General features: G+C 45.3%; 9 protein-coding genes and 3 long non-coding RNA genes across 31 annotated transcripts; 7 read left to right on the top strand and 5 right to left on the bottom strand.

The window, feature by feature from the left end:
* The first annotated feature begins 29,590 nt into the window (after nucleotides 1–29,590).
* LOC142776842 (uncharacterized) lies at nucleotides 29,591–32,290 on the top strand. The gene is made up of 3 exons (XR_012887834.1): nucleotides 29,591–29,725; nucleotides 31,045–31,130; nucleotides 31,495–32,290. It is a non-coding gene; the product is annotated as an uncharacterized LOC142776842 (long non-coding RNA).
* Nucleotides 32,291–47,564: 15,274 nt separating this feature from the next.
* LOC142776841 (kinesin-like protein KIF21B) lies at nucleotides 47,565–48,404 on the top strand. The gene has a single exon (XM_075881193.1). The coding sequence runs from the start codon at nucleotides 47,699–47,701 to the stop codon at nucleotides 48,326–48,328; it is 630 nt and encodes a 209-aa protein (XP_075737308.1). The 5' UTR covers nucleotides 47,565–47,698; the 3' UTR covers nucleotides 48,329–48,404.
* Nucleotides 48,405–103,005: 54,601 nt separating this feature from the next.
* Nucleotides 103,006–155,312, top strand: CycY (cyclin Y). The gene is made up of 7 exons (XM_037427157.2): nucleotides 103,006–103,181; nucleotides 103,810–103,981; nucleotides 104,978–105,052; nucleotides 105,163–105,194; nucleotides 125,541–125,936; nucleotides 142,005–142,238; nucleotides 155,059–155,312. The coding sequence occupies exons 2-7, from the start codon at nucleotides 103,852–103,854 to the stop codon at nucleotides 155,179–155,181; spliced, it is 990 nt and encodes a 329-aa protein (XP_037283054.1). The 5' UTR covers nucleotides 103,006–103,181; nucleotides 103,810–103,851; the 3' UTR covers nucleotides 155,182–155,312.
* A 33,076-nt stretch (nucleotides 155,313–188,388) lies between these two features.
* On the bottom strand, nucleotides 188,389–204,519 carry LOC142775265 (uncharacterized). The gene is made up of 2 exons (XR_012886726.1): nucleotides 204,297–204,519; nucleotides 188,389–189,693 (listed from the first exon to the last, which is right to left on the bottom strand). It is a non-coding gene; the product is annotated as an uncharacterized LOC142775265 (long non-coding RNA).
* Nucleotides 204,520–342,392: 137,873 nt separating this feature from the next.
* LOC119176042 (uncharacterized) lies at nucleotides 342,393–818,013 on the bottom strand. 14 transcript variants are annotated; one of them, XM_075881071.1, is made up of 30 exons: nucleotides 812,048–818,013; nucleotides 792,386–793,152; nucleotides 778,543–778,670; nucleotides 775,244–775,552; nucleotides 763,553–763,719; nucleotides 755,892–756,658; nucleotides 737,228–737,355; nucleotides 733,927–734,235; nucleotides 717,942–718,099; nucleotides 702,354–703,120; nucleotides 678,257–678,384; nucleotides 674,956–675,264; nucleotides 653,860–654,026; nucleotides 625,582–626,348; nucleotides 608,968–609,095; nucleotides 605,629–605,937; nucleotides 580,062–580,228; nucleotides 564,833–565,599; nucleotides 549,587–549,714; nucleotides 523,668–523,834; nucleotides 508,046–508,812; nucleotides 487,350–487,477; nucleotides 483,772–484,080; nucleotides 463,797–463,963; nucleotides 448,492–449,258; nucleotides 415,703–415,830; nucleotides 412,132–412,440; nucleotides 391,397–391,563; nucleotides 374,606–375,372; nucleotides 342,393–342,570 (listed from the first exon to the last, which is right to left on the bottom strand). In XM_075881071.1, exons 2-30 carry the CDS (start codon nucleotides 793,095–793,097, stop codon nucleotides 342,524–342,526), a joined length of 10,038 nt encoding a protein of 3,345 aa, XP_075737186.1. In that variant the 5' UTR covers nucleotides 793,098–793,152; nucleotides 812,048–818,013; the 3' UTR covers nucleotides 342,393–342,523. The 14 variants fall into 14 exon arrangements, with proteins under 14 accessions (XP_075737186.1, XP_075737187.1, XP_075737191.1 ...); XM_075881072.1 differs by lacking the exon at nucleotides 812,048–818,013 and adding an exon at nucleotides 795,418–810,821; XM_075881074.1 differs by lacking the exons at nucleotides 342,393–342,570; nucleotides 812,048–818,013 and adding an exon at nucleotides 388,996–389,078 and having other exon boundaries at nucleotides 375,122–375,372; nucleotides 792,386–810,823.
* LOC142776769 (uncharacterized) lies at nucleotides 430,786–434,157 on the top strand. Its single transcript, XM_075881093.1, has one exon. The coding sequence runs from the start codon at nucleotides 430,786–430,788 to the stop codon at nucleotides 432,040–432,042; it is 1,257 nt and encodes a 418-aa protein (XP_075737208.1). The 3' UTR covers nucleotides 432,043–434,157.
* LOC142776768 (E3 SUMO-protein ligase ZBED1-like) lies at nucleotides 589,096–593,466 on the bottom strand. Its single transcript, XM_075881090.1, has one exon. The coding sequence runs from the start codon at nucleotides 592,289–592,291 to the stop codon at nucleotides 590,858–590,860; it is 1,434 nt and encodes a 477-aa protein (XP_075737205.1). The 5' UTR covers nucleotides 592,292–593,466; the 3' UTR covers nucleotides 589,096–590,857.
* A 21,773-nt stretch (nucleotides 818,014–839,786) lies between the features above and the next one.
* Nucleotides 839,787–842,781, top strand: LOC142776770 (uncharacterized). Its single transcript, XM_075881094.1, has 2 exons — nucleotides 839,787–841,196; nucleotides 841,230–842,781. The coding sequence occupies exon 2, from the start codon at nucleotides 841,782–841,784 to the stop codon at nucleotides 842,322–842,324; it is 543 nt and encodes a 180-aa protein (XP_075737209.1). The 5' UTR covers nucleotides 839,787–841,196; nucleotides 841,230–841,781; the 3' UTR covers nucleotides 842,325–842,781.
* Nucleotides 842,782–847,067: 4,286 nt separating this feature from the next.
* Nucleotides 847,068–1,017,710, bottom strand: LOC119176041 (uncharacterized). 5 transcript variants are annotated; one of them, XM_075881086.1, is made up of 12 exons: nucleotides 1,017,525–1,017,710; nucleotides 1,008,314–1,009,237; nucleotides 985,308–986,234; nucleotides 967,901–968,830; nucleotides 949,717–950,019; nucleotides 929,142–929,308; nucleotides 926,571–927,334; nucleotides 913,548–913,675; nucleotides 899,890–900,034; nucleotides 884,791–884,993; nucleotides 857,144–857,293; nucleotides 847,068–847,932 (listed from the first exon to the last, which is right to left on the bottom strand). In XM_075881086.1, exons 1-12 carry the CDS (start codon nucleotides 1,017,648–1,017,650, stop codon nucleotides 847,801–847,803), a joined length of 4,899 nt encoding a protein of 1,632 aa, XP_075737201.1. In that variant the 5' UTR covers nucleotides 1,017,651–1,017,710; the 3' UTR covers nucleotides 847,068–847,800. The 5 variants fall into 5 exon arrangements, with proteins under 5 accessions (XP_075737201.1, XP_075737203.1, XP_037283050.2 ...); XM_075881088.1 differs by lacking the exon at nucleotides 967,901–968,830 and having other exon boundaries at nucleotides 1,017,525–1,017,709; XM_037427153.2 differs by lacking the exon at nucleotides 985,308–986,234 and having other exon boundaries at nucleotides 1,017,525–1,017,709.
* Nucleotides 990,238–993,063, top strand: LOC142776771 (uncharacterized). The gene is made up of 2 exons (XR_012887794.1): nucleotides 990,238–992,233; nucleotides 992,434–993,063. It is a non-coding gene; the product is annotated as an uncharacterized LOC142776771 (long non-coding RNA).
* Nucleotides 1,017,711–1,017,896: 186 nt separating the features above from the next.
* Nucleotides 1,017,897–1,099,814, top strand: Prim1 (DNA primase small subunit). 3 transcript variants are annotated; one of them, XM_075881091.1, is made up of 10 exons: nucleotides 1,017,897–1,018,251; nucleotides 1,018,320–1,018,474; nucleotides 1,018,553–1,018,724; nucleotides 1,029,000–1,029,136; nucleotides 1,048,801–1,048,859; nucleotides 1,048,931–1,049,043; nucleotides 1,071,318–1,071,415; nucleotides 1,071,522–1,071,718; nucleotides 1,078,095–1,078,267; nucleotides 1,092,975–1,093,974. In XM_075881091.1, the coding sequence occupies exons 1-10, from the start codon at nucleotides 1,018,140–1,018,142 to the stop codon at nucleotides 1,093,058–1,093,060; spliced, it is 1,302 nt and encodes a 433-aa protein (XP_075737206.1). In that variant the 5' UTR covers nucleotides 1,017,897–1,018,139; the 3' UTR covers nucleotides 1,093,061–1,093,974. The 3 variants fall into 3 exon arrangements, with proteins under 3 accessions (XP_075737206.1, XP_075737207.1, XP_037283049.1); XM_075881092.1 differs by lacking the exon at nucleotides 1,092,975–1,093,974 and adding an exon at nucleotides 1,080,172–1,081,883; XM_037427152.2 differs by lacking the exon at nucleotides 1,092,975–1,093,974 and adding an exon at nucleotides 1,099,716–1,099,814 and having other exon boundaries at nucleotides 1,017,898–1,018,251.
* A 10,309-nt stretch (nucleotides 1,099,815–1,110,123) lies between these two features.
* On the bottom strand, nucleotides 1,110,124–1,131,992 carry LOC119176038 (uncharacterized). Its single transcript, XM_037427150.2, has 4 exons — nucleotides 1,129,743–1,131,992; nucleotides 1,126,631–1,126,821; nucleotides 1,113,149–1,113,479; nucleotides 1,110,124–1,111,443 (listed from the first exon to the last, which is right to left on the bottom strand). Exons 1-4 carry the CDS (start codon nucleotides 1,131,393–1,131,395, stop codon nucleotides 1,110,385–1,110,387), a joined length of 3,234 nt encoding a protein of 1,077 aa, XP_037283047.1. The 5' UTR covers nucleotides 1,131,396–1,131,992; the 3' UTR covers nucleotides 1,110,124–1,110,384.
* Between the last annotated feature and the right edge of the window lie 4,472 nt (nucleotides 1,131,993–1,136,464).

Genomic DNA, 1,136,464 nt, shown 5'->3' with positions numbered 1-1,136,464 from the left:
CACAAGACCTGGTTTATTGGCGAATTATGGGAGAGGCCTTTGCCCTGCAGTGGGCGTAGTCAGGATGATGATGATGATGATGATGATGATGATGATGATGATGATGATCATGGTGGTGGTGGTGGTGGTGGTGGTGAATTATTTCAGTGTAAGGTGATTTAGTTGGCTCGCAGAGGCCTCCGCTATTCGTCTACTCTCATTCATGTAATATAAAAAGGAGCACGCTGGGAAGAAGAACATGAATAATAATAATAATAATAATAATAATAATAATAATAATAATAATAATAATAATAATAATAATAATAATAATATTGCTTGCTGTCGTTTTTGCTGTCTTTACCAATTACTTGTTATAACATATATCTCAACCTTAGTCTGTATTTAATTTGAATTTTTTGACCTTTTTTTTCGTTTTTGACGTTTATTGTTTGTAATTTTGCTCATGTAACCCCCCCTATGTAATACCCTCTCACGAGGGCCTTTAGGGGTATTATGAATAAATAAATAAATAAATAAATAAATAAATAAATAAATAATAATAATAATAATAATAATAATAATAATAATAATAATAATAATAATAATAATAATAATAATAATAATAATAATAATAATAATAATTGTACACATCCATAAGAAATACAAAGAAATGGGCGTGTCTCAGTCTCCGATGACTTGTGCGACTAGGCCCAGCAAAGCCGGTGAAAGCGATGTGGTTACAAGGCCAGAAAAACTATATTTGTTTCATTTTGGCAAATAGCAAACTAACGTAGACACCATTGCTTCTTTTTTTTTACAGGCAGCGAATAGGACAGGAGAACAAAGGAGTCACCAAGATAATATATGACATACAATTAAGTGGACCAAGGATACATACAAGGGTCAATACTGGGGCCAGGCTTGATTATATAAATGATATCATCAATATACCTCATTCGCCAGAACTTATTATGTATGCTGACAATACGAATATTTTCTTTACATCAGACAATTTATTATCACTTGAAGTAAGCGTAAATAACTATGTAAGCCACCTTTCAAATTGGTTAAAACAAAATGCACTGCGCTTGAATGCGAAAAAAAAACCTAAATATTATTGTGGCCTGTACACAAAAATATCAGTAACATAATTATCAAATTTGAAGGAAATTGCATCGCACATGTTAGGGAACAAAAACTCCTTGGCATGTGGTTTCAGGAGGAATTAAATTGGAACATGCATGTGAACCATTTAGTTGCCACACTGGCACAAATAGTTGGATGTTTCTTTAGAACAATTCCACTAAGGTTAAAAATTTTCATTAAGGTTAAAAAAGTAAGTACTACGCGCTTTTCCATTCTAATGGGATGCTAGTCGGGGGAACAACATCGCAAAGAAATTACCGAAAGTTAATAACTATACAAAATATATACTGCATTGTTTTGAAAAATACAAAGGAAACATGCAGGACTTGCGAACTATTTCATCATTTATCAAACATTCCATGCTCTGGGTGGATCAATTAAATTACTTCAAATTGCTGCAATTAATTTAAAAAGGACAAGTTATACGAAGAAAGTTGTACCGAAACATTAGACTACCATTTGCGAGAACAAAGAAAGCGAGCATCCAGAACAAGAATCAATTATGGAAAACAAAGTGCTGCGTACCAAACACATCCCGTGATAAGCGCCCTATCGGATGAATTGAGCTTTGATGCTAGAAAAACAGCCTTTAAAAACAAACATCGAACTTGTTACTAACCACTGGTGCACATTATCTAAACTTATAAATGGAGTTTCATGCCTCGACAAATCGCGAAAACATTCATCAATTTGTATCTTGACTGTAGTATTGTACAGTTTAATCTCATTGTATTCGTATGTAGAAATATCAGCCGTCATGCAAACACTGCGGAATCAGGGCGTAGATGAAGTATATATAAACATTCTGGAAGAAATCTACAGGGGATCAACTGCTACCATAGTGCTTCATAGAGAAAGCAACAGAATACCAATCAAGAAGGGTGTAAGGCAAGGGGACACAATTTCCCCAATGCTGTTTACCGCGTGCTTACAGGAGGTTTTCAGAAGCCTAGAATGGGAACAGTTAGGGATAAGAGTCAATGGAGAATACCTTAGTAACCTGCGCTTCGCCGATGACATTGCATTGCTGAGTAACTCGGGGGACGAATTGCAACTCATGATTACGGAGTTAGACAAGGAGAGCAGAAAAGTGGGTCTTAAAATTAATCTGCAGAAAACGAAAGTAATGTACAACAACCTCGGCAAAGAGCAGCGCTTCGAGATAGGTAATAGTGCACTTGAAGTTGTAAAAGACTATGTCTACTTAGGGCAGGTAATAACCGCAGAGCCGAACCACGAGATTGAAGTAACTAGAAGAATAAGAATGGGGTGGAGCACATTCGGCAAGCACTCTCAAATTATGACAGGTAGATTGCCACTATCCCTCAAGAGGATGGTATATAACAGCTGTATCTTGCCGGTACTTAGCTACGGAGCAGAAACCTGGAGACTTACAAAGAGGGTTCAGCTTAAATTGAGGACGACGCAGCGAGCAATGGAAAGAAAAATGGTAGGTGTAACCTTAAGAGACAAGAAGAGAGCAGAGTGGATTAGGGAACAAACGGGGGTTAAGGATATCATAGCTGAAATCAAGAAGAAGAAATGGACATGGGCAGGGCATGTAGCGCGTAGACAGGATAACCGCTGGTCATTAAGGGTAACTGACTGGATTCCCAGAGAAGGGAAGCGGGTTAGGGGGAGACAGAAGGTTAGGTGGGCAGATGAGCTTAAGAAGTTTGCGGGTATAAATTGGAAGCAGCAAGCACAGGACCGGGTTAACTGGCGGAACATGGGAGAGGCCTTTGTCCTGCAGTGGACGTAGTCAGGCTGATGATGATGATGATGATGATGTATTCGTATGTACTTTGTGTTCCTCAGTGTTTCAATTTTTTTTGTCAATTTCACTTGATTATGTATCTCCACGTGAGTGACGTCTAATTTTGCAAATGTGCTATGTGAACGTTTCATTTTTGTTTTTGTGTGAATTTTGTGTGTACACTTGCAGTGAGCTCTGCAGTGAGCTCTGTAAAGTGCTTACTGTAAATAAACTACTGTTACTCTTACCATTGCCATGTGATTTAACAGCTCAGACAGTTTTATTATATTGATTTTTTTAAAGTAGCTGAAAAAACAACTCTTCAGGTAGTTCTTTGAAAAGTTTGGGAATATAAACACTTCTACACGCTTCTCCATATCTGGTGGAAAACCGTGGTACAGAAAAACCCTTTCTGTATGCCGGTTCTCTGACACAGTTTTTGTCTCGCCATTATGTTTCAACAAATGGTGACCACATGAGTCGCCTCACGAAAACGGCGGTTTAGATCCGTAATGCCTATGTATCTCACGATCATATACTTATTAGGAAGAAAAAAAATGGTGAGGCAAAGGCCGTCACGTGCGTGGGCCGCGGGCAGCAAGTGGTCATGTTTTTCAGGTCCCTGCCTGAGAGGGAAAAAAAATGTTCTTAAGGTCAAATATGTAGCTTCCGGCTCACCCAACGATTTAGCTCCAGCAAATGCGTTCATCTACTATAGGCTTTGATTGACGCACAATGTAATGAAAGCAAGCAGATAATCACGGCGATAATTAATGGAACGACGACTAAAGTGGGCTTCCATGACCCGTTACTATTTTTTTTCCTTTGGTATAACAATGAACGCTGCAGTATGAGCGTAGTTTAACGGAAAACAAAAGCTGGACAATGCGGATGCATGTACAGCTGCAGGGTTTTGTGTTAGACACGTGCGAGATGATCGCTCACGTGTGATTACTGAGAATTCGCCAGAAGAACAGCGGCCCGTTACTATATAACGAAGCCGGTTTTATTGCTTACCGTCGCGGCTCTTTGTCTTTCTTTATTGCTTTTTTTAAACCTTGATCTGGCTGTGCATTAAACCGGTTTCCGCACCGCCCACAGCGCCGTTTCCGTTAGTCGGCGAGAAGGGTCTCGGCGCGACGAGGAATCGCTATCTTTGAGCAGGCAAAGCCCCGTTGGAAACGGGGTTGTTGAAAAATCCCGTCTGATTCCATTCCTTCCGTCGTAGGCGGCAAACGCAGCTCGCGACGTGCAGCGTATGCAGGCCCCGATAGTACGAGTACTCGAAGGTCGTGAAGCCGTACACCATATACAGCGACGCGGATGTGTGTTGCTGTTATAATAACATTTAAGTGCGTCAAAGAATACTTTGGTCATGGAAGCACTGATTAGTATTTATGTGTAAACTTAATGGGGCCAGATTGTCTTATTCTAAAATAATGCTAGGATGTATTTTTTTTTTGTGGAGATCACGTTTGGCTTAATTCTCAGGCTAATTTCTTATTGGATTTTTATAGCTGAATGAAATTAGCGCATGCTATCTATCTATCTATCTATCTATCTATCTATCTATCTATCTATCTATCTATCTATCTATCTATCTATCTATCTATCTATCTATCTATCTATCTATCTATCTATCTATCTATCTATCTATCTATCTATCTATCTATCTGCCTATCTATATATCTATCTATCTATCTATCTATCTATCTATCTATCTATCTATCTATCTATCTATCTATCTATCTATCTATCTACGTCTGGGTGCTCTCGTGACCGCCTCCGTAACTTGGGGTCTAGACCATAAACGTAAGGCAGGGTAAAAGGCATGTAAACTCTATGATAAAACGCTTTGACGAACATATATGATCGTTCATGACATGCATAGCTTCCAACTCCCGTCACGTACGTCACCAAACCCTTTTCTTCAGCTCCGCCGCGGTGGTCTAGTGGCTAAGGTACTCAGCTGCTGACCCCCAGGTCGCTGGTTCAAATCTCGGCTGCGGCGGCTGCATTTTCGATGAAGGCGGAAATGTTGTAGGCCCATGCGCTCAGATTTGGGTGCACGTTAAAGAACCCCAGGTGGTCGAAATTTCCGGAGCCCTCCACTACGGCATCTCTCATACTCATATGGTGGTTTTGGGACGTTAAACCCCACATACCAATCAATTAACCCTTTTCTTCATACACGCGCGCGCGTGTGTATGAAGCAAATTATCTTTATTTTTCTCTTCCTGTCTCTTTATGTCTTTCTCTGTCTCATTTTTCATCTGTTCTTTTCTTTCTATATATCTCGCCATTTTTGCCTTTCACTGTCCTTCTATTTTGTATGTCCTCAATTTCTTTACTTCTCTCTATTTTTCTTCGACCACAACTTTTGTTATCTCTCTCTTTATTTTTCGTTCTCTCTTTTTCACTCTTTCGCTTGTTCTTTTTCGTTCGACGCTTACTGTACCAGGCCGTGGCACTTTTCCAAATCCTGTGGCGCATACCCACCTGAGGTTCTTCATTCGCGTTGGACATATTACGGCTGAGTTAAACAGCTCCGATGTTAAAACGCAGCAGATCTCACGTAGCTAGCGTGATTTGACATGTTTGTGGTGGAAGCAGTATGCTTGGATCCGTGCTTTTTTTGTGCATCAAAGGTCGTCGTACTCTGTACGTCCAGCTGGCTTCGGTTTCCGAAGCCAGCTGGCTTCGTCCAGCTGGCTTCGGAAGTGGGCTTCGGTTTCGTGAGTAACATAAAGCAGAAAATAAGATAAATATCATGCTATTACTGATGGTATAGCAGGACGATATAGCACTCAGTGGATGTATGCTAACCCTTACTTCGATTGGCGCGCGGCAGTAAAGCTACTGCTTTCATGATCAGGAACGTAAACAATCCACGCGCTGGTTATAGCAACTGGTATGCATGAACGCGTGCATATATGAACATAGCGACACTAAACTCGATGACGCGAGAAGTTTGCATCAGAGCTTTACAGCAGTTCGAGGCATTTTGCTTCTCGTCGGCTTCATGGAATACGATATGTATCGCTGTCGGCCACCAGATAATGACGCCTAGATTATCTCCTCCACATTCGTTGCGACATGAGCCGCGGCTAAATGAGAAGTCCGCTGTATGCCGACCGTGACATTCACACACGCCAAGAATCATTAAGGTCGAGTGGAGCGTCAGGGAATTGAAGTGTTGCTGAAATACTTGAGCATTTCATCGGGGTTCCCAAAGACCCGAAGGATTCAAATGTTAGCACGAGTAGACGGAGGACGGCCACACTCGCCCATGCGTAGCTCGGCTGATGGATCTCCCAGTGCAGTGTGCCGCATTTTGACGCGTTAAAGAGCTCGTTTCGCAGAACTTCTGGCGTCGGTGTCGGCCTCAGTGCTGGCGTCGTTGGTTGCGAGAAAAAAAAATCTTTTTGTCCGCGACAGAAAACCCGAAAAAGATGCAAATGAAGTAAATAACCAAAACTGAACCAGCCATTTCACGTGGCAGGCAGGTGTTCCATCACACGGCGACGCTTCTGATTGGAAATACAGTGAAAATAAGAACGTCCTCTGCGTGGAAATGCAGTGAAAATAACGTTCATGTTTTACAAACACACGCGTCCTCCTGTATACAGGCTTCACAATACAGCCTCTAACATCGCAGTAGTGTTTCGGGGTACAAGCGTAGATTTCCATCGGGCGTCAGAACATGTGATTGCCATTTATTACTCTTTATTGTTCATTGTAACGACTTCATTAGAATCCCGGCTGCGGTGACTGCATTTTCGATGGAGGTGAAAATGCTGTAGGCCCGTGTGCTCAGATTTGGGGGCACGTTAAAGAACCCCAGGTGGTCGAAATTTTCGGAGCCCTCCACTATGGCGTCTCTCATAATCATGGTGGTTTTGGGACGTTAAACTCCACATATCTATCAACCAATTACAACGACGTCATGGTTTAAAGCAGTCCACCGATTACAAAAGGTACACACGTTACCGCGCGTATTCCTTTAGTGATGTAGAGGCTTGAGCGAGCTAGAAAACATTCCACGCGCATAACTGCGGGTGGTTTAAAGCATGCTCCCCACCACATAAAATTCAGCCACTTGTGAAAGTTTCATTGAAACAAGCCACTTTCTACTTTATCGATTACATTGCAGTAATCCACAATTTAAGTTCCCAGAGTAACATCAGGTAATAAAAATTGGCCCCGTATTTGCGTGTTACACTGCAAATGTCATCGAAAGACGATAGTCTTGCGTCTGTAAAGAATGAACACAACTTTTATTTGATGTTCTGCGCAAGAAAATAGATGAATGGTATCCTGGAGGCGCTGGGTTGGAGTGCCTCGAGCGTGCAGCGGAGGCGAACGTGCGCATCAAGTCACGTCACACGTGAGACATGAGCGCTATCTAGCAGTTATCCTGGAAAACGGGGCGCGCTCCATGGGCGCCCGTCTCTGAGGAGATAAGGTGTAGAACGCAAGGCGACGGGTTGGTGCCACCAACGTGTCGTCTTAGCAAAGAATTGGAAACAGTTGCCGTTTCGTGCAAGCGTTGCATGGTAAGCGCAGCAGGATAAGCGCTACGGTCCTTAAAATTATTTATGTATGCGTTTTCTAGTAAAAAATACACATAAATATTATTGACGTGTTCTTATGGTGCCTCAGATATGCGAAATAACTGCTTTTTAATTGACAATTGCACAAGTATGAACGCTGAAACTTGAGCAATATTGGGGGGGGGGGGGGGGGGGGCTGCGGATGGGGTTGGCTGTTTGGAGAATCGTTCGGTCACATTGGTGCCGTTGTGGTACCATTAAGGGCGGACAAACAGACAAATGTACAGACAGACAGATAGAGAAAAATGTTTGCGTCGAAGGTCCCCAAGAAAGTCTATCGTATTTTAAAGTATGCACTAAGTGGTTAAGCACAGAAAAATATACTATATAAAAAGTGGCCACTGGGGCCTTTTCGTGGCCTAGGAAGAGAGTGTCTGACCAACCGCTAGATAGCGTACCCGTGCTCACTCTTACTCCTTTGTTAAGACATGTAATAGCCTCCTCAGGAGGACAATAAATACTCAAGTTTGGCATCAATTTTTTGCAAAGAGTTAATTTTATTAATTTGTGCAATTTTCTATATCCACTCTACATCGAGTCTCGCCGAGGACATTTAATGCCTTACAACAGAAAACAGTAAAGTATGACTACAAAGTGTAGTCTTTTTGCCTTTGTTTTGCACCGAGGCACATTCATGTGGTTTAGGTGTATTGTACATGTATCCCCTGTGTGTAAGTATCCGTGTGTAGCCTAGTGGTATAGACACTCGCTTTCGGAGTATGAGGGTACGGATTCTAATCCCAGCGTTGGAAGGAAATAAATTTGTTATTTTATTTATTCTGAAGACATTATCAAGTTTGACCGACCCCTCGTGGCGCTGAAAGCAGTGCAGTAGCTGGGCCACAGGGCCCTATGGGAGTGTCCGCTCTTTATGTAAGTATTGAAGAAGAATGGCTATTTCGTCTGTTTCTTCTAGCACCTTCGTGCTCGCGCTGCAGCCCTTATTATGTAAGTATGTTTCTCTATTGTTGAAGTATGAGGGACAGGATATCACTATCGCGTTCAACTTTTAGAGGCGAAGCTTAAGGATGTCTGTCTTTTTTTTTGTTGTTGTTTCGCGTCTTAGAAAGAAAGAAAAAAGCAGGTGGAATATATACTTATCTGTCTCGCCGTTAGAACTCCACATTTCAGGTAGTAGCCATATTTCCGAAGGAGTTTTGTTTCGCAAGAACGACCATTTTTATTTATTTCTTCATTTTTATTTATTTTTGGTTTGTTTAAAATGCAGAGTTGTTCAAGTGTGGGTTAATTCCGGCATGGGGCGCAAAAGTTCGAGCGGGCATTCGCCGCTGAAAGTGGGTATATGGGCCAGCCGCTCCTAGCGTAGCGTAGCCTTTCATGCTTAGTGTAGTAAAGCAAAAGGGTGGGAAAGGGAAATGACAGCAGGAGGATGGAAAGGCGGAGGTAAGAGTATATGCCATAGCACAGGAGAGAAAGGAGGGAAGAGGGAACAGAAAGAGGTAAAGAAAGACGAAAAAGTCAAGAAAGAAGGAGACAAAAGAACACAATCTGCATCCGCCAGGTGACGGCGCTTGTTTGCCAGCTCCAGTGTTTACTGACATTGCACAGACGTAATATTGTCCTCTCCCCCCCTCCCCCCTAAAAAAATTAGACGCAATGGTATCTTTTAAGTTTGCTTACGCAAGGAGAAACAAAACAGCATGCCGGAAAATAAACCCAGTCGTTCCCATCACGTGTTCCAAGTGAGAACGCATTGCACCGACAGTTTAACCGATAACATCCGGTATATACCACTGCAAGTATTCTTGATATAAAGATCCATTTCACAAATTCTCCCCGTAGTAACTCTCGTAATAGATAGGCTTAGGTTGATTTGAGTGTTGGACAGTTTTTGCTTTCTTATGTTCAGTCAAACCACCTCCGCTGTTCTCATCGTCAGCGATTTCTCTCTTTCATTCCCCGCTATACTGCAGCTATAAGCCGGCGCGTAGCTGGGTGCAGCCACTATCCGCATTTGCGAAGCTAGGAAGGAGGTGGAATTTAATGAAGCCCCTTTTTCCCAATATTTTTATTCATTTTGCGTGTGTGTAAGTATATACACACATACAAACGCAACCAGGAACATACATAAAGCATAAATTAACCCCCCCTCCCCCCCGGAAAGATATTTTTCACTACACCCCTGCTGAAAATGAGAATCTTGCGAACTTGAGCTTGCTTGTACATATTCATAGTAGCGCTATTCATGTTTAGCCTAACTCGTCCTTATTTCGCGTGTTTTTTTCTTTACTATGAATCCTGCTGAAGAGCATGAAATGCAAAAACTAAGTTCATGCCGACCTTTCAGCTATTTGGTTACAGTAAAAGCTCCCTGTCTCGCGTTCTCAGTTCACTACAAAAGAAACACATATATGTCTAGTCAGTTCAGGTCATTTGAGCGTGCCTTATATAGGCGCAAAAGGAGCCCTCACGCTCCACACTTACAAAGGTGGGGAAGACGGGGAGCGCGGTCCAACAGCCTACGGAGACCGCCTTCTTTAGTCGCGTCTACAACGTTATCGATTCATGCGCCATGGCCAGGCTGAGTCGCCCAGTCTCCGCCCTGAACGAAGACCCCCCGCCGGGGAACTCGTTCGCTTCGCGTGTGAGCGAGCGGATCGGCGCGTGACGACAACACGTTCTCCCGAGTGTCCGATGCCCTGCGCAGCGCATCCTCCCGTTTAAGACGCATGACAGCTTAAATAGCCTCGAATTGTGCGCCGTCGCGGGAGGAAGTTGGCTCGGCGCTGTCAAGAGCAGTGTCGCAACGCAAGGAAGCGACCGTCTTGAAAACGGATCTCTCCCTCCACTGCGCTATCCGGCACACTCTCGAGTGTAGTGGCTCGCCTTGCTGTAATAGCACTGTGACGATCGGGCCGTTTTCCTTCCGTCCTATACGAGTTCTGGGCGCATCATGTCGACTGCCAGAAGGGCAACACAAGCAAGAGACCTGTTGCGTCGTGGGACAGGATGAGGAAGAGAAATAAAAGAGAATGGTAGGAGGCCAGAATAACAACTCTACCCTTTAATTAAAGGGACACTAAAGCAAAACAACGACTTTGTTTAGATTGAAAAACTGTACTCCGAGAGCTCTCATTCTCTGTTTCACTATCGCAAGTATATTATCAGAGGAGAAAATGAAGGTTCAAGTTTAATTTCTAAATTTCACACCGAAATCTCCACGCGTGACATCGAAAATTTCAAAATGTACTTTCGCTTTTTTTTTCTCGACATTGGTGCGACAATTTTCTGTAACTTCGTATGCCAGGTCTATGGCACTCACAGATGAATGTGTACTTCATTTCTATCAATTAGATGCTACGCAAGACCCGAGAGCCGCCTTCAAAATTTATGACGTCACGGTGTTTGATGTGGCAATCTCAAGTTGGCGTCTCCAGCCGCATTTTCTTTTCTCGCGTTTTGTCGCTTACCAAGCGTCATGGTAAGAACGGTGTCTTCGGTATTGTGAAATTGTGCGTTATACTAATACACGAAAAATCGTATGGCTCATTAGTGTCCCCTCAAAGCCCTGCGTTCTGTGATTAGTTTGTGTTTCCCTAAGGCACCACACCAACTCGGTGGTCTTGTAACATCTAGGTGCAATTAGCAAGTGTTCAGGGCGTCAATGCAAAGTCATTTCAGAAATCAGTATTTATTGAACTGAGCGGATTCGGCGATGGCAGGCACAAGCGATTCGCACCCGCTAGAATAGATGTGCCACCATGTGGACTGAGAGGCTCGAAGAAGCACCTGTAGAGTGTTATATGCAATGGAGCTGTAGAGAAGGGGAGCGTACGTGGCGTAAAATGAGAGATAAATAAATAAATAAATAAATAAATAAATAAATAAATAAATGAGAGGAAATATAGGGATTTCAAACATACGAGTGGCTGAGGGTAACGGCAATAGGCAGGGGCATGGCCATTTTCTTTTTCGGGGGGAAGGGTGGGTCTACCATTCTTTACGCACGTTCGTGCGTGTTTATGTTGTGAGTATGCAGATTTAAAAAAATTAATATGACTACGCCAATGGTAACTGGCTGTAGAGTAAGGAAAACGGCGAGCAAGTACTGCACGCGCGTTGCAGAAAAAACAGCAGATCAATCACTGTGGCGGCAGTGCCCAGGTGCGTAGCCAAAAATTTTTTTAGTGGGTGGGGGAGAAGGGGGGCACTCTTATAAAATAGTAATTTTCCGCTTTCTATGTTTTAACAATACAGGCTACGACGCAGTCGGCTGAGTGTGTTCTGCAAAGATATGCGCTGCACGCGTTGAGAAGGGCAAGTGGGCGTTCGATATTTCATTCACTCCCACAGAGGCGTCCCACATTGGCGTGTCGACCGTTGTGTGACGAGAAGAATGAGCGTTTGTAAACACCTCACCAAGAGACGAGTGCATTTTCGCAGCAGCTGCTATTGTGGCGGAAAGCGTGAAACAGGAGGACGAATAACACAGATCAAGCACTCGTATTGCGTAATTCTGCAGCTCACTTCTTTCGCGCTGTTGTCCACCAAAATGAGAGATGTACCGACACGCCCATTGCCACATCTTTTTACAGCTGAGGAAGCATCTGGCACTTGGCGGTACCAAAGAACAAAAAAAAAGGGGGGGGGGAATGTATGCATGTTGAAGGGGGGTGGTTATTCGTAAGAATAGCATCGCAGAGCTTTTAAAAGACTTGTATTGTTCCACGAGCAAGCAAGCGAAGTCCTCTCACAGCGTCCGTCTTCGCCCGCTGGTGGAATTCAAATAAATAGTTGCATGGTTGCCTTGGCGGAGCCCGACCAGGCAGCCTCGTCAGTGACGTCTTCGCCACAACACCCTCGTAAGTCATTGAAAGATCCAATGATTGCCTTCTTCCGGAGCATGTGCGATGGTTATCAACTCATATTTCTTTTATATTATCCGCTGATAAAGCACGATTTCGCGCTTTAAACAGCTGCTATTGATTCACAAAACATGACCCACTTCTCCGCTGTATAGGCCACTGACGTAGTTCGCAGCGAAACGTACGACGACGAGTTCTGCCGGCGTAGATTTCCTATATATGCGTGGCATCTTGAAATTCATTGTGCAGGAACGCCAACGCGGTTATACTTGCATCCTTTTTAATTGTCTGTAGAGGTAAGTATGTAGTCTATTACATAAGATATTTACAAATGGTTGGAAAGGATCATAGTAATTTTCAAGTTGAAATCTCCGTGCACTCCTAAGTTCTGCTTGATTTTTTTCGTAACTGCCTTTTAATTAATTTAATTTTAGGTTCGAATTATTGCAATTTGGTGACCACTTGAAATTTCTGTGCACTCCTAAATTTTGCTTGATTTTTTTTGTAACCAATTTTATTCAATCAATTTTTGGTTCAAACTATTCCAATATTAGGACCAGCGTGGACTACTACGTCTGACATCCAGCTCCTCCTTCTATGGAATCTACAGCTTGCTCTGTGGAATGTGAAGGGATGCAGGGCAGTGAAACACTGTTGGTTCTTCTCGATCGCTTTGCCCTTGCTGGGAAACGCCACGCCGGGAAATAAAAAAATGATTTACCATCAAATCTAAATAGAGAACTACGTACAAGCGGTTCTTGAGAAATAAAATAGAACGTAAGAGCTCCGCCGTTGCTGTCTATCTCGTGTAGAACAAAACAGTACAGGCGTGGTAGCGGGGGCGGGACCAGTACCGATAGTACACGTGGAATAACGGCAGATGGTGGGGGAGCTATAGCGTAAATGTCTAAGAGGCGGGATGCCGAGCTTTTTCGACCAACACGAAAGGCATGCACCTCGAATCGGAAGCATTGCGAACGCCATCGGTCACTCGGGCGCGCCGTGATCGGCCGACGTAGCAAGCGACGCCAGCTCATCAGACTCATCGCTCTGAAGCACGTCCTCTGGCGTACGTTGCGTCGCTCGCGGCGGCGCCGCGCGTGCTTCGCCGACGAGCGGGAGGAAGGAACCAGTTTTGATTTCCAATGTGCACAATGGTCAGGAAAGGCAAGGCGTACTACGCCGGGAGGGGAAGGAGGGGGAGCAAGGTAACGGTGCTACAGGTGGCGGCGCCCGGGTCAGGCCTCGTTCCCGGCGCTTCTTCCTGGCCAACCCGAGCGCGCCAAACGAGTTCCGCGGATTCCACGCGCGACGAGGACGGCCACGACGAGAACGCGCGAGACAAGCACACTGCCGAGCGTACAACTTTCAGTTAATAGAAATATGAATAATGCAAGGATGCGCCGGTCACTGCTGGCCGCGAAGCTTATGCAACGTGCCCAAGGAGTGCGCCGTCAGGCACGTTATTTGTAAACGGGTCACAGCGTCACCCCACTCGGCGCGTCCGATACCACTGGCGCCAAACGGGTTCTTTCGAAAGTTCCCGAGATGCCGGCGCACGAGACCACCCCTCGCTGGTCTCGCGATTAAAATGTCGCGCTGTCTTCCTACCGTGTGGGACGTGCGGAACGGTCGCAAGTTCAGCGAACTGGCACGCTCGTCAGCGAGAGGAAACTCGTGCGCTATAGCATCGGAACACAGAAGCGAAGGAACTTGCTTCTAACACCATAGCTTGCTGACGATATGTCGTTACTCATATATATATATATATATATATATATATATATATATATATATATATATATATATATATATATATATATATATATATATATATATATATATATATATATATATATATATATATATAATCAGCAGCCTGATTACGTCCACTGCAGGACAAAGGCCTCTCCCATGTTCCGCCAGTTAACCAGGTCCTGTGCTTGCTGCTGCCAATTTCTATCCGCAAACTTCTTAATCTCATCTGCCCACCTAACCTTCTGTCTCCCCCTAACCCGCTTGCCTTCTCTGGGAATCTATTTAGTTACCCTTAATGACCAGCGGTGATCCTGTCTACGCCCCACATGCATGTCCATTTCCTCTTCTTGATTTCAACTATGATATCCTTAACGCCCGTTTGTTTCCTAATCCACTCTGCTCTCTTCTTGTTTCTTAAGGTTACCCCTACCATTTATCTTTCCATTGCTCGCTGCGTCCTCCTCAATTTAAGCGGAACCCTCTTTGTAAGTCTCCGGGTTTCTGCACCGTAGCTAACTACCGGCAAGATACAGCTGTTATATACCTTCCTCTTGAGGGATAGTGGCAATCTACATGTCATAATCTGAGAATGCTTGCCAAATGTGCTCCACCCCATTCTTATACTTCTAGTTACTTCAATCTCGTGGTTCGGCTCCGCGGTTATTACCTGCCCTAAGTAGACATAGTCTTTTACAAATTGAAGTGCACTATTACCTATCTCGAAGCGCTGCTCTTTTACGAGGTTGTTGTACATTACTTTCGTTTTCTGCAGATTAATTTGAAGACCCACCTTTCTGCTCTCCTTGTCTAACTCCGTAATCATGAGTTGCAATTGAGTTACTCAGCAATGCAATGTCATCGGCGAAGCGCAGGTTGCTAGGGTATACTCTCCATTAACTCTTATCCCTAACTGTTCCCATTCTAGGCTTCTGAAAACCTCCTGTAAGCACGCGGTAAATAGCAATGGTGAGATTGCGTCCCCCTGCCTTACACCTTTCTTTATTGGTATTCTGTTGCTTTCTTTATGAAACACTATTGTAGCAGTTGATCCCCTGTAGATTTCTTCCAGGATGTTTATATATACTTCATCAACGCCCTGATTCCGCAGTGTCTGCATGACGGCTGATATTTCTACTGAATCAAACGCCTTCTCGTAATCTATGAAGGCTATGTATAATGGTTGGTTATATTCTAAACATTTCTTTATTACCTGATTGATAGTATGAATGTGGTCGATTGTTGAGTAGCCTGTTCGAAATCCTGCTTGTTCCTTTGGTTAATTGAATTCTAATGTTTTCTTAACTATGTTAGCAATTACCTTGGTAAATTGCTTGTATACTACAGAGAGCAAGCTGATCGGCCTGTAATTCTTCAAGTCCTTGTCATCTCCTTTCTTATGTAATCAGATGATGTTAGCGTTCTTCCAAGACTCTGGTACTCTTCCCGTCAGGAGACACCTCGTAAACAGCGTGGCTAGTTTTTCTAACACAATCTGTCCTCCATCTTTCAGCAGATCTGATGTTACCTGATCCTCACCAGCAGCTTTGCCTCTTTGCATGCTCTCTAAAGCTTTTCTGACTTCTTCTATCAATACTGGTGGGATGTCATCTGGGTTACTGCTTGTTCTTATAGTATAAATGTCGTGGTTGTCCCGGCTACTGTACAGATCTGTGTAAAACTCCTCCACTATTTTAACTATCCTATCCATATTGGTAGTTATCTTGTCTTCTTTGTCACTTAGTGCATACATTTAATTTATACCAATCCCAAGTTTCCTCTTCACTGCTTCGACGCTTCCTCCGTTTTTCAGAGCGTGTTCAATTCTCTCCATTTTATTATACCTTCTTACATCGCATACCTTACGCCTATTAATCAACTTTGAAAGCTCCGCCAGTTCTATTTTGTCTGTTGTACTTGAGACTTTCATTATTTGACGCTTCTTAATGAGACTCTTTGTTTCCTGGGAAAGCTTGCCAGTATCCTGTCTAACTATGCTGCCTCCAAATTCCACTGCACACTACGTGATGATACTCGTCAGATTATCATTCATTGTATCTACGCTAAGGTTGGCTTCCTCACTAAGAGCCGAGTACCTGTTCTGAAGTGAGACTCTGAATTCCTGTGCTTTCCCTCTCAGTGCTAGCTCATTGATTGGCTTCTTGCGCATCAGTATCTGTCATTCCTTCTTCAAGACTAGGCGAGTTCGAGACCGTAATATTCTATGGTCACTGCATCGTACCTTGCCAACCACTTCCACATCCTGCTGGATGCCTGGGGGTGCACTCATTATAAAGTCTATTTCGTTCTTATTTTCGCCATTAGGGCTCCTCCATGTCCACTTGCGGTTTCCTTGTTTTCGGTAGAAGGTATTCAAAATACGTAAATTATTTTGTTCTGCGAATTCTACTAGTAGCTCTCCTTTGGCGTTTCTAGTACATATGCCATAATCTCCTACTGCCTGGTCTCCAGCCTGCTTCTCCCCTACCTTTGCAATGAAGTCTCGCATCAGTATAGTGTACTGTGTTTTTACCTTACTCATTGCCGATACCACGTCTTCATAGAAGCTTTCAACTGAAGCGTCATCATGGCTGGATGTAGGCGCGTGAGCCTGTACCACCTTCATATTGTATCTCTTATTCAGTTTAATAACAATACTACCACCCTTTCATTAATGCTATAGTATTCCTCTATGTTGCCAGCTATGTTTCTGTGAATTAGGAGCCCCACTCCCAGTTCTCTTCTGTCAGCCAAGCCATGATAGCAAAGGACGTGCCCATTCTGTAGCACCGTATAGGCCTCATCTGTCCTCCTAACCTCACTGAGCCCTATTATATCCCAGTTAACACCCTCTAGCTCCTCAAATATTACAGCTAGACTTCCCTCACTAGATAAGGTTCTAGCGTGTACACACACACACACACACACACACACACACACACACACATATATATATATATATATATATATATATATATATATATATATATATATATATATATATATATATATATATATATATATATATATATATATATATATATATATATATATATATATATATATATATATATATATATATATATATATATATATATATATATATATATATATATATATATATATATATATATATATATATATATATATATCTTGTCAAGAAGACAGCGCTGACAGCGCTGCTATAACCAGGGCGCGCGCTGAAGGAAGAGAACAAGAAAGGTCCGAGTAAGAACAGCCGGCCCGTGTTTTATTAAAAGTTCGGGCAATTATTTTTTGGGTTTGCTGATCTTAGTACTCTAAAGTTTATTTTGAGATCTTGCGAGCTTATATTACTAACCTGTATTGACTACCCAATTCATTTTGAACCTGTCTCATCAATAACTGAATTAGTTTTCTAAGCAAGGCATCGTCCGATTCATGGCTCCCAGAGTGGGTTGTGCCAACATATTGAGGAACCAATCAACCAACCGTATCCATGGTGCATGCTGTCTCTTGTGTCTTGTACTTCTCACCTCTACAATGCCACAGTCTAGTACGGCCAACGAACCGCAAGGTTCATCGTCTGCAAGGCTCATCGGCGCTGCGGACCTTCAATATAAGAACAGCGCATAATCATGCAGCCCGTGTCCCTATATATACTGCCGAAAGCATCTGTGCCATGGCACCGCCACGGCAGCGCACGGCATCTTGTGATCCGGGAACGCTCTTTTAACATCTCAATCATGACTTCATCCTCAGCTGTGTTGCCGAGGGTGGAAGATCATGCACAATCTGACAAGAATCCCACTGCAGTAAACACAGTGACCTCCTCGCACTCCTCGGACGTCACCGCTGGCTCAACGTGCGGATCACCTCATAGCGCCACGGAGATTTCCCGTACGATCGCGCGATTCCGCGTCATGGTGAACCCCTTGAAAAAGTCGAGTTCTACGCTCTTTCCTGTGATTGCGTCTAAATTGTGCGAAATCAATACCATCTTGGATGTAGCCGCCTCTCACGACTTGGAGGCTACAGCTCACCTGAGAACCACAGCGAGCTCCAGCGTTTCCTTATGGAACTGTCAGACCAACTGCGCTTTTTGGCGTCGGCACACTCTAGATTTTTGCCTGGCATTTTACCATCGCCGCCTAGCCTTCGAGCTACCGGAGTTCCGTGGCTTCTAGGACGACGCCGACAAATAGGTGGTGGCCGTCAACGCTCTTGAAGATAACGAAGCGTGGACGGACCAAAAGAAGCGGTGCATGGCCAAATACCGCCTTCAGAAGGCTGCCGCGGCGTGGCATATATATAGATACGAAGACGTGCGGCAGCAGTCCTGGGCGAAGTGGAGTTTCTAGCTCATTGCGACTTTTGGCAGGACGCTTTCCCGCTTCTCTGCCAGTACCGAGACCAACCTGACTAATACCGAGGATGGTGCTCAAGAAGAGTTCCACCTCGACGCTGCAGCTGTGCACTACAATTAACCACTTGAGCTTCCAGACTTTTCGCAGGTACCCGATTCAAGTTCATCATGGCCAGAGACCACTACCGAAGACAGATTTCATGGGCGTCGCTCCAACAAAGCATCCACAGAAAATCATATTTACTGTTCAGCTGTGGCATTCAATACATCTGATGACCTTTTGGTAAAACGACCCGCGGGGTACCCTGGAAATGACGGCGAGGTACCGCCATTTCCAGTACCACCATTTCATTTCATATTCCGCGTCGGGAACCATTTCACGAACTTTCTTGACAGCAATCAACAATACCGCCAAGTCGGAGCTCCCGGTGTCGCAGACCCGCAGCTTGTCTTCACATCGAGACATGAAGCCCCAACCCTCTGTACTAGTACCACACCAGACATCGGACTTCCGAGAGAATTTCGACAACCATAAAGCTTCAGCCACCGCAACCAGATCTGACCACGGGTAAAAGGGAGACCCTTTGCCAACATTGGGCATTTTGACATAGCGTGCGAACCCTTTGACAATGACAAGCGTGCCATTCTCCGTGCAGCGACGCGTGGATTACGACGAATTTGTTGTCACCACAGAAATCACCACGAATCATTCGGGCAGTGACCAGCTCGGCCAAAGCAATGACGTACCGTCGAAAAACTTACGACGTCGGCGTGGGTTCAAGCAATGATTGTGTTCACGCATACAGACCTATAGTACTGACTATGGAGTCACTAAGCATCATCTTTCACCGCAGCGACTACAGAACTATACATGGAGACCCAGGACAGCAAGCAAGATGCAGCCGCGTCACTTTATGATCACGAAGTGGTTCTTAAATGGGAAAAAAGGAAGAAATAAGCGCGTGCCGTCACTGCCTCTCTCTACGAGGTCACTTCCCCAGAATCACGCAGGAAAAGGGGGCATGGAAATTAAATGACAGAAGAAAAAAGGTAAGAGAAAGGTAGGAGGAAAAAAACGCATTCAATCTACCACCCACACGCGCACAAGAACACCCGCACGCCACACGCAGTCGACCGAGAAGACCACAGAGTAGGCCATGGGTGCAGTGATGTGCACGTTTTAACACGGGCCAGAGACGAATTCACGAAGTGTATCCAGTTCGCCCGAGGAGAGCTCGATTGAGAGGCCAAACCGATGAGCCATGGACTCGAAGGCAAGCAGGGGCAACACACAAACATTGCGCTAGTGGGAGCCGACCGGGAGGTCCCTGAGCGCCATACAAAGTCCTGAAGCAAGACCGGTCAAGATGTTATTCCTATTTTTGATGTCAGGTTCCCGCGAGGTCGAGGAAGCGGGCTCAGTCGTCGTGCTCCTGGGGACGGCGGCAGGAACCAGTAGTTGTGAAATAGCGCATGGTGTCTGCGTCGCCGTCGAGCGCTTATTGACAACGGGAGGGGCCGGCTGAGGTGTGCACGGGGGCGAGGCTGTCATCGTTGTAGTGGGGACGACAGGCGCACTCGATGTAGAATGAGCGGCGACCTCCAAGGTCGTATCACCGGTACCGATGAGCGCATCTCGGAAAGAGCGTCCCTTGACGATGGTAGCGCTACTGCCAGGCGTCTCAGCGTGTTCCATCGCTTGGCGGCGAGTCACGGTCAGTTCAGGCCATGATGACTGCGACCTTGCGCTGGAATTGCGAGGACGGGCAGCGCAGCTCGGTTGCGAGTATTTCCCGTGACAGTTTATGCAGGGAGGGTGTGCTACCCACAATCCTGGGGCGTGCTTGATGCCGCAGCGCAAGCACCGTTCGTCTCGTGAGCAGGTGGTGGTTGCATGCCCGAAGCAGCCGCAACGGGAGCACGGAAGGGTCCGGGGCTGGCGAGGTTGAACAGGGCATCTTTGCTCATAAAGCAATACATCCGGCGGGACGATGGTACTCGCGAAGGTTAGGGTGAGGCAGTTGGCTCTGTGGACACCAGACACAAGTGGCACAGGTGACGCAATGTTTTCGGCGAGGTCCTTAAAGTGGATCGTTGGGTACACTCTGAAAACAACGCCAACGCAGATGATCAGGTCGAGTTGTGGGGCCCAAACCTTGGTCTCGCAGTTCGTCCCGATTTAGAATAGGGTGTTCACATCGGTGGTACGGTGGATGTAGACCAAAACGAGGTTGCGCCGGAAATTCACCCGCACTCGCTGGGTGGCTGGGAACCCCGAGAGGAGGGCGGCGATCACATCCCTCGACGCAGCCAGGAAGTAGCCTTCTCGACCGGCCGAAAGACGATGGTGGCTGCACATTCACTCGGAGGAAGGTCGCTAACGACATGGGGACCACCGGAGTGCGCGAAGACGTGCTTGGTGGCGCTCCGATAATCCCCATATATATATATATATATATATATATATATATATATATATATATATATATATATATATATATATATATATATATATATATATATATATATATATATATATATATATATATATATATATATATATATATATATATATATATATATATATATATATATATATATATATATATATATATATATAAGGGAAAGAAGTGTATACCTAAGGGCTCGTTTTTCCGTGTTTTAACACAATATAATGAGATCTAACAGACAGTATAATAATGCCAAGGATTGTACAGGGGAAGTTATTAGAACCAATGGAATGTAAATAAGAAGAAAGAAGAAAGAAAAGTGGATGAAAAAATAATAACCAGCCGTGAGCAGGAATATATATATATATATATATATATATATATATATATATATATATATATATATATATATATATATATATATATATATATATATGTGTGTGTGTGTGTGTGTGTGTGTGTGTGTGTGTGTGTGTGTGTGTGTGTGTGTGTGTGTGTGTGTGTGTGTGTGTGTGTGGGCAGTTCATGCTTAGAAGTTTGACGTAGCAAAGACCCCATATCATCTCCCTCATCATTTCCGAAGCAACGTCGATTGTTTTACGCGGTGTAACTGCAGAGCGGGCCAAAGTGAACCGTTGACATTTTGCCCGCTTAGCATTCTTCGTATATATTTGACAGAAACCGGCAACAAAGTGTAAGTATACTGAATTGGTGCTTATATTCGCGTAGAGTAACTGCACTGTTGCCAGAATTCTTTATGGCTTGGCCCCATATATATTGACATTTGGCCCCAGATGCTCCTACGCGTGAGTAATCATGAAGCAGCCACAATTGGCGCTCTAAAATGCGAAATCCAGCTTATTTGGCAAAATATTTGCGTGTTGCCGCAGTGGCTGCTGCGTTGGGTATTGTTATGACCGGCATCAGTAGGCGCCACGCTGTCGCTGAGAAGCGTGGCCGGGCAGCGTTCCCACGCCTGGAACCCAGGTTTTCTTGGAACCAGCGTCGAGAGCTGACGGGGGAGCGGCGCTCTTTTAATCCTCAAAGAAGTAGCCGACTCGCCGCTTGCCTATGCCCGCCAGGTATTGTCCCGGCTAGCCAGCGGATGAGACGTCATGTCGCCACGAAGCTGTAAGCCGTTCCAGAGGGGACAGCAAAGACAGTGTATTCCTTTGAAGAAACGGCGACCGCCGCCACAAAGTGCCCTGCTAATTGAGCGGACCGATTGGCGGACCGTTTGATGTCTGCTGTCCGAAGCTTGGGACCCCTCGACCAGCGACATACACGACGAGCAAGAGCCTCTCTGGCGCACCTTTAAGTGCAGTGATCTTGACTCGAAATTGGATGTTCACGTGCGTCGTGCATGCTCGTACCCCTCACCTGTTGTGTGCGTGTGTGATTGGTGTTCCACTGAAGAAGGAGGAGCCCGACAGGGCTTATAACGGCGCCGCAGAGTGCAGGACGTCGCTCTGGACCAAGTAAAGGTTCAACCACCATGTTCGTAGTTTGTGAAGGCTCTGAACCAAGTAAAGGTTCAACCACCACGTTCGTAGTTTGTGAAGGCTCTGAACCAAGTAAAGGTTCAACCACCACGTTCGTGGTTTGTGAACTCTTAACCTCATGCTTTAAATATTTGTAAATAGTGCCATAAACCTTGTTTGTTTTTCGTATCCCCATCTTGTAAGCGTTCGTTTCCTCAACCCGAAGCTACACCACGCTACCACAGCACCCCGGGATCACAACAACTGGTGATCAGCGGTGGGATCGCGACAGTATACACCCCTCACCGTTTCGCCGAGTCTCACTCAGAAGGATCACTCATTTACGCTGTAAATAAATCCGAAACCCTTTAGGTCCATTGGGAAAAGAATTCAGGAACACTATACCACTGGACAACAGGCAATAGCAGCGTCGCAGAAGTGTACGAGTATGATCCTCGATGAAAAGCAAGTACCTCGAAGCAGCGAACGGCTGGCCTCGAACCGGAAGTGAGCACACGCCACCTTGCTATTCACCTATTTCGACCAATGTTGTAAGTCAAGCACGCCCTGCGCGCGTAAACCATTCGGCCTGGACACGGAGTGAGACTGGACCGCAGAATAAGTGGATGCGTTGCCCACGCGACTTATCTTGGAGGTAATCTACATACGGCGGTTGCAAAAGCTGAGCCGTGGGTTTGGCGAGCCGGAACGACCGCGGTGCCTTCGCATGCGCTGAAGGTTGCGTTATCTGGGCATGTTTCGGAGACACGTTGAAACCAGCGAGTGATAGAGGTGAGATAGCTGCCTCTGACTTGCGTTTTTGCAGATGGTGTTCGTCACGACATTCAGCGTTGTGACAGCGAGCGTTCGCGATCACTGACTGAGATATGCGTGCGGTAGCCTACATTGGCACGAGACATGCTCAATGAATGATTTAACTTTTCCGTTACCACGCCTATTCAAATCGATCACCGGTAATCGGCGATTTGGATCGTCAATTTTGGAATGTTAAAGTTTGTTTCTCGTGCACTCAGCACTTTCTAGTAGTTAGTATAGCCACTCAACTTTCTTAATAAATTAGAATTGGCCCGTTTGGGCAACATAATGGTTTTTTGACAGACCTTTGCGCGAACCAGTGTGCGTGTATTGTTGGGAAAGTGCACTAGGCTGGCTACCTTGACAAAGGTGCGTGCCTATCGGGATTAGGCTGCAGTAACATCATGGTTCTGTAATTAAATGAACTATTGCAAGCCAAAGATTATATTGAAATGTCAGCTCCTCAGTTTGACCGTGTTGAGCAGTAGTATTAGCCAAAAATGGCAGCCGTGGTACGATAGTGCGTGTCTGTTCTGCACCCGGCACGGATACGCACACTTTGGCTGCGTCGGTTATACGTGAAAAAAAAAATGGCAATGAGAAAACAAAATACGTGTATACTCTCATTTGGTTGCATGTGCGTGGCATCCCTCATCTGTTGTGTCGTGAACAAGCATCCTCTTCTACCCGTGAGACAACGAAGCGCATGCACGAAGCAAGGAACCACGCGAGAACAGCGCGATTCGATAGGGCGTCTTTTTCTCAAAGCGAGAGCGCGCCCCTCACCGCGACCTGCCCCATCTCGATCGAGACACGAGCGGGTGGCCTTGTGGCTCAGGTCTTGACGCCGCGCAACTCAACGATAGTGAACAATCGTTCCGGTCCACAAAAACAACGTAAAGGATGACAATTGAGATCATTCTCAATCGTATGTTGTGGGGGTTCAACGTCCTAAAAGCACGATATGATCATTCGAGGCGCCGTAGACACCTGGGATTCTTGAAAGTGCACCTAAATATGTAGGGGCCTCAAGTGATTTTGCCTCCATCCAATACATATGCGGTCCAAAAATACGACATCCCCCCAATTTCTTAACAATGCCCAATGTCGCACATGTATAATGCCATGAATTCCCAATTAGGCTGTAAGTACGCTTGCTTATTACTTATTATCGGAACAATATCAGTGTATGTTTCGATATGAATCCTGACGCTTGGGCAAACTATAGTAAATTCTTGCGGCTGGCCAATGAAAAACGTCGCTTACGAAAAAAAAAGCTTTATGAAAGAGAATGGAGAGGAAGTTTAGATAAAGGAGTGCACTGGGAGGTAATCAGGGTGTGAGCTCTCTCTCAGATACCCGTGCACCATGCGGTAAAAGCGCGAATGATCGAGACACAGGGCACGAAGTCGAGACACTGCGGAGGCAAACCGAGGTGCGCGCTGCGGGACTGAATGCGAAGTCGCTGAACGATTGGTTCATATTGCTTTCCATATTCGACAAGTGTGACAGGCTTCAAAAGCTATCTCGTTAAACTGCATGAAATTTTCTTCTTAAAGGGATCACAAATGAATTTCTTTGCGTCATTACGAACAGGCTTATAAGAAATACTCATAAAGTTGGCTCCTATATAAGTGGGCCGCTTTCCTTTTTTTTTTCCTTTGTTAAATTCAAAGTGACCCATCGCCACAGAAAGTTATTTATTGGCTAAATGTGCTTCTTCGAGAAACCATTGTTTTAAGCTTTTAAACTCACAAATGCCAAGTTGATGCAATGAACGCGAAAAAGAAGAAATTTCGAGGGCTCTTTCTTTTCTTTGTTAGACACAATAACGATAAAGAGCAACACAAAATAATTATGTTATTTTTACTAATTTTGATATAAACGTGAAGCAAGCGAAGTCGATGAAAAGATTACTCACCGCCGGTATAGGGAGCTGAGTCGGCAGCTCAGCTGACATCGGACGTGTCGAAGGTCGCAGGTTCGGCTCCTTCTAGCGGCAAGATATCCTTTCGTTGACCGTACTTTCGTCGCATTTATTATATCACAATAAACTACGAATGGCACCCCACATACTTTCCTAGGTGATTCCTTGGGTGGGTTTGGGGCGTTAAAACTCAACAATTTATTATTATTATTATTATTATTATTATTATTATTATTATTATTATTATTATTATTATTGTTGTACTATCCTTGGCAGTACTGCCTGTAAGTTCCAGTTAACACAATAGTGAATCGTAAGCACCTTCGAGTGGAGTAATTCGGGCGGTAACTTTCATAAACGCGGTGACAGTATACGGTCTGGTCGCTTATTTTGTTTGAGCATGCAAAGAGTGAAAAAGCTATTTCACATATTGTTCTGCTTCAGAATATACTTTGCTTAAAGCAGAAAAAAAAGAGATAGAAAGAACCAAGAAAACGTAAAAATAAAGAATAGCATGGCACTGATGACGTTCTCCCGAATGACATCGAAAGCATAACTCTATCACACTGGTACTGTATACATTTATAAGAGACAGGAGAAGCGCTTCTCGGCGCTGAATGGCTTTGCGTGTAAAGCGGACAAAGGCGATGGTAGGCAAGGCGAACAGAATGCCACGTTTATTGTATTCGCGTCAGTGCGCATCCTGCGACCTCTTCAGCGTGCGTGCGCGACCGATTCTGCGAACGCACTTGCCTGCGCGTGAGGAGCGGACGCATTCCTACAAGGTGAAGACGTGCAGCCGAATCTCTTGTTTTCTATGTGCGCATACACGGATGGAATACGCGAATGCAAAGGACAACTTCAGCGGGAAAACCGTGCGGGCATAATGCGCGCCGGTATCGAGCTCTTACCTCGTACACGCGTCTGCGATGTCCGGAAAAGAGAGCACGAAACATACATGAGCCGCCTGACGCAAAACTGGCTGTGCGGCGGTTGTGTGTCGCACTACATACGTATGCGGGGTATGCACGCGTACACAGCTTCTGAAGGCAGGTAAAGCCGTTCGCAAAAAAGCTGCGGGGGATCTCCAAGTTGGCTTTTGTTCCTCTTCTTGCCGAACTGTATAGCCTCGACTGCGGTCGCCTCTGGTTTGTCCTTGTTTGTTTAGCAGATAAAAAATACTACTATAAAAGAAAACGTGCTGCCTAAGCAGCATACTAAATGTCACGTGCAAAGGTCAATCGATGCCTGTCAAAGCCCGTCTCATGCATCAGACACGCGCTGATTTCTACATGGAAATGAAAAGAAATGAAACAGCTGAACGCTATTATATGGCTGCTCATGCATGCACGATCATTTTGCTCATCCTACGTCATAAGGCAAAGTACACAGGGTCAGGTGACACCACGACACTTTCAAGTTGAGGGTAGCCGTCCGTTTATTATTGTATTTTGAATTTTCTAGGCTCAATAACTTCTGACGACATGCCCGTTATCACTGCTGTGTTTGCTGCACTAATCTCATCAGTCTTCACTCTACGCAACCCACGAGTAAAACATCTTAAACAATGAGGTATTGAAAAGTGTTGGAGGGCTCCTCTAATGGTAACTGACTGGATTCCAAGCTTGGCATGACTTGAGGTTTTGAACGTTGCGCACCAACAACGAAACCAGAGCCCGTTGAAGGCATCTATCTATCTATCTATCTATCTATCTATCTATCTATCTATCTATCTATCTATCTATCTATCTATCTATCTATCTATCTATCTATCTATCTATCTATCTATCTATCTATCTATCTATCTATCTATCTATCTATCTGCCGCCTACATCTGGGTGCTCTCGTGACCGCCACCTTAACTTGGGGTCTAGACCATAAACGTATGGCAGGGTAAAATGCATGTGTGAGGAGGTTTATTAGCCGTTAAAGACAGCGACGAGACAGCCTGAAGAAGCGTCCAGCGATCGGCACAGCAACGGACCGAAGCACGAGCTGAGAGAGTCGGGCGTTGGCGATGCTGCTTGCTGCAGGCACATCTTCACAATCGCCCCCGCTGAAAAAGGAGCCATCCTGTCGACTTAAGAAGTTTCAGGCAAAGGCTCATGGTACGGTTTCAGTCGGGAAACATGGACGATGTCACGTGCACGCCGGCGCATGTCGTCCGATCGGGAAACTGGTTCAATTAGGAAATTAACCGGAGAGGTTTTCTTCAAAACGGTGTAAGGCCCCTCGTACCGCGTGACAAGTTTCGAGGAGAGTCCCGGTGTTTGGTATGGGATGGCAAGCCACACAAGAGACCCTGGGGCATAGCTGGGATCCGGAAGAGAGGTGCTACGGGTTTCTTTCTGGCGTTGTTGCTCTTCCGAGGTGAACGCGCGGGCGAGCTGGCGGCACTCTTCGGCTTGTCGAGCAGCATCGGAGATAGGTGGACACTCGGAAGCATCAGGACGGTAAGGAAGTAGGGTATCAATTGTATGGGAAGGCTCACGTCCGTAAAGAAGAAAGAAAGGTGAGAATCCCGTGGTGGTTTGTATTGCGGTGTTACACAGTAAAAGTTTTTACACCCAAAAGGGTGTAAAAAGGGTGCTTTTACGAGAAAGCACCCTTTGCAACACCCTTTAACACCCATAAATGGTCGATTGAAAAAAAAAGCACCCCTTTTTTTGGGTGCTTGCCTCAATAGCACCCTAAAATAGGCTCTAAGGGTGCTTTTGTGCCTGAGAAGGGTGTAGGTGCCGATTCATCAGATGGAATATGCAGCATAAGAAGAACACATATTTATAATATTTGGGATTTTACGTCTCAAAAACCTCGATATGATTATGAGGGTCGTCGTAGTGAAAAGCTGCAGAGATTTTCACCATTTGGTGTTCTTTAATGAGCGCTCATATCGCACAGTGCAAAGGCTTCTACCTTTTCGCCTCCGCCTTAATTCGACTGCCACGGCCGGTATCGAACCCGCGACCTTCGGATTGGCGGCCGAGCAGCGCAGCTACTGCACGAATATGTGGACCTTGCGTTAAATGACGGCCTAATTGACTTAGAATGTGTGAAGGTGCTCTCCGAATACAGCAGAATGTCAGCAGAAGCAAATCGCGTTTCATCTATAATGGCAATTAACTGCAATCCATGTTACGAAAGCTTTCCTTAGCGTTGGTTATAAGCTGCATGTTTGCTATGGATTATATACACACAAATAATGTTCGCCCGAGTATGGGTGTGTGTGCGTGTAAGCGCGATTGTGTGTACACCCGTGCATGTGTGCGTGCGCGTGTATGTGCGAGTCCGTGCTTGTGTTAAGCGTGCCTGTGCACATGTGTACGCCCATGCATGCGTGCGTTTACGGTCTCGTGTGTGTGTGGCCGTATGTGTGTATACGTGTATATGTGTGCGCCTGTGAATAAGTATGCGTGTGTATCAGCCCGTGCGCCCTCGAATTTCGTGTGTGTGTGTGTGCGCGGGGGGGGGGGGAGGCACTGCTTCTTATTGTTTAAGGTCCCACACCCGTTCAGACTGGGAGTCTATAGGGGAGGTGGCTTAAGGAATGGCGGTTGTCAACGCACTGTACATGGACTATTCAGTACATGGAAAACAGCTGCACATTTTCGTACCTGATCGTTGCTTACGAACTTGCTGTGGTAGCTGATTAGGTCCGCTGAGGTGCTTCTACGCTCGAAAACGTGGGTTATGACCAATTCCCACGGAAAGCTGTCACTGCACTTATGCACAACCATCGTTTATATTAACAAAGTTTAACAAGAACGTGCCCTGCCTTTGCTACAGGTGCTTAGCTAGCTCATTGGGTAACCATATGGAATTATGTGCTGATCATGTGGCCAGCAAAAGGTTTGTTAAAACAACCTCGGCACGTTACGTGGTGCGTGACAAGCCTTCTAAACATCCGCGACTGTGGATTAATTTGTTCCAGCTTCGACTACGCATTCAGTGTTTGCGGCACCATACGCGGAAGTGCCAGACACAAACAATGCAAAAAGAAATTCCTCTGGAAAAAGGTGTAGTGATGCTCTCCCGCTAATGCCACCGAGGACGAAATAATTATTGTTTCTGGCCATTCCACGGTGCACTTTGTTTTCCGCAAGTTTTGCTTCACTATTTTCCGCCCACTGCAATCGCATTCCGTCAAAATACTCCAAGAACCCGAGGCTGGTAAATAACCTGCGTCGCTGTGCGACTGGCTGGAAGGAGAGTTGCCATTTACAAGGAGTCATTCCGCGACGAACGGCCGTCCGCCGTATGCGCCATAGCGTTTGCCTTTCGGCGCCGTCCTGGCGGGTTTCCCGCTCCTCCCCCCCCCCGCTCACCCTGGCCAGCGTTGCTCCCACAACGGCGGCGTAGATAAGCGAATAGTTGCGTCACCGAACACCTGCGTCGACAGCTGCCGCGCCGCCGCCAGTGCCTCCTCCTTCTCTCTCTCTCAACGTCGCTCTCTCTGTCTCATCGTCTTTCAAATGCGTTGCGTTGGTCTGGGGTCTTGGTCGCTGTGTGTGTTCTAGCGAACAGGTGCATATTCAATGGTGGTCACGCATGACACCGTGTTCGAAGTGACGCTCGGATTAAGGAATATTCATGGAGTGGCGGACACGGACAACGTGGGCCTGTTAACGGTGAGTGTACTGTTTTCGTAAATAGTAATCATACAGCGTTAGCTGGGCGCCTGCAGTAGCTCTGCCGAAGTAGGCTGCCAGCCATTTACAACAGCAGGCGTTCGCGGGCCCGTTGCAGATGCCTGATTAAACGTGTGACTTAACGAATTCACACTGCTATGCGCGATGTTGTGTAAGTGCCTGCATCACTCATACAGTGAGTGATGTGATCACTTAACAAGGGCGGGATTAGTTGCTGATCGCACATTGTCTCTACACTGCACAAAGTGATTGATATTGTTTTAAGATGTGCTTTGGGCTACATCGTAATAACATTTCTATTAATACTCAAATGTGCAACGTGCTTTTGTAGGTGTAAGCGCAAAAAAAGAAAGAAAAAGCAAAAATTATGTACAGAGGCGCACTGTACGAAATGGCTTTTTTTTTTGCTTAAAGACGGTATAGTTGAAGGTGCTGATATGCCGCGATGCTCCCAGCACGTGCGCCTCGGTCTTTTAAGCTATTTAGCACAAGTGTCACCAGCAACAGGGAAAGATCTAGCAGACTTCCAAAGGCGCATTGTTGTGGCCATCGCCGTGCGTTGTTTTCCCTCGTTTCTGTTTGCTGTTTTCGTGCTTCGCTTTCATCTGCGATAATGTTCGGCGTTATAACAGAATCGAGAGAGTATACGTGACTGTAGGAGCTATGTGCGGTAGCTCTAGCATAAGCCATGGCTGCTGCAACGTAGTGGGCGTCCGCGCGCGTTGGTGTCGTTCGAGCGCTCTTACTTGCGTGATTGTGTTTAACTGAGTATTTAGGCACGGGTTACGTTTGTAAATCCCGTAGTCAATAATCGCTAATAGCGTGCCCCTGATTGCCATCAGAGGATGGGCTTGGTTGTCGAAATATGCCAGACGCTTTTTCTGAAAGCAAGCTTTGAATTTTTTTTAAAAAAAAGAAGTACTTTCATATGTGCAAGACAGTGCCTATTGCAGGCCCGCAACTCTTTAAAAACTGGACGAGCTATCACATCTTTTATCAAATTACAATGAATTAAGATGATTGAATTATAGATGACGAATTTCTGTGCTAGATTAGGTGCACAAAACACATGATCGCAGCCCTACGTCTAGAAAGCAGGCAAATAGGAAGCACAGCGTCAAATTTGGATTAGATTCCATTGACGGAGCGTCTTGTGAGAGTAGAAAGAACGAGAAAATTGTTCATTTTTGATGCCCTTATAGAGGCAGTCAGAATTGCACTGATTGGTGACTTGTAACAATTCCTCAGATTGTTAGAGGCGTGATTGAAGTCAGTAAATCTTTTACTTTTTTTTGCAGACCTCTTCGCTAGTGCCACGCCCAAGATCATTTGTTCTCATCTAAAAGAGAAAGCAGAGATGTCTTCACTGTTTGTACATGAAGAGGTAAGTTTCTTGTGCATTTTGATTAATGTTACATGTTCGGAACGTTGTACTTTAGGAATTGTTTTTCACACTGGCTCATTACCCTAGAAGGAATTTGATTCTTAGGTGAGTTCAGGCTTTCGTAAGTGCCATTTTTGAGCTGTAGTCTTACACTTCACCTCATTTCGGGAATTTGCTGTATGCTGGAAAACGCCTATTTTTATCATACGAAATTATTGGAATGTATGGGTTGTATGCTTCGAGTTCAGTGTAATGTCAATTACACGCCATTTCGAAGGATACACACTACACATTCTTTATATATGGTGCTGCCAGAACAGCACGAACATCCTTTTATGAGAAGCCATATTTGCTCTTATTACAGGATGAGAGGGTGCCGCTGACGTCCTGCGTAGTCTACCCCCCGGCCCCAGCCTAGAGCAAGCCTACTTCCTGAACCTCCACATGGATAACCGAAAAATCTTCCGTGTCAGTAATGACGAAGAAGGAGTGACAGCACTGATGAGTTTATTTTTTTTTATTTTCAACATTGTCCACGGCCGCAAGGCCTTTAACATCCACCGTGATTGAGCGGCTTTTTCTCGGCGTGAGTTTGGAGTTTATCAAAGAAGTTGTTCAGGCAGTACGACGCTGAAAATTTTAGTGTCACAATGCCTGAACAACTTTTTCTAGTGTGGTCATGGTAGATGAACAAATATTGTTATTTGTGTAAGTTATTTTGCTTAAATATAGCTGGACCATTTCATGCCAAACGTCCCAGCCACTTTGGCGACCATCTGAATTGTATTTGAAAAAAAAAAGTGCTGACTTACTGCGTTGAAAACAGTGAACTGCTAGAATATTTCAGCGAGAAAAAAGTTTTGTTCATGTGGCTGGCTTATAACTTCCTGGCATAATGCCGTCTGTGTGCTGTTTGTGGAAAATTTCGTTTTAAAACTACCGCTTATTTTTTCTAAAGCCAATTCGGTCTACCTGTTAAGTAAATGTGCTTCTGTAAGGTATTTGAAGCTCAATAATAATAGTGCAATTTTTTTGCCACATTCGCTTCCAAGAATAAAGCCAAAATGTGTTATGTTTGCATTTTTTATTGCAATATTGCACTTTGTATGAATATCTGAGCAGTGAATACTTACTCCACAGAAGGTATATTTTGAGGAAAAATATCTTTAGACCTCTCAAGCTGCTGAAATATACAAGAAAATATCACAAATTTCACAAAATTGTGATTTTTGACCGTATTGAGATGCAATTTGCTCCATGTTGTGATACAATGAAAACTCATCATTAAACCTAAATTGTAAGAAAATGAAATTTTTTCTGTAATAAAAATCTTATCGCAAAAAGGACAGGAAAAAGCGCTGTCAACTGAATTTTATTGAAGGTGCTACGAGCGTTTTTATACTGAGCACAAGAACAGGGCTCATCTGCAACAACACATGTGTGACCATGACAAAATAATTTTAACCGAGAAAAGACTACTCTTTTTCGGAAAAGATAAGTGAAGGTGTACTGATGCATTGATCTTTGGCCTTCCTGATAAAGAGTTCTAAAATCTCTCATTTTTATGCTTGCTTTTTTTTCAAAAACCGTGTTTTATGAAACTTAGGACTACACTTACATTCTTTACGGTGCCCGGCCATGAGACTACTATAGCCCTTCTTAACATTTAAAGCATGCTGTCTTGCTTGATCATTGAAGCATTGCCCAGTTTGTCCTATGTTTACTTTTCCACATGTTAGCGGCATCTTATACACATTAGATTGGCATTCAGTAAACCTATTCTAGTGACGAATGGTGCAAGATTGACTATTCCTGTTGCTGTAAGTACATGCACTTTTGAAAGCTTGCAAGGGGTGGAAAACAACAATGTCATATCTGCTGGCTCTTTTCCTAAAATTGTGAGACACCTTATGTAGTATTGTGTGACATGCAAAGGTGATTGGTCATTCTATTTTTCTTTTGGTCCTGTTTCCTTTAACTTTACTTTCTGCAGGAGGGTTTCGCAAACAAGTGTGATGATGCTGTTGGGGTATTGGCTGGTGCTATCAGCCCAGGAGTGCTAAGAATGTTCTGCCTTTTCATAGTGGGCATTCAAAATTAGTAGAAAGTGGAATTGATACCACATGTACTCAGGCCATCCTTCAGAAGTCATGTTAGCACGAGGGTGAGGTCAGGTTTAAAAACCAGATTAAAAGACTAAAAGATGCTGGGTATCCCAACAGAATCATCACACCCGTTTGCAAAACCCTCCTGCAGAAAGTAAAGTTAAAGAAGACAGGACCAACAAAAAACAATGACCAAAACCTTTGCATGTTATACCACATCATGTGTCTCACAATTAAAACAATAGCCAGCAGATATGATATTAGCGTGTTGTTTTCCACCCCTTGCAAGCTTTCAAAAGTGTGTGTACTAAACAGCAACAGGAATAGTCAATCTTGCCCCATTCGCCACGAGAATAGGTTTACTTAATGCCAATTTAACGTTTGTAGAAGTAGTTTTTATCAGGTAAACCAATGATCAGTGCATCACTACACGTTCACTTATCCTTTCCGAGAGGGAGTATTCTTTTCACAGTTAAGCTTATTTTGTAGTGCTCACACGTGTCGTCGCGCATGAACACGGTTCTTGTACTCCATATAAAAGCGCTCGTAGCACATTCATTAAATTCAGTTGACAGTCGGTGCCCTTTCCTGTCCTTTCTGTCTCTTCCTAAAGTTGTCACGCTGTGACTAGCACACAACCACGATGAACCAACTCTCCCAAATTAAGCTCTTGTTACGTAACACGTAGACCGAGTTTCGTATGGAAAGAAGGAGCGGTGCTTTTAAAATAAAATTTTTCACATACAACACCTAGACGGCATTCCAGGAAGTTCAGAGGGCAGCCACGTGACCAAATATTTTTCCTCTCCTAAATATGCCAGAAGTTCACTATTTTCAATGCAGCACGAGTTTTTCGAATACATTTGAGATGGTTGCCAAAATGGCTGGGACATTTGGCATAAAGTGACCCAGCTGTGTCATTAGCCATAATTATGCATTACCTCTTTTGTTTTTTGTGTGTTTTGACTCAGTTTTGTGTTCGTTTTTAGCTTATTGTGTTTCTGATCATTGTATTGGTTTCTTAAGTATTCGCTAAAGTTATATGTGCGAAAACCCGTATATGTTTGCATGTACATCATTTCTCATAACCAATTGTTATACATCCAGGAATACAAAGCTTAATCCACTGTAATTGTATACATTTGAAAACACTATACATATATATTTTTGTGTGCATCACTTCTTGGGAACGATTGTGTACATGAAGGCGTATATAGTGAAATCATGGTGATTGTATATATTTGAAAGAATCATAAGTATATATTTGCCTGTATTTCATTCCTATTAACCGATTGTGTACATGAAGGAGTATTAAACTGGAAACCACTGGAATTGTAGATACTTGAAAGAATTATAGGGATATATTAGCATATATTTCATTTGTAGTCTCTATGTACTTGAAGCAGTATACTAAACAGAAACCAGTGTAATTGTATGTTGCAAAGAATTGTCAATGAAGTAAAACTGAATAAATATAATAAACATTTGAGGTGTTGCATGTGTAGTGTACGTATACGTGAACGTATATCTGGTGAAAAAGTTGTGTGGCAGGAGAAAAGTTTATGTTTTATTTGCCTATTAAATAAACGCAATATGCAAGGGCAGCAAGGCTTCATTTTCTGTAACGCGCATTATGCATATACTGTGAAGTATATATAGATCCAGCACAAGTTCATACACGATAGTACGTATTTATATTTTTGCCCAGACGCAATGAATGGAGCTCGACAGGTGGCGCACCATTGATAATCAGGACCACTTTCTTCAAGTAGTGTGTAATCAGTGCATACTGATATCTATTAGTGCAGTCTAAAAGAATACTGGCACCCCTGCCAGAGGCACTCAACACCTTTGTGCACCCTTCTCGCACCCTCCTCAGAGGGTGCTAAAAAAGTGATGGACATCGAAGGCACCCTGGCACCCTTCCTTAAGGGTGTTTTTGTAACACTCTACAGTTTTTTTACATGTACACCCTATTCTAAGGGTGCATGAAAAAGCACCCTTTTTGGAAGGTGCTGAATTAACACCCTTAGGGTGTCGTCCACGGGACAAGCTCATTTACACCCTTCTGGGTGTAAAAATTTTTACTGTGTATATGCGAACGTGACGTATGGGAGAACACGGTCCCAGTTGCTATGATCAGATGCCACGTACATTGAGAGCATATCACCTAGCGTGCGGTTGAACCGTTCCGTTAGTCCGTTAGGCTTCGGGTGGTATGCTGTCGTTTTCCGATGAATGACGTGGCATTCCGAAAGCAGAATTTCGACGACCTCGGAAAGGAAAGCGCGGCCTCTGTCACTAAGGAGCTCTCGAGGTGCACCATGTCGAAGGATAAAGCGTTGCAAAATGAAAAAGGCGACATCCTGAGCTGTAGCGCTCGGCAAAGCGGCTGTTTCGGCGTAGCGTGTCAGGTGGTCAACCGCCACTATAATCCACCGATTGCCATCTGGTGTCAATGGAAGGGGACCGTAGAGGTCAACGCCGACGCGATCAAATGGCTTGGCAGGGCATGGAAGTGGCTGCAATGCGCCAGTCGCACGTGGCAGTGTTGATTTACGTCACTGGCAGTCAGGACAGCACTGCACGAATTTACGTACAAAATTGTACATGCCGCGCCAGTAATAGCGATGGCGAAGGCGACACTCAGGCGTGGCCACATTGCGGATCGTCGTGAAGTGAGGCGCATACTTGCGATCGTAAAGTGCGTGGAGTGACCAGCAACCACCGGCGGCCATCGGGAGCGTAGTTGCGTCGATGAAGAAGTTGATCGCGGATGGCGAAATGGAAAGCTTGACGTCGGAGGGATCGAGATACTGGAAGGTGGGGCGTTCCAGATAAATATTCGATAAGAGAGGCGATCCACGGGTCACGACGTTGTTCGGTGGCGATCGAGTCGAGATTTAGCGATGACAAGGTCTGGAGGCAAGTGTTTCCGCACGTCTGACCTGGTGGTAAAGGTGAACGGCACAGGGCATCAGCGTCAGAGTGTTTGCGTCCGCAGCGGTATACGACGCGAATGTCGTACTCCTGGATGCGAAGTGCCCATCGCGCAAGGCGGCCAGAAGGGTCTTTCAACGTGGAGAGCCAGCAAAGCGCGTGGTGATCAGTTACTAGATCAAACGGGCGGCCGTATAAGTACGGCCGGAACTTTCCAAGCGCCCACACCAGAGCCAAACACTCTTTTTCTGTCACGCTGTAATTAGTTTCGGCTTTCGTCAGAGTGCGGCTAGCGTAGGCTACAACGTATTCTGAATAGCCGGGCTTTCGTTGAGCGAGGACCGCGCCTAGCCCGACGCCGCTGGCGTCGGTGTGCACTTCGGTAGGAGCCGTCGGGTCGAAGTGGCGAAGAATAGGTGGGGAAGTGAGCAGACGGCGCAGAGTAGTGAAGGCAACGTCACACGCAGGGGACCAGGAGGTGAGGTTCACGTCACCGCGAAGAAGCTGGGTTAACAGTGACATGATAGATGCAAAATTGCGAACAAAGCGCCGGAAATAGGAGCATAGGCCTACAAAACTGCGAAGTTCTTTCATGGTCGTCGGCTTGGGAAATTCTGCGACTGCTCGAAGTTTTGCTGGGTCTGGTAATACGCCGTGCTTGGACACGATGTGGCCTAAAATGACGAGCTCGCGTGCAGCGAAGCGGCATTTTTTCAAGTTAAGCTGCAGACCAGCGTTGGTCAGACAACTCAAAACATGCCTGAGACGAAGGAGGTGCGTAGGAAAGTCATGGGAAAAAACCACGACATCGTCGAGGTAACAGAGGCACAGAGGTAACAGAGGCAAAAGCGCCCAGCGATCGGCACAGCAACGGACCGAAGCACGAGCCGAGAGAGTCGGGCGTTGGCGATGCTGCTTGCTGCAGGCACATCTTCTTCTTCACACATGTAAAATCTATGATAAGAGGCTTTGGCGAATATATATGACCGTTCATGGCATAAATAGCGTGAAAATCCCGTCGCGTACGTCACCTACCCTTTCCTTCATACATGCGTGGCGCATACACCACATAGCACGGTCCGTGGTGAGCAGGTGTGCACCACAGCCGAGTAACTGTTTATATCTACCCAAGAACGGCTGGTACAGGCACTGGTACAGTTTAAATGTGAGAGCGTTAAGAATTGGCAGCATTTGGCCGACGAATGCAAAGAATAAATATTAGGGTCCTAGCAGTAATTAAGGCCAAGAATTCTGTGTTGATTGATTGATTTGTAGGGTTTAACGTCCCAAAACCACCATATGATTATGAGAGACGCCGTAGTGGAAGGCTCTGGAAACTTTGACCACCTGGGGTTCTTTAACGTTCACCCAAATCTGAGCACACGGGCCTACGACATGTCCGCCTCCATCGAACATGCAGCCGCCGCAGCCGGGATATGAACCCGCGACCTGCAGGTCAGCAGCAGAGTACCTTAGCCACTAGACCACCGCGGCGGGGTGAGAATTCTGTGTGGCAATTAAGTATTCTATATATACCCCAGAGCCACGCCAGATTTCTAAACTGCTTTGGAAAAAGACGCTATGCAGGCGAGCTGTTGGTAAAACGTGAACGGTGATTGTGGTACTGGCTATCTAATTGTATGAAGATTACATAAGTAATCTTATGATACAGGCGTCACGTCGGGTTAATGTCAGTTGTATGCTTAATTAAACGAAATCTCCTGAAAATGGTCTACCTATAGCACTAGCAAGGGCTGCCATCCTCGCAAGCACAAGAAGTACATACCAACTAACCACTTTTGGTGTTGGTAATAGCCGTGCTGCTGTTAACATCATTACGCAGCAGTAAATAAACTGGTTATATAATACATTATGTGACTGTTAATTGAACGGTTGTGTGTACATTTAACCATATATTCAGCGTCATTTTGTAACGTATATATCACTCAATAAAAAAAAAAAACATTACGCCGCATTCACCTTTTCTCCGCATGCTTTGCATAACATTCGTTCTCATAGCACGTGAGATTTGCCGTATTTTTTGCGTGTCTTCCGAAGCTTATTATCGTTCAGGCTCATCTAATAAGAGAACGGGGGGCGGTGCTGGAAAGAATTTTCGATTCTCCTTATTGAGAATCCTGCGCACGCCTGTGCTCATTAGCCGCTCATGTAGTCTCGTATGATCAATGAAGACTATTAGATATGAAGATTGTTTGAAATGAAATTTTTGTGTTTATTTGTTAAATCAAATAACCCGCTACTGCGCCCGTCATAGACGAAGTGTATAAGGGTGATCGGCTTCTGCGTAGACTGTGCTGTTGGCTTTCGATTTCCAGCCGCAACGGCCCAATTTCTATATGGGAGGAAAAAAGAAAAGTCGTGTACAATGATTGGTCAGAATGAATCGGAATCCCTCTACCAGGGTAGGGCTTCCAGCATAGGCTGCAGTGAGAAAAGAAACAGAAAAAAAAGCACGGTGTTAATTCTCTCCTTTTGCTCGAAAGCCAAACAGATGAAGGCAATAAACAAACAAATAAATAAATAAATAAATAAATAAATAAAAACTTGAGGCTGAAGTTTTTTGTGGCAGCCCTTCACGACCACCCCAAGCCTCCACCACTTTTTTTTAATCCTTTTTATCTCGCGGAATCGTTTTCCTTATCACTTGATTGGAGGCCTCCATTAAAAGCTATGCTGTCCAGCCCCACTTTTCAGCTTCTTGCTTACAGAGTCCCGAGCGGGCGTTCTCTCCTTCGTACGCACTCTTTTCGTGGCGACTTTTTTGGATGAAGTCACAGATACTCTTAATCTTTCGTTTTAATTTCCACGACGATATCCCTTTCTGCTTTTCGGATAGAGGCCTTCAAAACACCGCCTTGCCGAGTTGACTCTGACATTAACAACTTCCGCGTTGCCTTCCTCGGGTGCTTAGACTGTGGGGCGCAATGACGCGAATGTTAACCCTCTGAAAGTTTTCGATGTACGTTCCGTGCAGCATCAGCTTTTTTAACAGCTCATTAACTTTCACAGCTTCGTCCCTTCTTTTATTAAGATTTGCATTATTCTATATCGTGCAAAAAATTTTGTTTTGACTGCAGTATACCTGTGCCCAAGTTAATATAATTTTTCTGCCCATCAACACCCTTATTCCTTATATGCGGCACTATCCGTGCCACTTGCCGAGTATTCGGTCATGCACCACAATGAAAAAGGGGGTGCGCTACAGCAGAGTTGGTGCTTCTGAAACTTCACTACTACTACCTCTACTACTACTACTACTACTACTACTACTACTACTACTACTACTACTACTACTACTACTACTACTACTAGCCCCGCCGTGGTGGTCTAGTGGCTAAGGTACCCGGCTGCTGACCCGCAGGTCGCGGGATAGAATCCCGGCTGCGGCGGCTGTATTTTCGATGAAGGCGAGAAATGCTGTAGGCCCGTGTGTTCATATTTGGGCGCGCGTTAAAGAACTTGAGGTGGTCAAAATTTCCGGAGCCCTCCCCTACAGCGTCTCTCATAATCATATTTTGAGACATTAAACCCCAATCATTACTGCTACTACTGCTGCTGCTGATGTTGCTGCTACTACTACTGCTACGACCACCACCACTGCTACTACTACTACTGATACTACTACCACTACTACTATTTATACTACTACTACGACTACTACTTTACCATGCAACACCACCACGACTCTCTTTTACGCACAGTAAGCGAGCGGCAGCCCCCCCCCCCCCCACACACACTTGCCGCAATCGCAAGGGCAACGCCACAGTGTGTTGGGTGTGGCCCTTCTCGAAAGGTGAGCAGCTCTCAGTTGTGCGTCAAGGGGCGGCCACCTTGAGGCCGTTCTCCTTGCCGTGGCGAGTGACCCGCTCCAAGGTTTGTTGCACGGACACGCCGCTGCGCGACTGCTCAGCTTGCATGATATCAGTTTAGACACGCCTCGCCGCTGCCACGCTCGATTTGTCCCCTCGTCTCGCTTCTGCAGTTTAGTTGCCCTAAACAACCGGCCGCTGTTGGAACGAAAGGCTACGGAGAGACGGGACCAAAGGCCAATGCTGTTCCGATGGAGAGGGCAATCCACTGGTGACGCGCAGTTACAATAACATCGGAAAGTGGCGCATTTTGTTTGCACCGGGTTTTCGTTATGTTCACTTATTATTTTCGGGAACGAATAAACGACGATTTTTAACTCGTATTAGCCGCCAGCAGATGACCTGCCACTTTCCATGCTAACACACGAACAGAGGCTACTGGTCTGTGGATAACAGTAATGGAATTGTTATTATTATCGTTCTTGAGCAGCGGAAGAGTGATGATTGTTATGATGGTAAATGGGTATGTAGTGAGCTGTGTCCTTTCACCGCCACTTTGTATACTCTTCTACTTTTTTTTTTTTTGCAATTCCATGATCATTTATTCGTCTTACTTCCCCGTATGCAAACCACGATTTTCTTTGAACAAAACGTATAAGCATGCCCATTCGAAATCCTTCCTGCTTAGTTTGGGGGGGGGGGGTGCTGACACCCCCTGTAAAGTTGTTCGCGCCGCGTGCCGCACGTGTCTCGCACAGATGCCGTTTTTCGGGGGTGACAACCGCTGGACGATAGATGACGTTGTGTTCGTGTTGAGTACCACTGTTGGTAGAGTGGTACCGCCGACGGTGACCCCTGGCGGAAGGCAGGCCTTGGTGGTGGGCGAGGGTTGAGCGAGCCTCTTCTGCGCGTGGTGGTTGCCGCGAACGGTTGGCTCTAGCGTGGGTACTCGGTGCGTGGCACCGCGGGCTGCGACGCCGGGGGCCCGCGTGGTAAGTCAAGCGTTGGCGACGCCACCTTGGGTATGTTATTGTGTGTTTGGGGTGTTACTGTGTTATGTTGTTTGTATGGTAGCGTGTTAATTACGATTGATGTATCGATTCGGTGGATGATGTCGTCCTTCTAAAGTTAGTTATGTAAATGTATGTATGTTTGGTATGTACCGACCGCGTCTATGCGTTCGTTCACTCCAAGAGCGTGGCGTGGCGCTCGCTTGCCCACTTCGAGACCGCCGCACTGGCTGCCCAACGTGGAGCTCTTGGAGTATCGGACGACAGTTTTTGTGGTTCGGTACAATCTTTTGTTTGAGCCGGGGAAGAGTAGGCCTTGGGGGGACTTCTCATTGCTAGCGTCGGTGGCTTTCTTGAGAGCGAGGAGATCGGTATTTGTGACGTGTTCGAATTTGTCGGCAGGTTTACTTTTTATTTCTTTTTTTTGCTCGCAAACGTTGTTCGTTTTTGTTAGTGTTAGTTTTCAAAAGCGTTGTTGAATTAGGACGAGAGCCATGCGGTCCGCATCCTGGGGTGAGCAAGGCATAGATCACGTGGTTTGTAGGCCAGGCTCGAAGTGAGTGAGTACGGAAGCCTCGTGGGTGGTCCGATTTTCCTTAAATAGCTCCTTCTATCTCTCACTTTGGGCTCAGGGAGCCGGGTGCCGTTGCTGTGTTGTATTGTGGGTCGACGCCGGGGCGGTGGACGCTGATCGCTCGGTAAGCTGCTGTGTGCGGTGAGCGATAGGGCCACCCCACAGAGTGGATGTCTCCTCACGGCTGCCTCTTCTACGCCTCGGCTGGGTGCTGGGTGGATGCCGGTTGTTGCCGAGCGACTCATTAGGCCTAAGGCTCTGTGCAGCCGCCTGTCGAACGTGGCACAACTAAGTGGATCGTGGCGTTGAAATGTTGCGCTCTGCTTCCCTCACTTTTTTTATCTTGCGATGCACGAGTTAGCAAAAAGTCATTTTTGTTTTATTTTGATGGGCGTCTCGGCCCCCGCCGATGCATTAGCTAGCAGTACTGACCATCGTACCACGTGGCTGAAAAGCCCTAAGCTCCCTTCCCTAGACCCTGCTCCATTGTTTCTTTCGAGTTTTTTTTTTGTGTATTCAGCGGGAGGGATGTCATCCACGGCCGGCTGTCTTCTGCACATCGTCAGCGTCACTGGCCAGGAATGCGGTCGTGAGGTCGGGCGATGAAGATGCCTGGAATCTGCGCAACTGCCTGCAGTCCGGCGCCCTCGTGAGTGCTGGTTGCAACTGGAAGACGTGTCGGCGCTAGCGACGGTTCGTCGCGCCGACGGCAACGTTACTGTTGCGGGGCCGGTACCGAGGTGAAGTCGAGCCGGACAGTGCAGCAGTGTCGACCGGCGGCGGTGTCGTGGTGCAAGGACATTATGGACATGCGATGTCTTTTTTTTTGTTAAATCTTGTGTAGCTGATCTCTTTGTTTTCGGGATATGGTTTGATTTAAGGTTGGGGAAATGTGGTGCTGACACCCCCTGTAAAGTTGTCTGAGCCGCGTGGCGCACGCGTCCCACACAAAAGCCGTTTTTCGGGGGTGACAACCGCCGGACGATAGATGGCGTTGTGTTCGTGTTGAGTACCATTGTCGGTAGCAACGCTTCTAGAGCTAGGTAAGTTGCAAAACTGAGCGGTTTTGCGTGGCACCACTGCTGCCAGCGACAAATGTGGCACTATTGTCGCATCCGGATTCGCTCACTGCATGCTCGCTCGTGTCATTCCCGTAACCTCCATCGCCTGTGCATGTTGCAGTGCGTCGATATCTGTGGAGGCTTCTTCCTGCGTGAACAGTTTTGTGCTTAAGCGTGCCCTGTTCTGCTTTGTATGTGTTGCGTGTTTTCATCATGCCCCGATGTAGCGTTCCCGGCTGTAGAGTAGCTACAGGAAATGAGAGACACTACAACATTTCTTTTGTACCCACGTGTACCTGAGCAGTGAGAGGTATGGGACCATGCTATTCCTCGGGCTGATAAGAAACTGCCTAGCACCTCACGTGTGTGTGATATGCACTTTCACTAGAAGGACATCTTGAAGACTTTCACTCACGTCATATGGTAAGAAGGTACAAATTGCCAGAGCAAAGTGGGAGCTCGTCGAAGGATGCGTTCCACGAATATTCCCGAATTTGTCCGCTTACCTTTGTCGCGGGGCCCGCGACAAAGGAGCAAAAGCTGCCTGATAGGAGTGGGATATTTTCCAGAATATTATCGGCGAAAAAGAATAGACTATCTCCGAGCACTGAGTTCGAAGACAGTGAAATAAGTCCCGACATGCCGTCAACTAGTGGCGTCGTTTTGCTTCAAGACATAGAAAACGTTTGTTTGCCTGCTGCATGCTGGTGGAAAGTTGTTGAGAATGACGAGACAAGCCGTCTTGTGGTGTTTCTAGTGCTAAAAAAAGCGCCATTTGTGGAGAAATGTGTTGTCGTCGCAGAAGACATGACAGTCACCATTAGCAGCCGTCACCATCGCTTGGCCAAGTCGCCGGGCAATGCAGATACCATCACCCAATTGGCCGAACTTCTGGGGGACATAGAAAAGCATAAAGTGTGTTCATGTTGTCCCAGTGCGTCAGCAGGCAGACTCGTGAGTAATGACTACGAAGGCCTCAGCGATACCCCAAAGTGCGGTCTCTGCTCGAAGTTGTGTTAACAGGTTTCATTAGAGGAACTCAAGAAGAAGCAGAGGGAAGACATGCTCAAGATAATGGCCGCACGCGTAGCTTTTCGACTGTCTAAGTTGCTAAAGGATGTGACTGACATGAAAAAAAAAGCTGTTTACATAACCAGACAAAAGCCACGGGGTGTGCCATATAGTTGTAATTTATTTTCAAGCACGAAAAAACACAGCCACAAGAGACGGTGCAAGACATTGTAATTGGGTTGTTCGCGTGTAAAAATCTATTGCGAACGTACACCAACTAGGAACTAACCGATAGACTCGAGTATGTTATGCTATATATATCAAGCATGGTTTATTGTGGACTGTTCAGAAAGCCATAATTATACTATTTTTGCCTTACACCGCTAAATATTACGCAGTATTAAGTTTCTGCGGCAGCCCAACAAATCTCGATAATATACTGTTGGCAAAGCTCTTTCAGAACGGCCGCCACGGCGTCTTGCCACGACTACTACGCGTTTTCGTCTGCTAGCGGAAGCTTGTTGCACCGCAAGTGCCACCAAACCGGAAGCTGTCCCGGCGCCGTGTACCGAGTAGTCTGACGCGGGGAGTTTTGCAACTTACCTAGTCTAGAAACGTTGGTTGGTAGAGTGGTACCGCCGACGGTGACCCCTGGCGGAAGGCAGGCCTTGGTGGCGGGCGAGGGTTGAGCGAGCCTCTTCTGCGCGTGGTGGTTGCCGCGAACGGTTGGCTCTAGCGTGGGTACTCGGTGCGTGGCACCGCGGGCTGCGACGCCGGGGGCCCGCGTGGTAAGTCAAGCGTTGGCGACGCCACCTTGGGTATGTTATTGTGTGTTTGGGGTGTTACTGTGTTATGTTGTTTGTATGGTAGCGTGTTAATTACGATTGATGTATCAATTCGGCGGATGATGTCGTCCTTCTAAAGTTAGTTATGTAAATGTATGTATGTTTGGTATGTACCGACCGCGTCTATGCGTTCGTTCACTCCAAGAGCGTGGCGTGGTGCTCGCTTGCCCAATTCGAGACTGCCACAAGTTCTAAGAAACATTTGAGTGCGTTCACCTGTTTATTCACCATAAATTAGCTAGATAAGGGGCACGTGCAGGCGTACATGCCTTATTTTTTACGACTGAGCTGTTCGCAACAGAGGCTTCCAGGCATTTGTGATTTCGAATATTATACGAGAAAATAAATATTACCGTGAGCTAGCACTTCAATACGGAAAGCTTGGCTGACTCGGCCATTCTCTAACAACCTTCTAAGTTTCAAATATTTTGTTGATATGTGGAGTTCAACATCCCCAAACCACCATATGATCATGAGAGACGCCATAGAAGAGGACTCAGGAAATTTCGACCACGTTTGTTAAATAATGAAACAGTTCGCAAGTCCTGCATGTCTCTGTATTTTTTCAAAAAAGTATATTCTTGTGTATAATTATTAACTTTTGGTAATTTCTTTGGACGGAATGAATCACCTCGATGCCAGCGATGACGGGCAATATGGCCTGCATCTCCGCAGTGAAAGCACAGTGGACGTCTGTCCACTGTGCGCCATGCATCTGTTTTTCGTGTCGGTGGACGTCCGAGCATCTCTCCTGGCGTCGATGCCCATGGGGGGGGGGGCTGTGGACGTCTGGTTGTATGGCTGAAGCGCGGGTGGTTGATGAAGTGTCTCCTCTTGCGGCGGAGACCAAGGGGCCATTGGCACCTGGTGGTACAGCGTCGGCATAGCGGGTGGTGGACGTCGAAGAGCGGCAGCGTAGCTCATAGGACGCTGCTGAGCATCAGGACCGGCCGTGGACAACGCTTGGTGGATTTCGTCGCGTACGACCAGCGACCAACGCGATGGGATTTTCAGCAGCCGGAGTCCGTAACCTCTGCAGTTCTTCGTGAACTATCTCCCTAATAAAGTCTCGCAAGGAGTTCTGACTCTCAGACGTCATGGCAATAGCATCGATTGGGACATTGCTGGACATGCGGTCATATTGCCTGCAGCGTTGATGAAGGACCCGCTCGATAACCGTAGCCTCTTTAATGAAGTCAACCACGGTACTTGGAGGGTTGCGCAGTAGCCCGGCGAAAAGCTGTTCCTTGACATCGCGCATGAGGTAACTCAACTTTTTATCTTCCGTAATGTGTGGGTTAGCTCGATGAAAGAGACGAGTCATGTTCTCGGCAAACATTTCAACGCTTTCGTTGGGTTTTTGAACCCGTAGCTCCAATAACAGCTGCGCATGGTCTCTTCGATTGACATTGGCGAATGTATCGACGAACTTTTGTCGAAAGCCAGGTCAAGCTGACAGATTGCCTTCTCTATTCTCATACGAAGTACGAGCACCGTCGTCAAGGTAGAAATAGGCATGAGAAAGCTTTTCCTGTTCCGGCCTCGGATTGACCTTGGCAACACGCTCGTAGTGGTCAAGCCAGCCGTCAACGTCTTCACGGGCACCGCCACTAAAGCGATCGGGAACGAGGAGTTGAAAGATGTTCACATAAGATGGGTGCGTCAGAAAGCTGCCTTGGGGAACCTGTTGCGGGCTTGAGTTGGCCATTGGTTGAGGTGTGCGGTGACTAGCAGGTTCCGGCGAGTGAGTGAGCTCTGGCACGAGGCCTCGCAGGCGTCGACTGGAGCGATGCACCAGAGTTTCTACATGTGACAATACGTGTGAACTCGATGAACGTCTCCCAGCGGGCGTTTGGAGCATCAGGCAGGGTTGCGGCCCAGCATTTCCACCCGTGTCGCGGTACAACACGAAAAAAAACACAGGTACACCTTGAGACAACGAAAGCAGCGTGTTCTGAAACTCTGAGCCTCAAGATCGTCTTCTTCCGTCTCGAGTGAAGCTAGAAGCTCACTACCTCGTGTCCACTAATTCCCCCATCATCGTTTTCTTCCACATGTAGACACGCGTCAGTATTACTATGGATAGTATATAACCAACTGCGCCAACTCCCCGACTCCCCGCAGCATAAACTTGATTTTCCAAGTGTGTGGTATATACATATACTATATGTTGTAGCAGAAGAAGCAGACTGAAGGGCAAAAATGTTGACATGCTTGCGTTCCTTCAGCAGAATGACTGACTGACAAAAAATAATTAGGGTCGACCGTTCCGCTTTAGCAGATAATAAAAATAATTGCTTGGATTTAATGCCCCAAACCACAACATGATTATTACAGATGCCGTATTAGAGGTCTCCGGAAAATTTGACCACCTGTTTTTTATATATATATAACGTGTACCTAAATATAAGCACAAGGGTCTCAAGCATTTCCGCCTCCATCGATGATACGGGCACCACCACCTGGATTTGTTTCCGCGACATGCGGATTAGCAGCCCAGTGCCTTAGCCACTAGACCACCGTGAAGGGTTCAGCCTAAGCAAAAAGGAAGCCGTTACATGTGGTGCAACCGCACAGCTTCAAAGTTATTTTGTGTTTTGTGATTCCAAAATATGAATACTGTTACGTGGTGTATGCGTCTGACTTAGAAGAAGAGGAAGAAGCGTAGAGAAGGAAAAAAGAAGTTTTCTTGGCAAAAAAAAATGAAAAACAATTTAGAACATACTCCCTCTCGGTGCTTCTAACGTGGCCTCCAGCCACACATAACAATTTTTATGCCGTTCGTACTAACCTTCATGAAACTAAACGAATTAAGTATACTTGTTTGAGTATTATTATTGCAGAATTTAAAAAGTTTTTTAATCGTAATAGTTCCTGTGCAAGATTACACCTATACTGGCTCATCTGAACGAGTGAAAACCAATAATTACACTCCTAACGTTTTACGTATGCTTTCTTTTGAGTATATTTGTTGAGTACTGAAAAAGTCTCACTAAGTTATGTAATCAATTCTCGGCAAATCTCCCATAGTGGGTATTAGCTATGCTTGAATATTCATCGTCATCATCAGCAGCTTGGTTCTTTACTGCTCGCAAGTGATCGGCGGCCGTGCTTGATGAAAAGGCCCGCGGCTCCTTGAGGGGCTACCAAGTAGTGCTGCGCCCGGGTTTCTGAGCGTCTTCGTTGTTGGACATGACAGGCAAGGAGGAGGCGTTTACATTTGACCATGTGTTCAGCTGCCCCTCTGAGCAGGAGAATATTTGCAACAACTGTGTCCACCATCTTAACAATGGGTGTTTCGAAGGCTACAATGCCGCCATGCTTACTTATTTATGGCCAAACTGGATCTGGGAAAACATGATGGGCACAGGCTGTGCTCTGCACGTCAATCCTCACGAGCAAGAAGTTATACCGCAAGGTGTGCTACACATATTCAATGGCATCGCTGCCCGCCAGCAAAAGACCCGAGACCAAGACAAACTACCACCGGGCTTCAAGATCAATGTACAGTTTATGGAGCTTTGTAATGAAGAGATCCCCGACCTATTTAGCCCTGGCAAAGACTCGCCTGAACCAGGATGGAGATCTGCGAAAATTCACGAAGACTCCCAGGGAGACATCTACACTGTTGGTTTTACTGCCAAGGCTGTACATAATGCAGAACAGGTCATGAAGTGCCTTGACTCGGGAGCTCTCTCGCGGAAGACTGCCAGCACTCAGATGAATGCACTGTCGTCCCAGTCTTACATCATCTTTACACTGCACGTAAAACAGCAACGGGTGGTCCAACTAAATTTGGAAGATAGCCATTCAGAGGACTAGGAAGAAAACTACTCCTTTTCCAAGGTCAACAAGAAAAATTCATCGATGAGTAAATTCAAAACGCTGAACGCGAAATTCCCTTTCGTCGATCTGGCTGTCTCAGAACAGCTTAAACGCACCGGTGCTCATGGGGAGTGGCCTAAGGAAGAAATATTAATAAAATGTGGCCTTCTTGTTCTTGGAAATTTCATATCTATCTGTCAAAAATGTGTCAAAAAAGGGGCTGTGGATGTGTCAAAAAAGGGGCTGCACGTCCCACACAGAGACTCCAAGATTACCAGGCTACTACAGGATTGCTTAGGAGGAAACAGCCGTACCCCGATGATCGCCTGCGTCTGTCCTTGTGATCTAGACTTCGTGGAAAGACTGAATAGCTTGATATATGTGAATCGGGCTAAGAACATCAAGAATCGAATCATGGTGAGTGAAGGCAAATGGAACGATATGATCGCAGCTCTCCGAATGGAGATCTATGAGCTGAAATGGAAGCTGAAAGAGTGCAAGCATGGCAGACGCTTTATAGGGGAAGACTGCACAGAGCCAGTGAACGACATGTTCTACCAGAACCCCATGCTCTAGTCGAAAAACAACAACTTGCGTACCCGTATAAAGGTCCTCCAAAAAACCGTAGAGTGCCTCACTGTCAAAAACACTGAGCTCCTGGCTGAACAAGCAACTGGGGAGTGGGTTGGCGGAGGTGACTCTGACACCGGCGAATGCGTCAAACACCTCATCCAGGGATACCTATAGGAGGTTGATGAGCTCAAGACCAAGTTCATAAAGTATGAGGAGGTGTGTGCCCAACTTCGAAAGCAGCTCCAGAGGTACCAGGCACGCATCTGCATGGGTCCTGATTCGACAGTTACAGAGAGTGGAATCTACGACATCAGCTGCAGCGTCGAGGAGACTAGCGTAGAAAATGTACTTGCTGAGGCAAAGCACGACGTTGAAAACAAGCGCAAGACGAAATGCTTGACATCCAAAGGGAACAAAGAGGACGATGGTGGTGACGAAATATCACACGTAGACGGCGACACCGCTCAGAACAGTGGCACGGCCACTGGATGAAAGAGGGCACACCCGTGCGTTCTTTCATTCAGCGGCCGTGGCAGTGAGAACGAAAGCTCAGACTCTGGAGCTGAGAAACTGGAAGAAGACAAAACTATTGACAAGGACCTAACCACACTCACTACCGAGATCTCCTTCAAGCAGAAGATGATAGGTGAACGGGAGCAGTGTCAGCGAAGACTGGCGGTCCTACGAGGAGTGGCAAAAGAGCGAGATGGGTTGGGGGCCTCTAGAAGCGCGAACACAAGGCACCACATTTATTATGACGCTGGTTTCGTTTCGCAACATGTTTGAAACAGCTTTCGTTTCTGGGTGCACCTGTTCAGCGGTTTCTTTGTGTTGGACAACCTCACCGACACTGCGCAAGTGCTGGTAATCCCCGCCGCTAATGATTGAGGCATTTACCCGCTGAGCCGAATGACGGGGCCCCTGTTCCGCTGTGAAGCTACTGAGACATTCTGTGCGAGCTGACCGCGTATATTGCTGCTGTGCTGTTTTTCCCGGCTACCAAGTGAACTGACGCATCGTCATCGGCAAGCCGTAAAGGCTGCTGGAAAAGCTTGCACAGTTTTAGTGGGAATGGACGCACTGCAGCCGTCAAGATGATTGAAACACCTTTCCGTTTCTGGGTGCGGGTGAATGCAGCACCGCAACTTCACTGTAAAAATGCGAACAATGTTTGGCTGCTAGTGCTTCCAGGCCCCCCAATATTGTTTCAATTAACATGTGAGTCTGTGTTTATCGGCAAGTTGTTATTCATGTCCGGTGACGTAGAGCTGAACCCTGGGCCTCCCAGAGACGATCCTAACAAGGAATTACTACAGCTTGTTAAATCACGTCATGATAAGTTTCTTACGAAACATGAAGAAGTCATGTCTGCCCTGGGTGAAGTAAAAGAAGCTCAATTTTTGATGAGGCAGCAAATCGTCCATATAGATAATAAGCTCTCGGCCGTTGAACACAGTTTTCGATCGTCTGAGGGGCAACAAGGGGAAAGCGTAACGCCTGAAATGGCTATACTGAACCAAAGGCTAAATGAATTTGAAGACCGTTCGCGTCTAGAAAATTTAATATTTCACGGCAAAGCTAACACCACTGCTGAAACTAGGGCACAATCGGAAGACAAATTTTACTTCATATTAAATTCAGCATTAAGCCTGAACCTAAACAACAGCGATGACCGAATTTCCCAAGCCCAGAGACTTGGCCGTTTTGTCACTGAAAAGCCCAGACCTATTATTGTTTGGCTTTCATCTTGTAAACTAAAAGAAACGATTCTGTCTTAGTTTTTGTGAGGCAACCAGAACTTTGAGGACAAAGCTGTATGATTTCGGCAAGAAAAGCGGCGAAGTTTTCTCTTTGAGGTACAACAAGCTATACATCAACAAAAGGTGTTACGTTAACTCCCCCACACCAACAGTGTCTGTGAATTGCATTTTGGCAATGCTCCAAATAACTGAACTGTTACCTGTTGCTGCAAACTGCCGTTCTAGCGGTTCTTTTTCCTGACAAGTTAGACATTAGCCTGGCAGCCAGTATTCTGAATGCTTATCCGTGTTGTTGTCAAATGTTCGCAGTTTATTCAATAAACGCGACGCTCTAGCTCATATTCTTGATTCATGTGCCGCTGACATTAGTGCATTCACGAAGACCTGGTTTACCGATAAAATTTTGAGCGAGGAGTTGTTTCAGTGCGAGAAGAATTATGTTGTGCACCGTGGCGACCGTGATATAAAACCTGGTGGTGGCGTACTGATTGCCGTCGCCGATAAAGTAGTGTCTGTTATGTTTGCATTTACGACGTCCTTATAGAAGTAGTATGCGTATGTGCTGTCTTAACAAAACATATTCCTCTGTGCTTGTTGTCGTCCACCAAATGCACCAACTGCTTTCTGCGATGAACTTCATGACGTTTTTAATTTTCTTGTGTCAGAATTTCCCCACTCTCCTTTGCTTATTCTGGTTGATTTGGGTGATGCTTTTCTGGGTGATCCTGAAGACTGGACCTGTGGATTCATATTGTGGAGCACTCGAAGTGAAACAGTGAGTACCGCTCTCACGTTGTTTCGTTCAGCGCTTTGTTAACTGCGTGAGCACGAGAATAACACCTTCAAACAATTTCGTTTTCAACTAGTTGATAACAAATCAGCATTTGTTTACTTAGCGAGAATATTTCTCCGAACTGTTTCACGGGGATGATGGCGAAGTGTGATTGTGGGAAAGTTTTTTTGTTTGTTTGTTTAGATTGTTTGGAGTACAAATTAGAGTGAGCGTGTGCCGCTGAGGTTCAGCGAATAAGTTCAACAGATTTTTGCGGTGCCCTTCGTTGGCAGTCATTTTTAACGGGGCCCGCTCGTGCTGCACATCAATTTTAGTTTACTAATTAATACATGGGTGGGGATGGCGCCTCTTAGCTCTAAGCATCAACCGTATCTAAGACGCATATGCTTGGGCATGTTGGTAGTTCATTTACTCTCTTTTTTTCTTATTGCACAAAAAGTCTGAAAACGGAAAACAAAGGCGTGGTGTCCATGTTGTTCTTTTCGGTTCTTTTTCGTTTTGTGCGGTAACACTACCGTCATAACTCGGGTTGATGCATCGGGTGACAACACACGCCTTCCGAATACGACTGCAACATCATCTTGCGAAGACCGTGCAAGAACACAGCCACCACCTCTAGATTCATTGGATCAGGTGACCCAATGTACGGCGCGAACTTGAAGCCATTGCCTTTGCTCCGGCTCACACCGCTGTAAGTGACACCACCCCACTCATTGCTAACATGGTTCAAGCCATCGTCCGCCAAGAACTCACCAGCATAGGTATTCCCTCGGTGAGTGCTTTGCCCAGCCCGCAGCGAGCTTCATGGCGTCCACCCTCGTCCTATCACGAGCAGCAGTTTACGGCCCGATCTCGCGACCCTGCTGCGTGGAGAACCGTCGACAATCGACCAATTTGTTTTCATTGCCATCGTATCGGTCATGTCGTCCATTACTGCAATTACCGCTGGTCCTCGCCACCTCGGACTTCATCTCAACCTCACTACCGACAGGACAGCACCCGCTTCGCGTCTGCCGCGCAGCCTTCTCCGCCAAACAACTACAGAAGGTTCAACAGCCGATCTCCGTCACCGCATGGTCGTCAGTCGCGTTCGCCTCCAGGACGTCGCCAGTCGCCTCGCTCACCGCAGACTCGCAGGCCGTCGTCCCCATTCAACCCCGCTCCTGCCTACCCGGAAAACTAAACGGTGCAGCGCCCGGAGGTGACGCTGCATTTTCGACTCCCTCCACAAATCCTCTCTTGACGCTTCCGACGAGACAAAATTTGTTAGACGTTGACGTTGACGGTGTGGCTATTTCTGCCCTTATAGATACTGGAGCGCACATTTCTGTAATGAGCGCGAACCTTCGCTGACGCCTACATAAAGTGCTCATGCCTGCCACTTCCCACAAACTTCGTGTCGCTGATGGGAGGACCCCTGATGTTCAAGGGATGTGCACGGCCCGTGTGTCCATTGCCGATCATCCTACATTAGTTCAGTTTGCCGTCATTGAAATGTGTCCTCGTGACCTGATACTTTGTTTGGACTTCCTGTCACGTCATTCTGCACTCATTGATTGTGCCACTGGTGCTCTTCAGCTTTAACTGCCGCAGTTTGCCGATTTTCCAGCTGACTGTTCTCCCCGTTTATGCTCTCGTCACCACGTTCGCTTGCCTCCGCAAGCTGCTTCATATGTCACTTTGTCGTGCTCACGTCATGTGCCCGATGGTGACTACCTCGTCACTCCTATAGTCGACGTACTGATGGCCCGAGACGTCGCCCTTGCTCACACTGTTGTCGCAGTCACTAATAATACACTGGTTATACCACTACTCAACGTGAGTCTCTTGACACAAGTTATTCCGCAAGACATGTCTTTGGCCACCCTATCTCTACTTGACAGCTGCAACGTTACTGGTTTGGACACCAATACTACATCCCCCTGTCTCGGCCACAATTACACTCTGCCTGCAAATGACATTAACAAGATGATTGCTCCCGACCTCACTGCAGTGCAAGCTGCCAGCCTCCGTAGTCAGCTAACATCTTATAGAGACGTTTTCGACTTTGACCACCACCCTCTCAGCCAAACAACTGCAGTGACTCACCGGATCAACACTGGTGATGCCAGTCCTATACGGCGTCGTCCATATCGCGTATCTCACAAGGAACGCCAAGTAATTCAGAATAAAGTGGACAAAATGATTACTAAAGACGTAATAAAACCCTCATCCAGCCCCTGGGCCTCCCCAGTCGTGCTCGTTGAGAAGAAGAATGGCAGCTGGCGCTTTTGCGTGGACTATCGCCATTTAAACAAAATGACCCACAAAGATGTCTACCCTTTGCCTCGGATTGATGACGCCCTCGATCACCTCCATAGTGCCCAATACTTTTCGTCTATCGACCTTCGGTCCGGCTATTGGCAAGTTTCCGTCGACCCCATGGATCGTGAAAAAACCGCTTTCGTTACGCCCGATGACCTCTACCAGTTCAAAGTTATGCCGTTTGGACTGTGTAATGCGCCGGCAACTTTCGAGCACATGATGGACTCCCTTCTCCGAGGATACAAGTGGTCCCTCTGCTTATGTTACTTGGACGATGTCATCGTCTTTTCACCTACCTTTGACAGCCATATAACACGTCTGTCAGCCGTTCTGGAAGTTTTTCGAAGAGCTGCTCTCCAGCTCAATTCTGCAAAATGCCATTTCGGACGTCGCCAAATCACCATACTCGGCCACCTTGTCAGTGCCGATGGTGTTCAACCAGATCCCGAAAAGGTGCGAGCAGTACAACAATTTACTGAACCACGCTCAACCAAGGACGTCCGAAGTTTTGTAGGGCTATGTTCCTATTTTCGTCGATTTGTCCGCAACTTCGCCGACATCACTCGACCACTTACTGATCTCTTAAAGAAGGACGTTCCCTTCGCATGGGGTATAGAGCAAGCGGACGCCTTTTCGACTCTTATCCATCTGCTGACTACGCCACCAATACTAGCCCATTTCGACCCTGCATCACCTACAGAGCTTTGGACCGATGCCGGTGGCCATGAAATTGGAGCGGACCTTGGCCAACGACAGCACGGGAAGGACCGCGTGATTCCTTACGCCAGTCGTCTTCTTTCACCTGCCGAACGGAAGTTCTCCATCACTGAGCGTGAATGCCTAGCTTTAGTGTGGGCCGTGGCGAAATTCAGGCCTTACCTGTATGGCCGAACTTTTTCCGTTGTTACAGACCATCACGCTCTTTGCTGGCTGTCATCGCTAAAGGACCCATCTGAACGTCTTGGTCGCTGGCCGCTCCGTCTGCAAGAATACTCATTCGTGGTCCACTACAAATCGGGACGCCTGCACACAGACGCAGACTGTCACGTTATCCGGCAAAAACGCCCGACTTGACAGACCTTGATTCAGACCCCTGCGTTCTCTCCATGCACGCTTTGGGTGATATCTCCACCGAACAACGACGTGACCCGTCGTTACTCTCCATCATCGAGCGTCTGACCTCTGCTCCAACAGACCCTTCCGTTCGCCTTTTCGGACTGCACGACAACATTCTGTACAGTCGCAGCTTCAACGCTGATGGCCCGGAATTACTATCGTGCTTCCCCATCACCTGCGTACCAGCGTTCTCGAACAACTACATGACGTACCTACAGCCGGTCACTTAGGCGTCTCTCGTACCTGCGATCGTGTGCGACGTCGCTTTTTCTGCCCTGGACTGTATCGTTCTGTGATTCACTACGTCACTGCTTGCGACCGCTGCCAACGCCGCAAGCGCCCCTCTGTGCTACCGCCTGGCCTCCTACAGCCCATTGACATACCGATGGAACCATTCTTCCGTGTTGGCCTTGACCTGTTGGGCCCGTTTCCTACGTCCACCTCCCAAAATAAATGGGTTGCAGTCGCCTCAGACTACGCCACACGCTTTGCCATCACTAAAGCACTGCCGACAAGCTGTTCCACTGACGTCGCTGACTTTCTCTTGTATGAAGTCATTCTTCATCACGGCGCTCTGCGGCAGCTGCTTACTAATCGAGGAAGGTACTTTCTTTCACGTGTTGTGGATGACATTCTCCGCGCCTGCTCCACTGAGCACAAGCTTACCACCGCTTATCATCCACAGCAAATGGATTGACCGAGCGTCTGACCCGAACATTGACGCAGATGCTGTCAATATACGTTTCGCCAGATCACCGTGACTGGGACAAAGCGCTCCTCTTTGTCACGTTCGCGTACAATTCTTCACGGCACGACACAGCTAGTTATTCGCCGTTTCATTTGCTATTTGGCCGACATCCAGCATTACCATTTGACACGCTCCTTCCTTCGGCTGCCCCCTTGTCTACTGAGTACGCGAGCGATGTCATTTCTCGAGCCCATGCAGCCCGTCAGCTTGCCCGTGATCGGCTGCACTTGTCGCAAGCGCACCAAAAAGACCACTATGACAGTCGCCACCAAAGCGTGCACTTCTCGCCGGGGTCTCTGGTACTTCTTTTGACACCAAATCGCCAAGTCGGCTTATCAGAGAAGCTACTATCACACTACCGTGGCCCCTACAAAGTGTTACAACTTAGTGACTTGAGCTACGAGATCGCACCCCTAAACAATGCCTCTTCGACCACCTCACTCCAGACAGACGTTGTACACGTTTCCAGACTCAAACCGTATCACCCTCCTCGTTCGTCGCCGCCGTACTAAGCGCCGTGATGGTGCTTCCGCCGCAGTGGAGTGATGTTACGGTGCATCATCGACAGAAGCAAGCGTGGCACTTAGCGAAGATGAAGAAGACGCCTGTGCATTAGGCGCTTGCGCGAGAGGCAACTCAGACATCTTGTTCGGCTGCCGATTCTCGGTGGACGCTATCCTGTAAGCCTAGACCTCGCCCGTCACACTATGTATACAATTAAAACTGCTCCTGACATCACAATGTGCTCTTTCTGCTGTCGTAAACTTTGAACAGGAGAACAGTCACTGGAAGTCCCTTTATACTTGCTGGTCTTCTGTGCTCTGTTCTTGATACACTGTACATGACCGTGGAGCACCAGATCCCTTGTTACTGCTGGAACTTAGAAAAATACAGATCATTGTTACAACCATGCTACATGCAAAAGTGTACAGTTGTTAATTATGTGCTCATATTTACAGATGTCGTATTTTCAGAAGCCACTGACAAGCCTCAACACACACACAAACAGTGAAGACGGAAAAAAATATTTGATTATGATACAAGAGCAAAACTACAATGTTATAGATGAAGGCATGAAACTTCTGCCAGGCATAGAAAGCCAATAAATATTCTTCTATTTTGACTTTACACTAGGTGCGAGAAGCAGACTACAAATAAGTTCACTAAGAAACACAAGTTAGACTGCATTACAACACAACAGCCAATGTTCATAAATTTAAGGCTGTTTAACATAGCCAGCTCACCATACCGCGTATAGGAGCAAATGGGCAGTCTAGAAGACACAAAGCACTGGTGGATTATGAGTGTGCTTGTTGCTGACATCTATTATTCCAAAAAAAACGTACAAAAATGCACGTCATCAGGAGAAATAATCATACGCAACAAATACAACGGGCTCCTACAGGTGCCACCGACCCGCGCCATTATTTTTGATAATAGTGTCTTGCCGAATGGATATGCTTTGTCCTGCACAGAACAAGAAAGGAGCGCTCGATGACTTGGCTTGCATGTGTGCTGACTGCATCACACTGCTGTTGAATTAGGCTAGCCACAGATAGAGATATGAGGAGCCATGGCTTCTCATATCTCTATCTGACGTCACTTTTACCTCACCTTTATCTAACGTCACCTTTAGAGATCAATAATGTGTATAGGTAAGGTACAATTTGTAGAAAAAATATATTACTATGCCATGATTGTGAACACGTTTGGCTGAAACACAACATGCCACAGCATTGAGAGAGAAAAAGCTGCATCAAGTAAAAGATGCAGTTATTGGCCCTATGTTGTCTGAGGCTTGTTCAATAGGTCTTTCTGCTTGCAAGTTGTGAAGAGCCAGGTGATTTTCACCCATTTGCTATTTCCTTCCAGAGCACTTGATCCACAGAGGGAGTCACAAGCTCGGGAGCTCAGTAAGGAATCAAAGTATTTGTGCTCGTTTAAAAGCACAAGCTTTTGAGTCTCAGATGATTGGAGTTTCATTCATAAGCTTCAGGCTTTCAACTTTCTCAATTATCTTGCAATTTAGTTCTATAAATTATGAATAAGAATTATGTGCGAGAATAATACAGGTATTCACTGCAAGCAACCATGCTTGGGTTTTCAATTTGGGCACAGTAAGTGGTGTTCACTTAATCGTATGTATTAATGCAAAACTAACCTTGCAGCCAACCCTTAGGCAGTTTTGTGCTCTTGAAGCTCCCAAGCAGATCACGGTCCTTCCAGATGAGGCTGCCATGCACGCTTCCAAGCCACATCCACTGAATGATAACAGTCCCAGCAGTCACATAGACTTGCACAGTTAGGGAGCACGTGTCCTTCCTATTTTTGTACAGGTGCTCCAAGTCATGATGAGGATCGATGTGCCAGTGTGTGCAACCGATGCATCGCAGGACCTTAACAAACCAATCTCTGCGATCTGTGAAGAGCCAAAAACGAGATATTTAAAAACAATCATTAAAAGCACTCACTTTTAATACTTATTTGATGAAGCTATCACTTCGTCAAAGTGACCAAAATCTGCTATAATCACTTTGAAATAAGCTGAAGCCTCGTGTAAAATTTACGTACTGCAATATATATGTCTTAGTGAAGTATAGTGCTACCACTGTGGTAATTGTCTATAGAACTAATTTTCCAAAATAACATAAATTTCTTAAGTGCAACCTGGCTCCTGGAAAATAAATTCACATTAACTTTCCAGCTTTCAAACGTGGTAAATCGACAGGCCCAACCTCACAATCAAACAAGAGCTCACTTGTATCAAATCACAAAAAACTTCTGATGTATTTGCTCCATAATATATGTATGTATATAACAGTAGTAGTAAATTTTTCATGCAACTTACCATAGGGAAACATTACATCTGATGGGCTTAAAAACTTGCACACGTTATAGTACTGCGTGAATTACAGTACCGGTGAAATTTAGTTCCGCAAGGTCAACTCACTGATGGCAGCATTTAGTAGCCGTTGGTGTCATGAAGAACCAAGTGTGCTCTACGGTCAACAGGCAAAGGGCATCTGCAGACTGGAAGCTGCCGATGACAGCAATGAAGGGCTGGCCAGGCGTGCACATCCATTGATATGGAGTAAAAACTGGCCATGACCGGCTGTTGTCAAAGCTCTAGTGCCATGCAAAACGAGATGGCCAGATGAACTCGGAAACCTGTAGTTAGCCGGTGCTGGCCTGCAACTTCATCCAAAGCAAGGCACCGGTGAAATCTTGGCTATTTCTGGGGGCCGGAGGGAAGCTTGACGTTCACGGGCTCTCGCTGCCACATATAACTCTCAAGTTCTTACTGAAGAACAGTCTATACGTGCTGCCAAAGTAACACGATCCACCACATAACGTAGCATCTCGCAGCTTTGGTTTGGTTCTTCACATCACAGCGCTAGGACCATGGTTATCACAAAAAGGAGAAGTGACGAGTTAACAAACAAAAGTGCCAAGCTCCACCACCACAACTTCGCAGGGCAAAACAGTTATCAACGCTGTCTTTCAATTTTCGGTCACACGAGCACAGCTTCTTCACAAGTCTTGGAACGTCAACACAGCACTGCTGTTCACAACGAAAATCGTTTCACTCCCGAACACAGGATTGCTCACAAGAAAATAGAAGCGTAAGGGCCAACCAGTGGCGAAGCAAGAACCGAACACAGCGCGTATAGTTCATACGTTTCCGTACGTACTTGGGGTCACTCAAATAACGTGCCAAAACGCTGTCAATCCGAAATGTCGCACAGCACCCAACAGAGAGACTGGAAAGTCAAGCGAACGAACTGTTACCGGCAAACAAACACACATTGCGGGCTTCTCGAGTGCCAGTTGCCGTCGATACACCAGCGCCGATCCCCGCTTGATAACCACACCGACGCACAGGTTTCGCTGTGCTTCACCATACACCATTGCACTGCCGCAGCTTTCCGCACTGCTTACACGCACTGAAAGACCTGCCATAATCAAAACACATCTGGTCGAACGCTGAAGTAACTCATGCGAAAATCGTTTGCTGTAAGTCGCACCGACCGATTATATGGCCCAATTCTAGCCACCATAGACTGATGTGCTGTTTACGACGCCATGTTGTTTCCGACAACTGCGCAGCACGTAAGAGAGCTCTTAGCAAGTACTTGCGCAATTTTCACGGCGTGACGAAATTCGCTCTTATGTGCGAAGGGGGTGATATGACGAACACGACAGGCGTGCTAGATAAAAAAGTGTTTTGGCAACGTCATGAAGTGAGCTGATGTAGAGGGTATTGCTTCACAACCACGGTGTAAGAATTTCACAACTAATCACAAGCTGTGCTTGTCGGCCATGCCGTCGTCTGCTCGCGTTTGTCGTCTGCTTCGATCAGAGCATGCGACAGGGGATTCGCCTTCGCAACGCTAATATTCTCAGGTCAAGTGGTCGTGGCGTCGCACAAAATACATGTCAGTGGCTCACTGTACCTTTGAAGGATGTTCGTGCGCCAAGTTAAACGGCTGATAATTGTCGCAGTGATGAATTCAGCCAAGGTTTGCTTCAGAATCATGAGGGTTTGCATATTTCCGGTGTCATACGAAGTTACTAGGGTCATTTTATTCTGACTTCTTGCCGTATTATCCCGGTTCATATCTGTTTCTGAACAGTGAAGGTGAAGAAAATGTTTGATTTGTTTGTAGTTCCATGCGTAATCACGCACACCCCTAATACGCTTCGGTTTACAAAGTTGCAGATCATCCCAAAGTGTATCGGCAACTATATTTCAGAGATCGCACTCATTGGACAGTTAGAGCGAATGGAAGTACACTAGAGCACAAGCTCGATGAAGCACTCACTAAAAAGTTCCTCTAATTTTATTTCCAATAGCGTGCAAGGAATGTGCTCCCACTAACCTCTTTGGTGGTCACTTCCACCAATGAGGCAAGGATCTCGAGTCGTACTTTTAATTGGATGAGATGGTGTGCAACACAACAACATAACAAATAAGGTTGATCCTATGCCTTGCCACGTTAGAATGCACCGACCATTCACGTAGCACATTGGTTTTCATACAACCACAAATCTTTACATGCGTAATTTTACGCCATTGACGCCCAATAGAATTCTTCAATTACTGCGAATTCGAACTTATTGGACGACGGTGGTTGTCAACACAATCCACTGCATACGAGGGAAACAACAGACTAAACTCAAAGTGCCGAAAGAAATAAAAACGCACCAGCAGTCATCAGGCAGCATTTCATGGGCGGGAATTCACTGAAAACCAGCCAGGGTACCAAAATATACCGCCGCGGCGACAGGTTTTGAGTAGCCACATTGTTCCTAAGAGTGGTCCGGACCACTCTTAGGTTTTTTTCTCAGCTACGCTGTTTTTACGCAATATTTTGTTTCGTGAATCCACTTACGAGCACTTTTCGGTGACGCAAGCAAGTATAGCAACTGCATAACCATCGCTGACATGTTCCCGGGCAGTCACAGCGCGTTTTATTGCAGTGGCCGATGTGACAACGATGGCATCTTACGACGTTTTTTTCGTTTCGTGAATCGACTTATGTAACAAAAATTCTCTTGCGCAAAAATGTTTTCGTAAGTGAGTTTTGCGAATCCGGCCCCAGGCTTCTTAGTTTTCTTCATCCAGCTTCAGAGACCAAGAGTACTACTATGAACAGCGGCACAAGTTCGGCGGCTGCTGCATGAAATTACATACTGAACAAATTAACAAAAAATTAATGTAACAGTTACAGTAAAGCATAGACACTGCCATAGTAGGCTTTAGAGCTATTTTTGCTGGTTTTCTATGTCGTAATTAGCATTGATTATGGTCATACGACGTTGAATGTACTGGCCCAGCGTTTTGATCCGTGCGAGTTCACCATAGCACTATCGGAATATTCATACGGATGCAAAACGGCATCATTATCAGTCCAAGATGGCAGCCTATATTCGTGCCCGAAACAGGGCGTATATACAGAAGAAATGAAGTGGTAGCAGTGCAGCACAAATGCAGCGCGTTTGATGAAGAACTACACAAAGCCCCGAAGGATGAAATCGAAAGGGAGAAGTTTAATGAAGATAAAAGCGTCGAGGCATAATACATGCTCGAACCTACTCAGGGTATATCATCACCTGTCCGCGGTGTTAAAATTGATAATTTTCGATAATGACCACTTATATGCAGCTTCTGAACATGCTGCAAAATATATTCAAAAAAGAAAATGCATGTGCATTCAGGAGTAGGATGACAAACTCAACAGAGGTTTTATTACATTTTCTGTACAGACAGGGTGATTTCGCGAAAGATCTCTTGCGAATGAGCTGGGTGGCTCATTATAAGGTGTGCGTTTTGACTAAATCAGGGAATGGGTTCAGAATGCGCTGTTGAATCACGGGACACACACACCATCTCTGACAGTGCCGCTCACACTCGCTCAAGTCAACGTCTTTGATTGGGGCGTTGCCACCCCACTGCACCTGTGACATCAAGAAACCATTGTGGTCGTCTCGTCGAGCGTCTTATTGCGTTGGAATGCCACCTTCCCGGCTAAGATGGACAAAACACGGCGGACAGCAGGCTGGCAGCCCTTCGGTGACTTGTTTGATGAACAAAGAACGCCGCTCTCCCCCGTCGGCACAGGCGCCCCGCGTAAAAATGGCTATCCAGTGGTGAGAAGAGGCGTAAGAAGCTTGTCCAAGGGCACCAGTTTTAAAAAGAACAAAACAAAATGAAAAAAACTTGCCAACAGAAAGTTCATAAAAGACGGCTGGATTCGTCAGTAATGCGGAGACAGACACTTGAGCGACATGTCATATATGACATAGTCCAGCAAACAGGTTTTCATCACGTAACTTGAACGGACCTACTGGCACTTAAAAAGATGAGGAATAATTGTCGCGGACAGTGGTGATGTACTTCTGTTGCGAAGGTCAACCAAATAAATCTTAACATTATATTCAGGTTTCGATAAAAAAGTAAGTCAAGTTAGAAAGCTCCTCAGGTGGCCAAGTAATAAATTACTTCACCATACTTTATGGTGAAGTGATTTGCAAATAAATAATGCCACCGCTGTTTAGTTGATATTCAACGACGTGACCGCAATCAACGGTGTGTCGTCCCTATAAAAACTGGAATGTTATCTGCGGACACGAGTGGACGAATGCAGCGGAGAACGAATATGTCACGTAATAAAAGCGATGTGATGTCGCACATTTTCGCCTGTACAACTCCGTGCCCTTTTGCTTGCTCGTGATGTATGCGAAGGAGCTAGCCGAGTCTCAGGTAGAAGTCGAGCAGAGTAGCCGGGGCTGATAAGAGCAACGTTTATATACACTATTTACACACTAAAGGTAGCATCGTGGACGCTTCATGGGAGCTTCTGAGAGCTGGTTCAGAGCGTCTCAATGCTCGCGTTTTAAGCCCTGGTCTTTTTAAAATTCCCTGCAGGAGAAAACAATGGACAGTTTTCAATAATCTGTAAGGCAGTTTTTCTGTAAGGTTAGTTTTCCAACCAAAAACTCTCTTTCACAGACTACTTTTCTCGCTCATTTTGTTTTTGCTATTCCTCTTCTCAAAGTTTGAGATCTTGTTGTGCTCGCGTGCCTTCGCTGGAATTTGGAGAGGTGACATTTTGTTGTACTCGCGTGCTCGCGTGCATTCGCTGGAATGGAAGAGGTAAAGGCACAATGAGGGAGAAAAGCAGTCTGTGAACGAGAGATTTTGGTTGAAAAAAAAAAACCTTACAGGAAAGCCGCCTTGCAGATCACTGTAAACTGACAGACTGCATGTTCATTCAGTCCAGGGCAGTCCAAAGAAATTGTCGCCTTCATCTCCGTCCCCCAAGTGGTGGGGGTAGTGGTTAGAAGAAGGCGCCTAATTTCTGCGGTTCAGCAGGGAGCACGGCGCAGCGAATAAGGATAAAAAAAACGAGAGAGGAAGCAAGAGAAAGAAAGTCAAACACTGCCTTCTTTTCTACCCAGGAAAGAGAGAGGATGCACGTTCAGTTTGCCACACGGCGAGAAAGAAACACAACGTATGTCATAATGCAATAATACGCACAACACAGCACAAAGCAATAACGTTGCATCGCACGTGAAGTATAGGGTCTGTAGCTCTAGGCAGGCTAGAGCCTGTGGGAATGGAAGACTTGCAAGCACCACAGAGTGTGGGAAACATACCTGACGAGGGATCCCAAGCTCTCGGCTAATTGTTCAGCTTGTCTCGTGGCACGTCGAACAAATCAAGCAGCTTCGATTTCCAACAGCTCTTTCTAGGCCATCAGTCAGTGAGGCGTGTCCAAAGAGTTTTTGACGAGGGGAGCCAACAGCCCTAAAGAACTCGAAGTATGACTTTCGTGTTGTCGCCGCTTTTGGCGCACCTCGAGAGAGTTGACCCGGAACAAATCAGGGTAGGCTTAGCTGCAATCGTCCCCCGCGTCCAAGTAGCGCCGAGCCAGGGAGGCTGATCTTGACATCTTCTACAGGCACACGCACACAAGCATGCACAGTTTCACTCCGAGAGGGAATCGGTAGTGGTCGCAATGACGTACGTAACGTGCATTTACTATAAAAAGGCATGCAGTGTATGCGGTAGCTTCTTTTCTTTGAAAGTCTTGTAATTCTAGTATATTTTCATTATATAGCAGAGGTATGAGGTGGTTGTTAGTCGCATATATTTGGGTTGGATTGGATAAACTTTTATTTTTTTTATTGGATAAACTTTTATTCTATATTTGGGTTAAAGTGCTACAAATATTTATTCGCCGCGTATGACTTCTGGAAATGATACTCCTGAATGATGCGCCAAGAAACAGGAAATCACTTAAACATTTTTTTATACTAAGTTCGCACGTGGGAGTACTTGTTCCCTGTCTGTGCTTTCGCATGGTTCATGAATATTAAGACCCGCTGCCGCTTCTATAGAATGAAGTACAATAAGCCGTATCAACGCAGTGACAGGACTTCCTACAAATCGAGTACCAAGCATTCGATCACCAGACATTTTCCCTCCGGCATATTTTGATTAAAAAAAGCGACATATTTTTGCTGAAAACCCAGTTTATGCACTTGGCCAGGTGCACAGATGTTGCACACTACAACTCTTGACATTCGCGAACGCGAAGACGGCAAGTAAAAGCCTTTATGCTATTGTTTATACGGCCGGTGTAACGAGACCCTCTAGTGTTGAGGGCGTTTGGTTAAACCATGCAGCCCCGCCGCGGTGGTCTAGTGGCTAAGGTACTCGGCTGCTGACCCGCAGGTCGCGGGTTCAAATCCCGGCTGCGGCGGCTGCATTTCCGATGGAGGCGGAAATGTTGTAGGCCCGTGTACTCAGATTTGGGTGCACGTTAAAGAACCCCAGGTGGTCGAAATTTCCGGAGCCCTCCACTACGGCGTCTCTCATAATCATCAGTGGTTTTGGGGCGTTAAACCCCACATATCAATCAATCAATTGGTTAAACCATGCACTTTGCCCATTGCTATATTTCATCATGGCGTTTGTCTATTCACTGAGTGATGCTATATGTGGAGCACGCGGCAGTAGTGCCGATTTTTGGTGCTGGTACAAAAAGAAAACTATCTTGTATCTCTTCTTCGATGATTCCTTCAGTTAAACCTATTCTAGGGGGCTGCATAGAAGACTATACGCCTGACGCAGTTGGAAAAGCAAAGCACGTTGTAAGAGACCACTTCTGCTAGTTGAAGGACTTGTGGATCATCACCATTTAGACTGTGGTGTTCTGCAGAAAGATGTTGAGCCAATGACGCGCCACATTAGGTTTTAAATTGAACGTTGATGTGTCCAGACCACAATACATTAACAGCGCATTTGCTGTGTACTGACTGTAAGTTTTTTTTCAAAAAAGAACTTTTTTTAGTGAGTTAAATAATTTTGAATTGGCGTTCTACTGATATCAGTCCTCGCATGTGTTTATATAAAGGTGGTTGGTTGTGGTGGTTCCTAGCATTAGGTGCAATCCTAGCATTAACTACAAGCTGAGTGGACGCGAGAAATATCTAGACAGCATATCCAGATCTCTAAGTACTTATTCAAATTATTTCCACGCAAGTATTAGCTTTAGTCATCGAGAAATTCGAATACTTTTAGAGTGCACCACGTGGATCTCTTGTGACACTGTGAAGGGATACCGACGTGTAAAGCACCTCGTTAATTACACCCGAAGATTTATAAATTGGTAGAGCACAACGAGCGAAAAATCCGCGAAAATAAAAAAGGCGGATGAGTTGCAATTATAAACCAACACATGATTACAGGTTAATTAAACATGGTCCCTCTAATACTATTCAGTTAGTTCATAACTGTGACTTCTTTGCCATGCAACTTTTTTTTTATTTTCATGGATTATTTGCTTTTGTCGCACAGGTTGGTATCACTTATCGGTAAGCGGAGCGCTGCACGTGGTTTAAATGCACCTGGGTAGAGTTCGCATTTTTTGTTGACTAAAGCTATAATAATGTGGCACTCGAAACGCCGAAAATCGAAATGACTAACTATTGGAATGCCGAAATTTAGAACACTGAAAAATAAAAAAGCCGATTATACAAGATACCGAAAGTGTAAAATGTCGAAAAATCAAAACACCCAACTATCGAAACGCCGAAATATCAAAATGTCTGCGTCACCTAGCTATACTGGAAGATGAAGTACCTAGCTAAATTAGAGGTTACGCCAGCACACTCTTTCACCCTCATTTCCAGTTGTCTCTTTACCTTTATCTCAAGCCTTCCTACAAGTAGCAAACTACATACTTTTCCACCTCCAATCGCACATCAGAGTGATTTCTTGCTTATCGCAAACAGCTTTTGTGCAATTCGTTGTCGAAAACTTGAAACGTCGTCATTTTACGGGTTGCCCAGTGCATCATCAAGCGATTTTGCGTAACCCTCGTTTCTTGCTCTGTAAGCGGATGTCTTCATGCTCTGTAACGATGTCTTCGAGTCTGGCTTGCTTCCTTTTCATGGTAGCAATACGCCGAAAGTGCATGGCTGTCGTAGGTCACTTTGTTCGAGATTGCCATGCGAGTACCTTCTACAGGAAGGTCGGTAGTCACTCTAGCGTTGCAGTCTCCTCACTTCTCGCGCCTCCAATAGTGCCTAGAATACACCTTCTTGTCAAACACATAAACATAACCATAACTGCAACAAAGTATTGGTTTTTCTTTTCGGGAACACAACCCACCTCATTTTTGTCCATTTCCCTCCGAATCGGTGGTATTCGCTTGCATGGTTCAAGGGATTTTCTTCAATACGTCTTTTTAGCATTTTGATTTTCCAGCATTCATTGTGTTGGGTGTTTCAATTTCATGGCATTTAAAATTTTCAGCTTTCTGACTTTTGACTTTTTAATAATACGGTGTCTTGATTTTCGGTATTTTGATAGGAACCCAAGCTTATACTCTCTAATAAATCACTTCAATTAGCCTGAACAAACCTGAATATGTTCTCTAAATGCTCCTCGCTTCCACGCAGCTTGTACTTCATGCTAGAATCCATTGTTACAAGGTATGAACACGTGCAAGCACACAGATAACTTACATAAGCCGAAGATAACTAGTGAATAATTTTCTCACCTAAAACAAAAAGTAAACAAAAACTTTCAGTCAGTACGCAATGAAAACCACTACTAAATGGACTGTTCAGTATATTTTTACCTGGACCACGTCAATGTTAAACTTACAACCTCTTATGAGCAAAAAAAAAAAAGCTTTTTTTTAGCAAATTTTGTCGCCAGTTGTTACAATCTATTTCATTTCACTATTATCTGTCTATTGAAAAAATCTCCAATATGGGCCTTATTTCTCTTCCTTAAGGCAGCAATAAACACTTATGAAAGGGTTCGTAAAAATTATTTCAAGTTAAAAGGGCACCCCTGTTCAATTGAACAAACTTTTCTCTATTTTATTATAGGAGTAGGTTAGTAAAATTTTTATTGAGAATGTAGAACGGATTTTTTAGCAATACATTTTACGAGTCAAGCTTTTCGAAAACAATTCACATGCGTCTTATGATACTGAAAATTGTATATCAAGAAACATTTCAGGGGAAAATCCCTTGCTCTTTAGACAGATGATCCTCAACTTTTTAAAGCTAATCTCTAATGGTCGAGTGCTAAGGTTTGGAGAGATGGCGTGGAATAGCCCAGTGATAATACTTGCCACATAAAGCTGCTTGTTTGCTCTAGATTGAGGTATAAAGTTAATTTTCACTTGGAGCCCCACGTTGTATAAATTGCGTTTCAATGTGGACCCAAATTACGATTTTCTTAAGCCCGCGTTTTTTCTCACAAAATTGAAAAAAAAAACTTTAGTCCGCTAAAAATATAGGTATAATATACTTCCCCAGAGCAAGCATACTCTTACTCAGGTATTTATGCATAGCGAACAACACAAAGAAATAAATCAGGGGCAGCGTCAGGATTATATTACTGGTGGGGCACCCATGATAAGTGAGTTCCTTAAGAGTGGGCAGGGAGGCAGGGAACTTAGCCATTGTGTTGTGACTATGTTCTTTCTTGGGGGGGGGGGGGGCGAGTGAAAATTGAGGGGGGGGGGAAGCTCAAGCTCCCCCTTGCCCACCCCTTGCGCCGCTACCTGGAAGAAATGCAAACAGAACATTTCGGCAAGATTTCTGGATGCTTGTATGACAGAAAAATAGGAGCAATTTTGTTCAGCTTTTAACTCCTGGAACAAATAATTTTGTTTAACATGAAAACTGAGTTCGCCATTCAAACGAGCAAGGTTATAGTAAATTTCTCAAACAACACTTAGGCTACACTCTGCGGAATACGGAAAGAGTGCACGCATGGCATAGGATGGCAAAATAAATGGAACTCACTCAGACTAACTCAATAACCATATATAAAAATATTTTGCTTTGGACTCACTCGGACTGAGACTAACGAAATTTCTCTTTAATTAAACTCACTCAGACTCACCGATGTTTTTTGTGAGCCGGATCTAATACTTTCCTCAAATATACCCACTGATACTCCGACTCATCAAAACGTTCCTCCAGCGGACTCACTCGAACTCGCCAAAATAAAACGAAAATATAACTCTGGCGGACTCAGACTCATGAAAACTTCCCTGAAAAGACTTGCCATAGACTTCCCTCATAGACTTGCCAATTATTTCTAGAACAGACGCACTCAGACTAAAATGAGCGATATTCGACTTGGTCCGGCTCATACATAAACGTCGAAGGAGCACCACTAAAAACACATGTGAAAGAATTGCAATTGCCAAGCAACCTAGAATAATTGATTGATTTGTGGGGTTTCACGTCTCAAAACCACTATATGATTATGAGAGATGCCGTAATGGAGGGCTCCGGAAATATCGCCTACTTGGGGTTCTTTAACGTGCACCCAAATCTGAGCACACGGACCTACGACATTTCCGCCTCCATCGGAAATGCAGCCGCCGCAGCCGGGATGCGATCCCGCGACTTGCGGGTCAGCAGCTGAGTACCTTAGCCACTAGACCACCGTGGCAGGGCAAGCAACCTAGAATATATATATATATATATATATATATATATATATATATATATATATATATATTGTGGTGAAGCCTTCGAACAGTGGGTCGCCCTTTTCGTAAAAAGAGCAGCTCGTGCAGAGAGTCGGTCCCCGCCTTGACTTTCGCCATTGTGTATGCTCGCTGTGCGCCGGCTAATAAACGCCCTACCAATTTGGTGGAGAGTGCTGAGAGTGCTGTGCCCTTCAAACACCTTCGGTTCGCATTCGATGCCATTAGAGCTTCGATCCCGTACCGTGCCTTCTACCATGCACAAAGACTCCGCTCAGCAAACGCTTCCTCCTGCGCCGACGCCATGTCCCGGTGTCCCCCGCATCCACGGCCCTTGTGTCTTCATGGACGTGGATGGCACCGACGTCGAGGACTGGCTCGCCATGTACGAACGCGTCAGCGTCCCCAATCATTGGGACGAGGCAGGTAAACTCGGCAACCTGGTTTTCTACGTCACTGGTGTGGCCGGCATGTGGTACAACAACCACGCATCCGATTTCCCGATGTGGTCCGCTTTTAAAACCACCGTCGTTGACGTGTTCGGCCGTCCTGCCGTTCGTAAGCTGCAAGGCGAACAGCGGTTACGTGAACGAGCACAGCAGACGGCGAGTCCTTCACAATTTACATCGAGAACATCCTTGACCTGTGCAAGAAAGTGGACGAGAACATGTCAGAGGCTGATTGAACCACGCATGTTCTAAAAGGCATCGCCAACGATGCCTTGACCATGCTCCTGGCCAAGAACCCTCACACTGTGGCAGAGATCATTACACTGTGCCAAAGTTTTGAGGAGCTGCGGCGGCAGCGCTTGATGACCCGTCGACCACCCTCATGTGACGCTGATCTCTCGGCCTTGTCAACAGTTCCTGACCACACAACCTTGCTCGCCGAAATCAAGTCATTCGTGCATGAGGAAGTTGCCTGTCAGGTCTCTTTACTGGCTTTTGCTTCCCCGCAACATGCCCAATAGCCGTCAAGCACACTTCTGCCTCCCCTCCGCCGAGCCATTCAGCAGGAAATCGTGGATGTCGTTCCTGAATACCACCGACCGCCTCTCGTATCTGCGCCACTCAGCTACGCCCAAGTTGTTGCCAGGCCGCCCCCACCGATTCCTGCGACTGGCCCCCTTGGTTTCAGTGAAACCATCGCCAGGCCCCAGGCCTTCGGAGAAACTGGGCCGCTTACACATGCCGACGTCATCCACGTGCCCCGAGGGCCACCCACTATGCAGTCATATCAGCAGCAGGCTCGCCCATCACGTTCTGCGACATGGATGGGCCCACGAACCAATGGCGCGCTTCTGACAATCGCCCCATCTGCTTTGCTTGTTGTTTCGCCGGTCACGTAGCACGCTATTGCAATCGTGTGCAGCAACCGCAGGTCACCTCCAACTTTCCCAGCCAATCGAGCCGCTTTTATGACCAACCGCCGCCTATGTCACCGTCGTCCCGCCCCGCTCCGTCTACCCGCCGGTCACCATCTCCGCGACGTCGCTCACTGTCACCGATGCGACCACGTCCCCTCGAGGCTGACCAGGAAAACTAGTCGTCGCAGTCCACGAGGCAAGGGCTGCGACGCTGTCGAACTGCGGAAGCCCTCAGGAAAGCCCATCGAACGCGATAGACGTGCTTGTGGATGGTGTTCGTGCTTCTTCCCTTGTAGATACTGGAGCCGCCGTATCCGTCATGGACGCAAAACTTAGCCGATTACTGCGCAAAGGAACCACACCACTTTCTGGGCTCTCCCTCCGTACAGCCAGCGCCCAAAGCATTCACCCTACAGCGATGTGCACAGCCCGCCTCATGATTCAGGACGTGATGTATGCGGTGGAATTCATCATAATTCCTTAATGCTCTCACGACGTCATCCTAGGATGGGATTTTCTCTCCCGCCACGACACTGTCATTCATTGCGCACCAGCAGAAATAGAGCTCACACAATTCTCTTCTTTGACGTCGGCCGACAGTCCATCCGCTGCAAGCAAGTTACTCGTCAGCGACGACACGCAAGTGCTGTTGTGACCGGCGCCAGAGCGGAAGAGGGAGCGGCGCTCCTTTAATCTTCAAACAAGTAACCGAACGACCGGCTGCCTACTGTTAGGACCGGCGCCAGGTCTGACAATGGATCGGCGTTCCTTTTGATGTTCCTTTTTAGTCGCCAAACGGGCTGGCGGCCTGTGTCCGCCATGTATTGTTCCCCCCTGGCCGGAGGGTGCGGCGTCTTGCCGCCGCGACACCGTGAGCAGTTCGGGAGACCACAAGTGCCGCTTCTTCTTTGGAAGATGACGGCGGCGGCGGCGGCCGGAAATCGTCCCGCTAATTGAACGAGTCGTTCGGCGACCATTTGAAGCTTGTTTACGGCGGCCCTTTCGATGGATGCAGTCATCAACTTCAGACCCCTCGCCCAGCGACACCCCTTGACGAGGAGGAGCCACGTTCGTGCCACATGGCCGTGCAGTGACCACGCTTCAATTTTGAACGTTCACGTGGACCGTGCGTGCTCGTCACCCTCGCGGGTAATGTGTGATCCGTGGTTGGACGGTGCCCTCTGTACGCGGTCCCCGATCTAGGGATCTGGGGAGGACAGACCCTTTATAATGAGCCCCCGCGGCTCATTCGTGTGTGCTTTTTTTCGAGAGCAGAACCGAGCAGAACCATGTAGAACCAAGCACCATGTAGCGCTATGTTAGGAGACATGTAGAGGCCTGCCACGTTTGAGAGCTCACCGTGTAGGGAGTTCGCAATGTACATATTGTAAATAAACCCTCTTCAAGTCTCTCTTCCTCCTGCCTCGACAACTTCATCCCGGACCTCCGGTGTCTGGAAACCCCGGTCGCAACAACTGGTTGGCAGCGGTGGGATACGAGTCTGCGACGGAGAGCGACATGTACCGGAGGCCAGCCGAAAGCCCTGGAACTCGGCGGGATCGAAGCAGCGTACCACCACCGCACGTAATGGGGTGAGTGCCTGGCTTTGTGCTTGAGATATATCGAGTCTTTTAGCCTAAATTCGTTAAAAGATAGATATAACCAACAACTGCCTGGCCACTGTGGTTGTTATCTCAGCACAAGGCAGCACTGGATGATTATCTGAGCAAGTACGCTAAAGCAGGAAAGCTTAGATGATTCAATAGGAACAAGGGGTAATGTTTCAAAATTTCTAAGGGTACGTTGCGGGTTAAATTTTAGGATGTTGTAAAAAGCAGGAGTGAAAAATTAACAAGAAAAAGTAGAGAGGGATGTTGGCCACGTAGTGCTACTTGGGTGCTTAAGCTTGTGGTCTCCGCTGTGAGATTTGCCAGGCTTCAATTTCTCTAGACCCAGAATTGAAGCGCTGGTGGGTTTGTGTTTTGTCACAGCTGAGCCAAAGCAAAGTAGTCGCCATGGATCTTACGAGATTGACGAGAGAGAACCTGCTGAACCTGTGTTGGGATCTGGAGCTAGATTTTAATGATGATATGCCTGCTTCTAAACTCCGCGAAGTGATTCTCGAAAGCAATAGTGACAATGAGGAAATCGAGCACTTCGGGAATATGTACTTATTGGACCAGGAAGAGGAAGTACAAAGGGCGCAAAGAAAGGAAAGATGGCGCCAGGAGGAATTGGAAGCTGAGCGCAGGCATGAAGAACATATAAAAAGGATGCAGGAATTAGATGAAGAGATAGAAAGGCTTAATTGTGAATTGGTGGCATTGCAGCAGAGTGGTCAATCCATAGATGTAGCGCACGAACGGTGCGATGTAGCGGCGGTGCCGTTTAAGACCGAAGCGAAGGCTACGGGTCAGATATCTGTAGATATAGCGGCGGTGCCGTTTGAGGCCAAAGAGAAGGCTAGTGCCTGTAAGGGAATGGAACAGGTTTTAACCCATTCTGAGGGAAAAGAGCTCGCGGTCACAGCAGGGTGTGAGGGTTCCGTGGTGGGGGAAACGAAGTTAAGATTAACAGAGTGTTCCATCGAACCTTGCAGCCCTGTAGACCATGTTGATGAGCGTCAGAGGCGGACGAAAGGCTCCAGGTTTGGCACCAAGGAATGTGCCAAACGGAGAAAGCGTCCGAAAAACAGAAGCGCGGCAAGGCTCGCGATCAGCGCGGCGCGTTTGACGAGGACCTTCAAACGGCGTGGCGGATTTGCGAGAAAAGGCCCGTTGTCTTCTCTGACTGGCTTAAATCGCAGGCGTCTGAGCGGCCGGAGAGTAAGGAACAGAAGTGCGCAATCTACGCGGCCGCGGTCTTACGATGAACTGATAGGCAATCATCAGGACTGGGCGCGCGAGATGGCGGAGGAGCATATCGGTGATGAAGAACGTCAGAGTAGGACGAAAGGCTCCCAGGTCCGCACAAAGAAGCGTGCACAGGGGAGAAAGCGTCCGAAGGGCAACAATAAGGCAAAGCTCGAGATGAGCACAACGCGTTTGAGTAAGGGTTTCAAACGGCGTGGTAAAATCGCGAGAAAAGTGCCGTTGTCATCTCTGACGGGTCTGTATCGTGTGCGTCCGAACCGCCGGAAAAGAAAAGCGCATCGTACGCGGCAGTGTTTGAAGGAGAGATTGCTAGGCAATTATCCAGACAGTCCGCGCGAAAAATCAGATGAGCATGTGGGTGCTGGTGAGCATCAGAGATGGGCGAAAGGCTCCGTAGACGGCACCAAGAGACGTGCAAAACGGAGAAAGCGCCGTAAAAACAGGCAGGCAGAAATCGCGACGCGTTTGAGGAATGTATTCAAATGGCGGAGCGAAATTTCAAGAAAGTTGCCGTATCGCAAGCGTCCAAGCGGCCAGAGAACAAAGAAAAGAGAAGCGCATGGTGTGCGTAAGTGGTCGAAGGGCAAGAGACCCTTCCGTTGTTCTCGCGGTGCATTGGACGGGGTGCGGGGCAAAAGAGTCGGTGGTTTTCGAGGGGCAGGAAGCGACAGCAAGTCGGCTTCGAGGAACGTCGCGGGGTTCGGTAGCAGGGCGATTGACGCGTGTTGTAGACCCCGTTTCTCGAGAAAATCGTTCCGGGCGCGACCACCGCGAGTTCGACTCAGAGTTGTTGCGAACAGCTGTTAGCCTCTCGGAAAACGTCGACTCGGGACTGTTGAAAGGAACATTTTGTTTGTTTTTGTGATTTTGTAAATAACTCGTTTGTACCTTGTTTTCGTTAGCGCTCTATCATTTTGGTAGCCTATATACGTTGTATAGATCTATTGGAAGGATAGTGACACGCATTAGAGCGTACAGAATTAGGCGTTTGTCATCGGCACCGGAGTTGGTTTGTATGCGTCCGAGCCGCCGGACAAAACGAAAAAAAAAAAAGCACGTTGGGTAGAAAGGCAGACCCTTTCGTCGCTCTATCGACGGCATGTTTGATGGACTGCGGGAGTGCGAGGTACTCAGCGAGAGTAAGAACGCAGGTTGTCAGCGCAGAGCTTTGCGGGGGTCGGAGGCGAAGCGAATGGGTTTTGCCATTGTTCCATTTCCCGTTCGCCTAGAAAGACCCACAGGACGCGACACCGCGCGTTAGTCCCAAAAAGGAGTAGACATCCGTGAGCTTTTGACGATGGTCATTAGTGGATTTATTTTGTTTTGAAATTTGCTTTTGACTGTTTAAGTTGTTTTGGATTTTAATGTGTTTTTTAAGAATCTCGTCTACCAAATAGTGTTTAGGTAACACAATTTTGGTTTTGTTCATTTCTTGGGCGTTGTACGTTTAGCTAAGGTAAGCGTTGTGCGATTGCATAAACGACACGCATAGGAGCCTGCGTCATGGTAGATACGTGTAAATGAGCAGGAGCAACGTTATGAACTAATTATGACTGAGCGTAGAGACGCAAAGTTATTGCTTGCGAGATTTTTCAGGATTCATGCGAAACTTTTTTTTGTTGTTCATTTAATGTTTTGTTCGCATGTGTCCGGTGTGTAAGAAAAGCTAGCTCGTGAGTTTATATGTATGCTTTGTGAAAGTGGCAACAGCAAGGGAACGGTTAGGTGGTATCTCATCCAGGCAGGAGCACTGTGATGTGCGTTTGCGGATATATAATAAAGATGTTCCTAATGCAGGTGCAGCACGGCAGTTATGCTTTCGTCTTCTCAAAAGGAATTGACGACTGGCTTTGGCGGCACTAAATTTCGGGAACTAAAAGATAGCGTGAAGTAAAATGCTTTATTTTATGAGTATGATACCTGGTGGGTTACGGCGGATTGCTCACGCAAGCACTCGGGTATGCCACGGTGAGCGCATCACTTGACAGTTAGTTTTCTTGAAAGCAGTTTGATGGGAAGATTATTATCGGATCGGGATTAGGAGTTTTGGTGAAACCTCAGAGAAACGTCCCGATTGCTGCTTTGTGTTTGGTAATACCGCTTAAGTAAGGTTGCTTTTGGATAATTTGTCGGACTCGACGTGTCTCAGTGCGGGCAGGGTGCTCTCCCGTGCCTGTGGTGGTGTGTATGAATGCTTTTCCCAGAGGGGAGCCACAAGGAGCGAGAGGGAAAGAGTCCTTGGCTGAGCGTCATCAGCAGTGGCCTGGAAGACAGCACTACACAGCGACACTTCGGGCAACCTGTGCAGCTGGTCACCCTCAGGTCGCTTCTCCCGCCGGCGGACGAGCTGTTGTGACCGGCGCCAGAGCGGAAGAGGGAGCGGCGCTCCTTTAATCTTCAAACAAGTAACCGAACGACCGGCTGCCTACTGTTAGGACCGGCGCCAGGTCTGACAATGGATCGGCGTTCCTTTTGATGTTCCTTTTTAGTCGCCAAACGGGCTGGCGGCCTGTGTCCGCCATGTATTGTTCCCCCCTGGCCGGAGGGTGCGGCGTCTTGCCGCCGCGACACCGTGAGCAGTTCGGGAGACCACAAGTGCCGCTTCTTCTTTGGAAGATGACGGCGGCGGCGGCGGCCGGAAATCGTCCCGCTAATTGAACGAGTCGTTCGGCGACCATTTGAAGCTTGTTTACGGCGGCCCTTTCGATGGATGCAGTCATCAACTTCAGACCCCTCGCCCAGCGACACCCCTTGACGAGGAGGAGCCACGTTCGTGCCACATGGCCGTGCAGTGACCACGCTTCAATTTTGAACGTTCACGTGGACCGTGCGTGCTCGTCACCCTCGCGGGTAATGTGTGATCCGTGGTTGGACGGTGCCCTCTGTACGCGGTCCCCGATCTAGGGATCTGGGGAGGACAGACCCTTTATAATGAGCCCCCGCGGCTCATTCGTGTGTGCTTTTTTTCGAGAGCAGAACCGAGCAGAACCATGTAGAACCAAGCACCATGTAGCGCTATGTTAGGAGACATGTAGAGGCCTGCCACGTTTGAGAGCTCACCGTGTAGGGAGTTCGCAATGTACATATTGTAAATAAACCCTCTTCAAGTCTCTCTTCCTCCTGCCTCGACAACTTCATCCCGGACCTCCGGTGTCTGGAAACCCCGGTCGCAACAGTGCCTGCAAACTCGTCCGCGGCGGTGTCGGTCTACTGCGCAAGTCTTTCCGACACCACTGCACTCCTCTCGCCATCTCATCGTGTTTTCACCAGAAAAGGCTTGCTGGTTCCTTTCGCGACCATGCAAGTCACTCACGGCAGCACCACTATTTTTGTTCCGAACTCATCCCCGTACAGTTTTACGTTGGTGCGAGAGGAATGTCTCGGCAGCGTGGAACCCATCGTAGATGCACAAGTCATGGATCAACCCGATAACACGCACTGCCGAATTTCCGGTACGCTTAGTGCTGTTTCGACATCTGCTTCATCATCTGCTGATGTATTCGGTTCCTCTATTCCCGACAACCTTACGCCGGTCCAGCGTTCCCAGCTTCTGGCCCTATTGGAAGAATTCCGAGCTTCTTTCGATGTCGCTCAACATTCTCTCGGCCGCACATCCACCGTTACGCATGGCATGGACACAGGCGCGCAACCACCACTACGGCAACATCCATATCGCGTATCTCCCACAGAACACCGTGTAATCAACGAGCAAGTCGACGACATGCTTCGCCGCGATGTTATTCGACCCTCTAACAGCCCCTGGGCGTCTTCTGTCGTTCTCGTCGCGAAGAAGGATGGTTGTGTGCGGTTCTGTGTGGACTACCGACGCCTCAACAAGATCAATCGTAAGGACATGTACCCACTACCACGGGTAGATGACGCGATTGAAGGCCTGCAAGGAGCCGAATTCTTTTCATCCCTCGATTTGCGCTCAGGGTACTGGCAAGTACCTATGGCTGAGGACGCTCGAGCGAAAACCGCTTTTGTCACCCCCGATGGCTTCTACGAATTTAACGTCATGCCGTTTGGGCTGTGCAATGCGCCCGCCACCTTTGAGCGCTTGATGGATACCATTCTGCGTGACCTGAATCGGCACACGTGCCTGTGCTACCTCGATGACATCGTCGTTTTCGCTCCGGACTTCTCCACGCATCTTCAACGCCTGCGGCATGTTTTAACGCGTCTGAGTGACACCAGTCTGCAACTGAACCTAAAGAAGTGCCAATTTGCAGCTCGGCAGCTGATAATACTCGGCTACGTCGTGCCCATAGACGGAATTCTCCTCGACCAAGCCAAGCTTCGAGCCATGACCGAGTTCTCCAAGCCGACATCCGTCAATGAACTGCGCAGTTTCGTAGGACTGTCTTCCTTTTTTCGGCGCTTCATTCGAAACTTCGCGACTATCATATCACCGCTGACAAAGCTCCTCGGAAGTAACGGGCCTCTCCATTCGTGGTCATCACAGTGCGACGACGAATTCACAATGCTCCGTCGTTTGTTGACGTCACCTCCCATACTTCGCCACTACGACCTTACGGCCCCTACAGAGGTACACACGGACGCCAGTGGTATCGGCCTCGGCACTGTCCTTGCGCAGCGCAAATCAGGGTTCCCGGAATATGTCGAGGCATATGCAAGCCGTACGCTTACAAAAGCCGAGACTAATTACACCGTCACTGAGAAAGAATGTCTGGCAATTGTCTGGGCCCTTACCAAGTTTCGACCTTATTTGTATGGTCGCCCATTTGATGTCTTCACCGACCATCACACACTATGCTGGTTGTCGTCATTGAAAGATCCCTCAGGCCGTCTCGCCCGGTGGGCACTTCGCCTGCAAGACTACGACATCCGCGTGCTGTACCGCAACGGAAGGCAACATGCTGACGCCGACGCCCTGTCGCGCTCTCCCTTGCCTGACGACAATGCCCACAACTCAGCGTCTCACCTTGCCATTTCTTCCAATAGCATTCATGTCGTTGCTACTGAACAGTGCAAGTATCAATGGATTGCCTCACTGATAGACTTGCTGACTGATCCACCCACTCCATCCACTCGCACGTTGCGTCGTCAAGCCCACCATTTCGCCGTTCGCGACGACCTCCTCCACCGACGCAATTAAAATGGTGACGACCGGCAGTGGCTACTAGTCATACCCCGCAGTCTGTGATCTGACATATGCGAACTTTTTCACTCTAATCCGCAATGTGCGCACTCCGGGGTATCGAAGACTTACCACCGCATTCACCAACGGTACTTTTGGCGCGGCATGTAACGCTACGTGCAGAAATTCGTTCGCTCCTGCACAGATTGTCAGCGCCGCAAAACTTCAACGCACCTGTCGCCGGAAGGTCTGCAACCTCTACCTTGCCCTGCCAGGCCAGTTCGGCACGTTGGCATTGATTTGTATGGGCCACTTCTACTAACATCACCTGGTAACCGCTGGGCCATTGTCGCTGTGGACCACCTCACGCGATACGCCGAAACTGCCGCTCTTCCCGCGGCTACAGCGAGCGATGTGGCCTCCTTCCTGCTCCAACGATTCATGCCGCGACACGGTCCACCTCAGGAACTGCTCAGTGATCGAGGCCGCGTCTTCCTGTTTGAAGTCGTCGAAGTCATTCTCAAAGAGTGCAATGCTGTTCACCGCAAAACTGCTGCTTACCACCCGCAGACGAATGGACTCACCGAACGGTTCAACCATACGCTCGGCGACATGCTCTCCAAGTACGTCGCCGCCGATCACACAAATTGGGATGCCATTCGACCCTTCGTCACCTACGCATATAATACCGCTCTTCAGAGCACTACTGGCTTTTCACCTTTCTTTTATCACATGGAAAGCACCCGTCGCACACCATCGACACGATACTTCCGTACTGAAGCCGGATCCGTCCGAGTGGGCGCCTATTTATGCTACAGCCAAGCTTGCTGAAGAGTGTCGAGAGCTTGCAAAGACCTTTACTGCGCATGATCAAGAGCGGCAAAAAGGCATTCGCGCTGACGCCAGCACTACTGCGCCCACGTTCCTCCCTGGAGCGCTCGTCTGGCTCTCGATCCCTACCACTGCAACTGGCCTATCTTCAAAACTATTGCCCAAATACGAAGGTCCATACCGTGTCGTTGAACGCACTTCCCCTGTAAACTTTTTGATCGAACCCATCGAACCATCTTCAGACATTCGCCGTCGAGGGCGCGACATTGTCAACGTCGAACGCCTCAAGGCCTACCCCAACCCGCTCATAGTAACCAGCTGTTAGGTCGCCAGGCGGCTCCCTCTTCGTACTCGGGGTAGCTGTGGCGAAGCCTTCGAACAGTGGGTCGTCCTCTCTAGCGCCTTCTAATGGGTCGGTCTTTTCGTAAAAAGAGCAGCAGCTCCTGCAGAGAGTTGGTCCCCGCATTGACGGTCGCCATGGTGTATGCTCGCTGTGTGTCGGCTAATCGTCTAATAAACGCCGTAACAATATATATATATATATATATATATATATATAGGCATAGGTATATATATATATATATATATATATATATATATATATATATATATATATATATATATATATATATATATATATATACATATATATATATATATATATATATATATATATATATATATATATATATATATATATATATATATATATATATATATATATATATATATATATATATATAGGCATAGGCATGGTGGTTGAGTGGCCGTAGCGTTGCATATAGTCCAGTAGATTCTCCGTGAGCGGTCACAACGTGGTTTATTTCGACGTTTTGGCCTAGAGTCTGGCCTTCATCAGAATTAAAGGTACAGTTTGTTGGTGCTCAGCTTTATACAATCTCAAATCAGAGGGAAAAGAAAGAGGAAAAGACAGAAAAAAAGAAAAAAGAAGACAAGAAAAAGAAGAGAAAAAGAAAAAAAGAGAAAAAGAATATAAGGTGGACTCCCCTCGGGCGCCCGCCTTCCGCTCTCCCTTCCACCTCCCCCTTCATCTCTCTCCCCTTTCTCCCCTTCACCTTTCTGATGTCAATGGTCTGTGTATGCTTCCTTTCACTAACGCATTCTTCCTGACCAGACGGCGCCTCCTGGCACTGGTGGTTCGGTGTGGGCAAAGAAGAGCTTTCTTGGGAAGTTCCAAGCCTTTAACTACTCAGAGCACCGTCAACATTTCGTCGTAAGAAGAGGGGTGCCGTGTTTTGCGGCAGAGGCTGGTAAGCGGGCATTTTAGGAAGTTTTAAGCTTTTAACTACTCGGCGCCCCGTCAAAATTTCGTCGTAGAAAGAGGGGTGCCGCGTATTGCGCCCCCTTACCAGCCTCTACCGCAATACGCGGCACCCCTCTTTCTACGACGAAATGTTGACGGGGCTCCGAGTAGTTAAAGGCTTAGAATTTCCCAAGAAAGCTCTTTTTTGCCCCACACCGAACCACCAGTGCCAGGAGGCGCCGTCTGGTCAGGAAGAATGCGTTAGTGAAAGTAAGCATACACAGACCATTGACATCAGAAAGGTGAAGGGGAGAAGACTCGCTTGCTGGATTTCGGGCCGACCGGTCGTGCGCCCGCGCGCTCCGCGTGCTTGCGATCTCCCGCGTCATCGTGGCTCTGGCCGACTGGGCTCGCCCTACGTCATCTCCTGCCGCCGACGACCTTCCACCTCCGACGACAGTGCAGCTCTGACTTACTGGACTTGTTCTACGCCATCCACCGACGCCGAAAGGAGCTCTCGCAGGTGCGCCCCGTCCTCGGACTCCAGTGACCGTGCTCCATCTTTCCTATCTCTTCTATCCCCTCGGTTTGTCCTCGTTCGCTGTGGCTTACCACCACACGTCTCTTCTTCTCTTCTCCTTCTTCGGCTTTCCCACATCTTTACTCCTATCTTTTTTATCCCTCCTCACCCCCATCCCTCGTGAGCTACTGTGGCGGTGTCGCTCATTGAAGCAGACAATAACGGGGCTCGCTTTTCTCTTCTTTTCTCTTTTAATAGCCACTCCATGAAGGGGAGAAAGGGGAGAGAGATGAAGGGGGAGGTGGAAGGGAGAGCGGAAGGCGGGCGCCCGAGGGGAGTCCACCTTATATTCTTTTTATCATTTTTTTCTTTTTCCTTTTTATCTTCTTTTCCTTTTCTTTTTTTTCTTTTTTTCTGTCTTTTTCCTCTTTCGTTTTCTCTGATTTGAGATTGTATAAAGCTGAGCCCTAACAAACTGCCTTTAATCCTGATGAAGGCCAGACTCTAGGCCAAAAAGTCGAAATAAACCACGTTGTGACCGCTCACGGAGGATATAAATGATATATATATTATATCTTGTCTTTATCGTATGCTCTGGTGTTGGTGCACATGTACTTGTTATCCTACATAAGCTGTCTTTCGACAATACCTCATCACATGCAATACAGCGCCTGTGTTTGTGTCTTTTTAGGTGGGCATATATATATATATATATATATATATATATATATATATATATATATATATATATATATATATATATATATATATATATATATATATATATATATATATATATATATATATATATATATATATAATATATATATATATATATATATATAAAGTCACCAGAAGAAGCGAACGAGAAACGATGCTTTATTGCCAACGTTACGGCCGGGGACCGGCATTCGTCAGGGCATACGCGTATGCCCTGACGAAGGCTGGTCCCCGGCCGTAACGTTGGCAATAAAGCATCGTTTTTCGTTTGCTCGTTCACTTCTTCTGGTGACTTATAATTCGACCGGAATCCAGGAAGACTTTCAAGAAATATATATATATATATATATATATATATATATATATATATATATATATATATATATATATATATATATATATATATATATATATATATATATATAAGCTTTCAACATACAAAGACAAGTTATTTCCCGTGCCTCTACATAATATTATTAAAGAGAAATTTAACGTAACATGCAATTTCCGCGAGAGGCACATGCGTGCTGATAGCACTAAATACAATGAGTACCACATGAATCGGCTGCTGTAAATACCTGTGCTATTTTGAAATTTGGTGGTACTATGCTGGTCAATACATTCGCGCACGTTTGGAATTTGGTCATTGTACGGAATGCTGTAATATAAAATTTTTGCAACAGAAAATCTGAGAACCATGACTTGACAAGGTCGCGTTCTTTAAAAAGTCTGTTTGTTACCTGTCCCGAGTTTCGAATCAGGTAAGGTGCATTCATGGTTCATCATTCATCAAGTTCCTGCAAAGCACTGAAAAAAAAAACTTGTCTTTATTGTATGCTCTGGTGTTAGTGCACATGTATTTGTTATCCTACATAAGCTGTCTTTCGACAATACCTCATCACATGCAATACAGCGCCTGTGTTTGTGTCTTTTTGGTGGGCATGATTGTGTTGTATTGTATGCTGCTTCCTCAAAAATAAAATAATGACTAGGTCGTTAGCTTCCTGCTGCAAAAATACAAAAACAAAACAAGACGCAACATTTTTTTCCGTCAGTACTCTTCTCTATACCCCCCGCACACACACGCACACGAGAGCTATAAGCGCCCAAGAAGGAAGAGGGACTGTTTACGGTTGCGCACCTGTCATTCCTTGTCTAAATGTCTCGTTGTGAGGGGGTTTGTCAGAGCAGCGAGGATATAATTTGCGACTGGAATCAAAGGTGAACATTGGACACAAGTTTGGCTGTTTTGGATAGAAACTGAAGGAATAAGAACTCGAACCAAAATATATTTAAGGAAAAAAAAAACGATGTTTCGAAGCTGCTCCGGCTTCTTCCTCAGGTATGTGAGATTGCCTTTAAAACGTCGCTTTTTTTTAAATATATTTTGGTTGGATTTTCCTCATTACTTCAATGTACGACAAGAAGCGGGGATGGTGGTAAAGGAAAAGGTTGCCCCAGTGGCTTTCGCAATACTCCATTAGGCAAAATATCTTCTCTTTTCATCTTAGTGTGTAATCTCCTTGCCTTCTCATTACTCTCGGCTAAGCTTTGTTTTGTGCTCGGCAGCTCAGTGTGAGGTGAGTTTCCGCGAACCTTACCTGCTTTCCAAACCAGTTACTGCATGCAAGCTCCCCCTGAATGGATGAATCTGGGGTTGAAGAAAAGGAAAAAGACACTATCTTTCCTTGCGAGACCACAGCTCAGTCACTTGAAGGGAGGGTGGGGGAGTGGAGAAAAGAGTTAGAAGTGGGTAGGACGAGAAGGTTTGGAAGAACGTGACGGCCATGGCTGCTAGAGCAGAAAGAAAATAGGGGCCGTTGGCAGGGCAGTCCGAGTCGTACGACTTGGAAATGAGGAGCTGCAACCACGTACGCAGATACCTATGGTCATTCCCACGAGAAAAAAATGTTCTAGATCACCTTTCTTGGGCAAGAGTACAGAAAGCTAGCTAAACAAGAAAACTATCATAAATAAAGAAATAACCGATAATCTAACCACCAATCGTCACCACAGCTGCGGAAGGAAGGAAGGAAAAACGTAATCCGTGACCTCGGCACCAGCGGCTGCACAAAGGCATTTATGCGCAGAACACTGTGTATAAGAAAAAACATAGGAAACACGACACCAGTGGCGCAGCAACGACGCCGCATGTGGACCCATTTTGAGTACAGTGAACAGAGCACAATGGCAGAACACTGCGAAACCACTCGCAACATGTTTGCCCCATAGCAGTCCCGACGGCACGGTGTAGAGCTTGTTGCGTTGTTTTGTAGTCTTTCTGCATTCCTTGAGGTGAACAAAGAGCGCGAAAGCTTCGGTACGAGAAACCTGAGCGTGGAAAACGACTTTGCCATCGAGCCTTTTGCAATGTGGACTGGACGAACGCAACAACGGGTGATGGACGACAGGAAGTTTTTACGCGCTTCAAAGATGGTTTTGCCCTCGCGATCTCCGACGTCAGCATAGCTCTGGCTGACTGGACTTGCCCTACGCCATCTCCTGACGCCGACAAAAGCTCTCGCAAGTGGTGCCCCGTCCTCGGACTCATGTGACCGTGTTTCCATCTTTCCTATCTCTCCTATCCCCTCGATATGTCGTCGCTCTCTGCTCACCAACTCACGCCTCTTTCTCTCTCTCTACACCTTTATTCTTATCATTTTAATTCCTCCTCACTCCCATCCCTTGTGAGCTACTGTTGAGGTGTCGCACCTTGATGCAGACAGTTACGGGGCTCACTTTTCTCTTCTTTTCCTTCTTATAAACATAAACACTTCTATGAATGGAAAATTGTTTGAATGGGAATGAAAAAAAAGAATCTACAAAAACACGAGCGTTGCTATGTTGTGTCGGTACAACAGAATTGCAGGCCTGCTGAAAAAAGATGGCAGCAATATTTCATAAAGAGACTCGAGAATTTAAAGCCTCTCTGCCGAGAAGTAACAAAATTCTTTGACCACATTACAGCTTGAATAAATTTATTTCCACGAGTGATGAAAGATCACGTATGGCATGAACGGTGTGTTTCTGCCTCCTTCCTTCTTGAAAGAAGGCCGCGACAATTTTCACGGTACCCTAAATTACGCAGCCGCTGTTTAATTCGTAGCTAATGACATGACAAAAGCCCATTGTCTGTGTCATCACTACATTTTAACAAAACTTGAAATCCAGCCAGACGGCGCATTGCTATTGCGAAATTTTGAGCGCGAACTAATGCTTCCACACGACGTTCACAAGAACCCGTCCTGTCTCTCTCGTTTTTGTTAACGTCTTGCTTGGCGCTTACAACTTTCCTAATCGCCACAATTATTGAAGAAAAAAACTGAAGTGGCATCTGAAGGCACAAGCAGTTCAACGCAATAGAGAGAGAGAACGGGTGCTCGATTGCTCGCGAATCGTGCTGCTTTCTCGTCTTTTAAGCCACATTAATAATGAATCCAGAGCTTAGCACTTATTCTCCGTTGATTAGGTACATAATCATAGATCAAGCTCAGTGTGGATTCTGATGTCACGTAATAAAGGTGACCTGGAGTGGGATATGTGTCACAACTTGCTGCAGAACCCAATTGCATGCCTTCGTACCGACATGCTCGTTTCATACGAACGTTTGTAGATTGGACTACAGAAACAACATTAGAAGACACAGAAATATTTAATTCTTCCTTTCGTTTGTAACGCACTTCGTTATGCATTCTTCTGTTCTCTGGGAGCAGGTCATATGAGTTTTGTAGCATGAATTAACATAAATTGCTGTTTCTATTTCACCACAGTCACCGAACGGTGTACTCTATAAACACATCACCTACATTAAACTTCGTGCCAGCACAATGCATAAAATCCTCAATTACATCACCAAAAAAATACGGGTTTCACGGAAATATTTTCCTAATGCTTCGTTAGATATTCAAACGTTGTATTTAAAAAATAGCCTACCATGAACGGTATTAACTCCTCACCAAATTTCACTTAAAAAAGCGCTCGAATAACTGAGCCGCTCAGGTATGCATTATACATTGGATGAGGTTTTAGATGTGTGGTGACATCATTAGTTCAGGTTAAATTGTTTGTGTGTAGAATTACCTTTTTAGTCACGTTTACTATGCTTTTTAGTGTTAATATTTCCCTTCATCAGTCATTTAGTGACGGTCATTTCATTTTCACATCCTTAAATGAGAGTTATGAATAGTTCATATCCAAGCATTTTTTAAAGATATATGACTGGTTTTTATCGAAGGAACAACTCTAGAACGAGTTCCGGGGAGGAGGGAGATATGAACAGTTTTATCATTTGAAAAATAAAATTTTCGGCTTTACAAGCCGGAACGTCAATACGACAAGGCATGCCATCGTAGGAGGTTGTAAATGTTCGGAACCATAGGTCGGCAAAATAAATGGAGCCCACATAGACTCGCTCAGTATATGTGCTTTTATCCTAGGACTCGATTTAGGGTCTAGCCTATAAACGGAATTTCGGTAACATATACGTGACCCAAAATATTTTTTGCTGCAAAACATTTTCGCAGTAGACTGCTTTCAATGGAGTAAATCAGCCCGACATTTTTCGCATACACCTGAGATAGTCGCCAAAACGCCTTGAACGTTTGGCGTGGAATGACCGTTCAAACTTTACATCGATACCTATCACTTTTCGTCACCACTGTCTCTTTCCAAGTTGGTGTTCTTTCTTTCTTGACATTAAACTTCACAGTAATTTAACAAATCCGCATCATATTGGTTTTATAGAAGAAAATATCTTGTGGTATACGCATCTCAAATAAAACTTGGGCGTGCACTTAAGCCCCATCTCACTGCTTTGTATCAATCAATTCAGCGTTCTCATTTCATTTGTGGTATTGCCACGTGGTTGCGATTTCAAAGAAGATGGTACGTGGGTTGCTCAAAACGACACTTTTTATTGAGTGAACATGTGCCTAGGAAAGTGCAAAGTACTAGAAATTCATGCTTTACGCAGATAGCGGTAATCAACGAACTGGTCGTTGGTAATATGATTTGCGCAAAGGTACGTCGCCATTTATACACGTGGCATCGAACATCATCCATATTGTAGGTGTCTCAAGATTATCAGAAGATTATAAAATAATCTATAGAGTTTTCGCAGACAGCCAAGCGGGCTTTGCGCAAGGCAATTGATTAATATGTGGTCTTTAACGTTTCAAACTCACCACGCCATAGTGGAGGACTCCAACAATTTTGACAACCTGGGGTTCTTTAACATGCATCCGAATCTCAGCACATGGGCCTACAGCATTTTCGCCTGTATCGAAAATAAAGCCGCCGCAGGCGGGATTTGATCCCGCGACCTGTGTGTCGGCAGCCGAGTACCTTAGCTACTGAAACACTACGGTGGTGCCTTTGCGTAAGACAGTGACATTAAAATACAAGCGAGCGTGGCAGTATAATAATGTTGCGATAAAATTTCAGCAAATGCAACATGTTTCAATGTGGATGTCATTTTCATACAGAACCATCAGCGGGTAGCCACGCGTTGCAAGGTGGATCGACGTCTTTGGGTATTTTGAGTAGGCTAAATTTCTACCTAAAAGATACGGCGTGACGACAGCACTCACGTTGACGGTAAATTTTAGCGAAACGAAGTGCCCGCTTCGGTGGGATGATATGCATATCATTAAGCAGCTGTTGTGTATTCCTCAAAGGTAGAGATCCTCAATGGTCGAGTGACCCTTCCCTATCACGTGCTGTGGGAAAGGAATATATCCATGTAATGATTACAGCCAGCCTATAGACCACAGCAACTCACGGTGTGGGCCAACATCACTACTGTAAGTCTATTTAGTGTTGTATCCGTTACAGTAAAAAGTAACTAAATACTTCACTCGTCACTCTAATAAAAAAGGGAACGTTTCACGGCTCCACGTTATATATATACATGAAAAAGGTAACGCATTACCGTTACCATAACCTAAAAAAAAACATAACGAATGCTACCTCTGCCCTAACTCTAGAACATCAGTTTTAATCAATGTGTCTGTTGCAGAAACCCACAATGAGAACTTTTAAATCTCAAATTTATGTTTCACACATACTAACCCAAGCAAGGATTATACTCAAAATGTTCAATTAACGAGAATTATTTGTACAAATGTACTGAACCTTAGCAATGTTGTATAGAAGCTTAATTATGCCTGCACGTGTGATGGCTTCTGACTCTGCAGTGACACAGGATGAAACCGTTTTTTTTTCATGGGAACATTATGCACAAAGCGAGGTTCAATAATCCACGGTATTCACAAAGAAACTATCACTGAACTCTCAAGAAATTTACAACAATCGGCCTTTTCTTGATCCTTCAGCACCTTCAATAAAGCATCTCGAAATCGGCACTGTTGGTCCTAGCCACCGAAATGGCCCGCCACGTGCTAGTAGGCAATCACGGAGGCCTACGGAAGCCTACACTGGTGCCTTTTATTAGGGGGCGGGGGGTGATCGGGAGATGTCGTGGAGAAAAGGGAGGACACTTGCAAGTTTGTGACACCAGATGGGCCTTTCAGAGGCGTAAGTCTAGAAAAATCACGTCTTGCAACACACATTTTGCAATAGCAGCCTTTTAAAAATATATTGCAGGTTTTACTTTTGTTTATATAAGAATTTAACTCGTGCCTAGAAATCAAATATATAAACGAACATAGGTTCCCAGCCCTAGTAATTGCATTCTTCTATTTAGTCTTTTCCAGAACCAGTCGAGGGAGGCAGTTGCTATTTCAATTGTCTCACACACCTGATGGGTATTGAGCACGTGTACACGCTACAAAAAAGCATTGAAAAGCTGAATGTTTTATACATACTTATCAAGCATTCTTTTTTGTGACGGTTTTTAAGAGACATTTTAATGGGGCCCACTCTCAAGGGGTGTCCCCGTCCCTTGACCAAACACACAGGTCCGGGAGTCAAGGTTCTCTGCAGGCGTGGTTAACGGTCGTCCAGCTCGTGACCAATATGGGCTGGGTATCTGAGCAAATATTGGATTTGCTCTCATCTGCACATATGATCATCGACAGGTTTTTTGTCTTGGGGGGATGTAAACCGTTTTTTCAACTTGCGTCACGGCTGAGGGAGCGGGTCGTGTTTGTGTCACTAGAGTGGGTAGCAAGTGCTGGGGCAGCTTGAAGGGGTCAAGTGTCCTTTTTTCACCACCCGCCTCGCCCACGCTCATGTCTACATTTCATTCATTCAACACTGCGCTGGGGACTAGTTGAATGAATGTGCAGATTTGTTTTCTTCCGCATCCTATACCGCTGTATAAAAGATTCTCACATTGTGAAAAGTAGGTATTTTGATTTGTTTAAGCAAAGTTACGTTCAAGGCATGACAGATACTGAAAAAAGCGGTTTCATGCAATCGCAATAAGAAAACTCGAAGCAGAGGTGCTTCTTTTTTTTTTCGGGCAGCGTACAATGTTAAAGTAAAATCCGATTTATTTCCGATGGAGGCGGAAATGTTGTAGGCCCGTGTGCTCAGATTTGGGTGCACGTTAAAGAAACCCAGTTGGTCGAAATTTCCGGAGCCCTCCACTACGGCGTCTCTCATAATCATATGGTGGTTTTGGGACGTTAAACCCCACATATCAATCAATCAAAATCCGATTTGGAAGAAGCGAACTCAGTGACGTGCGTCACTGCTTGCTCATTGTTCAATGAAAGAAGGTTTCATAAAGTATGACGTAGCCAACAACAGCAACAAACTGCTGCATCTTAAATTAAAAAAAAAAACAAGCAAAGTGCTGTACATTCATGGTAGAACATGGGTATAGATTGAAATAAGCGTTATTTTTTATGAAAGCGAAATATAAACTAATTTACAAGACGCCTTGCATTCATCGTGATGTCGACACATCTGTGAAGTGTCATTTATGCTATTTGGATGAAAATTCCAGAATTTCAACCAATTCAGTAAGCTGTGGCAGAAGAGCCTTTTGAATTTTCAGTTTCGGTTTCTGCGCCGCCGACGCCGACGAAAATTGGCTGCGCGCCGCCGCTAGAATGTACTGGAAGTGTCGAGTGGCGTGACCACGCCTCGCCACCTGATGGCTTCCGCTTTGCCCGCTGCAGCAGCACTGTAGTAGAATAGTACTGAAAGAGCCATGCACCGCGCGCAAGAACTGCTATGCGCTCGGGCTTCTCCGGTGCGCGTTTTGATACAGATTTCTTCGTACCTGCCCATCCTTCATGTCTAGCACATGATGTCCACCCTTGAAGTAAGACACGCCAATCTACTGAATTAGAGCTCCATAAAAGTCCTTGTGAGAGATCGAAAATTATTTAGAAAGGGCGTGTCTTAGTCTGATTTCTTCTCTCATCTCTTTCTTCGTTGAGCAGGCGTCTACAATATTAAGAATAACTGAATCAATTTATTGGAAGTTAGCTGCGCTCAGAAAGCTGTGGGATAAAAAAATACCGTGTCAAACACACGCAGAACCAGGAGGCCGTAAGTAGAGGGGCGAGGAAGGGAATCTGAACCCCCTACACCAAGAAATGTTTTCGTAATTTAACTTTTCAAGGTATACTAAAATATTTACACGTATTCACAGCGACCACCAATTGACAAAGTTAGTCGTTCTGCTGCACTCCCCTCCCCTCCAAAAAAAAAAAAAAAATCCTGGGTAGCCCTGCGCCGAACGTTTACAGTTGGCGAAGCTGAATATAGCGTGCCTCTGTACTAATGCACACTATAAATTTCACCTTTGCTACAATATGAGGCGTTAAAACTAGTTCAAGCCTAACGTAGTTGGACAAAAAATGCACGGCGTAAAAATAGCGGCTATTCTAAGGAGCATTGCATGGATATTGTTCAGGGCGTGGTGACATTCGACTTAAATGCATGTACTTGTGAATATATATATATATATATGTGTGTGTGTGTGTGTGTGTGTGTGTGTGTGTGTGTGTGTGTGTGTGTGTGTGTGTGTGTGTGTGTGTGTGTGTGTGTGTGTGTGTGTGTGTGTGTGTGTGTGTGTGTGTGTGTGTGTGTGTGTGTGTGTGTGAGGCAGAGTTAGAGGGAAACGAGGAGGAAGAAGAGGTTAGAAATAAAGATGGCTGACACCCCAGCCTAGTACTGTGTATTATTACAAACAAGCGCAGCCGCGTATACTTTCTGTGCGGACATGCAAGATGTGGGTGGACTTCACCATTGGAGCAAATCAACGCGGTGGCATCCGGATCTTGACTGCAACGCCTCAAGATGAAGAGGAACTAGCACTTCCGGAAGCAGTGAGAACTGACGCATTTGTTTCCTATATAAGCACTAAAATGAAGCTCACTCCAGACCATTTACTTGCTAAAAGAACGGTGAGGATCAATATGAAACTTCAGGACTATGAGAATTTCGTGCTGACTCCAGTAAGAAACGACGCGAAGCCTGCTACCGCTGCTTCGCCTGACAGTTCCGTCGAGCTGATCAACAAGTTTCTTGAACTGCATGAAGAACAGAATGGGCAGCAAAATGATTTAATGCGCTTGCTTGTAAACGCGACAGAAAGATTAAGCAGACCGAGTCACGAACACATGAAGCCAGACATGTTTGACGGAGAGTCTAGTAGTCCCGAGTCCTGGCTCACGTTTTACGAGTATGCATGCGATGAAAACTACTGGCAAAGCGACGAAGATAAAGTGAAAAACATGCGACTATTCCTATCGGGCATAGCAAAGAGTTGGTACGAATGGCGTCTCAACACTCACAGCAACAAACCATGGATAGAGTGGGAAGCAAGCTTTCTGAGCTCCTTCAGCGAGAACAAGGTGTTGCTATAAGACAAAGCAATCACGTTCAAATACAGGTCTGTATCTGCACTCAGATTTTTTTATGAGAAAAGGCGCTTGCTACAGCTGGCGGACTAATTATTTACAATACTGCTAGCCCTTGCGGGCTGTAGCAGAGGTGGGAGGTGAACAGGTGAACAATACACAAACAATGTTAGGCAAAAAACAAGTCCAGCCGTCGTTGAAAATCCTGTGAGGATCTACATCCTGTAAGTACCTCAGGAGGAAGCGCATTCCAGTCAACAATAGATCGCACCAGAAATGAAAACTTAAATACATCCACCCACGGTACATAAGCTTGGACAGAAAATGAGTGATTGGTACGAGCCGACACTCGTCCTGGGGGGCGCAGGTATACACTGGGATCCAGCTTGTAGTCCTTGCCTGAGACGTCTGTGGTTCCGTCTGAGGTCCGGACTTAAAACATTCATGGTTTAAGTCCGGACCTCCAGAAGAAAATACAAATGCGAGGACCCAAGATGGTCGAAGAACTTCTGCAGGGAATGCGAGACCTCTACCTCCAGGACCTAGGAACCCAGCGTCAACCCATGACACCTGCTGCAAGGAATACCGGGGCCACACGAGCTGAGGAACGACGCCCGCTTGCAAGCTGGAGACCTACTGCAACACCCGTATCTATTTTAACCGCACAGGGAGGCTCAGACTGAGGCGAAGAGCTAGATGACGTAACAAAAAACTAAATATAGAGGGTCTCGGCTTCCATCCGACGACATCAAGAGAAGCTGTTTATTTGTCTCATACAAGTCTATTGTATATATCTGTTCGTGTCGATGGAAAGGAACGGAGTGCGTTAGTAGACAGCAGAGCAAGCGTCATGGTTATTAACGCAAATATTGTTGAGAGGGCGAAAGTAAAAGAGGGAAGACCAGTAGAAGTACACTAATATGATGGAAGACGAGATGTCTACGATAAATGGACTTGTATAACCATATCGTGTCTCGGCAACACTGTCACTGCGCAAGCCCTGGTACTCGACGGAGTTCCGTATGAACTAGTGCTTTCACGTCCAGCCATCAGTGCACTTCGCCTTAATATCTACTGGACAGGCGAAATTACCACAGAAGAAAAGCGCCGCGCTATCAACGCTGCGGTTCCGCCTTCACGGACTCCGCGGAAACCATCGTCAGGTCAAGATGTTAGGGCGCTTTACCCGGAATTGCTGTGCCTGAAAGGATATCCTACAGCAACTACGAAGTTTGAGGTTCCATTCCAGCTCAGTGATACGACGGTGGTGAAAAAAAAAGCCCTATAATATGTCACGAGAGAAGAAAGTGTGGCTTCAGAACGAGATTCAAAAGATGTTGGATGCGCAGATTATCCGTCCATCCGCGTCTACGTTCGCTTCACCCATCACCATTGCACCAAAAAAAGATGGAAGTCTTTGACTCTACACGGACTACAGACAAATTAATAAGCAGACTGAGCTTTTTCCGTTTCCTATGCCACGTATAGACTCTATCATAGATGACACGGGTGGCTGCAGAGTTTTCTCGTGCATTGACCTATGTAAAGGATTTTGGAAAGTTCCGATTTGTGAAAAGTGCAAGAAATATTCTGCCTTCATCACGCCCTTTGACATCTATGAGTATAACCGACTTCCATTTGGATGGAAGAACTCACCCGCTTGGTTCCTGAAAATGATGAACGACGTCTTGCGACCGTTTATCGGGAAGTTTTGTAACGTCTACATAGACGATATATTATTATACTCCCGCAACGGGGAAGAGCACTCAAACCATCTGGCTAGTGTATATCAAGCACTTTGTGACGCCGAGCTCAAAATTAATGACAAGAAGAGTGAGTTTTTCCAAAGTAAAGTGGTGTTTCTTGGAAGAGTATTTGAAGGCCAAACCAAGACAACAAAACAGGAATCAGTCGAACGAATCACAAAATTGCAGAAGCCATAAGACTTGCACTTTTTGCGGGTATTTCTGGGTCTTGCAGGGCATTTCCGACCATTCATTAGAGGTTATGCGACCAAAACCAAATGCCTCACAGAAACGACTAAGAAGAATGTGCCATTTCAGTGGACAGCAGAGTGTGAATCTTTTTATCACAGCTTTGTGACCATTATTTCATCGGATCCGGTCCTGACTCTTCCAGACTTCAAGTTGCCCTTTGAACTGAACACCGATGCTTCTTATTATGGCACAGGCGCAGTGCTTTACCAGAGAGATACCGACTTTCCAGGGAGCCGTCAACAGAGAGGCGTCGGGTACTAGTCGCACACCTTTTCGAAAACTCAACTGAACTACACTACTACAGAGAAGGAAGCCTTGGCAGTCTTAATGGCCATACGCTATTTTAGACCTTACCTGGATGGCAGGAGCTTCAAGCTCTTTACGGATCACCAAGCCTTAACGTATATCCTTAACCTCGCCGAGCCTCGAGGAAAAATTGCTAGGTGGGTGAGTGAACTCCAGCAGTTTACTTTCATGGTTCACCACAGGCCTGGAGAACACCTCAAGGACGCAGATGTGCCTTCAAGACTTGCGGTAATTCCTGACCATAAAAATGTCAACGCAGCATTGTTGTGGGAGGGAACTGAAGAACTTAAGTTCCATAATGGAAAGTTTATAGTGCCAGAAACAATGGTGCCTCGAATTTCGGAGCTCTATCACGACTCCCCGCACTCAGGTTGGCATGACGGCTTTTGGAGGACATATCACAAGATTCATCAGCGTTTCCAGTGGAAACACATGAAAGAAGACGTTCAATGGTATGCTCAGTCTTGTGATCAATGTCAAGTTCACAAAGCCAAGTACCTTCAGAGAACAGACGAGATGGTTTTGCCTCAACATTCCGACGTACCATTTGAAGTCATTCATCTGGATTTCGCAGAGCTCAAGAAGAAGGCTGCAGGAGTGAGAAGAACGCAGTCTTTCCTAGTGGCAATAGACCAGTGCACATGAATAGTGGCTGTACGGCCGGGAAGGGAATACGCAAATAGTGTGATCGCTCTTTTGAGTCGAGAGATGTTCAAGAATACAAAAATAGTAATATCAGACAATGGGCCATCGTTTCTCAGTCAGCGTTTGCAAGATTGGGCGAAGGAACGAGGAGTTGTATTGCGACGCTGCGCTCCGTGTCATCCTGCAGGAATCGGCATGGCTGAAAGAATCATTCGGGATTTGAAGCAGTTCATTTCAATGTATCCAGGTTTTCAGGGTGGATGGAAGTGCTGCTCGGAGGCAGCTGTCGTTCATCACAATCGGCCGCACACTGTGAGCATCGGCTGTAGCCCATATTTTGCAGCTTTCGGAAAGGTACCAGTGCTTCCTGCTGATCAAGAACTTTGCATTGCAGACCACCTGCAATTGTGCGAAAAAAAGAAAAACTTCGGAAGCCTATCAGCGATACCGGGAAAGTATGAAGAGGAACTTTGACCGTCGCCACAACACGCGGATACCTCAGATACAACTGAACGATCTGGCGCTTGTCTTTTATATATATATAATATATATATATATATATATATATATATATATATATATATATATAGGTATAGGGGAAGTTAATAGGCCAGTTGTAATGTAAATGAAGAAAGAAAAGTGGGTGAAAAGATAACTTGCCGTGGGCAAGATTGTGTGCAACACGAAAAACGAGCCCTTAAGTATACACTTGTTTCCCTTATATATATATATATATATATATATATATATATATATATATATATATATATATATATATATATATATATATATATATATATATATATATATATATATATATATATATATATATATATATATATATATATATATATATTGTCGCGACGTGAAAATAACAGGACACGGGTGCGACCAGGAAAAACAAGGTCTGTAATAACAGGACAAAGGAGCAGCCGCTTCGGCGTCGTCTTTTTCGGAGCAACCGTGGGTGCTGCCAGCGTAGCTCTAGCTGACTTCGTCGTCCTCTTGCCCGGCCTTTAGCCGTGACCTTAGCCTCCCATTCGAGAAAGCATCGTCCCGATGCTTTATAGTCAAAGTGGTTCGTACTCGCTGGAAACGCATGAGTTCATCTGGAGAAATAAGGTTTCATCCGGACAACGTGCACAACATCTGGAGCACACATTTGACGCCTTAATGAGTGTGCAGTATCAGAAAAAATCTCCTAGTTAATGTCACTGAGACGTCGTATAACTTTATAGGGCCCGAAGTACCGTCTTAGGAGTTTTTCTGAGAGGCCACGGCGCCGAATAGGAGTCCATATCCAAACTTTCTCTCCTGGCTCGTATGGGACTAGTCGGTGACGAAGGTTGTACCGTCTTGAGTCGTAGTCCTGCTGGCGACTAATACATAGGCGTGAAAGTTGTCGGGCTTCTTCGGCAAGCTTGGTGATATAATCAACATCCGTCTCGACGTTTTCGAACTCGTGTGGCAGCATAGCATCCAGCATAGTGGTGACTTCACGACCATGAAGAAGTCAGAACGGCGTTGTTCTTGTTGTTTCTTGATGAGCCGTGTTATAGGCGAACGTGACATACCGCAAGATCTCGTCCGAGTTTTTGTGCTCCACATCGACGTACATGCAAAGCATATCCGCAAGTGTCTTGTTGAGACGCTTCGTAAGACCATTCGCTTGAGGACTATACGCCGTTGTTCACCGGTAGGATGTGCCACTAAGTCTTAAAACCGTCTGTAATAGTTCGGCTCCGAATGCAGTTCCCCTGTCAGTTATTACCACTGATGGAGCGCCATGCCTCAGCACCACATTCTCCATGAAAAATCGGTCTGCTTCATTTGCCGTGCCCCTCTCCAGAGCCTTGGTTTCGGCGTAACGAGTGAGGTAGTCGGTGGCTACTATAATCCATCTGTGACCTGCCGACGAGGTGGGAAATGGGCCCAAGAGATCCCTTCCGACTTGAGCGAATCCATGGAGTAACAGGTATACGTCAATTAATAGGATGGAGGAGGCCTGCTAGTTTGACGGGTGGGGCTTTTCTGCGCTGGCAATCAAGGCACGTCCGAACATAGTGTTGAACGGTCGGCGCCAGTCTTGTCCAGTAGTATTTCTGCCTCACTCTGCACAGCGTACGCGTGTAACCCAAATGGCCGGATGTTGGTTCATCGTGGCATGCCTGTAATACTTCACTTCTTAGAGATGTTGGCACGACAAGTAGTCGTTTCCCTGTGACGTGAAGTTCATCTTATACAGGACGTCGTTGCGCAAGCAAAATGACGAAAGCCCTCTCGCAAACAGTCTCTAGGTACAGCTGAAGTGTGACCCTCCAAAAAACGAAATATGGGTTCTGGTTCCGGGTCATCTCATTGCAGCTGTGCGACAGTAGCCGTGTTTGCAACTTCGACAAAGGCTGTATCGTCATCTTCTGCCTTTACAGGTTCGTATGGTGCACGAGAAAGGCAATCAGCGTCTGAATGTCGCTTCCCCGATCGGTAGACCACCGTCATGTCAAATTCTTGAAGCTTCAGGCACCAGCGCGCCAACCATCCTAAAGGGTCTTTTAAATTTGTCAGCCAGCAGAGGGAGTGATGGTCGCTGACAACATTAAAAGGACGACCATACAGATATGGGTGAAATTTCATAGCGGTCCACATATTTTTCTGGCACTCTTTTTCCGTGGTGGAATAATTTTCTTCCGCACGTGAAAGAGTTCTGCTCGCGTAAGCAATTACTCGTTCAGCGCCATCCTGCCACTGCACGAGTACAGCTCCTAAGCCGACAATGCTAACGTTGGTGTGCACTGTTGTCGGGGCGTCATCATCAAAGTGTGCGAAGACAGGTGGCTTCTAAAGGCGTTGCCGCAGCTCGTCGAATGATTTTTGCTGTTCTCCATTCTATATTAATGCGACGTCTTCTCTGGTAAGGCGGGTCAAAGGCGAGGCGATGCGCGAGAAGTTCTCAATGAAGCGTTGGTAGTAAGCACACAGTCCTAAAAACCATCTGACCACCTTTTTGTCAGTTGGCGCTGGAAAATTCGTAACGGCAGCTATTTTTTCAGGGTCAGGCCGCACACCTTCACTGCTGACAAGATGCCCCAGGAACAGAAGCTCTTCGAAGCTGAAGTGGCATTTTTCTGGCTTAAGTGTTAGTCTGGCGGAACGGATAGCTTGAAGTACTGAGTGCAGTCGCCTGACGTGTTCGTGGAATGTGGCAGAAAATACAATGACATCATTTAAATACACTAAGCACGTCTGCCACTTGAGGCCTGATAGTACGGTATCCATTAACCGCTGAAACGTTGCTGGTGCTGAGCACAAGCCAAATGGAAGTACCTTAAATTAAAAAAGGCCATCAGATGTTACGAAAGCTGTTTTCTCCCGGTCTCTTTGATCGACTTCTATCTGCCAATATCCACTCCTTAGATTCATTGACGAGAAATAATGCGCATGCCGTAGTCGATCGAGTGAATCGTCGATACGCGGAAGTGGGTAGTCGTCTTTTTTTTTTTGTCACCTGATTCAGCTTGCGGTTATCCACGCAGAAACGTAAGGTGCCATCTTTTTTCTTCACTAATACAACCGGCGAAGCCCAAGGGCTTTTCGACGGCTGAATAACGTCATCTTCAAGCATCTGTCGCACCTGGTTTTCGATAACTTCACGTTCCCGTGGAGCTACCCGGTACGGGTTTTGCCTGATGGGTCTGGTCATGTCGTCCGTTATAATTCGATGTTTCGTCAGTGGCGTTTGATGGACCCTGGACGTTGAAGAGAAACAATCTTCCAACTGGTTAATAAGCTGCAGGATACTTGGCTTCTGCGCCAGCAGCAAACTTGGGCCAATATCAACAGATAGAGGTACGGGGGCAGACCAGTTGAATTGTCTTTCTGAAGAGTTAGCCCGTCTGTCATCTCGGCGAGCTCTTCCATGTACGCGACTGCCATGCCCCTCGTTAGATGTCGGCATTCAGAACTGAAGTTCGTAACTAGGACGTGCGTGTGTCCGCATTTTATGCTCACGACGCCTCTTGCGATAGATAAACCATGGCTAAATAGCAGTGTTGCGAATTTGCTCAGCGATGTTTTCAGAATTGCTCGACGTGTCACATGTTACAGCCACGAGTGCACTCGACCGCGGCGGGATGGTCACGTCGTCGTCGAAGACGCGCAAAGGTTTACGTCGCTGGCCTGTACAGGGCCCATCCGAAACTTGACCTGGGGCCACCCATCGAAACGTAACCGATCTCTCAGGAATGTTGATAACGGCGCCTCATTCACGCAGGAAGTCCATGCCCGAAATCAGGTCTTTGCAGCACTCCGATAAAATTACGAAAGTAGTGACGAAATCAGAACTGTCGATACTAATTCGAGCGGTACATTTGCCCGTCGGCGTTACTAATTGATACCCTTCGGTTCTTACATTCAGGCCCGTCCATATTGTTCTGACTTTCTTTAGGCAGTCGGGGAGTTTACGGCTGATAATAGAGAAGTCCGCGCCAGTATCTACTAGCGCTGTTACTGAGCGTCCGTCTATACAAATGTCTAGATTGGCGCTTACGATTTCCGTTGATGTCGGTGGCGTCGTATCGTCCTTGGTGTCGTCCGTCGTACGATCCGTGGTATCACCCGTCGTATCGCGTCATAGTGAAGATGGTGGGGGTGTGATAGCATATCGATGGGCGGCAACCTTCTCCCCAAAGGTCGCTGCTGTTAGTTTCCCTGACGAGGGCTAGGGGATCTGCCCCGGACCACCTCGGAGTAACTGCGCTGCAGCGGCGAGTTCAGTGCAGGTGAAGGAGAGCGGGGTCGGCGATATGGCACATCAGATTGCTGTGCTTGCGGGCCTGCACTGCTGTTAAGGTGGTTATCGAAATAAGCACGAAGGGAGATTTGTAGAAAGTTCTGATGTCTATGGTCGCGGTATGGGCAAATGCGGAAAACGTGGCCGGCTTCTCCGCAATGGAAGCTAAGTGGTCGACGGTGCGCCACAAGTCCGTCTTACGAATCAATGGTCGACTGGTGGGGATTCTTTACGACCAAGATGCAGATGTCGGTGGAGTATACATCGGCGAAGTTTGCATAGGTACGTTAGGCTGTGGATACGGCAGTGGCAGATTGGAAGCTGGCGCCCACGGCTCATTGTAAGGCCCTTGGCTGACGTCGCGATAAGCCAGTGGTGTTTGTACGTCACTGGAGGGGGTTGATGGACGGCTGGTGTGTAGCTCACAGACCGCTGGTCTGAAAGCGATTCGGGCAGCGAAAATGCCTGGCGGAGTTCTTGCCGCACAACTTCTGCAACGCAAGCCACAGTATTTTCTTGCGGAGTCACAAGGAGGTTTCGGATCTCCTCACGAACGACCTCACGAATGAGCTCCGCAGAGAACACTCACTGCTGGCAGTCAAAGCTGAGAGGCTGGGAGATGTATTGTTTGGTTGGTTGTGGTATCGGCGCCGTTGCTGCAGTGCTCGCTCGATTGTCGTAGCCTCTTTGATAAATTTCGCTACGCTTGTTAGCGGGTTGCGTAGTAGACCGGCAAACAGCTCTTCTTTGACGCCCCTCATCAGATGTCGTAGTTTTTTACCTTCAGGCATCTCGCGGTCAGCCCGCCCAAATAGGCGGGTCATGTCCTCCTCAAACATTGCGAAGCTCTCGTTCGGTTTTTGTATGCGTGTCTCGATGAGCTGCAGAGCAGAATCCCGGCGGTCAGTGTTTGCGATTGTCCCGAGAATTCGGTGCCAAAATTCATCCCACGAAGACAGCGTTGACTCGTGGTTCTCGTACCACGTACGAGCGCTGTCTGCCAAAGCATAGACGCGCGATAGTTTTTGTTCAGTGGGCCAGCGGTTGGCCTTGGCGACTCGCTCATACTGGGCTAACCAGTCCTCAACGTCTTGATAGACCTCACCGTGAAAGGTCTCGGGAATTTCAGGCTGCTCGACAGTAAGCTGTGAAGGCCCTCCAGCAGCCATTTCTCCAGGCACGGTGTGTTGCTGGAGAAGTTCGAGGGGGATTGCCTCGGAACTAAGACCTCGCTGTCGGCGACCGTAGCGGTGGACAGGAGTATCCACTGCAGGAACGGGTTGCGGTGGCGGACTCGAAGTGCCAGGGCGCGGAGGTGTCCTAAGCATCAGTTGGAGAAGTACAGCACCTCCACCAATGTCGCGACGTGAAAATAACAGGACGCAGGACACGGGTGTGACCAGGAAAAACAAGGTCTGTATTAACAGGACAAAGGAGCAGCCGCTTCGACGTCGTCTTTTTCGGAGCAACCGTGGGTGCTGTCCATGCTCATCACTTCGTCGTCCTCTTGCGTGGCCGTTAGCCGTGACAATGTGTATATATATATATATATATATATATATATATATATATGGTGGGGTGAAACTCAATGGATCCGGTGGAAAATGCGGTAGAAAAAGAGGTCGACAAACATGCGAAAAAACACTAGTTTTACTAACGTTTCGGCAGGCCCACCTGCCGAAACGTTAGTAAAACTAGTGTTTTTTCGCACGTTTGTCGACTTCTTTTTCTACCGTATACACACACACACACACACACACACACACACACACACACACACACACACACACACACATATATATATATATATATATATATATATATATATATATATATATATATATATATATATATATATATATATATATAAGTTTTATTTTTCAAAACAAAATGCACCAATGCCTGCCAACACTTTTGACACTTAATAAAAGAATTACACCTATAATACTAAACATCGTCATAAATTTTCACGCTTGCAACGACGTTACGCCAATATATAATTAGGAAATCAGTACAATTTAAGTTGTCGATACAAAATGAAAACTGGTTACAATGAATTTACGCAGAGTAACAGACGTGCTATGTATACTATACAACTGTCATTCTTTAATATGTTCAAGATAACTTCTTTCGCATAGAGTTCTTTACGAGGAGGTAGAGGCGTTCTTTCAGCTCGGCTCCCTGGCTCGGCCTCCTGGAGCTTGCATAAAACAAGCAAAGTTGGCGCGAAAGCACCTGGTTAAAACAAGAAAGCCTTTCAGAAAGCATTAATTATTATCTTTCGAAAAACTAGGATGATAAAACTAGGTCGTCACCGATATAAATGTGGTGACAAGATTCCTTATAATCGGGTTTCTCATGAAACAATCGAGGGCGTGTGGACTTATATGAGAAAGAGTGCTCTGCATATAGAAACTGCCGACAAAAACGAGCGTATAATTTATTCGCGGTTTTGATACTTCCCTCTTTGTAGCTCGCCAGTAGCCACTTATGATGTAGCACCGCTAAAAGCGCTGCTTCAGTGAAAAGCTAGACGGATACGTGCTGATTCTGATTGTACTACATGTTTTCTTTTTCTTTTCTTTTTTTGTCGGCAGGCTTTTGAAACAGTGAATGTCCCGACAATATTTCTGCGTGTCTGCATATTTACTCGTGCACTATTGCGCTTAGCAGGTGTGTATACACTGATAAAGGCTCGGAAACGCATTAAACGCGCTAAAAACAAGCAAATACACGCTTTCACGGGCTACTCGCGCGCTCCCAATGCAGACGCTTCTGAGATCTTCAGTAGCATGCGACTCCAGCGCCGCCGCTACTGTCACCCGCCGGAGAATCAGCCGAGATACGGCGCGGCTGCCTCTTTGACTTCATTGCTCCCGAGTCCCTTCTAGTACTCTGTGACTGTACCGCCGCCGATGAAATAACCGGCGTGCGCCGACAACGCCGCCGCCGCCGACTCTAAACGACCCCACTGAACACCTACCAGTTGACCCCCCACGCCGCCGCCGGTCGAAATCCCCTCGGCGCACACCTTTATCCGCGGGTGCTTTTCAGCACACCTCCCCATGCTAGACACCCTAGCATAGCCTCCTAGCCTCCTAGATTGCTTTTGGCTGCCGAATTATCGGTGGTCACTTGGAAAGCGGCCTTTATCAGAACTATGGTGATGACGCCACCTAAGTAGGAATGTTTTTAAACAAATTATTAGGTTTTTAAAACCTATATGCAACAAAAATAACGTAAAAAATTTAAAAAAAGCACAAAAGTAATATTAATAACTCTACGTATGTGACGCCGTTATTTAACGGGCAGCTTTTTTATTACAAGACATATCCTCTGAAGTTAGTAGCAAACGCTAAATTTGCCAATCTCAAAGGCCAAGTACAAAGACCCTTACTCCTACGTAGGCAGCGCTGCCATAGATAACCGGCATTTCGCGCTGATCCGGCAGGCAATAAAAATCTAGGAAGCTAAGACCTTAATCATGCAAAATGTCAAGTTGTTGAATCGTTTGCCACAAGTGGCGCTAAAAATTAACACTAATTAAAAATGAAAGAGAGAAAGCAGTTGCAGCTGTTTTCATTCTCACGCAGCAGGCATGTGAACAGAAAAAGCGTTGCCAAGTTAGAGGAACATGCTCAACCACAAGTGTTCAACGCCCTCTATCGCTACAGACCTGGCGAGTTTAAGCCTAAGCTCTTTCCGGCCTTCATTATGGAAACATAGAAGTGTGCATGAAATAGGAATATTAATATGCTGTTCTTGACGTTACTAATTTGAGGGCGACGATGATTATGTCGCTTTACATATCAAGCTGTCCTCCGTTCTCAAGGGTGAGTATTGTCGCGTACAGTGCTAGAAAATTACCAAGGCCCGGCATGCATCAATAGAATAAGATCCATCGGATTTCGTACTTTCCTGTTGGCTGCTAAGGTCTGCTTCCTTAAGTACAATAAGTCACGCATAATGTGTCGCATCGTGTTGTATTCTTGCCTGCTAAAGTGGTAACTTTCTGATAAATGCAGCACTAAAACAGGTGTCATTTCATTGTCACTATTTGTTTATACCGGCTAGCTACAATCAATGAATGACCTGCAAGCTCTGTGCACCACGCGGAACTCGCTTTGCACCTTTAATGCTGTGTATTTTCGTCAGGCGTATCTGATGATAAGTGTGTATGCCTATCGGCCGTGCGCAGTGAGTTAATGAATCTTAGCAGGGCCGAATGTTTTATCTTAGAAAACAGCGGTCCCACTATTGTGTATGTGCACTTATGAAACTACGGTGGATGGATGCTGTTTATTTGCAGGGGAAGCAGTGATACTTCGTACTACGCGAGTATTGTCGGTGCTTTATAAAATCAGAGGCGTTGTTGACAAATTGTTGCCTTACATTTGTATAAACGTTGATTAACCATGATGCATTTATGCACGAGTGTTTAGAGCGGTTGGTGCCGTGCAGGGATGCCATGTTGCCAGTGTTTACTGAAGAGCGTGATGAAAAATGGGCGGGAGCCTCTCGTGCTGTTCTGCGCCGAGCCCCAGGCCCCACCGTAAGAAGGACAGTGCCGACCCACCTCACTCCGAGGAGAGTGCCTCAAATCTGCAGCACATTAGTGAAAGGGAACCAGAAGGTAAGCAGACCTGCTACATATTGAATATGTAGCAGGTGTGGAATATGTATCGTTGATATCATGGGAAGACTGAAAGAACTGCAGCGAAAATTATAGGTGGGTATGACTGCTTCATTATGGACAAAGGTCTGAGTAATTGAAAAGTTGACAGTAACAGCTGAGGATAACTTGCTTCAGGTTGCTTAGAAGATTGTAGGTGCTAGTTTGAATGTTTTTTTATTGTGCTTGTGTGTGTGTGTGTGTGTGTGTGTGTGTGTGTGTGTGTGTGTGTGTGTGTGTGTGTGTGTGTGTGTGTGTGTGTGTGTGTCCACCAGTATCAGTTGCAAATTGTAGATGCACCGGTCTTTTTGGCGTTGAAGTGTTGTGTCAGAGGTGTTTGTGGGTCAGAGTGGTGCATGTATTTTTAGTTCATTGAGGCACTGTGTGGCAGCTGTGCATTAGAGTTATGATCACGATGTCACAGTGTTGGTGGTTTTAAGCTGGCATTCGTATGAGATCTTGGAATCGGGTTTGGCAGATGTAATAGTGCGAGGGGGTGGTTGGACCCCACCTGGGTAGGTGGTGTCCACGAGTGACATAGCAGGAAAATCGCATATTGAGGGGTCGAAATCTCTCTTGTAGGCATGCTGGAACTAGCCTGTTTGTTGCATACAAGGCATCATAGCTTTGGCATAGGTTCAAAGCTTGTTTTACTGCCTTTAAGGCATTTTGAGCGTTGAAGTTTGTGGTAAACTTGTCTGATAAAGTTTGAATGTTTAAGGTACTGTACCATGTTAGTTGCTCGTACTTTTAAGGAGAATATTTGAATCGATATTTAAATATATTACTGTAGCACTGCTTCACATGGCCCTTCAAATGTTATTTTATTGTAGCTTAGGGTGCTTGATGTCCACCTAAATTGTGTATAGCAGTTAGTTGTTAGCTGTGATTTTTTCCTTGCAAGTTTGTTTGGCATGCACACTGTGTACAAGTTCTCTCTCTCTCTTTTTTTTTCAGATTTCGATCAGGACCCCTCAACGCACCCGACAGCTGGCCCACTTTTTATGCAACGATCAAAAAGTGATGTCAGAAGTATGAATACCATCACTTTTTTTTTTTCTAAGAAATTGCTTTGGGTGTGCTTGTATTGTGAGTTGTCTAACCTTTTGTATAATTTTCTGTGCCTGTCTTTCTTTTTTTAGATCGCAAGGAGAAGAGGCGAAGTCAAATTGACGTATGTATACTAGGAAGAACATTATTGTTTATCTACTTCTAATTTGCTTGCTCAACATGTTTTTAACACCAATAAACTAATTACTACAGTGTCATTTCTTAGTGTCAGGTTGCTCTCTGCTGGGATTTCAGCAAAGAGGATGCTGGTTCACTATCTTTCTAAACTTTTTTTTTTTTTTTTTTTGATGTAGTGCAGTTCTGCTAAGATATGCTTGTTGTAACGGTACATGTTGAAGTAAATGTAGTTTGTACAGTCTGTTGCACACTTAGGGTAATTCTCGTAACACGTGCCATCTCGATGCGGCCATGGTGTGGCCAGCACAACAGCTGCACGCCGGCAGTAGTTCGTACGCGTGCAGATGCTTGAGAGGTGCTATGTTCAATGGTTGAACCGACTCGTCGGATGCGGCGGCGCGCGCTTCTCGCGTTGTCGGGCAGCGGGGGAATTTCATCGTTACTGCCAGGAACTGGGCCGATACCGCTCATCGCGTCACTGAATGCCTCACTTCCATCCAAAATGAGCAGCGTTATTGCTGCCGCTGCGGATATTACGAGGTATTAGCTGAAGTTTGAAACTTCACGCATTCATTTCCGCGCCAGCGAATGAGTGCTGGCTCATGTAATGAAATGCCAACGAGAAGAAGCTGTGCTGCCTCATGTAATGAAATGCCAATGAGAAGAAGCACGTTCAAGTCTTTATCTTAGCCTATAGCATTCCCGATTTCTTTCTCGTTTGTTTCATTGTGTTGAACCCACATAGCTGCACGGCAGTCACTGTAGATTGCTTTGTTTTTCTTTAGAGTGAAATAAATACCACGCACAATATGTGCTCATTAAGGTATTCTTTGTCGCAGCGTACTGCAGGCCACACACATAGAAATATGCGTTAATGCACTCAAAACCACGACATTTTGAAAGAGCAAACAACTTATGCTGTCAAATACTGTTTCTCATAGGTTGGCATTGCTGATAAGTTGGCGTTGCACAACGTTAAGTACAGAATATCACTCTGGTTCCCACAGCAACGATGAAACAGCAGGCTGTCTGAAAATGTGGCCAGTGCGCACCGCTGTCATGGACGAGGCGGTTCATCACCACGCTCCTCAAGCGTTAGCACATGTGTGAGCTACTGCTGGCGCACGACTGCAGTGCTGGCCGCATTGTGACGCCATGCGCTCCGAGATTTTTCTTAAGTGTGAAACAGACTGTACACTGAGTTTCAAGTTAAAATGGGACTCCTCAAGCGTTAGCACATGCGTGAGCTACTGCTGGCGCACGACTGCAGTGCTGGACGCATCGTGACGCCTTGCGCTCCGAGATTTCCCTTAAGTGTGAAACAGACTGTACACTGAGTTTCAAGTTAAAATGGGACCAAAAGTTGCTGTTTTTAATAATAGCTTTTTGTTCATTGAACATTGCAAATTTCTAGGTAGCTCTTAATCTTAAATCATGAACTGTTTATGAAAATTTTTGTTGAAAGTTTTGAACTGTTAATAATGGTAAAATAGTGAAAGATTACCATTAATGCCTGCAGTTTACAGCTGACATTGAAGCTCCAAAGTAAGTTGCAGAGTATTGCTCGACAGTATGCGTTGCTCGTAGAAGTTTTATGGTCTTGGGGTATCTGACCCTAACTACCTCAGGAGAGCTTGCATAGAATTTAACTCTTACGATGATTGTCAAGTAGCTCTTGCATGTTTTATTGTACAATTATTAGGTAATGGCTCGTTAGGTGTCTATAGCACGTGTAAAGTGAGTTTTCTGGGACCATAGTCTAGCTTTAGGAGTTATGTTTTTGGGTTGTATACCTTTTTATATTGGTGATGTCGAAATCCAGCATTATTTTCGAAGAGGAAACTCTTAGTGAAAGTGGGAGCTGTGACGCTTGTCAACCCAAAGCTGAGGACTTTCCAGAAAACTCGAACGAGAGTTCGAACAGCAAACGCTCTCTTTTTTTGTACACATATATTTAAATGAGCAGAATCCCTCGTGAGAAAATACAGTGCCTTAGTTCTAGGTTTATATTTCATAAGTACTGCCGTTTTCATTCATGTACTGATTAATATAAACTTGCAGAGCTTTCACCACTTCAAGAATGAACCGAATTTGAAAGGCTAAAATTCCTTTTTCTAATAATTCATAATCACGTTAAAATAAGCTACGCTAAGTACTTCGAGATTAAAACACAGGAAACATCAAGACTCTGACACAGTATGTACATACCGCCTCTCATAGCTTATAACGATTGTTTCAGGTACAGTTTCTTTCCTAGAACAATTCAACAGTGGAATTTGTTGCCAGATCCTTTTGTGAAAACTAAATCCCATACTGAGTTTTTAGAAGGCATAAGCTCCATAGTGCTTTCTGATTTCATGCATTAAAAATTGAGATAACTTGTGTAAATTATGTCCCTTGTAATTAAACTATGGTTTTTATTATGTGTTTTGATAACTTGTATAATATATGTTTCAGCAGTGGTACTTGCTTTCCTTGTTTTACTGAGGAGCTTGCAATTATAATACCTTTATTATCTGAATATCGATTCTTGCCATGAAGGATATGTGTTATGTAACAAATGTTTTGTCGTATTTCTCTTATGCACATTTCTGTTTAAATATGATTTCTTTCCACTGCTATAATAGCCCCTACAAAAGGGCTGACAGTATCAATAAATGAAAAATGAAAAAAAAAAAAATGAATGAATAACACTTTGACTTGGGTGAGTTGGCACATACTCTGACGAATGCAGTGCAACTTAAAATGAAGATGAGGAAACATGAATAATTGGCCATTCTTGGCCTACTGGGTACCTTGTCAGGTACCTTGTTCTACCTGGCACTGGGATGAGGTACCTGGGACAAGGTGTGTAACTTGTCGTGCACATTATGAACACATTTGTGTTCTTTTCCAGACTTTTGAGGCTTTCCATTTTCGTCTGTTACCCTGTTTTATCACTTCCTGTCATATGTTTTTGCAGTTGGATGAAAAACAAACTAAACTAATCAGTTCTAATGACACCTTGACTTGGACGAGTTGGTACATACTCTGATGAATTCAGTGCAACCTAAATGAAGACGAGAAGACGTGAATAATTGGCTAAGGGTTTGGTTCCTTAATTGTGTAGGTGCCCTTTTGACATCACAGCTGCTATTTAGAATGCTAAGCAGTGTCAGCACTGTGTTGATTTGCTTCCTAGTTCATTAGTGCAGCTTTGACACCTATTCATCTTGTGGGAAACGTGATGGGTCGTTTATGTACTTAGGGAGCTACTAAAGATGCAATGGCTCTTTTTTAACAAAGTAGTGACATGATTTTGTCACATCCCAAAAGGCACTTTTTGTTTTCTTGGTATTCAGTGCTAACACCCTCCACACACCAGTGTATGCCAACGTGTATCAAATATATTTTCTTTGATCTTTAAGTTTTTGTCGCTGAGCATCAGCAAGCCAGCCCCACCGTGTTATCCTGATAAATCAATTCAGTTCTTTGAATTTGCAAACTCTGAGTCTTGCAAGCAGCCTGCATTTCGGAAATCCCTGCTGGGATTGATGCACTAATGGTTCACTTGTACCACGAGGGGATGGCAGATCTGCTGCTAATACTTTGCGAATTGCTCTCTCCCTGTGATATCACACTGCCATGGCACGTCATGGAGAACCCACCCTCTCGATATGGAAACGGAAAGTGACTTTCTAAAGTAGCAGTATTAAAATTATATGTGCTGCATTCCCAGGCATCACAGTACTCGTTTAGGGTTCTCAGAACCAATGTTCTTATTTATAACAACAATCTTAAATGATTTAAGATTTGTGTTAGTACTCCTATAACTGAAAGATAGCACAGCACTAAATATATCCTAAGGGCAATTTTTGCATTTATTACACAGCAAAAAAGCATACATTTATATTTATATTGCTTACACGATATATCTTGACCATTCGCTCATGCTGGGTTTGTAGCATTGATTAAATTTTGCAAAACCTGCATTTATTTTTCACGAAGAGACAAGCTAGTATGAAATATGGTTTGATCCTATTTCAGTAAAAGTTTTTAGAGTGCAGATATTTGGAGTTGTTGAGTTTTTTCCAAGAAACAGTCTATTTATTCCTTACAGCTTTTATCTCACTTTTTCGTGTATGGGAAGACATGTCCTTTTGCCCATTGTTTTTTTTTGCTTTGTCCATAAGGCACAAGCATTCTGAGTTTTCTGGCTTTGATATTTGCAGAAGCATTAAATTTAGTCTGTCTGATGTCATGTCTGTCTTAAATGTGGTCTGACTGCCGGCATTGTTGCAGGGCAACATTGGAAGCTCCTCTGTCAAGGCAGTGCGATCCATCATATGGTGGTTTTGGGACGTTAAACCCCACAAATCATTCAATCAAGGCAGTGCGATCCGTGGTGAATGCCTATTCACGAGATACCTTGTGGAAAACAATTGGCCGCTAAACGTTAGTGATAACACAGCACCGTTGTTTCGAAAAGTGTTCCTCAAGCTTGAGGGCAGGAAGTGGTACAGGTGTGGACGTACTAAGACACCATGATAAGACAGATGCTTGGGCTAGTTGGTGATTAAGAATCAATCACCAACTAACATCAGTTGAAGTCAGCGCTCTTTCAGTCCTTGTCTCTTCTTCTGAAGTTGCGTCGTAACTACTCGTAGTCTTGCGCTGTGCAAATATGTTGATTCTAAAACACCAGCTGTCATCGGAGAAATAGCTGCAGATGCCGAACATGCAATGGTGGACGCTCTGAAGCGCCGTGCTTTTGCAGTTATAGTAGACAGAAGTAACATCAGCGGGTCGCAAATGTCTCAGTCTAGGTAATTTTCTATATAGGGAACCGAAGCTAAAGTTTGTGAAGTGACGACAACGCCCCGCCTGGCTCTGGCGGTGAGCTCCGGAAAACTTGAGGATAGGCGCGGAAGAGGGTACAGGCGAGTCGGTGTGTTCCACCGAAACGGGATTACGTGCGACATGCGCGGAACGCGTTCTGCAGTCGGTGCAGAACTTCGGCGCCAAGCCGTCAGCGTGGCGCACTAAATTGAGACGCTCGCTGTGCGAAGCTGCCTCTCCGCAATGGAAGAAGCGGCCCCACAGAAGCAGCGGCCAGGTCCGAAGTATTGTTTTGTTGTGGGCTGCCAGAACAATGCAGACAACACCAAGGCATGCTCACCACGTGTAAAGCTGTATCAGTACCCCAGCAAGTCACAGCATCGTTTGTGAAAGATAGAGCAATCATGACACGAGAGCCAGAAAAAACGAGGCAAGCACTTCAACTTGACACGCTGTAGTGCTCAGCTTGCTGTTTCGCGGCGAAGTCAGCGGGTCATGCTGCTGCGGCACGAAGGACATGACTCGAAAAATTCTCTGACATTTTTAATGCCCTGGCCGTATAACTTTAGTCATTATTTTTTAGTACGCCACAAATGTTTGCATATGACAGTACACGTATGCTGCTATTAGATAGCACATCAAAACGACAATTATATGGTTTTCATAAATGTCAACGCAGCGCATCGATAGATTATGCGAATTCATGTCAACAGAATGAGACCTCGAGGCATACATTATACACGGTATTGTCATAGATCTGAGAAGAGCACTTTGCAGTGACTTGAGCATCCTCGTCTTTTGTCGTCTGCTCCACATCATAAATGTGACTAACACGCTTTACTCATTCTGGTAGATTCGTTTCTCAGCTCAGAGATATTTATGAAGCCATACTACAGGCAGTACATTGTGAGGTCACTCAAACGCACTGCGCGCTTTTTGCACGAGCATGTACGCGAGCGGCACCACGTTGGCGGGAAGGGAAAACGCGCGATGTACATATCCGATTTATACTTTTCTACCAAAGATGGCGCTGTCTGTCCAGAGTCGCAGTGACACCATACCTTGCATGGGCTTCCTAGGCTATACACGCCCACCCCTTCTGTGGTCTCTCTCCCGAATTTTCACGCTGCTAGGTCGTCAGGTATGTAAGTATAGACATAGTCATGATCGCATTTTAAGGCTCGTACTGAAATGGAGTGCTGCCGGCACACAGAAAACGTAACGACTCTGTGAGGTCAGACTAGAATTATCTGTGACAAAGAAGTGGCAAAATTTGAATCAAGGCACAATGAAACAGTATCTCTGTAGGAAAAGTGGCAGCGTTCTGAAATACTCAAGTTAACTATTTACTGTTTGTGTGCTATTTGTGGTGCTTATCTAAACAAGTGCCAAAAGGTATTTTGCCTTTCTGGAAGAAGCACCGCAGGGAATGCCTCCAAGTTTTGTGCGTCACAGGAGAATTAAACGCTGATATTGTTATTTTCTTGTTATTGACTTGAAAGAAACAGATAAGCACCAAACACCACATTCAAAGGAAGCACTCCGCTGGTGAGCTGAAATGACCTGCTGCTTTTCACAAGACGATAAGGCCAAGATGCGCCTTATCGTCACTTAGTGATTACGTGGGATTTCGGTCTGAGGTTGCAGAGTGGTCGCATTATTTAGTACTCCAGACGCGGTAAGTTTTGATACCAACCTTAAAACTCGGTGACTATGAGACACTTTTGTGACTTCTAAAAAGCAGATATGCTATAAATTGGCACACACTACAACTTTTCTCTATAAACACCTGCTTTCAAGTCAATAGTTAAAAAAGTCGTCTAGCCCCGTCGCAGTGGTCTAGTGGCTAAGGTACTCGGCTGCTGACCCGCAGGTCACGGGATCAAATCCCAGCTGCAGCGACTGCATTTTCGATTGAGCCGGAAATGTTGTAGGCCCGTGTGGTCAGATTTTGGTGCACGTTAAATAGCCTCAGGTGGTCAAAAATTTCTGGAGCCCTACACTACGGCGTCTCTTATAATATGGTGCTTTTGGGATTTTGAACCCCACATGTTTATCTATGTAAAATAGTCAACTGGCTTTCGTTATTTATTTGCATCAGTGTCATTTTAAATGTGGCAAGCTATTTTCGCCTGGACACTGAGTTTTTGTGTGAAAATGACAGGAGCTTTATTGTCATGGAATTTGCATTTCAAAAATCTGTATTCTAAATAATTGCATAGGCATCATATGGAAAACATTTGCTCTCAGGGTCATGATTGCTTACACAATTCAGCCAAAGTTGCATTTGGTTTTAGGCAGAAATGCTCATTTGTGTAGCATTGGGTGCGATCACCCGAGTAGTTCTCAAGGGATTAAAATTAATCTGTAACCTGCCATACCTTCTGCGTTTCCTTAGGACGTGAGACTTTGCCACCTAGTCATTTTTTGTGGTATTAAAATTGGTAGCTGTAGTGTACATAATTAGAAATGTTTTGTTTTGTGTTGCCACTATTTTAAGATGTAGCTGTGCACAAAAAATGATTTTTTGTTCCCATTATGTACTTGAGTAAGGGCCGCATGCTTGACTAGGTGGCCAGAAAACTGGACAAAGAAAAATTTTCAACTCAGGACAGATTTCAGAAAACTAATTGCAATTGCTGAATTAAACGTGCTGGCTAAGGAAGCGTAAGCAGCAGTGGCAGCAGTAGTGAAGAGAAGTAGCCAGTTATACGAGCTCATTATGAAAATGATAACATTTGCTTTTGCCATGTAGGAAATCATGTAGGCTTGTCCCAGAATTTACACTGGTGATTGGAAAATTTACGTCTAATGGCCTGGTCCAGTGCAACAGCCACACTTTGCCAAAGTTGTGGAAAAAAAAGTGTGCAGTTCTTGCAAGTTATTGTGTCGTATATTGTTTCTAAGAATATATTAATTTTTCAGCTGATGCATTAAATTTTCAGCTCTAAAAGAAAAAATTAACTTACTTTATTTTTATTTATTTTTCAGAAAATTTTCACTGCCGTTGTTAATTCTGAACTGGCAGTAAACACAAGTTAGCATGTCGTTGACCCATTTCAACGGAAAGAAAAGTAATTTTTGAAAAGACAAGCATGGTTTGTGTCTGCAGCTTGACAGGTCTGTAAATAGACTGCTGGAGCAGAGCATTTCTTGAGCAATCCTTTTGGCCAGTGAGCGAGGAGCACCATGATGCATGCAATAAGCACTTGGGCGCAAGTGCACAAGTGGCGAGTTGATCTACTTTCTTAAAGGACTGACTGAGCAGAGCACACAGGTGTGGCAAGCAGCATGTGCAAAACGGTTGCCAGGAGTGTGAAGCATGGAGCAAGTTGCAGGTCTGCGAATTTGCTCAAGAGATGCTTTTTTCTTTAACACAGTGCCTAAATACTAATAAGGTTAGGGCAAGAACTTGGTACTAACAGCACAATTTTTCACATGGCAAATTGTCAAGTACACATTGACAAGAACTTGTAGTCAACTATAATGCATTTAATTCAAAACCAGCCTGTTTATTACGTGCCCCACAGCTTTGTGTGGCCATTCATTAGTGGTTTCAAAAATAAAAATGGAATGTCATCTTTGATGTCAGCTGTTGCACAAGTTTCAGTGATAAAACAAAATTGATGCTTGGATGCCGATACACTTAAACACTCTTTGACGTAGTCTCATCTTCTGACGAATCGGCAAGCTTGCTACATACCTGACTGTAAGCTAAAACCAATTATTTTGCTATTTAATTTTTTTGCACAGAAATGGTATAAGCGTGTGGAGCAGGGAAGAAAAAAACAATTTTCTAAAGCTGTCGAATGTTCAGCTGCTAAATTGGAGCCTTCAGTCTCACATGAGAGATTTCTTTTTCTCTCTTGTAGCCTTCTAGGGCCCTCCTAATGCAGCCCACCTTTAGAACTGTGCCATTAGCAATGTGGACTTGGGCTCCATTATCATGCATTACTGCAGCCCTTCATCATCATCATCATCATCAGCCTGACTACGTCCACTGCAGCACAAAGGCCTCTCCGATATTCCGCCAGTTAACCTGGTCCTGTGCTTGCTGCTGCCAATTTACGTCTACAAACTTCTTAATCTCATCTGCCCACCTAACCTTCTGTCTCCCCCTAACTAGTTACCCTTAATGACCAGCGGTTATCCTGTGTACGCGCTACATGCCCGGCCCATGTCTATTTTCTCTTCTTGATTTCAACTATGATATCTGCAACCCCCGTTTGTTCCCTAATCCACTATGCTCTCTTCTTGTCTCTTAAGGTTATACCTGCAATTTTTCTTTCCATTGCTCGCTGCGTCGTCCTCAATTTAAGCTTAACCCTCTTTGTAAGTCTCCAGGTTTCTGCTCCGTAGCTAAGTACCGGCAAGATACAGCTGTTATACACCTTCCTCCTAAGGATAGTGGCAATCTACCTGTCATAATTTCAGAGTGCTTGCCAAATGTGCTCCACCCCATTCTTATTCGGTCCTTCAGTCATTGCAGCCCTTCAGTCATTGTGAAAAATTTGAAAGAACATCTGTCATATTACTGTTCCTTTGTTGCTCTCCGGCACCCTAGTTGAATGAAATGAAACGATGAATTGGTTTCGATTGAAAAGTTCTACTCTGAGAACTCTAATGTCGTTAATTCCACCGTAACAGGTCTATTAATTCATGAGAAAATCAAATTCAAACCTTCATTTTAAAACTTTGTGCCGAAAGCTCGTGCTTGATGTCATGGATTCCAAAGTGTATTTTTTGTATTAAAGTATCATTGGCTCAGTGAAATTTCCTCAATATTTGTATGTCAAATCTAAAGGCCCCTCAGAGTAAAATGCACTTCATTTTTACTGATTAGAAACTACGTAGGATCTAGTAGGCGCCGTCAAAATCATGGATGTCATGGTGTTTGATGCGTAGACTTCAAGGCGGTGCCGCTAGCCGCTTTTTGTTCTTGTAGATTTCCTCTTTTACCAAACACCTTCTCGCAACAAGGACGGTGATGGTGGAATTGTGAAACAGTAATTTTGTACTGGGAGTGTCGCGTGATTTATTCAAGTATAAACGTACTGAAAGGATGAGGAACGTTAAAATGCCGAAATGCAAGGAGGCGCAAGCTCGTGTCATGTGTCTGCCACCAGACACGTGGCTCTTGTTTTCGTGGCTCCTTCGTTGTCATCTCGCATTGTTCACTACAGGAGGAACATAGTTTTTCTCGTTAGTGTTCTTTTAAAGAGCTCATTTGCAGAAATTTTGGCATCGGCATCCTTGGTGGTGAGTAAAAATTTGAAATACATGCAAATAAATAATAAAAAATCCCGCAATTTTCATGAAGGGAATGATGGAGGAGCTTACTCAGAAATGATCAGCAGAACCCGTGACTACTCGTACAAGTCCTCTGCCATTAAATAAACAGACGCAGCACGTTATTAGGGTGATTGTGTACACACAAGTTGTGATGATTTACATATCTATGCAATTATATACAATGATTACATTACTGATTATAAAGCTCTGGGACGCATTTTTGTTTGAAAATTACAATGTTTTGGTCGGTGAAGTATGTGGCGAGGTTGCAGTTGCAATTAGAAGCGGCAGTTGAAAGCTGGAAAAGGCAATGTGTGCTGGAAAAGGCCGCTTGTGTGCCACCTCTGCTTTGCGGACTCTCGCTTTGGGGTCCGCCTGTAGACAAGCCTTCTTCGCAGCACAAAGTGCACATAATGCCTTGCAGATGTGTATATCTCTCTTATCAGTAGGACAGATGGCTTGGTGTGTGCTTCTTTACTTTGTTATGGTGGGCATGTATTGGGTACACACCAACAGACATGCCCCGAGCACTAGATGCTTGGCGAGCAAGCTCCTAAAGACTGTCCGAGGGAGAAACAAACCCCGGCACTCTACACCATGTAGCCATGCCAGTTGTAAAACTGCTTTGTTAAAAATGCTATATGAATGTCGTAACAGTCATCATCATCATCAGCTTGACTACATCCACTGCAGGACAAAGGCCTCTCCCATGTTTCGCCAGTTACCTCGGTCCTGTGCTTGCTGCTGCCAATTTATACCCGCAAACTTCTTAATCTCACCTGCCCACTTAATCCGCTTGCCTTCTCTGGGAATCCAGTTAGTTACCCTTAATGACCAGCGATTATCCTGTCTACGTACTTCATGCCCGGCCCATGTCCATTTCCTCTTCTTGATTTCAACAACGATATTCTTAACCCCCGTTTGTTCCCTACTCCACTCTGCTCTCTTCTTGTCTTTTAATGTTACACCTACCATTTTTCTTTCCATTGCTCGCTGCGTCGTCCTCAATTTAAGCTGAACCATCTTTGTAAGTCTCCAGGTTTCAGCTCCGTAGCTTAGTACCGGCAAGATACAGCTGTTATATACCTTTCTCTTGAGGGATAGTGGCAATCTACATGTCATAATTTGAGAGTGCTTGCCAAATGTGCTCCACCCGATTATTCTTCTAGTTACTTCAATCTCCTGGTTGGGCTCTGCGGTTATGACCTGCCCTAAGTAGACATAGTCTTTTATAACTTGAAGTGCACTATTACCCATCTTGAAGCGCTGCTCTTTTCCGAGGTTGTTGTACATTACTTTCATTTTACGCAGATTAGGTTTAAGACCCACCTTTCTGCTCTCCTTGTCTAACTCTGTAATCATCAGTTGTAATTCGTCCCCTGAGTTACTTAGCAATCCAATGTCATTGGCGAAGCGCAGGTCACTAAGGTATTCTCCATTAACTCTTATCCCTAACTGTTCCCATTGTAGGCCTCTGAAAACATTCTGTAAGCACGCGGTAAATAGCATTGGGGAGATGGTATCCCGCTGCCTTACACCCTTCGTGATTGGTATTCTGTTGCTTTCTTTATGAAGCACTATGGTTGCAGTTGATCCCCTGTAGATTTCTTCCATGATGTTTATATATGCTTCAACAACGCCCTGATTCCGCAGTGTCCGCATGACAGCTGATATTTCTACTGAATCGGACGCCTTCTCATAATCTATGAAGGCTATGTATAGTGGTTGGATATATTCTGAGCATTTCTTCATTACCTGATTGATAGTATGAATGTGGTCGATTGTTGAGTAGCCTGTCCAAAATCCTGCTTGTTCCTTTGGTTGATTGAATTCTAATGTTTTAACTCTGTTAGCAGTTGCCTTTGAAAATAGCTTGTATACTATTGAGAGCAAGCTGATCTGCCTGTAATTCAAGTCCTTATCTTCTTTCTTATGTATTAAGATGTTGGCATTCTTCCAAGACTCTGGTACTCTTTCCATCAGGAGACACCTCGTAAACAGGGTGGCTAGTTTTTCTAACACAACTCCATCTTTCAGCAGATCTGATGTTACCCGATCCTCACCAGCAGCCTTACTTTTTTGTATGCTCTCTAAGGCTTTTCTAGGTTGTATTATTACTGGTGGGGTGTCATCCGGGTTACTGCTTGTTCTTATAGTATTAAAGTCGTGGTTGTCTCGGCTACTGTACGGATTTGTGTAAAACTCTTTCGCTATTTTAACCATCCTATCCATATTGGTAGTTATTTTGCCTTCTTTGTCCCTTAGTGCATACATCCGATTTTTGCCTATCCCAAGTTTCCTCTTCACTGCTTTGACGCTTCCTCCGTTCTTCAGAGCATGTTCAATTCTCTCCATGTTATACCTTCTTACATCGGATACCTTGCACTTATTAATCAACCTCGAAAGCTCTGCCAGTTCTATTTTGTCTGTTGTACTTGAGACTTTCATGCTTTGACACTTCTTAATGAGATTCTTCGATTCCTATTAAAGCTTGCCAGCGTCCTGTCTAACTACCGTGCCTCCAACTTCCACTGCACACTCCGTAATGATACTCTTCAGATTATCATTCATTGTATCTACGCTAAGGTTGTTTTCCTCAATAAGAGCCGAGTACCTGTTTTGAAGCGAGACTCTGATTTCCTGTACTTTCCCTCTCATTGTTAGCTCATTGATTGGCTTCTTGCGTATCAGTTTCTCTCATTCCTTCGGCATGTCTAGGCGAATTCGAGATCGTACTATTCTATGGTCACTGCATTGTACCTTGTCAACCACTTCAAAATCTTGCACGATGCCTGGATGTGCACTCATTTTAAAGTCTATTTCGTTCTTACTTGCGCCATTAGGGCTCCTCCATGTCCACTTACGGTTTCCTCGTTTTCGGTAGAACCTATTCAAAGTCCGTAAATTATTGCGTTCTGCGATTTCTACTGGTAGCCCTCCTCTGGCATTTCTAGTACTGATGCCATAATCTCCTACTGCCTGGTCTCCAGCCTGCTTCTTTCCTACCTTTGCATTAGTCTCCCATCAGTGTACTATACTGCGTTTTTACCTTACTCATTGCCAATTCCATCGGTTCATAAAATTATTGCGTTCTGCGAATTCTACTAGTAGCCCTCCTCTGGCATTTCTAGTACCGATGCCATAATCTCCTACTGCCTGGTCTCCAGCCTGCTTCTTCCCTACCTTTGCATTAGTCTCCCATCAGTGTAGCATACTGCATTTTTACCCTACTCATTGCCGATTCCACGTCTTCATAGAAGATTTCAACTGAAGTGTCATCATGGCTGGATGTAGGTGCATAAGCCTGTACCACCTTCATCTTGTATCTCTTATTGAGTTTAATAACGATACCTACCACCCTTTCATTAATGCTATAGTATTCCTCTATGTTGCCAGCTGTTATTCTCTTGATTAGGAACCCTACTGATTAGGAACCCTACTTCCAGTTCTCTTCTGTCAGCCAAACCCCAATAGCAAAGGACGTTCGCTCACCTTTAATCTTATTTGACTCAGATTTGGGCCTTAACTCTGAGGGGAAGCATTAATACGTGCCCATTCTGTAGCATCGTATAGGCCTCATCTGTCCTCCTAACCTCACTGAGCCCTATTATATCCCATTTAACACCCTCTAGCTCTTCGAATATTACAGCTAGACTTGCCTCACTTTACTTATGTAACAGTACGAGTCTTTTAATGCATTTAGTATCGTGGGGCAGATTTGTAGGTGTGAAAATGTGTATTGCTTAATGATTAGGTGACTTGACATGCCCACCCATTAGTGCCTTATGGACGTATAGTAGGTGCTTTGCTCACATGCAAAAGGAATTATGGCGTATACAATGGGCCCTTCATAATTGTACTTGCGCCAAGGATATTTTGAAAAGATCAGTGTTGCACGCACAAACGTTACTTTTCTTATGGCATGGTTGAGCCATACACATGTGGCCTGCTTACGCTATTGCATTATACTAAGCTTAAGTGTCCTTCAAGTTTATTTTTATAGTTCCTATTTTTCATTTGTGCCTTCATTATGTGTCTTACTTTGCTTACAAGAAAAAACTTTTTTAAATTTTAATTAGAAACATGTGAAAGTATTTCCCTGTGACACTTGTTTTGTTTTCATTTTAGGTACCTAAACCGTATGTTTTTAATGCCTGAAAAACTCCTCTGAATATTGTGTGATTATTTTTAAAAAGAAACCTTTATGGTAGTAGCACTGACAGTTGGGTGAGTTGGTGTGGGTTCATAGTTAAGAACGGCGTAAAAAACACGGCACACAAAACGATAAGAACACGAGAATGGGTGCCGGCGCCCATCCTTTTGTTCTCATTGCTATGTGTTTCATGTTTTTTACGTTGTTCTTATGGTAGTAGATGCACTGAATAGTGCTGCAATTCAGTGTGTTTTAAGTTTTTACAAAATGTGAACATGGCAGCTTGTGGTTAGTAAACCCATAATTTGGCAGCTTGTGGTTAGTAAACCCTTAATTTATTTTCACCTTTTCCTAGCTTGAAAAGATTGCTAAATAAACTGAGTGCACTCATATTGTCACGATGAGTCACAAGTACTGGGGGATTTATTGAACCACCAGGTAGGTAGCACTAGGGCGATGCGTCAGTCGTGGCTGGCTCTCGAACAGAGAGAAAACACGCGATCTTTTTTTTTTCTCCAGATTGAGAGCCGCTCTTGCTGTCAACCCACTACGTGCTGGTGGCATTATCCCCCCCTTCCGAAAAGAAAAAAAAAAACAAGTACCAAAAAGAGGAAAGAAAAGTACATAGCAGCACCGCGATGCTACTACATAGGCACGTGAAAAAAAAAAAATTGGAAATTCGTATAAAGTGAAAGTAGAAATTGAAGAGCGTGCCAATATAGGAAACGTCAATTAACGAGAAAGCAAGTTCGCAAAAATAAACAAAAAAACAAAGAATGCTGTACGGTAAAGGAAAAGTTACGAACAACGCGCAATAAATGGTTTCATGCGCAACACATAATTGACGTCCGGCCTCAGTCGGGTCCTGCTCCGTGCCTGCGGTGTGTAGTCCGGAACCACTTCGTAGTTCACGTCACTGACGCGGCGTAACACTTTATATGGGCCAAAGTACCGGCTCAGTAACTTTTCACTAAGGCTACGGCGGCGGACGGGCGTCCACACCCAAACTTGGTCTCCGGGGTTGTAAAACACTTCTCCATGGCGGGTGTTATAGCGTCGTGCGTCTGCCTGCTGTTGCTGGCTGATGTGCAGTCGCGCGAGCTGCCGGGCTTCCTCAGCACGCTCTGCGAATTCTTCGGCGTCTGTCGCCAACTCGTCTTCGTCCTGACACGGTAGCAATGAGTCTAGCATGGTCTGCACTTCGCGGCCGTAGAGAAGCCGAAATGGCGTGAATCGCGTGGTCTCTTGCACGGCGGTATTATACGCGAAGGTCACGTAAGGTAAGATCCGGTCCCATGTTTTGTGCTGTACGTCGATGTACATTGAGATCATGTCTGCGAGGGTCTTATTCAGTCGTTCAGTAAGTCCGTTGGTTTGCGGGTGGTACGCAGTTGTCCTTCGGTGTCTGGTGTTGCTCAGTTTGAAAACTTCGTCCGTAAGCTGCGCCGTGAATGCCGTCCCTCTGTCCGTTATTACACTGGAAGGAGCACCGTGTCGTAACACGATGTGGCGCATGAAAAATTATGCTACCTCAGAAGCCGTGGCCCGTGGGATCGCCTGCGTCTCAGCGTAGCGTGTCAAGTAGTCGGTCGCGACGGTCACCCATTTGTTGCTGTGTGCAGACAGAGGAAATGGCCCGAGAATGTCCATGCCGACTTGGTCGAACGGCGTGCAGGGTGCTTGAATGGGCTGAAACAAACCAGCTGGCTTAACAGATGGTTGCTTTCGGCGCTGACATTCCCGACAGCTCTTGACGTACTTCTTGACGCTTGCTGAAAGTCCTGGCCAATAGTACATCTCGCTCACTCTGGCAAGTGTCCTTGAGTAGCCCAGATGACCGGATGTGGGTTCGTCATGGCAAGCGAAGAGGACGTCGTCTCGCATGTCTCGAGGAACCACCAGGAGGTAAGCACGGTTGTTCGAACGAGCGTTCTTCTTGTACAGCACACCGTCTCGCAGGCAGAACCACGTCAACGAGCGGGATAAATGACGTGGTATGATTGCGCCCTGGCCCTCTAAATGATCAATGATTGGACGAATCTCTGCATCATCTCGCTGTCGTTTGCTCAAGTCTCATGCACTAACAGCGCCCAGAAAGCCTTCGTCTTCCTCTGATTCCTGACTGACGACATGAAGGGGTGCGCGTGACAGTGTGTCAGCGTCTTCATGCTTACGGCCGGACTTATGGACGATGGTGACATCAAATTCCTGCAGCCGCAAGCTTCACCGTGCTAGCCGACCGGAAGGGTCGCGCAGGCTTGCCAACCAATAGAGCGCGTGATGGTCCGTCACTATCTTGAAGGGACGGCCATAAAGGTACGGGCGGAACTTGGTGATTGCCCACACGACTGCGAGGCACTCTTTCTCCGTAGTGGAATAATTCGCCTCGGCACGGGATAGAGAGCGGCTGGCGTAGGCTATCACTCTTTCGATGTCCTCTTGACGCTGAACGAGCACTGCACCGAGCCCAATGTTACTAGCGTCGGTATGGACCTCCGTGTCAGCATCGTCGAAATGAGCGAGGACGGGCGCTGATTGCATGCGCTGTCGCAGCTCATCAAAAGCTGCTTGTTGCTCGTTTTCCCAGACAAACGGCATATCGTCCCTTGTGAGACGAGTCAGAGGTTCTGCTATCTGTGAAAAGCCATGAATGAATCTGCGATAGTAGGCACACAAACCAAGGAAGTGCCGGACGGCTTTCTTATCGACAGGAGATGGTAATTCGGCAACAGCGGCAAGCTTGTCCGGATCGGGCCGGATTTCTTCAGCGCTAACTACATGTCCAAGAAATTTTAGTTCTTTATAGCCGAAGTGGCACTTCTGTGGCTTTAGTGTGAGGTCCGCCGATCGGATAGCCTCCAGCACGCTGCGCAGGCGGTGAAGGTGCTGCTCGAACGTGGTAGAGAAGACCACCACATCATCAAGGTAGACAAGACAAGTCTGCCACTTGAGCCCTGTGAGGACAGTGTCCATCATTCGCTGGAAAGTTGCCGGTGCTGAACACAAGCCAAAAGGGAGCACTCGAAATTGGTATAGGCCGTCTGGAGTCACGAAGGCTGTTTTCTCACGGTCTCGCTGATCTACCTCGATTTGCCAATACCCGCTTTTGAGATCGAGAAAAGTGAAATAATGGGCTTTTTGACAAGTGCGACTGGAGATGACCACGGGCTGTTAGATGGTTCAATAACGCCATAGTCAAGCATCTCGGTGACTTGCGTACGTATCGCTTCACATTCTTTGGCTGATACGCAATAGCGGTTCTGGTGTATCGGACGTGCGTCCTCGTACGTGATGATCCTGTGTTGAGTGATGGACGTCTGGCGGATCTTTGAGCACCTTGCGAAGCAAGACCTGAACTCGAACAAGAGCGCTCGTAGCGCAGTCTGGTTAACGGTGGACAGATCAGGATTGATGTCAATATTACTCATTGACGTGTCGGCGGTATCCACTAGTTCGACGTGAGACAGTTGGTGATGTTTGCTACTTCGTGGGCAAACGCTATCAAAGTGCCACGGAAAAGATGTCGATACTCGTTGCTAAAGTTGGTTACGAGCAATTCAGATCGGCCATCACGAAGGTGTATTACACTTCTAGGTACACAAATGCCTTGCTGCAGGAGGTGTTCTGAATTTGTCTCAGCCACCGCATCGCCATCGCGCAAACCACAGCATGTTATGTTGACTGAAACACTTGATCGTGGAGGAAGCGTCACGCTCTGTTCAGAAATACGGAGTACGTCGACACGCCTTCCACCATCCTGCACGTTGATTGCTCGCTGGGCTGAGAACGTGACGCGGCGCTCTTGCAGATCAATGATAGCTCCATTTTCCTGTAGAAAGTCAACTCCCAGAATGACGTCACGGAAACATTCGCGTAGAACAAGGCAGCTTGCTACGAATGTATACCCTTGAATCTGTACTCTAGTTGCTCAGGCACCCAGTGGAGTAACGACGTGGCCACTAGCTGTTCGAATCTGCGAGTTATGCCACGGTGTGATGACTTTCTTCAGCTGCGTTGTCAGTTTCCCGCTCAGTATGGAATAGTCTGCGCCGGTGTCCACTAATGCATTAACTGCACAACCATCGATTGCCACTGCTATGTCGAGTGAAAGTCGGCCATCCTTTGCAGCAGTATGTGATGTCGGACCGGTTTCTGTACAGTTCTGCGTCAATAGGAGGTCTTCAACGCTTCGACGTTCAGCGACCCCGCCCCCAGAGGTCGCTTGGGCTAGTTTTCCCGGCGGGGGCTGGGAGACCGTGTGGTAGAATACCGCTGGTGCGTTGATGAAAATCGCCTCGGTGATGGCAAGCGCGACTGGCGCCCGGCAGATGGTGGTGCATGCTGCTGGGAGAGGTAGTTTTCGATGTCGCGCGGTCTCTGGCCGTAACGGGGTGGCGGTGAGTACGCAGAGAAGCCGCGAAGCCCAAGACGACGATATGGGCACTGGCGGTACAAGTGATCAGCTTCTCCGCAGTGAAAGCACAGAGGCCGGCGATCAGGTGGGCGCCAAACATCAGACTTTCGAGGAGACGTGCGCCGATCGTCGATGTACTGAACTGGTTGCACTGAACGATGGGCGACAGAAGCACCGGGGACAAAGGCCAACGGTGGTGGCGTGTACGTGCCTTCGTAGTACGGTACGTGCTGCGCTGACTGAAGTGAAACAGCAGGAATAGGATGGACGAATAATGGCGGCGATGCAGCAGGGCGTTTCAAGGCTTCCGCATAGGTTGTCTCACGATGGTATTCAGCAGGAGCTGGCACAGCTGTATCAGGAGGCAAGGTGTCCCGGAGGGCCTGGTGCAGCTCATCCTTTATCACAGTTGCAATAAAGTTAACTGTAGGATGAGGTGTTACACCAGCCTTTTGTAACTCTTCACGTACTGTATCACGGATGAGTTCACGTAGACAGTCGTTGTTGGTTCTAGTGGCGGTGAAAATGTCGGCAGTAGACATGCCACTGACTTGCCTGTCGTATTGGTTGGATCGCTGCTGCAGCATTTTTTCCATTGTCACGGCCTCGGACAAGAACTCCGCGACCGTCTTCGGAGGGCTTCGCACGAGGCCGGCAAAAAGCTGGTCCTTGACACCGTGCATCAAGTGACGCAACTTCTTGTCCTTCGTCATTCTTGAATCGGCCCGTCGGAAGAGGCGCGTCATGTCTTCGACGAACGTGGTCACAGTTTCGTTTGGCAACTGGACGCGGGCCAGAATAGCTCGTTCAGCTCGTTCTTGGCGATCAGCACTGGCATAGGTCAGCAGAAGTCTACGAGAGAATTCGGGCCACGTCGTCAGCTGTTCCTTTCGGTTTTGATACCACGTACGTGCCCCGTCTTCGAGATATAAGTAGACACGACCCAGTTTCGCCGCGTCGTCCCACTGATTCAAGGTGGCTACGCGCTCGAAATCCGCCAACCAGTCTTCAACGTCCTCGTGCTCCGAGCCATGGAACGTCGCCGGTGCGCGTGGGCTTTCCAACGTGTAGCGGTTCGACGTCGTGCTTCCCGTGCCGGTTGCCGAGGTTTGCACCGAAGCGCTGGTCATATTTGTCGACGTGGTGGGAGCAGTATCGTCGGCTTCTGGAGGCAATCCCCTGATTCGGCGGCTGATCCGATACACGGGAGTATTGACTGGCACTGGACTCGTATCGCGGCTTCCTGGGGGGTCTGCAGCATCCGTGAGACTACCCAGCACTTCCACCAGTTTTTGTCACGATGAGTCACAAGTACTGGGGGATTTATTAAACCACCAGGTAGCTAGCACTAGGACGATGCGTCAGTCGTGGCTGGCTCTCGAACAGAGAGAAAACACGCAATCTTTTTTCCTCCGGATTGAGAGCCGCTCTTGCTGTCAACCCACTACGTGCTGGTGGCAACATGTACATTTGCCAACTCAGCACCATGAAGACACCCCTTAATTTTATTTAAGGAAACGAACTCTGGAAATAAGATTGGTGGTTAACTCAGAAGTTACTTTTATTTTACCTTTGTCACGCGCAAAGTCAAATTGTGTTGTAGGCACCTGTGCCTTTAACTGAGTGTGTATAATTTGTATAAATTCATGTTTTAGCTCCAGGAGAAGGCCCCTCTGAAGAAGTCGAACTCGTGCTCAACCATCTACTTGGATGACAGTACTGTAAGCCAGCCCAATTTGCGCTGCACCATCAAGTGTGTCACGCTAGCCATCTACTACCACATTCGGGATCGAGGTGGCCAGCAGCGCACCATTGACATCTTTGATGAACGGTTACACCCTTTGAGCAAGGAGCCTCCAGAGATGCGTGACCCTGACCACAGGACCATTTACCGCTTTGTGCGCACCCTCTTCAACGCAGCCCAGCTGAGTGCAGAGTGTGCCATCATCACACTCGTGTACCTCGAGCGACTGCTCACTTATGCCGAGATGGACATTTCTCCCTGCAGCTGGCGACGGGTTGTCCTCGGTGCTGTTCTGCTTGCCTCCAAGGTGATGTAACTCTTTTGCTTTTGCTCTTTGTTTCTTGTTGCCTATGCTTGAGGACAGTCCATGATTTGGTGGAAGCTGCTTTATCCACCTGAACTCTGTGCCTCCATAATCTCGTAGGTTTTCCAGGGACACCGGTATTCCAAGTTGTCTTCAATCTACTTTCATGTCACAGAAAAAAGTGAATGTGATGAAGGATGGCACATATAACGAGTTTTTACTCGTTTGTCTTTCATCTCTCTATTCTTTTGTTTTCTCCACCTGTTTCAGTGAATATTGTGTGCTACTTAAAAGCTGATCCTCTCTTAATCGCTTTTCTGCATTAGAGAATCCATACCTTTGTCTGTTGAAAGGAAAATATGATACATCATGGCTGCCCCATCAAGACTGAGCAACAAAGTGCACAAACATTTGCTCATTCTGTGAGAAAAATTTAGCTTCATTCTTTGTGCATTATATTTCCTCTCCATGACATCAGATACACAATGCAACTTTTTTTGTTTGTCACATCTAAAGAGGCAAAGGTGTGCAATACAAAAGAGTGGAGACTGTTCTTGTGAGTGGCAATGAAGCAGTTGTATTATGCAGTCCAGTGTCTTTTATTGCATTCTCAAGTTGTCACCTGTTGTGTGCTTGTTTTTAAAAAAGAAGTAACTGGTTGCAATTAATTTTTTCTAAAGTGTAAATGGTTGCAGTAACCAATCAGTGCTCAAAGAAAATAATTTAAATATAGTTGAGTGCTTCTATGTTACTTCAACATTATGCAGATATAATAAATGCACCAAGCTGACCTGGTTGCTTTACTGTGTCCTCTGCAGCCCTTGACCAGCTACTTATCTTCAACAAGAGCTTTCTGAAGAGAACTGTAAAATGCCGAGCAAGTGCCCCCCCCTCCCATTTTCAGGAGGTCTGAAATAAGCTCCAGTGACTAGTCTGGAACCGATCAAGCGCCCACCTCCCAAATCTGGTCGAATTATCCTTCTTCGTGGGCGGTGGCTTGCTTGGAATTTAACAGTAGTCTCTTGAGCATGTTGCAATGGCATTATGACTGAACACAGCACGGAAGAATTGGGGAATGAGAAAGGAAAGGTAGCAGAAGCACTATCTGCCAACATGTATTGCATTTATTTTTTCAAGCTTAAAGATATATTCTTGTACTTTTTTTATAGCTTAGTTGTGTTACTATTTGAGAGTATTTGCACTCTCAAATTATGACAGGTAGATTGCCACTATCCCTCAAGAGAAAGGTATATAACAGCTGTATCTTGCTGGTACCTAGCTACAGAGCAGAAACCTGGAGACTTACAAAGAGGGTTCAGCTTAAATTGAGGACGACGCAGCGGGCAATGGAAAGAAAAATGGTAGGTGTAACCTTAAGAGACAAAAAGAGAGCAGAGTGGATTAGGGAACAAACGTGGGTTAAGGATATCATAGCTGAAATCAAAAAAAGGAAATGGACATGGGCCGGGCATGTAGCGCGTAGACAGGATAACCGCTGGTCGTTAAGGGTAACTAACTGGATTCCCAGCGAAGGAAAGCGGGTTAGGGGGAGACAGAAGGTTAGGTGGGCAGATGAGATTAAGAAGTTTGCGGGTATAAATTGGCAGCAGCTAGCACAGGACCGGGTTAACTGGCGGAACATGGGAGAAGCCTTTGTCCTGCAGTGGACGTAGTCAGGCTGATGATGATGATGCTGATGTGTTACTATTGTATGCTGAGTTGTCTGTCCAACTGTATGTAAGCCTTGAGCATTCTCCCGCCCCCTCCAGCAATAATGCCTTTAGACGCTGCAGGTATTTCAAATAAATGAATAAGCAGATGAATGGTACCTTTTCCAAGACATAGAATTTCACACCAGTTTATGTGGCTAATTTTTTTTGTCAATGAATTCAAGTGATAGCGGATTGATGCACAAAGGCCTTGAAGAATGCATTACAAATGTGTCATAGATTTCCAGAGCACAGGAGTTGCTGTGTTTGATAGGTGTCTGGTAAAAGTGAGGGCTCCAACTGCTTCATTGTTTTGAAAGTGAATTATTGGACTTTTCGATAGAGTTTCGTTGTTTATCTCTGCTTGGCCTTGAAGCAAAGGATGTATACTACATGACTAGCTGCATTACCTATCCCCGCTACTCAGACTGCTGTGGGCGAGCGCTTCAGTTGAGCCATCGTGCTCTGGTCATGCGATTGAAGGACGGAGTGGGGTTGCTGGTTCATTTGTGCAGAAGATGTCTGCACAGTCGCAGCGGTGAAAGCGACAAGTTGCATTGCACTATCCTGAAGATTTCACTCTGCTTGCCAATGAGTTACTGGAGTACCAGCAGTTTTGAATCATGGAGTACAAGTTGCAGAACGCTTAAGGGGGGGACATGGGTCTTAAAGATAACGTTGGTTCTTTTTTCACCAAATTACGTGAAACTGCACAGCCTTGTTCAATTTGTTGAGCTTATTTAAACTATCCAAGTATATTTTATGCAAGTTATTTGTTTTCTGATATAATTAGTAATTACATTGTATTTCTTGTGCAAACAATGCAAATTTGTTTACATAACATTACACAATCATTAATACATATATGGATACTAGAAAGCGTAAGAAGTGCAATGGTACAAGCTGATCAAAAATTGAACAAGTACTTATGGAATTACACCACAATAAAGTTCGCTGTCTGCATGTAATCAAAAACAAAAAAATAATGAAGATTATCGAAAATTGAAGCTGTATATTAAAATCGGATCTCATTATTGCTATCTGTGCACAGTTAACTACATTGAGCAAAAAGAAATATAGCTCTAGCTGTCTTAGGTCTGTTTTTACAGAAGAAGCAAACAAGGAAAGTTGTCAAAATGTGTGTTCAGAAAAAATGAGAAAAAAACGGCGAAAACTTTCATTTCGCCGTTTCGAGGGAAAGATATGATAGCACACATACTCTTAGTCAGTTAATATGCACCAGGCATGTAATCAGACTGATTAACATGAGTGTGTAGTTTCCATCAAGTTTTGCTGCAAGTTGTCGCCGTGGCTTGTCTGCAGACTAGGCTGCTTATCAGTTGGGTGATGGTACTGACGCTGATGTGCGACGAATGTGCGCGTGTCATCCGCGATTCTTCGTATGATAAAGTGATGTTTTCCGGCTTGTCCAGATTGAGTTGTAGATGTCGCAGACTGAACTCGCGCACTTGCTCATCAATTTTAAGGCTGCAAGAGCAGCGAGGTGTTAGTTTCTTTTTCACGTAAGGTTGCCACATTTTCGAGTGGAGACCGCGGGACAATATGTTCATCGTTGCGAATGTGTCGTTCAAAGCAGTCCAACTGTTGCCAGTAGCCTCCATTGCGTGGGCGGCGAGCACATTCACCGCGAACGGATTGATTTTCTTTTGTTCGTCGACGCGCGGCGAACTCCACTCTAACGACCCGTCACGCAGCAGTTCACCCACAAATGAGCTCGTTCGTCAGATGGGGGCAACCGCGGCATCGGCACATTTAGTGATAAGACTGCACTTCCATTTTGTCCCTGCAAAGATTGGTATCTCTCGTAGCTTCACTTCTGCTCTTTTACTTGCCGTTCCTTAACTGTTCAGGCTCCAAAACACAGCCGCTTTCAGCGACGTTGTCGACAACCGACAAGCTCGTACGTGAGTTAGGCCTACATCGGTGACTCGGCGACCGCCGTTTACCGCCGCGAGTTGGTTACCCTGGCTGTCCTGAGCCATAGCGAGCCTCTTTCTGAATTTAACAGAAAACGAACAATCGCCACACCCGCTTTACGAATTACTGTGGCGCGGAACTTTTTTACTGCAGCAGGCAGTCGACAGCACCATGACAAACCGGCGCATGTCCGTGCGTGTCATCATGAAAAAGCAGGCGCCGCGGAAACGTCACTTGGTCAATTGGATGCCTAGATTTTGTCGCGTGCCTCAATCAGCCAATAGAATCGCGCGCTGGTGCTTCTCGATGACCCGTATTTGCTGAAAAACTAATGAGCATGGCGAGCCAGCGGGGGAGGCAAATTGAAGATGAAGAACGACTCTTCCAAATGAGACCAAAATGTGCGTAAGAGCAACGGTTCGGCATGGAAAAAGCGAGATTTTAGCATCTATTTGTGCGCAGATTCATCTCACAGAGGTGTTATAAATTGGTTTTGCGCCAGAAATAATGATGCGAGAAGCTAGAAACTTCTCAGATAAGTGCTAAAATAGTTGCAGATTCTGAAAATCTCAACGTCAAAAAGTCGATTTTTTCGCGGTTTTTGGCCTTCTAAGACCCATGTCTCCCCTTAAATAACTGCACTGTTAAAAACTTAAATATGAATATGGCCCTGCATTAATATTTATATGCTGAATATATCTGTTTTTGCCCATCAGATTGGTCCACCAACGTCTGGTTGACTGTCAAGATTAGGAATAGAATGCTTGGTCTGTTCCAAATGTGCAATCATGTTTCTGCCAAATTCATGTGCTCAAAGAGGTTGATGGGAATTTCAAGCGCAAAAAGACACACATTCACAAGATGAGAATAGAACAAGCATTAACTGGTATTAAGAACTGTTATTTGTTGTTGATTACAGAAAAAACTTGATAGGTTATAAAATAGCTAGAAGTGTAATTAATTACCTTTAGTTTATGTTCAAGTCTGGTTTACCCACCATTGTAGGCATGGAACTTCCCAAGGTTTGAAGAATTTGCTTTCTCATATTGCTTTTTTGCTCTACTAATCATGGCAGTGCAGAAGTGGACATGAACATGATGTGGAATTTTACAGCAAAAGCTGTTATAAGATCACAACTCGAGTCACGCGCAGTTGTCCACCGCTGCCGTTGTCCGTAAGCACATTGCAGGAAATTATAAAAAAAAAAAAAACCTAGCACCAATGACACAGTGGGGCTCGAACCCAGGTCTGCTGGGAACCAGCCCAGTGAATACCACTGAGCTACGCCGGTGCATGTGACTTGTTCACAAACTTGCCTTAGGCAGGCTTGATGTCGCGAAAGCAATCACGCTAATACGACTTCTAAAGCGTTTCATAACAGCGAAAATACAAGTAGTTGTCGCACAATGCGAATAGCGTAACGAGTGGGGCGTCCAGTGCTCAAACCTATTACAAAAGCTTGTTCTTGTTCCCCTATTACCTGTGGCGCATACCCACTACAGCCATAATTCCTCATTGTCGTCAGCCACTGCATGAACAATTGGCACAAAATTCCTTGCAAGTGTTTAGCGGATACCATGCTTCTCAGAAGAATTACGAATAATAGCATAGTGAATGCTGGCTGACTACCCCAAAAAAATTTATTATTGATGCCCTAGAGGGTATCAAGCAAGTATGTTTGCAGTAGTTACCGAATGAGTGTTTTGAATAGGCTCTGAAAGGCCGCTCTTCTAGCTTTCGTTGTGACTATGCTGCGCCTTCTGCGCAGGCCTGGCGCTTTTTATGACAGTTTCATGAGTCACATGTGCGTTTGCACTTTTTTGCACTTGAAAGTTGGATGCCGTGTCTGCTCTGCCTCGCAGGAAAGCTGGCATCAGCTGGTAGAGACAAAATTTCGCTTACCTTGTTTTTGGATATGTGTCAGCATTTTGTGGTAGTACTACGAATAATTAAGAACCGTGCCATACCTTTCTTTTGATTTGTATAATATTTAAATGCATCACTGAGTAGTCATTAGCCATTACAAACTTTGATATAAAAGTGAATGGATTTTGGAGGCACCCTGAATCTGTATCCATGTAGGAAATATATATATCTCAAACAAAATCAGTACCTGGCCGCTTTTCAGAGCAGCAAAAAAAGAAAACAAGCGAAAGTTGAAGGGGAACCTTCGGTAACATATGGCCACTGCTTGATTGAGGTGTGAAACGTTGTGATATGAAGTGACGTCAGTGATGATTATTATTGCCATGAGCCAAGCGAAATTTTTCCTCCACAGTACAACAACCATGGAGGTATGAGTGGCGTCATGTTCATTAAAATTGAAAACACTTCGCACATGCTTTGGTCTGGTATGTGGAAGTGCTGTGCATCACGGTGATTGAGCAGCTGCTGTGCTCAGCTGCTTGTCCGAAAGTCGAGGGTGTAACCTCAGCATAAGCAGTCGCACTTCAGTGGAGGCAATAGTCTATGTACTGTGCCATGTCAGCGCTGTTAAAGAGTGCGAGATGATGAAAATTTCCAGAGTCCTCTGCTACACCGTGTCTCATAATATATTGGGGTTATGGCTTGTAAAACCCCACATAACATTATTAGGGGTCCAAGTGCTGTGCAATTTGTGCCACACTGCGCCAATTCGCTTCTCATGCGCCATCCTGCTTCAAAACGCATTTTTATGCAAAATCGCACCAAAGCAGTCTTGTGATGCCTTTATGTGCTGCTGCCAGCCATGACGTGTTACACCTAAGCAAGCTCCTGTCATCGTCACCACCTGGTGCACCCTCTGTGAAATTAGTGATGGCGTAAAAAAAAATCACCTTTTTCTCAAAGATAAAGCAATGAATGACAAAGCATGCAATTGTAATGTTAAGTGATGCAAGACTAACAGCCAACTTTTTTCTTGTTGTCTGTCTCAACTTGAAGTAAACAGGCCGTTTGCTGATACATGCTGACATAGGGTGCACCGCAGGGCTAGTAACAAGATAGACAGGTGGGCCAGTTATTAGTTCGTAATCGTTCAGCGGACGGAGAGCGCAGGGGAACACACACAAGAAGCAAAGAGGCACTCAGCATGAGCGATCACTAACAACTGATTAATTTTTCGCATTCGAACGACACATATATACACAAGGGTGCACATGTCAACAAGAATATAAAGACAGTACGAGCACTACTGTATTTATATTTTTGTACAAGCAGAACCAAGTGTTCAATCGAAGCACTTGGCTATGACTTATCTATATAGTTAAATTTACAGTCATGTAGTGATAAGAGGGATGGGTGATACACTAATCCTTATTTCTGGAAATCTGATAGGTTTTAGAAATTTCACGCATAGTTTGAAGCGAATGCTGGAAAAGAACACGTTTTTTTTTTTCCAAACAGCAATTTGCATTTGCCGGTGAAAATGCGAAGCTGAAATGGAATATGTGGTACATGTCAAAGAACTATATTGCCTGAGGCGTAAATTCAAACATCGGCTGCTTTGGCCAATGTATATGCGATCGTAAGACAGCTTATACACCACTCCTGAAATACACTTTACAAGCTGTTTTGCATGTTTCTAAAGACATCCTCTGCCTTTACATGCATCCTGCACCCTCCAATGCACCCTGGTACATAAACGGCCCTATTATTTGGTGCAAAGAAAACTATGCTTACACCAAACCGGTTTCCCACATTTTTTAGTCTATGCACCATTTTATGAATGTAAGGAATCACGACCAAGCGTTTGTTTTCATCATTGAATCCTGTAGAAATACATGTAAGCTTCTCATTGTTTTTTACCATCCGCAGAAGCCTTTCACATACCGATGCAATTAAATACGGAGGGTACCCAGCACCTAATAACTGTCCTAGCTGCGCTATAAAAACATGTGCAGCATATGCATGCAGCTTTTCTCAAGCACTTAATGAAGGCATGAGATTAAAATTTCTCGTTTTACGAGTTCGGAATGACCGGACTAGTAATCTAGAACAGGTTTCGCAAATCGAGGACAGTATTGCCAGCAACGATAATTGTTTCCAAAAAAAGGAAGTATAGAAATTGCAATTTCCGATTATTTGTAACCTCGGAGGTAAACCGGAGGCTCATGCCCAGCAGTCTTGGAGCACACCAAGATGGCGTCATAGTTCACTGCTGAACATTTCTTGACAAAAATCAACTAATCATCAACGTACCTGAAGATTTTTGTGGCTGACTCAAGCTTAGTACTTAAGGCTGTGTCCATTCCAGCCGAGAACATTCTGTTTCACACGTGCAATGGTGGTTTGGTTCTAGTGGATTGATTCATTTTCAGAAAACAAAAACAATTCATTGCGGGACAGTTTTTCTGCGTTTCGCAATGCACGTCACTGAAGAAAAAAGATCAGATATACTGGTATGTTTTCACAACTTGTTGTTTTTTGAATAAACAGTGAAGAGAGGCGAGAATAGCGGATCTCCGCATCGGTCAAGTTACTAAATGATTTGTTGTCAGCACTTGAGGAAGAGGTGATGTCACTGGGCTGAAACTTTGTTGGAGTATTCGAATGACATCAATTTCTTGTAGAGAGCAGAACTGGAATTCATCAATCTTTGTTTAGGCTATGGTGTTTAATGTCCCAAAGCAACACTCTTTTTGTGGGGTTTTCTTTGCATTGAAAGGGTAGAAGTTTGGGGAATTACGTAAACACTTTGAGAATGTTCTCGAAAATGCTGCTGATTGGTAGGTGAGGCTCCTATATCACACAAGCCGAACAATATAGTGCAGTACATGGCCTGGAATGGACAATTAATTCCTAAAGCCCTCCAGAAATCAGTGTCTTCTCTCTACAAATGATTCCACATAGCCACGGTCATTGGCTGATTGCAGCAGTTTGAGCTGCGTAGTTACTGTGGTCGTCATAAGATGCCGCCACGTGCTTGCGCATGATTCATGTCGGAACTTGCACATTGCACTGAAAGTTGCACACGACTTGTGTCAAGGTCGTCTTTGCATCCAAAAGGATGCGGTCATTCGATGAGTGATTAATTTCGTCAGCTAGCTGTGCAAGGAATGTCAGCTCATCGCACGGTTCTCTTGTATTACGACTCTTGTCGTGCACGTTGAGCCGTGTATTCTTCTATGCACGCGCTCCTGCCTCTTCCACGTGCTTCTCCTCCTGCTTATCGTTTTCGTTGTCTGCACCATCACTGATACTCGTAAAGCACGGAGATGGATTGGGAGTGTTTGTTGGCAGTAGCGCTGGTCACATAGGATAAAACTTTGGTGTCTTTTGAAAATGCATATTTATCCATTAGATTTAATTCCTCCACTAAGCTTCTTTTCACCAAAACATTTGTCCCTGTCTCTCTCAAAATTTTCACCCTCTATCCATGCGCCTCTCAGTCTATTTCCGGTAAACAATCTCCTTGTGAGTAAAGCTTAATTTTGTTCTTTTCCAACTCTTATTTTTGCACCCATTGTTCCTTTACGCAGTCACTGTCCGAGTCAACTATGCTTCATTTGTACTCTCAGCTTCTTTCATTTTACCGCCCTGAGAGTCCACTATGCAGGCTACTTTTTCTGTAGCCCCTGTCCTACACTCATTTGTGTGGTGTCCCCTTTTGTTGCACAACTGGCGCACTACTAGTGCATGTGAACGACCATCTCCAGCTCAGCAGTTCAGTACCCCTTCAGGTCTACCCTTTGCCTCGTGTGGTTTGACTCTGTCAGCATCCCAATTAGTCTTCCCTAGGTTTCTGTAAATCTTTGGGTCTCCAAATACTGATCGGTATGCTCTGCTACATTATGAAGTGAGGCTACGTTTCTTTTAAGAAAACAGTCAATTCGTTTCTACAGCAATTCAAGAATTGCTCCAGAATCATGCAATCATAAACACCCTCGTGTGTTTTTTTCTACATTCGCCATTTTCATCCTTCTTTCAAAATAGTTTGACAAGCAGCATACAACTTGCTTCGCCGTCTCTGCATTCTCTGGCTTGCACCCACGAAACAGCTCTTGGTAACCTTCGGCTATTGGCCTGAATCTTTGCAACAATGCTTTCTTAACTTTATCATAATCCATGGAGTCATCAGTGGGCATTCTACTGAAAGCACTTGAAGCTTCCCCAACCCGACACAAACTGAGTGCTGTTGGACACTCTCTTCTTTCCCATCCTTGACCCATCACAATCTATTCAAATCTGCGTAATTAGGCGTTCAAGTAATGGAGTTATCAACTTTCTCGGACACATATGGGTGGTTTTGGGTGAGTGCAAGCCACAAGACGGTGATGTGACACTCTGGTCATTTTGCGGAACGTCATTTAGTTGCACTAGTTTCAACATTAACTCAAGCAGTTTCTTTTTACGTTCAAACTCTTGCTCCTTTTTCTTAACGTGCTCTTTTAGTGCGTTAACATCAAAGTTTCCTCCTTCGTCATTTCAACCTCCCTTGCTACTGCGGACAAACACTCCCAACCCATCTCTGCACTCTGCGGGTATCAGTAACTGGGCAGGAAAAAAAATTAGTTTAGAATGTTCTGATCCTGGCAGGCTTGCGAATTGTTTTGTGGATCGCGGGAGTGAGTGATATTGGAGATAGATCGAGAAGACTCTAGGCAGCGTAGCAAAGATGGTTTAATGATGGCGAAGTAAAAAATCTAAGAAAAATCTGAACACTCGATAAAACACAATAGCCAGAACACTACATTAAATGCACTGCACAACTATTTGAGAATAAACTAACATAATCATCAGTCATCTCTAAGTCCAACTGGAATGCCTAAGTAACGTCTGGCCACTAAGGCCTCTCTATTGAATCAAGGTCTAAATGGAACGCTCTTACTTTGTCTAGTCTATCGCCGTAAGTCCAACATCCGTTGTGCTGGGTCCGCGGTGAATGTTGCCGACGATCTTGTTGCTATCGTCAATCTGGTGCATCGTGATGAGTTGCGCTGTCGTAAGCTGTTTGCCAGTTGCTGTCGGTGATCTGCATTGCGTTTTCGGCAGTTAGGCCTAGTGTGAGACTGACCCTTTTTAGAAGTGACGACGTTGTTTTCCGGGAATCGTGGCAGGTGCGTCGAGAACAGCTGAAAGATGTTGCAGGACTGCCGAGGATCCTCGCCCGTGCGTCGTCGAGGTCAACAGCCACGCCACAGAGTGCCAGCGTCACGGCATTAGGAACCAAATGCCTGCTGCACCCATCGGCAGAGCGTAGCTGGCGATGCGACGCTCGTCTCCCATAGCCACGCAAGCAATGCCAACTTATTATACAGTCGTCTTCCATTACAGCTCACGTCAAAGTATCATTCCGTGTACACCTCGCACGCGCTCGTGCCTATTCCGTGTGCTTTTCTTCCTGCTTCGTCCTTTTAGTTGTCTACATCATCTATTTAATCATGACACATACCCATATTACTGTGCTATATACTCAAGCCGGCGGTCATTGGGTCATTTCAGCATCGTGAGCTGCATAGGAACTGTGGCCACCACAAGATGCCCCTACATGCTTGCGCGCACCTTACACTGGATATCGCGCATTGCACTGAAAGTTTCACACAAGTTGCCTCAGGGTCGTCTTTGCATCCAAACGATAGAAAGTTGCGATCATTCGCGGAGTCATGAATGTCGCAAGTGAGCTGCTCCTAAAAACGATCATTTCATGGTGGTCAGAGCTGTTGGAAATTCTTAAGAAGACCTAAATCTCACTGGTTTTGTCGTGGAACAAGATGCGTACACTAATTTCATCATCAACATTATCCTTCTTGACAACCTAGTGAGGTACTCACTCATCAGTAAAGACTCCCTCACCTTTGATACACCATGGTTTAATGTGGTAGTCTGGAAAGTATTTCGCAGTGGCAATCTGCATATGTACCTCCTTGCAGTTGGTATCTTCGCCAGCATGTCCTAACTTAGCAGCACCTCGTGGCTTTTGTTTTCATTTGGAATTTTATTTATGGCTAAAGGGAATAAAGAAAGATCTTGACTACTTTTCAGGCTGACTTGACACAGTTTTTCTTATCATTTTTTCTGAAATAATGCAAAATTTTAAATATTGCCAAACTTCAGACTATCAACATAATGAAGTAACTCACTGAGTGTTAAGTAAAGTCCATGGTTGTAAATCCTACACAAGGCAGTCCCAGGTGCATAAAATTTTGCTGAAGGTCGAACCTTGCGTGTGGCGCAACAGTGCACAGAGACTGGTGCACTGTTGCGTGGCTGTCAGAGCAGACAGTCGTTGAGAGCCCAAGCAGAGCCAAACACTCCCTAAACGCCCGCTAGAACGTAGTTTATTGGAATCATGAACTTCTGCGTAGCCGATTGTACTAACAGGTACACGCCATGTCCTGTGGGAATGGCGTTTTACAGTTTCTCGACCCGTCCCTGCTTTGTTACACAGAGGAATATGTGGATCACAGCTGTGCGACGTAATGGCTGTTTGGTTCCTACTCCTTTTGTTGGTTTAATGATTTTACACGATGCTCTCGCTGCCATAGAGGTGGTTAAAAAAGGTTTATGCAAGGCATTTCAATTCTGGTTAAGGCTAATGGAACGTTTTAATGGACCTTAATAACTAGCTAGCCATCTCCTTTCACAGTTTTGGGGAATGCAAAGCGAGGTCAATTATTGCTTTGCTGAGTTGATAGGATGATCAGAAAAGGGGCAAACTGAGTTACGTAGCATATTACCGTAAACATAACTAGCCACGCAGCCACGCTATGCGCAACTGGTAAGATCACGCTAAGCCTTTGGTTGGTTGACCCTTACTTAACTGGCACGACCTACCTTGCGGGATCGGCCATGAAATTGGCTGTGCCTTGTTATATAAATGAATTTGTTTATATTCTCGATATATTTAGCAATAGGTCGTTTTCAAAATAACTAGTTTGCTTAATTCAAGAAAAAAAAAAACATGTTATTGAAGAACAAGCTTCAGTTAGAAAAGCTTAGCATTGGATTTGTTTCGTCTCGCGTAGTAAATTGCACACAGCATCGTAAATGCTCCTGTGGCTAAAACCCAGTGCTGTAGCCCCACATTTGGCCCCAAAGAAAAGAACCACTGAATTAAATCACATCATTCAAAGTGTCATCCAGGGGTCTTCTTTGATTAGTGCAGGGTGTAGGAAGAAATGATGCAGGGTGTAGAGTAGCAGAAGTACATGATAAAAAAAACAAAGCTTTCCGGATGCTGTTTATACCACGGGATGTGCATGTCAGCATTTGATTTGGAAAGCAACATAAACTGCGCAAAACGTTGTAGTCAATGGGAGAGACGTGATGGTGGCCAAAGTGATCACCCGTGTTGTCGTCGTTGCCATGTTACAATCCTCTCTGGCCAAAATCATAACGCGTTCTCTTTCTTGCTCGTGCCTCAAGCTGTCAGCATGAGCTGTGCAAGCGGCGAGGTGAAGACTATGATTATGATGAGTGATGATGATGCCACAAGAATTTCAAACAAAGCACTTCCCGAGACTAGGTGGCCAAAAATAGCCGTGGTATGAAACCGCCTCAAACGAGCACACTGCCTGGCCACTCATCATGATTTTCCGGCGAGTGGCCGTGGAGCCATCGGTAATTATAAATGCTCTGAGCATTTTGCAAATATGTGGGTAGTAGGCACGCACCAATAATTTTCTAAGTGTGAAATAATTGCAGCTTACTGCAACAGTTATGAAGCAAGCATCTTGCATCGCGCATACCTGACACATTCAGCATCCATTTAGCTGGCAGTACTGACGACGAGTATAGCAAACCACTCCCTAATAGGGAAAGCGTGGCCACTTTCTTGCAGGTTTTCCAATTTATTCATGGCCGCATCACGGAAGAATATACCTTCAAGGTATATTAAATCCGGCTAGAAGCACTAACGTGCTGGCTACGGGCGCTTGTGTACCATAGCTATCAAAGCAATGAGGTGCAGCTGTCTGCTAGAACTCTCAACGTTGCATTCCCACGGCACGACAAGGGGCTTGGCTCTCAAGGTGCCTCCTATAGGTCCCAATCGGAGTGTATAAGAGCAAGGAAGCATTTGATACTTTGAAAGTGCACCTTGCGGAAAATTATGGTGAGAGTGTATTCCTGGTTTAGGGTTGGTACTGGTCTTCATGGTTGAGGTCGCTTCTCTTTCATTGCCTGGTAGGTGAGGGAGATCATAAAGTACTCAATTCCAGATTCGTAAGATTTGAAATTTTAATGGTGCATTTATACAAGGAACCATAATGGGTAACTTGATTCACTAAATATCATTTTATAACTATGCTTCACTGCTCAGAGGCCAGCAGTCATAGCTTGGAAACAATTATATTTACAAATAGAAATGAAATATACGCTTACAACCACTACACTTACAAGCGCCCCGTCTTATCTGAATTTTTTTTTATTGCAATAGCAATTATATAAGGACACTCTCGTCTGGATTTTGCCACTGGCGTTGATGACCGCCATCATTCACCGTATGTATGTATGTATATATATATATATATATATATATATATATATATATATATATATATATATATATAGGTATGGGATATGGGATATGGCACAACGGGAGCGTTGTCAACAAGGATAAATATATTTATTTCCCAACAGTTTCGGGAGGGGTCTTCCCTTCATCAGGGGATGAGTTATACTGACATGAACTCGTTGCTGCTGCGTCCCTCTCGCCTTGAAAGATGTTTGCAAGAGTGAGAGGGAACTAAAAAAGAGAAAAAAAAAACAAAAAAGGGGAGGAAAAAGACGAAAAATAAAAAAAAAAGAAAGTAAAACAGAGGAAGAACCACTGTCAACACTGAGAACGAAACCAACTGTCCGTGTACGTCCACATACGGTTCATATCACGTGCTGTTCAGTTCTCGACGTGTGTCGGGCCACCCAAGATTGTCGCCGCGGTGCCGGGAGGGTTCGTGACGGCGTGCGTAAAGAAAGGGTTTCCCCGTAATGGGTCGGTCGGCGTGCGGCGTGCGTAAAGGAAGGGTTTCCTGCTGTTAATGGGTCGGTCGGCTATTAACGGGAAACCCTTCCTTTACGCACGCCGACCGACCCATTACGGGGAAACCCTTTCTTTACGCACGCCGTCACGGACCCTCCCGGCACCGCGGCGACAATCTTGGGTGGCCCGACACACGTCGAGAACTGAACAGCACGTGATATGAACCGTATGTGGACGTACACGGACAGTTGGTTTCGTTCTCAGTGTTGACAGTGGTTCTTCCTCTGTTTTACTTTCTTTCTTTTTTTTTCTTTTTCTTTGTCGTCTTTTTTCTCCCCCTTTTTGTTTTTTTTTCCTTTTTTTAGTTCCCTCTCACTCTCGCAAACATCTTTCAAGGCGAGAGGGACGCGGCAGCAACGAGATTATGTCAGTATAACTCATCCCCTGATGAAGGGAGGACCCCTCCCGAAACTGTTGGGAAATAAATATGTTTATTCTTGTTGACAACGCTCCCGTTGTGCCATATCCCATACCTTCACGAAGACTAACTGGCCCATTGAATTATTACTCCCACTATATATATATATATATATATATATGAAAACGCAACAAAAAAATAATCCAGAAAAAGACTCCGGCGCGTGGACTCTAACATCCGACCTCCTGCTTGTGGGTGCGTAGCGTTAGCCACTGAGCTACTAAGGAGCACTTCCTTCAACGTTGAAACGGCAAGCTATCTATATTTACCACTTACCACTGGCGATTGTGGTCTTGGGGGAACTATCGTGTTTTCAGCATTACCAGCGAGATGGCGTAATAAGTGCGTGTCGCCGCGGCGTGACGATATGGCAACGCGGCGACGCGCGCTCATGCGCTCATCTTTGATGCGTACTTTGCCTCGCATAAGTTGAGGGGTAGTAGACACTCAAGTGTGCGCACGCTTATTTTGCGGTGGGGAGAATCGTACACCTTGGGCTATCACAGGAACGATTCTGTTGTAGTTACTGGGCTCACAAAGGTCACTGCACTCGCTGCACATTCTCCGTTTGCGAAAAGGGCACGATTTTTAGACACAGAGAAGTAACTACAGAGACACTTATTCACGCTCTTCTGTACCTGCGAGTACGTTTTATGCGTCATTTTTCTGTAAGCAACGCGGGGCACATCTCGATCGTCTTGCCATTCTTCGCGTGGCGTTCTAATCTGTTGCTCTCGCATTCATTGCTTCGCCTTTGCAGCATAGCTATGGCTTTATTTCCAACAGAGTCTGTGCACAAAGAAAGTATATTCCTTTTAGAAGGTCTATGCAGCCACGTTATTGCAGTTAAATTTACTAAAAACATTAAACCATGTTAATATTTTTGTGCTGTGTTGCCACGAAATGATATAATGAAATGGTTGTGTCAATTCTGCATTTTTGCACAATTTTGTTGATATCTCATGATTGCAAAATGATGTTATACTTGCATGCAGTTTTTCTGTAGTAATGTTGTGAAAAACAAAAGACACTATTGCTGTGTGCAGGTGTGGGATGACCAGGCTGTTTGGAATGTTGATTACTGCCAGATCCTCAAAGAAATCACAGTGGAGGATATGAACGAGCTTGAGCGACAGTTTCTGGAGCTGCTTCAGTTCAACATCAATGTGCCGGCTAGTGTGTATGCCAAGTACTACTTTGACCTCAGAACCCTGGCTGATCACAATGAACTGGCTTTTCCGTCAGAGCCACTCAGTAAAGAACGGGCGCAAAAACTTGAGGTAAGCTTGCAGATTCTGAGTACATTCTGTTTAAAAAGTATGGCAACTGCCACCCTTACAACCAGAGCTTGCCAGTTTGTTATACAGTCGAAGCCCGCTACAACGAACGCCGCTTCAACGAAATTTCCGCTACAACGATAAGCTGTCCATAGGAGTCAATGCAAAAATATTGTTGCCACAACGAACACTTTTTCTTCTGTCGTCTCACTTCAACGAAATTTCATCATGCAATTCCAGGCTCAGATATTTATTTCTATACAAGAAACCTAATCTTTATCTCTTTGATGCATTTTGAGAACCTGAAAATACATCGACGAAGTCTAAAATACGGGTTGGCACCACCAGAAACCGCCGCTGTTCAGCAAGCATGGGCGGCGTCATTGCTAGATAGCGATTGCAATGAGACGGCTCTGCTCATGGAGGATGGCCCTGCTTTTGCCACTGGCTTGTTTTCGAGCCGCAGACTATCCGAAGCTGAAGCTCAATCGCTCAGTCCATGGTTTCCTTCACGCAGCTGCTGCGTGCAACCGCGGAGCGATACCTTTTCCGATTCCAATGCTTATCATTTTATTCGCGCTTGACCAGTGTGGTACCTAATCAGAGCGGCTGTTCATCCGCATTATCATGGTTCTCCATCCATCAGTCCAGTCCCTTCTTCGCCGATGTGACGCGCTGCATCTTTCCATGCCTGCAATCACACAGAGTGAGACTGCGGGCGCGCCACAAGCGCCCCTGGCTGGAGCAGCCAGTACTGCTCCGCCACCTAACAAACAGGGCCAGCAGACTACTTACTCGGCCAGACCTCGAACCACTGCAAGTGCAGTTAGGTCCGAAAGTTCTGTGAATGTGCCTGCCGAGCAGGCACCATCCACCACCTCACAAGAAGCGATGGATACAAGTATGACCCCTCCGGCGCCCAAGACGCCGAAGGAAAGGCGCAGCTCTTTAAAGCGTGCAAAAAAAAGAAAAAAAAAACCGAATTACAGGGCTTCAAAAGGCCCTGTAACTTAAGGCAACACTTTTGTACACACAACATCACACAAGACTAAAATGACACAAATACTACAGTGGAACGTCAGAGGACTGCTGAGAATCCTCGACGATATCCAGTAGCTCTTAGACGAACATACACCAAAAGTGCTGTGTGTGCAAGAGACACTCTTGAAACCAAAACACACTAACTTTCTACACAGTTACGTTATCTTTCGACAGGACCGAAATGATGCCATTGTGCCATCCGGTAATGTTGCCATTATAGCAAATCAAGGGATAGCATGCACACACCTACCACTACAAACATACCTTGAGGCGGTGGCTGTTCGAGCAGTTCTTTTAAATAAGCTCGTCACCATCTGCTCTCTATACATACCTCCACAACACAGTCTTGAAAAGCATGAATTCCAGTCCCTCATAGATGAACTTCCAGAACCTTATATTCTCCTTAGAGATTTCAATGCACATAGCAATCTATGGGGTGGCTCTCGCTGCGATGCTCGAGGTCGCCTGATTGAACGGTTCTTTTTTACTTCTGGCGCGTGTCTTCTAAATCGGATAGAGCCCACATAATACTGCCTCGCCAACAATACCTACTCGTCAATAGACCTCAGTATTATCTCTCCATCCCTCCATCCCTCCTTCCCTTACTGACATGGAACGTCATCAATAATCCTTACGGAAGTGACCACTTCCAGTAATGCTAGGCACACCCATATCAAATGGATATCGCCCACAGGTCCCCAGACGGATCACTGACAAAGCTGATTGGGAACAGTTCTCGCAGATTACTCACTTAAGTTGGACTGACCTATCTAGTTTAAACATAGATGCAGCTGTACAATACTTTTCAGCTTTTCTGACCGACACTGTGATGAAATGCATCCCGCAAACTTCTGGACTGCCTGGCTAGTGACGTGTCCCATGGTGGAACTCTGAATGTCGCAATGCACGCAAACGACAAAACAAAGCGTGGAGGTTGCTACGGGACTCCCCGACAGCAGAGAATCTTGAAAGCTTTAAGAAAATTAAGTCCCAAGGCAGGAGAACGCGCCGGCAGGCTAGGAGAGAAAGTTGGCATAAGTTTTTATCAAGCAGCACTATACACAAGAAACTAAAGTCTGAAACATGGTTCACAAGGTAGCAGGACGACACGCATCTTCACTACCTCTCGTAGACGCACAAGGGGACACCTTGGAAGACCAGGCCAACTTCCTTGGTGCCCACTTTGAAGAGGTGTCCAGCTCCTCGCATTATACTGCAGCTTTTCAACGTCACAAAAGAAAAATTAAAAATTGAAAAAGAGAAACGACAGCAAAAATCCTCTAAACATGAGTCGTACAACAACCCTTTCTGTTCGGCCGAGTTACGAGCATCGCTATATGGCTGCAATAAATCAGCACCTGGTTCGGACTGTATAGTATACGAAATGTTAAAACAACTGCCTCCTGAAACGCAAAGAACCCTGCTTTCCCTGTATAACGCATCTATTTGGTTTTCTGGTGAAATCCCCTCTGCCTGGAAAGAAGCCATTATTATTCCGATTTTAAAGCAAAGCAAGGATCCATCTTCTGTTAGTAGTTACAGGCCAATCACACTTACAAGTTGCATGTCTAAACTTTTTGAAAAAATGACAAATCGCTGACTTGTACACTACCTTGAAACAAACAATCGGCTCAACCCATTCCAGGGCGGCTTTTGAGAGGGTAGATCCACCGCCGACCACCTGGTACGTTTTCAGGCACAGATCCGAGACGCCTTCGTCCACAAACAATACTTTCTTTCTGTGTTCCTCGATATCGAAAAAGCCTATGATAGCGACATGGAGATTCGGAATATTAAGAGATGTGTCTAATCTTGGTGTTCGTGGCAGGATGTTTACTATTATCAAAAGCTATTTGTCCAATCTTACATTCCGTGTCAAAGTGGGCAGTGTTCTTTCCCCAACATTTGTCCAAGAAACAGGAGTACCGCAAGGTGGTGTACTTAGTTGTACTCTCTTTATTGTCAGAATGAATTCTTTGCGTCTTTCTATCCCACAAAATATGTTTTACTGTACATATGTTGATGGCGTCCAGCTTGGATTTAAGTTTGTAACCTGGCAATTTGTCAGTGGCAGGGTCAGCTTGGCTTGAACAAGGTCTCCAAATGGGCTGAGGAAAACGGATTCTAATTAAACCCCCAAAAAAGCATGTGTGTCTTGTTCTCTAGAAAGAGAGGCACTCACCCCGACCCTGACATTCAATTGCATGGTCAACGCCTGTCTGTTAATGCCGAATACAAATTCTCAGGCCTGATTCTGGACACCAAGCTAACCTTCGTACCACACATTAGGTATCTAAAAAACAAGTGCATCAGAACCGTGAATGTTCTAAAAATGCTGTCACGCACTACGCGGGGGAGTTACAAGAAGTGTCTCATGAACTTGTACAGGCGCCTCGTACGCACTCGATTGGATTATAGAGCAATAATCTATCAGTCTGCGACACCCACCGCCCTAAAGATGCTTGACCCTATTCACCACCTAGGCATTCGCCTCTCTACGGGTGCCTTTCGCACTAGCCCCGTTGAAAGCCTGTACGTGGAATCGAACGAATGGTCACTCCACCTACAGAGATGTTACATGTCTTTTCTATACTATCTCAAAGTGAAGGCAGACAAGGACCACCCTTCGCATTTCACAATTGATGACACGTCTACTTCTGTTCTGTTTGAAAACCATCCATCTTTCTATTTGAAAACCGTCCATCTTTGAGACAACCCTATTCGCTACGTGTGAGGGGCTTTTTTGAGGAAACCGGTGTGTCGCTTGAATATCGTCTGATAGCTCCCGCAGCATGCCCGCCACCATGGTGGTGGCAATTGATAGATTGTGAAGTGTCTTTTTTAGAGATTGCAAAGCATGCACCCATTGCACATATCCGCACATACTTCCTAGAACTACGTACAACAAAAGTACACATGCCCTGAGTTTTTTACAGATGCCTCAAAGTTCAACACTTCTGTTTCATACGCAGCCATTGGCCCATCCTTCTCAGATACTGGCATCCTGCATCCTGATGCAAGCATTTTCACAGGAGAAGCGTACGCAATACTTGCAGCTGTTAAACACATTGCTTATATAAAACTACAAAAAACGGCAATTTACATGGCTTCTCTGAGTGTGGTGAAAGCCTTGAAAACATTTAAAAAACTCAAAAACCCAGTTCTTGAGCCTCTTTATTCACTCTTATGCACAGTCTACTCATCCAAACAGCATGTTGTAGTCTGCTGTGTGCCGGGGCACCGTGAGATACAGGGAAACGTTTTGGCAGATCAGCTGGCTGCATCCGCCCGCAACGATGCCACTAATGCATCAATACCAATCCGACATGAAACCTTTACTGAAACGAAAGCTCAGAGGTTATTTGCAAAACATGTGGGATAGACATACGAGTAATAAACTACATGTTATTAAGCCACAACTTGGTCATTGGCCGCCACTGTCAAAATTGCGACACACAGAAATAACACTTACAAGGCTAAGCCTTGCGGTTCTTACTTACAAGGCTAAGCCTTGCGGCGAACCGCTTGCGGTTCTTCACATCTTCGTCCAGTGTAATGAGTTGGACGTTCCAAGAAAAAAGCACTTTTTACTGCCCTACCGACAGCAGCTCCCACTACACCCTGGGATGCTTATCGGTAGAGATCCGATTTTTATAATTCACTCATTGTTTACGTTTTCAAATGATGTACATAGTTTTCACTGCTTATTTCAAGGTGATTTGTAGCAGGACCTGTGGTGACTACATCTCCACCATAGTCTTATTATCATGAACTTTCGACATTCACTCTCACTGCACATATTTCACTCCACTGTCATGATTTTAATACTTAAGTTTTTATCCGCAATAGCACGAGGAATTTTAAGGCCCCTTTACAGCCACGCATCATATTATTGTTCATATCTCTAGTCTCTCAAAATGGCACTCTTTGGCCATCAATTGGCCCTTGCACCATTAAAAAACCACTAATCATCATCATCATCCGCATTATCAACCAAATCAGCCAGCTGCGGAGTATAAATAAGATTGCCATAGAATAAGGCAAAGGTCACCGCTCCACGATACCATGCCTCCGTCTCGGCGTTGTCGCATACACTTCGACGGCAGATGGCTGCTTGTGTTAACGTGTTAATGCAACTGTTTGGTACAGTTACGAATGCGGTTGTAGGCATTATTTCAGTGCTTTTCATCATGGCCTCGCTATGCATGACTGTGAATCGCGTCGCGACGCTGCTGGGAAAAAATAGAAAGCAGCAGAAACTTCTGAACTTTTAAGAACAAACATTTCATTATTTAGCTAGCTCAGATCAGGTATATTTTTTTCGATTTCACTACAACACAATTCTCGCTTCAACGAAATATTTTCCATGCCCCGTGAGTTTCGTTGTAGCGGAGTTCAACTGTACGTGATGGATTGTACAAGCCTCAAGTGAATTCTGAAGTTTTTTTGTCATTGTTTGTATTCCCAGCAGGGCGCCACCTGTTGTGATAACTGAATTGCTGTGATGTACAATGTTCACAAAAATAAAACAGAAAATTTAGGGCCTAGTAGTGCACAGACTTACTTTCTAGTGTCTGCAGTTTGAGTCTTAGCGTAATTTTGACTTTGGAACACTTGTACATCAGACCCAATATGACCTTTAGCAGCCAGATTTGCAGTGATGTCACGCAGTTATTGTAAGCTAATGCTCGTAGCTGTCTTTGAGATCTGTGAGATATGTTGAAATAACATATACACTTGTCTAAGGGCCACTCTTGCCATCTTGACAGTCCAAATTTGGAAGGGGGAGTGGGGTGAGCGAGGGGAGACTCGCCCGTACAACGGCAGCGATGTCGCATATCGTGTATGGTGCACTTCGCAGAAGCCACAGATAGAAATAGCTGTCCTGTTGCTTCGTTTTAAATATCCCATCATTAGGTATATGTGGCATAAACAATTGTTTTTTTTTTTTCATTTGTGGGTCGAAAATTGCTTAATAACTTCACACTTCTGTGGAATGGCCGACACCATCTAAATCGCGGAAAAAAGTGCGACCCTTACACCAGTGTATCTACACTGCAGTGCCTCATAGCATAACGAAATCATAAGTCAGTGAACTGAAATATGTGCCCTTGGCCCATTACTGTGAGTTGGCCTTAGTTGTAATAAATTCATCTTGAACAATATTTGCACCAGAACACAGGGACTTGGTGTTTTTGCACTATGTCACTCGTCTCTGAAAATTGTGTTGGAACAGAACGAAAGGCAAAAGTTTGAAACTACAAAAAAAGAAATTTTAGCATAAATGAAAACTTAACCGAAATGTTATTGGTTCCTTTATTTTAGAAGGCAATTCAAATATTTTGTTACCGAGTTTTTAGTTCAAAGGAAAAATTGACAATTCGAACCGCCGTGGTCATGCACTATGAGCGTACCAATGGAATTAAGATGCATCTCAGGCAGACATTGAAAAATAAAAATTAGTTGAAACTGTTTGAAAAACAAAACATGGGCAGGGTCAGAGCTGTTTATATAAATGCAAGTTGTGCTAGCCGTGCCAATAACACAGGCCAGCATAGAGGGGCATTCTCGGTGTTGAATTAAGTTTTTTCAGAGACCACATTCGATAATGCACATCTTGTGAGATCATGCTCACTCCCTTGACGCAAAGCATTCAGTCTGTTCAAAGTGTAATTCGCATAAGAAAAATAGTGGTTTTGTTGTTTTTAATCAAAAGTTCTTGCATAGATATAAAAACCGCAACAGACCAGTACAGAATACTTCTTTCTATTTTTTTCATTGTGGAAGTGAAACGAAACCAAACTTCTTTCAGTGGGATGAAACTAAAACATTTCGTTGTGACAGCTTGCGCCTGAGCTGCAAAGCCTGCAAGTAGTTGAGATGGTGACATCATGGTATTTGGCAATGAACTCATTAGCAAAAGTTCTTGTGGTATTGGGTGATATGGGTGATTAAGCAGCATCACTGTATACACACTTACCCCAGCCTGAGCACTTTTACTCAGCAACATTGAGCAAGCTTGTCAGTGTGCTCCAAACTTACTTTTTAGTTCTATCCACAGCCAAGTGTGATAAATTTTGAATATACATAGTACATCTATGCGTTTGTATAATTATCTAGAAGTTCAATAGAGAAGCTGCCGTTTCTTTACTGAGTCAATAATTTGGAACAAAGCCCCACTAACTTCTGCATTTATATTATTCAATTTCAAGCAAAAACAGAATCATATTCACCTAATGAAAATTCACTGTGTAGTGACACATATCTCGAAGGAGTACAGTCACTAGCGTGGGTCCGGTCTTAGCTAGCCGCAGGGCACGCGTTAACAGTCGCTGTGGCAAGAACACTATACTGCTGAAGCGCGCAACACTTTATTGTCTGTGGCAACACCAAAGCGCAGTACAGCCCGTTGCAAAGGCGCGGTGGGAAAGCAAATGGGCTTATACACGCCACGGGCGAAAAGTACTACAGAGGGTGCTACGAGCACATCTCTGTGGTAAAAGTGATTCACGGAGACACCGGGACCAAGGCCCGGTTGCTCGAGCGAGGGCAAAGGCGCTCGCGTTTGCTTCGGAGGGAGACGGGTCGGCATAGCGTGGCCACACACTAGGATACCGTACCGCCCTTCGGCCGAGCGTACGCAAAGGAGCAACAAAAGGTGAGCGTTCGCCTCGGGCACGAGGCGCCTTCAGCGAAGTCCGACGAGCCCCGAACAACGGGAGTTGACGGACGGAGAAGGGAATGCGTGCTCACCGTAAGCTGTCCCGGAGAATCTCTGACTCAGTCCCAACGCACGCGCGCAAAACCTCTCGAGAGGCTCCGTGCGCAGCCCCACAGTCGACATCGGCTACTGGATGAGAGGGATTAAACGTCATTCCTTGCTCTCCCAGCGCGGCAGACAGGGGAGCAGGGGAGACATGTTCGGACATGAGAACGGCAGAAAAGGTGGCAAAGCCCACGCAAAAGTGTCGGGCTTGTCTCAATTCTCACAACTGCTCCACTGGGACGTTAGGGGGGAAAAGAAAGCAGGTATTTCAGAAAACATCTTGGGCAGAATTGTATCAACTAGATTTCAGTGTAATCTTTGTTGCATTGCAAACAAATGCATAAGGTGAAACTTTTCAATTTTTAGAATTTTTTTCACTTTTCTTCCTAGTTTTTTTAATATAAAATGCAACTGGTAAACTTATATCAGTAATCCAGTGCTTCTACTATTGCCATTGATTGCACAGCCTGGCTAGGACTGTGACAAGCAGTCTTAATCATCATTTTGCAGCCTCAAATTTTCAATCTTTTTGTAGCTGTGTGATGCTTGATAGCTGAATTACAACAAAATTATTATTGGTTACTGTTGGGAAGTTGTCTTTTCATGTGAGAGAAATTCGCAGTATGTTTTAAATTTTGGGAGCGGCTGATGCCATAGTATACTCTACACTTAGCAGAACCAGCCAACCTTATCTTCATTGTTATCAACAGCTCTATTTGCACCGAGATTAGGCTATAGATGGCAGCACTGTTGCAGCGGTAGTGTGGATAAACAGTTATTTACGCATATACAAATGGGCACAGAAGTGCTTGATTGTGAGCAACATTTTATAGATACTGTCAGTTGGGTAAGAGCGTGTGGTTTCAGCGGCGAGAAGCGGCCCCCTCCGGTATCTTGCAACGGTGGCGCTGCTGTCGCTTTGGAATTGGCGAAATAGCGTTGTCTGCTACCTCTGCATGCGAAACACCGGGAAATTCGTTTCCAAATACGCGGATTGTAGTTAAAGCAACTTGATGAGGGCCGAAGGAATACTACTTAGTGATAAATAAAGGCAGCGCCCATACGATGATTATGTATGATTATTTCTTTGCCTGCAATCACTCAGTGGTCTGGCCAGCGGGTGACACACTGGGCCAGTGCCGTTCTCTACCTCCTCCCCCCACCCCCCAAAAAATCTTTTCGCTCTTGCTTATAGAGCAAAAAGTGACACTCAACTTCACTTATCTGTCTGGCACCCTCTTCAGATCAAGGTGGTTCCCTTACCCCCCGAAAAACAATTGTGCCTGTGCCTCTGCAATAAATAGGGTTCATTTGCGCCTTCAGGTTATGGACGATTCTAAGCGAACGAGCCTATCGTAATTACACATAATATAAATGCGTATATGAACATGTTTAGAAACGGCTGTGCCTTTTTTTTTTTTTGAGCAGCTAAGGAAAAATAGACAGGCCACATGGGCAGTCTTGCGCTAATTAGCCCCACAATCCTCCTGTGCTTTATATCAGTGAGCTTGCAAGCCTCATGCTGGCACAGCTGACATAAATGGTCTAAATTTTATGTGAAGATGCATTTCATACACAAACTTCTTGGATTGTAGCTGGAATTATCCGAGGGGTTGAGAAGAGCTTCCAAAGTTATGGAAGACTAATTTAAGAAAAAATAGAACACAATGCAATAGATGTCATACAGCCAGTATTTAAATACCTTTTATTTGGAAAAGCTCTTTCACATTTTTGTCTCACACGTGAAAAGACGATCAAGCATGCTTGAGTTAATTAGCAGTTTAACATAGTAAACATGCCGACCTGTAGTGCGCTGGGCTGTCGAAGTAGCTATGCCTCCGAGGAAGACACTTGCGAACGGCGGCTCTTTTCCGAACTCCAAATAATTCTTCAGTTCTCAAGGCTTGGGCAGCTGCTATTCCACGAGACGCCTTCCAGGTGACAGTCAAGACCTACATTTTGAACCGGAGGGCCTAAAGTTTTGCTGCAAGCATATAGTAGGCGGAAAAATTCTCAAAATTCATTATGGTCCGTTGGCACTAGAGCCCGGTGCTGTTCCTAGAAATTTCATGAATATTCCTGCACACTTGTCTAAATCAGCGGCATTAAAGCGTAAAAAAGAACCTCGAAACTAGAAGAAACCGCGAATTTCTAGGGCCATATGTGGGCCTATGGCGGCAATGTGCCTGACGTTAGCATGGAGTACTGTTATGTTGATGAAGCTACTGGTGTCCCATCCGATCCAGCGATATGTCCAGAGGTAGCTCTTGGTTGCCTGCAGTACAAGACCGACGAAAGTTTCATACCAGGAATGCCAACATTATCCAGGTAATTTTTTTTTAAGTTGTTCAAAACAAAGGTATTGTCGAAATGGACAAGCAGTGGTGGTAACAAAAGACTTCACCTTTGTCCTCAGTTGTAAGGCGAAGTTTGTCACTCATGTGCATACAGCGAACATGGTTTGAGATGCCAGCTAAAACTAACCAGCTTGTAGATGGTATCAACTTTTCTCAGTTATGTTGATCACCTGAAGATACTGGCTGTCATAGCAGCCGATTCCCTTCGATTTCGACCGCCACATCAGCCCCAAAGATCCGGGACATGTGGAGGATCACTTTTGGGCTGTCCCGGATAGACATATGCCCACCATGCAAGAACACAAGGAATAACAGGAGATCTCGGTAGAAAAAAAGAAGAGAAATCTACAAAACCAACGAAACTTCACCAAAAAGTATGCTCGACTACTAAAAACTAAAGGAGACGGTTAATAGGGCCACAGTTTTAGAGAAAAAGTGTAGAACGACATTCGGCAAATGAAAACACTGCTTTCCAAAGGTTCTATCAGTCAAGTGGACTAACTGATGACCGGTCTTCTTCCTGCACAACATATATTCTTGACTGAAACCTCTTTGAACCCTAATTCACAAAGCATTCCCTTGATAATTTATTTAAGGCGGGACGATGTCGGCAGAGGCAGTATGTTCACCTTCGGCATCAGCCTATAGGCAGCAGCAGGGCTTGATATTTTAAGGGGCAGGCAAGTGATCAGCCACTCTGTTGTATAGCGCAACCCTCTGGCTGACTTTGCTTTAAAGCTTTCAGCGCAGCACAAAGAGCGAAATAAAAAAAAAACTTCTTCCTTGATGAAATCGGCCTTCCAGAATTATGACATAATTCGGTTTAGTAATACGTACAGGGAACCAAGTTGCTACCTCCAGACACAACTCAGGATCAGAGGGGATGCCAGTAGCTTTGTCAACATCGCTGTTTTCCATGTTAACTTCGACACATAGCCACCACTTGTGGACACAAGGCCCTCGCAATTAGCGGTTTCTCCAAGTTTCAGTGGTTTCCCTTTGTGCTTTAATGCTGCTGGTTTAGACAAGTGTGCAGGAATATTCAGGAAAAGTCGAGGAAATGCACCGGGCTTAGGTGTCCACATACCACATGAAAGTTTCTTGTTTCCTTTTACGATGTGCTCGCAGCAAGTGGTTAGGTCCTTGGATTTGAAATGAAGGTCGGAAATGTATGTCTTGATTGTCACTAGGAAGGCTTTTTGTGGAATAACAGCTGTTCAGGTCCTAAGAACTGCTGGGTAATTTTGGGGGTTTGAAGAAGTGCCGCCAATCGCAAGTGTTTTCCTCAAAGGCATAGCCACTTCCACAGCCCGGTGCGCTGCAGGTCAGCATGTTTACTATATTATACTGCTAATTCAATGAAGCATGCTTGATTGTTGTTAAACTTGTTAATTAATATTGCGATGACTGAAATCAAACCTTCCCTTCAAGCTCCCGCCGCTGTGGTCTTAGGCAGCGGCTAAATCTCAACGCTACGCCTGTGCCGTTCCTCAGAGCGGATGCGAGTTGGGGCCACCTCTGGAGCGACCTTTTCCAACTGACAGTATCTAAAAATTTTGATTGTGAGCTGTTTGCGAATGAAATGCGTTGACTGCAGCTTGCGATGTTCCTACATAGTCGTGTATGCTATTTTTTTAAATTAAATTCTCTATGAAATGCAAGGCAGTTGATAAATTTATGCAGGAAGGCTATGTGGCTGACAGTACTTCAGTGCTACAGTGACAAACTATAACATATACGTACCTGTTCTTGCCTACATAGACATAAATGTAATGCTAGCTGCCTGGGTCAATTCTGAACAGCCGGGTGCGTACCTAAATCTGATCACATGGGTGGATGTGCATGAATTACGTCATCAAGTTAACATTGCACACAGCAACTGTTTTATCAAAGCAATCGTAGGGTCGCACTTTACTTGGTATAAACATTTATTTGTTCTGAGGCCACGGCACAGCAATAAAAGGACATCTAAAGCACAACTAAAGGTCATCTCAAAACCGATAAACTTCAGTGCCGCAGTAATTACTATACGCCTAGCAACAGCATGAAAGTGCTTAGCCTAAAGGTCATTTGTGTTTGCCACCGAATCGCTAAAACATTGCAATCACACACCATTTATTGCTCGTTATGTTGGTGAGGATGCAAATTGCACTTCACAATGTGCTTGATCCAGAAGGCGGCATCCACACTGAACTGATTCTGTCGAACAGAGGGTATGACAACAGTACATAGCACTCACTTATCGTATTACTATACATATGGTGTGAAGCTAAGTCAAGTGCTTCTGTACATCATGTTAGGCACACATACTAACAGTTAAGCTTGTGCAAGCTTAATGAAAGAAACCACCCTTTGAGAACGTGTGTCACGTTGGCGCACATGCAGACCTGGCATGGCTAGCACATGACAAGGCTAGGGAGCAATCCACTCCAGGCGTGCGTCGGCCAGTAGCTACCAGGTGGAGAATCCACTTGATCTCGCCACCTATAGTAGGAACTATTTGGAAAAAAAAAAAAAGCCTTGTAAATTATATGATGCCTGAAGTTGAGATAATTGCTGGCAGCTGTCATAAACATCTGCTTGTGTCAACGACACATCTATCACATTGTAGTGCACAATTCCCATTGTGAATAGATTGCTTTGCATTTCTTATTTACAGGCTATGTCAAGGGTGTGTGAAGACAAGCTGGGTGAACTCCATAGGAATGGCTTTAAAAAGTGGTCCAGCTTGGATAATGTGAACAATGTCTCTGTTCGCCGAAGCACAGCCATTCTGTCCTGATGTTACTGTCCGTATTTGCTTCCCTTTGTCAAGTCCTTGCCAAACACAACCCAATGTTAAGTATTTTTTTATACACGTTTTCTTTCCTGCGACGGTGCTGAAATTGAACTAATGCTTAGTTCACACTGAAACATCCGCTTTCTACAGCGACCGAAATTCCCCTGCCGCCGAAACACAGCGTCGTTCGCACTGGATGCACCCCGCACCGCCGAATATGCCATCTACTACGGGGCGAACGCGGGATGAATGCGCTGTCACCCGGTTGTTGTCGCGGCTCGCAAATGCTACTACGCTATCCAGTGGTGTATACTTCGACGATTCTCGTACGCAAGAAGCAAGAAAAGACAGTACTGCTTACTTTGCTGGCAAGTGGCTGTCTTGTAATGCACGAAGAGCAGAAAAACCACCATTGCCAGCGTGGGTTCGTTTTGCTCTGCAAGACCGCAACAAGCTCGGTCATGCCAACAGCAAGCTCAGTCACCTCTTTCACGAAATACGGAGGCGAAGTAGGCACAGAGTAGGTTAAACTCCCGTTTGTTTCAACATTCAGTTACGTGCACTGCGGCATAACAAGTGAGTAGGGCTTGGCCGCCATTTTTCAAAATTCCTTGACTAGCGCTCCTATTGGTCCGCGATGACCGATTCGGCGGCAGACGCCACAAAAATCGGTCCGAGAACTATCGGCGCGGAGAGGGCCCTTCCGGCGGATCTCGCTGCCGCCGAACCGGATTCGGAGCACTTTCGGCGGCCGCAATGCTCAGTGTGAACGTGGCTTACTTGTGCCCACAAAGCGCAGAAACTGTTATACATAGTTATGGATATGTTTGAAGAAGCCTGTTTGTTTGAAACTTCGGGGATTTGAGTCATATTGGCTGTTAGTTTTAAACATTTTGGAAACGTGTTCTTGTTTTGTTTGGTTTGCTGTTATATTCGTTGCTTATACACTCGTTGGTATACTTTTGTGTGTGTTTCATTCCGCACATTTACCGAGACAGAAAGCACAATTTATAACTTTGGACTTTTCTTTTTAATCAGAACTTGGAATGAATGTACACAAGGGACTTAGTTTATTATGTTATGTCAATGAAATTTCATTTACAAAGCACTTTATGCAAGTTCTTTTACTGGATGATATACTTGTACAAATTTATGGTAATAAACATGTATATGCTTGCTTGAACAATATGTCCAGTGGGTCATTTTTCTATTCTGTAAGGCAGTGCTAGCTGAAGCCAATTACCATAGAGTTTCATAGAATAATCCCTATAGGGGAATCTCGCGCTAATGTCTACATGGGCTTCTTCGGCGGCGCTTGTACTTCCATGGGAATTATGAGAATTACAGGCTTCGGATCAGCTTCAGATGGATTATAATCTTGAGATTCATGACACTTCTTTTCCGAGTGTAAAACAGTGATATCAACTTAAACTTTATTGAAACTTGCTTCAATAGTTTGTACACAAGCTTTATTGCAAAAACGTTTCGTGACCAGGTGGCAAAAGTGAAACCTGTGCAAATTCAACCGTCAGAGTATGCACTGCTCTATCATTACGTTTCAGATTTGGCATCAAATAATGAATTATTTTTTACAACACTTGAAAACAAACATGCTTGTTTTTCTCTCAAAAGTATGTATTATCTATTTATGGAAATAACCGTACCATGTTAGATGAGAAACACTTATTGTTTCGTCTTCTGCGACGCTATTTGCGTCTGTCCCAGTGGTCTGAGTTTGTCCCTCACGGCTTCTTCGAGCCGACTCCTCAGAGACATTTCGCTCACAGGCAGGGCCATGAAACGCTTGCCAAACTTCCGCTCCGTCTGGCAGAGCCTTGTGCCAACTACACGCTAGGAAGAAGTTCGACAGGACTGCGATATCCAAACTAAGTCCAGTGTCATGCCATTTTGCAGCCATGTTTGTGCCACATACTGTCGTACATATTTGCAATGCCGTCCCTGCTAAGTTCTCTAACTGCGAGCTCTTTCGATCTCGCCAGATTGGCGCTGACATCATGTGTTGCCGCATCACGAACTTTCCGGCCAACGGGTGTGAATAACTTCTGACACATTGGCTTTTGCAAGCCAACAAATTAACTGCCGCAAATCGGACCAGCTGCTCGTAGCCTATTCCTACAAAGCACGCAGCACAACGGCTTTCACTTGCGAGTAATGCCTTTTTTCATTCATAATGCAGATATTTACGCTAGAAAAGCATTGTTCAGCTGCGCTGCTCGACAAGACATGGACCCCGCAAAGAAGTTTCGCAGCACATACAAGCGCGCAGTTGCCAATGGCGGTGCCTGATTCGTACGATATGATAAGCCAGTCGCGGTGCTTGAGAAACGCGCAGAAGTGTGCTTCTTTTTATTATTTCTTGCGCTTCCTTAGTGATAGAAACTGTTGTTATTTGAAGAGTGAGGCTCGACTTTTCGACTCATGCGATCAACAATGGCGAGCGGCGGCGCATTATTGGCGGCAAGGTGCTCGAAGACTCCACACTTTCGACCTTTTAACAGGCACCTTGTGCTCTTTAGATGCAATTTAAAGCATTTCTAGTTAAGTTTCGACCTGTATTATTTTTTTTCATAACAGTAGAGGTGCTAATCTTATCAAAACAGACGAAAATAAAAAAATCAGTAATTTTGAAAAAAAAAACTCGTTTTTCGAGCCGCATCTCCCCTTGAAGCTCCAACACCACAGCAAATCAGGAGATCTAGTACTGGTCATCAGCCTCTTCAAACAACAAAGGCACTGCTTCAGCCTTTTCCACTATCTGCGCTGCGTGAAGAAAAAAACTGAAACTGTAGAAAAAAGTCCGTAGACTGTTCGCAAGCGCAACAGTTGTCGGACAACCTTTAGGACAAAATGGCAAGAAGAATGGCCCGCTCAATCTCATAACAAGCTTCAAATTATTAAGCCTATTCTACAAGAATGTAAGTCTTGCAATCACCACTGGCGCTTCATCGAAGTAACACTATGCCGCCTGCGTATAGGTCATACTCACCTCACCCAAAACTTTTTATTACGCAGAGAAGATCAGCCAGAATGCGAACGTTGCAGGGAACCTCCGACTATCAATCATATTTTAATACATGCCCAGTCTTTGAAAAAAGTAGACACGTTTATTTTAAACAATCTTACAGAACACAAACACCTCTACACCCATTGTTAATACTATCAGAAAATGCACCCATCCCCATACAGGGTGTTTTTAGGTTTCTAGACGCCACAGGTCTTCTAAACAAACTGCAAACAGAAATCTGTTTTTCACCTCACATTTTAACCCTATTATCATAATCACCCAGTGTCTGGCGCATGAGAGCCATTGTTGCTTTTGCGCCATAAAACCCAACGTAACTAACTGTTCACTAGCTAACCCTATCTAATTCGAAGCCTGTACTTCCCATAACTCTCATTGAGGTACAGGATCGCTGCGCCAAATTCCTCTCTAGGTATCACTGTATGAAACTCTATGCCGATTGCAGTCTGGCATTTCAGTCGTAGGTCCCTGATCAAAGACAGATTTTATAAGTCAGGTAAGAATTTTGGTTCATTTGTACAGCCGAACTCCGCTACAACAAACGCCCCTTCAACGAAATTTCTGCTAAACGAAAAATTCAAGATTCCCCGTCAGCAGACTATAGGAATCAATGCATAAATATTGTCGCCACAATGAACTCGCCACAATGAACACTTTTTCTTCGGTCGTCCCGCTTCAACGAATTTTTACGACACAATTCCAGGCTCAGATACTTATTGCTATGCAGTAAACCTAATCGTTAACATTTCGGTGCATTTTCAGAGCCTGAAAAATGCGTCAACGAAGTCTAAAACGCGCGTTGGCACCACCAGAAACCGCTGCTGTTCAGCAAGCATGGGTGCCGCCATTGCTTGATAGCGATGGCAATGAGACTGCCCTGCTGGCTTGCTTTTGAGCCGCAGACGATGCGAAGCTGAAGCTGAGTTGCTGAGTTCATGGTTTCCTTCTCGCAGCTTCTGGGTGCAACCGCGGAACGATGCCTTTTTCGATTCTGAAGCTTGATTACTAATCGGTGTGGTAACTAATCAGAGTGGCTGTTCATCTGCATTATCAACAAAATTAGCAAGCCGCGAGTGATGGATAATGCAAAAGCCGCCACTCCTCGATAGCCTGCCTCCATCTCGGCATTGTCGGATACCGGCAGACAGCTGCTGGTGTTAACGTGTTGATGCAACTGTTTGGTTCGTTCACGAAAGTGGTTTTAAGCGTTGTTTCAGTGTGCTTTTCACTATGAACTAGCTATGATGAGAATCACATCGTGATGCTGCTGGGAAAGAATAGGAAGCAGCGAACATTTTTTTTTTTTAATTTTGAGAATAAACGTTCCTTTGTTTTACTGTCTCAGATCAGCTGTATATTTTTTTGTTTCACTGCAGCAAAATTTTCGCTTCAACGCAATTTTTTCTGCGCCTCATCAGTTTTATTGAGGATATGACTTGAGAATATGACTTGAATTACTTGAGAATATGACTAGAGACAGCTCACGAAAATTCAGTTTTAAATGTGAAGTAATTCTTGAAGAACCAAACGTATATTGAGCATTTTTGTCTACTTAGCTTCCCACTGAGCTCGAGTCCACTGCTCTATTCGTCGCCACTTTGCAAGCATGCCACCATAGCTTCAAGTTGTTATAAGCAAGGCTGATGTGATTTATCGGAGATTAAAATGGAAACCTTTCTTGGCACTTCTAGCATGGCAAAACTAAAATATTTAGAAATATTAGTCACAATCATGTGCTCACATCAGCTTTGACAGAGCATCGGTGATGGTAATGCTTTTCGATGAAAAAAAAAAAAAGATTTTCGTGAAGCAGCACAGGCTTTGACCGGTCCATAAAATGTTTTTTTTTTTCGTTCCCATCTATAACTGCATCGTTCAGTCCCAGCATAATAAATACATGAACAAGTGATGTAATATTGCAGGACCCCTGTTCAGTGCTAGCCTGCTCTGCAGTTCTGCAGCACAGGGTTGAAAGCGTCGCAAAGAGCTAAGAAAATCATCACAGCTGAAATGTTGAAAAATCGTTACTATATTGCAACTTTTTACTTGTAATATTTTCTTTTCCTCGTAACAAAATAATTCAGTGATTACGGTGGTGAAGGAAAATTTCGCCTTAGTTGTTTTTCCCAGCGTGCAGCCGACAGTGACCACTGTCGAAAGTGAGGGGGGGGGGGGGGATTGGTGGCGAGCTCCGGAACACTTGAGGAGAGACGCAGGAGAGGTCGCAGGCAAGTGAGTGTGCTTCGCCGAAACGAGAGCGCGTGCGACACGCACGCAACACGTTCTGCAGTCGCTGAGGGGAACTTAGGTGCCGTGCCGTCAGTTTGGTTGGCGCCCTAAAACAAAACGCTCACTGCGCGAAGTTGCCTTTCCGCGATGGAAGAAGTGGCCCCATGGAAGCATCGGCGAGATCCGAAGTATTGTGTTGAGGGCTGCCACGACAATGCAGAAAACACCAAGGGGCGCTCTTCACGTGTAAAGCTGTACCAGTTTTCCCTCTAGTCGCAGCCGGCGAACACAGCCACGTTCGCGAAAGATAGAGCAAGCATGACATGAGAGGCGGAAAAAAAAAGGTGCGCATTTTAACTTCACTCGCTGTGGTTAAACTTAGCTTTCTGCTTCACGGCGACGTCAGCGGGTCATGCGCAGCACGCAGGACATGACTCTAAAACACTTTAATGCCATGACCATATAACTTTAGCTTTTACTTGTTTTTTCAGCATGCCCCAAATGTTTGCACATGACAGTACACGACTGCTCCTTCTGGATACCACATCAAAACAACAACTATATGGTTTACATAAACGTCAACACAGCACATCGATAGAGTACCCGGCTTCATGTCAGCAGAATGAGACTTACCTCGAGGCATACATTGTACCCGGTATTATCAGGGAGGACCCGAGAAATGCATTTCGCAGTCACTCAGGCATCTTCCTCTTCCATCGTTTGCTCCACATCATAAACTTGACTATTGAGCTTTACTCATTTTGTTCGGTTCGCTTCTCGGAAGTGCTTGTCCAGCCCAGAGATCTTTATGAAGCCGCACTGCAGGCGGTACATTGCAGCGAAGAGAAAATGCGCCATCTACATCCCCGATTTCTACTTTTATATCAAAGATGGCACTGTCTGTCTGGAGTCGCAGCGCCACCACCATGAGTTGCTTTGGCTTCCTACGGACCCTTTCAATGTTTACAAATGCAGCCTCTTGATGACATCCAGTTTTGTCCACTGATGTGCTGTCATAGCACCGGTGGACAACAAGAGCTTTAGATGATAGCCTGCTGATTTTCTACAGTTCCCTTATTGGGCAAAATATATTCAAATAAGTGTTCTTTTGAGCTACATAAAATGAATGAAACATTTTCTTGTACTTTCGCACATTCCTTTTATGTGAAAAATGAAAGAGAGACTTTTTTTACCTTGAAAAGAATTTGAGATTGTGCTTTCAGTTTCGATGTTAGGAGCTGGTAAATGAGGTGACCGGCAGTTTTTTCGGGTACAACGCTTGCAACCTTGAAACCGTCTATACACGGCATTTCTATAGCACATAGATGTATTGTCCTCTTCTGTGTGAGGAGGTCCCCAATGCACCCAAAAAACACTCATACATTTAAAGCCTAGCATGCTGAGTGTTTGTCTAGAACTACATTCTTGCTATGGCAAAGGGGCTAAAAAGCATGTGTTCCTGAAAAACAATCATAAAGTGGCTTGTAACGAGCCTGTAATCAGTTTGTCTTATTTCATATGATTACCATGTTGCACAAATCACTGGCTCTTGCCTTATTGCTGAACGAGTTTGTAACAACAAGAACTTTTGTAATTTGTACACAGTGTGTATGAAAAAAGTTGATTTCCGCAGTCTCTTACCGGTCGGCAAGAAACTAGGATGTGACAGTCTTGTGAGCCTTAAAATAAACTGATGTTCATAACTCTGTTTCTTGTGTAATTTTGTTGATGCCACACATGCATGTGCAGTCCATGTAGAGTTCAAGCCATGTTTTATGCAACGCAGCAAAGAAAAACAATATTTCTTCTGTATGGTAAATGTACAATGAAGTCCTGTACAGATTACAACTGAGGTGACAAATTGCTAGTGCAGCTTTTTCCACGTTATACAGAATTATGTGGTTGCATCAACAAATAAACAGATGAAAACAATTTTAAGGTAACACACAATACTGCATTAATACCCTGCTGATATAATTATATGACTAATTTCTCCAGTAATTTTTTATTATGTGTCTATATGCTGAGCATAATCTGATACACAATGGGGCAAAGACATCCTGCATCATCGGCTCTAATCAAGCTCTTTTTTTCTTCTTCGCAGCCCAGCCTGCTCTATAAAAATTATGTACAGTAGCCTGCTTTAACATGGGACTGTACTGCATTTGCAAAGACTGAATTATGACATGCAGTTTCTTTATGAGAAAGAAATCAAACAGCACCATAAATAAAAAATGAGGTGTAAATAACAGACCCATCTTCTGTATGTTGCCTTTTCTCTAATTTATCTATAGTGCTGCACGGTTCTCCCCTAAAATAGATGGATTCAGTAGTACACCCTCAGTCACTGCTACGAAGCATATTGAGAAAAAGTGCTCCACACAATAAATGAGGGAGTTATTCATTTCGGAGTCTAGTATACGAGCATAAGCTCCTCTTTGGTATGCATAGGTTCTGTAACAAAAAAAAACAGAAAATGAGCATACCACTCTTGCAGGAAGTTAAAGCAAGCCAGCAATTCTAAAGCTCAAGAAGAAATGACAAAGCATTCTGAAGACCTAGCACTCAAATGTAATAAGGTACGACAATCTTGGGCGCTTAAAATAAAGCGATATTCATATCCTGGTTTTCTCTATGGCATTGTTGATGCCAAGGGTGTATGAATTGTCCCTGTACTGCTGTAGCCATGTGTGAAATACAGCGAAAAAACATTTTCTTATTTACGGTATAGGTGGTTCCAGGAATGAGTGTAGACTTTATGATTAATTGCTAATTGGGTTATTTCGAACAAAGAACAGAGTATATGTGGTTGTTTCAACAGGGAAAGCGATAAAACCAGAGACCAAGGTGACAAGCAATATTGCATCTATACTTTCCTCAATGTGGTCATTTCCTTTTGTTATTATTTAAATACAAGTCATTCTTTAGCATGTGTCTATACCAAGCAATCTTATGACTCATAATAGAGCCAAAATGATTTCGGCATCAAGTTAGGGCAATGTTTGCAGGGTCACATTTAGCAAGTGTTTCAATTATTAGGCTGCATTTGCACAGACTTGATTTAGCCATGAATTTATGAGGACGACATTTATCAGCACTATATAAAAAGGTTTGGTGTAAATTACAGACACAGCATGTGTGTCCATTGCCTTCTCTCTATTTCATCGACAGTGTTGTTATTCTCTCCTAAAAAAAGTCATATTCTATACTAATCTTGCATTCAATGTTATTGTAATACTACAACTGCCCTTTGAAAGCATGGTAAAAGAATTTCCCTTGAGATTACAGAGTTAGGTAAGATATCAGTGACTGAGTTGTGCTCCTTGCAACCAATGATGTGGGAGAAAATTTTTTCTGTATATGGAAAAGTGGGACGCATATGTCCTACTGTCACACGAAGTGTTAACAAAAACGTATAAAGTCATAAAAATAAAACTGAGAAACTGTGCAGCATGCTAGAAGCACTGGTTACTTTTTTATCTCTAGTCTTTGAGCAATGTTATGTGTTATTGAGACGTGTGCACGGAAGTAAAGTACTTAAGAGAGAAAAAATATATTCATAGTAATCTCAACAGCTGGGCTAGTCATTACAGTTTCATATTTAAAGCCGTGCAAGCTACAAACTACAGGACAAGAAGTAGACACTTACAAAGCTTGTAAGTGTAAAAGCATGGTGTCTACTTGTCCTAACGTTTGCGCTGCTTTAAGTAATATAGAATATTGGACACGATTTGCACCATTGGAGGCGTGAGCGCTGCAACTGCTGTGACGTGCAGGGTGTGATCACATAATCTCGCCAAGCTCTCGCGAAGAAAAGCTGGCAGTTGGATGTGTTGTTTTTATACGCGACTTCACAATGTTTTCACTTTTGAACAGAGTTGTTTTGCTCTCACTCCACTTGTGCAGACTTCTGCACATTGCATAATCCAGAATGTTGTAGTAAAAGTTATCAGCTGCGTGCCATAGTGCGCTACAAACAAGATGCCACTGTCATAGCCGCTGGCAGTGCCACATTCACCTCTTTCTTTGTTGTCGTGGTTATTTTAAGCCCATGGGGTTAAAATGAGCACCGACTACGAATTTTCTCAAAAAAGGAGAACGTTTCAGTTTCCATGTGGGAGCCTCATTCACAATGGAAAATAAATGTGCAAACAGTCGGATTATGTATATCTTAAATTACAACATACATGCATACATGTGGGAGAAGTTGCCTTCATTATATTCAGGAAGGTGTGCCATAGTCTGAATTGTCAGACATACAAGATAAAGCACGGAAGTCCAGTTCGTTTCCCTTAATTTTCATCAGCTTTACCCTATTTCGGTCTACTTAGTGGCCAATTGCTTCTTTGTGTTCGGCCAGCGCGTTCGACGAAACCTTTCTTACATCATACATGTGCTGCTCCACTCTTTGCTAAAGCTTACTTCTCTCATCAAGGTAACTTTTACCACAGTCCACGCCACCCCCAACTCTCCTCCCCGGGTGTCTGTCTTTATGTGTGTACCCGACCACACGGGTTTCTGCCTGCCTGTGGTGTAACACCAAGCCGGTGCCCCCCTGCCCCCCCCCCCCTCGAAATTTTCACTGGTGGCATATAGCCCACAAGATAATGGTCGACCACATCTGCCATCCTAGCCCCCGATTCTAATTTCTGCCTACACCCCTGACGTCCACGACTTCAGCTCACAAGGTTCCTTGCTTATAGATTACGTCTGAAGAATAGGCCCATACACTGTCAGTATCTTGCCAATGTTGTTTTGATCTACAGGCGAAAACGCTGTCAGCTTCAAAAACTGATTCATCTTCCAACAGCCACCGTGAAATATCACAAAGCTTATGAACGAAGCTGTAAAAAAGCCAGGCCTCCACAAAAGACACAGCACAGTCACAGCGAAGGCTAGAAGTTGGATAGGCTTTTCACAGCCTTTTCTAAACCCTCATTGGCTAACTACTGCAAGCACACTTGCTGGGTACCCACTACGGCATTAATAATAATAATTTCTGTGTAGTAGGCCGAGATTCTCTATGCCAGAGGTTCTCAAACGAGGGTCCGCGAAGCCATTTCTATGTTCCACAAAACCCTCACACACATTTGTGTTTAAGCGCGACTGTGCCACGTATTGATGAGCTGTCTAAAATGAAGTTATGTGGCATGTGTGTTTGATGCTTTTTGTAGCAATAAACGGCACCTGTTTCACGCTGCAATTGTGTATTAATTTACCTACGTACCCCCCTCTCTCCCCTCTTCTGCAAGGTATCCCCCATCACTTCCACCAGTCCACAAGTGGTCCCTGACACATCCATGGCTAAGAACTACTGTGCTATGCTATCCTTCGTCATTCTTCTGAGAAGTGTGGTATTCGCTAAACAATTGAAAGAAATTTTGTGCCAATTGCTCCTGCAGTGGCTGGCGACAATGAGGAATTATGCCTCAACTGGGTATGCGCCACAGTTGATAGGTGATCAAGAACAAGCTTTTGTAATAAGTTGGAGCATTGAACGACACATTCATTATGCTATTCGCATTTTATGACGCCTGGTTGTTCTTTTGGTGTTCTAAAACACTCAAATAATCATATTAACGGGATTACTTTCCCGAAATTAAGCCAGCCTAAGGCAAGTTTGCAAGCAAAGTCCCGTGCACAGGTGTGGCTCAGTGCTCGAATACTGGGCTGGCATGCAGCCCCACTGTGTCCTTGGTACTAGTTTTTTTTTTATTTTTGCGAAGTGGTTACGGACACTGACGGCAATGGTGATGGCAGACAACTACGGTGCAGCGCGTGACTCGAGTTGTGATCTCATAACAGCTTTCGCTGTAAAAAATTTGGACAGTGGCATTTTTACTGAAACATGAAATTTCCTTTTAGATCACAGTACGCAAAAACTCGCAGCATGCTCATTCAAGGGCGTAAAATAATACGGCTGGCTGACATGCAGCACAATTGCTATTGTAATCGAGCCCGGTCAAAATCACACATCTTGATCACAATCTACCGTTTTGTAGAAGCAGTGGAGCTGAGCCAATCATATATTTACCATGTGTGGCTTGATGGCGATCGAATGTGCACAGTGTGACAAGCGTGGAAAAATTTCACAATAAATCTTACGATCTACCGCAAAGAAACTTTCTCCGAGTGAAATTCCACCTGCTTACAATTCTGAATGAGGCACGCACGTGCGTCTGATTCCCGCGTTTGCTCACAATCATAACAAAAAGGTTGCGGCTGTACAAATGCTGTATTGCTTCCCACTTAGTGGGGAATCCACTTCCACTGTGCTTTGTAGGGCTGTTTGCTAAAAAAAAATGCGAATTTCCGCATGCTTGTCGTATCAATCACAGCCTGTCTTTAGATGCAAACATGCAAGAAGCGTGGTAGCATGCATTTCTTGTAACAAAAATAGCTTTCTTAGCCGAAAGGACGCGTTACTACTCATTGAATGCTTCAATTTAACACGAAATGAGTCGTTACCTTTTACAAAAGCAGCGCACTTGGCCCCCTTGGTTTTCATATAGGTGGCCATCGCAGACGCTGCCGGTAGTCGAGCATTAAATGAGACACGCAAAACTTTTACAGAGCAGTTATTGAGCACTTGGTAGAGTTAGGGGAGAAGCTGCAGCAGTATTTTACTGATCCTATTGAGTGAAGTACCGCAAGAATAATAATACAAATAGGATACTAATAGCGGCTGTGTGTGAGGGGGCTGGCAGAGCATTGCAACCACGTACGCCACAGGGATGCGTCCTCATGATGGCGCCACAATATGTCGTCCCATTCAATACTCATCATATCTCTTTGTGCAAGACTTGTGGATGTTTTGTGCCAAGAAAGACAATCCAGAGAAAGATGGGCGAAGGCTAGTGCTTACAAAAGGAGGCAGCTGAAAGCATGCGAAAGCTTCTCTTCTCGCCTGTGTAAACTTGTCAGCAGCCATGAATAGTCTTGTAGGTCATTTCGAATGTGCTGTGCAAGTTTTGCACTTCAGCAGATAGATATGGCTCCACCACGGTAACAGCGCCACAAGCTCATTCTTCTTAAAACTTTTCACTTACACATCCGATGAAGACTAGCCTCTGCTCTGTTGCTGTTACTGTTTGTTACTGTTTATTTAAATTTCCTTGTACTGTCACCTCCATGGCAGGTGCGATGGCGACGACAAGGATGGATGCTCCACCCCCTCTTCCGCTAAGACCGGGGCATGACCTGCAAGCGTAAATAAGACTGGTGCGCTTGAGCGTCTGAACATGGCATTGCCAAGGTCATCGAGCTGCTCTGGCAAGGATGACATGGAATCTGACAGTGGATATGCTGAGGCCACGAACCGCCAATTGAAGAGGAACATTGGCAGGACATCAAGCGTGAGTCAACTCAACCACAATGCATCATCCTCACCGCTGACGTACACAATTGCTTACGTCCCTATCACTGCTACAGGCAACCTGAATTCTCTGAATAGACAAGCCCTCACAGCGTATCTTGGAAGGATAGCTCTTGGACAAATAAAAGAGGTCCGTATTATTCCAAGAAGGAGTATACTCGCTGTGGACATTTCTACACGAGCGAACCTCAATACATTGAAGACTGTGACTGAGATGGGCGACATACCTGTGCACTCCTTCATTATAGATGGAGCCTGCACAATTGCTGGTGTGATTTCTTATGTAGATAAAGATATCAATGACAGTGATCTGTTAACGCTGATGTCCTCGTCTGTCAATATCACAGACGTACACCATTTTGAATGGTCAAATTGTGTGAAGATAATTTTTGAGGTTTACACATTGCCATCGCAAGTGAAAGTGGGCTATGTGAGGCATCCAGTCTGCCCATACGTACCTAGGCCATTACAGTGTTGCAAATGTCAAAAACTTGGGCGCATCAGCACTGTGTGCGTGAGCAGGTTGACTTGTCCCCGCTGCAGCGGAGATCATGAAGAGTCATCATGCGGGGTATCTAACCTTAAGTGCGCTAACTGTGATGGCTCGCATGAGCCGAGGTGAAAAGATTGCCCTAAAATTAAGAATGAAATGACCGTGCTTAGAAAGATGGTACTAGATCACTCTACGCACAGAGAAGCTGCTTCTAAGGTGCACTGTCGCCAGAGGCACTTTCATACCCGCAGGAAGAGATCAGCATCGACAAGTGTACGAAAGCCTGCATTGTCTGATGAGTCAGCAAGGGATCCTTTTATATCTGAAATGGTATCTCAACCTCCAGTCACACCTTCTTTGAAGAATGTGAAGCGACAATACCTTATGGCCTTCTCTTCCCCCTCGGAGAGCTGAAGTGCAAGGGCCAGAAAACCGGCATGAACATGAGACTTCGTCATCAGATGCGCAAATCAAAGCAATGCTTACGCAGTTGATTCGTGCCTTGTGAAAGCTGCTTGTTGGTGTCAAGACGCGTGTTGCCAAGGCTACGCGCAAAGTTTAGACGGACTAGAATCGGTGCTTGGTGCACTCTAACAAAAATCATGGCCTCAACAGCCTCATCTTCATCACTGAGTGAAAGGATTAGTCGTTCTCTTATATTTCAATGAAATGCTCGAGGGCTACGAGGTCACCTTGGAGATTTTAAACAGAGAATGTTGAAATATTTTCGCCCAGTCGTTCCTTGAATATTTCCCAGCTGGTGAGCTCGGCCTCATGAGCGTCTAACTATACACGCGGGGTGCCATCCAAGTAAAAGATTATGTTGGCGAGCATCATGGTAGCGTCCCATCGGCGAGACAGGCTAACGCGCTCAAACATGCGGAGCCAGTAGTCGATGTCAAGGCCAGGCTGGGTGGAGAACATACCGGGATCACGAGGGTGGGACATAGCAAGGCATGTAGTAGCTGGCGCTCCAGCTAAAGGCGGTGATGGGTTGTTATTATTAGAAGCCATGGCCGGAGGCTGAACGGTGCGGCCACTGCGAAGCTTAGTGGCGAGGACGGGGAACGTTCCACCTCCACCAAATATATTACAGAAGAGAAGAGACGCGGTATCAACGAGGCCGTGGGTGAAATATATTTCAAACCAGCAGCAGAGACGTGACCGGTTTACCAGACACCGAGCGAAGACCACTCTTCGTCCTCTTCGTCGGGAACACATCCCTCAAAATGTCAACCTTCATGTAGCATGATTCCCGGTGGCAAAAGCGCCGTCTCGGTCCAGCTAGATGTCAACGTCTGCGGGAAAGTGGTAAGGCTTCAAGCGTGCCACATGTACGATATCGGTGGTCTGTGAGGCAGTTGAAGGCGATGAGGCAGGAGAGGCGATTTCATATGTCACAGGAGTAACCACATGAACGACTCGATAAGGACCTGTGTAGCGGGGAAGTAGTTTTTCTGACAAGCCGACTTGACAGGTCAGGGACAACATCAGCACCAACGAACCGGGTAAGAAGTGCATGTCGCAATACCGTTGTCCGTACAAACGCGGCTGGTTTTTTTAAAAGGCCAGAAGCGAGTGCTGGCGATTTCCCGTGCATGGGCAACCCGAGTGATAGCGTCAAGGGCATATTTCATGTTCGGTGTCGCGGTAGACGGAATGACTGTATCTAGGGGTAACGTAGGTTCTCGGTCAAACAACACAAAAATGGGGAGTAAGCGGCAGTGTCATGGCGAGAAGAACTATATGCAGATGTCACATATGGCAAAGCAAGGTCCCAGTCAGAGTGGTTGGAAGAAACATATTTCGCAAGCATGTCTGTAAGTGTTCGATTCAGACGCTCCATGAGCCTATTTGTCTGCCGGTGGTACGACGTAGTGAGCTTGTGTCTCGTTCCACAAGACTGAAGGATATCGGCTATGACCTTTGATAGAAAGGTGCAGCCACGGTCTGTAAGCAGCTGGCGTGGAGCTCCCTGCACATCCTTGAGGAGGAAGTCAATGATATCTGTGGCACAACTTGTTGGAAGTGCTCGTGTGATGGCATAGTGCGTGGCGTAGTCTGTGACCACAAGTATCCACCTGTTGCCAGAAAAAGACAAGGGCAAAGGCCCAGGAGGTCTAAGCCAAAGCAGAAGAAAGATTGTGACGAAATGTCAAGTGGTTAAAGGTGCCCGGCAGGAAGCGTCGATGGTGTTTTGCCGCGCTGACATTTATCAAAAGCCGCAACGTATCTTCTGACTGACTGTGAAAGCCCTGGCCAAAAGAAGCGATGGTAAATCCGGTCATAAGGGCGTGACATACCAAGGTGGCCGGCAGTTGGAAGGTCAAGGAGTTCGTGGAGAACTGCCGAGCGGAGGTGTTTTGGAATGACGAGCAGCTGGGCTGGTCCATCTGGGTAGAAGTTCTGGCGGTATAGGACACCATCGTGGAGGACGAATGAGCGATGGGACCTGTCGAAAAATGGTGATTCAATATGTTCGATTATAGCATGCAAGGATGCATCATGGCGTTGCTCGTCACCGATGCGGGTCAGTTAAGAAACGAAGAAGACGCAAGTATCAGTGTCGGTGTCAGGGATGTTGCTCAGTTCATCGGCCGGGTAGCGGGAGAAGCAGTCTGTGTCCTGATGTAGGCTTCCCAACTTGTTCGTGGCTATAGGTACATTCTTGTAGTCGGACAGCCCAGCGTCCAAGCGAGCCAGTAGGATCCTTCAGTGACGAAAGCCAACATAGTGTGGTGGTCCGTTATTACGGAGAAATTTGTGCCATATAAATATGGGCGGATTTTCGTGACTGCCTAAACATGAGCAAGACATTCACGCTCTGTTATTGAATAGTCGCGCTTAGCAGCTGTGAGAAGGCGGCTAGCGTAGGCGATAACTCGGTCGTGTCCCCGCTGGCGTTGGGCTAGGACGGCTCGAATCCCGTAACCACTCACATCGGTTCAGACTTCTGTCGGAGTGGACAGGTCAAAGTGGGCCAATATGGGTGAAGTCCTGAGGAGGGTGACGAGGTGAGAAAAAGCGGCAGCTTGAGTGGAACCCCATGTAAAGGTCACATCGTTCTTCAGAAGGTCGGTGAGTGGTCGAGCGATTGTTGCAAAATGTTACACGAATTTTCTAAGATAGAAACAAAGTCCCACAAAGCTTCGGACGTCCTTGACAGACTGGGGTACCGAAAAGCTCATGACGGCATAAATTTTTTTCTGGGTCAGGCTGCACACCTGATGCGTCAACAAAATGGCCCAACACCGTAATCTGCTCGCGGCCAAAGTGAAATTTCGATTGAGTTGAGTTGAAGGCCAGCAATGCGGAAGATGTCAAGAACCGCTGACAAACGCTGGAGGTGTGTCTCAAATGTAGGCGAATATACAAGGACATCATCCAGGTAGCACAGGCATGTTGACCACTTGAACCCTTGTAATAGCGAGCCCATGATACGCTCAAACATGGCTGGGATGTTGCATAGCCCAAACGGTCTCACCTTGTATTGGTATAGGCCGTCGGGAGTTACAAACACAGTCTTTTCTTGGTCTTTCTTATCCACCGCAAGTTGCCAATAGCCACAATGTAGGTTAATTGAAGAAAAGTATCGCGTGCCGTGAAGACAATCAAGGGTGTCATTATTTAGGGGAAAACGATAAACGTCCTTTTTCGTGATTAGATTAAGATGGCGGTAATCAATGCAGAAGTGCCATCTGTCATCTTTTTTTTAAGGAGCACAAAAGGAGATGCCCAAGAGCTCGAGGAGGGTTCAATAATTCCTTTGGTTAGCATCTTGTTGACTTCTTCTAGAATTACATTACGCTCTGTGGCAGACACCCTGGTATAGTCGGCAATGAATGAGAGGAGAATCAGCTCTATTAATGCGGTGCTTCACAAGGCAAGTCTGACCAAGTGGACTGCTGTCGATGTCAATTATGTCGCGGTAGGAAGCCAGAAGGCGGAATAGGGCGTCGGATTGCTCACGCTTCAGTTTCGGGTCGATCACGGGCCGCAAGGCCGCATTGGGGAATGTCGCATCCTGCGGGCGACGTGGAAGATCGAAGCATGCAGCTGCCGCAGAGGCAGTGACATGGGCGTCTATTAAGGGTCCAAGCATGCCGATCGAAATTCTGTGTAGTAGTGCTTGCTTAGTGAAACCGAAATTCATAATGGGCAGACATGTTCGGTTAGAGGCCATGGTTCCAAAGGAGTGTGTGGCACAGTGATGTCGCGCGCCAGAAGAACATCAGGAGTAGGCATCAGAACATAATCACCGTCACCAATGGGTGAACTTCTTGCCAATTCAATGAATTTGAGGGCTTTTGGCAGTATCCGACTGAAAGTCTGTGGTACAGACGCTTTTCGACAGCTCGGGGCGAAAAGCTGGAAGAAGAGGAAGTTCTAAACAGAGAGTGCCGGTGGAACAGTCGATCAGGGCAGAATGCGTCAATAAGAAGTCCATCCCGAAGATGAGGTCATGAGGGCAATTGTCGAGCATGGTAAATAAAACAGGAACATGGCGGCCGGCAAGGCTAATACTAGCGGTACACATTCTAATGACGGACACAGTTCTACCATAGGCGACACAGACGGCTTGTGTTGCGGTAGGTGTGAGTACTTTTTTAGGCGGCGACATAAACGAGCACTAATTATAGACACCTCAGCTCCAGTTTCAACTAAAGCTGTCTAAAAAAGACCATCCACATGCACTTACAGCAAGTTCTTATAAGTAGGGAGCGTCAACGGAAGATTTGGGTCACTCGCACTTGATGCAGCACTACCTGCAGAAGCTCCATAATCTAGTTTTCCATGCGGGAAGATACATAGTTAGTCGGCGATGGATAGCGGCGGGGTCGGAGCGACGAAGAACGGCGGCATTGTGGTGACGGTGAACGAGGGGTAGAGCGGCTATTAGGTGCGTCGGAAGCAGGATACTCTTGGCTGGGCGAATACCGACGGAGGTCCACGTATGGCCGAGGAGAAGAAGAAAACTGGCTCCAACGGTGGGGCGTCCAAGTGCTGCGGCAGAAGCGGGAGACATGGTACACTCGGTGACCGCGGAAGCAGATTGGCTTGTCATCTGCTGTTCTCCATTCCGTCGGATTGCGGGATCTGGTCAGAAAGTACGAATAATGGCGTGGTGCATTCTTTGGCATCGGCCTGCAGTTTGGTTGGGAGACGAGCAGGCGACAGGAAAACCAAGGTTAGCAGTTTCTTGCCCCACGACTGCCTGAATAACTGACACGAGACCACCGAAGGTGTTTGCACGGTGCCCTGATCGAGTGGAAGTGGATAAAACGGGGCCGGACGAGCCACCTCAAGCTCGCGCCGTACGATGCGTGTAACATTCTCTTGCAAGGGCGGTGCGGCACCGAGATCGGTACAGGTTGGCCTGACAGTCGTGTTTGGGAGCCGCGAAAGTTGAGGCAGAACTCAACGGTTTTTGGCCATTTCGAAGCGGCAACGTTCCTTAATTATGAGATTGACGGTCGTGACATTGTACACGAGCAAGTTGAAAGCGTCGTCCGCAATGCCCTTGAGTATGTGGCCCACCTAGTCGCTCTCGGTCATTTGCTCATCCACTTTGCGGCACAACGTGACCGCGTCCTGTATGTACAAGACATACGACTCGGTTGATAACTGTACACGAATGGCGAGGTCTTGTCGTGCAGTTATTTATCGACCGGACGGGTCCCCAAAGATGTCGCGTAGTTGTTCCTTGAAGATGTCCCAGCTGGTGAGCTCAACCTCATGAGCGTCGAATAATACACACGGGGTGCCATCCAAGTAAAAGATTATATTGATGAGCATCATGGTAGGGTCCTATCGGTGAGATAGGCTAACGCGCTCGTACATGCGGAGCCAGTAGTCGACGTCAAGGCCAGGCTGGGTGGAGAACATACCGAGATCACGGGGGTGAGACATCACAAGGTACGTAGTAGCTGGCTCTCCAGCTGAAGGCGGTGACGAGTTGTTATTATTAGAAGCCATGGCCGGAGGCTAGACGATGCAGCCACTGCGAAACTTTGTGGTGAGGACGGGGAACGTTCCACCTCCACCAAATATGTTGCGGAAAAGAAGAGACGGCATGTCGATGAGGCTGTGAATGAAACATCTTTCAGACCACCAACAGCAGCGCGACCAGTTTACCAGACACCAAGCGGAGACCACTCTTCGTCAGGCACACACGCGCATCGTCCCCGAAAATGTCAACATGCATGTAGCAATATCAATTCCCTGTTGCTGCGATATGTGAGCCGAATATGACTTCACCATTCAGACTGTCTGGATATGAACGATTCCCAGACAAGTGGAAACCCTACCAAAGTGTTACTTGCTAGGTTTACCTCATTACCTCAAAGTGTTACCTGCTAGGGTTTACCTCATTTGGTTATGGGAGTACCTCACGTATTCCCATAACCAAATATCTATGCATAGGAGCAATGAGTACGTTTCTATTACATTGAAGCTAAAAAGATTTATGATATCGATCATTGGTGGTTACATTGCACCGAGCGGGAGATTTGATGCTGTACATCAGAAACTTGTCATCGACTCAAGTCAAGGACCTCACGTCATTGTAGGTGACTTCAATGCACATCACGATTTTTGGGGCACTAGCGTCAAATGTTCTCGAGGATGACAACTTCTAGATTCACAAGCAACAATGGCTTTCGCATTCTTAATGACGGATCAACGACATACCTCCGTAGCTCAATGTACAACAGCTGTCTCGACTTGGCTATTGCTTCTCGGTGCCTTTTATCATACGCCGCGTGGTGTGCAGACGTTGAAACATATGGTGGTGATCACCTTCCTACTTACGTACAACTACGATGGTATACCGACGTTGTAAGCATTCGAAGGCGATGCACAGATTGGAAGACTTCTCAAGATGAGCTAGAGAAGTCTTGTAGCTCTATAGTTTCTCCTACAGAAATTGAATAAAGAATTGCCACTGCAGTACAGACCACTACACGTGTTGTCACAACATTTAATTCCAGGAAGCTGACTGATGTGGTTTACGAAGAACTGCTGACAGTTCGTTGTCGAGCTGAACACAAACAATGAAATCATTATTATTATTACGTTAAGTTTTATTGGCGCAAGGGCATCTAAGGCCAAAGAGCACCAGTGCAAGTATTGTTTCACTTCGGTTATTACTTTAAAAATTAAAACAAATGATTAAAACATGATTAAAAATTAAAACAAATATCTACGAACCATTTAAAATGCAGTACATTTAAAAAGAATGTCACTTTTTTTAAAAAAAAAAGGAATGTCACTTTGCTAAAACCTTCATTTTGTTGGCTGAAGTCTGTGCTGATAAATTAGTCTGCAAGGCCCAAGACCCTCGCAGCTGAAGTCCTTGCCTGAGCAAGAACTGCGAAGGCTCAGACATACTTTTTATGCACCGGGGGGTACCTCACACTTGAGGCGCAGCCTGGTGCCTAGGATGAAATGATATCATTATTAGAAATTTCACTTTCCCAAGATAATGAAGTCTCTTAAGGTCAACCACTGCATCAAGTGATAAAAATATCGCTGGATGACGTGGGATATGATATCGATAGAGCTCCCTGAAATGGGTCAGTCGTGCTTGGTGAAGCACAGGACATTGTATGAGGACATGCACAACGGTTAGACTCTCTCCACAGTGTATACATGTAGGTGCATCAGTGCCTGTCAAAAGGTGTTTGTGTGTGGCATAAGTGTGGCCTATTCTGAGCCGTGTTAGAGTGACTTCGGCGAACCTGTTGAGTTTTTGGGGGATAACTTTTCTCAGCTGGTGTTTTACAAGGTGGAGTTTGTTGTCGACTTCTCTGTCCCATTCAGCTTGCCAGTGGTTGCGTAGACCTCTACGTACAACAGGTTTTAGATCTACACCCGGAACAGAGGTTATATCTATGGTTTGCCGACCAGCGGCTTCTCGTGCATTCTTGTCCACTATTTCATTGCCCGCAATTCCAGAATGACCTGAAACCCAGCAAATAATAGAAATTTTTAAGTTGTACGCTGCATAGATTTCGTTAAGGAGCTTGTTGAAAGTAGGGTTCTTGCTGTACTTGCCACAAGATAGGGCCCTGACAACACTTAAAGAATCTGTGTACACTATAGACTTTTGTATCTTGTGTTGTTTAATGTGTTGTATAATAAGCAGAATACCATAGGCTTCCGCTGTGAAAATGCTGGTATGTGTATGCATGGTTCTGGTGTCCGAGAACTTTTGTCCATAGGCTGCACAAGATACAGATGTTTGAGATTTTGAGCCATCAGAGAAGAACACGGTTGAACGATATTTGTGTTCAAGGGCCAAGAAATGTTGCTCAATAAGTGCACTTGGGCAATTTTTCTTTATGATGTCTTTGAAAGACCAGTCCCAAGTGACTGGACATGGCTACCAGGGAGGGATGTGTTCGACATGGTCACTTTCCGCCAAGTCATTGAAGAAAATTGCAAGTTTTTCTACTGCAGGTCTTATTGCCAATGAAAACGGTGGGGCGATAGAAGGACGGTTTAGATATAACTGGGTAGTAGACACATCGTTCATAAGTGTTTTTCATGGGTGCTGCTTCAGAGACATGATCTCAACTGCATAGTTGACTCCTAGATACGTGAGCTGATAGTCTAGTGGCCACTGATCTGACTCTGCATAAAGGCTTTTAATAGGGCTGGTACGGAAGGCACCAAGTGCCAGACGGATACCTAGGTGGTATACAGGGTCCAACATTTTCAGTGCTGTCCTTGAAGCTGACTGATATACTATGCATCCACAGTCTATGCGTGACAGAACCAGGCTTCGAAACAGAGATATGAGACAGTGCCTGTCTGTCCCCCACGACTGATGCGATAAAATCTTTAAAAGGTTCATGGTCTTGAGACATTTTAACTTCAGCTGTTTTATGTGCTGGATGAAGGTGAGTTTGGAATCAAAAATTACACCGAGGAATTTTTGTTCTTTCGTGATGACTATGTTTTGTCCATTCATTAGTATGCAAGGGTCAGGATGCACACCTCGTCGTCTCGAGAACAGCACACTAGTAGTCTTGTCAGTGTTAAACTTCGTCATCCCATTTTGCAAGTCGGTTAACACCTAACTGTATCTGGCGTTCGCATACAGTCAAGTTACACGATTTGAAACTAATTTGAATGTCGTCCACGTATAGAGAGTACGATATCGCAGGTGGAATAACAGAGCGAAGAGAGTTCATTTTAACTATAAATAGTGTGCAGCTTAATACTCCTCCCTGCGGCACTCCATTTTCTTGAAGAAATGTGCGCGATAACACAGTACCTATTCTTACACGGAACTTCCTTTCAGAAGGTAATCTTTTAAGATGGCAATCAACCTGCCACATATTCCGAAAGACAGTAGATCTTGCTAGATTCCATATCGCCAGGCAGTATCATATGCCTTCTCAAGATAGAAGAAAACAGACAGTATTGATTGTGTACAAACGCGTCACGTATATACGACTCGAGGAGGACAAGTTTGTCGGTTGTGGATCTAGCTGTACAGAAACCAGACTGGCACGGGTCCAATATGCCATTGTACTCCAAGTAATAGACCAAGCGGCGGTTAATCATTTTTTCAAACACTTTGAGTAGGCAGCTTGTGAGGGCGATAGGCCTGTAACTATTTACCGAAGAGGGATCTTTGCCCTGTTTAAGGATTGGTAGTACTATTGCCTCTTTCCAAGCAGAGGGTATTTTGCCGGTACTGAAAATCTTGTTGTAAAGAGCTAAAAGGCACTTCAGGGTTTCATCAGGGAGATTTCTGATCATTTCATAAGTAATTGTATCAGAACCAGGAGCAGAACTTCCACAGGAACCAAGGGCGAGCTTCAGTTCATATACTGTTAGTGGTTTATTGTATCCGTCTGATCGAGGCTTGTTCCGGCACAGAGGTACACTTTCAGCTATGCTTTTGTGGCGTAAGAACTTAGTGGTATAGTTTTCTGAGCTTGACATTTTCTCGAAGTGTACGCCGAAAGCGTTTGCCTGTTCTTCTATTGTATCACCGCAGTCATTCACCAAAGGGAAGAGATTTGGGCCTTGTCCTTTAAGTTTATGCACCCTATTATAAACCTTGCTGACGTCTGTGTAGGAGTTTATTGATGATAGATAGCGTGTCCAGCTTTCCCGTTTGGCTATACGGCGAACACGCCTGCCATTCGCTTTGCAACTTTTAAAGGTTATCAAGTTTTCTGCTGTTGGGTAGCGAGAAAAAACCCTCCGTGCTTTGTTTTGCCGTTTTTTAGCAATTTCACACTCCCGATTCCACCATGGCTTTGCGTTAACCTTATCATTCCTGGACTGCGGTATGCACTTTTTTGCACAAGTAAGAACATATTCCGAAATATAGTTGGCCATCTCTTCTACTTCCAAATGGTCTACCTCTTCGAGGTGTAGTGTACATAGCTCTCTGAATTTCACCCAGTTTGCAACATGAAAGTTCCACTTTTTGGGATAAGACGGCCGGTCATCCCGTTGTTTTGTTGCTAAAAGAGGTGGAAAATGGTCACTTTCATATGGATTATTAATAACTTTCCAATCTAAGTAAGGTAAGAGTGACGGTGACCCAATGGCTAAATCTATGCATGAATATGTATTGTGTGTGGTACTGAAGTATGTTGGCTCTGCCTTATTGAGCAGGCAGGCTCCAGATGCGAGAAGAAAGTTTTCTATTGCACGACCTCTCGCATCACATTTGGTATCACCCCATAGCAAACTGTGAAATCGATCACTGACTTGAAGACCTCTCGTGCATGCAAAAAAAAAAAAAATTCAGAGGTACTTAGAAAAGCTTGGCTGCCAAAATTGGAAGTCATTTTGCACCACCCTGGACCCACGAAAAGCACTAAGATATGACAGGTCGTATAAGCTCTACCATCTTCTCCTCAGCACCTACGTCCTTTCCATGCACTGGCCATCATAAGGACATGCAGCGAGAAACAAATCACGGAAGAATTCTGTGTGCACCTCTCTGGCTTTGCAACAACAAATGGCTCACTGCTTCGGTGCTCACCCCCTACGGCAGACGTCTCGTCTCGACCATCCTTTCACGCTGCAAGAGCTTTGTGCGGCTATGTCCACTTCGCAACGTTCCAGTGCACCTGGGTTTGATGGGATCCCCTGTGCTACCTTGCACCACCTTGGTCCTCGGGCAACCGAAAAACTGCTGTCTTTGTACAACCTTTCTTAGGCATCTGGAACTCTGTCAGCATACCGGAAAACTAGCAAAATCATGGCATTGCTAAAACCAGGCAAGTCTCCCCGTGATAAGTTATCCCACAGACCTGTGGCGTTAACAATTAAGTTCTGTAAGAACTTGTTAACGCCACAGGTCTGTAGTATAACGCCACAGGTCTGTAGGTTCTTAACAGGTCTGTAGGATAAGTATTTCTTGATATCAAAGGTGCATTCGATAATGTTCTGCATGAGGCCATTGTAAATGCTATTGAAGACTATGGCACTGGCGGCCACATGCATCAATAGATAGCCAGCTATCTTCAAGAACGAACTACCGTATATTCATGTCACAGAATCGAAAGTTGGACTAGTTGGATATGCATGGTACAACCTTGCTTTTCGTTTATTTGTGCACTTTAACTGACAGTTATAGTCATGTCTACTGCCGACTGTGACACAAATAAGAATCTTGTCTATCGTGGCGTGCCTCAAGGTAGTGTCCTGAGCCCAATATTATTTATTATCGTACTTGTTGACCTCGTTAAGAAGCTCGTTAGGAAGCTCGTTAGAGCAAAATATCAGTGTCTGTGTACTCAGATGACATTTGCATTTGGACCACGAGTCTAACACACTTGCAATACACAAAAAACTACATTGTGCGGTATTGACAACGTCTGCATACCTCAGTACCTGCGGACTGCAAGTGTCGCTGAAGAAAAGTGTAACCCTGCCATTCCCGAGAAAGTCCATGGCTACCCCATAGTGATCGATGGGAACATAATACCTTTGGCAACTCATCACAAGTTCCTCGGAGTTATCATTGATCGTGATTTGTCCTGATCGAAGCACATCTCATCGCTAAAAAAAACTAGCCAGCTTTGTCCAGGTCATTTGCCATATGTCTGGATAATCATGGAAACCATCGCAATCATCTCAAGTGCAGCTATACCAGGCATTTTTTGTGATATACCTTCGCTACAGTGCTCCCGTTCTTGTACATCGGCTGTACGTACACACGAGGGAGCTCAGGTGCGTGCCCTAAGAATTTGCCTAGGAGTACATCAATGTATTTCTACATGGGGCACTATTGCAGAAGCACTTACTATTCCAGCTCGTGTTTATCTTCCACACGAACCAATATGAGTACATCTGAGGCTACTGACAACGCATCGAAACCATCTACTTGCAGACACTTTTAACACACGACCCAATGATGCATACTTAGAAGCTGTTTTGTCGCACCGATATCTGGTGCCTTCAAATTACGCACCACATGTGATCTCCGACATACCACTCTGGACGATGCTTAAGCCGACCGTGCGACTTCTGATCCCAGGGATAACAAAGAAGTAAAAAATACCAACTGCTGGTCTTAAGCGTTTCGTTCCTCAGCAGCAGCTTTCACTGTGCCTCGAATGGGAATCACTCAACGCTTCAAAATAGCACACCAGACATCATCTACCCGTACTGCCGCTGAGATGACCGGTGTCGGACAAGCTGCGTGCTACATTTTACAGCTGAGTCCAGTGAAATGGACATTATTTTGTGACTCCAAGCCGGCACTTCAGCTAATTAGAAGTTACATGAAACAAGACACTGCATACAGTCCTTTGGTGTGTGACACAATGAATATTTTGAAAGGTGCATTTCAATCCAGATGTACCATTGCGTTGCAATGGATTCCCACTCATTGTGGCATATCTGGGAATGAACAAGCTGAAACAGAAGCGAAAATGGCGCACTCAAGCAGCAAAATGATATCGATTCACTTATCCTTATATGACATCAACGCCTTGCTATTTAAAGGTATGAAGACATCTATGCAACGACTATGAAATGATCGGGATTACCGCCATGAGCGCATCTATAGGCTTTACTTTTGTCGTGCTTTTCACCTTCCGTTCCAACTGAGGAGAGACCAGGAAACCCTACTACAGTCCCCGATCGATAAATCGGACATTGATAATTCGGACATGCTCGGTAGTTCGGACAGTCGCGCGGCACCGCCGATGGTCCAATAGAAGTAATGTGTAAAGACGACCGATATTTCGGACAGCTGCCAGATCTACATTCGATAATTCAGACCCTGCCCGACTGTCGCGCACGCCGAATCGGCAGCCATTATCTCTTCCGGCACTCAAACCATACAAAGTATGGCCTCAGAGATCAAAACGAAAGCTACATAATTGGTAATTTATGAGGCTTTATTTCGGTTGCAACTTTATGCCTCAGAGATTTGTACTTAAAAATGCCGATCTTGGAGGCACGGCTCAACTGTGGGGGATCATATCGACATCGTGATCATCTCACATTCCGGTTCCTGTATACCCTCACCACCCTCACTGTGCGGCACGGCTGTGCGGCTATCGCCGCCATTCTGTCACGTGTGTGTGCGCGGTATAGCGTTTTGCTGAATTCTGTGCGCGTTCATATTTATTTTGAGACTTGCTTTATTTTACGTCCAGCTGTCTCACAAGATCTGAAGTTAAATGGCAGCAACGGTGCCCTCACAGCCAGCGCCGAAGGCCGCGCCTACGAAACCCGGCAGATATACAACGCTAACCATGGCAAAGAAAGCAGCCATCATTCAGCAAGTGCTCAGTGGTCGTCCGCAAGTCGAAGTTGCTCGAGAGTTCAACATTTCGAAGCAAACCATATCAGACTACATGAAGAATAAGGACAGATTTTAGGCGCGACGGAGACATCATCCGGAAGTGAACAAAAGAGGGTGTGCCAGATGTTCATCCGCAGCTGGAAGAAGCGTTGAGCATTTGGCTTAACGCTACCGTCGCTCAACGGGTTCCCGTTTTTGGCCACCTCTTGAAGCAAAAGGCTGAGACATTGGCACTTCGCCTTGGCATTGATAGATTTAAGTTCAGCGATGGCTGGCTCCGGAACTTTAAAAAGCGGTACGACCTGGCTTTCAAAAAAATGTGCGGTGAGGGCAGTGCCGTGGACAGCACACTGGTAGCGAACTATTGGGTGGAAAGTTGGTAAAGCTGCTTCAGTGATACTCGGCTGACGACACCTTCAACCTCGATGAAACCGGGCTTTTCTATAAGCTACTACCGGAGAAGACTCACCCGTTCTGGAGAACCTTGCCACGGAGGTAAACTCAGCAAGAGACGACTCACTGTCGTTGTCGGCTGCAACGCTTCTGGCACGGAAAAGCTCCCGCTGCTGGTAATCGGAAAATCGAAAAACCCTCGATGTTTTAAGGGGAAACAAAATCTGCCTGTCTGGTACAAAGCCAATATGAAGGCGTGGGTCACGCAGAAGCTGTTCGCAGAGTATGTTGGAAAATTGGACCGAAAGTTTTAATTGCGAAAGCGCAAGGTCCTTTTGTTCGTAGATAACTGTACTGCCCATGCGCCGATCAGCTGTCTGAAAGCCATCAAGCTAGAATACCTGCCGCCGATTACGACCAATATTCTGCAACCTATGGACCAAGGTATTATGAAGAATTTGAAGGTGCTGTATCATTCACGCTTGCTGCAGCGCATGTTGCTCTGCTTAGAGAGCCAGATAAAATACAACGATGATTTGATGTCAGCCGTGAGCATGCTTCCTGATGCCTGGAAGGCAGTGTCGGCAGGCACAATCAGCAACTGTTTCCGGCACACAGGATTTACGTTGCGTAGTAAGCCCGACACCGCCGACACTGCAGCCGAAGATCCTGACAATGCAACTGAAGAGCCGGACCTGCCGCACAGCGCATCGAGCTCAGGTGCGGACGTTATCGACGACCTGCGAGGCTGCGGTGTGCCGATTCCCGACACTGTTACGTTTGAAGACTTTGGAAACGTCGACAGTGCAATGTCGTCGTGTGCCGAATTGAATGACGACAACATAATTGAGCAGGTTCTGCAACCGTCAAACAGCGGTTCTGACTCTGACGATGATGACGCGCCGTGTGCTCCGGAGCCGTCGCATGCGGACCTGTCCCGAGCCCTCGCTGTTCTTTCGTCGTCATACAGCGATCGTATCACACTGGTGGAGATACAGGCGGACGTGCGTGCACGTAAGCGGAAGTGCATGCAGCAACGCATTAACGACTTTTTTCGGCCACCGGTAGACTGAAGTGTCAATAAAAGTATTTTTTCTTTCTGACGCATTCGTTTTTTCGGACTTTAGATAATTCGGACTTATTTGCATTCCCCTTGGAGTCCGAATTATCGGTCGTCGACTGTACATAGACTGCGGCTGGGTGTCGCATACACGCGACGATACTTATGCGAGATTGGACAAGAGCAAGATCTTAACTGCAACTTGTGTAACACGCCAAAGACTATTAATCACATCCTGTGTGTGTGCCCTTTATACGCAGTTGAAAGACAATCTAAGCGCCTCACAGATGACCTAGAATGTCGACGGGTCGATCATGCCCAATGTAGCTTAAGGGGACTGCTCACAAAGACAGGTTTAGATTCCAGTCGTTAAAGCATCGGCTAATAAAGAGACTCTTGTGCGTGTCCTACACCAAATGAGACATTGTGTGCTATATCACAATCATTGTGCTATATCACAATCACCCCTCATCATACCCTCCTCTTTCCCTTTTCCCCTTACCCCCACAAGGAGTAGCAGGCTAGAAACCCGCTTTCCAGGCAACCTCTCCTATTTCTTCTCATTAAACACCTTCTTCTTCACTTACACAATGATTAGCATGGAAAGAACACACACCGTAACACGGGAACATTGCAATGCAAGGCACAATCCTTGTGCCTTGTGGTACAGTGGAAATCATATACAGTCAGACCCCACTACAATAAAACTGATGAGACGCAGAAAAAATTTCGTTGAAGCGAAAATTTTGCTGCAGTGAAACAAAAAAATATATCTGATCTGAGCCAGCAAAACAAAGAAACATTTATTCTCAAAATTAAAAAAATGTCCGCTGCTTCCTAACTTTTCCCAGCAGCATCACGATGTGATTCTCACCACAGCTAGTTTATAGTGAAAAGCACACTGAAACAACGCTTAAAACCAGTTTCGTGAACAAACCAAACAGTTGGATCAACACGTTAACACCAGCAGCTGTCTGCCGGTATCCGACAATGCCGAGATGGAGGCAAGGTATCGAGGAGTGGCGACTTTTGCATTATCCATCACTCGTGGCTTGCTAATTTTGTTGATGATGCAGATGAACAGCCACTCTGATTAGTTACCACACCGATTAGTTATCAAGCTTCAGAATCGAAAAAGGCATCGTTCCGCGGTTGCACCCAGAAGCTGCGAGAAGGAAACCATGAACTCAGCAACTGAGCTTCAGCTTCGGATCGTCTGCGGCTCAAAAGCAAGCCAGCAGGGCAGTCTCATGGCCATCGCTATCGAGCAATGGCGGCGCCCGTGCTTGCTGAACAGCAGCGGTTTCTGGTGGTGTGAACGCGCGTTTTAGACTTCGTTGACGCATTTTTCAGGCTCTGAAAATGCACCGAAATGTTAACGATTAGGTTTACTGCATAGCAATAAGTATCTGAGCCTGGAACTGTGTCGTAAAAATTCGTTGAAGCGGGACGGCCGAAGAAAAAGTGTTCATTGTGGCGACAATATTTATGCATTGATTCCTATAGTCTGCTGACGGGGAATCTTGAATTTTTCGTTTAGCAGAAATTTCGTTGAAGGGGCGTTTGTTGTAGCGGAGTTCGGCTGTACAAATGAACCAAAATTCTTACCTGACTTATAAAATCTGTCTTTGATCAGGGACCTACGACTGAAATGCCAGACTGCAATCGGCATAGAGTTTCATACAGTGATACCTAGAGAGGAATTTGGCGCAGCGATCCTGTACCTCAATGAGAGTTATGCGAAGTACAGGCTTCGAATTAGATAGGGTTAGCTAGTGAACAGTTAGTTACGTTGGGTTTTATGGCGCAAAAGCAACAATGGCTCTCATGCGCCAGACACTGGGTGATTATGATAATAGGGTTAAAATGTGAGGTGAAAAACAGATTTCTGTTTGCAGTTTGTTTAGAAGACCTGTGGCGTCTAGAAACCTAAAAACACCCTGTATGGGGATGGGTGCATTTTCTGATAGTATTAACAATGGGTGTAGAGGTGTTTGTGTTCTGTAAGATTGTTTAAAATAAACGTGTCTACTTTTTTCAAAGACTGGGCATGTATTAAAATATGACTGATAGTCGGAGGTTCCCTGCAACGTTCGCATTCTGGCTGATCTTCTCTGCGTAATAAAAAGTTTTGGGTGAGGTGAGTATGACCTATACGCAGGCGGCATAGTGTTACTTCGATGAAGCGCCAGTGGTGATTGCAAGACTTACATTCTTGTAGAATAGGCTTAATAATTTGAAGCTTGTTATGAGATTGAGCGGGCCATTCTTCTTGCCATTTTGTCCTAAAGGTTGTCCGACAACTGTTGCGCTTGCGAACAGTCTACGGACTTTTTTCTACAGTTTCAGTTTTTTTCTTCACGCAGCGCAGATAGTGGAAAAGGCTGAAGCAGTGCCTTTGTTGTTTGAAGAGGCTGATGACCAGTACTAGATCTCCTGATTTGCTGTGGTGTTGGAGCTTCAAGGGGAGATGCGGCTCGAAAAACGAGTTTTTTTTTTCAAAATTACTGATTTTTTTATTTTCGTCTGTTTTGATAAGATTAGCACCTCTACTGTTATGAAAAAAATAATACAGGTCGAAACTTAACTAGAAATGCTTTAAATTGCATCTAAAGAGCACAAGGTGCCTGTTAAAAGGTCGAAAGTGTGGAGTCTTCGAGCACCTTGCCGTCAATAATGCGCCGCCGCTCGCCATTGTTGATCGCATGAGTCGAAAAGTCGAGCCTCACTCTTCAAATAACAACAGTTTCTATCACTAAGGAAGCGCAAGAAATAATAAAAAGAAGCACACTTCTGCGCGTTTCTCAAGCACCGCGACTGGCTTATCATATCGTACGAATCAGGCACCGCCATTGGCAACTGCGCGCTTGTATGTGCTGCGAAACTTCTTTGCGGGGTCCATGTCTTGTCGAGCAGCGCAGCTGAACAATGCTTTTCTAGCGTAAATATCTGCATTATGAATGAAAAAAGGCATTACTCGCAAGTGAAAGCCGTTGTGCTGCGTGCTTTGTAGGAATAGGCTACGAGCAGCTGGTCCGATTTGCGGCAGTTAATTTGTTGGCTTGCAAAAGCCAATGTGTCAGAAGTTATTCACACCCGTTGGCCGGAAAGTTCGTGATGCGGCAACACATGATGTCAGCGCCAATCTGGCGAGATCGAAAGAGCTCGCAGTTAGAGAACTTAGCAGGGACGGCATTGCAAATATGTACGACAGTATGTGGCACAAACATGGCTGCAAAATGGCATGACACTGGACTTAGTTTGGATATCGCAGTCCTGTCGAACTTCTTCCTAGCGTGTAGTTGGCACAAGGCTCTGCCAGACGGAGCGGAAGTTTGGCAAGCGTTTCATGGCCCTGCCTGTGAGCGAAATGTCTCTGAGGAGTCGGCTCGAAGAAGCCGTGAGGGACAAACTCATGGTGCTGGCGTATTTTAGTCGCAGTGGCCACTGCAAGAAGGATTGTTCTTTCTGGTGTGCAAATTTCATTTGATTTAATGATAACTTTCATAAATAAAAACTCAATTTTAACTTTAAGACTTATTTTTCTCAATACACTAATTTTGCCATTATTTTCTATGTGCCCCTCCTTTTTTGGGCACTATTAGTGCCCGGATCTGCATGAAATTTCCCAAATTTTTTCCAAAGTAAGACAAATGCAAATATAAAGTTTAAATTTCAATATTTTATTGTACAATAAAAAATTGTATGTATACCTTTACTAGGGTAGGTGAAATGTGGACTTTCTACCTCTATTATTTTTCACGTGTATTACATATTTTGTATGTGCTTCCTAATTAGTTATTTGCACTCTACACTTTATTTGATGTGTTATGAACTATAAATGGTAAAAAATTACAGAAGTTTAGGGATGAAAAGAGGGGGGCAAAAGTGTTAAGGCTTTCACTTTGTCATGTTGCAGAGCTAAGTGTGTGTAACTTGCAAGAAAACTAATTATATATTTGAAATCAGCATAAAAAGTTCCATAAACAGCTCAAGTTTCATTGCTCTAAAGGTATATTAAACAAAAAAGTGTCTTCGAGTAGCATCTCCCCTTAAGAGTCGTATTCGACAGTTTAAATGAAGCGTCGTGCGTTCACCACTGTGCATAGATGTAGCATTTCATGCCAGTGCAGCATATTGCATGGAGATCATGGTTTTCATGAGCACGTTTTGCCTAAACGAGTTTTAAATTGACTGCAAAGTGATGACGAAGCTAAACAGACACACCGTCATGCTTCGCTGACTCGACTTCACAACAAAACCAGAGGTGTGTTGGGGGCAGACCACTGGGACAGACGCAAATAGCGTCGCAGAAGACGAAACAATAAGTGTTTCTCATCTAACATGGTACGGTTATTTCCATAAATAGATAATACATACTTTTGAGAGAAAAACAAGCATGTTTGTTTTCAAGTGTTGTAAAAAATAATTCATTATTTGATGCCAAATCTGAAACGTAATGATAGAGCAGTGCATACTCTGACGGTTGAATTTGCACAGGTTTCACTTTTGCCACCTGGTCACGAAACGTTTTTGCAATAAAGCTTGTGTACAAACTATTGAAGCAAGTTTCAATAAAGTTTAAGTTGATATCACTGTTTTACACTCGGAAAAGAAGTGTCATGAATCTCAAGATTATAATCCATCTGAAGCTGATCCGAAGCCTGTAATTCTCATAATTCCCATGGAAGTACAAGCGCCGCCGAAGAAGCCCATGTAGACATTAGCGCGAGATTCCCCTATAGGTATTATTCTATGAAACTCTATGGTAATTGGCATCAGCTAGCACTGCCTTACAGAATAGGAAAATGACCCACTGGACATATTGTTCAAGCAAGCATATACATGTTTATTACCATAAATTTGTACAAGTATATCATCCAGTAAAAGAACTTGCATAAAGTGCTTTGTAAATGAAATTTCATTGACATAACATAATAAACTAAGTCCCTTGTGTACATTCATTCCAAGTTCTGATTAAAAAGAAAAGTCCAAAGTTATAAATTGTGCTTTCTGTCTCGGTAAATGTGCGGAATGAAACACACACAAAAGTATACCAACGAGTGTATAAGCAACGAATATAACAGCAAACCAAACAAAACAAGAACACGTTTCCAAATTGTTTAAAACTAACAGCCAATGTGACTGAAATCCCCGAAGTTTCAAACAAACAGGCTTCTTCATACATATCCATAACTATGTATAACAGTTTCTGCGCTTTGTGGGCACAAGTAAGCCACGTTCACACTGAGCATTGCGGCCGCCGAAAGTGCTCCGAATCCGGTTCGGCGGCAGCGAGATCCGCCGGAAGGGCCCTCTCCGCGCCGATCGCTCTCGGACCGATTTTTGTGGCGTCTGCCGCCGAATCGGTCATCGCGGACCAATAGGAGCGCTAGTCAAGGAATTTTGAAAAATGGCGGCCAAGCCCTACTCACTTGTTATGCCGCAGTGCACGTAACTGAATGTTGAAACAAACGGGAGTTTAACCTACTCTGTGCCTACTTCGCCTCCGTATTTCGTGAAAGAGGTGACTGAGCTTGCTGTTGGCGTGACCGAGCTTGTTGCGGTCTTGCAGAGCAACACGAACCCACGCTGGCGTTGGGGGTTTTTCTGCTCTTCGTGCATTACAAGACAGCCACTTGCCAGCAAAGTAAGCAGTACTGTCTTTTCTTGCTTCTTGCGTACGAGAATCGTCGAAGTATACACCACTGGATAGCGTAGTAGCATTTGCGAGCCGCGACAACAACCGGGGGACAGCGCATTCATCCCGCGTTCGCCCCGTAGTAGAAGACATATTCGGCGGTGCGGGGTGCATCCAGTGCGAACGACGCTGTGTTTTGGCGGCAGGGGAAATTCGGTCGCTGTAGAAAGCGGATGTTTCAGTGTGAACTAGGCATTAGTTCAATTTCAGCACCGTCGCAGGAAAGAAAAAGTGTATAAAAAATACTTAACATTAGGTTGTGTTTGGCAAGGACTTGACAAAGGGAAGCAAATACGGACAGTAACATCAGGACAGAATGGCTGTGCTTCGGCGAACAGAGACATTGTTCACATTATCTAAGCTGGACCACTTTTTAAAGCCATTCCTATGGAGTTAACCCAGCTTGTCTTCACACACCCTTGACATAGCCTGTAAATAAGAAATGCAAAGCAATCTATTCACAATGGGAATTGTGCAATACAATGTGATAGATGTGTCGTTGACACAAGCAGATGTTTCTGACAGCTGCCAGCAATTATCTCAACTTCAGGCATCATATAATTTACAGGACTTTTTTTTTCTCCAAATAGTTCCGACTATAGGTGGCGAGATCAAGTGGATTCTCCACCTGGTAGCTACTGGCCGACGCACGCCTGGAGTGGATTGCTCCCTAGCTTTGTCATGTGCTAGCCATGCCAGGTCTGCATGTGCGCCAACGTGACACACGTCCTCAAAGGGTGGTTTGTTTCATTAAGCTTGCACAAGTTTAACTGTTAGTTTGTGTGCCTAACATGATGTACAGAAGCACTTGACCTAGCTCCACTGCATTTGTACAGTAATAGGATCAGTGAGTGCTGTGTACTGTTGTCATACCCTCCGTTCGACAGAATCAGTTCAGTGTGGATGCCGCCTTCTGGATTAAGCACATTGTGAAGTGCAATTTGCATCCTCACCAACATAACGAGCAATAAATGGTGTGTGATTGCAATGTTTTAGCGATTCGGTGGCAAACACAAATGACCTTTAGGCTAAGCACTTTCATGCTGTTGCTAGGCGTATAGTAATTACTGCGGCACTGAAGTTTATCGGTTTTGAGATGACCTTTAGTTGTGCTTTAGATGTCCTTTTATTGCTGTGCCGTGGCCTCAGAACAAATAAATGCTTATACCAAGGAAATTGTGACCCTACGATTGCTTTGATAAAACAATTGCTGTGTGCAATGTTAACTTGATGACGGAATTCATGCACATCCACCCATGTGATCAAATTTAGGTACGCACCCGGCTGTTCAGAATTGACCCAGGCAGCTAGCATTACATTTATGTCTATGTAGGCAAGAACAGGTACGTATATGTTATAGTTTGTCGCTGTAGCACTGAAGTACTGTCAGCCACATAGCCTTCCTGCATAAATTTATCAACTGCCTTGCATTTCATAGAGAATTTAATTGAAAAAAACCATACACGACTATGTAGGAACATCGAAAGCTGCAGTCAACGCATTTCATTTGCAAACAGCTCACAATCAACATTTTTAGATACTGTCAGTTGAAAAGCTTGCTCCAGAGGTGGCCCCAACTCGTATCCGCTCTGAGGAACGGCACGGGCGTAGCGTTGAGATTTAGCCACTGCCTAAGACCACAGCGGCGGGAGCTTGAAGGGAAGGTTTGATTTCAGTCATCGCAGTATTAATTAACAAGTTTCACAACAATCAAGCATGCTTCATTGAATTAGCAGTATATTATAGTAAACATGCTGACCTGCAGCGCACCGGGCTGTGGAAGTGGCTATGCCTCTGAGGAAAACACTTGCTATCGGCGGCACTCCTTCAAACCCCCAAAATTACCCTGCAGTTCTTGGGACTTGAACAGCTGCTATTCTACGAAAAGCCTTCCTGGTGACAATCTAAACGTACAGTCCCGACCTTCATGTCGAATCTTAGGACGTAACCACTTGCTGCGAGCACATCGCAAGGGGAAACGTGAAACTTTCTTGTGGTATGTGGACACCTAAGCCCAGTGCATTTTCTCGAATTGTCCCGAATATTCCTGCACACTTGCCTAAACCAGTATTATTAAAGCACAAAGGGAAACCACCGAAACTGCTCAGATTTGGGTGCACGTTAAAGAACCCCAGGTGGTCTAAATTTCCGGAGCCCTCCACTATGGCGTCTCTCATAATCATATAGTGGTTTTGGGACGTTAAACCCCACATATCAATCAAATCAAACCACCGAAACTGGGAGAAACCGTGAATTGCGAGGGCCTTGTGTCCGCAAGTGGTGGCTATGTGTCGAAGTTAACATGAAAAACAGCGATGTTTACAAAACTACTGGCGTCCCCTCTGATCCTGAGTTGTGTCTGGAGGTAGCAACTTGGTTCCCTGTAAGTATTACAAAAACGAATTATGTCCTATTTCTGGAAGGCCGAGCTCATCAAGGAAGAAGTTTTCTTTTTTTTAAATTCGCTCTTTTTGTTGCGCTGAAAGCTTTAAAGCAAAGTCAGCCAGAGGGTTGCGCTATACAACAGAGTGGCTGATCACTTGCCTGCCCCTTAAAATATCAAGCCCTGCTGCCTCCTATAGGCTGATGCCGAAGGTGAACATACTGCCTCTGCCGACATCGTCACGCCTTAAACAAATAAATTATCAAGGGAATGCTTTGTGAATTAGGGTTCAAAGAGGTTTCAGTCAGGAATATATGTTGTGCAGGAAGAAGACCGGTCATCAGTTAGTCCACTTGACTGATAGAACCTTTGGAAAGCAGTGTTTTCATTTGCCGAATGTCGTTCTACACTTTTTCTCCAAAACTGTGGCCCTATTAACCGTCTCCTTTAGTTTTTAGTAGTCGAGCATACTTTTTGGTGAAGTTTCGTTGGTTTTGTAGATTTCTCTTCTTTTTTTCTACCGAGCTCTCCTGTTATTCCTTGTGTTCTTGCATGGTGGGCATATGTCTATTCGGGACAGCCCAAAAGTGATCCTCCACATGTCCCGGATCTTTGGGGCTGATGTGGCGGTCGAAATCGAAGGGAATCGGCTGCTATGACAGCCAGTATCTTCAGGTGATCAACATAACTGAGAAAAGTTGATACCATCTACAAGCTGGTTAGTTTTAGCTGGCATCTCAAACCATGTTCGCTGTATGCACATGAGTGACAAACTTCGCCTTACAACTGAGGACAAAGGTGAAGTCTTTTGTTACCACCACTGCTTGTCCATTTCGACAATACCTTTGTTTTGAAAACTTAAAAAAAAAACTACCTGGATAAGCTTGGCATTCCTGGTATGAAACTTTCGTCGGTCTTGTACTGCAGGCAACCAAGAGCTACCTCTGGACATATCGCTGGATCGGATGGGACACCAGTAGCTTCATCAACATAACAGTACTCCATGCTAACGTCAGGCACATTGCCGCCATAGGCCCACATATGGCCCTAGAAATTCGCGGTTTCTTCTAGTTTCGAGGTTCTTTTTTACGCTTTAATGCCGCTGATTTAGACAAGTGTGCAGGAATATTCATGAAATTTCTAGGAACAGCACCGGGCTCTAGTGCCAACGGACCATAATAAATTTTGAGAATTTTTCCGCCTACTATATGCTTGCAGCAAAACTTTAGGCCCTCCGGTTCAAAATGTAGGTCTTGACTGTCACCTGGAAGGCGTCTCGTGGAATAGCAGCTGCCCAAGCCTTGAGAACTGAAGAATTATTTGGAGTTCGGAAAAGAGCCGCCGTTCGCAAGTGTCTTCCTCGGAGGCATAGCTACTTCGACAGCCCAGCGCACTACAGGTCGGCATGTTTACTATGTTAAACTGCTAATTAACTCAAGCATGCTTGATCATCGTTTCACGTGTGAGACAAAAATGTGAAAGAGCTTTTCCAAATAAAAGGTATTTAAATACTGGCTGTATGTCATCTATTGCACTGTGTTCTATTTGTTCTTAAATTAGTCTTCCGTAACTTTGGATTCCTTCTCCTAACTACTCTGATAATTTCAGCTACAATCCAAGTAGTTTGTGTATGAAATGCATCTTCACATAAAATGTAGACCATTTATGTCAGCTGTGCCAGCATGAGGCTTGCAAGCTCACTGATATAAAGCACAGCAGGATTGTGGCACTAATTAGCGCAAGACTGCCCATGTGGCCTGTCTATTTTTCCTTAGCTGCTCAAGAAAAAAAGCACAGCCGTTTCTGAACACGTTCATACATGCATTTATATTATGTGTAATTACGACAGGCTCGTCCGCTTAGAATCATCCACAACCTGAAGGCGCAAATGAACCCTATTTATTGCAGAGGCACAGGCACAATTGTTTTTCGGGGGGTAAGAAAACCACCTTGAACTGAAGAGGGTGCCAGACAGATAAGTGAAGTTGAGTGTCACTTTTTGCTCTATAAGCAAGAACGAAAAAATTTTTTGGGGGGTGGGGGGAGGAGGTAGAGAACGGCACTGGCCCAGTGTGTCACCCGCTGGCCAGACCACTGAGTCATTGCAGGCAAATAAATAATTCTCCATAATCATCTTCCAGGCGCTGCCCTTATTTATCACTAAGTAGTTTTCATTCGACCCTCATCAAGTTGGGTTAACTACAATCCGCGTATTTGGAAACAAATTTCCCGGTGTTTCGCATGCAGGGGTAGCAGACGACGCTCTTTCGCCAATACAAAAGCGACAGCAGCGTCACCGCTGCGGGATACCGGAGGGTGCAGCTGCTCGCCGCTGAAACCACGCGCTCTTACCCAACTGACAGTATCTAAAAACGTTGCTCACAATGAAGCACTTCTGTGGCCATTTGTATAAGCATAAAAAACCATTTATGCACACTACCACGGCAACAGTGCTGCCGCCTATACCCTAATCTCGGGGCAAATAGAGCTGTCGATAACAATGGAAAATAACAATGAAAATAAGGTTGGCTGGTTCTGCTAAGTGCAGAGTATACTGTGGCATCAGCCGCTCCCAAAACTTAAAACATACTGCGAATTTGTCACACACGAAAAGACAACTTCCCAACAATAACCAATAATAATTTTGTTCTAATTCAGTTATAAAGCATCACACAGTTACAAAAGGATTGAAAGTTTGAGGCTGCAAAAAGATGATCAAAACTACCTTCCCAGTCTTAGCTAGGCTGTGCAATAAACGGCAGTAGTGAAACCAATGGATTACTGATATAACTTTACCAGTTGCATTTTATAGACAGTTTTGGTGTTTGTATACAAACTGGCTCGCGTCGAACGACCTACGCCAGCACACTCCCGGTGCGCCACTTCTGGTAAAGCTTTTTCAATGGTCCGGACTTTGTTTTCGTGGTTTCTGGCGCATTCTTTAAAATGTATTTGGTGCAGCGTCTAACGTCTACATGAAGGGGCCTCGACGTAGTGTATACGGCAGGTACAGGCACGGCCACTGCTGCCTGTCACACGGCTCGCGTGGCCAATGGGCGCCGCGCAAAATATACATCGTGGCTTCCCGATGAGGGCAGCCCCCTGCTCTGTGTTACTTCTGGCAGTGGCCGTGCCTGCAGGAGAAGCTTGTCAGCGAACTTAATTGGGCCAGTTGGATCTGCATGTCGATGTAGATGCGCTTTGAAGATGTGGACAAGGAATGGCCAGCGCACACTTGTATTTTCCCTGTCCGCGTCTTCAAAGCGCACCCACATCGCCGACATGCAGGAGGGAAGTTGCCCGATCCACAGTGAAGTTGTTCAATTCAGCTTTTCGAGTAGAACTGAAAAGCTTGCTCCCATCAAACCTCGAGCATATTTGTGTTTTTGTCTAAGCACACAGCCTCAAGATGAAACGCTTACGTTTGCGCCTGTGTCACACCGGGCACGCTTTATTGAGATCAGCGGCTTTCCGAATAGCTCGCGATTCGAAGTGTTCGGGTCACCGAGAAATCACAAAATGCAATGGTTGTGTGATGACGTCAACTGTGACGGGGTCACGCGAGCTATTATGGTTTACTAACGAGTAAGATATTCATGAATTAAACTTTCAAGTTGAACCCGCCTAAACCATGTTCACACTAGAAGATAAATTAGCCAGACTGCGGAGATATTCATTAGCGGCAGAAAAACATGCGATGAGTCATTTGCTCGCACAGATGAGTGTCCACTTGCCAGCGTCATTTTAAAACAAATCAAATGCAACAACAACTCAACGTGGACACCACGAAGTATACACAGTGGAGCGATTCATATAGAGCATGACTACTTTGTGTCGCATGTTGTTTCAAATAGTGCGCGTCATTATTATCACTCAAACTATACGAGAATACCTTTGCCATGCATTTTCAGTGTTAGCTTTCACGTTTTGTTGTCCATTTCAGGCATCAGAACACTTATCTGCCACAGGTGGGAGATGACAGTTACTGATGTGTTCCCGGTAACCGGGAACTACGACTAGTCAAAAGTCACACAGCACACATTAATGCCTTCTTCTCGCCCCCTTTAATGAAGTGGGCACAACATGGCTACGCGCTCTTAACGGGAATCCAGTTTTCTGGCGTGATCAAAGCAGAACCTTTTGACTAGCTTATGTCACAGGTCCCGTTTATTAGGGAGGCGATTGCCGGGCTGATTGCAAGGGCCGAAGTATCGGCCCCTCGAACTGCACCACGAAAGCACGGACAATTTTGAAGTGCACCTATTTGGCGCGCCAGTGGACGCCGGCTTTAGTCCAAAGAACGAGTCAAGGCTGAGAGTTGATAAACAAAACAAAATTATATTCTCAAATTTGGCAGATCAAATGATACACAAATATGCGCACTCGACAACAGTTGAATACGATATGTCACCAATCAATCAACGTATAACACAGTAAAATCAGCTACGCTCGAAACAACGGACACAGACAACAATATGCGCTACAGTGCAATCAGATGCATCGAACAACCAAGTGACTTAAAGACAAGAGGAAAACTTATTCAGTCCAAAGTCTTTGGAACAAAGTCTGAATGATACTCTTCCCAGAATCACTCACTCAGAGTTCAGCGCTGTTGTCGTTCCGCTGCCCCCGAAGTTTCTCTTCCAGGAAACCTCGCGTCTTCAATTGGCTGCTCTCCAAGCACTAACTTTTTTGCCGGTAACACGTCGGCTTCCCACGCGCAGCTGTTGCAACGCGTCTTCGCTCGCTGGCGGTAGACACGCTCTTCTGCTTGTAGCACGAGTCTTCACCCCTCAGGTGGAAATCCTCTGAATTACCTGCTTTGTCACTGAGGACAGAAGCTTTCGCCAACAAGGCGGAACACCATACGCACCCTGGCGCAAACTATCTTCTTCTCCTCCTTTGTCACTGAGGACAAAAGGCTTCGCTCACACCGCGGATAGACCCTACACACACTGGCGCAAAACTCCTTCTTCTCCTGATTGCCCTTCTTCGCTGCTCGCTTAAATGCCTTTCGCGCTAGATTCCGGAAAATTCTCACCGTTTTGTCGGTGCGATGCACAGCCAAGGCTGGGGAAAGAGCGAGACGTTTCGAGGGCCGTCCGCGTCACGTGACGCAAGTCTGCTTGACCACGCCTCTTTCCTTCGAGAACCTTTCAGGGCTTGCTTGGCCGTCGATGTGAGGAGGTTGGTCAGTGAAACTACGCTTTCGAGGAGGGAGAGACGAAGCACCCGGGGAGTCTTTGGATGCTTGTTTTTTTCTTTATCGTTGACCTTGAGGCTTCTCTCTGACGCTTGGTGGCCAGAATTCAGTGGCGCGCTCTTTTTTTCTTGTTTTTTGATCGCTCGTTTGTGACACTGCCCCCCCCTCTTTAAGAATATTATCGCATAATATTCAAAACCACACAAATGAGCGCGAACAGTCTCCACACAACAACACTGCGTAACGCAGTCCATCGCTCACGACGCGTCACATTCACAATAGAACACTCAATACAATATCACATTGCAATTCAATCTCACAACACATGAAATATAACCACAGGTACATAGGTGCAACACTTCAAAACAATACAAACATACAAATGTTTGTCTTTAACACAGTTGCAGAATCATATCGATAACATCACGTCACCGCAACAAACACTTTGACACTTGGGACACAGGATAGACACAATAATAACACAACATGTTGCACTCAACACGGCCACACGCATGAAAATCCAACCCAATTTCCCACCCTGTGCACTTAGTGCTGCGCTTGCGCCCTTTCTGGCGGTGCTTGCTCGATCTCTTATTATTTTTCCTCGTTCTGTTCCAGCGAGCCCTTCCAATCGACGGTATCTGAGGCGGCGTCTCAGCCATCGTTGAAACTTTCAACACCGTTAACGGGTCATAGCGTTCAACCGATCTTGTCTGGTTATTCTCCAGCTTGTTCACGTCACGACATTTGGCTTGGCTGGCCGACTCCGTCACCTTTTCACTGTTGGTCGGTTGAGGTCGCGCCGCCGTAAGTCTAGCTGCATGGCACGTTCTGTAGTTCAACACGATCATATCTCGATTCACTGTCTTTTGCACCCAGGCTTCCCCTTGAGCTCAAGTGAAATCCGTCGCGGGATGCTCCTCCACTGTATCTTGCGGTCGCTGGGTTGGCGAAGGCTCCATCTTCGGGTCTTCCCCAAACGTTCGGGATCGTTCGGCCCCCGCGCCCCGTCGATGTTTCCGATGATGAGGTCGTACAGGGGTTCGTCATGCACAGGGCAGTAACCCTTCCGCTGAAGTACGGGGTTTCAACTTCGATCTCCGCTTCAGGAAGCGTCCTAATCGTGCTGTCAATTAGACGAACTGATTCCGTTTTGCCTGTAAACACACTTGCCCGTACCAAATTTCTCTGCACGATAACAGTGGAGCTTCCGGTGTCTGTCAACACCGTACTTTCTTTGCCCGTCACTTTTCCCGGCAGCGTTGGCATTCCCTTCGTAACACTGGTTGGCTATTTTGTAATTATAATACCCACAATAGAAAGTTTCTTCCCATTTTCAACTCCATGAATCCGTCGGTGACGTCATCATCATCGGCTTTTAGTGCCGCTTGCACACAGGATACCTGGTGTGTTTTACTCGCTCTGTTACGACATGCGTCGGCTTTGTGCCCAGTCTGACCACATTAGAAATATTTTACAACAGTAGGGCTCGTAAAGTTAGTTCGACAGCTGTTAGCGCGATGACCCACTCGGTTACACAGCAAACATCGCGGAACCCTCTCCGGTGCACGCTTCTTTTGTTCGGGTGTGGATTTCTTCGAATCTTCAGGACATTCCTTCTCAACCTTGGCCAGACTTGTGCCACCTTGCGCTTCCAAGAATTGATCACCAATTCAAGCATGTCTTCAAGTGACTTAGCTCTCCTTTCTTTCAAGTACAGCGACAGGCATGGGTGGCAACTGGTGAGAAATTGCTCTCTAATAAGGAGCTCTCTAAGCTCATCGTACTCCTGTGCTGTCCCTGAAAGTTCGATCCATTTGTCGAAATAATGGCTAAGCCGGGCGGCGTACTGCGTAGCCGCCTCACCATAAGCTGGCTTTCTTGTCCGAAATGTGTCCCGGAAACCTTCCACAGTAAATCTCAATAGCTTCAATAAAGCAGCTTTCACCTTTGCATAGTTGGCTGCATCGGTTGGCGTCACCCTACCGTACACGCTGAGCGCTTCGCCACTCAAGCAAGTACTCAAAGCAGTTGCCCATTGATCTTCCGGTCAATTATGGCTAATTGCAGTCGTCTCAAATCGGCGAAGGCACGCGTCAAGGTCGTCCTTCCTTTCGTCAAACGCTACGAGCAGCTTGCTTGCGTTCAAGCGGAAGCTATGATCTTCCCGCTCGCTGGTTTCCACTCTAGCTTGGACGGGAGTTTCGCTTCGCTGTTGCAAACGGAGCCACTCGAGTTCCATCTCGTACCGCTGCCGTTCCCTTTAAGCCATATCCGCCTCTCTTTCTTCTTTCGCCCTCTCAGCTGCCAACTTTCTCTCTCCAACTCAGCTGCTTTTTCTTCCTTGGCCCTCTCAGCTGCCAACCTCTCTCTCTCTCTCCTCAACGTCTTTCTCCTTCTGGCTCACCCACTTCCGTAGTTCGGCGCCAGAAAGACCCATCTTCTCACCAAGAGCTACTGACTTCTACAGATCCATGGTGCCTCTCAAATAAAATTCTAGCCACGTGCACAAGATATCTGCCAACTCAGCCTATCGAAACACCCTCTGCACACTCGTTAACGAGAACAATGACCGACACACAAAAATTGTTTTGATAGCACTATGAACGACTCGAGGCTCTTTCTCACTACTTTGGACATACTGTGCACCAAAAAGGACCTGTCGCAGGCGCCAGACTAATTGCCACAGGTCCGTTTATTAGGGAGGTGATCGCCGGGCTAATTGCAAGGGCCGAAGTATCGGCCCCTTGAACTGCACCACGAAAGCACGGACAATTTTGAAGTGTTCCTATTTGGCGGGCCAGTGGACGCCGGCTGTAGTCCAAAGAACGAGTCAAGGCTGAGAGTTGATAAACAAAACAAAATTATATTCTCAAATTTGGCAGATCAAACGATACACAAATATGCACACTCGACAACAGTTGAATACGATATGTCACCAATCAATCAACGTATTACACAGTAAAACCAGCTACACTCGAAACAACAGATACACACAACAATACGTGCTACAATGCAATCACATGCATCGAACAACCAAGACACTTAAAGACAAAAGAGTTTGAAAACTTATTCAGTTCAAAGTCCTTGGAACAAAGTCTGAATGATAGTCTTCCCAGAATCACTCACTCAAAGTCCAGCGCTATTGTCGTTCCGCTGTCCCCGAGGTTTCTCTTCCAGGAAACCTCGCGTCTTGAATTGGCTGCTCTCCAAGCACCAACTTCTTCGCCGGTAACACGTCGGCTTCCCACGCGCAGCTGTTGCAACACGTCTTCGCTTGCAGCCGGTAGACACACTCTTCTGCTTGTAGCACGAGTCTTCACCCTCAGGTGGAAATCCTCTTCTTTACCTGCTTTGTAACTGAGGACAGAAGCCTTCGCCGACAAGGCGGAACACCCTACGCACCCTGGCGCAAACTATCTTCTCCTCCTCCTTTGTCACTGAGGACAAAAGGCTTCGCCCACATGGCGGAAAGACTTTACGCACACTGGCACAAAATTCCTTCTCCTGATTTCCCTTCTTCGCTGCTCGTTTTTTATTTATTTATTTATTTATGACTTACATAAATGCTCAATATGCAGACGAACAAATTTTCAAAACAGGAAGATAAAAACACATAGAAACAGAAGTACGCACAACGCAACTCAAAGTATACAAAAATTCGAACGTTATAGGGACAGAGCTTAATTGGCATGCTATTTTAAACACTGTTATTGAGGATAGAAGAAAACAATGTTAAGCATGGCTGTAAAACTTCGGTGTTGGTTAGTTTGTTCCAGTCGTTCATAGTTTTTGGAAAGAATGAATATTTGAAGCAGTTGTTACGGGTTGCATAGGGTGTTATTGTGCGCTCATGCCTTTGTCGAGTTGCATATTCGGATGAAAATGAAAGAACTTCAGAAATGTCTATCTTTTAATGTCCCTTTACTAGTAGATATAGAAATTTTAGTCTGGATAAGCAGTTTCTTTCTGTTAGTGCTGGTAGATTAGCTCGAGTTAAAAGTTCCGTAAATGAAGTGCGCCCGAAGCTGCTATAAATAAAACGAATGTCCTTTTTGTACTCTTTCTAGCTTGTTGATATTACATTTGGTAAAAGAGTCCTATATAAAGGAAGCATAATCCAGAGTCGGTATAACTATTGTTTTATAAGCCGGAAAGGCGGACGGAGGAGGTTGAGAGTTTCAATGCTCTTCCGAGGAAGAACAGTTTACGCTTTGCAGTGTTAGTTACTGTATTAATGTGTTTCGTCCAATTCAGGTCATCTGTGATCCATAAGCCAAGATACTTGTAATGTGGGACTTGGGAAAGTTTAGTATGGGACGTAGAGTACTCGTATTCTAAAGGATTTTTTATTATTTATTTGCATAAACACTGTTTTTTAGAAGTTATAGCCATTTGCCATTCATCACACCAGGAGGACACTTTTAGTAGAGCAACATTTAACACGTGTTGGTCGGCGGGACAGCATATTTTGTTATAAAGTACACAGTCATCAGCGTAGAGTTTCATTTTAACAGGAATGTCATCAACAATATCATTAATAAGCAGGAGAAAAAGAAGTGGTCCTAGCACTGAGCCCTGCAGAACGCCAGAGTCAACAAGCTTTCTATGTGAGCAGGAATCAGCAAATACAACAAATTGTTCACGTTTTGTGAGATATGCAGAAATACAGTTAACTACTTGGGTGTTATTGATTATTCTACCTTACTTATATATCAGTTCAGTGTGGGATGCTTTATAAAAGGCCTTTCACGCTAGATTCCGGAAAATTCTCATCGTTTCGTCGGCGCGATGCACAGCCAAAACTGGAGAAAGAGCGAGACGTTTCGAGGGCCGTCCGCGTCACGTGACGCAACTCTGCATCACCACGCCCCTTTTCTTCGAGAACCTTCCAGGGCTTACTCGGCCGCCGATGTGAGGAGGTTGGTCAGCGAAACTACGCTTCCGAGCGGGGAGAGACGGCGCACCCGGGGAGTCTTTGGATGCTTGTTTTCTTCTTTATCGTTGACCTTGAGGCTTCTCTCTGGCGCTTGATCACCAGAATTCGGTGGCGCGCTCTTTTTTTCTTTTTTTTGAGCGCTCGTTTGTGACAGCATATAAAATTAGTTCAGGCTTGCAGACAGCATCCTGGCTTGACAAAGTTGTGCCCGAGTTGCAAGCGCTTCATCGGAATAATTGTATCCGCATGTAACATCGGAACACAAGCAGCCGTGGCCACCAAAACAGGCAAAAACCACGCAAGAACAGGCTTGACTGGAAGTTTTCTGGGGTGGTTTTCCGGCGAACGCACCGTGTTGCCAGAAACTGATAGGCTCTGGCAAGACCGTCTATATAAAAAATAACTATAAAGAGTAAAAAAATAAATTCTAAAAATTGAAATTTTGCACCCTATGGTTTTCTTTGCAATGCAACATAAAAAGTACACTGAAACCTAAATTATAGAATCCTGCACAAGATGTTTTTGAAGTACTTTTTTATTCCCCCCCTCACGTCCCACAGGAGCGGTGTATTTTCATTAGATGAATGGGATCCTGTTTTTGCTTGAAATTGAATAATTTAAATGGAGAAGTTATTGGGGCTTTGTCCCGTATATTGACTGAGGGAAGAAACGGCAGCTTCTTTTTTTAACTTCTAGATTACTATACAGATGCATGGATGTACTACGTATGTTCAAAATTTATCACACTTGGTTGTGGATTAAAAAGAAAGTTCGGGTCACACTGACCAGCTGGCTCAGTCTTGCTGAATAAAAGTGCTCTGGCTTTGGTAAGTGTGCATATAGTGATGCTGCTCAATCACCCATATCACCCAATACCACTAGAACCTTTACTAATGAGTTTATTGCCAAGTACCATGATGTCACCACCTCCACCACTTGTAGGTTTTGCAAATCAGACGCAAGCTGTCAGAACGAAATGTTTTAGTTTCATCCCACTGAAAGAAGTCTGGTTTCGTATCAGTTCCATAATGAATAAATTACAAGAAAGAAGTATTCTATGCGAGAAGTTTTAATTAAAAACAATAAAACCACCATTTTTCTTATGTGTGAAGTACACTTTGAACAGACTGAATGCTTTGCGTCAAGGAAGTCAGCATGATCTCACAAGATGTGCATCATCGAATGTGGTCTCTGAAGAAACAAAATTCAACACCGAGAATTCCCCTCTATTCTGGCCGGTGTTACTGGCTCGGCTAGCACAACTTGCATTTATATAAACACCTCTGACTCTGCCCATGTTTTCGTTTTTCAAAAAGTTTCAACTCATTTTTATTTTCGAATGCTTGCCTGAGATAAATCCTAATCCCATCCTAATCCCATGGAGATAAATCCTAATCCCACGCTCATAATGCATGACCATGGTGGTTCAAATTGTCAATCTTTTCTTTGAACTAAAACTCGTTAACAAAATATTTGAATTTCCTTCTAGAATAAAGGAACCAATAAAATTTTGGTCAAGTTTTCATTTATGTAAAAAATATCTTTTTTGTAGTGTAAAATTTTTGTTTACGTTCTGTTTCAACACAATTTTCAGAGATGAGTGACATAGTGCAAAAACACCTGGTCCCTGTGTTCTGGTGCAAATATTGTCCAAGATGAATTCATTACAACTAGGCCAACTCACAGTAATGGGCCAGGGGCACATATTTCAGTTCACTGACTTATGATTGGGTTATGCTATGAGGCACTGCAGTGTGGAACGGTAGGCTACCGTATACACTGGTGTAAGGGCGGCACTTTTTTCCACGATTTAGATCGTGTCGGCCATTCCACGGAAGTGTGAAGTTTTTAAGCAATTTTCGACTCACAATTGAAAAAAAAACACATTTGTTTATGCCATATAAACCTAATGATGCGATATTTAAAACGAAGCAACAGGACAGCTATTTACATCTGTGGCTTCTGCGAAGTGCACCACACACGACATGCGACATCGCTGCCGTTGTACGGGCGAGTCTCCCCTCGCTCATCCGCCCCCCCCCCCTTCTAAATTTGGACTGCAACCAAGATGGCAAGAGTGGCCCTTAGACAAGTGTATATGTTATTTCAACATATCTCACGGATCTCAAAGACAGCTACGAGCAATAGGTGACAATAACTGCGTGACATTACTGCAAATCTGGCTGCTAAAGGTCATATTGGGTCTGATGTACTAGTGTTCCAGAGTCAAAATCACGCTACGACTCAAACTGCGGACGCTAGAAAGAAATTCTGTGCATTACTAGGCTTTAAATTTTGTGTTTTTTTTGTGAACATTGTACACCACAGAAATTCAGTCATCACAGCAGGTGGTGCCCTGTTGGGGAAATTAACAATGACAAAGAAACTTCAACATTCACTTGAGGCTTGTATAATCCATCACACATAACAAACTGGCAAGCTCTGGTTATAAGGGTGGTAGTTGCCATACTTTTTTAACAGAATGTACTCAGAATCTGCAAGCTTACCTCAAGTTTTTGCGCCCATTCTTTACTGAGTGGCTCTGACGAAAAAGCCAGTTCATTGTGATCAGCCAGGGTTCTGAAGTCAAAGTATTACTTGGCATACACACTAGCCGGTACATTGATGTTGAACTGAAGCAGCTCTAGAAACTGTCGCTCAAGCTCGTTCATATCCTCCACTGTGATTTCTTGCAGGATCTGGCAGTAATCAACATTCAAAATGGCCTGGTCATCCTACACCTGCACACAGCAATAGTGTCTTTTGTTTTTCACAACATTACTACTGAAAAACTGCATGCAAGTATAAGTTCATTTTGCAATCATAAGATACCAACAAAATGGTGCAAAAACGCAGAATTGACGCAACCATTTTATTATATCACTTCATGGAGATGAAGCACAAAATATTGCTCCGCCGCGGTGGTCTAATGGCTAAGGTACTCGGCTGCTGACCCGCAGGTCGCGGGTTTGAATACCGGCTGCGGCGGCTGCATTTCCGATGGAGGCGGAAATGTAGGCCCGTGGGCTCAGATTTGGGTGCACGTTAAAGAACCCCTGGTGGTCAAAATTTCCGGAGCCCTCCACTACGGCGTCTCTCATAATCATATGGTGGTTTTGGGACGTTAAACCCCACAAATCAATCAGCACAAAAATATTAACATAGTTCAATGTTTTTAGTAAATTTAACGGCAATAAGGTGGCTACATAGGCATTATAAAAGGACTATACTTTATTTGTGCACACTCTTTCTGAAATAAAGTCACAGCTATATTGCAAAGGCGAGGCTGATGATGATGATGTTTGATGTTTTTTGGCGCAAGGGCCATTTCACGGTCAAAACGCGCCAGTTCATCTTACTAAAAATATGCACAATGATTGTGATAAGCGGCTGTATAAGGGCCATAAAATTTCTCGCGGTAAGACGGGTAAGAACATACAAGTAATAAAATCATGACCATGCCGTGAAAGGTGTGTGTGGTGTGAATAGATGACAAACGTTGGTGATAATAAAAGACGATGGTGGATATGTATGGCATTAGCACAACTGCCTCACTCGTTCATACCCTTGCGTCCAAGGGCCGTGAGGCAAGTGCTTTCTTGTGTAGCCACCGCAGCAAAAACCTCTCTGGAGAGTTCGTGCTACGGAATGCCCGGGTATATGATATGAAAACTATGAATTTCTTTTAAAAACGCTAACAATGATTTATGAATAAAAAGCGGTTCCCTACCGACGAACATTGCAGGGTGTAAAGGTAAATGTGGTCGGTAGGGTAATAGAAAATGTTGTTTTCTTAGAGTTTCTAAGTGTTTGCACTGGATTAGTATGTGAAGGACTGTTAATGCTTCACCACATCTGTCACACAATGGTGGATCGTCACCAGACAAAAGATAAGCGTGTGTCGCGTATGTGTGTCCTATCCTGAGTCTCGTTAGTAATATATCTGTATGACGCGATTTCGATACGGGCAGCCAATGACCGAGGTGTGGCTTAATAACGTGTAGTTTGTTTTGTGTGTGTGTATCCCACTTTCTCTGCCAGTATACCCTGAGGTTTCGTTCGAGAGACGGCTTAAGATCAAGGGCTGGGATTGATATGGGTGTAGGGGCAGTGCTTTTGTGGATGGATGCAGCGAGCTGATCCGCCCTCACCTTGCCTTGAATCTCACGGTGCCCTGGCACCCAGCACACTACAACATGTTGTTTGAGCGTGTAGAGTGTGCACAAAATGGAGTAAAGTGAGACAAGGACTGGGTTTTTGTGTTTTTAAGGGTGTGCAGAGCCGTTACCACACTGAGGGAGTCTGTATAAATTACTGTTTTTTGTATTTGTAATTGGTTGATGTGTTCAGCCGCCACAAGTATCGCATAAGCTTCCGCTGTGCAGATACTTGTGTCTGGATGTAGAGGGCCAGCATCCGAAAAGGATGGGCCGACCGCAGCGTAGGACACAGAGGAGTTAGACTTGGAGGCATCTGTAAAGAACTCAGGACGTGTGTGTTTGTGTTGAAGTTCCAGGAAGTATGTTCGAATATGGGCAATAGGCGCATGTTTTGTAACTTCTAGAAAAGACACATCGCAGTCTATAGTCTGCCATTGCCACGGTGGCGGGTATGCTACAGGAGCCATTAAACTATGTTCAAGTGAGACTCCAGTTTCCTCAGCTAGACTTTTCAGGTGAACTGAGAAGGGCTGCCTCATCGAAGACCTGTTTTGAAACAGAATTGAGCTGGACAAATGAATAATAGTAGAATATGAGGGGTGCTTCTTGTCTGCTTTCACCTTAAGGAAATAAACAAAGGACATGTAAGTTCTCTGCAGATGAAGCGACCACACATTTGACTCAACATAAAGGCTTTCTACGGGGCTGGTGCGAAAAGCACCCGTAGAAAGGCGGATGCCCAAATGGTGCACGGGGTCCAGCATCTTCAAAGCACTTTGAGTCGCAGACTGATAAACAACGGCCCCATAATCTAAGCGGGTGCGAATGAGGCTTCTATATAGGTTCATGAGACATTGCCTGTCACTACCCCCCCTAGTCACCTACGTGACAACACTTTTAACACATGGCTTTTAAACATTTTGTTTTTAGATACTTGATGTGCGGTACGAAGATCAACTTGTTGTCCAAGATTAATCCTAAGAATTTATGCTCCGTATTACCAGACAAACGTTGACCGTTCAGTTCAATGTCGGGTTCTGAGTGCATGCCTCTCTTTCGGGAGAACAAGACACACGTGCTTTTTTGTGAGTTCAGTTGGAATCCGTTTTCCTCTGCCCATTTGGAGACCTTGTTTAAACCTAACTGAACCTGCCGCTCACACATTGCCAGATTGCAAGATCTAAAGCCAAGCTGGACGTCATCGACATATGTACAATAAAACATATTGCGAGGAATAGACAAGCGCAAGGAATTCATTTTGATGAGAAAAAGTGTGCAGCTAAGTACACCACCTTGTGGCAAGCCTGTTTCCTGGACAGATAATTGGGAAAGAACCGTGCCCACTCGGACACAGAATGTCCGGTTTGACAGGTAACTTTCGATTATATGAAACATTCTTCCGCGCACACCAAGGTGGGACAGGTCTCTCAGAATTCCAAAACGCCTTGTTGTATCATAAGCCTTTTCGATATCGAGAAATACAGAGAGAAAATATTGTTTATGGATGAAGGCGTCCCTGATCTGTGCCTCGATACGAACAAGGTGGTCTGTGGTGGATCTACTTTCTCGAAACCCGCACTGAAATGGTCGAGCAAATTGTTTGTTTCAAGGATATGTACAAGTCGGCAGTTTATCATTTTTCGAAGACTTTGCACAAGCAGCTTGTAAGTGCAATAGGCCTATAACTCGAAGGTAAAGAAGGGTCCTTGCCCTCTTTCAAAATGGGAATAATAATAGGCTCTTTCCAAGAGGTAGGGATAGTGCCAGAAAACCAGATAGCATTGTACAAACAAAGTAAAGTTTTTCGTGTTTCGATTGGTAGGTTTTTTTAACATTTCATACACCACACGGTCAGAACCTGGGGCAGAAGTACTGCAGGAGTTTAGAGACGTTCGCAGCTCAGCTAGATTGAAAGCTTGGTTATATGCCTCGTATCTAGTGCACTTGTGTTCGAGTTTCTGCTTTTCTATTCTTGTTCTGTATTTTTGGAAAGTGTCAGTATAGTGGGATGAGCTGGACACCTGTTCGAAGTGTGCACCGAGGAAGTTTGCCTGATCTTCCAAGGTATCACCCTGAGTGTTTACGAGTGGAAGTGTGTGTACTTGTTTTCCTGCTAACATACCGACCATGTTCCAGACTTTAGCCTCATGTGTGTATGAATTGATCCCTGACAAAAACTTCTGCCAGCTTTCTCTTCTGGCCTGCCGACGCGTTCTCCTGCCTTGAGACTTTATTTTCTTGAAGGTGTCAAGATTTTCGGCTGTCGGTGAGTTCCGAAGCAGCCTCCAAGCTCTGTTTTGCTGTTTGCGCGCGTTTCGGCATTCAGAGTTCCACCATGGCACACGCCGTTTTCCAGGGTGTACATTTGTTTGTGGGATGCATTTTGTTGCAGCATCAATCGAAAACGCTGTGAAGTAGTTGACAGCAACATCAATGTTGAAAGTACATATGTCATTCCAACCTAGACGAGCGATGGTATAAATCTGTTCCCAGTCGGCTCTATTTATGAGCCTCTTGAGAACACGTGGTGGGCACTCAGTTACTGTAGTTGTGCTCAAAACTACGGGGAAGTGGTCACTTCCATACAGATTACTGACGGTTTTCCACTGGAGTAGAGGCACAAGGGATGAAGATACTATGCTTAGGTCTATGGAGGAGTAGGTGTTATTAGCGAGATTATAATAGGTTGGTTCTTTTCGATTTAGGAGACACGCGCTCGACGAGAGAAGGAACTGTTCGATCAGTCGACCTCGCGCGTCATACCGAGAGTCACCCCATAGCCTGCTATGCGCATTAAAGTCTCCAAGGAGAACATAAGGCTCCAGAAGTTCATCAATTAGAGAGTGTAAATCACGTTTTTGCAGCTGATAGCTAGGAGGAATGTAAATAGTGCAGATTGTGATCAGTTTATCAAAAAGAACTGCTCGAACAGCCACTGCCTCAAGGCATGTTTGGAGTTGTAAGTGTGTGCATGCAATTCCTTGATTCACTATGATGGCAACACCTCCGGATGATGTCATGGCATCAACACGGTCCTTTCGGAAAATAAAGTATTTACGAAGAAAATTTGTGTGTTTTGAATTAAGGTGTGTTTCTTGTACACACAGCACTTTTGGTGAGTGTTTGTGTAAGAGTTCTTGGATGTCGTCAAGGTTTCTGAGAAGGCCCCTGACGTTTCATTGTATAATTTGAATGTTCGTGGTGAATGTAAAATAGTGCTGTCTGTACGAAAAGCGAGTGGCTGTTTAGATAGGGAGTTTGAGTTCACTTAACAGGGCCGTCACCAGGTCCTGTTATCTGCTCTTTTGTTTTCTTGGCGTGCTCCAAGGAGCCACGCCGCTCTTTCGGCACCAAGGGTACCGACGTATCCATTGCCTCCTCGGAGGCACTGGATGCTCGCACGTGCAGGCTGTTAGTTCGAATTTCGGGCCTCGCCTGGTGAGGTGAGACCTTGAGACCCGAGGACTCTGGAGTCTCCGGTCTCTGTTTGGGAGTAGGCGGTGTAGCCTGGGCTACAGCCGCCTTGGGGGCAGGTGCCACAACCACCGGCTCGGTATGCGCGAGCCGAAGGAGTGGCGAGGGCTGGTGCGGCAGTGCCCCAAACGCGCTGCATCAGCGTATGTAGGTCCATAGAATGGAGCGACTCTTCGCCGTGCTTCCTTAAAAGTAATGTTCTCCTTCACCTTCAACGTAATTATTTCTTTTTCTTTTTTCCAGTATGTGCAGGAGCGTGAATATGCGGCATGGTTTCCTTCGCAGTTTACACAGTGTTGTGGTTGTTTGCAGTTCTCAGACACGTGGCCGAGGACTCCACATTGTGCACAATTCTGGCGGCCACGACAGGTTTTAGAGCCATGGCCATACCTCTGGCGTTGGAAGCAACGATGAGGGTTTGGTATGTACGGCCTGATAGATGTCTTCATGTACCCTGTTTGAATAGATTGCGGTAGTTTACTGGATGCAAACGTGAGTATTAAGTGTTTTGTCGGTGTTTCCTTATTATCTCTTCTCATGATGATTCTCTGTACATTAGTGACATTTTGGCTCTTCCACCCCTCTAAAAGTTCAAACTCAGTCAATCCAAGTAAGTCCATGTCAGATACCACTCCGTGAGTTGTGTTCATTGATCTATGTGGTGTTATGGTTATTGGTATGTCACCGAAATCTGAAAGACGGTCTAGCTTTTCAAATTGTTCTTTGTCACGGATTTCGAGGAGAAGGTCTCCACTAGCCAATTTGGTCACTTTGTATCCTGTGCCAAGAGTTTCGGTAAGACATCTAGAAACTAGAAAAGGAGAGACGGTCCTGGCTTGCTTTTCAGTTTTTGCACAGTGGATAACATGAAAGTGAGGATATGTTTCTTTTGGCTGGTTGAAAAAATTTATATCATCGGTGCGTACCCGCTTTTAGCCGGTACGATCAGACAGTAGGGGGAATGCTCTATGCATGCCTTTCTTATTTTTGTTCAGCAGCGTTGGCGGCCACCCACCACGGAGCCCAACGACAGGATGCTACAAGTTTACAGATGCTGAAACCTGCAGACGCCAGCCGTACAACGCCACTATAACCCAATGAGCCTAGACAGAGGTAGGCTATTTTCACAAGGTTAACCCTAGCCGCCAGGAAGTTTGGAAGTAAACGGAAGAGAGTATAAGACAGGACAGATAAATAGTAAAAGATAAAGACGAAGATGAAGGGAGAGAGAGATAGGAAAAGGCGACTGCCAATTTTCCCTGGGTGGGTCAGCCCAGGGGTGCCGTCTACGTGAAGCCGGGGCCAAAGGGGTGTGTTGCCTCTGCCGGGGGGCCTTAACGGTCCAATCACCCAGCGTCGGCTCAACCTCCAGGATCCCCTTTTCCCCAGACACGGCAAAGCCACGCACGGCTAGGCGTGGGAGGGAGTAGAAATTCCCCCGTTAGCTCGGCTCCGTGGTGTCGCTACACACCAAACGTTTGCTTTCAAAGGCGCCCCTGCGGGGGCAAAGGCGAAGCAATGAATGCGAGAGCAACTAATAGGAATGTCACGGGAAGAATGGCAAGCCGACCGAGACGCGCCCCACGTTGCTCACACAAAAATCACGCCCAAAACGTACTCGCAGGTACAGAAGAGCGCGAATAAATATCTGTGTTGTTACTTCCTTCTGTCTCAAAAGCGTGCGCTTTTCGCAAACGGAGAATGTGCAGCGAGTGCAGTGACCTTTGTGAGCCCAGTAATTACAACATAATCATTCCTTTGATAGCCAAAAGCGTACGATTCTCCCCACTGCAAAATAAGCGCGTGCACTCTTGAGCATCTACCCCTCTCCCCCCTCCCTCAACTTCCGTGGGCAATGTACGCATCGAAAACGAGTGCAACAGCGCCCGTTGCCGCGTAGCCATATCGTCACGACGCGGCGACGCTAGAGAGCCTTCATGTGCGTGCACCTTCGTGTTTTAGGGTGGTGTCAGCCTTTGACCCACCACTTGCCGCTGCCCGCTAAAACGCAATGTTGCCAGTCGCAGTTTCCATGGAAACAAGCGCCATGTTGGTTCTCGCGGCCAGGCGTTCCTGCTCCGCCGCACTGCACCAGATGCATGCGGGCGCGGCTGTGCAAGCTGCGGTATCAGCTGCGTTTGACTACATCGTAGACCTTCCGCTACGACACCATCCTCGCGGTAAGCGCACAAATTTGGAGTGTATATACCAGGGTGCTGCGTGCCACAGTGCAAAACCATCTGGATATTGTCTGGCTTTACGACTTGCTCCAACCAACAGAAACGCTGGATTACACAAGTGAAGCGAGTTTGCTTGGAGCCGACTACTTCTTCCCGTGTTTGTGAGGTGAGTACCCATCGTATTGCTAGTGGATTTAGTATATCGCCGCATATTTCGTAGAAGAACTGGCTTAGTGATGCGATGGAAAGCAGTTTGAGCAAAGTAACCACCACAACTTGCACGGTAAAAAAATGGATCCGGCTTCGTTCGGCTACGCCGGGATATACGAGGGAAAGCTGGTTAACTTGAGTATGCTTGTTTATCCTCGTAGTCAACGCGCAGTTTACCAATCGACTGATAGGACTTGTCGAACGTGTGGCCCTGCATGCATTCATCGGTTTTCAAAGCCGTCGCCGCATTCATCGCGGGAAATGCCGGGCCCGAAACCACCAACAGACGCTCGCGTTCGCGTTTTCTTTGCAGGCAGATATTCGCGTTCCTGCACTTTCACCTCAGTAGCTGAGGAAGGGTATTTGGAGAGCTACACAGACGAGCCGACAAACGTGTTTCCTGTAGAGTCTTGTAGTCTTGCGCAGTTGCAACACAACTAAATTTTGTGCGGCTTGCCATGGGGTATTCCTTCTTTCCTTCAATGACACGCGGAACCATACCGAAACTCTCTCAACAATGGCAAAAAGCATTCCGCTTTAATTATATAGAATGTGACGGATTTACTGTTCGTGTCCGTCCGTCCTCTCTGTCTATCGGTCATGAACGGTGCAGTATATGTGCACTAAGCAAGTCGGTTGTTGGCCCATAACTCAAATAGGCCCTATGTGAGATTGGCGCTGCGTCGTCAACTTTGTCGTCCTTTTGTTTCATAACCAGCCACAAAGATGATTTGATAACGTGAACTAAGTTTTTATTTAGTGCTTGTGGAGAAAGTGTGTATGGACTACGTATATGTGGTCGGTGCCTTGTATGACTTTTCACCCTATTACTTTATTATAGGCCTACTGCGAGGACACAAGCTTCCAGCAAAAGAGGCAGGATGGTTTGAAGAAATTTAGGCCAGATGCTGTTTGCAATAAAATCTGAACTAAAAAAAACGTGGTTTGTCCCTTGTTGCTCCCTTTGCTTCTCTTCTAGCCTAATATACAAGCTTGGGGGGGGGGGGGGAAAGGTTGGTGTGATATGATTGTGTTCGCTACTATTTTCCGGCAATACTTACAGCTCGTAAGGTTTTTAAGATGTCCATTGCACAGATTCGTCCGCAGGAACTAAAGTTGCTGCCGGAAATTATATTACGGACAAAATCAATATTTAGGGTATGAAAAACAGGCTAGCGGAGTTATGCGGTTAACAGATAACATCGTTTGCGGTTTACATACGGTTCACAGAGAGCTTGGTTGTTTGATCTGCCTTCCTTGTCGTTATGGGTACCGTCATATAATACAGCACGGTCTCGAGCCTTGCACTAGAAGGCTTTTGAGGTGTCTGCAGTGGTATGGTGAATTCGCTTCCGGAATTACGCGCAGACATTGCAGTCCGTTCACAGTGACATTGAGATTCTCCCCATCGCAAATATAGGCTCCTCGAATATCCTCACTCCGCCAATGCGGTGGGTCTACCAGGTGGGTGAAACGAACTGTTTTAACAGTATTTTATACAAACTACAGTCACGAAACACGTTTTTTCTGCTCTACAAAACAGCGGCTAACTTCAAAACACAACCCTTCAGCTTTCACAAATTGCTATATATATGTATATATATAAAAAACACCCCCTTCTCGTTGAAACTCACGCTGCCTTCAATGTAAATAAGTGACCACTAAGAACCAACATAGCGACCCGTCAGGTATGGCAGCCGTTTTTGCCTGTTGTAAGCAACCATGATCAAAGTTGTCACCACCCTAAAACGGTGACGCGCGCTCATTAAGGCTCCCTAGGCGACGCGCACTTATTACGCCATCTCGCTGGTAATGCTGAAAACACGATAGTTCTCCCGAGATCGCAATCGCCAGTGGTAAGTGATAGGTATAGATAGCTTGCCGTTTCAACGTTGAAGGAGGTGCTCCTTCGTGGCTCAATGACTACCGCTGTGCGCGCCCACAAGCAAGAGGTCAAACGTTTGATTCCACGCACCAGAGTCTTTTTTTCTGGATTATTTTTCTTTGTTGCGTTTTCATTTACATAGATACGCATGCATATATGGTGAATTATGGCGGTCACCACGCCAGTGGCAAAATCCAGATGAAAGTGTCTTTATATTTGCTATCGCAATAAAAAAATTCCGATAAGACGAAGCGCTTGTAAGTGTGGCAGTTGTAAGCGTGTGCTGTGTCCTATCTTATTATTTTTTTCTGAAACATTTTGCACAGAAAAAAGTATATTGCGTTTAGTTTAGTAAATTTAATTGTTTTCAAGTTATGACCGTTGGCCTTTGAGCAGAGAAGCACAGTTATAAAATGATATTTAATCAATCAAACAGTTACCCAATGTGGTTCTTTGTATGAATACGTCATTAGACTTTCAAATCTTACGAATCTGGAATTGAGTGCTTTATGAACTCCCTCACCTACGAGGTAATGAAAGATAAGCAACCTGTAACCATGAAGACTGCAGTACCAACCCTAAATCAGGAATACACGCGCACCATAACTTTCCGCAAGGTGCACTTTCAAAGCATCAAATGCTTCCTTGCTCTTAAACACTGAGATTGGGACCTATAGGGGGCACCTTGAAAGCCAAGCCCCTTGTGATGCGGTGGGCACGCAACGTTGAGAGATCTAGCAGATAGCTGCACCTCATTGCTTTGATAGCTATGGTACACAAGCGCCAGTGGCCGGCACGTTAGTGCTTCTAGCCGGATTTGAGATAACGTGAAGGTACATTCTTTCGCTATGCGGCCAATAATAAATGGGATAACCTGCATGAAAGTGGCCACGCTTTCCATGTTAGGGAGTGGTTTGCTATACTGGTTGTCAGTACTGCCGGCTAAATGCCCGCTGACTGTGTCAGGTGTGCGCGATGCAAGATGCTTACTTCATAACTGTCGTATAAGCTGCCATTATATCACGCTTAGAATGTTATTAGTGCGTGCCCACTACCCGCATAATTGCAAAATGCTCAGAGCGTTTAGAATTACCGATGCCTCCACCCACTCGCCGGGAAATCATGATGAGTAGCCAGGCAGTGTGCTCATTTGTGGCGGCTTCGTACCATGGCTATTTTCGGCCACCTAGTCTCGGGAAGTGCTTTGTTTGAAATTCTTGTGGCATCATCACCACTCATCATAATCATAGTTTTTACCTCGCCACTTGCACAGCTCATGCTTGCAGCTCGAGGCGTGGCCAGGGTGGATGGCGCAGCCCCACTTCGTCTGTCACATTACCTTGTAACGTGGCGGCGGCGACGACGGCACGGTTATATCAGCCACCGCCATGCCTCTTCCATTGGCTGTAACGTTTTTCGCCGTTTATGTTGCTTTCCGAAACAAACGCTGGCATGCACATCCGTTGGTATATACAGAATTCGCAGAGCTTCGTTTTTTACCATGTAGTTCTGCTACTCTACGCCCTGCATCATTATTTTCTATGCCCTGCACCAACCAAAGAAAAATACTTCTGGATGATGCTCTATACGATGTTATTCAATTTATCACTTCCAATGGTTCTTACCTTTGGCGCCACACGTGGGGCTACAGCACTGTGTTTTAGCCACAAGAGCATTTGCGAAACCGTATGCAATTTACTACATGAGACACGACGAATCGAATGCTAAGGTTATCTAAATGGCGCTTGTATTCAATAACATCCATCTTTTTTTCGTGAATTAAGCGAAATATTTATTTTGAAAATGACCTATTGCTTAAAATATTGAGCGTCTCTTATAATCATATAGTGGTTTTGGGACGTTAAACCCCACATATCGATCAAAATATTTAGAATATGAAGAAATTCATTTATATAACAAGGCACTGCCCATTTCATGGCCGATCCCCCAAGGTCGTGCTATAGTTTAGCAAGAGTCAACCAACCAACATCTTGGCGTAATCCTACCGAAAGCGCATGGCGTGGCTGCGTGGCTAGTTATATTTACGGTAATATGCTATGTACCTCAGTTAGCCCTTTTACTGATCATCCTATCAACTTAGCAAAGCAATAATTGACCTCACTTTGCATTCCCCAAAACTGTGAAGGGAGATGACTAGGTAGTTATTAAGGTCAATTAAAACGTTCTACTAGCCTTAACCAGAATTTATGTGTCTTGCATAAATCTTTTCTAACCACCTCTATGGCAGCGGGAGCATCATGTAAGATCATTAAACCAACAGAAGGAGTGGGAACCAAACACCCATTAAGTCGCACAGCTGTGATCCACATATTTCTCTGTCCAATAAAGCAGGGACGGGTCGAGAAACTGTAAAACGCCGTTCCCACAGGACATGTCGTGTACCTATTAGTACAATCAGCTACGCAGCAGTTCATGATGAGTTAGGTTCTGCTTGGGCTCTCCACAACTGTCCGCTCTGACGGCCGCGCAGTCTCGGTGCGTGGAGTGTATACTGCAGTGAAGTGCCACGCGCAAGGTTCAACCTTCAGCACAATTTTATGCACCTGGCACTGCCTCATGTAGGAATTACATCCATAGACCTTTATTAAAACCCAGTGAAGATTGCTTCATTATTTTATTTGGATAAGCTGAATTTTTGCAATATTTAAAAGTTTGCGATATTTCACAGAACATAATAGGAAAAACTGTTTCAAGTCAGCCTAAAAACCAGTCAAGATTTTCTTTATTCCTTTTATCCATAACTGAAATTCCAAATAAAAACAAAAGCCATGAGGCACTCCTAAGTTGGGACATGCTGGCGAAGAAACCAACCACAAGAAGGTCCATGTGCAGATTGCCACTGTGCGAAATACTTTCCAGACAGCGACATAAAACCATAGTGTATCAAAGGTGAGGGAGTCTTTAGTGATGAGTACCTCACTAGGTTGTCAAGAAGACAATGTTGACGATGAAATTAGTGTACGCATCTTCTTATACGACAAAACTAGTAAGATTTAGGTCTCTTTTAATAATTTCGAACAGCTCTGACCACCATGAAATGATCGTTCTTAGGAGCAGCTTACTTGCGACATTCATGACTCAGTGAATGATCGCAACTACCACTCGTTCGAATGTAAAGACGACATTGATGCAAATTGTTTGCAACTTTCAGTGTAATTTATTGATAGTTATGTGGGGTTTAACGTCCCAAAACCACCAAAATTTCAGTGCAATGCACGAGTTCCAGTGTGAGGCGCGCGCAAGCATGTGGGGGCATCTTGCGGTGGCCACGATAGCTATGTAGCTCACAATGCTGAAATCAGCCAAGGACCATCACCTTGAGTATATGGCACAGTAATAATGGTAGGTGTCATGAGTAAGGAGATGATGTAAAGAACTAAAAAGACGAAGCAGGAGGAAAAGCACACGGAATAGGTACGAGCGCGTGCATGGAGGAGAACACGGCTCGATACGCGTGACACGAGCTGTAATGAAAGACGACCGTGCAATGAGTTGACATTGCTTGCTGGCATCACCAGCTACGCTCTGCCGATGGGCGCAGCAGGCACTTGGTTCCGAAGGCCATGAAGCTGGCACTCTGTGGCGTGGCTGTTGACCTCGACGACGCACGGGCGAGAAATCCTCGGCAGTCCTTCAGCATATTTCGTCTGTTCCGGACGCACCCGCCGCCATCTCCAGAAAGACATGTCATCACTTCCAAAAAGGGCCAGTCTCACACTAGGCCTGACTGACGAAGATGCCGTAAAGATCACTGACGGCAACTGGGAAAAATCTTACGGCAGCGACATTGACCATGATGCACCAGATTGACGATTGCAACAGGATCATCGGCAACATTGACCGCGGACCCAGCACAACGGACGTTGGACTTGCAAGACAAAATAAGAGCCACAGAGTTTCATACAGAAACTCTATGGTAAGAGCGTTCAATTCCGACTTTGATGCAACGAAGAGGGCTTAGTGGCCACACTTTAGTTAAGCATTCTAGTTAGACTTAGAGATGACTGATGATCGTGTTAGTTTATTCTCAGACAGTTGTGCAGCGCGTTTCATGTAGTGTTTTGGCAATTTTTTCTTGGATTTTTTACTTGGTCCTCAGTAAATCACGTTTGCTATGCCGCTTAGCGTCTTCTCGACCTATCTCCAATAGCACTCGCTCCCGCGATTAATGACGAAACCATTCGCGAGCCTGTCAGGATCAAAAGGTTGTGGAGTAATTTCCTTTTCTGCCCATTTACTGATACCCACAGAGTGCGGAGATGGATCGGGAGTGATTGTCCGCAGTAGCAAGGGAGGTTGAAATGACGAAGGAGGAAACTTTGGTGTTAACGCACTAAAAGAGCACGTTAAGGAAAAGGAGTGAGAGTTTAAACGAAAAAAGAAACTGCTCGAGTTAATGCTGAGACCAGCGCAACTAAATGACGTTCCGCAAAATGACCAGAGTGTCACATCACTATCTTACGGCTTGCGCTTACCCAAAACCACCCGTATATGTCCGAGAAAGTTGATAACTTCGTTAATGGAAGTCGTGATGACTTGAACGCCTACTCACATAGATTTCAAGGGATTGCAATGGATCAAGTATGAGAAAGAAGAGAGTGGGCGTGAGCACTCAGTTTGTGTCGGGTTAGCGAAGCTTTAAGTGTTTTCAGTAGAGTGCCCGCCGATGACTTCATGGATTATGATAAAGTTCAGAAAACACTCTTGCAAAGATTCAGGCCAACAGCGGAAGGTTTCCGAGAGATGTTTTGTGAGTGCAAGCCAGAGAATGCAGAGACGGTGAAGTAAGTTGTATGCCGCTTGTCAAATTATTTTGAAAGAAGGATGCAAATGGAGAATGTAGAAACAAAAATACGAAGGTGCTTGTGATTGCATGGTTCTGTAGCAATTCTTGAATTGCTGTAGTAACATGTTTTCCTAAACTAAACGTATAGCCTCACTTGATAATGTAGCAGAGCATGCTGATCGATATTTAGAGGCCCAGTGACTTATAGACACCAAGGGAAGACAAATGAGGATGCTGACACAGTCAAACCGCATGAGGCGAAGGGTAGACCTGAAGGGGTACCAAACATGTCAAAGCAACTAATCAGGTGTTTATGTAACTGCACGGGGCACTGAGCTGCCGAGCTGCAGATGGTCGTTCACATGCACTAGTAGTGCGTCAGTTGTGCAACAGAAGGGGACACCATACAAATAAGTGTAGTACAGGGACTGCAGAAAAAGTTGCCGGCATAGTGGACTCTCAGGGCGGTAACATGAAAGAAATTTAGAGTGCAGATGAAGTATTGTGGACTCGGACAGTGACTGTGTGAAAGAAAGGCGGGTGCAAAAATAAGAGGCGGAAAAGAACAAAATTAAGCTTTACTCACAAGGAGATTGTTTACCGGTGGCAGGGGTGAAACTAAATTGGGAGCAGTTTTTGGAGCTGGAAAATTTCAATTTTGGAGCAAAAGAATCTTGCTTGAGAGCAGTTAGCGGCATTTATTATGAAAATCCTGGGAGCTTGAAAATACAAATATTTAGCTACGTGGGGGCACCAGTGAATATTTTAATTGGTTTATAATTCACCGACACTAAAACAGGTTTTCAAAGGAGTTTTTAAACAGATTATCGCCAGGAAGGAACTGCACTACCTTTTTACATACCCCGTGACCTATCTGGTCCTTGTAACAAACATGTGAAATAATATTTAATAGAAAAAGATTGTGCTGAAATATAGCTTCTCCGAAAACATTTAAAAAGAAAAATTCATCACAGTGAGTGAGTAAAAACTTTATTGAGAATGTCGAGTGGTATTTAGCGGGGTGTGGCTACAAGCACCCCAGCCTAGGTGACGGCCTCGAGTCCTTGGACAAAGGCGGCTTTCTGAACTTGCCGGACCGCCCACAGTTGATCGGCGAGGTAGGGGCTGAGCAGAGCTGCCTCCCATCGCGCCTCGTGGTTCGAGACTGCCATGTCTACCCGGTTCATAGGGGATTGGTACATGCAACCGGTGGACTCCCACAACATGTGCTGCAGCGTCGCTCTTGCTCCGGGTGCTTTACAGTCATCGGATGTATAAATGTGTGGATAACAGAAGTGTAGGATCACTGGGTTCGGGTACGTGTGAGTCTGTACTTATCTCCAGGCAACCTCCTGTTTCTTGTTTAGTTTTATTGCGACAGCAATTATATCGACACTCTCGGCTCGATTTTGCCGCCGGCGTCGGCGTCAACGTCATGCACCGTATATGTATACGTATCTATATATATGAAAACGCAAGAAAAAATAGAGAAAAAAGGCACTACGGCACGTGGAATCGAACGAGGCACCCCTGCAACGTAAAAGTGAGGCGTTAACCACTGAGCCGACCTCGGATAACGCTCTTTACTGTTCAAACGGCAAGCTATTTATACCTACCACTCACCGCTGCTGTGTTTTCTTCACTACCAGAAAGATGGTACAATGAGCGCACGTCGCCACATCGCGCAGTGGCGCCCGCTCTAATCACCTACGCGTACTTTGCCCGGCTTAGAGAATGTGAGCGGTGTTCCCTCGCGCGCCCTTATCTCGTAGTGGCGAGGAGGGGACGATCGTACGCCTTGTCTGGCCTCGGGCTTTACGTAGAACAATTCTGCTGTAGTTACCGGGTGCACAAATGTCACTGCAATCATTGTAGTCTCCGTTCGCGAAAAGCGCGCGCTTTGCAGACTCAGCAAAGTAACAAATGAGACGCTTATTCCCGTGCATCCGTACCTGTGAGTACGTTTCGTGCGTAATTTGTGCGCGAGAAACGCGGGGCATGTTGCGATCTGCTTTGAATTCTGCGCGTGACCTTTCAAATTGTTGCTATCACGTTCATTGCTTCGCCTTTGTGGCAAATCTGTGACTTTTTTTCGTGTGGTGGTGGATATTTGCATTTGTTCAGTCTGTAGTGTTGGACAATATCTTTGAAAGTAGTCATGCAATCCCCCCTCCCCGCCCACTCCCGCATTGTCCTCAATGTCTGCGAGACATCGGGGCTGCCGGCAGGTGCCACTGCTCGGCGTGGAAGACTTCGAGCCATGGCGTGGGCAGTCGCGTTGCCCGCGAATGGAGGATCTGCGTGGGCGGGGGTCTATACGAGGAAACTCGTTGTTGTGGCAAATACTGCCTTCGCGAATTTTTAGAATGTGTGCTGCTTCGCGGGAGATCTGGCTGCTGGCGTAGTTGCGTATGGCCGTCTGAGAGTCTCCTATGATCACTTCGGTGTCCGTGGTAGCTATAGCCAGTGCTATCGTTGCTTCTTCGGTCACTTCCGTTTTTTTCAGTGCGTATTGTAGCGCTCGCGATGCAAGTTCCTGCGTGATCGCTACGGCAAAACCACGTTGCCGCTCGTAACGAGCCGCGTCTGTTGCCGAATTTCTTTTCCATATCTCGCTATTTATCCTGACGTGTTCTCCAATGACGCTTGCCCCACATGTGGGGATGCATCCACGCTGGCGCACATGCTATGAGAGTGCAAGGCAATGTACACTAACCCCGACACTACATCGGTCAGGTGAGAGGCGGCCCTACGCAGCTCCCTCCTGGCCGACTAACTTTGGGCCGTCCAGCAGGCCCGTGGAGCAGCCGATAGGCTTGGCCTAACGATCCCGACACGGGAGTCGCCCGCTGCGCGCTGACGCGTGCCTTGCAGGACCACAATAATGTTTCGCAACCAACCTACCGATCTCGCGCACGTTTGTTGCGCCGACCGATGTGATAAGTGGGATGCATATTCCTGGACAACGGCAGAACGACGAAGCGCTCTCGAATATGTCTGGGTATTCCGACTTTTTCACCACGCTGCTTGTGGTAGTTTATACCCAGCCTCTCAAGGATGTGTCGACCTGTTTTTGCTTTCGTCAAACGTTCTGGGCGATGTTGTGTGCTTCGATTAGTTCATCTAGGGTATTGTGCAGCCTCAGCTCGAGAAATGTTTCCATGCCAGTATTTATTTGTAAGCCTCTTGTGCGTTTGTACGCCTTGCAAATGAGACAGTCTAGCTTAATTCGCTCAGTCGCCTGCCTTTTGAGGTAAGTTATGTGGCTCACAACAAAAGCATGCACTAGACGGATGGTATTGCTTTCTTTCACTTCGCTGTGGAGATTTGTTGTGTTTCAGCAACCGGAGCGTTCCATTGACAGCACCGTCTACTCTGCGTATTGTTTCGCTGTTGCGGCCATTGGCTGACTGGTGCAAGCCCAGTACTCTAATGTTAACTTTTGGGATGACGGCACCGTCCGATGTTAGTACTTTAATATCTCCGTCTGCACGCTCGCGGGAAGAATCGTCGTTCTTGGTTTACAGCCCCTGCACGTGGGTCTATAGAGAAGGAGCTCCGATTTAGACGCGGAACATTCGAGGCCCGTGTCACGAAAGTAGTTCTGTGCCACGTCGACCGCCTCCTGCAACGTTTGTTCGATTTCTCCGTCATTCCCTTCGGCAACCCAGAGGGCGTTATCATCGGCGTACAAGCTGTGATGTAGGCCTTCTATCAAAGCTAATTTTCGTTGTAGCCCGACAAGCACGAGCATGGGCGAAATTACGGAGCCCTAGCTGTGGCGTTCCCATGCGACCCATGTCTATATCTTGCGAATATAGTCCACCTATCGCTAAGCGGGCCTGGCGACCTGTAAGGAAATCCCGTACGTAGTGGTATGTTCCTTCGCCCAGTCCCAACGCTCGTATGCTTTGAAGTATTGCGGCGTGTTTAACGTTGTCGAACGCCATCTTGAGGTCAAGCCCGAGTATCGCTTTTTTAGATTGCGTGGCATTGTCTACGATATCGCGTTTGAGTTGAACCATAAAGTCCTGCGTGGAAAGGTTACGACGGAACCCCAACATCGTGTGCGGAAGCATGTCTCGCGGTCTATGAGGTAGTTGGTAAGAGAGCGAGAACCACGTGTTCTATGACCTTACCAACGCAGAAAGTGAGAGATATTGGTCGAAGATTGTCAATCTCTACCCATTTGCCTGGTTTTGGGCAAACGCGTTATGCGCACCGTTTTCCACAAACTCGGTATAGCGCCTGCGCTCAAGAACTCGTTCATATAAGCTGTCATTTGTTCTATCGACTCATCGTCCAAGTTACGCAACGTTTTGTTTGTTATTCCGTCCGGGCCTGCTGCCGATTTCGTGTTGAGCTTGTGCAGTACCACCCTCACCTCTGCCACACTGAAGTACTCGTGTAGCTCCGCGTTACTCTCGCTATCCCATCCGTACGCCGGGTGCGGGATGGGGCTTGAGGACTTGAAGTGACGGATGCGCACGTCATCAACAAAGTCCGTGGAAGTGCCTTTATACTCGTGCAGTAACTTTTTAGCTTATGCACGTGCGCTGTTTTGGACTCCTCCGAATCCAAGAGATGTCGGAGGAGATACCGCGTCTTGGCCAAGCCTAGCTGGTTTTCCATCCCGTTACATGTCTCCTCCCATTACGCTCTGCGTACTTGTAAGGCATGCTCTTCTATATCCCTGCTTAGCCGTGCAGTGCGTCTGCGTAGCGTTCTATTGTGGCGTTGACACTTCCACCTGTCTTGCAGGGTGCGTTTGGCTTCCGACATGTGTAGGAGTTTAGTGTCTGTTACATTTAGCTTTGCTTCCGGTGGAACCTCCCACGTTGCCGTTTCTATATCGCCTCCTAAGCGTCGCGGTCCAACTCTCGATATTCTCGATAGCCGTGCTGCCACGTTTCTGCTCTTTCTGCCCACGTTTCTGCCCACGTTTTTGCACTTCGCGAAACGCGTCCCAATCCACTAGCCGATGATGCTTGCCCTTGGCGGCACACCGATGAAGGTGGTGGTGACTCGCGTTGCGCCCCGCCGTGATGGTCTAGTGACTAAGGTACTCGGCTGCTGACCCGCAGGTCGTGGTATCGAATCCCGGCTGCGGCGGCTGCATTTCCGATGGAGGCGTAAATGTTGTGGGCCCGTGTGCTCAGATTTGGGTGCACGTAAAAGAACCCCAGGTGATCGAAATTTCCGGAGCTCTTCACTACGGCGTCTCTCATAATCATATGGTGGTTTTGGGATGTTAAACTCCACATAATAATCAATTAATTAACTGTCGCATTGCGGCCTAGCGAAAGGTCATGCACATTCCAGCCGGCCGCACAAGCAGAGGTATGGGATTAAGCCGCTTCCGATGTGGGCAAGGTAACATCAACCAACCTTTATTTCATGCAACCAGCATACGTATATAGCAGACGATAATGTGACCCTTGACGTCACGTACAAGCAACACTTTACAATTGTGAGCGATAGCGCCTGATATCGGGGACACTTGACGCGCATAAGCACTATCACCACATCTCCCCTTCTTTAATAATACGCTGACAGTTGCAACCAACTTAGCGGCACTGCCAGCGAGAGAAGACTTTGATATGTGGGGTTTAACGTCCCAAAACCACTGTATGATTATGAGAGACGCCGTAGTGGAGGGCTCCGGAAATTTAGACCACCTGGGGTTCTTTAACGTGCACCCAAATCTGAGCACACGGGCCTACAACATTTCCGCCTCCATCGGAAATGCAGCCGCCGCAGCCGGGATTCGAACCCGCGCCCTGCGGGTCAGCAGCCGAGTACCTTAGCCACTAGACCACCGCGGCGGGGCCGAGAGAAGACTTTATAGAAACAACAATGCTCAAGAAACAATACAGTCGATTGCTGAACCCATAGTGGTACGGCTGTCAAACAAGACAACCAGATCGCGTTCGGTATTCAGGAAGGTCTGTTCCTGGCAAGGAAGCGCTAGATCGAGAGGTGCCATGCTGTCTGTAACGAGATTAGATTTCTATTCAGTTTCTACCCGACTATCATTTGCCCGAGTAAAATCACAGCTATATACCTCCGTCATCCTCACCTTCTTTTGGCTGTAAAACAAAGCGAACCAAAGATTTCCTGTTTCTTTCTAGAACTACACCAGTGGAAGTTCTAACCACATACAACCTCGATTGATTTGATTGATTTGTGTGGTTTAACATCCCAAAACCAACATATGATTATGAGAGACGCCGTAGTGGAGGGCTCCGGAAATTTCGACCACCTGGGGTTCTTTAACGTGCACCCAAATCTGAGCACACTGGCCTACAACAATTCCGCCTCCATCGGAAATGACACATACGACCTCGGCTGCCCAGCAAGTCGCAAGACTTGCGCTTTTGCTTTGCAGTCCGTCACACAGACTTCCGCGCCCAGTTTGAGTGCTCGCAACCAAGTAGCCCTATGACGACGGTTGAAGTTCGTATACGCTTTTGCTGTCGGGAGGTCATATCATGGCTTCTGAACTTCCTCAGGTTCACCGCCCGAGGCAGAAGGCTGGTGGGATGGAAGGGCACCGTTGTGCGTAGCCGCCTGCCCATTAGAAGTTCTGCAGGGTTTCTGCCAATTAGCCCCGGATTTTCTCTGTATGCTAGGAGAGAAAGATATGACTCCTTCACTTTTGTAATGAGACATTTGATTGTCTGGACCATCCTCTCTACTTCACCATTTGCCTGGGGTTATCTGGGGCTAGACGTCGCAGTGTGAAAACCATAGTTGCGAGCAAGCAACTTTTATTCCTGTGACACAAATGGCGCTCCGTTATCACACATAACTTCTGGTATGCCATGTATTGCAAAAAAACTTAAGCTGTACAATGACAGTGGTACACGTTGTAGATAGCAAAGCAATCTCTGGGTACCTAGAAAAATTATCCACGACTACCAAATACCAAGTTACTTGAATGTGGCTTAGATCAGCGCCTAGTTTTCGCCAAGGACGCCGTGAAATGGTTGTCGAGATCATTGGTTCTGACTTTTGGTGTCTGTGCTCGGCGCATACGCGGCAATTGGTAACCAATGCTTTCAGCTGACAACTCAACCCTGGCCACCATACCGACTCTTTGGCTCAAGCTCTGCATTTTTTGATCCCGAGGTGACTCTCGTGCAAGCGTATCAAGACCTCTGAGCGCAATTTTCGAGGAACGACCAATCTCGCACCTTTAAGTAGTATGCCTTCAGCAACTGTAAGCGTGGCTATTTCCTGCCAATATGGACACGAGACCATCGAAAGAGATTGTAATTTTGGCCACCCTTTCGGACTGAATTTTACGAGTGCTTTTCAAACTTCTTCAGCGGCTTTTTCCGCTTTCACTTTCTCGAAAAGGCTGGACCCAACCGCTTTTGTCAAGCATCCTGAAACGTGCTTGCTGACGTCAATAACAGACAATGCATTATCATTTTCCTTTCCCCGAATAAGGGCCCTCGACAATGCATCTGCAGTAACTAGGCTCTGGCCGGGACATGCACAACTTCATAGGTGAACCGCATGAGCCTCATGGGGAACTGCTGAATGCAAGGTGGTAAAACATCTAAAGGAGATTTTCCCAGCAAGGTTACAAAATGTTTGTGGTCGGTTTCACACACAATTTCAAAGCCTTTGATGTACCTTTTGAATCGTTTTGTCGCCCACGTCATCGCTAGTGCTTCTTTTTGAATCTGGGAATATCTAGTTTCGGCAGGCGTCAACGAGTGCGATGCAAAGGCAACGGGTCTCTTTTCGTTGTTTGGTTGGACATGCATCAGTACCGCCACCAAACCGAATGATGACGCATCGGCGGAAAGAATCGTAGGGTACGTTGCATCATAATTAGCCATGACGCGCGCCGCACCGATAACGTCTTTAACGCACGACAGCACTTGCTCTTGGGCTGGTCCCCACGTCCATTCAGAATTCCTAAAAAGCAAGTGACGTACGGAACGACGCCGTTTTTGAAGCCAAATCTGGTATGAATCTTGCCAGATGAATAGTCATACCGAGCAGCGGTCGAACGTCAGACAACATATTTTGCGTCGACAGTTCTTTGATGGCCTGGGCCTTTTCAGGGTCCAGCCTGATTCCGTGTCGTCTTGTAACAAAACGAAGAAACATTATCTCGGTTACTCCAAAACAACACTTTTCTTTGTTTAGCATAATGCCAGAACTCATGAGACGATCTAACGTAAAACGCAGATGCTCATCATGTTGAGCTTGGTCGAAGCCATAAATGAGCACATCCTCCATCATGTTTACCACGCCTGGGATTCCTTCCAGAACCTTCGTCATTTTTTTGAAAACTCAGGTGCTGCCGTTATTCCAAATGGTAGCCTCTGAAAACAGTATTGCCCAAATGGTGTAATGAAGGTAGTTAACAATTGGCTTTTTAGCGACAACATCTGATAAAATCTAGAATTAGCGTCCAGCTTCAAAAAAACTGATGCCTCACTTAACAGACCGCATAACATAGTGCTCGCGAAGTACACTATTATTTAGTTGCGTTAAGTAAACGCGAATACGAACGTCTCCGGAAGGTTTGAGTACTGGTACAATACCCGCACACCATTCTGATGGTTCGTCTACTTTTCAGATTCCATCGTCTTGTTCCATAAGCTTGAGCTCCTGCTTAACTCGGTTCCGCAGGGGTAAGGCAATGCGACGAGCAACCTGAATAGCAAAGGGTACAGAGTTCGGCTTTAGTCTGATATTGTATTCTCCTTTCATAGCTCCCAGACTACCGAAAAGCTGAGGGTAGGAAGCTTCGATGGCTGTCGCGCTACTTGCCTAGTCAGCGAACTTTATCAGCTCAAGGACGTCGAGCGCTGGGAGACCCAAAATTATCGAGCACAAAGGCGACACCACGTACACCGTTTGTCGGACAATGCGTTGCTTCCACTGGATAGTGGCAAAAAGCTTTTCGAGAACATGCAGGGGCTCATTCACAGGACCTGTTAAGGTTATGTCGCACTTCTCTAATTTGGTAGGCAATCCCGGAAACGTTGAGGGTACAACGCGCACTTCTGCACCCGAATCAAGTTTAGTGAACACCGGAGTGTTGTTAATAAGTACTTGAGCATACGGAGAATTAGGGTGCTCCCCATTTACCGTGCCTACGAAATACACCCCCTTGTTCATATGGAGAGAAGGTAGCTGTACCTTCGTTCGCTTGCCTGCAGCCTTTTTCCGACACACCACTGCGGAATGTCCGGAACAACCGCAGTAGTTGCATTTCGCAGCTCGTGCCGGGCAGGAGGTCCTCGGGTGCTCTTTTCGACCGCAGTTGGGGCATGAACTGGCGCTGAGAGGTCGGTAGGACTGTGATCTGGTGCGTTGACCTTGTGCGACAGGTGCACTGGTCCTTGACGAGGTGCCCGAACGCTGTCCTGAAGGATTCTTCCGGGGCTGCTGTTTGTTGACCACGTCCAGGTTGCTGGCTGGCGCTGCCGAAGGTCCGTCGCTGGTTTCTCGCAGCTGTTGCTGCTGTCGTTGGACGGTCTCCTTCAAGCGAATATTTGCCAAAGCGCTGGCGAGAGTCAAACGGGCATCTATTTGCAGAGACTACGAGAGCTTGGCATCCATAAGGTCGACTACAAACCGGTCGCGGGTCATGCGTTCCGTTTCTTTGTAATCGCACCGGTCCGCACAGTGTGTGAAATGCGGGGATGAATTGGTCCACTGACTCTCCAGGTTGTTGTATGCGTCGGTGAAAGCATGCGATCTCGTAAACGAGGTTCCGTGCGGCAACGAAGTGATCATAGAACTTTTTTCTGACAACTTCATACTGCTTCTGCTGTTCTCCAGATAGTGCGAAGGTCGAAAAGATCTCTCTCGCTTGGCTGCCCATTGTGTAGAGTCCGGACTTGTGCTTCTTCACTTCGCTCATTTAGACCAGGGGCAAAACGGTAGTCGTCGAATAGTTGGATCCAGGAAGGCCATTCGGACGTCCGGACGAAGTCAAATGTTGGCGAAGCTGGAACAGCAAACATTCCGTGAACTGGCTTGACTTCTTTGTCTTCTGACATGGCGGCGCTTGACGAAGACTAGTGCAACGCCCCTAGAATATCAGAACACTGCCACTTCCGACACCATATCGCGTTGCGGCCTAGTGAAAGGTCACGGGCATGTCGGCTGACCGGAGAAGCAGAGGAAAGGGACTCAGCCACTTCCGATGTGGGCGAGATAACATGAACTAAACTTTATTCCATGCAACCAGCGTAAATAATAATCAGACACTCATGTGACCCTTGACGTCACGTACAAGCAACACTTTACAATTGTGGGTGATAGCGCTTGATATCACGGACACTTGATGCGCATGAGCATCATTACCACAGTGACGTCTAGGGTCGACCTGGATTTGAATCACTGAGTGATCGCTACCCAGGTCCTCCTGCGTATTTTGCCATTGCGTGCTAGAGACGTTCTTAATAAATGCTAGGTCGGGTAAGTAATCTGCACATACACGGTTGTCCCTGCGCGTAGGCGCGGAAGGGTCTATTATAAGCTCGAGCCCCTTATTCTGCAGGAGAGACGCTCTAGGTGCCGACCAGTGCGGACGCACGAAGATCGGCTCCTGTTTTTAAGAATGCTTTCCTGTGGTATCCACGAATTTGTCGCCGAGTTTTCAGTCCCATCGTGTGCCTAAGTTCTCAAGAAATCAGCAGATACAACCTTTGTGCTGGTGAGTGGACTTTTAAACCACTTTTAGGACATTTTTACATGGCAACGCCACCGGGGGATTTAAGCCTAACCAAGGAGGTGATTGTCGCCGATGCGCCGACCCGGCTACAACATGACTCAACGCTCTGCGCGTTCCAGGACCTGCAACTGAGAATGGAATACCAAGTAGATGGAGAGGACATCTCTCCAGAGGATTGCAAGGAAGACATGGATTGGAAAGAAGCCGAAACAAGACGCTCAAGGAATAAGCTAGCCGTGGTTAGCGTTCCTGCTGCCAAAGGTTCGACCAAGGCTGGCGTTGCGGGAGACGCTCGAGTAGGCATGACACCAAGCATACAATCGTGCGAACTGCACGCACGCCACCACTATCCAAGGGCTTCAGCAAAATTGTGCTAAGACCACGTGGAGGATTAAATATCTCAAAAATCGGCACTGGAGCCATGGCAGATGTGATAGTACTTGCGGCCGGCGTCAAAGAGGAGGAGGCCATGCAGGACATCATCTGTTCGAACTAGCAGCAGAACATTACGGTGGCAAGCACTCCGGACCAAGACAGAGCTTCAAGATACCTCAAGGTCAAGCAAATTGACATTGGAGGCAAAGTTTTCGAGGTTAGCGCGTACGCCATGGCACCCCACGATACTTGTAAAGGAGTGATTCGTGGGATCCCCGTAAGCGATACTCAGAACATTTTGACACGAAAGATTGTGAACGCGAACAACCCACTCGCGCTGCAGGCCAAGAGAATCAAGGACACTGGGACAATCATCATAGCGCTCGAAGGACACAAGGTGCCCAGATTCGTGAAATATGGATCTTCACTTTTGCAGTGCTCCCTTTAACGCAAGAACATCGATATTTGTTGCGCTTGTGGAAAGCTGCGACATTGGTCTGACGTTTGTCCGAACCCAACTAAAACCATCTGCAGAGGCTGCGAGATCAAGAACCCAGATAGCCTGCGCCTGCAGCGCAATCCAAGATGCAGGCTATGCGGCGGTCACCATCCCACGGCAGACAAGGAGTGCAAGAACAGGTTCTTAGTGCCCTACGTCGTCAGACGCAGACGTTGGGAAAGATCGCGAGCAGCCGCAGGAGCCCGGGACGCATCAATCACATCGAGTCCAGGCATTAACGACAATCAGCTTATTCCAGCCTACTGGACCCAGAGCATCCAGACTACACAAGAACAGGAAAGGCGGCCCCACTCTAGGGGAGGTCGCGTTCCAGAAAAGGTTCTAGACCAAAGGCCCGCTCCCAATCACGGGGGCGCTCGAGTTCTCAAGGTCACCATCAGGGTTGGGATCAGCGTGGGCGGCACTCGAATGGCCAGCTGCCTGGCGTTCAGTTCGAGATCACGGCTTCCAACGCGGGGGGGACGCCTGCAGTTACAACGAAAGGCAGCTGAGCTGAGCGAGTGCGCAACGGCGTGGCAGAGGTGATGACAGGTAAGCTGCCAGAGCATGATAGAATTGCACAGCTAGAGCAAGAAAACGCGAGACTTACAAAATCGAATGAGAGGCTATCAGCTGAGTTAAAGGAAATAAAAATTCTTCTCACTAAGCTAACCAGCATGCAGTCTTCACAGCCAATGCCTCAGCCAGTTGATGTCCCTGTGACTGAAAACGTGGGGGGCTCGAGAACCACAAAAAAAGGGCAGTCATGACAGAACGCGTGGAAGCCAACCAAACGATCATATCAGATATGAAAGAGGTCTTTGACGTGCTCAGCAAAGTAGTAGCCAATCTTAGCGAGCAGATGGGTAGGCTACAATCAAGCGTGGCGGCGCTGGAAGAGCATATGACTTTGCGCATTGCAAAGGTCGAAGCATATCTGCACAACACTGCAAGGCCTCCTCATGCACCAAACTGACCTCTTCGGCCACCAATACTAGTGGTACCAAACCTGCTGACAGTTGCAGCATCAGACTCTGGCGGCCCATGTAATAACCATGATGGCAGCGCTACGTGAAGCATTTCGTATCTGGCAATGGAACTGCAGAGGTTACCTTAAAAAAAGGCAAGCCTACAGCAGTATATCAGGAGCAGTCAAGAGAAGCCTCATATTACATTATTGCAAGAGACCCTTTCACCGCAAGCAACGTTGCCTGGATTCCGGCCTGTAATAGGGGATACTGAAGGGAGGGGAGTCTGCACCTTTGTATGCAACAAACTAACGCACGTAACCCACGACCTCAAGATAGAAGCAGGCAGGTTGGAACACGTCTGGTAGAGATCGTGCCAGGTACCAGCAACCGTCAGAGCATTTTCATTCCTAATATATCATCATCATCATCATAATCATCATCATCATCATCATCATCATCACCATCATCATCATCATCAGCCTGACCACTTCCACTGCAGGACAAAGGCCTCTCCCATGTTCCGCCAGTTAACCAGGTCCTGTGCTAGCTGCTGCCAATTTATACCCGCAAACTTCTTAATCTCATCTGCCCACCTAACCTTCTGTTTCCCCCTAACCCGCTTGCCTTCTCTGGGACTCCAGTTTGTTACCCTTAATGACCAGTGGTTATCCTGTCTACGCACTACATGCCTGGCCCATGTCCATTTCATATGATATCCTTAACCCCCATTTGTCCCCTAATCCACTCTGCTCTCTTCTTGTCTCTTAAGGTTACACCTACCATTTTTTTTCCATTGCTCGCTGCGTCGTCCTCAATTTAAACTGAACTCTCTTTGTAAGTCTCCAGGTTTCTCCTCCGTAGCTAAGTACCGGCAAGATACAACTGTTATATACCTTCCTCTTGAGGGATAGTGGCAATCTACCTGTCATCATTTGAGAGTGCTTACCAAATGTGCTCTACCCCATTCTTATTCTTCTAGTTACTTCAATCTCGTGGTTCGGCTCCGCGGTTATTACCTGCCCTAAGTAGACATGGTCTTTTACAACTTGATGTGCACTATTACCTATCCCGAAGCGCTGCTCTTTTCCGAGGTTGTTGTACATTACTTTCGTTTTCTGCAGATTCATTTTAAGACCCACCTTTGTGCTCTCCTTGTCCAACTCTACAATCATGAGTTGCAATTCGTCCCCTGAGTTACTCAGCAATGCAATGTCATCAGCGAAGCGCAGGTTACTAAGGTACTCTCCATTAATTCTTATCCCTAACTGTTCCCATTCTAGGCTTCTGAAAACCTCCTGTAAGCACGCGGTAAATAGCATTGGGGAGATTGTGTCCCCCTGCCTTACACCCTTCTTTATTGGTATTCTGTTGCTTTCTTTATGAAGCACTACGGTAGCAGTTGATCCCCTGTGGATTTCTTTCAGGATGTTTATATATACTTCATCGACGCCCTGATTCCGCAGTGTCTGCATGATGGCTGATATTTCTACCGATTCAAACGCCTTCTCGTAATCTGTGAAGGCTGTGTATAGTGGTGGGTTATATTCTGAGCATTTTTCTATTACCTGATTGATAGTATGAATGCGGTCGATTGTTGAGTAGCCTGTTCGAAATCCTGCTTGTTCCTTTGGTTGATTGAATTTTAATTTTTTTCTTTACTCTGTTAGCAATTACCTTTGTATCTTTGTAAATAGCTTGTATACTACAGAGAGCAAGCTAATCGGCCTGTAATTCTTCAAGTCCTTGTCATCTCCTTTATTATGTATTAGGATGATGTTAGCGTTCTTCCAAGACTCTGGTATTTTTCCCATCAGGAGACACCTCGTAAACAGGGTGGCTAGTTTTTCTAACACAATCTGTCCTCCATCTTTCAGAAGATCTGATGTTACCTGATCCTCACCAGGAGCCCTTCCTTTTTGCATGCTCTCCAAAGCTTTTCTGACTTCTATCATTACTGGTGAGGTGTCATCTGGGTTACTGCTAGTTCTTATAGTATTAAAGTCGTGGTTTTCCCGGCTACTGTACAGATATCTGTAAAACCCCTCCGCTATTTTAAATATCCTATTCATATTGGTAGTTATTTTGCCTTCTTTGTCCCTTAGTGCATATATCCGATTTTTGCCTATCCCTAGTTTCCTTTTCACAGCTTTGACGCTTCCTCCGTTTTTCAGAGCGTGTTCAATTCTATCCATGTTATACCTTCTTACATCGGATACCGTGCGCCTATTAATCAACTTCGAAGGCTCCGCCAGTTCTATTTTGTCTGTTGTACTTGACACTTTCATGCTTTGACGCTCCTTAATTAGGTTCTTCATTTCCTGGGAAAGCTTGCCCGTGTCCGGTCTATATAACTACCCTGCCTCCAACTTCCACTGCACACTCCGTAATGATACTCGTCAGATTATCATTCATTGTATCTACGCTAAGGTTGGTTTCCTCACTAAGAGCCGAGTACCTGTTCTGCAGCGACACTCTGAAATCCTGTACTTTCCCTCTCAGTGCTGGCTCATTGATTGGCTTCTTGCGTATCAGTTTCTGTCGTTCCTTCTTCAAGTCTAGGCGAATTCGAGACCGTACCATTCTATGGTCACTGCATCGTACCTTGCCAACCACTTCCACATCCTGCACGATTCCTGGGTGTGCAGTCAATATAAAGTCTATTTCGTTCTTATTTTCGCCATTAGGGTTCCTCCATGTCCACTTGCGGATTTCTCGTTTGCGGTAGAAGGCATTCAAAATCCGCAAATTATTGCGTTCTGCGAATTTGACTAGTAGCGCTCCTCTGGCGTTTCTAGTGCCAATGCCGTAATCTCCTACTGCCTGGTCTCCAGCCTGCTTCTTCCCTAACTTTGCATTAAAGTCTCCCATCAGTATTGTACACTGTGTTTTTACCTTACTCATTGCCGATTCCACGTCTTCATAGAAGCTTTCAACTGAAGCGTCATCATGGCGGGATGTAGGTGCGTAAGCCTGTACCACCTTCATCTTGTATCTCTTATTCAGTTTAATTAAGATACTTACCACCCTTTCATTAATGCTACAGTATTCCTTTTTGTTGCCAGCTATGTTTCTGTGAATTAGGAACCCCAATCCCAGTTCTCTTCTGTCAGCCAAGCCCCGATAGCAAAGGACGTGCCCATTCTGTAGCACCGTATAGGCCTCATCTGTCCTTCTAACCTCAATGAGCCCTATTATATACCATTTAACACCCTCTAGCTCCTCGAATAGTACAGCTAGACTTCCCTCACTAGATAAGGTTCTAGCGTTAAATGTTGCCAAGTTCAGGTTACAATGGCGGCCTGTCCAGATCCAGAGATTCTTAGCACCCTCTGCTGCGTTGCAGATCTGACCGCCGCCCTGGTCAGTTGCTTCGCAGCTGCTGGGGACTGAGGGCCGTGAGTTATTTGACGTATGCATGTGGGAGGTAGTGGCCAGATACTGTACCAGGGTGGCCAATTCTTCTCTGGTGAGGGAGTCTAAAGGAACAGCAGTCCAAAGGAACAAAAGCAAGGGTTCAAGATGGTTCTAAAGAAAGCTGTTATTATCGCCGGGCAATGTCCACTCGTCATAGCAGGTGATTTCAACGCCCCTCATAATACATGGGGTTAGAAGTACAACGGTGGGAAAGGAAATCAACTTTGGTAAAGTGCCAGTGAACTTCATCTCACTCTAATCACAGACCCCAGCCTACCAACAAGGCTTGGTACATCTTGCTGCAGGGATTCCACCCCGGACCTTACATTTGTAAGGAACATCAAGAAGGCCCAGTGGATGAACCTTGCTGTAGACCTAGGGAGTGACCACTGCATTCTTACCACTACCTTCTCCGTGGAGCGTAAAAAGCAGAGAGAATTCCACTTCACAGACTGGGATAAGTTCAGGAAGATAAGAATGGAAAGAGAACAAGATGGCCACAGACAAGGCTTGGAGCAGTGGGTAAAACAGATTAAAGAGGACATCAATCCGTCTCCTCCACCATTACCACAGGTTTTCCGGTTGAAAGATTGGATAGCCGGCTCGCTCATCTTCTTGAGGCAAAGCAAGCACTACTGAATTGTTGGAAGGGTCAGCGCCTGAACCGAAGACTGAGGAAGAAGATAGCTGAGGTGAGCAGACCAGTCGAGGAACATTATGCGCACTATCCAGGCAGCAATGGGACAAAATCTGCAACTCCGTCGATGGTCAGATGCGCAATGGCAAGACATGGAATATATTAAAACATCTCCTCAACGAAAACACTACCAAAACAAATCAAAAGCGTGTTATCGCTTGAATTTCGCATAATGAGATAGGGCGCACTACAGAACAGCAACTTGTGCAGCGGCTCGTGCATAAGTACCTCCCAATCAAAAGAGGATTGGCACCACCAAGTAGACAGTACCAGGGCATGCCCAATATAGGTCTTGAGGGCGACTTTAACATCGAGGAGATCAGGAGAGTCTTGCATGATCTTAACGGCAGGTCAGCCCCTGGCCCGGACAGTATATTAAACAAGGCCATTCGTAACCTTGATGACGATTCGATTGACACCCTGAAGGATATGATCAATGCAGCATAGAGAGAAGGCAGGGTGCCAAAGCAGTGGAAGCTGGACAGCACGATCCTTATTGCTAAGCCAGGAAAGCCCCCTAGCTTGGACAACATGAGGCCAATATCCTTAACATCATGTATCGGCAAGGTTGCAGAACATGCCATACTGCACAAGATAAACAAGTACTTGGAAGATAACGACATATATACACACAATTTGGTTGGATTGAGGGCAGGTCTATCCACACTAGATGCATTGAAGCTTATCAAACACCAGGTCATCGACAACGAAACCAGAGACGTGAAAGCCATTCTGTGCCTAGATCTAGAAAAAGCGTTTGACAACATCCACCACTCATTCATACACGAAGCAATTCTAAGCTTGGTCTGGGGAAAGCCTTCTATGACTACGTATGGTCCTTTCTTACAGACCGGAAAGCCGTTATAAAGATTGCAGATATCGAGACCGCAGCAATCGAACTAGAAGCAAGGGGCACGCAGCAAGGGGCAGTGATTTCACCAATGCTGTTCAACATTGCCATGATTGGACTGTCAAAGAAATTATCGAGCATTGAAGGATTGAAGCACAGCATCTACGCAGATGACATTACCATCTGGTGCACAGGCGGAAGCGAGGGGCAGATTGAGAGCGCCCTGCAAGAGGCGATTCACACCGTAGAAGAGTACCTTCGTCCTTCTGGGCTCAAGTGCTCCTCGAGTAAGTCAGAACTTTTACTGTATCGGACTGCATGCCGGGGACCGAAGTCCAGGGGATGGAAGCCGTTAAACCAGATAGACATCCAACTCCATGCAAATCAAGGGGATGCCATCCAGAGGGTCGACTACATCAAAGTCCTGGGCATACTGATAGAGTCTACCGGCGCCAACAGCAAATCTATAGCCAAGTTAACGTAGAAAACAGACAGTGCGGTGCACCTCATACGCAGAGTGGCCAACAAAAGAAATGGGATCAAGGAAGACAACCTCATCATGTTGATACATGTGTTTGATCTAAGCCACTTCACGTACGAGGCAGCAATGCACAACTGGTCAAGAACAGAGTGCGAGACACTGAATGTGCTCCTCAGGAAAGTTATCAAGAAGGTCCTGGGCCTACCCATACATAACAGCACCGAGCATCTACTTGAGCTTGGCATTCACAACACGCTCGAAGAAATAGCAGAAGCCCAAGAGATAGCACAGTTTGCAAGGTTATCTACAACAAGGTCGGGAAGAATGATCCTGCAGAAGCTGGGCCAACACTTAATGGCAATCAGACGCAATTACAATGATATCCCCGACAGCATCAGGGAGAATATCGCGGTATCTTCTATACCAAGAAACATGCATCCAGAACACAACATCGGAAGAAGAGTAGCGAGGGCCAGGACTATACTTCGTCAAGTCTCAAACGAGGAACGAGGGGTCGTATTTGTTGACGCGGCTTCCTACGCAAATAGGAAAGCGTTTGCGGCAGTGGTGGTCGATGGGGCTGGCCGTGTCGTCAACTCAGTGACGGCCAGGACGAAATACCCAATCATTGCGGAACAGGTGGCCATCGCCTTAGCACTCAAGATGAATAACATTGAAGTCGTCTAAAGTGATTCCATGGCAGCACTACGGGCGTTCGCTAAGGGGACGATCTCTGAACAAACGCTGAGAATACTGCAAGGCAAGAACATAACGCATCATCTTCTGAGTTGGTTCCCAGCTCACCTTGGACAAATCAACGATTCCCCTCCCAATCTCAATGAAGCAGCACACGAGGCGGCGCGAGACCTCTTTAACCGCGCTTCCCCGGGGATGCATTCTACCGGTGAAGGGGATAACCGGGAAATTCTTACAACATATAACGAGCTCACTAAACATTTCTACCTGTCTAGAAGGATTTCCCCTCCACCTCACAAAAATCTAACTCGGCCCCGAGCACTTACATTAAGACTTTTGCAAACGTGGATGTACCCTACTTTGAAAATGTTACACATCATGTACTTTGACCTATACCCAAGTAATCTTTGTCCACATTGTGGGGAAATTGCTTCATTAGAACATATGCTCTGGCAGTGCACCGAATTCGCTCATTTATTGAACATCACCTCTGCCAGATGGGAGGCGGCAATCCGCAGCTCGTCCTTGGCAGATCAGCTCTGGGCTGTCCACCAAGCCCGCGAGGCGGCTGAGGAGCTTGACATCTCAGTCCCCACGTGGGAGCTGCCCGCAACACAGTGATCTGTGTTTCGGAGAAGCAAATAAAAGTTTATCCAATCCATGGCAATAAGGGCTGCAGCGCGAGCACGAAGGTGCTAGAAGAAACGTGAAACGGAAGGCGAGGCAAGGAAAGCAAAAAGGACAACACGAGCGCTGACTACCAACTGAATTTTATTATTCGCAGCACACATGAATATATATACAACAGGCAACCTTTTAACAGCAAACGTGAGCAACGTGACATATTCTGAGGAAGGGTCTGATAAAAAGAAGGTACAATGATAAAATGGCTAACCCTTATCTAAAAGCGCGAACTCTCTGTCATGCAAGGCCACCGAAGGTTGGTTCACGCATCCGTCACCCTGTTTTCTAATAAAATACGCTTCAGCTATTTCACGAGTTACTTTGTCCATGTGGTGTACCAGCACACTCACGCCCGGAAATCGAGGCTGGCACCCGCAGCTTTTGCAGTGCAAAACGAGGTTTGAAGTAATTCCTTTGCCTATATCATTCATATGTTCTCCTAACCTTTTATTAATGCACCGCCCAGTTTGGCCTATATAACAACGACCGCACGTTAAAGGAAGCATGTAAACAACACCAACTGCGCAATCTACAAATTTATTTATGTGTTTTACGGCAATGTTCAACTTTTTTTGGTGATTCAACTAAGGCGCTCATCTGTCATTCTGCAAATCTGACTTACTTTGCATGGGGCTAATAAAACTACATCCACACCATATCTTGAGCCTACCTTTTTCAAACCATGAAATATATTGTGGAAATATGGGATGACTGCAACTCTTTTTCGCTCTTTATTTCCTCCTGCCTTTTCTTGTTTTTGTTTGAATATGTCACGTTGCTCACGTTTGCTGTTAAAAGGTTGCCTGTTGTATATATTATCATGTATGCTGCGAATAATAAAATTCAGTTGGTAGTCAGCGCTCGTGTTGTCTGTCCTCTTTGCTTTCCTTGGCTCGCCTTTCGTTTCACATTTCTTCGAGCACATTCGTGCTCGCGCTGCAGCCCTTATTACCATGAATTCAAACCAACTAGCCCAAATAGCCGTTCTTCTTTTATCCAATCCAATCCTCATTTTACACATCGTCCCAAAGGCGCTTACCCTTTGGCGTTTCGTCTGTACCCCCACGCCGCGTGGGGTGCGTTGAAGTCCCCCTCGATGAGCAAGGGCCCGTCCCACCTGCTTCACGCGCCTGTCGCAGTAACGTGCTAAAAATATGTTTGGCTTTGGGCCTGCATGCTATACACGTCCAGTATAAACATGCCAGGGCCACGCCTTGTCGGTGGAATGAGGTCTATGAGTACATGTGGTACGCTGACATTTGTAAGTTCACGTTGCGCCTCGGTGAGGTTGCGTCGCACTAGCATCACAGCTACGGGTGATGCTCCCGCGTTCATAGACTCGTCTATAGCTTTGTACCTCGCCAGCTTGACCGCGTCGGTGGTTTCCTGCAAAAGTATTATGTCCGGTTGTTCCCAGATTCGCAGGAACTGTTGGAAATGTGCTCGTTTCCCCCTGAACCCCCTGCATTGCCACTGCCAGATATCGTGTTCCACGTGTTACACTGTCATGAGCGTTGTGTTTGTGTGGTTTCGTAAGGATTCATGGTGACTGTTCGTGTTATTATTTGCCGTCCAATTGATCTTGCGACTCGTCGTCAGGTAACGGCCTAAAGTAAGGTTTTCCGGTATTCAGCACGGGGCGACCCACTCCCCATGGAAGAGGCATTTCGATATCGTCCATGCGCGCTTGCACCATCGTGACCATCTGTGTGAGCCGAGATATCGCAACGCTAAGCAGTTTGGTTTGCGAGGTTTGTTGAGCTACTGCGTTGTTAAGTTGCGTGCTTTGCTGCACTTCTTGAGCCATGTACTATCGCGTCTACCTTGTCATCGTCGAAATTGTCGACTCACTAGCGGAGTTGCTCCTCACGTTTCTGCAATTTTACCTCAGCCTGCTCCGGGTCTAGCACTCTAAGTTTAGAGGGTGTGGGGTGTGCGTCCTGCGCGTCCCTGGCTTCTTGCGCGCTCTGGCCGGTATTAGCAGCTGCGTTGGTGGTGACGGGTTTAGGAAGAGAAGGTAAACTATCAGCGCCTCCCTCTTTAACACTGCAATTTCGTTTCTTAACTCAGCATTCTCCTGCCGTAGTGTTTTTATTAAACATTCAAACTCATCTATAGTTGTTTCTGTATTGAGCTTTTTGGTTTGCTGTTGTTATTGGCAGCAGAATTTTCGCGTCTGCCTACATCGGCGTTTCAATAAATGGCAGTCTCGACTCGCTTTTGTGGTGCGCGAGACGTGTGACCGGAGGCGACGTCCAACCACCTGACGTTATGAGGGTTGAATACTGTTCCGCTTTTAACTGCAGCGGCGTAGGTGGCTTGGGTCGTCGACTTGCTGCCAGTCATCGCTGAACGGGGCCGGTAGACGCTGCAGGAGTGCGCCCGAGAACGAGTACCGGAGCGAGGGCGGCTTCGCGCGCGGCTCTCCCTCGAGGCCGATCACCTGTGGCCGCGGCGCCATCTTGATGCGTGGCGTCGGAGGGAGCCCTCCCCTCCGTCGTTGACGGTGCTGCTGCTGCTGTAGGTCGCCTCGCTTCTGCCTTCCCACTGTTGTCGCTTCACGAGGTAGGGTGTCGTGTACTTGGCTTTGCACGTGCAGTCTCCGGTGAGGTGATGCTTTCCGCACAGCAGGCACACGGGCTCGCACCGATGATCGCCGGGCGGGTTGCTGCATCCGCACCCACGCCACTTCTTGTCGTTGGGGTTGGGGCACATGTCGGCCCTATGTCCCAGACAACCACACTGCAAGCACAGGTTAAAATGTTTTTTTTTTGTAGAAAGTGTACCTGAAAACCATTCCTCCGTAGTTCACGTAATAGGGCACGTATCAACCGTCAAACAGGATGATAACGTTGGTCATGTTGCCCATGCGCTTGGCATGCAGGACGTTCGGGTTACGGTGGTTCACGAGACTTCTCAACACGTCCGCTGGCTTTTCGTCTAGGGATATGCTCCTGACGAGGCCCTTGGATGTGTTCTCCGGCGCTGCTCTGTAGGCATTCGCTTCCCACTCGCGGTCACCGATGCGCAGCTTGCAAATGCCGCCGTACCACCTTGCACGATCATCTGACGGCGTGCTTACCACAGTGAAGTTTTGGCACTCATTCAGACACACGCTGCCGTCCTCGGCTGCTTCGCGTCCTACCCCTGCCACATTGCGTATGCAGCAGTGGACGCGGTCCTTCTGGTAGTGAGATACGTTGAAGCCATTTCGGAGTCGTACGAAGATCTTGTAAGCATCCGTCAGCAGGCTGGGCATTGGGATCGCCTTGGCAATTTTCCGCACCTGCTGCGTTGCTTTCCGTATAAACGCTTCCTTCTTGAAACACGCTGGCGTTGCTTGCTGGTTCGTCGCTGGGTCGGCATCTCCAGCCACTTTCTTGGTATTGCGCTTTATCTCGCACCTTCCTTGTTCTTTACCGAACTCCGTCGGTGACATCTGCACTCCGTCGACTTGCAGGACGTCCATTGGAGACGCCAGCACAGCGGATGGGTAGCACCTGTTTGCGACGCGGATGCATCAGGCCTACCGTGCCCGTCAACTGGCTTGTCAGGCCAGTGTGGCTGCACGGAAAATTTTCTCAGAGTAGCCGAAATTTGGCGTCACCTGCTTAAATCTGGTTTAGGGAGAGTCCCCAAGACTTTCACAGTCACTTAGGAAGATTGTAAATAGAATTGCAGGCAAGCAAATGCCGAAAACCATAAAAATCCGCGGAGGCGATGCGATGCGCGTCCGCACTCCGTGGCTCCACAATGACCAACCAAATGCGTCACACTCAAAAAGAAATTCAAAAATTGTGATTGCACAAGAATCTTACCCAGTGTTCACAAACGCTTCTTGACTCGACCCTTCACTCAAAACGCTCCTCAAGTGGCGTTTTCCCATTCACAAACCGCCCTTCACTTGAAACGCTTCCTTCACTTGAGAAAATCTCGCGCGTTTCCTCGAGATTGTCAAGGAAGCGATAGAGCTACCTTGAATCGTCCCTCGAGTGAAGTTTCTGTGCTAACATCGCGTCCATGGTGGAGCCCGTCTTGCTTTGACGGCGTTTCTCGATGGCTGCCACCGCCGCGTTCTTTCGACAATGACGGTACGCGTTTACTACATAGCTGTCTTCGAACGGTTTGGCAACGGCTACCGTGGCGCCGGGACAGGCGGGCGTGGTGTCAAGAGGAGCGCTCACCAGTGCCGTGATGTGTTGTGTTCCGTGCATGAGAAAGTGGATTTCCTGCCTTCGGGTGCGCGTATACTCGTCGTGCAAATGCTCCATGACTTACTGCGGACGCAGTGCTCTCGAGTGTTTTGATGAAGCTCGCACACCACATCAGTTCAAGCGTGGTGCGAAAGCTTGACAAACAAGTGGAGAGGAAACGTAATGGCAGTTGTTTGATGCGCTGCATTCACCGTACTCCTGAGTGGCTTCCTCTCTGGTAAATTTGCTACCCTAGCCGAAAGATATAGCGAAGCATACTTTTGTTAGACGATCGCCTGTTTCTACAAAAAGGTAAGTTCTCCTGTTCTCTTTTTTTGTTCATTCTCCACCTGCTTAGATCAGATGACTAATAGAGACAGTTTAGGAAGAACAAAAAACAATGCGATTGAGCCAAATGAGTGTGCTGTTGTTACTACTACGCGTTAAAGATAGCTTAGATATACAGTGTCTATGCAGCTCACAATACAAATGAACAACCACACCCAGCTTTAGGGAATCAAGCAGAGGTTTGTGCTCTGTGAAATGTACATGTACGCAAAAATGCGTGAAGTGTCGTATAAAAACGCAAACATATGAAATAGAAATATAGCAGATACATTATAAGGTTTCTTTTATGGTTGAACCCCCCCCCCCTCCCAAGAGATATTGCTGGCTACACCATTGAGTCGTGCAATTACATAATCGAAAACATAACCATATGCCTCGTAAGCTGCCCAAGTGCCTTAGCCAAATATGTGTCAAAATAGGCAAAGCTCTATAACTCAACTATGTCTGTTCTTTAACGCAACAAATAATAATGAAGATGGCACTACGAAAAGTAAAGAAAAATGTGGCTTTGGTGTCCTAGTTATTACGTTTTTCTAATATCATTTCTTGCCTTTTTTGTGCAGGGGCCAGGCTGCCGACAGATGAACACAAAGGAACGATCTTATTAAACGTGTCGTATTCGCAATGCATTGCAGTGTTTGCACGACTGTATACAAAAGGATAAAATCTGCCATGAATGCGTTCAGCTGCACTGCATAAGACACGCTATGGTGTCTACCACTTCGGTGTTATTTATGACTTCCTATGATCTCGAACTTTCTTTCCACAGTGTGTCAGCTGCATGTGCTTGATTGATGCACACTTTGCAGCTGCAATCTTGTGTTTGCCACATGGCTCCTCATAAGCCAACTGTATTAAAGGTTCATTTTGCCATTCGCAATTTCTACATTGTTCATTTTTATTACATAAATATTGTCATGTTCGTCTTTTCAGGATGAGACAGAATCAGAAAAACTGCTTCTTCGATTCTACAGGAAAGCAGTTCTACAAAAATCAAGCTTGTTTATATACACCAGCACCACTTTCTTCCACGAAACTTAGATGGCATGATTCCAACGTGGAGACGAGCTAATGTTGCAACAATAGCGGATATTTTATTTACAGGGGTTCGACCAGATGTATCCGTGATGTGTGCAATACTCTTGAGCAGTTTTTACAACTTTGTTTCACTGGTCTTCGTTAAATCAGGAGAGTAAAATACTGTGCTTCTTGACGACACTTTTTCCAAGGCTCAGAGCACCCACATGGTCATATTTAAGACAGAACAGCGCAAAAAGTCAGAGGCGGCCAAAATTTTACGATTTCCAAAAGAATGAAACATTTCCTATAAATATATAGTACCAAGGGCATTTAGAATGAAGCACATAAACCACGATTATTTTCAAGAGGTATTCCCGGAAATCATATTCAACAGATAAAAGCCAAAACATTACTGCAAAGGTCATTCGTTCATTAACGAATGTACTTCTGAGCTTGCAGATAGAGACGGGACAAAAATTTTAAGACGTGGCCACTGTGTGAACTTGGAGACGGAAGCTACAGAGGTTTAAAGGTTACATCTATTCGAATCTCTCATATTAGAGCATCCACAAATGCAGGGCGAAAGGAAAGAAAAAATAACTGCTTACTTAGGAAGGAATCCTTGAAAGATTCAAATTTTAAAATTTAAACACACACACACACACACACACACACACACACACACACACACACACACACACACACACACACACACACACACACACACACACACACACACACACACACACACACACACACACACACACACACACACACACACACACACACACAGACAAACATGCACTCTTAACCGACTATATATGCTGCTAATATAAGAAAACAACAACTTTAAAATGCTGTTTTCGCCATTAGTTTATGATAAGAAAGTCACACGATCGCTTTTCTTAACTTGCGTAGTCGTCTAACTCAAACCCTCCACCACGAGAATACCATGCCTACTTTTTAACGCTACCCTGGTATAACCTTGAATAGCACTTGGAAGCACTATCTTCCAAATTTTCTATTACATGCAGAGAAACAACTACAAAAGTGCCACGTTGAAATTTGCAGTAAATAAGAAAAACAAACATAGCACAGTCCCCTGAAATCAGGAGCTGTGGACGTACTCCCGTAGCGAGAACGAAATTACGTACAAGTAATCTTTGTACACAATGCAATGGCCCCGCCACGGTGGTCTAGTGGCTAAGGTACTCGGCTGCTGACCCGCAGGTCGCGGGATCAAATCCCGGCTGTGGCGGCTGCATTTCCGACGGAGGCGGAAATGTTGTAGGCCCGTGTACTCAGATTTGGGTGCACGTTAAAGAATCCCAGGTGGTCGAAATTTCCGGAGCCCTCCACTACGGCGTCTCTCATAATCATATCGAGGTTTTGGGACGTAAACCCTACAAATCAATCAATAAATCACAATGCAATGGTGAATTCTAAAAGCATACCATGGGTCAATTTATAAGAAAAAAAATACTCACTCCACCGCGTTACCCGTTCGGTAGCTACACTAGTGATCAGAAGGCTCTCAGCAATGCGAAAGTAAACAAAGCCACAAACCATCTGTTGTGCTTCCTGTCATCACTCGCGTAGTTCGTTAGTCACCCCGGCGAAAGTAAGGTTTTAAACAACACACGCGGACACTACGCAAGTATAAATTGCAGTTAATAGACGCATACGATAAGAAATAAACAAAGCTCATAGAAACGTTCAGCAGCAGACGAACGCCATCAGCTGTTCGTTCAGCTGCCTGGGTGCGACTGTTGCCAGACTTGAAGCAGCTGTATCACTTACTCTACTGGCTCAGGACTTAGGGAAACAATTTTACCACTCTAAACTCATGTATTTTGCTGTAATGTCAATTTATAAAAAAGACTAACTAAAAAAAGCGTTCATTTATTATACAGAAATAGGAATTTCTTAACCACAATTGTGAATACTCTCGTTATTAGGCACTTTTCTCGACCCAAGTAGGTCACTCAAGTAGAGGAAGCATTTTTAAGGCCTCCCTTCGTTTAGGAAGTGTGGAGGAGCGTTCATGAAACGCTGCGGCTCCTTGATTGGAGGAGCACGCTCTGCCTTGACTTCGTCAAGTTGAGGGGAGCCCTTGAGTGAAGGAGCTTTTGTGAATACGGGCCTTAGTTACGTAACAGTGGTCCTTCATGATAGCGTCAAGTGTACTGAAAGCTTTTAACAGACAACGAAAGCGCGCTGCACCACCGTTCGCGGCCACCTCGTACATGAACACCTTCAAGATTGCAGTGCAGGAGCCAAGAAACCTCGCCGCATTTACTATCCTGTAAAGTGTGTGCGTATGGCACTTAGTGATAAGCGTATGATACTGATAACGCCTCTCCACACGAGCGACCACGCGTTATTATTACGATTGATTTATGATTGATATGTGGGGTTTAACGTCCCAAAACCACCATATGATTATGAGAGACGCCGTCGTGGAGGGCTCCGGAAATTTCGACCTCCTGGGGTTCTTTAACGAGCACCCAAATCTGGGCACACGGGCCTACAACATTTCCGCCTCCATCGGAAATGCAGCCACCACAGCCGGGATTCAAACCCGCGACCTGCGGGTCAGCAGCCGAGTACCTTAGCCACTAGACCACCGTGGCGGGGCACGCGTTATTAATACGGTACACGATTACCACTTCTATTTTATTTTTTACCATAGGCCATCACCGTCGATGTAGAACTCCCGAGATAATACATCGACAAGCTATCGCCGGTCCGCGACTCGCGTAAAGCGCTTGCGCAGATAAGAAATTTGTGTCCAGGCAAACGAATCGCCGAACCTACAGAGACCAGTTTTATTGCATAAGAAAAGAAAGAAAACACAGTCACGCTGCCACCAACCGAAACACCAGTCGAGCTAAGCCTTAAAACATAGTCCAGAGCCGGCACGCATGCAGCCATAAGAGTTTGGATTACAAAACAGAGCAGTGGCAAATCACCATTCATGAAAACTGTGCCACGTGATCGCCGATGCGTCATGAGATATATATATATATATATATATATATATATATATATATATATATATATATATATATATATATATATATATATATATATATATATATATATATATATATATATATATATATATATATATATATATATATATATATATATATATATATATATATATATATATATATATATATATATATACATATATATAAAGATGCAACGAAAGGCAGGAAGGCTAACCAGACGCAAATCCAGTTTGATACCCTGCACTGGGGAAGGGATGAAGGAGAGAAAACAGGTTGCAGAGAGATAAAAAGGTACACGCAATCACGAGCACACTCGGGAGAGCACACACAGTCTACAGGCAGTCGCTCAGGTTTGTTGTATTTAAGTAAAGTTGCAGTGCTTTAGTCGCTTTCTGCGCAACTGAGGCATATGTACAATGTCCCAGAATCTTTTGCACACAGAATGGTCTAGAGTCAAGTTGATTCAAAACCATCCGGAGCTGGCATCGCTGTGTGTCGTAGCAAGCGCAGCTACACAGGACGTGTTCAATGGTCTCTTCAGCTCCGCAGTAGTCGCATGTAAAGGTGTCTGCCATACCAATGCGAAAGCAGTACACTTTTGTGAAAGCAACACCCAACCAAAGGCGGCATAACAGTGTCGCATCACAGCGGGAAAGTTGTGATGGTAGCTGTTTCTTGAGCGAAGGATCCAGTTCATATAAGTGACACCTTTGGAAGCTGGTACACGACGAGAACGTGCATGTAAGATCTCGAGCCAGCAGGTAAAGTTGTCTTGCTGCATCAGTCCTTGATAGAGGAATCGGGACCACGCGGGTTCCTTCATAGCCTGAGCGGGCTGCATCATCGGCTAATTGATTTCCAGTAATACCGATATGTCCAGGCAGCTATTGATATATATTATCATGCCCTCGTGCTAGAGCTTCATGATGGCAATGTCTTATTTTATGTACCAATTGGTCATGATTCCTCCTACGCATGTCAAACTGCAAACTCTGAAGTGCTGCAAACTCTGAAGTGCTGAAGTCGAATCACAGCATATGACCCATTTTCCTGGACGCTCTTGAACGAGATATTGTAAAGCAGCCCTTATAGCAGCAAGCTTTGATGCCGTGAATGTAGTCATATGCGACAACTTAAATTTGATTGTCATTGCTGCAGCCGAAATTACAGCGGCACCTGATGAGCTGCTGGACGAGACGGATCCATCAGTGTATAACTACGTTCGGTCCAAGTACAACTCATGTTATAATAGCAGTGTTGCTTGCTTCAACGCTACTCCGGAGTGATTGTTTTTCTTTTTTTCTTTTTGATACCCGGAATTTGTAGACGTACTTGCGGCTGGTCGAGGCACCACAAAGGACAAGCAATTATCGTAGCTGGCTTATATCTTGATGGAATGCTGTTTAGGTGCTTGGCTATGACGTCTGAAAATGTAGCACGTGGTCTTTCGGAGGGTAGAAGGGCCAAGTGGTGGTCGGGAACACGACTAACATGTCGAATGTGCGCTCTGAGGAAGGAAGGGAAGGGAGGAAACAACAAAAAGGGAGAAGGCAGGGAGGTTAACCAGAAAGACATCCGGTTGGCTACCCTACACTGGGGGATTAGGGAAGGGGACAAGAAAGACGAGAAAGAGGGAAGAGAGGGAAAAGAAAAAAAGGGTGGGGGAGAGACTGACAGTAATTTCACTGCAGCGTGTAGAACACTACCGCATGTCAGAGGCGTTCACACAAGCCTGTCTTTCTCAGGAAACACAGCACAGCTTTCACTGCCTTGTGGGCTGTCGAGGCATGTGGACGTTGCTGTAATAGCACCTGCACAGAAAGAGGCCGATCATCCAGTCGCCGCATTGCGTTGGCAAGTACTTGTCTATCTGAGGCAAATCGAGGACAATGGCACAGCAGGTGTTCGATATTTTCGTCAGTGCCGCAAACATCGCACGCCGCACTGTCAGTAATTCCGATTAACATGGTATAAGCTTTCGTGAAAGCAACTCCCAGCCAAAGGCGATAGAGAAGCGAAGCTGCACGTCGATGTAGGCCGGGTGGAGGCCGGAGTTGTAGTGAAGGGTCGAGCTCGTGCAGTCTTGTACGTCGTATGCTTGGTGTGTTTTACTCAGTCAGTGTGAGACTGCGGGCCAGTTGACGAATCTGCCTCGCCACATCCGCTCTTGAAAGCGGAATCGGAACGCTGTTCGCTTCTTTATGTGACGTGCGAGCAGCATGATCTGCAGAATCATTGCCGCCTATACCACAATGCCCAGGCAACCGCTGAAAGACGATGTCATGGCCTTTTTGTATTAAAAAGTGGTGTTGTTTCACGGTTTGGTAGGTCAACTGGTCGTGGTATCCGCGTTGGAGAACTGATATCAGGCACTGTAACGCTGGTTTTAAGTCAGAAAACACAGCCCATTTACCTGGTCTTTCTTCTAAATCGATGAGTTCTAGTGCATTGCGCAGAGCCTCGAGTTCTGCCGTCGTTGACGTTGTCACATGTGAAGTCCTAAAACACCGAGTTACCCCTTGTGATGGTATAACCACTGCTCCACCTGAACTAGATGGCGTAGTAGAGCTATCCATGTAAATGTGCACGTGGTTACTGTAGTTTTGTTCTAGTAGGAATAGACTCGGTTGTTTCAGGGCATGTGTCGGTAAGTCCAATTTTCTCCTCATTCTTGAATTATTAAGTGAACTGGCGGTCGGCTCAAGCTCCAAGGAGGAAGCAGTGGCTTTAATGCAGGTGCGTATGTCTCAGTAAACGATGAAAGATGCTTGTAGACAATAGTGCCGTATGTCGGGCGGGGCCTTTCAGCAGCTAGGCTTGCCAGATGGTGAGAAGAGGTCCTGGCATAATGCCTGAGGTGCATGCGCAATGTCTCGGTAATAATATGCGTCTTTATCGAGTGATCTTGTCTCGGTAATAATATGCGTCTTTATCGAGCCCCCCTAATGTCTAGAAATAGGACGGCGTACAGTCTCTTACAGGCTTTCTGGTGTTGAACATATGTCACCAGATCAACAACGTTGTCGATTGACGAATGGCCGCGCCTGAATCCGGTCATGGATACTGGATAGATCTCGTAGTGCTCTGAATACCACTCCATTTGTGTTAGAATCATTCGTTCCATCGTTTTTCCCCCACAACTGGCAAGTGCGATAGGACGGCATTAGGCAATGTCCAAAGGAGATTTACCAGCCTTTAGAAGTGGAATGAGGCGACTTGACTTCCATGCCTGGGGAACCGCACCAGTCTGCCAGGAGTCGTTGTATAGGCGTAAGAGTGCCTTCCGAGCTTAGTCTCCAAGATTACAAAGGGCACGAAGGGTAATGCCGTTAGGTCAGGGTGCTGAAGAACGTCTGCACAGTGCCAGTGCCGCCTCTAGCTCATCCATAGAAAACTGGCATTCCATACGGGGATCACGTGAGGGCGGTGGGTTGTCAAATGTTCCCGTTCTTGATACTGTGAAATTGGAATCACCGGCAATTCTTCTACGGAAAGATTCTGCGACGTCAATCTCTCTGCATCGAAGGTGAAGTGCCAGAGATTTAAACGGGTGTCACTGACCCAAGGTTGTGCTAAGACCCCGGAAAGTTCGCCATATCTGTGATAGGGGCTTTCGTGGATCCAGCGACTTGCAAAAGGATGTCCAACGTCGCCTAGCCAGTTTATCCATGTGCCGCTGCATTTTATGTTTAATGCGTCTACCCAGTCTCAAATCATTTATGCACTTTGTCCGTCGGTACCTTCGTTCTGCACGACGGCGTATTGCGCGAAGTTTCTCAAGCTCGATGTCGAAATCGGTGCGCTTGTAACTAGTCAAATGTGTATGCGTGGTATTCTGCAGGACATTCTTTATAGAGTCCTCTAGGTTATATGATGAGCCGTCGGTACAGCAGTCTTCCATTAACATTTTGAATTTCGGCTTCTGAGGCAATCCACAACTCTATATGTCCTGACCGGATGGTCTTTGGCAAGCACGATTGTGGCATAAGTAGAAGCGCATCGGGGCAGTCCGAGGCAGATACGCAGCGCCTGACTCTGCAAACTCTCCAATGAATGAGTATTGGATTTGCAAGTGTCAGTCAGTACCGGCAAGCTGTAGCGCAATTGACCCAGAAATAGGGCCCTGTATAGCTGTAGCATGGAGGTCACAGAAGTGCTCCATGCTTTCCCAATCATGAATTTCATTATATGTGCAATAGATAGCAGTCTGTTCTTCAAGTACGCACAATGCGGGCTCCACGAAAGACTTCTGTCGATTGTTATGCCCAGGAAACGATGCGTCCGTGCATAGTTGACACTCTGCCCATTGATGTAAACAGGGTATGGCGTCATTGGTTTGCGTGTAAACGCTATCAACGCGCACTTCACAGTTGATATAGTGAGGCCTTGTTTCCGAAGGTAGGCTGTTGTGAGGGTTTCTGCCCACTGTATGCGTGCACGCACCTGAGGGCGAGTAACTGCAGCACTCCAGAGGCAAATATCATCGGCGTATATGGATAGGCACACCGACATTGGCAGAACCTCCGCCAGAACAATGAGTGCAACATTGACACCTCCCTGAGGTACTCCGCAGTAGGTGTAATGTTCAGTAGTTTTACCCTCATCTGTTCGCACAAAAAAAAAACCCTGCCAGTTATATAATCTTTCATCCATTGAAACATTCGTCCACCAATGCCCATTGCTGCGAGAGAAGTGAGGATGGCATCCTGAGCTACATTATCCTATGCACCCTTCACGCCAAGAAAGAGTGCCACTGATTTACGCTTGCGACTTTTTTTCTTGCTGAACAAATGTCGATAAGTCAAGGACACAGTCGATAGAGGAGCGGCCCCGACGGAAGCCTGTCATGCAGGAAGAGTAGTTGGTGTATCGTTCCAAGTACCACTCGAGATGAAATAGAACAATTCTTTACATCACTTTTCCGAGGCAGCTTGCGAAGACAATAGGGCGATACGCTGTCAAGTCCAATGGTGATTTTCCTGATTTCAGAAGTGGTATTAATCGACTTATTTTCCATTCTTGGGGAACACTGCCGCTGAGCTAGGAGTTGTTGAAGCATGTTAAAAGTTCTCTTCTGGCTTTTTGTCCAGGATGTCCCAACACACTATAAGTAATACCATCAGGACCTGGCTATGACGTGCGCTTAGAAGCGACTAACGCACCTTCCAGTTCTTCCATGGTGAATGGAATGTCCATTTCTGGTAATCGCGTCTCAGGAACGATCACGGCATCGATGCTCTCGTTCATAATATTCCCGGCAACTCTCGTGCAAAATTCTTCAGCCACCTCGAGTTCTGTTTTTCCATGGTGGAATGATAAATCCTTAAAAAGGTGCCGTTGTTGCGGAGAGGAACGAAGACCACGAACTGTTCTCCAGATATATGACATCGGTTTATGAGGGTCTAGAGATTCGCAGAATGCTTTCCAGCGTTCGCTCTCCAGCTTGTAAATGCGTCGTTGAATCTTTTTCTGGAGCCGTCTTTCTTCCCTCATGTCGTAAATTGATCTTGTGCGTCTGTATCGTCGTTCAACACGCCTTCGTATAGCTCGTAATCATTCCAGTTCGATGTCGAACTATGTTATTTTAGACGAGAATGATAATTTACATTTGGACGCTTGCATAGCTTCCGCGATGGTATTTTCCAGGCTGCAGGCAAGGCCTTCTTGGCAAGCGTCTTCAACACGCGATGTAAACATCGACCAGTCAGTGAATTATAACACCAGAAGAGAAATTTTTTTCTGATACCATCGATCTTCACTTAAGTGGGTATGTGATCACACCCATGAGTCTCAATATCGCAAAACAATTTAACTTTGTGAGAGAAGCACTGTGACACCAATGACAGGTTAAGGCAACTGCCATACGTGAGACCCCGCAGATATGTTGCGGTACCATCGTTTATGATGAAAAGGTCATAGTCGGAAGCGAATGTAACAATATTCCTGCCCCTGGCATTCATCCTAGTGCTCCCCCAAAGCGTGTGATGGGCGTTGAAGTCACCGGTGATGATCCAAGGCCCATCGGTCCTCATTAGGATGTCTTTTAATCTGTCGTAGTCGAATGGCGATGACGGAGATATATATATATATATATATATATATATATATATATATATATATATATATATATATATATATATATATATATATATATCCACCAATAAGTGTGAACGAAACAGCCTTTTTCTTTACACGAAGACACACGTACTGATTGTCGTCATTTGAACTTATAAAGTGCGAAAGATAAATCAAGTCCATGCGGATGTAAACAATTACTTTGCTTTGTTTTTCGCAAGCGGCTGAACAAAAGCTTCATAACCGGACAATCTATAAGGCGTTGATACGTTTGGTTCACAAATAACAAGTATAGGGCATTGATTGGCCCGAACAAATTGATGGAAGTCCGAGATACGGGGCTTCATGCCTCTGGCATTCCACTAAAAAATCCACGCACTTTTAACTTCAGTGCGGAAGATGACATTTTGTTGAACCATTGTGCTTATAAGATGTTAGCAATTAGCAAGCACTGGATTCAGTGCATCCAGTATTTGCAGTGCACTCTTAGAAGACGGTGATTGTATGCTGCTCATTAGCGTGAGAATCGTAGCAATTAATGATTGCACGATTGCAGTCACTTGCCTGCCTTGGTTGGAAAGATCTCAAACCGGGATCGCGGGCTGGCCGTCATGAAACTCCTTCGGTTCGCTTGATGCCGCTTCCCTTTGAAGTGCAGGCCACTCTGTCGCAGTTAGGGTATGCTCACTGGCTTTGTCCTTTACAGCTTTTCCCACAGCATGTGGTCTGGGAGGTAAAGGAGGTGGTAATGATGAGGAAGCTGGCAAACGTATCGAGGAGGTAGCGGGCGTCCTTGAAGACCGACGTCGACGTGTAGGACGCCTTCTGACTTTAGCTGCGGCTTCTCGATGAGATGAGTGATCGCGCACTTTCTCCTTCAAGATGGCAATTTCCTTCTGAATACGCGGGCAGTCCTTCGTTGTGGCTTCATGGGATCCATTGCAATTAGAGCATTTCTTGGCAGTAGCGACGTACTAATCCGCTGCATGGGGCTCGGCGTAGCGGTGGCATACCATCGAATTCTCGCAGACGGTGCTCACATGTCCAAGTTTCATGCATTTATGGCACTGGAGAGGCTTTGGAATGAAAGGCCTTACAGCATGTCAGAAGTACCCCACCTTCCCATGAGAGGGGAGGGATGTGCTCTTAAACGCAATCTTCACACGAGACTTGCCTAGCCGGGTGACCTCAACAATTGGAGTATCAGTTGCTGACTTGACAAAAAATTGTAAGTCATTATTTAAAATAGCCACATGTATGTCGTGGATCACGCCGGTTACTACATCACATCCCAAGGGAACATGAGAGCGCACCTGATTGCCGTCCAAGTCAGTTACATTGCGCAGAACGCCCAAAGCACTTGCGTGCAAAACGTCAACATCCAGTATATTCTTTCTGGCGTTCACTCTTATGTCTGTGATCTCATTTGGCACGAGCGCTTCCAGAGACCTCGACACAGACTGTCTGTTAAGGCGTTTCTTGCAGACAGTAGGAAGTGCAGGCAGAAACAGGATGGTATAAGTGTTCGACTTTGGCGCTTCACTTACAGTTTGAATACTTGAGGATGAGGATGTCCTCACATTCCTCCTCTTCTCTTTGCGGCTCCGCGCAGGTTGGAAAACTTCATTTGAAAAGTCGTCACTGCTGAGATAGTAGGCATGAGTATCTTCGCTGTCGCTGTCGCTCACTTGTCCAATCCACTTTCTGGAGGCGGCTGCCACTGACGCCGCTGGTGCCGGCAGGTGCCCAGGGTGGTCTACATCCATCCCCTCCAAAGGAGCAGCGAAAACATATCAACAGACTTCAATTGCCACTGAAATACGCCGAAGTTAGGAGAAGTAGCTCCTATTCAAAAGACACTTTTTCGTCTTCTCCCGTATGCGTCATGAGTCACGAATAAAGCACCGAGGTGGCCGTTCATATCGTTTAAAATGGTTGGAACGCTCGATCTGTCACCATCCATGGCTTCGCAAATAACCAAGTGTTTCTCTCTGCCTGCCGACACCGGTGTGTGGATTTTGCGGGCAATGGCTTTTTTTAATGCAATGAGAGTTCACTTGTCTAAATAAGTTAAAGGTAATGGGCGTAAACCGGGAATGAACTGCACGCGTTCTGTCGCTCACGGAATCTATTTTGAGAACCCATGTGCACGCCCAAGAGCAACCAGGAGACGCGTCGCATGCAAGGAAATGACTCCACGTTTACAGTTACTCACTCACGGCAAACGTGCACGCGTAGGTGACCTCACGCAGCAGCATCGACATGAAAACTGCAGCGACCGGAGGAACGTGCTACGCACATCAAAGAGCCTGGAGCCTACCCTGCTACACTCGTTACTCAACTCTGTAGTTTCCGCAAGGCGACAGTGGCACCAGAACACACTGCCTAGCTAGTAGAAGCAGCACGGTCGATACACGGCAGTACATTTTTGCGGGGTCACTTATATTTACAGCAGTTTAAAGTAAAACCCCTTGATCTTGGGAATGTACCGCCATCCACTGTACTCGCCGCCACGCGTGCAACCTTCTCTCTCCCTTCTTGCCCCTTCTAAGTACCTCCCGTTCACCATCGCTGTTTCTGTGCGATGATTGGCCTCCTTCGCGGTTGACTGAGGAGACGCGCGACTCACGCGCTGTGTCGATAAGTTTCTTTTTCGCTAGCGCCATTTTTCGCCAGGGCTGCGCGTAGCTCGCGTAGCGAACATCGCGCGCGCTTTGTTTTCTGCGCTGTTTGCTAGCGCTATGCCATGTGTTTGCCCCTGTAACTGTTGCAACCAGAATAAAAATGTCTATGCCTTTTTTTTTTCAGGGTATTGAAGCGCGATAGCTTTCCAAGAAGCAATCGCTGCACTAAATCGGCTAAAAGAACTTAATTACGTCAAAGAACATGTTCCACGCGTGTTACGGCACTTTCCTAGTTGTTCGTACGAAAGCATCACCAAACTCTGCATGTTTTTTAGTATTCTTGCAGCATGATAAGCATACTTTTTTACGGCTAACTGTGTGTTTCACGAAAATATGAATCTCCTCAAAGTGCTGAATATTCTGCCGAGACTCCATCAAATCGCACGTCGGCAACTGTTATTCAGTCTGAAACGGACTACAAAAACTGCTTCCAGCCGTGAAGAAGGGACTGAGCTCTTGCCATGGTGCAACTTCTGGAACCTGCCATGGCACAGCTTCTGGATTGCGCCTATCGTAACGTCACTATGACACCACTAACTTTGCGACATGCAATGAATTTTCGTCATATGCACGTCATCTCGCGATGAATATTGCTTGCATCACCTGTTCCCGACGACGCTAGACGCCGGCAGTTATATTTCGCATGTGAAGAGGCATCTATGGCTTTCGTCTAAACGATAAGCACGCCCGAGATATTTCTGACGAGCAGCGTCTCTTGGCGAAAATTGCATTTTCTTCCGTTCATTAATTTACTTTTGAATTTGGTTGTCAGCGCGTACATGACTGGGTGCCGATTATTATTCGATTTTCTCGCGCATACGGGTGACGTGCAAGGGATATTCACGCGATCGTGCTCGCTTGCTGGTGATATCAGCTTCGAGGGCAATGTCTAAAATTTTCTCTAGCGCAATGAGTGCATTAAAATCACCTTTCAGTAGTTTCTAGGTTGCCTTTTTTATTGAGGTAACACGAGCCCAAATTATAGCATCGATGAGTTTGGCGACAAATATTTAGCAGCCAGTTACGACTATGATTGTTACGTAATATTTCTGAGAAGTTCTGTACCAGTAACGTTAAGCACTGCAGCGTGTTAATCACTTGTCATATCTTAAACGAATTTATATATCGTGTGTGAGTGATCAGCTGCTTTTTATACGTCGTTGCTATATTCCGAAGACCGATCTAAGCCGCCTATTTTGCAACAATTTTGGGAAAAAAACTTGAAACCTGATGCAGTTCGAACCTTATTTTTCCACCACCTTGCCGTGAAGCATAGGAAGCCCCCTCGACATAGACATGAACCTTGAGCTGATAGAAGCAAGTGGTTACTGCATGCTATCTGCTCCTTTTTGCGTCTGTAGCAGTTGCTACAAGCCAAACTATATATGATGTGAACGTAAAGCATATTATCATCTGAAAAAAAAAAAACCCTGCACCATAGAACTCTCCATGAACACGCTTTTAAAATAGCACACCATATTTACACAGCTTTCGGAAGAAACTAGCCTTCTAAAACGTTCATTTGTGTTTTCTCTATCTTATGGTTACCATTATTTATTTTTTATTTGCCACTGAGGTTCGCAAGGGGCACGAAATCACGCGCCTCCATTCAATTCGGGGGTGTGTCCGTGGGAGCCCTGGTGAAAAGTTGCGCCGAGTGCAGCGCGCGCAGAAGGTGGGAGAGGAGAATCAAGGAGGAAACGCGCGCACGGAGGAGAGTGTTATTACTTTTCTTGATCAAGGGGCTTTAGCTTAGAAGAGATTATAACGACATCATGGAAGCGTTTGTCATCAGAAAAGTGAAAAAGTAGAAAAAACAAACATAATTGCGCACACCCTATTAGTCAACTCGGCCTTTTTTTTCCACTGAAGCTGAGGTTGGCAGCAAAATTCTAGCTTTCGAGGCTGTTTTAGGGCAGTTCGGGGCAAGAAAACGGAAATGTATCAAAAATTCGCAATATGCTCAGCTGTCTCACCCTTGCGTTGGTAGACTCAGAGGTGCATGGACAGAGGGTGAAGGTTTTGAGAGATACGGGCACAAATATTGGTTTAGTGAAAAGAAGCTTAGTTGAGGATATAAATATAATAAGGAAATATGCATTTTCAAAAGACCCCAATGTTTTATTCTTCGTGATTTCAACTTCCATTGATACTGCCAACAAACACTCCCAATCCATTTCCGCACTCTACAAGTATCAATGATGGTGCAGACAACGAAAATGACGAAGCAGGAGCAGAAGCACGCAGAAGAGGCACGAGCGCATGCATGGAGGAGTACACGGCTCAATGTGCATGACACGCGCCGTAATACAAAAGCTGGCATTGCTTGTACAGCTAGCTGACGAAATTCATCACTAATCGAATGACCGCATCCTTTTGAATGCAAAAACGACCTGACACAATGTCGTGTACAACTTTCAGTGCAAGGCGCAAGTTCCAACGTGAGTCACGCACGAGCATGTGGCGGCATCTTATGGCAGCTACGGTAACTATGCAGTTCCCAGTGCGGAAATCAGCCAATGGCCGTGGCAATGTGGCATCGTTTGTAGAGAAAAGACGGAGTGATTTCTGGTGGGCTTTATGAATATAATTGTCCGTTCCAGGCTATGTGCTGCACTATAATGTTTGGCTCACGTGATCTAGGAGCCTCAGCTACCGATCAGCAGCGAGAACATTCCCAAAGTGTTTAATGTAATGCCCCCACCTTTTACCTTATCAATGCGAAGAGGACCCCAAAAAAGGTGTGTTGATTTTGGACATTAAACACCATAGCTCAAACCAGTAGTATTGATGAATTCCAATTCTGTTATTTGTAAGAAATCGACGCCATTTGAATAGTCCAAAAACTTTTCAGCGCAGTGACATCGCTTGTTCCTGAAGTGCTGACAATAAACAACTTATTTAAGTAACTTCACCAATGCGCAGATTGGCTATTCACGGCCCTCTTCACTGTTTATTAAAAAAAAAAACAAGTTGTGAAAACATACTATATCTCATCTTTCTGCCTGAGTGACGTCCATTGCGAAACGCAGCAAAACTGTCCCGCAATGCATTGTTTTTTTTTCTGATAACGAATTCGTCCGCCAAAACCAAACGACCATTGCACGTGTGAAAGGAAATGTTCTCAGCTGGATGAACCCCTATAGCTTGTTTCTTGCTCTCTCCACTAGGAAGCACCTCGATTGAAATCACCTGCAAGTAGTCAGTGCAGAGGTAAAAATAAATCCAGAGGCACAAGATGAAATAAGAAAAGAAGGCTCTACATTTGGATAGTCCTACCTGATTGCTCAATAACTAGGGGGTAGAAATGGGATTCTGCCATTTCGAGCAACTTTATAGTAGTAAAATGTGTATTTTGGTACAATGCAAATTACACTAGAAGAGATACTTCAGCTAGTTAATGTAATTAATTTGTAAAAACAACGCTAAATGAGGCAGGTACCACGATTGACCAGCACCAGTGTCATGCTTTCGTGGTTGGTGCTTGGGTTGTTTAGCACTGTTGTTCTTCCACAATGCAGGCTAGCTTTAAAACAGATTTTTCGCGTCAAATATTATTTAATCAACCAAATTTCTGCAAATAACACCCACACACCCGCAAGCATACAGTTTAACCCCTTTATAAGAAACATCGATATAACAGACCCTCGGATTTAGCAGACACCTGATATAAAAGACAAGCATTGCTACCCAACGCATGTCTCTTGTAAACTGGTTCAACTCTCTATCTCTCTCAGTGAGCATGCGCGCGCGTGCGCGCGCGCGTGTGTGTGTACGTGTGTTGTGTGTGTGTGCGCGTGTGTGTGTGTGTGCGTGCGTGTGTGTGTGTGTGTGTGTGTGTGCGTGTGTGTGTGTGTGTGTGTGTGTGCACATACGTTTCTATCATTAAAACATCACAGCTGACATACAATAACTCAGAGAAAAAAAGAGATTGGTGATGCTTTGAATAGATATGCTTGAATACAATAAAAAAAAACTTATGCTCTGATCATTACAGTGCCACAGTCAACATAAGACCCTAGAGAAAAATAGAAATAGGCAACACACAGCATAGCTAAACGTGGCTGCACTTAAGGGAAATTTGTTAAACGTTCTCATTGACGAAACTCAATTGCTGGCAGTACAAATCAGAGAAGAAGAGAACTGTTCACTTTTAGAGCAAAAAGCAATTACACATGGACACTCCCTGGTTGTTGCCGTCACTGTACTTTTTCGGGGGAAGTTCATACCGGCCCATCGCGCATCGCTTGTGTAACATGGGAGTAAAAGTGCACAAACGCTGGTACAAACGCAACTGAAGCAGAGATAAAAGTAGACGTGTCTCTGTTGCGCCAAGCATGTGTGCGACATTCGGCTCACCCGTATAACAAGCCGGAAGCGATGCCAGGAAAACGGCGAGCAGCATAGCAAGCATTCAATCGAAGCACTTGCCTATGAATTATCTATACAGTTGAACCCGCAGTCATGTAGTGATAAAGAAGGATATTGTTCAGGAATCGCACAGGAGTTTCGACTTAGTCTTTTTTCGACCTTATTCATATGGCTTGGAAACCTGTACATGCCGAAATCAGGTGTGTGTATAAGTTCCAGTAGGCTCCTGTGTTAAGCAACATTTTCCTAAGAAAGGTGGACACAGCCTTAAGTACTAAGCATCAGTAAGCCACAAAGATCTCCAGATACTTTGATGATTACTTAATTTTTGGGAAGAAATGTTCAGCAGTGAACCATGACGCCATTTGGCATGCTCCGAGAATGAGGGCATGGGCCTCCGGTTTACCTCCGAGGTTACAAATAATCGGAAATTGCAATTTCTATACTTCCTTTTTTTGGAAACAATTATCGTTGCTGGCAATACTGTCCTCGATTTGCGAAACCTGTTCTAGATTACTAGTCCGGTCATTCCGAACTCGTAAAACGAGAAATTTTAATCTCATGCCTTCATTAAGTGCTTGAGAAAAGCTGCATGCATATGCTGCACATGTTTTTATAGCGCAGCTAGGACAGTTATTAAGGCTGGGTACCCTGCGTACTTAAATGCATCGGTATGTGAAAGGCTTTTGCGGATGGTAAAAAACAGTGAGAAGCGTACATGTATCTCTGCAAGATACAATGATGAAAACAAACGCTTAGCCGTGATTCCTTACATTCACAAAATGGCACTCAGACTAAAAAAAATGTGGGAGACAGGTTTGATGTGGGCGTTGTTTTTTCTGCACCAAAAAAAAAAAAAGGTCATTTATGTGCCACGTTGCATTGGAGGGTGCAGGGCGCATCTATATATAAAGGCAGAGGATGTCTTTAGAAACATGCAAAACAGTTTGTAAAGGGAATTTCTGGAGTAGTGTATAACCTGTCTTACGGTCGCATGTACCTCGACCAAAGTGGCCGGTGTTTGAATTTACGCCTCAGAGAATATAGTTCTTTGACGGGTACCACATATTCCATTTCAGCCTCGCATTTTCACCTGCAAATGCAAATTGTTGTTTGAAAAAACGAGTGTTCTTTTCCGGCATCCGCTTTAAACTACGCATGAAATTTCTAAAACCTATCACATTTCCAGAAATAAGGATTAGTGTATCAGCCATACTTCTTTATCACTACATGACTGCGAATTTAACTATATATATAACTCATAGTAAAGTGCTTCGATTGCACACTTGGTTCTGCTCGCACAAAAATATAGACAGTACTACTCGTATTGTCTTTATATTCTTGTGGACATGTGCACCCTTGTGCATATATGGGTCTTTCGAACGTGAAAAATAAATCAGTTGTTATTGAGCGCTGAGTGCCTCTTTGCTTCTTGTGTGTGTTCCCCACGCTCTCAGTGCACTGAACGATTACTAACTAACAACTTTCCCACCTGTCTATCCTGTTACTAGCACTGCGGTGCACCCTATGTCAGCATATTTCAGCAAATGGCCTGTTTACTTCGCGTTGAGACTGACAACAAGAAAAAAGTTGTCTGTTTGTCTTGCATCACTTAACATTACAATTGCGTACTTTGGCATTCGTTGCTTTCTATTTGAGAAAAAAGTTATTTTTTTTCACGCCGTCACTAATTTCACAGAGGGTGCACCAGGTGGTGACGATGACAGGAGCTTGCTTAGGTGTAACACGTCGTGGATGGCAGCAGCACATAAAGGCATCACAGAGTGCTTTGGTGCGATTTCGCATAATAATGCGTTTTGGAACAGGATGGCGCATGAGAAGTGAATTGGCGCAGTGTGGCACAAACTTCACAGCACTTTGACCCCTAATAATGTTGTGTGGGGTTTTACGAGCCATAACCCCAATATATTATGAGGCACGCTGTAGCAGAGGACTCTGGAAATTTTCATCATCTCGCACTCTTTAACAGCGCTGACATGGCACAGTACATAGACTATTGCCTCCACTGAAGTGCGACTGCTTATGCTGAGGTTACACCCTCGACTTTCGGGCAAGCAGCTGAGCACAGCAGCTGCTCAATCACCGTGATGCACAGCACTTCCACATACCAGACCAAAGCATGTGCGAAGTGTTTTCAATTTCAATAAACATGACCCCACTCATACCTCCATGGTTGTTGTACTGTGCAGGGGAAATTTCGCTTGGCTCATGGCAATAATAATCATCACTGACGTGCACTTCATATCACAACGTTTCACACCTCAATCAAGCAGTGGCCATATGTTACGGTAGGTTCCCTTTCAACTTTCGCTTGTTTTCTTTTTTTGCTGCTCTGAAAAGTGGCCAGGTACTGATTTTGTTTGAGATATATATTTCCTACATGGATACAGATCCAGAGTGCCTCCAAAATCCATTCACTTTTATTTGAAGTTTCGTAATGACCACTCAATGAGGTATTTGAGTACTATACAAATCCAAAGAAAAGTGTGGCACAGTTATTAATTATTCGTAGTACTACCACAAAATGGTGACACATAAAAAAACAAAGTAAGCCAAATTTTGTCTCTCTACTAGCTGATACCAGCTTTCCTACGAGGCAGAGCAGACACGGCATCAAATTTTAATGCATAAATGCACACGTGACTCAAGAAACTGTCATAAAAATTTCGCATAATGTTTGTGTTCACTTCTGCACTGCCATGATTAGTAGAGCAAAAGAGCAATATGAGAAACCGAATTCCCCATACCTGGACAAATTTAATGCCTACAACAGTGGGTCTAACCGACTCGAATATAACAAAGTAAAAGTAAATAATTACATTTCTAGTTTTTTTGCAAGTTATGTTTCTTCTGTAATCAACAACAAATAATGGTTTTTAATACCAGTTAGTGCTCGTTCTGTCCTCTCATCTTGTGAATGTGTGTCTTTTTTGCGCTTGAAATTTCCATCAACCTTTTTGAGCACATGAATTTGGCAGAAACATGGTTGCACATTTGCAACAGACAAACCCAAGCATTCTATTCGTAATCTTGACACCCAACCAGATGTTGGTGGACCAATCTAATGGGCAAAAATAGATATATTCAGCATACAGATATGAATGCAGGGCCGTATTCATATGTAAGTTTTTAACAGTGCGGCTATTTAAGCTATCTGCAACTTGTGCTCCACGATTCAACACTCCACGTGGGTATATGTGACACAGGAATAGGGCACACCCAGTTACAGCAGGTGCGAGCGTTGAATGAAATGGGCCATGTGAAACATGTGAAGGAGAAAATAGAGGGAAAGGGAGAAAAGAGAAATAGAAAAAGCAAAAAGAAACATGTAACAGACAAAAAGCAACAAATAAACATACAAACAGAGATACCATTAACAAAGAGAAAGAGAAAAAATGAAAGAAGAAAAAAAGAGAAGAAAATTGAACCAGCTGCACCTTCAAGCTTGGTCCTGCTGGGGCGAAGCTGCCATAATTTTCTTTTTTTTTTATTACAGTGGGAAGCAACATTTTGATTTTTGGAGCACATTCCGGGGAAGAATAAATTGGTGCTCTGGAGCAGATATAAGTGTTTTTGCACCAGAAACAAATGATAGTTTGGGGCAGCTACTCATGTTTTCAGAGCACATGGCAAAATATTTTAAATGAATCCTGGCGTTTAGAGTATCATTTAGGAGTCTTATAAATATAAATACTTATCAAACATATTGCACGTAAGATAATCACTTCAAATAGCACAAAACAAATAATTAAGTAGATGAATGGTCAATCAACTCTCAGTAGGATGAGCTACCTTAATTTTAAATGTCAATATTTGTTGTAGAAATCTTATAAAAGCATTAAAGCTGAGCACCAAATTACAAAAGCCACCACAGCCACCTTTAGCCACTGCCGAAGCAGCAGTTTATGATCGGTACGAGGACTCAATGTTATTTTCATATTTTTCACCAAAAGATCCAGCCTTGAGAATTACGAAAGTAAAATAAGCTAAATGAGCTGTACAACTGCGATGTCAGTTCTTGTGGCATAAATTAACTCAAAGCTGATAAAGTGGTGAATGCTATGTCGTACATCAACATCATCACAGAAGTTAGTAATCATCATGATGCTTAAATAATCTCACACTTTTCACAAAAAGAGCCTGCTTGCTAGATATCTATATTGCTGCGACAGGTTCGCCACGTTCAAGTAGCCCGCCACAATCATCGTGGCACCAGCACCAGCAAGACCCGGCTCAGCTGGCATGCGCCACGCGTTCGTGCGCTCCAACAACGAGGAAGAGGAAGATAGTTGGATCTGTGCCACTCGGCTACTCGGACTTGACCATAGTCTTTAGAATCGTGGGCACAAGTTTGCCCTAATAAAGACGCTTGTTTTTTTTAACCTGTCGGCCTCAGCATCGCTACATTTCTGGTGGAGGTGCTGGGTATGAATCGAAGCCCCGCGAGCTCAAGACAGCGTAGCCCCGACGACCAGCGTATCAACCCCGTGGAAGTGACTCCTGTACACCAGAGGGCAAGTCGCCGTCTTCGAGGTGACTCACCTCAGTTCGGTCCTCTTCACTTCACACCAAGGGGAATTCAAACGATGGATGCCACCACTATGACTAGCCAGGTAACACCGGCACAAGTGTTCATTAGCCAACCGCACCAGCCGCCAGTATTCCACGGCGACTTGTACGAGGATGTTGAAGATTGGTTGGACCTGTTCGAGAGAGTAGCGAGCTTGAATGGATGGGACGAAAGAGAGAAGCTCCGTCGCGTATACCTCGCCCTGGAAGACTTCGCAAAGACATGGTTTGAGAACCATGAAACCTCGTTGTCTACCTGGGAGGTATTTTGACGACAAGCGGTGGCTACGTTCGCGAACATAGACCGGAAAGAAAAGGCGGAGGCAGCTCTTCAATCGAAGAACCAGCTCACGAACGAGAGTGCTGCTATGTACATTGAGGACATGGTCCGTCTGTTCAAGCGTGCGGATAACAACATGGCTGAGGATAAGAAGGTGTGCCATCTAATGCGCGGAGTGAAGCCAGAGCTGTTCGCCGTTCTCGTCCGCAACCCTCCGAGCACGGTTGCTGAGTTTTACTCGGAAGCGACGGCCATCGAAAAAACACTGGAACAGCGGGCTCGGCAGTACAACCGGAATCTTAACTGCGCATCTGCACAGGTATTTTCCGGAGGCGTGCGAAACGACGTTGAAGCCCTGCGAGAGCTAATTAGATCAGTTATCAGAGAATAACTGAGCAGACTGCAAATGCCCCAGACTCCAACTGCACTATCTGTTACGGACGTTGTTCGTGACGAACTGAGGCAGGTGATACGAGAGCCAGAGCGTGAGCTGCAGCCGGTTCGACCTATCCGAACATACTCTGAGGTTGTCAGACAACCCACGGTACACAGCAATGCAGCAGTTGCGATGGCGACGACTCCTCTCCCACCTGCGGCACGCAGCGCACCTCGTCCACGGGAACCAACAGCTACCTATCTACCCCCAGGAGCACGCAGCACACATCACTATGTGGAGCGTAGGCCCAGGAAAAGTGACGTCTGGCGTGATCACGAGCGCAGGCCTCTGTGTTTTCATTGTGGGGAAGCGGGTCATCTGTACAGATTCTGTCCTTACCGACAGGCTGGTATAAGAGGCTTCCCGTCGTATGCACCGTGCCCCTGAAACGGCGAACGACCAGCGGAGATTGAGGAGTACTTGTCCACGCGCCAGAACTCGCCACCTCTGCGCCAACACCGGTCACGGTCACCATCGCCTATGCGCTACCGGTCATCCAGCCCACGTGCACCTTCAAGGCAGCCTGGTCATCGCTCTCCAAGTCCACACCCGGAAAACTGAAGCAAGCGACCTGTGGAGGTGAGGCCGCTGATAACGTCAGTTACGAAGATCCTCCAATTTGGTTTGAGAGTGATGACGGTGTATTTCCGGTAGATGGGTGCAGCAACGAAAACGTTACTTTAGATTTGCGGTTGAGAATGGAAGGATGGGAGCTGAATGCCTTAGTCGACACCGGTGCTGATTATTCAGTGATAAGTGACAAGATGGTGAAAAAGCTAAACAAAGTTGTGACACTGTGGAGTGGATCGCAGATACGCACGGCAGGTGGTCACATTATTACGCCCCTTGGCAGATGCACTGCAAGACTTGAAATACGGGGCTTTATTTACGTGGCCGTTTTCATTGTGCTGCCAGAATGTTCAAGGGAACTCATTATAGGAATGAATTTTTCGCGAGATAATGGCGCTGTAATTAACCTGCGTAGGTCCAGCGTGTCGTTTTCGACTGAATGAGCTATACCTGTGGAGGAATCCGAGGAACGATGCCTAAATGCTCTACGCGTTGTTCATAATGACGTAACTGTGCCGCCACGCTGCAGTATAATGGTGCTTGTAGAAAATGATGCATTGTACAACCGCGAAGGCATAGTACCGCGAAGGCATAGTACCGCGAAGGCATTGTACAACCGCGAAGGCAACCGCGATGCAACATCGACACATCCGTGACCGTCAATCAGAGCCTTCCGGACAGTCAAAAGAAACAGATTAACGCCTTGGCAAAAGAATTCTCTGATTGCTTTTCAAGTGCCTCGAAGGTCCAGCGCACGTCAATCACGAAACACAGAATTATAATGCAAGACCGCACGAGGCCTATATGCCAGCATCCATATCGGGTGTCACAGAAAGAACGAAAAATTATCAAGAAGCAAGTGGAGGAGATGCTTTAGGATGATGTCATCCAGCCTTCGAATAGTCCATGGGCGTCCCCCGTAGTGCTCGTTAAGAAGAAAGACAACACACTTAGATTCTGTGTCGACTACAGAAAACTGAACAGTGTAACTAAAGGAGATGCCTACCCCTTGCCACGTATCGACGATACACTAGATCGGTTGCGATCCGCAAAGTTTTTCTCCTCCTTAGATCTGAAAAGCGGATATTGGCAAATAGTGGTCGACGAGCGGGACCGTGAAAAAACGGCATTCGTAACACCAGATGGCCTCTACGAATTCAAAGCGCTTCCATTCGGCCTCTGTTCCGCACCAGCGACGTTCCAGCGAATGATGGACAGTGTCCTCGCCGGATTGAAATGGCAGTCATGCCTAGTGTGTTTGGGTGACGTGGTGGTATTCTCTGCAACGTTTGACAAACATCTAGAGTGACTACGCACAGTATTGGAAGCCATCCGGTCAGCAAAATTGACAATCAAACCCGAAAAATGCCACTTCGGCTTCGAAGAGCTGCGATTCCTTAGACATGTCATTAGTTCCGATGGTGTTCGTCCTGATCCCGAAAAGACAGCCGCTGTTCAGAGGTTCCCTACACCCAGAGACAAAAAGTCAGTGCGTCGATTTTTGGGTTTATGTGCCTACTATAGGCGATTTGTGGAAAACTTCTCAAAGACTGCGGAACCTCTTACAAAACTGACAAAAGACGACGTGCCCTTCACATGGGAAAGCGAACAACAGAAAGCTTTTGACGAATGAAAAAAACGACTACAGGGCTCACCAATACTTACCCATTTTGATGAGACAGCCGACACTGAAGTCCATACCGATGCCAGCAATGTCGGCCTCGGCGCCATCCTTGTCCAGTGGCAAAATGGTCAAGAGAAACTGTTAGCCTATGCCAGCCGCAAACAATCAAAACCTGAGGCCAACTACTCTGCAACTGAAAAAGAGTGACTCGCAGTCATCTGGGCCATAAACAAGTTTCAACCCTACCTTTATGGTAGACCGTTCAGAGCTGTCAGTGACCACCATGCTCTATGCTGGCTGGCAAATCTCAAGGACCCGTCAGGTCGACTAGCAAGATGGAGCCTTAGGCTGCAGGAGTATAATATTACGGTCGTGTACAAATCTGGAAAGAAACACAGCGATGCCGACTGCCTGTCACGCTCTCCCGTCGATCCAAGTGTACCTGAAGAGGAAGACTTCCCATTTCTAGGCGTTGTCGACGCATCCGAAATCGCTCCACTACAACGAGATTACCCGGATTTGCTGGCGCTTATACAACACCTGCAGGGTCTCGACGTTCCGTCCCTCGCATTTTCTCCAGAGGGCTCTCCTTGTTCTGCCTTCGAGGAATTAAGTGTCCGTTACAGGAGGAACTTCGAACCTAATGGTGAAACGTTTTTACTAGTCGTGCCCACAGCCATGAGAGAAAATTCTGCACGCATGCCACGACGAGCCAACATCTGGACACATGGGTGTGAGCCGAACATTCGCCAGGATTCGCCTGAAATACTATTGGCCTAAGTTGCTCGCATCAGTGCAGCGCTACGTGAAAACTTGTCGTCAATGTCAACGGCGCAAACCTCCACCCGTAAAACCAGCCGGCCTTCTCCAGCCAATAGACCCTCCAGATGCCCCTCTTCAACAAGTCGGCATGGACTTCCTAGGACCTTTCCCGACATCGTGTGCAGGCAAGAAATGGATAGTCGTAGCCACAGACTATCTCACCCGTTATGCTGAAACTGACTCTCTATACAGTGCGACAGCTGCCGAAGTCGCCAAGTTCTTTGTGAACATCATAGTGCTCAGACATGGTGCGCCCATCGTCGTTATTACGGATCGGGGCACCGCATTTACTGCAGACCTAATGCAATGCCTGATGCGCATGACAAATAACGATCACAGAAGAACAACGGCGTATCACCCTCAGTCTTCCGGAGCCCTCCACTACGGCGTCTCTCATAATCATATAGTGGTTTTGGGACGTTAAACCCCACATATCATCAATCACCCTCAGTCAAATGGCTTAACCGAACGCCTCAACAGAACTTTGACCGACATGCTATCAATGTATGTCGATGTTGAGCATAAACAGTGGGATGAAATATTACCTTACGTAACATTTGCATATAATACAGCCGTTCAAGAAACAACCCACGTTTCCCCTTTCGAACTAGTATTCGGCCGAAGAGTGACCACCCCGCTGGATGCCATGTTACCACTGCAGGGCGAAACTAGCTATCCACCTGACTTAGATGACTTCTTGCAAAGAGCCGAAGAAGCACGGCAAATGGCAAGATACTGAATACGCCACCAACAGCACGTCCATTCTAGTCGGTACAACAAGCGGCGAAGTGACGCACTTTATCAACCCGGTGACAAAGTGATAGACACCAGTGCGCCACCGCGAACTCTCTGAAAAGCTTCTTTGCCGATACTTCGGCCCTTATGAAGTACTCAACCGTATCAGCAACGTCACTTATGAAGTCAGATCCACTGGACACGTGAGTTCAAGACGCCGCAATCCCACGAAAGTGGTACACGTAGTCCGCATGAAGCCCTATCATGACAGATCGTCCAAAAACGAGTGAGAGTGCGCATGTATCTTTTTACTGTCTTAAGCATCGGGACGATGCGTCTGAGGAGGGGGTAATGCTGCGACAGGTTCGCCACGTTCAAGTAGCCCGCCACAATCATCGTGGCACCAGCACCAGCAAGACCCGGCTCGGCTGGCGTGCGCCACGGGTTCGTGCGCTCCAACAACGAGGAAGATGAAGATAGTTGGATCTATGCCACTCGGCTACTCGGACTTGACGACCATAGTCTTTAGAATCGTGGGCACAAGTTCGCCCTAATAAAGACGCTTGTTTTTTAACCTGTTGGCCTCAGCATCGCTACAATATATACACAATGTTAGTACATGTATAAATGTCAATATGCTAATAAACAGCTAGTTCTTGTTTCTGTTGAGGCTCGATGGATGGTCATGCGATAAAAGTTAACTGTTTTCAGTTCCACAGATATATTTTGGAGCAGGTTCAGAGAAATAAGCAACAAATGCTACACTTTGAAGCAGCATTTCTCTTTCGAGGCAGCACTGAGCAAGTGGAGCAACACTGCCATCCCTGCTAGTAGAACGACAAAAGATGGTGCTTCTAAAAAATGATAATTTTTAGCAGCACCATCCAAGGGATGCTATCTCAACCATGTCGGCGGTTTCAGATATTGATTGGCCCTACTAGAAGCAAACTGTCAAATGTAGCACTTCATAGAGACTCACACAAGGCACCACAGCAATGCAGCCACAATCTCATGTACAATTTGTTCTCATGCGTTGCACTGCCACCCTTCGCCTGTGGCACAAACATCAGAGTAGCTTTTAGTGTCACTGTCCTACATGAAGAAATGAGGGAAGATTACCAACAGAACATTTTCAAGGCCTCACGCCAAAAAACAGTGAGAAAAAATTTACTGCAGCTTAGCTCAGCTAGGCGCAGTTATACAAGCAAAAGCCTGTTACACTATTAATGCTTGTTTACCCACACAGCCAAAAGTGCCGTACTGCAAATTTTCACTACTGTCATTGTGTCAGTTGATGAAGCCATCACCGCAATCGAACGCGAGGCATCTGCTGCTGGCCACCCCGCCACGGTGGTCTAGTGGCTAAGGTACTCGGCTGCTGACCCGCAAGTCACGGGATCGAATCCCGGCTACGGTGGCTGCATTTCCGATAGAGGCGGAAATGTTGTAGGTCCATGTGCTCAGATTTGGGTGCATGTTAAAGAACCCCAGGTGGTCGAAATTTCCGCAGCCCTCCACTACGGCGAATCTCATAATCATATGGTGGTTTTGAGACGTTAAACCCCGCATATTAATCAAATCTGTTGCTGCCCCTAAAGCTTGTTGCTGTCATTTTTCTGCATCCTTCTTTCTATGTTTAGCTCACCAATGTTCCCTTTCACCACTTGTTTACCTGTGCCTCTTCGCATGCTGGTACTCCAGTAACTCATTGGCAAGCAGAGCGAAATCTTCAGGATAATGCAATGCAACTTGTCGCTTTCACCACTGGGACTGTGGTTCATCTTCGGCACAGATGAACCAGCAACCCCACTCCATCCTTCAATCGCATGACCAGAGCACGATAGCTCAACTTTAGCGCTCGCCCACAGCGGTCTGAGTAGCGGGGATAGGTAATACAGCTAGTCATGTGGTATACATCCTTCGCTTCAAGGTCAAGCAGAGATAAAAAATGAAACTCGATCGAAAAGTTCAATAATTCACTTCAAAAACAATGAAGCAGTTGAAGCCCTCGCTTTTATCAGACACCTATCAAACACAGCAATGCCTGTGCTTTGGAAATCTATGACACATTTGTAATGCATTCTTCAAGGCCTTTGTGCATCAATCTGCTATCCCTTGAATTCATTGACAAAGAAAAATTGAGCACCTAAACTGGTGAGAAATTCCATGTCTTGAAAAAAGTACCATTTATCTGCTTATTTATTTATTGGAAATACCTGCAGCATCTAAAGGCATTATTGCAGGAGGGGGTGGAAGAATGCTCAAGGCTTACATACAGTGGGACAGACAACTGAGCATACAATAGTAAGACATATAGTAGAGTTGCTTGTTGCGCAAGTTGGTACATATACCTAGTGAACTACAAAAGCCACAAAACATCCAAATCGCAAAAGCAGAGCAGTAGAAACAGGGACAGAGAGCTGAGACGATGCACTAGCAAATGACATTTATTTCGGAAAAAACTTCCAAGTCCTTCCAAGTCCGTACAACGCATGCGCAGATAACAAACCAGAAACACCCGGCAAGCTAATCTTGGTAAATCACCTTTGTGCAAAAAACAAACATTCTTTCTTGGTGATATAAACCACCAGACAGACGAACCACCGTGCTTCACCGGTCAAGGCAAGGTCCTCGGGTCCACCTTCTTTCATCAACATAGTCACCGAGCCGGCGTGCTGACTGAATCGCATTGGCGGAGCGTTGTTCGGTTAGTTTCGAAGCGTGTGAAAGGAAAACAAAAAAGGGAAGGCGTGGTCTACATCGACGGTGCGTCGGTACCCTCTGACGTTCGCGACCTGTTAGAGAAAGGCTCAAAAGTTTGCCTTGGCGCTATGCGTGCCTCCTTCTCAGCTTCTGGCCACAGTGTGGGAGTTATCACACAAATCACCTTCCGATGAAAAAGAAAGGTGCCTGTCGGAAGGTATTGACCAACTTTGGAGGTCTGCAGTGCCAAGTGGTTCATTGGATAAGCTCTTGCGACCAATGGTGCGGCATTTTGCGGAAAATGGCCTTGGGGGCTTAATCCAAGCTGACAAAGAAGGTGGATTTGTAGTTTTTCTTTATCACTCCTTCCAGCAAAAAGCAAGAGAAGCACTGGACAAGAACTTCACGCGGATTGTCTTAAAACCGTCTGAAGTCAAGGAAAATGCTCTTAAATTCATGGAACAGCTTCACCTTGAGGCCCCAGTGAAGTCGGCGAAAAGGAACAAAGATAACGCAGGGTACATGTTCGGGACACCTGACAACAGCCCTGCATCTAGTCCAAAAATACTTCCACGCATCGACACCCCCGTTCACCGCAGCAGCAGCCACTTGTTAGGCCTCAGCCTAGAGTTCGGTTCATTGCCGGAAAGCGTGACCGTGCCAGAAAGCATGACGGCGCTTGGAAGCACTGGCCCCAACTTGTCCAGCCCAAGCGTGACACAGGTGACTGTTTTGAACCCTCGACTTCCGGTTGACTTCCACGGAAACACATATGAGGGCGCACATGACTGGCTCGAGGAATTCGAGCACACAGTGGATGTTAACGTGTGGAACGCGACAAAGAAATTGGGCTACGTGTATTTTACACTTCAAGACGGAGCCCAAACGTTGTTTACGAATTGCGTGTGGTCGTCTTGAGATGAGTTCTGGCAGAAGTTCCTCGACACGTTCACGAGCACCGAAAGACGAGAAATGGCACAGCGTCTCCTCGAGTCATGGATTCAGAATCCTTTACAATCTTTGTTGAGGACATGGCACGGCTGTTTCGTCGAGCAGGTAGCAATATGCCCGAAGCCAAAAAAGTTAGCCACCTCATGGTAGCGTTAAGCAGCAGCTGTTTACTGGTCTCGCGCGAAACCCGCCTACAAGTGTTGATGAATTATCCAAGGAGGCGACATCCATCGAACAAGCACTGCATCTACGCTACCGGCAGTATAACCGCCCAACCAACAGTGCACCAATCAGCGCGGCAGCCATGACCACGGCAACGACACTCGACGAAGGTTCTTTGCTCCAACTGCTACGAGAAATCGTACAAGAAGAGGTCAAGAAGCTCGTCACCAAACCGAATGACTGCGCAATTGCCTCAGTAACAGAAGTTGTGCGCCAGGAGATCAGGCAAGCGCTCTCGCTTCCTGAACCGAACACGAACACCCCCAGGGCTAGCTATGCAGACATAGTCCACCGACAGCCAGCTAACGTACCGACACCGCATCAGTACCACCAGCAACATCCGCCGACAGCGTCTTGGTACTACAGAAAAACTTCGACGCCGAGGCGGCCACCACTTCGCAAAACTGACATCTGGCGTACCCCTGACCATAGGCCCCTGTGCTTTCATTTGGGGAAGCAGGCCACATTGTTCGGTATCGCCCGTATCGCGTCGCAGTGTACTAAGGATTTCTTTCTACTATTCCTTGGCGTCATTTCAACGAAACGCCTGACGTCAACATGACTGTCATGAACCTGCGAGATGTTTCTCCTGGGTTTCGGTCGCGCTCACCCTCTCCTGGGCGTTATTCTGCATCCTCTAGATGGAGCACCACTGACATGCAGAGAGGGAGATATCCATGTCCACGCCGCGAAAACTAAAATCAGAGACCTCAAGGGGGGGGAGGTTGCGAATCGTCAAAGTGCTCCAAATTCCCCAATACTGCCGAGCGAAGAGACACAAAGTTTCAATGATTCGACGAAAGATGCAGTTGTTACTGCCTAAGTTGCAATTACGATTGACGGACATGACGTCACGGCATTGGTCGACACTGGCGCGGACTTCTAAACAATGAGTGAGAGTCTGGCAGACAAGCTCAGGAAGGTTAGAATGGAATGAACGGGACCGCAGATAAGAGAAGCTGGAGGGCAGCCACTCACGCCTACCGGAAAGTTCACCGCAAGAATGACGATAGGGGGTGCATCCTTCGTCGCAACTTTCGTTATTCTTACCGAGAGTTGCAAACAGGCAATCTTAGGGATGGATTTCTTGCGTGAATATGGTGCCATCATCAATATACCCGACGGTGTACTGACCTTTTCAGCGGATCAAAGCGCAGCGCTACACCAAACATCCCCGCGCGTCATTGACGACGTGACCATACCTCCATATATCGTGCCGCCTTGTGTCGGTCACGTGCAGCGCGAAGCATATACTGGAGAAGGAATTGCTGAACATGTATTGACGCTTCTATTCTTTCGCGGGTTTGCAATTTCCAGAAGTACCTTCAATGCTGTGTGCGGTGAAGCGGAGGTTCTGTTGACGAATTTTACCAATGAGCGACGACACATTACACAAGGCACTATAGTTGCCTACTTCGACAAAATCACCAAAACCCACGAGTCTTGTGTAGTACAACAGGACGAGCCGCAAGCCACGTCAGCCCCACCACCTATTGACGTAAGCACGGATTTATCACCAGCGCAGAGACAGCGTCTAGTAGATCTTGTTCACCAGTTCAAATACTGTTTTTCATCGACCTCAAGGGTCAGTCAAACGCCGCTGACAAAGCACCAGATAATAACGGAGGAGACAGCAAGGCTAATACAACAGAACCCATACCGCGTTGCACCGAAAGAACCTGAAGCAATCCAGGAACAAGTGAAGAAAATGCTCGATGATGACGTCATCCCGCCGTCAAAAAGCCCTTGGGCATCGCCGGTAGTGCTGGTTAAAAAGAAAGACGGAAGCTTGTGATTTTGTGTCGACTACCGCAAGATGAGCCGTGTGACAAAGAAAGACGTATACCCATTACCCCGCATCGATAATTCACTCGACAGGCTGAGGTATGCACGCTACTTCTCGTCAATGGACCTCAAAAGTGGGTGTTGGCAAATTGAGGTCGACGAGCGAGATAGAGAAAAAACTGGTTTTATAACGCCTGACGGGCTTTATGAATTTAATGTCTTGCCCTTCGGATTGTGCTCAGCCCCTGCAACATTTCAAAGACTAATGGATACCGTTCTGACAGGCCTTAAGTGGCAGACATGTCTGGTATATCTGGACGACGTCAATGTTTTTTCAAAAACAATTGAGGAACACCTGAGCAGGCTGCTATCGGTATTCAGAGCAATAAGGTCTGCTGGTCTGACACTGAAACCCGAGAAGTGTCATTTCGGTTTCAAGGGGCTCCAATTTTTAGGCCATGCGGTGAGCCATGAAGGTGTTCGACCTGATCCCGATAAGATTGCGGCCGTCAGAAAATTTTTGGTGCCAACAGATAAGAAAGCAGTCAGGTGTTTTCTTGGCCTATGCGCATACTACCGAAGGTTTATAGCCAATTTCTCACACATAGACTCGCAAGAGAAGACGTTTCGTTCACATGGGGCGACGATTAACAAGCAGCATTTGACGATCTCCGACAACGCCTGTAGACACTGCCTGTGCTTGCTCACTTTGATGAGAATGCTCCTACCATGGTCCACACAGATGCTAGAAACGTGGGTTTAGGCGCTGTACTCGTCCAGTGGCAAGACTCAGCCGAGCGTGTGATCGCATATGCCAGTAGGACGCTTTCCCGAGCCGAGTCCAACTACTCCACAACAAAAAAAGTGTCTTGCCGTCGTATGGGCAGTTATGAAGTTTCATCCGTACCTCTATGGTCGTTCCTTCCACGTAATCAGCGACCATCATTCCCTCTGCTGGCTGACCAACTTGAAAGACTTGTCTGGTCGGCTCGCACGGTGGAGCTTACGCCTTCAAGAATTTGATATTATGGTCGTGTATAAGTGCAGATGGCAGCATGCCGACGCTGATTGCTTATCAAGGTCACCGATAAAGCGCAACGACGACACAGAAGAATGCAACATGGCGTTTGTAGGAGTCATCGACACTACTACGATTTCTCGCAAGCAGAAGGAAGACAGCGCGAGTTGCTTCCCCTTATTGAATTTTTGAAGTGCCGCACAACAACAGTCCCTAGAAGATTTGCAAGGAGCCTGCCGTCATTCTGCTTACGTAGTGGTGTTCTCTATAAGAATTTTTCTCCCAGAGGAAGCACCCACCTGCCTGTCGTCTTGACGTCAATCCGTGAGCAGAAACTTAGTGCTTGCCACGATGAGCCAACGTCCAGTCATCTCGGAAGCACACGCACATTGGCCAGAATTCAGCAGAAATACTACTGACCAAGACATCCAGATATTGCGAAAATTTCGTGCACACGTGCCTAGATTGTCAACGACGAAAATCGCCACCGTTAAAACCAGCTGGACTATTACAACCAATTCAAGTGTCCATGGTACCTTTTGCCGAAATTGGAATGGATCTCCTTGGACCATATCTGACTTCCCATGCTGGCAACAAGTGGGTAATAGTCGCCACTGATCATCTTACGCGCTACGCGGAAACAAAGGTTTTGTCAAGGGGCACCGCTATTGAAACTGCATGATCTTTTATAGAAAATATTGTCCTGAGGTACGGTGCTCCGATAATCATAATAACGGATCGAGGTACCGCTTTCACGGCCGCGCTTCTGAAGACAGTGCGTGAGCTCCGTAAAACAGCCCATCAGAAAACCACTTTTTATCACCCACAAAGAACAGCTTAACAGAACGCCTCAACAAGACTATTGCCAACATGTTGAGTGTGTACATTGACGTATATCAAAAGAACTGGGACGACATTCTACCGTACATCACGTTCTCCCATAATACAGCGCAGCAAAAAACTACTCGAATAACGCCGTTCAGTCTCCTTTATGGCCATGAAGTGACGACGATGCTTAACGCCATGTTACTGCACGACTGCAATGACATCGATTTGGACGCTCCATCTTTTACCCAATGAGCAGAAGAAGCGAGACAGCTTGCACGCGTCCGAATCACCCAGCAGCAAAATTACGACGCCTAACGTTATCATCTGCGACACCGACATGTCGTCTATCGGCCCGGCGAGAAAGTGTGGGTATGGAGTCCCATCCGCCGCCGGGGACGGTCTGAAAAATTTTTGACGAGGTATTTTGGCCCCTGCACAGTTGTACAACGCCTTAGTGACGTTAATTACGTGGTCGTTCCTGACAGCCCCTCGACAATTCACCAGCAAAAACCAAAAATGTAAATGATCGCCACTTGTGTATACACAATCACCATAATAACAACGTGCCACGCCTATTTAATGGCAGAGAACTTGTACAGAGTAGTCACGGGTTCTCACGATCAATTCTGAGTAAGCTCCTCCATCATTCACTTCGTGAAGATTGTGGAATTTTTCGATTATTTATTTATTTGCTTGTATTTTAAATTTTTACGCCCCACGAAGGATGCTGATTCCAAAACTCAAATTTCTGCAAATGAGCTCTTTAAAAAAACACTAACAAGAAAAACGATGTTCTTCCTGTAGTGAACAATGCAAAAAGACAACGAAGGAGCCAGGAAAGCAAGGGCCACAGCGCTGGTGGTAGACACGCGAAACGAGCTTGCGCTTGCTGGCATTTCGGCATCCTAACATTCCTCATCCTTTCAGTACGTTTATACGTGAATAAATTACGTGAGACTCCCAGTACAAAATTACTGTTTCACAATTCCACCATCATCATTGTTGTTGCGAGAAGGTGTTTGATAAAAGACGAAATCCAGAAGAACAAAAAGTGGGCAGCGGCACCGCCTTGAAGTCTACGCATCAAACACCATGACGTCCATGATTTTGACGGCGCCTACTAGTTCCTACGTAGTTTATAATCAGTAAAAATGAAGTGCATTATACTCTGAGGGGCCTTTAGACTTGACATACAAAGATTCAGGAAATTTCACAGAGCCAATGACACTTTAATTTAAAAGTACACTTTGGAATCCATGACGTCAAGCGCGGGGCTTTTGGCACAAAGTTTTAAAATGAAGATTTTAATTAGATTTTCTTATGAAATAATGGACCTTTTATGGTGGAAATAATGACATTAGAGTTCTCGGAGTAGAACTTTTCAATCGAAACCAAATCATCGTTTCATTTCATTCAGCTAGGGTGCCAGAGAGCAACAAAAGAACAGCAATATGACAAATTAGTTGTTCTTTCAAAATTTGCACAATGGCTGATGGGCTGCAGTAATGCATGATAATGGAGCCTAAGTCCACATTGCTAATGGCACAGTTCTAAAGGTGAGCTGCATTAGCAGGGCCCTAGAAGGCTACAGGAGAGAAAAAGCAATCTTTTATGTGAGACTGCGGAGGCTCCAATTTAGCAGCTGAACACTAGACAGCTTTAGAAAAAAGTTTTTCTCTTCCCTGCTCCACACGCTTATACCCTTTGTGTGAAAAAAATTAAATAGCAAAATAATTGGTTTTAGCCTACTGTAAGGTGCGTAGCAAGCTTGCTGATTCGTCAGAAGATGAGACTACGTCAAAGAGTATTTAAGTGTATCGGAATCCAAGCAGCAGTTTTGTTTTATCACTGCAACTTGTGCAGCAACTGACATCAAAGATGACATTCCATTTTTATTTTTGAAATCACCAATGAATGGCCACACAAAGCTGTAGGGCACGTAAAGAACAGGCTGGTTTTAAATAAATTCATTTCACTTGACTACAAGTGCTTGTCATTGTATACTTGACAATTTGCCATGTGAAAAATTGTGCTGTTGGTACCAAGTTCTTGCCCTAATCTTATTGGTATTTAGGCACTGCGTCAAAGAGAAAAGCATCTCGTGAGCTAGTTAGCCGACCTGCAACTTGCTCCATGCTTCACCCTCCTGGCAGCTGTTTTGCACATGCTGCTTGCCCCACATGTGTGCTCTGCTCAGTCAATCCTTGAGGACAGTAGATCAACTCACCACTCTTGCGCTTGCACACAAGTGCTTATTGCATGCATCATGGTGCTCCTCGCTCACTGGCCAAAAGTATTGCTCAAGAAATGCTCTGCTACAGCTGTCTGTGTCTGCAGCTTGGTAGGTTCGCAAATAAACAGTGCTTGTCTTTTCAAAAGTTATTTTTCTTTCAGTTAAACGGGTCAACGATATGCTAACTTGTGTTTACTACCAGTTCACAATTAGAAATGACCGTGAAATAGTTTTCTGAAAAGAATATATATAAAAATTCAGTGACTTGATCTTTTCTTTTTGAGGACACATGCACCAGCTGAAAAATTAATATATTCCTAGAAACAATATACGACACAATAACTTGCAAGAACTGCACACTTTTTTCCACAACTTTGGCAAAGTGTGGCTGTTGCACTGGACCAGGCCATTAGACCTAATTTTTTCAATCACCAGTGTAAAATCTGGGACAAGCCTACATGATTTCCTACATGGCAAAAGCAAATGTTATTGTTTTCATAATGAGCTTGTATAACTGTCTACTTCTCTTCTCTACTGCTGCCCCTGCTGCTTACGCTTCCTTAGCCAGCACGTGTAATTCAGCACTTGAAATTAGTTTCTGAAATCTGTCCTCAATTGAAAGTTTTTCTCAATCCAGTTTTGTGGGGTCCACTAGGGGGCCTGAGAGAGTGCGGACGCGCTGCACATCGGCTCTACAGTTTTTCGATGTCTGTGGCAGCAATTCAGATCCACGTTCAACGACACATATCTGAGAAGATTCCCCACGGTCAAGACGGCCCCGCCGCGGTGGTCTAGTGGCTAAGGTACTCGGCTGCTGACCCGCAGGGCGCGGGTTCGAATCCCGGCTGCGGCGGCTGCATTTCCGATGGAGGCGGAAATGTTGTAGGCCCGTGTGCTCAGATTTGGGTGCACGTTAAAGAACCCCAGGTGGTCTAAATTTCCGGAGCCCTCCACTACGGCGTCTCTCATAATCATGTAGTGGTTTTGGGACGTTAAACCCCACATATCAATCAATCAATCACGGTCAAGACGTCCTGCTGGTTACAAATTTTGGGAGGCGAGCCAATTTTCTGGCCACCGCAGCAACGCTATTTTGGCACCACACCGGCAAACGAACTAGGCCTGTCGCCAGTACGATGGCGTCGACTAGGTCGACGCCATCGCCTCCACCGCATACGCGGCCAGCGTCCAAGCCTAACGCGAGCCGTGCGAGGCCCCCTCGCGATTCGTTTAAGGCGTAACTTACGACCATAATGGACGTCGTAATCGTACAAGGTGAGGACATATCGCCGAAGGAGATCCGAAATGACAAGGGGTGGCTTGAAGTACGCGCCAAGCATACAAAAAACGCGACGCCTGTCGAGGAGACCAATCCAGCTGTGCAGGATACAGCCGCGTTGAACACGAAAGAAACCTATAGAGCAGCCAGAAATTTAAGAAGACTAGGCATGACGAGCAAGAAACCCAACCTGCCGGTAGACGATATCAAGGTCATCGTGCGCCCAAAAGGCGGCTTCAGCACCGTGATCGTGCGGCTCGAATCTGTGACGCCATACGCAACGCAGCTGGGCTGAGACAAGATGAAACAAGAGGCGATATCTTTCGTGTGAACGAAAGACAGAACATTATAGTGGTCAGCACTTCATTGGAAGAGCGGGCCAGAAGGTACTGTGGAATCACCAAGCTACGCATGGGAGATAAATGGTACGAAGCGAGCGCATACGCAGCAGCGCCCGAAAACACAAATGTATCATCCACGGGATACCCGACGAGGACCCCCCGGTAAACATAGAGAGACATCTCGTTCATGAGCACAACCCAACGTTGTCGCCATCATCGTATTTGAAGGAAGTGTAGTGCCACACTATGTCTACTACAATGGAACTGAGCATCGTTGCGAGCTATACAAGAAACAGTACGAGACGTGCTACTCATGTGGCAGACTTGGACACAGATCCGATGTTTGTCGAACCCAGAGAGCAAAAGATGCAGATGCTGTGGCTTTGAGGATCCGCTGGAAGACCACCAATGCGAACCAAGATGTCGACTTTGCGGCAAAGCCCACCAGATCGGAGAGAGAAAATGTCACGCAAAGTACAGGACTCCTTACCTTGTCAAGAAACGCCAGCGGGAACGGAGGAGACAAGAGGAGGAAGAAACATTCAAGACTCAAAGTCACTACAGGCAAAGACAAGACTTTTCATTGCCAGAGGGAGAGGTGCGAGGGCGACCCAGGTCCCGCTCCCGTTATCGCGCCCGCTCTCGTTCGAGGCACGCTGAGCACAGCCCATGCCTGGAGCCAGAGCAAACACCAGACCTAGGTCCCGGAGCAGGTCTATTGCGAGGACGGGATCCGTGACAATGCGAGCTCCCGGAAACGAAGACACGAATGAGCGACCCAAAGCTTCCTAGGCGAACTGGGCGGAAACTGCCTCTGCGGTGCGCGCGCGGGTCGGGACTGCCAATATTAACAGGGAAGGGGGGCATAAAATTTTCATGCAAATGCAAAAAAAGCTCGAGCAATTGGAAAACGATAACGCCAGACACATGCATGTTATCAAGGAACTCGGGGAACAAAACGCTAAACTAAAAGAAGAGGTAGCTAGGAAGGTCGTCATCGTTCAGTGCACAGAGAATGCAGAGGAAGCCCAAGTTAGGAAGGAAACGGTATCCATACCGAAACGCAGGGCAATGGAAGTGGATCCAGCTCAAGCCGAAAGTAAAACGCAGAAGAGTGAGGACAAGATCTGGAAAAGACAGGATAGATTAGAAGCTCAAGTAGAAGAAGGCATAAAGACGTTGCGAAAGTAACTATAGGAGGAAAAGAACACGCGTAAGAACGAAATGGAGGGTATGCTGAGCCAACTCACCAACGCGATGCAACAGATAACCTCTACAATGCAGCAAATTCAGCAGAAGCTCTCAGCCCTCCAGATGCGAGTCGAAACTGTAGAAAGGAGCTTGCCAGCTAGCAACTGCGAACCTTTCAAACCCACAGGAAAACCGTACAACAAGCCAGGAGGGACGGAGGCGAAGGATAACACTGGAAAACACTAATATTGGTAGGCACGATGGCTAGACACGACTATAACACTTATAAAATCTGACAATGAAATTGCAGAGGATATTCCAGGAAGCGTGGGAATCTGCCACAGTACCTTATTAACAACGAACAACCAGACGTGATACTGCTGCAAGAAACAAACGCGAAGGCTAAATTATCGGGTTATAGGTCCTTTAACGAGACTACTCCTCGGGACAACCCAGCCGTTGCGACGTTAGTCAAACGCAACCTTACTGTAACGCCAAATGAGATTAAGCACGACACCATACCGCACTTGCTATTGGAGATAGTGCCAACAAAAAAACGGGATGATAGTCTTTTCATACTTAATGTGTACAGTAGCCCTCGACGTAATCACCGATTCCTAGCGCTACTCAAGAAAGTGGTTCGCATTGCGAGTAATCGGGCTGTGCTCGTGGCGGGCGACTTCAACGCCCATCAAGCAGCGTGGGGATAAACATATGAAACTCGAAAAGGCAGGAATTTGAGGGAGGACTCCAAACAGGAAGGTTTAATTCTCGTTCCCGATTCTTCTGCACCTACGTGAAGAGGGAACAGCGTATGTTCCGATATATCACCCAACCTCGCATTTGTTAAAAACATCGGAAACGTTCGGTGCACTAACACACACGAGTACTTAGGCAGTGATCATACCATTTTAGACTGGCGGAATGGGACAGGTTCAGACGGATCAGGAACGAGGGGAGTAACTCAGTGGAAAACATTAACGACATCGAAAGACGGACAGAAACGCTGAGGCGGGACGTCGCGGCAGCTACGCACGAAGTCCCGCCCAACGCAAACCTTCAGGACTTGGACAGTAAGCTATTACACATATGTGTGAGGCTAAGCGTAGTCTACAAGCAAGATGGAGGACTCAACGACACAATAGGACCCTGCGCAGGCGGATAGCCAAACTAAGCCGAGATATTGAGGAATACGCCTTACAGCCTTGCCAGTCACAGAGGGTGGAAACTTGTAACAGCATGGAAAGTCAGCGCGGAGTTTTCGCTAAGACGTGGAATCTCCTCAGGTTCCTACTGGACCCAGAGGCAACCAAAACGGTACATAGGCAAAAATTTAATAAGATAATACATGAATTCAATGGCACCAATGAAGAACTGTTGAACGAGCTCAGGGCGAGGTACACAAACTGAAACAGACGTCTAACTCACTCCGACTACGAAGGTACGGCAAACGACGATTTAGATAGATCGTTCAGCGTTGCCGAAATTCGCGCAGCGTTGCAAAGGCTGAACACTAAGTCTGCACACGGACGGGACGGGGTTACTAGCAAAACGCTTAGAAATCTAGATGACGCATTTATAGGGCAACTCACAAATTTCATTAAGGAATGCTGGGAAAAGGGACGGATTCCTCGGCAGTAAAAAACTGCCCGCATAGTAATGATACCCAAGCCCGGAAAGCACCTAGAGCTGGAAAATTTGAGACCGATTTCGCTGACGTCCTGCGTGGGTGAGGTCATGGAGCACGCGGTCCTCGCGAAGCTTACTAACTATCTCGAGAACCGCGACCTGATCCCTCACATCGTGCTAGGCTTCAGAAGAAACCTTTCCACGCAGGACGCCATGTTACAACTTAAGTACCAAATAATAGATAGCATGACCAGATCCGTCAAAGCGGTCTTATACCCGTGACACACGGGCAAAAGTAAAGTACTTTGAAGTAAACCCCTTTTGTCGCCTAAGGGGACCATTTGCAGAAAGGAGTGGCGCTGATGACACACGGCACCGGACTACTGCTTTAGGCGGTGCCTCAGAAGAACGCCGCAGAAAAAATGGCGCTCTTTGTGGAAGCAGCAAGATTGGAAATATTAAAAAGAATCTGCGCATGTACATCACATTCAGCGACGCCGAAGCATAAAACCGTTTTTTTTATTGTCTGGTGGCTTATAATGCGCATACCTGTAATTTTCTTTCGCTTTTTTTGCGTTTTTAGCAGCAACCTAAGTTCGTCTGGCAACTATGAACAGTCAGTGTTTTGCTGTTTTTGTTTTTGTTCCTCGATATGCGAGGTGCCCATGCATGTCAGGTTTTACAGGCCCTATCTTAACACACACTAAACAAGCAAGCGGGACGCGCGCGACAACGCGTAGCGTGAGTGACCGTCTTATCTGAATGTCTGTGTCAAGTTGTCAATTTTGCTGTGAACTTGCGCCCATGTACGCGGAACACCGGCGTCGGTGAGGCTCTCAGCAATCGCCTGGTACACTCCACCGTTGTGCTTTTGCCCTCGCAAGGCATCCAAATGGTCCTTCCATAGATTTATCAGCGCCCAGGTCTCCTTTTCAGTCCACTGGACGCGCGGTTTATTCTTCACTGACTGAGCCAACTCCATTGTTACAAGATACTACGTCGCCGACACAGCAGCTGTTGTTGCCAACCCTAACATGATCGCGCTAGTGACGTAATGCAGGCGTTTGAGAGTATGGACATACTATAGGCCTTCACTTTTCAATAAATCGCACTGCTGCTGAAAATGAAAACATTTTCTCAGCGCAAAAAAATACTGACAGGGCACCGCAGTGTTGCGACACGTTTTCTTCTATTGATAAATTATGCACACTGTATGCGAGAGTACTCCCTTCCTGCCAGAAAAGTAGATGCGGGATCTGCTTTTGCGAAAAGGATCTTTGCCGAAAAGGAGTTATTCCTTCGTCGTGTGTCACTGTACCCGAACGCCTTTCCGAAAGATGTCCCCTTGTCTAAAGGACTTCAGGGTGCCCGTGTGTCAGGGGCATTAGGCCTGGACCTCAAGAAGCCGTTTGACAATGTCAAACACTCTACAATACTGACGCAAATAAAAAAATTGAGACTCGGTTAGCGGACGTACGACATCGAGCGTGATTTTCTCACGGGCAGGACAGAAGGATCACGATGGGAGAGCTCGAGTCTAGGGAGATTGAGATGGGCAGCAACGGCACCCCTCAGGGCTCGGTGATTTCGCCTATGCTCTTTAACCTCGTACTCATAGGGTTGCCGGCTAAATTAGAGGAGATTGGCGAGCTCGGCCACAGCCTGTACGCCGATGACATCACCATGTGGGTAACGCAGGGATGTGTAAGCCAAATAGAACAGACACTGCAGAGAGCCCTCGACGCCATTCAAGGTTACTTAGAAGGCACAGGCCTTATCTGCTCCGCTGAGAAATCGGAGCTACTGGTCTACAAACCTACGCGGAGGGGTCGCAAACCGAGAGACAACGAGCAGAGTGGAGAGAAGGTGGAGGGAGAGATACGGCTGACAACCGCAGAGGACCACGTCATTCCCACCGTAGAGAGCATACGAGTATTAGGCTTGCACCTCCCTGCGAACGGGAACAATAGCGAAACCATTCGTAAGTTAGAAAACGGGGTAGGCCAGACCATCAGACTGCTGAAACGCATTACGAACAGGCACAATGGCATGAAAGAAGGCAATACGATTCGTCTCGTGCACGCCTTCGTCCTTAGTAAAATTACTTACGTTGCTCCTTACTTGAGGTGGCAGGTTGCCGAAAAAGAAAAATTAGAACGCTTAATCAGGAAAGTTTTTAAGCAAAGCCTTAGGATTACCAAAAAACACGAGCACGGCGAAATTGTTGGATCTAGGATTGCATAATACGCTGGAAGAATCGGTAGAAGCGCACAACATAGCCCAATTCAAACGACTCTCAAAAACAAAAACGGGCAGATACATCCTCGAACAACTGGGCATAGGTTATCATACGCAACACGGAGAAAAGGCAGACGTGCCTGCGAGGAAGAGGGACAAAATAGTGGTCCCTCTGTTACCGAGAAATATGCAACTGGAGTATCACGCTGGTAGGAGAAACAGACGGGCGCAGGATTTGCAGAGGAAATTCGGCAAGTGCAAAGAAGCAGTCTTCGTTGACGAGGCTCGTTATGCGCGCAAGCGTGGCTTCGTGGCTGTGGTGGTCGACCACGAAGGCAAATGCAAGACGAGCGTTACGGTTAAAACCCAGCACGCAGAGACGGCCGAGGAGGTGGCCATCGCCCTTGCGGAGGCCACTGAGGCCTAAATAGTGATCAGCTACTCGCAGGTGGCGATACGAAACAATGCTAACGGCCGGGTGTCCCGAGAGGCGCTGCGAATATTGACGATCAACGCGGAAAGAAAACGAAACAAAAATGATACATTTGTGATATGGACACCTGCCCACACGCACTACCCTCTGGCCGGCAACGAGGCTGCAGACGCGGCGGCTCGAGAGCTCATGAACCGAGCAGCTGTGCATGCCAATGCCGCCTCTACCGAGGCCACACGCGGAAAAATGTGGGAGTGGGAAGAACGTATGACTAGCTACAGTGAGATTACGCAGCACTACAAGCTCGGTAGGCGTAAATACCCACCACCACATAGCAAATTAACTAATAAGCAGTCAGTTGCATGGAGACAACTCCAAACAGACACTTTTCATAATCCAGTGATCTTTCGCCTCTGTTACCCTGACCTGTTTTCGACAGATAAATGCAAAGCATGCGATTCCCGGGCAACCCTGGGCCATATGTTATGGAAGTGCTCGACTCTCAATGACGCGGTTAGCCGTACAAACGAGGAGGCAGTCTCGAACCACAGGGCACGCTGGGAGGCGGCTCTGCTCAGCTACGCATTAGAACAACTGTGGGCCGTCCAGCGAGCCGAGGAAGCCGCCCGAGCCCAAGGGCTCGTAGCCGATGCCTAGGCTGGTGTTCAAGCCCGCCACTATTTATCATCGCCGGACGCTTAATAAATGTTGTTTCTCTCTCTCTCTCTCTCTCTCTCTCTCTCTCTCTCTCTCCAGTTTTCTGGCCACCCAGTGAAACATGCGGCCATTACTTGAGTATATAATGGAAAAAATCTTTTTAGTCCACAGCTGCAACTTAATACTGGAAGTATGATATAAACTATTTCTGGTTCAATTACATACACAGCAGCTACCCAATTTTTGTAATAAGTCAACAAATGACTAGGCGGCATAGTTTCACATCCTAAGGCAACACAGAAGGTATGGAAGATTACAGGTTAGTTTTAATCATCGAGGACCACTCGGGGAATCACGCCCAATACTCTGAAAATTAGCATTTCTGCCTAAAGCAAAAAGCAACTTTGGCTGAGTTGTTGAAGCAATCATTACCCTGAGAGCGAACGTTTTCCATCATATTATTAATAACGCCTATACAATTCTTTTTTAGAATCATCATCATCATCAGCCTGGCTACGTCCACTGCAGGACAAAGACCTCTCCCATGTTCCATCAGTTAACCAGGTCCTGTGCTAGCTGCTGCCCATTTATACCCGCAAGCTTCTTAATCTCATCTGCCCATCTAACCTTCTGTCTCCCCCTAACCCGCTCGCCTTCTCTGGGAATCCAGATAGTTACCCTTAATGACCAGCGGTTATCCTGTCTACGCGCTACATGCCCGGCACATGTCCATTTCCTCTTCTTGATTTCAACAATGATATCCTTAACCCCCGTTTGTTCCCTACTCCACCCTGCTCTCTTGTGTTTTAAGGTTACACCTACCATTTTTCTTTCTATTGCTCGCTGCGTCGTCCTCAATTTAAGCTGAACCATCTTTATAAGTCTCCAGGTTTCTGCTCCGTAGCTGAGTACCGGCAAGATACAGCTGTTATATACCTTTCTCTTGAAGAATAGTGGCAATCTACCTGTCATAATTTGAGAGTGCTTGCCAAATGTGCTCCACCCGATTCTTATTCTTCTAGTTACTTCAATCTCCTGGTTCGGCTCCGCGGTTATCACCTGCCCTAAGTAGACATAGTCTTTCATAACTTGAAGTGCACTATTACCTATCTTGAAGCGCTGCTCTCTTCCGAGGTTGTTGTACATTACTTTCATTTTCCGCAGATTAGGTTTAAGAACCACCTTTCTGCTCTCCTTGTCTAACTCCATAATCATGAGTTGTAATTCGTCCCCTGAGTTACTGAGCAATGCAATGTCATCGGCGAAGCGCTGGTTACTAAGGTATTCTCCATTAACTCTTATCCTTAACTGTTCCCATTGTAGGCCTCTGAAAACATTCTGTAAGCACGCGGTAAATAGCATTGAGGAGATTGTATCCCCCTGTCTTACACCCTTCTTGATTGGTATTCTGTTGCTTTTTTATGAAGCACTATGGTAGCAGTTGATCCCCTGTAGATTTCTTCCAGGATGTTTATATATACTTCATCGACGCCCTGATTCCGCAGTGTCTGCATGACGGCTGATATTTCTACTGAATCAAACGTCTTCTCGTAATCTATGAAGGCTATGTATAGTGGTTGGTTATATTCTGAGCGCTTCTCTATTACCTGATTGATAGTATGAATGTAGTCGATTGTTGAGTAGCCTGTTCGAAATCCTGCTTGTTCCTTTGGTTGATTGAATTCTAATGTTTTCTTAACCCTGTTAGCAATTACCTTTGTAAATAGATTGTATACTACGGAGAGCAAGCTGATCGGCCTGTAATTTTTCAAGTCCTTGTCATCTCCTTTCTTATGCATTAAGATGATGTTAGCGTTCTTCGAAGACCCTGGTATTCTTACCGTCAGGAGGCACCTCGTAAACAGGGTAGTTAGTTTTTCTAACACAATCTGTCCTCCATCTTTCAGCAGATCTGATGTTACCTGGTCCTCACCAGGTAACATCATCTTTAGAATACATCTTAACATCTTTTTAGAATACTGATTTTTAAAATGAAAATCAAATAACAGTAAGGCTCATGTCGTTTTCACTCACAAACTCCGTGTCCAGGCGAAAATAGCTTGCCACATTTAAAATCACACTGATGTGAATAAATAACTAAAGCTGTTCAACACTTTTAGATAGGTAAATAAGAGGGGTTTAACGTCCCAAAACCACCATATGATTATAAGAGACGCCGTAGTGGAGGGCTGCAAAAATTTTGACCACCTGGGGATTTTTAAAGTGCAACCAAATCTCCCCACGCGGGCTGACAACACTTTCGGCTCCTTCTAAAATGCAGCCACCTCAGCTGGGATTTGATCCCGCAACCTGCGGGTCAGCAACCGAGTACCTTAGCCACTAGACCGCCGCGGCGGGGCTAGATTACTTTTGTAACTATTGAGTTGAAAGCAGGTGTTTATATAGAAAAGTTGTAGTGTGTGCCAATTTATAGCATATTTCTTGTTTAAAAATCACGAAAGTGTCCCATAGTAACCAAGTTTTAAGGTTGGTATCAAAACTTCCCGCGCCTGGAGTACAATACAATAAATGCGACCACTCTGCTACCTCAGACCAGAATCACACGTAACCAAGAAGGGACGATAAGGCGCATCTCGACCTTATCGTCTTGTGAAAAGCAGCAGGTCATTTTAATTCACCAGCGGAGTGCTTTCTTTGAATGTGATGTTTGGCGCTTATCTGTTTCTTTCGAGTCAATAACAAGACAATTTCAATATAAGCGTTTAATTCTACTGTGACTCACAAAACTTGGAGGCCTTCCCTGCGGTGCTTCTTTCAGAGAGGCAAAATAGCTCTTCGCAACACACATCTCCACAAACAATAAAAAGTTAACTAGAGTATTTCAGAATGCTGCCAATTTTTCTACAGATATTCTTCTTCATTGTGCCTTGATTTAAATTTTGCCCCTTTCTTGTCACAGATAATTCTAGTCCGACCTCACAAAGTCGTTACGTTTTCTGTGTTCCGGCAGCGCTCCGTTTCAGTACGGGCCTTAAAATGCGATCACGACTAAGTCTACACTCTGCCGAAGGAAAGATGTGCCCACTTTGAGACGCTCCAATCCAGGATGCTACTGCTTCACACTTACTTACCTGCCGACCTAGCTGCGTGAAAATTCGGGAGAGAGACCGCAGCAGGGGTGGAGGTGTATAGCCTAGGAAGCCCATGCAAGGTAAGGTGTCGCTGCGACTCTGGACAGACAGCGCCACCTTTGGTTATGCTGAAGGGAAAACTTTCGAAATAAAAAAAAAGTGTACATGAAGGGCTCTTTTTTTTTTTGAAATATTATTAGTGAGAAATAACAGAATGTCTATAGTCTGATAAAACTTCACAAGTCTGTGACATTTCCGCCTCAAAGATGATGCAATATAAGCGTGAAATAAAATCCGAACAGCGGCAAGCCTTCGTGATGGCATAATGTGCACCGTCCAGTTATCACCATTGACAGGCGCGCGCATGCTCTTCGGCAGCTCTGCACATATGTACGTGCCTGCCCGTGGTGATAAAAGGACGGCGTGCACTATACCTCCGCAAAACCTTGCCGCTTTTCGGGTTTCATTTGACGCTGATAGTACACAAGCATGCACCAATGGGAGTGCACGTGGAGTGCATTATGGAGTGCATGTGTGGTACCATTTCTGTACGTGTACTTGTGTAGGTGTATCCAGCTATAAGTACATGCAACTTTCATGACTTCTAAAGAAATGGTGTGCCATAAATTGGCCCATACTAGAGCTTCCCAGCATAACAAGAGCCCCAAAGTAAATATTTAAAATGATAATTAACAAGTTTTTGTGAATTAGTGACATGAATCTCAGTTTAGCTTCATAGAGTTCATGTGCAAAAATGAAAGGAGCTTGACTGTCACAATATTTCTATTTGTGGCGAGATTGGGCTATAGGTGGCAGCACCGTCCTGCGAAAGTGTGGATAGGCGGTCGGCGGTGCTTATACAAATACACGCAGCGGCTCTTCGTTGCGTGCGGTCTGAGCTGATTGTCGGCGGATAAAATGCGTTGAATACCGTTTACTGTTAATATCTACGCTCTTCTCTACTGAATTGGTGCACGACGCCTATGCAATCTTAACAATACCCGCGAGTAAAGCACGTTCTGCCTTTCACAGGGATGCTCGCCCTGGGTGACTCTCTTCACGCCTTCGCACTAATTATTACGCCTTGTGTTCCGCCTGCTACGCACTACCGTAGCGTGATTTCACATGTTTGTCATCTGCATGCTACAAAAAAGAGAGAAAGAACACAGAATGCCCGCATATCTGTGCGATCAGCTCGGTACCACCGTTCGCACCTTATACGCCAATGACTATTTTTTCTTTCATTTTGTTCACCATGAAATCTGGCACAGCCGATATGTCTAGTCAGGAAAGCTTAGTGGCTGACGGCGCTTTGCGCTACAGTGCGTTTACCACGTGTACGCACATGTTCTTGCACCAGTAAAAATCTATAAATCTTATGTAAAAGTTCAGCAGAAAGATTTCATCGATGGATTGCGGTCGTGAGAGTGCTACAACATAGGCCGGGTTATTGAGACAAGCATGTTTTTTTTTTTGGACAAAAAATTAACACTGCCTTCCGTCCGTGTCTAAAATGCCACAGAAACGGTGGCAACGTAACAAAGATAAAATTTTTAGTGAAATTATACGACATTATAGATAAGGGATGCCGTATGAATTACTTTTCAACGTCTGGGCTTTTTTAAAACGTTTTTAAATCTAAGCACATTGTTGCGCACGGTAACTTTGTTATAAGTACAGTTTAAGTACCGATGTGTCACGGTTGACGTGATAGTAATATTTCTATGTAGTAGTACCACGACCAAATAAACACAAACAAGGCTCCTCGCATGATCGATAAAACTACAGAGCCGTAGTTGTACACCTTTCAACAGCACACAAGTGCATGACCTGGATCCATATTTTTTTACAGCCGAGTTGCTATAAAACGCTGCCTTCACACGACATTTAATAGTGGTCATGTTTGAGAGGATACCAAGAGCCTTTTGCGATGTCTTTGAAACAGAAAGCAGGACCCACTCTGAAATGATTCTGGTGAATGGAGGGTACAGCGGCAATAAACAGCACTCTGGAAAGTTGCACTCGCCGATTTGATTACAATGCATCAGTAGCGGAGCAAGACCACAAGCTTTCGTACGTCATTTCAGGCATACGCAGAAACAGTTACACTCGCGCTTACATGATCATACAAACCACACTTTGAGAACGTGCACGGTGTACGCGCATATAGAAACACGACGTGGCTAGCAGACGACGCACGGAGCAATCCACACTTCGCCACTTCAGCCAGTTGCCGCCAGGCGGCGACTTTGCTCGATATCATGGCGTTCTCGATATCGTGCTCGATATCATGGAGTTCGATCTGTCAACGTGGATGGACGTGTTTTTTGAGCGCTCCGGATCGACTGCGCAGATAAGTGTTTTTGCATGTTTTGAGCTTGTCTTTATAATTATAAGGCAGCGGTGTAACTCTTCGTAGCACTTATTTTATGGTACGGCTTTTTCGGGGGCCAGTCACCAGGTATTTATTAGTTAGTACGGGTGTATGTGTGTAAATTTTTTGTTGTTGTTTGTTTCTTTTTTTTCTTTTGCCACCCCGTGGGGGAGGTGCGCGTACATTGAACGCGCAAATTTTTGTAGTAGAGCTTAGCCTTTCTTTTTTTTCGTAGTGCAGGGCTCGAGTTTAGAATTATCGAGTATAGGGACAATTGCCCAGAGTGAACTGTTGATGAGAATCGCCGAGCTCGAGACTGCGTTGGCGACAGAGCAAGAGAAAACGAGGGCAATGGGAGAAAGACTGAAGTCCGCCGAGGAAGCGCTAGCGAAGCTGAACAAATAAGCGACCTACCGAGAGAACAGTAGGGAACCGGCAACCAGAACGGTGGAGAAGGAAAAGCAAGCAAGTTTGGAAAAAACAGGTTTAGCCGGTTCAACTGTCGCAAGGCCCAGCTTCAGCGAGGTAGTGGTGGGGCAGGGAGGGAACAAAGCAGCCGGCGTCACAGGTGCAAGTAGTCCCCAGGTGCAGAACACTCCAGCTGAAAAGTCACAGCATGTGATAATCGCCGGGGACTCGAATTTAAATCGATGCACAGAAGCCATCAAAGAGAGGGTAAGAGGTGACAAGAGGGTTGCAGTAGGGGCGTTCCCAGGACGCAAGCTGGAAGCAGTCATGAGGCAAGCGAGCGCAAAGCTCAAAACGACAGCTGATAGACAAAACCTCGTGATAATTTCAGGCGGTTTAAACGATGTCCTAAATGAAGATGCAGCAGGACTAGCAGCCACACTGACGAAAGGCGTCGATGACATGCGCGCCACTTCTCCTAAGGTACAGGTAGTGATATGCACGATACCGGAGGTACCGGTGCGTGATAGCAACCTGCAAAGAGCGGTGGTCAACGCAAACCAAGAGATATGGCGGATGAGTCGAGAGAAAGGCTTTGAGGTGGTGGAAATAAACAGAGAGGTGAATAGGTGGGGGGGTTTTCAACGAGACAGAATTCACTTCGATGGGCGGCTAGGCCATGAGGTGGGTTGGCGACTTGCAGGACGCGCATAAGCTTTTTTGGGAGGCAAGCGAGCCCTTCGGGGTGCAGGATAGCTAGTAACGAGGAAAACAACCAGGGAGACTCTTCGACAGGTGGTATGGACCGATACAATTCCAAAGTGGCATCAATATTGCCACGTTCCATTTCCCAAATTTTTGTTATCGTCCCAAAACACCACACGATTCTCTGCGCAAACCACGCCTGCAGTTTTCGAGAGGGTTCCGGACTGTAGTAGATCATTTCGATAAGATCACGCCCACTGTGCGAATGGTACAGATTGTTCTAGAACGTACGCCGCTGCCAGCGATAGCGCTAGAACATTCGACGGCGGGAGTATAAATGCCGACGCGCTTCGCCGCTTGTCAGTAGTTGATCGAAGGCCGACGCTCCGTTCGCCGCTATCAGTCTGAGACTGCTATCTGTGCGAGACTGCTGCTGTAATTGGACTCTCTGTTTACCGGGCACAGGTTCGCCCAAATAAACAGTTAAATCCCAACAAGAAGTCTCCTGTCTTCGGCCAGGTCAAGACCCCGTGACATTTGGTGGAGGTGCTGCTTCGTTCATGTACCGGACGCCCCCGTCAAGCCGTGAACCCAGCCCACGTCGCGGAGAAGACACCGACGCCAACCAGGAGCAGCGAACAAGCCGCCGACAGCAAGGGCTACCACCGGAGTACGGGCTTCTACACGACAAGCCGCGGAAGACCAAGGTGGCCTGACGACGCAACATGGAAGCAGCGGAACAAGCCGACGCAGCCGTGACCCGACGCTACGCCCTAACTATAATGCGAGACGGCGAACTAGCGACCTCGACGTTCTTATCGACGGCCACAGAGTGACCGCTCTCGTCGATACTGGAGCCGACTATTCTGTCATCAGTGGGTCGTTCGCCGCGAAGTTAAATAAAGTTAGGACAGCTTGGGAATAGGCGCACAGGCCGATTTCTGGGCCTGTGCGCCTATTATAGGCGGTTCGTGAAAAACTTCGCCCGCATCGCCGATCCTCTCACTAACCTTACCAAGGCCGACGTGGAGTTCAAGTGGGAAACGCCACAGGAACACGCTTTCCAGGAGCTTAAACATCACCTCCAGACGCCTCCGTTACTTGCCCATTTCGACGAATTCGCCGAGACAGAAATACATACTGACGCAAGCAGCGTAGGTCTTGGCGCCGTTCTTGTGCAGAGGGCTGACGGACTTGAAAGGGTTATTAGTTACGCCAGCCGATCGCTATCCAAAGCAGAAGCAAATTACTCCACAACAGAAAAGGAGTGCCTCGCCATCATCTGGGCTACGTCGAAATTTCGCCCATACCTCTACGGCAGGCCCTTCAAAGTTGTGAGCGACCACCACGCCTTGTGTTGGCTAGCCACTTTGAAGGACCCTTCAGGTCGCCTCGCACGATGGAGCGTGAGACTTCAAGAATATGACATTACTGTCATTTACAAGTCCGGCAAAAAACACTCCGACGCCGAATGTCTCTCTCGTGCGCCTGTCGACCAACCGCTACCCGACGACCCGGATGACGACTACTTCTTGGGAACGATAACTACCGACGACTTCGCTGAACGACAGCGGGCCGACCCGGAACTTAAGGCCCTAATAGAATACCTCGAAGGCAGGACCGCCGAAGTCCCGAAGGTATTCAAGCGCGCACTTGCGTCGTTTTTTCTACGAATCGGTTTTCTACAAAAGAAAAACTTTTCACCGCTTCGGGCTAAGTATCTCCTTGTGGTGCCTTCAGCCCTGCGACCAGAACTCCTGCAGGCCCTGCACGACGATCCGACGGCAGGGCACCTCGGTGTTTCTCGCACGCTCGCGAGGATACAAGAAAGGTACTACTGGCCGCGTCTTACCACCGATGTCACTCGTTATGTGAGGACATGCCGGGACTGTCAGCGACGCAAGACACCGCCGACAAGGCCAGCGGGACTTCTGCAGCCAATTGATCCACCTTCCCGACCTTTCCAGCAGATTGGTATGGACTTACTGGGGCCGTTCTCGACGTCGGCTTTCGGAAACAAGTGGATCGTGGTAGCTACCGACTACCTCACCCGCTACACCGAGACAAAAGCCCTGCCAAAAGGCAGTGCATCCGAGGTAGCTAAGTTCTTCGTCAAAAATATCGTCCTACGTCACGGCGCCCCGGAGGTCCTTATCACCGACAGAGGAACGGCATTCACTGCCGACTTAACTCAAGCGATCTTGGCATACAGCCAAACAAACCACCGCCGGACGACAGCGTACCACCCACAGACCAACGGCCTCACCGAGCGGCTTAACAAGACGATCGCCGACATGCAGTCAATGTACGTCGATGTCGAACACAAGACGTGGGATGCCATTCTTCCGTATGTGACCTTCGCATACAACACGGCGGTGCAGGAGACGACGCAGATATCTCCATACAAATTGTTCTACGGAAGGAGCCCGGCAACGACGCTCGATGCCATGTTACCCAATGTCACCGACGAAGAAAACCTCGATGTGAGCGAGTACCTTCATCGCGCCGAAGAAGCCCGACAACTTGCGCGGCTCCGTATCAAGAATCAACAGACGACCGACAGCCACCGTTACAACCTTCGACGACGCTTCGTGGAATACCAGCCCGGTGAACGTGTTTGGGTGTGGACGCCGATACGCCGACGTGGACTAAGTGAAAAGCTTCTGCGACGGTATTTCGGACCGTACAGAGTGGTTCGACGTCTCGGCCCACTTGATTACGAGGTTGTCCCCGACGGCATCACGAACTCTCAACGACGCCGATCGCGACCTGAAGTCGTCCATGTCGCACGCCTCAAGCCGTTTCATGCGCGTTAACAAACTGAAACAGTGTTTTTTTGTATTATTGTTGTATCGTAATTCATTCATTGTACTTTCTTGCATTATTATTGTACCTTCATCTTTAGTTAAAGCATCGAGACGATGCCTTTTTCAGAGGGGGGCAATGCCACGTTCCATTTCCCAAATTTTTGTTATCGTCCCAAAACACCACACGATTCTCTGCGCAAACCGCGCCTGCAGTTTTCGAGAGGGTTCCGGACTGTAGTAGATCATTTCGATAAGATCACGCCCACTGTGCGAATGGTACAGATTGTTCTAGAACGTACGCCGCTGCCAGCGATAGCGCTAGAACATTCGACGGCGGGAGTATAAATGCCGACGCGCTTCGCCGCTTGTCAGTAGTTGATCGAAGGCCGACGCTCCGTTCGCCGCTATCAGTCTGAGACTGCTATCTGTGCGAGACTGCTGCTGTAATTGGACTCTCTGTTTACCGGGCACAGGTTCGCCCTACTAAACAGTTAAATCCCAACAAGAAGTCTCCTGTCTTCGGCCACGTCACGACCCCGTGACAATATCTAAGATAGGTAGAGTCCGGGGCATAAATAGACGTAGCCACGAGCGCCGAGCCAATTCAGACATAGGGTATATTAACATGCAGGGTGGTAAGAAAAGGCTGAAGTGGGAAGAGATAGAAGAACAGCTAAGAAAAGAGAGGCCGATGGTATACGGTTTTGTAGAAACACATCTCAGGGACATGGAACAACCTCCGAACAATCCGGACTACGCGTGGAAATATTGTAATAGAACAGAAGGCAGCAGAAAGGGGGATGGTATTGGGGCATTCATTCATAAAAGTAAAGACTGGCAAAGGGTCAAGCAGGAGTGCAAATAACATTTATGGCTAAAAGGGAAAGTGGCAGGTCAAATGACACTCCTTGGTTTCGTGTACTTGTGGACGGGAGCAAAGGCCAGAGAGGAAAACCAGGCAATGGTAGAGTGTATATCAAAGGACATTCAGGAGTTAGGAAGAGAGTGCGAGATAATTATACTAGGAGACATGAATGCGCACATAGAAGATATGGATGGGTATACCGACCCGACAGGCAAAATGATCATGGATATGTGTGAAAGGCTTGATTTGATCATTTGCAACAGTACCGAGAAGTGTGAAGGGCAAATAACATAGGAGGTAGGAAGGCTTCAGTCGACGATAGATTATGCACTGATGTCACATAGGATGTATGATAAGCTCAGGGGAATGCACATAGATGAAGGTGGCTCCAGAAGTCTGGGTAGCGATCACAAACGTATCAAGTTTTGGAAGAGCAGTGAAAGTGGGAAGGAGACAAGATGAGCAACTACAGGAAAATTTTTATGCAGAAAGGCAAATTGAAATAGCCACTAAACAAATTGAGAAAGTAATCACGGAGGATAATAAGACAGTGTGGACGTACACGAATCTAATTAGACTCTTTGAGCTAGAGCTTGCTAAGACACGTGACAAGTCACCCCGGAAAAGAAGACACAAACCCAAAAGGTGGTGGGATGAGGAAGTTAAGAGAGCCATAGCAAAACGTCAGGAAGCCTCTAGGGAACACAGACATGCTAAGCAGCGGGGTGAGCTGACAGATGATGTTGAAAGAAAATGGGCAACCTTTCTAAGCTGTAGAAGGGATGCATCCCTTCTGATCAATGAAAAGATTAGAAGGAAGGGAGCTCAGTGGCTGGCAGAAGTACATAAAAAAGACAGAAAGGCAGCTGCGAAATTTTGGAACCATCTAAACTCCCTAAGAAATGAGACGAGCCTAGAGCAGAGTTCTATATCTACAGCCCAAGGTGCTAGGCTAGAAGGGGACGAAGCTATTGAATATATAAGAACAAGGGTGACAGAAAAATTTCAACAAAAAAGTACTTTATGCACCACAATAGACAAGGATGAATCAAGTGGCGTAATGGCTCCATTTTCACAACGAGAGTGGAAAAGGGCTGTGAAGAGGGTTCCTATAGTAGTACATCAACAGGCCCAGATGGCATTCCAATTATGCTGATAAAGACATTGGGTCCGAAGTCTAAGCAGACCTTGAGAGAGGCAGTGAGCACAATAATAATCGATGGTGAAGTTCCAGATGGATGGAAACTTAGCAGGATGAGCATGATCTATAAAGGAAAGGGGGACAAAGCTGACATAAACAACTACCGTCCTATAACAGTGCCATCAGTGGTCTACAGGCTGGCGATGCAGATTATAAAGGAAAGACTGCAGGCGTAAATAGAGGATGAGGGGGTGCTGGGGGAACTGCAAAATGGGTTTCAGAAACACAGGAGGTTGGAAGACAATCTGTTCTCACTGACGCAGTGCATCGAAATAGCAGAAAAGGAACACAGGCCCCTGTGGCTAGCATTTTTGGATATCAAGGGAGCGTACGATAGCGTGGTTCAAGAGGAATTGTGGGGAATACTGGACACACTAGGCGTGGAACATGTAGTCACTAACCTTTTAAAGGGTATCTATAAAGGTAACAAGATAGTTATAAAGTGGGAAAAACAAGTATCCAAGCCTGCAGAGGTAAAACGGGGGCTTAGGCAGGGGTGCCCCCTGTCACCCTTATTATTCATGATGTACCTGCAAGGATTAGGGGCAAAATTAGAGGGAAGTGGACTGGGCTTCAACCTCTCTTTAGTCAAACAAGGAAAACTTATTGACCAGGCACTACCAGCATTAATGTACGCAGATGATATAGTGCTAATGGCCAACAACAAGGAAGATTTGCAGAGATTGATGGACATCTGCGGTAATGAGGGAGATAGGTTAGATTTTAGATTCAGTAAGAAAAAATCAGCAGTCATGATTTTCAATGACAACGAATGTAGTGAGCTTAGAATACAGGAGGTCACGCTGGAGATAACAGATAAATACAAATATCTGGGCGTATGGATAAGCAATGGGACCGAGTATCTGAGGGAACACGAAACATACGTGGCGACTAAAGGTAACAGGAATGCAGCAGTCATGAAAAATAGGGCACTGTGGAATTACAATAGGTATGATGTTGTGAGAGGAATATGGAAAGGGGTCATGGTTCCTGGGCTGACGTTCGGCAATGCGGTCTTGTGCATGAGATCAGAAGTTCAAGCAAGATTAGAAATTAAGCAATGTGGAATAGGTAGGCTTGCTTTAGGAGCTCACGGGAATACACCAAATCAGGGAGTACAAGGTGATATGGGATGGACATCATTTGAGGGCAGGGAAGCTAGCAGCAAGATAAAATTTGAGAAGCGATTGAGAGAAATGGGGGAAGAGCGTTGGGCTAGGAAGGTTTTCAGCTACTTGTACATGAAGAATGTCGATACAAAATGGAGGAAGCAAACCAGGAAGTTGACTGGTAAATACTTAGAAAACAGCAGGTGGCCAAACCAAAAAGAACTATCGGTTAAGAAGAAAGTGAAGGAAACGGAGACTGACATGTGGAGAATGGGCATGATTAAGAAGTCCGCACTAGAGATCTATCGAACATTTAAGCAGGAAATTGCCAAGAAAAGGGTCTATGATAATACTTGGGGTAGTTCTCTACTGTTTGAGGCTAGGACGGGAGTACTGCGAACCAAGGCATATCGGGCCAAATACGAAGGGGTAGACACAGTATGCAGTGCGTGTGGAGAGGAAGAAGAAACTGCCGAACACTTGATAATGTTCTGTAAAGGGCTTCACCCTATAGTTCAGGATGATGGCGCAGAGTTTTTCAAAGCACTTGGGTTTAGGGACCGGGAGGGCAAAATAGACTTTAAGCAAGTAGACTTAACTAGAAGAAGGTTATCTGATTGGTGGCTAAAGTCATGGCACGAGTGAAAATTAAACTCTTCACTGCAAAGTACGAATCCTCAAACTCACTTTTTAAGGAAAAAAATAAATATATTTTTAAGTTCATTAATATTACGGTTTGGTAGCGCTAGCCACCGCCCGATCTGAAGGGTACAGCCATATCCATCCATCCATCCATGGCCAATAAACGTCTGAATTAAAAAAAAACACCTGCTACAATGACATCAGATCACACTAAAGACCGACTAAATTTAATGCTTCTGGAAATCACAAAGTTAAAAAACTCCTCAAAATTCTTGTGCCCTATGGGCATATAAAAACAATGTGTGAAAGAACATGTCTTCACATACACAAAAAAGTGATATAAAAGGTGTAAGTAATAAATAAACATTGTTTTTTGAAAAAAAAAACCTCAATGATTCCAGATATTCGCATTCTAAAAATTTTTAGTGAAATAGGGTGAAATCAAGTGTCATAGTAGTTTGCCTTTTTGTGACAAATAAGAAATGCTGGTGTCGCAAAATTTAATCAATGCTACCAACCTGGCCTGAGCGAATGGTCAAGATATATCATGTAAGCGATATACACATAAATATATGTTTTATTGCTGTGTAATAAATGTGAAAATTTCCCGTATGATATATTTAGCGCTGTGCCATCCTTGAGTTATAAGAGTACTGACATGAATTTTGAATCAGTTGGGGTTGTTGTTATAATAAGAATAGTGATACAAGCTCAATGGTACTGTAGCACTCGTGGTACAAGTGAACCATCAGTATATTGACCCCAGCAGTGATTCCTGAGATAAAGGCTGCATGCAAGACTCAGAGAGTTCAGATAACTGAATTGATTTGTCGGGATAATGTGGCGGGGCTGGCTTGCTGATGCTCAGCGACAAAAACTTAAAAATCAAAGAAAATATATTTTAAACACATTAGCACACTCTGGTGTGTAGAGGGTGTTATTACCGCACACCAAGAAAACGAGAAAAGTATAATTTAGGGTGTCACAAAATCATGTCAGTCCTCTGTTAAGGAAAGGCCATAGCTTCTTTAATAGCTCCATCAGCACATAAATGACCCATAACATCAAGTTTCCCGCAAGTTAAGTAGATGTCTAAGCTGTACTAATGCGCTAGGTATCAAATGAGCCCGGTGCTGACACTGCTTTGTATTCTAAATAACAGCTGTGATGTAAAAAGGGCACCTACACAATTAAGGAACCAAACCTTTGGCCAATTATTCACGTCTTCTCGTCTTCATTTAAGTTGCGCTGAATTCATCATAGTATGTACAAACTCGTTTAACTCAAGGTGTTATTAGGACTGATTAGTTTAGTTCGTTGTTCATCCAACTGCAAAAGCATATGACAATAAAAGATAAAACAGGGAAACGGACAAAGATGGAATTCCTCAAAAGTCTGGAAATGAACACAAATGTATTCATAATGTGCACGACAATTTACACACCTTGTCTCAGGTACCTCGTCCCAGTGCTAGGTAAAACAAGGTACCTGATAAGGTACCCTGTAGGACAAGGTACCTGGTAACTACATTGCTGCAAGTTAGTGCATTATTGTGTTCCTTTTTAAAGCCTCAATCTTGCTTTTGAGCGGAAAATTCCTACCTAGTATGTACAAGTATGTGACATAACCAGCAAGAAGTCGTAATGATTTTGTGTTACCGTGAGTGATTTTGCTCATTTAAGTATATGTGTCCAAAAAAGAGGGCATTTGCTGTTTGAAGTTTTGTGCGAGTTTTCAGGAAAGTCCTCAGCTTTGGGTTGACAAGCGTCACAGCCCACGTTTTCACTAAGAGTTTCATCTTCCAAAGTAATGCCAGATTTCGACATCCTTAATCTAAGAAGGTATACAACCTAAAAGAAAACTCCTAAAGCTAGACCATGGTCCCAGAAAACTCACTTTATACGTGCTATGGATACACCCAACGAGCCATTACCTAATAAGTGTACAATAAAACATGCAAGAGCTCCTTGACAGTCATTGTACAAGTTAAATTCTACGAAGCTTTCCTGGGGTAGTTAAGCTCAGATACACTAAGATCATGTAACTTCTACGAGCAACGCATACTGTTGAGCAATAATTTGCAACTTACATCGAAATTTCAATGCCATGCAGCTGTAAGCTGCAGAAACAATGGTAATCGTTTACTATTGTACCAATATTAACAGTTCAAAACTTTATTCGACAGAAATTTTCATTAACAGTCCATGATTCAAGATTAGCGGCTACCTAGAAATTTGCAAAGTTCAATAAACAAAAAGCTATTATTAGAAGCAGCAACTTTTGGTCCCATTTCAACCCGTAACTCAGTGTACAGCCTGTTTCACACTTGGGGGAAATCTCGGAGTGCATGGTGTCGTGATGCAACCAGCACTGTAGTCGTGCGCTAGCAGTAGCTCGCGCATGTGCCAACGTTTGAGGAGCGTGGTGTTGAATCACCTCGTCTGCGACAGCGGGGCCCGCTGGCCACATTTTCGGGCAGCCTGCTATTTCATCATTACTGTGGAAACCAGGCTGATATTCTGTACTAAACATTGCGTTATGCCAACTCATCAGCGATGCCAACCTATCAGAAACCTGTGCCTTGCATCACTTGCCTTTTTGTTTTTCTTGGAAAGGTCGTACAGACACTGTGTCTCTTCTCTGTAATGGGGGTAAGTCCTTGGTGCGTTTGTTTTTGTACCGCATGGTGCGATTGACTTTTGCTGCTCTCTGTTGTTCACAGTCAACAACCTTCGGCTTAGAGTTTTAATTATCGGGAGAGTTGTTTTAGGTCTTCTAGCCATGAGTAGCTGAGCTGGCCTGGCTCCCATCTGTTGCCGTACTGGGTTGCAGTGGTCAGGAATGGCTAAATATGAATCACCATTACTCTTTAGTGCTTTCTTCAAGAGCAACTTGGCCGTCTTTACAACCGACTCCACCATTTCGTTTGCCCGGGAATGACCTGGGCTCGTGGTGCCGCTCTAGAATAGCCATTCTGTTGCAAAGTCTGCAAAGTCCACGCACGCAAGTTGTAGCTGTATTTGTAGCAGCATACCCTGCAGTCGTAACGGTACCTTATCGAGAGGTTTCTTGACGACGGACTGCAATGGCTTGTGATCTGTCATCACTTCTTTGTGTCAGCCCAGTGCATATTGGAGCAACTTCTGTAGAGCGAACACAATTGCCAACATCTCCTTCTTGATCTGTACATATCGTATTTCAGTCGGTGTAAGCACTGGGCTAGCGTGGGAGACTGGGAAGTCTTCTCTTAGAAGTACAGCTCCTAGCCCATTTTCACTAATCACATTGGATTGTGAGGGCTTTCATTTCATCGTAGAAATCCAATATCGATGGTGTGGTCACTAGATGCTTCCCTTTTTCAAAGGCCTCTTTCTCTTCTGTTCGCCATGTCCACTTGACATCTTTGGCTGTCAGTCTTTTAATTGACTACACAATTGTTGATATGCTGGGTAGAAATCTGGCAATGTAGTTTACCTGCCGCATAGTCTTGTTACTTTACTAACATCGGTGGGTGGGCACATTTCACCAATTGCTTTGACCTAGCGGGGTCAATGACGAGACCTTTATCTGCGAGTTTGTGGTCGAGAAAGATCACTTCTTCCCTGTTCAGCTCTAGTTTTTTTGTTGATGCAAATACCTTGCTCTGTGCATCTCTCAAGCAGTCTTGTCAACTTCTGGACATGGTCATGTTGTGGCACATCTCTCTTTTGGCTTGTGCCATATACAAGCAAGTCATCAGCTACACACACTACACCTTGTAGGTCATTTAGAGCAGTTTGTAGGCATTTTTAAAAGATTTCACTATTTGTAGTCCTGCCGAATGGTAGGCGTAACCACCTTTATACTCTAAGACAAAATTACCCGAAAAAAGAGTAACGGAGCCCAATAGGCGCGCGCGATGAACGGATAGATCGTTGAGGAGCAACCAGAGAGAGAAGTGTGCCGCGCGAAACAAATTAGTCTTCAAACACGCTCTAAAGGGATGGACCACCCGGGGATTGCAGGCAGCGCGAAAAGCGTTGCCAAGGTGACCAGCTCTCCTTCTCCTCTGCTGGCTCAGTCTTTTCCCGTATTTTGTCGGCGACGGTTCACGTTGCGTCGTGCTCGGAGTGCTCGACCACGACCGCCTGGATTCGACGATCTAAGAATTACGACGTGGTGCTTGTGTGTAGGCTTGGATGAACGTGGGCTGCTGCTTTTGCGTTTCGCTGCCCCCGTAAAGTCTGGAGCAAGTCTCTACACGTCACCACGCCACGCTGTATATCTCTGGCTTCAAGATAGTCACGACCAACACACGACAGCAACAGTTGAGAAGGTCAATATGGTGGCCGATAAGACAACAGGCCTATCAGATATATACTTCAGTCCGACTCAGGGCAGAAAGCAGCACTGGATTCTAAGGCAAGTAGGTTATCATTCTTTATTCTACCCTACTTGTAGCGTGTGCGATACGGATCGCGCTTGCCGGCAACGGGCTCAGTCGTGTTGTATATCGCACGCACGCAATGCATCACGAAGGTCAGCTTCGGCGTCTGCAGTTCGCCTGTGCTTTGCGACCGCCTGGATATTGGCTGTCATTGCCGTCGGCTTCCCGTACGCTCGCTCATCGAGTGCTCGCCCGTTTTCGCCGCCACAATGAGCTCCGGGCTGACGACATTGGGCTGAGACCTCGTCGTTGTGTTGGTAGTCGTAGAAAACACATTGCGGGTTCTCGTAAAGATCTTGGTTGTAGTATGTCGCGCGCTGTAAGTGCACCAGCTCGGGCTGGCAGGGCCTTCGCTAGCGTCGGAACTCACTGAAAATTGGTCGCCATTACAGTTGGCTTTCCCGGCAGTCAGTCGCAAGCAGCTCGGCGCCATCAGTTGGCCGTGGCGGAGGACTCGCGTTTGCGCGCTGCGCTCACTCGAGTTTGTGGTAAAGGGCCTCATTACCATGGATTTTTTCGGCGCTAGCTTCAAACAAACTCGGCGCTGTTCGTGGCGACGGCCAAGCGTACGCTCGCTCTTCTGTTCGAAGTTCGCTGGCGGCAGACACTCCGCGTGCAGCGCCGTGTTTGGTCTCGCGTTCGCTTGCTCTAGCTGAACGATGTCACTCGCTTAGGACTCGCCGACTTGTTAGTGGCACGGTGCTTCGTGGAGTTGTGGCTGCGGCCATTGTTCCCAAGCTGTTGCGCTACGGGGATCAAAATGAGTGTTTGACGATGTGTCACATCACGGTGAAATTATTAGCATGTCATATCTTGCGTATGTTTTCATTTCACCTTGCACGTATTTCTTATGTGCATTTGAATTCATCCTCTGTCACGTGTGACTCACTATTTTACATACTTATTGTGCAGCCGTGAGCACACACCATGCTGAAGACTGTGTGCGCTGGCGTCTGCGATGCCTGTCATCCATCTCTTTCGTCAGAGCAGCTTTAGAAGGACTGTGCGAGATGTGAAGGTACAGTTATTTGTTTGTCATATTTTACATGCATGTTTTTATATTAACGTACACGTACTTGTCATATGCGTGCATCTTCATCTTCTGTCATGTGTGTCTAACTATTTTTACTATATTATTGTACGTGCAGCCATGGGAACACAACTGGCAGAAGGCTATGTGCGCTGGCATCTGCAATGCCTGTCATCCATCGCTTCCGTCAGAGGAGCTCCCCAAGGAGTGAACAAGATTTGACAACGAGACTGGACTTGTACACTTCACCATGAATTCACTTAAAATAATGGAGAAACCTCATGTGTATGTAGAAAAATAAAAGATTTCAATGTCTCGCTTTTGTCTTTCGTTGTTGTCATGAATGCGAAAGCAGTTACACATAGGTGGCTAACTACTTTTTCGCGTCTTTTTTTCTGCGCAATTGGTTGCTCAATGCGCAGAAAAATCGGCAAAAAAAGAACTAGCCCTGGCGGAAAATAATCAGAAAACAATGTTTGAATTGGGGACAAAAAGTTCATCCGATTGGAGTATTTGAGTGGATCAACCGTTCGTCCGGCAAGGTGCAACTGTGAGGATTATTGGTTGCTCATTAAGGTGTAAATGGGGAGATTAACAGTTTCTCTATAAGGTGCAAATGTGAGGACTAAATGTTAGTCCTTCGAGGTGAATTGTGGGACTAACGGTTACTCACTAAGGTGTAAATGTGAGGACTAAATGTTAGTCCCTTGAGCTAAATGTTAGTCCCCAAGAGGACGAACCACACACCCTTTTAACAACCTTTTGCCTTAGAGTGTATTGTGCAAAAATTGTTGGAAATGTCAGCATGCTCGACCAGTGATTTAAGACGCAAGGCAAATAATCATTTTTTAGGTCAGGTTTTGAGAACACTTTGGCTTGGGCAAGATCTGGCAATATGTCTTCTGTTGGCAGTGGGTGCCGTTCTCGCTTGAGAGCTTAGTTTAGCGTCTGTGGGTTGATGCGAACTTACAGCTCACCAGATTTTTTCTGTGCCACAACTATCCGGTAGACCCCTAGCAATAGCTCATCAACTGTGGTGATGATCTGTCGCTGTTCAAGCTCTTGTAGTGTTTGCTGTAAATGTGGCTTGATGCTCACTGGTGCCCAACATGTTGCTGATACTTCAGGTGCTACTGTTTCATCGGTGCTCAGATGCACAGCCCCTGGAAAGCTACCTGGTGCATCTCTGAATTCCTCAGGATACTTGTCAGTGATGGCGTCCTTCAGCGTTGTCCGGCCTTGCCTAATTGTGGGCACCAGATCATAATTCACCGTTACTATAAGGCCCATTCTTTCAAACGTGTCTTTTCATAACAAAGGTGTTAGGTGTTACTCTACCACAACAAACTCAAGTGAATACTTCTTTTGAGTCTTAAGGGTTCTCAGAAGAAGCATTAAACCAGGTGCTTGCTCTGTTGCTCATTAAGATGCTGCGCCTAGAGCTAGTGTTTCAACAATACCAGTTTTTCTTTGTGAGAAGGAACCTTAGTTTTAAATTCACCATCGACTGCCATGATATAATATTTGTAAGCTTTGGTAGCAGGCTGTCTCTGATGCCGCAGCCACGAACCGCGAAAAACTACGCACTGTCGCTATACATTATGCTGTAGGGATTTTTGTTGACATCTCAGTAGCACTATCGTCGTAACATTTCTCAGTGCATTCTAACGCTACTTTTAAATAATAACGCACTCTTTATAACTCATACTGCATAAGAAAAGCAATATTCTTTTTTAAAGGTAACATTATGCAAGACAGTAGCACAGAACACCTACCAGTTTTGAAAACGGAAACTGTACCTTTGGGCTGTTGTATCAAAAACCACCACAGCATGCCTACTGAACAAGCTTACTGTCAAATGTTACAACTACGGATATAAAGCTTCGCATAAGTTAGTGGAAAGCTCCGTGGTATCCTGCAGTCGTAACCACGCTACCTAACTGAACCACCTAAAAGCCAAGCGTTTCTGCCGCTGCCTACTTATACACTTCAAGCCAAGTCAAGTTGGTTTTAGGTAAACGAGTGCCGTGTGCGCCGAGGCGATTTCGACCGGCGGTGGGGGGGGGGGGGGGGGGTCGTACCGAAACTAAAAATTCAAAAGGCTCTTTTGCCTCAGGTTACTGAATTAGTTGAAATTCAGGGATTTTCGTCCAAATAGCATAAATGACACTACACAGATGCGTCGACATCGCGACGAATGCAAACGTTTTGTAAGATAGTTTTTATTTCGCTTTCATAAAAAAAACGCGCATTCCAATCTATGTCCATGTTCTACCGTAAATGTGAAGCACTTTGCTTGTTTTTTTTTAATTTAAGATGCAGCAGTTTATTCCTGTTGTTGGCTACGTCATACTTCATGAAACCTTCTTTCATTGAAAAATGAGCAAGCAGTGACGCACGTCACTCAGTTCGCTTTTTTCAAATCGTATTTTACTTTTACATTGAAGCTGCACCGAAAAAAAAAGATGCACCTCTGCTTCAAGTTTCCTTATTGCGATTGCATGAAACCGCTTTTTTTTGAGTATCTGTCATGCCTTGAACGTAACTTTGCTTCAAACAAATCAAAATACCTACTTTTCACAATGTGAGCATCATTTATACAGCGGTATAGGATGCGGAAGAAAACAAATCTGCGCATTTAGCCAACTAGTCCTCACCGCGGTGTTCAATGAATAAAGTGTAAACATGGGCATTGGTGAGGTGGGTGGCGCAAGAGGACACTTGACCCCTTCAAACCGCACCACCACTTGCTACCCACTCTAGCGACACCTACACGACCCCCTCCCTCAGCCGTGATGCAAGTTGAAAGGGGTTTGCATCCCCCCAAGACAAAAACCTGTCGATGGTCATATGTGCAGATCAGAGCAAATGCAATATTTGCTCAGATACACAGTCCATACTGGTCACGAGCTCTACGCCCGTCGACCACGCCTGAAGAGAACGTTGACTCCCCGACACCTTTGTGCTTGGTCAGGGGAGGGGGACACTCCTGCAAGTGGGCCCCATTAAAATTTCTCTTAAAAAACGTCACAAATAAGAATGCTTGATAAGTATGTATAAAACATTCAACTTTTTAATGCTTTTTTGTAGCATGTACACGTGTTTTATACCCATCAGCTGTGTGAGACAATTGATATCGCAACTGCCACTCTCGACTGGTTCCGGAAAAGACTCAATAGAAGAATGCAATTACGAGTGCAGGGACCCTATGTTCGTTTGTCAGTTTGATTTCTAGGCATGATTTTATTTCTTACATAAACAAAAATAAAGCCTGCAACATATCAAAACAAAAGGGCTGATATTGCAAGATGTGCGTCCCCCTTCGTGATTTGTTTAGACTAACCTCTCTGCAAGGCACATCTTGCGTCACAAACTTGCAAGTGTCCCCTTCCTCTCCACGACATCCTCCGATTCCCCCTCTCCCCAATAAAAAGGCACCAATGTAGGCCAGGGTGATTGCTTACTGGCGCACGGCGGGCCATTTCGCTGGCTAGGACCAACAGTGCCGATTTTGACATTCTTTATTGAAGGTGCTGAAGGATCAAGAAAAGGCCGATTGTTGTAAATTTCTTGAGAGTACAGTGATAGTTTCTTTGTGAATACCGTGGATTATTGAACCTCACTTTGTGTATAATGCTCCAATAAAAAATGGTTTCACCCTGTGTCACTGCAGTGTCAGAAGCCTTCACGTGTGCAGGCATCATTAAGCTTCTATATAACATTGCTAGGGTTAAGTACACTTGTACAAATAATTCTCGTCAATTGAACATTTTGAGTATAATCCTTGCTTGGGTCAGTACGTGTGAAACATAAATTTGAGATTTAAAAATTCTCATTGTGGGTTTCTGCAGCAAAGACACGTTGATTAAAACTGACGATTGAGGAGTTACGGCAGAGGTAACATTCATTGTTTTGGTTACGGTCGGTAATGTGTTACCTGTTATATATATATATATATATATATATATATATATATATATATATATATATATATATATATATATATATATATATATATATATATATATATATATAATATATATATATATATATATATATATATATATGAGGGAAAGAAGTGTATACCTAAGGGCTCGTTTTTCCGTGTTTTAACACAATATTAATGAGATAACAGACAGTAATGCCAAAGAATGTACAGGGGAAGGGTTTAGAACCAATGAAATGCAAATAAGAAGAAAGAAGAAAGAAAAGTGGATGAAAAATTAACCAGCCGTGAGCAGGAATCGGACCTACGACCTTCGAATAACGCGTTCGATGCTCTAACCACTGAGCTATCACAGCGGCCTTCCCTCCATCCACTTTTTTGGGTTTTATATGTGAATTTAGAAGTAGGAGTGACAGTCAGCGCCATCTATAAGCCAAAGAACGAGTGTGAAAACACTTTTATTCGCATGTTTGGCGTCACGTAGCACGTGAACTTATTATGAGCGGGCAGCTGATTAATTGTCCCTCTTATACAACCTAAACACACCAAGTCTGTCAGTACGAGACCCTCGTTCAATGAAATAAGGGAAAGAAGTGTATACCTAAGGGCTCGTTTTTCCGTGTTTTAACACAATATTAATGAGATAACAGACAGTAATTCCAAGGAATGTACAGGGGAAGGGTTTAGAACCAATGGAACCCTGGAACCAATGGAACCCTTCTCCTGTACATTCCTTGGCATTACTGTCTGTTATCTCATATATATATATATAAATGAATATATATATATATATATATATATATATATATATATATATATATATATATATATATATATATATATATATATATATGTGTGTGTGTGTGTGTGTGTGTGTGTGTGTGTGTGTGTGTGTGTGTGTGTGTGTGTGTGTGACGTAAGAAGGCAGGGATGGTTAGGAGAAGTAAGTAGAGGAGAAAGAAGTCAGAACAGAATAAACATGGCGTATGCGCCAGGCCACGTCACCCATTCATCATAGCGTCACACAAGAGTCGACAGGATGGAGACCTGCCTGCCCCTTCCTCAGTCACTCATCCTCGACGCAGTTCCCCAGAAGACGCCCTGACCGTACATTGACTACGGAATCATCTCCTAGCCGCACACAGCAACCAGCACCATGACAGATTCATCGACCGACCTTCCCATCCCCAAGTACAGCGGAGCAGCGGACGATGAACCTGTACAGGACTGGTTCGACCTGTTCGAGTTCCATGCTACCGCTGCATCTTGGTCGGAACGGGAGATGGTTACGAACTTCAGTGACTACGTCACCGGTGAGGCATTTAAATTTTACCTAATTCACATATTTCAAAATGACGAGTCATGGAAAAAGATTAAAGAAGAAATGACCATCCGATTTCAAGAATACAATGACGACTATGACGAGGACTCGCTTATAACCAACCATCCACAGGCAACCGCACTCAGTTGTCAATTTTACAAGCAGTCTTCAAGCTTGCGAACGCCCAGCATGAATCGACCTCTGCCACAACACAAAGTGGAACATGAGTACACCGACAGGCGACCAAGCGTATTTCGGGAAAACTACAACCATCGCGCGGGCCGCCGTTTTACACGCAAGACGGCACTTCCAAAATCATCGCTTCAGCATATGACACGAGACGTTGTTCAACCACTTGATGCTCCCTATTCTTCGTCTCGCATGCATGGCCCGCCACCCGGTTTTACATCACGTATCTCCTCAGGTGCTCGTAACGCTAACCGTCTGCCTCGTAAGGACACCGTGTTCACAATAGGTGAACCATCGACGCATCGGGAAAATACCCAACCACGCCATGACGACTCGAAAAGGTGTTTTTCATCGCAAGACTCTATTTCTATAGCTCAGCAAGCTGTGCAGTCCGAACCTAAAAATGCCACGTTACTTATGGTATCCCCATCCAGTTCTCACAGCTCCAAGAACCGAAACAATGCAGAAGTAATACTTACACCAAACCTCACACGCAGTTGTCTGCCAGAGGCGTTCATACTGGACCAGTTTACCGAAGCTTTTGAAGAGCGTGCTAGCAATGATGGCTCATTACCAACTATGCCCGATAAGCAAGACACCATTTCACCATGCATCAGCTGTCTACAGGACGCGTCAAACCTCGAAGAAAATGAATGCCCAATTGCAGAAGGGGTGCCACAGTGCCACTACAGCCATCTCCTGAGCAGCACCAGCAAAGCAAGCAAAGCCAAGTACACAAACTCAGGAGACAACGAAAGAGACTGCATCGAGGGCATCCAAGAACGCAAAGTTCAACGGAAGTGCACTCACCAATTGAAGAACATCGGAAAATAAGATCTCGAAACCAAAGACATATTCAAGACGTCAGACACTTTCGCACAAAGAAAAGTCACCAGAGACACTCCCTGCCTCAGCTATTACACCGACTGCACCACCACAGAAAACGCCAAGAAAGACGCGGAAGCACTGCTTGCCCATTTCAAGCACTCAGGCACTTCGTCACGGTCTGTCAAAAAGCACGAAAGCAAGAAGCACTGGGATGGCACCATTCACGACGAAAAATGCAACCCCGACGACATCAGAACTTCAAATGTTACTGGCACTCCCAACCTTGTCCGTTGCTCACAAAAACTCCACTGATGTCATCACCAGTTCAGATTTCCAGGGTGTGGTTATGCCATCCAGGACGCAACAGTCAAGCTCGTCCACCAGAGTCGTCGTAGAAATCACCGGACTGCTCCCTCAGCCTTGAAGATTCAGTGAGATTGTGAAACTCTGTCGGGACGTGAAACAGTGAACTGGGCCATTGTTTTGTTTATTCTCTTCTTCAATTTGTTGTAGGTTGTAACCGGTGCCATCTTTCGGGGGGAGGGGGAATACTGTGACGTAAGAAGGCAGGGATGGTTAGGAGAAGTAGAGGAGAAAGAAGTCAGAACAGAATAAACATGGCGTATGCGCCAGGCCACGTCACCCATTCATCATAGCGTCATATATATATATATATATATATATATATATATATATATATATATATATATATATATATATATATATATATATATATATATATATATATATATATATATATATATATATATATATATATATATATATATATATATATATATATATATGGCACAACGGGAGCAATGTCAACAAGGATAAATATATTTATTTCCCAACAGTTTCGGGGCCCCGCCGCGGTGGTCTAGTGGCTAAGGTACTCGGCTGCTGACCCGCAGGGCGCGGGCTCGAATCCCGGCTGCGGCGGCTGCATTTCCGATGGAGGCGGAAATGTTATAGGCCCGTGTGCTCAGATTTGGGTGCACGTTAAAGAACCCCAGGTGGTCAAAATTTCCGGAGCCCTCCACTACGGCGTCTCTCATAATCATATCGTGGTTTTGGGACGTTAAACCCCACAAATCAATCAATCAATCAACAGTTTCGGGAGGGGTCCTCCCTTCATCAGGGGATGAGTTATACTGACATGAATTTCCAAACTTTGTTGCTGCCGCGTCCCTCTCACCTTTAAACATGTTTGGGAGAGTAAGAGGGAACTAGGAAAAAAAAGGGGCGGAGAAAAAGAAGAAAAATGAAAGAAAAGAAAGAAAGTAAAAAAGAGGAAGAACCACGGTCCACTCTGAGAACGAAACCAACTGTCCGTGTACGTCCACATACGTTTCTTATCACGTGCTGTTCAGTTCTCGACGTGTGTCGGGCCACCCAAGATTGTCGCCGCGGTGCCGGGAGGGTCCGTGACGGCGTGCGTAACGAAAGGGTTTCCCCGTAATGGGTCGGTCGGCATGCGGCGTGCGTAAAGGAAGGGTCTCCCGTTAATGGGTCGGTCGGCTCTTTTTACCTTTAATCTTCGTCCGTTTCCCCTCAATGGTCATCAAGTGGTAGGCGAAAGAAAACACTTTGTATGTGCATGTGGAAAAAGGAAGAAAAGAAAAAATGAATGAAGACAAAAAAAGAATGGACAGTGTACACGTACGAGTCAGTCAGAAAAAAGCATGGTCTCCAGCTATCAATCTTTGTCACCAATTTCCTCCTGGCTTACTTCTCGGAGGCAGTTGAGTTTACCGGGGTCCTCGTTGATGCCGGCTACTAGTGTTCGAAATTTGAAAATAAAATATGCCTCACGCTGTTCGCGCTCGCGTCTGTTTGAGAAACCGGACTGCAAAAGAGTTACGCTGATGTTTTCAAAACTGTGGTTTGGCAGGCGCAGATGTCTAGATAAAGGTAGCTTCGGCAGTGAAGTGGCGTGGTACCGGTGATTATTGAACCGCAGCCGAAATGGCGTGTCTGTTTGGCCGATATATTCTTGTCCGCAGATGTTGCAATGTAGCATGTATATTACATTACTGGAGTCACAATTAAGGCTTTCAGTTATGCAGACTTTGAAATCCGAGAAGTTCGCTTTGGATTCACGTGTTGTGACCATCTGTGGGCATATTTTGCATCGAGCTTTTCCGCAGGGATGGCACCCTGATTGAAATTTGGGGGTGGTTGTTTTTGCTCTGACAAGAATGTCCTTCAGATTTTCATCCCGGCGGTACACCACGTGAGGTGGCTTCGCGAAGATATAAGTTAGTCGTTTGCTTTGCCTGATTATTTTGAAATGGCGGGACAGTATGTTGTTGATTCGTGGCGCTGATGAGGAGTAAGTTAGTACAAGGTTCGTTTGGGAAGTCGTTTTAGATACTCTGTTTGGTCCCTTAATAATATCATTTCTGTTCACGTTGCGAGCACGTAGTATGGCATCGTCAATAATGTCTTCCGGATAATTTTGTTTTAATAAAGAATGCTTTAGGTTCTCCGCGTGTCTGTCAAATTCCCGCATATCGGTGCATATTCTTCGGTACCGGTAGGCCTGAGAATATGGAATACCCGTTTTGCAATGCTTTGGGGGGCTGCTGTTGAAATGTAGGTACATTTGACGGTCTGTAGGCTTTTTGTAAAGGTTTGTTGACAAGCGGTCATTTTCGACCGTGACAGTGACGTCCAAAAAGTTAATGCTAGTTTTGGAAATTTTGTGCGTGAATTTTATTGACGGGTGGCACTTGTTAAAATCCTCTATGAAGCGGAAAAGACTTCCCTTATCATGGTTCCATATCATAAAAATATTGTCTAAGTATCTTCTGTAGTAGAAAGGTTTCAAGGTGCGTCCCTCAATGAATGGGATTTCGAGTGAAGCCATAAAGGTGCTCGCGAAGTTTGGGGCCATTTTCGTGCCCATTGCAGTGCCACTGACCTGAAGGAAATGCTTGCCATTGAACTCAAAATGGTTATAATTTAGTACAAGTTCAAGAAGTGTAAACAGTACCTCGCCACTTACACTAGTTGATTAGTCAGATTTTACATATTCAGAAACCATGGCCGCTATTCCGTCATTGTGGGTTATGTTGGTGTACAGTGAACAGACGTCCATGGTCACCAGAAAACTGCCGCCTGGGATGTCGAGACTTGAAGTTTCGCAGATGAAGTGGTTTGTGTCCTTTAGGTAATAGGGAAAATTTGGGGGATGTTTTTTATTAAGGAATTGATGAATTCTGATATATTTTCTGTTGATGTGCTGTTACTGGATACTATCGGACGTCCCGGATTACCTACCTTGTGTATTTTGAGGAGCAAATAGAATCGACCGGGAACAGAATGGGCCGGTAACATTGCTTTTAACATTTTGCCGGTAATTTTCTCGTCCCGGCGGAGATTGTTTAGGGTTACTTTTATCTCCCTTTCAAATTCGGGAGTTGGGTAAGTTGGAAGTTCTTTGTAGAATTTTGTGTCTGATAGCTGTCGTTCCTACGTAGTCAGACGTGTTTAGAATTACTATGCAGCCCCCTTTATCAGCCGGTTTGATAGTAATTTCAGTGTTTTTTCGTAGTTCGTCGACTGCCCTTCGTTATGACTTTGATATGTTGTTTCGAAATGGCCAATTTTTTTCATACGCTCTGATGATATCTTTTTGAACTGCTGATATATACATGTCGAGGTGTTTGTCCCTCTGATCACCCGGACACCATGATTTGTCACCACCAATCACTCTATTCTCGTCCGTACAGTCCTTGCGATCATGAAAGTATTCACGGAGGTGGAGATTACGCGCAAAGTTATCGAGGTCTTGGTACAGTTCAAATTCATTGAATCTACCGAATGATGGACAAAAGGTTAAGCCTCTCGACAAAAGTTGAAGCTGAGCGGGTGTGAGTGTTGTGTTTGACAGATTGAGGACATTTCTCTCATACGTTTTCGGCTGCTCTTGGCTATCACGTGGCACGGGAGTGTCAGCGTCATATTCGAGAGTAAGGATGTTTTGATTAGAATTGCACTGTAGTTTCGAATTCCCATTTTTCTCCTCAAAGTTAGGTTGTGGTACGGGTGGTCCCTGGCGTGCTTGTACGGCCTCATTCCTATTTTCCTGTTGCAGAGCAGTGGAGCTACTGCAGTCCCGCTTGAATTTTCTATCTTTTACTACTGTAATTTCGCCTCTCTTTTTTAGTTCATATTTTTCCAGTTCTCTTGCCTTATGCTCTCCGAGATTAGATACCAATTTCTGCGTGGCCTCCGTGACACTGTATTCGGCGGCCTTACGCTCGCTATGGTCCGCAATGGCCCGAGTCAGTTGCAAGGACGCTTCTAGTAATATTTTTTCCCACTTCCTCCTTTCTGCTTCACTTAGTGTGGACATTGAGGGGTTGCAGGCTAGGCGGAGGCCCTTAGGTGCAATTTCGTGAGATAGATATTTGGTTAGTTGTTCCGCGTGTTTTTCGTATTGCACCCACTTTTCAATGATTTTCCTAATCGATAGAAATGAGTGAGACCATGCGTGTTTAAGACTGCCCGTACCTTTTGTTTCCCCGTGTCATTTGGAAGCCGCCGCCTTGGTCTTCGCCGCATTCGTCCGCCTGGTGTTGTAAGGCCTCGCTGGTGGGAGTGGCGACGTCATCACTGCTGGGACCCTGGATGGCTCTGTATGTCGCTCGGCTCCTTGTTGTTGAGGGGGCTTGGCACTGGAGTTGTCCGTGCAAGCGATTGCCGCCGATCTCCATGCCGCCGACGTCCATCGCAGCTGCACCCTCGTGTGCTGTGCCAGCAGCGCGACTCCCTCGAAGCTTGCATGTAAGCCGTCAGCAGCCAGGAAGCGGCGCAGCGGGAGTGTTGAGAAACCATATTCGACGTAATAGACACCTGCTCCCAACAACCCGTAGTGGCAGAGACGGCGGGCCTCTCTGCTGAATCGTTGTACCTCCATATTAAACCGATTCATTGATCGCCAGTTCGAGTCCCGCCGTCGGCGATTGGGTGCGCGAGGTAGTGGCAGACTAAGATGCAGTGCCTTGATGTTCGGGCGCATCTGCCTCATTCGCTTCAAGGCCTCCCTCAACGAATCCAGTGATCTTGAAGAGCTCGTCTTCAGGATGTCCGTGGTGCCCACATGCAGAAACAGCGTGTCCACCCGGTAAGGCAGGTGCTCAAGTAGCGCCGGAATGTCCGAAAACATAGCGCCACCATAGGAGATGAAGCACGGCGTCAATGAGTCGTTCGGGCTGAAGTGCGTGTGGACGTACCGCATGATTGAGTCCCCGATGACGGCACACTTCTTAGGGTAATTTGGATATATATATATATATATATATATATATATATATATATATATATATATATATATATATATATATATATATATATATATATAACGTGGAGCCATGAAACGTTCCCTTTTTTATTACAGTAACAAGTAACGTATTTAGTTACGTTTTACTGTAACGGATACAACACTAAATAGACTTACAGGAGTGATGTCGGCCCCCACCGTTAGTTGTGGTTGCGGCCTATATGCTGGCTGTAAACATTACATGGATATATTCCTTTCACCCAGCACGTGATAGTGAAGGGTTGCTCGACATTTGAGGAATACACAACAGCTTCTCAATGATATGTATATCGCCCCGCCGTGGTGGTCTAGTGGCTAAGGTGCTCGGCTGCTGACCCGCAGGTCACGGGATCAAATCCCCACTGCAGCGGCTGCATTTCCGATGGAGGCGGAAATGTTGTGGTCCCATGTGCTCAGATTTGGGTGCACGTTGAAGACCCCCGGGGGTCGAAATTTCTGGATCCCTCCACTATGGCGTCTCTCATAATCCTATGGTGGTTTTGGGATGTGAAACCCCGCATATCAATCAATCAATCAATAATATGCATATCATACCACCAAAGCGTGCACTTCATTTCGCTAAAATTTACAGTCAACGTGAGTGCTGTCATCACGCCGTATCTTTTAGGTAGAAATTTAGCCTACTCAAAATACCCAGAGACGTCGATCCACTTTACAACGCGTGGCTACCCGCTGACTGTTCTGTATGAAAATGACATCCACAGTGGAACCTGTTGCATCTGCTGAAATTTTATCGCAACATTATTATACTGCTACGCTCACTCATATTTTTATGTCACTGTCTTGCGCAAGGGCACCACCGTAGTGGTTCAGTAGCTAAGGTGCTCGGCTGCTAACCCGCAGGTCGCGGGATCGAATCCCACCCGCGACGGCTGCATTTTCGATACAGGTGAAAGTGCTGTAGGCCCATGTGCTCAGATTTGGGTACAAGTTAAAGAACCCCAGGTTGTCAAAATTTCTGGAGCCTTCCACAACGGCATCTCTCATATTCATATGGTGGTTTTAAAACGTTAAACACCACATATTAATCAATTTTCTTGCGCAAAGCACGCTTGGCCATCTGCGAAAATTCTAGATTATTTTAGAATCTTCTGATAAGCTTGAGACACCTACGATATCGATGATGTTCGATGCCATGTGTATTATTGGCGACGTACCTTCACGCAGATCATATTACCGATGACCAATGCTCTTATTACCGGTATCTGCGTAAAGCGTGAATTTCTAGTACTTTGTACTTTCCTAGGCACATGTTCACTCAATAAAAAGTGTCGCCTTGAGCAACCCACTTACCATCTTCATTGACGTCGCAACCACGTGGCAAATGCCATAATTGAAATGAGAACGCTGAATTGATTGATACAAAACAGTGAGATGGGGCGTAAGAGCATGGCCAAGTTTTATTTAAGATGCGTATACCACAAGATATTTTCTTCCATGGAGCCAATATGATGCGGATTTGTTAAATTACTGTGAAGTTGAATGTCAAGAAAGGAAAAACCCGAACATGGAAAGAGACAGTGAAGGTGAAAAGTGATAGGTATCGACGTAAAGTTTGATCGGTCATTCCACGCCAAACCTCCAAGGCATTTTGGCGACTACCTCAGGTGTATTCGAAAAATGTCGGGCTGATTTACTCCATTGAAAGCAGTGTATTGCGAAGAATTTTTGCTGAGAAAAATATTTTGGTCACCTATATGTGACCGATATTCCGGCTATAGGCTGGGCCCTATGTCGAGTCCCAAGATAAAAGCACATTTACTGAGCGAGTCTATGTGGGCTCCATTTATTTTGCCGACCTATGGTTCCGAACATTTACAACCTCCTACGATGGCATGCCTTGTCGTATTGACGTTCCGGCTTGTAAAGCCGAAAATTTTATTTTTCAAATGATAAAACTGTTCATATCTCCCTCCTCCCCGGAACTCGTTCTAGAGTTGTTCCTTCGATAAAAACCAGTCATATATCTTTAAACAATTCTTGAATATTAACTATTCATAACTCTTATTTAAGGATGTGAAAATGAAATGACCGTCACTAAATGACTGATGAAGTGAAATATTAACATTAAAAAGCATAGTAAACGTGACTAAAAAGCTAATTCTACAGTAAAACAATTTAACCTGAACTAATGATGTCACCACACATCTATAACCTCATCCAATGTATATTGCATACCTGCAAGGTGCTGTTATTCGAGCGCTTTTTGAAGTGAAATTTGGTCACGGAGTTAATACCGTTCATGGTAGGCTATTTTTGAAATACAACGTTTGAATATCTAATGAAGCATTAGGAATATATTTCCGTGAAACCCGTATTTTTTTGGTGATGTAATTGAGGATTCTATGCATTGTGCTGGCACGAAGTTTAATGTAGGTGATGTGTTTATAGAGTACACCGTTCGGTGACTGTGGTGAAATAGAAACAGCAATTTATGTTAATTCATGCTACAAAACTCACGTGATCTGCTCCCAAAGAGCAGAAGAATGCATAACGAAGTGTGTTACTAACGAAATGAAATATTAAATATTTCTCGGTCTTTTAATGTTGTTTCTGTAGTCCAATATACAAACGTACGTATTAAACGAGCATGACGGTACGAAGGCATGCAATTGGGTTCTGCAGCAAGTTGTGACACATGTCCCACTCCAGGTCACCTTTATTACGTAACATCAGAATCCACTCCACACTGAGCTTGATCTATGATTATGTACCTAATCAACGGAGAATAAGTGCTAAGCTCTGGATTCATTATTAATGTGGCTTAAAAGACGAGAAAGCAGCACGATTCGCGAGCAATCGAGCACCCATTCTCTCTCTCTATTGCGTTGAACTGCTTGTGCCTTCAGATGCCACTTCAGTTTTTTTCTTCAATAATTGTGGCGATTAGGAAAGTTGTAAGCGCCAAGCAAGACGTTGACAAAAATGAGAGAGACAGGACGGGTTCTTGTGAATGTCGTGTGGAAGAATTAGTTTGCGCTCAAAATTTCCCGATAGCAATGCGCCATCTTGCTGGATTTCAAGTTTTGTGAAAATGTAGCGATGACACAGACCATGGACTTTTGTGATGTCATTTGCAACCAATTAAACAGCGGCTGCGTAATTTAGGGTACCGTGAAAATTGTCTCGGCCATATTTCAAGAAGGAAGGAGGCAGAAACGCACCGTTCATGCCATACGTGATCCTTTTATTTATTCAAGCTGTAACGTGGTCGAAGAATTCTGTTATTTTTCGGCGATCATAGAGGGTTTTAATTCTCGAGTCTCTTTATGAGATATTGCTGCCATTTTTTTCCAGCAGGCGTGCAGTTCTGTTGTACCAACACAACATGGCAACTCCCGTGTTTTGTAGCTTTTTTTTTCATTCCCATTCAAACACTTTTTTTCATTCATAGACATCTTTGAAGCGCGTAAGAACTTCCTGTCGTCCCTCACCCGTTGTTGCGTTCGTCCAGTCCACACTGCAAAAGGCTTGATGGCAAAGTCATTTTCCACGCTCAGGTTTCTCGTACCGAAGCTTTCGTGCTCTTTGTGCACTTCAAGAAATGCAGAAAGATCCCAAACAACGCAACGAGCTCTACACTGTGCCGTCGGGACTGCTATGGGGCAAACATGTTGCGAGTGGTATTGCAGTGTTCTGCTGTCCCCTGCGCTAAAGTTGGGACGAGACGCGACGTCGTTACGGTGCCATTAGTGTCGTGTTTTCCGTGTATTTTTATACACAGTCTTCTGCTAATAAATGCCTCTGTGTAGCTGCTGGTGCCGAGGTCACGGATTACGTTTTTTTTCTTTCCTTCCACAGCTGCGGTGACAATTGGTTGTTGGATTATTGGTTATTTCTTTATTTATTTTAGTTTTCTCGTTTAGCTAGTTTTCTGTATTCTTGCCCAAGAAAGGTGATCTAGAACATTTTTTTTTCTCGTGGGAATGACCATAGGTATGTGCGTACGTGGTTGCAGCTCCACATTTCCAAGTCGCCCGACTCGGACTGCCCTGCCAACGGCCACTATTCTCTTTATTCTCTAGCAGCCATGGCCGTCACGTTCTTCTAAACGTTCTCCTCATACGTACTTCTAAACTCTTTTCTCCACTCCCCCCTCCCCCCCACCTCCCTTCAAGCCACTGAGCCGTGGTCTTGCAAGGAAAGATAGTGTCTTTTTCTTTTTCTTTAACCACAGATTCATCTATCAGGGGAAGCTTGCATGCAGTAATGGTTTGGAAAGCAGGTAAGGTTTGCGGAAACTCACCTCACCCTGAGCTGCTGAGCACAAAACAAAGCTTAGCCGAGAGTCATGAGAAGGAAAGGAGATTACGCAGCAAGATGAAAAGAGAAGATATTTTGCCTAATGGAGTATTGCGAAAGCCACTGGGGCAACCCTTTTCTTTACCACCATCCCCACTTCTAGTCGTACATTGAAGTAATGAGAAAACTCCAACCAAAACATATTTACACAATGGCTAAGTTCACTGCCTCCCTGCCCACCATTGTGGAACTCACTTATCATGAATGCCCCACCAGTAAATTAGTCCTGATGCTGCCCCTGACTTATTTCTTTGTGTTGTTGCGCTATGCATAAATACCTGACTAAGAAAATGCTTGCTCTGGGGAGGGTATATTATGCCTATTATTTTAGAGGACTAAAGTTTTTTTTGTGAGAAAAAAATTGAGCTTAAGAAAATCGTAATTTGCGTCTACATTGAGACACAATTCACACCACTTGGGGCTCCAAGTGGAAATTAACTTTATACCTTAATCCAGAGCAATTTCTAATTTTTATGGACACTGATGTTGCATCGTATAAGAATGACGCTCTTACAGTTTTAGACCTGATGCGAAATGGTTTTAAACATTTTGAGCTTACTCATGAACTTTCTGAAAATTGTGAAATCAGGTTCCTTGACTTTAAGCTTTTTCTGAATAATGAACACACTTGCTGTATGTATCAACCGCGTGGAAATAAGCCTGCTTTGCCATTTCGTTCCGCGCATTCTAAGTTAGTCAAGCGAGGTATTGCAAAATCTTGCTTCATGAATGCCTTGCGAAAATCCTGTGTGCACAAGAGAACAGAAAGCTTTGTTGAGCAATCTTCAAGGCTGACGTCGGCTAGTTACACCAACCACGTGCAAGTTTTCGTTGCCGAAGGCCTGCTGCGTGAACTTAAGGTCAAAGGGGCAGATAATGCAGTCCCACCTGTCATAGCTAGACAGACTTTCGCCGTGGTTCCATATATGCACAAGATAGCGCACAATCTTAAGAAAGTGGCACAGCGAGTTAATGTGAAGGTGGTCTTTACGGCCCCTCAAAAATTGAGTCGCCTGTGCAAGCTGTTCGTTCCTCCGTCCAAACCCGCCCTCGGTTGCACTACAAAACATGCAAATAAACTCAGAGATTGCATCTGTAATGTGGTGTAACAGCTGCTGTTATCGTGTGGAAGGTATTACGTCGGTCAAACAGGTCACTGTATAAATGAGAGGCTGAGGGAACATATGTACAAGTGGATCACTATAAACAAGGATGGCTGTCCGTTCACTGCAGCACGTGTGGTTGCCGGTCAATATTTTCAGAGTGTTCTATTGTTGCTAGATGCAGGGATCGTACCACACGCGAGATCATAGAGGCAGAAAAGATTTGCTCATTGAAAGATGCTTGTGTTAGCACCCCTTCTGTCGCGCTCACCGATAAGGAAAAGTTGTTCCTTTGCTTGTCAATGTGATGTACTTATGCATTTCCATTGTGTTTCGCACATGACTAGTGCGACTGGTAACTGTATAAAAGCGAATACCTTCACAAGAAATAAATTGTTGGCAGGTCAGCGCTCTGTCTCGTCTCTTCTCTTGTCCCCTCCTGCCCTGTCGTTTGCGCTGGTAAGCACCCTTTATGATGTTATACCAACACGCCCTTTCCCACTGTCTCTCAAACGCACAGCTTTATGTGGCAAGTGTTATCACTGGGCTATTCCACGCCATCTCTCCAAACCTTGGCGCTCGACCATTAGAGATTAGCTTTAAAAAGGAGGATCATCTAATTATAGAGCAAGGGGTTTTCCCCTGCAATGTTTCTTGACATACATTTTTCAGTACCGTAAGACGCATGCGAATTGTTTTCGGAAAGCTTGACTCGTAAAATGTATCACCAAAAATCCGCTCTGCATTCTCAATGAAATTTTTACCAACTCACTCGTATATTAAAATAGAGAAAAGTTTGTCCAATTGAACAGGGGTGTCCTTTTAGCTTGAAATAATTTTTACGAACCCTTTCATGAGTGTTTATTGCTACCTTAAGGAAGAGAAATATGGCCCATGTCGGAGAATTTTTTCATAGACAGGTAATAGTGAAATGAAATAGATTGTATTCACGAATTGTCAACTAGTTTTTCTGTGGGTGAAAAGTAGTTTTAAACGTACGTAATGCGAAATAGTGTGGACAACTGGAGACAAAATTCGCTAAAAAAAACTTTTTTTTGCTCATAAGTGGTCGTAAGTTTAACATTGACGTGGTCCAGGTAAAAATATACTGAACAGTCCATTTAGTAGTGATTTTCATTGCATACTGACTAAACATTTTGTTTACTTTTTGTTTTAGGAGAGAAAATTATTCACTAGTTCTGTTTGGCTTATCTAAGTTATCTGTGTGCTTGTACGTGTTCAGACCTCATAACAATAAATCCTAGCATTAAATACAAGCTGCGTGGAAGCGAGGAGCATTTAGAGAGAATATTGAGATTTGTTCTGGCTAATTGATGTGATATATTAGAGAGTATTAGCTTGGATCCCTATCAAAATTCCGAAATCCAAGATGCCGACTTATTAAAAAATCAAATGTCAGACAGCTGAAAATTTTAAATGCCATAAAATCGAAACACCTAAAACAACAAACGCTGGAAAATCAAAATACTGAAAAGACGTATTGCCGAAAATCGCTTGAAGCATGCACGCGAATACCCCCGATTTGGAGAGAAATGGACGAACATGTGGCGATTTGTGTTCCCAAAAAGAAAAACCAATACTTTGTTGCAGTTGTGGTTATGTTTATGTGTTTGACAAGAAGGTGTATTCTAGGCACTATTGGAGGCGCGAGAAGTGAGGAGACTGCAACGCTGGAGTGACTACCGACCTTCCTGTAGAAGGTACCCGCATGGCAATCTTGAACAAAGTGACCTACGACAGCCATGCACTTTCGGCGTATTGATACCATGAAAAGGAAGCAAGCCAGACTCGAAGACATCGTCACAGAGCATGAAGACATCCGCTTACAGAGCAAGAAACGAGGGTTACGCAAAATCGCTTGATGATGCACTGGGCAACCCGTAAAATGACGACGTTTCAAGTTTTCGACAACGAATTGCACACAAGCTGTTTGCGATAAGCAAGAAATCACTCTGATGTGCGATTGGAAGTGGAAAAGTATAAAGTTTGCTATTTTTATGAAGGCTTGAGATTTATTTAAAGGGACAACTGGAAAAGAGGGTGAAAGAATGTGCCGGCGTAACCTCTAATTTAGCTAAGTACTTCATCTTCCAGTATAGCTAGGTGACGCAGACATTTTGATATTTCGGTGTTTGGACAGTTAGGTGTTTTGATTTTTTGACATTTTACACTTTCGGTATCTTGTATAATCAGCTTTTGGATTTTTCGGTGTTCTAACTTTCGGCATTCCGATAGTTCGTAAGTTCAATTTTCGGCGTTTCGACTGTCACATTATTATAGCTTTAGCCAGCAAAAAATGCGAACCCTACCATGGTGCATTTAAACTACGTGCAGCTCTCCGCTTACCGGGAAGTGATACCAATCTGTGCGACAAAAGCAAAGAATCCACAAAAATAAAAAAAATGCTGCATGGCAGAGAAGTCACAGTTATGAACTAACAGAATAGTATTTGAGGGACTATGTTTAATTAACCAGTAATCATGTGTTGGCTTATAATTGCAACTTATCCGCCGCGAAGCATACCTTTTTTATTTTCGCGGATTCTTTGCTTGATCGTTGTGCTCTATCAATTTATTAATCTTCGGGTGTAATTAACGATGTGCTTAACACGTCGGTATCCTTTCACAGTGTCACAAGAGATCCACGTGGTGCACTCTAAAAGTATTCTAATTCCTCGTTGACTATAAAGCTAATACTTGCGCAAAAAATAATTTGAATAAGTACTTAGAGAGCTGGATATGCTGTCTGGATGTTTCTCGGCGCCCACTTGGCTTGCACTTAATGCTAGGATGCATTGCTTAGGGCATAAACCAACCACCTCAAAATAAACACATGTGAGCACTGAGATCAGTGGAACGTCTATTCAAAATTATTTGACTCACTAAAAACAAAAAAAAAGCTTTTTTGAAAAAACTTACATTCGGTACACAGGGCAGGCTGCTCGCAAATGCGCGGTTAGTATATTTCTGTCTGAACACATCAATGTTAAATTTAGAACCTAATGCGGCACGTCATTGGCTGAACATCCTTCTGCTGAAGACCACAGTCTAGATGGTGATGGTCTACAAGTCCTTCAATTAGCAGAAGTGTTCTCTTACAATGTCCTTTACTTTTCCAGCTGTGTCAGGCGTATAGTCTTATGCAGCCCCCTAGAATAGGTTTAATTGAAGGACTCATTGAAGAAGAGATACAAGCTAGTTTTCTTTTTGTACCAGCACCAAAAAGCACATCGGCACTACTATCGCGTGCTCCACATAGCACCACTCAGTGAATAGACAAACGCCATGATGAAAAATAGCAATAGGCAAAGTGCATGGTTTAACCCAATACCTTCAAGAATAGAGGGTTTCGTTAAACCGGTCGCACAGACAATAGCACAAAGGCTTTTACTTGCCGTCTTCGTGCTCGTGATGGTCAAGAGTTGTAATATGCAAATCTGTGCACTGGGCCCCTGTGCATAAACCGGGTATGTGGCTTCTTTTAATCAAAATATGCCGGAGGTAAAATGTCTGGTGATCGAATGCTTGGTAGTGTGTAGGAAATCCTGTCACTGCGTTAATACGGCTTATTGTACACCATTCTATAGAAGCGGCAGCGGGGCTTAACATTCATGAACTATGGAAATGCGCAGACAGAGAACAAGTACTCCCACGTGCGAACTTAGTTTTAAAAATGTTGGAGCAATTTCCTTTTTCTTGGCGCATCATTCAGGAGTATCATTTCCAGAAGTCATACGCGGCGAATAAATACTTGTAGTACTTTAACCCAAATATATGTGACTAACAACCACCACATTCCTCGGCTATATAATGAAAATATACTAGAATTACAAGACTTTCAAAGAAAAAGAAGCTACCGCATACACTGCATGTCTTTTTATAGTAGATGCACGTTAGGTACGTCATTGCGACCGCTACCAATTCCCTCTCGGAGTGAAACTGTGCATGCTTGTGTGCGTGTGCCTGTAGAAGATGTCAAGATCAGCCTCCCTGGCTCGGCGCCGCTTGGACGCGGGGGACGATTGCAGCTAAGCCTACCCTGATTTGTTCCGGGTCAACTCTCTCGAGGTGCGCCAAAAGCGGCGACAACACGAAAGTCATACTTCGAGTTCTTTAGGGCTGTTGGCTCCCCTCGTCAAAAACTCTTTGGACATGCCTGACTGACTTACGGCCTAAGAAGAGTTGTTGGAAATTGAGGCTGCTTGATTTGTTCGACGTGCCATGAGACGCGCCGAACAATTAGCCGAGAGCTTGGGACTCGTCGTCAGGTATGTTTCCCACACTGTGGTGCTTTCAAGTCTTCTATTCCCACAGGCCCTAGCCTGCCTAGTGCTCCAGACCCTATTCTGCACGTGCGATGCAACGTTATTGCACTGTGCTGTGTTGTGCGTATTATTGCATTGCGACCTACGTTGTGTTTCTCTCTCGCCGTGTGACGAACTGAACGCGCATCCTCTCTCTTTCCTGGGTTGAAAAGAAATCCTGTCTGACTTTGTTTGAGTTTTCTCTCTTTCTCCCTGTCTCGTTTTTTTATACTTATTCACTGCGCTGTGCTACATGCTGGGCTGCAGAAATTATGCGCCTTCGTCTAACCACAAACCCACCATTAGCGGGACGGAGACGAAGACGACAATTTCTTTTGACTGAATGGATATGTATATAGTCTGCCAGTTTACGGTAATCTGCAAGGTGGCTTTTCTGTAAGGTTTGTTTTCCAACCAAAAACTCTCGTTCACAGACTGCTTTTCCCCTTCATTGTGCCTTTATTTCTTCGAATTCCAGTGAATGCACGCGAGTACAACAAAATGTCACCTCTCCAAATTCCAGCGAAGGCACGCGAACACAACAAGACCTCAAAAAGGGGAATGGCAAAAACAAAAGGAGCGAGAAAAGCCGTCCATGAACGAGAGTTTTTGGTTGTAAAACTAACCTTACAGAAAAGCTGCCTTGCAGATTATTGCAAACTGTCCATTGTTTTCTCCTGCAGAGAATTTTAAAAAGACCAGTGCTTAAAACGCAAGCACCGAGACGCTTTGAACCAGCTCTTAGAAGCTCCCATCAAGCTTCCATGATGCTACCTTTAGTGTGTAAATAGTGTATATAAACGTTGCCTTATCAGCCCCGGCTATACTCTGCTCGACTTCTACCTGAGACTCGTCTAGCTCCTTCGCATACATCACGAGCAAGCAAAAGGGCACGGAGTTGTACAGGCGAAAATGTGCCACATCACATCGCTTTTATTGCGTGACATATTCGTTCTCCGCTGCATTCGTCCACTCGTGTCCGCAGATAACATTCAGTTTTTATAGGGACGACACACCGTTGATTGCGGTCACGTCGTTGAATATCAACTAAACAGCGGTGGCATTATTTATTTGCAAATCACTTCACCATAAAGTATGGTGAAGTAATTTATTACTTGGCCACCTGAGGAGCTTTCTAACTTGACTTACTTTTTTATCGAAACCTGAATATAATGTTAAGATTTATTTGGTTGACCTTCGCAACAGAAGTACATCACCACTGTCCGCGACAATTATTTTTCATCTTCTTCGGTGCCAGTAGGTCCGTTCAAGTTACGTGATGAAAACCTGTTTGCTGGACTATGTTATATATGACATGTCGCTCAAGTGTCTGTCTCCGCATTATTGACGAATCCAGCCGTCTTTTGTAAACTTTCTACTGGCAAGTTTTTTTTTAATTTAATTTTTTCTTTTTAAAACTGGTGGCCTCAGACAAGCTTATTACACTTCTGCTCACCACTTATATAGCGTTGTTACGCGCGGCGCCTGTGCCGACGGGGGAGAGCGGCGTTCTTTCTTCATCAAACAAGTCACCGAAGGGCTGCCAGCCTGCTGTCCGCCGTGTTTTGTCCATCTTAGCCGGGAAGGTGGCATTCCAACGCAATAAGACGCTCGACGAGACGACCACAATGGTTTCTTGATGTCACAGGTGCAGTGTGGTGGCCACGCCCCAATCAAAGACGTTGAGTTGAGTGAGTGTGAGCGGCATCGTCAGAAATGGTGTGTGTGTCCCGTGATTCAACAGCGCATTCTGGACCCATTCCCTGATTTAGTCAAAACGCACACTTTATAATGAGCCACCCAGCTCATTCGCAAGAGATATTTCACCCTCTCTGTACAGAATGTAATAAAACCTCCGTTAAGTTTGTAATCCTACTCCTGGGTGCACATGCATTTTCTTTTCTGTCTCTCTACACCCCCTTTCTTGTCCCTATTTCTCCCCCCCCCCCCCCGCAGTGCTGGGCAGCAAACTGGATGCCAAGATCTGGTTGATCCCCCTGCCTTCCTTTCTCTCTCTTACCATCTTACTGCCTTGGCATCTGCCTCCCGGATACCTGATGCCTGAAAAGGCCGGTACCAACGGAGGTTAAAGAATAAAACAGATGGTGAATATATCTTGCAGCATGTTGAGACGCTGCATATGAGTGGTTATCCTCAAAAATTATCAACTTTAACACCGCGGACAGGTGATGATATACCCTGAGTAGGTTCGAGCATGCATTATGCCTCGACGCTTTTAATCTCCATTAAACTTCTCCCTTTCGATTTCATCCTTCGGGGCTTTGTGTAGTTCTTCACCTAACGCACTGCATTCGTACTGCACTGCTACCACTTCATTTCTTCTGTATATACGCCCTGTTTCGGGCTCGATCATAGGCTGCCATCTTGGACTGATAATGATGCCGTTTTGCATGCGTATGAATATTCGAATAGTGCTACGGTGAACTCCCACGGATCGAAACGCTGGGTCAGTACATTCAACGTCGTATGACCATAATCATTGCTAATTACGACATAGAAAACCAGCAAAAATAGCCCTAAAGCCTAACATGGCAGTGTCTATCCTTTACTGTAACTGTTACATTAATTTTTTGTCAATTTGTCCAATATGTCATTTCATGCAGCGGCCGCGGAATTTTTGCCACTGTTCATAGTGGTACTCTCGGTCTCTGAAGCTGAATGAAGATAACTAAGAAGCCTGTTTTTTACTGGCTACATAAACGTGAAACGAAGCTATAAAGCAAGATGAAAAAGCAAAAGACAAATCTGTGAAAAGTCAGTACTGGCGCATAAATGGTGCCCCGATTGCGCCGATGAGAAACCGCGCTGATCAGTTCGCGGCGGCGGCGGCGGCTAGCGAAAACTCTCGGCGGCGGCGCGCCGACCAGTCGGCGCACACCTCTAGTTTTAAGCGGCTAAATGGGGGAACGTAGCGCTTTGCTATCATAGCTTTGCGCCTCAAAACGCTCGTGCCACCTGTAGGTAAACCAGGTACAGTGTACTAGAAGGGGGCAGTGGAATGAACGAGGCGGCCGCGCCGCATCTCGACTGATTCTCCGGCGGGGGACAGTAGCGGCGCCGCTGTTGTCCTATAGCACTGAAGATCTCAGGAGCGCCTGCATTGGGAGCACGTGCGCCATAGCATGCGAAAGCGTGTAATTGTTCGTTTTTAGCGCATTTAATGCGCTTCTAAGCCTTTATAAGTGGACTCACCTGCTACGCGCCATGGTGCACGAGTGAATATGCAGGCATGCCGAAATTGCGTCGATACATTCCCTGCTTCAAGAGCCTGCAAACCAAAAAAAAAAAGTCAATCGGAATTTGAACGGACCCGCCTAGCTTCTCATCCAAGCATCGCTTTGAGCTGCGTTACATCATACGTGGCCACTGGCGAACTACAAAGAGAGGAGAAGTATCAAAACCGCGATTAAATCATACGCTCGTTTTGTCGGCAGTCTCTACGATATTCAGAGCACAGTGTTTCTCATATGAGCCTACATGCGCTCGATCGTTTCATGAGAAACCCGAGTATAAGCAACGTTGTTACGACATTTATATCGGTGACGACTCAGTTTTATCATGCCAGTTTCGCAGAAGATAATTATTGGTTTGTGAAAGGCTTACATAGTGATCATATTGCCACTTGGCCGCTATAGATACGGCGAGCGCAAGCCATGGCTGCCCGCTAGAAGGGAAGACGATGTTCTGAAGCAGCACGCGCTCTGGTTAGATGTTGATCATCGAAGCAGCCATCTTGCCAGTTTTCGGTGCGTCTCCCCGCCGGCTCAGTTCTTCCGAGTTGCAGACCTTTTGTAGCACGTGACAATTGGTGGAGGAGCTGGGTGACTCTCAGCCGATGTTCCAAACGCCTCCAGGTAGCCCTGTACCTGCAGTGGCAACACCTCTTCACCGCTCAAGCCTTCTGTGCACCAAGAACTTCTATGAACTGTTCTCGTTGCGAGCAGAACTTCCATTCTTTTAAGGTGGGTTTCATGAGGTGAAGCTTATTTTCAGAGTGCCATATCTAGCTTGCCATGCATTTCCGAGTTTGTGGTGTATTGATTTTATGACGTCTTTGTTAGAATGCTGACGTTCATTTCTCGTCGTGCTTTTTCTGCACTTTCATATCTGCCTTCTCGTTTCCACAGATTCCGACGTGGCTTGGTACCCAGCGAAACTTTACGTTGGGTCCCTGTTCTGTAACTCTTATTATGTTGTGTAGAATGTGGCTTATCATTGGTACACACGCGTTTCTCGGACGAAGGGCTTTTGGTATGGTACAGTTAACGAGTCTGTATATATTTTACTGTTTTCGATGTTTTCATTTTGATTTTTTTACCGCTACTGAGACTGCGTATCATTCTGTGGTAAATACAGACGCACATTGCGGTAGCCGAACTGTATGTTCTCAATGATTGCGTATTACTGCACTTCCAACATATCGTGTCAATTTAGAAACATCGGTGAAAAATGCTGTGTGTCTCGCAAATTTTGCCTGAAGTGCTAGGAATTCCTGTAGTATATGCTCGCGTGGTGTTTGCTTTTTTTCTTTTTTGAAGTTGAGTCAGCGTGAAGTCTCACACAGAGGGGAGGCAGTACCAAGGCAGAAGTGCATTGGACCTCTGAGCAATTTTTGGCAACATGTCCTTTATACTTAAAATCTTGGCACTTCTCTTCAAATCGGTGAAGGAGCGGCCTAATTGCTTGGGCATTGAGTTCCTATAGTGTGACAAAGGTGGTTGGGCATTTATCTAATCTTCAGAACGTACTATCATGTGAGCATGATTATTCTGTCTGCAAGTGGTGGCTCATTTGCTTCTACATACAGACTTTTTATAGGTGACGTCCTATGTGCACCGGTTGCGAGGCGCAGACCTTGATTGTGTATTGGATCCAGTTGTTTCAGATCCGATTTTCTCGCTGATCCATATAATATACTATCATAATCTAGGCAGGATCATACAACAGAGCAGTAAATTTGTATTAGGCCTGTCCTATTTGAATCCCAGCGTTTGCGCGACAAGACCTTCCGTATGTTGAGAGATTGGGATGTTTTTTTTTCTTTAACGCTTTTATGTGTGGAAATAATATAAGCTTCCTATCAAATACTATACCCAAGAACTTCTTCTTTCTTTACTGATAATTCGGTTTGATTTAGGTATAAGGTAGGATCTGTCTGTACGCCTCGTTTGAGAGAGAAGAGAATGGCCACGGTTTTTACGCAGAGAAACGAAAACTATTTCTGTCCGCCCATGGAGTTAGTTTGTTAATCGCTAACTGAACTTGTCTTTCGCATATTGCTGTGTTGCAGGATGTGCTAGCTATTTGGAGGTCATCGACATAGAGTCAGTACATGGTTGACTTTGATACTACTTTGCTTGTCGTGTTCATTTTTATAACAAATAGTCTAGTGCTTAGAATGCATCCTTGTGGCACTCCATTTTCCCGAGTGTAACTTTTCGGCAGTTGAACCTAGGCGCACCTGCAATGAACGGTTAGATGGGAAGTCTTCGGGGCAGTTCAACATCCTTCCGCAAATACATGGCTCAGCCAGGTCCTGGAGGACTCCGAACCTTCAGGTGGTGTCGTATGCCCTTTCAAAGTTAAAAAAGACGTCCCAACTATTTTGTTGTGCACGAACACTTCACAGACGGTATGTTCGCATCATTCTACGTTGTCGGTTGTGCAGCATGATTATTTAAAACCGCACTGATGAATATCGAGGAGTTTGGGTGATTCCAAGACGAATGACAGCCTAATATTACAATAACACTTTCGAAGAACTTTGCAAGACAGCTGGTGAGAGCTATCGGTCTTTAACTACTAGCCACAGTTGGTGGCTTTCCCGGTTTCAAAAATGCGATGATGATGGCCTTCTTCGGGCCTTCGGGTAGTTTTCCGGATATCCACACTTGGTTAAAGAATGTCGGAAGTATTTCTACGGAAGCTTCGGAGAGATGGGCTAACATTTGGTAGTGTATCTCGTCAGGTCCCAGTACAGTCCGCTTACCTGCAGTCAATACTGTGCGTATTTCTTGATAAGTAATTAGGCAGTTGTAGAGTTCGTTTGTGTTGCCACTTGTTGGAAGCCTTTGTTTTTTGGCTGTGAGCTTGTGTTTCAGAACTGATTGTGTATAATGTGACGAGCTGAAAACAGCACATAATTCACCTAGAATTTTCGCCAGTTTTTCAATACTTGTCTGTACTCCAGCAGGTGTCAGCAACGGTACAGTGAAAATAGGAACCTTACTGTCCATCTTCCGAAGCCATTCTCACGTTTCTTTTGACATAGCGGTGCTGTTTATAAAAAAAGATGTCCTTTTGCCAGGATAATTTTTCAGCGTTACGACGAATGTATCTGACCTTCACTCTAGCCTTTTTAAAACTTACGAAGTTTTCCGGTGTTGGGTGCTTTATTTTGATTCTTTTTTTGCTTCTCTGCATTCGTATGTGTACCATGTGTGATTTTCTTTTACAATCCAGATGTCAGAGAGCTGGATAGTGGGGTAGCTGTTACGGTGGAGTTTGTAATAAATGCATTCATTAAGTTCATCTATGTTGAGGCTCTCTGTTTCAATTTTTCTAGGCAAGCTTTTTTTTTTGAAGAGAGCTCAGTCCACTAAATCTAGCTTTCAATGTCGTGGTTTTTGTTGGATGACTTGAGCTGATGTTGTTAGGCTCATTATTATGGGCAAATGATAGCTTCTGTATGGGTCATTCAGGACGTCCCACTTAAAATTTATAAAAACAGAAGGTGAACAAAAGATAAGTCTATGCAGCTCATTTGTCTTGAGCTAGGGGAGCAGTAGGTTATTTTTTCTGTATTAAATAGACGTATGTTATTGCTCAATAAAAAATCTTCAATGATTTGGCCTATAGTCTCAGTTTTTTCACTGCCCTGAAAATCGCAGTGCGCATTAAAAACTCCGACCACCAAGAATGGCTCTAGCAGCTGCTCTATAGGTGTTCTAAATCAGAGATGTATATTCTTAGACGTGGCTCCACGTATACGCTGCACACTGTAATCGTTTTAAATAAGTGTATGATGGCCACCACTGCTTATATTCTGCTTTAAGTTTATGTCCTTGCGCTAGTACTTCACTCTTGACTATAATAGCAACACCACCCGAGAGCCTACTTGCCTGCTCTCAGTTGTGCCGGAATACACTATAGTTTTTCAAGATGTTTCTATGTTTAGGACCTAAAGTCGTTTCTTGTAAACACAAGGCTACTGGTGAAAAAGTGGCTATTATGTCCTTTGTGCTGTTTAAGTTATGTATAGGGGTCCTCTGCAGTTCCAGTGTATACAAACCGCGTTGTATTTTATAGGTAGTGTAAAAACCTAAGTTTTGTTTTTAGGCCCAGTGATTCTAGGCTTGTTTTTTTTCAATCCAAGGAGCCCCGCCGTCGTTTTGGCGTCGGCGGTCTGGGACTACCCTGACTTGTGTCCATCGTATTGCCTGACACGATGGACATCCGTCCCGATTGTTTGGATTTGTTCGCATCTAGCCTCAACGCGTAAAGAGAGGCCTTGAGGCTCACTGACTCCGGGGTTCGCACAGCCTGAAGTTGAGGTAATGGCGCAGCGGAAGCTGCGTCCACTTTGGGCGCTGGATGCCCTGCCTTGGCGTCACTATAGGTGTGCCCAGGGCCGGCACTGAAGACCGCTGTGTTGCCACGCCCTGTTGCAGCACAACGGAATAGCTTTTGCTTTCCATCAACGAAAGACGCTTCTGCGCTTCTCTGAAGCTGATGTTTTCATTAACTTGTAGAGTAACAATGCTTTTTTCTAGTTTCCAAGTAGGACAAGCACGCTAGTATGCAGGATGACTGCCCTCGCAGTTCATGCATCGGTGTGGTTTGACTTTGCAGTTTTCGGAAGTGTGTCCCCGAGAGGCACACTCTCTGCGAGCCGTGGCCGTATCATTGGCATTTAAAGCAGCATCGCAGGTTTGGTATGTAAGGGCATAGTTTGAGTTTAGTGTAGCCAACCTTCACAGTTTCTGGTAGTATGCTCGATGCGAATGTGAAAACAAAGTGCTTTGTTTGTATTTTCTTGTTTTCTCTTTTTTTTATTATAACCTATCTGTGATGTTTTGTTCCTGCAATCAGTTTAGGAGTTTGTCACTCACCTATTCGAGGTCATCGTTGAAAATGAAGCCTCAGATGGTGCTTAAAGATTAGTGAGATGTAATAGACACTGGAATGTCTTTGTCGGCAGCGATTTTTTAAAGGTTCTCATAATGGTGCTAGTAGAGTACTTCCAAAAGATGGACGCCATTAGCTATTTTCTTGATTTTACATCCTTGCTCCAAGTGTCAGTTAGGGTTTTGGATACTTTGAAAGGGGGAAAACATGTCTCACTGTCCTTTCTGCAAGCTTGCTATGAATCACGTGGAATCTTAGAAATGTGAATTCGTTGTTAGTAAAGAACTTTACCGTTACATCGGTGCACGTCCTCTTTTGAGGGTGGCGATCAGGTGAAAAGACTGGAGAGTCCATCTAATTTGTATGTACTTCAGCCGCCCACCATGGAGCCCAATGAGGGGACGGGACAGGAACTCATGTGTAAGACCTGCCCATGCCAGCTGTATAGCACCAATATTACAACCGAATATGGCTTAACTCACGGTGGTTAGCCACACAAGGTTAACCCTTGCCGCCAGAAAACAAGAAAGTAAATAGAAAAGAGGAGTAGACAGGACAGATAAAAAGTGAGGGAGAAAGATGAAGACGTAGGAAGAGAGAGATAGGAAAAAGCGACTGCCGATTTCCCCTGGGTACGTGGGTCCGCCCAGGGGTGCCGTCTGCGTGAATCTGGGGCCAAAGGGGTGTCTTGCCTCTGCCGGGGGACCTTAAAAGTCCAATCACCCAGTGTCGACTCAACCCCCAGGATTTCCTTTTCCCCAGACACTGTTCGGCCACGCACAGCGACGTGATGAAGAGAGTCGAAACCCCCTCCCCCACCCCGTTGGCTTGGGTCAGTGGTGTTGCCACACACCAAACGTTTGATTGTGCAGACACCCCTGCACGGAGGAAAATTGTGAATCCGAAAATATGAACGGTTCGCTCAAAATGTGATGGTACCCATTTGCGTACTCCTGATATTTTGAAGTCTCTAAGATTGAGTGCAACAAAATTATCAGAGCGAAATGACTTTCAATATGATCTACAGGACATGCACATTTGAAAGAATGTACTGTAGACGTTGTTGTTCATGTTACAACTAAGAAATAAAAGCTTCCACATATGACCGGAACGCTGCCGAGCGCTCATGCAGTCCTAGGTCATTTTCGTTTTCTCTTTTTGCGAATACGCGTCAAGACACACGGCACCACTTCTCAGGGCTTCGTGAAAGCAACTCATCCTTATATTGTCAAGACAAATTTGGACACCGAGATATAGACGAGAGCATGCCTATCTCGCGCCAAGGCTGCTTTGGCGGTATACCCTCGCTACCAGAGATGCCATAGTTAGTTTGGAACAGCCAAGGCACGCCTCGCTAGCATGGCATGCAGTGGCTCTGGTAGTTTAAAATGCAAAAAAGCGCCTGTTCACGCTGCGCATCCTTATAAAATGTTATATGGGTACCACTGCGCTGCCATCTGATGCGACAACAATGAGCCCAAGAAGAAGAGATTGCTGAGCACTGCTTGGGAAGTTCACAGCACATCGCAGGAATCGTGCCGGTGCGGTGTTTTGTGACTGCACAGATTTCCGTCTACAACGAAAAACACTGAGCTCCGCCACCTTGGGATATAGTCGCAATCAGCAGAAAAAGTAGTAGCCCAGTGAAGTGTACGAGTAGGTGTACTTATTGCATTTATTCAAGTGTGACTCCTGCTGTTCTACTTTACAGCAGCGATTTGCGTGCAGTATGCCTGTAGTATGCGGCACAAAACTATTGCCGTACTTTTTCGCAGGCCATAGGATATACGTATTACGACTCACGAATGGATGCACGCACCGCGCATGTTTAATGCAACTGTAATTAGCTTACTATCGCAATGCAAAGAGATGTGAACGGCGCCGAAAGCATGGCTTTAGACTCGGTCGAATTGCGACACGCCTAAACTGTTATTAGGCGAATATTCAGGTGCTTTCAGTCGGCGTTACCGCAGTATTTTAAAATTTTGTTCTGGCTGGCACTTTTGCACCGCATGTGTGTTCCGAGTGCCCGGCAGGACTGGCAATTGATACACATGCCAAGTTTTAGTGTTACGTTGACGATAGCTTACTGCCCAAATTCTGCCTTGTTACAGCCAAGGCACGCCGCAGTTAAATCTTTCCGCTGTTTGCGTTTCTTTCAGTCGGATGATACATATTACCTGATGAAGTTGCTTCCGCAGTCTGCAATGCACAGGCTGCAGACATTTCGGACTGTCGAAGAAGGTCTTCTCGACGGTTTACACGAAATCAGCATGGAATTTCAGCACAGAAAAGCGCGAAACATGCTTACAGCCAGACTCGTGTTTTGAAGTTTCGCTTTTGATTTTCAGAGCGTCTGCTCGCGTGACAGTTGAGGGTGTTGCTTAACCACGCTTGCAACAGATGGCGCCACGGGCTTCTCAATAGGCAGTGCCTCCTTTATAATTTTCAGTGCCTGGTGGATGGGGAGGAGAACAAAAGGTGCGACCGTCGGCGCGAGTACAACCGTTCACCGCCAGGTGCCGCCACCCAAACAGGGTTTTGCGGTCTTTCGCCGCTTTCGCTCGCTGCCGGCACATCAGTTGCGCAGGTGCGGCTGCTAGTTTCGTGTCGTGATTTTTTCGACTTCAGGGTTTCTTGAGATGCTGACAATGATCGGTACAAGCAAGGCCTACTCGATCGCTAAGTTCTTGAGCTCGCTCGCAACAAACACAAGACTTGGCAAAACCCGCAGTTGCTGACTTGGCGCTCGGCCGCGGAGCAAGTTTATATAAAACCCGATTCAAAATCAGTCTACGTTCCACCATTAACCAAATCCAACTGAATCAATTTGTTGTCCCAATTCAAAATATCTCGTGAAATATTAATCCAACATTAGGAAAAAGGCGTGCCGTTTCTCTGTTCTGATATATGTGCTGCAGAGTATCAGAACACTGATATATGTGCTGCACAGTATTGCTTGTGTCGTGCAGTACAAACCAGCGGTAAAAATTCTTCATGAAGGTAATGGTTGGGCCTGCATGGGAAAATGATTTGGAGCATGTATGCCCAGCTTGACCTTTCAAGTACTCTAAAGCAGCCGTCACACTTGGGGAGAGGAACTGAACAGCTCTTCCAACGTTCATTTTTTCTATATTATTAGGGAAAACATGCTTCCGGCTCAAATATCGGACAAGTTTTACAGTTAAACCTTTCTGCATCTCGTGCAGGTCCTTGATGAAGGAAGCAGAAATTTCACATTTTGGCCCAATATCATGCGACAACAGTTGTGACCCGACGTTCTTTAACACGTGACACGGGTCGAAACTCATGAAAAGGAGTCTGTCTGGGTCACAGGGATGTTCAGTCTTGTAGATTACCAATCCATTCCCGAGAAGTTTGATGGCATTCACAATAACTTTGTGATTTTCGGTCACTATAGCCACACAATCTTAAATCCACATGCTTCCACTTCCTTCATTACAAAAACAATCAATTTATGAAGTTTTCAATTGGTCGCCGGTAAGTCCTTTCGTAAAATAGTAAGCCACTGGTATTCGAAATGCTGTGCTCATGACACTAATCACTAAACAAAGAAGTGAATTGGCTAAAACAGGGCTGCTGCTGTTTTGTTCTAGATCAACATCTACGTGCACCACAAAGCAATTCCTTTCCTTGTGGTACTGTAACTTTTCTTTTATCCTCATTTCGTCAACGATGAGAGAGCAGACCCTTGACTGAGGCTTGTCCAAGTTTTTAGCTTCTGTAGCTAACCTGCATGGTTTCAACCAGTTTGCTGAAGCCCGTCTCACCACTGGTAGTGCCAATGTAATTCGTCAGGGTTGTTCGACTTGGAAGTTTTAGAAGCGTTTCACGTCGCATGTGCTCGTATGCTTTTGTTGACAAATGTCGAAGGACCACGCACCGACGAGTTGCCTCTTCAGACCAGGTTGGCCTTTCTTTCTTAAAATTTGTGATTTGGTCTAGCAAAAACGATGCTGCAGGCTGTTGCTCTGTGGTCCTTTGTCTGACATACGCGATATCTGACGTCAAAGAATTTTCTTGCAGCTTTCTTAGCTCCAATTTGTACTTTTACACAGTCCGTTGCAACCTAAGTGCCTGGTTCCTCAGGTCATTTTCTTTTCCATTTGGCTTTTTCTGTGGTCAGCAAACTTGACACTTGCCTGCTGTCGACCTGAATATCTCGGTCACATGCACGAGGCTTGAGTGCACCTTCCTTATCATGCGTAACATCATTGCGCTGATCGGTTTGGCTGACACTATCGGCGGTGTCCACGGGCTCTGGTTCCTCCCATTCAGGTTCTGGTGGTGTGGGTGCTGCAGGTGGCAACAGCCCAGTAGCGCCGCTTGTCGCATGGCCACTCCCCACTCTCAACAGAGCACAAGCTCGCTTTTCAATGCTTGCTGTGCTTCGTTCAGCGCTTTCTTTTGGCTGCAAGTGTTTGGCGTAATCTTCAAAAACTGAAGGCACTGTACCTTTCTTCAACAGTCGTCTCTTTCCTTCAAGAAAGTCTTCGACGCGAAAATGACGGCTACATACCTTCGTGTAACATGATTGATTGATGATTGATTGATATATGGGGTTTAACGTACCAAAACCACCATATGATTATGAGAGACGCCGTAGTAGAGGGCTCCGGAAATTTCGACCACCTGGGGTTCTTTAACGTGCACCCAAATCTGAGCACACGGGCTTACACCATTTCCGCCTCCGTGGGAAATGCAGCCGCCGCAGCCGGGATTCGAACCCGCGACCTGCGGGTCAGCAGCCGAGTACCTTAGCCACTAGACCACCACGGCGGGGCTACCTTCGTTTAACAGGACGTTGCATTTGGCGACCAGCCGTCCCGCCGAATAGCGGCCAACCAACCACTTCTCTCGTACGTCGGCGGCAGCAGGAACTTCATGGAAAGATAGTCCAGGCACTTTAATTTTTTTCGTCCGACTTGCACAGTGGCACGCAGCAGTACGACATAACAAGTCATGCAAGGTACGTGGTCACAACAAAGGAAAAAAGAAAACTTCCATCGCATTCAACTCGCCAAACACAACCGCACGTGTCAAGGCACAACAAAACGAACAAGCGCTCCAGGCCGCGCCCGCACCAACCAAGGAGGTTATACTAAACTAAGTTCTAAGTATAACCTCCTTGGCACCAACACTACCGACAGAGCACCCGATGGATGGATGGATATGGCTGTACCCTTTAGATCGGGCGGTGGCTAGCGCCACCAAGCCGTAATACTTAATGAACCCAAAACTATATTTATTTTTTTCCTTAAAAAGTGAGTTTGAGGATTCGTACTTTGCAGTGAAGAGTTTAATTTTCACTCGTGCCTTGACTTTAGCCACCAATCAGATAACCTCCTTCTAGTTAAGTCTACTTGCTTAAAGTATATTTTGCCCTCCCGGTCCCTAAACCCCAGTGCTTTGAAAAACTCTGCGCCATAATCCTGAACTATAGGGTGAAGCCCTTTACAGAACATTATCAAGTGTTCGGCAGTTTCTTCTTCCTCTCCACACGCACTGCATACTGTGTCTACCCCTTCGCATTAGACCCGATATGTCTTGGTTCACAGTATTCCCGTCCTTGCCTCAAACAGTAGAGAACTACCCGAGTATTATCATAGATCCTTTCCTTGGCGATTTCCTGCTTAAAAGTTCGATAGATCTCTAGTTCGAACTTCTTAATCATGCCCATTTTCCACATGTCAGTCTCCGTTTCCTTCACTTTCTTCTTAACCGATAGTTCTTTTTGGTTTGGCCACCTGCTGTTTTCTAAGTATTTACCAGTCAACTTCCTGGTTCGCTTCCTCCATTTTGTATCGACATTCTTCATGTACAAGTAGCTGAAAACCTTCCTAGCCCAACGCTCCTCCTTCATTTTTCTCAATCGCTTCTCAAATTTTATCTTGCTGCTAGCTTCCCTGCCCACAAATGATGTCCATCCCATATCACCTTGTACTCCCTGATTTGGTGTATTCCCGTGAGCTCCTAAAGCAAGCCTACCTATTCCACGTTGCTTAATTTCTAATCTTGCTTGAACTTCTGATCTCATGCACAAGACCGCATTGCCGAACGTCAGCCCAGGAACCATGACCCTTTCCATATTCCTCTCACAACATCATACCTATTGTAATTCCACAGTGCCCTATTTTCGATCACTGCTGCATTCCTGTTACCTTTAGTCGTCACGTATATTTCGTGTTCCCTCAGGTTTGCACCCGAACCGACCCTGTTTGCACAGCGCCACCACGCAGTGGCGGCGAGCGGGAGAAACGAAAGCGCCGACGGCCGCGAGAGGGCGTTCTACCAGGCACTGAAAGTTATAGAGAAGGCACTGCAATAGGGCAGCAAGCACTGAGCTCACTGTGTTCTGGTGTATAGAAGTGTGTTAGTCTGGCCTTCAAAAAAAAAAAAAAATGGTACCCGATTGGATACGCAGGAACCGAGGGGAATAATGTGGAGTCAGCATGCATCAGTGCACCCTAAATAGCATGAACAGACAAAAAAATTAGCTACCTGCACCGTTAAGGCAATGCGATGTATAGGGAAGGCGACATGAAGTTTTTCTATCTTCCCTCCCCTCATTCTCTCATGTGAAGAGATGCATTTATTTATGCTCGCAAATAATAGACATAGATGGTAGTTCAGTGCTAGGTCTCATCTGTTCTTTTCTGTCATCATTTTTTATGCTATTTGGCCCCGATGAAGCTTCACCGACAAGCTTAAACCCATACACTTTTTCTACAGATTCACTGTGGCGTGCGTCGCCAGTATATCAATATTGGTGCTCCCCATATGTTGTCGCAATGTTACGAGCATGCATCTGCTTGCCGATGCGATAAGATAACCTCATCACACATGAACACAAGTATACAATTCTCGTTGTAACAGGTTATAACTATTCAGAAAAATTTTCTTTCGTGTCAAATCCTATTACCTACGGGTGACCTACCAATGGGTCATGACTCACCTAGAAGATATACCGAGTAGCCCACCAGTGTGCTACTCTGCACGTAAACCAAGACCTCAAAAAAGCCCGCCGAAGCAAAAGTGTTGTACTTAATATCCCAAACTTCATTTACCATTTCACAGATACCTCTATAGTATCCTGCAAATAAACCTGAGCTCCACCATTTGAAAGATACATGTGTATGTGAACTTTATTTATCTACTACAAAAAAAATTACAACAAATATATCAGTTCGAATGATAAAGCAAACTTTGAGCGCACGTATTTACCTGCACATATAAATTGGGGGCTTTGCATATGACAAAGGAAAATATTTCATTGAGAAAACTCCTGCTTTGACCTCCTCCTCCTTGCAAACAAGCTCGAATTTGCATGCTTCTCAAGTTTCATATAAATATACATGTGTTCTGTTCATGCCTTTCATCTTACTGAAGTGAAGCCAGCAGTGCGATAACAAGACCTCTGAGCTTCCATGGTTTTCCTTGATCAGTTTCCCATTCCGTCTTTTTGATACTCTTCACAGGCAAGTGGAAAAATCCTTTGCATCTACTTCTGGCACCAATACACAATGTCTGTCAAAAGTTATATTTTTAGCACATTTTTCTCATCTTCGCTATTAAAACATGCATGCAGCAACGTAACAAATCAGACACAAAAGATTCATCAGTTATTTTGTTCTAAGATTGATAACAAGACTAATGTTCTTTTCTGAATATGAACAAGTACACTTAGAAAATGAATACCCACTATAACAAACGTGCTTTTGTGTTAGATGCCACTTTTTTAACAGGTTAGATGCTATTGCAGTATTAAGGATCCACCGACATCTACTCATATAACTGCTCCCAAAAGCATTTGGCATATAATTGTAGAGCACGCTTCCCTCAATAGTTACATGCAAGTTACCATTATTCTTGTTAGTGATTTCATTTTTCTTTCTTTTGCATTTTAAAGTGTACAATTGGACATTCAGTGTGGGACAGAGATAGTTACTTGTGACCTTCGAAACAAGCTAAAGAAAAAGAGTCGTAATAACGGCATGAAGGCACGAAGGAGTGACTGTGATGGCACTTCCATCTTGCAAAAAATTATGAGGAACAACAGTTTTATTTATCTAATTTTTTTTTTTCAAAAGGTGAGCTGACACTAAGGTCCAGAGCGAGCCGTTTCATGAGATCGAAGCGGCCAACGGCGAGCATCTCCGCCGTTTTCGTACCAAGCCTATTGTGGGTCACTCTGTTGGGGGATCCCTTTTTTGCAGCAGGAACCTGCAAACAGAAAAGCGGCCCACTTAGGGAATCTCGACGAATGAATTTCTCATTATACCGTATATGGTTCTATACAACTCTGAATGGCTGCAGAAAAAAGAAGAGAGCAGATTGTCAACAATTCCCAATCACTGCAGCAAGAAATTTTGTGCCCACAAAACTACCACAAGAATCAATAGTAGCACAGCTGCATTATGCAACCCTTTGAAGAGATGGGCTGGAGGAGCGACTTCAGAGACTAGAAAAGATCACCTGGGACATTATAGTTCTTGGCCAAGTTAGAAGAGCTGGGGAGGCATACACCCTAATATTTATCGGAAGATTAGTGTGCTATAGAGGATTTCTAGACAGAAGAGTGTGTGGTGTGATATTGTGAATTAGAAAATATTTCGCAGGCAACTTTATAGAGTTGTCTAGCATCAATGAAAGGGTAGCGAGCCTCGTTATCAAACAAAACAAATGATACAAACTCAGACTAGTGCAGCTGCACGCCCCAAGAACTATTAACGATGACAGAGAAGTAGAACAGCTAAACAAGGATATTGAACCAGTAATGAGGAGAGGGTGCACCCAGTGCAAAATAATCATGGGAGACTTATTTGCAAAACGAGGAGCAAAACAAAATGGGGAAGAGGCAGTCCGTAATTTGGTACTCCCTCGAGGAATAGCAGAGGGGAGATCTTGATGGAATTCGCATAGCAGAATAACCTTCGCATAATGAACAATTATTTCCGAAAGGGTGAAAATAGAAACTTGACATGGCAAAGCTTTAAAGGACAAACAAAAAATTGAATTGATCTTATTTTATGCAGAAGCCTAGGCATTGATGTCATAAACCAGGTGCAGTGCAAAGACCATAGGTTAGTAGGGCCAGAAACAGAGCTTAATTTGAGATCTCAAGCAAGATTAGCGACAAAAAGCAACCCAATCTACATGCAGTAAAAATTAATTTGGAAGATTTTATGATTACTATCTAAATCAAAATATTATAACAGGCATGAAAAATCTTTATTAATACAGTCACAATCTGAAAATTTTTCCACATCATGTTATTATTTGTGAATGTATTGATAAAAGCAGGTCAAAGTTAAAAAAAAGGACTTTCTCATAATTAATAAAGTACAGTCTTAACAGCAACACATTGTCTTTATCATCATCCAATTTTATGCCCAGTCCTAGAAAACAGTCCTTCCCCATACTGCGTGTCAGCAGCAGCTGCTGTTGCTAAAATTCACGTCCTAATTTCGTGCCCCAGCAGAGGATATGTTGAAGTATGGTCAAATGTCACATTGAAAGATTAGGATGTCCTTTCAAATGTACACCATAATGAGCCAGCTTGATGTTCCCAGCACTCACCGGTGGCACAAAAGAGTGCTGACAGCCGGCTATTGCACTTCAATCGCCAAGCACTGTATGCTGTAGCATTAGCAGCTAAAACTAATTAAAATGTGCAGTTCTCCACAACAAAACTTTTCATTTGATTACCAAGCATGCGGTAGCAGATGAGATTGTGTCATTTCTGACAACCTGGGATTAAATAGCGTGAGAGGAAGGGCATTGCGTGCCGGTACTGAGATAACCGTGCCTGCAGAATGTATGAAACCATCGCCATCTATGTAGCAGGTCATTCATGCATCAGCTCCGCATCCGTCACACTAACAGGCGATGTGGTTAACTATCTCCGAAGTTGAGTGTTGCACGACACTGCGACAAATCACGGTATGTTTGCACGTGCTAGGTAGATCTTCTCCTTTTACCTCTATACTTCCACTTCCCGATATGCGCACAGTAAAACCTCATAAATTCGAAGTCACTGAGACTGTGAAAATCTGTAAATTAAGCCAATTTTCGAATTAACAGAACATACAAAAATGGGATGCAGGGAAGTTGAAATTATTTAAAGTATAATCAGGTCTGGTCGTTTGCTGTGCTGGCTAGTTTGCCGCTCCAAGGGTTACGTTCGCAGGGAATACAAGGGCGCAGTTTGCGTAAACAATGGGGAATGCCGAGCCTCACTGCTGCAATCGCAAACAAACAAACAAAAAAATGTCCTGATCAACTGGAACGCACACCTGCTAAAAATAAAACATCTTCAGTGCACCACAGTAGTGATGTACAGGCTGTGTATCCCGTGCTCCTCGCTGCATCAGCACGTCGATCTATATGTGACTGTTTGCCCATTCTTTCTAGTAGAATAAAGAATTTATTCATAGGCAGTGTCACGAAATTCGCAATGTTTTGGCTGGAAAACATTCTCATTGAAGCCTTCGAACAGAGTTTCTGAAGAAGGTGTAACAGGCAGGAACTCTGCCAGCAGTGCAAGTGCGCTAATTTTTGGAGAAACCGGCCCTCGGGAATTTGCATACATCGCGAATACTGTCAGACTGTTCTCTATCGAAGAAACCTGTATATTCTCAAAAATAATGGGTAAATCATGAGGCGCTCAGGTTGCGAGAAGGATGTGACATGCTGCTCGCTCGTCAACGCTGTGCTGCCAAGAAACATGTCTTGTTTTCCGCAAGCGCACATTTCAGCTGATCATGAGACAGTTTTTTTATATAATTTTATTTTCCATGCTGAATTATACAGGCTGGAATACTTTAGCTGCCACTCAGTAGTATCGCTACAATACATTGCCTAGTCGCTCTTAAAGACTGTAGTTTCCGCGGTGTTGTGGTGTAATCGGGATCAGAAATTTGTACACTGCACCAAAAGTTTTCGAGCTAACCGGACTGATGCTGACCGCCACTTCAAATTATCCGCTCAAACATGCATTGCAAAATACGGGACAGCTGAAATACTTCAAGTTAGACATATTCCAAAATAACAGAGTTCAAATTCTTGAGGTTTTTACATAGTATTTGTACAGAAAATAAACGCAGTTGGCAATCGGCGCTACTGCTGTTTGGTCCTCCTCATCCTTGTTTTATGCTGTTTTTTACTAAGATTGGTATACTAAAAATGTAGAATGAGGTGAGAGGCTTAAACAAGCTCTAATTTGCATGCGTTTCAAGTTCTACGTATATGTATGTGTGTGTGTGTATGTATGTATGTATGTATGTATGTATGTATGTATGTATGTATGTATGTATGTATGTATGTATGTATGTATGTATGTATGTATGTATGTATGTATGTATATATATATATATATATATATATATATATATATATATATATATATATATATATATATATATATATATATATATATATATATATATATGAGATATGGCACAACGGGAGCGTTGTGCCATATCTTCATCAGGGGATGAGTTAACTCATCCCCTGATGAAGGGAGGACCCCTCCCGAAACTGTTGGGAAATAAATATATTTATCCTTGTTGACAACGCTCCCGTTGTGCCATATCTCATACCTTCACGAAGACTAACTGGCCCATTGCATTATTACTCCCACTATCTATCTATCTATATATATATATATATATATATATATATATATATATATATATATATATATATATATAGACAGGCTAATATATATATATATATATATATATATATATTAGAGAAGAGACACAACTTAGCGGTTGCCTTAATTTTATTTCCAACGGTTTCGACTGATGGACCAGGTTTCGTCAGGGTTTGCGAACAACCCTTAAGAAGACCGGTCCACCGTTCGAAACCGTTGGAAATAAAATTAAGGCAACCACTAAGTTGTGTCTCTTCTAAATTATGTTTGACCCATTGATCAAACTTCTTCAGGTGTGTGTGTGTATATATAGATATATATATATATATATATATATATATATATATATATATATATATATATATATATGCACACATGTGTTCATGAATCTCACCTTACTAAAGTGCTGCCAGCAGTGCCATAACAAGACCTCTGAACTACCATGCTGGGTATTGATCAGTTTTTATTTCTTTCTTTTTGATACTATACACATGAAACTGAAAAAAAAACACAATTTTTTCTATCTCTTTGTTGGCCTTGATCAGTTTCCTCTTCCATCTTTTTGATACTCTGCACACGCAAGTAGAAAAAAACAATCCTTTGCATCTACTTCTGGCACCAACACGCTGTCCTGAAACTCTTTATGGAAGAGAAAAGTATACAACCACTGCATACTGGCAGTTCTGTATGGGGCTGAAATATGGAGATTAACAAAAACAAGAGCAAAATCTGACAACCACACAGTGTGCAATAGAACATAGAATGATAGGAATAACATTGAGAGATAACACACTAGAGTAGCAGATAGCCTAGTTGATATCACGTGAAAAAAAATGGACCTCTGCTGGTCATGTAATGCATACAACAGACAACCGGTGAACAGTGAGCAACCGAATGGTTACCAATGAATGGAAAACAAAGTCAGGGAAGGCAAAGAGTTATTTGAAGCATCCAAATTAGGAAGTTCGCAGAGATAAAATGGAATCAGGTCACACAGATTAGGGTAAAGGTCTCCACTTTGCAGTGGTCCAAGACAGGCTTAGGATGATTATGAACTTAAGAGGATGCTCCGCTGGCCAAACAGGCACCATGTACTATAGTTTTTCTTGTACTTTAAAGGGGCCCTGAAACACTTTTTCAAGTAACCACGGGATGAATTCACTGGAAGAGCTTATTGCCTCACGAATTCAATGCGTCAAAAATTTTAAGAATCCGACCAGTGCGAAAGGAGTTACAAAGATTTGTCGCATGCTGTAATTGCATTCTCTCTTCTCTCGTCCCGACCGAATATCACACCCGACAAATGTCACACCCGACAAATGTCACACCTGCCTCGCGACCTTGAGCACTTTTTTTTTCTTCGAAAGCGCTACTTTTTCAGTGTGATTGCGCACGCACGTGTAGAGAGTAGTGGCCTCTTGCAGTGATCTCTGTAATAAGCGAGCGGGCCGTGTTCAAATCAGCCAATGGCTGATAGATGGGCTAGCCACGTGTGATTTTTTGGCATACTCCGTGATTTGTCGAGAGAAGAGAATGATGATTACTGGAGTTTATTGGCGCAAGGGGCAGATGTGGCCAAAGAGCGCCAAAGTGATGATAATAAACTCTGTGATGTGCAGTGTAATGATGATGTTTGATGTTTTGTGGCGCAAGGGCCATTTCACGGCCAAAGAGCGCCAGTTCATCTTACTAAAAATATAGACAATGATTGTGATAAGCGGCTGTATAAGGGCCATAAAATTCCTCGCCGTAAGGCGGGTAAGAACATACAAGTATTAAAATCATGACCATGCCGTGAAAGGCGTGTGTGGTGTGAGTAGATAACAAAAGTTGGTGATAATAAGAACGATGGTAAATATGTATGGCATTAGCACAAGTGCCTCACTCGTTCATACCCTTGCGTCCAAGGGCCGTGAGGCAAGTGCTTTCTTGTGTAGCCACCGCAGCAAAAACCTCTCAGGAGAGGTCGTGCTACGGTATGCCCGGGTATATGACATGAAAGCTATGAATTTCTTTTAAAAACGCTAACAATGATTTATGACTAAAAAGCGGTTCCCTACCGACAAACATTTCAGGGTGTAAAGGTATATGTTGTCGGTAGAGTAATGGAAAATGTTGTTTTCTTAGAGTTTCTAAGTGTTTACACTGAATTAACATGTGAAGGACGGTTAAGGGTTCACCACATCTGTCACATAATGGTGGATCGCCACCAGACAACAGATATGTGTGTGTCGTGTATGTGTGTCCTATCCTGAGTCTCGTTAGTGTTACCTCTGTATGACGCGATTTCGATACGGGCAGCCAATGACCAAGGTGTGGCTTAATAATGTGTAGTTTGTTTTGTGTGTGTGTATTCCACTTGCTCTGCCAGTAGTCCCTGAGGTTTCGTTTGAGAGACGGCTTAAGATCGAGGGCCGGGATTGATATGGGTGTAGGGGCAGTGCTTTTGTGGGCGGATGCAGCGAGCTGATCCGCCCTCACGTTGCCTTGAATCTCACGGTGCCCCGGCACCCAGCACACTACAACATGTTGTTTGAGTGTGTAGAGTGTGCACAAAATGGAGTAAAGTGAGATGAGGACCGGGTTTTTTTGTTTTTTAAGACTGTGCAGAGCCGTTACCACACTGAAGGAGTCTGTATAAATTACTGCTTTTTGTATGTGTAATTGTTTGATGTGTTTAGCTGCCACAAGTATCGCGTAAGCTTCCGCTGTGAAGATACTTGTGCCTGGATGTAGAGGGCCAGCATCCGAGAAGGATGGGCCGACAACAGCGTAGGACACAGAGGAGTTGGACTTGGAGGCATCTGTAAAGAACTCAGGACGTGTGTATTTGTGTTGAAGTTCCAGGAAGTATGTTTGGATATGGGCAATAGGCGCATGTTTTGTAACTTAAAGAAAGGACACATCACAGTCTATAGTCTGCCATTGCCACGGTGGCAGATATGCTACAGGAGCCACTAAACTATGTTCAAGTGAGACTCCAGTTTCCTCAGCTAGACTTTTCAGGCGAACTGAGAAGGGCTGCCTCATCGAAGGCCTGTTTTGAAACAGAATGGAGCTCGACAAATCATTAATAGTAGAGTATGAGGGGTGCTTCTTATCTGCTTTCACTTTAAGGAAATAAACAAAGGACATGTAAGTTCTCTGCAGATGAAGCGACCACTCATTTGACTCAACATAAAGGCTTTCTACGGGGCTGGTGCGAAAAGCACCCGTAGAAAGGCGGATGCCCAAATGGTGCACGGGGTCCAGCATCTTCAAAGCACTTTGTGTTGCAGACTGATAAACAATGGCCCCATAATCTAAGCGGGTGCGAATGAGGCTTCGATACAGATTCATGAGACATTGCCTGTCACTACCCCACGTAGTACGTGACAAGACTTTTAAAACATTCATGGCTTTTAAACATTTTGTTTTTAGATACTTGATGTGCGGTACGAAGGTCAACTTGTTGTCCAAGATTAATCCTAAGAATTTATGCTCCGCATTGACAGACAGACGTTGACCGTTCAATTCAATGTCAGGTTCTGAGTGCATGCCTCTCTTTCGGGAGAACAAGACACACGTGCTCTTTTGTGGGTTCAGTCGGAATCCGTTTTCCTCTGCCCATTTGGAGACCTTGTTTAAACCTAACTGAACCTGTCGCTCACACATTACCAGGTTGCAAGATCTAAAGCCAAGCTGGACGTCGTCGGCATATGTACAATAAAACATATTGCGAGGAATGGACAAGTGCAAGGAATTTATCTTGATGAGAAAAAGTGTGCAGCTAAGTACACCACCTTGTGGCACGCCTGTTTCTTGGACGAATGTTTGGGAAAGAGCCGTGCCCACTCGGACACGGAATGTCCGGTTTGACAGGTAACTTTCGATTATGTGAAACATTCTTCCGCGCACGCCAAGGTGGGACAGGTCTCTTAGAATTCCGAAACGCCATTTAGTATCATAAGCCTTTTCGATATCGAGGAATACAGAGAGAAAATATTTTTTATGGACGAAGGCGTCCCTGATCTGTGCCTCGATACGAACAAGGTGGTCTGTGGTGGATCTATTTTCTCGAAACCCGCACTGAAATGGGTCGAGCAAATTGTTTGTTTCAAGGCAATGTACAAGTCTGCAGTTTATCATTTTTTCGAAGATTTTGCACAAGCAGCTTGTGAGTGCAATAGGCCTATAACTCGAAGGTAAAGAAGGGTCCTTGCCCTCTTTCAAAATGGGAATTATAATAGCCTCTTTCCAGGAGTTAGGGATAGTGCCAGAAAACCAGATAGCATTGTACAAACAAAGTAAGGTTTTTCGTGTTTCGATCGGTAGGTTTTTTACCATTTCATAAACGACATGGTCAGAACCTGGGGCAGAAGTACTGCAGGAGTTTAGAGACATTCGCAGCTCAGTTAGACTGAACGCTTGATTATATGCCTCGTATCTAGTGCATTTGTGTTCGAGTTTCTGCTTTTCTATTCTTGTTCTGTATTTTGGAAAGTGTCAGTATAGTGGGATGAGCTGGACACCTGTTCGAAGTGTGCACCGAGGAAGTTTGCCTGATCTTCCAAGGTGTCACCCTGAGTGTTTACGAGTGGAAGTGTGTGTACTTGTTTTCCTGCTATCCTACCGACCATGTTCCAGACTTTAGCTTCCTGTGTGTATGAATTGATCCCTGACAAAAACTTCTGCCAGCTTTCTCTTCTGGCCTGCCGGCGCGCTCTCCAGCATTGAGACTTTATTTTCTTGAAGGTGTCAAGATTTTCGGCTGTCGATGAGTTCCGAAGCAGCCTCCAAGCTCTGTTTTGCTGTTTGCGCGCGTTTCGGCATTCAGAGTTCCACCATGGCACACGCCGTTTTCCAGGGTGTCCATTTGTTTGTGGGATGCATTTTGTTGCAGCATCAATAAAAAATGCTGTGAAGTAGTTGACAGCAACATCAATGTTCAAAGTACTTATGTCATTCCAACCTAGACGAGCGATGGTATAAAAGTGTTCCCAGTCGGCTCTGTTTATGAGCCACTTGGGAACACGTGATGGACACTCAGTTACTGTATTTGTGCTCAAAACTATGGGGAAGTGGTCACTTCCGTACAGATTACTGACGACTTTCCACTGGAGTAGAGGCACAAGAGATGGAGATACTATGCTTAGGTCTATGGAGGAGTAGGTGTTATTGGCGAGGTTATAATAGGTTGGTTCTTTTCGATTTAGGAGACACGCGCTCGAGGAGAGAAGGAACTGTTCAATCAGTCGACATCGCGCGTCATACCGAGAGTCACCCCATAGCCTGCTATGCGCATTAAAGTCTCCAAGGAGAACATAGGGCTCCGGAAGTTCATCAATTAAAGAGTGTAAATCACGTTTTTGCAGCTGATAGCTAGGAGGAATGTAGATAGTGCAGATTGTGATCAGTTTATCAAAAAGAACTGCTCGAACAGCCACTGCCTCAAGGGATGTTTGGAGTTGTAAGTGTGTGCATGCAATTCCTTGATTCACTACGATGGCAACACCTCCGGATGATGTCATAGCATCAACACGGTCCTTTCGGAAAATGACGTATTTACGAAGAAAGTTTGTGTGTTTTGAATTAAGGTGTGTTTCTTGTACACACAACACTTTTGGTGAGTGTTCGTGTAAGAGCTCTTGGATGTCGTCAAGGTTTCTGAGAAGGCCCCTGACGTTCCATTATATAATTTGAGTGTTCATGGTGAATGTAAAATAGTGCTGTGTGTACGAAAAGCGAGTGGCTGTTTAGACAGGGAGTTTGAGTTCACTTAACAAGGCCGTCACCAGGCCCTGTTATGGGCTTTTTTGTTTTCTTGGCGCGCTCCAAGGAGCCACGCCGCTCTTTCGGCACCAAGGGTACCGACGTATCCATTGCCTCCTCGGAGGCACTGGATGCCCGCACGTGCGGGCTGCTAGTTCGAATTTCGGGCCTCGCCTGGTGAGGTGAGGCCTTGAGACCCGAGGACTCTGGAGTCTCCGGTCTCTGTTTGGGAGTAGGCGGTGTAGCCTGGGCTACAACCGCCTTGGGGGCAGGTGCCACAACCTCCGGCTCGGTATGCGCGGGCCGAAGGAGTGGCGAGGGCTGGTGCGGCGGTGCCCCCTGACGCGCCGCATCAGCGTATGTAGCTCCATAGAATGGAGCGACTCTTCGCCGTGCTTCCTTAAATGTAATGTTCTCCTTCACCTTCAACGTAATTATTTCTTTTTCTTTTTTCCAGTATGTGCAGGAGCGTGAGTATGCGGCATGGTTTCCTTCGCAGTTTACACAGTGTGGCGGTTGTTTGCAGTTCTCAGACACGTGGCCTAGGACTCCACATTGTGCACAAGTCTGGCGACCACGACAGGTTTTAGAGCCATGGCCATACCTCTGGCATTGGAAGCAACGACGAGGGTTTGGTATGTACGGCCTGATAGATGTCTTTGTGTACCCTGTTTGAATAGATTCCGGTAGTTTACTGGATGCAAATGTGAGTATTAAGTGTTTTGTCGGTGTTTCCTTATTATCTCTTCTGATGATGATTCTCTGTACATTAGTGACATTTTGGCTCTTCCACCCCTCCAAAAGTTCAGTCTCAGTCAAGTCAAGTAAGTCCATGTCAGATACCACTCCGCGAGTTGTGTTCATAGATCTATGTGGTGTTATGGTTACTGGTAAGCCACCGAAATCTGAAAGACGGTCTAGCTTTTTAAATTGTTCTTTGTCACGGATTTCGAGGAGAAGGTCTCCACTAGCCATTTTGGTTACCTTGTATCCTGTGCCAAGTGTTTCGGTAAGACATCTAGAAACCAGGAAAGAAGAGACGGTTCTGGCTTGCTTTCCAGTTTTCTCACAGTGAATGACGTGGAAATGGGGAAAAGTTTCTGTTGGCTGGTTAAAAAAGTTAATATCATCGGTGCGTACCCGCTTTAAGCCGGTACGATCAGACAGAAGAGGGAACGCTCCATGCATGCCGGTCTTATTTTTGTTCAGCAGCGTTGGCGGCCACCCACCACGGAGCCCAACAAGGGGACGCTGCAAGTTTGCAGGTGCTGAAAGCTTGCAGACGTCAGCCGTACAACACTGCCATAACCCAATGCGCCTAGATCAAGGTAGGCTATTTGCACAGGGTTAACCCTTGCCGCCTGGAAGAATGGAAGTAAACAGAAGAGAGTAGACGACAGGACAGATAGATAGGGAGAGATAAAGACGAAGATGAAGGGAGAGAGAGATAGGAAAAGGCGACTGCCAATTTTCCCTGGGTGGGTCAGCCCAGGGGTGCCGTCTACGTGAAGCCGGGGCCAAAGGGGTGTGTTGCCTCTGCCGGGGGGCCTTAAAGGTTTAATCACCCAGCTTTGGCTCAACCCCCAGGATCCCCTTTTTCCCGGACACGGCAAAGCCACGCACGGCTAGGCGTGGGAGGGAGTAGAAACTCCCCCGTTAGCTCGGGTCTGTGGTGTCGCTACACACCAAACGCCTACTTGAGCAGGCGCCCCTGCGGGGTGATGTGCAGTGTAGATAAAACAGATGTGACGTGGCTGTAAATGGGCCTAAAAACAGTCGCTGTAGGTGCATAAAAATATATATATAGTAAAATTATGGCAATGACAAATGATGCGTGCTATGGAAACATAAAATGGTTTAAAAGTGATATGTATGTGAAATAAAAACTTGGCATGGAGCACCAGTGCCTCGACAGAGCGCTTAAAACAAGAGCATGGAGGCCTGGGCTTATTGAAAGCTGCTATCACAGCGGCATCCTCTGAACAGAGGATGCGCTATGAACCTGTTGGGCTAAAAACATTCAGTGTTGGGCTAAAAACATTCAATACTACATCCTTTAAAAAGCTTAAAACTGATTTTGCATCAAAAAGCGGCTCTTCACCGAGAAACGTAATCGGATGTAGAGGAAGATTATAGCGGTATGCTAAAGCAAAATATTGTCACGGGGTCGTGACGTGGCCAAAGACAGAAAACTTCGTGTTGGGATTTAACTGTTTATTTGGGCGAACCTGTGCCCGGTAAAGGGAAAGTCTAATTACAGCAGCAGTCTTGCACAGATAGCAGTCTCGGACTGATAGCGGCGAACGCAGCGTCGGCCTTCGATCAACAACTGACAAGCGGCGAAGCGCGTCGGCATTTATACTCTTGCCGTCGAATGTTCTAGCGTTATCGCTGGTGGTGGCGTAGGTTCCAGAACAATCTGTACCGTTCGCACAGTGGGCGTGATCTTATCGAAATGATCTACTACAGTCCGGAACCTTCTAGAAAACTGCAGGCGCGGTTTGCGCTGAGAATCGTGCGGTGTTTTCAGACGATAACAAAAACTTGGGAAATGGAACGTGGCATTGCCCCCCTCTGAAAAAAAAGGCATCGTCCCGATGCTTTAACTAAAGATGAAAGTACAATAATAATGCAAGAAAGTACAATGAATAAATTACGATACAACAATAATACAAAAAAAACACTAGTTCAGTTTGTTAACGCGCATGAAACGGCTTGAGGCGCGCGACATGGACGACTTCAGGTCGCGATCGGCGTCGTTGAGAGTTCGTGATGCCGTCGGGGACAACCTCGTAATCAAGCTGGCCGAGCCGTCGAACCACCCTGTACGGTCCGAAGTACCGTCGCAGAAGCTTTTCACTTAGTCCACGTCGGCGTATCGGCGTCCACACCCAAACACGTTCACCGGGCTGGTATTCCACGAAGCGTCGTCGAAGGTTGTAACGGTGGCTGTCGGTCGTCTGTTGATTCTTGATACGGAGACGCGCAAGTTGTCGGGCTTCTTCGGCGCGTTGAAGGTACTCGCTCACATCGAGGTTTTCTTTGTCGGTGACGTTGGGTAACATGGCATCGAGCGTCGTTGCCGGGCTCCTTCCGTAGACCAATTTGTATGGAGATATCTGCGTCGTCTCCTGCACCGCCGTGTTGTATGCGAAGGTCACATACGGAAGAATGGTGTCCCACGTCTTGTGTTCGACATCGACGTACATTGACAGCATGTCGGCGATCGTCTTGTTAAGCCGCTCGGTGAGGCCGTTGGTCTGTGGGTGGTACGCTGTCGTCCGGCGGTGGTTTGTTTGGCTGTATGCCAAGATCGCTTGAGTTAAGTCGGCAGTGAATGCCGTTCCTCTGTCGGTGATAAGAACCTCCGGGGCGCCGTGACGTAGGACGATATTTTCGACGAAAAACTTAGCTACCTCGGACGCATTGCCTTTTGGCAGGGCTTTTGTCTCGGCGTAGCGGGTGAGGTAGTCGGTAGCTACCACGATCCACTTGTTTCCGAAAGCCGACGTCGGGAACGGCCCCAGTAGGTCCATACCAATCTGCTGGAAAGGTCGGCAAGGTGGATCAATTGGCTGCAGAAGTCCCGCTGGCCTTGTCGGCGGTGTCTTGCGTCGCTGACAGTCCCGGCATGTCCTCACATAACGAGTGACGCCGGTGGTAAGACGTGGCCAGTAGTACCTTTCTTGTATCCTCGCGAGCGTGCGGGAAACACCGAGGTGCCCTGCCGTCGGATCGTCGTGCAGGGCCTGCAGGAGTTCTGGTCGCAGAGCTGAAGGAACCACAAGGAGGTACTTAGCTCGAAGCGGTGAAAAGTTTTTCTTTTGTAGAAGACCGTTTCGTAGAAAGAACGACGCAAGTGCGCGCTTGAAAACCTTCGGGACTTCGGCGGTCCTGCCTTCGAGGTATTCTATTAGGGCTTTAAGTTCCGGGTCGGCCCGCTGTCGTTCAGCGAAGTCGTCGGTAGTTATCGTTCCCAAGAAGTAGTCGTCATCCGAGTCGTCGGGTAGCGGTTGGTCGACAGGCGCACGAGAGAGACAGTCAGCGTCGGAGTGTTTTTTGCCGGACTTGTAAATGACAGTAATGTCATATTCTTGAAGTCTCAGGCTCCATCGTGCGAGGCGACCTGAAGGGTCCTTCAAGGTGGCTAGCCAACACAAGGCGTGGTGGTCGCTCACAACTTTGAAGGGCCTCCCGTAGAGGTAGGGGCGAAATTTCGACGTAGCCCAGATGATGGCGAGGCACTCCTTTTCTGTTGTGGAATAATTTGCTTCTGCTTTGGATAGCGATCGGCTGGCGTAACTAATAACCCTTTCAAGTCCGTCAGCCTTCTGCACAAGAACGGCGCCAAGACCTACGCTGCTTGCGTCTGTATGTATTTCTGTCTCGGCAAATTCGTCGAAATGGGCAAGTAACGGAGGCGTCTGGAGGCGATGTTTAAGCTCCTGGAAAGCGTGTTCCTGTGGCGTTTCCCACTTGAACTCCGAGTCGGCCTTGGTAAGGTTAGTGAGAGGATCGGCGATGCGGGCGAAGTTTTTCACGAACCGCCTATAATAGGCGCACAGGCCCAGAAATCGGCGCACGGCCTTCTTGTCAGTGGGCGGCGGGAAATCGGCGATGGCGGCTGTTTTCCGTGGATCGGGACGAACTCCAGACTTGCTGATAACATGCCCCAGAAACAAGAGCTCCTCATACGCAAATCTGCACTTTTCTGGCTTCAGTGTGAGTCCGGACGTCTTGATGGCTTGAAGTACAGCTTCAAGGCGCCGAAGATGCTCGTCGAAACTCGAGGAAAACACGACGACGTCGTCCAAGTACACAAGGCAAGTCTGCCACTTCAATCCTGCCAGTACTGTATCCATAACGCGTTGAAAAGTTGCAGGCGCTGAGCAAAGGCCGAAGGGCATCACCTTAAACTCGAAGAGGCCGTCCGGTGTTATGAACGCCGTCTTCTCTCGGTCTCGTTCGTCGACTTCGATTTGCCAATAGCCAGTCTTGAGGTCCATTGACGAGAAGTACTTGGCGTTGTGGAGCCGATCAAGGGCGTCGTCTATTCGTGGGAGAGGATACACGTCCTTTCTTGTGATTTTGTTCAGGCGGCGATAATCGACGCAGAAACGTAGGGTCCCATCCTTTTTCTTCACTAACACCACGGGGGATGCCCACGGACTCTTGGACGGCTGGATAATGTCATCTCGCAGCATTTCATCAACTTGTCTCTTCATTGCCTCACGTTCTCGCGTCGAAACCCTGTACGGACTCTGACGAAGTGGTCTGGCATTTTCTTCGGTTATGATTCGATGTTTCGTGATTGGGGTCTGCCGAATTTTTGATGACGACGAAAAGCAATCTTCGTATTGCAGGAGCAGGGCCTTGAGCTGTTCTTGCTTATCGTTCGGAAGTCTGGGATTGACGTCGAAAGCTATGGGAGGGGCTTGGTTCCTCTGAGCAGGTTCCGCAGAATCGGCGAGGGCGAAAGCACTGGTGGCTTCGACAATTTCTTCGATGTATGCGACCGTTGTTCCTTTGTTCACATGTTTGTACTCATTGCTGAAATTCGTGAGCAGAACCGTTGTTTTGCCTCCTCGCAGCTCTGCAATTCCTCTTGCGACGCAAATATTTCGGGTGACCAACAGATGCTGACTGCCTTCAACGACGCCTTCCAAGTCAGGTGATTTAGGAGCGCCGACTGAAATAATAACGCTTGAGCGAGGCGGAATGGTGACTTGTTCTTCCAGCACATTCAAGGCATGGTGTCCTGACGGCGTGCGCGGCGGTAGTGCTTCTTCTGTGGATAACGTTATCGACCTTGTTTTTAGGTTGATGACAGCACCATGGAGGCATAAGAAGTCCATGCCAAGGATGACATCTCTCGAGCAACGCTGTAGGACTACGAAGTCTGTAGGATAAATACGGCCGTTAATGGTGACTCTCGCTGTGCAGATTCCTGCAGGCGTTACGAGATGACCTCCGGCTGTGCGGATTTCAGGGCCTTTCCAAGCTGTCCTAACTTTCTTTAACTTCACGGCGAACGACCCACTGATGACAGAATAGTCGGCTCCAGTATCGACGAGAGCAGTCACACTGTGGCCGTCGATAAGAACGTCGAGGTCGCTAGTTCGCCGTCTCGCATTACAGTTAGGGCGTGGCGTCGGGTCACGGCTGCGTCGGCTTGTTCCGCTGCTTTCATGTTGCGTCGTCCGGCCACCTTCGGTAAGTGAGCTTTTGCCTTCAGGGCTTTTACTGGTTGGGGTTGTGTTCAAAAAGCTCCGTCGCGTCGGCGTCGTCGTCGGAGGATCTTCGGTAGTTCGTCGCACAGCAACCGCACCTCCATCGGTTGCTGCCCTTAGTTTCCCGGATACGGGCTAGGAGACCGGCCCCGCGTTGGGCCAGAGTACTGCCGGGGGTGTGGTGACATGCGGCGGCTGGGCGACGGCGAACGGGAAGGACTTCGTGGTGTCCATTGAGTTCCTGCCAGGTAGTCGGCGATGTCACGTGGCCGATCTCCTGGCTGCGGACGCGGTGCATTGACGGCGAAGCCACGGAGTCCCATCTGTCGGTACTGGCAACGACGGTATGTGTGCCCGGCCTCGCCGCAGTGGTAGCAGAGCGGGCGGTTGTCAGGTGCACGCCAAACGTCCGTTTTTCTCGGTGCACTGCGCTGGCCCGCTGGGGAACGGTAGGACGTCGGTTGGGGTGGTGGCGGCGGTGGCGTCTGGCGACGGAAGTGTGACGGGGCGGCGTTTTGGCGTGGACGGGGAGGAGCGCTGTGGCGCACTGCAGCGGCGTAGCTCATAGTTTCTGGCTCGGGCGGCGGTGTTTCGGGAATTCGAAGCGATTGCCGGACTTCTTCTCGCACAATGTCGGCGATTGAATCCACTTGAGGCTGCGCCGAAGGCAACAGTTTGCGCAGCTCTTCCCGCACGATCGCTCGGATCGTTTCACGCAGGTCGTCGGAGTCACTGGCTTGAGCGGCAGCGCATTCTGGAGTCAGGCGACGATTATACTGTCTGGTGCGCATGTCCAGCGTTTTTTCGATGGTGGTCGCCTCGGATACAAATTCTTGGACGGTGTTCGGTGGGTTCCTCATTAGTCCCGCGAAGAGCTCCTGTTTGACCCCTCGCATGAGGAAACGAACTTTCTTTTCCTCAGGCATGTCTGGGTCAGCGTGACGGAATAGGCGGGTCATCTCCTCTGTGAAAATTCCAACCTTTTCGTTTGGTAGCTGAACCCGGGTCTCGAGTAGAGCAGCGGCCCTCTCTTTGCGAGCGACGCTTGCGAACGTTTGAAGAAATGCGCCGCAGAAGACATCCCACGTTCGGAGCGTGGACTCCCGATTCTCTATCCAGGTCCTTGCGGTGTCTTCCAGGTAGAAGTACACACGACGGAGCTTTTCTTCGTTGTCCCAGTGGTTGAGGGCGGCCACACGGTCGTATGTTTCTAGCCAGGTTTCCGGGTCTTCAAACGATGAGCCATGGAACGTTGGTGGTTCCCTGGGTTGATGAATGACGATCGCGGGCTGGGACGCTCCGGTTGTCATTGTCGCTGCAGTCGAGGTCATGGTCTTGGTCTTCCGCGCCTTGTCTTGTAGCAGGCCGTACTCCGGTGGGAGACCTTGCTGTCGGCGGCTCGTTCGCTGCTCTTGGTTGGCGCCGGTGTCTTCTCCGCGAAGGGGGCTGGGTTCACGGCTTGACGTGGGCGTCCGGTACATGAACGAAGCAGCACCTCCACCAGATGTCACGGGGTCGTGACGTGGCCAAAGACAGAAAACTTCGTGTTGGGATTTAACTGTTTATTTGGGCGAACCTGTGCCCGGTAAAGGGAAAGTCTAATTACAGCAGCAGTCTTGCACAGATAGCAGTCTCGGACTGATAGCGGCGAACGCAGCGTCGGCCTTCGATCAACAACTGACAAGCGGCGAAGCGCGTCGGCATTTATACTCTTGCCGTCGAATGTTCTAGCGTTATCGCTGGTGGTGGCGTAGGTTCCAGAACAATCTGTACCGTTCGCACAGTGGGCGTGATCTTATCGAAATGATCTACTACAGTCCGGAACCTTCTAGAAAACTGCAGGCGCGGTTTGCGCTGAGAATCGTGCGGTGTTTTCGGACGATAACAAAAACTTGGGAAATGGAACGTGGCAATATTTCTTTCTCTCACTTTCAGCTTCAGGACATTCCAGGAGGACGTGGAGGACGGTTAGCCTCTCACCACATCTACCACAAGTAGGAGGTTCATCGCCAGTCAGCAGAAAGCTATGGGTACCATAAGTGTGTCCGATTCTGAGGCGACAGAATAGGACATCAGTTCGCCATGTTCTTGTAGCGGAGGGCCAGTAACCCAACCGCGGCTTAATCAAGTGAAGCTTATTATTTATTTCTGTGTCCCACAAGCGTTGCCAGTGGTTTCGCAGTTTCTTACGTAGGAAGGGTTTTAGATCTGTTGCAGGGACAGTAGCGGTGGAGTTAATAGCGCGCAATATAATTGAGGTGGCCATTTGGTCAGCTAACACATTGCCCTCGATACTCCTATGGCCAGGAACCCAGCAAATAGTAACATGCTGGTTGGGCATATACGCTGTACACAGAACGGAATACAGCTCAATTATTACCGGATTTCTGAATCTGAAAAGGGATCTTAATGCATTTACGACGCTTAACGAGTCTGTGAATATAATAGATTTTTTGTATGTTTGATATCCGTATATGCTTCACAGCCGACAATAGTGCATATCCCTCTGCCGTAAATATACTTGTTTCCGGGTGCAGCACACCGGATTCCGAGAAGGATGGTCCGACGGCTGCATAGGCCACCCCTGCATGCGACTTAGAAGCGTCAGTATAAATCTCTACGCATGAGTAGTTGGACTGAAGTTGTCGGAAATGCATTTTAATATGTGCTTCTGGTGCATGTTTAGTGATCTCGGCAAAGGAAGTGTCACAATGTATGAGCTGCCACTGCCATGGCGGTAAATGTTTTGTTGTGGGCATAGGACAAAGTTCTAGCAGCGGAACACCCATTTCCTCACTTAAGCTTCTCACATGCAAAGAGAACGGCTTTCTCACTGCGGGTCGATTATGGTAGAGGGTAGCAGCGGTCATATCGTTTATTGCTGAATAAGAAGGATGCTTTATGTTTGCGCGTACCTTTATAAAATAAGTGAAACTGCTATAGGATCGCTGTAGGTGAAGTGACCACTGATTCGACTCTACATAGAGATTCTGGATCGGACTTGTCCTGAAAGCACCGGTTGCCAGTCGGATACCCAGATGGTGAACAGGGTCTAGGATTTTCAAAGCACTTGGCGTTGCGGAATGATAAATTATAGAAGCATAATCAAGGCGCGACCAAACAAGGCTTTTGTACAAGTTCAAGAGACACTTCCGATCACTACCCCATGTTGTACGTGATAGGAGCTTTAGGAGGTTCATCGCTTTCAGACATTTCATTTTTACATATTTAATATGGGGAATAAACGTGAGCTTAGAATCTAAAGTGGTTCCTAGGAATTTATGCTCATTGCTCACAGAGAGTTGGTCTCCCTTGATCGTAATATTTGGAAGTGGCATTACCCCTCGTTTGTTGGAGAAGAGTACGCAAGTACTTTTCTGGGTGTTTATTTTAAAACCATTCTCATCCGCCCATTTAGAGAATGTTTTCATTCCAAGCTTCCCTTGTCGTTCGCAGATAGACATATTGCATGATTTGAAACGCATCTGCACATCATCAACATACACAGAATAAAACATCGCGCTTGGAATGACTGACTGCAGGGAGTTCATTTTTACAAGGAAGAGTGTGCAACTAAGCACGCCCCCTTGCAGAACACCAGTCTTTTGGGTAAATGATCCAGAGAGAGCATTTCCCACTTTTACCCAAAAGGTTCGGTTAGACAAATAACTTTTAATTGTGTTTAGCATGTTCCCATGGATGCCCATGACGGCAAGATTACGTAGAATCCCGAATCGCCATGTGGTATCGTACGCTTTCTCCAGGTCTAAGAATACCGAAAGTACAAACTGCCTATGAATAAATGCATCTCTGATGTATGTCTCTATGCGAACAAGGTGGTCTATTGTCGACCTCCCCTCTCTGAAACCACACTGAAGGGGGTCTAGTATACCGTTACTTTCTAGGAAGTGGGTTAAGCGCCGGTTTAACATTTTCTCATATAGTTTGCACAAACAGCTTGTTAACGCTATTGGCCTGTAGCTGGCGGCCAAGGACGGGTCTTTGCCTTGTTTAAGTACCGGGATGACTATCGCTTCTTTCCATGACAATGGAATATATCCAGCTTCCCACATGGTATTGAAGAGGGTTAGGAGCGTTTTTAGTGCTTCTGGGTGAAGATACTTGATCATTTCGTACGTTATACGATCGCCACCTGGCGCCGAGTTGTTGCAGTACGCAAGAGATGCCTTAAGTTCAGCTAATGAAAATGGGCAGTTGTAGTAAGCCTCCCTGGAGGGACGTTTAGATTTAAGGGGTTGCCGCTCTTCGCGTTCTTTGAATCTTAAGAACGTTTCTGTGTAGTGCGATGCACTCGAGACGTATTCAAAGTGTTCGCCTAGGCAGTCCGCCTGCTCCTCCAAGCTCTCCCCTCGGCTACTTACCAAAGGTAAAGGGTGCGACTCCCGACCCATTAACTTCTTTACCTTATTCCAAACCTTCGTTTCGTCGGTGTAAGAATTTATACCGGAGATGTACCTATTCCAGCTTTCTTTCTTTGCAAGGCGACGCATTCTTCTGGCTTGGGACTTAACATGTTTGAAATTGTTGAGGTTTTCAGCCGTTGGGTAATTTCGGAGTAGTCTCCAAGCTTTATTTTGTCTATTGCGCGCTTTCCGACAATCGTCGTTCCACCATGGGATGCGACGTTTATTGGTCATTCCGTTGGTTTGCTTGATACATTTCCCTGCAGCGTCAATAATAAAACCTGTTAGGTATGCTACAGCATCGTCTATATTAAAATCAGCAATCTCATCTCCGTCTAAAAATGTAATTTCTCGAAACAGTTCCCAGTTGGCTGATTTGGTGTTCCAGCGAGGAAAGTCAGGCGAGCATGTATCTTCTTTTGTTAACTTTAACATAATCGGGAAGTGGTCACTCCCAAAAGGGTTCTTGAGAACGAACCACTCCAGATATAGAATTATAGAACTCGAGACAATACTCAGGTCTATAGAAGAGTATGTGTTATGTGTAGTGCTATAATACGTTGGTTCTTTTTTGTTTAGTAGACATGCACCTGACGAAAACAGAAAGTGTTCTATTAGGCGTCCTCGCGCATCTAAACGGGAGTCGCCCCATAGGGGATTATGTGCATTTAGATCACCAACGACTATATATGGTAGAGGAAGTTCATCAATGAAGCTTTGAAATTGTGTCTTTGAAAGTTGATAGCACGGGGGAATGTAAATAGAGGTAATTGTTAGTAGCTTCTCGAACAGCACTGCTCGAACAGCAACTGCCTCAAAAGAAGTTCGGAGGTTTAATTGCTTACAGGCAACACCTTTATCAACTACTATAGCGACACCGCCCGACGAAGCGGCAGCGTCGTCACGGCCTTTGCGGAAGATGGCATAATGCTTTAGAAAGTTTGTTTGTATGGACTTGAGATGTGTCTCCTGAACACACAGCACCTTTGGAGTATGTTTATTAAAAGTTCTCTAATATCATCGAGCTTATGGAGAAGTCCTCTCACATTCCACTGTAAGATCTGTGTATCCATTTTAGATGTGTTTTGTGCTGTGTGCTCAAGGATGGAAAGTTAGCTCACGGACCCTTTCCAGGGGCCATGACACGAGGTTTTTCTTTTTTGGATCGGTCGACGGAGTCGCGCCGATCCTTAGGCGCTGGCTGCGCCTTCACGCTCGGTGTTGTGTCCATTGCCTCTTGCGAGGCGCTGGACAGGCGCTCTTGCGAGCGCTGCATTTGTTTTAAAGGCCTCGCCTCAAAAGACGAGACCTTCGCGGCCCCCAGCCCGGAGGTCTGAGGGTCTTTCTTGGATGGCGGAGCAGCACTGGCTGCTACCGCCGAGGGGGCGAATGGCGTCACCGCTGGCTCACTACGCGTGTGCCAGACAGGCGCCAGGGGCCGTCGTGGCGTTGCCCCCTGACGCGCCACTTCGGCAAAGCTAGTTTCTGGTAGGCAGGACACCTGCCTTCGTGCCTCCTTAAATGAAATGTTTTGTTTTACCTTAATTGTGACAATTTCCTTTTCCTTTTTCCAGCACGGGCATGACCGCGAGTATGTGGCATGTTCCCCATTACAGTTCGCACAGTGAAGAAAGTTTTCACAGGCATCTGATGTGTGCTCTTCAGCACTGCATTTGGCGCAAGTTAGGCGGCCTCGGCAGTTCTGTGAACTGTGGCCGAACCGCTGGCATTTGAAACATCGGAGGGGGTTTGGTATATATGGCCTCACACGAAGCTTGATATACCCAGCCTCAACGGAGTCGGGCAGTACACTTGAATTGAAGGTAAGTATCAGGTGTTTAGTCTGGACTTCTTTGCCATCATGCCTCATGCTAATTCGTTTTACGTTTATGACATTCTGTTCGCTGAAACCCTCCAGGAGTTCAGCCTCCGTCAGCCCTAACAGGTCATCATCTGAGACAACCCCACGGGTGGTGTTCATGGTTCGGTGTGGGGTTACTATTAATTTGGTATCTCCAAATTTCACTAGGTTAGGCAATTTTTCATATTGTTTCTGCTCGCAGAGCTCCAACAGGAGGTCACCACTTGCCATTCTCGAAGCTTTATATCCTGGGCCAAAGATTTCCGTCAAAGACTTTGATACTAGAAAAGGTGAAAGTGTTCGCACTGATTTGCCGGGTGTGTCAGCGTGGATAACATGGAATCGGGGAAAAAATACTTTCTGGTTACCAAAAAACTGGAAAACTTCATCGGTGCGCCCTCTTTTCTGAGGGCGATCAGGGAGTGGGGGGAAGGAACAAGCCATATGTAAATGCTTACTTTCGGCAGCGGCGCCAGCCACCCACCATGGAGTCCTACAAGGGGACGCTGCAGGGTCTGTAAGTACAGGCCCCACAGACGCCAGCTGTACGCCACCACTATAACCGAATATGATGTATCCAAGGTAGGATAGCCACACAGGGTTAACCCTTGCCGCCAGGAAACACAGAAGTCAATGGAAGTGAGTAGAGGACAGGAAAGATTTAAAGTGAGAGAAAAGACGAAGATGTGAGGTGGAGACAGGAAAAGGCAACTGCCGATTCCCCCCGGGCGGGTCAATCCGAGGGGGCCGTCTACGTGAAGAAGCCAGGGCCAAAGGGGTGTGTTGCCTCTGCCGGGGGGCCTTCAAGGTCCAATCACCCGGCGTCGGCTCAACCCCCAGGATCCCCTTTTCCCCGGACACGGCAAAGCCTCGCACGGCGAGGCGTGGGAGGGAGTAGAAACTCCCCCGTTAGCTCGGGTCCGTGGTATCGCTACACACCAAATGCCTACTTGCGCAGGCGCCCCTGCGGGGGAGAGAAGAGAAAGCCATTTTTAGCTGACTTTGATAATTCTTTGTGAATTCCACGCCATGTGCTGCACTATATTATTTGGCTTGCGTATTGTCAGGAGCCTCTACAACTGATTGGCAGCACTTTCTGACCATGCTCAAAAACTGTTGCAGAGCCCCTTTAATACCACTGAGATTATTGTTGTTATATTGAATGCATGAGATCATGCATTGAGGGATGTTGGCAAATCTTGTCAACAATGTCTGTTTAACCAGTACGTGACAATTTCAATATCTTAGGATTTCCTATATTCTGGTACACATCAAAAAAAAAATATTAAGACTGATGTTACTATTTTGTTCCACTGACTACTCATCTATCATTAAAAAAAAGCCCCTAAAAATGTTTTTGGAAAACTAATCAACTACTTTTCACATAAAAACTTTGAAATTTAGGGGAGATGCAGGCCAAAAAATGAGTTTCTTTCAAAATTACCGTTTTTTTTTTACTTTCGCCTGTTTTGATAAGATTAGTACTTCTACTGTTCTGAAAAAAAAAAACATATCTTGACTTAATCGGAAATGCCTTAAAATTACATCTAAAGAGCACAAGGTGCCTGTTAAAAGGTCGAAAGTGTGCAGTCTTCGAACACCTTGCCGCCGATAATGCGCCGCCGCTAGCCATTGTTGATCGCATGAGTCAAAGAGTCGAGCCTCACTATTCAAATAACAACAGTTTCTCTCACTGATGCAGTGCAAGAAATAATAAAAAGAAGCACTCTTCTGCGCGTTTTTCGAGCACCGCGACTGGCTTATCACATGGTACGAATCGAGGACCACCATTGGTCGCTGCGTGACTGTATGTGCTGTGAAACCTATTTGCGGGGTCCATGTCTTGTCGAGCAGCGTAGCTGAATAATTCTTTTCTCGTGTAATTAACTCCATTATGAATGAAAAAAGGCATTGCTCGCAAGTAAAAGCCGTTGTGCGGATGCTCTGTAGGAATAGGCTACGAGCAGCTGGTCTGATTTGCGGCAGTTGTAGGCTTGCAAAATCCAATGCATCAAAAGTCATTCACACCCGTCAGCCGGAAAGTTCGTGATGCGGCAATGGATAACGTCAGCACCAATCCTGTGAAATCGAAGGAGCTGGCAGTGAGGGAACTTAGCGGGAACGACATTGCCATTATGTGCGACGGTATGTGGCACAAACATGGCCGCAAAATGGCATGACATTGGACTTAGTTTGGATTTCGCAGTCCTGCCGAACTTCTTCCTAGCTTGCAGTTGGCACATGGCTCTGCCAGATGGAGCGGAAGTTTGGCAAGTGTTTCATGGCCCTGTCTGTGAGCAAAATGTCTGTGAGAATTCGGCTCGAAAAAGACTAGAGGGACAAACTTATGGTGCTGGCATATTTCAGTGGCAGTGGCCACTAGAAGAAGAATTCTTCTTTTTGATTGCCAACTTTCATCAGATTTAATGATATCTTTCATAAATAGAAAGTCGATTTTAATTTTAAAACTCGTTTTTCTCAAAACACAAATTTTGTGATTTTCTTCAATGTTATGACTGTATTTTGCCTTTTTCGGGCACTTTTAATGCTCGAATCTGCATAAAATTTTGCCCAAACTTTTTACAAAGTATGACAAGTGCAATTGTCTAGTTTAAATATCAATATTTTATTGTATAGTAAAAGAACTTGTACGTAAACCTTTACTAGGGTAGGTGAAATATAGACTTTTTATGTCTATTATTTTTCACGCCTATTACATATTTTGTATGTGCTTCCTAATTAGTTATTTGCATTCTACACTTCATTTCAAATATTATGAACTATGAATGGTAAAAATTACGGAAGTTCAGGGATGAATAGAGGGGGGCAAAAGGGTTAAGGCTTTTACTTTGTCATGTTAGAGCTAAAGGTATGCAGCTGGCAAGAAAACTAATTATATATTTGAAATCAGCATGAAAAGTTCCATATACAGCTCAAGTTTCATTGCTCTAGGGTGAATAGTAAAAAAAAAAGTGTCTTCGAGTAGCATCTCCCCTTAAGGCGAATTACGTATCCAGTCATAGCTGGTTAATCTGACTCGGTGACTCCAATTTCAGAAGTGGGAGACCCCAAATTATTTTACGAGTCAGCTTATTGAGAGTTTTGCAAAGTCATGGTTTTCTTGTATTCATGCCTGAATAGGAAGAAGCTACAAATTAAGGAAAGTTTGAAAAAAAGGTCCCCTTGTCAAAATGTTTGCTTCAGCAACATCCTTTGTTTAAAGATTTCCCAGTCACTAAGTGTATGAAGTACCAACAAATATGCAGTCTAATAACTGATCTGATTGATTGATTTGTGCGCAGGGGTGCAACAGCAGAAAAAAAATTTGAAGCAATTTTCGGAGCAGCAACATGTTACTTTTGGAGCTGTAAAACCCAAATTTAGAGCAGGTTACAGGAAAAAAATATTCTATTTTTATCACAAAAAAAAACTAAATTTGGAACAGTATAAAAAAAGGTTACATTTAAAACAAATATGCACAAACCACTCATAATTCCCCAAATCGTGCACAGCGAATATGTGCACAACTATTTCAATAAGAGTAGAACTTTGAACCACCTCATTCTGCTAGCAATGATACAGTCAACATTAGCAATTGCCTCACCTGTCAAGTTCTTTGACATACTGAGGATTCAAATGTGGATCTGCCAAGCTGGCGACCTTGAGATTCAGGAAATTTATAAAAATGAGGGGTAGGGGTGGCAATAAAAAAACTGGCAGACAGTTTTCCTTGATTTTTTTTTAGGGCTGCAGAACTGCTATACAATGCTTCAAATTATTGCCAGTAATTTTTTTAGATGTCAGCGATCGTATTAGTACTCACAATCATGCGGCAAGTTATGCTTTGTCCCATGACTAATGTTAACAGCCCCTTAATCTTAAAATATCCAACCAGCAATGAATCTTAACACGCTTTCCCAAAGCCCACTGGTGTACTGCGGCGAAGGTCGTTTACAGGGCGTTCTGGACAAGTTAGTTCAAGGCCAAGAAATTTTCGAACCGCTACACAATAACCGTCTGACCGTAAAAATATACATTGTTTCAAAGGCAGAGAATCGCACTTATAATGAATGTCTCTGAGCGCCGCCGATCGGTTACAGTGAACGGAGTTGGCGCTCTGCAGACTTTCCGGGAAACCACTTTTGACAACGCATGAGGCATCGGCAAGGTGCCCATAGATTCTTATTGTTGAACGCAAACCCTGCCTCTGCGCCCCTCTAGTTGTCGCTCTCCATGACCGCTTTTTCTTACAAACCCTTCAGTCCTTTGTCCCCCCCCCCCCCCTCTGAGCACCCCAAACCACCAGACGCAGCCCCTGTTTTCACACTGCTACCCATTTTTCGAAAACCGGTCGGTCATCTCCCCTGATTTTGGTCGCTGGTACTGTCATTGACGTCTCCGGCCTGAACTGGAGTGACCAGACCAATTGCCAACATCGTCTCTATCCGACTGTCTGCGTCTTGTGTTATCGTATCGTTCTAGTGCACGCGCTACGTACACTACCCCACCCACTCTGATAATTGGCGATTCTTTTCGTGTTTAGGACCTGTTCTCGATCACTTCCCACTTGGCTAAGCATGCCCTCCGCACGTGTGCAAAAGCGTAAAAATGGCTGTTAACTTGTGTGGAACCAATCGCAAAATATCAAAGACGGTGAGGCCACGCAAACCCGCTGGCGCAACAAAACGATTCTATGACCACGGCCGCCAGTTCTTTGAACACCGCCGCGTGCACCGATCTACGTGGACTATGGCACAGGGTACTAGAAGGGTGCCACAGTGGGTGCATGGAAAAATAGGCCAGAGATGACGTTCTGACACAATGCAGCATGCCACAGCTTGTGCACTAGTATGTGCTGGCTGTGGTCCTATCAACAATATGGACGCGACCATGTAGTGGGTTTCTGGCTGTTGCATGGCTAGCGTCATCATTATACTTGTACGTGTTGAAGGATTTGGTCTGCAGAAAAGACGACGAATTCGTGCTGTTCGATCGAAGCTGTTCTGCTGTTTGCTCCACTGTTACTTGCGCTGATTTTATTACTGTGACAAACTGGTGGACGTGCTGGGTACAATCGAAATTCGCTAGGTTCAACTCAAGCCGCTTCAAGCTTCTGCCACCATTTCAACAATTACAAAAAAAAAACCTGGCACTTTGCCTCAGCCGTCGCTTGCTGGGATTACCTCCTGAATTTGGTCCCTTGAGCTCGGCAAGAATGGCCAACAAGACATGTCACGGCAAGTGAGATGCAAGAGAGCAACGTAGACCAACTCGCATTCACCCCAAGCGTCATCTACACAGCACGCACCCCAAAGCCATTTCATGGTGATGTAATCGAGGAGTAGATGACTGGCTATACCACTTTGATCAGGTCGCAGCCGCCAACGAATGGAACAACACCAAGAAGCTTCGCTACATCTATTTCGCACTTGAAGACTACGCTCGCATCTAGTATGAAAACCAAGAGCCGTCTATCACCAACTAAAATTTCAGCGACAGCTATGCCAGTCATTCAGAAATCCTGAAAGGAAAGAAAAGGCTGAGCAGGCTCTGCAGACCCGGGTCCAGAAGCCAAATGAAAACGTGGCTATGTTTGACGAAGACATGTCAGACTTGTTTAAGCGCGCTGACCCAGGGATGGATGAAACAAAAAAGTTCAACTCCTCCTGCGGGATGTGAAGGAGCAACTTTTTGCTGCACTCATTAGCAAGCCCCCAACCACTGTTGATGAGTTCATCGTAGAAGCTACTACCATGGAACGGGCACTTCAGCAACCCTCTCTACAGTACGACCGCCAAGCTTCTGTTGCCGCGGTGTCACCTTTCACCTGTGGACAGGACTTATCAGCACTCCGCGAGCTTGTGCGGAGCGTGGTCCTGGAGGAGCTTGAAAACGTCTATCCCACATCTGCTCACCTAAGCGCGACGATTCTTTGAGACATTGTTCGCGATGAACTCAGGAATGTGACCCAACCATTGCTCCAAATGCGTGCGGAAGCTCCTGCTCTGTCTTACGCCGAAGCACTGAGGAGTCCTCAACCTTCTACCAGACGCCGGCCACCCTCTACTTTCTCATCATCGCCCTGTCAATTAGCACCTGCAAATAACTACGAGAGCACTTTCCAGTATGACGTTCCGCGTGAAGTCACCCATAAATCTGACATATGGTGCACCTCTGAACACAGGCCTGTTTGCTACCACGGTGGCGAAGCGGGCCATGTGTACTGCCAGTGTTCATATCGCAGGACGGGCCTTCAGGGGTTTCACCCTAACGTGCATCGACCCAGCAACGGGGAGCGTCCTCGCGAGATTCAGCAATACCTAGCAGCGCAGCAGCCGTTTCCTCCTGCACAAAGCCACCGGCCAGGCTCACCTTCTCCTCGGTGCCTCGGCTCGCCTTATCGTTACGCCACATTCTCTGGTGTATGAAACAGGTCCCCAAGTCCTGGCCTACGCCAGGAAAACTGAGGCCAGCGACCTCTGGGGATAGGGCCGCAGTTGACTGAACCGGCAAACATCATCCGTCACGACACGTTGAAGACACCGATATTTCTGTCACGAAATTTTCTGAACCTGACGCAGCAATTTCCGCCGATATTTCTATACCCATCGACAATCACTCGACCACTGCACTCGTGGATACTGGCGCCGATTACTCCGTTATGAGTGGTGACTTTGCGGCTGCTCTCTGAAAAGTGGTGACGCCATGGAACGGCTCGCAGCTCCGTACTGCCGGTAGTCATATAGTGATGCCGGTTGGGAGGTGCACTGCCCGAGTACATATTGGCGCTTCGGCCTTCATCGGGACTTTTGTCGTACTGCGGGAATGCGCAGGGTAGGGCATCTTGGGATTAGACTTCCTTCGAGAATATGGGGCTATTATGAATCTTTGAGAATTGCTAGTGACATTTTTATATAACAAACATTCTCAGGATTGTGAATCGCGTATGATGGTGTTGCGTGTATCCGACGATTCAGTGACAGTATCGCCCCGTTCCAGTGTTCTGGTTAACATGCTGAGTGACATCAACCGAACGGCTCTCGGAGTTGTGGAAGGCAATGTGTCCATGCTCTTGTCTCATCAAGTATGCGTCGCCTGTGGTCTCATAGAATTGCCCCAAGAGCCTGCGAAAATTCTAATAACAAATTTCGGTCATGAATACCAGCACTTCATGAAGCAGTGTGTCATTGCTTACTTTGAAGAAATCGGAGACTCCAAAGCCAGCTTCTCACTTGCGCAACTCTCTCCCAGTCCTCGCGACGACAAACAGTCTCCGGTTAAGCTTGATGTGAACTGCACACTGTCGACTTCACAGCAAGAGAGTCTTCGCTTCCTCCTGTTTTCCTTCAGTGATTGCTTTGCCACGACGTCCAAAATGAAACCGACACCCGTCGCAGAGCACAGAATCATAACAGAGCCCAGCGAAAGGCCTGTTCGACAAACTGCTTATCGAGTTTCCCGCAGCGAACAAGACGCCATCCACAACCAAGTACAACAAGCGCTTGCTGACGACATCATTCAGCCATCTGCAAGCCCATGGGCATCACCGGTTGTGTTGGTGAAAAAGAGAGACGGCACATTGCGTTTCTGTGTTGATTATCGCGAACTGAACACCGTGACAAAAAAAGACGTTTATCCCCTTCCTCGCATCGACGACTCACGCAACCGCCTTACAACCGATATTTTTCACCCATGCATCACGCAGTGGTTACTGGCAAATTGAGGTCAATGAGCATGACCGGGAAAAGACCGCCATCATTACTCTTAATGGGCTCTCTGAAATCGAGGTGCTTCCTTTTGGACTGTCCTCTGCTTCCGCGACTTTTCAATGAATGATGGACACAGTTTCGTGCGGTCTCAAGTGGCAATCGTGTCTTGTCTATTTAGATGATGTCGTCATCTTTTCTGCTGACCAAATCCTTCGACACGCACAAGTAATGATGACACTAGCCACGCAACAGCCAGAAACCCACTATAAGCTCGTGTCAATATAAATTATTTATTTAAAAAGCAGCTTTTTTTTCTAATAATAAACTGATAGGCCAAGACACCTGCAATTGTTTTGATTAGTTCAGCCAGGAAAAACAAATGTACCAGGTCTGTAAACGCACGCAACAAAGGCAAGTAATGAAAATGTGTGCACAGCAAGCTAGCTCAGCAAGCTAGCCGAGTGAAGATAGTGCACCCACAATAGTCCTTGTGCCTTCACAAAAGCACACTGGTTTGGGTTACACAAGAACTACAAATAAAACCATACTTTTGGTAATTTTTTTCGTTCAGTGGCCATATAACATACTTCTATTCCGTTTTCCTTGTTACATCCTGCTTGAGGCGCGGTCCACGCCAGAAGCTCCTACGTTTTTGAAATTTGGTCAATGAAAAGTGCTCGTTGCAGCCTATAGAGTGTAAACAAGACAAATGCAGCAGTTGGCCTAGTTTACGTAGAAATCTAAAGAAATCATTAGTATTTTCTGGGTATTTCGAGCAGAAAAATTTAAGAACTTAAGCGACCTTCTGGCTAAAAGTTGCAAAGAGGTTGTATATTCAATTTATTTCTTACGCGAGTGGAAAAATCCCTAGAATTTTTTGGGTATATTGAAGAGGAAATTTTAAGCACCTTAGCGACTTTCTGGCTGAGAGCCGTAAAGGGGTCGTTTATTCCATTTATTTTATTTGCGAGAATGTAATAAAAAAAACCATCTCACGAAAAAATAAAAAAAATTTGATTTATAGGCTTCTAGCGCTGACATGAATTAATTAAATTGATGAAAGTAAATGATAAACTTTTGTGTTTTGAGAGTTGAAGCCACATGTTAGTCATTTTTGCATCCAATCCAAGTCACATAATGGCTGTGTGTGTAGAGTGAAAAAAAAAAAACTGATCGTCTATGTGAGCCCTGTTTTGCGTTCTGTGGCATATAAATCTGCAAGAACAATCTAATTGCGATTACCGGGGAGTATTTTCGTAGCTGAAAGATATGGCAAGCTGCAAAGTGGAATCACAACACCATTGCTTTACTCAGGTGAAAGTGACACCCAATCTGTTTGTCTGGCATGTCAAACGCAACCGCCACATCTCTCTGGCGCTTGTCGTAGGTCACGTCCCATAGCCAAACGTAACAACAAAGGTCGCTGGCTCAGCCGGAACTGCCATTTTTCATATTCCATTTGCGACAGATTCACTCACTGGCTGTTCCACTGTAGCGTTGAACCGATTCCGTTTATTTTTCCATAATAAGCGCCTAGTCCTCATTTTGACATTACCACGATTTGAGCTTCTGAACCGTCACTTGATTGACAGGTTCAACGACCAATCAGCATCTATTTTTTCATAATGAGTGCACACTTGCAATTTGAGACATCACCAAAATTTGGGCTTCCCACTCGTCACTTGACAGACAGGTTGAACTACCAATCGGGGAGCGCCAATGGGAGCCAAAAAAGGAATAAGGAACACGAAATAGCAGTTCGTTATATGGCCACAGGAGCTATCCAGTGCACAATTACAGCTGCCACCAAGATCAGCAGCACAAGTGTTTTAAAAAGTCTGAGGCCAAATTATACGCAGGCTAAAGTTATGTAGGAAGAGAAAAGAGCTTGTCAATAAACTGAGACTAAAACTAATTTAGGTAGGTGTCTTTATCTGTAGGAAAATTTTTTCAATGGCACAGGATATATAGCACAGGAAAACCCGAAGGGTGCAAATGTAGCAGGGGCTCCACCCTTGAATAAGTAAATGAATAAATAAATAAATAAATAAATAAATAAATAAATAAATAAATAAATAAATAAATAAATAAACAACATTCAATGATATTAATAAATTAAAATGGGGCAATTATTTTGTGACTTATCTAAAAGAGCCAAATCCGAATTTTACGACTGAATTCTAGCGATAGTAGATTATGTACACTTTAATTGCAAAATGGCTTTGAGGTATATTGATACCATGAGTGCAACAATGAAAAAAATTATGGGAGTAGGGAGTAAACTCGACCATACTGACACTAGCAAACGACTGCGTTTTCCTCAGTTTATGCTTAGTAGAAGTTTTGCTTTTATAGAAGAGCGACATTTGTACAACTGGCTCTCAATTAAATTATGATATGAAACTATGAGCACGTTTGCAACAAAATAGTAAAACAAGTGTGATCATTAATATTGTGTCCACCTTTGTGGATACCGAGGCAATTTTAGTCCCTTCTTTCTGCATCTGCCTTGTTATGACACTAAAACACTGAAATGCAAATTTTGGCCGGTATGCCGAGCCCCATAAAAAACTCATGAAAACGAATTTCACATGCACTACGTAAGTGAATAAAGATTTTGGTCTTACCACCCTGAAGCTCTCCTTTAGCAGCAAGCTCCTTGAGTGCCTCATGCTCCCTTTTGCTTTGGTCATCCTTGCTCAGCAGATGCTGAATAGCTCGACTTCTGCCAGCAGTACGTGAAACTTGAGGCACTTCAACAGCCATCACTGGCAACTGTGGTGCAGGGCTGCTGACACGATGCCCTAGGGGTACATCCTCCTTGACGTCGCAGTCTTGCTGCTTTGGTGGTGCATCTGGTACTGCCCTGGAAGGTAGAGAAGGACGCTTGCCCCAACCCCAGTGGGTCATTCCAGAACCCTTTACTGTATGGTCCCATTTCTCCTGTTGAGAACTGTTGCTCCCTGTCCAGTCTGAGCCTTCGAACCCTGCAGGCCTGTCTGACGACTTTACTTCTCCTCTGTTTTGTTGCATTGTGGCGGCATTTTCGGAGGGCTTCGAGTGAAGGTCGGCGAAGTCCTCATCGTAGAATCCAGGGTTCCCAAGGTGGCTCCCAGCCCTGGTGCTGCGACCACCACATGCTCCTTCACCGCGTCCTGACCCTGACTGGGGAGTGTAAGCCTCTTCACCTTCCCAGCTGTGCTCGTATTTGTTAGGCCTACTACCATAGTGTTGACGTCTTTGAGCTCCAGGAGGCATCAGTTCTGAACGAATATCGTAGCCATATATGCTCACAAGCTCCTCACTTGATTTAGGTCCCTGCTCCTCCTCACGATACATGTCATGGTCCCAAACACCTTCTTCATGCCAGAGCTTCTTTGGTCGGCGAGAGCCCCTGCCATAAAAAAGGAACACAACTTGCAAGATATGCAGGATGGAAGCGGGCTTCAGTCTTTTTGGAGCAGCTTTGGGAGCAGTAATAATGCGATTTTGGAACAGTTTTAGAGCAATAAAAAAGGAGTTTTGGAGCTGCTCTGGGGCTGCAAAAGGTGTGTTCTGGAGCATCGAAATTCAGTTTTGGAGCACATTTCTCGGGCCACACATCACTGTTAATTAAATTTTTGCATTCTGGTCAACACAAAAAATTTCAGTGGTTTTCACTAGGCATGCGATGCTGATCAAGTGACCAAATTTACCCGAAATTCATATATATAAAAAAACTCCCAAGCATATCCCCGAGGGTGAACATGGTTAAGTGCGAATGCATGGGGTGATGGTAGCGTTGCCTCCGGGACATCCATCGCACGACCCGCTCTCGATAGGAGACTGAGAGAAAAGGTTGGCGCGCGAAAGAGAGGGGTGCGCATGCAGCTGCAGCGAGCGAGAAGAGCGGAGGAGCGAGCGAAGGGGGAGGGGGACGCGCGCAGCGGCGTTAAAGGTATAAGGCGCGTTACTGACACCGATATCAGCGTTGCGTCCGTGGCTTATTCGGTAGAGCATCGTGCTGCGGCCTGCCAAGTCCTCTTTCTTTTGAAGATAGAGAGAAGACTGCGGACGCCGCCGACGGCGGTGGATGGTTTGGGGTCGCTTATGAAGTGTATTCACACATAAAACCTTAGAAAATCAAATGTGAAAGCCCTGCAACTAAATAAAAAACATAAGTGGCATTCTAGATGGCTACTAGACCTCAGACGAATGAAAAAAAATTGGTGTTAAAATGTTGCAATGTTCAAAATGTAATTATAACAATGCATCTAACATGAACAGCACCTGATGACATTTGGTGTTTTTTGGCGCAAGGGCCAATTGATAGGCAAAAAGCGCCAGTTCATTGGACTAGAGATGTGGACAATGATTGTGATTAGCGGCTGTATAAGGGCCTTAAAATTCCTGGTGCTAAGGTGGGTAAAAACATAGTGGTAATAAAATCATGACTATGTCATGAAATGAGTGTAGTATCAATGGACGACGAAAGTTTGTGACATTGAAAACCGTGATGGACATGTGTAGCACTAGCATAAGTGCCTCGATTGTTCACATGTGTCGGTGAGGTGGCCGAGTGGTTGAGGCAATGATTGTTCACATCCTTGTGTCCAAGAGTCGTGAGGGAAGTGCTTTGTTCAGTGTAGCCACCACAGCGGAGACCTCTCTAGAAATGTCGTGCTACGGAATACTCGAATATATCACATGAAAGGTACATAGTTCTCTCAGAAAAGCAAACAACAATTTATGTGTGAAAAGGGGTTCCCTACTAACGAACATTACTGGGTGAAGTGGCACCTGTTGTCGGCAGGATAATGGAAAGTGTTGTCTTCTCAGCGTGTCTAATTATTTAAACTGGGCTAAAATGTGAAGTATGGTGAGTGTTTCTCCACATCTATCACACAAAGGTGGATCGCCGTCATACAAACTAAATGAATGTGTTGTGTGTGCATGTCCTGTTCTTAACCTGGTAAGTATTACTTCTGTGTGGTGTGATTTTGATACCAGCGGCCAATAAACAAGTTGCGGCTTGATGACATGCAATTTATTAACTGTGTGTGTGTCCCATGTGCTCTGCCAATAACCCCTGAGCTTTCATTTTAGAAAAGGTTTGAAGTCGAGTGCTGGAACTGGTATTAATGTATTCGTAGCGGTTTTGTTGGTGGATTCAGCTAGCTGGTCCACCAGAACGTTGCCTTGTATTTCACGGTGTCCTGGCACCCAGCAGACTACAGCATGCTGCTTGGAGGAGTAGACTGTGCATAAGAGTGAATAAAGCGACACAACGACAGAGTTTTTGTGCTTTTTATAAAGTTTTTCAGAGCTTTTACTATGCTTAGGGAATCTGTATATATTATTGCCTTTTGTAGTTTTATTTGTTTAATGTGTTTAACGGCCGCAAGTATTGCATAAGCTTCGCTGGTGAAAATGGGTGAATCAAAGTGCAGAACGTCGGCTTCCGAAAAGGATGGGCCAACAGCTGCGTACGAGACAGAAGTGTTTGTCTTTGAGGCATCCGTAAAGTACTCTGGACATGTGTATTTCTATTGCAGTTCTAGGAAATATGTCTGAATATGTGCAATTGGTGCATGCTTCATAACCTCCAAGAAAGACATGTCGCAATCTATCGCCTGCCACTGCCACGATGGCAGACGTACTGCGGGAGCCATCAAATGGTGTTCAGGTGGCTCGCCAGTTTTCTTCGCTAGGCTCCTCACACACAGTGAGTACGGCTGTCTCATAGAAGGTTGTTTCGCAAACACAGCAAGGCTTGACATGTCATTAATTGTAGAATGTGATCGATGTTCCTTGTCTGTGTTCAAAGGGAGTTGCTGTACTCGAAGACACTTTTTTTATATTATTAATTCTAGAGCAACGAAACTTGAGCTGTTTATGGATCTTTTTATGCTTATTTCAAATATATAATTAGTTTTCTTGCAAGTTGCTCACTTTAAGTGAGAACCTTAACCCTTTTACGTCCTTTCTTTTCATCCCTAAACTTCCGTGATTTTTTTGCCATTCATAGTTAATAATGTTTCAATTAAATAAATAACCAATTAGAAAGCACATACAAAATACGTAATATGAATGAAAAATAATAGACATGAAAAGTCCATATTTCACCTACCATAGCAAAAGTTTACCTAAACTTTTTATTATAAGTTAAAATATTGAAATATAAACAAGATAGTTGTATTTGTCATACTGTAGAAAAAATTTGGGCAAAATTTAATGCAGATCCGATCACTAGAAATACCCGAAGAAGGAAGCACTTATTGCAAAAAATGACAAAAGTTTGGTTTTGGTAAAAACGAGTTTTAAAGTTGAAATTGAGTGTTCATTTATGAAAGATGTCTATAAGTTCGATAAAATTTGCACATAAAAAAGAACAGTCCTTCTTGTAGTGGCTACTGTCTCTAAAACACGCCAGCACCATGAGTTTGTCTTTCTCAGCTTTTTCGAGCCGACTCCTCACAGACATTGCGCTCACAGACAGGGTCATGAAACGCTTGTCAAACGTCTTCCACTCCATCTGGCAGAGCTTTGTGCCGATTGCAAGCTAGAAAGAAGTTCGACAGGATTGCGAAATCTTAACTTAGTCCAGTGTTGAAAGACACAACAGTGCCGATGTCATTTTGCGGCCACGTTTATGTCGCATGCCATCGTGCATATTGGCAATGTCATACCACCTAAGCTTCCTCACTGTGAGCTCCTTCGACTTCGAGAGATTGGGACTGACATCATTCATTGCCGCATCACAAACTTTTGGGGTGATGGCTGGTCATGACTTTTGATGCATTCACTTTTACAAGGCAACAACTGCTGCAAATCGGACCAGCTGCTCGTAGCCTATTCCTACAGAGCGCGACCCCAATGCAGCTTTCACACGCGAACAATGCTTTTTTCATTCATAACGGAGATAAATATACTAGAAAAGCATTGTTTAGCTACGCTGCTCGACAAGACATGAACTCCGCAAGTAGGCTTTACAGCACATACAGGCGCGCAGCAGCCAATAAATGTTCCCGATCCATACCACGTGATAAGCCAGTCATGGCACTCGAAAAACGCGCAAAAGCATGCTTCTTTTTATTATTTATTCCACCGCATCAGGGAGAGAAATTGTCATTATTTGAAGAGTGAGGCTCGACTCTGCCTCATGCGATCGATCGACAATTTCGAGCGGCAACACATTATCGGCAGCAAGGTGCTCGAAGACTGCACACTTTGGGCCTTTTAACAGGCACCTTGTGCTCTTTAAACGCAAATTTAAAGCATTTCTGATTAAGTCTTGATATGTTTTTTTTTTTTCAAAACCGTAGAGTTACTAATCTTATCACAACAGGCGAAAATAAAAAATCGGTAATTTTAAAGAAAACTCGTGTTTTTTGACCCGCATCTCCCCTTAAGATAATATTTACTCAGCGCGAAGAGATTATAAATTATCTAGTCCGCTTTTGCTCTTCATTCGATCGTGACCAGTCAGGCTTAGGCCGAATCTCTGCGGTCGTTCACCGTATTGACACGAAGTAGGGATGACGGGCTGTCCGAGGGATCGCACACATAAATGGCAGCGTGACCGTTGCGAAAAACGACGGCGAAGAACGGAATAAAACTACAAATGTGATGACCTACATCGCACCTTGAATGATGACTCGTGCAGTGCACAAAGCTGAAGGCTGAATATGATGGGACGTAGCTGTCTGCATAGATAGGCGGTAAGTTGCGTGGTCACTTTCTTCAAGTTTCGGCACAGTTTCTCGCTAATTACAGATATGGCAGCTCCAGTGTCAACAAGTCCATGCACCTTAATGCCATCAATATAGAGTTCGATTTCGTTCGGGGGAAAGCAGATAGGTCTTGAAATTTTCGCTGCCAACGCAGTTCTTGCCTCCGGAACTGCGCCCGTCAGTTTTCCTCTCGCGGTGGGTTGTTGCGTCGTAACATTGGAGAAATTGATCGACGACGAGGAGAAGGTGAACGGCTTGAGCCGATGGTCGGCGACCGGGACGTATGTCTAGAGGTGGATCGGCAGGAACGGGATATCGCGGCTGAGTGGGCATGGTGCGCATGTAATGTGAGGCCTCTGCAATGTTATGAGAAGGGAAGCTGCGATGACGGCAGTGATGAGCTATGTGGCCTGGGATGCCACATAAAAAACATATCGGCCGATTATCCGGAGTGCGCCATTGGCTGACGGTAGGGGCACTGTTCGCTGAATAAGGTACCGTAAATGGTTGTGCAGGCGGCGGCATCATATAAACGTTCTGACCTGTTTGGTATACAGCCGGAGACGGGACGGTCAGCGAGCGGGAAGGTGGCGTCGACGAATAAACGTGGCGAGTAGCTTCGTAGATGTCCGGAGACGCTGGCGCACGTGGCCGAGCAACTGCGGCTGCATACATTAGCGGTGCGGTAACAGTTGGTGGAACCTGAGCTGGCGGCAATGCTTCGGCAACTTGCGATTGAATGACCTGGCGAAGGGAAGGTGACAAGAATGCCATCGACTCGGTAGTTCTTCCCGGACAACACTCGATGTCCTGAGGTCATCCTCATATGGTACAATCGTCCTCGCACAGTTTTCATCGACCTTAGTACTTACTGAGGACGACACAAGCTGGTTTGCCCCGGAAACGTCTTTTCGAGTGCTTTCTAAGGACAACAATTGGTCCGGAAAAGGTCCTGTTAAGGATCTTTCGGGGATGACAAAAGCATTGCACTGAGCCCTTTGATATATTTCCTAAATACCTTTGCATACCAAGTAGATGCATTTCATACGTGAACACTTTCTCCACAAGCTTGTTTCTTACAGTCATAAAGTTATTGTATATTTTCGCGTTTTTTTTTCAGCAAATTTTCAAGTTATGCGTTGTGCCTAATGAGACACATATAATCGATTGGCTTAGGTATCGAACCTGGTATTGTGAAATGTCCATTTGAAACAAGTGTTCTTAAAGTCACAGCCTTAAATCGGTCATTATATTCTCACGTTGACGTATTCATAAAAAGTGCTTCCTGCCTCCCCCTTTTCTTGGCGAACTGACTGGACAGTGGTATATGTTCATAACTAGTGTTAATAAAGTGTAATATTAGCGTAGTTACAGAAACAAGCAAAGTAACAGCTGCCGCACCCATAGAATAAATGCTGCTAGCGATCACCAAAACGGTAGTAATAACAACACGTTGGGGATTGACAGCACAGCTCAGCTAAAATTTATTACTGAAATACTGCACAGCCCGAGTCGTCACTGGCTCTTTATTTTCTAGAGAAGCATGACAAAATCTGAAAGTACTCAAGTAAAACAGTACTTTCACATCCATTCTTGCACGAAGTTAACGCTCAAACTTTGATAAGATTCGCACAACATGTCTTGTGGGCGGTGAAGTCACTGCATTATGCTCAAAATTTTTTTTCAGTAAAGACAGAGTCAGCAAGCAAAACGAAGAGCAAAAGGTTCTTTCAAACAAAGAAGGGTGAGGGTGAAAGCAAGCATGTGGGGGTGATGTACATTTACTGGATAAGCCAAACTCTCTTCTGGTAACTTGAAAAAATGTCACCATCGGCGCTACTGTACAAACTTGCAGGCACACTCAGCCACATTCTCGCGTGATGTAGCTCATATCGAGCGCGATAGTACACCACCTTGCGGAACTCCTGTTTTTTGGACAAATGATTGGGAGAGAACACTGTCCACTCGGACAGAGAATGTCCGATTTGACAAGTAACTTTGGATTATGGTAAACATTCTGCCATGCACGCCAAGGTGGTACAGGTCTCTTAGTATTCCAAAGTGCCATGTTGTATCGTAAGCCTTTTCGATATCGAGGAACACAGAGAAAAAATATTTCTGTGGACGAAAGCGTCTCTGATCTGTGCCTCCATATGAACAAGGTGGTCGGTGGTGGATCTACCCTCTCAAAATTCGCACTGAAATGGGTCGAGCGAATTGTTTGTTTCAAGGACATGTACAAGTTGGCAGTTTATCATTTTTTTGAAAAGTTTGCACAAGCAGCTTGGAAGTGCAATAGGCCTATAACTCGAAACTGAGGAAAGGTCCTTTCCCTCTTTCGAAATGGGAATAATTATAGCCTCTTTCCAGGAAGTACGGATAGCGCCAGAAAACCAGATAGCGTTGTACAAGCAAAGTAGGGTTTTTTGCATTTCAATTGGTAGGTTTTCTAACATTTCCTACACTACACCATGAGAACCTGTGGCGGAATGACTGCAGAAGTTTAGTGACGTTTGGAGCTCGGCTAAGCTGAAAGCTAGGTTGTATGCTTGGTGGTTTGAGTTCTGGTTTGTACTTTTCAATTCTTGTTTTTTATCTTTGGAAGGCTTCACTGTAGTGCGAAGAGCTGGAAAATTGTTCGAAGTGTGCGCCAAAGAAGTGTGCTTGATCTTCTAAGCTGTCACCTTGTGTGTTAATGAGAGGAAGTGAATGTACTTGTCTTCCTGCTATTCTAACAATGTTCCATACTCTAGCCTCCTGTGTATATGAATTGATGCCCGATATGAAGTTGTGCCAACTTTCCCTTCTGGCCTGGAAGCGCAACCTCCTGCCTTGGGACTTTATGTCTCAAAATTTGTAAGGTTTTCTGCTGTCAGAGAGTCTCGAAGCAGCTTTCCTGGTTTATTTTGCTTTCTACGTGCATTCTGACACTCACTGTTTCATCAAGGGACGTATTGCCTGGTAGACTGTCCAGTTTGTGGGATATACTTTGTTGCAGCATCAATAAAAAGTGCTGTCAAAAAGTCTACAGCTGCATCTATACTTAATTGACATATGTCCGACCAATTTAAGCAAGTAGCTTTTCTGAACTTTTTGTCTGTCTGCCATCTGGGAGCATGTGGAAGACCTTTGTCTATTGGTGTACTTAGAATGATCGGAAAGTGGTCATTTCCAAAAGGATTGTTGATCACTTTCTATTGAAGCAGGAGTAGAAGCGATGGGGACACAATGCTAAGTCTATGCATGAGTAGGTTTTGTTGGCGAGGCTAAAGTATGTTGGCTCTTTGATGATGATATGTAGGTTTTAATGGCGCAAGGGCCATGTCTTGGCCAAAGAGCGCCATGGAAAAAGATGGAAGAGTGGCATTGATTTGCAATGTAACAATGACATGTGAAGTATATCAACTAAGATGATGCTACAGGGCTGTATAAAGGCCTGAAATTGCTCACGTTAAGGCGGATAAAACATAATATATTAAAACCAAGTGAGTTATGTGAAATAAATAACTAAAGACTAATGGCAATACTCATAGTAAAAGAATAAGGAAAACTTTGGGACGGAGATATTATTTAGAACATTTGTCTCATCAGTGCCCTTGAACACAAGAGCCGCGAGGCAGGGTGCTGTCTATGCGGCTACTGCAAGAGCAATCTTCGAATGGAGGCCGTGCTACAGGTCACCACGAAATGTAGTGTTAAAACTATGTACTTCTTTTAAAAATGCCAACAATGATCTCTGTTCAAACAGAGCATCCCTACCGATAAATATATAAGGGTGCAGTGGAAGCTGCTATCGATACGGCAGTAAAAAATGTTTTTTTCTGATAGCATCCAACTCGCTGTACTGGACAAGGATGTGGAAAACTAAGTGCTTCACCACATTTGACACATCTAGGTTGTTCACCACCCCACAGAAGGTATAATTGTGTGCTGTGTGTGTGTCCTATTTGTAGCCTGGTAAGTGTTACTTGTCTGTAGCGTGACTTAGATACTGGCCGCCAATTTTTAAGTTTGGGTTTAATAATATGTAGTTTATTTTCAGTCTGGCTATCCCATAGGCCTAGCCAATATGCTCTGAGGCTTTGTTTTTCGGAAGTGCTTCATGCCAAGTGCAGGGACAGTCAAAGATAGGTTGGTGGCAGCGTTATCGTGCGCAGATACAGCTAGCCGATCCGCGGCCACGTTTCCAGCAATCTCGCGGTGCCCTGGCACCCAGCACACCACAACATGCCATTTCAGTGCGTAGATCGTACATAAAAGCGAGTAAAGCGATACAAGCACAGGATTTTTATGTTTTTTCATTGTTTTCATAGCTGTTACAACACTCAAAGAGTCCGTGTATATAACCGTGCGTTCTAGTTTTAATTCCTTAATATGTCTCGCAGCCACAGATAGCGCACGAGCTTCTGCCGTGAAAATGCTTGTTTGTGGGCTCAGAATACCGAAAGCTGAAAAGGATGGCCCAAAAGCTGCATAGGACACAGAAGTGAGAGACTCTGAGGCATCTGTAAAAAATTCAGGGCAAGCGTATTTGTGTTTAAGTTTCATGAAGTATGTGTGTATATGTGCAATAGGTGCATGCTTTGTCACGTCCACAAAGAATACATCACATTCTATCACCTGCCACTGGCACGGCGGTAGGTGTGCAGCAGGAGCCATGATTTACTGTTCAAAAAGCAGCACACCTATTATCTCGGCTAGGCCCCTCACGCGAAGTGAGTAAGGCTGCCTCATAAAGGGGCGTTTTTCAAAAAGTGCAGAACTAGACAGATCACTAAGTATGGAATGAGTAGGGTGTACCTTATCGCCATTCATTTTCAGGTAATAGATAAAAGACATGTATGACCTCTGCAGGTAGAGTGACAACTCATTCGACTCAGCGTAAAGGCTCTCTTCAGGGCTCGTTCGATAGTCACCTGTAGAGAGTCGGATGCCCAGATGATGTACAGGATCTAGAATCTTCAATGTGATTGGCCAGGCTGAATTATGTACTATTGCCCCATAGTCATGACGTGAAGGTACCACGCTTTTGTACATATTTATGAGACACTCTCTGTCGCTACCCCGGGATGTGAGCGAACGTAACTTCAGGATATTCATTGTTTTCGTGCATTTATTTTTAAGGCCTTTGATGTGTTATATGAATGTTAGTTTTGCATCCAAGATTATACCTAGGAACTTATGTTCTGTGCTTACGGGTAGGCGTTCGCCTTTCATGACAATCTGAGGATCAGGACGTAAGCCTCTTTTCCGTGTGAACAGGACACATGTGCTTTTTTGTGGGTTGACTTTGAACCCATTTTCATCAACCCATTTGGACACTTTGTTTAAAGCAAGCTAGACCTGTCGCTCACAAAGGCCGAGGGAACACGATTGAAAAGCTATCTGGATGTCATCAACATATGTGAAGTAGAATATGTTATGGGGGATGTACTGATGGAGAGAGTTCATTTTAATAATAAAGAGTGTGCAGCTCAGTACCGCACCCTGTGGTACTCCGGTTTTCTGTACAAATGTTCGGGACAAGACATTGCCCACTCGAACTCGAAATATGTGATCGTACACGTAACTTTCGATGATATTGAACATATTACCACGTATACCTATATGTGAGAGGTCTCTCAATATCCCAAACCTCCACGCTGTATCATAGGCCTTTTCCATGTCAAGAAATACAGATAGAAAAAGCTGGCTATGGACAAAGGCTTCACGTATGCATGTCTCACTTCGTACGAGATGATCGGTGGTGCATCGGCCTTCTCTAAACCCGCACTGGATGGGTCTAGCAGTTTGTTTGATTCTAGAAAGTTGAGTAGGCGGCAATAATCATTTTTTCAAAAACTTTACAGATGCAACTGGTTAATGCTATAGGCCTGTAATTTGATGCAGATGACAGATCCTTACCCTGCTCCAAAATCGGAATTATCACAGCTTCCTTCCAAGAAGAGGGGATCACACCAGAAAACCAGATAAGATTGTAAAGGGAAAAGAGAGTTTTTTGTGCTTCGGAGAGTAGTTGCTTCAGCATCTTATACATTATGGTGTCAGGACCTGGGCAAGATGTGTTGCAACAGTTCAGTGCTCTTTGCAATTCTGCTAAGTTCAGTGCTCTTTGCAATTCTGCTAAGCAGAATGGCTCATTATAAGCCTCGATTTTTTAAAATTTCCTATCTAGGTTTTGTTGTTCCACCTGTGCTTTGTATTTTTAGAATGCGTCAGAGTAGTGTGAAGAGCTCGATATATTTTCGAATTGTTAACCAAGAAAGTTGGCTTGGTGCTCCAAGCTTTCTCCGAGGGTATTTACTAATGGGAAAAAATATGTTTGTTGGCCTTTAATTTTCTGGACTTCGTTCCACACTTTTTTTTCATCTGTGTACGAATTGATGCTCGTAATAAACTTTGTCCAGCTCTCTCGTCTGGTTTGTCTGCATGTTCTCCTTGCCTTCGACTTGACCTGCTTAAAATTTTCCAGGTTTTCTACTGTTGGAACATCACAGAGCGATGCGCACGCTTTGTTCTGATTCATTCGAGCTTTCCTACAGGCATCATTCCACCATGAGACTCGCCGTTTAGAACTCATTTCGCTCGTTTGAATAATGCACGTAGATGCGGCATCAAGAATAAAAGCTGTAAAACACGCGACAGCGTCATCTATGGTCAGAGAAGACAACTCAGTCCATGTCATGTGGGTAAGAGCTTGGTACTGTTCCCAATCAACTGAGTCAAGCTTCCACCTTGGAACCTGCGAAGATAGTTGGCCTTTCTTTGGCACGCTCAAAATGATCAGGAAGCGGTCACTCCCACAAAGGCTTTTGAGAAGATTCCATTCGAAATTGGCTAAAAGTGATGGTGATGAAATGCTAAGATCTATCAAGGAGTATGAATTGTTTGCGAGGCTAAAATACGTAGGCTCTTTTGTATTTAAGGAACATAACCTAGAAGAATAAAGAAGCTCTTCAATGAGACGTCCTCGAGCGTCACAGCACATTGCAGCGGACGCGAGCGTCACCCCACAGGGAATTGTGTGCGTTAAAGTCACCTAAAATCAAAAAGTGTTCTGGGAGTTCATCTAATAATGATTCCAATCACGCTTTTAAGCTGATGGTGAGGTGCTATATACAGAGAGCAAAAGGTGATGAGTTTGTTAAAAAGTACAGCTCGAATGGCCACTTCCTCAAGGGCTGTCAGGAGCTTCATCTGCTGGCATGCCACACTTTACCAGCTATCATGATGATACGGCAGCATCTTCGCGGCCCTTCCAGAAAGTAGCTATTAGCAGAGAAAGTTCCTGTATTTAGGAGTTAGGTGTGTTTCTTGCACACACAGAACTTTTGGGTTGAACTTACTGAAAAGTTCTTGTACATCACCTAGCTTTCTGAGTAGTGCACTAACATTTAACTAAATGATTTTATCCATTATGAATTAAAAAAAAGTGCTGTGTGTAGAAATGATTGAGATTGGTTAATTTTACAGGGCCTTTGTGAGGCCCTGTAATTAGAGTTTTGTCTTTTTTGAAGCGGTCGACAAGAGGTCGCCGCTCCTTTGGCCCAACTGGCGCCATTTGGATAGAAGTGGTGTTCATAGCCTCCTGTGAGGCACTGTCCAAAGAGCGATCTAAGTGTCGCTTAGACTACGCCGCAGTTGACAAAGTCTATGCCACTACCGGGGAGGAGGTTGTTGGGGCCTCCTTGGTGTCCTCATTGCTGTGACTGCTGCCAGGGCTTGAAGGGGCCACCAGTTAGACTGGTTGGCTGTGGGCGCGGCAGCGCTGGCTGCTCCCACCAGAGGGGCAGGTGGCTTTGACCTGGGCACGCTAGACGTACAGGTAGCCGCCAAGGACCATTGTGGTGCCACCCCTCGATGCACCACTTCAGCGAAGGAAGTTCTCAGTGCGAAAGAAGATGAGACTCGCTGTCGTGCTTCGTTAACTTTTATGGTGATAATTTCTTTTTCTCTTTTCCAGGCTTGGCACGCTCTGGAGTATGCGGCATGGCTGCCTTTGCAGTTTGCACAGTGAACCTCATCATATTTGCACTCATCAGTACCGTGACCAGTTATGCCGCATTTACCACAAGTAAGCTGACCTCGGCAGGTCTGAGATGCATGTCCGAGTCACTGGGATATAAAGCAACGTCTCGGATTAGGAACGTACGGACGCACACAAAGTTTTACGTAGCCGGTTTTGAGTGTCTGGGGTAGAATGCTTGAATTGAAAGTAAGTATTAGGTGCTTTGTTGCGGTTTCAGTGTTGTTGCGTCTGATTTTTATGCGCTGTGCATGTGTTATGCCTTGGTCTTTCCATCCGTCAAAAAGTTCATCTTTGCTTATTGCCATAAGGTCTTGATCGGACGCTATGCCCTTCACGGTGTTCAGAGTACCATGTGTAGTAATTGATACAGGGATATTTCCAAATGCTACGAGGTGTGAAAGTTTGTTTACTGTTCTTTGTCTTTTATTTCGAGGAAACTGTCCTCACTTGCCATCTTTGTGCCTTAATAGCCGGTCCCAAAGGTGTCTTTTAAGCACTTGGCCACGAAAAAAGGTGATATTGCTCTGGCTTTAGTTGATATTTCTTCACACTGAAGAACATGGTATCTTGGGAAACTTTTAGGGTTTTGGGAGAAAAACAAAGAGGACGCATCGATGCGAAGCCTTTTCAGGGCACGATCGGTTACAGGAGGGTTCTGAGATTCAATGAAAAATGGCTTCTTCTGCAGAAAAATGGCTTCTGTGACAGATACAGGTGTGGTTCCGAAAGAGGTGAGTTTTGAGAGATTTTCGTACTGCGCCTTGCTTTGTACTGCGAGAAGGTTGCCACTAGCCTGATAACGTGTACCGAGGGTATTGTTGAGGCATTTTGATTTTTGAAATGAAGCGATTTTTCTTGAGTTGTTTTGTGTTTCACAGTCAATCACATGGAAGTGCGGAAAGATTTCTCTGTGTTTTAGGAAGACATTCAGCATTCCTTTGGTGCACACTCTGTTAAAGGGAGGGCAATCAGACAGTTTGGGCAATAGAACAGAGGCCATAAAATATATATAAAATAGGCAGCCATGCCAGCTGCCCACAACTGAGCCCTACATAGGGACGCAGCAGTACAATGATAAAAAGGCATGCCAGCACCAGCTGTACAAAGCCCAAAGCCACTATAACCCAATATTATGTGACCAAGACAAGGCACATACACAAGGTTAACCCTTGCCACCTGGAAGATGGAAGTAAACAGAAATGAGGAGACGACAGGAAAGATTGAAAGAGAAAAAAGACGGAGATGTAGGAAGAGAGAGATGGGAAAAGGCGACTACCGGTTTCCCGTGGGTGGGTCAGCTCAGGGATGCTGTCTACGTGAAGCTTGGGCCAAAAGGGTGTGTTGCCTCTGCCGGGGGGCCTGAAAGATTAAATCACACGGATCCCCCTATACACGGACGCGGCAAAGCCATGCCCCAGGCTAGGCGTGGGAGAGTTCGAAACCCCCCGCTAGCTCGGGTCCGTGGTGTTCCTACACACCAAATGCCTGCTTCCGCAGATGCCCCTGTGGGGAATGAACAGCAAATCAAGACTAGAGATGAGCTACTATATAACAAAGTTATCTTAATAGTAAACCAATAGGGCTCTATACAAATGTAAAAAACTTATGTTCCAGTCATTAAAGTGCGACAGCCGACACATGAATCACGAGGAATTTGAGATGCGTTCGCCCTGCTATTGCTAGACAATTAAGTGAATTTTTTTTATTACGTTAGGAATTGTATAGACACTCGACGGGTTTTTGCCGTTGCCGCCATGTTTTGCGTAAACTACAAGTTGGTACCACTCCTCATGCACCGTGAGTTGGACCCGCAGGTAAAATTGTGCAAGTTGAGGTCATAAGTGCTACTCAAGCAGAGATTAAACGAGATGGCCTATCTACGCCTCTTAAAGGGTGCACGCGTCAGCATACCACCGCGTGTTAAAACTGTCATCAAATGCTCGAACAGAGACGAAACACGCTGCCCATCTTCAACAAGCATGAAAAGACATGGGGGAAACAGAGGGTTGCTCGATGAGCAGCAGCCGTGAACAATGATTCTATCTAAAGACGTAGTTGCGATAGCTAGAATGCCTCGATGCGCTCGTTTACCTCTGCTCGTGAATTGAGGCACTCTGGCAATAGCTGGCGTGCGCGATATTGACAAGCATCAGCGTCCAGCTTGCAAACTCTTCTATGTTGGTGTGCTCTCAACGGGAAGAGATTGTGCGAGAAGATCATTTCTCCTTGGAGTGTACGTACTTATTTTCTCTTACACCAGCATCTTGTAGTTATCAGTGTCGAAATGTCGGATCCAAAAGAGTTAGCTGTCAGCTTTCCCATTGTCACGAGGTTGTAATGTCAAGGAAGGCGCTGTTTTCATGAATTAACTTTTTATTTAGGCCAACCTGTGCCAGGAAAACGGAATGTCACTCTACAAGCAATACACGCTGCAGACTGGTAGCAGTGAACTTCGAGCATCGGCCGTTGTATCAGCATTTACACATGTGCCATCGAAGATTCCAGCGTTATTCCTAGAGGCCGTGTAATCTCATTGAAAGGTTCTAAGATTATCTAGATGGTCCCCAGTCATTCGGGTGCGATTGGCTCAAGGCAGAGTTACACGCGTAATGGTGCAGTAACTAGAATAGAAAGGAGCGTGCGCTATGACCACTACAACATTAAAAATTCACCGGTGGCACAGATTTTTTTTCAGCTTATATTGCAAAAAAAAAAACTCGCCGCACCGTTGCTGAGCAACTGCCGAGCACAGCACGCGCTCGCAGTTGTTCAGCAATGGTGCAGCGAGTATTTTGCAGCCCCACTGCCGTCTTTAAAAATTACCTGACAGCTTCGCTGTTAAAATATATGCAGAGTAGCATAATGAGGTATGCACGCAAGCTCCAACTTAACAAGAACCATGCATTATGTTCAGGTGGCGCAAAATTTATGCTGATCTGAAATACGACGTTTGATATGGACACCATTGGGTTCTTTGTGTAGCTGACGCGCGTAGCTCGGTCAATGCGAAAACTCTCAACTAAATTTGCCATTGCACGTGCAAATAGCCGTTTAGGTGTGGCTTGGCACGGTAGGTCAGATTGGCGCATTATGGTGCAATTAGCGTAGCACTTTCACCCTTGAATATTGATTGATTGATAGGTTGGGTTTAACATTCCAAAACCACCATATGATTATGAAAGACGCCGTAGTGGAGGGCCCCGGAAATTTTGACCACCTGAGGTTCTTTAACGTGCACCCAAATCTGAGCACACGGGCCTACAACATTTGTGCCTGCATTGGAAATGCAGCAGAATACTTTAGCCACTAGACCATTGTAGCGGAGTCCACCCTTAGATATGACCTGATTCATATAGGTATAGCTATTTATACAATAACAGTAAATTATTAAAACTTAATGTTCAAATAGCATATGTGATTGCAAATAAAACATTAGTTGCAAGCTAGCAATGTGTGTGTGTCTCTCTTTTGGTGTCCTTGTTGTGATGCTTTATATCCCTATGAATGATGAACCCCAACCGACTAGCCCAGCAATGTGTGTTAAGAAAGATAAGGCAGCAATTCCACCCACAACTGATTACACAGAGAAAGCTTTCAAGGACTTGCTTTTAAGGGCTTGCAGAATAAGCAATAAAAGGATCATGCAAAAAATAACCCGTCAAACATGTGGCACTCACGTGTCATCTTCAGTTTTTTCTTCTGGTACCTCAGATGAATCTTCATCTCCTACCACTCGGTCATCATGCTGGTAAAATGCACCTTTCTTGGGGATGTACTGAGGGTAGCGCTTGTCTTCATCAAAGTCCAAAACTTTATCTTGGAGATCAGAGGGATCAACATTCTCCTGAAAGAAACATCAGGTTCATCTGATTTTACAGGTGGAGCTCACAGAGACCGAAGGAATAATCTTGTACTTTTGCTTTCCAGCTCATACAACTGCCCAGAAGTAGGCTCTACCGTTTTTACTTGCATAGTAGGTGCACTGCCACTTTGGTAGAAAGATATCAATTTTTTTTATTTACACGCATAATAAGTGCACCTTGAACTTGGGCATGATCAGTAGTTCTGTCCTGTATCAATACGATTGTATTTTGACCCCCTCGTACATTAATTGAAGCGAGAAGAAAATAAGAAAAAAGACAGTGGCAGCACTGCACCAGCTTCACGGGTCACGTAGTGGGAAAGGGCAGTTGCCTTTGTTTCAGAGTACATTTGCACATCGCGCTGGCGTGGCTCCTATCGTTAGACGGCTGCATGCCCTACGCATGAAACGTGCCATCACGTCCTTGTCAAATGCCAATTGAGTTTCTTGTTAGGAAAAGCATCGTCGTTATCACGTTTGCTACCTCATTAAAGCGTTCAGTTTTCCAACGCATGCTTTCGCCATTGCTGCCAATATCAGAATTGCACAAGCTCAGAAGACTTTTGTCGCCATCTATTTCCTGGCCGCAAACATAAACATTGTGTCATGCACGCTGCTCTTGGATCAGTGCTTGAGTGCCATCTTTTTGACGCCTAATCTTCATGTTGTCTTGTACAAGCTTCCCGACACATGACGGACCGTAGGCTAGGCTTTAATCACTGTTCATGCTTTTTGGTGGCGGTCGCAGGCAATCAAAGGTGTGGTTTTGACCGGAATCAATGTAAGTTGAACACGGTTATATCGAACCCACATATCCCGAATGTTCGAGTATATCGAACTCGCAAGTTATCCCCTTGAAGTTCGTTTGTAAAAGTATGGAAATTCACACTTTGATATCGAGCGGTATTTTTTCCTGTCTTCAGATATATCAAACCCCGCGTGAGCTGGAAGGCACACTTCAGCACTTGCCCCCTCTCTCCCTCGCGATCCTCACGGCTCCACGCGAGAGGTGGATGAAACGCTCGAAAAAGGTAAGGGTGAGAGGGCTCGAACTGCACAATCTCCAATTTGCGAAACGGCTTCTTTTTTTTCTCTTTCTCATGCATTCTCCGCATACTCAGGTGTCGGCTCAGAGAGCGGGAACGAAGGAGCCAACCTCCTCCTCCTTTCCCCTATTACTTTTTGTTCCTCCTTCGCAAGGCTTCATCAGCCAATCACAGCTCACGCTTTTTGCTATTGCCCTCGCAGGTATCCATCGCCTCGCAAGCACTTTGCTCCTCTCGAGCTATCGCGTCGCCTACGTACCACCGCATCTGCAGCATTTCTCTTTTGCATGCGTGGTGTGCAAAGCCGCTGCGGACTTGAAACGTTGACTTCTCGTATAGCTATGGCCAGTGTTGACAAGCGCAAAACCCTTGAAAATTACAACGAAGTTGAAGGCTATTCAGCGTGTTGAGGCGGGCGGAAAATGTTCGCCCATTGCGGATGACTTCGGGACACCACAAAGCACTGCATAACCTTGTGGAAACTAAGGCAGATATCACAGCAAAGGCGGTGCACTTCTGCCCACGGGAATGTAGAAAAGGCACTCTATGTTTAGTTTTTAGAAGCGCACACGAAGAATATATGATCGAGACTAGCGTTTTGAACATTTCCAAAACGAAGAAGCAGGCAAAGGTTAGCGATGATTTTTCACGCAAATAAAACATTCTGTTGCGGAGTGTGTGTAGAATTAGTTGTCATTCTTGAATGCACCTATTGTGGTGATAATCCTCTACAGATAAGCTCGTGGGGCCTCAATTTTTTTATATCGAATTTTTTATATATCGAACTACATTGAGATCTCCTTCGAGTACAATATATCCATGTTCGACTGTACCTCTGTTCAGTGGCTCTACTTGAAGTAAATGGGGCTTGGGTGGTGCTTGTAAAACTCAAATAGTGGTTTGGGATTCGATTGACACGTCTTAGATATGAGAAGCGAGCCCATGAAATCAAACGATCAGTACCGTTTAGCGCACAAAATTTCAGTTGTGATAATGCACATATTCGAGGTAGCCTGAAACGTAGTTGGTGAATTTAGACGAAGGCGTTTTTTCTTTTTGTGTGTGTTTTTTTCTCGCATTCAGTTCATTGGCAATGCAGGTCTATAGATGTTAATTTTTGGACATTTCAATGCACACCACATCGCACACCAAGATTCTCAGACATAAGTGACTGCATGCTTAACATGCTTTGCACTAGTGTAGCCTATGAAGAAAGTTGTTTCGGCTCTAATACGGGTATTCGTGAAGTCGGCGACATGTACATTATGAACAGTCTATGCAGTAGTAGGATAATATAAAATTTTCAGAGTAAACGTATTATGACAACAGCTGGCTTCTAGCCAAGCACATGAGCTAATATCGAACAATAGGAAACATAGACCGAAGATGCAGAAGAATTGAAGACACATACTTGTGACTGGCTCTTCTTGCCCTAGGTTTTCTGCAACAATAACGTCCATTTGTATAATCAAGTATTCATAACTACTTTACAAACATGCATACCACACCTGAGTATGCTGTAAAGGTGAAAAATTTGAGATGACTTGTTTCTCCCAGCACCATGGCAGTTGCTGAGCATGTGTGATCGGTAAGGAGCACGAGGCATGTGCCACACGTGTGGGGGTTCTAACAACCCTTGTGAAGTTGTTTATACCTTATGGCACACGTGTCTCACACATAAGCTGCAATTAGGGGTAACAATTACCGAGGTGGCGAGGTGCTCGCGGGCGTTTGTTATCACCACCATCATCATCATGGTTAGAACATAGTGCCGGCGGTGACGCCTAGCAGCAAGCCTAGGTGGTGGCGCACGAGGAAGAAACGGGCCTTTATGGCTGGTGGCGTTTGGCATGAATGGTTGTCTCTTGCAGCGAGACCCCGGTGCACGACACCGCAGGCCGTCTGGCGGAGGCCCTTGTGGTGAGTCAGGCGTTAAAAACATTGCCTTGTTTGTCATGTTGTTGAACGTTGTGTAATATTGTGTAAGATTGTTTAGCATGTGGATCACAATTGATGTTATAATAATTCAGCTGATGATATTGTCATTTATAAAACAGTTAAATAAATGTGTGTTGTTTTGGTTTGTTCCAACTGTGTCGACTGCGTCCGTGTTCCAAGAGCATGGCGATCTCCGATTTGAGACCTCACGAACGATAAAAAGTTCTGAAGGCACGAGTCCCTGCCACGCTCGTGCACACAATTGGTGATAAAAAGGCCCATGGTGCCAACCCGAGCTGTGATGTGAAACCTCCTTAGGAAAAGCGAGCATTGTCCTGTGCGGAGCTGAACGAAAAAAGGTCAAAGAAGTCAGCTTCACTCTCTCTTGGCGAAAGCGTCATTAACCCGGATCTGGAGGTAGCAGAACGAGGGTGCCAGAAAGTAGCTGTCGACCTAGGTAGTTACTGAGAGACGCTCTCCGAACCTGCAGCACCTCGTAACAGCAGTTCTATAGACACCTGTCACCCTTCACTTTCTCAACAGGACGACTGCACCCTACACCTGTCGCTCTTCACTTTCTTAACAAGACGACTGCCACCCACTTGACAGTCACCGGAGTGCCATATTGACGGTTTGGCCAGGCGAAGAAATGCTGAAGACACAGTTAGGCCTAACCTGTCACAAAACTTCAGACTCAGTTTTGAAAACACTCGCGCTACCTGTCGGAGCCGGTTTACGTAGTGCAAAGTCCAACCCTTTTAAACAGTTTGCTGTGCTACCAGGTGCCCCTAGCCTGTGCGAAATAACTAAATATTAAGTGTGTTTATGCATTGAACACTTAGAAAAAGAGCTACGAATTTCTCTCCGCAATTCGGACATGTAGCAGAACCACCATGAAGTGCTTGTTGGACCACTGATCAGAACGACGGTAAAAACTAAAGCAGGCGCAACAGGTCTGCACACTAAGAAGAAAGGCCTGAGTTGACACTACTATTACATTGTGAATTGCCATGGACGTAAAGGGCTTCAGTTTTATAGATTTCCGTAGCTGTTGTACGAAACAGAATGACGTGAGCACTGCAAATGGGCCATTACAAATAAGTGCTTGCCTAAAACTCGATGTCATGCTATGCTCGCTTGCACATGCGAGTTGTAGCTCGTTGAAATAAGCATTTTTTGCACTGTACCTGCAGTTTGCGTAATTTTTTGAAGCGAGGGTAGATTGATGGTAAAAGCTTTCCAGGTCCATAATTTTCAGGAAACAGCATGCCTCAACACCAATGAAAAAAAAGGGGGGAAGGGGGGAGGTTTATAGTGGCCTAAGCACAAACGCTTCCAGGTGGCTCCCTCTGCATTACCCAGTTATGGACAGGGCAGCGATTAGAGCACTCGTGACAGTTTTTTCGCAGCGCCGCCTGGGCAGACCCTGATGTCTTAAATCAGATTACAAGCAATGGAGACAAGCGGATCATGAGGCGGATGCTGATACGCAGCAACCAGACAACGAGGCTACGTCACCAGAAAGCCAACGTCTGAATAGTAAGACGAACGTTCAACGAGTGCGTGACTGTAGGAGAGAAGCAAGACAGAGGCCATCTTGGCTAGTCTAATTAGGGGCTAAAGTACTGAACTTGACTTGAACTGTAGTTAGTTGTTGTTTTGAAATCTAGGGATTTGTAGTGAGCAGGTCGGTCCACTGTTGAAGGGAACACGTGAGCGCATAACTCCCGTTTTGCGCAGTGACATGCACAGGAAGCAGCGAAAAGCAAGCATATGTATAAAATGAGGTGGCACATTTCACACATTGTTTGATACTGAAACGATCCTTGGCCTGAGCGTGAACGCGCTTTTGCGGTCCTGCCAAACAATAGCAGCTGAAAAGTTGTGCGAAGATTGTGAGAGTTCCTACTTATGAATTCCTGCACTCAAGGATGAGGTTTGCTCAGGGTCAGGCCTGTGCTGGTTCTTTTAACTGATGAAACAGGTGAAAAACTAGCATAAAACCTTTGATATAACACAAGAAGAAAAAAGGATTACAACAGCGCTGCTTCTTCTCTTGTATAGAGTTGTAGTGCTCACAGAGACCGAAAAACCTACAACCGACATGTATGGCATTGTCTAAGAGTATTTATTTTAAACTTCCCCTCCTGGACTTACGCCCTCATAAGTCTTTCGTCGGGAGGGCCAGGCCTGCATGCCGTCGCCAGCTCTATGCCGTCGGCTCAGGTTTCTGGTGCATCTAGCAGCCAACACACACAGCATATCTCCACCCCCCCCAAAGCCCCCTACATAGTCGACAGTCATGACTATGTGTCTTGCAGCCCTATGAAGGGAAAACGAGTAATCTTCAAGTTCGCCTGTTTCTGGTTGCATTTTGTCCTTTTGACCAGGCACATCTCCCGCTTTATGACTGTTCATGTATGATGAGGCGTGTGGGTTTGTACTGGGCGTTGACTCGCACAGTGGGTGTTCCTCCATTTCAGCTCGTGGGGCTAAGTGAAATATGTTCCTTTTTGGTTGGTATGTCTCTACAACATAAGACATCAGAGACCCCACCGACGAAGTAGCGTTCAAGTCTTGTTCTGGTTCTTTATTCAAACTGTCTCCTCTGGCTCTAAATCTCGAATGATTTGAGCTCCGTGCCTATTGGTAATATTATTCTTTTACTGTCTCCCCTGGCTCGAAACCTCTAAGGATTCAAGCTCTGTGCCTTTTGTGATTATTATTATTTTGCTCTATTGGACCCTGCTGTTCCTAAGCCTGAAGCACTTGCTTGTCTACCATGGTGGATTTCAGCGAACAACATACAACAGCGGGAGAAGCATTCTCAGACATCGTTGCATTAACAATGTCGCAGGACTGAAACCATTCGCAAGTGGTGTGGTTCTGTAAGCCTGAACAGCACCATAGCTGTCTCACACTTTCTACAGTCTCTATTTACGATCAAGCCTGAACAGCACCATAGCTGTCTCACACTTTCTACAGTCTCTATTTACGATCCACACAGCCACCTCAATGAAACTATTGCTTTGAGAAAAACTGGGGCTTTATGTTACGTGCTTAAAGCCCCATTCTTTGGAGGAAGGCACAGCCATCAAGTTCCTTCTCAATTCCCGGAAGATTGGCAACTGCAATTTTAACGTTGTATGCAAGAACTTCTCGTAGCAAGACCTTTCTTAATTTGCTCATACTTCTTTTTGTTTCTGACAGACTATAAGAGGCGTATGCAACAGGTCTGTGGACCCGAACTTTTGTCTACTGTTGCAGAACAGCACTTAACACAAAATATGAGACATCCGCCGAAACCGCATTTAGAATAGCGCTGATGGGATGGGCCATTTCTGACATGTTCGAGTCAAATTCCATCAAGTAGTTTACGATTCCCATAAACCTTTTCTGCTTCAGAGTGTTTGAAGGAGGTCTCATATCAATGATAGCCTGCACTTTTGAAGGACCAGCATGAATTCCTTGGTTATCAATGATGTGTCCTAAGAACTTTACCTTTTGCACATTGAATTCGCACTTCTAGTGGTTTAGCATGACACCATGCTTGTAACATTTGCAGAAGCTTTCTGAGACTAGAATTGTGCTCTACCTGCATCCCGTAATAAGTCAAGATGCCATCAATGTTACACATCACCTTCCAGATTAGTCAGAAACTTATTCAGAAACTGCACCTTTGGAAGACCTCAAGTGCAGAATCGATTTCAAAAGATAGTCTTTTGAACCGGTACCTGCCAATTGGTGTTATAAATGTGGTAATGTTTCGGGACTCCCCTGCCAACTCGAACTGCCAAAATCCTGAATTTGCATCAACTTTTGAAAAATACTGAGCTCTAAGTTCTACAAGCACATGCCCACTCACAGGCAGAGGCTGCACCTTTTGCTCTACAAGTTTGTTCAGCTCAGTGAAGTCCACACATATTTGCACATCTCCATTAGGCTTCTGAACAATGGCCATTCCAGAACAATACTGTGTTGGCTTCTAAACTGGCTCAATGACTCCAAGCTCATCCATCTCTTGCGGTGTTGCCTTGGCTTGCGACATTACCGGTAAGGGAACTTTTCAAGAAGTGGTCAATGCAAGTGGTACAGCATCTTCTTTAGGCTTGATCTTGTATACAAGCTTGATTCCGCCAATACTAATAAAGAATTCAGCAACTCACACCCTGAATTGACAGCTTCACTTTTTTGACTAATGACTTGGTTAAGGCATTTCACAATGCCTAGTTTTTCACTAGCCACCCCTGACAGGAGAAGCATCTGACCATTCACGATGTAGATACTTCCTTTCGATGACAAGTCATAGTATGATATCACTGCCATAATCGTCCTACAGGTTGGGTCCCCTCAAGACCTTGTCTGGCTTCTGGTGATGCAGATTCTTGAAATTTCTCTCGTACATTTCAAGAGGAATCATGGTTACATCTACTCATGTATTCACTTTGAAGGTGACAGGTGATCAATTGATGTGTACAGCAGCCATTCACTTGTCGCTGCAGCTGGGTGAGATGGCTTGGACGACTACAAGGAACGCGCCATCGTTACTGATGATACTGCGGACTCATGCTCTTCCTTTGAAGACACGAGCAAAATATTCATTTTGATGGCACTTGTTGCATGTAAAATTTTGTGCAGGGCACTTCTCTGTAGTGTGCTGCGAGTAGCCACAGAACATACACTGCTTTACATCAGCTTCAGGAGGCTCTTTGGTTTGCACTGCAGGCGTCTTTCGCTTTCCTGAAGGCAAAGTTAGAGTATGAACCTGACTGACTTTTATCCACCTTCCCTTCGTTGTAGCCGTGCAGCATAGTAGCTCGTTCCTTAATGAGTTCAGACTGCCAAATAGTGGATTATTGAAGATCAGTGCCACGCCCAACTGCATTCTGAGAGCTTGCGGTCCCTGATACCCACTACTAACCTGTTCCGGACCATCTCATCACGCAATTCTCTGAAATTGCACAACTTAGCCAGTAGGTGTAGCTCTGTGACGAACTGTTTAACACCTTTTTCTTAGCACCGTGCTCTTCTGGAGAATGTCCCTCTTTTGTACATGACTTTTCTTCTTACTACGAAGTGGTTTTAGAAAACCCGCAGAACATTATTACAGCTTTTCTCGTTCTCCGTAAGCTTGAATGAAGCAAGGATATCTTCGGCTTTATCACCCATAAAGCGGACTATTATGTATACTTGTTCCACAGAGCAATTCAAGGTGAGGCCACCGACGATGCCAAAACATTCGAAATGACGCTTCCACTGAGGCCACTCACTTGGCTTTGCAAAGTTAAATTCTTTGAAAGGTTTGCATTGAAAGCCTGTCATTGACTTTTTCTTGCTTGGCTTGCGACTCCTCCACTGTCAACTGGACCGTGTGTTGCAGGTTGAAAGGTACGCTGCCACCATGTAGTGTCTGCAGAGGCCAAGAAACATACAACTGACACGTATGGTGATGAGTCTGGGAGTGTTTTTATACTCGGGGAGAGTTCCTCTCCCCGAGTTGCGCCCCCGTAAGTCTGTCGTCAGGCGGGCCGGGCCAACGTGCCACCGTTGTCTCAGGTTCCTCATGTGTCTAGCAATAAACACACACAGCACATTTGTCGCGCTTTCTTCATCTTGTGTTCTATCAACATTTTTGCACCACTTCTTTCTCTCAGAAATCGGGGCTAAGTAGCAACTTTACGGAGATATGAACTGCTACAAGGCCGTCAATGCGAATGTAATTCATCAGTTCTTTATTATTATTATTTTTTTTGGCCAATAAAGCCTAAACAAAAAAAAACTGCAACCTCCATTTTGCATTTATGTGAGATATAGAAATGCATCACTCAAAGTTTTTGCACAGATCACCGCTCCTTCTAATTGCTCATAAGTGACAGCACTGCGTCACTACTTCACGACTTTTTTGGGTGATAGCACAGCACAATCATGACAGCGCGGCCGCGTGCAAGCTAAGGAGGGGGCATTGCACTAGAAGACGACGCTGGGCATGTATCGTCTCTGCATCAATTTGCACACGCGTTTGGTTTTCGCCGCTTGTGCTGCATGGTGCTGCGCAGAGTGTGAGCCATGCGCTCATTATTCCAGTTAACAGTGGACTGACCTACATATTTGTTTTTGGTTTCATTTTTAAGTTTGTTGATATTTTGCCGTTTTGTAACGTAAAGATGTCGGGGGTGAAAGAGGGTACGTAGGTTTGGAAGCAGTGCTGGGAGCAGGCAAAAATGCCTCTAGTGGCAGGCTTGGAACATCCATATTGACATTTTTGAGCAGGCTTGGAGTAGCTAGAAAGTCTTCTTTGTAGAAATGTGGAGCATTCGAAAGGTTCGGAGCAGTTGTAGCCTCATTTCACAGCAATTCTGAAGCGAGTCCAATGCTGCATTTTAAATTACTAAGTTAAATTATCTATTACTGAAAGGTAGACTGTAGAATAAATATTTATTGCCCCATCCCGGTGTTCTAGTGGCTAAGGTACTCGGCTGCTGACCCGCAGGTCGCGGCATCGAATCCCAGCTGCGGCGGCTGCATTTACGATAGACGCAGTAATGTTGTAGGCCCGTGTGCTCAGATTTGGGTGCCTGTTAAAGAGCTTCGGTGGTCGAAATTTCTGGAACCGTCCACTACGGCGTCTCTCGAAATCATATGGTGGTTTTGGGACGTTAAACCCCACATATCAATCAATAGACATTTATTTCATGAGCAATACAGATCATGAGGAGTGAGAGAAAAAGCTGCTTTTAGGCAGCTTAACAAAGCTCTCACCCCGTGTATCTTGTAATAGGAATAGCTCCCAACCAGTGAGATATATTCCTATTATAACATCATATATTTCACAGACAAAAGTCAGTGTACACTTCAAGAAGAAAATAATAAAAAAAATGGCTGGTTGTCAAAAAATGTGCTATGAAATGAGCTATATAATTACAATACTAGTATCTGTAGCAGAAATGAAATCAAATTGGTAAAGCTGAGCCCCACATTTCAAGAATAACCACAGCCGCATATAACATAACTGCTGCTAAATAAGCAGTACACTAGAATCAGTAAGAGATAGAAAAAAAACACTATCAAATGAGCTATAATACTTATTATGCCAGTTCTCACACAAATGAGATCAGAGCCGATCCAACAATGATGCACACTAGCAGCCTACTGGGGTGATAGCATAGATTATTTTCAGTTTGTTTAGGACTTATGAGCTAGTTTAACCGTAAAAGTGTCATTTTCATTCCCTTAGTGCCATTTCAGAGCAGGTTTAGAGCAATTACTATCCGAAATTGCTGTTAGGAGCCGCATGGAGCAGTTTGCAGCAATTGGAGCAGCACTTTCATTACTGTAAGTCTGGCACACATTAGCACAAATGGCACAGCTGTTACACACCTGAGGTGAATTTGCGGTGCCCCCTCCAACTCCTGTCGCTCTCTCAGTGCTATGCTTAGAAAACACTCCCAAGAAATTGTGACAGACAAAGAGAATATGGTTGACTTGTGCAAAGCTAGGAGGTTCAAAGTTGTAGGGTTTGAAACAATATAGGCTATTTCAGGCCCCAATAAAGAGACTAGCATTCTTCACAGCAAAATGAGGTGTGCATAAGCACAATTAAAGTCTCACACTATAGTAGTGTTGTGTCATTTTACTGAATTTTCAAGTACAGAAAAACTTGTTGATTTGGATACCACAAAACCACAAAAAGTGTTCAAATTAAATGAATGCTATATTATCATCCCCCTTTCCTAAAACAACAAATATGTGTCCCTTAAATCAATGAAGTTTCATTTTCTTGATGTATAAATCTGCTAATTACTTCTCACCAGTGGATTGAAAAAATCCACAATTTTCAACATTTGTGACTTCGTTCAAAATATGACCATGGCTGAAGGGGAGCCATGTCATCTCTAAGCGACACATGTCTCCAAGGGACACCTTGCAAAAGAAAGCCAGCGGCTTGTGCAAGCAGCTGAGACTAGACAGGCTTACAAAGGGCCTTAAAAAATGTGACAGTCTTACGTTGAGGCCTTTTCTTCTCAGTTAAGAACCACAAAACCAGCAACCCATACATAATGATCATCATCATCATCATCAGCCTGACTACGTTTACTGCAGGACAAAGGCCTGTCCCATGTTCCGCCAGTTAACCCGGTCCTGTGCTTGCTGCTGCCAATTTATACCCGCAAACTTCTTAATCTCATCTGCCCACCTAACCATCCGTCTCCCCCTAACCCGCTTCCCTTCTCTGGGAATCCAGTTTGTTATCCTTAATGACCAGTGGTTATCATGTCTACGCACTACATGCCCGGCCCATGACCATTTCCTTTTCTTTATTTCAGCCCCGCTGAGGTGCTCTATTGGCTAAGGTACTCAGCTGCTGAACCGCAGGTCGCGGGTTCGAATCCCGGCTGCGGCGGCTGCATTTCCGATGGAGGCGGAAATGTCGTAGGCCCGTGTGCTCAGATTTGGGTGTGCGTTAAAGAACCCCAGGTGGTCAAAATTTCCGGAGTCCTCCACTACGGTGTCTCTCATATTCATATGATGGTTTTGTTTAAACCCCCCATATCAATCAATCAATTTTCTTTATTTCAAATATGATATCCTTAACCCTCATTTCTCCCCTAATCCACTCTGCTCTCTTGTCTTTTAAGGTTACACCTACCATTTTTCTTTCCATTGCTCGCTGCGTCGTCCTCAATTTAAGCTGAACAATCTTTGTAAGTCTCCAGGTTTCTGCTCCGTAGCTAAGTACCGACAAGATACAGCTGTTATATACCTTTCTCTTGAGGGATAGTGGCAATCTAACTGTCATAAATTGAGAGTGCTTGCCAAATGTGCTCCACCCCATTCTTATTCTTCTAGTTACTTCAATCTTGTGGTTCGGCTCTGCGGTTATTATCTACCCTAAGTAGACATAGTCTTTTACAACTTGAAGTGCACTATTACCTATTTTGAAGCGCTGCTCTCTTCCGAGGTTGTTGTACATTACTTTGGTTTTCTGCTTATTAATTTTAAGACCCACCTTTCTGCTCTCCTTGTATAACTCTATAATCATGAGTTGCAATTCGTCCCCTGAGTTACTCAGCAATGCAATGTCATCGGAGAAGCGCAAGTTACTAAGGTACTCTCCATTAACTCTTATCCCTAACTGTTCCCATTATAGGCTTCTGAAAACCTCCTGTAAGCACCCGGTAAATAGCATTGGGGAGATTGTGTTCACGTGCCTTACACCCTTCTTGATTGGTATTTTGTTGCTTTGTTTATGAAGCACTATGGTAGCAGTTGATCCCCTGTAGATTTCTTCCAGAAAGTTTATATACACTTCATCTACGCCCTGATTCTGCAGTGTCTGCATGACGGCTGATTTTTCTACTGAATCAATGCCTTCTCGTAATCTATAAAGGCTATATATAGTGGTTGGTTATATTATGAGTATTTCTGTATTACCTGATTGATAGTATGAATGTGGTCAATTGTTGAGTGTCCTGTTTGAAATGCTGCTTATTCCTTTGGTTGATTGAATTCTAATGTTTTCTTCACTATGTTAGCAATTACCTTTGTAAATAGCTTGTATACTACAGACAGCAAGCTGTTTGGCCTGTAATTTTTCAAGTCCTTGTCATCAGCTTTCTTATGTATTCAGATGACAAATAGCGTTCTTCCAAGCTTCTGGTACTCTTCCTGTCAGGAGACACCTTGTAAACAGGGTGGCTAGTTTTTCTAACACAATCTGTCCTTCATTTTTAAGGAGATCTGATGTTACCTGATCCTCACCAGCAGCTTTGCCTCTTTGCATGCTCTCCAAAGCTTTTCTGACTTCTATCATTAATGGTGGGGTGGCATCTCGGTTACTGCTAGTTGTTATAGTATAAGGGTTGTGGTTATCTCGGCTACAGTACAGATCTCTGTAAAGCTTCTCTATTTTAACTATCCTATCCATATTGGTAGTAACTTTGCCTTGTTTATCCCTTAGTGCATACATCCGGTTTTTGCCTATCCCAAGTTTCCTCTTCACTGCTTTGACGCTTCCTCCAATTTTCAGAGCATGTTCAATTCTCACCATGTCATACCTTCTTAAATAGCATACCTTTCGCCTATTAATCAACTTCGAAAGTTCTGCCAGTTCTATTTTGTTTGCTGTACTTTAGACTTTTATGATTTGACGCTTCTTAATTAGATTCTTCATTTCCAGCGAAAGCTTGCCAGTGTCCTGTCTAACTACCCTGCCTCCAACTTCCACTGCACACTCCACAATGATACTCGTCAGATTATCATTCATTGTATCTATGCTAAGGTTGGTTTCCTAAGAGCCGAGTACCTGTTCTGTAGCGACACTCTGAATTCCTGTACTTTCCCTCTCAGTGCTAGCTCATTGATTGGCTTCTTGCGTATCAGTTTCTGTCGTTCCCTCTTCAAGCCTGGGCGAATTCGAGACCGTATCATTCTATTGTCAGTGCATCGTACCTTGCCAACCACTTCCACATCCTGCACGATTCATGGATGTGCACTCATTATACAGTCTATTTCGTTCTTATTTTCGCCATTAGAGCTCCTCCATGTCCACTTGCGGTTTCCTTGTTTTCGATAGACAGTATTGAAAATCCGTAAATTATTGCGTTCTGTGAATTCTACTAGTAGTTCTTCTCTGGTGCTGCTAGTACCGATGCCATAATCTCCTACTGCCTGGTCTCCAGCCTGCTTCTTCCCTACCTTTGCATTAAAGTATATACCACCCCTAGTCCCACGTAACGATTGCTTTAAGTTCAGTTACTTTCCACGTGCTATTGAAGATTGGAATATGCTGCCAGAGTCTATAATTGGTTGTTCCTCGCTTACATCATTTGAACAGAATCTAAAACGTTTATTTTCCGAATAACAGTGACATATGTTTTTTTTGCGTGTGTGTGTACTTTTTGTTGGTTGCATGATCCTGCAGTAGTTGTCTTTCAAATCTTCAGCGCGGTGCAAAAGTGCCGCCTCAAATGCGTCATGTGCTGTTCTGCGCGTATGTATTGCATCGCATGTGTGTTCCATTTATGTATGTTATGTATAACTTCGAGTTGCTGGTCACAATAGTACCGAGAAATTATCTCGAGACCTGTACGGTACTTCTTTTTTGCAAATAATTGTTTGTACTTCCACCCTGTAACGGCCCACTTCTGGGCTAACAGTATAAATAAATGAAAAATGAAATAAAGTCGCCCATCACTATAGTATACTGTGTTTTTACCTTACTCATTGCCGATTCCACGTCTTCATAGAGGCTTTCAACTGAAGCGTCATCATGGCTGGATGTAGGCCCGTGAGCCGTACGCGTGAGCCTGTATGCGTGAGCCTGCCTTCTCTGGGAATCCAGTCAGTTACCCTTAATGACCACCATTTATCCTGTCTACGCGCTACATGCCCGGCCCATGTCCACTTCTTTTTCTTGATTTCCACTATAATATCGTTAACCCCGGTTTCTTCCCTGACCGACTCTGCTCTCTTCTTGTCTCTTAAGGTTACACCTATTATTTTTTTTTCCAATGCTCGCTGCATCGTCCTCAATTTAGGCTGAACCCTCTTTGTAAGTCTCCAGGTTTCTGCTCCGAATCCAAGTTCCGGCAAGATACAGCTGTTATATACCTTCCTCTTGAGATATAGTGGCAATCTACCAGTCATGATTTGAGAGTGCTTGCCCAATGTGCTCCACCACATTCTTATTCTTCCAGTTACTTCAATCTCATGGTTTGGCTCCGGGGTTATTACCTGCCCTAAGTAGACATACTGGTTTACAACTTGAAGTGCACTATTACCTATGGCTACACATTAAAACAGGTGTCAATGTCATCCAAAGTTCAACCACGCCATGCACCATGATTGTATCACGGTGCAATAACTAAAAAAAAAAGGAGTAGGAATCATCGAAGCCTTCACCATGCACTACCCAGACGTTCATACTTATGCTAGCGCTCTTTCACGACCAGTAAAAGAAGCTGAGAGTCATTCCTTTAGTACAGGGAAGCAAATAGTCTTCGGGACACAAGGGCGCTTAGTTGAGTATAGTATTTTAGGGTTGCATTTTATCCTTTTTTTGCCATGACTCTGTGAAAATAAACAGTTGTCAGTTTGCATTTGTGTTGCCCCATGCCGTTCTTTTTACGGCGTTTGGTTTCACTGTAGTGTGTGTGCTATAAGGCTTACCAATTGTCGGAAAATTTATTTTAACAGTATCGTTTTGCATTTTAATACCAAAATTGCTTAAAATATGAAGCCAAGGTGCTTCTGTAAGGTGTTTGAAGGTAAAAAAATATTACTGTTATATTTCTGCAAAATTCTGCCCCGATGTTCTATGTTTGCATTTTTTCTCTTATAATATTGCACTATGCAATACACTTCAATCTCGATATAACGAACCCAGATATAATGAAATAATGATTATAACAAAGTCAATCTTGCAATAGATAGTGTTAGGAATTAACTAATATAACAAATTTTGGGACATAACAAACCTATTTTCATGTAAGATGCAAGTTTGTTATAATGAGGTTTTAGTGCAATACCTCAGTAATAAATACTTACTTCAAGTAAGGTATATTACCAACATCCGAAGTTTGTATATTTAAAGCAGCACAGTCATCAAATTTCAAGATCGAGATGTGCCCATCATTCCATCATTTTGTATGCATCGGTCTTCTATGCCAAATTTGAATGGCGTCTGATGCGTCGAAGTTATTTTATTTCAAAGCCAAACAGCGTAAAAAGTTAAGGAGAAAAAAACGGAAAATAGACTGCCCTGCGACATTGACACTAGTGCTACGTGTTCGGTGTGATAAATTTCACAAATACCATCCTGAGTGACGATACCCTAGCAACGATGATGTCGACGTTCTCCGAGTGTGTTTGGAGCCAACTCCCGGCCATGCTATCACTAGTGGCTCTCCTAGCTGTGTTAAAGCGTGCGTGCAATAGATTATGACGCATCAACTGATTTGCGTTCTGCTCCACTGCATGTGAGTACGATCACTCAGAGCGACAATACGTGCCAGAAAGTCGGAGAACTGCTGCATAGTGAAAACCTGCACGTCCAGGTGCAGAAAAAGCGGAAAGTGCGTGCCCTTTCATGCCTTTGCAAGCCACGAACATCAATGCAGCCAGTGGGTTGACTTCGTACGTGCCGTTCGACAGAGGGACTGGACGTCTCTGAAGAACAGCCGCGTTTGCTCCCTTCACTTGGTGGCGAGCTGCTACAGGATAAATTCTGTGTTGGCGAACCAGTTGGGTTTCACTGGCAGTACGAGGCCCCTTCTCGAGGCCAGGTCTATTCCTACCGTGTGCCCTGCTGCAGGTGAAAGCAGCAATTTACACGCCAAATGTCTAGGACGTGAGGTGCGTAGTTGGTGTTCTTGAGTTCCGACATCACGGCCGGGACTGATAAATATATTGCATTTCACACGGAGCTTGTCAAGCAAAAATCATCACGAATCGCAGTGATACCCAATTTCAGCTCACTGTCATCATCACTTGCCGATGTTGACCGCGAGGACGGCGAGGACTACGATGTTGGCAACAGAGGAATGTCTACGCTTTCAGAGACAGCTGGACTGACTGTAAGTACGCTTCTAGAAGATGAAACGGCAGCTTGATGTAACCATTTTTTGTGGAAGGGGCATCAGCTGTGCAGCTGCCTCGACGTGGCCACAAGGCAGCACTGCCAGCACTACAATTTGGCGGGCTTTCCATTCATTTTGAACAGTGTTCGATAGCGAGTATATTAATAAATATTACAGATAATCATAAGTCACTCAGATGCATTATAGGTCACAATCGCTACTAGGGAGTCCAAAGCTACTTGTTGGCGCAAAAATCTTGACATAAGTAAATTTGATGTCAGTGCTCCTTTAACGAAAAAAAAAATCATGTCATTGGGAATATCATTTTGCTCCATATTCAGGCACAATTAACACCACATTGTGCTCCAACTAAAAATCAGTTTTGCAGCTTAATTTAAAGCAAACAAATGGTTATTCATATATGGCAAGTTTTACCATTTCATATTTTGTTTTAAGGAATAAAAATCAGTTTTGACATTATACAATGACTGCAATGGAGAACCTAAAAAATTGCTTCTCATTCTTGAAGCAAAAAAAAAAACATTTAGCAATGAAGCTCAACATTTAAGAAAACCTATTTGTTGGTTCTCAATTGAGGTCTAAACAGATTTTCAATTGGCACAAATATGGTGTAAATTGCATCTTGTTGTGGAGCAAAATGAGAAGTTTCTCAAATAAGCAAAATGCTTGCAAAACATACAAACTTAACACATCAGCAAGTATTTCTTTTTACGCAACTTCAGATGTGAGCAAGTATGTTCAAAGCAAATTATAACTTCCATAGGCTAAGAATTTATTACTCAGGTATTGATACGTAACGCAATACAGTAAATCCTCGTTAACTCCAAGTCGCATATCTTGAATTCTCGGTTAAGCTGAAACTTCTTTTGCCACGCATTAACCCACCATAGGTGCCGTGTATTTGCCCCCTCTTATCTCTAAATGTTGTTCGGAGGGGACAGCGTATATCTCGAAATCTCGACCAGGAGCGAGCAAGCAAAGTCCACTCCCAACAGAAAACGAGGGCATTGTGTATCGCTTAGCTCTTACTATGCGTGAGGAACGCGATCGTGAAAGATGAATTTAAAATCCCCACAGTCACAGCCATTTGTTATCCGCCTCGTTAGGACACTATGGGAGTGATAATGTGTGTGCACCTGCGCGCGACTTTTGCGCTGTAGGCAGCAGGACGTCAGCACGTACATAAGCTAGCCCTTGCAGGTGCGAGGTGGCTGTGTGTGTTCCCAGCGATCTGCATGCGACAAATCTTCAGTGCGTGTCTGTGTAACAAACGCTTCTGAATATAGACCAAGATGTCCTGCCTAAAGGAATGCAAATCGTTAACGCTGAAGAGAAAAGTCGCTTTATCCAAGGACGTCAAAAAAGCATGTCGAAGCAAGTCGTGCATCAGCAAATCATTCGGCGTCTCTTTGTCAATCCTCTCGACAGTGTTTAAGAACAAGCAAACGGCTTTGGAAAGCTTCGAGCAAGCGAAAGCACATTCGAGCTTTCAAAATTTCGGATGTTGAAGTAGCACTTCTGTTGTGGCTCCACAAAGTTCGAACAGCCAATCTTCCAATGATAACACAAGTGATGATGAAAAAAAGCAGATGCTTTGGCACCCAAAATGGGTCACACGGACTTCAGCTGCAGGAATGGCTGATTCGAAAGGTTTTTCAAGAAAAGAAACATGTCATCAAAGCCTATCAACGGCGAAAGTGGCATTGTTGACGAGCAGGCTGCAGACGAATAGCGCAACCTACGCCTTGCCGCGCTACAAAATGGGTACATAGACAAAACGTTTTTAATCACAATAAAGCCGCTCTTTTTTATAACACGTTGCCTAACCGTACTTACACACCAAAATGTGAAGAGTGCTTAGGTGCTAAGCAACGCAAGGACAGAATTATAATTCCTTTTGGTGCCATCGCTACCGGCGATGAAAAGCTGCCCTTCCTCATAATTGGCAAGTCGCTGAATTCCAGGTGTTTTCAATATGCACGGCTCCCGATGGATGTGACCAACGGCACAAATAAAACGGCCTGAATGACGGCGGCACTTTTCAAAGAGCATGTCTGTGCACTTGACCGGAAGATGGCTAAGGACTGTCGGAAATTGTTGTTTGCTGTGGGTAACCCCGGTCACGAAAAAATCGACAACTTGCCGGCTGTTGTGCTGGAATTCTTGCTGCCAAATATGACGTCCGTTCTCCAGCCTATGCTTCACGGAGTCATTGAGATGGCCTGGAAATATTATAGAAAAAGCCTGCTGCACCGTGTTCTGCTGCCATACGACAATGAAAAGAAGTATGAGATCAATCTGCTGTGTGGCCGAAGCCTGGCGTTAAATATGCCCGCTGGAGATTGCCAGCTGCATCGCTCATGCCGGGTTTTCTCGAGCCCCGGCATCGATCGAAGAAGACATTGGCGTGGAATTTAGCGGCTGCGATGAGCTGTGCAGTGAAGTGCACAAGGCAACTGGCTGCGTGAGCGATATTGAAGACGGCGAGATTGCCTTTGAGGAGTACGCGCACTACGAGGCGGACATCCCCGTTAACGGTATGCTGTTGGACGTGGATATCGATGAGATGGTCGTGAACAATGCAGATGACCACACAGAAGAGCCCTGAGAAGTGCCTAGGACGACAAAAACACGTAACTTGCCATGCTTGCTCCACAATAAGATCGAAGGCAGCGGCAGCGACCAACGTCTCATGCGATGTGTTGAGCAACTAAAAAATGCATTTCTCGCACCAAACGCGAAACAGGTGAGCATCATGCACTTTTTGTCCTCGGTAATAAATTATTTTTCTCTGAAAATTCTTGTGCCTTTACTACAGTAGCTTTCTCGTGCACTGGGGCGTTTCCCGACATTGCTGGCTTAAATTTTGCAGTGACCTGGGCAAACATTTTCAGCATTTTGCTTAACTTGAAACACCGTTTATCTCGCAATTTTCCCCGGATTTGACGGCTTCTAGTTAAAAAAGACTCACTGTACTACAAGATGGCACAAAAATTGCAGTAATATTGTTGAGCTATAAATACTTGACAAAAGCACTTTTGTTTAATATGTCAACCAACTATGGTATTGAAATGATTGTCTCAGAATAAATTTTTTGACAAACAACATTCGTATGACAAACTATCAAATTGAGATAGCGCCCATGCCACCAAAATTATTTTTGCTCCAATGTATTGTGGTAATTCACTTTTTCAATGCAAGAAATCAGGACAATTCAAATTCATTTGAGATGGGTGTTGAAATGGTTGTCACACTTGGTGTGGAATGACCCAACATCTGGTGGGTGCTTCATAGTAACGATACTCCAAACTCTAACTGCAAAATTAGCATACCAAGTGCGAGAATATTGATGATGAATTCAGTCACTGACTATTTTTTTTTCACTGGCACAAGGCTGTAAGCACGTTCGAAAAATTGGACATTAAAAAACTAAATTCACCTTCAGAGCATACTTGGCTAGTTTTTACAATGCCAGCCATATAGAAAATTTACTCAGCGAACTGCATTCTTTCGGTGAAAATTACTGGAAGAAAAAATTTTCCCAACAAATACAAGAGCACATGATTTAATGGAGCTTGGCACGGTCCAGTTTGCTATTAATGCAGCCGTTCAACCACCACTGGTCACTTTTAATGATACAGATAAGTGGCGTTTCAAGCCATTCAACTTTTGTTGGCCTGAACAACTTCTTTAGAGCATGGTAGATGCAGCTTTCTCAAATGCAGTTTAAACGCAACAGGATTCACCTGTGAAGATAATTGGTGCACAAATAACATCACTGAACTTGAACAAAGCACTGGCCTTTTGTTCACCCAGTTCCTGCACTGTTTCATATGCAGTAAAGTGCACCAAGATATCTGGATCAGCAGTAAAGGACACACACCTGTCAGTCTACTGGGCACACATCCCACTAACACTGTACATGTCATTACAGTGTTAGCCCCAACGATAAGCAAAGGAAAACATACCTTGCCCTCGTCCTGCTGCCTCTCTCCTTTGAGACAATCCTCATCATCATCTTCCTCGTCAAGACATTCCTCTAGCTCATCTTCTAAGCCACGTGTGCCAGTGTTAATGCCACTATCATCATTTAGGTCACCCCTGTGTAATCCTGGATCCAATACAATTTCTCCATCAAAGTCCTCTTGATCAGAGTAAGGTTCAATGCGGCCTGGACTGTCTAATGAGTCAGCGGTGACCCCATGACCATCTTCCAAATCGGTGCCAGTGCCCCCCTCACCAGCAGTAGACACGGTACTTGAGAGGTTTCCATCCTCCTGGACAGCAGCAGATAAACATGTCATGAAGCTCTACACAGGAAAAAAAAATGAGCTTGTGGGCAGCATTAAAAAGCCCCAGAACCAACTTTGAAAACTTTCTAAAATTTTAAGTAGACGCACACATTAGGTTAAGACATTGAGTTTAGAATGCCGTAATGATCAACAATGCGGCATGCTTCAGTGCTACAAGCTCTGGGTGCTCTGTATATTCTAACAAGCAGACTTTTCTTCTATCTAGGCTTTTTGGCAATCCTCAGCCCCGCAAGAATCAGCAGAGATGATGACACATTGCCTAATCATCATTAGATACCTACAACCGACACAAAAGTGTTTCACGCTTGCCGTAATGACAACAGGCATCGCTGACTGATCTTCCCACATTTAAATGAAAATATATACCCTATAAAGTGGCCGAAGGAATGATTGCCACCGTAGCTAGATGGTGGAGCATTTGATGTGTTATTCAAAGGACTCAGGTTCAATGCCTGCTGGTACCACCTTATCTTTTCGTCCACTTTTTTTTGTTCACATATACATTACCTCTAACCTTATTCCCTATACTTTCCAACACATCACTGTCCATCCTCATGAATTTTTTACCAATATTCATCATCGATGATGACTGTGAGGTTTAACGTCCCGAAACCACCATACGATTATGAGAGACACCGTAGTAGAGGGCTACGGTGTTTCTCATAATCATATGGTGGCCTTACCTCTGGGGGTAAGGCCGATGTTGACCGAACTGACAAACATCCTCTACCATGACACGTTGACGACGCCAATATTTCTGTCACGAAATTTTCTGAACGTGAAGCAGCGATTTCCGTCGATATTTCTATAACCGTCGACAATCATTCGACTACTGCACTCGTGGATACTGGCGCCATTTACTCCGTTATGAGTGATTGATTTGATTGACTGCGGGGTTTAACATCCCAAAACCACCATATGATTATGAGAGACGCAGTAGTGGAGGGCTCCGGAAATTTTGACCACCTGGGGTTTTTTAACGTGCACCCAAATCAGAGCACACCGGCGTACAGCATTATTGCCTCCATCGAAAATGCAGCTGCCGCAGCCAAGACTCGATCCCCCGACCTGCGGGTCAGCAGCCTAGTACTTTAGCCACTAGACCACTGTGGCGGGCCCAAATGTTCATCATCATCAGCCTCACTACGAATGAGGAATTATATAGACCCTAACAGACTATGTTTAAAACCATGCCAAGATGGTGAAGACACTTCAAGACAATGTCGCCTGTATTTTTTGCTTGTACCTTTCTACTTTATCAAGAGCTTTCTCACTGAAAGAGCTACATTTCTATTATAATAAGTAGTATTTTACTAGAGAATATCATTTTCTTAATTAGGATCTCTTTACCTCGCAGGGCACCACAAATGTGATCAAGAAAAATGTTACAAGAAGCACTTTAGAAATACTTCCTACATCACATGTTTATCGATGCGGCCATTGAAACACACACGAAAACCCCTCCCACACTATTCTCACTTACATTTACATCCCAATTCTCATTGAGTGCGGGTAACAGATGAGTATAAAAGCTCTCAGCTACCCAATGTATCACCTAATGAACCTACACTGTGAGGTTCTATATCCAATGAGCCCTCAAAAAAAAAAGAAACAATGATGGCGCAAGTCTCATCCACCCGCTCCAAACCACTGGTATGTTAGTGATAGTTTTAAAGGAGCCCTGACAGCAAAAGATTTGTTTGTGATATTTTTAGCAATTATTTATGTATTTATTCAAAATACCCTCAAGGTACAAATAAATTTTAGAGGGAGTGGGGTCTACTTAACAAAAAAAGAAAGAAAAAGAAGCATAACAGTAAAGTTGGAGAATTAAAAAAATTTCATAAAGGACATTAGAGAACATCAAATGAAGTAGATACAAGCAATGGAGAAGAAACAAACGAGCAATGTTGCAGTAGGCTGGATAAGACATTTTTAAATACAGTTGTATTAGTGATATCCGTTATTAAGGCAGGTAAACCGTTCCAATCTCCTGCTGTCCTAGGAACAAATGAAATAGAGGCTGCAGTAGTAGACAAATATGATATGGAAACCTTATGATGATGATAACTTTGTGCGAACGAAATGGAGCTGGGTGTACAAACAAGGAATGAAGTGCGGGTTATGGTAGTTGTTAGGCATTACATCCACTACGGACAGCTGGCATCACCTATCGTGATGTTGTGCGAATATTAGCGGTTGAAGAGAGTGGCCGCAAGGGGAACAGAGAGGATGGTTGGGGTGATGACGAAGCGGTTCACGAGGCATCAGTTATGTAATCTCTTCAAATCGTTAATAAGTCAGTTGTTTGTCGTTCAATCAGACTTGTCATCGTACGCATCAACCACTGACATGACGACGAGGACTTAACAACAAACCTATAGCCGACGTAGAGCAGAAGACGAAGGGAGAAGATAACACTGTACGTACCGAGGCCTAGCAACAGCAAGTGCAGCCAGTGACAACGACTAGTATGGAGACCGACCACACCGAAGTGAAAAACTCCCCGCTCATCGCGGATGAAGCGGCTTTTGGAACGAACGAGCTGAAGTTTACGACGCTTCAAGTTATTTTCGAAGACAGCATCTCTCCAAATTGCTTGACACGCACGAACGCCATCGAAAATTGAACTACGCCGAACGAAAACGCAAACAGAACAACGGACCTCGCGATGCTCAACACTACGTTGCAAATGATGGCGCGACTTCTCGAAAGGTAGTTGGGAACACCACCAGGCACATTGAACAACAACGCCACCAGTGCTCAGCTGCAAATAACTACGACAGCAGATCTGACAGGAACCCTGCCGACCTATTCGGGAACTGAGTCAGACCGCTTCGCTCGGTGGGAGACTGCCGTAGAATCAATGCGCGAGTGGTGCGCACGGACTGAGGCAGCAACAATCAACGCAGGAATCTCGCGACTTAGGGGCCGCACAGCCCCTTGGCACCAAACTACTGGGCACCTGCACGCTGACTGGACATCATGAATAATGGCATTAAAAACTGAATTTGACAAGCCTCTCCTGTTCTGTCAATGGGTCGCCTATGTCGACGCAAGAGCTCAATGAGAGAACGAAACTATGACAGACTATATATACGGAGCTGCACGGCTTCATTGACCTGTGACTCCATATTATATAAAATATTGAAGTATTATAAAAAATACCTGTTCAAACAAGCAATAATCATAAAATCATAACCCTCTATCAATTGCTCATCAATACCTCTGCAAGGGAACGTTGTCGCAATGAAGAGTAACGGCTTGGCTTGGCTTCAGATTCAGAACTTTCTACAGGGCCTCCCCTAGGTGTCACTGTAGTTGCTGTGCTCCTCTTCAAATCTGTGTTATCACCTTAAATGAAATGAATTCAATCATTATTATTTATGAAGCATTTCTGCACTAATATTGCTGGTGATGAAAAGTAAACGATACAAAGCTATTTTTATATTTGGAAAACTAAATTTTTCAAAAGCAAAACGCACATTGTGCACATGAAGCAAAGGTCATTTCTGAAGAGAAACATACGATTTGAAAAAACATATTCCACAAGTTACAATATATAGCCAACATAAGTTTCATAGTAAATGCACAACTTGAAATGACTTTGATTTACATCAATAAACAGTAACAATCTAAGCAGCACTGTGGGATGAATAAATGCTGACATCTGAGATCTCATATTGCCACATCCTTATTTGTACCTGCTATGTGCAGACAAAAGCAATGAAGATAATTGATCTGGTAGTGCGAGTGTCTCTTCTAGTACAACACACAGGCTATGACTTCTATTTGTGTTGTCACCAGTGAAGCTAGGCACAAATATGGATGCACCATCATTATGGACAGAGACGCTTTATTAATTGAAATACTCAAGTATTTAAAGGCCAACTCCAGCGATTTCGCAACTATGTGAGGGTGATCGTGATTCTGTGTCCCTGAGAAACTCTTGCCACGAGCCTAATAGCTGAAATAATAATAATAATAATAATAATAATAATAATAATAATAATAATAATAATAATAATAATAATAATTTCTCCTAAATACGTGGTACAATACTAATGCACAGAAACTTCGAAAATACTTTTAATAAGCAAGAAGGCAATATCAAAACCACACAAAGCTCACTGCCTACGTATGACATACCATTCGGTAAGAGCCGGAAGTGGTATACAGGTCCTGCTGGTGCGGAGTATGAAAACTGTGAAAGCCAGGTTGTGCGAACACTCGAGGGAGAGGCAAGCGCGCTGAGCAGAGCCAGCCGAATACCACAGGGTAAGAAAGCTTACCGTGCCAAACACTGCGACCGTTGCATTGTGACCAGGAGAGTAAACACAATTGGGGGAAAAGTTAGTGATGCCATCAGCTGCGTCATTTCCGTTGACATGCCAAACATGACGTCACACAGACACTGCTGCAAATAATTCTGGCAAGCCCGGTGAGCGCTTTAAGTAATCTTTCAAATTTATTTGCAAATAATTAGCACATCTCTCAAGCATGTTTTTTGGTATAAATTACAGAAATATGCAACGGAACATACACAGCAAACTTCATTCAGATCCATTGACCTGAAAATATTGCCGGAGTTGGCCTTCAAATTTTATTTGCAAGATATGAAACTCACAATACATTCTAGCATGTACAAGCCAGATGATGCAGCCCCAACTTAGTTTTAAACTCTGTCACTAGTGCCCAAACTGTCATAAAAAATAATTTATGAAAGTGTACACAATGCAAACTCTCTTGAAATGGGCCATAAATCACCCCTCACGCTTGGCGTGATAAACACCGTGAAATGAGACGGTTGTAATGTGACTTTAGTTTCAGTTACATTCTGTTCTTTGAACCCGAGAGGGCGCGTTGTGTATTTGTCTCTGTCCTGTATATATGTAGGTGTCCTGAGTAATAAAGGCTTCTTCGAGTCCATGTTTTGGACTGTTTATGGTCGCTCTACAGACACTACAATAGCTACGAGGTAAACTGCAAGTAATGCTGCTTCGCAACCGTTTCCAGGCTCCGCTCCGCAGATCTATTTTTTTCGCCAGTGTAACCAGGGTCCAGCTACCATGAGCTGTTCTGGGTTGACCCCGCCACCGTCATTCCTGCTCAGCCCCGGCCGTCCAGCCCTGCCATGGGAACAGTGGCATCGCATCTTCGAGACTTGCGTGCTAGCTTCTTGAGCTACCGAATTTTCGCCGGAGCGACACAGAGCCATCCTCATTCACTGCCTTGAAACAAAGGGATAGCGCATTTTCAACACGCTACCAGCCGACGCAGCTACAACACCAACTACGTCTGCCGACGAGCCCGACGCAACTGGGACGCCAACTGCACCGAATGTCTATGACGTAGCAATCGCGGCGCTCGGGACACACTTCGCGTCAACCAGCAACGTCGTCGTAGAACCCCACCAATTCCATCGTCGATCGTCGGTACCAAAGTACAGGCGAGTCTGTTGCTGACTTTGTCGCGACGTTGCGGGAGCTCGCATATTTTTGTTCTTTTGTTTCTGAGGACGATGCTCTTTGAGACCAGTTTGTGGCCAGCGTTTCATCAAATTGTGTACGCGAGCATCTCCTACTTGAAGGTTGTGCGCTTTCATTCACTAGGGCAGTTTGAGCATGCGAGCGAAGAATTAAATGAGTTTTATGCTTCTGTACAGCCTGTTTTGAAACATTCACATACGCATGCTAAGCACTCATTGAAGAAAGGAAGTGCATGCCCGAAAGCAGAGGATAGTCCGTCAACACTTGATGGCGTCTCACTTGCGTCACAGAGTGGTCCTTCTCATTCACCGCATTGTTTTCATTGTGGCTGCCGGAACCACAACGCTTTGTGGTCTTGATGTCCAGCTCTAGGCCAGCGTTGCTTATTCTGCCATCGGAAAGGTCACCTTCAGTGCGTTTGTAAACAGAAACGGCTTGCGCAAGCAGAGGTTCATGAGCTTAAGTGTGACGACGCTCCTTCGACACCCGATAATGCCGAGCAAGTTCTGGCCGTCCATCACTCGCCGCAGGATACGGTCAACACAAAATTGCAAATTTCTGATGTCACGTTGACACTTTTAGTGTATTCGGGCTCATCCGTTTCTGTTCTCTCCGACGAAGTGTTCACTGACAGGTTCCCTAACCTGTCACTCTTACCTGCTCCCCGCGTTTCCTTGCTTGATTATTCAAAACCTGCAATCTCTGTGTATGGCTGCTTCTGGGCCGAGGTTATTTTCTAGGGCTGGAGTGAGCAGCTCCTGTTCTATGTTGTCCATCGAGGTAATTCTTTGATTGGCCTTGATGGCATAAAGGCACTTAAGATACATATTGAAGGTGCAACATTGGAGTGCCTTCAAATGTCCACTTCTCCTACGAGAAGTGTAGTTGAGAATATGGCACACTTCGATGTTACTACAAAGGACACGCGGTGCAATTATAGAAGGCTTCCACCAGTTTTAGAACGTGACTTTTCTGTGCTTTTCAATTCTGAGCTTGGCCTTGCTAAGGGATTCGTACAAAGTTAAGACACGTCCAGAAGTGGAGCCGATATCGTCGAAGCTTCGCCGTCTTCCCTTATCTATTTGGGCAAAAATGTGTGCCGAGCTTCACAGGCTCCTGGACCTCGACATCACAAAAGAGTGACGCTTCAGAATGGGTTTCTCCTATTGTCGTTGTTGCCAAGAAGGTTGACAGTATCAGATTATGTGTCGACCTTCATGAGCCAAATAAGGCCATTGTCCCTGACAGTTTTCTATTACCCCACACAGAGGAACTTCTTCACGCCCTTGTAGATGCTACCCATTTTTCTACACTAGACTTGGCTTCTGCGTACCATCAGGTTGTCTTGCACCCTGATAGCAAGGATCTCACTGCTTTAATTACCCATGAAGGTCTGTTCCGGTTCAAAAGAATGTGTTTTAGATTGGCTTCTACCCCTGCAACCTTTCAAAAGTTGATGGCAACGATTCTTGATGGCTGTTCAGGTGTCCTATCCTACATCGATGATGTAATTGTATTTGGAAAGACAGCCCATGAGCACCTTCTGAACCTGAAAGCTGTCCTTCAGAAGATTAAGACAGCAGGCTTGAAGATATATAACAAATGTATTTTCGACGCTCGGAAGCTGACTTTCCCTGGGCATAAGGTGACTACCAATGGTATCGCGCCACTTCCAGAGAAGGTAGATTCTTTCGTAAAAACGCCAGTGCCAACAAATATAGCCACCTTACGTTCGTTTCTTGGTTTGGTACAGTACTACACCATGTCTGTCCCTCGGTTGGCTCAGGTGGTGGAACCTATGAGACACTCACTATATTGAAATGAACCTTTTATTTGGTCAGCAGAAGCAGACAGATGTTTCAAGAGAGTCAAAGAGCTCCTTTTATCTAGAACAATACTGCATATGCTTGGCCCAGCAATGCCGGTGATTGCGTCAACTGATGCATCTGACTGTGGGCTTATAGCAGTATTGCAGCAGAAAGATGGGCGTGAACTGCGCACGATAGATTTCGCATCCTGCACACTATCACCTACAGAATGAAAGTATTCGGTCGGTGAACGCGAAGCGCTTGCATGCATCTGGGAATGTGTAAAATGGCATACCTACCTTTGTATGCACCAGTTCACACTTCAAACTGACCATCAAGCATTGGTTTCTTTGCTGGCATCACAAGGATCAGGACGACGTCCACTTCACATTGCGCGCTGGGATGCTAGGTTCCTCCGCTACAATATTCTTGTCGAGTATGAAAAACAGTCGACGAACACTGTAGCAGGCGCTCTTTCTCGTCTACCAAGCCCTGCTCCAGAAGCTTAACTTGGGACAGATCATGACATTGTCTCACTTGTTGAGCCTGCTTGAATCTCTAAAGAAGAATTCAAGCAAGCTGTTTTTGGTGACGTATGCTTACAACAGGTCAAATCTTTTGTGATGAATTCTTGGCCACCAGACATGCATTCGTGAGCAGATCAAGCCATTTTTCAACATACGTGAAGAACTTTCAGTAATTGATGACTTATTGTTGCGTGCACAGCAGCTGGTCGTTCCTTATTCTTCTTGCCCACATCATCGCCACCATGCATAAGACGCATCAGGGCATCACGCGCACGAAAGCAAGACCCCGCAAACAGTTCTGGAGGCCTGGTATGGACAAAGAAGTCGAAACAAACGTAAAAAACTGTAGTGCGTGCTTGGAGGCAGATAAGTCTGTAAAAATGTCACCAGCCCACATGCAGCCCGTAGAATGACCTCAGCGACCATAGCAAAAACTTTGCATTGATATTGTGGGCCCCCTTGAACATGTGCCTCAGAACAACAGGTTCATAATCACGCTCGTGGATTATCTTTCAAAATGGCCCGAAGCCTATTTCTGTAGCAGCGTGTCCACAAGTACAGTCAAGGAGTTTCTAACCGGCGTATTTTCACGAGAGGGTTATACTGAAGAAATAGTCACTGACAACGGGCCACAATTTATTTCTCGTCAATTCACAAAATTTCTTCACGATCGAACCATTCGCTTGTCTCATTCATCAGTTTACCATTCTCAGGCTAGTGGACAAATCGAACGCTTTAATCGAACTATTAAGAACTATGTACAGGTGTGTCTTCTGGAGCAACAACTGTTCCACCGAGCAGTAACTGAGTATCTGGGTGTATACAGATGCACCACATGCGACAACCAGCGTTGCACCAGCAGTGTTGTTGCATGTCAGGATGCCCCGAAGAAGGCTGCATGTAGTAGCTGCACCAGCTTTTGAAGAAGATCCAGCTAAAGAGCCCTCACGATTACGCCATAGGATCAAGGAACAGCAGCAAACCAGCAAACAATATGTGGACCGCAGAAGAGCTTCCAAAGAGACTACAATAGCAGTAGGTGATTTTATTCGTGTCAGGAAGCAGTCTATTCATTTCAAAGAAGATAGCGTCCTTTCGCTTGTCTCATTCATCAGGTTACTATCTTCACGCTCATGGACAAATTGAACGCTTCAATCGAACTATTAGGAACTATGTACAGGTGTGTCTTCTGGAGCGACAACTGTTCCACCAAGCAGTAACTGAGTATCTGGGTGTATACAGATGCACCACATGCCACAACCAGCGTTGCACCAGATGTGTTGTTGCATGGCAGGATGCCCCGAAGAAGGCTGCATGTAGTAGGCTTTTCTGCACCAGCTTTTGAAGAAGATCCAGCTAAAGAGCTCACACAATTACGGCATAAAATCAAGAAGCAGCAGCAAACCAGCAAACAATATGTGGACCGCAGAAGAGCTGCCAAAGAGACTACAATCGCAGTAGGTGATTTTGTTCGTGTCAGGAAGCAATCTATTCGTTTCAAAGGAGATAGCGTCTTTTCACCGCCAACAAAAGTTGTTAAGAAATGAGGACCTTAATTCTTCTGGCTACAAGATGATAGGACCTGAAACGCCTCAAAACTTGCCAAAGTTCCTCAGACGAGCCAGTTTCATCCTCCTGAGTGTTTCAGTGAACTGCTCTGCCACTTCCTTGCGAGTGTGCTGTGCCGTGCTGTCGTTGTGTGCCTACTTCTCCTACAACGGTGCAATCACATCAGTCTCCCGTTCTGCCAGCTTCTCCTGCAGGGTTGCCCCACTTCAGCCTTCTGCTGCCCCAGCTGTTGTGGTGCCAGTGCCACAGCCTACTAGTGTGCAACCAACCTCATCTGGTCCTGCGCAGTCTCAGCCTGTGCCGGTGCAGACTGCTGCCACGCAAGCAACAGAGCAGCCGCAGCGAGAACGACGACCTACTGCATGGGTGAAGGACTATGTGTCGAAGTAGTGCGGGTGTACTTGTGTATATAAGTGTCCTCTATTTGTTCTAACCCCTACTAACACCACTAACCTCTTTAAATAAGGAAGGGAATATATTGTATTGTGATTTTATTTTCAGTTTCGTTCTGTTCTTTGTACCCGAGAGGGGGCGTTGTGTATGTGTCTCTGTCCTGTATATATGTAGGTGTCCTGAGAAATAAAGGCTTCTTCGAGTCTATGCCCTATTGGAAAAATTGCCATGGTGGATACTGGAAAACATGGTGGGCGTAGTGGAAATAATAGTGGGCATGGTGGAAATAATAGTGGGCATGGTGGAAATTATGATGGCTATGGTGGGACGTAGTGGAAAATATGGTGGTTATGCCGGGACATACTGGGTGGCATGGTGTACAGATGATGGGTAAAGTGGAAATGATGGTGGAAAGCAGAGGCTAGATAGTGGGCAATAATGGGACACTCTGCCCCCCATTGCGATAATGCTGGGAAGCCCTAAGCATATGGTGGGTGGTGCTTATTATGGTGGGCTACATGGTGTACCAAGCTGAGAAACTCTTCCCACCATTGCGATAATGCTGGGAAGCACTAAGCAGATGATGGGTGCTGCTTGTTATGGTGGGCCACATGGTGTACCAAGCTGAGAAGCTTTGCCCACCATCGCGATAATGCTGGGAAGCAGTAAGCAGATGATGGGTGGGCTTATAATGGCGGGCAAATTATATAGTGTACCAAGCTGGGATCTGTACACTACATGTTCTACCATCATGATTTCCACCAAAGGTTAGGCCTACTGACCGAGCCCGTACAATTGTGTTATCCGTGCTTCCGGGTTTCAGAATACACGATTACGACGATTAAGTATGACAATACAGCGCAGCCATATGGCATCAATTAACCTAAATGAAGCATTTTTCATTGTGTATGCTGTTCGCTCAAGAAGCAACAAACATCGATGCGACGCGATTAAAGCACTCCCAGAGAACGTAATTTAGTGAATTGCTTATATGTCGTGTGGTTTTCTTTCTGGGTAGCTGTAGCTGTGCGGTCTGGTGTGGTGTATTTACTAGTTTTACTCAGAGTAACTGGGTGGAGTTTCGAGCGCGCACAAGTGAAACTGCCGGAAGCCAAAGTTTTTGTCCCAGAAGAGAGCGCATAACCACTTATTCATTGTTGCTAAGCTAGCGTCTTTTTTTTTCTTTGTATACCATAAACTGCTCAAGCCGACTAAGAAGGTTTTCAAAAAAGACGTTTCATTAAAAAAGTTACTTCAAAATTAAATCAAGTTTTGCTCGTTTTACTAGAAAATAAGCAGTGAGGTATGATTGGGAACTGCCTGCATTTTTGTGGGCTCCTCTACAAAAACAACCCGAAAGGCAGGCTAAGAGTATTCCTTTGCTGTCACCATATGTTGGCAATATAGCTGGCTATATGCAGATTTTCTATGCCTAACTATGAAGAATTGGATCCCTTGTGTGACATGACATAAGTGTAGCGTTAACAGCATCAGCATTGCATAAATCAGCAGATACATTTGCGCTTATACTCGTGCACCGGTATCTTGATGCATGTGTTCGTTACATGCTACCCTATTAAATAACCCTGTGGTGTTGCCGCTGCAGTGCCTTCCATAATTATTGGACTAATGTGGCATAGGGCATAGAGTTTCCTAAAATTAACTAGAGTGCTGTGATCACTCAGTGAACATGGGAATGATGGGTAGTACACCGATTTGCCTAGCCTTCGTACTTGCGGGCGGCCAATCGCACGTGTGGCTTCATTTGTCGCTGGTTTTCCTTTTCTTTCGAAGAAAAGGACAAACAGTTTTGAACTTCGCAAGCCAATTTGAAATGATAAGCCTAAAAGATTAAAGTGGTAAAGTGACTGATAAACTATTGCTGATTGTTCTTTCGTGACAAAGCAGCTTCAAGCCATGCAAATCCAAAAGGAATGTAAAGTACGAAGACTAGGCAAATTCGTGTACTACCAATATTTCCCGTGCTCGCTAAAGCGCCATGCGTTGCAGCTCCCCCAGACACTAGTGCCAGAGTTCCTTCTAGTGTATATTTAGAAAACTATGGCACAGGGTACTAGAAGGGTGCCACAGTGGGTGCGTGGAAAAATAGGCCAGAGCTTAGGTTCTGACACAATGCAGCATGCCACTGCTTGTGCACTAGTATGTGCAGTCTGTGGTCCTATCAACAATATTGATACGAGCATGTAGTGGGTTTCTTGCTGTTGTGTGACTAGTGTCATCATATTTTGTGCGTGTCGAAGGATTTTGTCGGTGAAAAAATGACGACGAACTCTTGCTGTTCGATCGAAGCTGTTCTGCTGTTTTCTACACTGTTACTTGCACTGAATTTATTACCTTGACAAACTGGTAGACGTGCTGGGTACAATCCAAATTCGCTAGTTTTAACTCAAGCTGCTTCAAGCTTCTGCCACCATTTCGACAATTCTAGAGGAAAACCTGGCACTTCGCCTCAGCCGTCGCTTGCTAGGACTAACTCCTGACCTTGGTACCTTGAGCTCGGCAAGAATGACCACCACAATGGCAAGTCAGATACAAGAGAGCATCGTAGACCAACTCCCATTCACCCCAGGCGTCGTCTGCACAGCAAGCACCTCGAAGCCGTTTCATGGTGATGTATTCGAGGACGTAGATGACTGGCTAGACCAATGCAATCGGGCCGCAGCTGCCAACGATTGGAACGACACTGTGACGTCCCCGCAAACACGGACAGAACCCCGCTCCTTTCGAGATGTGTGCGCTCGTTTCTCAAACCCACGCATAAAGGGCATTCCGGAGTTAAGTACCAGAAGGATTATCTCTACTATCCTCGCGGGCTCCCCCGCGCAAACATGAGGACCGGGTGGCGCCTTGTCGTCTACCGACAGTCTGACAATGTACGATGGAGATAATCGGCACACACCCTTGAGATCTGTGGTATGGGGGAGCAGCAGAACACGTTTTGTTGGCTCGCAGAATGTCACCTTTGCGGCAAGCGCCTTTGCCGGGCCCAGTATGCCTTTCCGTCAACCTCCGTGGCTCCAGGGCTTATTACTGCATTCTGCGCGGATGGCCGCCCGCGGCGGTGAACGACGAAGAAGCGGCGGCTACGGAGAATTCGACGGGAGACACCGAGCTGCATGTTGAGACTTGGTCTAGACATTGGCTCGCCAAGTGCCGAAAGCATCGGGACCATTGTTCGCCCGTAATTAAAGTGTCTTCGAACGACTCGCCCATCCCTCTCCCTGAGGCTCGAGTTTGTACATCGTTACTTGCTCGGCTTTGTTTGGGAGAGGGTTTTCGACTGGTGTAGGCCGCGGGGGCAGCCGCCGAAGAGGATACACTCGGACGGAGAAGAAAAGATATATGCCGCGTGGAGTGGCTGACTGTGATGTGTGGTGCGCGTTCAAAGTGCGCGCCTTCGAAAAGTGCGCGTCACGGAAAAAAAAAAAACAAAAGGAGAAATACCAGAGTGCACGTGCGGTGCTGCTTAAACAAGAATGACGACGTTAAAGAGCGTCAAGCACGAGGATGCGTGGCAGGACGTGAAGTAAACAAAAGGTAAAACATCCAATGGGCAGCGAACACGGAGATTTCAAGGCCCAATGGCTTGACACCACGAAACAGTAGTATCTCCAATGAGAACGAGACAAGTGGGCCAGAGCTGAAGCAGGAGCCTGGGGAGACCAGAGCAAGGGGAATTCGAGGCAGGCAGTGCAAGCGGAAGGTCGTCACCGGACCGGGCGCTGAAGATGGGCCGTTGGGTTCCGGACCCGAGCCTACAGGACCTCCACCGGCCGGGGCCTCCTGCTGTCGGGTTCCCGCTCCAAAGGACCGTGGCCATCCGGTCCTGAACTCCTTTCCAGAGCCTGCGGACTTCGGTTCCGGCAGGCGAGCTACAGCCGTCGGGCTCCGCGGGGCCCGAGCTGTGCGCCCAGCTGCTTGACTAGGTCGACCCTAGTTCCCGGACGCGTCGCCACCAGCCTGCGTTCTCCCGTCTCCGACGTGTCCACGCTCCTCAAGCCGAAACCATCACGATTTGGTAGGGCTTTTCGACGTGTCGCCAGCAGCCAGCGTTCCCTCGTCCTCGTCCAGCCCACGCACTGACGCAGGAGTCACGGCGTTCCGGTTTCTCATCACCGCCGAAAACCAACTTGTGGGTGAGACTGCACCGATACTCTTGCGCTACTCCCATCACTCAGCCCCTTTCGAACGTTAGGTTTAGTTACTGACTTTGAACGTTTTTGTTGGGTGTTTACAGATGTGTTTCGTCATGTCCAGTCAACTGTTTATTAAGTGTTTTGTTTTGTGAGGAATCTTTGCCTTTTTTCTTTTCAATTAAACTTTTTGTGTGTTTCTTGGAAACCGAACGGCTTTGTCCTTATTAACAAAACTCTCTGAGGCTCAGCCCGGGAGAAAAACAAATCAGCAACAAGAACCCGCATCACAAATTGGCGTCCGCGACAGGACAAAGTCGTTTGTTTTTCCAGTAGATTTTTTGACGCGGTTAACACGATGACGAACACGTGGGAGTTAATTGAGTTGGCGGATAAAATGGGACTGACGGGAGCGGAGTTTAGAGTATGGTACGAGGAGCGGATGGAGAGGGAGCGTGAGCAACGGGCTGCAGAACGAAAGGCGGCGAAGGAAAAGCTTGAATTGGTGCTTAGAGCTAAGAAGGAGGAGCTAGAGCGCGTAACGCGTGAAAATAAAGTGTTGCTAGAGCGTCAGACACGCATACTGAAGCAGCAGCTCCAATTAGAGAGGGTGGACTTCGAGCGGCGACTCGAGCTTGCGATGGCGAAAAGGGGGCAGCTGGCGATGCAGAAGGTCGAGCAAGCGGTGAATGTTTGCTCCGATAGCAGCGTTTGCTGGAGGGAAGTCGATTCCTGCAAGGTTGGCCTCGAGCCTCGCGACAGCCTTACTTCGGAGCGAGAAGCTCAGATAGAGGAAGGCAGAGAGGTGGACAGCCAAGAAGGCAGGAGTCATGAGGAGTTTGTTGAAGCGACGGAAAGCTTCTCTGGCTGGGAACATATTACTTCCGTTAGCTGCTTGGGGACCTCTGAGAGGCCAAGCACCTATGAAGAAGAGCGCCTGGATATGGGCGACCTAGAAGCTGTGGAAAATGTTGTGGAGCAAAGCTTCGATAGCAGGGAACAAAGAAGCTCCATTCAGAATGAGGTGTGTATCAGAACGTCTCAGAGGCCGAGCACATTTCGGGAAGGGGTAGGGCTACCTCTCAATAGCTCCATGGAAGGAGCGCTAGAACGTCATTGGGAAGATGGCAGCGAATGCCATGAAGGCTCTGATATAGTGGCCACTGATTGTTTTGTACCGACAGAGGTAGCAGCAGGCACCACGTCAATGGTCCTAGACCATACGTATATCTCACTCAGAGAGAGAGGGGATTCTAGTTCACAGGATAGCGTAACTGCTATTTGTCCGAGAAAACACGATGGGAGTGCTGAAGCACTCTTCAAAATAAACAGTATCGAATCGGAGGTGGGCTCGATAGTAGGTATGGAGAATGCCAGACAGGGTCTTGAACCTGAGAACGTGATTGGTTTTGAACCTATAATTAAGTCCACTCAAGATGAGCTGTATAATGACCGAGCACAACGGCATCCCTTCTCAAGAATCCAGGAACCTCACACGCTTGTCGGAGCGTTTGGGCTTGCTGAGGGCACCCCGAGCTTGTGTTCATTAGATGGTGAACTAAAAGAAAGCATTTGTGTGAGAGATTGTGGCATTTGGACATTCGTGTCTCAGTGCGTTTCGTGTCGACGCCGACGGCTCGAGACCGCGCCCTGTTCCTCTGTGACCGGTAAGCGTTCATGTGGCCGGCGGGGGCGCAGACACGCGTTTCAGCGAAAGTGCATAAAAGCATGTTGGCCACAGTTACTTTCGAAACGTGCGAGAAGGGCAGTGCGTCTGGTTTGGGACGCGATAACCTGAGTGTAGGGTTAGAAAACCGGTAGCTCTTTCTGGACTTCGACTTTTAGATGCGGACACAAGTAGCTTTGTCCATAGTCGATTTTGTGGTAAAAAGGTTTATTCCGGGTTTCAGAACTTTTAAATGCAATTGGGTGAATCTAAAGTTTAAGTGTGGACATTTGGACGATGTAGCGAACTGTAGCCCGGTGATGTGTTGAACTGCGTGGTGCAAATATGTGGTTTAATTGTGACGTAGTGCAGAACGCGCACTCATCGGCAGTTTTTTTTTTCTAAAAAAAAAAAAAACTTGAATAAAAGGGGGGCGTATGTGATGTGTGGTGCGCGTTCAAAGTGCGCGCCTTCGAAAAGTGCGCGTCACGGAAAAAAAAAAAACAAAAGGAGAAATACCAGAGTGCACGTGCGGTGCTGCTTAAACAAGAATGACGACGTTAAAGAGCGTCAAGCACGAGGATGCGTGGCAGGACGTGAAGTAAACAAAAGGTAAAACATCCAATGGGCAGCGAACACGGAGATTTCAAGGCCCAATGGCTTGACACCACGAAACAGTAGTATCTCCAATGAGAACGAGACAAGTGGGCCAGAGCTGAAGCAGGAGCCTGGGGAGACCAGAGCAAGGGGAATTCGAGGCAGGCAGTGCAAGCGGAAGGTCGTCACCGGACCGGGCGCTGAAGATGGGCCGTTGGGTTCCGGACCCGAGCCTACAGGACCTCCACCGGCCGGGGCCTCCTGCTGTCGGGTTCCCGCTCCAAAGGACCGTGGCCATCCGGTCCTGAACTCCTTTCCAGAGCCTGCGGACTTCGGTTCCGGCAGGCGAGCTACAGCCGTCGGGCTCCGGGCCCGAGCTGTGCGCCCAGCTGCTTGACTAGGTCGACCCTAGTTCCCGGACGCGTCGCCACCAGCCTGCGTTCTCCCGTCTCCGACGTGTCCACGCTCCTCAAGCCGAAACCATCACGATTTGGTAGGGCTTTTCGACGTGTCGCCAGCAGCCAGCGTTCCCTCGTCCTCGTCCAGCCCACGCACTGACGCAGGAGTCACGGCGTTCCGGTTTCTCATCACCGCCGAAAACCAACTTGTGGGTGAGACTGCACCGATACTCTTGCGCTACTCCCATCACTCAGCCCCTTTCGAACGTTAGGTTTAGTTACTGACTTTGAACGTTTTTGTTGGGTGTTTACAGATGTGTTTCGTCATGTCCAGTCAACTGTTTATTAAGTGTTTTGTTTTGTGAGGAATCTTTGCCTTTTTTCTTTTCAATTAAACTTTTTGTGTGTTTCTTGGAAACCGAACGGCTTTGTCCTTATTAACAAAACTCTCTGAGGCTCAGCCCGGGAGAAAAACAAATCAGCAACAAGAACCCGCATCACACTGACTGGTTTGGTGCCCCGGTAGGGCGGAGTCGGGTCCTACAAAAAGGGGACTATGAGACGAGCTTGGGAGCCGAGATACGATGTGAAGAGTCAGAGAGAGACGGAGCGTTGAGATGGAGATGGTAGAAAGACGGAACGGAAAAGGAAGATAAGAGAGTCGAAGAGACAGTGATGAGGAGCGATGAGATGATGACTAGGGCAAAGACTGTACGATGAAGAATGAAAGTTGGGATAGGAGGCGAGTGAATGGAGCATTCTGAGAGGCACGACGAAGGCGACGATGACGAAGACGATGAAGGCGCCGACGAATCGGACAATGACACCAGGAAGAAGCCCTGAGTCCCAACTCGAACAGCCAGCTCCGAGGCCCCCGTCAACATGGACAGTCTGTGAGACGAACTTCATCTCCCTTACTTAAATGAGCTTTGCGGGTAGGGATGCGGCAAATTGGGACATTGCGCGGTTTTGTTAATTAATGACTTTATCCTCTGTGTCGTCGCGTGTTTGCATTATATATGCATAACTTTGTGTTGTTACAGTTACTTCCTTTATGTGCCTGCCCTGTGTGAAATGTCGCGAGTGTTTAAATCATGTGTTATAATTTTGTGTAGTGGTTGATGTGCGCAGTTCTACGATGTTTGCAGTTAGTATTAAATTAAATTAACCAGTAAACAGAAACAGGTCGTAGCGTTTCTTACTTCTTGGCCCCAGCACGAATCCCTGTATGTGGAATGTGATTGAGACACGTAGCCAAGAGGGAACCGGATAAAAAGGGTTGAGTGTTCTTCCCTCTCTTTGGCGATCGGCGGCGTAGCGGGGGATGTCTTAAGTGGTGGCAGCGGTGGGATTACTGCTGGGGCAATGGTGCGAGATTTGACTCTCGTACTAGGGAAGGAGAGGCGGAAAATTGAACGAGCAGGCTAATAAGATGACCGACAGAGACGACCTATTTGAGATGAGCGCGTTAATGTTAGCGGACATGGTTCCATCGTTAACGGGAGGTGATACGGGTCCGGATATTGGGGTTTTCTTGAAAATTTTGGAACAGGTCGGTCACTTGGGTCGATGGCGGGATAATGAGCTGATCTGCATAGCACGATGCAGGATGGTAGGCGCGGCGCGCAATTTTGCCTGATGGGATGAAGGCGTTGCTGTGGCTTCAAAATTTTCTGAGTTCAAATATTTGGCCCTCAAGAGGTTCGATATGGAACCACTTATCTTTAAAACGGAACGGTTTTTAAACGCGAGGCAGAAGGCAGATGAGGAGGTTAGGTCATTTGCAAGTCGCTTGCGCATCCTCGGGACCGCCACCCTGGCGAGCTCCGATAGTCAGGATCCGGTGAAAGCTTCACTTCGCCGCGAAATTCTAGCCGAACAATTGCTCCAGCAATTTTTATTAGGCCTGAGGGATCCGGTCCGCAGATTTGTTCTCTCTCGAGACCCAAAAACGTTTGACGAGGCCATTGCCATAGCAGTCAAGGAGGAGCAGAATGAGAAAGTGTCGAGCAGCCATTCGTTACCCATTCGATATGTAGAAGAGGACACGGATGTTCATGAAATGCATAGCCGCCTTGACCGCCTCGAAAAACTTGTGGAAAGCTTGGCAGTACGCAATAAGGTAGAACAAAATTGGCAGGAATACCCGAAGCAACTCCCTAATGCCGACAGGTGCTATAACTGCGGCAGGTTTGGTCACATTCGGCGAGAATGCCACCGGTACCGGCGACGAAATTGGAATCCGATGGGCAACAGCCGCATTCACAAAGACAAGGAGATGGTGACAAAATTCGAATCTGGAAACCTAGACGCGACCCCTCCTCATGACGTTGACGCGCAGAGGTCAATCGCAGTCGTAAATGTCCGCGAGGAAACAAGCTCCTTAAAAATGAGTCACGGTTCAGCGTGTGCGGAAGAGGTTAATGTAATTTCTGTGATCGAGGAGGATGTTCCGCCATTGAGCGAGTGTGTGTTTGAGAGGAACGCTGGCACGCCGGTGCCACTGGGTGAAACAAATGCTGTCAATGTCGAGGTTGCTGGAGCGGATACGGACGGTTTAGCTGTGGTTTCTATCTCGAAGGTCCCACGAGACGATGAGGCATTACCAGTAGGAGTGACAGATATGGAGTTGGATGAGGATGGTTTTTCTGAGGATACAGTTATCGGAGTCTTGGTCGACACGGTGGTAGACCGAACGTTGGAGAAAGTGGATGAGATTGAAGAATGCCTAGATCGCAACGGGGTAGTTTTTGTGGGGCCAGAGATGAACTGCAGCACACTCGATGTACACCGCAGCAAACCCGGGCATGCGCAGCGGTGGTCTTGTCAGATAGCTTCGCACATGCCTCATTCCGCGACTGAGTCGACAAGGTTGAAGTTCGGAACATCTAATGAGGGTCCGCGACTCGGAGTCGGGAAAGAAGTCTGCATACGGGTAGACGCTGAGCACTCGGGGATTGGCTAGGGTCATAAAAGTCCGCAATGTTGTGTGCCATTTTATGTTTTATAATTTCTACCTGGTCATTGTGCATGTTACTTTAGTAAAGACCTTCTGTTGAAGTTTAAGTTTTTATATTATTTTGCTTTGGCTTGTACACTTGTTTTATTTTGTTGATTGTGTTTTGAAATGAGGCGAGGCAGAAGATGGTACGCGAGGGTAATTCAGTGTTGCTGCCTGTATGACCAATGTACTCCCGCCATCCCGCTTTTCGTTTGGTTGAAGTGTTCGATAAGATGTTAAAGTTTTGTGCATGGGTGGAATGAAAGCGTAATGAAATGTGTGTATACTCTGTTTGGTTGTGCCGAGAGTGAACAGTGCAAACAAAGTGTGTGTTGTGCTCGCATGGTAGTGAACCTTCCGTACTCATGACTGAACGCTGCGTGCCAAACCATCCGACAAGCAGCTGTGACCAGTGTGCGTTTTGTCCACGCGTCATCCACGAGTTTCTGCAGTGATTCTGAAGAGTTCAAGTGTGTTGTGCGCGGTAGAAATAAGGAATCAAACTGCTTCGTGGTGGGTGATGATTCAGCGACAATCAAAGATTGGTTCCTCTCAGCGACGCGCCACCGCCACGGCTGAATCACAAGTGTACTGTGTTCGCGTATCGTATTCCTAAAACTGCCGCAATGTCTCAATTTCGCTGCGCAACCCAAAGGTGTTAGCGGCCACATTTCCCGTGTTTGAATTTTCCCGCTGGGAAAATTCTTGTGCAAGATGAAGGGATTGTGACGTCCCCGCAAACACGGACAGAACCCCGCTCCTTTCGAGATGTGTGCGCTCATTTCTCAAACCCACGCATAAAGGGCATTCCGGAGTTAAGTACCAGAAGGATTATCTCTACTATCCTCGCGGGCTCCCCCGCGCAAACATGAGGACCGGGTGGCGCCTTGTCGTCTACCAACAGTCTGACAATGTACGATGGAGATAATCGGCACACACCCTTGAGATCTGTGGTATGGGGGAGCAGCAGAACATGTTTTGTTGGCTCGCAGAATGCCACCTTTGCGGCAAGCGCCTTTGCCGGGCCCAGTATGCCTTTCCGTCAACCTCTGTGGCTCCAGGGCTTATTACTGCATTCTGCGCGGATGGTCGCCCGCGGCGGTGAACGACGAAGAAGCGGCGGCTACAGAGAATTCGACGGGAGACACCGAGCTGCATGTTGAGACTTGGTCTAGACATTGGCTCGCCAAGTGCCGAAAGCATCGGGACCATTGTTCGCCCGTAATTAAAGTGTCTTCGAACGGCTCGCCCATCCCTCTCCCTGAGGCTCGAGTTTGTACATCGTTACTTGCTCGGCTTTGTTTGGGAGAGGGTTTTCTACTGGTGTAGGCCGCGGGGGTGGCCGCCGAAGAGGATACACTCGGACGGAGAAGAAAAGATATATGCCGCGTGGAGTGGCGGACGGGTTTGGTGCCCCGGTAGGGCGGAGTCGGGTCCTACAAAAAGGGGACTACGAGACGAGCTTGGGAGCCGAGATACGATGTGAAGAGTCGGAGAGAGACGGAGCGTTGAGATGGAGATGGTAGAAAGACGGAACGGAAAAGGAAGATAACAGAGTCGAAGAGATAGTGATGAGGAGCGATGAGATGATGACTAGGGCAAAGACGGTAGGATGAAGAATGAAAGTTGGGGATAGGAGGCGAGTGAATGGAGCATTCTGAGAGGCACGACGAAGGCGACGATGACGAAGACGATGAAGGCGCCGACGAATCGGACAATGACACCAGGAAGAAGCCCTGAGTCCCAACTCGAACAGCCAGCTCCGAGGCCCCCGTCAACATGAACAGTCTGTGAGACGAACTTCATCTCCCTTACTTAAATGAGCTTTGCGGGTAGGGATGCGGCAAATTGGGACATTGCGCGGTTTTGTTAATTAATCACTTTATCATCTGTGTCGTCGCGTGTTTGCTTTATATATGCATAACTTTGTGTTGTTACAGTTACTTCCTTTATGTGCCTGCCCTGTGTCAAATGTCGCGAGTGTTTAAATCATGTGTTATAATTTTGTGTAGTGGTTGATGTGCGCGGTTCTACGATGTTTGCAGTTAGTATTAAATTAAATTAACCAGTAAACAGAAACAGGTCGTAGCGTCTTTTACTTCCTGGCCCCAGCACGAATCCCTGTATGTGGAAAGTGATTGAGACACGTAGCCAAGAGGGAACCGGATAAAAAGGGTTGAGTGTTCTTCCCTCTCTTTGGCGATCGGCGGCGTAGCGGGGGACGTCTCAACACCAAGAAGCTTCGCTACATCTATTTTTCACTTGAAGACTACGCTCGCATTTGGTACTAGAACCACGAGTCGAATATCACCTACTGGCAAGAATTCCAGCGACAGCTATGCCAGGCATTCCGAAATCCCGAAAGGAAAGAAAAGGCCAAGCAGGCTCCGCAGAGCCGGGTTCAGAAGCCAAATGAAAACATGGCTATGCTTGCCGAAGACATGTCATGCTTGTTTAAGCATGCTGACGCAGAATGAATGAAACAAAAAAGTTCAACTCCTCCTGCGGGATGTCAAGGAGCAACTTTGTGCTGGACTCATACGCAAGCCCCTAACCACTGTCAATGATTTCATTGCGGAAGCTACTACCATGGAACGGGCACTTCAGCAACGCTCTCTACAGTACGACCACCAAGTTTCTGTTGCCGCGGTGTAAGCTTTCACCTGAGGACAGGACTTATCAGCACTTCGCGAACTTGTGCGGAGCGTGATCCAGGAGGAGCTCGAAAAGGTGCATCCCACTTCTGCTCACCCAAGTGCGACGATTCTGGGAGACATTATTCGCGATGAACTCAGAAGTGTGACCCAACTATTGCTCCCAATGCGTGTAGAAGCTCCCGCTCTGTCTTATGTCGAAGCATTGAGGAGTCCTCAACCTTCTACCGGACGTCGGCCACCCTCTACTTTCTTACCATCGCCCCGTCAATTCCAACCTGCAAATACCTACGAGAGCACTTTCCAGTATGACGTTCCGCGTGAAGTCACCCGTAAATCTGACATATGGCGCACCTCTGAACATAGGTCTTTTTGCTACCACAGCGGCGAAGCGGGCCATGTGTACCGCCAGTGTGCGTATTGCAGGATGGGCCTTGAGGGGTTTCACCTTAACGCGTGTTGACCCAGCAACGGGGAGTGTCCTCGCGAGATTCAGCAATAGCTATCAGCGCAGCAGCCGTTTTCTCCTGCACAAAGCCACCGGCAACGCTCACCTTCTCCTAGGTGCCTCAGCTCGCCTAGTCATTACGCCACATTCTCTGGTGTACGAAACAGGTCCCAAGTCTTGGCCCACGCCAAAAAAACTGAGGCCAGCGACCTCTGGGGGTAAGGCCGCTGTTGACCAAAGTGACAAACATCCTCTACCACGACACGTTGACGACACCAATATTTCTGTCACGAAATTTTCTGAACGTGAAGCAGCGATTTCCGCCGATATTTCTATAACCGTCGACAATCACTCGACTACTGCACTCGTGGATACTGGCGCCATTTACTCCGTTATGAGTGACTGATTTGATTGATTTGTGAGGTGTGGTAAAAAAACGCTGCCCTGGAGAGTGTGCGTCATGCTTTGACGTAGAAAATCGGTGTGCGGGGCCCGCTTAGTATTTCAAGGTGCGCAGGAATCATCATGATGGTGATAGCGGTAAAACTATGAGTGGGCCTATGCGCGTGCTCCTGCGCGTACCACGTGAAAAGCTCCCGAGCCACGGGGACAGCTCGGCTAACCCCAGAGAGCAGAGCGCAAGGACAAGTTCGGGCCACGCCCCGGCTGCTCGTTCTGACCCTCCGTGTCCGGGCCTCGTCTCGGCGTTGAAGTCCTCGGGTGCGTCCTGGACTAGGCACCGCCCACCTCGCCCCCCCGTTGTTCTGAAGCGGCATTCGTCACGGCCAGCTGCTGTTCTGGTCTCGGAGCGAGACGCTGTTCCAGGTCTGTTCGCGGCAGACGGGCGGTATGCTGTACTCGATGGTGTACAGGCAAGCCCAGGCGTTGACCACCGTACTGGGATGCCCCTGGCGGTTATCTTCTAGACCGGGCCCCGCCTCGGTACGAACTCCGCAAGCACAAGGCACACCGCCTCCTGACTACCAGAGAGCTCAAGGTCAAGCGCAACATTCACGCCCCAAGAGTAGAATGTGAGTGGACGAACAAGAACATTAACTCCCTTTCGCGTAGGACCGTGAACGCGTGTATATATATGTGTGAGTTTATGTTGTGTGTATCCCTTTGTCCGTCTTCGTGTATATAAAAGTCTCTCGTTGTCCTCGAACGTCCTCTGTCCTGATCTGGCTAACCTGTGCCACAGTTGCCCACAAATTTTGGCGAGCCTGCCAGGATAGATCGGCCTTACCTTCTTGCCGAGAGCCAGACGGGCAGGACGAACCGATGGATTTAGAGAAATTGCACGCGATCGGAACGGACATGGGCCTTGCCAGGATCGGCACTCAACATCTTTCAGGCAAGAATTGGTCGCACACCGGATGCCTGTAAACGTGCAAAGACTGCTTTGTATTGGAGAGGAGGTCGGGTGGTTTTGCACCGACATAGAGCGAATGTTGCAAGAAGACCTTGATGAGGAACAAAAGAGAATTGATTTGGAACTGCGGTACATGTGCAAAAATGACAATGAGCGTGTGCGTTTGCGACAGGAAGAAGCTGTTGTCTGAGATCAGCACAGCTATTTTGGAAATCCGAGAGATTGCAAATAGGGTAGCGCTTTAGGAGGTTAATGAAGAGAACCAAGTCAATAATCTCAAGGATGAGATAGTTATTCATAATGTTGACACAAGTCTGTCAGACACACTCGAAAAAGTGTATGTCGGAGAACATGATGATGTAGCTCTGTGTACACGATCTGCAAGTGAATGTGTTAAGCATATACGTGATGACATTGAAGGTGACGGAAGTATAGAGCAGCATGGCTTCTGCAGTGGTCAGCTGAAACCTCTCGGCCATACAAAGAGCACGTCATGCGCATCTGAGACTCTTGCTTTGGAGCCCAACGAAAAGCGAGTGGCATTGAAAAACCCTAAAACAGAGCCAGAAGATGACCATAATTCGAGCAAGAGGGGCCAGAACTCCAAGAGTAGTAGTGGAGGTAGGAACGCTGTCAGCCCAAAACATGGTACTCCGTACCATGCGGAGGCAAATGAACTTCGAGACAACTGAAAGATGTGGCGTGCTTTGGACATTGTAGCCTGGCACTCAGACCCCGATGTTTGGATCGAACATTGTTCTATCTACGTAAACATCGGGAAGCCACCGCGGTACACAGAAGCACATAGGAAGAAAGAGATCTGGTTCTGCGCTAGTACATGGAAGAAAAGGAGAAAGAATACAAACCTGGTTGACCGATTCTGAACTGATCTGCGACACGACAATGGACTTCGAACTGCATGCGGAACCAATTCCCCGCGCTGACATAATGTTTGCCCGACTTACTGGGCGTTGATGCTTCCAAGCTTGACTCGACGAATTCATCGTGCTGCCCGGTGCCTGTGTTTCCCGCAACGGCATGAGTGAGTGGTCGTTGGCCAAGGCATCGGGTCACGAGCGTGCGGTGCTGTGCATTCCGTGTGTGGACGCCCTTGGTACATCGTCAAAGACAAAACATTATCATCGTTGAATGTGTTCAGTTTATGCGTATTGTGTCAGTTGTCTATGTCTTTCAGTTGTGCTCCGTCTTACTTGATAATGTATTTTCTGTGTTCACGGTGACGGCTCTGCGTGTCCGAGTTCCTGGGTCCACGAACAACCACAGTCACCGAGAATAATTGTCAGCTAAGTCAAACCAGCTGTACGCTTTTAATATGGCAACCTAAGAGCTGAAATGTTATTTCAAGGCACATGAAGTCGAGGTACACTTGAAAAGTCTACAGATTCTTTTAGGTGTGGCACAATCTTGTCAAATATTTTTGCCTTTTTTATTATTATTTTTTTTCACTGTCATCCGTCGATGTGGATGGGCGATGATAAAGAATACCGCTGCCAAAGTGCGCTTTTATGCCGGTAAATCTTTGAGTGTATATTACAGTGCCGTATGGTGCTGGCGAGACACTTGGACATTCCAGTCTATTCTATGAACACGCCTACCCTTTTTACCCCACCGTTTCGCTGTTCTTGAACTGGGGGGAAGATGTGGTAAAAAAACGCTGCCCTGGAGAGTGTGCGTCATGCTTTGACGTAGAAAATCGGTGTGCGGGGCCCATTTAGTATTTCAAGGTGCGCGGGAATCATCATGATGGTGATAGCGGTAAAACTATGAGCGCGCCTATGCGCGTGCTCATGCGCGTACCACGTGAAAAGCTCCCGAGCCACGGGGACAGCTCGGCTAACTCCAAAGAGCAGAGTGCAAGGACAAGTTCGGGCCACGCCCCGGCTGCTCGTTCTGACCCTCCGTGTCCGGGCCTCGTCTCGGCGTTGAAGTCCTCGGGTGCGTCCTGGACTGGGCATCGCCCCACCTCGCCCCCACATTGTTCAGAAGCGGCATTCGTCACGGCCAGCTGCTGTTCTGGTCTCGGAGCGAGACGCTGTCCCAGGTATGTTCGCGGCAGACGGGCGGTACGCTGTTCTCGATGGTGTACAGGAGAGCCCAGGCATTGACCGTACTGGGATGCCCCTGGCGGTTATCTTCTAGACCGGGCCCCGCCTCGGTATGAACTCCGCAAGCACAAGGGTGTGCCTCCTGACTACCAGAGAGCTCAAGTTCAAGCGCAACGTTCACGCCCCAAGAGTAGAATGTGAGTGGACGAACAAGAACATTAACTCCCTTTCGCGTAGGACTGTGAACGCGTGTATATATGTGTGAGTTTATGTTGTGTGTATCCCTTTGTCCGTCTTCGTGTATATAAAAGTCTCTCGTTGTCCTCGAATGTCCTCTGTCCTGATCTGGCTAACCTGTGCCACAGTTGCCCACAGGGGTTTAACGTCCCAAAACCACCATACGATTATGAGAGACGCAGTAGTGGAGGGCTCCGGAAATTTTGACCACCTGGGGTTCTTTAACGTGCACCCAAATCTGAGTACACGGGCCTACAACATCTGCACCTCCATCGGAAATGCAGCCGCCACAGCCGTAATTTGACCCCGCGACCTGCAGGTCAGCAGCTGAGTACCATAGCCACTAGACCACCGTGGAGGGGCTCCGTTATGAGCGGTGACTTCGCGGCTGCTCTCCGAAAAGTGGAGACGCTATTAAGACGATGGTGTTCAAGACACTGCTATTAGACTCAACTTCGTCTTTAAAGTATAACGCAAAAAATACTTGTTTATTTACCTGCGCTCGAAAGGCACTCTGCTGTAGCTTGTGCGTCCCCGCGTTTCTCGCTTGGCTCTTCTTTTTTCTCGTTTCCTTGTCCCAGCCCAGAATGTGACAAATAATTAACATTCTCGGCCGCGCAAAGTTAAACACATAGTTAAAGTGGGTACCGTCTTTGTATCCGCCTTACCACAAGCTGACCGCCTTGCAACTTGATCTTGCAGGAACGAATGAGACCGTCGGCACTGCGGTACACTTCCGTGACCCTTGCAAGCTTCCATAGCTGGCGAGGCGTGTTGTCTGCATGCACGAGAATGATGTCACCTTGCTTCAATGCTGTATTTCATTTCGTGTCAGCAAAGTGTGCAGATCGTAATTGGAACAGGTATTCTTTTTTCCAATGCTTCCAAAAACTTTCAACCAGCAGCTTCCTGTAGTTGTGTCTGCGTATGGCGTCAGCTAGTCCGGAATTACTGTTGACTTCGTCAGCGGTCGCATACGGCATGGAAGTCAACCTTCGCCCAAGGAGAAGTTCGGCTGGTGTCAAAGTGCAAGGTTCTCCTGCATCTGTCTCGATGAAAGTCAGAGGCCTAGAGTTTACGACTGCTTCGACCTCCACCAGCACTGTTGATGTTTCTTTGTAATTCAGACGAGCTTTGTCGATAATTTTTTGCAGCGGAAGCTTCACTGATCGCACGAGGCGCTCTCACCATCCACCCCACCAAGGAGCATTTGGTGCAATAATCTTCCACGAAATGCCATTGGCGCTAAGGTGACCAGCGACGTCCTTTTCAGAGAACATTCGGTGTAGTCGCTTTATGTCTGCCGATGTCTTGTGAAAGCTTCGTGCCTTGTCAGAATAGATCACCCTAGGTAATACTCTCCGAGCTGCAAATCATCGTAGGCACAGCAGGAAAGCCTCAGATGTCATTTACGCCCCGCCACGGTGGTCTAGTGGCTAAGGTACTCGGCGGCTGACCCGCAGGTCACGGGATCAAATCCCGGCTGTGCGGCTGCATTTCCGATGGAGGCGGAAATGTTGTAGGCCCGTGTACTCAGATTTGGGTGCACGTTAAAGAACCCCAGGTGGTCGAAATTTCCGGAGCCCTCCACTACAGCGTCTCTCATAATCAAATAGTGGTTTTGGGATGTTAAACCCCACAAATCAAATCAATCAAATCAGATGTCATTTCCAAGACAAGCACGAGATGCACGGCTCAAGATACGGCGCACGTAAAAAGTGCAATGTAGCACTTCCTGTCCCCTTTCTCCGTGCGCGCATAAAGAGGGCCCGCGAAGTCTACTCCTACAACTTCGACCGGGTTCGTTGGTTACACTCGATGACTTGTTAACGAAGCAGTCTCAGCAGTTCCTGGGCCCGCACTGAAACGCTTGCATATATTGCAGCCATGCAGCACTCTTTTTACCAAAGAGCGAGCTCGACAAATCCAATAGCGTCCCCGAAGCTGCTAAGTGTATCTCTAACACCTCCATGTAGGACTTGAAGATGGGCTCTATTTGCCAAAAGTGCCGAAAAGTGGTGGCTTGACGGCATTATGATTGGGTGCTTGACATCTTGTGTGGAATGCATGCGGTATAACCGGCCTCCAACCCAAAAAATTCCATCTTTGTCTATGTAAGGACGTAGTTCAGCGATCCGAGATGTAGACTCTACTGGTTGGCCGTTGGTCAAAGCGGTGAGTTCTTCAAAAAAGCCTTGCTCTTGTGTATATCTTATTCAATACTGTTCAGCGTTCAGGATTTCTGTTGCCACAAGATGTCCCGTATGATCCGTCCTTTTTCTGCATCGCTCAATAAATCTGCAAACCCATGCAGTGACTCTGAGTAGGTGCTGAAGCCTGCTGTACTGTTGAATGTCGATTATCAGAATAGAGAAGCGTGTCATTAGTGTGACAAGGACTGTTGTAACTTCACTTTGGGTGGCTTCCACTATGTCTAGTTCACTGCGCTATGTCTAGTTCACTGAACTGTAGAGACCATTCAGACATCGGTTTAGATAGCCACCCGGAACCATGCCACCATTCTGAGCTGCACAGCAGTCTTTCAAGCGTCCCGCCACGCTTGAGTAGGTCAGCCGGGTTGTTCGTTACAGAACAGTATCTCCACTTTGATGGATCTGTAGTGCACCTAATTTCATTGACTCTGTTGGCTACGAACTGTTTCCACTTTTTGACATCACTTTTTATCCATGACAACACAATGGCGGAATCTGCCCACATCATGTAGTCAACATTAACATTCCTCAAAGCACTTTTCACGTATGCCAACATTCTTGAGCCGATTAAAGCAGCCAGCAGCTCCAATCGCGGCAGCGTTGTCTTCTTAATGGGTGCTACACAGGACTTCGCAATCAACAGTTTCGGCTCCTCAGGACTTGACACGACCTATATCGCTGTTCTGTATGCCGCTGAACTGGCATCGAAGAAAACATGTACTTGAAGCACATTCGGCTTCCTTGCTCCGCCTCCCAGATAGCGATGAACTATGACGTCTTGCAGTTGCAGCAGCTGGATGACCCAATCAATACATTCTTTTTGCAGGTCATTGGGTAGTACTCTATCCCAGCCAATCCCTCGTATCCACAGCTTTTGAAACAATATTCGTATGGCAATAGTATATGGTCCTAGAAATTCCAATGGGTCAAATATTTTTGATGCTGACTGCAAGACAAATCGTTTTGTGTCCCTCTGTGATGTCAAAAACCGGAATAGAATTTCAACCCAAAAGTTGAATTCATCCTTTGCAGGATCCAAACCGAACCCAGGACCTTGACCGCAACAATTCATGAAGAACGACCATCTCATTAATAGTAGATTCTATTTGATTTTCAAGCATTTGCCACAAATTTCCTGAATTTGTTGTCCATTTCCGCAATGTCATGCCGGCAGATTTCATTATTATACGCGCTTCTCGGCAAAGTTTAGCGGCTTCCTCTTCTGTGTCGGCACCAGTGACAGTCATCCACGTAAAACGACTCGGCAAGAGTTTGCACTGTTTGTGCCATGGCAGCCGGTGCTCTTTTTACGTGGTAGAGAATAGTAGCTTCGAGCAAAAATGGGCTACATGTAGCTCCAAAAAGTACTCGTGTCATCCTCCACTCTTGTAGCTTGACCTTGAATAAATCTTGAGCAAACCAGAGAAAGCAGAAAGTGCCTCTGTCATCCTCTCTAATCGCAATCTGAAAGAATGCCTTTACTATGTCCGCGATAACTGCCACCGGGTGGGTTCTGGAGCGTAGCAGAATTTGCACAAGGTCTTGGTATAATTGTCATCTTTTTCAAGGCAGTCATTAAGGGACTTGCATTCTTTGGCATGTGATGAAGCGTCAAACACCACTCTCATTATTGTAGTCAGTGCTTGTTCACACATGACTTTCTTGTGCGGCATGTAATATAATTTCGTCACCTCTGCAGGTACATCACTGACTACTTTGACGTGTCCTGCCCTCAACAACTCTCTTATAGTACGGTCATACGTTTCAAGCAGTCCTTTCCTGGAGTCGAGACGGTTGACAAGCTTGTCCAGTTGAGTAACAGAGACTTGCTTGTTGCTTGCAAGCTCGAAATTATCCTTCCAAGAGAGGGCCACTTTAAATCTTCCATTTAAAAAACTAATCGTTTGCTCAAAATGCCTCATAGTGTTGCTCATTTCAGGTGGCTTGTTTATCGTGTCCGTAATTCCTATTGTTTTCAAGTTCCCAAAAGTGCAAAATCTCGTCGGAATCGGTAGCTTGGGCTTTTAGCAAGCACACCATCATTTTTGAAGTAGTTGGTTGGGACACCAAGTGCGATGTGCTTCTTTGGAAGCTCCATCCAAGCTTGGAGTTCAGTGCGATCAAGGATTCGTTGCCTTCGCACCGTGAAACTTCACCGGTCAACACTTTCCACATCTGATCGGACCCGATAAGTACGCTGATGCCACTCTTAGTGATGATAGATGGATGTTTGAGCTCATCGGCGACACCGTTTCCCAGCTTCTTGAAAGAGGCAACGAAGGCTACGTCCATTGAAGTCTCTGCGACGTCTTGGCAGATGCTTGGGATCTCTATCGCAGTTAAGACTATTTCCGTGTCAGAAAATTGGCTTCGCAGTCGTAGTTCTATGATGCGACGCCTCTTAGCCTCTTGTTCCGATGTACTTGCGAAAGTATTGAAGGCTATTCGAGTTGTTCTCACCCTTTTCAGCTGGAGGTGCTTGGAGAGATCTTCAGTTATGAAACTGAAAATTACTCTGACTGCCACCATCAAAAATGCCTCGTATGTAGCGGCAGGTGTCATCATTCATGGCCCATGCTCTGAAACTCTGAAGGAAAACGCAAATGATAGAGCCTTCCTTGACAAGACTTCTTCCAACTGATGTGCAGACTGTCATAGTTTTTTGGTTGTTCTTGTTAGCATTGTCCGACTTCTGCGAACATCTATCAGGATCGCACATGCTTGTAGCGTGTCGAACTTGGCATCTGGAGCGGGAAATCTTCTTTTTGCATTCCCATGCACGATGTCCTTTGGTGCTGTACCGGAAAGACCTTTTGATGTTGGAAAGCAGTTCCTTCTTAGGTGTCAGTGACAAGTCGGCTGTGCAGGCTTCCGATCTGTGATGACTGGATGAGCAAAATACGCAGTTGTCCTTTTTTTTCGTACGGACAGGGCTTAACATCTGTAGCTTGGCAAAATATTCTTGCTCCAGGTGCGTCTTGTCCCCAAATCGCTTCTGTAGCATGTTCATGGCGTCGCAATAGCAACTTTCTGTCGTCAGAATGCATGCAATTTCTGATGCAACGTCTCCTTTCAGATACAGTCGCAGGTAATGAAACTTCTCTGTGGCAGTGATGCGATTGTTACTATGAACAATTTAGTCAAATTGTTCCCAAAATTCGGTCCACTTGCATAGGTCTTTTAGAAAAAGGAGCAATTGTCAGTCTAGGCAATTTAACTTCATTTCCGTCTGATGGTGCTGCAACTGTCTCGGCAACTGTTTCTTGAGTTCCGGTCGATGTCCTTAGCATGCAATCTTTCTTGCTGAGAATCTATGCGAGAATGGGCGTAGCACTGTCCTCGTATTGTAAGACGGCGTTATACTCGACTTTGAACTCCTCGTGAGATATATGCTGCTTAATCTCGTTCAAGTTTTTAAGCTCTTCGTTATTAGCCTTCAGCCTCTCATATATGGAATCGAGATAGTCATAGGAGGCAGAGTCGTTAGCGAGGAGAGCACTTGCCTGGTTTATAATCCTCGTGTTCTGTGCTCGCCGCGACATCCGCTTCGACTTCAGTCAGTTCATGCCGCTGCAGTTGACTGGTAGCCGTCCGTAGAGTCCTGGTTTTCAATTCCGGTTCTTCGGCACCAAATATTAAGACAATGGCGTTCCAGACACTGCGATCAGACTGGTATAAGGCAAAACATACTTGTTTATTTACCTGCGCTTGGAAGCACTCTGCTGTAACTTGTGCGTCCCCACGTCTCTCACTCGCGCTCTTCTTCTTTCTCGTTTACTTGTCCCAGCCCAGAATGTGAGAAATAACAACGCCACAGAACGGCCCGCAGCTCCGTACTGCCGGTAGTCATCTAGTGACGCCGGTTGGGAGGTGCACTGCCCGAGTACATATTGGCACTTCGACATTCACCGGGACTTTCGTCGTACTGCGGAAATGCAGCAGGCAGGTCATCTTGGGATTAGACTTCCTTTGAGAATATGCGGCTATTATAAATCTCCGAGAATAGCTGGTGTCGTTTTCACGCAACGAACATTCTCAGGATTGTGAATCGTGTATGATAACGTTGCGTGTATCCAACGATTCAGTGACAGTACCACCCCGTTCCAGTGTTCTGGTTAACGTGCTGAGTGACATCAATCAAACGGCTCTCGGAGTTGTGGAAGGCAATGTGTCCATGTTCTTGTCTCGTGAAGTATGCTTCGCCTGTGGTCTCATAGAATGGACCCAAGATCCTGCGAAAATTCTACTAACAAATTTTAGTCACGAATACCAGCACTTCATAAAGCAGTGTGTCATCGCTTACTTCGAAGAAATCGGAGACACCAAAGCCAGCTTCTCACTCGCGCAACTCTCTTCCGGTCCTCGCGACGACAAACAGTCTCCGGTTAAGCTTGATGTGAACTGCGCACTGTCGACTTCACAGCAAGAGAGTCTTCGCTCCCTCCTGTTTTCCTTAAGTGATTGCTTTGCCACGACGTCCAAATCAAACCCACGCCCGTCGCAAAGCACAGAATCATAACAGAGCCCAGCGAAAGGCCTATTCGACAACATGCTTATCGAGTTTCCCACAGAGAACAAGACGCCATCCAAAACCAAGTACAACAAACGCTAGCTGATGACATCATTCAGCCATCTACAAGCCCATGGGCATCACCGGTTGTGTTGGTGAAAAAGAGAGACAGCACATTGCGTTTCTGTATTGATTATCACAAACTGACCACCGTGACAAAAAAAAAAGACGTTTATCGGCTTCCTTGCATCAACAACTCACTCGACTGCCTTAGAAACAACCTATATTTTTCATCCATGGATCTACACAGTGGTTACTGGCAAATTGAGGTCGATGAGCGTGACCGGGAAAAGACCGCCTTCATTACTCCTGACTGTCTCTTCGAATTCAATTTGCTTCCTTTTACACTGTACTCTGCTCCCGCGACTTTTCAATGAATGATGGACACAGTTTTGTCTGGTCTCAAGTGGCAATCGTGTCTTGTCTATTGAGATGACGTCGTCGTCTTTTCTGCTGACCAAATCCCTCGACACGCAAAAGTAATAATGACACTAGCTACGCAACAGCCAGACACCCACTATATGCTCGTGTCAATATAAAATGTGTATTTAAAAAGCAGCTTTTTTTTTCAAAAAATAAACTGATAGGCCAAGACAACTGCGATTGTTTTCATTAGTTCAGCCAGGAAAAACAAAAGTACCAGGTCTGTAAACGCACGCAACAAAGGAAAGTAATGAAAATGTGTGCATAGCAAGCTAGCTCAGCAAGCTAGCCGAGTGCAAGATAATGCAACCACAACAGTCCTTGTGCCTTCACAAAAGCACATTGGTTTGGGTTACACAAGAATTACAAACAAAACCATACTTTTGGCAATTTTCTTTGTTCAGTGGCCATATAACGTACTTCTATTCCGTATACCGTTTTTCTTGTAACATCTCGCTTGAGTAGCCGCCCACGCCAAAGCTCCTACGTTTTTAAAATTTGGCCAATGAAAAGTGGTCGTTGCCGCCTATAGAGTCAGAACAAGACAAATGCGGCAGTTGGCCCAGTTTACATACAAATATAAAGAAATCATTAGTATTTTCTGGGTATTTTGAGAAGAAAAACTGAAGAACTTTAGCGCTTTCTGGCTAAAAGTTGCAAAGGGGTTGCATATTCAATTTATTTCTTGCGCAAGTGGAAAAATTCCTAGTATTTTCTGGTTATTTTGAAGAGGAAACTTTAAGCACCTTAGCGACTTTCTGGCTGAGAGCCGTAAAGGGGTCGCATATTCTATTTATTTTATTTGCGAGAATGTACCAAAAAAACCATTCCACGTAAATTAAAATAAATTTGATTTATAAGCTTCTATCGCTAACATGAAATAATTAAATTGATGAAAGTAAAGGATAAACTTTTGTGTTTTGAGAGTTGAAGCCACATGTTAGTCATTTTTGCATCCAATCCAAGTCACATAATGACTGTTGTGTGTAGAGTGAAAAAAAAAAACAAAAAAACTGATCATCTGTGTGAGCCATGTTTTGCGTTCTGTGGCATATAAATCTGCAAGAACAATGTAATTATGACTACCGGGGAGTATTTTCTTCGCTGAAAAGTATGGCAAGCTGCAAAATGCAATTACAACGCCATTGCTTTACTCAGGCGAAAGTGACGCCCAAACTGTTTGTCGGGCATGTCAAATGCAACCTCAACATCCCTCTGGCGCTTGTTGTAGGTCACGTCTCAAAGCCAAACGTAACAACAAAGGCCGCTGGCTCAGCCGGCACTGCCATTTTTCATATTCCATTTGTGACAGATAACTCGCTGGCTGTTCCGCCGTAGCGTGGAAGCGATTTGGTTTATTTTTCCATAATAAGCGCTTACTCCTCATTTTGACGTCAACACGATTCGGGCTTCTGAACCGTCACTTGATTGACAGGTTCAACGACCAATCAGCATTTATTTTTTCATAACGAGCGCACGCTTGCAATTTGGGTCATCACCACAATGTGGGCTTTGCACTCGTCACTTGACTGACAGGTTGAACGGCCATTCGGGGAGCGCCTTTGGGGGCCAAAAAAGGAATAAGAAACAAGAAATAGCAGTTCGTTATACGGCCACAGGAGCTATCCAGTGCACAATTACAGCTGCCACCAAGATCAGCAGCACAAGTGTTTTAAAAAGTCTGACGCCAAATCATACGCAAACTAAAGTTATGTAGGAAGAGAAAAGAGCTTGTCAATGAACTGAGACTAAAACTAATTTAGGTAGGTGTCTTTATCTGTAGGCAAATTTTTTCAAATGCACATGATATAAGCACAGGAAAACCCAAAGGGTGCAAATGTAGCAGGGGCTCCACCCTTCAATAAGTAAATAAATAAACGAATAATAAATAACTGAAATCATTCAATGAAATTAATAAATTAAAATGGGGCAATTATTTTGTGACTTATCTAAAAGAGCCAAATCCAAATTTTACGACTGAATTCTAGCAATAGTAGATTACGTACACTTTAATTGCAAAATGGCTTTGAGGTATATTGATACCATGAGTACAACAATAAAAAAATCATGGGAATAGATGTAAACTCGATCATACTGACACTAGCTAACAACTGCATTTTCCTCAGTTATGCTTAATAGAAGTTTTGCTCTTATAAAAGAGCCACGATTGTAGAAGTGGCTCTCAATTAAAATATGATATGAAACTATGAGTACTTTTGGAAGAACATAGTAAAACAAGTGTGATCATTAAAATTGTGTCCACCTTTGTGGATACAGAGTCTATTTTAGTCCCTTCTTTCTGCATCTGCTTTGTTATGACAGTAACACACTGAAATGCAAAACTTGGCGGGAATGCCGAGCCCCATAAAAAAACTCACGAAAACGGAATTTCACATGCACTACGTAAGTGAATAAAGATTTTGGTCTTACCATCCTGAAGCTCTCCTTTAGCAGCAAACTTCTTGAGTGCCTCATACTCCTTTTTGCTTTGATCATGCTTGCTCAGCAGATGCTGAATAGGTTGACTTTTGCCAGCACTAGGTGAAACTTGAGGCGCTTCAACAGTCATCATTGGTGACTGTGGTGCAGGGCTGCTGACACGATGCCCTAGGGGTACATCCTCCTTAACGTTGCTGTCCTGCTGCTTTGGTGGTGCATCTTGTACTGCCCTGGGAGGTAGAGAAGGACGCTTGCCCCAACCCCAGTGGGTCATTCCAGAACCTTTCACTGTATTGTCCCATTTCTTCTCTTGAGAACTGTTGCTTCCTGTCAAGTCTGAGCCTTTGAACCCTGCAGGCTTGGCTGACGACTTTACTTCTGCCCTGTTCAGCTGCATTGTGGCGGTATTTTCAGAGGGCTTCGAGTGAAGGTCGGGGAAGTCCTCATCGTGGAATTGGGGGTTTTCAACCAGGCTTCCACCCCTGGTTTCTCGACCACCACGTGCTCCTCCACCGCGTCCTGACCTTGACCGGAGGGTGTAAGTTTCTTCATTTTCCCAGCTGCGCTCATATATCTTAGGGCCACGGCCATAGCGCCTCCATCTTCGAGCTCTAGGAGGCGTCGGTTCTGAACGAATATCGTAGCCATATATTCTCACAAGCTCCTCACTTGATTTAGGTCCCTGCTCCTCCTCGCTATACATGTCATGGTCCCAAACACCTTCTTCATGCCAGAGCTTCTTTGGTCGGAGAGAGCCCCTGCCATAAAAAAGGAACATAACTTGCAAGATATGCATGGTGGAAGCGGGCTTCAGTCTTTTTGGAGCAGCTTTGGGAGCAGTAATAATGTGGTTTTGGAACAGCTTTGGAGCAATAAAAAAGGAGTTTTGGAGCTGCTCTGTGGCTGCCAAAGGTGTGTTCTGGAGCATCGAAATTCAGTTTTGGAGCAGATTTATTAAATTATTGAATTAAATTTTTGCATTCTGGTCAACACAAAAAATTTCAGTGGTTTTCACTAAGCATGCAATGCTGATCAAGTGACCAAATTTACCCGAAATTCATATATATTAAACCTTAGAAAGTCAAATGTGAAAGCCCTGCAACTAAATAAAAAACATAGGTGGCATTCTAGACCTCAGATGAATGAAAAAATTTGGCGTTAAAATGTTGCAAGGTTCAAAATGTAATAAAACAATGCATCTATTATGAACAGCACCTGATGATATTTGGTGTTTTTTGGCGCAAGGGCCATTTGATGGGCAAAGAGCGCCAGTTATTGGACTAGAGATGTGAACAATGATTGTGACTAGTGGCTGTATAAGGGCCTTAAAATTCCTGGCGCTAAGGTGGGTAAAAACATAGAAGTAACAAAATCATGACGACGTCGTGAAATGAGTGCAGTATCAATAAATGACAAAAGTTTGTGTCATCGAAAACCGTGATGAACATGTATGGCACTAGCATAAGTGCCTCGATTGTTCGCATCCTTGCGTCCAAGGGCCATGAGGGAAGTGCTTTGTTCAGTGTAGCCGCCACAGCGGAGACCTCTCTAGAGAGGTCGTGCTGCAGAATACTCAGGTGTATCACAAGAAAGATACATAGTTCTCTCAGAAAAGCAAACAATGATTTATGTGTGAAAAGTGGTTCCCTACTAACGAACATTGCTGGATGAAGTCCCATATTTTCTGCCAATAACCCCTGAGCTCTAATTTTAGAAAAGATTTCAAGTCGAGTGCAGGAACTGGTATCGATGTATTGGTAGTGGTTTTGTTGGCGGATCCAGCTAGCTGGTCCACCAGAACGTTGCCTTGTATTTCACGGTGTCCTGGTACCCAGAAGACTACAGCATGCTGCTTGGATGAGTAAATTGTGTATAAGAATGAATAAAGCGAGACAAGGACAGGTTTTTGTGCTTTTTATAAAGTTTTCAGGGCTTTTACTATGCTTAGGGAATCTGTATATATAATTGCCTTTTGTAGTTTTATTTGTTTATCGTGTTTAACGGCCGCAAGTATTGCATAAGCGTCGCTGGTGAAAATGGGTGAATCAAAGTGCAGAACGTCGGCTTCCGAAAAGGATGGGCCAACAGCTGCGTACGAGACAGAAGTGTTGGTCTTTGAGGCATACGTAAAGAACTCAGGACATGTGTATTTTTGTTGCAGTTCTAGGAAATATGTCTGAATATGTGCAATTGGTGCATGCTTCATAACCTCCAAGAAAGACATGTCCCAATCTATCGCCTGCCACTTCCACGGTGGCAGGCATACTGCAGGAGCCATCAAACGGTGTTCAAGTGGCATGCGAGTTTTCTTCGCTAGGCCCCTCACACACAGTGAGTACGGCTGTCTCATAGAAGGTTGTTTCTCAAACACAGCAAGGCTTGACATGTCGTTAATTGTAGAATGTGAAGGATGTTCCTTGTCCGCATTCATATTAAAGGGATATGCTGTACTCAAAGACACTTTTTTTTAATATTCACCCTAGAGCAATGAAGCTTGAGCTGTTTATAGAACTTTTTATGCTGACTTAAAATATATAATTAGTTTTCTTGCAAGTTCCTTACGTTTAGCTCTGCAATATGACAAAGTGAGAACCTTAAACCTTTTACTTCCATAAACTTCCGTGACTTTTTTGCCATTCATAGTTAATAATGTTTCAAATAAAGTGTAGAATAAAAATAACTAATTAAGAAGCACATACAAAATACGTTATATTCATGAAAAGATAATAGACATAATAAAAAGGCCATATTTCACCTACCATAGCAAAAGTTTACATAAACTTTTTAGTATAAAATAAAATATTGAAATATAAACAAGATAGTTGTATTTGTCATACTTTGGAAAAAATTTGGACAAAATTTAATACAGATCCGCTCACTAGAAGTGCCCGAAAAAGGAAGCACACATTGGAAAAAATGACAAAAGTTTGGATTTGGTTTTAAAGTTAAAATTGACTTTTTATTTATGAAAGATGTCTATAAATTCGATGAAATTTGCACACCAAAAATAACAGTCCTTCTTGTAGTGGCCACTGCCTCTAAAACACGCCAGCACCATGAGTTTGTCTTTCTGAGCTTTTTCGAGCCGACTCCTCACAAACATTTTGCTCACAGACAGGGCCATGAAACACTTGTCAAACTTCTTCCACTCCATCTGGCAGAGCTTTGTGCCAACGGCAAGCTAGAAAGAAGTTCGACAGGACTGCGAAATCTAAACTTAGTCCAGTGTCGAGGGACACAACAGTGCCGATGTCATTTTGCGGCCACGTTTGTGTCACATACCGTGGTGCATAATGGCAATGTCATACCCCCTAAGCTTGCTCACTGTGAGCTCCTTCGACTTCGAGAGATTGGCACTGACTCATCCATTGCCGCATCACAAAATTTTTGGCTGATGGCTGTGGATGACTTTTGATGCATTCACTTTTGCAAGCCAAAAACTGCTGCAAATCCGACCAGCTGCTCATAGCCTATTACTACAGAGTGTGGCACCACAGCTGCTTCCACACGCGAACAATGGCTTTTTTCATTCATAACAGAGATAAATACACTAGAAAATACACTAGTTTAAAGGCACCTTGTGCTCTTTAAACGCAATTTTAAAGCATTTTCGATTAGGTCTTGATATATATATTTTTTTTCCAGAACAGTAGAGGTACCAATTTTATAACAGGCGAAAATGAAAAATCAATAAGTTTGAAAAAAACTCGTGTTTTTCGGCCCCCATCTCCCTTTAAGATAATATTTATAAGACATGTAACGTCTCTGTAGTTGGAGCGACCATTTGTTTGATTCCACGTACAGGCTTTCCACAAGGCTAGTGGGAAAAGCACCCGTAGAGAGACGGATGCCTAGATGATGAACAGGGTCAAGCATTTTAGAGGCAGTAGGTGTCACAGACTGATATGCTATTGCCCTATAATCTAGGCGAGCACGTATGAGGCTTGTATACAATTTGATCAGACACTTCTTGTCACTTCCCCACATAGTGCGTGACAACACTTTTAGAACATTCATGGCTTTTATGCACTTGTTTTTTAGATACTTGATGTGTGGTATGAAGGTTAGCTTGGTGTCCAAGATTAGGCTTAAGATTTTGTGTTCAGTATAAACACAAAGACGTTGCCCATGTAGTTGAATAACGGGTTCGAAATGGACGCCTCTCTTCCTGGTGAACAAAACACACTTGCTTTTCTGTGCATTCAGTCGGAACCCGTTTTCTTCTGCCCAATTGGAGACTTTGTTCAAACCAAGCTGAACCTGCCGCTCATACATGGGCAGACCACAATACTTAAAACCAAGCTGCATGTCCTCGCCATATGCGCAGTAAAACATATTTTGAGGAATAGACAAGCACAAAGAATTTATATTGATAATAAAAAGTGTGCAGCTAAGTACTATCGTGCTCAGTATGAGCTACACCACCCGAGCGCGTGGCTGAGCGCGCTGCAAGGTTGTACAGTAGCGCCAATCATGACATGTTTTCGAGCTATCGAGAGAAGGTTTGGCTGTTAGTGCAAATACACATCGCCCCTATTTGTTTTCACGCTCACCCTCGTTTGACCCTGCGGTGATATCAGTTTCAAAAATGATAACTGCCACCGTGTCTTGACGACCAAATTTTGAGCTGCTCGACAAGCCGAGCTTCACAAAATATGTGATATCTAGCCTTGCTCTTTTTGTTTGCTTCATTTTATTCAATTGGGAATTTCAGGCTAATGTGCTACTTACCGTATTATGTGAAAGTAGCAGTGTCTAGCGCGCACTGTGAAACACTGGAATGCATTATCACATTTGAAAATGTCCCGAGTGCCTAACAGTGTGCGCCTGTGGATAGTTTAATTGTCCTAGAAGCAGTACTCTCAACACTAAATAGCAGGGATGACAGAGAGGTCTAATAAGACTGTAAATCGCACTATCCAAACTTACAAGAAAGAAGACCGCATCAGCAATGCACCACATAAACACCCTCGTGCAATGACTGCTGCTCAGGATGCCGACATCCGCAATGCCGCGAAAGCAAGCCCCTTCAGTACTGCCAGAAATGGCTGTGGCCGCTGGAGTTTCCGCAAGCTCATCGACCATAAAACGGCGGCTAGCAAAAGGTAAACTAAAGAGCTACGTTGTGGCCCAGAAGCCGCGCCTCTCCTTGTCTAAAAGAACGGTGCGCCTTAACTTCGCAAAAGAACATGCTTCTTGGACGATGGACGACTGGAAAACAGTACTTTTTTCTGACGAGCTCACGTTCACCACACACTGGGACCAAAAGCAACGTGTCTGGTGCCCTATGAATGGCCGCTACGACCCCCTCTTTATGCAAGAAGTAGCATCATTGAGGCCGTATGGGGCAGAATGAAGGCTAGGCTGTGTAGAAGAGTGTCACACAGTTCATCCGCCGATGAGCTATGAAGCGCTGTCGAAGAAGAATTTATTCGCCTTCAAAACGAACGCAGTTTCATTGACAATTTGTATGTGTCACTACCATCCAGAATTCAGGATGTGATTACCGTGCAAGGGGCCATGACCCCCTACTGAGGCGTGGCGACCGCTTTATCTACTTTCAGTTCCTGTCAGTCGCATTTTTGCATCTTAATACTATCAGTGCAGACACGTCATCGGTTCATCAGCAGCCGTTCAGCATTGGGTCCGCAACCAAGCACTATACAGGAAGTTACTTTCCGGAATAGAAATTCCCATAAAGTGGCTTCTTATGTATTTTAGTGTAACTTTATCTTATTTAATTTTGTGCAGAATTCTGCCTTTTCACAGTACTCGTGGTATTATTATGCTCCTAATTTCTTTGACTGCGAGAAATTGACTTTCCTTCGCCATTTCAGGCAACACTTATGAATATTAAAAGTTATTTTTGAAAGCCAGGAAAGTTTATTATTCGAGAACACTGAACACGATCTCATGTTGACGTATTCATGAAAAGTACTTGCTGCCTCCCCATTTTCTTAGCAAACTGACTGGAGAGTGGTATATATTAATAACTAGTGTTATTAAAATGTATTATTAGTGTAAATACAAAAACAAGCAATGGAACAGCTGCCGCGCCCACAGAATAAATGCTGCTAGCAATTACCGAAACGGTAGTAATAACAACACGTTAGGGATTGACAGCACAGCTCAGCTAAAAATTATTACTGAAAATACTGCCCAGCCCGAGTCGTCACCGGCTCTTTGATTTCTAGAGAAGCATGACAAATTTTGAAAGTACGCAATTCAAGTAAAATAGTACTTTCACATCCAATCTTGCACGAAGTTTACGCTTAAACTTTGATAAGATTCGCACGACATGTTTTGTGGGCGGTGAAGTCACTGCATTGTGCTCAAAATTTTTTTCAGTAAAAACAGTATCAGCGAACAAAACGAAGAGCAAAAGGTTCTTTCAAACAAAGAAGGGCGAGGGTGAAAGCAAGCATGTGGCGGTGATGTACATTTGCTGGATAAGCCAAACTCTCTCCTGGTAACTTGAAAAAATGTCACCATCGGCGCTACTGTCCAAACTTGCAGGCACACTCAGCCACAATCTCGCGTGATGTAGCTCATACCGAGCGCGATAGTACACCACCTTGCGGAACTCCTGTGTTTTGGACAAATGATTGGGAGAGAACACTGTCCACTCGGACAGAGAATGTCCGATTTGACAAGTAACTTTGGATTATGCTAAACATTCTGCCACGCACGCCAAGGTGGTACAGGTCTCTTACTATTCCAAAGTGCCATGTTGTATCGTAAGCCTTTTCGATATCGAGGAACACAAAGAAAAAATATTTCTGTGGACGAAAGCGCCTCTGATCTGTGCCTCCATACGAACAAGATGGTCAGTGGTGGATCTACCCTCTCAAAATTCGCACTGAAATGGGTCCAGCGAATTGTTTGTTTCAAGGACATGTACAAGTTGGCAGTTTATCATTTTTTGAAAAGTTTACACAAGCAGCTTGGAAGTGCAATAGGCCTATAACTCGAAACTGAGGAAAGGTCCTTTCCCTCTTTCGAAATGGGAATAATTATAGCCTCTTTCCAGGAAGTACGGATAGCGCCAGAAAATCAGATAGCGTTGTACAAGCAAAGTAGGGTTTTTTGCATTTCAATTGGTAGGTTTTCCAACATTTCGTACACTACAGGATCGGAACCAGTGGCGGAATGACTGCAGGAGTTTAGTGATGTTTGGAGCTCGGCTAAGCTGAAAGCTAGGTTGCATGCGTCATGTTTTGTTTTCTAGTTTTTACTTTTCAATTCTCCTTTTGGATCTTTGGAAGGCTTCACTATAGTGCGAAGAGCTGAACAATTGTACGAAGTGTGTGCCGAGGAAGTGTGCTTGATCTTCTAAGCTGTCACCTTGTGTGTTAATGAGAGGAATTGAATGTACTTGTCTTCCTGCTATTCTTCTAACCATGTTCCATACTTTAGCCTCCTGAGTATATGAATTGATGCCCGATATAACGTTGTGCCAACTTTCCCTTCTTGGCTGGTGGCGCATCCTCCTTCCTTTATGTTTTTTAATTTTATGTTTTTAAAATTTGTATGGTTTTCTGCTGTCAGAGAGTCTTGAAGCAGCTTTCCTGCTTTATTTTGCTTTCTACGTGCATTCTGACTTTCACTGTTTCATCAAGGGACGTATCGCCTGGTGGTTCTTCCAGTTTAAGGGATATTCTTGTTCTGGCATCAATAAAAAGTGCTGTCAAAAAGTCTACAGCTGCATCTATACTTAATTGACATATGTCCGACCAATTTAAGCAAGTAGCTTTTTTGAACTTTTCCCAGTCCGCTTTGTCTGTCTGCCATCTGGGAGCATGTGGAAGACCTTTGTCTATATGTGTACTTAGAATGATCGTAAAGTGGTCATTTCCAAAAAGATTGTTGATCACTTTCTATTGTAGCAGGATTAGAAGCGATGGGGAGCAAATGCTGAGATCTATGCATGAGTAGCTTTTGTTGGCGAGGCTAAAGTATGTTGGTTCTTTGATGATGATATGTAGGTTTTAATGGTGCAAGGGCCATGTCTTGGCCAAAGAGCGCCATGGAAAAAGGTGAAAGAGTGGCAAACATTTGCAATGTAACAATGACATGTGCAGTATATCAACTAAGATGATGCTACAGGGCTGTATAGGGGCCTGAAATTGCTCGTCTTAAGACGGATAAAACATAATATCTTAAAACCATGTTAGTGAGGTGAAATAAATAACTAAAGACTAATGGCAATACTTATAGTAAAAAAATAAGCAAAACTTTGGGACTGAGATCTTAATTAGCACATTTGCCTCATCAGTGCCCTTAAACACAAGAGCTGCGAGGCAGGGTGCTGTCTATGCGGCTACTGCAAGAGCAACCTTCGGATGGAGGCCGTGCTACAGGTCACCTCGAAATATAGTGTTAAAACTATGTACTTCTTTTAAAGATGCCAACAATGATTTTTGTTTAAACAGAGCATCCCTACCTATAAATATAGAAGGGTGCAGTGAAAGCTGCTATCGATACGGAAGTAAAAAATGTTTTTTTTTTTCTGATAGCATCAAACTCGCTGTACTGGACAACTGGACAAGGATGTGGAGAAATAAGTGCTTCACCAAATTTGTCACAGCTAGGTTGTTCACCACACAGGCTGACTTATATACTATTGCCCCATAGTCAAGACGTGAAGGTACCAGGCTTTTGTACAGATTCATGAGGCACTCTCTGTCACTGCCCCAGGATTTGTGCGACAGTAACTTCAGGATATTCATTATTTTCATGCATTAATTTTTAAGGTGTTTGATGTCTGATACGAATGTTAGTTTTGCATCCAAGATTATACCTAGGAACTTATGTTCTGTGTTTACGGGCAGACGTTCACCTTTCGTGACAATCTGAGGATCAGGGCGTAAGCCTCTTTTCCGTGTGAACAGGACACATGTGCTTTTTTGTGGGTTGACTTTGAACCCATTTTCATCAACCCATTTGGACCCTTTGTTTATAGCAAGCTAGACCTGTCGCTCACAATTGTGGAGGGAACACGATTTAAAAGCTATCTAGATGTCATCAACTTATGTGGAGTAAAATATGTTATGGGGTATGTACTGACGGAGAGAGTTCATTTTCATAATAAAGAGTGTGCAGCTCAGTACCGCACCCTGTGGTACTCCGGTTTCCTGTACAAATGTTCGGGACAAGACATTGCCGAGTCGAATTTGGAATATGCGATCATACAGGTAAATTTATTGTTACTGAACATATTACCACGTATACCCATATGCGAAAGGTCTCTCAATATCCCAAACCTCCACGCTATTTCATAGGCCTTTTCCATGTCAAGGAATACAGATAGAAAAAGCTGGCTATGGACAAAGGCTTCACGTATGCGTGTCTCAATCCGTACGAGATGATCGGTGGTGGATCGGTCTTCTCTAAACCCGCACTGGTATGGGTCTAGCAGTTTGTTTGATTCTAGGAAGTGGAGTAGGTGGCAATTAATCATTTTTTCGAAAACTTTACAGATGCAACTCGTTAATGCTATAGGCTTGTAATTTGATGCAGACGACAGATCCTTACATTGCTTAAATTGGAATTATCACAGCTTCCTTCTAAGAAGAGGGGATCACACCAGAAAACCAGATAAGGTTATAAAGAGAAAAAAGAGTTTTTTGTGTTTCGCAGGGTAGTTGCTCCAACATCTCATACAGTATGGTGTCAGGACCTGGGCAAGGTGTGTTGCAACAGTTCAGTGCTCTCTGGAATTCTGCTAAGCAGAATGGCTCACTATAAGCTTTGATTTTTTTAGATTTCCTTTCTAGGTTTTGTTCCAACTGTGCTTTGTATTTTTGGAATGCGTCAGAGTAGTGTGAGGAGCTCGATATATTTTCGAATTGTGAACCAAAAAAGTTGGCTTGCTCCTCCAAGCTTTCTCCGAGGGTATTTACTAATGGGAGAGAATATGTTTGTTGGCCTTTAAATTTCTGGACTTTGTTCCACACTTTTTTCTCATTTGTGTACGAATTGATGCTCGTAAAAAACTTTGTCCAGCTCTCTTGTCTGGTTTGTCTGCATGTTCTCCTTGCCTTCGACTTGACCTGCTTAAAATTTTCCAGGTTTTCTACTGTTGGAACATCACAGAGCGATGCGCACACTTTGTTCTGATTCATCCGAGCTTTCCTACAGGCATTATTCCACCGTGAGACTCGCCGTTTAGAACTCATTCTGCTCGTTTGATTAATGCACGTAGATGTGGCATCAAGAATAAAAGCTGTAAAATACCCGACAGCGTCATCTATGGTCAGAGAAGACAACTCAGTTCATGTCATGTGGGTAAGAGTTTGGTACTGTTCCAAATCAGCTGATTCAAGCTTCCAACTCGGAACCTGCGAAGATAGTCGGCTTTTCTTTGGCACGCTCAAGATGATCGGGAAGTGGTCACTCCCACAAAGGTTTTTAAGACGATTCCATTTAAAATCGGCTAAAAGTGATGGTGATGAAATGCTTAGATCTATCGAGGAGTATGAATTGTTTGCGAGGCTAAAATACGTAGGCACCTTTGTGTTTAAGAGACATAACCTAGACGAATAAAGAAGCTGTTCATTGAGACGTCCTCGAGCATCACAGCACATTGCAGCGCACGCGAGCGTCACCCCACAGGGAATTGAGTGCGTTAAAGTCACCTAAAATCAAAAAGGGTTCTGGGAGATCATCTAATAATGATTCCAATCACGCCTTTGAGCTGATGGTGAGGTGGTATATACAGAAATCATAAGGTGATGAGTTTGTTAAAAAGGTACACCTCGAGTGGTCACTGCCTCAAGGGCTGTCAGGAGCTTCATCTACTGGCATGCCACACTTTATCAGTTATCGTGATAATACAGCAGCATCTTCACGGCCCTTCCAGAAAATAGCTACTAGCGGAGAAAGTTCCTGTATTTAGGAGTTAGATGTGTTTCTTGCACACACAGAACTTTTGGGTTGAACTTACTGAGAAGTTCTTGTACATCACCTAGATTTCTGAGTAGCCCACTAACATTCCACTAAATGATTTTATCCATTATGAATTAGAAAAAAGTGCTGTGTGTAGAACTGATTGATATTGGTTAATTTTACAGGGCCTTTGTGAGGCCCTGTAATTGGAGTTTTGTCTTTTTTGAAGCGGTCGACAAGAGGTCGCCGCTCCTTGGCGCTACTGGCGCCATTTGGATAGAAGTGGTGTTCATAGCCTCCTGTGAGGCACTGAACACCCGCTCCAAAGAGCGATTTAAGTGTCGCTTACACATCGCCTCAGTCGATGAAGTCTATGCCATTACCCAGGAGGAGGTTGTTGGGGCCTCTTTGGTCTCCTCATTGTTCTGGCTGGTGCCAGGGCTTGTAGAGGCCACCGGTGCGGACTGGTAGGCTTTGGGCGGGGCAGGGCTGGCTGCTCTCACCAGAGGGGCAGGTGGCTTTGACCTGGGCACCCTAGACGTGGTACAGGTAGCCGCCAAGGGCCATTGTGGTGCCACCCCTCGTTGTACCACTTCAGTGAAGGAAGTTCTCAGTGCGAAAGAAGATGAGACTCACTGTCGTGCTTCACGGAATGCTATAATTTCGTTAACTTTTATGGTGATAAATTTTTTTCTCTTTTCCAGGCTTGGCACACTCTGGAGTATGCGGCATGGCTGCCTTTGCAGTTTGCACAGTGAACCTCATCATATTCCCACTCATCAGTACGGTGACAAGTTACGCGGCATTTAGCCCAAGTAAACTGATCTCGGCAGGTGTCCGAGTCGCTGGCAGATAAAGCAATGTCTCGGGTTAGGAACGCACGGACGCACACGAAGTTTTACGTAGCCGGTTTTGAATGTCTGGGGTAGAATGGTTGAATTGAAAGTAAGTACTAAGTGCTTTGTTACGGTTTTTGTGTTGTTGCATCTGATTTTTATGCGCTGTACATGTGTTATGCCTTGGTCTTTACATCCGTCAAGGAGTTCCTCTTCGCTTAGTGCCATAAGGTCTTGATCGGACGCTATGCGCTTCACGGTGTTCAGAGTACCATGTGTAGTAATTGATACGGGGATATTTCCAAATGCTACGAGGTGTGAAAGTTTGTTTACTGCTCTTTGTCTTTTATTTCGAGGAAACTGTCCTCACTTGCCATCTTTGTGCCTTAATAGCCGGTCCCGAAGGTGTCTTTTAAGCACTTGGCCACGAAAAAAGGTGATATTGCTCTGGCTTTAGTTGATATTTCTTCACACTGAAGAACATGGTATCTTGGGAAACTTTTAGGGTTTTGGGAGAAAAACAAAGAGGACGCATCGATGCGAAGCCTTTTCAGGGCACGATCGGTTACAGGAGGGTTCTGAGATTCCATGAAAAATGGCTTCTTCTGCAGAAAAATGGCTTCTGTGACAGATACAGGTGTGGTTCCGAAAGAGGTGAGTTTTGAGAGATTTTCGTACTGCGCCTTGCTTTGTACTGCGAGAAGGTTGCCACTAGCCTGATAACGTGTACCGAGGGTATTGTTGAGGCATTTTGATTTTTGAAATGAAGCGATTTTTCTTGAGTTGTTTTGTGTTTCACAGTCAATCACATGGAAGTGCGGAAAGATTTCTCTGTGTTTTAGGAAGACATTCAGCATTCCTTTGGTGCACACTCTGTTAAAGGGAGGGCAATCAGACAGTTTGGGCAATAGAACAGAGGCCATAAAATATATATAAAATAGGCAGCCATGCCAGCTGCCCACCACTGAGCCCAACATGGGGACGCAGCAGTACAATGATAAAAAGGCATGCCAGCACCAGCTGTACAAAGCCACTATAACCCAATATTATGTGACCAAGACAAGGCACATACACAAGGTTAACCCTTGCCACCTGGAAGATGGAAGTAAACAGAAATGAGGAGACGACAGGAAAGATTGAAAGAAAAAAAAGACGGAGGTGTAGGAAGAGAGAGATGGGAAAAGGCGACTACCGGTTTCCCGTGGGTGGGTCAGCTCAGGGATGCTGTCTACGTGAAGCCTGGGCCAAAAGGGTGTGTTGCCTCTGCCGGGGGGCCTGAAAGATTAAATCACACGGATCCCCCTATACACGGACGCGGCAAAGCCATGCCCCAGGCTAGGCGTGGGAGAGTTCGAAACCCCCCGCTAGCTCGGGTCCGTGGTGTTCCTACACACCAAATGCCTGCTTCCGCAGATGCCCCTGTGGGGAATGAACAGCAAATCAAGACTAGAGATGAGCTACTATATAACAAAGTTATTTTAATAGTAAACCAATAGGGCTCTATACAAATGTAAAAAACTTATGTTCCAGTCATTAAAGTGCGACAGCCGACACATGAATCACGAGGAATTTGAGATGCGTTCGCCCTGCTATTGCTAGACAATTAAGTGAATTTTTTTTATTACGCTAGGAATTGTATAGACACTCGACGGGTTTTTGCCATTGCCGCCATGTTTTGCGTAAACTACAAGTTGTTACCACTCCTCATGCACCGTGAGTTGGACCCGCAGGTAAAATTGTGCAAGTTGAGGTCATAAGTGCTACTCAAGCAGAGATTAAACGAGATGACCTATCTACGCCTCTTAAAGGGTGCACGCGTCAGCATACCACCGCGTGTTAAAACTGTCATCAAATGCTCGAACAGAGACGAAACACGCTGCCCATCTTCAACAAGCATGAAAAGACATGGGGGAAACAGAGGGTTGCTCGATGAGCAGCAGCCGTGAACAATGATTCTATCTAAAGACGTAGTTGCGATAGCTAGAATGCCTCGATGCGCTCGTTTACCTCTGCTCGTGAATTGAGGCACTCTGGCAATAGCTGGCATGCGCGATATTGACAAGCATCAGCGTCCAGCTTGCAAACTCTTCTATGTTGGTGTGCTCTCAACGGGAAGAGATTGTGCGATAAGATCATTTCTCCTTGGAGTGTACGTACTTAATTTTTTTTACACCAGCGTCTTGTAGTTATCAGTGTCAAGATGTCAGATCCAAAAGAGTTACCTGTCAGCCTTCCCATTGTCACGAGTTCATAATGTCAACGAAGGCAGCGGGCGCTGTTTTCATGATTTAACTTTTTATTTAGGCCAACCTGTGCCAGGAAAACGGAATGTCACTCTACAAGCAATACACGCTGCAGACTGATAGCAGTGAACATAGAGTATCGACCGTTGCATCAGCACTTACACATGTGCCATCGAAGATTCCAGCTTTATTGCTAGAGGCCGTGTAATCTCATCGAAAGGTTCTAAGATTATCTAGATGGTCACCAGTCATTCGGGTGCAATTTTCTCAAGGCAGAGTTACACGCGTAATGGTGCAGTAGCAAAAATAGAAAGGAGCGCATGCGCTATGACCACTAACACATTATGAATTATCCGGTGGCACAGACATTTTTTTTCAGCTTATATAGCAAAAAAACTCGCCGCACCATTGCTGAGCAACTGCGGAGCATAGCACGCGCTCGCAGTTGTTCAGCATTGGTGCGGCAAGTATTTTACAGCACCACTGCCATCTTTAAAGTTTGCCTGACAGCTTGGCTGTTAAAATATATGCAGAGTCGCATGATAAGGTATGCACCCAAGCGCGACTTTAACAAGAACCACGCAATACGTTCAGCTGGTGCAAAATTCATGCTGATCCGAAATACGACGTTTGATATGGACACCGTTGTGTCCTTTGTGTAGCCGACGCGCGTAGCTCGGTCAATGAGGAAACTCTCAACTAAAATTGCCATTGCACGTGCTAATAGGCGTTTAGGCGTGGCTTGTTGCGGTAGGTCAGATTGGCATATTTTGGCGCAATCAGCATAGCACTTTCACCCTTAGATATTGATTGATTGATATGTGGGGTTTAACATTCCAAAACCACCATATGATTATGAGAGACACCTACGTGGAGGGCCCCGGAAATTTTGACCACCTGAGGTTCTTTAACGTGCACCCAAATCTGAGCACACGGGCCTACAACATTTGTGCCTGCATTGGAAATGCAGCAGAATACTTTAGCCACTAGACCATTGTAGCGGAGACCATTGTAGCTATTTATACAATAACAGTAGATTATTAAAACTTATTGTTCAAATAGCATATGTGATTGCAAATAAAACATTAGTTGCAAGCTAGCAATGTGTGTGTGTCTCTCTTTTGGTGTCCTTGTTGTGATACTTTATATCCCTATGAATGATGAACCCCAACCGACTAGCCCAGCAATGTGTGTTAAGAAAGATAAGGCAGCAAATCCACCCACAACTGATTACACAGAGAAAGCTTTCAAGGACTTGCTTTTAAGGGCTTGCAGAATAAGCAATAAAAGGATCATGCAAAAAATAACCCGTCAAACATGTGGCACTCACGTGTCATCTTCAGTTTTTTCTTCTGGTACCTCAGATGAATCTTCATCTCCTACCACTCGGTCATCATGCTGGTAAAATGCACCTTTCTTGGGGATGTACTGAGGGTAGCGCTTGTCTTCATCAAAGTCAAAAACTTTATCTTGGAGATCAGAGGGATCAACATTCTCCTGAAAGAAACATCAGGTTCATCTGATTTTACAGGTGGAGCTCACAGAGACCGAAGGAATAATCTTGTACTTTTGCTTTCCAGCTCACACAACTGCCCAGAAGTAGGCTCTACCGTTTTTACTTGCATAGTAGGTGCACTGCCACTTTGGTAGAAAGATATCAATTTTTTTTATTTACACGCATAATAAGTGCACCTTGAACTTGGGCATGATCAGTAGTTCTGTCCTGTATCAATACGATTGTATTTTGACCCCCTTTTACATTAATTGAAGCGAGAAGAAAATAAGAAAAAAGACAGTGGCAGCACTGCACCAGCTTCACGGGTCACGTAGTGGGAAAGGGCAGATGCCTTTGTTTCAGAGTACATTTGCACATCGCGCTGGCGTGGCTCCTATCGTTAGACGGCTGCATGCCCTACGCATGAAACGTGCCATCACGTCCTTGTCAAATGCCAATTGAGTTTCTTGTTAGGAAAAGCATCGTCGTTATCACGTTTGCTACCTCATTAAAGCGTTCAGTTTTCCAACGCATGCTTTCGCCATTGCTGCCAATATCAGAATTGCACAAGCTCAGAGGACTTTTGTCGCCATCTATTTCCTGGCCGCAAACATAAACATTGTGTCATGCACGCTGCTCTTGGATCAGTGCTTGAGTGCCATCTTTTTGACGCCTAATCTTCATGTTGTCTTGTACAAGCTTCCCGACACATGACGGATCGTAGGCTAGGCTTTAACCACTGTTCATGCTTTTTGGTGGCGGTCGCAGGCAATCAAAGGTGTGGTTTTGACCGGAATCAATGTAAGTTGAACACGGTTATATCGAACCCACATATCCCGAATGTTCGAGTATATCGAACTCGCAAGTTATCCCCTTGAAGTTCGTTTGTAAAAGTATGGAAATTCACACTTTGATATCGAGCGGTATTTTTTCCTGTCTTCAGATATATCAAACCCCGCGTGAGCTGGAAGGCACACTTCAGCACTTGCCCCCTCTCTCCCTCGCGATCTTCACGGCTCCACGCGAGAGGTGGATGAAACGCTCGAAAAAGGTAAGGGTGAGAGGGCTCGAACTGCACAATCTCCAATTTGCGAAACAGCGTCTTTTTTTTCTTTTTCTCATGCATTCTCCGCATACTCAGGTGTCGGCTCAGAGAGCGGGAACGAAGGAGCCAACCTCCTCCTCCTTTCCCCTATTACTTTTTGTTCCTCCTTCGAAAGGTTTGATCAGCCAACCACAGCTCACGCCTTTTGTTGTTGCCTTCGCAGGTATCCATCGCCTCGCAAGCACTTTGTTGCTCTTGAGCTATCCCGTCGCCTACGTATAACTGCATGTGCCGCATTTCTCTTTTGCATGTGTGGTGTGCAAAGCCACTGCGGACTCTAAACCTCGACTTCTCGTATAGCTATGGCCAGTGTCGAGAAGTGCAAAACCCTTGAACTTACAATGAAGTTGAAGGCTATTCTGCGTGTTGAGGCGGGCAGAAAATGTTCGCCCATTGCGGATGACTTCCGGACACCACAAAGCCCTGCGTAACCTTGTTGAAAACCAAGGCAGATATCACAGCAAAGGCGGTGCACTTCTGCCCACGGGAATGTAGAAAAGGCACTCTATGTTTGGTTTTCAGAAGCGCACACGAAGAATATTCCGATGGATGGCCCGATGCTGATCGCCAACGCCAAATGGTTTGCCGCTGCTCTTGGGAAAACAACTTCTCCGAAAACAGCGGGTAGCTTCACCAATTTAAGCAGTGCTACAAAATCTTTGGCAAAACGATTTCTGATGAAAGCGAAGCTGTCAGCAGCCAAGACATCCAGCAGAGGATGACGAAGGAGTGGCTGGAATTCTCCACGAAGTTTTCTCCCGCAGACACCTTTGATGCCTGGCGAGATGTGAAGACGGACACAGTGGCCAATTGTTTCCGCAAGGCAGACTTCGAGATGGTGGAAATTGCAGAAACCAGTGAAGACGAGGAGGAGTGCATAGACGACGCATTTCGCGAATTGTGATATGATCGAGACTAGCGTATTCAACATTTCAAAAACGATGAAGCAGGCAAAGATTAGTGATGATTTTTCACCCAAATTAAACATTCTGTGGCGGAGTGTGTGTGGAATTAGTTGTCATTCTTGAATGCACCTATTGTGGGGATAATCCTCTGCAAGTAAGCTCTCGGGGCCTCAATTTTTTATATTGAAGTTTTCATATATCGAACTTATTTGCAATCTCCTTCGAGTACAATATATCCATGTTCGACTGTACCTCTGTTCAGTGACTCTACTTGAAGTAAATGGGGCTTGGGTGGTGCTTGTAAAACTCAAATAGTGGTTTGCGATTCGATTGACATGACTTAGATATGAGAAGTGAGCCCATGAAATCAAACGATCAGTACCCTTTAGCGCACAAAATTTCAGTCGTGATAATGCACATATTCGAGGTAGCCTGAAACGTAGTTGGTGAATTTAGGCGAAGGCGTTTTTTCTTTTTGTGTGTGTTTTTTCTCGCATTCAGTTCGTTGGCAGTGCAGGTCTATAGATGTTAATTTTTGGACACTTCAATGCACACCACATCGCACACTAAGATTCTCAGACATTTGAGACAGCATGCTTGACATGTTTTGCACTAGTGTAGCCTATGAAGGAAGTTGTTTCGGCTGTAATACGGATATTTGTAAAGTCGGCGACATGTACTTTATGAACAGTCTATACAGTAGTAAGATAATATACAATTTTCAGAGTAAACGTAGTATGACAACAGCTGGCTTCTGGTCAAGCACACGAGCTAATGTCGAACAATAGGAAACATAGACCTAACATGCACAAGAATGTGAAGACACATACTTGTGACTGGCACTTCTTGCCCTAGGTTTGCTGCAACAATAATATCTATTTGTATAATGAAGTATTCATAACTATTTCACAAACAAACATGCATACCACACCTTAGTATGCTGAAAAAGCGAAAAATTTGAGATGACTTAATTGCTTCTCCCAGCACCGTGGAAGTGGCTGAGCATGTGTGATCGGTAAGGAGCACGAGGAATGTGCCACACGTGTGGAGGTTCTAACAACCCTTGTGAAGTTGTTTGCTCCTCTTGGCCCACGTGTTTCACACATAGGCCGCAATTAGGGGTAACAATTACCAAGCGGTAGATGGCGAGGTGCTGTGGGCATTTGTTATCACCACCATGGCTGGTGGGTTTTGGCATGAATGATTGTCTCTTGCAGAGAGACCCCGGTGCACGACACCACAGGCCGTCTGGTGGAGGCCCTTGTGGTGAGTCACGCGTTAGCAACACCGCCTTGTTTGTCATGTTATTGAGCGTTGTCTAATATTGTGTAAGAGTGTTTAGCGTGCCGATCACAAATGATGTTATAATAATTCAGCTGACGATATTGTCGTTTATAAAACAGTTAAATAAATGTGTGTTGTTTTAGTTTGTTCCAACTGTGTCAACTGTGTCTGTGTTCCAAGAGCGTGGCGATCTCCAATTCGAGGTCCCACAAACAATAAAAAGATCTGAAGACATGAGTCCTTGCCACGCTCGTGTACACAATTGGTGATAAAAAGACCCGTGGTGCCAGCCTGAGCTGTGATGTGAAACCTCCTTAGGAAAAGCGAGCATTGTCCTGTGCAGAGCTGAACGAAGAAGGTCAAAGAAGTCGGCTGCACTCTCTCGGCGAAAGCGTCATAAACCCAGATCTGGAGGTAGCAGCATGAGGGTGTCGGAAAGCAGCTGTCGACCTTGGTAGACACTAAGAGACATTCTCTGAACCTGCAGCACCTCATAACAGCAAATCTAAAGACACCTGTCACTCTTGACCTTCTTAACAGGACGACTGCACTCACACCAGTCGCTCTTCACCTTCTCAACAAGACGACTGCCACCCACTTGACAGTGACCGGAGTGCCATATTGACGGTTTGGCCATGTGAATAACGCCGAAGACACAGTTAGGCCTAACCTGTCACAAAACGTCGGACTCAGTTTTGAAAACACTCGCGCTACCTGTCGGAGCCGGTTTATGTATTGTAAAGTCCAACCCTTTTAAACAGTTTGCTGCGCAACCAGGTGCCACTAGCCTGTACGAAAAACCTAAATATTAGGTGTGTTCATGCATTGAACACTTAGAAAAAGAGCTACGAATTTCTCTCCGCAATTCGGATATGTAGCAGAACCACCATGAAGTGCTTGTTGGACCACTAATCAGAACGACGGTAAAAACTAAAGCAGACGCAACAGGTCTGCACACTAAGAAGAAAGGCCTGAGTTGACATTACTATTACATTGTGAATTGCCATGGACGTAAAGGGCTTCAGTTTTATAGATTTCCGTAGCTGTTGTACGAAACAGAATGACGTGAGCACGTCAAATGGGCCATTACAAACAAGTGCTTGCCTAGAACTCGATGTCATGCGATGCTCGCTTGCACATGCAAGTTGTAGCTCAATGAAATAACAAGCATTTTTTGCACTGTACCTGCAGTTTGCGTAATTTTTGAAGCAAGGATAGATTGACAATAAAAGCTTTCCAGGTCCGTAATTTTCAGAAAACAGCATGCCTCAACACCAATGAAAAAAAAAGGGGGAAGGGGGGAGGTTTATAGTGGCCTAAGCACAAACGCTTTCAGGTGGCTCCCTCTCCACTGCCCGATTATGGCCAGGGCAGCGATTAGAGCACTTGTGACAGTTTTTTCGCAGTGGCGCCTGGGCAGACCTTGATGCCTTAAATCAGATTACAAGCAATGGTGACAAGTGGATCATGAGGCGGATGCTGATAGACAGCAACCAGACAACAAGGCTATGTCACTACAAAGCCAATGTTTGAATACTAAGACGAACGTTCAACGAGTGCGTGACTGTAGGAGAGAAGCAAGACAGAGGCCATCTTGGCTAGTCTACTTAGGGGCTAAAGTACTGAACTTGACTTGAACTGTAGTTAGTTGTTGTTTTGAAATCTAGGGATTTGTAGTGAGCAGGTCGGTCCACTGTTAAAGGGAACACGTGAGCGCATGGCTCCCGTTTTGCGCAGTGAAATGCACAGGAAGCAGCGAAAAGCAAGCATATGTGTAAAATGAGGTGGCACATTTCACACATTGTCTGATAATGAAATAATCCTTGGCCTGAGCGTGGACGCGCTTTTGCGGTCCTGCCGAACAATAGCAGCTGAAAAGTTGTGCGAAGATTGTGAGAGTTCCTACTTATGAATTCCTGCACTCAAGGATGAGGTTTGCTCAGGGTCAGGCCTGTGCTGGTTCTTTTAACTGTTGCAACAGCTGAAAAACTAGCATTAAACCTTTGATATAGCACAAGAAGAAAAAAGGACTACAATAACGCTGCTTCTTCTCTTGTATAGAGTTGTTGTAGTGTTCACAGAGACCAAGAAACCTACAACCGACATGTATGGCATTGTCTGAGAGTATTCACTTTAAACTTCCCCTCCCGGACTTAGGCCCTCATAAATCTTTCGTCGAGTGGCCAGGCCTGCATGCCGCCGCCAGCTCTATGTCGTCGGCTCAGGTTTCTGGTGCGTCTAGCAGCCAACACACACAGCACATCCCCACCCCCCAAAGCCCCCTACATGCTGGACCGTCTTGACTATGTGTCTTGCAGCCCTATGAAGGGAAAACGAGTAGTCTTCAAGTTCGCCTGTTTCTGGTTGCATTTTGTCCTTTTGACCAGGCACATCTCCCGCTTTATGACTGTTCACGTATGATGAGGCTTGTGGGTTTGTACTGGGCGTTGACTCGCACAGTGGGTGTTCCTCCATTTCAGCTCGTGGGGCTAAGTGAAATATGTTCCTTTTTGGTTGGTATGTCTCTACAACATAAGACATCGGAGACCCCACCGACGAAGTAGTGTTCCAGTCTTGTTCTGGTTCTTTACACTGTCTCCCCTGGCTCTAAATCTCAAATGATTCGAGCTCCGTGCCTTTTTTATTATTATTCTTTTACTGTCTCTCTGGCTCTAAACCTCTAAGGATTCAAGCTCCGTGCCTTTTGTGATTATTATTCTTTTTCTCTATTGGACCCTGCTGTTCCTAAGCCTGAAGCACTTGCTTGTCTACCATGGTGGGTTCCAGCGAACAACATACCACAGCGGGAGAGGCATTCTCAGGCATCGTTGCATTAACAATGTCGCAGGACTGAAACCATTCGCAAGCGGTGTGGTTCTGTCAGCCTGAACAGGACCATAGCTGTCTCACACTTTCTACAGTCTCTATTTACAATCCACACAGCCACCTCAATGAAACTATTGCTTTGAGAAAAACTGGGGCTTTATGTTACGTGCTTGAAGCCCCCTTCTCTGGTGGAAGGCACAGCCATCAAGTTCCTTCTCACTTCCCGGAAAATTGGCAACTGCAATTTTAGTGTTGTATGCAAGAACTTCTCGTAGCAAGACCTTTCTTAATTTCTTTCTTAACTTCTTCTTTCTTCAATTTCTTAAATTTTCTGAAATTTCTTAAATTCTTGTTAACTTCTTTCTTTTTCTGACAGACTACAAGAGGCGTACGCAACAGGTCTTTGGACCCAATATTTTTCTACTGTCGGAGAACAGCACTTAACACAAAATATAAGACATCCGCCGAAACCGCATTTAGAAGAGCGCTCATGGGATGGGCTATTTCTGACATGTTTGAGTCAAATTCCATCAGGTAGTTTATGATTCCCATAAACCTTCTCCGCTTCAGAGTGTTTGAAGGAGGCCACATGTCTATGATAGCCTGAACTTTCGAAGGACCAGCATGAATTCCTTGGTTATCAATGATGTGTCCCAAGAACTTTACCTTTTCCACATTGAATTCGCACTTCTAGTGGTTTAGCATGACACCATGCTTCTGTAACCTTTGCAGAAGCTTTCTGAGACTAGCATTGTGCTCTGCCTGCATCCTGTAATAAATCAAGATGCCATGAATGTTACAATTCACCTTCCAGATTAGTCAGAAACTTATTCAGAAACTGCACCTTTGGAAGACCTCAGGTGCAGAATTGATTGCAAAAGATAGTCTTCTGAACCGGTACCTGCCAAATGGTGTTATAATTGTGGTAATGTTTCGGGACTCCTCTGCCAACTGGAACTGCCAAAATGCTGAATTTGCATCAACTTTTGAAAAATAGTGAGCTCTGGTAAGTTCTACAAGCACATGCTCACTCACAGGCAGACGCTGCACCTGTTGCTCTACAAGTTTGTTCAGCTCGGTGAAGTCCACACATATTTGCACATCTCCAGTAGGCTTCTGAACAATGGCCATTCCAGAACAATACAGTGTTGGCTTCTCAACTGGCTCAATGACTCCAAGCTCATCCTTCTCTTGCACATTAACAGTAAGGGAACTTTTAGAGAAGTGGTCAATGCTAGTGGTACAGCATCTTCTTTAGGCTTGATCTTGTATGCAAGCTTGATTCCACCAATAGTAATAAATAATTCAGCAACTCACTCTCTGGGTTGACAGCTTCGCTCTTTTGACTGATGACTTGGTTAAGGTGTTTCACAATGCCTAGTTTTTCACTAGCCGCCCCTGACAGGAGAGGCATGTGACCATTCACGATGTAGATACTTCTTTTCTATGACAAGTCATGGTATGATATGACTGCCGTAATCATCCCACAGCAATAAACACACACAGCAAGGTTGACGCGGTTCTTCATCTTGTGTTCTATCAACATTTTTGCACCATTTCTTTTTCTGAGAAATCGGGGCTAAGTAGCAAGTTTACGAAGATATGAACTGCTACAAGGCCGTCGATGCGAATGTAATTCATCAGTTCTTTATTATTATTATTTTTTTGGCCCAATAAAGCCTAAACAAAAAAAACTGCGACCTCCATTTTGCATTTATGTGAGATATAGAAATGCATCACTCAAAGTTTTTGCAAGATCACCGCTCCTTCGAATTGCTCATAAGTGACAGCACTGCCTCACTACTTCACGACTTTTTTGGGTGATAGCACAGCACAATCATGACAGCGCGGCCACATGCAAGCTAAGGAGGGGGCGTTGCCCTAGAAGACGCCGCCGGGCATGTATCGTCTCTGCATCAGTTTGCACACGCATTTTGTTTTCGCCGCTTGTGCTGCATGGTGCTGCGCAGAGTGTGAGCCATGCGCTCACCATTCCAGTTAACAGTGGACTGACCTACATATTTGTTTTTGGTTTCATTTTTAAGTTTGTTGATATTTTGCCGTTTTGTAACGTAAAGATGTCGGGGGTGAAAGAGGGTACGTAGGTTTGGAAGCAGTGCTGGGAGCAGGCAAAAATGCCTCTAGTGGCAGGCTTGGAACATCCATATTGACATTTTTGAGCAGGCTTGGAGTAGCTAGAAAGTCTTCTTTGTAGAAATGTGGAGCATTCGAAAGGTTCGGAGCAGTTGTAGCCTCATTTCACAGCAATTCTGAAGCGAGTCCAATGCTGCATTTTAAATTACTAAGTTAAATTATCTATTACTGAGAGGTAGACTGTAGAATAAATATTTATTGCCCCATCCCGGTGTTCTAGTGGCTAAGGTACTCGGCTGCTGACCCGCAGGTCGCGGCATCGAATCCCAGCTGCGGCGGCTGCATTTACGATAGACGCAGTAATGTTGTAGGCCCGTGTGCTCAGATTTGGGTGCCTGTTAAAGAGCTTCGGTGGTCGAAATTTCTGGAACCGTCCACTACGGCGTCTCTCGCAATCATATGGTGGTTTTGGGACGTTAAACCCCACATATCAATCAATAGACATTTATTTCATGAGCAATACAGATCATGAGGAGTGAGAGAAAAAGCTGCTTTTAGGCAGCTTAACAAAGCTCTCACCCCGTGTATCTTGTAATAGGAATAGCTCGCAACCATTGAGATATATTCCTATTATAACATCATATATTTCACAGACAAAAGTCAGTGTACACTTCAAGAAGAAAATAATAAAAAAAAATGGCTGGTTGTCAAAAAATGTGCTATGAAATGAGCTATATAATTACAATACTAGTATCTGTAGCAGAAATGAAATCAAATTGGTAAAGCTGAGCCCCACATTTCAAGAATAACCACAGCCGCATATAACATAACTGCTGCTAAATAAGCAGTACACTAGAATCAGTAAGAGATAGAAAAAAAACACTATCAAATGAGCTATAATACTTATTATGCCAGTTCTCACACAAATGAGATCAGAGCCGATCCAACAATGATGCACACTAGCAGCCTACTGGGGTGATAGCATAGATTATTTTCAGTTTGTTTAGGACTTATGAGCTAGTTTAACCGTAAAAGTGTCATTTTCATTCCCTTAGTGCCATTTCAGAGCAGGTTTAGAGCAATTACTATCCGAAATTGCTGTTAGGAGCCGCATGGAGCAGTTTGGAGCAATTGGAGCAGCACTTTCATTACTGTAAGTCTGGCACACATTAGCACAAATGGCACAGCTGTTCCACACCTGAGGTGCATTTGCAGTGCCCCCTTCAACTCCTGTCGCTCTCTCAGTGCTATGCTTAGAAAACACTCCCAAGAAATTGTGACAGACAAAGAGAATATGGTTGACTTGTGCAAAGCTGGGGATTTAAAGTTGTAGTGTTTGAAACAATATAGGCTATTTCAGGCCTCAATAAAGAGACTAGCATTCTTCACAGCAAAAATGAGGTGTGCATAAGCACAATTAAAGTCTCACACTATAGTAGTGTTGTGTCATTTTACTGAATTTTCAAGTACAGAAAAACTTGTTGATTTGGATACCACAGAACCACAAAAAGTGTTCAAATTAAATGAATGCCATATTATCATCCCCCTTCCCCAAAACAACAAATATGTGTCCATTAAATCAATGAAGTTTCATTTTCTTGATGTAGAAATCTGCTAATTACTTCTCACCAGTGGATTGAAAAAATCCACAATTTTCAACATTTGTGACTTCGTTCAAAATATGACCATGGCTGAAGGGGAGCCATGTCATCTCTAAGCGACACATGTCTCCAAGGGGCACCCTGCAAAAGAAAGCCAGCGGCTTGTGCAAGCAGCTGAGACTAGACAGGTTTACAAAGGGCCTTAAAGAATGTGACAGTCTTACGTTGAGACCTTTTCTTCTCAGTTAAGAACCACAAAACCAGAAACCCATACATAATGATCATCATCATCATCATCATCAGCCTGACTGCGTTTACTGCAGGACAAAGGCCTGTCCCGTGTTCCGCCAGTTAACCCGGTCCTGCGCTTGCTGCTGCCAATTTATACCCGCAAACTTCTTAATCTCATCTGCCCACCTAACCTTCCGTCTCCCCCTAACCCGCTTCCCTTCTCTGGGAATCCAGTTTGTTACCCTTAATAACCAGTGGTTATCATGTCTACGCACTACATGCCCGGCCCATGACCATTTCCTTTTATTTATTTCAGCCCCGCTGTGGTGCTCTAGTGGCTAAGGTGCTCAGCTGCTGAACCGCAGGTCGCGGGTTCCAATCCCGGCTGCGGCGGCTCCATTTCCGATGGAGGCGGAAATGTCGTGGGCCCGTGTGCTCAGATTTGGGTGTGCGTTAAAAAACCCCAGGTGGTCGAAATTTCCGGAGTCCTCCACTACGGTGTCTCTCATAGTCATATGATGGTTTTGTATAAACCCCCCATATCAATCAATCAATTTTCTTTATTTCGAATATGATATCCTTAACCCTCGTTTGTCTCCTAATCCACTCTGCTCTCTTGTCTTTTAAGGTTACACCTACCATTTTTCTTTCCATTGCTCGCTACGTCGTCCTCAATTTAAGCTGAACAATCTTTGTAAGTCTCCAGGTTTCTGCTCCGTAGCTAAGTACCGACAAGATACAGCTGTTATATACCTTTCTCTTGAGGGATAGTGGCAATCTAACTGTCATAAATTGAGAGTGTTTGCCAAATGTGCTCCACCCCATTCTTATTCTTCTAGTTACTTCAATCTTGTGGTTCGGCTCTGCGGTTATTACCTACCCTAAGTAGACATAGTCTTTTACAACTTGAAGTGCACTATTACCTATCTCGAAGCGCTGCTCTCTTCCGAGGTTGTTGTACATTACTTTGGTTTTCTGCTTATTAATTTTAAGACCCACCTTTCTGCTCTCCTTGTCTAACTCCATAATCACGAGTTGCAATTCGTCCCCTGAGTTACTCAGCAATGCAATGTCATCGGCGAAGCGCAAGTTACTAAGGTACTCTCCATTAACTCTTCTCCCTAACTGTTCCCATTATAGGCTTCTGAAAACCTCCTGTAAGCACGCGGTAAATAGCATTGGGGAGATTGTGTTCACGTGCCTTACACCCTTCTTGATTGGTATTTTGTTGCTTTCTTTATGAAGCACTATGGTAGCAGTTGATCCCCTGTAGATTTCTTCCAGAATGTTTATATACACTTCATCTACGCCCTGATTCCGCAGTGTCTGCATGAAGGCTGATATTTCTACTGAATCAATGCCTTCTCGTAATCTATAAAGGCTATATATAGTGGTTGGTTATATTATGAGTATTTCTGTATTACCTGATTGTTAGTATGAATGTGGTCGATTGTTGAGGTCCTGTTTGAAATGCTGCTTATTCCTTTGGTTGATTGAATTCTAATGTTTTCTTCACTATGTTAGCAAATACCTTTGTAAATAGCTTGTATACTACAGACAGCAAGCTGTTTGGCCTGTAATTCTTCAAGTCCTTGTCATCAGCTTTCTTATGTATTAAGATGATGTTAGCGTTCTTCCAAGATTCTGGTACTCTTCCTGTCAGGAGACACCTTGTAAACAGGGTGGCTAGTTTTTCTAACACAATCTGTGTTTCATTTTTAAGCAGATCTGATGTTACCTGATCCTCACCAGCAGCTTTGCCTCTTTGCATGCTCTCCAAAGCTTTTCTGACTTCTATCATTAATGGTGGGGTGGCATCTGGGTTACTGCTAGTTGTTATAGTATAAGGGTTGTGGTTATCTCGGCTACAGTACAGATCTCTATTTTAACTATCCTATCCATATTGGTAGTAATTTTGCCTTGTTTGTCTCTTAGTGCATACATCCGGTTTTCGCCTTTCCCAAGTTTCCTCTTTACTGCTTTGACGCTTCCTCCAATTTTCAGAGCATGTTCAATTCTCACCATGTCATACCTTCTTAAATAGCATACCTTTCGCCTATTAATCAACTTCGAAAGTTCTGCCAGTTCTACTTTGTTTGCTGTACCTTAGACTTTTATGATTTGACACTTCTTAATTAGATTCTTCGTTTCCAGGGAAAGCTTGCCAGTGTCCTGTCTAACTACCCTGCCTCCAACTTCCACTGCACACTCCGCAATGATACTCGTCAGATTATCATACATTGTATCTACGCTAAGGTTGGTTTCCTCACTAAGTGCCGAGTACCTGTTCTGTAGCGACACTATGAATTCCTGTACTTTCCCTCTCAGTGCTAGCTCATTGATTGGCTTCTTGCGTATTAGTTTCTGTCGTTCCCTCTTCAAGCCTGGGCGAATTCGAGACCGTACCATTCTATTGTCAGTGCATCGTACCTTGCCAACCACTTCCACATCCTGCACGATTCCTGGATGTGCACTCATTATACAGTCTATTCCGTTCTTATTTTCGCCATTAGGGCTCCTCCATGTCCACTTGTGGTTTCCATGTTTTCGATAGACAGTATTGAAAATCCGTAAATTATTGCGTTCTGCGAATTCTACTAGTAGTTCTTCTCTGGTGCTGCTAGTACTGATGCCATAATCTCGTACTGCCTGGTCTCCAGCCTGCTTCTTCCCTACCTTTGCATTAAAGTCGCCCATCACTATAGTATACTGTGTTTTTACCTTACTCATTGCAGATTCCACGTCTTCATAGAAGCTTTCAACTGAAGCGTCATCATGGCTGGATGTAGGCGCGTGAGCCTGTACGCGTGAGCCTGTATGCGTGAGCCTGCCTTCTCTGGGAATCCAGTCAGTTACCCTTAATGACCAGCATTTATCCTGTCTACGCGCTACATGCCCGGCCCATGTCCATTTCTTTTTCTTGATTTCCACTATAATATCGTTAACCCCGGTTTCTTCCCTGACCCACTCTGCTCTCTTCTTGTCTCTTAAGGTTACACCTATTATTTTTTTTTCCATTGCTCGCTGCATCGTCTTCAATTTAGGCTGAACCCTCTTTGTAAGTCTCCAGGTTTCTGCTCTGTAGCTAAGTACCGGCAAGATACAGCTGTTATATACCTTTCTCTTGAGAGATAGTGGCAATCTACCAGTCATGATTTGAGAGTGCTTGCCCAATGTGCTCCACCGCATTCTTATTCTTCCAGTTACTTCAATCTCATGGTTCGGCTCCGCGGTTATTACCTGCCCTAAGTAGACATACTCGTTTACAACTTGAAGTGCACTATTACCTATGGCTACACATTAAAACAGGTGTCAATGTCATCCAAAGTTCAACAACACCATGCACCATGATTGTATCACGGTGCAATAACTAAAAAAAAGGAGTAGGAATCATCGAAGCCTTCACCATGCACTACCCAGACGTTCATACTTATGCTAGCGCTCTTTCACGACCAGTAAAAGAAGCTGAGAGTCATTCCTTTAGTACAGGGAAGCAAATAGTCTTCGGGACACAAGGGCGCTTGGTTGAGTATAGTATTTCATGATGTTTTTTGTGCCTATGTGGAAGAGTTGCATTTTATCCTTTTTTTGCCATGACTCTGTCAAAATAAACAGTTGTCAGTTTGCATTTGTGTTGCCCCATGCCGTTCTTTTTACGGCGTTTGGTTTCACTTTAGTGTGTGTGCTATAAGGCTTACCAATTGTCGGAAAATTTATTTTAACAGTATCGTTTTGCATTTTAATACCAAAATTGCTTAAAATATGAAGCCAAGGTGCTTCTGTAAGGTGTTTGAAGGTAAAAAAATATTACTGTTATATTTCTGCAAAATTCTGCCTCGATGTTCTATGTTTGCATTTTTTCTCTTATAATATTGCACTATGCAATACACTTCAATCTCGATATAACGAACCCAGATATAATGAAATAATGATTATACAAAGTAAATCTTGCAATAGATAGTGTTAGGAATAAACTAATATAACAAATTTTGGGACATAACAAACCTATCTTCATGTAAGATGCAAGTTTGTTTATAATGAGGTTTGAGTGCAATACCTCAGTAATAAATACTTACTTCAAGTAAGGTATATTACCAACATCCGAAGTTTGTATATTTAAAGCAGCACAGTCATCAAATTTCTATATCGAGATGTGCCCATCATTTCATCACTTGGTATGCATAGGTCTTCTAAGCCAAATTTGAATGGCGTCTGATGCGTCAAAGTTATTTTATTTCGAAGCCAAACAGCGTAAAAAGTTATGGAGAAAAAAACGGAAAATAGACTGCCCTGCGACATCGTCACTAGTGCTACGTGTTCGGTGTGATAAATTTCACAAATACCATCCTGAGTGACGATACCCTAGCAACGATGATGTCGACGTTCTCCGAGTGTGTTTGAAGCCAACTCCCGGCCATGCTATCACTAGTGGCTCTCCTAGCTGTGTTGAAGCGTGCGTGCAATTGATTATGACGCATCAAGTGATTTGCGTTCTGCTCCACTGCATGTGAGTACGATCACTCAGAGCGACAATACGTGCCAGAAAGTCGGAGAACTGCTGCATAGTGAAAACCTGCACGTCCAGGTGCAGAAAACGCGGAAAGTGCGTGCCCTTTCATGCCTTTCCAAGCCACGAACATCAATGCAGCCAGTGGGTTGACTTCGTACATGCCGTTCGCCAGAGAGATTGGACGTCTCTGAAGAACAGCCGCGTTTGCTCCCTTCACTTGGTGGCGAGCTGCTACAGGATAAATTCTGTGTTGGCGAACCAGTTGGGTTTCACTGGCAGTACGAGGCCCCTTCTCGAGGCCAGGTCTATTCCTACCGTGTGCCCTGCTGCAGGTGAAAGCAGCAATTTACACGCCAAATGTCTAGGACGTGAGGTGCGTAGTTGGTGTTCTTGAGTTCCGACATCACGGCCGGGACTGATAAATATATTGCATTTCACACGGAGCTTGTCAAGCAAAAATCATCGCGAATCACAGTGATACCCAATTTCAGCTCACTGTCATCATCACTTGCCAATGTTGACCGCGAGGACGGCGAGGACTACGATGTTGGCAACAGAGGAATGTCTACGCTTTCAGAGACAGCTGGACTGACTGTAAGTACGCTTCTAGAAGATGAAACGGCAGCTTGATGTAACCATTTTTTGTGGAAGGGGCATCAGCTGTGCAGCTGCCTCGACGTGGCCACAAGGCAGCACTGCCAGCACTACAATTTGGCGGGCTTTCCATTCATTTTGAACAGTGTTCGATAGCGAGTATATTAATAAATATTACAGATAATCATAAGTCACTCAGATGCATTATAGGTCACAATCGCTACTATAGAGTCCAAAGCTACTTGTTGACGCAAAAATCTTGACATAAGTAACTTTGATGTCAGTGTTCCTTTAACGAAAAAAAAAATCATGTCATTGAGAATATCATCATTTTGCTCCATATTCAGGCACAATTAACACCACATTGTGCTCCAACTAAACATCAGTTTTGCAGCTTAATTTAAAGCAAACAAATGGTTATTCTTATATGGCAAGTTTTACCATTTCATATTTTGTTTTAAGGAATAAAAATCAGTTTTGACATTATACAATGACTGCAATAGAGAACCTAAAAAATTGCTTCTCATTCTTGAAGCAAAAAAAAAACATTTAGCAATGAAGCTCAACATTTAAGAAAACCTAATTGTTGGTTCTCAATTGAGGTCTAAACAGATTTTTAATTGGCACAAATATGGTGTAAATTGCATCTTGTTGTGGAGCAAAATGAGAAGTTTCTCAAACAAGCAAAATTCTTGCAAAACATACAAACTTAACACATCAGCAAGTATTTCTTTTTACGCAACTTCAGATGTGAGCAAGTATGTTCAAAGCAAATTATAACTTCCATAGGCTAAGAATTTATTACTCAGGTATTGATACGTAACGCAATACAGTAAATCCTCGTTAACTCCAAGTCGCATATCTTGAATTCTCGGTTAAGCTGAAACTTCTTTTGCCACGCATTAACCCACCATAGGTGCCGTGTATTTGCCCCCTCTTATCTCTAAATGTTGTTCGGAGGGGACAGCGTATATCTCGAAATCTCGACCGGAAGCGAGCAAGCAAAGTCCACTCCCAACAGAAAACGAGGGCATTGTGTATCGCTTAGCTCTTACTATGCGTGAGGAACGCGATCGTGAAAGATGAATTTAAAATCCCCACAGTCACAGCTATTTGTTATCCACCTCGTTAGGCAACTATGGGAGTGATAATGTGTGTGCACCTGCGCGCGACTTTTGCGCTGTGTGCAGCAGGACGTCAGCACGTACATAAGCTAGCCCTTGCAGGTGCGAGGTGGCTGTGTGTGTTCCCAGCGATCTGCATGCGACAAATCTTCAGTGCGTGTCTGTGTAACAAACGCTTCTGAATATAGACCAAGATGTCCTGCCTAAAGGAATGCAAATCGCTAACGCTGAAGAGAAAAGTCGCTTTATCCAAGGACGTCAAAAAAGCATGTCGAAGCTAGTCGTGCATCACCAAATCATTCGGCGTCTCTTTGTCAACCCTCTCGACAGTGTTTAAGAACAAGCAAACGGCTTTGGAAAGCTTCGAGCAAAGCTTCTCGAGCAAGCGGAAGCACATTCGAGCTTTCAAATTTTCGGATGTTGAAGCAGCACTTCTGTTGTGGCTCCACAACGTTCGAACAGCCAATCTTCCAATGATAACACAAGTGATGATGAAAAAAAGCAGATGTTTTGGCACCCAAAATGGGTCACACGAACTTCAGCTGCAGGAATGGCTGATTCGAAAAGTTTTTCAAGAAAAGAAACATGTCATCAAAGCCTATTAACGGCGAAAGTGGCATTGTTGACGAGCAGGCTGCAGACGAATGGCGCAACCTACGCCTTGCCGCACTACAAAATGGGTACATAGACGAAAACGTTTTTAATCACAACAAAGCCACTCTTTCCTATAACATGTTGCCTAACCGCACTTACACACCGAAAGGCGAAGCGTGCTTAGGCGCCAAGCAACGCAAAGACAGAATTATCATTCTTTTTGGTACCATCGCTACCGGCGATGAAAAGCTGCCTCCTCATAATTGGCAAGTCGCTGAATTCCAGGTGTTTTCAATATGCACGGCTCCCGATGGATGTGACCAACGGCACAAATAAAACGGCCTGAATGACGGCGGCACTTTTCAAAGAGCATGTCTGTGCACTTGACCGGAAGATGGCTAAGGACTGTCGGAAAGTGTTGTTTGCTGTGGGTAACCCCGGTCACAAAAAAATCGACAACTTGACGGCTGTTGTGCTGGAATTCTTGCTGCCAAATATGACGTCTGTTCTCAAGTCTATGGATCACGGAGTCATTGAGATGGCCTGGAAATATTATAAAAAAAGCAAGCTGCACCGTATTCAGCTGCCATACGACAATGGAAAGAAGTCCCATACGAAAATGGGACTCTTTCTTTCAGTCATAGACACTTCGATTGGTTCCTTTTTACAAGTATTTGTTGCACCTCCTGTATCGTTCCAGTGTAATTATATTCATTCGTTTTTTTTCCATTTCCTCCCGCTTACAGCTTAGGGCCTTGTGTTCGTTCAGGGAAGAGCACGTGCTCTTCTTTCTTTATTCTTTTTTTTCTTTTTTTTTTCCTTATCGCTTCACACTTTGTGACCGCCTGCATTTTCCTACTTTATAATGTTCTTATACACACGAGAAAAACTCTCTTATCGCCCTTTATTATCCTGTATTTCTTAAACAAGAACAAATTGCTTTCTGCGCGCTGCTCTAAAATATTTTTGGTTACGTGTGTGCTAGGTGTTTTTTAGTAAGTGTATTGCGGATATTTGTTCTCCTCCCACCAGCAATGTTCCGATGTGTAACTTCCAATGACTTTTTGTACATTCTCTCTTTAGTGACATATAACGCGTTATTTTTTGTTGAGTTCTTTCAAAGTTTGATGTTTCCTTACGGTTTTATCGCGACACTCACCCTTTGTAACCTCCCCTTACACAATGCCCTGCAACAAGGGCCTAGAAGGTATTTTTAAATAAATAAATAAATAGGTATGACACCAATCTGCTGTGTGGCCGAAGCCTGGCGCCAAGATGGCTAAGGACTGTCGAGATGGCTAAGGCTCGAGAAAACCCGGCATCGCTCATGCCGGGTTTTCTCGAGCCCCAGCATCGATCGAAGAAGACGTTGGCGCGGAATTCAGGGGCTGTGATGAGCTGTGCAGTGAAGTGCACAAGGCAAGTGGCTGCGTGAGCGATATTGAAGACGGCGAGATTGCCTTTGAGGAGTACGCGCTCTACGAGGCGGACATCCCCGTTACCGGTAAGCTGTCGGGCGCGGATATCGATGAGATGGTCGTGAACAATGCAGATGACCACACAGAAGAGCCCTGAGAAGTGCCTAGGACGACAAAAACACGTAACTTGCCATGCTTGCTCCACAATAAGAACGAAGGCAGCGGCAGCGACCAACGTCTCATGCGATGTGTTGAGCAACTAAAAAATGCATTTCTCGCACCAAACGCGAAACAGGTGAGCATCACGCACTTTTTTGGTCCTCGGTAATGAATTCTTTTTCCCTGCAAATTCTTGTGCCTTTACTACAGTAGCTCTCTTGTGCACTGGGGCGTTTCCCGACATTGCTGGCTTAAATTTTGCAGTGACCTGGGCAAAAATTTTCAGCGTTTTGCTTAACTTGAAACACCGTTTATCTCGCAATTTTCCCCGGATTCGACGGCTTCTAGTTAAAAAAGAATCACTGTACTACAAGATGGCACAAAAATTGCAGTAATATTATTGAGCTATAAATACCTGACAAAAGCACTTTTGTTTAATATGTCAATCAACTATGGTATTGAAATGATTGTCTCAGAATAAATTTTTTGACAAACAACATTCGGATGACAAACCATAAAATTGAGATAGCGCCCATGCCACCAAAATAATTTTTGCTCCAATGTATTGTGGTAATTCACTTTTTCAATGCAAGAAATTTGGACAATTCAAATTCATTTGAGATGGGTGTTGAAATGATTGTCACACTTGGTGAGGAATGACCCAACATCTGGTGGGTGCTTCATAGTAACGATACTCCGAACTCTAACTTCAAAATTAGCATACCAAGTGCGAGAATATAGATGATGAATGCAGTCACTCACTATTTTATTATTTTTTTACTGGCACAAGGCTGTAAGCACGTTCGAAAAATTAGACAATAAAAAACTAAATTCACCTTCAGAGCATACTTGGCTAGTTTTTACAATGCCAGCCATATAGAAAATTTACTTACCGAACTGCATTCTTTCGGTGAAAATTACTGGAAGAAAAAGTTTTCCCAACAAATACAAGAGCACATGATTTAATGGAGCTTGGCACGATCCAGTTTGCTATTAATGCAGCCGTTCAACCACCACTGGTCACTTTTAATGATACAGATAAGTGGCGTTTCAAGCCATTCAACTTTTGTTGGCCTGAACAACTTCTTTAGAGCATGGTAGATGCAGCTTTCTCAAATGCAGTTTAAACGCAACAGGATTCACCTGAGAAGATAATTGGTGCACAAATAACATCACTGAACTTGAACAAAGCACTGGCCTTTTTTTCACCCAGTTCCTGCACTGTTTCATATGCAGTAAAGTGCACCAAGATATCTGGATCAGCAGTAAAGGATACACACCTGTCAGTCTACTGGGCACACATCCCACTAACACTGTACATGTCATTACAGTGTTAGCCCCAACGATAAGCAAAGGAAAACATACCTTGCCCTCATCCTGCTGCCTCTCTCCTTTGAGACAATCCTCATCATCATCTTCCTCGTCAAGACATTCCTCTAGCTCATCTTCCAAGCCACGTGTGCCAGTGTTAATGCCACTATCATCATCTAGGTCACTCCTGTGTAATCCTGGATCCAATACAATTTCTCCATCAAAGTCCTCTTGATCAGAGTAAGGTTCGATGCCGCCTGGACTGTCTAACGAGTCAGCGGTGACCCCATGACCATCGTCTAAATTGGTGCCAGTGCCCCCCTCACCAGCTGTAGACACGGTACTTGAGAGGTTTCCATCCTCCTGGACAGCAGCAGATAAACATGTCATGAAGCTCTACACAGGAAAAAAAAATGAGCTTGTGGGCAGCATTAAAGAGCCCCAGAACCAACTTTGAAAAATTTCTAAAATTTTAAGTAAACGCACACATTAGGTTAAGACATTGAGTTTAGAATGCCGTAATGATCAACAATGCGGCATGCTTCAGCGCTACAAGCTCTGGGTGCTTTGCAAATTCTAACAAGCAGTCTTTTCTTCTATCTGGGCCTTTTGGCATTCCTCAGCCCCACAAGAATCAGCAGAGATGATGACACATTGCCTAATCATCATTAGATACCTACAACAGGCAAAAAAGCATTTCACACTTGCCGTAATGATAACAGGCATCGCTGACTGATGTTCCCACATTTAAATGAAAATATATACCCTACAAAGTGGCCGAAAGGATGATTGCCACCGTAGCTAGATGGTGGAGCATTTGATGTGTTATTCAAAGGACGCAGGTTCAATGCCTGCTGGTACCAACTTATCTTTTCGTCCACTTTTCTTTGTTCACATATACATTACCTCTAACCTTATCCCCTATACTTTCCAACACATCACTGTCCATCCTCATAAATTTTTTACCAATATTCATCATCGATGATGACTGTGAGGTTTAACGTCCCGAAACCACCATACGATTATAAGAGACACCGTAGTGGAGGGCTACGGTGTCTCTCTTAATCGTATGGTGGCCTTACCTCAGGGGGTAAGGCCGCTGTTGACCGAACTGACAAACATCCTCTACCACGACACGTTGACGACGCCAATATTTCTGTCACGAAATTTTCTGAACGTGAAGCAGCGATTTCCGCCGATATTTCTATAACCGTCGACAATCACTCGACTACTGCACTCGTGGATACTGGCGCCATTTACTCCGTTATGAGTGATTTATTTAATTGACTGTGGGGTTTAACGTCCCAAAACCACCATATGATTATGAGAGACGCAGTAGTGGAGGGCTCCGGAAATTTTGACCACCTGGGGTTCTTTAACGTGCACCCAAATCATAGCACACCGGCGTACAGCATTATCGTTTCCATCGAAAATGCAGCCACCACAGCCAAGACTCGATCCCCCGACCTGCGGGTCAGCAGCCTAGTACTTTAGCCACTAGACCACTGTGGCGGGCCCAAATGTTCATCATCATCAGCCTCACTACGAATGAGGAATTATATAGACCCTAACAGAATATGTTTAAAACCATGCCAAGATGGTGCAGACACTTCAAGACAATGTCGCCTGAATTTTTTGCTTATACCTTTCTACTTTATCAAGAGCTTTCTCACTGAAAGAGCTACATTTCTGTTATAATAAGTAGTATTTTACTATAGAATATCAATTTCCTAATAAGGATCTCTTTACCTCGCAGGGCACCACAAATTTGATCAAGAAAAATGTTACAAGAAGCAGTTTAGAAATACTTCCTACATCACATGTTTATCGATGCGGCCATTGAAACACACACAAAAACCCCTCCCACACTATTCTCACTTACATTTTCATCCCAATTCTCATTGAGTGCGGGTAACAGATGAGTATAAAAGCTCTCAGCTACCCAATGTGTCGCTAAATGAACCTACACTGTGAAGTACTATATCCAATGAGCCCTCAAAAAAAAAAAAAAAAAGAAACAATGATGGCGCAAGTCTCATTCACCCGCTCCAAACCACTGGTATGTTAGTGATAGTTTTAAAGGAGCCCTGACAGCAAAAGATTTGTTTGTGATATTTTTAGTAATTATTTATGTATTTATTCAAAATACCCTCAAGGTACAAATAAATTTTAGAGGGAGTGGGGTCTACTTAACAAAAAAAGAAAGAAAAAGAAACATAACAGTAAAGTTAGAGAGTTTAAAAAATTTCATAAAGGACATAAGAAAACATCAAGCGAAGTAGATACAAGCAATGTAGAAGAAACAAACGAGCAATGTTGCAGTAGGCTGGATAAGACATTTTTAAATACAGTTGTATCAGTGATATCCGTTATTAAGGCAGGTAAACCGTTCCAATCTCCTGCTGTCCTAGGAACAAATGAGTTAAAGGCTGCAGTAGTAGACAAATATGATATGGGAACCTTATGATGATGATAAATTTGTGCGAACGAAATGGAGCTGGGTGTACAAACAAGGAATGAAGTGCGGGTTATGGTAGTTGTTAGGCATTACATCCACTACGGACAGCTGGCATCACCTATCGTGATGTTGTGCAAATATTAGCGGTTGAAGAGAGTGGCCGCAAGGGGAACAGAGAGGATGGTTGGGGTGATGGCGAAGCGGTTCACGAGGCATCAGTTATGTAATCTCTTCAAATCGTTAATAAGTCAGTTGTTTGTCGTTCAATCAGACTTGTCATCGTACGCATCAACCACTGACATGACGACGAGGACTTAACAACAAACCTATAGCCGACGTAGAGCAGAAGACGAAGCGAGCAGATAACACTGTACGTACCGAGGCCTAGCCACAGCAAGTGCAGCCAGCGACAAAGACCAGTATAGAGATCGACCACACCGAAGAGAAAAAGTCCCTGCTGATTGCAGACGAAGCGGCTTTTGGCACGAACGAGCTGAAGCTTACGACGCCTAAAGTTATTTTCGAAGACAGCATCTCGCCGACTCGCTTGAAACGCACGAACGCCATCGAAAACCGAACTACGCTGAACGAAAATGCAAACGTAACAACGGAGCTCGCAATGCTCAACACAACGTTGCAAATGATGGCGCGACTTCAAGAAAGGCAGTTGGGAACACCGCCAGGCACATCGAACAACAACGCCACCAGTGCTCAGCTGCAAATAACTACGACACCAGATCTGACAGGAACCCTGCCGACCTATACGGGAACTGAGTCAGACCACTTCGCTCGGTGGGAGACTGCCGTAGAATCAATGTGCGAGTGGTGCGCATGGACTGAGGCAGCAACAATCAACGCAGGAATCTCGCGACTTAGGGGCCGCACAGCCCCTTGGCACCAAACTACTGGGCACCTGCACGCTGACTGGACATCATGGGTAATGGCATTAAAAACTGAATTTGACAAGCCTCTCCTGTTCTGTCAATGGGTCGCCTATGTCGACGCAAGAGCTCAATGAGAGAACGAAACTATGACAGACTATATATACGGAGCTGCACGGCTTCATTGACCTGTGGCTCTACATTATATAAAATATTGAAGTATTATAAAAAATACCTGTTTAAACAAGCAATAATCATAAAATCATAACCCTCTATCAATTGCTCATCAATACCTCTGCAAGGCAATGTTGTCGCAATGAAGAGTAACGGCTTGGCTTGGCTTCAGATTCAGAACTTCCTACAGGGCCTCCCCTAGGTGTCACTGTAGTTGCTGTGCTCCTCTTCATATCTGTGTTATCACCTTAAATGAAATGAATTCAATCATTATTATTTATGAAGCATTTCTGCACTAATATTGCTGGTGATGAAAAGTAAACGATACAAAGCTATTTTTATATTTAGAAATCAAGTTTTTCAAAAGCAAAACGCACATTGTGCACATGAAGCAAAGATAATTTCTGAAGAGAAACATACGATTTGAAGAAACATATTCCACAAGTTACAATATATAGCCAACATAAGTTCCATAATAAATGCAGAACTTGAAATGACTTTGATTTACATCAATAAACAGTAACAATCTAAGCAGCACTGTGGGATGAATAAATGCTGACATCTGAGATCTCATATTGCCACATCCTTATTTGTACCTGCTATGTGCAGACAAAAGCAATGAAGATAATTGATCTGGTAGCGCGAGTGTCTCTTCTAGTACAACACACAGGCTATGACTTCTATTTGTGTTGTCACCAGTGAAGCTAGGCACAAATATGGATGCACCATTATTATGGACAGAGACGCTTTATTAATTGAAATACTCAAGTATTTAAAGGCCAACTCCAGCGATTTTTCATCTATGTGAGGGTGATCGTGATTCTGTGTCCCTGAGAAACTCTTGCCACGAGCCTAATAGCTGAAATAATAATAATAATAATAATAATAATAATAATAATATAATAATAATAATAATAATTTCTCCTAAATACGTGGTACAATACTAATGCACAGAAACTTCGAAAATACTATTATTAAGCAAGAAGGCAATATCAAAACCACACAAAGCTCACTGCCTACGTATGACATACCATTCGGTAAGAGCCGGAAGTGGTATACAGGTCCTGCTGGTGCGGAGTATGAAAACTGTGAAAGCCAGGTTGTGCGAACACTCGAGGGAGAGGCAAGCGCGCTGAGCAGAGCCAGCCGAATACCACAGGGTAAGAAAGCTTACCGTGCCAAACACTGCGACCGTTGAATTGTGACCAGGAGAATAAACACAATTGGGGGAAAAGTTAGTGATGCCATCGGCTGCGTCATTTCCGTTGACATGCCAAACATGACGTCACACAGACACTGCTGCAAATAATTCTGGCAAGCCAGGTGAGCGCTTTTAGGTAATCTTTCAAATTTATTTGCAAATAATTAGCACATCTCTCAAGCATGTTTTTTGGTATAAATTACAGAAATATGCAAAGGAACATACACAGCAAACTTCATTCAGATCCATTGACCTGAAAAAATCGCCGGAGTTGGCCTTCAAATGTATTTGCATGATATGAAACTCACAATACATTCTAGCATGTACAAGCCAGATGATGCAGCCCCAACTTAGTTTTATACTCTGTAACTAGTGCCCAAACTGTCATAAAAAATAATTTAGGAAAGTGTACACAATGCAAACTCTCTTAAAATGGGCCATAAATCACCCCTCACACTTGGCGTGATAAACACCGCGAAATGAGACGGTTGTAATGTGACTTTAGTTTCAGTTACATTCTGTTCTTTAAACCCGAGAGGGCGCGTTGTGTATTTGTCTCTGTCCTGTATATATATAGGTGTCCTGAGTAATAAAGGCTTCTTCGAGTCCATGTTTTGGACTGTTCATGGTCGCTCTACAGACACTACAATGGCTACGAGGTAAACTGCAAGTAATGCTGCTTCGCAACCGTTTCCAGGCTCCGCTCCGCAGATGTATTTTTTTCGCCAGTGTAACCAGGGTCCAGCTACCATGAGCTGTTCTGGTTTGACCTCGCCACCGTCATTCCTGCTCAGCCCCGGCCATCCAGCCCTGCCATGGGAATAGTGGCACCGCATCTTCGAGACGTGCCTGCTTGCTTCTTGAGCTACCGAATTTTCGCCGGAGCGACGCAGAGCCATCCTCATTCACTGCCTTGAAACAAAGGGATAGCGCATTTTACACATGCTACCAGCCGACGCAGCTACAACACCACTACGTCTGCCGACGAGCTCGACGCAACTGGGACGCCAACTGCACCGAATGTCTATGACGTAGCAATTGCGGCGCTCGGGATACACTTCGTGTCAACCAGTAACGTCGTCGTAGAACGCCACCAATTCCATCGTCAATCGTCGGTACCAAAGTACAGGCGAGTCTGTTGCTGACTGTCGCGGCGTTGCGGGAGCTCGCATATTTTTGTTCTTTTGTTTCTGAGGACGATGCTCTTTGAGACCAGTCTGTGGCCAGCGTTTCATCAAATTGTGTACGCGAGTATCTCCTACTTAAATTAAAGGTTGTGCGCTTCCATTCACTAGGGCAGTTTGAGCATGCGAGCGAAGAATTAAATGAGTTTTATGCTTCTGTACAGCCTGTTTTGTAACATTCACATACGCATGCTAAGCACTCATTGAAGAAAGAAAGTGCATGCCCGAAAGCAGAGGATAGTCCGTCAACGCTTGATGGCGTCTCACTTGCGTCACAGAGTGGTCCTTCTCATTCACCGCATTGTTTTCATTGTGGCTGCCGGAACCACAACGCTTTGTGGTCTTGATGTCCAGCTCTAGGCCAGCGTTGCTTATTCTGCCGTCGGAAAGGTCACTTTTAATGCGTTTGTAAACAGAAACGGTTTGCGCAAGCAGAGGTTCATGAGCTTAAGTGTGACGACGCTCCTTCAACACCCGATAATGCCGAGCAAGTTCTGGCCGTCCATCACTCGCCGCAGGATGCGGTCAACACAAAATTGCAAATTTCTGATGTCACGTTGACACTTTTAGTGTATTCGGGCTCATCCGTTTCTATTCTCTCCGACGAAGTGTTCACTGACAGGTTCCCTAACGTGTCACTCTTACCTGCTCCCCACGTTTCCTTGCTTCATTATTCAAAACCTGCAATCTCTGTGTATGGCTGCTTCTGGGCCGACGTTATTTTCTAGGGTTGGAGTGAGCAACTCCTGTTCTATGTTGTCCATCAAGGTAATTCTTTGATTGGCCTTGATGGCATAAAGGCACTTAAGATACATATTGAAGGTGTGACATAGGAGTGCCTTCAAATGTCCATTTCTCCTACAGTGTAGTTGAGAATATGGCACACTTCGATGTTACTACAAAGGACACGCGGTGCAATTACAATTATAGAAGGCTTCCACCAGTTTTAGAACGTGACTTTTCTGTGCTTTTAATTTTCTGAGCTTGGCCTTGCTAAGGGATTCATACACAAAGTTAAGACACGTCCAGAAGTGGAGCCGATATCGTCGAAGCTTCGCCGTCTTCCCTTATCTATTTGGGCACAAGTGTGTGCCGAGCTTCACAGGCTCCTGGACCTCGACATCACAAAAGAGTGACGCTTCAGAATGGATTTCTCCTATTGTCGTTGTTGCCAAGAAGGTTGACAGTATCAGATTATGTGTCGACCTTCATGAGCCAAATAAGGCCATTGTTCCTGACAGTTTTCTATTACCCCACACAGAGGAACTTCTTCACGCCCTTGTAGGTGCTACCCATTTTTCTACACTAGACTTGGCTTCTGCATACCATCAGGTTGTCTTGCACCCTGATAGCAAGGACCTCACTGCTTTCATTACCCATGAAGGTCTGTTCCTGTTCAAAGGAATGTGTTTTGGATTGGCTTCTCGCCCTGCAGCCTTTCAAAAGTTGATGGCAACGATTCTTGATGGCTGTTCAGGAGTCCTATTCTACATCGATGATGTAATTGTATTTGGAAAGACAGCCCATGAGCACCTTCTGAACCTGAAAGCTGTCCTTCAGAAGATTAAGACAGCAGGCTTGAAGCTATATAACAAATGTATTTTCGACGCTCGGAAGCTGACCTTCCCTGGGCATAAGGTGACTACCAATGGTATCGCGCCACTTCCGGAGACGGTAGATTCTTTCGTAAAAACGCCAGTGCCAACAAATATAGCCACCTTACGTTCGTTTCTTGGTTTGGTACAGTACTACATCATGTCTGTCCCTCGGTTGGCTCAGGTAGTGGAACCTATGAGACACTTACTATATTGAAATGAACCTTTTATTTCGTCAGCAGAAGCAGACAGAAGTTTCAAGAAAGTCAATGAGCTCCTTTTATCTAGAACAATACTGCATATGCTTGACCCAGCAATGCCGGTGATTGCGTCAACTGATGCATCTGACTGTGGGCTTGGAGCAATATTGCAGCAGAAAGATGGGCGTGAACTGCACACGATAGATTTCGCATCCTGCACACTATCACCTACAGAATAAAAGTATTCGGTCGGTGAACGCGAAGCGCTTGCATGCATCTGGGAATGTGTAAAATGACATACCTACCTTTGTATGCGCCAGTTCACACTTCAAACTGACCATCAAGCATTGGTTTCTTTGCTGGCATCACAAGGATCAGGACGACGTCCACTTCATATTGCGCGCTGGGATGCTAGGCTCCTCCGCTACAATTGTCTTGTCGAGTACGAAAAAGGGTCGACGAACACTGTACCAGACGCTCTTTCTCTTCTACCAAGCCCTGCTCCAGAAGCTTAACTTGGGACAGATGATGACATTGTCTCACTTGTCGAGCCTGCTTGAATCTCTAAAGAAGAATTCAAGCAAGCTGTTTTTGGTGACGTATGCTTACAACAGGTCAAATCTTTTGTGATGAATTCTTGGCCACCACAGATGCATTTCTGAGCAGATCAAGCCATTTTTCAACATGCGCGAAGAACTTTCAGTGGTCGATGACTTATTGCTGCATGCAGAGCGGCTGGTGGTTCCTTCATCTCTTTCTGCCCAAATCATCGCCACCACGCATAAGACGCATCAGGGCATCACGCGCACGAAAGCAAGACCCCGCAAACAGTTTTGGATGCCTGGTATGGACAAAGAAGTCGAAACAGACGTAAAGAACTGTAGTGCGTGCTTGGAGGCAGATAAGTCTGTGAAAATGTCACCAGCCCACATGCAGCCCGTAGAATGACCTCAGCGACCATAGCAAAAACTTTGCATTGATATTGTGGGCCCCCTTGAACATGTGCCTCAGAACAACAGGTTCATAATCACGCTCGTGGATTATCTTTCAAAATGGCCCGAAGCCTATTTCTGTAGCAGCGTGTCCACAAGTACAGTCAAGGAGTTTCTAACCGGCGTATTTTCGCAAGAGGGTTATCCTGAAGAAATAGTCACTGACAACAGGCCACAATTTATTTCTCGTCAATTCATTATATTTCTTCACGATCGAACCATTCGCTTGTCTCATTCATCAGTTTACTATTCTCAGGCTAATAGACAAATCGAACGCTTTAATCGAACTATTAGGAACTATGTACAGGTGTGTCTTCTGGAGCAACAACTGTTCCACCGAGCAGTAACTGAGTATCTAGGTGTATACAGATGCACCACATGCCACAACCAGCGTTGCACCAGCAGTGTTGTTGCATGGCAGGATGCCCCAAAGAAGGCTGCATGTAGTAGCTGCACCAGCTTTTGAAGAAGATCCAGCTAAAGAGCCCTCACGATTACGCCATAGGATCAAGGAACAGCAGCAAACCAGCAAACAATATGTGGACCGCAGAAGAGCTTCCAAAGAGACTACAATAGCAGTAGGTGATTTTGTTCGTGTCAGGAAGCAGTCTATTCATTTCAAAGGAGATAGCGTCCTTTCGCTTGTCTCATTCATCAGTTTACTATCTTCAGGCTCATGGACAAATTGAACGCTTTAATCGAACTATTAGGAACTATGTACAGGTGTGTCTTCTGGAGCGACAACTGTTCCACCAAGCACTAACTGAGTATCTGGGTGTATACAGATGCACCACATGCCACAACCAGCGTTGCACCAGCAGTGTTGTTGCATGGCAGGATGCCCCGAACAAGGCTGCATGTAGTAGGCTTCTCTGCACCAGCTTTTGAAGAAGATCCAGCTAAAGAGCTCTCACAGTTACGCCATAGGATCAAGAAGCCGCAGCAAACCAGCAAACAATATGTGGACCGCAGAAGAGCTGCCAAAGAGACTACAATCGCAGTAGGTGATTTTGTTCGTGTCAGGAAGCAATCTATTCGTTTCAAAGGAGATAGCGTCTTTTCACCGCCAAAAAATGTTGTGAAGAAACCAGGACCTTAATTCTTCTGGCTACAAGATGATAGGACCTGAAACGCCTCAAAACTTGCCAAAGTTCCTCAGACGAGCCAGTTTCATCTTCCTGAGTGTTTCAGTGAGCTGCTGCCACTTCCTTGCGAGTGTGCTGTGCCGTGCTATCGTTGTGTGCCTACTTCTCCTACAACGGTGCAACCACATCAGTCTCCCGTTCTGCCAGCTTCTCCTGCAGGGTTGCCCCACTTCAGCCTTCTGCTGCCCCAGCTGTTGCGGTGCCAGTGCCACAGCCTACTAGTGTGCAACCAACCTCATCTGGTCCTGCGCAGTCTCAGCCTGTGCCGGTGCAGACTGCTGCCACGCAAGCAACAGAGCGGCCGCCGCGAGAACGACGACCTACTGCATGGGTGAAAGACTATGTGTCGAAGTAGTGCGGGTGTACTTGTGTATACAAGTGTCCTCTATTTGTTCTAACCCCTACTAACACCACTAACCTCTTTAAATAAGGAAGGGAATATATTGTATTGTGATTTTATTTTCAGTTTCGTTCTGTTCTTTGTACCCGAGAGGGGGCGTTGTGTATGTGTCTCTGTCCTGTATATATGTAGGTGTCCTGAGAAATAAAGGCTTCTTCGAGTCTATGTTTCGACCTGTTCATGGCCACTCTATAGACACTACACCCATCTTAGTTTTAAATTCTGTCACTAGTGCCCGAACTGTCATAATAAAATAATTTAGGAAAGTGCACACAGTGCAAACTCTCTCAAAATGGGTCATGAATCACCCCTCACACTTGGCGTGATAAACACCATGGAATGAGACAGATGAACCTCAGGATTACATGGTCAAAAGAATTTTTCAAGGAGCGTAAGTAGAACTGGAAATATAACAATCACTATATTTGCCTCACATCGTTCCACTCAACTTGCTTCATTCCAAAAGAAGGCAGCATCGTTTGAGGTGCCCCACCCAGTGCATTACTTCACCTTGCTTATATGTTGTGTGGTTTTCTTTCTGGGTAGCTGTAGCTGTGCAGTTTGTTGTGGTGTATTTACTGGTTTTACTCAGAGAAACTGGGTGGAGTTTCGAGCGCGCACAAGTGAAGCTGCCACAAGCCAACGTTTTTGTCCCAAAAGAGAGCGCACAACCACTTATTCGCTGTTGCTAAGCTAGCGTCTTTTTTTTTCTTTGTATACTATAAACTGCTCAAGCTGACTAAGAAGGTTTTCAAGAAAAACGTTTCATAAGAAGTTACTTTAGAATCAAATCAAGTTTTGCTCATTTTACTAGAAGATAAGCAGTGAGGTATGATTGGGAACTGCCTGCATTTTTGTGGGCTCCTCTACAAAAAGAACCCGAAGGGCAGGCTAAGAGTATTCCTTTGCTGTCATCATATGTTGGCAATATAGCTGGCTATATGCAGATTTTCTATGCCTAACTATGAAGAATTGGATCCCTTGTGTGACATGACATATGTGTAGCGTTAACAGCATCAGCATTGCATAAATCGGCAGATACATTTGCGCTTATACTCGTGCACCGGTATCTTGATGCATGTGTTCGTTACATGCTACCCTATTAAAAAACCAGTGGTGTTACCGCTGCAGTGCCTTCCATATTCATTCGACTAGTGTGGCATAGGGCATAGAGTTTCCTAAAATTAACTAGAGGGTACTCTGGTGCTGTGATCGCTCAGTGACCATGGGAATGATGGGTAGTACACCGATTTGCCTAGCCTTCGTACTTGGGGGCGGCAAATCGCACGTGTGGCTTCGTTTGTTGCTAGTTTTAGTTTTCTTTCGAAGAAAAGAACAAACAGTTTTGAACTTCGCTAGCCAATTTGAAATGATAAGCATAAATGATTAAAGTGGTAAAGTGCAACTGATAAACTATTGCTGATTGTTCTTTCGTGACAAAGCAACTTCAAGCCATGCAAACCCAAAAAGAATGTAAAGTACAAAGACTAGGCAAATTCGTGTACTACCTATATTTCCCATGCTAGCTGAAGCGCCATGCGTTACAGCTCCCACAGACACTAGTGCCAGAATTCCTTCTAGTGTATATTTAGAAAACTATGGCACAGGGTACTAGAAGGGTGCCACAGTGGGTGCGTGGAAAAATAGGCCAGAGCTTAGGTTCTGACACAATGCAGCATGCCACTGCTTGTGCACTAGTATGTGCAGTCTGTGGTCCTATCAACAATATTGATACGAGCATGTAGTGGGTTTCTGGCTGTTGCATGGCTAGTGTCATCATTACTTGTGCGTGTCGAAGGATTTTGTCAGTGAAAAGACAACGACGAACTCACGCTGTTCGATCGAAGCTGTTCTGCTGTTTGCTACACCGTTAGTTGTGCTGATTTTATTACCGTGACAAACTGGTGGACGTGCTGGGTACAATCCGAATTCGCTAGTTTCAACTCAAGCCGCTTCAAGCTTCTGCCACCATTTCAACAATTCTGGAGAAAAACCTGGCACTTCGCCTCAGCCGTCGCTTGCTAGGACTAACTCCTGACCTTGGTACCTTGAGCTCGGCAAGAATGACCACCACAATGGCAAGTCAGATGCAAGAGAGCATCGTAGACCAACTCCCATTCACCCCAGGCATCGTCTGCACAGCAAGCACCTCGAAGCCATTTCATGGTGATGTATTCGAGGACGTAGATGACTGGCTAGACCAATTCGATCGGGCCGCAGCTGCCAATGATTGGAACGACACCAAGAAGCTTCGCTACATCTATTTTTCACTTGAAGACTACGCTCGCATCTGGTATGAGAACCACGAGTCGAATATCACCTACTGGCAAGAATTCCAGCGACAGCTATGCCAGGCATTCAGAAATACCGAAAGGAAAGAAAAGGCCAAGCAGGCTCCGCAGAGCCGGGTTCAGAAGCCAAATGAAAACGTGGCTATGCTTGTCGAAGACATGTCACGCTTGTTTAAGCGTGCTGACACAGAATGAATGAAACAAAAAAGTTCAACTCCTCCTGCGGGATGTCAAGGAGCAACTTTTTGCTGGACTCATACGCAAGCCCCTAACCACTGTCAATGATTTCATTGCGGAAGCTACTACCATGGAACGGGCACTTCAGCAACGCTCTCTACAGTACGACCACCAAGCTTCTGTTGCCGCCGTGTCAGCTTTCACCTGTGGACAGGACTTATCAGCACTCCGCGAACTTCTGCGGAGCGTGATCCAGGAGGAGCTCGAAAAGGTCCATCCCACTTCTGCTCACCCAAGTGCGACGATTCTGGGAGATATTATTCGCGATGAACTCAGAAGTGTGACCCAACTATTGCTCCCAGTGCATGTAGAAGCTCCCGTTCTGTCTTATGTCGAAGCATTGAGGAGTCCTTAACCTTCTACCGGACGCCGGCCACCCTCTACTTTCTCACCATCGCCCCGTCAATTCCAACCTGCAAATACCTACGAGAGCACTTTCCAGTATGACGTTCCGCGTGAAGTCACCCGTAAATCTGACATATGGCGCACCTCTGAACACAGGTCTCTTTGCTACCACAGCGGCGAAGCGGGCCATGTGTACCGCCAGTGTGCGTATTGCAGGATGGGCCTTGAGGGGTTTTACCATAACGCGTGTTGACCCAGCAACGGGGAGCGCCGTCGCGAGATTCAGCAATAGCTATCAGCGCAGCAGCCGTTTTCTCCTGCACAAAGCCACCGGCAACGCTCACCTTCTCCTCGGTGCCTCGGCTCGCCTAGTCATTACGCCACATTCTCTGGTGTACGAAACAGGTCCCAAGTCTTGGCCCACGACAAAAAAACTGAGGCCAGCGACCTCTGAGGGTAAGGCCGCTGTTGACCGAAGTGACAAACATCCTCTACCACGACACGTTGACGACACCAATATTTCTGTCACGAAATTTTCTGAACGTGAAGCAGCGATTTCCGCCGATATTTCTATAACCGTCGACAATCACTCGACTACTGCACTCGTGGATACTGGCGCCATTTACTCCGTTATGAGTGATCGATTTGATTGATTTGTGGGGTGTTGTAAAAAAACGCTGCCCTGGAGAATGTGCGTCATGCTTTGACGTAGAAAATCGGTGTGCGGGGCCAATTTAGTATTTCAAGGTGCGCAGGAATCATCATGATGGTGATAGCGGTAAAACTATGAGCGGGCCTATGCGCGTGCTCGTGCGCGTACCACGTGAAAAGCTCCCGAGCCACGGGGACAGCTCGGCTAACCCCAGAGAGCAGAGCGAGAGCGCAAGGACAAGTTCGGGCCACGCCCCGGCTGCTCGTTCTGACCCTCCGTGTCCGGGCCTCGTCTCGGCGTTGGAGTCCTCGGGTGCGTCCTGGACTGAGCATCGCCCCACCTCGCCCCAACGTTCTGAAGTGGCATTCGTCACGGCCAGCTGCTGTTCTGGTCTCGGAGCGAGACGCTGTCCCAGGTATGTTCGCGGCGGACGGGCGGTACGCTGTTCTCGGTGGTGTACAGGCAAGCCCAGGCGTTGCCCACCGTACTGGGATGCCCCTGGCGGTTATCTTCTAGACCGGGCCCCGCCTCGGTACGAACTCCGCAAGCACAAGGGTTTGCCTCCTGACTACCAGAGAGCTCAAGGTCAAGCGCAACAATCACGCCCCAAGAGTAGAATGTGAGTGGAAGAACAAAAACATTAACTCCCTTTCGCGTAGGACCGTGAAACCGTGTATATATGTGTTAGTTTATGTTGTGTGTATCCCTTTGTCCGTCTTCGTGTATATAAAAGTCTCTCGTTGTCCTCGAACGTCCTCTGTCCTGATCTGGCTAACCTGTGCCACAGTTGCCCACAGGGGTTTAACATCCCCAAACCACCATATGATTATGACAGACGCAGTAGTGGAGGGCTCCGGAAATTTTGACCACCTGGGGTTCTTTAACGTGCACCCAAATCAGAGTACACGGGCCTATAACATCTGCACCTCCATCGGAAATGCAGCCGTAACAGCCGTGATTTGACCCTGCGACCTGCGGGTCAGCAGCTGAGTACCATAGCCACTAGACCACTGTGGAGGGGCTCCGTTATGAGTGGTGACTTCGCGGCTGCTCTCCGAAAAGTGGAGACGCTATTAAGACGATGGTGTTCAAGACACTGCTATTAGACTCAACTTCGTCTTTAAAGTATAACGCGAAAAATACTTGTTTATTTACCTGCGCTCGAAAGGCACTGTGCTGTAGCTTGTGCATCCCCGCGTCTCTCGCTCGCGCTTTTCTTTTTTCTCGTTTCCTTGTCCCAGCCCAGAATGTGACAAATAATCAACATTCTCGGCCGCCCAAAGTTAAACACATAGTTAAAGTGAGTACCGTCTTTGTATCCGCCTTATCACAAGCTGACCGCCTTGCAACTTGATCTTGCAGGAACGAATGAGACCGTCGGCACTGCGGTACACTTTCGTGACCCTTGCAAACTTCCATAGCTGGCGAGGCGTGTTGTCTGCATGCACGAGAACGATGTCACCTTGGTTCAATGCTGTATTTCATTTCGTGTCAGCAAAGTGTGCAGATCGTAATTGCAACAGGTATTCTTTTTTCCAATGCTTCCAAAAACTTTCAACCAGCAGCTTCCTGTAGTTGTGTCTGCGTATGGCGTCTGCTCGTCCGGAATTACAGTTGACTTCATCAGTGGTCGCATACGGCATGAAAGTCAACCTTCGCCCAAGGAGAAGTTCGGCTGGTGTCAAAGTGCAAGGTTCTCCTGCATCTGTCTCGATGAAAGTCAGAGGCCTAGAGTTTACGACTGCTTCGACCTCCGCCAGCACTGTTGATGTTTCTTCGTAATTCAGACGAGCTTTGCCGATAATGTTTTGCAGCGGAAGCTTCACTGATCGCACCAGGCGCTCTCACCATCCACCCCACCAAGGAGCATTTGGTGCAATAATCTTCCACGAAATGCCATTGGCGCTGAGGTGACCAGCGACGTCCTCTTCAGAGAACATTCGGTGTAGTCGCTTCATGTCTGCCGATGTCTTGTGAAAGCTTCGTGCGTTGTCAGAATAGATCACCCTAGGTAATACTCTCCGAGCTGCAAATCATCGTAGGCACAGCAGGAAAGCCTCAGATGTCATTTCCGCCCCGCCACGGTGGTCTAGTGGCTAAGGTACTCAGCTGCTGACCCACAGGTCGCGGGATCAAATCCCGGCTGTGGCGGCTGCATTTCCGATGGAGGCGGAAATGTTGTAGGCCCGTGTACTCAGATTTGGGTGCATGTTAAAGAACTCCAGGTGGTCGAAATTTCCGGAGCCCTCCACTACAGCGTCTCTCATAATCAAATAGTGGTTTTGGGACGTTAAACCCCACAAATCAAATCAATCAAATCAGATGTCATTTCCGAGACAAGTACAAGATGCACGACTCAAGATACGGCGCACGTAAAAAGTGCAATGTAGCACTTCCTGTCCCCTTTCTCCGTGCGCGCATAAAGAGGGCCCGCGAAGTCGACTCCTACAACTTCGACCGGGTTCGTTGGTTACACTCGATGACTTGTTAACCAAGCAGTCTCAGCACTTCCTGGGCCCGCACTGAAACGCTTGGATATATTGCAGCCATGCAGCACTCTTTTTACCAAAGAGCGAGCTCGACAAATCCAATAGCGTCCCCGAAGCTGCTAAGTGTATCTCTAACACCTCCATGTAGGACTTGAAGATGGGCTCTGTTTGCCAAAAGTGCCGAAAAGTGGTTGGTGGCTTGACGGCATTATGATTGGGTGCTTGACATCTTGTGTGGAATGCATGAGATATAACCGGCCTCCAACCCGAAAAATTCCATCTTTGTCTATGTAAGGACGTAGTTCAGCGATCCGAGATGTAGACTCTACTGGTTGGCCGTTGGTCAAAGCGGTAAGTTCTTCAAAAAAGCCTTGCTCTTGTGTATATCTTATTCAATACTGTTCAGCGTTCAGGATTTCTGTTGCCACAAGATGTCCCGTATGATCCGTCCTTTTTCTGCATCGCTCAATAAATCTGAAAACCCATGCAGTGACTTTGAGTAGGTGCTGAAGCCTGCTGTACTGTTGAATGTCGATAATCAGAATAGAGAAGCGTGTCATTAATGTGACGTGGACTGTTGTAACTTCACTTTGGGTGGCTTCCACTATGTCTAGTTCACTGCGCTATGTCTAGTTCACTGAACTGTAGAGACCATTCAGACATCGGTTTAGTTAGCCACCTGGAACCATGCCACCATTCTGAGCTGCACAGCAGTCTTTCAAGCGTCCCGCCACGCTTGAGTAGGTCAGCCGGGTTGTTCGTTCCAGAACAGTATCTCCACTTTGATGGATCTGTAGTGCACCTAATTTCATTGACTCTGTTGGCTACGAACTGTTTCCACTTTTTGACATCACCTTTTATCCATGACAACACAATGGCGGAATCTGCCCACATCATGTAGTCAACATGAACATTCCTCAAAGCACTTTTCACGTATGCCAACATTCTTGAGCCGATTAAGGCAGCCAGCAGCTCCAATCGCAGCAGCGTTGTCTTCTTAGTGGGTGCTACACAGGACTTCGCAATCAACAGTTTCGGCTCCTCAGGACTTGACACGACCTATATCGCTGTTCTGTATGCCGCTGAACTGGCATCGAAGAAAACATGTACTTGAAGCACATTCGGCTTCCTTGCTCCGCCTCCCAGATAGCGATGAACTATGACGTCTTGCAGTTGCAGCATCTGGATGACCCAATCAATACATTCTTTTTGCAGGTCACTGGGTAGTACTCTATCCCAGCCAATCCCTCGTATCCACAGCTTCTGAAACAATATTCATATGGCAATAGTATATGGTCCTAGAAATTCCAATGGGTCAAATATTTTTGATGCTGACTGCAAGACAAATCGTTTTGTGTCCCTCTGTGATGTCAAAAACCGGAATAGAATTTCAACCCAAAAGTTGAATTCATCCTTTGCAGGATCCAAACCGAACCCAGGACCTTGACCGCAACAATTCATGTAGAACGACCATCTCATTAATAGTAGATTCTATTTGATTTTCAAGCATTTGCCACAAATTTCCTGAATTTGTTGTCCATTTCCGCAATGTCATGCCGGCAGATTTCATTATTATACGCGCTTCTCGGCAAAGTTTAGCGGCTTCCTCTTCTGTGTCGGCACCAGTGACAGTCATCCACGTAAAACGACTCGGCAAGAGTTTGCACTGTTTGTGCCATGGCAGCCGGTGCTCTTTTTACGTGGTAGAGAATAGTAGCTTCGAGCAAAAATGGGCTACATGTAGCTCCAAAAAGTACTCGTGTCATCCTCCACTCTTGTAGCTTGCCCTTGAATAAATCTTGAGCAAACCAGAGAAAGCAGAAAGTGCCTCTGTCATCCTCTCTAATCGCAATCTGAAAGAATGCCTTTACTATGTCCGCGATAACTGCCACCGGGTGGGTTCTGGAGCGTAGCAGAATTTGCACAAGGTCTTGGTATAATTGTCATCTTTTTCAAGGCAGTCATTAAGGGACTTGCATTCTTTGGCATGTGATGAAGCGTCAAACACCACTCTCATTATTGTCGTCAGTGCTTGTTCACACATGACTTTCTTGTGCGGCATGTAATATAATTTCGTCACCTCTGCAGGTACATCACTGACTACTTTGGCGTGTCCTGCCCTCAACAACTCTCTTATAGTACGGTCATACGTTTCAAGCAGTCCTTTCCTGGAGTCGAGACGGTTGACAAGCTTGTCCAGTTGAGTAACAGCGACTTGCTTGTTGCTTGCAAGCTCGAAATTATTCTTCCAAGAGAGGGCCACTTTAAATCTTCTATTTAAAAAACTAATCGTTTGCTCAAAATGCCTCATAGTGTTGCTCATTTCAGGTGGCTTGTTTATCGTGTCCGTAATTCCTATGTTTTCAAGTTCCCAAAAGTGCAAAATCTCGTCGGAATTGGTAGCTTGGGCTTTTAGCAAGCACATCATCATTTGTGAAGTAGTTGGTTGGGACACCAAGTGCGATGTGCTTCTTTGGAAGGTCCATCCAAGCTTGGAGTTCAGTGCGATCAAAGATTCGTTGCCTTTGCACCGTGAAACTTCACCGGTCAACACTTTCCACATCTGATCGGACCCGATAAGTACGCTGATGCTACTCTTAGTGATGATAGATGGATGTTTGAGCTCATCGGCGACATCGTTTCCCAGCTTCTTGAAAGAGGCAATGAAGGCTACGTCCATTGAAGTCTCTGCGACGTCTTGGCAGATGCTTGGGATCTCTATCGCAGTTAAGACTATTTCCGTGTCAGAAAATTGGCTTCGCAGTCGTAGTTCTATGATGCGACGCCTCTTAGCTTCTTGTTCCGATGTACTTGCGAAAGTATTGAAGGCTATTCGAGTTGTTGTCACCCTTTTCAGCTGGAGGTGCTTGGAGTGATCTTCAGTTATGAAACTGAAAATTCCTCTGACTGCCACCATCAAAAATGCCTCGTATACAGCGGCAGGTGTCATCATTCATGGCCCATGCTCTGAAACTCTGAAGGAGAACGCAAATGATAGAGCCTTCCTTGACAAGACTTCTTCCAACTGATGTGCAGACTGTCATAGTTTTTTGGTTGTTCTTGTTAGCATAGTCCGACTTCTGCGAACATCTATCAGGATCGCACATGCTTGTAGCGTGTCGAACTTGGCATCTGGAGCGGGAAATCTTCTTTTTGCATTCCCATGCACGATGTCCTTTGGTGCTGTACGGGAAACACCTTTTGATGTTGGAAAGCAGTTCCTTCTTAGGTGTCAGTGACAAGTCGGCTGTGCAGGCTTCCGATCTGTGATGACTGGATGAGCAAAATACGCAGTTGTCCTTTTTTTTCGTTCCGAGTTGCTGTGAAGCACAAATGACGTTAGTTTCCCACGCCGAGAGTACGTCGACTGACTGGCCACGGGGAGTATTCCATGTTCCCGTCCACTGTCATCCATAAAATCACTCTTCTCTAGGCTTTCCAGCTCGATACACAGGAAGTTGAGCACACGGTCCAGTCCCACGGGTGTAGCTTCAGCTCTCGAGTCATATGCCAACTAGACGGCACGCGATCGGTGATACTGCACGACTATATCCCGTGAAAGAGCATGCAGTAGGATGTCCCAGAGCATTGACGAAAATGATCACTTGTGTACACCCAAAGTCTCTAAGCCTCGAATATTAACGAGAACTTGGTCGTACAAGCTGCGCAGCGCTTTGATGTCAGTCGATGAACGGACAGGGCTTAACATCTGTAGCTTGGCAAAATATTCTTGCTCCAGGTGCGTCTTGTCCCCAAATCGCTTCTGTAGCATGTTGATGGCGTCACTATAGCAACTTTATGTCGTCAGAAGGCATGCAATTACTGATGCAACGTCTCCTTTCAGATACAGTCGCAGGTAATTAAACTTCTCTGTGGCAGTGATGCGATTGTTACTATGAACAATTTAGTCAAATTGTTCCCGAAATTCGGTTCGCCTTTATAGGTCTTTTAGAAAAAGGAGCAATTGTGAGTTTAGGCAATTTAACTTCATTTCCGTCTGATGGTGCCGCAACTGTCTCGGCAACTGTTTCTTGAGTTCCGGTCGATGTCCTTAGCATGCAATCTTTCTTGCTGAGAATCTATGCGAGAATGGGCGTAGCACTGTCCTCGTATTGTAAGACGGCGTTATACTCGACTTTGAACTCCTCGTGAGATATATGCTGCTTAATCTCGTTGTTCAAGTTTTTAAGCTCTTCGTTATTAGCCTTCAGCCTCTCATATATGGAATCGAGATGGTCATAGGAGGCAGAGTCGTTAGCGAGAAGAGCACTTGCCTCGTTTATAAACCTCGTGTTCTGTGCTCGCCGAGACATCCGCTTCAACTTCAGTCAGTTCATGCCGCTGCAGTTGACTGGTAGCCGTCCGTAGAGTCCTGGTTTTCAATCCCGGTTCTTCGGCACCAAATATTAAGACAATGGCGTTCCAGACACTGCGATCAGACTGGTATAAGGCAAAACATACTTGTTTATTTACCTGCGTTTGGAAGCACTCTGCTGTAACTTGTGCGTCCCCGCGTCTCTCACTCGCGCTCTTCTTCTTTCTCGTTTACTTGTCCCAGCCCAGAATATGAGAAATAACAACGCCACAGAACGGCCCGCAGCTCCGTACTGCCGGTAGTCATGTAGTGACGCCGGTTGGGAGGTGCACTGCCCGAGTACATATTGGCACTTCGACATTCACCGGGACTTTCGTCGTACTGCGGAAATGCAGCAGGCAGGTCATCTTGGGATTAGACTTCCTTTGAGAATATGCGGCTATTATAAATCTCCGAGAATAGCTGGTGTCGTTTTCACGCAACGAACATTCTCAGGATTGTGAATCGTGTATGATAACGTTGCGTGTATCCAACGATTCAGTGACAGTACTACCCCGTTCCAGTGTTCTGGTTAACGTGCTGAGTGACATCAATCAAACGGCTCTCGGAGTTGTGGAAGGCAATGTGTCCATGTTCTTGTCTCATGAAGTATGCTTCGCCTGTGGTCTCATAGAATGGACCCAAGATCCTGCGAAAATTCTACTAACAAATTTTAGTCACGAATACCAGCACTTCATGAAGCAGTGTGTCATCACTTACTTCGAAGAAATCGGAGACACCAAAGCCAGCTTCTCACTCGCGCAACTCTCTTCCGGTCCTCGCGACGACAAACAGTCTCCGGTTAAGCTTGATGTGAACTGCGCACTGTCGACTTCACAGCAAGAGAGCCTTGCTGTGAAGTCGACAGAGAACGAGACGCCATCCAAAAGAACAAGACGCCATCCAAAACCAAGTACAACAAACGCTAGCTGATGACATCATTCAGCCATCTACAAGCCCATGGGCATCACCGGTTGTGTTGGTGAAAAAGAGAGACAGCACATTGCGTTTCTGTATTGATTATCGCAAACTGACCACCGTGACAAAAAAAAAGACGTTTATCCGCTTCTTTGCATCAACAACTCACTCGACTGCCTTAGAAACAACCTATATTTTTCATCCATGGATCTACACAGTGGTTACTGGCAAATTGAGGTCGATGAGCGTGACCGGGAAAAGACCGCCTTCATTACTCCTGACTGTCTCTTCGAATTCAATGTGCTTCCTTTTACACTGTACTCTGCTCCCGCGACTTTTCAACGAATGATGGACACAGTTTTGTCCGGTCTCAAGTGGCAATCGTGTCTTGTCCATTGAGATGACGTCGTCGTCTTTTCTGCTGACCAAATCCCTCGACACGCAAAAGTAATAATGACACTTGCTACGCAACAGCCAGACACCCACTATATCCTCGTGTCAATATAAAATGTGTATTTAAAAAGCAGCTTTTTTTTTCAAAAAATAAGCTGATAGGCCAAGACAACTGCGATTGTTTTCATTAGTTCAGCCAGGAAAAACAAAAGTACCAGGTCTGTAAACGCACGCAACAAGGGAAAGTAATGAAAATGTGTGCATAGCAAGCTAGCTCAGCAAGCTAGCCGAGTGCAAGATAATGCAACCACAATAGTCCTTGTGCCTTCACAAAAGCACATTGGTTTGGGTTACACAAGAATTACAAACAAAACCATATTTTGGCAATTTTTTTTGTTCAGTGGCCATATAACGTACTTCTATTCCGTATACCGTTTTCCTTGTAACATCTCGCTTGAGTAGCCGCCCACGCCAAAGCTCCTACGTTTTTATAATTTGGCCAATGAAAAGTGGTCGTTGCCGCCTATAGAGTCAGAACAAGACAAATGCGGCAGTTGGCCCAGTTTACATACAAATATAAAGAAATCATTAGTATTTTCTGGGTATTTTGAGAAGGAAAACTGAAGAACTTTAGTGCTTTCTGGCTAAAAGTTGCAAAGGGGTTGCATATTCAATTTATTTCTTGAGCAAGTGGAAAAATTCCTAGTATTTTCTGGGTATTTTGAAGAGGAACCTTTAAGCACCTTAGCGACTTTCTGGCTGAGAGCCGTAAACGCGTCGCATATTCTATTTATTTTATTTGCGAGAATGTACCAAAAAAAACATCCCACGTAAATTAAAATAAATTTGATCTATAAGCTTCTATCGCTAACATGAAATAATTAAATTGATGAAAGTAAAGGATAAACTTTTGTGTTCTGAGAGTTGAAGCCACATGTTAGTCATTTTTGCATCCAATCCAAGTCACATAATGACTGTTGTGTGTAGAGTGAAAAAAGAACTGATCGTCTGTGTGAGCCATGTTTTGCGTTCTGTGGCATATAAATCTGCAAGAACAATGTAATTGTGACTACCGGGGAGTATTTTATACGCTGAAAAATATGGCAAGCTGCAAAATGCAATTACAACACCATTGCTTTACTCAGGCGAAAGTGACGCCCAAACTGTTTGTCGGGCATGTGAATTGCAACCTCAACATCCCTCTGGCGCTTGTTGTAGGTCACGTCTCAAAGCCAAACGTAACAACAAAGGTCGCTGGCTCAGCCGGCACTGCCATTTTTCATATTCCATTTGTGACAGATAACTCGCTCGCTGTTCCGCCGTAGCGTGGAAGCGATTTGGTTTATTTTTCCATATTAAGCGCCTACTCCTAATTTTGACGTCAACACGATTCGGGCTTCTGAACCGTCGCTTGATTGACAGGTTTAACGACCAATCAGCATTTATTTTTGCATAATGAGCGCACGCTTGCAATTTGGGACATCACCACAATGTGGGCTTCCCACTCGTCACTTGACTGATAGGTTGAACGACCAATCGGGGAGCCCCATTGTGGGCCGAAAAAGGAATAAGGAACAAGAAATAGCAGTTCGTTATACGGCCACAGGAGCTACCCAGTGCACAATTACAGCTGCCACCAAGATCAGCAGCACAAGCGTTTTAAAAAGTCTGACGCCAAATCATACGCAAACTAAAGTTATGTAGGAAGAGAAAAGAGATTGTCAATGAACTGAGACTAAAACTAATTTAGGTAGGTGTCTTTATCTGTAGCAAAATTTTTTCAAATGCACAGGGTATAGAGCACAGGAAAACCCAAAGGGTGCAAATGTAGCAGGGGCTCCACCCTTCAATAAGTAAATAAATAAACGAATAATAAATAACTGAAATCATTCAATGAAATTAATAAAATAAAATGGGGCAATTATTTTGTGACTTATCTAAAAGAGCCAAATCCAAATTTTACGACTGAATTCTAGCAATAGTAGATTACGTACACATTAATTGCAAAATGGTTTTGAGGTATATTGATACCATGAGTACAACAATGAAAAAATCATGGGAATAGGGAGTAAACTCGATTATACTGACACTAGCTAACAACTGCATTTTCCTCAGTTATGCTTAATAGAAGTTTCGCTCTTATAAAAGAGCCACGATTGTAGAACTGGCTCTCAATTAAAATATGATATGAAACTATGAGTACATTTGGAACAACATAGTAAAACAAGTGTGATCATTAAAATTGTGTCCACCTTTGTGGATACAGAGTCTATTTTAGTCCCTTCTTTCTGCATCTGCTTTGTTATGACAGTAACACACTGAAATGCAAAACTTGGCCGGTATGTCGAGCCCCATAAAAAAACTCACGAAAACGGAATTTCACATGCACTACGTAAGTGAATAACGATTTTGGTCTTACCATCCTGAAGCTCTCCTTTAGCAGCAAACTTCTTGAGTGCCTCATACTCCTTTTTGCTTTGATGATGCTTGCTCAGCAGATGCTGAATAGCTTGACTTTTGCCTGCAGTAGGTGGAACTTGAGGCGCTTCAACAGTCATCATTGGTGACTGTGGTGCAGGGCTGCTGACACGATGCCCTAGGGGTACATCCTCCTTAACGTTGCTGTCCTGCTGCTTTGGTGGTGCATCTGGTACTGCCCTGGGAGGTAGAGAAGGACGCTTGCCCCAACCCCAGTGGGTCATTCCAGAACCTTTCACTGTATTGTCCCATTTCTCTTGTTGAGAACTGTTGCTTCCTGTCAAGTCTGAGCCTTTGAACCCTGCAGGCTTGGCTGACGACTTTACTTCTGCCCTGTTCAGTTGCATTGTGGCGGTATTTTCAGAGGGCTTCGAGTGAAGGTCGGGGAAGTCCTCATCATGGAATTGGGGGTTTTCAACCAGGCTTCCACCCCTGGTTTCTCGACCACCACGTGCTCCTCCCCCGCGTCCCGACCTTGACCGGAGGGTGTAAATTCCTTCATCTTCCCAGCTGCGCTCGTATTTCTTAGGGCCACGGCCATAGCGCCTCCATCTCCGAGCTCTAGGAGGCGTCGGTTCTGAACGAATATCGTAGCCATATACTCTCACAAGCTCCTCACTTGATTTAGGTCCCTGCTCCTCCTCGCGATACATGTCATGGTCCCAAACACCTTCTCCATGCCAGAGCTTCTTTGGTCGGAGAGAGCCCCTGCCATAAAGAAGGAACATAACTTGCAAGATATGCATGGTGGAAGCGGGCTCCAGTCTTTTTGGAGCAGCTTTGGGAGCAGTAATAATGTGGTTTTGGAGCAGCTTTGGAGCAATAAAAAAGGAGTTTTGGAGCTGCTCTGTGGCTGCAAAAGGTGTGTTCTGGAGCATCGAAATTCAGTTTTGGAGCAGATTTATTAAATTATTGAATTAAATTTTTGCATTCTGATCAACACAAAAAATTTCAGTGGTTTTCACTAAGCATGCAATGCTGATCAAGTGACCAAATTTACCCGAAATTCATATATATTAAACCTTAGAAAGTCAAATGTGAAAGCCCTGCAACTAAATAAAAAACATAGGTGGCATTCTAGACCTCAGATGAATGAAAAAATTTGGCGTTAAAATGTTGCAAGGTTGAAAATGTAATTAAAACAATGTATCTAACATGAACAGCACCTGATGATATTTGGTGTTTTTTGGCGCAAAGGCCATTTGGTGGGCAAAGAGCGCCAGTTATTGGACTAGAGATGTGAACAATGATTGTGACTAGTGGCTGTATAAGGGCCTTAAAATTCCTGGTGCTAAGGTGGGTAAAAACATAGAAGTAACAAAATCATGACGATGTCGTGAAATGAGTGCAGTATCAATGGATGACAAAAGTTTGTGTCATCGAAAACCGTGATGGACATGTATGGCACTAGCATAAGTGCCTCGATTGTTCGCATCCTTGCATCCAAGGGCCATGAGGGAAGTGCTTTGTTCAGTGTAGCCACGACAGCGGAGACCTCTCTAGAGAGGTCGTGCTACAGAATACTCGGGTATATCACAAGAAAGATACATAGTTCTCTCAGAAAAGCAAACAATGATTTATGTGTGAAAAGTGGTTCCCTACTAACGAACATTGCTGGGTGAAGTCCCATATGCTCTGCCAATAACCCCTGAGCTCTAATTTTAGAAAAGGTTTCAAGTCGAGTACAGGAACTGGTATCGATGTATTGGTAGTGGTTTTCTTGGCGAATCCAGCTAGCTGGTCCACCAGAACGTTGCCTTCTATTTAACGGTGTCCTTGCACCCAGAAGACTACAGCATGCTGCTTAGATGAGTAGACTGTGCATAACAGTGAATAAAGTGAGACAAGGACAGGGTTTCGTGCTTTTTATAAAGTTTTCAGGGCTTTTACTATGCTTAGGGAATCTGTATATATAATTGCCTTTTGTGTTTTTATTTGTTTATTGTGTTTAACGGCCGCAAGTATTGCATAAGCTTTGCTGGTGAAAATGGGTGAATCAAAGTGCAGAACGCCGGCTTCCGAAAAGGATGGGCCAACAGCTGCGTACGAGACAGAAGTTTTGGTCTTTGAGAATTACGTAAAGAACTCAGGACATGTGTATTTCTGTTGCAGTTCTAGGAAATATGTCTGAATATGTGCAATTGGTGCACGCTTCATAACCTCCAAGAAAGACATGTCCCAATCTATCGCCTGCCACTGCCACGGTGGCAGGCATACTGCAGGAGCCATCAAACGGTGTTCAAGTGGCATGCGAGTTTCCTTCGCTAGGCCCCTCACACACAGTGAGTACGGCTGTCTCATAGAAGGTTGTTTCTCAAACACAGCAAGGCTTGACATTACATTAATTGTAGAATGTGAAGGATGTTCCTTGTCTGCATTCATTTTAAAGGGATATGCTGTACTCAAAGACAATTTTTTTAATATTCACCCTAGAGCAATGAAACTTGAGCTGTTTATGGAACTTTTTATGCTGATTTCAAATATATAATTAGTTTTCTTGCAAGTTCCTTACGTTTAGCTCTGCAATATGACAAAGTGAGAACCTTAAACCTTTTACTTCCCTTCTTTTCATCCCTAAACTTCCGTGACTTTTTTGCCAGTCATAGTTAATAATGTTTCAAATAAAGTGTAGATTACAAATAACTAATTAAGAAGCACATACAAAATACGTTATATTCATGAAAAATAATAGACATAAAAAGGCCATATTTCACCTATCTTAGCAAAAGTTTACATAAACTTTGTAGTATAAAATAAAATATTGAAATATAAACAAGATAGTTGTATTTGTCATACTTTGGAAAAAATTTGGACAAAATTTAATACAGATCCGCTCACTAGAAGTGCCCCGAAAAAGGAAGCGCACATTGGAAAAAATGACAAAAGTTTGGTTTTGGTAAAAACGAGTTTTAAAGTTAAAATTGCCTTTTTATTTATGAAAGATGTCTATAAATTCGATGAAATTTGCAAATCAAAAAGAACAGTCCTTCTTGTAGTGACCACTGCCTCTAAAACACGCCAGCACCATGAGTTTGTCTTTCTCAACTTTTTCGAGCCGACTCCTCACAAACATTTTGCTTGCAGACAGGGCCATGAAACACTTGTCAAACTTCTTCCACTCCATCTGGCAGAGCTTTGTGCGAACGGCGAGCTAGAAAGAAGTTCGACAGGACTGCGAAATCTAAACTTAGTCCAGTGTCAAGGGACACAACAGTGCCGATGTCATTTTGCGGCCACGTTTGTGTCACATACCGTGGTGCATAATGGCAATGTCATACCCCCTAAGCTTCCTCACTGTGAGCTCCTTCGACTTCGAGAGATTGGCACTGACTCATCCATTGCCGCATCACAAAATTTTTGGCTGATGGCTGTGGACGACTTTTGATGCATTCACTTTTGCAAGCCAAAAACTGCTGCGAATCCGACCAGCTGCTCATAGCCTATTACTAAAGAGTGCGGCACCACAGCTGTTTTCACACGCGAACAATGGCTTTTTTCATTCATAACAGAGACAAATACACTAGAAAATACACTAGTTTAAAGGCACCTTGTGCTCTTTAAACGCAATTTTAAAGCATTTTCGATTAGGTCTTGATATATATATTTTTTTTCCAGAACAGTAGAGGTACCAATTTTATAACAGGCGAAAATGAAAAATCAATAAGTTTGAAAAAAACTCGTGTTTTTCGGCCCCCATCTCCCTTAAGATAATATTTATAAGACATGTAACGTCTCTGTAGTTGGAGCGACCATTTGTTTGATTCCACGTACAGGCTTTCCACAAGGCTAGTGGGAAAAGCACCCGTAGAGAGACGGATGCCTAGATGATGAACAGGGTCAAGCATTTTAGAGGCAGTAGGTGTCACAGACTGATATGCTATTGCCCTATAATCTAGGCGAGCACGTATGAGGCTTGTATACAATTTGATCAGACACTTCTTGTCACTTCCCCACATAGTGCGTGACAACACTTTTAGAACATTCATGGCTTTTATGCACTTGTTTTTTAGATACTTGATGTGTGGTATGAAGGTTAGCTTGGTGTCCAAGATTAGGTCTAAGATTTTGTGTTCAGTATAAACAGAAAGACGTTGCCCATGTAGTTGAATAACAGGTTCGAAATGGACGCCTCTCCTCCTGGTGAACAAAACACACTTGCTTTTCTGTGCATTCAGTTGGAACCCGTTTTTTTCTGCCCAATTGGAGACTTTGTTCAAACCAAGCTGAACCTGCCGCTCATACATGGGCAGACCACAATACTTAAAACCAAGCTGCATGTCTTCAACATATGCGCAGTAAAACATATTTTGAGGAATAGACAAGCACAGAGAATTTATATTGATAATAAAAAGTGTGCAGCTAAGTACTATCGTGCTCAGTATGAGCTACACCACCCGAGCGCGTGGCTGAGCGCGCTGCAAGGTTGTACAGTAGCGCCAATCATGACATGTTTTCGAGCTATCGAGAGAAGGTTTGGCTGTTAGTGCAAATACACATCGCCCCTATTTGTTTTCACGCTCACCCTCGTTTGCCCCTGCGGTGATATCAGTTTCAAAAATGATAACATCCACCGTGTCTTGACGACCAAATTTTGAGCTACTCGACAAGCCGAGCTTCACAAAATATGTGATATCTAGCCTTGCTGTTTCTGTTTGCTTCATTTTATTCAATTGGGAATTTCAGACTAATGTGCTACTTACTGTATTATGTGAAAGTAGCAGTGTCTAGCGCGCACTGTGAAACACTGGAATGCATTATCACATTTGAATATGTCCCGAGTGCCTAACAGTGTGCGCCTGTGGATAGTTTAATTGTTCTAGAAGCAGTACTCTCAACACTAAATAGCAGGGATGACAGAGAGGTCTAATAAGACTGTAAATCGCACCATCCAAACTTACAAGAAAGAAGGCCGCATCAGCAATGCACCACATAAACACCCTCGTGCAATGACTGCTGCTCAGGATGCCGACATCCGCAATGCCGCGAAAGCAAGCCCCTTCAGTACTGCCAGAGATGGCTGTGGCCGCTGGAGTTTCCGCAAGCTCATCGACCATAAAACGACGGCTAGCAAAAGGTAAACTAAAGAGCTACGTTGCGGCACAGAAGCCGCGCCTCTCCTTGTCTAAAAGAACGGTGCGCCTTAACTTCGCAAAAGAACACGCTTCTTGGACGATGGACGACTGGAAAACGGTACTTTTTTCTGACGAGTTCACGTTCACCACACACTGGGACCAAAAGCAACGTGTCTGGTGCCCTATGAATGGCCGCTACGACCCCCTCTTTATGCAAGAAGTAGCATCATTGAGGCCGTTTGGGGCAGAATGAAGGCAAGGCTGTGTAGAAGAGGGTCACACAGTTCATCCACCGATGAGCTATGAAGCGCTGCCGAAGAAGAATGAATTCGCCTTCAAAACGAACGCAGTTTCATTGACAATTTGTATGTGTCACTACCATCCAGAATGCAGGATGTGATTACCACATGAATTTACATTGAGATTACCGTGCAAGGGGCCATGACCCCCTACTAAGGCGTGGCGACCGCTTTATCTGCTTTCAGTTCCCGTCAGTCGCATTTTCGCATCTTAATACTATCAGTGCAGACACGTCATCGGTTCATCAGCAGCCGTTCAGCATTGGGTCCGCAACCAAGCACTATACAGGAAGTTACTTTCCGGAATAGAAATTTCCATAAAGTTGCTTCTTATGTATTTTAGTGTAACTTTATCTTATTATATTTTTGTGCAGAATTCTGCCTTTTCACAGTACTCGTGGTATTATTATGCTCCTAATTTCTTTGATTGCGAGAAATTGACTTTCCTTCGTCATTTCAGGCAACACTTATGAATACTAAAAGTTATTTTTGAAAGCAAGGAAAGTTTATTATTCGAGAACACTGAACACGATCTCATGTTGACGTATTCATGAAAAATACTTCCTGCCTCCACATTTTCTTAGCGAACTGACTGGAGAGTGGTATATGGTAATAACTAGTGTTATTAAAATGTATTATTAGCGTAGTTACAAAAACAAGCAATGGAACAGCTGCCGCGCCCACAGAATAAATGCTGCTAGCAATTACCGAAACGGTAGTAATAACAACACGATAGGGATTGACAGCACAGCTCAGCTAAAAATTATTACTGAGAATACTGCCCAGCCCGAGTCGTCACCGGCTCTTTGATTTCTAGAGAAGCATGACAAATTTTGAAAGTACGCAATTCAAGTATAATAGTACTTTCACATCCATTCTTGCACGAAGTTTACGCTTAAACTTTGATAAGATTCGCACGACATGTCTTGTGGGCGGTGAAGTCACTGCATTGTGCTCAAAATTTTTTTCAGTATAGACAGTATCAGTGAACAAAACGAAGAGCAAAAAGTTCTTTCAAACAAAGAAGGGCGAGGGTGAAAGCAAGCATGTGGCGGTGATGTACATTTGCTGGATAAGCCAAACTCTCTCCTGGTAACTTGAAAAAATGTCACCATCGGCGCTACTGTACAAACTTGCAGGCACACTCAGCCACATTCTCGCGTGATGTAGCTCATACCGAGCGCGATAGTACACCACCTTGCGGAACTCCTGTGTTTTGGACAAATGATTGGGACAGAACACTGTCCACTCGGACAGAGAATGTCCGATTTGACAAGTAACTTTGGATTATGGTAAACATTCTGCCACGCACGCCAAGGTGGTACAGGTCTCTTAGTATTCCAAAGTGCCATGTTGTATCGTAAGCCTTTTCGATATCGAGGAACACAGAGAAAAAATATTTCTGATTTGTGCCTCCATACGAACAAGGTGATCGGTAGTGGACCTACCCTCTCGAAATTCGCACTGAAATGGGTCGAGCGAATTGTTTGTTTCAAGGACATGTACGAGTTGGCAGTTTATCATTTTTTGAAAAGTTTGCACAAGCAGCTTGGAAGTGCAATAGGCCTATAACTCGAAACTGAGGAAAGGTCCTTTCCCTCTTTCGAAATGGGAATAATTATAGCCTCTTTCCAGGAAGTACGGATAGCGCCAGAAAACCAGATAGCGTTGTACAAGCAAAGTAGGGTTTTTTGCATTTCAAATGGTAGGTTTTCCAACATTTCGTACACTACACGATCGGAACCTGTGGCGGAATGACTGCAGGAGTTTAGTGATGTTTGGAGCTCGGCTAAGCTGGAAGCTAGGTTGTATGCGTCATGTTTTGTTTTCTAGTTTTTACTTTTCAATTCTCCTTTTGTATTTTTGGAAGGCTTCACTATAGTGCAAAGAGCTGAACAATTGTACGAAGTGTGTGCCGAGGAAGTGTGCTTGATCTTCTAAGCTGTCACCTTGTGTGTTAATGAGAGGAATTGAATGTACTTGTCTTCCTGCTATTCTTCTAACCATGTTCCATACTTTAGCCTCCTGAGTATATGAATTGATGCCCGATATAAAGTTGTGACAACTTTCCCTTCTTGGCTGGTGGTGCATCCTCCTTCCTTTATGTTTTTTAATTTTATGTTTTTAAAATTTGTAAGCTTTTCTGCTGTCAGAGAGTCTTGAAGCAGCTTTCCTGCTTTATTTTGCTTTCTATGTGCATTCTGACACTCACTGTTCCATCAAGGGTCGTATCGCCTGGTGGTCCATCCAGTTTGTGGGATATGCTTGTTCTGGCATCAATAAAAAGTGCTGTCAAAAAGTCTACAGCTGCATTTATACTTAATTGACATATGTCCGACCAATTTAAGCAAGTAGCTTTTTTGAACTTTTCCCAGTCCGCTTTGTCTGTCTGCCATCTGGGAGCATGTGGAAGACCTTTGTCTATATGTGTACTTAGAATGATCGTGAAGTGGTCATTTCCAAAAAAGATTGTTGATCACTTTCTATTGTAGCAGGAATAGAAGCGATGGGGAGACAATGCTGAAATCTATGCATGAGTAGCTTTTGTTGGCGAGGCGAAAGTATGTTGGTTCTTTGATAATGATATGTAGGTTTTAATGGTGCAAGGGCCATGTCTTGGCCAAAGAGCGCCATGGAAAAAGGTGAAAGAGTGGCAATCATTTGCAATGTAACAATGACATGTGCAGTATATCAACTAAGATGATGCTACAGGGCTGTATAAGGGCCTGAAATTGCTCGTCTTAAGACGGATAAAACATAATATCTTAAAACCATGTGAGTGAGGTGAAATAAATAACTAAAGACTAATGGCTATACTTATAGTAAAAAAATAAGCAAAACTTTGGGACTGAGATCTTATTTAGCACATTTGCCTCATCAGTGCCCTTAAACACAAGAGCTGTGAGGCAGGGTGCTGTCTGTGCGGCTACTGCAAGAGCAACCTTCGGACGGAGGCCGTGCTACAGGTCACCTCGAAATATAGTGTTAAAACTATGTACTTCTTTTAAAGATGCCAACAACAGAGCATCCCTACCTATAAATATAGAAGGGTGCAGTGAAAGCTGCTATGGATACGGCAGTAAAAAATGTTTTTTTTTTCTGATAGCATCAAACTCGCTGTACTCGACAAGGATGTGGAGAAATAAGTGCTTCACCAAATTTGTCACAGCTAGGTTGTTCACCACACAGGCTGACTTATATACTATTGCCCCATAGTCAAGACGTGAAGGTACCAGGCTTTTGTACAGATTCATGAGGCACTCTCTGTCACTGCCCCAGGATTTGTGCGACAGTAACTTCAGGATATTCATTATTTTCATGCATTAATTTTTAAGGTGTTTGATGTCTGATACGAATGTTAGTTTTGCATCCAAGATTATACCTAGGAACTTATGTTCTGTGTTTACGGGCAGACGTTCACCTTTCGTGACAATCTGAGGATCAGGGCGTAAGCGTCTTTTTCGTGTGAACAGGACACATGTGCTTTTTTGTGGGTTGACTTTGAACCCATTTTCATCAACCCATTTGGACCCTTTGTTTATAGCAAGCTAGACCTGTCGCTCACAAAGGTGGAGGGAACACGATTTAAAAGCTATCTAGATGTCATCAACTTATGTGGAGTAAAATATGTTATGGGGTATGTACTGACGGAGAGAGTTCATTTTCATAATAAAGAGTGTGCAGCTCAGTACCGCACCCTGTGGTACTCCGGTTTCCTGTACAAATGTTCGGGACAAGACATTGCCGAGTCGAATTTGGAATATGCGATCATACAGGTAAATTTATTGTTACTGAACATATTACCACGTATACCCATATGCGAAAGGTCTCTCAATATCCCAAACCTCCACGCTATTTCATAGGCCTTTTCCATGTCAAGGAATACAGATAGAAAAAGCTGGCTATGGACAAAGGCTTCACGTATGCGTGTCTCAATCCGTACGAGATGATCGGTGGTGGATCGGTTTTCTCTAAACCCGCACTGGTATGGGTCTAGCAGTTTGTTTGATTCTAGGAAGTGGAGTAGGCGGCAATTAATCATTTTTTCGAAAACTTTACAGATGCAACTGGTTAATGCTATAGGCCTGTAATTTGATGCAGACGACAGATCCTTACATTGCTTAAATTGGAATTATCACAGCTTCCGTCTAAGAAGAGGGGATCACACCAGAAAACCAGATAAGATTATAAAGAGAAAAAAGAGTTTTTTGTGTTTCTGAGGGTAGTTGCTCCAACATCTCATACAGTATGGTGTCAGGACCTGGGCAAGGTGTGTTGCAACAGTTCAGTGCTCTCTGGAATTCTGCTAAGCAGAATGGCTCACTATAAGCTTTGATTTTTTTAGATTTCCTTTCTAGGTTTTGTTCCAACTGTGCTTTGTATTTTTGGAATGCGTCAAAGTAGTGTGAGGAGCTCGATATATTTTGGAATTGTGAACCAAAAAAGTTGGCTTGCTCCTCCAAGCTTTCTCCGAGGGTATTTACTAATGGGAGAGAATATGTTTGTTGGCCTTTAATTTTCTGGACTTTGTTCCACACTTTTTTTTCATCTGTGTATGAATTGATGCTTGTAATAAACTTTGTCCAGCTCTCTCGTCTGGTTTGTCTGCATGTTCTCCTTGCCTTCGACTTGACCTGCTCAAAATTTTCCAGGTTTTCTACTGTTGGAACATCACAGAGCGATGCGCACACTTTGTTCTGATTCATCCGAGCTTTCCTACAGGCATCATTTCACTGTGAGACTCGCCGTTTAGAACTCATTCTGCTCGTTTGATTAATGCACGTATATGTGGCATCAAGAATAAAAGCTATGAAATACGCGACAGCCTCATCTATGGTCAGAGAAGACAACTCAGTCCATGTCATGTGAGTAAGAGTTTGGTACTGTTCCAAATCAGCTGAGTCAAGCTTCCAACTCGGAACCTGCGAAGATAGTCGGCCTTTCTTTGGCACGCTCAAGATGATCGGAAAGTGGTCACTCCCACAAATGTTTTTAAGACGATTCCATTTAAAACCGGCTAAAAGTGATGGTGATGAAATGCTTAGATCTATCTAGGAGTATGAATTGTTTGCGAGGCTAAAATACGTAGGCACCTTTGTGTTTAAGAGACATAACCTAGACGAATAAAGAAGCTGTTCATTGAGACGTCCTCGAGCATCACAGCACATTGCAGCGCACGCGAGCATCACCCCACAGGGAAATGAGTGCGTTAAAGTCACCTAAAATCAAAAAGGGTTCTGGGAGATAATCTAATAATGATTCCAATCACGCCTTTGAGCTGATGGTGAGGTGGTATATACAGAAAGCATAAGGTGATGAGTTTGTTAAAAAAGTACACCTCGAGTGGTCACTGCCTCAAGGGCTGTCAGGAGCTTCATCTGCTGGCATGCCACACTTAATCGGCTATCGTGATAATACGGCAGCATCTTCACGGCCCTTCCAGAAAATAGCTACTAGCGGAGAAAGTTCCTGTATTTAGGAGTTAGGTGTGTTTCTTGCACACACAGAACTTTTGGGTTGAACTTACTGAGAAGTTCTTTTACATCACCTAGATTTCTGAGTAGCCCACTAACATTCCACTAAATGATTTTATCCATTATGAATTAAAAAAAAGTGCTGTGTGTAGAAATGATTGATATTGGTTAATTTTACAGGGCCTTTGTGAGGCCCTGTAATTGGAGTTTTGTCTTTTTTGAAGCGGTTGACAAGAGGTTGCCGCTCCTTGGCGCTACTGGCGCCATTTGGATAGAAGTGGTGTTCATAGCCTCCTGTGAGGCACTGAACACCCGCTCCAAAGAGCGATTTAAGTGTCGCTTACACATCGTCTCAGTCGATGAAGTCTATGCCATTACCCAGGAGGAGGTTGTTGGGGCCTCCTTGGTCTCCTCATTGTTCTGGCTGGTGCCAGGGCTTGTAGAGGCCACCGGTGCGGACTGGTTGGCTGTGGGCGGGGCAGCGCTGGCTGCTCCCACCAGAGGGGCAGGTGGCTTTGACCTGGGCACGCTAGACGTGGTACAGGTAGCCGCCAAAGGCCATTGTGGTGCCACCCCTCGTTGCACCACTTAAGTGAAGGAAGTTCTCAGTGCGAAAGAAGATGAGACTCACTGTCGTGCTTCACAGAACGCTATAATTTCGTTAACTTTTATGGTGATAATTTTTTTTCTCTTTTCCAGGCTTGGCACACTCTGGAGTATGCGGCATGGCTGCCTTTGCAGTTTGCACAGTGAACCTCATCATATTCCCACTCATCAGTACCGTGACCAGTTATGCTGCATTTAACACAAGTAAACTGACCTCGGCAGGTGTCCGAGTCGCTGGCAGATAAAGCAATGTCTTGGGTTAGGAACGCACGGACGCACACGAAGTTTTACGTAGCCGGTTTTGAATGTCTGGGGTAGAATGGTTGAATTGAAAGTAAGTTTTAAGTGCTTTGTTACGGTGTCTGTGCTGTTGTGTCTGATTTTTATGCGCTGTACATGTGTTATGCCTTGGTCTTTCCATCCGTCAAAAAGTTCATCTTTGCTTATTGCCATAAGGTCTTGATCGGACGCTATGCCCTTCACGGTGTTCAGAGTACCATGTGTAGTAATTGATACAGGGATATTTCCAAATGCTACGAGGTGTGAAAGTTTGTTTGCTGTTCTTTGTCTTTTATTTCGAGGAAACTGTCCTCACTTGCCATCTTTGTGCCTTAATAGCCGGTCCCAAAGGTGTCTTTTAAGCACTTGGCCACGAAAAAAGGTGATATTGCTCTGGCTTTAGTTGATATTTCTTCACACTGAAGAACATGGTATCTTGGGAAACTTTTAGGGTTTTGGGAGAAAAACAAAGAGGATGCATCGATGCGTACCCTTTTCAGGGCACGATCGGTTACAGGAGGGTTCTGAGATTCCATGAAAAATGGCTTCTTCTGCAGAAAAATGGCTTCTGTGACAGATACAGGTGTGGTTCCGAAAGAGGTGAGTTTTGAGAGATTTTCGTACTGAGCCTTGCTTTGTACTGCGAGAAGGTTGCCACTAGCCTGATAACAAGTACCGAGGGTATTGGTGAGGCATTTTGATACGACAAATGAAGCGATTTTTCTTGAGTTGTTTTGTGTTTCACAGTCAATCACATGGAAGTGCGGAAAGATTTCTCTGTGTTTTAGGAAGACATTCAGCATTCCTTCGGTGCACACCCTGTTAAAGGGAGGGAAATCAGACAGTTTGGGCAATAGAAAAGAGGCCATAAAGTATATATGAAATAGGCAGCCATGCCAGCCGCCCACCACTGAGCCCAACATTGGGACGCAGCAGTACAATGATAAAAAGGCATGCCAGCACCAGCTGTACAAAGCCACTATAACCCAATATTATGTGACCAAGAGAGGGCACATACACAAGGTTAACCCTTGCCACTTGGAAGATGGAAGTAAACAGAAATGAGAAGACGACAGGAAAGATTGAAAGAGCAAAAAGACGGAGATGTAGGAAGAGAGAGATGGGAAAAGGCGACTGCCGGTTTTCCGTGGGTGGGTCAGCTCAGGGATGCTGTCTACGTGAAGCCTGGGCCAAAAGGGTGTGTTGCCTCTGCCGGGGGGCCTGAAAGGTTAAATCACACGGATCCCCCTTTACATGGACGCGGCAAAGCCATGGCCTAGGCTAGGCGTGGGAGAGGTTGAAACCCTCCACTAGCTCGGGTCCGTGGTGTTGCTACACACCAAACGCCTGCTTCCGCAGATGCCCCTGTGGGGGATGAACATCAACTCAAGACAAGAGATGAGCTACTATATAACAAAGTTATCTTTATAGTAAACCAATAGGGCTCTATACAAATGTAAAAAACTTATGTTCCAGTCATTGAAGTGCGACAGCCAACAGGAGGACCACGAGGAAATTCAGATGCGTTCGCCCTGCCATTGCTAGGCAATTAAGTGAATTTTTTTTATCACGATAGGAATTTTATGGACACTCGACGGGTTTTTGCCATTGCCGCCATGTTTTGCGTAAACTACAAGTTGGTACCACTCCTCATGCATCGTGAGTTTGACCCGCAGGTAAAATTGTGCAAGAGCAGGTCATAAGTGCTACTCAAGCAGAGATTAAACGCGATGACCTATCTATGCCTCTTAAAGGGTGCACGCGTCAGCATCCCACCGCATGTTAAAAATGTCATCAAATGCTCCAGCAGAGAGGAAACATGCTGCCCATCTTCAACAAGCATGAAAAGACGTGCAGGAAACAGAGGGGTTGCTCGATGAGACACAGCCGTGAACATTGATTCTATTCAAGGACGTAGTTGCGATACCTAGAATGCCTCGATGCGCTCGTTCACCTCTGCTCGTGAATCGAGGCACTCTAGGGATAGCTGGCGTGCAGGGTATCAACAAGCACCAGCGTCCAGCCCGCAAACCGTTCTACGTTGGTGTTCTCTCAACGGGAAGAGATTGTGCGATAAGAGCATTTCTCCTTGGAATAGACGTACTTATTTTTTCTTACACCAGCGTCTTGTAGTTATCAGTGTCAAGATGTCAGATCCAAAAGAGTTACCTGTCAGCCTTCCCATTGTCACGAGTTCGTAATGTCAACGAAGGCAGCGGGCGCTGTTTTCATGATTTAACCTTTTATTTAGGCCAACCTGTGCCAGGAAAACGGAATGTCACTCTACAAGCAATACACGCTGCAGACTGGTAGCAGTGAACTTAGAGCATCGGCCGTTGCATCAGCATTTACTTATGTGCCATCGAAGATTCCAGTGTTATCGCTAGAGGTCGTGTAATCTCATCGAAAGGTTCTAAGATTATCTAGATGGTCACCAGTCATTCGGGTGCAATTTGCTCAATTGATTGATTGATTTGTGGGGTTTAACGTTCCAAAACCACCATATGATTATGAGAGACACCGTACTGGAGGGCTCCGAAAATTTCGAACACCTGGGGATCTTCAACGTGCACCCAGATCTGAGTACACGGGCCTACAACATTTCCTCCTCCATCGGAAATGCAGCCGCCGCAGCCGGGATTTGAACCCGCCACCTGGGGGTCAGCAGCCGAGTACCTTAGCCACTAGATACCGCGGCGGGGCTGCAATTTGCTCAAGGCAGAGTTACACACGTAATGGTCCAGTAGCAAGAATAGAAAGGAGCGCATGCGCTACGACCACTACAACGTTATGAATTATCCGGGGGCACAGACTTTTTTTTTCAGCTTATATAGCAAAAAAACTCGCCGCACCGTTGCTGAGCCACTGCGGAGCATAGCACGCGCTCGCAGTTGTTTAGCAATGGTGCGGAGAGTATTTTACAGCACCACTGCCATCTTTAAAGTTTGCCTGACAGCTTGGCTGTTAAAATATATGCAGAGTCGCATGATAAGGTATGCACGCAAGCGCGACTTTAACAAGAACCATGCATTACGTTCAGGTGGCACAAAATTCCTGCTGATCCGAAATACGACGTTTGATATGGACACCGTTGTGTCCTTTGTGTAGCCGACGCGCGTAGCTCGGTCAATGAGGAAACTCTCAACTAAAATTGCCATTGCACGTGCTAATAGCCGTTTAGGCGTGGCTTGTTGCGGAAGGTCAGATTGGCGTATTTTGGCGCAATCAGCGTAGCACTTTCACCCTTGGATATTAATTGATTGATATGTGGAGTTTAACATTCCAAAACCACCATATGATTATGAGAGACGCCTAAGTGGAGGGCCCCGGAAATTTCGACCACCTGAGGTTTTTGATCGTGCACCCAAATCTGAGCACACGGGCCTACAACATTTGTGCCTACATCGGAAATGCAGCATAATACTTTAGCCACTAGACGACCGTGGCGGAGTCCACCCTTAGATATGGCATCATTCATATAGGTATAGCTATTTTTACAATAACAGTGGATTGATAAAACTTATTGTTCAAATAGCATGTGTGATTGCAAATAAAACATTAGTTGCAAGCCAGCGATGTGTGTGTGTCTCTTGGTGTCCTTGTCGTGGTGCTTGATATCCATATGAATGATGAACCCCAACCAACTAGCCCAGCAATGTGCGTTAGAAAAGACATGGCACTGTAGGGAACTATGCGAACGACGACGTTCCACCCACATTGCACCCACAACTGATTACACAGAGAAAGCTTTCAAGGACTTGCTTTTAAGGGCTTGCAGGATAAGCAATGAAAGGATCATGCAAAAAATAACCTGTCAAACATGTGACACTCACTTGTCATCTTCAGTTTTTTCTTCTGGTACCTCAGATGAATCTTCATCTCCTACCACACGGTCATCATGCTGGTAAAATGCACCTTTATTGGGGATGTACTGAGGGTAGCGCTTGTCTTCATCAAGGTCCAAAACTTTATCTTGGAGATCAAAGGGATCATCATTCTCCTGAAAGAAACATCAAGTTCATCTGATTTTACAGGTGGAGCTCACAGAGACAGAAGGAGTAATCCTGTACTTTTGCTTTCTGCTCACACAAATGCCCAGAAGTAGGCTCTACCATATTTACTCGCATAGTAGGTGCACCGCCACTTTGGTAGAAAGATATCTATTTTTTTTATTTACACGAATAATAGGTGCACCTTGAACTTGGACATCATCAGTAGTTCTGTCCCCTATCAACACGATTGTATTTTGACCCCCTCTTACGTTATTTGAAGCGAGAAGAAAATAAAAAAAAGACAGTGGCAGCACTGCGCCAGCTTCGCGGGTCGCGCAGTGAGGAAGGGCAGTTGCCTTTGTTTCAGAGTACCTTTGCACCGGCGCTGGCGTGGCTTCTATCGTTAGATGGCTGAGTGCCCTACGCATGAAACTTGTGATCGCATCCTCGTCAAATGCCAATTGAGTTTCTTGTTGAGAAAAACATTGTCGTCATCGCCTTTGCTACCTCATTAAAATGTTCAGCTTTCCAACACATGCTTTCTCCATTTCTGACAATACCGGAATCGGACAAGCTCAGAGGACTTTTGTCGCCATCTATTTCCTGGCCGCAAACAAAAACATTGTGTCATGTACGCTGCTCTTGGATTAGTGCTTGAGTGCCATCTTTTTGACGCCCAATCTTCATGTTATATAGTACAAGCTTCCCGACCCATGACGGACCGTAGGCTAGGCCTTAATCACTATCCATGCTTTTTGATGGCGGTCGCAGGCAATCAAAGTTGTGGTTTTGACCGGAATTAATGTAATCGAACACGGTTATATTGAACCCACATATACCGAATGTTTGAGTATATCGAACTCGCAAGTTATGCTTTTGAAATTCGTTCGTAAAAGTATAGAAATTCGCACTTTTATACCGAGCGGTATTTTTACCCGCCTTTGGATATATCAAATGCTATGTGAGCTGGAAGGCGCGCTTAAGCACTTCCCCCCCCTCTCCCCCGCGATCTTCACGGCTCCACGCGTGAGGTGGACGAAAAAGGTAAGGGCGAGAGGGCTCGGACTGCGCAATCTCCAACTTGCGGAACAGCTTTTTTTTTTCTCTTTCTCATGCATTCTCCGCATACTCACATGTCGTCTCAAAGAGTGGAAATGAAGGAGAAGACCTCCTCCTCCTTTCTACTATCATTTTTGTTCCTCCTTTGAAAGGTTTGATCAGCCAACCACAGCTCACGCCTTTTGTTGTTGCCTTCGCAGGTATCCATCGCCTCGCAAGCACTTTGTTGCTCTTGAGCTATCCCCTCACCTACGTATAACTGCATGTGCCGCATTTCTCTTGTGCATGTGTGGTGTGCAAAGCCACTGCGGACTCTAAACGCCGCCTTCTCGTATAGCTATGGCCAGTGTCGAGAAGTGCAAAACCCTTGAATTTACAATAAAGTTGAAGGCTATTCTGCATGTTGAGGCGGGCGGAAAATGTTCGCCCATTGCGGATGACTTCCGGACACCACAAAGCACTGCATAACCTTGTTCAAAACCAAGGCAGATATCACAGCAAAGGCGGTGCACTTCTGCCCACGGGTATGTAGAAAAGGCACTCTATGTTTGGTTTTCAGAAGCGCACACGAAGAATATTCCGATAGATGGCCCGATGCTGATCGCCAAGGCCAAATGGTTTGCCGCTGCTCTTGGGAAAACAACTTCTCCGAAAACAGCGGGTAGCTTCACCAATTTAAGCAGTGCTACAAAATCTTTGGCAAAACGATTTCTGATGAAAGCGAAGCTGTCAGCAGCCAGGACATCCAGCAGAGGATGACGAAGGAGTGGCTGGAATTCTCCACGAAGTTTTCTTTCGCAGAGACCTTCGATGCCTGGCGAGATGTGAAGACGGACACAGTGGCCAATTGTTTCCGCAAGGCAGACTTCGAGATGGTGGAAATTGCAGAAACCAGTGAAGACGAGGAGGAGTGCATAGACGACGCATTTCGCGAATTGTGATATGATCGAGACTAGCGTATTCAACATTTCAAAAACGATGAAGCAGGCAAAGATTAGTGATGATTTTTTACACAAATAAAACATTCTGTTGCGGAGTGTGTGTGGAATTAGTTGTCATTCTTGAATGCACCTATTGTGGTGATAATCCTCTGCAGGTAAGCTCTCGGGGACTCAATTTTTTATATTGAAGTTTTCATATATTGAACCTATTTGCGATCTCCTTCGAGTACAATATATCCATGTTCGACTGTACCTCTGTTCAGTGACTCTACTTGAAGTAAATGGGGCTTGGGTGGTGCTTGTAAAACTCAAATAGTGGTTTGCGATTCGATTGACACGTCTTAGATATGAGAAGCGAGCCCATGAAATCAAACGATCAGTACCGTTTAGCGCACAAAATTTCAGTCGTGATAATGCACATATTCGAGGTAGCCTGAAACGTAGTTGGTGAATTTAGGCGAAGGCGTTGTTTCTTTTTGTGTGTGTTTTTTTATCGCATTCAGTTCATTGGCAATGCAGGTCTATAGATGTTAATTTTTGGACATTTCAATACACACCACATCGCACACTAAGATTCTCAGACATTTGAGACTGCATGCTTAACATGTTTTGCACTAGTGTAGCCTATGAAGGAAGTTGTTTCGGCTGTAATACGGGTATTTGTAAAGTCGGCGACATGTACTTTATGAACAGTCTATACAGTAGTAAGATAATATAAAATTTTCAGAGTAAACGTAGTATGACAACAGCTGGCTTCCGGACAAGCACACGAGCTAATGTCGAACAATAGGAAACATAGACCTAACATGCACAAGAATGTGAAGACACATACTTGTGACTGGCACTTCTTGCCCTAGGTTTGCTGCAACAATAATATCCATTTGTATATTGAAGTATTCATAACTGTTTCACAAACAAACATGCATACCACACCTTAGTATGCTGAAAAGGCGAAAAATTTGAGATGACTTAATTGCTTCTCCCAGCACCGTGGCAGTGGCTGAGCATTTGTGATCGGTAAGGAGCACGAGGAATGTCCCACACGTGGGGGGGTTCTAACAACCCTTGTGAAGTTGTTTGCTCCTCTTGGCCCACGTGTTTCATACATAAGCCGCAATTAGGGGTAACAATTACCAAGTGGTAGGTGGCGAGGTGCTGTGGGCATTTGTTATCACCACCATGGCTGGTGGGTTTTGGCATGAATGATTGTCTCTTGCAGCGAGACCCCGGTGCACGACACCACAGGCCGTCTGGTGGAGGCCCTTGTGGTGAGTCACGCGTTAGCAACACCGCCTTGTTTGTCATGTTGTTGAGCGTTGTGTAATATTGTGTAAGAGTGTTTAGCATGCCGATCACAAATGATGTTATAATAATTCAGCTGACGATATTGTCGTTTATAAAACAGTTAAATAAATGTGTGTTGTTTTAGTTTGTTCCAACTGTGTCGACTGTGTCTGTGTTCCAAGAGCGTGGCGATCTCCGATTCGAGGTCCCACAAACAATAAAAAGTTCTGAAGACATGAGTCCTTGCCACGCTCGTGTACACAATTGGTGATAAAAAGGCCCGTGGTGCCAACCTGAGCTGTGATGTGAAACCTCCTTAGGAAAAGCGAGCATTGTCCTGTGCGGAGCTTAACGAAGAAGGTCAAAGAAGTCGGCTGCACTCTCTCGGCGAAAGCGTCATAAACCCGGATCTGGAGGTAGCAGCATGAGGGTGTCGAAAAGCAGCTGTCGAACTTGGTAGACACTAAGAGACATTCTCTGAACCTGCAGCACCTCGTAACAGCAAATTTAAAGACACCTGTCACTCTTGACCTTCTTAACAGGACGACTGCACCCCACACCAGTCGCTCCTCACCTTCTCAACAAGACGACTGCCACCCACTTGACAGTGACTGGAGTGCCATATTGACGGTTTGGCCATGTGAAGAAACGCCGAAGACACAGTTAGGCCTAACCTGTCACAAAACGTCGGACTCAGCTTTGAAAACACTCGCGCTACCTGTCAGGGCCGGTTTATGTAGTGCAAAGTTCAACCCTTTTAAACAGTTTGCTGCGCTACCAGGTGCCACTAGCCTGTGCGAAATAACTAAATATTAAGTGTGTTTATGCATTGAACACTTAGAAAAAGAGCTACGAATTTCTCTCCGCAATTCGGACATGTAGCAGAACCACCATGAAATGCTTGTTGGACCACTCATCAGAACGACGGTAAAAACAAAAGCAGACGCAACAGGTCTGCACACTAAGAAGAAAGGCCTGAGTTGACACTACTATTTCATTGTGAATTGCCATGGACGTAAAGGGCTTCAGTTTTATAGATTTGCGTAGCTGTTGTACGAAACAGAATGACGTGAGCACTGCAAATAGGCCATTACAAACAAGTGCTTGCCTAGAACTCGATGTCATGCGATGCTCGCTTGCACATGCAAGTTGTAGCTCGATGAAATAACAAGCATTTTTTGCACTGTACCTGCAGTTTGCGTAATTTTTTGAAGCGAGGATAGATTGACGGTAAAAGCTTTCCAGGTCCGTAATTTTTAGGAAACAGCATGCCTCAACACCAATGAAAAAAAAAATGGGGGAAGCGGGGAGGTTTATAGTGGCCTAAGCACAAACGCTTCCAGGTGGCTCCCTCTCCACTGCCCGGTTATGGCCAGGGCAGCGATTAGAGCACTTGTGACAGTTTTTTCGCAGTGCCGCCTGGGCAGACCTTGATGTCTTAAATCAGATTACAAGCAATGGTGACAAGTGGATCATGAGGCGGATGCTGATAGACAGCAACCAGACAACGAGGCTACGTCACTACAAAGCCAATGTTTGAATAGTAAGACGAATGTTCAACGAGTGCGTGACTGTAGGAGAGAAGCAAGACAGAGGCCATCTTAGCTAGTCTAATTAGGGGCTAAAGTACTGAACCTGAACTGTAGTTAGTTGTTGTTTTGAAATCTAGAGATTTTTAATGAACAGGTCGGTCCACTGTTAAAGGGAACACGTGAGCCCATGACTCCCGTTCTGCGCAGTGACATGCACAGGAAGCAGCAAAAAGCAAGGATATGTGTAAAATGAGGTGGGACATTTCGCACATTGTCTGATACTGAAATGATCCTTGGCCTGAGCGTGGACGCGCTTTTGCGGTCCTGCCGAACAATAGCAGCTGAAAAGTTGTGCGAAGATTGTGAGAGTTCCTACTTATGAATTCCTGCACTCAAGGATGAGGTTTGCTCAGGGTCAGGCCTGTGCTGGTTCTTTTAACTGTTGCAACAGCTGAAAAACTAGCATTAAACCTTTGATATAACACAAGAAGAAAAAAGGACTACAATAGCGCTGCTTCTTCTCTTGTATAGAGTTGTTGTAGTGTTCACAGAGACCAAGAAACCTACAACCGACATGTATGGCATTGTCTGAGAGTATTCACTTTACACTTCCCCTCCCGGACTTATGCCCTCATAAATCTTTCGTCGAGTGGCCAGGCCTGCATGCTGCCGCCAGCTCTATGTCGTCGGCTCAGGTTTCTGGTGCGTCTAGCAGCCAACACACACAGCACATCCCCACCCCCCAAAGCCCCCTACATGCTGGACAGTCTTGACTATGTGTCTTGCAGCCCTATGAAGGGAAAACGAGTAGTCTTCAAGTTCGCCTGTTTCTGGTTGCATTTTGTCCTTTTGACCAGGCACATCTCCCGCTTTATGACTGTTCACGTATCATGAGGCTTGTGGGTTTGTACTGGGCGTTGACTCGCACAGTGGGTGTTCCTCCATTTCAGCTCGTGGAGCTAAGTGAAATATGTTCCTTTTTGGTTGGTATGTCTCTACAACATAAGACATCGGAGACCCCACCGACGAAGTAGCGTTCCAGTCTTGTTCTGGTTCTTTATCCAAACTGTCTTCCCTGGCTCTAAATCTCAAATGATTCGAGCTCCGTGCCTTTTGTTATTATTATTCTTTTACTGTCTCCCCTGGCTCTAAACCTCTAAGGATTCAAGCTGCGTGCCTTTTGTGATTATTATTCTTTTTCTCTATTGGACCCTGCTGTTTCTAAGCCTGAAGCACTTGCTTGTCTACCATGGTGGGTTCCAGCGAACAACATACCACAGCGGGAGAGGCATTCTCAGGCATCGTTGCATTAACAATGTCGCAGGACTGAAACCATTCGCAAGTGGTGTGGTTCTGTCAGCCTGAACAGGACCATAGCTGTCTCACACTTTCTACAGTCTCTATTTACAATCCACACAGCCACCTCAATGAAACTATTGCTTTGAGAAAAACTGGGGCTTTATGTTACGTGCTTGAAGCCCCCTTCTCCGGTGGAAGGCACAGCCATCAAGTTCCTTCTCAATTCCCGGAAGATTGGCAACTGCCATTTTAGTGTTGTACGCAAGAACTTCTCATAGCAAGACCTTTCTTAATTTCTTTCTTTACTTCTTCTTTCTTAAATTTCTTAAATTTTCTTAAATTCCTAAATTCTTCTTAACTTTTTTCTTTTTCTGACAGACTACAAGAGGCGTACGCAACAGGTCTGTGGACCCAATATTTTTCTACTGTCGCAGAACAGCACTTAACACAAAATATGAGACATCCGCCGAAATCGCATTTAGAAGAGCGCTCATGGGATGGGCTATTTCTGAGATGTTTGAGTCAAATTCCATGAGGTAGTTTATGATTCCCATAAACCTTCTCCGCTTCAGAGTGTTTGAAGGAGGCCTCATGTCTATGATAGCCTGCACTTTCGAAGGACCAGCATGAATTCCTTGGTTATCAATGATGTGTCCCAAGAACTTTACCTTTTGCACAATGAATTCGCACTTCTAGTGGTTTAGCATGACACCATGCTTCTGTAACCTTTGCAGAAGCTTTCTGAGACTGGCATTGCGCTCTGTCTGCATCCTGTAATAAATCAAGATGCCATCAATGTTACACATCACCTTCCAGATTAGTCAGAAACTTATTCAGACACTGCACCTTTGGAAGACCTCAGGTGCAGAATTGATTGCAAAAGATAGTCTTTTGAACCGGTACCTGCCAAATGGTGTTATAATTGTGGTAATGTTTCAGGACTCCTCTGCCAACTGGAACTGCCAAAATGCTGAATTTGCATCAACTTTTGAAAAATAGTGAGCTCTGGTAAGTTCTACAAGCACATGCTCACTCACAGGCAGAGGCTGCACCTCTTGCTCTACAAGTTTGTTCAGCTCGGTGAAGTCCACACATATTTGCACATCTCCAGTAGGCTTCTGAACAATGGCCATTCCAGAACAATACAGTGTTGGCTTCTCAACTGGCTCAATGACTCCAAGCTCATCCTTCTCTTGCAAATTACCAGTAAGGGAACTTTTCGAGAAGTGGTCAATGCTAGTGGTACAGCATCTTCTTTAGGCTTGATCTTGTATGCAAGCTTGATTCCACCAATACTAATAAAGAATTCAGCAACTCACTCTCTGGGTTGACAGCTTCACTTTTTTGACTGATGACTTGGTTAAGGCATTTCACAATGCCTAGTTTTTCACTAGCCGCCCCTGACAGGAGAGGCATGTGACCATTCACGATGTAGATACTTCCTTTCTATGACAAGTCATGGTATGATATCACTGCCGTAATCATCCCACAGGTTGGGTGCCCTCAAGACCTTGTCTGGCTGCTGGTGATGCAGATTCTTGAAATTTCTCTCGTATATTTCAAGAGGAATCATGGTTACATCTACTCATGTATTCACTTTGAAGGTGACAGGTGATCAATTGATGTGTACAGCAGCCATTCACTTGTCGCTGCAGCTGGGTGAGATGGCTTGGACGACTACAAGGAACCCGCCATCGTTACTGATGATACTGCGGACTCATGCTCTTCCTTTGAAGACACGAGCAAAATATTCATTTTGATGGCACTTGTTGCATGTCAAATTTTGTGCAGGGCACTTCTCTGTAGTGTGCTGCGAGTAGCCACAGAACATACACTGCTTTACATCAGCTTAAGGAGGCTCTTTAGTATGCACTGCAGGCGTCTTTTGCTTTCCTGAAGGCAAAGTATGAACCTGACTGACTCTTATCCACCTTCCCTTCGTTGTAGCCGTGCAGCATAGTAGCTCGTTCCTTAATGAGTTCAGACTGCCAAATAGTGGATTATTGAAGATCAGCGCCACGCCCAACTGCATTCTGAGAGCTTGCGGTCCTTGATACCCACTACTATCCTGTTCCAAACCATCTCATCACACAATTCTCTGAAATTGCACAACTTAGCCAGTAGGTGTAGCTCTGATGATGATGATGATGGTATATTTTAGTGGCGCAAGGGCAACTCAGGCCAAAGAGCGCCAAACACAGGGTTTTTCGTTGGTTCAATTATAGAGAAAAAAAAAATCTCAGGGTGGCAAGAGTAAAAGAGTGGGGCATAGGGATTAAACTTAAGTGTAATGATTATGTGTGATCAGTTTAGAATGGTCTAAACTTATGGGTTTTAAAAAGTCACGCAGTGGCGGCAGTGGTCCTTGTCAGGACAAGGAGTGCTTGCTGCATGACATCTGGTAAAGAAGTCTCAGCGTTTCTCTCAAGATTGAGAGAGGGCCGAGATTAGTGAGAATATGTAATTAAGTGCAGGAATGCGACATCAGCTAAGAACTTTAAAACTACTTTTATGGGAAACATGGGATCGTCCCCAAGAAAGAATAAAGGGTGAGGCGGTATGTGGCATTTGTATAGCTTTGAGAAGTGATGCAGTCTTTGTTGTTCAAGGTACGGGCACATAATTAAAACGTGAAGGACAGATAGCACATCACCACATTTTTCACAACACGGTGCAGGAGAGTTGCTTAAAAGGTGCGAGTGTGTTGCATGTGTATGACCGATCCCGAGTCTACACAGTGCAACCTCTTGATGCCTGTTACGTTTTTCAGGAGCATATCGACCTATTCTTGGCTTTACTGTGTGCAATTTGTTTTCAATTGCTGCATTCCACTCATCTTGCCATTGCTTACGCATTCGGTTTCTGATTAGCGGCGTCAAGTCCTCATATGGGATGACGGCTACGTCTACTGTTGGGCGGAGTGCAGCGGACTTCGCAAGTTGGTCCGCTGCCTCATTGCCAGCTATGTTTCAGTGTCCCGGAATCCAGCATAGCGTGATTTTCAGGTTGGATCTGTAGGCTGACATGAGGCAGTTTAGAAGGGTATTAGTCACTGGATTTTTATGTGTCTTTGCGGGAGACAACGCAGTAACTGCACTGAGGGAATCTGTGTATATGGTGGAGGCTGGTTCTTCTTTAAGATGTGCCTTACAGCTAGCAGTATGCCATAGCACTCAGCAGTAAATACGCTGGTATGCTCATTCAATGTTGCAGATTCAGAGTACGCTGGGCCGTATGCAGCACATGCGACGGCCGAGGACTTGGAAGCATCATTGTAGTACTCAGCACACCTGTATTTTGCCTGCAAGTACATGAAATGCTGATCGATTGCGATTGGGAGGCCATGCTTTCCTACCTCTAGGAATGACAAGTCGCAATTGATAGCTCGCATTTCCCATGGTGCCACAGTGTCCTTGTGGGAACTTAGTTGAAGATTGGAGACAGGTATATTAAGATTTTCAAAGTGTGAGGCCACTCTGATGGGATACGTTGGCGTGGCTGATGGTCGCCTCAAGAACAGGAGGCGTTTGATGTATCCTGCAACAGCTCGCGAGATGGGTGGTCGACATGAGAGAGCACCTTGGTTGCATACTTGATGCTTGTGAACTGCCGTCGTCGTTCTAATGACCACCGATCTGTCTAAACATACAGGCTGGCTATTGGGCTGGTTCGGAAGGCGCCACTAGCCAGACGAAGCCCATGGTGATGCACTGGGTCGAGCATCTTAAGCGCGGATCTCGATGCTGATTCGTACACAACCGAGCCATAATCAATACGTGAGAGCACTAAACTACTGAGAAGGTTTAATAGACAGTCACGATCTGTACCCCATGACTGATGCGAGAGAATCTTGAGCAAGTTCAAGGCTTTCAAGCATTTCAGTCGCACTTGCTTGATGTGTGGGACAAAGCTGAGCTTTTCATCCATCACAACACCTAAAAATTTATGATCCTTTTTAGTAGCAATGGTGTGTCCGTTCACTGAAATGTTGGGGAATGGCATTATACCACGTAGTTTTGAAAAGAGTAGGCAGACAGTCTTGTAACAGTTAAACTTAAAACCATTTTTGTCTGCCCAGCTTGAGAGCTTATTTACTGCCAACTGAATCTGACGTTCGCAGATGGCTAGGTTACACGATTTGAAGCTGATCTGAATGTCATCAACATATACAGAGTAGGAAATTGTTTTAGGCAGTATAGTGTTTATAGAGTTCATTTTTACGATGAATAGTGTGCAACTAAGTACGCCACCTTGGGGGACCCCATTTTCCTGAGTAAACCACCTTGAAAGAACGTTTCCAACACGAACCACGAACGTACGTTCAGAGAGGTAGCTTTGAATTGTATTCAGCATGTTCCCTGACACTCCAAGGAATTGCAAGCCACGGAGAATGCCATAACGCCATGTCGTGTCATAAGCCTTCTCCAAGTCAAAAAATACAGAAAGACAGTGTTGTTTGTGAATGAAGGCATCCCTGACGTAGGATTCAAATGCTACGAGTTGGTCAGCTGTCGACCGGCCTGATCTGAATCCAGCTTGATGGCGATCAAGGAGGCCATTATATTCAAGATAATACATGAGGCGGCGGTTTACCATTTTTTCAAAAACCTTGCACAAGCAGCAAGTCAGGGCGATAGGCCTATAACTAGCGACAAGTGTGGCTTCCTTTCCTTGTTTGAGGATGGGTATTATAACTGCCTCTTTCCAGCCCTTGGGTAGACACCCGGAGGACCATACACTGTTGAACAGTAAGAGAATGACATCAAGCGTGTGTTTGTGTAAGTGTTTCAGCATGCCATATGTAATCTTGTCTTGGCCTGCAGCTGAGTTGCCACATGTTTCCAGCACTGCCTTCAATTCATCGAGTATTGTAGCCTCCAGCAGATGGCCTTCTATCACGGATGGGCTTACGTTCCTCAGCAAGCTTGTGTCGTTTAAAGGACTCTGTATAATGTGCTGAGCTGAAGATATACTCAAAGTGTTGGCCTATGGCATTTGCCTGGTGTTCCAGCGTATCACCAGCAGTACTGACGAGAGGGACCGGATGAGTGTTGTGCCCTTGAAGTGCTCTTACTCTGTTGTACACCCTATGCGTATCAGTATAGGAGTTAACTGACGAGAGAAAGGACTGCCACCTCTGCCTCTTTGATTCTCGTCGGATACGCCTACCATTAGCTTTTGCACGCTTGAAATTCATCAGGTTGTCAGCTGTCGGGTACCTGCGAAATTTCGACCAAGCTTTGTTTTGGTTCTCGCGAGCTTTTTTGCACTTTGCATTCCACCAGGGCCGTCGTTTGTTTCGCGTCTTGTCAGATGTCTCTGGGATCGATCGCTCTGCGGCCTGTATGATATGAAGTACGACCAATGCTTCACAGTCATCAATGTCTAGGTTTTCAATAGAAGAACGCGACAGTTCTGTAAGTTCTCGGAATTTTGTCCAGTCAGCATCCTGTTCTCTAAACCTGAATACATTTGTAGTCATCTTACTTGTATTTCCTGTGTGTTTTAGGCAGACAGGAAAATGATCACTTCCATAGAGATTATGAATAACAGACCAATCTGTGGTTGCCATGAGTGAAGGAGAGCCGATAGCAAGATCTATGGCTGTGTATGAGTTGCACGCTGCGTTAAAGTACGTTGGTTCTTTTTTGTTAAATATACAGGAGCCAGAGTACAAGAGGAAGTTTTCGATTAAGGAGCCTCGAGAATCTGTTCTTCTACATCTCCATAGGGGGTTGTGCGCATTAAAATCTCCAACCAAGAGCAATGGATGCGGGAGCTGGTCGACTAGAGTTTCAAACTCTTTAGTAGACAGGTGGTAGTCTGGAGGGATATATGATGAGCACACAGTTGTCATTCGTCCAAAAATAAGGGTTCGTATTGCCACTGCCTCTAAGTCGGTGACCAGAGTGAGGTTTTGGGACGGTAGTGCTTTCTGCACCACGATAGCGACACCGCCGGATGAATGGGCAGTGCCATGCCTGTCCTTTCGGTATACCGCATATCTTCTTACAAAGTTAGTGTGTGTTCAGTTTAAGTGTGTCTCCTGCAGGCAAAGTATGTTAGGTTGGTGTTGCGCAAGTATTTCATAAATGTCATCCAGGTTCTTCAGTAGACCTCGGCAGTTCCAGTAGATGATACTCTCGGCAGCCATTTTTGAGAAAAAAGAAAGGTAGGAGGGTTATTCAGACTTCGCCGCGTTTGTCAGGCGCCTGGACTGGAGGGTGTTTCTTCCCTCTGAGGCGTTCTGTTGGGCTCCGCTTCAATAGGATGGATTCCGTGAGCATCGGAGACGCTGAGGACGCCGGTGTCATATCCAATGCCCCCTGTGAACACTCGGAGGCTGACGGAGGTTTCTCAAGAGGGACAGGTGTCCTCTCAGTTGTCTGCGTCGTCCCCAAGGTCTCACGGAGGTTGACCTGCGGGGTTTCGATTGTCTCTTTTGTCTCAGAGGTCTGATGGGGGTGGACCTGCCAGACTTCGAACATTGGTGCAGCCTGTGGCTGCTTAGTGGGGGGCCGAGATGTGCACGCATCAGCAAAGCTGTACTGCGTGCCCAACATTACTAGATGCCGCCCGGCGCGCTGCGTCAGCGTACGTTCTTCCGGAGAAGAGCGACACCTTCTTTCGGGCTTCAGAGAATGTGATGTTTTCCGTTACTTTTATCTGGATGATTTCCTTTTCCTTTTTGAAAATTTCACATGTCCGCGAGTATGCTGCGTGCGGCCCATGACAGTTAGGGCACTCTGTTTGCGTGGAAGTACAGCTCTCGATAGGGTGCTCATGATCACATTTTGCACATGTTTGTTTTCCGCGACAGGTGTTCGACCCCTGTCCATATTTCTGGCATTTGTAGCACCTTCTAGGATTGGGTATGTAGGGGCGGACTTTGCAGTGAAGGAATGCAGCTTTCACGGATTCTGGCACGATGGAGCGGTTAAATGTTAGTACTATATGAGGCGTCACCATTTCTTCACTGTTTCGCCTGATGGTTATCCGCCGGATGGCGACTACGCCTTGCTCTCGAAAGCCTTCAACGAGGTCAGCTTCAGTTTCTCACATCAAATCACGTTGTAAAATGACGCCTTGAACAGTGTTAAGACTGCGATGGGGGGTGATAGACACGTCCAGGTGGGCAAACTGCTTCTGTTTAAGGAGAGTGTTTGCATGCTGTTTCTAGCTTACTTCAACAAGAAGATCACCGGATGACAGTTTCTTTGCGTCATACTTTTTGCCTATTAGGTTAGCAAGGGTTTTAGCTATCAGGAAAACCGACAGTCCTGCAACAGAGACGTTATCTGCCAGAGAGTGTATGACTAGAAATCGTGGGAAGTGGTCACAATCACTTCCGGTTCGTTTGGAGATTTCATCGGTGCGGTTCCTTTTCAGGGACCGATCATTGGGAGGGGGGATAGATTTTGCCATGTGGTGCATTTCATGTTCGGCGGCGATGGTGACCACCCACCACCGAGCCCAACAAGGGGACGCTACAAGGTAGAACACTTGAAGGCGCCAGTCATACATCGCCGCTATAACCAGATATAACTACCCAAGGTTGGGTACTACACAAGGTTAACCCTAGCCACCAGGAAGTTTGGAAGTAAACGGAAGAGACTAGAAGACAGGATAGATAAAAAGTGAGAAAGACGAAGATGTAGGGAGAGAGAGATAGGAAAAGGCGACTGCCGATTTCCCCTGGGTGGGTCAGCCCAGGGGTGCCGTCTACGTGAAGCCGGGGCCAAAGGGGTGTGTTGCTTCTGCCGGGGGGCCTTAACGGTCCAATCACCCAGCATCAGCTCAACCCCCAGGATCCCCTTTTCCCCGGACACGGCAAAGCCACGCACGGCTAGGCGTGGGAGGGAGTAGAAACTCGCTCGTTAGCTCCGGTCCGTGGTGTCGCTACACACCAAACGCCTACTTGCGCAGGCGCCCTGCGGGGTACGTGTAGCTCTGTGACAAACTATTTAACACCTTTTCCTTTCCACCGTGCTCTTCTGAAGAATGTCCCTCTTTTGTACATGACTTTTCTTCTAACTACGAAGTGGTTTTCGAAAACATGCAGAACATTATTACAGCTGTTCTCTTTCTCTGTAAGCTTGAATGAGGCAAGGATGTCTTCGGCTTTGTCACCCATAAAGTGGACTATTATGTATACTTGTTCCACAGAGCATTTCGAGCTGAGGCCACCGACGATGCCAAAACATTCGAAACGACGCTTCTACTGAGGCCACTCACTTGGATTTGCAAAGTTAAGTTCTTTGAAAGGTTTGCATTGAAACCTGTCATTGACTTTTTCTTGCTTGGCTTGCGACTCCTCCGCCGTCAACTGGACCGTGTGTTGCAGGTTCAAAGGTACGCTGCCACCATGTAGTGTCTGCAGAGGCCGAGAAACGTACAACCGACACGTATGGTGATCAGTCTGACAGTGTCTTTATTTTCGAGTTCCTCAACCCGATTTGCGCCCCCGTAAGTCTGTTGTCAGGCGGGCCGGGCCAACATGCCGCCGTTGTCTCAGGTTCTTCGTGTGTCTAGCAATAAACACACACAGCACAGTTGTCGGGCTTTCTTAATCTTGTGTTCTATCAACATTTTTGCACCTTTTTTTTCTCTGAGAAATCAGGGCTAAGTAGCAAGTTTACGGAGATATGAACTGCTACAAGACTGTCAATGCGAATGTAATTCATTAGTTCTTTATTATTATTATCTTTTTGGCCCTGTAAAGCCTAAACAAAGATACTGCGACTTCCATTTTGCATTTTATGTGAGATATAGAAAAGCATCACTCTAGGTTTTTGCACAGATCACCGCTCCTTCGAATTGCTCATAAGTGACAGCACTACCTCACTACTTCACGACTTTTTATGGGCGACAGCACAGCACAGTCATGACAGCGAAGCCGAATGCAAGCTAAGGAGGAGGCGTTGCACTAGAAGACGACGCCCGGCATGTATGATCTCTGCATCAGTTTGCACACACGTTTTGTTTTAGCCGCTTGTGCTGCATGGTGCTGCGCAGAGTGTGAGCCATGCACTGACCATTCCTCTTAACAGTGGACCGACCAACATATTTGTTTTTGGTTTCATTTTAAGTTTGTTGATATTTCCCAAAAACAAATAATATGTGTCCATTAAATCAATGAAGTTTCATTTTCTCGATGTATAAATCTGCTAATTACTTCTCACCAGTGGATTGAAAAATCCGCAGTTTTCAACATTTGTGACTTCGTTCAAAATATGACCATGGCTGAAGGGGAGCCATGCCATCTCTAAGCGACACATGTCTCCAAGGGGCACCCTGCAAAAGAAAGCCAGCGGCTTGTGCAAGCAGCTGAGACTAGACGGGCATTACAAAGGGCCTTAAAGAATGTGACAGTCTTACGTTGAGACCTTTTCTTCTTAGTTAAGACCCATAAAACCAGCAAACCATACATAATGATCATCATCATTATCATCAGCCTGACTACGTCCACTGCAGGACAAAGGCCTCTCCTATGTTCCGCCGATTAACCCGGTCCTGTGCTTGCTGCAGCCAATTTATACCCGCAAACTTCTTAATCTCATCTGCCCACCTAACCTTCTGTCTCCCCCTAACCTGCTTGCCTTCTCTGGGAATCCAGTTTGTTACCCTTAATGACCAGCGGTTATTCTGTCTACGCACTACATGCCCGGCCCATGTCCATTTCTTTTTCTTTATTCTTTATTTTAAATATGATACCCTTAACCCCCAATTGTCCCCTAATCCACTCTGCTCCCTTCTTGTCTCTTAAGATGACACCTACCATTTTTCTTTCCATTACTCGCTGCGTCGTCCTCAATTTAAGCTGAACAATCTTTGTAAGTCTCCAGGTTCCTGCTCCGTAGCTAAGTACCGACAAAATACAGCTGTTATATATTTTCCTCTTGAGGGATTGTGGCAATCTACCTGTCATAATTTGAGAGTGCTTGTCGAATGTGCTCCACTCCATTCTTATTCTTCTAGTTACTTCAATCTCGTGGTTCGGCTCTGCGGTTAATACCTGCCCTAAGTAGACATAGTTTTTTACAACTTGAAGTGCACTATTACCTATCTCGAAGCGCTGCTCACTTCCGAGGTTGTTGTACATTACTTTCGTTTTCTGCAGATTAATTTTAAAGGCCCACCTCTGTGCTCTTCTTGTATAACTCCATAATCACGAGTTGCAATTCGTCCCTCGAGAGACTCAGCAATGCAATGTCATCGGCGAAGCGCAGGTTACTAAGGTACTCTCCATTAACTCTTATCCCTAACTGTTTCCATTATAGGCTTCTGAAAACCTCCTGTAAGCACGCGGTAAATAGCATTGGGGAGATTGTGTTCACCTGCCTTACACCCTTCTTGATTGGTATTTTGTTGCTTTCTTTATGAAGCACTATGGTAGCAGTTAATCCCCTGTAGATTTCTTCCAGAATGTTTATATACACTTCATCTGCGCCCTGATTCCGCAGTCTCTGCATGACGGCTAATATTTCTACTGAATCAATGCCTTCTCGTAATCTATAAAGGCTATATATAGTGGTTGGTTATATTATGAGTATTTCTGTATTACCTGATTGATAGTATGAATGTGGTCGATTGTTCAGTGTCCTGTTTGAAATCCTGCTTGTTCCTTTGGTTGATTGAATTCTAATGTTTTCTTCACTATGCTAGCAATTACCTTTGTAAATAGCTTGTATACTACAGACAGCAAGCTGTTCGGCCTGTAATTCTTCAAGTACTAGTCATCAGCTTTCTTATGTATTAAGATGATGTTAGCGTTCTTCCAAGATTCTGGTACTCTTCCTGTCAGGAGACACCTTGTAAACAGGATGGCTAGTTTTTCTAACACAATCTGTCCTCCATTTTTAAGCAGATCTGATGTTACCTGATCCTCACCAGCAGCTTTGCCTCTTTGCATGCTCTCCAAAGCTTTTCTGACTTCTATCATTAATGGTGGGGTGGCATCTGGGTTAATGCTAATTGTTATAGTATTAGGGTTGTGGTTGTCTCGGCTACTGTACAGATCTCTGTAAAACTCCTCCTCTATTTTAACTATCCTATCCATATTGGTAGTAATTTTGCCTTGTTTGTCTCTTAGTGCATACATCCGGTTTTCGCCTTTCCCAAGTTTCCTCTTTACTGCTTTGACGCTTCCTCTGTTTTTCAGGGCATGTTCAATTCTCTCCATGTTATCCCTTCTTAAATCACATACCTTATGCCTATTAATCAACTTCGAAAGTTCTGCCAGTTCTTTTTTGTCTGCTGTACTTTACACTTTTATGATTTGACGCTTCTTCATTAACTTTTTCGTTTCCTGGGAAAGCTTGCCAGTGTCCGGTCTATATAACTACCCTGCCTCCAACTTCCACTGCACACTCCACAATGATACTCGTCAGATTATCATTCATATTATCTACACTAAGGTTGGTTTCCTCACTAAGAGCCGAGTACCTGTTCTGTAGCGACACTCTGAATTCCTGTACTTTCCCTCTCATTGCTAGCTCATTGATTGGATTCTTGCGTATCAGTTTCTGTCGTTCCTTCTTCAAGTCTAGGCGAATTCGAGACCGTACCATTCTATGGTCACTGCATCGTACCTTGCCAACCACTTCCACATGCAGCATGATTCCTGGATATGCACTTATTATAAAGTATATTTCGTTCTTATTTTGCACCATTAGGGCTCCTCCATGTCCACTTGCGGTTTCCTTGTTTTCGGTAGACGGTATAAAAAATACGTAAATTATTGCATTCTGCGAATTCTACTAGCAGTTATTCTCTGGTGTTGCTAGTACAGATGCCATTATCTCCTACTGCCTGGTCTCCAGCCTGCTTCTTCCCTACGTTTGCATTAAATTCGCCCATCACTATAGTATACTGTGTTTTTACCTTATTCATTGCCGGTTCCCTGTCTTTATAGAAGCTTTCAACTGCAGCGTCATCAAGGCTGGATGTAGGCGCGTGAGCCTGCCTTCTCTGGGAATCCAGTCAGTTACCCTTACTGACCAGGATTTATTCTGTCTACGCGTACATGCCCCGCCCATGTCCATTTCTTTTTCTTGATTTCCACTATGATATCGTTAACCCCGGTTTGTTCCCTGACCCACTCTGCTCTCTTCTTGTCTCTTAAGGTTACACCTATTATTTTTTTTTCCATTGCTCGCTGCATCGTCCTCAAATTTAGGCTGAACCCTCTTTGTAAGTCTCCAGGTTTCTGCTCCGTAGCTAAGTATCGGCAAGATACAGCTCTTATATACCTTCCTCTTGAGAGATAGTGCCAATCTACCTGTCATGATTTGAGAGTGCTTGCCAAATGTGCTCCACCACATTCTTATTCTTCTAGTTACTTCAATCTCATGATTCGGCTTCGCGGTTATTACCTGCCCTAAGTAGACATACTCGTTTACAACTTTAAGTGCACTATTACCTATGGCTACACATTAGAACAGGTGTCAATGTCATCCAAAATTCAATCACACCATGCGCTATGATTGTATCACGGTGCAATAACTAAAAAAAAGGAGGGGGAATCATCAAAGCCTTCACCATGCACTGCCCGGACGTTCATACTTATGCTAGCACTCTTTCACGACCAGTAAAAGAAGCTGAGGGTCATTCCTTTAGTACAGAGAAGCAAATAGACCTCGGGACAAGTGGGAGCTTGGTTGAGTATAGTATTTCTTGATGTTTTTCGTGCCCATGTGGATAGGTTTCATTTTATCATTTTTTTGCCATGACTCTGTCAAAATAAACAGTTGTTAGTTTGCATTTGTGTTGCCCCGTGCCGTTCTCTTTACGGCGTTTCGTTTCACTGTAGTGTGCTATAAGGCTAAACAATTGTCATAAAGATTATTTTACCAGTATAGTTTTGCATTTTAATACCAAAATTGCTTAACATATGAAGCCAAGGTGCTTCTCTAAGGTGTTTGAAGCTAAAAAATTATCACTGTTATATTTCTGCAAAATTTTGCCCCGATGTTCTATTTTTGCATTTTTTCTCTTATATTACTGCACTAAGCAATACACTTCAATCTCGATATAACGAACCCAGATATAAAGAAATACTGGTTATAACAAAGTAAATAAATATAGTCTTGCAATAGATAGTGTTAGGAATAAACTAATATGACAAATTTTTGGACATAACATACCTATTTTTGTGTAAGATGCAAGTTCGTTATAATGAGGTTTGAGTGTCATACCTCAGTAATGAATACTTACTTCAAGTAAGGTATATTACCAACTTCTGAAGTTTGTATATTTAAAGCAGCACTGACATCAAATTTCAAGATCGAGATTTGCCCATCATTCAATCACTTGGTATGCATAGGTCTTCTATGCCAAATTTGAATGGCGTCTGATGCGTCGAAGTTACTTTATTTCGACGCCAAACAGCGTAAAAATATTAAGGAGAAAAAACGGAAAATAGACTGCCCTGCGACATCGACACTAAGGCTACGTGTTCGGTGTGATACATTTCACAAATACCATCCTGAGTGACGATACCCTAGCAACAATAATGTCGACGATCTCCGAGTGTGTTTGGAGCCAACTCTTGGCCATGCTCTCACTAGTGGCTCTCCTTGCTGTGTTGAAGCATGCGTGCAATTCATTATGTCGCACCGACTGATTTGCGTTGTGCTCTACTGCATGTGAGTACGATCACTAAGAGTGACAATACGTGCCAGATAGTTGGCGAACTGCTGCGTAGTGAAAACCTGCATGTCCAGACGCACAAAAAGCGGAAAGTGCATGCCGTTTCATGCCTTTCCAAGCCACGAACATCAATGCAGCCAGTGGGTTGACTTCGTACGTGCCGTTCGACAGAGGGACTGGACGTCTCTGAAGAACAGCCGCGTTTGCTCCCTTCACTTGGTGGCGAGCTGCTACAGGGTAAATTCTGTGTTGGCGAACCAGTTGAGTTTCACTGGCAGTTTGAGGCCCATTCTCGAGGCCAGGGCTATTCCTACCGTGTGCCCTGCTGCAGCTGAAAGCAGCAATTCACTCGCCAAACGTCCAGAACGTGAGGTGCGTAGTTGGTGTTCTTGAGTTCCGACAGCATGGCCGGGACTGATAAATATATTGCATTTCACGCGGAGCTTGTCAAGCAAAAATCATCGCGAATCGCAGCGATACCCAATTCCAGCTCACTGTCATCATCACTTGCCGATGTTGACTGCGACGATGGCGAGGACGACGATGTTGGCAACAGAGGCATGTCTACGCCTTCAGAGACACAGCTGAACTGACTGTACGTATGCTCCTAGAAGACTAAACCGCAGCTTGATGTCACCATTTTTTGTGGAAGGGGCATCAGCTGTGCAGCTGCCTCGACGTGGCCACAAGGCAGCGCTGCCAGCACTACAATTTGGCGGGCTTTCCATTCATTTTGAACAGTGTTCGATAGCAAGTATATTAATAAATATTACAGATAATCATTGTCACTCAGATGCATTATAGGTCAAGAATTGCTACTAGGGGGTCCAAAGGTACTCGTTGATGCAAAAATCTTCACATGAGTAAATTTAATGTCAGTGCTCCTTTAACGAAAAACAAATCACGTCATTGAGAATATTATCATTTTGCTCCATATTCAGGCACAATTAACACCACATTGTGCTCCAAATAAAAATCAGTTTTGCAGCCTAAATTAAAGCAAACAAATGGTTATTCTTATATGGCAAGTTTTACCATTACATATTTTGTTTTAAGGAATAAAAATCAGTTTTGACATTATACAATGACTGCAATGAGGAACTTAAATAGTAGCGTCTCATTCTTAAAGCAAAAAAACATTTAGCAATGAAGCTCAACATTTAAGAAAACCTATTTGTTTGTTTTCAATTGAGGTCTCAACAGATTTTTAATTGGCACAAATGTGGTGTAAATTGCATCTTCTTGTGGAGCAAGATGAGAAGTTTCTCAAATAAGCAAAATTCTTGCAAAACATACAAAACTTTAGACATCGGCAAGTATTTTTTTTTATGCAACTTCAGATGTGAGCAAGTATGTTCAAAGCAAATTATAACTTCCATAGGGTAAGAATTTATTACTTAGGTATTGATACATATCGCAACACAGTAAATCCTTGTTAACTCCAAGTCGTATATCTTGAATTCTTGGTTAAGCTGAAACTTTATTGCCACGCTTAACCCATCATAGCTGCCGTGTATTTGCCCCCTCTTATCTCTAAATGTTGTTCGGAGGGGACAGCGTATATCTCGAAATCTCGACCGGGAGCGAGCAAGCAAAGTCCACTCCCAACAGAAAACGAGGGCATTGTATAACGCTTAGCTCTTACTATGCGTGAGGAACGCGATCATGAAAGATGAATTTGAAATCTCCACAGACACAACCATTTGTTATCCACCTCGTTAGGCAACTATGATAGTGATAATGTGTGTGCACCTGCGCGCGACTTTTGCGCTGTGTGCAGCGGGACGTCAGCACGTACGTAAGCTAGCCCTTGCAGGTGCAAGGTGGCTGTGTGTGTTCCTAGCGATCTGCATGCGACAAATCTTCAGGTCGTGTCTGTATAACAAATGCTTCTGAATATTGACCAAGATGTCCTGCCTAAAGGAATGCAAATCGCTAACGTTGAAGAGAAAAATCGCTTTATTCAAAAACGTCAAAAAAGCATGTCGAAGCAAGTCGTGCATCACCAAATAATTCAACGTCTCTTTGTCAACCCTCTCAACAGTGTTTAAGAACAAGCAAACGGCTTTGGAAAGCTTCGAGCAAGCGAAAGCATATTCGAGCTTTCAAAATTTCGGATGTTGAAGTAGCACTTCTGTTGTGGCTCCACAATGTTCGAACAGCCAATTTTCCTATGATCAGCCAAGTCATGATGGGAAAAAGCTTTGGCACCCGCGTACTTCAGCTGCAGGAATGGCTGGTTCGAAAGGTTTTCAAGAAAAGAAACGTGTCATCGAAGCCTATTAACGGCGAAAGTGGCATTGTTGACGAACAGGCTGCAGACGAATAGCGCAACCTACACCTTGCCGCACTACGAAATGGGTACGCGGACGATAACATTTTTAATCACGACGAAGCTACTCTAATTTATACCATATTGCCTAACCGCACTTACACACCAAAAGGCGAAGCGTTCTTAGGCGCCAAGCAACGCAAAGACAGAATTATCATTCTTTTTAATACCATCGCTACCGGCGATGAAAAGCTGCCTCCTCATAATTGGCAAGTCGCTGAATTCCAGGTGTTTTCAAAATGCACGGCTCCCGATGGATGTGACCAACCGCACAAATAAAACGGCCTGAATGACGGCGGCACTTTTCAAAGAGCATGTCTGTGCACTTGACCGGAAGATGGCTAAGGACTGTCGGAAAGTGTTGTTTGCTGTGGGTAACCCCGGTCACGTAAAAATCGACAACTTTCTGGCTGTTGTGCTGAAATTCTTGCTGCCAAATATGACGTCCGTTCTCCAGTCTATGGATCACGGAGTCATTGAGATGGCCTGGAAATATTATAAAAAAAGCCTGCTGCACCGTAGTCTGCTGCTATACGACAATGGGAAGAAGTATGAGATCAATCTGCTGTGTGGCCGAAGCCTGGCGCCAAGTATGCCTGCTGGAAATTGCCAGCTGCATCGCTCATGCTGGGTTTTGTCGAGCCCCGGCATCGATCGAAGAAGAAAACATTGGTGTGGAATTCAACGGCTGTGATGAGCTGTGCAGTGAAGTGCACAAGGCAACTGGCTGCGTGAGCGATATTGAAGACGGCGAGATTGCCTTTGAGGAGTACGCGCGCTAGGAGGCGGACATCCCTGTTACCGGTATGCTGTGGGCCGCAGATATCGATGAGATGGTCGTGAACAATGCAGATGACCACACAGAAAAGGGAAGAGCCCTGACAAGTGCCTAGGACGACAACAACACGTAACTTGCTATGCTTGCTCCACAATAACATTGAAGGCAGCGGCAGCGACCAACGTCTCATGCGATGTGTCGAGCAAATAAAAAAACGCATTTCTCGAAGCAAACGCGAAACAGGCAAGCATCACGCAGTTTTTTGGTCCTCGGTAATGAATTTTTTTTCTCTGCAAATTATTGTGCCTTTACTACAGTAGCTCTCTCGTGCAAAGGGGCTTCTCCCGACAACGCTGGCTTAAATTTTGCAGTGACCCGGGCAAACATTTTCAGCGTTCTGCTTAACTTGAAACACCGTTTATATCGCAATTTTCCTCGGATTTGACGGCTTCTAGTTAAAGAGGAATCACTGTACTACAAGAAGGCACAAAAATTGCAGTAATATTATTGAGCTATAAATACCTGACAAAAGCACTTTTGTTTAATATGTCAACCAACTATGGTATTGAAATGATTGTCTCAGAATAAATTTTTTGACAAACAACATTCGTATGACAAACTATCAAATTGAGATAGCGCCCATGCCACCAAAATTATTTTTGCTCCAATGTATTGTGGTAATTCACTTTTTCAATGCAAGAAATCAGGACAATTCAAATTCATTTGAGATGGGTGTTGAAATGGTTGTCACACTTGGTGTGGAATGACCCAACATCTGGAGGGTGCTTCATAGTAACGATACTCCAAACTCTAACTGCAAAATTAGCATACCAAGTGCGAGAATATTGATGATGACTGCAGTCGCTCACTATTTTATTATTTTTTTTACTGGCACAAGGCTGTAAGCACGTTCGAAAAATTGGACATTAAAAAACTAAATTTAACTTCAGAGCATACTTTCCTAGTTTTTACAATGCGAGCCTTATAGAAAATTTACTTAGCGAACTGCATTCTTTCAGTGAAAATTACTGGAAGAAAAAATTTTCCCAAATACAAGAGCACATGATTTAATGGAGCTTGGCACGATCCAGTTCGCTATTAATGCAGCTGTTCAACCACCACTGGTCACTTTTAATGATACAGATATGTGGAGTTTTGAGCCATTCAACTTTTGTTGGCCTGAACAACTCCTTTAGAGCATGGTAGATGCAGCTTTCTTAAATTCAGTTTAAACACAGCAGGATTCACCTGTGAAGATAATTGGTGCACAAATAACATCACTGAACTTGAACAAAGCACTGGCCTTTTGTTCACCCAGTTCTTGCACTGTTTCATATGCAGTAAAGTGCACCAAGAAATCTGGATCAGCATTAAAGGACACACACCTGTCGGTCTACTGGGCACACATCCCACTAACACTGTACATGTCATTACAGTGTTAGCCCCAACCATAAACAAAGGAAAACATACCTCGCCCGCGTACTGCTGCCTCTCTCCTTTGAGACTATCCTCATCATCATCTTCCCTGTCAAGACTATCCTCTAGCTCATCTTCCAAGCCACATGTGCCATTGTTAATGCCACTATCATCATCTAGGTCACCCCTGTGTAATCGTGGATGCAATACAATTTTTCCATCAAAGTCCTCTTTATCAGAGTAAGGTTCGATGCGGCCTGTATAGTCTAAGGAGTCAGCGGTGACGCCATGACCACCTTCCAAATCAGTGCCAGTGCCCGCCTCACCAGCTGTAGACACGGTACTTGTGAAGTCTTCATCCTCGTGGACAGCAGCAGATAAACATGTCATGAAGCTCTACAGAGGCAAAAAAATGAGCTTGTGGGCAGCATTAAAGAGCCCCAAAACCAACTTTGAAAACTTTCTAAAATTTTAAGTAGACGCACACATTAGGTTAAGACATTGAGTTATGTAATCTCTTCAAATTGTTAATAAATCAGTTGTTTTGTCATTCAATCAGTCGTGTCATCAAACCCATCAACCACTGACATGACAACGAGGACTTAACAGCAAACCTATGGCCGACGTAGCGCAGAAGACGAAGCGAGAAGATAACACTGTACGTACCGAGGCCTAGCAACAGCAAGTGCAGCCAGCGACAAAGACCAATATGGAGATCGACCACACCGAAATGAAAAACTCCCTGCTGATTGCAGACGAAGCGGCTTTTGGCACGAACGAGCTGAAGCTTACGAAGCCTAAAGGTGTTTTCGAAGACAGCATCTCGCCAACTCGCTTGACACGCACGGACGCCATCGAAAACCGAACTACGTCGAACGAAAATGCAAATGGAACAGCGGAGCTCGCGATGCTCAACACTACGTTGCAAATGATGGCGGGACTTCTGGAAAAGAAGTTGGGAACACCGCTAGGCACATCGAACAACAATGCCACCGGTGCCCAGCTGTAAATAACTACGACACCAGATCTCACGGGAACACTGCCGACCTATTCGGGAACTGAATCAGACAACTTCGCTCGGTGGGAGACTGCCGTAGAATCAATGCGCGAGTGGTGCGCACGGACTGAGGCAGCAACAATAAACGCAGAAATCTCGCGACTTAGGGGCCACACAGCCCCTTGGCATCAAACTATCAAACTACCAGGCACCTGCACGCCGACTGGACATCATGGGTGACGCCATTAAAAACTGAATTTGACAAGCCGCTCCTGTTCTGTCAATGGGTTGCCTATGTCGACGCAAGAGCTCAACGAGAGAACGAAACTATGACAGACTATATGTCAAGAGCCGCATGGCTTTGTTGCCGTATGCTCTAGATTATATAAAATATTGAAGTATTATAAAAAATACCTGTTCAAACAAGCAGTAATAATAAAATCATAACCCTCTATCAATTGCTCATCAATACCTTTGCAGGGGAACGTTTTCGCAATGAAGAGTAACGGCGTGGCTTGGCTTCAGATTCAGAACTTCTTACAGGGCCTCTTCTAGATGTCCCTGTAGTTGCTGTGCTCCTCTTCAAATCTGTGCTATCACCTTAAATGAAATGAATTCAATCATTATTATTTATAAAGCATTTCTGCACTTATATTGCTGGTGATGAAAAGTAAACGATACAAGGCTATTTTTGAATTTTGAAAACTAAGTTTTTCAAAAGCAAAACGCACATTGTGCACATGAAGCAAAGGCCATTTCTGAAGAGAAACATATGGTTTGAAGAAACATATTCCACAAGTTACAATATATAGCCAATATAAGTTCCATAATAAATGCACAAGAAATGACTTCGATTTACATCAATAAACAGTAACAATCTAGGCAGCACCGGGGGATGAATAAATGCTGACATCTGAGATCTCATATTGCCACATCCTTTTTTGTACCTGCTATGTGCAGACAAAGGCAATGAAGATGATTGATCTGGTAGCGCGAGTGTCTCTTCTAGTACAACACACAGGCTATGACTTCTATTTGTGTTGTCACCAGTGAAGCTAGGCACAAATATGGATGCACCAACATTATGGACAGAGACGCTTTATTATTTGAAATACTAAAGTATTTAAAGGCCAACTCCAGCGATTTTTCGACTATGTGAGGGTAATGGTGATTCTATGTCTTTGAGAAACTCTTGCCACGAGCCTAACAGCTGAAATAATAATAATAGTAATAATATATTAACAACAATATTAATAATAATAATATTATTATTAATAATTTCTTCTAAATACGTGGTCAATACTAATGCACAGAAAATTCGAAAATACTTTTAATAAGCAAGAAGGCAATATCGAAACCACACCAAGCTCACTGCCTACGTATGACATACCATTTGGTAAGAGCCGGAAGTGGTATACAGGTCCTGCCGGTGCGGAGTATGAAAACTGTGAAAGCCAGGTTGTGCGAACACTCGAGAGAGAGGCGAGCACGCTGAGCAGAGCCAGCCAAATACCACAGAGTAAGAAAGCTTACCGTGCCAAACACTGCCACCGTTGCGTTGTGACCAGCACAGTAAACACGATAGCGGGCAAAGTTAGTGATGCCATCGGCTGCGTCATTTACGTCAACATGCCAAAATGACGTCACACAGACACTGTTGCAAATAATTCTGGCAAGCCAGGTGAGCGCATTTAGGTAATCTTTCAAATTTATTTGCAAACAATTAGCACATCTCTCAAGCATGTAATTTGGTATAAATGACAGAAATAAGCAAAGGAACATACACAGCAAACTTCATTGAGATCCATTGACCTGAAAAAATCGCCGGAGTTGGCCTTAAATGTATTTGCATGATATGAAACTCACAATACATTCTAGCATGTACAAGCGAGATGACGCAGCCCCACATTAGGTTTATATTCTGTCACTGGTGCCTAAACTGTCATAAAATAATTTAGGAAAGTGCACACAATGTGAACTCTCTTAAATGGGCCATGAATCACCCCTCACACTTGGCGTGATAAACACCTTGAAATGAGACGGTTGTAATGTGATTTTAGTTTCAGTTTCATTCTGTTCTTTGGACCCGAGAGGGCGCGTTGTGTATTTGTCTCTGTCCTGCATATATGTAGCTGCCCTGATTAATAAAGGCTTCTTCAAGTCCCTGTTTTGGACTGTTCATGGTCGCTCTACAGACACTACAATGGCTACCAGGTAAACTGCACGTAATGCTGTTTCGCAACCATTTTCAGGCTCCGCTCCGCGGATCTATTTTTTCGCCAGTGTGACCAGGGTCCAGCTGCATGAGCTGTTCTGGGTTGACCCCGCAACCGTCATTCCTGCTCAGCCCCGGCCGTCCAGCCATGCCATGCGAACAGTGGCACTGCATGTTCGAGACGTGCCTGCTTGCTTCTGGAGCTACCAAATTTTCACCGGAGCGACGCAGAGCCATCCTCATTCACTGTCTTAGAACAAAGGGATAGCGCATTTTGAACGCGCTACCAGCCGACGCAGCTTCAACGCCAACTGCGTCTGCCGACAAGCCCCACGCAACTGGCACGCACACTGCACCGAATGTCTATGACGTAGCAATCACGGCGCACGGGCAACACTTCGCGTACACTAGCAACGTCGTCGTAGAACGCCATCAATTCCATCGCCGATCGTCGGTACCAAAGTACAGGTGAATCTGTTGCTGACTTTGTCGCGACATTGCGGGAGCTCACATTATTTTGTTGTTTTGTTTCTGAGGACGATGCTTTTCGATACCAGTTTTTGGCCGGCGTTTCATCAAATTGTGTACGCGAGCGTCTCCTACTTGAAGGTTCTGTGCTTTCATTCACTAGGGCAGTTTGAGCATGCGAGCGAAGAATCACATGAGTTTTATGCTTCTGTACAGCCTGTTTTGAAGCATTCACATACGCATGCTAAACACTCATTGAAGAAAGAAAGTGCATGCCCGAAAGCAGAGGATAGTCCGTAAACGCATGATAGCGTCTCACTTGCGTCGCAGAGTGGGCCTTCTCATTCACTGCATTGTTTTCATTGTGGCTGCAGGAACCACAACGCTTCGTGGTCTCGATGCCGAGCTCTAGGCCAGTGTTGATTATTCTGCCATTGGAAAGGTCACTTTCAACGCGTTTGTAAACAGAAAAAATTTGCGCAAGCAGAGGTCCATGAGCTTGAGTGCGACGACGCTCCTTCGACACCCGATCATGCCGAACAAGTTCTGGCGGTCCATCACTCACCGCGTCATGCGGTCAACACAAAAGTGCAAATTTCTTATGTCACGTTGACACTTTTAGTTGATTCGGGCTCATCTGTCTCTATTCTCTCCGACGAAGTGTTCACTGACAGGTTTCCTAACGTGTCACTCTTACCTGCTCACCGCGTTTCCTTTCTTGATTATTCAAAACGTGCAATCTCTGTCCATGGCTGCTTCTGGGCTGACGTTATCTTCAAGGGTCGGGGTGTACAGCTCCAGTTCTATGTTGTAATCGAGGTAATTCTTTGGTTGGCCTTTATGGCATAAAGGCAGTTAAGATACATATTGAAGTTGTGACATTGCAGTGCCTTCAAATGTCCATTTCTCCTACGAGAAGTGTAGTTGAGAATATGGCACACTTTGATGTTACTACAAAGGACACGCGGTGCAATTATGGAAGCCTTCCACCAGTTCTAGAACGTGACTTTTCTGTGCTTTTCAATTCTGAGCTTGACCTTGCTAAGGCATTCGTACACAAAGTTAAGACACGTCCAGAGGTGGAGCCGATATCTTCGAAGCTTCGCCGTCTTCCCTTATCTCTTTGGGCACAAGTGTCTGCCAAGCTTCACAGGTTCCTGAACCTCGACATCATGAAAGAATTATGCTTCTGAATGGGTTTGTTCTATTGTCGATGTTGCCAGGAAGGTTGACAGGATCAGATTGTGTCATCCTTCGTGAGCCAAATAAGGCCATTGTTCCTGACAGTTTTCTATTACCCCACACAGAGGAACTTCTTCCCGCCCTTGTAGGTGCTACCCATTTTTCTAAACTAGACTTGACCTCTCCATAGCGTCAGGTTGTCTTGCACCCTGATAGCAAGGATCTCACTGCTTTCATTACCCATGAAGGACTGTTCTGGTTCAGAAGAGTGTGTTTTGGATTGGCTTCTGCCCCAGCAGACTTCGAAAAGCTGATCGCAACAATTCTTGATGGCTGTTCAGGAGTCCTATTCTACATCGATGATGTAATTGTATTTGGAAAGACAGCCCATGAGCACCTTCTGAACCTGAAAGCTGTCCTTCAGAAGATTAAGACAGCAGGCTAGAAGCTATATAACAAATGTTTTTTCGATGCTCGGGAGCTGACCTTTTTTGGGCATAAGGTGACTACCAATGGTATCGCGCCACTTCCAGAGAAGGTACATTCTATCGCAAAAATGCCAGTGCCAACAAATATAGCCACCTTTCGTTCGTTTCTTGGTTTGATAGAGTACTACTTCATGTCTGTCCTTCGGTTGGCTCAGGTGGTGGAACTTATGAGGCGCTTACTACATCGAAATGAACCTTTCATTTGGTCAGCAGAAGCAGACAGAAGTTTCAAGAGAGTCAAAGAGCTCCTTTCATCTAGAACAATACTGAATATGTTTGACCCAAGAATGCCGGTGATTGCGTCAACTGATGCATCTGACTGTGGGCTTGGAGCAGTATTGCAGCAGAAAGATGGGCGTGAACTGCGCACGATAGATTTCGCATCCCGCACACTATCACCTACAGAACGAAAGTATTCGGTCGGTGAACCCGAAGCGGTTGCATGCATCTGGGAATGTGTAAAATGGCATACCTACCCTTGTATGCGCCAGTTGGCACTTCAAACTGACCATCAAGCACTGGTTTCTTTGCTGGCATCACAAGGATCAGGGCGACATCCACTTCGTATTGTCGGTGAGGTGCTAGGCTCCTCCGCTACAATTTTCTTGTCGAGTACGAAAAAGGGTCGACGAACACTGTAGCAGACGCTCTTTCTCTTCTACAATGCCCTACTTCAGAAGCATAACTTGGGACAGATGATGACATTGTCTCACTTGTCGAGCCTCCTTGAATCGCTAAAGAAGAATTCAAGCAAGCTGCTTTCGGTGACGTATGCTTACAACAGGTCAAATCTTTTGTGATGAATTCTTGGCCATCAATCATGCATTCGTGAGCAGATCAAGCCATTTTTCAACATGCGTGAAGAACTTTCAGTGGTCGATGACTTATTGTTGCGCGCAGAGCGGATGGTCGTTTCTTCATCACTTTTTGCCCAAACCATACCACGCATTAGACGCATCATGGCATGACGCGCACGAAAGCAAGACCCCGCAAATATTTCTGGTGGCGTGGTATGGACAAAGAAGTCGAAACAGCCTTAAAGAACTGTAGTGCGTGCTTGGAGGCAGATAAGTCTGTGAAAATGTCACCAGTCCACATGCAGCCCGTAGACTGGCCTCAGCAACCATGGCAAAAACTTTGCATTGATATTGTGGGCCCCCTTGAACATGTGCCTCAGAACAACAGGTTCATACTCACGCTCATAAATTATCACTCAAAATGGCCCAAAGCTTATATCTGTTGTAGCGTGTCCATAAGTACAGTCAAGGAGTTTTTAACCGGTGTATTTTCGCGAGAGGGTTATCCTGAAGAAATAGTCACTGACAACGGGCCACAATTTATTTCTCGTCAATTCACAAAATTTCTTCATGATCGAACCATTCGCATGTCTCATTCTTCAGTTTACTATCCTCAGGCTAATGGACAAGTCGAACACTTTAATTGAACTATTAAGAATTATGTACAGGTATGTCTTCTGGAGCAACAGCCGTTCCACCAAGCAGTAACTGAGTATCTGGGTGTATACAGATGCACCACATGCCACAACCAGCGTTGCACCAGCAGTGTTGTTGCATGACAAGATGCCCCGAACAAGGCTGCATGTAGTAGGCTTTTCTGCACCAGCTTTTGAAGAAGATCCAGCTAATGAGCTCTGATGATTATGCCATAGGATCAAGGAACAGCAAGAAACCAGCAAACAATGTGTTGACCGCAGAAGAGCTGCCAAAGAGACTACAATCGCAGTAGGTGATTTTGTTCGTGTCAGGAAGCAGTCTATTCGTTTCAAAGGAGATAGCGTCTTTTCACGGCCAACAAAAGTTGTGAAGAAACAAGGAACTTAATCCTTCTGGCTACAAGATGGTAGAAACTGAAACGCCTCAAAACTTGCCAAAGTTCCTCAGACGAGCCAGTTTCATCTTTCTGAGTGTTCCAGTGAGCTGCTGCTACTTCCTTGCGAGTTTGCTGTGCCGTGTTATCGTTCTGTGCCTACTTCTTCGAACATGGTGCAACCACATCAGTCTCCTGTTCTGCCAGCTTCTCCTGCAGGGTTGCCCCACCTCAGCATTCTGCTGCGCAAGCTGTTGCGGTGCCAGTGCCACAACCTACTAGTGTGCAACCAACTTCATCTGGTCCTGTGCAGTCTCAGCCTGTGCCGGCGCAGACTGCTGCCTCGCAAGCAACAGAGCGGCCGCCGCAAGAACGACAACCTGCTGCATGGGTGAAGGACTATGTGTCGAAGTTGTGCGGGTGTACGTTGCGTATATAAATGCCCTCTATTTGTTCAACTCCTACTAACACCACTAACCTCTGTAAATAAGGAATGGAATATATTTTAATGTGATTTTATTTTCAGTTTCGTTCTGTTCTTTGTACCCGAGAGGAGACGTTATGTATGTGTCTCTGTCCTGTATATATGTAAGTGTCCTGAGTAATAAAGGCTTCTTCGAGTCTGTTTCGACCTGTTCATGGTCGCTCTATAGACACTACACCCCCCTTAGTTTTAAATTCTGTCACTAGTGTCCAAACTGTCATAATAAAATAATTTAGGAAAGTGCACACAGTGCAAACTCTCTCAAAATGGGTCATGAATCACCCCTCACGCTTGGCGTGATAAACACCTTGGAATGAGACAGATGAACCTCAGGATTACATGGTCAAAAGAATTTTTCAAGGAGTTTCAAGGAGCGTAAGTAGGACTGGAAATATAACAATCACTATATTTGCCTCACACCGTTCCACTCAACTTGCTTCATTCCAAAGGAGGGCAGCATCGTTTGAGGTGCCCCACCTAGTGCATTACATCACCTTGCTTATATGTTGTGTGGTTTTCTTTCTGGGTAGCTGTAGCTGTGCGGTCTGGTGTGTTATATTTACTAGTTTTACTCAGAGTAACTGGGTGGAGTTTCGAGCGCGCACAAGTGAAACTGCCGGAAGCCAAAGTTTTTGTCCCAGAAGAGAGCGCACAACCACTTATTCATTGTTGCTAAGCTAGCGTCGTTTTTTTTTCTTTGTATACTATAAACTGCTCAAGCCGACTAAGAAGGTTTTCAAAAAAGACGTTTCATTAAAAAAGTTACTTCAAAATTAAATCAAGTTTTGCTCGTTTTACTAGAAAATAAGCAGTGAGGTATGATTGGGAACTGCCTGCATTTTTGTGGGCTCCTCTACAAAAAGAACCCGAAAGGCAGGCTAAGAGTATTCCTTTGCTGTCACCATATGTTGGCAATATAGCTGGCTACATGAAGATTTTCTATGCCTAACTATGGCCTAACTATGAAGAATTGGATCCCCTGTGTGACATGACATAGTTGTAGCATTAACAGCATCCGCATTGCATAAATCGGCAGATACATTTGCGCTTATACCCTTGCACCGGTATCTTGATGCATGTGTTCGTTACATGCTACCCTATTAAATAACCCTGTGGTGTTGCCGCTGCAGTGCCTTCCGTAATTATTGGACTAGTGTGGCATAGGGCATAGAGTTTCCTAAAATTAACTAGAGTGCTGTGATCACTCAGTGACCATGGGAATGATGGGTAGTACACCGATTTGCCTAGTTTTCGTACTTGCGGGCGGCGAATCGCACGTGTGGCTTCATTTGTCGCTGGTTTTTTTTTTCTTTCGAAGAAAAGGACAAACAGTTTTGAACTTCGCAAGCCAATTTGAAATGATAAGCCTAAAAGATTAAAGTGGTAAAGTGACTGATAAACTATTGCTGATTGTTCTTTCGTGATAAAGCAGCTTCAAGCCATGCAAATCCAAAAGGAATGTAAAGTACGATGACTAGGCAAGTTCGTGTACTACCAATATTTTCCGTGCTCGCTAAAGCGCCATGCGTTGCAGCTCCCCCAGACACTAGTGCCAGAGTTCCTTCTAGTGTATATTTAGAAAACTATGGCACAGGGTACTAGAAGGGTGCCACAGTGGGTGCATCGAAAAATAGGCCAGAGATGATGTTCTGACACAATACAGCATGCCACAGCTTGTACAGTAGTATGTGCTGGCTGTGGTCCTGTCAACAATATTGATACGAGCATGTAGTGGGTTTCTTGCTGTTGTGTGACTAGTGTCATCATATTTTGTGCGTGTCGAAGGATTTTGTCGGTGAAAAAATGACGACGAACTCTTGCTGTTCGATCGAAGCTGTTCTGCTGTTTGCTACACTGTTACTTGCACTGAATTTATTACCTTGACAAACTGGTAGACGTGCTGGGTACAATCCAAATTCGCTAGTTTTAACTCAAGCTGCTTCAAGCTTCTGCCACCATTTCGACAATTGTGGAGGAAAACTTGGCACTTCGCCACAGCCGTCGCTTGCTAGGACTATCTCCTGACCTTGGTCCTTTAAACTCGGCAAGAATGACCACCACAACGGCAAGTCAGACGCAAGAGAGCATCATAGACCAACTCGCATTCACCCCAGGCGTCATCTGCACAGCAAGCACCCCGAAGCCGTTTCATGGTGATGTATTCGAGGACGTAGATGACTGGCTAGACCAGTTCGATCGGGTCGCAGCCGCCAACAATTGGAACGATACCAAGAAGCTTCGCTACATCTATTTTGCACTTGAAGTCTATGCTCGCATCTGGTATGAGAACCATGAGTCGAATATCACCAACTAGCAAGAATACCAGCGACAGCTATGCCAGGCATTCAGTAATCCCGAAAGGAACGAAAAGGCCAAGCAGGCTCTGCAGAGCCGGGTTCAGAAGCCAAGTGAAAACGTGGCTATGCTTGTCGAAGACATGTCACGCTTGTTTAAGCGTACTGACGCAGAATGGATGAAACAAAAAAGTTCAACTCCTCCTGTGGGATGTCAAGAAGCAACTTTTTGCTTGACTCATACGCAAGCCCCAAACCCCTGTCGATGAGTTCATCGCGGAAGCTACTACCATGGAACGGGCACTTCAGCAACATTCTCTACAGTACGACCGCCAAGCTTCTATTGCCGGGGTGTCAGCTTTCACCTGTGGACAGGACTTATCAGCACTCCGCAAGCTTGTGCGGAGCGTGATCCGGGAGGAGCTGGAAAACATCCTTCCCACTTCTGCTCACCCAAGTGCGACGATTCTGGGAGACATCATTCGCAATGAACTCAGAAATGTGACCTAACCATTGCTCCCAATGCGTGCAGAAGCTCCTGCTTTGTCTTACGCCGCAGCCTTGAGGAGTCCTCAACCTTCTACCGGACGCCGGCCACCCTCTACTTTCTCACCATTGCCCCGTCAATTCCCACCTGCAAATACCTACGAGAGCACTTTCCAGTATGACTTTCCGCATGAAGTTACCCGTAAATCTGACGTATGGTGCACCTCTGAACACAGGCCTCTTTGCTACAACAGCGGCGAAGTGGGCCATGTGTACCGCCAGTGTGCATATTGCAAGATAGGCCTTCAGGGGTTTCACTTTAACGCGTGTTGACCCAGCAACGGGGAGCGTCCTCGCGAGATTCAGCAATACCTATCAGCGCAGCAGCCGTTTCTTCCTGCACAAAGCCACCGGCCACGCTCACCTTCTCCTAGGTGCCTCAGCTCGCCTAGTCGTTACGCCACCTTCTCTGGTGTACGAAACAGGTCCCCAAGTCCTGGCCCACACCAAAAAAACTGAAGCCAGCGACCTCTGGGGGTAAGGCCGCTGTTGACCGATCTGACAAACATTCTCTGCCATGACACGTTGACGACGCCAATATTTCTGTCACAAAATTTTCTGAACGTGACGCAGCGATTTCCGCAGATATTTTTTATAACCGTCAACAATCACTCGACTACTGCACTTGTGGATACTGGCACCGTTTACTCCGTTATGAGTGGTGACTTCACGGCTGCTCTACGAAAAGTGGTGACGCTATTAAGACGATAGTGTTCGAGACACTGCGATTAGACTCAACTCCGTCTTTAAGGTATAAGGCAAAAAATACTTGTTTATTTAACTGCGCTCGAAAGGCGCTCTGCTGTAGCTTGTGCGTCCTCGCGTCTCTCGTTCACGCTCTCCTTTTGTCTCGATTCCTTGTCCCAGGCCAGAACGTGAGAAACAATCAACATTATCGGCCACGCAAAGTTAAACACATAGTTCAACTGGGTACAGTTTTTGTATCCGCCTTATCACAAGGTGACCGCCTTGTCTCTAATCGCAATCTGAAGGAATGTCTTTTCTATGTCCGCGATAACTGCCATCGGGTGGGTTCTGAAGCGTAGCAGAATTTGCACAAAGTTTTGGTATAAGTTGTCACCATTTTCAAGGCAGTCATTAAAGGACTTGCACTCTTTGGCATGTGACGAAGCGTCAAACACCACTCTCATTTTTGTTGTCAGTGCTTGTTCACGCATGACTTTTTGTGCGTCATGTAATATAAATTCGTCACCTCTGCAGGTACATCACTGACTTCTTTGGTGTGTCCGGCCCTCAAGTACTCTCTTATGGTATGGTCATTTGTTTCAAGCAGTCCTTTTCTGGAGTCGAGACGGTTGACAAGATTGTCCAGTTGAGTAACAGCGACTTGCTTGTTGCTTGCAAGCTCGAAATTATCCTTCTCAGGGAGGGCCACTTCATATCTTCCATTTAAAAAGCTAATCATTTGCTCAAAATACCTCATGGTGTTCCTCATTTCAGGTGGCTTGTTTATTGTGTCCATAATTTCTATGTGTTCAAGTTCTCAAAAGGAGTGCAAAATCTCGTCGGAATCGGTAGCTTGGGCTTTTAGCACGCACACCATCATTCGTGAAGTAGTTGGTCAAGACACCAAGTGCGATGTGCTTCTTTGAAAGGTCCATACAAGCTAGGAGTTCAGTGCAATCAAGGATTTGTTACCTTCGCACCGTGAAACTTCACCGGTCAACACTTTTCACATCTGATCGGACCCGATAAGTACGCTGATACCACTCTCAGTGATGATAGATGGATGTTTGAGCTCATCGGCAACATCGTTTCCCAGCTTCTTGAAATACGCAACGAAGGCTACGTCCATTGCAGTCTCTGTGATGTCTTGGCAGATGCTTGGGATCTCTATTGCAGTTAAGACTATTTCCGTGTCGGAAAATTGACTTCGCAGTCGTAGTTCTATGATGCGACGCCTCTTAGCCTCTTGTTCTGATGTACTTGCGAAAATATTGACGGCTATTCGAGTTGTTCTCACGCTTTTCAGCTGGAGGTGCTTGGAGAGATCTTCAGTTATGAAACTGAAAAGTCCTCTGACTGCCACCATCAAAAATGTCTCGTATGTAGCAGCAGATGTCATCATTCATGGCCCATGCTATGAAACTCTGAAGGAAAATGCAAGTGATAGAGCCTTCCTTGACGGGACTTCTTCCAAGTGATGTGCAGACTGTCGTAGTTTTTTGGTTGTTCTTGTTAGCATAGTCCGACTTCCGCGAACATCTATCAGGATCGCACATGCTTGTAGCGTGTTGAACTTGGCATCTAAAGCGGGAAATCTTCTTTTTGCATTCCCATGTACGATGTCCTTTGGTGGTACAGCGGCAACACCTTTTTTTGTAGAAAGCAGTTCCTTCTTCTGCGTCAGTGAAGCACAGATGATGTCGGTTTCCCACGCTGAGACTACGTCGACTGACTGGCCACGGGGAATATTCCATGTTCCCGTCCTCTGTCATCCATAAAATCACTCTTCTCCAGGCTTTCCAGCTCGATACACAGGAAATTGAGCACACGGTCCAGTCCCACGGGTGTAGCTTCAGCTCTCGAGTCATATGCCAACTAGACGGCACGCGATTGATGATACTGCACGACTATATCCCGTGGAAGAGCATGCAGTAGGATGTCGCAGAGCATTGACAAAAATGACGACTTGTGCACACCCAAAGTCTCTAAAAGCCTCGAATAATAACGACAACTTGGTACAGCCGTACGAGCTGCGCAGTGCTTTGGAGTCAGTCGATGAACGGACAGGGCTTAACATACGTAGCTTGGCAAAATATTCTTGCTCCAGGCACGTCTTGTCCCCAAATCGCTTCTGTAGCATGTTGATGGCGTCACTGTAGCAACTTTCTGTCATCAGAAGGCCTGATATTACTGAAGCAACGTCTCCTTTCAGATGCAGTCGCAGGTAATGAAACTTCTCTGGCAGTGATGCGATTGTTACCATGAACAATTTGGTAAAATTGTTCCCACAATTCGGTCCCCTTGCATAGGTCTCTTAGAAAAAGGAGCTATTGTCAGTTTAGGCAATTTAACTCCATTTCTATCTGATCGTGCTGCAACTGTCCCGGCAACTGTTTCTTGAGTTCCGGTCGATGTCCTTGGCATGCGATCTTTCTTGTTGAGAATCTATGCTGAGAATCTATGCGAGAGTGGGCGTAGCACTGTTCTCGTATTGTAAGACGGCGTTATACTCGACTTCGAACTCCTCGTCAGGTATATGCTGCTCAATCTCATTGTTCAAGTTTTTAAGCTCTTCGTTATTAGCCTTCAGCCTCTCATATATGGAATTGAGATGGTCATAAGAGGCAGAATCGTTAGCGAGGAGAGCACTTGCCTCGTTTATAATCTTCGTGTTCTGTGCTCGCCACGACATCCGCTTCGACTTCAGTCGGTCCATGCCGCTGCAGTTGACTGGTAGCCGTCTGTAGGGTCCTGGTTTTCAATCCCGGTTCTTCGGCACCAAATATTAAGACCATGGCGTTCCAGAAACTGTGATCAGACTGGTATAAGGCAAAAGATACTTGTTTATTTACCTGTGCTCAGAAGCACTCTGCTGTAACTTGTGCGTCCCCGCGTCTCTCGCTCGCGCTCTTCTTCTTTCTCGTTTACTTGTCCCAGCCCAGAACGTGAGAAATAATCAATAACGAGATAGAACGGCCAACAGACCGAGAAAAGACTGCCTTCATTACTCCTGACTGTCTCTTCGAATTCAAGGTGCTTCCTTTTGCACTATACTCTGCTCCTGCGACTTTTCAACGAATGATGGACACAGTTTTGTCCGGTCTCAAGTGGCAATCGTGTCTTGTCTATTGAGATGACGTCGTCGTCATTTCTGCTGACCGAATCCTTCGACACGCACAAGTAATAATGACACTAGCTACGCAACAGCCAGGCACCCACTATATGCTCATGTCAATATAAAATGTGTATTTAAAAAGCAGCTTTTTTTTTTCGAAAATAAACTGATAGGCCAAGACAACTGCAATTGTTTTCATTAGTTCAGCCAGGAAAAACAAAAGTACCATGTCTGTAAACGCACGCAACAAAGGCAAGTATTTAAAATGTGTGCTCAGCAAGCTAGCCGAGTGAAGATAGTGCATCTACAATAGTCCTTGTGCCTTCACAAAAGCACATTGGTTGGGGTTACACAAGAACAACAAATAAAACCATACTTTTGGCAATTTCCTTTGTTCAGTGGCCATATAACGTACTTCTATTCCGTATACCGTTTTCCTTGTTACATCCGCTTGAGGCGCCGCCCACACCAGAAGCTCCTACGTTTTTAAAATTTAGCCAATGAAAAGTGGTCGTTGTCGCCTATAGAGTGTGAACAAGAGAATTCAGCAGTTGGCCCAGTTTACATTGAAATATAAAGAAATCATTAGTATATTCTGGGTATTTTGAGAAGGAAAATTTAAGAACTTTAGCAACCTTTCGGCTAAAAATTGTAAAGGGGTCAATTTATTTCTTCCGCAAGTGGAAAAATGCATAGTATTTTCTGGGTATTTTGAAGAGGAAATTTTAAGCACCTTAGCGACTTTCTGGCTGAGAGCCGTAAGAGGGTCGCATATTCTATTTATTTTATTTGTGAGAATATAACAAAAAAACCATCCCACGTAAATTAAAATAAATTTCATTTAGAGGCTTCTATCGCTAATATGAAATGAATAAATTGATGAAAGTATATGATAAACTTTTGTGTTCTGAGAGTTGAAGCCACATGTTAGTCATTTTTGCATTCAATCCAAGTCACATAATGGCTGTTGTGTGTTGAGTGAAAAAAACTGATCGTCTGTGTGAGCCGCGTTTTGCGTTCTGTGGCATATAAATCTGCAAAAATAATGTAGTTGTGACTACCGGGGAGTATTTTCGTCGCTGAAAGATATGGCAAGCTGCAAAATGCAATTACAACACCTTTGCTTTACTAGACGAAAGTGACGCCTAAACTGTTTGTCGGGCATGTCAAATGCAACCTCAACATCCCTCTGGCGCTTGTGTTAGGTTAGGTCTCATAGCCAAATGTAACAGCAAAGGTGGCTTGCTCAGCCGGCACTGCCATTTTTCATATTCCATTTGCGACGGATCTACTCCCTGGCTGTTCCACCGTAGCCTGGAACCGATTCGGTTTATTTTTCCATAATAGGCGCCTACTCTTCATTTTGACGTCAACACGATTCGGGCTTCTGAACCGTCACTTGATTGACAGGTTCAACGACCAATCAGCATTCATTTTTGCAGATTGAGCGCACACTTGCAATTTGGGACATTACCACAATATGGGCTTCCCACTCGTCACTTGACTGACAGGTTGAACGACCAATCGGGGAGTGCCATCGGGGGCCAAAAAAGGAATAAGGAACAAAAAATAGCAGTTCGTTATACGGCCACAGGAGCTACCCAGTGCACAATTACAGCTGCCACCAAGATCAGCAGCACAAGTATTTTAAAAAGTCTTACGCCAAATCATAGGCAGACTAAACTTATGTAGGAAGAGAAAAGAGCTTGTCAATGAACTGTGACTAAAACTTATTTAGGTGTCTTTATCTATAGGAAAACTTTTTCAATGGCACAAGATATATCACACAGGAAAACCCGGTGGGTGTAAATGTAGCAGGGGCTCCACCCTTGAATAAGAAAATAAATAAAGAAATAAATAAATAAATAAAAGGTAACTAAAATTATTCAATAAAATAATAAATCAATATGGGGCAATTATTTTGTGACTTATCTAAAAGAGCCAAATCCAAATTTTACGACTGAATTCTAGCAATAGTAGATTATGTACACTTTAATTGCAAAATGGCTTTGAGGTATATTGATACCATGAGTACAACAATGAAAAAATCATGGGAGTAGGGAGTAAACTCGATCATACTGACACTAGCAAACAACTGCGTTTTCCTCAGTTATGCTTAATAGAAGTTTTGCTCTTATAAAAGAGCCACATTTGTAGAACTGGCTCTCAATTAAAATACAATATGAAACTATGAGCACATTTGGAACAACGAAGTAGAACAAGCGTGATCATTATTATTGTGTCCACCTTTGTGGATACAGAGTCTATTTTAGTCCCTTCTTTCTGCATCTGCCTTGTTATGACACTAAAACACTGAAATGCAAATCTTGGCCGGTATGCCGAGCCCCATAAAAAACTCATGAAAACGAATTTCACATGCACTACGTAAGTGAATAAAGAATTTGGTCTTACCACCCTGAAGCTCTCCTTTAGCAGCAAGCTCCTTGAGTGCCTCATACTCCCTTTTGCTTTGGTCATTTTTCCTCAGCAGATGCTGAATAGCTCGACTTCTGCAAGCAGTAGGTGAAACTTGAGGCACTTCAACAGCCATCACTGGTGACTGTGGTGCAGGCCTGTCGACACGATGCCCTAGGGGTACATCCTCCTTGACGTCGTAGTCCTGCTGCTTTGGTGACGCATCTGGTACTGCCCTGGGAGGTAGCGAAGGACGCTTTCTCCAACCCCAATGGGTCGTTCCAGAACCTTTCACTGTATTGTCCCATTTCTCCTGTTGAGAACTGTTGCTTCCTGTCAAGTCTGAGCCTTTGAACCCTGCAGGCTTGGCTGACGACTTTACTTCTGCCCTGTTCAGTTGCATTGCGGCGGTATTTTCAGAGGGCTTCGAGTGAAGGTCGGGGAAGTCCTCATTGTGGAATTGGGGGTTTTCAACCAGGCTTACACCCCTGGTTCTGCGACCACCACGTGCTCCTCCACCGCGTCCTGACCTTGACCGGAGGGTGTAAGCCTCTTTATTTTCCCAGCTGCGCTCGTATTTGTTAGGGCCACGGCCATAGCGCCTCCATCTCCGAGCTCTAGGAGGCATCAGTTCTAAACGAATATCGTAGCCATATATTCTGACAAGCTCCTCACTTGATTTCGGTCCCTGCTCCTCCTCACGATACATGTCATGTTCCCAAACGCATTCTTCATGCCAGAGCTTCTTTGGTCGGCGAGAGCCCCTGCCATAAAAAAGGAAGACAACTTGCAAGATATGCAGGGTGGAAGCGGGATTCGGGGTTTTTGGAGCAGCTTTGGGAGCAGTAATAATGCGGTTTTGGAACAACTTTGGAGCAATAAAAAAGGAGTTTTGGAGCTGCTCTGGGGCTGCAAAAGGTGTGTTCTGGAGCATCGAAATTCAGTTTTGGAGCAGATTTCTCAAGCCACACATCACTGTTAATTAAATTTTTGCAATCTGGTCAACACAAAAAATTTCAGTGGTTTTCACTAAGCATGCAATGCTGATCAAGTGACTAAATTTACCCGAAATTCATATATATTAAACCTTAGAAAATCAAATGTGAAAGCCCTGCAACTAAATAAACAACATAAGTGGCACTATAGACCTCAGACGAATGAAAAAATTCGGTGTTAAAATGTTGCAAGGTTCAAAATGTAATTAAAACAATGCATCTAACATGAACAGCACCTGATGATATTTGGTGTTTTTTGGCGCAAAAGCCATTCGATGGGCAAAGAGCGCCAGTACATTGGACTAGAGATGTGGACAATGATTGTGATTAGCGGCTGTATAAGGGCCTTAATATTCCTAGGTGGGTAAAAACATAGAAGTAATAAAATCATAACCATGTCGTGAACTGAGTGCAGTATCAATGGATGACGAAAGTTTGTGACATCAAAAACAGTGATGGACATGTATGGCATTAGCACAAGTGCCTTGATTGTTCACATCTTTGCGTCCAAGGGCCGTGAGGAAAGTGCTTTGTTCAGTGTAGCCACCACAGCGGAGACTTCTCTAAAGAGATCGTGCTACAGAATACTCGGGTATGTCACATGAAAGATACATAGTTCTCTCAGAAAAGCAAACAACGATTTATGTGTGAAAAGTGGTTCCCTACTAACGAACATTGCTGGGTGAAGTGGTATGTGTTGTTGGCAGGGTAAAGGAAAGGGTTGTCTCCTCAGCGTGTCTAATTATTTACACTGGGCTAAAATGTAAAGTACTGTGAGTGCTTCTCCACATCTATTACACAAAGGTGGATCGCCACCATACAAACGAAACGAATGTGTTGTGTGTGCATGTCCTGTTCTTAACCTGGTAAGTATTACTTCTGTGTGGTGTGATTTTGATACTAGCGGCCAATAACCAAGTTGCGGCTTGATGACATTCAATTTATTACCTGTGTGTGTGTCCCATATGCTCTGCCAATAACCCCCGAGCTTTCATTTTAGAAAAGCTTTCAAGTCGAGAGCAGGAACTGGTATTGATGCATTGGTAGCGGTTTTGTTGGCGGAACCAGCCAGCTGGTCCACCAGAACGTTGCCTTGTATTTCACGGTGTCCTTGCACCCAGAAAACTACAGCATGCTGCTTGGATGAGTAGACTGTGCATAAGAGTGAATAAAGCGAGACAAGGACAGGGTTTTGTGCTTTTTATAAAGTTTTCAGGGCTTTTACTACGCTTAGGGAATCTGTATATATAATTGCCTTTTGTAGTTTTATTTGTTTATTGTGTTTAACGGCCGCAAGTATTGCATAAGCTTTGTTGGTGAAAATGGGTGAATGAAAGTGCAGAACGCCGGCTCTCGAAAAGGATGGGCCAACAGCTGCGTACAAGACAGGAGTGTTGGTGTTTGAGGCATACGTACGGAACTCAGGACATGCGTATTTCTGTTGCAATTCTAGGAAATATGTCTGAATATGTGCAAATGGTGCATGCTTCATAACCTTCAAGAAAGACATGTCCCAATCTATCGCCTGCCACTGCCACGGTGGCAGGCTTACTGCGGGAGCTATCAAACGGCGTTCAAAAGGCACGCGAGTTTCCTTCGCTAGGCCCCTCACACATAGTGAGTACGGCTGTCTCATAGAAGGTGGTTTTCAAACACAGCAAGGTTTGACATGTCATTAATTGTAGAATGAGAAGGATGTTCCTTGTCTGTGTTCACTTTAAAGGGATATGCTGTAGTCAAAGACACTTTTTTTAATATTCACCCTAGAGCAATGAAACTTGACCTGTTTATATAACTTTTTATGCTAATTTCAAATTTATAATTAGTTGTCTTGCAAGTTGCTTACTTTTAGCTCTGCAGTATGACAAAGCGAGAACCTTAACCCCTTTTCCTTGTTTTCATTCCTAAACTGATTTTTTTGCCATTCATAGTTAATAATGTTTCAAATAAAGTGTAGAATACAAATAACTAATTAAGAAGCACATACAAAGTACATATTATGCATAAAAAATAATAGACATAAAAACGCCATATTTCTCCTACCGTAGCAAAAGTTTACATAAACATTTTAGTATAAAATAAAATATTGAAATATAAACAAGATAGTTGTATCTATAATATTTTTGAAAAAGTTTGGACAAAATTTAATACAGATCCGCTCACTAGAAGTGCCCGAAAAAGGAAGTGCACATTGGAAAAAATGACAAAATTTTTGTTTTGATAAAAACTAGTTTTAAAGTTAAATTGAGTTTTTATTTATGAAAGATGTCTATAAATTTGATGAAATTTGCACATCAAAAAAAAAAAAAACAGTCCTTCTTGTAGTGGCCACTGCCTCTAAAACACGCCAGCATCATGAGTTTGCCTTTCTCAGCTTTTTCGAGCCGGCTCCTCACAAACATTTCGCTCACAGACAGGGCCGTGAAACACTTGTCAAACTTTTTCCGCTCTATCTAGCAGAGCTTTGTGTCAACTACAAGCTAGAAAGAAGTTCGACAGGACTGCGAAATCTAAACTTAGTCCAGAGTCGAGGGACACAACAGTGCCGATGTCATTTTGATGATGATGATGATGATGGTGGTAGATTTTAGTGGCGCAAGGGCAACTCAGGCCAAAGAGCGCTAAACACAGGGTTTTTCGTTGGTTCAATAATAGAAAAAAATCTCAGGGTGGCAAGAATAAAAGAGTGGGGCATAGGGATTAAACTTAAGTGTAATGACTATGTGTGATGAGTTCAAAACGGTCTAAACCCTTTTAAAAAAGTCACGCAGTGGCGGCAATGGTCTTTGTCAGGACAAGGAGTGTGTGCTGCATGACAATTGGTAAGGAAGTCTCAGCAGTTCTCTCAGGATTGAGAGAGGGCTGAGATTAGTGAGAATACGTAATTAAGTGCAGGAATCCAACATGAGCTAAGAACTTTAAAACTACTTTTATGGGAAACATTGGATCGTCCCCAAGAAAAAATAAAGGGTGAGGCGGTATGTGGCATTTGTATAGCTTTGGGAAGTGATGCAGTCTTTGTGGTTCAAGGTACGGGCACATAATTAAAACGTGAACGGCAGATAGCACATCACCACATTTTTCACAACACGGTGCAGGAGAATTGCTTAAAAGGTTCGAGTGTGTTGCATGTGTATGACCGATCCTGAGTCTGCTCAGTGCAACCTCTTGATGCCTGTTACGTTTTTCAGGAGCATATCTACCTATTCTTGGCTTTACTCTGTGCAATTTGTTTTCAATTGCTGTGTTCCATTCCTCTTGCCATTGCTTACACTTTTGGTTTCTGGTTAGCGGCCTGAAGTCCTCATATGGGATGACGACTACGTCTACTGTTGGGCGGAGTGCAGCGGACTTCGCAAGTCGGTCCACTGCCTCATTGCCAGCTATGTTGCAGTGTCCCGGAATGCAGCATAGCGTGATTTTAAGCTTGGGTCTGTAGGCTGACATGAGGCAGTTTAGAAGGGCATTAGTCAATGAATATTTATGTGTCTTTGCGGAAGACAATGCAGTCACTGCACTGAGGAAATCTGTGTATATGATGGAGGCTGGTTCTTTCTTCTTTATGATGTGCCTTATACCTAGCCGTATGCCATAGCACTGAGCATTGAATATGCTGGTATGTTTATTCATTCGCTGGATAAGCCAAACTCTCTCCTAGTAACTCGAAAATATGTCCTGATCGGCCCTACTGTACAAACTTGTAGGCACGCTCAGCCACGTGCTCGCGTGATGTAACTCATACCGAGTGCGATAGTACACCACCTTGCGGAACTCCTATTTTTTGGACAAATGATTGGGAGAGAACACTGCCCACTCAGACACAGAATGTCCGATTTGACAAGTAACTTTCGATTATGGTAAACATTCTGCTACGCACGCCAAGGTGGGACAGGTCTCTTAGTATTCCAATGTGCCATGTTGTATCGTAAGCCTTTTCGATATCGAGGAACACAGAGAAAAAATATTTCTGTGGAGGAAAGCGTTTCTGATCTGTGCCTCCATACGAACAAGGTGGTCGGTGGTGGATCTAACCTCTCAAAGTTTGCACTGAAATGGGTCGAGCGAATTGTTAGTTTCAAGGACATGTACAAGTTGGTAGTTTATCATTTTTTTTGAAAAGTTTGCACAAGCAGCTTGGAAGTGCAACAGGCCTATAACTCGAAACTGAGGAAAGGTCCTTTCCCTCTTTTGAAATGGGAATAATTATAGCCTCTTTCCAGGAAGTACCGATAGCACCAGAAAACCAGATAGCGTTGTACAAGCAAAGTAGGGTTTTTTGCATTTCAATTGGTAGGTTTTCCAACATTTCGTACACTAAACGATCGGAACCTGTGGCGGAATGACTGCAGGAGTATAGTGATGTTTGGAGCTCGGCTAAGCTGAAAGCTAGGTTGTATGGTTCGTGTTTTGTGTTCTAGTATTTACTTTTCAATTCTTGTTTTGTATCATTGGAAGGCTTCACTGTAGTGCGAAGAGCTGGACAATTGTTCGAAGTGTGTGCCGAGGAAGTGTGCTTGATCTTCTAAGCTGTCACCTTGTGTGTTAATGAGAGAAAGTGAATGTACTTGTCTTCCTGCTATTCTTCTAACCATGTTCCATACTTTAGCCTTCTGAGTATATGAATTGATGCCCGATATGAAGTTGTGCCAACTTTCCCTTCTAGCCTGGCAGCGCATCCTCCTGCCTTTATGTTCTTTAATTTGATGTTTTTAAAATTTGTAAGGTTTTCTGCTGTCAGAGAGTCTCAAAGCAGCTTCCCTGCTTTATTTTGCTTTCTACGTGCATTATAACACTCACTGTTCCATCAAGGGACGTATCGCCTAGTGGTCCGTCCAGTTTGTGGAATATACTTTGTTGCAGCATCAATAAAAAGTGCTGTCAAAAAGTCTACAGCTGCATCTATGCTTAATTGACATATGTCCGACCAATTTAGACAAGTAGCTTTTCTGAACTTTTCCCAGTCCGCTTTGTCTGTCTGCCATGTGGGAGTATGTGGAAGACCTTTGTCTATATGTGTACTTAGAATGATCGGAAAGTGGTCATTTACAAAAAGATTGTTGATCACTTACTATTGTAGCAGGAATAGAAGCGATGGGGACACAATGCTGAGATCTATGCATGAGTAGCTTTTGTTGGCGAGGCTAAAGTATGTTGGTTCTTTGATGATGATATGTAGGTTTTAATGGTGCAAGGGCCATGTCTTGGCCAAAGAGCGCCATAGAAAAAGGTGAAAGAGTGGCAATCATTTGCAATGTAACAATGACATGTGAAGTATATCAACTAAGATGATGCTACAGGGCTGTATAGGGGCCTGAAAGTGCTCGCCTTAAGGCGGATAAAACATAATATCTTAAAACCATGTGAGTGAGGTGAAATAAATAACTAAAAGCTAATGGCAATACTCATAGTAAAAGAATAAAGAAAACTTTGGGACCGACATCTTATTTAGCACATTTGCCTCATTAGTGCCCTTAAACACAAGAGCTGCGAGGCAGGGTGCTGTCTATGCGGCTACTGCAACAGCAACCTCCGGATGGAAGCCGTGCTACAAGTCACCTCGAAATATAGTGTTAAAACTATGTACTTTTTTTAAAATGCCAACAATGATTTTTGTTTCCCTACCAATAAATATAGAAGGGTGCAGTGGAAGCTGCTATTGATACGGCAGTAAAAAATGTTTTTTTTCTGTTAGCATCCAACTCCCTGTACTGGACAAGGATGTGGAGAACTAAGTGCTTCACCACATTTGTCACAGCTAGGTTGTTCACCATTACACAGAAGATATGAATGTGTGCTGTGTGTGTGTCCTATTTGTAGCCTGGTAAGTGTTACTTGTCCATAGCGTGACTTAGATACTGATGGCCAATTTTCAAGTTTGTGTTTGATAATATGTAGTTTATTTTTGAGTCTGGCTATCCCATAGGCCCTGCCATATGCTCTGAGGCTTTGTTTTAGGAAGTGCTTCATGTCAAGTGCAGAGACAGTCAAAGATGGGTTGGTGGCAGCGTTATCGTGCACGGATACAGCTAGCTCGTCCGCGGCCACGTTTCCAGCAATCTCGCGGTGCCCTGGCACTCAGCACACCACAACATGCCGTTTGAGTGCGTAGATCGTACATAAAAATTAATAAAGTGATACAAGCACAGGATCTTTATGTTTTTTTATTGTTTTCAAAGCTGTTACAACACTCAAAGAGTCCTTGTGTATAACCGGGCATTCTAGTTTTAATTCCTTAATATGTTTGGCAGCCACAAATAGTGTGTAAGCTTCTGCGGTGAAAATGCTTATTTGTGGGTGCAGAATACCGGAAGCTGAAAAGGATGGCCCAAAAGCTGCATAAGACACAGAAGTGAGAGACTTGGAGGCATCTGTAAAAAATTCAGGGCAAGCGTATTTGTGTTTAAGTTTCATGAAGTACGTGTGTATATGTGCAATAGGTGAATGCTTTGTCACTTCCACAAAGAATACATCACATTCTATTACCTGCCACTGCCACAGTGGTAGGTGTGCAGCAAGAGCCATGAGAAACTGTTCAAAAAGCGGCACACCTATTATCTCGGCTAGGCCCCTCACGCGAAGTGAGTAAGGCTGCCTCATAAAGGGGCAATTTCCAAAAAATGCAGAACTAGACAGATCATCAATTATTGAATGAGTAGGGTGTACCTTATCGTTAATCATTTTCAGGTAATTGATAAAAGACATGTAGACCTCTGCAGGTAGAGTGACCACTCATTCAACTCAGCGTAAAGGCTCTCTTCAGGGCTCGTTCAATAGGCACGTGTAGAGAGGCCGATGCCCAGATGATGTACAGGATCCAGAATCTTCAATGTGCTTGACCAGCTTGACTTATATACTATTGCCCCATAGTCAAGACGTGAAGGTACCAGGCTTTTGTACAGATTCATGAGGCACTCTCTGTTGCTGCCCCAGGATGTGTGCGACAGTAACTTCAGTTCATGCATTAATTTTTAAGGTGTTTGATGTCTCATACGTGTGTTAGTTTTGCATCCAAGATTATACCTAGGAACTTATGTTCTGTGTTTACGGCCAGACGTTCACCTTTCATGACAATCTGAGGATCAGGGCGTAAGCCTCTTCCGTGTGAACAGGACACATGTGCTTTTTTGTGGGTTGACTTTCAACCCATTTTCATCAACCCATTTGGACACTTTCTTTATTGCAAGCTAGACCTGTCGCTCACAAAGGCCGAGGGAACACAATTGAAAAGCTATCTGGATGTCATCAACATATGTGGAGTAAAATATGTTATGGGGTATGTACTGACGGAGAGAGTTCATTTTTATAATGAAGAGCGTGCAGCTCAGTACCCCACCCTGTGGTACTCCGGTTTCCTGTACAAATGTTCGGGACAAGACATTGCCCACTTGAACTCGGAATATGCGATCATACAGGTAAATTCAATGATAGTGAACATATTACCACGTATACCCATATGCGAGAGGTCTCTCAATATTCGAAACATCCACGCTGTATCATAGGCCTTTTCCATGTCAAGGAATACAGATAGAAAAAGCTGGTTATGGACAAAGGCTTCACGTATGCGTGTCTCAATTCGTACGAGATGATCAGTGGTGGATCGGCCTTCTCTAAACCCGCACTGGTATGGGTCTAGCAGTTTGTTTGATTCTAGGAAGTGGAGTAGGCGGCAATTAATCATTTTTTCGAAAACTTTACAGATGCAACTGGTTAATGCTATAGGCCTGTAATTTGATGCAGGCGACAGATCCTTACCTTGCTTAAAAATCGGAAATGTCATAGCTTCCTTCCAAGAAGAGGGGATCACACCAGAAAACCAGATAAGATTGTAAGGGGAAAAGAGAGTTTTTTGTGTTTTGGAGGGTAGTTGCTTCAGAATTTTATACAAAATGATGTCAGGACCTGGGCAAGATGTGTTGCAACAGTTCAGTGCTCTCTGCAATTCTGCTAAGCAGAATGTTTCACTACAAGCTTTGATTTTTTTAGATTTCCTTTCTAGGTTTTGTTGTTCCAACTGTGCTTTGAATTTTTGGAATGCGTCAGAGTAGTGTGAGGAGCTTGATATATTTTCGAATTGTGAACCAAGAAAGTTGGCTTGGCCCTCCAAGCTTTCTCCGAGAGTATTTACTAATGGGAGAGAATATGTTTGTTGGCCTTTAATTTTCTGGACTTTCTTCCACACTTTTTTTTCATCTGTGTACGAATTGATGCTCCTAATAAACTTTGTCCAGCTCTCTCGTCTGGTTTGTCTGCATGTTCTCCTTGCCTGCGATTTGACCTGCTTAAAATTTTCCAGGTTTTATACTATTGGAAAATCACAGAGCAATGCGCACGCTTTGTTTTGATTCATCCGAGCTTTCCTACAGGCATCATTCCACCATGAGACTCGCCGTTTAGAACTCATTCCGCTCGTTTGAATAATGCACGTAGATGCGGCATCAAGAATAAAAGCTGTAAAATACGCGACAGCATCAGCTATGGTCAGAGAAGACAACTCAGGCCATGTCATGTGGGTAAGAGTTTGGTACTGTTCCCAATCAGCTGAGTCAAGCTTCCACCTCGGAACCTGCGGCGATAGTTGGCCTCTTAGGCACGCTCAAGATGATCGGGAAGTGGTCACTCCCACAAAGGTTTTTAAGAAGATTCCATTTAAAATCGGCTAAAAGTGATGGTGATGAAATGCTAAGATCTATGGAGGAGTATGAATTGTTTGCGAGGCTAAAATATGTAGGCTTCTTTGTATTTAAGAGACATAACCTAGACGAATAAAGAAGCTGTTCAATGAGACGTCCTCGAGTATCACAGCACATTGCAGCGCATGCGAGCGTCACCTTACAGGGAATTGTGTGCATTAAAGTCCCCTAAAATCATAAAGGGTTCTGGGAGTTCGTCTAATAATGATTCCAATCACGCCTTTGAGCTGATGGTGAGGTGGTACAGTCGAACCTCAATATATCGAACAGTGCGGCAAGCGCGAAATAGTTCGATATATCCAGAATTCGGTATAATAAAATCACGAAAAAAATGCGTCAACAGCTTGCTGAAAACAACCAACGAACCGTTCAAGCATGGTGCAGTAAATACTCACTTGAAGATTCAAACATAGTATTTATTATGTTGGTTTAATATATTGAAAAAGAGTAGCCTGCTTTTTGTTGGCCACGGCGTGTTTGACGACTGCGTCCTCAATATAGTCCAGCGATCCATACGTGATAGGCCGGTGCCTTCAATTGCGCCGCAGTGGCGGCGCACAAGGGCCAAGGCAGCTACGACCTCAGCTGATGTCAGGAGCGGGGCACCATCAGCGCTTGTGGGATCCACCTCGGCAGTCTTCATTTCGCTGCTCAGCAGTAGCTTCGGCGACAATCTCAACATTCGTGAGCTCCGCCGTTCGGAGTTAGGCCTGTTGCACGCTGTCGCGCACCACAGGCCAATCTCTGAATGCAAGAACACTGCGAGCCCAACGACCGATGCCTGCCGATGCTACGGGGGAGGAGCTTGCAACAAGTGTGCAGTGTGCCGTTGACACCATAGAGACTGCAAGGACTGCAAGCTGCAAGGCTGCGGCGTCAGTCCGGGTGTAAAGCGCGCACATGCGCGCCCATGCCGGCTCGCCTGACTGCTTTTCCTTTCCCGGCGGCAGCACGGACTGTGTCTGAGACAGTTGTGGGCGTCCTTTTCCTCCTATACTTTCCTCCTCAATCTTTACCTCCCACTCCCCCTTCCCACGCGTAAAGCCGTGTTGGTGCCTTTGTATTGAAAGAAAATAACAGCCCCGTGCTTTTCGCTTCACTTTCCTCATTTAGGAACCTCTACCTCAAGGCTGCGGCACACGTACGCCGCTACGTCAAAGTGGCGCTTTCGTCGCCATCGATGTGTGCAGCATTCGTAAATGCCCGCCGCTCTACCCCTACTTTCGAAAGTTGCGGGAATGAATTAAAAAAAAGTGCTGTGTGTAGACAAGATTGAGATTGGTTAATGTGTTTTATTTTTTTTGAAGCGGTCGACAAGAGGTCGCCGCTCCTTTGGCACTACCGGCGCCGTTTGGATATAAGTGGTGTCTATAGCCGCCTGTGAGCCACTAGACACCCGCTCCGAAGAGGGATCTAAGTGTCGCTTAGACTTCACCTCAGTCGATGAAGTCTATGCCATCACCGGGGAGGAGGTTGTTGGGGCCTCCTTGGTCTCCTCATTGTTCTAGCTGCTGTCAGGGCTTGTAGAGGCCACTGGTGTGGACTGGTTTGGCTGTGGGCAGGGCAGTGCTGGCTGCTCCAACCAGAGGGGCAGGTGGCTTTGACCTGGGCACGCTAGACGTAGTGCAGGTAGCCGCCAAAGGCCATTGTGGTGCCACCTCTCGTTGCACCACTTCAGTGAAGGAAGTTCTCAGTGCGAAAGACGATGAGACTCGCTGTCACGCTTCACGGAATGCTATGTTTTCGCTAACTTTTATGGTGATAATTTCTTTTTCTCTTTTCCAGGCTTGGCACGCTCTGGAGTATGCGGCATGGCTGCCTTTGCAGTTTGCACAGTGAACCTCATCATATTCGCACTCATCTGTACCGTGACCAGTTATGCCGCATTCACCACAAGTAAACTGACCTCAGCAGGTCAGAGATGCGTGTCCGAGTCGCTGGGATATAAAGCAATCTCTCGGGTTAGGAACGCACGGACGCACACGAAGTTTTACGTAGCCGGTTTTGAGTGTCTGGGGTAGAATGCTTGAATTGAAAGTAAGTATTAAGTGCTTTGTTACGGTTTCTGTGTTGTGTGTTGTTGTGTCTGATTTTTATGCGCTGTACATGTGTTATGCCTTGGTCTTTCCATCTGTCAAAAAGTTCATCTTTGCTTAGTGTCATAAGGTCTTGATCGGATGCTACACCCTTCACTGTGTTCAGAGTACCATGTGTAGTAATTGATACAGAGATATTTCCAAACGCTACGAGGTGTGAAAGTTCGTTTACTGTTTTTTGTCTTTTATTTCGAGAAAACTGTCCTCACTTGTCATCTTTGTGGCCTTATAGCCGGTCCCAATGGTGTCTTTTAAGGACTTGGCCACGAAAAAAGGTGATATTGCTCTGGCTTTAGTTGATATTTCTTCACACTGAAGAACATGGTATCTTGGGAAACTTTTAATGTTTTGGGAGAAAAACAAAGAGGATGCATCGATGCGTACCCTTTTCAGGGCACGATCGGTTACAGGAGGGTTCTGTGGTTTTAAGAGAAATGGCTTCTTCGGCAGAAAAATGGCTTCTGTGACAGATACAGGTGTGGTTCCGAAAGAGGTGTGTTTTGAGAGATTTTCGTACTGGGCCCTGCTTTGTACTGCGAGAAGCTCGCCACTAGCCAGATAACCTGTACCGAGGGTATTGGTGAGACATTTTGATACGACAAATGAAGCGATTTTTCTTGAGTTCTTTAGTGTTTCACAGTCAATCACATAAAAGTGCGGGAAGATTTCTCTGTGTTTTAGGAAGACATTCAGCATTCCTTTGGTGCACACTCTGTTAAAGGGAGGGCAATCAGACAGTTTGGGGAATAGAACAGAGGCCATAAAATATATATAAATTAGGCAGCCATGCCAGCCGCCCACCACGGACCCCAACATGGGGACGTAGCAGTACAATGATAAAATGGCATGCCAGCACCAGCTGTACAAAGGCACTATAACCCAATATTCTGTGACCAAGAGAGGGCACATACACAAGGTTAACCCTTGCTACCTGGAAGATGGAAGTAAACAGAAATGAGCAAACGACAGGAAAGATTGAAGGGAGAAAAGACGAAGATGTAAGAAGAAAGAGATGAGAAAAGGCGACTGCCGGTTTCCCTTGGGTGGGTCAGCCCAGGGATGCTGTCTACGTGAAGCCTGGGCCAAAAGGGTGTGTTGCCTCTGCCGGGGGGCCTGAAAGGTTAAATCACACGGATCCCCTTTTACCCGGACGCTGCAAAGCCATGCACTAGGCTAGGTGTCGGAGAGGTCGAAACCCCCCCATTAGCTCGGGTCCGTGGTGTTGCTACACACCAAACACCTGCTTCCACAGATGCCCCTGTGGGCGATGAACAGCAACTCAAGACTAGAGATGAGCTACTATATAACTAAGTTATCTTAAAAGTAAATGAATAGGGCTCTATACGAATGTAAAAAACCTATGTTCCAGTCATTGAACTGCCACAGCCGACACGAGAATCACGAGGAAATTCAGATCCGCTCCCCCTGCTATTGCTAGACAATTAAGTGAATTTTTTTTATTACGATAGAAATTGTATGGACACTCGACGGGTTTTTGCCGTTGCCGCCATGTTTTGCGTAAACTACAAGTTGGTACCACTCCTCATGCATCGTGAGTTTGACCCGCATGTAAAATTGTGCAAGTTGAGGTCATAAGTGCTACTCAAGCAGAGATTAAATGAGATGACCTATCTACGCCTCTTGGAGTGTGCACGCGTCAGCATCCCACCGCGTGTTAAAACTGTCATCAAATGCTCAAGCAGAGAGGAAACACGCTGCCCATCTTAAACAAGCATGAAAAGACGTGGGGGAAACAGAGGGGTTGCTTGATGAGCAGCAGCCATGAACATTGATTCTATCCGAGGACGTAGTTGCAATAGCTACAATGCCTCGATGTGCTCGTTCACCTCTGCTCATGAATCGAGGCAATCTAGCGATAGCTGGAGTGCGCGGTATCGACAAGCATCAGCGTCCAGCTCGCAAACCGTGCTATGTTGGTGTGCTCTCAAGGGGAAGAGATTGTGCGATAAGAGCATTTCTCCTTGGAATGGACGTACTTATTTTTTCTTACACCAGCGTCTTGTAGTTATCAGTGTCGAGATGTCGGATCCAAAAGAGTTAGCTGTCAGCCTTCCCATTGTCACGAGTTCGTAATGTCAACAAAGGCAGCAGGCGCTGTTTTCATGATTTACTTTTTTATTTTGGCCAATTTGTGCCCGGAAAACGAAATGTCATTCTACAAGCAATACACCCTGCAGACTGATAGCAGTGAACATAGAGCGTCAGCCGTTGCATCAGCATTTACACATGTGCCATCGAAGATTCTAGCGTTATCGCTAGAGGTCGTGTAATCTCATCGAAAGGTTCTAAGATTATCTAGATGGTCACCAGTCATTCGGGTGCAATTTGCTCAAAGTAAAGTTACATGCGTAATGGTGCAGTAGCAAGAATAGAAAGGAGCGCGTGCGCTATGACCACTACAACATTAAGAATTCTCCGGTGGCACACACTTTTTTTTTTCAGCTTATATTGCAAAAAACTCGCCACACCGATGCTGAGCAACTACCGAGCATAGCACGCGCTCGCAGTTGTTCAGCAATGATGCGGCAAGTATTTTGCAGCACCACTGCCGTCTTTAAAATTTGCCTGACAGCTTGGCTGTTAAAATATATGCAGAGTCGCATGATAAGGTATGCACGCAAGCGCCACCTTAACAAGAACCATGCATTATGTTCAGGTGGCGCAAAATTCATGTTGATCCGAAATACGCCGTTTGATATGGACACCGTTGCGTCCTTTGTACAAAGTAGCCGAAGCGCATAGCTCGGTCAATGAGGAAACTCTCAACTAAATTTGCCATTGCATGTGCTAATAGCTGTTTAGGCATGGCTTGGTGCGGTAGGTCAGATTGGCGTATTTTGGCACAATCAGCGTAGCACTTTCACCCTTGGATATTGATTGATTGATATGTGGGGTTTAACATTCCAAAACCACCATATGATTATGAGAGACACCTACGTGGAGGGCCCCGGAAATTTCAACCACCTGAGGTTTTTTATCATGCACCCAAATCTGAGCACACGGGCCTACAACATTTGTGCCTACATCGGAAATACAGCAGAATACTTTAGCCACTAGACCACCGTGGCGGAGTCCACCCTTAGATATGGCATCATTCATATAGGTATAGCTATTTTTACAATAACAGTGGATTGATAAAACTTATTGTTCAAACACCATGTGTGATTGCAAATAAAACATTAGTTGCAAGCTAGCGATGTATGTGCATCTCTCTTTTGGTGTCCTTGTAGTCGTGCTTTATATCCATATGAATGATGAACCCCAACCAACTAGCCCAGCAATGTGCATTAGGAAAGAAATGGCAGCAATTCCACCCACAACTGATTACACAGAGAAAGCTTTCAAGGACTTGCTTTTAAGGGCTTGCAGGATAAGCAATGAAAAGATCATGCAAAAAATAACCCGTCAAACATGTGGCACTCACTTGTCATAATCAGTTTTTTTTTCTGGTACCTCAGATGAATCTTCATCTCCTACCACACGGTCATCATGCTGGTAAAATGCACCTTTCTTGGGGATGTACTGAGGGTAGCGCTCGTCTTCATCAAAGTCCAAAACTTTATCTTGGAGATCAGAGGGATCAACATTCTCCTGAAAGAAACATCAGGTTCATCTGATTTTACAGGTGAAACTCAAAGACACCGATCGAGTAATCCTGTACTTTTGCTTTCTGCTCACACAAATGCCCAGAAATAGGCTCTACCGTATTTACTCGCATAGTAGGTGCAACGCCACTTTGGTAGAAAGATATCAATTTTTTTTATTTACACGCATAATAGGTGCACCTTGAACTTGGCCATCATTAGTAGTTCTGTCCCGTATCAACATGATTGTAGTTTGACCCCTCTTACGTTATTTGAAGTGAGAAGAAAATAAGAAAAAAGACAGTGGCAGCACTGCGCCAGCTTCGTGGATCGCGCAGTGAGGAAGGGCAGTTGCCTTTGTTTCAGAGTACCTTTGCACCGGCGCGTGCGTGGCTTCTATTGTTAAATGGCTGAGTGCCCTACGCATGAAACTTGTGATCGCGTCCTCGTCAAATGCCAATTGAGTTTCTTGTTGAGAAAAGCATTGTCGTAATCACATTTGCTATCTCATTAAAACATTCAGCTTTCAAACACATGCTTTTGCCATTGCTGCCAATACCGGAATCGGACAAGCTCAGAGGACTTTTGTCGCCATCTATTTCCTGGCCTCGAACATAAACATTGTGTCATGCACGCTGCTCTTGGATCAGTGCTTGAGTGCCATCTTTTTGACACCCAATCTTCATGTTGTCTAGTACAAGCTTCCCGACACGTGACGGACCGTAGGCTAGGCCTTAATCACTGTCCATGCTTTTTGGTGGCGGTCGCAGGCAATCAAAGTTGTGGTTTTGACTGGAATTAATGTAAGTCGAACACGGTTATATTGAACCCAAATATACCGAATGTTCGAGTATATCGAACTCGCAAGTTATCCTTTTGAAATTCGTTTGTAAAAGTATAGAAATTTGCACTTTTATATCGAGCGGTATTTTTACCCGCCTTTGGATATATCAAACGCCGCGTGAGCTGGAAGGCACGCTTCAGCACTTCCCCCCTCTCCCCCGCGATCTTCATGGCTCCACGCGCGAGGTGGACGAAAAAGGTAAGGGCGAGAGGGCTCAGAATGCGCAATCTCCAACTTGCGGAACGGCTTTTTTTTTCTCTTTCTCATGCATTCCCCGCATACTCACGTGTCGTCTCAGAGAGCGAAAACGAAGGAGCAGACCTCCTCCTCCTTTTTCCTATTAATTTTTGTTCCTCCTTTGCAAGGTTTGATCAGCCAACCACAGCTCACGCCTTTTGCTGTTGCCCTTGCAGGTATCCATCACCTCGCAAGCACTTTGTTGCTCTCGAGCTATCGCGTCGCCCACGTACCACCGCATGTGCCGCATTTCTCTTTTGCATGCGTGGTGTGCAAAGCCGCTGCGGATTTGAAACGTCGACTTCTCGTATAGCTATGGCCAGTGTCGAGAAGCGCAAAACCCTTGAACTTACAATGAAGATGAAGGCTATTCTGCGTGTTGAGGTGGGCAGAAAATGTTTGCCCATTGCGGATGACTTCAACACACCACAAAGCACTGAGTAACCTTGTTGAAAACTAAGGCAGATATCACAGCAAAGGCGGTGCGCTTCTGCCCACGGGAATGTAGAAAAGGCACTCTATGTTTGGTTTTTAGAAGCGCACACGAAGAATATTCCGATGGATGGCCCGATGCTGATCGCCAAGGCCAAATGGTTTGCCGCTGCTCTTGGGAAAACAACTTCTCTGAAAACAGCGGGTAGCTTCACCAATTTAAGCAGTGCTACAAAATTTTTGGAAAAACGATTTCTGGTGAAAGCGAAGCTGTCAGCAGCCAGGACATCCAGCAGAGGATGACGAAGGAGTGGCTGGAAATCTCCACGAAGTTTCTCCCGCAGAGATCTTCGATGCCTGGCGAGATGTGAAGACGGGCACAGTGGGCAATTGTTTCCGCAAGGCAGGCTTTGAGTTGGTGGAACTTGCAGAAACCAGTGAAGATGAGGAGGAGTGCATAGACGATGCGTTTTGCAAATCGTGATATGACCGAGACTAGCGTTTTGAACATTTCAAAAACGAAGAAGCAGGCAAAGGTTAGCGATGATTTTTCACGCAAATTAAACATTCTGTTGTTGAGTGTGTGTGGAATTAGTTGTCATTCTTGAATGCACCTATTGTGGTGATAATCCTCTACAGGTAAGCTCGTAGGGCCTCAATTTTTTTGTATCGAATATTGTGTGGATCACAAATGATGTTATAATAATTCAGCTCACGATATTGACGTTTAAAAACAGTTACATAAATGTGTGTTGTTTTGATTTGTTATTCCAACTGTGTCGACTGTGTCTGTGTTCCAAGAGCATGGCGATCTCCAATTCGAGGTCCCACGAACGATAAAAAGTTCTGAAGGCACGAGTCCCTGCCACGCTCGTGCACACTATTGGTGATAAAAAGGCCCGTGGTACAAAACCCGAGCTGTGATGTGAAACGTCCTTAGGAAAAGCGAGCATTGTCCTCTGTGCGGAGCTCAACGAAGAAGGTCGAACAAGTCGGCTGCACTCTCTCGGCGAAAGCGTCATAAACCCGGATCTGGAGGTAGCAGCATGAGGGTGTCAGAAAGCAGCTGTCGACCTTGGTAGACACTAAGATACGCTCTCTGAACTTGCAGCACCTCGTAACAGCAAATCTAAAGACACCTGTCACTCTTCACCTTCTTAAGAAGACGACTGCACCCCACACCAGTCGCTCTTCACCTTCTTAACAAGACGACTGCCACCCACTTGACAGTCACCGGAGTGCTATATTGACAGTTTGGCCGGGCGAAGAAACGCCGAAGACACAGTAAGGCCTAACCTGCCACAACATGTCGGACTCAGTTTTGCAAAACACTCGAGCTACTTGTCGAAGCCGTTTTATGGAGTGCAAAGTCCAACTCTCTTGCACAGTTTGCTGCGCAATAAGGTGCCACTAGCCTGAGCGAAACAACTAAATATTAAGTGTGTTTATGCAGTGAACACTTAGAAAAAGAGCTACGAATTTCTCTCCACAATTTGGACATGTAGGAGAACCACCATGAAGTGCTTGTTGGACCACTCATCAGAACCACGGTAAAAACAAAAGCAGACGCAACAGGTCTGCACACTAAGAAGAAAGGCCCGAGTTGACACTACTATTACATTGTGAATTGCCATAGACGTAAAGGGCTTCAGCTTTAAAGATTTCCGTAGCTGCTGTACGAAACAGAATGAGGTGAGCACTGCAAATGGGCCATTACACACAAGTGCTTGCCTTGAACTCGATGTCATGCGATGCTCGCTTGCACATGCGAGTTGTAGCTCGATAAAATAACAAGTATTTTTTGCACTGTACCTGCAGTTTGCGTAATTTTTTTGAAGCGAGGGTAGATTGACGGTAAAAGCTTTCCAGGTCCGTAATTTTAAGAAAACAGCATGCCTAAACACCAATAAAAAAAGGGGGAAAGGGGGGAGGTTTATAGTGGCCTAAGCACAAACGCTTCCAGGTGGCTCCCTCTGCACAACCCGGTTATGGCCAGGGCAGCGATTAGAGCACTTGTGACAGTTTTTTTGCAGTGCTGCCTGGGCAGACCCTGATGTTTTAAATCAGATAACAAGCAATGGTGACAAGTGGATCATGAGGCGGATGCTGATAGACAGCAACCAGACAACGAGGCTACGTCACTACAAAGCCAACGTCTGAATAGTAAGATGAACGTTCAAACTAGTGCGTGACTGTAGAAGAGAAGCAAGACAGAGGCAATCTTGGCTCGTCTAATTAGGGGCTAAAATACTGAACTTGACTTGGACTGTAGTTAGTTCTTGTTTTGAAATCTAGGGATTTGTAGTGAGCAGGTCGGTCCACTGTCGAAGGGAACACGTGAGCGCATGGCTCCCGTTCTGCGCAGTTACATGCACAGGAAGCAGCGAAAAGCAAGCATATGTGTAAAATGAGGTGGCACATTTCACACATTGTCTGATACTGAAACGATCCTTGGCCTGAGCGTGGACGCGCTTTCGCGGTCCTGCCGAACATTAGCAGCTGAAAAGTTGTGCGAAGATTGTGAGAGTTCCTACTTATGAATTTCTGCACTCAAGGATGAGGTTTGCTCAGGGTCAGGCCTGTGCTGGTTCTTCTGCATGCCGCCGCCAACTCTATGTCGTCGGCTCAGGTGTCTGGTGCGTCTAGCAGCCAACACACACAGCATATCTCCACCGCCCCGAAGCCCCCTACATGCTCGACAGTCTTGACTATGTGTCTTGCAGCCCTATGAAGGGAAAACGAGTAGTCTTCAAGTTCGCCTGTTTCTGGTTGCATTTTGTCCTTTTGACCAGGCACATCTCCCGCTTTATGACTGTTCACGTATGATGAGGCTTGTTGGTTTGTACTGGGCGTTGACTTGCACAATGGTTGTTCCTCCATTTCAGGTAGATGGGCTAAGTGAAATATGTTCCTTCTTGGTCGGTATGTCACTACAACATAAGACATCGGAGACCCCGCGGACGAAGTAGCGTTCCAGTCTTGTTCTGGTTCTTTATCCAAACTGTCTCTCCTGGCTCTGAATCTCGAATGATTCGAGCTCTGTGCCTTTTGTTATTATTATTCTTTTACTGTCTCTCCTGGCTCTAAACCTCTAAGGATTCAAGCTCCATGCCTTTTGTGATTATTATTCTTTTGCTCTACTAGACCCTGCTGTTCCTAAGCCTGAAGCACTTGCTTGCCTACCATGGTGGGTTCCAGCGAACAACATACCACAGCGCGAGAGGCATTCTCAGACATTGTTGCATTAACAATGTCGAAGGACTGAAAACATTCACAAGCGGTGTAGTTCTGTAAGCCTGAACAGCACCATAGCTGTCTCACACATTCTATAGTCTCTATTTACGATCCACACAGCCACCTCAATGAAACTATTGCTTTGAGAAAAACTGGGGCTTTATGTTACGTGCTTGAAGCCCCATTCTCTGGTGGAAGGCACAGCCATCAAGTTCCTTCTCACTTCCCGGAAGATTGGCAACTGCAATTTCAACGATGTATGCAAGAACTTCTCGTAGCAAGACCTTTCTTAATTTTTTTCATACTTCTTTCTGTTTCTGACAGACTACAAGAGGCGTACGCAACAGGTCTGTGGACCTGATTTTTTTTACTGTCGCAGAACAGCATTTATCACAAAATATGAGACATCCGCCAAACCGCATTTAGAAGAGCGCTCATGGGATGGGCTATTTCTGACATGTTCGAGTCAAATTCTATGAGGTAGTTTATGATTCCCTTAAACCTTCTCTGCTTCAGAGTGTTTGAAGGAGGTCTCATGTCTACGATAGCCTGCACTTTTGAAGGACGAGCATGAATTCCTTTGTTATCAATGATGTGTCCCAAGAACTTTATCTTTTGCACATTGAATTCGCACTTCTAGTGGTTTAGTATGACACCACGCTTCTGTAACCTTTGCAGAAGCTTTCTGAGACTGGCATTGTGCTCTGCCTGCATCTTTTAATAAATCAAGATGCCATCAATGTTACACATCACCTTCCAGATTAGTCAGAAACTTATACAGAAACTGCGCCTTTAGTAGACCTCAGGTGCAGAATTGATTGCAAAAGATAGTCTTTTGAACCGGTACCTGCCAAATGGTGTTATAAATGTGGTAATGTTTCGGGACTCCTCTGCCAACTCGAACTGCAAAAATCCTGAGTTTGCGTCAACTTTTGAAAAATAGTGAGCTCTGGTAAGTTCTACAAGCACATGCTCACTCACAGGCAGAGGCTGCACCTCTTGCTCTACAAGTTTGTTCAGCTCAGTGAAGTCCACACATATTTGCACATCTCCAGTAGGCTTCTGAACAATGGCCATACCAGAACGATACTGTGTTGGCTTCTCAACTGGCTCTATGACTCCAAGCTCATCCGTCTCTTGCAGCTTTGCCTTGGCTTGCGACATTAACGGTAAGGGAACTTTTCGAGAAGTGGTCAATGCTAGTGGTACAGCATCTTCTTTTGGCTTGATCTTGTATGCAAGCTTGATTTCACCTATACTAATAAAGAATTCAGCAACTCAAACTCTGGGTTGACAGCTTCACTTTTTTGACTAATGACTTGGTTAAGGCGTTTCACAATGCCTAGTTTTTCACTAGATGCCCCTGACAGGAAAGGCATCTGACCATTCACGATGTAGATACTTCCTTTTTATGACAAGTCATTTATTTATTTATTTATTTATCTACAGTACCTACAGCGCCCGCGAGGGGCATTAGTGTAGGGGGGAGATAACGATTTCGAAATGCAGAAAGGCGACAGTCCATTAACACTGAGTTGAACATAAAAGAAATACAGATACATAATAAAGCATCCAATGGTGACACGTAATAAACATTGACGTGTATGAAGGTACAGCAGAAAAAAAAAAAGCTGAAGCGTAGATCGCTAGAGAGATGAAACGAAAGTGTAGGCAACTTTAATGTGTGCTCAGGCTACGATAAAATATGATGACCAGCGCAGTGGCGAATGTTTCCCTGGACGCGGCTACAATTTCATGAGGTAGTTTGTTCCATTGCTTAAATGATCGCAGAAAAAATGAATATTTAAAAAAGTTATTTTCTGGTAGCGAACTCGCACACTTTAAGGGGGTGATCAGTACGAGCAGATATATACGTATGCTCCGATATGTAGTTTTCTTTGTGAATACCCGTTAAACCATGGAATATTTTGTGAAACAGAGATAAACGTAAGAATTTACGCCTGTCTTCAAGAGGAGGCCATCCTAAAGTACTCCTGATTTCGAAAGATCTTTTAGAAAAGTTGTAATCACCCGTGACGAAACGGGCCACTCTCAGCTGCACGCGTTCTAGAGCGTCGACGTTCACCTTAAAAAAAGGGTCCCACGTGCTGCATGCGTATTCTAAAAGTGGGCGTACATTCATCATATACAGGATTTTTTTCAGGCTGGCCGGTGCTTGTTTAAAGTTACGTCCTAACGTCTTAAGAAGTTTAATGTGTTGCTGGCTTTTGTTACGGTGTAATTTATGTGGGCGTTCCAAGTCGAATTGCTGGAAAAAATTACTCCTAAATACTTATATTCTGTTACAAGGGACAGTTGTGTTGTATTCATGACATAGTTTGCCATTAGCGGGTGTCTTTTGTTTGTGAATCTTAAGAGGTTGCATTTGGACAGGTTGAGTGTCATGTTCCAAGTCGCACACCAAGACATGATTTTGTTCAGATCATTCTGTAGCAGTTGACTATCTGATTCACTTGAAATTTCACGGTAAATACAGCAATCATCTGCATATAACTTCACATGGCAAGACAAGTGTTCAGTAAGGTCATTGATAAATATAAGAAAAAGCAGGGGCCCTAAGACGGACCCCTGTGGCACTCCAGATAATACAGAGACATCAGAAGAGCGGACACCATGAAGTATCACGCGTTGGTTTCTATCTAACAGGTACGCCTCCAACCACTTCAGGAGGGTGTTCGGCAAGTTGAGGTAGGACAACTTTAGTAGTAACAGGGTGTGAGATACGGTATCAAAAGCTTTCCGAAAGTCTAAAAAGATGCAGTCAACTTGCAAACCTGAGTTAATAAATGCTGCGATGTCATGGCAAAATTCTACAAGCTGAGTGTCGCAAGAAAAGCCAGCCCTGAAGCCATGTTGCGTTGGAATAATGAAGCTACCGTATGATATGGTATGATAATGAAGCTATGGTATGGTATGATATGGATAATGGTATGAATAATGCTATGGTATGAACAATGAAGTTATGGTATGATATCACTGCCGTAATCATCCCACAGGTTGGGTCCCCTCAAGACCTTGTCTGGCTTCTGGTGATGCAGATTCTTGAAATTTCTCTCGTACATTTGAAGAGGAATCATGGTTACATCTACTCATGTATTCACTTTGAAGGTGACAGGTGATCTATTGATGTCTACAGCAGCAATTCACTTGTCGCTGCAGCTTGGTGAGATGGCTCAGACGACTCCAAGGAATGCGCCATCGTTACCAATGATACTGCGTACTCATGCTCTTCCTTTCAAGACACAAGCAAAATATTCATTTTGATGGCACTTGTTGCATGTCACATTTTGTGCAGGGCACTTCTCTGTAGTGTGCTGCGAGTAGCCACAGAACATACACTGCTTTAAATCAGCTTCAAGAGGCTCTTTAGTGTGCACTGCAGGCGTCTTTCGCTTTCCTGAAGGCACAGTTAGAGTATTAACCTGACTGACTCTTATCCACCTTCTCTTCATTCTAGCCATGCAGCATAGCAGCTCATTCCTTAATGAGTTCAGACTGCCAAGTGGTGGCCTTATTGAAGATCAGCGCCACGCCCAACTGCATTCTCAGAGCTTGCGGTCTCTGATGCCCACTCTACTATCCTGTCCCGCACCATCTCATCACACAATTCTCTGAAATTGCACAACTTAGCCAGTAGGTGTAGCTCTGCGACGACCTGTTTAACACCTTTTCCTTCCCACCGTGCTCTTCTGGAGAATGTCCCTCTTTTGTACATGACTTTTCTAACAACTACAAAGTGGTTTTCGAACACCCGCAGAACGTCATTACAGCTGTTCTCTTTCTCTGTAAGCTTCAATGAGGCAAAGATGTCTTCGGCTTTGACACCCATAAAGTGGACTATTATGTTTACTTGTTCCACAGAGCATTTCGAGGTGAGGCCACCGACGATGCCAAAACATTCGAAACGACGCTTCTATAGAAGCCACTCACTTGGATTCGCACAGTTAAATTCTTTCAAAGGTTCGCAGTGAAAGCCTGCTATTGACTTTTTCTTGCTTGGCTTGCGACTCCTCCACCGTCAACTGGACCGTGTGTTGCAGGTTCAAAGGTACGCTGCCACCATGTAGGGTTTGCAGAGGCCGAGAAACACACAACCGACAGGTATGTTGATCAGTCTGAGAGTGTCTTTATTTTCGAGTTCCTCTCCCCGAGTTGCGCCCCCGTAAGTCTGTCGTCGGGCGGGCCGGGCCAATGTGCCGCCGTTGTCTCAGGTTTCTGGTGTGTCTAGCAATAAACATACACGGCATAGTTGTCGCGCTTTCTTCATCTTGTGCTCTATCAACATTTTTGCACCATTTCTTTCTCTGAGAAATGAGGGCTAAGTAGCAAGTTTACGGAGATATGAACTGCTAGAAGGCCGTCAATGCGAATGTAATCGGTTAGTTTGTTTATTATTATTATTATCTTTTTGGGCCTGTAAAGCCTAAACAAAAAAACTGCGCCCTCCATTTTGCATTTTATGTGAGATATAGAAATGCATCACTTAAAGTTTTTGCACAGATCACCGCTCCTTCGAATTGCTCATAAGTGACAGCCCTGCCTCACTACTTCACGACTTTTTATGGGCGACAGCACAGCCCAATCATGACAGCGAGGCCGAATGCAAGCTAAGGAGGGGCGTTGCACTAGGGGGCGTTGCACGGTACGGGGCTTGTACCGTCTCTGCGTCAGTTTTCACACGCATTTTGTTTTTGCCGCTTGTGCTGCATGGTGCTGCGCAGAGTGTGAGCCATGCGCTCACCATTCCTCTTAGAAATGGTTCAGGACTTATGAGCTAGTTTAACTGTAAAAGTGTCATTCTCTTTCACTCAGTGCCATTTCAGAGCAGGTTTGGAGCAATTACTATCCAAAATTGCTGTTTGGAGCCGCATGGAGCAGCATTTCTTTTTTGCAGCAGTTTGGAGCAATTGGAGCAGCACTTCCATTACTGTAAGTCTGGCACACATTAGCACAAATGGCACAGCTGTTCCACGCCTGAGGTGCGTTTGCTGTGCCCCCTCCAACTCCTGTCGCTCTCACAGTGCTATGCTTAGCAAACACTCCCAAGAAATTGTGACAGCATCAAGAGAATATGACTGACTTGTGCAAAGCTAGGAGGTTCAAAGTTGTAGTGTTTGAAACAATATAGGCTATTTCATGCCTCAATCAAGAGACTAGCATTCTTCACAGCAAAAATGAGGTGTGCATAAGCACAATTGAAGTCTCACACTATAGTAGTGTACTGTCATTTTACTGAATTTTCAAGTACAGAAAATCTTGTTGATTTGGATACCACAGAACCACAAAAAGTGTTCAAATTAAATGAATGCGAAACTATCATCCCCCTACCCCAAAACAACAAATATGTGTCCATTAAATCAATTAAGTTTCACTTTCTTGATGTATAAATCTGCTAATTACTTCTCACCAGTGGATTGAAAAATCTACAAATTTCAACATTTGTGACTTCGTTCAAAATATGACCATGGCTGAAGGGGAGCCATGCCATCTCTAAGCAACACATGTCTCCAATAGGCACCCTGCAAAAGAAAGCCAGTGGCTTGTGCAAGCAGCTGAGATTAGACAGGCTTACATAGGGCCTTAAAGAATATGACAGTCTTACGTTGAGACCTTTTCTTCTCAGTCAAGACCCACAAAACCAGCAACTAGGGGTGTGCGAATATGAAATTTTTCGAATACAAATCGAATACGAATATTCATGTTCGAATATCGAATCGAATATCAAAGGACAAATGCCTCTACAGTAACAATAATTTAAGATGTATTTATCTAAAAAAAATACACAACAGCCTGTCTGTTAACACAACATACACTGTTATTTGGAACACAATGCAAGTAATGACTAGCTGTTATCATGAAACATAATGACTACATGTTATCATGGAGGAATATGAGTTGCTCCACATGATCAGGCAGGAGGCGCTCCCTCCGAACAGAGACAACCTCCCCTGCCACTAAATAGGCACGCTCGCTTGGAACTGAAGTGGCTGGTATGGGCAAGTACTTGGGGCAAAGCTTTGCCAGAATGGGGTATCTGAAGGTGCCCACAGTCCACCACCAGTCACATGGGTCACTGTCTTTCTTCAGTAAGGCTTCTTCAGAATACGCTTTAATTTCCCATTCTGAAGTAGACAGTGGTGTACTTGCTACTTGACTATTTGCAAGATTGTCAAATGCACTCCAAACATCATAGGATGGCTGCACAAACTGTTGTGGCTCCTGCACTTGTGCTGCTGGCTGCACGACTTCCACAGCAGGGCATAGGGCAACATCCTGAAGCATCAGACCTTTCAGCCACACCAACTTTAGTTTGTTGTTTCTGAATACCGTTGACTTGAAGCGTGGGTCCAAAAAAATAGCCAAGCATGCTTCTTTGTCCTCTGTATATAAGGGGAATCTGGTATTGAGAGACCTTGCCAGTTCCTTATGAAAGCCTGTTGTGCCGCTAAAGTTGCTGAGGCAAGTTAGCATACCAAAAATAATTGGTATCTGAGTGGAAAGTGATGGGTATTTGTCTGCGCTAGTTATCACAGTTGCATCATATAAGGGCTTCAGTGTGTCCAGATATTCAAGAGCCTCTTTCCATTCTGCTGAGCAGAGACCATCAATGCTGCAATTTGACGTTGCCAGCTCAACAGAGACAGCCTCCTTCAAGCCCAAGAGGCGGGACAGCATTAGGTATTGGCTGTTCCACCTCGTATCTACATCTTGCACCAGACGAAGTGGATCCTTGCCCATCTTCTTCTGGTACTCATCTAATCTCTTTTGCGCAGATGAGCTGTGCTTATAGTGGCCCATGATGTGCCTCGCTTTCTTGCACAGACGGTCAATTGACGGTGTGTTGGAGATTTCATCGTAAATTGCTAGCTGCAGAGTGTGGGCGAAACACGCACGCTCAGTCCACGGGAGCCTTCTGACCGCAGCACGGATGTTGCGTCCGTTATCTGTGACAATGTATTTGCGGCAGCCATCCGGTATTTCCCATTCCGCGCACATCTCGACAAGCATTTGCGCAATGTTTTCGGCGGAGTGGCTAACAAGTTCCATGTGGCGAGTGTTAAGCGTGAACCACTTCATCCTAAAACTTGGAGTGAGAAGGTGGCAAGTGAAGCTCACATAACTCTCGTTGGTGCATGATGTCCACATGTCGCATGTAAAGGTGACTGCAGATGTTCCCCCTTCAAAAGCACTGCTGAGCTCGTCCTTCACTTTCTTCCGTGTGTCATCAAACAAGCGCGGAACAAGGGTACGTGAAAGCGTGGTGCGCGACGGTAGGCGATAGTTAGGCACAGCCTCTGCCATGAGTTTCTTAAATCCGCGGTCTTCAACAAAACTACGTATATGGTTGCAAATCAAGCGCTACCATGGCAGCCACCTTGGCATTGAGTGCTTGAGTTTTCTTTTCTGACAAAGGGTCAGTACGGTGCACAAAATCAAATATCAATGACTGGTCTTTCTCTGGCGCACCTGCTGCAGTCATCCGGTACTCCTTCATTGCAGTTGGGTGCTGTTTTAGATGGTTAACAAGAGGACTAGTCGTACCCCTCGGCATTTTAAGTGTTGCGCCGCATGTCTTGCACTGCGCCAACGACGACGATGTCTTCACAAAGTGCTTCCAGATAGCGCTTCTTTCCCTTCGTTTCGGCGCCGTGTCTTGATTGTTCCTCCGTTTCGCAGGCGAGTCGTCATAGCCTCCGCTATCTGCCATGGCACTTATGGCAGCTAGCAGAACTGATCGTAGCGACTAACAGCACTAGCCAACGCCGCTGACCCTACTAACGTAGCACTGTGCACTACATGGCGCACTACCACTACTCATGCGCTCTGGTGGCGAGCACGAAAAATATCTATATGCATATACAGATATATAAAACTGAAAGGTCGGCGCATGATTACCGTTTCCTATATTCAATATGTTTAGAATGCAGTCCAAGTTATTTAATGCATACTTGCCGGAAATACGACGTAACTTAGCAATAAAATCCCGAGTTGAGACTAACCGCTTTCTAGCTTGTTGTATAACTGTGCGACTGCTCACGTGCGGAACTTCCTCGAAAAAGGAAGTAAATGCGACGTCATGGTACAAATTACCACTAGAACTCTTTTTGTCACTTATTATGTTTTCTAACCGAAGCGTTTGCCGACGGTGACGAAGTTTCTGCTTTAGCACGCGCGTGCACGGTTGTGCGTTATCAAGCGATGCTTTGATGAGACAACGCGGCAACGGTTACCGTTATTACTCGAATCTAACGCACACCTTTTTTCCGGTTAAGCGAGTTCATAAATCGCATGCGCGTTAGAATCGAGTACGAACAAAAACATTACAATCAATCTATTGCCATCGGCAAATCCAAAATGGCCGCCCCCTACATGCGTCGGCATGGCGCGTCGGCCATTTCTTTCTATGTGTTTCCCATGTGCGGCACTTCGTACGTGTGCTGAGGAGTTCGTCATCTAGCAGTGCATTAGCATCGACGGCGTGGAAGGGCCGACTCCAAAAACTCGAGTGCACCATGATGCCGCTTTTAAAAGAAAAGTCATCGCGTGTGCAGAAACGAATGTAAATAGGGCCGCATCGCGGTCGTTCGGAATTCCCGAAACGTGCGTGCGGGACCGGCGGAAACAAAAGCAGAAGATTGTCGACAGCAAAGCTTCACGCAAAGACTTCAGTGGACCACAGCAGGGTCGGTTTCCGCAAATTAACGAGCTGCTCGGCGAGTATGTGCTTGAGCAACGAGCGGCACAGCGGCCCGTGACGACAGAACTGCTCCGAGTGCGGGCAATGCAATTACTCTTAGAAAACGTTCTAATGCGGAGCCAGTTTAAAGCGAGCAGGTGCTGGCTAACTAACTTTATAAAGAGGAAAGGCTTTTCCCTCCAAAGGGGAACATGCATATGCGAAAAGTTTTGCGGAGGAGTACGATGAAAAGCTTCACAGTTTTCAGAGGTTCGTCCTAAACTTGCGGCGCAACAACGGCTACCTGCTAGGACAAATCGGGAATGCCGATCAGACGCCTCTTTACTTCGACGTTTCTGGCACCACAACCGTCGAGAAGAAGGGGGCGAAGCAAGTTCGCGTGCTGACACGGTAAAACTACAGTGACGGCAATGCTCTGTTACACGTCAGATGGGCACAAGCTTCGCCCGTACCTCATATTTAAATGGAAGACGCTCCCGAAAGGAGTCATTTTTTCGAGTGGTGTGATCGTGCGGGCCAACGAGAAAAATGGGTGCGCGTTGCAATCGATGTCTTACGTTTTTTTTTTTTTTTCGCGGTGGAAATCGGGTGCGCGTTACAATCTAGGGCGCGGTAGAATCGAGTAAATATGGTAAGCTTCGTTCCTGCACACGAGGTCCCGCATAGTGAACGTGTGGTAGTGCACCACGCTATGGCGGCATAAGAAAAGCTTGCAATACGTTTACACAAACGTCAACTTTGCTGCTGATTGTTGACCGTCGCTGGCCGACATAGTGCCTCCGTGCACTTCTGACGCTTATCACTCCTCTGGGCAACGTTTTAATATGCCTGAACCCAGCGGAAATATTAAAGAAGAGTTATTTTCCGCATGATAATCCAATCAAATATTCAATATTGTCGAATATTCGAAGTGATCCGAATATTCGATCTTTTCGAATACACTTTTTTCGAATCGAATACGAATAGTGCGAATTTAATATTCGAAACTTTCGAATATTCGCACACCCCTACCAGCAACCCATTCGTAATGATAACCAACGATAAAGGGACTTGGCAGAATTGCTTAGCAGGGTATCTTGTAGACATGTTAGAATGACTTCCAGAGGAAGACTTGTATGGTGTTAAAGGGCAGTCAACAGGTTCCAATTTTTTTTTGCACCCCCCAAACAAGCTCGCGAATCTTTCGTACGAGCGACCAACCTCCTTCCACACGCAGTGACGTCAACTCGGCTTTCAGCAATGTGACGCAGCCCACAGCTCGTCAATTGGTGTAAGCCAGGTCTCAACAGATAGTAATGAAGCGAACGTGGCCGATCCCAGAGTTGGCATCACCGAGCGTAGAACAAGGTTAGTCAGGCATACAAAAGATGTGCGAGCTTATTTGGAGTCTGAGCCTGTTGATTGGTCCTTTAAAAAATCTCCTGTGCTGCCTATGATTTTATTAAAAAGGAACAGTCAATCCCTCATATTTCCGCTGATGTTAAAGACATGTATTACAATATTCCTCAAGCAGAGGTCATTACAAGAGTGCAAGACTGCACTGACATTTACAGTAACATTTGGTTCTAAGACAAGTGTGGCTACCTGAATTGGCAGCGTCTGTGCCTCCCGTCAGTGTACTTTGAAAGATCAGTTTTTGTGCAGAAAGATGGAATACGTACAGGTTCAACCTGGTGCCAGTCCTGTAAAACATGTTCATGGCACAGGAAGACCAGAAGCAGCAGACTAATCTGAATGGATGACATGTGGTTGCATGTTTCTACAACAATGATTACTTTTTATGTGTTTTCCTTTTACAATGAATACCTCTGTAAATGTGGAAGAAATCATATCGGTATATGATGCCACTTCCCAGTTCGGGGTTCACTTATGATGATGATATATGGTGTTTTTTGGCGCAAGGGCCATTTGATGGCCAAAGAGCACCAGTTCATGGGACAAGGAATGTGGACAATGATTGTGATTAGCGGCTGTATAAGGGCCATAAAATTCCTCGCAGTAAGGCGGGAAAAACATACAAGTAATGAAATCATGACCATGCCGTGAAAGGTGCGTGTGGTGTGAATAGGTGACAAAAGTTGGTGATAATGTAAAACGATGGTGGACATGTATGGAATTAGCACAAGTACCTCACTCTTTCATACCCTTGCGTCCAAGGGCCGTGAGGCAAGTGCTTTTTTGTGTAGCCACCAGAGCAAAAACCTCTCTGGAGAGGTCGTGCTACGGAATGCCCGGGTATATGATATGAAAATTATGAATTTCTTATAAAAACACTAACAATGAATTATAATTAAAAAGCGGTTTCCTACCAACGAACAGTGCAGGGTGTAAAGGTATATGTTGTCGGTAGGGTAATGAAAAATGTTGTTTTCTTAAAGTTTCTAACTCTTTGCACAGGATTAACATGTGTAGGACCGTTAAACCTTCACCATATCTGTCACACAATGGGGGATCGCCACTGGACAAAAGATATCTGTGTGTCCTGTATGTGTGTCCTATCCTCAGCCTCGTTAGTATTACCTCTGTTAGACGTGATTTTGATACTGGTGGCCAAAGCCAAGGTGTGGCTTGATAACGTGTAGCTTGTTTTGTGTGTGTCTATCCCACTTGCTCTGCCAGTAGTCCCTGAGGTTTCGTTTGAGAGACGGCTTAAGATCAAGGGGCGGGATTGATATGGGTGTAGGGGAGTGCTTTTGTGGACGGATAAAGCGAGCTGATCCGCCCTCACGTTGCCTTCGTTCGATATCACGGTGCCCTGGCACCCAGCACACTACAACATGTTGTTTGAGTGTGTAGAGTGTGCACAAAATGGAGTAAGGTGAGACAAGGACTGGTTTTTTTTGTTTTTTAAGAGTGTGCAGAGCCGTTACCACACTGAGGGAGTCTGTATAAATTACTGCTTTTTGTATTTGTAATTGCTTGATGTGTTTAGCCACCACAAGTATCACATAAGCTTCCGCTGTGAAGATACTTATGCCTGGATGTAGAGGGCCAGCATCCGAAAAGGATGGGCCGACAGCAGCGTAGGACACAGAGGAGTCAGACTTGGAGGCATCTGTGAAGAACTCAGGACATGTGTATTTGTGTTGAAGTTCCAGGAAGTATGTTCCAATATGGGCAATAGGTGCATGTTTTGTAACTTCTAGAAAAGACACATCGCAGTCAACAGTCTGCCACTGCCACGGTGGCGGGTATGCTACAGGAGCCATTAAACTGTGTTCGAGTGACATTCCAGTTTCCTCAGCTAGACCCTTCAGGCGAATTGAAATGGGCTGCCTCATCGAAGGTCTGTTTTGAAACAGAATGGAGCTCGACAAATCATTAATAGTAGAGTATGAGGGGTGCTTCTTGTCTGCTTTCACCTTAAGGAAATAACAAAGGACATGTAAGTTCTCTGCAAATGAAGCGACCACTCATTTGACTCAACATAAAGGCTTTCTACGGGGCTGGTGCGAAAAGCACCCGTAGAAAGGCGGATGCCCAAATGGAGCACGGGGTCCAGCATCTTCAAAGCACTTTGAGTAGCAGACTGATAAACAACGGCCCCATAGACTAAGCGGGTGCGAATGAGGCTTCTATACAGGTTCATGAGACATTGGCTGTCACTACACCACATAGTACGTGACAACAATTATAAAACATTCATGGCTTTTAAACATTTTTTTTTAAATACTTGATGTGTGGTGCGAAGGTCAACTTGTTGTCCAATATTAATCCTAAGAATTTATGCTCCCCATTAACAGACAAACATTGACTGTTCAGTTCAATGTCGGGTTCTAAATGCATGCCTTTCTTTCGGGAGAACATGACACACGTGCTTTTTTGTGGGTTCAGTCGGAATCCGTTTTCCTCTGCCCATTTGGAGACCTTGTTTAAACTTAACTAAACCTGCCGCTCACACATTGCCAGATTGCAAGACCTAAAGCCAAGCTGGACGTCATCGACATATGTACAATAAAACATATTGCGAGGGATGGACAAGCCCAAGGAATTCATTTTGATGAGAAAAAGTGTGCAGCTAAGTACACCACCTTGTGGCACGCCTGTTTCCTGGATAAATGTTTGGGAAAGAACCGTGCCCACTCGGACACGGAATGTCCGGTTTGACAGGTAACTTTTGATTATGTGAAACATTCTTCCGCGCACACCAAGGTGGGACAGGTCTCTTAGAATTACAAAACGCCATGTTGTAACATAAGCCTTTTCGATATCGAGGAACACAGAGAGAAAATATTGTTTATGAACGAAGGGGTCTCTGATCTGTGCCTCGATACGAACAAAGTGGTCTGTGGTGGATCTACTTTCTTGAAACCCGCACTGAAATGATTCGAGCAAATTGTTTCTTTCAAGAAAATGCACAAGTCGGCAGTTTACCATTTCCTCGAAGACTTTGCACAGGCAGCTTGTAAGTGCAATAGGCCTATAACTCGAAGCTAAAGAAGGGTCCTTGCCCTCTTTTAAAATGGCAACAATAATAGCCTCTTTCCAGGAGGTAGGAATAGTGCCAGAAAACCAGATAGCATTGTACAAACAAAGTAAGGTTTTTCGTGTTTTGATTGATAGGTTTTTTAATATTTCATGCACCACACGGTCAGAACCTGGGGCAGAAGTACTGCAGGAGTTTAGAGACGTTTGGAGCTCAGCTAGACTGAAAGCTTGGTTATATGCCTCGTATCTAGTACACTTGTGTTCGAGTTTTTGCTTTTCTATTCTTGTTCTGTATTTTTGGAAAGTGTCAGTATAGTAGGATGAGCTGGACACCTGTTCGAAGTGTGCACCGAGGAAGTTTGCCTGATTTCCTGAGTGTTTACGAGTGGAAGTGTGTGTACTTGTTTTCCTGCTATCCTACCGACCATGTTCCAGACTTGAGCCTCTTGTGTGTATGAATTGATCCCTGACAAAAACTTCTGCCAGCTTTCTCTTCTGGCCTGCCGACACGTTCTCCTGCCTTGAGACTTTGTTTTCTTGAAGGTGTCAATATTTTCGGCTGTCGGTGAGTTCGGAAGCAGCCTCCAAGCTCTGTTTTGCTGTTTGCGCGCGTTTTGGCATTCGGAGTTCCACCATGGCACACGCCATTTTTCATGGTGTTCATTTGTTTGTGGGATGCATTTTGTTGCAGCATCAATCAAAAAAGCTGTGAAGTAGTCGACAGCAACATCAATGCTTAAAGTACATATGTCACTCGAATCTATACGAGCGATGGTATAAAACTGTTCCTAGTAGGCTCTGTTTATGAGCCATTTGGGAACACGGGGTGGACACTCAGTTGTTGTAGTTGTACTCAAAATTACGGGGAAGTGGTCGCTTCCGTACAGATTACTGATGACTTTCCACTGGAGTAGAGGCACAAGAGATAGAGATACTATGCTTAGGTCTATGAAGGAGTAGGTGTTATGTGCGAGATTTTAATAGGTTGGTTCTTTTCTATTTAGGAGACATGCGCTAGACGAGAGAAGGAACTGTTCAATCAGTCGACCTCGGGCGTCACAACGAGAGTCTCCCCATAGCCTGCTATGCGCATAAAAGTCTCCAAGGAGAACATAAGACCCCGGAAGTTCATCAATTAAAGAGTGTAAATCACGTTTTTGCAGCTGATAGTTAGGAGGAATGTAAATAGTGCAGATTGTGATCAGTTTATCAAAAAGAACCGCTCGAACAGCCACTGCCTCAAGGGATGTTTGGAGTTGTAAGTGTGTGCATACAATTCCTTGATTCACTATGATGGCAATACCTCCGGATGATGTCATGGCATCGTCACGGTCCTTTCGAAAAATAACGTATTTACGAAAAAAATTTGTGTGTTTTGAATTAAGGTGCGTTTCTTGTACACACAGCACTTTTGGTGAGTGTTCGTGTAAGAGTTCTTGGATGTCCTCAAGGTTTCTGAGAAGGCCCCTGACGTTCCATTGTATAATTTGAGTGTTCATGATGAATGTAAAATAGTGCTGTGTGTACGAAAAGCGAGTGGCTGTTTAGACGGGGAATTTGAGTTCACTTAACAGGGCCGTCACCAGGCCCTGTTATTTGCTTTTTTGTTTTCTTGGCGCTCCAAGAAGCCACGCCGCTCTTTCGGCACCAAGGGTACCGACGTATCCATTGCCTCCTCGGAGGCACTGGATGCCCGCACATGCGGGCTATTAGTTCGGATTTCGGGCCTCGCCTGGTGAGGGGAGGCCTTGAGACCCGAGGACTCTGGAGTCTCCGGTCTCTGTTTGGGAGTAGGCGGTGTAGCCTGGGCTACAGCCGCCTTGGGGGCAGGTGCCACAACCACCGGCTCCGTATGCGCGGGCCGAAGGAGTGGCGAAAGCTGGTGCGGCGGTGCCCCCTGACGCGCCGCATCAGCGTATGTAGGTCCATAGAATGGAGCGATTCTTCGCCGTGCTTCCTTAAATGATATTTTCTCCTTCACCTTTAATGTGATTATTTCTTTTTCTTTTTTCCAGTATGTGCAGGAGCGTGAATATGCGGCATGATTTCCTTTGCAGTTTACACAGGGTGGCAGTTGTTTGCAGTTCTCAGACACGTGGCCTAGGACTCCACATTGTCCATACCTCTGGCATTGGAAGCAATTAACGACGAGGGTTTGGTATATACGGCCTGATAGATGTCTTCGTGTACCCTGTTTGAATGGAATCTGGTAGTTTACTGGATGAAAACGTGAGTATTAAGTGTTTCATCGGTATTTCCTTATTATCTCTTCTGATGGTAATTCTCTGTACATTATTGACATTTTGGCTCTTCCACCCTTCGAAAAGTTCAGTTTCGGTCAGGTCAAGTAAGTCTGCGTCAGATACCACTCCGCGAGTGATGTTCTTAGATCTGTGTGGTGTTACGGGGATTGGTACATCACCAAACGTTGAGAGGCTGTCTAGCTTTACAAATTGTGCTTTGTCCTGAATTTCGAGAAGAAGGTCTCCGCTAGCCATTTTGGTTACTTTGTATCCAGCCCCGAGTGTTTCAGTAAGACACCTGGCAACTACGAAAGGAGATACGATCCTGGCTTGCTTTCTGGTTTTTTCACAGTGAATGACGTGGAAGTGGGGAAAAGTTTCTATTGGCTGGTTGAATAAATTTATGTCGTCTGTGCGTACCCGCTTTAGGCCGGTACGATCAGACAGTAGAGGGAATGCTCCATGCATGCCGGTCATATTTTTGTTCAGCAACGTTGGCAGCCACCCACCACGGAGCCCAACAAGGGGACGCTGCAAGTTTGCAGGTGCTGAAAGCTTGCAGATGTCAGCCGTACAACACTGCCATAACCCAATGTGCCTAGACCAAGGTAGGCTATTTGCACAGGGTCAACCCTTGCCGCCAAGAAAATTGGAAGTAAACAGAGAAGAGTAGAAGACAGGACAGATAGATAGTGAGAGATAAAGATGAAGATGTAGGCAGAGAGAGATAGGAAAAGGCGACTGCCGATTTCCCCTGGGTGTGTCAGCACAGGGGTGCCGTCTTCCATAGGGTAAGAACTTCCATAGGGTAAGAATTTATTACTCAGGTATTGATACGTAAGACAATACAGTAAATCCTCGTTAACTCAAAGTCGCATATCTTGAATTCTCGGTTAAGCTGAAACTTTTTTTGCCACGCATTAACCCACCATAGGTGCCGTGTATTTGCCCCCTCTTATCTCGAAAGGTTGTTCGGAGGGGACAGCGTATATATCGAAATCTTAACCGGGAGGGAGCAAGCAAAGTCCACTCCCAACAGGAAAGGAGGGCATTGTGTAACGCTTAGCTCTTACTATGTGTGAGGAACGCGATCGTGAAAGATGAACTTGAAATCCCCACAGTCAAAACCATTTGTTAACCGCCTCGTTAGGCAACTATGGGAGTGATCATGTGTGTGCACCTGCTCGCGACTTTTGCGCTGTGTGCAGCGTGACGTCAACACGTACGTAGGCTAACCCTTGCAGGTGCGAGGTGGCTGTGTGTGTTCCCAGCGATCTGCATGCGACAAATCTTCAGTGCGTGTCTGTGCAACAAACGCTTCTGAATATAGACCAAGATGTCCTGCCCAAAGCAATGCAAATTGCTAACGTTGAAGAGAAAAGACGCTTTATTCAAGGACGTCAAAAAAGCATGTTGAATCAAGTCGTGCATCACCAAATAATTCGGCGTCTCTTTGTCAACTCTTTTGACAGTGCTCAAGAACAAGCAAACGACTTTGGAAAGCTTCGAGCAAAGCTTCTCGAGCAAGTGGAATCACATTCGAGCTTTCAAATTTTGGGATGTTGAAGCAGCACTTGTGTTGTGGTTTCACAATGTTCGAATGGCCGATCTTCCAATGATCACCCAAGTGATGATGGAAAAAAGCAGATAATTTTGGCACACCAAATGGGTCACGCGGCTTCAGCCGCAGGAATGGCTGGTTCGAAAGGTTTTCAAGAAAAGAAATGTGTCATCGAAGCCTATTAACAGCGAAAGAGGCATTGTTGACAAACAAGCTCCACATGCATGGCACAACCTCCACCTTGCCGCGCTACGAAATCGGTACACAGACAAAAACGTTTTTAATCACAACAAAGCCACTCTTTCTTATAACATGTTGCCTAACCGCAGTTACACACCAAAAAGCGAAGCGTGCTTAGGCGCCAAACAACGCAAAGACAGAATTATCATTCTTTTTAATACCATCGCTACCGGCGATGAAAAGCTGCCTCCTCATAATTGGCAAGTCGCTGAATTCCAGGTGTTTTCAAAATGCACAGCTCCCGATGAATGTGACCAACCGCACAAATAAAACGGCCTGAATGACGGCGGCACTTTTCAAAGAGCATGTCTGTGCACTTGACCAGAAGATGGCTAAGGACTGTTGGAAAGTGTTGTTTGCTGTGGGTAACCCCGGTCACAAAAAAATCGACAACTTGACGGCTGTTGTGCTGGAATTCTCGCTGCCAAATATGACGTCCGTTCTCAAGTCTATGGATTACGGAGTCAGTGAGATGGCCTGGAAATATTATAAAAAAAGCAAGCTGCACCATATTCTGCTGCCATACGACAATGGGAAGAAGTATGAGATCAAGCTGCTGTGTGGCCGAAGCCTGGCGCCAAGTATGCCCGCTGGAGATTGCCAGCTGCATCGCTCATGCCGGGTTTTCTCGAGCCCCAGCATCGATCGAAGAAGACATTGGCGTGGAATCCAGCGGCTGTAATGAGCTGTCCAGTGAAGTGCGCAAGGCAACTGGCTGCGTGAGCGATATTGAAGATGGCGAGATTGCGTTTGAGGAGTACGCGCTCTTCGAGGCGGACATCCCCGTTACCGGTATGCTGTCGGGCGCGGATATTGATGAGATGGTCGTGAACAATCCAGATGACCACACAGAAGGGGAAGAGCCCTGAGAAGTGCCTAGGATGACAAAAACACGTAACTTGCTGTCCTTGCTCCGCAACAAGGTCAAAGGCAGTGGCAGCGACCAACGTCTCATGCGATGTGTTCAGCAACTAAAAACGCATTTTTCGGACCAAACGCGAAACAGGCAAGCATCACGCAGTATTTTGATCCTTGGTAATAAATTCTTTTTTCCTGCGAATTCTTGTGCCTTTACTACAGTAGCTCTCTCGTGCAGTGGGGCTTTTCCCGACAATGCTGGCTTAAATTTCGCAGTGACCTCGGCAAACATTTTCAGCATTTTGCTTAACTTAAAACACCTGTGAAGAAGAAAGAGCATCGTTGGCAAGCAACATCGCCACCGCTTGGGTACTGGGTGCTGGGCTTCGCTCGCTCGGCTCGTGCTGATCATCGCCGGCATCTGCTTGACTATTGCTCGTTCCCGATCGTGTTTTATCGTAGGACCACCGTCGCAACAGTCGCCAATAAACCCTTTTTCAATTGGTGGAGGGTGCTGACATTCCCCGTCACCTGAACCTGGGTGCTGCCATTCGCCGTCGCCTAAACCTGGAGCTGCGCAACCGAACGCTGCCTCCCATCATGGCTACCAACAACGCGCAACCTGGCTCTTCCACTCCATCCCCCAGCAACCCCGAAGTTCTTCGTTTGCGAGAACCCAAGGTCTTTAGCGGAGCTGATGAGACCGACGTGGAAGACTAGTTCGCTAACTACGAACTGGTGAGCGCATACCACCCGCAGACTAACGGGCTCACGGAAAGATTTACCCGCACCTTTGGCGATATACTCGCCATGTATGTGACATCTGATCATACTCACTGGGATCGCATTCTTCCATTCATCACGTTCGCATATAACACCGTGGCACAGTCTACCACTGGATTTTCACCTTTCTTTCTTCTTTATGGACGCGAACCATCCCACACCATCGACACTCTCCTTCCATACCGTCCTGACGCATCCGAATGCCCATCTGTGTCCGAAGCTGCCCGAAATGCGGAAGAGTGCCGTGAACTCGCACGCACCTTTACGTCACAAAAACAACAGCGCCAGAAAGAAAACAACGCCAACTCTTCACAAAGCCCCAGCTATTCCCCGGGATCACTTGTATGGCTGGCTGTTCCTTACCAAACCCCCGGCATTTCCTCAAAACTCGTTCCAAAGTACGAGGGCCCATACCGCGTTTTGGAGCAAACCTCCCCGGTGAATTTTCTCATCGAGCCATTTTCCCCATCTGACGACATGCGCCGGCGTGGACGTGACATCGTCCACGTCGCCCGCCTTAAGCCATATCATAGCCCTCTGCCTCCAGACTCTTAGGTCGCCAGGATGGCTCTTTTTCGGCGGGGGCAAATTGTGAAGAAGAAAGAGCATCGTTGGCAAGCAACATCGCCACCGCTTGGGTACTGGGTGCTGGGCTTCGCTCGCTCGGCTCGTGCTGATCATCGCCGGCATCTGCTTGACCGTTGCTCGTTCCCGATCGTGTTTCATCATAGGACCACCGTCGCAACAGTCGCCAATAAACCCTTTTTCACACCATTTATCTCGCAATTTTCCCCGGATTTGACGGCTTCTAGTTAAAGAGGGATCACAGTACTATAAAATGGCCCAAAAATTGCAGTAATATTATTGAGCTATAAATACCTGACAAAAGCACTTTTGTTTAATATGTCAACCAACTATGGTATTGAAATGATTGTCTCAGAATAAATTTTTTGACAAACAACATTCGGATGACAAACTATCAAATTGAGATAGCACCCATGCCACCAAAATAATTCTTGCTCCAATGTATTGTGGTAATTCACTTTTTCAATGCAAGAAATCAGGGTAATTCAAATTCATTTGAGATGGTTGTTGAAATGGTTGTGACACTTGGTGTGTGGAATGACCCAACATTTGGTGGGTGCTTCATAGTAATGATACTCCAAACTCTAACTGCAAAATTAGCATACCAGGTGCGAGAATATTGATGATGAATGCAGTCACTCACTATTTTATTATTATTTTTTACTGCCACAAGGCTGTAAGCACGTTCAAAAAATTGGACATTAAAAAACTAAATTCACCTTCAGAGCATACTTTGCTAGTATTTACAATGCCAGCCATATAGAAAATTTACTTAGCGAACTGCATTCTTTTGGTGAAAATTACTGGAAGAAAAAGTTTTCCCAACAAATGCAAGAGCACATAATTTAGTGGAGCTTGGCACTATCCAGTTTGCTATTAATGCAGCTGTCCAACCACCACTGGTCACTTTTAATGATACAGATAAGTGGCGTTTCAAGCCATTCAACTTTTGTTGGCCTGAACAACTCCTTTAGAGCATGGTAGATGCAGCTTTCTCAAATTCAGTTTAAACGCGGCAGGATTCACCTGTGAAGATAAATGGTGCACAAATAACATCACTGAACTTGAACAAAACACTGGCCTTTTGTTCACCCAGTTCCTGCACTGTTTCATATCCAGTAAAGTACACCAAGATATCTGGATAAGCATTAAAGGACACGCACCTGTCGGTCTACTGGGCACACATCCCACTAACAAAAGTCATTACAGTGTTAGCCCCAACCATAAACAAAGGAAAACATACCTCGCCCTCGTCCTGCTGCCTTTCTCCTTTGAGACAATCTTCATCATCATCTTCCTCATCAAGACCATCCTCTAGCTCATCTTCCAAGCCACGTGTGCCATTGTTAATGCCACTATCATCATCTAGGTCACCCCTGTGTAATCGTGGATGCAATACAATTTTTCCATCAAAGTCCTCTTGATCAGAGTAAGGTTCAATGCGGCCTGTACTGTCTAAAGAGTCAGCGGTGGCCCCATGACCACCTTCCAAATCGGTGCCAGTGCCCGCCTCACCAGCTGTAGACACGGTACTTGTGAAGTCTCCATTCTCCTGGACAGCAGCAGATAAACATGTCATGAAGCTATACACAGGCAAAAAAAAAAGAGCTTCTGGGCAGCATTAAAGAGCCCCAGAACCAACTTTGAAAACTTTCTAAAATATTAGGTAGACGCACACAATAGGTTACGACATTGAGCTTAGAATGCCGTAATGATCACAAATGCGACATGCTTCAGCGCTACAAGCTCTGCGTGCTCTGTAAATTCTAACAAGCAGTATTTTTTTCTATCTGGGCCTTTTGGCATTCCTCAGCCCCGCAAGAATCGGCAGAGATGATGACACATTGCCTAATCATCATTAGATACCTACAACCGGCAAAAAAGTGTTTCATGCTTGCCGTAATGACAACAAGCATCGCTGACTGATGTTCCCACACTTAAATGCAAATATATACCCTATAAAGTGGCCGAAAGGATAATTGCCACCGTAGCTAGCTGGTAGAGCATTTGATGCGTTATTCAAAGGATGCAGGTTCGATGCATGCTGGTACCAACTCACCTTTTTGTCCACTTTTCTTTGTTCACATTTACATTACCTCTAACAATATCCCCTATATTTTCCAATGCATCACCGTCTATCCTCATAAACTTTTTACCAATATTCATCATCGATAATGATTGTGAGGTTTAACGTCCCAAAACCACCATATGATTATGAGAGACACCGCAGTGGAGGGCTCCGAAATACTGACCACCTGGGGTTCTTTAACGTGCACCCAAATCTCAGCACACCAGCGTACAGCATTATCGCCTCCATCGAAAATGCAGCCGCCGCAGCCAAGACTCGATCCCCCGACCTGTGTGTCAGCAGCCTAGTACTTTAGCCACTAGAGCACTGCGGCGGGCCCAAATGTTCATCATCATAAGACTCACTACGAATGAGGAATTATATTATACACCCTAACAAACTATGTTTAAAACCATGCCAAGATGGTGCAGACACTTCAAAACAATGTTGCCTGTATTTTTTGCTTGTACCTTTCCACTTTATCAAAAGCTTTCTCACTGAAAGAGCTACATTTTTGTTATAATAAAAAGTATTTTGCTAAACATTATCATTTTCCTATTTAGGATCTCTTTACCTTGCAGGGCACTGCAAATTTGATCAACAAAAATTGCAGGGCACTGCAAATTTGATCAAGAAAAATGTTACAGGAAGCAGTTAAGAAATACTTGCTACATCACATGTTTATCGATGCAGCCATTTAAACATACACACAAACACCTCCCACACTATTCTCACTTACATTTACATCCCAATTCTCATTGAGTGGGGGCAACAGATGAGTATAAAAGCTCTCAGCTACCCAATGTGTCGTTAACTGAACCTACACTGTGAGGTTCTATATTCAATGAGCCCTAAAAAAAAAAAAAAGAAACAATGATGGCGCAAGTTTCATCCACCTGCTCCAAAGCGCTGGTATGTTAGTAGAAACAAATCCATCCACAAATGCTCAACAAGTGATAGTTTTAAAGGAGCCCTGACAGCAAAAGATTTGTTTGTGATATTTTTAGTATTTATGTATTTATTTATAATACCCTCAAGGTTCAAATAAATTTTAGAAGGAGTGAGGTCTACTTAACAAAAAAGAAAGATAAAGAAAGCATAACAGTAAAGTTACAGAATTAAAACAATTTCGTAAAGGACATTAGAGAACATCAAGTGAAGCAGTTACAAGCAATGTAGAAGAAACAAATGAGCAATGTTGAAGTAGGCTTGATAGGACATTTTTAAATGCAGTTGTATTAGTTATATCCGTTAAGAAGGCAGGTAAATGGTTGCAATTTCCTGCTGTCCTAGGAACAAACGAGTTAGAGGCTGCAGTAGTAGACAAATATGATAAGGTAACCTTATGATTCTGATAACTCTGTGCGAGCGAAATGGAGCTGTGTGTACAAACAAGGAATGAAGTGCGGGTTATGGTAGTTGTTAGGCATTACATCCACTACGAAACGCTGGCATCACCTATCGTGATGTTGTGCAACTATTAGCGGGTGAAGAGAGTGGCCGGAAGGAAAACGGAGAGGATGGTTGCGGCGAGCGCGAAGCGATTCACAATTCATCAGTTATGTAATCTCTTCGAATCGTTAATAAATCAGTTGTTTGTCGTTCAATCAGTCAAGTCATCGTTCGCATCAACCCCTGACAAGGCGACGAGGACTTAACAACGAACCTATAGTCGACGTAGAGCAGAAGACGAAGCGAGAAGAAAACACTGTACGTACCGAGGCCTAGCAACAGCAAGTGCAGCCAGTGACAACGACCAGTATGGAGACCGACCACACCGAAGTGAAAAACTCCCCGCTCATCGCGGATGAAGCGGCTTTTGGAACGAACGAGCTGAAGCTTACGACCCCTCAAGGTATTTTCGAAGACAGCATCTCTCCAAATTGCTTGACACGCACGAACGCCATCGAAAATTGAACTACGCCGAACGAAAACGCAAACAGAACAACGGACCTCGCGATGCTCAACACTACGTTGCAAATGATGGCGCGACTTCTCGAAAGGTAGTTGGGAACACCACCAGGCACATCGAACAACAACGCCACCAGTGATCAGCTGCAAATAACAACGACACCAGATCTCACGGGAACCCTGCCGACCTATTCGGGAACTGAATCAGACCACTTCGCTCGGTGGGAGACTGCCGTAGAATCAATGCGCGAGTGGTGCACATGGACTGAGGCAGCAACAATCAACGCAGGAATCTCGCGACTTAGGAGCCACACAGCCACTTGGCATCAAACTACTGGGCACCTGCAGGCCGACTGGACATCATGGGTGACGGCATTAAAAACTAAATTTGAAAAGCCTCTCCTGTTCTGTCAATGGGTCGCCTACGACGACGCAAGAGCTCAACGGGAGAACGAAACTATGACAGACTATATGTAAAGAGCCGAATAGCTTCATTGCCATGCGGCTTTATATTATATAAGATATTGAAGTATTATAAAAAATACCTGTTCAAACAAGCAGTAATCATAAAATCATAACCCACTATCAATTGCTCATCAATACCTCTGCAAAGGAACGTTGTTGCAATGAAGAGTAACGGCTTGGCTTGGCTTCAGATAGAGAACTTCCTACAGGGCCTCCCCGAGATGTCACTGTAGTTGCTGTGCTCCTCTTCAAATCTGTGTTATCACCTTAAATGAAATGAATTCAATCATTATTATTTATGAAGCGTTTCTGCGCTGAAATTGCGGGAGATTAAAAGTAAACGATACAAAGCTATTTTTAACTTTAGAAAACTAACTTTTTCAAAAGCAAACCGCACATGTGCACATGAAGCAAAGGCCTTTTCTGAAGAGAAACATACGGTTTGAAGAAACATAATCCACAGTAACAATATATAGCCAACATAAGTTCCATAATAAATGCAAAACAAGAAATGACTTCGATTTACATCAATAAACACTAAATGTCTAGGCAGCACTGTTGGATGAATAAATAGTGACATCTGATACCTCATATTCCCACATCCTTATTTGTACCTGCTATGTGCAGACAAAGGCAATAAAGATAATTGATCTGGTAGCACGAGTGTCTCTTCTAGTACAACACACAGGCTATGATTTCTATTTGTGTTGTCACCAGTGAAGCTAGGCATAAATATGGATGCACTATTATTACGGTCAGAGACACTATAATAATTGAAAAATTAAAGTATCTAAAGGCCAACTCCAGTGATTTTTCGACTATGTCAGGGTAATGTTGATTCTATGTCCCTGAGACACTCTTGCCATGAGCCTAATAGCTGAAATAATAATAATAATAATAATAATAATAATTTCTCCTTAATACGTGGTACAATACTAATGCACAGAAACTTCGAAAATACTTTTATTAAGCAAGAAGGCAATATCGAAACCACACCAAGCTCACTGCCTACGTATGACATACTATTTGGTAAGAGCCGGAAGTGGTATACAGGTCCTGCCGGTGCGGAGTATGAAAACTGTGAAAGCCAGGTTGTGCGAACACTCGAGGGAGAGGCAAGTGCGCTGAGCAGAGCCAGCCAAATACCACAGAGTAAAAAAGAATACCGTGCCAAAGCCTGCCACGATTGCCTTGTGACCAGCACAGTAAACTTGATAGCAGGAAAAGTTAGTAATGCCATCGACTGCGTCATTTCCGTTGACATGCCAAACATGACGTCACACAGACACTGTTGCAAATAATTCTGGCAAGCCAGGAAAGCGCTTTGAGGTAATCTTTCAAATTCATTTACAAACAATTAGCACATCTTTCAAGCATGTAATTTGGCATAAATGACAGAAATAAGCAAAGGAACATACACAGCAATTTTCATTGAGATCCATTCACCTGAAAAAAATCGCCGTAGTTGGCCTTCAAATGTTTTTACATGATATGAAACTCACAATAAAATCTAGCAGGTAGAGCCAGATGACGCAGCCCGACCTTAGTTTTAAGTTCTGTCACTAGTGTCCAAACTGTCATAAAAAATAATTTAGGAAAGTACACACAATGCAAACTCTCTTAAAATGGGTCATGAATCACCCCTCATGCTTGGCATGATAAACACCTTGAAATGAGACGGTTGTATTGTGATTTTAGTTTCAGTTTCATTCTGTTCTTTGGACCTGAGAGGGCGCGTTGTGTATTTGTCTCTGTCCTGTATATATGTAGGTGTCCTGAGTAATAAAGGCTTCTTCGAGTCCATATTTTAGACTGCTCATGATCGCTCTACAGACACTACAATGGCTACGAGGTAAACTGCAAGTAATGCTGCTTCGTAACTGTTTCCAGGCTCCGCTCTGCAGATCTATTTTTTCGCCAGTGTGACCAGTGTTACCAGAGACGGACAACTAGGACCCCACCACCGTCATTCCTGCTCAGCCCCAGCCATTTAGCCCTGCCATAAGAGCAGTCGCACCGCATGTTCGGGACGTGCCTGCTTGCTTCTGGAGCTACTGAACTTTCGCCGGAGCGACGCAGGGCCATCCTCATTCACTGCCTTGGAACGGAGGGACAGCCCATTTTCAACACGCTACCAGCCGACGCAGCTACAACCCCAACTGCGTCTGCCAACAAGCCCGACGACACTGGGACGCCAACTGCACCGAATGTCTACGACGTAGCAATCGCGGCGCTCGGACAACACTTCGCGTCAACCAGCTACGTCGTCGTAGAACACCACCAATTCCATCGTCGGTACCAAAGTACAGGCGAGTCTGTTGCTGACTTTGTGGCGCCGTTGTGGGAGCTCGCATTATTTTGTTCTTTTGTTTCTGAGGACGATGCTCTTCGAAACCAGTATGTGGCTGGCGTTTCATCAAATTGTGTACGCGAGCATCTCCTACTTGAAGGTTCTGCACTTTCCTTTACTAGGGCAGTTTGAGCATGCGAGCGAAAAATTAAATGAGTTTTATGCTTCTGTACAGCCTCTTTTGAAGCATTCACATACGCATGCTAAGCACTCATTGAAGAAAGGAAGTGCATGCCCGAAAGCAGAGGATAGTCCGTCAACGCATGATAGCGTCTCACTTGCGTCGCAGAGAGGTCCTTCTCATTCACCGCGTTGTTTTCATTGTGGCTGCCGGAACCACAACGCTTCGTGGTCTCGATGCCCAGCTCTAGGCCAGCGTTTTGATAGATATGTGGGGTTTAACGTCCCAAAACCACCATATGATTATGAGAGACGCCGTAGTGGAGGGCTCCGGAAATTTCGACCACCTGGGGTTCTTTAACGTGCGCCCAAATCTGAGCACACGGGCCTACAACATTTCCGCCTCCATCGGAAATGCAGCCGCCACAGCCGGGATTTGAACCCGCGACCTGCGGGTCAGTAGCCGAGTACCTTAGCCACTAGACCACCGCGGCGGGGCGACTAGGCCAGCGTTGGTTATTCTGCCTTCAGAAAGGTCACTTTCAACGTGTTTGCAAACAGAAATGGTTTGCAAAAGATGAGGTCCATAAGCTTGAGTGCGACGACGCTCTTTCGACACCCGATCATGCCGAGCAAGTTCTGGCTGTCCATCACTCACCGCGTGATGCGGTCAACACAAAAGTGCAAATTTCTGATGTCACGTTGACACTTTTAGTTAATTCGGGCTCATCCGTCTCTATTCTCTCCGACGAAGTGTTCGCTTACTGGTTTTCTGAAGTGTCACTCTTACTTGCTCCCCGCCTTTCCTTGCTTGATTATTCATAACGTGCAATCTCTGTGCATGGCTGCTTCTGGGCCGACGTTATTTTCAAGGGTCGGAGTGAGCAGCTCCTGTTCTATATTGTCCATCAAGGCACTTCTTTGATTGACCTTGATGGCATAAAGGCACTTAAAATACGTAATGAAGGTGCGACATTGGAGTGCCTTCAAATGTCCATTTCTCCTACGAGAAGTGTAGTTGAGAATACGGCACACCCTGACGTTACAACGAAGGACACGCGGTGCAATTATGGAAGCCTTCCACCAGTTCTAGAACGTGACTTTCCTATGCTTTTCAATTCTGAGCTTGGCCTTGCTAAGGGGTTCGTACACAAAGTTAAGACACGTCCAGAGGTGGAGCCGATATCTTTGAAGCTACACAGCCTTCTGGACCTCGACATCGTAAAAGAGTGACGCTTCAGAATGGGTTTCTCCTATTGTCGTTGTTGCAAGAAGGTTGACAGTATCAGATTATGTGTCGACCTTCGTCAGTCAAATAAGTCCATTGTTCCCGACAGTTTTCGATTACCCCACACAGAGGAACTTCTTCACGCCCTTGTAGGTGCTACCCATTTTTCTAAACTAGACTTGACCTCTCCATACCGTCAGGTTGTCTTGCACCCTGATAGCAAGGATCTCACTGCTTTCATTACCCATGAAGGTCTGTTTCGGTTCAGAAGAGTGTGTTTTGGATTGGCTTCTGCCCCTGCAGCCTTCGAAAAGCTGATCGCAACAATTCTTGATGGCTGTTCAGGAGTCCTATTCTACATCGATGATGTAATTGTATTTGGAAAGACAGCCCATGAGCACCTTCTGAACCTGAAAGCTGTCCTTCAGAAGATTAAGACAGCAGGCTTGAAGCTATGTAACAAATGTATTTTCGATGCTCGGGAGCTGACCTTCTTTGGGCATAAGGTGACTACCAATGGTATCGTGCCACTTCCAGAGAAGGTAGATTCTATCGTAAAAATGCCAGTGCCAACAAATAAAGCCACCTTACGTTCGTTTCTTGGTCTGGTAGAGTACTACTTCATGTCTGTCCTTCAGTTGGCTCAGGTGGTGGAACCTATGATGCGCTTACTACATAGAAATAAACCTTTTATTTGGTCAGCAGACGCAGACAGAAGCTTCAAGAGAGTCAAAGAGCTCCTTTCATCTAGAACAATACTGCATATGCTTGACCCAGCACTGCCGGTGATGGCATCAATTGATGCATCTGACTGTGGGCTTGGAGCAGTATTGAAGCAGAAAGATGGGCGTGAACTGCGCACAATAGATTTCGCATCCCGCACACTATCACCTACAGAACAAAAGTATTTGGGCTAAGCTCCTCCGCTACAATTTTCTTGTCGAGTACGAAAAAGGGTCGATGAACACTGTAGCAGACGCTCTTTCTCGTCTACTAAGCCCGACTTCAGAAGCTTAACTTGGGACAGATGATGACATTGTCTCACTTGTCCGAGCCTGCTTGAATCTCTAAAGAAGAATTCAAGCAAGCTGCTTTCGGTGACGTATGCTTACAACAGGTCAAATCTTTTGTGATGAATTCTTGGCCACCACACAGGCAATCGTGAGCAGATCAAGCCATTTTTCAACATGCGTGAAGAACTTTCAGTGGTCGATGACTTATTGTTACGTGCAGAGCAGCTGGTCGTTCCTTAATCTATTTCTGCCCAAATCATCGCCACCACACACAAGATGCATCAGGGCATCACGCGCACGAAAGCAAGACTCCGCAAACAGTTCTGAAGGCCTGGTATGGACAAAGAAGTCGAAACAGCCGTAAAGAACTGTAGTGTGTGCTTGGAGGCAGATAAGTCTGTCAAAACGTCACCAGCCCCCATGCAGCCCGTAGAATGGCCTCAGCGACCATGGCAAAAACTTTGCATTGATATTGTGAGCCCCCTTGAACATGTGCCTCGGAACAACAGGTTCATAATCAGACTCGTGGATTATCACTCAAAATGGCCCGAAGCTTATTTCTGTAGTAGCGTGTCCACAAGTACAGTCAAGGAGTTTCTAACCAGCGTATTTTCGCGAGAGGGTTGTCCTGAAGAAATAGTCACTGACAATGGGCCACAATTTATTTCTCATCAATTCACAAAATTTCTTCACGATCAAGCCATTCGCTTGTCTCATTCATCAGTTTACTAACCTCAGGCTAGTGGACAAGTCGAACGCTTTACTCGAACTCTTAAGAACTATGTACAGGTGTGTCTCCTGGAGCGACAACTGTTCCACCAAGCAGTAACTGAGTATCTGGGTGTATACAGATGCACCACATGCCACAACCAGTGTTGCACCAGCAGTGTTGTTGCATGGCCGGATGCCCCGAAGAAGGCTGCATGTAGTAGGCTTTTCTGCACCAGCTTTTGAATAAGATCCAGCTAAAGAGCTCTCACGATTACGCCATAGGATCAAGGAACAGTAGCAAACATGCAAACAATATGCGGACCGCAGAAGAGCTGCCAAAAAGACTACAATCGCAGTAGGTGATTTCGCTCGTGTCAGGAAGCAGTCTATTCATTTCAAAGGAGATAGTGCCTTTTTATCGCCAACAAAAGTTGCGAAGAAACAAAGTCCTTCCTCCTTCTGGCTACAAGATGGTAGGACCTGGAAGGCCTCAAAACTTGCCAAAGTTCCTCAAACGAGCCAGTTTCATCTTCCTGAGTGTTCCAGTGAGCTGCTGCTACTTCCTTGCGAGTGTGCTGTGCCATGCTATCGTTCTGTGCCTACTTCTCCTACAACGGTGCAACCACAACAGTCTCCCGTTCTGCCAGCTTCTTCTGTTGGGTTGCCCCACCTAAGCCTCCTGCTGCGCCAGCTGTTGCGGTGCCAGTGCCACAGCCTACTAGTGTGCAACCAACCTCATCTGGTCCTGTGCAGTCTCAGCCTGTGCCGGCGCAGACTGCTGGCACGCAAGCAACAGAGCGGCCGCAGCGAGAACGACGACCTGCTGCATGGGTGAAGGACAATGTGTTGAAGTAGTGTGGGTGTACATTGTGTATATGAGTGTTCTCTATTTGTTCTAACCCCTACTAACACCACTAACCTCTTTAAATAAGGAAGGAAATATATTGTAATGCGATTTCATTTTCAGTTTCGTTCTGTTCTTTGTTTATGTGTGTCTGTCCTGTATATATGTAGATGTCCTGAGTAATAAAGGCTTCTTCGAGTCTATGTTTCGACCTGTTCATGGACGCTCTATAGACACTACACCCGCCTTAGTTTTAAATTCTGTCACTAGTGCCGAAACTGTCATATAAAATAATTTAGGAAAGTGCACACAGTGCAAACTCTCTCAAAATTGGTCATGAATCACCCCTCATGCTTGGCATGATAAACACCTTGGAATGAGACAGATGAACCTTAGGATTACATGGTCAAAAAGTTTTTCAAGGAGCGTAAGTAGGACTGGAAATATAACAATCACTATATTGGCCTCACACCGTTCCACTCAACTTGCTTCATTTCAAAAGAGGGCAGCATCGTTTGAGGTGCCCCACCCAGTGCATTACTTCACCTTGCTTATATGTTGTGTGGTTTTCTTTCTGGATAGCTGTAGCTGAGCGGTCTGGTGTGGTGTATTTACTACTTTTACTCAGAGAAACTGGATGGCGTTTCGAGTGCGCACAAATGAAGCTGCCGCAAGCCAACGCTTTTGTGCCACGAGCGCACAACCACTTATTCGCTGTTGGTAAGCTAGCATCTTTTTTTTTTCTTTGTATACTATAAACTGCTCAAGCTGACTAAGAAAGTTTTCAAGAAAGACGCTTCATAAGAAGTTACTTCAGAATCGTATCAAGTTTTGCTCGTTTTAGTAGAAAATAAGCAATGAGGTATGATTGGGAACTTCCTGCATATTTGTGAGCTCCTCTACAAAAAGAACCCGTAGGGCAGACAAGGAGTATTCCTTTGCTGTCGCCATATGTTGGCAGTAGAGCTGGCTACATGCAGATTTTCTATGCCAAACTATGAAGAATTATACCCCTGTGTAACATGACATAGGTGTAGCTATAACAGCATCAGCATTGCATAAATCGGCAGGTACACCCATGCGCCGGTATCATGATGCATGTGTTCGTTACATGCTACCCTATTAAAAAACCCAGTGATGTTGCCACTGCAGTGCTTTCCATAATTATTGAACTAGTGTGGCATGGGGCATAGAGTTTCCTAAAATTAACTAGAGGGTACTCTGGTGCTGTGATCGCTCAGTGACAATAGGAATGAGGGGTAGTGCACAGATTTGCCTAGCCTTCGTACTTGCGGGCGGCGAATCGCACGTGTGGCTTAGTTTATCGCTGGTTTTGGTTTTCTTTTGAAGAAAACAACAAACAGTTTTGAACTTCGTAAACCAATTTGAAATGATAAGCGTAAAAGATTAAAGTGGTAAAGTGCAACTGATAAACTATTGCAGATTGTTCTTTCGTGACAAAGCAGCTTCAAGACATGCAAATCCAAAAGGAATGTAAAGTACGAAGACTAGCCAAATTCGTCTACTACCTATATTTCCCATGGTCGCTGAAGTGATGATGTGTGGCGCTTTATGACGCAAAGGCCGATTCATGGCCAAAAAGCGCCACTTCAATGAGTATAGAGATGTGGACAATGATATGTTGCGTGGCTGTATAGGGGCCTTAAAATTCCTCGCGATAGTACGGGTAAAAACATAAGTATTAAAATCATGACAGTGACAGGATATGCATAGTAAATAGGGTGACAAAAGTTTTGATAATAGAAACATGTAAAAATATTTGGCACTAGCACAAGTGCCTCATCAGCGCCCTTGTGTCCAAGGGCTGCGAGGCAAGTGCTTTCTTGTGTAGCCATCGCAGCAAAAACCTCTCTGCAGAGGTCGTGCTATGGAATGCCCGGGTATATGATATGAAAACTATGAATTTCTTTCAAAAACACTAGCAATGATTTATGACTAAAAGCGGTTCCCTACCGACGAACATTGCAGGGTGTAAAGGTATATGTTGTCGGTAGGGTAATGGAAAATGTTGTTTTCTTAAAGTTTCTAACTCTTTGCACAGGATTAACATGTGTAGGACCGTTAAACCTTCACCACATCTGTCACATAATGGGGGATCGCCACTGGACAAAAGATATGTGTGTGTCCTGTATGTGTGTCCTATCCTGAGCCTCGTTAGTATTACCTCTGTATAACGCGATTTCGATACGGGCAGCCAATGACCAAGGTGTGGCTTAATAACGTGTAGTTTGTTTTGTGTGTGTGTATCCCACTTGCTCTGCCAGTATACTCTGAGGTTTCGTTTGAGAGATGATTTAAGATCAAGGGCCGGGATTGATATGGGTGTAGGGGCAGTGCTTTTGTGGACGGATGCAGCGAGCTGATCCGCCCTCACGTTGCCTTGAATCTCACGGTGCCCTGGCACCCGGCACACTACAACATGTTGTTTGAGTGTGCACAAAATGGAGTAAGGTGAGACAAGGACTGGGCTTTTTTGTTTTTTAAGTGTGTGAAAAGCCGTTACGACACTGAGGGAGTCCGTATAAATTACTGCTTTTTGTATTTGTAAATGCTTGATTTGTTTAGCCACCACAAGTATCGCATAAGCTTCCGCTGTGAAGATACTTGTGCCTGGATGTAGAAGGCCAGCATCCGAAAAGGATGGGCCGACAGCAGCGTAGGACACAGAGGGGTCAGACTTGGAGGCATCTGTGAAGAACTCAGGACGTGTGTATTTGTGTTGAAGTTCCAGGAAGTATGTTCGAATATGGGCAATAGGTGCATGTTTTGTAACTTCTAGAAAAGACACATCGCAGTCAACAGTCTGCCACTGCCACGGTGGTGGGTATGCTACAGGAGCCATTAAACTGTGTTCGAGTGACATTCCAGTTTCCTCAGCTAGACCCTTCAGGTGAATTGAAAAGGGCTGCCTCATCGAAGGCCTGTTTTGAAACAGAATGGAGCTCGACAAATCATTAATAGTAGAGTATGAGGGGTGCTTCCTGTCTGCTTTCATCTTAAGGAAATAACAAAGGACATGTAAGTTCTCTGCAAATAAAGCGACCACTCATTTGACTCAACATAAAGGCTTTCTACGGGGCTGGTGCGAAAAGACCCGTAGAAAGACGGATGCCCAAATGGTGCTTGGGGTCCAGCATCTTCAAAGCACTTTGAGTCGCAGACTGATAGACAACGGTTCCATAATCTAAGCAGGTGCGAATGAGGCTTCTATATAGGTTCATGAGACATTGCCTGTCACTACCCCACCTAGTACGTGACAACACTTCTAAAACATTCATAGCTTTTAAACATTTTGTTTTTAGATACTTGATGTGCGGTACGAAGGTCAACTTGTTGTCCAAGATTAATCCTAAGAATTTATGCTCCGCATTAACAGACAAACATTGACTGTTCAGTTCAATGTCGGGTTCTAAGTGCATGCCTTTCTTTCGGGAGAACAAGACACACGTGCTTTTTTGTGGGTTCAGTCGGAATCCGTTTTCCTCTGCCCATTTGGAGACCTTGTTTAAACTTAACTAAACCTGCCGCTCACACATTGCCAGATTGCAAGACCTAAAGCCAAGCTGAATGTCGTCGACATATGTACAATAAAACATATTGCGAGGGATGGTCAAGCGCAAGGAATTCATTTTTATGAGAAAAAGTGTGCAGCTAAGTACACCACCTTGTGGCACGCCTGTTTCCTGGACAAATGTTTGGGAAAGAACCGTGCCCACTCGGACACGGAATGTCCGGTTTGACAGGTAACTTTTGATTATGTGAAACATTCTTCCGCGCACGCCAAGGTGGGACAGGTCTCTTAGAATTCCAAAACGCCATGTTCTATCATAAGCCTTTTCGATATCGAGGAACACAGAGATAAAATATTGTTTATGGACGAAGCCGTCTCTGATCTGTGCCTCGATACGAACAAGGTGGTCTGTCGTGGATCTACTCTCTCGAAACCCGCACTGAAATGGGTCGAGCAAATTGTTTGTTTCAAGAAAGTGTACAAGTCGGCAGTTTATCATTTTGTCAAAGACTTTGCACAAGCAGCTTGTAAGTGCAATAGGCCTATAACTCGAAGCTAAAGAAGGGTCCTTGCCCTCTTTCAAAATGGGAATAACAATAGCCTCTTTCCAGGAGATAGGAATAGTGCCAGAAGACCAAATAGCATTGTACAAACAAAGTAAGGTTTTTCGGGTTTCGTTTCGTAGGTTTTTTAACATTTCATACATCACACGGTCAGAACCCGGGGCAGAAGTACTGCAGGAGTTTAGAGATGTTCGGAGCTCAGCTAGACTGAAAGCTTGGTTATATGCCTCGTATCTAGTGGATTTGTGTTCGAGTTTCTGCTTTTCTATTCTTGTTCTGTATTTTTGGAAAGTGTCAGTATAGTGGGACGAGCTGGATACCTGTTCGAAGTGTGCACCGAGGAAGTTTGCCTGATCTTCCAAGGTATCACCCTGAGTGTTCACGAGTGGAAGTGTGTGTACTTGTTTTCCTGCTATCCTACCGAAGATGTTCCAGACTTTAGCCTCCTGTGTGTATGAATTAACCCCTGATAAAAACTTCTGCCAGCTTTCTCTTCTGGCCTGCCGACGCGTTCTCCTGCCTTGAGACTTTATTTTTTTGAAGGTTTCAAGATTTTCGGCTGTCGGTGAGTTCCGAAGCAGCCTCCAAGCTCTGTTTTGCTGTTTGCGCACGTTTCGGCATTCAGAGTTCCACCATGGCACACGTCGTTTTCCAGGGTGCCCATTTGTTTGTGGGATGCAAATTGTTGCAGCATCAATCAAAATTGCTGTGAAGTAGTTCACAGCAACATCGATGTTCAAAGTGCAGATGTCATTCCAACCTAGACAAGCGATAGTATAAAAGTGTTCCCAGTCGGCTCTGTTTATGAGCCACTTGGGAACACGTGGTGGACACTCAGTTACTGTCGTTGTGCTCAAAACTACGGGGAAGTGGTCACTTCCGTACAGATTACTGACAACTTTCCACTGGAGTAGAGGCACAAGAGATGAAGATACTATGCTTAGGTCTATGGAGGAGTAGGTGTTATTAGCGAGGTTATAATAGGTTGGTTCTTTTCGATTTAGGAGACACGCGCTCGACAAGATAAGGACCTGTTCGATCAGTCGACCTCGCGCGTCATACCGAGAGTTACCCCATAGCCTGCTATGCGCATTAAATTCTCCAAGGAGAACATAAGGCTCCGGAAGTTCATCAATTAGAGAAAGTAAATCGCGTTTTTGCAGCTGATAGCTAGGAGGAATGTAAATAGTGCAGATTGTGATCAGTTTATCAAAAAGAACCGCTCGAACAGCCACTGCCTCAAGGGATGTTTAGAGTCGGTAAGTGTGTGCATGCTATTCCTTGATTCACTATGATGGCAACACCTCCGGATGATGTCATAGCATCAACACGGTCTTTTCGGAAAATAATGTATTTACGAAGAAAATTCGTGTGTTTTAAATTAAGGTGTGTTTCTTGTACACACAGCACTTTTGGTGAGTGTTCGTGTAAGAGTTCTTGGATGTCGTCAAGGTTTCTGAGAAGGCCCCTGACGTTCCATTGTATAATTTGAGTGTTCATGGTGAATGTAAAATAGTGCTGTGTGTACGAAAAGCGAGTGGCTGTTTAGACAGGGAGTTTGAGTTCATTTAACAGGGCCATCACCAGGCCCTGTTATCTGCTTTTTTGTTTTCTTGATGCGCTCCAGGGAGCCACGCCGCTCTTTCGGCACCAAGGGTGCCGACGTATCCATTGCCTCCTCGGAGGCACTGGATGCCCGCACGTGCGGGCTGTTAATTCGAATTTCGGGCCTCGCCTGGTGAGGTGAGGCCTTGAGACCGGAGGACTCTGGAGTCTCCGGTCTCTGTTTGGGAGTAGGCGGTGTAGCCTGGGCTACAGCCGCCTTGGGGGCAGGTGCCACAACCCCCGGCTCGGTATGTGCGGGCCGAAGGAGTGGCGAGGGCTGGTGCGGCGGTGCCCCCTGACGCGCCGCATCAGCGTATGTAGGTCCATAGAATGGAGCGACTCTTCGCCGTGCTTCCTTAAATGTAATGTTCTCCTTCACCTTCAACGTAATTATTTCTTTTCCTTTTTTCCAGTATGTGCAGGAGCGTGAATATGCGGCATGGTTTCCTTCGCAGTTTACACAGTGTGGTGGTTGTTTGCAGTTCTCAGACACATGGCCTAGTACTCCACATTGTGCACAAGTCTGGCGACCACGACAGGTTTTAGAGCCATGGCCATACCTCTGGCATTGGAAACAACGACGAGGGTTTGGTATGTACAGCCTGATAGATGTCTTTGTGTACCCTGTTTGAATAGATTCCGGTAGTTTACTGGATGCAAATGTGAGTATTAAGTGTTTCGTCGGTGTTTCCTTATTATCTCTTCTAATGATGATTCTCTATACATTAGTGACATTTTGGCTCTTCCACCCCTCCAAAAGTTCAGTCTCAGTCAAGTCAAGTAAGTCCATGTCAGATACCACTCCGCGAGTTGTGTTCATTGATCTATGCGGTGTTATGGTTATTGGTATGCCACCGAAATCTGAGAGACGGTCTAGCTTTTCAAATTGTTCTTTGTCACGGATTTCGAGGAGAAGGTCTCCACTAGCCATTTTAGTTACCTTGTATCCTGTGCCAAGAGTTTCGGTAAGACATCTAGAAACCAGGAAAGGAGAGACGGTTCTGGCTTGTTTTTCAGTTTTTTCACAGTGGATAAAATGATAGTGAGGATATGTTTCTTTGGGCTGGTTAAAAAAGTTTATATCATCGGTGCATACCCGCTTTAAGCCGGTAAGATCAGACAGTAAGGGGAATGCTCTGTGCATGCCTGTCGTATTTTTGTTCAGTAGCGTTGGCGGCCACCCACCACAGAGCCTAACGAGGGGACGCTACAAGTTTGCGGATGCTGAAACCTGCAGACGCCAGCCGTACAACACCACTATAACCCAATGCGCCTAGACCAAGATAGGCTATTTGCACAGGGTTAACCCTAGCCGCCAGGAAGTTTGGAAGTAAACGGAAGAGAGTAGAAGACAGGACAGATAAACAGTAAGAGATAAAGACGAAGATGTAGGGAGAGAGAGATAGGAAAAGGCGACTGCCAATTTCCCCTGGGTGGGTCAGCCCAGGGGTGCCGTCTACGTGAAGCCGGGGCCAAAGGGATGTGTTGCCTCTGCCGGGGGGCCTTAAAGGTCCAATCACCCAGCGTCGGCTCAACCCCCAGGATCCCCTTTTCCCTGGACACGGCAAAGCCACGCACGGCTAGGTGTGGGAGGGAGTCAAAACTCCCCCGTTAGCTCGGGTCCGTGGTGTTGCTACACACCAAACGCCTACTTGCGCAGGCACCCCTGCGGGGCAGTGATTGCTTTGCCGCGACGTCTAAAATCAAACCGACACTCGTCGCAGAGCGCAGAATCATAAGAGAGCCCAGCGAAAGGACTATTCGACAACATGCTTATCGAGTTTCCCGCAGAGAACAAGACGCCATCCAAAACCAAGTACAACAAATGCTTGCTGACGACATGATTCAGCCATCTACAAGCCCATGGGCATCACCGGTTGTGTTGGTGAAAAGGAGAGACAGCACATTGCGTTTCTCTGTTGATTATCGCAAACTGAACACCGTGATAAAAAAAGATGTTTATCCGCTTCCTCGCATCAACAACTCACTCGACTGCCTTAGAAACAACCTACATTTTTCATCCATGGATCTACGCAGTGGTTACTGGCAAATTGAGGTCGATGAGCGAGACCGGGAAAAGACCGCCTTCATTACTCCTGACTGTCTCTTCGAATTCAAGGTGCTTCCTTTTGCACTGTACTCTGCTCCCGCGAATTTTCAACGAATGATGGACACAGTTTTGTCCGGTCTCAAGTGGCAATCGTGTCTTGTCCATTGAGATGACGTCGTCGTCTTTTCTGCCGACCGAATCCTTCGACTCGCACAAGTAATAATGACACTAGCTACGCAACAGCCAGACACCCATTATATGCTCGGGTCAAAAAGAAATGTGTATTTAAAAAGCAGCTTTTTTTTTTTCAGAAAATAAACTGATAGGCCAAGACAACTGCGATTGTTTTCATTAGTTCAGCCAGGAAAAACAAAAGTACCAGGTCTCTAAACGCACGCAACAAAGGCAAGTAATGAAAATGTGTGCAAGCTAGCCGAGCAAGCTAGCCGAGTGAAGATAGTGCACCCACAATGGTCCTTCTGCCTTCACAAAAGCACATTGGTTGGGGTTACACAAGAACTACAAATAAAACCACACTTTTGGCAATTTTCTTTGTTCAGTGGCCATATAACGTACTTCTATTGCGTATACCGTTTTCCTTGTTATATCTCGCTTGAGTAGCCGCCCACGCCAAAGCTCCTACGTTTTTAAAATTTCGCCAATGAAAAGTGGTCATTGCCGCCTATAGAGTGTGAACAAGACGAATTCGGCAGATGGCCCAGTTTACATAGAAATATAAAGAAATAATTAGTATTTTCTGGGTATTTTGAGAAGAAAAATTTACCAACTTTAGGAACCTTCTGGCTAAAAGTTGCAAAGGGATCGTATATTCAATTTATTTTTTACGCAAGTAGAAAAATCACTAGTATTTCTTGGGTATTTTGAAAAGGAAATTTTAAGCACCTTAGCGACTTTCTGGATGAGAGCCGTAAAGGGGTCGCATATTCTATTTATTTTATTCGCGAGAATGTACCAAAAAAACCATCCCACGTAAATTAAAATAAATTTAATTTATAGGCTTCTATTGCTAACATGAAATAATTAAATTGATGAAAATAAATGATAAAGATTTGTATTTTGAGAGTTGAAGCCACATGTTAGTCGTTTTTGCATCCAATCCAAGCCACATAATAGCTGTTGTGTGTTGAGTGAAAAAAACTGATCGTCTTTGTGAGCCACGTTTTGCATTCTGTGGCATATAAATCTGCAAGAACAATGTAGTTGTGACTACCGGGGAGTATTTTCGTTGCTGAAAGATATGGCAAGCTGCAAAATGCAATTGCAACACCTTTGCTTTACTCAGGCGAAAGTGGCGCCTAAACTGTTTGTCGAGCATGTCAAATGCAACCTCAACATCCCTCTGGCGCTTGTGTTAGGTCACGTCTCATCGCCAAATATAACAATAAAGGTCGCTTGCTCAGCCGGCACTACCATTTTTCATATTCCATTTGCGACAGATCTACTCCCTGGCTGTTCCACCGTAGCGTGGAAGCGATTTGGTTTATTTCTCCATAATAAGCACCTACTCTTCATTTTGACGTCAACACGATTCGGGCTTCTGAACCGTCACTTGATTGACAGGTTCAACGACCAATCAGCATTTATTTTTGCATAATGAGTGCATGCTTGCAATTTGGAACATCACCCAAATGTGGGCTTCCCACTAGTCACTTGACTGACAGGTTGAACGACCAATCGGGGAGCGCCCTTGGGACCATAAAAGAAATTAGGAACAAGAAATAGCAGTTCGTTATACGGCCACAGGAGCTACCCAGTGCACAATTACAGCTGCCACCAAGATCAGCAGCACGTGTTTTAAAAAGTCTGACGCCAAATCATACGCAGACTAAAGTTATGTAGGAAGGGAAAAGAGCTTGTCAATGAGCTGAGACTAAAACCTATTTAGGTGTCTTTATCTAAGGAAAATTTTTTCTATGGCACAGGATATATGACACAGGAAAACCCGGAGGGTGCAAATGTAGCAGGGGCTCCACCCTTGAATAAGTAAATAAATAAACGAATAAAAAAATAAATAAAAAATAACTGAAATCTATCTATACATATACCTACAGCGCCCTCTGGGGGCATTGTTGTAGGGGGGTTTACAAATTCAAAGTACATTTAAATCAGTGGGGACAAGTTGAATTGCACGGCACTCAAAAAATAAAGACAAATCAAAAACACCTTCAAAAAATAAAGACAAATCAAAAACACCTAAATTCAATAAAGTTAATAAATCAATATGGCGCAATTATTTTGTGACTTACCTAAAAGAGCAAAATCCAAATTTTACGACTGAATTCTAGCAATAGTAGATTATGTACACTTTAATTGCAAAATGGCTTTGAGGTATATTGATACCATGAGTACAACAATGAAAAAATCATGGGAGTAGGGAGTAAACTCGATCATACTGACACTAGCAAACAACTGCGTTTTCCTCAGTTATGCTTAATAGAAGTTTTGCTCTTATAAAAGAGCGACATTTGTAGATCTGGCTCTCAATTAAAATATGATATGAAACTACGAGCACATTTGGAACAACGAAGTAGAACAAGTGTGATCATTAATATTGTGTCCACCTTTGTGGATACAGAGTCCCTCTTTCTGCATCTGCCTTGTTATGACACTAAAACACTGAAATGCAAATCTTGGCCGGTATGCCGAGCCCCATAAAAAACTCATGAAAACGAATTTCACATGCACTACGTAAGTGAATAAAGATTTTGGTCTTACCACCCTGAAGCTCTCCTTTAGCAGCAAGCTCCTTGAGTGCCTCATACTCCCTTTTGCTTTGGTCATGCTTGCTCAGCAGATGCTGAATAGCTCGACTTCTGCCAGCAGTATGTGAAACTTGAGGCACTTCAACAGCCGTCACTGGTGACTGTGGTGCAGGCCTGCCGACACGATGCCCTAGGGGTACATTCTCCTTGACGTCGTAGTCCTGCTGCTTTGGTGACGCATCTGGTACTGCCCTGGGAGGTAGCGAAGGACGCTTGCCCCAACCCCAGTGGGTCATTCCAGAACCTTTCACTGTATTGTCCCATTTCTCCTGTTGAGAACTGTTGCTTCCTGTCAAGTCTGAGCCTTTGAACCCTGCAGGCCTGGCTGACGACTTTACTTCTGCCCTGTTCAGCTGCATTGTGGCGGTATTTTCAGAGGGCTTCGAGTGAAGGTCGGGAAAGTCCTCATCGTGGAATCGGCAGTTTTCAACCAGGCTTCCACCCCTGGTTCTGCGACCACCACGTGCTCCTCCACCGCTTCCTGACCTTGACCGGAGGGTGTAAGCCTCTTTATCTTCCCAGCTGCACTCGTATTTGTTAGGGCCACGGCCATAGCGCCTCCATCTCCGACCTCTAAGAGGCATCAGTTCTAAACGAATATCGTAGCCATATATTCTCACAAGCTCCTCACTTGATTTCGGTCCCTGCTCCTCCTCACGATACATGTCATGTTCCCAAACGCATTCTTCATGCCAGAGCTTCTTTGGTCGGCGAGAACCCCTGCCATAAAAAAGGAACACAACTTGCAAGATATGCAGGGTGGAAGTGGGCTTCAGTCTGTTTGGAGCAGCTTTGGGAACAGTAATAATGCGGTTTTGGAACAGCTTTGGAGCAATAAAAAAGGAGTTTTGGAGCTGCTATGGGGCTGCAAAAGGTGTGTTCTGGAGCATCGAAATTCAGTTTTGGAGCAGATTTTTCGGGCAACACATCACTGTTGATTAAATTTTGCGTTCTGGTCAACACAAAAAATTTCTGTGGTTTTCACTAAGCATGCAATGCTGATCAAGTGACCAAGTTTACCCGAAATTCATATATATTAAACCTTAGAAAATCAAATCTGAAAGCCCTGCGACTAAATAAAAAGCATAAGTGGCATTCTAGACCTCAGACGAATAAAAACGTTTGGTGTTAAAATGTTGCAAGGTTCAAAATGTAATTAAAACAATGCATCTAACATGAACAGCACCTGATGATATTTGGTGTTTTTTTGGCGCAAGAGCCATTCGATGGGCAAAGAGCAATAGTACATTGGACTAGAGATGTGGACAATGATTGTGATTAGCGGCTGTATAAGGGCCTTAATATTCTTGGCGCCAGGGTGAGTAAAAACATAACAGTAATAAAATCATGACCATGTCGTGAACTGAGTGCAGTATCAATGGATGACGAAAGTTTGTGACATCAAAAATAGCGATGGACATGTATGGCATTAGCACAAGTGCCTCGATTGTTCACATCCTTGCGTCCAAGGGCCGTGAGGGAAGTGCTTTGTTTAGTGTAGCCACCACAGCAGAGACTTCTCTAAAGAGATCGTGCTACAGAATACTCGGGTATGTCACATGAAAGATACATAGTTATCTCAGAAAAGCAAACAACAATTTATGTGTGAAAAGTGGTTCCCTACTAACGAACATTGCTGGGTGAAGTGGTATGTGTTGTCGGCAGTGTAATAGAAAGTGTTGTCTCCTCAGCGTGTCTAATTATTTACACTGGGCTAAAATGTAAATTACAATGAGTGCTTCTCCACATCTATCACACAAAGGTGGATCGCCACCATACAAACGAATTGAATGTGTAGTGTGTGCATGTCCTGTTTTTAACCTGGTAAGTATTACTTCTGTGTGGCGTGATTTTGATACTAGCGGCCAATAACCAAGTTGCGGCTTGATGACATTCAATTTATTACCTGTGTGTGTGTCTTATATGCTCTGCCAATAACCCCTGAGCTTTCATTTTAGAAAAGGTTTCAATTCAAGTGCAGGAAGTGGTATCGATGTATTGGTAGCGGTTTTGTTGGCGGATCCAGCCAGCTGGTCCACCAGAACGTTGCCTTGTATTTCACAGTGTCCTTGCACCCAGAAGACTACAGCATGCTGCTTGGATGAGTAGACTGTGCATAAGAGTGAATAAAGCGAGACAAGGACAGGGTTTTGTGCTTTTTATAAAGTTTTCAGGGCTTTTACTACGCTTAGAGAATCTGTATATATAATTGGCTTTTGTAGTTTTATTTGTTTATTGTGTTCAACGGCCGCAAGTATTGCATAAGCTTCGCTGGTGAAAATGGGTGAATCAAAGTGCAGAACGCCGGCTTTCGAAAAGGATGGGCCAACAGCTGCGTACAAGACAGGAGTGTTGGTGTTTGAGGCATACGTAAAAAACTCAGGACATGCGTATTTCTGTTGCAATTCTAGGAAATATGTCTGAATATGTGCAAATGGTGCATGCTTCATAACCTTCAAGAAAGACATGTCCCGATCTATCGCCTGCCACTGCCACGGTGGCAGGTATACTGCGGGAGCTATCAAACGGCGTTCAAGTGGCACGCGAGTTTCCTTCGCTAGGTCCCTCATACACAGTGAGTACGGCTGTCTCATAGAAAGTGGTTTTCAAACACAGCAAGGTTTGACATGTCATCAATTGTTGAATGAGAAGGATGTTCCTTGTCTGCGTTCACTTTAAAGGGATATGCTGTAGTCAAAGACACTTTTTTTAATATTCACCCTAGAGCAATGAAACTTGAGCTGTTTATATAACTTTTTATGCTGATTTCAAATATATAATTAGTTGTCTTGCAAGTTGCTTACTTTTAGCTCTGCAGTATGACAAAGTGAGAACCTTAACCCTTTTACTTCCCTTGTTTTCATTCCTAAACTTCCGTGATTTTTTTGCCATTCATAGTTATTAATGTTTCAAATAAAGTGTAGAATACAAATAACTAATTAAGAAGCACATACAAAGTACATATTATGCATGAAAAATAATGGACATAAAAAGGCCATATTTTACCAACCGTAGCAAAAGTTTACATAAACTTTTTAATATAAAATAAAATATTGAAATATAAGCAAGATAGTTGTATTTATAATATTTTTGAAAAAATTTGGACAAAATCTAATACAGATCCGCTCACTAGAAGTACCAGAAAAAGGAAGTGCACATTGGAAAAAATGACAAAATTTTTGTTGTGGTAAAAACGAGTTTTAAAGTTAAAATTGAGTTTTTATTTATAAAAAAAGATGTCTATAAATTTGATGAAATTTGCACATCAAAAAGAACAGTCCTTCTTGTAGTGGCCACTGCCTCTAAAACACAATAGCACCATGAGTTTGTCTTTCTCAGCTTTTTCGAGCCGGCTCCTCACAAACATTTCGCTCACAGACAGGGCCATGAAACACTTGTCAAACTTCTTCCGCTCCATCTGGCAGAGCTTTGTGCCAACTGCAAGCTAGAAAGAAGTTCGACAGGACTGCGAAATCTAAACTTAGTCCAGTGTCGAGGGACACAACAGTGCCGATGTCATTTTGATGATGATGACGATGATGATGATGATGATGGTAGATTTTAGTGGCACAAGGGCAACTCAGGCCAAAGAGTGCCAAACACAGGGTTTTTCGTTGGTTCAATTATAGAAAAAAATCTATCTAAAAATCTAATCTAAAAAAGGACCACTGCCGCCACTGCGTGTCGGCAGTGGTCCTTGTCAGGACAAGGAGTGTGTGCTGCATGACATTTGGTAAAGAAGTCTCAGCGGTTCTCTCAGGATTGAGAGATGGATGAGATTAGTGAGAATATGTAATTAGGTGAAGGAATCCAACATCAGCTAAGAACTTTAAAACTACTTTTATGGGAAACATGGGATCGTCCCCAAGAAAAAATAAAGGGTGAGGCGGTATGTGGCATTTGTATAGCTTTGGGAAGTGATGCAGTCTTCGTGGTTCAAGGTACGGGCACATAATTAAAATCTGAACGGCAGATAGCACATCACCACATTTTTCACAACACGGTGCAGGAGAGTTGCTTAAAAGGTTCGAGTGTGTTGCATGTGTATGACCGATCCTGAGTCTGCTCAGTGCAACCTCTTGATGCCTATTACGTTTTTCAGGAGCATATCTACCTATTCTTGGCTTTACTGTGTGCAATTTGTTTTCAATTGTGTGTTCCATTCCTCTTGCCATTGCTTACAATTTTGGTTTCTGGTTAGCGGCCTGAAGTCCTCATATGGGATGACGACTACGTCTACTGTTGGGCGGAGTGCAGCGGACTTCGCAAGTCGGTCCACTGCCTCATTGCCAGCTATGTTGCAGTGTCCCAGAATGCAGCATAGCGTGATTTTAAGCTTGGATCTGTAGGCTGACATGAGGCAGTTTAGAAGGGCATCAGTCAATGGATATTTATGTGTCTTTGCGGAAGACAACGCAGTCACTGCATTGAGGGAGTCTGTGTATATGATGGAGGCTGGTTCTTTCTTCTTTAAGATGTGCCTTACAGCTAGCAGTATGCCATAGCACTCAGCAGTAAATATGCTGGTATGTTTATTCATTGTTGCAGATACAGAGTACGCTGGGCCATATGCAGCACATGCGACGGCCGAGGACTTGGAAGCATCATTGTAGTACTCAGCACACCTGTATTTTGCCTGCAAGTATATAAAATGCTGCTCGACTGCGACTGGGAGGCCATGCTTTCCTACCTCTAGGAATGACAAGTCGCAATTGATAGCTCGCATTTCCCATGGTGCCACAGTGTCCTTGTGGGAACTTAGTTGAAGATTGGAGACGGGTATATTAAGATTTTCAAAGTGTGAGGCCACTCTGATGGGATACCTTGGCATAGCTGATGGTCGCCTCAAGAACAGGTGGGCGTTTGATGTATCCTGCAATAGCTCGCGAGATGGGTGGTCGACATGAGAGAGCACCTTGGTTGCATACTTTATGCTTGTGAACTGCCGTCGTCGTTCTAATGACCACCGATCTGTCTCAAGATACAGGCTGGCTATTGGGCTGGTTCGGAAAGCGCCACTAGCCAGACGAAGCCCATGGTGATGCACTGGGTCGAGCGTCTTAAGTGCGGATCTCGATGCTGATTCGTACACAACCGAGCCATAATCAATATGTGAGAGCAATACACTACTGAGTAGGTTTAATAGACAGTCACGATCTGTACCCCATGACTGGTGCGAGAGGATCTTGAGCAAGTTCAAGGCTTTCAAGCATTTCAGTCGCAGCTGCTTGATGTGTGGGACGAAGCTGAGCTTTTCATCCATCACATCACCTAGAAATTTATGATCCTTTTTAGTAGCAATGGTGTGTCCGTTCACTGAAATGTTGGGAGATGGCATTATGCCTCGTAGTTTTGAAAAGAGTAGGCAGACAGTCTTGTCACAGTTAAACTTAAAACCATTTTTGTCTGCCCAGCTTGAGAGCTTATTTACTGCCAACTGAACCTGACGTTCGCATATGGCTAGGTTGCATGATTTGAAGCTGATCTGAATGTCATCCACATATACAGAGTAGGAAATTGTTTTAGGCAGTATAGTGTTTATGGAGTTCATTTTTACGATGAATAGTGTGCAACTAAGTACGCCACCTTGGGGAACACCATTTTCCTGCGTAAACCACCTTGAAAGGACATTTCCAACACGAACCACGAATGTACATTCAGAGAGGTAGCTTGGAATTGTATTCAGCATGTTCCCCGACACTCAAAGAGATTGCAAGTCACGGAGAATGCCTTAACGCCATGTCGTGTCATAAGCCTTCTCCAAGCTGAAAAACACAGAAAGGCAGTGTTGTTTGTGAATGAAGGCATCCCCGATGTAGGATTCGAATGCTACGAGTTGGTCAGCTGTCGACCGGCCTGATCTGAATCCAGCTTGATGACGATCAAGGAGGCCCTTATATTCAAGGTAATACATGACGCGGCGGTTTACCATTTTTTCAAATACCTTGCACAAGCAGCTAGTCAGGGCGATAGGCCTATAACTAGCGACAAGTGTGGCTTCTTTTCCTTGTTTGAGGATTGGTATTATAACTGCCTTTTTCCAGGCCTTCGGTAGACGCCCGGAGGACCGTACGCTGTTGAGCAGTAAGAGAATGACATCAAGCGTGTGTTTGTGTAAGTGTTTCGGCATGCCACATGTAATCTTGTCTTGGCCTGCAGCTGAGTTGCCACGAGTTGCCAGCACTGCCTTTAATTCGTCGATGGTAAACAGAGTATTGTAGCCTCCAGCAGATGGCCTTCTATCGCAGATAGGCTTACGTTCCTCAGCAAGCTTGTGTCGTTTAAAGGAGTCTGTATAATGTGCTGAGCTGAAGATATACTCAAAGTGTTGGCCTATTACATCTGCCTGGTGTTCCAGCGTATCACCAGCAGTACTGACGAGAGGGACCGGATGAGTGTTGTGCCCATGAAGTGCTCTTACTCTGTTGTACACCCTATGCATATCAGTGTAGGAGTTAACTGACGAGAGAAAGGACTGCCAGCTCTGCCTCTTTGATTCTCGTCGGATATGCCTGTCATTTGCTTTTGCATGCTTGAAATTCATCAGGTTGTCAGCTGTCGGGTACCTACGAAATTTCGACCAAGCTTTGTTTTGGTTCTCGCGAGCTTTTTTGCACTCCGCATTCCACCAGGACCGTCGTTTGTTTAGCATCTTGTCAGATGTCTGTGGGATCGATCGCTCTGCGGCCTGTATGATATGAAGTACGACCAATGCTTCACAGTCATCAATGTCTAGGTTTTCAATAGAAGAACGCGACAGTTCTGTAAGTTCTCGGAATTTTGTCCAGTCAGCATCCTGTTCTCTAAACCTGAATACATTTGTAGTCGTCTTACTTGTACTTCCTGTGTGTTTTAGGCAGACAGGAAAATGATCACTTCCATAGAGATTATGAATAACAGACCAGTCTGTGGTTGCCATGAGTGAAGGGGAGCCGATAACAAGATCTATGGCTGTGTGAGTTGCACGCTGCGTTAAAAAACGTTGGTTCTTTTTTGTTAAATATACAGGAGCCAGAGTACAAGAGGAAGTTTTTGATTAAGGAGCCTCGAGAATCTATTCTTCTGCATCCCCATAGGGGGTTGTGCACATTAAAATCTCCAACCAAGAGGAATGAATGCGGGAGCTGGTCGACTTGAGTTTCAAACTCTTTAGTAGACAGGTGGTAGTCTGGAGAGATATATAATGAGCACACAGTTGTCATTCGTCCAAAGATAAGGGTTCGTATTGCCACTGCCTCTAAGTCGGTAACCAGAGTGAGGTTTTGAGACGGGAGTATTTTCTGCACCACGATAGCGACACCGCCGGATGAATGGGCAGTGCCATGCCTGTCCTTTCGGTATACCGCATATCTTCTTAGAAAGTTAGTGTGCGTTAAGTTTAACTGTGTCTCCTGTAGGCAAAGTATGTTAGATTGGTGTTGCGCAAGTATTTCATAAATGTCATCCACGTTCTTCAGTAGACCTCGGCAGTTCCAGTAGATGATACTTTCGGCAGCCATTTTCAAGAAGGAAGAAAGGTAGGAGGGTTATTCAGACTTCGCCGCGTTTGTCAGGCGCCTGGACTGGAGGGTGTTTCTTCCCTCTTAGGTGTTCTGTTGGACTCCGCTTCACTAGGATGGATTTCATGAGCATCGAAGACGCTGAGGACGCCAATGTCACACCCATTGCCCCCTGTGAACACTCGGAGGTTGACGGAGGTATCTCAAGAGGGACAGGTGTCCTCTCAGTTGTCTGCATTGTCCCCGAGGTCTCACGGAGGTTGACCTGCAGGGTTTGTATTATCTGTTTTGTCTCCGAGGTCTGATGGAGGTGGACCTGCGAGACTTCGAACGTTGGTACAGCCTGCGGCTGCTTGGTGGGGGGCCGAGATGTGCACGCATCACCAAAGCTGTACTGCATGCCCACCGTTGCTAGACGCTGCCCGGCCCCCTGGCGCGCTGCGTCAGCGTACGTTCTTCCGGAGAAGAGCGACACCTTCTTGCGGGCATCAGAGAATGTGATATTTTAAATTACTTTTATCTGGATGATTTCTTTTTCCTTTTCGAAAATTTCACATGTCCGTGAGTACGGTGCGTGCGGCCCGTGACAGTTAGGGCACTCTGTTTACGTGAAAGTACAGCACTTCTTTGGGTGCTCATGATCACCACATTTTGCACATGTTTCTTTTCCACGACAGGTGTTCGACCCATGTTCATATATCTGGCATTTATAGCGCCTTCTAGGGTTGGGTATGTAGGGGCGGACTTTGCAGTGAAGGAACGCAGCTTTCACGGATTCTGGCAGGATGGAGCGGTTAAATGTTAGTACTATATGAGGCGTCACCACTTCTTCATTGTTTCGCCTGATGGTTATCTGCCGGATGGCGACTACGCCTTGCTCTCGAAAGCCTTCAAGGAGGTCAGCTTCAGTTTCTCACATCAGATCCCGTTGTGAAATCCGGGGCCAAAGGGGTGTGTTGCCTCTGCCGGGGGGCCTTAAAGGTCCAATCACCCAGCATCAGCTCAACCCCCAGGATCCCCTTTTCCCCAGACACGGCAAAGCCACGCACGGCTAGGCATGGGAGGGAGTCAAAACTCCCCCGTTAGCTCGGGTCCGTTGTGTCGCTACACACCAAACGCTTACTCGCGCAGGCGCCCCTGCGGGGGCCGATGCCATTTTGCGGCCACGTTTGTGTCACATACCGTGGTGCATAATGGCAATGTTGTACCCCCTAAGCTTCCTCACTGTGAGCTCCCTTGACTTCGAGAAATTGGCACTGACTCATCCATTGCCGCATCACAAACTTTTTGGCTGATGGCTGCGAATGACTTTTGATTGATATGTGGGGTTTAACGTCCCAAAACCACTATATGATTATGAGAGACGCCATAGTGGAGGGCTCCGGAAATTTAGACCCCCTGGGGTTCTTTAACGTGCACCCAAATCTGAGCACACGGGCCTACAACATTTCCGCCTCCATCGGAAATGCAGCCGCCGCAGCCGGGATTCGAACCCGCGCCCTGTGGGTCAGCAGCCGAGTACCTTAGCCACTAGACCACCGCGGCGGGGCTGTGAATGACTTTTGGTGCATTCACTTTTGCAAGCCAAAACCTGCTGCAAATAGAACCAGCTGCTCGTAGCCTATTTCTATAGAGCGCGGCCCCACAGCTGCTTTCACATGCGAACGACAATGGCTTTTTTCATTCATAACAGAGATAAATACACTAGAAAATACACTAGTTTAAAGGCACCTTGTGCTCTTTAAACGCAATTTTAAAGCATTTCCGAATAACCCCTGATATGCTTTTTTTTTCCAAAACAGTAGAGGTACTAATCTTATAACAACAGGCAAAAATAAAAAATCAATAATTTTGAAGAAAACTCATGTTTTTTGGCCCGCATCTCCCCTTAAGATAATATTTATAGGACATGTAACATCTCCGTAGGTGGAGTGACCATTTCTTCGATTCCATGTACAGGCTTTCCACGGGGCTAGTGTGAAAAGCACCCGTAGAGAGATGGATGCCTAGATGATGAACAAGGTCAAGCATTTTAGAGGCAGTAGGTGTCACAGACTGATATAATCTATTATCTAGGCGAGTATGTGTGAGGCTTGTATGCAAATTGATCAGACACTTCTTGTCACTTCCCAGCATAGAGCGTGACAACACATTTAGAACATTCATGGCTTTTATGCACTTGTTTTTTAGATACTTGATGTGTGGTATGAAGGTTAGCTTGGTGTACAAGATTAGGCCTAAGAATTTGTGTTACAGAAAGACGTTGCCCATGTAGTTGAATAACAGGTTCGGAATGGACGCCTCTTCTCCTGGTGAACAAAACACACTTGCTTTTCTGTGCATTCAGTCGGAACCCGTTTTCTTCTGCCCAATTGGAGACTTTGTTCAAACCAAGCTGAACCTGCCGCTCACACATGGCCAGACCACAAGACCACGACATCCGGCGCAGGCTCGTGCTGCATGTCCTCGACATATGTGCAGTAAAAGATATTTTGAGGGATGGACAAGTACAAAGAACTCATATAGATAATAAAAAATGTGCAGCTAAGTACTATCGCGCTCACTATGAGCTAGACCACGTGAGCGCGTGGCTGAGCGCGCTGCAAGGTTGTACAGTAGCGCCAATCGTGACATATTTTCGAGCTTTCGGGAGAAGATTTGGCTGTTAGTGCGAATGCACATTGCCCCTATTTGCTTTCAAGCTCACTCTGGTTTGGCCCTGCGGTGATATCAGTTTCAAAAATCATAACTGCCACCGTGTCTTGACGACGAAATTTTGAGCTACTCGATCGACAAGCCGAGCTTCCCAAAACACGTGATATCTAGCCTTGCTCTTTTTGTTTGCTTCGTTTTATTCAAATGGGAATTTCAGACTAATGTTCTGCTTACCGTATTACGTGAAAGTAGCGGTGTCTAGTGCGCACTCTGAAACACTGGAAAGCATTATATTGGAAAATGTCCCGAGTGCCTAACAGTGAGCGCCTGTGGATAGTTTAATTGTCCCAGAAGCAGTACTCTCAACGCTAAAGAGCAGGGATGACAGGGAGGTCTAATAAGACCTTAAATCGCATCAACCAAATTTACAAGAAAGAAGGCCGCATCAGCGATACTCCACATAAACAACACCCTCGTGCAACGACTGCTGCTCAGGGCTCTGACATCCGCAACACCGTGAAGGCAGGCCCCTTCAGTACTGCCAGAGATCGCTTTGGCCGCTGGAGTGTCTGCAAGCGCGCCGACCATAAAACAACGGCTAGCAGAAGGTAAACTGAAGAGCTACGTTGCGGCCCAGAAGCCGCGCCTCTCCTTGTCTAATAGGATGGCGCGCCTTAACTTCGCCAAATACGCTTCATGGATGATGGACGACTGGAAAACAGTGCTTTTTTCTGACGAGTTCACGTTCACCACACGCTGGGACCAAAAGCAACGTGTGTGGCGCCCTATCAATGCCTGCTACGACTCCCTCTACATGCAAGAAGTAGCATCGAGTGAACGCACGGCTGTGAATGTTTGGGGTGCTATGTCCCGTGATGGGCTTGGTGTTTTGCACTGCATTGAGGGACACCCCACTTCGGTAAAGTACTGCGACATCCTCGATTATGTCATGATACCTTACCCGTTGGATGGCTCTTTTCTTAGGAGGGGGGGGGGGGGACTTCCTGTTTCAGCAAGACTTGTCACCTGTTCACACTGCAAAGGTTGTTGAAGAGCTCCTGAACAAGCGAGGTGTGTGGTGCCTGAAGTGGGTCCCCAAAGGGCCAGACCTCAACATCATTGAGGCCGTATGGGGTAGAATGAAGGCTAGGCTGTGTAGAAGAGGGTCACACAGTTCATCCGCCGATGAGCTATGAAGCGCTGTCTAAAAAGAATGAATTCGCCTTTAAAACAAACGCAGTTTCATTGACAATTTGTACGTGTCGCTACCGTCCAGAATCTAGGATGTAATTGCCGTGCAAGAGGCCGTGACTCGCTACTAAGGCGTGGCGACCACTTTATCTGCTTTCAGTTCCTGTCAGTCACATTCTTGCATCTTAATACTATCAGTGCCGTCACTTCATCGGTTCATCAGCAGCCGTTCAGCATTGGGTCTGCAACCAAGCACTATTCACGAAGTTACTGGCCGGAATAGAAATTCCCATGTAGTTGCTTCTTATGTTTTTTAGTGTAACTTCATTTTATTTTATTTTTGTGCACAATTCTGCCTTTTCACAGTACTCGTGGTAATATTATGCACCTAATTTCTTTGACTGCGAGAAATTGACTTTCCTTCGCCATTTCAAGATACACTTAATGGATATTATAGAAGAATAAAAAAAAGAGAAAGCAGCACAGCATTTTTTCTCACACAAATATCAGTTACCTTTTTTATTCGAGCAGTACTTTGCTCTCTTTTAACGACCACAAAAATTATTTTTGAAAGCCAGGGAAGTTTATTATTCGAGAACATGGAACACAATCTCATGTTGACGTTTTCATGAAAAGTGCTTCCTGCCTCCCTTTTTTCTTGGCGAACTGACTGGAGATGATGATGAGTAGTTTTTTTTTTTTTTTTTAGTGGCGCAAGGGTTAATTGATGGCCAAAGAGCGCCATTTCAATTGACTACAGATATGAACAAATGGTATGGTGCGTGGCTGTAAAGGGGACTTAAAATTCCTCGCTCTAACGCGGGTTAAAACATGAAAGTAATAAAATCATGACAGTGGCGTGACATATGTGTAGTGATAGTGGATGGCAAAATGTCATGATAACAAAACCATGATGACGATGTAGTCACCGCAGCCACGACCACTCTATAGGGGTCGTGCTATGGATGACCTCGAAATATCGAGTGAAAGCTTTGCACATCTTTTAAAAATGTAAAAAGTGCTTGCAGTTTAAAAAGCGGATCCCTACCGATGAGCATCCCAGGGTGTAGAGGGAGCTGCTGTCCGTAGGGCAGTAAAAAGTGCTTTTTTCTTAGAGCATCTAGCTCATTGCACTGGACGAGACTGTGGAGAACCGTAAGGGGCTCTCCACATCTCTCACAATATGGTGGATCGCCGGTAGACAGAAGAAATGAATGTGTAGAATGTGTATGTTCTGTTCTAAGCCTTGTTAGTATTACTTCTGTGTGTCGTGATTTTGATAGTGGCGGCCAATAACCTAGTTGCGGCTTAATAGCATGGAGTTTATTATCTGTGTGTTTATCCCACATGCTCTGCCAATACCCCCTTAGCTTTCGCTTTATAAAAGGTTTTAAGTCAAGTGCAGGGACTGGTGTTGATGCATTGTCAGTAGTGACATTGGTGCAAGCAGCCAGATTGTCGGTCAAAACATTCCCTTGTATTTCACGGTGCCCTGGAACCCAGCAGACAACGACATGCTGTTGTGATGAGTAGAGTGTGCACAGAAGTGAGTAAAGTGACACCAGCACTGGGTTCTTGTGTTTTTTAGAAGTTTTCAGGGCTTTGACCACGCTTAGGGAATCTGTGTATATTACCACCTTTTGTAATTTTATTTGTTTAATGTGTTTTACGACTGCCAGTATTGCGTAAGCTTCTCCTGTGAAAATGCTTGCATTAGGATGAAGAACGCCGGCCTCGGAAAAGGATTGGCCTACCACAGCATATAACACAGAAGTGTTTGACTTTGACGCATCGGTAAAGAACTCAGGGCATGTGTATTTATGTTGTAGTTCTAGGAAGTGTGTATGTATGTGTGCAAGTGGTGCGTGCTTTGTGACATCAACAAAAGAGACATCACAGTGTATAAGCTGCCACTGCCACGGTGGCAGATATATTGCAGGAGCCATCAAAGTGTGTTCAAGAAGCACACCTGTTTCTTCGGCCAGGCTCCTTACACGCAGTGCGTAGGGCTGCCTAAACGAAGGACGGTTCTCGAACAAGCTAGAACAAGACAAATCATTAATTGTGAAATGGAAAGGATGTTTCTTGTCTGCCTTCACCTTCAAAAAGTACAAAAAGGACAGGGAACATCTTTGTAGGTGGAGCGACCATTCATTCGAATCCACGTACAGGCTCTCCACAGGGCTGGTGCGGAAAGCACCCGTAGAGAGGCGAATGCCTAGATGATGGACAGGGTCGAGAATTTTCAAGGCTGATGGTGTTGCCGACTGATAGATTATAGCACCGTAATCTAGACGTGTGCTTACGAGGCTTTGATATAAGTTAATTAAACATTTCCTGTCACTACCCCATGTAGTGCGTGACAACACTTTTAAAACATTCATGGCTTTTAAACATTTTGTTTTTAAATACTTGATGTGAGGTACGAAGGTCAACTTGTTGTCCAAGATTAGGCCTAAGAATTTATGCTCCGCATTTACAGACAGATGTTGACCGTTCAGTTCAATGTCGGGTTCTGAGTGCATGCCTCTCTTTCGGGAGAACAAGACACACGTGCTTTTTTGTGGGTTCAGTCGGAATCCGTTTTCCTCTGCCCATTTGGAGACCTTGTTTAAACCTAACTGAACCTGCCGCTCACACATTGCCAAGTTGCATGACTTGAAGCCAAGCTGAACGTCGTCAACATATGTACAATAGAACATATTGCAGGGGATGGATAGGTGCAAGGAATTCATTTTGATAAGAAAAAGTGTACAACTAAGCACGCCCCCTTGCGGCACGCCTGTTTCCTGGACAAATGTTTGGGAGAGAACACTGCCCACACGGACACGGAATGTACGATTGGACAAGTAGCTTTCGATAATAGTAAATATCCTGCCACGTACACCAAGATTGGACAGGTCTCTTAATATTCCGAATCTCCATGTCGTATCATAGGCTTTTTCGATGTCGAGGAACACAGAAAGAAAGTATTGTTTGTGGAGAAAGGCATCTCGGATCTGTGCCTCGATACGCATGAGGTGGTCAGTGGTGGATCTACCCTCTCGAAACCCGCATTGGAATGGGTCGAGCAGATTGTTCGTTTCAAGGTAATGTACAAGTCTGCGATTTATCATTTTTTCAAAAAGTTTACACATGCAACTTGTAAGTGCGATTGACCTGTAACTACTAACGGAAGATGGATCCTTGCTTTTCTTTAAAATCGGAATAATAATGGCTTCTTTCCACGCAGAAGGGATTTCACCGGAAAACCAGATAGAGTTATACAGGGAAAGCAGGGTTTTTTGTGTTTCAGAAGGCAGTTGTTTTAATATTTCGTATACTATACTGTCCGAACCTGGAGCCGATTTATTGCAAACATGTAGCGATGCTTGTAACTTGGCCAAACTGAAAGGGTTGTTGTACGACTCATGTTTAGAGGATTTTTGCTGAAGTTTCTCTTGTTTTATTTTTCTTTTGTGTTGTTGAAAAGCTGCAGTATAATGCGACGAACTGGACACCTCTTCGAAGTGGGCACCGAGGAAGTTCGCCTGGTCTTCCAAGGTGTCCCCTTGTGTGTCTACGAGAGGTAGTGAAGATGCGTGTCGTCCTGTTACCTTGCGAACCATGTTCCAGACTTTAGTTTCTTGTGTATATGAAGTGATGCCTGATAAAAACTTAAGCCAGCTTTCTCTCCTAGCCTGCCGGCGCGTTCTCCTGCCTTGGGACTTGATTTTCTTAAAACTTTCAAGATTCTCTGCCGTCGGTGAGTCCCGTAGCAATCTCCACGCTTTGTTTTGTTGTTTGCGTGCATTGCGACATTCAGTATTCCACCATGGGACACGTCGCTTGCCAGGCAGTCCAGAAGTTTGCGGGATGCATTTCATCGCAGTGTCGGTCGGAAAAATAGAGAAGTATTGTACAGCTGCATCTATGTTTAAACCAAAAAGGTCAGTCCAACTTAAGTGACTAATCTGCAAGAACTGTTCCAATCAGCTTTGTCAGTGATCCATCTGGGAACCTGTGGGTGATATTCATTTGATATGGGTGTGCTTAGCGTTACGGGAAAGTGTTCACTTCCGTAAGGATTATTGATGACATTCCATGTCAGTAAAGGAAGGAGGGATGGTGAGACAATGCTAAGGTCTATTGACGAGTAGGTATTGCTGGCAAGGCAGTAATATGTGGGCTCTTTCCGATTCAAAAGGCACGCGTCAGAAGTAAAAAAGGAACTGTTCGATCAGGCGACCTCGAGCATCGCAGCGAGAGTCACCCCATAGATTGCTATGTGCATTGAAATCTCCAAGGAGGATATAAGGTTCTGGAAGTTTATCTATTAGGGACTGGAATTCACGTTTTTCAAGATGGTAGTGTGGAGGTATGTAGACAGTGCAGATGGTCACGAGTTTGTTCAGGAAGACTACACGAATAGCCACTTCTTCAAGAGATGTTTCGAGTGGTAGATGAGTACATGCAATCCCTTGATTTACTATAATAGCCACACCACCAGATGACGTGACGGCTTCATTCCTGTCCTTTCAAAAAATGATATACTGGCGTAGAAAATTAGTGATCTTGGGTTTTAGGTGTGTTTCTTGTACACACAGCACTTTAGGTGACTGTTTATGTAAAAGTTCTTGAATATCGTCAAGGTTTCTCAGTAGTCCTCTGACGTTCCACTGTAAAATTTGTGTCTCCATTTTTAATGTAGTTAAGTGCTATGTGTACAGAAACGTTGCCTTAAGTTACAGAGCCTGTTGGGGCCCTGTAATACGGGTTTTCTCTTTCTTGCTTCGCTCCAAAGAACTGCGCCTTTCCTTCGGCGTCTGGGGCACCGAAGGAGTATGGCTTGTGTCCATCACCTTTTCTGAGGTGGTGGATCGTGCCTGCTTGGCAGGCACGTTTATGGCAGTTTTGGACCTGACTGTACTTGCAGTGGTCCGTGGTCCAGCAGTCTCTGAAGTCTGCTGGGCCTTTTGAATCGGAGGTGGAGCAGTACAGACTGCTCCAGCCGGAGGCGCTTCTGGCACAACCGCAGTCACACTTGGTGTGAATCTCGCGGGTGTCGAAAGACGTGGCACGGCGCCTCGACGCGCCACGTCGACGAAGGAAGGTTCAGAATTATTGTGTGTAAAAAAACGTTGACGTGCCTCTTGAAATGACAGGTTAAACTTTACCTTAAGTTCTAATATTTGTTTCTCTTTTTTCCATGCAGGGCATGATCGGGAGTAGGCAGCGTGATCTCCTTCACAGTTAGCGCAACAGACTTCTGAAGTGCACTTTTCAGATACATGTTCACAAGATGCGCACTTCGCGCACCTAGCGCGCCCTCTGCACGTTTGGGATCCGTGTCCGAAGCGCTGACACTTGAAACATTGGCGAGGATTCGGTATATAAGGTCTGACAGGAAGCTTGCAGTAACCAGTTTCAATAGAGTCGGGAAGGTGGCTTGTACCGAAGGTAACTATGATGTGCTTTGTTGGGATCTGTTTATTATCTCGCCTGATTATTATTCTTTGTACTATCACTACATTTTGTTCTTGCCAGCCTTCGAGCAATTCACTTTCAGACAGCTCGAGGAGGTCATCATCAGATATGCCACCACGCATTGTGTTCATCGACCTATGTGGGCCCACTGATATTGGGATGTTATCAAATGAAACTAGTTTTGTGACCTTGTCGTACTGAGTCTTGTCGCGGACTTCTAGAAGGAGATCGCCATTCCCCATCTTAGTTACTTTATAGCCAGGGCCAATTGCATCTGTGAGCGTTTTCGAGACAATAAATGGTGAAATAGATCGAACTGTTTTCTTTTCAATCTGGCTGTGAATTACATGGTACTTGGGGAAGGTCTCTTTAAGCTGTGCAGTAAAGAAGCTGTCATCGGTGCGCCACCTTTTCAGGCGGCGATCAGTGAGTGCAGGAGAAGGGTTTTCCATAAGAAGCATTTTAAATTCAGCGGCGATGGTGGCCACCCACCACCGAGCCCAACAAGGGGACGCTACAAGGTTGAATAGTGAACACTTGGAGACACCAGCCATGCATCGCCGCTATAACCGAATATAACTACCCAAGGTTGGGTAACTACACAGGGTTAACCCTTGCTGCCAGGAAAATTGGAAGTAAACAGAAGAGAGTAGAAGACAGGACATATAGATAGTGAGAGATAAAGACGAAGATGTAGGCAGAGAGAGATAGGAAAAGGCGACTGCTGATTTCCCCTGGGTGGGTCAGCCCAGGGGTGCCGTCTACGTGAAGCCGGGGCCAAAGGGGTGTGTTGCCTCTGCCGGGGGGCCTTAGAGGTCCAATCACCCAGCATCGGCTCAACCCCCAGGATTCCCTTTTCCCCGGACACGGCAAAGCCACGCACGGCTAGGCGTGGGAGGGAGTAGAAACTCCCCCGTTAGCTCGGGTCCGTGGTGTCGCTACACACCAAACGCCTACTTGCGCAGGCGCCCCTGCGGGGGAACTGACTGGAGAGTGGTATATGTTCATAACTAGTGTTAATAAAATGTATTATTAGCGTAGTTACAGAAACAAGCAAAGTAACAGCTGCTGCACCCATAAAACAAATGCTGCTAGCGATCACTAAAATGGTAGTAATAAGAATACGTTGGGGATTGACAGCACAGCTCAGCTTAAAATTATTACTGGATATGCTGTACAGCCCGAGTCGTCACCGGCTCTTTATTTTCTAGAAAAGCATGACAAAATCTGAAAGTACCCAATTCATGTAAACCAGTACTTTCACATCCATTCTTGCACGAAGTTAACGCTCAAACTTTGATAAGATTCGCACGACATGTCTTGTGGGCGATAGTCACTGCATTGTGCTCAAAATTTTTTTCAGTAAAGACAGTATCAGCGGGCAAAACGAAAAGCAAAAGGTTCTTTCAAACAAAGAAGGGCGAGGATGAAAGCAAGCATGTGGGGGTTATGTACATTTGCGTGATCAGCCAAACTCTCTACCGGTAACTCGAAAATATGTCACCATCAGCGCTGCTGTACAAACTTGCAGGCACACGACCAGCCACGTGCTCGCGTGGTGTAGCTCATACTGAGCGCGATAGTACACCACCTTGCAAAACTCCTGTTTCTTGAACAGATGATTGGGAGAGAACACTGCCCACACGGACATGGAATGTCCGATTTCACAAGTAACTTTCGATTATGGTAAACATTCCGCCACCTACGCCAAGGTGGGACAGGTCTCTTAATATTCCAAAGTACCATGTTGTATCGCAAGCCTTTTCGATATTCAGGAACACAGAGAGAAAATATCTTTTGTGGACGAAAGCATCTCTGATCTGTGCCTCCATACGAACAAGGTGGTTGGTGGTGGATCTACCTTCTCAAAATTTGCACTGAAATGGGTCGAGCGAATTGTTTGTTTAAAGGACATGTACAAGTTGGCAGTTTATCATTTTTTGAAAAGTTTGCACAAGCAGCTTGTAAGTGCAATAGGCCTGTCTCTTGAAACTGAGGAAAGGTCCTTTCCCTCTTTCAAAATGGGAATAGTTATAGCCTCTTTCCAGGAAGTACGGATAGTGCCAGAAAACCAGATAGCGTTGTACAAGCAAAGTAGGGTTTTTTGCATTTCAATTGATAGGTTTTCAAACAATTCGTACACTACACGATCAGAACCTGTGGCGAAATGACTGCAGGAGTTTAGTGATGTTCGAAGCTCTCGGCTAAGCTGAAAGTTAGGTTGTATGCTTTGTGTTTTGTGTTCTAGTATTTACTTTTCAATTCTTGTTTTGTATCTTTGGAAGGCTTCACTGTAGTGCGAAGAGCTGGACAATTGTTCGAAGTGTGCGTCGAGGAAGTGTGCTTGATCTTCTAAGCTGTCACCTTGTGTGTTAATGAGAGAAAGTGAATGTACTTGTCTTCCTGCTATTCTTCTAACCATGTTCCATACTTTAGCCTCCTGAGTATATGTATGGATGCCCAATATAAAGTTGTGTCAACTTTCCCTTCTGGCCTGGCGGCGCATCTTCCTGTCTTTATGTTCTTTATTTTATGTTTTTAAAATTTGTAAGGTTTTCTGCTGTCAGAGAGTCTCGAAGCAGCTTCCCTGCTTTATTTTGCTTTCTACGTGCATTCTGACACTCACTGTTCCATCAAGGGACGTATCGCCTGGTGGTCCGTCCAGTTTGTGGGATATACTTTGTTGCAGCATCAATAAAAAGTGCTGTCAAAAAGTCTACAGCTGCATCTATAATTAATTGACATATGTCCGACCAACTTAAGCAAGTAGCTTTTCTGAACTTTTCACAGTCCGTTTTGTCTGTCTGCCATCTGGGAGCATGTGGAAGACCTTTGTCTATTGGTGTACTTAGAATGATCGGAAAGTGGTCATTTCCAAAAGGATTGTTGATCACTTTCTATTGAAGCAGGAGTAGAAGTGATGGGGACACAGTGCTGAGATCTATGCATGAGTAGGTTTTGTTGGCGAGGCTAAAGTATGTTGGTTCTTTGATGATGATATGTAAGTTTTAATGGCGCAAGGGCCATGTCTTGGCCAAAACGCGCCATGAAAAAAGATGGAAGAGTGGCAATGATTTGCAATGTAACAATGACATGTGAAGTATATCAACTAAGATGATGCTACAGGGCTGTACAGGGGCCTGAAATTGCTCGCCTTAAGGCGGATAAAACATCATATCTTAAAACCATGTGCGTGAGGTGAAATAAATAACTAAAGACTAATGGCAATACTGATAGTAAAAGAATAAGGAAAACTTTGGGACCGACATCTTATTTAGCACAATTGCCTCATGAGTGCCCCTTAATGCAAGAGCCATGAGGCAGGATGCTGTCTATGTGGCTACTGACACAGCAACCTCTGGATGGAGGCCGTGCTACGGGTCACCTCGTAATATAATGTTAAAACTATGTACTTCTTTTAAAAATGCCAACATTGATTTTTGTTTAAACAGAGCATCCCTACCGATAAATATACAAGGGTGCAGTGGAAGCTGCTATTGATACGGCAGTAAAAAATGTTTTTTTCTGATAGCATCCAACTCTCTGCCCTGGACAAGGATGTGGAGAACTAAGTGCTTCACCACATTTGTCATAGCTAGGTTGTTCACCACCACACAGAAGATATGAATGGGTGCTGTGTGTGTGTCCTCTTTGTAGCCTGGTAAGTGTTACTTGTCCGTAGCGAGACTTAGATACTGGTGGCCAATTTCCAAGTTTGGGTTTAATAATATGTAGTTTATTTTCAGTCTGGCTATCCCATAGGCCTAGCCAATATGCTCTGAGGCTTTGTTTTTCGGAAGTGCTTCATGCCAAGTGCAGGGACAGTCAAAGATAGGTTGGTGGCAGCGTTATCGTGCGCAGATACAGCTAGCCGATCCGCGGCCACGTTTCCAGCAATCTCGCGGTGCCCTGGCACCCAGCACACCACAACATGCCATTTCAGTGCGTAGATCGTACATAAAAGCGAGTAAAGCGATACAAGCACAGGATTTTTATGTTTTTTCATTGTTTTCGAAGGTGTTACAACACTCAAAGAGTCCGTGTATATAACCGTGCATTTTAGTTTAAATTCCTTATTATGTTGGCAGTCACAGATAGTGAATGAGCTTTTGTGGTGAAAATGCTTGTTTGTGGGTGCAGAATACCGGAAGGTGAAAAGGATGGCCAACCAGGTGCATAGGACACAGAAGTAAGAGACTTGGAGGCATTTGTAAAAAATTCAGGGCAAGCGTATTTGTGTTTAGATTTCATGAAGTATGTGTTTATATGTGCAATAGGTGTATGCTTTGTCCCTTCCGCAAAAAATGCATCACATTATATCACCTGCCACTGGCACGGCGGTAGGTTTGCAGCAGGAGCCATGAGATACTGTTGAAAAATTGGCACACCTATTATCTCGGCTAGGCCCTTCACGCGAAGTGAGTAAGGCTGCCTCATAAAAGGGCGATTTCCAAAAAGTGCAGAACTAGACAGATCATTAATTATGTAATGCGTAGGGTGTACCTTATCGCCGTTCATTTTCAGGTAATAGATAAAAGACATGTACGACCACTGCAGGTAGAGTGACCACTCATTCGACTCAGCGTAAAGGCTCTCTTCAGGGCTCGTTCAATGGGCACCTGTAGAGAGGTGGATGCACAGATGATGTACAGGATCTAGAATCTTCAATGTGCCTGGCCAGGCTGAATTATATACTATTGCCCCCTAGTCAAGATGTGAACATACTAGGCTTTTGTACAGATTCATGAGGAACTTTCTGTCGCTGCCCCAGGATGTGTGCGACAGTAACTTCAGGATATTCTTTGTTTTCATGCAATAATTTTTAAGGTGTTTGATGTGTGATACAAATGTTAGTTTTGCATCCAAGATTATACCTAGAAACTTATGTTCTGTGTTTACGGGCAGACGTTTTCCTTTCATAACAATCTGAGTATCAGGGCAAAGCCTCTTTTTCGTGTGAACAGGACATATGTCCTTTTTTGTGGGTTGACTTTGAACTTATTTTCATCAATCTATTTGGACACTTTGTTTTTAGCAAGCTAGACCTGTCACTCCCAAAGGCCGAGGGACCACGATTGAAAAGCTACCTGGATGTCATCAACATATGTGGAGTAAAATATGTTATAGGGGATGTACTAACGGAGAGAGTTTATTTTTATAATAAAGAGCTTGCAGCTCAGTACCCCACCCTGTGGTACTCCGGTTTCCTGTACAAATGTTCGGGACAAGGCATTGCCCACTCAAACTTGGAATATGCGATCATACAGGTAACTTTCGATGATATTGAACATATTACCATATATACCCAATTGCGAGAGGTCTCTCAATATCCCAAACCTCTACGCTGTATCATAGGCCTTTTCCATGTCAAGGAATACAGATAGAAAAAGCTGGTTATGGACAAAGGCTTCACGTATGCGTGTCTCAATTCGTACGAGATGATCCGTGGTGGATCGAACTTCTCTAAACCCGCACTGGTATGAGTCTAGCAGTTTGTTTGATTCTAGGAAGTGGAGTAGGCGGCAATTAATCATTTTTTCGAAAACTTTACAGATGCAACTGGTTAATGCTATCGGCCTGTAATTTGATGCAGACGACGGATCCTTACCCTGCTTAAAAATTAGAATTATCACAGCTTCTTTCCAAGAAGAGGTGATCACACAAGAAAACCAAATAAGATTGTAAAGGGAAAAGAGAGTTTTTTGTGTTTCGGAGGGTAGTTGCTTCAACATCTCATACATTATGGTGTCAGGACCTGGGCAAGATGTGTTGCAGCAGTTCAGTGCTCTTTTCAATTCTGCTAAGCAGAATGGCTCAATATAAGCCTCGATTTTTTTTAGATTTCCTTTCTAGGTTTTGTTTCAACTGTGGTTTGTATTTTTGGAATGCATCAGAGTAGTGTGAGAAGCTTGATATATTTTCGAAATGTGAACCAAGAAAGTTGGCTTGGTCCTCCAAGCTTTCTCCGAGGGTATTTACTAATGGGAGAGAATATGTTTGTTGGCCTTTAATTTTCTGGACTTTCTTCCACACTTTTTTTTTTCATCTGTGTACGAATTGATGCTCCTAATAAACTTTGTCCAGCTCTCTCGTCTGGTTTGTCTGCATGTTCTCCTTGCCTGGGATTTGACCTGCTTAAAATTTTCCAGGTTTTCTACTGTTGGAAAATCACAGAGCAATGCGCACGCTTTGTTCTGATTCATCCGAGCTTTCCTACAGGCATCATTTCACCATGGAACTCGCTGTTTAGAACTCATTTCGCTTGTTTGAATAATGCACGTAGATGCGGCACCAAGAATAAAAGCTGTAAAATACGTGACAGCGTCATCTATGGTCAGAGCAGACAACTCAGTCAATGTCATGTGGGTAAAAGTTTGGTACTGTTCCCGATAAGCTGAGTCAAGCTTCAATCTCAGAACCTGCGAAGATAAGTGTCCTTTGTTTGGCACGCTCAAGATTATCGGGAAGTGGTCAATCCAGCAAAGGTTTTTAAAAATATTTCATTTAAAATAGGCTAAAAGTGATGGTGATGAAATGCTAAGATCTATCGAGAAGTATGAATTGTTTGCGAGGCTAAAATACATAGGCTCCTTTGTATTTAAGAGACATAACCTAGACGAATAAAGAAGCTGTTTAATGAGACGTCCTTGAGCGTCACAGCGCATTGTAGCGCACGCGAGCATCACCCCACAGAGCATTGTGTGCGTTAAAGACACCTAAAATAAAAAAGGGTTCTGGAAGTTCATCAATTAATGATTCCAATCACGCCTTTAAGCTGATGGTGAGGTGGTATATGCAGAGAGCATAAGGTGACGAGTTTGTGAGTTTTGTTAAAAAGCACAGCTCGAATGGCCACTGCCTGAAGCGCTGTCAGGAGCTTCATCTGCTGGCATGCCACACTTTATCAGCTATAATGAATATACGGCAGCATCATCACGGCCCTTCCGGAAAGTAATGTATTAGCGAAGAAAGCTCCTGTATTTAGGAGCTAGGTGTGTTCCTCGCACACACAGCACTTTTGGGTTGAACTTACTGAGAAGTTCTTGTACATCAACTAGATTTTCAAGTAGCCCACTAACATTCCACTGAATAATTTTATCCATTAAAAAAAGTGCTGTGTGTAGACAAGATTGAGATTCGTTACTTTTACAGGGCCTTTGTGAGGCTATGTAATTGGTGTTTTATCTTTTTTGAAGCGGTCGACAAGAGGTCGCCGCTCCTTGGGCGCTACCAGCGCCGTTTCGATAGAAGTGGTGTCCGTAGCCACCTGTGAGGCACTGGACACCCGCTCCAAAAAGGGATCTTAGTGTCGCTTACACTTCGCCTCTGTCGATGAAGTCTATGCCATCACCGAGGAGGAGGTTGTTGGGGCCTCCTTAGTCTCCTCATTGTTCTGGCTGCTGCCAGAGCTTGTAGAGGCCACCGGTGTCGACTGGTTGGCTGTGGGCGGGGCAGCGCTGGCTGCTCCCACCAGAGGGGCAGGCGGCTTTGACCTAGGCACCCCAGACGTGGTCCTGATAGCCGCCAAGTGCCATCGTGGTGCCACCCTTTGTTGCACCACTTCCACCACGGAAGTTCTCAGTATCAAAGAAGGTGAGACTCGCTGTCGTGCTTCACGGAACACTATATTTTCGTTACATTTTATGGTGGTAATTTCTTTTTCTCTTTTCCAGGCTGCGCATGCTCTGCAGTATGCGCCATGGCTGCCTTTGCAGTTTGCACAGTGAACCTCATCATATTCGCACTCATCAGTACCGTGACCAGTTATGCCGCATTTACCACAAGTAAGCTGACCTCGGCAGGTCTGGGATCTGTGTCTGAATCGCTGGCATTTAAAGCAACATCTCGGGTTAGGAATATACAGACGCACACGAAGTTTTACGTAGCCGGTTTTGAGTGTCTGGGGTAGAATGCTTGAATTGAAAGTAAGTATTAGGCACTTTGTTGCGGTTCAGTTTTGTTGCGTCTGAATTTTATGCGCTGTACGTGTGTTATGCCTTGGTCTTTCCATCCGTCAAGGAGTTCCTCTTCGCTTAGTGTCATAAGGTCTGGATCGGATGCCACGCCCTTCACAGTGTTCAGAGTACCATGTGTAGTAATTGATACAGGGATATTTCCAAATGCAACGAGGTGTGAAATGTTGTTTACTGTTCTTTGTCTTTTATTTCGAGCAAACTGTCCTCACTTGCCATCTTTGTGGCCTTATAGCTGGTCCCAATGGTGTCTTTTAAGGACTTGGCCACGAAAAAAGGTGATATTGCTCTGGCTTTAGTTGATATTTTTTCACACTGAAGAACGTGGTATCTTGGGAAACTTATAGTGTTTTCGGAGAAAAACAAAGAGGATGCATCGATGCGTACACTTTTCAGGGCACGATCGGTTACAGGTGGGTTCTGAGGTTCCATGAAAAATGGCTTCTTCGGCAGAAAAACGGCTTCTGTGACGGATACAGGTGTGGTTCCGAAAAAGGCGAGTTTTGAGAGATTTTCGTACTGGGCCTTTCTTTGTACTGTAGGAAGGTTGCCACTAGCCTAACAACCTGTACCGAGGGTATTGGTGAGGCATTTTGATACGACAAATGAAGCATTTTTTTTTTTAGTTCTTTTGTGTTTCACAGTCAATCACATGGAAGTGCGGGAAGATTTCTCTGTGTTTTAGGAAGGCATTCAGCTTTCCTTCGGTGCACACCCTGTCAAAGGGAGGGCAATCAGACAGTTTGGGGAATAGAAAATAGGACATAATGTATATATAAAATAGGCAGCCATGCCAGCCGCCCACCACGGAGCCCAACATGGGGACGTAGCAGTACAATGATAAAAAGGCATGCCAGCACCAGCTGTACAAAGCCACTATAACTCAATATTATGTGACCAATAGAGGGCACATACACAAGGTTAACCCTCGCCACCTGGAAGATGGAAGTAAACAGAAATGAGGAGATGACGGGAAAGATTGAAAGAAAGAAAAGACGAAGATGTAGGAACAGAGAGATAGGAAAAGGGGACTGCCAGTTTCTACTGGGTGGGTCAGCCCAGGGATGCTGTCTACGTGAAGCCGGGGCCAAAGGGGGTGTGTTGCCTCTGCCCGGGGGCCTTGAAGGTTTAATCACACAAATCCTTTTTTACCCGGACGCGCCAAAGCCATGCACTAGGCTAGCTGTCGGAGAGGTTGAAAACCCCCCATTAGCTCGGGTCCGTGGTGTTGCTACACACCAAACACCTGCTTCCACAGATGCCCCTGTGGGCAATGAACAGCACCTCAAGACTAGAGATGAGCTACTATATAACTAAGTTATCTTAAAAGTAAACGAATAGGGCTCTATACGAATGTAAAAAACCTATGTTCCAGTCATTGAAGTGCCACAGCCGACACGAGAATCACGAGGAAATTCAGATGCACTCGCCCTGCTATTGCTAGACAATTAAGTGAATTTTTTTTTATTACGATAGGAATTGTATGGACACTCGACGGGTTTTTGCCATGGCCACCATGTTTTGCGAAAACTACAAGTTGGTACCACTCTTCATGCATCGTGAGTTTGACCCGCATGTAAAATTGTGCAAGTTGAGGTCATAAGTGCTACTCAAGCAGAGATTAAACGAGATCACCTATTTACGCCTCTTGGAGGGTGCAGGCGTCAGCATCCCACCGCGTGTTAAAACTGTCATCAAATGCTCAAGCAGACAGAAACATGCTGCCCATCTCCAACAAGCATGAAAAGACGAGGAGGGAACAGAGGGGTTGCTCGATGAGCAGCAGCCGTGAGCATTGATTCTATCCGAGGATGTAGTTGCGGTAGCTAGAACGCCTCGGTGCGTTCGTTCACCTCTGCTTGTGAATCGAGGCACTCTAGCGATAGCTGGCGTGCGCAGTATCGACAAGCATCAGCGTCCAGCTCGCAAACCGTTCTACGTTAGTGTGCTCTCAACGGAAGAGATTGTGCGATAAGAGCATTTCTTCTTTGAGTGGACGTACTTATTTTCTCTTACACCAGCGCCTTGTAGTTATCAGTGTCGAGATGTCAGATCCAAAACAGTTAGCTGTCAGCCTTCCCATTGTCACGAGTTCGTAATGTCAACGAAGGCAGCAGGCGCTGTTTTCATGATTTAACTTTTTATTTAGGCCAACCTGTGCCCCGAAAACGAAATGTGACTCTAAAGCAATACACACTGCAGACTGATAGCAGTGAACATAGAGCATCGATCGTTGCATCAGCACTTACACATGTGCCATCGAAGATTCCAGCTTTATTTCTAGAGGCCGTGTAATCTCATCGAAAGGTTCTAAGATTATCTAGATGGTCACCAGTCATTCGGGTGCAATTTTCTCAAGGCAGTGTTACACGCGTAATGGTGCAGTAGCAAGAATAGAAAGGAGTGCGTGCGCTATGACCAGCAAAACATTAAAGATTCACCGGTGGCACAGACTTTTTTTTTTCAGCTTATAATGCGAAAAAACTCGCCGCACCGTTGCTGAGCAACTGCCCAGCATAGCATGCGCTCGCAGTTGTTCAGCAATGGTGTGGCATGTATTTTGCAGCACCACTGCCGTCTCTAAAGTTTGCCTGGCAGCTTGGCTGTTGAAATATATGCAGAGTTGCATAATAAGGTATGCATGCAAGCGCCACATCAACGAGAACCATGCATCATGTTCAGGTGGCGCAAAATTCATGCTGATCCGAAATACGACATTTGATATGGACAGTGTTGCGTCCTTTGTGTAGCCCACGTGCGTAGCTCAGTCAATGAGGAAACTTTCTCAACTAAATTTGCTATTGAACGTGCAAATAGCCGTTCAGGTGTGGCTTGGCGCGGTAGGTCAGATTGGTGCATTATGGCACAATCAGCATAGCACTTTCACCCTTGGATATTGATTGATCGATATGTGAGGTTTAACATTCCAAAACCACCATATGATGATGAAAGACGTCGTAGTGGAGGGCCCCGGAAATTTTGACCCCCTGAGGTTCTTTAAAGTACACCCAAATCTGAGCACATGGGCCTACAACATTTGTGCCTACATCGGAAATGCAGCAGAATACTTTAGCCACTAGACCACCGTAGCGGAGTCCACCCTTAGATATGGCATCATTCATACAGGTATAGCTATTTACACAATAACAGTAGATTATTCAAACTTATTGTTAGAATAGCATGTGTGATTGCAAATAAAACATTAGTTGCAAGCTATTGATGTGTGTGTGTCTCTCTTTTGGTGTCCTTGTCGTGGTGCTTTATATTTATATGAATGATGAACCCCAACCAACTAGCCCAGCAATGTGCGTTAGGAAAGATCAGGCAGTAATTCCACCTAAAACTGATTACACAGAGGAAGCTTTCAAAGACTTGCTTTTAAGGGCTTGCAGGATAAGCAATGAAATGATCATGCAAAAAATTATCCGTCAGACATGTGACACTCACTTGTCATCTTCAGTTTTTTCTTCTGGTACCTCAGTAGAATCTTCATCTCCTACCACATGGTCATCATGCTGGTAAAATGCACCTTTCTTGGGGATGTACTGAGGGTAGCGCTTGTCTTCATCAAAGTCCAAAACTTTATCTTGCAGATCAGAGGGATCAACATTCTCCTGAAAGAAACATCAGGTTCATCTGATTTCACAGGTGGAGCTCACAAAGACGGAACGAGTAATTCTGTACTTTTGCTTTCTGCTCACACAAATGCCCAGAAGTAGGCTCTATCGTATTTACTCGCATAGTAGGTGCACCGCCACTTTGGTAGAAAGATATCAATTTTTTTTTATTTACACGCATAATGGGTGCACCTTGAACTTGGCCATCATTAGTAGTTCTGTCCCGTATCAACATGATTGTAGTTTGACCCCTCTTACGTTATTTGAAGCGAGAAGAGAATAAGAAAAAAGATAGTGGCAGCTGTGCGCCAACTTCGCGGGTCGTGCCGTAAGGAAGGGCAGTTGCCTTTGTTTCAGAGTACCTTTGCACCGGCGCTGGTGTGGCTCCAATCGTTAGACGGCTGCATGCCCTACGCATGAAACGTGTGATCGCGTCCTAGTCAAATGCCAATTGAGTTTCTTGTTGGGAAAAGCATCGTCGTTATCGCGTTTGCTACCTCATTAAAACGTTCAACATTCCAACGCATGCTTTCGCCATTGCTGCCAATACCGGAATCGCACAAGCTCAGAGGACTTTTGTCGCCATCTATTTCCTGGCTGCGAACATAAACATTGTGTCATGCACGCTGCTCTTGGATTAGTGCTTGTGTGCCATCTTTTTCACGCCCAATCTTCATGTTATCTAGTACAAGCTTCCCGACACATGACGAACCGTAGGCTAGGCTTTAATCACTGTCCATGCTTTTTGGTGGCGGTCGCAGGCAATCAAAGTTGTGGTTTTGACTAGAATTAATGTGAGTCGAACACGGTTATATTGAACCCACATATACCGAATGTTCGAGTATATCGAACTCGCAAGTTATCCTTTTGAAATTCGTTTGTAAAAGTATAGAAATTTGCACTTTTATATCGAGTGGTATTTTTACTCGACTTTGAATATATCAAACGCCGCGTGAGCTGGAAGGCACGCTTCAGCACTTCCCCCCCTCTCCCCCGCGATCTTCATGGCTCCACGCGCGAGGTGGACGAAAAAGGTAAGGGCGAGAGGGCTCAGAATGCGCAATCTCCAACTTGCGGAACTGCTTTTTTTTTTCTCTTTCTCATGCATTCTCCACATACTCACGTGTCGTCTCAGAGAGCGAAAACGAAGGAGCAGACCTCCTCCTCCTTTTTCCTATTAATTTTTGTTCCTCCTTTGCAAGGTTTGATCAGCCAACCACAGCTCACGCCTTTTGCTGTTGCCCTTGCAGGTATCCATCACCTCGCAAGCACTTTGTTGCTCTCGAGGTATCGCGTCGCCCACGTACCACCGCATGTGCCGCATTTCTCTTTTGCATGCGTGGTGTGCAAAGCCGTTGCAGACTTGAAATGTCGACTTCTCGTATAGCTATGGCCAGTGTCGAGAAGCGCAAACCCTTGAATTTACAACGAAGTTGAAGACTATTCTGCGTGTTGAGGCGGGCGGAAAATGTTCGCTCATTGCGGATGACTTGGGGACACCACAAAGCACTGAGTACCTTGTTGAAAACTAAGGCAGATATCAGCAAAGGCGGTGCACTTCTGCCTACGGCAATGTAGAAAAGGCACTCTATTTTTGGTTTTTAGAAGCGCACACGAAGAATATTCCGATGGATGGCCCGATGCTGATCGCCAAGGCCAAATGGTTTGCCGCTGCTCTTGGGGAAACAACTTCTCTGAAAACAGCGGGTAGCTTTACCAATTTAAGCAGTGCTACAAAATCTTTGGCAAAACGATTTCTGGTGAAAACGAAGCTGTCAGCAGCCAGGACATCCAGCGGAGGATGACGAAGGAATGGCTGGAAATCTCTGCGAAGTTTTTCCCGCAGAGATCTTCGATGCCTCGCGAGATGTGAAGACAGGCACAGTGGCCAATTGTTTTCGCAAGGCAGGCTTCGAGATAGTGGAACTTGCAGAAACCAGTGAAGACGAGGAGGAGTGCATAGACAACGCATTTCGCAAATTGTGATATGATCGAGACTAGCGTTTTGAACATTTCAAAAACGAAGAAGCAGGCAAAGGTTAGCGATGATTTTTCACGCAAATAAAACATTCTGTTGCGGAGTGTGTGTGGAATCAGTTGTCATTCTTGAATGCACCTATTGTGGTGATAATCCTCTACAGGTAAGCTCGCAGGGCCTCAATTTTTTTATAACGAATATTGTGTGGATCCTAAATGATGTTATAATAATTCAGCTGACAATATTGACATTTAAAAACAGAAAATAAATGTGTGTTGTTTTGGTTTGTTATTCCAACTGTGTCGACTGTGTCTGTGTTCCAAGAGCATGGCGATCTCCAATTCGAGGTCCCACGAACGATAAAAAGTTCTGAAGGCATGAGTCCCTACCACGCTCATGCACACAATTGGTGATAAAAAGGCCCGTGGCACCAACCCGAGCTGTGAACCTGTGAACTCTCTGAACCTGCGGAACTTCGTAACAGCAGTTCTAAAGACACCTGTCACTCTTCACCTTCTTAACAGGACAACTGCATCCCACACCTGTGGCTCTTCACCTTCTTAACAAGATGACTGCCACCCACTTGAAAGTCACCAGAGTGCCATATTGACGGTTTGGCCGGGCAAAGAAACGCCGAAGACACAGTTAGGCCTAACCTGCCACAAAATGTCAAACTCAGAATTGCAAAACACTCGTGCTACCTGTCGGAGCCGTTTTATGTAGTGCAAAGTCCAACTCCCTTGCACTGTTTGCTGCGAAACCAGGTGCCATTAGGCTATGCGAAACATTTAAATATTATGTGTGTTTATGCATTGAACACTTGGAAAAAGAACTATGAATTTCTATCCGCAATTCGGACGTCTAGCAGAACCACCATGAAGTGAGTGTTGGACCACTCATCAGAACGACGGTGAAAACAAAAGCAGACACAACAGGTCTGCACACTAAGAAGAAAGGCCTGAGTTGACACTACTATTGAATTGTGATTTGCCATGGATGTGAAGGGCTTCAGTTTTATAGATTTCCCTAGCTGTTATACAAAACAGAATGACGTGAGCACTGCAAATGGACCATTACAAACAAGTGCTTGCCTAGAACTCGATGTCATGCGATGCTCGCTTGTACATGCGAGTTGTAGCACGTTGAAATTACCAGCATTTTTTGCACTGTACCTGCAGTTTCCGTAATTTTTTGAAGTGAGGATAGATTGACGGTAAAAGCTTTCCAGGTCCGTAATTTTCAGGAAACAGCATGCCTCAACACCAACGAAAAAAAAAGGGGGAAGGGGGGAGGTTTATAGTGGCCTAAGCACAAACGCTTCCAGGTGGCTCCCTCTCCACTGCCCGGTTATGGCCAGGGCAGCGATTAGAGCACTTGTGGCGGTTTTTTCGCAGCGCCACCTGGGCAGAACCTGATGTCTAAAATCAGATTACAAGCAATGGAGACAAGTGGATCATCAGGCGGATGCTGATAGCAACCAGACAACGAGGCTACGTCACTACGAAGCCAACGTCTGAATAGTAAGACAAACGTTCAACTAGTGCGTGACTGTAGGAGAGAAGCAAGACAGACAGAGGCTATCTTGGCTAGTCTAATTAGGGGCTAAAGTACTGAAGTTGACTTGGACTGTAGTTAGTTCTTGTTTTGAAATCTAGGGATTTGTAGTGAGCAGGTCGGTCCACTGTTCAAGAGAACACGTGAGCACATGGCTCCCGTTCTGCACAGTGACATGCAGAGGAAGCAGCAAAAAGCAAGCATATATGTAAAATGAGGTGGCACATTTCACACATTGTCTGATACTGAAACTATCCTTGGCCTGAGCGTGTACGCACTTTTGCGGTCCTGCCGAACAATAGCAGCTGAAAAGTTGTGCGAAGATTGTGAGAGTTGCTACTAATGAATTCCTGCACTCAAGGATAAGGTTTGCTCAGGTTCAGGCCTGTGCTGGTTCTTTTAACTGTTGCAACAGCTGAAAAACTAGCATTAAACCTTTGATATAACACAAGAAGAAAAAAGGACTACAATAGCGCTGCTTCTTTTCTTGTATAGAGTTGTTGTAGTGTTCACAGAGACCAAGAAACCTACAACCGACATGTATGGCATTGTCTGAGAGTATTCACTTTAAACTTCCCCTCCCGGACTTACGCCCTCATAAATCTTTCGTCGAGTGGCCAGCCTGCATGCCGCCGCCAGCTCTATGTCGTCGGCTCAGGTTTCTGGTGCGTCTAGCAGCCAAACACACACAGCACATCCCCACCCCCCAAAGCCCCCTACATGCTGGACAGTCTTGACTATGTGTCTTGCAGCCCTATGAAGGGAAAACGAGTAGTCTTCAAGTTCACCTGTTTCTGGTTGCATTTTGTCCTTTTGACCAGGCACATCTCCCGCTTTATGACTGTTCACGTATGATGAGGCTTGTGGGTTTGTACTGGGCGTTGACTCGCACAGTGGGTGTTCCTCCATTTCAGCTCGTGGAGCTAAGTGAAATATGTTCCTCTTTGGTTGGTATGTCTCTACAACATAAGACATCGGAGACCCCACCGACGAAGTAGCGTTCAAGTCTTGTTCTGGTTCTTTATCCAAACTGTTTCCCTTGGCTCTAAATCTCGAATTATTCGAGCTCCGTGCCTTTTGTTATTATTATTCTTTTACTGTCTCCCCTGGCTCTAAACCTCTAAGGATTCATGCTCCGTGCTTTTTGTGATTATTATTCTTTTCTCTACTGGACCCTGCTGTTCCTAAGCTTGAAGTACTTCCTTGTCTACCATGGTCGGTTCCAGCGGACAACATACCACAGCGGGAGAGGCATTCTCAGGCATCGTTGCATTAACAATGTCGCAGGACTGAAACCATTCGCAAGTGGTGTGGTTCTGTCAGCCTGAACAGGACCATAGCTGTCTCACACTTTCTACAGGCCCTATTTACGATCTGCACAGCCACCTAAATGAAACTATTGCTTTGAGAAAAGCTGGGGCTTTATGTTACGTGCTTGAAGCCCCAATCTCTGGTGGAAGGCACAGCCATCAAGTTCCTTCTCATTTTCCGGGAGATTGGCAACTGCAATTTTAACGTACGTTGCATGCAACAACTTCTCGCAGCAAGACCTTTCTTAATTTGTTCATACTTCTTTCCGTTTCTGGCAGACTCTAGGAGGTGTACGCAACAGGTCTGTGGACCCCATCTTATTTTTACAGTCGCAGAACAGCACCTGACACAAAATATGAGACATCCGCCAAAACTACCACTGGATTCTCCAGATCGAACTGAAAAAACTGGGCTTTCAGACCAGCTTTTCCTGTACTCTTCAAGGCTTTTCTGTTGGGTTGAGGTGATTGCCCACTCATTTTTGCATTTAGTAGAGCGCTCATGGGATGGGCTATTTCTGACATGTTCGAGTCAAATTCCATCAGGTAGTTTACGATTCCCATAAACCTTCTCTGTTTCAGAGTGTTTGAAGGAGGCCTCATGTCTATGATAGCCTGCACTTTCGAAGGACGAGCATGAATTCCTTTGTTATCAATGATGTGTCCCAAGAACTTTATCTTTTGCACATTGAATTCGCACTTCTAGTGGTTTAGTATGACACCACGCTTCTGTAACCTTTGCAGATCTCGAAGCTTTCTGAGACTGGCATTGTGCTCTGCCTGCATCCTGTAATAAATCAAGATGCCATCAATGTTACAGTTCACCTTCCAGATTAGTCAGAAACTTATTCAGAAACTGCACCTTTGGAAGACCTCAGGTGCAGAATTGATTGCAAAAGATAGTCTTTTGAACCGGTACCTGCCAAATGGTGTTATAATTGTGGTCATGTTTCAGGACTCCTCTGCCAACTAGAACTGCCAAAATGCTGAATTTGCATCAACTTTTGAAAAATTATGAGCTCTGGTAAGTTGTACAAGCACGTGCTCACTCACAGGCAGAGGCTGCACCTCTTGCTCTATAAGTTTGTTCAGCTCGGTGAAGTCCATGCACATCTTCATTAGGCTTATGAACAATGGCCATTCCAGAACATTACTGTATTGGCTTCTTAACTGGCTCAATAACTCAAGGCTCATCCATATCTTGCAGTTTTGCCTTGGCTTGCGACATTAACTGTAAGGGAACTTTTCGTGAAGTGGTCAATGCTAGTGGTACAGCATCTTCTTTAGGCTTGACCTTGTATGCAAGCTTGATTCCACCAATACTAATAAAGAATTCAGCAACTCACGCTCTTGGTTGACAGCTTCACTTTTTTGACTAATGACTTGGTCAAGAAGTTTTACAATGCCTAGTTTTTCACTAGCTGCCCCTGACAGGAAATGCATCTGAAGACCATTCACGATGTAGATACTTCCTTTCTAAGACAAGTCATGGTATGATATGACTGCCGTAATCATCCCACAGGTTGGGTCCCCTCAAGACCTTGTCTGGCTTCTGGTGATGCAGATTCTTGAAATTTCTCTCGTACATTTGAAGAGAAATCACGGTTACATCTACTCATGTATTCACTTTGAAGGTGACAGGTGATCTATTGATGTGTTCAGCAGCCATTCACTTGTCGCTGCAGCTTGGTTAGATGGCTCAGACGACTTTAAGGAATGTGCCATCATTACCAATGATACTGCGAACTCATGCTCTTTCTTTGAAGACACGAGCAAAATATTCATATTGATGGCACTTGTTGCATGTCACATTTTATGCAGGGCACTTCCCTGTAGTGTGCTGCGAGTAGCCACAGAACATACACTGCTTTAAATCAGCTTCAAGAGGCTCTTTAGTTTGCACTGCAGGCGTCTTTCGCTTTCCTGAAGGCACAGTTAGAGTATTAACCTGACTGACTCTTATCCACCTTCTCTTCATTCTAGCCGTGCAGCATAGCAGCTCATTCCTTAATGAGTTCAGACTGCCAAGTGGTGGCCTTATTGAAGATCAGCGCCACGCCCAACTGCATTCTGAGAGCTTGCGGTCTCTGATGCCCACTCTACTATCCTGTCCCGCACCATCTCATCACACAATTCTCTGAAATTGCACAACTTAGCCAGTAGGTGTAGCTCTGCGACGACCTGTTTAACACCTTTTCCTTCCCACCGTGCTCTTCTGGAGAATGTCCCTCTTTTGTACATGACTTTTCTTACAACTACGAAGTGGTTTTCGAACACCCGCAGAATGTCATTACAGCTGTTCTCTTTCTCTGTAAGCTTGAATGAGGCAAGGATGTCTTCGGCTTTGTCACCCATAAAGTGGACTATTATGTATACTTGTTCCACAGAGCATTTCGAGCTGAGGCCACCGACGAAGCCAAAACATTCGAAACGACGCTTCTACTAAGGCCATTCACTTGGATTTGCAAAGTTAAATTCTTTGAAAGGTTTGCATTGAAAGCCTGTCATTGAATTTTTCTTGCTTGGCTTGCGACTCCTCCACCGTCAACTGGACCGTGTGTTGCAGGTTCAAAGGTACGCTGCCACCATGTAGGGTTTGCAGAGGCCGAGAAACGTACAACCGACACGTATGGTGATCAGTCTGTGAGTGTCTTTATTTTCGAGTTCCTCTCCCCGAGTTGCGCTCCCATAAGTCTGTCGTCGGGCGAGCCGGGCCAATGTGCCGCCGTTGTCTCAGGTTCCTCGTGTGTCTAGCAATAAACACACACAGCACAGTTGTCGCGTTTTCTTCATCTTGTGTTCTATCAACATTTTTGCACCATTTCTTTCTCCGAGAAATCAAAGCTAAGTAGCAAGTTTACGGAGATATGAACTGCTACAAGGCCGTCAATGCGAATGTAATCGGTTAGTTTGTTTATTATTATTATTATCTTTTTGGGCCTGTAAAGCCTAAACAAAAAAACTGCGACCTCCATTTTGCATTCCATGTGAGATATAGAAATGCATCACTTAAAGTTTTTGCACAGATCACCGCTCCTTTGAATTGCTCATAAGTGACAGTACTACCTCACTATTTCACGACTTTTTATGGGCGACAGCACAGCACAATCATGACAATGAGGCCAAATGCAAGCTAAGGAGGGGGCATTGCACTAAAAGACGACGCGGGGCTTGTACCGTCTCTGCGTCAGTTTTCACACGCATTTTGTTTTTGCCGCTTGTGCTGCATGGTGCTGCGCAGAGTGTGAGCCATGCGCTCACCATTCCTCTTAGAAATGGTTCAGGACTTATGAGCTAGTTTAACTGTAAAAGTGTCATTCTCTTTCCCTCAGTGCCATTTTAGAGCAGGTTTAGAGCAATTACTATCCAAAATTGCTGTTTGGAGCCGCATGGAGCAGCATTTCTTTTTTGCAGCAGTTTGGAGCAGCACTTTCATTACTGTAAGTCTGGCACACATTAGCACAAATGGCACAGCTGTTCCACGCCTGAGGTGCATTTGCTGTGCCCCCTCCAACTCCTGTCGCTCTCACAGTGCTATGCTTAGCAAACACTCCCAAGAAATTGTGACAGCATCAAGATAATATGATTGACTTGTGCAAAGCTACGAGGTTCAAAGTTGTAGTGTTTGAAACAATATAGGCTATTTCATGCCTCAATCAAGAGACTAGCATTCTTCACAGCACAAATGAGGTGTGCATAAGCACAATTGAAGTCTCACACTATAGTAGTGTACTGTCATTTTACTGAATTTTCAAGTACAGAAAATCTTGTTGATTTGGATACCACAAAAAGTGTTCAAATTAAATGAATGCCAAATTATCATTCCCCTTCCCCAAAACAACAAATATGTGTCCTTTAATCAATAAAGTTTCATGGAGCCGGGCGAGGTCCAGAATGGCCGAGGATCCAGGTGCCAGGGGAATTGCTGGCTGAATCGAGAATCGCCGAGCGGTGCCGAGCCCTACCGAGCGACGCGCCAGACTCGGACATGGGCCGCGAGCTCTCGAGCTGTGCACCCGAGGGTACCTGGCTGTGCCCTGGCCAAGGCGAGGAACGCCGATGACTGAGCTGCTGCACCGCAGCTGTAGCGAGCAGCATTTCAGCACGGTACAGACGGTACTGTGCTGGCCAGAACCCGCACTTGGAACCACTTTGCCCGGGCGGTTGTCAGCGATGTCCGAATGAATGCAGTCAAGGCAAGATTCAAATTTTAAGAAAAACTGTATTGTGCTAAGTTACAGGTGAATCGGCAGTGGTTACATGTATAAGAAAACTGGACTCGGTGCATGAGCTCGATCGGATACGTCCGACGCCACTCGCGTCTCGGCTCCCTCTGCGGTGCGTTGCTCTGCGGTCCCGGCTCGAATCTCGGCTCGTTCTCTCCTCTCTCCCGATGCGTTGCTATGCGGTCCCGGCTCGAACGCTCACTTTTTGTTTTTTGAATGTTTGTTGAACCAATGGGCAACCGCGTCGTGTGGACGCGCTCAGGGCTCGGAGTCCACGTTAACGCAGTGCAGCGTTTTCCGAGCAAGCACGGAGACGCTGCCGGGGAAGGATGCGCTGCAGGAGAAGGGAGACGCTGCAGGAGAAGGGAGACGCTGCCGGAGAATTCAGCTGTGCGAACTCGAGTGCCGTGTACACGGCCCTCTTGAAAATTGCGCCTGTCCTCAGGCGTGCGTGTCGTTAGATGGCGATGGTTCCGTAACTTCTAGGAGCGGCTCCTTATATCTACGAAGCTGCTCCACGTTGACAATTTTTTGGTTAATTATGCCCGGTGTGTGGGGTATTCTTTGGATCTCGGCCCTGTTTCCTCCGACGAGGGCCGTTATCTCAAACGGACCTTCATAGCGAGGGTCTAATGTGCCTCGAGCGCTGAACTCAAGCAGGACGAGGTCCCTCATTATGAACCTCGGAGTTCGCCACTTCTTGTCGTATTGGAACGTTGTTTTGTGCTGACTCTGCAGTAGCCTCTCTCTCGTCTCTGCACATCCCCTTGCCAAGTCGTGTAGTCTATGAGACTCGTCGATGTCTTCCTCGACTGAGGCGAGGTTGAGCTCTCCTGGCAGTTTTGGGTCGTAGCCATGCATGAGTCGAAATGGGCTGTGGCCACTGTGACGATGCTTCGTGGCGTTGATTGCTAGCGTTGCTCGGGGTAGTTCCTTCTGCCATTTGTCTTTGTCGTTTAGCATTTTGCGTAGCACCTGTTTCAATGTTCCTACCATTCGCTCGATCAGTCCATTCGATTGTGGCCAGTACGGTGGGGAGTTCTGATGAGCAATTCCCAGTCTGCGATGGAATTGGTTGGTTTTCTTGTTTACGAATCCCTTGGCTTGGTCCTTAATAATGACGCTGGGAACTCCAAATCGCGGAATCCACCGGTTTGTCATGAAGTCAAGGTAGTGCGTCGACGAAGTGCTCGGTACGGTCACGGCGTCCATGTATCTCGTGGCGTGGTCGATACACACGAGGATGTAGTCTCCCTTTTCGTTTAGCAGACCCATGTGATCCAGGGATATCACCGCGTTTAGCTCAGTAGGAATATCGCATAAAATGAGGCAACCTTCATTCCGTGTTGTGCGGGCATTGATAGTCTGGCACGTGTGGCAGGAGTCAACATACTCGCGTATGTCCTTTCTCATCAATGGCCACCAGTACTTTCGCTGGATCAGGTCTCTTGTCTCCTCAACGCCTATGTGGCCGTTGTTGTCATGGAAAACGATCATCACACTGCTTCGGAGGGCAGCGGGAATGATCACCCTCCGACGGACCCGTCCCCCCTCGATAGATTTCTTCACCAGTATGTCGTTTTCGATCTCGTAGTCTGAAGATTTGTGCTTGGCCTCTTCCCGAAATCTTTTGCAGTCAGTATCCCTCTCCTGAAACTCGCGTAGACGACTGTGTTTGTCGACCACTACTGCATAGCAGTGGAGGTCTCGGGTCGAAACGCCCTGGTCGAAAGCCTCTGCAGATTCCGACTGCCTCGAGAGTGCGTCAGCAGTGGAGTTCTGGCGTCCTGGCTTGTGCTTGACGTCGAAGGTGTACTCTGCTAAGTCGAGCATCCACCTCGCAAATCTGCGGTTGCTGGCTCCCTTCTGGACGAGGTATGACAAGCTGAAGATGTCCGTGAACACTGTAAAACGAGGGCCTCCTCTCAGGTATACCGAAAACTTCTCGGTGATCGCCCAGTAGAGCGCCATGCACTCGAGCATATTAGAGTGTAGACCATGATCGTGCTCGTTTAGTGATCTGCTTGCGTACTCTATGATTCGCTTCTTTCCATCTTGAGTTTCAGAAAGCACCGCACCCTGCCCGGTTTGCGAAGCGTCGACGTGAACGTTAGTCGGGCAGTCTGGGCGGAAGCTCGCCAAAATCGGCGGGTTCTTCAAGGCGTGTTTTATGGCGTTGACGGTTGCTTCATGAGCGTCAGTCCATACGAAAGGAGCGTCCTTCGCCAGAAGGTGCCGTAGCTTGTGCGTGACCTTTGCAAACTCCGGTATGAACTTTCGGTAGTGTTTAGCGAACTGCAGGAAGGACTACAGCTTGTTTGCGTTGCGATGCGGCTCGAACTTCTCGACAGCGGCAACTCTGGATTCGTCCAGTGTTCGTCCTTCGGCGAAGATCACGTAACCCAGGAAAGATACTTTGTCTTGAATCAACTGGCATTTGCGGAGATCCATCTTCAAGCCGTTGATCACGACTCTCCTGGGTGCTTCGTTCAGCAAATCCAAAGCCTCCCTCACTGTTGTGGCTCCCTGCCCGACATCGTCCATGTACGTAGCTGTCCTAGGTAAAACATCAAACGTGCGACGCATGACTCTTTGGATGGTCTGAAGGGCCTTGCAAAACCCAAAGGCCATTCGAAGGTATTCGTACTTTCCATCTGGAGTGACGAATGCGGTCTTTTGTACGTCGTCCGGCTTCATTCGTATAGTCAGAAATGACGTCTTCACGTCCAACACAGTGAAGTAAGCCGATTCGTCGTGCATGACATCGTCAATATCGTCTTCCATGATGGGCATTGGATAAGAAGGGTTGATGGTTTTTCGTTCAGCTTCCGATAGTCGTGTACCATTCTTCGTGGAGTCGTCGGGTGGTGCGGTTGGTCGACGACTATCTTTGGAGCACCGTACTCGCTTTCGCTCGGCCTTATGACGCCCTTGGAGAGGTAGTCATTCACCTGTTCTCGGATGAACTTGCGATCAGCCGGTGAGCACCTCTACGGCCTCCATGACACTGGTATATTGTCACTGAGCTCGATGCTGTGCTCGGTCTGAGGACACACGCCCAAAGTGTCGCCTATGGAAGTGAACACTTGGTGATGCCCTAACAGAATTGCGTGAAGTTGTTCCCTCTCTGCCTCGGTGGCATCCTTCATTATCTTCCGTGTGGCGTCTTCGACTAGACTCGTGAAGTCTTCGTCGGGTGCGGGACATTTCGTATTGAGGCGCACGTACCCTTCGTCTTTGGAAACACTCTCGTCCGATTGCCGGCAGAGCGTCGCAATAAGCGTTTTCCCAGTGCGGTGTGGTGTGCCTTGTTTCGGGGGTGGCACTTCGGACGATGAAAATTTTCCGGAGGGCTCGACTAGAACGATAGTCACATTGTTTGACGTGTGAAACGTTACGTCGACGTTCGGGACTCGTCGCCAGTGTGATCCCAGAATCAGTTCGATGCCGCTGGGCAATGCCGTTACCACGACGTCCTCGAGTCGCACATTCGTGGTGCCCAGTGTCACATCAAGCGTTGCAGCGAGAGTTGGGCATATGCTGAGGTTGAGAACTTCAATGTTCTTGCGCGATACCCATGCATGCGTGGGAATGTCGTTTGTCAAGGCATTGGCACTCATGATGGATAAGTTGGCGCCACTGTCAATGCACACGCGGACGGGTCGGTTGTTAGCAGTACCGGACACTATTGTTAATGTGCCACCCGTCGAATGCAAAAAACAGTTCGCTTGCCTAGGTGACGTAGTCCCTGTTTTGTGGCTGCTATTGTCCCTCTTCGCTCGTTTCTCGTCCGCTCTGATCGTTGCTGGAGTTTTCGGCTTCTTACAATCACGGGACAGGTGACTGATGTCGCCGCAACTGAAGCACGAACGAGCAGAGATGGGCCGCGGGTGTGGAGCTCCCGAGAAATCGCTGCGCGGGTTGGCCTTCGGCAAGTTGGCAGAGCTGCTGGCTGGCACCCGCTGGTTCGAACCCTGACCACGACTCGCTGTAGACGATGACGGTTTCTTGTCGTTCTCGGCACACACGGTCGTGCGACGCCTCGCGTCGAGCAAAGCCGCTCTGTCAATGAGTTCGGTTACTGTGCCACACAGCTGCGCAGAGAGTGGGTTGGCCCATGTTCTCAATGCCGCTGAGAATGAGGAAAATACGTTCTTCCTCTGCTAAACCGTATGGCGCCTTGTTCAGAATGGCGTTCTTCGAGTACATGTACTCGACGATGGTCTCGTGGCTCTGAAGACGTCGCTTCGTCTGCAGTTCGAGGAACTCCTGCATTGTCAGCTTTTGTTTGAATCGGAGATTGAGCGCTTCCTTCCATTGCTCCCAGGTGTCATACTGTGAGCCGTAGGCGCTGTGCCAATCCTTGGCAGATCCCGTCAAGCGGCTTGCTGCTGTCACCAACGTCAGCGATGGCGTCCAGTGGGCGAGCGCTGCGATTCTCTCCACTTGCGTAATCCATTCGTGAGCACTTTGTTGCGGCGTCCCATCAAACAAGGGGATTGAGGATGACGTGTCGCTTGTGGAATGAATCTGGATCAGGCTCGTCGTCGGTGGACCTTCTCGACAGCGTGTTGGCGAGCAGGGCTTGTGTGTTCACGAGCGCGGCAAGGATCTGGGCCATGAAAGGTTCTCCCTCGTGCTATGACACGGTCGGCGCGACGGGACGTGCCGCGTCTTTGTTGGTGCCGTCGATCAGTGACGGTGGCCGCGTCGAACCCGAGGACATCGTTATGTCAGCAGGGACGAAATGTTGCAGCCCGAAGGTTGGAGTCGTCATTCGTTCCGTTGGCAGTGAAGCGTTCTGATGGGCTTCGTGCAATGTCTCACGTTCACTCGTAGTCGCACGGTTAAGCTGGGCTCGCAGGCTGCTCAGTTCAGCGGAAAGCCTCGCGTTGTCGGCGGACAGTGTCTCCAGGTACGCCTGCCTGTCGTCGTCGTAGGCAGCCTGGTCCTTCGTTGATGAGTTCTTCGGCTCTAGGGCTTGGCGAGTGATGTTGTCGCGGAAGATTCTTGCGATGAGCTCGTCCTTTCGTCAAGAGCACCGTAGACCTCGTGCTCTCAGCTCCTCGACAGGTTGCTTTTTCGTTGCATTGGCCATTGTCCTGTGGTCGAGGGTCGTGAACACGCTTTCGACGATGGTCGTTTCGGAGTCCCAAGACGATGTACGGCGCGGCGTCGCTCCTTCCCGTGGCGTTGTTTCCTCCTCTGCATGCAGCTCGGTCGATTCACATCCAGTCGGCTGTGCCATGTCAGCAATGTCCGAATGAATGTAGTCAAGGCAAGGTTCAAATTTTAAGAAAAACTGTATTGTGCTAAGTTACAGGTGAATCGGCAGTGGTTACATGTATAAGGAAACTGGACTCGATGCAGGAGCTCGATCGGATACGTCCGACGCCACTCGCGTCTCGGCTCGCTCTCTGGTGCGTTGCTCTGCACTCCCGGCTCGAATCTCGGCTCGTTCTCTCCTCTCTCGCGATGCGTTGCTATGCGGTCCCGGCCCGAAGGCTCACTTTTTGTTTTTTGAATGTTCGTTGAACCAATGGGCAATCACGTCGAGTGGACGCGCTCAGGGCTCAGAGTCCACGTTAACGCAGTGCAGCGTTTCCCGAGCAAGCACGGAGACACTGCCGGGAGAGGAAGCGCTGCAGGAGAAGGGAGACGCTGCCGGAGAATTCAGCTGTGCGAACTCGAGTGCCACTGACACGATGATCAAGAGCTTGAAAACAAGGTCCGAGGTCGCGCTGGTCTAGGCATCTCCTAGACGACGCCACCGCTGCTGGAGAGTCGTGAGTCTACGGGACTCTTCTTCCTCATGTGCCGTGGTGGTCGTCCATACAGCGTCCACACTAACTTTTCATAGCCTTCCTTTTGTATATAAACGTTTGACCTCGTCTCCCTGGCTGTTTCCTGCGTCGCTGCACAGTGGTGGAAGTGCTCGAACCGTCCTAAACATCACAATTTTCTGGCGTCCCCGACAGGACAAAGCTCTAGCTCCATCTTTCAGAGCTGAACTTCTCTTTTGTGCAGTGGGCAGAAATGGATTGGAAGAAGTATATTTCGATTGGCAAGGAACTTGGCTTGTCGGGTAATGAACTGAAGGAGTGGATTGAAGAGCAGCAGAAAAAAGAGGGTGAGGGACGAGCTGAAGATAGGGATGCATCGCAAATAGCGCACAAACAGGAGATCGCTCGTCTGGCCGCGGAAAAATATCTGCTGGAGCCTAAGTGTCGTCTTGCTGAGCGCACGACTGGGATGGTTGGAACCGGTGGAGAGAGCGTGGAATCCAGCAGCGAAGCGTTCAGGAGCCTCCACAAGCTTATTTCTCCCTAGAATGAGGGCTGCGACGAACTCGACGCGTACATTCACCGCTTCAAGTGGGTAGCCACGAGCCAGGGATGGCCAGGCGACAGGTGGGCGCTCTCATTAAGCTTATGCCTCTCAGGTGAAGCCTTGAGTATTGTAGGACGTATGGCAGCGGAGGATGCTACAGACTACGAAAAGCTGAAGCAAACCTTGTTGCAAAGATTTCGAGTTGAGCCGGAGAAGTCTGAGACAGGGCGACAATTTGCTGGTCGGCTGCTCGGCTACTTCCATGATTGAGAGCAGACAGAGGGGACAGGAGCATTGAGGTTACGTGACAGTGATGGTAGCATGGTTGTAGCGCAGGAGCGTGGGACATGCTTACAGACATTATAGCAGTGCTGCCCACAGGCACGTGTGAACCTTATAAGGCTAGTTTGAGAAAACTATTGGGCTGGCCTCGCTACAGTTGGCGATGTCACAGTGGTAGATCATGCTAGGAAAATGCTAAGCTTCGGAGGAAAAAGCCGCTTGACGGGTGACGGCTACGGCAGTTTTAAGGACATTGTAAGTGAACAGCGCTTGAAATTGTGAGTTGGCGTTTGGCGTAGACGCATAGCAGTTTCCATTCATTCATTCTGTTCACAGAAGGTAGTTACTTGGCGTAAGAAATCATGAGTGTATACCAGGAAGCTCTATACTGTTTAGTACATAAGAAAATAAAATCTTGTGCATTGATTGGGTTTTTGTTGCCCATATGCATGTTTAATTTAAAAAGTTATCATTCTTCTGGACTGTATCATTGTAAAAACAGATCGGCTTTTACATTAGTGTCATCTCTGGATATTGTTGGAAGTTGCACATTGTTCTGTCCCTCATCACTTTGTTGTGTGAGAAAAGTTTTGTCCAAACAACTTTCTTGTGTGGAGGGTTATTGTGAGGATTCGAGAAAAACGACAACGATGAAGGTGCGGGACAAGGCACGTGTGATTACAAGGCAACTGTGCGCCAATCAGCTGATGACTTGCGGTGGCCCATAGAAGTGGCGTACCACGATTGGGCCACGTGTGATCATTACATGGCGGTAGGCTTTGTGGCTGGGGACGAGCAGAAGCAGAGGGAGATGGAAGACAGCGCGCCGAAGCGTCGGACGCAGGTGATCCAGGTTCCGGCCAGGCAACGCGGCCGTCCACGCTGCTGTCGTCCAACCACCAGCTGGGGCGGCATTGCCGGCACGAGTACCGCATCTCGGGGCGCGGCCTGGCCTGCTGTTCTCTTCCTTGCCGAGGGCATCGCGGATCTCGACGAGGTGTCTCTACGGTCAGCCGTTCGGCACAGCGATGAACATGGCCTGGCTAATGGTCACGGTTGTGCCAAGCATCGCGTCTCGACGCAAGCTGTTCGCTGGACGGGCTGGCCCATTATATGCATGGAGCATTGCGTCTCCGATGCGGGTTGACTGCTCCGTAGTCACACCCATGCCATCAAGCGCCGGTGTCACCAGAGCGTCGCACATCGGCAAGCGAGCGCATTCTATAGCGCCTTTCCACCGCCTCCTGCCCTGCACGTCATTGGCGCCATTTTTTGTGGAAGGGGCATCAGCTGTGCAGCTGCCTCGATGTGGCCACAAGGCAGCGCTGCCAGCACTACAATTTGGCGGGCTTTCTATTCATTTTGAACAATATTCGATAGCGAGTATATTTATAAATAGTACAGATGATAATTCGTCACTTATGCTTTATAGGGCACAAATCGCTACTAGGGGGTCCAAAGCTACTCATTGACGCAAAAATCTTGACATGAGTAAATTTGATGTCAATGCTCTTTTAACGAAAAATAAATCATGTCATTGAGAATATTATCATTTGCTCCATATTCAGGCATAATAAACACCACATTGTGCTCCAACTAAAAATCAGTTTTGCAGCTTAATTTAAAGCAAACAAATGATTATTCTTATATGGCAAGTTTTACCATTTCATATTTTGTTTTAAGGAATGAAAATCAGTTTTGACATTATACAATGACTGCAATGGGGAACTTCAAAAATTGCTTCTTATTCCTAAAGCAAAAAAAAAAATTAGCAATGAAGCTCAACATTTAAGAAAGCCTACTTGTTTGTTTTCAATTGAGGTTTAAACAGATTTTTAATTGGCACAAATGTGGTTGAAATTGCATCTTGTTGTGGAGCAAAATGAGAAGTGTCTCAAATAAGCAAAATTCTTGCAAAACATACAAACTTTAGACATCAGCAAGTATTTCTTTTTACGCAACATCAGATGTGATTAAGTATGTTCAAAGCAAATAATAACTTCCATAGAGTAAGAATTTATTACTCAGGTATTGATATGTAACGCAATACAGTAAATCCTTGTTAACTCCAAGTCGCATATCTTGAATTCTCGGTTAAGCTGAAACTTTTTTTGTCACGCATTAAACCAACATAGGTGCCATGCTTTTGCCCCCTCTTATCTCGAAAGGTTCTTCAGAGGGAACAGCATATATCTCGAAATCTTAACCAAAAGGGAGCAAGCAAAGTCCACTCCCAACAGGAAACGAGGGCATTGTGTAACGCTTAGCTCTTACTATGCATTAGGAACGCGATCGTGAAAGATGAACTTGAAATCCCCACAGTCACAGCCATTTGTTATCCGCGTCGTTAGGCAACTATGGGAGTGATCATGTGTGTGCACCTGCGCGCGACTTTTGCGCAGTGTGCAGCGTGACGTCAGCACGTACATAAGCTAACCCTTGCAGGCGCGAGGTGGCTATGTGTGTTCCCAGCGATCTGCATGTGACAAATCTTCAGTGCGTGTCTGCGCAACAAACGCTTCTGAATATAGACCAAGATGTCCTGCTTAAAGCAATGCAAATCGCTAAGGGTAAAGAGAAAAGTCGCTTTATTAAAGGACGTCAAAAAAGCATGTCGAAGCAAGCCGTGCATCACCAAATAATTTGGCGTCTCTTTGTCAAACCTCTCGACAGTGCTTAAGAACAAGCAAACGGCTTTGGAAAGCTTCGAGGAAAGCTTCCCGAGCAAGCGGAAGCCCATTCTAGCTTCCAAATTTTCGGATGTTGAAGCAGCACTTCTGTTGTGGCTTCACAACATTCGAACAGCCGATCTTCCAATGATCACCCAAATGATGATGGAAAAAAGCAGATGCTTAGGCACCCCAAATGGGTCATGGGGACTTCAGCTGCAGGAATGGCTGGTTCGAAAGGTTTTCAAGAAAAGAAATGTGTCATCGAAGCCTATTAACGGCGAAAGTGGCATTGTTGACGAACAGGCTGCAGAGGCATGGCACAACCTACGCCTTGTCGCGCTACGGAATGGGTACATGGACGAAAACGTTTTCAATCACGACAAAGCCGCTCTAAAGCCGCGCTTGTTTATAACTTGTTGCCTAACCACACTTACACACCAAAAGACGAAGTATTCTTATGCGCCAAGCAACGCAAAGACAGAATTATCATTCTTTTTGGTGCCATCACTACCGGCGATAAAAAGCTGCCCTTTCTGATCACTGGCAAATCGCTGAATTCCAGGTGTTTTCAAAATGCATGGCTCCCGATGGATGTGACCAACCGCACAAATAAAACGGCCTGAATGACGGCGGCACTTTTCAAAGAGCATGTCTGTGCACTTGACCGGAAGATAGCTAAGGACTGTCGGAAAGTGTTGTTTGCTGTAAGTAACCCCGGTCACGAAAAAATCGACAACTTGCCGGCTGTTGTGCTTGAATTCTTGCTGCCAAGTATGACGTCCGTTCTCCAGCCTATGGATCACGGAGTCATTGAGATGGCCTGAAAATATTATAGAAAAAGCCTGCTGCATCGTATTCAGCTGCCATACGACAATGGGAAGAAGTATGACACCAATCTGCTGTGTGGCCGAAGCCTGGCGCCAAGTATGCCCTCTGGAGATTGCCAGCTGCGTCGCTCATGCCGGGTTTTCTCGAGCCCCAGCATCGATCGAAGAAGACATTGGCGCGGAATTCAGCGGCTGTGATGAGCTGTGCAGTGAAGTGCGCAAGGCAACTGGCTGCGTGAGCGATATTGAAGACGGCGAGATTGCCTTTGAGGAGTGCGCGCTCTACGAGGCGGACATCCCCGTTACCGGTATGCTGTCGGGCGCGGATATCGATGAGATGGTCGTGAACAATGCAGATGACCACATAAAAGGGGAAGAGCCCTGAGAAGTGCCTAGGATGACAAAAACACGTAACTTGCCGTGCTTGCTCCGCAACAAGGTCGAAAGCAGCGGCAGCGACCAACGTCTCAAGCGATGTGTCGAGCAAATAAAAAACGCATTTCTCGAACCAAACGCGAAACAGGCAAGCATCACGCAGTTTTTTGGTCCTCGGTAATGAATTCTTTTTCCCTGCAAATACTTGTGCCTTTACTACAGTAGCTCTCTCGTGCAGTGGGGCTTTTCCCGACAATGCTGGCTTAAATTTTGCAGTGACCTGGGAACATTTTCAGCGTTTTGCTCAACTTAAAACACCGTTTATCTTGCAATTTTCCCCTGATTTGACGTCTTCTAGTTAAAGAGGGATCACTGTATTATAAGATGGCACAAAAATTGCAGTAATAGTATTGAACTATAAATACCTGACAAAAGCACTTTTGTTTAATATGTCAACCAACAATGGTATTGAAATGATTGTCTCAGAATAAATTTTTTGACAAACAACTTTTGGATGACAAACTATCAAATTGAGATAGCACCCATGCCACCAAAATAATTCTTGCTCCAATGTATTGTGGTAATTCACTTTTTCAATGCAAGAAATCAGGGTAATTCAAATTCATTCGAGATGGGTGTTGAAATGGTTGTCACACTTGGTGTGGAATGACCCAACATCATCTGGTGGGTGCTTCATAGTAACGATACTTCGAACTTTAACTGCAAAATTAGCATACCAAGTGCGAGAATATTGATGATGAATGCAGTCACTCACTATTTAATTATTTTTTTACCGGCACAAGGCTGTAAGCACGTTCAAAAAATTGGACATTAAAAAACTAAATTCACCTTCAGTGCATACTTTGCTAGTTTTTACAATGCGAGCCATATAAGAAATTTACTTAGCGAACTGCATTCTTTCGGTGAAAATTACTGGATGAAAAAATTTTCCCCACAAATACCAGAGCACATGATTTAATGGAGCTTGGCACGGTCCAGTTTGCTATTAATACAGCTGTTCAACCACCACTGGTCACTTTAATGATACAAATAAGTGGCGTTTCAAGCCATTCAACTTTTGTTGGCCTGAACAACTCCTTCAGAGCATGGTAGATGCAGCTTTCTCAAATCCAGTTTAAACGCGGCAGGATTAACCTGTGAAGATAATTGGTGCACAAATAACATTACTGAACTTTAACAAAGCACTGGCCTTTTGTTCACCCAGTTCCTGCACTGTTTCATATGCAGTAAAATGCACCAAGAAATCTGGATCAGCATTAAAGGACACACACCTGTCGGTCTACCGGGCACACATCCCACTAACACATGTCATTACAGTGTTAGTGCCAACCATAAACAAAGGAAAACATACCTTGCCCTCGTCCTGCTGCCTCTCTCCTTTGAGACAATCCTCATCATCATCTTCCTTGTCAAGACCATCCTGTAGCTCATCTTCCAAGCCACATGTGCCATTGTTAATGCCACTATCATCATCTAGGTCACCCCTGTGTGATCGTGGATGCAATACAATTTTTCCATCAAAGTCCTCTTGATCAGAGTAAGGTTCGATGCGGCCTGTACTGTCTAAGGAGTCAGCGGTGACCCCATGACCACCTTCCAAATAAGTGCCAGTGCCCCCCTCACCAGCTGTAGACACGGTACTTGTGAAGTCTCCATCCTCCTGGACAGCAGCAGATACACATGTCATGAAACTTTACGCAGGCAAAAAAAAATGAGCTTGTGGGCAGCATTAAAGAGCCGCAAAACCAACTTTGAAAACTTTCTAAAATATTAGGTAAACGCACACATTAGGTTACGACATTGAGTTTAGAATGCCGTAATGATCAACAATGCGGCATGCTTCAGCGCTACAAGCTCTGGGTGCTCTGTAAATTCTAACAAGCAGACTTTTCTTCTATCTGGGCCTTTTGGCATTCCTCAGCCCAGCAAGATTCAGCAGAGATGATGACACATTGCCTAATCATCATTAGATACCTACAACCGACACAAAAGTGTTTCACGCTTGCCGTAATGACAACAGGCATCACTGAGTGATGTTCCCACACTTAAATGCAAATATATACCCTATAAAGTGGCCGAAGGGATGATTGCCACCTTAGCTAGATGGTAGAGCATTTGATGCGTTATTCAAAGGATGCAGGTTCAATGCCTGCTGGTTCCAACTTATCTTTTCGTCCACTTTTCTTTGTTCACATTTACACTACCTCTAACAATATCCCCTATAGTTTCCAACGCATCACTGTTCATCCTCATAAACTTGTTACCAATATTCATCAGCGATGATGATTGTGAGGTTTAACGTCCCAAAACCACCATATGATTATGAGAAACATCGTAGGGGAGGGCTCCGAAATACTGACCACCTGAAGTTCTTTAACGTGCACCCGAATCTGAGCACACCGGCGTACTGCATTATCGCCTCTATCGAAAATGCAGCCGCCACAGCCAAGACTCGATCCCCCGACCTGCGGGTCAGAAGCCTAGTACCCTAGTCACTAGACCACTGCGGCGGGCCCAAATAATCATCATCATCAGCCTGACTACGAATGAGGAACTATATAGACCCTAACAGACTATGTATGAAACCATGCCAAGATGGTGCAGACACTTCAAGACAATGTCGCCTGTCTTTTTTGCTTGTATCTTTCCACTTTATCAAGAGCTTTCTCACTGAAAAAGCTACTTTCTGTTATAATAAAAAGCATTTTGCTAAGTAATATCATTTTTCCTAATTAGGATCTCTTTAACTCGCAGGGCACTACAAATTTGATAAAGAAAATTGTTACAGGAAGCAGTTTAGACATACTTCCTACATCACATGTTTCTCGATGCAGCCATAAAAACACATCCACAAACCCCTCCCACACTATTCTCACTTACATTTACATCCCAATTCTCATTGAGTGCAGGCAACAGATGAGCATAAAAGCTCTCAGCTACCATATGTGTCCTTAATTGAACCTACACTGTGATGTTCTATATCCAATGAGCCCTCAAAAAAGAAAAAGAAACAATGATGGCGCAAGTCTCATCCACCTGCTCCAAACCACTGGTATGTTAGTAGAAACAAATCCATCCACAATTGCTCAACAAGTGATAGTTTTAAAGGAGCCCTGACAGCAAAAGATTTGTTTGTGATATTTTTAGTATTTATGTATTTATTTATAATACCTTCAAGGTATGAATAAATTTTAGAGGGAGTGAGGTCTACTTAACAAAAAGAAAGAGAAAGAAAGTATAACAGTAAAGTTACAGAATTAAAAAAATTTCGAAAGGATATTAGAGAACATCAAGCGAAGTAGTTACAAGCAATGTAGAAGAAACAAACGAGCAATGTTGCAGTAGGCTTGATAGGACATTTTTAAATGCAGTTGTATTGGTTATATCCGTTATAAAGGCAGGTAAACGGTACCAATCTCCTGCTGTCCTAGGAACAAATGAGTTAGAGGCTGCAGTAGTAGACAAATATGATATGGTAACCTGATGATGATGATAACTCTGTGCGAGTGAAATGGAGCTGGGTGTACAAACAAGGAATGAAGTGCGGGTTATGGTAGTTGTTAGGCATTACATCCACTACGGACAGCTGGCATCACCTATCGTGATGTTGTGCAACTATTCGCGGTTGAAGAGAGTGGCTGCAAGGGGAACGGAGAGGATGGTTGGGGCGAGCGCGAAGCGGTTCACGAGGCATCAGTTATGTAATTTCTTCAAATCGTTAATAAATCAGTTGTTTGTCGTTCAATCAGTCTTGTCATCGTATGCATAAACCCCTGACATGGCGACGAGGACTTAACAACGAACCTATGGTCGATGTAGAGCTGAAGACGAAGCGAGAAGATAACACTGTACGTACCGAGGCCTAGAAATAGCAAGTGCAGCCAGCGACAACGACCAGTATAGAGACCGACCACACCGAAGTGAAAAACTCCGCGCTGATCGCGGACGAAGTAGCTTTCGGCACGAACGAGCTGAAACTTACGACGCCTCAAGGTATTTTCGAAGACAGCATCTCTCCAACTCACTAGACACGCACGGACGCCATCCAAATCAAACTCTGCACAGAACGAAACGCAAACGGAACAATGGAGCTCGCGATGCTCAACACTACGTTGCAAATGATGGCGCGACTTCTCGAAAGGCAGTTGGGAACACCGCCAGGCACATCGAACAACAACGCCACCAGTGCTCAGCTGTAAATAACTATGACACCAGATCTCACGGGAACACTGCCGACCTATTCGGAAACTGAATCAGACAACTTCGCTCGGTCTGAGACTGCCGTAGAATCAATGCGCGAGTGGTGCGCATGGACTGAGGCAGCAACAATCAAAGCAGGAATCTCGCGACTTAGGGGCCACACATCCACTCGGCACCAAACTACCGGGCACCTCCACACCGACTGGACATCATGGGTGACGGCATTAAAAACTGAATTTGAAAAGCCTCTCCTGTTGTGTCAATGGGTCGCCTACGTCGACGCAAGAGCTCAACGAGAGAACGAAACTATGACAGACTATATGTACAGAGCCGAATGGCTTCATTGCCTTGTGGCTCTATATTATATAAAATATTGAAGTATTATAAAAAATACCTGTACAAACAAGCAATAATCATAAAATCATAACCCTCTATCAATTGCTCATCAATACCTCTGCAAGGGAACGTTGTCGCAATGAAGAGTAACGGCTTGGCTTGGCTTCAGATTGAGAACTTCCTACAGGGCCTCTCCTAGGTGTCACTGTAGTTGCCCTGTTCCTCTTCAAATCTGTGTTATCACCTTAAATGAAATGAATTCAATCATTATTATTTATGAAGCGTTTCTGCGCTGAAATTGCTGGTGATGAAAAGTAAACAATAAAAAGCTATTTTTAACTTTGGAAAACTAAGTTTTTTCAGAAGCAAAATGCACATTGTGCACATGAAGCAAAGGCCATTTCTGAAGAGAAACATACAGTTTGAAGAAACATATTCCACAAGTTACAATATATAGGCAACATAAGTTCCATAATAAATGCAAAACAAGAAATGACTTTGATTAACATCAATAAACACTGAAAGTCTAGGCAGCACTGTTGAATGAATAAATACTGACTTCTGATATCTCATATTCCCACGTCCTTATTTGTACCTGCTATGTGCAGACAAAGGCAATAAAGATGATTGATCTGGTAGCGCGAGTGTCTCTTCTAGTACAACACACAGGCTGTGATTTCTATTTGTGTTGTCACCAGTGAAACTAGGCACAAATATGGATGCACCATCATTATGGACAGAGACGCTATAATAATTGAAAAATTAAAGTATTTAAAAGCCAACTATGGCGATTTTTCGACTATGTCAGGGTAATGATGATTCTATGTCCCTGAGACACTCTTGCCACGAGTCTAACAGCTGAAATGATAATAATATTAATAATAATAATAATAAAAATAATTTATCCTCAATACATGGTACAATACTAATGCACAGAAAATTCGAAAATACTTTTAATAAGCAAGAAGGCAATATCAAAACCACACCAAGCTCACTGCCTACGTATGACATACCATTTGGTAAGAGCCGGAAGTGGTATACAGGTCCTGCCGGTGCGGAGTATGAAAACTGTGAAAGCCAGGTTGTGCGAACACTCGAGGGAGAGGCAAGCGCGCTGAGCAGAGCCAGCCAAATACAACAGAGTAAAAAAAGACTACCGTGCCAAACCCTGCCACGGTTGCCTTGTGACCAGCACAGTAAACTTGATAGCGGGAAAAGTTGGTAATGCCATCGGCTGCGTCATTTCCGTTGACATGCCAAACATGACGTCACACAGACACTGTTACAAATAATTCTGGCAAGCCAGGAAAGCGCTTTGAGGTAACCTTTCAAATTCATTTACATACAATTAGCACATCTCTTAAGCATGTAATTTGGCATAAATGACAGAAATAAGCAAAGGAACATACACAGCAATTTTCATTGAGATCCATTCACCTGAAAAAAATCGCCGTAGTTGGCCTTCAAATGTTTTTACATGATATGAAACTCACAATAAATTCTAGCAGGTAGAGCCAGTTGACGCAGCCCGACCTTAGTTTTAAATTCTGTCACTAGTGCCCAAACTGTCATAAAAAATAATTTAGGAAAGTACACACAATGCAAACTCTCTTAAAATGGGTCATGAATCACCCCTCATGCTTGGCGTGATGAACACCTTGAAATGAGACGGTTGTATTGTGATTTTAGTTTCAGTTTTATTCTGTTCTTTGGACCCGAGAGGGCGCGTTGTGTATTTGTCTCTTTCCTGTATATATGTAGGTGTCCTGAGTAATAAAGGCTTCTTCGAGTCCATGTTATGGACTGTTCATGGTCGCTCTAAAGACACTACAATGGCTACAACGTAAACTGCAAGTATTGCTGCTTCGCAACCGTTTCCAGGCTCCGCTCCGCAGATATATTTTTTTCGCAAGTGTAACCAGGGGCCAGCTGCACGAGCTGTTCTGGGTTGACCCCGCAACCGTCATTCCTGCTCAGCTCTGGCCGTCCAGCCCTGCCATGGGAACAGTGGCACCGCATGTTCGAGACATGCCTGCTTGCTTCTGGAGCTACCAAACTTTTGCAGGAGTGACGCAGGGCCATCCTCATTCACTGCCTTGGAACGAAGAACAGCGCATTTTCAACACGCTACCAGCCGATGCAGCTACAACCCCAACTGCGTCTGCCGACAAGTCCCACGCAACTGGCACGCACACTGCAACGAATGTCTATGACGTAGCAATCACGGCGCTCGGGCAACACTTCGCGTACACTAGCAACGTTGTCGTAGAACGCCATCAATTCCATCGTCGATCGTCGGTACCAAAGTACAGGTGAATCTGTTGCTGGCTTTGTCGCGACATTGAGGGAGCTCACATTATTTTGTTCTTTTGTTTCTGAGGACGATGCTTTTCAATACCAGTTTTTAGCCGGCGTTTCATCAAATTGTGTACCCGAGCGTCTCCTACTTGAAGGTTCTGTGCTTTCATTCACTAGGGCAGTTTGAGCATGCGAGCGAAGAATCAAATGAGTTTTATGCTTCTGTACAGCCTGTTTTGAAGCATTCACATACGCATGCTAAGCACTCATTGAAGAAAGGAAGTGCATGCACGAAAGCAGAGGATAGTCCGTCAACGCATGATAGAATCTCACTTGCATCGCAGAGTGGTCCTTCTCATTCACCGCATTGTTTTCATAGTGACGGAACACAAAAGTGCAAATTTCTGATGTCACGTTGACACTTTTAGTTGATTCGGGCTTATCCGTCTCTATTCTCTCCGACGCAGTGTTCACTGACAGGTTTCCTAACGTGTCACTCTTACCTGCTCCCCGCGTTTCCTTGCTTGATTATTCAAAACATGCAATCTCTGTACATGGCTGCTTCTGGGCCGACGTTATTTTGAAGGGTCGAAGTGAGTAGCTCCTGTTCTATGTTGTCCATCGAGGCACTTCTTTGATTGGCCTTGATGGCATAAAGGCACTTAAGATACATATTGAAGTTGTGACATTGCAGTGCCTTCAAATGTCCATTTCTCCTACGAGAAGTGTAGTTGAGAATATGGCACACTTTGATGTTACTACAAAGGACACGCGGTGCAATTATGGAAGCCTTCCACCAGTTCTAGAACGTGACTTTTCTGTGCTTTTCAATTCTGAGCTTGACCTTGCTAAGGCATTCGTACACAAAGTTAAGACACGTCCAGAGGTGGAGCCGATATCTTCGAAGCTTCGCCGTCTTCCCTTATCTCTTTGGGCACAAGTGTCTGCCGAGCTTCACAGGCTCCTGGACCTCGACATCATAAAAGAGTGACGCTTCAGAATGGGTTTCTCCTATTGTCGTTGTTGCAAAAAGGTTGACAGTATCAGATTATGTGTCGACATTCGTCAGTCAAATAAGGCCAATGTTCCTGACAGTTTTCGATTACCCCACACAGAGGAACTTCTTCTTGCCCTTGTAGGTGATACCGAATTTTCTAAACTAGACTTGACCTCTCCATACCGTCAGGTTGTCTTGCACCCTGATAGCAAGGATCTCGATGCTTTCATTACCCATGAAGGTCTGATCCGGTTCATAAGAGTGTGTTTTGGATTGGCTTCTGCCCCTGCAGCCTTCCAAAAGTTGATGGCAACAATTCTTGATGGCTGTTCAGGAGTCCTATTCTACATCAATGATGTAATTGTATTTGGAAAGACAGACCATGAGCACCTTCTGAACCTGAAAGCTGTCCTTCGGAAGATTAAGACAGCAGGCTTAAAGCTATATAACAAATGTATTTTCGATGCTCGGGAGATGACCTTCCTTGGGCATAAGGCGACTACCAATGATATCGCGCCACTTCCAGAGAAGGTAGATTCTATCGTAAAAATGCAAGTGCCAACAAATATAGCCACCTTTTGTTCGTTTCTTGGTTTGGTAGAGTACTACTTCATGTCTGTCCTTCGGTTGGCTCAGGTGATGGAACCTATGAGGCACTTACTACATCGAAATGAACCTTTCATTTGGTCAGCAGAAGCAGACAGAAGTTTCAAGAGAGTCAAAGAGCTCCTTTCATCTAGAACAATACTGAATATGTTTGACCCAGCAATTCCGGTGATTGCGTCGACTGATGCATCGGACTGTGGGCTTGGAGCAGTATTGCAGCAGAAAGATGGGCGTGAACTGCGCACGATAGATTTCGCATCCCGCACACTATCACCTACAGAACGAAAGTATTCGGTCGTTGAACCCGAAGCGCTTGCATGCATCTGGGAATGTGTAAAATGGCATACCTACCTTCGTATGTGCCAGTTCACACTTCAAAGTGACCATCAAGCATTGGTTTCTTTGCTGGCATCACAAGGATCAGGACGACGTCCACTTCGTATTGCGCGCTGGGGTGCAAGGCTCCTCCGCTACAATTTTCTTGTCGAGGACGAAAAGGTGTCGACGAACACTGTACCAGACGCTCTTTCTCATCTACCAAGCCCTACTTCAGAAGCTTAACTTGGGACAGATGATGACATTGTCTCACTTGTTGAGCCTGATTGAATCTCTAAAAAAGAATTCAAGCAAGCTGTTTTCGGTGACGTATGCTTACAACAGGTCAAATCTTTTGTGATGAATTCTTGGCCATTTTTCAACATGCGTGAAGAACTTTCAGTGGTCGATAACTTATTGTTGCGTGCAGAGCAGCTGGTTGTTCCTTAATCTCTTTCTGCCCAAATCATCGCCACCACGCATAAGACGCATCAGGGCATCACGCGCCTGAAAGCAAAACTCCGCAAACAGTTCTGGTGGCTTGGTATGGACAAAGAAGTCAAAACAGCCGTAAAGAACTGTAGTGTGTGATTGAAGGCAGATAAGTCTGTGAAAACATCACCAGCCCCCATGCAGCCCGTAGAATGGCATCAGCGACCATGGCAAAAACTTTGCATTGATATTGTGGGCCCCCTTGAACATGTGCCTCAGAACAACAGGTTCATAATTGCACTCGTGGATTATCACTCAAATTGGCCCAAAGCTTATTTCTGTAGTAGCGTGTCCACAAGTACAGTCAAGGAGTTTCTAACCAACGTATTTTCGCGAAAGGGTTTTCCTGAAGAAATAGTCACTGACAATGGGATGGGCCACAATTTATTTATCATCGATTCACAAAATTCCTTCACAATCGAGCCATTCGCTTGTCTCATTCATCAGTTTACTATCCTCAGGCTATTGGACAAGTCAAACGCTTTATTCGAACTCTAAAGAACTATGTACAGGTGTGTCTTCTGGAGTGACAACCGTTCCACCAAGCAGTAACTGAGTATCTGGGTGTATACAGATGCACCACATGCCACAACCAGCGTTGCACCAGCAGTGTTGTTGCATGGCAGGATGCCCCGAAAAAGGCTACATGTAGTAGGCTTTTCTGCACCAGCTTTTGAAAAAGATACAGCTAAAGAGCTCTCACGATTACGCCATAGGATCAAGGAACAGCAGCAAACATGCAAACAATATGCGGACCGCAGAAGAGCTGCCAAAGAGACTACAATCGCAGTAGGTGATTTTGTTCGTGTCAGGAAGCAGTCTATTCATTTCAAAGGTGATAGTGTCTTTTTATCGCCAACAAAAGTTGTGAAGAAACAAGGACCTTCCTCCTTCTGGCTACAAGATGGTAGGACCTGGAACGCCGCAAAACTTGCCAAAGTTCCTCAAACGAGCCAGTTTCATCTTTCTGAGTGTTCCAGTGAGCTGCTGCTACTTCCTTGCGAGTTTGCAGTGCCGTGTTATTGTTCTGTGCCTACTTCTCCGAACATGGTGCAACCACATCAGTCTCCCGTTCTGCAAGCTTCTCCTGCCAGGTTGCCCCACTTAAGCCTTCTGCTGTGCCAGCTGTTGCGGTGCCAGTGCCACAGCCTACTAGTGTGCAACAAACCTCATCTGGTCCTGTGCAGTCTCAGCCTGTGCCGGCGCAGACTGCTGCCACGCAAGCTACAGAGCGGCCGCAGCGAGAACGACGACCTGCTGCAAGGGTGAAAGACTATGTGTCGAAGTAGTGCAGGTGTACATTGTGTATATAAGAGTTCTCTATTTGTTCTGCTGCAAGGGTGAAAGACTATGTGTCGAAGTAGTGCAGGTGTACATTGTGTATATAAGAGTTCTCTATTTGTTCTAACCCCTACTAACACCACTAACCTCTTTAAATAAGGAAGGGAAAATTTGTAATGTGATATTATTTTCAGTTTCGTTCTGTTCTTTGTACCAGAGAGGGGGCATTGTTTATGTGTGTCTGTCCTGTATATATGTAGGTGTCCTGAGTAATAAAGGCTTCTTCGAGTCTATGTTTCGACCTGTTCATGGTCGCTCTATAGACACTACACCCACCTTAGTTTCAAGTTCTGTCACTAGTGCCAAACTATCATAATAAATTAAGTTAGGAAAGTGGACACAGTGAAAACTCTCTCAAAATTGGTCAAAAATCACCCTTCACGCTTGGCGTGATAAACACCTTGGAATGAGACAGATGAACCTCAGGATTACATGGTCAAAAGAATTCTTCAAGGAGCGTAAGTAGGACTGGAAATATAACAATCACTATATTTGCCTCACACCGTTCTACTCAACTTGCTTCATTCCAAAAGAGGGCAGCATCGTTTGAGGTGCCCCACCCAGTGCATTGCATCACCTTGCTTATATGTTTGTGGTTTTCTTTTTGGGTAGCAGTAGCTGTGCGGTCTGGTGTGGTGTATTTACTACTTTCACTCAGAGAAACTGGATGGCGTTTCGAGCGCGCACAAATGAAGTTGCCGCAAGCCAACTCTTTTGTCCCAGAAGAGAGCGCCCAACCACTTATTCGCCGTTGGTAAGCTAGCGTCTTTTTTTTTTCTTTGTATACTATAAACTGCTCAAGCTGACTAAGAAGGTTTTCAAGAAAGACGTTTCATAAGAAGTTACTTCAGAATCGTATCAAGTTTTGCTCGTTTTACTAAAAAATAAGAAGTGAGGTATGATTGGGAACTACCTGCATATTTGTGAGCTCCTCTACAAAAAGAGCCCAAAGGGCAGGCTAAGAGTATTCCTTTGCTGTCGCCATATGTTGGCAATAGAGCTGGCTACATGCAGATTTTGTATGAGTAACTATGACGAATTGGATCCTCTGTGTGACATGACATAGGTGCAGCTATAACAGCATCAGCATTGCATAAATCAGCAGATACACCCGACCACCGGTATCGTGATGCATGTGTTCATTACATGCTACCCTATTAAAAAACCCAATGATGTTGCCACTGCAGTGCCTTCCATAATTATTGGACTAGTGTGGCATAGGGCATAGAGTTTCCCAAAATTAACTAGAGGGTACTCCCGTGCTGTGATCGCTCAGTGACAATGGGAATGATGGGTAGTACACAGATTTGCCTAGCCTTCGTATTTGCGGGCGGCGAATCGCACATGTGGCTTTGTTTATCGCTGGTTTTGGTTTTCTTTCGAAGAAAAGAACAAACAGTTTTGAACTTCGCAAGCCAATTTGAAATGATAAGCCTAAAAGATTAAAGTGGTAAAGTGCAACTGATAAACTATTGCTGATTGTTCTTTCGTGACAAAGCAGCTTCAAGCCATGCAAATCCAAAAGGAATGTAAAGTATGAAGACTAGGCAAATTCGTGTACTACCTATATTTCCCATGCTCGCTAAAGCGCCATGCGTTGCAGCTCCCCCAGACACTAGTGCCAGAGTTCCTTCTAGTGTACATTTGGAAAACTATGGCACAGGGTACTAGAAGGGTGCCACAGTGGGTGCATCGAAAAATAGGCCAGAGATGACGTTCTGACACAATGCAGCATGCCACAGCTTGTACAGTAGTATGTGCTGGCTGTGGTCCTATCAACAATATTAACATGAGCATGTAGTGGGTTTCTGGCTGTCGCGTGGCTAGTGTCATCATATTTTGTGCGTGTCGAAGGATTTTGTCGGTGAAAAAACGACAACGAACTCTTGCTGTTCGATCGAAGCCGTTCTGCTGTTTGCTACACTGTTACTTGCACTGAATTTATTACCTTGACAAACTGGTAGACGTGCTAGGGACAATCCAAATTCGCTAGTTTTAACTCAAGCCGCTTCAAGCTTCTGCCACCATTTCAACAATTGTAGAGGAAAACCTGGCACTTCGCCACAGCCGTCGCTTGCTAGGACTATCTCCTGACCTTGGTCCTTTGAACTTGGCAAGAATGACCACCACAACAGCAAGTCAGACGCAAGAGAGCATCGTAGACGAACTCGCATTCACCCCAGGCGTCATCTGCACAGCAAGCACCCCGAAGCCGTTTCATGGTGATGTATTCGAGGACGTAGATGACTGGCTAGACCAGTTCCATCGGGTCGCAGCCGCCAATGATTGGAACGACACCAAGAAGCTTCGCTACGTCTATTTTGCACTTGAAGTCTACGCTTGGATCTGGTATGAGAACCATGAGTCGAATATCACCAACTAGCAAGAATACCAGCGACAGCTATGCCAGGCATTCAGAAATACCGAAAGGAAAGAAAAGGCCAAGCAGGCTCTGCAGAGCCGGGTTCAGAAGCCAAATGAAAACGTGGCTTTGTTGTCGAAGACATGTCACGCTTGTTTAAGCGTACTGACGCAGAATGGATGTAACAAAAAAGTTCAACTCCTCCTGTGGGATGTCAAGGAGCAACTTTTTGCTGGACTCATACGCAAGCCCCCAACCACTGTCGATGAGTTCCTCACGGGAGCTACTACCATGGAACAGGCACACTCTCTACAGTAGGACCGCCAAGCTTCTATTGCCAGGGTGTCAGCTTTCACCTGTGGACAGGACTTATCAGCACTCCGCAAGCTTGTGCGGAGCGTGATCCGGGAGGAGCTCGAAAACATCCATCCCACTTCTGCTCACCCAAGGTCGATGATTCTGGGAGACATTATTCACGATGAACTCAGAAATATGACCTAACCATTGCTCCCAATGCGTGCGGAAGCTCCTGCTCTGTCTTACGCCGAAGCATTGAGGAGTCCTCAATCTTCCACTGGGCGCCGGCCACCCTCTACTTTCTCACCATCGCTCCATCAATTCCCACCTGCAAATAACTACGTGAGCACTTTCCAGTATGACGTTCCGCGTGAAGTCACCCGTAAATCTGACGTATGGCGCACTTTTGAACACAGGCCTACCACAGCGGCGAAGCAGGCCATGTGTACCGCAAGTGTGCGTATTGCAGGATGAGCCTTCAGGAGTTTTGCCTTAATGCGCATAGACCCAGAAACAGGGAGCGTCCTCGCGAGATTCAGCAATACCTAGCAGCGCAGCAGCCGTTTCCTCCTGCACAAAGCCACCGGCCACGCTCACGTTCTCCTCGGCACCTCGGCTCGCCTAGTCGTAACGCCACGTTCTCTGGTGTACGGAACAGGTCCCCAAGTCCTGGCCCACGCCAGGAAAACTGAGGCCAGCGACCTCTAAGGGTAGGGCCGCTGTTGACCAAACTGGCAAACATCCTCTGCCACGACACGTTAAAGACACATATATTTCTGTCACGAAATTTTCTGAACGTGACGCAGTGATTTTCGCCGATATTTCTATAACCGTCAGCAATCACTCGATCACTGCACTCGTAGATACTGGCACTGATTACTGCGTTATGAGTGGTGACTTCATGGCTGCTCTGCGAAAAGTGGTGACGTTATTAAGACGATGGTGTTCAAGACACTGCGATCAGACTCAACTCCGTCTTTAAGGTATAAGGCAAAAAATACTTGTTTATTTAACTGCGCTCGGATGGCGCTCTGCTGTAGCTTGTGCATCCCCGCGTCTTTTGCTCGGGCTCTTCTTCTTTCTCGTTTCCTTGTCCCAGCCCAGAACGTGAGAAATAATCAACATTCTCGGCCGCGCAAAGTTAAACACATAGTTCAAGTGGGTACAGTCTTTGTACCGGCCTTATCACAAGGTAACCGCCTTTCAACTTGATTTTGAAGGAACGTATGAGACCGTCGGTACTGCGGTACAATTCCGTGACCCTTACAAGCTTCCATAGCAGGAGTGGCGTGTTGTCTGCATGCACGAGAACGATGTCCCCTTGCTTCAATGCTGTATTTTATTTCGTATCAGCAAAGTGTGCAGATCGTAATTGCAACAGGTATTCTTTTTGCCAACGCTTCCAAAAACTTTCAACCTGCAGCTTCTTGTAGTTGTGTCTGCGTATGGCGTCTGCTCATTTGGAATTACTGTCGACTTGGTCAGCGGTTGCATACGGTATGTAAGTCAACCTTCGTCCAAGGAGAAGTTCGGCTGGTGTCAAAGTGCAAGGTTCTCCTGCATCTGTCTCGATGAATGTCAGAGGCCTAGAGTTTACGACTGCTTCGACCTCCGCCAGCACTGTCGATATTTCTTCGTAGTTCAGACGAACTTTGCCGATAATTTTTCGCAGCGGAAGCTTCACTAATCGTACTAGGCGCTCTCACCATCCACCCCACCAAGGAGCATTTGGTACAATAAACTTTCACGAAATGCTGTTGCCGCTGAGGTGACCAGCGACATCCTCTTCAGAGAACATTCAGTGTAGTTGCTTTATGTCTGCCGATCTCTTGTGAAAGCTTCGTGCGTTGTAAGAATAGATCACCCTAGGTAATCCTCTCCGAGTTGCAAATCATCGTAGGCACAGCAGCAAAGCCGCGGATGTCATTTCCGAGACAAGCTCGAGATGCGCGGCTCAAGATATGGCGCACGTAAAAAGTGCAGGCATTATGACTGGGTGCTTGACATCTTGAGTGGAATGCATGAGGTATAAACGGCCTCTAGCCCGAAAAATTCCGTCTTTGTCTACGTAAAGGTGTAGTTCAGAGATTCGAGATGTAGACTCGACTGGTTGGCCATTGGTCAAAGCGGTGAGATCTTCAAGAAAGCCTTGCTCTTGTGTACATCTTATCCAATACTGTTCAGCGTTGAGGATTTTTGTTGCCACAAGATGTCCCGTATGATCCGTCCTTTTTCTGCATCAGTCAGTAAATCTGAAAGCCCACGCAGTGACTCTGAGTAGGTGCTGAAGATTGTTGTACCGTTGAATGTCGATTATGGGAACTGAGAAGTGTGTCATTAGTGCGACGTGGACTGTTCTAACTTCACTTTGGGTGGCTTCCGCTATGTCTAGTTCACTGAACTGTAGGGGCCATTCACATATCGGTTTAGTTAGCCATCCGCGACTATGCCGCCGTTTTGAGCTGCACAGCAGTCTTTCAAGCATCGTGCCACGCATGAGTAGGTCAGCTGGGTTGTCCGTTCCAGGACAGTATCTCCACTTTGATGGATCTGTAGTGCACCTAATTTCATTGACTCTATTGGCTACGAACTGTTTCCACTTTTTGACGTCACCTTTTATCCATGACAACACAATGGCGGAATCTGTCCACATCGTGTAGTCAACTTCAACATTCCTCAAAGCACTTTTCACGTATGCTAACATTCTTGAGCCGATTAAGGCAGCCAGCAGCTCCAATCCTGGCAGAAATGTCTCCTTAATGGGTACTACACGGGACTTCGCATTCAACAGTTTCGGCTCCTCAGGACTTGACACGACGTATATCACTATTCCGTATGCCGCTGGACTGGCATCACAGAAAACATGTACTTGAAGCTAATTGGGCTTCCTTGCTACGCCTCCCAGGTAGCGATGAACTACGACGTGTTGCAGTCGCGGCAGCTGAATGGCCAAATCATTCCATTCTTTTTGCAGGTCATTCGTTAGTACTTCATCCCAGCCAATCCCTCGTATCCACAGCTTCTGAAACAATATTCGTATAGCAATAGTATATGGTCCTACAAATCCGAACGGGTCAAATATTCTTGATGCTGACTGACTGCAAGACAAATTGTTTTGTGTCCGTCTGTGCTGTCAAAAACCGGAGTAGATTTTCAACCGAAAAGTTGAAATCATCCTTCGTAGGATTCCAAACTAAACCCAGGACCTTGACCGATGTTTCGTGAAGAACGACCATCTCATTACTAGTAGATTCTACTTGATTTTTCAAGCGTTCGCATCAAATTTCCTGAATTTGTTGTCAATTTCCGCAATGTCATGCCGGGAGATTTCATTATTGTACGCGCTTCTCGGCAAAGTTTAGCGGCTTCCTCGTCTGAGTCGACACCAGTGACTAAGTGATCCACGTAAAACGACTCGGCAAGAGTTTGCGCTGTTTGTGCCATGGCAGCCGGTGTTCTTTTCACGTAGAAGAGAATAGTAGCTTTGAGAAAAAATGGGCTACATCTAGCTCCAAAAGGCACTCGTGTCATCCTCCACTCTTGCAGCTTGCCCTTGGATAAATCACCTTCTGCAAACCAGAGAAAACGGAAAGCGTCTCTGGACCTCTATAATCGCAATCTGAAGGAATGCTTTTTCTGTGTCCGCGATAACGTCCACCGGGTGGGTTCTGAAGCGTAGCGGAATTGGCACAAGGTCTTGGTATAAGTTGTCACCTTTTTCAAGGCAGTCATTAAGGAACTTGCATTCTTTGGCATGTGACAAAGCGTCAAACACCACTCTCATTTTCGTTGTCAGTGCTTGTTCACGCATGACTTTCTTGTGCGGCATTTAATTTAATTTGGTCACCTCTGCAGGTACATCACTGACTACTTTGGCATGTCCTGCCCTCAAGTACTCTCTTATGGTACGGTTATACGTTTCAAGCAGTCTTTTCCTGGAGTCGAGACGGTTGACAAGCTTGTCCAGTTGAGTAACAGCGACTTGCTTGTCGCTTGCAAGCTCGAAATTATCCTTCCAAGGGAGGGCCACTTCATATCTTCCGTTTAAAAAGCTAATCGTTTGCTCAAAATCTCGTCGGAATCGGTAGCTTAGGCTTTTAGCACAAACACCATCATTTGTGAAATAGTTAGTCGGGACACCAAGTGCGATGTGCTTCTTTGAAAGGTCCATGCAAGCTTTGAGTTCAGTGCGATCGAAGATTCGTTGCCTTCGCACCGTGAAACTTCACCGGTCAACACTTTCCACATCTGATCGGACCCGATAAGAACGCTGATGCCACTCTTAGTGAAGATAGATCGATGTTTGAGCTCATCGGCGACATTGTTTCCCAGCTTCTTGAATTGCGCAACGAAGGCTACGTCCATTGTAGTCTCTGTGATGTCTTGGCAGATGCTTGGGACCTCTATTGCAGTTAAGACTATTTCCGCGTCGGAAAATTGGCTTCGCAGTCGTAGTTCTATGATGCGACGCCTCTTAACCTCTTGTTCCGATGTACTTGCGAAAGTATTGAAGGCTATTCGAGTTGTTCTCACACTTTTCAGCTGGAGGTGCTTGGGGAGATCTTCAGTTATGAAAGTCCTCTGACTGCCACCATCAAAAATGTCTCGTATGTAGCGGCAGGTGTCAACATTCATGGCCCATGCTCTGAAACTCTGAAGGAAAACGCAAGTGATAAAGCCTTCCTTGACAGTTCTTCTTCCAAGTGATGCGCAGACTGTCGTAGTTTTTTTCGTTGTTCTTGTTAGCATAGTCCGACTTCCGCGAACATCTATCGGGATCGCACATGCTTGTATCGTGTCGAACTTGGTATCTGGAGCAGTAAATCTTCTTTTTGCATTCCTGTGCCCTATGTCCTTTGGTGCTGTAGCCGAAACACCTTTTGATGTTGGAAAGCAGTTCCTTTTTAGGTGTCAGTGACAAGTCGGCTGTGCAGGTTTCCGATCTGTGATGACTGGATGAGCAAAATACGCAGTTGTCCTTTTTTTTCGTACCGAGTTGCTGAGAAGCAAAGATGACGTCAGTTTCCCACGCCGAGAGTACCCCGACTGACTGTTCACGGGGAGTATTCCATGTTATCGTCCTCTGTCATCCTTAAAATCACTCTTCTCCAGGCTTTCCAGCTCGATACACAGGAAGTTGAGCACACGGTCCAGTCCCACGGGTGTAGATAGCTTTAGCTCTCTAGTCATATGCCAACTGAACGGCACACGATCGATGATACTGCACGACTGCATCCCGTGGAAGAGCATGCAGTAGGATGTCGCAGAGCACTGACGAAAAAGACGACTTGTGCACACCCAAAGTCTCTACGCCTAGGATATTAACGAGAACTTGGTCATACAAGCTGCGCAGCGCTTTGGTGTCAGTCGAACGGACAGGTCTTAACATTTGTAGCTTGGCAAAATATTCTTGCTCCAGGCACGTCTTGTCCCCAAATCGCTTCTATAGCATGTTGATGGCATCACTGTAGCAACTTTCTGTCGTCAGAAGGCCTGCAATTACTGATGCAACGTCTCCTTTCAGATACAGTCGCAGGTAATAAAACTTCTCTGTGGCAGTGATGCGATTGTTACTATGAATAATTTGGTCAAATTATTCCCAAAATTCGGTCCACTTGCATAGGTGTCTTAGAAAAAGGAGCTATTGTCAGTTTAGGCAATTTAACTCCATTTCCATGTGATGGTGCTGCAACTGTCCCGGCAACTGTTTCTTCAGTTCCGGTTGATGTCCTTAGCATGCGAACTTTCTTGCTGAGAATCTATGCGAGAATGGGCGTAGCACTGTTCTCGTATTGTAAGACAGCGTTATACTCGACTTGGAACTCCTCGTCAGGTATATGCTGCTCAATCTCGTTGGTCAAGTTTTTAAGCTCTTCATTATTAGCCTTCAGCCTCTCATATATGGAATTGAGATGGTCATAGGAGGCAGAGTCATTAGCGAGAAGAGCACTTGCCTCGTTTATAATCCTCGTGTTCTGTGCTCACCGCAACATCCGCTTATACTTCAGCCGGTCCATGCCGCTACAGTTGACTGGTAGCCGTCTGTAGGGTCCTGGTTTTCGATCCCGGTTCTTCGGCACCAAATATTAAGACAATGACATTCAAGATACTGTGATCAGACTGGTATAGGGCAAAAAATACTTGTTTATTTAACTGCGCTCGGAAGCACTCTGCTGTAGCTTGTGCGTCCCCGCGTCTCTCGCTCAGGCTCTTCTCCTTTCTTTTTTACTTGTCCCAGAATTGCTGGCGCAATTTCACGTAACGAACATTCTCAGGATTGTGAATCGTGTATGATAACGTTGCGTGTATCGGACGATTCAGTGACAGTACCGCCCCGTTCCAGTGTTCTGGTTAACGTGCTGAGTGACACCAATCGAACGGTTCTCGGAGTTGTGGAAGGCAATGTGTCCATGCTCTTCTCTCGTGAAGTATGCGTCGCCTGTGGTCTCATAGAATTGACCCAAGAGCCTGCGAAAATTCTACTAACAAATTTCAGTCATGAATACCAGCACTTCATGAAGCCGTGTGTCATCGCTTACTTCGAAGAAATCGGAGACTCCAATGCCAGCTTCTCACTCTCTTCCGTTCCTCGCAACGACAAACAGTCTCCGGGTAAGCTTGATGTGAACTGCGCACTGTCGACTTCACAGCAAGAGAGTTTTCGCTCCCTCCTGTTTTCCTTCAGTGATTGCTTTGATGATGATGATGTTTGATGTTTTGTGGCGCAAGGGCCATTTCACGGCCAAAGAGCGCCAGTTCATCTTACTAAAATATGGACAATGATTGTGATAAGCGGCTGTATAAGGGCCATAAAATTCCTCACGGTAAGGCGGGTAAAAACATACAAGTAATAAAATCATGACCATGCCGTGAAAAGTGTGTGTGGTGAGAATAGATGACAAGAGTTGGTGATTATAAAAAAACGGTGGTGGATATGAATGGCATTAGTACAAGTGCCTCACTCGTTCATACCCTTGCGTCCAAGGGCCGTGAGGGAAGTGCTTTCTTGTGTAGTCACCGCAGCAAAAACCTCTCCGGAGAGGTTGTGCTACGGAATGCCCGGGTATATGACATGAAAACTATGAATTTCTTTGAAAAACGCTAACAATGTTTTATGACTAAAAAGCGGCTCCCTACCGACGAACATTGCAGGGTGTAAAGGTATATGTTATTGGTAGGGTAATGGAAAATGTTGTTTTCTTAGAGTTTCTAAGTTTTTGCATTGGATTAACATGTGAAGGACTGTTAGTGCTTCACCACATCTGTCACACAATGGTGGATCGCCACTAGACAAAAGATATGTGTGTGTCGCGTATGTATGTCCTATCCTGAGTCTCGTTAGTATTATATCTGTATGACGCGATTTCGATATGGGCAGCCAATGACCAAGGTGTGGCTTAATAACGTGTAGTTTGTTTTGTGTGTGTGTATCCCACTTGCTCTGCCAGTATACCCTGAGGTTTCGTTTGAGAGACGACTTAAGGTCAAGGGCCGGGATTGATATGGGTGTAGGGGCAGCGCTTTTGTGGACGGATGCAGCGAGCTGATCCGCCCTCACGTTGCCTTGAATCTCGCGGTGCCCTGGCACCCAGCACACTACAACATGTTGTTTGAGTGTGTAGAGTGTGCACAAAATGGAGTAAAGTCAGACAAGGACTGGGTTTTTGTGTTTTTTAAGAGTGTGCAGAGCCGTTACCACACTGAGGGAGTCCGTGTAAATTACTGCTTTTTGTATTTGTAATTGCTTGATGAGTTTGGCCGCCACAAGTATCGCATAAGCTTCGGCTGTGAAGATACTTGTGTCTGGATGTAGAGGGCCAGCATCCGAAAAGGATGGGCCGACAGCAGCGTAGGACACAGAGGAGTTAGACTTGGAGGCATCTGTAAAGAACTCAGGACGTGTGTATTTGTGTTGAAGTTCCAGGAAGTGTGTTCGGATATGGGCAATAGGCGCATGTTTTGTAACTTCTAGAAAAGACACATCGCAGTCTATAGTCTGCCATTGCCACAGTGGCGGGTATGCTACAGGAGCCATTAAACTGTGTTCAAGTGAGACTCCAGTTTCCTCAGCTAGACTCTTCAGGTGAACTGAGAAGGGCTGCCTCATCGAAGGCCTGTTTTGAAACAGAATTTAGCTCGACAAATCATTAATAGTAGAGTATGAGGGGTGCTTCTTGTCTGCTTTTACCTTAAGGAAATAAACAAAGGACATGTAAGTTCTCTGCAGATGAAGCGACCACTCATTTGACTCAACATAAAGGCTTTCTACGGAACTGGCGCGAAAACCACCCATAGAAAGGCGGATGCCCAAATGGTGCACGGGATCCAGCATCTTCAAAGCACTTTGAGTCGCAGACTGATAAACAACGGCCCCATAATCTAAGCGGGTGCGAATGAGGCTTCTATATAGGTTCATGAGACATTGCCTGTCACTACCCCACCTAGTACGTGACAACACTTTTAAAACATTCATGGCTTTTAAACATTTTGTTTTTAGATACTTGATGTGCGGTACGAAGGTCAACTTGTTGTCCAAGATTAATCCTAAGAATTTATGCTCGGCTTTGACGGACAGACGTTGCCCGTTCAGTCAAATGTCAGGTTCCGAGTGCATGCCTCTCTTTCGAGAGAACAAGACACACGTGCTTTTTTGTGGGTTCAGTCGGAATCCGTTTTCCTCTGCCCATTTGGAGACCTTGTTTACCTAACTGAACCTGCCGCTCACACATTGCCAGATTGCAAGACCTAAAGCCAAGCTGGACGTCATCGACATATGTACAATAAAACATATTGCGAGGGATGGTCAAGCGCAAGGAATTCATTTTTATGAGAAAAAGTGTGCAGCTAAGTACACCACCTTGTGGCACGCCTGTTTCCTGGACAAATGTTTGGGAAAGAACCGTGCCCACTCGGACACGGAATGTCCGGTTTGACAGGTAACTTTTGATTATGTGAAACATTCTTCCGCGCACGCCAAGGTGGGACAGGTCTCTTAGAATTCCAAAACGCCATGTTGTATCATAAGCCTTTTCGATATCGAGGAACACAGAGAGAAAATATTGTTTATGGACGAAGCCGTCTCTGATCTGTGCCTCGATACGAACAAGGTGGTCTGTCGTGGATCTACTCTCTCGAAACCCGCACTGAAATGGGTCGAGCAAATTGTTTGTTTCAAGAAAGTGTACAAGTCGGCAGTTTATCATTTTGTCGAAGACTTTGCACAAGCAGCTTGTAAGTGCATTAGGCCTATAACTCGAAGCTAAAGAAGGGTCCTTGCCCTCTTTCAAAATGGGAATAACAATAGCCTCTTTCCAGGAGATAGGAATAGTGCCAGAAGACCAAATAGCATTGTACAAACAAAGTAAGGTTTTTCGGGTTTCGTTTCGTAGGTTTTTTAACATTTCATACATCACACGGTCAGAACCCGGGGCAGAAGTACTGCAGGAGTTTAGAGATGTTCGGAGCTCAGCTAGACTGAAAGCTTGGTTATATGCCTCGTATCTAGTGGATTTGTGTTCGAGTTTCTGCTTTTCTATTCTTGTTCTGTATTTTTGGAAAGTGTCAGTATAGTGGGACGAGCTGGATACCTGTTCGAAGTGTGCACCGAGGAAGTTTGCCTGATCTTCCAAGGTATCACCCTGAGTGTTTACGAGTGGAAGTGTGTGTACTTGTTTTTTTGCTATCCTACCGACGATGTTCCAGACTTTAGCCTCCTGTGTGTATGAATTAACCCCTGATAAAAACTTCTGCCAGCTTTCTCTTCTGGCCTGCCGACGCGTTCTCCTGCCTTGAGACTTTATTTTCTTGAAGGTTTCAAGATTTTCGGCTGTCGGTGAGTTCCGAAGCAGCCTCCAAGCTCTGTTTTGCTGTTTGTGCACGTTTCGGCATTCAGAGTTCCACCATGGCACACATCGTTTTCCAGGGTGTCCATTTGTTTGTGGGATGCATTTTGTTGCAGCATCAATCAAAAACGCTGTGAAGTAGTTCACAGCAACATCAATGTTCAAAGTACAGATGTCATTCCAACCTAGACAAGCGATAGTATAAAAGTGTTCCCAGTCGGCTCTGTTTATGAGCCACTTGGGAACACGTGGTGGACACTCAGTTACTGTCGTTGTGCTCAAAACTACGGGGAAGTGGTCACTTCCATACAGATTACTGACGACTTTCCACTGGAGTAGAGGCACAAGAGATGAAGATACTATGCTCAGGTCTATGGAGGAGTAGGTGTTATTAGCGAGGTTATAATAGGTTGGTTCTTTTCGATTTAGGAGACACGCGCTCGACGAGATAAGGACCTGTTCGATCAGTCGACCTCGCGCGTCATACCGAGAGTCACCCCATAGCCTGTTATGCGCATTAAAGTCTCCAAGGAGAACATAAGGCTCCAGAAGTTCATCAATTAGAGAAAGTAAATCGCGTTTTTGCAGCTGATAGCTAGGAGGAATGTAAATAGTGCAGATTGTGATCAGTTTATCAAAAAAAACCGCTCGAACAGCCACTGCCTCAAGGGATGTTTGGAGTCGGTAAGTGTGTGCATGCTATTCCTTGATTCACTATGATGGCAACACCTCCGGATGATGTCATAGCATCAACACGGTCTTTTTGGAAAATAACGTATTTACGAAGAAAATTTGTGTGTTTAAAATTAAGGTGTGTTTCTTGTACACACAGCACTTTTGGTGAGTGTTCATGTAAGAGTTCTTGGATGTCGTCAAGGTTTCTGAGAAGGCCCCTGATGTTCCATTGTATAATTTGAGTGTTCATGGTGGATGTAAAATAGTGCTGTGTGTACGAAAAGCGAGTGGCTGTTTAGGCAGGAAGTTTGAGTTCACTTAACAAGGCCATCACCAGGCCCTGTTATCTGCTTTTTTGTTTTCTTGACGCGCTCCAGGGAGCCACGCCGCTCTTTCGGCACCAAGGGTGCCGACGTACCATTGCCTTCTCGGAGGCACTGGATGCCCGCACGTGCGGGCTGTTAATTCGAATTTCGGGCCTCGCCTGGTGAGGTGAGGCCTTAAGACCGGAGGACTCTGGAGTCTCCGGTCTCTGTTTGGGAGTAGGCGGTGTAGCCTGGGCTACAGCCGCCTTGGGGGCAGGTGCCACAACCCCCGGCTCGGTATGTGCGGGCCGAAGGAGTGGCGAGGGCTGGTGCGGCGGTGCCCCCTGACGCGCCGCATCAGCGTATGTATGTCCATAGAATGGAGCGACTCTTCGCCGTGCTTCCTTAAATGTAATGTTCTCCTTCACCTTCAACGTAATTATTTCTTTTTCTTTTTTCCAGTATGTGCAGGAGCGTGAATATGCGACATGGTTTCCTTCGCAGTTTACACAGTGTGGCGGTTGTTTGCAGTTCTCAGACACATGGCCTAGTACTCCACATTGTGCACAAGTCTGGCGACCACGACAGGTTTTAGAGCCATGGCCATACCTCTGGCATTGGAAACTTTGACGAGGGTTTGGTATGTACGGCCTGATAGATGTCTTTGTGTACCCTGTTTGAATAGATTCCGGTAGTTTACTGGATGCAAATGTGAGTATTAAGTGTTTCGTCGGTGTTTCCTTATTATCTCTTCTAATGATGATTCTCTGTACATTAGTGACATTTCGGCTCTTCCACCCCTCCAAAAGTTCAGTCTCAGTCAAGTCAAGTAAGTCCATGTCAGATACCACTCCACGAGTTGTGTTCATTGATCTATGTGGTGTTATGGTTATTGATATGCCACCGAAATCTGAGAGACGGTCTAGCTTTTCAAATTGTTCTTTGTCACGGATTTCGAAAAGAAGGTCTCCACTAGCCATTTTGGTTACCTTGTATCCTGTGCCAAGAGTTTCGGTAAGACATCTAGAAACCAGGAAAGGAGAGACGGTTCTGGCTTGTTTTTCAGTTTTTTCACAGTGGTTAACATGATAGTGAGGATATGTTTCTTTGGGCTGGTTAAAAAAGTTTATATCATCGGTGCGTACCCGCTTTAAGCCGGTAAGATCAGACAGTAAGGGGAATGCTCTGTGCATGCCTGTCGTATTTTTGTTCAGCAGCGTTGGCGGCCACCCGCCACGGAGCCTAACGAGGGGACGCTACAAGTTTGCGGATGCTGAAACCTGCAGACGCCAGCCGTACAACGCCACTATAACCCAATGCGCCTAGACCAAGGTAGGCTATTTGCACAGGGTTAACCCTAGCCGCCAGGAAGTTTGGAAGTAAACGGAAGAGAGTAGAAGACAGGACAGATAAACAGTAAGAGATAAAGACGAAGATGTAGGGAGAGAGAGATAGGAAAAGGCGACTGCCGATTTCCCCTGGGTGGGTCAGCCCAGGGGTGCCGTCTACGTGAAGCCGGGGCCAAAGGGGTGTGTTGCCTCTGCCGGGGGGCCTTAAAGGTCCAATCACCCAGCGTCGGCTCAACCCCCAGGATCCCCTTTTCCCCGGACACGGCAAAGCCACGCACGGCTAGGCGTGGGAGGGAGTCAAAACTCCCCCGTTAGCTCGGGTCCGTGGTGTCGCTACACACCAAACGCCTACATGCGCAGGCGCCCCTGCGGGGCAGTGATTGCTTTGCCACGACGTCTAAAATCAAACCGACACTCGTCGCAGAGCGCAGAATCGTAACAGAGCCAAGCGAAAGGACTATTCGACAACATGCTTATCGAGTTTCCCGCAGAGAACAAGACGCCATTCAAAACCAAGTACAACAAATGCTTGCTGACGACATCATTCAGCCATCTACAAGCCCATGGGCATCACCGGTTGTGTTGGCGAAAAGGAGAGACAGCACATTGCGTTTCTCTGCTGATTATCGCAAACTGAACACCGTGATAAAAAAGACGTTTATCCACTTCCTCGCATCAACAACTCACTCGACTGCCTTAGAAACAACCTATATTTTTCATCCATGGATCTACGCAGTGGTTGCTGGCAAATTGAGGTCGATGAGCGTGACCGAGAAAAGACCGCCTTCATTACTCCTGACTGTCTCTTCGAATTGAAGGTGCTTCCTTTTGCACTGTACTCTGCTCCCGCGACTTTTCAACGAATGATGGACACAGTTTTGTCCGGTCTCAAGTGGTAATCGTGTCTTGTCTATTGAGATGACGTCGTCGTCTTTTCTGCTGACCGAATCTTTCGACATGCACAAGTAATAATGACACTAGCTACGCAACAGCCAGGCACCCACTATATGCTCATGTCAATATAAAATGTGTATTTAAAAAGCAGCTTTTTTTTTTCGAAAATAAACTGATAGGCCAAGACAACTGCAATTGTTTTCATTAGCAAGGAAAAACAAAAGTACCAGGTCTGTAAACGCACGCAACAAAGGCAAGTAATTAAAATGTGTGCACAGCAAGCTAGCTCAGCAAGCTAGCCGAGTGAAGATAATGCACCCAAAATAGTCCTTGTGCCTTCACAAAAGCACATTTGTTGGGGTTACACAAGAACTACAAATAAAACCATACTTTTGGCAATTTTTTTTGTTGAGTGGCCATATAACGTTCTTCTATTCCGTATACCATTTTCCTTGTTACATCCCGCTTGAGGTGCCGCCCACGCCAGAAGCTCTTACGTTTTTAAAGTTTGGCCAATGAAAAGTGGTCGTTGCCGCCTATGGAGTGTGAACAAGACAAATTCGGAGTTGGCCCGGTTTACATAGAAATATAAAAAAATAATTAATATTTTCTGGGTATTTTGCGAAGAAAAACTTAAGAACTTTAGGAACCTTCTGGCTAAAAGTTGCAAAGGGGTCGTATATTCAAGTTATTTTTTACGCAAGTGGAAAAATCACTAGTATTTTTTGGGTATTTTGAAAAGGAAATTTTAAGCACCTCAGCGACTTTCTGGCTGAGAGCCGTAAAGGGGTCGCATATTCTATTTATTTTATTTGCGAGAATGTAACAAAAAAAACATCCCACGTCAATTGAAATAAATTTGATTTATAGGCTTCTATCGCTAACAAGAAATAATTAAATTGATGAAAGTAAATGATAAACTTTTGTGTTTTGAGAGTTGAAGCCACATGTTAGTCGTTTTTGCATCCAATCCAAGTCACATAATGGCTGTTGTGTGAGAATGAAAAAAAAAAAATTGATCCTCTGTGTGAGCCGCATTTTGCGTTCTGTGGCATATAAATCTGCAAGAACAATGTAATTGTGACTACCAGGGAGTATTTTCGTCGCTGAAAGATATGGCAAGCTGCAAAATGCAATTACAACACCATTGTTTTACTCAGGCAAAAGTGACACCCAAACTGTTTGTCGGGCATGTCCAATGCAACCTCTACATCCCTCTGGCGGTTGTTGTCGGTCACGTTTCATAGCCAAATGTAACAGCAAAGGTCGCTGGCTCAGCCAGCACTGCCATTTTTCATATTCCATTTGTGAGAGATCCACTGGCTGGCTGTTCCGCCGTAGCGTAGAAGCGATTCGGTTTATTTTTCTATAATAAGCGCCTACTCCTCATTTTGACGTCAACACGATTCGGGCTTCTGAACCGTCACTTCAGTGACAGGTTCAATGACCAATCAGCATTTATTTTTGCATAATGAGCGCACGCTTGCAATTTGGGACATCACCACAATGTGGGCTTCCCACTCGTCACTTGACTGATAGGTTGAACGACCAATCGGGGAGCCCCATTGTGGGCCAAAAAAGGAATAAGGAACAAGAAATAGCAGTTCGTTATACGGCCACAGGAGCTATCCAGTGCACAATTACAGCTGCCACCAAGATCAGCAGCACAAGTGTTTTAAAAAGTCTGACGCCAAATCATACGCAGACTAAAGTTATGCAGGAAGAGAAAAGAGCTTGTCAATGAACTGAGACTAAAACTTATTTAGGTGTCTTTATCTATAGGAAAATTTTTTCAATGGCACAGGATATATAGCACAGGAAAATCCGGAGGGTGCAAATGTAGCAGGGGCTCCACCCTTGAATAAGTAAAAAAATAAACGAATAAATCAATAAATAAAAAATAACCAAAATCATTCAATAAATTAATAAATCAATATGGGGCAATCATTTTGTGACTTATCAAAAAGAGCCAAATCCAAATTTTACAATTGAGTTCTAGCAATAGTAGATTATGTACACTTTAATTGAAAAATGGCTTTGAGATATATTGATACCATGAGTACAGAAATGAAAAAGTCATGGGAGTAGGGAGTAAACTCGATCATACTGACACTAGCAAGCAAGTGCATTTTCCTAAGCTATGCTTATTAGAAGTTTTGCTCTTATAAAAAAGCCACATTTGTAAAACTGGCTCTCAATTAAAATATGACATGAAACTATGAGCACATTTGGAACAACATAGCAAATCAAGTGTGACCTTTATTATTGTGTTCACCTTTGTGGATACAGAGTCTATTTTAGTCCCTTCTTTCTGCATCTGCCTTGTTATGACACTAAACACTGAAATGCAAATCTTGGCCGGTATACCGAGCCCCATAAAAGACTCATGAAAACGGAATTTCACATGCACTACGTAAGTGAATAAAGATTTTGGTCTTACCATCCTGAAGCTCTCCTTTAGCAGCAAACTTCTTGAGTGCCTCATACTCCTTTTTGCTTTGGTCATGCCTGCTCAGCAGATGCTGAATAGCTCGACTTCTACAAGCAGTAGGTGAAACTTGAGGCGCTTCAACAGCCACCACTGGTGACTGTGGTGCAGGGCTGCTGACACGATGCCCTAGGGGTACATCCTCCTTGACGTCGCAGTCCTGCTGCTTTGGTGGTGCATCTGGTACTGCCCTGGGAGGTAGCGAAGGACGCTTGCCCCAACCCCAGTGGGTCATTCCAGAACCCTTCACTGTATTGTCCCATTTCTCCTGTTGAGAACTGTTGCTTCCTGTCAAGTCTGAGCCTTTGAACCCTGCAGGCCTGGCTGACGACGTTACTTCTGCCCTGTTCAGCTGCATTGTGGCGGTATTTTCAGAGGGCTTCGAGTGAAGGTCGGGAAAGTCCTCATCGTGGAATCGGCGGTTTTCAACCAGGCTTCCACCCCTGGTTCTGCGACCACCACGTGTTCCTCCACTGCATCCTGACCTTGACCGGGGGGTGGAAGCCTCTTCATCTTTCCAGCTGCGCTCGTATTTGTTAGGGCCACGGCCATAGCGCCTCCATCTCGGAGCTCTAGGAGGCGTCGGTTTTGAACGAATATCGTAGCCATATATTCTCACAAGCTCCTCACTTGATTTCGGTCCCTGCTCCTCTTCACGATACATGTCATGTTCCCAAGCACATTCTTCATGCCAGAGCTTCTTTGGTCGGCAAGAGCCCCTGCAATAAAAAAGGAACACAACTTGTAAGATATGCAGGGTGGAAGGGGGCTTCAGTCTTTTCGGGGCAGCTTTGGGAACAGTAATAATGCGGTTTTGGAACAGCTTTCGAGCAATAAAAAAGGAGTTCTGGAGCTGCTCTGGGGCTGCGAAAGGTGTGTTCTGGAGCATCGAAATTCAGTTTTGGAGCAGATTTCTCGGGCAACACATCACTGTTAATTAAATTTTTGCATTCTAGTCAACACAAAAAAATTTTAGTGGTTTTCACTAAGCATGCAATGCTGATCAAGTGACCAAATTTATCCCAAATTCATATATATTAAACCTTAGAAAATCTAATGTGAAAGCCCTGCAACTAAATAAAAAGCATAAGTGGCATTCTAGACCTCAGACGAATAAAAAAATTTGGTGTTAAAATGTTGCAAGGTTCAAAATGTCATTAAAACAATGCATCTAACATGAACAGCACCTGATGATATTTGGTGTTTTTTGGCGCAAGGGCCATTTGATGGGCAAGGAGCGCCAGTTCATTGGACTGGAGATGTGAACAATGATTGTGATTAGCGGCTGTATAAGGGCCTTAAAATTCTTGGTGCTAGGGTGGGTAAAAACATAGAAGTAATAAAATCATGACCATGTCGTGAAATGAGTGCAGTAACAATAGATAACGAAAGTTTGTGACATCAAAAATCGTGATGGACATGTATGGCACTAGCATGAGTGCCTCGATTGTTCACATCCTTGCGTCCAAGGGCCGTGAGGGAAGTGCTTTGTTCAGTGTAGCCACCACAGCGGAGACCTCTCTAGAGAGGTCGTGCTACAGAATCCTCGGGTATATCACATGAAAGGTACATAGTTCTTTCAGAAAAGCAAACAACAATTTATGTGAGTAAGTGGTTCCCTACTAACGAACATTGCTGGGTGAAGTGGTATGTGTTGTCGGCAGGGTAAATGAACGGGTTGTCTCCTCAGCGTGTCTAATTATTTACACTGGGCTAAAATGTAAAGTACAATGAGTGCTTCTCCACATCTATCACACAAAGGTGGATCGCCATCATACAAACGAAATGAATGTGTTGTGTGTGCATGTCCTGTTCTTAACCTGGTAATTATTACTTCTGAGTGGCGTGATTTTGATACTAGCAGCCAATAACCTAGTTACGGCTTGATGACATGCAATTTAGTACCTGTGTGTGTGTCCCATATGCTCTGCCAATAACCCCTGAGCTTTCATTTTAGAAAAGGTTTCAAGTCGAGTGCTGGAACTGGTATTAATGTATTCGTAGCGGTTTTGTTGGTGGATTCAGCTAGCTGGTCCACCAGAACGTTGCCTTGTATTTCACGGTGTCCTGGCACCCAGCAGACTACAGCATGCTGCTTGGAGGAGTAGACTGTGCATAAGAGTGAATAAAGCGACACAAGGACAGGGTTTTTGTGCTTTTTATAAAGTTTTTCAGAGCTTTTACTATGCTTAGGGAATCTGTATATATTATTGCCTTTTGTAGTTTTATTTGTTTAATGTGTTTAACGGCCGCAAGTATTGCATAGGCTTCGCTGGTGAAAATGGGTGAATCAAAGTGCAGAATGTCGGCTTCCGAAAAGGATGCGCCAACAGCTGCGTACGAGACAGAAGTGTTTGTCTTTGAGGCATCCGTAAAGTACTCTGGACATATGTATTTCTATTGCAGTTCTAGGAAATATGTCTGAATATGTGCAATTGGTGCATGCTTCATAACCTCCAAGAAAGACATGTCGCAATCTATCGCCTGCCACTGCCACGGAGGCAGACATACTGCAGGAGCCATCAAACGGTGCTCAAGTGGCGCGCGAGTTTCCTTCGCTAGGCCCTTCACACACAGTGAGTACGGCTGTCTCATAGAAGGTTGTTTCTCAAACACAGCAAGGTTTGACATGTCATTAATTGTAGAATGTGAAGGATTTTCCTTGTCTGCGTTCACTTTAAAGGGATAGGCTGTACTCAAAGACACTTTTTTTTTTAATAATCACCCTAGAGCAATGAAACTTGAGCTGTTTATGGAAATTTTTATGCTGATTTCAAATATATAATTAGTTTTCTTGGAAGTTGCTTACTTTTAGCTCTGCAATATGACAAAGTGAGAACCTTAACCCTTTTGCTTCCCTTCTTTTCATCCCTAATCTTCTGTGATTTTTTGCCATTTATAGTTAAATATGTTTCAAATAAAGTGTAGAATACAAATAACCAATTAAGAAGCACATACAAAATACGTAATGTGCATAAAAAATAACAGACATAAAAAAGCCATATTTCATTTACCGCAGCAAAAGTTTACATAAACTTTTTAGTATAAAATAAAATATTGAAATATAAACGAGATAGTTGTATTTGTAATATTTTTTTAAAAATTTGGACAAAATTTAATACAGATCCGCTCACTAGAAGCGCCCGAAAAAGGAAGCACATATTGGAAAAAATGACAAAGCTTTTGTTTAGATAAAAACGAGTTTTAAAGTTAAATTTGAGTTTTTATTTATAAAACATGTCTATAAATTCGATAAAATTTGCACATCAAAAAGAACAGTCCAACTTGTAGTGGCCACTGCCTCTAAAACACGCCAGCACCATGAGTTTGTCTTTCTCAGCTTTTTCGAGCCGACTCCTCAAAAACATTTTGCTCACAGACAGGGCCCTGAAACACTTGTCAAACTTCTTCCGCTCCCTCTGGCAAAGCTTTGTGCCAACTGCAAGCTAGAAAGAAGTTCGACAGGACTGCGAAATCTAAACTTAGTCCAGTGTCGAGGTCACAACAGTGCCGATGTCATTTTGCAGCCACGTTTGTGTCACATATTGTGGTGCATAATGGCAATGTCGTACCCCCTAAGCTTCCTCACTGTGAGCTCCTTCGACTTCGAGAGATTGACACTGACTCATCCATTGCCGCATCACAAACTTTTTGGCTGATGGCTGTGAATGAATGACTTTTGATGCATTCACTTTTGCAAGCCGAAAACTGCTGCAAATCGGACCAGCTGCTCGTAGCCTATTCCTACAGAGCGCGGCCCCACAGCTGCTTTCACACGAAAACAATGGCTTTTTTCATTCATAACAGAGCTAAATACACTAGAAAAGCATTGTTCAGCTATTATGCTCGACAAGACAAACTCCACAAGTGGGCTTCACACAAATACAGGCGCGCAGCGGCCAATGGCGGTCCCCGATCCATACCTCGTGATAAGCCAGTCGTGGCACTCGAAGAACGCGCAAAAGCATGCTTTTTTTTATTATTTATTGCACCGCATCAGGGAGAGAAAGTGTCATTATTTGAAAAGTGAGGCTCGACTCTTTGCCTCATGCGATCGACAATGTCGAGCGGCGGCGCATTATCGGCGGCAAGGTGCTCGAAGACTGCACACTTTGGGCCTTTTAACAGCCACCTTATGCTCTTTAAACGCAATTTAAAGCATTTCTGATTAAGTCTTGATATGTTTTTTTTTTTTTTTTCAGAACAGTAGAGGTACTAATTTTATAACAACAGGCGAAAACGAAAAATCAATAATTTTGAAGAAAACTCGCGTTTTTTGACCCCCATCTCCCCTTAAGATAATATTTATAAGACATGTAATATCTCTGTAGGTGGAGCGACCATTCGTTCGATTGCACATATAAGCTGTCCATAGGGCTAGTGCAAAAAGCCCGTAGAGAGATGCATGCCTACATGATGAACAGGGTCAAGCATTTTAAAGGCAGTAGGTGTTGCAGACTGATATGCTATTGCCCCTTAATCCAGGCGAGTACGTATGAGGCTTGTATACAAATTGATCAGACACTTCTTGTCTCTTCCCCACATAGTTCGTGACAACACTTTTAGAATATTCATGGCTTTTATGCATTTGTTTTTTAGGTACTTGGTGTGTGGTATGGAGGTTAGCTTGGTGTCCAAGATTAGGCCTAATAATTTGTGTTCTGTATTAACAAAAAGACGTTGCCCATGTAGTTGAATAACAGGTTCGGAATGGACACCTCTCCTCCTGGTGAACAAAACACACTTGCTTTTTTGTGCATTCAGTCGGAACCCATCTTCTTCTGCCCAATTAGAGACTTTGTTCAAACCAAGCTGAACCTGCCGCTCACACATGGCCAGGCCACAAGACTTAAAACCAAGCTGCATGTCCTCGACATATGTGCAGTAAAACATATTTTGAGGGATGGACAAGTGCAAAAACTCATTTTGATAATAAAAAGTGCGCAGCTAAGTACTATCGCGCGCAGTATAAGCTACACCACGCGAGCGCGTGGCTGAGCACGCTGCAAGGTTGTACAGTAGCGCCAATAGTAACATATTTTCGAGCTATCGGGAGAAGGTTTGGCTGTTAGTGAGAATGCACATCACCCCTATTTGCTTTCACGCTCACTCCGGCTTGGCCCTGCGGCGATATGAGTTTCAAAAATCATAACTGCCATCGTGTCTTGACGACCAAATTTTGAGCTACTCGACAAGCCGAGCTTCACAAAACACGTGATATCTAGCCGTGCTCTTTTTGTTTGCTTCGTTTTATTCAATTGGGAATTTCAGACTAATGTGCTGCTTACCGTATTACGTGAAAGCAGCGGTGTCTAGCGTGCACTGTGAAACACTGGAAAGCTTTATTACATTTGAAAATGTCCCGAGTGCCTAACAGTGAGCGCCTGTGGATAGTTTAATTGTCCCAAAAGCAGTACTCTCAACGCTAAATAGCAGGAATGACAAAGAGTGTTCACACTCCTTGGAGTGTTCCTCCTTGGAGTGAACACGCTCCTTGGAGTGAACACTCCTTTGGAGTGTTCACACTCCTTTGGAGGTTGTTGAAGAGCTCCTGAACAAGCGAGGTGTGCGGTGCTTGAAGTGGGTCCCCAAAGGGCCAGACTTCAACATCATTGAGGCTGTATGGGACAGAATGAAGGCTAGGCTGTGTAGAAGAGGGTCACACAGTTCATCTGCCGATGAGCTATGAAGCGCTGTCGAAGAAGAATGGATTCGCCTTTAAAACGAATGCAGTTTCATCGACAATTTGTATGTGTCACTACCGTCCAGAATTCAAAATGTAATTGCCGTGCAAGGGGCCATGACCCGCTACTAAGGCATGGCAACCGCTTTATCTGCTTTCAGTTCCTGTCAGTCACATTCTTGCATCTTAATACTATCAGTGCCGACGCTTCATTGGTTAGTCAGCAGCCGTTCAGCATTGGGTCTGCAACCAAGCACTATTCACGAAGTTACTGGCCGGAATAGAAATTCCAATGTAGTTGCTTCTTATGTTTTTTAGTGTACTTCATTTTATTTTATTTTTGTACACAATTCTGCCTTTTCACAGTACTCGTGATATTATTATGCGCTTAATTTCTTTGACTGCGAGAAATTGACTTTCCTTCGCCATTTCAAGATACACTTAAAGGATATTAGAGAAGAACAAAAAAAAGAGAAAGCAGCACAGCATTTTTTCTCACACAAATATCAGTTACGTTTTTTATTCGAGCAGTACTTTGCTCTCTTTTAATGACCACAAAATTATTTTTGAAAGCCAGGGAAGTTTATTATTCGAGAACATGGAACACGATCTCATGTTGACGTTTTCATGAAAAGTGCTTCGTGCCTCCCCCTTTTCTTGGCGAACTTACTGGGGAGTAGTATATGTTCATAACTAGTGTTAATAAAATGTATTATTAGCGTAGTTACAGAAACAAGCAAATAAACAGCTGCCGTGCCCATAGAATAAATGCTGCTAGTGATCACCGAAATGGTAGTAATAACAACACGTTGGGGATTGACAGCACAGCTCAGCTAAAATTTATTACTAAAGATACTGCACAGCCCGAGTCGTCACCGGCTCTTTATTTTCTAGAGAAGCATGACAAAATCTGAAAGTACCCAATTCATGTAAAACAGTACTTTCACATCCATTCTTGCACAAAGTTAATGCACAAACTTTGATAAGATTCGCACGACATGTCTTGTGGGTGGTGAAGTCACTACACTGTGCTCAAAATTTTTTTCAGTAAAGACAGTATCAGAGACCAAAACGAAGAGCAAAAGGTTCTTTCAAACAAAGAAGGGCGAGGGTGAAAGCAAGCATGTGGGGGTGATGTACATTTGCTGGATCAGCCAAACTATATACTTTGTTGCAGCATCAATAAAAAGTGCAGTCAAAAAGTCTACAGCTGCATCTATGCTTAATTGACATATGTCCGACCAATTTAAGCAAGTAGCTTTTCTGACTATTTTGTCTGTCTGCCATCTGGGACCATGTGGAAGACCTTTGTCTATTGGTGTACTTAGAATGATCGGAAAGTGGTCATTTCCAAAAGGATTGTTGATCACTTTCTATTGAAGCAGGAGTAGAAGTGATGGGGACACAGTGCTGAGATCTATGCATGAGTAGGTTTTGTTGGCGAGGCTAAAGTATGTTGGTTCTTTGATGATGATATGTAAGTTTTAATGGCGCAAGGGCCATGTCTTGGCCAAAGAGCGCCATGGAAAAAGATGAAACAGTGGCAATCATTTACAATGTAACAATGACATGCGAAGTATAAAAAGTAAGATGATGCTACAGGGTTGTATAGGGGCCTGAAATTGCTCGCCTTAAGGCGGATGAAACATAATATCTTAAAACCATGTGCGTGAGGTGAAATAAATAACTAAAGACTAATGGCACTAATAATAGTAAAAGAATAAGGAAAACTTTGGAACCGACATCTTATTTAGCACAATTGCCTCATCAGTGCCCCTTAACACAAGAGCCGTGAGGCAGGGTGCTGTCTATGTGGATACAGCAACCGCAACCTCTGGGTAGAGGCCGTGCTACGGGTCACCTCGAAAAATAGTGTTAAAACTATGTACTTATTTTAAAAATGCCAACAATGATTTTTGTTTAAAATGAGCATCCCTACCGCTAAATATAGAAGGGTGCAGTGAAAGCTGCTATCGATACGGCAGTAAAAAAATGTTTTTTTCTGATAGCATCCACCTCGCTGCACTGGTCAAGGATGTGGAGAACTAAGAAGTGCTTCACCACATTTTTCCCAGCCAGGTTGTTCACCACCACACAGAAGATATGAATGTGTGCTGTGTGTGTGTCCTATTTGTAGCCTGGTAAGTGTTACTTGTGCGTAGCGAGACTTAGATACTGGTGGCCAATTTTCAAGTTTGGGTTTAATAATATGTAGTTTATTTTCAGTCTGGCTATCCTATAGGCCCTGCCAATATGCTCTGAGGCTTTGTTTTAGGAAGTGCTTCATGTCAAGTGCAGGGACAGTCAAAGATGGGTTGGTGGCAGCGTTATCGTGCGCGGATACAGCTAGCTGGTCCGCGGCCACGTTTCCAGCGATCTGGCGGTGCCCTGGCACCCAGCACACCACAACATGCTGTTTGAGTGCGTAGATCGTACATAAAAGCGAGTAAAGCGATACAAGCAAGGAATTTTTGTTTTTTCATTGTTTTCAAAACTGTTACAACACTCAAAGAGTCCGTGTATATAACCGCGCGTTTTCGTTTTGTTTCCTTATTATGTTTGGCAGCCACAGATATAGCGCATGAGCTTTTGTGGTGAAAATGCTTGTTTGTGGGTGCAGAATAAAGGAAGGTGAAAAGAATGGCCAAACAGCTGCATAGGACACAGAAGTGAGAGACTTGGAGGCATCTGTAAAAAATTCAGGGCAAACATATTTGTGTTTAGGTTTCATGAAGTATGTGTGTATATGTGCAATAGGTGCATGCTTTGTCACTTCCACAAAGAATACATCACATTTTATCACCTGCCACTGGCACGGCGGCAGGTTTTCAGCAGGAGCCATGAGACACTGTTGAAAAATTGGCACACCTATTATCTCGGCTAGGCCCCTCACGCGAAGTGAGTAAGGCTGCCTCATAAAGGGGCGATTTCCAAAAAGTGCAGAACTAGACAGATCATTAATTATGGAATGAGTAGCGTGTACCTTATCGCCGTTCATTTTCAGGTAATAGATGAAAGACATGTATGACCTCTGCAGGTAGAGTGACCACTCATTAGACTCAGCGTAAAGGCTCTCTTCAGGGCTCGTTCAATAGGGACCTGTAGAGAGGCGGATGCCATGATGATGTACAGGATCTAGAATCTTCAATGTGCTTGGCCAGGCTGAATTATACACGACTGCCCCATAGTCAAGATGTGAACATACTAGGCTTTTGTACAGATTCATGAGGAACTCTCTCTCGCTGCCCCAGGATGTGTGTGACAGTAACTTCAAGATATTATTTGTTTTCATGAATTAATTTTTAAGGTGTTTGATGTGGGATACAAATGCTAGTTTTGCATCCAAGATTACACCTACAAATTTATGTTGTGTGTTTATGGGCAGACATTTGCCTTTTATGACAATCTGAGGATCAGGGCAAAGCCTCTTTTCTGTGTGAACAGGACACATGTGCTTTTTTGTGGGTTGACTTTGAACCCATTTTCATCAACCTATTTGGACACTTTGTTTATAGCAAGCTAGACCTGTCGCTCCCAAAGGCCGAGGCAACACGATTGAAAAGCTATCTGGATGTCATCGACATATGTGGAGTAAAATATGTTATGGGGGGGGGGATGTACTGACGGAGAGAGTTCATTTTTATAATATAGAGCGTGCAGCTCAGTACGCTCTATATTGCCGTGCAAGGGGCAATATAGAGCGTATTGTGGTACTCCTGTGGTACTCCGGTTTCCTGTACAAACGTTCGGGACAAGACATTGCCCACTCAATCTTGAAATATGCGATAATACAGGTAACTTTCGATGATATTGAACATATTACTACGAATACCAATATGCGAGGGGTCTCTCAATACCCCAAACCTCTACGCTGTATCATAGGCCTTTTCCATGTCAAGGAATACAGATAGAAAAAGCTGGTTACGAACAAAGGCTTCATGTATGCGTGTCTCAATTCGTACGAGATTATATATGGTGGATTGGCCTTCTCGATCTAAACCCGCACTAGTATGGGTCTAGCAGTTTGTTTGATTCTAGGAAGTGGAGTAGGCGGCAATTAATCATTTTTTTGAAAACTTTACAGATGCAACTGGTTAATGCTATAGGCCTGTAATTTGATGCAGACGACGGATCTTTACCTTGCTTCAAAATTGGAATTATCACTGCTTCCTTCCAAGAAGAGGGGATCACACCAGAAAACCAGATAAGATTGTAAAGGGAAAAGAGAGTTTTTTGTGTTTCGGAGGGTAGTTGCTTCAACATCTCATACATTATGGTGTCAGGACCTGGGCAAGATGTGTTACAACAGTTCAGAGCTCTTTGCAATTCTGCTAAGCAGAATGGCTCATTATAAGCCTCGATTTTTTTAGATTTCCTTTGTAGGTTTTCTTCCAACTGTGCTTTGTATTTTTGGAATGCATCAGAGTAGTGTGAGGAGCTGGATATATTTTCGTAATGTGAACCAAGAATGTTGGCTTTGTCCTCCAAGCTTTCTCCGAGGGTATTTACTAATGGGAGAGAATATGTTTGTAGGCCTTTAATTTTCTGGTCTTTGTTCCACACTTTTCTTTCATCTGTGTATGAATTGATGCTCGTAATAAACTTTGTCCAGCTCTCTTGTCTGGCTTGTCTGCGTGTTCTCCTTGCCTGCGATTTTACCTGCTTAAAATTTTCCAGGTTTTCTACTGTTGAAAAATCACAGAGCAATGCCCACACTTTGTTCTGAATCATCCGAGCTTTTCTACAGGCATCATTACACCATGAAACTCCCCGTATAGAACTCATTTCTTTCGCTATAGTCAGAGAAGACAACTCAGGCCATGTCATGTGGGTAAGAGTTTGGTACTGTTCCCAATCAGCTGAGTCAAGCTTCCACCTCGGAACCTGCGGCGATAGTTGGCCTCTTAGGCACGCTCAAGATGATCGGGAAGTGGTCACTCCCACAAAGGTTTTTAAGAAGATTCCATTTAAACTCGGCTAAAAGTGATGGTGATGAAATGCTAAGATCTATCGAGGAGTATGAATTGTTTGCGAGGCTAAAATATGTAGGCTTCTTTGTATTTAAGAGACATAACCTAGACGAATAAAGAAGCTGTTCAATGAGACGTCCTCGAGTATCACAGCACATTGCAGCGCATGCGAGCGTCACCTTACAGGGAATTGTGTGCATTAAAGTCCCATAAAATCATAAAGGGTTCTTGGAGTTCGTCTAATAATGATTCCAATCACGCCTTTAAGCTGATAGTGAGGTTGTATATACAGAGAGCATAAGGTGATGAGTTTGTTAAAAAGTACAGCTCGAATGGCCACTGCCTCAAGGGCTGTCAGGAGCTTCATCTGCTGGCATGCCATACTTTATCAGCTATAATGATGATACGGCAGCATCTTCACGGCCCTTTCGGAAAGTAATGTATTAGCGGAGAAAGCTCCTGTATTTAGGAGTTAGGTGTGTTCCTCGCACACACAGCACTTTACTGCGAAGTTCTTGTACATCACATAGATTTCTGAGTAGCCCACTAGCTCACTGAATGATTTTATCCATTATGAATTAAAAAAAGTGCTGTGTGTAGACAAGGTTGAGATTCGTTACTTTTACAGGGCCTTTGTGAGGCCCTGTAATTGGTGTTTAATCTTTTTTGAAGCGGTCGACAAGAGGTCGCCACTCCTTTGGCGCTACCGGCGCCGTTTGGATAGAATTTGTGTCCGTAGCCGCCTGTGAGGCACTGGACCCCTACTCCAAAGAGCAATTTAAGTGTCACTTTGACTTTGCCTCAGTCAATGAAGTCTATGCCACCACCGGGAAGGAGGTTGTTGGGGCCTCCTTGGTCTCCTCATTGTTCTGGCTGCTGCCAGGGCTTGTAGAGGCCACCGGTGTAGACTGGTTGGCTGTGGGCGGGGCAGCGCTGCCTGCTCCCACCAGAGGGGCGGGTGGCTTTAACCTGGGCACGCTAGACGTGGTCCAGATAGCCGCCAAATGCATTTGTGGTGCCACCCCTTGTTGTACCACTTCAGCGAAGGAAGTTCTCAGTGTGAAAGAAGGTGAGACTCGCTTTCGTGCTTCAAGGAATGCTATATTTTCGTTAACTTTTATGGTGGTAATTTCTTTTTCTCTTTTCCAGACTGGGCATGCTCTGCAGTATGCGGCATGGCTGCCTTTGCAGTTTGCACAGTGAACCTCATCATATTCGCACTCATCAGTACCGTGACCAGTTATGCCGCATTTACCACAAGTAAGCTGACCTCAACACGTCTGGGATCCATGCCTGAATCGCTGGCATTTAAAGCAACATCGCAACGTAGGAACGTACGGACACACACGAAGTTTTACGTAGCCGGTTTTGAGTGTCTGGGGTAGATTGCTTGAATTGAAAGTAAGTACTAGGTGCTTTGTTGCGGTTTCAGTTTTGTTGCGTCTAAATTTTATGCGCTGTACATGTGTTATGCCTTGGTCTTTCCATCCGTCAAAAAGTTCCTCTTCACTTAGTGTCATAAGGCCTTGATCAGATGCTACGCCTTTCACGGAGTACCATGTGTAATAATTGATACAGGGATATTTCCAAACGCTACGAGGTGTGAAAGTTTGTTTACTGTTCTCTGTCTTTTATTTCGAGGTAACTGACCTCACTTGCCATCTTTGTGGCCTTACAGCCGGTCCCATTGGTGTCTTTTAAGTACTTGGCCACGAAAAAAGGTGATATTGCTCTGGCTTTAGTTGATATTTCTTCACACTGAAGAACATGGTATCTTGGGAAACTTTTAATATTTTGGGAGAAAAACAAAGAGGATGCATCGATGCGTACCCTTTTCAGGGCACGAACCGGTTAAAAGAGGATTCTGAGGTTCCATGAAAAATGGCTACTTCGGCAGTAATATGGCTTCTGTGACAGATACAGGTGTGGTTCCGAAAGAGGGGAGTTTTGAGAGATTTTCGTACTGGGCCTTGCTTTGTACTGCGAGAAGGTCTCCACTAGCCTGATAACCTGTACCGAGGGTATTGGTGAGCATTTTGATACGACAAATGAAGTGATTTTTCTTGAGTTCTTTTGTGTTTCACAGTCAATCACATGGAAGTGCGTAAAATTTCTCTGTGTTTTAGGAAGACATTCAGCATTTCTTCGGTGCACACCCTGTTAAAGGGAGGACAATCAGACAGTTTGGGGAATAGAAAAGAGGCCATAAAGTATATATAAATGAGGCAGCCATGCCAGCCTCCAACACGGAGCCCAACATGGGGACGCAGCAGTACAATGATAAAAAGGCATGCCAGCACCAGCTGTACAAAGCCACTATAACCCAATACTATGTGACCAAAAGAGGGCACATACACAGGGTTAACCTTTGCTACATGGAAGATGGAAGTAAAAAGAAATAAGAAGACGACAGGAAAGATTGAAAGAGAGAAAAGACGAAGATGTAGGAAGAGAGAGATAGGAAAAGGCGACTGCCGGTTTCCCCTGGGTGGGTCACAGCCCAGGGATGCTGTCTACGTGAAGCCGGGGCCAAAAGGGTGTGTTGCCTCTGCCGAGGGCCTTAAAGGTTTAATCACACGGATCCCCTTTTACCCGGACGTGGCAAAGCTATGCACTAGGCTAGGCGTGGGAGAGGTCAAAACCCCCCATTAGCTCGGGTCCGTGGTGTTGCTACACACCAAACGCCTGCTTCGGCGGATGCCCCTGTGGTGGATGAAAAGCAACTCAAGACTAGAGATGAGCTACTATATAACAAAGTTATCTTAATGGTAAACCAATAGGGCTCTATACAAATGTAAAAAACCTATGTTCCAGTCATTTAAGTGCTACAGCCGACACGAGAACCACGAGATAATTCAGATCCGCTCGCCCTGCTATTGCTAGACAATTAAGTGAATTTTTTTTTATTACGATAGAAATTGTATGGACACTCGAGGGGTTTTCGCCGTTCCCGCCATGTTTTGCGTAAACTACAAGTTGGTACCACTCCTCATGCATCGTGAGTTTGACCCGCATGTAAAATTGTGCAAGTTGAGGTCATAAGTGCTACTCAAGCAGAGATTAAATGAGATGACCTATCTACGCCTCTTGGAGGGTGTACGCGTCAGCATCCCACCGCGTGTTAAAACTGTCATCAAATGCTCAAGCAGAGAGGAAACACGCTGCCCATCTTAAACAAGCATGAAAAGACGAGGGGGAAACAGAGCGGTTGCTCGATGAGCAGCAGCCGTGAGCATTGATTCTATCCGAGGACGTAGTTGCGATAGCTAGAATGTCTCAAGGCGTTTGTTCACCTCTTCTCGTGAATCGAGGCACTCTAGCGATAGCTGGAGTGCGCAGTATCGATAAGCATCAGCGTCCAGCTCGCAAACCGTTCTACGTTGGTGTGCTCTCAACGGGAAAAGATTGTGCGATAAGAGCATTTCTTCTTCGAGTGGATGTACCTATTTTATTTTACACCAGCTTCTTCTAGTTATCATTGTCGAGATGTCGGATCCAAAAGAGTTAGCTGTCAGTCTTCCCATTGCCACGAGTTCGTAATGTCAACGAAGGCAGCAGGCGCTGTTTTCATGATTTAACTTTTTATTTAGGCCAACCTGTCCCCGGAAAACGAAATGTGACTCTACAAGCAATACATGCTGCAGACTGATAGCAGTGAACATAGGGCGTCCGCCGATGCATCAGCATTTACACATGTGCCATCGAAGATTCCAGCGTTATCACTAGAGGCCGTGTAATCTCATCGAAAGGTTCTAATATTATCTAGATGGTCACCAGTCATTCGGGTGCAATTTTCTCAAGGCAGAGTTATACGCGTAATGGTGCAGTAGCAAGAATAGAAAGGAGCGCGTGCACTATGATCAGCAAAACATTAAAAATTCACCGGTGGCACAGACTTTTTTTTTTCAGCTTATATTGTGAAAAAACTCGCCGCACCGTTGCTGAGCAACTGCCGAGCATAGCATGCGCTCGCAGTTGTTCAGCAATGGTGCGGCAAGTATTTTGCAGCACCACTGCCGTCTTTAAAGTTTGCCTGACAGCTTGGCTGTTAAAATATATGCAGAGTGGTATAATAAGGTATGCATGCAAGTGCCAACTTAACAAGAACCATGCATCATGTTCAGGTGGCACAAAATTCATGCTGATCCGAAATACGACGTTTGATATGGACACCGTTGCGTCCTTTGTGTAGCCCACGCGCGTAGCTCGGTCAATGAGGAAACTCTCAACTAAATTTGCCATTGCACGTGCAAATAGCCGTTCAGGTGTGGCTTGGCGCAGTAGGTCGGATCGGCGCATTATGGCGCAATCAGCGTAGAACTTTCACCCTTGGATATTGATTGATTGATATGTGGAATTTAACATTCCAAAACCACCATATGTTTATGAAAGACGGCGTAGTGGAGGGCCCCGGAAATTTTGACTTCCTGAGGTTCTTTAACGTGCACCCAAATCTGGGCACATGGGCCTACAACATTTGTGCCTACATCGGAAATGCAGCAGAATACTTTAGCCACTAGACCACCGTGGCGGAGTCCACCCTTAGATATGGCATCATTCATATAGGTATAGCTATTTATACAATAACAGTAGATTGATAAAACTTATTGTTCAAAGAGCATGTGTGATTGCAAATAAAACATTAGTTGCAAGCTAGTGATGTGTGTGTGTCTCTCTTTTGGTGTCTTTGTCGTGGTGCTTTATAACCATATGAATGATGAACCCCAACCAACTAGCCCAGCAATGTGCGTTAAGAAAGATAAGGCAGCAATTCCACCCACAACTGATTACACAGAGAAAGCTTTCAAGGACTTGCTTTTAAGGGCTTGCAGAATAAGCAATAAAAGGATCATGCAAAAAATAACCCGTCAAACATGTGGCACTCACGTGTCATCTTCAGTTTTTTCTTCTGGTACCTCAGATGAATCTTCATCTCCTACCACTCGGTCATCATGCTGGTAAAATGCACCTTTCTTGGGGATGTACTGAGGGTAGCGCTTGTCTTCATCAAAGTCCAAAACTTTATCTTGGAGATCAACGTTCTCCTGAAAGAAACATCAGGTTCATCTGATTTTACAGGTGGAGCTCACAGAGACCGAAGGAATAATCCTGTACTTTTGCTTTCCAGCTCACACAACTGCCCAGAAGTAGGCTCTAGCGTATTTACTTGCATAGTAGGTGCACTGCCACTTTGGTAGAAAGATATCAATTTTTTTTTATTTACACGCATAATAAGTGCACCTTGAACTTGGGCATGATCAGTAGTTCTGTCCTGTATCAATACGATTGTATTTTCACCCCCTCTTACATTAATTGAAGCGAGAAGAAAATAAGAAAAAAGACAGTGGCAGCACTGCGCCAGCTTCACGGGTCACGCAGTGGGAAAGGGCAGTTGCCTTTGTTTCAGAGTACATTTGCACACCGCGCTGGCGTGGCTCCTATCGTTAGACGGCTGCATGCCCTACGCATGAAACGTGTGATCGCGTCCTAGTCAAATGCCAATTGAGTTTGTTGTTGGGAAAAGCATCTTCGTTATCGCGTTTGCTACCTCATTAAAACGTTCAACTTTCCAACGCATGCTTTCGCCATTGCTGCCAATACCGGAATCGCACAAGCTCAGAGGACTTTTGTCGCCATTTATTTCCTGGCTGCGAACATAAACAATGTGTTATGCACGCTGCGCTAGGATTAGTGCTTGAGTGCCATCTTTTTGACGCCCAATCTTCATGTTGTCTAGTACAAGCTCCCCGACACATGACGAACCGTAGGCTAGGCCTTAATCACTGTTCATGCTTTTTGGTGGCGGTCGAAGGCAATCAAAGTTGTTGTTTTGACCGGAATCAATGGAAGTCGAACACGGTTATATCGAACCCACATATACCGAATGTTCGAGTATATCGAACTCGCAAGTTATCTTTTTGAAATTCGTTTGTAAAAGTATAGAAATTCGCAATTTTATATTGAGCGGTATTTTTACCCACCTTCAGATATATCGAACGCCGTGTGAGCTGGAAGGCGCGCTTCAGCACTTGCCCCCCCTCTCTCCCGCAATCTTCGGGGCTCCACAAGCGAGGTGGACCAAAACGCTCGAAAAAGGTAAGGGCGAGAGGGCTCGGACTGGGCAATCTCCAACTTGCGGAACGGCTTTTTTTTTCTTTCTCATGCATTTTCCGCATACTCACGTGTCGGCTCAGAGAGCGGGAACGAAGAAGCCGACCTTCTCCTCCTTTTTTCTATTAATTTTTGTTCCTCCTTTGCAAGGTTTGATCAGCCAACCACAGCTCACGCCTTTTGCTGTTGCCCTTGCAGGTATCCATCATCTCGCAAGCACTTTGTTGCTCTCGAACTATCCCGTCATCCACGTACCACCGCATGTGCCGCATTTCTCTTTTGCATGCAGTGTGTGCAAAACCGCTGCGGACTTGAAATGTCGACTTCTCGTATAGCTATAGCCAGTGTGGAAAAGCGCAATACCCTTGAATTTGCAACGAAGTTGAGGACTATTCTGCGTGTTGAGGCGGGCAGAAAATGTTCGCTCATTGCGGATGACTTGGGGACACCACAAAGCACTGAGTACCTTGTTGAAAACTAAGGCAGATATCACAGCAAAGGCGGTGCGCTTCTGCCCATGGGAATGTAGAAAAGGCACTCTATTTTTGGTTTCTAGAAGCACACACGAAGAATTTTCCGATGGATGGCCCGATGCTGATCGCCAAGGCCAAATGGTTTGCCGCTGCTCTTGGGAAAACAACTTCTCTGAAAACAGCTGGTAGCTTCACCAATTTAAGCAGTGCTACAAAATCTTTCGCAAAACGATTTCTGGTGAAAGCGAAGCTGTCAGCAGCCAGGACATCCAGCAGAGGATGACAAAGGAGTGGCTGGAAATCTCCACGAAGTTTTCTCCCACAGAGATCTTCGATCCCTGGCGAGATGTGAAGACGGACACAGTGGGCAACTGTTTCCGCAAGGCAGGCTTCGAGATGGTGCAACTTGTGTGCCACCAGTGAAGATGGTGCAACTTGGGTGCCACCAGTGAAGACGAGGAGGAGTGCATAGACTACGCGTTTCGTGAATTGTGATAAGATTGAGAGTAGGGTTTCGAACATTTCAAAAACGAAGAGGCAGGCAAAGGTTAGCGATGTTTTTTCACGCAAATATAACATTCTGTTGCGGAGTGTGAGTGGAATTAGTTGTCATTCTTGAATGCAGCTATTGTGGTGATAATCCTCTTCAGGTAAGCTCTGGGGGCCTCAATTTTTTTATATCGAATTTTTCATATATCGAACTTATTTGCGATCCCCTTCGAGTACAATATATCCACGTTCGACTGTACCTCTGTTCAGGGACTCTACTTGAAGTAAATGGGGCTTAGGTGGTGCTTGTAAAATTCAAATAGTGGTTCCTGATTCAATTAAAACGTCTTAGATATGAGATGCGGGCCCATGACATCAAAGGATCAGTATCGTTTAGTGCACAAAATTTCAGTCGTGATAATGCACATATTCGAGGTAGCCTGAAACGTAATTGATGAATTTAGGCGAAGGCGTTTTTTTCTTTTTTTGTGTGTGTTTTTTTCTCACATTCAGTTCGTTGGCAATGCAGGTCTATAGATGTTAATTTTTGGACATTTCAATGCACACCACAACGCACACAAGATTCTCAGACATGTGAGACTGCACAAAATTCTCAGACATGTGAGACATGTGAGACTGTGAGACCAACCTCCTTTCACACGCAGTGACCTCAACTCGGCTTTCGGCAATGTGACGCAGCCCACAGCTCATCAATTGGTCTAAGCCAGGTCTCAACAAATAGTAATGAAGCCAATGTCGCCGATCCCAGAGTTGGCGACATTGATGCGCGACAAAAGATGCGCGAGCTTGTTTGGAGTCTGAGCCTGTTGATTGGTCCTATAAAAAAACTCCTGTGCTGCCTATGAGTTTAATAAAGAGGAACAGTCAATCACTCATATTTCTGCTGATGTTAAAGACATGTATTACAATATTCTTCAAGCAGAGGTCATTGCAACAGTGCAGGACTGCACCGACATTTACAGTAACATTCGGTTCTAAGACAAGTGTGGCTACCTGAATCGGCAGCGTCTGTGCATCCAGTCAGTGTACTTTGAAAGATCAGTTTTTGTGCAGAAAGATGGAATACGTTGTGGTGTACACGTATCCTGAAGGAGTACGGCCACCAGCGTGGGTGCGGTCTTGGCGAGCTGCAGGGCACGCGTTAACCGTCGCCGTGGCGAGAACACGATACTGCTGAAGTCGCAACACTTTATTGTGGACACCAAACGCAGTACAGCCCGTTGCAAAAAGGCGCGGCGGGAAAGCAAGTAGGCTTATCCACGCCACGGGCACAAAGTACTACACAGGGTGCCACGAGCATGTCTCCGCGGTAAAGGTGATCTACGGAGACACCGGGACCAAGGTCCGGTTGCTCGAGCGAGGGCAAAGGCGCTCGCGTTGGCTTCGAAGGGAGACGAGTCGGCGCAGCGAGGCCACGCACTAGGACACCGTACCGCCCTTCGGCCGTGCGTACGCAGCAAGGACACAAAAGGTGAGCGTTCGCCTCGAGCGCAAGGCCCCGTCAGCGAAGTCCGACGAGCCCCGAATGACGGGAGTTGACGGACGGAAAAGATTGCGTGGCTCACCGCTTGCTGTCCTAGAGAGTACTGTCCGCTCCCGATGCAGCGCGCGAAAACCTCTCGGGAGTCCTTGCGCGCCACCCCACAGTCAACATCCGCTTCCGGGTGAGGGAGTTAAACGTTACTCCGCTCTCCCACCACGGCAGACAGCAAAGGAGGGCAGACATGTCGGGACATGAGAACGGCAGAAAAGGCGGCAAAGCCCGCGCAAAGGCAGCGGGCTAGCTTCAATTCCCAGAACGTACAGGTTCAAGCCTGGTGCCAGTCCTGTCGAACATGTTCATGGCACAGGGAGACCAGGAGCACCAGACTAATCTGAATGGGTGACATGTGGTTGCATGTTTCTACAACAATTATTATTGTTTGTGTTTTCATTCCACAATGAATACCTCTGTAAATGTGGAAGAAATCATATCGGTATATAATGTCACTTCCTAGTTCGGGGTTCACTTACAAACTATCAACTAATACAAAAATAAAATTTGCGGATGTCATGATTTTTGAGGGCAAATGGTATACCTGCTGGGAATAAGCAATTGTCATGAATTTATCTCAGCAGCGCTTGCAAAGGGTTGAATTGAGAGAGAGACTCCAGTGGGCCATAATACGGCAAGCCCATTTTATTATTACACAAGATGGCAAAACATGAATGAACCTTCAAAAATCACCCGTACTAGAAACATGCACACAGCAACCGGCTATCCCAGGAAACCAGAACTAATACTAATCCAAGTCAAGTTCGATCTTTACCCCCAATTTGTCTCAAGCAAAAATGGCGTCTTAATGGCTACACTCATGCGCTCTCATCATAGCAGAACCTCCTTACTGTTCAGATGACACCCTCGGATATACCTACAGCAAAGTGTTACCGCCTTGCCGTCATCGTCTTCAGCACGCGTCCGCTTGACAATCCACTCGTCTTCATTGCCAATGTGCCGGTCTTGTTCGTCATCTTTAGCCTGCTTGGTCAAACCCAACTCGTCCATGGCCTATGATGACACACTCCAATGACTGGTGTGGGCCACATCCGTTCTGGCTTGAAGTAAAAGAACTTATCCATGGCCTATGATAACGCACCCCGATGACTGGTGTGGGCCACATCCATTCTGGTTTGAAGTAAAAGAGCTGTTTTTCCCCAAGAAACTGCTGTGCAAGGTTGCGGCAAGTCCAGGCAGCCTCAATCAGGACCACCGAGGTCGACGGCCATTTCCCAGACCTCTTACCTCGACAGCCATCAGAACCGGGCAGCTACTGCTTTCGTTGCTGACCTTCCTGACGTTCACAATTCAAAGCTCCTCAGTACAGTAACAGCTTATTCGTGATTTTCCATCCCAGTTCAGGTCCCGTGCCACGAGCCTTTTTTTTGTATGTGAATCTCGTACGTGAACGTGGCAAATCTGCCTATTGTCAGAGTCTCACACACTGACGCCGCACTCCAGGATCCAGCATGTGCCTCGTGCCCTCTTACTCATGACAGCGGTAAAGAGTGATAAAAGCATCTTCAGCTTTGATTCCAGACATTCAAAAATTGGTAATTGGTAAAATGAACTGTTGTATATGCCTGCATTCTCAATAGCTCAAAATCATGAGCACTTGCAGCAGCTAAAAAGCCTGATGAACCGAGTGGACAGATGCAATTACCTGGATGCCCTGGTAGCATCCTTGGCTGTGAAGCTGTTAAAGGACTTAAGAACTAGCGACAATGAATGCCTACTGTGTTGCCATGCATTCATGTTTAACACAGACTAAAGAAAATCGCAAACAGGTTTGGCATACCCAGGGTTTTTACGGCTCCTAACAAAATCTCACTATATTGAAGATCACAACAATCAGCAGCAGTACGAAATTGTGCCCTTTGGTCGAGTTCATTGCATGCGAAAAAGAAGTTGTATATTGTGTACGCCTGTCCTGCGGAAGGAAGTATACTAGACAAACCGCAAGGTGCATGAACACACAACTGCCAAGAAATAACTATAACTGGAAGTAGATTCATCACCATTATCATCATCAGCCTGACTACGTCCACTGAGAAACAAAGGCCTCTCCCATGTTCTGCCAGTTAACTCGGTCCTGTGCTTGCTGCTGCCAATTTATACCCGCAAGTTTCTTAATCTCATCTGCCCACCTAACCTTCTGTCTCCCCCTAACTCTCTTGCCTTCTCTGGGAATCCAGTCAGTTACCCTTAATGACCAGCAGTTATCCTGTATACGTGCGACATGCCCGGCCCATGTCCATTTCTTTTTCTTGATTTCCACTATGATATTCTTAACCCCGGTTTGTTCCCTGACCCACTCTGCTCTCTTCTTGTCTCTTAAGGTTACACCTACCATTTTTCTTTCCATTGCTCGCTGCGTTGTCCTCAATTTAAGCTGAACCCTCTTTGTAAGTCTCCAGGTTTCTGCTCCGTAGCTAAGTACCGGCAAGATACAGCTGTTATATACATTCCTCTTGAGAGATAGTGGCAATCTACCTGTCATGATTTGAGAGTGCTTGCTAAATGTGCTCCACAACATTCTTATTCTTCTAGTTACTTCAATCTCATGGTTCGGCTCTGCGGTTATTACCTGCCCTAAGTAGACATACTCGTATACAACTTGAAGTGCACTATCATCTATGGCTACACATTAAAAATGTGTCTATGTCATCCAAACGTCAATCACACCATGCACCATGATTGTATCACGGTGCAATAACTAAAAAAAAGGAGGGGGAATCATCAAAGCCTTCACCATGCACTGCCCGGACGTTCATACTTATGCTAGCACTCTTTCACGACCAGTAAAAGAAGCTGAGGGTCATTCCTTTAGTACAGAGAAGCAAATAGACCTCGGGACAAGTGGGAGCTTGGTTGAGTATAGTATTTCTTGATGTTTTTCGTGCCCTTGTGGATAGGTTTCATTTTATCATTTTTTTGCCATGACTCTGTCAAAATAAACAGTTGTTAGTTTGCATTTGTGTTGCCCCGTGCCGTTCTCTATACGGCATTTCGTTTTGCTGTAGTGTGCTATAGGGCTAAACAATTGTCAGAAAATTTATTTTAACAGTATCGTTTTGCATTTTAATACCAAAATTGCTTAACATATGAAGCCAAGGTGCTTCTGTAAGGTGTTTGAAGTTAAAAAATATTACTGTTATATTTCTGCAAAATTTTGCCCCGATGTTCTATGTTTGCATTTTTTCTCTCATAATATTTCACTATGCAATACACTTCAACCTCGATGTAATGAACCCAGATATATTGAAATACTGGTTATAACAAAGTAAAGAAAGATAGTCTTGCAATAGATAGTGTTAGGAATAAACTATTATAACAAATTTTTCGACATAACAAACCTATTTTTGTGTAAGATGCAAGTTTGTTATAATGAGGTTTGAGTGCAATACCTCAGTAATGAATATTTACTTCAAGTAAGGTATATTACCAACATCCGAAGTTTGTATATTTAAAGCAGCACTGACATCAATTTTCAAGATTGAGATGTGCCCATCATTCAATCACTTGGTATGCATAGGTCTTTTATGCCAAGTTTGAATGGTGTCTGATGCGTCAAAGTTATTTTATTTCGACGTCAAACAGCGTAAAAAGTTAAGGAGAAAAAATGAAAAATAGACTGCCCTGCAACATCGACACTAGTGCTACAAGTTCGGTGTGATACATTCCACAAATAGCATCCTGAGTGATGATACCCTAGCAACGATGATGTCGACGATCTCCGAGTGTGTTTGGAGCCAACTCCCGGCCACGCTCTCACAAGTGGCTCTCCTTGCCCTGTTGAAGCGTGCGTGCAACTCATTACGTTGCATCGACTCATTTGCGTTATGCTCCTCTGCATGTGAGTACGATCACTCAGAGTGACAATACGTGCCACAAAGTCGAAGAACTGCTGCGTAGTGAAAATCTGCGCGTCCAGGCAAAGAAAAAGTGAAAAGTGCGTGCCGTTTCATGCCTTTCCAAGCCACGAACATCAATGCAGCCAGTGGGTTGACTTCATACGCGCCGTTCCACAGAGAGACTGGACGCCTCTGAATAACAGCTGCATTTGCTCCCTTCACTTGGTGGCGAGCTGCTACAGGATAAATTCTGTGTTGGCGAACCAGTTAGGTTTCACTGGCAGTACGAGGCCTCTTCTCGAGGCCAGGGCTATTCCTACCGTGTGCCCTGCTGCTTTCAGCTGCAGCAGGACGTGAGGTGCGTAATTGGTGTTCTTGAGTTACGACAGCACGGCCAGGACTGATAAATATATTTCATTTCACACGGAGCTTGTCAAGCAAAAATCATGGCGAATCACAGCGATACCCAATTCCAGTTCACTGTCATCATCACTTGCCGATGTTGACCGCGACGATGGCGAGGACAAGGATGTTGGCGACAGAGGCATGTCTACGCTTTCAGAGACACAGCTGGACTGACTGTACGTGCGCTCCTAGAAGACAAAACGCCATCTTGATGTCACCATTTATTGTGGAAGAGGCATCAGCTGTGCAGCTGCCTCGACGTGGCCACAAGGTAGCGCTGCCAGCACTACCATTTGGCGGGCTTTCCATTAATTTTGAAAAGTGTTCGATAGCGAGTACATTAATAAATATTACAGATAATCATTCGTCACTCAGATGCATTAGAGATCACAAATCGCTACTAGGGGGTCCAAAGCTACTCGTTGATGCAAAAATCTTGACATGAGTAAATTTGATGTCAGTGCTCCTTTAACGAAAAAAAAAAATCATGTCATTCAGAATATTATCATTTTGCTTCATATTCAGGCACAATTACACCACATGGTGCTCCAACTAGAAGTCAGTTTTGCAGCTTATTTAAAGCAAACAAATGGTTATTCTTATATGGCAAGTTTTACCATTTCATATTTTGTTTTAAGGAATAAAAATCAGTTTTGACATTATACAATCACTCCAATGGGGAACTTAAAAAATTGCTTCTCATTCTTAAAGCAAAAAAAAAAATTTAGCAACGAAGCTCAACATTTATTAAAACCAATTTGTTTGTGTGAGGATTCGAGAAAAACGACAACAACGAAGGTGCGGGACAACGCACGTGTGATTACGAGGCAACTGTGCGCCAATCAGCTGATGACTTGCGGTGGCCCATAGAAGTGGCGTTCCACGATTGGGCCACATACGATCATTACGTGGTGGTAGGCTTTGTGGCTGTGGACGAGCGAAAGCAGCGGGTGACAGAAGGCAGCGGGCCGAAGCGTCGGACGCAGGCGATTTAGGTTCCGGCCAGGGAACGCGGCCGTCCACGCTGCTGCCGTCTAACCACCAGCTGGGGCGGCATTGCCGGAACAAGTACTGCATCTCGGGGCGCGGCCTGGCCTGCTGTTCTCTTCCTTGCTGAGGGCATCGCGGATCTCGACGAGGCGTCTCCACGGTCAGCCGTTCGGCACAGCGATGAACCCGGCCTGGCTAATGGTCACGGTTGCGCAGAGCATCGCGTCTCGACGCAAGCTGTTCGCTGGACGCGCTGGCCCATTAAACCCATGGAGCATCGCGTCACCAATGCGGGTTGACTGCTCCGTAGTCGCACCTATGCCATCAAGCGCCGGTGTCACAAGAGCATCGCACATTGGCAAGTGAGCGCATTCCATAGCGCCTTTCCACCGCCTCCAGCCCTGCATGTCATCGGCGTCTGTCGTACCCCTTATCTGGCCCTCAGGGGACGAGCAAGATGTTCTGCCGGGCGAGACGCGGGCATGTGTACGGAGGACTACGGAGCTGGGTGAGGTCCTGGGTGGCCGAGAATCCAGGTGCCAGGGAAATTGCTGGCTGAATCGAGGATCGCCGAGCGGTGCCGAGCCGTACCGAGCGACGCGCCAGACTCGAACGTAGGCCGCGAGCTCACGAGCTGTGCACCTGAGGGAACCTGGCTCTGCCCTGGCCAAGGCGAGGAACGCCGGTGACTGAGCTGCCGCACCGCAGCTATAGCGAGCAGCATTTCAGCACGGTACAGACGGTGCGGTGCTGGCCAGAACCTGCACGTGGAACTACTTTGCCCAGGCGGTGATCAAGAGCTCTAAAACAAGGTCCGAGGTCGCGCTGGTCCAGGCATCTCCTAGACGACGCCACCGCTGCTTGAGAGCTGTGAGTCTATGGGACTCTTCTTTCTTATTTGACGTGGTGGTCGTCCCGACGGCGTCCACACTGACTTTTCATGGCCTTCCTTTTGTATATAAACGTTTGAACTCGTCTCCCTGCCTGTTTCCTGTGTCGCTGCACAGTGGTGGAAGTGCTCGAACCGTCCTAAACATCACAATTTTCTGGCGTTCGCGACAGGACAAAGCTCTAGCTCCAACTTTCAGAGCCGAACTTCTCTTTTGTGCAGTGGGCGGAAATGGATTGGGAGAAGTAGGTTTCGATTGGCAAAGAACTTGGCTTGTCGGGTAACGAACTGAAGGAGTGGATTGAAGAGCAGCAGAAAAAAGATCGTGAGAGACGAGCTGAAGGTAGGGATGCATCGCAAATAGCGCACAAACAGGAGATCGCTCGGCTGGCCGTGGAAAAAAGTCTGCTGGAGGCTAAGTGTCGTCTTGCGGAGCGCACGGCTGGGATGGTTGGAACCGGTGAAGAGAGCATGGAAGCCAGCAGCGAAGCGTTCAGGAGCCCCCACAAGCTTATTCCTCCCTACAATGAGGGCCGCGACGAACTCGACGCGTACATTCACCGCTTCAAGTGGGTAGCCACGAGCCAGGAATGGCCAGGCGACAGGTGGGCGCTCTCATTAAGCTTATGCCTCTCAGGTGAAGCCTTGAGTATTGAAGGACGTATGGCAGCGGATTTGCTACAGACTACGAAAATTAGAAGCAAACCTTGTTGCAAAGATTTCGAGTTAAGCCGGAGAATTCTGAGACAACGAGACAATTTGCTGGTCGGCTGCTCGGCTACTTTGATGATTGGCAGCTGACAGAGGGGACAGGAGCATTGAGGTTACGTGACAGTGATGGTAGCATGGTTGTAGCGCAGGAGCGTGGGACATGCTTACAGACAATATAGCAGTGCTGCCCGCAGGCACGTGTGAACCTTATAAGGCTAGTTTGAGAAAACTATTGGGCTGGCGTCGCTACAGTTGGCGATGTCACAGTGGTAGATCATGCTAGGAAAACGCTAAACTTCGGAGGATAAAGCCGCTTGAAGGGTGACGGCTACGGCAGTTTTAAGGACATTGTAAGTGAACAGCGCTTGACATTGTGAGTTGGCGTTTGGCGTAGACGCATAGCAGTTTCCATTCATTCATTCTGTTCACAGAAGGTAGTTACTTGGCGTAAGAAATCATGAGTGTATATTAGAAAGCTCTATACTGTTTAGTACATAAGAAAATGAAATCTTGTGCATTTATTGGGTTTTTGTTGCCCATATGCATGTTTAATTTAAGAAGTTATCATTCTTCTGGACTGTATCACTGTAAAAACAAATCGGCTTTTACATTAGTGTCATCTCCGGATATTGTTGGAAGTTGCGGGTTGTTCTGTCCCTCATCACTTTGTTGTGTGAGAAAAGTTTTGTCGAAACAACTTTCTTGTGTGGGGGGTTATTGTGAGGATTCGAGAAAAACGACTACGATGAAGGTGCGGGACAAGGCACGTGTGATTACGAGGCAACTGTGCGCCAATCAGCTGATGACTTGCGGTGGCCCATAGAAGTGGCGTGCCACGATTGGGCCACGTGTGATCATTACATGGCGGTAGGCTTTGTGGCTGGGGACGAGCAGAAGCAGAGGGAGATGGAAGAAAGCGCGCCGAAGCGTCGGACACAGGTGATCCAGGTTCCGGCCAGGCAACGCGGCCGTCCACGCTGCTGCCATCCAACCACCATCTGGGGAGGCATTGCCGGCACGAGTACCGCATCTCGGGGCGCGGCCTGGCCTGCTGTTCTCTTCCTTGCCGAGGGCATCGCAGATCTCGACGAGGTGTCTCCACGGTCAGCCGTTCGGCACAGCGATGAACGTGGCCTGGCTAATGGTCACGGTTGCGCAGAGAATCGCGTCTCGACGCAAGATGTTCACTGGACGGGCTGGCCCATTTTACGCATGGAGCATCGCGTCTCCGATGCGGGTTGACTGCTCCGTAGTCGCACCCATGCCATCAAGCGCCGGTGTCACCAGAGCGTCGCACATCGGCAAGTAAGCGCATTCCATAGCGCCTTTCCACCGCCTCCTGCCCTGCACGTCATCGGCGTCTGTCGTACCGCCGATCTGGCCCTCAGGGGACGAGCGAGACAATCTGCCAGGCGAGATGCGGGAATGTGTACGGAGGACCACAGAGCCGGGCGAGGTACAGGGTGGCCGAGAATCCAGGTGCCAGGGGAATTGCTGGCTGAATCGAGGATTGCCGAGCGGTGCCGAGCCGTACCGAGCGACGCGCCAGACTCGAACGTAGGCCGCGAGCTCACGAGCTGTGCACCCGAGGGAACCTGGCTCTGCCCTGGCCAAGGCGAGGAACGCCGGTGACTGAGCTGCCGTACCGCAGCTGTAGCGAGCAGCATTTCAGCACGGTACAGACGGTGCAGTGCTGGCCAGAACCCGCACGTGGAATTACTTCGCCCAGGCGGTGATCAAGAGCTCGAAAACAAGGTCCGAGGTCGCGCTGGTCCAGGCACCTCCTAGACAACGCCACCGCTGCTCGAGAGTCGTGAGTCTACGGGACTCTTTTTCCTCATGTGCCGTGGTGGTCGTCCCGATGGCATCCACACTAACTTTTTATAGCCTTCCTTTTGTATATAAACGTTTGAACTCGTCTCCCTGCCTGTTTCCTGCGCCGCTGCACAGTGGTGGAAGTGCTCGAATCGTCCTAAACATCACAGTTTGTTTTCAAATAAGCTCTAAACAGATTTTTATTTGGCACAAATGTGGTGTATATTGCATATTGTTGTGGAGAAAAATGAGATGTTTCTCGAATTCGCAAAATTTTGCAAACCATACAAACTTTAGACATCAGCAAGTATTTCTTTTTACGCGACTTCAGATATAAGCAAGTATGTTCAAAGCAAATTATAACTTCCATAGGCTAAGAATTTATTACTCAGGTATTGATACGTAACGCAATACAGTAAATCCTCGTCAACCCCAAGTGGTATATCTTGAACTCTCAGTTAAGCTGAAACTTTTTTTGCCACGCATTAACCCACAATAGGTGCCGTGTATTTGCCCCCTCTTATCTCGAAAGGTTGTTCGGAGGGGACAGCGCATATCTCGAAATCTTGACCGGGAGGGAGCAAGCAAAGTCTACTCCCAACAGAAAACGAGGGCATTGTGTAATGCTTAGCTCTTACTATGCGTGAGGAACGCGATCGTGAAAGATGAATTGGAAATCCCCACAGTCACAGCCATTTGTTATCCGCCTCGTTAGGCAACTATGGGAGTGATAATGTGAGTGCACTTGCGCGTGACTTTTGCGCTGTGTGCAGCGGACGTCAGCACGTACGTAAGCTAACTCTTGCAGGTGCGAGGTGGCTGTGTGTGTTCCCAGCGATCTGCATGTGACAAATCTTCAGTGTGTGTCTGTGCAACAAACGCTCCTGAATATAGACCAAGATGTCCTGCCTAAAGCAATGCAAATCGCTAAGGTTAAAGAGAAAAGTCGCTTTATTCAAAGACGTCAAAAAAGAATGTCGAAGCAAGTCGTGCATCACCAAACAATTCGGCGTCTCTTTGTCAACCCTCTCGACAGTGTTTAAGAACAAGCAAATGGTTTTGGAAAGCTTCGAGCAAGCGGAAGCACATTCTAGCTTCTAAATTTTCGGAAGTTGAAGCAGCACTTCTGTTGTGGCTTCACAATGTTCGAACAGCCGATCTTCCAATGATCACCCAAGTGATGATGGAAAAAGGCAGATGCTTTGGCACCCCAAATGGGTCATGCGGACTTCAGCTGCAGGAATGACTGGTTTGAAAGGTTTTCAAGAAAAGAAACGTGTCATCGAAGCCTATTAACGGCGAAAGTGGCATTGTTGACGAACAGGCTGCAGATGTATAGCGCAACCTATGCCTTGCCGCGCTACAAAAAAGGGTAAGCGGACGAAAACATTTTTAATCGCGACAAAGCTGCTCTTTTTTATAAGATGTTGCCTAACCGCACTTACACACCAAAAGGCAAAGCGTGCTCAAGGGCCAAGCGATGCAAAGACAGGATTATCATTCTTTTTGGTGCCATCGCTACCGGCGATGAAAAGCTGCCCTTGCTCATCATTGGCAAGTCGCTGAATCCCAAGTGTTTTCGAAATGCACAACTTCTGATGGATGTGACCAACCGCGCAAATAAAACGGCCTGAATGACGGCGGCGCTTTTCAAAGACCATGTCTGTGTACTTGACCGTAAGATGGCTAAGGACTGTTGGAAAGTGTTGTTTTCTGTGGGTAACCCCGGTCACGAAAAAATCGACAACTTGCCAGCTGTTGTGCTGGAATTCTCGCTGCCAAATATGACGTGCGTTCTCCAGCCTATGGATCACGGAGTCATTGAGATGGCCTGAAAATATTGAAGAAAAAGCCTGCTGCATCGTATTCTGCTGCCATGCGACAATGGGAAGAAGTATGACACCAATCTGCTGTGTGGCCTAAGCCTGGCGCCAAGTATGCCCGCTGGAGATTTCCAGCTGCATCGCTCATGCCGAGTTTTCTCGAGCCCTGGCATCAATCGAAGAAGACATTGGCACGGAATTCAGCAACTGTGATGAGCTGTGCAGTGAAGTGCGCAAGAGAACTGGCTGCGTGAGCGATATTAAAGACGTTGAGATCACCTTTGAGGAGTACGCGCTCCATGAGGCGGACATCCCCGTTACCGGTATGCTGTCGGGCGCGGATATCGATGAGATGGTTGTGAACAATGAAGATGACCACACAGAAGGGGAAGAGCTCTGAGAAGTGCATAGGATGACAAAAACACGTCACTTGCTGTGCTTGCGGAGTCGAAGGCAGCGGCAGCGACCAACGTCTCATGCGATGTGTCGAGCAAATAAAAAACGCATTTCTCGAACCAAACGTGAAACAGGCAAGCATCACGCAGTTTTTTGGTCCTTGGTAATGAATTCTTTTTTCCTGCAAGTTATTGTGCCTTTACTACAGTAGCTCTTTCGTGCAGAGGGGCTTTTCCCGACAACACTGGCTTAAGTTTTGCAGTGACCCGGGCAAACATTTTCAGCGTTTTAGTTAACCTAAAACACCGTTTATCTCGCAGTTTTCCCTGGATTTGATGGCTTCTAGTTAAAGAGGGGTCACTGTACTATAAGATGGCACAAAAATTGCAGTAATATTGATGAGCTATAAGTACTTGACAAAAGCACTTTTGTTTATTATGTCAATCAACTATGGTATTGAAATGATTGTCTCAGAATAAATTTTTTGACAAAGAACGTTTGGATGACAAACTATGAACTTCAGATAGCGCCCATGCCACAAAAATAATTCTTGCTCCAATGTATTGTGGTAATTCACTTTTTCAATGCAAGAAATCAAGACAATTCAAATTCATTTGAGATGGGTGTTGAAATGGTTGCGACACTTGGTGTGGAGTGACCCAACATCTGGTGGGTGCTTCATAGTAACGATACTCTGAACTCTAACTTCAAAATTAGCATACCAAGTGCGAGAATATAGATGATGAATGCAGTCACTCACTATTTTATTATTTTTTTACTGGCACAAGGCTGTAAGCATGTTCGAAAAATTGGACATTAAAAAACTAAATTCACCTTCAGAGCATACTTTGCTAGTTTTTACAATGCGAGCCATATAGGAACTTTGCTTAGGGAACTGCATTCTTTCGGTGAAAATTACTGGATGAAAAAATTTTCCCAACAAATACAAGAGCACATGATTTAATGGAGCTTGGCACGATCCAGTTTGCTATTAATGCAGCTGTTCAACCACCACTGGTCACTTTTAATGATACAGATAAGTGGCGTTTCAAGCCATTCAACTTTTGTTGGCCTGAACAACTCCTTTAGAGCATGGTAGATGCAGCTTTCTCAAATTCAGTTTAAACGCGGCAGGATTCACCTGTGAATATAATTGGTGCACAAATAACATCACTAAACTTGAACAAAGCACTGGCCTTTTGTTCACCTAGTTCCTGCACTGTTTCATATGCAGTAAAATGCACCAAGAAATCTGGATCAGCATTAAAGGACACACACCTGTCGGTCTACTGGGCACACATCCCACTAACACATGTCATTACAGTGTTAGCCCCAACCATAAACAAAGGAAAACATACCTTGCCCTCGTCCTGCTGCCTCTCTCCTTTGAGACAATCCTCATCATCATCTTCCTTGTCAAGACCATCCTCTAGCTCATCTTCCAAGCCACGTGTGCCATTGTTAATGCCACTATCATCATCTAGGTCACCCCTGTGTAATCGTGGATGCAATACAATTTCTTCATCAAACTCCTCTTGATCAGAGTAAGGTTCGATGCGGCCTGTACTGTCTAAAGAGTCAGCGGTGACCCCATGACCACCTTCCAAATCAGTGCCAGTGCCCGCCTTACCAGCTGTAGACACGGTACTTGTGAAGTCTCCATCCTCCTGGACAGCAGCAGATAAACATGTCATGAAGCTCTACACAGGCAAAAAAAAAATGAGCTTGTAGGCAGCATTAAAGAGCCCCAGAACCAACTTTGAAAACTTTCTAAAATTTTAAGTAGACGCACACATTAGGTTAAGACATTGAGTTTAGAATGCCGTAATGATCAACAATGCAGCATGCTTCAGTGCTACAAGCTCTGGGTGCTCTGTATATTCTAACAAGCAGACTTTTCTTCTATCTAGGCTTTTTGGCAATCCTCAGCCCCGCGAGAATCAGCAGAGATGATGACACATTGCCTAATCATCATTAGATACCTACAACCGACACAAAAGTGTTTCACGCTTGCCGTAATGACAACAGGCATCGCTGACTGATGTTCCCACACTTAAATGCAAATATATACCCTATAAAGTGGCCGAAGGGATGATTGCCACCTTAGCTAGATGGTAGAGCATTTGATGTGTTATTCAAAGGACGCAGGTTCAATGCCTGCTGGTACCAACTTATCTTTTCGTCGACTTTTATTTGTTCACATTTACACTACCTCTAACAATATCCCCTATAGTTTCCAATGCATCACTGTCCATCCTCATAAACTTTTTACCAATATTCATCATCGATGATGATTGTGAGGTTTAACGTCCCAAAACCACCATATGATTATGAGAGACACCGTAGGGGAGGGCTCCGAAATACTGACCACCTGAGGTTCACGTGCACCCAAATCTGAGCACACCGGCGTACTGCATTATCGCCTCCATCGAAAATGCAGCCGCCGCAGCCAAGACTCGATCCCCCGACCTGCGGGTCAGAAGCCTAGTACCCTAGCCACTACATCACTGCGGCGAACCCAAATGTTCATCATCATCAGCCTGACTACGAATGAGGAACTATATAGACCCTAACAGACTATGTATGAAACCATTCCAAGATGGTGCAGACACTTCAAGACAATGTCGCCTGTCTTTTTTGCTTGTACCTTTCCAGTTTATCAAGAGCTTTCTCACTGAAAGAGCTACATTTCTGTTATATTAAAAAGTATTTTGCTAAATAATATCATTTTCCTAATTAGGATCTCTTTACCTCGCAGGGCACTACAAATTTGATAAAGAAAATCGTTACAGGAAGCAGTTTAGAAATACTTCCTACATCACATGTTTCTCGATGCAGCCATTAAAACACACCCACAAACCCCTCCCATACTATTCTCACTTACATTTACATTCCAATTCTCATGGAGTGCAGGCAACAGATGAGTATAAAAGCTCTCAGCTACCCAATGTGTCGTTAATTGAACCTACACTGTGATGTTCTATATTCAATGAGCCCTCAAAAAAAAAAAAGAAACAATGATGGCGCAAGTCTCATCCACCTGCTCCAAACCACTGGTATGTTAGTAGAAACAAATCCATCCACAATTGCTCAACAAGTGATAGTTTTAAAAGAGCCCTGACAGCAAAAGATTTGTTTTTTGTGGTATTTCTAGTATTTATGCATTTATTTATAATACCTTCAAGGTATAAATAAATTTTAGAGGGAGTGAGGTCTACTTAACAAAAATGAAAGAGAAAGAAAGCATAACAGTAAAGTTACAAAATTAAAAAGATTTCGTAAAGGACATTAGAGAACATCAAGCGAAGTAGTTAAAAGCAATGTAGAAGAAACAAACGAGCAATGTTGCAGTAGGCTTGATAGGACATTCTTAAATGCAGTTGTATTAGTTATATTCGTTATGAAGGCAGGTAAATGGTACCAATCTCCTGCTGTCCTAGGAACAAATGAGTTGGAGGCTGCAGTAGTAGACAAATATGATATGGTAACCTTATCATGATGATAACTCTGTGCAAACGAAATAGAGCTGGGTGTAGAAACAAGGAATGAAGTGCGGGTTATGGTAGTTGTTAGGCATTACATCCACTACGGACAGCTGGCATCACCTATCGTGATGTTGTGCAACTATTAGCGGTTGAAGAGAGTGGCCGCAAGGGGAACGGAGAGGATGGTTGGGGCGAGCGCGAAGCGGTTCACGAGGCATCAGTTATGTAATCTCTTCGAATTGTTAATAAATCAGTTGTTTGTCGTTCAATCAGTCGTGTCATCGTACGCATCAACCCCTGACATGGCGACGAGGACTTAACAACGAACCTATGGTCGATGTAGAGCAGAAGACGAAGCGAGAAGATAACACTGTACGTACCGAGGCCTAGCAACAGCATGTGCAGCCAGCGACAACGACCAGTATAGAGACCGACCACACCGAAGTGAAAAACTCCCTGCTGATCGCGGACGAAGCGGATTTTGGCACTTACGAGCTGAAACTTACGACGCCTCAAGGTATTTTCGAAGACAGCTTCTCTCCGACTCGCTTGACACGCACGGACGCCATCGAAAATCAAACTACACCGAACGAAACGCAAACAAAACAATGGAGCTCGCGATGCTCAACACTACGTTGCAAATAATGGCGCGACTTCTCGAAAGGCAGTTGGGAACACCGCCAGGCACATCGAACAACAACGCCACCAGTGCTCAGCTGTAAATAACTACGACACCAGATCTCATGGGAACACTGACGACCTATTCGGGAACTGAATCAGACAACTTCGCACGGTGGGAGACTGCCGTAGAATCCATGCCCGAGTGGTGCGCATGGACTGAGGCAGCAACAATCAACGCAGGAATCTCGCGACTTAGGGGCCACACAGCCACTCGGCACCAAACTACCGGGCACCTGCACGCGGACTGGACATCATGGGTGACGGCATTAAAAACTGAATTTGACAAGCCTCTCCTGTTCTGTCAATGGGTCGCCTACGTCGACGCAAGAGCTCAACGAGAGAACGAAACTATGACAGACTATATGTACAGAGCCGAATGGCTTCATTGCCTTGTGGCTCTATATTATATAAAATATTGAAGTATTATAAAAATACCTGTTCAAACAAGCAATAATCATAAAATCATAACCCTCTATCAAGTGCTCATCAATACCTCTGCAAGGGAACGTTGTCGCAATGAAGAGTAACGGCTTGGCTTGGCTTCAGATTGAGAACTTCCTACAGGGCTTCCCCTAGGTGTCACTGTAGTTGCTGTGCTCCTCTTCAAATCTGTGTTATCACCTTAAATGAAATGAATTCAATCATTATTATTCATGAAGCGTTTCTGCGCTGAACTTGCTGGTGATGAAAAGTAAACGATACAAAGCTATTTTTAACTTTGGAAAACTAACTTTTTCAAAAGCAAACCGCACATGTGCACATGAAGGCCTTTTCTGAAGAGAAACATACGGTTTGAAGAAACATATTCCACAAGTTACAATATATAGCCAACATAAGTTCCATTATAAATGCAAAACAAGAAATGACTTTGATTACCATCCATAAACACTGAAAGTCTAGGCAGCACTGTTGGATGAATAAATACTGACTTGTGATATCTCATATTCCCACATCCTTATTTGTACCTGCTATGTGCAGACAAAGGCAATAAAGATGATTGATCTGGTAGCGCGAGTGTCTCTTGTAGTACAACACACAGGTTATGATTTCTATTTGTGTTGTCACCAGTGAAACTAGGCACAAATATGGATGCACCATCATTATGGACAGAGACGCTATATTAATTGAAAAATTAAATTATTTAAAAGCCAACTACGGCGATTTTTCGACTATGTCAGGGTAATGGTGATTCTATGTCCCTGAGACACTCTTGCCACGAGCCTAATAAATGAAATAATAATAATAATAATAATAATAAAAAAATAATTTCTCCTCAATACGTGGTAAAATACTAATGCACAGAAAATTCGAAAATACATTTAATAAGCAAGAAGGCAATATCGAAACCACACCAAGCTCACTGCCTACGTATGACTGTGATGTAGTACCTTAAAAATGCGAGCATAGCAGACGACAGTACCACATCATTTAGAAGATGAGAAGAATGAAGAGGCATTGCAGCGCGCCCATTAAAAAAAGAAGAGGAGACGCTCGCGGAGAACGAAGCTGTTCGGACGCCGGCAAGACGACGCAAGGGAGCCTAAGGCGAACCCGCAACTACGCGCAAGGTTCGAAAGGCCGGGTTCCAGTCCTCGAGCCATTGACGTCTTCGGGGCACGGCGTGTCGGCGTGGCCAGGCGCGAGTTCTCGGTGAGTGGTCCTGCGGACATCTCCGGTACGGTGAGTGCCCTCGAAAGACCGGAGCTGCTGACCACGTCCACCGAGCCGCCGTCGCTGACAGTGTGCGGCTACTGCTAGACCTGGTGATGCCCCTTACAGTGGTATGCTGACCTGGAATCCAAGCGACGACAGCATCCGAGCACGCAACGGGTCCCACTTCAAGGCACCGGGCTACGGCACAGACTGTGAGACTATTTACTCTTTTCTTTCGTGTGTGAACTGCATGCGTGTACGACTTATAGTACTGTATGTGCAATAGTTTTTTTTTGTTCATCCAATATAACTCCCGTTTGTTTTCCTCACTGTCTCCATCTTCCTCGCGTCACACGCCTTGCTATGTGACAAACCTAACACACGACATATCTGGCGTCCGCGAGACAGGACTACTCTTATTACATCTAATTAGAGTATCACATCGCATATGTGTGTGTGACGGTCGATGATGGAGGCAGATAAGCTGACGGCGATCGGAAAGAAGTTGAGGTTAAGTGGCTCAGCACTAAAAGAATGAATGGACTAAGAACGCGCACGCGAAAAAGAGGCACGTGACGCTCGTCTGGCTGAACGAACTGCCGCGAAAGAAGCCGAGACAGAGGCAGTCGCTAGATTACAAGCAGAGAAGGAAGTTCTAGAGCTCAAGTTAAAGTTGAATCAGTTAGGTGCGACAGCAGGTAGCACAACTACTGGGCAGCTTACCGAGAGTACGCCCCTAGGCACCACGCAGAGCTACCAAAGTCCACATAAACTCATCCCAGCCTTTAACGAGGAACGCGATGAGCTGGACGCATATATACAGCGATTTGAGCGCGTCGCTACTAGTCAAGACTGGCCGCAAGACAAATGGGCCCTATCACTAAGCCTTTGCTTGACCGGAGAGGCCTTGAGTGTAGTTGGTAGGATGGCACCAGAACATGCCACGAACTACGTAACGTTGAAGAAAACGCTACTACAAGGCTTTAGGTTCACAGAAGAAGGCTATCGGACAAAATTTCGATCAGCAAAACCAGATAAGTCTGAAACAGGCACGCAGTTTGCCGGGCGTCTATTAGGTTATTTGGACCATTGGCAAGAAATGGCCAAGACAGACCGAACCTACGATGCTCTGCAAGACAAAATTGTCTCGGAGCAGTTTCTCGCACAATGCCATGAGAAACTCGCTGTGTTTCTTAAAGAAAGAAACTGTGTAAGCCTTGAAAAACTTGCGGAGGCTACAGACCACTACTTGGAGGCCCAGGGGTTGATTAACCTTGGAAAATGTAAAGGCGATATCCTGAGCGAGCCTCCAGGTCAAACACGAACGTCTGAGCGGCAAGATGACAAAGAGAAACCGCAGTGTTTCCTTTGCAACAAAAAGGGTCACAGAGCTGCTGATTGCTAGACCAACACAAAGGGTCCAGGTACAAAGCCATCCTTTTGTGGAAAATGCCGCCGCACTGGGCATAAAACAGGTGACTGCTCCAAAAGGGCCAACAGCGTTGAGAAGGCCTCATGCTCTTTTCAACAAACAGATGGAGCCAAGATAATTAATTCAGAGTTGCAGGCTTCCCTTTGTGTTCCTGATAGCCCGGAGTGCGCAGAAACGCACAAAGCCAAGCTGAAGGAGAAATTGATGCCCATGGGCAAAGGTGTACTCGAAGGATATCCTGCAACAGTACTGCGAGATACCGGATGCGATTCAGTCATTGTCAAAAGGTCTTTTGTGGCAGATAGCAAGCTGACTGGAAAGATTTCCTCGATTTACCTCCTGGACGGACGGTTGATGAAGCTGCCTGAAGCACACGTGGAAATTTTTTCACCATTCTTCACTGGCAAAACTCGAGCCCTTTGGATGGATACTCCTTTATATGATGTTGTCTTGGGAAACGTGGAAGGCGTTCGAGATGCTCACAATCCTGATAACGATTGGAAGAGCCGTTTTTACACCCAGAACACTGCAGAAGAGTATTCTGGTGCAGAAAAATCCAGTTCTGCACACGGATTCTTGTATGCAAAGACTTCAACATCGGTTGCAAGGAAAACACGTTTCAAGACAAAAGTTGCTGCAGTAAACCGACAGGCAGAAAATCCACATCTACTTCCGGCTCCAGTTATTAACCCCTTAGACATCAGCCCACAGGACTTTAAAACCAAACAGGAGGAAGACAGCAGCCTGCGGAAATGCTTCGAAGCCGTTAACAAAGAGGTCAAGACAAGGTTTGGTAAAATATTGTTCTTCACAAAGGACGGAATCTTCTATCGCAAGTACACCCTTCACTCTAAGAGGCAGGTGAATCAGCTTGTGGTACCAAGGTGCCTCCGACAATTTGTTATAAAAATGGCCCACGAAGGCATCCTTTCGGGCCATCAGGGAATTAAACGAACTACCGACCGGGTACTCGAAGAGTTCTACTGGCCAGGGGTTCAGTCAGACATCACACGATTTGTTAAATCGTGTGATATATGTCAAAGAACTATTCCTAAGCACTTGGTTGGTCGTGTACCTCTTGGCAACACTCCTATAATTGACACCCCTTTCAAGAGAGTAGCCACTGATATAGTGGGTCCGTTATCACCGATGTCAGAGGGCGGAAACAAGTACGTACTGACAATGGTGGACATGACAACGCGTTATCCCGATGCTGTAGCACTGCCGAGCATCGAGACGGAGAAAGTCGCTGACGCACTTCTGGAGATGTTTTCTCGTGTAGGTGTCCAAAGGGAGATAATCAGTGACAGAGGCACGTCATTCTCGTCACACCTAATGAAGGAGCTAAGCCGACTTCTCTCCTTCAAACAATTGCCAACAACCCCATATAATCCCATGGCTAATGGCCTTGTAGAGAGGTTCAACGGCACCCTGAAACAAATGATAAGAAGAATGTGTCAGGAGTGTCCGAAGAAATGGGATTGGTACCTGGCACCCTTACTCTTCGCTTATCGCGAAGTTCCCCAGTCAAGCTTAGGCTTCTCCCCGTTCGACTTGCTCTACGGCCGTTACGTCAGAGGTCCCCTGGCGATATTGAAAGAAATATGGGCTGCTGATCATCTTGATGATGATTTAAAAACATCCTACGGGTACCTAGTCGAACTACGGAACCGTCTTGAAGACACCTGCCGTCTAGCAAAGGAGAAGCTTCAGAAAGCGAAGCTAGTACAAAAGAAGCATTATGACCAAAAGGCCAGACCACGTCAATTATCCCCTGGAGACAAGGTTCTGCTTCTGCTTCCAACGGATACCAACAAATCGGTTCTGACGTGGAAGGGACCCTTTAATGTCCTTGAGAAGAGAAATGATGTCGATTATTTAATAGATCTCAGTACCAGCAGCACAATATTCCACATCAACCTATTGAAAAAGTATGAGGAACCGCTGCCTGCACCACCGCATGAAGCATCAGCTGTTTGCCGGGCGGATGACACCGAAAGCGACGAGCTACCATGCGTTCCATTCCAACGAAAGGACTACTGCACCCAGTCTCATACGCAAGCCGTATACTGTAAACATGCGAAGCTGCTTACTCTACAGTGGAGCGAGCGGCCGTGCCTTTTACGTGGTCGGTCCGGAAACTTCATAACGTCTTATTCGGACGCACATTCATTCTACAGAGTGACCACAAACCGCTTGTGTACATCACGTCAGCCAAGCATGTGAACAGCCGCGTGCTACGGTGGAGCCTCATTCTTATGGAGTACGACTTTTCGGTCGAGTATATCAAAGGCAGAGACAACATAGGCGCAGGTTACATGAGCCGTTTGCCAACTCTGTGAGCAACATCTGTATGAAGAATCGATGCTCAGTGGTATTAATAGCTTATGATGTGAACCTTACAGCGCGATACAAGTATCATGACGCTTTAGTTCTGTGACTTGTGTCTTTTTTTTTTCCTGGTGTGTACTTTTGTGACCGAATGTGCCGAGTGTGCGGGGCTCGGAACTGCTATAGTGTGCAGCAGTGCTTACGTGTGTGTTTCCGACAGCGAACCAACGTGCCCCAGTGCCCTCAAGTTCTTCTACCGGAAGAACTTTCTTAAGTGGGGGGTAATGTGATGTAGTACCTTAAAAATGTGAGCATAGCAGACGACAGTACCACATCATTTAGAAGATAAGAAGAATGAAGAGGCATTGCAGCGCGCCCATTGAAAAAAGAAGAGGAGACGCTCGCGGAGAACGAAGCTGTTCGGACGACGGCAAGATGACGCAAGGGAGCCTAGGGCAAACCCGCAACTACGCGCGAGGTTCGAAGGGCCGGGTTCCAGTCCTCGAGCCATTATGTCCTTGGGGCACGGCGTGTCGGCGTGGCCAGGCGCGAGTTCTCGGTGAGTGGTCCTGCGGACATCTCCGATACGGCGAGCGCCCTCGAAAGACCGGAGCTGCTGACCACGTCCAACGAGCCGCCGTCGCTGACAGTGTGCAGCTACTGCTAGACCTGGTGATGCCCCTTACAGTGGTATGCTGACCTGGAATCCAAGCGACGACAGCATCCGAGCACGCAACGGGTCCCACTTCAAGGCACCGGGCTACGGCACAGACTGTGAGACTATTTACTCTTTTCTTTCGTGTGTGAACTGCGTGCGTGTACGACTTATAGTACTGTATGTGCAATAGTTTTTTTTTGTTCATCCAATATAACTCCCGTTTGTTTTCCTCCCTGTCTCCATCTTCCTCGCGTCACACGCCTTGCTATGTGACGAACCTAACAGACGACAATGACATACCATTTGGTAAGAGCCGGAAGTGGTATACAAATCCTGCCGGTGCGGAGTATGAAAACTGTGAAAGCCAGGTTGTGCGAACACTCGAGGGAGAGGCAAGCGCGCTGAGCAGAGCCAGCCAAATACCACAGAGTAAAAAAGACTACCGTGCCAAACCCTGCCACGGTTGCCTTGTGACCAGCACAGTAAACTTGATAGCGGGAAAAGTTGGTAATGCCATCGGCTGCGTCATTTCCGTTGACATGCCAAACATGACGTCACACAGACACTGTTACAAATAATTCTGGCAAGCCAGGAAAGCGCTTTGAGGTAACCTTTCAAATTCATTTACAAACAATTAGCACATCTCTTAAGCATGTAATTTGGCATAAATGACAGAAATAAGCAAAGGAACATACACAGCAATTTTCATTGAGATCCATTCACCTGAAAAAAATCGCCGTAGTTGGCCTTCAAATGTTTTTACATGATATGAAACTCACAATAAATTCTAGCAGGTAGAGCCAGTTGACGCAGCCCGACCTTAGTTTTAAATTCTGTCACTAGTGCCCAAACTGTCATAAAAAATAATTTAGGAAAGTACACACAATGCAAACTCTCTTAAAATGGGTCATGAATCACCCCTCATTCTTGGCGTGATAAACACCTTGAAATGAGACGGTTGTATTGTGATTTTAGTTTCAGTTTCATTCTGTTCTTTGGACCCGAGAGGGCGCGTTGTGTATTTGTCTCTTTCCTGTATATATGTAGGTGTCCTGAGTAATGATATTCAAATAAAAGCGGCGCACAAAAAAGACGGAGACAAAGAAGAGAAGCACACACAGCGCTGTGTGTAGTTCTCTTCTTTGTCTCCGTCGTTTTTGAACGCCGCTTTTCTTTGAATATGAATATACACCAACTCGCCCAACTTTCTATTCTGTCGTCCTGAGTAATAAAGGCTTCTTCGAGTCCATGTTTTGGACTGTTCATGATCGCTCTACAGACACTACAATGACTACAACGTAAACTGCAAGTAATGCTGCTTCGCAACCGTTTCCAGGCTCCGATCCGCAGATATATTTTTTCGCAAGTGTAACCAGGGTCCAGCTGCATGAGCTGTTCTGGGTTGACCCCGCAACCGTCATTCCTGCTCAGCCCCGGCTGTCCAGCCCTGCCATAGGAACAGTGGCACCGCATGTTCGAGACATGCCTGCTTGCTTCTGGAGCTACCGAACTTTCGCCGGAGCGACGCAGGGCCATCCTCATTCACTGCCTTGGAACGGAGGGACAGCGCATTTTCAACACGCTACCAGCCGACGCACCTACAACCCCAACTGCGTCTGCCGAAGCCCGACGCAACTTGGATGCCAACTGCACCGAATGTCTACGACCTAGCAATCACGGCGCTCGGGCAACACTTCGCGTCAACCAGCAACGTCGTCGTAGAACGCCACCGATTTCATCGTCAATACCAAAGTACAGGCGAGTCTGTTGACAACTTTGTCGGGGCGTTGCGGGAGCTCGCATCATTTTGTTCTTTTGTTTCTGAGGACGATGCTCTTCGAGACCAGTTTGTGGCCGGCGTTTCATCAAATTGTGTACGCGAGCGTCTCCTACTTCAAGTATCTGCGCTTTCATTCACTAGGGCAGTTTGAGCATGCGAGCAAAGTATTAAATGAGTTTTATGCTTCTGTACAGCCTGTTTTGAAGCATTCACATACGCATGCTAAGCACTCATTGAAGAAAAGATGTGCATGCCCGAAAGCAGAGGTTAGTCCGTGAACGCATGATAGCATCTCACTTGCGTCGCAGAGTGGTCCTTCTCATTCACCGCATTGTTTTCATTGTGACTGCCGGAACCACAACGCTTCGTGGTCTCGATGCCCAGCTCTAGGCCAGCGTTGGTTATTATGCAATTGGAAAGGTCACTTTCAACGAGTTTGTAAACAGAAACGGCTTGCGCAAGCAGAGGTCCATGAGCTTGAGTGCGACGACGCTCCTTTGACACCCGATCATGCCGAGCAAGTTCTGGCCGTCCATTACTCACCGCGTGATGTGGTCAACACAAAAGTGCAAATTTTTTGATGTCACGTTGACACTTTTAGTTGATTCGGGCTTATCCGTCTCTATTCTCTCCGACGAAGTGTTCACTGACAGGTTTCCTAACGTGTCACTCTTACCTGATCCCCGCGTTTCTTTGCTTGATTATTCAAAATGTGCAATGTCTGTACATGGCTGCTTCTGGGCCGACGTTATTTTGAAGGGTCGGAGTGAGTAGCTCCTGTTCTATGTTGTCCATCGAGGCACTTCTTTGATTGGCCTTGATGGCGTAAAGGCACTTAAGATACGTATTGAAGGTGCGACATTGCAGTGCCTTCAAATGTTCACTTCTCCTACGAGAAGTGTAGTTGAGAATATGGCACACTCCGACGTTGCTACAAAGGACACGTGGTGCAATTATGGAAGCCTTCACCAGTTCTAGAACATGACTTTTCTGTGCTTTTCAATTCTGAGCTTGGCCTTGCTAAGGGATTCGTACACAAACTTAAGACACGTCCAGAGGTGGAGCCAATATCTTCGAAGCTTCGTCGTCTTCCCTTATCTCTTTGGGCACAAGTGTCTGCCGAGCTTCACAGGCTCCTGGACCTCGACATCATAAAAGAGTGACGCTTCAGAATGGGCTTCAGAATGGGAAAGGAAAGAAAAGGCCGAGCAGGCTCTGCAGAGCTGAGTTCAGAAGCCAAATGAAAACATGGCTATGTTTGTCGAATACATGTCACGCTTGTTTAAGCGCGCTGACACAGGGATGGATTAAACAAAAAAGTTCATCTCCTCCTGCGGGTTATATCAAGGAGCAACTTTTTGCTGGACTCATACGCAAGCCCCCAATCACTGTCGATGAGTTCATCACGGAAGCTACTACCATAGAACGGGCACGTCAGCAACGCTCCCTACAGTACGACCCCCAAGCTTCTGTTGCCGCGGTGTCAGCTTTCACCTGTGGACAGGACTTATCAGCATTCCTCGAGCTTGTGCGGAGCGTGGTCCAAGAGGAGCTCGAAAACGTCCATCCCACTTCTGCTAACCATAGTGCGACAATTCTGGGAGACATTATTCACGATGAACTCAGAAATATGACCTAACCGTTGCTCCCAATGCATGCGGAAGCTCCTGCTCTGTCTTACGCCGAAGCATTGAGGAGTCCTCAACCTTCTACTGGGCGCCGGCCACCCTCTACTTTCTCACCATCGCTCCATCAATTTCCACCTGCAAACATCTACGAGAGCACTTTCCAGTATGACGTTCCGCGTGAAGTCACCCGTAAATCTGACGTATGGCACACCTTTGAACACAGGCCTCTTTGCTACCACAGCGGCGAAGCGGGCCATGTGTACCGCATGTGTGCGTATTGCAGGGGGGGCCTTCAGGGGTTTTGCCTTAACGCGCATTGACCCAGAAACAGGGAGCGTCCTCGCGAGATTCAGCAATACCTAGCAGCGCAGCAGCCGTTTCCTCCTGCACAAAGCCACCGGCCACGCTCACGTTCTCCTCGGCACCTCGGCTCGCCTAGTCGTAACGCCACGTTCTGTGGTGTACGGAACAGGTCCCCAAGTCCTGGCTTACGCCAGGAAAACTGAGGCCGGCGACCTCTAAGAGTAGGGCCGCTGTTGACCGAACTGACAAACATCCTCTGCCACGACACGTTAAAGACACCAATATTTCTGTCACGAAATTTTCTGAACGTGACGCAGCGATTTTCGCCGATATTTCTATAACCGTCAGCAATCACTCGATCACTGCTCTCGTAGATACTGGCACCGATTACTCCGTTATGAGTGGTGACTTCATGGCTGCTCTCCGAAAAGTGGTGACGCTATTAAGACGATGGTGTTCAAGACACTACGATCAGACTCAACTTCCTGTTTAAGGTATAAGGCAAAAAATACTTGTTTATTTAACTGCGCTCGGATGGCGCTCTGCTGTAGCTTGTGCATCCCCACGTCTCTCGCTCGCGCTCTTCTTCTTTCTCGTTTCCTTGTCCCAGCCCAGAACGTGAGAAATAATCAACATTCTCGGCCGCGCAAAGTTAAACACATAGTTCAAGTGGGTACAGTCTTTGTATCGGCCTTATCACAAGGTGACCGCCTTGCAACTTGATCTTGCAGGAATGAATGAGACCGTCGGCACTGCGGTACACTTCCGTGACCCTTGCAAGCTTCCATAGCTGGCGTGGCGTGTTGTCCGCATGCACGAGAACGATGTCACCCTGCTTGAATGCTGTATTTGATTTCGTGTCAGCAAAGTGTGCAGATCGTAATTGCAACAGGTATTCTTTTTGCCAACGCTTCCAAAAACTTTCAACCTGCAGCTTCTTGTAGTTGTGTCTGCGTATGGCGTCTGCTCATTTGGAATTACTGTCGACTTGGTCAGCGGTTGCATACGGTATGTAAGTCAACCTTCGTCCAAGGAGAAGTTCGCCTGGTGTCAAAGTGCAAGGTTCTCCTGCATCTGTCTCGATGAATGTCAGAGGCCTAGAGTTTACGACTGCTTCGACCTCCGCCAGCACTGTCGATATTTCTTCGTAGTTCAGACGAACTTTGCCGATAATTTTTCGCAGCGGAAGCTTCACTAATCGTACTAGGCACTCTCACCATCCACCCCACCAAGGAGCATTTGGTACAATAAACTTTCACGAAATGCTGTTGCCGCTGAGGTGACCAGCGACATCCTCTTCAGAGAACATTCAGTGTAGTTGCTTTATGTCTGCCGATCTCTTGTGAAAGCTTCGTGCGTTGTAAGAATAGATCACCCTAGGTAATCCTCTCCGAGTTGCAAATCATCGTAGGCACAGCAGCAAAGCCGCGGATGTCATTTCCGAGACAAGCTCGAGATGCGCGGCTCAAGATATGGCGCACGTAAAAAGTGCAGGCATTATGACTGGGTGCTTGACATCTTGAGTGGAATGCATGAGGTATAAACGGCCTCTAGCCCGAAAAATTCCGTCTTTGTCTACGTAAAGGTGTAGTTCAGAGATTCGAGATGTAGACTCGACTGGTTGGCCATTGGTCAAAGCGGTGAGATCTTCAAGAAAGCCTTGCTCTTGTGTACATCTTATCCAATACTGTTCAGCGTTGAGGATTTTTGTTGCCACAAGATGTCCCGTATGATCCGTCCTTTTTCTGCATCAGTCAGTAAATCTGAAAACCCACGCAGTGACTCTGAGTAGGTGCTGAAGATTGTTGTACCGTTGAATGTCGATTATGGGAACTGAGAAGTGTGTCATTAGTGCGACGTGGACTGTTGTAACTTCACTTTGGGTGGCTTCCGCTATGTCTAGTTCACTGAACTGTAGGGGCCATTCACATATCGGTTTAGTTAGCCATCCGCGACTATGCCGCCGTTTTGAGCTGCACAGCAGTCTTTCAAGCATCGTGCCACGCATGAGTAGGTCAGCTGGGTTGTCCGTTCCAGGACAGTATCTCCACTTTGATGGATCTGTAGTGCACCTAATTTCATTGACTCTATTGGCTACGAACTGTTTCCACTTTTTGACGTCACCTTTTATCCATGACAACACAATGGCGGAATCTGTCCACATCGTGTAGTCAACTTCAACATTCCTGAAAGCACTTTTCACGTATGCTAACATTCTTGAGCCGATTAAGGCAGCCAGCAGCTCTAATCCTGGCAGAAATGTCTCCTTAATGGGTACTACACGGGACTTCGCATTCAACAGTTTCGGCTCCTCAGGACTTGACACGACGTATATCACTATTCCGTATGCCGCTGGACTGGCATCAGAGAAAACATGCACTTGAAGCTAATTGGGCTTCCTTGCTACGCCTCCCAGGTAGCGATGAACTACGACGTGTTGCAGTCGCGGCAGCTGAATGACCAAATCATTCCATTCTTTTTGCAGGTCATTCGTTAGTACTTCATCCCAGCCAATCCCTCGTATCCACAGCTTCTGAAACAATATTCGTATAGCTATAGTATATGGTCCTACAAATCCGAACGGGTCAAATATTCTTGATGCTGACTGACTGCAAGACAAATTGTTTTGTGTCCGTCTGTGCTGTCAAAAACCGGAGTAGATTTTCAACCGAAAAGTTGAAATCATCCTTCGTAGGATTCCAAACTAAACCCAGGACCTTGACCGATGTTTCGTGAAGAACGACCATCTCATTACTAGTAGATTCTACTTGATTTTTCAAGCGTTCGCATCAAATTTCCTGTATTTGTTGTCAATTTCCGCAATGTCATGCCGGCAGATTTCATTATTGTACGCGCTTCTCGGCAAAGTTTAGCGGCTTCCTCGTCTGAGTCGACACCAGTGACTAAGTGATCCACGTAAAACGACTCGGCAAGAGTTTGCGCTGTTTGTGCCATGGCAGCCGGTGTTCTTTTCACGTAGAAGAGAATAGTAGCTTTGAGAAAAAATGGGCTACATCTAGCTCCAAAAGGCACTCGTGTCATCCTCCACTCTTGCAGCTTGCCCTTGGATAAATCACCTTCTGCAAACCAGAGAAAACGGAAAGCGTCTCTGGACCTCTATAATCGCAATCTGAAGGAATGCTTTTTCTGTGTCCGCGATAACGTCCACCGGGTGGGTTCTGAAGCGTAGCGGAATTTGCACAAGGTCTTGGTATAAGTTGTCACCTTTTTCAAGGCAGTCATTAAGGAACTTGCATTCTTTGGCATGTGACAAAGCGTCAAACACCACTCTCATTTTCGTTGTCAGTGCTTGTTCACGCATGACTTTCTTGTGCGGCATTTAATTTAATTTGGTCACCTCTGCAGGTACATCACTGACTACTTTGGCATGTCCTGCCCTCAAGTACTCTCTTATGGTACGGTTATACGTTTCAAGCAGTCTTTTCCTGGAGTCGAGACGGTTGACAAGCTTGTCCAGTTGAGTAACAGCGACTTGCTTGTCGCTTGCAAGCTCGAAATTATCCTTCCAAGGGAGGGCCACTTCATATCTTCCGTTTAAAAAGCTAATCGTTTGCTCAAAATCTCGTCGGAATCGGTAGCTTAGGCTTTTAGCACGCACACCATCATTTATGAAATAGTTAGTCGGGACACCAAGTGCGATGTGCTTCTTTGAAAGGTCCATGCAAGCTTTGAGTTCAGTGCGATCGAAGATTCGTTGCCTTCGCACCGTGAAACTTCACCGGTCAACACTTTCCACATCTGATCGGACCCGATAAGAACGCTGATGCCACTCTTAGTGAAGATAGATCGATGTTTGAGCTCATCGGCGACATTGTTTCCCAGCTTCTTGAATTACTCAACGAAGGCTACGGCCATTGCAGTCTCTGTGATGTCTTGGCAGATGCTTGGGATGTCTATTGCAGTTAAGACTATTTCCGCGTCGGAAAATTGCCTTCGCAGTCGTAGTTCTATGATGCGACGCCTCTTAGCCTCTTGTTCCGATGTACTTGCGAAAGTATTGAAGGCTATTCGAGTTGGTCTCACACTTTTCAGCTGAAGGTGCTTGGGGAGATCTTCAGTTATGAAAGTCCTCTGACTGCCACCATCAAAAATGTCTCGTATGTAGCGGCAGGTGTCAACATTCATGGCCCATGCTCTGATACTCTGAAGGAAAACGCAAGTGATAAAGCCTTCCTTGACGGTTCTTCTTCCAAGTGATGCGCAGACTGTCGTAGTTTTTTTCGTTATTCTTGTTAGCATAGTCCGACTTCCGCGAACATCTATCGGGATCGCACATGCTTGTAGCATGTCGAACTTGGTATCTGGAGCGGGAAATCTTTTTTTTGCATTCCTGTGCCCGATATCCTTTGGTGCTGTAGGGGAAACACCTTTTGATGTTAGAAAACAGTTCCTTCTTAGGTGTCAGTGACAAGTCGGCTGTGCAGGCTTCTGATCTGTGATGACTGGATGAGCAAAATATGCAGTTGTCCTTTTTTTTCGTACCGAGTTGCTGAGAAGCAAAGATGACGTCGGTTTCCCACGCCGAGAGTACGCCGACTGACTGGTCACGGGGAATATTCCATGTTATCGTCCTCTGTCATCCTTAAAATCACTCTTCTCCAGGCTTTCCAGCTCGATACACAGGAAGTTGAGCACACGGTCCAGTCCCACGGGTGTAGGTAGCTTCAGCTCTCGAGTCATATGCCAACTGAACGGCACACGATCGATGATACTGCACGACTATATCCCGTGGAAGAGCATGCAGTAGCATGTCGCAGAGCATTGACGAAAAAGACGATTTGTGCACACCCAAAGTCTCTACGCCCCGGATATTAACGAGAACTTGGTCATACAAGCTGCGCAGCGCTTTGGTGTCAGTCGAACGGACAGGGCTTAACATCCGTAGCTTGACAAAATATTCTTGCTCCAGGCACGTCTTGTCCCCAAATCGCTTCTATAGCATGTTGATGGCGTCACTGTAGCAACTTTCTGTCGTCAGAAGGTCTGCAATTACTGATGCAACGTCTCCTTTCAGATACAGTCGCAGGTAATGAAACTTCTCTGTGGCAGTGATGCGATTGTTACTATGAATAATTTGGTCAAATTATTCCCGAAATTCGGTCCACTTGCCTAGGTATCTTAGAAAAAGGAGCTATTGTCAGTTTAGGCAATTAAACTCCATTTCCATGTGATAGTGCTGCAACTGTCCCGGCAACTGTTTCTTCAGTTCCGGGTATGTCCTTAGCATGCGATCTTTCTTGCTGAAAATCTATGCGAGAATGGGCGTAGCACTGTTCTCGTATTGTAAGACGGCGTTATACTCGACTTGGAACTCCTCGTGAGGTATATGCTGCTCAATCTCGTTGATCAAGTTTTTAAGCTCTTCATTATTAGCCTTCAGCCTCTCATATATGGAATTGAGATGGTCATAGGAGGCAGAGTCGTTAGCGAGGAGAGCACTTGCCTCGTTTATAATCATCGTGTTCTGTGCTCACCGCGACATCCGCTTCGACTTAAGTCGGTCCATGCCGCTGCAGTTGACTGGTAGCCGTCTGTAGGCTCCTGGTTTTCGATCCCGGTTCTTCGGCACCAAATATTAAGACAATGACAATCAAGACACTGCGATCAGACTGGTATAAGGTAAAAAATACTTGTTTATTTAACTGCTCTCGGAAGCACTCTGCTGTAGCTTGTGCGTCCCCGCGTCTCTCGCTCACGCTATTCTCCTTTCTTTTTTACTTGTCCCAGTGCAGAACGTGAGAAATAATCAACAACGCCATAGAACAGCCCGAAGCTCCGTACCGCCGGTAGTCATCTAGTGACGCCGGTTGGGAGGTGCACTGCCCGAGTACATATTGGCACTTCGACCTTCATCGGGACTTTCGTCGTACTGCGGAAATGCGCCAGGCAGGTTATCTTAGGATTAGACTTCCTTCGAGAATATTCCACTATTATAAATCTCTGAGAATTGCTGGCGTTTTCACGTAACAAACATTCTCAGGATTGTGAATCGTGTATGATAATGTTGCGTGTATCAGACGATTCAGTGACAGTACCGCCCCGTTCCAGTGTTCTGGTTAACGTGCTGAGTGACACCCATCGAACGGCTCTCGGAGTTGTGGAAGGCAATGTGTCCATGCTCTTGTCTCGTGAAGTATGCGTCGCCTGTGGTCTCATAAAATTGACCCAAGAGCCTGCGAAAATTCTACTAACAAATTTCAGTCATGAATACCAGCACTTCATGAAGCCGTGTGCCATCGCTTACTTCGAAGAAATCGGAGACTCCAATGCCAGCTTCTCCCTCTCTTCCGTTCCTCGATGTGACAAACAGTCTCCGGGTAAGCTTGATGTGAACTGCGCACTGTCGACTTCACAGCAAGAGAGTCTTCGCTCCCTCCTGTTTTCCTTCAGTGATTGCTTTGCCGTGACGTCTAAAATCAAACTGACACTCGTCGCAGAGCGCGAAATCGTAACAGAGCCCAGCGAAAGGACTATTCGACAACATGCTTATCGAGTTTCCCGCAGAGAACAAGACGCCATCCAAAACCAAGTACAACAAATGCTTGCTGACGACATCATTCAGCCATCTACAAGCCCATGGGCATCACCGGTTGTGTTGGTGAAAAGGAGAGACAGCACATTGTGTTTCTGTGTTCATTATCGCAAACTGAACACCGTGATAAAAAAAGACGTTTATCCGCTTCCTCGCATCAACAACTCACTCGACTGCCTTAGAAACACAACCTATATTTTTCATACATGGATCTACGCAGTGGTTACTGGCAAATTGAGGTCGATGAGCGTGACCGGGAAAAGACCGCCTTCATTACTCCTGACTGTCTCTTCGAATTAAAGGTGCTTCCTTTTGCACTGTACTCTGCTCCTGCGACTTTCAACGAATGATGGACACAGTTTTGTCCGGTCTCAAGTGGCAATCGTGTCTTGTCCATTGAAATGTAGTCGTCGTCTTTTCTGCTGACCGAATCCTTCGACACGCACAAGTAATAATGACACTAGCTACGCAACAGCCAGGCACCCACTATATGCTCGTGTCAATATAAAATGTGTATTTAAAAAGCAGCTTTTTTTTTTCGAAAATAAACAGATAGGCCAAGACAACTGCAATTGTTTTCATTAGCCAGGAAAAACAAAAGTACCAGGTCTGTAAACGCACGCAACAAAGGCAAGTAATTGAAATGTGTGCACAGCAAGCTAGCTCAGCAAGCTAGCCGAGTGAAGATAATGCACCCACAATAGTCCTTGTGCCTTCACAAAAGCACATTTGTTGGGGTTACACAAGAACTACAAATAAAACCATACTTTTGGCAATTTTCTTTGTTGAGTGGCCATATAACGTTCTTCAATTCCGTATACCATTTTCCTTGTTACATTCCGCTTGAGGTGCCGCCCACGCCAGAAGCTCTTACGTTTTTAAAGTTTGGCCAATGAAAAGTGGTCGTTGCCGCCTATAGAGTGTGAACAAGACAAATTCGGAGTTGGCCCAGGGTACATAGAAATATAAAGAAATAATTAGTATTTTCTGGGTATTTTGTGAAGAAAAAATTAAGAATTTTAGGAACCTTCTGGCTAAAAGTTGCAAAGGGGTCGTATATTCAATTTATTTTTACGCAAGTGGAAAAATCACTAGTATTTTTTGGGTATTTTGAAAAGGAAATTTTAAGCACCTCAGCGACTTTCTGGCTGAGAGCCGTAAAGGGGTCGCATATTCTATTTATTTTATTTGCGAGAATGTAACAAAAAAAACATCCCACGTATATTAAAATAAATTTGATTTATAGGCTTCTATTGCTAACAAGAAATAATTAAATTGATGAAAGTAAATGATAAACTTTTGTGTTTTGAGAGTTGAAGCCACATGTTAGTCGTTTTTGCATCCAATCCAAGTCACATAATGGCTGTTGTGTGTAGAATGAAAAAAAAAATTGATCCTCTGTGTGAGCCGCGTTTTGCGTTTTGTGGCATATAAATCTGCAAGAACAATGTAATTGTGACTACCAGGGAGTATTTTCGTCGCTGAAAGATATGGCAAGCTGCAAAATGCAATTACAACACCATTGCTTTACTCAGGCAAAAGTGACACGCAAACTGTTTGTCGGGCATGTCCAATGCAACCTCTACATCCCTCTGGCGGTTGTTGTCGGTCACGTTTCATAGCCAAATGTAACAGCAAAGGTCGCTGGCTCAGCCAGCACTGTCATTTTTCATATTCCATTAGTGAGAGATCCACTGGCTGGCTGTTCCGCCATAGCGTAGAAGCGATTCGGTTTATTTTTCTATAATAAGCGCCTACTCCTCATTTTGACGTCAACACGATTCGGGCTTCTGAACCGTCACTTCAGTGACAGGTTCAATGACCAATCAGCATTTATTTTTGCATAATGAGCGCACGCTTGCAATTTGGGACATCACCACAATGTGGGCTTCCCACTCGTCACTTGACTGATAGGTTGAACGACCAATCGGGGAGCCCCATTGTGGGCCAAAAAAGGAATAAGGAACAAGAAATAGCAGTTCGTTATACGGCCACAGGAGCTATCCAGTGCACAATTACAGCTGCCACCAAGATCAGCAGCACAAGCGTTTTAAAAAGTCTGACGCCAAATCATACGCAAACTAAAGTTATGTAGGAAGAGAAAAGAGCTTGTCAATGAACTGAGACTAAAACTAATTTAGCTAGGTGTCTTTATCTGTAGGAAAATTTTTTCAATGGCACAGGATATATAGCACAGGAAAATCCGAAGGGTGCAAATGTAGCAGGGGCTCCACCCTTGAATAAGTAAAAAAATAAACGAATAAATCAATAAATAAAAGATAACCAAAATCATTCAATATTTTAATAAATCAATATGGGGCACTCATTTTGTGACTTATCTAAAATAGCCAAATCCAAATTTTACGATTGAGTTCTAGAAATAGTAGATTATGTACAATTTAATTGAAAAATGGCTTTGAGATATGTTGATACCATGAGTACAAAAATGAAAAAGTCATGAGAGTAGGGAGTAAACTCGATCATACTGACACTAGCAAACGAGTGCATTTTCCTAAGTTATGCTTATTAGAAGTTTTGCTCTTATAAAACAGCCACATTTGTAAAACTAGCTCTCAATTAAAATATGATATGAAACTATGAGCACATTTGGAACAACGTAGCAAATCAAGTGTGACCATTATTATTGTGTTCACCTTTGTGGATACAGAGTCTATTTTAGTCCCTTCTTTCTGCATCTGCCTTGTTATGACTATAAACACTGAAATGCAAATCTTGGCCGGTATGCCGAGCCCCATAAAAGACTCATGAAAACGGAATTTCACATGCACTACGTAAGTGAATAAAGATTTTGGTCTTACCATCCTGAAGCTCTCCTTTAGCAGCAAACTTCTTGAGTGCCTCATACTCCTTTTTGCTTTGATCATGCTTGCTCAGCAGATGCTGAATAGCTAAACTTTTGCCAGCAGTAGGTGAAACTTGAGGCGCTTCAACAGTCATCACTGGTGACTGTGATGCAGGCCTGCCGACACGATGCCCTAAGGATGCGTCCTCCTTGACGTCGCAGTCCTGCTGCTTTGGTGGTGCATCTGGTACTGCCCTGGGAGGTAGAGAAGGACGCTTGCCCCAACCCCAGTGGGTCATTCCAGAACCTTTCACTGTATTGTCCCATTTCTCCTGTTGAGAACTGTTGCTTCCTGTCAAGTCTGAGCCTTTGAACCCTGCAGGCCTGGCTGACGAATTTACTTCTGCCCTGTTCAGCTGCATTGTGGCGGTATTTTCAGAGGGCTTCGAGTGAAGGTCGGGGAAGTCCTCATCGTGGAATCGGCGGTTTTCAACCAGGCTTCCACCCCTGGTTCTGCGACCACCACGTGCTCCTCCACTGCGTCCTGACCGTGACTGGGGGGTGGAAGCATCTTCATCTTTCCAGCTGCGCTCGTATTTGTTAGGGCCACGGCCATAGCGCCTCCATCTCCGAGCTCTAGGAGGCATCGGTTCTGAACGAATATCGTAGCCATATATTCTCACAAGCTCCTCACTTGATTTCGGTCCCTGCTCCTCCTCACGATACATGTCATGTTCCCAAACACATTCTTCATGCCAGAGCTTCTTTGGTCGGCAAGAGCCCCTGCAATAAAAAAGGAACACAACTTGTAAGATACGCAGGGTGGAAGGGGGCTTCAGTCTTTTTGGGGCAGCTTTGGGAGCAGTAATAATGCGGTTTTGGAGCAGCTTTGGAGCAATAAAAAAGGAGTTTTGGAGCTGCTCTGGGGCTGCGAAAGGTGTGTTCTGGAACATCGAAATTCAGTTTTGGAGCAGATTTCTCGGGCAACACATCACTGGTAATTAAATTTTTACGTTCTGGTCAAGACAAAAAAATTTCAGTAGTTTTCACTAAGCACGCAATGCTGATCAAGTGACCAAATTTACCCGAAATTCATATATATTAAACCTTAGAAAATCAAATGTGAAAGCCCTGCAACTAAATAAAAAGCAAAATTATTTACACTGGGCAAAATTATTTACACTAAATTATTTACACTGGGCTAAAATGTAAAGTATAATGAGTGCTTCTCCACATCTATCACACAAAGGTGGATCGCCACCATACAAACGAAATGAACGTGTTGTGTGTGCATGTCCTGTTCTTAACTTTGTAAGTATTACTTCTGTGTGGTGCGATTTTGATACTAGCGGCCAATGACCAAGTTGCGGCTTGATGACATGCAATTTATCACCTGTGTGTGTGTCCCATATGCTCTGCCAATAACCCCTGAGCTTTCATTTTAGAAAAGGTTTCAAGTCGAGTGCAAGAACTGGTATCTATGTATTGGTAGCAATTTTGTTGGCAGATCCAGATAGCTGGTCCACCAGAACGTTGCCTTCTATTTAACGGTGTCCTTGCACCCAGAAGACTACAGCATGCTGCTTAGATGAGTAGACTGTGCATAACAGTGAATAAAGTGAGACAAGGACAGGGTTTCGTGCTTTTTATAAAGTTTTCAGGGCTTTTACTATGCTTAGGGAATCTGTATATATAATTGCCTTTTGTGTTTTTATTTGTTTATTGTGTTTAACGGCCGCAAGTATTGCATAAGCTTTGCTGGTGAAAATGGGTGAATCAAAGTGCAGAACGCCGGCTTCCGAAAAGGATGGGCCAACAGCTGCGTACGAGACAGAAGTGTTGGTCTTTGAGGCATACGTAAAGAACTCAGGACATGTGTATTTCTGTTGCAATTCTAGGAAATATGTCTGAATATGTGCAATTGGTGCATGCTTCATAACCTCCAACAAAGACATGTCCCAATCTATCGCCTGACACTGCCACGGTGGCAGGCATACTGCAGGAGCCATCAAACGGTGTTCAAGTGGCACGCGAGTTTCCTTCGCTAGGCCCTTCACACACAGTGGGTACGGCTGTCTCATAGAAGGTTGTTTCTCAAACACAGCAAGGTTTGACATGTCATTAATTGTAGAATGTGAAGGATTTTCCTTGTCTGCGTTCACTTTAAAGGGATATGCTGTACTCAAAGACACTTTTTTTTAATAATCACCCTAGAGCAATAAAACTTGAGCTGTTTATGGAACTTTTTATGCTGATTTCAAATATATAATTAGTTTTCTTGGAAGTTGCTTACATTTAGCTCTGTAATATGACAAAGTCAGAACCTTAACCCTTTTACTTCCCTTTTTTTCATCCCTAAACTTCTGTGATTTTTTTGCCATTTATAGGTTATAATGTTTCAAATAAAGTGTAGAATACAAATAACCAATTAAGATGCACATACAAAATACATAATGTGCATAAAAAATAATAGACATAAAAAGGCCATATTTCATCTACCGCAGCAAAAGTTTACATAAACTTTTTAGTATAAAATAAAATATTGAAATATAAACGAGAATTGTATTTGTAATATTTTTTTAAAAATTGGGACAAAATTTAATACAGATCCGCTCACTAGAAGTGCCCGAAAAAGGAAGCACATATTGGAAAAAATGACAAAACTTTTGTTTTGATAAAAACGAGTTTTAAAGTTAAATTTGAATTCTTATTTATAAAAAATGTCTTTAAATTCGATGAAATTTGCACATTAAAAAGAACAGTCCAACTTGTAGTGGCCACTGCCTCTAAAACACGCCAGCACCATGAGTTTGTCTTTCTCAGCTTTTTCGAGCCGACTCCTCAAAAACATTTTGCTCACAGACAGGGCCCTGAAACACTTGTCAAACTTCTTCCGCTCCATCTGGCAGAGCTTTGTGCCAACTGCAAGATAGAAAGAAGTTCGACAGGACTGCGAAATCTAAACTTAGTCCAGTGTCGGGGTCACAACAGTGCCGATGTCATTTTGCGGCCACGTTTGTGTCACATACCGTGGTGCATAATGGCAATGTCGTACCCCCTAAGCTTCCTCACTGTGAGCTCCTTCGACTTCGAAAGATTGGCACTGACTCATCTATTGCCGCATCACAAACTTTTTGGCTGATGGCTGTGAATGACTTTTGATGCATTCATTTTTGCAAGCCGAAAACTGCTGCAAATCGGACCAGCTGCTCGTAGCCTATTCCTACAGAGCGTGGCCCCACAGCTGCTTTCACACGAGAACAATGGTTTTTTTCATTCATAACAGAGCTAAATACACTAGAAAAGCATTGTTCAGCTATGCTGCTCGACAAGACCAACTCCACAAGTACGCTTCACACACATACAGGCGCGCAGCGGCCAATGGCGGTCCCCGATCCATACCTCGTGATAAGCCAGTCGTGGCACTCGAAAAACGCGCAAATGCATGCTTCTTTTTATTATTTATTGCACCGCATCAGGGAGGGAAAGTGTCATTATTTGAAAAGTGAGGCTCGACTCTTTGCCTCATGCGATCGACAATGTCGAGCGGCGGCGCATTATTGGCGGCAAGGTGCTCGATGACTGCACACTTTGGGCCTTTTAACAGCCACCTTATGCTCTTTAAACGCAATTTTAAAGCATTTCTGATTAAGTCTTGATATGTTTTTTTTTTTTTCAGAACAGTAGAGGTACTAATCTTATACCAACAGGCGAAAATGAAAAATCAATAATTTTGAAGAAAACTCAAGTTTTTTGACCCCCCATCTCCCCTTAAGATAATATTTATAAGACATGTAACATCTCTGAAGGTGGAGCAACCATTCGTTCGATTCCACATATAAGCTGTGCATAGGGCTAGTGCAAAAAGCACCCATAGAGAGACGCATGCCTACATGATGAACAGGGTCAAGCATCTTAAAGCCAGTAGGTGTCGCAGACTGATATGCTATTGCCCCATAATCTAGGCGAGTATGTATGAGGCTTGTATACAAATTGATCAGACACTTCTTGTCACTTCCCCACATAGTGCGTGACAACACTTTTAGAACATTCATGGCTTTTATGCATTTGTTTTTTAGATACTTGATGTGTGGTATGAAGGTTAGCTTGGTGTCCAAGATTAGGCCTAATAGTTTGTGTTCAGTATTAACAGAAAGACGTTGCCCATGTAGTTGAATAACAGGTTCGGAATGGACGCCTCTCCTCCTGGTGAACAAAACACACTTGCTTTTCTGTGCATTCAGTCGGAACTCGTTTTCTTCTGCCCAATTGGAGACTTTGCTGAAACCAAGCTGAACCTGCCGCTCACACATGGCCAGGCCACAAGACTTAAAACCAAGCTGCATGTCCTCGACATATGTGCAGTAAAACATATTTTGAGGGATGGACAAGCGCAAAGAGCTCATTTTGATAATAAAAAGTGCGCAGCTAAGTACTTTTGCGTGCAGTATAAGCTACCCCGCGCAAGCGCGTGGCTGAGCATGCTGCAAGGTTGTACAGTAGCGCCAATCGTAACATATGTTCGAGCTATGGGGAGAAGGTTTGGCGGTTAGTGCGAATGCACATCACCCCTATTTGCTTTCACGCTCACTCCGGTTTGGCCCTGCGGTGATATGAGTTTCAAAAATGATAACTGCCACCGTGTCTTGACGACCAAGTTTTGAGCTACTCGACAAGCCGAGCTTCACAAAACACGTGATATCTAGCCGTGCTCTTTTTGTTTGCTTCGTTTTATTCAATTGGGAATTTCAGACTAATGTGCTGCTTACCGTATTACATGAAAGTAGCGGTGTCTAGCGTGCACTGTGAAACACTGGAAAGCTTTATTACATTGGAAAATGTCCCGAGTGCCTAACAATGAGCACCTGTGGATAGTTTAATTGTCCCAAAAGCAGTACTCTCAACGCTAAATAGCAGGAATGACAAAGAGGTCTAATAAGACCGTAAATCGCATCATCCAAACTTACAAGAAAGAAGACCGCATCAGCGATGCCCCACATAAACAACACCCTCGTGCAACGACTGCTGCTCAGGACGCCGACATCCACGCCGCCGCGAAGGCAAGCCCTTTCAGTACTGCCAAAGATCGCTGTGGCCGCTGGAGTGTCTGCAAGCGCGTCGACCATAAAACGACGGCTAGCAGAAGGTAAACTGAAGAGCTACGTTGCGGCCCAGAAGCCGCACCACTCCTTGTCTAATAGGACGGCGCGCCTTAACTTCGCAAAAGAACATGCTTCTTGGACGATTGACGACTGAAAAACAGTACTTTTTTCTGACGAGTTCACGTTCACCACACGCTGGGACCAAAAGTAACGTGTGTGGCACCCTATCAATGCCCGCTACGACTCCCTCTACATGCAAGAAGTAGCATCGAGCGAACGCACGGCTGTGAATGTTCGGGGTGCTATGTGCCGTGATGGGCTTGGTGTTTTGCACTGCATTGAGGGACACCCGACATCGGTAAAGTACTGCAACATCCTCGATTATATCATGATACCTTACACATTGTATGGCTCTTTTCCTGGGGGGGACTTCCTGTTTGAGCAAGACGTCACCTGTTCACACTCCAAAGGTTGTTGAAGAGCTCCTGAACAAGCAAGGTGTGCGGTGCCTGAAGTGGGTTCCCAAAGGGCCAGACTTCAACATCATTGAGACAGTATGGGACGGAATGAAGGCTAGGCTGTGTAGAAGAGGGTCACACAGTTCATCTGCCGATGAGCTATGAAGCGCTGTCGAAGAAGAATGGATTCGCCTTTAAAACGAACGCAGTTTCATTGACAATTTGTTTGTGTCACTACCGTCCAGAATGCAGAATGTAAATGCCGTGCAAGGGGCCATGACCCGCTACTAAGGCGTGGCGACCGCTTTATCTGCTTCCAGTTCCTGTCAGTCACATTCTTGCATCTTAATACTATCAGTGCTGACACTTCATCGGTTCATCAGCAGCCGTTCAGCATTGGGTCTGCAACCAAGCACTATTCACGAAGTTACTGGCCGGAATAGAAATTCTCATGTAGTTGCTTCTTATGTTTTTTAATGTAACTTCATTTTATTTTATTTTTGTGCACAATTCTGCCTTTTCACAGTACTCGTGGTATTATTATGCGCCTAATTTCTTTGACTGCGAGAAATTGACTTTCCTTCGCCATTTCAAGATACACTTAATGGATATTAGAGAAGAATAAAAAAAAGAGAAAGCAGCACAGCATTTTTTCTCACACAAATATCAGTTACCTTTTTTATTAGAGCAGTACTTTGCTCTCTTTTAATGACCACAAAAATTATTTTTGAAAGCCAGGGAAGTTTATTATTCGAGAACAAGGAACATGATCGCATGTTGACGTTTTCATGAAAAGTGCTTCCTGCCTCCCTTTTTTCTTAGCGAACTGACTGGAGAGTGGTATATGTTGATAACTAGTGTTAATGAAATGTATTATTAGCGTAGTTACAGAAACAAGCAAAGTAACAGCTGCCGCGCCCATAGAATAAATGCTGCTAGCGATCACCGAAACGGTAGTAATAAAAACACGATGGGGATTGACAGCACAGCTCAGCTAAAAATTATTACTAAAGATACTGCACAGCCGGAGTCGTCACCGGCTCTTTATTTTCTAGAGAAGCATGACAAAATTTGAAAGTACCCAATTCATGTAAAACAGTACTTTCATATCCATTCTTGCACGAAGTTAATGCTCAAACTTTTATAAGATTTGCACGACATGTCTTGTGGGTGGTGAAGTCACTGCACTGTGCTCAAAATTTTTTTTCAGTAAAGACAGTATCAGAGACCAAAACGAAGAGCAAAAGGTTCTTTCAAACAAAGAAGGGCGAGGGTGAAAGCAAGGATGTGGGGGTGACGTACATTTGCTGGATCAGCCAAACTCTTTCCCTATAATTCGAAAGTATGTCACCATCGGCACTACTGTACGAACTTGCAGGCACGCTCAACCACGAGCTCGCGTGGTGTAGCTCATACTGAGTGCGTTAGTACACCACCTTGCAGAACTCCTGTTTCTTGGACAGATGATTGTGAGAGAACACTGCCCACACGGACATGGAATGTCCAATTTGACAAGTAACTTTCGATTATGGTAAACATTCTGCCACCCACGCCAAGGTGGGACAGGTCTCTTAATATTCCAAAGTGCCATGTTGTATCGTAAACCACCATATGATTATGAAAGACGCCGTAGTGGAGGGCCCCGGAAATTTTGACCACCTGAGGTTCTTTAACGTGCGCCCAAATCTGGGCACATGGGCCTACAACATTTGTGCCTACATCGGAAATGCAGCAGAATACTTTAGCCACTAGACCACCGTGGCGGAGTCCACCCTTAGATATGGCATCATTCATAAAAGTATAGCTATTTATACAATAACAGTAGATTGATAAAACTTATTGTTCAAAGAGCATGTGTGATTGCAAATAAAACATTAGTTGCAAGCTAGTGATGTGTGTGTGTCTCTCTTTTGGTGTCTTTGTCGTGGTGCTTTATATCCATATGAATGATGAACCCCAACCAACTAGCCCAGCAATGTGCATTAGGAAAGATAAGGCAGCAATTCCACCCACAACTGATTACACAGAGAAAGCTTCAAGAACTTGCATTTAAGTGCTTGCAGGATAAGCAATGAAAAGATCATGCAAAAATAACTCGTCAAACATGTGGCACTCACTTGTCATCTTCAGTTTTTTCTTCTGGTACCTCAGATGAATCTTCATCTCCTACCACACGGTCATCATGCTGGTAAAATGCACCTTTCTTGGGGATGTACTGAGGATAGCGCTTCTCTTCATCAAAGTCCAAAACTTTATCTTGGAGATCAAAGGGATCATCATTCTCCTGAAAGAAACATCAGGTTCGTCAGATTTTACAGGTGGAGCTCACAGAGACAGAAGGACTCATCCTGTACTTTTGCTTTCCGCTCACACAAATGCCCTAAAGTAGGCTCTACCGTATTTACTCGCATAGTAGGTGCACTGCCACTTTGGTAGAAAGACATATTTATTTATTTATATGCATAATAGGTGCACCTTGAACTTGGCCATGATCAGTAGTTCTGTCCTGTATCAACACGATTGTATTTTGACCCCTCCTTACCTTATTTGATTGTATTTTGACCCCTTCTTACCTTATTTGAAGTGAGAAGAAAATAAGAAAAAAACAAATGCCCTGAAGTAGGCTCTACCGTATTTGCTCGCATAGTAGGTGCACCGCCACTTTGGTAGAAAGATATATATTTTTTATTTACATGCATAATAGATGCACTTTGAACTTGGCCATGATCAGTAATTCTGTCCCGTATCAACACGATTCTATTTTGACCCCCTCTTACGTTATTTGAAGTTAGAAGAAACTAAGAAAAAAGATAGAGGCAGCACTGCGCCAGCTTTGCGGGTCGCGCAGTGAGGAAGGGCAGTTGCCTTTGTTTGAGAGTACCTTTGCACTGGCGCTGGTGTGGCTCCAATCATTAGAAGGCTGCATGCCCTACGCATGAAACGTGTGATCGCATCCTAGTCAAATGCCAATTGAGTTTCTTGTTGGGAAAAGCATCGTCATTATCGCGTTTGCTACCTCATTAAAACGTTCAACTTTCCAACGCATGCTTTCGCCATTGCTGCCAATACCGGAATCGCACAAGCTCAGAGGACTTTTGTCGCCATCTATTTCCTGGCTGGGAACATAAACAATCTGTCATGCACGCTGCTCTTGGATTAGTGCATGAGTGCCATCTTATTGACGCCCAATCTTCATGTTGTCTAGTACAAGCTTCTCGACATATGAGGGACTGTAGGCTAGGCCTTAATCACTGTTCATGCTTTTTGGTGGCGCTCGCAGGCAATCAAAGTTGTTGTTTTGACCGGAATCAATGGAAGTCGAACACGGTTATATCGAACCCACATATACCGAATGTTCGAGTATATCGAACTCGCAAGTTATTCTTTTGAAATTCGTTTGTAAAAGTATAGAAATTCGCAATTTTATATTGAGCAGTATTTTTACCCACCTTCAGATATATCGAACGCCGTGTGAGCTGGAAGGCGCGCTTCAGCATTTGCCCCCCCTCTCTCCCGCAATCTTCGGGGCTCCACGCGCGAGGTGGACGAAACGCTCGAAAAAGGTAAGGGCGAGAGGGCTCGAACTGGGCAATCTCCAACTTGTGGAACGGCTTTTTTTTTTCTCTTTCTGATGCATTTTCCTCATACTCACGTGTCGGCTCAGACAGCGGGAATGAAGAAGCCGACCTTCTCCTCCTTTTTTCTATTAATTTTTGTTCCTCCTTTGCAAGGCTTGATCAGCCAACCACAGCTCACGCCTTTTGCTGTTGCCCTCGCAGGTATCCATCACCTCGCAAGCACTTTGTTGCTCTCGAGCTATCGCGTAGCCCACGTACCACCGCATGTGCCGCATTTCTCTTTTGCATGCGTGGTGTGCAAAGCCGCTGCGGACTTGAAATGTCGACTTCTCGTATAGCTAAGGCCACTGTCGAGAAGCGCAAAACCCTTGAATTTACAACGAAGTTGAAGACTATTCTGCGTGTTGAGGCGGGCGAAAAATGTTCGCTCATTGCGGATGACTTGGGGACACCACAAAGCACTGAGTACCTTGTTGAAAACTAAGGCAGATATCACAGCAAAGGCGGTGCGCTTCTGCCCACGGGAATGTAGAAAAGGCACTCTATTTTTGGTTTTTAGAAGCGCACACGAAGAATTTTCCGATGGATGGCCTGATGCTGATCGCCAAGGCAAAATGGTTTGCCGCTGCTCTTGGGAAAACAACTTCTCTGAAAACAGCGGGTAGCTTCACCAATTTAAGCAGTGCTACAAAATCTTTGGCAAAACGATTCCTGGTGAAAGCGAAGCTGTCAGCAGCCAGGACATCCAGCAGAGGATGATAAAGGAGTGGCTGGAAATCTCCACGAAGTTTTCTCCCGCAGAAATCTTCGATGCCTGGCGAGATGTGAAGACGGACACAGTGGGCAAATGTTTCCGCAAGGCAGGCTTCGAGATGGTGCAACTTGCAAAAACCAGTGAAGACGAGGAAGAGTGCATAGACGACCCGTTTCGTGAATTGTGATGAGATTGAGAGTAGGGTTTTGAACATTTCAAAAACGAAGAGGCAGGCAGAGGTTAGCGATGTTTTTTCACGCAAATATAACATTCTGTTGCGGAGTGTGAGTGGAATTAGTTGTCATTCTTGAATGCACCTATTGTGGTGATAATCCTCTTCAGGTAAGCTCTCGGGGCCTCAATTTTTTTATATCAAATTTTTCATATATCGAACTTATTTGCGATCCCCTTCGAGTACAATATATCCATATTCGACAGTACCTCTGTTCAGGGACTCTACTTGAAGTAAATGGGGCTTGGGTGGTGCTTGTAAAACTCAAATAGTGGTTCCCGATTCAATTGAAACGTCTTGGATATGAGGTGCGGGCCCATGACATCAAATGATCAGTCTCGTTTGGAGCACAAAATTTCAGTCGTGATAATGCACATATTCGAGGTAGCCTGAAACGTAATTGGTGAATTTAGGCGAAGGCGTTTTTTTCTTTTTTTGTGTTTTTTTTTCTCGCATTCAGTTCGTTGGCAATGCAGGTCTATAGATGTTAATTTTTGGACATTTCAATGCACACCACATCGCACACAAGATTCTCAGACATGTGAGACATGTGAGACTGTGAGACCAACCTCCCTCCACACGCAGTGACGTCAACTCAGCTTTCGGCAATGTGACGCAGCCCACAGCTCGTCAATTGGTCTAAGCCAGGTCTCAACAAATAGTAATGAAGCCAATGCCGCCGATCCCAGAGTTGGCATCACCGAGCGTAGAACAAGGTTAGTCAGGCATACAAAAGATGCGCGAGTTTGTTTGGAGTCTGAGCCTGTTGATTGGTCCTATAAAAAAACTCCTGTGCTGCCTATGATTTTATTAAAGAGGAACAGTCAATCACTCATGTTTCTGCTGATGTTAAAGACATGTATTACAATATTCCTCACGCAGAGGTCGTTGCAACAGTGCAGGACTGCACCGACATTTACAGTAACATTCGGTTCTAAGACAAGTGTGGCTACCTGAATTGGCAGCGTCTGTGCCTCCAGTCAGTGTACTTTGAAAGATCAGTTTTTGTGCAGAAAGATAGAATACGTTGTGGTGTACAGTATCCCGAAGGAGTACGGCCACCAGCGTGGAACAGGTCTTAGCGAGCCGCAGGGCACGCGTTAACCGTCGCCGTGGCGAGAACACGATACTGCTCAAAGTCGGAACACTTTATTGTGGCAACACCAAATGCAGTACAGCCCGTTGCAAAAAGGTGCGGCGGGAAAGCAAGTAGGCTTATCCACGCCACAGGCACAAAGTACTACACAGGGTGCCACGAGCACGTCTCCGCGGTAAAGGTGATCCATGGAGACACCGGGACCAAGGTCCGGTTGCTCGAGCGAGGGCAAAGGCGCTCGCTATTGGCTTCGAAGGGTGACGGGTCGGCGTAGCGAGGCCACGCACTAGGACGTTGTACTGCCCTTCGGCCGTGCGTACGCAGCACTAACACAAAAGGTGAGCGTTCGCCTCGGGCGCGAGGCCCCGTCAGCGAAGTCCGACGAGCCCCGAATGACGGGAGTCGACGGACGGAAAAGATTGCGTGGCTCACCGCTTGCTGTCTCGGAGAGTACTGTCCGCTCCCGATGCAGCGCGCGAAAACCTTTTGGGAGTCCTCGCGCGCGGCGCCACAGTCAACATCCCCTTTCGGGTGAGGGAGTTAAACGTCACTCCGCTCTCCCACCACGGCAGACAGCAAAGGAGGGCAGACATGTCGGGACATGAGAACGGCAGAAAAGGCGGCAAAGCCCGCGCAAAGGCAGCGGGCTAGCCTCAATTTCCACAACGTACAAGTTCAAGCCTGGTGCCAGTCCTGTCAAACATGTTCATGGCACAGGAAGACCAGGAGCAGCAGACTAATCTGAATGGGTGACATGTGGTTGCACGTTTCTACAACAATGATTATTGTTTATGTGTTTTCATTCCACAATGAATACCTCTGTAAATGTGGAAGAAATCATATTGGTATATAATGTCACTTCCTAGTTTGGGGTTCACTTACAAACTATCAACTAATACAAAAATAAAATTTGCGGATGTCATGATTTTTGAGGGCAAATGGCATACCTGCTGAGAATAAGCAATTGTCATGAATTTATCTCAGCAGCGCTTGCAAAGGGTTGAATTGAGAGAGAGACTCCAGTGGGCCATAATACAGCAAGCCCATTTTATTATTACACAAGATGGCAAAACATGAATGAACCTTCAAAAATCACCCGTACTAGAAACATGCACACAACAACTGGCTATCCCAGGAAACCAGAACTAATACTAATCCAAGTCAAGTTCGATCTTTACCCCCAATTTGTCTCAAGCAAAGATGGCGTCTCGATGGCTACACTCATGCGCTCTCACCATAGCAGAACCTCCTTACTGTTCAGATGACACCCTCGGATATACCTACAGCAAAGTGGTACCGCCTCGCCGTCATAGTCTTCAGCACGCGTCCGCCTGACAATCCACTCGTCTTCATTGCCAATGTGCCGGTCTTGTTCGTCATCTTCAGCCTGCTTGGTCAAACCCAACTCGTCCATGGCCTATGATGACACACTCCGATGACTGGTGTGGGCCACATCCGTTCTGGCTTGAAGTAAAAGAACTTGTCCATGGCCTATGATAACGCACCCCGATGACTGGAGTGGGCCACATCCATTCTTGTTTGAAGTAAAAGAGCTGTTTTTCCCCAAGAAACTGCTGTGCAAGGTTGCGGCAAGTCCAGGGCGCCTCAATCAAGACCACCGAAGTCGACGGCCATTTACCAGACCTCTTACCTCGACAGCCATCAGAACCGGGCAGCTACTGCTTTTGTTGCTGACCTTCCTGATCTGGTTATAACAAAGTAAAGAAAGATAGTCTTGCAATAGATAGTGTTAGGAATAAACTATTATAACAAATTTTTCGACATAACAAACCTATTTTTGTGTAAGATGCAAGTTTGTTATAATGAGGTTTGAGTGCAATACCTCAGTAATGAATACTTACTTCAAGTAAGGTATATTACCAACATCCGAAGTTTGTATATTTAAAGCAGCACTGACATCAATTTTCAAGATTGAGATGTGCCCATCATTCAATCACTTGGTATGCATAGGTCTTTTATGCCAAGTTTGAATGGTGTCTGATGCGTCAAAGTTATTTTATTTCGACGTCAAACAGCGTAAAAAGTTAAGGAGAAAAAATGAAAAATAGACTGCCCTGCGACATCGACACTAGTGCTACGTGTTCGGTGTGATACATTCCACAAGTAGCATCCTGAGTGATGATACCCTAGCAACGATGATATCGACGATCTCCGAGTGTGTTTGGAGCCAACTCTCGGCCATGGTCTCACAAGTGGCTCTCCTTGCCGTGTTGAAGCGTGCGTGCAACTCATTACGTCGCATCGACTGATTTGCATTATGCTCCTCTGCATGTGAGTACGATCACTCAGAGTGACAATACGTGCCAGAAAGTCGGGGAACTGCTGCGTAGTCAAAACCTGCGCGTCCAGGCGAAGAAAAAAGCGGAAAGACCGTGCCGTTTCATGCCTTTCCAAGCCACGAACATCAATGCAGCCAGTGGGTTGGTTCATACGCGCCGTTCGACAGAGAGACTGGACGCCTCTGAATAACAGCTGCATTTGTTCCCTTCACTTGGTGGCGAGCTGCTACAGGGTAAATTCTGTGTTGGCGAACCAGTTAGGTTTCACTGGCAGTACGAGGCCTCTTCTCGAGGCCAGGGCTATTCCTACCGTGTGCCCTGCTGCTTTCAACTGCAGCAGGACGTGAGGTGCGTAGTTGGTGTTCTTGAGTTACGACAGCACGGCCGGGACTGATAAATATATTGCATTTCAAACGGAGCTTGTCAAGCAAAAATCATGGCGAATCACAGCGATACCCAATTCCAGCTCACTGTCATCATCACTTGCCGATGTTGACCGCAACGATGGCGAGGACAAGGATGTTGGCGCCAGAGGCATGTCTAAGCCTTCAGAGACACAGCTGGACTGACTGTACGTGCGCTCCTAGAAGACGAAACGCCAGCTTGATGTCCCCATTTTTTGTGGAAGGGGCATCAGCTGTGCAGCTGCCTCGACGTGGCCACAAGGTAGTGCTGCCAGCACTACCATTTGGCGGGCTTTCCATTAATTTTGAAAAGTGTTTGATAGCGAGTACATTAATAAATATTACAGATAATCATTTGTCATTCAGATGCATTATAGATCACAAATTGCTACTATGGGGTCCAAAGCTACTCGTTGATGCAAAAATCTTGACATGAGTAAATTTGATGTCAGTACTCCTTTAACGAAAAAAAAATCATGTCATTCAGAATATTATCATTTTGCTTCATATTCAGGCACAATTACAGCACATGGTGCTCCAACTAAAAGTCAGTTTTGCAGCTTATTTAAAGCAAACAAATGGTAATTCTTATATGGCAAGTTTTACCATTACATATTTTGTTTTAAGGAATAAAAATCAGTTTTGACATTATACAATCACTCCAATGGGGAACTTAAAAAATTGCTTCTCAATCTTAAAGCAAAAAAAAATTTAGCAATGAAGCTCAGCATTTATTAAAACCCATTTGTGTGAGGATTCGGGAAAAACGACAACGACGAAGGTGCGGGACAACGCACGTGTGATTACGAGGCAACTGTGCGCCAATCAGCTGATGACTTGCGGTGGCCCATAGAAGTGGCGTTCCACGATTGGGCCACGTACGATCATTACGTGGTGGTAGGCTTTGTGGCTGGGGACGAGCGGAAGCAGCGGGTGACAGAAGACAGCGGGCCGAGGCGTCGGACGCAGGCGATCCAGGTCTGGACAGGGAACGCGGCCGTCCACGCTGCTGCCCTCTAACCACCAGCTGGGGCGGCACTGCCGGAACAAGTACTGCATCTCGGGGCGCGGCCTGGCCTGCTGTTCTCTTCCTTGCCGAGGGCATCGCGGATCTCGACGAGGCGTCTCCACGGTCAGCCGTTCGGCACAGCGATGAACCCGGCCTGGCTAATGGTCACGGTTGCGCAGAGCATCGCGTCTCTACGCAAGCTGTTCGCTGCACGGGCTGGCCCATTAAACGCATGGAGACACGCGTCACCGATGCGGGTTGACTGCTCCGTAGTCGCACCCATGCCATCAAGCGCCGGTGTCACAAGAGCGTCGCATATTGGCAAGTGAGCGCATTCCATAGCGCCTTTCCACCGCCTCCAGCCCTGCACGTCATCAGCATCTGTCGTACCGCTGATCTGGCCCACAGGGGACGAGCAAGACGTTCTGCCGGGCGAGATGCGGGAATGTGTACGGAGGACCACAGAGCCGGGCGAGGTACAGGGTGGCCGAGAATCCAGGTGCCAGGGGAATTGCTGGCTGAATCGAGGATCGCCGAGCGGTGCCGAGCCGTACCGAGCGACGCGCCAGACTCGAACGTAGGCCGCGAGCTCACGAGCTGTGCACCCGAGGGAACCTGGCTCTGCCCTGGCCAAGGCGAGGAACGCCGGTGACTGAGCTGCCGCACCGCAGCTGTAGCGAGCAGCATTTCAGCACGGTACAGACGGTGCAGTGCTGGCCAGAACCCGCACGTGGAATTACTTCGCCCAGGCGGTGATCAAGAGCTCGAAAACAAGGTCCGAGGTCGCGCTGGTCCAGGCATCTCCTAGACAACGCCACCGCTGCTCGAGAGTCGTGAGTCTACGGGACTCTTTTTCCTCATGTGCCGTGGTGGTCGTCCCGATGGCGTCCACACTAACTTTTTATAGCCTTCCTTTTGTATATAAACGTTTGAACTCGTCTCCCCGCCTGTTTCCTGCGCCGCTGCACAGTGGTGGAAGTGCTCGAACCGTCCTAAACATCACAGTTTGCTTTCAAATGAGGTCTAAACAGATTTTTATTTGGCACAAATGTGGTGTATATTGCATATTGTTGTGGAGCAAATTGAGATGTTTCTTGAATTCGCAAAATTTTGCAAAACATACAAACTTTAGACATCAGCAATTATTTCTCTTTACGCAACTTCTAATATGAGCAAGTATGTTCAAAGCAAATTAAAACTTCCATAGGCTAAAAATTTATTACTCAGGTATTGATACGTAACGCAATACAGTAAATCCTCGTCAACTCCAAGTGGCATATCTTGAACTCTCGGTCAAGCTGAAACTTTTTTTGCCACGCATTAACCCACGATAGGTGCCGTGTATTTGCCCCCTCTTATCTCGAAAGGTTGTTCGGAGGGGACAGCGCATATAGTGAAATCTTGACTGGGAGGGAGCAAGCAAAGTCCACTCCCAACAGAAAACGAGGGCATTGTGTAATGCTTAGCTCTTACTATGCGTGAGGAACGCGATCCTGAAAGATGAATTGGAAATCCCCACAGTCCCAGCAATTTGTTATCCGCCTCGTTAGGCAACTATGGGAGTGATAATGTGTGTGCACTTGCGCACGACTTTTGCGCTGTGTGCAGCGTGACGTCAGCACGTACGTAAGCTAACCCTTGCAGGTGCGAGGTGGCTGTGTGTGTTCCCAGCGATCTGCATGTGACAAATCTTCAGTGCGTGACTGTGCAACAAACGCTTCTGAATATAGACCAAGATGTCCTGCCTAAAGCAATGCAAATCCCTAAGGTTAAAGAGAAAAGTCGCTTTATTAAAGGGCGTCAAAAAAGCATGTCGAAGCAAGCCGTGCATCACCAAATAATTCGGCCTTTCTGTGTCAACCCTCTCGACAGTGCTTAAGAACAAGCAAACGGCTTTGGAAAGCTTCGAGCAAAGCTTCTCGAGCAAGCGGAAGCACATTCTAGCTTCCAAATTTTCGGAAGTTGAAGCAGCACTTCTGTTGTGGCTTCACAACGTTCAAACAGCCGATCTTCCAATGATCACCCAAGTGATGATGGAAAAAGGCAGATGCTTTGGCACCCCAAATGGGTCATGCGGACTTCAGCTGCAGGAATGACTGATTCAAAAGGTTTTCAAGAAAAGAAACGTGTCATCAAAGCCTATTAACGGCGAAAGTGGCATTGTTGACGAACAGGCTGCAGATGTATAGCGCAACCTACGCCTTGCCGCGCTACAAAAAGGGTACGCGGACGAAAACATTTTTAATCGCGACAAAGCTGCTCTTTTTTATAAGATGTTGCCTAACCGCACTTACACACCAAAAGGCAAAGCGTGCTCAGGTGCCAAGCAATGCAAAGACAGGATTATCATTCTTTTTGGTGCCATCGCTACCGGCGATGAAAAGCTGCCCTTTCTCATCATTGGCATGTCGCTGAATCCCAAGTGTTTTCGAAATGCACGGCTCCTGATGAATGTGACCAATCGCGCAAATAAAACGGCCTGAATGACGGCGGCGCTTTTCAAAGAGCATGTCTGTGCACTTGACCGAAAGATGGCTAAAGACTGTCAGAAAGTGTTGTTTTCTGTGGGTAACCCCGGTCACGAAAAAATCGACAACTTGCCGGCTGTTGTGCTGGAATTCTTGCTGCCAAATATGACGTCCGTTCTCCAGCCTATGGATCACGGAGTCATTGAGATGTCCTGAAAATATTATAGAAAAAGCCTGCTGCATCGTATTCTGCTGCCATACGACAATGGGAAGAAGTATGACACCAATCTGCTGTGTGGCCGAAGCCTGGCGCCAAGTATGCCCGCTGGAGATTTCCAGCTGCATCGCTCATGCCGGGTTTTTGAGCGGGTTTTCTCGAGCCCTGGCATCGATCGAAGAAGACATTGGCAGGGAATTCAGCGGCTGTAATGAGCTGTGCAGTGAAGTGCGCAAGGGAACTGGCTGCGTGAGCGATATTAAAGACTGCGAGATTGCCTTTGAGGAGTACGCGCTCTACGAGGCGGACATCCCCGTTACCGGTATGCTGTCGGGCGCGGATATCGATGAGATGGTTGTGAACAATGCAGATGACCACACAGAAGGGGAAGAGCCCTGAGAAGTGCCTAGGATGACAAAAACACGTAACTTGCCGTGCTTGCGAAGTTGAAGGCAGTGGCAGCGACCAACATCTCATGCGATGTGTCGAGCAAATCAAAACGCATTTCTTGAACCAAACGCGAAACAGGCAAGCATCACGCAGTTTTTTGGTCCTCGGTAATGAATTCTTTTTCCCTGCAAATTATTGCCCCTTTACTACAGTAGCTCTCTCGTGCAGAGGGGCTTTTCCCGACAACGCTGGCTTAAATTTTGCAGTGACCCGGGCAAACATTTTCAGCGTTTTGCTTAACTTAAAACACCGTTTATCTCGCAGTTTTCTCCGGATTTGATGGCTTCTAGTTAAAGAGGGATCATGTATTATAAGATGGCACAAAAATTGCAGTAATATTGATGAGCTATAAGTACCTGACAAAAGCACTTTTGTTTAATATGTCAACCAACTATGGTATTGAAATGATTGTCTCAGAATAACGTTTTTGACAAACAACGTTTGGATGACAAACTATGAACTTCAGATAGCGCCCATGCCACCAAGATAATTCTGGCTCCAATGTATTGTGGTAATTCACTTTTTCAATGCAAGAAATCAGGACAATTCAAATTCATTTGAGATGGGTAATGAAATGGTTGCGACACTTGGTGTGGAGTGACCCAACATCTGGTGGGTGCTTCATAGTAACGATACTCCGAACTCTAACTTCAAAATTAGCATACCAAGTGCGAGAATATAGATGATGAATGCAGTCACTCGCTATTTTATTATTTTTTACTGGCACAAGGCTGTAAGCACGTTCGAAAAATTGGACATTAAAAAACTAAATTCACCTTCAGAGCATACTTTGCTAGTATTTACAATGCCAGCCATATAGAAAATTTACTTAGCGAACTGCATTCTTTTGGTGAAAATTACTGGAAGAAAAAGTTTTCCTAACAAATGCAAGAGCACATGATTTAGTGGAGCTTGGTACTATCCAGTTTGCTATTATTGCACCTGTTCAACCACCACTGGTCACTTTTAATGATACAGATAAGTGGCGTTTCAAGCCATTCAACTTTTGTTGGCCTGAACAACTCCTTTAGAGCATGGTAGATGCAGCTTTCTCAAATTCAGTTTAAACGCGGCAGGATTCACCTGTGAATATAATTGGTGCACAAATAACATCACTAAACTTGAACAAAGCACTGGCCTTTTGTTCACCTAGTTCCTGCACTGTTTCATATGCAGTAAAATGCACCAAGAAATCTGGATCAGCATTAAAGGACACACACCTGTCGGTCTACTGGGCACACATCCCACTAACAAATGTCATTATAGTGTTAGCCCCAACCATAAACAAAGGAAAACATACCTCGCCCTCGTCCTGCTGCCTTTCTCCTTTGAGACAATCTTCATCATCATCTTCCTCGTCAAGACCATCCTCTAGCTCATCTTCCAAGCCACGTGTGCCATTGTTAATGCCACTATCATCATCTAGGTCACCCCTGTGTAATCGTGGATGCAATACAATTTTTCCATCAAAGTCCTCTTGATCAGAGTAAGGTTCGATGCGGCCTGTACTGTCTAAGGAGTCAGCGGTGACCCCATGACCACCTTCCAAATCAGTGCCAGTGCCCGCCTCACCAGCTGTAGACACGGTACTTGTGAAGTCTCCATCCTCCTGGACAGCAGCAGATAAACATGTCATGAAGCTCTACACAGGCAAAAAAAAATAAGCTTGTAGGCAGCATTAAAGAGCCCCAGAACCAACTTTGAAAACTTTCTAAAATTTTAAGTAGACGCACACATTAGGTTAAGACATTGAGTTTAGAATGCCGTAATGATCAACAATGCAGCATGCTTCAGTGCTACAAGCTCTGGGTGCTCTGTATATTCTAACAAGCAGACTTTTCTTCTATCTAGGCTTTTTGGCAATCCTCAGCCCCGCAAGAATCAGCAGAGATGATGACACATTGCCTAATCATCATTAGATACCTACAACCGACACAAAAGTGTTTCACGCTTGCCGTAATGACAACAGGCATCGCTGACTGATGTTCCCACACTTAAATGCAAATATATACCCTATAAAGTGGCCGAAGGGATGATTGCCACCTTAGCTAGATGGTAGAGCATTTGATGTGTTATTCAAAGGACGCAGGTTCAATGCCTGCTGGTACCAACTTATCTTTTCGTCGACTTTTATTTGTTCACATTTACACTACCTCTAACAATATCCCCTATAGTTTCCAATGCATCACTGTCCATCCTCATAAACTTTTTACCAATATTCATCATCGATGATGATTGTGAGGTTTAACGTCCCAAAACCACCATATGATTATGAGAGACACCGTAGGGGAGGGCTCCGAAATACTGACCACCTGAGGTTCACGTGCACCCAAATCTGAGCACACCGGCGTACTGCATTATCGCCTCCATCGAAAATGCAGCCGCCGCAGCCAAGACTCGATCCCCCGACCTGCGGGTCAGAAGCCTAGTACCCTAGCCACTACATCACTGCGGCGAACCCAAATGTTCATCATCATCAGCCTGACTACGAATGAGGAACTATATAGACCCTAACAGACTATGTATGAAACCATTCCAAGAGGGTGCAGACACTTCAAGACAATGTCGCCTGTCTTTTTTGCTTGTACCTTTCCAGTTTATCAAGAGCTTTCTCACTGAAAGAGCTACATTTCTGTTATATTAAAAAGTATTTTGCTAAATAATATCATTTTCCTAATTAGGATCTCTTTACCTCGCAGGGCACTACAAATTTGATAAAGAAAATCGTTACAGGAAGCAGTTTAGAAATACTTCCTACATCACATGTTTCTCGATGCAGCCATTAAAACACACCCACAAACCCCTCCCATACTATTCTCACTTACATTTACATTCCAATTCTCATGGAGTGCAGGCAACAGATGAGTATAAAAGCTCTCAGCTACCCAATGTGTCGTTAATTGAACCTACACTGTGATGTTCTATATTCAATGAGCCCTCAAAAAAAAAAAGAAACAATGATGGCGCAAGTCTCATCCACCTGCTCCAAACCACTGGTATGTTAGTAGAAACAAATCCATCCACAATTGCTCAACAAGTGATAGTTTTAAAAGAGCCCTGACAGCAAAAGATTTGTTTTTTGTGATATTTCTAGTATTTATGTATTTATTTATAATACCTTCAAGGTATAAATAAATTTTAGAGGGAGTGAGGTCTACTTAACAAAAATGAAAGAGAAAGAAAGCATAACAGTAAAGTTACAAAATTAAAAAGATTTCGTAAAGGACATTAGAGAACATCAAGCGAAGTAGTTAAAAGCAATGTAGAAGAAACAAACGAGCAATGTTGCAGTAGGCTTGATAGGACATTCTTAAATGCAGTTGTATTAGTTATATTCGTTATGAAGGCAGGTAAATGGTACCAATCTCCTGCTGTCCTAGGAACAAATGAGTTGGAGGCTGCAGTAGTAGACAAATATGATATGGTAACGTTATCATGATGATAACTCTGTGCAAACGAAAAGCAGCTGGGTGTAGAAACAAGGAATGAAGTGCGGGTTATGGTAGTTGTTAGGCATTACATCCACTACGGACAGCTGGCATCACCTATCGTGATGTTGTGCAACTATTAGCGGTTGAAGAGAGTGGCCGCAAGGGGAACGAAGAGGATGGTTGGGGCGAGCGCAAAGCGGTTCACGAGGCATCAGTTATGTAATCTCTTCGAATTGTTAATAAATCAGTTGTTTGTCGTTCAATCAGTCGTGTCATCGTACGCATCAACCCCTGACATGGCGAGGAGGACTTAACAACGAACCTATGGTCGACGTAGAGCAGAAGACGAAGCGAGAAGATAACACTGTACGTACCGAGGCCTAGCAACAGCATGTGCAGCCAGCGACAACGACCAGTATAGAGAATGACCACACCGAAGTGAAAAACTCCCTGCTGATTGCGGACGAAGCGGCTTTTGGCACTTACGAGCTGAAACTTACGACGCCTCAAGGTATTTTCGAAGACAGCTTCTCTCCAACTCGCTTGACACGCACGGACGCCATCGAAAATCAAACTACACCGAACGAAACGCAAACAAAACAATGGAGCTGGCGATGCTCAACACTACGTTGCAAATAATGGCGCGACTTCTCGAAAGGCAGTTGGGAACACCGCCAGGCACATCGAACAACAACGCCACCAGTGCTCAGCTGTAAATAACTACGACACCAGATCTCACGGGAACACTGCCGACCTATTCGGGAACTGAATCAGACAACTTCGCTCGGTGGGAGACTGCCGTAGAATCAATGCGCGAGTGGTGCGCATGGACACAGGCAGCAACAATCAACGCAGGAATCTCGCGACTTAGGGGCCACACAGCCAATCGGCACCAAACTACCGGGTACCTGAGCGCCGACTGAACATCATGGGTGACGGCATTAAAAACTGAATTTGACAAGCCTCTCCTGTTGTGTCAATGGGTCGCCTACGTCGACGCAAGAGCTCAACGAGAGAACGAAACTATTACAGACTATATGTACAGAGCCGAATGGCTTCATTGCCTTGTGGCTCTATATTATATAAAATATTGAAGTATTATAAAAATACCTGTTCAAACAAGCAATAATCATAAAATCATAACCCTCTATCAAGTGCTCATCAATACCTCTGCAAGGGAACGTTGTCGCAATGAAGAGTAACGGCTTGGCTTGGCTTCAGATTGAGAACTTCCTACAGGGCCTCCCCTAGGTGTCACTGTAGTTGCTGTGCTCCTCTTCAAATCTGTGTTATCACCTTAAATGAAATGAATTCAATCATTATTATTTATGAAGCGTTTCTGCGCTGAAATTGCTGGTGATGAAAAGTAAACGATACAAAGCTATTTTTAACTTCGGAAAACTAAGTTTTTCAAAAGCAAAATGCACATTGTGCACATGAAGCAAAGGCCATTTCTGAAGAGAAACATATGGTTTGAAGAAACATATTCCACAAGTTACAATATATAGCCAACATAAGTTCCATAATAAATGCAAAACAAGAAATGACTTTGATTTACTTCAATAAACACTAACAATCTAGGCAGCACTGTTCGATGAATAAATGCTGACATCTGAGATCTCATATTGCCACATCCTTATTTGTACCTGCTATGTGCAGACAAAGGCAATGAAGATGATTGATCTGGTAGCGCAAGTGTCTCTTCTAGAACAACACACAGGCTATGATTTCTATTTGTGTTGTCACCAGTGAAACTAGGCACAAATATGGATGCACCATCATTATGGACAGAGACGCTATAATAATTGAAAAATTAAAGTATTTAAAAGCCAACTACGGCGATTTTTCGACTATGTCAGGGTAATGGTGATTCTATGTCCCTGAGACACTCTTGCCACGAGCCTAATAGCTGAAATAATAATAATAATAATAATAATAATAATAATAATAATAATAATAATAATAATAATAATAATAATAATAAAAATAATTTCTCCTCATTACGTGGTACAATACTAATGCACAGAAAATTCGAAAATACTTTTAATAAGCAAGAAGGCAATATCGAAACCACACCAAGCTCACTGCCTACGTATGACATACCATTTGGTAAGAGCCGGAAGTGGTATACAGGTCCTGCCAGTGCGGAGTATAAAAACTGTGAAAGCCAGGTTGTGCAAACACTCGAGGGAGAGGCAAACGCGCTGAGCAGAGCCAGCCAAATACCACAGAGTAAGAAAGCTTACCGTGCCAAACACTGCCACCGTTGTTGTGACCAGCACAGTAAACTTGATAGCGGGCAAAGTTAGTAATGCCATCGGCTGCGTCATTTTCGTTGACATGCCAAACATGACGTCACACAGACACTGTTGCAAATAATTCTGGCAAGCCAGGAGAGCGCTTTGAGGTAATCTTTCAAATTCATTTACAAACAATTAGCACATCTCTTAAGCATGTAATTTGGCATAAATGACAGAAATAAGCAAAGGAACATACACAGCAATTTTCATTCAGATCCATTGACCTGAAAAAAATCGCCGTAGTTGGCCTTCAAATGTTTTTGCATGATATAAAACTCACAATAAATTCTAGCAGGTAGAAGCCAGATGACGCAGCCCCACCTTAGTTTTAAATTCTGTCACTAAAGCCCCAACTGTCATAAAAAAATAATTTAGGAAAGTACACACAATGCAAACTCTCTTAAAATGGGTCATGAATCACCCCTCACGCTTGGCGTGATAAACACCTTGAAATGAGACGGTTGTAATGTGATTTTAGTTTCAGTTTCATTCTGTTCTTTGGACCCGAAAAGGTGCGTTGTGTATTTGTCTCTTTCCTGTAGTATATATGTAGGTGTCCTGAGTAATAAAGGCTTCTTCGAGTCCATGTTTTGGACTGTTCATGGTCGCTCTACAGACACTACAATGGCTACAACGTAAACTGCAAGTAATGCTGCTTCGCAACAGTTTCCAGGCTCCGCTCCGCAGATCTATTTTTTTCGCAAGTGTAACCAGGGTCCAGCTGCATGAGCTGTTCTGGGTTGACCCCGCAACCGTCATTTCTGCTCAGCCCTGGCCGTCCAGCCCTGCCATGGGAACAGTGGCACCGCATGTTCGAGTTGTGCCTGCTGGCTTCTGGAGCTACCGAACTTTCGCCGCAGCGATGCAGGGCCATCCTCATTCACTGCCTTGAAACAGAGGGACAGCGCATTTTCAACACGCTACCAGCCGACGCAGCTACAACCCCAATTGCGTCTGCCGAAGCCCGACGCAACTGGGATGCCAACTGCACCGAATGTCTACAACCTAGCAATCGCGGCGCTCAAGCAACACTTTGCGTCAACCAGCAACATCGTCGTAGAACGCCACCGATTGCGTCGTCGGTACCAAAGTACAGGCGAGTCTGTTGCCGACTTTGTCGCGGCGTATCGGGAGCTCGCATCATTTTATTCTTATGTTTCTGAGGACGATGCTCTTCGAGACCAGTTTGTGGCCGGCGTTTCATCAAATTGTGTACGCGAGCGTCTCCTACTTGAAGGTTCTGCGCTTTCATTCACTAGGGCAGTTTGAGCATGCGAGGGAAGAATTAAATGAGTTTTATGCTTCTGTACAGCCTGTTTTGAAGCATTCACATACGCATGCTAAGCACTCATTGAAGAATGAAAGTGCATGCTCGAAAGCAGAGGATAGTCCGTCAACGCATGATAGCATCTCGCTTGCGTCGCAGAGTGGTCCTTCTCATTCACCGCATTGTTTTCATTGTGACTGCCGGAACCACAACGCTTCGTGGTCTCGATGCCCAGCTCTAGGCCAGCGTTGGTTATTATGCAATCGGAAAGGTCACTTTCAACGAGTTTGTAAACAGAAACGGCTTGCGCAAGCAGAGGTCCATGAGCTTGAGTGCGACGACGCTCCTTTGACACCCGATCATGCTGAGCAAGTTCTGGCCGTCCATTACTCTCCGCAAGATGCGGTCAACACAAAAGTGCAAATTTCTGATGTCACGTCGACACTTTTATTGTATTCGGGCTCATCCGTCTCTATTCTCTCTGACGAAGTGGTCACTGACAGGTTTCCTAGCGTGTCACTCTTACCTGCTCCCCGCGTTTCCTTGCTTGATTATTCAAAATGTGCAATCTCTGTACATGGCTGTTTCTGGGCCGACGTTATTTTCAAGGGTCGGAGTGAGCAGCTCCTGTTCTATGTTGTCCATCGAGGCACTTCTTTATTGGCCTTGATGACATAAAGGCACTTAAGATACGTATTGAAGGTGCGACATTGCAGTGCCTTCAAATGTCCATTTCTCCTATGAAAAGTGTATTTGAGAATATGGCACACTCTGACGTTGCTACAAAGGACACGCGGGGCAATTATGGAAGCCTTCACCAGTTCTAGAACGTGACTTTTCTGTGCTTTTCAAATTCTGAGCTTGGCCTTGCTAAGGGATTCGTACACAAACTTAAGACACGTCCAGAGGTGGAGCCAATATCTTCGAAGCTTCGCCGTCTTCCCTTATCTCTTTGGGCACAAGTGTCTGCCGAGCTTCACAGGCTCCTGGACCTCGACATCATAAAAGAGTGACGCTTCAGAATGGGTTTCTCCTATTGTCGTTGTTGCAAGAAGGTTGACACTATCAGATTATGTATCGACCTTCGTCAGTGAAATAGGGCCATTGTGACCGACAGTTTTCGATTACCCCACACAGAGGAACTTCTTCCCGCCCTTGTAGGTGCTACCCATTTTTCTAAACTAGACTTGACCTCTCCATAGCGTCAGGTTGTCTTGCACCCTGATAGCAAGGATCTCACTGCTTTCATTACCCATGAAGGACTGTTCCGGTTCAGAAGAGTGTGTTTTGGATTGGCTTCTGCCCCAGCAGCCTTCGAAAAGCTGATCGCAACAATTCTTGATGGCTGTTCAGGAGTCCTATTCTACATCGATGATGTAATTGTATTTGGAAAGACAGCCCATGAGCACCTTCTGAACCTGAAAGCTGTCCTTCAGAAGATTAAGACAGCAGGCTTGAAGCTATATAACAAATGTTTTTTCGATGCTCGGGAGCTGACCTTTTTTGGGCATAAGGTGACTACCAATGGTATCGCGCCACTTCCAGAGAAGGTATATTCTATCGCGAAAATGCCAGTGCCAACAAATATAGCCACCTTTCGTTCGTTTCTTGGTTTGATAGAGTACTACTTCATGTCTGTCCTTCGGTTGGCTCAGGTGGTGGAACTTATGAGGCGCTTACTACATCGAAATGAACCTTTCATTTGGTCAGCAGAAGCAGACAGAAGTTTCAAGAGAGTCAAAGAGCTCCTTTCATCTAGAACAATACTGAATATGTTTGACCCAAGAATGCCGGTGATTGCGTCAACTGATGCATCTGACTGTGGGCTTGGAGCAGTATTGCAGCAGAAAGATGGGCGTGAACTGCGCACGATAGATTTCGCATCCCGCACACTATCACCTACAGAACGAAAGTATTCGGTCGGTGAACCCGAAGCGGTTGCATGCATCTGGGAATGTGTAAAATGGCATACCTACCTTTGTATGTGCCAGTTCACACTTCAAAGTGACCATCAAGCATTGGTTTCTATGCTGGCATCAAAAGATCAGGACGACGCCCACTTCGTATTGCGCGCTGGGGTGCTAGGCTCCTCCGCTACAATTTTTTTGTCGAGTACGAAAAAGGGTCGACGAACACTGTAACAGACGCTCTTTCTCCTCTACCAAGCCCTACCTCAGAAGCTTAACTTGAGACAGATGATGACATTGTCTCACTTGTCGAGCCTGACTGAATCTCTAAAAAAGAATTCAAGCAAGCTGTTTTCGGTGACGTATGCTTACAACAGGTCAAATCTTTTGTGATGAATTCTTGGCCACCACACATGCATTCGTGAGCAGATCAAGCCATTTTTCAACATACGTGAAGAACTTTCAGTAATTGATGACTTATTGTTGCGTGCACAGCAGCTGGTCCTTCCTTATTCTTCTTGCCCACATCATCGCCACCATGCATAAGACGCATCATGGCATCACGCGCACGAAAGCAAGACTCCGCAAACAGTTCTGGTGGCCTGGTATGGACAAAGAAGTCAAAACAGCCATAAAGAACTGTAGTGTGTGCTTGGAGGCAGATAAGTCTGTGAAAACATCACCAGCCCACATGAAGCCCGTAGAATGGCCTCAGCGACCATGGCAAAAGCTTTGCATTGATATTGTGGGCCCCTTTGAACATGTGCCTCAGAACAACAGGTTCATAATCACACTCGTGGATTATCACTCAAATTGGCCCGAAGCTTATTTCTGTAGTAGCGTGTCCACAAGTACAGTCAAGGAGTTTCTAACCAAAGTATTTTCGCGAAAAGGTTATCCTGCAGAAATAGTCAGTGACAATGGGCCACAATTTATTTCTCATCAATTCACAAAATTTTTTCACGATCGAGCCATTCGCTTGTCTCATTCATCAGTTTACTATCCTCACGATAGTGGACAAGTCTAACGCTTTATTCGAACTCTAAAGAACTATGTACAGGTGTGTCTTCTGGAGTGACAACCCTTCCACCAAGCAGTAACTGAGTATCTGGGTGTATACAGATGCACCACATGCCACAACCAGCGTTGCACCAGCAGTGATGTTGCATGGCAGGATGCCCCAAAAAAGGCTGCATGTAGTAGGTTTTTCTGCACCAGCTTTTGAAGAAGATCCAGCTAAAGAGCTCTCACGATTACGCCATAGGATCAAGGAACAGCAGCAAACATGCAAACAATATGCGGACCGCAGAAGAGCTGCCAAAGAGAGTACAATCACAGTAGGTGATTTTGTTCGTGTCAGGAAGTAGTCTATTCGTTTCAAAGGAGATAGTGTCTTTTTATCGCCAACAAAAGTTGTGAAGAAACAAGGACCTTCCTCCTTCTGGCTACAAGATGGTAGGACCTGGAACGCCTCAAAACTTGCCAAAGGTCCTCAAACGAGCCAGTTTCATCTTCCTGAGTGTTCCAGTGAGCTGCTGCCACTTCCTTGCGAGTGTGCTGTGCCATGCTATCGTTCTGTGCCTACTTCTCCTACAACGGTGCAACCACAACAGTCTCCTGTTTTACCAGCTTCTCCTGCCGGGTTGCCCCACCTAAGCCTTCTGCTGCGCCAGCTGTTGCGGTGCCAGTGCCACGGCCTACTAGTGTGCAACCAACCTCATCTGGTCCTGTGCAGTCTCAGCCTGTGTCGGCCCAGACTGCTGCCACGCAAGCAACACAGCGGCCGCAGCGAGAACGACGACCTGCTGGATGGGTGAAAGACTATGTATCGAAGTAGTGCGGGTGTACATTGTGTATATGAGTGTTCTCTATTTGTTCTAACCCCTACTAAAACCACTAACCTCTTTAAATAAGGAAGGAAAAATTTGTAATGTGATTTTATTTTCAGTTTCGTTCTGTTCTTTGTACCACAAAGGGGGCATTGTTTATGTGTGTCTGTCCTGTATGTATGTAGGTGTCCTGAGTAATAACGGCTTCTTCGAGTCTATGTTTCGACCTGTTCATGGTCGCTCTATGGACACTACAACCACCTTAGTTTTAAGTTCTGTCACTAGTGCCAAACTGTCATAATAAAATAATTTAGGAAAGTGCACACAGTGCAAACTTTCTCAAAATTGGTCATAAATCACCCTTCCCGCTTGGCGTGATAAACACCTTGGAATGAGACAGATGAACCTCAGGATTACATGGTCAAAAGAATTTTTCAAGGAGCGTAAGTAGGAGTGGAAATATAACAATCACTATATTTGCCTCACACCGTTCTACTCAACTTGCTTCATTCCAAGAGAGGGCAGCATGGTTTGAGGCGCCCCACCCAGTGCATTGCATCCCCTTGCTTATATGCTTGTGGTTTTCTTTCTGGGTAGCTGTAGCTGTGCAGTCTGGTGTGGTGTATTTACTACTTTTACTCAGAGAAACTGGATGGCGTTTTGAGCGCGCACAAATGAAGTTGCCGCAAGCCAACGCTTTTGTCCCAGAAGAGAGCGCACAACCACTTATTCGCCGTTGGTAAGCTAGCATCTTTTTTTTTCTTTGTATACTATAAACTGCTCAAGCTGACTAAGAAGGTTTTTAAGAAAGACGTTTCATAAGAAGTTACTTCCATTTCGTATCAAGTTTTGCACGTTTTACGAGAAAATAAGCAGTGAGGTATGATTGGGAACTGCCTGCATATTTGTGAGCTCCTCTACAAAAAGAACCCGAAGGGCAGGCTAAGAGTATTCCTTTGCTGTCGCCATATGATTGCAATAGAGCTGGCTACATGCAGATTTTCTATGCCTAACTATGACGCATTGGATCCCCTGTGTGACATGACATAGGTATAGCTATAACAGCGTCAGCGTTGCATAAATCGGCAGATACACCCGTTCGCCGGTATCGTGATGCATGTGTTCGTTACATGCTACCCTATTTAAAAAGTTAGTGGTGTTGCCACAGCAGTGCCTTCCATCATTATTGGACTAGTGTGGCATAGGGCATAGAGTTTCCTAAAATTAACTAGAGGGTACTCTGGTGCTGTGATCACTAGGTGACGATGGGAATGATGGGTAGTACACAGATTTGCCTAGCCTTCGTACTTCCGGGCGGCGAATCGCACGTGTGGCTTCGTTTATCGCTGGTTTTGGTTTTCTTTCGAAGAAAAAAACAAACAGTTTTTAACTTCGCAAGTCAATTTGAAATGATAAGCCTAAAAAATTAAAGTTGTAAAGTGCAACTGATAAACTATTGCTGATTGTTCTTTCGTGACAAAGCAGCTTCCAGCCATGCAAATCCAAAAGAAATGTAAAGTACGAAGACTAGGCAAACTCGTGTACTACCTATATTTCCCATGCTCGCTGAAGTGCCATGCGTTGCAGCTCCCACAGACACTAGTGTCAAAGTTCCTTCTAGTGTATATTTAGAAAACTATGGCACAGGGTACTAGAAGGGTGCCACTGTGTGTGGAAAAATAGGCCAGAGCTGACGTTCTGACACAATGCAGCATGCCTCAGCTTGTGCACTAATATGTACTGGCTGTGGCCCTATTTAATATCTTGACACGAGCTTGTAGTGGGTTTCTGGCTGTTGCGTGGCTAGTGTCATCATTACTTGTGCGTGTCGAAGGATTTTGTCGGTGAAAAGACGACGACGAACTCGCGCTGTTCGATTGAAGCTGTTATGCTGTTTGCTACACTGTTACTTGCGCTGATTTTATTACCGTGACAAACTGGTGGACGTGCTGGGTACAATCCAAATTCGCTAGTTTCAACTCAAGCCACTTCAGGCTTCTGCCACCATTTCCAGAATTCTGGAGGAAAACCTGGCACTTCGCCTCAGCTGTCGCTTGCAAGGACTATCTCTTGACCTTGGTCCCTTGAGCTCGGCAAGAATGACAACCACAATGGCAAGTCAGATGCAAGAGAGCATCGTAGACCAACTCGCATTCACCCCAAGCGTCCTCTACACAGCAAGCACCCCGAAGCCGTTTCATGGTGATGTATTCGAGGACGTAGATGACTGGCTGGACCAATTCGATTAGGTCGCAGCCGCCAATAAATGAATCGATATGAAGAAGCTTCGCTACATCTATTTTGCACTTGAAGACTTCGCTCGCATCTGGTATGAGAACCATGAGTCGAATATCACCAACTGGCAAGAATTCGAGCGACAGCTATGCCAGGCATTCAGAAATCCCGAAAGGAAACAAAAGGCCGAGCAGGCTCTGCAGAGCCGGGTTCAGAAGCAAAATGAAAACGTGGCTATGTTTGTCGAAAACATGTCACGCTTGTTTAAGCACGCTGACAAAGAGATGGATGAAACAAAAAAGTTCAACTCCTCCTGCGGGATATATCAAGGAGCAACTTTTCGCTTAACTCATACGCAAGCCCCCAATCACTGTCGATGAGTTCATCGTGGAAGCTACTATTATGGACAGGCACTTCAGCAACGCTCTCTACAGTACGACCCCCAAGCTTCTGTTGCCGCGGTGTAAGCTTTCACCTGTGGACAAAACTTATCAGCACTCCGCGAGCTTGTGTGGAGCGTGGTCCAAGAGGAGCTCGAAAACGTCCATCCCACTTCTGCTCACCCAAGTGCGACAATTCTGGGAGACATTATTAACGATGAACTCAGAAATGTGACCTAACCATTGCTCCCAATGCGTGCGAAAGCTCCTGCTCTGTCTTACGCCGAAGCATTGAGGAGTTCTCAACCTTCTTCCGGACGCCAGCCACCTTCTACTTTCTCCTCATTGCCCCATCAATTCCCACCTGCAAATAACTACGAGAGCACTTTCCAGTATGACCTTCCGCGTGAAGTCACCCGTAAATCTGACGTATGGCGCACCTCTGAACACAGGCCTCTTTGCTACAACAGCGGCGCAGCGGGCCATGTGTACCGCCAGTGTGCGTATTGCAGAATGGGCCTTAAGGGGTTTCACTTTAATGCGCATTGACCCAGCAACGGGGAGCGTCCTCGCGAGATTCAGCAATACCTAGCAGCTTAGCAGCCGTTTCCTCCTGCACAAAGCCACCGGCCACGCTCACCTTCTCCTCGGCGCCTCGGCTCGCCTAGTCGTAACGCCAAATTCTCTGGTGTACGAAACAGGTCCCCAAGTCCTGGCCCACGCCAGGAAAACTGAGGCCAGCGACCTCTGGGGGCAGGGCCGCTGTTGACCGAACTGACAAACATCCTCTGCCATGAGACATTGAAGACGCCAATATTTTTGTCACGAAATTTTCTGAACGTGACGCAGCAATTTACCCCAATATTTCTATAACCGTCGGCAATCACTCAACCACTGCACTCGTGGATACTGGCGCCGATTACTCCGTTATGAGTGACTTCATGGCTGCTCTCCAAAAATTGGTGACGCTATTAAGACGATGATGTTCAAGACACTGCGATCAGACTCAACTCCGTCTTTAAGGTATAAGGCAAAAAATACTTGTTTATTTAACTGTGCTCGGAAGGCGCTCTGCTGTAGCTTGTGCGTCCCCGCGTCTCTTGCTCGCGCTCTTTTTTTTTCTCGTTTCCTTGTCCCAGCCCAGAACGTGAGAAATAATCAACATTCTCGGCCGCGCAAAGTTAAACACATAGTTCAAGTGGATACAGTCTTTGTATCGGCCTTATCACAAGGCCGCGCAAAGTTAAACACATAGTTCAAGTGGATACAGTCTTTGTATCGGCCTTATCACAAGGTGACCGCCTTGCAACTTGATCTTGCAGGAATGAATGAGACCGTCGGCACTGCGGTACACTTCCGTGACCCTTGCAAGCTTCCATAGCTGGCGTGGCGTGTTGTCCGCATGCACGAGAACGATGTCCCCTTGCTTGAATGCTGTATTTGATTTCGTGTCAGCAAAGTGTGCAGATCGTAATTGCAACAGGTATTCATTTTGCCAACGCTTCCAAAAACTTTCAACCTGCAGCTTCCTGTAGTTGTGTCTGCGTATGGCGTCTGCTCATATAGAATTACTGTTAACTTGGTCAGCGGTTGCATACGGTATGTAAGTCAACCTTCGTCCAAGGAGAAGTTCGCCTGGTGTCAAAGTGCAAGGTTCTCCTGCATCTGTCTCGATGAAAGTCAGAGGCCTAGAGTTTACGACTGCTTCGACCTCCGCCAGCACTGTCGATGTTTCTTCGTAGTTCAGACGAGCTTTGCCGATAATTTTTCGCAGCGGAAGCTTCACTAATCGTACTAGGCGCTCTCACCATCCACCCTACCAAGGAGCATTTGGTACAATAAACTTCCACGAAATGCTGTTGCCGCTGAGGTGACCAGCGACATCCTCTTCAGAGAACATTCGGTGTAGTTGCTTTATGTGTGCCGATCTCTTGTGAAAGCTTCGTGCGTTGTCAGAATAGATCACCCTAGGTAATCCTCTCCAAGCTGCAAATCATCGTAGGCACAGCAGCAAAGCCTCGGATGTCATTTTCGAGACAAGCTTGAGATGCGCGGCTCAAGATATGGTGCACGTAAAAAGTGCAGGCATTATGATTGGGTGCTTGACATCTTGTGTGGAATGCATGAGGTATAAACGGCCTCTAGCACGAAAAATTCCGTCTTTGTCTACGTAAAGGGATTCGAGATGTAGACTCGACTGGTTGGCCATTGGTCAAAGCGGTGAGATCTTCAAGAAAGCCTTGCTCTTGTGTACATCTTATCCAATACTGTTCAGCGTTGAGGATTTTTGTTGCCACAAGATGTCCCGTATGATCCGTCCTTTTTCTGCATCGGTCAGTAAATCTGAAAACCCACGCAGTGACTCTGAGTAGGTGCTGAAGCCTGCTGTACCGTTGAATGTCGATTATGGGAACTGAGAAGCGTGTCATTAGTGCGACGTGGACTGTTGTAACTTCACTTTGGGTGGCTTCCGCTATGTCTAGTTCACTGAACTGTAGGGGCCATTCAGATATCGGTTTAGTTAGCCACCCGCGACTATGCCACCGTTTTGAGCTGCACAGCAGTCTTTCAAGCATCGTGCCACGCATAATTAGGTCAGCTGGGTTGTCCGTTCCAGGACAGTATCTCCACTTTGATGGATCTGTAGTGCACCTAATTTCATTGACTCTATTGGCTACGAACTGTTTCCACTTTTTGACGTCACTTTTTATCCAAGACAACACAATGGCGGAATCTGTCCACATCGTGTAGTCAACTTCAACATTCCTCAAAGCACTTTTCACGTATGCTAACATTGTTGAGCCGATTAAGGCAGCCAGCATCTTTAATCGCGGCAGAAATGTCTCCTTAATGGGTACTACACGGGACTTCGCATTCAACAGTTTTGGCTCCTCAGGACTTGACACGACGTATATCACTGTTCCGTATGCCGCTTAACTGGCATCACAGAAAACATGTACTTGAAGCTAATTGGGCTTCCTTGCTACGCCTCCCAGGTAGCGATGAACTACGACGTTTTGCAGTTGCGGCAGCTGAATGACCAAATCATTCCATTCTTTTTGCAGGTCATTGGTATAGTACTTCATCCCAGCCAATCCCTCGTATCCACAGCTTCTGAAACAATATTCGTATAGCAATAGTATATGGTCTGACAAATCTGAACGGGTCAAATATTCTTGATGCTTACTGACTGCAAGACAAATTGTTATGTGTCCGTCTGTGCTGTCAAAAACCGGAGTAGATTTTCAACCGAAAAGTTGAATTCATCCTTTGTAGGATTCCAAACTAAACCCAGGATCTTGACCGATGTTTCGTGAAGAACGACCATTTCATTACTAGTAGATTCTACTTGATTTTTTAAGCGTTCGCATCAAATTTCCTGAATTTGTTGTCCATTTCCGCAATGTCATGCCGGCAGATTTCATTATTGTAAGCGCTTCTCGGCAAAGTTTAGCGGCTTCCTCGTCTGAGTCGACACCAGTGACTAAGTGATCCACGTAAAACGACTCGGCAAGAGTTTGCGCTGTTTGTGCCATGGCAGCCGGTGCTCTTTTCACGTGGTAGAGAATAGTAGCTTTGAGAAAAAATGGGCTACATCTAGCTCCAAAAGGCACTCGTGTCATCCTCCACTCTTGCAGCTTGCCCTTGGATAAATCACCTTCTGCAAACCAGAGAAAACGGAAAGCGTCTCTGGACCTCTATAATCGCAATATGAAGGAATGCCTTTTCTATGTCCGCGATAACTGCCACCGGGTTAGTTCTGAAGCGTAGCAGAATTTGCACAAGGTCTTGGTATAAGTCGTCACCTTTTTCAAGGCAGTCATTAAGGGAATTGCATTCTTTGGTATGTGACGAAGCGTCAAACACCACTCTCACTTTCGTTGTCAGTGCTTGTTCACGCATGACTTCCTTGTGTGGCATGTAATATAATTTCGTCACCTCTGCAGGTACATCACTGACTACTTTGGTGTGTCCTGCCCTCAAGTACTCTCTTATGATATGGTCATACGTTTCAAGCAGTCCTCTCCTGGAGTCGAGACGGTTGATAAGCTTGTCCAGTTGAGTAACAGTGACTTGCTTGTTGCTTGCAAGCTCCAAATTATCCTTCCCAGGGAGGGCCACTTCATATCTTCCGTTTAAAAAGCTAATCGTTTGCTCAAAATACCTCATGATGTTGCTCATTTCAGGTGGCTTGTTTATTGTGTCCGTAATTCCTATGTTTTCAAGTTCTCAAAAGGAGCGCAAAATGTCATCAGAATCGGCAGCTTGGGCTTTTAGCACGCACACTATCAGAAATAGCAATTCGTTATACGGCTACAGGAGCTACCCAGTGCACAATTACAGCTGCCACCAAGATCAGCAGCACAATTGTTCAAAAAAGTCTGACGCCAAATCATACGCAGACTAATATTATGTAGGAAGAGAAAAGAGCTTGTCAATGAACTGAGACTAAAACTTATTTAGGTGTCTTTATCTAAAGAAAAAATTTTTCAATGACACAGGATATATAGCACAGGAAAACCAGGAGGGTGCAAATGTACTAGGGGCTCCACCCTTGAATAAGAAAATAAATAAAAGAATAAATAAATAAATAAAGAATAACTAAAATCATTCAATAAAATAATAAATCAATATGGGGCAATTATTTTGTGAAAAGAGCCAAATCCAAATTTTCCGACTGAATTCTAGCAATAGTAGATTATGTACACTTTAATTGCAAAATGGCTTCGAGGTATATTGATACCATGAGTGCAATAATGAAAAAATCATGGAAGTAAGGAGTAAACTCGACCAAACTAACAATAGCAAACAACTACGTTTTACTCAGTTAAGCTTAAAAGAAGCTTTGCTCTTATAATAGAGCCACATTTGTACAACTGGTTCTCAATTAAAATATATGAAACTAAGAGCCCATTTGCAACAACCAAGTAAAACAAGTGTGATGACTCATGTTGTGTCTACCTGTGTGGATAGCGAGTCAATTTTAGTCCTCCTTTCTGCATAACTTGGCCGGTATGCAGGGCCCTATCAAAAAACTCATGAAAATGGCATTTCACATGCAATACATCAGTGAATAGAACAATTGGTCTTACCATCCTGAAGCTCTCCTTTAGCAGCAAACTTCTTGAGTGCCTCATACTCCCTTTTGCTTTGCTCCTGCTCAGTCAGCAGATGCCGAATAGCTCGACTTCTGCCAGTAGAAGGTGAAACTTGAGGCGCTTCAACAGCCTTCACTGGTGACTGTGATGCAGGCCTGCCGACACGATGCCCTAAGGATGCGTCCTCCTTGACGTCGCAGTCCTGCTGCTTTGGTGGTGCATCTGGTACTGCCCTGGGAGGTAGAGAAGGACGCTTGCCCCAACCCCAGTGGGTCATTCCAGAACCTTTCACTGTATTGTCCCATTTCTCCTGTTGAGAACTGTTGCTTCCTGTCAAGTCTGAGCCTTTGAACCCTGCAGGCCTGGCTGACGACTTTACTTCTGCCCTGTTCAGCTGCATTGTGGCGGTATTTTCAGAGGGCTTCGAGTGAAGGTCGGGGAAGTCCTCATCGTGGAATCGGCGGTTCTCAACCAGGCTTCCACCCCTGGTTCTGCGACCACCACGTGCTCCTTCACTGCGTCCTGACCTTGACCGGGGGGTGGAAGCCTCTTTATCTTCCCAGCTGCGCTCGTATTTCTTAGGGCCACAGCCATAGCGCCTCCATCTCCGAGCTCTAGGAGGCATCAGTTCTAAACGAATATTGTAGCCATATATTCTCACAAGCTCCTCACTTGATTTCGGTCCCTGCTCCTCCTCACGATACATGTCATGTTCCCAAACACATTCTTCATGCCAGAGCTTCTTTGGTCGGCAAGAGCCCCTGCCATAAAAAAAGGAACACAACTTTCAAGATATGCAGGGTGGAAGCGGGCTTCAGTCTGTTTGGAGCAGCTTTGGGAGCAGTAATAATGCAGTTTTGGAACAGCTTTGGAGCAATAAAAAAGGAGTTTTGGAGCTGCTATGGGGCTGCAAAAGGTGTGTTCTGGAGCATCGAAATTCAGTTTTGGAGCAGATTTCTCGGGCAACACATCACTGTTAATTAAATTTTTGTATTCTGGTCAACACAAAAAATTTCAGTGGTTTTCACTACGCATGCAATGCTGATCAAGTGACCAAATTTACCCGAAATTCATATCTATCAAACCTTAGAAAATGTGAAAGCCCTGCAACTAAATAAAAAACATAGGTGGCATTCTAGACCTCAGACGAATAAAAAAATTTGGTGTTAAAATGTTGCAAGGTTCAAAATGTAATTAAAACAATGCATCTAACATGAACAGCACCTGATGATATTTGGTGTTTTTTGGCACAAAGGCCATTTAATGGGCAAGGAGCACCAGTTCATTGGACTGGAGATGTGGACAATGATTGTGATTAGCGGCTGTATAAGGGCCTTAAAATTCTTGGCGCTAGGGTGGGTAAAAACATAGAAGTAATAAAATCATGACCATGTCGTCAAATGAGTGCAGTATCAATGGATGACGAAAGTTTGTGACATCAAAAACCGTGATGGACATGTATGGCACTAGCATAAGTGCCTCGACTGTTCACATCCTCTCGTCCAAGGGCCATGAGGAAAGTGCTTTGTTCAGTGTAGCCACCACAGCGGAGACCTCTCTAGAGAGGTCGTGCTACAGAATACTCGTGTATATCACATGAAAGGTACATAGTTCTCTCAGAAAAGCAAACAACGATTTATGTGTGAGAAATGGTTCCCCACTAACGAACATTGCTGGTTGAAGTGGCATGTGTTGTCAGCAGGGTGAAGGAAAGTGTTGTCTCCTCAGCGTGTCAAATTATTTACACTGGGCTAAAATGTAAAGTACAATGAGTGCTTCTCCACATCTATCACACAAAGGTGGATCGCCACCATACAAACGAAATGAACGTGTTGTGTGTGCATGTCCTGTTCTTAACTTTGTAAGTATTACTTCTGTGTGGTGCGATTTTGATACTAGCGGCCAATGACCAAGTTGCGGCTTGATGACATGCAATTTATCACCTGTGTGTGTGTCCCATATGCTCTGCCAATAACCCCTGAGCTTTCATTTTAGAAAAGGTTTCAAGTCGAGTGCAAGAACTGGTATCTATGTATTGGTAGCAATTTTGTTGGCAGATCCAGATAGCTGGTCCACCAGAACGTTGCCTTCTATTTAACGGTGTCCTTGCACCCAGAAGACTACAGCATGCTGCTTAGATGAGTAGACTGTGCATAACAGTGAATAAAGTGAGACAAGGACAGGGTTTCGTGCTTTTTATAAAGTTTTCAGGGCTTTTACTATGCTTAGGGAATCTGTATATATAATTGCCTTTTGTGTTTTTATTTGTTTATTGTGTTTAACGGCCGCAAGTATTGCATAAGCTTTGCTGGTGAAAATGGGTGAATCAAAGTGCAGAACGCCGGCTTCCGAAAAGGATGGGCCAACAGCTGCGTACGAGACAGAAGTGTTGGTCTTTGAGGCATACGTAAAGAACTCAGGACATGTGTATTTCTGTTGCAATTCTAGGAAATATGTCTGAATATGTGCAATTGGTGCATGCTTCATAACCTCCAAGAAAGACATGTCCCAATCTATCGCCTGCCACTGCCACGGTGGCAGGCATACTGCGGGAGCCATCAAATGGTGTTCAAGTGGCACGCGAGTTTTTTTCGTTAGGCCCCTCACACACAGTGAGTACGGCTGTCTCATAGAAGACTGTTTCTCAAACACAGCAAGGCTTGACATGTCATTGTTTGTAGAATGTGAAGGTTTCCTTGTCTGCATTTACTTTAAAAGGATATGCTGTACTCAAAGACACTTTTTTTTTTTTAATATTCACCCTAGAGCAATGAAACTTGAGCTGTTTATAAAACTTATTGTGCTGATTTCAAATATATAATTAGTTTTCTTGCAAGTTGCTTACTTTTAGCTCTGCAATATGTCAATATGAGAACCTTAACTCTTTTACTTCCCTTATTTTCATCCTTAAAAGTTCCATGATTTTTTTGCCATTCATAGTTAATAATCTTTCAAATAAAGTGTAGAATACAAATAACTAATGAAGAAGCACATACAAAATACGTAATATGCATGAAAAATAATACCCCTGTCACACGGGCACTTAAAAGTCTTTTAAGTAAGCGGTCTTTTTCCGAAAAGGAGTTCCTGACAGCAGACACACGGCACAGAGCGAACTCATTTTCAGAAGCGGTCTTTTTCGTAAACGGCGTTCGTCGATCTCTTTTACGGCTCCGAATGAGTAGCCTCGAAACCAGTGGGCGCCAGCAATTTTCGAGTGGTGATAAAAAAAGAGCGAATGCTTATTTTTCTGTCACAAAAACTCTTTGTAAAAACAAATTTCATATCCTGCAGAAGGTGTAATGAACTCTTTCAATGGTTATTTCCTTTTCTACTTTCGTAAGCAGCTACAACGCGTCGGCAATATCACGTGGTGACGCTCGGTCTTGCGCTGCTTTATCTTCTTCTTGGCGGCTTTTGCAGCGTCTGCCTCGCTTTCCAGAGCAAGAAGGCAGGCCGTGAGGCTTGCGGTCCTCGCTTTTTCTCCCGTACGGTTGCCCATAACGTGTCGAGAGCAGTCGAGATCAGCGAAAAACAAATACGATAAATAAAAGCACAGTGGTGCCAGACGGACTTGTGCACGTCGCTAGTTATGGGAATGCTTCCTTATCTAGTGCAAAAAACTTTCACATTGGTGTTTCTTCATCTCTTACTTTTAAATTTATTTGAAGAAACGAGCAGTGCAACAAGTCTTTAATTTGTACATCGTGATACATCGTTTAATTTCTATTGCTTCTCTTTTAACTGCTAGCGCCACGCTTTTGCTAGCGTCTTTCGCTAGCGAAAACACTAAATGGAGATCGTTGCTGCCGTGTGTCTGCGCCGCAAACGCCTCTTTGTTAAAAGTCCTTCAACTTCGTAAAAGACCGCTTACTTAAAAGACTTTTTGCGCGCCCGTGTGACACAGGTATAATAGACATAAAAAGGCCATATTTCACCTACCGTAGCAAAAGTTTACATAAACTTTTTACTATAAAATAAAATATTGAAATATAAACAAAATATATGTTTTTGTCATACTTTAAAAAAAATTTGGACAAAATTTAATACAGATCCGATCTGTAGAAGTGCTCGAGAAAAAAAGCGCACAATGGAAAAAATGACAAAATTTTTGCTTTGGTAAAAACAAGTTTTAAAGATAAAATTGAGTTTTTATTTATGAAAGATGTCTATAAATTCGATGAAATTTGCACATCAACAAGAAAAGTCCTTCTTGTAATGGCCACTGCCTCTAAAACACGCCAGAACCATGAGTTTGTCTTTCTCAGCTTTTTCGAGCCGACTCCGCACAGACATTTCACTCACAGACAGGGCCATGAAACACTTATCAAACTTTTTTCGCTCCATCTGGCAGAGCTTTGTGCCAACTCAAAGCTAGAAAGAAGTTCGACAGGACTGCGAAATCTAAACTTAGACCAGTGTCGAGGGACACAGCAGTGCCGATGTCATTTTGCGGCCATGTTTGTGTCACATACCGTGGTGCATAATGGCAGTGTCATACCCCCTAAGCTTCCTCACTGTGAGCTCCTTCAACTTCGAGAGATTTGCACTGACTAATTCATTGCCGCATCACAAACTTTTTGGCTGATGGCTGTGAATGACTTTTGATGCATTCACTTTTGCAAGCCAAAAACTGCTGCAAATCGGACCAGCTGCTCGTAGCCTATTCTTACAGAGGGCGGCCCCACAGCGGCTTTCACATGCGAACAATGGCTTGTTTCATTCATAACAGAAATATATACACTAGAAAAGCATTGTTCAGCTATGCTGCTCGACAAGACAAACTTCGCAAGGAGGCTTCACAGCACATACAGGCGCGCAGCGGCCAATGGCAGTCCCCGATCCATACCTCGTCATAAGCCAGTCGTGGCCCACGAAAAACGCGCAAAAGCATGCTTCTTTTTAATATTTATTGCACCACATCAGGGAGGGAAAGTGTCATTATTTGAAGAGTGAGGGTCGACTCTTCGCCTCATGCCATCGACAATGTCGAGTGGCGGCGTATTATCGACGGCAAGGTGCTCGAAGACTGAACACTTTGAGCCTTTTACCAGGCGCCTTGTACTCTGTAAACGCAATTTTAAAGCATTTCCGATTAAGTCTTGATATGTTTTGTTTTTCCGGAACAGTAGAGGTAATCATCTTATAACAACAGGCGAAAATGAAAAATCAATAATTTTGAAGAAAACTCGTGTTTTTTTACCCGCATATCACCTTAAGATAATATTTTTAAGACATGTAATATCTCTGTAGGTGGAGCGACCATTCGTTCGATTCCACGTACAGCATTTCCACGGGGCTAGTGCGAAAAGCACCCGTAGAGAGACGGATACCTACATGATGAACAGGGTCAAGCATTTTAATGGCAGTAGGTGTCACAGACTGATATGCTATTGCCCCATAATCTAGGCGAGTACGTATAAGGCTTGTATACAAATTGATCAGACACTTCTTGTCACTTCCCCACATAGTGCGTGACAACACTTTTAGAACATTCATGGCTTTTATGCACTTGTTTTTTAGATACTTGATGTGTGGTATGAAGGTTAGCTTGGTGTCCAAGATTAGGCCTGAGAATTCGTGTTCAGTATAAACAGAAAGACGTTGTCCATGTAGTTGAATAACAGGTTCGGAATGAACGCCTCTCCTCCTGGTGAACAAAACACAGTTGCTTTTCTGTGCATTCAGTCGGAACCCATTTTCTTCTGCCCAATTAGACACTTTGTTCAAACCAAGCTGAACCTACCCCTCCCACATGGCCAGGCCACAAGATTTAAAATTAAGCTGCATGTCCTCGACATATGTGCAGTAAAACATATTTTGAGGAATGGACAAGCGCAAAGAACTCATTTTGATAATAAAAAGTGTGCAGCTAAGTACTATCGCGCTCAGTATAAGCTACACCACGCAAGCGTGTGGCTGAGCGCGCTGCAAGGTTGTACAATAGCGCCAATCGTAACATATTTTCGAGCTATTGGGAGAAGGTTTCGCTGTTAGTGCGAATGCACATCACCCCTATTTGCTTTCACGCTCACTCTGGTTTGGCCCTGTGGTGATATCAGTTTCAAAAATGATAACTGCCACCGTGTCTTGACGACCAAATTTTGAGCTACTCGACAAGCCGAGCTTCACAAAAAATGTGATATCTAGCCTTGCTCTTTTTGTTTGCTTCGTTTTATTCAATTGGGAATTTCAGACCTATGTGCTGCTTACCGTATTACGTGAAAGTAGCGGTGTCTAGTGCGCACTGTGAAACTCTGGAAAGCTTTATTACATTGAAAAATGTCCCGAGTGCCTAACAGTGAGCGCCTGTGGATAGTTTAATTGTCCCAGAAGCAGTACTCTCAACGCTAAATAGCAGGAATGACAGAGAGATCTATTAAGACCGTAAATCGCATCATCCAAACTTACAAGAAAGAAGGCCGCATCAGCTATGCTCCACATAAACAACACCCTCGTGCAACGACTGCTGCTTAGGACGTCAACATCCGCGACACCACGAAGGCAAGCCCCTTCAGTACTGCCAGAGATCGCTGTGGCCGCTGGAGTGTCTGCAAGCGCGTCGACCATAAAACGACGGCTAGCAGAAAGTACACTGAAGAGCTCCGTTGCGGCCCAGAAGCCGCGCCTCTCTTAGTCTAATAGGAGGGCGCGCCTTAACTTCGCAAAAGAACACGCGTCTTGGACGATGGACGACTGAAAAACAGTACTTTTTTCTGACGAGTTCACGTTCACCACACACTGGGACCAAAAGCAACGTGTGTGGCGCCCTATCAAAGCCCGCTACGACCCCTTCTACGTGCAAAAAGTAGCATTGAGCAGAACGCACGGCTATGAATGTTTGGGGTGCTATGTCCCGTGATGGGCTTGGTGTTTTGCACTGCATTGAGGGACACCCCACTTCGGTAAAGTACTGCGACATCCTCGATTATGTCATGATACCTTACGCGTTGGATGGCTCTTTTCTTGGGGGGGGGGGGGACTTCCTGTTTCAGCAAGACTTGTCACCTCTTCACACTGCAAAGGTTGTTGAAGAGCTCCTGAACAAGCAAGGTGTGCAGTGCCTGAAGTGGGTCCCCAAAGGGCCAGACCTCAAACATTGAGGCCGTATAGGGCAGAATGAAGGCTAGGCTGTGTAGAAGAGGGTCACACAGTTCATTCGCCGATGAGCTATGAAGCGCTGTCGAAGAAGAATGGATTCGCCTTTAAAACGAACCCAGTTTCATTGACAATTTGTAGTGTCACTACCGTCCAGAATGCAGGATGTAATTGCCGTGCAAGGGGCCAAGACCCGCTACTAAGGCGTGGCAACCGCTTTATCTGCTTTCAGTTCCCGTCAGTCGCATTCTTGCATCTTGATACTATCAGTGCCGACGCGTCATCGGTTCATCAGCAGCCGTTCAGCATTGGGTCCGCAACCAAGCACTATTCACGAAGTTACTGGCCGGAATAGAAATTCCCATGTAGTTGCTTCTTATGTTTTTTAGTGTAACTTCATTTTATTTTATTTTTGTGCACAATTCTGCCTTTTCACAGTACTCGTGGTAATATTATGCACCTAATTTCTTTGACTGCGAGAAATTGACTTTCCTTCGCCATTTCAAGATACACTTAATGGATATTATAGAAGAATAAAAAAAAGAGAAAGCAGCACAGCATTTTTTCTCACACAAATATCAGTTACCTTTTTTATTCGAGCAGTACTTTGCTCTCTTTTAATGACCACAAAAATTATTTTTGAAAGCCAGGGAAGTTTATTATTTGAGAACACGGAACACGATCTCATGTTGACGTATTCATGAAAAGTGCTTCCTGCTTCCCCATTTTCTTGGCGAACTGAGTGGCGAGTGGTATATGTTCATAACAAGTGTTATTAAAATGTATTATTAGCATAGTTACAGAAACAAGCAAAGTAACAGCTGCCGCGCCCATAGAATAAATGCTGCTAGCGATCACCGAAACGGTAGTAATAACACGTTGGGGATTGACAGCACAGCTCAGCTAAAAATTATCACTGAAAATGCTGCACAGCCCGAGTTGTCACCGGCTCTTCATTTTCTAGAGAAGCATGACAAAATCTGAAAGTACCCAATTCATGTAAAACAGTACTTTCACATCCATTCTTGCACGAAGTTAACGCTCAAAGTTTGATAAGATTCGCACGACATGTCTTGTGGGCGGCGAAGTCACTGCATTGTGCTCAAAATTTTTTTCAGTAAAGACAGTATCAGCAACCAAAATGAAGAGCAAAAGGTTCTTTCAAACAAAGAAGGGCGAGGGTGAAGGCAAGCATGTGCAGGTGATGTACATTTGCTGAATCAGCCAAACTCTCTCCCGGTAACTCGAAAATATGTCACCATCGGCGGTACTGTACAAACTGTACATACTGAGCACGATAGAACACCATTTTGTGGAACTCCTGTTTCTTGGACAAATGATTGGGAGAGAACATTGCCCACTCGGGCGCGGAATGTCCGATTTGACAAGTAACTTTCGATTATGGTAAACCTTCTGCCACCTACACCAAGGTGGGACTCTTATATTCCAAAGTGGCATGTTGTATCATAAGCCATTTCGATATCGAAGAACACAGAGAGAAAATATCGTTTGTGGACGAAAGCGTCTCTGATCTGTGCCTCAATACGAACAAGGTGGTCGGTGGTGGATCTACCGTCTCAAAATTCACACTGAAATGGGTCGAGCGAATTGTTTGTTTCAAGGATATGTACAAGTTGGCAGTTTATCAGTTTTTGAAAAGTTTGCACAAGAAGCTTGTAAGTGCAATCGGCCTGTCTCTCGAAACTGAGGAAAGGTCCTTTCCCTCTTTCAAAATGGAAATTAATATAGCCTCTTTCCAGAAAGTACGGATAGTGCCAGAAAATCAGATAGCGTTGTACAAGCAAAGTAGAGTTTTTGCATTTCAATTGGTAGGTTTTTCACCATTTCGTACACTACACGATCAGAACCTGTGGCGGAATGACTGCAGGAGTTTAGTGATGTTTGGAGCTCGGCTAAGCTGAAAGCTAGGTTGTATGCTTCGTGTTTTGTGTTCTGATTTTCACTTTTCAATTCTTGTTTTGTATCTTTGGAAGGCTTCAGTGTAGTGCGAAGAGCTGGACAATCGTTCCAAGTGTGTGCCGAGGAAGTGTGCTTGATCTTCTAAGCTGTCACCTTGAGTGTTAATGAGAGGAAGTGAATGTACTTGTCTTCCTGCTATTCTTCTAACCATGTTCCATACTTTAGCCTCCTGAGTATATGAATTGACGCCCGATATGAAGTTGTGCCAACTTTCCCTTCTGGCCTGGCAGCGCATCCTCCTGCCTTTATGTTCTTTAATTTTATGTTTTTAAAATTTGTAAGGTTTTCTGCGGTCAGAGAGTCTTGAAGCAGCTTCCCTGCTTTATTTTGCTTTCTACGTGCATTCTGACACTCACTGTTCCATCAAGGGACATATCGCCTGGTGGACCATCCAGTTTGTGGGATATACTTTGTTGAAGCATCAATAAAAAATGCTGTCAAAAAGTCTACAGCTGCATCCATACTTAATTGACATATGTCCGACCAATTTAAGCAAGTAGCTTTTCTGAACTTTTCCCAGTCCGCTTTGTCTGTCTGCCATCTGGGAGCATGTGGAAGACCTTTGTCTATTGGTGTACTTAGAATGATCGGAAAGTGGTCATTTCCAAAAGGATTGTTGATCACTTTCTATTGAAGCAGGAGTAGAAGCAATGGGGACACAATGCTGAGATTTATGCATGAGTATATTTTGTTGGCGAGGCTAAAGTATGTTGGTTCTTTGACGATGATATGTAAGTTATGATGGCGCAAGGGCCATGTCTTGGCCAAAGAGCGCCATGGAAAAAGATCGAAGAGTGGCAATGATTTGCAATGTAACAATGACTTGTGAAGTATATCAACTAAGATGATGCTACAGGGCCATATAAGGGCCTGAAATTGCTCGCCTTAAGGCGGATAAAACATAATATCTTAAAACCATGTGAGTGAGATGAAATAAAACACTAAAGACTAATGGCGATACTCATAGTAAAAAAATAAAAAAACTTTGGAACCGACATCTTATTTAGCACATTTGCCTCATCAGTGCCCTTAAACACAAAAGCCGTGAGGCAGGGTGCTGTCTATGCAACAACTGCAACAGCAACCTGCGGATGGAGGCCGTACTACAGGTCACCTCGAAATATAGTGTTAAAACTATGTACTTCTTTTAAAAATGCCAGCAATGATTTTTGTTTAAAAAGAGCATCCCTACCGATAAATATAGAAGGGTGCAGTGGAAGCTGCTATCGATACGGCAGTAAAAAAATGTTTTTTTCTGATAGCATCAAACTCGCTGCACTGGACAAGGATGTGGAGAACTAAGTGCTTCACCACATTTGTCCCAGCTAGGTTGTTCACCACCACACAGAAGATATGAGTGTGTGCTGTGCGTGTGTCCTATTTGTAGCCTGGTAAGTGTTACTTGTCTGTAGCATGACTTAGATACTGGTGGCCAATTTTCAAGTTTGGATTTGAGAATATGTAGTTTATTTTCAGTCTGGCTATCCCATAGGCTTTGCCAATATGCTCTGAGGCTTTGTTTTTCGGAAGTGCTTCATGCCAAGTGCAGGGACAGTCAAAGATAGGTTGGTGGCAGCGTTATCGTGCGCAGATACAGCTAGCCGATCCGCGGCCACGTTTCCAGCAATCTCGCAGTGCCCTGGCACCCAGCACACCACAACATGCCATTTCAGTGCGTAGATCGTACATAAAAGCGAGTAAAGCGATACAAGCACAGGATTTTTATGTTTTTTCATTGTTTTCGAAGGTGTTACAACACTCAAAAAGTCCGTGTATATAACCGCGCGTTTTAGTTTTGTTTCCTTATTATGTTTGGCAGCCACAGATAGCACAGGAGCTTCTGTGGTGAAAATGCTTGTTTGTGGGTGCAGAATAAAGGAAGGTGAAAAGAATGGCCAAACAGCTGCATAGGACACAGAAGTGAGAGACTTGGAGGCATCTGTAAAAAATTCAGGGCAAACATATTTGTGTTTAGGTTTCATGAAGTATGTGTGTATATGTGCAGAAGGTGCATGCTTTGTCACTTCCGCAAAGAATACATCACATTTTATCACCTGCCACTGGCACGGCGGCAGGTTTCCAGCAGGAGCCATGAGACACTGTTGAAAAATTGGCACACCTATTATCTCGGCTAGGCCCCTCACGCGAAGTGAGTAAGGCTGCCTCATAAAGGGGCGATTTCCAAAAAGTGCAGAACTAGATAGATCATTAATTATGGACTGCGTAGGGTGTACCTTATCGCCGTTCATTTTCAGGTAATAGATGAAAGACATGTACGACCTCTGCAGGTAGAGTGACCACTCATTCGACTCAGCGTAAAGGCTCTCTTCAGGGCTCGTTCAATAGGCACCTGTAGAGAGGCGGATGCCCAGATGATGTACAAGATCTAGAATCTTCAATGTGCTTGGCCAGGCTGAATTATACACGATTGCCCCATAGTCAAGATGTGAACATACTAGGCTTTTGTACAGATTCATGAGGAACTCTCTCTCGCTGCCCCAGTATGTGTGCGACATTAACTTCAGGATATTCTTTGTTTTCATGAATTAATTTTTAAGGTGTTTGATGTGTGATACAAATGCTAGTTTTGCATCCAAGAGTATACCGAGAAATTTATGTTGTGTGTTTACAGGCAGACATTTGCCTTTTATGACAATCTGAGGATCAGGGCAAAGCCTCTTTTCTGTGTGAACAGGACACATGTGCTTTTTTGTGGGTTGACTTTGAACCAATTTTCATCAACCTATTTGGACACTTTGTTTATAGCAAGCTAGACCTGTCGCTCCCAAAGGCCGAGGCAACACGATTGAAAAGCTATCAGGATGTCATCAACATATGTGGAGTAAAATATGTTATGGGAGATGTACTGACGGAGAGAGTTCATTTTTATAATAAAGAGCGTGAAGCTCAGTACCCAACCCTGTGGTACTCCGGTTTCCTGTACAAATGTTCGGGACAAGACATTGCCCACTCGAACTTAGAATATGCGATAATACAGGTAACTTTCGATGATATTGAACATATTACCACGAATACCAATATGCGAGGGGTCTCTCAATATCCCAAACCTCTACGCTGTATCATAGGCCTTTTCCATGTCAAGGAATACAGATAGAAAAAGCTGGTTATGAACAAAGGCTTCATGTATGCGTGTCTCAATTCGTACGAGATTATATATGGTGGATTGGCCTTCTCGATCTAAACCCGCACTAGTATGGGTCTAGCAGTTTGTTTGATTCTAGGAAGTGGAGTAGGCGGCAATTAATCATTTTTTTGAAAACTTTACAGATGCAACTGGTTAATTCTATAGGCCTGTAATTTGATGCAGACGACGGATCTTTACCCTGCTTCAAAATTGGAATTATCACTGCTTCCTTCCAAGAAGAGGGGATCACACCAGAAAACCAGATAAGATTGTAAAGGGAAAAGAGAGTTTTTTGTGTTTCGGAGGGTAGTTGCTTCAACATCTCATACATTATGGTGTCAGGACCTGGGCAAGATGTGTTACAACAGTTCAGAGCTCTTTGCAATTCTGCTAAGCAGAATGGCTCATTATAAGCCTCGATTTTTTTAGATTTCCTTTGTAGGTTTTCTTCCAACTGTGCTTTGTATTTTTGGAATGCATCAGAGTAGTGTGAGGAGCTGGATATATTTTCGAAATGTGAACCAAGAATGTTGGCTTTGTCCTCCAAGCTTTCTCCGAGGGTATTTACTAGTGGAAGAGAATACGTTTGTTGGCCCTTAATTTTCTTTATCTTATTCCACACTTTTCCCTCGTCTGTGTACGAGTTGATACTCGATATAAACTTTGTCCAGCTCTCTCGTCTAGCTTGTCTGCGTGTTCTCCTTGCCTGCGATTTGACCTGCTTAAAATTTTCCAGGTTTTCTACTGTTGAAAAATCACAGAGCAATGCCCACACTTTGTTCTGAATCATCCGAGCTTTCCTAAAGGCATCGTTTAACCATGAAACTCGCCGTTTAGAACTCATTTCTCTCGTTTGAATAATGCACGTAGATGCGGCATCAAGAATAAAAGCTGTAAAATACGCGACAGCATCATCTATGGTCAGAGAAGACAACTCAGTCCTTGTCATGTGGGTAAAAGTTTGGTACTGTTCCCAATCAGCTGAGTCAAGCTTCAACCTCGGAACCTGCGAAGATAGTTGTCCTTTGTTTGGCACGCTCAGGATGATCGGGAAGTGATCACTCCCCCAAAGGTTTTTAAGAATATTCCAGTTAAAATCGGCTAAAAGTGATGGTGATGAAATGCTAAGATCTATCGAGGAGTATGAATTGTTTGCGAGGCTAAAATACATAGGCTCCTTTGTATTTAAGAGACATAACATAGACGAATAAAGAAGCTGTTTAATGAGACGTCCTTGATCGCCACAGCGCATTGCAGCGCACGCTAGCGTCACCCTACAGGGCATTGTGCGCGTTAAAGTCACCTAAAATCAAAATGGATTCTGGGAGTTCATCAATTAATGATTCCAATCACACCTTTAAGCTGATAGTGAGGTGGTATATACAGAGAGTATAAGGTGATGAGTTTGTTAAAAAGTACAGCTAGCAAGGCCACTGCCTCAAGGGCTGTCAGGAGCTTCATCTGCTGGCATGCCACACTTTATCAGCTATAATGATGATACGGCAGCATCTTCACGGCCCTTCCGGAAAGTAATGTATTAGCGGAGAAAGCTCCTGTATTTAGGAGTTAGGTGTGTTCCTCGCACACACAGCACTTTTGGGTTGAACTTAGTGCGAAGTTCTTGTACATCACATAGATTTCTGAGTAGCCCACTAACATTCCACTGAATGATTTTATCCATTATGAATTAAAAAAAAAGTGCTGTGTGTAGACAAGATTGAGATTGGTTACTTTTAAAGGGCCTTTGTGAGGCCCTGTAATTGGTGTTTTATCTTTTTTGAAGCGGTCGACAAGAGGTCGCCACTCCTTTGGCGCTACCGGCGCCGTTTGGATAGAATTTGTGTCCGTAGCCACCTGTGAGGCACTGGACCCCCACTCCAAAGAGCGATTTAAGTGTCACTTTGACTTCGCCTCAGTCAATGAAGTCTATGCCACCACCGGGGAGGAGGTTGTTGGGGCCTCCTTGGTCTCCTCATTGTTCTGGCTGCTGCCAGGGCTTGTAGAGGCCACCGGTGTGGACTGGTTGACTGTGGGAGGGGCAGCGCTGCCTGCTTCCACCAGAGGGGCAGGTGGCGTTGACCTGGGCACGCTAGACGTGGTCCAGATAGCCACCAAGTGCCATTGTGGTGCCACCCCTTGTTGTACCACTTCAGCGAAGGAAGTTCTCAGTGTGAAAGAAGGTGAGACTCGCTTTCGTGCTTCAAGGAACGCTATATTTTCGTTAACTTTTATGGTGGTAATTTCTTTTTCTCTTTTCCAGGCTGGGCATGCTCTGCAGTATGCGGCATGGCTGCCTTTGCAGTCTGCACAGTGAACCTCATCCTATTCGCACTCATCAGTACCGTGACCAGTTATGCCGCATTTACCACAAGTAAGCTGACCTCAACAGGTCTGGGATCCGTGTCTGAATCGCTGGCATTTAAAGCAACATCACGACGTAGGAACGTACGGACGCACACGAAGTTTTACGTAGCCGGTTTTGAGTGTCTGGGGTAGAATGCTTGAATTGAAAGTAAGTACTAGGTGCTTTGTTGCGGTTTAAGTTTTGTTGCGTCTAAATTTAATGCGCTGTACATGTGTTATGCCTTGGTCTTTCTATCCGTCAAAGAGTTCCTCTTCACTTAGTGTCATAAGGCCTTGATCGGATGCTACGCCTTTCACGAAGTACCATGTGTAGTAATTGATACACGGATATTTCCAAACGCTACGCGGTGTGAAAGTTTGTTTACTGTTCTCTGTCTTTTATTTTGAGGTAACTGACCTCACTTGCCATCTTTGTGGCCTTATAGCCGGTCCTATTGGTGTCTTTTAAGTACTTAACCACGATAAAAGGTGATTTTGCTCTGGCTTTAGTTGATATTTCTTCACACTGAAGAACATGGTATCTTGGGAAACTTTTAATACTTTGGGAGAAAAAAAAAGAGGATGCATCAATGCGTACCCTTTTCAGAGCACGATCGATTAAAGGAGGATTCTGAGGTTCCATGCAAAATGGCTACTTCGGCAGTAATATGGCTTCTGTGACAGATACAGGTGTGGTTCCGAAAAAGGTGAGTTTTGAGAGATTTTCGTACTAGGCCTTGCTTTGTACTGCGAGAAGGTCTCCACTAGCCTGATAACCTGTACCGAGGGTATTGATGAGCATTTTGATACGACAAATGAAGTGATTTTTGTGTTCTTTTATGTTTCACAGTCAATCACATGGAAGTGCGTAAAATTTCTCTGTGTTTTTAGGAAGACATTCAGCATTTCTTCAATGCACACCCTGTTAAAGGGAGGACAATCAGACAGTTTGGGGAATAGAAAAGAGGCCATAAAGTATATATAAATGAGGCAGCCATGCCAGCCTCCAACACGGAGCCCAACATGGGGACGCAGCAGTACAATGATAAAAAGGCATGCCAGCACCAGCTGTACAAAGCCACTATAACCCAATACTATGTGACCAAAAGAGGGCACATACACAGGGTTAACCTTTGCTACATGGAAGATGGAAGTAAACAGAAATAAGAAGACGACAGGAAAGATTGAAAGAGAGAAAAGACGAAGATGTAGGAAGAGAGAGATAGAAAAAGGCGACTGCCGGTTTCCCCTGGGTGGGTCACAGCCCAGGGATGCTGTCTACGTGAAGCCGGGGCCAAAAGGGTGTGTTGCCTCTGCCGGGGGGCCTTAAAGGTTTAATCACACGGATCCCTTTTTACCTGGACGTGGCAAAGCTATGCACTAGGCTAGGCATGGGAGAGGTCGAAACCCCCCATTAGCTCGGGTCCGTGGTGTTGCTACACACCAAACGCCTGCTTCGGCGGATGCCCCTGTGGTGGATGAAGAGCAACTCAAGACTAGAGATGAGCTACTATATAACAAAGTTATCTTAATGGTAAACCAATAGGGCTCTATACAAATGTAAAAAACCTATGTTCCAGTCATTGAAGTGCTACAGCCGACACGAGAACCACGAGATAATTCAGATACGCTCGTCCTGGTATTGCTAGACAATTAAGTGAATTTTTTTTTATTACGATAGAAATTGTATGGACACTCGATGGGTTTTTGCCGTTGCCGCCATTTTTTGCGTAAACTACAAGTTGGTACCACTCCTCATGCATCGTGAGTTTGACCCGCATGTAAAATTGTGCAAGTTGAGGTCATAAGTGCTACTCAAGCAGAGGTTAAATGAGATGACCTATCTACGCCTCTTGGAGGGTGCACGCGTCAGCATCCTACCGCATTTAAAACTGTCATTAAATGCTCAAGCAGAGAGGAAACATGCTGCCCATCTTCAACAAGCATGAAAATACATGGGGGAAACAGAGGGGTTGCTCGACGAGTAGTAGCCGTGAACATTGATTCTATTCAAGGACGTAGTTGCGATAGCTAGAATGTCTCAAGGCGTTTGTTCACCTCTTCTCGTGAATCGAGGCACTCTAGCGATAGCTGGTGTGCGCAGTATCGATAAGCATCAGCGTCCAGCTCGCAAACCGTTCTACGTTGGTGTGCTCTCAACGGGAAAAGATTGTGTGATAAGAGCATTTCTTCTTCGAGTGGATGTACCTATTTTATTTTACACCAGCGTCTTCTAGTTATCATTGTCGAGATGTCGGATCCAAAAGAGTTAGCTGTCAGTCTTCCCATTGCCACGAGTTCGTAATGTCAACGAAGGCAGCAGGCGCTGTTTTCATGATTTAACTTTTTATTTAGGCCAACCTGTCCCCGGAAAACGAAATGTGACTCTACAAGCAATACACGCTGCAGACTGATAGCAGTGAACATAGGGCGTCCGCCGTTGCATCAGCATTTACACATGTGCCATCGAAGATTCCAGCGTTATCACTAGAGGCCGTGTAATCTCATCGAAAGGTTCTAATATTATCTAGATGGTCACCAGTCATTCGGGTGCAATTTTCTCAAGGCAGAGTTATACGCGTAATGGTGCAGTAGCAAGAATAGAAAGGAGCGCGTGCGCTATGATCAGCAAAACATTAAAAATTCACCGGTGGCACAGACTTTTTTTTTTCAGCTTATATTGTGAAAAAACTCACCGCACTGTTGCTGAGCAACTGCCGAGCACAGCACACGCTCGCAGTTGTTCAGCAATGGTGCGGCAAGTATTTTGCAGCACCACTGCCGTCTTTAATGTTTGCCTGACAGCTTGGCTGTTAAAATATATGCAGAGTCGCATAATAAAGTATGCATGGAAGCGCCACCTTAACCAGAACCATGCATTACGTTAAAGTGGCGCAAACTGAATTTGTCATCGCACGTGCAAATAGCCGTTTAGAAGTGGCTTGGCGCGGTAGGTCAGATTGGCCCATTATGGCGCAATCAACGTAGGACTTCCACCCTTAGATATTGATTGATTGATTGATATGTGGAGTTTAACATCCCAAAACCACCATAAGAGACATTGTAGTGGAGGGCCCCGTAAATTTCGACCACCTGAGGTTCTTTAACGTGCACCCAAATCTGAGCACACGGGCCTACAACATTTTTGCCTACATCGGAAATGCAGCAGAGTACTTTAGCCACTAGACCACTGTGGCGGAGTCCACCCTTATATATGGCATCATTCATATAGGTATAGCTATTTATACAATAACAGGAGATTGATAAAACTTATTGTTCAAATAGCATGTGTGATTGCAAATAAAACATTAGTTACAAGCTAGCGATGTGTGTGTGACTCTCTTTTGGTGTCTTTGTCGTGCTGCTTTATATCCATATGAATGATGAACCCCAACCAACTAGCCCAACAATGTGCGTTAGCAACGATATGGCAGCAATTCAACCTGCAACTGATTACACAGAGAAAGCTTTTAAGGACTTGCTTTTAAGGGGAGATGCGGGTCGAAAAACAAGAGTTTTTTTCAAAATTACCAATTTTTTTATTTTCGCCTGTTTTGATAAGATTAGTACCTCTACGGTTATGAAAAAAATGAAAAAAATAATACAGGCCGAAACTTAACTGGAAATGCTTTAAAATTGCATCTAAAGAGCACAAGGTGCCTAGTAAAAGGTCGAAAGTGTGCAGTCTTCGAGCACCTTGCCGCCGATAATGCGCCGCTGCTAACCATTGTTGATCGCACGAGTCAAAGAGTCGAGCCTCGCTCTTCAAATAACAACAGTTTCTCTCACTGATGCAGTGCAGAAACTATAAATAGAAGCACTCTTCTGCGCGTGTTTCGAGCACCGCGACTGGCTTATCACATGGTACGAATCAAGGACCGCCATTGGCCGCTGCGCGCCTGTATGTGCTGTGAAACCTATTTGCGGTGTCCATGTCTTGTCGAGCAGCGCAGCTGAATAATTCTTTTCTCGTGTAATTATCTCCGTTATGAATGAAAAAAGGCATTGCTCGCAAGTGAAAGCAGTTGTGCAGTGAGCTGTGTACAATTAGGCTACGAGCAGCTGGTCTGATTTGCGGCAGTTGTAGGCTTGCAAAATCCAATGCATCAAAAGTCATTCACACCCGTCAGCCGGAACGTTCGTGATGCAGCAATGGATGACGTCAGCACCTATCTTGCGAGGTCGAAAGAGCTCGCAGTGAGAGAACTTTGCAGGGACGACAATACCATTATGTATGACGATATGTGGTACAAACATGGCTGCAAAATGGCATGACACTGGACTTAGTTTGGATTTCGCCGTTCTTTCGAACTTCTTCATAGCTTGCAGTTGGCACAAGGCTCTACCAGATGGAGCGGAAGTTTGGTAAGCGTTTCATCGCCCTGTCTGTGTGCGAAATGTCTGTGAGTAGTCGGCTCGAAAAAGCCGAGAGGGACAAACTCATGGTGCTCGCGTATTTTAGTCACAGTGGCCACTACGAGAAGGATTGTTCTTTTTGGTGTGCGAATTTTATCTGATTTAATGATACCTTTCATAATTAAAAACTCAATTTTAACTTTAAAACTCGTTTTTCTCAAAACACAAATTTAGCCATTTTTTTCCAATGTGCCCCCCTTTCTCGGGCACTTCTAGTGCTCGGATCTGCATGAAATCTTGCCCAACTTTTTTCCAATGTACGACAAATGCAATCGTCTAGTTTAAACTTCAATATTGCATTGTATAATAAAAAATTGTACGTTTACCTTTACTAGGGTAGATCAAATATAGACTTTTTACGTCTATTATTTTTCACGCGTATTACATATTTTGTATGTGCTTCCTAATTAGTTATTTGCACTTTAAAGTTTATTTGAAGCATTATGAACTATGAATGGTAAAAATATTACAGAAGTTTAGGGATGAAAAGAAGGGGGGAGGGGCAAAAGGGTTAGGGTTTTCACTTTGTCATGTTGCAGAGCTAAAAGTGTGTATCTTGCAAGAAAACAAATTATATATTTAAAATCAGCATAAAAAGTTCCGTAAACAGCTGAAGTTTCATTGGTTTAGGATGAATATTTGCAAAAAATAACCATCAAACATGTGGCACTCACTTGTCATATTCAGTTTTTTCTTCTGGTACCTCAGATGAATCTTCATCTCCTACCACTCGGTCATCATGCTGGTAAAATGCACCTTTCTTGGGGATGTACTGAGGGCAGCGCTTGTCTTCATCAAAGTCCGAAACTTTATCTTGGAGATCAGAAGGCTCAACATTCTCCTGAAAGAAACATCAGATTCATCTGATTTTACAAGTGAAGCTCGCAGAGACCGAAGGAGTGATCCTGTACTCTTGCTTTCTGCTAACACAAATGCCCAAAAGTAGGCTCCATCGTATTTACTTGCATAGTAGGTGCACCGCCACTTTGGTAGAAAGATATCAAGTTTTTTTATTTACATGCATAATAGGTGCACCTTGAACTTGGCCATGATCAGTAGTTCTGTCCCGTATCAACACGATTGTATTTTGACCCCCTCTTACGTTAATTGAAGTGAGAAGAAAATGAGAAAAAAGATAGTGGCAGTACTGCGCCAGCTTCGCGGGTCGCGCAGTGAGGAAGGGCAGTTGCCTTTGTTTCGGATTACCTTTGCACCGGCGTTGGCGTGGCTCCTATCGTTAGACGGCTGCATGCCCTACGCATGAAACACGTGATCGCGTCCTCGTCAAATGCCAATTGAGTTTCTTGTTGGGAAAAGCATCGTCGTTATTGCATTTGCTACCTCATTAAAACGTTTAGCTTTTCATCGCATGCGTTCGCTATTGCTGCCAATACCGGAATCGCACAAGCTCAGAGGACTCTTGTCGCCATCTATTTTCTGGCCCAACATAAACATTGTGTCATGCACGCTGCTCTTGGATCTGTGCTTGAGTGCCATCTTTTTGACGCCTAATCTTTATGTTGTCTAGTACAAGCTTCCCGACACATGACGGACCGTAGGCTAGGCCTTAATCACTGTTCACGCTTTTTGGTGGCGGTCGTAGGCAATCAAAGTTGTGGTTTTCACCGGAATCAATGTACAGTCGAACCCGGTTATATCGATTGATATGTGGGGTTTAACGTCCCAAAACCACTATATGATTATGAGAGACGCCGTAGTGGAGGGCTCCGGAAATTTTGATTACCTGGGGTTCTTTAACGTGCACCCAAATCTGAGCACACGGGCCTACAACATTTCTGCCTCCATCGAAAATGCAGCCGCCGCAGCCGGGATTCGAACCCGCGATCTGCGGGTCAGCAGCCGAGTACCTTAGCCACTAGACCACCGCGGCGGGGCGAACCCGGTTATATCGAACTCACATATACCGAATGTTCGAGCATATCGAACTCGCAAGTTATCCTCTTAAAATTAGTTTGTAAAAGTATAGAAATTCGCACTTTTATATCGAGCGGTATTTTTACCCGCCTTTGGATATATCAAACGCAGCGTGAGCTGGAAGGCGCCCTTCATCACATGCCCCCCCTCTCCCCCGCGATCTTTGCGGCTTCACGTGCGAGGTGGACGAAACGCTCGAAAAAGGTAAGGGCGAGAGGGCTCGAACTGCGCCATCTCCAACTTGCGGAACGGCTTTTTTTTTTCTCTTTCTCATGCATTTTCTGCATACTCACGTGTCGGCTCGGAGAGAGGGAACGAAGGAGCCGACTTCCTCCTCCTTTCTCCTATTATTTTTTGTTCCTCCTTTGCAAGGTGTGATCAGCCAACCACAACTCACACCTTTTGCTGTTGCCCTCGCAGGTATCCATCACCTCGCAAGCACTTCGTTGCTCTCGAGCTATCGCGTCGCCTACGTACCACCGCATGTGCCGCATTTCTCTTTTACATGCGTGGTGTGCAAAGCCGCTGTGGACTTGAATTGTCGATTTCTCGTATAGCTATGGCCAGTGTCGAGAAGTGCAAAACCCTTGAATTTACAACGAAGTTGAAGACTATTCTGCGTGTTGAGACGGGCGAAAAATGTTCGCTCATTGCGGATGACTTGGGGACACCACAAAGCACTGAGTACCTTGTTGAAAACTAAGGCAGATATCACAGCAAAGGCGGTGCGCTTCTGCCCACGGGAATGTAGAAAAGGCACTCTATTTTTGGTTTTTAGAAGCGCACACGAAGAATATTCCGATGGATGGCCCGATGCTGATCGCCAAAGCCAAATGGTTTGCCGCTGCTCTTGGGAAAACAACTTCTCTGAAAACAGCGGGTAGCTTCACCAATTTAAGCAGTGCTACAAAATCTTTGGCAAAACGATTCCTGGTGAAAGCAAAGCTGTCAGCAGCCAAGACATCCAGCAGAGGATGACGAAGGAGTGGCTGGAAATCTCCACGAAGTTTTCTCCTGCAGAGACCTTTGATGCCTGGCGAGATGTGAAGACGGACACAGTGGCCAATAGTTTCCGCAAGGCAGGCTTCGAGATGGTGGAACTTGCGGAAACCAGTAAAGACGAGGAGGAGTGCATAGACGACGCGTTTCGCGAATTGTGATAAGATCGAGACTAGCGTTTTGAACATTTCAAAAACGAAGAAGCAGGCAAAGGTTAGCGATATTTTTTTACGCAAATAAAACACTCTGTTGCAGAGTGTGTGTGGAATTAGTTGTCATTCTTGAATGCACCCATTGTGGTGATAATCCTCTACAGGTAAGCTCTCGGGGATTCAATTTTTTTATATCAAATTTTTCATATATCGAACTAATTTACGATCCCCTTCAATACAATATATCCATGTTTGACTGTACTTCTTTTCAGTGGCTCTACTTGAAGTAAATGGGGCTTGGGTGGTGCTTGTAAAGCTCGAATGGTGGTTCACGATTCGATTGAAACGACTTAGATATGAGGTGCGAGCCCATGAAATCAAACGATCAGTACCGTTCAACGCACAAAATTTCAGTCGTGATAATGCACATATTCGAAGGAGCCTGAAACGTAATTGGTGAATTTAAGCAAAGGCGTTTTTTTCTTTTTTGTGTGTGTTTTTTTCTCACATTCAGTTCATTGGCAATGTAGGTCTATAGATGTAAATTTTTACATATTTCAATGCACACCACATCGTACACCTAGATTCTCAGACACATGAGACTGCATGCTTAATATGTTTTGCACTAGTATAGCCTATGAAGAAAGTTGTTTCGGCTGTAATACGGGTATTCGTGAAGTCGGCAACATGTACATTATGAACAGTCTATGCAGTAGTAGGATAATATAAAATTTGCAGAGTAAACGTATTATGACAACAGCTGGCTTCTGGTCAAGCACATGAGCTAATATCGAACAATAGGAAACATAGACCGAACATGCACAAGAATTGAAGACACATACTTGTGACTGGCTGTTCTTGCCCTAGGTTTTCTGCAACAATAACGTCCATTTGTATAATCAAGTATTCATAACTACTTTACAAACATGCATACCACACCTGAGTATGCTGAAAAGGTGAAAAATTTGAGATGACTTGTTTCTCCCAGCACCATGGCAGTTGCTGAGCATGTGTGATCGGTAAGGAGCACGAGGCATGTGCCACACATGTGGGGGTTCTAACAACCCTTGTGAAGTTGTTTGCTCCTCATCGCCCACGTGTTTCACACATAAGCCTCATTTAGGGGTAACAAGTACCGAGCGGTAGGTGGCGAGGTGCTCGCGGGAGATTGTTATCACGACTGTACCGAGCGGTAGGTGGCGAGGTGCTCGCGGGAGATTGTTATCACGACTATCATCATCATGGTTAGAACGCTAGCACCGGCGGTGTCGCCTAGCGGCAAGCCGAGGTGGTGGCGCACGAGAAAGAAACGGGCGTCTATGGCTGGTGGCGTTTGGCATGAATGGTTGTCTCTCGCAGCGAGACCCCGGTGCACGGAACCGCAGGCCATCTGGCAGGGGCCCTTGTGGTGAGTCAGGCGTTTGCAACACCGCCTTGTTTGTCATGTTGTTGAGCGTTGTCTAATATTGTGTAACATTGTTTAGCATGTGGATCACAATTGATGTTATAATTATTCAGCTGACAATATTTTCATCAATAAAACAGTTAAATAAATGTGTGTTGTTTTCGTTTGTTCCAGCCGTGTCGACTGTATATGTGTTTCAAGAGTGTGGCGATCTCCAATTCAAGACCCCACAAACGATAAAAAGTTCTGAAGGCATGAGTCCCTGCCACGCTCGCACACACAATTGGTGATAAAAAGGCCCTTGGTGCCAACCCGAGCTGTGATGTGAAACCTCCTCAGGAAAAGCGAGCATTTTCCTGTGTGGAGTTGAACGAAGAAGGTCAAGAAGTCAGCCTCACTCTCTCCGCGAAAGCGCCATTAACCCAAATCTGAAGGTAGCAGCAACAGGACGACTGCACCCCACACCTGTCGCTCTTCACCTTCTTAACAAGACGACTGCCACCCACTTGACAGTCACCGGAGTGCCATATTGATGATTTGGCCGGGCAAAAAACGCCGAAGACACAGTTAGGCCTAACCTGCCACAAAACGTAAACTCAGAATTGCAAAACACTCGTGCTACCTGTCGGGCCCGTTTTATATAGTGCAAAGTCCAACACACTTGCACAGTTTGCTGAGCAACCAGGTGCCACTAGCCTGTGCGAAACAACTAAATATTAAGTGTGTTCATGCATTGAACATTTAGAAAAAGAGCAACGAATTTCTTTCCGCAATTCGGACGTGTAGCAGAACCACCATGAAGTGATTGTTGGACCACTCATCAGAAATGACAGTGAAAACAAAAGCAGACGCAACAGGTCTGCACACTAAGAAGAAAGACCTGAGTTGACACTACTATTGCATTGTGAATTGCCATGGACGTAAAGGGCTTCAGTTTATAGATTTCCCTAGCTGTTGTACGAAACAGAATGACAAGAGCACTGCAAATGGGCCATTACAAACAAGTGCTTGCCTAGAATTCAATGTCATGCGATGCTCGCTTGTACATGCGAGTTGTAGCACGTTGAAATAACAAGCATTTTTTGCACTGTACCTGCAGTTTGCGCAATTTTTTGAAGCGAGGATAGATTGACGGTAAAAGCTTTCCAGGTCCGTAATTTTCAGGAAACAGCATGCCTCAACACCAATGAAAAAAAGGGGGGGAAGGGGGGAGGTTTATAATGGCCTAAGCACAAACGCTTCCACGTGGCTCCCTCTGCACTACCCAGTTATGGCCAGGGCAGCAATTAGAGCACTTGTGGCGGTTTTTTCGCAGCGCCGCCTGGGCAGAACCTGATGTCTAAAATCAGATTACAAGAAATGGAGACAGGTGGATCATCAGGCGGATGCTGAGAGACAGCAACCAGACAACGAGGCTACGTCACTACAATGCCAACGTCTGAATAGTAAGACAAACATTCAACTAGTGCGTGACTGTAGGAGAGAAGCAAGACAGAGGCCATCTTGGCTAGTCTAATTAGGGGCTAAAGTACTGAACTTGACTTGGACTGTATTTAGTTCTTGTTTTGAAATCTAGGGATTTCTCGTGAGCAGGTCTGTCCACTGTTGAAGGGAACACGTGAGCACATGGCTCCCATTCTGCGCAGTGACATGCACAGGAAGCAGCAAAAATCAAGCATATGTGTAAAATGAGGTGGCACACTTCACACATTGTCTGATACTGAAACGCTCCTTGGCCTGAGTGTGGACGTGCTTTTGCGGTCCTGCCGAACAATAGCAGCTGAAAAGTTGTGCGAAGAGTGTGAGAGTTCATACTTATGAATTCCTGCACTCAAGGATGAGGTTTGCTAAGGGTCAGGCCTGTGCTGGTTCTTTTAACTGTTGCAACAGGTGAAAAACTAGCGTTAAACCTTTGATGTAACACAAGAAGAAAAAAGAACTACAACAGCGCTGCTTTTTTCTTCTCTTGTATTGAGTTGTTATAGTGCTCACAGAGACCGAAAAACCTACAACCGACATGTATGGCATTGTCTGAGAGTATTTATTTTAAACTTGCCCTCCGGGACTTACGCTTTCAGTCTTTCGTCGGGTGGGCCAGGTCTGCATGCCACCGCCAGCTCTATGGCGTCGTCTCAGGTTTCTGGTGCGTCTAGCAGCCAACACACACAGCATATCTCCTCCCCCCCCCCCCCCCCCCAAAGCCCCCTACTTGCTCGACAGTCTTGACTATGTGTCTTGCAGCCCTATGAAGGGAAAACGAGTAGTCTTCAAGTTCGCCTGTTTCTGGTTGCATTTTGTCCTTTTGACCAGGCACATCTCCCGCTTTATGACTGTTCACGTATGATGAGGCTTGTGGGTTTGTACTGGGCGTTGACTTGCACAATGGTTGTTCCTCCATTTCAGGTAGAGGGGCTAAGTGAAATATGTTCCTTCTTGGTCGGTATGTCACTACAACATAAGACATCGGAGACCCCGCGGAGGAAGTAGCGTTCCAGTCTTGTTCTGGTTCTTTATCCAAACTGTCTCTCCTGGCTCTGAATCTCGAATGATTCGAGCTCTGTGCCTTTTGCTATTGTTACGTGAGTAACGAGACAAAGTATTGCGAATATATTCGAAAAATATATTTGCAAGAGCGGTTGCAGCACTGGCCAGTCTGGCTCCGAGCTCGAGCAGCCAGCGAGCCTCATCTTCTTCGTCGGGCGCACACGCGCATTCGCACTATGGTTTGTGGCAGCCTACAGGTAGCATATAACCCCCGTCGGCAAAGGCGCCGTCTCGGCGCATCTAGATGTCAAGATCATTGGGCGAGTGGTACTGCTTCAGGCGTGCGACGTGTACGATGTCGCTGGCCCTTGGGGTGGATGAAGACGGCGAGGCAGCAGGAGTGATTTCATAAGTGACGGGAGTCACCTCACGAAGCACTCTGTAGGGCCCTGTGTACCGAGAGAGCAGCTTGTCAGACAGGCCAACGTGCCTGGTCGGAGACCACAGCAGAACCAACGAACCGGGCGAAAAGTGCACATCGCGGTGTCGTTGGTCGTACCGACGCCGTTGGTTTGCTTGGGAGGTCAGAAGGCGAGCACGAGCGGTTTCGCGTGCGTGGGCGGCCCGGCTGATGGCGTCCAGAGCATATTGTGAAGTTGGAGCTGCTGGTAACGGAATCGTCGTATCGAGGGGTAATGTGGGTTCGCGGCCGAACAGCAAGAAAAAAGGGGAGTAACCAGCCGTGTCGTGGCGCGAAGAATTGTAGGCAAATGTCACGTATGGTAAAGCGATGTCCCAGTCAGAGTGATCTGAGGAAACGTACTTTGCAAGCATGTCAGTTAGGGTTCGGTTCAGGCGTTCTGTGAGGCCATTTGTTTGCGGATGGTACGACGTAGTGAGCTTGTGGCGTGTTGCACAAGAGCGTAGAATGTCCGCTATGACTTTCGATAGAAATGTGCGGCCTCGGTCCGTGAGCAGCTGGCGTGGAGCACCATGTTGCAAGATCACGTCGTGTAGAAGAAAATCGGCGACGTCAGTGGCGCAACTTGTTGGAAGGGCGCGTGTGATTGCGTAGCGTGTGGCGTAGTCTGTGGCCACAGCTATCCACCTGTTGCCAGCAGAAGACAGAGGAAAAGGGCCGAGTAAGTCCAAGCCGACGCGAAAGAAAGGTTCAGTAGAAATATCGAGTGGTTGAAGGCGCCCAGCCGGAAGCGTCGATGGTGTTTTGCGGCGCTGACATTCCTCACACGCCGCGACGTATCTTCTGACGGACCGTGCCAGACCTGGCCAATAGAAGCGACGGCGAATCCGGTCGTATGTGCGGGACACACCCAGGTGACCGGCAGTAGGAACGTCATGAAGTTCGTGGAGTACAGCCAAGCGGAGGTGTTTGGGTATGGCAAGCAGCAGAGATGGGCCGTCTGGATGGAAGTTATGCCGGTATAATGTGCCATTCTGGAGTACGAACGAGCGATAGGATCGGTTCGATGGGGAGGAGTCGAGGCGCTCAATGATAGCTCGTAGGGCTGCATCACGGCGTTGCTCGTCGGCTATGTGGTTCAGTTGAGAAACGGAGCACACGCAGGCGTCGTTGTCAGGTATGGTGGCCGATGGGTCAACTGGATAGCGAGAAAGGCAATCGGCGTCCTGGTGCAGGCGTCCAGACTTGTATATCACAGAAAAGGTGTATTCTTGCAGTCGCAGAGCCCAGCGACCAAGTCGACCTGTAGGATCTCTTAAGGATGAAAGCCAGCAGAGCGCGTGGTGGTCGGTGACGACGGAAAAGTGAGTGCCATATAAATATGGACGGAATTTTGAGACCGCCCAGACAAGAGCAAGGCATTCTCGCTCTGTGATCGAATAGTTACGCTCTGCAGGTGTAAGGAGGCGGCTAGCATACGCGATAACGCGGTCGTGTCCCTGTTGGCATTGGGCGAGAACGGCTCCGATACCGTGACCACTGGCATCAGTTCGGACCTCAGTTCGGGCAGATGGGTCAAAGTGGGCGAGGATAGGGGGCGTCGTCAAAAGTGTTATGAGGTGAGAGAAGGCGGCAGCTTGAGTGGACCCCCACGAAAATGGAACGCCTTTCTTCAAAAGATCGGTAAGTGGTTGGGCGATTGCCGCAAAATCTTTCACGAACCGCCTAAAGTAGGAGCAAAGTCCCACAAAGCTCCGGACATCTTTGGCGGATTGGGGTACTGGGAAATTCGTGACGGCACGAATTTTCTCAGGGTCCGGTCTCACACCAGAAGCATCGACAAGGTGGCCCAGCACGGTAATCTGTCGGCGGCCGAAGTGACACTTCGAGGAGTTCAACTGGAGGCCAGCTTTGCGGAAGACGTCGAGAATGGCCGACAGACGCTCAAGGTGGGTCTCAAACGTAGGTGCAAATACGAGGACGTCGTCTAGGTAACACAGGCATGTTGACCATTTGAACCCGTGTAGCAGAGAGTCCATCATACGTTCGAACGTGGCGGGGGCATTGCATAGGCCGAAGGGCATAACCTTGAATTGGTATAGGCCATCTGGAGTGATGAAGGCGGTCTTTTCTTGGTCTTTCTCGTCTACGGCAATCTGCCAATAACCAGAACGAAGGTCGATGGATGAAAAGTAGCGTGCGCCGTGGAGACAATCGAGGGCGTCATCAATACGTGGTAAAGGATACACGTCCTTTTTGGTGATTCGATTTAGATGCCGGTAATCGATGCAAAAACGCCATGTGTTGTCCTTCTTTTTAACCAGGACGACGGGTGACGCCCATGGGCTTGATGAGGGCTCAATAATGCCTTTAGTTAACATCTTATTCACTTCAGCTTGAATAATCTGGCGCTCCGACGCGGACACGCGATACGGTCGACGGTGAATGGGAGCAGCATCACCGGTGTTGATGCGGTGCTTTACAAGAGAAGTTTGGCCGAGTGGGCGGTCGTCAAGGTCGAAGATGTCACGGTAGGAAGCTAGAAGGCGTGCGAGAGCGGCTGATTGCGCTGGGGGAAGGTCAGGGTCGATCATGGGACGTATTGACATGTCGAGGCATGTGGCATCGAGTGGGCGACAAGGAAAATTGGGGCATGCGTCGGCTGCGAAAGTGGTGACGTGATCATCGGCTAAGGACCGCAACGTGGCAATTAGGATGCCTTCAGGGAGGACTTGCTTTGTGAAGCCGAAATTTATGACGGGTAGACGGGTCCGGTTGGAGGCTACAGTTACGATGCAGTGAGGGACGGTGACGTCACGTGCCAGTAGGACATCAGGAATCGGCGTGACGATGTAATTCCCATCCAATACGGGTGAGGTCGTGGCGAATTCGGTGAATGTGAGGGCTTTAGGCGGTAAGCGGAGGAAGTCTGTGGCAGAAAGGCCGTGTTGAGGTTCAGGGTGAATATCCGGCTGAAGAGGAAGGTCTAAGCAAAGAGTACCAGCGGAACAGTCGATCAGAGCAGAATGGGTCGACAGGAAGTCCATCCCTAAGATGAGGTCATGAGGACAGTTCTGGAGCACCGTGAATAGAACAGGGATGTAACGGTCGGCGATGCGTATGCGAGCCGTACACATGCCAATGACAGGAACAGTGCCGCCATCGGCCACACGTACAGCTTCGGTAGCAGGGGGCGTGAGTACTTTTCTTAAGCGGCGACAAAGATGAACGCTGATTATGGACACATGAGCGCCAGTATCGACTAGTGCCGACAGAGAAATACCGTCCACGTGTACATCGACAAGATTTTTGTTCGTATGAAGCGTCAATGGAGGGTTTGGTTCAGACAGGGATGATGCAGCACTACCTCCAGGGGCTGCACTGTCTAGTTTTCCGTCGGGTACGATGAAAAGTTAGGCGGCGAGTGATGGCGGCGTGGCTGGGGCGACGGGGAACGACGGCGTTGAGGGGACGGAGAACGAGCAGGAAGGCGGCTGTTAGACGTGTCGAAAGCAGGGGCGGTACGGCTGGACGAATACCGGCGAAGATCTTCATATGGGCTATAAGGTGCGAAAAACTGGCTCCTATGTGGCGGCGTCCAGGAGGCACGGCAGTAGCGGGAGACATGTCCAACGCGGTGGCACCGGAAGCAGATCGGTTTGTCGTCAGGAGTTCGCCATTCCGCCGGGTTGCGAGATCGTGGAGCAACAAATGGGTCACGTCGAGGTGCATTAGTGGGAATTGGTCTGGAGGAGGGGCAAGAGATGGGGCAAGCATCAGGGAACCCGCGGTTGGCGAATTCTTGTCGTACGACCGCCTGAATAACGGAGATCGCGGGGGTTGTCGGTATCGTATGTTCGAAAGAAGTGGGCTGAAGCGGCGCTGGACTTGCTGCTTCAAGTTCCCGTCGAACGATACGCGTTACACTCTGCTCAAAGGGCGGCGTGACGGTAGAATCGGAGCAGGTGGACGTAGCCGCCGTGTTTGGCAACCGAGAAAAAGGAGGGCGCACCCGACGGCTTTTTGCTGTTTCGAAACGGCGGCATTCTTGAATTACCCGGTCGATGGTCGAGACGTTAGTGTACACCAGCAAATTGAAGGCGTCGTCCGCGATCCCCTTCAAAACGTGTCCAACCTTTTCAGCCTCAGACATCGCCTCGTCCACTTTTCGGCAAAGAGCGAGAACTTCTTGGATGTATGACACATACGATTCAGTTGGCGACTGGACACGGGTAGCCAGCTCCTGTCGTGCAGCTGCGTGGCGACCGGTCGGGTCCCCAAAGATGTCACGTAGCTTCTCCTTGAACGTGTCCCAGCTGGTGAGTTCGGACTCATTTGTCTCGTACCAGACACGCGGGGTTCCGTCCAAGTAGAAGAGAACATTAGCGAGCATCATGGTAGGGTCCCAACGGTGAGTTTGACTGACCCGTTCATAAAGGCGAAGCCATTTGTCGACGTCGAGGCCAGGTTGCGCAGAAAATGTCCCGGGATCACGTGGTGTTTGGACGGCGACAAAGGTTGTCGGAGAAGCCGCAGATGATGAAGCGGACGCGTTGTCACTGGAAGCCATGGCGGGAAGCTGGAGGATGCGGCCACTGCGGAGCTGCGTGGTGAGGACGGGGATCGTTCCACCTCCACCAAATATGTTACGTGAGTAACGAGACAAAGTATTGCGAATATATTCGAAAAATATATTTGCAAGAGCGGTTGCAGCACTGGCCAGTCTGGCTCCGAGCTCGAGCAGCCAGCGAGCCTCATCTTCTTCGTCGGGCGCACACGCGCATTCGCACTATGGTTTGTGGCAGCCTACAGGTAGCACTATTATTATTCTTTTACTGTCTCTCCTGGCTCTAAACCTCTAAGGATTCAAGCTCCATGCCTTTTGTGATTATTATTCTTTTGCTCTACTAGACCCTGCTGTTCCTAAGCCTGAAGCACTTGCTTGCCTACCATGGTGGGTTCCAGCGAACAACATACCACAGCGCGAGAGGCATTCTCAGACATTGTTGCATTAACAATGTCGAAGGACTGAAAACATTCACAAGCGGTGTGGTTCTGTAAGCCTGAACAGCACCATAGCTGTCTCACACATTCTATAGTCTCTATTTACGATCCACACAGCCACCTCAATGAAACTATTGCTTTGAGAAAAACTGGGGCTTTATGTTACGTGCTTGAAGCCCCATTCTCTGGTGGAAGGCACAGCCATCAAGTTCCTTCTCACTTCCCGGATGATTGGCAACTGCAATTTTAACGTTGTATGCAACAACTTCTCGCAGCAAGACCTTTCTTAATTTGTTCATACTTCTGTTTCTGACACACTACAGGAGGCTTACGAAACATGTCTGTGAACCCTATCTTTTTTCTACTGTCGCAGAAAAGCACCTAACACAAAATATGAGACATCCGCAGAATCTACCACTGGATTCTCCAGATCAAACTGAAAAAAATGGGCTTTCAGACAGCTTTTTCCTGTACTCTTCAAAGCTTTTCTGTTGGGTTGAAGTCATTACCCACTAATTTATCACATTTAGAAGAGCACTCATGGGATGGGCTACTTCTGACATGTTCGAGTCAAATTCATCAGGTAGTTTACGATTCCCATAAACCTTCTCAGCTTCCGAGTGCTTTAAGGAGTTCTCATGTCTATGATAGCCTGCACTTTCGAAGGGCCAGCATGAATTCCTTGGTTATCAAGGATGTGTCCCAAGAACTTTACCTTTTGCACATTGAATTCACACTTTTAGTGGTTTAGCATGACACCATGCTTCTGTAAGCTTTGCAGAACCTTTCTGAGACTGGCGCTGTGCTCTACTTGCGTCCTGCAATAAATCAGGAGGGCATCCATGTTACACACACCTTCCAGATTATTCAGAAAATTATTCAAAAACTGCGCCTGAGAACTCAGGCACAAAATTGATTCTAAGAAGCAGTCTTTTGAACCAGTACCTGCCAAATGGTGTTAAAAATGTGGTCATGTTTCGGGACTCCTTTGCCAACTCGAACTGCTAAAATCCGGAATTTGCACCAACATTGAAAAAATAGTGAGCTCCGAAAGTTGCACAAGCACATGCGTGCTTACAGGCAGAGGCTGCACCTCTTGCTCTACAAGCTTGTTCAGCTCGGCGACGTCCATGCATATTTGCACATCTCCATTAGGCTCCTGAACAATGGCCATTCCAGAACATTACTGTGTTGGCTTTTCACCTGGCTCAATGACTCATTGCTCATCCATCTGTTGCAGTTTTGCCTTGGCTTGCAACATTAACGGTAAGGGAACTTTTCGAGAAGTGGTCAATGCTAGTGGTACAGCACCTTCTTTAAGCTTGATCTTGTATGCAAGCTTGATTCCACCAATACTAATAAAGAATTCAGTAACTCATCCTCTGGGTTGACTGCTTCACTTTTTTGACTAATGACTTAGTCAAGGCATTTCACAATACCTAATTTTTCACTAGCCGCCCCTGACAGGAGAGGCATCTGAAGACCATTCACGATGTAGATACTTCCTTTCGATGACAAGTCATGGTATGATATCACTGCCGTAATTATCCCACAGGTAGAGTCCCCTCAAGACCTTGCCTGGCTTCTGGTGATGCAGATTGTTAAATTTCTCTCGTACATTTGTAGAGGAATCACGGTTACATCTACTCATGTATTCACTTTGAAGGTGACAGGTGATCCATTTATGTGTACAGCAACCATTCACTTGTCGCTGCAGCTGGGTGAGATGGCTCGGATGACTCCAAGGAATGTGCCATCGTTACCGATGATACTGCGGACTCATGCTCTTCCTTTGAAGACATGAGCAAAATATTCATTTTGATGGCACTTGTTGCATGTCACATTTTGTGCAGGGCACTTCTCTGTAGTGTGCTGCGTGTAGCCACAGAACATACACTGCTTTACATCAGCTTCAGGAGGCTCTATAGTTTGCACTGCAGGGGTCTTTCGCTTTCCTGAAGGCACAGTTGGAGTATGAACCTGACTGACTCTTATCCACCTTCCCTTCGTTGTAGCCATGCAGCATAGCAGCTTGTTCCTTAATGAGTTCAGACTGCCAAGTGGTGGCCTTATTGAAAGTCAGCGCCACACACAACTGCATTCTGAGAGCTTGCGGTCTCTGATGCCCACTACTATCCTGTCCCGGACCATCTCATCACGCAACTTTCTGAAATTGCACAACTTAGCCAGTAGGTGTAGCTCTGCGACGAACTGTTTGACACCTTTTCCTTCCCACCGTGCTCTTCTGGAGAATGTCCCTTTTTTGTACATGACTTTTCTTCCAACTACGAAGTGGTTTTCGAACACCCGCAGAACGTCATTACAGCTGTTGTTCTCTTTCTCTGTAAGCTTGAATGAGGCAAGGATGTCTTCGGCCTTGTCACCCATAAAGTGGACTATTATGTTTACTTGTTCCACAGAGCATTTCGAGGTGAGGCCACCGACGATGCCAAAACATTCGAAACGACGCTTCTATTAAAGCCACTCACTTAGATTCGCAAAGTTACATTCTTTCAAAGGTTCGCAGTGAAAGCCTGCTATTGACTTTTTCTTGCTTGGCTTGCGACTCTTCCACCGTCAATTGGACCGTGTGTTGCAGGTTCAAAGGTAAGCTTCCACCATGGAGTGTCCGCAGAGGCCGAGAAACGCACAACCGACAGGTATGTTGATCAGTCTGAGAGTGTCTTTATTTTCGAGTTCCTCTTCCCGAGTTACGCCCCCGTAAGTGTTCTTTTTTTTCCTCTCTCTCTTTGCGCGCGGCGTTGGAAGGAGAAGGGTCTTTACATGGAAAGGAGAGAAAAGGAAGAAGCGTGACACGGGCATGTCGCAGATCGGCATTTTAGAAAGAGCAAACATTTCACCGCAGCCTTTTCTCTTTCCTTCTCATTTCCTTCGCGCGCAGCATTGAGGTGTTGCAGGTGCCGCCACGGGATTGGGCGGAGTGCTGACAGCATTTAGGCAGCACGGTATGTTCGAATTAACCGCGACAAGTGCTTGCGCGTTCGAATTACTGGGCATTTTTGCCCATTGGAATACACATCACTTTGACGGGACCTCATTGTGAGTTCGAATTAAGCATGTACGAATTAATGAGATTCGACTGTAATAGAGTAGAGCCTTAAGTCTTAACAGTAACACATCATCTTTATCATCAGCCAACTTTATGCCCGTCTTGCGTGTCAGCAACAGCTGCTGTCTGCTAAATTTCACATCATAATTTTGTGCACAAGCAGAGGATATGTTGAAGTATGGTCAAATGTTGTCACATTTGAAAGATCAGGATGTCCTTTCAATTTTACACCATAATGAGCCAGCTTGATGTTCCCAGCACTCGCTGGTGGCACAAAAGAGTGCTGACAGCCATGCAGGCTGGCTATTGACTTTCAATCGCGAAACACTGAGTGCTCTAGCATTAGCAGCTAAAATTAATTAAAATGTGCAGTTCTCCAAGTCGAAAGTTTTCATTTGATTACCAAGCGTGCTGTAGCAGACGAGATTGTGTCATTTCTGACCACCTGGGATTAAATAGCGAGCACAGAAGCGCATCATGTGACAGTACCGAGATAACCGTGCCTGCGGAACATATGAAACCACAGCCATCTATGTAGCAGGTCATTCATGCATCAGCTCCGCATCCATCACACTAACAGACTACGTGGTTAATTATCTCCGTAGTTGAGTGGTGCACGGCACTGCGACAAATCATGGCATGTTTGCACGTGCAAGGTAGATCTTCTTCTTTTACCTCTCTACTTCCACTTCCTGATATGCGCACAGTAAAACTTCGTTAATTCGAAGCCACTGGGACTGTGGAAATTTTTAAATTAAGCCGATTTTCACATTAACAGAACATACAAAAAGTGGGATGCAGGGAAGTTAAAATTATTTAAAGTATAATCAAGGCTGGTCATTTGTTCTGCTGGCTCGTTTGCCGCTCCAAGGGTCACGTTCTCAGGCAATACAAGGGCACAGTTTGCGTAAACAACTGGGAATGTCGATGCCGAGTCTCACAGCTGCAATCGCAAACAAACAAACGTGATTAACTGGAACGCACACCTGCTAAAAATAAGACACCTTCAGTGCATCAGAGTAGTGATATGCGGGCTGCGTGAAACCTGTTCCTCGCTGCATCAGCACGTCGACCTAGATGTGACTGTTTCCCATTCTTTCTAGTAAAATAAAGAATTTATTCATAGGCAGTGTCACGAATTTTGCAATGTTCTGGCTGGAAAACATTATTATTGAAGCCTTCGAACAGAGTTTCCGAAAAAGGCGTAACAGGCAGGAACTCTGCCAGCTGTGCAAGCGGGCAAATTGCTGGAGGAACCGGCACTCGGAAGTTTGCATACATCGCGTATACTGTCAGACTGTTTTTTATCGGGTAAAACCTTTATCTTTCCAAAAAGAATGAGTAAATCATGAGGCACTGACGTTGTGCTAAGGATTTGACATTCTGCACACTCGACAACGCTGTGCTGCAGTTAGACACATGTTGTTTTCTGCAAGCGCACATTTCAGCTGATCGTGAGAGTTTTCTTTATAATTTTATTTTTCGTGCTGAAATAAAGAGGCTGGAATACTTTAGCTGCCACTCAGTACTATTGCCACAATACATTGTCTTATGGCTTTTAGTTTCTTTTTTTCTTCGCCACCGCCGTTATGTTCCTTGTAAAGTCCAAGTTTACAACATTCCCCGCGCATCATATGTTCTATGCACAGGTAAAAGCATGTCAGCAGGTCCATTGAGCACTTCTCAAGCAGATATCAAACTACCTAGCCAAGTCCTGCCACATTCGGGGGTGGAAGCGGGCTTCAGTCTTTTGAAGCAGCTTTGGGAGAAGGAATATTACGGTTTTGGAGCAGATTTGGAGCAGTAAAGTGGAACTTAGAAGTGTGGCTGCTTGGGCTAGTTGGTATGGCATGATGATAGTTATAGCGCGAAAACAAAACGACGACACGTGTCCTTCTTGTCTCTGTGTCGTCGTTTTGTTCTCGCGCTATAACTATCGTAGTAAAGTGGAGTTTTGGAGCTGCTCTGAAGCACCAAAACATTTATTTTGGAGCATCAAAGTTTCGATTTAGAGCAGATTTCTTGAGTCACACATCACTATTAATTAGAATTTTTGCTTTCTCATAAAACCAAAAAATTTCAGTTGTTTATATTAAGCATTCAATGCTGATCAAGTGACATACTTACCCCAAATCAATACATATATTAAATCTTACATCAAAGCTGAAAGCACAGCCACTCAAAGAAAAAACATGAGCGGCACTCTGGACAGCTACCAGACCTCAGTTGAATGAAAAAAAAAAAAATGGATGTTAAAATGTGGCAATGTTGAAGATATGAATGAAACACCGCATCCAACATGAACACCAGGTTGATTAGACAAGAGAATAAACTAATAAAAGCTATTTTCATAATAAACCATTAGGGCTCTATAAAAATGAGTGCAAAGAATTTATGTTCGAGTCATTGGAATGCTACAGCCGACATGAGAGCCGTGAAGAAATTTAGATGGGCTCGCCGCACTATTAGGAAGTTTTAGGAAGTTTAAGAGAGCAACAAAATTAACACCCTGATCAGGAAAGTGTACGAACAGGCCTTAGGAGTTTCACAATATGCAAGCACGAAACTACTACTGAAACCAGGCGTTAACAACACTCTAGAGGAGATTGCTCAAGCCCAGCGCATCTCGCAACTAGAAAGACTGTCAGCAACAAAAACAGGCACGAACATATTGGCCAAATTTGGAATCCTATACAATAGACTCTCAGTAATCTCAGTAAATGGAAATCTGTTAAATAGACTTACTGCCTCTGCACTGCTATTGCGGACCTACTGCCTCTGCGGAACTATTGCCTCTGCAATGCTTGGTTTCGGGCTTGTATTCTGCACCCATGTTCACCTGTTTGTATTCTGCACCGATGTTCACCTCTCAGTAAACTTAACTCCTGTGAAATGAAACACATTTTCCTGGTCCCTTTAGGTTCCGTTTACAGAGAGTCATGCGACATTCCCACCAACATCCACTTCAAAATCGTGATAAACCCGCATCCTAGAAATATGAACCCCACCACGAATGCTGCGCCATAAAGCAAAAGCACTGCTCAAGACACACACGGAACTAGTGAAAAGTCTCCATAAATGCCAACCCGCACCGAAAGAAGAGAGTGCATGTTTCAGCGGCAGTAGACACGACCGAAAAGTGTATTAATCCCTGTACTGTCTTAACGACAAAAATTGAGGAAGCTGAACAGGTGGTCGTCACCACGGCTCTCACTTCCACAAAATGTAGCTTCATTAGGAGCGACTCACAAGTCACAATTAAGAATTTTGCATGCTGACATATTTCATAAACTGATTGATTGATATGTGGGGTTTAACGTCCCAAAACCACCATATGATTATCACAGACACCGTAGTAAAGGGCTCCGGAAATTCAGACCACCTGTTTCTTTAACGTGCACCCAAATCTGAGCACACGGGCTTCAGCATTTTCGCCTCCATTGAAAATGCAGCCGCCGCAGCCGGGATTCAATGCCGTGACCTGCGGGTCAGCAGCCCGCAGGTCACGGCATAGCCACTAAACCACCGAGGTGGGGCGTATTTCGTAAACTGCCCGAAAAATTCTAGCAAGGAGCCAGGAACAGATGGGTTCGAAGAAACGTATACATCTAATCTGATTCCCAGCACACACAAATACAGCTACCTGCATTCCGAACGAGACGGTCCAAGCACTGTCGTGAGAAACCGCCACATAGCCCAAGGAGTACCCTCATCGGGAGATGCTGCTGCCGAAACCAAAGCCAAAAGAAAAGACAATCGCCAGCTACGCAAATACACAAGTATCATCGTGATTCGAGGTGGATTTTCCCTCCACCTAATCTAAAACTAGATAGAAAACAGGCAACAAATTGACGCAAATTACAAACCAATTTTTTTTACAGCCCTACCCAGCTACAAAGAATGTTTCGAGAGATTTACCCAGACTCGATATGTAAAGCCTGTAAAATAAATGCGGCTTCCCTAAGCCACATGTGCTGAGTGTCCCAAGCAGCACACACACTGCCAGAACCTCTCCGGAAGCGATGGTGTACAACGCTGCTCAGCGCCTATTTACAAGATCAAACCTGGGATATCCAGCAGGCCAGGGTGGTAACTGCGAGACAAGGTCTTCCCCATCGCCTATCTGAGTGGTCTGGCCTGGAACAGAAACTAGCCGGATCTCGTAATAAAGTCGTTTCATTCATTCCATTGTATAAAAGCCGTACTAAAGGACTGCTTCTCTTGGCAACGGCCAACTTCAACGCAGCACAAGTGCTCACTGGTTGAGTGAAATGCAAAAACTGGGAAATTATTTAAACTACAACCAAAAGTATATGAAGAAACGCAACATCTCTGAACTGACTTGGTTCCTTCCTCAGGGGAAACTAGGGCGACAAATATATCAGTCCCAATGATATATACTGCACCTTGAGCGCACATACTTGCCAGCAGAGATATTTTGTGGACTTTGCATAAGACAAAGGAAATACATTCCCCTGAGAAAACTCCCGTTTGGTCCCTCTCCACTCGTTTCATGCTGTTTTTTTTACTAAAAATGTATGCGAACAAGCTCGAATTCGTATGCTTCTCAAGTGCCATATAAATATACATCGCGTAATCGGGATCACAAATTGGTACACTGAACCCAAAGTTTTCGAACTAACCGAACTGGTGCTGATCTCCAGTTTAAATTATCTGCTCAGACATGCATTGCAAAATATGGGTCAATTGAAATACTTCAATTTAAGCATATTCCAAAATAGCAGAGTTCAAATTCTCAAACTTTTTACATAGTATTTGTACAGAAAATAAACGCAGTTGTTAGTATAGGGCGCTACTCCCATTTGGTCCTTCTCGTCCTTGTTTTATGCCGTTTTTTTACAAAGAATGGCACACTTAAAATGTAGAATGAGGTCAGAGGCATGAACAAGATCTCATTTGCACGCTTCTCAAGTTCTATGTATTGTGGGAGTGCTGTAAAGTTGTCTGCGCCGTGTGGTGCACGTGTATCGCCCCAAGGCCGCATTTCGGGTAATGACCGCCGGGCGATAGATGGCGTTGTGTTCGCGTTGAGTACCACTGTTGGCAGAGTGGTAGCACCGGCGGTGATCCCTGGCGGAAAGCAGGCCTTGGTGGCCGGCAAGAGTTGAGCGAGCCTCTTCTGCGCGTGGCGGTTGCCGTGAACGGTTGGTTATCTGTAGCGTGGGTCCCCGGTGCTCGGCACTGCGGTCCTCGCGCCGGGGTCCCACGTGGTAAGTTGAGCATTGGCGACGACGCCTTGGGTATGTTATTGTGTATTGGGTGTGTTAGTGTGTTTGTCATGTGTGTTTGTCGTGTTATTGTGTAATGATGTCCTAGCGTGTTCATTACTGATGTATCATTCGGCGGACGATATCGTCGTTGTAAATTAGTTAAATAAATGTCTGTATGCTGTTCTTTGGTTGGAACCGACCGTGTCTGCTGTGTCCGTTTACTCCGAGAGCATGGCGTGGCGCACGCTCGCCTCGTCGAGACCCCACACTGGCTGCCCAACGTGGAGCTCTTGGAGTATCGGACGACAGTTTTTGCGGTTCGGTACAAGCTTTTGTTAGCACAGGAGTATAGCAGGCCTAGGGAGACTTCTTTGCTAGCGTCGGCGGTGTGCTCTGTTGAGAAGCGAGGAGATTGGTTTTGTGACGTGTTTGAATTTGTCGGCAGCTTGACTTTTTATTTTATTTTTTTTGCTCGCAAGTGTTGTTCTTTTCGTTGGTGTTAGTTTTCGAAACCGTTTGAATTGGGACGAGAGCCATGCGGTCTGCATCCTGGGGTGAGGAAGGCCTAAAGCACGTGGTATGTAGGCCAGGCCCGAAGCGAGTGAGTACGGAAGCCTCGTGGGTGGCCCAATGTTCTGTAAATAGCTTCTTCTATCTCTTTGGGCTCAGGGAGCCGGGCATCGTTGCTGACTTGTACTGCGCCCCGGGGCGGTGGACGCCGATCGCTCGGTAAGCTGCTGTGTGCGGCGAGCGAGAGGGCCGCCTCACCAATGGTTGTCTCCCTGCGGCTGCCTCTTCTGCGCCCAGGCTGGGTGGATGCCGGTTGTTGTCGAACGACTCATTAGGCCTAAGGCTCTGCGCAGCCGCCTGTCGCACGTGGCACAACTAGGTGGATCGGGGCGTTGAGGTGTTGCGCTCTGCTTCGCTCACTTTTTTCATCTTGCGATGCAAGAGTTAGGAAAAGCGATTTTTGTTTTATTTTTATGGGCGTCTCGGCCGCCGCCGATCTATTAGGTAGCTGTACTGACCATCGTACCACGTGGCCGAAAAGCCTGAAGCTCCCTTCCCTAAGCCCTGCTCCATCGTTTCTTTCGAGTTTTTTTTTTTGTTGTTTTGATGTATTCAGCGGGAGGAATGTCATCCACGGCCGGCTGTCTTCTGCGCATTGTCAGCGTCGCTGGCTAGGAATGCGGTCGTGAGGTCGGGCGATGGAGATGCCTGGAACCTGCGCAACTGCCTGCAGTCCGGCGCCCTCGTAAGTGCTGGTCGCAACTGGAAGACATGTAGGCGCTAGCGACGGTTCGTCGCACCGACAGCAACGTTGCTGTTGCGGGGCCGGTACTGAGGCGAAGTCGAGCCGGACAGTAGAGCAGTGTCGACCGGCGGCGGTGTCGTGGTGCAAGGACATTATGGTCATGCGATGTCAATTTTTCGTTAAAGCTTGTGTAGCTAATTTTTTATTTCGGGATATGATTTGATTTAAGGTTGGGGGAATGTGGGGGTGCTGACACCCCCCTGTAAAGTTGTCTGCGCCGTGTGGCGCACGTGTATCGCCCCAAGGCCGCATTTCGGGTGATGACCGCCGGGCGATAGATGGCGTTGTGTTCGCGTTGAGTACAACTGTTGGTAGAGTTGTAGCGCCGGCAGTGACCCCTGGCGGAAGGCAGGCCTTGGTGGCCAGCAAAAGTTGAGCCAGCCTCTTCTGCGCGTGGCGGTTGCCGTGAACAGTTGTCTGTAGCGTGGGTCCCCAGTGCTCGGCACCGCGGTACTTGCGCCGGGGTCCCACGTGTTAAGTCAAGCGTTGGCGCCCCCGCCTTGGGTGTGCTATTGTGTATTGGGTGTGTTAGTGTGTTTGTCATGATGTGTGTTTGTCGTATTATTGTGTAAAGATGTCCTAGCGTGTACATTACTGATGTATCAATCGGCGAACGATATCGTCGTTGTAAATTAGTTAAATAAATGTGTGTATGCTGTTCTTTGGTTGGAACCGACCGTGTCTGTTGTGTCCGTTCACTCCAAGAGCATGGCGTGGCACGCGCGCGCCTCATCGAGACCCCACAGTATGCATGTATGTATGTATGTATATATATATATATATAAATATATATATATACACACACACACACACGTGTTCATGCCTTTCACCTTACTAAAGTGCTGTCAGCAGTGCCATAACAAGACCTCTGAACTACCATGATGGGTCTTGATCAGTTTCGATTTCTGTCTTTTTGATAGTATACACATGAAACTGAAAAAAAAAAAACAATTCTTTGTATCTCCTTCAAGCAACGATTTAAACCATCTGTCGAAAGCTAACTTTCAGCACATTTCTTTTCATCTTTGTCCCTAAAACATGCAGCAGCATAAGAAATCAGACACCCAAGATTCATCACTGTTTTGATGTACATATAACAACACTAACATTAATAGTAAGACTGCTGCACCACACAACCCTTTGTAAATGGTAAGGTTGTATTGACAATTGAAGGCCATCTAGAGCCAAGAGTAGACGTGCCAGAAACCCCCATGTCAGAAGAAACGTGCAACTGGCTTTTCCCCCGCAAAACCGGAGTGGTCTCTCACACACGGTGGTCAAATGGAAGCTTGTACGTTGGTCAGACAGGCCAATGTGTTAGTGACCGTCTATGGAAACACGCACGCCATCTTGAAACGAAGACAGAAAGCAATTTGTCAATTCATTGTGCTAGGTGTAGAGGTAGCACCTAGATAGCTAAGTTGGCTAGGTGGTAGTTCATATTCTTTCAGTGCAATGGGACGGGGGAGCACACAACAGACAGAGAAGAGCCACACAGCACACGAGCAAACTAAACTCAGAATTGTCAGTGAGAGCTCATGCCGCGTGGCTCTTCTCAGAATTGTCAGTGAGCGCTCGTGCCGCGTGGCTCTTCTCTGTCTATCATGTGTTCCCGCGCTCCCCGTTTGCTGAAAGGATGTACAGTATCACCTATTTCCAGCGGACCTATTTCCAGAGCATCATTCGCAATTATCGAGATTCCTGTACTTGACAAATGTATCAAGCCTTCAATTGCATAACCTCCTCAATTCCAAGAATGCACCAATGAAAAAAACTTTTGCAAAACTATTATTTGATTCACTGTTCTTAAAAACAAATGCAGGAAAATTGTGATTCTGAAAAATTAAACAGTTGTCTCAAAATGCGATGATACCCATTTGCATACTCCTGATCTTTTGAAGACTAAGATTGAGTGCAACAAAACAGACTGAAACGATTTTCAATATGATCTACAGGGCGTCCACAGTTAAAGGAATGTACTATAGACGTTGTCGTTCATGTTACAACTAAGAGAAAAAGCTTTCACTAATCACGAGGACGCAGCTGAGCGCGCTCGTGCAGTCATAGCTCATTTTCGTTTTACACACGGCACCACTTCTTAGGGCTCGGTGAATGCAACTCATTCTTATATTGTCAAGACAAATTTGGACACCCAGATATCGAAGTGTAATGGTCTGTGGCCTTCAAAACAACGATACCCAATCGAGTAACCAGGGACCGAGGAGGATAATGTGGAGTCAGCATGAGTGAGTGCCCCCTCGATAGCATGAATAGACAAAAAAAAATTAGCCATCTGCATTGTTAAGGCAATGCAGATGTATGGGGTGGGTGACATGCTGTTTTTCCATCTCCGCTCCCCTCCTTCTCTTATGTAAAAAAGAGCATTTAATTATGTGCGCAAATTATATACATGGTTGGTAGTTCAGTGCTGGGTCTCATCTGTTTCTTTCTGTGTTCTCATTTTTTTTTCATGCTATTTACAACCAATGAAGCCTCACTGGCAATCTCAAACCCGTACATTTTTTCTACGCAGTCACTGCGACGTGCGTTGCCGGTGGGTCATGACTGGTGCTCCCCATATGCAGTCGCAATGTTACGAGCAAGCATCTCCTTGCTCATGGGATAACCTCATCACACATGAACACAAGAATACTATTTTTGTTGCAACAGGTCATAACTAATTAAAAGGAATTTTCTCTCGTGTTAGATGTTATTACCCACAGGTGATCTACCGATGGGTCATGGCTCACCTAGAACATATACTAAGTGGCCCACCAGTGTGCTACTCTGCACGTACACCAGGACCTCAAAAGACCTCAAAAAAGACTGCCGGAGCAAAAGCGTTCTACTTAAAACCCCAATTTTCATTTACCGTTTCGCAGATATTGCTATATCCTGTAAAGCTGAGCTCCACCATTTGAAAGATACACATGTATGTGAACTTTATTTATCTACTACCAAAAAATTACAACAAATATATCAGTCCTAATAATATAGCGCAGCTTGAGTGCAGATACTTACCTGCCCACATATTATGGGGGCTTTGCATATGACAACCGAAATATATTCCACTGAGAATACTCTCGTTTGGTCCCTCTCCTCCTTGTTTCATGCTGTTTTTTTTTTGCTAAAAATGCACGCGAGCAAGCTCGAAATGGCATGCTTCTCAAGTTCCATATAAATATACATGTGTTCTGTTCATGCTTCTCATCTAACTGAAGTGAAGCCAGGAGTGCGATAAAAAGTCAACTGAGCTACATTGGTTGACCTTGATCAGTTTCCTGTTCCGTCTTTTTGATACTCTGCACACGCAAGTGGAAAAAAGAATCCGTTTCATCTACTTCTGGTACCGATACGCTGTTCTAAAACTGTCTATGAAAGAGAAAAGTATACAACCGCTGCGTACTGTCAGTTCCATATGGGGCTGAAACATGGAGATTAACAAAAACAAGAGCAAAACCTGAAGACCACACAGTGTACAACACAACATAGAATGATAGGAATAACATTGAGAGATAACACACTAGAGTAGCAGATATCCTAGTTGACATCAAGTGAAAAAAAAAGGGACCACTGGTGGTCATGTAAAGCATAGAACAGACAACCGATGGACAGTGAGCAACCGAATGATTACCAATGAATAGAAAACAAAGTCGGGAAAGACGAGTTATTTGAAGCGACCAAATTAGAAAGTTCGCAGAGATAAAATGGAATCGGCTCACACAGGTTAGGGTAAAGGCCTTCCTCCTGCAGTGGTCCAAGACAGGCTGAGAATGATGATGAACCTAATAGGATGCTCCACTCGCCAAACATGCATTGTGTACTACGATTCCCCTTCTTGTATTTTAAAGGGGCCCCGAAACAATTTTTCAAATAACCATAAGATGAATTCACTGAAAGACCTTATTGCCTCACGAATTCAACGCCACAAAAATTTTAAGAATTAGTCCAGTGCGAGTGGAATTACAAGGGTTCGTCGCATGCTGCAATTGCATTCTCTCTTCTCTAATCTCGACCAAAGCATTGGAAGCTGAGCAGGGAGGGATGGCAGGACTACAGAAAACGTCATACGCGCCTAGTGACCTTGAGCACTTTTTTCTTCGAATGCGCTACTTTTTCAGTGCGATTGCGCGCGCACGTGTAGAGAGTAGTGGCCTCTTGCAGCGATTTCTGTAACGAGCGAGCGGGCCATGTTCAAATCAGCCAATGGCTGATAGATGGAGTATGCCCCAAAATCACACGTAGCTAGCCCGTGATTTGTCGAGAGAAGAGAAAGCCATTTTTAGCCGACTTTGATAATTCATTGTGAATTCCAGGCCATGTGCTGCACTTTAATATTTGGCTAGCGTATTGTTGGGAGCCTCTACTACCGATTGACAGCGCTTTCTGACCATGCTCAAAAAGTGTTGCAGGGCCCCTTCAATACCATTGAAAATATTATTGTTATATTGAATGCATGAGATCTTGATTGAGGGATGTTGGCATATCTTGTCAACAATGTCTGTTCAATCAGTACGTGACAATTTCAATATCTTAGGATTTCCTAGATTCTGGTACACATCACAAGAAAATATTAAGACTGCAATTACTATTTTGTTCCACTGACTATCATCTATCATTAAGAAAAGCCTCTAAAAATGTTTTTGGAAAACTAATCAACTACTTTTCACAGAAACACTTTGAAATTTAAGGCAAATTATGTATCCAGTCAGAGCTGGTTAATCTGACTCAGTGACTCCAATTTCAGAATTGAGAAACTACCCAAATGATTTTATGAGTTGGCTTATTAGGAGTTTTGCAAAGTAATGGTTTTCTTGTGTTCATGCCTGAATGGGAAGAAGCTACAAATTAACGGAAGTTTGAAAAAAAGGCCCCCTTGTCAAAATGTTTGCTTCAGCAACGTCCTTTCTTCAAAGATTTTTCCCAGTCACTAAGTGTTTGAAGTGCCAACCAATATGCAGTGTAATAACTGATCTGATTGATTTGTGGGCAGGGGTGCAACAGCCAAAACAGAATTTGGAGCAATTTTCAGAGCAGCAAAATGTTACTTTCGGAGCAGGTTACAGGAAAAAAATATTCAATTTTTATCACAAAAAAAAATTAATTTGGAGCAGTATAAGAAAAGGTTATATTTAAAACAAATATGCACCAACAGTTCAAAATTACCCAAATCGTGCAGAGTGAGTACGTTTACTACTATTTCAATAAAAGTAGCATTTTGAACCACCTCACGCTGCTAGCAATGATAAAGTCCACATTAGCAATTGCCTCACCTGTCAAGTTCTTTGACATACTGAGGATTCAAATGTGGATATGCCAAGCTGGCGACTGAGATTCGGGAAATTCATAAAACTGAGGGGTAGGGGTGGCAATAAAAAAACTGGCAGACAGTTTTCCTTTATTTTTTTTTAGGGCTGCATAAATGCCATACAGTGCTTCAAATCATTGCCAGTAATTTTTTTCGCCAACAGCGATCATATTAGTACTCAAAATTATGCGGCAAGTTATGCTTTGTCCCGTGACTAATGTTAACAACCCCTTAATCTTGAAATATCTAACCAGCCCTAAATCTTAAAATGCTTTCTCACAGGCCACTAGTGTACTGCGGCAAAGGTGGTTTATGGGGCGTTCTGGACAAGTTAGTACAAGGCCAAAAAATTTCCAAACCGCTACACCCCCCCTCCCCTTTTTTTTCACGATGGGCTTAGGCTTAGGGCACAACTTCTCGGCTCACTTGCAAGGCGTGTTTGTCTAGATAAAGTAACAAAGACACGTGCCTGATGGCCCTGCAACGGCACCGGATATCGCATGTGCCGTTGCTCTGGCAACTAATGTGGTCGCTGGCAACGCCGGCGTTTCGCAGTACGTCTAGTTTGTTCCGGCAAAGTAACAGCAGCCTACACTTCCAGCTTCAGTTCTTAACATGTTATAGCTGCATTTGCCGACGTTTTCTGATCGCATTTTGTCTTGAAGTTGTGTCATCCCGCTGATGAATATCCGCTGCGGTCAGCACACCGACGGGTGCGCAGTGTTACTTCGCGTGGTCGATTGCATTTCACACGAGTGCTATAGCCTAATGAGTATATACTATCTTACATTGTACTTCAGTATTTGGGTCTGCTAGCCTGGATCTCCGGAATGATTAATTATTGACACTAACACAGGTGGCCAACGAGGCCTCCATTTCTCGCTGAAATTAGCGCAACTGAGAATCTTTTGAAGTTGGCCGGGCATTTTGGCACAGTGTGGCACAATTTTGACAAATTTCATGGTTTAGGCACAGCTTGGCGCAAAAATGGAGAATTGTCTCAAATTGTTGCAACTCTGTGTGGTGTCTAACGTCTCAAACCCACCATATGATAGGTGGAGGGCTCCAGAAATTTCGACAACCTGGGGTTTCTTAACGTGCACCCATATCTGAGCACACGGGCATACAGAATTTTCCCCTCCATAAAAAATGTAGACGCTGCAGCCAGAATTCGATCCTGCGACCTGCAGGTTAGCAGCCAAGTACCTCAGCCACTAGACCATCGTGGTGGAGCTGCAGTCAATTAATTCACACACTGATCAGTGTAATACATTAGTAATCTTTATTTACCTTTTGTTACAGTAAAAGTTTCATTGTGAAATACATAGCAAAATCTAGGTGTCATGTTTTCCATAAAATTATTGTAAATAATCGCCATTGCTACACACACCCAGTATGTACACAAGAAAAAAAGGAATTAAATAAAATATAAAACTACTCGCCCCATCAACAAGCAAGGCAAGAAACTACTAGTAGTTTATATTTGCACGTGGAGCCAACAGCTCCATGTGCAAAATATCAAATGTAGTGTAACACGCAGACAGGAATTGAACAAGAAATTATCAGTGAAATCAAACACACAAGAATAAATTACAAACTGCATCCACCCAAAGAACAGACATTTATACACACACAAAAAAAAGCTTGCAGAAAGCCTCAACATTCATTTGTTGCATTTGGTAACTGCACATTCAACCAAGTTGGGAAGCCATCAAGTTGTGCTGCAGCAGTGTAAGTTGATCAGACATTCACTCGCCATAGTTACCATCCATATACTAGTTGCTCCGTTCTAAAACTAAATCTTTTAACTAAAAAAAACTGCATGACCAACTTCCTTTAGTAATTTCAAACTACAAAAACCCACCATGGTTTTGAACACTTACCTTTACTCCAAGGCACACGAAAATGTGACAATAAACACGTCTGACAATCAAATGACGTCACTTTGGAAGATGGCCAAGATCGAGATGCCCAAGTTCCAATTAAAAAAGAGAGAGGGAGAGGGGAGAAAATGTGTTAGCGTTGGTGTGGCGACTCCAAACATTTGCAATTTGCAATAACAATTACAATGGAAAACTTCTACTACAATACAACCCTGCAAAACCTCTTTTCAGAATTTTCATAAACAGGTCGACAGTTATGAAAATTTCACAGTTCATGAATATAAGGTCGCATGAAGAGCAGCTGTATTTCTAACAAAATATTCAGTAGCATTTATATTGCGATGAATCATGTATGCAAGAAAAAGTTGATTCATTAAACCTTCAGCGGGAAATGACCCAAAATATCAACAGGTTTTTCTTTTCAAAACTGCAACATTCAAAATGCATTTATTGACAGATCCTTTCGCATAACAAACAGCTCAAATCGGTAAAAATCATCCTCAAGTTTTGAATGGTGTTGACCGTACTGAAGAGTAACACGTATATACTCCTGCGAGCGTACTCGGGTAGTACAGTAAGTTAACTGTAAAATCGTTTAGAGATACATTCTCAATAGGTTATGTTGCATGAGCCGCATTATTCTCAATAGGTTATGTTGCATGAGCCGCATTATCTACAAATGCAGCACAGTGGGTAAATTACAGATAAGTAGCATTCGCTTGAAATTAGTGTAAGCCTTCCGGTTGCATCAACATACAGTGAAAGCTCGTTCATTCACACCTCATTAATTCAAAATTTTGGATAATTCGAAATGGTCGCCGCAGTCCGGTCTGCAGTGCATAGGAGACCATGTGTAAAACGATTCGTTAATTCGAACAGAAATTGCTGCCTCTACGGATAATTTGAAGCGCGCGCCACCGAGCGTCATCATCGTCAAACACTAGTGGAAGCTTTTACGGTCGAACGATGGGTGGCACGACCAGTTTTTTCGAGCTTCAAGTGGCCTCCGAGCAAAGTATGGCCTCCAAAATCCAGGGAGCATTTTTTTTTTTTTTTCCGTAGCCCTCCCGCTATCTCAGCGCCTGGCGCCACTTGTACGCGGGACCCACGGGACGCTGAGGAGTCGGCGGAGTAGTCCTAGCAGTCCTAGGCCGCTCCCGGCAGCGTCACTTTGTTCCTCGAGCACGTTGTTCATTCACGAATGATTTTGTGCGCGGGCGACAGGAAGGACTTTGGCATTACGCTGCTCACTGCCATGCACATGTTGGTGCGCGCATGGGAACAGGTGACCGCGACCACAATCGCAAACTGTTTCCGCCACAGTGGATTTGCAGCTGGAAGTGCGCAGGATAGTTGTGACGTCGACGTGGATGGGGCTGAGGAGCTCATGCCAGTGGCATTGCGTGACACTCTTCGGGGCGTACATTTTGCCGATTATGTTGAAGTTGACACCGGTGCATCGGTGTGTGGTGCCCTGACTGATGAGGACATTATCGCTCAAGTAGCCGGTGCGCAGCCTGATGCTGAAGAGCCAGAAGATGAGGAAGACGAAAATGACGAAGCGCCTGTGCGCCCGTCAGCTTCTGCGGTGATGGAGGCACTTAATGTGGCGCGTCTCTTCTTCAGCTTTGAAGAGGGTGAAGAGGATTCCCTGCGCCGCGTCCGCGCGCTGGAACAGAGAGCCACAGCTGTGGCATTCAGAGAAAAGAAGCAGATGGTCATCATCGACTTTTTTGGCCAATAAATATTTTTCGTGCCCCCACCCCCGAAATCCATCCACTTTTGCTCACTTTCATTATTTCGAATTTTGTTTAATTCGAAATTGCTCAGCGTTCCCGTGGAATTCGAATTAACGAGCTTTTACTGTATTACAATACATAACAAAAGAAGCCTTTCCGCATTTGCAAGCAACAAATATGGAGAGAAGTATACCGATGGGACTTTTAACACCCATATAAGAGAAATGAGCGTAACCTATTGCCTGTTCACCAACCAGCAGAACAACCTTGAAAAGTTGATTGAGAAGAATTACGATGCTTCGAGTTCTCAAAAGCTTTTTCGTAAGAAAAAAAGAAAAGAACACTAGTCTCTAGCTACAACACAACAACCACATCAAAGAGCTTGGCTATGTCAATTCCCAACAATCCCATCAAAGTAACAAATTTGAACAAATTTGAGAAATGCAGAAATTTGCAATAACCCTGACAATATCAAAAATATTTTTCTCAACCTAAGTGACTATTCAACAAAAGCTGCCACTCTTCCAGTATGTCCTATGCACAAACAATGTCACTTTGGTACTTATACCTTCAGCGTCCATAGCAAGGTTAGTCAGCAACCAGATATTGGCATCACCTATTGACAAGGTTAGAAGCCCATTTAATAAATTTGCAAAACTATTTAAACAAAATATTAAAAATGTAAAAAAGTAAAAACCCTGGTTGTCCACACAGTGCCTTTTTCATACCTTGCATTATAGCGCAGTTAATGAAGGCAACCATGGCATGAAAACCTATGTGTGTTTAGAAGTACATGTTACTAGGCTAGTCTGTTCATGTTCAAGAACCAGGCCACAGGAAGTATGGCTCTTTTGTGCAAAGAAATAATGTGGAAAAGGGTCAAGGAGAATCGGAACTTTGTGCTTCCTTTGACCCCTTTTCCCATAATTTCTTCGCACAAAACAGCCATACTTACTGTGGCCTGTTCATTGATTACGAGTCTTATCTGGCGATTCTGAGCCATGCTCAGGATTCCAACTACAGGGTTTGGAGTTTTAGCTCTCTATGAACAATCAAGCATAACAAGTAAAAAAAGAAAGAGAGCAAAAACAAACACAAGAGATAGGCAAATAAGGAAACATGGCAGTACTGTCAAAATGATAAGAACATCAGACAATAAAACAGATACCCAAGCTACAGTTACACTACTATAAACACTGATACTGTTTTAAATGTTCTATTAAGTACTGGGATACAATGAGGAAGTGCAAAAAAATATTTTTTAGGGCTAACAACGGTCAACAACATGAAAGTTTCCTTAATGGCTACTAGCGGACATTGCCATGTTGGAGCACTGTATTCAAAGACAATGCACTTTCTATAGCAACATGTAGTATAGCTGAATATCACTCACAAATTGTCACAGAATTCACCAATCTATGTACAGTATCTGCAAGGTGGTTTACCTCATCATCCTTACAGATCTATAAACTACGGCGACAAGTGTATTGACATTGCATGCTTCCAACTTGTAATATCAGTTGCATGCTCCTAGTCAAAGGATACACCGCCCTCCGATGGTGTTACGGATGCTGCCACTTACCGAAACAGGTATGCCAGCTGAGTAGAAGTATGTATCAGGGTCACACTGATGTAGCCAGATTTGTTGAATGGCTAGAGTACACTCTTCGCCAATGTAAAAGTAAAAAAAAAAACATTTTCAAACAGCTGTTTTTATAAAAGTGTGTTTTGTTCAATGCAATTAAAAGAGTTCTCATGCTGCATAATTACACTCCTTTTCCACCCATAGATAACAAAACCAGCCTAAGCAGCCTCAAAAAAGTCTGGTGTTCCCTTTCACACTGTTATATTGTGTATGCTCTTATTGAGATGGTACATTTGCCTTGGTGGCCACTAGAAGTATTCTAGGCTTGAGCGAATTCACATTATATCCAGTAAAGAAGGAAGTTAAAATACAGTGCCTAATAAGCAGCCCTTTCAGGTTTGACACAGTTCGATGGAGGCGAAAATGCTGTAGGCCCGTGTGCTCAGATTAAGGTTCACGTTAAAAAAAACCCAGGTGGTCGGAATTTTCGGAGCCCTCTACTATGGAGTCTCTCATAACCATATGGTGGTTTTGGGATGCGAAACCCCACATATCAATCAATGTGACACAGTTTTAACGCGACAGCAGCTGCACATGGCTGCAGCACCAGTTGCCGTATATTAGTACAAACATAAGGACACACACTAACAAACATGTTTACATCGGTGATCACCTCAGGATAATCGCTAGCTATAAACAAAAGTAAGAGATATGACATATCAAAGATTAAAGAAGGAAGGAAGGAAGTATGTTTATTTACAGAAAGGCAGAGAGGTTGGCCTGAGCGATAGTTTGCTCTAGCCTGCTACTCTACACTGGGGGAAGGGAAAGGGGAAAAGAAAGATTAATGGATGACGAAGGTGAGATAGAGAGGTGAGTATGTAGTGTTCTCTCTAGCTGAGACACATTTTAGAGCCGCGCACATAGTCCAGTTGTTTCTAAAAAGGTAATAACTGCTCTTGTGACCGCAGTTGCACTGTTGGTGTCTGGCCAAGGGCCCAACATGGTCTCATCAGTTAATGACCTACTGCGATATTGTTCAGTAGAAGAAATCAGTGTTTGTCGTTCACGTGCGTATGCTGGGCAGACACAAAATATGTGCTCAAGTGTTTCTGGCACATCACAGTGTTCACAATTAGGACCGGTGTCACTGCGACCGATGATATGTGCGTAACGTCTAGTGTACGCTACAACAAGACGAATGCGGTGGATCATACTTGTGAGTTGCCGTTTCAATTTAGGAGGCATGCGGAACCTCATTTCCGGGTCCCATTTGTGAAGTCGCTTGTGTCGCCGTTCCGGTTTGGTCCAGTGCTGAAGTGTGTAGCTGCGCATCACGCAGCGAAGCAGGGCGTTCGTGTCAGCTCGTGAAAACGCAATGCGTACTTCAGGGGCACTGCTTAAGGCATTTTTAGCTTGAGCGTCTGCCTCTTCGTTTCCCATCACGCCGCAATGAGCGGGAATCCACTGGAAAGTTATAAGATGGCCATTTGTTGAAGCAACCTGAATAAGTTCTGTGATTTCTATTGCCAAGCTGTAATATGGACCTTGCTTCATGATGCAATTAATGGTTTGCAAAGCGGGTTTGGCATCACAGAAAATCGTCCAGGCTTGAGGTCGCTCTCCGGAAATAAACCTTATTGCCTCTCGGATAGCGACAAGCTCTGCGGCAGTTGATGTGGATTTATGGTCCACTTTGAATCGTCGAGCGATATCCATGTCTGGGATGACAAAGGCTGCGGCGGAGGTGTTTAGCGTGGTGGGTCCGTCGGTGTACACGTGCAGAGAATCACTGTACGTTGTATAAATGTGATATAGGGTCAGATGTCCGAGGCCAACAGAAGAAATGAGCGACTTCTTCGTAATTCCAGGTATCGTAAAAGAGATAGGTAGTTTAGGCAGAACCCATGGTGGCACTGCAGGGGCATTTGGCGGAGAAAACCTTGGTGGTATAATATTTTCATGCCGCAATATTACTTTTGAGAAACTGCAATCTGGGTGAGTGGCGGGTAGTACTGACAGTGGGTGCTGTCTGTGTCTGCTCAGTAATCGTAGGTGAACTCTAAGTGGCTCGCAGAGCATGTATACACTGATGGGACAAGCCAGAGCCTCTGCGATTATCCCATTTGTTGAAGTGCAGCGTGGTAGACCCAAGCATCTTCGTAAGCATTGAGCTTGAACACTCTCGAGTGTCTTCACACAACTAGGTCTCGTATTGGAAAGCACCGGCATGCTGTATCGAATGTATCCCACAAATAGAGCATTGTATAATTGAAGTAGCGATGATTCTGATGGGCCCCATCTTGCTCCTGCTACGTGGCGAAGAATGTGAGCAAAGCTCTTCAATTTAGATTTAAGTACGGCGACATGCCTCGTCCACGATAGATCTCAGTGTACGAGAACCCCAAGGAACTTGTGGTGCGTTACAGCAGGTATCGCTGTCCCATTAATAAATATCGGGTATTGCGACATATGCTTGCGCGTGAACGCAAGCACTGTGCATTTGTCGATTGAAAGAGTGAGCCCCTGACGTCGTAGATATGTGATCGTCACTGCACGCTCTAGTCGAGCTCGCAATTACGGACGAGTAGTTCCGGAAAGTCTCCATTTATAACGTGTGACTACGCTTTCTTCACAAACGTGTGCATTAGTGGCAAAAGTTCGGCACAGATGTGCAGTCATTCACATCTATATCCTTGTCTCAAGAGTACATTCATTTATTAATTACTTTTACGTGCTACAAAATTGTGGACAAAGTTAATATGCGTTCCTTTCATGGAACTTTAAAGAGATATATAGATGCTAACCAAAATATAATCATCCCATCACAATATGAATTACGGTCAGTGTATTTTTTTTTTTTTTTAACAAGAGAATGTAGAGTAAGTATGTTTTACACCTAGGGGTGATGTGGCACAGTTTATAACATTCGCAAGGTCGTTGCTATTGCTGCTATTTTTCTATTCTTTGTTGTCTCAATAACAGTTCCATTCCATTATGTGGGGTTTAACGTCCCAAAACCACCATATGATTATGAGAGATGCCGTAGTGGAGGGCTCCGGAAATTTCGACCACCTGGGGTTCTTTAACGTGCGCCCAAATCTGAGCACACGGGGCTACAACATTTTCGCCTCCATCGGAAATGCAGCCGCTGCAGCCGGGATTCGAACCCGCGACCTGCGGATCAGCAGCCGAGTACCTCAGCCACTAGACCGTCTCAGTAACAGTTGCACACATGTAAATACACACCGACTTTTTTTTTTTTTTTTCAATTTAGAGAAGAGGTTATAAACAACATGCCACATAAGAACAACTATGTTAAACAACCATGTTAACTTCTAATGAAGTAACCATGCCCACAACATATAATACATCATGCCAATGTAATGACAAAGTTGTTGAATTCATAAGTGGGATCCAAACACTATTGTATAATTTTTCAGCTATGTTGAAGAGACATTTGCAGAGCATGTTCAGCAATGTAGTGGCCACAAGTGGGAAGGGTTGCTTGGTCATGCCAGGTTTTTCTACATGCCTTTTGCGTGCAGAATATTTTGAATTGCATGTTCAGTTGCATTTCTCGTTCCACTCAACAAGGGGGTTACAGATGCTGCAGAATTAACCTCTGAGAACAAAATACTGCCCTGCCAAAACTAGGAAGACCTTGATAGATATGTGGGGTTTCACATCCCAAAACCACCATATGATTACGAGTGACGCCGTAGTGGAGGGCTCCGGAAATTTCGATCACCTGGGGTTCTTTAATGTGCACCCAAATCTGAGCACACAGGCCTACAGCATTTTCGCCTCCATCGAAAATGCAGCCGCCGCAGCCGGGATTCTATCTTGCGACCTGCAGCACAGTGGCACTTGAGGATAAAAATGGCAATAAAACGCTACAACTTTTCAACTGCTTGCTGTGTTGGGCCACCCCGAAAAGCTCGTTCTGAGCCAACAAATTTATTATCAAGATCCTCATCCGACTTGCTCCGATGAGATGTAACACCAACTGGCTCAGGAGCACTCTCCTAGAAAAAAGATAAAGTGCAAAATCACACATCTGCAATGACTGGCTGAACGTTCACAATTTCAAAGCATACCGTATAGCAAACCACAATTGTTACCCAAAAATTTAGACGCACATCTCTGTAAAAACACTTATGTTAAATTTTTTATGGCTCTCATCACATAAATTGTTTAATTAAAACAGATTACACACACACATAAAAATGCTCAGGTGACTTTCAGATTACACACACATAAAAATGCTCAGGTGACTTTCAAGTAATATATATTCAGCTTCAACCTTTTCCCTACCACTGACTGAAATGGTCATAAAATTTTCTAACAAAATTACCAAATTATACTCGTAATTGTGTTTCCTGATGCCACATGGCCACACTTGTTCGTTCAGGTTGGGCTATTGATGGTGTGTCTGCTTTCACTGCATTGCCATGTAGTGAAGCCATCTTCAAGTTAACTTTTTTTACGTGATTATTGAAATAAAAAAACTTCGTTTAATTGAAAGAATGGTACAGTTGAACCCCGCTACAACAAAACTGACAGGACGCAGAAAATCTTTTGTTAAAGAAAAAATTTCATTTTAATGTAATAATAAAAAAATAGTCAACCTAAGCTAGCAAAACAAACAACTTCATGGCCGAAATTCGAAAAGTATCGGCTGCTTCCTTTAATTTCCCAGCGGCTTCTAGATGAGATTCTCACACATGCACAGTGACACCATGTTGAAAAGCACGCTGAAATAACGGCAACAACGGCTTTCGCGAATGAACCTAGCAGTTGCACTTGCACGCTAGAACCAGCAGCTGTCTGATGGCAAAAGGTATCCGACGATGCCGAGATACGCTATTCTGACCATCCATAGTAGCTGCTAGCTTATCTTGTTGATAACATGGATGACAAAGAGCAACTCTGACCAGTAACCACACTGGCTAAGTGCAAAAATACCCAAAAGCACTGGCATCAAAAAGGCACCATTCTACAATCACACTTAAGAGAAGCCTGCAAGAAACTAAGCTTCAGCTTTGGATTGGCTGCGGCTCAGAAGCAAGCCAGAGGCAAAAGCAGGGCAATCTCACTGCCATCGCTATTGAGCAATGGAGGCCTCCATGCTTAGTAAACGAAGGCAATATTTGGTGGTGCCCAAGTGCGTTTTAGACTTCATAGACATATTTTTATGTTCTAAAAATGCATCAAAATGTTAAAGATTGTGTTTACTGTACAGCATTGAATATCTGAGCCTGAAATTGCATCAAATTTTCTAGAAGCAGAGCAACAGAAAAAAAAAGTGTTCAGTGTGGCGAGAATATTTATGCATTGACTCCTATGATTGCTGATGGAGAACTGAGAATTTTTTGCAGAAACGGAAATTTCATTGAAGTGGCATTCGTTACGGTGGGGTTCGATTGTACCATTTTATTGAAGAAGAAAAAACTCCACAAATTGAGTGAAAATTTTCTTCTGTCATTTCGGCAAGTTTTCGTACAGTAGCGGTAAGATTCAAGAACAGCAGATTGACCTTCATCCGGAATTATCAATGAAAAACACCAGAAAGCATCTTCCTTAGTAGCTAAATCGCTAGAGCACTTGACACATAATTCAAGGATGTCAGTTTGATGATACTGATTGATTTATTGATATATGGGGTTTAATGTCCCAAAGCCACAATATGATTATGAAAGACTCCAACAGTGAAGGGCTACAGAAATTTGGACCACCTGAGGTTCTTCCACGTGCACCCAAATTTGAATACACGGGCCTACAGCATTTTCTTCTCCATCGAAAATGCAGCCGCCGCAAGCGGGATTCGATCCCGCGACCTGTGGGTCAGCAGCAGAGTACCTTAGCCCCTAGACCACTGCGGCAGAGCAAGGATGTCGGTTCGAATCCCACCGACATTAAAGGAGATTTTTTTTTTATACTATAAAGTTTTTCGTTATACTATCCTAATAAAAATTGGCATGTATGTGCATCATTGAATGGACAATTTAAATATGCAAACAGATTTCATACATCATATTTAGAAAGGATTGGTTCGGATTAGAAAATTTCCATATTTTTATTAGGTAGCATTTTACAGGTCTTTACAGTAACTTACATTACAAAAAGTTCTTTTTTAGAACCATGAAGTTCTTTAAAGATCCAACCCTCCAGGCTAAAGCAAATTAGATGCAGTGCTATGGCTCTGATCAGAAGTAGTTTTCAAACTTGGAAGGTAAAAATTAGCTCCCAGTTAACTATTACTTGTGAAATCATTACAATAGCATCAAGGCGGTTAAAAAAAAAAAGCAACTTTGGTCTGTAGTTCAGTATTTTCTGAAAAGAATGACTCGTAGTTTGTTTATATCACTTCATGGAAACTTCACCAAAACTTTCGTAAGGCAGAGACGCTTCACAAAAATTACAAAGATGAGAAAACAGTCAAGTGTTGAGAACATTTGTAATTTTATCTATTGGTCCTGCAAGGGAAAAAAAAAAGGCCATTTCACCATACCATAATTTGGACTATAAATATTGCAAAATTGTGGTTTCCAAAAACTCGACACATTTTTTTAGCTATTTTAAGAACCTTGTCCAACTTAGATTAATTTCAATTTATATACAATTACTACACTTTCGTCCCCTATGCTTCCTTTGCCTAATTATCTGTTGGATTCATTTGACTATGCTAAACCTCACATACGATGATGGCAACAAAAATTGATGTTAACACTGACCCACTAGAAAGAATTAACACGTATGGTGTAGCGTTGATAAGCTCAAGGCATAGGTTCAATTCCTGGCCACAGTAGCTGCAACCCAATGGGAGGACGTATGCAAGACTACTACTGCACTTAAATTTAGGTGTACATTATGCAACTCCATAAAAGTCAAAAGTATCCCAGCATCCATCACTGTGGCGTGCCTTACAATAGTATTGTACTTTCGGCACGTAAAATGCCATGAATGCACCATGTTTATGTTTCTCACAATCTCTTTTACTTTTGCTGGCATGTGACAACAAAGCCAGAAGGGATGAAGTTCTGCTCACCAGATGCATGATATTAAGAGGAGATGCGGGTCGAAAAACGCGAGTTCTTGAAAATTACTGATTTTTTATTTTCGCCTGTTTTGATAAGATTAGTATCTCTACTGTTCTGAAAAAAAAAAAAAAAATAGATGTCGAGACTTGACTGAAAGCTTTAACATTGCATCTAAAGAGCACAAGGTGCCTGTTAAAAGGCCCAAAGTGTGCAGTTTTCGAGCACCTTACCGCCAATAATGCGCCGCCGCTGGTTATTGTCGATCGCAGTGGCCACTACAAGAAGGACTGTTGTTTCTGATGTGCAAATTTCCTCGAATGTATAGACATCTTTCATAAATAAAAACTCAATTTTAACTTTAAAACTCGTTTTCCTCAAAACACAAATTTCGCCAATTTTTTTTTTTTTTTTTTCAATGTGCCTTTCCTTTTTTGGGCACTTCTAGTGCTTGGATCTGCATAAAATTTTGTCCAAAATTTTTCCAAAGTATGACAAATACAATTATCTAGTTTATATTTGCATATTTTATTTTATAATAAAAAATTTAAGTAAACCTTTACTAGGTTTGGTGAAATATAGGTTTTTTGAAGTCTACTACTTTTCATGCCTATTACGTATTTTGTACATGCTTCCTAATTAGTTATTTGTATTCTACACTTTATTTAAAATATTATGAACTATGAATGGTAAAAAATTACGGAAATTTAGGGATGAAAAGAGGGAGGGGGTTAAGGTTTTCACTGTCATTTCTCAGAGCTAAAAGTAAGCAGCTTGCAAGAAAACTAATTATACATTTGAAATCAGCATAAAAAGTTCCATACACAGCTCAAGTATCATTGCTCTGGGGTGAATATTAAAAAAAAAAGTGACTTCAGAGTAGAATCTGCCCTTAAAAGGAGAGGCGTCCTTGGACAGGCTCAAGCTTGGACAGCATGCTGTATGCATGACTGCATGCATGAAGAGAACTAGGGGCAACAGGTTTTCACGGAAATAAGAGCAGGGGTGGAACAGAGTACATGGGTATGGGAGCAGTCAAAAGTGCTTTTTGAAGCAGACTTGGAGCATCCAGAAAGACATTTTCGAGCAGGCTTGAAACAGCCAGAAAGGCCTTTTTAAGCAAGTTTGGAGCAGTTAGAGATAACGTCCAGTGCAGATGTTGCCACTTCTCACAGTACATGTGAAACAACATTTGTCCAATGCAGCGTTTTCTCAAATACGAAGCGCATTATTGTGATAGCAATATGGAAACTCTCCACCAGTTTTTGTGGTTGCCGTGGCCGTCATGTTCGGTATCAAGTTCAAACTGATAAGACGCCCCTGCCCATCGTATGTTCAACACGCTGGTAAATGCGCGTGAGTAGGGGCGACAAACGCGGCTGAAGCAGAGGTATAATGAGCCAGCCTATTTCGGCCGCTTGGAGGGTCTATACAATAACATCCACCCGCCTGGCAGGCTTGCTGTCAAGCAAACAGAGAACACTCTGTCTTGAATGAGCACGACAAGAGGGGCGGAGGGGGAATGTCGCTGGGCCAGCAACTGCTAGCTTTGCTTCTAAAGGTGCTGGCACACATGCTTAGCTATGCAGCCATCAGAGGACAACTCGAAAGGCTTTGCTATTATCGCAAGAAGACTGTGCAAAAGTTGCCCTCCCTAGCATGGCCGCATCCTCACACCAGCGTTTTGTAGTTACACAAGACGAGATCCAAAAGAATTATGTCTAATTCCAATGGCAGCATCTGAAAGTTTTTCCACTTGTTTTGGAGCAAGTGTGGGGGGAGGGGTACTAACACTCACACCAATGTGTGGGGGTGCTGACACCCCCTGTAAAGTCCTTTGCACTTCGTGACGCATGTGTTTCGCACATAGGCTGCATTTAGGTTTCACAACTATCGAGCGGTAGGCGGCGTTGTGCTCTCAAGCGTTTTGGCAGTGACACCTGGCAGCAAGCCTGGGTGGCAGTACATGGTCGATGCTTAGTTCTTTTTTGCGTGTGGCGGTAGGAGCGAGCAGTCATCTCTCGCGAGCCCTCATGACGAGTCGAGCATTGGCCCCGCCACCTTGTGTTTCTTAGGTTGATTGAGTGTGTTGTAATATGTGTAAGGTTGATTGAGTGTGTTGTAATATTGTGTAAGGTTGTTTTAGCACATTGCTCATTAGCGATGTATTTCGATTTAGCTGACAATATCGTCGTGGTTAACGTAGTTCAACAAATGTATGTGTTTGGCTGGGTCAGACCGCGTCTGCTGTGTCCGTTTGCTTAGAAAGCGTGGTTCCTTATTCAGAGATCCCACAAATGACAAAGTGAGAGCAGGAGTCATTCTGTAGAGCAGGCAATGCTACTCTACAAAAATGGGTGGAGTAAACCGGAACTCGTCATGACGTACTTTCTTAGCATGTTTGCCTGCTTAAGGGCATCAGCAGTAGTCGCACATATTGCTGGTACAGTAGAATCTCAATGAAACTGTTACAGTTAATCCAAATTTCACGATGATACGAAACCTAAAGTTGTTTCGAATGGACTATGTTATAGAGAATACGCCGTGATTCAGCGTTATATGAAGGGCTTCCCCAGTTACCGTGGATGATACGAATGCGCGATTGGCCACCGTACATGGGCAGCGCAACGCGGCTTGACTGTGGGAGGAAAGGCACGTTCACACTTGGCCCCGAAGAGGGCAAATGCGGCAAAACTCACATCGATTTCCCTCACTTCGCCACCTAAAAGCGACCGGAAAACCACACCACGAGGCCAACATGAAACGAAAATCGGTCTGATCCCAATTTTTTCCGCCTCGAGATAGCAAGTCGCCTTCCCACTTTACTGCTTTGATTGCACCATTGCACCAGCTCAAACCACGTGATGTAAACAACCGGCTGAAAATTAAAAATGGCGGTAAGGGCGTCAGCAATGGCTCGCTTCAGCGCAATGGGAAACTACCCGTGTAGCACAACAAAGCTCACGGCTTCGACAAAGACGCGTTCACAGAGAGCCTGGTTTCAATTACGATTGACGAGAACATCGGAAGTAGAAGAAGGTGCGGTAGTAGCGAGTCGACATGCCCCAAAGTGGCTCGACACTGCTGGTGCGTCCACTCGTGTCGTTTGTTTCCCGAAACAACATTTGGAAAAGCGCGAACTGTTTCTTTTCAGAGTTTTGCATGGATAACCAGAACTCTGCACGGATTTCCATTCTCAGGAAACGAGTAAATGTTACGAGGGGCAGAATCAATGTGAACATTTTCGACGCGCGAACATGGTTTTCAGGCTGTTCTGGTGTTTTCGTTACGCTTCTCAAGTGTGAATGCTCCAGGACTGATATTTTTTCACGTCGAATTCGCGGCGCGTTTTCTGGGTGCATAGGCGGCGAGGCGAGTGGATTGCGGGTAACTTTGCCGCTTTTGCTCCCTTTGAGGCCGAGTGTAAACGTGGCTTAAGCGACAGCAGCTTGAGTGAGGAAACAGCGGCATGGTTTTATTTCTTTCAAGCGGCTTTCTCGAGACAGCGAAGCTAGAGAAGTTAAAAAACTAACATAGATTTTTCAGCAAGAAATAGTTGACCCCGATAAAGTTTGCTCATCTTCATGATCGGCTTTACCTTTTATTTGATTCATACGAACTCGGGACGATACGACTATTTTATGTGCTTTCTATGAATTCGTATCACCGAGATTCTACTTTAATGGCGGATGACACGGACAAGGCCGCAAACTGTAAGGTATTGTTTCCGATGCTTGACAGCTGAGTGCTTGCAGAGTTCCATCGGCTGCTCCAACTCTGCCATTTGAATTACAGATTAGCTGCCAACCTCACTTTGTATAACACAACAATTTTCTTAGCGCAATATAGCGAAAACATCTACCATGGTAAAATACACAAAAATTAAAGATGTTTCGGCCCCCTACACGGACGCCTTGTTCACAATTACAGCAAACGATGTAGTGTTCTCTTGTTTACGTGTTATCACGTGTTGCAACATTGCACACATGCTGGGGGGAGTGTCGCAATTTTTCTGTTTAGTGCATGCCCACGCTGTAGTCTGAACGATGTCTTTTCGGATTCCAATGCTTATTTTATTTGCACTTGGCCAGTGTGGTACATAATCAGAGCGGCTGTTCATCCGCATTATCAAGAAAATCATCTAGCCACGACTGATGGATAAGAATAACATAGAATAAGGCAAAAGTCACCACTCCACGATACCCTGCCTCCATCTCGGCATGTCGGATACACTTTGATGGCAGACAGCTGCTGGTGTTAATGTGTCAATGCAACTGTTTGGTATGTTCACGAAAGCAGTTGTAGGCGATGTTTCAGCATGCTTTTCACCATGGCCTCACTATGCATGATTGAGAATCGTGTTGTGTTGCTGCTGGGAAAGAATAGAAAGCAGCAGACACTTTTTTAATTTTTATAATAAACATTCCTTTGTTTTTCTAGTTCAGATCAGCTATATTTTTTAGATTGCACTACAATAAAATTTTCGCTTTAGCGAAATATTTTCCCCACCCAGCGAGTTTCGGTTTAGCGGGGTTCAACTGTACTTACATTTCCAACAAATGCTATATCAAATATAGTGTAGTTAAGTTGCCCAACGTAAACTGATCTAAAATCTTGCTGCATCACAACAGGACTGTAGGCTACAAAGTGTAGCAATAACAGCTACCTCCCAAATGTTCCCAGCTCTGCATGTGTTAAGTTTGAAGCAATGGCCTAATAAGAAATGTACAAAGATAAACTATTATATATCTGTTTTAAAGAGACACTAAAGGCAAATATTTGGTCTACATTCATTGCTGAAATAGCGGTCTGGAAACTTTTTAGTGCTACTTTCGTGTCAAGGAAATGCTTATTTTGAAATAAAATCATGTTTTATTGGTCTACCCAACGTTAGCGCACTTCAAATCACCCGCCTGAAAACGGACGATGGCGGTCCTTGCAAAATTTTCTGCTTGCTTGGTACAACTGGGCCCCGCCAGATTGCACTACCTATCCAGCCTAGGCAAAAACAGCTTTTGAACCACTTGCACCATTCCCCGTAGTAACGCCATGCAGTTTTTTTTTTTTTTTTTGATGAATCAAACAGAAACAGACAAGCAGCATTTTATTGCATGTTGTAACGCACAAAAAGCAATCCCTCCTTTTTTTTTTACTGCAGCTGGCTTGATTACTGGTGATTAATTGTAATCAGAGCCTTTGACGTCGTTGAGATCATTTAAAAATGCCCCATTTGTAGCAGATGTGGTGTCTTACATTTACCCTAATGTCTCGATTAGCAGAGCACTGCTGTTCGTAACATTGACATTTTAGACATTCCAAAACATTGATCTTTCACTGTGATACAAATTGTTATTTGCCTTTGGTGCACCTTTAAATATTTTCATTAGAGTTCTGATAATGAGAAACTTTTTAGGGCATATTTTTGCACTAATTTTCAAGATATAATGTTACAAACTTGCCCAGCTTAATGTCCGTTTGCTATGTAAGCCTATGCAACTCCGCCATGAGCAAGATAGTTACGAATGATAGTGTTATGATGATACGCCATTGAAATTACAGGCAGCCAAAATTAACACAAAATAAGCCCACAGAGTTTAGCACTACATGGCACAACCTGCATGTGCCATGGCTGCACACCTGAAAAGTTCAAAGTTGTTTATAGGAACTCAAGACTGCACTCTAGCACAACCTTCTTTTTTTTTTTTGTTCAATAAAAGACTGCACTCTAGCACCTTTTTTTTTTGTTTTATAACTGACGGCTTACATTTTACAAAGCTCTAACAGCAAGTTGAAAGAAGCAATGCATTTTTATAGCCAACATGCAGCAGGCAGAATTTTATTGAAAAATAAAAATAAACATGCAACATGCTTACCTGAACATGATAAATCCTGACTACAGCCAACCAGAAATGTGCAGCAGGGAAATGCATGCTTATGAAAAGCCAAAGCAACAGTGCACGAAACATGGACAAAGAAAAGAGACCAAAGCAATTACAGCACCGGTCCTAAGCTGCCTAGGTCTACTAGGTAATTTTTGGTAATCAGGTAGAGAACAGCGAGGCCAACACCAAAATATAGGTGAAAGTGTCACAAAGGTGATTCCTGCAAGTAGCCAGGAATTCTCATTTTGTGCAAGCCGTACGATGCAATAGCAACACAAATATAGCATGCAGCAGTAGTCACAACCTGGCACACTAACCTGAGAAATGCCTTGAGACTCCGGAGGAGGCACAATAGGGATAGCTACTTTAGGCCTTCTAGGAGGAGAGGGTCGTTTATGCTGCTGGCTTTGAGTGTTGTAGTAGGTTATGTCCCCATGGTAGTATGGTGGCTTCTGGGCTTGCGTGGGCTGCACATAATGTATTCACAATCTCAGCCAATTTACATACAGGAATAAAACTTCCTCTCGGGCTAGTTGGATTACAGAGGCACGCCACAACCCCCGGCTGAGTTTACTCGCGTCTATTGTGGACCGAATAAAGTTGTTTCACTCACTCACTCACTCTCAGGCTAGTTGGTGTCTTACGCCAAACGCCATATTTTTAGCATGACCAGGAAGAAAAAAATTGAACTGGCTGAAAAGAGCAGAAACAGTGCACAGGGCCAGCGCTTGCCCTGTCTTCTATTCTCAGCCAGTTCTATTCTTTTGTTCTTTTTCTTCCTGTTTGTGCTAAAAAAATTTGACATCTAAAATACATCCAGCAAGTCTCCATAACAAGCAATGCAACAAAACAAAAAATTCCAAAAAGACAAGGCCAATGTACACATGAAGCATATAACTGTACTTTGTTTCCCCCCCAAAAAAAATCCTGTGTGAGTAATGTAACCAGAACTTCATATAAACTAGCAGACTCAGATGTACTGCTGTCCTGGTTACTCCTGCAGCAAAAAAACGTGATGTCTGCATTGAAACACTCAAGCAATTAGAATGCCAATGTATTTCAACACACACTTTAGGAAATGAATATTTAGAAGCTGTTGTCACCCCAAAAATACATTCAATGTGCACCCAAGTTGTAAACAAAATGCTGGCTGCAATTCATAATTTTCAATATGAACCACAAAGAATAAATCAAAAAGCTAAATTAATCTTAGTTAACTCACTACTAATTAACACACATATGAAAATTCAATACTTCAAATATGAATCAATCAAGGATACCAAGCTTCTTATTACGTTGAAAACAACACACTACAGAAAATTCGACAAAAATATTGCACCTTGCTTGATCAGTCGTGATAAGAAGCTGATGGCCCACTGAAAACTGCATTTGCTCGAGCACAGGACTTATACATTTGGAAACAATTTTACAGCCCCCATTCGCAGTATCCGTTTCAGACAGCGCTGAGAGAGGGGACCAAGGTGCCTCTTTAGTAAACACAGATGGCCATCTGATGATGATGTTTGATGTTTTATGGCGCAAGGGCCATTTCACGGCCAGAGAGCGCCAGTTCATCTTACTAAAAACATGGACAATGATTGTGATAAGCGGCTGTATAAGGGCCATAAAATTCCTCGCGGTAAGGTGGGTAAAAACATACAAGTAATAAAATCATGACCATGTCGTGAAAGGTGTGTGCGGTGTGAATAGATGACAAAAGTTGGTGATAATAAAAGACGATGGTGGATATCTATGGCATTAGCACAAGTGCCTCACTCGTTCATACCCTTGCGTCCAAGGGCCGTGAGGCAAGTGCTTTCTTGTGTAACCACCGCAGCAAAAACCTCTCTGGAGAGGTCATGCTACGGGATGCCCGGGTATATGATGTGAAAACTATGAATTTCTTTAAAAAACGCTAACAATGATTTGTGACTAAAAAGAGGTTCCCTACCGACGAACATTGCAGGGTGTAAAGGTATATGTTGCCGGTAGGGTAATGGAAAGTGTTGTTTTCTTACAGTGTCCAATTGTTTGCACTCAATTAAAATGGGAAGGACTGTCAATGCTTCACCACATCTGTCACACAATGGTGGATCGCCACCGGACAAAAGGTGTGTGTGTGTCGTGTATGTGTGTCCTATCCTGAGTCTCGTTAGTATTACCTCTGTATAACGCGATTTCGATACGGGCAGCCAATGACCAAGGTGTGGCTTAATAACGTGTAGTTTGTTTTGTGTGTGTGTATCCCACTTGCTCTGCCAGTATACTCTGAGGTTTCGTTTGAGAGATGATTTAAGATCAAGGGCCGGGATTGATATGGGTGTAGGGGCAGTGCTTTTGTGGACGGATGCAGCGAGCTGATCCGCCCTCACGTTGCCTTGAATCTCACGATGCCCTGGCACCCAGCACACTACAACATGTTGTTTGAGTGTGTAGAGTGTGCATAAAATGGAGTAAAGTGAGACAAGGACTGGGTTTTTGTGTTTTTTAAGAGTCTGCAAAGCCGTTACTACACTGAGGGAGTCTGTATAAATTACTGCTTTTTGTATTTGTAATTGCTTGATGCATTTAGCCGCCACAAGTATCGCGTAGGCTTCCGCTGTGAAGATACTTGTGCCTGGATGTAGAGGGCCAGCATCCGAAAAGGATGGGCCGACAGCAGCGTAGGACACAGAGGAGTTAGACTTGGAGGCATCTGTAAAGAACTCAGGACGTGTGTATTTGTGTTGAAGTTCCAGGAAGTATGTTCGGATATGGGATATAGGCGCATGTTTTGTAACTTCTAGAAGAGACACATCGCAGTCTATAGTCTGCCATTGCCACGGTGGCGGATATGCTACAGTAGCCATTAAACTGTGTTCTAGTGAGATTCCAGTTTCCTCAGCTAGACTCTTCAGGCGAATAGAGAAGGGCTGCCTCATCCAAGGCCTGTTTTGAAACAAAATTGAGCTCGACAAATCATTAATAGTAGAGTATGAGGGGTGCTTCTTGTCTGCTTTCACCTTAAGGTAATAAACAAAGGACATGTAAGTTCTCCGCAGATGAAGCGACCACTCATTTGACTCAACATAAAGGCTTTCTACGGGGCTGGTGCGAAAAGCACCCGTAGAAAGGCGGATGCCCAAATGGTGCACGGGGTCCAGCATCTTCAAAGCACTTTGAGTCGCAGACTGATAAACAACGGCCCCATAATCTAAGCGGGTGCGAATGAGGCTTCTATATAGGTTCATGAGACATTGCCTGTCACTACCCCACCTAGTACGTGACAACACTTTTAAAACATTCATGGCTTTTAAACATTTTGTTTTTAGATACTTGATGTGCGGTACGAAGGTCAACTTGTTGTCCAAGATTAATCCTAAGAATTTATGCTCCGTATTAACAGACAGACGTTGACCGTTCAGTTCAATGTCGGGTTCTGAGTGCATGCCTCTCTTTCTGGAGAAAAGGACACACGTGCTTTTTAGTGGGTTCAGTCGGAATCCGTTTTCCTCTGCCCATTTTGAGAGCTTGTTTAAACCTAACTGAACCTGCCGCTCACACATTGCCAGATTGCAAGACCTAAAGCCAAGCTGGACGTCATCGAAATATGTGGAATAGAACATGTTGCGGGGGATGGACAGGTGCAAGGAATTCATTTTGATAATAAAAAGTGTACAACTAAGTACACCACCTTGTGGTACTCCCGTTTCTTGCACAAATGTTTGGGAGAGAATACTGCCCACACGGACACGGAATTTCCGATTGGACAAGTAACTCTCGATTATGGAAAGCATTCTACCGCGCACACCCAGGTGAGACAAGTCTCTTAATATGCCGAAACGCCATGTTGTGTCGTAGGCCTTCTCGATATCGAGAAACACAGAGAGGAAGTATTGTTTGTGGGCGAAAGCGTCTCGGATCTGTGCCTCGATACGCACCAGATGGTCGGTGGTGGATCTACCCTCTCGAAACCCACATTGGTATGGGTCGAGCAATTTGTTTGTTTCTAAGTAGTGGAGTAAGCGGCAATTAATCATTTTTTCAAATAGCTTGCAGAGGCAGCTTGTTAATGCTATAGGTCTGTAACTTGATACAGTAGAGAGATCTTTTCCCTGCTTCAAAATTGGAATTATAACAGCCTCCTTCCAGGAGGAGGGGATCACACCCGAAAACCATATGCGATTATAAGGAGAGAGGAGGGTTTCTGTAGTTTTGGAGGGTAGTTCTTTCAGCATCGCGTACACTACGTTGTCAGAACCTGGGGTAGATGTATTACAGCAGCTGAGTGCTGTTCGCAGTTCTGCTAAGCAGAATGGTGCATTATATGCCTCATTTCTTGCGGATTTTCTTTCTAACTTTTGTTTTTCTATTTGTGCCTTGTAATTCTGGAAGGATTCGGAGTAGTGTGAGGAGCTCGATATGTGTTCGAAATGTGTGCCAAGAAAGTTGGCTTGATCCTCCAAGCTTTCCCCGAGGTTATTAACTAGTGGAAGAGAATACGTTTGTTGGCCCTTAATTTTCTTTATCTTATTCCACACTTTTCCCTCGTCTGTGTACGAGTTGATACTCGATATAAACTTTGTCCAGCTCTCTCGTCTAGCTTGTCGGCGCGTTCTCCTTGCCTGCGATTTGACCCGCTTGAAATTTTCCAGGTTTTCTGCTGTAGGGGAATCGCGAAGCAACGCCCATGCTTTGTTCTGAATGGTCCGTGCTTTCCTGCATGCGTCGTTCCACCATGGGACTCGCCGTTTAGAACACATGCCACTCGTTTTGGCAATACATTTAGATGCGGCATCAAGTATAAAAGCTGTAAAATACGTGACAGCGTCATCTATGGTCAGGGCAGACAGCTCAGTCCATGTCATGTGTGTAAGAGTTCTATACCCTTCCCAATCAGCTGAGTCAATCTTCCATCGAGGAATCTGCGGGGGTAGTTGATCTTTGTTCGGCGCACTCAGGATGATTGGGAAGTGATCACTCCCATAAGGGTTTTTAAGAACGTTCCACTTAAAAACAGGTAAAAGGACGGTGATGAAATGCTAAGATCTATGGAGGAGTATGTGTTGTTTGCAAGGCTAAAATATGTAGGCTCCTTCATATTTAAAAGACATAAACGAGAAGAGAAAAGGAGCTGCTCAATGAGACGTCCTCGCGCATCACAGTGAGCATCGCCCCACAGGACATTGTGTGCATTAAAATCACCTAGAACCAGAAATGGCTCTGGGAGTTCATCTATTAATGATTCCAGATCACGTCTGTGTAGCTGTTGATGCGGTGGTATGTACACAGAACATATGGTAATGAGTTTGTTAAAAAGTACAGCTCGAATGGCCACTGCTTCCAGGGCCGTTTGGAGCTTCAAATGCTGGCATGCTATACTACGATAGACTATAATGGCTACACCGCCAGATGGTACGACAGGATCCTCCCGGTCTTTTCGGAAAATAATATATTGTCGTAGAAAGTCCTTGTGCTTAGGAGTTAAGTGCGTTTCTTGCACACATAGCACTTTCGCGTTAAACTTACACAGAAGCTCTTGGACGTCATCTAAATTTCTAAGCATTCCCCTTACGTTCCACTGTATGATTTTGTCCATTGTGGAAAAAAAAAGAAAAAAGTGCTGTGTGCAAAGAAGACGGGGATTAACTCATTTTACAGGGCCTTTGTCAGGCCCTGTAATCGGCGTTCTGTCTTTTTTGGGGCGGTCGAGCGAAGCTCGCCGCTCCTTAGCCTCTTGCGAGGCACTGCGGAGTTCACTGCGGAGGAGTTCACTGCACGGAGTTCACTGCACTGCGGAGGCTAAGGTGCCTCTTGCGAGGCACCTTAGCCTCCATAGCCTCTTGGGAGGCACTGGACACCCGCTCTAAAGAGCGATCTGTGCGTCGCTTAGACTTCGCCTCGATCGACGAAGTCTTTGTCCCCACCGAGCTGGGGGTTGATGAAGCCCCCTTGGCCTCGTGATTGCCCTGGCTGCTGCCAGAGCTTGTAGAGGTCACTGGTGTGGACAGGCTGAGTGTGGGCAGGGCAGCACTGGCTGTTCCCGCCGTAGGGGCTTGTGGCGTTGGCCTCGGCACGCTAGGCGCGGTCCGGGCAACTGCCAAGGGCCTTTGTGGTGCCGCCCCTCGTTGCACCACTTCGGCGAAAGGTGTTTTTAGTGCCAATGTTAACGACATCCGTTGTCTTGCTTCTTTGAATGTGATATTTTCCTTTACTTTTATAGCTATTATTTCTTTTTCTTTTTTCCAGGCTGGGCACGCTCTGGAGTATGCGGGGTGACTACCTTCGCAGTTTGCACAGAGGACCTCATCATGTCTACATTCATCAGCCCTGTGGCCGGTTGTGCCACACTTAGCACAGATCAGCTGCCCTCGGCAGCTCTGGGATGCATGACCAAATCGCTGGCATTTGAAACAACGCCTCGGGTTTGGAATGAAAGGTCGGACATGGAGTTTTACATAGCCAGTTTCGAGAGTTTCAGGTAAAGTGGTTGAATTGAAGGTGAGTATCAAGTGCTTTGTTGCTATTTCATTGTTGTTACGTCTGATTTTGATGCGCTGGACATGTATCACACCTTGGTCCTTCCATCCATCAAGAAGCTCTTCTTCACTCAGCGTCATCAAATCTTCGTCCGATACCACGCCCTTCACTGTATTCATGGTACGATGTGCGCTCACCGAGACGGGGATGTTACCAAAGGCTACAAGGTGCGAGAGTTTATTGTACTGTTCTTTGTCTTTTAATTCGAGAAGCAGATCACCACTTGCCATCTTCGTGGCCTTATAACCGGTTCCAATGGTCTCTCTCAAGCACTTGGCTACAAGGAAGGGTGAGATTGCTCTAGCTTTTGTAGATGATTGTTCGCAGTGAAGGACATGGTATTTTGGGAAAGTTTCTCTGTTTTTAGGCCAAAGTAGTAAAGTTGCATCGGTGCGTACCCTTTTCGAGGCACGATCAGTTAGAGAGGGGGTCGAGGATCCCATGGGAAAATGTGGATTTTTCGGTAACGGCGCCTACCACCCACCATGGAGTCCAACAAGGGGACGTGGCAGAGCATGTGGGCATGTCTGCGCAACGCCAGCAGTACGCAGTTACTATAACCCAATATGGTTTACCCTAGTTTGGATAGCCACACAAGGTTAACCCTTGCCGCCAGGAAAAATTGGAAGTAAAATGAAGTGAGGAGGAGACAGGAAAGATGTAAAGTGAGAACAAAAGACGAAGATATAGGGAGAGAGAGATAGGAAAAGGCGACTGCCGATTTCCCCTGGGTGGGTCAGCCCAGAGGTGCCGTCTACGTGAAGCCAGGGCCAAAGGGGTGTGTTGCCTCTGCCGGGGAGGCCTTTAAGGTCCAATCACCCGGCGTCGGCTCAACCCCCAGGATCCCCTTTTCCCCGGACACGGCAAAGCCACGCACGGCTAGGCGTGGGAGGGAGTCAAAACTCCCCCGTTAGCTCGGGTCCGTGGTGTCGCTACACACCAAACGCCTGCTTGCGCAGGCGCCCCTGCGGGCACAGATGGCCATCTGAGCACACAAACCAGTAATGCACATGGACCTATGTGCAGCATGACCACCACATTGATAACAACCAATAATAAGTAATATACTAGCGAGAAAAGCAGGAGTTTTATACATGCAAACCTCAATTCATACACGCAAACCTCAACTGATTGGTACAGTGTTACGTATACACATTTATAAAGAATTTTCTAATATAACGCAAGTATTTTAGCATCGAATGCGACCAGACTTGTACAGGATACTTATATAAATATATAATAAACAAATAAATGACTTATCATCACTACAATTATTTCCTTCAAAGGGGGAAACTGGTTTTACAAGCTGAAAAATCACAAAGAAATATGTTATGAATTTTCTCTGTCGCGATGGTAGCGGTGGCGAAGAGCGGCGAGCCGTCGAACGGACTTCGCTGAAGCCTTAGCCCGAAGGTGAAACAGGGAGGCAATCCGTTTGGAAAACAGCAACAAAAGTAGCGTTTACTGTAGCAGGTTGTCGTTTGTACAAAGCCAGCCAATGTCGGCTGGGGCAAAATCTCCTAACATGGGGCCGGCTTGGCCTTAAATAGCGCCTTTAGTCCATTCTCTCAGACGTAGCCATACCCGGGGGAGACGTAGCCGTACCCGGAACTGCAAAGTGGTTCGGCGGAGGAAACAACGTTATCCCCGGAACTGCACGGTTCTCCGTGCACAGAAGGCGACGCTGGGAGGGGGGGGGGGGGGAGACAGTTCGTCGAAACAGGGCTAGATCTTGTGAGACGTGCTCCCGAACGAGGAACATGTCTGTGGCACAACAATATATAGGAGACTGACTCTGAGGGGTAGTCAGAGATGTATTTAAAGCCCGTTAATGGGAGATGCTACTCGAAAAACGATTTTCTTTAATAAGAGTCTGAATTTAACACAAATTGGCATGCTAATAGAGTTTTTTCTCCTCTTTTCAAATATGTCATTTATTTTCATGTAGATTGCTTGGTTTTCTTTCTGCAGGTCAGATACTGCAAAATTATGGCCATTGTTATGCAACAATTCTGACCTATAAAAATTTGAGATAAAGGATGCAGATATAGCTGACTATGATCCTTTGCAACTGTAGAGTGGAAAAAACTATATAAATTTTGTGTGTAAAAAGGTGAAATACAATAATAAAATAGAAAAATTTACTATGGCTCTAGTTGCCAAGGGCTTTCAATGTTATGTAATTTTTGAAAAACATAATCAAGCAGCACTGACAATCTGAATAGATACTTGCACTCTCTGGGCCTTCATCATGCTATGTGCAAAATTTCATAGAGGTATGACAATTCTAAGTATACGAACTAGCGCGTATAAGAAGCACAAATCACACAAAACTGCAAAAGGAGAAAAACGCATTTGAATGTTTTAAACCTTTTTTTTTATCGCAGAGTTGTTAGAAATGCATAATCTTTGGCCATAATGTTCAACAGAACTTTGAAAAGCACTGCAAGTTACTAGAACTGTCCTGCAGCATAGGTTGTGCCCTCACGGTCCTTGCGAGCACTCTCTTCTAGCCGTGCCCTTTTCACTTCACGACGACGGTGGGCCCTTGCTTCTGCTGTCAGACGCTCGGACATTCTCTTGATGCGCCTCGCATCGCGGGAATCACTGAAAGTAACTAGATCTCTAGATGGCAGTATGTTGAGCTCTTCCAGGATGTGCTCGAAAATAGCATGACCCTTGTTGAACCACAGGATTGCCATAGCTGCGGCAGTCTCGACAACCGTTCGGGAGACAAACTTAGTCTTGGGGCAAAGTAGCCAAATTTTGCTGTTCAGGGATTCTGATGCGTTCTGGGTTTTCCCTTTGACGCATCAAGCAAGGAGCTTCTCATCCGTTAGCCTCTTATAAATGGGCATAACAGCCAATCCCTGTGCTTTTGTCACAGGGATCGGCTGTTATGCCGAGGTGTGTGGCGTGGTGCAGCTTCACCAAGTGCTTCAGCGCGTTGATGTTTACACCACGACTCTGTTCCTGCAGGGCAAAACTTGTGGCTGCCAGCATTGTCAGTAGAGCATAAGTGGAAGTACGAAGCCCATACTGCAGTGTACATATCCCGTACACTTCCCCTGTTGCTTGTTATGGCAATTTGATAGTATGTTTGGAGCCTCTGAATGGCTGGCTCTTTCATTTTCTGCCCTCTTGGTAATGGCACATGCAGCTTCCGTAGCGCGGTGCCAAGTCTCTTGGCCACATGATTAGTGCAGTCTTCTTTTTCTATATTGACAGCACCATAGACTTTTGACTCTGCAACTGCACTATATGCTTTGCTGTCACCGTCACTCAAGAATGTCATGGAATGCAGTGGGGTGTCATAAATCAATTTTCTCTGCCAAATGCGCATTGCAGCCTCCGTTTCCATGGCATGGGAGGAACAGTCTGCATTTTTTTCACAGACTGGGCCATGGAATGCCTGCCACACTTCCTCGTCTGGGCCCACATCCTTGTGCCTACTGCATGTCAGGCAGTAATTTGATATGACCTCGAAGTCTAAGCAGAGGCCAGTATCTAAGGAGATAACTGCGCCAATCCCGTTGTGGCTTTTGTGGCCCCTCTTTTGCCAAGTGCCGTCAAACATAACAGCCACATCAGCTTCGCCTGCTACTTCTTTCGTCAACTCTCTGGATCGGCGCAAGTTTTCACTCACAGAAGGGCAGCGGTGTGCACCTTCTTTGCTATAGAAAAAAATCCTTTGGGAGTCCAATAATGGAGCGAAATCTCGACAATTGCTCATGCCCAATGCCGACAGCGCGTGCAGCCACCACCGCCTTCACATTTACAGCGAAACTATCTCGGGAGCTCCCACTGTCCTACCGTTGGCTCACTCAGCTGCTGCCGTCCGCCGTAACACGCAGTGACGTATAGGAGCACGAAAGAACAGTCGCTGAGCATTCGCTGTTTTCGCAATGAAGTTCGAGGAGCGACGAAAGTCCCTTGCACTTTTCTGCCAGCTCCCGAACGGCAAGTTTTTGAATACCGCAAGCAGGGCATGCCGCACCTGCCACAAGTGCCGTCAGCAAGATGGTGTCGCACAAAACTGTCGTTGCACAAACCTCATCGCGCTGTCTTTCGTCTTTTTCGAAGAAGCCGAGCTTCTTTTCCGAAGCACTGACGAAAGAAAGCGCAGCGTCAATCCCTTCATTGCAGCCACTGTCGCTCGCGCACTCGTCGATGCCGCCGTCAGGCCTAGCACACGTAGGCGCATTCTCGTTCGTCGCCGTCGTTCGGGGCGCTTTACGCCGCCTTCCCTTGAACTTGTGCTTCGTTCAAAACTTCTGCGGTCTCACGTTGCACTTTTTCGGGCTTGTCATCGCGGAAATATGCGTAGACGCGCAGAAAAGCAGACAGACCTAATGCCGATGGCCGCCACCAACACAGCTGACAATGACTCGGTAGCCAATGGCGATGCGGCTTAGAGTGCCGCGCGTTTCAAACCGCTCAAACCACGTGATAAAAAGGCCTTGTTTTTTATTTATTTTTTGCCCACGTACGAAACTGGCGCTCGTCGGAGCTGTAAGAAGAAGGCCGGACGCAACTTTCCCAACCGATCGCGATGGTGGGTGGCACTACGACGGGGAGCAGCGCGCAGTCAAATATTGGCCAATATCGGAGCAAATTCACGAATTTTTGAGCCACCGCGATGCCTTCATACACATTTTTTTTGCATTTTGCGGTTCGAATTTAGTTTTGAAATTTTCACAGATGAAAGAAGAAGGTTTGAAGATTACAATGCAATAAAAATCAGAAATACGAGAAATTTTGCTAAAAACGCGATTTTTCGACTCGCATCTCCCCTTAAGCGGGCAGCGCCAGCCACAGAGATTAGCTCGCGCCTGTCTTCTTCTTTGTCTTCATGCACTGGCACATAGCATGACCTCCGGCGGCGGAGGCACCGTCCCGGTGCTTTAAAGGTCGCTATCCGACACATTCTTGTAGAGCTTGATCCGCGATACGTGTACAATATCACTGGACCGCACAGCAGATGATGATGGATCGATGGGGCTGATCTCGTAGGTGACAGGTGTTACTTGATGCAATATACGGTAGGGTCCCGTACAATGAGACAAAAGTTTTTCTGATAGGCCCAGGCGAGGATGAGGGGGACCAGAGTAAAACTAGGGTACCAGGAGTGAAATGTACGTCTCTATGTTCCGCATCGTACCGACGGCATTGGTTGGCTTGGGACACCATCAGCTGTGCGTGAGCGAGCCGACGGGCATGATCGGCTCGCGCAATCACGTCGCGGGCATACTCGCTGGTGTACGAGGTGTGAGCCGAGATGACTCTGTCCAGTGGTAAAGTCGGCTCTCTTCCGTACAATAAGTAGAACGGTAAAAAGCTCGCTGTGTCGTGACGGGATGAATTGTACGCAAAAGTTGCGTAGGTTAAGGCAAGGTCGCAGTCTCGGTGGTCGGGCGACACGTACATAGCGAGCATATTTGTTAGAGCGTGGTTAAATAGTTCTGTGAGGCCGCCGTTTGTTTGAGGGTGGTAAACGGTTGTCAGTGTTTGTTACGTGGAACAAGAACGCAAAATGTCAGCGATGACTTGGGGTAGAAATGTACGGCCACGGTCTGTGAGAAGCTGTCTTGGAGCACCGTGAATCAATATAACGTCCCGTAACAAGAAGTCAGCGACGTCGGTTGCACAGCTGGTCGGTAGAGCTCGCGTAATAGCGTAGCGTGTAGCGTAATCTGTAATCACGGCTATCCATTTGTTTCCCAATGTTGATGTGGGAAAGTGACCAAGCAGGTCTAATCCAACACGGTAAAATGGTTCCGCGGGTATGCCGATTGGTTGAAGATGGCCAGCGGGTAGCAGCGACGGTGTTTGTACGACGTTGGCATAGGTCGCACGTGGCGACGTATCGGCGTACCGAGCGAGCAAGGCCTGGCCAGAAGAAACAGCGCCGGACGTGCTCGTACATGCAGGATACGCCAAGGTGCCCTGCCGTGGGAGCGTCGTGAAGTTCGGTGAGAACACAGCGGTGCAAATGCTTAGGCACAACAATGAGAAGGTCAGGTCCATCTGGTCGGAAATCGCGGCGGTATAGCACACCTTTTTGAATGACAAAGTAGCGGACGGAAGCATCATTTGGCGAGGATTGGGTGCGGCTGATGATGTCAAGCAGCACTGGATCGCGCTCCTGTTCTTCCCCAATGTTAAGAAAGTCAGACACTGACAAGGTAGAGTTCTCTGTGGGCTCGTCAGTGTCCTCAGGATCGTCGACAGGGTACCGGGAGAGGCCGATCATGGTGTATACGGCTAGATTTGTAGACCACCGAATAGGAAAACTCTTGCAGGCGCAAAGTCCAGCGACCAACTAGATAAGGTCCGAATTTCGCCACCACCCATACAAGAGCCAAGCACTCACGCTCTGTGATCGAACAGTTACGTTCAGGTGCAGATAGGAGGCGGCTGGCATATATATGCAATAACGCAATCATGGCCATGTTGTGTCTGAGTCAGCACTGCACCAATGCCATGTCCACTTGCATCTGAACAGATTTCCGTAGGGGCAGCAGGGTTGAAGTGTGCCAGAATCCGAGGAGTAGTGAGAAGAGCGATGAGGGTCGAGAACGCAGAAGCCTTTTCGGAGCCCCATAAAAACGAGACGTCTTTCTTGAGTTGCGCAAGCGGCCTCACTATGTGCGCAAATTTTTCACGAAGCGTCGGAAGTAGGAACATAGTCCTATAAAGCTGCGTACATCCTTCGCAGATCATGGTACAGGAAAGTTTTTGACGACGCTGATTTTTGCAGGGTCTGGTTGTACACCGTTGGCGTCTACTAAATGGCCAAGTACTGCGATTTGATGGCGTCCAAAGTAACATTTCGACAAGTTGAGCTGCACGCCAGCGCGACGGAAGATGCCTAAGACGGCAGATAGGCACTCTATACAAGTTTCAAATGATGGTGAAAAGACGTTGACGTCGTCCAAGTAGCACAAACAGGTGGACCATTTGAATCCTCTGAGCAGGGAGTCCATCATTCGTTCGAAGGGGGCTGGAGCGTTACAAAGGCCGAAGGGCATGACCTTGAATTGATATAAGCCATCAGGGGTGATGAATGCAGTCTTTTCACGGTCCATTTTATCTAGCTCTATTAGCCAGTAGCCGGAACGAAGATCTATGGAAGAAAAATAGTGGGACCCATAGAGGCAATCAAGCGCATCATCTATTCGTGGCAGAGGGTACACGTCTTTTTTTGTAATTTTGTTGAGGTGTCGATGATCAATGCAGAAACGCCATGCACCGTCTTTCTTGCGGACTAGCACTACAGGAGAAGCCCAAGGACTGCAGGATGGCTCAATGACGTCCTTAACGATGTGGGAATTGAGGCTGGCCCGCTGCCTTTGCGCGGGCTTTCCCGCCTTTTCTGTCATTCTCATGTCCCGACATGTCTGCCCTCCTTTGCCGTCAGCCGCGCTGGGAAGGGCGGAGTGACGTTTAACTCCCTCACCCGGTAGCGGATGTTGACTGTGGCGCCGCGCGCGGGGAGCCTCCCGAGAGGTTTTCGCGCGCTTCGTCGGGAGCGGTGAGTACAGTCCGGGACTTCAAACGGTGAGCCACGCATTCTTTTCCGTCCGTCGAGTCCCGTCGCTCGGGGCTCGTCAGACTTCGCTGACGGCGCCTCGCGCCCGATGCGAACGCTCACCTTTTGTTGCCCCGCTGCGTACTCACGGCCGAAGGGCAGTACGGTGTCCTAGTGCGTGGCCTAGCTACGCCGACCCGTCTCCCTTCGAAGCCAACGCGAGCGCCTTTGCCCTCGCTCGAGCAACCGGGCCTTTGCTCCGGTGTCTCCGTGGATCAGCTTTACCGCGTAGCCGTGCTCGTGGCACCCCTGTGTAGTACTTTGTGCCCGTGGCGTGGATAAGCCTACTTGCTTTCCCGCCGCGCCTATTTGCAACGGGCTGTACTGCGTTTGGTGTTGCCACAATAAAGTGTTGCGACTTGAGCAGTATCGTGTTTCCCGCCACGGCGACGGTTAACGCGTGCCCTGCGGCTCGCTAAGACCGAACCCACGCTGGTGGCCGTACTCCTTCGGGATACGTGTACACCACAACGAGCATTTTGTCGACCTCACTTTTGATAATGTGACGCTCGGCCGCCGACACCCGATATGGACGCCTATGAATAGAATGCTCATTACCAGTGTTTATGCAGCGAGTCATACCAGTATTTTTCCAACGGACGGCCACTGAGGTCAAAAACGTCGATGTAACACAGCAGAACCCGGTGGAGCTCGCCAGTCTGCTGCGGCGTTAAGTTGGAAGCAATCATCGACGTAATAGTTCTGTCGGAGCAAGTGCCAGATTGATGTTGAGTGTGGGGGTCAGAAGGAGCGGCCATCGTGAAAACCTCTACCACATTATTTTCTAAGATACAGAGCAACGCCAAAGAGATCCCTTGTGGCAGCACTTGAGGTGTAAAGCTAAAGCTGACAACTGGGAGACACGTGAAATTTCCCGCGACAGACAGAAAGGAGTGCGGTAATGTAATGCCACGGTTTACGAGGACATCGGCGATAGAGGTCAGAACATAGTCACTGTCAGTAACTGGTGGTATTGAGACGAGCTCTACGTAGGTCAGTGTCTGTGGAGGGAGGTGCGCATGTCCCGTTGTGCACAGGCGACTCGGCCGTTGTGCAAGAGGTTCTGTTGCGAGCAAGTGTAGACAGAGGGTACTGGTCGAGTAGTCTATGAGGGCAGAATGCGCGGACAGGAAGTCGAGGCCTGAGATTACGTCGTGGGGCCATTTATCAAGGACGGTGAAAAGAACTGTGTGTTGATCCACAATGCTTACACGAGCGGAGCACATTCCAACGATAGATGCTATTCCACCATCCGCAACACGGACGAATTGAGTGGTTGCAGATGTGAGAACCTTCTTGAGCTTTTGCGGCGAAAATCGCTCTTCATCACGGAAAGTTGTGCGCCAGTATCGACAAGAGCAGTGACAGGTACGCTGTCTACTTGTACGTCTATAATGTTTTGTTTTGTCTGTAACGTCAGGAGAGGATTTTCTGTCAGTCTGAGCGATGCAGCGCCACCTCCGGGGGCTCCAACACTTAGTTTTTCGTCGAAGAACCTCGTGGGAAGGCGGGGGAAGATGGCCGGTGGGGATGTGGAGAACGAGACTGGCGACGTTGGGGGGATGTAGAGCAGGAGTAGCGGTGCTCAGTAGCATGTTCTTGGGCAAAATGGTCGCGGCTGGTCTCATGGCGATAGGCAGGATGTGTATGGAAGTGACGAGAGGAGGCTTGTGCAGGAGGACCCCAGCGACTTCTGCAATGGCGAGAAATGTGACCGATTCGGTGACACAAGAAGCAAATCGGCTTGTCATGATGTGTTCGCCATATGGACGGATTACGGAACGTTGAGGGAGAGCCGGTCGGGAAGGGACGTGCAGTTGTGTATTGGGGCTGGAAGTCGTCCATATGGATGGATTATGGAACGTTGAGCGAGAGCCGGTCAAGAAGGGATGTGCAGTTGTGTATTGGGGCTGGAAGTCTGTGCGGGGAGGGGGTGAAATAGAGTGAATTTCCGAGCTGGCGATTTCCTGCCGGACGACTGCTTAAATGAGGGGCAACGTAATTGGAGGAGAGGGATCAGGGGACGTTGGTCCCACATTAGCTGGAGCAGCCGCTTCAAGTACTCGCCTTACGAGTCGCGTCAAGTTGTCACAAGTGTCTGGTGGATGATGTGTGTCCAGACACGAGGACGTCGCAGCGGTGTTCGGAAGGCGCTGGAACTGATGGGAGATGCGCCTGCTTTTAGCTTGTTGGAACCAGCGGCCTTCTTGAATAATCGCATCAACAGATGACACATTGTTGAATACCAACAGGTTGAACACATCGTCGGCGATACCCTTTAGAATATGCACAACTTTGTCAGGCTTCGACATGTTTTTGTCAGCTTGGCGGCATAGTGAGAGGATAGCCTGAATGTAACTGATGTAGGACTCCGTCGTAGATTGTACGCGAGTCGACAACTCATTCTTCGCAGCTTCACGACGATCAAAGGGGTTGCCAAAAAGCTCACGGATCTTTTCCTTGAATCTGTCCTATCTCGTAATGTCATGCTCGTGGTTGTCAAACCAAACACGAGGGGTTCTGTCGAGATAAAAGACGACGTTCGCGAGCATAAGTGTGGGATCCCACCTGTAAGTGGCGCTGCCACATTCGTAGAGGCGTAGCCACTTGTCGACGTCGGAACCGTCGCAGCCCGAGAACACGCCAGGGTCTTTGAGGGCGAGAAGCGTCACGAAAGTTGTTGTGGGAGCTGGGTTCACAGGCCGGGCAGAAGGGCGGGTGACCGGGGAGAATGTAGCCGAGTCTTGAGTGGTCATGTTGAAAGCCGCGAGGGAGCGTCCGCTTCGGAGTTCCGTGGCGAGGATGGGGATTGCACAACTCCACCAAATATGTTACGAGAAGGAGACTGACTCGGAGGGGTAGTCAGAGATGTATTTACAGCCGGTTAAGCGAGCAGCGCCAGCCACAGAGATTAGCTCGCGCCTGTCTTTTTCTTGGTCTCCATGCACTGGCACGTAGCAATATTGATTTCAGCACCAGTGCCAGCTAAATGCGAGCTGAGGATTCAGTAAATAAAGCGCGTTGTCTCTGACATGTGACGGCTGCCATACTTGTCCGACCAGAGCGGATCATGTATCGTATGAAAGAGCAGCCTCAGTCTTCATTTTGGGGTATTTTCGGCTCCGTGTGCACATTCGCTGTGAAGATATTCTGCTTCAAAAGAAAGTCCAAACGCTTGCAGTAATTGGCCAGCCACGGCACGTGACCCGCAGCCACCACTGCCTTGACTGGCATGTCATTTGCATCACCGGATGACACCTGCACACACACCGTACACGCAAATGTGTTTTCCCACACGAGCAACGATGTGAACGCTGTCGCCGCAATTCACTACAAACTTGGAACATAAAGGAAGAGGAAGACTCCGTACAACCTCCTGAAATGCGCAACTATGCCGCAACCAGTTTCTGATCATGTTGAGAATAACGCGCTACCAGAGTCGAGCGACGCCGCCAAAGGCACGCCAGGCCTAGTCTCCCAAAGCACTCTTGATGACGGCCGCGGCGCGTCGTCATTGTTACAGCATGACACTGCCATGCTGCAGTCACAAGATTTGCAGCGTATAGTGTACAGACAGTGAAGCTCAGGGAAAACTTCAAGTACTTGCTTCAAGTCCTGCTACTGGCTGAAAATCATACCTTTTAGACCGTGTTGATGATGCTGCTGCACAAGCTAACAACGAGCTCACTACAAGTTTTTTCATTGCTAGTTACGACTTGATGATTGCGATGCTAGCATCTATCAATTGCAAGTGTGCCATTTCTGGTGGTAACGTCACATTGCAAAAAGGTAAATGGGACTTTGGCTTTGCTGTGAAGTTTGTTGTTGAGTGTGCAATCTGCGGCGATTGTGCGGAGGGATGAAGCTCCCCGCGGGTGAGCGGCACAGCAAAGCTCAGACCCTTTGTCATAAATATTCTCGCGGAGCATGCAATGCAAAGCACTGGAAATGGACAAACCGCAATGAGCAGAATTTTTGTGAAGATGAACACGTCGGAGAAAAGAATACACAATAAAACGTGACAGGGACACTTGAAAACCAAATTAGTGTTTGTGACATAAGGCAGTGGAGGATATTGCACCAACAAGCTAGCTGCAGCATGAAGTTCATAGTATGCGTGCCTGCGCTCGCGCGCACGCACGCATGCATGCATGCACACACGAATACATACACACATGAACACACAGACACATTTAGAGCTTATTACACACACACATGAACACAGACACATTTAAAGCTTGTTACAGTAAAACCTCGTACATATGTACGTATATGTCGAAAACCTGCCGGGAACGTGGCTAACTGCACACTATACGCAGTATGCATTAACCACCAAGTACATAAGCATGCGCAGGATACCCACACAGTAAGAATGCGAAGGTTCAACCCCCCTGCACGCACGCATATGACCATGTACAAGTTTGCATTTCTTTACGTGTACATGACCGCTAAAGAAGGAATGAGTACAGTGCCACAGAAACTATTGCCTAAAGTGCTCAACATGAATCCATTTCTTTCTTTTCGCCAATGTTCAGAAACTATTGGCATTTTTGTGCGACTGTCCGATGGCACGCGGTGGCACACCAAAGAGCCTTTCGAAAATACTACGGAGTCCGGAATACACAGTAAATGCAGCAAGTGACCTAGCGACGAAACTAACATAATCGGTTGTCCGCGTGATATATGTACCGCTATCTGCTACCAGAGTCCTTCAATGCTTTCTGGTCACGAAACTCCGCCCAAATGTTGATATAGGGACAAAATCTCTGGCTAGCGGCGCCACCAGTCGTAAAGGGGCCGCAAGCCGCCGCCAGTGCTGGTATTATATGCGCACTATTGCAGACGTTTCGACGCGATTATGTGCGTGCTGTTCTTCCTGTTCCCTTTTATTACACGTCACTGAATGCAGGAATGCCATTAGATCAGTATAAACTTGATCCAGTGTCGAGGACGAATGAGAGCTGTTTACTTAAGAACGCACGTGCAGTTTGCTTGGGAGTGCGCACCAACCTTATAAATAGCAGCGCGTTTAAAGTGTTTTAACACAGTGCGATAATGCATTGTGTTAGGAATTACCTCATAGCCCAATTATATGCATACTTACGATGCCTCAAAGCAGTACGTCGTTGCTCAACAGTCGATGCTCATGCTCCGTGCTCCCGGTGCGAGCAGCTACTGCTGAATCTGCTCGACAACGTGTTCGCGCCTGGCCAAAGGGCGACTGTTTATGCGGAAGTAAAGCTTCCTATTCTGGCAGTGCCGCAAATACGAGGAGGAAGGTCAACGGAATGAAACAGTACTAGGTAAGACTGAGGGTATCGCAATATCCTGCTCATCTCTCGCGCGCTGCTATCCAAGGAATCGAATGAAGGGAATGGTCGAGCTAGATGTTTTATTCTAGACTTCTCAATTGAATCTCCACCCAAATGCGCAGTTGTTCTGGACACACGTTTGTGAGCGCCGATCGCTTTCTTGACGCGGGTACTTTCGATGTCGCGGTTATAGCAGCTCAGCGCTTTTGCGACCGCTCGCTTTGGTATTAAGGGTGCTTCTTGAATAGGCACGAGTTTAACTTGCCTAACATCTGATTGATCCCTTTTTTACACGCAATTTAGTCGAGACACCCGTCTCTCGACGTTTCCTTATGTTTACTGCTTAGAGCAGCATTAATTACTGGTCGACAACCCACGATTTCTTCGGGAAGGGAAGTAGAGCAGCCTAATCTGGAAGTTTCTTTCGATGCCAGTGCTAGCTGCTCAGCGACCTTTGCCACACTACCTAGGTACCACACACAGCTTTTTTTTATGCTTGGGGGAGGGGGTTACAATTTGAAGTATGCAATGAACCTGAAATTTCGTACTACTGATACGCCGCTTAGTACTTAGGTGTGTACCTATGAATGGAAGCTTCCCATCAGGTGATTTAATGAGGAGCAAGTTTTCAATGAGGAGCAATTTTTCCCGAAGTTCGGCACTACTGGGGAAACAGAAAAGCAATGCTTCTTCCTCGTTGCTCCTGTATTTAGAGCTACAGCCCATCACACAGCACGTCTTAGGCATTGCTCCTACGAATTTTCTTCATGCAGTCGACCTTGAACGCAGAGCACTGGCCCTTCAAGTTCTCGTGACACTGATGCAGAAACTTTGTTCGAATGAATACTGCGAGCTGCCTCTACACAACGCCTTTGAGCTGCCACCGCTGGCAATGCGTTCCGCAGAGAAATGGCCGGGCGCAAGGGAGCGATGGCCCCCCTATCCCAGTTTGCACCGCATCGCGGCCGCTCTTGGCAGCATATTAAGCTCTCCCATAGAGTGACAGAGAAGTATCATGACCAGAACGGTATTAAAGGACTCTGCTGGTACTCAGGGAAAACTGGCACAGCTTTTCTTGAGACGCAGTACAGTCGCAGGAAGCCGATCTTCTACTGGGTAGTTGCGTGCAGCGCTTCGCCAACCTGGCGTACACACTGCGCTCAGCCGCTTGCGCTCACTTCACTTCAGACTGTGCACAGATGCGGCAAGACTCTTGCTGCGTTAATGCGACGATGCAAGCTTGCTGCAAGCGGTGCTCTAGCGGCCCAGGCAGAGGACAGAGGCGTCTGGGCTGTCACCTCATGAAAGCGTGTACACTTCATGAGGGGACAGCCCAACAACACCGAACTTTGCAACAGTGAGCTGCTTTCGTTTCTGCAAAACAGCACACGCTGAACATGGTCCCGCACAACGATTGAGGTGGCAGCGATCGGCGCCCCTGCACTCAGATACAGTCAACTCCTCTTAAACGGAACTCGAAGGTGATCCATAAAACTGCTCCATTTCTCAGAAGTTTCATTTAAGCAAAGTACACTTATTTGGTGAATCAAAACCTTTATTCAAATTGCACAAACGTCGCCTTACTCATGAGGATGAGTAGGAGAAAAAAGGAGTGAAGGTTGGTTTATTTGGCAAGCTTGAGTTGTTTTTTCACAAAATACGCACCCATGCCTGACAAACTAGCCAGAAATTCTAAACAAGACTCATGCTCAAAATAGCGCTGCCGAAGTTCAACAGCCTCTTTAATTAGTTGATCAGTCTGGTGGTAGCACTGCACTGGCAATATTGTTATCACATTCATCGCTGGAAGGTTGACCCTCATCTTGCACTTCGGCAATCATTCTCTTGACAGTCTCCTCACGACATGTACAAGCATTTTCATCAATTGATTTGCAGTCCTGTAGCGTGAAAGGGGCAGCGGGCACGACCTCAGTAAATACTGCTTCATTGTCAGCATCAGCAGGGCTTTCTTCTTCATTCGGTACTGCTTCTTGCACTTGAAAGCCAGCATGATGAAAGCATCTATGTGTTGTTGTTGCTTTCACTTGCTCCCAGGCACGGGCCAAAATGCCATTTTCAGTCCTGTAGCGTGAAAGGGGCAGCGGGCACGACCTCAGTAAATACTGCTTCATTGTCAGCATCAGCAGGGCTTTCTTCTTCATTCGGTACTGCTTCTTGCACTTGAAAGCCAGCATGATGAAAGCATCTATGTGTTGTTGTTGCTTTCACTTGCTCCCAGGCACGGGCCAAAATGCCAATAAATCTATGCTGTAACATTTCCCGCTGTCTGCACAAAGCAGCAATCGATGGAGCAATTGCTGTGGTAATGAACTTTGATGTTCTGAATAACTCCTTAATCCATCGGCTGGATCACTGCCATTGCATTGGCTGGCAAGAACTCCAGAGTGGCTTGGAGTCTTTCAACCTGACCGTGGGCTGGGCAATTATCCACGATGAAGACAACTTGCCTGCCTTGCCTCCTAAATCTTGCGCCTTCCTCTTATAGCCAGTTTTCGAAAATGGCGATAGTCCTCCACCCTCTTCCGTTCGCATAGTACGCAACGGGAAGTGTCAAACGCCTTTGAAACAACGTGGTTGCCTTGATTTTCCTATTACCAACAGCTTCAATTTCTCATCTACTGCCACTCCTGCCATGTTTGCACTCACCAGCACAGTGATGCTATCTTTACTGCTACGTTTTCCTTCACTACAAGCCTCACCTTTGAAGGTAAAAGTCTAAGCGCCTAATAAAAAGAGACCCATCTCGTCGACGTTGAAGACTTCTCGTGGCTCAAAGCTCATCAAAATTCCCTCAAGCAGCCCCTTTTGCCAGTCGATGCAAATGTCCCTGTTGACTACAGCACTCTCACCTGAGATTGCTTTGAAGACTAGGCCATGGCGTGTTTTGAAGTGGCTGAGCCATCCATCGCTTAGGACGAAGTACTCAACACCCATTTGCATGACGATCTCTTGAGCTTTTTCCTCGAGAATTGGTCCGCTTATGGGCAAATTGGAATGCTACGCGCTTGAATAAGAGAAAAACAACTTTTTCTAGTTGTTCATAAGGCGCCATCCGCATCCGTATCCGTTATGATGTAAAGGTCCCGTTATTTACAGCGCCTTCGATCTTTTCTCTGTCTTTGCAGATCCGCAACAGCATCGATTTAAAGATGTCGCATTCTTTCGCCACCTCCGTCTTGGGCAGGCCACATCGATTGAGCTCCTGAAGAATACACAGCTTTTTTTCAAGCGAGAGTGCATGGTGCAGCGGCTTCCTTTCCACCTGGCTGAAATAACACTGTGATTCACCACACTTAGCCGCACAAATAGGCCCAACACACAACTGACTCGCCGACCCGGCTCCCACAGCCAGAAGTGAAAATGGCTACTGGATTGGCTTGCTTCGAGGTGTTGCCATGGTTGTGCGACTACCTTTGGCCTGAACGAGTCTATGCTGTGTTTAAGAGTTTGTGCCGTTTGACCGTAGGTGACAACAGACACTGTTTCCATTAACTGATAAATTTCAATGTGCAACACATAAAAATGCAGCCATATGAGCCCATTTAGCTTCGTTAATGAGGCATTTTCGTTTAAGCGAGTTTAGTTTATTGGGCGTCCACTGTAGTTGCCGGCTATGGAAACCGTGCAGTAGGCGTAAAGGAACACTAAAAGCAACTATTAAGTCGATGTTGCTTGTTGAAATAGCGGTCCAGAAACCTCGTTGTGTTACTTTTGAGCCAAGGAAAAGCCTATTTTGAAATAAAATATTTTAGTGGTTCGCATAGGGTTAGCGCACTTTAAATTACCCGCGTCAAGAAGCGGACCGACCGGACCGACTCTCGTCACTGCTAGTAGCAGCAGACCAAAAGCAGCGGGAGCCACAGCAAAAACAACGGCCATTGATCAATTTCCAGCCATTGGATCAGAGATTTCAGACGCTTTTTGGTTCAACTGCACCCCGCTAGATAGTACCACCTGTCCAGGGCAACTGCGTGAAAATTCAATTTTTGAATCACTCGCTCCATTCCCCATAGTAACATTTGGCGGTTCTTTCCATGAATCAAACAAACGAAAAAGCAGCATTTTATTGAGTCTCTTGATGTACATAAGGTTCTTTATTTAGTGCAGTTATCTTATTTACGATCACCTTATTATCGATTACCTTATTTACTCGCATAATAGGCAGCCTTTTTTTCCCCCAGAAAATCCGGCTTGAAGTTAGGGGTGTGCCAATTATGTGGGGGTAAAATTTTCGAAAAATTTTCCGAATCTGTCCCCGCACTTTAAATCAGCACATTTGTCAAGTAAAAGGAAACATTATCGTTTACCAATTAATTTAGCATAAAACAAACATACCTACGTACGTTTTAATGAACAAGCGAGAGTCGTCAAGTGCGTACACACACACACACACACACACACACACACACACACACACACACACACACACACACACACACACACACACACACACACACACACACACACACACACACACACACACACACACACACACACACGTAACATTTATTTACACAAAAGTCGTAGGTGTTCCTCCTTTTCCCTATTCGGAGTCCAAGTCGGAGAGCACACATTCATCCTTGTGGAGGGGCAATTTGTTTTCGGTGTCCAAATCATTCGTACCCATCATGTCATCCTCACTCACATCCAGTGAGTTCGAGGTACCCGTATTCTTGAAGCTTTTCCTGACAACGTCATCAGAGATCGCCTGCTACGCTTCCAGGATCCAAGCGCACAGCATTTCCAATGGCGGCCTCTTCATCTTACCCCACCTGGAGTCAGCTGGTGTTGTCCTCCAGCCATCCAGGTGGTGTACAGCCTTCAAACATAGAGCCCTTGAAAGGCTTATTCAAGGACACGTCGAAAGGGTGCAGTATTGATGCGAGGCCGCCCGGAATCACTGCCAGATCTGTGCGCAGCTCCTTTAGCGCATCTCGTACGCGGTCTACTAGGTGCCCACGAAAACTGTCCAAGACAAGCATGAGCGGGAACAACAGACCACCCGGCCACCGACTCCCGACTGTTTTCACTCGCTCCACTACGAGTTCCACACTCATCCAGCCTTTTTGCTGGACTCTGACGTAGATGCCTTGAGGGAAATTTGCCTTCGGGAGCGTCTTACATTTAAAAACAACGTAAGGCGGTAGCTTGCGCCCATCCGCTGTCACCGTCAGCATTACGGTGCATCGTTGTTTATCAGTGCGACGCTCTGAAGATGACGCTCCGTGCACCTTTCTTCTCCACTGTCGTGTTTCGCGGCATATCAAAGCAAAGAGGGGTCAGATAAGTGTTACAGATATGGGACAAAATGAAGTCTTTCTACTGTCGGAACTTTATAACGAAATTGTCGGAACTTTATAACGAAACGGTGGAAGTCCACCACTTTGTCCTCATATGCTGCGGGCAAGCGCTGGCACAAGGTGGTCTGCCTTTGCAGTGCAAGGCCATGGCGCCGCATGAAAAGAGTTGTCCATCCGGAGCTGGCTTCAACTATTTTGCTTCGATGTGCTGCGCTCGGGCTATTCTGCGTGCCTCAGTCTGCACAATATCCAATGACACAGCACAGCCGTCTTGTCGTAGCTCCCGTATATGACGGACCAGTTTCTCTTCGACGTTCCGGTTACCAGCTGGTCTTGGGATCGCGGAAAGCCCGTTGCGTCTTCTTTGTCACCTCAAGTTTTTCTTCTTGATCCCTCCAGTACCGTATACTGGTTTCTCTATGCCTGCTTGCAGCCCGGTTGCCGTGTTCCAGCCTATACTGCACTACCTTCAGTTTAAATCCAGCCGTGTAGCTTGCATACTTCCTCATGATGGAACCAAAGTTGAATACACGACCACAACAGACGCACACAGTTTGCAAAATGGCCTTTTTTTTCTTTTTCTCTGATGGTGGTGATGGCGATCGAGCCCTCGGCATTGTACACGTGACCTCGAAGGCAATTTGGAAGGCGTCAGTAATTGATGGAACAGCCTTTTTTTTTCCACTCAGGGACCCTTTTTTTTTTTTTTAAGTTTTATTTCGAAAAACAGGTTGCTTAGGTCGCTGCACTTCAAATTTTTTTTTATTTCACGTTGATTTGCCTTCTTTTTTTCTTCAGGGTACAGGAAATGCGTTCCAAATATACCACTGAGGGGTAGAATCTTTGCACATCACTGCCAATTTCGGGGTGCGCCTATTATGTGCGGAATTAAAAAAATTGAATTTTCCGCAACCAAACTAGGGGTGCGCCAATTATGCGAGTGCGCTGATTTTGAGAGTAAATAAGGTACTAGTGATTAATTGTAGGCCGTTCATCTGATGTCACCGAGATCCTTTTGACAAAGTCCTACAGCAGCGCATGTGTTCTTGTGCATTTACCTCAATTTTTCAGTAAGTAGGGCACTGTTGTTGATAATATTGTCGTTTTAGATGTCATATATTGATCATTGATTCTGACGCAAACTGTTATTTGACTTCAGTGTTTAAAACGAAGCTACGCCTCACACGTACGCTTTTGGTGGCTGATAAGTCATTCTAGCGTTCTTTTCGATAGTTGCCACATCATCTTCGTTCTTTGCCCATAGTTACCAAAAAAGGCACCACCGCTATAGCGTGGATGTCACAATATTTAATAGGCCTATTCAGTGCTTCTGCAGCAACGCAAGTGTACGAGATGGTGACCATCACCTAATATCCGCTCACGATGCGCATCGTGGTGGCCTCGCTACTCACCGTAACGGAAAATCACCGCGGGTTCAGGCTTAGCGAGTCACAGGGCTGTCTTTGTCACCTACTCACGTGTAGCGCAACGCTCCACGCGAGCTCAACTAACAAGGCGTTCAGCACGGCGCGGCAAAACAGACAGTGTTAGATTATCAGCAACACTTTACTAACACAGTCAAATTCCACTACAACTAAATTCACGAGAATCGCAAAAAATTTCGTTGTAGCGAGAACTTCGTTGTGGTGGAAAAAGCAGTAAATAAAAAAAACAGGATATGCATGACACTCTAAGAGCATTTTTTGGCAAAATTTGAAAAAAATCGCTTATTTTGTACTGTTGGCACTTTCGCACGAGCAACAGGAGAATGTGTTGCTCACAGTCTGCAAGGAGCTGCATGGCAACATCGTCGTCACAGGTGCCAAAAAATCGCCTATAACGTCCAAGGAGTCCATGACCTGCGAGGCGGTCACTGGTGTCGGGACCGTCGGAACAACATGCCTGACTAAGTTGCCAGATGAATCGGTGGCAGCGGAGCGAGCACTTTTGAAAATCTCAACATCACTGAGCTCCTCGTAGACGATCACATCCGCATCTGCATTTACATAGTCGCTCAATGCCACGTTTTCAGAAACAATACCGGCTTCCTCGAGAGCTGCCCATGCTGCAGCCATAGTCGCATCTTGCCCCGGTCCAACGTCCTCGGCAGCTTGTGCATAGTCACTTGTACCGCACATCTTTTCGGGTTGAAACTCCAAGTGAGCGGAACAGTTCTTGACAACTTCACCCCGCGTCAACATCCACGCAGCGGCCAACATTTGTACAGCTATGTACAAGCCCACTTTGGTGTCATGGCCATGTTCGGTGGCATGGCCATGCACCAAAAAGCCTCTACATCCATACTTCAGCTAAATCATGACCAGCAGAACGACAGCTAAACCATGGTCAACTATTGACCAACCGCATGGGCGAGAAAGACTGCCACCATGCTGAAGCACACGCACGCAAGCATACTTCTGAAAACTTGCAGCGTGTGCTAAGGGGACATCACCGAAATGACTCATGACAGACATTCAGACATGTAGCATTGTCAATATGCTAGTACAGCAGCTGCAGACAAGATGATAGTGCACAGCTTGGTTTTATTTTGTTTAGTACTGCTGCATGGTCACACTGTTGAAGTTCACTGTTTTTAGTTTCCAAGTGCCATTCCAGAGCAGGTTCGAAACAGTTACAAATTTTACACTTCGGAGCAGCATGGAGCAGAACTTCTCTATTGGAGCGGTTTGGAGCAATTGGAACAGCACTTCTATCACTGCAATGAACTACTGTCTCTTGAATGAGAGGCTGGGGGGCTAACTATAGCTTCCGTGATATAGTGTTACACATTGTTTACTTTCAACTTTCAACAGCAGTTGTTTTTCAAAGTTATCATCACTAATTTTTCCAGTTTTCCTCATTAAAAAACATCAGTTGAAACACAGAACACTCTCAATGCATGCACTGGAAGGAAAGGCGGCATTATAATGTAGGAATACGTTCCGCACTAGCCCGTAGTTGCAGTTGCTCAGTGCGTCGATGCTAGTGTCTACAGAAAAAATGAAAAAATAGGTCTGTGAGGAACCCCCACCACCCTATCTCTGCCAGTGAGATTTGATTGTAAAATGACATAATTCAGTGCAATTGATCTGTTTTTTATGGTCACAACACATATGATGACAGAAAACCAATGTTTATGCTAATCCTAATGGTGGCTAAGGGACTCATCATTCCCGCCCCCAGGCTAAAAGAATCTTATGACAGAAGAAATTGCAACTCACCGTTGGGGCTGCTGCACCAGTGGAGGCAGGTGCAGCGTACTGTGCTGGAAAGGAGTAAGGTGGAGGATACTGGGCAGGAAAGCTGACAATGCCCGTTGGTGGCGGTAAGTATGAACTGGAAAGCGGGGAAGGTGCTGCCATAACAGGAGGTGGCTGATTCTGTGTAGGCATCACAGTAGGTGCCTGGCCCGGTGGTGGAAGCACTACAGAAATCGACCAAAAATTATCTGTTAATATCTTGTTTGCAAATATGGAAAACTTCAATTAGTTGATTAGGTTCCTGCACACAATAGACCGTGACTTGATTCAGCGTACATCCTGCATGTGATAGACCAAGGCCAAACCATCTCAATTTTATTTTTCCACCTTTCTTCCTCAATGAACATGCAAATGTGTGTGGTTTGGCTAGTTTGGCCACATTGCAGAGAGGCAATCAGCTTTATTAGCAAATGTTGGCAACATAAAGCAATTGTTCAGATAGCATTGACAAAAACATTTTCCAGCACAGACACAAACTACGAAAAGGTATGCAATGAAGTGGTTTGAAATAAGTGGAATCAAAATTCATCAGAGAACTAAACATAGGTGAAACAGAAATTTTAAACTTGTTTGAAGCAACAAAAAAGTTAACCATCAGAGTTTGAATTAACCTCAGTATAGTACATAATAGATTAAAGGTTGCACAATGACATGTGGGGTGGTCTGTGGATATGGAGTGTACGTCAAGTGGTCATATAAATGGAAAAAGATGCGTGTAGCACTTATTCGTCACCAGTGCCCTTGTGCTCAAGGCAAAGAAGGCAACTGCTTTGTTTTAAAATAGCTGCCACAGCAACAGCGTACCTAAAAAAAAAACCTGCAGCACTTTACTGAATCATAATGGAATATTCTCACTATTATTAACACATGGCAATTTACGAATCGCATGGTGCGAAAATTTTTAGAATCCATCAAGTACATGCGGAGTTGCAAGCATTTGTCACACGCTTTAAGAGCTTGCCATCTCCCTTCGTGCCAACGAGCATGCTGAAACCTGTGCAGGGAAGGAAATGACAAGGGGGCAAGATGTATTCCTCCGTCAGTGCACGTAATGATCTTGAGCCCTTTCTGGTTTTTCTTCGAACACACAGCTTACTTGCAGGGTGATAGCAAGCACGTATGGGCATGTGGCAGCATCCCACAACAGCCAAGGTAACTGCATAGCTCACAGACAGACAAAGAACTTTATTCAGGTCCTGAGGAACTGCGTAGTAACGGCCCCGTTTAGGGGGAATCCGTAGCAGTCGCGGGCCGCTCCCACGTAGGGACCGGAAGACTGTGGCCCTCCGCCCTCTCGCAGGCCCTCTGGACAGCCCGAAGTTGAACCAGGAGGTCGCCGCTGTGAAGGGCTTCCTCCCAGTCCTCTTCTTTGTTGAACTCTGCGTCACGTAACGCAGGACATTGCCAGAGCATATGAGGTAATGAGCAGTACGCCTCACCGCAGTCTGGACAATGCGGCTCGATGTTGGGCGAAAAATGGCTGAACCGGCCACGCGAAGGGAAAGACCCCGTTTGGAGCATCCTGTAGGCCGATGATTGCGGTCGCGTAAGTTTAGAATGAGGAAGTGGAAAAGTCCTCCAAGATAGATGATAATGAGTCATGATCTCGTGGAAAGTGAGTAGCGAGTCCTTGTATCTTCCGGCGTTCCCGCCTGCGAATCCGCCGGGACCGCCGCGGTGAGCGATACCTCGCGCACGGTCATGGGCAAACTCATTGGCGTTGGGGACATCAGGATGTACGTTGGCCCCCATGTGGGCCGGGAACCATGTTATGGTGTGAAACCCGGCAGCCCCCTCACAGCCAAGGATGGCCGCTGCCTCACGCGAGATCGAGCCCGAGGCGAAAGCCCTAGCTGCGGAACGCGAATCTGTAAATACATTAGGACGCGATGGGTCCTTCATTGCTATGGCGATGGCGATTTGCTCAGCCACCATTGGCGAAACCTTTCTAACCGAGGCAGAGCATAGGAGTGTGCCACTATGATCGACCGAAACCACTGCGAAGCGATCTGAACGCCCGTACTGGGCTGCATCGACAAAGGTCGCGAGATGCGGTCTGTTTGCAACTGATTTTAATAAGGAACGGGCCCGAGCTATGCGGCGCCCTACATTGTATTGTGGGTGGACATTTCTTGGAAGTGGAGCTACCGAAAACGTGCCTCTGATCGAGGGTGGTAGTGTTAGATTACGCTGGTTAGTCGCCGTAGGACCGCAGCCTATGGATTCCAGGATGCGCCTACCAGCCCTCGAGGACGATAGTCGCACGACTTGAGCCATCTGCTGGGCCTCTATCACCTCCGAGAGGGAGTTATGCATGCCCAATTGTAGGAGCTTCTCGGTGCTAGTGTGGATAGGCAAGCCTAGAACTCGCTTTATGCTTTTGCGCAGTAGTGTATCAATTCTTGACTCTTCTCTTTTGGACCAGCGCAATGCGGAAGCGACATAATTAATGTGGCTCATGAGAAATGCATGATAGAGCCGGAGGAGATTGCTCTCGCTCAGCCCACCCCTGCGGTTCGAGACCCTGAGTATGAGCCTAAGCATGTTCTCCGTCTTGGAGGTGATGCGGGCTATAGTTCGTGAGTTGCCCCCCTTGGACTCTAGCAGGAGTCCGAGGACCCTGATGGAGTCCACCCTGGGTATTCTCTGCCCATCCTGTGTGTATAAAGCTATGGGAATCTGTTCTAAAGGAGTGAGGTTCCTCAGTCCTTGTCGGGTGGGTCTGTATAGTAGTAACTCAGACTTTGCCGATGACAGGCTCAGGCCCGAACCGACTAGAAAGTTCTCCGTGATGCCTAATGCCTCTTGGAGCGCCTGCTCTACCCCGGCGTCGGACCCTCCCATGCACCACACGGTGATATCATCCGCGTAGAGAGCATGGTTAACCCCGCGCACCGTAGCGAGTCGCTCCGAGAGGCCCTTCATGGCAATATTGAAGAGTAGAGGAGAGATAACTGCCCCCTGTGGGGTGCCTCTCGCTCCCAAGGTAAATTCCGTCGATTGGATTTGACCGATCCTAATGGTAGCCCTGCGATCCCTGAGAAAATACCTAACGTATGCGTGGAACCGTTGCCCTAGACCCATAACCGAAATTGCCTCAAGCACAAACTTGTGCGAGATATTATCAAAAGCTTTAGCTAGGTCTAGAGCTAGTATGCCTCTAGTATCCCTGGTGTTGTTGTCAATGATTTGTCTTTTGATAAGGAGCATCACGTCCTGTGTGGATAGTGCAGATCTGAATCCTACCATATTGTGTGGAAATAGCTCTCTGCTTTCTATGTACTCGGATACTCGATGGTGAATCGCATGTTCGGCCACCTTGCCTACGCAGGACGTAAGCGAGATGGGTCGCATGTTCTCCAAAGCCAGAGGTTTGCCTGGCTTTGGGATAAGCGCTACCGAAGCTGTCTTCCAGGATTCGGGGACGTGCCCCGTCTCCCAGATCTTGTTGACTTCCTCGGTAAGCTTCTCGATCGATTTGCCATCCAAGTTACGTAAGAGCTTATTTGAGATTCCATCCGGGCCCGGTGCAGAGCGTCCGTTGAGCTCGTGGAGGACTTTACAGATTTCTGGTTCAGTGAAAGGTGCGTCCAGCTCCGCCACCATTCCACCCCTGTAATGCGGATAGTCCGCATCGTCGGAAGGGCCCAGCGGAAGATAGCTGTCCGCTAACCTCTTCAGGAGGGCCTTCTCGGACACTCCCTTCGCTTTTTGGTTGTGAACGATTCTGTCAATAGCCAATCGCTGATTTCCCTTCGACTGTGACTCATCAAGTAATTGTTTGAGGAGGTTCCATTTAGCCCCCACTCTCATCTGTCCGTCAACCGAAGAACATACTTCATTCCACTGCTGTTTGGAGAGTTCAATAGAGTAGGCTTTGATCTCGCGATTGAGTTGCGCAATTTTCTTTCGAAGTCGGCGATTGAGCCTTTGCGTCCTCCACCGGGACAGGATGGAATTCTTAGCCTCTAAGAGATGCGCGAGGTGTGCATCCATCCGATCAACCTTCAGGTTCGTTTTGACAACCTTGGTCGCAGCATTAGCATCCGCCTTGAGCCTTGCAAAGAGGCCGTCTAAGCTGTCGTATTCATCCCGGTCCTCCTTCCGCAATTTACGAAAGGCATCCCAGTCCGTTACTTTAAATTCCCTGGGGGGAGCTGCATTGACTGCTAGGGTAATAGCCACTATGAAGTGGTCACTACCTAGACTCTCTTGCAAATTTTGCCACCCTGCTCCGGCGACGTTCTTGACGAACGCCAAGTCTGGAGTTGTGTCTCGGACCACCGATGTGCCAATTCTTGTCCGGTATTGCGGGTCCGTAATCAATTCAAGAGAACAGCTAGAGACGGCCTTTAGGAGGTTGTTGCCTTTGGGGGACTGCCTGGCGTATCCCCAAGCGTCGTGCGGAGCATTAAAGTCTCCCGCTACCACGATGGGGGCCCCCCTGGCCAGAGCCACCGCTTTTGCCATGATCGAAGCGAACCCCTGCCGCTTGTCCGACGGCGAGCTGTACACATTCAGGAGGAATACGCTGTTCTTGAGCCAGCTGTTGGGGATTATTTCGAGGATAATGACCTCAGCCTTGCTGTTGCCAAGCTGTAGTTTGTGTTCTTGAAAGGAGCACTTTTTTTGCGACCAAGGTTGCCAAACCGCGCTTCCCTTGCTCACGCACCGAGACGACTCGATAGCCCGGGAAAGTTAGCGCATCACCGAGAGTTTCCTGTAACATAATTACGTGCGGTTTGACCGCCTGAGAAGCAATAAAGTGCAGCAGTGGAGCCCTGCGCCTTTTGAAACTTGCACAGTTCCACTGCCACACGACCAGATCATTAGTGTTGCCCGCCATAATTACTGTTCTGAGACAGCCAATCTCCTGTTGGGTTGACTGTCACCGCGCCTGCAGGCGACTGTGCCCTGTTCGGGCCTATCGGAGGCGAGCTACCCGTAGCTAGCGCTGCCTGTGTACCTTCAAGAGACGACACCCTTTTCAGTAGGGTAGTAATGCTATCAGCCAGTTGTTTAATCGATTGCTGCATGCTTTCGAGAGCCTTGCTGTTGGATTCTGTCTCCATAGCATCCCACTCCCCTTGGGGGGGGTGAGGCCCTACGTTTTCCCGAGCGCGCCTGCACGTCCTCTGGTGGGGGAATCTGTTGTCTCTCACCCTGCGAGGAGTAATGTTTGCGGAACGACTCAAGGTCAGCCCTCAGCTGTTGAATCTCTGCCTTAAGGCAAGCATTTTCTTGGATCAACTTAGCTACCCTGGGGTCTTCCCTATGCTCTGGCAATGGTACCCGCGTTACCTCTGGTGGCGGTGCCGCTGGCTTCGGCTTGGCTCGATCCGCCCAGGTAGGTACTTCCTGGATTCGTGCCCGGGAGCAAGAGCGCCCTTTGGTGCGAGCGCGGCTCCTGGAGCGGTAGCGCCGGCGGCCAGCCGGCGTGACGGAACGCCCCTGCCTGGGAGCGCTTGCCAGGCTGGAATCCCTTGACCGGTCCTCTTCGACCAGCTGTTGCTGAGACTTTTTGACGCGCTTTCGGCGCCGTCGTCTTCTCCGTCGCACGACGTAAGGAACTTGAAAGCGTTCTCTGCACGTTCTGTCCGCCGTCGGATGTGGGCCTCCGCAAAGGGCACATTTCGGCGAGCACTGGTGATCGTCGGGTGGAGACACGAGCCCACAGCCCCTGCACACCCTCTTGTTGGGGGGGCAAACATCGGCCCTGTGACCAAGTCCTCCACACGCGTAGCACACGTCGGTTTGGCGCTTGTAGAGCGTGCAGCGCAGCATGCTGACGCCGCATATGACATAGTTTGGTACCTTCATGCCGTCGAAAAGCACTACCACAGTAGTGGTGTTCTTGATCCTTTTGGCTTCTAGGGCCTTCGGATTTCGCTGGTTGACGATCATCGTTTGGAGCTGGGCCTCGCTGATGTCAGTGTCCACTCCTCGTATGACTCCTTTACAGGTGTTATCGGGGGCCGCGACATATGCCGCCACATGGTACATTCCTTCGCTTATCCGAATCTGTTGGATCGCGGCGTAGGCGTTTGTGTTCTTCTGCTCCGGTGTGGAGACTACGAGAATGTTCTGGGCGATGTTTGGGCAAACGATGTCCCCTTCCGTCTCTGCCGGGGCAAGAGCAGCCGCCATGGCAATAGCCTGTGCGAGCCTAATTTGGCTTACTTTTCTGACGTCAAGTCCGTCCCTCGGCCTGACGATAATTCGTATGTGGTCCCTCGGCAGCTGGGGGAGCCTCGATGCAGCTGCGAGGCGCTTCATTGCACCTTGCGGGGCTGCCGTGCGGCGGCCTCCCTTCGAGCCCACATGTGATGCGGAAGCGACATAATTAATGTGGCTCATGAGAAATGCATGATAGAAATGTCCGCCGATAGGGTAATAGCCACTATGAAGTGGTCACTACCTAGACTCTCTTGCAAATTTTGCCACCCTGCTCCGGCGACGTTCTTGACGAACGCCAAGTCTGGAGTTGTGTCTCGGACCACCGATGTGCCAATTCTTGTCGGGTATTGCGGGTCCTCGTGTAGAAACTGGCGTTTCTACACGAGCTTTCTTGTTCCTGCCCAGCGCTGTCGTCCAACCCGGGCGATTGGCTTCTTCATGAGAGATTTCCTCTCCTTCCACCATCGCTACTTCGGGCATGTTGCCCCTTTTCTCTCGCCTCTCGCCGTCGACGCTAGGCTAAGCCCGGTAGGGTTAGCCGAGCCGCGGCGCGTTCCACAAGAAAAGTTCCAATAATTCAGCAAAAGGACCACTCACCGAAAAAAGTCTGGTGTCGACGTGATCCTCAGAAGAAACTGCGTCGAATGAAACGCAGCTCGAGCACAGGCACCACAAAAATCCTAACGAAAACATTAACAGAAACGGGAGCCGATCTTCTCGCGTCCGCACTGGTCGGCGCCCCCTGCGTCTCTCCTGCATAGCTCACAATGCTTAATCAGCCGATTGCCAAAAAATCGGAGCGGATCAAGCCACTCATTCTAGAGGGTGGAGGGGGGGCTGTCACTTGAAGCAATGTCAGAGAGCGGAAAGGGAGGAAGAAGGGTCATGACCTTTTTTGTTGTTTTTAGTGGTTACTATTGTTGTGCAGGACGTGAGCGCGGCTGGAAATAAACAGAGATGTGCGAGTACCGAGTCTGTGAAGGTCAAACAACAACTAACTTCATTTCAGCAACTGTGCAGCCACAATGGCTCGGTTGCGCACCCTTGCACAACTTCCCTTTCCCGCACGCAACGAGATAAGATTGCACCTAAAAGATGAGAAAGGGTATCTGGCTGCTGCTGTGCGACCATGAGGCTGCCGCATCACTTCCCCTCCAAGTGAGTTAACAAATGTTCATAGCACGGTTCACATGGTTCACAAATCCATACGACGGAGCACCTCTATCTACTGAGAGTCATGGCTTGGCGTGTTTGAACGAGCATTCCCTTGGACGGTGGCTTGGAGAGTGGCATCACAGATGACGGCACATGTGAAACGGTGTCTGCATATTCAATTTGTGCTGGTTTCAATCGATCCGGTTGATGTCTTCACGATGAACGTTCTTCTTTCGTGCACTTCTTCTTTCGTGCACGTGTGTGCACGAAAGAAGTTTTCATGGTACCGTATTCATTCGCATAATGAACGCACCCGCGTAATGAACACACCCTCAACTTCAGCTACCAAAATTTGAATTCTTTTTTCCCCCTGCCTAATAAACTAATAAACGCAACCCCAAATTCATCCGCTGCTGTCCCACTAACCGACACCTGGCGCCTTCTAACCTGTTGAACCTTTTCCGTTTTTTATTATTTTGCCAACCCACCTCAGCTCGCTAACCCTTCCCCCCGCCCCTCTTCGCCCATTGCTGCGCGCCGTATTGTTTTTGTTTTTTTTTTTTTCTATCTGTGCGAGGCACGTCCCCAGTTTAATCTGTGCGCCACAGCAGGGTTCACGAACGGTGAGAGTGTAGGGCCATCGCAGCTGATAAGCACATAGCGAGCGTAGGCATTGAAACTCCCCTCACCAACCAACGCGGGCAGTTTCAAAAAGCCCAACCACATGCACGCGAGTTTCGAGCAACGATGACAGCATCTGCTGTCGCAAAGGGTCATTCGTCGCTATCGTGTCGCACATTTCTGGAAAAAAAAAAAAAAAACGCTTGTCCAGAAAAGATCATGAGGATTTCCTTAACACGGTAGCACCCCCAATTATCGCTTCGCTTGTTATCCGTGCGTAGAAGAGCTTCCCATATCAAGCATTTCAAGGGCAGTAGGTGTCTCAGATTGATATGCTATTGCCCCAGAGTCTAGGCAAGTACGTATGAGGCTTGTATAAAAATTTATCAGACACTTCTTGTCATTTCCCCACGTAGTGCATGACAACACTTCTAAAACATTCATGACTTCTATGCACTTTGATTTCAGATACTTGATGTGTGGTATGAAGGTAAGCTTGGCATCCAAGATTAGACGCAAGAATTTGTGTTCAGTATTACCAGAAAGATGTTGCCCATGCAGTTGGATATCGGGTTCCGAATGAATGCCTTTCTTTCTAGAGAACAAAACACACTTGCTTTTCTGTGCATTCAGTCAGAACCTGTTTTCTTCTGCCCAATCAGAGACTTTGTTGAAACCAAGCTGAACCTGCCACTCACACATGGCCGGATTACAAGACTTAAAACCAAGCTGGACGTCGTCGACATATGTGCAGTAAAAACACACTTCGAGGAAAGGACAACTGTAAAGCATTCATTTTGATAATAAAAAGTGTAAAGTGTGCAAAAAAGGGCCCACTGCCCTGAATGACTTTTGGACTACAATGAATGTCTCGCATCGGGGCATTCACCAAAAAACCGATCAGGAACACCTAAAAAAACATTCAAACCAGGAGCAGAGGAAGCTGCACAAAACATCTTTGCAGATCCCGTACATGCAGCAAAAGATGTGTACAGCAAGATCCAGCCATCAAGCCTAAACAGCATCACAGTTGTGTATGATGGCACGTGGCTTACAAGAAGCCACAGCTGACACATCAGGGTGGGCTGCATTATTGAATTTTGTAGTACTTGCACAGTCCTCTCCGAATTCTGTCTTTGGTGTTGTCAAAAACCAGCAGAGAGCGACCCCAACTTCGTCACATAGGCTGAGAAGCATCAATGTCAGAAAAATACTTATGTTGGCTCCGGACAGATGGAAGTGGAGGCTGCTCTAACACTTTTCAGACGCTCTGTCAGCAGGTATGGCCTCCGCTACAGCCAACATTACAGTCGACTATGCTTGAACAGAACTCGATGGGGATCCATAAAACTGTTCATTTATCATAAGTTATATTTAATCAAAGTACACTTAATTAGTGAATCAAAACTTTTATTCAAATTGCACAAACCTCACCGTACTCATGAGGATGAGTAGGTGAAAAAAGGAGTGAAAGGTGGTTTGTTTGGCAAGCTTCAGTTGTTTTTTTCGCAAGGTACGTGCCCATGCCCGACAAACTAGACAGAAATTCTGGACAAGCCTTATGCTCAAAATAGCGCTGCAAAAGTTCAACAGCATCTTTAGCTGATCGGTCTGGTGGCACCACTACACTGGCAATATTGTCCCCAAATTCATTGCTCGAAGGTTAATCCTCATCTTGCACTTCGGCAATCATTTTCTCGACAGTCTCCTGACGACAGGTACGAACATTTTCATCAATTGATTTGTAGTCCTGCAGCGTGAAAGGGGCAGAGGGCACGACCTCACTAAATACTGCTTTAATGTCTTTTGGTCTGAGCGAGTCTATGCTGTATAGATTTTGTGCCGTTTAACAGCCGCAGGTGACCAATAAGCACTGTTTCGATTAACCGATGAATTTTACTGCACAACACATAGAAATCCAACCATATGAGCCCGTTTATTTCTGTTTATGAGGCATTTTCGTTTATTATGGTGACAGCCGAACCTATCTTGCTTTGTGCAAAGATGAGGTGTACGGCTTTATACCACTGACCAAAAAAGACTGTCAACCATGTGCAGACGAGAATGGGCACCACTCTTCGCACATTGGTGGCACGAGCAAAGAAGGGGAAGCCATTGGGTGGGAGGGGTGGACTGACTCAGGAGCTGCTTAAAAAACTGACCAGCTACTACGGGTTAGCCTTGCGAAAACACGCAAGCGTGAGTGACATGCAAAAGGCTGTGATGGCCACATTTTACCATGTCACATTTACCGACGACGAGCCTCACCATGGGCTCTGCCCACCTGGCCCTGATAGCTGGTGCAAACATCGTTCAGCACAGGCCGAAATGAAGCCAGCACCACCTCGCAAGTATAGCCTGCCAAAACATGTAGCGGAGGCTCTGCTATCGATATACCAACGCCTTTCTGATCCGCAACTGCCCGATCAATGCCAAGGCAACAAAACGCAGAATGCAGCGGAAAGCTTACATTCAGTGATCTGGTCACTGAATTCAAAGAATAAGCATGCTTCATTGTTCACAGTGGAAACTGCTGCCCATGAAACAGTTGCACGAAACAATTTTGGCAATTTGCGAGCCTACACTGAAATGTGCAAGACTGTGGGCATCAAATCTGCCAGCCTTGCCCTTTAAAGAGCTGATGAAAAAGACAAAGAAAAAGAAAAGCATGCAGTGCAGAAAAAATGACACAGCAGAGATTTAAGAATCCCCTCGCAAGCAAGGACAAAATATTACAGTCCCAGGGCATTTTGATGGGCTTTTACTGACTGTTCTACTTTATGCCAGTTTTCTGAGAATTGTGTTTTGACCCGACTGTCCTGCTTGCCACGATGTTTGCATGACTATGGTTCGACGAATTTTGATGTGGGTTTTTTTGCAGTGTGTTCCTCAGTGAATTTCCTGTGTCGTGATGCTTCCATATTGCTCATTACTGTCTCGTTGTTTTTACTCCTAAGCTAATTTCACATTGTGATAACGACTGCATTTAGAAGCATGTTTAAAATGTTCTTTGTAAAATAAAACTAAGTTATAAAAATTTTTGCAGAATGTCACATCAACCATCCCAATGGCTGAAATATATGAGCAACTATGAGCTTCTACCATGTTTTGTTCTCACACCAGGCTTTGGGCAAGTTAGGTAGTACCGTGCTGCATTAAAAAATTAATAATTACAGAACTACTAGAGATAGCTAAACGAAACTTTGTCACTTATCATTCAACGCAGTTTCCAATAAGCATGCCAAATTTCATTGCTCTACAACAAAAACTACAAAATCTCGCCTTCGATCCCTACCTCTTCTCTTAAGGGAGGGGGGATGTGGGGGAGCACGTGCGCCCAGCCTCTTTTTCTCTTTTATGGCAATGCGACAGCCTGGTTACGGTGACATGACTGTCCCTTCGAGAGTCAATAAAGCCTCCTGCGACGGGATGTAACAACCCCCGCGACCAGTACTCAAGATTGCCCCTTTCCCGGCGCACAGAACGGGTTTCCCCTCCCTCAGCGAGAAACGGTATTATTCTCGTCAGGGAGAGGGAACCCGGGTCAGTGAACAAAATCTAGCGTGCAGACGGCCGCACGCGCTTTCTGACACTGGCCTAGAAAGAAGGAGGTCGACCCCGCAACCCCCTGCGAGCCGAGGAGGACAACGACCAAGGAGTAAGCGTCTACTCTTGTTTTTGTAGTATCTCCTGACGACATTTACACGCTATTGCAAACGTATAGCAATAAAGTGTCGTTTTATTGACCTAGCCTGTTGCCTTATTCGCCCTAACCCGTGTAGCTGCAATGAAACAAGCTACAAATAGGGGACGTTAATCGTGCACGGGCACAGTAAGACTGTACGAGGCTAGAACATTAGCTAGGCTTCTGCGTCAGCCGTACATAAGACGAACCCCTTACAACGGGTCATGTTTCATCAGAAAATGATTGACCCATAGGAAGCGCAGTGAATCCCTGTCATCTGGGCGAATGCAAATCTTGTCATCTGGGCGAATGCAAATCTAACGGTAGGCCTTTTTGATGTCGGCTACCGTGATGATTGGATGTATTCTGAAGCTTAGTAGGAGCTTAAGTACGTTGGCGTCCATCTTAGCCCCCTTCATGGGCACGCTGTTCAGGGATGGTTGATCAGGAGCGTGAGATGACGCATCGAAGACGACCTGCAGGTTGGTGATGCGGCCATCCCGACGAATTACTCCATGATGTGGCATGTAGTACGTATTGGGCTTGGGTGCGAGATCTTCGTCCGGAACTCGTTCTGCATGGTAGTCATTGAAGTATGCCTTGATGGAGTCGTTGAGCCAAAAGATCTAATTGCTGTTGAAAGCGGCGTAGCAGCATCAGGAGCTGCTGTTTGGCGAGAATGTAGTTGCTCTGTACTCCTGAATAAGGAGAGGAACATCGTAGCATTCTCCTATTTTGGAAATGCCCCTTTTGAATAGTTCAAGGGCCATGCCTTGGTTGCCGTCAGGATCAGCCTGAATTCAGAGAGAGTCGAGTCGCCAGAAGGTATTGATTTTCTCCTCCAAGGCGGCATCACGTTCAGAGGAGTCTTCGATAGCATAGCAATAAAGAGGTAGGTTGCACGCACGCCCGATCCTTTGATTAGGCTGTGTAAAGAACCCTGAATGGTCCATCTGATGAGAGTTTCCACTGCAGTTATCTGAAGAGTCAGGCTTTTTATAGATCCCGTTGCAACATCCCAGTAGAAGTCCGATTCTATTAGTACATTTATGTCATCCTCGTGGAATGTCATCTCGTCTGGATGTGCATCGGCGGGGAGCATCCCTTTCCGTATCATCATGGTTACCATTTCACCATCAGATGGCAGACTTGTCACCAGGCTGATTTCTGGTATTTCCAGAGTTTCGACTGTCTCGTTGCTGCTGTGTTGGATCCGCAATGTCAACGCAACGCGCTCACAGGTGAAAGCCGTATGCCGTTTCATTTGCTCGAAGGTGAACAAGGTGAGGTACTCAGTGCCCCAAACAGGACATTTCTAAACTTGAGAAATGTCCTACCGAATGAACGAACGCTGACTTCCCGTGTCCAGCAGGAACCGAACCAGAACTGTTTTCGCCGGTGCAATAGCCCATGCTGTGCCAGTCTGCAGCAGTAAGGGTGTCAAAACCAGCACCAGTAGTTTAGACGGACGTCGCCCGAGAAAGAGCGGTTGTAGATGCCGGTGCGAAATCTTAACGCACCGACGTATTGTTCACACGCTGGGAGTGTTTCATTCCATTCTTTATGTCGCACAGAGATGTGAGATGTTAGATGTTGTGCTGTACATCCACAGCATTGCAGGGTTATGGCGGTGTAGCAATCATTGGCAAAATGGTAGCGTTTTCAGCAGCGAAAACATAGCTTCTTTTCGTGTAGCCTCTCCCGCATCTCTTCCAGAGGGAGACGTTTGGTGCAATCGTGATGAGTGTGTTCGGGAGAGGTGCACAGGACGCAGGGGTGCGAGTATGGGATCGAAGTTCAGCTGATAAGGCCGCAGGGGAGGGCAAGGGTGGCTGACGGATTGGCAAGTCACACTGCGGAGGCCTCCGGCTTATAGCTGATATCGGTTGCTGGAGACCGCTTTCCTCTTGTATCTCTACCTGTACTTTGAAAAAGCTCAGGTCTTTCACTTGTAACTGGGCTTCCAGAGATGCTGTGGCGGTCTCAGATAGCATGGCTTCCTTTTGCCATTGGCGATAGAGTATGCTGAGGTCCAAAGGTACCGGCTTCAAGAAAAAACACCACAGCCCCGTGGCGTACTCGCCTGGAGATACTCCGAGACCTTCCAGGGCATTGATGCGAAATGTGACTAATCATGTCAATTTCTTAACAGTCACATCTGCAGAACTTCGGACTGGTGCGATTGACAGCAAACTGTCGAGATGGTCGTCGACTAGCATGTCGCGACGACTGAAGTGGTCCGACAGGATCTGAATGGTGACGTCATAGTTCGCTTCGGCCAGGTGAATACCTTGAACGGTTACCTTTGCTGCCTCAGTGAGGTATGTCAATAGGTATTGGAACTTGTCAACTTTCGGTATCCAGTCGTTGTTGTGGATACTAGCTTGAAACTGGTCCTAAAATCCTTGCCAGTCATGTCATTCGCCTGAGAAACTCGGAATGTGCAGATTGGGCAGTGCGAGGCGAGATGGCGTCGTGGGAGTCGGAAAGTCAGACGAAGGTAAGGTTGCGGTTGGCTGCGATGTGCCTGCGAGGGGGTCACTGAGTAGGGCAGTTGTGACAACGTATGCGGGTGAGGTTGGCGACTGCAGCCCGGTTGCGCGTCGAACCCTTCCTTTAGAGCAGATGACCCGATCTTCGTATTCGCTTGCGGTGGTCAAGTCTGCCTCGAGGTCCTCACTGTGTAGCGCAGCTTGAACATCCTTGTCCAAGGTGATGAGGTGGGCGTGTTTCGTTACAATGATTTCGATTAGCTCCTGGAGCCTGTGAGCAGGGGTCATCGAGTCTGCCAGTAAGGTGTCGAGTCAATATTGCCTTGGTGATGGATGTCCGGTAGAAGCCACGCAGTACTCGGAGTTGGTCCATTGTCGAAAGTTGAAGGCCAGACAACTGGGTGGGTTTCGGCACCAGAACGAAGTGTGAGAAACGAAGAAGACCCGGGCCCGATCGCCTGTCTACATCGAAGGCCAAAGAAACAACTCAGGTAGCCAGCGCACGTGGTTTACGCCCGCCACCCCTTCTTTCTCCTTTATTTACAACAATCCCCACCTAACTCTTGCATTGCAGGTCATCCACCTCGTAATTTTTTGAAAAAAAGCACAGTGCAAGTCTGAACTGAAAGTAGGAGAAATGATTGCCAAATAATAACAAACCCCTCCAAACCATAGTGATGTAACTTTTGGCTGGTGTCTTAGCCTTTTGCAATCCTCACCTATGCAGCGCACTCGTGCAGATGAAAAGAGTGAGAAAGCGATTGGAGTGAGCAATAACTACCTGCAAAAGAGTTTGAAAATCTCTAGAGGTGGCAGAATCGTGGGAAAATTTTGCCCAATAGTACATTGAAGTTATTCTATGATTACATTTCGGTGTTACAGGGCTAATGTAAGAAGAACGGTTAGGAAATAGGATAGACAAAAACTCACTGTAGCCATCAGAATATGGTGCATACGGCGCTTGGAAATGTGCTGCAGTCAGAATAGCAGGCTGTGGCTGATTCGGCATAGGCAATGGGGCCGGCGTATTAGGCAGCTGGGGAGACACCACAGCAGTCTCAGTGTAGGGGGCAGCCTGGTAAGATACAAAAAGTTTTTCAGAACAGCTGTTTCACAACATACAAAACACAGAAAAATAACAATCCATAGGCAATTTTGTCTTGACAATAAGATACCCAGGCCTAAACTAAATGAACTGTTGCAGCCGAAGGTCATCAAAAAAGTGGAACTCCTTCAGACTAACTAAAGAAAAATATCATGCACTTTGGACTCGCTAGAACTCGGACTCTCCAAAATTCACCCAAGCCCGACTCACCGCTCGATCCGAGTCAGAGTGAGTCGACTCGTAAGTCCGTTAGTCTAGAATCAGCTTAGCTTTTTCAACCAGTGTGTCAATGCCCTTAACACCACTATACCACATAATCGGTGCTCTCTATGGCACCTTTTGATTAAGTACTTTCAAATACTAGGTATGAATGGTTGCGAACCAGTAAGGACATTTCTCTTGAAAAACATGACAACATATTTGTCAAGAACTTCCCTGGAAGAGTCGGTGGGGGGGAGCTGAAGGCACCTTTTTACGTAATTCACACCTCCGATCTATAATCACTGAAATAGTGTATGAACAACAAAACTGCTTTGGAATACGAGTGAATAGACATGAATATAAATGTTAATCCAAGTAAGGCTGATAGTACCTAATGCTGAAGATGAGTAGATAGGAGCACAGGTCAGCAAAATGAGTGGAACTCACTCAAACTCACTCAAATGTACTTCTTGCGCTTTGGACTCACTCACTCGGCTAAATTTTCCTGAGCCAATTTCATCTCACTCAGACTCACACTCAAAAAAATTTTCTTCAACCGGACTCATTCGAACTGACACTCGCCAAAATATTACTCAGACTCGTGGCTCGATTTGCGCCTGAGTGAGTCTGATTGGGCCGACTCATGAGCGAGTTCGCCAACCTAAGGTTGCAGAATCTAAGGGGCTATGGTATTGTGCTGCTGAGCTGAGCCCCCTGTATCCTAATGTCCACATAAGTGGACAAAATGTCACCGTAGTGGGATCAGACTAGCTAATGAATTACCTTGAAAATTAGTATGAAAAGTTGGTTTTTTACTTTAGCATATATTAAAAACACTTGTATGTGTCCACTTCTGTGAACAAGCAGCGTGTGAACAAAACAATGGTGTTTTTCCCAAGTCTCCTGCAGAGGTGTTTCTTAAAACATTGCTTTTAATTCATTTAAGTTATATGCCCTTATTTGAAAAAAGGAAGAGTTCACCTTGATCTTGAGTGAATTTTATTGCACTGTGAATTACCGAAGTTTTACAAGTTGAGTTGTTGCCACGGCGTCTACTTTTGTGGACGCCAGGCACACAGAGTTCGTGCAAGAAGCTGACTTATAGTAGGACTTGCTTCATTGCCGTGCAGCTCTGCACAAAATATCTGTAATACAGTCGAGCCCAGATATAATGGCCCCACTTAAAACAAACTTTTGCTTAAAACGAACAATATTCGTGTGACCGTGGAAATATACTGTAGTACATTATTTCAATGGCACAAAACAGCACTGACAACGAACGTCTCTGAGCACCGCCGATGCGTTACAGCGAACTGAGCAAGCGCTCCGGTGACTTCCCGGGAGTATTTAGAAATACTGGTGCCATAGCACGCCCAAGAAAAAAGAAAGATAGTGAGGAGGAAGCCGGCCGCTACGTCAGGATTGCTCGTGTGCTATTGGTCCTTCCTCTCAAGGTCACATGGCTAGGGATGCGCGCCCCTGAAAACGCACACAAAGGAGTGTTCACGGCTGTTCCATCGTGCGGAAGCCCCATCGCTCCATTGCTGCCGTGTATGGACGGTACCCTTACAAATCAGGCGGCCACTCAAGCCAATGCGCCATCGTGCGGTGAGGCACCTGCGAGTGGTTTCGATATGGTGATGACAGTTTCAATGAGCAAAGTCACTCTGACTGTTACAAACGTTGAGTGCTTCTGTGTCGACATGTGCATGGATGGCGATACGCACGACGTAGATGATTGACAGCAAAACCAGAAATCCAAAGAGGTAAGTTCGCATGTTGTCCGTTTTTGTCACAGCGTGATATATGTGGGTTTTAACGCCCCAAAACCACCATACGATTATGAGAGACGCCGCAGTGGGGGCTTTGGAAATTTCGACAATTTGGGGTTTTTCATTGTGCACCCAAATCTGATTGATATATGGGGTTTAGAATCCCAAAACCACCATATGATTATGAGAGGCACCGTAGTGGAGGGCTCCGGAAATTTGGACCACCTGGGGTTCTTTAACGTGCACCCAAATCTGAGCATATGGGCCCACAACATTTCCACCTCTATCGGAAATGCAGCCGCCGCAGCCGGGATTCGATCCCGCAACCTCCGGGTCAGCAGCCGAATACCTTAGCCACTAGACCACTGCGGCGTTTTCGTCTAAAGGGGCAAAAATACAAGTTTGATTTGCAGATATCTACAATCATTGTGAAGCCACACTTGATCCGCCCCTCCCAAAAAGTTTTTTGCACCCAGCATGGTTTTCACTGCCCCGAGATCAATGCATTAGTAGCATTCTGCACTCGACGATGTTTTCCTGTACCCCCGGGGTGCCACCGAATGAGGAAAGGTTACATTAGCCTCGACGTCAAATCACTTCGTTTTGTTTATGCGGAAATAGTGATGGTTGTGAAACACAAGTGGCATAATTACTTACAGGACAGACATGCTGCATGCTTGCTCATCGTATTGAAATCAGTGAAAATGGAAGGCTCTTGGTTTCAGGTAAAAACGTATGAAATGCACTAATTATGCCAGTCATTGACAGTTTTATGGGTTTCAGCAGTGGCATTTCCATGCTTCAACTGCGATTTTAGTGCACAATATTATGACAACATTCAATGACTAACAGAGTGCCGTGGCTTTCAATATGATGAGCAAGCATGCACATGTTCGTCCTGTAAGTAAATAAGCCCCATGTGTTTCCCAAAGAATATCCCTGTATAAACAAGAACTAGATGGTTGACGTCGAGGCTAATGTAACATTTCCTCATTCGGTAGCACTAGTGTTCAGCTTGCAATGACCGTCAATGCTTTAGCCATCTGTAAAGGAAACCGAGAACATTCGAATTAGCTCTTTGGATTTCCATTTTTTCTGTCGATGATCAACGTCATATTTGTTGCCTGGCTCTACTTGGTAATTCACTAGTGCTTGTCGCCATCTGTGCATATGTCGACATGGACGCACTTCTCGTGCGTTAAATGGGCATTTTGAACAGGTGTCTTTTTCGCACGTAAAAGTTCGTCAGACCGACGTCGTTCACCAAAACCATGCTATGCCGTGCATGCCAGTTGGAAGCATGTTGCTGATCCAAACCAGCTAGTTAGATGGTATGTTAGAACTTTAAATTGCACGTGAAGGCCTACCGTGCTCGTTGCACGGATACTGAAGTGGTTGGTTGAAGAAAAGAGGCACTTTTTTGGCAAACCTTGCGGATGAGCCGTTGTTTATTGACTAAGTAACGAAAATGTTGGAGGGAAAAAATAAGGAATTAGGGGAGGAGCACACACTAACTGTTTCAGTGAGGACATTTTAACAGAAAAAACTCGAGGGGGATGGGGATAAAAGAGACAGTGAGAAAGGATAAAATGGTCGGATGAAAAAAGGAGAAAATTTTTTTTTTTTAATTCGGCAGATCCCACGTACTTGGGAATCAACATTATGCGAATCATGCTGAAGAAAGGTGATCGTGTTGCATTTTTTATTGAGCGACACATCATGAAATAACGCTAAATATATGTATAAATATTGCACGAACAGACGTATATTGAAGTATTACAGATGTTTATATAACCAGTTGTTTGCACTTGCACAACGATGTCAACTGGAAGATGCGTATTAGCAACACCAGAAGCTGATATGAAGCGCTGACGTTCGCGAGGATGTTGGCCCTGGACATTGCTACACAAATTAACTTTAGCACATGGGAAGTAACCACAATCGGCGTTAACCCAACATGACTGCTTTATGAAAGGAGTAAGTAAGTAATGTTTATAAAATTGAGTAGACAGCACTGCAACCACTATTGACTTTTCACGAAGATTAGCGTCTATTTGAAAAGTAGTTCCGAGACCTGGCGTAAGTCTGAGGTAAAAGGCTTCTTTGCCACGCAGAATGCTTGGGTTTGGTTTCAGCTGGGATCCTGACATTTATTCTTTGCATTCGTCGGGACGACTCTGCCAATGTCGGGTAATTTCTTAACCCTTCCATGTTAAAATTGCACATGTGAGTTCTCATCGTTGCTGAATAGATACCGAGTGTCAATCACCGGTGTCACATACCAGCATACCAGTGGCAAATACTTACCCGTGGGTATGTGCCACTGTCTGGCGAGAAGTGTTTGACAACATCCGCGACGGGATTGTGACATTATTCATGTCTTGACCAGCATGTCATATTAGTCCAACCGTCTTACCCTCCCATGCTCATTTTGGTTCACGTCAAGTTAAGGGCATCTAGGCACTTTAGACACAAGTGCCATCTAGCAGTTATCTTCGAAAACGAAGGCGTGCAGCCCGAGGAGAAAGATGCCCGCCAGTCTCGGAAGTGTAGAACGCAAAGCGACGGGCAGGTGCCACCACCGTGACGTCGTAGTAAGGCGTTGGACTGTCAGCGCAGCACGATTAAACGCTACAATCCTTAGAGTTACTTGTGTGCACCTCTTCTAGTATAGAGACAGACACAGAAAACATCGAAGCGTTGTTGTGGCGCCTCAGATATGCGCAATAATTGCTTTTTAATTGACAATAGCACAACTATGAACACTAAACCTTGAGCAATATTGGTGGGCGCTGCCGATGGGGTTGGCCATTTGGTGCTGTTTAAGGTATCGTTAGGGCGGACAGACAAATCTACAGACAGACAGACCAAAATTTTTTCGTCGACTTCAAAAAAGCCGCCCGCGCTTGCCGCCTAGCTCATCGCGATGCGCCGACACTTGCTTATCTCTCGCGTGTACTTTGCCCCATGGATGGATCCCCGAGTGCGCATGCTTATCCTTTGGTTGGGAAATCGTGTGCTTTCGGCTTTCACTGAGGCGAAAGCGTTAGTTGCCAGGCCCACAAAGGTCACGTCGGTCTCTGCACAGGCCCCTTTTGCGAAAACAGCGCGCTTTTCATATAACAACTGGGACACTTGTTAGTTTCCATTCATCTGTACCTGAGATTACGTATCGTGCATCATTTATGTTTACACAGCGCGTTACGTGTCGAGCGGTAAACGTTGTTAGTCAGTTCGCTCTCATCCTGTGAGTATCGCTTTTGTGCATCATTTGTGTGTGAGGAGCACGCTGCATGTTTCGGTCTGCTTGCCGTTTTCAGCGTTACATTACAAGTTGCCTTACAAGTTTCAGCGTTACATTACAAGTTGCCCTTGCGACGAAACGAACTTTTTCTTTATTTTTTATGTATTTACTGCCTTTAACCTATTGCAGCGTGCCCTCAGAGCTCGTAGATCACTATCATGTCGCCGCGACCGCAGTTTCGTGTGCGGCGATTGCGGCAAACGATAGTTCATTTTAGAATCCCCATGCTCTTCACTGCGCACGCGCCTTCAAAACTAAGTCGTTTTATGCCATCTACGACAGCATCTGCCGCAGTTTTGTCCGCAATGTTTGCGTAAAGCAGGGTTGTTTTGACAGGTTAAGTGCACACTTTCAGGGTTCTCTCGGTTAGGTTGACGCCATACATGAGTGTGTCAAGAGCGACTGCGGTTTCGTTCACAACGATTGTGGCAACGACAATCACACGCACTGTAGAAAACAGTGCGTGCGCCGGTCCCACGTGTACTTCCTAAGCTTGGAGTACGCTGCTCTCGGCCTTTGTTCGACGGTTTCCGTACTAACGTTCGCATCACCTGCCACGATCAGGAAATGTGTTCAGAACGTTCAAATTGAGGCACAATGAACATAGTGGATTTCGTATCTGCTGCGGTTTCGAATCACTGAGATTATACTGTACGTTTGCATGATCGCCTTTTAAACTCATAATAAAATGGGGTAGGTTCGAAAAGCCAGGAGCAGATTGAGCTGCTTTTTTGTCAATGCGGCCAGATCACACACAGAAATTTCTATTTCCGGGAGATTTTCATGACAATCATATAACCGGAAAGAACGGTTGAAATCCGGGAGTCTTACGGCCAATCCGGGAGACTTGGCAGGTATGTATGTATGTATGTTTGTATGTACGTATGTATCTATGTATGTATGTATGTATGTATGTAGATAGATAGATAGATAGATAGATAGATAGATAGATAGATAGATAGATAGATAGATAGATAGATCGATCGATAGATAGATACGCTCAAAGTCGCCGAAGTTCGCTAAGAAATGCTTTGCATTTTGAAGAGGTTCCTACTCGGGAAAAGTTGAAGCCCTATGGCAAGTTGCTTAAAAAAAGAGAGTCACTTGGTTCGATGAACCCTTGGGAAGCATGGTTATGCTTAGCTCCATGAGCCAGAGGGGAAAAGGGACGCATAAAGAAAAGGTAGAAAAAGTGCGCGGTGAGGCGTAGGCATAAGAAAAGCGCAGTTCCCCTCCTTCAGGGTACAAGTGGGAGGGAGTGAAGGTCCGTCACAGTGTCGCCCCCCCCTTTTCACCCAATCCCGGTGCCCATGGAGAAAGAAAAAGTTAAGAGCGGACACTCGGCGAACTCTGGTCTCGGAAAGTACGTCACGACTGCATAACAAACTAATGCTTTTACCAAACACCAAAGGACGCGAGTACGAAAAACAAAGCGTTATCATTAGTTCAACGGAATGTTCTTTACAAATAATTACACATTCATATTTGGCATGTTCTTTATACACAACAACAATTTATTCAACACAGCTTACGTGGTTATTTCTGTTAAACTGCCTCGCGCCAATATGAGTACCAATCATACCAGCATGCGATAACCCCAGGCATGACAACAGAAGGTTTCATCGATGTCCGCTACTTCGGTGTTTTCGTTTGTGAAACAGCAGGTGAAGCACGTTTTCAAGCAAAGCTTGTTGAATGACATGTTGTTGGGCTAGTTGGGTGATTGATTCAGAAAAAGGTAACAACTGTACGAATAAGACAACATGCAAGAAACATATACCCACATACATAGCTTTTCATGTGGGGCGTGTTTCTATGTTTCTTGTGTGGTGTCTTATTCGCGCAGTTGTAACCTTTTCCAGAAGCTTGTGATGACAGCTAGGTTCGCTAAAAAAACAGTTTGTGGCTGTATGCGGCGGCGAGACGAGAAAATTGTGCAACGCATGCAGTATAGAAAAGCGTTTCTGTGTGATGCTCTTCTCATTTTGTGTGTTTTATATGCTCAGCCTATACCTTGCTTTGGAATAAAAACATTGCAGACACTGTCTCCTGTCTCTTTGGCTGTTGCATAAATTGGCCGCTTGTTCCAAAAAAAAAAAGTACAATTACTAAAGCCGTAGTGAATTATGACTACCTGCGTCTTTCTTTATTATAACTTAGTCGAAATAAAAATCACGCCATGACCTCACAATTTGTATGAACAATTTTGAGCTAGACAAAATAGGCAATCCCTAAATCAAAATGACAAACAATAGCCCTGCCATTTGGGCGCAGAAAAGTGGCACAGTAATCCCAAATTTTCTCTAGTGAACCGAAACAGAAAGCAGAGGCAAGTTGCTCTCGCCAACCACCAGGTGCGCTAATGTCGATTGGACCAGTCTTAAAGAAGGGTTCACTCTTTAAGGGCCCGTAAACCACGCAGAGGTCGAAATTCAGTTGTGATGGAGAAATCGTGTGCACGAAGAACATGGAGCCAGGAGAATTTTTCGAAATGGTGCAGTAATATCAGAGTTAGACGCATTTGATTATTGAAACCATGACGACCACACCTTTCGCTCTTTCCTGCGCTTCCCACGCCGCTTTGCCCTTTCGCCAAACGCCCCTCTCATACCGCTCCCAGTCTCGCTTGGCATACGTCATCGCTGACACACTGCTTAAGGGGGGACGTGGCAAGTAAAACTAATTTTTTTATTAATGTACTGTTTGTGATGAAATTTGGTGTGTGTATGTGGATGATTGTGAGGATTCCAAATATGAAAACCGTTTTCAAATACCTCTTGTACTTTTTGAGTTACAAGCATAATTATACTAATTAATGCTCTTCACACTTAAAGAGATAATTATTGCTAAATGAAATTATTTTTTCATATTATTATGTTCCCAAAGCATCAACTTGTGCAAAGAAGCTATTAGTTGATTTTTCTAGTTCTTGTAACCATAAATAAAATTTCCAAAACATGGATGTTGTTTTGCGCACACATCGCAGTAATTATAAAATGTGTTCTAAAAATTTTAAATGATGAGTAAGAAGAGAGATAAAGCTTTATTGCACTGCTAAAGGCCTCCTGAGCCTAGTGCAAAAAACGGAACGACTCTATCAGTCTTTGTTAGAAAATGACAGATGTTCTAGCGAAGGCACATAGGCGAAAATCAAGAGTTGAGAAAACTGACTTTGAAAGTTCACTCTTGTTTGGAAGTTCACAACATGGCTAAAACACTCAGAATCCTCCTGGGCAGTAATCCTGAGATGCTGTGGCCTTGGCCTCTGTAGAGCGCAACCCAGTTTTGCGCTTCTTTGTCGTGGAACAATGCGCTTTTTGAGCCCTCTTTACCCTTTTGGCATCCTTTTCGGCTGCTCGCCGCAAAGAGCAGTCTCCTGGATTGAAGCCCAGTTGAGCAGTGATCTCTTGCAGCGCACTCTTGCAGCCACCATTGAAACGGCAGACTGCATCTGCAACTGCACTTTCCACACTTCGAAGGGAGGCGAACTGGCTCTTGGACTGGAGTGACCAAATGAGGCTGTTCATACTCTCCACAGCGTTCTGGGTTTTTCCCTGCGCACACCTTTCAAGGAGCTCTTTGTTCGAGAGGCGCTTGTAGATTGGCAGCAGTGCCACTCGCACGTGAGGGGGCAGTTTATGTTTGTGAGGCGGCAGCGGCTCTCCCTTGGCCAATGCCTGATTGTGCGGGCACCAGGAGTCAGTCCCACTTGGGCACAGGTTGTGGTGTGGATCCTGGTCTGTGGATGTTACATGGTAATAAGTGGCCATGATGGCCCTCTCCATGCCAGGAACATCGTTGGGGTGGCTCTTAATCGCCCAGCCATAATAATTCGTCAACTTCTTTATCAGGCCCTGCGTCAGCCGGCCTTTGCCACCCATGCTCAGTCCTCGGCCTTTGGATTTGTGCTCATCAAGAAGGTTGCGCAAGGAAGTGCCCATTCTTTTTTTCACATGGTTCACACACTCCTGTTTCTTAATCACCATGTAGCCATACACCTTGTCTTGCGTGAGGGCAAGGTACGTACGGCTGTCACCGTCGCAGAGCACATTGATGTATCGAAGCTTGTACTTGGTAAACGATCTTTCAAACATGATCCTAGCTGCTTCTACTTCCATTTGGCCTGCATTAGCATCGGTGTTCTTTTGGCACTGTGGCTTGTGTTTCTCAAGCCACTCCTCATAGTTGTTGTCACCAGGCTTGGGGCCAACAGCACAGCCTTGGCAGTAGTTGGACAGGACACAGTGGTCCAAGACCAAGCCTGTGTACAGCTCGATTACACAGCCCACGCCAATATGACTTCTGTGCCCCCTCGTCATCCACGTGCCGTCGTAAATGACGTCAATGTTGCCTGGCACTCCTCCTAGGTCCTTGTAAATGTCATGCACCTTCTGTGCACTTTCTGCTTCAATGCGGGTGGCAGCTGATGTGGTGGCAGGGTGGCTGTACTTCCTTTGCAGTCTCTGGTAGGACTTGTGGTGCAGTGCTCGATGCGAAATGTCCATCGCAGAAAAAATGTCATTTATGGCAGATTGTTTCCTGCCAACTGACTGCACAGCCCTCAAAGCACGCACGTTTACCTCAAAGGGGTTCGTTTTTTGTTGCCCGGAGCACCTCGGGGACGACCACGCACTGTTCACTCTGCCACAATTGTCACAAAAAAGTTCCATCCTCGCCGCGAGTCCAAGGCAGTGCGTAGTCTCGAGGCGTATCGACCCTTCGTCGCACTTGTTGCACTTTACTGACGAAAGCAGACCGTTCAGCATCTTCTTATTTACAATGAAGAATGTGGAGTCCTTACCGCCGTCATTTTCGTCGCAGCCTTCGTTCAGAAGCTCGAGCTTCCGCTTTGAAGCGGACTTCGATGCTACGGCATCCAAAACATCCCGCCTTGTCTGCGCCCGCTGCGCGATTTCTTCACTGCTCGGAATCTGGGCCGAAACTCGCGATAGAATGTTCGACGCGCGCACGCCCGGAGTTGCAACGGCTGCCGACGCGGTGCCACCGCAATCGGGTTCGCGAGAGCGTCCATCACGGTCGACGGCATCCGGCGGTCTGACATACGACGATGTGGCACCTTCCACACTCTCGGCCTCACAACAATCAGCGAAGGGTCTGAGTAGAGGCTCCGTGACGCTCGAAGAGCATGCTCCGTCCGGAACTGCGACTGGGACGGCAGCCGCAGTCGTCTGCCCTTTGTTCCAAGCTTTCCGACACTTGCCGTACTTGTGGACGCTCCGGAACTTTTTTTGCGGCAACATAGCACCGCAGTATGAGCAAGCACTCAGAAGAGACCACCGATGTAACAAAGCTTGGTAAAAAAAGCACGCGAACTATCACAAAAACAGCAAACTGGCAAAAAACGAAGCGCACGCCGGATGATTCTCGACACGGCGGCCGCAGATGCGCTCGCGCTTCCAAGGTTGCCAAGGTGCGCGGCGCAGCTTTGACCAGTAAGAGGTCGCGCCTGCTACCACGTGACCCGCGCAGCCAATTGCCGTTCTTCGTTTTCGTTTTTTTACTTGCTCCTCGCGCTTTTATTTTCACTCGGCGAAATACGAGACTGCGACCATCGGGAAGCCGGCTTTCTCCTCTTTCCAAAGCTACCAAAATGGCGGCCCACGGTCAACAACTTGGCGCATTTGTGCGGCGTGAACAACACCGTTTCAGGGGCTTTTTTTTTGCACTTTTTGGCGACTAGCCTCGGCAAAAACACTATTTGCGGGATTTGTAGCGCACGTTTCGCTGTAATATTTTAGAACAAGGAAGTTGAAGGTCTGAAGATTACGAAAAAAAATAAATCAGAAAATCGCATATTTTGACCGAAATCGGCACTTTACTTGCCGCGCCCCCCCTTAAAACAACGTCTACTTCCGGTTGCGGCAACTCCAGCCGCGAACTCAATCAGTCGTGTGCCTGTTGGGGAACCGTGGGTGCCGTAATCATGCCAGTATGGACTCTGCGTTGTGCGCATGCCTTCAAAAAAACACCAACGTAATAGACCCGCACAGGGAGTCATGGACAGGCCACACGTTGCACGCGGGCAAAACGTGCAACAAGCAGCGCAGACAGCTGCTTGCACACTGACTGGAAGTCGTAGGCTTTTGCTCGACCGCTCACAGCATATGTGTCATATTTGGCTCGGCGCGTCAAAGATGTGGCATGACGTGTAGCTCGAGAGCCTGGAAGGCCCGGAAAGAAGGGATTGTTTCTTAGAATTTGTGGCGCGCTGGCGGCGCGTAGCGCTGCCACGTGTAGAATCGTTCATCGCAACAGCATTCTGCACACGATGCGCGCGTTTACTTGAAATGCTTGAAAAATATCCGAGGTGGTTTACGGACACTAACTTGTTTTTTATTTTTCGATGCCACGCCCCTGTTTATTAGATCAATGTAAAGGGCTGACTATGCGCGCCCCGCCACTTAAAAGCTGAACAGCCGCACCTCCACCGTTCACATGGGTGCTTCCGTACAACGGAACAGCTGCAAAGAGTCCCGTGCATAGAGTGACCTAGAATAGGGGGAGTGTCCAAAGCGATATGCGAATACAAGAGAGGAGTGAGGGCCTTTTGCGATAAACTCCCACGCCGCAATGCTGCCGTGCCGAAGCCGTTATAGTTACTCTATATGCTACCTTTATGTAGCAGAGTTGCGCCACTGTTTTCCAGGTGCCGCTCACTACGCCTGCAGGATTTTATCACCCCTATTCACCAAGTGCAATAACATGGTTATATGAGCACTGCGGAGAAGCCAACACAACGCAGACGACGCTGATGCTTCGCAGATTCCAGGCAGATCAAGCGGGCGGTTGACATCGGCTGCTGTTGTTATTTTCTCCGCACTTCTTCCGTACTGAAGCCCTGTTGCCTGTTGGTCGTGAGAAATGTGGTAGCAAGTGCATTCTTTGTTGAATTGTACTACATATAGCACGAATGATTAGACGCAGGTGCAGCGGGTGTTCCTATAGAAAGAGTAGTGTTCAGTGAGGAAGGAATAAACGCTCTTTTTTTTTTTAATGTATCCACGGCACTGCAAAACTTCCTCTATTTGTACTAGCCACAGATGCAGTGAATATGTTATACATGCATAGTTGGTCAGCATGTGTTGGCTGCATACGTTCAAATCGGTCTGATGGGTAAAATGCCAAAAATAAAGGGTAAGTTAAACTTCAACTCTTCCAATCGGCAAGGTGTTGCAGCTAACATGTGAATTTATCGCAGCTTTCAAACACTAAGGGGCCAGTGAACAAGCTCCTCCTCTTTTTTTTTTTTTTTTGATACCCTCCAAACAAGCTTGTGCATTTTTTCTGCACCTGACCAATCTACTTCCATGCGCACTGTCAACTCTGCGATCAGCTATGTTGACTTAATGTTTATTGAGACCTGGGTCAGACCAATCAACGAGCTGCGTGCTGCGCCACGTCGATGATCACAGAGTCGACGTCACTGCGCGTGGAAGGAGGTTCGTCATGCGTAGGAAAGATGCGCGAGCTTGTTCGAGAACTGGGAAGTGTAAAAAAAAAAAGTCTGAGCCTATTGACTGGCCTTTTAAGCGAAATAAATATTGGACGCAACAGGGCTGTTTAACTACAATTCACATCAGCTGTCGTGAGCTGCGATTGTAGTACGAGCGCAATACGAGAGGCACGCAAAATATATGGGCGTCGCCCGGCCACTCACAATCGCTATCCAGCTCGATTCAGTTGAAGACTATAAACCAATAACTTGCTTCCTCACACAGTTAACAAACGAGCCCAACGCAATGAACAAACTGCACTCCTAACTGGCTCGATCACGATAAATTGTGCAAAAATAATTTTACATATGTAATGGGAAAAACGGCGGCATGGAAGACTAAGCTAATGTGTGACCAACTATAGAAGGTTTCACCAGCGCCTGCCGGTCTCTGGCAACATTGTGCGTTCATTAGAAAACACCCCAGGAAACTTACGGTGTTACTTGTTTTTGCGTGGTTTTAGCCTGGGTTTCTAGCCGCAGGTGCTTGTGGGCCAACATTCTATGCGGATAACATTTTTCAGATTAAGCACTTGCAACTCAAGCACAGCTGTGTCAAGCCAGGATGTAGTCTGCAGGCCTGAACTAAGCGTTCTTTGGCTGATCACCGCATGTAGGTGTATTAAAAAAATACCTGTTCAAGCAAGCAATAATCATAAAATCATAACCCTTTATCAATCGCTTCATCAATACCTCTGCAAGGGGACGTTGTCGCAGTGAAGAGTACCGCCTTGGCTTGGCTGCACATTCAGAACTTCCTACAGGGCCTCCCCTAGGTGTCACTGTAGATGCTGTGCTCCTCTTCAAATCTGTGTTATCACCTTAAATGGTATGAATTCAATCGTTATTATTCATGAAGCATTTCTGCACTGAAATTGCTGGTGATGAAAAGTAAACGATACAAAGCTATTTTTAACACTGGAAAACTAAGTTTTTCGAAAGCAAAACGCACATTGTACACATGAAGCAAAAGCCATATCTGAAGAGAAACATGCGGTTTGAAGAAACATATTCCACAAGTTACAATATATAGCCAACATAAGTTCCATAATAAATGCACAAGAAATGACTGATTTATATCAATACACAGTAACAATTTAGGCTGCACTGTTGGATTAATAAATGCTGACATCTGAGATCTCATATTGTCACATCCTTATTTGTACCTGCTATGTGTTGACAAAGACAAAGACGACTGATCTGGTTGCACAAGTGTGTCTTCAAGTACAACACAAAGACTGTGACTTCTATTTGTGTTGTCACCAGCAAAGCTAGGCACAAATATGGATGCACCATCGCTATGGACAGAGACGTTTTAATAATTGGAATATTAAAGTACTCAAAGGCGATTCCGGCGATTTTCCGACTAGGTCAGGGTAATGGTGCTTCTATGTCCCTGAGATACTTTTGTAATGAGTCCAGTAGCTGAAATAACAATAATACATTCGAACCCAGCAACCATGAAACCGACGGTGCACGGAAAAAATTTTGTTTAAGGGAAAACTTCGTTGTAGTGAAATCGAAAAAAAAATATCCCTGGTCTGAGCAAGCAAAATAAGGGAATGTTTGATTCAAAAAATGTCTGCTGCTTCCTTTTTTTTCCAAGCACCGTCACGACGTGATTCACACCCATGGATAGCGAGGCCATAGCGAAAAGCACGCTGAAACAACGCCTAAAACCGCTTTCATGAATGAACCAAACAGTTGCATTCACACGTTAACACCAGCAGCTAACTGCCGTCAAAAGTATCCGACAACACGGAGATGGAAGCAGGGTATCGTGGAGTGGCGACTTTCGCATTATTCTATGCCATTCTTACCATCCACCACTTGCAGCTAGCTGATTTAGTTGATAATGCAGACGAACAGCCGCTCTGATTATTTACCACACTGATTAGTTACGAAGTTACCACGCTGATTGGTTACCAAGCATCAGAATCTGAAAAGGCATCGTGCCGCGGCTGCACCCAGCAGCTGCGAGAAGGAAACCATGAACTGAGCTTCAGCTACGGATCGTCTGCTGCTCAAAAGCAATTTGATATGTGGGGTTTAACGTCCCAAAACCACCATATGACGAGAGACGCTGGAGTGGAGGGCTCCGGAAATTTCGACCACCTGGGGTTCTTTTAACGTGCATCAAAATCTGCACACAAGTGCTCAAAAGCAAGCCAATGGCAAAACAAAAGCAGAGCAGTCTCATTGCCATCAATATCGAGCAATGATGGCACCCATGCTTGCTGAACAGCAGCGGTTTCTGGTGGTGCCAACGTGTGTTTTAGGCTTCGTTGATGCATTTTCAGGCTCTGAAAATGCATCGAAATGTTAAAGATTGGGTTTACTGCATAGCAATAAGTATCTGAGGTTCCGCCGGCGCGAAGTATGAAAACTGCGAAAGCCAGGCTGTGCGAACACTCGGGGCAGAGGCGAGCGCACGGAGTAGAGCCGGCCGAACAACACAGAGTAAGAATCCTTCTGTGCCAAACACTGCCCCCGTTGCCTTGTGACCAGCACAGTAAACACGGTAGCGGCCAAAGTTAGTAATGTTATCGACTGTGTCACTTCCGTTGACATGCCAAACATGACGTCACACAGATGGTGTTGCCAATAATTCCAGCTAAGAGGTGAGCGTTTTGCGGCAATCTTTAAAATTCATTTGCAAACAATCAGCACAGCACATCTCTCAAGAATGTAATTTGGCATAAATGACAGAAATATTGAAAGGAACATATTCAGCAAATTTCGTTGATCTCAAAAATCGTCAGAGTTGCCCTTCAAATGTACAGTAGACTCTCAGTAAACAGAAATCTGTTAAACGGAACTACTGCTTAAACGGAACTATTGCCTCTGCAGTACTTGCTATTGGGCTTTTACTCTAGACCCACGTTCACCTCTCAGTAAACGGAACACTTGTTAAATCGAACACATTGTCCCAGCTTTCGTTTACTGAAAGTCTACTGTATTTGCATGATATGAAACTCAAGACAAGTCAGACAGTATGTACAGTATGTACAAGACAGTATGTACAAGAAAGTATGTACAAGTCAGTATGTACAAGTCAGATGACGCAGCCCCACCTTAGTCTTAAATTCTGTCACTAGTGCCCAAACCGTTATCATAAAATAATTTAGGAGAATGCACACACTGCAAACTCTCTAAGAATGGGTCATGAATCACCCCTCATGCTTGGCGTGATAAACACCTTACCCCCGTATTAACAAACACTCCTGGACTTGACCCTTCACTCGAAATGCTTTTCGAGTGGCCTTTCCCCATTCACAACCCGCCCTTCACTCGAAATGCTTCCTTCACTTGAGAAAATCTCAAGCATTTCCTCAAGATTGTCAAGGAAGCAATCGAGCTACCTTGAATCGTCCTTCGAGTGAAGTTTCTGCGCCAACATCGCATCCATGGCGGAGCCTGTCTCGCTTTGGCGACGTTTTTTGAACAATTAGGCTGCTACCGCCACGTTCTTTCGACAATGACGGTGCGTGTTTACTACAGAGCTTTCTTCGAACGGTTCAGCAACGGCTAATGTGGCGCCACGACAGGCGGGCGTGGTGTCAAGAGGAGCGCTCACCAGTGCCGTGATGTGTTGTGTTTCGTGCAAGAGCCATTGAATTCCTTGCCTTCAGGTGTGCGTATACTCGTCATGCGAGTGCTTGAAGACTTACTGCAGGAGCCAGTGCTTTCAAGTGTTTTGATGAAGCTCGCACACCACATCAGTTCAATGTGGAGCGAAAACTTGATAAACAAGTGGAGAGGAAACGTAATAGCAAACTTCCGATGCACTGCATTCACCGTACTCCTGAGCGGCTTCCTCTCCGTTGAATCTTTGGTACCTTAGCCGAAATATACGGCGAAGCACACTTTCAATAGATGATCGTCTGTATCTACGAGAAGGTTAGTTCTTTTTTTGTCCATTTTCGCCCCTGCTTAGGTCAGATCACTATTAGAGACAGTTAAGGTGGTAGGCCACTCATTTTAAGGACAGGCAGCGTTGAAATAACTTTTTCCTCAAAACCAGTATGTCTTATTTAATTTACCCAGCTATTTAGAGCGCAAAGTATTGAATATTTATTTATTCGGAGGTAATCTTTGTCAAAAATTGCATTACAAGAGCTAGCCACGCCAGCTGTGATAAGTGACTAATGGGTGGCTTTATTCAGTAAAGCTTTCACATTTGTGTAACTAATGGCTGGAGCTACGCAGTGAATTAGAATAAATATTATGCAGTGCATATCAAGGAAGTAATGCTAAATAAACAAAAAAAGCGGGGAAAAAGAGCCAATTTGGACTGAACCTGTTGGAGAATTCAGCTGTGAACTGAAAAATATCCGATGGATTTTTTTTTTTTCTTGATAAGTGACTAATGGGTGGCTTTATTCAGTAAAGCTTTCACATTTGTGTAACTAATGGCTGGAGCTACGCAGTGAATTAGAATAAATATTATGCAGTGCATATCAAGGAAGTAATGCTAAATAAACAAAAAAAGTGGGGAAAAAGAGCCAATTTGGACTGAACCTGTTGGAGAATTCAGCTGTGAACTGAAAAATATCCGATGGATTTTTTTTTCTATTTCACTGCACAGATATATTTGTTGTAAATCATTGTCCGAAATTTCAGTTCAAAGTATACGCTAAGAAATACGTTATCAAAGTTTGCGTCGCAACATTTGGAGCAAATTGTTATTTTCAGAAAAACGTAAACAAAGATTTCCGAGCTTGTAAAAAGGGTCACAATCTTCGCATGCAGGCCTAAAATGCACCAGATTCATAGCTGGGCCCTTCTGCGAAAGCATTATTGCCTCCTTTCGTTCAGGTGGCTGCTCGTCTTTTTTTCCTGGCCTGTTTTGTCCTATCCGCTGACTTGCGTTTAGCTTTCTGCATATGCAGGTGATCCCTGGCGATGCAAGCTTTCGTCGTGTGGTACCCTGGTTCTATGCCCTTACCTCAGGATATCTAGGGTGCTTACACTGCCATTATTAAAGTGTGCCACAGCATCATGCAAGGAAAACATTACTGTAGGCAAGCTTACGTAGACCTCTTTGGGTGCCCGCTGCCATAACCATTGAAACACTCATTAGCATTTTGAGTCTTTCCATGAAAGCACTTCATTAGAAGTTCATCAGAGCACAGATCACTGTAGACAGTTTTAACTTTATTGAGCACATCATTTGGAAGTCCTCCTTCAGGTACATATTTCCCTTGGCCGAGTGCTTCGACCCTTTGGTATCCGCACCAGCTTTTCGGTCCAAGTGGACACAGGCCTTGTCTCGGCTGCTTGTCGGTAGAGCTGCAATGAAAAAGACTGGCAAGGGTAGCCTTTTTCATTGCAGAAAGGTTCCCCACATTAGCCCTTATGGCGATGCCATAGTAGTTTTGCAGGCGGTCAATAAGGGCATCAGTGAGCTTTCCCTCCACCGAGTCCACGCACTGTCTTCTTCAGTTTTCCGAGGCGGCAGCCAACACGCTTCTGGACATGCCCAATAAATTCCAGTTTCTGCACACTGTCCTTTCCATACATGTCTTTGACAGCGGCATAGCTTTTGGAATCACCATCGCCGTAGTACTGCAGGTACTTCAAATCTCTTTTGCCTTTCGACCTTTCAAATATTCGGTATAGACCAACCGTCTCCATACTGCCAGTACTTCCTTCATGGTTTGCTTGACAGGAAGTGTGGTTTGCCTTCCATTCCTCGTACGAAGCACTACCTTGCCTCAACTTGCTTTTGGTTTAACAAGACTTACACGAACTAGAAGGGGCCTCAACATCAATAACCTTGCCCGTGTCAACAGAAATCACAGACAACAACCGTTGAAAGATGAATGGCCACGCTTCTGCCACGTGCCATCACCTGAAACACCACACTCGGCACTCCCCACAACGCAACGAACTTCCACGGCAGCATCAGTCATCGACTTCGACGCCACTTCTCCTGCCGCTGCAGAAAGCAGAGATGACAATTTGTCGTAGGCGGAGTGACGTAGAGGAGCAGGCATGTTCATCACTTTGGAAAAAGTTTTCGCACCAGCGTGCCCTTTTCCTAACTGGCGCATTGCGTAAACCAGACGTAAATTGTTCTCATTGGCACGACCCACCTTTCTCGATGTATGAAATGGGTGCTTAAACCTACAGTCGGAACACACGACTGCACAAGCCGAGCATATCTCTTGGTGAGAGCATTTCTTGAGCTTCAGTGTTGTGTTGATGCATTCGGAACATGCCAGCGATGAAAACACTGAAGAAAGAAAACCAATGTCCATTATCCTGTTCCCTTGGAGCGCAGAATTCTGTAGTGGAGCCTGGTACGCCATGTTTATGTCCCCAAGCTTCTTCGCGGTCGCCGAAATACCGGCATCTGTGTCAGTAGGCAGCCTTGTCGTCGTGTAGCAATTTCCAGCAAACTTGCGCTTCCTTGTCTTCTGTGTTCTGCACTTCCCCATGCCGGTCGTAATATGGCCCAGGTGGCCTAAGGATACAGCCCTAGTAGCTTTGACGCGTGGAACAAATGCAGAACGAAGCCTGACGTAGCTTGACGAAGGCAAACAACAAAAATTCCGGCGAGCATCGTGCGTCCCCCTTGTGGCTGTTGTTAGAGATCAACGAAGACTTTTAAACACAAAGTTGTATTTAATGACATCATCTTATCTAATAGTCACAATAAAATGCATAAAGTATTTTGAATAGCATTAATATGAAACAAACACTTGCTTTTGAAAGCAATTTTTCGAAACCGAAACCGCAGTTGGAAATGTGGTTTCGGTTTTGATATAGGAGCATAGAGTATAGAAAACTTGCTGTAACTCGCAAACTAATGACGCTAGGAGGATAATTTTTGTTGCAACATATAAGTGAATGTTTGGGCGTGCAACAAAAGCAAAACCCTAAAAATTTATTTTGCAAAAAAATATGACTTTTGAAGGTGGCCTACCACCTTAAGGAAGAACAAAACACAATATAATTGCGCCCAATGAGTGTGCTGTTGTAGCTACTACGTGTGAAACATAGCTTGGATATACAGTGTCTATGCAGCTCACAATACCAATGAACAACCAAGCTCAACTTTAAGGAATCAAGTAGAGGTTCGTGCTCTGTGAAATGTGCATGTATGCAAGAATGCGTGAAGTGTCATATAAAAATGCAAACATATAGAATAGAAATACAGCAGATACATAATAAGGTTGTTTTTTTATAGTTGAACCTCCCCCTTCCTCCCTGAAGAGATATTGATGGCTACAAGATTGATTAATGCAATTAGATAATCGAATTACATAACTATATGCCTGGTGAGCTGCCCAAGTGCCTTAGCCAAACATGGGTCAAAATAGGCAAAGCTCAATAACTCAACCATGTCTGTTCTTAATGCAAGAAATATCAATGAATGAGTGCACCACGAAAGATAAAAAAAATGTGGCTTTAGTGTCCTAGCTACTACGTTTTTCTAATATTACTTCTTGCCTACTTTGTGCAGGGATCAGGCTTCCTACAGAACACAGAGGAAAGGTTTCCTAAAATGTGCCGTATTCGCAATGCATTGCAGAGTTTGCATGACTGTATACAAAAGGACAACATCTGTAAATAATGCGTGCAGCTGCACTGCATTAAACACGCTATGGTGTCTACAACCTCGACAACTCAATCTTATTTATGATGTCCTACGATCTCGAACTTTATTTCGACAGTGTGTCAGCTGCACATGCTTGATTGATGCACACTTTGCAGTTGCACTCTTGTGTTTGCCACATGGCTTTTCATCAGCCAAATGAAATAAAGGTTTATTTTGCCATTCGTAATTTTTGCTTTGTTCTCTTTTTTTACATAATTATCGTCACGTTCGTCTTTTCAGAATGAGACAGAATCACAAAAACCACTTCTCCGATTCTACAGGAAAGCAGTTCTACGAAGTCGAGGTGGAGCATGCTCGTCCACTCAAGGAGCTGCTGCGTTTCATGAACGCTCCTCCACACTTCCTTCGTCAAGGGAGGCCTTGGAAATGCTCCCTTCACTTGAGTGAACTGCATGGGCCGAGAAAAGTGCCTGATAACGAGAGTATTCCTGATTGTGGTTAAGAAATGCCTATCTCTGTCTAATAAATGAACGCTTTTTTTAGTTATTATTTTTTTAACTGACATTACAGCAAGGTTTCCTTAAGCCTTGAGCCGGTAAGTTTGTGAAACCACCGCTTCCAGTCTGGCAATAGTCGCACCCAGGCAGCTGAACGAACAGCTGATGGAGTTTCGTCTGCTGCTGAACGTTTCTAGGTGCATTGCTTATTTCGTCTTGAATGCGTCTATTATTTGCAGTTTATATTTACGGTTGTGTCTGCGTGTGTGTTGTTTGAGACCCTACTTTCGCGGGGAGACTAACGAACTACGTGAGGGATGACAAGAAGCACAACAGACGGTTTGTTGCTTCGTTTACTTTCCCTTTGCTGAAAGCCTTCCAATCACTCGTGTAGCCACCGAACCGGTAAGGCGGTGGAGTGAATAATTATTACTTTATATCACATTACATTGGTGTGCTTTTAGAATTAACCATCACATTGTGTACAGAGATTACTTGTCTGTAAATTCGTTCTCGCTGCCGGAGTACGTGCAGAGTTACTAATTTTAAGGGACTGCACTATGTTCATTTTGCTCATTTACTGAGAATTTCAACGTGGCAATATCCTAGTTGTTCCTCTGCATGTAATAGAAAATTTGGAAGACAATGCTCGCAACTGCTATTCAAGGTTATACCAGGGTAGCGTTAAAAAGCAGGCATGGTATACTCGTGGCTGAGCGTTTGAATTGGACTGCTATGCTAGTTAAGAAAAGTGATCGTGTGCTTTTCTTAAACTAATGGTGAAAACAGCATTTTAAAGTTGTTTTCTTCAATTACAGCATGTATAGTCGGTTAACAGTGCGTGTTGGTGTGTGTTTTGAGTTTCGAGATTTCAAACTTCAAAGGATGCCCGAGTTAGCAGTTATTTTTTTCCATCTTCTTTTTGCCCTGCATTTGTGGATGCTCTAATATGACAGATTCGAACAGACGTAACCTATAAATTTCTGTAGCTTCCGTCTCCAAGTTCACACAGTGGCCACGTCTTGACATTTTTGTCCCATGTCCTTTATCTGCAAGCTCAGAAGCCCATTCATTGCGCAAATGATCTTCACACTTATGTTTTGGCTTTTATTTATAAAATATGATTGCAGGGAATACCTCTTGAAAATAATCGTGGTTTCTGTGCTTCATTCTAAAGCCCCGGCCGTACATAATGTATAGGATTGATTGATTTGTGGGGTTTAACGTCCCAAAACCACCATATGATCATGAGAGACGCCAAAGTGGAGGGCTCCGGGAATTTTGACCACCTGGGATTCTTTAACGAGCACCCAAATCTGAGTACACGGGCCTACAACAATTCCGCCTCCATCGGAAATGCAGCCGCCACAGCCGGGATTTGATCCCGCGACCTGCGGGTCAGCAGCCGAGTATCTTAGCCACTAGACCACCGTGGCGGGGCCATAATTTATAGGAGATGTTTTATTCTTTTGGAAATCATAAAATTGAAGCCGCTTCTGACTTTTGCCGCTGTACTGTCTTAAAAACGACAGTGTGGGTTCTCTGAGCCTTAAAAAAAGTGTCGTAAAAAAGCAGAGTGTTTTACTCTGCTGATTTGGGAAAACGCCACTCAAGGTGCATTTCGAGTGAAGGTTCGAGTCGAGGAGCGTTTGTGAATACGGGGGTTAGGAAAACCACGCTACCACTATAAAGCATGTATTTTGCTGTAATGACAACTTATAAAAACTTAACTAAGAAAAGCATTCATTTATTACACAAAGACGGGCATTTCCTAACCACAATTACGAATACTCTCGTTATCAGGCGCTTTTCTCGGCCCATGCAGGTTAATAAAGTGAAGGGAGCATTCCCAAGGCCTCCCTTGGCGAAGGAAGTGTGGAGGAGCACGCTCTGCCTCGACTTTGTCAAGTCGAGGGGAGCCCTTGAGTGAAGGAGCGTTTGTGAATACGGGCCTTAGAATGAGACAAATGAACTGATTATATGGTCAAAAGAATTTTTCAAAAGTGTAAGAAGGACCAGAGATATAGTAGACACTATATTTGCCTCACACTGTCCCCCTCAACTTGCTTCATTCCAAAAGAGGGCAGCGCCGTTCGAGGTGCCCTGCCCAGTGCATTACATCACCTTGCTTATATGTTGTGTGGTTTTCTTTCTGGGTACCTGTAGCTGTGCGGTCTGGTGTGGTGTATTTACTACTTTTACTCAGCGAAACTGGATGGCACTTCAAGCGCGCACAAGTGAAGCTACTGCAAGCATTCGTTTTTGTCCCAGAAGAGAGCGCGCAACCACTCATTTGCTGTTGGCAAGCTAGCGTCTTTTTTTTTTTTCTTTGTCTACTACTAACTGCTCAAGCTGACTAAGAAGGTTTTAAAGAAAGACGTTTCATGAAAAGGTACTTCAGAATCGTATCAAGTTTTGCTTGTCTTACTAGAAAATAAGCAGTGAGGTATGACTGGGAACTGCCTGCATTTTTGTGAGCTTCTCTACAGAATGAACCCAAAGGGCAGGCTAAGAGTGTTCCTTCGCTGTTGCCATATGTTGGCAATATAGCTGGCTACATTGCAGGTTTTCTATGCCTAATTATGGAGAAGTGGATCGCCTGTGCGACATGATATAGGTGTAGCATTAACAGCATCAGCATTGCATAAATCGGCAGATACATTTGCATTTCCACCCATGCGTAGGTATCATGATGCATGTGTTCGTTGCATGTTATCCTATTTAAAAACCCAGTGGTGCTGCCCCAGTGCCAACCATAATTATTGGACTAGTGTGGCATAGGGCATTGAGTTTCCTAAAATTAACTAGAGGGGACTCTGGTGCTGTGATCGCTCAGTGACCATAGGAATGATGGGTACTACACAGATTTGCCTAGCCTTCGTGCTTGCAGGCGACGAATCGCACGTGTGGCTTCCGTTTGTTGCTGGTTTTGGTTTTCTTTCGAAGAAAAGAACAAAGTTTTGAACTTAGCAAGTCAATTTGAAATGATAAGCCTAAAAGATTAAGGTGGTAAAGTGCAACTGATAAACTATTGCTGATTGTTGTTTCATGACAAAGCAGCTTCAAGCCATGCGAACCCAAAAGGAATGTAAAGTATGAAGACGAGGCAAATCCGTGTACTACCTGGAATTCCCATGGTCGCCGAAGCGCCATGCGTTGCAGCTCCCATATACACTAGCGCCAGAGTTCCCTCTGGTGTATATTTAGAAAATTCCATGGCACAGGGTACTAGAAAGGTGGCACAGTGGGTGCGATGAAAAATAGGCCAGAGATGACGTTCTGACACAATGCAGCATGCCACACCTTGTGCACTAATATGTGCTGGCTATGGTACCATGAACAATGTAAAATGTGTATTGAAAAAGAGCTTTTTTTTTCTAAAAATAAACTGATAGGCCAAGATTGTTTTGATTAGTATAGCCAGAAAAAACAATAGTACCAGGTCTATAAACGCATGCAACAAAGGTAAGTAATGAAAATGTGTGCATAGCAAGCCAGCTCTGTAAGCTAGCTGAGTGCAAGATAGTGCTCCCAGAACAGCCCTTGTGCCTTCACAACAGCACATTGGTTTGGGTTACACAAGAACTACAAACAAAACCATACTTTTGGTAATTTTTTTTTTTTTGTTCAGTGGCCATATAACGTACTTCTATTCCATATTCCATTTTCCCTGTTACATCACGCTTGAGGCACCGCCCATGCGAGAAGCTCCTAGGTTTATGGAATTTGGCGAATGAAAAGTGCTCGTTGTCGCCTATAGTGCATAAACAAAACAAATGCGACAGTTGGCCTAGTTTACATAGACATCTAATGAAATCCCTAGTATTTTCTGGGCATTTTGAGAAGAAAAATTTAAAGACCATAGCGACTATCTGGCTGAAAGTTGCAAAGGGGCCGTATATTCAATTTATGTTTCACATGAGTGGAAAAGTCCCTAGTATTTTCTGGGTATTTTGAAGAGGAAATTTTAAGGACCTTAGCGACTTTTTGGCTGAGAGCAGTAAAGGGGTCGTATATTCTATTAATTTTATTCGCGAGCACGTAACAAAAAAAATCATCCCACGTAAATTAGAGGAAATTTTAGTTATAGGCTTCTGGTGCTGACATGAATGAATTATATTGCTGAAAGTAAATTATAACCTTTTGTGTTTTGAGACTCGAAGCCACATGTTAGTCGCTTTTGTATCCAATACAAGCCACATAATGGCTGCTGTGTGTAGAGTGAAGAAAAAAAAAAACTGATCGTCTGTGTGAGCCACGTTTTGCGTTCTGTGGCGTATAAATCTGCAAGAACAGTGTAATTGTGACTACCGGGGAGTATTTTCGTCCCTGAAAGATATGGCAAGCTGCAAAATGCAATTACAACACCATTGCTTTACTTAAGCAAAAGTGACGCCCAAACTGTTTGTCGGGCATGTCAAATGCAACCTCAACATCCCTCTGGCGCTTGTTGTAGGTCACGTCTCATAGCCAAACGTAACAGCAAAGGTCGCTGGCTCAGCCGGCACTGCCAATTTACATATTCCATTTGTGACAGATCCACTCGCTGGCTGTTCCGCAGTAGCGTGGAACCGATTCGGCTCATTTTTTCATAGTAAGCGCCTACTCCTCATTTTGACGTCAACACGATTCGGGCTTCTGAACCGTCACTTGATTGACAGGTTCAACGACCAATCAGCATTTATTTTTGCATAATGAGCGCACGCTTGCAATTTAGGTCATCACCACAATGTAGGCTTCCCACTCGTAACTTGACTGACAGGTTGAACGACCAATCGTAGTGTGCCCTTGGGGGCCAAAAAAGAAATAAGGAACATGGAATAGCAGTTTGTTATACGGCCACATGAGCTACCCAGTGCACAATTGCAGCTGCCACCAAGATCAGCAGCACTAGTGTTTTAAAAAGTCTGACGCCAAATCATACGCAGACTAAAGTTATGTAGGAAGAGAAAAGAACTTGCCGATGAAGTGAGAAAAGAGCTTGTCGATGAAGTGAGACAAACTGATTTAGGTGTCTTTATCTGTAGCAAATTTTTGTGCATGGCACATGATATATAGCACAGGAAAACTCGAAGTGTGCAAATGGAGCAGGGCCTTCACCTTTGAATAAATAAATAAATAATAAATAACTAAAATCATTCAACAAAATCAATCAATTAAAATGGGGCAATCACTTTGCAACTATTTAAAAGAGCCTAATCCAAATTTTTACGACTGAATTCTAGCGATAGTGGACTATGTACAGTTTAATTGCAAAATGTGTGACGTATATTGATACCATGAGTTCAACAATCAAAAAATCATGGGACTAAACTCGACCAAACTAACAATAGCAAACAACTACGTTTTACTCAGTTAAGCTTAAAAGAAGCTTTGCTCTTATAAAAGAGCCACATTTGTACAACTGGTTCTCAATTAAAATATATGAAACTAAGAGCCCATTTGCAACAACCAAGTAAAACAAGTGTGATGACTCGTGTGTCTACGTGTGTGGATAGCGAGTAAATTTTAGTCCTCCTTTCTGCATTTGCCTTGGTATGAGAATAACACACTGAAATGCATAACTTGGCCGGTATGCAGGGCCCTATTAAAAAACTCATGAAAATGGCATTTCACATGCAATACATCAGTGAATAGAACAATTGGTCTTACCATCCTGAAGCTCTCCTTTAGCAGCAAACTTCTTGAGTGCCTCATACTCCCTTTTGCTTTGCTCCTGCTCAGTCAGCAGATGCCGAATAGCTCGACTTCTGCCAGTAGAAGGTGAAACTTGAGGCGCTTCAACAGCCTTCACTGGTGACTGTGATGCAGGCCTGCCGACACGATGCCCTAAGGATGCGTCCTCCTTGACGTCGCAGTCCTGCTGCCTTGATGGCGCATCTGGTACTGCCCTGGAATGTTGAGGACGCTTGCCCCGACCCCGGTGGGTCATTCCAGAACCTTTCACTGTATTGTCCCATTTCTCCTGTTGAGAACTGTTGCTTCCTGTCAAGTCTGAGCCTTTGAACCCTGCAGGCCTGGCTGACGGCTTTACTTCTGCGCTGTTCTGTTGCAGTGTGGCGGTATTTTCAGAAGGCTTCGAGTGAAGGTCGGGGAAGTCCTCATTGTGGAATTGGGGGTTTTCAACCAGGCTTCCACCTCTGGTTCTGCGACCACCACGTGCTCCTCCACCGCGTCCTGACCCTGACCGGGGTGTGTAAGCTTCTTCATCTTCCCAGCTGCGCTCGTATTTGTTAGGGCCACGGCCATAGCGCCTCCGTCTCCGAGCTCTAGGAGGCATCAGTTCTGAACGAATATCGTAGCCATATATACTCACAAGCTCCTCACTTGATTTAGGACCCTGCTCCTCCTCACGATACATGTCATGGTTCCAAACACCTTCATCATGCCAGAGCTTCTTTGGTCGGCGAGAGCCCCTGCCAAAGAAAAGGAATACAACTTACAAGATATGCAGGGTGGAAGCGGGCTTCAGGCTTTTTGGAGCAGCTATGGGAGCAGCAATAATGCAGTTTTGGAGCAGCTTTTGAGCAATAAAGGAGTTTCTGAGTAGCTTTGGAGCATCAAAAGGTGCGTTCTGGAGCATCGAAGTTTAGTTGGGGAGAAGATTTTTCGACCCACACATCACTCTTAATTAGAAATTTTGCTTTCTGGCAAACACGAAAAAATTTCATTGGTTTTTACTAAGCATGCAATGCTTATCAAGAGACCAGGCTTACTCGAAATTCATATATATTAAACATTACAAAATCAAAAGTGAAACCGTTCTACGTTAGTGCGCCCTAAACGGGAAGAGATTGTGTAGTAACTGCATTTCTCCTTGGAGCGGACGTACTTATTTTCTCATACACCAGCGTATTGTAGTTGTTAGCGTCGAGATGTTGGATCCAAAAGAATTGGCTGTCAGCCTTTGCATTGTCACACGGTCGTGATGTCGATGAAGGAAGCAGCCGTTGTCTTCATGAACAAACTTTTTATTTGGGCTAACCTGTGCCCGGAAAACGAAACGCAACTCTAAAAGAAATACACGCTGCAGACTGATAGCAGTGAACATAGAGTGTCAGTCATTAATAATCTGCCACGCAGCAAAGTGCGCCAGCATTTATAGATATGCCATCGAAGATTCCAGCGTTATCTCTAGAGGCAGCTCCAGAAAAAACTGATGTACGCATTGTGCGCGTAATCCCATGGGAAGACTCTAAGGTTATCTAGATGGCCCCCAGTCATTTGGGTGCAGTTTGCTCAAGGCATCGTAACACGCATAATGGTGCAGTAACAAGAATAGAAAGGAGCTCATGTGGCATCACCACAACAACATTACAAATTCGCCTGTGGCACCTTTTTTTTTTTTTTTTTTCAGTTTATATAGCAAAAAACTCGTCGCACCGTTGCCCAGCAACTGCCGAGGACAGCACGCGCTAGACAGTTGTTCGGCAGTGCTGCGGTGAGTCTTTTGCAACACCACTGCCGCCTTTAAAGTTAGCCTGACAGCTTCGCTGTTAAAACATAAGCAGAGTCGCATAAAGAGGTATGCACACAAGTGCCATTTTAACAAGAACCATGCATTGTGTTTACGTGGCGCAAGATTCATGCTGATCCGAAATGCAAAATTTGATATGGATGCGGTTGCTTTCTTTGTGTAGCCCACATGTGTTTCTCGGTCAATGAGAAAACTCTCAACTAAATTTGGCATTGCACGTGCAAATTGCGATTTAGGCACGGCCTGTCGCAGTAGGTCAGATGGGAGAATCATGGCGCAATCGGCGTATCACTTCCACTCTTGGATATAGCATCATTCATATGGCTATAGCACACCATGACAAGGACGCAAGAGAGAGACACACACACAGCACTAACTTGCAACTATTGTTTTATTTGCCATCACACATGCTATTTCTACATTAACAGTAAATCCATAAAACATTTTGTTCAAATATCATGTGCAATCGCAAATAAAACATTAGTTGTAAATATCATGTGCAATCGCAAATAAAACATTAGTTGCAAGTTGGCGTTGAGTGTGTGTGTCTCGATTTTGTGTCCTTGTTGTGGTGCTTTATAGCCATATGAATGATGAACCCCAACCCTAGCCCAGCAATGTGCGTTAGCAAAGATATGGCAGCAATTCCACCTGCAACTGATTACACAGAGAAAGCTTTTAAGGCCTTGCAGGAAAGCAATGAAAGGATCATGCAAAAAATAACCCGTCAAACATGTGGCACTCACTTGTCATCGTCATTTTTTTCTTCTGGTACCTCAGATGAATCTTCATCTCCTACCATACGGTCATCATGCTGGTAAAATGCACCTTTCTTGGGGATGTACTGAGGGTTGCGCTTGTCTTCATCAAAGTCCAAAACTTTATCTTGGAGATCAGAGGGATCAACACTCTCCTGAAAGAAACACCAGGTCCATCAGAGTTTTCAAGTGGAGCTCACAGAGGCTGAAGAAGTAATCCTGTACGTTTGCTTTCTGCTCACACAAATGCCCAGAAGTAGGCTCTACGAATTTACTCGCATCGTAGGTGCACCCCCAGTTTGGTAGAAAGATATCAATCTGTTTTTATTTCCACGCATAATAGGTACATCCTGAACTTGGCCATGATCTGTAGTTCTGTCCAGTATTAACCCGATTGCAATTTGATGCCCTCTTACACTAACTGAAGTGAGGAAAAAGAAAAGAAAAAAGACTGTGGCAGCGTTGCACCAACTTCGCAGGTCACAGAGTGAGGAAGAGGAGTCGCTTTGGTTTCAGAGTAACCTTTGCACCGACGCCGGCGTGGCTCCTGTCGTTAGCCAGACACAGGTGCTTCGCATCAAAAGTGTGGTTGCGTTGTCGTCAAATGCGCATTAAGTTTCTTGTCGGGAAAAGCATCGTTGCTATCACATTTGCTACCTCGTTTAAAAACGCTCAGCTTTCCAACGAATGCTTTCACCATTGTTGCCATTACCAAAATTGAACAAGCTCGGAGCACTTTTGTTGCCGTCTATTTCCTGGCCGCGAACATAAACATTGTGTCACACACGCTGCTCTTGGATCAGTGCTTTTAGAATCAGCTTTTCGACGCTCAATCTTCATGTTGTCTAATATAAACTTCCCACAAAAACATGACGAAATGCAGGCTAGGCTTTCATCATTGTTCGCACTTTTCGGTGGCAGTCTCGGGCGGTCTAAGTTGCAATTTCGACCAGAATCAACGCACCTCTTTTCGGTGGCTCTACTTGAATGAAATGGGGCTTGAACATTGCTTGTAACACTCGAATGCTGGTTTGCGATTAGATTGAAACATCTTAGATATGGGTTGCGAGCCCATGAAATTGAACGATCAGTACCGTAAATTTATCACACAAAATTTCAGTCGTGATAATCCAGGTAGCCTGAAACGGAATCTGAACTTTTGCGATGGCATTTTTTTTTGTTTTAATTTTTTTCCATTTATTTCGTCGGTAACGCCGGTCCATAGATAATTTTTGGACATTTGAATACACACCGCATCGCACGCATAGATTCTCAGGCACGTGAGACTGCACGCTTAACATGTTTTGCACTAGTGTAGCTTATGAAGAAGGTTGCTTTGGCTGTAATACGGGTGTTTGTGAAGTCGGCGACATGTACATTAGGAACGGTCTATGTATGCGGTAGTAGGATAAAAAACATTCGGAGTAAATAAGTATTACGACAACAGCTAGCTTCTGGACAAGCACATGAGCTAATATGGAGCAATAAGAAACAGACCGAAAATGCACAAGAATGTGGAGACACACACTTGTGATTGGCACTTTTTGGACAAGGTTCGCTGGAACCATCACGTCCATCTGTATAATCAAGCATCCATAACTATGTCACAAACTAACATGCTTACCACACCCGAGTATGCTGAAAAGGGTAACAACACCCGAGTATGCTGAAAAGGGTAACAATTTGAGATTACTTGCTTCTTCCAGCACCGTGGCAGTGGCTCAGCATGTGTGATCAATAAGGAGCACGAGGCATATGCCTAACCATAGAAAGTTCTGAAGGCATGAGTCCTTGCCACGCTCGCGCCCGCAATAGGTGGTAAAAAGGACCGTGGTGCCAACCCGAACTGTGATGTGAAACCTCCGTAAGAAAAGCGAGCATTGTCTTGTGGAGAGCCGAACGAAGAAGGTCAAAGAAGTCAGCGCCACTCTCGCAGCGAAAGCGCCAGTAACCCAGATCTGGAAATAGCAGCGCGAGAGTCAGAAAGCAGCTGTCGACCTCGGTGGACATCGATAGACGCTCCCCGAACCTGCAGCATCTCGTAACAGCAGTTCTCAAGACACTTGCCACTCTTAACCTTCTTAACAAGACGACTGCCACCCACTTGACAGTCCCCAAAGTTCCATGTTATCGGTTTGGCCAGGCAGTACTAAAGAGACGCCGAAAACGCAGTTAGGCCTAACCTGCCACAAGGCGTCCATTAGGCCTAACCTGCTACAAGACGTCCCGACTCCGTTTTGCGAACAACTCTTGCTACCTGTTTGAGCAGTTTTATGTAGTGCAAAGTCCAAGTCCCTTGCACAGTTTGCTGCGCAACCAGATGCCACTAGCCTGTGCAAAACAACAAAATATTTGGTGCGTTTATGCATTGAACTCCCAGAAAAAAAGCTACGAACTTCTCTCTGCAATTTGGACGTATAACAGAACCGCCATGAAGTGCTTGTTGGACCACCTGACAGAACAGCAGTGAAAACAAGCGCAGACGCAACAGCTCCACACACTACAAAGAAAGGCCAGAGTTGACGCTACTGTTATGTTGCGAATCACCATGAATGTAAACGGCTTCAATTTTACAGATTTCTGTAGCTGTCGTACGAAAGAGAACGGCATGAGCACTGGAAATGGGCCATTACGCACTTGTCGGGTAAGCAAATGACTTCCGTTCTCCACAGCCAGTCACTTGTAATAGGAATAGCTCTCAACCTGCGAGATATATTTCTATTATAACATCATACCGTATATACTCTATTCTACCGCGCCCTCTATTATAATGCACACTCGGTTTCCACGACAAAAAAAAAAAAAAAAAGTAGGACATCTATTGCAACGCGCAACCATTTTTCACGTTGGCCCGTACGATCACACCACTCGAAAAAACTACTCCTTTCGGGAGCGTCTTCCATTTAAATATGAGGTACGGGGGGAAGGCTTGTGCCTGTGATGAGTGAAGTGGCCGTGCGTGATCGTGAAGATAGAATTGTGTTTGAAGTGCGCGCCACAGAGACAGTCGAAGAAGACGACGCAGGAAAGAAATCAGGGCAGGTGGTGGGGCGAAGAAGAAGGAGGGAGGCAGACGTGGCTGGAAGGAAGAAGCAAGGTTGAAGAACCAGGGCGTGGGAGCAGTGACCCGTCGGGTTGCGGACTCGAGGTCTCAGCAGGCTGCCACCTGGGGCCATACCAGCCGTCCTTGCAGTTCAGGCCTGGCGTGGGCGAAACGTCGCCAGAACATTTCCGCCAGGCGAGTCCGGCACCTACGGCAGCGAGCGCCAGCCAGCGTTCGAGATAGGCATGGCAAACGCCATGCGTGCTCCAGGTCAACGACCTCTGCAGTGAGCCACGTTCTTGGCCGCAGCTGTCATTGGACTTACCAGGCTACCCAAGCGTCGGCCGTCTCTTCCCAGCGTTGAGTTTGCCGCCGGGACTTGACCATTGCCCTCCTCTCTGGTGAACTGTTTCTGTTTTTATGCCCTTGTGACTCTCACACCAGCATTCCAAGCACGTTATATTTTTGCCCTTACTTCATTTATTATTAGACCTTTCATGTCTTTTGTAACAAAATACATTTTTTTGTGCGACTGCATAAACGGCCTCCTTACTGCCCGATGACGATTGAGTCATCGCAGGTTTCCGTACAGAAACACGAGCGTCTCGTCTGGAGCTTTGTCTCTCTATACAGCTTGTTACATTGGCGTCCAAGGCGACAGGACGAAGCCGTTTATTGCATTAATAGTTACTGTTCCCTGGTTCCATTTTGCTAGAAAAAAAAAAGACAGATCCAAGATGAGTTCGGATTTAACGGCACTGGCGTTGCGCATGGGGCTAGAGGGAGCTGAGTTAAGGGCTTGGGTAGAAGAACGTGAAGCAAGGAAAGAGAAGATGGAGCAGATGGAGTTAGAACGGCGACTTCAGGAGGAATACCAGAAGACTATACAGTTGCATCTTCAACTTGCTCAGGCTGAAGGCGTTAGAGAGTCAGTAGTGGCTGACCAAGGCCAACCAGTTCGAGCATCTCCCACCATTAATCCTCACAATTTCATGCCAGGGTTTAACGAGAACCGGGACGACTTAGACGCATTCCTAAAAAGGTTTGAGAATGTTGCTACCGGTCAAGAATGGCCAAAAGACAAGTGGGCCACGGCCCTAAGTTTGTGTTTGAGCGGGGAGGCTCTCAAGGTCTTTGGTCGTCTGTCGCCAGAAGAGGCTCTCGATTATGACAAAACCAAGTTGGCGCTACTGCAACGATTTTGTTTTACGGCGGAGGGCTACCGTGAAAAATTCCGACACAGCAAGCCACAAGATGGTGAAACAGGCGTGCAGTACGCAACGAGGCTAACAAGCTTCTTTGACAGATGGGTTGAGATGTTGAAAACGGAAAAGGAATACTCATCAGTTCGGAATCTCATAGTAGCGGAGCAATTTATAAACAACTGTCATGATAAGGTGGCGCTATTTTTGCGAGAGAAAAACTGCCGTAAGCTTGAAGAGATGGCGGAAGCGGCCGACAATTTCTTAGAAGCTCAGCGACAGTCAAACTTGCTTGTTTTCCATGACAAAGGGGAGAACCCTCCTGCAGGAAAAGGCGGTAATTCAACTTCAAAGGCTTCCACTCGATGTTTTGTGTGTGACAAGACCGGTCACAGAGCTGCAGAATGCCGCGCTCGGACAAGGCAACCATACTGTGGGTATTGTCGTAAAACTGGGCACGACACCCAAGCGTGCACCAAGATACCCAGCACTACCAGGAAAGCCTCATGTATATCGTCGCAAAGGGAGAACCTTAACGAAGTCAAGCAGGTGGAGGACGAAAAAAGCGAAGAGAGTATGGCTAGTGCAGTGTATACCGAACCAAGGGTTACGAAGCATCAGATGCCCGTGTTGCAGGGCGTGATATTCGGCAAGACTGCCTCAGTATTACGGGACACAGGAAGTAATACAATGGTTGTGCGGCGTTCCCTCGTGCCAGACGGAGCACTTACGGGAACCACGGCATTATTGTTCTTGGCGGATGGAAGTAGAATTAAGGTTCCAGAGGCAAAGGTGGAAATTTTTTCACCATACTTTTCAGGCGTATGCATCGTAAAATGCATGATTTCCCCGTTATACGACATTATCGTGGGAAATGTGCCCGGATCACGTCAGGCTCACGACCCTGATACAACATGGAAGGCTCACGACCCTGATACAACATGGAAAGAAAAGCTTGCTGTACCGAAATTAGAGACGGACAACGTAGCACGTAAACGATACAAGGAGGAAAGTCTGATGTCAGGACATCAAGGTACGAAAAGAACCATTGATCGGGTACTAGGATCATTCTATTGGCCTGGAGTACAGGATGAAGCTAAAAGATATGTTCGATCTTGTGATACTTGCCAAAGAACGTACCCGAAAAGCAAAGGAGGCAAAGCCCCACTTGGCCAAATGATGTTAAGACACCAATCGAGTGGAACGGCTGCACATTCTACCGCTACATACCCGAAGGGACCAAGGGACCAACCAGCCGCCACATGATACCAGGTGAGCCACCCATATCACTACCGCCGTTCGCTCGGCCCCCATTCGAGTGGCGCCAACGGACATCACGCTCTCAAAGCCGCCGAAGGAAGCAGCAGCAAGTCTTCCCCCCGAGGGCCCCGGCGCCACTGTGGACCCCGAGACCACTGCCACTAAACAGGTCCGGAGGCGGTCCAGAGAGCACCAAGCAGTTCGCTGCGGAGGCTGTCGCCATGGGCACCAGCGGTGGCGGATCGGTACCGTATCGGCCTCGTGAACCAAACCCAAGGATCCCAACAAGGAGAGCAAGACACCGGCGAGCCACGTGGCATCTACCGCCGTTTCTGGCAGCAGTGTCGAGCAAGCCACCCACCAAGTCACCGTCGCCGAACACCGCGACGTGCGTGAAGGGACCTCAGAGGGCCGCTGCCTTCAAGACCGTGGACTTCACGTCGACAGTACCACTTCCGTTTCCGCTGAGAGCTGCTTTCGCAGCCAATGAATGTGTGCCTCCCCGGCCCTTCCAAAGAAAAATGAGATATCCGGTACGAACTCCGGAACCGGCCAAGGTTCCAGTGGCGGCGGCGGAAAGTCCAAGGAAGCCAGAGGTGGAAATATGACTGCGCGTAGATCTAACAACGGCGGTGGCGTTCGCGAGTCTGACATGCTAGGGGCCAAGCCAAAGGAGCCGCCTCACATGAATAACATGACCTTCACAAAGTCATCAGAACGGTCAAGTGGAAACTCGTCGTACAACAGCGGCAACAAGGCGTTCAGCCGAACGCCGCCATTTAGGAACAGCCCGAGGGTGTACAGTTCCACAGTTCTCAAAGATTTCAACACTCCTAGCAAGAGGATGGCCGCTAGGGGGCTGAGCCACTCGGACGCCTCTCGAATGGGCTCTGCCAGTTTTTCACTTTCGCGGCTGAATAAGGACAACCACGGGATTCAAGACGATCACAGCTGTCGCCAGACGATCACCGGATTCGTACGATGCCAGGATATACCAGGTGGGCCTACTTTTTTTTGAGCCGTGACACTTCTTTTAAGTTCCCACAACGGCGTCGCCCTAGCTATGCCATCGCAGTGCCGACGCAGTGCCATCGACGCGCTGGCAACTAGGCGACAAGCCAGGCCCCCGGCTTGTTCGAAGCCTGCGAAATGAATGTTGTGGAAATTGAGGGGGAGACGCTGTCTCCCGAAGAGTACGACACTCAAGGATGGGTTGTGGCCCATGAACGACGCAAGAAGGCAAAAGACAAGAGAAACGCGGAACCAGCCACGAACGCGGGAGGTGCGTCCATGGAGGCGTCTCGGAGACTGAAGGATTTTTTGCATCGCCAGCCAGTGCCAAAAGAACCGCAACTACCAGAAGACGATTACAAGGTTGTAATACGCCCAGGAGGAGGTCTGGACTTGACGCGACAGAGTCTAGCGCTCATAAGAGACTGTGTTCTACGAGCGGCAAAAGTACAGCCTGACATTGCTGGGAAAGATACTCTCAGAATCAACATGCGACAAAATACCATGATCATGAGCACACCTAGTCTGGCCAATGCGAAGTAATACAGCAACATCAAGAAAATTATGATCAATGACAAGAGCTATGCTACAGCCGCTTATGTAACAGCACCAGAAAGGTTATCCACGAAATACCGAAGTATGATAATCAAGAAGACATAGAAAAAAGCTTGGTCAATCAGAGGAACCCGACGATTCTACATGCACGACGTATGGGACTTACGGACTCAGTGGTCATTGTTTTCGAAGGGTTGTTTGTGCCGTATTTTGTATACTAACGTGGTGCCGAATATAGGTGCTTCCTATACAAGAAGCATTATGAAACATGCACTACTTGTGGTCGAATTGGACATCGGGCGGATGTCTGCCCACAGCCTGACAGCAAGAAATGCCGTGGTTGTGGGGTGCTCAATCCAACTGAAAACCACCAGTGCGTCCCTAGGTGCAGCCTTTGCGGGAAAGGTCATCTTACAGGGGACAAAAAATGCAAAGAACGGTTTAGGACCCCGTACTTTTGAAGAAAAGATGGTGGGAAAAGGAACAACAACAAGGCGATGAACGAAGAGAAATGAAGATTTTGTTGAACACTAGAGCAACACAGGCATGGAGGGAAGGGTATTCACCAGAAAATCCAACGGAGGAGAAGGGCAACGCCACCCAGGACAGAGGGGGACGACGCAGAGATCGTTCCAGCTCTTTCCCGCGACTCGCCGAAGGGGAAAGAGAAGGGACTCAACATGAACCCAGATCCACATCCAGATTAAGGTCCAATCGTCAACACAGATCCAGGTCACGGGCCAAATCCAAGACAAGGGAAATGACATCACCTCAAGGACAGTCGCACGAGGGTCCTGGCGGCGATCGGGGCAGTCAACAAATGGTGAGCTGGGTGGGCGAGGTATCAGGGGAGTCTCTCCGGTCTGGGAGTTTGCCTGAAGTTGTGGCAGAAGGGTCTACCCTAGGTCAAGAGCTAAACCATATTAAGAAAATGCTAGAGCAACTCACCCGTGAAAACGCGAAACAGAGAGACGAAATAAAACAACTAAAGGAAGAGAACTCTAAACTCAGGCAAAATCAGCTGCGCGAGTCAAGTAGCTCCATAGCATCGTGTAGTCGAATTTTAACTCCAGCGCCTGCCTGCAAAGGAGTCAGGAGTGCATGCGGCGAAACGGAGAGCAGAGGAAATATCTCCTGTAGAAAATGAAGACCTCTCAAAACCCCTCGAAAAGAAAGTCGAGAATATGCTCGGAGAACTTACTAAGGTAATGCAACAACAATTCTCAGGATTGCAGCTGCAGCTCGTAGAAATAAAACAAAGAATAGATTGCATAGAAAATCGACTAACGCTGGTGGAGAACACGCAAACAGATTTGAGGTCTATAGGAGCAAGCCCGGTTAAAACTACTACTAAACCCTACAACCGGCCGACTACGACGGAAGTAATCTAAATCGCAGGGAAATTAAGGGAGCGTTCCTAGACATGGCATGACGTAATCAGTATAAAATTTGGCAGTGGAACTGTCGTGGGTATCGCCGGAAACGGGGTAACTTACAACAGTTCCTGAACGGAAAGGAGGCACCAGATGTCATCGCCTTACAGGAAACTGGAGGAATGGCTAAATTGTCGAATTACAAATCCTATGGTACCCCTGATGAAAAAACATCCGTAACAACCCTCGTGCGAAGAAATCTCACGGTGATAGAACATGATACAGAAATCTGCGATGTCGATCATGTTCTTGTTGAGTTAGTTCCATCGCAGAAGAGTGGTGAAAGTCTATTCATATTAAATGTCTATAGCAGCCCTAGACAAAAACCAAATTTAGGTCACTTTTTAGAAAAACGATCAGCATTACTAAAAAGCAAGCATTGGTTATAGTAGGAGATTTCAACGCGTTGCATGCGGCATGGGGTTATGACAAAGAAAACATCAAAGGTAGAAATCTATGGATCGACGCCCAACAGGAGGGCCTTACGTTAATAACAGACCCCCTTTTCCCAACTAGGATTGGAAACAGCGTATCCAAAGACACGTCTCCTGACCTCACGTTTACTAAGAATATCATCGAACCTTATTGGCTCAATACACAAGAAAATATGGGCAGTGACCACTATATAATTGAGACCACGTTTAAAGCAGGTCCACGTAAAAGAGGAGGCGAAGAATTAAGGATGGTTGAATGGGATAGCTTTAGAAAAATCAGAGAGAAGGAAGCATTCGATGTCATCGAAGACTTAGATGAATGGCTAGGGAACCTTAAGGGGGGACGCGGCCTTTGAAAACCGAAAAATCGCGAAAAAGTCGATTTTTGGCAAACCACATATTTGGGCAGTATGTGTCATAAACTACCTTTTCTGTAAATATCAACGTCTAATTCGTCGCGAAACCATTTGAAATAAAGTTTAGAACATGCCGCGGCGGCCCTCGAGCGGCGCGCGAGCGCTCAAAATACCCCAACTTGGCGTGATCGCAGTTTCTCGACCGCTCGACGGAGCGCCGCCATTTTGGTGTTGTTTTGTTTGTGAATTCTTGCTCTTTCTTTCCCCGCCCCCTGCGTCGCCGGCGGCAGCGCAGGAGAGGAGCAAGCCGCTCATGATTGGAGGGCTCGCGAGAGCTTTCAAGTTTCCCGCGGCTGAGGCGCGCAGCTGGGATTGGGCGAAGCGCGCGCTCCCCAAGGACGCGGGGGAGCCCGCGACTGCCATTGGCTGCTGCGCGCGATGACGTAGCGCTCTTGCGCATAATGCGGCCGATGCGGCCGCTCGTCTGCTGCTCCTCCGTCCGGCGTCTTTGTGTTCCGCTCGCTTCCGTGTATCGTTGCAGCCGTTCGCATACTCTCCACGTTTCAACTGTCTTCGAAACGATTTTCAACCGTCTTTACGAGACGATTTTCAACCGTCTTTACGAGACGATTTTCAACCGTCTATACGAGACCGTTGTTGTGTTCGCTCACGATGCGCCCAACGAAAAAGAAGACGCTACAATCGTTCGGTGCAAGGAAGCGAGCTATGAAGCTTGTCCGCGCGGCGAGGCTCTCCGCTCGCACGTGCGCCGACAGTACCTGTGGGACAGCTTCTGCTTCATCTACGCAAGAGAGTGGTCGCATCGATGCGCCTAGCAACGGGACTCCTGCTCCGCCGGTGCAAGAATTTGTCGTTACAAGCGCGCCTGGTGTCTCGTGCTCATCGCCAGTGGCTTCCGCATCTTCTCTTTCATCGGCCTCGAGTGCGATCGCGTCGTCAACTGTGCATTTGCGAACAAGTTTCCTGACGTGCGAGGAGAAAGAGGCGGCGGATCAACAACGCGCTGCTGTGCAAAGAGAACGCTATGCCAGCGACGGAGCGGAAATTTCAGGCAATGGAGCGCGATCATGAAGCTGCCATCGCTACAAGTGAAGGCGAAAAATTTTTCCTTGTGCAAATGGATGCCCTAGACGACTTGCTATCTTGGACCCCGTGCCACCGGCGCACCGCGATTGGGATGAAGGTACGAGGAGGCACCCAACTTGGACTTGCTGCAAAGCTTGAGCTAGTATGCTTGCATTGTGGAGTAGTTTCAAGCTCATGGAGTTCATCTCGTCAGGATGACACAAAGGCCTTTGATGTGAATGTAAGAGCCATTATGGCAACAAAACAAATAGGCAAGGGACAAACGGCTCTCAACGACTTTTGGGCAGCGATGAACGTGTCCCATCGTGGCCTCCATCACAAGACCTTTCAGAAGCACCTGAAGAAATTCAGGGAACCGCAGACACAATGCATAGAAAATTTCTATGCAGAATCTGCTTCTGCTGTAAAAGCCACTTACAAAGAAATGGATCAATATTTCACCAGGGATATAACAGTTTGTTATGATGGAACATGGCACAAGCGTGGGCACACATCCCATATTGGAGTCGGGGCAATTATCGAATAACATACGGGCCTTATCTTGGACGCCGTTGTTCTGTCTAATCAGTGCCTTGGTTACCAAGTAGGGCCAAAGTCTGGAGACACAGACTATGCATGCTGGCTGGAGAATCATGTGTGCCAGAAAAACACCGACTCTAAATCAGGGAGAATGGAGGTTGAGGCAGCTATCATCCTCTTTTCACGCTCACTGTCGAAGCACAACCTCCGTTACACAACGCTCGTGTCTGATGGAGATAGTGCCACCTTCTCTGCCCTGTACAAGAAAATGTTTATGGACTGGTCCCCATTTCAAAAGAGGAATGCCTGAACCACGTTCAGAAGAGGATGGGGACTGCACTTCGCAACCTTGTGCAGAAAAGTGACAAGGCTTTGGGAGGGAAGGGCAGGCTGACAAAGGCCCTCATCGACAAGTTGACAGATTATTATGGCTGGGCCCTACGGAACAATTCCGATGATGTGGCTGCAATGCGGCAAGCAGTGATGACATCGTACCACCATGTGACGTCGACGGATGAGGAGCCGCACCACGACTTGTGCCCAGGGGGTGCAGATTCCTGGTGTCGTCACAATGCCAGCAACATTACCGGTGTTCCACCTCCGAAGCATTCGTACAAGCTGCCACGCTATGTTGCAGATGCACTTCTACCCATTTATGAGAGGCTCTCAGAGGCTTCTCTTCTGCAACGCTGCCTGGGAGCAAAGACGCAGAATGCATCAGAGTCCTTTCACTCTTTGCTGTGGTCCCTCATGCCCAAAGAGCAGCATGCGTCACTGATTGCTGTGGAGACAGCACTGCATGATGCAGTGCTAAGATACAATGCTGGCTGCTACAGGGCCACCCAAGAGCTAGCTTCATCAGTGGGGCTAACACCTGGCCACCTGGCCATTCAACGGGCAGCCGAGAAAGATTTTCTGCGCTTGAAAAAGGCTAAGAAGCGATCCCTAGAGAAGATGGAAAGGCGGCAAAGAAAGAGTGCCAAAGGACACCTCCAGTTACGCTGCAGGTTCATTTTAGAACTGCCTATGTGCTCAAAACTTTCAAACGTCGTTTTCTCAAAATGACTTTTTTGGCTAGTGAGGCTGCTTATTCCAGCCATATCTCTGGAACCACTCATTGGATTTCCATAAGTCTTTTTTTATTATTTACATGAATAAATTTCTGAGGGGGTGACAAGCCCATTTTTTCAATATATTGTGTGTGTTATTATATTTAATCAAAATTTGATTGATAATATCCTAATCACGAACACAAAGTTTGATGGTCTGCTAAAACTTTTCAGCACAGAAATTCAAAAAAAGGGCTCTGTTACCCCCTGGAGTATCAATCTGGGAATCATCATAGTTAATTTCACAGTTCCAGCACCTTTTGAAAGTTCTCCAGGCCTGGAATAAGAGAACCACGTGCACTACCCTGATATTCTGCTGTAACTTGAAAACCAGTGAACATAACTTGATGAAATTTTGTAGTTCTTCTAATGCTTTTGCTATATGTCTATCCTGAAAATTTCATTAAGATATCTCAATAAACAAAAAAGTTGGTATCCGATGGTAGCTTCCCCCCTTAAGCAAAATATTCAAATCGCAACTAAGACCATACCAAAAACAGAAGGACTAGAAAGCACAGACAGTAAGCTCCTACATATGTGGGAGGCAAAAAAGAGCCTAGAAAAACGGTGGAAAACACAAAAACACAACAAACACCTTAACAAAAGGATAGCCACCCTCAGTAAAGATATTGAGAAGTACGCGGAGCAAGTATGCAGACAACAATGGGAGGAAAAGTGTGATGCGATGGAAAAACAAATAAGTCTCTCTAAAACATGGAACCTGTTAAGATGTCTGATAGACTCGGAAGCGAGCAAGACAGCACAACAACAAAACTTTATTAGACTTGTCCGCAAATACAAAGGCACGGAGGAAGAACTGATTGAAGAAATCAGACAGAGATACATTGGGGATACAACGAAAGAGCAATTAAGCTCGTACAAAGGTAAAGAAAATGGTTCCCTAGACCGACCCATATTAGAGGCCGAGGTACGATCGGAACTAATGAAACTGAGCACAACATCAGCCCCGGGCCCGATGGGATCACGAATAAAACGCTCAGAAACTTAGACCACAAATCTATCACAGCCCTCACCGAATATATGAACAAGTGTTGGGAAAAAGGTAAGATACCCAAGCAATGGAAAACGGCAACAATCATAATGATTCCCAAACCAGGCAAGAAACTAGATCTTGATAATCTTAGGCCTATTTCCCTGACATCCTGCATAGGAAAGTTATTAGAGCACGTCATCCTAACTCGCCTGTCAAATTATATGGAAGACAACGAGCTCTTTCCTCATACGATGGTAGGCTTCAGAGCGAAATTGTCTACACAGGACATTATGCTTAAAATTAAACACCAAATAATTGATTCGGGTCTCAATACACACGACACAAAGGTAATAGTTGGCCTAGATCTTAAAAAGGCATTCGATAATACATCACATAAAGCTATACTTGCCAATCTTCAAGCGTTAGGGGTAGGAAAAAGAGTATACGATTATATAAAAGACTTTTTAACTGACCGGACTGCAAGAATATTACTAGGCGAAGCAGAATCCAAAGAGTTTAGTCTGGGCAGCAGAGGTATGCCGCAAGGCTCAGTCCTATCCCCCTTTCTTTTTAACGTGGCCATGATAGGTCTCCCTACCAGACTGGAGGAAATTCCAGGACTCCACCATAGCCTCTATACAGATGACATTACCTTATGGGTAGCAGAGGGTAGTGACGGATACATAGAAGAAACTTTACAAACAGCAGTGAATGTTGTAGAAGAATATGCCATCCATACAGGATTACAATGTTCACCGGAAAAATCGGAACTTCTCTTCTATAGCCCGACATGTAGGGGTCGGAAAAGCATCCAAGAAAAACTAAACATTAAAGTCTTTGTTGGAAAAGCGCAAATACCTACGGTCGAAAGCATAAGAATTCTGGGACTCCGAATCAGCTCAAACGGGCACAACGGAGAGGCGATTAGAATACTTGAAACCAGTGCGCTGCAAACTATGCGTCTACTTAAACGAATTGCAAACCGGCACTATGGTATGAAGGAAAATAATATGATAGGACTGGTACAGGCTTTTGTCATCAGTCGTATTGTATATGTGATTCCGTACCTCAGACTGCAAGTGGCCGAGAGAGAAAAGATTGACAGAATCATTAGACAAGTTTTCAAACAGGCGATCGGACTTCCAATTACTACCTCTAATGATAAATTACTTCAATTAGGGCTTCACAACACATCAGAAGAGCTTATAGAAGCTCAAAGAATCGCACAATATGAAAGACTAACGCAGAGTAAAACAGGTAGAGCCATACTAGAGGAACTGGGTATAAACTACGCAAATCAATTTGGCGCCAAAAAGGGTATCCCGTATGAAATCAGGAAATGTTTAGTAATCTTACCGATTCCAAAAAACATGCACCCCGAACATCACAAAGCAAGGAGAGCTGAAAGAGCGAAAAATATACATAACAACGTAAAAGATTTACCGGAAACAACATACGTAGACACGGCCAAATACAAAGGAAATGACAACATGACTATAGCAGTAGTGGACTACAAAGGAAATCATAAGGTCAGCGGCTCGGTGAGAACGAGCTTTGCAGAAGAGGCGGAGGAAGCAGCTATTGCAATGGCCATAGCATCCACCTCGACTTCACTCATTGTTAGCGACTCGCAGACGGCTGTGAGAAACTTTGCACGAGGGCGACTATCCCAAATAGCTTTAAGAATATTGGTTGGATACAAAGACCAACGAACAATAGAAATAGTCTAGGCACCCGCTCACTCCTCCTTGCCCGGCAATGAGGCTGCACACCAGACAGCTCGAGGACTTACAGACCGAGCCTCTGGATTGCCCTGGTCGAACGGGGAGGACGATGAGAGATTTGAGCGGATGACCACTTAGAGATATTACGCAGTATTACAGGTTAAGCAGGAAAATTTATCCTCCCGCACACTCGTCATTGAACAAAGGACAGGCGGTGGCGTGGCGCCTACTCCAGACCCACACGTTTCCTAGTCCGGTAACAATGAACCGCTGCGTGCCGGAACTTCATTCGGACAAGTGTAAATTTTGCCACAACAGGGCGGACTTGAGCCACATTTTATGGGCATGCCCGCAGGCCCCCATGAGAGGCGAATTTCCAGACGGGAGTGGATGGGATGCCGCGCTCCTCAGCTCTGACTTTCAATTACAAGCACGCTTAATACGGCAGGCCGAAGACGCCGCCAGGGCCCATGGGATCATGGCCGTCGTCTAGGTTTGGTCCTCCCTTCTCCTCTCGCACCTGAAAGGGGAAGAGGACCTTTCTGCTAATTAAATAAAGTTTGTTCATCATCATCACCATCTCCTAGCAAGCAGGACAACGGCCGCGGTGCGGCGACTGATTACAAGCCTATGCTTTCAGTGCCCAGAGAGGCTCCGCCGAAGGAGCAACGAAGCGCACGATAGGAGAGAAGAGTCAAGTACAAAGCTGAGTTTGTAGGCACTAGTGTGGGCAATAGAAATGTTTCACATCTTTGTGTACGGAACGCAGTTTGTTGTGCAAACTGATCACAAACCATTACAATAACTAGCTAAGGCTAAACACCTGAACAGCAGAGTACTGAGCTGGAGTCTGGCATTACAAGAGTATTCTTATGTTATAACATATTAGAGGCTCAGATAATTCAGGTGCCGATTTCGTGAGTAGAATGTAACCTAAGCTTTCACGGAAGTGTATTGCAACTGGTTTACAGTTTGTCTACAATGTGTATTTCTGAACCACGTGGTTTAGTCACCAGAAGAAAACAGTCATCGTGCCATGCCTGACTACATTTTTTTTTCTTGTTTTTATGTGTGAGGGTGTGTGATCATTTATTGTGGACATATATCACATCTATTCACTGGTGCGGTGCAGTGGTCTTGTGCGGACACGTGGTGATTGCGACTAAGACGTGGCTAGAAAGTTTTTTATTAGAAAAAAAAAAATTTTTACGAAGAAGGGGCATGTGCGATGAGTGAAGTGGCCGTGCGTGATCGTGAAGATAGAATTGTGTTTGAAGTGCGCGCCACAGAGACAGTCGAAGAAGACGACGCAGGAAAGAAATCAGGGCAGGTAGTGGGGTGAAGAAGAAGGAGGGAGGCAGATGTGGCTGGAAGGAAGAAGCAAGATTGAAGAACCAGGGCGTGGGAGCAGTGACCCATCGGGCTGCGGACTCGAGGTCTCAGCAGGCTCACACCTGGGGCCATACCAGCCGTCCTTGCAGTTCGGGCCTGGCATGGGCGAAACGTCACCAGGACATTTCCGCCAGACGAGTCCGGCACCTACGGCAGCGAGCGCCAGCCAGCGTTCGAGATAGGCATGGCAAACGCCATGCGTGCTCCGGGTCAACGACCTCTGCAGTGAGCCGCGTTCTTGGCCGCGGCTGTTATTGGACTTACCAGGCTACCCAAGCGTCGGCCGTCTCTTCCCAGCATTGAGTTTGCCGCCGGGACTTGACCACCGCCCTCCTCTCCGGTGAACTCTTTCTGTTTTTATGCCCTTGTGACTCTCACACCAGCATTCCAAGCACGTTATATTTTTGCCCTTACTTTATTTATTATTAGACCTTTCATGTCTTTAGTAAGTAAATTTTTTTGTGTGACTGCATAAACGGCCTCGTTACTGCCCGATGACGATTGAGTCATCGCAGGTTTCCGCACAGAAACACGAGCGTCTCGTCTAGAGCTTTGTCTCTATACAGCTCGTTACAGTGCCCATCTGACGTGTAACAGAGCATTGCCCTCACTGTAATATTACCGTGGACCGATGTCAGCACGCGAACTTGCTTCGCCCCCATCTTGACAGTTGTGGTGCCAGGCATGTCGAAGTAAAGAGGCGTCTGATCGGCATTCCCAATTTGCCCAAGCAGGTAGCCGTTGTTGTGCCGCAAGTTTAGGACGAACCTCTGAAAACTGAAGATTTTCATCGTACTCCTCTGGAAACTTTTCGCATATGCCCGTTCGCCTTTGGAGGGAAAAGCCTTCCCTCTTCATAAAGTTAGTTAGCCAGCACCTGCTCACTTTAAACTGGTTCTGCATTAGCTCTTTTTCTAAGGCTAACTGCATAGCCCGCACTTGGAGCAGTTCTGTCGTCACAAGACGCTGTGCCGCTTCAGTACACGTACGAAGGGCCGCACATGGGAAACACATAGGCAGAAATGGCCAACGCGCCATGCCGACGCACATAGGGGGTGGCCATTTTGAAAATGCCGATGGCAAGAGAATGACCATATTCATTTTTTTTTTTCTTACTGGATTCTAACACGCATGCGATTTATGAACTCGCTTAACCGGAAAAAAGGTGCACGTTAGATTCGAGTAATTACGGTATATTTCACAGACGAAAATCAGTGTAAACTTCAAAAAGAAAATAATCGAAAAAATGGCTGGTTGTCAAAAAATGTGCTATGATCTATATAATTACAATACTAGTATCTGTAGCAGAAATGAAATCAAACCGGTAAAGCTGAGCCCCACATTTCAGGAATAACCACAGCCGCATATAACATAAATGCTGCCAAATGAGCAGTATACTGGAATCATTATGAGAGATGTAATAATGCTCACTTTAACATTTCACTGAAATATTCTGAAAGTCTAGCAGAAAAAAAAAACACTACCAAATCAGCTATAATACTTAATATGCCACTTCTCACACAAATGAGATCAGAGCCAATCCAACAATGATGCCACTAGCAGCCTACAGGGTGATAGCATAGATTATTTTCAACCCATTCAAAATAATAACCGAGGATAAAGGGACTTGGCAGAATCGCTTAGCAGGATCGCTTAGACACGTTAGAATGACTTCCAGAGGAAGGCCTGTATGGTGTTAAAAAGCAGTCAACAAGCTCCAATTTTTTATTTTTTTTTTTTTCACAGCCCCCAAACAAGCTTGCGCATCTTTCGTACGAAAGACCAACCTACTTCCACGTGCAGTGACGTCAACTCGGCGTTCGGAAATGTGACGCCGCCCGCAGCTCGTCAATTTGTCTAAGCCAGGTTTTAACAAACGGTAATGAAGCCAATGTCGCCAATCACAGAGCAGCCAATCTTCCAATGATCACCGAAGTGATGATAGAAAAAGCAGATGCTTTGGCACTTCAAATGGGTCACACGGACTTCAGCTGCAGAAATGGCTGGTTCGAGCGGTTTTTTAAGAAAACAAACGTGTCATCGAAGCCTATTAACGCCGAAAGTGGCATTGTCGACGAACAGGCTGCAGACGTATAGCGCAACCTACGCCTTGCCGCGCTACGAAAAGGGTACGCGGACGAAAACATTTGTAATCGCGACAAAGCTGCTCTTTTTTATAAGATGTTGCCTAACCGCACTTACATACCAAAAGGCGAAGCATGCTCAGGCGCCAAGCAATGCAAAGACAGGATTATCATTCTTTTTGGTGCCATCGCTACCGGCGATGAAAAGCTGCCCTTCCTCATCAATGGCAAGTCGCTGAATCCCAAGTGTTTTCGAAATGCACGGCTCCCGATGGATGTGACCAACCGCGCAAATAAAACAGCCTGAATGATGGCGGCGCTTTTCGAAGAGCATGTCTGTGCGCTTGACCGAAAGATGGCTAAGGACTGTCGGAAAGTGTTGTTTGCTGTGGATAACCCCGGTCACTGATAAATCGACAACTTGGCGGCTGTTACGCTGGAGTTCTTGCTTCCAAGCATGACGTCCGTTCTCCAGCCTATGGATCACGCAGTCATTGAGATGGCCTGGAAATATTATAGGACAATCCTGCTGCACTATATTCTGCTGCCATACGACAATGGGAAGAAGTACGAGATCAATCTGCTGTATGCAGTCAATCTGATGGCCGAAGCCTGGCGTCAACTCCGCCCGCTGGAGATTGCCTGCTGCATCGCTATGCAAGGTTTTCTCGAGCCCCGGCATCGATCAAAGAAGACATTGGTGCAGAATTCAGCGGCTATGATGAGCTGTGCAGTGAAGTACACAAGGCAACTGGCTACATGAGCGATACTGAAGATGGCGAGATTGCCTATGAGGAGTACGCGCTCGACGAGGCGGACGTCCCCGTTACCGGTATGCTGTCGCAAGTGAATATCGTTGAAATGGCCATGAAAAACGCAAATGATCACGCAGAAGAGGGCGAGCCCCGAGAAGTGCCTACGACGACAGAAACATTTAACATGCTGCACTTGTTCCGCAACAAGGTTGAATGCAGCGATGGCGACCAACGACTCATGCGATGTGTTGAGCAACTAGAAAACGCCTTTCTCGAACCAAACGCGAAACAGGCAAGCATCACGCAGTTTTTTGGTCCTCGATAATGAATTCTTTTTCCCTGCAAATTCTTGTGCCTTTACTACAGTAGCTCTCTCGTGCAGAGGGGCTTTTCCCGACAACACTGGCGTTATTTTGCAGTGACCTGGGCAAACATTTCTGGGCGTTTTGCTTAACTCGAAATACCGCTTATCTCGCAATTTTTTCCGGATTTGACGGCTTCCAGTTAAAAAGGGATTACTGTACTAAAAGATAAAAAAATGCAAACATAAAACATTTTCACAAAATTACTGGAGGCATATATCACACAAAAATAGCAGTAATATTATTGAGCTATAAATACCTGACAAAAGCACTTTTGTTTACTATGTGAACCAAATATGGTACTGAAATGAGAAATGATTGCCTCAGAATAAATTTTCTGACAAACAACATTCAGATGACAAACTATCAAATTCAGATAGCACCGATGTCACCAAAATAATTATTGCTCCAATGTATTGTGGTAATTCACTTTTTTCAATGCAAGAAATCAGGTCGATTCAAATTCATTTGAGATGGGTGTTAAAATGGTTGAGACAGTTGGTGTGGAATGATTCAATATCAGGTGGGTGCTTCATTGTAAGGATACTCCGAACTAACTGCAAAATTAGCATACCAAGTGCGAGAATATTGATGATGAATGCAGTCACTCACTATTTTATTATTATTTTTCTTTACTGGCACAAGGCTGTAAGCACGTTCGAATAATTGGGCATTAAAAACTAACTTCACCTTCAGAGAAAACTTTGCTCGTTTTTACAATGCCTGCCATATAGAAAATTTACACAGCAAACTGCATTCTTTTGATAAAAATTATTGGAAGAAAAAATATTGCACAATACATACAAGAACACATGATTTGATGCAGCCTGGCACGATCCAGTTTGCTATCAATGAAGCTGTTCAACGACCACTGGTCACTTTTAGTGATAGAGATAAGTGGCGTTTCAAGCCATTCAACTTTTGTTGGCCCGATCAACTACTTCAGAGCATGGTAGATGCAGCTTTCTCAATTTCAGTTTGAGCGCAGCAGGATTCACCTGTGAAGATAATTGGTGCACAAATAACATCACTAAACTTGGATAAAGCACTGGCCTTTTGTTCATCCAGTTCCTGCACTGTTTCATATGCAGTAAGGTACACCGAGAAATCCGTATCAGCATTAAAGGACACACACCTGTCGGCCTACTGGGCACACATCCCACTAACACTGTACATGTCATTACAGTGTTAGCCCCACCCAACATAAACAAAGGAAAACATACCTCGCCATCGCCCTGCTGCCTCTCTCCTTTGAGACAATCCCCATCATCATCTTCCTCATCAAGACCATCCTCCAGCTCATCTTCCAGGCCACATGTGCTATTGTTAATGCCGCTATCATCATCTAGGTCAGCCCTGTGTAATCGTGGATGCAATTCAATTTCTTCATCAAAGTCCTCTCGATCGGAGCCAGGTTCCATGCAGCCTGGACTGTCTAACGAGCCAGCAGTGACGCCATGACCACCTTCCACATCGGTGCCAGTGCCGGCCTTAGTAGAGACGGTACTTGAGACTTCTCCATCCTCCTGGACAGCAGCAGATAAACATGTCATGAAGCTCTACACAGGCAAAAAAAATGAGCTTGTGGGCAGCATTAAAGAGCCCCATAACCAACTTTGAAAACTTTCTAAAATTTTATGTAGACGCACATATTAGGTCAAGACAATGAGTTTAGAATGCCGTAATGATAAATGCGGCATGCTTTAGCGCTACAAGCTCTGGGTGCCCTGTAAATTCCAAGAAACAGTCTTTTCTCCTATCTGGGCCTTTTGGCATTCCTCAGATCCACAAGAATCAGCAGAGATGACACATTACCTAATCATCATTAGCTACCTACAACAGGCAAAAAAGCGTTCCACACTTGCCGTAATGACAACAGGCACCACTGACTGACCTTCCCACACTTAAATGCACATATATACCCTATAAAGTGGTTGAAGGGATGATTGCCACCGTAGACAGATGGTAGATCATTTGATGCGTTATTCGGAAGACGCAGGTTCAACGCCTGCTGGGGCCAAGTTATCTTTCGTCAACTTTTCTTTGTTCACATTTACATTACCTCCAACAATATCCCCTATACTTTCCATCGCATTACTGTCCATCCTTATGAATTTTTACCAATGTTCATCATCGATAATGATTGCGAGGATTAACGTCCCAAAACCACCTTATGAGTATGAGAGACAATGTAATGGAGGGCTCCGAAATTTTGACCACCTGGGGTTCTTTAACGTGCACTTAAATCTGAGCACACCGGCATACAGCATTATCGCCTCCATCGAAAATGCAGCCGCCGCAGCCAAGACTCGATCCCCCGACTTGCGGGTCAGCAGCCTAGTACCTTAGCCACTAGACCACTGCGGCGGGGCCGAATGTTCATCATTAGCCTGACTACGAATGAGGAATTATATAGACCCTAACACACTATGTATGAAACCATGCCAAGATGGTGCAGACACTTCAAAACAATGTCACCTGTCTTTTCTGCTTGTAGATTTTCCACTTTATCAAGAGCTTTCTCACTGAAAGAGCCACATTTCTGTTATAATAAAAAGTATTTTGCTAAAAAATATCATTTTTCTAATTAGGATCTTTTTACCTCGCAGGGCACTACAAATTTGATCAAGAAAAATGTTACAGGAAGTAGTTTAAAAATGCTTCCTGCGTCACATGTTTATCGATGCAGCCATTGAAACACACACACAAACCCCTCCCACACTATTCTCACTTACATTTACACCCCAATTCTCATTGAGTGCGGGCAACAGATGAGTCAAAAAGCTCTCAGCTACCCGTTGTGTCGTTAAATGAAGCTACACTGTGAGGTGCTATATCCAATGAGCCCTCAAAAAAAAAAAAAAAAAGAAACAGTGATGGTGCAAGTGTCATCCACCTGCTCCAAACCACTGGTATGTTAGTAGAAACAAATCCATCAACAATTGCTCAACAAGTGATAGTTTTAAAGGAGCCCTGACAGCAAGAGATTTGTTTGTGATATTTTCAGTATTTATTTATAGATTTATTTATAATACCCTCAAGGTATAAATAAATTTTAGAGGGAGCTGAGTGTACTTAACAAGAAAAGAAAGAGAAAGAAAGTATAACAGTAAAGTTACAGAATTAAAAAATTTTTATAAAGGACATTAGAGAACATGTTGCAGTAGGCTTGATAGGACATTTTTAAATGCAGTTGTATCAGTTATATCTGTTACGAAGGCAGGTAAATGGTTTCGATCTCCTGCTGTCTTAGGAACAAATGAGTTAGAGGCTGCAGTAGTAGACAAATATGGTATGATAACCTTATGATGGTGATGATAACTGTGCGAGCAAAATGTAGTTGGGTGTTCAAACAAGGAAGTAAGTGCAGGTTATGGTAGTAAATTTTGTGAAAAATACAAATGCACGATTGCTTTCTACGGGTTGCTAGAGAAGGAAGATTAAGAGCAGTTCTCATATTTGTGACACTAGCACGGCAATTATAATTACATGCAATAAAGCGAGCAGAGCGATGCTGGTTACAGACAGATGAGGCGTATTCTAGCTGACGGGAGACGTTGGTAGTATAAAACAAAAGTTTTAGAGACGGTGGGGCAAGATAGGATTTTCTTTTATGTAGCCTAATATTTGATTCACTTTAGCTATTATGTAATGAACATAATGTTTCCATAATAGGTTACTACAAATGTGAACGCCAAGGTAGCGATAAGAAGCAGTCGGTTCCAATGAAATATTGTTCAGATAGTCGGACAGAGGAGTGATACCGCGCCAGATTACATGCATGTTCTTGCACTTGGCAACATTTATCTCCATGTGCCACATGTGGCACCACTATGCTACGATATCAAGATCATTTTGTAATCACATCACTTCTTCATTACTGGTTATTTTTCGGTACATAACACAGTCGTATGCAAATAAACAAGCATTCTGAAGAAATGTTAGTAAGCAAGTCATATTAATACACATAAAAAATAACGGAGGGCCAAGGACAGACCCTTGGGTTACACTGGAACCAACTGGGGCCAATGAAAAGTCAAAACCATTGGCTGTAGCGTACTGCACACAGACAAAGAAATTCTCGAATCCAAAGAGTATTTGAGGGTAAATATTAGAAGCATTTAGTTTATGCAACAGTAATGAGTGACTAACTTTACTGAAAGCTTTGGCAAAATCTAAAAAATACAACCTACAAAAAACCAGAGTAAAAATATACATGCAAGTTGTTTGTGAAAGTGATTAGTTGGGTCTCACAGAAGAAGGATTTTCGAAGTCATGTAGCGAGGTCGAGAAAAAGCTGTTATCCTATCGATTATTGACAAAAGATCCGTGAAGATAACATGCTCAAAAATTTTACATAGAATTGAAGTAAATGAAATAGGTCGAGAGTCAAAACCAATTGAATCTATGGGCAGATAGCTGAACCATGAAAAGTTTGATATTTCATTCGTTTTTGCAGATGAGATGATTCAACGAAGGTACCATTCAATACCTGGGCAGTAAGAGATCTCTGCACGGAGTCACCAGATGGATACGAAAGCGTTAATTGGTGGTCACTGTCGCTTTCAAGCACATTTCAAAAGCCTTCCGGGTTAGTTTTAGGCATGTTTGGAAGAGTGCTATTAGAGAATAAGAATTGACTACATTTCCAAGCAGAAATGTAGGAGGAAGCAACCGTTTTGTACGATAACTAATCAGACACTTTTCGAGAAAGTTTTGCCCTTCAAAATGATCGTTTCTATTTGTTAGAAAGTCTGCTTAGATGCATAGCTATTGTACCAGGGTGCTTTACTGTTGGAGGATATACAACAAATAGGTACGTATTTCTGAACTAGTTTTGAAACAGTAGATTTAGAGATATTCCAATGGCTCTGCACTGAGTGCTCCAATACACCAGGTGAAAAAGCATCAAGGAATAATTTAAGTTATTCATTGATAGCATCGTAATTAGCCTTCCCATGATCTTTGATAGTTTTCAACCCTTAGTATGTTTTTGAATTCGTTATAGTAAGCCAAGATGTCGCGGTCACTCAATACACATATATACCCATGAGAAATGACCGCCATCAAAGACCTTCAATGCTTTTCTGGTTACGAAAACTCCTCCATATTGCTACGGGAAGAGCTTGCCGTGTTGCCACAGTAGCCCGCACAGTGGCGCAAGTAGTGCGAGGGGGAGAAGCGGGAAGAGCGCTCCGTAAGGAGAAATCTGCAGAATCGGAGTTCAGTTTTTCTCACTTTTCTGCATACAATTATCACGGTTGTGATAATTGTATGCAAGGACAGTGATAGTGTACAAGAGTGACGGTGCCCATGATATGCTGTAGCCGCTCTGACTACAGATGTACGAGCGAAAGCGTGTTTTTAGTTGCCTATATTGAGACGGTGACAAGATGGATGAATGGGAAGTCGCAAAAGCATGACAGGAGGCTGTTGATTTACCTTTGATTCTTAAAGACGTACCAACACAAAATTTCACATATGAGATTGCCTGCAGAATCAATACCCGTGAATATGCATATTTAATCTGCAAAATATCAACAGCTAATACAGCTTGGAAGGTATTTTAAATTCTGAAGTTTGGCGAGCAATGGACTACATGCCACTCTCAAATGGGACCATTGGGGATCACCTACTTCCTTCATGTTTCCCACCACTGATAGGCGGCAGGGGAGTAAAGTTAGCTTTTATAAACTGGAAAACCAAAAATGCAGAGCTCTCCTTTTTTTCTAATGCGGCAGTCTATCAATGGATAGGTGGTCTGATTTTAAATGGCACGAGCAGCACAGGCTGTGACACATCATTTTGCGAGTTGGTGGGTTTACAAGACTTGTGCAGTGTCAAAAGTCCAAGTAAATATAGTGTGCCTAAATAAATACGCTTGTGCTCTACTGCCCGAGGTAAGGAACCCCGCTGGGACAACATATGAAGCGAATATTGCTGCGCCCAATAAGACTGGATCCACAGCAGCTTTGATATCCTAAATAAAGTATGTGAAAGTAAGTTTTTCACGTGTGTATGCAACCGTCACATTGTATGTCAGGTGAAGAATTAGTGGTAGTTGAATTATTACGGTTTGAAGCAAGATAAACCATTGCCTTAAACCAGCACTGCATTCAGCCAAAAGCAGAGCACATTCATGGATGGCCCCACGTTAACCACGACTCTAGTGGTGGCTGATGTCCCTGCATGAAACTAGGGGCGTAGTTTCATGACCAGGAAAGCACTGAAGGACTCAGCTGCCACAATAACGCAGTAGATAGAGCATAGGACGCGATATTCAAAGGTCGCAGCTTCGGTCTCTTCCAATGACAAGTTAGCTTTTTATCCACTTTTCTTTCTGCACCTTTATACTACAATTACTATCAATAACATCTCAGATACTTTCCATAACATCAGCGTCTATTAGTGTCACACTTAATTCATACTGCATAAAAGCAGCACCACAGAAAGTAAGAATAAAATGTGTACTTCACAACTTAGTGATTTCATATTTATACCGCCTAAGCCTAATACAGATAGAGGTGCACATGTTTATCGTATATTGCCAACTCTCAGTCGGTTTGTTGTTTTTTTTTATTAAAACGACCTTCCCAAGTACGGAGGTTGACCTATACGTGGAATCGTTAGGTAATCTTATCTGAGGGGCCGGACAAATAGCAGTGAATCATTGAATTATCAACGTATTTTCAAGCAGCATTTGAAACCTCTGATAGAGGGCTAACAATGCTCTATAAAAAAATTAAGAATTTGACTTCCGATAAGCCCTGCAGTTTTGTTTATATACAATAGAAATTAATTGACAGATCAGAGGAATTCCACGGAAAAACAAGTAGCGCCGTGTCAGCTGGCAACACTTCGCAGGCAACCAAAAGCAAATGGCCAGTCACATGCACCCACAAGAGTCTTCGCATTTTTTTGCACATACACCGCTCATGCCTTTTGGCCATTTCTGCACTTTGCTTCATTTGCAAACAGTGGTGTGCACTGTGCACGACTTATAACACTGCCCAACAGGCACAAAGATGCCACCCCTACTCTGGCAACAGTACAGCGCTGACAGACTTCAAGAAGTAAGTGATCCTGTACACAGAGTCTGAAAGTAATGTCGCAGCTGGGCATGAGTTCGATGTGTCGGAAGAGTGCATGAGAGAATGTAGAAAACAAAGGACCAAGATCTTCACGTTCACTGCTACACATCATTCCTTTTGTATACCCTGCCATTGAGAAGGCGGTTCAAGATTGGGTTCACGACCGGAAAACAAGAGCCTGAGTGTTTGCTATAATGATGCCAAAACAAAAGCATGTGCTGTTAAAAAGGGTATGCGCACTCCGCAAATGGAGTTGAAAGTATCCAAGGAATGGGTCAAGAACTTCACGAGTGGGCCAACGATGTCTGGCATGGACTGCTAACCAACATGGTCCGTGCGGAGTTTTTTCCTCACGCAGCATCTCAGTACCCCCGGCACCCTGTCCGATGGCAAGCAGCAGCAGCAGCAGCAGTGGCTCACACCATTGCAGTTACCGCATGGCATAGATCCTTCTCTCAAGCGAGGATGAGTCAAGCAATATTTCACGGAAAATAAATTTTGTTTGTATCACTCTCTTCTGAAAAACTAGAGAACATGAGGCTGTGATAAAAGTCAACTTTTTTTTTTTTTTTTTTTCAGAAAAGGCGTTGCAATATGGGGGGTCAACCCATAATCAGAGTCTACTTATAATCGGCAATATATGGTAACTAGGATTAGCATTTTTTGGTACATAATTCGATTTCCTGTATCAATTCAATAAATTACAGCAGTCTGATCACTTACTTTTTCTGTAACAGTCACTCTTAATTTAATAACAATATTTTTTCAGTAGTCCATTACATAAACACACCCAGTTGGGCTAGTTGGTTGACGTTTATTCCATAGCAGTTCGACTGCACTAATACAAGGAGAACACAGAAAGTAAAATAAAGCATTTGCGTAACTGCTGCCTTTTACTCCTTGTATTAATAATGCAGTTAAACCATTACAGAACGAAAGCTGATTAACAGTGTAATTGTGCACTGCAAAGCAAATAGCAGTGTACAGTACTCACAGATTGAACTGCGATGTCAGGTTTTTTACTATACAGACTTCAACGAGCTACTACTCAACATATGCTCATCATGCTGCTACAAATCTAGTTGCTAAAGATAGTGCTGGCTCTGATGTAATTGTTCAGAGTCAGTATTACGCTAACACGACACGAACTGAGGTGCTGGGAATGAAAGTATGGGCATTACATTGCCACAAATATCACGTTTCAATTCGTGAGCTCTACATTCTGAAACTTATTTGAGGACAAGCAATTGCACTATAATGTACAATTGGTCATGTAAAATGCCTAATGCACTTGACGAATAGATAAAGTTTCGATGACCAACAACTGTGCTGGCCAAGGATCATGCAGTAAGTATCTCGTTTTTCTGTGCTAAATTTCAATCAATAGGTCTCGTTAGCTGCTGTTTCGAATCCAATGTGCAGCACCACTGCAACAAATTCTGGAAACTGCCAGTAAAAAGTTTCCGTTCGCTTCTCACTGCCCCGCCACATTTATAATGGCCTTTAGCAACATGAACACGTGTATACAGCGAAAAAACAAAAACACGCCTGCTTGTACGAACTGTTACGTGTGGGTATACACAGCTGTAAGAACACAGTCGTTAAGGTGCTGAAGGTAGAATTTGCACATTTAGTTTACGCGATTTGAAACATGAGTTACACTAAGGTACGAAGAGACCGCATGAAACGTCTGTCCTGTATTCGTGTGGTGCACCTGTTTACTAGCCCTGTGGCAGTCAATTATGCTGTATGAACTTTTTCTTCAAATTTTCGTCTCCTGAGCCCCTAGCTCCAAACAGCTGGTTCTTTTCTATGGACTGTGCAAACAACTACTTCTGTGCATGCATAGACCTACATTTTATTTTTCTCCTCGCTTATTTATGAGCACAAAAAAAACACCAGGTCTGCGTGAAAACCGCAGCAGTCACAGTGAAAGCGAGAGCAGCGGCATTTCTAGAACCCATTGAAAACACTCTTGGGTCTACTACAACAAGTATGATTGCAAGATACCAGATATGCCATAAATCTTAATTTTTGTCCTGTTGAAAAGCAACCACTAAACCATTGGTTATTCTGCGGTGAGGCGAAACACCCGCCATGAATCTGCAAGGCATTATGCGCACTTTGTTGATGCAGCGGTTGACGACAACGAAGAATGATATGATGGCCGAGCCCTTTCATGGGTTGGAAGCATTAAACGACCCACTGGTTGTGCAATTTGTATTGCATGATGCCCTATTACACAATTTGCATTGTGAGACATCTGGTTGTTATTTTATTCTACTACCACGCTACATTGCTGAGATATAACAGACAATCACGCCAAGGATGTTATTAAATCTAATTGTAACGCAAATGTGAAAAGAAAAATAGACGAAAGATAACTTGCCGTGGGCTGGAACCAAACTTGGCATGATTGTCTGTTAGATCTCATTAATGTTGTATCTAACAAGAAAAACGGGCCCTTAAACGTACACTTCTTTCCTTCAGTCATAGGGAAGGTCTCGTTCTGTCAAACTCGGTGCCTTGAGATAGTATGCGAGAGATTATTGGTCAGCTGCCAGCTCATAATAAGATCATATGCTATGGCATGACGCCAAAAGGCAGAAAAAAAGTGTTCCACACTCGCTGTCATGACTACTGGTGGCGCTGACTGATGCTCCCACACTTAATTCATATATATACCGTATACAGTGGACGGAGGGATAGCCTTTGCGGCAAATTTGACAATGCTACTTCTGGCATAATGCTGCATGATTATTTTGTTCGCGGTCATCGGAACGAGCAGGTCCAGCAATGGCTGTCCGCAGAAAAGGACTTGACGTTCAAGCAAGCTTTCGACCTCGCACTGCGAGCTCGTCGATTACTAGAAGAACATGAAAACCGCATTTAAAAAAAGATTCACAAATCCTGCACAAGTACCTGCAAAATAGACAACCAAGGTCAGTCAAGTACTTCTGCCCAAAAGAAACAATGCTGTTGGCGTTGTAATGCGCGACATAATCCGGACACTTGCAAGTTCCAGACAGCCTCTTGCAACTTCTGCAAGAAACGTGGACACATTGAAAATGCCTGCTTGAAAAAGCAGAATGAGGCAAAAACGAGCAATAGCATAGAATATCCCCAATAAGGAGCTTCGACAGCTGCCTCAGCACCAGTGACGATTCAGCAGGACTCACCAGGCGTGGCCCTTTATGAGCTCAACACCTTAACGCGTCCAGCACGCAAAAGGTCATGACTCGGCTACGCGTACGTGTCAAGTTCTTGTATTTCGAAGCCAACTCTGGTAACTCTTGCATACACATCAGTGAGGTCACATTCAAAGCTACATGGACAGATAATCAACCACGGTTTCAGACTGACAACATTCTCCAACGCACATGGTCAGGACAGTCTCTTCAAACTTTCAGACGTGCGACGGCCGCAAAGCAACAAGAGCTTGACCACATGTCATCAAGAGAGTAGGTTGTAACCTCCTTGTATAAAACTGGTTTCCTTAACTGGGTATACAGATCACGGGCATCAATGATGTATTCGATGACTAACTTGTTTCGAAGCTTCTCGACAAGCACCAATCTGTATTCAATGAGGACATCTCGAAACACATCGATCTTGCAACTTGACCTCGTGGAAGGAGCGAAACCAAAGTTCCTAAAAGCATGGCCGATTCCTTTCACACTGTGGTCAGCTGTAGAAACTGAATCTGTATCGCCTGCAAAGTCAAGCCATAATCGAGCCAGCGCAGCATTCAGATTGGGCAATGCCTCTAGTACTGGTTCGGAAGAAAAATAGTTCGTCGGGAATATGCGGCGACTACTGTTGCACAATGAACCAATTATCAAAGAAAGCAGACTACCAGCTTCCCACAACTGATGAAGTGCTCAGCCACTTGAGGGGAGGCAAGGTCTTCAGCACCCTGGATTTGACACAAGCGTACTAGGAACTTCACGTGACGCCAGAGACAGACATATTGACCCTGAACACGCTGAACTAGGTCAAGACCTTGCCTTTCGGAATTTCTGCAGCTCCAGCGATTTTGCAACGCTTCATGGAGACTATGCTGTTTGGCATCACAGGGGTGTTGCGCATACCTAAATGACGTGTTAATCGGTGGGAATGATGTCACCGAACACGCTGAGAGACTAGAAGAAGTGCTGAAAAGGCTATGGAAGTACACCTTCGCCTTGGCAAAAACAAGTGCTGCTTTGCGGAGCGACAACTTTCTTTTCTGAGACACCGAATCGACAAGACAGGCGTCCGCACTAACGAGAAGAAAGTTCAAGACATAACGGACGCTCCAGCACCAAACTGCAAACAAGCGCTTCAATCCTTTGTCGGGATGCTAAGACAGATTCTTGAAGAACAGGGCAAAAGTTGCCAGCTGTCTCTACCAGCTCCTTCAGAAGGGCACCACGTGGAGATGGGAGACAAGGCGTCAAGAAGCATTTGACAAGCTTAAGGCATTGCTGCTCAGTCAGATCGTACTGGCACACTACGACAAACAGAAACAGCTTCTTGTCTCTTGTGACGCTTCACCATACGGCATAGCAGCTGTTCTGTCACAACGTGATGACTGGAATAGAGAGGCGCCGATCGCTTTAGCATCTCGGCCGCTAGGGCTGGCAGAACACAATAATGCTCAGTTGGACAGAGAAGGCCTTGCTGTGGTGTTTGCAGCCCACAAGTTCCACAAGTTTATTGCGAGAAGAAAAATCACTTTTGTCACTGACCACCAACCATTGCACGGCATACTGGGTCCACACAAGCCAACGGCTTAAGTCCTTTCTCCACATATGACTAGATAATGCATAGAGTTAAGGACATATTACTACAGAATAATCTACAGGCATGGCAAGAACCATCAAAACACGGATGCATTGAGCCGATTGCCATTACAAGAACGTCTCAAATTCTGGCCTCCGGGCAGGACAGTACTATTATTGAAGCTTTATCGAGACCTCCGTTGACTGCTACCGAGATAGCAAACCTGACATAAGAAAGCATCCTGCAGAGGTTATACAAGGCAGTGCACAATGGCACAGTGGAAACTCATGGAAATGAGTTTGCTCCTTACCGATGACAAGCGACCGCACTAGCATTTAATTGCGAGTGCATTACACTTGGATCCTGAGTGATCATACCAAGCTCAGCACGATCCCATGGCACTTTTGCATGCTGGTCACAGAAGCATGGTAGCCATGAAGAAGTGTGCAAGGAGCTTTGCATGGTGGCCCGGATTTGACAAGGTGATCGAGGAAACGGTGCGACAGTCCGGTGAATGCCAAACAACACAGAAGAGCCCAGCAAAAGCTCTTAATCCTACCAGAGACCGTCCCCAGACGCCATGAAACATGGTGCACGTTGACTTCGCGGGACCACTACACGGGCGCACCTACTTGGTTGTTGTGGACGAATACACAAAGTGGGTGAAGTCCGGCACACGACGCAAACAAACTCCGCGGCTGTTATCGATGCGTTCCAAAGCCTCTTTGCATCTATTGGCATTCTCTGAAAGGTCATCTCCGACGAGAAAGCAGTCATCTCACTAGTGATGAAGCAGTTCTATGCATGGAACCGTATACAGGCTGCCACCTCACCAGCGTACCACCCTGCAACAAACGGCCAGGCAGAACGCTATGTGGCGGAGCTGAAAAAAGCACTGCTAAGGGATGGAGACAAGTCTATACCGTATCAACTTGCAAGATTTCTGTATCAGCAACACACAGCGACACAGATTGAAACAGGAATGACACCTGCAAGATAATCAGACGAGAGTCGCTCTGCCCTCTCGATCTTCTCAAGCGGGAGGCGGATAAGCGAATTCCTGAGAGCCAAGAGGCATTGCAAAAATCACTCCGCTTTGCTATATGGGATAGAGTGCTTATCCGGCAGTTTTTGAAAGAGCCAGATTAGATTGAAGCTGAAACACTGACCGTGCCGGACCACGATCCAGGCTTAGAAAAGCTTCGGCGCCACCCTCAATCAAACGAGATCAAAGAGTCAAACCAGACAAACAACCCAATCGTGCACAGATTTGAGCGCAGCTGACAATCTCCGAGACGCAACGCCAGAAGAAAAGCCATCGAACTCAGCTGCTCAACCGCCTGACTCGCCTGAGATGCAGGACGACACTCCCCCTCAACCGTCGACTTCACAGGTAGTGACCACTCGGCAACTGCGACCGCCAAAGGTTAGGCGACCTCCTGACCTCTATAGAGATTCTGTCTAAGGCTAAGGGAGGAAGAGCGACATGTCACCTTAGAAGACGACAACAAAAAGAGCACGCAACTGAACTGGCACTGTGGCACTAGCACGAGCCTAGTGTCGAACACTGGCCATGAGTGACTGCAACGCCTGAGCTATGTTGCTGACTTGTTACATTTCCTGTCATTTTAATAATCTTCTACAGCCACAAGGGGCCTGAGCTATGTTTCTGCCTTGTTACATTTCTTGTCGTTTTAATCATCGTCTACAGCCACAAGGGGCTGAACCAACGTAGCAGCGTCCACAACTTAGAGTGTGGCCACAAACGCACTGTTCTCCAAAAAAAATACACTGGTTATATGGCACTAAAATGTACACTGAACCATCAAAATGTTTCTCCCACGTGCACTTTCATGTATATTTTCTGAGCGCGTAAACAATGCGAATGGCAAACTGAAATCAGCCGCAAGCTGCCATACTTGTGGAGCAACACGAATGTGCAGAAGCTCCACCTCCGTAGCCTTAACTTAAATATCAATATAGATCGTCATCGAGTACAGCAGTTTTGGCCCAGCAATGATCTTAGCCGCCCCACAACAAGCCACTGCTTACTACACAGGCATTTGTTCTAATCGAAGTACGCTTCATTCAGTCTTTTGGAGCAGTTTTGGACTCATAAAAAGGAAGCTTTGGAGCACAAAAGAGTGTTTTGGAGCAATTAGAGTTATACCCCTGTCACACGACCACCACCAAACTCCGTTGAACACGGTCAACGTAAATCTCCCCTAGGGGGTTCGACGGAGAAGGAGTTGTGGCAGTGTCACCTGGCAATGACAAGGTTGTAACAGTTGCCGCGAGGGGGCTCAGCTGGCGCTGTTTGATTTTCGGAAAAGTATTCTAATTTGATCCCTATTGATTTTTCGTGAATCCTCGTTATGCGGTTTTTACAAAAAAGCACTATAAAGTAGGTATGCGACTAACAAATCATTAAAATAATTTCAAATAAAAACGCATTTGCTTAATGTAGCAATGCTGCTATTGACGCTGGCTACATTGTGCTTTTAGTTGTTTTGTTGCACTCAGTGTTTTGTTGCCTGTGTACATGCCCGGTACGAAAGTTCTTATGCTTCCTTGCCTCGTGAGCGCACATTTTGTGTTCTTCAGTTATGAGTGACACAGCGGACGACGCGAGGAAGTGGTGCGATATTGCGCTGGTAATGAGGTTGATCGGCTGGCGCCGGCCGGCCCGACTCGCGAGGCACGGTGTGTAGGGCATCGGTGTTGAGAGTAAGTGAACTCTGGCGGGCGTAAATATTGTAAACAAACACGCGTTGTGAATGAGTACTACAACGAAAGAACGTTTATTATTGCTAAAATGCATTATTCTTTCACTGCGGCCACTTAGTGCTCAGAATTTTTCTCTGACCTTTAAACTGCTGAGGACGAGAGTACCTCGTTTCGCTGCAAAGGGAGATCGTTGAACGTCCTTGGCGAGATGATCCGTTCACCTTCGTTTGCGTAAAGGTGGCCGTATGACACCAACCGCATCTTCGTCGTCGTAAAGACGAGGGAGTTAAACGGTCTTCACGGGTACCCGTGTGACAGGGGTATTAGCCTTAAAGCAGATTGCTAAAGTCACGCATGTGGAATTAAATTTTTGTCTTATTGATAATCACAAAAAATAGTAGTGAATTTTACTAAACATTCATTACTGATGACATAACCAGACCTACTATAAATTGAAGCACACACACACACACAAACACTGAAATATTAACGCTGAGTGCACAGTATATCAAAGAAAACACAATACAAGAAGGGATGCTTTAAATAATTAGACCTCATAAATAAAAAATGCTGATGCTAAATATTAAAAATGTGAAAAACACCGCATCTCAAATGAACAGCAACTGAAGACTGGAGATTAACTGATAAAGTAACCTTTATTTTAAACCCAATAAGACTTTATAAACATGAATTTAAAGAAACTTATGCTCTGATGATTAAAGCGCCACAGCCAAAATAAGAACCACGAGAAAAATAGAGAACCAATACACTCGCCACGCTCTTGCTAGGCGATCGTGTGGAAAGTCTTTTTTTTTTTTTTTTTGCCACCGCCTTCACGTTTCTTCGAAATTTCAAGTTTATAACATCGCCCGCACATCATATCTTCTATGCGTAGGTAAAAGCACGTGAGTGGTGTCAATGAGCACTTCTCAAGCAGATATCGAACTAGTTAGCCAAATCCTGGCACATTACACCTGCTGTTGAATGCTCAAGCAGAGATGAAACGTGCGACCCATCTTGAATGACCATCAAAAAATGCAGAAGAGGGGCAGCCGTCATGAATTATAATTCTTAAGGCGTTGTCGCAATTGCTGGCATGTGTACTACCTCAGCAAGAAAAAGAGGTTCATGAAAAAGGCTCGGCAAGCATCAGCGCAAGGCTTACATATCCTTCTCTGTACTACGCTCTGAATATGAAGGCACTGTAGGAAAACAGCATCTCCCTGGAGCGGCCGTATTTTCTCACACCAGTGTTTTGTAGTTATAGGGTATGTGATCCAAGATAGTTAGCTGCGAGCGCTATCTTGCCCAACATTGCAATTTGTTGCTACTGAATTTATTGTTTCGCCTTTCAAATGAACAAAATTTTTTTATTTCAGTTTTTGTTGTTTGATGGCCCCCATCACAGCACACACGATGTGCTCGGTGCTCGCTTGGCAACAGTGTGGCAGGTTTTCGGAACACCACTGGCATCTTGATAGTTAGACTAAGAGCTTCCCTCTGTTAAAAAAAAAGACCCGTAGTGAGGTCTGTGCACAAACGTCACCTTAACAAAAATTATGTATTTTCTTGAAATCGCGCAAGATTCACACCCATAGTATTTAGTTCACACATGGTGCGAGATCCATGCCTGATACTAAATGTGACGTGACCGAACTGCACAGGATATGGATGTGTCTGCACCCTTTGTGTACCGAGCCCATGTTGCTCTCTCGGCAATAAGACTTAGGTAATATTTGCAGCTTAAGGCGCGAAAACGACACGGACGAAGAGAGACAGTACACACACACGGAGCGCCACTTCCAACAAAGATTTATTTCGAAAGAGCACAGAACATATATAGACACCGCGCGCGCCGTCACCGTGCCTTAATGCGCAGCCGCATTTAAGTAGCGTAACTCCTTTGGCGATAAAGAAATGGAGGCTACGCTGACGCACAGATCACCTAATTCGATTATTCTCTTGGCCTCAATGATTAGTCTTACTGATTTATCAGGGCTTCGGGCGACTACCGCGCAGGCGCTAAAGTTAGGAACGCAATGACAATCCCGGCAGTGAATTGCGAGGTGGCCCTCTCTGCCATTTCTGACGTTGTTATTATGCTGTCTTAGCCTATCATTCAGGCATTGCTCGGTATGGCCTACGTACCATCTACCACACGAACAGGGGAACTCGTAGACCACACCCTTCTGACAAATTACATACTTGTTCTGGTGGTTCACATTGCAGGCCGGAGCTTTCCTGAGAAAGGGGTTAGTCAACTTGCAGAGCCTGGAAAGTTTTAACGGCGCAGAGAAGACCACCTTTACATCAACCTGTTCGGCAATCTTTTTCAGATTATGGGATACGCGGTGTATATAAGGAATCACAGCAAGCTTAACATTATCCTGGGGTGACCCTTCGCTTGTGTGGCAGTTCCGCGACTTCTTCAAAATCTTCTCCGCCACTGACACCAAAGTGTGCTGTGGATAGCCCGCCTGCTCAAGACGGTCAACCTGCTTGAGGAAACTGTCTGCTGCTCTGTGTGGGCAGGATTTCTTGAAAGCATTCAGCAGGCACATGTTGGCGATGCTACGTTTGACAAGCTTAGAATGGGACGAGCTAAAAGGTAGTAATGGTTTGTTAGCACGAGGCTCATACTGCCAACATGTATGATCAGTTGTAACAAACAATCTAAGATCTAAAAACCTTATAGTCGAATCGACCGAAAGTTCGTGTGTCACTATTAAGGGCGATAAAACAAGCCTAAAAATTGTTAAGGTGTTAGTAACGACTTGGTCGGTGTCCATGAACTTTTTGTCTATGAGAACTAAAAAATCATCTACAAATCTAAAAACCCTGATGACACCGCTACCTTCGAGAAGGCTAGAAATGGTCCTGCCTGCGCGAGCTAAAAACAGGTCACTTAAAAATGGCGCTAAACAGGAACCTATACAAACGCCACTCTTTTGCAGGTATAGGTTACCGTCCCACTCTACAAAAGTCGACCTCAAATACAATTCTAGCATTGCCATGAATTTTCCCTCTGGTATACCTGCGTCATTTTGAAATGACAGGGGGCCGTATTGGTCAATGCTGTCCTGAACACACTGAAGCAACGCATTTTTCGGTATAGAATAATACAAGTCTTTCAGATCAATGGAAAAGGCGTCGAGGGCTACCCCTACTTGTCCGGCAAGAAAGTTTACTACTTCGCTGGAATCTTTCACCCGATAGGGATCGTCAACCTTAAGAAGCCGGAACTTATCGAGCAGGAAGACGGCAAGGCATTTCTGCCAAGTGTTACGTTCTGACACGATTACTCTGAGGGGGCAACCCTCCTTATGAGTCTTTGCACTGAAGAAGACCTCGAGAGTGCCTGATTTGCTGTTTGCGACGTCCCTAACCAACTTTGAAAGGTTCATACTCTCACATAGTTTTTTAGCTTCACTTTTTAGTTTGTTGATCTGGACGTTCTCGCGGCATTGAAATACAGAACTCAACGCTTCAAGCGCTTTCACCTTGTAAAGGTCCCGTGGGAAGACGGCGAATCCACCTTCCTTGTCCGAAGGGAGAACGCAGTATGAGTTCGTTTTCAGGTAGGACGCCAAACGACGAACAATAGGACGCCTTGGTTCCCGTTGGTCACGTAGAAGTACATCTACACCACTAGAAACACATCTATCCATTTCACTCGCGGGAGCTAGGCCAGACACCTTGTGCACCAAGGAGAGCAGCTCCGGACCGGAGGTCCGCGGCTGCACGGCGAACTTTGGCCCTAAGGCGAGACCCTTGCAGATATCCTCTGGTAACGTGACGTTTCCTTCGGTGTAGATTCTGTTCACTTGTACCGTTTTCACTTTTGGACGATGATGTGCTCGCAGTTGTGACAAAGTGCACTGCCAGAGGGATTCGGTTGTCTGATTGGCCAGATGACTGAAATGCCGAAACGCCCGCTGTGCTTGCAGAGAGGGCCACCTCGCAATTCACTGCCGGGATTGTCATTGCGTTCCTAACTTTAGCGCCTGCGCGGTAGTCGCCCGAAGCCCTGATAAATCAGTAAGACTAATCATTGAGGCCAAGAGAATAATCGAATTAGGTGATCTGTGCGTCAGCGTAGCCTCCATTTCTTTATCGCCAAAGGAGTTACGCTACTTAAATGCGGCTGCGCATTAAGGCACGGTGACGGCGCGCGCGGTGTCTATATATGTTCTGTGCTCTTTCGAAATAAATCTTTGTTGGAAGTGGCGCTCCGTGTGTGTGTACTGTCTCTCTTCGTCCGAGTCGTTTTCGCGCCTTAAGCTGCAAATATGTTAAACCAACAAGCCCAGTCTGCTATTCTTACGACTTAGGTAAATTTGGTCTTGTGCGCGCAAATTACTGTTTATGTGCACAAGATGTGATTGGAAGAGAATGGTGCAATTGGCACAGCCCTTCCACCCCTGTATGTTTGAGTTATACTACATCTAAACAACACGACACTATCTCCGCATGACGGGCAGCACCTCGCTACAGTTTCATATAGAATTTGGAAGCTACAATCAAAGACGCAACACAATTTGATAGATTACGCAAGATATTCACAATGCAATATAGAATATTCAAAACAGAGGATAAAGTGAATGAACAGGTCAACCGCAACTAACACCTAATTGATACATGCAGCTCTCCTTTTGCAAAAATGTTACCTATTTCTCATTTTAGTACTTAAACTGCATAGTCTGAACATTAGGAAACCTTCTCCCCGGGTCGTAGATTAGCTTATCAGCAGCATTATGAATTGTAGCGTAGCAGTGCTGAGTTTACATAACATCAATACAGAAAAACAAGGGATCACACAACTCACCACACCAACTCCTCCTTCAGAGGTGACTCCACAATCACTACTATCCACTTCTTCAGAGGGCTGTGTTTTGTTCACAGTAGAGTCCAGTGTCAGATCTCGCTCGGATGAAACAACATTTGAATAGCTCGAACAGCTCGTAGGCAGTTTCGAAGGTGCTATCTCTACAGTGGTACTGTTGGGAGGCACTGCTGGTGAAGAGCATAGAACCAGTTCAACTTTTGGCCGACTATCACCCCTGTCTTCAGAAACATCCACACTTGCAACTTCATCCCTTTGAGTCAGTGTCATATTGCTTTCCTTCAAGCGAGCTGCTATAGCAGAACTTTGTTCAAAAGTGCCTTTCGAAGAATCATCTCCAGAAATTGCAGAATTTGTTACGGACAGCTGAGTACGTATTCCTTCATTTTTTGTAGGTCCAATAGCAAGCTCAACATTAAGGTTCTCTTGCTTGCTCAGCGTAACACCAATATCCCCTTTAGCATGAGATGTGTCACTAAACGTCACCGTAGGATCTTGCATTCCAGCCGACTTGGAAACACATTTCAATGATGAATCATTTGACCCATCATTTACTGATGACGATGGCTTTTGTTCAGCCCGGGTAACGGCATCCATTTCAGTACATCTGGGTGATCCTTCCTGCGAGCTCAGGGTTGACTCCTCCTGCACGTTTTTACAGGAATCGAGCCCTGTGTGTTTATGCGAACTCTCGACCATTTCTTTAGCAGAGGCTTCTGTGCCAGTTTGAGCAGAAGCAGTGGTCTCTGTTGTTGCAACATCTGAGGTTTTGCCAGTATTCCCCGTTGAAAAATCTCCAGGAAACCCATCACTAGTTGGAGCACTTGTCACAGTGGGCAGGTCCGTGCCCGACTCACAAGTCCGGTCCATCATCTCATGACCTCTGGCGAACTGTGCACCACCGTCTTTCACCTGAAAAGAACAAATAGATCATAACATTCAGAAAGTCTTATAGTTCACTGGTAAAGACCGCAAAATATATGCAAGAAGATAAAGCAAACTTCACAGGTCAACAACACTTCCCAACTACACAAGCATGTAGGAAAATATTGGTTGAAGACCTTTTTTTCCTTTTCCTGGAGTGCTACATATATTTTTCCAATCCAAGGACCAGTGTACTAGAATCTATTTTAAAAAAAGCCGTGCAGAAAATTAAGCAGAGCTATAATAAAGCCGAAAACACTTTGGCAGCTTCTTTAAGAGCCGAGCAATGTTTTTAAATGCAGTTCTTCCACCAGCCCCATTTTCTTATGGAAGCGCATTACGGTAATGGCGTCATCCACACGGCAACACGCATGTTCGATGTAGTAAAGAATGCAAAAGTTATTTTAGAAGCCATTTTAGCATGATTCAAATAATTTAAATCGTGCAACCTGTCTTGTGCCTTCTTCAAACATTGTTGCAAAAAGGTAGCTATTGTAATCAGAAGTTTACTGGGAATGCAAGAATGTGTTCATGTCCAGTACAAGAAAGACCACAATGCAATTGGTGCACAACATGCTTAACATGGAACGAAAAAAAGAAACAAGTGTCAGCCACACATGATAATCTTGAAGCCCAACCTTAAAAAATTATGGACAATCTCCCCGAAAAAACTCTGATGGGATGCGAAGCAGCAGCGATGCGCCCAGAGTTGACCTGGTCGAAAAGGACGTCCACGCAGGTACTGAAAAAACGGTTTGAAGCAAAACTCGTAGCATTTACTCATATAAACGTTTGTATGAAATGCAAAGACACTAGAGGCAGGTAGAGTTTTGTGCAAGCTTCATCCAGGATAAACGAGCCGAAAGAGTGTTTCCAGTCCACATGCGGTCGAACGGTAATGTAACTATTGTAGAAACATCTCAAGAATTTCATGTCTTAATTTAAAACAAATGCTCACAAGCTTTACCAAAGGACCATTCCAAATGCTTTAAACAGACAAAAAAAATACCTCAATCAGGTCGCCTGATCAAGCTCGTGTACAGCAGCAATAAGAGCCTCAAATATTTTGTTTCTGCACACTGAAATGCAGAAGTCATCACATTACTCAGTGCGGCACTTTCTCAACAGATTTTGAACTACACTGCTATATAAATATCAAACACTATTCATGAGTCAACACTATCATGAATGCCATGAAAAAGATAGGAGATTGGTAACTTTGTCCTTTCGAATACAGAGTTTTAATCAAGAGCGCCTTCATCTTGTGATAAACTTACGCATCAATAGTGCTGTAAAACTTTGAGCTGCGTGCATCTCGTTAAAATTTGTGGGGGTGCTGACACCCCCTGTAAAGTTGTTAGCGCTGTGTGGTGCACGTGTCTTGCCCAAAAGCCACAATTCGGGTTACCACTACCGGGTGGTAGGTGGCATTGATTACCGCTGTCATCGTCATCATGGTTGTGACAGTGGTAGTGCCGGTGGTGACCCTTGGTGGAAAGCAAGCCTTGGTGCCGGGCGAGAGTTGAACGAGTCTCTTCTGCGTGTGGCGGTTGCCGCGAACGCTTGTCTCTAGCGTGGGTCCTCGGTAAGTGGAACCGCGGGCTGCGAGGCCGGGGCCCGCGTGGTAAGTCAAGCGTTGGCGATGTCGCCTTGGGTGTGTTATTGCTTTGGAGTGTAAGGAAATTGTGTGTAAGGATGTCTTAGTGGGTTGATCACGATTGATGTATCATTCGGCAAACAATATCGTCGTTAAAAAAGTAGTTAAATAAATGTCTATTGTTTGGTTTGTTACAACCGCGTCTGCTGTGTCCGTTCACTCCAAGAGCATGGCGAGACGCTCGCCTCGTCGTGACCCCGAAAATTCTGCGATTAAAACAAGAATTGTTGCCCTTCTCTTTTACTCTTTTACAAGTTTTCATTCTTTTGAAAATCTTTTCATGGGTGCTTACTTAAAAAACAAGAATTAGGAAATTGTTTGGTGTTCCTACCGGGTATTATTCAATCGAGTACCAAATCGATTAGAACCCAATTTGATTAATTCGAAATTTTTAGATACATTACCAATTTCACCATTGATATTTCATAGATGATGCATGTGTCTTTATTCATATCTATCTCACAAGTAACCTCACTTTGAAACTTTTGCGTAAGTACTCTTTTAAGCTTTTGAAAGATGATGCAGCAGGAGGCTCAACAGTGTGCAATACACAAAATGACTTTCACAAGAGCCACTACAAATTCACTCTCCACCGGCACAATTTCTACAAACCCCTCCATTGTCCCATGGTGCACTTTCCATCAGCTAACACCTGGCACTTTCAGATCACATTGCACCAAACCTAGTGGCACACAACAGTAGTGCTACAGTCTTTCTGTGAGACTCATTTGAACTACGGCATCCAAAAAGAATTCTGCAAGGGCATTACAAGCAGCACTCATGTAAATTTTTCTTTCACTTTTATGCAAAAGTGAATGACCCAACAGAAGTGATGACAAGCTTAAGAAATGCTCAGCAGATGTGCTATATGCTCAGGCGAGTTCCTGTGTACGCTCCCTATGGGAGCAGAGTTGCGCAAGGGTTCGCCATTTTGCCTCGCTAGCAACTGTAGTTACGTGGCAAAACCACAATCTGTTTTTGCATGCGGCTTGTCTGTCGCCGATCGATGAAGCATGTCGGCAGTTGCCAGTCGACGTGCCTGGCGTGTCAATGATCGGCGAAGAAAGAAAAAACACCTGCTGTCGGAACTGTGCAACAGGAGTACAGAAGCATTTTTTTCTCTGTCCAGTAATGCAAAGCACAATGGCATAGCGTAATACCATGGTTCCTCAATACTTTTACTGGTCATGAAACTCCCGCGTAACTCAATGGGAGAGCTTCATATACCGCCCGCACTTTCCGCGCCGCGGCGCAGGCGTAGCTACAAGGGGGACGAGGAAGCCACCTGCTGCTGTCCGCAATCAGCCGAGTGTGAGCACGGAGTGGTGTTGTTTGTGCTGCTTGCACCTTTTTTTTTTTTTTCTCTTTTCGCGGTCACCTCGTTGTGACCGCGATGCCCAACACCTGCTGTGTGCCGGGCTGTCGCTCGGGATACAAGGGCACAACGAAAAAGTCTCCCTGTTCTATTTACCAGCCAACGCAGAACAACGCGACAGGTGGAAACGTGCAATCTCGCGACCGGAGACTGTCGGATTTTCGGTCGACACGAAGTATGTTCGCGGGTGCGAAAAACATTTCGATGCAAGTGACATCGTACGTGCAGACGTGTGTACAGTGAATGGGAACATCGTTTCACTGCTTCGAGATCGGCCAAGAATGGTGGAAGGCGCCGCGCCAAGAATTTTCGAAGGTTTGCCTGCTTATCTCTCCAAACCAAAACAGCGTTCGCGTGGACTAACAAAGCGCCCACCTGTAAAAGGCCGCAGAGCTTTCTCCAGACTGTGATGCGACAGTCGCGAATGCGGACGTCTCCACTGCAGCCGACGAAGAAGTAGACGGTAAGTCTGGCACAAAGCTTGCAAGTATCTTAACTGCTCACTACGCCTACAAATTTCGCTCACTATACGCTAACAAAATTGCCTCCTTCCCTTATGAAATTTGCTCTTTGTCAGTTTTTGCAGATGTTGTAAGAACTGAGACTCGCCCAGGCTTCGCTGATCCAGAGTGTCAAACGGAGGTCCCAGTTTGTTCAGCATCGGAGCTGCAGAGAGTGAAGGCGCAACTTCGCAGCGTGAAGCAACAGCTTCAGTCATGCCAGCGGAAACTCTCAAAAGCGGAGGCGCACGCGAATAAAAATGGTGGAGTGTACGGAGATATTCACAAGCTGTCAGACCGCGAGAAGCTCATTATAGACCAGTGCATCATGAAGGCAAATATGAAGTCTACGAAAGCAGCACGGTAAGATCCCATTTGTGAAGTGTGTTTGGAGTTTTATGTGAAGTGCGGTTTTCGGAGTATGCGCGTTTTCTTTCTGGATAAGGATAGAAACTGAAAAGTGATGCCGTGGACCAAAATGCAATATTTTGTTTTACTTTGGTAGTGCTGTTTGCTAGTGCTGTCGCTGAATCGTGAACACAAAAATCTGCATTTTATTTATTGCAGGTATAAAAAAGAATGGCTTTACGACTGTTTACTGCCAAAAATCAAATCGACAGCAGTTTATACATTTCTTCACGAGAATAATTTTCTGCCTCTACCACACCCTCGCACACTCTACTGCTACCTAAAAAATCTGAAGGCCAGCTTTGGATTTGATGAAAATTTATTTGCCATCCTCACAGTCGGAAATATTCCAGAGAGAGAACGCCGAGGTATCATTTTTTATTTTTTTGCATTTGATTTTTTTGGACTTTAAACAGCTGAAATATTATTTTTTTTCTTTAAGGGTCCTGATGTTTGACGAGATGAGCGTGAGAAGGAGCCTTCATGTAAGGGAATCGGATATAACACTGCTTGGAAAGGTCGACTTAGCAGAGCACACGAAGCCTACTGACCAAGTGAAAGATGGTGACCATGTGTTAGTGTTCCTTTTCCAACCATTCCTCGGTGGCTGGTCGCAGACTGTCGGAGCGTTTTGCACGTCAGGGGCTGCACCAGGCTCCGCTATAGCTAAACTGCTCCTGCATTGCATTGTACTCCTGTCGAATGGCGGTGTCGTTGTGGATGCAGTCACTTGCGATAACTCTACTTCGAACCGATCAGCATTGAACTCTTTGGGTAAATATTTATAGACATTATTTATCCTCATGGAATCTAGTACGTGATCTTAATAATAGAAATGTCTTCCTTTTAGGTGTCAGCGGCGATATCGCCAGAGTATCAGCGTCATTTGAGCATTCATGTGACTCCTCTGAAGTCATTCAGGTCATAATTGACCCACCTCACATCTTCAAGTGCATCAGGAATAACCTTCTGAACGCTGTAAAATTACTGGTGGGTAAAACACAGTTAAAGATAAGTCATCACAGTGCTCTGGCTGTTTTGTCTCGCAGGCTTTTTCTTATTATAACAGTTGCCTGGTGACAAAGAAGTAAAGCATTTCCACTTCGAAGCTCTGCTAGACTACGAGGACCAGCAAGCTGGGCTTCGGGCTGTGCCAAAGCTTACGAAAGTACACATCAGGCCAAACGCTTTCCAAAAACTGAGTGTGAAACTTGCTGTCCAGGCAAGTCTCCTCTAGCATGTGTCATTAATTATAAGTATGTATCAAAAAGTGCGGTTCCTTCATGAAAATACAGCACTCTGCCATATAACTTCTCTAAAATCTTTCAGCTCTGCAGTGAAAGCACCGCTTCAGAGAAGACTTCTATCACACTAGAGAAGAATGTGTGAAACTTCGTAGCTCCAAAGCAACCTCGGATTTTGCGAGACGAACGCATATTCTATTCGACTGCTTAAATTCCAAGAGGCCACAAGATGTGCAGTATAATGAAGCAGAACACATTGCTCCAAGCCCTAATATTTCAAAGCTATGGTCGCTTCCTTTGAAGTTTCAATTAAATCAGATTGTTTTTCAGACACTGAAGGAGAACTTCGAGTGGCTTGACAGGTGGCACACTTACAACCAGAGTTTACCAAAGCAAAAGCAACTCTTCTTTCTGAGCAAGCCAACATGCAATGCTCTGAGAATGACTTTGCACAGCACAGTGACGCTTGTCGAAAAGCTGCTGAAATGTGGCTTTCGCTATGACTTAGTTGGAAACTTTGGACAAGACCACCTTGAGGTAAATTTAAACGTTTTCGCTAGTTGAAGACATTTTCTTTGCACTTTTCTCTCTTTCAGAGGTTTTTTTGGCATAGCAAGGCATGTTGAGGGAGCAGGGGGACAGCCAACGGTTCAACAATTTTTGTTCATTTACCGGTTGCTCTCGGTGAACAACTTGATCCATCCGCCACAGCGAGCCTCAGTTGAAGGGGATGGTCCACGTCTCCTTTTAAAAATGCAGGATCTCTTTCAACATAAAGAACCTACTGTTAATCAGGTAAACATTTTAATAGCACCCCAACGCTGCTCGTAGGGTGTCTCTCCATCGTATGGAAATGTGCTGATTGTTGTCTAGCCCTTTGATACTAATGACATGCACGTCTGGTCGTATGATATACAACGAGCTTCTATTCTGCTTTTTCACTTTTCAAATTTCTCACTCTTGCCATTGTGGTATGAAAAAATATTTACTTTTCAGATTGATACCTTGGCGGTTCTTTCTTGATGATATACTGCTGGAGCCTGCTGAATGCATCCAAGATATGATTCATCCTGAGTCAATGAGGGACTGCATTTTGGATTACCTTGGCGGCTATGTTGCAAAGAAGTTTGCTCAAATAAGCTGCAAGGACTGCCTCCAAACACTTAGAAGCAACTCCTAGAGCCAACTGCATTGATTGCAATTAAGACGATTGATGATTTGATTGATATGTGGGGTTTTAACGTCCCAAAACCGCCATATGATTATGAGAGACGCCGTAATGAAGGGTTCCGGAAATTACGACCACCTGGGGTTCTTTAACGTGCACCCAAATCTGAGCACACGGGCCTACAACATTTCCGCCTCCATCGGAAATGCACCCGCCGCAGCCGGGATGACTGCAATTAAGACGAGAGAATTTTTGCAAGTGCCATCGGAGCAACTATTGTGCCCCTTGCAAATTATAGAGGAACATGTTGAAATGCGCACCATAGACAATAAATACAGTCTGTGCCAATGTCTAGATGAACATTGTTGAAAACATCTTGCTGGACGACCGCACTTCCTCGGCCAGTGTTGGCTGTGGAACACATTTTGTGAGCACCACGACAGAAGTTGTGCACTTTTCTATTAAGTGCCGTCTGCACTTCTTTACGCGCGAACAAAACAAACTGTTTCGTGCTGGTGGTCGCCCATCCCGTCCGGCCAGAGAAGAGAGAAAACCAGGGCATAATTTTTTTTTTCAGTGATCTTTTTTGTGTCATTCACTCTATTTCCCAACTTTTCATCCACAGTTTCATCCACGCCGATTTAAATAAACTCTATGTACCTTGTGCTCATGACAGTTTGCAATTCTTGACAATTGCCAGTAATTGCAGCAAAAAAATATGGCGAGAATTTCGCCCCATTTCTTTGCAAGGAGCAGTGTTGTTGCAAAGTTCAAAATGCTACCCACTGCTAGGTAAGTGGAACACAAATTTATCTCCGTTAGAAAGAAATATTTCGCACATAAAAAGCTGAAAAAAATTGAAAGTGATATCTAAGTGGACAAAGAAAAGAAAGTGTTCGGTTTAAGCCCGAAAGCGACTATACAGAAATCGACGAATGTGAAAAATGTCACGAACACATCCGTCACTTGACAGATACTCTCAGTCAAAACATTGCCAGCATTCAATGACTTGGGATTTGACAACGCGCATCATGTATAATATTGACAATACTAATCACTGCTATGATTTGTTAGCGAAAACACGGAGAAGAAAAATATCTGAAGAAGTGTATTTGACGGCAAACGCTTCTGCGAACGCGCACCTGCCCTACCAAGCGCGACATACCCTCCTGTATACGGTGGCGCCTCTGGTGGCCACTTTTGTCCCTATATGAAACTTTCCCGGGAGTTTCATGACCAGTAAAAAGTATTGAGGCACCATGGTAATACTGAATATCAAGCAAGGCTGCACTCGCAAGGACATGTGGCACCAGCTATGGAGGATAAGCAACAACTGACAAACACAAAATATGTGTCGTTCGAGACTCACGGAGCGCCTCGCTAAGCTTAGGGCACCGACTACTTTAGCGTGTTCTTTAAAAAAAATTTTTTTTCAGTAACTTTGTTATCTAAACTTAAGGACATGAAGCTCCAACAAAAGAAGCCCTAGTTCATTGTTTACAGGCTAAAGAGAACGTCCCTTGACAAATTTCAGGTAGATGGCAACCGCTTTCAGCAGTGCAAACGTTTTCCGGGTGCAGCCTGTGCGTCAGCTTCTTTGTAAAGCATGGTTGCTAGAAACAGTGGAAAACAGATGCGCAACTCTGCTACCTCAAAGTAGCATATACAGTAACTTTAAGGTAAATTATCCCTCAAAATGCACAACTCTGCTACCTGACGATAGCATATACAATAACTCTAAAGTAAATTTTCCCTCAAAAAAGTGAAACTGTCCATGGTGGTCACTACCCAGATACAATGGTAGGCTTTACACGGCACTTGTCTACTCAGGATCCCATGCTGCAACTTAAGCACCAAGTACTCGACCATAAATCCAGACCAACCTGCGCCAACCTTGGACTGGATCAGAAAAAAGCTTCTGATATTGCCGCACATAGCATGATTCTAGCTAGGAATTTTTAGTCTAAAAATGGGAGAGCGAGCAGATAACTATGCCACAAACTTCCTGTTAAACAAGAAAATGAGGATCACTATAGCGGATGTTAAATCTGACCTCTACGAATTGGGAAGCAACGGAACGTCACAAGACTGAGTTATTTAGTCTATGCTTTTCAATTTGATAATGGTATGTCTACCACAAGAACTCGTAAATTCTGGGTGTTCATCACTCCATCTTTACAGATATTACCACCTGGAGAGCCTACGGTATTGAAGGCTATATAGAGCAGAGGCTTCAAGAAGCCGTAGCCACAGTGGAGAGATACTTGGCAAGTACGGGCCTTTGGTGCTCACCAGAAAAACCAGAGCTCCGACCCACGCTTAGAGGCAGGCCACCAAAATCGTTCGCAGGCAGTGGCAAGCAAAAAAGAGATTAGAGTCAGCAGCGCCGACGGCAAAATTATACCCAACTCCCAGCATATATGAGTCTTCGGAATGATCACGAGTCAAATGGAACCAATAAGAAACAGTCCTCAAGCTACAAAATCAACATTGCCAACAGTATGAGGTTAGTGCACAGGGTTACAAACAGACACAGAGGAATGGGGGAAACCAGCTTCATGCGCCTAAACAAGTGTTTGTAGTTAGCCATGTTGCATACATAGCGGCTTTTCACATTTGGTACACAGCTGATTGATATGTGGGGTTTAACGTCCCAAAACCACTATATGATTATGAGAGACGCCGTAGTGGAGGGCTCCGGAAATTTAGACCACCTGGGGTTCTTTAACCTGCACCCAAATCTGAGCACACGGGCCTACAACATTTCCGCCTCCATAATTGGTACACAGCGGAGAGCAACAAAATTAACACCCAGATCAGGAAAGTGCACGAACAGGCCTTAGGCGTTCCACAATATGCAAGTACGAAACTACTACTAAAACCAGGCGTTCACCACAACACTCTAGAGGAGATTGCTCAAGCCCAGCGCATCTCGCAATTAGAAAGACTATCAGCAACGAAAACAGGCTCGAAGGCACGAACATATTGGCAAAATTCGGTATCACATACAATAAACTCTCAGCATTCTCAGTAAATGGAAATCTGTTAAACAGACATACTGCTTAATTAGAACTATTGCCTCTGCAATGCTTGGTTTTGGGCTTGTATTATCCACCCATGTTCACCTCTCAATAAACTTGACTCCTGTGAAATGCAAATTTTCCCGGTTCCTTCAGGTTCCGTTTTTTGAAACTCATGCGACATTCCCACCCACATCCGCTCCAACATCATGATAAACCCGCATCTTAGAAATATGAACCCCACCAAGAATGCAGCGCCATAAAGCAAAAGCACTGCTCAAAACACACGAAACTAGTGGAAACTCTCTCTAAATGCGAGCCCGTACTGAAAGAAGAGTGCATGTTTCAGCAGCAGTAGACATGACGGCAAACAGTTTTAATCCCTGTACTGTCTTACCGACAAGAATTAAGGAAGCTGAACATGTGGCCATCACCACGGCTCTCACTTCCACAAAACGTAGCTTCGTTAAGAGCGACTTACAGGTCACAATTAAAAATTTGGCAGGCAAACATATTAGCTGCCTTGAAAATTCTAGCAAAGAGCCAGGAACAGATGGGTTCGAAGGAACGAATATACCTAATCTGATTCCCGGCACACACCAACACAGCCACCTACAATCCGAAAGAGACGGTCCAAGCACTGTCGCGAGAACCCGCTGCACAGCCCAATGAGTACCCTTACCTGGAGATGCTGCTGCCGAAACCGAAGCTTTAAAGGGCCCCAAAGCCACCCAGCAGTCGAAATTTATTTGAGGTGAGGAAGTTGTGCTCAAGTTCACCGAGCACAACTAACACGTAGCCGTGAGAATTTTTAGAAATAGTACCGTAATAGCGGAGTTACACGCGTTTGACGATAGAAATGCGACGGATCGCTTCTTTCCCTCTTTCCAATACTGCTTTCTTTCAAAACCGCTTGGCCCCTCCTCGCTGAGTCGGCTGAGTGTCCCTCCTCAACTCGCGTGGCATACGTCGCCGCTGACGAACTGTTCAAGACAGCGTCTACTTTCAGTTGCCGCGAGCCGGCACTCCGACGACCCAGCTCGCCGCCAACTGTGTTGTGTGTACCATCGGGGTGCATTGATCGTTGACTAACCGCTCTTGCTATAGTGCCGGCCCATGCCCCTAAGAATCGGGCATATATGGACCCTGTGTTGCATTACGGGCCACAGATGTCAATTCGCAAAGGGCAACACGACCAAGAACAGCAAGGTGAACACGAACAGCTGTTTGCAGAGTGACCAAAAGTCGTCGGTTGTTGTTTGGCCAATCGCAAGCATCGAAAGTGGTAAAGTCATCTAGTTTCATTGGTATGTCACTCATTTCAGTGGCGGGAACCAAAAAGGAGAAGCTATTGTTTTTTCGAAATTCTGGTGCGCCGGCTATCTGTAGCATTGTTGATTGCGACGGCATTCTGCACGCGATGGGCTTGTTTACTTGAAATGTTTGGGAGAAGAACGAAGGGGGTTGAGGGGCCCTTTATTATAAAACAGAATCGCCAGCTATGCAAAATACACCAGGTATCATCATTACTCGAGGCAGATTTTTCCCCTTGCCTAACCTAAAGTAGATAGAAAACAAGCGACAAATTGGCGCGAATTGCAAACCAATTTTTTTTTCTCGCCCTGCCCAGCTACAAAGAATGTTTCCAGAGGTTTACCCAGACTCGATATGTAAAGACTGTAAAATAGATGCGGCTTCCCCACATGGGCTGTCGGTGTCCCAAGCGGCACACACACTCCCAGAACCTCTCAGAAAGCGACGGTGTACAGTACGGTCCACTCTTGGAGGGAACACGGCTACGCGTGACTAGCAGCCCGCGTGGCTGGTGGCCCGCGTGGCGCCAACTGGCAACGAGATTTGTGAACGCAGCGTATAAGCATAGACGGAAAAGGGTGGGGCTTGCCGCATTTCGACCGCTACTTTCCGCTCCAGCACTTGCAGTGCGCTGGATACCGCGTCCGCTTTTCCCCAGTGCGATTCGTGTCCCCGCCACTCTTTCTGCTCCTCCAAGGGTAATCAGTCGACAGAAAAAAACTACCGTTCGTTTCTTATTGCGCTTTCTCGGCAGCTTTATTGCGATTCCATTCATGGCGACAGCAGCCGATTCCAGAATACAGGCGAATAGCAAGAAAGAAAAAAAGACCTATGTGCCTATAGTACTTAGAAAAAGGTTAAGAAAACACGTGTTTGAAAATACTGCAATGTGTTGCACTACGGCGGGACACAAAATTATATAATTATTGTGGATCGCAATACCCAACAAATTTTTGTTATAACTCGCGCTACATTTTGTTTTCTCTCCGGCTATGGTGGTCTAATGGCTAAGGTACTCTGCTGCCTACCCGCAGGTCGCGGGATCGAATCCCGGCTGCAGCGACTGCATTCTCGATGGAGACGGAAATGCTGTAGGCCCGTATGCCCAGATTCAGGTGCACGTTAAAGAACCCTAGGTGGTCGATATTTCGGGAGCCTTCCACTAGGGCATCTCTCATGATCATATGGTGGTTTTGGGACGTTAAACCCCACATACCAATCAATTACATTTCGTTTTTTTCGTTGAAGTGAAAACGCTAGAAGCTGCTTATTTGTAATATCTAAAATCATTATATTTCACCAACACGCGCGATGGAAAACGATGTTCGTAGAGCAATACGAAGTAAACAAAGAAAAATTTATTCCTAAAACCTTTGTGACAGACAGGTCGAGTGAGATGAGATCTGTAGCCTCGAAACATTTGAATAGTGCAAAGGTAATAAAACACATCTGTGTCTGCGAAACACAAAATAAAATGGAGATATGTGTAAGCAAAATAGGACTACGCGTGACAGAACCAGGCACTGAAAAAAAATACATTCGTAATGCTGATGATTAAGCTGGTAATAGGAGAGTGGCGTTTTCGAGATGGCAGCGAAATCAAGCTGGCTCTATTCTTTGGTGTACAGCTCAACCATTCGAAGCCTTTTGTCCTCAGGTACTTTAGCCATGCCGCTTATAAGAACTAGTTCTGCCGAAAATGCGATCAGCGAGTAAATACACCCCAAGCTGTGGCATTCTGTGAAAGTGATAACGAAGCCCATCACTCGCGTAGCCTGGTGTTTGTGCCCACAAAAAATGTAATTGTAAGCTTTCCAAACGCTGTTCGAACCAGCCACTCGCACTGGATAACAGACATGGGAATCGATGGTCGATGAAGCGAGCACCGCAAGCTTGTCGCTAGCATGCTCCAAGCGTAGGGCGGGGATGTAACAGATAACGCGGGCAAATACTGCCCTTGCAATTATTCTGCGCGCATGCTCAGCATTTCCATATCTCGCCAGCAGTTCAGCATCCTGCAGAGATTGTACAAGGCAGTGCACGATGGCACAGTGGAAACTCATGGAGATGAGTTTGCTCCTTACCGATGACGAGCGACTGCACTAGCATTTAATAGCGAGTACATTACACTTGGATCCTGAGTGATCATACCAAGCTCAGCACGATCCCACGTTCTGGCACTTTTGCATGCTGGTCACAGAGGCATAGTAGCCATGAAGAAGTGCGCAGGGAGCTTTGTATGGTTGGCCCGGAATTGGCAATGTGATCGAGGAAACGGTGCGACAGTCCTGTGAATGCCAAACAACACAGAAGAGCCCAGCAAAAGCTAATCCTACGAGGAACCGTCCCCAGGCGCCATGAAACATGGTGCACGTTGACTTCGCGGGGCCACTACACAGGCGCGCCTACTTGGTTGTTGTGGACACATACACAAAGTGGGTGAAGTCTGGCACACGACGCAAACAAACTCCACAGCTGTTATCGATGCGTTCCGAAGCCTCTTTGCATCTATTGGCATTCTCTGAAAGGTCATCTCCGACGAGAAAGCAGTCATCTCACTAGTGATGAAGCAGTTCTATGCATGGAACCGTATACAGGCTGCCACCTCACCAGCGTACCACCCTGCAACAAACCGCCAGGCAGAACGCTATGTGGCGGAGCTGAAAAAAGCACTGCTAAGGGATGGAGACAAGTCCATACCGTGTCAACATGTAAGATTTCTGTATCAGCAACAGACGGCGACACAGATTGAAACAGGAATGACACTTGCGAGAGCGATGTTCAGACGAGAATTGCTCTGCCCTGTCGATCTTCTCAAGCGGGAGGCGGATAAGCAAATCCCTGAGAGCCAAGAGGCATTGCGAAAATCACTTCGCTTTGCTACAGGGAATAGAGTGCTTATCTGGCAGTTTTTGAAAGAGCCAGATTAGATCGAAGCTGAAATACTGACCGTGTCGGAACACGATCCAGGCTTCTAAAAAGTGACCAAGAAAAGGTTCGGCGCCACCCTCAATAAAACAGGATCAAAGAGTCTAACCAGACAAACAACCCAATCGTGCACAGATTGGAGCGCAGCTGACAATCTCTGAGACGCAACGCCAGAAGAAAAGCCGTCGAACTCGGCTGCTCAACCGCCTGACTCGCCTGAGATGCAGGACGACACTCCCCCTCAACTGTCGACTTCACAGGTAGTGACCACTCGGCAACTGCGACTGCCAAAGGTTAGGCGACCTCCGGACCTCTATAGAGATTCTGTCTAAGGCTAAGGGAGGAAGAGCGACATGTCAACTTAGAAGACGACAACAAAAAGAGCACGCAACTGAACTGGCACTGTGGCACTAGCACGAGCCTAGTGTCGAACACTGGCCATGAGTGACTGCAACGCCTGAGCTATGTTTCTGCCTTGTTACATTTCCTGTCGTTTTAATGATCGTCTACAGCCACAAGGGGCTGAACAGACGTTGCAGCATCCACAACTTAGAGTGTGGCCAAAAACGCACTGTTCTCCAAAAAATATACTGGTTATATGGCACTAAAAAGTACACTGAACCATCAAAATGTTTTTCCCACTCGCACTTTCATGTATATTTTCTGAGTGCGTCAACAATACGAATGGCAAACTGAAATCAGCGACAATCTGCCATACTTGCGGAGACAAACACGAACGTGCAGAAGCTCCGCTTCCGTAGCCTTCACTTAAATATTAAGATAGGTCGTCGTCGAGTACAGCAGTTTTGGCCCAGCAATGCTCTTAGCAGCCCAACAACAAGCCACTGCTTACTACACAGGCATTTGTTCTAATCCAAGTAGGCTTCATTCAGTCTTTAGGAGAAGCATTGGACTCGTAAAAGGGAAGCTTTGGAGCATAAACGAGTGTTTAGAGCAATTAGTGTTAGCTTTAAAGCAGATTGCTAAATTCACACATGTGAATTAAAATTTTTGTCTTATTGATAATCACAAAAAATTGCAGAGGTTTTTACTTAAAATTCAATACTGATGACATAACCAGACCTATCATAAATTGACACACACACAAACATTGAAATATTAACGCTGAGTGTGCAGTAACTCAAAGAAAACAAGATACAAGAAGGGATGCTTTAAATAGCTAGTAAACCTCACATAAATAAAAAATGCTAATGCTGAAATATTAAAAATGTGAAAAACACCGCATCTGAAATGAACAGCAACTGAAGACTGGAGATTAATTGATAAAAGTAACCTTTATTTTAAACCCAATAAACTTTATAAACGAATTTAAAGAAACTTAAGCTCTGATCATTAAAGCGCCACAGCCGAAATAAGAACCACGAGAAAAATAGAGACAACCAATAGACTCGCCACGCTGTTGCTAGGCGATCGTGTGGACAGTTTCTTTTCCTTTGCCATCGCCGTCATGTTTCTTCAAAAGTTCAAGTTAATAACATTCTCCGCACATCATATCTTCTATGCGTAGGTAAAAGCACGTGAGCGGTGCCAATGAGCACTTCTCAAGCAGATATCGAACTAGCTAGCCAACTCCTGGCACATTAAACCTGCTGTTAAATGCTCAAGCAGAGATGACACGTGCGACCCATCTTGAATGACCATCAAAAAATGCGAAAGAGGGACAGCCATCATGAACTATAATTCTAAAGGCGCGGTCGCAATTGATGGCATGTGTACTACCTCAGCAAGAAATAGAGGTTAATGAAAAAGGCTCGGCAAGCATCAGCGCAAAGCTTATATATCCTTCAGTGTACTATGCTCTGAATGTGAAGGCACTGTGGGAAAACAGCATCTCCCTGGAGCGGCTGTATTTTCCTACACCAGTGTTTTGTAGTTATACGGTATGTGATCCAAAATAGTTAGCTGCGAGCCCTATCTCGCCCAACATTGCAATTTGTTACTACTGAATTTATTGTTTCGCCTTTCAAACTAACAGTTTTTTTCTTTTAGTTTATGTTGTTTGATGGCCCCCATCACAGCACACACGATGTGCTCGGTGCTCGCTTGGCAACAGTGTGACAGGTTTTTTGGAACACCATTGGCGTCTTAATAGCCAGGCTAACAGCTTCCCTGTTAAAAAAAAAAGACCCGTAATGAGGTCTGCGCACAAAGTCACCTTAACAAAAATCATGTATTTTCTTAAAATCACGCAAGATTCACACCCATGGTGTTTAGTTCACGCATGGTGCGAGCACCATGCCTGATCCTAAATGTGATGTGACCGAACTGCACAGGATATGGATGTGGCTGCACCCTTTGTGTACCCAGCCCATGCTGCTCTCTCGGCAATAAGACTTGGGTAAATTTGGTCTTGTGCGCGCAAACTGCTGTTTATGTGCACCAGATGTGATTGGTGGAGAATGGTGATTGGCACAGCCCTTCCACCCCTGTATGTTTGAGTTATACTACATCTCCACAACACGACACTATCTCCGCATGACGGGCAGCACCTAGCAACAGTTTCATGTAGAATTGGGAAGCTACAATCAAAGACGCATCACAATTTGATAGATTACGCAAGATAATCACAATGCAATATAGAATATTCAAAACAGAGGATAAAGTGAATGAACAGGTCAACCTCAACTAACATCTAATTGATACATGCAGCTCCCCTTTTGCAAAAATGTTACCTATTTCTCATTTTAGTACTTAAACTGCATAGTCTGAACTTAAGGAAACCTTTTCACAGGGTCGTAGATTAGCTCATCAGCAGCATTATGAATTGTAGCGTAGCAGTGCTGAGTTTACATAACATCAATAGAGAAAACCAAGAAATCACACAACTCACCACACCAACTCCTTCAGAGGTGAGTCCACAATCACTACTATCCACTTCTTCAGAGGGCTGTTTTTTGTTCACAGTAGAGTCCAGTGTCAGATCTCGCTCGGATGAAACAACATTTGAATAGCTCAAACAGCTCGTAGGCAGTTTCGATGGTGCTATCTCTACAGTGGTACTGTTGGAAGGCACTGCTGGTGAAGAGCAGAAAACAGTTTCAACTTTTGGCCGACTATCACCCCGGTCTTCAGAAACATCCACACTTGCAACTTCATCCCTTTGAGTCAGTGTCATGTTGGTTTCCTTCAAGCAAGCTGCTATGGCAGAACTTTGTTCAAAAGTGCCTTTCGAAGAATCATCTCCAGATATTGCAGAATTTGTTACGGACAGCTGAGTATGTATTCCTCCATTTTTTGTAGGTCCAATAGCAAGCTCAACATTAAGGTTCTCTTGCTTGCTCAGGTTAACACCAATCTCCCCTTTAGCGTGAGATGCGTCACTAAACGTCGTCACCGTAGGATCTTGCATTTCAGCCGACTTGGAAACACATTTCAATGATGAATCATTTGACCCATCATTTACTGATGACGATGGCTTTTGTTCAGCCCGGGTAACGGCATCCATTTCAGTACATCTGGGTGATCTTTCCTGCAAGCTCAGGGTTGACTCCTGCACATTTTTACAGGAATCGAGCCCTGTGCCTTTATGCGAACTCTCGACCATTTCTTTTGCCGAGGCTTCTGTGCCAGTTTGAGCAGAAGCAGTGGTCTCTGTTGTTGCAACATCTGAGGTTTTGCCAGTATTCCCCGCTGAAAAATCTTCAGGACACCCATCACTAGTTGGAGCACTTGTCACAGTGGGCAGATCCGTGCCCGACTCACAAGTCGGGTCCATCATCTCATGACCTCTGGCTAACTGTGCACCACCGTCTTTTACCTGAAAAGAACAAATAGATCATAACATTCAGAAAGTCTTATAGTTCACTGGTAAAGACCGCAAAATTTATGCAAGAAGATAAAGCAAACTTCACAGGTCAACAACACTTCCCAACTACACAAACATGTAGGAAAATATTGGTTGAAGACCTTTTTTCCTTTTTTCTGGAGTGCTACATATATTTTTCCAATCCAAGGAACAGTGTACTAGAAATTATTTTAAAAAAAAGCCGTGCAGGAAACCAAGCAGAGCTATAATAGAAACCGAAAACATTTTGGCAGCTTCTTTAAGAGCCGAGCAATGTTTTTAAATGCAGTTCTTCCACCAGCCCCAATTTCTTATGGAAGCGCATTACGGTAATGGCGTCATCCACACGGCAACACGCATGTTCAATGTAGTAAAGAATGCAAAAGTTATTTTAGAAGCCATTTTTTGCATGATTCAAATAATTTAAATCGTGCAACCTGTCTTATGCCTTCTTCAAACATTGTTGCAAAAAGGTAGCTATTGTAATCAGAAGTTTACTGGGAATGCAAGAATGTGTTCATGTCCAGTACAAGAAAGACCACAATGCAATTGGTGCACAACGTGCTAAACATGGAACGAAAAAAGAAACAAGTGTCACCCACACATGATAATCTTGAAGCCGAGCCTTAACAAATTATGGACCATGTCCCCGAAAAAACTCTGATGGGATGCGAAGCAGCAGCTATGCGCCAAGAGTTGACCTGGTTGAAAAGCACGTCGATGCAGGTACTGGAAAAACGGTTTGAAGCAAAACTCATAGCATTTACTCATATAAACGTTTGTATGAAATGCAAAGACACTAGAGGCAGGTAGAGTTTTGTGCAAGCTTCATCCAGGATAAACGAGCCGAAAGAGTGTTTCCAGTCCACATGCGGTCGAACGGTAATGTAACTATTGTAGAAACATCTCAAGAATTTCATGTCTTAATTTAAAACAAATGCTCACAAGCTTTACCAAAGGACCATTCCAAATGCTTTAAACAGACAAAAAAAATACCTCAATCAGGTCGCCTGATCAAGCTCGTGTACAGCAGCAATAAGAGCCTCAAATATTTTGTTTCTGCACACTGAAATGCAGAAGTCATCACATTACTCAGTGCGGCACTTTCTCAACAGATTTTGAACTACACTGCTATATAAATATCAAACACTATTCATGAGTCAACACTATCATGAATGCCATGAAAAAGATAGGAGATTGGTAACTTTGTCCTTTCGAATACAGAGTTTTAATCAAGAGCGCCTTCATCTTGTGATAAACTTACGCATCAATAGTGCTGTAAAACTTTGAGCTGCGTGCATCTCGTTAAAATTTGTGGGGGTGCTGACACCCCCTGTAAAGTTGTTAGCGCTGTGTGGTGCACGTGTCTTGCCCAAAAGCCACAATTCGGGTTACCACTACCGGGTGGTAGGTGGCATTGATTACCGCTGTCATCGTCATCATGGTTGTGACAGTGGTAGTGCCGGTGGTGACCCTTGGTGGAAAGCAAGCCTTGGTGCCGGGCGAGAGTTGAGCGAGTCTCTCCTGCGTGTGGCGGTTGCCGCGAACGCTTGTCTCTAGCGTGGGTCCTCGGTAAGTGGAACCGTGGGCTGCGAGGCCGGGGGCCCGCGTGGTAAGTCAAGCGTTGGCGATGTCGCCTTGGGTGTGCTATTGCTTTGGAGTGCAAGGAAATTGTGTGTAAGGATGTCTTAGTGGGTTGATCACGATTGATGTATCATTCGGCAAACAATATCGTCGTTAAAAAAGTAGTTAAATAAATGTCTATTGTTTGGTTTGTTACAACCGCGTCTGCTGTGTCCGTTCACTCCAAGAGCATGGCGAGACGCTCGCCTCGTCGTGACCCCGAAAATTCTGCGATTAAAACAAGAATTGTTGCCCTTCTCTTTTACTCTTTTACAAGTTTTCATTCTTTTGAAAATCTTTTCATGGGTGCTTACCTAAAAAACAAGAATTAGGAAATTGTTTGGTGTGCCTACCGGGTATTATTCAATCGAGTACCAAATCGATTAGAACCCAATTTGATTAGTAATTCGAAATTTTTAGATACATTACCAATTTCACCATTGATATTTCATAGATGATGCATGTGTCTTTATTCATATCTATCTCACAAGTAACCTCACTTTGAAACTTTTGCGTAAGTACTCTTTTAAGCTTTTGAAAAATGATGCAGCAGGAGGCTCAACAGTGTGCAATACACAAAATGACTTTCACAAGAGCCACTACAAATTCACTCTCCACCGGCACAATTTCTACAAACCCCTCCATTGTCCCATGGTGCACTTTCCATCAGCTAACACCTGGCACTTTCAGATCACATTGCACCAAACCTAGTGGCACACAACAGTAGTGCTACAGTCTTTCTGTGAGACTCATTTGAACTACGGCATCCAAAAAGAATTCTGCAAGGGCATTACAAGCAGCACTCATGTAAATTTTTCTTTCACTTTTATGCAAAAGTGAATGACCCAACAAAAGTGATGACAAGCTTAAGAAATGCTCAGCAGATGTGCTATATGCTCTGGCGAGTTCCTGTGTACGCTCCCTATGGGAGCAGAGTTGCGCAAGGGTTCGCCATTTTGCCTCGCTAGCAACTGGAGTTACGTGGCAAAACCGCAATCTGTTTTTGCATGCGGCTTGTCTGTCGCCGATCGATGAAGCATGTCGGCAGTTGCCAGTCGACGTGCCTGGCGTGTCAATGATCGGCGAAGAAAGAAAAAACACCTGCTGTCGGAACTGTGCCACAGGAGTACAGAAGCATTTTTTTCTCTGTCCAGTAATGCAAAGCACAATGGCATAGCGTAATACCGTGGTTCAACACTTTTACTGGTCATGAAACTCCCACGTAACTCAATGGGAGAGTTTCATATACCGCCCGCACTTTCCGCGCCGCGGCGCAGGCGTAGCTACAAGGGGGACGAGGAAGCCACCTGCTGCTGGCCGCAATTAGCCGAGTGTGAGCACGGAGTGGTGTTGTTTGTGCTGCTTGCACCTTTTTTTTTTCTCTTTTCGCGGTCACCTCGTCGTGACCGCGATGCCCAACACCTGCTGTGTGCCGGGCTGTCGCTCGGGATACAAGGGCACAACGAAAAAGTCTCCCTGTTCTGTTTACCAGCCAACGCAGAACAACGCGACAGGTGGAAACCTGCAATCTCGCGACCGGAGACTGTCGGATTTTCGGTCGACACGAAGTATGATCGCGGGTGCGAAAAACATTTCGATGCAAGTGACATCGTACGTGCAGACGTGTGTACAGTGAATGGGAACATCGTTTCACTGCCTAGAGATCGGCCAAGAATGGTGGAAGGCGCCGCGCCAACAATTTTCGAAGGTTTGCCTGCTTACCTCTCCAAACCAAAACCGCGTTCGCGTGGACTAACAAAGCGCCCACCTGTAAAAGGCCGCAGAGCTTTCTCCAGACTGTGATGCGACAGTCGCGAATGCGGACGTCTCCACTGCAGCCGACGAAGAAATCGACGGTAAGTCTGGCACAAAGCTTGCAAGTATCCTAGCTGCTCACTACGCCTACAAATTTCGCTCACTATACGCTAACAAAATTGGCTCCTTCCCTTATGAAATTTGCTGTTTGTCAGTTTTTGCAGATGTTGTAAGAACTGAGACTCGCCCAGGCTTCGCTGATGCAGAGTGTCAAACAGAGGTCCCAGTTTGTTCAGCATCGGAGCTGCAGAGAGTGAAGGCGCAACTTCGCAGCGTGAAGCAACAGCTTCAGTCATGCCAGTGGAAACTCTCAAAAGCGGAGGCGCACGCGAATAAAAATGGTGGAGTGTACGGAGATATTCACAAGCTGTCAGACCGCGAGAAGCTCATTATAGACCAGTGCATCATGAAGGCAATAATGAAGTCTACGAAAGCAGCACGGCAAGATCCCGTTTGTGAAGTGTGTTTGGAGTTTTATGTGAAGTGCGGTTTTCGGAGTGTGGGCGTTTTCTTTCTGGATAATGATAGAAACTGAAAAGTGATGCCGTGGACCAAAATGCAATATTTGCTTTACTTTGGTAGTGCTCTTTGCTGGTGCTGTCGCTGAATCGTGAACACAAAAATCTGCATTTTATTTATTGCCGGTATAAAAAAGAACGGCTTTACGACTGTTTACTGCCGAAGATCAAATCGACAGCAGTTTATACATTTCTTCACGAGAATAATTTTCTGCCTCTACCACATTCTCGCACACTCTACTGCCACCTAAAAAATCTGAAGGCCAGCTTTGGATTTGATGAAAATTTATTTGCCATCCTCAAAGACAGCGGGAAATATTCCAGAGAGAGAACGCCGAGGTATCAATTTTTATTTTTTTGCATTTGATTTTTCTGGACTTTAGGTACAGCTGAAATAATATTTTTCTTCTTTAGGGGTCCTGATGTTTGACCAGATGAGTGTGAGAAGGAGCCTTCATGCAAGGGAATCAGATATAACACTGCTTGGAAAGGTCGACTTAGCAGAGCACACGAAGCCTACTGACCAAGTGACCAAGTGAAAGATGGTGACCATGTGTTAGTGTTCCTTTTCCGACCATTCCTCGGTGGCTGGTCGCAGACTATCAGAGCGTTTTGCACGTCAGGGGCTGCACCAGGCCCTGCTATAGCTAAACTGCTCCTGCATTGCATTGTACTCCTGTCGAATGCCGGTGTCGTCGTGGATGCAGTCACTTGCGATAACTCTACTTCGAACCTATCAACATTGAACTCTTTGGATAAATATTTATAGACATTATTTATCCTCATGGTATCTAGTACTTATCTTAATAGAAATGTCTTCCTTTCAGGTGTCAGCGGCGATATCGCCAGAGTATTAGCGTCATTTGAGCATTCATGCGACTCCTCCGAAGTCATTCAGGTCATAATTGACCCACCTCACATCTTCAAGTGCATCAGGAATAACCTTCTGAACGCTGTAAAATTCCTGGTGGATAAAACACAGTTTAAGATAAGTCATCACAGTGCTCTGGCTGTATTGTCTCACAGGCTTTTTCTTATTATAACAGTTGCCTGGTGACAAAGAAGTAAAGCATTTCCACTTCGAAGCTCTGCTAGACTACGAGGACCAGCAAGCTGGGCTTCGGGCTGTGCCAAAGCTTACGAAAGTACACATCAGGCCAAACGCTTTCCAAAAACTGAGTGTGAAACTTGCTGTCCAGGCAAGTCTCCTCTAGCATGTGTCATTAATTATAAATATGTATCAAAAAGTGCTGTTCCTTCATGAAAATACAGCACTCTGCCATTTAACTTCTCTAAAATCTTTCAGCTCTTCAGTGAAAGCACCGCTTCAGCAAAGACTTCTATCGCACTAGAGAAGAATGTGTGAAACTTCGTGGCTCCAAAGCAACCTCGGATTTTGCGAGACGAACGCATATTCTATTCGACTGCTTAAATTCCAAGAGGCCACAAGATGTGCAGTATAATGAAGCAGAACACATTGTTCCAAGCCCTAATATTTCAAAGCTATGGTCGCTTCCTTTGAAGTTTCAATTAAATCAGATTGTTTTTCAGACACTGAAGGAGAACTTCGAGTGGCTTGACAGGTGGCACACTTACAACCAGAGTTTACCAAAGCAAAAGCAACTCTTCTTTCTGAGCAAGCCAACATGCAATGCTCTGAGAATGACTTTGCACAGCACAGTGACGCTTGTCGAAAAGCTGCTGAAATGTGGCTTTCGCTATGATTTAGTTGGAAACTTTGGACAAGACCACCTCGAGGTAAATTTAAACGTTTTCGCTAGTTGAAGACATTTTCTTTGCACTTTTCTCTCTTTCAGAGGTTTTTTTGGCATAGCAAGGCATGTTGAGGGAGCAGGGGGACAGCCAACGGTTCAACAATTTTTGTTCATTTACCGGTTGCTCTCGGTGAACAACTTGATCCATCCGCCACAGCGAGCCTCAGTTGAAGGGGATGGTCCACGTCTCCTTTTAAAAATGCAGGATCTCTTTCAACATAAAGAACCTACTGTTAATCAGGTAAACATTTTAATAGCACACCAACGCTGCTCGAAGGGTGTCTCTTCATCGTATGGAAATGTGCTGATTGTTGTTTAGCCCTTTGATGCTAATGACATGCACGTCTGGTCGTATGATATAAAACGAGCTTCTATTTCGCTTTTGCACTTTTCAAATTTCTACTCTTGCCATTGTGGTACGAAAAAATATTTACGTTTCAGATTGATACCTTGGCGGTTCTTTTTGATGATATACTGCTGGAGCCTGCTGAATGCATACAAGATATGATTCATCCTGAGTGAACGAGGGACTGCATTTTGGATTAGCTTGGCGGCTATGTTGCAAAGAAGTTTGCTAAATTAAGCTGCAAGGACTGCCTCCAAACACTTAGAAGCAACTCCCGAGAGCCAACTGCATTGACTGCAATTAGGACGAGAGAATTTTTGCAAGTGCCATCGGAGCGACTATTGCGCCTCTTGCATATTGTAGAGGAACATGTTGAAATGCGCACCATAGACAATATCGTCTGTGCCAATGTCTAGATGAACATTGTTGAAAACATCTTGCTGGACGACCGCACTTCCTCGGCCAGTGTTCGCTGTGGAACACATTTTGTGAGCACCACGGCAGAAGTTGTGCACTTTTCTATTAAGTGCCGTCTTCACTTTTTTACGCGCTAACAAAAACTGTTTCGTGCTGGTGGTCGTCCATCCTGTCCGGCCAGAGGAGAGAGAAAAGCAGGGGCATAATTTTTTTTTTCTGTGATCTTTTTTGTGTCATTCACTCTATTTCCCAACTTTTCATCCACAGTTTCATCCACGCAGATTTAAATAAACTCTATGTACCTTGTGCTCATGACAGTTTGCAATTCTTGACAATTGCCAGTAATTGCAGCAAAAAAATATGGCGAGAATTTCGCCCCATTTCCTTGCAAGGAGCAGCGTTGTTGCAAAGTTCAAAATGCTACCCACTGCTAGGTAAGTGGAACACAAATTTATCTCCGTTAGAAAGAAATATTTCGCACATAAAAAGCTGAAAAAAATTGAAAGTGTATCTAAGTGGACAAAGAAAAGAAAGTGTTCGGTTTAAGCCCGAAAGCGACTATACAGAAATCGACAAATGTGAAAAATGTCACGAACACATCCGTCACTTGACAGATACTCTCAGTCAAAACATTGCCAGCAATCAATGACTTGGGATTTGACAACGCGCATCATGTACAATATTGACAATACTAATCACTGCTATGATTTGTTAGCGAAAACACGGAGAAGAAAAATATCTGAAGAAGTGTATTTGACGGCAAACGCTTCTGCGAACGCGCACCTGCCCTACCAAGCGCGGCATACCCTCCTGTATACGGTGGCGCCTCTGGTGGCCACTTTTGTCCCTATATGAAACTTTCCCGGGAGTTTCATGACCAGTAAAAAGTATTGAGGCACCATGGTAATACTGAATATCAAGCAAGGCTGCACTCGCAAGGACATGTGGCACCAGCTATGGAGGATAAGCAACAACTGACAAACACAAAATATGTGTCGTTCGAGACTCACGGAGCGCCTCGCTAAGCTTAGGGCACCGACTACTTTAGCGTGTTCTTTAAAAAAAATTTTTTTTCAGTAACTTTGTTATCTAAACTTAAGGACATGAAGCTCCAACAAAAGAAGCCCTAGTTCATTGTTTACAGGCTAAAGAGAACGTCCCTTGACAAATTTCAGGTAGATGGCAACCGCTTTCAGCAGTGCAAACGTTTTCCGGGTGCAGCCTGTGCGTCAGCTTCTTTGTAAAGCATGGTTGCTAGAAACAGTGGAAAACAGATGCGCAACTCTGCTACCTCAAAGTAGCATATACAGTAACTTTAAGGTAAATTATCCCTCAAAATGCACAACTCTGCTACCTGACGATAGCATATACAATAACTCTAAAGTAAATTTTCCCTCAAAAAAGTGAAACTGTCCATGGTGGTCACTACCCAGATACAATGGTAGGCTTTACACGGCACTTGTCTACTCAGGATCCCATGCTGCAACTTAAGCACCAAGTACTCGACCATAAATCCAGACCAACCTGCACCAACCTTGGACTGGATCCGAAAAAAGCTTCTGATAATGCCGCACATAGCATGATTCTAGCTCGAATTTTTAGTCTAAACATGGGAGAGCAAGCAGACAACTATGCCACAAACTTCCTGTTAAACAAGAAAATGAGGATCACCATAGCGGATGTTAAATCTGACCTCTACGAGTTGGGCAGCAACGGAACGTCACAAGACTCGGTGATTTATTTAGTCTATGCTTTTCAATTTCATAATGGTATGTCTACCACAAGAACTCGTAAATTCTGGGTGTTCATCACTCCATCTTCGCAGATATTACCACCTGGATAGCCTACGTTATTGAAGGCTATATAGAGCAGAGGCTTCAAGAAGCCGTAGCCACAGTGGAGAGATACTTGGCAAGTACGGACCTTTGGTGCTCACCAGAAAACCAGAGCTCCTACCCACGCTTAGAGGCAGGCCACCAAAATCGTTCGCAGGCAGTGGCAAGCAAAAAGAGATTAGAGTCAGCAGCGCCGACGGCAAAATTATACCCATAGCCCAGCATATACGAGTCTTCGGACCGATCACGAGTCAAATGGAACCAATAAGAAACCGTCCTCAAGCTGCGAATCAACATTGCCAACGGTATGAGGTTAGTGAACAGGGTTACAAACAGACACAGAGGAATGGGGGAAACCAGCATCATGCGCCTAAACAAGTGTTTGTGGTTAGCCATGTTGCATACCTAGCGGCTTTTCACAATTGGTACACAGCGGAGAGCAACAAAATTAACACCCTGATCAGGAAAGTGCACGAACAGGCCTTAGGCGTTCCACAATATGCAAGTACGAAACTACTACTAAAACCAGGCGTTCACCACAACACTCTAGAGGAGATTGCTCAAGCCCAGCGCATCTCGCAAGTAGAAAGACTATCAGCAACGAAAACAGGCACGAAGGCCCGAACATATTGGCAAAATTCGGTATCACATACAATAGACTCTCAGTAATCTCAGTAAATGGAAATCTGTTAAACAGACATACTGCTTAATTAGAACTATTGCCTCTGCAATGCTTGGTTTTGGGCTTGTATTCTCCACCCATGTTCACCTCTCAATAAACTTAACTCCTGTGAAATGCAACATTTTCCCGGTTCCTTCAGGTTCCGTTTTTTGAAAGTCATGCGACATTCCCACCCACATCCGCTCCAACATCATGATAAACTTGCATCCTAGAAATATGAACCCCACCAAGAATGCAGCGCCATAAAGCAAAAGCCCTGCTCAAAACACACAGAACTAGTGAAAAGTCTCTCTAAATGCGAGCCCGTACTGGAAGAAGAGTGCATGTTTCAGCAGCAGTAGACATGACTGCAAACAGTTTTAATCCCTGTACTGTCTTACCAACAAGAATTAAAGAAGCTGAACAGGTGGCCATCACCACGGCTCTCACTTCCACAAAACGTAGCTTCGTTAGGAGCGACTTACAGGTCACAATTAAAAATTTGGCATGCAAACATATTTTGTAAACTGCCCTGAAAATTCTAGCTAAGAGCCAGGAACAGATGGGTTCGAAGGAACGAATATATCTAATCTGATTCCCGGCACACACCAACACAGCCACCTACAATCCGAACGAGACGGTCCAAGCACTGTCGCGAGAACCCGCCGCACAGCCCAATGAGTACCCTTACCTGGAGATGCTGCTGCCGAAACCGAAGCTTTAAAGGGCCCCAAAGTAACCCAGCAGTCGAAATTTATTTGAGGTTAGGAAGTTGTGCTCAAGTTCACCGAGCACAACTAACACGTAGCCGTGAGAATTTTTAGAAATAGTACCGTAATAGCGGAGTTACACGCGTTTGACGATAGAAATGCGACGGATCGCTTCTTTCCCTCTTTCCAATACTGCTTTCTTTCAAAACCGCTTGGCCCCTCCTCGCTGAGTCGGCTGAGTGTCCCTCCTCAACTCGCGTGGCATACGTCGCCGCTGACGAACTGTTCAAGACAGCGTCTACTTTTGGTTGCCGCGAGCGGCACTCCGACGCCCCAGCTTGCCGCCAACTGTGTTGTGTGTACCATCGGGGTGCATTGATCATTGACTAACCCCTGTTGCTATAGTACCGGCCCATGCCCCTACGAATCGGGCATATATGGACCCTGTGTAGCATTACGGGCCACAGATGTCAATTCGCAAAGGGCAACACGACCAAGAACAGCAAGGTGCACACGAACAGCTGTTTGCAGAGTGACTGGAAGTCGCCGGTTGTTGTTTGGCCAATCGCAAGCATCGAAAGTGGTAATTTGCAGAGTGACCGGAAGTCGTCGGTTGTTGTTTGGCCAATCGCAAGCATCGAAAGTGGTAATGTCATCGAGTTTCATTGGTATGTCACCCAGTTCAGTGGCGGGAATGGCGGGAACCAAAAAGGAGAAGCTATTGTTTTTTCGAAACTCTGGTGCGCCGGCTATCTGTAGCATTGTTGATCGCGACGGCATTCTGCGCCGGATGCGCTTGTTTACTTGAAATGTTTGGGAGAATTTCGGAGGGGGTTGAGGGGCCCTTTATTATAAAACAGAATCGCCAGCTATGCAAAATACACCAGGTATCATCATCACTCGAGGCGGATTTTTTCCCTTGCCTAACCTCTAGTAGATAGAAAACAAGCGACAAATTGGCACAAATTGCAAACCAATTTTTTTTTCTCGCCCTGCCTAGCTACAAAGAATATTTCCAGAGGTTTACCCAGACTCGATATGTAAAGACTGTAAAATAGATGCGGCTTCCCCACATGGGCTGTCGGTGTCCCAAGCAGCCCACACACTCCCAGAACCTTTCAGAAAGCGATGGTGTACAGTACGGTCCACTCTTGGAGGGAACACTGCTACGCGTGACTGGCGGCCCGCGTGGCTGGCGGCCCGCGTGGCGCCAACTGGCAATGAGATTTGTAAACACAACGTATAAGCATAAACGGAAAAGGGTGGGGCTTGACGCATTTTGTCCGCTACTTTCCGCTCCAGCGCTTGCAGTGCGCTGAATACCGCGTCTGCTTTTCCCCAGTGCGATTCCTGTCCCCGCCACTCTCTCTGCTCTTCCCAGGGTAATCAGCGGACAGAAAAAAACTGCGGTTCGTTTCTTATTGCGCTTTCTCGGCAGCTTTATTGCTATTCCATTCATGGCGACAGCAGCCGATTCCAAAATACAGGCGAATTGCAAGAAAGAAAAAAAGACCTATGTGCCTATAGCATTTAGAAAAAGGTTAAGGAAACACGTGTTCGAAAATACTGCAATGTGTTCCACTACGGCGGGACACAAAATTATATAATTATTGTGGATCGCAATACCCAACAAATTTTTGTTATAACTCGCGCTACATTTTGTTTTCTCTCCGGCTATGGTGGTCTAGTGGCTAAGGTACTCTGCTGCCTACCCGCAGGTCGTGGGATCGAATCCCGGCTGCAGCGACTGCATTCTCGATGGAGACGGAAATGCTGTAGGCCCGTATGCCCAGATTCAGGTGCACGTTAAAGAACCCTAGGTGGTCGATATTTCGGGAGCCTTCCACTAGGGCATCTCTCATAATCATATGGTGGTTTTGGGACGTTAAACCCCACATACCAATCAATTACATTTCGTTTTTTTCGTTGAAGTGAAAACGCTAGAAGCTGCTTATTTGTAATATCTAAAATCATTATGTTTAACCAACACGCGCGATGGAAAACTATGTTCGTAGAGCAATACGAAGTAAACAAAAAAAAATTTATTCCTAAAACCTTTGTGACAGACAGGTCGAGTGAGATGAGATCTGTAGCCTCGAAACATTTGAATAGTGCAAAGGTAATGAAACACATCTGTGCCTGCGACACACAAAATAAAATGGAGATATGTGTAAGCAAAATAGGACTACGCGTGACAGAACCAGGCACTGAAAAAAAATACATTCGTAATGCTGATGATTAAGCTGGTAATAGGAGAGTGGCGTTTTCGAGATGGCAGCGAAATCAAGCTGGCTCTATTCTATGGTGTATAGCTCAACCATTCGAAGCCTTTTGTCCTCAGGTACTTTAGCCATGCCGCTTATAAGAACTAGCTCCGACGAAAATGCAATCAGCCAGTAAATACACCCCTAGCTGTGGCATTCTGTGAAAGTGATAACGAAGCCCATCACTCGCGTAGCCTGGTGTTTGTGCCCACAAAAAATGTAATTGTAAGCTTTCCAAACGCTGTTCGAACCAGCCAGTCGCATTGGATAACAGACATGGGAATCGATGGTCGATGAAGCGAGCACCGCAAGCTTGTCACTAGCATGCTCCAAGCGTAGGGCGGGGATGTAACAGATAACGCGGGCAAGTACTGCCCTTGCAATTATTCTGCACGCAAGCTCAGCATTTCCATATCTCGCCAGCAGTTAAGCATCCTGCAGAGATTGTACAAGGCAGTGCACGATGGCACAGTGGAAACTCATGGAGATGAGTTTGCTCCTTAGCGATGACGAGCGACCGCACTAGCATTTAATAGCGAGTACATTACACTTGGATCCTGAGTGATCATACCAAGCTCAGCACGATCCCACGTTCTGGCACTTTTGCATGCTGGTCACAGAGGCATAGTAGCCATGAAGTGCGCAGGGAGCTTTGTATGGTGGCCCGGAATTGGCAATGTGATCGAGGAAACGGTGCGACAGTCCTGTGAATGCCAAACACAGAAGAGCCCAGCAAAAGCTAATCCTACCAGAAACCGTCCCCAGGCGCCATGAAACATGGTGCACGTTGACTTCGCGGGGCCACTACACAGGCGCGCCTACTTGGTTGTTGTGGACACATACACGAAGTGGGTGAAGTCTGGCACACGATGCAAACAAACTCCGCGGCTGTTATCGATGCGTTCCGAAGCCTCTTTGCATCTATTGGCATTCTCTGAAAGGTCATCTCCGACGAGAAAGCAGTCATCTCACTAGTGATGAAGCAGTTGTATGCATGGAACCGTATACAGGCTGCCACCTCACCAGCGTACCACCCTGCAACAAACGGCCAGGCAGAACGCTATGTGGCGGAGCTGAAAAAAGCACTGCTAAGGGATGGAGACAAGTCCATACCGTGTCAACATGTAAGATTTCTGTATCAGCAACAGACGGCGACACAGATTGAAACAGGAATGACACTTGCGAGAGCGATGTTCAGACGAGAATTGCTCTGCCCTGTCGATCTTCTCAAGCGGGAGGCGGATAAGCAAATCCCCGAGAGCCAAGAGGCATTGCGAAAATCACTGACGATTAGTGGAGTTTATTGGCGCAAGGGCCAGATGTGGCCAAAGAACGCCAGAGCGATGATAATGAATTGTGCGATGTGCAGTGTAGATAAAACAGATGTGACGTGGCTGTAAATGGGCCTAAAAACAGTCGCTGTAGGTGCGTAAAAATATATATATAGTAAAATTATGGCAATGACAAATGATGTGTGCTATGGAGACATAAAATGGTTTAAAAGTGATATGTATGTGAAATAAAAACTTGGCATGGAGCACCAGTGCCTCGACAGAACCCTTAAAACAAGAGCATGGAGGCCTGGGCTCATTGAAAGCTGCTATCACAGCGGCATCCTCTGAACAGAGGATGCGCTATGAACCTGTTGGGCTAAAAACATTCAATGTTGGGCTAAAAACATTCAATACTACATCGTTTAAAAAGCGTAAAACTGATTTTGCATCAAAAAGCGGCTCTTCGCCGAGAAACATAATCGGATGTAAAAGAAGATTATAACGGTATGCTAAAGCAAAATATTTCTCTCACTTTCAGCTTCCAGACACTCGAGGAGGATGTGGAGGACGGTTAGCCTCTCACCACATCTACCACAAGTAGGAGGTTCATCGCCAGTCAGCAGGAAGCTATCGGTACCATAAGTGTGTCCTATTCTGAGGCGACAGAATAGGACATCAATTCGCCGTGTTCTTGTAGCGGAGGGCCAGTAACCCAACCGCGGCTTAATCAAGTGAAGCTTATTAATCATTTCTGTGTCCCACAAGCGTTGCCAGTGGTTTCGCAGTTTCTTACGTAGGAAGGGTTTTAGATCTGTTGCAGGGACAGTAGCGGTGGGGTTAATAGCGCGCAATATAATTGACGTGGCCATTTGGTCAGCTAACACATTGCCCTCGATGCTTCTATGGCCAGGAACCCAGCAAATAGTAACATGCTGGTTGGACATGTACGCAGTACATAGGACGGAATACAACTCAATTATTACCGGATTTCTTAATCTAAAAAGTGATCTTAATGCATTTACGATGCTTAATGAGTCTCTAAATATATATGATTTTTGTATGTTTGATTTCCGTATATGCTTCACAGCCGACAATAGTGCATAACCCTCAGCCGTAAATATACTCGTTTCCGGGTGCAGCACACCAGATTCCGAGAAGGATGGTCTGACGGCTGCGTAAGCCACCCCTGCATGCGACTTAGAAGCGTCGGTATAAAACTCTGCGCATGAGTAGTTGGACTGGAGTTCTCGGAAATGCATTTTAATATGTGCTTCTGGTGCGTGTTTAGTGATCCCGACAAATGAGGTGTCACAGTGTATAAGCTGCCACTGCCACGGCGGTAAAAGTATCGCTGTGGGCATAGGACAAAGTTCTAGCAGCGGAATACCCATTTCCTCACTTAAGTTTCTCACACGCAAAGAGAACGGCTTTCTCACTGTGGGTCGGTTATGGAAGAGGGTGGCAGCGGTCACATCGTTTATAGTTGAATAAGATGGATGCTTGATGTTTGCGCATACGTTTATAAAAATGTGAAACTGCTATAGGATCGCTGCAGGTGAAGTGACCACTGATTCCACTCTACATAGAGGCTCTGGATCGGACTTGTCCTGAAAGCACCGGTTGCAAGTCGGATACCCAGATGGTGAACGGGGTCTAGGATTTTTAATGCACTTGGCGTTGCGGAATGATAAATTATGGAGGCATAATCAAGGCGCGACCCGACAAGGCATTTGTATAACTTTAAGAAGCACTTTCGATCACTACCCCATGTTGTACGTGACAGGAGTTTTAGGACGTTCATCGCTTTCAAATATTTCATTTTGACATATTTAATATGGGGAATAAACGTCAGCTTAGAATCTAAAGTGGTTCCCAGGAATTTATGCTCGCTGTTCACAGAGAGTTGGTCTCCCTTGATTGCAACATTTGGTAGTGGCATTACCCCTCGTTTGTTGGAAAAAAGTATGCAAGTACTTTTCTTCGTGTTTATTTTAAAACCATTTTAATCCGCCCATTTAGAGAATTTATTCATTCCAAGCTGCACTTGTCGTTCGCAGATACATATTGCATGATTTGAAACTCATCTGCACATCATCAACATACACCTAATAAAACATCGCGCTTGAAAAATGACTGACTGCAGGGAGTTCATTTTTACAAGAAAGAGTGTGCAACTAAGCACGCCACCTTGCGGAACACCAGTCTCTTGGGTAAAAGTTCTAGAGAGAGCATTTCCCACTTTTACGCGAAAGGTTCGGTTAGACAGATAACTTTTAATTGTGTTTAGCATGTTCCCACAGATGCCCATGATGACAAGATCGCGGAGAATCCCGAATCGCCATGTGGTGTCGTACGCCTTCTCTAAGTCTAGGAATACCGAAAGTACGAACTGCCTATGAATAAATGCATCTCTGATGTATGTCTATGCGAACAAGGTTGTCTGTTGTCGACCTCCCCCCTCTGAAACCACACTAAAGGGGGTCTAGTATACTGTTACTTCCTAAAAAGTAGATTAAGCGCCGGTTTATCATTTTCTCATATAGTTTGCATAGACAGCTTGTTAACGCTATTGGCCTGTAGCTGGCGGCCAAGGATGGATCTTTGCCTTGTTTAAGTACTGGGATAACTATAGCTTCTTTCCATGACAATGGAATATACCCAGCTGCCCACATGATATTGAAGAGAGTTAGGAGTGTTTTCAGTGCTTCTGGATGAAGGTACTTGACCATTTCGTATGTTATACGATCGACACCTGGCGCCGAGTTGTTGCAGCACGCAAGAGATGCCTTAAGTTCAGCTAATGTAAATGGGCAGTTGTAAGTCTCACTGGATGGACGTTTACATTTAAGGAGCTGCCGTTCTTCGTGTTCTTTGAATTTTAAGAACGTTTCTGTATAGTTTGATGCACTTGAGACGTATTCAAAGTGTTCGCCTAGGCAGTCTGCCTGCTCCTCTAGGCTCTCACCTCGGCTATTTACCAAGGGCAGGGGGTGCAACTCCCGACCCATTAACTTGTTTACCCTATTCCAAACCTTTGTTTCGTCGGTGTAAGAATTGGTACCAGAGATGAACCTATTCCAACTTTCTTTCTTTGCAAGACGACGCGTTCTTCTAGCTTGTGACTTCACCTGTTTGAAGTTGACGAGGTTTTCAGCCGTTGGGTAATTTCGGAGTAATCTCCAAGCTTTATTTTGACTATTTCGCGCTTTCCGACAATCGTCATTCCACCATGGGATGCGACGCTTATTAATCATTCCATTAGTTTGCTTAATACATTTCGCTGCAGCGTCAATAATAAAATCTGTTAGGTATGCCACAGCATCGTCTATATTAAAATCAGCAATGTCCTCTTCATCTAAAAATGTGTTTTCTCGGAACAGTTCCCAGTTGGCTGACTTGGTGTTCCAACGAGGAAAGTCAGGCGAGCATGTATCTTCTTTAGTTAGCTTCAACATTATCGGGAAGTGGTCACTCCCAAAGGGGTTCTTGAGAACAGACCACTCCAGATAAGGAATTAGTGTACTCGAGACAATACTCAGGTCTATAGAAGAGTATGTGTTGTGCGTAGTGCTATAATATGTTGATTCTTTTTTGTTAAGTAAACATGCAGCTGACGAAAACAAAGTGTTCTATTAGGCGTCCTCGTGCATCCAAACGGGAGTCCCCCCCATAGAGGGTTATGTGCATTTAGATCACCAACGACTATATATGGCGGAGGAAGTTCATCAATGAAGCTTTGAAATTCTATCTTCGAAAGTTGATAGAACAGAGGAATGTAAATAGAAGTAATTGTTAGTAGCTTCCCGAACAGCACTGCTCAGACAGCAACTGCCTCAAGAGAAGTTCGGAGGTTTAATTGCTTACAGGCAACACCTTTATCAATTATTATAGCGACACTGCCCGACAAGGCGGCAGCGTCGTCACGGTCTTTGCGGAAGATGGCATATTGCTTTAGAATGTTTGTGTGGACTTAAGATGTGTTTCCTAAACAAACACCACCTTTGGAGTATGTTTATTAAGGAGTTCTCTAATATCATCGAGGTTATGGAGAAGTCCTCTCACATTCCACTGTAAAATCTGCGTGTTCATTTTAGATGTGTTTTGTGCTGTGAGCTCAAGAATGGAAAATTAGCTCACGGACCCTTTCCAGGGGCCGTGACACGAGATTTTTCTTTTTTGGATTGGTCGACGGAGTCGCGCCGATCCTTAGGCGCTTGCTGCGCCCTCACGCTCGGAGTTGTGTCCATTGCCTCTAGCGAGGCACTGGACAAGCGCTCTTGCGAGCGCTGCAGTTGTTTTGAGGGCCTCGCCTTTAATGACAAGGCCTTCGCGGCCCCCAGCCCGGAGGTTGGTGGGTCCTTCGATGGCGGAGCAGCACTGGCTGCAACCGCCGAGGGGGCGGATAGCGTCACCGCTGGCTCACTACGCGTGTGCCAGACAGGCGCCGGAGGCCGTCGTGCCGCTGCCCCCTGACGCGCCACTTCAGCAAAGCTGGTTTCTGGCAGGTAGAACACCTGCCTTCGTGCCTCCTTAAATGAAATGTTTTGTTTTACTTTAATCGTGACAATTTCCTTTTCTTTTTTCCAGCTTGGGCATGACCGTGAGTATGCGGCATGCTCGTTACAGTTCGCACAGTGAGGAGAGTTTTCACAGGCATCAGATGTGTGTTCGTCAGCACTGCATTTCGCACAAGTTAGGCGGCCTCGGCAGTTCTGAGAACTGTGGCCAAACCGCTGGCATCTGAAACATCGGAGAGGGTTCGGTATATATGGCCTCACTCGAAGCTTGATGTACCCAGCCTCAACGGAGTCGGGCAGTACACTTGAATTGAAAGTAAGTACCAGGTGCTTAGTCTGGATTTCTTTGCAATCGCACCTCATCCTAATTCGTTTCACGTTGATGACATTCTGTTCGCTAAAAACCTCCAGGAGTTCAGCCTCCGTCAGCCCTAACAGGTCATCACCTGAAACAACGCCACGGGTGGTGTTCATGGTTTGGTGTGGGGTTACTATTAATTTGGTATCACCAAATTTCACTAGATTAGACAATTTTTCATACTGTTTCTGGTCGCGGAGCTCCAAAAGGAGGTCACCACTTGCGATTCTCGATGCTTTATATCCTGGGCCAAAGATTTCTGTCAAAGCCTTCGAAACAAGAAAAGGTGAAATAGCTCTCACTGGTTTGCCGGGTGTGTCAGCATGGATAACGTGGAATCGGGGAAAGGAAACTCTCTGGTGACCAAAAAACTGGAATACTTCATCGGTGCGCCCTCAGAAAAGAGGGCGATCAGGGAGTGGGGGGAAGGAACAAGCCATAAAAAAGGTTTATTTTCGGCAGCGGTGCCAGCCACCCACCATGGAGTCCTACAAGGGGACGCTGCAGGGTCTGTAAGCAGAGGACCTGCAGACGCCAGCTGAAGACCACCACTATAACCGAATATGGTGTATCCAAGGTAGGATAGCCACACAGGGTTAACCCTTGCCGCCAGGAAACACGGAAGTCAACGGAAGAGAGTAGAGGACAGGACAGATTTAAAGTAAGAGAAAAGACGAAGATGTGAGGGGGAGACAGGAAAGGGCGACTGCCGATTCCCCCCCGGGCGGGTCAATCCGGGGGGTGCCGTCTACGTGAAGCCTGGGCCAAAGTGGTGTGTTGCCTCTGCCAGGGGGCCTTAAAGGTATAATCACCCAGCGTCGGCTCAACCCCCAGGATCCCCTTTTCCCCGGACACGGCAAAGCCACGCACGGCTAAGCGTGGGAGGGAGCCAAAACTCCCCCGTTAGCTCGGGTCCGTGGTGTCGCTACACACCAAACACCTACTTGCGCAGGCGCCCCTGCGGGGACGAAAATCACTCCGCTTTGCTATAGGGAATAGAGTGCTTATCTGGCAGTTTTTGAAAGAGCCAGAATAGATTGAAGCTGAAATACTGACCGTCTCGGAACACGATCCATGCTTCTAAAATGTGACCAAGAAAAGGTTCGGCGCCACCCTCAATAAAACAGGATCAGAGAGTCTAAACAGACAAACAACCCAATCGTGCACAGATTGGAGCGCAGCTGACAATCTCTGAGACGCAACGCCAGAAGAGACGCCGTCGAACTCAGCTGCTCAACCGCCTGACTCGCCTGAGATGCAGGACGACACACCCTCTCAACCGTCGACGTCACAGGTAGTGACCACTCGGCAACTGCGACAGCCAGAGGTTAGGCGACCTCCAGACCTCTATGGAGACTTTGTCTAAGGGAGGAAGAGCGACATGTCACCTTAGAAGACGACAACAAAAAGCGCACGCAACTGGCACTGTGGCACTAGCACGAGCCTAGTGTCAAACACTGGCCAGGAGTGACTGCAACGCCTGAGCTATGTTTCTGACTTATTACATTTCCTGTCATTTCAATAATCTTCTACAGCCACAAGGGGTCTGAGCCATGTTTCTGCCTTGTTACATTTCTTGTCGTTTTAATGATCGTCTACAGCCACAAGGGGCTGAACCGACGTAGCAGCGTCCACAACTTAGAGTGTGGCCACAAACGCACTGTTCTCCAAAAAAATATACTGGTTAAATGGCACTAAAAAGTACACTGAACCATCAAAATGTTTTTCCCACTCGCACTTTCATGTATATTTTCTGAATGCGTGAACAATGCGAATGGCAAACTGAAATCAGCGGCAAGCTGCCATACTTGCGGAGCAACCCGAATGTGCAGAAGCTCCGCTTTCGTAGCCTTCACTTAAATATTAAGATAGGTCGTCGTCGAGTACAGCAGTTTTGGCCCAGCAATGCTCTTAGCAGCCCAACAACAAGCCACTGCTTACTACACAGGCATTTGTTCTAATCCAAGTAGGCTTCATTCAGTCTTTTGGAGCAGCATTGGACTCGTAAAAGGGAAGCTTTGGGGCACAAACGAGTGTTTTGGAGCAATTAATGTTAGCTTTAAAGCAGATTGCTAAATTTACCCATGTGAATTAAAATTTTTGTCTTATTGATAATCACAAAAAATTGCAGAGGTTTTTACTTAAAATTCAATACTGATGACATAACCAGACCTATCATAAATTGACACACACACAAACATTGAAATATTAACGCTGAGTGTGCAGTAACTCAAAGAAAACAAGATACAAGAAGGGATGCTTTAAATAGCTAGTAAACCTCACATAAATAAAAAATGCTAATGCTGAAATATTAAAAATGTGAAAAACACCGCATCTGAAATGAACAGCAACTGAAGACTGGAGATTAATTGATAAAAGTAACCTTTATTTTAAACCCAATAAACTTTATAAACGAATTTAAAGAAACTTAAGCTCTGATCATTAAAGCGCCACAGCCGAAATAAGAACCACGAGAAAAATAGAGACAACCAATAGACTCGCCACGCTGTTGCTAGGCGATCGTGTGGACAGTTTCTTTTCCTTTGCCATCGCCGTCATGTTTCTTCAAAAGTTCAAGTTAATAACATTCTCCGCACATCATATCTTCTATGCGTAGGTAAAAGCACGTGAGCGGTGCCAATGAGCACTTCTCAAGCAGATATCGAACTAGCTAGCCAACTCCTGGCACATTAAACCTGCTGTTAAATGCTCAAGCAGAGATGACACGAGCGACCCATCTTGAATGACCATCAAAAAATGCGAAAGAGGGACAGCCATCATAAACTATAATTCTAAAGGCGCGGTCGCAATTGATGGCATGTGTACTACCTCAGCAAGAAATAGAGGTTAATGAAAAAGGCTCGGCAAGCATCAGCGCAAGGCTTATATATCCTTCTGTGTACTATGCTCTGAATGTGAAGGCACTGTGGGAAAACAGCATCTCCCTGGAGCGGCTGTATTTTCCTACACCAGTGTTTTGTAGTTATACGGTATGTGATCCAAAATAGCTGCGAGCCCTATCTCGCCCAACATTGCAATTTGTTACTACTGAATTTATTGTTTCGCCTTTCAAACTAACAGTTTTTTTCTTTTAGTTTATGTTGTTTGATGGCCCCCATCACAGCACACACGATGTGCTCGGTGCTCGCTTGGCAACAGTGTGGCAGGTTTTTTGGAACACCATTGGCGTCTTAATAGCCAGGCTAACAGCTTCCCTGTTAAAAAAAAAAGACCCGTAATGAGGTCTGCGCACAAACGTCACCTTAACAAAAATCATGTATTTTCTTAAAGTCACGCAAGATTCACACCCATGGTGTTTAGTTCACGCATGGTGCGAGCACCATGCCTGGTCCTAAATGTGACGTGACCGAACTGCACAGGATATGGATGTGGCTGCACCCTTTGTGTACCCAGCCCATGCTGCTCTCTCGGCAATTAGACTTGGATAAATTTGGTCTTGTGCGCACAAATTGCTGTTTATGTGCACCAGATGTCATTGGTGGAGAATGGTGCAATTGGCACAGCCCTTCCACCCCTGTATGTTTGAGTTATACTACATCTCCACAACACAACACTATCTCAGCATGACGGGCAGGACCTAGTAACAGTTTCATGTAGAATTGGGAAGCTACAATCAAAGACGCATCACAATTTGATAGATTACGCAAGATAATCACAATGCAATATAGAATATTCAAAACAGAGGATAAAGTGAATGAACAGGTCAACCGCAACCAACACCTAATTGATACATACAGCTCTCCTTTTGCAAAAATGTTACCTATTTCTCATTTTAGTACTTAAACTGCATAGTCTGAACTTTAGGAAACCTTCTCCCCGGGTCGTAGATTAGCTTATCAGCAGCATTATGAATTGTAGCGTAGCAGTGCTGAGTTTACATAACATCAATACAGAAAAACAAGAGATCACACAACTCACCACACCAACTCCTCCTTCAGAGGTGACTCCACAATCACTACTATCCACTTTTTCAGAGGGCTGTTTTTTGTTCACAGTAGAGTCAACTGTCAGATCTCGCTCGGAAGAAACAACATTTGAACAGCTCGTAGGCAGTTTCGATGGTGCTATCTCTACAGTGGTACTGTTGGAAGGCACTGCTGGTGAAGAGCATAAAACCAGTTCAACTTTTGGCCGACTATCACCGCTGTCTTCAAAAACATCCACACTTGCAACTTCATCCCTTTGAGTCAGTGTCATATTGCTTTCCTTCAAGCGAGCTGCTATAGCAGAACTTGGTTCAAAAGTGCCTTTCGAAGAATCATCTTCAGAAATTGCAGAATTTGTTACGGACAGCTGAGTATGTATTCCTTCATTTTTTGTAGGTCCAATAGCAAGCTCAACATTAAGGTTCTCTTGCTTGCTCAGCTTAACATCAATCTCCCCTTCAGCGTGAGATGCGTCACTAAACGTCCTCACCGTAGGATCTTGCATTCCAGCCGACTTGGAAACACATTTCAATGATGAATCATTTGACCCATCATTTACTGATGACGATGGCTTTTGTTCAGCCCGGGTAACGGCATCCATTTCAGTACATCTGGGTGATCCTTCCTGCGAGTTCAGGGTTGACTCCTCCGGCACGTTTTTACAGGAATCGAGCCCTGTGCCTTTATTTGAACTCTCGACCATTTCTTTAGCCGAGGCTTCTGTGCCAGTTTGAGCAGAAGCAGTGGTCTCTGTTGTTGCAACATCTGAGGTTTTGCCAGTATTCCCCGCTGAAAAATCTCCAGGAGACCCATCACTAGTTGGAGCACTTGTCACAGTGGGCAGGTCCGTGCCAGACTCGCAAGTCGGGTCCATCATCTCATGACCTCTGGCGAACTGTGCACCACCGTCTTTCACCTGAAAAGAACAAATAATAGATCATATCATTCAGAAAGTCTTATAGTTCACTGGTAAAGACCGCAAAATTTATGCAAGAAGATAGAGCAAACAAACTTCACAGGTCAACAACAGTTCCCAACTACACAAACATGTAGGAAAATATTGGTTGAAGACCTTCTTTCCTTTCCCTAGAGTGCTACACATATTTTTCCAATCCAAGGACCAGTGTACTAGAAATTATAAAAAAAAAAGCCGTGCAGGAAACCGAGCAGAGCTATAATAGAAACCGAAAACACTTTGGCAGCTTAAGAGCCGAGCAATGTTTTTAAATGCAGTTCTTCCGTCAGCCCCATTTTCTTATGGAAGCGCATTACGGTAATGGAGTCATCCACACGACAACGCGCATGTTCGATGTAGTAAAGAATGCAAAAGGTATTTTAGAAGCCATTTTTTGCATGATTCAAATAATTTAAATCGTGCAACCTGTCTTGTGCCTTCTTCAAACATTGTTGCAAAAAGGTAGCTATTAAAATCAGAAGTTTACTGGGAATGCAAGAATGTGTTCATGTCCAGTACAAGAAAGACCACAATGCAATTGGTGCACAATGTGCTAAACATGGAACGAAAAAAAGAAACAAGTGTCAGCCACACATGATAATCTTGAAGCCCAGCCTTAAAAAATTATGGACAATCTCCCCGAAAAAACTCTGATGGGATGCGAAGCAGCAGCGATGCGCCCAGAGTTGACCTGGTCAAAAAGGACGTCGACGCAGGTACTGAAAAAACGGTTTGAAGCAAAACTCGTAGCATTTACTCATATAAACGTGTGTATGAAATGCAAAGACACTAGAGGCAGGTAGAGTTTTGTGCAAGCTTCATCCAGGATAAACGAGCCGAAAGAGTGTTTCCAGTCCGCATGCGGTCGAACGGTAATGTAACGATTGTAGAAACATCTCAAGGATTTCATGTCTTAATTTAAAACAAATGCTCACAAGCTTTATCAAAGGACCATTCCGAATGCTTTAAACAGACAAAAAAATACCTCAATCAGGTCGCCTGATCAAGCTCGTGTACAGCAGCAATAAGAGCCTCAAATATTTTGTTTCTGCACACTGAAATGCAGAAGTCATTACATTATTCAATCCAGGCACTTTCTCAACAGATTTTGAATAACACTGCTATATAAATATTAAACAATATTCATGAGTCAACACTATCATGAATGCCATGAAAAAGATAGTAGATTGCTTACTTTGTCGCTTCGATTACAGAGTTTTAAGAGTGCCTTCATCTTGTGATAAATCTATGCATCAATATTACTGTAAAACTGAGCTGCATGCATCTCGTTATAATTTATGGGGGTGCTGACACCCCCTGTAAAGTTGTTTGCACCGGGTGGTGCACGTGTCTCGTCCAAAAGGCACATTTCGGCTTACAACTACCGGGTGGTAGGTGGCGTTGATTACCACTGTCATCGTCATCATTGTTGTGACAGTGGTAGTGCCGGTGGTGACCCCTGGGGGAAAGCAAGGCTTGGTGGTGGGCGAGAGTTGAACGAGTCTTCTGCGCGAAATCTTTTCATAGGTGATAACTTAAAAAAAATATTAGGATATTATTTGGTGTTTCTACCGGTTATTATTCAATCGAGTACCTTTTTCAGATCACATTGCACAAAACCTAGTGGCACACAACAGCAGTGCTACAGTCTTTCTGTGAGACTCATTTGAACTACGGCATCCAAAAAGAATTCTGCAAGGGCATTAGAAGCAACACTCAAGTAATTTTTTCTAGGCATCCAAAAAGAATTCTGCAAGGGCATTAGAAGCAACACTCGAGTAATTTTTTCTTTCACTTTTATGCAAAAGTGAATGACCCAACAGAAGTGATGACAAGCTTATGAAATGCTCAGGAGATGTGCTATATGCCCAGGCGAGTTCCTGTGTATGCTCCCTATGGGAGCAGAGTTGCGCAAGGGTTTGCCATTTTGCCTTGCTAGCAACTGTAGTTACGTGGCAAAGCTGCAATCTGTTTTTGCATGCGGCTTGTCTGTCGCCGATCGATGAAGCATGTCGGCGGTTGCCAGTCGAGGTGGTGCCTGGCGTGTCAATGATCGGCGAAGAAAGGAAAAACACCTGCTGTTGGAACTGTGCAACAGAAGTACAGAAAATTTTTTTTAGTCTTTCCAGTAATGCAAAGCACAATGGCTTAGCGTAATACTGAATACGTTGCACCGCTGCGCCCACAAGGACATGTGGCACCAGCTATGGAGGATAAGCAACAACTGACAAACAAAATATATGTCGTTCGAGACTCGCGGAGCGCCTCGCTAAGCTTAGGGGATCGACTACTTTAGCGTGTTCTTCAAAAAAAAATTTTTTTTTCAGTAACTTTGTTATCGAAACTTAAGGACATGAAGCTCGAACAAAAGAAGCCCTAGTTCATTGTTTACAGGCTAAAGAGAACGTCCCTTGACAAATTTCAGGTAGATGGCAACCGCTTTCAGCAGTGCAAACGTTTTCCGGGTGCAGCCTGTGCGTCAGCTTCTTTGTAAAGCATGGTTGCTAGAAACAGTGGAAAACAGATGCGCAAATCTGCTACCTCAAAGTAGCATATACAGTAACTTTAAGGTAAATTATCCCTCAAAATGCACAACTCTGCTACCTGACGATAGCATATACAATAACTCTAAAGTAAACTTTCCCTCAAAAAAAGTGAAACTGTCCATGGTGGTCACTACCCAGATACAATGGTAGGCTCTACACGGCACTTGTCTACTCAGGATCCCATGCTGCAACTTAAGCACCAAGTACTCGACCATAAATCCAGACCAACCTGCGCCAACCTTGGACTGGATTAGAAAAAAGCTTCTGATAATGCCGCACATAGCATGATTCTAGCTCGAATTTTTAGTCTAAAAATGGGAGAGGGAGCAGACAACTATGCCAAAAACTCCTGTTAAACAAGAAAATGAGGATCATCATAGCGGATGTTAAATCTGACCTCTACGAGTTGGGCAGCAACGGAACGTCACAAGACTCGGTGATTTATTTAGTCTATGCTTTTCTATTTGATAATGGTATGTCTACCACAAGAAGTCGTAAATTCTGGGTGTTCATCACTCCATCTTCGCAGATATTACCACCTGAATAGCCTACGGCATTGAAGGCTATATAGAGCAGAGGCTTCAAGAAGCCGTAGCCACAGTGGAGAGATACTTAGCAAGTACGGGCCTTTGGTGCTCACCAGAAAAACCTAGCTCCTTTCATAAAGACCCACGCTTAGAGGCAGGCCACCAAAATCATTCGCAGGCAGTGGTGAGCACAAAGAGATTAGAGTCAGCAGCGCCGACGGCAAAATTATACCCATAGCCCAGCATATATGAGTCTTCGGACTGATCACGAGTCCAATGGAACCAATAAGAAAACCGTCCTCAAGCTAGAAATCAACATTGCCAACGGTATGAGGTTAGTACACAGGGTTACAAACAGACACAGAGGAATGAGGGAAACCAGCATCATGCGCCTAAACAAGTGTTTGTAGTTAGCCATGTTGCATACATAGCGGCTTTTCACAATTGGTACACAGCGGAGAGCAACAAAATTAACACCCTGATCAGGAAAGTGCACGAACAGGCCTTAGGCGTTCCACAATATGCAAGCACGAAACTACTACTGAAACCAGGCGTTCACAACACTCTAGAGGAGATTGCTCAAGCCCAGCGCATCTCGCAATTAGAAAGACTATCAGCAACGAAAACAGGCTCGAAGGCACGAACATATTGGCAAAATTCGGTATCACATACAATAGACTCTCAGTAATCTCAGTAAATGGAAATCTGTTAAACAGACATACTGCTTAATTAGAACTATTGCCTCTGCAATGCTTGGTTTTGGGCTTGTATTCTCCACCCATGTTCACCTCTCAATAAACTTAACTCCTGTGAAATGCAACATTTTCCCGGTTCCTTCAGGTTCCGTTTTTTGAAAGTCATGCGACATTCCCACCCACATCCGCTCCAACATCATGATAAACCCGCATCTTAGAAATATGAACCCCACCAAGAATGCAGCGCCATAAAGCAAAAGCACTGCTCAAAACACACGAAACTAGTGGAAAGTCTCTCTAAATGCGAGCCCGTACTGAAAGAAGAGTGCATGTTTCAGCAGCAGTAGACATGACGGCAAACAGTTTTAATCCCTGTACTGTCTTACCGACAAGAATTAAGGAAGCTGAACATGTGGCCATCACCACGGCTCTCACTTCCACAAAACGTAGCTTCGTTAAGAGCGACTTACAGGTCACAATTAAAAATTTGGCATGCAAACATATTAGCTGCCTTGAAAATTCTAGCAAAGAGCCAGGAACAGATGGGTTCGAAGGAACGAATATATCTAATCTGATTCCCGGCACACACCAACACAGCCACCTACAATCCGAACAAGACGGTCCAAGCACTGTCGCGAGAACCCGCCGCACAGCCCAATGAGTACCCTTACCTGGAGATGCTGCTGCCGAAACCGAAGCTTTAAAGGGCCCCAAAGCCACCCAGCAGTCGAAATTTATTTGAGGTTAGGAAGTTGTGCTCAAGTTCACCGAGCACAACTAACACGTAGCCGTGAGAATTTTTAGAAATAGTGCCGTAATAGCGGAGTTACATGCGTTTGACGATAGAAATGCGACGGATCGCTTCTTTCCCTCTTTCCTATACTACCCTCTTTCAAAACCGCTTGGCCCCTCCTCGCTGAGTGTCCCTCCTCAACTCTTGTGACATACGTCACCACTAACGCACTGTTCAAGACAGCGTCTACTTTCGGTTGCCGCGAGCCGGCACTCCAACGACCCAGCTCGCCGCCAACTGTGTTGTGTGTACCATCGGGGTGCATTGATCGTTGACTAACCACTGTTGCTATAGTGCCGGCCCATGCCCCTACGAATCGGGCATATATGAACCCTGTGTTGCATTACGGGCCACAGATGTCAATTCGCAAAGGGCAACACGACCAAGAACAGCAAGGTGCACACGAACAGCTGTTTGCAGAGTGACCGGAAGTCGTCGGTTGTTGTTTGGCTAATCGCAAGCATCGAAAGTGGTAATGTAATTGAGTTTCATTGGTATGTCACACATTTCAGTGGCGGGAACCAAAAAGGAGAAGCTATTGTTTTTTCGAAATTCTGGTGCGCCCACTATCTGTAGCATTGTTGATCGCAACGGCATCCTGCACGCGATGCGCTTGTTTACTTGAAATGTTTGGGAGAATATCGGAGGGGGTTGAGGGGCCCTTTATTATAAAACAGAATCACCACCTATGCAAAATACACCAGGTATCATCATGACTCGAGGCAGATTTTTCCCCCTGCCTAACCTAAAGTAGATAGAAAACAAGCGACAAATTGGCGGAAATTGCAAACCAATTTTTTTTCTCGCCCTGCCCAGCTACAAAGAATGTTTCCAGAGGTTTACCCAGACTCGATATGTAAAGACTGTAAAATAGATGCGGCTTCCCCACATGGGCTGTCGGTGTCCCAAGCAGCACACACACTCCCAGAACCTCTCAGAAAGCGATGGTGTACAGTACGGTCCACTCTTGGAGAGAACACGTCTACGCGTGACTGGCGGCCCGCGTGGCTGGCGGCCCGCGTGGCGCCAACTGGCAACGAGATTTGTAAACACAGCGTATGAGCATAGACGGAGAAGGGTGGGGCTTGCCGCATTTCGTCTGCTTCTTGTCCCCGCCACTCTCTCTGCTCCTTCCCACGAGCGGACAGAAAAAAAAAATGCAGTTCGTTTCTTGTTGTGCTTTCTCGGCAGCTTTATTGCGATACCATTCATGGCGACAGTAGCCGATTCCAGAATACAGGCGAATTGCAAGAAAAAAAAAAGACCCATGTGCCTATAGTATTTAGAAAAAGGTTAAGGAAACGTGTTTGCAAATACTTCAATGTGTTCCACTACGACGGGACACAATACTATATAATTATTGGGAATCGCAATACCCAACAAATTTTAGTATAACTTGCGCTACATTTTGTTTTTTCTCTGGCTATGGTGGTCTGGTGGCTAAGGTACTCGGCTGCCGACTCGCAGGTTGCGGGATCGAATCTCTGCTGCAGCGACTGCATTTAGATGGAGGCGGAAATGCTGTAGGCCCATAAGCTCAGATTTAGGGGCACGTTAAAAAACCCCAAGTGGTCGATATTTCGGGAGCCTTCCACTAGGGCGTCTCTCATAATCATATGGTGGTTTTGGGACGTTAAACCCCACATACCAATCAATTACATTTCGTTTTCTTCGTTGAAGCGAAAATGCTAGAACTTGCTTATGTGGAATATCTAAAATCATTACGTTTCACCAACAGGCGCGATGGAAAACTGAAGTAAACAAAAAAATTTATTTCTAAAACCTTTGTGACAGACTGGTCGGGCGAGATAAGATCTGAAGCCTTGAAACATTTAAATTTTAATAATGGAAAGGTAATGAAACACATCTGTGCCCTGCGAAACACAAAATAACAGATATGTGTAAGCAAAATAGGACTACGCGTGACAGAACGAGACACTGAAAAAAACTACATTCGTAATGCTGATGAATATGCTGGTATTGAAAAAGTGGCCTTTTCGAGATTGCAGTGACAGCAAGCTGGCTCTATTTTTTGGTGTACAGCTCAACCATTCGAAGCTTTTCGTCCTCAGGTATTCCAGCCATGCCGCTTTTAAGAACTAGCTCTGCCGAAAATGCGATCAGTGAGTAAATACACCCCCAGCTGTGGCATTCTGTGAAAGTGATAACGAAGCCCACCACTCGCAAAGCCTTGTGCTTGTGCCCACAAAAAATCTAATTGTAAGCTTTCCAAACGCTGTTCGAACCAGGCAGCCGCTTTTGACAACAGACATGAGAATCAATGGTTGATGAAGCGAGCACAGCAAGCTTGTAGCTAGCGTGCTCCAAGCGTAGGACGGGGAAGTAGCTGACAATGCGGCAAGTACCGCCCTTGCGATTCTGTGCGCATGCTCAGCATTTTCAAATCTCGCGAGCAGTTGGCGCCCCACAGACCGCCGGCCCCGCGCGTTCCTCCTAACAGTGGTTTGTATTTTACAACGCTGCTCAGCGCCTATTTACAAGATCAAACCTGGCTATCCAGCAGGCCAGGGAGGTTACTGGGAGACAAAGTCTTTCATCGTCTATTCGAGTGGTTTGGCCTGGACCAGCGACTAGCTGGATCTCGCAATAAAGTTGTTTCATTCATTCCATTGTACAAAAGCCATACTAAAAGACTGCTTCTCCTGGCAATGACTCAATTCAACGCAGCACAAGTCCTCACTGGGTAAGTGAAATGCAAAAACTGGGAAAGGATTTAAACTCCAACGAAAAGTATGTGAAGAAACCCGACGTTTCGGAACCCACTTTGTTCCTTTTTCAGGGAAGACTAGGACTACGTAGAAGCGGCGTCTTCAAAGCACAAACAAAAAAACTCCAAGCCACGTGTACACACACGAAGCCAGAAGTACAACGATTAGACAAATCCGTGTACTACCCATCATTCCCATGCTCACTGAAGCACCGTGCGTTGCAGTTTCCATAGACACTAGCGCCAGAGTTCCCTCTAGTGTATATTTAGGAAACTCTATGGCTCACGCGGGGGAGGCGTGTGAAAATAGAAGGAACAATACCAAAGGAGGGCGAAATTCGCCGTCTAGGGCACGTCACAGTGGCAGTCATGTATTTGATGTCAGTCGACAGCAAAGGACAAATTGCACACTCGATAACACACTTCTAATTTCAAGCAGCGCGTAGAAAAAAAAATAGGGGTTGGACGCGTCCCACATGTGGGCACGTGCGTATACACTGCCTTAGAGCCCCCATTTCGCTGCCATATACAACAAGAATGAAGATCGCGGTAGTGCTTTCATGCCGGCGAATCACCGATACCTCGAACGCTGCAAAAACAGCACTTTCACAAAGCCACTAACGAAGAGGGATAAGGGTATTCAACAGTTGATTGTTTTTGGCGGTCAATATTGCCCCCCCCCCCCCCCCGAAGTCTGGCAACGACTTATGCAACGCCAAGCAGAACCTTACCACCGAATAAATTATGTGCGAAGCTCACGACAGTAACAATTGCAGAGTACAACTTACTCGGGGATAATTAATGCGGTATACAAATCAGTCTTGGCAGAAAAACTGACAAGTGTCATGCACTACGACGGTGACGAACATAACATTCGATAGCAATTTTATGACGTAAGCCTTTCAACTAGTCCTAACTCGAACACTTAATTACTGGGGACCTAACGGCGTTTCTTTTACCTCGTAACCAACACCCTCTTTTGTGGTACTCTTGCAGTCGGTTTCTGGCGTCGCGTCAAGACTTCCAGGCGTCCGAGACGAGTCGGACTTTGCTTCTGCAAAAGCCTTTTGTTCGCCAAACTCCATGACTAGACGAGCGACATTGAACACTGTCAGCGCTTAGAGTCACGTTAGAATATATCTGAATTCGGCACATAGCCTACAGCCACAGTACCGTATCAGTGATCGCATTTCGCCCACAAAGCCGTAAATGTTACAACAATAATGCTTTTGTTCTGAATATTTTTAACAAAAAAAAACTTTGTTTTGTGGAGGTGTTGCTTTTTTTTTGCCAGTGAGTGCGCGCAAGCGTCAGCGTGGGAATTTCCTCATCTTTGCGAAGCTACGCCTCCTGCCGCCCAACGGCAAGATTACGCCTTTTGCGATTACGCGCGCAAATTTCTGGCTGGAGATGCGCCTATGAGATCATGCCGCTGAATAATTTAATGTTGGTGTAAAGAGCGTACGCTCGTTGTATTACCTTGTAGCACACAGCTACTACTGGTCACATCAGTTGTCAAAACACACCCTGTTCCGCAAAGTCAGCTGATTTTAATTCGTTGCGTGGGCACTGCCATGGCACCTGTGAGTGGCGCCTATAATCCAGAGTTTCTGGATGATTTCTTGCCGTTGTACTATGGAAAGCTGTTCCCCATCAACGCGTTTTACAAGTGGATAACGTACTCAGGTAAGGTGTAATATTGATCTGTGTTTCTTATGTTTATCGTTGATTTTATTGTTTCGCTTGTTCTGCAGACAAATCAAGGGGTGGAAACCGTGAAATATCATTCACTTTGCGGGATGATGTTTATATCAGGTTTCAGTCCTTTTCGAACGAGCAAGACTTTCAAAGAGCGTTGAAGGACAAACGCCCGCACAAGATTGATATTGGCGCAGTCTACAATTACAGTGTAAGCTGCTGTTGGCACAGAATTTTTAAAATGAGAGTTGCATTAAGTTCTTGTCTACTTCATATTTTTCTTTTGCAGCCAAAGAACCATCATGAGCCTTCCTTTGGTCCTACTGAAAGGGAACTAGTGTTCGATATCGATATGACAGATTACGACGACGTGCGAACGTGCTGCCAAGGAGCGGACATATGCAAAAGTTGCTGGGCCTTCATGACTTTAGCCATGCAAATTTTGGACCGGGTGTTACGAGGTATTTCATTAACATATCACTTGGGACATGACTAAATGTGTTGCTCCTTGTGTCCGAGTCCTTACTTGCTTGAGGAGGAGGTCATTTTCACTGGTGACGTGTTTTATAAAACTGTCATATTACTGCTACTGATTTAAGTGATCATGGTCTTTAACTGTCAAAGACCGAGGATTGCAGCGAGTTTTCTGTTTTATGTATTGCACAGGAATGCAAAAAATGCTCAAAATGTTTGGCTCTGCAGAAAGTAAAACAAGGGAAAGGAGGGTGCTCGCCTTGTGCCATATCATCCCAAGTTTAGGTTGAACTCGTTCACGACCCAGTGCTTTTGACATACTGTAGACCTTTTAACTGATCGCTCCCTGGGTGCTGCTATAGTCCTCTCAGCGCTGTTGTTAACCTGCATGACCCCCCCAAAATGCGCTGTTAAGGCTGTGACCTCTGCTTTTATACTCTCCAAGCAACAGCCCAAAAAGGAGGAGATTCTCCTCTTCGTTAAAAAGGTCAACAGGTAGCACAAATAATTCAACCTATTTGAGAGAGCGTACAAAACGAGTGCAAAATCAAACTTTCTATTCATCTGCATAGGCTACTAAATAAGGGTAATAAAGTGCATGAAATTATGCTTGTACTACATGCCCTCTCTTGTGAATTTGTCAAATTTGCGTGGCTAATAGTTTCCAAATTTTTGCACCTCCGTCATACTATTGACAAAAACCACCTTGTCAGATGGATACCTAGTATCTTTCTCTGTTCTTCCTATTTCCTTTCAAGCTTTTTCTCTATATTCCGAAAGATGAAGGCCCCTGTCCTGCACCAGTCTCTCTGGTGCCATGTGTACTGCCCTGCAAAGTTCTTTGTGTTGTTAAGAATTCATGTGGAAGGGGCGGAATGTCACAAGGAGGTCAAGCTACCACTAAACGAGTTGTAGCAATGATGCCACGAGCTGTTGCAAACTTGGGTGAGCGCCTGCACTCACTTTAAACAACGCCTAAACATGTCACTATGTTCTAAGCTATGGTTGCCACTGAGACTTGTTCAGATGTACCTATATGAGCAGGAGAATGAAACAACAAGCATATCGGGTTTCAAATTTAGTTGTCAGGGCTCCATTAATGCACAACCCTGTTTGAAGCTGCTTACTACACTGTTCGTCAAGAAAATACACAAATCTACACATCTACAACATGATGCACTTACATGTACTCATTATGTTGTAGATTCTCAAGCTCAAAACGAATTTAAAATGCAAATTGATGGTTGAGTTTGAAGTGATCAATAAAATTGTTTCCACTACAGCTCTTGCATTAGGACAGTGAAGGGGAAAAAATGAGAATGTTGCATTCTTGTGGTTAAGAGCTCTCTAATCTCGTCTCTCGGTTCTAGAACTTTCACTAATGACAACCCATAATTGTCATCATAATTTATCAAATTTTACGTACCAAAATCGAAATATCACTGTCGAAACCCTGATCGAACCTGAGTATTTAGATACATAGCCAAGCGTCATGATCACTGTACCACTTGGGCAGACTCTGTAGTTGTTTGCTTGAGCAAAAAATGACCAGCAGGAACAGTAATACTAGTGCTATTCTTGCGACATCTTTTGGGCTGTGGCACCAGGGTCGTACCCAGGAGTTCTTTTTTTCGAGGGGTGTTCATGTATACGACGACTAAGTTTGGCAAGTAGGAGCTTATGTGAAGGCATGTGAATACTTTAGTATCAACTGAAAGTTAAAGCATAAGCAAATTTTTGGGGGGTCAGAAGTCCCCCCAACTCCCCCCTAGTTACCATCTTGTGTAATACTATTATGGAATATTATCACTGTCATCATCAGCTTGACCATGCCCACTGCTGGGCACAGGCCTCTCCCATGTTCCGCCAGTCAACCTGGTCCCGTTCTTTCTGCTGCCGAGTTAAGTGTGCAAAATTATAATCTTGTTAACCTGCCTAACTTTCTGTCTCGCCCTTGTGCGTTTGCCCTTTTCTGAAACCAGTTGTACCCTTAATGACCAGCAGTTATCCTGCCTATAAGCTAGGTGCCCAGCCCATGTCCATTTCTCATTCGTGATATGAACTATTATATCCTAAACCTTTGTTTGTTCCTTGTGGTCTCTTGCAGTCTGTTAAGGTTACACCTATCATTTTTATTTCCATTGCTCGCTGTGTCATTTTCAATTATTTGAACCCTCTTTGTAATCCTCCAGGTTTCTGCTCCATGGGTAAATGTTGGTAAGATGCAGCTGTTATATACCTTCCTCTTGAGGGATAGTGGTTGACTATCATCATAGGTCGGCACCTTAAGGGCCTAATCACTCACACTCACTCACCACAATTGTTTCAGCCTTCCAACTCCCCCGCAAGGGCGCCTGCGCAAGTAGGCGTTTGGTGTGTAAAGACACCATGGACCAGAGCTAATGGGGGAGTTTTGGCTCCCTCCCACGCCTAGCCGTGCGTGGCTGAGCCGTGTCCGGGGAAAAGGGGATCCTGGGGGCTGAGCCGACGCTGGGTGATTGAACCTTTAAGGCCCCCCGGCAGAGGCAACACACCCCTTTGGCCCCGGCTTCACGTAGACGGCACCCCTGGGCTGACTCACCCAGGGGAAATCGGCAGTCGCCTTTTCCTATCTCTCTCTTCCTACATCTTCGTCTTTATCTCTCACTTTTTATCTGTCCTGTCATTTTCTCTTTTCCATTTAGTTCTAAATTTCCTGGTGGCGAGGGTTAACCCTGTGTAGTTGCCCAACCTTGGGTAGTTATATTCGGTTATAGCGGCGACGCATGGCTGGCGTCTCCTAGTGTTCACTATTCAAACTTGTAGCGTCTCCTTGTTGGGCTCGGCGGTGGGTGGCCACCATCGCCGCCGAATTTAAAGTGCTTCTTATGGAAAACCCTTTTCCTGCACTCCCTGATCGCCGCCTGAAAGGTGGCGCACCAATGACAGCCTCTTTACTGCACAGCCTAAACAGACCTTCCCCAAGTACCATGTAATCCACAGCCAAAATGAAAAGAAAACAGTTCGATCTATTTCACCATTTATTGTCTCAAAAACGCTCACAGATGCAATTGGCCCTGGCTATAAAGTAACTAAGATGGGGAATGGCTATCTCCTTATAGAAGTTCGCGACAAGACTCAGTACGACAAGCTCACAAAACTCGTTTCATTTGATAACATCCCAATATCAGTGGGCCCACATAGGTCGATGAACACAGTGCGTGGTGTCATATCTGATGATGACCTCCTCGAGCTGTCTGAAAGTGAATTGCTCGAAGGCTTGCAAGAACAAAATGTAGTGAAAGTACAAAGAATAATAATCAGGCGAGATAATAAACAGATCCCAACAAAGCACATCATAGTTACCTTTGGTACAAGCAACCTTCCTGACTATTGAAACTGGTTACTGCAAGCTTCGTGACAGACCTTATATACCGAATCCTCGCCGATGTTTCAAGTGTCAGCGCTTCGGACGCAGATCCCAAACGTGCAGAGGGCGCGCTAGGTGCGCGAAGTGCGCATCTTGTGAACATGTATCCGAAAAGTGCACTTCAGAAGCCTGTTGCGCTAACTGTGAAGGAGATCACGCTGCCTACTCCCGATCATGCCCTGCATGGAAAAAAAAGAAAGAAATATTAGAACTTAAGGTCAAGTTCCACCTGTCATTTCAAGAGGCACGTCAACGTTTTTCTACACACAATAATTCTGAACCTTCCTTCGCCGACGTGGCGCGTCGAGGCGCCGTGCCACATCATTCGGCACCCGTGAGATTCATACCAAGTGTGACTGCGGTTGTGCCAGAAGCGCCTCCCGCTGGAGCAGCCTGTACTGCTCCGCCTCCTGTTCAAAAGGGCCAGCAGACTGCTGGACCACGGACCACTGCAATTACAGTCAGGTCCGAAACTGCCATAAACGTGCCTGCCAAGCAGGCACCATCCACCACCTCAGAAGAGGTGATGGACACAAGCCATACTCCTCCAGCGCCCCAGACTCCGAAGGAAAGGCACAGCTCTTTGGAGCGAAGCTAGAAAGAGAAACCCCGTATTACAGGCCCTGTAACTTAAGGCAACGTTTCTGTACACACAGCACTTAACTACATCAAAAATGGAGACACAAATTTTACAGTGGAACGTCGGAGGACTACTGAGAAACCTTGACGATATTCAAGAACTTTTACATAAACAGTCACCAAAAGTGCTGTGTGTACAAGAAGCACACCTAAAACCCAAGATCACTAAATTTCTATGCCAGTATATCATTTTTCAAAAGGACAGGAATGAAGCCGTCACGTCATCTGGCGGTGTGGCCATTATAGTAAATCTAGGGATTGCATGTACTCATCTACTACTCGAAACATCTCTTGAAGCAGTGGATATTCTTGTAGTCCTCCTGAACAAACTCGTGACCATCTGCTCTGTCTACATACCTCCACACTACCATCTTGAAAAACGTGAATTCCAGTCCCTAATAGATAAACTTCCAGAACCTTATATCCTCCTTGGAGATTTCAGTGCGCATAGCAATCTCTGGGGTGACTCTCGCTGCGATGCTCGAGGTCGCCTGATTGAATAGTTCCTTTTTACTTCTGGCGCGTGCCTTTTAAATCGGAAAGAGCCGACATGCTACTGCCTTGCCAGCAATACCTACTCGTCAATAAACCTTAGCGTGGAGGTTGCTACGGGACTCGCCGACAGCAGAAAATCTTGAAAGCTTTCAGAAGATTAAGTCCCAAGGCAGGAAAACGTGCCGACAGGCTAGGAGAGAAAGCTGGCATAAGTTTTTATCAGACATCACTTCATATACACAAGAAACTAAAGTCTGGAACATGGTTCGCAAAGTAACAGGACGACACGCAACTTCACTACCTCTCGTATACACGCAAGGGGATACCTTGGAAGACCAGGCGAACTTCCTCGGTGCCCACTTCGAAGAGGTGTCCAGTTCGTCGCATTATACTGCAGCTTTTCAACGACACAAAAGAAAAATCGAAAAAGAGAAACTTCAGCAAAAATCCTCTAAACATGAGTCGTACAACAACCCTTTCAGTTTGGCCAAGTTACAAGCATCGCTACATGTTTGCAATAAATCAGCTCCAGGTTCGGACCCTATAGTATAAGAAATATTAAAACAACTGCCTTCTGAAACACAAAAAACCCTGCTTTTCCTGTATAACTCTATCTAGTTTTCCGGTGAAATCCCTTCTGCGTGGAAAGAAGCCATTATTATTCCGATTTTAAAGCAAAGCAAGGATCCATCTTCCGTTAGTAGTTACAGGCCAATCGCACTTACAAGTTGCATGTGTAAACATTTTGGAAAAATGATAAATCACAGACTTGTACATTACCTTGAAACGAACAATCTGCTTGACCCATTCCAATGCGGGTTTCGAGAGGGTAGATCCACCACTGACCATCTCGTACGTATTGAGGCACAGATCTGAGATGCCTTCGTCCACAAACAATACTTTCTTTCTGTGTTCCTCGACATCGAAAAAGCCTACGATACGACATGGAGATTCGGAATACTAAGAGACCTGTCCAATCTTGGTGTGCGTGGCAGGATGTTTACTATTATCAAAAGCTACTTGTCCAATCGTACATTCCGTGTCAGAGTCGGCAGCGTTATTTTCCGAACATTTGTCCAAGAAACAGGAGTGCCGCAAGGTGGTGTACTTAGCTGTACTCTTTTTATTGTCAAAATGAATTCTTTGCGTCATTCCATCCCACAAAATATGTTTTACTGTACATATGTCGATGACGTCCAGCTTGGATTTAAGTCTTGTAACCTAGCAGTTTGTGAGCGGCAGGTTCAGCTTAGCTTGAACAAGGTCTCCCAATGGGCGGAGGAAAACGGGTTCCGATTAAACCCCCAAAAAAGCACATGTGTCTTGTTCTCTAAAAAGGGAGGCACTCACCCCGACCCTGACATTCAATTGCATGGTCAACGCCTGTCTGTTAATGCCGAATACAAATTCTTAGGCTTAATTCTGGACACCAAGCTAACCTTCGTACCACACATTAAGTATTTAAAAAACAAGTGCATCAGAACCATGAATGTTCTAAAAGTGCTGTCACGCACTACGTGGGGGAGTGACAAAAAGTGTCTCATGAATTTGTACAGGAGCCTCGTACGCACTCGCTTGGATTATGGAGCAATAACCTATCAGTCTGCGACACCTACCGCCCTTAAAATGCTTGACCCTATTCACCACTTAGGAATCCGCCTCTCTACGGGTGCCTTTCGCACCAGCCCCGTTGAAAGCCTGTACGTGGAATCAAACGAATGGTCACTCCACCTACAGAGATGTTATGTTTTTTCTATATTATCTCAAAGCAAAGGCAGACAACGACCACCCTTCACACTTCACAATTGATGACATGTCTACTTCTGTTTTGTTTGAAAACCGGCCATCTTTGAGACAGCCCTATTCACTTTGTGTGAGGGGGCTTGCTGCGGAAACCGGTGTGTCACTCGAATATCGTTTGATGGCTCCCGCAGCATGTCTGCCACCATGGCGGGGGCAATTGATAGATTGTGATGTGTCCTTTTTTAGAGATCACAAAGCATGCACCCATTGTACATATCCACACATACTTCCTGGAACTACAACAAAAGTACACATGCCCTGAGTTCTTTACAGATGCCTCAAAGTCCAACACTTCTGTTTCATACGCAGCCATTGGCCCATCCTTCTCAGATACTGGCGTCCTGCATCCTGATGCAAGCATTTTCACAGGAGAAGCCTACGCAATACTTGCAGCTTTTAAATACATTGCACATATAAAACTACAAAAAGCGGTAATTTACACGGATTCTCTGAGTGTGGTGAAAGCCTTGAAAACACTCACAAAATGCAAAAACCCAGTTCTTGAGTCCCTTTATTCACTCTTATGCACAGTCTACTCATCCAAACAGCATGTTGTAGTCTGCTGGGTGCCGGGGCACCGCGAGATAAAGGGAAACATTTTGGCAGATCAGCTGGCTGCATCCGCCAGCAACGATGCCGCTAATGAATCAATACCAATCCCTGCACTTGACATGAAACCTTTCCTGAAACGACAACTCAGAAGTTATTAGCAAAACTTGTGGGATAGACACACAAATAATAAACTACATGTTATTAAGCCACAGCTTGGTCATTGGCCGCCCCTATCAAAATCGCGACATACAGAAGTGGCACTCACAAGGCTAAGAACAGGGCATACATACTCTACACACTCATATATTCTGTCTGCCAGTGATCCACCATTGTGTACGAGATGTGGAGAACCACTTACGGTTCTCCACATCCTCGTCCAGTGTAATGAGTTGGACGCTCTAAGGAAAAAGCACTTTTTACTGCCCTACCGACAGCAGCTCCCACTACACCCTGGGATGCTTATCGGTAGGGATCCGATTTTTAAAATTCACTCATTACTTATGTTTTTAAAGGATGTACGCAGTTTTCGCTGCATATTTCAAGGTGATCTGTAACGGGACCTGTGGTGACTACATCTCCGCCATAGTCTTATTATCATGACCTTTTGACATTCAATCTCACTGCACACATTTCACGCCACTGTCATGATTTTAATACTTAAGTTTTTACCCGCATTAGCGCGAGGAATTTTAAGGCCCCTTTAATGCCACTCATCATTTACAATATATATCATTGTTCATATCTCTTGTCTATCAAAATGGCGCTCTTTGGCCATCAATTGGCCCTTGCGCCATAAAGCGCCACACATCATCATCATCCTTCCAACTCGCATTCACACTCACGCCCACTGGCCCCGCCGTGGTGGTCTAGTGGCTAAGGTACTTGGTTGCTGACCCGCAGGTCGCGGGATCGAATCCCGGCTGCGGCGGCTGCATTTCCGATGCAGGTGGAAATGTTGTAGGCCCGTGTGATCAGATTTGGGTGCACGTTAAAGAACCCCAGGTGGTCGAAATTTCCGGAGCCCTCCACTACGCTGTCTCTCATAATCATATGGTGGTTTTGGGTCGTTAAACCCCACATATAAATCAATCAACTCACGTCCACTCACTCATAGTCACTCACGTTCACCACTGTTCTCCGAAGAATGACAAAGGATAGCATAGCAAATGCCGGCCAACTACACAAAAATTATGAATATATATATCGTTGGGAGTACCCAGCAAGTGTACTTGTAGCAGTTACCTAAAGAGGGATAAGAAAAGGCTCTGAAAGGCTGCTCATCCAGCTTTCACTGTGACTGTGCTGTGCATTCCGCGCAGGCCTGGCAAATTTTTTACTTTTGTAATTGCTTTTCTTTTGTGCTTCCCATTTATTGGTAGTAGTTGGGCATACATCGCTATTGTCAGAAACCTTTTGTGGTCTCTGGATGCCGCGCCCATCTGTCGGTTTTCGAAGTTTCATGCTCAATTCTTTTTTTTTTTTTTTTTTCATGTCTGTAGCGGCTACCGCTTTGTTGCACTGCTCCACCCTTTCGCCTCGCTTCACCCCCCCCCCCTTTTTTTTTTTTTTTTTTGTTGCAGCTCTTCTTACCTCCGAGAAGAGAATCCTTATTTTCAATGCAACGTTGCTTGACATGAGACAGGGGATGCACTCTTCTTATTTATAGCTTTTTTCTTTATTTCCAGAGGGCAATTACCAGCAGGAACACCCACCACCGCAGGAGATGATGTCAATATTAACCCTCTTAAAACTAACACCAAGAGTGACAAGGCACCTATGAGGAAAATATGTCCTCCTATCAAAACGTTTGCCAGCCTGTCTGAGGCGCTTCCGCTGTTCATTCTGCTTATTCCACTACGTGTTTCCATCTGCTGATTCCATCTTGATTTTGCAGTTTCTTGCCCGATTTTAACAGCTGGCTAAGTGCAGACAAAAAGATAGAATGGTACCGAAAGATAATAATGTGCACTATGAATTTATGAACTTTCAGCTGACAAGTCTATCAAAGAGCATAGCACAGTGAGAGTGCTTTGCAACATAAAGGTTGTCTCACCCAATGTTTATTTTGTGCTACATCTACGTAGATGGGCTTGAAATTCTTGTTGGCCTCCATTATTTGTAGAACACTTGAGTGATACCGTAATTGTAAGGCTTGTTTTATTGCCACGCATTATCATCTCATCCCACCGTCTTTCACAGTGTTGTGGGAAAAACAATATGAATTGAGCAATTCGCTGAACTTAATTTGTCTTGGCTAAGGTACTCGGCTGCTGACCCGCAGGTCGCGGGTTCGAATCCCGGCTGCGGCGGCTGCATTTCCGATGGAGGCGGAAATGGTGTAGGCCCGTGTGCTCAGATTTCGGTGCACATTAAAGAACCCCAGGTGGTCGAAATTTCCGGAGCCCTCCACTACGGCGTTTCTCATAATCATTTGGTGGTTTTGGGACGTTAAACCCCATATATCAATCAATTTAATTTGTCTGGGATTGTCTGTTCTCTTTAAAACATTAAAACCTATTTGCTGTTTAAAACAATCAAAACAAATTATTACTTTTGAATGTAGTTGCCAACCAACGTGTTGCAGCACCAGTTTTATTCGTATTCATTGTTCATTCCAATGTTTTTTTTTTTGTTTTTCTTGTTTTCTTTTGCAAAGCGAACGTTTTTGCATGAGCAGCGCATTACGAACAAGCAAAAAGCGCAAAGACCCAATGAGCTGTGCCAGCTCCTACAAGGGTGGCTTTTCTGCTTAACGTGAATACCTGGGAGTGAGAGATTCAGTGAATAGTATAGGAAAGGGAGACACATACAGTTGCGTGTTACTATCAGTAAACTTGCCCACACAACGAAGATTGCAAGGATTGCTCCAAACCCTCATCCTACGTCACCTCCCTCATCGGACTTGTGTTAGTTACAAAGCAGGCAAAATAAAAAGATAGGAAGGAAGGTACCAGGTTAACACTGACGTCACCTGGATTTTTGCATTGGGCTGTACACTCAAACCTCGATATAATGAACCTGGATATAATGAAATATCTGCTATAATGCACTAAATGAAACATAGTGTTGTAATAGATTTAGGAATATACTTTATGATGAATTTTTGGATATAACAAACTTTTCGTGTAACATGCAACATTGTTATAATGAGGTTTGAGTGTATGTAGGCTCTGAACACAAAAGGTTTTCTTGGCTTTACAATCAACTTCCTTTCTAAACCTTTTCAGTTAAAATTAAATTCAAGAACAAAGATTTGGCTTTCCCATCTAGTTATGTTGTATGAGACACGCACACACAAAAAAAAACGCTGAGCCCTATTTACACCTTTTTGTGTGTGTGTGTGGTTTTGAACTTTTTATTGCAGATGATTTTGGCTTCAAGCACATTTTGTGGGTCTACTCGGGACGTCGTGGTGTACATTGCTGGGTGTGTGATGCAAGAGCAAGAAGACTTCGAGCAGGAGCCCGGGCAGCCATTGCCAGTTATATCAGCATCTTAAGGGTTTGTATCACCTCAAATTATATTGAGGAATAATATTTGTTAGTGAATTGCCTGTCAAACATGACTTGCAGTTGCTTGAACAGCCAGACACTTCTCAGTTAGTTTGCTCAAAATATCATGGGATGCTATGGTATCTGACAAAATATCAGTAGTTGAACCCATTTATGAGAGATGTTTTATCTTCCATTTCATGAGGTGCCTCTTGTAAGCATATACCCATTTTCTGATGAACCACTGTTTTGATGCAGGCAGAGTGGCATCTCTTGTATCCATTTCTCTGACATCACTATCTCTTATAAAAGGGTTCAACTGTACTGTAGTACGTATTGGGCTGCTTCGCAATGTTGAGTTGTCCAGCTCTACCAAACTGTCTCTGCCAAAGCACCATATATAGCGGCAGCTTGGTATAACTGCGTGATTCTCGTACCTTTTGAGTGCAGCACAGCATATTCATGCTGGATTCTATCGGCATTGAATAACATTTTTGCCGTCGGGTGCTCTATATCAGTAGCCAGCTGCTGGAAAATTTTACCTCAGTTTTGATCACAGATTTGTCAACTGGTTAAACAACCTTCCACCATTTTTAGCATGATAGCGTTAAAGAGTTTGTTTCGCATAAATTCCGGCATGTGTGCCGATGGTTTGGAGTGAAAATTCATCTTGTCCTGGCCAAAAAAAAAAATCTAGAAAAATGCAAAGTAACATAATTTTGCCAGGTCCAACTGAGGATTGAATCCAAGCTGTTGGCATGGTAAGCAAGTGTTCTACGACACAGCCACACGTCTGCTTAAAGATACACTGAAAATAACTTCCTCTCTTTGGAAATGCTTTATAAACACTGTGTCCTGTGTACAGGTTTCACAATACAACATGTAATATTGCAGCAATATTGCGTGGCACAAGCGTACATTGCCATCGGGCATCAGAACATCTGATTATCATAACTTTGCGGTTTAAAGCAGCCACCGATTACAAAAGGCACACGTGTTACTGCATATGTGTTACTGCATATATACCCTTAAGACCACGTTATGAGTGGATAGCAAGTTCGAAAACATTTCATGCACATGATTGCTTGCTGTTTAAAAAATGCTACCTGTTTCGAAAATGTAGCCATATGCAAAAGCTTCACTGACAAAAGCCACTTTCAACTTTATCAATCGCACTGTAGTAATCTATAATTTAAACTTCTTGACTAACATCATACAATAAAAAGTATGCACTAATTGGTTGATGCACACACAAAGGAGAATATATCGCTCTTTCGTTCAACTCTTAAAATCTTAAAAAGGAAAGCTCTCTCTCTCCCCCCCCCCTTTTTTTTTTTTTTTTACAGGCAGGCGATGCTTAGAGCGAAAATTCTTTGGCTTGGACTCTCTGAAAGCGCTTATTAACAATCGAACCATTAGATACTGCAATTCTATCAAGTTAAATACATATGGCTTCTTATAGCCCTGTAACACCAAACAAAGCATTCAGAAACATTTTGGAAGGCCGTCACTGGACTCCTTAAGTGCTTATGATGACGTGTGCTCGTCATGACTCTTCAGCAAAGTTCCAAGAAATTTCAACGTGCCCAGCTCATCAAATAGTGTTTTCTTATTTAAAGCATGTACTATATGGCAGCAGGAGTTGCATCATTGGTGCTTTCATTGAATGACACTCTGCTCACAAAATGGTGTAATGTGCTCCTTGCATTTCCCACATGTTCAAACAAACATTGCCATAGCCATGCAGCGTTCTCATGTGGGAAGTCTTTTTCCTACAGATGACAAAAGCATGAGTAATGGTGTGTTGTTATTGTGTCTGATTATTTATGTCATGCTTAGAATTTATTTCAGAATACATTTCAAATGCCCCAGGTATGGGTTATTATATGACGGTATGAGAAATGATTAATAAAGCATTATCTCCTGTTAAATGTTCTCACAAATATTTTTTTGAACAAGGTACTGAAGCACTTCACGTCAGTTACAAAAAAGGGCAATTTCAGTACAATTTCTTGTGGTTTGATTGCATACCTGCCAAGTCTCCCGGATTGGCCGGGAGACTCCCGGATTCAGACCGTTTCTTCGGTTTGTACGGTTGTCATGAAAATCTCACGGAAATCGAAATTTTTGTGCATGATCTGGCCGCATTGACAAAAACGCAGCTCAATCCACTCCAGGCTTTTCTAACCTACCCATTTTATTATAAATGAGTTTAAGAGCCGTTCATCTAAACATACAGAATAATCTCAACGATGCGAAATCGTGACAGATACGAATTCTTGAAATTCCCCAGCCAAATTCCACCATGTTAATTGGGCCTCAATTCGAATGTTCCACACACACTTCCTTATCGCGGCGGGTGATACGAAGTTTAGTACGGAAACCGTCGAATGAAGGCAGAAAGCAGCGTGCTCGAAGCTTCAAAAGTACGCGTGCGACCGGCGCAGGCGCCGTCTTCTGCAGTGCGTGTGATTGTCGTTGCCACGACCGCTGTAGTTGAAACCACGGTCGCTCTTGACACGATCATGTGTGGAGACGACGTAACTGACAGAATCCGGAAAGTGTGCGCTCAACCAGTCAAAGCAACGCTGCTTTCTGCAAACTCTGTGGACAAAACTGCGGAAGACGCGTGCGCAGCCAAGCGCATGGGGATTGTAAAAATGAACTACCGTTTTTCGCAACCGCCGCACACAAAGTCGCGGCGACGCGATAGCGATCTACGAGCTCAGAGAGCACGCAGCGGTAGGTTATCGCACAGGCATCTACACCCCCCCCCCCCCCCCATCCATCCATTCATCCATGGGGCAAAGTACACGTGAGAGATAAGCACGCGTCGGCGCATCGCGACAAGCTCGTCGCCGAGTGCGGCCGGCTTTTTTTTTTTTTTTTTTAGTGTTCGTATATATAGATGCCGATGCATATACGGTGAATGACTAGTGGCAGCGACGGCGAAAACACCGGGCTAGAGTGTCTACATAATTGCTATCGCTATAAAAAGGGGTCAGACGCGTTTTGGGCCCCACTGCGGTGGTCTAGTGGCTAAGGTACTCGGCTGCTGACCCGCAGGTCGCGGGATTGAATCCCGGCTGCGGCGGCTGCATTTCCGATGGAGGCGGAAATGTTGTAGGCCCGTGTGCTCAGATTTGGGTACACGTTAAAGAACCCCAGGTGGTCGAAATTTCCGGAGCCCTCCACTACGGCGTCTCATAATCATATGGTGGTTTTGGGACGTTAAACCCTACATATCAATCAATCAAGACGCTTTTTGGCGTTCTTGTCAAAAGAATCTAGTAGTGAGCAAAGCCTTGATCCGCGCTTTTGCGGTGAAACTTTGTCTCAGTTTCGCCACAAACTGTGTCCTCATCACTGCGGGGATGTCAGATTAGGCACTAATGGAAACTCTCCGTGACCCTGGTGACGACACATCTTCGTTCCGTCTTGCGCCACGCCGCGAGTTCGCAGGCTGGTAGCTTTCGCAGTTAGCTAATTAGTTCTGGCAACATGACAGTGCGTTGAATGCAATGCTACAAACGCGATAGCAAAAAAATTGTAACATTATTAAAAGTAAGCCTGGCAGCCAACTCTTTTGGATCCGATATCGCGGAACTCATACAAAACGCTGGTGTGAGCGAATATGGCCGCTCCATGGAGAAGTGCTCGTTCAAGACGGGTGGTTTACTTTCTGTTTGAGCATTTGACGGCAGTTCTAACACGCAGGAGATGTTATTGTATGCTGTCTCCAGGCGATATGGGATGTGCCGACTCTTTTGATCTCTGCTTCAGCAGCGCTCGCGTGCTTTTTCCCGCTCGTGAAAGTTACAATGTACGGGGGCATGTTACGGAACATGGCGGTGACTACAAAAGTCCGCCGAGAGTGTCGATACAATGTGAAATAAGTGTTTTGGGTTAGCTCTGCCTTCAGTCCCCCTTTAGTTTATTTGTGCATTTATTTTCCGAATTTTCGGGCTGAACCTGCGTATAACGAAATCCTCGTTATAACAAATTTTCCCGGGAATTTATCAGTTTCGTTATATTCAGGTTTAACTGTATTTCATTTAACACTCAGGTCCGCCATGGTGGATTAAAGGTTACAGCGCTCGACTGTTTACCAGGAGGTCGGGGGGGAGGTCAGATATGCTTAATGTATGTTTGTGTGTGTATTTGCACATATATATGCTAAAGAAATAAAAAATTCATGGTGGGGGGGGGGGGGGTATACCTCCCCAACCCCACCTCTTGGCTCTGCTCCTGATCGAAAGGTTCGAAACCAGGCGCAGCAGACGCATTGCGATGGAGGTGAAATGTTAGAAGCCCGCGTACTATGTGATGTCAGTGCTTGTTAAAGAGCACTAAGTGGTCGAAATTTTTGAATCTCTCCTTTTCGGCGTCCTTGACAATCGTGTGGTTTTGGGACGTAAAACCCGAGATAGTATTATTAAGCTCTCAGGTTATATTTTATTCTTATTTAACGCCAATCCACAGTGATCTAGGAATTTCCACATTCTAATAAGTGTTGTTTGTTTCATGACTGGTTCCTTCTGCCGTTATATTTTATTTATTTAGTCAATGGTGCCGATTTCTATGTGAAGTCGTGGGTATATACATACGCATTTGATATTATATTTTACAATGCAAGAAAATAATATGAATGACTTATAACAAAGCAAATAATATTATTGTCTACCAATGAATGACAGGGAGAGAAACTATTAAAAGAGAGGCTGGTTTGAAATAGCCTAGCTCATCCTTCTACTCTGCTCTTCAGAGACAAACATCACAGATTTCATTCTCCACGATATCATCCTTCAGCATGGCTCTCCTTCTCGCCTGATCACGGATCGGGGTTGCTGCTTCCCGTCTCGTCTGATTGACGACCTACTTCAATCTTCTGGCACTTGACATAACTTCACGATTTCTTACTATCTTTACACTGGATGCTGATCCAGCATAAGGATGCCGATTTTTCGGCATCCCTATGCCGTTATGCTTCCCGTAACATGCAGCACTAGAATGCTTTCTGAAAATTCTGCTGTAAAGATGGGCACCAAATTTGGAAGGCAAAGAGAAAACTCCCAATTCTGCATTTTTCTTTATTTTGTGAAGCATCCGTCGTTATGACTGTCTTTATTAGTGTATGCATCAGGTAATTGTTAATATAGCGTTTATTCAGCGAAGTAACATTAGCTTTGCATTGTATGGAAAAATAGAGTTGTTGCTATTAGTGATTACACAGGGGTCATTAATTTGAACACTTAATATCTTGTCACAAAGGCTTTGTATAACTAAAATTTGAGGCGCTTTAAATTTTGTCCAATATACTCCAAAAGTTAGGATGGGCAAACTGTTTCTGAACGCTTAACGGCGGATTCATGCAGCCTTAGAAATGACTGCACTACTAACAATTTAAACGAAATAGCAAGTGAGAGGAGCCTAGTTTTTATATACAAGACCTTGGTTGCCCCAAATTGCTGAAGACCTAAGCATAATCTCAAAGCTTGTTTCTGGAGGACTGCAAGATGATGAGGCTTATAAAGCAGGATCTCCAGCGTATAAGATGCACCCAAATTCAAGCACTGGGTGAACATGCATGCAGTTCTAGCGCCTTATTCAATTCATCTTCCTCTTTGTCTCTGCTTTGCCTTTCGCGGTATTTCCTTACCCTCGGTGAGCTGCCTGGTCCCAGTTAGTCTTCTCTCCCCGTTTTCTTTTTGTCCTTGTGTATCTGTGCATGCCAACCAAATAATAATAATGATAATAATAATTTCAACGAGTGTGGTGTCTGAAAACGCCTCAGACTTCGGTACGCTCGAGTAGACAGGCTCCGAAGAATTATGACCTGCTGCTGAATCATTCATGGATAATGGCCACAGATTCTTCATTCTGCGATATCACCCATAAATAACTGTTCACCAGCATCCACTGGGTGAAAGTACGAATTTTCACAAGGGCGCTAATGTGCACATGTGATCTCTGGCATGTCTGATAGAAAGACTTCAGTTGAGATCAAACAAGCAATGCATTCAATTTGGTTGATGTAGCCAACACAAGCCGACAACGAAGAATAAGAAACACATGACAGGCGCTCAGAGGTACGCCTAAGCAGGCAGGCTTAGAGGACATTATTTATTTCTTTGTTTGTTTAGACAGATTTATCAGTGCAAAAAAGACGGAACATTTAGATTACACAGAGGTCATTAATTTGAACAACTATTATTTTGTCACGAAGGCTTTGTATAACTAAAATTTGGGGAGTTTGGAATTTTGGCCCATTTACTCCGAAAGTTAGGATGGGTAAACTGTTTCCAAATACTTAACGGGGGATTCATACAGCCTTAGAAATGACTGAACTACTAACAATTTAAACCGAATAGCAAGTGAGAGGAGCTTACCTTTTATATACAAGACCTTGATTGCCCCGAATTGTGGGAGACCTAAGCGTAATCTCAAAGCTTGTCTCTGGAGGACTGTAAGATGATGAGGCTTATAAGCAGGAGCTCCAGCGTATAAGATACACCCGTCTTTTTTTTGCGCTGATAAATCTGTCTAATTAATCATAAACCGACTCGCCCAAGCAGCAGTTTTAGCTAAGTTTATCTTTGTTTGTTTTTCCTTCAACCTATGTGATGTACCGACTCGGAGGGCTTGGCCGAAAATGCAAAGTTGAACATTTAAAATATTATTTAAAGAACGACAGATAATTTTAAAAAAAAATAAAGAAACGAAATGGTAATAACACGTATGTTTCTTATTCTTTGCCATCTCGTGTGTGCTGTATCAAACACGATGAATACATACCAACTCGTTCAAGCTTCCATTTTATACAAACAATGCTTCTCAAGCAATGGGATACCCTTTTCAAGGCACTCATAAAAATGTCAAATAATTGATTAAAAATATGACCATCCCTACGCCAAATGACAGACATCACCTGCGAGATTGCAGTCTCCATCTGCCTCTGCTTCACTGTCTGCAGACATGGTTCAAGTATCCCACATTAAAGGAGCCCTGCAACACTTATCAAGACCTCATTGTTTTGCATGTTTTACTAGCGGGTTGCATAGACTGAAGGCTTAAAGGGGCCCTTTAACACTATTGAAGCACCTATTTTTCATCTGTGGTTTGCGTAGACCGGTAGCTGGAGGTAATTTTAGCGTAGGTCTAAGCGCCGATATCAAATGATTTAGTATTTTCATCACACAGTAAAGTCACTACATCGCTGCCGACCGCATTACCACGTAGTGTCGTTCGCCAGAACTTTGCGGGCGGAAAGGACGCTAGAAGGTTGCGGCCATATCATTGGATAAATGTAACGTTAGAAGCGATCGTGGTGTAGGATGAAAGCTGAGGCTACTAATCTGCTTCATTTTTGTTCACTGTGCGTTTTCATTGAACCCTGAACAGACACAGCCACAACAAAAAAAAGATCACTGCGACTACAAAGCACGACAGACGCGCTGGCTACCATTTTGCCACTGGATTTCTGGCTTGCGCAGGTCGGCTGTAGTTACGAAAGACCACTCTCTCTTTCTTCCCTCTTCTTGCTTTACGGTGTTTGAGAGCTGCCTTTTTACGCACATGCGCTGTTGAAGAGGTGCAGTGCACCATCGTTGTTCGTCGGGCGGCTCAAAGAACAACGTGCGAAGGGTCAACAAAACTTCACTGTCCTGGTCGTTCCTCAAGTTCCTTTCTCAGAATAAGAGGAGGGATTGACTCGGAATGTTGTAAAAAGTGGCCGAAAATACGTTGCTTCAACGCAGTAGCTACCGTTCACGTTTTGGCAAACCAGGTGTCAGCCACCTCATTTGTTACTGCGGCAACAAGGTCAACATTACCTTGAAAACAAAAACAAAAAACAAGCAACGACAGTGTGCAAGCTTCCCCTACATAGGCGCTTCCAGCTCATTTAATTGGGGCAGCCTTCAGACGTCATGGGTCAGTGAAATGTGGTCAAGTGACCCGCGAAAATCGAGTTGATGGTCAGCAATTTTTTTCTTGTATTTTGAAGTTTCTAAGGCAAACAACTTCCGACTGTGTGCCGTTATCAGTCGTTTTTACTTTTTGCTGCACTAGTTTGTCTGTACTTCAGTCTTCACAACCCACGAATAAAACATGGGGGGCTGAATAGTGTTGGAGGGCCCCTTTAACTCTTTCAGCCCTGGATTTTTATTTTGGTCAGATACACTTTTTGTGCGCGTTTTTCTCGTAGTTAGGACCTCAGAAGACCACAAACAAAAAATTGAGCTACTAGTACAAGCATTTTCGGATTAATTAACGTGGCATCAAATTAGGTAATTAGGGCCCTGTGATTGGAAAATGAAAAAAGTGGCTTATTTTTTTCTGCCAATCAATGGTGCACACAAAATTGAAACCAACGTCTTACTTTTCAGCCTAATACTCACTGAAATAGCTTCGGTACGTCGTCCCGAAAATGGCGCTTACACGCCACAACTTACGCGCCTCGGCTTCACGGAAGACCTCAGTAACGCTTCTTCTTCTTTGTGGCTGCTACCTCCCTAAACGTGCCACCATATTGGTGTCAATAACAGTGGGGATCATTGAAGAACTATGCTCCCAAGAATCAGCTGTATTAGTTACGTTTCCAAGATACAAGGGGAAAATTTGTGCGGTGGTGTCAATTGACACCGCCAGGGCCGAAAGGGTTAAGAGATTAGTCCAGCAAGAATGGCAGCAGTAGGGGCACACAGTTCAAAGTTCTTCAGCCTAGAAAACTCAAAACACAAAAAATTGGACGCCTATTCTCAACTCTGCTTTCACGGGCTCGCCTGACCATGTTTCTCTCGCCTTGTGAAGTAAGTTGGCTTCGCAATGAAATGAACCGAAAACTTTTACGTACGGGAAGCTTTCATACCATATTGCCTGTTATTTCCAACGTATTGATGATGCTGTTATGATGGTAACAAACAACTTTGTGCTTGAAGAGTGAACCGCATGTACACCACGAGGCAGCTTGTGAATGCTTCTATAATGTTTTGTAGTTTCACTGAGCTTTGTTGTTGCGACAACGTCTATTTATCAATGCGCTTACTTTTTTTTTCTTCACTTTTTTCAAATAACTTTTGCTCCAGCGCCATGGTGTTCAGCATATTCTTTGACCGGCTTTCAGTTTTCAAGCTGGAAACGTTTGAGAGCGTTAGTCTCTTCAGCGCTCAGAAAGCGAAAGGAAAAAAAAAACGCACGCACAAGAGACGATGCAGTGTTTTGTATTGCCGCTCCCAGATGGCGCGACAATCGGCTCACTCCCGCTAGGTCGGCCAATGGCGTGTCCGGGTTTCGAAACGCAGTTTTGCAACTCATATGATTGAATAACTCTGGTTCTGGCCAGTGCCACTACTTGTTAATGCGGTCATCACCGATGTATTGAAGCATTGGAGGGCCCCATTAAGCTTTGCCACTCTGTGACATGATGGTGCTTCTGCACCTGGAGGTCATGCTATAAGGCCATGTCACAATGCCACACTGAAGCAGCGAGAGAGGCATCAAGGAAGATGACGTGATTTAGGTGCCTGGGAAACACTCCTCCTCCATCTTGGCTTACTGCATGCGCGCTGTGTAAATATGTTGTAAATACGCCTTGTTTGCCTGGGTGCCTTCACACAACAATATTATGTAAGTTGGGATCATGAAAGCTTTAGTGAAGATGTATTTTCATATGCTTATGGATGGCTAATTGTGTAGCACTACAGTACGAGTAATCTAACAGGACCAGCGAACCCCAGCAATGTCAACTAAAATTGAAATGCCAATTTTTGGCTGCTTTTCCGTTGCACATCCTCATTGGGCACAGCCACCATTGCAGTAACCCTGCATTTCAAAGGCACAGAGTAGGGTAAAATTTAAAGTAAAATCAAAATTTGGTTTTTTGCTTGTTTGAAAGAAGGTCTTTCTTCTCAATATTGAGAGCCTCACACATTTTTGTGCACTCGTTTTGCGGAAATTCCGGCGTCAGGTTGTTGGTAATGTGTGAGAATCGTCAAAATGTCTTCGACTCAAATGTAGAGAAAGATGCAAATAAAATAACAATTTCCCGGTTTTAGGGAGGATCGAACCCAGGCCTTTCACATGGCAAGCAGCTGTTCTACCAAACAGCCATGCATATGCTTGCAAATAATGAAAATAACTTCTGCTTGGAAATGCAAAAAAAAAAAAATAACTTTTATACTTTACAAACAAATGCGTCTTGCATACAGGCTTCATAATACAACATGTATTATTGCGTGGTACAAACTTGGATTGCCAATGGGCATCAGAACATGCAATTATCACAACAATTATCATAAAGCCGGCCATCTATTACAAGGGGCGCACACGTTACTGCACATATTTTCTTAAGACTAAGTAGTGGGTGCATAGCAAGTTTGAAAATACTTTGCCCGCATAATTGCTCACGGTTTAAAGCCTGCTACCATTTACACATAATGCAGCTATATATGCAGAACCTTCACTGACACAAGCCAGTTTAAACTTTATTGATTACATTGCGGTACTCCACAGTTTAAGTTTCTCAAGTAACATTGTACATCAAAAAGTATGTACTAAGTGGTTCAAGTATGCACTCGGGACAGGATATCACTATCGTGTTCAACTCTTACAGGCTAACCTTAGGGGTCCCCCAATTTTATCGAGGATTTTGGCTATTTAAAGCACATCATGCAGCTTTTTAAACTCTTGGCATTTACTAAGTGTACTTTCCTTGTGTGTGTGAGATGTGCACAGAGATGCAGTTCTATGCATTTATTTTAGGTTTAGTTGCACCTTTGTTGATTTTGTTGCGATGGCAAAAGATATTCAAGCGTTGGCAAATAAAATAAATCGTTTAGAAAGCACAATCTAATAGGAAATTGACAAGCTTTGGCTGCTAACAGAAATAAAAGAGCACACGTGCGTGCGCTTTAGTAAGCTTTGTCATTACGCCTTGTCACTAGAACAAAATGTTACCCGTAATGACAATGGCTATGATTTCATCAATGTGGAGCCTCTACAAATCATGATTTCGAGTAAGTTTGTATGCACAGAATGCATAGGAACCCTGGCACTTGTAGAGAAATCGATGTATTGTGTTTATTTGAATGGAAACCCTCAATAATTACACCTTCGAAACTATTTTAACTTTCAAAAAAGCCCAAATGCCATAATAAACATTCTCAAGGCCATTTGGTATGTCAGAGAGGCACAACACTGTTATGCTTCAGTTTCAGTTTATTTCGGACATAATTACATGACATGAAATATGTCCACGAGGCAAGGCAAAAGGAGACTCGTATGTCTCCTGACGAGGCCTTCACCCCGGACTTGCACGTCGGACAGCCAGGAGCAAAATCAGAGAAAATAAGTACAATGCTCATTGCACAACTTATATAAACAAAAAATGAACAGTAAAAAACACATTAGGACAAAAATTATACAAAGTTTACATTTTTCAGATTTAAGTTTTATAAAGTTACATAAATATACAAAATTACATATTTTCGTGTTCAAAGCAAAATAATTGTAATTTCAAGGAAGCAGGAAAAGTAGCTTTACTTGTTTTTTAAAACGAGACATACTTGAGTTCTGATTAGCCAATTCGATTAGGGATGGGTATGCATTCAGCAATGAAATAATCTGATAATCTATAGTTTTAGTACCATAATTAGTTCTTGGTCTTGATCCCGTCAATGAAATAGTGCGAAGGTCATATGCCACTTGTCTATATAGATATTTGCTTGTGAGAACATGGTGCGATCACGTTTTAATTCGCGGAAAATCATTGCTGCCAAAGAAATCTGATATAACTCTGAGAATGGTAGTACATTCAGACTTTTATACAGAGAGTCAGTTGATGGGGGAGGATGGGAAGAAATCCTTTTTAGGCTTCTTTTTTGTATAGGGGAAACACGTTCAGCATCCGTCTTATTGCACGTACCCCAGACTGGGTGACAATATGTTAAGTGGGAATGAATAAAAGCGAAGTACAATTGTTTTCTAACACGCAGCGGCAATAAATATTTTAGCCTGTATAACATAGCAAGAGATCTAGATAGCTTAGCACGAACATAATTTGTGCTCAGACCAGCTGAGGTCAAACCTAAAAACGACTCCCAAGAAGCGGCAAGAGTTGACGGGCGTTATTATATTGTTATTGATACTCAATTCTACGTTATGAAGAAGTGGTTTATTTTTTGGGCAAAATATTACGTACTGTGTTTTCTTTATGTTTAAGTTTATTTCGTTCATATTAAGCCAGGTATGAAGTTCGTTTAGCCAGATATTAGCACGGTGCTCTAATAAATTTAGATCTGGACCAGAAAAGAAAATGTTAGTGTCATCGGCGTACATAGCAATGGCGGGAGTAAAAGAAATATTAGCAATATCATTAATATATAAAAGAAAGAGCAAAGGACCTAAAATAAATCCCTGTGGGACCCCAAAGTTTATCTTACCTAAGTCTGACTTTAATTCCTGAAGCTGTGTATATTGCATTCTGCCTTCGAGGTAACTCTTTAATAATGTAAGGGCCAGTACACGGATACCATATGTCGTTAGCTTATGAAACAAGATTTGGTGTTTGATCGAATCAAACGCTTTTCGAAAGTCAAGAAAAATTCCAACTGTAAAATATCGCTGTTCGAAATTACTAAGTATCTTTTCTTTCACCTGCAGTAGAGCAGATTCCACTGATTTTCCACATTGAAAGCCGTACTGGTGTTTCGAGATAATATTTTTAACTTGATTGAAATCATACAATCGTTTATAAATAATACGCTCTGCGATTTTCGAAAAAAGAGGCAGTACCGATATTGGCCGATAATTATTCAGGTCATCTTTACTGCCACCTTTATGAATGACAGTAACACGCACAACCTTCATTTTCTCAGGGAAAATGCCGGTCTCCAACATTCTGTTGCAGATATAAGTTAGTGGGACAGAAATGTCACAGATAGCAGCTTTAATTGGCGAAACGCTGATTTCATCGTAACCGGGCGAGCATGTGTCTTTCAGTGCGAACACCACAGATGCTATCTCTACATCTGAGGTAGGTGTTAAAAACATAGAATCTTTGTAGGCTGTAGGAATGTAAGAAATAGCAGATTTTAAAGATGATGCTACCTTGGGGCCAAGAAAAGCACCTGATGTCAAAAAATGCATATTAAACTGATTTGCAAGCGTCGTGCCAGAGATGGCTGTTCCATTTATGTGTAGTTCAGTAGGTATACGTGGTTGTTCAATTCCTATAATTTTGTTAACAGCACCCCAAAGCCGTTTAGGGTTATTAATTAGCGGTGAAATCTTATTTTGATAATATGCATTTTTTGCCTTCTTTAGGTCCAAGCTTAATTTATTCCTATACTTTTTAAACGCGACTAAATCTGCCTGATTCTTTGTTTTCAAGAAACGAGCGAACATAGTCTTTTTCTGTAGTGCGTTTAAATAATGACGGTGTGATCCACTCTTTTCTAGCTTTTCTGTGCTTCTTAACCATAACACGAGGAAAAGCGTAATTATAGTTCTCACTGATTTTTTGAATAAAGAAATCATAGGTTTTTGATGTATCAGATTCGCGGTACAATTCATCCCAGCTAGTTTCACTCATTAAAGAACAGAAGTTCGTAATGCTAGTGGGGTTTATTATCCGATGCGTGTAATTAGATTTTGATACTTGTTTTTTTTTTTTTTTTTTTTTAGGGCGAACAGAGCAAAAAATGGCAAGTGGTCACTCACTCCCGACGAAAACACACCAGACACTATGTATTCCGGATGAAAACTTATAAAACAGACATCAAGCAATGTGGCAGATTGTTTAGTGACCCTTGTGGGTTGATTAACGACATTTTCACTCCCATAAGACGACATTACCTCAATCAGATTTATTTTAACATTGCTGTTTGCAAGTAAATCTATATTTAGATCACCAAATATTATCACATTGCATTTGTTGAGAGCAGCTAATTCCAAAAACACTCAACAAATTCTAAAAATGTTTCTACTTTACTATGAGGAGGACGATATAATGTTAGAACAGCGACCTTGTTAGTAACAATACAAATTGCTTCATAGGCATCATTGATAACAGTAAACTCATGAACAATGTCATAAAGCATGTTTGCTTTTACATACAGGGCCACACCATCTCCCCGTTTGTTTTCACGGCACATAGAAATGTTGTTGTAACCAGGAAAATGCCTGACATCCATATTGGATCCAAACCACATCTCTGAGAAGCCAATGATGTCAAAGCAGTATTTTAATATTTGCGAATTTGCCTCACATTCCTCTGCTTTGTTTTTAAGGCTTTGCGCGTTTAAATGGTATAGGGAAAGGGTTCCATTAGGAGGGTGACTATCGTTGCTTATTAAGTTATTAGAGGTCTGCATCAAAGTACGACGTCATGGCTACTGAAGATTACAGTCACTTCTTGCTGCTCTTGGCAGCAGTTCACGAGATCTTAGCTACATCGTCTTCTGAGGCGATCCTTATCGCCTGGGCGTTAGGATCTTTTTTTGCAAAGATCCTGCCCTTGGAAGGCCACACGAAACAATAGTTTGCTTCCCTTGCTTTTTCTTTAGCAAGCCACAGCAATTTTTTGTTCAGGGCCGTCAGATTGGAAAAAAAACGAATATTGTCTCTAATGTCTGTCAGACTACCACGTTTTGCAAGCCAGGCATCTTTGGTAGCCAACGCATGAAAGCGTATTAGTGTAACTGGCACTTTGTCTTCCTTTTGGCCAAGCGGAAGACGATGGAATGTTTGAGTTATTGTCGCTTAAGGGTGGTAATCCAAGCCTTTGAGCAAGGTTGTCCAGTTTTTCACGAAGGTTCTCGTTTTCGCTGTAGGGCAAGCCATGGACCTCTAAGTTGTGGCGTCGGCTATACTGCTGCAAATCGTTCAATTCTTGCTTTAGTTTGGTTATTTCTTGTTTGTTTTTTTTTTTTTGGCTCTTTTCGACAGCATCGACTCTTCTTTGAAGGCTGTGAATGTCCTCATGTCTTGTAGATACTTCAAGCAAGTTATCATGCTTTTCTGAAATGTATTGCGCTGACTTTTCAATGTTTGCTACTGTTTGTTTTAGAACGGATAGGTCGTCTACTTTTGTTGTAAGTATGGCCAGGTTCTTAGTTATTTCACTCAGTTGCTTGCTGAGAACTGTCAGCTGCGCAGCAGACTGTTTATTGGTGCTAGAATAGCCGCGAGACGCAGATATACGACATGCGGGACATTTCAGTTTCCTCCTCACATCTTCATTTTTACCCTTGTACACGCGTTCAGTTATTCCGGCACATTTCCCAATATGGTAGTTTTGCAGGCAGTCGGCACACTTCATCACTGATTCATTGTCGTAAAAATCGTGATAACATGATAAGCAAGTATCTCCTTCCCCAGCAGCCATCGCTACAACACCCAGCGTAACAAGCAGGAACAACAATAACGGCAGCAGCAGCAGGGGCAGCAGAGGCAGCACTAAAGAACAGCAAGTTCGAAAAAAATAGGATGTTATAACCAACCTGCATATACAAGCTGTTCAGATTCTGCTCTTCCGAGCACTCCGCTGCCCCCGCTGCCAGACGAAATGATGCAGTCACCGTGATTCCTGGTCCTTTTAAGTACTCTGTGGTGGGGGGCGGGGTGCGCTGATGGTAGCCGTTTTGCACGTGTCGGTAGGCTTCCTTGTTCAGCAGGCGGCTTGATAGGATCAATTCCGTCGTCTGCAGTGAAATCTTGGGAGCACGCCCTGCATATACAAGCTGTTCAGATTCTGCTTGTCCGAGCACTCCGCTGCCAGACGAAATGATCAATAATGATCAAATGATGGTTTGGCGAGATAAACCGTCATCAACAGTATTGTGCAATAAATAGAAGACATGATAAAACAAGCCAAGAAAAAAAGCAAAAAGCTGATTCGTCTAGTGACTATAAAGGCAGCTTGCTATTAAACTTTTTGGTACATGTTATTTTTGAATAAAAGGTAGAATAAACTTGTTTTTTCTTTTTAACTTTCAATATCTAGAAATCAAGTTTTTTATTACATATGTGCGCCTATATCAAGACTACTTGAAAAAAAAAAACAGAAGCCGGACTTTTTACCAGAATAAACCAAGCATCAGTATAGAGCTATTGCACTAAAATGCTGCATGTATGTAGAATATTTCTAGTTATTCTGGCAGTTTTTTATAAAAAATAATTACTAAAATGATGTGATTTGCTAAAAAAATTGCTGAAATATCAGTTCTCAAAATGCAATTATAATTTTAGTTATGTTGCAAGAAGAGACGCTGACAAATAAATTGAAACAAAAGCCCGAATGTTTTGCATATAGTAATTTCAGAGAAAATGGTTTTTAATGAAGCCTCAAAATGTACATGCGAGGGATAAGGCCTACCCTTTGCCTTCAAGGACATGACCTCTCTGTGCTTCTTTTTTTTTTTTTTTTTTTTTTCGTGGTGCCATGGTGTTAGTGAATTGTTTCCACAAGCTTATATGTTGTCGACTTTAAAGCATAAGCTTGGATGAGCTCTGATGGCTGATTTTGTCGTTGCAGTAGCCTGTAGATATGTGCTAAAGCTGAGTGCACTTACGACTGTGCTCTTGCAAAGCTTTGGCAGTTTGTTAGGTGAGGTTTCGTGCCCCTTACAGGCACAAAAGGTACCGACATCTGTGCATGTGTATTTATAGCGAAAAGAAGCTGTACTGTGGCATTTGAGGACAATGCATGCTAAATAAAAACTTGTTTTTGGTAAGATACTGTGACAAATCTTTGCCCACCATCACTGCTAGGTTCACCCAAGTCCCTATAGCTTTGTTTACCCTTTGAGGGTGTTCTTTTTCTTTTTTCCCCCCAAATGCATCCCAAAAATGTGTGTTTTGTTTTAATTGCAGATTTACATTCTTCATATTAATCCAAGGAAAAAATTGTGAATTTTTGGGGGGTGACCATATAGTGACAAAAATTCATTTGTGTTGTCACATACACCTGGTGTATTCATGAGCAACAGCATGACAAATTCTTGTAATAAGCCTATATGACTGTTGAAAACTATGCGTTGAAATAAATATATATGCAGTTAAAAGACGTACAAAAATAAGTGCAAGAAGCGACGTTAAGTGTAATGGAAACATGAGAAAAATTCACTTTTGATCCAGTCAGCATCATTCCAGTGCATACGCTTTCGAGCTGCCGCTCACTCAACGTTTGAATCTCAAGTAGTGACTCCTCATATGACAGGCTGACATTTTCTGAATCTGATTCTGAACTGGGAGTCAGGCGGCAATTAGGAGGAATTGCTGCTAGACTCACTTGCAGCAGAGAAACCGGGGCGTACATCTATAGCAAAAGCAAACTGCGTGGGTGAGCACAGGAAACTGTGGTTTTATGCATGTCTAGAAAGTGAAAACAAGTCTGAAACTTATAATTCTTTGTCATATCACCAACGAAACGAAAGTGGTATTTGCGAGTCCCCAAAACAGGAAGTGCGGTCACAGAATTGGTCACATTTGAAAAATTCTAAACCAATAAGGCGTTCATTTTTGGGCGCAGGAAATGGCAACCGGCCGAAGAACGAAACCAATACAGCCAGCAGCACACCGCTGTAGTAAAGCATTAAAAAAAAAAAGAGGGAGGGGGGGGGGGCTTTCATCAGCAAAGGAAAAAATTCTTTAATTTCCGGATTGTGGTAGCACATGCGAAGCAAGAGAAATGCCCGAAAAAAGGCTCGTGCTTTAAACACACAGGCAATTATGTACATGTATGTCTTTGACCTTTTTGTGAGTGTTGGCGGATGACGTACATGTATGTCTTTGACCCTCAAAGGTTTAGGATGTAAGCAGGACTCTCGAACTGTTGCAGCATTGTGTAGGTTTAGCCCCTAATAGAGCTTGTTTTAGGTTTATTACTCACCAAATAACTGAATATAGCAGCGTTTTTTCCTGTAGTATTTCTATTTTCATAGTAGGCGATACCATAACAGATAAAGAAGTGAATATTGCAAAGAAATTTTTTTAAATGTGACAGTGTTCTCTGTAATAAGCACTATATGCTTCACAGAAACAAAGATCATTTACTGCAATGCAGGCTCCCATTGAGGTGTGTGGTGTCATATGAATGTGTATGTTATCTCCTGCACGTGCTATACATATATTTGAAGATAATTTGCCCATCTAATAATTTCAAATAGTCTAACACGACGGAGTGTTAGCCATGCTAAATTGGCCCAACGACAGGTTCTACTCTGCGCTCTGCCGCAGTGGTCGAGTGGCTAAGGTAATGGGACATTAAACCTCACAAATCAATCAATCAATCAAGGATGTACTCTGCACATCAATTATTGTCCACAGCATTTTTAACGATTAAGTAGCAAGCTTTTTGGTTAGGTTTTCTTCGCAAAGAGGTTTCACATGTGTTGCTCGCGTAAACCATGGATGCCGTATTGAATTTTGTCAGTTGTGCGTTACAGAAATATATCTTTTGTATATTGCGATTAAGCCATGTATAACATTACCGTATTTGCACGATTCTGACAGGCGCCTTTTCTCGCCAAATGTAGCCCTCAACTTTCTGCACAAGTTACAATCGGGGTTTTCAAAAGCTAAATTCGAAGCAAGTTATTTTGTTAAATTTTTTTGTGTGTGTAAAATAGTCTGTGTTACAGTCAGGGACATGCTGGAATTCCGCAAGTATGTTGCTATGTATGAAGAGCCTAATAGACCCTTCTGATAATTGTAAAGCTAGCTTTTCTTTCATGTTGTGTGCCCGACTTATGGTGATTAGTCACTTTTTGCAAACAGTGTTCAAGTGCAGTTTACTTGCACTATGACACCCCACCACGGTGGTCTAGTGGCTAAGGTACCCGGCTTCTGACCCGCAGGTCGTGGAATTGAATCCCGGCTGCAGCGCCTGCATTTTCAATGGAGGCAAAAATGCTGCAGGCCCGTGTGCTCAGATTTTGGTGCACATTAAAAAAAACCTCAGGTGATCGAAACTTCTGGAGCCCTCCACAGCGTCTCTCATAATCGTATAGTGGCTTTGGGTCGTTAAACCCCACATATCAACTTGCACTACGACATGGGGAATGTAGGATCAGCTTTCTTGACATAAATGGGCATAATAGACAAGCCTTGGCAGGTTCAACCTCGTCTCCACTTGAAGCAGGATGGGTGCCGCCATTAGTAAGGCAAATATGTCACGCAGGGAAGCGCACTTGCAGACTTTAAAAGGGTCTATTAATAATATTTCTCCAAAAAAGTGGTCTTGTCTCTTTGTTTACATACAACCAACAGTTACTGTACACTGCTTTAAATTATTCAAAACACCATTTTTATGCTCTAAAACTGCTCTTCTTCCTGCTCAAATTTGCTTCATATACTGGACTGGTTGGACCATCACTGTTTATCATATAACTTTTAATTTTACGGCTCAAAGGAATTTTCGATAACTGCATCCTTTTACATTTTTCTGGATTTTGCGCCACAAAAAAGTAAGAAGCTGTTGCAAAAACACATTTGTAACTTGTAATAAACACCTACCGCATGAAGCTAGGTACTGCACCAGTGAGCTTTAGGTACCTACATTCTTATCTCAGTGTTGACCAGATACTTGAAGGAATCTTGTATTTGTGCCTAATATATTGTAATTTGGGGCTTATTTATTATCAGCCATGTTTTTTATGCAGTTTTTTCTTGCAGTCACAAGCTCAGAACTCCAAGAAAGTATCATTATTCAAAAGTCTGCATCCAAGTGTGAGGTGAGATGCCAGATTCAAGGGCAGTAGTTTTATGCACTATGTATGCATTAATATGCATGTGTTTATTTCAGGGAAACATTAAAGATTGTCAAGGACTACTTTCCGGTGATAGCCCTCCAGAACCAGAAAGTGCTTGAGAACGACAAGTTTTGGCATGATGTGGCCAGCGCTTCCTCTGATAACAGTATCCTTTTACATTTTTCTGGATTTCATTTCCCAAAAAAGAATCTTTCACAAAAACACATTTTTGACTTGTATAATGAACACCTACTGCATTGTTACGGGGGTGAGAGAAGGCATGAAATAAATATATTTACAAATTATACAGGGAGAGTCAGAGGCAGCTGCAGCCAAGATGGAAGAACAGCAGCAACAACAACACGCGCACGGTCGCTTTCATCATCTTCGTCGTCTATGATGCTCTTTCATTGCCGATGTCGTGCAACATATAACCCCCCGCTGCTGGCAGCGCCGTCTTGGCGCCTAAAGGAGAGTAGGGTCATATGCGGATATGTACGGTTTGAGGCGGGTCACGTGGACGACGTCAGTAGCGAGTGCGGACGACGATGACTGAGTGTCCAACGGAGCAATCTCATATGTGACATAGGTAAGCCGGCGTAAAACCTTGTAAGGCCCCGAGTAGCGGGACAGGAGCTTCGAAGAGAGGCCAACATGGCGGCATGGTGTCCAAAGGAGGACCAATGAACATGGAGAGTAGTAAACTACTCTGTGATGGCTATTGTAGCGAGCCTTCTCGGAGAGCTGCGAGCCAAGAAGACGTTCCCGTGCGATTTGGCGGGCCACTTGAGCTCGAGCAGTGGCATCCCGGGCGTACTCTGTAACCGTTTGCGTCGTTGATGGGAGAAGAGTCTCGAAGGGTAGCGCTGGATGGCGGCCGAACAATAAATAGAAGGGGGAGAAGCCAGCGGTGTCGTGGCGTGACGAATTGTATGCGAATGTCACATAAGGCAATGTACTATCCCAATCAAGGTGATCTTTGGAAACGTACATGGAGAGCATCGTTGTCAATGTGTGCGCCCTCGCAATCCAGCCGAGTGGAGGACTGCTGACGATCGCCCGATTTGTTTCAACTGCCACCGTATGGGACACGTGGCCCGCCATTGCAACACTCTGTGGTATTGGCATCAGGCATCCTATGGGTACCCCGCATCTCCACCAAATGTTACAGGGGTGAGAGAATGAATGAAATAAATATATTTACAAAATATACAGGGAGAGTCAGAGGCAGCTGAAGCCAAGATGGAAGAACAGCAGCAACAACAACACGCGCACGGTCGCTTTCATCATCTTCGTCGTCTATGATGCTCTTTCGTTGCCGATGTCGTGTAACAGCATGAAGCCAGGGGTGCACCTGTGATCTTGAGGTAGCAACATCCTTATCTTAAAGGGGTTATTCTACGCCAAGTGTCCCAGACGTGGTGCACACACATTGCATATCTTGCTGATTAAATTTATACCTTTTACGAGTACCCGATGGAATTATTACAGCAAAACATTTTCGCTTGAAAGCATTTTTGTAGACTGTGAAACTCCCGCAAAAGTCACTTGGTTCTGTTAAGCTGTGCCTAATCGTAAAAATGCATGTAAAATTAATTTTTGTGTGTCGAGCTTCCAAACAGCACTTGGGTTGCCAGACAAGTTCGTTTAGGTGTGCTATTTAAGTGTTACAAAATTTGTGTTTAACTGCTTGCTATTTATGTCCAAAACGACAAAAAATCTTTAAAAATCACGTTTTTTTTTTTTTTAAGCTAGCTCAAAGTTACCCTAAGCAGTCACAATATTAGTGGGGCTTGCAGGAAAGTTTACGTTCATAAAAAAATGTTTAAAGGGACACTAAAGTCAAATAACAATAACATAATGGTGCTCTACTTACCGAGAAATTAAGGTAAATGCACTGCACAAGAACACAAGTGCCGCAGTGGGACATTTTGAAAATGATCTCCCTCTCCCCACAGGGGTGTCTACGCAAGTAGGCGTTCGATGTGTAGCGACACCACGAACCCGAGCAAACAGGGGAGTTTCGGCTCCCTCCCACGCCTAGCCGTGCGTGGCTTTGCCGTGTCCGGGTAAAAGGGGATCCTGGGGATTGAGCCGACGCCGGGCAATTGGACCTTTAAGGCCCCCTTGCAGAGGCAACACACCTCTTTGGCCCTGGCTTCACGTAGACTGCACCCCTGGCCTGACCCACCCAGGGGAAACCGGCAGTCACCTCTTTTTGTCTCTTTCTCTCTCTCTCCATCTTCGTCTTTTGTACTACTTTTAATCTTTCCTGTCCTCTCCTCACTTCTTTTTACTTCCACAATTCTCGGCGACAAGGGTGAACTTGGTGTAGATATCCAACCTTGGGTAGATATGTTAGGTTATAGCGGCCATGTACAGCTGGTGCTTGCGTCTCCGCGTCTTGCAGCGTCCCCTTGTTGGTCTCTGTGGTGGGTAGCTGGCATGGCCGCCGAATAAGCTACCTAATTCATGGGAACTCCTAGCCCCTTCACAACCGATCGCCCCTCCAAGAGGTGGCGCACCGATGCAATTTTTGAAATTCTCCCAAACAAAAAAGATAACTTCCCAAAATACCACATCATCCACTGTGAAAGTACAGAAAAGAAAGCTAGAAGCATTTCACCTTTCCTTGTGTCCAGATGCCTTATAGAAATGCTAGGCGCGGGCTACAAAGCCACAAAGACCACCAGTGGTGACCTGCTACTCGAATTGAAAGGTGTCGCACAGTACGAGAGACTGCATAACCTTACATCATTTGGTGATCAGCCTATCACAATCACACCGCATCGAACCTTGAACACCGTGAAGGGAGTTGTATCAGATGGAGACCTAATGGATCTCTCTGATGAGCTTCTAACAGGCTGGAAAGACGAAAATGCCATCCAGGTGCAGCATATCAAAATAAGAAGAGAGAAGAAACACATCATACTCACTTTCTCATCTAGCACTCTCCCCACTGAAATAGCAACAGGATATCTTTAACTGCCAGTCAGACCATACATACCCAACCCGTGGCACTGCTTTAAGTGTCAGAGGTTAGGGCACTTAAAGAGCTGCCGAGGACAGCTTACCTGCACGAAATGCAGCACCAAAGGTCATACCGCTGACGATGACTAAGTTACAAGTCCACTGCGCAAATTGTGAGGGTGACCATCTCGCATATTCCAGGTCATGCGTGGCCTGGAAAACGTAAAGAGAAATAATGATCACAAAGTTTAAATTGAACATAAGCTTCCTTGAAGCGTGGCAGCACGTTTCCCCGCATTTTGCAGGGAACACATCGTATGCCGAAGTAGTGCAAGGGGGGTCAGCACAACTTCGGTTTTTGGCAATGCCTTGGACCACGCCTAGCGTGCCGAGGTAAGCGCCACAAGCTCCCACGGGGGGGCAGCCTCGACTGCCCCGCCGTCCCTGTATACAGCCCCACCGAAGGCTTCTGTGAACCCTGGCAGCAACCAGGGCATCACACAAACTAAAGAGGTCCCCTGTACCTCCAGCCCGTTGGGGTTGAAGGCTCCGTCTGTCGCGACAAAGCCTACAACGAAAACATCACTGTCTGGCACCTCTCCTGAGGGGATGGGCACATCTAGTGCACCGGCATAGACTGCGCCAAAGGAGCGGCGAGGTCCCCTTGACCGCTCTAAAAGAGATAAAACAGTAATTACAGGGCCTCCTAAAGGCTCAGTAAAATGAGTCACTTTTCTCTTTGAGACACCACCCACACTCATTTCGTATACGCAACACTTCTTTACTCCCAATATGGAGACACAAATTATACAATGGAACGTCGGAGGACTACTTCAAAACGTCAACGATGTCCAAGAACTTCTACACAAACATTCTCCAAAAGTGCTGTGTGTACAGGAAACACACCTAAAATCCAAGAATACAAATTTTTCACGTCAATATTGTTACAGAAAAGAAAAGACGTCGTATCGACGAGGCTGGGGATTATATATATTCAAAACCAGTGGTAATGGCGTGACCGGTCTTCTTCGTCAGGCACACACGCAAGTCCCCCCTAGATTATCAATATACATGCATGTAGCATAACCCCCGGCGGCACAAGCGCCGTCTCAGCGCATCTAGATGTCAACGTCACTAGGAGAGTTGTAGGGCTTCAAGCGCGTAACATGTACAATATCGGTAGTCTGTTGAGCACTTAAGGGCGACGGGGTGGTAGGACCGATTTCATATGTTAAAGGAGTAACCACACGAAGGACTCAGTATGGGCCTGTGTAGCGAGTAAGCAGTTTTTTTGACAAGCCAACTTGATGGGTCGGAGACCAGAGCAGGACCAAAGAACCGGGCGGAAAGTGTACGTCATAGTGTCGTTGGTCATACAAGTGCCATTGCTTCACTTGAGAGGTCAGAAGGCGAGTACGGGTGATTTCGCATGCGTGAGTGGCCCGAGTGATAGCGTCCATGGCATATTCACTGGTCAGTACTCCTGGGGACCGTATGACGGTGTCTGGGGACAATGTTTGTTCTCTGCCAAACAGCAGAAAAAATGGAGAGTAACCGGCAGTGTCATGGCCCGAAGAATTGTAGGCAAATGTGACGTACGGCAACGCGAGATCCCAGTCGGTGTGGTTGGTAGAAACATACTTAGCGAGCATGTCTGTAAGAGTTCGATTTAGACGCTCCGTAAGTCCATTGGTTTGCGGGTGGTATGACGTAGTCAGCTTGTGTCTCGTTTTACAGGACTGCAAGATGTCGGCTATGACCTTCGACAAAAAGGTGTGGCCACGGTCTGTAAGCAGCTGGCGTGGGGCTCTGTGTTGCAAAATCACGTCCTTGAGAAGGAAGTCGGCGACATCTGTGGCGCAGCTTGTTGGAATAGCTCGTGCGATGGCATAACGCGTGGCGTAGTCGGTGGACACGGCTATCCACTTGTTATCCGAGGAAGACAAGGGGAAAAGGCGAAGTAGGTCCAAGCCAACGCGGAAAAACGGTTTTGACGGAATATCAAATGGTTGAAGGCGTCCGGCGGGAAGTGTCGATGGTGTTTTGCGGCGTTGACATTTCTCACAAGCCGCAACGTATCTTCTGACTGATCGTGCAAGCCCTGGCCAAAAGAAGCGTCGGCGTATTTGGTCATAAGTGCGTGACACACCAAGGGGACCAGCAGTCGGGAGGTCATGAAGTTCATGTAAAACTTCCGAGCGAAGGTGTTTCGAAATGACAAGCAGCAGAGCCGGTCCATCCGGCTCAAAACTTTGGCGGATAATGCACAATCGTGGGGCACGAATGAGCAATGGGACGGATTGGAAGATGGTGATTCGAGGCGCTCAATGATAGCACCCAAGGACGCATCATGGCGCTACTCGTAGTCACCGATGCATATCATTTGCGAAAGGGAAATGACGCAAGGCTCGGTGTCGGTGTCAGGCATAGTGCTCGACTCAGCAACCGGGTAGCGGGAAAGGCAGTGTGTGTCCTAATGTAGGCGTTTGGACTTGTGCGTCACCGTGTAGGTATACTCTTGGAGTCGCAGAGCCCAGCGCTCGAGCCGGCCAGTAGGATCCTTCAGTGACGTAAGCCAACATAGCGCATGATGGTCAGTTATCACAGAGAAATTAGTGCCATATAAATATGAGCAGAACTTTGAGACTGCCCAAACAAGAGCAAGACATTCATGCTCTGTAATGGAATAGTTGCGCTCAGCAGCTGTGAGGAGGTGGCTAGCGTAGGCGACAACGCGGTCGTGTCCCCTTTGGCGTTGGGCTAAAACGGCTCCAATGCCGTGACCACTAGCATCGGTACAAACTTCCGTCAGAGCGAATGGGTGAAAGTGAGCCAATGTAGGTGGAGTCGTCCGTAGCATGATTAGGTGAGAAAAAGCAGCAACTTGGTCGGTACCCAACGTAAATGTGACGTCTTTCTTCAGAAGCTCTGTGAGGGGTCGAGCGATAGTTGCGAAATCTTTCACAAACCTTCTAAAATAGGAGCAAAGTCCTACAAAACTCCGGACATCTTTGGCTGACTGGGGTACAGGAAAACTGGTGACTGCACACCAAAGGCGTCGACAAGGTGGCCCAACACTGTAATTTGCCGGCGTCCGAAGTGGCACTTCAAGGAGTTTAATTGAAGGCCTACAGTGCGGAATATGTCGAGAATAGCTGACAAACGCTGAAGGTGGGTCTCAAATGTTGGGGAATATACAACGACATCGTCAAGATAACAAAGATATGTTAACCATTTGAACCCTTGTAGCAGAGAGTCCATCATGCGCTCGAACGTGGCTGGGGCGTTGCATAGCCCAAACAGCATAACCTTGAACTGATATAGGCTGTCTGAAGTTACAAATGCAGTCTTCTCTTGGTCTTTTTCGTTGACAGCAATCTGCCAGTAGCCGGAACGTAGGTCTAATGTAGAAAAGTATCGAGCGCCGTGGAGACAATCGAGAGCGTCATCGATGCGGGTAAAGGGTAATTGTCCTTTTTCGTGATTCTATTCAGATGACGGTAATCCACGCAGAAGCGCCACGTGCCATCTTTTTTTTTTAACGAGCACAACGAGGGACCGCCCAAGGGCTCGAAGAGGGTTCAGTAATTCCTTTGGCTAACATCTTGGTGACTTCTTGTTGAATTACTTTACGCTCCGTGCAGACACCCGGTATGGTCGCCGATGAATTGGATGAGAATCACCTGTGTTAATGCGGTGCTTGACGAGTGAAGTCTGGCCGAGTGGACGGCTGTCGATGTTGAATGTGTCGCGGTATGAAGCCAGAAGGCGGCATAGCGCGGCTGACTTCTTAGGCTTGAGGTACGGGGCGATCATGGAGCGTAAGGTCGCATCGAGGCACGTGGCATCCTGCGAGTGATGTGGGTGCTCGGGACATAAGTCTGCCGTAAAACAGGTGACGCGGTCTTCAATGAAGGGTCTTAGCGTTTCTTATGTTTCTTATGTTAGCACTTGTTTTATGAAACCGAAATTGATAACAGGCAAATATGTTCGGTTAGAGGCCATGGTTACGACGAAGTGTGGGACAGTAATGTGACGCACCAGGAGAACATCAGTAATCGGCGTCGCGATATAATCACCGTCGAGCACGGGAGAGGGTGTTGCCAATTCGACGAGTGTGAGAGCTTTAGGCGGTGTCCGGGAAAAGTCAGTGGTGCACAGGCTGTTTGGTAGTTCAGGGTGAGAATCCGGGAAGAGAGGAAGTTCTAGGCAGAGAGTACCGGCGGCACAATCTATCAGGGCAAAATGTGTCGATAGGAAGTCCATGCAGAAGATTAAGTTGTGCGGGCATTTTTCAAGCACCGTAAATAAAACGGGGACATGGCGACCGGCAATATTCACACGAGCGGTACACATTCCAGTGATGGCCACGGTTTCACCACCAGCGACACAAAAGGCTGAGGGCTTTAGTCGCTGCAGGCGTGAAGACTTTTTTGAGCAGGCGACACAAGTGAGCACTCATTATGGACACTTGAGCTCCGGTATCAACTAACGCCGTCAAAGAAATATCGTCCACATACACCTCAATCAAGTTCGTATTAGTGGGGAGCGTCAACGGAGAATTTGGATTAGTCGCAATTGATGCAGAATTACCTCCCGCAGCTGCATGGTCTAGTTTTCCATCCGAGAGGATTCATAGTTGATCGGCGACGAATAGCGGCGTGGTGTGGGCAATGGGGAACGGCGGCATTGAGGTGACGGCGAACGAGCGGTGGGACGGCTGTTAGGGACGTCGGAAGAAGGGTATACACGACTGGGGGAATACCGACGGGAGTCCTCGTATGGGCGAAAAGAAGTAAAATGGCTCCAGTTCGAGAGCGTCCAAGTGCTGCAGCAGTAGCGGGAGATATGGCCAGCTCAGTGGCAGCGGAAGCAGATCGACTTGTCGTCTGCAGTTCTCCATTCCGCCGGATTGCGGGATAGCGGAAGAAAATGTGAGTCATGGCTTGGTGCATTTGTTGTCATTGGTCTGGAGACGAGTCGGGAGACAGAGCAGGCCACAGGAAAACCGAGCTTTGCAATTTTCTGTCTCATGACGGCTTGAATAACAGAGACTGCCAGAGGCGTTTGTGCGGCGCCATGGTCGAGCAGATGTGGAGGAAGTGGTGCCGGACTTGACGCCTCAAGCTCACTTCGAACTATTCGTGTCACGCTGTCCTGCATGGGTGGTGCGGCACCGAGATCGGTGCAGGTCGATGTAACAGCCGTGTTTAGTAGCCGCGTAAATTGAGGCAGAACATGGCAGCTTTTGGCCATTTCAAAGCCGCGGCATTCCTTGATAGTCATATCTACGGTCGTGACGTTAGTGTAGACGAGCAAGTTGACGGCGGCGTCCGCGATGCCCTTGAGTATGTGGCCCACCTTGTCACTCTCTGTCATTTGCTCGCCGACTTTTCGACACAACGCGAGCACGTCCTGTATGTACGAGACATACGACTCTGTTGAGGACTGCGCACGAGTGGCGAGTTCTTTTCGCACTTCCATTTGGTGATTAGACGGGTCGCCAAAGATGTCGCCTAGTCTCTCCTTGAAAGTATCCCAGCTGGTGAGCTCGGTCTCATGGGCGTCAAACCAGACCCGTGGGGTGCCGTCCAAGTAAAATATTACGTTGACGAGCATCGTGGTGGGGTCCCATCGGTGTGTCTGGCTAACACGCTCGTACATACAGAGCCAGTAGTCAACGTCAAGCCCAGGTTGTGCGGAGAGTATACCGAGATCACTGGGGGGGGGGGCACCATCAGGTATGTAGTGGCTGGAGCTACAGATGAAGATGCTGATGGGCTGTTGTCATTGGTAGCCATTGCCGGAGACTGAACAGTGCAACCACTGCGAAGCTTCGTGGTGAAGACGGGGAACGTTCCACTTCCACCTAATATGTTACAAAAAAGAAGAGACACCGTATCGACGAGGCTGGGGATTAGATATATTCAAGACCAGCGGTAATGGCAGGACCGGTTCACCAGCGATCGAGCGGAGACAACCCTTCGTCTTCCTCATCAGGCACACATGCGCGTCGCCCCCTAGAATATCAATATACATGCATGTAGCAATATGTTATCTTCCGAAAGGACAGAGATGATGCCGTAGCGTCATGTGGTGATGTAGCCATTATTGTCAATCGAGGAGTAGTATGTACTCGTGTACCCCTACTAACATCCCTAGAGGCAATGGCTGTTCGGGCAGTTCTATTGAATAAGCTCGTCACTATCTGTTCTCTATACATACCGCCGCAACACCACCTAGAAAAACATGAATTCCAGTCTTTAATAGATGAGTTACCAAAACCTTGTCTGGTTCTAGGGGATCTCAATGCGCACAGCAGTTTATGGGGTGACTTTCGATGTGATGCACGAGGTCGTCTCATCGAACAGTTCCTCTTTTCATCAAGTGCTTGTCTGTTGAATAGGAAAAAGGCAATATATTATAACCTTGCCAACAAAACTTACTCCTCCATAGACCTCAGTATTGCATCTCTTTCACTTGTACCATTACTCCAATGGAAAATTATTAATAATCCCTACAGAAGTGACCATTTTCCTGTCATTTTGAGTTCATCAATGTCATACGAATGTCCTTCACGAGTTCCCGAATGGCTGACATGCAAACCTGACTGGGAACAGTTTCATAACGTAACTCATTTAAGGGGACAGACTGGTCTTTGGGACCAAAAAGTGACAAAAAATTCATTTTTTTTTAATTGACTTATTTGGTTTCTGCAAGTATTTTTCTATCTTACTGGAAATTTTCCCACACCAGGAAGTGGTAATTTTTTTATGTCATTATAACTGTCCAGATTCTTGGTGCTGTTAACATGCAGAACCTGAAAAAAAAAAAAAAAAAAAAAATGGGGAACCGACTTCAAAGCTTCTTTATAATTTGCCGGCACCTGTGTTGGAAGCTCTGCTACGAATTTATGAGCACCTTTATGAGGATTGCAAAACATGCGCTCCATGATTGTTGCTTTTTAAAAAACCTGTGTGTTTTCAGTTTTTTCCGTATTTCTCAAAAAAGTAAATTGACGACCGCTCAATTTCGAGGCCTCAATATCTTTGCAGCTGGGCCTGGTACAACAATAATTCTTTTTGCAATGGAAACCTGTATGTGTGTAGAATGCAAGTATGAGAGCAGAATTTAGAGCGCAAGTTTTTGAATTAATTACTCATCAAAATTGTAACTCAATTCCAACTGCTTTTGAAAATGGATAGTTCATTTTCCTGCAAAATAACCAAAAAAGACCTAAAACAAAAAAAAAACTCTTGTATACTTTCAATCTTTAGTCATTAGTCTATGTTGGCATATCTTAAATATCACTTTTAATTAAGCACTTTTTTCTATGGCGGCCTTGAACAATAGGGGGTGAACTTAAGTTATCAAAGGAACAAGATCAGTAACAGGAAAACTAATCAAATATTTGAAATCAGCAGAAAAAAACTGCATAATCCATTGCAGTTTGATCAAGACTACTGAAGAAATAAAAAAAAATGTCTAAGACAAGTCTGACTTCTTAAGTTGGACTGATATATGTGGGTTAAGCATAGATGAAGCTGTGCAGTACTTCACAGCTTTCTTTATGGATGCAGTAGCCAAGTGCATCCCGCAAACATCCGGACTACCCGGCAAGTGACGCGTCCCATGGTGGAACACTGAGTGTCCTAAAGCACGAAAGGAGCAGAACAAAGCATGGAGGCTGTTTCGGAACTCACCGACAGCCAAAAATCTTGACAGCTTTAAGAAAATAAAATCTCAAGGCAGGACACGTCGACAGGCTAGAAGGGAAAGTTGGCACAAGTTTTTTAACACGGATCAACTCGTATACACAGGAGGCTAAAGTCTGGAACATGGTTAGTAGGGTAGCAGGAAGACAAGCACACTCACTCCCACTCGTAAAGACACATTATGACAGCCTGGAAGATCAGGCGAACTTCCTCGGCGCACACTTCGAACAGGCGTCCACCTCGTCAAACTACACTGACACTTTCCAAAAACACAAAACAAGAATTGAGAAGCAGAAACTAGAACACAAATGTACAAAACACGAAGCATACAACCAAGCTTTCAGCTTAGCTGAGCTCCAAACATCACTAAACTCCTGCAGTAATTCTGCCCCAGGTTCTGCGAGTGGTGTACGATCTGTTGAAAAACCTACCAATCGAAACGCAAAAAACCTTATTTTGTTGGTACAATGCTATTTGGTTTTCTGGCGCTACTCCTACTTCCTGAAAAGAGACTATTATTATTCCCATTTCGAAAGAGGGCAAGGACCCTTCTTCACTTTCGAGTTATAGGCCTATTGCACTCGCAAGCTGCTTGTGCAAACTTTTCAAAACATGATAAACTGCCGACTTGTACATTTCCTTGAAACAAACAACATACTCGACCCATTTCAGTGCGGGTTTCGAGAAGGTAGATCCACCACCGACCACCTTGTTCGTATTGAGGCACAGATCAGAGACGCTTTCGTCCACAAACAATATTCTCTCTCCGTGTTTCTCGATATCTAAAAGGCTTACGATACAACATGGCGCTTTGGAATATTAATAGACCTGTCCCACCTTGGAGTACGTGGAAGAATGTTTACCATAATCGAAAGTTACTTGTCAAATTGGACATTCAGTGTCCGAGTGGGCAGCATTCTTTCCCAAACATGTTCAAGAAACAGGCAAGGTGGTGTACTTAGTTGCACAATTTTTATTATCAAAATGAATTCTTGTCCATCCCTCACAGTATGTTTTATTGTACATATGTCGACGACATCCAGCTTGGCTTTAGATCTTGTAATCTGGTCATGTGTGAGCGGCAGGTTCAGTTTGGTCTGAACAAAGTCGCTAATTGGGCAGAAGAAAACGGGTTCCGGCTGAATGCACAGAAAAGCGCCGTGTGTCTTGTTCTCCAGGAAGAGAGGCCTTCGTCGCGAACCTGATATTCAACTGCATGGGCAACGTCTTGCTGTTAATACTGAACATAAATTTTTAGGCCCTATATTGGACACTAAGCTAATATTGATACCACCCATCAAGTATTCAAAAAAACAAGTGCATAAAAGCCATGAACGTTCTAAAAATGTTGTCACGCACTACGTGGGAAAGTGACAAGAAGTGTCTAATGAATTTGTATAAAAGCCTCATACGTACCCGCCTAGACTATGGGGCAATAGCATATCAATCTGAGATACCTACTGCCCTTAAAATGCTTGATCCTGTTTATCATCTATGCATCCGTCTCTCTCTACGGGTGCTTTTCGCACTTGCCCCATGGAAAGCCTGTACGTGGAATCGAACGAATGGTCGCTCCACCTACAGAGATGTTGCATGTCTTTTAAATATTATCTTAATGTAAATGCAGACAAGGATCACCCATCACATACCACAATTAATGACATGTCAAGCCTCGCTGTGTTTGAGAAACCACCTTCTATGAGACAGCCCTACTCACTCCGTGTGAGGGGCCTAGCGAAGGAAATTGGTGTGCCACTTGAACACCATTTGATGGCTCCCCCAATATGCCTGTCACTGTGGCAGTGGCAGGTGATAGATTGCGGCGTGTCTTTCTTGGAGGTTGCAAAGCATGCACCAATTGCACATATGTAGACATACTTCCTAGAACTACAACAGAAATACACATGTCCATAGTTATTTACGTATGCTTCAAAGTCCAACACTTCTGTCTCGTACGCAGCCGTCGGCCCATCTTTTTCAGAAGCCGGCGCTCTGCACTTTTATTCAAGCATTTTCACCCGGCGAAGCTTAGGCAATACTTGCGCCCGTTAAACACATTAAACAAATAAAAATACAAAATGCAATAATATATACAGATTGCCTAAGCGTAGTAAAAGCCCTGAAAACTTTATAAAAAGCACAAAACCCTGTCCTTGTCTCGCTTTATTCACTCTTATGCACAGTCTACTCATCCAAGCAGCATGCTGTACTCTGCTGGGTGCCAGGACACCGTGAAATACAAGGCAACGTTCTGGTGGACCAGCTAGCTGAATCCACCAACAAAACCGCTACGAATACATAGATACCAGTTTCTGCACTCTACTTGAAACCTTTTCTAAAATGAAAGCTCAGGGGTTATTGGCAGAGCACATGGGACACACACACAGGTGATAAATTGCATGTCATCAAGCCGCAACTTAGTCATTGGCCGCTAGTATCAAAATCGCACCACACAGAAGTAATACTTACAAAGTTAAGAACAGGACGTACATACACTACACATTCATTTCTTTTGTCTGGTGGCAATCCACCTTTGTATGATAGATGTGGAGAAGTGCTCACTGTAGTTCACATTCTGATCAAGTGTAAAGAACTAGACACGCTAAAAAGACAACACTTTCCATTACCCTACGGACAACCGATACCACTTCATCCTGCAATGTACGTCGGTAGGGAACCACTTTTCACACATAAATCGTTGCCAGCTTTTTTGAGAGAAGTTCGTACCTCATATCATATACCCGGCATTCCGTAGCACGACCTCTCTAGAGAGGTCTCCGCTGCGGTGGCTACACTCAACAAAGCACTTGCCTCACGGCCCTTCGAGACAAGGGTGTGAACTATTGAGGCACTTGTGCTAATGCCATACATGTCAGCCATAGCTTCTATTATCACAAACTTTCGGCATCCATTAACACCACACATTTTTCATGGCATGGTCATGATTTTATTACTTCTATGTTTTTACCCGCTTTAGGCTGAGGAATTCTAAGGCCCTTATACAGCCGATAATCACAATCATTGTCCATATCTCTTGTTCCGTGAACTGGTGCTCTTTGGCCATCAAATGGCCCTTGCAAAACAAAGCACCAAACATCATCATCATCATCATCAAAATGATCCTGATGACATCGGACTGACCACCTACAATTAATCACTAGTAAACAATCTAACTGCACTAAATAAAGAACCTTCCATGCATCAAGAGACGCAATAAAATGCTGCCTGATCGTTTCTGTTTGATTCATGGAAAAAAGAACCGCCGGACGTTACTATGAAATGATGAGAGTGGTTCAAAAATTTAATTTTTGCGTGGTTACACGGGACAGGTAATGCCATCTAGGGGGGCGCAGTTGAAACAAAAACGTCTGCAATCTCGAAGCCAATGGCTGGAAGTTGATCAATGGCCGTTGTTACTGCTGGTGTGGCTCCCGCTGCTTTGGGTCTGCTGCTACTAGCGCAGTGAAGCCGGGCAACGTTGTGCATGGCAACAGTGACTTGAGATAGTCCGGTTGGTCCGCTTCTTGAGGTGGGTAATTTGAAGTGCGCTAACCCAATGTGGACCACTAAAACATGATTTTATTTCAAAATAGGCCCTTCCTTGGCACAAAAGCAACACTACAAGGTTTCCGGACCACTATTTCAGCAATAAACATTGACTTAATAGTTGCCTTTAGTGTCCCTTTAAGGGTAAAATATGCTTGAAATCTTTGTAAAAAAAATTGTGAACAGGGGTGGATGTGCTGCGCCATTCTGTGCCAATCTGACTTGCTGCGCCTAAACGGCCATATGCGCGTGCAGCGCTAAATTTAGTCGAGTTTTATCATCAACCGAGCAACACGCGTAGCCTACACAAAGGACGCCATCACGTCCATATCAAATTAGTTCGGTCATGTTGTATTTCAGTTCATGAATGAACCTTGCACCACGTGAACGAAATGCGTGAATCTTGTCAAGGGGGCGTTTGTGTGCGTAACTCATTATGCTACTCTATATGGGTTTTAACAGCGAAGCTGTTAGTCAAACTATAAGGACGGCATTGGGGTCGCAAAAACTCGCCGCACCGTTGCCGAGCACCGCACGTGCTCTGCGATGGAGACTGTTGAACCATATAAACTGAAAAATTAGTCTGTTTCACCAGAGAAGCGATGACTGCAATTGCAACAATTTGTAATATTATAATGGCAATGTTGCACGCTCTCCTTACTTTCTATTTTTGTTACCGCACCATTATGTGTGTAACGCCGCCTTGCGCAAACCGTGCTGTAATGAATTGGAACCATCAGGATAATCTTAGAACCTTACGATGAGATTACGCGCACAGTGTGCAAGTTTGTTCTGGAAATTACGCAGCCGCTAGTGATAACGCTGGAATCTTCGATGGCACCTCTATAAATGCCGATGCACTTCGCTGCTATATGTATACACCGTGTATTGCTTACATTTTGTTTTTCCGAATAAGAAGCTCACTCATGAAAACGGAAGCTTCTGCTTTCGTCAACATCATGGCCTTGTGACAATGCAAAGACTGACAGCTAACTCTTTTGATCCGACATCGCGACACTCTACGAAACGCTAAAGTAAGACAATAAGTACGGTTGCTCCCGGGAGAAATGCTCTTATCTCACAATTTCTTCCCGTTGAAAGCACACCACATAGAACTGTTTACGAGCCGTGCGCTGATCGCAACCACGCCCTTAGCGTCAAAGTTAACCTCATTTAATCCCTGCTTGAGCAGCGCTCATCACCCCAGTTTGCGAAATTTTATGCGGGGGTAGAATGTACGATGCCAACTTGTAGTTAACGCGGAACATGGCGGCATCGGTAAAAACCCATCGAGCGTATATATAATTTCTATTGTAATAAAAAACAATTTTACCTAATTGCCTGACAGTGCCGCGGCAAGCGCATCTAAATTTCCTGTTTGTTCTCATGTCAGCTGTGGCACTTAAATGACTGGAATGTAAATGTTTTACATTTACTTTTATAGGGTGCTATTGGTTTAATATGAAAATAACTTTTGTTATATTAGCTCATCTCTAGTCTTGAGTTGCTGTTCATGTTGGATGCAGTGTTTGAATCACATTAACATTGCAAGATTTTAATATTAAAATTTTTCATTTGTCTGAGGTCTAGTGGCTATCCAGAGCACCCCCTATACGTTTTCCTTGCGTTGCTGTGCTTTCAGCTTCGATGTTGTAAGGTTTAATATATATCAATTTAGAGTAAGTCTGGTCGCTTGATCAAGATTGCATACTTGTTAAAGCAGTTAAAAATTTTTGTGCCTGCCAGAAATGAAAATTCTAATTAACAGTGATGTGTGACCCAAAAAATCTGCTCCAAAAGTAAATTTTGATGCTCCAAAACACACCACTTCATGCTCCAGAGCTGCTCCACAACTCCCTTTTTACTGTTCCCAAGCTGCTCCTTAACTGCATTATTCCTGCTCCCAAAGTGCTCCAAAAGACTGAAGCCCGCTTCCACCCCTGAATCATAGCAAAAATATGCTGTTTGTTGCGCATTTGATCACATTTTCTGTACTGATGCGGTCCTAGTAAAAATCCTCGTGATGTGGTGTTCGAAAGATGACTTTATCGCTTATTAATGAAGAAAGTCTAACCGAATTACTTGGTCTTTAAAAAAACTTTTTTTCTTTAATTTGGCCTCTGAACGCTCCCTGCATTTCCGTCTGTTACCACTTCACTGCAGAGCACATGGTCGCCCTTGCCGATGACAAACGCCAGCGGCAGCAAGATGTGGTGTATGTCAGTGGTTCGTGAGCACTCCAGTCTTGTCGCCTTGATATCAAGGCTACAATTGATGAATTCGTTTTGCAATGAGAGCTTGCTTAGTAGGCTTAATGGAAAGTGTGACGCCAAATAGCAGCTTATGGTATCATTGGCACATTGTGCTACAGGGTAGTCTGCATAACCAGTATACGCAAGAAAAAGTGTATATATATGATGTGATGTGCATTTTTTTTTGTGTGTGTGTGCAAATGGCTCTCTAGCATATAATGCCAACAATGCCGTAAGCTGCTGTTCAGCATACATACTTGCCATTGGACCTACAAAAAAAAAGCTTCCATCGCAATACGAGTTCATTACTCGTAGCCTTGACATCAAGGTGACGAGACTTTTGAGCGCTCACGAGCTGCTAACATTTGTCTCGCATCTTACCACATCCTGTGACGAGCGTCATCCGAAAGGGCAACCATGTGCTTGGTGGCAAAGTAGTAATGGACCGAAATGCCGGGTGTGTTTGGAGGCCAAATTTTAAAAAATGTTTTTTTTTTTTTTAACAAATAGTTGTTGTGTCACTTAGCAATGAAGTGTTCTATCTAACACTGCATCATGAACATTTTTAGTTGGGCTGCATCAGTATAACAAATACAGTCAAATATGGGACAAAGTGCATATTTTCTCAGATTTCACTTTTTTTTTTTCTAAAGGTTTGAAGTCTCTTTCAACCTTAGAAATTTTGGTACGGAAGTACACTTTCCGTGAAACTAGATATCAGGTTGCTTAGGGACACTGAAATAGCTTAGGAAAAAATGGCGAACTTTGAATATTTTAGTTGCTTTTAAACAATGCTTTATGGGCAGCTAAACGATAAAATTTGAGAATAGTTAAACTATACAACTAAACTAAACCTCTGCAGTAGTGTAAGTGCCATTTCGAAGCTAAACTCCCAAAATATTTTTTTTGCACTTGGACATCATTATGATAAAGGTGCACCTTACACAAAAATAAGCTTGCTCCATTAAAAAAATGTGTTATACTAAAAACATATTCCTAACACTGTAAATATTGCAAGAGTCCTTTTCATTTATTTTGTTATAACCAATGTTTCATTACGTCTGGGTTTGCTGTATCGAAGTTCATGTGTGCATTTTTTTATTAGGCATAGTTTGACAAAAGCAAGTGAACCCTGAGGGGATGCCACGATCTTAAAAAAGTCACAGCTTTGCCACAAAGGCGAAGCAATGAACGCGATAGCAACAATTTGAAAGGTCACGCACAGAATGGAAAGCAGATCGAAACGTGCCCCGCGTTTCTCGCGCACAAGTTACGCTTGAAACGTACTCACGGTTACAGATGCACGCGAATAAGCGTTTCATTTGTTACTTCGCTAAGTCTGAAAAGAACGCACTCTTCGTGAACAAAGACTGCAATGATTGCAGTGACCTTTGTGCGTGCGCCCGGTAACTACAGCAGAATCGTTCCACGTAAAGCCCGAGGCCAGCCAAGGCGTACGATCCTCCCCTCCTCGCCACTGCGAGTTAAGGGTGCGCGAGGGAGCGTCCCTCTTTTTCTTTAAGTGGGGCAAAGTACGCGTAGGAGATTAAAGTGGGTGCTGCTGCGTGATGTGGCGACGTGCGCTTATTGCGCCATCTTTCTGGTAATGCCGAAAACACTGCAGCGGTAAGTGGTAGATATAAGTAGCTTGCCGTTTGAACGGTCACGAACGTTCTCCAGGATGGCTAAGTGGTTAACGCCTCGCTTTCACTACGCAGAGGTCCCAGGTTCGATTCCGCGTGAAAGAGTGTTTTTTTTTTTCTTTCTTGCGTTTTTATATATATAGATATGTATACATATACAGTTGATCTAATGGCTAAGATACTCGTCTGCTGACCCGGAGGTTGCGGGATCAAAGCCCGGCTGTGGCGGCTGCATTTCCGATGGAGGCAAAAATGTTGTAGGCTCATGTACTCAGATTTGGGTGCACAGTAAAAAACCCCAGGTGGTCGAAATTTCCGGAGCCCTTCACTACGGCGTCTCTCATAACCATAGGGTGGTTTTGGGATGTTAAACGCCACAAATTAATCAATCAAATACATATATGGTGCATGACGTCAACGCCAGCGGCAGAATCCAGCCGAGAGTGTCCATATCGCGATAAATATATTTTTGAGCATAGTTGTTTTGCCACAATACTGAGAGGGGTACAAATATTATCAGCAAAATTCATCATGTGTGAGCACCATAATCTGGGTCACTTCACAATGATTGAGCCAAAAGCATTGTGTTGCAACAATTTTCCGTGGCAGCAACATGTCTTTCATGCTTCCAAACTGTAAAAAAATTTACAGTTATTGCTATTATAGCAATAATGCTTCCTGGCTTAATTTTTGATGCACATTTTTTGTAACATAGAAAAAACCAAGAAAGGACAGAACAGAGTGCTTGAGAGCTTGCCTAATGTAAGCAAGAGATGTTAGCCCACCATGTAGGCCCGTGTGCTCAGATTTGGGTGCACGCTAAAGAACCCCAGGTGGTTGAAATTTGCGGAGCCCTCCACTACGGCGTCTCTCATAACCATATGGTGGTTTCGGGACATTAAACCCCACATATCAATCAATCAAATGTTAGCACACCAAGCATTTCGACACACTCTCCTTGAGTGGTAACCGTTTGCTAATGCACTGCTGAAGAATTTGAAGCATTTTGATGAAGTTTTTTTTTTTTTTTAAGGGAGAAGCTTCTTAAGGCGTGGGTCTGTCCATCCCTTGTATGTATGTTGTAGTACGGAGCCTCTGGTGGCACATACATACCCACTCTAGAGCGGGTATGTGCCACAGAGAATGTGAGATGGGAGGTGGCGGTACTTGGAGTGTTCACTAGATAGACATGAAAGCGGACAACGTCTCGTTCGTGGATGCCGCTGCCTATTACAACAACCGAGCCTTCACCGCAATCACGCAGCAGATTCTTAATTCTGCCACAATCCTCATCCGCAACCCCGAAGTAGCGGAGCAAGTAGTTATAGGTATGCTCGACAGCAAACGGAAACTCGTCTACATCTACTCCAGACGAGCCATCAAAACCTTCGAACGTGGTGTCATCTCCGACCAGGCGCTACGTACCCTGCGCAGAGCAGACCCGAGTGCTCTGAAGCACCACACTGTCATCTGATTCTTCAACCATCGCGGCCAGGTGCCGGGTGCCCCATTCAATTTTTACGATATCGCCCATGATGCAGTGCGCGCACTAACCGACCGCGCCGCCACAGGGCAACCCCATCTCGCTAAGTTAGAGAGCGATCGCGATGCACCCATTACGTACAACATAACAAAGCACTTTTACCTTGAACACCGCATTTTTCCTCCCCCACATCCGAAGCATAACAGACTGCAGGCGCTAACCCTACGCCTATTACAGACACACACATACCCAAGCTTTGCCAAGCTTCGCGTTTATTATCCTGATGCATACCCCAGCGACACATGCCCCCCGTGTGGACACACGGCGACACTCGCACACATGCTCTGAGAATGTAGAAACACTCCTCCCGACTCTACCTCAAACAAGTGGGAGAGGTCCTTCAGGAGCTCACTTCTTGCCGACCAGCAATGGGCCGTCCAGCAGGCCCACGAAGCGGCCGCCAGGTACTCCCTGTCGGTCTCTGCGTGGGAGACGCTCGCTAAGCGCGTCCTGCAGGACTGAAATAGTTTTTTCATTCCATCATGGACGCACGGACGGACACATAGACAGGCGGACACATAGATGGATGCATGGATGGTCGCGGGGACGGACGGAAGCAAGAACGAACAGACGGACGGAAGCACTGACGGGCTGGCGGACGCTTCACCCCCTTATCATCATTCACTCTGTGGATATGCTGCGATTTTTTTTTTTTTGAGCGGGGGGAATAGGTGCCTCTATTTTGACCTCGTACAGATTGCTTTACTATTGCATTGTCATAATATTACCATTCTGTGTTAAAGAAAGAAAAAGTGTTACCTCCTGATGTATAACATTTCAGCAGCTTTCGAGATTTCCCTGATCATGATATAAAATATGTAAGATATTACAGTGTAAATAGCAACAGTGAAGTCATACATACAAAGACAAACCAGTGGTGCAGCACCTGCTCACAAAAATCGTCAGTCGGACCACAGAATCGCTACATTGGCAGATGCTCCCAATGCCTTGATGAGGTATCTCAAGTCACGGCCCGAATAGAGAGGGAGCGGCACGCGCTGTCATACAGCCTTCGCAAGAGTCCTAGTTCCTGCCTGTGGCCGCTGCTATGAGCTACCGCTGCGGGCCAACCATGTTTACGCGCTCGTTTCCCACTCCGCACGCGGGCGAGGTATGCGCGGCCTCTGCTCTTCATTTCTTCGTTTTTCACTACAATCACCGTTACTGGTGCACGCAGAAGTGGGGTTAAAGGGGGCCGGATAGGAAGAACCAAACGATGACTCCGTGCCCATCACGGAATAATTGTTTCTGATCTTCGGCTGATTATTTGTGTCGAACGCTACGCACCAGCCATATGCGACTTCGATGTATGTTCTCAAAGCGACGATGAGCCATTTTGCAATTTCTCTAAAGAAATTAATGAAATACAAAATTTGGCAGAACGTGGAATGGTCCTAAATTTTTAGTGTATATTTAATAAATTACAAGCTTTTGCATTTTTCTATTGTGTAGCTTAATTTTTGTGTACTTTTTTGGTTTCACGCTGCTCTCCCTACCCCCCTACCCCTTTTCTGAACTAACTGAAGCGCTAAGTACTCCGCTGTCATGGGCGCCCGCTATCGGGTGCAACAAACAGAATTACTGTAAAATTTTGCTCTCAGCGCAGCGGGATTGATTCGCCTTGGCTAGTTCCAATGTTTCGGTTTCATATGCAGGTTGAAGTACTTAGCGGCGTACTCTAATTGTCATAGGTTGTCATCAACCTATCAAATGCCATCAAAGGCACCAGGCAAACTGGAAACAAGTTTGTTTGGAGATAATCAATGAGACCTTAGTGTATTATACACAACAGCACAGAAGCTTGTCATTAGTGAGCAAGTAAACATTCGGTAATTACCCTTAAAAAGTTTGCAATACATTGAAGTAAACAGTAAAAAGCACAATTGCCCCATTGAACATATAAATAATAGCGTTCCCCTGTTCGAGCACCAGAAAAATCATCTTCAGCGTGACAAAACAGTCTTGCACAATAGAAACGTTGTTCGAGCTGGAGAAGCTTCACAGCTGCATACGACAATCGATGGCGACCTGTCGTTTATTGCGAGGTTCTGCCTTGAAATGTTCCGCTGCCATTCTGAGCACAGTTCTTGATCCACAAGGAACTGGTGGAACGAAACCCCCGGCGTTTTCCCGGCACGCGATTTGCAGTACGGGACACAACAGTACACAATCACGGCACCGGTCTAAGCATGTACACTGAATTCACTTTACTATGTTGAACAACATGCAGCGCACTGCGATGAATTTCTGAAAACTCACGCCTTCAGCCTTCCTCAGACTGAAGAAAAGTAAGACGATGTGATTGCTGTTAAATCACAGCACAAACGCTGCTAAAAACAGCCCGCACGCGCATCGAAAGCAGCCTGCCAATGCAAGCGCGCAAGTGCCAGGCAAGGGTTGGCTCGCGTAGCCCCCATGCGGAGAGCGGTGGAACGGTACGTCGAGACTCCTCGCCTTTGTTTTCGCCGCCACTGCGGAGGCCGTATGAAAGCGCGTGCCGCTCGCTCTCTAGCCCGGCTGTGCTCAAGTATGGCCTGCTTTCAAAGAAACTGCCATTAAACTTTAGGTAATGTAATTTTCTGCCTATACAAGACTAGTTAATAGTTCTGGTCAACAGTGTCCTTTCCTCTTCTGGTTGTTTCAGTTCATATCAGTGCTCATGCACTGTAAGAGTGCTATGAAGAGTATTGTATGTAGTTACCACATTCAATAACATTCTTTTTTTCATTTGAGCAGAATACACTGAAAATTGCACTTGACGTAATCTGCAGATTTTAAGGATGACATTGAAAAGAACGTTTTGTCACAAACATCCTGTGAGGAACGCTGGAAAGCATTTGTTGCCGTGGTTGAAAAGGCACAGCAAAAGGTATTTCTTATAGTTAATAAGTTTTTGTTTTGGAGATACAGCAACCGGCTGAAATAGTTTTTGTTCATGTTTTTTACTTTAATTTTCATGTTTTCATTCATTTCAGAGTACTAGATATCCGTTTATTTTGGAAGAAATAATGCTTGAGCTATGCTACCCAAGGCTTGATGTAGCTGTTACGAAAGGCACTCAACATTTGCTGAAAGCGCCATTCTCTGTTCATCCTAAGACTGGTCGAGTTTGTGTGCCCATAGACATTACAAAAGTCATGGACTTTGACCCATTTACAGTGCCGACTGTCAGGTAAGCATGATAAAGAAACATTTTTCATGACACAGATCAAATGCAGTGTATGACATTACAGAATTATTTATTTTATTTTAATATTTATTGATAGTACCTAATCAAAACAGGTAACGTGACTTCATTTGTCTAGCTGCACCTGCTATGGAAAACAGAAAAACATAGTAGTGGTGTTTAATAAAATGCTGAAACTAAGAGTATGAAATACAGTAGACTCTCAACAAACGGAACCTGAAGAGGCTAGGAAAATATGTTTCGTTTACCCAGAGATGAACAAGAGCGCAGAATACAAAAACAAAACCAATCTTGCCGGAAGCACCTGTTCCATTTAAGCGGCAGTTCCGTTTAACAGATTTCCGTTTTCTGAGAGTCTACTGTATGACGTACAGCAATAATAGATAGACACAACAGCACTCAATATGTTACATTCTCATGCGCTTAAAGGCACACTAAAGTCAAGTAACAATTTATGTTAGAATGAGAGCCCAATGTATGACAACATCAAAAACAACAATATTATTAACAACAGTGCCCTGTTTACCGAGAAATTAAGGTAAATACACAAGAACACATGCGCCGCAGTAGGACATTCTCAAAATGATCTTGATGACACTGGACAGACTGTCTACAATTAATAGCTGGTAATTAAACTAGCTGCTCTAAATAAAGAAACTTCCATGCTTCAAGGGACGCAAGAAAATGCTACCTGTTCGTTTCTGTTTGATTCATGGAAAAAAGAACTGCCATACAATACTAGGGAGAATGGCACAAGTGATTCAAAAATTAATTTGCGTAGTTACACTGGACAGGTGGTGCCATCTAGTGGGGCGCAGTTGAATCAAAAACCTTCTACAATCTCGGAGCCAATGGTGGAAAATTGATCAATGGCCATTGTTTCTGCTGTGGCTTCCGCTGCCTGCGGTCTGCTTCTATCAGCGCAGTAAAGCTGGGCAACGTTGTGCATGGCAACAGTGACGCAAGTCGGTCCGGTCAGTCCGCTTCTTGAGGCGGGTAATTTGAAGTGCGCTAACCCAATGCGAACCTCTAAAACGTGATTTTATTTCAAAATAGGCCCTTCCTTGGCACAAAAGTAACGCAAGTTTTCTGGACCGCTATTTCAATAATTAACGTCGACTTAATAGTTGCCTTTAGTGTCCCTGTAAAGCACTCAGTGCTATATTAACAAACCCAAACATCATCTTCTGTAATTAAGTAAGGTATTACAACGGCTGAGCATTTCGTGAATAATTCAGTCCAGCTCTCCTTTGTGGGCCTTAACACAATAAGTCATTCCATCATATTCTACTGTAATGGTATCTTCAAAATGAGACACAAGAGATAACTTTGGTAGTTCTCTAGAGGAAAGGATGTCATGGTAATGATGCACACTAATGTTGCATGGTGAAACTGCATTCATTGGCTAAGATTAGAATGTTCAAGCACATCAGAGTAGAACATTTGTAATGATGACATAGGCATGCACTGGCAGTGGTGCACTGATTTGTTCCGTGCTCACAATGTCGTGAAGCACTTGAAAAGCATGGTGCTCTGCTCTGAATGGCTGAATTAGAACCATCAAATATTTTATTCTCATACAAAAATTGATTCTGAAATGCTAGATAGGCATTATCAACGCTAGGACAGAGAGCAGCTTTTCAGTTGTGTAGCAGTAAGGCTAGCTTTGGTAATGTTGCTCATACAAGAGGTAGTCAAGAGTTTTGCACACTATTTCATTTGCCTACATGAAGAACAAAGTGAGCCGAAGTAGTATAATGTCACATCATGTGTATATTTCTACAAGCTCAAACTGGTTTGAAGAGACATGTATTGCATTAATTATTAGAGATATCCCAACGCTTACCAGTATTTTCTATAGTACTTAGTTGGTTTGAGGATTCATATTTATAAACGACAAAAATTTAGTCTCTAGTTATTACTGAGCACAACATAGGTGAGAGCTTATGCTCTCATGAGTTACTTTGGCATTCTTGGTCGATTGCATTGTTACTTCCTATTGTCCTGTTTTAGTCACCTAGACATCATCACTGGAAAGCTATTCTTGATGTGTCCACTTAGTTAGAGGCAATGCTTGTTGACCTTCTGGCTGTTAGGTGGGTGGCCGCGTTAAACCTACTTCAAGGTAACTTGAGTAGAGTTTGTGCACAGCCTATGAGATGGGCATCCGAAAGAGGATTTTGGGGGACAGCATTTGTGTTGAGAGCATTTGTTGTTGCGAAACTCATTTTGTCTCTTTCATTTGTGTTGAGAGCCTCATTTTCAGTGGGTGTGGAAGTGTTTAAGGCCTGTGAACATAGATTTAGGTGTGCATTAAAGAACCACTGCTGGTCAAAATTTCCAGAGTTCTCCACTGTGGTTTCTGTAATAATCATATCGTGATTCGGGGACGTTAAACCCGAACAATTTATTATCATTAGATATGTTCACTCTTTGTTTTGCAACCGATTATAATTTTACAGGTGTTTCTTGGCCAAGATCAGTAAAAGGAATGAACTATTTCTGAAGTTGGGTGTGTAAAAATGGAGCATGCCTGCTTTGATAAGTATAGCAGCATAACAGTCTACTAAATTATTGATAAGTATAGCAGCAAACAAGTCTACTAAATTATTGGCCTATGCGACGTTGGTTCGCGCAAAACTAGAATATGCATCTTTTATTTGGAACCCGCACCAGTCTTATCTCATCAACAAACTCGAAGCAATTCAAAATAAAGCAACCCGCTTCATTACCAAAGATTATTCACGAACATCAAGCATAACTAACCTAAAAAAATCTCTGAATCTAAGCACCCTAGAGAATAGAAGAATCATAGCACTTCTATCTCATTTCCACAAACTTTATCACTCATCATCATCGTTCCGCGTACGCCACATCACGGCCGCCCATCGTATCTTTCCGCGCCTGGATCACCCCTTTAAAGTACAACCCGTTTTTGCTCGAACAAACTTCTTAAGTAAATCCCCCCTCTTTCTCGCAATATATCACTGGAACAAGCTACCTGCCGACGTCGTTTCTTCCCAAAATCATGAAGATTTCATGAATAAACTTAAAAGTTATTTTAATGAAAGTTAATATTGTTCTTGTGCATATCTGCTTTGTTGTACTTGTTGTCGTTGTTCTTGTACGCGGTATTTCAATGAACGTGAATTATCCTTTCTTTGCATCCTTTTGTTGTTTTGAACACTGCGAAAATTTTCCTTAGAGTTTTGTTGTCCTGTTTTTTTTTTTTTTTTTTTTTTTTTTTTTTTTTTAGTAGTACTTTCTTTATTCCTCCACGTAGCATCTCTGTACTGTTAAGTAATAATATCTCTACATATGTATGTGCATATTTATATCAATCGTTTGTATTTGTTATTCAAATTATACACTGTAATTGTAACAGCTTTATTGTGCTACAACTCCCCTATGTAATGCCTACCCAGGCCTTTAGGGTACTTGAATAAAAAAAAAAAGAAAAAAAAAATAGAAGAGTGTTTGCTCCTCTTACAAAGAATCATCACCTTCATTGCAAGTGATGCCAGGATCCGCCACAGTGGGGTAGCAGTTAAGGCACTCTGCTGCTGGCCTGAAGGTCGCGTGTTCATTCCCGGTCGCAGCAGTCACATTTCAGTGTGGGCAAAATAGTAGAGGCCTGTGTACTGTGTGATGTCAGTGAAGGTGAAAAACACCAGGTGGTCAAAATCTCCAGAGCCTTCCACTACGGCTTTTCGTAATCATGTCATAGTTTTTGGACGTAAAATCCCAGAGATTATTATTATAACTGATGCCACTGAAAGACGGCTAGCCTGAGGTTTGGTACCCTTTCCCTTTACATGCGAGGCACATACCTGCCAAGTCTCCCGGATTGTCTAGGAGACTCCCGGATTTTGACCGTTTCTTCCGTTTATACGGTTGTCATGAAAATCTCCCAAAAAATTGAAATTTTTGTGCGCGATCTGGCCACATTGACAATATACAGGTCAGTCCGCTCCAGGCTTTTTGCGAATCCACCGCATATTATTTTAAACGAATTTATGAGGCATTCATCTAAAGATACAGTAGTCTAGTGATGCAATACCGCAGCAGATATGAATTCGTGAAATTCCACAGTTTAATTCTATTGTGTCCATTGGGCCAAAATTCAAATGTTCCAAACCCTTTTCCAAAACGCGGCATGTGATGTGAAATTCAATACCGAAACCGTCGAACGAAGGCGAACCAAGAGCAGCGTAATCGAAGCTTCAGAAGTACGCATGCGACCAGCGCACGCATTGTCTTCTACAGCGCATGTGGTTGTTGCCACAACCACTGTGGTCGAAAGCATGGTCGTTCTTGACGCGATCATGTATGGTGACGACATTACTGACAGTACTTCGAAAGTATGCATGCATCCAACGCCCCAGTCAAAGCAACACTCCTTTCCTCAAACTCTGCAGACAAGACCGAGGCAGATGCGATCATAGCATAAAACTTCACTTCACTTCACTTCACTTTATTACCTTAAAGACCCCCTAGAGGGGGTATTACATAAGGGGTGGGAAACATACAACAAATGTACTACATATGCAGAATGGCTACAAGTATGAACAGGGGTAACCAATACAGAAATAAAATAATACATGTGCAGGATCAGTATACATATTAACAGGCGTAACACCTTGCCAAAAAAAAAAGAAGACAAAGTGAAAACCAGTGGCACAAAAAGGAACAATGTAATGTATCCAAATTGAAAAGAAACGAGTGACATTTTGTGTAAATGTTGAGTGGCACATTATGGTGGCGAGATCACTGGAAAGGCTATTCCAGTCGGAAGCTGCACGAAAAAAGGAGGAGGCAGAAAATGTCGTGGTACGGGCGCGTGGCCGGCCGACATGAAAGGAATTAGTGGTGCGGTGAGATGTGCGGGCAGGAGGCAAGATATAAGGCGGGTGGCCAAGTTGACTGTGATAGAGCTTGTGGAACAAAATGAGGCTGGAAACTCGGCGACGAATGTTAAGGTTTGAAAGATTGGATTCTTGTTTAAGAGATTAAGAACCCAAGCAATCTGTTAGCTGATAATATGATATTGGTAATGTGGACGCGCCATGATAAATCGTTACTCAAAGTGACTCCCAAGTACTTGTATGTGATGACATTTTTCAATGCAACTTTACCGATTTGATAAGAATAGGTGAGGGGGCTGCGCCGACGGTGAAACGAGAGGGACTTGCATTTATTAGGGTTTAGTGTCATTAGCCAACGATTGCACCAGTTAAGCACATGATTAATGTCATCTTGTAATGCAACTTGGGCTGATGTGTTAGTAATAGTACGGTATATAACGCAATAGTCTGCAAACATAAGAATATTGCTGGATACATGAAAAGGTAGATCGTTAATGTATATTAGGAATAATAGGGGTCCAAGAACAGATCCTTGCGGGACGCCTGATGTTACTGCCAGAGGGTAAGAGTTATGTCCATTAACGGTAACGAATTGATAACGATTCGTCGAAAATTCTCGAATCCAAGTTAAAATTTTAGGGTCTAAGTTTACAAATCACAAACATAGCATAAAACGACTTAGTTTTGCAGGCACGTGCACAGCCAACGCATACGGATTGAAAACGAAACTACAGTTTGCCACAACCGTCGCACACAAAACCACGGTCGGGGTGGTGCGATAGCGATCTACAAACTCTGAGGGCACATGGGTAACACAGCGGTAGATTGAAGGCAGTAAAGATGTTGAAAAACACTAGAAGCGTTTTGGTGCTCCTGTCCAAAGAATCTAGCAGCGAGCAAAGCCAAAGCTTTGACGAGCGCCTTTGTGGCAGCCAGCTGTGCCGTTCCGTCCGTTCTCGTGTGTCCCAGGAAGACATACGCAAGTTGTTTTGACAAAAATAAATTTTACTAGTTGTTTTTATGACACAAACTTTTGGGAGTATTTTCGCTCCCCCTTTGAGAAACTCACCTTCGTGGGAAACCTACCTCGTGTGTTCGGCCACTTCAAGCCATTATAAAAGCATAACGCCAATGTTGGTGCTTGCAACCCCTTCCCCCCCCCACACACACACACTTGTTTTTGCGCGGTCTTTTTTGTTTTCTTTTGGTGCCAAAAAAGGGGGAAAATGACCCAGCGCATCAATTTCTCCTCCCTCCCACCTTTGAGGGAATTTCCCGGGTTCAGAATCCTTGAACTTGGCAGGTATGAAGGCATATCATGCATGCATGTGCATGATGTGCATCTCTTCTGTTGAATCGTGCAGAAGTTAAAGTACTTGAGTAACAATGAAATAGCCTATGCAGACATTAATTTTTGACAAGTCTTTCTGTTGTGTTCTATTCAATCCCGTAGAAAATGGATGTCATACTATCTTTCCTTGGTGCTTTCTATGCAGCCAACTCTGCAATGAAATCGACGAGTATGACACCCAGCACAAAACAATGGACGTTGGCAATGTAGCTATTGAGGAATACAAGAAGACGGGCCTTGCATCTAGTGTTGCATTGTTTCAAAGCTTTGTGGACAAGGTTTGTCTCACAGAAGCAGATGTGGTCATAAAGAAAGTAGGTGAGTAGCTGCCTTTTTTTCGTGTTCTTTGTTAACTGCAACATGAAAGTTGTAGTTATTTTCATCAGTGGCAGAATGCAAAAGACTATATCATAGAAAAGCAGTCACTTCAATTTGCCAGACACTCATATATCAAGAGCACCACTACAAGAGTACGCTTTACAGCATTGATATTTATGGACAACATTCAGAATGAGCTCTGCCAAGTGACATAACCTGCCATGAACTCTAAGGCATGATTTTCTTGCATTCAGTTACATTCAATTTTTATTGTTCTTGAATTACTTTAACTTGAAGGTTGAATGGAGCATGCTGTGTATGATAAGGTAGTTATACATTGCAGTGTGTGTCCTCATGATAATTGTTGCTTCATAAATTACCTTCAATTTTGGTTGCACATGACCAAGTGCAATTAGCTGTATTGTGCATGGTCATGATGTAATAATTTTCGAACAGAGGTCCCAAAAAAATGGTGTCAAAGCCACTGCCTCGGCACAAAGCCTAAATAATGTTCGGAAATTTAGTGGAGAGCCTCAAAAGCTTTGCTTCAAAAACATATTGCCACCCATCGTAGTGGTGGCTCATGTTCAAAAGCAAACTCCTGATTTTGTAGTAAGAGATGTTGCTATTAATAAATAAATGCTGCTACTTTAGGCTATTACTTTTTTCCATCTCACAAACACAGCAAAAATTGGCCGAAAAAGGGCCAGCATTTCTAAGGTCAGTTGTCGATATGAGAGCGCATAGACCTAACGATCTCTTGACTCAAAAGTGGGATTGTCTTGGCTTATGACAGCAAGTAATGATCTTAAGAATTAATGGTGATTGCCTGCAAATTCGTTACCTCTACAATTTTTCAATAACAGCTTCAAAGAACACTTGTACCAAAGGCAAATTCTTGTATCAGCTCTTGATTGCTGTTCACCATAGCACTTATTGTTCAAGGCCTACCTATACCTAGCCTTTCAGGATTCTTTTATTTTAATTGGTGAAAGAAATCATCCTTTTGGGGGAGCAATTTTATGACTGGATTTTCAGTGATTGCATCCTTCAACTTCGAAAGAAAGTGTTTCACATAACACAGAATAAACTGTGTAAGTGGGCAATTGCCAGTGTGTGCCAAGGGGTGACAGCATTGCAATCACTTACACTACAAAGATGTGACACTGGGTTCCAAAAATGTTCACAAACAGTGTCAAGTATAGATTACCGAGTATAATATGAATTTCAAACCGATGCAGTATACTGTATACTTTATTGCCTGCTTACTCTAAATTTATGAAGAACACTGGGCGTGGGGGGGCATTCTAAATTGCTGTTAGGTCATAGAACAACATTATTTTTTGTTGCCCGAATGGCACAGTATGGCATCTGCATCCAAGATGATATTTAACGCTTAGTGCAACAATAGGACATATCTATCTCACTTTTCCATCTGCAGGAAAAATTTTTCTCCCATATCACACATTGTAATTAGCACAACGCTTAGTCACTCATATCTTCCCCAAGTTTTTGCAATATCAAGGGAACTTCTTTTCTCATCCTTTTGAAGTGCGGTTGTAGTGTTACAATGGCATTGAATTTCAGTAAATTCTTTATGAGAGCTTCTGAATTTTCCTCTTGTTCAGATTTATAGAACCTACCAATCAAAATGCTACAGAAATCATCTTTCTCTAGTTTTTCAAAGAGATGACTTTAGCTCTCAGTCATCATATGTTTTTGTAAATTTGCACAATAAGTTGGCCAACAAATGCATCAGAACAAACCCCTGCCAATTAGCCTCGTTCATCCCTGAGCACAATTGCAGATATTGGTGCATTGAAATATTTTTTGTGGTGTCATATACCTCTTCAAAAGTTTGCATATGTTCAGGGACTACAGCTGTTCTCAATAATTTTTGACAGCAAAACCCAGGGCAGCAAAATGGACAAAAAATGGTTTGTACATGCGGTGAAGTAAGCTTTACAGAAACAGGCCACAGCGCTATGAAGGCTCGCAAGAGGCACAGCTACAGGTGGTGTTCTCCTGCCAAAATGAAGTTCGCAGAACTTTTCTCTTCACAGCTTGAGAAGTGACACTCGGCAGTGCCACTTGCTTCACCCGGATCATTTCACGTACCAATTCATTCAGTGCCAAGGTGGTGCCTTCATGAGGCAGTGGGACAAATTTTCCCACATTTTCCTACAAGAACCGACATAATTTTAATCTTTTTTTTTTTTCAGACTGTTTCTTTTTTGTATATATGACTATACCGTAGCCGGTTTTTTTCATCAGTTTATAAATATAGGCAAACCTACATAGGGTTAAACATGAGCTGCACTTGTCTTCATTCGTCTCATCTCGTGTAATCACTCGAAATAAAATTCTAACTAGCCCGTACACAGACTTGATAGATTTTCATTGAACCTGAAAGGAAAATGTGCTCGAGGTGCTGAGTTTCACAGCACTCAAGTATCAAGTTTGAGTGCTGTGAGGTAACGTGAGATTAGTAGATGTAACAAAAAAATAAAAACTACTGAGCTTAGTATTCAGTTTCATAAAAATATTTTACTTGCACTGTTTATCTGTGCCAAAGATTTTTTACAATGGCAAGAATGCAAATATAAAAATTAATAGGTTGTTTTACAATTTGTAAACATGAGAAGTACACATTTGCATGTATTAGATTATACATCATGATCAATAACGTCTGCTGTCGGGCTAGTTGGGGCATCACTTTGAAGGAGTTCATAGGTGCAGAACGATGAAAGAAGGTACATAGACATGTGCTCACTTGCGACTAATATTAAATGTGAAGCATTTCTTTGCGTACTGCAGGCACTTTGAGCGTCTGTTTGTCTCTCCGTGTCCAGTCAACTGTCTATCTATCAATCAATCAGTCGATCTAGCCACCTATGTCTGGGTTCTCTCGTGATCACCCCCTTAACTTTCGGTAAACCAAAATCGGCATGGGAGGCGAAGATGGTTTGACGAAATTGACTCGCTGGTAATGGCATGAATGTCGGGATCCCATCGTGTACGTCATCAAACCCTTCCCGCCAAACATGTGGCACATATCAGCCTGCAGTTGACAGCTGGTATCTACCCAGGAACTGCGAGAACAGGCATGAGTAATTTTAATGCATTAGCGTTAATAAAAAGTTGACATCAGCGGCATTGACCTGATGAATGCAATGAATAACTGTCAGGGTCCCAGTAGGAATCGAACCACAGAGCCATGCCAGGTCTCAGAACTACTTTTCAAATAGACTCTAATGCTCATGAAATGTCAATTGTGGTTGCAGTGCTGGCTATCTGATTTTATAACTATTACATATTAACTCCTATAATACAGCTGTCACATCGGGTAAAAGTCAAAAGTAGTTAGGTGCCATCCGTTAAAGTTGATTTATGCAGCAGTGTTCAGGGCTACCGTCCTCGCGAGCACCTGCGTTATGTATAAGCTTACCGCTTCTGGTGTTGCAAATATCGATGTTGCTGTTGTCATCATTATACAAAACAACTGGTCATACAAAACATATGTGGCTGTTTTTTCGTATGTCTGTACTTGCATTTGTACATATCTTTAGTGACACTTCGTAACGTTTCACTCAATAAAGAAATAACAACACAGTCACCTTTCATCCGCCTGCTTTGCATAACATACAGGGGTGGAACAGCTACGCTATTTGGGCCACTGAGTGCCAAACTCGCTTATCTGCGCCATCCTGTGCTGAACCACCCCTGCTGCGCTAAACTCTCCTATCAGCGCCGTACTGCGCCGCAATAGCAGAATTAAGCCGCGAAATGCGAAAGCCATCAAGCGCCTATGCCTGGAAAAGTGGCTGGAACTTTGTGTTTTTGGGTTGATCGAAACAGTTATAGTTTCTACAGAAAGACAGGCTAGTTAGTTTTGCTGCATACTGAAACTTTAGCCCACACGCACAAGAACACAAACGAAAGGAACACAAGGACCTGCACTGGTCCTTGTGAATCCTTTTATCTGTGTCCTGGTGTGTGTGTGCTAAAGCTTCAATATGGTTATAGTTTCGGTTTTGTAAAGGCTGTGATCGCTCCAGGAACAGCCATGAACTTTGATCTTAAAGGCGTGGTTGCGATTGCTATGCGGGGGCGATCACGGCAGGCATCAGCACAAATAGCTTGTCAACCTTTCCACTAGCTGCGCTCTCAGCGCGAAGAGACGGCGAGAGGAGCATCTCTGTCTATTTTGTAGAGTTACACGATATCGGATCTAATAGAAGAGTTGACTGCCAGCCTTACGCAAATTGCAATCGAATTCGTTGCTTTGCCATTTCGGTCAAACTGATTTTTTTTTAAACATGATGGCAGCGTTCTGAAGAGAAATCAAGAAATTGGCAGTAACGGCGCTCAAAAGAAGGGGGGTGGTGTCCATTTCTCGAAACAGCCTAGCAAGGACAGGTGCATCTGGGTGCACCGTGCACATGACTACTCATTGAGCGTATGCACGTAGTCTCGTTCATTTGGTCGCTGTGCTTCGGGCTTATCAACTCAATGGTTGACGATCACGTATTCAGGTAAAAAACAAAAAACAAACATGGGCGGCTGTACATAGCTCGGAGAGTCGCAATTGCACCACAAGTGTGGAGCAACGTATGCAATAGCAGCAATTTATAACGTTATACAAATCGAGACTAGCAGCTAATTCATTTGGATCTGATCTCACGTAACTGCACAAATGTATGAGCTGATGTAGGAGAATACGACCACTTTAAGGAAAGCAACACTTTTTTAACATTCTCTTCGCGATTAGAGTGTAGCTCGTAGAGGTGTATGCGAATTGCCCGCTGGTGACTGCTGAGCTAGCGTGCGCACCAGCGATCGCGACCATGCCCTTAGAAGCAAAGTTTATAGTTGCTTGAGCGACACCTGCCCCCCACCCCACCCTCTCGCTCGTAGTTTTTTTAATGCTCTTCCAAGACCGGCAGAGTGCTTTCTCTCTGATTCGACTACAGGCCTCCCAGGCGGGGCTATCGGGTGCTATCGCACGCGCCCTCAGAGCAGCGGAGATGGGCCGAATCGTTTTGCCTCTGCTTCAGCTACATTCATCGCCCCCGCTCGCATGCTTTTACTCGCGGATAGAACATACGATGCACGGGAATATGTTATCAATTTGAAATTTATATGAGACATCCCGCCGAGTGTGTCCATATAATTTTTATCACAATAAAAAGGCTATTGCTCAATTTAGCTGAGGGTTTAAAGAATGCAGCATTGAACAAATGCAGTTCACAGGTGCTTTGAACGGGGCTAAATCTGTTCTGAATGTTCTTACTGCTCTAAACTTGCTCATAAAGGCCCTTCTGGCTGCTCTAAGCCTGCTACAAAAAGCACTTTTGCCTGCTCCCAGAACCACTCCCAAACTCATGTACCCTGTTCCACCCCTGAACAGAGATCAGAGATTCCCGAGGTACACTGGATCTGCCAAATTCTTTACTGAACCCATGCTTAGCTTTCAAACCCTCACCTATGTGTACACTTACAAAAGTCAACAACAAAAAATGCATCGGAACCTTTCATCACAACCTATGAGCTAAGAAAGCAAACTCATTTTTAAACGCAAAAGATTGAAGTCTGATGCATTAATCTCTAGTTTGCTTAAAGGGATACTGAACAAAATTCTTACCACCAAAATTTTCAACCATAATAAAAAAAAGATCGGGTTCTGAAATCAATAGGCACAACCTTCATTTCAGCCAGAAACAGCTGGAAAATAATGATTTATTGCCTTTCTCACAATGTGCTGCGTCTAGCAGCCAGCTGTGAACTAGAGGAGTGAAGTTTGGTGACGTCACAAACACCTGAAACAAGCAATCCAACAGTGCCAGCTGTTGTATCTCTCGATATGCCCAATGGTTCCCAGAACCACTATGAACAGCACCGGTAGTGAACAATGCTCCCAGTTAGCGTAAACCAACAGTGCTTTTGTCGAAGGGAGAGAGTAGAATGAAGGAGAGGTGCGGAAGAGGACAGGAACATGTGCACTCTGCCTAGGCCTCCGTGATTGTGATGTCGTGGCTCACGCTCGCGTTCAGCTGTCGCACAATGACAATCCATCAGAAACACAGCCAACTGCTGAAAAATGCAGGAAATTCACTCTATTTACAGAAACAATCGCATCTTTTTAGTACCATTTCGATGTTTTTCTCAGTTTTTCTCATTTTTGTTTGGTATCCCTTTGATATACATCACCTCAGCTGGTTGACGTGTCACTTTGTCTGCTTTTGCGTGAAATACACTTGCTGTTCAGGACACGTTCACATGAGCACTCCTTGCAGTGGTGCAGCAGGTGCAAACAAGCATGCACTGCCTCTACAAAATGGCGCAGGTTCGCACCGGCTGCATTACAGCAGCAGGGACCATACCGTGTTTCGCCGACTTGAGTGCCTCGATGTCGTTCAACCATCAAACAGTCCTTGGGCATCGCTGGTTGTTTTAGTTGAAAAAAAGGATGGCACGATACGCTTTCGCATAGATTATGTTAGTCTAAACATCATAACACGAAAGAATGTTTGCCCTTTGCCTCGGATCGATGATGCCCTCAACTGTTTACAAGGCGCAGAGTTTTTTTCCTCCCTTTATCTACGCTCTGGTCATTGGCAAGTGCTCATGAATCCGGATGATAGGTCGAAAACTGCCTTTGTTGCACCAAATGGCTTTTACCAATTCATTGTAATGCCATTCAGCCTTTGCAGTGCGCAGGCAATATTTGAGCGCATGATGGACACTATTCTACGAGGTCTTAAATGAAACATGTGTTTGTGCTACTTGGATGATGTGGCAGTATTGGCGCCCGATTTTCCAACGCATCTTTGTCGCTTGGAGCGGGTTTTACACTGCCTCAGTGCAGCTGGCCTCCAACTAAACTTGAGGAAATGTTACTTTGGAGCATGCAAGCTGGCTATTCTTGGACTAAGGATTGCGTCCTCCCTGGCCCCACTAAGCTACGTGCTGTTTAAGAGTTCCCGAGGCCCGCGTTTTTCAAGGAGTTGAGTAGTTTCGTTGGGCTTTGCTCATGATTCTGCCGCTTCGTCCGCAATTTCACCTCGATCATGGCACCTCTGACGGACCTACTTCAGGGACTGCAATCTATCTGCGTGGTCTCCAGCTTGTGACAGTGCCTTTGCGAAGCTTCATGAACTGCTAACGACACCGCTCATACTCTGTCAATTCGATTCACGCGTTCCAACAAAAATCCACACGATTGCTAGCGGTGCCCGTCTTGGCACTGTACTCGCCCAACGAAAGCCTGGCTACCAAGAATATGTTGTTGCGTATGCAAGTCGCACTCTTACAGGAACTGAGGAAGAGTGCCTAGCGATCATCTGGGTCATTACAAAATTTCGTCCTTATCTGTACGGCTGCCCTTCAATGTTGTTACTGATTATAACACTCTGTGCTGGTTATCCTCCCTCAAGAATCCCTCCAGACCCTTGGTATGATGCGCTTCGCAACTCCAAGAGTGTGACATTCGTGTCACTTACTGCTCAGGCGAAAAGCATGTCGATTTCCCGTTCGCCTACCGATATTGCGAGTGTCTTCATCCAAGACAACTGATTTCCACCATTAGGATCCATCGACATGGCTTCAGAGCAGCGCGAAAATTCGTGGATTGCGTCTTTGATGGTTTACTTTTTAGAAGCACTCACCCGCCCGCCATCTCGAGCGCTATGCAGACAAGCTTCTCACTTTGCTATCCGTGATTGAATCCTTTATCGCTGCAACTACCTACCTGAAAACCACAATAGACCTCTCCCTGTTTGTAAACAGTGTGACGTCACTGTGGGCACCCCGCCCCCCGTACCCTCTCTCGGAGCAGCTGCTGGTTGGCAAGCAAGTTCCTCCGGCGGCATCTTTCTGCATAGCAGAGCTGCGTGTCTGCATTACTTTGACAGAAATATCTACATTCCTATCTTCTAAAGTCGCAGCTTTTGAAAGAAGGGAGTCGCAGAAGGGTCACTACTCATAGTGTGGAAATTTGCTTGTCGTAGTTGGGTGCATGGACAAACTTTGTTTAGAGTACTGAGAGATGCGACTAGCACGCAGTGGGCTTCACCCGCGTAGATGGCAGCCATAAAAAAAAATCTGATCGTTTTCGAACGCAAACGTTTTGAATGTACACGGTTACTGGCACTTACATAAATATTTGCATGACATGGATGTGGATGTAAACTTATTCAATTTCTATCGTGGCATGTGCAATGCTCTTTTAAACGAGGTACAGCATTGGCGGCAGCATGGTTGTGAGCTGCTGTGCGCGACGACACGGATAAGATTCTCACTCATTGCCCACAAGTATGATCGGAGATGAATAAAAAAAAAGAAACACTTCTTGCCGTGGGTTAGGCTGAGGTTAACATATCCTCGTAAAAATCAAAGTGACATTCTGCCGCTGTGTTTTTCAATAACCTAGTGAAAATTCATGTGATGTAAAGCCCAACATCTTAATATATAATGGCATCTGGCTCACTTACCTTGCTGCATTTAACACCTATGATGTGCTTTCGTACATTCATATTGCTCTTTTAGGCCTCATACACACTTCTAATGCGCATTGTCACTTCATAAGGATCGAGCCGTAAATGTACAAAGTAGATAAGAAACGAAAATCTCTGCTGTTTCTATTAACGCGTATCAGGTATTCAATAATACGAGTTATAGCCGTGGTGAAGCATATATGCAGATTCGGCAACGCTACAACATGCTTATAGCTCATGTGTAGTCGTATATATCACCCGGAGATTATGAACTTTTATTTTTCTGCACGCCGCGCACACGCTGAGATGTACCCAATCGCAGATGATCGCGTCACATGTATTTTTATCTTGACTACAATGTCAGATCGTAAAGTTTCATCAACAACCGGTCACTGAAACCGGCCCACAACGAATACCAGGGTTTTCGCGAACAGAACGCATCGCGTTATTCACACTGCACACACTATGCACAATATTCCCAGTTTCACCGTCCGTAAAGGTGAACCAATATTATTGATACCTTTCAACGCACACTGCATGCCACAGTCAACACTGCACATTTTCGAAGGCGATGCCGCTGCTCCTCGTACAGGCTGCCACGTGTGTTCACTTCTCCGAGATAAACAGCCAGCCAGCATGGCGAATACAGTTAAACCTCGTTATAACGAAATTGGAGGGCCGCCGCTATTTGCTCGTTATAACCAATATTTTGTTATAGCCGTAGCGGGCATTTACCACAAATATTATGGACTGTACTTACCCCAAAAAAATAGCGGGCGAAATAGCATCCTGCCGCACGGTGGTATGCAACAAAATAACCGCATTTTTAAATAAAGAAGGAAAAAGTCATGCACCTGTTTTAATGCACTTCAAAATACACAGCTTGCATTTCAGGCAGACTTAGCTGCAAAGAAGTCCGTGATTGGACGTTGATGCATCTTCCTGATGCGGGCGATGGCTCGCTCAGCTGCGGCCGCAATGTTCAAGCCATCTTCGCCGCCCTCATGAGCGCCGAAGTAGTGGCGCAGTACGTCCACCGCGTCTAATGCCTCCGACGCCGTTGGCACGTTTGTCTCCTGTTCGTCGACAGAGTCATCGTCACTGGTTTCGTTACGATCACTGACAGCGCGCACAATATCGTCATTCAGGAGCTGCTCCGTTGCCACCACATCCGAGTCCGCACTCACATAGTGGCAAAACGACTCGCTGTCAGGCATGACACCGGCGTCACGAAGTGCCGTCCATGATGCAGCGACTTCGTCTGATGTGGCAAAACCGTCCGGCACAGTGGGCTCGTCTGATGGCTCATCGCTGGTGTCTGGTGCGGCGGCAAATGAGGCGTGTCGAAAGCAGTTTGCGATCGTGGTCACCGTCACACTCATCCACGCCGCCTGAAGCATTTCGAGCGCAGCGTACAAGTCAACATCGGTGTCTCGCTTCATCCTCATGTTGAGCAGGAGCTTGTCTATCACACGCTTGCGGTAACCTGCCTTCAGCGACATAATCACGCCTTGCTCAAGCGGCTGTATTTTTGCTGTGCAGTTGGCAGGAAGGAACAGCAGCTCGATGTTTTGAAGCACGGCAGCGGTATGGTGGGCGGTGCAGTTATCTAAAACAAAGCACACCCTGCGGTTCGTCTTTGCCAGCTTCTCGTCCCATTCGCAAAAGCCATTTTGAAAAAATCTCCCTGGTCATCCAGGCTTTGCGATTGGCTACATACTTGACTGGGAGCTGCCTCTTCCCCTTAAAGCAGCGAGGGGATGCACTTTTGCCAATTACGAAAATTGGCAGCTTCTCAGAGCCGGTCATGTTTGCACAAAGTAGCGCAGTGATCCGCAGCTTACTTTGTTTGCCACCATGGCACGGCTCGCCTTTGAGGGCTAACGTCTTGTGCGGCAACATCTTGAAAAAGAGAGCGGTTTCGTCCGCATTAAAAATATCCTCCGCGCTGTATTTTTCTAGCAGCCGCACGATGTTTTCTTTTGCCCACTTGGTAGCCTCTGCTTCGTCGACAGATTGCGATTCGCCGCAGACCGCTCTCCCGACAATGTCGTGGCGCTCCTTGAAGCGTTGGAGCCAACCCGAACTTGCTACGAAGTTGTCATAGCCCATGATGCAGGCAAAGTCTCTCGCTTTTCTTTGCAGTAAGGCGCCGCTCACCGGCAGATTCACGGCCCGCGTGTCCAAGAACCATTTAAAAACGGCCCTTTCGACCGCTTTAAAGGCAGGTGCCCTCATCCTCTTAGCGCTTCCTTTCACGCCAGGTGCAACAGCGTCGATGATGGACTCCTGCTTGCTCAAGATGGTTGACAGTGTGCTCGTCGATACGCCAAAGTCTCTTGCCACGTCGCCTTTCTTGGTCCCCGATTCGACGGCTCTTATCATAGCCGCCTTCTGATCTAGCGTTATGTGCTTTCGCTTCCTGCCTGGCGCATTCATGTTGCTGGAATCACGAGTGCAGCACGATAAAAGATAAGGTTTCCACGGAAGCAGTCGAAAAAGAGAAGAAACACGCACGCAAAAGCAACGCGGCTCACGTCGGCGAGCAACAACTCTTGCAGAGAAAGTGACTGTGAAGAGGAAGGGGCAGAAAGGGCACTCTTTTGCGCTGCCCTCTAGGAACCGGTTACTCAAGGGTGGTGGTGGTAGTGGTTAGAAGATGAGAAAAGGCACCTAATTTCTGCAACCCGGTCGGGAGCACGGCGCAGTGCCTGGGTTACTTAAGGGGAAGGGGGTATGTAAGATTAGAAAGCGCGCCTCAGCGCCATGAGAAAGGGTAGAGGGAGAATGTAAAGAAGACACAAAAGAAAAGAAAAGGGCAAGACGTTCGCGGAGCTGCGGAGCGCTCCGCTGTCGATGGTAGCCAAGCGGCGCACGTGCAGCGACCTCTCCTCCGGAAACAGCGCGTGCCGTCTGCTTCGCGCGCGTTGCTGGAGAGCGCGTGGCGGAAGTTTTGAACTGCTAAATACAGTTCTCGCGTTGCGCGCCGTTTCAAATTCGCGTTGTGCACTGTCGTGACATCGGCTCAAAATTTTACTTTCTAACAAAATTTGTTCGTTATATCCCATAACAGGCAAATTTTGCCTCGTTAAAACGAGGTTTTGAATACATTGGTTTGTATGGGGACTTTCAAGGGGAATCAGGATTTGCTCGTTATATCCATTATTTCGTTATAGCCCGTCTCGTTATAACGAGGTTTAACTGTATTTCATCGCACACTTTATCACACACCTAGATTTTCTCTGACAAATACCACAGCTAATGTTGCCACTGTGAGATGAAGATTAAGCTTTGAAAAAGAAAAAAAAAAAATGCCCCAAGCACCGAGCGACTGCACCCCACTGAGCCACCGGCGGGAATGTTTTGCCAACCACTGCCTTGCACGTGCACCGGTGACGTCACGCTGTGACGTACCCCAGTAGAGGTCTATTGGCTATTTGTCATGCCCAGGCAACTCTGCGCTAGCATAATGCAGCATTCCATGCCGATCCACTGTGTGCTCACGCCGGTTTGTTCAAAACCCACGCCAGACTACATCTTATTGGTGCGGCATGTACATATTCATGCAAAAGTAAATTCAATCTTGCATGGAGTGCCAACGCCGCAAGCACGATCCTTGCAGCCCTACTGCGCCATTGCAGTTGTTACCATGCCCAGTGTGATTATTGGTGCAGCATGTACATATTCGTGCAAAATTAAATTCAATCTTGCATGGAGTGCCAACGCCGCAAGCACGATCTTTGCAGCCCTACTGCGCCATTGCAGTTGTTACCATGCCCAGTGCGATTATTGGTGCAGCATGTACGTATTCGTGCAAAAGTAAATTCAATCTTGCATGAAGTGCCAACGCCGCAAGCACGATCCTTGCAGCCCTACTGCGCCATTTCAGTTGTTACCATGCCCAGTGCGATTATTCGACCAAGTTGGAATATATCTTTATGGTCCTCTGCCATATGCATCAGCTGGGAATCACTGGGTTATTGTAGCGATCGACCTTCTCACAAGATATGCATAAATGGCCGCTCTGCCAGCCACGACGGCATGTGACATTGAGTCTTTTCTGCTTCAACGCTTTGTTCTGCATCACGGCGCTCCTCATGAACTTCTGAGCGACTGAGGCCCCGTCTTTCTCGCGGATGTTGTTCAAGAACTTCTTGCTGAATGCCTAGTGATTCACTGCTGTACTACTGCATATCGCCCACAAACAGCTTGACCAAACGTCTCAACCGCACTTTTGGCGACATTCTTTCTATGTATGTCGCTTATAACAAGGCACTTCAAGAAACGACAGGCTTTTCTCGCTTCTTTTTACTCTATGGCTGAGAGCCATCATCTCCAATTGACACCATTCTCCCCTACTGACCCGACTCATTCAAGGGCGCACCAGTTTCTGAAGCTGCTCAATATGCGGAATAATGTCGGCAATTAGCTCGCACCCTTACAACACAAGAAAAACGGCTACAGGAATTTTGTCATTACAACAGACGGTCCCACTAGCAGTTTTCGCCCAACTCTCTTGTTTGGCTGAGAGTGCCTCCCACTGCTGTGCCAGGTATCTTTACGAAGTTTGTGAGCATGTACCATCGACCTTACTGCGTCATAGAGCAAACTTCTGCCATCAACTACCTCATCAAACTCCTCACGGCCACTGCAGACCTGCGTCATCGAGGTCACGAAATTGTACACGTGGATCGTCTCAAACCGTATCAAAAACCACTTGTTTTTATGACACCTTAGAACACTTACTTGGCTTCATCTTCAGCGAGGGGGGAAATATGTAATGAAGAAGTAGTGGGTTATGCAAAGCTTGGAAGTCACATCATCTGTGCTAAACACGAGAGGCTTGAGCAACACGTCGCTGTTCTCACTGGCTAGGCCTACTCTAATAATACTAATAACAGTTCTACTTGTCAAGCTGTCTCAGTTCTTTATTATACAAAGGAGCACTTCTGCCATTTCGCAGTGGCAGCGCATGCTCTCGCACCTGCTGCATCATGGCAAAAGGGGGCTCATGTGAACCTTTGCTGAACATCACATGTATTTTTTTTAAGAAGCAAAGACAAAGTGGCATGTGAACTAAAACAGATGATTCCCTGCCACGGTGGTCTAGTGGATAAGGCACGTACGTGGCTGCTGACCCGCAGGTCGCAGGATCGAATCCCGCCTGTGACGGCTGCATTTTCGATGTAGGTGAAAATGCGTGAGGCCTGTGTGCTCAGATTCAGGTGTACGTTAAAAGAACCCCAGGTGGTCTAAATTTCTGCAGCCCTCCACTTCGGCATCTCTCATAATCATATGGTGGTTTCAGGACATTGAACCCCAATAAATATTAGTAACTAACAGGCGATGTGTTTTAAATAGGCTTTTAAAGATTAAAACGTATATTACAGTATTTGAAATGGACGAATAGGTGTATATTGGGAACATAATGCATGGCTGCACTAAAAAACACGGACAAGGAAGAGATGTACACAGGACGGGTGCAGATTTCCAACTTTAGTACCTATATTTGCATAAATTGCATTATCACGTGCTCTCTTTACACCCCCATCGTGACAAACATATCAGTGACACACCCCCTTAGGGCTGTCTTTTTCTAAACATCATCACGAAATGGTTGTATATAGTACTGACTAAATGGGAAAAAAAAGAGAGAATTGCACAAACTACAAACAAACACATTAAAAGTTAACCGAGACACTGAGTGTCATTCACACAAAGCTGTTGCAAAAATGAACCTCTTTTAGAAGCAGAGCCAAAGAATGTTGCTTACGCATTTGTTAGATTTTCTATTATAATAAACAGGGCGTCCACCAACATGGAAACTGATGGCACTCTGTGCGACCATAACAAAAAAAAAATCATTCCCATTGATCGAAGCGTAAAAAGTCGCTCCTTTGGCTGCAACTACACTGAACAGCTAGAAGGGGGGTCAAAAAAAAAAAGCAGGGCATAACAGTTTCTTCTTAGTATAAAAAAAAGAAAAGAATACACTGCCCAAGAGACCACAAAATTTACTGATGTTTTGATACCCGACATGGGAGCCTTGTTCACAATAAAAGCCATAAGAAAGGCACAGCGTATTTAAGTATGCCTAAGTACTGATGTAAGCACCATAAGTACATCGTCGGAAGCGTCCCATTACTCCTGTTCAGCATATGTGCAGTTGTCTATATGTGCGGGAATTCCAGATGCTTCTTTTCTTTGGCCAGATCACACGCGCTTGACCAGTCAATTTGGAGGCCTGTATATTTCATATGTTCATCGAGGGCATTCAAGGCCACGCATCGTTTGGTGACATCATATTCGTAATGTACAACTTTTTTTTTAAATCGCTGGTCTCATTGATGTATTGGTTGTCACAATCATGGCAGCCTATGGTGTAAACAAGACCAGGGAAGTTTCCTCGTGGCAGCTTGTCCTTTCCATTGACTAAAGCATACCTTAGCTTCCATTTTCGTACATGCACTATTTTGATGTCTGTTGCTTTTACGTATCGCACAGCATATCTGATTTTCCAAGCACAGCATAACTCGCGTCGGTAAATTTGTGCATATTTATCTTTCTTAACCACGATTTCGGCTCAGCTTGAAGGGCTTCTGGTTAGGTGGTTAGGCTAGAACTGCCATCACAAGAGGCTTGCTGGGCTACGTCTTGCCTTTTATTATTGTTATTACTATTAATATTAGTGATGCAGTGGAAAACTTTCTCAGCTATGCACTTATCGCTGATAGCTCGCGTTTCAAGAGTAGCATTGGGTAACTTCAGCTAAATTTCTCATTTCAGTTTCTTGAAATAATTTTATTAAATCTGTGATTATCTTTTACCGTCACGTCCATAGAAGAGTACATTAAAGAAGGTAGCATGCCGGCATTTTATTCCTCTATGGAATCGAGGAAGCTCTTGCAACCTGACAGATCCCTTCTTTCCACCAGATATTCAAACATCAGTGCTGTAAATGCTACCCCCAGCTTTCATTGCAGGCATCTGAGAACTTTAATCGTGCTTCATGCTTCAGAACCCAGAAAAATAACACACCATCAAGCATGTGCCTGTTGTATAAAAAAGGAAAAAAAGGAAAGGAAAAGCGAGAGAAAGAAGAAACTTAATTTGCAGTACAGCTCTGTTCTTGCGACATTGTCGTATTGTCAAGGCAAGGTGTGCAGAATAAAAGAGTAGTATTTTTTTTTTTTCGCTGAAAAGTATATTTTAGAGGTGTGCAAATTAGAGGGGGACACAAATCAATAGTAAATACAGCAGTCCAGATCAATGTAATCTAATCCAATCCTAAGCAGCCTGCAGACTGTAGCCATTATAGTGAACATTCCATTGAATATACTCCAGTGGGCAAATCGGCCAGTTTCCGGCGTCCTCATTTTACACGAATGTCGTTAATGGCACCACTTCTATGTTTCCTGGCAACATTGGTGTAACTACTCTGGCTGCGTTGTCGGACTATCGGGGGCTCCTTCAAACTTGCAGCTGCGGCTAATTCTATTTGTGTATGCTTTATAGTTCTTGTGAACATCAAAACGCCAACTTGCTCAGTGCCTAGGTTGGTTGGTTTCATTTTGGCTAGGTATGCATATTTTTCATATTTACCACATGCACTCTGAGCATGTGCGATAAATATGTTTACTTATTTGATATGAGTGCCTCATATTTTTATTTTTTTACCGCTCAAGGGTTCGTTTCCAGTGCACAGACTTTTCAAAGCAGATGTGATGGTCATGAAATTTGCTTTTAATCATCATGGAAAATCTGGAAAAGTCAAGGAACTTGGAAAAATCAAATTGGTAGACACCCTGAATAAAATAAGCCTCGACAACATCCCTTTGCACCTTGTTGTTTTATTTAGACAAGAAGACAGCGTCTTCAAAAATTCAATGTGCATCTGCAACTCCTGCAGTGAAAATCTAGGTGCTCCCCTGGTGTTTGTGCGTACCACCAGGCTATGCTTTTAGGCCCTCTCATTGAAGCAATTCCTCGTTTATTCTATGTAAACACTTCCCCAGGTCAATAGTATTTTATATACTATACCAGATGTACAATGAGTGAAAATTTTGGCTTGACGTTTTTTGCGCACAGAGTGCTTTTCCTTGTGCATCCTTCAAATCGATAGTTGGACGGAAACCTGTCTGGTTAGGAACAGATGTAAAGACAATTAAAACAACACACCACGAATAAAAGCAAGACGTTTCAGCCTCCGTACAGGAGCCTTATTCACAAGTGTTGCTTTTATTTGCTTTTAGTCTTGGTCAGTGTGTTGCTTTGTCTTCTTTGTGCATCACTGCGCTTACTTCAACCAATTCGCATGGGGCTGGAAAAAAACTTTCTTACTCCAAATATATTTGTGACTTTTTTTACATTGTGAATAAATGGTAAAAGTGGGGCATTACGTGAAGTGGCTGTTTGCTACTGCAGGCTGCTTTTCTTTTCTTTCTGCTTTCACATTTTGAAAAATACGCTCACAGTCACTCTGAGTGAGCTCACAAGGATAGCCAGGTTTCGTGCGTTCAACTAGCGCGTTCACTAGCAAGGCGAACTCGTGCGTTCAACTAGCGAGGCAAAGCTTTCTTGGACCCTGTGTAGGTGTGATTTTTCTAAAGCGCTACAGCAGCAGATTGTCGCAATGCATTATGTTCCTAGTATAAACCAACTAGCCCGAGCGAAAGCGTTACTGCAAGTGTATATTAGTCTTTACGTAAGCCCCTGTAAAGGTGGTTTTACTGCTGTTGAGTGCTGAAGCGCGAATACACCTTTTGAGGGGAAATCCACTTTGTCGCAAAGCCCCACTTCAGTTAAGTGAACAAGTTACCTTCACATTGATTAGTCCTTTTTTTTAAGTTTAAAAGCTTCTTATAGCGGCTTATATGCTCTAAGTAGATATGGTAAAGATTAAAAACATAATATATTGTACAGGTTATCACTTGCATTCTACCAAAATTCAAATCCTGCTACTATTCGAAGTTGTTTGTTTTTAAAAAAATTTTCTCCAGGTTAGTTAGGTCATAACAAATATGCCTATTTTTCTTTAAAATATAATATATATATATATATATATGCCATTTGAATTTGACTCGAAATTATTGATACCAAACCACTATTTGCTTCGAATTCACTTTGAACCTAAAATTCATTGTTCGCACTAGCCTAATGTTAAGCTAACTGGAGATCAATGCATCAGCGTTCATTCTTTGTGTTTGTTTGAAAATTAGTTTGTTTTTTTATTGATAGTCTGTTATGATAGGTCCTGGTACACTTTTTGTTATACTTTTTTTTTCTTTTGTAAGTGATTCAATGAAAATAAGTTGTGAGTTTGAACTTGTCAGTGTCCCTTCATTCTTCATTTACGTTCATCGTTCTGCACCTATGAGTTCCTTTACAGCACATCATGATAGTTATGTGACTGTGTGATGTGCATGAAAATTTTTATACCATAAAATATTATGAAACAAAACCAGAAGGGATTGGGAAAATATGTTCTATTCACTGAGAGAGACATATATAGAGGTAAAGCAGTTGAACACAAAACCAACATAGTTCAATGAAGTTATTCCATTTAAAGGGGCTCTGTAATACTTTTTAAGCATGGTCAGAAAACTCTACTGATTGGTACACAAGGCTCCTGAAAACATGCAAGCCATACATTATAGCTAAGCACGCAGCATAAAATTTGCAATTCTCAGTCAGCTAGAAGTCATCCCACCTCATTTCTAAAAATGAGGCCATATACTTGATTGACTCTGCTGTATATCCAAAATCATGGCCTTGGCTGATTTGAGCACCATGAGCCACCGCCAAGAAAAGCCACCACGTGCTCATGAGGACAGTGACGTGTGCCAGTGGGATGCTCAACTTAGGATCCCACTCGCCTATCTTCTTGCGTAGAACACTGAATAAATGTTTTATTCTGTCTCTCACGATGACATTGAAAGTAAGCCACACATTACCAAAAAAAAAAAAAGGAGTGAGTGGAAGTGCTCGAGGTATTGATATGCGCGTGACATCATTTCTTTACTCCACACCATCCCTCCCTGCTTAACTTCCAGTGCTCTTGTCAAGACGAGACAAAAGAAACAGCAATTGCGGTGTGCAACAAATTTCTGTACTTCTGCTTGTACTTGATGGATTCTAAACACTTTTTGTGGGGGTCGACTCATGAGGCAATAAACTCATTTAATAGAACAGTTCAACAGTTACTTAGAAAAGCCTTGCAGGGCCCCTTTAGGCAATTCATGTTTACTGCGATTGTACTGTAGTACTCAAAGTGTGTAAGAAGTAATGTCTATAGGAAAATGTCTGTAGGAAATGTCTCTACACCACTTGTAGCATGCAAGTAGTGTGCAAGTTCAAGCCACTTCTTTTGAGAAAATGCAAGAAAACTGATCCAGCTCATTTTGAGTCACATGCATTAAAAGATGAAATATGTTTGTTAGACGAGTAATAGCCATCAAGGACATAATCTGAATGCTTACTGCTGCGGCATTTGTCATTCAGAAGTAGCCTGTCATTAAGAGAGTCCATTTTGTACGCTTCCTAATCAAAATATAGTTCGTCTTGGTGATATAAATTGCTTTTAGAGCTTAAATGTCGAACTTAGGTGTAAGAAACTTGTTCAGCTCTAGTGGCAATGCCTGTATGTTACAAAATCCTATGTTCAGAACGTTAATTTTTTTCATAATTTCTTGTCTCCAAGACTAGTGTCCCCCTTTAACTTAATATATACTGAAATTGGCATGGAATGGCAAGGGTATAATTGACAGGTCTTGCAAAAGTATTATGTCATGTACATTATGACATGACACAGTCTGGGAGCTCCCACAGCTGGTATATTAACTTGATATCTATAAAAATTGGCATGGCATGAATGTAGGATGAACATTAATTATAGACATCCACATGCCGTGTATGTTACGGCAATTCTTGGACCTCTTGCAGCCTCTTCATTAACTAGATATGCACCAAAATGATGACCCAAGTTACAGGTCATGACATAAATGACGTCCTGGTGCTCTCGCGGTCATTTCATTAACTTGGACAACAAAACTGGCATGGCGCATATCGTGAGTGTATGACAAATGTATTTCACAGATCATTACATGAATATCATGTCTGTTGCATCATATGACTACATGGCAAGATTTTTGTGCTCTGATGGTCACTCATTAATTTGGTGCATATATCAAAAGCATGACATGAGATTACTGCTTGACCAACATGAATTATAGAACCATTACAAGGCACCAGCATGATGCTGTGGTGGTCATTCCATGGCCGTATGTACCAAAATGTACATCCTAAATGTCCATGAAATGCAAACATGATGCAATGAATGTCCATGAGATCAGATGCCATCACCTGTCAAGCAACTGCCCCCATCCCCTAAGAAGAGCTGTGGCTGGACACATCGCTTTCAATATTACACATGCCTGCACATGCCACATTGCTCCCGCCTGCTTTTTGATGAGACATATGACAACGTAGTGCATCAGCCAGGGACTGCCAGGACCACTCGAGAAGATTGTACATTAAATTAAAGCATTAACAGTGGTCTACAAAACTTGCTGAGGGAGCATTTCGTGCATTAACTATTTAGTTAATGTATAAACATTGCAACAGAACTGTTTTCCACTGTGTAGCACCTTCTCTGCGACTTTCTCCTTTTCTTCAGCCACATTGAATGCAAGGGGAGAGGGTGGGGTGACACAGATGAGCTTTGTGATAACACGTAATAATCACCCCTCTTAGATCTGAGGTATAAAACTTGTAGACGAACAAACAGTATGAGAAATTTGAAGGACACTTTGTAAATTCTGAAGTGTGTCCGGCAAAAGGCTTTTTGTTTGCCAGGTCTTTTTATTTGTTTTTGTGCATGTATAGCATTCAGTATAGCGTTTGGTATCGGGGGAATCCTCATTCTTGGGGCACTTCTTCAAACTGCTTGCTGTGGAAACGCTTGCCAGCGTGTCTGCTCTTCTCTTGTGAAAGGCAGTTGAGCTAGCTGGGTTTCGCAAACCACAAGTACTGTTTGTTGGCGAATATAAGCATAACACATATTAGTAATCAAAGGTTTTTCGTTACTGTCCATAATATTATGTTTGGCTGAGAAGTGTTAGAAATGAAGCCAGCAACACAATTGTGGGTCTGTATCACAATGTTTACAGAGATATTTGGGCAGGGACGAATGAACAGATGAACGTGAGCATGAGACATTAAAGGCCTTCACCTTAATATTCCAAGCTTGCTATGCTTGCGGAAAAGATAGCTATTCTGGCTACCAATATGAGCAGCAGACGTTCAGTTGGGCAGGATATGCAACACGGAATAGCCACACTTCACTGAAACCCGAATCAATGGACAGCTTATTTTGACACAACTTGTAATCGTTGCGTGTAGTTACTGTCATGGGTCGTTTGCTGAATGTTGAATAAAATGCCACATTAGAGAACATTTTGTCTTCACAGCATGGGTTTTTGTTTATGTACATTCGGCCAGGCGAGCTTGCATTCTAGTGTGGGCTCAGGTAGGCCGTCGACACAGTTGGTGGGCCCAGGCCAAGCTCTGGCTCTAAAATTCGACCCATTCACAGCTCTAGTAGATGCACTAAGGTATTCACACAAATTGTCAAAGTTTCAAGGGGTGTACAACACACACACCCCTTCCCACTGGCCCTTTTCTGGCTCTGCCTATGCTTTCATATAATTCCATAGAATAGGTGCTGATTAACTACAAATGCCAATTTCCTTTACAGATGCACTCAAAATTGATTTTTCATTCAACTCCTCACACTAGGATAGCTGAAAAAGGAGCTTTTGTCTACTCTACTTCAGCTTTGCATAGCAGGCTCCAGAATTTAGCAGAATGGCCCTTTATTTATAGTTAATACTCTTAAGTACAGTGCAAGTTCATGGAATGAAATGAAAAAACTTTATTCTCATTTTCTTTTTCAGATCAATCAATGGAGTTCTGAAGATATCAAGAGTGGAAGGTTTTGAACTTAAACTTTACTCATTATGTTTGTCATCTGCATTAAACAATGATTCAAAGGATCTTTTCTTTACTACAGTGAAGCTTTCCTGTCCTAATGCAGTGCTGGATCTCGGAATTTAAACCTTTTTCGTTCCTTTTATTTTTATTTTTGCTTTCACTTGTTTACTTTAAGCAATTTTTTTTACAATTGTGAAAGTTATGAAAATATAGTTTGTAGGGGGAAAAAAGTTTGTTTTGACACACCTTCACACTTGTTTCTGTGAATAACAAATTTTTTTGTAAACCTACAGCACATTTGTGAATCTATAGTACTAAAAAAAGATATATTGCTAAATATAGGGTTTTTTCCTTTTCTTGGACAATACATATTCTTTTATAAAAATACTACACTTTCACACCTATTGTCATCCCAGAGAGATTGAAGTGTACATACCTTGCTGCAGATACTTTGAAAAAACTGATTGACAAAAGTTTAACTTTTTGTTATTAGTTGAGGGCAGTTGTTTATATGGGGAACTTTTCAGTCATCACAATTTATGGCATCCCATATTTTAAAAAATCACAATTTCCACATGATTTGTATGTTGAATTTAAATGATGCTATCGAAACCAGGCACTCAGGAAAAACAGCCACTGCTACATCGAACCAGAGCGTCCCACAACAAGCGATAAAATTTGGGTGAAGGCTCATTGCAGTATAACTTTATCAGAAAAAAAGGAACAGCTGAAATACTCAAGTGTACCACTTCTTTTTTGAGTGTGATGTGAGGTGCTAGCGTTTCTTGAATTATAGAAAGATGCTAAGCATTCTTCTATTTGTCACATGCTGTGCTGCAGTTGCTGCCCATAGTGTTACACTGTATATTAAAAGGTGGAAATTCTGGCTTTTTTAGCACAGTCTGGACGAAATGGATAAGCACAAAACATCATAGAAAGGTAAGGCACTCCACTGGAGCTAGTGAGACTTGCCACTTCATACGACAAGATGAGGATGAAACAAATTTGCCAAAACTTATGGGCAGGCCCTCTAGCCCTAACTACTCTTCACCTCCCTGAAGCTCTCACGGATATGTTAACTGGCCACTTCTGGCACTCGGGATCTAGGTTGAGCAGAGTGACTTGGAGCCCAGCACGGGCGTGATTTTTCGGCCCGAGCCAAGCCGGGCCCGGCCGTACATGACCGACCCCAGCCCAGCCGCGAGGTTCCAAGCCCGGCCCAGGCTCGGGTGTTCATTGCTAAACTTGCTTAACTCATGATTAGGCCCGGCCTGGGCCCACAAGAGATTAGTTGTTGACTATGATTTTTAATGTTGCTTTGCCCGCGGTGATAACTCGGTTAAGCTGTCTTGCTGTTAAGTAGTAGGACGTGGGTGCGATTACCGCGGCCACAGCGGCTGCATTTTGACGGGGCGAAAGGCAAGAACACCCGTGCACTTATCTTTAGGTGCACGTTAAAGAACTCAAAGTGGTCGGAATTAGTCCGGTCTCCACTACAGCGTGCCTCGTAATCATATCGTGGTTTGTGAACAAGGAATATAGATGAAATGTTGGCTATATGTCACATGGCAAGTCATTAAAATAGCAGCATAGAGAAAATGAAACATAGCAACAAAATTCATTGAAAAGTGTACAACATGAAAAAGCGGATAGAATCAAACCCGGAACATTTTCTTAGATTCTCTTTTCTACACTCGCGTTATAAACATTTTAGCAAGGTACCTGTCATCAAACGCATTCCGAAGAACGGAGTTCAGGACGTGTGCACAGCAGTTCATCCTCGCATACGGACGCAGCGCGGTAATTATGTTGGCACCCTGGTCTGTCACGAACACCACATCGCTGAACATGCCTTCATCAATCCCCAACTTAGCGCTCCTTCGTACCATCTCCTTACGGATGTTCTCTCCCGTTTTTCTCTCGGGGGGAAAGTCAGTAGTGAACAGAACAAGGCTCCTCAGTTCCCATTTCACACTTACCTAATGCGCCGTTGCAGTGATATAGGCAATTTTCTTGTGGTCGTCGGCCCATATGTCAAGTGTCATCAAGCAGCGACCTTCCTTCATCGCTGACTGAATCTCGGGCATCACCTCTTCTCGGAGTTCGTTTGCAACTTCGGACACCCTGCGAGACATTGTCATAGGATGCCGAATCGCGGTCCTCGGAATCCGTCATTGCAAACAACGTCACATGGTCGCATGTCTATAGCGCACCACTTCACACAAGCAGTCGTCAGATTCCCCTTAACGGTAGATAAAACCTGGGCTTTCCTAAAAGAACTTGTTGTTGGGCTAGTTGGTAAAGCATTTCGAAAAGTTAATTCGAGTGCGAAAACTTGACACGAACACTCGCACACACCCATGCATCAAACACACACAGCGCCCACTTCCAACTGATTTATTCATAGCTCGAAGGCTTGAATATATACACGACACATTGTGCGCACACACACCATAGAAGGCCAATAGCATACATTATCAAACGTACAGTTAATGTCATAGCCTCAGAGCGATAAACTGAAGTTCGCTTGGTAACAACGAAATCGAAGGGGCATTTACACAGTGATCTTTATTTTTTTCAATGAAAAAGGCCTCTAACACTTCACGTGCAGTTTTACTTGCGCTTCTGCCCAGAATTTTCGTCTCAGAAAATTGTGCGTCACAACCACACGAGATGACATGCGCAACCAGGTGCGCATACTTGTCATCTCTTTTTGTTAATTTTTGGGTGTGTTCCCTTAATCGGTCATTAATACACCATTCGGTTTGGCCAATGTTCACTTTTCCACAGGATAAGGGTATGGAGTACACAACCCCATGGAACACTTAACAAAGGCCCTCTCATGTTTCTTCTGGCAGCCGCACTTCTTTCTATCGCTCACACGTTGGCACCGTCTTCCGATTTTTTCTGGTGCGGAAAACACCATCGGTACGCCGTCCCTGGCCGCGACTTTCTTGAGGTTGTGCGAGACCTTATGGATATACGGCACAACTTGTGGTCTAATCCTTAAGGGCTAGGTAGCAGTCATCGCTTCCCGTGTTCCACGTTTAAACTTCTGCAGAAGTGATTCAGCAACGGCCGTAATGACCGATCGAGAGAACCCAGCAGCCTCTAGTCGGCTCACCTGATTGAGGAAACCAAGTTTCATGCTGTGTGGGCACGACCTCTTTAGCGCTGATTCTATTGGCCAAACTGAACGGTGTATTAATGACCGATTAAGGGAATACGTCCAAAAAATTAACAAAGAGAGATGACAAGTATGTGCACCTCGTTGCGCATGTCATCTCGTGTGGTTGTGACGCACGATTTTCTGAGATGAAGATTCTGGGCAGAAGCGCAAGTAAAACTGCACGTGAAGTGTTAGAGGCCTTTTTCATTGAAAAAAATTGAAAAAAAGATCACTGTGTAAGCGCCCCTTCAGTTTCGGTGTTACCAAGCGAACTTCAGTTTATCGCTCCGAGGCTATGACATTGATCAACTGTACGTTTGATAATTATGCTGTTGGCCTTCTATGGTGTGTGTGCACACAATGTGTCTTGTATATATTCAAGCCTTCGAGCTATGAATAAATCAGTTGGAAGTGGGCGCTGTGTGTGTTTGATGCATGGGTGTGTGCGTGTGTGAGTGATCGTGTCAAGTTTTTGCGCTGTTACGTTTGGCCAGGCGATTCGTCTAGGCAGACGCCATTGTGCATAAGCCGGTCTACTGAGGTGGCTCTCAGCCCCTTCGGCGCCCAGTCTGCCAGGCGCTGTCGAAGATTTCGGCAATTACCCAGACCATGTGGCAAGCAACGGCGAGGTCCCGACTATCAAATGCGGACCCTTCGTCGTCCCTTCGAGCAGCAGCGGTGACTGGTGGCCTCGGCGACTCATCTGGCGATGGGGAAGCTGTTGTGACCGGCGCCAGAGCTGACGGGGGAGCGGCGCTCCTTTTAATTCTCACTCAAGTAGCCGACCGGCCGGCTGCCTATGCCCGCCAGGCATTGTCCCTGCTAACCCGAGGGTGAGACGCCGTGTCGCCACGACGCCATTAACCGTTCGAGAGAGGACAACAAAGACAGCATCTTCCTTAAAAGAGACCGTGGCGGCCGCCGCAAATCGCCCCGCTAATTAAGCGAACAAATCGGCGGACCCTTTGATGTATGTTGTCAGGAACTTGGTACCTCTCGACTAGCGGCACACACACGACGAGGAAGAACCCCGCTGGAGCCACCTTGCAGTGCAGTGATCACGGCTGAATATTAGACGTTCAAGTGGACTGTGCATGCTCGTCCCCCTCACCTGATGTGTGTGTGTGGTGTTCCACTCGGAGAGGAGGAGCCCGACAGGGCTTGAAACGACGCCGCAGAGTGCTGGACGTTGCTCTGAACTATGTAACGTTCAACCACCACGCTTGTGGTTTGGGAACCCCTAACCTTTCTTTGCTGTAAATATGTGTAAATAGTGGCATAAACCCGTTTGTTTTTGTATCCTCTTCTTGTCAGCGTACGTTTCCTCCACCCGGTTACACCACGCTACCACAAGAGATCGGGTAGGCCCTCATTCGGAACAGCGCTCGAATTAACTTTTCGAAATGGGCTTTGCTCTCAGTAAAGAATGATGAAATGGCAGTGGTGTCGCCAGCAGCCTTGCACTTGTGGCGGTTAAGATGTGACGTTCCTGTCTTCCCACCATCATATGCGAAGAAAACTGTAGCTTTTGCACTGCACATGTTCTACTGGTGATAAGGTGTGCACGTCGACAACTTGCAGGAATTGTTTCCAAACCTGGCTTTTCTTAGCTTGCTTTGAGACGAGCTTAAGCTCGCCGGCAGCGAGCTTGTCTGGCAATGCAGCTGGATTCATAGCGCCACGTGTAGAGCAGACATATTACGAAGTATAGAACGCCAGTAACCAACGTAGGTGGCTGTTCCCTTTAAATCGGGTGAAACACAATAAAAGCATCAGCGCGCTCTGCCAAGCTACGACACAACATCCAAAGCCTTCTCTTTTTTTCTCTCTCTTTCAGTAGATGGGTGGGCCGCGGTCTGCACATGCTCCGCCTAGCCGGGTGTCGCCTAGCAACGGAGGCCGTCTTTACTCACTAATTCTTACGCGCTTCTTCCCACGCCTGCCTCTTATTTCGGCTCACACATGAGGAGTTACCAAATCACGCAGTGGTCGCTGCAAGGCGGTAGGGCCTTCATTTTCCGGATGGCGCGAATTACACGCGCCTGCACCTTAAGATGCTTCAGGGGTGCGCCTCGTCAAGATGTCTGTGACAAGTTATATCCTCTTAATTCCCTCACTGCCCAAACAAAAATTAATATGACGCTTTGAAGGTGATTTACGGCTTACAATTTGACCAGAAGGATAGCCACATACAATTCGGCCTACACCTTTATAGGCGCAACGAAGGACGCGAACAACAAATATCTTTTACTTACAGATTGTGCCGTATGTGTCAACCACAAATTAAAAAAAAACCGAAATCTTCATTGCTCCCGCAGCCTCAAGGCCAGGGCCGGCCCAGGCCCGCACTTTCGAGCCCGGGCCCGCCCGAAAACGCTTCAGACGGCCCGGGCTTCCGGGCCGGGCCGGGCTTGTGCAGTGCTCTAGGGTGACTTTTCATTGCACTAGGTTTCTTTTCGTGTCTGCAATTGTTTTATCGAGAGAGTGTCGGAGCAGAACCATATACTGCTGCAATGAGACTTCATGCAAGTTGTCACTTGACAGTTCTTGTGTAACACAGCAGCTTCCTTTTCTTTGCTTTGGCTCAGTGTGCTTGATTTGAATATAGCCATAGAAGTTAAGAGAAACGAATATCTTTAATTAAGTGATTTTGTTTGTTTGCTTCTCCACGAGATATATCTGGATTAGGTTGGCATGTCAAATGGTCGCCGATTACATTTTGAGGAGAACCAAATGAAGCCAATGACTCATTCGTTCTTAATTTAAATATTAGGCTTCACCGGGTTGTTTACAAAAATTAACTGAGCTTTCAGCTTTTCTACAGATTCCCCCTGATTTTTTGTAAAATTCATCACTAGCAGTATTACACAACTTTAAGCAAATTAGCAACATCAGTTCTAGAAAGTTGATAATAGTTACTGACAATGTGGTATTTGAGATTCCGCGGACAGAAAGTGTCATGTTCAGCCTACTCACAGCACAGCTAGGTTGACAGGTTAGGCACAATTCCTGTTAGGCCGATTTCTGTTAGTGGCATATATGGATCTCTATCATTGCTATATAATAAATTAAGACAGACGATTTCATAGAGGCATAGGTTTCAAACTTTCCCGAGGAGATCGGTGAGCAGGTTTGGAGTTGTGAGCCAAAATAAAAGCTGTGCCTATTAAAGGCTCAAAAGTTTGTTTAGTCATCATTGTTGAAATTTGTAAGTGTACTTCCACATTGTTTACTCCAGCGGCATACCTGCATAGAACAGAATGCAGCTGCTAAATTAAGCACATAAGAGGTGAGGAAGTGCAAGAAACGGCCTAGCCCCCACCTTGTAACTGATTCGTCCCCAGTTGAACGCTACATCACCACGTCTGGAGTTACTGATCTTGTGTTATTTCGTAGATCATACATCAGTATCATCTATAACAGACATTATGCGTATGCATAGGTTGTGTTCTTCACAAGCATAATTATTGCAAATCAATCCAGGAAAGCATTTACATCAAAAAGATTCTAAGGATTTTCTGAATTGCTTATGTGCGCTTGAAAGAGCCAGGATGTTGACAGCTTGATGGCACGTAAAATGCCTTGCCAAGTTTGTTGCTTTAAAGTTCCTAAGAAACACATAAATTTAGGCTTTCATTTCAAGGGAAATGTGTGTAAGCCTCGCAATGAGCCGTATATTTCATCAAATTCGTTTGAACATTTCAGGACAAAAGTGACAAAAATCGTTCGTATGCAGCAATGCAATGCATCAGGAAACATCACACGCCTTCCTGCTTGCAATGCTTTCCATAGTGATGTTTCCAGCACATGCAACAAGATGTACAGTCACACATAAACACAAAAACTAACTTAAAAGTTGTACACGGCCACAAAAATGGAAGTTCCTCTTGACTTTCAAAGGACTAATGCGATAAGTAACAGGCATGATGAAATGCAGCAAGACAGCCATACATAATTATTATTAGCACAATACTCGAGCTGTGATGCAATACTACTGTTAAACAGTGCAATCTGCTTCTAACAGCCCACTTTGTTCAGTGCTTGTATGCAGTTGCAGTGAGTATTTAAAAAATATTTTTCAGCGCAAATGGCTACCTTGCAACCTCCTATTTCCTCGAAAGCCTGCTGACTAAGCTTTACATTCTCACACTTCACAGTATTTGATTCCCAGTGAGACCTCAAAGCAAACATCCTATAGCATGCTACACTTGCCAAAGTACACGTAAACGACATTTACACTGCAGCCTGCGTATAGAGGTGTTGAGAGTATAAAAAAAAAAATGATTTATGAAATGAAAGTTGTGCAAAGGTTAATTTTGCACAGCTTCACTACACAGTAAATTGCAGTGGCCACGGCTGGAATCTGTTATTCTAAGCGTTGTCTTTATATAAGTACCTCGACATATTTCACTTATTCACTGTAGCAAATTGAGTATGTATGTCCAAACATAGAGTCACATTATTATTAAAAACTTAGAACATAAAAAACATACTTGCAAACCTTCTAACTGCAGAGTTGTTTAAGCTGAGTTCATGCACAGCAAACAGAAATTGTCCTAATGATGATATGCGCTCTTATCTTCCGCTTCATCTTCTGCTTCGCTCCCAGAGCACATACGCCAATTTGTCCAGTATGGGATGCAACAACTGTGATGGGCAAGAGAATGAACACAGAGAGAAATTTTTGGCCAGACAGGATTCGCACGTACGATCTGAGGGCTAGTTTTGTCATTATTCTGCTATTCAGGCACATTAGCAGAGCATAGCATAACCTTGTATAGCAGAGTATTGCAAGGAGATTAAAAAGGGAAATGAGGGTGAGGAGGGGAGAGTAAAGCATAGTGTTACGGGGAGGATGACAGGAAAGGGCGTAATATTTACAGTCCACAGTAGTGATGGCAAAAATAACCAAGATGGCAAGAGCAGGCACCACCTAGTCTTCTTCTTCGTCCTCTAGGTGAGCGGCACATAACATTACCCAGCGGTGGCGAAAGCACGACTCGCGCAGCTGGAAACAGACGGTAGTGAAGGTGGTTACTATACATGTGTGTTGGGGGAGTCTGGTGTAAGGTAAGGCTTGAGACAGACAACGTGAACGATGTCCGTGCGGGGTGTCGTGGTCGACGAAGAAGACAATTATTTGATTTCATACGTGACGGTCACTTGGTGGCGCACGCAGTATGGTACGGAGTAGGTGAACAGTAGCTTCTCAGAAAGCGCAATACGGCGTGCTGAAGACCACAGGAGGACAAGAGATCCTGGGGGAAAGTAGGCATATAGGTGATGGCTGTCGTAACGAGATTTTTGGCCCGCTTGCGAGTCAGTTAGCTGAACGCGCTCAAGTTCGCGTGCATGGTCGGCGTGAGCTATAGCTTCTTGAGTGTATTAAGTGGGTGAGAAGAAGGCATCATCGTGTCCAAAGACAAAGTTGGATTTCGGCCAAATAAAAGAAAGAGAGGCAAATAGCCCACCATCCCAGGTTCCACCTAGTCCTCTTAACAATAACAATAGCATAGAGAGAACTAGAAGGAAAAAAGAAAAAGGAAGCAAGAAACAGAAAAAATGAAATGAATAGAAAAAAATGGAAAAAGAACAAACAAGAAATAAAGGACAAGAGGCAAAAACTCACGAATAGAAAAGCTAATCGAATTGAAAAAACATAAATAAAAAAATGGAAAGACAAAGTTAACATAGGGCAGAGGAAGATGACATGTTATCGTTAAAACATTACCATCAAAAGTGCACAGGAGATATTAGAGATGGTTGCAATACCAAAGGAGCAAGCAAGGCAAGCAATGCATGATCATTCCATCTCTTGATCCGCTAGACAAGGAAATCTACTACCCGACATCACACACATGCTTAAAACCTTAACACAACCTTTTTCATGCTTTTTTATCCATTTCTTCAATAAAGTTCTCATCAGCACCCATCCCTGCGTCGTCTTCCTTTGTCCTGCGTTAGTGCTGCTTTTCTTCATATTTTAACAAAGAAGCCCCCCCTCCAATTTTACACTCCAGTTTTAGCATAGCAACATTACTTACACGATTAAAAAATTAACCTACGTTGCACTGGTGGTGCAAGGCTGAAGAAACAGCGGAGCCGATCGGTACCTTGCTAGCCTTGGCCTAATAACTGAGCATCACTAGCAACAACACCGTAACACTTGGTTAAGTTCACCAGCACATCTGATGCAGGGGCACCTACTGAGATTGAAGACGAGTGTAGCCTAATGCAATAAATTATAACTTAGCCAAACCAGGTTACTACCTAAAAGTGACTTGCCGATTCTCACAAAAAAAAACATCGCAAAAATAAGCATAACCCTGCAAAGGTCAGGACCAGCTCTGTTGTTTCTCTTGCCTTTCGTCACTATCACAAGCTGCGCCAATTCATTCAGCTGTCATAAAAACTAAAATAAAGTAACAGAACAAACAATGAAAGATCAAAATTGAAGGTTTCCATACACAAAATTATTAAAAAGCAACACTGGGCTTATTTGACACGTATTTATGTTGTTACAGCAATAAACATTGAAGACATGAACTACATATATTCATTTTCAGCACTCTGATGAATAATCAACAGTATAATGCTTACATAATACTTATAACAATATAATAAAAAGAAAGCATGTGCCCAGTAATGCCACACAATTCTCACAATCTACTGTCATGTTTACGTTGACAGTGAGACTAAAACAACCTTTACAGAAAAAAGATTACTTTCTCTCATACCGAAGGAACATTTTTCGTTTGCAAATCATACGATATATTTTTCAATGGGTGAAAAAAATGAGCCTCAAGTAGCTTTGCACAAAATCTTCTACATGTGGAAACACTTTGATGATTATATATATATATATATATATATATATATATATATATATATATATATATATATATAAGGCTTATATGAAGAATAACTTCGGTTGTGCCGCAAGGTTATAATTATGAAAGTAGATGCGCTTTCACATATCTGTTTATTTAGCCGACGTTCTGACAGGAGCTCAGTCTTTTTTAAGGCATAATGCCTTGAAAAAGACTAAACGTCGGCTAAATAAACAGTTGTTATGTGAAAGCGCATCTACTTTCATACTTCTATATATACACACACACTTTACCTGCAATGGTCAGACAACCTAATGGTACTTTAGCAACTTGCATCATGACTGCAAAGCTTAGAAAAGTTAAGAGTGCTAACACTGAAAATGTAAAGAGGTGGCTCATTTCAGTGGATCTCTGTGCTACAAATACCCATTAAGTCCTTGGTATGTATTTATACTTCTCAAGAACAGCGATCAAAAATGCAGCACAGCTCTGGTCAGACATGGGCATGAACTATATTTCAGTTCCACTGAAAATCCAGCCTGATTCATGCATAACACACACAGTGATCCCGATAGCAGTTCATAAGAGCAAGACCAAGATATTGGAGGCAAGTGATGGAAAAATGAAAATAATTCACAGTAACATGAGGGAGTAAGTGTCGGTTTCCAGGTGTGGAATCTGTTGCATTTCAAACAGATCCCGCTGCTGTGCGTGCTGCCGAGATGGCTGTAAATGCTGTGGGTGCATTTGTGATGGTTGCAGCTGTAGCTGCTGCAGGTGCAATTGCTGCAATTGTGCCTGCTGTTGCAGCTCAGGCCGCTCCAATGGGAGCTGTTGTGGCTGTGGCGGCTGTTGTGGCCGTTGTGGGGCATCCACCTGAGTGGGTGGGTGAACCATAGGAAGCTGGGTGGCTACAGGAGTAATGGACACAGAAGCTGCTTTTGCTGGGTGGTGGCGTGGCCTCCTGGCTTGTGGTGCAAGGGTGGAGCGGTCAAGTTTAGCTGGCATGGGTATGATGACAGGTGGCTTTTGTACTGTTGTCGTGCGTGCAGGGGGATGCTGTGCTACAGCGGGCCCATCAGGCAATCGCTTCCGTTTACCAGGGCCTGACATGACAGCTTTGTGTGCACTCTTCAGATGCACCTTCAGGTAGGACCTCGAGACGAACCCTTTGTTGCATAGTGGACAGAAAAGCTTGAAGTCTTTCGTGTGACTTGTGACGACATGTCGTTTCAGGCTGTTCCAGACACGAAAGGTCTTCCCGCAATAGCTGCAGCGCATGGGGCGCTCCCGAGTGTGCATGCGTATATGCATTGACAGCGTCAGCCGGCTATTGAACTTCTTTTCACAATAGGGACACGTAGTTGTGGGACCATTTCCATGTACACAGACACGATGGGCCACCAGGCTGGAACCATATTTGTAAAAGACATTGCAAAGTTCACAGTAATAATCCCAATTACGATTGCCATTATAAGGCCGTGGCCGAGGTGTTCTTTGTTTGTCATGTGACAGACGATGAAGGTTTAGTGATCGTGTCAAGGCAAATCGCTTGTTGCAAATGGGGCACTCATAAGGTAGATCACTGGAGTGCGCCTGCATGTGCTGCTCATAATGGCCCTGAGTCTCGTACATGTTTCCACATTCAGTGCATGTGAAGCCAAGCCCACGATCGTGGTGTTCTTTGTGAATCTGCAGAAGATGAAAATACACAAAAGTTTCACAAAGGGACCAAGAAATAGTTTTTTCTAAATGAAAGCTGCCAAGGGAATATTATTTCTCAAAGTATCCACCTGAATAATTAATGACAGTCTCATACAGGAGGCCACGATTACCGCTAGCCAAAGTTAAAAATATGCTAACTTACTCTATGGTGATGTGACCACATGCATGTTGGCAACTGTTGTATGAAATAAGTCACAATATTTTTGTTTTCTTCCTACTTGCCTAATTAAGCACTTTTAGTCAGTAACTTTCGAAGCAAGAAAGCTTGGCGAAATAATCCAATGAGAAAGCTGTAGATCGGCTTGCGAAACATCTGATAAGGCACTTTCTAACTTTATATCTGTTATTCATAAGCATTTTTCTGCTTACTACAGATGCCAGTGAAACACAAAAAGATACCATGCTACAAGACTGCTTGTGCACCTATGCGCATCGTGATGATAGCAGTGCTGCTAAACATTCCCCATGAAAATGACCACACCAGTGCTGGATGTGACACGCTCCGCTAGTAGTAACAGAAGCAATAATTGCTGTGTCTGCTAATCGCTATCATGAAACATGGTGAGGGAATCATATCACTGCAAGCACTGAAATTATGGCGTGCCTAGGCACACAAGCGGGCATGTCACATGATTTTTGTGTGTGTATTTTGGGTGAATCTGAAGCAAGCAAAAAACACTGATTATGAACATATACAAAAATAAAGATTGTCTAATCAAATGTTTTGCAAACCAATCAACAACTAGTGCACAGAATTTTTTTACTAGTTTCAATGCATCAAAAGTTTAAATAAACATGCCTAATTAGGCAATCAAGAAGAAAGCAAAAAAACAGTGCGACTTACTTCATGCAAGTAACATGCATTTGGTGCATGTTACTTGCATTGGCATATTTTTAAACTCTAGCTAAAGATAGATGGGGCATCCTGTATGTCCTAAAGGGCATGTAGTGCAGATAACACAATGCAAAGCACGCACAGAACTAACTGTGTTACCTATATGATGGCACCATATGATATCATGCAAATTTATAATTTTTAAAAATAGCACACCAGTGACATAATTAAAAAGTCAATAAATGACAAGTATAAATGAGACCTACTAGACAGAGAAAATACAAATTTAATAAACATAAGGCTCCCTGGTTACTGTGGATAGAGCCACTTGTTCAAGGCCCCAGTGGCAATTTCGGCTTGCTGGGCTTGGTCAAGGCTTTCCAAACGCTTTCCCAAGTCCAACTGAGAGAGTTACAACTTCTACAACCACCGATTTACAAGTCTGTCTTTAATTAGCGGTGAGACAGCATCTTCCCGATGTTGCATGCACTGGTATGTTATTTGTTCCAAGTGTTCGGGTGGAGTCATAATGTGGACATTTGTCGCTATGCTTTTGGAATCCAATAAGGCTCACACAATATTTTGCAAGGCCTACTAGCTTGTTTGCCTCAGCAATTGGTAAAGGAAAAAACTGTACTTACTCAACTGCACATAGTGATAAATTATGACTGAAAATGGTGCATGATGATATGGTGAATGATGTAAGTGCTTTGACAATGCTTGATACAACATCAATTTAACATTACATAATAGAATGATATGAAAGTGCACAAAGGGCCTTGCACCTCAAGAAAATGTTACATGTTGCAGTAAATTTCCATGTTATCTTCAGCTTACCTTGTAGGTTTCCTCGGCTGTAAAGGTGCGTTTACAGCTCTCACAGCGAAAGAACTGGGCTTGGTGCACACAGCGCACATGTTTAGTCAATTCAAATCGGAATGTGAAGCCTTTGTTGCATTCATTACATATATGGGGATACTTTCCCGTATGGGTAACTTCATGCTGCCTGAAGCTCTTGCTGCTGTATGTCACGTAAGCACACTGGCTGCAATGCAACTTTTTGACCAGTGTCATAGTTGCATAGTCGTTTTCAGTAAGCATACTGGCATGCATGAGTACCATGTGTTGTTGAAATCGTTTTTTCTCCAGGAACTTCTTTGGGCAATGGCTAAAAAGAGAAAGTGAAGCAACACAAAGTAAGCTCCAACTCAATAGATTTGCTGGTTTAAGCCAGGAGATCTCAATGAAATTGCCTGGGTACATTTTTTTTCCATGTTTCCACCATTATGCCAAACTAGAGACTTGCGAGATATGTAAATTGTTTACAAATGCCCACCATTGTTCCCCACCTTGGGGTAATTACTCAACTGTAGGATATCTTCAGAATTTTCTGAGCAGAAGGGCAGCAATACGATTTTTTTACCAGGCGTAAGATAATTCACACTTTCACACATCATCAATCAGCGAAAAATGTAGACAATTTATGCGACATCTTTGAGGATGAAATTTTTTAGGAGACCCAAAAACTACATCTTTGAATAAAATTGGGGTACTAATGCTCATGTCATTAGCATAGGGCAAAAATGAAAGAATGTGCCACACACATTTAGGTTAGCAATGTTTTTTTTTTCATAGATGTTTTTTTCCCCTTTTCTTCGTCACACGTTCATTCGATGCGTGGAGGGGCTTTGAAATTTTGTGACGGTGGTTGGTTGCAGACAAGCACTAGAACACCGTTATATGAATGTGAATGATTCAACAAATCATCATCGTATAACCATGTTATCCCTTGACGTGACATAATGAAAGAATTTCTGACATATTAATGAACTCATAGTAACTTCACTGTGGCACAACAATGCAACGTCACAGGTGGGTCACCTTTCTGTGCCCCATCAGAGATTTACATAGCTTTCCTGCTTTCTGCTTACTTTTCTGCCACTAATCTTCCCGTCGTCTTTTACTTTTATTTCTATCGACAACCTATTTACCTTTCCCATGTTGTCCCGAAAACACAAGGCTTAACGTACACCAGTGCTCTAACATTTACACGAGTGTATCTCGTCACATAAAATAAAACCATGATCTGTCGTTTACTTACTTTTCCCACGTATGTATATTTCTCTTTTCTTTTTCACTATGTGTACTAAAGCAACCTGGCCACACTTCAAACAGCAAAGCGCTTCCCTTTGAATTATCCGATAATTCACCTATGCTTATTTTTTAGAGCTGTGTGAATAGACCCTTTTAATAATTGTAAAGCTAGCTTTCCTGCTATGCAGTTTGCCCTACTAATGGCGGCTAGTCACTTTCTGCAAGCGGAGTGTTCAAGTGCAGTTTACTTGCACTCAGACATGGAAAATGTAGGTTTAGATATCTCAACATTAATGCGCATAATAGATGAGCCCCAGCGTGCTTAACTAGGACCTGGTCTACACTTGAAGTAGGACAGGTGCCGCCATTAGTAGGGCAAACATGCAGCGCCGAGAAGCGCACTTGCGAATAATGAAAAGGGTATTCTGGATGCAAGGCAAATTTGAATATCAATGTTTGAATGCAAATTCAACATCAACAAATATTTCCCAAATATCTTTCTAACCTCCGTAGCAAAATTGTAAAAAAAAAAGTTGGAGAGATTCCTAATAATATTCTCATGAAATAGCAACATGGAAAAGTTTCTTTTTACTAGGTTGGTGAAGCACTGGAGGGGTGGTGTTTCATAGTTGTCTTATCAAGAATGAGGCAATGCAAAGGCTGAAGGGGGGGGGGGGGTGATGATTCGTCAACCCCCCCAGTGCCCCCTTCCCTATTAATTCAATATATGGGGCTGACCTTGTGCCCTCCATTTCAGGTGACTCCCCTCCCACGGTGTTCTAGTGGCTAAGGTACTCGGCTGCTGATCTGCAGGTCATGGGATCGAATCTCGACTGCAGCGGCTGCATTTTTACATGGAGGCGAAAATGCTGTAGGCCCGTGTGCTCAGATTTGGGTGTACATTCAAGAATCCTAGGTGGTCAAAATTTCCGGAGCCCTCCACTACAGCGTCTCTCTTAATCATATGGTGGTTTTGGGACGTTAAACCTCACTTATCAATCAATCTCAAGTGACTGAAAAAGGCGGTGCCCCCCCCCCTGCCCTCCCCCTCATCCTCGTGCGCATGTCTATGCTGAATTGTATTTATGTACATAATTTTGTGCACTCAATGTTGCCGACAACACGTTACATGTGAAAGGCAAAGATGTAATTTTCTAAGCCCCTCCTCCTCTTTGAACTTCTCTGGAAGCACAAGCGAAGTGGCGGACATGGGTGTGCTCCCTTTGAGCCAGAAGTTCCAATTATACCTCATAAACATCATAACATCTGAAATTTTGGATGCTAAAAATGTTTGGCATCCTACTTTTTTAGACTTAATGCCCAAATTTCATGTCTAAAACAGCATTGAACCCCTTCTGCCAAATCTATCATCTCTATGTTAGCATTTTTTTTAGTCAATGCAGCTGCGACCATAGCAGAGCCTGAAAGGCAGCTTTGCTGCAATACGAGTGTGATGAGGTGAAGCATATTGAAAATCTGAAGAAGCCACTTCACTGCACTTGCCTTCAAAAGTTCAACTATTTCGAATAGTGAAATTCTGGTGCAAATCGAGTTGAACAGGAAGCACTGTTAGAAAGTCATTCGAATGTTCAAATACTGGCCCGCCCATATCGTTTTCCTTTTAACCTTTTTGCAGTAGGTCAGAGTCATTTTTTTTTTTGATCCCTGCTACCCCACACATCTTTTTTCATGTCTGGTGTTTTGCTTAAATCTCTTTGTTGCCATATCGCTTATATTGCTGGCTCTATATTGTCACAAGGACACAGGGACGCATGCATAAAACAGGGCATTTACTTTCATAATGAAAGGCCAAAAGCACGAACACCAGAACACGCGCCTACAGAACTACTTCGTTAGCCTCCTCAAAGGCTGGCCACTATAGTTGCCAGCCTACCTTGCGTCTATTCCCCCCTTTCAAGAGTGACCGTCCCAGTCGATTGACTAAGATACTAGAGATAGACATAAAAAAAGATGGTCACGTCAACGAAAAAAAAATAATAATAACCCCGCACTGTTGTGGATAATAAGAAAAAAGTTGTGTTCATAACTCGCGGGCTGGTACGTTTTCATCCGTACTACATGGACTACTTCTGAACGTGGACGTCTTTGGTTTAAACTGGTATCAGAGCTTTGGGGAACGACCTCATAATTCACGTCACCGAGGCAGCGCACAACTTTGTAAGGGCCAAAGTAGCGTCGTAATAGGTTCTCCGAAAGCCCATGATGTCGAACTGCTGTCCACACCCATACATGGTCACCTGGTTGATAGTGGACGTTCCTTCAGCTTTGGTTGTAACAGCGAGCGTGGGTATCCTGCTGCGTGTGAATGGGGTTCCGTGCAAGCTGGCGAGCTTCCTCGGCTTTCTCAACGAAGTAGTCAATGCTATCATTTCTGCTGGTGTCCTGGTCTACAGGGAGCATAGCGTCTAATGGTGTTGTGACGCGACGGCCATAAACAAGCTCGAATGGTGTTAGGTTTGTGGTCTCTTACACAGCGATATTATAAGCAAACATGACGTACGGCAAAATTTCATCCCCCATTTTGTGCTCCACGTCAACAAACATAGATAGCATGTCGGCCAGTGTTTTGTTTAATCGCTCCATCAAGCTATTCGTTTGGGGATGATAAGCTGTTGTTTTCCAGAGGGTGGTGTGCGTCAGCTTGGCGGGTTGTTGCGATAACTCTGCCGTAAATGCTGCTCCACGATCGGTTATGAGAACAGCAGGTGCACCATGACGCAAAACAATGTCGTGGACAAAGAATCTGGCGACTTCAACTGCAGTTCACCTAGACGCAGGGTTGGTTTCTGCATAGCTAGTCAGATAGTCGGTTGCGACGATTATTTACTTATTTTCTGAAGATTTCGTAGGGAATGGGCCAAGAAGATCCATTCCCACTTACTGAAACAGTGCTCAAGGTGGATCTAAAGGCTGGAGGAAGCCGGCCGGCTTTGCGGGTGGAACAGTACGCCTCTGACAGTCATGGCAGGTGCGGACATAGCGCTAAACGGACGAACACAGCTGTGGCCAGTAGTACTTTTGTCAGATGCGCGCGCGCTAATGTCCTAGCAAAGCCTAAGTGACCGACAGAAGGATCGCCGTGGAAAGCCTGCAAAACTTCTTTACGCAGTGCAGTTGAACGGCGAGGAGAAAAGTTTTCTGGCTGCTCTCAAGATTTCTCGTGTAGAGAACATTGTTCCGCAGGCAATACGATGTTAATCCACGTGAGAGCCAGCGTGGGATGATAACGTCTTCTCCTTGAAGATGCTGGATGACAGGAAGTAGCTCAGTGTCCTCAGGTTAAAGCTCAGCCACCCGCACCACATCGACAATGCCAAGAAACGGTAAATCATGCTGAGTGTCAGATGACGTTGGGAAAATAGGAGCACAAGACAGGCAGTCAGCAACTGTATGCTTATGTACTGATCGGTAGACCACCGTTTTGTCGTACTCTTGAAAGCGGAGGCTCCAGCAGGCGAGGCGGCCTGATGGATCTCGTAGCTTGGCAAGCCAACAGAGTGAATGGTGGTCACTGACCGCTCAAAATGGCCAACCACATAGGTAGGGTCAAAACTTGCTAATGGCCCAAACGACTGCTAGGCACTCTTTTTCGGCGGTAGAGTAGTTAACCTCTACTTTTGTGAGACTGCGGCTCGCGTAAGCGATCACACGCTGTGCGCCGTCCTGCCATTCAACTACGTTGCTGGCGTCCGTGTGAATCTCAGTGTCGGCAGTGCCGTCAAAATTTGCCAACAATGGAGCTGTCTGCAGTAGATTGCGTAGCTCTACGAAGGTTTGTTGTTGTTCTTCCATCCATACGAAGGGCACATCTGCCCGTGTCAGTCTTCCAAGAGGTTCCTTTTTTTTTATTGCGGTGAAGACTTGCCTTTAAGGCATAATATTTCTGTGTTAAATGTGTACTGTTAGGCCGGTGTTGTGCATGAAGTGAAGTAGTGTCTTGTGGAATCTGTTTTCATGTATCCAGCGGTTGTAACTGGCTATGTCACTGTAGCGAAGGCCGGCTTGAGCGAGGTGACGGGAGCGTTCTGGCTGCAACCCTTTACATGCCCATAAAAGGTGGTATGTATCTGCTTGCATCGCAGGAGCGGGACAATACGAACACGTATCACCAACTCGTAAATGTGACCAGTTCTATGACGATATATTGGCCGTAAAGGGCCACCCCTGCCCGAAGCCTCCTAAGCACAACTTCTTCCGCCCTAGTAAGGTGAGGGGGGAGAGAGCAGACTTACGGTGGAATGAGGTTTTGCAATTTTCAAAAATCCTTCGACAAAACGGCGGTAGTAGGCACAGAGTCCGAGGAATCGCTGAACAGCCTTCTTGTCTCCAGAACGAGGGAAATCGGCAACGGTAGCCAACTTCTTCAGATCTGGTCGAACACCCCCCGGGCTCACCACGTGGCCGAGAAACTTGAATACCTGATAGCCATCTGGTCGAACACCCCCCGGGCTCACCACGTGGCCGAGAAACTTGAATACCTGATAGCCAAAGTAGCACTTTTTGGGCTTGACAGTAAGGTTTGCTCTCTTTATTGCAGTGAAGACACTTTTTAGCCTTGAAAGATGTTCGTCAAACGTGCTTGAAAACACAACGACATCATCCAAGTATACAAGATACGTCTGCCACTTTAGTCCAGCAAGTACAGTGTCCATCATGCGTTGAAATGTGGCGGGAGCGGAACAGAGACCGAAAGGCAGCACTTTAAATTCGTAGAGCCCGTCGGGAGTCACGAATGCGGTTTTCTCACGGTCACCCTCGTCAACTTCAATTTGCAAGTACCCTGACTTGAGATCTAATGATGTAAAAAACTGGGCATGGCGTAGACAGTCTAAGGCGTCATCAATTCGTGGCAGGGGGACGTCGCGTTTTGTGACTTTGTTAAGCCGTCGGTAGTCGATGCAGAAGCGTAGTGTGTTGTCTTTTTTCTTTACTAGGACAGCAGGTGACGCCCACAGACTTGTCGAGGGTTAAATGACGTCATCATTCAGCATTTCTTGTACTTGACCCTTAATCACCTCTTTTTTCTTCGGGGACACACGGTATGAATATTGGCAAAAACGCCGCGCCGACTTCTTGGTAACAGTGCAGTGTTTTGTAACGGCAGTACGTTGAACTTTCGATGCTGTGGAGAAGCAGTCCAAGAATTCCGTCACAAGGTTTAGCAGCCGCTCTTTTCGTGAATCTGGCAAGTCTGGATTAACGTGAATGCGGATGCCCAGGTCAGCACAAGCTTTTGCATGCGGTGAAGTCGCATCCAATGTGCCGACATCGGAAAAGTCAGCGATTTCACTGAGGAAAGCGACAGTGGAGCCTCTAGGGACGTGCTGAAACTCATTGCTGAAGCTGGTCATCAGAACTCGGGAGCGTTTATTCTCTAACCGAACAAGGCATCGGGCTATGCAGATGTTTCGTTTGAGCAGCAGTGAGATATTTGCCTCTGCAATACCTTCATAGTTGTTGAACTCATCGAAAACGTCGCAGGTAACCAAGGTCAACACACTACTCTTCGGCGGTAACATGACGTCATCGTCAACAATTCTCAAAGCATTGACGTAACTGTCGTGAGGGTTGTGCGCTAAGCGTGCGCCGTAGAAAACGTCACCTGCGAGTCTTGCAAGTCAATCACGGCTCCATTATTATGCAGAAAGCCCAGTTCGAGAATTAGGTCCCTCGAGCAACTCAGCAGTATTACAAAATATCTGAGATATGTAAATCCATGAATACTGACTCGTGCTGTGCACCGTCCCACCGGAGTGAGAAGATGGCCTCCTGCCGTACATATTTGTGACCCAGCCCACTGGGTAGAAACCTTCTTCAGCCTGCAGGCAAGACCCATGCTCATAACGGAAGTGTCTGTTCCAGAGTCGATTAGCACCATTACTTTTTCGTTGTCCACATTACCGCAATGTTTGATGTCACCACTCTCCGGACTACGTTTGACTGCGTCTGTACATCTTTTTGCTGCCGTCGCTGTCGTCGTAGTGGAAAATCTTCCATAGAGTCAGCGTCAGCGGCCTTACCTCCGAACGTCGCTGAACTCAGTTTTCCTGACTTGCAGGACTGGGTGAACGGCGTCTTGGAGCGCCGCATGAATAGGCTGGGCTCAGTAACCTGTAGCGAGCAGGCGACGACCAGCGGAGCCCATGCAACCGATGTTTGATACTGCGACGATTCGAGATGAAACTCTCCATTTCCAGTGGTCGCTCGCCAGGTCGTGGATGAGGGGCATTAGGCGAAAAGCCACGGAGACCCACACGGCGGTATAGACATGTTCGGTAGACGTGTCCGGCTTCCCCACAGTGGAAACAAAGGGGCCTGTGATCGGGTGTACGCCAGATGTCACTCTTCCTCGGTCGTGCTTCGGCGATCAACGGCGGGCTGCGAGGACGGAAGCCTACCTCCATTTGCTGAGCGCGTAGCTCATTGGGGTAAAACTTGCTGGGTGAACTCCACGATGGAAAACCTCGCACTGCTTCCGCATAGCTCATTTCGACGCAGTGTCTCTGTTTGCGCACCTCGTACTGTCGGGGAGCGTGAACGGCTTGCTGTAGCTCGGCGCATACCAGCTCCGCAACAGAGAGCTGCTCTACAGGTGAAACAGTCACCTGCATCTTTTGTAGCTCCTCCTTAACGAGAGCTCTGATGAGCTCTCACAACGCGCTGATGTCATGGCCGAGAGTGACAGAAGTGACCTCACTTGGATGTACACCACGGTAATACTGCCTGGCATGCTGTTGAAGGGCTCTCTCCATGGCAGTGGCTTTCTCATGAAACTCCGCAAGTGTTGCAGGCGGGTTTCAAACCAGGACAGCAAAAATCTCTTCTTTAACACCATGCATTAAGTGGCGAACTTTCTTGGATTCAGTCATAGAGGGCTCCGCACGCCTGAAAAGGCAATCCATGCCCTCTATATAAGTCGTCACCATTTCGTTAGGGCCTTGTACCCTTGCCTCTATAGCACGCTCCGCTGTCTCTTTCCTGTCCTCTCAGGCAAAGGCCTTGAGGAACTCATGGTGGTTGAGGGCTCGAGGACTCTGCGAAAATGTGGTAAACCACATTTTTGCAGAGTCCTCGAGAAAGCAGTACACATAGCGTAGCTTACACTCTGGAGTCCAATCGTTGATGACGACGACCCGCTCGAAATGCTCGAGCCAGTCGTCGGCATCTTCAAAAGCAGCTCCGAGAAATGTCTTCGGCGTCTTGGGCTGGTTGACAACCAGGTGTGCTGGTGCTGGCGCGGTGACGTTAGGTGGTGTTTGCTTCATAGTCCTCTGACGTTCAGGCAGCAAACCGTGCTGTGGCTCGAGTCCCTGGAGACGACGGCTGGAACAAGCGTGCACAAGGGTAAGCTCGGCTGAGCTACTCGACGGGCTTGCATCAAGGGTGCTTTCTCGAAACCGTATCATCTACCGTACCCCGTACTTCCACCAGAAAATGTCACAAGGACACAAGGACGCAGGCACAAAACATGGCGTTTACTTTCGTAACTAAAGGCCAAAAGCACGAACACCAGAGCATGCGCCCACAAAACTACTTCGTTATCTTCCTCAAAGGCTGGCCACTATAGTTGCCAGCCTACCTTGCGTCAATATTGCTGACGAGTCTCTTAATTGTTTTTCTTCACTTTGGGGAAGCACTCTTCCCATCCAAATACCAAAACGCCTTCTCTTCTTGCATTTATTATGTTGCTCGTTAACTAGTATATGAAACTAATTTTTTAACCAATTTTCAAACGCTTCAGCGTCTGCAGAGTGTGCAGACCTCAGCACCACCACATATCTACATGTCGCACAGTGAGGTGTAGCTTGCTGTACATTACTATTGTTGCACTGCGTTATTTTTAGGCATAAGGCAAAATGTAGGGTAATTGAAAATTATTAGAGTAGAATAATTTTTATTATGATGTAGGGTATTTTCCAAAAGTTGATTGGAAATACTGATGCCCACTTGGCTTGGCTTCTCACAAATATTAGCAACGTCGGGTGTATGATGTCACTGGAGCAAGGCAACGAAAGTGACGCAGCCAAGGGTACAGCTACAGCATCTTTTGTGCTTTCCACCAGGTGACAGAGTTCGGAGAGCAGCCAACACTTTTCTGGTTTTACGAATTTCAGTTCCCTGTTGTTGGTGTGCGACGGGTGATATGTGATCTTTTACAAACCACTCGCACAAAACACAGAGAGTTTGCTGTCACAACTTTCCAAGTGGCAGTGCCCTCCGTGAGAAGTGGCTCAGTACTATCAGGCTCCATGGCTGATTACTGAGTAAATGAGCATGCATATATTCCAATCATTTATTGCCAAAGTCCTACAAGGATAGCATTCCCTTGATGGAAGCTTTTGGGTTATCAAATCCACACTTTTATAGGCACCTCATGAAGGCGGATACCATGCCGACAGTGTTCAAGGAGGTGAGCTAGCTGCCACCAGCACAAGAAAAAGCCATGAAAAGGAAAGTGGAGAAATGAGAAAGAACTTGGACGTCTGTGTCTATTGTCTGGGAAAATGGTAACATGATGTACAAGTACTGCTAGAGAATCCCAGCAAACTTCTTACAGTTGGTATTTTACCCGATAGCAGCAGCCACAAACATGAGCAGCCCCGTCAGGTGGTGCCTCTGGCAGTGAATTGTGCAACCAGACAAGTGCACAAAGTAAACAAGTGAGTTGCACTTCATTGCTTCATCGAAAAAGCATGTTGACACTGATTGTTGGCAGGCCAGTTCGCACTTACTGAGCCTGTAACAGCGTGTCGACGAGACAAAAAAGAAAAAAAAGTGTTGTGTATGTGTGCTTTTTTTTTGTCTGTCTGTCCGTCTGTCTATGTGTGTGCGCACGTGTGTGTATGTGCTGGTGTTCTGTTCCACGCTCAGGGATGGAGATTCTGGCAGGCCTCCGAACACCGTAAAAGCTTGTTATTTCGAACTTACAGTTAATTTGAACTGATGCCCTGGTTCGAGCACAGTCCTGTGTATTTTTATGGGGGAAAACTTCATCATTCAGTATTCGAAATAAGAATCCCAGGTTTTCGCTGCTTGTCGCAGAAGTCGGCCCTGAGTGACTATGACATGTTGCAAAACGAAACCAAACGATGTTAACTAGAAATGCAAAACAACAAAACAGAAGCATTTTTGAGCACGTGAAAATTCAAAGACTGCATTTAGAGAAAGCAGCAAACAGTGCTCATGAAGTCACCACTGATGAAACACACATGCAAATAACTGATTAGTGCTTCTAACTTTGATTGCATCATCTCTGTCATGTTCCAAAACGTGTTTTGGGGCATACTAGCATCATATATTTCAACATTAGGGCTCACTCTTCGAGCTCCATGAACATTATTTATGAAATCACCTGCCACAAACGTGTAGTAGAACCCGATTCGTGATAATTAGTCCAGAGGTGGCTTTTTTGGGCCCCGCCCACGCAGTGTGGCACCATATCCATTCATTGTTACACTTTCCTGCTCATTCGAACCCCACTTAATTTGAACAACCTTGTAATCCCCTTTTGCATTTGAATTAATGACCATTTACAGCTGATTGATTGATTGATATTTGGGGTTTAACGTCCCAAAACCACTATATGATTATGAGAGATGCCGTAGTGGAGGGCTCCGGAAATTTAGACCACCTGGGGTTCTTTAACGTGCACCCGACCATTTACAGCTGTCATTGTTAAAAAAAAACTCCGAGGAATTTGTGCATATGACACAGTCAACCACCGGCATGGTACAATTGGTGCGCAGCGGTCATCCTTTCGCAGAGTGTCCGCTTTTTGAGTCTTTAATACTCCACGCTGGTGGAATTGGCATGCCTTGCGCAACTTCCAGTTCTTGCCACCTTTTCCATCACAGTTACACAATACGCTTGATAGGGATTTAGTATTATGCCTTTTTGCTTATTAGAAGAATTACTTTCAAAGGTGCTGAGTACTTGCACTATTGAGCGATGACAAGAGCGTCTCAAACATTAAAGCACCATTACCCTTACACGGTAAAAAAATCCCCAGGGTTGGCCTTCAACTTCAACATTAAGCCCTAAAGAGATACTAAAGAGGAAAAATTTTTACCCCTATTAGTTAATTACCCTTTCATAATAACCAAAGCACTACTTGATGAGAAAAGACATGCAAAAAGAAAATGCAGGTGATGATGCCATTTTGAAGTTCCCACACCAACTCGCAGTAACGTCATAGGTTTTGACGGACACTAGAGCCTCCATGGTTCTTAATCGGTTAAAATAAAAAATATGGTATTCTCTGGAGGCCACAAACTTACTGGGCCAAGTTTGAGGAAATACTGTAGATCTAATGTGCCTAAAATGTGAAAAAAATGATAAAAGATAACTGAAACTTGATACATTATGCTGACGTGAAATATCAGCCTTTGAATTTTTTATTTCTCTATTCAACTTAAGATGGAAAAATTAGCAACAAAAGAGTTTAACAATAATTTATCAATTTATATTGATTCATTGTTTCACTTTAGTGTCCCCTTAAGTTACTTGCATCAAAATATTATTATGTATATATATCACGTTCCTTCAAAGACATTGATTAAGAGACAGTACACCAGCAAAATTGTTAGAGGTAAAGCAACACTGCAGTCAAAGAAGTGTGAAACTGAACAACAATTCTTCTTTTTTGCCAGTATATTTTCCTTTAAAATTTAATCTCTACCCATGTCAAAATGCAGGTCTTTTTTTTATTGACAACATCAGGTAAGCCACAGCCTGAAAGTGCAATGACCCACATATGGAAATAAATCACCATGGGAGGCAGTGAAGCTTTTCCATTATCTGCACTTCCTAGTGCTTGTCTGATTGAGAGCTCCTTACAACCGGTGCTTTGTTATTAAGTGAAAGAAGAATAAATACCAAACACACCTGCTTAACGAAACAAAAGAGCATGATGATCTCAGATTACAATCTAGTTTAGGTCAACAGTAAGTACAACTAACAACATCTTCAATAGATCCTTAACTTAGTTTGCCTAATTGCAGAAACATATTCTAAATCACTGTGCAAACCTAGAGTGCCCTTCAGCAGAGGGCAGTCATTTGCAGCGAAAGTACTTAATCATCTGAGTACTTACAGAAGGCAATAACTCTCCTTCTTCACTATCCCATAATAAAAATGACAGTAGCTTGGCTCTTAAAAAGCAATGTTTTTGTAATGACTACTGCTAATTTAAGCACACTTAATGTCAAAGCTATCATTATGCCTGTATTAATTACATATTATGACTAAATATAGAGACCAGAGAAATATATTTACACCATTTTTTTTAATTTTATGTTGGAACAGTAGAACTTTAACTACATAACAGTACAGACAAGGCAAATCATAGCACTAAACTAGCACTCCTCACGAAAGAAACTCGCCACAACCTTAAAGGGACCATGACACACAATTTCCGATCATGATCTGTGTTTTCACAAATAAGCGGGCAAAAGATTAGCTCATTTAGTCAATTATTTAATTTATCATTGAATATTTTTACAAAAACACAAGTGGCCTGAGAGTCGGGCGACCAGGGGCACACTCGCGAGCCGTGACATAACAAGCAGCTGGCTTTGTGAGTATCTGCATTCCGGCTAACGATATTGTTCCATCGTCAGCTGCGTGCGAAATCACAACATTTGAGCTATCAACTGCTAGGGTACCGAAACTTCAGTCTGCAGTGGCTGAAACTTTGGCAGAAGACAAAAGCACAGCTCCTTGCTGCACGTGACAGAAAATGGTGGTCATTGGCGGAAGGCAGGGTTAACAGCCTGCTACTTCTAGTGCCTGTTTTGCACTGAAATATGCTTTTACAACCCACTTTTCATATCTGAAAAAAGATTGATATGTGGGGTTTAACGTCCCAAAACCACCATATGATTATTAGGAAATTTTGACCACCTGGGGTTCTTTAACGTACACCCAAATCTGAGCACACGGGACTATAGCAATTTCGCCTCTATCGAAAATGCAGCCGCTACAGCTGGTTCGATCCCGTGACTTGCCAATCAGCAGCCGAGCACTTTTCGTATCTGTATAAGCATAACAGACCCGCTACTTCTAGTTTCTTGGAAAACCACAAATCATTGGGTGACCATGCCATGGCCCTCTTAACATATGCCTGCTACCAAGTAAAAAAAGTGCAGCAAAACAAAAAGCAGCACTCACAATAGAAAATGCTAATGCAAAACCTGTAGAACAAACCTGCAGCCATATTGGAAATCCCTTGTGTGCACACGCTTGACATGCTTCAACTTGTAGTTATTGGTAGTGAACTCCTTTGGACAATGGGGACATTTGTACATACGCGTCGTGTTATGGATTTTGCGATGCTTGCGTAGGTTACTTGCTGTGGTGTACTTTTCTTGGCAAATATCGCACTTGAATGACCGGACCTGTGCCAGAAAACATGACATCATCAATTTGGTCAGATAAAAATTCCATGTGAGGGCTCTGCTCGTCAACACTGACCGATTGCCATAAAACCTAAATATGGAGAAAATAATTCTGACACCGAGTATAACACTTATGCAGCCTTTGCACACATTACAAGGCTTCTTCCTACACCCTTCATGAGACTAATCAGTAATTGCAGGATGCAGGTCACCATTGAGAGCAATAGCCATTAAACACTGGCTTAGGCACAAGGAGGAAGAGGGAGGTCACACTTGAATTATGGTCTATGAAGTGTACACCCTCCTAAAAATGTACTAGATTAGAGATAAAGTTAAATAAAACTGAGCTCACGTGTAAAGACAGTTTTACTGAGATTAGGTGAAGTAGGATTGCCACCTATTAGGTTTTAGACTGGCTTGGCTGGTTTTTGAGACTGTGGGCCCGTTGCTGGTCCGCACCCGCCGTCATTGGCTGATTTTTTTCAGAGCAGAAAACAAAGTATCATTCTAATCACAAGTATTTTTATGCCAGCAATTAGACTAGTAGGCTAGCTCAGCATACTGTTTCTTATTTGTACATATGGTTTATTTGGCTGAAGAAAAGCAAAGTTACATTAAATGGCACTGCATGCCAAAGACTTGACATGGCGTCTATGGTTCAACACTAATTTAATCTCCTGGCAGCTAACCCCCTCCCCCCCCTTCCCCGTCAAAGGGCCCGTTTTCTGTTTGAGAAAAGGTGGCAACCCTAAGGAGAAGAGGTGGTTGAATTACTTTGCTATGACCACTCCCTTAAAGGGCCAGTCAACAAACCCAGTCTTTTTTTTTTTTTACACCCTCCAAACAAGCTCGGTCATTCGTAGAGTAGATCGCAGCAATCAGGTTTTCTGAATATTACAGAGCTGCGTGCAATGCAGAGCCTCCATTTCGAAAAACGATTCCCGCGCTCTTTTCCTACGCCTGACCAATGCTCCTTGCACATGCAGTGACGACAACTCGGCGATCAGTGACGTGACGCAGCATGCAGCTCGTGGATTGGCCTAAACCAGGTCTCAACAAACAGTATTGCAGTCAACAACAGTTCCTGTTCCCACTTATAGCTACGAAAGAGTTATTCAATCATACGAGTTGCGAAATACCCATAGGCTAATGCATCGAAATCAGGACACTTCACTGACCCAGTTTTCGGAAGTGAGTAGATTGTTGTGCCACATGTTGATCAGCACACCCACTATTAAGCGCATTATTTGTGTTTTGCGTGGCTGCTCCCACATGACGTGACAGTCTGCTCCAAAAAAATCAAACTCGAGAAAAATCTGGCTAACTTCATGTCCGGGCTTTGGAATACAGTTTTGCTGCAAATCGTTGTCGGCTAAAAATCGAGCGACTGGGCAGCGGAGAAGCATAGGCACCGGGTAAACAGTAAACAACCAGGCATCGCAGTAAGCGGAAGTACGTTGCAACTGATCGAGTTTGCCGATGAGGTCAATCGCTAACGTCTTGTAACGTTGCCAAAGTGAGCGGAGTCACAACAATGTGCCACGCCTTCCCCTCCCTCTGAAGGAGAAGTATGGTGAGCCCGCATGAAAATTTAAAACCAGCTGAACGCGATGTTCTAGCCCCTGTAACTTCTTTATTATACCACGTATTCGCAAATTTCTCGCAGTAGCATGTTCACGAAGTAAAAGTGCACATATTTCCTTGACAACAATTTTTGAACCTTGGGGTTGTTTACTGGCCCTTTAACAACAGGGGCGTAGCCAGGGAGTGACACACTAAGCACATGCCCCTCCCCCCGCCCCCCTCCCAACCTCCGAAATTTTTTTTCGACATGGCATAGAGAGCGAAAAATGGCCATCTTAATAGTGTGATCCTCCCGAAATCAAGGTGGTGGTGCCCCCCCCCTGAGAAAAATTTCTGGCTACGCACCTGATTAAAAATAAAATGTTTCAGGAGGTACACTGTGAAGAGTTCCATAAAAAATTAAGGAAGCTATGCACAAGCCTGAAAAAGAGTGTTCCACACTGGCCATCATGGCTACTGGCGGCACTGAAAAACGCTCTCACGTTTGAATGCATATATATACCCCATAAAGTCGACAGCAAGACTGCCGTTGTGGTAGCTCAGTTGGTAGAGCATCGGACGAGTTATTCGAAGATCGCAGGTCCAGCCCTGCCAAGGTAAGTTATCTTTTCGTCCACTTTTCTTTCTTCATATTTACATTACATGTACTATTATTAACATTCTCTATACTTGGCAGTGTTGTCTATTAGTTCTCATTCATATGGTGTGAAACGAGCCCTTAAAATTTCCACTTCTTTCCTTCTCATTACGTATAAGTAAGCCTACCCATGTTGCACTATAGCGTTAACAGTCCTGTAATCCCCTAATGGTTATCATGCAGCAACCAACAAATGTGTGAAAGTTTCCACTTGACAATGACACTGATGAATGTCAATTAGGGTCAGAGTAAGGTATAGCTCATTTTTCAAATATAAAAGCACAGTGGGCACAAGAAAAAAATTTTAATAGTATCTTTGCATGCTATGCTGTCTTGAATTGAGAAGTAGTGCAGTACGCACACATTATTTAAGGATGAACACTTGCTACAAAAAATTTTTTTCTAAGCTTTATAATGAAAAAAAATTTCGTTCAGACAAACCTACACTGAGAATGTTATATTAGAGAATGTTTAAAACAATAATCAAAGAACTGTTGAAAGATAAGCAGCACATCAAGAATACTGAGTTTTAGTTTTGTTGGGAAAAAAATCTTTTGTCTACATTAGCAATTGCATTTCTTGTCATAAGTGTGTTGTTTCAGCTCAAATCTAGCTATAATGTCTCATTTTTATAAGTACGCAACAAAACAATGGCAAGAAGCAAATAGGATTAACACAATTTCAGATATAAAGTACTAACCTTGTTGTGGGACTGTACATGAACACGAAGAGTTGAAAGGGACTTCAGTTCCTTGTCACAGATGTTACAAAGATAAGTCTGCTCACTTGAGTTTGCTCCAGTTTTAATTTGCATGTGCTTGCGCAAATGTGTCTGAAGCATGTCACGATCTGTGAATACCTTACGGCAAGTTTCACAGGGAAAGACTTGCTGCTCTGGATGTACTTCCACGTAGTGTGCTGCTAATGCATCCTCACTGTCACATCCAAGGTCACATATAACACACTTGTGTTCCTTCTGGCCCGCACCATCCTCGCACTCGACTGTTCCTGTTGCTCCTTCTGCTCGTGCAGTGGCACTGCATTGCTGTTTCTGCAACATCTCGCTTTTGTGAAACTGTGTGTAGTGTTTTCGGAGCCCACGATAGCTCAAGTATAGCTGAGAGCAACATTCACATCGATAGTCCTTATGAGTCTCTTCATGCTTTGCCAATTCTTCTGGTGTTGCAAATCCTTTCCGGCATTTCTCACAGCAATTCGGCATGCCTTTGCAGTGGGCCGCCTGATGTCTCTCAAGTGTAAACGCAGTAGCAAACAGCTTGTCACACACATCACACCGATGTGGATGCTCGTTTTTTGGCTTGTGTGTCCAGGAATGCTTTTTATACTTTAGTCTTGAACTAAATGTTTGACCACATTCCTCACATGAAAAAGTTTCATCTGATTTTGCTTTGATACTTGCTTTTAAGGCTTGCCTCTCTTTGGACTGTTGTTTCAGCGCCTTAATGTTGAGCGGTGCAATTTTGGGGGTTGGGGCTTCTGTCGCAGAAATTGAAGCCTTCGCAACGGCAGTAGTTTTTTTTGGCACAGCTGTAGGTTTCCGCACAGGCGTGGACTTTTTCGCAGGTGCCGAGACTTTCTTGGCCGGCAACGATTTTCGCGATGACGTCGCTTTTCTCCCAACAGCTGACGTTCTTCTTACTGGCGCCGAGACCCTCCTGGTCCGTTTGGTTTTTGGAGCATTTTCGAACGATTCGTCGGCCCCACTCCAATCCGAGTCCCCACTGTCACGATTAAAATCATCATCTGAGCTGCTACTGCTTATGTAACGAACGGTGGCTGCGTTGCGTGTCCGACTCGACCTTCGTGTGGCATCCGGCAGTGGTGACAGAGGTATAGTCCTTAAGCGTATTTTCATAGGATTCTTTTGTTTTCGCCGGTCACTAGACAGCTCTGGAGCTGGTGCGGAACTTGACTGGGCTTCCGATGGTTCATTCGGCTCCTCCGGATCAGGCACCTGAGGTGCAAGCTCCTCGCAGACGTCCTGCGGTTCCTCCTGCAGTTCATCGGGATTCTCCACGGTAACTGAATCGTCGTCATCATCCACATCTACGGAATCGTCACTCAAGTCTTCGGGCAGAGCTGCCAACTTCAATGTGCACAAAGGTTCCCCGTCAACCGATGGTGATTGTACGAACACTTTGCTGTTGACAGCTGCCGTAACGTCACTTTCACAGTATGCCGCACCATCATTTGCAGATCGGTATTTCGAGCAAGTTTTAGCAAAGTCTCCGAAAATAATGCGAACATAGCCAGCTGCAGGAACACCAACTGGAAAAACAAGCCTCGTGCAAAACGGCTCCACATCCATGTTTATGAATACGCGCGTTTCCATGACTGCTGTTGTAGTACAAAGAGATGCTGCAAGTCAGATGATGGCGCTGAGGAACCGCGCGCTTTACTTATTTACATCACACAAAACCACTGTGATATAAATATATCAAAATACTTCTCAGTTCTGCGTCATTCATTATGTTGAGTGGAGCCATCAAAACGAATCAAGGCGTTCCACAGTGCCGTCAGTGATGGTTTTATCACCATTGTTTTTGCAAACGAAGAGCAGTGTTGTAGTCAGTCGTCGTCGTCCAAATGAACCACGCTTGCAGACACCGAGGAATACCTCCGGTAATCGCTAGAAAGGCCGGACACCACAGGAGCGTCATTACACAACAGTACGGAAGCAAGCACAGTACCGCCACAATTTTCACGGTTCACATCGCGACCAGAATGAACCGTAGCATGAACTATGATAAACGCTAGCGCAGCTAGCTGCTAGCGGCGCCGATAAGCCCCCTGGTAGACCTTTCCGAATTGTTGATGGCGGGGTGGTGAGTGGCGGAGAAGTCTATGCGTTTTCTGGTGAAATAGGTGGTCTGTGGTGGCACTAGCAAACGCATCCTAGCAACGCTGTGTTGCCTATGCTTTGTTTTTGATCAGTTAAGTTAGATGGCGGCACCAGTCTTACAGAAGCTTTTCGCCGGAGTTTGGATTGTCGCCACGGAGGAAGGAAACCTTTTTCCTTCCTCCGTGACTGTCGCGAACAATAGATGACGCCCCTGCTACGTCACTCACATGTGACGTCACTTGGACTTTTTTTTCTTTAAGTTAGTTTTAACTTTTCTCCGTGTCGCCACGGAGTGTCTAGTATGTCACGTGCAAGGAGGATATAATTATATCCTCCTTGGTCACGTGTTTGATGAATATCGTCCCTAGTGTCATCTTCAATACTCACGGGGCAACGACCATAGTTATAGCGCGAGACCAAAACGACGACTCAAAGACAAGAAGGACACGAAAGACACGAGCGCTAACTTCCAACTGAGTTTAATGCGCAGAGCACAAAAATATATAGAGGAGACAGTAACCATGTGATAAAAACCATATGGCACAAAGAGAAGAACATGAGTAAGAAAAAACAAAAACAAGCAACACAAAAACAAAAGCACTGAAAACAGCAAAGAAAAATCTAGAAGGAAACGAAACAGAAAGGCAAAGATAATATAACTACCTGCCCGCACCGAAACCTTCGAGGAACCTGCGTTCCTTCTTGGACAAAGCCACGGAGGGCTTGCTAATACAAGGCACCTGTTCGCGTGCCATCTGCGCAGCCTCGACGATGACTCGGGTGCTTACATCTCTGTGCTTGTACAGCGTCGCTGTGTCCTTGAAGAGGGGAACACAATTGCACTCAGTGCAGTGCTGCGCAAGAAAACCATCTTTCCCGTTTCTAACATTGTTAGCGTGTTCTCTCAGCCGATCGTTCAGACACCTTCCGGTCGTTCCGACATAACAAGCACCGCATGAAAGGGGGGTCCTGTAGACTGCGTTTTCAGGGGGTTTGTAGGTTTGGTGAGGCTGAATAATTTGAACGGTGCCGAGAACAGGACACGAACTCCAACTCGTTTTCTGACTTTCTTGAGCCTGTGTGATATCAGGTGTTTGTATGGAATCACAGCTATCCTTTCACAATCTGTATCCATGTTGTTCGGATTCTGTCACTGCCTCTGCTCTGCGTCATTAGTCCGCAGGATAGTCTCAGCAACGGAAGCGATATACGCCTCGGGGAAACCCGAAGCCTTAAGCCGGGACACTTGAGCTTTGAAACTCGTGGATATATTGTGGGCGCACGACCTATTTAAGGCATTCTCAAGACAGGTTCGTGCTATGCCTCGCTTAACTAACTTGCTGTGAGCGGAAGAAAAAGGAAGTAAAGGCTTCTGCGCACATGGTTCATAACACCAACAGATGTGCTGTGAGCTAAAAACCAGTCCTAAATCCAAAAAGCTTAACTTGCCATTCTCGGGCCTCACCAAATCTACAACCCCCCTGAAAACGCAGTCATCAGCGGAATGCAGAGTTCAACATAGCAACAGGTATGCGGCCTGCTCCCGGGAAGTTGTCTATAGGACCCCCCTTTCATGCGGTGCTAACAATGTCGGAACGACCGGAAGGTGTCTGAACGATCGGCTGAGAGAACACGCTAACAATGTTAGAAAGGGGAAAGATGGGTTTCTTGCGCAGCACTGCATTGAGTGCAATTGTGTTCCCCTCTTCAAGGACACAGCGACGCTGTACAAGCACAGAGATTTAAGCACCCGAGTCATCGTCGAGGCCGCGCAGATGGCACGCGAACAGGTGCCTTGTATTAGCAAGCCCTCCGTGGCTTTGTCTGAGAAGGAACGCAGGTTCCTCGAAGGTTTCGGTGCGGGCAGGTAGTTATATTATCTTTACCTTTCTGTTTCGTTTTCTTCTAGATTTTTCTTTGCTGTTTTCAGTGCTTTTGTTTTTGTGTTGTTTATTTTTGTTTTTTCTTACTCATGTTCTGCTCTTTGTGCCATATGGTTTTTATCACATGGTTACTGTCTCCTCTATATATTTTCGTGCTCTGCGCATTAAACACAGTTGGAAGTTAGCGCTCGTGTCTTTCGTGTCCTTCTTGTCTCTGTGTCGTCGTTTTGGTCTCGCGCTATAACTATCGTCATGCCATACCAACTAGCCCGAGCTGCCACACTTCTAAGGCAACGACGGCATGCCCTGGGTAATTGGAAAACAATGCCGCACGAAAATCTACAAATGCAGGTGCTCGCAAGGTGTTCTGTGGCTATGTCCGTTCTTGGACACTCCGCTTTGGAATGATGCAGGTCAACTGTGATCGAGCTGCCACTGACGACGAAAGCCGTCGTTGCGAGATTTGCAGTATGTTGTTCGCCAAGAGGAAAAAACTCCCAAGCATTTTCCCGAGGGTGAACATGCTTAAGTGCGAATGCACCGGGTGATGCTATGAGGGGGAGTAAAGTTAAAATCCGTCGTCTTGACGCCGGCCTTCATCGCCCTTCTCCGCCTGACGCTTGCGTTGTCGTTCCGGTTCTTGGGCCGCGTTCGCGGCTCGATGCTGACGCCTCATCTCGGCCTCGCGAGCGCGCAGTTCACCATCCGCTGCACGCTTCGCCCGCTTGTCCTCGGCCTCGCGAGCGCGAAGTTCGGCATCCTCTGCACGCTTCGCCCGCTTGTCCTCGGCCTCGCGAGCGCGAAGTTCGGCATCCTCTGCACGCTTCGCCCGCTTGTCCTCGGCCTCGCGAGTGCGCAGTTCGGCATCCGCTGCACGCTTCGCCCGCTTGCACTCGGCCTCGTGAGCACGCAGTTCGGCATCCGCTGCACGCTTCGCTCGCTTACGTTCGGTCTCACGAGCCCTTCGCAGCGCCGCCTTGTCTTCCAACGTCGGCGAAACCACCGCGGTACCGTCACCTCCAACGACGGGGGCAGTGCTGGCATTCGGTTGTACTGCATTCGTTGTTGATGGTAGCGTTGCCTCCGGGACATCCATCGCACGACCCGCTCTCGACGGGAGACTGAGAGAGAAGGCGGGCGCGCGCGAGAGAGCGGTGCGCGCGCAGCTGCAGCGAGCGAGGAGAGCGGAGGAGCGAGCGAAGGGGGAGGGGGACGCGCGCAGCGGCGTTAAAGATATAAGGCGCGTTAGTGACACCGATATCAGCTTTGCGTCCGTGGCTTATTCGGTAGAGCGTCGCGCTGCGGCCCGCCAAGTCCTCTTTCTTTTAATGATAGAGAGAAGACTGCAGACACCGCCGACGGCGGTGGATGGTTTGGGGTCGCTTATAAAGTGTATTCACACTTAAAACACGCTTCGGCATGCCAGGGACGTCCATAAAGTAGCCCCAGAAGTCAATAAGCACGTGAAATGCGACGTTTATGCCGTTAGCCTGTCTTCACTGGAAGAGTATGTGAGGCACCTTATCGCAACGCATGAATTCGTCGCCGAGTACGTGCAGCGCACGTCCCTCAACAATAAGGGTGAGTGGACCCATGCTTTAACCGGTGGATAGTTGTTAGGAAAAGCAATTCTAGTACATTATTATCATCTTTTGTGGTGCGGCTGTACAGCGCATGATCGCTTGCACGTGTATTAACTGAGCCAGCTAGGTAATTTTCGTGTGTTTGTCGCGTGGGAAATAAAAAAATGGCACAGAAAGGCTGATTGCCGCTCGCTATCGCACTGGAAGTACTGCGGCTTGCGTCACTTATTGTTTTTCTCTCTAAGCTCACATGCCTTTCTGGTGTTCGACAGGACGCTCGTGCTCTTGTGAGTGGTGTCGTCGATTTGATGGCGTAATTCTGGCAAATGTTTGAAAGCATTGATCGAGGCTTCATTGAGCTCTTGTGGTGCGCCATACTTCGCCGGTGATTTTGCGTCAAGGCAACTAGGGAATAACGTTTCTATGAAGTATTCGTACGGGGAACAATAGACAGGCTTAAGCAGCCAAGCTAAGGAAAAATGCGCTTCTCTCTTTAACGCAATGTAATATTAATCAGTCATTTGAGTGAAATATTTAGTAAGCTCGAGCGCAGTTCGAATTAGAGTATGGTGTACTTAATACTTTTTAACCAATTTGTGGGTTCAGCTGTACTTTCTGCATGTTAACTGGAGATGTATTAGCATTATATATAAAGAAGTAAAAAAATTCTGCGAAGAACTTATCATATACCTGCCTCCATTATTTTCAAAAAAATATGCAGAGCAAATATATCCGATAGACTTATGATGTATTGAAACAGGTGAGCACACTAGACCGGGACAGTGAAAACGACACACAGAGGGCTGCTTCCAAGTAACATTTATTGCAACTGAAACACACCATATATGCAGTTCCTTCACTCATCACGTGGTAACATCGAGTGCTTCAGAACATGAGTATCAAAGAAGCTTTTCTTTTGTTCCTCAAGCTTTTCTTACTCACCAAAGATTACAGGAGTTAACATATGCCCATGGAAACAGGGAAACTAAGAGAAAAAAATGCTTAAAAGGGCCCTGCGACACTTTTGCAACTGCCTTTTTTAAGACTGGAATGCGTGTAGTAATGCAAGCCCAGGTGAACTCAAAAAGAATGA

The sequence above is a fragment of the Rhipicephalus microplus genome, chromosome X, assembly GCF_043290135.1.
Source record: "Rhipicephalus microplus isolate Deutch F79 chromosome X, USDA_Rmic, whole genome shotgun sequence".
Taxonomy (NCBI): domain Eukaryota; kingdom Metazoa; phylum Arthropoda; class Arachnida; order Ixodida; family Ixodidae; genus Rhipicephalus; species Rhipicephalus microplus.
Note: the sequence above shows the minus strand (reverse complement) of the source record. Positions and strands in the feature narration are given on the sequence as shown.

Coding starts and splice junctions, on each gene's coding strand:
- LOC142776841 (XM_075881193.1), top strand. CDS start 47,699: ATGACAGGCAAGGAGGAGGCGTTTACATTTGACCATGTGTTCAGCTGC.
- CycY (XM_037427157.2), top strand. CDS start 103,852: ATGGGCGGGAGCCTCTCGTGCTGTTCTGCGCCGAGCCCCAGGCCCCAC. Junction 105,053..105,162: donor ATCAAAAAGTGATGTCAGAA/GTATGAATACCA, acceptor TTCTTTTTTTAG/ATCGCAAGGAGAAGAGGCGA. Junction 142,239..155,058: donor AACGGGCGCAAAAACTTGAG/GTAAGCTTGCAG, acceptor TCTTATTTACAG/GCTATGTCAAGGGTGTGTGA.
- LOC142776769 (XM_075881093.1), top strand. CDS start 430,786: ATGGAACCACTTATCTTTAAAACGGAACGGTTTTTAAACGCGAGGCAG.
- LOC142776768 (XM_075881090.1), bottom strand. CDS start 592,291: ATGGCAGAGGCTGTGCCTAACTATCGCCTACCGTCGCGCACCACGCTT.
- LOC119176042 (XM_075881071.1), bottom strand. CDS start 793,097: ATGTATCGTGAGGAGGAGCAGGGACCGAAATCAAGTGAGGAGCTTGTG. Junction 734,236..737,227: donor GACAACGTTCCCTTGCAGAG/GTATTGATGAGC, acceptor GCTGCTGTCCAG/GAGGATGGAGACTTCACAAG. Junction 487,478..508,045: donor TAAAGGAGAGCTTCAGGATG/GTAAGACCAAAA, acceptor ATTTCATTTAAG/GTGATAACACAGATATGAAG.
- LOC142776770 (XM_075881094.1), top strand. CDS start 841,782: ATGATTTTGTGCGCGGGCGACAGGAAGGACTTTGGCATTACGCTGCTC.
- LOC119176041 (XM_075881086.1), bottom strand. CDS start 1,017,650: ATGGAGTTTGGCGAACAAAAGGCTTTTGCAGAAGCAAAGTCCGACTCG. Junction 927,335..929,141: donor GAAAAAAATGACGATGACAA/GTGAGTGCCACA, acceptor TTTCTTTGGCAG/GGGCTCTCGCCGACCAAAGA. Junction 857,294..884,790: donor CTGGTGCAGCAGCCCCAACG/GTGAGTTGCAAT, acceptor CATTATGTGCAG/CCCACGCAAGCCCAGAAGCC.
- Prim1 (XM_075881091.1), top strand. CDS start 1,018,140: ATGGCACCTGTGAGTGGCGCCTATAATCCAGAGTTTCTGGATGATTTC. Junction 1,048,860..1,048,930: donor AGTCTGCATCCAAGTGTGAG/GTGAGATGCCAG, acceptor TGTTTATTTCAG/GGAAACATTAAAGATTGTCA. Junction 1,078,268..1,092,974: donor TGTGGTCATAAAGAAAGTAG/GTGAGTAGCTGC, acceptor TTCTTTGGCCAG/ATCACACGCGCTTGACCAGT.
- LOC119176038 (XM_037427150.2), bottom strand. CDS start 1,131,395: ATGGAAACGCGCGTATTCATAAACATGGATGTGGAGCCGTTTTGCACG. Junction 1,126,822..1,129,742: donor ATGTACAGTCCCACAACAAG/GTTAGTACTTTA, acceptor TTTCTGGCACAG/GTCCGGTCATTCAAGTGCGA. Junction 1,113,480..1,126,630: donor GATTTCCAATATGGCTGCAG/GTTTGTTCTACA, acceptor TTCTCTTTTTAG/CCATTGCCCAAAGAAGTTCC.